This window comes from Phascolarctos cinereus, unplaced genomic scaffold (genome assembly GCF_003287225.1).
Source record: "Phascolarctos cinereus isolate Bilbo 61053 unplaced genomic scaffold, phaCin_HiC Scaffold_5;HRSCAF=322, whole genome shotgun sequence".
NCBI lineage: Eukaryota > Metazoa > Chordata > Mammalia > Diprotodontia > Phascolarctidae > Phascolarctos > Phascolarctos cinereus.
The window spans coordinates 106,812,772-107,966,204 of NW_027555958.1; the positions used below are offsets into that span (position 1 = coordinate 106,812,772).

General features: G+C 37.5%; 4 protein-coding genes and 2 long non-coding RNA genes across 19 annotated transcripts; 2 read left to right on the forward strand and 4 right to left on the reverse strand.

The window, feature by feature from the left end:
• Positions 1-96,872: 96,872 nt before the first annotated feature.
• Positions 96,873-293,010, reverse strand: ADGB (androglobin). Of its 3 annotated transcripts, none has more exons than XM_078155080.1 (36): positions 292,800-293,010; positions 274,481-274,643; positions 272,324-272,416; positions 269,646-269,717; positions 267,946-268,140; positions 253,741-253,880; positions 252,076-252,162; positions 246,143-246,525; positions 239,091-239,222; positions 224,989-225,104; positions 219,474-219,648; positions 213,339-213,429; positions 200,280-200,415; positions 197,755-197,788; positions 194,032-194,203; positions 187,703-187,766; positions 180,844-180,946; positions 177,821-177,962; positions 174,857-174,971; positions 172,779-172,946; positions 168,485-168,620; positions 166,738-166,875; positions 164,579-164,672; positions 154,762-154,896; positions 152,087-152,240; positions 139,945-140,132; positions 135,677-135,861; positions 131,925-132,124; positions 130,842-130,953; positions 117,607-117,660; positions 115,700-115,836; positions 110,337-110,498; positions 108,880-108,973; positions 105,488-105,602; positions 100,781-100,964; positions 96,873-98,283 (listed from the first exon to the last, which is right to left on the reverse strand). In XM_078155080.1, exons 1-36 carry the CDS (start codon positions 292,871-292,873, stop codon positions 98,098-98,100), a joined length of 4,929 nt encoding a protein of 1,642 aa, XP_078011206.1. In that variant the 5' UTR covers positions 292,874-293,010; the 3' UTR covers positions 96,873-98,097. The 3 variants fall into 3 exon arrangements, with proteins under 3 accessions (XP_078011206.1, XP_020842226.1, XP_020842227.1); XM_020986567.2 differs by having other exon boundaries at positions 115,700-115,881; XM_020986568.2 differs by lacking the exon at positions 117,607-117,660 and having other exon boundaries at positions 115,700-115,881.
• A 54,881-nt stretch (positions 293,011-347,891) lies between these two features.
• Positions 347,892-396,460, reverse strand: RAB32 (RAB32, member RAS oncogene family). Its single transcript, XM_020986559.2, has 3 exons — positions 396,005-396,460; positions 355,466-355,743; positions 347,892-352,741 (listed from the first exon to the last, which is right to left on the reverse strand). The coding sequence occupies exons 1-3, from the start codon at positions 396,255-396,257 to the stop codon at positions 352,595-352,597; spliced, it is 678 nt and encodes a 225-aa protein (XP_020842218.1). The 5' UTR covers positions 396,258-396,460; the 3' UTR covers positions 347,892-352,594.
• Positions 396,461-396,509: 49 nt separating this feature from the next.
• Positions 396,510-503,959, forward strand: LOC110208521 (uncharacterized). 8 transcript variants are annotated; one of them, XR_002324518.2, is made up of 8 exons: positions 396,514-396,635; positions 398,862-399,001; positions 417,216-417,378; positions 418,926-419,101; positions 419,524-419,702; positions 426,868-426,955; positions 455,090-455,286; positions 502,059-503,959. It is a non-coding gene; the product is annotated as an uncharacterized LOC110208521 (long non-coding RNA). The 8 variants fall into 8 exon arrangements; XR_013486917.1 differs by having other exon boundaries at positions 502,845-503,959; XR_013486919.1 differs by lacking the exon at positions 418,926-419,101 and having other exon boundaries at positions 396,511-396,635.
• Positions 503,960-504,051: 92 nt separating this feature from the next.
• On the reverse strand, positions 504,052-920,579 carry GRM1 (glutamate metabotropic receptor 1). Its single transcript, XM_020986558.2, is given in 10 exon segments — positions 504,052-506,582; positions 537,200-537,618; positions 537,621-538,132; positions 545,758-545,884; positions 559,456-559,624; positions 569,975-570,221; positions 620,813-621,048; positions 806,147-806,396; positions 917,532-918,553; positions 920,070-920,579. Coding segments are annotated over 9 exon segments (3,696 nt in total). The 5' UTR covers positions 918,295-918,553; positions 920,070-920,579; the 3' UTR covers positions 504,052-505,609.
• A 70,490-nt stretch (positions 920,580-991,069) lies between these two features.
• On the forward strand, positions 991,070-1,142,278 carry SHPRH (SNF2 histone linker PHD RING helicase). 5 transcript variants are annotated; one of them, XR_013486923.1, is made up of 32 exons: positions 991,073-991,270; positions 1,004,820-1,005,501; positions 1,008,672-1,008,801; positions 1,015,527-1,015,745; positions 1,018,844-1,018,922; positions 1,019,660-1,019,810; positions 1,022,173-1,022,278; positions 1,023,513-1,023,769; positions 1,024,871-1,025,551; positions 1,030,246-1,030,497; positions 1,031,123-1,031,201; positions 1,041,104-1,041,267; positions 1,041,378-1,041,634; positions 1,044,336-1,044,457; positions 1,049,326-1,049,414; positions 1,050,743-1,050,835; positions 1,051,885-1,051,992; positions 1,053,772-1,053,914; positions 1,058,518-1,058,691; positions 1,059,046-1,059,108; positions 1,060,234-1,060,459; positions 1,063,174-1,063,317; positions 1,063,928-1,064,029; positions 1,073,473-1,073,544; positions 1,074,215-1,074,403; positions 1,100,893-1,100,985; positions 1,101,713-1,101,799; positions 1,104,228-1,104,406; positions 1,109,213-1,109,293; positions 1,136,157-1,136,375; positions 1,137,024-1,137,138; positions 1,140,010-1,142,278. XR_013486923.1 is itself a non-coding variant. In XM_020986555.2 (30 exons), exons 2-30 carry the CDS (start codon positions 1,004,851-1,004,853, stop codon positions 1,110,690-1,110,692), a joined length of 5,088 nt encoding a protein of 1,695 aa, XP_020842214.1. In that variant the 5' UTR covers positions 991,077-991,270; positions 1,004,820-1,004,850; the 3' UTR covers positions 1,110,693-1,116,638. The 5 variants fall into 5 exon arrangements, 2 of the variants coding, with proteins under 2 accessions (XP_078011207.1, XP_020842214.1); XR_013486924.1 differs by having other exon boundaries at positions 1,141,310-1,142,278; XR_013486922.1 differs by having other exon boundaries at positions 1,137,024-1,142,278.
• Positions 1,107,770-1,128,881, reverse strand: LOC144457541 (uncharacterized). Its single transcript, XR_013486925.1, has 4 exons — positions 1,128,842-1,128,881; positions 1,126,593-1,126,786; positions 1,108,235-1,108,434; positions 1,107,770-1,107,907 (listed from the first exon to the last, which is right to left on the reverse strand). It is a non-coding gene; the product is annotated as an uncharacterized LOC144457541 (long non-coding RNA).
• Positions 1,142,279-1,153,433: the final 11,155 nt, after the last annotated feature.

Below are 1,153,433 nucleotides of genomic sequence, written 5' to 3' on the forward strand. Positions count from 1 at the left end.
TTTTTGTTTTGTCCTTTCTATTCCAAAGATAATTGTCCTTGGCGAACAAAATTGAAGCAAAATAAAGAGTTGAGTAGGTCCACTTTCACTCTATGGATTGCAATCCTTATCTAATTTAAGTAGCAATCTTATATCTTCTCTGATCCTCTTTTCTTTCAATATAGGTATAAAAACTTTTTGTTTTCCTTAGTTTTCCTCGTCAGTCTCATCTTACACTGATTTTTTTGTACTCCTGATATTATTCTTATGGGACTGTGTCATTCTTTTCTATTTTCCCTCCTCTATCTTCCCTTACTTCTAGATTCTGCATCTTTTAAAATCCAAATTGTTTAGTAAGTTTCCGGTGCATTCACATAAAATTTCCTGTTCCTCCCAATCAGTATTGATTATTTTTGTGTCTTTGGAATTTCAATCCTGAGAGCTTCACATCCTTCCTAGAATGACTTCTATAGAATTTTTGACAGTAAGATTCTGTCTGTTCTTTGAACCCCTTGAAATTTGTTCTCTAAAAATCTGAATTAAGACATTAGACTATGCCCAACTTTCCGGGCCTTCACTATAATGAAAAATAAGATGGAGTTGTCACTCCCCTGAAAGTTCCCATCATTTCCACCCCAGCAGTCATTTATTCCTTATTGTCAAGAATCAAGTCCAGAGCTGAAATTCCCCTTGTTGGTTCCTGGATGTTATAAAGAACAAAATAATAATGAAAGTCAACAAAATTTTAGCTGCTCTGCTTTAGATAAAGAGTTCCTGCAGAAGTCCAGATAAATGAAGTTCCCTTCAGTACTATATCATGATAGTGTATCAGGCTTGTGATAAGTTTCTCAAACTCTTCATCTCTTTCATTTTCTGGCCAGGTGGCCTGTATTGTATTGCATATTCCAATAATACCATTCCTTCTATTTTTGCCTATAGCATGAAACATATAGTATTAAAAAAAGAGGCTGAATCAGTCAAATAGCAGGAGGGAGGGATGGCCAATCAATCAACATTTATTAAGTGCCTGCTGTCTACCAGGCATTGTGCTAAATGCTAAGGATATAAAGAGAGGCAAAAGTCTCTGCCTTCAAGGAGCTTACACTCTAAATGGGGAGACAACACACAAGCAAATATATGCAAAGCAAGCTATATGCAAGATAAATAGGAAATAATTAACAGAGGGAAGAAATGAACAAAAAGGAGTTGGAGAAGGCTTCCCATAGAAAGTGAGATTTTAGTTGGGACTTAAAGAAAACCAAGGAGGTTAGTAGACAGAGTAGAAGAGGAAGAGCATTCCAGGCATAGGAAAAAGCCAGAGAAAATTCCCAGAACTGTGAGATAGTATCTTGTTCATGGAACAGCTAAGAGGCTCTCACTGAATCAAAGAGCCCATGTCTGGGAGTAAGGAATAAGACTGGAAAAGTTAGGAAGAGGCTAGAATATGAAGGGTTTTGTGTGTCAAATAGAGCATTTTGGAGAGATAGTGAGGCAAAATAGGTAGATTTAAGAATCATCAGGATAAAGATGGTAATTAAATCCATGGGAGCCAAGGGATCACCAAGTGAAGTAGTATGGAGGGAAAAGAGATGAGGGCCCAGGAAACAATCTGAAGGACACCTACAATTAGGGGGCATGATCTGGAAGAGGATCCATCAAAGAGGACATAAAGGCAGGAGTCAGGTAGGCAGAGAATCAAGAGAGAATAGCGTCTTGGAAACCTAGAATTTCATTGGTCCCCAGATGATATCAAGAGATTTAGAGGACTTCCCCTAGTATGTTAAGTAATGCCCCCACCACCCACATGGAGTATTATTGGGATGGCACAGAAAAAAAATTTTTGCATGGGATCTGTGAATCCTTAGAAGATGGTAGAGTTTGAGGTAACCGAGAGTGCAGCTCCCCCTACCTCCCCACACAAATAACAAAAATGTCCTCTTCCCTCCTCCCATGCAGCAAAAATAACAATGATAGAAAGAGGAGACTTGAAGAAAGTCACTATAATGTAATCATTCCAGAAAAAAAGTGATGTTGATGACCAACTCACTGTCAATAATAGTTAATAGTCAACAAACATTTATTAAACACCTAATATGTGCCAAGCGCTGTGCTAAGCACTGCCCTTCTTTATGATCAGGACATAAACTGATTTTTTCCAGTCCAATGGCCACTGGTGAGGTTTTCAAATTTGCTGGCATATTGAGTACAGCCCTTCGACAGCATCATCTTAGGATTTTAAATAGTTCAACTGGAATTCTGTAACCTCCACTAACTTTATTGTTACATATAGTAGTCACTAAATAGATTTTTGTTCCATTGGACTGTAGGGAGTATCAAATTAATGTGATCAAAGAGACGTTGAAATATGACAGAAATGACGATGATGATAAAATATATAGCACCATCAGATTTACAAAGTATTTTTTCACAACTATGCTACAAGAATGCAAGTATGATTGTACCTATTGTACAGATGAGGAAAATGAGGTCCTGAGAGGTACTTCTCTATAATTACATAGCTAGCATCTAAGTCATGATTCTGACTCAAGTACTCTTTCTTTAAGTCTAGAGTTCAGTTCACCACTCTGGATGTCATACAAAGCTTTGTTCTTCTGTGACACAATATGGCAACGTGACAAAGAAAGAAGGCCACCGTGGTGAAATAGGGAAAAATTGAAACAAAAACCAAGCAGCCAGACCAAAATTCAGACTAGTTGGATTGCAGACTAAGGCGACTATTGAGTAGCAGGGTGACCTTAGGTAAGTCATTAAATCTCTCTGCATTTCAGTTTCCTCACCTATAAAATAAGGAAGTTAAAGGAATGATTTCTAAGATCCCTCATAGCATTCTTCGATGTTATGAACAATGGAGTCAGTACTGACAATTTTAAATAGACTCACAAAGCAGATTGGGAAATTTCCCTGCTGCCAAGTCACTAGGCTTTTTCCATTTATTTTTTACCAAAAAGGTGAAAATTTAAGAAATTAAGGTCATCCCTTAAACTACCAGATGGGATTTCCTGATTGCATTTGGGAATAGTTCCACCCCAACATTGCAAGTATAAGAGAAGGGACAATCATTTGTAATTGGTCCTTGGCAGGCCTAGTTGGCCCAATTAGAAGGAGCATTGAGCTGGTACAGTGACATGTGTTCATAGAAGAGAAAATCCCAGCTCCTACCCTCAGAAGATTGCCATAAGCATTATAATTTAGCCCTAGTTAGTCTTAATCAGTAGATTCCAAATACGAGATATTAAGCATATGTTGTACAGTCACACTGTATTCCCTGGACATTGGCCATTTCATGCTGCCTAATCCATGACAACATAAACTGGCCAACTGCCTTCGCTTTTTCATTAAGGTCTCAACTAGAGATCTGAACCTTTTTCTATACACAGGATGCTCTCTTCCCTTACTTCTGGGGAGAACGAAGGGATTACAAACATACCTTCCTTAATGTCATTAATTGGATCTGGGAAAGTAGAGTATTAGGTGAAATGACAAAAGGAAAGGGAAGCAGTCAGTTCCATGGGAAGAGAGTTATAAATGGGATGGTAAACAAATTGCTTTCTGTTTGAGCATCTGGGGCTCAAATGCTAGCTTAGATCATTGCCAGACATCTGATTTGTGGCTTGAGTTGTCAGCCAAATGGCATTACTGTGAGGTTTTGTGATATTACAGTGGGTTTTGGTTATAATGTATTAACAACGTTGACTGGAATAATTTTAAGTATGGTGTCTAGAAATCTGCAGAACCAAGAAACCAGAATAATTCTCTAGGACTGCATGATAATCCACAATCATGATGTTGGGGAATAAACATACCTGAGCAAGAGAAATACCTTTGAACCTTGTGGAGAAGCATTTATTCCACCAAACACCAATGGATTGATGCTCAGGCACCCTTTCTAATTGTCAGTCAATAAGTCAGTCTGCCTTTCATTTCTCCTGCTATCTTTGTCCCTTTGCCCCTGTTTTAAAGAACTGTCCTACAATATCACCAAACCACAAGAGAAAGGGAACTTAACTATATGAATCTAAATATAGGTATTTTGTCAACAACCAGATGAAGCTCTCAACATATCCAAAGATTTGTATGTTTTATCTTTGCAGAAGAGTTTTAAAAGTCAGACATTTGTTTTCTTTTGTAGTCTCCTCATTTAGCTGAAGTAATTGTGTTTGAAAGAGGAAGCTTCAGAATGTTTTTTGCTAGTTCTCTATCTGCATACTACTTCTTAGTCCTTTTTGCTAGCTCTTCCAGGTCACATCTACTAACCATGGGTGATCCATAGGCTCTACTGTGGGACCTCTTCTCTTTATACATTCTCTCAGTGATCTAATCAGCTGCATGGATTCAATTATCATCTCTATGCAGATGATTCTTGGATCTATTTATCTAGTCCTAGGCTTTTTCCTAAGCTCTATACCTATATTTATACTTGGACCTGATATACTGATTAGAATCTCAAATTAGATATCAAATATCGAAAAATGAACATGTCCAAAACAGAATTTACTATATTTTACTCCAAATCCTCCCCTCCTCCCAACTTTCCTATTATTGTTAGAGGCATCACCAACCTTTCAGTAACCCAGGCTCACAACTTTGCCGTCATCTTCAATCTCTTACTCAAATTCACCCAATATATCTGGTCTGTCAGCAATATCTATTTCTACCTTTGCATCTCCTATATATATCTTCTACTCTCCACTCAACCAAGTGCCATTCTGGTACAGATTCTGGCACAGATTCTCATCACCTTATGCCTAGACTATTGCAACAACCTTCTGGTTCATCTCCCTGCCTCAAGTCTCTCCCCACACCAGTCTATCTTCCTCTTAGCTGCCAAAGTGATCTTCCTAAGGTGCAGATGTGACCTTCTGTTACTCAGTAAACTCCAATGGTTTCCTGTTATCTTCAGGATCAAATATAAAATCCTGCTTGGCTTTTAAAGCCCTTCCTAATCTGCCACTTCCTACATTTCCAATCTTCTTGCACTTTACTCTCCTCCACAGATCCAGCAACACTAGACCCTTTGCTATTCCTTGAACATCTCTTCATTTCATGCCTTTCACTTAGTTGCTCCCATGCCTAGAACTAACTCTTTGTCTCTGCCTCTCTCTGTCTCTCTCTGTCTCTCTCTCTCTCTCTCTCTCTCTCTCTCTCTCTCTCTCTCTCTCTCTCTCTCTCTCTCTCTGTCTCTATCTCTCTCTCTTTCTCTCTCTGTTTTTTCCTCTGTGTGTCTCTGTTTCTGTGTTTCTCTGTCATTGTCTATCTCTGTCTCTCTATCTCTGTCTGTCTCTCTCTTTGTCTCTAACTCTCTGTGTCTGTCTCTCTCTCTCTCTCTCTCTCTCTCTCTCTCTCTCTCTCTCTCTCTCTCTCTCTCTCTCTCTCTCTCTCTCCCCCTCTCCCTCTCCCTCTCTCTCTCTCCCTCTCTCTCCCTCTCTCCCCCTCTCTCTTCCTCTTTCTCTCTCTCTCTCTCTCTCTCTCTCTCTCTCTCCGTCTCTCTCTCTCTCTCCCCCTCTCCCTCTCCCTCTCTCTCTCTCCCTCTCTCTCCCTCTCTCCCCCTCTCTCTTCCTCTCTCTCTCTCTCTCTCTCTCTCTCTCTTCTCTCTCTCTCTCTCTCTCTCTCTCTCTCTCTCTCCGTCTCTCTCTTCCTCTCTCTCCCTCTCTCCCTCTCTCTCCCTCTCTCCCCTCTCTCTCCCTCTCTCTCCTCTCTCCCTCTCTCCCTCTCTCTCCCTCTCTCTCTCCCTCTCTCTCTCTCTCTCTCTCTCTCTCTCTCTCTCTCTCTCTCTCTCTCTCTCCTCTCTCTCTCTCTCTCTCTCTCTCTCTCTCTCTCTCTCATCTTCCTTTCTCTCTGTATTCTCTGTGTATAGCACAATACCTAGCACATACCAAGCATTTAATAAATACTTGTTGATGATAATGACAAACATTTATCGCTGAGCAGAACTTTGATGAACAATCAAATTACCTAAACCTGTGCCATCAGTGTTCTGGGCCGCTCAGTTGCTCGTCTAGGGAACATCAAAGGCACTTGCTGGCTCTCTGCCTCTCTAGATCTGCCTTCTGCTCTTGTGAACCAAAAGCACCCTGCGTGATTCTCAACCTCAGGCAAAGCATCTCTTTTAATTTGTTTTGTCATTCCTTGGGAAAGTGGCCAGAAATTTGCATTAAATTAGCTTTATGCCCTGGGTTTGAAGGTTATGAAGTCATCTGTGCCTAACTAGCCAGTGTGATAATTTGTGCTGACTTTCAGCTTAAAAGTCTGATTCCTACCTGGGACCCTCCTACACATGTGGGCACACAGAATAGTATCCAGGTTCAAGATGTTCTGTGAGTCAGCACTCAATCCAAACCACAGTTGATAAGCCCCCAGTAGTGTTTTCTTATACCAGCCAGACAACATGGTGATTCAAAACAAAATATATTTTGGGAATGGTACAGCAGGTAAAATTAACAGCTCTCCCTTCACACACCCCTCCTTAGGAAGTATATTATCCTACAGATTGCCAGACCCACAATGTGGGAGGACATGTACACTAAACATGCTTATGATCAGGAAATATGGGTAAAGCTGTATGTGCCAGGGAACCTCATGGTCAGGGCAAGTCATACCTTCAATGCTATAGAACTGCCAACATTGTCTAGTCATGCTATTGTGCTACTTTCTGTTATGTTCAAGTTGGGCATCATATCCCCATTTTCTGTCATGTTGTTTCTGCTAGGTGGCTGTACTAGTCTTCTGGTTACCAGACTGCTCTCTGCTACCTTTTGGTGGCCTTTGGCTATCTACCCTTTCCAGGATATCCGTAGTTTCTTACTCATCTATTGGGTTGCAATGGCTAGAATGTCCGACAAGGGAGAGCTAAAACCTTGTTTAGTGCATAGTGTAGAGCTATAAGTCAGCTAATGATCCTTATTTTTTGACTACTTTCCAATGCTAACTTGAGGTTCTTGGTTCCAGGTCCAGGTATTCAATTCTAACTTGGGGTTAAAAAATTCCTTTTTAAACTTATATTAAATCTCTGATTGTGAGTGTGTATCTCTAAAAAACATCCTTTAGAGAATCTGCTCAAAAATCCCTATGGTAATTCAGGAAACTGGGCTCATGAGGGTATTCCCTGTCCTACAATGCTCTGATTAGCATGAAAATCAATTCGGGGCATGAACAAATGGGCTAAATGAAATTAAAAAGGCCATCAACCTCTACCTATCTTCCACACTCCTACCTATATTTGATTATCTTCTAGCATTAAGATTACTGACTTTTGATTTGGCTAACACTGACCTTGCCATTTCCCTTTTATTTGGAAAACCCTTATTATAAATGTAATACTAGGGGTCACATCATCATGGCCTGATGGTGCTGACTGAAAGATCCAGGTTAGTATTAAATCTTTCCTTGGGAATATAATTACAAAATATATGAATGAACATGTGAAAACTTGGGGTCCCAGTGCTGCACTGGGAAAGATCATTCTCTTTTCTATTAATCCCAGAGCTATCCCTTTCCTTTATCCCATGAACCAATGGACACAAGAAATGCTCAATCACAAGTGTTTGTAAGAAATAGGATTACATAGGTCAGACACAATGTTTAACAGAATAAAGGAATATCCTTAGGACTAAATGCCAGGCACAACCGACTGAAGAAAGACAGGGGAAGAAGATAAATACCTCTAATTCCTACACATTCCTCTTAACTTACCTATTTTTCCCCTCAGATGCTCCAGCCATCTGAGCAAGCAACACTTATTAAAAACAAACAAACAAAAAGCAACTATATTTTTGCCACTTGGCCCTTTATTTTTCACTTCTCAGATCTCCTTGGAAGCATGAGTATAAGGACAAAATTGCTTTGCTGTTTCAGTAGCTACTGTATGTGACTGGTGGGAAAAGCTGCCACCCCCATCTGCTACCTCTTTTATTTCTCAGTGATTCTAAAACCAATGCTAGCAAAAAACTCTGCCTTACAGTTTAGAACCTGCAGTAGCTTCTTGCCTTCCAGAGCTGGGGAAAAAAATACAATTCTAGCATCCCTTATGATCTAACCACCATCACAAAGCAGCTTTCTAGTAGAATTTCTTGAAACAAAAGAAGAAATGGGGATGTGGGCTTGCATGCAACATAATTAAAGGAGTCCTATATTTATCATATAACACAAGAATTTTGCAGAGGTCAGTGTATTAAAAAAAAGGAGGAGAAACACAATATGTATTATACAGGGGTGAATCTGCTATAACAGCAGTCTTCTTGTGTCTCTTTAATCTGGCCACAATATTAGGAGTTCCTAATCCCTGAAAGAATAGGAATAATTATGAAAGTAATTCACATTTACTTCCTCTGGAGTTTTCATGGTGTTTTCTTCACAAAAACTATGTGAAGTAATTAGTGAAAATACTATTTTCTTCATTTTCCAAATAAGGAAACTGAGACTTAGAAAAGTGAAGCTCAGAGAAAAGTACTTTTTGTAACCTTTAAAGCACCTATAGAAACATGAGCTATGGTATTGACGATGATGATTAGATGGCTTGCCTATGGTCACATAACAGCTTTTGTCTTGATTCTGGGTTCAGTCCACAACACCATGCTGCTTAATTGGTCCAGACAATTCCCTTTGCTCCTCATTTTCTTGACCTTTTAGATACCTCCCTTAGTTCTAGGATCTAAGACAATCCATCCTGTGATTTCCCTTCCATTTAGTTTTTTTTCTTAAATTTTTTTTCAATTAGCAAAAGTTTACCTTCTCTTCCTCCTGTCATCTTTCATTGAAAAAGAAAGAAAAAAAAAACAAAAAAAAGAAACTCTTGTAATAAATATGCCTAATCAAGCAGAACAATTTCCCACATTGGTCATGTCCAAAAAAAAGTCTCATTTTGCACCATGAATCCATTAACTCTCTGTCACAAGGTCATTAGCATGTTTCATCCTGAATCCTCTAGAATTGTGGTTGGCCATGGCCTTGACTGGAGTTCTTAATTCTTCCAGGTCTTTCTAAACACTTCATAATTTTTTATATAGTAGTATTCAATCACATTCATATGCCATAATCCCCCTCAGTTTCTGTTGCCACTTCAAAAAGAGCTACTATAAATAGTATTGTACTAATATGTCCTTTCCATTTCAAAGCCATTCTCCTCAGTACCCCACTCTTATTCCTGACCTTCCTTATCCTAGCCTGGTTTCACTCGAGTTCATATCAGCCTTCTTTCAAACTCACTCTTTCTGGAGAGCCAGGGTCATACCTAACGAGGCTGGGTTTTCTAGCTTGAACTACCCAGAAGTTCTTTCTTATTCCCTGCAGAGTTGGTAGGAGAGAGGATTGGAGAGTGGGAGAGTTCTGGCTGATGCCCCACTCTTTAGCACTGTTTCAAACCTTTGGGAGGGAAGCAAAGGACACTAGAAACCTGAAGCTCATTAGTGGATGGATTTCTGAAATCTAAGGCTGTTTGGAGACCTTACTTATTTTAGAATAGCATTTATTTCAGAAATGAGTCACCTGAACAGCTCTTTTTTTCTTTTATGAATGTTCCATTTCTCAAAATGATGGAATTGCAAGTTAGGATTCTCAGACAGGAGTTTAGTTTAAAATTTGTTTCAACAGAGAAACTAGCACAATGTGAGTACCAAGGGATATTTCATAGAAGATTTACTGACTCTGTCATAAATGTGGTCCCTGGGAAAAATGGAGCGCAGCAGGAAATAGGATACTGGAGGAAGTTTGACAATAGGATTGTTCTTGTTCCTATGCGCAGACAGATTGCCAACCATAAAGTATGTGTGTATATATGATTTAGGGGATCTATTCCTGCCTTGCCAGGAGGATCTCCTGAGGTCTTAGAGGACACAACATCATTACCTGCCAGGAGGTTGGACCTTGAAGAAGACCTCTAACAGTCTGATCACCTGCCTCCCTTAATAGATTTCCTTCTGAACACAAATACTCTGCCTGGACTTATTTCTCAATGGCTAGCATACTTCTGACCCCTTATGTTCTCCCTGTCCCAGTGATGCTTAACCCCCAGCTGCTGACATGCAAAACTGTTCCCCATCTACAAATGACCACTTCCTTATTCCCTTCTACCTCATTCCTTCCAAATACTACCTTCTTCTATTCAATCCCTTTCCTTCTTGTATACAACAAATATATTTTCCATCATGCTTACAACCCAAATGCCATCCCTAAACTACTCCCACCATATTCCGCTTTTATTACTATTCCCATAGTGTTGAATTGAAGTGGAGAAAAAAACTCAGAAAACTATACTGACTGGGTCCATTACAAATTTGTTACTTAATACCAATTGGGCCTTCATTACAGCAAAGCAATCCTTCTATTCCTCCCCAATTGCTTCACTATCCTACTTGCCATAGCAACTGTTCCAAACCTCCAGGTCTTCCCTTAAATCTCACACAGCATCCTCTTCCCCACATGACCTGTCATTCACTGAGAGCTTCCTCTTCTTCATTTCATAATACTCACACATGTTCCCTTACTATCTTCCCCTTCATTCTTATCTCAGACATGAGATAAGACACGGCCCCTGTTCTTGCCATGGTCACTCCCTTGTACCCTTCTTTCCATCCCCCTCCATTTTCTCCATTGATTTACCTCTGCTGTCATCACTTCTCTGACATTAATATCCAATCTCTACTAACCCATTCCCTGCCATCTACAAATATGCTTATATTTCCCCCAACCTCAAAAAACACTCCCTTGTTCTATCTCAGATAGCTACTATCTCAAATAGCTACTATGTTATGTATCTCCTCCCCTTCTCACCTAAATTTCTTGGGGGGAAAAAAAAACTTTCTCCATTAAGTGCCCTCGTTCCTCTCCTCTCATTTTCCTCTCAACCGTCAGTAACCTCTGACAGCATCCTTCAACTGAACTTACCTTCTTCAAAGATACCAGTGCTCTCTGAACTGTCAGATCTAATGGCCCGATTCTCTTCCTTCTTGATGTCTGTACAGAAGTTGACACTACTCATCTCCTCTCCCTGGGTACCCTTTCTCCTTTAGATTTTCATGACATTATTCTCTTCTGATTTTTCTTTTACCTGTCTAACTGCTCTTTTTCCATCTCCTTTAGTTCCTAAACTACATCATTCCTACTAAGTGTGAGCATCCTCCAAGGATCTATCCTAAGCCCTTTTCTTTTTTTCCTGTTATACTCATTGGTTCCAAGTGATATATTTCCTATTAATTATTAGTCAGGATCCTCAATTAGTTTTTAGCAAAGTCATTTACTAAGGAGTATAGTAAGAAGAGTTTTTATAAAACATCTGCCCAAAGTCTGGATTATATTCTCCCATAAATACATATGGTTTGTGGAAAGAGTAAACTTAAACAGAGGTTAATCATAGGGAAACAGACATATAGAAAACACATGTGGTAGAAGGATAACTCACAGTTCCTGTTTACTGGAATTTCTTTTCTCCTTGGTAAAAGGATAACTCATAGTTCCTGTTTACTGGAATTTCTTTTCTCCTTTTACAAAGTTCTTATGAAGTAACCCTTAAGTGTAGGTCTCTCCTGCGCTTGAGTGGTCAGCCTTGTAGAATCCTTAGCTATCAGGAATCATACTGCCTTAACCTGCCTTTGCCCAATGTGTTGTTTGCCCTCAGTGTTTCTCAGCTCCCAGTGAAGAGGCTGATATCAGCCATTGCTACTCATTGGATGTTGCTGCCAACTTTGGTGGGAGGCCCAATTTTCCAGCCTTTCAAAGCTCATAGGTTGTGACCTATTCAATTCCATCTCTGATTCTTAATCACTTCAAATCAGGAAATAATGGGCATAACAAACAGAAGTGATCGTGTGCTCACCACCTCCACAATCAGGTGGGAGACAGCGTCTCCTAAAAGGGCTCCATAGGCCAGCCACAGGACCACAACTATCTACTGCTAAGCTTCAGACTTTAGAGGTAATGTTTGTTTCCAGGATAACTTGTAATTTGTTGTTTTTCAGTCATTTCAATTATGTCCGACTCTTCATGACCCCATTGTAAGGGGTTTCTTGGCAAAGATACTTTAGTGGTTTGCCATTTCCTTCTCCAGCTCATTGTACAGATGAGGAAACTGAGGCAAGCAGGCTTAAGTGATTTGCCCAGGGTCACGCAGCTAGTGGGTGTCTGAGGCCAGATTTGAACCCAGGTCTGCCTGACTTTAGGTCCAACATTGCATCCACTGTGACGCCTAACTGCTCCTAACTTGGAATAAATGACATCTGAGGTCCTTTTCAACGCAAGAGGCTATATTTTGTGACTTTATGTCTCCAAGATGTCCAAGTCAAAAGGCATAAACATGTGGCCTACAAAGGGTCATCACACTAATAGTAGAAAGGTGTATACATTAATATATATTAATTGGACAGATTATCTAGCAGGAGACCAGGGCCCTGAAAGAATAGGGGACAGTGTTCTAGAACAAAAGGTGGGGAACCTGCGGCCTCGAGGCCACATGTGGCCTTCTAGGTCCTTGGGTGCGGCCTTTTGACTGAGTCCACCTTTTACAAAACAAATCCTCTTATCAAGGGGATTTGTTCTGTGAAGTTTGGATTCAGCCAAAGGGCAGCACTTGAAGACCTAGAGGGCCACATGTGGCCTCAAGGACAAAGGTTCCCCACCCCTGTAGAAGCTGGAGCTCTGTCATGGAGAAAAAATTGTCTTGGGTAGTGTAGGAAGATTCCCCAGGTGGGAATCTTAGCTTTATTGTTAACTACCTATAATTTCTCAAATAAGTCACTTCACACTCCACCCCTACCCTCATCCCTGTAAAAAAAAATGAGTGGGTGACAGTAGGTTATCTCTGAGGTCCCTTCAAACCGAAATCCTGTAAGACCAGATTCAGAAGGAACATCTGTTAGAGGGAATGTTGTAGAGCCAGGACAGAACTTTGATGGCTTAGGAATTGAGGCACTGAAAATATAATGTACAGCGAAATAAACGAAGAGATTGATTTTACTAGACCATGGACGGGAATTCCTTCCACTGCTGTAAAATCACTTCATAGAGTTTGGAATTTTTTTTTTTAATTCTTCTCTGGAGCGAAAGGAGATCACTACCGCTGCAAAACTGCTCTGGTTTGGAATCCTCTAGCGTAGTTCTCAGTGTACATATACATGTAAGTGAACAGCCCAAATCAGCTAATATCATAAATCATAAAAGGTTCTATTTAAAGCTTGCCTGCAGTAAATAGGGCCTTTTAAGCTGAACCATCCTCTAGTGAAATGTCACACATTTCATAGTCAATAAACTTTAATAAATATGTTTGGAGCAATGGCCTATTGCTAATGTGTTTATTTTTAATGACAATGACACACACACCATTTTTGTCTTCATTATACTTTATAAATATTGGCTGATTCATCTATATCATACCCTCTGGGCAGGGAAGTTTTATTTCTGTTATCAAGAAGACAGAGAAATTGATGAAAGGTGAAGTGTCTTGGTTCCCACTGGTCCAACTTCAAAATATCTTTCTGACTGAAGTATCTCCTCCCTCTGATCTGTTCTTCATACCAGTGCCAAAATTATCTGTCTTGCTCTTGATCTGGTCACATTTCTCTGCTCAAAATTCTTCTGTGGTTTCCCACTACTGAGCAAAGTTCAGGCTTCTTTGTTTCAGATTTAAGAATCTTCAAAGTCTGCTCTCACTCTGTCTGTTTAGTCTTGTTTCATATTACTTTCTTCTGCCTTGAAGTGCCATGCACCCTCCTGTTGCCGTGTCTTTGTTCACCTTATTCCTGATTCCTGGAATGCCCTTCTTCATTCTCTTAACCTGTTGGATTCCTGTGCATTCTTCAAAGATGAACTCAAATGTTATCTCTTCCATGTTGCCTCTTTCATCTCTGTACTCCCTTCCCACCTTACCTCACTTCCTATGACAGTTGGTTTCACTTATCCAATGCCTTACAATGTTATTTTTAACATTAGGCATAGACATGCATGTCTAATTATGTATGTACGTTTATACATGTATCAGCGTTAATGACTTAAAACTACATTGACAATTTTGAAACAGTTTGTGTATATGTATGATGTATTTATTGCTCAGTCATTTAAGTCATGTCCAACTCTTCGTGACCCCATTTCTTGGCAAAGATGCTGGAGTGGCTTGCCAGTTCCTTTGCCAGCTCATTTTACAGATGAGGAAACTGAGACAAACAGGGTTAAGTGACTTGCCCAGGGTCACATAACTAGTAAGTGTCTGAGGCCAGATTTGAACTCAGGAAGATGAGTTTTCCTAATTCCAGGCCTTGCACTCTATCCACTGTACCACCTAACAGCCCTATATGCATGACTGCATATGTGTATTTATGTGTGTATGTGTGTATATGTATATATGTGTGTGTGCGTACATGTATACTTATACATATGTAAGCTTTAATGGCTTAAAAATCCATTGAGACTTTTGGGATATTGTATGTCTGTGTACCTATATGTGTGTGTGCATGTATATACAGGTATGTATGTGTATTCTGTAATTTCTTATGGCAATGATCTAGCCTGGAATTGGCATCATTAGCTGCTCTGTTGCCAAACACAATTTCTCATGATTCAGGCATTTGTTTAATGTATATTTTTTAACATATAATTTACTCCATTCTACCTCTGCCTTCCTTCTGCTCCCAACGTACTCCTCTTTCTTATCCCTTATATGTCATTCCCTTGAATTCACCTTATACCCATACCCTCTGTCTATGTATATTCCTTCTAGCTGTGACATTGGTGATATAATTTTTAAAAATTACAAGTATCATCTCTCAGTATAGGGATATAAACAGTTCAGCTTTATTGAATCCTTTGTTCTCTCTTCCCTTTTTTCCTGTTCATGCTTCCCTTGGGTCTTGATATTGGAGATCAAATTTTTGTTTAATTCAGGTCTTCTCCTTATGGAAGCTTGAAATACTTCTATTTCATTTATGACCATTTTTCCCTGTTGATGTATTATGCTTAAGTTCCCCCGGAAAGTTATTCTTGGTTGTAGTCCTCGCTCCTTTGCCTTTCAGAATATCATGTTACATGACCTCTGATCTTTCAATGTTGCAGCTGTTAAGTGCTATGTAACACTGATTGTAGCTCCTTGATATCTGAATTGTCTCTTTCTGGCCACTTGGCAGTATTTTTCCTGGATCTGATAGCTCTGAAATTTTTGGCATTTTTATTTTGGGATCTCTTTCCTGAGGTGATTGGTGGATTCTTTCAATGCCTATTTTGCCCTATGATTCCAGGATATCAGAGCAGTTTTCCCTGATAATATCTTGAAAGATGTTGTTCAGGTCCTCCTTTCGATTATGGCTTTCAGATAGTCCAATGATTCTAATATTTTCTCTCCTGGATCTATTTTCCTGGTCAGCTGTTTTTCCCATGAGGTATTGTCTTCTGTTTTTTTCATTCTTTTGAATTTCTTTGATTGATTCTTGATGTCTCGTAGAGTCTTTAGCTTCCACTTGCCCAATTCTAACTTTTAAGGAGTTGTTTTCCTCAATTAGCTTTTATACTTTCTTTTCTATTTGGATAATTTTACTTTTTTAAGGAGTTTCCTTTGGTGTATTTTTGTATCTCCTTTCCATTTGGCCCATTCTACTTTTTAAGCAGTTGTTTTATTTTTCCAAGGTTGTCGATGCTTTTTTCATAATTATCTTGCATCACTCTCATCTCTTGTCCCAATTTTTCTTCTATCTCTTTTATATGATTTTTAAGCTCCTTTCTGATCTTTTTCATTAATTATTTCTGGGCTTGAAACTACTTTCCATTTTTCTTTGGGGCTTTGCCCATAGGTGTTTTGACCTTGTTGCCCTCTTTTGAGTTTGTGTCTTGATCTTCCTTGTTACCATAATAACTTTCTATGGTCAGATTCCTTGTCGTTGTTGTTTGTTCATCTTTTTTGGCCTTTTTCCTTTCTTTTAAATTTGAGCTCTGCTCCCAGGGTGTAAAGAGCAATGTCTCAGGCCTCTTATGCCAGGGGCTGCGGGCCCTGGCTGTCTGCCTGGTGTTCCATTGATGTTGCCCTGAGGCCCATGGGGGACCCTCGTCTCTGGTACCATTCTGAGGAGGTGGGGTAAGGGGTGGCTGGCACTGCTGGAGGTCATAGAGCTCTGACAGCTTACCTGGTGCTGAGCTGGGTCTGGTGCGCACTGAGGCTGGTGGGATGTTTCTGCATTTCCCCACTGAAAGCACGTGGTGGTAGCCTGGTGTTGGTGGCCGCCTGTTTGCTTAGGCACCAGTGGGATTGATGCCTACCTGTTTACCCAGTGCTACATTGAAGAATGTGGTAATTCTCAGGGCTGGAGTCTGCCTATTACCTTGGTTATGCACATAGGGATAGGTGCGTCCTGGCATTGATGTTTATCTGCTCTACTACAGTGGGACTCAGGATCTACTGCTGGTTTGATGAGGTAGGTCTTGCTGCTGGCTTACTGTGACACTTCCTGTCCTTTACTGTACTCCCCTTTTACCCAAGTGAGACAGGTCTTTTCTGCTGGTCATCCAAGTTTCTTGGGCTCAAAAGCTGTTTCACCCTGTCTTTTTGCTGGTTCTGCTGTTCCAGGATTTGTTCTGAGGAACTATTTTATGGTTGTTTGGACGTGAATATGGGAGAGTTTTGGTGATTTACTGTTTACTCCTCCATCTTGGTTCCCAAAAGTCCCGTCATCATCAGGACTTCTTTCTCAGTGGGAACCATTTTACCTTGAATTTCTAACACATCTGGCATTCTCTGACTGATACATTCCCCAGGCTCTAATCTTCATAGTATCCTTGCATCTGTTACCTTTATGTCACACAAAGGCCCAGATATGAGTACTTTGGGTACCTTTCATTTCTCTAACTTGTTTACCTCCCCCAGATGATCTTGGACCTTCTGTATTTGGCAAGCCCCAAGAGTAGGTACTAGCTCCCTTTTTAAGCACACAAGATCATAAGGCTTGTAACATGAACAGTTTTAGTTGAAAATGAATGGAGCCAGATCTTGCACTTGAAAATGTAATTATTAAATAAAAAATAATCCTTAGTGAGTATCCCTCTCTAAGAGCTCAATAATATCCAAGCCTTAGAGTACTATCCTCATTAGGGCTCGGGGGGGGGGGGGGGTTGGAATTTCTTTTCCTACATAAGTTCTCTCTTCCATGTCTCATTGGTCTTTGCCACTTCATTTGTTTCCTGAAGTTTGTACTTTTCCACTTACTATCTTCAAGAAAACTCTGAATGACATGAGAAAATAATGTTGTTGTTGTTTTTCATAGCTAAGGTAAAACACCACTGTTACTATTAATCCTGCTTTTGTACATGGTCCGTAAACTAAAGGTTGTTCTTCTTGTTCAATCATTTTCAGTCATGTCCAACTCTTCATGATCCCATTTGGGGTTTTCTCAGCAAAGATACTGGAATGGCTTGCCATTTCCTCCTGCTGCTTATTTTACAGATGAGGAAACTGAGGCAAATTGGATTAAATGATTTGTCGAGGGTCACACAGCTAGATTTGAACTCAAAAAGATGAGTCTTCTTGACCCTAGGCCCTGTGCTACCTAGTTGGCACCTGAAAGGTTCATAGTCAGAAAGGGGTTTGGGTTGAGAAGGCCTCTTTCTGACACAAATTGAATCTCCATCTCTAATTCTATATTGACTTATAGTAAATTATTACTATATCCTTCCCTTCTCCTCAATAATCTAAGCAGCGTAACTATTGCTTGTGCCAGAAACTACCGCATGATATTGGTATTTGGGGAAGTACCTTCTCTCCCTAGCTATTCTTCCATTGCCTATATCTTTTATGGGCAGCTGGACTGGGCTATTCAGATTATTCCAAGACTGTTTCATGAACATCCATTCAAATTTCCCCAGGGCTTCCTCATAGAGCATTCCCAAAAGATCTTTGCCATTTGGTTTTCTTTCCAAAGCAAGACAGAAAGACAGAGACAGAGGGTGAGAAAAAGAGAGACAGAGACAGAGACAAAGACAGAGACAGAGACTTTTAATCCTTGCTCCATACCATTCCAATCTCCCCTGCTTTGTTATCACTGTCAGCTCATCACTCATCAATTTTCAAGACATTTCTGGAACTAGTAATCTTCTTTCATAATGATCATGGCTCCCATACCTTTTATGGACTGATATTGCCTTGTTCTGTTAAATTAGGTAACTTTAGATTGTGTCACTGAGTGAACTGTCCTGGAAGTTAAATAAGTAAACTATAGCAGGACTGAGGATGAAAAACAGAATCCCATTCTCATTCTTGGACCCTTGATGTGGAATCTGAGCCCTTGCTGACACAAGCCTTTTTCTGTGAGGTTTTTCTGCACTGGATAATTCAGCAGCTGCTTAATGTCTTTAGAGTTGCAATTTCAAGAAGGAAATTCCCTTTCTTTTCTTTAGGCTAATTGCACATCTGCAGTGATGAGAGGATTTTGGAAAGGTGTTTGTTTCTCATTTTCTTGTGTGTATTGATAGGTCTTAGGAGGCAGAGAGAATAGCACACTCCTCTTTGAAAATAAAAATGTCCTATCGGGAATCATTTTGATCCACTAATGGTGAAGTAAGGAAGAAAAGAGGCCTGAGTTTGAATCTTATTGAATCTCTAGTCATTACTACTTGTGTGACCTTGGGAAAAATCACAATTTCTCTAAGATTCAGTCCCCTCATCTATAAAGTAAAGGAATCACACTAATGGCCTCTAAGGTCACTTCCAGCTTTGGAACAATGACCACCCCACCCCACCCCCCAGTTACTTTAGCTATCCTGTCATTGGTTCCATTTCCCAGGTCATCACTACTAATGTTTATTACATCACTACTAATCTGTCATCCACCTTCCTTTCTTCTAGCCTCTTCCCTTAAAGGACTGAGAGGTGACTTAAGCAGAGTGTAGAGGAGTAGATTATAGCTATTAGGGAGAACCTAGGAGAGTCAAGTATGGGAAAAGGTTAGTGAACACAGAAATAGGTCATCTTGGCAGAAAGGAAATCCAAATTTTGACTTTAGTTTGATTCTGTCTGAATCATTTTTTCTCTAATAAAGAAACCTCATCTGTTATATTTCTCCTGAGATCATCAGCAGTGAAAAAGGGCATCTGAGTTGCTTGTATTAATCCAGATGCAGGCCAACTGAAAGGCCAGAGAGCTATTTCAGAGTTCACAGGGGACAGGTGATGGTTTAAAATTAAAAAAAAAAAGGCATGAGAAAGAACATGAGAGCAAGGAGAGTAAGTATTGACTGGAAAGTGAGAAGAATTGTTTGGTGTTAATAGTGCATCTGTTATTGTACCATAAAGAAAGCAAGGGAAATTCTCACACTTCAGAGGGCTGACAGTCAGGTAGCTTCCATCTTCTTGGCAAGGAGGTCATGGACCATAGCTATAGAATGAAACAGATATCACATATGTCATGTGTTAACTTACTTTACTGGTCTTCTTCTTTGTTATAAGGGAGAGCTCAGGACTGAGGGAAGGAGGTGGAGAGGAAATCATTGGGAAGTGAGAGTGATATTTTAAAAAAAGAGGATTGATAGAACATTTATTTGAAAGAAGAAAAAAAGAAATTGTCATGCCTTAATATCTACTATAGTTTGCCAAGACCCTTCCACTTACTTGAATAACCTATTTGGTAATATAACTCTATGTCCTTCCTAGAGGCTCAAATTGCTATAGTAATTCTCCCTTTTCTTTTACGGGTACCCTCAATTTCAAAGCATCAAAGTTCCCCAGGACTATTTTAAAGGGTCCATACTATTTCAGTGGGCTACTGGATTGGGCCAGGGAGTTTTGTGAATTATTTTAATGACAATAACTCCCATTCACAGAATGCTTTAAGGTTTACAAAACACTTTCTTCAGAACTGTCAGCCAGGCATTTTTATTTTGTTGATTCATATTTGTTCTTCCCCAAACCAATTAACAATGTGTGCCCTTGATCACATAGGAAATCTGGTAAGAAGGCATGACTACAGTAGAAAGCACTGGGGTTGAACTGCAATTCTAAAGCATCAGCTTTTTGATAATCTGTAAGGACTGCTGTCTCTGCTTTTGAAAAATAGAATTATTTTTTATAGGGCATTGCTTGTGAGACAAGTATTAAAACCGAACCAGTAAAACTAAATGACTAGAGACAAGCATCAAAACTTTTCACGTCTGACACTTTGTTCATGTTATTGAGGCAACTCAGGGTAAGGCTGAGGCTATTCCATCAGACTACCAGATCTTACAGACCTTACAAAGTAGGAAAGGTTTGGGTATGGGCCCAGTGATAGAGTATATGCCTGCCTAAGTTCTGAAAGGTTCATTAGCTGGTTGGCCCCAGGATCTGAAGGCTATATCGAGAAATGAAAAGAGAATTGGATTTGGTGCTGGCTCAGAGAATGTGGGCAGCTAGGTGGCTCAGTGGATAGAGTACTAGCCCTGGAGTTAGGAAGACTCATCTTCTGAGTTCAAATGTGGCCTCAGACACTAGCCCTGTGACCTTGAGCAAGTCACTTAACCCTAGATGCCTCAATTTCCTCATCTGTAAAATGATCTGGAGAAGGAAATGGCAAGCCATTGCAATATCTTTGCCAAGAAAATCCCAAATAGGGTTGCAATGGGAGAGTGGGTTCAGAGTCAGTAAGAATAGCAAGGCCAGAGTCCTTCCAAGCAGGGCTTTATTGTCATAAAAGCAAACAGAAGCAACCAGCTGCGGATAGTGGATGGTTGGGTGGAAGGGGAATGGAGACTTGCTTTTATCAGAGCTGAAGGGGAGTAACTTCTGGAAATTTGCTATGGCATAATCTTTGTGCTATGCAAGCGAAAAAAGACTTGCACCTGTGCTGTACTGGGTCTTCCGGCTGGGTATCTTGAAATAGCCATACTTTCACACTGGAGAGTCCCTTCATTACCATATTCATAAGATGTAAACGAGGACTTTGACATCAAGTAAGTTACTATCAGGCGTTGATATTGCACTTGCATGGTCTTGGGAAAGTCCCTTGACCACAAGGTCACAGGTGATAATAGGGTGGGCGGAGGGTCCCTAGACTGCAAGGTCACTGGTGATAGGGTGGCTATAGAGTAGTGAGGTTGCTTATTCAGAATATGGGGGAAGTAGCTGTCTGCTTAGCACGTAGAGCTAAGAATATAACGGAAAGGGTTGCCTAATCAGGATACAGGGAAAGGATGGGGCCTTACTGCTCTGGGGGAAAAATAGAACTTTGCTGTTCCTACTCCAGAGTCACAAAGAGTCGGACACAACTGAATAGTGACTGAACAACAACAAAGAGAGAATGTGGATTTTCATTCCACCACTGCTACTTACTGTGATCTTGAAATGACCGATAACTTCACTTCTATGGGGTGTTCAGTTCTTCATGGGTAAAAGGAGGGCGTTGGGCTAGATGGCCTCTTAATTCCTAGCCAGCTCTAAATCTATGTGTGATTCCACAAAAAGAAATGGGGTCGTTTAGTAGATAAAGCCCTGGGCTTGGAGTCAAGGCATGCTTGGTTTGAGTCCTGCCTCAGAAAATTATCAGCTGTGGAAACTGTGCAAATAAATTACAACCTCTCAGAGCCTCAGTTTCTTCATCTGTAAAATGGAGATAACAATAGTCCCTACTTCACAAGGTTGTTGTAAAGATCAAATGAGGTAATATACATAAAATGCTTTGCAAATCTTGAATGACTTTACATTGCTGTTTAGTTATGTCTGACTCCCTGTGACCTCCTTTGGGGTTTTCTTGGCAAAGATACTGGAGTTGGTTTGCCATTTCTTTCTCCAGCTTATTTTGCAGAAGAGGAAACTGAGGAAAACAGAGTTAAATGACTTGCCCAAAGTCACACAACTATTGTCTGAGGCCAGATTTGGACTTAGGAAGGTGAGTCTTCATGACTACAGGCTCAGCAGACTCTATCCACTGCCTGAGTAACCTTATAAATGTTAGCTATCTTAATTAATATTATTTTTAATAAAATCTTTCATTTCCTTGAAATTCAAAGTCCCAAAAAAGCAAGCTGAAAAAGACAAGTTCTTAGGGAAACAGGTTATTTTATGAAAGGGTTCCCTTAGCTTTGGCAATATCATTTGAACAAATTATGTATTTTTGTTTGTCTGTTTTTTAACAAGTGCTTTTGTTAGTGTCTCATATCTTTAAATCTCAGAGTTAAAATGAGACCTCACTGGCTACATCCCTGAAAATGAATCCCCTCTATAAAATATTTTATAATGGGTCAGCTAGCCTTTGCTTCAATGTTTAAAGACTTTCAATCAGGGAGACCCCACTACTTTTGGAGGCATCCTATTCTAGTTTGGGAGAGCTCCAGTTGTTAGGAGGTAAAGTTTGTCTGCTTAAAATAAGCCTAAAATTTACTTTTTTGTAGCTTCTACCCATTAGGCCACTTCTGCCCTTGGGACCAAGTCATACCATTTTAATCTCGCTTGCACCCAACAGTTCCCGTGGATGTAAGTGCAACATCAAAAGCATTTACAGAAGTTCCCTCAGATTGCTTGTCTTCCCCATGGTGTCTAGGCTTAAAGAATTTTCACAGTGAAAAAGTATTGACCTTAGAGAGAGGACAAGAAAATTCTCAGAAAACTAAGAGACACAGTGTAAAATGTGAGTCTGCCTATTATTTTGAAGTGATGGCTTTTGTTTCCTTTCACTAAACTGTGTTTGGGAGTTGGTGAATTTTTGGGGTGTATGTGCGCGTGTGTGTGTGTGTGTGTGTGTGTGTGTGTGTGTGTGGGCACGTATGGGGGTGTGTGGGGGTGTTCAAACCCCCTTTGGAAGGCCTGCCTTTCTCCTTTCTTTGACTGAGGCAGCTAGGCAGCACATTGGATAGAGTGCTGGGCCTAGAGTCAGGAAGACTCATCATCCTAGGAAAGCTCAAATGTGGCCTCAGACACTTATTACCTGTGTGACCCTGGGCAAGTCACTTAATCCTGTTTGCCTTAGTTCTTCATCTATAAAATGAACTGGAGAAGGAAATGGCAAACCACTCCAGTATCTTTGCCGAGAAAACCCCAAATGGGGTCACAAAGAGTTGGACACATCTGAAAAATGACTAAACAGCACAATATAACTTATTAAGTTTGACATATTTTCCTAAATGTGTCTGACTGTATGTCCCTGTGAGATAGTCTTAAAAGAATGAAAAGATAGACTCTTTCCCTCTCTTAACTCTATAATGCACAAGTCTAATCTATCCAGGGGAATAAATAATATCAGAGAGAACCATAAACCAATTACCCTAGAGCTGATGCCAAGCGCCCAAGTCAACTCAACTTAATCAACTTAGCTTAGACTATTTACCAATTTTCTCTGAAAATAGATATTATTATGGTTCACTGAGTTTACCTTAGGAGCAAATAAAAGGGACAGGCTTAAGTCCTATCTTGACTTTGCTGTTGGGATTTAGAGAAGTCTCTAAAACTTTTTGGACCTCACATCTTCCACCTACAACATAACTATCCCCATTGTAACCAACACCAACCACTGACCAACTGCCACCCATGGGCATGGTAAGCCCTAGAGCCCTAGGAATGCCAGTGCCTTCCAGACTCCCCGTCCAGCACTCATCAGGGCAGCCATCATCTCAGGAAGAAAACCCTATGGAGACGAGATGTGGCAGGTGTTCCTACAGATGCTCCAGCTCCCACTTCCTCAACTGTGTGCAGTTATTCAACTGTATATAGGTACAACACTATAGGTACTAACACTCAGAAAAGAAAGTTAACAGCAAAGTCCTCAGCCCTGTCAAATGGTTCAAAACCGTATCTGTTCAAAAACAGATATGATTTTATCAGCAAAAAGAGCATTAAAGAAGATACACTACCATACATTTTGTGGCTGCTGTATCTTAAGGAATATAGGATCTTTTCATTTGATTTGCAGATGAAACATCCTAATGTGGTAATTATCCCATTAGAATATAGATCCCTTGATATCAAGGACTATCTCTGCTTTTTCTATTTGTATCCCTGGCACTCAGCACGGAGCTTTACTCACAGTATGCACTGTATATATGTTTTTTCATTCATTGATTCACTCAAAAAATGTTCCCTGATTATATGGATTCTAATATGCTATGGATATTATATCCCTTAAATATAAAAACTTACATACAGAAAAAGTCCGATATGATACAAATTACTTGAAAATACAGAATGACACAAATATAAAGTGGTATCATCATTACTATTATTGTTTGTTATTATGATTATTTTTGTTGGACCAACTTAGGACACCCCAGCCCTTTGAAGTCTTCCCTGGTCCACAGCTGAAAGTGATCTCTTGCTGATTGTGGTGGCATGTGCCCGTAATCCCTCCTATTGGACAGGGATTGGCAGAATAGGGAGTTCTGAGCTTCAGTGGGCAAGCAGAGGTACGAGGTACTGTTAAATGTTCAATATGAGAATTTATACCTCAGAAATCAGCAAGCACTACAAATTAGGGCTTGATTCATTGCCTTATTGCTTGTCTAGACTGAAAAAATGATAGAGAAAATCTTAATATTACAAATAAAACTGAAAAGTATTTTTGGAGAGTCAGTTGTTAAATTTTACCAGCATTTTTCTGTCCAAAGAGTGTCAGACCTCTGGAAGGATCACCAGGCTACCTAAAGAGGAGTGAGCCAACCCAGGTCAGAAACAGAGCTGATTAAAGCTTCCATGGCAATCAGTGGTGGGGTCAGGCTCATGACTGGTTGCTGTACTTCAAGCCTGAGTGAGATAGGTAGACCCAGTCTAAAAAAATACAAACAAAAAAAAACAAAAACAAAACATTTTCTCCTTTATCAACTTGTTTTCTAGAATTTTATGTATATCTGCCCACTGACCTTATTACAATCAACCTTGAATCCTATTTAATTATGCGTATATCATAGCTCTCCTATTAGGCTATATTTTCCTTAAGGATAGTTATTCTTTCTTTGCTTCTTTCTTCCTTTCCCCCTTCCTTCCTTTCCTTCTTTCTTTTTTTCTCCCTTCTTTCCTTCATTTCCTTCTTTCTTTCTTTCTTTCATTATTTCTTCCTTCCTTCCTTTCTTTCTCTTTCTTCCTTTCTTTTTTTTCCCTCTTTTTTGTCTCTGCATTCCTAACTTTGCACTGGCCTGTGCTTACTTAATACATGTTTGTTGAATTTAACAGTATTGAATTATTTTAGCCAATAATGTGATCTTGTATCCTGTCATTCAATACCAGGTTTCCATGGGAACCTGCTTATAAAATGTTCTAGAGAACCCTGAGGAAGATTGTTACAGTAGAAGAAAACACTGCTTCAGAAAGAAAAATACTTAGCTTATGGTGGTTTCTTAATAAAATATAAACAAGAACAAAGCTTTGCTTTGGTATTTCCAGTGCAATGTCAAATACCGAGACTCCCTTTTTCCATCCTATGTAAGGTCAAAAGTTCAAAAATGTGAGCATGATAGACTCAGATTTGAAAGTTGCCTCAAGGGGTTTGAATTCTGTGCACAGCAAATAACGTACTGCTGAAAGTTCAACATAAAAAGATATTTCTGCCAAAAAATGTCCAAACATAATCAATATTCATATAAACCTCCTCATTGGTTTAGGCCTTTTCCTTTTACTAGATAAAGACGTCATGGACTTTACAGATCAGTCCCTCAGACATGAGGAGCACTTCTTGGACCCCTCAAGCATTTCATTATTGGGTGGTGGTTGAACAAACCCAGATAGAATAAGAATGTCAGCTCCAGAAGCACATTAAAGGACATATATATGGTTTTGAGATGAAGCATATGGGAAGTTCTTTGCAAGTCTGTTTCATCTCTGAGTGGCCTTGTAAAAATGCCCCCTTTTCCATATTCTCTTATGAATCCTCTACATTCTTTGTAGGAAGTGAGGTAGATGACATTTATTACCACAGATGGAAAAATCAACCAACCAAAGAGAAGAATCAATGGGCCACGTCAATAAATATTTATTAAGTGCTTATTATGTGCCAGGAGGTACTGTGTAAATCACTAGGAATACAAAGACAGGCAGCAACTAGACCTTGCTCTCAATTCTAATGACCTAGCCCAAGCCATGCCATGAAGAGTTGAGCCATCTTGTTGGTCATGTCCCCCACCCCCCACTCCAATGCAAACCTATTTTTAGAAAAAGCAGTAACCATTAAAAAAAAAAACCTTAAAGCCCATGATTAGGAATTTTAATTGGATGTAAGAAGAAATTGAGAGTCAATGAAGGCTTCTGGGAGAGGGAAAAAGGTGATCAAAACCTTTCTTAGGAATGTGATTCCTATTGTTGTGAGTATGACTGTGACAGATAGAAAGAAGCTGGAAGCAGTGAAACTAATCATAAGGCTGAAAGAGCAGTCTGGGTTCGAAAGAGTAAAGACCTCGATTTGAATAGTGGTTGGAGGACAGAAGATACAGGTTTCAGAACTAGGATGAGGACTATGAGTACTCAGCATGGTTGTCAGTCAGAAACTGAGAGGTCACTGGTGTGATTTGTCAAAAAAAAAAAATACTCCCTAGGACAGGTCTGGGAGGACAGTATTACAGTTGAGAATGTCAAGAGGAGATTTCCAGAGAGGGCTTTTGATGGGATTGTTGAAAATGGCAGTATGGATATTTTCTAAGGACCATGAATGGGTTTTAAAAGCCCAAGCTTCAAATGTAAGCTTGAGAGGTAATTGTGGTGAATACAGGTAAGGCAGGAAGCCAGAGGAAGCCCAGAAATCCAGGTTTTGAAAATCTTATCACCAATAGTCAGGTTGAGAAAACAATTGCTCAGTAAACACTATTCTCTAAAGGTCATATAAAAGCCTTCCTTCCCTATACTTGTTGTCAGCCCACTTGCCCAGCTCTCTAGATAGCTAATGTGGCCAGCAATGAGTTTATCAATCTCTTGCCACATTCCAGTTATCTACTGGTGTGTCTTTAGGGATGGACTAAGGCAGATAGCATAGAGGACTCATGAATAGGATGACTAAACATTGAGACTGATATCAAGAAATTGCCTTCTGCTGGGAAAAGTTTGGTATTTCATTTCCTCTTTGTCCTTGTTTCTCCCCAGGTGACATAAATTCCTCAAGAGCAAGGATGGTTTCTTGTTTCCTCTTTATGCCACCACCCAGCATGCATGATGTTTGGCACAAAGGAGGTGATTAATAATTGATTGTTGATTGATTGAAGTGTTGAAGTATGGTGTTTGTCAATGGTGACATCCTTTACTCATCAACTAAAACCCTACACTCCAACTATATTTGCATACTCATGGCCTACCTAATACATGTTCACTCTGCCACTTTTCTTCCTTTGATTATATCATTCTCTGCTGGTCATAAAGTTCTACCCTCTCAAACGTCACCTCCTCTATAAAGCCATCCTTTAGCATTGTTGTTGTTCAGTCATTTCAGTCATGCCCAACTGTTTGTGTCCCCATTTGGGGTTTTCTTGGCAAAGATACTAGTCTTGTTTGCCATTTCCTTTTCCAGTTCATTTTACAGATGAGAAAACTGAAGCAAACAGGGTTAAGTGACTTGCCCAGGGTCACACAGCAAGTAGGTATCTGAGGCTGCATTTGAACTCAGGTCCTCCTGACTTCAGGCCCAGCACTCCACCCACTGTGCTACCTGGCTGGCTTCTTTATCATACCAACTGAATGACTATGATTTATGATCATTATCTTATTTGTATGATCATTATTATTATTATTATTATCTTAAGTACTTTCTTCCATTGCAATCCTTTCTTGATTTATCTAACTGCTAGTACCCTCCTTCCCAAACTACATTGTATGTAGTTGCTTTGTATTTATTATAGCTATGTTTATTCTGTAAATACTTATACACATACTTTTTGTCTCCTCCACTCATATGTAAATTCCTTAGGTTTAGATTTTATTTCATTCTTTGTATTTGTGTCCCCAGAATCCAGAGCATTGCCTGGCACATAGCAGATATTGGTTGGTTGATTATCCATGCCATCTACATGGCACTTACCATTTATTTCCTGCCTTGCAGAGTTGTGTGAAGTGTTCAGGGAGGACTAATGCCTCTGGCATCAGGACTTCCAAGGCTTTTCAGGGCAGCTCATCCCCTTTTGGTTGTCCACTTTCATCCAATTCTCACCTATGTCTCCAAGAAGCTGTAGCATGCACAGTGGCCATACCCCAGTAAAACCATCATGGCAGTAAAGCTAAAGCAGTTTGAAGGTAACCTACAGGCCTCAAACCTGTTGGTGAGTTAGGGGGATGTCTACCCCAAGGATGTGAAGACTTCCCTTGTACGATGGGCAGATGAGAACAATTTGTTCCAGCAGTGATGAAGGTGGCTGAAGTAGGCTCTGTGAGGCACTTAGAGCTTGATTAGACATCAAAGATGCCAAGGTCATCCACTGCAACCCAAGCCATCTCCAGTTGTACTGACTTTTGTCTTGCCAGTGGACTTTGATGACTTGGGAAGACAGAGCGAGGCTGACAACTTGTGCAACTCTGCCTCACTTAAATCCAACTCATGCAAAAGTCAAGACATCAACCTGGTGCTCTTGGAAAGGAACAACACTGCTTTGTATTATCTGTCCATGTTCGTTCACTTAGCAAAAACTTGCTAAGCACCTACTGCTTATGACACTTAAGACATTGCTAGATAATAGCATTATAAGATAAAACAAACAAAAAATCAATGACAAAAACATGACTAGTTCCTGACCTCTTATCAGTATGGTTCATTTGAAAGAAAGCTAGATTTGGAATCAGAGAACTTTGGCTCAAATCCCAGCTCTACTACTTTGAGCAAACCACTTAGCCTCAGTTTCCTTGTGTATAAAATGAGGGGTTAAGAGTAGATGGACTCACTGACCCCTTCCAGATCTAGTTCTATGATCCTGTCACCCCATGACACAGATAAACATGATGCAGAATAAGGCTTTAAGGAGAAAAATCAAGACACCATTTTAAGCCTGTGAAGATCAAGAAGATTGCATTGGTTAGGAATTCATGTATTCATGTTTTGGCTTCCCAACTTGAATGCAAGTTCCTTGGGAAGTAAAGTCATATCACATTCACCTTTGTATTCTCCTACCTCTGCCTAGCAGGAACTCAATAAATGTTTATGGACTGAGTAATAACAAATGGACTAGATTAGCATGTTCAAGATTCTCTTAAATTCCTGGTTGTCTCTCTTGTAAACCAGTGTCCTGAGAAACTACACATGCTTAGTTGTTAGAGTGCTCTTGGCAATGAGGCCCAGAATAAGTCAAGAGAAAACTCCTAATCTATTTCTTACGCCACCGGGCTTTGCTGTCTCCTTAACTAAATTCCTTCTATTATCAAGGTAATAATTGATGCTGGGCATGCCTCCTAAAATATCACGTGCTGCAAAGATGAGCCTCTCCATATGAGAAGATTCATGTCTTCACATGCCAGCAAGTATCTAATTTCTATCCGTAATATGTCTAATTCCAAAGCAACCTTGGCTTCTAAAGAATTGGGTTTGAATCCTGGCTCTGATATATATTAGCTGTGTGAGCCCAGGACAGTCCGAGAATCAGAATCACAGAGTGTCATAGGTGGCAGCAACCCCAGAGACCATCTATTTCAATCTGTGCTTGACCAATAACCTGCAGTGCAATGTTCCCAACAAACGGTCATCTAGCCGCTGCTGGAAGATTTCTGTGATAGATGATTAACTAAACTGCTATTTTATTCCAATCAGTATTAATCAGTTTGATATGATTCCACAGGGATTGTGATTATAAGTTCTGTATATTAGGCCCCAGAGCTATGAATTGCAGATTGTAATTCACTTACTTTATCATAGGGAGCTAACTAGGACCTTCACCTTTGGTTTTTTTTCTTATGGTGACCAAGCCCAGCATGGCAGAGGTGACTCAATGACACAGAAAGTTCCCCAGCTCTGTTTGTTGCCTCTCTGTCCCTTGTCATCCCTCTGTTGCACAGCATGGGGAGATGACCATAAGCACTTGACAGCAAGTGGCCCTGTTTGCCGGCCTGCGGCTTGCTTAGCTACTGGCCCATTAGCCGGTGTAGATGTTTTGACATGTGTTTATCAGCTCAGCTCATGGGTCTGTTTGTTGGCTTGCTAGGACATCCTGAAAGGTCAAGATAGGTCTGTCACAGTCTGCTCATAGGCTCATTTCTCAAGCAATGGGATTCTGTATCTTGTGAAGACCCTCCTGGAGGATCAAGGCCACGATCTATCAACCAATGAGACTTTGTATTTTACTGTGCCTCTACTATCTCATCTGGGTATCAAGCACTATAAAACTAAGGCTCTGGAGGAAGGGGGCATCTCAGATCTTGAGGAAGACCTGAGGGTCCACTTCATTAGAAGGAAAGTGCTATTGGCTCAGAACTCTGCCTCAGTTTCTTTAATTGTGAGTTGGACAATTTCGGACCGCACACCTCTAGCAAAGGGGAGTCCACTAACTGCAAAGGCAAGCCACCATGCTTTTGAATAGTTTTAATTGTTAGGGAGTTTTTCATTTCATCCAATCTAAATCTGCCTCTTCTACCCATTGCTCTCACTCCTTTCTACTGGGGCAAGAAGGAATGAGTCTCTTCCAAATTATAGGTTTCCAAATACTTGAACCCAACTAGCATGATTCCTCCCCACCTCACTGGCCTCTTATCTGGGCTAAACACTTTTAATTTCTTAAACTGCTATGTATGGCATCATGTCGAGGCTTGTCACCATCCTGGTCACTCTCTAGTTGGTCGATGTCCTTCCTAAAATGTTTAACTCACAACTGAACGCAGTACTCCATATGTAATGGGACCAGAGCACCATACAAGGGCATATTGACATCTGTGCTGTGGACACTATACCTTTTTTAATGCATTCACTTTTTTAGCTGCCATATCATGCTATTGACTCATATTGAGCTTACAGACCACTAAACTCTCAGATCTTTTCAAGACAAAATGCTTTTTAACCATTTCTTCCCCATCTTATACTTGTGGCTTTTTTAAATGCAAGTATAGGACTTAACATTTTTTCTATTAAATTTCAGCCTAGTGACTTTAGCCAGTCATTCTAACCTGTTGAAAGCTTTTTAGATCCCACTTCTTTTATCCATTATGTTAACCATCCCTTCTATATTTTTGTCATTTGCAAGCCTAACAAGTATATCATGTATGGCCTCAACCAAGTTATTGATAAAAATGTCAAATGACATAGACAAAGGACAGATACCTGGTATGCTCTACTAGAGACCTCCCTTCAAGTTGATATAGAACCTTTAATGACTTCTCATTGAATTAGTTCATTAAACCTGTCCTCAATCCATCAAACTTTACAATCTAGTCAATTAAACATTTTGAGCCTCAGTTTTCCCATCTAGAAAGCGAGAATAGGAGGGCTTGCAATACATCTTTCATAAGCTTGTGAGGAAGATACCATGTAAACCATAAAGCACTATATGAAAGTTTTGAAATTGTTATTATTATTATTATTATTATTATTATTATTATTAAACAGATAACAATCCTGTCTCTAGAGGTCATTTTAGTCACTGAAATGCTGTTGTTGCTCTTGTTTAGATAGAATAGATATTTTTATGTCATGATTTTTTTAATAAAATCCTCTAGGATAGGATTATTTAACATTTTATTTCATGTTTTCTTTTTCAGAGCTTGCAAATCAATTCAGTTATTTATTGATTTCCTGTTTTTTTGCAAGGAACTGTTCTACATATGTGAGTTAGCGAAGGGGTGGGAGGGATACAGGAAAGTAGAAGGTTTAGTCCCTGCCTTCAAGAAGCATCTAATCTAGTTGAAGAGACAAGACATACATAAAATTTAAATAAAATTAAAAGATTTAAAGTGGTTCAAGTAAGCAATAGGAAGATATTGCTACATGATTCATTGCTGATTTAATTGTACAAAGGACAATTATGAAAAATATTCAAATAAGGAGTAGATTACCTCAGCCTGGGAAAGCTTTCTAGAGATGTAGGATTTAACCTCAGTCCTGAAAGAAAGAAAGGGTTTGGATAAGTAAGTCTTACACTGAGTCATCACTATGAATGATATGCACCCAGCTCTGTCTCTGTCTCTATCTTTGTCTCTCTGTGTCTGTGTCTCTCTCTCTGTGGCTCTCTCTCTCTCTCTATCTCTCTCTCTGTCTTTGTCTCTCTCTCTCTGTCTCTCTCTTTAGCTTTAATAAAGCTATATTGGAAGGGGTAGAGGGTACTGAGGAGGGTCCAGATCTTTGATTTTCATTGGTATAAGAATTCCTGGTAAGGAATTTGGTCTGGTGAGAATTCCTGGTAAGGAAATTGTGGCTAGAGAAACTATTCTGCAACTTAAGGTCTTAGAGAATTGCCTGAGGGCATTGAAAGTTTTAAACGACTTGCCTAGGGTCACCTGGCTAAATGATATGTATCAGACTCAAACCTGAACCCAGGTCTTTGTGATTAGGAGACTGTCTACCACATTGTCCCCTGGCGGATGATGAAAATGGGATATTCAAGATTTTGGATGACCAGAGCTGCTGTTTTATAGATACCAACAGCTTTACCACCAGAAAGATGAATTTTTAAAACTTAGACTTGATTTAGAACATAGGAAAGAGCCAAGGGCTATCTTAGTTATGACCTTTAGCACACAGCAAATTGCAAAATAAATTTTATTTTGGAATCATACAACCATAATACGCTTATAACTGAGAAATGGAGATTAATCAAAACTGACAGTATTTCCCAGTCTCAGCAGAGCTAATAACAGTACATTTAAAAAGCTTGGCTGCATATGAAATAGGTGGGGAAAAGATGGTAAGGAAGAGGAACAAAATTGCCTTAAGAAAAGGAAAAAAAAAACTGGTACAGTGCCCTGTACACAATATGTGCTCAATAAATGTCATTTTGCTGACAGAAAGGGAAAAAAAGAGGAAAAGGAATAACTAAAAATTTCTGTTACTAGCATAAGAAAATCAAAGAAATGCTCCCAGAAATACTGCACAGTTAGAAATTCAGCCAATTGATAAAACTATAAAATTTGGGAGCTAAGAGGGACCCTAGCTCCAAGGAACTTACACTAAGATGTAGATCCTTCCATATTCCAGTATGGACAAAGAAACTAGGTAGAAGGAAGGGACAGATGTTATAATCATTGTACAAAAGATGAGACTGAAGTTCAAGGGTGAAATGACTTCTCTTTAGTAAACATTGTTAGACAGTAAGTTGGGAGCCATACCAGGACGGGTACATCATATACACTGCTAGGCCCATAGATTTAGAACTGGAAGGGATCTTAGAGGCTACCTATTCCCACCCCCCTCATTTTCCAAGTAAAAAAACTGAGACCCCCAAAAGTGAAATGATTTACCCAAGGTAGCCCAGGTTCTCTGACCCCAAACTCAGCACTGTTTCCACTACCCCCATGCTTCCTCCCTACTGATCCACTCCTCTTTCTATCAGCCTGTTTGTTCTGCCATCTTTGGTGTCACGGAAGTATAGATCGGGGTGGGGAACCTGTGGCCTTGAGACCACTTGAGGCCCTCTGGGTCTGCAAGGGTGGCCTTTTGACTGAATCCAAACTTCACAGAACAAATCCCCTTAATAAAAGGAATTGTTCTGTAAAACTTGGACTCAGTCAAAAAGCCACACTTGAGGACCTAGAAGGCCACAGGTTCCCCACCCTTGGTGTAGACCATACCAAAATTAATAAAATTAGCTTGTCTCCATCGTGGCTAATGGAGCACCCTACTCAATTTTTAAGAAAATATTCTTTATTCCTTACTCTAGAAGTACTTCCCATTATTACTCTTGGCCATTCCTCAGCTTCTTTCTCTAGGCCTCACTTTTCTAATCTCTTAAAAGAGTAGGTTAGATGACATGATCTCTAAGAGCCCTGACAGGTCTAATAGTCCATTATTTCTATACAACATGAAACTTCCGAGGCACAGTGGAGCCAAGATGGCAGTGTAAAAGCAGTGACTTGCTTCAGCTCTCCTCCAAACCCCTCCAAATACCTGTAAAAAATGGTCTAAACAAATTCTAAAGCAGCAGAATCCACAAAAAGACAGAGTGAAACAAATTTCCAGCCCAAGACAACCTGGATGGTTGATCAGAAAGGTATATTGTGCCGGTCTGTGAGAGGAGTTCAGCTCAGCATGGGTGCACAGGCCACAGCGAATCTGGAGCAGGTGTCAGAGGACTGAATTGTGGGTAGCTATAGCAGTTTCCAGACCTCTCAACCCATGAATGCCAAAGACAACTTAGAAGGTCAGTGGGAAAAGTCTGTTTCTGCAGTGAGACAGAAGCTAGGTCTCAGCCTCAGCTCCTGAGCAAGTGTGGCTCCAGGGCCATGGCTGCCTCCTGAGCTTTTGGCCCACAGACTGAGGGGGAATCGGGTGGCTGATCAGAGGGGGATTACAGGATCTCTTTGCCAGTGCTGAGGCAGGAATCTCTTGCTTTGCCCAGGTTTGGATATGGGTCACAGTTCTGGGCGGTAGTTCTGGGGTGAGGAGGAGCACTGGTGTGGTAGAGCTTGTAGTGGCTGTACAGAGAAACCCCTCCTCACAGGTACAGGACAGAAAGGAGTACTTGTGGTCACTCATAGACCAGAGCACAGGCCAGGAAAGGAGTAAACACCTCACCCCTTATCATAGCACCTTGGAAGAACTGAAAATTTAGAGGTCCCTGGAAGTATCTCTGAAAACAGCTGTACAAACCCCTGAAGCTTGGGACAGTACATTCTCCACACTGGAAGCAGACCTCTATCTTAATAAAGAGTTTATAACTCAAATAATTGGCTGGGATCTTGAGCAAACCTCGCAAGAAGTGTCAGACCATAAAATCTTTTTTTGGTAATAATGAAAATCAAAACATACAACCAGAAGAAGACAACAAAGTCAAAGCTTCTACATCCAAAGCCTCCAAGAAAAATATGAAACAGTCCCAGGCCTTGGAAGAGCTCAAAAATGAGTTTGAGAAGCAACATGTGACTTCCATGACCTGTATCAACAAGCCCACATGTCCATATGCTATCAGCATGGATCTGTCAAAGTTGTCGTGACATCAGTCTGTCCCCAAATGCTAAAAATGAAGTGACTGGAATAACTCCATTAAGACAGCTGTACAACCCAAAGTTGCCTCTCTCATATATATATATACACACACACATACATACATACATACGTACATACACACATATCTACATATACGTATGTATGTATATGTATGTATATGTGTATGTATGTATATGTATGTATGTACATATATTTTCTCTTTGCTTATGATATTCCTGGTTCTGGAGGAGTTTAGCAAGAACACAAGTAGTGATTAATGCACTTAGCATTAATCTTGGTGAGATTTCATATCATGTTATTTTTCTTTTTTAAACAGTTTTTAGTTTTAATCATTCAAACTTGGCAAACACCAACAAATATGAACATTTCCATATAAAAAGAAGAATAGAAAAAGAGAATTGGACACAAAACCTTCAATCTCTAACACGGTACAATTTTTAAAGTGAATAATACTATTCATAAAATTTAAAAGTCATTTTGCTTGTCTCTGTCTTCTATTCTGTTCTGTGCATTTTAAACATGATTCAATAACCCTTTTTTCTTTCTTATCTTCTTTTGGGAGGCATCGCTATCACTTTGCCCTCTCCCCCACCGATAAAAAAAAAACCCTCCCTTAAAACAGAGAATTATAGTCAAGCACAATAAATCCATACACTGTCTATGTCTGAAAATGTATGTTTCATTCTGAGTCTGTAATCTATCAGCTCTCTGTCAGGAAGTGGGTTCAAACCTAGTTTGCCTATATCATCTTAGGCCTTTTTCCATTTTCTCAGGTATGGGAGGAGGGTTAATCAGCTGAAGCTTTTAAAAGACTCAGAATCCATTAAAGGAAGACCCTGTGTAAACACAAGTCATGTTTTATTGGGAAAACAGCACTAACTTCTTTGTTTACCAAATAAACACAACTCCCAGAGTCATGAGAGATCCTTAAGGGAGACCCTCTTCATCAAATGATCAATGTCTCCACTTAACTGGCTGAAAGCCTCTCCCTACTTTTGCTGGCTGCACTTCCATAATTAAATTTCCATGAAATTCTCAATACAACATGACTGCTTATGTCTGGCAATGCTCGACCAAGGTACATGACTAAACAACAAAGATCAGGGTTGAATAAGAAAAACATGCCAGTCTCTGTTGTCAATTTCACTGGCAGAAACTGAGTCATTTGAAAAAAGGGGCATCTGAAATTATGGAGCTAATTTGGTTTCTAAAGATTAACTAGCAATTTGATAAAGGCTGACAGCAGTTTTTCATGCAACTGATGTAGGCAAGGGCCTGGATGGTTTAGCAATCTGTTTAGTTATTTGAAAAAGTCAGAGGTCAGTTGTTAAGTTTCCAGATTCTGAAAACACAGAGATTTTCAGGCCTGTAAGATGAAAACATTCTGTGGGACAGAAAAAGTATTTCATAATCTCTGGTCCCTTATGCAAATGCCATGTCTATATTCTAGTAACTGTTTTTAAGAAGAAATTATTTGGCATATACAAGGTAACGTGGTGGAGCTCAGGGCATGGTACTTGACCTCATGGAGCTCACCATTTAATAGAGATGATACATACTAATAATAATTAATAACAATAATAACTGACATATAGAGGGTTTTAAAGTTTGCTAAGCATTTTTCACATATTACCTCATTTAAATAATTCCAAAAAACTAAGAGATATATATGTATACGTGTGTGTGTATGTGTGTGTGTGTGTGTACATATATAGGTGTATATATATATATAAAATTTTGTTTTGATAAGACCTGTGATTTCATTGATAGGAGTTCCTGGTATTTACTAGGGACTCTGGTACTTCCTTTGCCACATACCTGAATTATGTGACTTGTCCCAACTCATACAGTAAGTATGTGGCATAAGAAATACTTGAACTCGGGTCCTTAGGAGTCTAAGGTCAATGCTCATCCCAGGGTCAATACTCCATGATACTATAGGCATTCGCTACATTTTATAAATGAGGAAACTAAGACGTAGAAAAGTTAAGTGACTTATCCGTAGTTACATAGCTAGTAAAGCAGAATTTTATTGCTGGCCTAAGGCTGGATACATTAGGCAGCACTATCTCTCAAAAAATGCAAATAACTGTGTTATACTATTGAACATTAATGTTAAAGGAGAGCTCCATAATAGTTGAGAGTGGGAGAGATGATTTCTGCCTGGAAATCAAGGGAGGCTTCAGTGGAGAAGAAACATTTGAATCAGGCTTTGAAGGGAGAATTTGACAGGCTGAGCTAAAGGAGTTAGGAGAAGGGGAGGAGGGAACAGAGTGTTGATGGAAAGTTTGAGATGCATTTGTAGAATAAGCATAGTTGGAGATAAGGCTGGAAGAGACCTGACATGATTTACCTGTGAAGAACTGTAATATAAAGCACAAATCACGTAGAAATATATATAGTCATCTCATGATGCATTTTAATATGGCACATTGATTAAAAAGTAGATATGCTTCTAGGGTGAGCCAGCTGCAAGGGTAAAATATGTTGGGGTCTTGATCTGACCTGCTTCTACAGCTCTTTTCAAAGAAATATTTTAACCCTCAAAACTAAAATATTCTCTTACATTAAAAAAAAAATCACTCCCAGAGACTGGTTCAATCAAAGCCTTAATAACCTATTAAGATCTTTTTTCAAAAAAAAAATATATAAAATATTGAAGCCCAACATTTTCATGAGTAGAATCTAAATGAAAGGTTAATCTGTTATTAAAAAATTCCCTCATAGGAGGCAAACAATTAGTTTCAGATTTTTAAAATGAGGTTAAAAAAGAGCTGTAAATGCCTCCTATTTAAGATATTTTGGCACTCAGATGATTAAATGGAATAAGAATGATGGACCTTGATATGCAGTTTATAGTTTTTTGGCATTACGTTGGTGGTGGGGCTGAAAGAAGCCTCTTCTTGAGGGCAGGGAATTGCTTCTCTTCTGCATCAGCTGGGATTAGCCACGGTGGATGGATACACATGGGCCATTGAAAGAAGTCTGGAATCAGAATTCTGCCTTAGACACTTAGAAACTGTGACTACAGGCAAGTCAGTCTCTCAGTTTCATTTTCTTCATCTGCAAAATGAGGATAATAAAAATAATAGTACCTAACTCACAATGGAGATAATACATGTAAAGAGTCTTGCAAGCCTTAAAACACTATATAAAGGTACCTATTGTTTTTGGTGTTGTTTTTGTTTTAGTATTATCTCCAATGCCTTGCCTAGCGCCTTGCACACAGGTGCTGTTCAATAAATGCTCATTGATTGGTTGATTGAATGATTTTAATGAAATTTACTTCAATTGGGAGAGATAATTCCCTCAGGGAATTTGTATTGTGACCTCAGAAAGCCCTGGAAGAAAGATCCTGTTAAAAAAAAAAAAGTCCCATAATGGAGAAAGCTAGGGAGGCACCTTAATGGCTAATGTGTGGTATTGAGCCATATGAGTCATGAGTGTTTCACAGCAACATCAGTTCTGTCATTGTAAGTTACTATGGTTTCCAAAGTCCTTATCACATTCTACCTTGGTAATGAGAACCAATAAAGCATGACCCAACTGGTATATGGCGAGAGAAGGATTGGTAGAGAACAATCTTTTTATGGCCTCGTCTCTTATAAAATACTTGAATGGCTACTTGTGCCTAGCCTATCCTAAAATTTACTATACAGTATTGTACAAAGTAATTGGCTTTCAGCATTTCAGCAGTGTTCTGTACTGTAGTGAGATCAATATTATGTGCCTTTGTCTACATTATTAAGAGGAAGGGAGAGTCCTTCCTTCGGAGTCCAGGGTAGAGATGGGGAACATGAAAAATAATGTAAAGCAATCAGGAAAGTGCCCAGTGTAGTTCATGTCCATAAAAGTTCATTAAACTCAACGATAGTGATGCTGATGGATAAATAACAGATGGACCTGCCTGGTACTGGAGGAGAATTCTGTGTGCTTCATTTTAAACAGATGGTGTTTCAGAGCCCTTAACGGAACTCTACGTTAAATTTTCAGTTTTGAAACCCAGGTTAAACCACCAAGTAAGACGATGGCTAGCAACTAATGGGGTGAGATTTTTAATCAGCCTTTTTGTCCCTTTTCCCTCATGCCTCTGGTGATTTTCTTTATAGAGTCTAATCTTAGTAACACCCCATCTGATTTTTTTCCCCTTTAAAATAATATGTACGCAATTTTGAAGGATGTATAGGTCTTCCTTGTGCTTCCCTTATATGGGAAAATCATAGATTTGGATCTGGAAGTGACCTTAGAGACTAATTAGTCCAACTCCTTTATTTTACACATGAGGTAACTGAGTCCCATAGAGGCAAAGTATTTTGCCCAAAGTCTCACGGCTTTGGATTAGATTTATAATGTAAGCACTTTATAATAATAATAGCTGACATTTATATAGTCCTTGGTGAGGAGCTGTGACTCCTCTGCATTTTGATATATGCTGCGGGAAATCACAGGCACTTGGCCTAGCAAGGGTTTCTTTTATCATTTAAAGGTCCCTGCCCCCAGACTTTCAACAGAGCAGCTCAGACATGAGGAAGTAGGCTGTGCTGCTCCCTTTGACTGCAAAAAAGACTTCAAACCAACAGGCTTCCTTGATACCTAGGAAGTACTCTATTGCAGGCTAAGTGTGCATTGAGCTAGTCCTATCAGGTAGTTGGAGAAAGCTCCCTCTAGTGACTTTCTGTAGTAAGTGCAGGCAAGGAGGTGTTTCTGAAAAGTTGGTCCAGAAAATGGGGAAGATCTGATCTAAAACCTATGTAGACAGGCAAGTTCCTTGTCTTTGTCTGCACTCAACTGTCTTAAAGCAAAAGTGAGCTAAGAAGGAATGTTATAGGAAACCCTATAACACATGGCTTTGAGCCTCACACACCCCCCTAAAATCTACTAAAAATAACAATAGTAACAACTATATAAACATATATATATATATGTATACACACATAGTACACACATCTCTGTGTGAGGTTCAAAGCCAGATATATATAATATGTACATGTGTATATATATATATATACATATATATATATGTGCGTGTGTGTGTGTACATAAGCCTTATATATGTAATATATGTATATATGTAATATGTGTATGTATATATATAATGTAAGCATTATGTAGATATGCGTGTGTATATATAGAAATATAATTTATGGGTGCGTGTATAAACTCATAATAGTGGCCTATGCCAGAGATTCTTTCAAAGTAGGAAGATGTCAGCGAACAAGCACTCTTTAAGCACTTATTATGTATCAGGCATTGTGCTAAGCCCCGAGGATACCAAAAAAAAGGCAAAAATACAGTCCCTTCTCTCAAGGAATTCACAGTATAATGGGGAAGAAAGCATGAACATATAATAAAGAGTGAAATGAGCAGGATTAGGAGAACAATATAGATGATAAAAACAACATTAAGGGACAGCTGGGTGGCATAATGGATAGAGCACCAGCCCTGAAGTCAGGAGAACCTGAGTTCAAATCCGGCCTCACACCAAACACTTGATACTTACTAGCTGTGTGACCTGGGGCAAGTCACTAAACCCCAATTGCCTAAAAAAAAAAAAAAGAAAAAACACTCTACAAAAATAACTTTGAAAGCTATAAGAACACTGATTAATGTGATTAAATGGCCATCCATGAGTCCAAAGAATTTATAATGAAATACACCATCCATTGACTGTTCTTCCCCTCTGTAATGGAGTAGGGAGTGAGAAAGAGAAAAACAAATAGATTGAGGCAGTTTCAGAAGAATGAGTTCAGTTGTAGACACAATAAATTTTAAGTGCCAAGAGGTTAATCAGTTGGAAATGTCTGGCAAGAGGGCGGAAATGTAAAAGACTAGGATAAGCATAAAGGCTCTTTGCTATAGACTTGGCCAAAATGGTCTTAAAGAATCCCCTCTTATTTTTAGTGTTCCATAACCACTGAGGGTTCAGACACCAATCCTCTAACTAGATCCCTAAAACCCAGGCCGGGACTAGAACCTCACTACTTTCTCCCACCTATAGAATTAGAAAATCAAATCAGCATTCCAGTCAGGGGCAGGGACTGAGTAGCCATTGCTTACTTGGAAGGGTGTAATTACATACTGTCCTATCCATGATAGGACTATAGAACCAATTTCTTCATTTTATAGATAACTGAACTGAAGGCTATAGTTGTTAAGTGACATGCCCAAGGTTATAAAGGTATTGATGTAGACAAGATTTGCACCTAGGTCCTCTTCTTCCATCTAGCAAACTTTCCTCCTCCTCAACCAAATCCTTAAGATCAGTTGAAATCTGCCTAGAAGAAAACTCTCCTTCTCTCTCACCCATCCCCAGAAACCTCAGCTCTTCTCCTTCCAAATTGCTCTGTTGTGCTCCTCCCACATAGCATGGCTAATAAACCATCCTTCACACTAGACCTATTCCTCTCACACTCAATTCATCTTATTCCACTTTTGCACCTTCTGGTAACGGATGCAGAGCCTCCATGGTGGATGCATACTTCTTTAATGTCGCCTGCTGTGTGGCACTAGGAGGAGGAGGAGGCACTCCTGTGCTCCTCACTACTATGTCCAATTCGTCTTCCTGCTGCCATTATTCATTGACCTCTTCTTTGAGGTTCATTCCAGTTTGCTACGTCACCTTATCCAGATTCTAGTTCTTGATATTGTATCCTTTGGTCCCTAAGTTAATTCAATTCAATGTAGTTGAATTCAATTGAACAAGCATTTATTAAGTTCCTACTACATACCAGGCACAATGCTTGAGAATTGAGTATAGAATGACAAAATGAAATAATTCCTGACTGCAAGGGACTTATATTCTGCTGGGTAGAAACTCATTCTTCTTCATTTCACAAGGAGTTCAGGACATGACTCTCCACCTACCTCCAATTCTGCCCTCATAGTCAGGAATTTCAATGCCTCTGCTGATATTTTTATTTCTTCAAATACCAAAGGCCAGCAATCTCTTCCACTCTTATGATCTTCACCTTCCTTTTACCTTATTGGGGAAGAGAAGGAAATGTCAGCTGGATGAAACTGGCCTCTAATCTGTGGATGGCCAGAGGCAAACAGAGCAGACTGGAGACAGGAGAGTTAGGAGTCAAAAAGAAGTTTAATTTCAAAGTGAGTGACACGGCTTGCAAGCAAGGAAGGATCCACACACATGTGCCGGCCCCCCCCCAATGGGAGGACCCACTTTAGTGTGGCTACACCTGGATACTTAGACCAACAGCAACAGAGTGAGCTACAGCCCTGACAATGAGGGGTAACAGAAACAATGAGACAAGTTTGATTCACAGACCAGCTTCATGACCAGAACATGAATACAGCAGGTACTTGTTAAACTCAGAGAACACCGGGTACTGGCCAAAGCAACATAATAATTATGTGAAATTTTGCCAGAGGGTGAGTCATCCAGAGGGTGAGTGCAAAGGATTGTTGTTATGCCAAGCTCAGGGTACAACCTGCTTGCTGGGCCTTAGCTCTGGAAAACAGGGTGTCTTCTAATATCTTGACAGAAACAAGCATGTATTAAATGCCTACTGTATGCCATGCACTGTGCTCAACAGTTTACAATTTTTATCTCGTTTTATCCTCACAACAATTCTGAGATAGGTGCTGTTTATTATCCTCTTTCACAGTTGAGGAAACTGAGGCAGACAGTCTCAGTGTCTTGCCCAAAGTCACAAAGCCACTGTTTGAAGCCAGATTTGAACTTGGGTTTTCCTGATCTAGGCCTAATGCTCTATTCACTGTGCTACCTACTTGTCATGCACAGGGGTAGCAATACCCTTGATCTCATCACCAACTACAGCTATTCTACCTCCTTCATCCAGAACTCTGAAATTCCTCCCTTGTTATCCTTGTTATCTCCCTCTACCTCACTCCTCTTAAATCTATTATTCTTCCTCACCACAATCTCCAGTCACTCTGCCCACTACACACACACACACACACACACACACACACACACACACACACACAGACTTTTCTTATCCACCCACTTGCTATGGCCCCATTTTCCTCTCTTTTCAATCTTGACCCAATAGTTCACATCATCTTCTCTTCCTGAATTCCTTACTCCCTTCTCCTAGCATGCTCATGCTATTCCAAACCCCAACCCTGAGTTACCTGTATTCTGTCTTCTTGTGTTACAGACATTGACAGAGAAAATGTAGCTCCGAGAAGCTGCAGTGTGTGCAGTGGTCACACCCCAATAAAATCATCTCAGCAGACAGGCTAAACCAGATTGAGGGTAACTGACAGGCTTCAAACCCACAGGTGATTATGAAGAAAACCAATTAATTATGCTTAAATATAAGTTTCAAAATATTTTAAAGACCAAGTTCATGGTCCACATTGATAACCTGGGTGTTCTTAAAGGCAGGTAAACTCCGTGGGAGCAGGCACTTTCATTTTTCTCGTGGTCTTTGTATGTTTACCCCTAGTGCTTAGCATATTGTGTTGTACATAGTAGGCACAGAACATGTTTATTGAATGGAATTTTCATCATTTGACTTTTTTTTAACAGAGCTAGAGACCCTGTTAAGTGGGAACCCATCCAGTGAAAAGCTAAGCTAACCAAATCCTCTGCTCCAAAAACCTGACAGAGAACAACAGCCCATCTTGAGCTTAGAAAACTCCCATCAAACCATTTTGAAGTAATGTTGGATACAAAGACTGAAAAAATGAACATGCTTGATATTTGGGTCAAGGTTCTCATAGCATTTGAATATTTATTCCTGGGGGGAAAGAAATGTTGGTTTGGTTGGCTTTCATAAAATGCAACCTGTGCCAGGAGATGATAACATAAAACAATTACTCAAATATTAATATAAATAATACATAATAATATATGGTATGAAAAATATGTGAAATATAATCAAATATTAATCAAATATCATATATCTGCTACATGCAAAGTATTATGTAATGGGCAGAGTAGGGGAAAGAATCCTAGACTAATAAGTAGTCAGAGGGCCTGAGGCTTCGTTTTATCTCTGCCACAAATTAGCCTTGGGAATTAATTCTTAAAATAAAAGGCTTGGATTAGATCATTGCTAATGTCTTTCCAATTATAACATTCTTTGTTTTTAAATATAGAAAACAATCTTGGGCCTCATTGTGCTTAACAATTTTGTTTAGAAGATAAAGAAAAATGTACTTAGTCTATTTGCATAGATATAGCCAGTGTACGTCAATGAGGTTATTCATGGTAATGGGTCTCTGATGTATGGTAGCACAGTACAAAGTAAAGAATGTTGGACTTGAAGTCAGGAGACCTGGGTTCAAATTCTGATTTTGATACTTATTAGCTATGTGACCACAGGCAAGTCACTTCGCCTCTAATTCACAATTTCCTCATTTGTACAATGGTGATGATCACTCAAACATTATCAGCCAGTACTTATTACATGCTTACTTTGTGCCAGCTCCAGTGCTAGATACTGGGAATTCAAATTTTGCTGTTATCCAGTAGTTTCAGTCATGTCCAACTCTCCATGACCCCATTTGGGGTTTTCATGGCAAATATACTGGAGTGGTTTGCTATTTCCTTCTCCAGTTCATTTTACAGTTGAGGAAACTGAGGCAAACAGGGGTAAGTGATTTGCTCAGGGTCACACAGCTACTAAGTGTATAAGGTTGGATTTGAACTCAGATCTTCTTGACTTCAGGTCTAATGTTCTATTCACTGTGCCACCTTGCTGCCTCTTACATATTCCATTGATATGAACACAGTATTTTTGCTGTCCCCCTGTCATCTTTTGCTTATACTATATGATTGGTCCAACCCCTTTTTCAATCATCTGATTACTATATTAGATCTTTGATAAGAATATTTGCATATAGGTTATCATTAGGGATATGCTCCAGGCTACTTCTGCTAAACATTGTCCCTTGAATCGCCTACAATTTTTGGTTCTTCTAACCTCATATGATCACAGCCACTTAGCATCACTGGAAGAATATTGGTGTTAACATGAGTTTTTATGTCAGGGAGTAGCTTGGTATCATTTAGGGTTAGGATTAGGATTATATAGTTATATAGATGGTTATATGGTTAGTATACAGAGGGAATGCTATAGTTTATCAAAAGTGATCCACCATCCTCTGTTGCTCTTTCCTGAATTCACGCATGTAAATATGTGTCAGGGGTAGATTTAAATCCCAATATATATGCTGGGCATTTAGGTTGCACAATGGATAGAGAGAGCTGGTCCTGGAATCAGAAAGACTTGAGTTCAAATCTAGCCTCAGATGATCAGATACTCACTACCTGTGAGACTCTTGGGCAAGTCACTTAATCTCTGTTTGCCTCATTTTCCTCATCTGTAAAATAAAGATAATAATAGCACCCACCTCCCAGGGTTGTTGTGAGAATCAAATGATATCATAATTGTAAAGCACTTCACGCAGTGCCTGCTGCATAGTAAGTGCTCTATATTACTATTATATTATTATTATTTACTAACTCAATAGACTGCCTATCTAACTGTATGCCTTAGTGCAGACAGTAGCTATTCTTTACTAATTTTTCACCTATAGATCACTATGTAAGTGCTATACTGGTTTTCATAAAAGGAGACCTCACAAGGACCCCAAAACTGTTAGAGGAAAGGGAGACTATGGACAAGAATCTCACAGGATGAGAAGATAGGATCAGTTAGGGATCTCTATTAATGTCAGGTCTGGTAAGTCAGTAAATACAGTCAGTAGATGTTGATTAAGCACCTATTATGAGTCAGGCACTGTGCTAGAAGCTGGCAAAATAAATATAAAAAAGAGACAACACTCAAAAGGAAACTGAAAAGTGGGGAGGGGGAGGAGGAGGGGCAGAAGAAGATGGGGAGGTGCCAGGTTCAGGGGCATGTTAAAGTCAAGTCCAAAGGCATGCATCTGGGTGGGAAATGAAGAGGTGGTTGGCTTTGGAACCATCTTTAAATGTAGGCTTTGGGAGGAGCTCTGCTGCCCACCTTCTAGCCTGCTAATCCAAGAGTCAGAGAGTACTGAAGGTACTGATAAAGTGTTGGTACCCAGGCTGATGCAATTTTGCAGAATGGTGAGTTTCCTGATGATGATGTTCCTGGGGTTATGATGGTGGAGTCCAAAAGAGTGCAGTCAGGCGGGTGATGAAGATGAGATTGCAATCCTCTGCTGTACTGAAATATGTAAACGCTTGTTGGCGTAATCGCTTTTAAAAGCTTTAAAAATGAGGGTTATGGGTTGACTTTAGGGAACAGAGCATGGGAGAAGTAGGAACAAGCATCCCATCTCCACAGGCAAAGTTAAGAAGCAATCAGGGCTGGGATGAGACCTCAGGACATTCAAAAGATACCTTCAAAATCCTGTTTGAAAGTTATAACCCTGCATGTTATGTTTTTGTGGTGATAGCTAGAGTGGCACAGTGGATAGAGTGCCAGGCCTGGATTTGGGAAGACTCATCTTCCTGACTTCAAGTATGGCTTCCAACACTTATTAGCTGTGTGATTGGACAAGTCACTTCACCCTCTTTGCCTCAGTTTCTCATCTGTAAAATGAGCTTGAGAAGGAAATGACAACTGCTCCAGTATCTTTACCAAGAAAACCCCAAATCGGGTCAAGACGAGTTAGACATGACTGAAATGACTGAACAACAACAAAAGTGTTACTTTTTTTATTGAGGGCTTTCATTAAAAATACTGTTTTTTAAAGTGTCCCTAGTAGTACCTATGGGGTTTGTGGTTTGCTAGGCAGCTACTCACATCGTCTGTCCTGAGTGCTGACTCTGAAGACAAGGAACTCGGGGGGCAAGGAGGAGAAAACATACAGCTGGAATCTTACAGTCAAGCTGGTGGAAGATCTTGCTGATGGAAGAAAAATGAGGACCTGACAATACAGTAGGTTTATAGCAACACGCTTGCATACTCTTTGACAGTTATAGTGGCAGACCTAATAACTTCAAAGGTGTATTCTCAAATTCAAATTTGGGTGGTGAATGATGGGAGGAATCATTCTCCTAAAAAAGCATTTCCTGTTTTAGTTCTTTGTGACTTGCTACGGTAATCACCATATTTGTTGCCCTAATTTTACCCTGATGGTATATACTTTTAGCTCAGTGAATCCTTTGCACTTTGCTTATCTGATGGCGGAAATTTGTGTATTTTTGTTTTCTTAGAGCACCTTTATTGTGATGGAAATGTTTAGGATCAAGCCACCTAGCAACAAGAGAATATCACCTTCATTTAGCACTCAAACTTCTCTTCAAAGGTATAAATTATCTCATTTTATCTTCACAGCACTCCCATTAAGTGATTGGGTAGGTGATATTGTCCCCATTTCATAGATGAGAGAATTGAGGCATAGAACTTCAGTGACTTGTCACTGAGTCAATGATAAAACTGGGGCTTTAACCCAGATTTCTCTCATGTCAGTTCTCCTGACACCTCAAGGTCCTTAACACACAGTTCTAAAGGAGATCATGGAAATTAAAACACTTTGTAAATTCCCTATGTATTGGACTCTTGGACCTATAGGCCAGACCACTGATTCTCATTTTTCTTGTATTTCCTATACCAAGGAGAATAACCTCCAGATTAGGAAAAATAAAACAAAACTATCTACCAAAGAAATGAAACATAGAATAAATAGAATGGAAGTTCTCTGGGGACAAGGATTTATTTCCATCATTCTGTCTCTAGTGCCTAGCACAGTATCTAGCACTGTGCCTAGAATATGGTAGCCAGCTTAGTAACTGCTTGTTGAATTGAATTAAATTACAAAGTAAGATGGTAAGAGATGACCTACTACTCTCCATAAAATAGTTTAAAGCCAGTTGGTCCAAATTAACTGTATTCCAGTGCACTGAAAAAAAATTGCCACTGTGTTTGTTGAATTACTATCAGTGATCTTTGACACATCATGGAGAACCCAAGAGACACTAAGGACTAGAGGAGGGGCAACCTAGAGGTCAGTGAACCTGCCTTCAATTTCTAGCAAAATTATTGAATTCATTATTAAAGCAATAAATTTACAAGCACTTCGAAGGTTGGGGTGACTATTAAGAGCCGTTATGTGTTTAAGAACAAATCATGCCAATACAAACTCATTTCCTATACTGATGTTATTAGACTAGTAGCCAAAGGGAGTGATACAGAGATAGACACCTGGATTTTAGTAAGGCATTTGAAAAAGTCTTTCATTATATTCTTGGAGAGGTAATGATTCAGTGGTAGACTATTGAGTTGGGTTAAGGACTGTTTAGCTGGGCCTAAGGAATGTTTATTAATGGATTATTTTCAACATAGAAAGAGATCTCTAATGGAATACTGGATTCTGTCCTTGACCCAATTATATTCAAAATTCACAGAGTGATAGGACAATAGATCTAGATGTGGAAAGGACATTAGAGGTCATGCCATCTCATTCCCTCACTCTACAAATAAGGAAACTGAGGCCCAGGGAGATTACACGACTTACAGTACTAAGATGGCAGACTGGGATTTGAATTCCAGTCCTGTGACTCCAAGCTCAACATTCTTTCTACCTTACCATTATGCTTACTTGAATGATAGTATAGAAGGAATTATATTCATCCTTGTAGAAGCCCCAAAGTTGGGAAGGATAACCAGTATATTTTGGATATCCAGAACTAAAATACCCAAAGCTCATGGTAAGCTAAAATGGAAGATCAGCAAAAACAAATTTATCATGCATAAATTTAATGTCTTGTGTTTGGGTTAAATAAAATAAATTGTACGAGTATAGGATATAGAGAATGTAGCTAGAAATCGATTTATGTAAAAAGAGACCTAGATGTTTTAATGAACTACAAGTTTAGCAGGTATCAGTGATATAAGGAAGCAACCTTAACCATATGTATGATCTCAGGCAACACTAATTGAGATATTATATCTAGAGTAAGGGAGATGATGGTCCTGCTGTGATCTTCTCTGGCCAGTGTCCTGGAGAATAGATTGGAGGACATTTATTTTGTATGTGTGAGTTTATTTTTATTAAGAAATGAAATTAACACTTTTAACTATTAATACAATGCCAAGATTCTACACAAAACATCTGCAGAAACTTTTTTTAATCATTTTTTTAGTTGTTCACAAACATTTCCTACACAATCCAACATACAACAGAGAAAAGGTATGTCTTTCAAATCTGCATACAACAGAAAAAAGGTATACACACATATATACATATATGTGTGTGTGTGTATATATATATATGTGTGTGTGTGTGTATATATATATATATATATAATGTATGTAAATATAAAATTTTTAAAGTTTAACTAGTAGACACCAAATTGATAGTTCTGTGGTTAAAAGACATTTATAGCAACATGAATGGGTATAACACACAGCCACTTTCAGTTCAATATAAAGAAATACTTTCTAACCACTAAATATATCCAAAAGTGAAATAGTATACCTTGAGAGATAGTGAGTTCTTCGTTACTGGAAACCTTCAAATGGAGCCTAGGTGATCACATACTGAGGGTATTGTTGACATAGTCAATACTTTGAATCGAGGTTAGATTAGATAACCACTAAATTCCCATGAAACTGTAGGTCTATGAGTCTATCATTCTGTACTTTGCCACTGGTGGTTATAAGTAACACCATGGCAGTGACCTAAGTTTAAAGTCTGCGCCTATGAGAAAACTTGTCCTTTGCAAAAATTTATTGTAGATTTGAGGTTATATCTGGTTGAAGTCAACAACATTTAACTGTAAGTTGTAGAAATACTAAAACCATGTTTGAAAGAGTTGTGGGGGAGGAGAGATTAGCATTTGAAAACAACGAGAAGTTTTCACAAAAACTTAGGGTTCTGAACACAAATAAAGAGAACTCCCCAGACAGTCTAGAAAACTATTGGAATAGAAGAGACAAGGAGGGAAGGATGTTTTATAGTACATTTTCTAGGACCAAGATAGGTTATTAAAATGACTTTAGCATCTTTTTAATGTAGAATGAAACCAAGCATGTGACTATGTGTCCAGAGTAGGGAAGAGAGTGGCTCATTCAGGGAGTGTCCTTAAGCAGATCATTCCATTTGAGGTACAGTTTAGGTTTCTACCGAAAGGAACAGCTTCTAACTGAAGCCCAGACAGAAAAATACCCTTGACCAGTCCATGAGGGTTGTGAAGAATGGTTTTACACTTAAACTGTAGAGTAAATATTAACAACAGTATAAGATTAAATATAGCTAACATTTTTATGTCTTTAAGATTTGTAAAGCACTATATCTGCATATATTACATATAATTATACATAAAACATATGTATATGTTATGTAATATCTATCTATCTATCTATCTATCTATCTATCTATCTATCTATCTATCTATCTAAAACATTATTTAATCTTCTCAGCAACCTTGTGAGGTAGGTGTTGTTAATGAGGATGGTATCCAGACCCCAGAAAGGAAAAACCCAGGACTTTCCCACTTGGGGAAATCTCAGGCATTTGCCTGAGGCTATAATCTCATCAACTGGCCTTTCATTGTGGCTAGACCCAATCTCCCCTCCATTGTTTTACCTCCCTATGGCCCCTGGCCATTTCCCATCCTTAATCCTAGCTAGGCTCCATTCTCCCTTGGCCAGGTGGTCCGGGTCCCAGGAGTTCTGTTCACCCCAGTTTACTGGCCACTCCTAGGTCCCTCCCACAGTCTTTATGTGGACCTTTGCATATAAGGTCCACCTTGTCTCCATTAAGATGCTCAGATTCCTAAAATCTAGCCACTGCTTAGATTTTTATACTCTAGCCACTGCTCAGATTCCTAAAATCTAGCCACTGCCGGTATCCTTATAATCTAGCCATGGCTCAGATTCCTAAAATCTAGCCACTGCTTAGATTCTTAAAATCTAGCCAATAGTTTACTAATGTTCACACTTCTTAAGAGTCTACCCAATATGATGGATGTTCTAATAAACCTTGTTTTTGGCTGAAAGAAGGCTTGGGTCAAATTCCCAGCACCCCTGAACCTCTAAACCACATCATTATTATTATCCCACTTTTACAGATAAAGAAACTGAGGCTCAAAGAGATTAAATACTTGCCCAGGATCACCTAGTCAGTAAGTGTCTGAGGCAGAATTTAAGTATTCTGACTCCAAATCTGATCCTGAAACCAAGGACAGGCACCCTGAACAAAAGAGAAGGGTGAAGGCTAGTGAAGTCTATCAGTGAAAAAAAGGGAGAAAAAAGGTAAATGTCTGCAAGAGACTTGATAACATTTTTTAACCTATGCAAAGTTAATTGAATAATGTGAAACTGTGCACTGAGAATTCACTTAATCTACATATAAATTGTGCTCTAAGATGCCCTTGAACTTCAGTGAAATAGGTATTTCCAATACTTCAATGCTCCAGGGATCTGTAATTTCATTCATGTGGGTATTTTCTTCACTGGGTGGTTTGAAACTCTTCTATGAATTAGTAGGTATTCATTCAGTGTGAATAAAAAGGTCATCTCCCTGTAGGCTACCCAGTGACAAGCTTCCCCTAACTTAGCCACACTGATACTTGGACTATAATATATAAAGTCTTTTGCCAGCCCTGTACTTGAAGCTTTTCTAGGGTGGGAGAACCACCTAGAGCTTGTGCTCCTTCATCATAGCCTTTAAACTCAGAGTCTCTGCCATGCCTCAATGAGAAATTGAGGTAGAACTGTAATGGGTGATAGATTAAAGGGGTGCAGGTAGATATGTACTTTTAAATAGTGGATATGGGTCCTAATGTGCTATGGGCAGAAAATTGGAGGACGCAGTAGACAACCTGGTGGCCCCCTTTTTCGGGGGTCAGGAGGGAAGAAAAAGCTCACCATATTGGTGCCAGACTTAATGTGTACACCCAATCAGCTTAGGCCATTACAACGTAGAATTCCTGAGCTCAAGAAATCCACCAGCCTTAGTCTCCCCAGTGGCAGAGATGACAGAAGTGTGTCCCCATACCCAGCCACTTACTTGTTTCCAAGATGAGTTGGTAAATGGTTCCTTCCTGCATGGGGTAGGAGAAAGGTCACAAATCCCAGGAGTGTGACCTTTGGAGGAGAAAGCCCTCTTTTTTATTCTCCAAGTAGTAATAGTAGAACATAGCCCAGACAAACAATTTGGAATTATACAATAATGACTAAACTATTCATACCCATTGACCTAACAATCCCGTCATTTGATTATATAATGCCCCCAGGAGATCAAACAGAAGGAAAAGCCTCTTAATTCCAAAGTAGTCATACCAGCACTTTTTTGTGGTAGTAAAGAAAGGGGAACAAAGCAACTATCCATTAATTGCAGAATGGCTGAACAAACTGGCAAATGAATGTAATGATATATACTCCTTGAAGGTGGTTGTTTTTTTTTTCTTTTATATCCACAGAGCTAAGCACAGTCCTAGTACAGGGATTTAGTCAAAAGGCCACATTTAAGAACCTAGAAGGCCACACATGGCATTAAGGCCGCAGATTCCCCACCCCTTTCTAGTGCATCATAAGTACTTGATACATGCCTGTGGCTAATTCACTATTGTTGTTCAGTCAGTAAATCCTGAATATGGGGAATTCAGAAAAATGTGGAAAGATTTGTATAAACTTATGGACAGTGAATCGGGGGAACTATATAAACTATGGTTATGATACTGTAAATTGAAAAAACACTGAAGGGAAACAATCATAAGTGATTTTGACAACAAACTTTGATCCTGGAAAACAAATAATGAAACTTACCCTCCTCCTTTTGGCAAATGATATGGGGGACTTCAGGGATAGAGGTTTGCTTACACTGAAATAGTCATGGTATCGGTTGTTTCCATTTATCTGTTTTTCTTATTTACAAGGGAAGAAATGCTGGAGTAGGGTAGGAGGATGGTGAGGCAGTGTAGAATATGTCCAGAAATGACTTTAATATAAAACAAAAAGTTTCCATTAAAATATTTGAAAGAAAAGAAACTCATAGAGGTTGGAACAGGGCAAGGGAATATTCTTTGGGGGGAGGGATAAGGATGCTTTTCCTTAGGACTCTCAACATGGAGTCTATAAGCAAAAAGAAAATCAGAAACCACCCCTTACCCTTTGTTTATTGCAAAATAAACACATTTACATTGGGAAGGAGCCTTTCTACAAAAAAAAAAAAGGCTACTTGCTCAGTTTTTATACCTTTATTACCACAGTTTCCCAGGTTCTTTCCATGATTTTCAGAGCAGGAAGGGAGAGGAATATGTTAAATTTAAGAGAGGTCATTGAAGAAATTTCATAAAAATACAATGACCCAGACAGAGATATGGAAGGAATCTATTGTTGTATAAAGTGCGTTTATTCTCTTTTTGAGGCATAACTGGAGCTTTACAGATGTGCTCCCTGAGCCCACAGGATACACATCTGTCTTGTATACTGCTGACAGGATAATGTGTATGGGGCAGCAGCTGTGGGACAATATAACCATCGTGGCTTACAGATGTCTGAGGAAATATTTCAGCAAGTTGGCATTTACTAGGTGAATACTAAGTATAGGCTCAGACTGCTCTGGAGTGCTACTTAAGTCTGAAAATTGAAAGTTGCTCTACTGGATGATTTCTGCTACGTTTGTTCTGTTCTGCCTCAACTCTTTGTATCCATAAAGCTACATTCGGATGTACATAGGATCAGTCAGAGGAATTAAATAAACGTGTGGAATGAATGGGATGCTGGCAGGGTGGAAATCTATGATTTCATCAATGTGCCTAATGCCCCCACTGGTCCACACTGCCACTTTCCCAGAATCCGTCTTCCCATTGGCTTATTGCCCATGTTCCCCACCCCCCACCCACCTCCAATAACCTGAAGGAATTCCTTTTCTTCTCTGCTTTATCTAAGGGGCACCAGTGCTGGAATCTTGTAATACTCAGAGCATCCATTTATTCTGTCTCACTCACACATCGAAGCCAGCCCATGTACTTTGCTCCTCTTACACCACGTCCTTTACAAGGCTATCTGCATGTAGATCAAATTCAGTAATGGGCTGAAGTCTGCTTGCACCCACTGTGCATCTTTCTTTCTATTAACCTGAAGCTTATTTGTAATTTTAATTCTTGTGAGAACGTAGTGCGTTATAATTTATAGACATATAGCAGCCCTGAGAAAATACTGGTGTTAAAAAAAAAAAAGATGGTCATTAAAAGGACAGGCAGTTTGGGATCAGTGAAAACACTTTTCTGTTTCTCAAATGCAAACCAGCCTGAGTTATTCCTATTCCTCATAATTTCTGAGCCCATCTCATTATGAATCTGCACCATTTAGCCAAGTTACACATCATTTGGGGTTTTCTTGGTGAAGATACTAGAGTAGTTTGCTATTTCCTTCTCCAGCTCATTTTACAGGTGAGGCAAACAGGGTTATATGACTTGTCCACGGTCACACAGTTAGTATCTGAAGCCAGATTTGAACTCATAAAGATGAGTCTTCCTGTTTTCAGGCCAGGCACTCTATGTACTATGCTGCCACCTGGCTGCCCTGCAGCTAGCGGTACATTACCATATATCTCAGACTATTCATCTGCTGCACAAGCTGAGGGACTGTGTTAAAAGTTCAACTTTGTATCTCCACCAGTGTTTAACACAGTGTCATGCTTAATAAGTATTTGTTGAAAGTAATTGTATTGGACTGGGTAGTTAAACCAATTTTTCAATTGCTGTGAATTCTGCAAAGGAGGCTTTGCACTGTTTAAGGGCTCAATGCAATTATTACAATGTTATCTGAAAATAGGAGTATTTGGAGAGCCTTGCCTTTGATAAAGAATCCCCTTTTGCTTTGGGCTCTGCACAGTATCTCCTCCCTGACACTGATAAGCACCTTCAGTGACTACATGCCTCTTCTTTAGAAAACATCTGAATACCGATTTCAGCCTTCTGTAGTTCATTGAACAAAAATATCTTCTGGGAGTCTGTAAATGTTATCTACCACAGAGTCTCTGTCTGTCTCGGTCTCTGTATTTCTCCATCTCTATCTATCTTCCTCTCCTTTTCTCTTTTTTTTCCTGTCTGTTTCTGTCTCTGTGTCTCTATTTCTGCTTCTATCTCTCTGTATCTCTCTGTTTCTCTGTCTCTCTCTGTCTCTTTCTTTGTCTCTGTCTTTCTGTCTCTGTCTCTCATCCAGCTCTGTGATTTTATCAGTATGAAGAATTCCCTGTGAGGGAAGCTCCCTGAACCAACACAGATCAGCAAACTGCTTTGCATGCCAGCATAATGTTAATGTATACTTGAGAGACATATTCTCTGAGCTATATTTGGTTTAGTCAAATCAAATGCTTTTTTAAAAAATCAATAAAGATTAGACACAGTGAGATCTGTACTCACCATAACTCTCCTTCACTTGTGGTAGACCATAAAAACACCTGCAGAAGTCTGCTTATTCTTATATCATGTTTTCATGGACTATATGTCATCAATGTACGGATTAATTATTGCCATAACATATAGTGCAGCCTTAATTATTCTTGTCATTTGTTAAATCACTTAGGATGACTGTTTTTGTCCTTTTAGAATCTTTCTCATTTCTTCTTGAGAATCTTAAGTTATAATTTCCAAGGAATTACTTCTCTATGTCAGGTCCAATGTTCTTACTGACTTCATCTTAAGTATAATTTCCACTTTCTCACAAAGTTTATCAGGTACAAAAGTTGGAAGGGCTCAAAAATGGTAGTCGTACTATTAAAAAAAAAATTGACTGATCTGTCTCATTTCAAATCTATTTGTTATACTCTTACTAGTTTCATCTACAGATATTTTTGGGATAATTTGCATAGTTTATCTTTAATGTGTCAAGTTCTATTCAGACTCATTTTCTCCTCAACTGTTTTCTTTCTTTCTTTCTTTCTTTCTTTCTTTCTTTCTTTCTTTCTTTCTTTCTTTCTTTCTTTCTTTCTTTCTTTCTTCCTTTCTTTCTTTCTTCCTTTCTTTCTTTCTTTCTTTCTTTCTTTTTCCTCCCTTCCTTCTTTCAATTGTGTTTTGTGAGGTACTATTGCTTGCAGTTTTCCATCATCATCCTCTGTTATATTTGTCAAATGGATTTTTATTCTAAACTTATACTGATATCTTTCTTCTTGGTAAGGCTCTCTGATATGTTCTGGATAAGGTAACTACAATTGGACTCCTTTTTAAAAAGTTTTTTTAAATTTTTGAATGTTATGATAATTTCCCAAGTTACAACTCCCTTCACCACAATAGAATACTACTTTGTAACAAAGGAAAAACTAAGCCAAGCTGATTGGGTACATCTGATTGAATGTAGGATATTCCATACTCATACTTCCCCTCCTCTCTAACAAATAAGAGATAAGCATTTTTCATCATACTTATCATAGGGACAATATTTCGTCACTGAATTTAATGTGAATTCAACTGCCTTTGCCTCTTTGTTCTGTGAGTGTTTTGCCTCACTTTAACTTCTTTTACAAATGCTAATGGATTCAATGACTTTTTAAAAAATTTCTGGTCCATTTCATGTTTTACCAACAGTAGCTTCTTTAAACCAGCTTAGGGGGAAGATTTTGTAATGAAAAGCAATACCCTCTTATCTTTATGTTTTCTTCTAATTTTGTGTTTACTTTGACCTTTATTCTTCCATGACTGCACGCTGACAATTAATTTTGAATTCACTATTACATTGGTAATGAGGTATTTCCGGTCTTTTAAGATAAAGTTAGTTTCTTTCTGTATATGACCTTGCTTAGGGCACTCAATGCCTTCTGACTCTCTTGAATAAATTTCTCTTCATTCTGACTTTCTCTCTCTCTCCCCCTCCCTCTTCCCCCCTCTTTCTCTTTCTCACTCTTTCCATTTGAAAAACAAAGACTTGTCATCTCCCAAATGATAATGCATCCCTGGCCATCCTTCTCAGTACTAATTCTCCTTTCTCCCTTAATACCACTTTTCAAGTCTTCCACACCTCTCCATTCTCCCACTCCCTCAGTTGAGGGCTTCAACTTTTAACTTACTGAGAAAATTAAAACAATTGGTACTGAGCTCCCTCTTCTCTTTCTTCAATTCAAAATCTCTTGCCAAGCCTATTTACACAGGTCTTTAATCTCATCCCTTCTTTTCCAGTAGATCAAAAACTCAATAACCTCCCCTTCTCATCTTCGATTTCTCTAGATCTTCTAGTTTCTCCCGTCTTGCTTAAAAATATACTCAAGTCTCCCCTTCAAAGAAAAAAAACCCAACCCTCTCTCAACCCTACTATCTCTAATTATTATCCTATAGCTTTCCTCCTTTTCTCAGTGAAACTCCTAGAAATGGCTATCTATACTTATTACCACTGTTTTCTGTTCCTTTGCTCACTCCTCAACTATATGAGGATTCAACACCTAAATCTGGCTTCATTCAGTAAGTGAATGAATTTCATCTTACAATGAATTCAAACACAAATTCAATTCAAAATTGAAACTACTCTCTTCCAAGTTACTAGAGATCCTGCAATTGGCATGTCTGATGGTTTCTTCTCAATCCTCTTTCCATTTTGATTGCTCTGCTACATTTGACAATGCTGACCATCCTGTCTTCCTGGTTACTCTTTCCTCCTGATTTTTTATTGAACTGCTCTCTCCTGACTCTCTTCCTACCTGTTGGACCATTCTTTCTTTTAAAGGAGACTTTTTAATTTTTTTTATTTTTTTAAGAATCTTTTTTAAATTTTATTAATTTATTTTGATTTATCAATAATCATTTCCATATGCTTTTGAGTCTAAAATTTTTCTCCCCCTTCCTCCCCACCACCCTTCCCAAGACAGTATACAATCTGATATAGGCGATACATTTGCATTCCTATTAAACATATTTTCACATTAGTGATGTCGTAAGTAAAAATTAAAGCCAATAGGAGGAACCATCAGAAAGAGGAAACAAAACTCAACAGAAGAGAAAAAAAAAGCAATTCAATTTCCATAGTTCTTTCTTTGGATGTGGATAGCATTTTCCATCACGAAGCCTCTCAAGATGTCTTAGATCCTTGTATTGCTGGGAAGGGTTAAGTTTATCAATATTGGTCATCACACAACATGGCTGTTATTGTGTACAACATTCTCTTGGTTCTGCTCACTTCACTCAGCATCAGACCATATAAGTCTTTCCAGGTTTTTCTGAAGTCAGCCTGTTCATCATTTCTTATAGGTATATTCCATTACATTCATATACCACAACTTACTCAGCCATTCCCCAATTGATGGGCATCCTCTCAATCTCCAATTCTTTGCCACCACAAAAAGAGCTGCTATGAATATTTTTGTACATGTGGGTCCTTTTCCCATTTGTTTGACCTCTTTGGGATATAGCCCTAGAAGTGCTACTGCTAGATCAAAAGGTATGCACATTTTTGTAGCCCTTTGGGCATAGGTCCAAATTGTTCTCCAAAATGGTTGGATCATCTGACAACAAGGAGACTCTCTTAAAGGAGACTCATTCACCCTCATTCACATCACACCCTGTAACTATAAGTGTTCCACAAGGTTCCTTCCTTGAGCCCTTTTCTCTTTTCTTCAAAACTTATTCTTTCTTAATGACTTCATCAATTCCTATGAGTTGAGTTATCATCTCTATGCAGATTAATTAGAAATATCATCTATACATATATGCATGCACATACACATGCATACATGTATAATGTGCATAAGTACATCTGTGTATATTATGCATGTATGAATATATATATATATATATATATATATATATATATATATATATATATATATATATATATATATATTTATATATATCCTGAATCTCTCTCCTGAACTTCATTTCTGTATCTTCTGTATCACTGATTTTTTAGTGGATATATCAAACTGGATGTCCCAGAGATATTTCAAACTCAACAGGTATAAGACAGAACTCAATATCATTCCTCTCCAAAACCAACATTCTACTACACTGTCCCATTTCTGTCAGGGACCAACACAACTCTTCCACTCTCCAAGGCTCCCAACATTGGTGTCATTCTTGAGTCATTACTCTCTCACACTCCACATATCCACCCAGTTGCCAAATCTTGCTATTTCTACCTCTATGACATCTTTCACCTCTGACCTCCTCTCTCTACTAATGCATTCACCACCTTAATTTAAGCCCTTATCACCTTTCACCTGGATCAGGTTCCCCATCCTTGGCCTGGACCATTGGCTCACACAATTGTCCAAGTGATTTTCCTCATTCATACACATACATAACCATGGTTTTCCTCTAAATTCAAATGGCTTCCTATTAACTCTAAGACAAAATATAAATTCCTCTATTGGTGTTCTTAGCCCTTCACAACAGTGCCTCAAACTTTCTTTCCAGCCTCCATATACATAACTCTCCATTCCCAACTTTCACACAGTGAAATTTTTCTTTTTGCTGATCTTCACACATGACACTCCACCTCCCATCTCTGCACCTTTTCACTGGCCGTCACCCCCCCATCACTGTAATGTAAAACCCCATCCCCTCTGCCTTGTAGATTCCCTCCCTTCCCTCACAGCATAGTTCAAGTACCACTTCCTAGGTGAATCCATTATGGTTCCCCAGCTGTTAGTGCTCTCTCCTTAACTATCTTGTATTTTGGTTGGGGGAAGATGGATAAAGGAAAGGAACAAGCATTCATTAAGTGCCTACTATGTGCCAGACCGTGCTAAGGGCTTTACAAATATTGTCTCATGTTATCTCCACAACATCCCTAAGAAGTAGGTGTTTTTATTATTCCCATTTTACAGCTGGAGAAACTGAAGCCAATAGAGATTAAATGACTTGCCCAGGGCCACACAGCTAGAAAATGTCTGGAGCCAATGTGATGTTTATTTTGTATATCTTTACATAAACGTATTTTGGTTTTTTTTTCTCAATAGAAATATAATGTCAGTTCCTTGAGTGGAAGTATTGCTTCTTTTCTTTTCATTTTTGTTTGTTTGTTTAAGCTTTGTACCCCTAGCTGCAGGCAGAGTGTCTGTCACATAACCTCTCAGTAAATATTATAGTTCATGGGTTAAATAAACCTTCAAAGATTCTTCATCTACTGCTATAATCACAAATACCTGTAGAGCCCTGCCTGGGCCAGTGGGGCAGGATAGGTGGGAGGGCCACAGGGGAAGTTGGAAGGGAGCTATTAGTCTTATCTGTTTACCTCAAGAAGTTTTAAGAGGGGAATAGTAGACAGTGGGGCAGCTAGTTAGTACAGTGGATAGAGCACCAGTTCTGAAATAAGGAAGATTCATCTCTTTCCTGAGTTCAAATCTGGACTCAGACACTTACTAGCAGTGTGATCCTGGGCAAGTCGATTAACCTTGTTTGCCTCAGTTTCCTCATCTATAAAATGAACTGGAGAAGGAAATGGCAAGCCACTCCAGTATCTTTGCCAAGAAAATCTCAAAAGGGCTCACAAAGAATCAGATACAACATAACAACAACAGTAGACAAAGAACCTGTGTCCCCTTATCTGATCACAATCTATTGGCTTTTTACCTCTCTGATTTCTCTTACCAAATCCTGTTCTTCATCTACACTGAGACTTCCAATTCCTTGACTCCTCAGTTCTCTCTAGACTATCACCCCTGCACTAGCTACTCTTTTCTTTTCCTCATCTTGACCCTTTGGACTTTGGAGAGAATTGTTTCAGTTGAATAAGTTCAGAAACCAATCTAAATAAAGTTACAAATAGAGCAAGAGGAAATGAAGGAATGGATTGTTTAGATGGATTTCTCAAGGAGTTTAACTATGAAAGACAAAAGACATAGAGGTAGGGATATGCTGGAGCAACCTGAACCTGCCCATGAGAGCCAATAGTTAAATTTTCAGTATGATCATTTACACCTCAGAAATCTTCAAATGCTAAAAATCAGTGCTTGATTTATTATTTTGTTCATTTCTAGACTAAAAAAAGTGTGTAGAAAATGCTACCAATGCTTATTAAAATGCTTATTATTAAAAGTGTGTCGCATACTTTTTTTTTCAGAAAGCTGGTTGTCAAAGATTGTCAACATGCAGAATGATAGTTAGAAAAGATAATCAGATCACCAAGTGTCTTTTGGAGAGTGGGAGAGACATGGCTATGTTGTAATTACAAAGGAATCATCTAATAGACAGGGATGGATTGCAGATTAGTAAAAGACTGGGGATTTTAGAAGGGGACACTCTTCTGGAGAGGACAAGATCAAAGGAGATCAATTGTGCATATAGAGGAATTTGACTTGGCAAGAAGATCCACCTCTTTATGTGAGACTGGTGAACAAGGACGTAGTGGCAAAAGGCATCTGAGTGATGGGAGATGTGATAGAGGAGAGAAGAGAGAGCTCTCATAAAATACCTAATTTTTCCAGTGAAATTTGGTATAAAGTTCTCAGTTGAGGTGGGTAGGAGCTATGAGAGCTTCCTAGAAGGATAAAAAGGTATTGGTAGTGGTATGATTTGGTGTGATGAAAGGATGAAGCAGGTGGCAGGAAGAGAGAAGTCCAGGGGCCTTCCTGAGAAGCTCTGCTGGGGATAGGGCCATGATCTCTGAAGACTATTTTTCCCTGGGCTCTTGTTGTCAAAGCATAAAGTACTCTCATACAGTTGTCACCAAGAGGAAGAAGAAGCCCTAAATCTGTATGTCAGACAAGCAACATGTATCTAAGGCTCTCCACTGGCAAATCCCCTTTTTAATATCAGTGCCCTGAGCTTCCATGCTGACTACTGTCCTAGTGTAAATGTATACATTCAGGGTTTCTTTCCAGACGTCATCTCCAAAAGGAGGAACCCACCCCCAAATACTTGATCAGGATGACCAAACCCCATAAAGACATAAAGAAAACACTGGGAGGTAGGAACTTAGACTCCTCAAGACCACCAGGATCTCACTGAAATGATGCACTAAAAGCCTGTTCTCTCTCCCAGTCATGTACAAAACCCTTAGAATCTATGCTCTGCTATTACAGAGAAAGCTTCAGCATCACCAGCAGTGCTATTCCTGATGACAAAACTATGACCTAGTTTGCAACCCTATGAGGAAGGAATTACCTAGAAGTGCATCCCCCACTATCAGTTTCTGTGGGACTGCATACTGCCCCACACTGTGCTGTCCACCTCACTGACTGCTCAACTGTCATCATTTGGAGCTTTAGAAGGAACAACTCATTATCCATCCCTGAAGATACCATCTCCCAGTGAGTTGATGTACCATTCCCATTGCCATCCCCAACCCCTCCCCATATCACACTGTGGGCTTAACCCAGTAGGTGGTGGTGGTGGTGTAGGGACAGGTACAACTTAGTAAGGGAAACTGGCATCTTGTACAGGTCTTATAGAGGACTGGGTAATAACAATGACAAAGAATATGTTTATTATTTCGTATAGTCTCTTCACCTCTCTAGAATCCATATTCTCTAGGACTTTTCAAGACCTCATCTCCTGTTTGTCCTGTAGTCACCCAAAGGCTCCATGAAGTAATGACTCACAGACAGGAGAACAGCTAGCACTGACAACCTAACACCAGACTCAGCCCTGTTAGAAGTATCCTTTTCTTTCTAATATCCCATGCCCCACATCTGTTTGGCAACTGTCAGTCTGACCTCTGGGGTATCGAGGTAATCCAGAGCTCTCCTGGCTTAGTCATGAGTAAAAATACGTTTTCCCATTAAATAAACTGAAATATGGTTGAGTTAAAGAAAACTTTATTTGGAAGTTAAAGGGCAATGTTAACATCAAATAAGGTAATGATCAAATTTATAAGGATGAATAGGTAGATGTTCTTCCATTTAACTCTTCCGAATATCCCACCCCCCCAATCATGGGGTTAATGGGTCGAGGGGAAGTCATTAGGACTTTAGGACGGCACCATGTTGGAGTGGTGAAGGGAATGAGAGGGCAGAGGGTGCAAAGCTACTGAAGAGGTCTTACCATTGGTGTATAAGGCCAGTTACATCTGTCCTTATCATCACAGCAAAATGTGAAAACTGCCATGATATGCATTTTCTTGTAACTTCTCTTGCAGTTCTTAGCACAGTCCATTGAAGTATGAGAATAGAGCCACTCTGAGAAAGGAGAAAGGGTCAGCTTTGAAGAGGCTTCCCCAAAGTCAGCCCATAAACTGGAAAGGGGAATTCAAACCCAGCCTCTTTCTCCTGCTATTTGTAACTTATAGAATACCCCATCTGCCAATCTGTTGTCCCTTTCCTCTCCCCCTCTCCCCTTCGCTATCTCCACCCCCACCCCCACCCCAAGTCTGTAGTCCTTAGAACAAGAAAAGTACATATGGTTCCTCTTAGTGTGGTGGACTGGAAAGAACAGTGGACCTAGAGTCAAAACAACTGGGTTCAATTTCTGCTCTTTCACATACTAGCTGTATGATTTCAGATAAATCATTTTAATCTCTCTGAGTATATCTATACAATGAGAATAAGGAAACTCTGAAAGTTGAAGTAGACACTATTATGATTGTCCCCACTCCTAAAGGAACAAAAATCAGTTAGGCAAGTCAACACCATCCCCTACCCCATACCCACTCTAACACCACCCCACACACACACAGCCTGAGTACACCAAGTCAGAGGCAGCTCAAGCTAGTACTCTGATTTCCTTACTTTCATTCTTGACTTGGTAGTGAACCTGGGTTCGGCATCCCATGAATTCATTCGTAGAACATGTACTGTCATTCACCAAACAGCGGGAATATACAAATCTGTCACAAACATTGCAAATGAGAAGTGGATCTCCTCTTGGACCGAAGAGCCCTGCTTCCCCATCTTGGAGGTAACAGAGACGATATTACATTATTTCCTTTAGTTGCCGAACTCCTGTTGTCTCTTCTTCCTCCCTGCCCCCTCCCCTGACTTCTTGTTGTCTTGGACTCCCAGAAGGAGCTAGGTATGGTGAGAGATGGAGAAAAAACCTAGGGATTCCATGGAGAAGGGAAGGAGGTTGAGGGAAAAAGAGGAGGTGCTGGTTTTGGTATTATCCCTACTCTGATACTTAGAACGAACTTTGGGGGAGAAATAGGGGAAAACTGATTGCCAAATCCCCAACATTCTGTCCCAGGACTCACCTCCCAAGAGGCAGAGCAGAGAGACGCCAAGCAGGAACACTTTGTCCATCTTAGTCCTTGACTGGTTCCTGGCTTTTGAGCCTGGAGAGGAGCTCAAAGATAGAGTGACAAGAGGAAAACTCTTGTATTTTCCAGAGCCTCTTAATTTTATAGAATCCTGCGTTGCAGGCAGCAACCAATTGGGACAGGGGAAAGGAGTGGGTGGACAGTGAGTCAACAGAAACTTTCCATATCCCCACTTCTATCTTCTTCCCAAGGGTCCCTCACCAACAAAACCACAAGATATCCCAGCTGCCTGTCCCTTTAGGCACCTAGTTCTGCTCTAGGCATGGAAAGAAATGAGCAAACAATCAATCCATCAATAAGTATTTATGGAGCATTTCTCTTGTGCCTCACACTGTACTAAATTCTGTGAGGGATACCGGTTACTGGTTGCTGTCCTTGATTCTCGAAGACCAAAATGACGTCACTGTAGCTGCTAGAGTCAAGTTTCAGTGTGTCTGACTGTGGCTGATCAGACCAATGTGAGCTCAGAATGCTCTACCGCTGGTCGGACACAAATAGTCTGGGTCATGGGACGGATACAGAAATGTGAAATTCAATCACTGCCTTCACGAAGCTTTCACTCTATCTATGCAAAGCTGGAAAGCACTGTGGAGATTATGAAGTCTAGCTGAGAGATATTAAATGACTTTTCCCAAGGTTGTATATCACATCAGTGGTTGAGCAGAGTCTAGAAATCAGGTGACCGGACCCTCAGTGATATTCCTGTAACTATTGTGCCCCTAAGGGAAAGCTCACAATGAGGACAAGATCACATTGGGGTCCAGGAAGATTCCATGTGGCAAGAACAAAGGTAGGAAATAAGCATTTATGAAGCCCCTGCTGAGTGCTAGGCACTGTAGTAAGAACTTCACAAATATCTCATTTGATCCTCACAGCCTGAGAGGTAGATGCTATCATCACCCCCATTTTACAGTTGAGGAAACAGATGTTAAGTGACTTGCCCAAGGTTGCACAGCTAGTGTCTGAGGCCAGAATTTGAACTCAGGTCTTCCTGACTCCAGGCCCAGCACTGTACTCACTGCACCACCTACCTAGCTATTATCAGGAGGATTTGAATTAGAACTTGAAGAATTCTAAAGAGATTCATGAGATAGAGTGGATGGTGAAGGCATTCAAAGCCTTTATCCCCAGTGCTTAGCACAATGCCTGGGACCTAATATGCTTGTGGTCTGACTGGTAACCAATGAGAAGCTTTATAGAGGTTGGGCATCCTTGGTGGCTGGCCACAGGGGAATCTTCACAACATGCTCCCCACTTACTGGGGAGATAGACCTGTGAGGAGAAAGAATGTGGTCTGATGCTAGCAGAACTGGGGGCCAGGTCTCCAGGGATCCATTCTTCATTCCATTACTGTGATTAAGGTGGGGAAGTCTCTGCACCTCACATGACTCAGTGTTTTCACATAGAAAAAGGAACTCTTAGGATGACAGGGGGAGATTTGTGGAAAAAGAGATGAGGTGACATGTGAGGGTTTTGTTCCGGAGACAATCAGTTTGTGCTTCTTGGGATCTTTCCAAACTTCCCAGATGATTCTTTTGTCCTCCTTTCCCCGGTAGATATATGGACAGGCCTATACCTCAACTATTCTCAACCAAGTAGAACTCAGATAATTTCTGTGCTGTTGCTCACCTTGAAGGAAACAGGCTATCTGATTCTGAACTTAATGTCCCATGCCTTCTGTCTGATACCATCTCTGCCTGGAAAGGGCCCTTCCTTCCTTTAATCTACAATACCACCCGAATGTTTAACTCCTTCCAACATGCAGGAAGCCCTCAAAGGGATCTGTGTGTCAGAGGGATAAATGAGATTTTGAGCAGGCCTGGATGGACCGATACTGTGTGCTACAGACCATTAACCAAATCAGCTGACTCAGGGATAACTCCCATATAAATAACAAGTCTTTTTCCACCTGTTAAAGTAGAATTCGTTTTATCTTTTATTATAATAATTGCTATTCTCCAAGACCAGTGCCTACCAACTATTTTCTTATAGGTATTCATGATTTCGAGGTATGAGGCATATGTGTAATCTACAAGAATCTTTTATTCCTCTTCCTAAACCAGGTTTTCCCAAATACTTTTCCTGATCCTCATCTTTTCCCACTCTTGCGCTGAAATCACCAAGTATCAATCGATCAAGCAGCTAACATTTATTAAGTGCCTACTATGTGCTAGAAACTGTGCTAAGCGCTGAGGATGCAAAAAGATACAAAAGGCAGTTCCTGCCCTCAAGGAGCTTACAATCTAATGCGTGTTTGACAACATGCGAATACAAAGCAAATTATATACAGGATAAATAGGAAATAGCCAAAAGAAGAAAATCACTGGAATTAAGAGGAGTTAGGGAAGGCTTCCTATAGAAGGTGGAATATTAGTTGGGACTCAAAAGAAACCGGGAAAGTTAATAGTCAGAATAGAGGAGAAAGAACTTTCCAGACACTGGAGTCAGCCAGAGCCAGGAGCCAAGGGATGGAATGTTTTATTCATAGAACAGCCAGGAGGCCAATGTCGCTAGATTGAAGAGCACACGTGGAGGAGTAAGGTGTAAGAAAACTGGAAAGATTGGAAAATTGGAAAGAATGCCAGACTCCTTTGTATTTGCACCTGGAGTCAATAGGAAACCACTAGAGTTTATTGAGTGGGAAAGGGTGACACGATAGGATCTGCATTTAAGAGAAAATCACTCAAGTGGCTGAACAGAGAATGGATTGGAGTAGGGAGAGACTTGAGGGAGACAGATCTACCCACATACTTATTGCAATAATCAAGGAATGAGGTGATGAAGGCCACTGGAATGGTGGCAGTATCAGAGGAGGGAAGAAGGCATATTTGAGAAATGTTGCAAAGGTGAAATGAGCAGACCTTGGCAAAAGCCTGGATATGGAGAGGTGAGAGATAGTGAGGAACACAGAATAACTCCTAGGTTGTGAGCCCAAGGGACTGGGAGAATGGTGTTGCCATCTACAGTAATAGGGAATGTAGAAAGGCAAAGAAGGTTAGGGAAAAAGATAATGAATTCAGTTTTGGATATCATGAGTTTAAGATGTCTCCTGGACATGCAATTGGAGAAGGCAGTTGAAGATGCAAGATTGGAGGTCAGCAAAGATTGGGGCAAGAAACATAGATTTGAGAATTACCAGCATAGAGATGGTAATTAAATCCATTAGAGCTGAAGAGGACTCAGGACAGAATCAGGAAGGATACTTAAAATTAAAGGGTATGATCTGGAGGAAGATCCAGCAAAGGAAACAGAGAAGGAACAGTCAGATAAGTAGGAGGAAAATCAGGAGAGTAGTATCCTGAAAACCTACAAAGAAGAAAATATCAAGAGAGAGAGGAAGAGAGAGGGAGAGAGAAAGAGAGAGAGAGAGAGAGAGAGAGAGAGAGAGAGAGAGAGAGAGAGAGAGAGAGAGAGAGAGAGAGAGAGATCAACAGTGCCAAAGGCTGCAGAGAGGTCAAGAAGAATGCAGATTGATAAAAGGCCATTGAAATTGCCAACTAAGAAATCACTAATAACTTTGGAGATAGTCTTGATAGAATGATAAGGTCAGAAGCCAGATTGTAAGGAGTTAAGAAGAAAGTGATAGAAGAGAAAGTAAAGGCACCTTTTGTAGACAGCTTGTTCGAGGAGTTTAGCTACAAAAGGCAGAAGAGATATAGGATGATAGAACGGATAGAAAGATCCAATGAAGGGGGTTTTTTTCAGGATAGGAGAAATATGGACATGTAGGCAGTAGGAAATGAGATAGTGGAGAGGGAAAGATTAAAAATAAGAGAAAGAAGGGGGATGACAGAGAGAGCAATCTGTTGGAGAATATGAGGTGGAATGGGATTGCTTGAACAAGGAAAGGGGTTAGCCTTGATAAAGAGTAAGTTCACTTCATCATGTGAGACTGGGAGAATATAGTGGTTGAAGGCATCTGGGTGACAGAAGATTAGGAAAAAAAAAAGTGAATGACCTCAATAATTTCTGTTAACATATGAGGCAAGTTTCTCAGCTGAAAGACAGGAGGGAGGGGGAGCCATGGGAGGCTTAAGAAGATTTGGAAGATTTGCTATGCAGGGTGGGATAATGGGTTGATAAGGGAGGTATGATAGGATTACCCATTAGCTGTGAGGGCCCAGTTGAGATTATCAACATAAATTTGTGGTGCACCTGCTCAGAAGAGTTACGTGATTTTCTCCATCTTCATTTAGCAGCATGTGTGTAGGCATGATGGTGATGAATGGTAGGGGTCATCCAAGGCTGAGGTTTGACTGGGAATAATCTGTTATAATTAACGGGACTAGGAATGCAAGAGAAAAGGATGGTGTAGAATTGAATTGATTTACCAAGAAGTCAAGATAGAGAGAAGAGGAGAGAGTGGCTAGTGCAGGGGAAATGACCTGGGAGAAAATTCAGGGGTCAAGAGATTGGAATTCAAAGTGTGTTGTTGTTTTGGGGGTAGCTAGATGGTACAGTGGATAGAACACAGGTCTGGAGTCAGGAAGACCTGACTTCAAATCTGGCCTCAGACACTTACTAGCTATGTGATCCTGGGCAACTTAACCTGGGCAACCTCAGTTTTCTCACCTGTGAAATGAGCTGAAGAAGGAAATGGTGAACCACTCTGGCATCTTTGCCAATAAAACCCCAAATAGGGTCCCAAAGAGTCAGATGTAACTGAAAGGAATGAACAATTTGTTGAGGATGAAAAGGTAGAGAAATTCCGTGAAGAACTCCATATTACACCTCAGTAACTGATAAGTGGCAAATACTTTCATGGGAGACTTTTTGCATATATTTAATGAATTGATAACTAATTTATGGAATTATGACATGGGGGGATGGTTCTTTAGGTACTTGCCAGGAAAAGACCGTGATGGGCAGTGGGAAATGAGGCAGCAATCATACTTTAATTAAACACAATGGGTATGAGGGCAAAAACCCCACCAAGGCAGGGACAAGTAATGGAAAATGCTACAGAGGAATGGGAATGAAGGATGGAATGGTGAAGCAGGTAGCGTGGAGGAGGGATGGAGGAGGGATGGAGAGGGAAAGCGGCAGAGATTATCATTCACTTATTCATAGATTACAGTTGGGAGCACTCAGCAGCATGGACCTAATGGAAATGAAGAGTGCTGGGTGGAGGGGCAAGAGGGGCCAGACCAACTCCTATCTGTGCCACCTTGAGGTTAGTTCCTTAACATCTCCAAATCATCTTCAAATTATCAGTAAAACTTCAAAGTTGTCTTCTCAAAGTTGTTAGCACCTTTTTGACATTCTGCTGGTCTAGAACTGTAGATGGCTAGATTTTCTTTTTTTTTTCTTTTTAGGCAATTGGGGTTAAGTGACTCACCCAGGGTCACACAGCTAGTAAGTGTCAAGTGTTTGGTCTGAATCTCGATTTGAGCTCAGGACCTCCTGACTTCAGGGCCGGTGCTCTATCCACTGCACCAAGTAGCTGCCCCCAACTAGATTTTGTCTTGAATTTCCATATCATAGGACCAGAAACCCTGACCAGCATCACCTAGATGGCTTCCCCTGATTCAGCACATATTGCCAGGATGTGAATTTTGGTTAATATATGAGACAATATGTAAATTACGCTCCTTTGATCTTTGGGATGGTTTGTATGTGACTTCCAGGTTCCCCTTTCCAATCTCATTTCCTGCTATTGCCCCTTTAAACCGGGAACTTATAAAGTTACTATACTGACTAGAAGGAGAGGGGAATGTTAAGGAGGACTAGAATAATACATAATTTTAACACATTTCTCATGAATTATACCTAAGTAGATAGACCTTTATGAATTAATCCAATTGGGGGCAATTGAACCAAAGGAAGAGAAATTAACGTTGTGTGGTCAGGCCCCCTGGATAGCATCCCATCTGTTGAGCCTGAGTCTTCCAGGGGCCTGGAGCATGAGTTAGGTATGTTACTGTTAGGAATGCTTGTATTACGTTTCTCAGGCCCTTGGGTGGTATAACAGATAGAGCACTGGGCCTGGAGTCGAAAGGACTTATCTTCCTGGGTTCAAATCTGGCCTCAGATACTTACTAGCTGTGTGACCTTGAGGAAGTCACTTAACTCTGTTTACCTCAGTTTCCTCATTTATAAAATGAATTGAAGAAGGAATACCAAACCACTCCAGTATCTTTGCCACGAAATGCCTAAATGGGACCTGGGGCAGCTAGATGGTGCAGCGGATAGAGCACCAATCCTGAAGTCAGGAGGACCTGAGTTCAAATCCAGACTCAGACCAAACACTTGACACTTACTAGCTGTGTGACCCTGGGCAAGTCACTTAACCCCAATTGCCTAAAAAAAACCAATGCCTAAATGGGATCATGAAGAGATTGGCATGACCAAAAGCATGCTGCTTTTTTTTTCTTTCTCATGGTTTTTCCCTTTTGTTCTGATTCTCCTTTCACAACATGACTAATGTGGAAATATGTTTAATATGATTACACATGTATAGCCTGTATCAGATTGCATGCCATCTTGGGAAGGGAGGAGGAGAAGGAGGGAGAAAAAAATTTGGAACTCAAAATGTTATAAAAGTGAATGTTGAAAACTATTTTTATAAGTAATTAGAAAAAAGAAAATACTATTAAGTGGAAATAAAAACAAAAAAATGTGGCAGCAGCAAATGTGCTGATTTAAACTCCACAAATGTAGGGTCATCCAGTCCAATTGTCTTGTCATCTGGCTTGCTGCAGGAACTTTCAGGCCACTGGACCTTCCCAGACTGTGCCCTGAGGGAATTAATCTACTTTGCTTTGAAACTCTTGCCCTAGAGCATGGAGCCCTGGAGCTCACCCTGACTGGTGAGCAAGAGAATGAGAACTGACATTGCCCTCTATTTTTAGCCAGCCCCCAACTAAACCATGCTTCACTTCCCATCCAGCCATTTACTTGCACCATCTTCCAGTCATCTATCCTATCCTTTCACCATCACTAGATCCCCAGAAACCATGCCCTGAGGAGTTAATCCACTTAATTTTGGAACTCCTACCCTAAGACACAAACTGTCCTGATTGGTGAGTACAGAATCACACAGCCTACTAATATCTACCCCACCCCAGACCATAGCATGCTCCACATCCCTTCCTGACATCCACCTGAGCCATCTTCTTTCTATCTACCCTGCCACCACTCCTCACTTTCAATCCCTTGCCCTGGGAACTGTAATAAAATCAATACCACCATTACTTCAGGAATTGTTCAATTCCATAATAGCTTAATTCACCAGATGTGTGACAAATAATAAATACTTAATCTTTATGACCAATCAGTGGATATAAGACTTTGGGATTTGATTTTTGTTTAAATATCTTGGGTATAAGAGTTGTAGGTTGTAATCACTATATATAATTTTATTGGTGCTTTACATATCCAATGTAAGTTCTGTTATCTTTTGGGGAAGATAAATCCTATAGGAAACATTTAATCAGCATATACCTCAGGCTATAATTTGATTGTAAGTTATAGAGAAGAAATAAGCATATAGATAGTGCCTACTATGAGTCAAACGTTTTACAAATATTGTCTCTGTCGATCCTTACAACAACCCTGTGCTGGGGGGCAGAGCCAAGATGGCAGAGTAAAAGTAGTGACTTGCTTGAGCTCTTCCCCAAACCCCTCCAAATACCTGTAAAAAAAAATGGCTCTAAACAAATTCTAAAGCAGCAGAACCCACAAAAAGACAGAGTGAAGCGAATCTCCAGCCCAAGACAACCTGGATGTTTGGAAAGGTCTATTGCACTGGGCTGGGAAAAAAGCACAGTTTGTTGTGGGCATAGGCAAAGACCAGGCCTCAGCGAACCTGGAGTAGCCCTCAGAGGATTGAATCACGGGCAGATGTGGCAGTTTCCAGACTTCTCATCCCACAAATGCCAAAGACAACTTAGAAAGTCAGTAGGAAAGGGGTGAGAGAGAAGCTTGGTCCCAGTCCCAGTCCTGGCACAGCCCTGGGGCAGCAGCTGCTTCTGGAGCTTCTGACCCACAGACTGAGGGGGAATCAAGTGGCTGATCAGAAGAGAATTTCAGGGATCTCTTTGCTGGTGCTGAGGCAGGAATCTCTTGTTTTGCCTGTGCTTGGATATGGGTCACAGTTCTGTGTGGCGGTCCTGGGACAAGGAGGAGTGCTGGCACGGTGGAGCTTGTGGTGGCAGTAAAGAGGAAATCTTCCTCACGGTTCCAAGGCAGAAAAGAGTGTCTGTGGTCACTCATAGACCAGAGCACAGTCCAGGAAAGGAGTAAACATCTCACCCTTGATCATACCACTTTGGAAGAACTGAAAATTTACAGATCCCTAGAAGTATCTCTGAAAACAGCTGCACAAAACCCCTGAAGCTTGGGACAGTACATTCTCCACACTGGAAGCATACCCTTACCTTTACAAAGAGCTTAAAACTCAAATAATTGAGTTTTAAATGAGCAAATTGCACAAAAATAAGTGAGACCATAGAATCTTTCTTTGGTGACAAAGAAGATCAAAACATACAACCAGAAGAAGATAACAAGGTCAAAGCTCCTACATCCAAAGCCTCCAAGAAAAATGTGAATCAGTCCCAGGTTATGGAAGAGCTCCAAAAAGGATTTTAAGAAGCAAGTAAGAGAATCTGAGGGAAAACTGGGAAGAGAAATGAGAGTAATGCAAGAAAATCAGGAAAAACAAGTCAACAGCTTCCTAAAGGAGACCCCCCAAAAATTGAAGAAAACAACAACCCTGTTATTTTTCCTATTTTTACAGTTGAGGAAACTGAGGCAAACAGAGGTTAAGTGACTTTCCCAGGGTCATACAGCTAGGAAGTGTTTGAGATCGGTTTTGAACTGCATATCACGTGACTTCAGCCTCAACCCTCTATTCACTGTGCCACCTAGGATTTGAATTAGAACTTGAAGAATTGTGAGAAGATTCATAAGGTAAAGTAGAGGGTAAGGGTATTCCAGACCTTTATTTTTATCCCCAGGGCTCACCACAGTGTCCAGGACATTTGTTGTTGTTCAGTCATACCTGACTCTTCATGACCCTATTATGGCATTTTCTTGACAAAGCTGCTGGGGCGGTTTGCCATTTCCCTTTCCAGAAGATTAAGGCAAATAGAGGTTAAGTGACTTGCCCAGGGTCACACAGCCGACAGGTGTCTAAGACTGGATTTGAACTCAGGTCTTTCTGACTCCTGGCCCAGCACTCTATCTGCTGAGCCACCCAGCTGTTGCAAATGACTTGCCCAGATTCACAGAGCTGATAATTGTCCGAAGCTGGATTTGAACTCAGGTCTTCCCAACTTTCATGGCTCCAAGCCCAGTGCTTTAACCACTGTGCCACCTAGCCATAGTAAGTGCATAATAAACGTTTGCTTCGTATTTCTTAAACATAAATAGCAATTTGTTATATATTGCATTCTTCTCCATTATGAGAGAGGGAAATGGAAAGAAATAATCATTTATATAACACAGTGCCAGGCACTGTGCTAAGCTTACAATTAATTATTGTAATTACAATTATTATCTCTTTGATCCTCACAACAACCCTATAAGCTATTATTATAATACCTCTTTTTTAGATGGAAAAAAACTGAGGCAAACACATCTAGTAAATATCTGAGGTCACATTTGACCTCGGGTATTTCTGAGTCCAAGCCCTACACTCTATCTACTATGCCACCTAGCTGATGTTAATGACAGGATATTCATTGGGGAAGGCATCTCTCATACTAGGAATCCCAAGCTCTTTGAGGGCAGAGTCTGTTTAATGTTTTTCTTTATATCCCAACATCCAGCATGTAGTAGGTGTTTAATAAATGCTTGTTGATTGATATTAAAAAACATTTCCCCTACATGATAGTACGACCAGGCAGTTCATGAGCAGGCATGATAGTAGTTGCACTATTGGCTGAAAAGATACAGTGACAAAAATCTTACCAATTTAATATTGCTTTTAATTGAATCTGTATATTATTACTTATAACAGCAGCTACATCATTTGCAGATTAGCAGTACATATTATTTATTCAGCCTTTAGAAAGCTACATTTGCTTTTTTTGGAGATTTGCAGGCCTCCTGCAATAACTTTGGGAGATTCTCCATCACAGCTCATGAATCGGGATTTAAACTTTATGCTCCACTTAGAGTGATTATTCGGATAGTTCCAGGGCCTGGGCTTGGCAGAGAAACAGAATAGGCTACTGATGAGCTCCTAGAAAACGTCTCCCCGGGCCAACCACTCAGACTTTACTGCTATTACAACAAGAATGTGAAGAAGATTCTTGCTAGGTAATACCTAGCCTCCTCAAGGTGAAATGGGTTCAAGGTAGGAGAATAATGATTCTATGAAGCAGAGAGACTCTAGCATAAAGCCAATAATGCAGACAAATCTATTAATTTAGATCTCTTATATTATTTATCTGTATCTATTGTAGATCTGTATCTCCTGTGGCTAGGTCACTCAGGAAATAAACTGCTGGCCCTGGAGTCAGGATGACCTGAGTTCAAATTTGACCTCAGACACTTACTAGCTGTGTGATCTTGGGCAAGTCACTTAACCTCCGTCTCCCTCAGTTTCCTGAACTATAAAATGGGGATAATAATAGCACCTGCTTCTCAGGGTGGTTTTGAGGATCAAAAGAGATAAGACCAGGAAGGCTCTTAACACATTGCCTGATACATAATAGGTGCTATAGAAATGCTTATTTTCTTCCTTCCTTCCAAATGCTAAAATAGAAGTGGATAGCAGATATACAAGACGCCTTCAAAACCACTTGTAGAATGTAAGGGATGTAATAGTTGAATATTTTATGGGCCCACCAGAAACTATTTTTTAAACTAAAACTATTTGCACAAGTCAGTTTAGAATGTCTTACTTTTCCCTGTTTATTTCAGCATTTGCAGGTCAGTACTGCAGTTTAGTCATTGTGTACAGGATGACAATAACAACACTATGGTGCTGGACTGTGACTTGGAAGAAGTAAAAGAAGCCCTTTGCCTTGCATCTAGGGAGCTCCAGCATTTCTTCTACTATCAATTAGTGTACAAGGGCTATGTAACTTGCTTTGTATGTATTTGTTTGCATGTTGTCTCTTTGGTCAGATTGTAGACTGCTTGAGGTCAGGGATTGTCTTTTACCTCTTTTTGCATCCCTAGTACTTAGCATAATGCTTGCCCTACTGTAGGGGCTCAATAAATGTTTACAATATGGTATTCTTTCGAGTTGAAGGATATCAACTTAGTTTACCATAGATAGAAGCATTATAATTATAATATTTAGAAATATAAAGCTGTTCCAGTTAGAATATTCAGAATTCTGATGAATTCCCTTAAAATTTCTTGACTGTTTCCCAAAGGGTGACAAAATAGTTATGCTATCCCAGAGCAAGGACTAGGTATTTCTTCATAGAGGGCAATATTTCTCAATAGTTAACCCTCCTTCCACTAAAAAAAAAAGTGGTCTTTACAAGAAGACATTTTAACCCCATTTAACCCTACTGGATGGATTGTAAGAGCTTTCTGCAAATCCACAGTAACTCATTTAGTCTTGCAAGCTGATAGTTTTCTCTGTTCTCCTAAAACCTACTCCCACTATAACCATAAGTATACTTAGCACCAGTACTATCCCAGCATATTATTTTTATTGGAGAGAGCTAAAAGCAATGGAAATAAAGCCAAGAGCTCCAAACTGCACCACAGCTACCACCATCCCCACTATCCCCAAATAGAATGTAAGCCCAGCATGTTCTAAGAAACTTGTTACAGAGGCTGAGGATTAAACAGGGAAAATTCAAAGAAACAAGTCTGACAGCAACTTGACCATAAAATGCGGGTGCCTAACCCTCTAGCCTTGCATTTTATAGTGAAGTGGGAAACTACCTAAGGAGGAAATAGCCCCAGAATAATAATTGAGCTGTATTTGAAGTGTGAAGAATGGAAACTTAGGTAAGATCTCATGAAGTATAAGGTTTCTAGGGATCTAGTAGACTTAAATTGCTCATTGGAATGATGCAGTGAAGTATTTCATCATGAGACTTGAGTAAAAGTTTGGGGCTTAGGTCAGTGGCATAGGAAGGTGAGGACGGTAGCAAGTGTTTTGTTTTTGTTTTTATATACTCAGTGCCTAGCATGATGCCCTGCACATAGTTGGCACTTAGTACAAACTTGTATCGAATTCAACAGAATGACTCGCCAGGTGTGGTAGTGCACACCTGTCAGTCCCTGCTGCTGAGAAGGCTAAGGCTGATACATCACTTGAGTTCGCCGATTCTGAGCTGATGTGAGCTGAAGCCAGTCAGGCACCAATGTGGTGAGCCTTCAGGGCTGGAAGGACTACCAGGCTGCCGAAAGGGGGAAGGGAAGGGTTGTTAAACCCATCCATATTAGAAAAAAATGGAGCAGATTAAAGCTTCCCAACTGATTAGCATTGGGACTGGGCCATGAGTGGCCACTGCACTTCAATCCTGGGCAGCCCAATTTCCTTCTCTCTTCCTCTACCCTACAAAAATGGTTTAATATTTGCATTTGAAGTTTTTCTAGCACCAAAGATTTAGCCACAGCTGTTGCTACCAATCAGTAAACAACCTGCCATCAAAATTCCCCTTTTTGTCTGGCCTTCCATTTTCTGTCTAGGAAAATTAATTAAAAATTCTGCATCAGGGCAGTGCAATATTATTTGTTCTCTCCTGAACCAATGAATTAGCCCCCAAGGGAGGATCTGTAATGTGTACTCACAATGATCAAACAGCCAATTGTAGAACTAACATGGTTTGGGACCTAGGGTAACTGAGAAGAAATCTTGGCCCTTATATTCTAAGAAAAGGTGGGGAATAATAATTCCAAGTAATGTTTTCATTCATTATAGTCTAGAATCTGTTCCTTTAGTTAACTTGGGATGCATCATGTCCAGACAGGGTAAATAAAGCTAAGATTTTAACCAGAAACTATCTTTCATATTAATATGAGATGTTTATATTTTAGATGTTAAAATATGATCATAAATTACCTAGATGTATATGAAATACTTAGTGCTTTCATTATTTAAAATTATGTAGCTCTGAAAAGAGTAATTTTGGAGCAGGCATTGCGCATAGTGCCGAAGGAGGAGTGATCAATGTTTGCAGATGGCAGAATGTCAATTCTGTCTGAAATAGTGGTGGGCAATTGTTTTTCAAGAGATCTAAGCCCATGTTGTCAAAATATGAATCGAAAAAATTAGTTTCAAAGTCCTCTTACACCTTGTCACAGTATGGAAGTGACACTGAATTCTCAAAGATTCTTTTTGTAGCATATGAGTTTTGGTGGGTTCTGTCAAGTTGGAAAGGCTTCAGGTAGCATTCCAATAACATATGCATGTACTATATGAAATCCAGCCTAGCAAAGTGTGCAGAGACTTCTCATCAAACACTTGACCACCAAGTGATGAGTTACTTTAGCCACAATAGACGAAAATGTAGAATGACCCTGGCATCATGATATAGCAAAAGGAATACTAGATGAATTTGGAGACAGAGGATCTGGACTCTGATATTTAGTAACTGTATAAAAAGGTTGAAGCATGTTGTCTCTGGCTTTTCCAACTCTATATCAGTAATAGTCCTATGTATCTTTCTTCCCCCTCAACAGAGATGCTGATGTAGTAGTAGAAAAGGGGACCAAAGATATTAAGAATGACTAGTTCTTAGGCTGTCTTCAATCATTAATGGTTAAAACCGATAATTGGGAGCTAGAATGTCTTATCAGTGCACCACATGTTATGTGGAAATGTATAAGGTATAAAAAAAGAGTGGTAAATTGTGGGATTGTGTGAGGAAGAGATTATGGAGGGCTTTGGATTCCCTATAGAGGATTTTATATTTGATCCTGGGGTTGATTGACCAGGGAGGAGGGTGACAAGGGCAGATTTGTACTAATTTAGGAAAATCACTTTGACAGCTGAGTGGAGGATGGACTGGGGTGGGGAGGCCCTTGCGGAAGAGAGACCAAGCAGCACACTTAGCAAAATGCTCCAGGCGTGAGATGAGGGCCTGCACCAAGATGTGGGCAGTGTCAGAAAAGAAATGTTACCAAAGTAAAATCGACAGGCCTTGGCAAAAGATTGGATATGGAGGGTGAGAGAGAATGAAAAGTCAAGGATGGCACCTAAATTGCAAGCCAGGAAGGATGGGAGGATGGTGGTACCCTTATTGATGGCAGTGAATTATCTCGGTCAAAAGGTATAGACATCTCATTTACTTTATTTGTGTAATTCCAAATTGCTTTACAGAATGGTTGTACCAATTCACAGCCCTCCCAACACTGATTCTTCCCGTATTCTGAAATCTTGGCCAATTTACTGGGTATGAGGTGAAAATTCAGAATCATCTTGATTTGCATTTTTCTTATTATTAGTAATTTGAAGCATTCTTTTGAATGGTTGTTTGTTCCTATCTTTTGACGAACTGATGAATGGCTTTTGGTCTAGTGTATTTGCTAGTTGTCTACATCTCTTAGATTCCAAACCCTCATCAAAGATATTTGATACATTTTTTTCCAGTTGACAGCTTCCCCTAATCCTAGGTGCATTAATTTTGTGGGCATAAAAACCTTCCAATTTCATGCAATCAGAATTAGCTTTTATCTTCTGCAATTGCTCCTTGTTTTTTAAGAATTCATCTCCTATTCATAGCTGCTTCTCCCCTAATTTTTTTATGATATGATCTTTAATATTCACATCATTAATCCATTTTGAATTCATTGTAGAATATGGTATATGAGAATGGTTTGAGCTAATTTCTGCTAGACTGTTTCTCAGTTTTCCCAGAAGTTCTTATCAAATAGAGAATTTATTCAAAAATATTATATATTTTCTAGTTTGTTAAACACTGGATTATTGAATTTCATTATTTCTGATTCCCTCTCTTATATGGTTGGTTCCATTGATCTACTTTTCTATTTTTTTTAACCAATGCCAAATAGTTGCGATGATTGCTGCTTTATAATAAAATTTGTTATAAAAGTGCTATTGTCCCTTCATTTCTACCTTTTCTTATTATTTTCCTTGATATTCTAGATCTTTTGTTCCTTAAATGAATTATATTTATATTTATATATTACGTTATATATTCATATTTATTAAATAAGTTTATATTTATATTATTAATATTTATATTATGCAACACAATATAAATATCCAATATTTATATTATATATTTTAATATTATTTATTATATAATCTAACTCTGATTGACCTAGCATTGAATTTGTTAATTAACTTTGGTAGTATTATCATTTTTATTACATTAGCAAGGCCTAGCCCTGAGCACTAAATATTCTTCCACCTATTTACATTGTTCTTTATTTTTTTAAAAAAAATTTATTATTTATTCATTTTTAGCATTCTTTTATTTTTAAATTTTGAGTTCCACATTCTCTCCTTCTCTTCACATCCTGTCCCCCATCAACTGAGAAGGCAAGCAATATAATATCAATTATACATGTGAAATCATTCAAAACATTTCAATGTTTATCCTATTGCAAAAAAGCAAAAAGAAACTAAGAAAGCAAGAAAATTATACTTCAACTTGCACCCAGAGTTCATTAGTTCTCTCTCTAGAAGTGGATAGCATATTTTCATCACAAGCCCTTTGGAACTGTCTTAGATCATTGTATTGATCAGAGTAGCTGTCTTTGGGGCAGCTAGGTGGCGCAGTGGATAGAGCACCAGCCCTGAAGTCAGGAAGATCTGAGTTCAAATCTGGCCTCATTCCAAACACTTGACACGTACTAGCTGTGTGACCCTGGGCAAGGCACTTAACCCCAATTGCCAAAAAAAAAAAAAGTAGCTGTCTTTCATAATCCATCATCATTACAACATTGCTGTTACTGTGTACAAAGACTTCCTGGTTTTTCTTACTTCACTTGTATATCAGTTCATATAGGTCTTGTCAGGTTTTTTTTTTTCCTAAAACCATACCTCTTGTCATTTCTTATAGAATGATAGTATTCCATCATAATCTTATGCCATGACTTGTTCAGCCTCCCAATTGATGAGTATCCCTTCAATTTCCAGTTCTTTGCCACCACAAAAAGAGCTACTATAAATATTTTCATATATTTCCTTTTTCTCTGATCTCTTTAGGGTACAGATCTATTAGCAGTATTACTAGATCAGAGGGTATATACAATTCTATAGCCCTTTGGGCATAGTTTGAAATTATTCTACAGAATGATTGGACTAATTCACAAGTCCGCCAAAAAGTTATTAGTATACGTATTTTCCCATATCCCCTCCATTGTCATTTTTTATACGTATGAGGTGGTACCTCAAAGTTGTTTTAATTTTCATTTCTCTAATCAATAGTGACTTACAGCATTTTTTTCATATGATTATAGATAGCTTTGATTTCTTCTTCTGAAAATTGCTTGTTCATATCCTTTGATCATTTATCAATGGGAATGGCTCTTATTTTTATAAATTTGATTCTGCTCCCTATATGTTTGAGAATTGAGGTCTTTATCAGGGAAACTTGCCCTTAAATTTTTTTTATGTTACTTCATTGTCTATGGTACCTTCTAACACAATGTATTTTCCCTGATTGTCTCATTTATTTTTGCTTTTGCTTTGTCTGAGATCATGATTACTACCTTTTTTTTTACTTTTTTTTTTACTTCATCTGAAGGTCTGCTCCAGCCCTTTATTTTAATTCTCTGTGTGTCTTTCTGTTTCAAGTGTGTGTCTTGTAAACATATTATTGGATTCTGTTTTTTAGTCCATCCTGCTATTTGCTTGTTTTATGGGCAAGTTCAGCCCATTCATATTTATAGTTATGATTACTAACCCTCCATCACATTTGCTTCTGTTTATTCTTCTCCCTCTCTTTTTTTTCTGTCCCTCCTCAAATGTGTGTTTTGCTTCTGACCACTGGCTCCCTTAATCTATCCTCCTTTTTTTTTTTTTATCATCTCCTCTACATCTCTTATCCCCTTTCCCTCCTATTTCCCTGTTGGGTAAGAAAGATTTCTATTCCCTACTAAGTATATACATATATTCTTCCCTCTTTAAGCCAATTCTGATTTGAGTGAGGTTCAAGCATTCCCTGCCATCCCCTCCCCATTTTCCTCTCCATTGTAAAAACTCTTCCTTGTACACCTCTTTAATATGAGAAAATTTGCCCCATTCTATCTCTCCCTTCTGCCTTCTCACAAGTGCTTACCTTTCTCACCACTCCACTTTTTTGAGATCATCCCAACATAATCAACTTATACCTGTGCTTTCTGTATATATAGACTCCTTCTAACTGCCCTAATAATGATAAAGTTCTTAGGAGTTACATGTATTATCTCATAAGAACGTAAACAGTTTAATTTTGAGTCCCTTATGATTATGCTTTTATTTTTACTTTGTTATGCTTTTCTTGAGTCTTATGTATAAATGTCGAATTTTCTATTCAGCTCTGGTCTTTTCATCAGGAAAACTTCAAAGTCCTCTATTTCATTAAATATCCATTTCACCCTTTGAATAATCATACTCAATTTTGCTGGGTAGGTTTTTCATTATAATCCTACTTCCTTTGACTTCCAGAATATCATGTTCCAAGCTCCTTTAATGTGGAAGCTGCTAAATATTGTGTCATCCTGCCTGTAGCTCCGCAATGTTTGATTGTTTTTTTTTATTTTTCTGGCTGCTTGCAATATTTTCTCCTTGACCTCAGAGCTCTGGAATTTGACTATAATATTCCTTGGAGTTTTCATTTTGGGATCTCTTTCAGGAGGCGATCAGTGGATTTTTTAAATTGCTATTTTACCCTCTGATTTTAGAATATCAGAGAAGTTTTCCCTTTTGCTACTTGGGCTAGATCCTGACCTTCAAGTTTAACTTCAGTATTCGGGGAGGGGGGGGCTTTCAAAAATCTTAGGCCTTTAGGAGAAGAGGAGACAAGATAAAGTCTAGGATAATTTCTTCAGTTATAAGGAACATTAACTAATATTTTCCCATCTCTAGAAATTCACAATTTACTTCTTCCCTTAAGGTTTTACAATAATGGAAGGGATCAGAAACAAGTGCAGATATATTTTTTGACAACTGAACTGAAATGGATGAAATATATATGTATATATGTTATATTATACACATATAATATATTAAATATATGAGATATTTGTGAAATATGTACATATATGTATAAAATATTTCAAATATCTCATATTTCAGTTCAATTATCAACACATATTATATTATGTATTATATAATATTTCACATGTAATATATTTCAGTTTAATCAACAAATATCTGTGATCCTTTTTGATCTCTTCCATTATATAAATATATGTGCATATGTACATATATGCATATATATGCATATTGTGTGTATGTGTTGTATATATACACATGTGTGCCTATGTGTGTACACATACATATACACACATATATGTGTGTGTGTGTGTGTGTGTGTGTATACTCAGTGGGAGAGAACAGGGTACCGAGAAAATGAGAATACAATTTAAAAGAAAGAAAAGCCCTATATATCTGGCATCTTACATATTCCCCAAAGTTAATTCTCTGTCTGATCACTAAAACAAATTCAGGAGGTGACTGATTTTTCTAATTATCTGTCTCTAATGAGGAACCAGACATTAAGTCTGAAGCTTCTCTAAATAAAAAGCCTGGGCAAGTCTATCTCGGAGCACAGACATAAACACTGGATGCTCCGTGCTCAGGGAGCTGACATTAGACAGGAGCAAATCAACCAGAACAACTAAGCCGCTGCTGGGATTTCCTTTTCTGGAAAATGAGAATCCCTGAATGAGTCTCTGTCCCCTCCTCTGAGGGAAGAGGTCAGTTGGAACCCAGATGTCAACCCCTTTTGCTAACTCAGGACTATGTCAGCATCTAGTCTCTACCTTTTCACCAGGGACTTAAGGCATCCAGACCTCTGTTGCGTAAGTTACAAGCCCGGTCTCTGCAGGCAAAGGTTTCAGGTAAGGAGATCAAATAACGAAGCTTAGACTCCCCCTGCTGGAGCAATGTGAGAAAGACCATTTCCTCCACAAAGGTGAATGGGCTTCAAGCTGGGAAGGACAGAGCAAACCTGATTAGGCCAATGGCTACTTAAGTCGAGTAAAAGAGGAAATTAAAAACTAGGATGAGTGAGAACATGCTAAGAAAGTACAGACCCCTACTCAATGAGTTTGTCATGAGGCCTAGATGAACTAGCAACATGGAAGGAGAGATTTTTGTTGTTCAGATGTGTACAAGTTTTCATTGCCCCAACCGGGGTTTTCTTGGCAAAGCTACTGAAGCCATTTCCTTTTCCAGATCATTTTACAGATGAGGGAACTGAGGCAAACAGGGTTAAGTGACTTTCCCAAGGTCACATAGATAGTAAGTGTCTGGGGTCAGATTTGAACTCAGGAAGATGAGTCTTCCTAATTCTAGGCCTGGCACTCTATCCTCTGCGCCACCTAGTTTCCCTGAAATGAGAGCTAGAAGAGACCTTAGCTTTAGATTAGACATTTAGTCCATCCTCTTCATTTTAAAGATGAGGAAACTGAGTCATAGAGAAGTTGAATGGTAAGTGGCAAAGCTGGGATTGGAACCTAGATCCCCTAACTTTAAAACAGGTGCTCTTTCCACTACCCCACACTGCTTCCCAAACTGCACCCTGCACTGCCCATACCTTCATTGAAATTCTGCCCCATCCCCACAGTAAAAGGAGACCATTTTACTAGATTCATTTAGCAACTTTTCCTTAGTTGAAATTCCCCTGATTAAAATATTCCACCCAATCAAGGTCATATTGACTATTGAATATTGGCCCCCAACTCATTATCCCTCTATTCTCAAGGAGTTTAGCACCTGACAACTATCTTTTTCCCCAAAATCTTGCCTTTATGCTAGAGGACTTCAATATCTATACTGATGCTCTCTCAACCTCTTGAGATCAATCTCTTGTTTCTCACGGGCAATGCTCCTACTTGGTCTATTTCCAAAGATGATTAGGAAAAAAGGAAAAAAACCCCCAATATGTTCTAAAATGATTATAGCAGCTCTCTTTAGAGTGGCAAAGAACTGGAAATTACAGGGATGCTCATCAACTGGGGAACTGCTGAACAAGTTGTAGTATATGATTATGATGGAATACTACTATGCTATAAGAAGTGATGAGCTCAATGATTTTAGGAAAACATGGAAAGACTTGCCGAAATAATGAAGAGTGAATTAGCAGAACCAAGAGAATACTGCATACAGTAACAATATTGTTTGAAGAATAACTTTGATTGAATAAGTTATTATGATTATTATAAATAGCCAAATTAACTCTAAAAGACATATAAAGTCTCATGCATTCTCATGGGCTTTGACCCGCCTACTCATCCAATCCACCTCAGCCACATCACTCAGCGAATGTGGTCATTACTCACAAGGATTCCACACTCTTCCACAAAAACTCTGACATAAATAATCACAACCTCCTCCAATTCAAACGCTCTAGGCTTTCCCCCTTCCCCCCCAATTCCTACATTATACTAGATGATTTCAACATACATGTTGATGCTCTAGAGCCTCTTCTACTTCTTCTGTCTCCTTAAATGCCTTCACTTCTACAGCCACATAGCACCCACATCTCCACATTACCCACAAGCGCTCTGCCTCTTTAATGGAAAATTCTGACATCTCTCTGTATTTGATCATAAACTCTTGGTATCCCATCTCTTTCTATTACTCACCCATCTTAAACCTTCTTCAACTCCCAATCCTTCTAGCCATCAGTAATTTCTCAGGCTATTAACCTGTTCTGACCTCACTTTCCTCACTTTTCACTCTTATTTCTGGAGTTAACCAGTTTAACTCCATTATTGTCCTGTGCTTTCAAATTCCCCAAGCATTATCCTATTCCCACCTATCTCTTGCCAAACCTCAGCCCTAGATTACCTCTATTATTCATCTCATCTGCTCCTTCTTACATAGTGTTGGAGCTGAAGGAAGTCACACAATTTTGCTTAATTGGTTACACTATAAATTCATGTTATCTAACTTCAACTGGGTCCTCCATTACAGTAGCAAGACAATCTTTTATTTCTCCCTAATTAATTCTCTGTCCCATTCCTGACAAAAACAATTCCAAACTTTCTCTTCTCCTCTCACGCCTCCCATACCTCCCCTTTCCACCTTCCTCTCACTTAAGGACCTCACCTCTTTCTTTACTGAAAAGAGACATGTTGCTCTGAGCTCCCTCTTCTCCCCTCTTCATCATCTTCTGGCTGCTCCCTCCTCTCTAGATTTTCATGAGACTGCTCTCTCCTGGTTTAACTCTTACTTGTTTGACCACTCCTTTTCTGGCTCATGGTCCATATCACACCTCCTGCCCCCCGCCAACACCCTCTGGATGTTTCCTAATGATCTCTCTCTCTTGTGCCCTCTTCTCTTTGTATTGTCTCCTGATGGCCTCATGCATTCTCATAGGCTCAATCATAATTGCTTTGCAGGTGACCCACATATCTATATCTCCATTTCCAATCTCTTTCCTTAGCTTCAGTCTCAAATTGCCAATTGCCTATTGGACGTTTCAAGCGTTATGTCTCAGAGACACCTCAAACTTGACATGGCCAAAACAGAATTTATTATTTTCCCCAAAACCTTCTAGAAACTTCTATATATCAATCAAAGGCACCACCATAACTTCAGCATTATTCTTAGCACCTCTTGCTCTTTCATTCCCCATATACAATCAGGCGTGAAATGTTGCTACTTCTACTTCCACAATTTCTCTTAAATATGAACCCTTCTGTTTGTAGTGACCATCTTACTTCAGGCCCTGACCACCTCTCACCTAGATTATTGCAACAAACTCTTAATTAGTTTAGCTTCCTCAAGTCTTTTCACACTCCAGCTGATCCTACACATTACAGCCAAAGTTAATTTTCTGTAAGCATAAATCTGATCATGTTGCTTCTTGACTTAATAAAATCCAATTATTCTCTGTTTCTTCTGGGGGAAATCCTCTGCTAAGCTTTTAAGGCCTTTCACAACTTGACCCCAACCCATATTTTTAGCCTCATTGAGCATCATTATCCTGTCTACTCTGTGATCCATTCAAAAAGTCTTCTCTCTCTTTTAAAAACATGACACTCCATCCTCCATTCCTATAGTTTTCACTGATGAGGTCCCATTCCTAGAATGCACTCCCTCCTTACCTCTGCCTTATAGAATTTCTCTTTTCCTTTAAGATGCAGCACCTTATATATAAAGTCACTTCCAATCCCCCCAGATGCCAGTGCCTCTCCTCAAACTATGTTGTATTTAACTGCTTGATAACTTATTTTCTTTTTTAAAATTCTCAATATACTGACATATGAACTTAATATCTCCCCTATTAGAATGCAAGTTCTGTTTTATTTTTGTATTTATATCCTTAGCACCTATCACAATACCTGGCACACAGTGGGCACTTAATAAATGCTTATTGATTGAGTAGTTGATTCCAGTTGATTATAGATATGCTTATGGAACTGCTGCCAATAATCTTTGAGGAATCATGTGGCAGAATTGGGAGACAGTAAATTTTTGCTTCACTGAGAAGATTCACCTACAGAAATATTTCAAATTATAGGTCAGTGAGCTTGATATTAACTCTTGGAAAACTTCTCAAACAAATTATTAGAGGTTGGTGCACACCGAAGAGGGAAAAGGGAATCACGATGAGTCAGTGTGATTTCACAAGAAACAAGTTATGACTCATCTCGATTTCTTTTTTAGCAGATTTACTAGACTGTTAGATCAGGGGAAACCTATAGGCATGTTACATCTGGATGTCAGCCAGACATTTGACAAGATGTCTCATGATATCCCTGTGGATAAGATAAAGAAATGTTGTCTGCATGATAATCTAATTAGATGGGTTAAGAAATGGTTGAAAAATCTAATCCAAATAGGTCAATACCAACCTGGAGAGAGGTCTCTGGTAAAATGCTACAGAGGGCACTGTCCTTTATCTTATGCTGTTCAAAATTTTAATCAATGACTTGACAAGGTGGTTTACTTATTAAATCTCTAGGTAACGTAAGGCTGTTAGATTATGCAGTAGATGATAAATCTGGGATCCAAAAAAGATCCTTATATATTACAATGATAGGTGAATTCAAGAAGATTAAATTTAACAAGGATTCAAGTAAAGGCTTTATTTGGGTTCAAAAGACAACTCCATAAGTATAAGGGGGTTCTGGCTTCCTTCCAGTCTCAGCTAAAACTCCAAATTCTCTAAGACTTTCCTGGTCCTCCTTAATGTTAAAACCTTCCTTCTGAGATTATGTACCATGTATCCTATATATAGCTTATTTGTACCTAACTGTTTGCATGTTGTCTCCTCCACCCGTCCCCCACTGTCTTAGATTGTGAGCTCCTTGAGACAGGGGCTACTTTTGCATTTCTTTATATCCCCATCATTTAGCACAGTGCCTGGCACCTTAAAGACATTTAATAAATGCTGATTTGCTTGTTTTGCCTTGACATAACTAGAAAGCAATCTATAGGTAAACAAACTATGGTTTTTAGAGAACTTCATACTCAATAGCAACGAACATGTCATGTGGCAGCCAAAAAAGCAATTTGGTCCCACACCACATTAACGGAAGTATGATAAAGCGTCCACAAAAATAGAAATAACAATCCTGATGTATTCTGCCTGGTTCATACCACATCCAGAATTCTGTAAAGAGTTCAGGGCACCATGATTTTAAAGATACATTGACAGACAGAAAAAATTCTATTCGTAAACACATACTCTCTTTCTGACTCTATAAGGAAAAACACCTCATAGTAAGATATTTTTCAAATGTGCTTCCAAATTCCATCTCAAGTTGTTTTTTTTCTGCATCATATCTGCTTGGCTTTCAAAGATACAGTCTCGATGTCTATAGCAGGAGTTCTTAACCTAAGGTCCGTGGGCTTTTTTTAGTTTTGATAACTATATTTCAATATAATTTATTTCCTTTATAATCTCATGTATTTTATTTTATGTACTTAAAAACATTTTTAGAAGAGGTCCATAGGTTTCAATAGATCGTCAAAAGAGTCTGTGACATACATACAAGAGAAAGGCTATGAAACCTACAGTTTGTAGTTTCTGTTAATAATAATGATGATGACAACAACTGGCACATATAGTGTTTAAAAGTTTGCAAAGTTCTTTACAAATATCTCCTCATTTCATCATTACCACAACCTTGGGATGTAGGTAAGTATTGTTATTATCCTTATTTTGCAGATGAGGAAACTGAGGCAGACAGAGGATAAATGACTTGCCCAAGATCACACAGCCAGTGTCTGAGGCAAGGTTTGAATATCATCATTATCATCATAACATTTACATAGCATTTCAAGGTTTGCAAAGAGCTTAAAATTATTTTACTTGATCTTCACAATAACCCTGGGAGATAGATGCTATTATTATCACTATTTTACAGATAAGGAAACTGAGGCACATAGAGGCTAAGTGACTTACCCCATGGTCACACAGCCAGTAAGTAACTAAGGTGGGGTTTGAACTTTGATTCTCCTGATTCCAGGTCCACGCTCTGTCCTTTATGCTACCTAGATGTTTCATACTCTAGGTACAGCACTGTGACCTAGTAATGTGAAAGTGTTACCATTTGCCACCCCATACCTATCTCTATCTACAGGAGAACTTTTCTGAAACAAAGGTTTTGTGTGTGTGTGTGTGTGTGTGTGTGTGTGTGTTTGTGTGTGTGTGTACATGCATTGGATAAGCATATAAGATCAATAGAGAGTTAGACCTAAAAGTGAATGGAAGAAAGAGCTGGATAGACTGTGTTTTGGAAATTGGATAGTACTTTTAGTGTTCCAAAGCTATTCCCCTTACATACACCCATGCCTATAAGTGCGCGCGAGCGCATACACACATACATTTTAAGACCCATATATTTGCAATGATGGTATATGACTTGATCCTAGACCATCATAATCTCTGAAGAAACTGAATTACAAGTGACTTAAGTCATAATGGAGAGACAGATGGAGGGCATAAGTAAGCCACAGCCTATTACCAAAACTGACATGCAACCAAAGGATATCATCCCGCAAATGTGTGATCATCTGAGGAATTAAGCGGGTGATATAGCAAAAGTGAAGGATAACAGATGGATAGCCTGGGTGTGAAAACCGGTATGCACCAAATCCCGAAAGACCTAGAGGCAGCTCTTCACTGCATTGAGCAAATACTCTATGATTTACTTATGGATAAGAACAAGAGTTACATGCAGGAACAGATGGGTTGCTATCTGCATGGATTGAGTGCATATATTAGTGAGATTACAAACACTTTGAATCATTGAAGAAATAGTCAAAGGGGGATGGAATTTAGTTAGGAATAGCTAGGCAAACTGTGCTACCTGAATATAACAGAATGACTGGGTCATGAGAAATAATGAAATAAAAGGATTCTTAGAAGTGTGGGCTGACGCATAAAATGAAGCCAAACCAGGAAAATGCTGTCTGATGACTGTTCGAACCGAGATTTTTCTGGCTTGAAGGCCAGTTCTCTACCCACTATACCACACTGCCTCTCCTTCTAGAGACCTTTCAAAGTGTCATTACTGACACAAGCTGGCTGTGAATGTAAGCAAATAACTTAGCTTTGCAATGCTCTAAGCTACCTTCGAAGATTGTAAATTGAAGAGAAGATTATGAACTGCAAAGGCAGAAGGATTTCCCTTATTAGAGTTTCTTATGCCAGTGGAATTGCAGGTCTAGTACCCGTCCTCTGCCACTATATCCAATACCTACTTATGGAACGGTTTCCATCCTCCACTGACTACTGACCTCTCTGGCTTCCTTTAGTCCCAACTAAAATTCTGTGTCCTATAGGACACCTTCCTTAACACCCTCTTAATTCCAGTCCCTTCCCTCTTTTAATTATTTCCTACTTATGTCTTTCTTTGCATGCCTCTCCTCATTAGACGATAAGCTTCTTGAGAAAAGAGACTATCTTTTGCCTCTTTTTGTTCCCTAGTGCTTAGCACAGTTCTTGGCTCATAGTAGGCACCTGTACAATAAAGAAATCAAGGTATGTAAAATCAAAAGAATATTAGTTGTTCTTTTTTCCAGTAAAGTTAATTGGGAAGCAATTACATTTCTGTTGTTGTTTCAGTCATGTCCAATTCTCTGTGACCCCATTTGGGGTTTTCTTGGCAAAGATACTAAGTTGGCTTGCCATTTCCTTCTACAATTCATTTTATAGATGAGGAACTAAGGCAAACAGGGTAAAGTGACTTAGGGTCACAGAGCTAGTAAGTGTCTGCGGCTGGATTTGAACTCAGATCCTCCTGACTCCAAGGCTGGTGCTGTAGCCACTGGACCACCTAGCTGTCCTTAGCAATTTCATACATAAACATATAATACCTGCAATACGAAAATCAAAATTTCATATCTTTTCTTTATGATGCTCTTATAAATTCTAATCTTATGTTTGCTTGAATTACGAACTTGTTTTCATTAGTTCCTAAAACCTTTAGTGAATTTGTTCAAATTTCAACTGAATTTAATATAGGAAAAAAACCATTTATTAAATGCCTCTTATATGCAGGAAAGATACAAAGTTTAACTAAGATACAGTCCCTGTCCTAGGGCATCTTACTTTCATACATCTTTCATTTTATAGCTGGGTCACTGGTTCAGAAAATATTTTTGCTTTCTAATCCTTAAAACTAAGGGGCCAGGGGACAGGTAGGTGGTGCGGTGGATAGCGCACCGGCCCTGAAGTCAAGAGGACCTGAGTTCAAATCTAGCCTCAGACCAAACACTTGACAATTACTAGCTGTGTGACCCTGGGCAAGTCACTTAACCCCAATTGCTCCCCCCTCCAAAAAAAAAAAACTAAGGGGCCAGACTGAACTTAAATAAGAAACTTCACAGTCTAAGAAAATCACAGAAAGCAGAGAAACCTTAATTAAAACAAACAAACCTAGAGACATAAAATCCAAATGGCTATATGGTATTATGAGTTCCTTGGAATAAATTCTTTCTTTCACCGCTATGAATATGTTATACTTTACTTGGATGTTGAATTGTCTACATGTTTCTGAAGCATTGTTAGCACATACAATGAAAAAAAAATTGTGTTTGCCTGAGGGAACTGGGAATATTCTATTTCCCTAAGTATTGTTGGCTGACTGAATTGTATCTTTTACCCTAGAATGTGAGACAAAATAGACCTTCTCATCCTGAGTTGTCATAATCTTTAATGTTGCTTAGAATGTGTGTACTTAGAGCTCCTTTTGTTTTCTTCACCAATAATACAAATAACTGTGTCTTGGGAGTCCCTACTTCTGTCTCATCTTGTTTTTGGTTTTCCCTTTTGGGGGAAGACATAACAACAATGGAAATTCCAATTATATGGATGTCTAATGACATGGATACTATTCCAAGGGTAGAAACTAGAGAACTCAGTGAATTTTATTCTCATAATTTTTCCCCACAAAATAGGAAAGGAAGTAAGCAGATAATGGAGAATAACACTTTAGAGTTATGAAAAGAGCTAGATGAGGCATAGCTTATTTAGGCATAAGGATTGAATACATAATTTTTTCAGTGTAAGAACCTCCCTTACCCAGTGCAGAAAGGTTAAGCAAATTGCTTCTTAAAAGGTCTCACAGCCAATATGTTTTAGGAACAAGACTTGAACCCAGGTCTTTCTGTTCCCAATCACAATCCTCTACACACTACTTCACATTCCTTCTTACAGCCGATCCAACTAGGAAAAAACAGTGAAGTGAATTTTGAATTTACATTATATCTCACCCCTGAAGGTCTCAAAGGACAAATAGGCAAACTGCCTTCATTTTTCTTCTCTTAAAATAATCTCTTCTTCCAACCATATGTGCTCCCCATCCTTGGATGGGAAGCTGAGAAGAAAAGAAAGTGGGTGTAAGAGAGAGCAGAGAGAAAGCTATACAGTCAAGGATAAATGTGTTCCACGAACATGGTTTTCTTCTATTTTATTGGAATTTGATCAGATTCTTCTCTAAGTTGTTGTCATGAGAAAAAAAATGTAGTGAATGAACAGTCTCTTGATAACTAGGGCATATTCACATGCAGAAATAAATCCTACTTTTCCTACTCTCTTGTTCCTCAAGTATGATGAGCTATTTCAGACACTCTACATTGTAAGCAATAGTCAGTCACCTATTAGTCTTGGCATCTGAGACTTATTTCACATCACAACTAATCTTCAAATGTAAAACCAAGACACTTTGTAAATGACTTATCTCCAGTTTGCATAATACACAAAATTCTATACAAATTAAAGTATAACATATAGTAGAAAATACAGGGCAAATTATGAAGCTTTTTGACTTTCTTCTTTATTTAGTATTTTATTTTCCCCCTGTTATATGTAAAAACAATTTTTAACATTCATTTTTAAAACTTTGAGTTCCAAATTCTCTCTCTTCCTCCCTGCCCAACCCCCCTCTCATCGAGAAGGCAAGCAATTCAATATAGGTTATACATATGTAGTCATGCAAAACATTCATAATAGTCATGTTGTAAAAGAAAATATAAACAACAACAACAAAAAACCTCAAGAAAAATAAAAGTGTGTTTCAATTTGTATTCAGAACCATCAGTTCCTTCTCTGGGGATGGATAGCATTTTTCATCATAAGTCCTTCAGAGTTGTCTTGGATCTTTGTATTGGTAAGAATAGCTAAGTCATTCACAGTTGATCATCTTACAATATTACTGTTACTTTGTACACAGTACATTTCTCTTTGCATCAGCCCATGCAAGCCTTTTCAGGTTTTTCTGGAGTATCTTGCTCATCATTTCTTATAGTACAATAGTCTTCCATTAAAATCACATACCGTAACTTGTTCAGTTATTCCCTAACTGCTGGGCATCCCCTCAACTTCTAATTCTTTATCTCCAGAAAAGAGCTGCTATAAAAATTTTTTGTACATATAGTTTCTTCTCTTTTTTGTTTTTTTATCTCTTTTTGGGATATGGACCTAGGTCAAAGGGTATGCATGGTTTTATAGCTCTTTGGGCATAGTTCCAAATTGCTCTACAGAATGGTTGAATCAATTCACAACTCAACCATCAGTGCATTAAAGTCTCATTTTTCCCACATCCCCTCCAACATTCGTCATTTACCTTTCCTGTCCTATAAGCAAATCTAATAGATATGAGGTAGTACATCAGAATTGTTTCAATTTGCATTTCTCCAAACAATCAATAAGCCAGTTATAACCTATATTCTAACTATTATTATTTTTGGACCTTGCATGAATTTGAGCTAGCAATAGAGAAAAGAGAGAAGCAGGGCTCTATTCTTTATTCTCAGAGATACCACTGACAGGTTGTGTAACCTTGAGCAAGGCACCTCTGCTTCTCAGGCCTCAGCTTCATTATTTTTAAGGTATAAAACACTATTTATTCTGCTCCCACCTGGTAATCACTTTTTCTTATTTTCACATTAGTCATGTTGTAAAGAAGAATTTGAACCAATAGGAGAACTACCAGAAAGAGGAAACAAAACAAAACAGAAGAAAAAAAGAACAAATAATATGTTTCAATCTTCACTCAAACTCCATTCTCTGAATGTGGAAAGCATTCCTTTTGCAGATGTCTTAGATCCTTGTATTGCTGAGAAGAGGTAAGTCTATCAAAGTTATCATTGCACAACATGGCTGTTACTATGTACAATGTTCTCCTAGTTCTGCTCACTTCACTCAGCATCAGTCCATACAAGTCTTTCCAGGTTTTTCTGAAGTCTGCTTGCTCATCATTTCTTATAGCACAGTAGTATTCCATTACATTCATGTACCATAACTCGTTCAGCCATTCCCCAATTGTTGGGCATCCCCTCAATTTCCAATTCTTTGCCACCACAGAAAGAGCTGCTATGAATATTTTTGCACATGTGGGTCCTTTTCCCATTTTTATGATCTCTTTGGGATGTAGCCCTAGAAGTGCTATTGCTGGGTCAAAGGGTAAGCACATTTTTATAGCCCTTTGGGCATAGTTTCAAATTGTTCTCCATAATGGTTGGATCATTTCACAACTCCACCAAAAATGTATTAGTGTTCCAATTTTCCCACATCTTCTCCAACATTTTTCATTTTCATTTTCCTGTTTTGTCATGTTGGAGAGTCTGATAGGTATGATGTGGTACCTGAGAGTTGTTTTGATTTGCATTTCCCTAATCAATAGTAATTTAGAGCACTTTTTCATATGAATATATACAGCTTTAATTTTTTCATCTGAAACTGCCTGTTCATATCCTTTGACCATTTATCAATTGGGGATTGACTTGTATTCTTATAAATTTGACTTAGTTCTCTATATATTTTAGAAATGAGGCCCTAATCAGAGACACTGGTTGTAAAAAGTCTTTCCCAGTTTTCTGCTTCCCTCCTAATCTTGGCTGCATTGGCTTTGTGCAAAAAGCTTTTCAATTTATTGTAATCAAAATTATACATTTTGCATTTCATAATGTTCTTTATATCTTGTTTGGTCATAAATTCTTCTGTTCTCCATAAATCTGACAGGTAAACTATTTCTTGCTCTCCAATTTGCTTATAGTATCAGCCTTTATATCTAAATCATGTACCCATTTTGACTTTATTATGGTATATGCTGTAAAATTTTGATCTATGCCTGGTTTCTGCCTTCTTTTCCAGTTTTCCCAGCAGTTCTTGTCAAATAGCAAGTTCTTATCCCAGAAGGTAGGGTCTTTGTGTTTATCAAACTGTAGATTACTATAGTCATTGACTACTGTGTCTTGCACACTTAACCTATTCCATTGATTCACCACTCTATTTTTTACCTAGTACCAAGTAGTTTTAATGATTGCTGCTTTATAATACAATTTAAGATCTTGAACGGCTAGGCCACCTTCCCTAGCATTTCTTTTCATTAGTTCCCTTGATATTCTGAACCTTTTGTTCTTCCAAATGAATCTTCTTATTATTTTTTCTAGCTCTATCAAATAATTTTTGGCAGTTTGGTATGGAACTGAATAAGTAAATTAGCTTAGGTAGAATTATCATTTTTATTTTATTAGCTCAGCCTACCCATGAGCAACTGATGTTTTTCCAAATACTGAGGTCTGACTTTATTTGTGTGAAAAGTGTTTTGTAATTGTGCTCATATAGTTCCTGGGTTTGTTTCGGCAGATATCCTAAATATTTTATGTTTATAGTAACTTTAAATGTAGTTTCTCTTCCTATCTCTTGCTGTTGGGCTTTGTTGGTAACATATAGAAATGCCAATGATTTATGCTGGTTTATTTTATAACCTACAACTTTGCTAAAGTTGTTAATTATTTCAAGTAGTTTTTTACTTGATTCTCTAGGATTCTCTAAGTATATCATCATATCATCTGCAAAGAGTAATAGCTTTGTTTCTTCTTTGCCTATTCTAATACCTTAAATTTCTTTTTCTTCTCTTATTGATAAAGGTAACATTTCTAGTACCATATTGAACAACAGTGGTGATAATGGACATCCTTATTTCACCCACCATTTTCAAAAGATGAGCGATAATTTCATAATCCACTTTGTACATCTCTTATGAGGATCAAGCAAAATAATGAAATGAAAGTGCCTTGTAACTGAAGAGCATTATATATAATTTTAAATTATTGTGATTGTAAATAATAGTTTGTCATAGATATCAAAATCACTTACCAGTCTGAAAGCTACTTCTAACAGTTAAACCAACATCATTTAATGACTGAACAAAATTAAGCTGGAATTTGAACTTGGAACTGAGAGTAAGATCTTTGAATTTTGATCATGTATTTAGTTTTCTTTTCTTTTTTATTTTGTTTTGATTTTTTGGTGAGGCAATGAGATTAAGTGACTTGCCAAGGGTCACACAGCTAGTGTCAAATTTGAACTCAGGTCCTCCTGACCCCACGGCCAGAGCTCTATCCACTGTGCCACCTAGCTGCCCCCATGTATTTAGTTTTCTGATGGCATATTTTGGTCTCTGGTAATTTTGTGGATGATTTGGGGTTTGTACCACAGTTTAAAAAATTAGCTCAAGTTCAATGAAAACAAAAAATATATTATTTTAACATCTCACCTATTATCCATTATCTATTCTATAATTGAATAAAAGCCTTTTTCTTTCAGAATTCTCAGGCATAAATCAGCAGTTTTTATAAGATAATCAGTGAATATCTGTTAAGATACCTGTTGGCTAGCCCTTATTAGAAGGAGACATGTTTATATAACTGAGTTCAACAAATTTTTATGACAATGAATAGACTTTGAATTTATAAAAAGTAACTAACATGGGATTAAACTTATAGGGAGATATATCTGGTGAAACTGAGTTTGTCATATATATATAAAAATTTCCAGAAGATAGCATATTATGTAGTGTGATGCTGCCATCTGTGACTATATCAGAAAAGTGAAAAAGACAGGAAATGTTTTATCCTCTGGCTCCTAAACATGTAAAAAGCCTCAATATGTAATGTATTTATTCAATGAAAATACACCTGTGACTGGAAATAGTTTAACTAAAATGAAGATGAACAAGTCTGTCTTAGGAGTGAGCAGTCAATTTTAAGGTTATAGACTGAAGTTATGTTTTTCTTAGTATCATTTGCTTTGAATGCAAAGAAACAGATACAAGATATTAAAAATCTTTACCAGTATATATATATATAGATATTGGGTATAAATAAATTTACCTTTTCCAAAAGTTAGATTGCTGCACCAATTTGTCTCCATGTCATTCAAACCTTTTAGGCATTATTTTCCATAGAGATGAAAAAATAAGCTAGTGATAAAGTAATTCAACTCTCTGAAACTGGCTGGACAAAAAAGACAAATTCTTGATTCAATCATAAAGCTAGACATTTTTCTTGAGCTCTCCAAACATTTAACCCGGTGTGAACATTTTGGATTTTTTATGTATATACATATACGTGTGTGTGTGTGTGTGTTGTCCCTCAGTAGAACACATGTTTCTTGAAGGCAGGGACTGTTTCATGTTTGTCTTAGTACTCCATTATCTAGTTCAATACCTGTTATAAGCACTTAATAAATGCTTATTGATTGACTGATTGTATTCAATACAGAAGAGTAGTCGATTTATTTTCTGTAAGTATTATGTAACAAAGGAACAGATTTGGATATTTGAAAACCTGTTTCATGTGAATATTTGTACCAGTGAAGATCCAACAGCTAATTAATTTAGCCACATGATTTATATGAGCTAGCATAAATGCTTCAAAGTAATCTCCAAAAGAAACAGAATTTTTTTAAAATCAACAATAATAAAAATAGACATGAAGAAGAAATAGTTTAGAAAACCATTTTTTTCCATAGTCTGTCATGTTGGAATAAGACATAAGCTTGCCATGGAATATTATCTGTCATTAGAGGGTTCCATTAGTAAATCAATAAGAAGCTTGAATACATTTGAGAGAAAAAGGGAAACTGGCTGGGAAAGAATCAAGAAATGCTATAATAGGTAAACAGGTTTGAGACCATTGAAATAATGGTCTGTCAGGCCATTTTTTTAAGGTCTACACTTATAATAGGTCAGAATAATGCTAATTTAAAATACTTCAAAAGGCAAGTCTGCATGCAAGGATACATATTCAAATAACTGCTAGATGAAAAAGCCTGCATATAGACACTTTGATGTCCTACAGCTGGACAAATTGAAGGAAAAAAAAACTAGAGAGGGAGAAAAATTTCCATCATGTAGAAATTCTTGAATATCTTAAATATCTTTAAGTCAAAAAAGATATTTGGACTTTTTAAAATAGCATTTAGTTCCTCATAGTTGTTGAAAATGTTCCAGTACCTGTTTCTGACTAGGATTTTTTGTCTAAAAAGAAAGACCAACATCTCAGATTGGGGGAGATAATTCCTTTATAATATAAATACTTTTGATGACAGTTTAATTTAAATTAGAACATCATATACATGTAAGGCTAAAATTAGGGGGAAAAAATTAAGATAAAAACTATAAATGCTTAGGGAATTCTGCAAAAATGCTTATAAAACCATACTTTCAACTGGCCTAATATTTTGTCTCATAAATATACACAATTGCTCATTAGCCTGAATAAGGGAAATGTTTGGCTTCCTACAGTCACTTTTTTTTCCCTCCTTTTCCTTTTTTTTTTGGGTGGTCAGGACTTTTCTTCTCCTGCTCTTGTTTAAGGGCTGTTTCTTCTGCTGCCATGGCCTCTTGTTGTTGACGCTCTTCTTCCAGCAACTTCTCCCTGTACAGTTCCCGTGGCAATAGCACTATATCCAGGGTCTCCTGTAAAGATGCCTGTCCACCCCACAAAATACAAACAAACAAACAAAAAAGCAGTGAATTTGGCATCAAAAAACAAATCCATTCACTTTTTTTTTTCCTGTGATATACACGAATTCAAATAGAAATGGAGTCTTGCTTGGATAATACTTACTTATGGAGCTATAATTTCCTATCTGTTCTAAAAGATTTTTTCCCATTTTAAGTGCTGGTAATAATTTTATATAAATAAGTTTTGTTTGCTTGTATTTCTTGACCAAATACATGATTTATTAGTGTAGAAGGCTCTCAGTGAGGAGTTTCATCTACCAGTTTAGACTAGCTATTTACAATTGACAGTCTTAGAGATTTTTAGGGAGCTAGGAAAGGAATCCAAGTAGTCCTGACCTGAAGGCCAGCTCTCTATCCACTACACTACACTATCTCACATACTTCAGTTTACATGCAACAGTAACTGGTTTTTGTAAGAAGACGTAAAGTGCTACAACTCTTGGTAAATGAGCAAGATTTCTTCTATAAGAAAACTAATTCTAATAAGTCTTTAACCATAAATTCAAGTTATCCTGCTACAAAACTGAGGAGCTGTTGTGAAGTATACTGTTGTATAAATTTGCTAAACGAATAATAAACAAACAACTTAATACATTTTAATAAGTGGGGATACAATATGAAATAAGTTTTTCACCACCATGTATGCACTGGGATCACATGCATATAGCAACCGCCATTAAACTGTGAGTTCCTTAAAGGCACGGATTCTCTTTTACCCTTTTTCATAGCCACATTAATTAGTACTGTACCTTGCACATTATATGTGTTTAACAAATGTTTACTGACTGACTTAGAAAAAAAGATGGTATGGGCATACCACTCCAAAGGCTGCCACCAACCTCACTGTAAAACTATGAACAACGGATAGAGTAGTAGACTTGGAGCCAGGAAGAGTCCAAGACACATTCAGCCTCAGTTCTGTCATCTGTAAAATGGAGATTATTACAGCACCTACCTCATAGGAACACTGAAATGATCAAGTGAGATTTCACACACACACATACATATATAACATAATTATAATACAATACTTATATATTACATATAAAATCAGTTATGTATTTATATATAATTTATATATTGTATACAAATATATAAATTTTATATGTTACATACAACACATGTAAAATATAAAGTTAGTTTTGCCATCTATAAAATGGGGACAATTATGCCACCTACCTCACAGGATTATTGAAATGATCAAGTGAGATAATATATGTTATATATGGTAATATATTATTAATATGTTCTAATTTTTATATAATAAGTAATATAAAATTACATATATTTATATCATGTTATATATCATCTCACTTGATCATTTCAACTACCCTGTGAGATAGGTACTGTAATTATCTCCATTTTACAAATGACAAAACTGATTTTATACACATACATATGCATATATATGTATATATTACCTTGAAAACTTCAAAGCATTAAAAAACAGTAGTTTTTATTGTTATCATCATTATGGGAGGCAATATTTATTTGCAACATTATTCTCAGGGAACTAACTGTCCTCTATAACACTATTTTACCTACTATGTTTTCTTGTAGCCAATTAATGACATAAGGAGGTAGAGTATACCTTTATTACCTCTTCGAATTCTATACTTGGATCACCTGTTAAAAATTCATGCTTCTTGGAGATGGCTGACAAAGTATGGAAGGGCCATGGAGGTAAGAATAATATTCTCCTTAATGAGTAATGTGCTATGCTACTCCCCACTTTTTAAAAAGCTAGAAGAAATGGGCAATCAGTAGGAAGGTGAATCAGTGTTACCAGTACTGTATCATTAAGTACAATTCATTAAGACATGATAACAAATACACAAAGTATTTGCTCCAGGAATATAACATTATTGAACAGAGTCCATTTTGACATTGGCAGAGTTTTAATGGACTAACCATATTCATGCGTGGAGAACATTAAAATTCTGAAAACATTGTATAGCCATGTCGATGGTTTAAAACACACAAATGAACTTATTAAGTGATTTTAAAATGTTCCTCAAAGTTTATTAACTTAAGGGCATAAATCATCTACCTGTGATGCTACTTGAAAATGGCTATATGCTCTCCCTGGCATATGAAACGCCAGTGTGGTCTGAATATCTGAAGAATAATAATGACCAAGGAAGAAATTCAGGGGATGGCATATCAATAGCAGAGTTTAAGTGGGACAATCTTGGTTAGTACAATGGCTCCAGGCTGGGTTGTTCTCACAATGAAAAAATAAACATTTGTGGGGAGTAGCACATGTCATAAATATATTTTAAAAAAAGATGCTATCCCATGTGACGCAAAAGGATATAATGTGATTCTAAAAAAGAATCAGGGCCAAATCTCCATTAACTTGCTAATTACATGGATGGATAACTTAACATATAAGATGTCAAATTTTAAAAATTTAAAAAGGTTTGTCAAGAGGGACATACATTTACATGCTCTTACTTACACGGATATCACCATAGGTATCCAAAACTTTTGCCTTTAGCCTCTTCCGTGCTAGATAGTCATCATTTCTTTTGCTAAGTATGCCTTCTCGATACTGGCGAAACCGATGAACTTCCTCTGCCTTCTGCGTTTCTTGGTGCTGGGCCAAAATCTCATTGTATAATATAGGCTCATCAATTGTTTGTCTTGGGATGAAAATCAAAAGAGATAATTAACTCATTTTGGAGCTTGCCTCTGAACCATTTTCTTGGGGAACCAAGTGATTAAAAGACCCAACTCTAGCAATGGCAAAGCATCACAAAGATCTTCAGCCAATGTTCACCATTATTTTAGTCCCTCATGGTCATATTGATAATACAGTAACTTATACTGAATTTAGAGAAACAAAGAGTGCTAAATCATACAGGAAATTTTACTGCCATTAATTTTTGTTGTTGTCATCCTTTTTGGGCAGCCTGGTCTCTTTTTGTGCAACTGTTTGCATAAGGTGATTGTGAAATACATTTTGGTTTCTAAGAAAGATTATTCTAGTTGTTTCTTTTGAATTTGTGAAGCCAAAAAGTATTGATCACATTTTAAAATTTGATATCGGTCTTCAAGAACTTGCAGCCATTTCTCAAGATTATTCCTATTAGCTAAACTTGAAACAATCCTAAATCTATTTAAACAAGCATAGGAGACATAGTGTGAATACTCTGTAGCTCTAGTTGCCCCAGTCATCAAACCTGAAGTTTATCTGAGGATGTCAAAACTTCAACTTTGTTCAATAAACATTTATTAACAACCCACAATATGAAAGGCATTATGATATGCATCAAGAACAGTAGGAGAAAAATGAAACTGGGTTTATCCTCAAAGAGTTTCCATTCCATTGAGGGACATAATACAGATACAGATAACTAAAAAAAAAAATTAAGTTAAGAAAGGAGAGAACATTTAAAGACTAGAATATTAGGGGAATATTCCTATAAGAGGTAATGCCTGAAACGAGCTTTAAAGGAAACTGAGGATTCTAAGATATGGAGAAGAAGAAGGAGTGCCTTCCAGGTGTGAGGGACAGTTGCCTATGACAACATAGATATAAAATGCTGAATCTGGTAAACATCTAGCAGGTCAGTTTGGTTGAAATGTTAAGTACATGAAAGGGAGCAATGTGAAATCAATCTGTAAATGTAAGTTGGAGCTGGGTTGCAGGCAATTTTAAATGGTAAGGTGATGAGTTGTATTTGCAAGTTGTATTGGCAAGTAGAAGCCAAAGATTTTTAGATGATAGAGTAATGTGGTCAAACCTGTCCCTTATGCAGATTATTTTAGTAGTTAAATTCAAAAATGATTGGAGAGAGAAGAAACTGGAAACACTGAAATCCAAGTGAGAGGTTCTGGCTATCAGGAAGTCCTGAGTTCACACTTGGTCTCAAAAACTTATGAGCTGTGTGATCCTGGACAAATCATTTATATTAAGGTAGTGGGAAGTGAGTGAAGAGAAAGGAAGGGATAAGACTTGAAAACTAATTAGATATGGGGGGAGCAAGAGAGAGAATACTCAAGAAAGAGTCTTAGATGATGTACCTGGATGAGGGTCTTCATCAGAAATAGGGAAGTCTAGGGGAGGAACATATTTAGAAGAGAAGAGGATGACAAAAGAAATACTGAAAGGCCTAGAGGTCATGTCATCTGTGCATCATTTGAAGGAACAAGGGTGTTTAGCCTTGAGAAGACTTAGGAGGCACATGATAACCACCTTCCAGGACCAGGCATGTCAACTGCATCAATTAACAAAAGACTATTTAAAATCTTTAAAATAATTTTACTATTACTCATTACATTTTCTGCTGTCTATATAAATATACTTTAAATGCAAATAATTAGAAATATATTTTATAATTTTACTTTGAAATAAGTATTTTTTAATCTGTTATCTCTAGCATGTGCAAGTACACTGCACTGATTGAATGTAGCTTGGTCCTTCAAGGTATTCTTAAGTGAATGCAACATTAGATTTATTTTTCTTAGCCCAGAACTAAGAACTACAAATAACGAGTTGAAATTTAGGGGCAAATTTAGGCTAGAATTAATAACTTCCTAATGATTAGAGCTATTAAGAAGACCCGAGTTCATATCTGGCCTCAGACACTTATTAGCTCTGTGACCCTGGACAAATCACTTAACCTCTCTGTCTCAGTTTCCTCAACAATAAAATCGGAATAAAAATAGCACCTATTTCACAGCTTTGTTGTAAAGATCAATTGAGATAATATTTGTAAAGTTTTTTTAGCACAGGGCCTGGCACACAATAGATGTTAATAAATGTGTGTTCCTTTCCCAAAAGTCAAATGAACTGCCTTGAGAAATAGTAGGCTCTGCCTCTCTGTAGGCCTTCTAGCAAAAGCCAGAAGACCATTTGTCAGGAGAGGAGAATGACCTTTGCACCGTACACAGTAGAACAAAAAGGGCTAACAGTAAGTCAATACCTAAGAAAAGCAAGTGGAGTACCTGATTTACTCTTGATGGAAACAAATCAACTGGCCCAGATAAAATACATCCTCAGACACTCAAACAACTGACAGGTGTTATTTCTGAGCCACTGTCAAGAAGACTATTTGCAACATTATAGCAAATGGGAGAGGTACCACAAGACTGGAGAAGGATAAATGTGGTGTTAGCCTTAAAAAAAGAGCAGGAGTAGTCTACAAACTATAGGTCGGTGAGCTCAACTTCAATTCCTGGGAATCAAACTTAACCATAAAAGATATGGTTGGTGAACATCAATGAAAGGAAAACAGAGATTATGGAAAAGCTAGCATGGCTTTATCTACAACAGCTCATGCCAGATTAACTTTGCTTCATTTTTAACAATGTTATTAAACTGGTGGATAAGGAGAATGCTATAAATATAATTTATCTGGATTTTAGAAAAAAGCTTTTGATAAGTATTTCCTATCATGGGGAAGATGGAGATAGATGAACTAAATTATATGATAATTAGATAAATTCAGAACTGATTGGGTGGCCTCACTCAAAGAATAGTCATTAATGGTTCAATATCTACATGGTCTAGGATAGAGTACCCCAGGAACTTGTGTTTGGCCTTGCGTTGTTTAATTTTTTTTACTGATGACTTGGATAAAGGCATATAATCACAGGGTTAATAGATTCAGAGATGGAGGGGCCACAGAAGTCTTCAAATCATTTTATAGATGAGGAAATTAAGGGCTTAGAGTGGTTACATGACTTGCCCAGGGTTGTGCAGGTAATAAGTGTCTGATGCAGGATTCAAACCTGGCTCTTCCTGGCTCCAAGGCCAGAATTCTATTTTACTACATTTTCTCTTATGTATGCATACATGTTCTTCAAATGTGCAGATTGCACAAAGCTGAAAAGGATGGCTAACATACAAGATGGTGGAGTCAAATTCCAAAAAGCTAGTGACAGAGTAGAATACTGAGCTAAAACTAACAAGATTAAGTTTAACAGACTGGAAAGCCTTACTTTTGGATGCAAAAAAGAAATGAATACTACAAGTGAAAGATGGAAGAGACATGATTAGAAACAGTTCACCTGAAAAAAAAATCCAGGAATCTTAGTGGACTTCAAACTTAGTAAGCATTAGTAGTGTGATGTAGCAGCAGGAAACATGATCTTTGGCTGAAGGAAGAAGGCGAAGTTTTCAGGCATAAGGAGGTAACGGTCTCATGAGACCTCAACTAGAATACGGTGTTCGAAATTGGACACCACAGTTTAAGAGGGACATTGATAAATTAAAGGGCATCCTGAAGGTAACCAAAAAGGTGAAAAGTCTTAATTCCATGTGATAAGGAGATAGGTTGCTGGAATGGGGTGGAGGGTTGGTATTTTGCCTAGAGAAGAAAAGATTTGTCTTCACATATCTGAAAGGCTCTCAAAGAAAGATTAGATCTATTCTGTTTGGACCCAGAAGATAGATCCAGGAACAATGAGTGAAAGTTGTAAAGTGAAAAATTTAGGCTTAATGTCAAAGGAAAAAAGTCCTAAAGGAGTTGTTTAAAAATGGAAAGGACTATCTACAGAAGTGATAGGTTCTTCCTCCTTGCAGGTCTTCAGGATCAATCAGATGGGGGGTGACTACTTTCTATATGTGTTATAATGGGAATTTGGGGAAGGGGATGTGTTGGGCTAGATGACGGCTGAGGTTCCCTTGATTCCTCAAATTCCATGATTCTGTAGGTTGTAGAAGGTCTATGGACTGGACTAAATGGCCTTTCCAACCCTAAGCTTTTATAAAGAATATCTAAAATGCTACAATAATCAGTTCTATTTTTAGCATGTGAAATTTGGTATTTCAATGAAGCATTGAGGTAGGAGTATCCAATAGGTAGTTGGAAATGTGAGACTGAAGTACAGGTAGAAAAATGAGGGCTAGATATATATTGTGAAGTTCTCTGCATACAGATGACCATCGAACTCATGGAATTTTATGGGCTCACCCAGATGTAGATAGGGAAGGACAGAGCTACAAAAGACTCCCATGTTTACAATCAAATACAACTGATAAACACTCATCGAAATAAAAATGCCAGCTTATAGACAGCTGAAGATTCACATGTCTGGTTCACACTATAAAAATATAATGGGTATTTATTTCTAATTCATCATTACTACAGAATTGGCAATGTAATTTCTGCTCCACAAACACAGATTTCCACATTTATTCATATTTACTACAACTTACTGGAAATATGGAGTAATGTCCAAAGGTTCTAATTCTTTCTTCACAGGTGATACAGTTGTGTTAGTAGTCACTGCACTTGGTATGGCTTCAACACCAGGGAGTTTTCTCGTTTCTCCTGTAGTTATTCCATTTGTAACAAAAAAAAAATAATATATATATATATATATAAAATTATTTTTAACTTTAAACTTTGTATTGATATCATTTGTTTTTATATCACCCTCACTTCAAAATGTATACTTCCCTCTCCTAGATATTATATTTTTAAAACTTTTTAATAAGTTCTTTTTCCCTTTATTATTGGTTGATCTTGGCTTACCTGATATGGTTTTATTTAAAAGAAAGTTTTACTTTGTTTTTAACTTCTAGCTTCTGTCATTTTACTTTGCAGCTAAACAACTGACATGGAAAAAAAAACTATCCTACTTTAGCTTAGAGAATTTAATTAATAAAACAAGTATTTATTGAATCCCTGATAAATGAAAGGTCCTGAGTTATCAGTAAGTACCCTCAAAAAATGCACTAACTGACTGAGTTGGGAAGACATAGAGTTGTAGGGCTGGGAGCAGAAAAGTAAATTGATTCATGCTAACAATTTTATACTTCATAGCCTCACAAAGAACCCACAGTTCCATATTCAAGAAATAAACATAATTTGCTCATAACTAGGTGAGGAAGGGACTGGGGTGCATACCACATTCCCACTTATGAGAGGAAAAATCTAAATTCCTGGGCATCTTTCACACAAAGGGAAACCAAATAGAAGGACCTCGGTCTAGGGAAATGATATGGCTAATTTAAGGAAGCGTAGATTTTGAGCAGAAGGGCCTAGCTTTCGCCAAAGTGCTATCTCAGTAAATAGTTCTTCAACTACATCACATGATCTCCCTAATGAATTAAGATTTTTAGGAATGGAGTTACTCAGAAGATGATCCTTTAAAAAAAAGTGATAGGTAGAAAGGCATGGGAGTGGGAGGAGATACAAAATCATGTTACAAGTTGGACTGGATAGAGAAGAACAGAAGCACTGGTATCTCATAAGCCCTTAGTTTTAGGGGAGTCATAGGGAAAATAGAGGAAATATACTTATTCACAGAGACTATGAACGGGAGATGACATTCTAGAGTGTCCTACAATATAAGCACTGGAATTCATAGGACCATAAATTTAGAATTGGAAGGAGCATTAGAGGTTATCTAATCCAACCATTCCATTTTACAGATGAGAAAACTGAGGCCTAGAGAAGTTCAGTGACATGCTCAAGGTCATGTTAGTTAGCATCACTTAGAATGGACTACCACAAATGAATGCTATTAAAATTAAGAGACTAAATTATTTGGAATGTAGGGCTCAGTCTTGTTTATCAAATCAATCCCACTGATCTCTTTTTGTATGTTCTAAAGACAATCAAATCATTTTGATGACTCCTTCATAACACAGTTTGAATTCCAGTAACATTTTGTCCCCTTTACGCCATTTTTCTTCATTATTGCCCCTGATATTCTTAATTGGTTTTTTTTCCAAATGAATTTCATTATTATTTTGGGTAGTTCTTTAAAATAATGAGCTGTCTATTTGACTGGTATGACAGTTCTCCTTGGCGGACAAAAGAGAAGCACAATAAGAGTTGTGTACTTCCACCTTGTCTCATCAGTTGTTATTATTGTTCTCAAGAAGCAGTCTTATCCCTTAATTGTTCCCCCAGGGCTAATATGGAAGTATGTTTTGCATGACTTCATATGTATAATGGGTATTATATTTCTTGTCTTTTCAATGGGTGGGGAAAGGACTTGAGGGAGGGAGAGAATTTGGAACTGAAAATCAAAAAAAAAATTAAAGGAGGGTGCTACAGAATGGAAGCTAGAGCTAACAGCAACTGAAGAAAAGCGCTCAACCCCTCACCTTGCAGACAAGATCATTATTATCACCATGATAATAAGGAAAACATTGTGAACCTAAATGCAGACCATATCAACATCCACAAAAAAAGCCACTAGGATGCTGTGAGTTCTGAAGACTGCCATTTAAGGATGAACAGAACCATATTTAGGTTGGAGAGATATTTAGGTTGAAGAAAAAAAGGCATAGACAACACAGAAGAATGATTATCATTGCTCAGTCATATGTGACCCTTTGTGACCCTGTGGATGACAGCACGCCAATACTTTCCATGGGATTTTCTTAGCAAAGATACTGCAGTGATTTGCCATTGCCTTCTCTAATGGATTAAGGCAAACAGAGGCAAAGGGACTTGCATAGGGTAACAGAGCTAATAAGTGTCTGAGACTGGATTTGATCCCAGGTCTTCCTAACTTCAGGCCCAATGTGCACTACCTAGCTGCCTATAGAGGATGATAGTTGTCTTCAAATATCTGATGGGCTGTCAGGAAAAATTAGGAAGATAAATTCACAGAATCTCAGAATTGGAAGAGAGTTGAGTATGGAGGAGGGGTCTATTTACATAATAATTAGTCATGGTCCACTTATGTTATAGGAAAAAAAGTATTTCCTGATGCTATGAACTTACAATAGGTTTCAAATGAGCAATATAAAGTAATGCTTCCCGAAGTAATAATGACTGACTCATTGTATATTTACTAATTTTGGACAGTCCTCTGACATTTTCTAGTATTAAAATCCACATTCACAGCTGTTATCCAGTTTTTTTTTAGTCACATCTGAGTCTCTGTGACCCCATATGGGGTTTTCTTGGCAAAGACATTGCAATGGCTTGCCATTTCCTTCTCCAGCTCATTTTACAGATGAGGTAGAGTTAAGTGACTTGCCCAAGGTCACACAACTAGTAAGAGTCTGAAACCAGATCTGAACTCAGAAGATGAGTCTTTCTGATTCCAGGCCCAGCACTCTATCCACTGGGGTACCTGGTTGCTCCCACATTGACAGAAGTAAGTTTAACTTTATGCAACCAAAGGTGTTATTCACCACCTCAAAGAAAGGTGACTTTTAAGGACAGAAGACTTCCATGGTAGAAAGAGATAGAGTAAACATTTTAAAAACAGTCACAACAGCTAGACTTTAATATTCCTCCTGAAAGTATAAGAGGTGGGGGCAGGGGTGAGGAGGAGTTTAGAACTCTCTGACCAAATCTACATTTGTGGTGTAGTGGAGCTGTCCTTGAAATCCTGAAGCATAAAAGATTTACAATATTTCCTTTATGGTTGAGAAATCTCATTCTGCCCGCTCTCGCTCGCTCACTCTCTCTCTCTCTCTCTCTCTCTCTCTCTCTCTCTCTCTCTCTCTCTCTCTTTCTCTCTCTCTCTCTAACTTTTGCCCATCTACCTTTTTCCCTCTCCATTAAAACTACACTCAAAAGTGCACCAATAATACTCGTGAATGGTGAGACTCATTTGGTCCATGAACAACGTCAGTACCTTCTTCCAGGATCTTAGTCATATCTTTAGGCTCTGCCTCAGCCTCAGATTTCTTAGAGAATTTGTTGATAAACTGTAAGCGAGCTTGAGCAGCCTGTAGAACAAATGTTAGCAGACAAGATCTTTGAAAATGACTGACTATAAATGACTTATAAAGCCTCCAAGAAAAGAAGAAAATGTGAAATTAGCAAAATTATTTTATCTGTGCCTTAGCAAACTGAGGTTTGCTACTAATGTGTTTGATCAAAACACATTAAAACACTGAGCAGTTATTGCTTTTCATACATGGAACCTTTTTTTGTCAGCCAACGAATGAGCAACTCTAATAAATGTATACACTTACATAACATCTTTCTTTTTTAAAATTAATTTGTTTTTAGTTTTCAACATTCACTTCTATAAGCTTTTGAGTTTTAAATTTGCTACCCCTACCTCCCGACCTCTCTCCCCAAAAGAGTGTGCAATCTGACGTAGGTAGAGAACATCTTTCTAAACAGGATTTTATTAAGTAATATAATAACATGTTATTATAATTATAATTTACTAGATTGTAAGCTTCAGTAAGGACAGTACTTATGTCTAAATTGTCTTTGTACCTTTCCCAGTACCTAGTAAAGTGCTTCATACCCAATAAGTGCTTAATAAATTGTTATTGAATGAATTATCTATTGAAACTAGTGTCATTAAATTTGAATGATCAAACTATAGGGATTAAGTATATTAGCAATCAAATATACCTATTAATTGGTCCTATAGTATATTTCAAACATATATACGCCATCAATCTCTTGTCAGTTAAATTTATTATCACCAACAAAGTACCTACTCTATGAATAGAACTACACTAGTCTCTGAAGTAGATAAAATTTTAAATAATATATAACCCCTGTTCTTATGGAGCTTTCCATGATAGGGGGATAGAATACATACAAAAGTAATTATAACAGAAAACATGATAAGTACATGACAGAGGTACAAAGAATTCTATAAATTCTGAAGGGGAGGAGGATTATATAAGAGAGACTGTGAATGTGCATGTGTTCATGTGTTTATAAGGTTCTCTTATGTATCTACAAGTACATGTTTATGCTTCCTTCTTTGGAGAAGAGAATAGTGGAATAGGCATAGCTAGGGCTTTGTAAATGAAAATAAACTTCCAGCCTTTGGGAGAAAGACTACAAAGCCAAAAAGTATCATCAAGAGCTAACTTTTTATGGTTATCAAGCAGACTTAAGGCTGACTACAAGAAGGTTATCATTTGATTAGAAAGGGCAGGAAGGAAGGAGGGAAAAAACAAGTACCTACATAACTGTTATTTGAAAAAGTCACTTATCGAATATTATTAATGTCCTTCAGCCCCTGTCAAGTGTTTGATTATACATTTTTTCCTGCATTTTGTTGCTCTCAGACCACTCCAGAACGAGGACAACTAAAATAACCTTTCCAGCTGTCATTACCTTGATAGATCTGCCTGGCTCTGCAGACTCCCATGCTTGTTTCATTGCTCGGATTTCATCAGTTCTTTCTGTATCCTTCTTAACTTCCAGAATGTCAGTCTCTATCTGTTCAGTGACCAGGCGCAGCACCCAATAAGGTTTATTTGGATCTTGTTGCTGAGCCTAAAATTGAGAATGCGACCAAAAAAAAAAAAAGATGGCTAGATTTATAAGCTTTTAGTGAATGACTGGTATTATCTAATTTCTTTATACTTTTTCATTCTAATTTGTTCTTATGCTCACCTCACAATCAGTAATCTTGGGATTTTTTTAATCACCCATTTATTTCTAGGCCTGTTTCTAATCAATATGGACCAAGTTGGATCAGTGATAGACACAAAATTGATACTTAATGTAACCTGTTGTTACCACATCTGTTTTCTTTTCTAGTATTACTGTACTTGAAATTCAGATGGAAATATATGAAGGAATGGGAAGGGGAACAGTGTGAAATAATGCTATTCTGCTTAACTCCTGTACTGCAAAAATGAAGAGTAGGAAAATAAGGTTCCAGAAAAAATCCCTTGCTTTCAGCACCTGAGAGAACTTTATCTCTGTAGGGCTTGTGAAAACAAACTTAGGATCATAGACTCAGAGCCAGAAGGGGTCTTGGAGTTTATCTAGACTAACTCCCTAGTTTCATAGGTGAAGATAATGAAGTCTAGAGCAGAAAATTCACTTGCCCAAGGTCACACAGGTAGTAAGTGGCAGAACAGGAAACCAGTACAAGGTACTCTGATAAGAAATTCAGTGCACTTCCCACTATACTGAATTGTCCCCTAATTGTCCCTAAAACCCCAAAAGAATTCAGTGAACAGAACATTTCCCTTTAGAAAAAGGTGTAGGTAAACTAGTGAAGAATAATGCATGGAAGAATGATTATAAACTTACTCTCTTTCAACCAGCTAAGTCAAATATGTGCCAGCTTAGCAGAAAGAGATGGATGATATCTAGCTGTAAGTGTATTGCAGAAAGGTATTAAGTTGCTGAACTATAATCTTTTTCCCATCTCTGGAATATGTGTGTACAAGGAATCAAAATAAGTCTAAAAGCACAGAGGTAATATAGGGTTCACAGAGAAGAGAAAAGGTGACTGAACAGAATCTACCATGACTAAAAGACACAATCTTTTCACAACACTTAACTATAGAATTCGATAAGCTATCACAGACTTCCAGATCTAGCATCAGAGTGGTCTAATGAAAAAATATATATATATTATATATATTACATATATATATACTTTGTGTGTGTGCGTGTGTGTGTGTGTATTTTATGTATGTATGTTAAACTGATCTGGGATTTTTCTTGGAAAAAATTCCAGCCAGATGAGATACAAAAAGGAATTCCATTCAAAATGACCAGAGAATGAAAACAGTAGTTCACACTTGAAATATAAAAATTCACAGAGTTGAAATGAGATGTTGGAACTGAATTTATTATTCTTCAGGTGATTTTTTGAAAATCAGGCATGGCAATCAAGATTTTAGACAAGAGAAACATAAAAATAGACGTACTTAAAGGAGTTAATCAAGGAAACCACATTGTGTTTACAGACATCATATATAACATATGTGTGTATGTATGTGTGTATATATATATACATGTATATATATACACACACATACATTCACAAAAAATGCAGGAAATATCATAGCCACTGTTTACTTAGAGGAAAAGTTAATAAAATTGCATGGAATGATACACAAAAAGGTATAATATTTGGGTACCTCAATATGCCCTTATCATACTTAGGATTTTTTTTTTAAAGAAACAAGAAAGAAGTTTGGACCAGAATAGAATTTTAGAAAAGTATTATGGGTTTTTGGTGACTTCTAAGTGGAAATGAAGTAGTATCCATAGTTCTCAGCTTTATGGAAAACCAATAGATAACTGTCATCAATGGAAATTACAATGAGACAACATAACAAAACTTTTGGAATATAGTCAAAGAAGTAATTAGGAAAAATTATGTTTTTAAACACTTCTATCAACAAAAGAGAGAAAGAAGAGATGGATTGGACATACAACTTTTTAAAAATTAGAAAGTCAATGAATAAACCCAACTAAACACAATAAAAAGAAAAAAAAATTACCACACTCAAAAATAATTTAAAAAAAAGAATTCATAACAAATGAAGAGGAAATAAAGTATTAGAAACTATTTTTGCCCAAATGAACACCAACAAAATTGATAACAAATGAAATAAATTTTAACAAAAATGAATAATGCCTAGGTTAAAAGAGAGGAAAAAATCATTTAAATCAATCAACCTCACAAAATAAAATTGAAAGTCACATGCGAACTAACAAAAGAAAAAGAAAATTCAGACACACACTGTTTTACAACAATTCTATCAAGCATTCAAACAACAACTAACTCCAACACCACAAAACTTGCTTGCAGAAATAGAGAAAGAAAAAGTCCTTCCAAAATCTTTCTGGGAGACAAATATTGCAGTAGTGGTGGTACTACATAAACCAATGAGAAATAAAGCAGAGGAAGAAAATAATAGACCAATATCTCTAAGGAATGTCAATGCAAAAATACTGGGCAAAATATTAGCAAAGAGGCTGAAACAACATATTTAACATATTATACCCTATGACCAGAAATGCAGTTAATTCATTATTAGGAGAATTATAATAACAAAAAATAATAAAAATTATATGATTATATAAGTAGATTCAGAAAAGGCTTTTGACAAAATACAATTAGCAAATTTATGTTAAAAACATTAAAAGGATAGATAGACCCTTTCTTAATGTGGTAGAGTCTCTTTCGAAAACCAAGAACAGCCATTATCCATAATGGAGATATGCTAAAGGGCTTTCAATAATATCAAGGGTAAAGCCAGCATTTCCATTATCACCACTACTATTTCATATACTTAAAGAAATACTACATAAATAAAATGAGAAATAGAAATTTCAAGGTAATGATTACAGGCAAAGAAGAAACAAAATTGTTGCATTTTACAAGTGATATGATTTACTGAGAGAACACTAGAGATTCAACTAAAATTAACTGAAACAATGACTTAAAAAAAGTAGCAGGATAAAAAATAAACTCATATAAATCATCAGAGTTGTGCATATTATCTAAAAAATTAGGATGAGATACGGAAAAACCCATTCACAGTAACTAGAGAATACATAAAATATTTGAGAATTCACCTACCAAGACATAAAAATTATATGAACATAACTAGGTAACACTTTCTAAAAATAAAAGACTACATAAATAATGGGGAATATTTAATTAGTCACGTAGGGGCCATGGTAATGCAATAAAATTATAATACTACCAAAATTAATCTACAGGTTCAATGCCATACCAATCAAACTACTAAAGGGTTACTTAACAGGACTATAGAAAGTAATAAAATTCATCTAGAGGAACAAAGGTCAAGAATACCAAAGGGAAATTTAAAAAATAATGAGAATAAAGGGGACTTAGTAAATGTTTAGCACTCCTTTAACTAAAAATGACATGGTACATGTATATCTTATTTTATTTTTCATGTGAATAAATTAGGAAACCTAGGTCTCATACATTATGATTATTGCTACTATCAGCAAAGGAGAGCAGTTGATCTAAGGGCAACAGCTTTTGCCAATAATCCTAAAGAAAACTTTAACTTCTTATTCTGAGGCTGCCAGTAGAAAGCACATAAAAGTAAGAAGAGCCTGAAATTTTTAGCTAAAATTTATCCTGGTACATACACTGGGTTGCAGAAACAAAGAGAGAGAATAAGAGAACTTAAGTGAGCCTCTTTGTAGCAGATTCTAGGGTCTAGGATTTTTCTTGATGGTTTCCCCAGAGTCTTTTTGTTATCATGAAATGACATCAGGCTGTGCTATAAGAAGCCTGAGGTCTTGTCAGAGAGATTACCTAAGGGCTAGTTATAAGTGTGCCATGCAGTAAACATAAGCTGCACTCATCACAAAGCTAAGTCTTTTCAGTTCAATGAACATTTATTGAACACTTAATATGTACAAAGTACTATATTAGATGATGAGATGTGGCTGGGGTGGGAGGGGTGAGGGGGACAGGAAAGAGAGGTTGTTGCAAACCTATGATTTCACTGGTGTGAGGAACCCTCAGTTTGGAAACGTGATCAACAGAAATGTGATTTGTCTGTAACCCACTATCTTAGAGAGTACTATCTGAACATACTGCGTGGTTAAGTTACTTGTCCATAGCACCAGCTAGTATATGGCAAGGGCAGAACTTGAATCCAAGTGCTTCTGAGTACAAGACCCCAGACCATTATACACTGTCATGTGGAAAGCATGATTGTACAAATAAAACAGTCCTTTATCTTGAGTAGCTTAGATTTTTCTTTAGGGATATAACATGTATGCAGGTAAGCAAAATAAAAGGAATTTTAATGGAAAATACACTAGCAACTAGAGGTAAGAGTAAGTGGTAGCACTTGAACTGAGTCTTGAAGGAAAATAGAAATTCTGAAACATAGAGATCAGCAAGGAGTATATATTGTAGGTATGGGGCAGGAGTGGGGATGGAGCATGGCTTGTGGAAAGTCATGAAGATGGGTCTAAGGCCATGAATGTTGAGTCTAAGGACCAGATACTAATTTAGCTTTAGAATACATAAAGGAGAGTAATGAGTAAGGTTGTAAAGAAAGATAAAATAAGGTTATGGAGCAGTTTAAAGGTCAGACTGAGAAGTTCATATTTTATTGTAAAAGCAACAATGAACCATGGGGTTTTAGTAGGAGAGTGATATTGTCAAAATTGTCTTTTGAAGAATATATTCTAGCATCTGTGGATGAAAGGGAGGAGAAATTGGAGGGACTTATCAGGGGAAACACTTAAGAAATCATTCCCATTAGGTAATTTATGAATTTTTGTTTGCTTGCTTTGCCAAAGAGGAATTTCTCTTTTCAGGTAAAATTTACAATTTAATTATATGCAATTTTCCTGTAAAATTTCCTGTAAAAGGGTCCATTTTTATTGAAAACCTAAACCAATATTCTTAATTCTGGCTTTAAGTAAAACTGTGATCTGGAGGAAATTTTTCTTTGGCACTGACTCTTGCTTTCATTCCTCAAGGCCTGTCCTCACTATCCTGGTACTCTTGTGTTGCTTCTCAGTGGCTCATGGCATGCAGAAACAATTTGCTAGAACATGAGCAGTACATGTACATGTATAATTTAGTTCCTCTATTTTGAAAACTGGAATTATGACAGCTATAGGGAATTTACATATGTGATTCCAGAATTCCTGTCTATGAGAGGCCAAACATTGTCAAAATCCACATTTCATAAAATTATTCAAATAAGGAATATCATTCTTACCTGAGGTTCAACTTTAGGTGCCACTTTTTCTTTAGCTGCCTTCTCTTTTTCTGCCTTGTCAGCTCCTTTATCTTTACCTTTTCGAGTTGTTTTGGCAGTAGGTGTGGTTTTTTGCCCATCAGTGGAGCCATGGGCATCTGAAAATCCCATTGAAATTAATTCTTCATGTTTTTCTGAATGTGCTACAAAGTTATATACGGTTGAAATTGAAAAATGTTGGACAAATGAAATCAATGCAGCTAGGCTAAGAAGGAAAACTCAATTAAGTAAAGCTTTGCATCAAATATTTCTAATGTCTAAAATATATAAGATATTAATGGTGATATATACATATATATGTATGTACATATATTTGAAAAAGAATCCTTCCTAAGCTAAATGAATTGAAGTACATGAATGTAATGAAATGCTACAGAATAATATGAAATTATGAATATGGAAAATACAGAGAAGTATGAGAAGACATAAACTGACGCAAAATAAAATAATCAGTCACAAAAACATTAAGCACAGTTATTAGCAATGATAAAAGTCGAAAATGAACACTGTGACATTATAATGACAAATCTTGGCCCTAAAGATGAATTGGAGAGAGAATGCATCTTTCTCTCTTCATTACAGATAGAAAGACTGTGTATATAGTACACTTTCTATAATAATGTCAGTCTTGGCTGATATATATGTGTTAAATTTGCCAAACTATGTTTTTCCCTTTTAAAATTTTTTTGGTAAAAGATATCTCTGGGAAGGGAACAGAGGAGGGGTATATTTAGAAACGATGGTGACATAAAAAAACCAACAAAGATAAACACACATTTTAGAAAAAGAATATCCATTCCCTAATAGATAAATGATTAAAGTATATAAACAAATCTTATAACAAGACATAAATAATTAACAACCATACGAAATTTTCCTCCAAATCACTATTGAGAGAGGCTAAAATCATAATAAATCTGAAGTTTCACTTCATTCCAAGCAAACTGGCAAAAATGACAAAGAAATATTTAAATTTAGAGGGACTATGGGAAGATATGCACATGAATATATTATTGGTGAAACTGTTAATTGATTCAACCATTCTAGAAAGAAATTTGTAATTCTGTGGCGGGGGGGGGGAATGACTGTCCATATCCTTTGATTCAGAAATCGCATTGCTGGGCAATGTCAAAGATAAACAGAAAGGTCCAATATATACATACATAACATATACATACATATTCATAATAGTAGTTTTGTGAATGCATGTGCATGTGCACACATGTTGGGAGTAGCAAAGAATTGGAAACAAAGTGGATGATCATCAACTGAGGATGGCTAAGCAAATTGTGGTATAAATGAATGCAAAGGAATATTATTATGCCATAAGAAACAATGAATTTAAAGAATTTAGAGAAACTGGGACAGACTTGAATCAAATGATTCTAAGTGAAGTAAACAGAAACAACAAAGCAATATATAGAATGACTACAATAATGTAAAGGAAAGAACAAGAAAATAAAAGAGAACAATGTATAACAATGACCAGTTTTGGCCTTGAAGAAGAGATGAAGGAATTAACCTGTGCTTTAGAAACAAAACACATAGGAAGACAGGCAGGTTAACATGTTGTTGGAGCTGTGAATTGGTTCAGTCATTTTGGGAAAACAATCTGGAATTAAGTTTTGGTAATGCCCCCTTGCCCAGCATAAATTGCATGCTCCCCTTACCACCACCCTTCTTCTGTTGATATTCATGGAGCATTCAGGGAACATTAAATGTTCCTAAACATTTAAATTTTAATGCTCAGCAATGAACGAGACTATAGTAATAAACCTCCTCTGTGCTACAATGTCCTTTTCCTAAAAGAAAAAATGTGGGAAAGAAAAAGAATAGGGATTCTGAAGATGGGCCCATAACAGACATACCAGATTCTGGAACAGGGTTTCCTTTTTTCTTCTTGATTATTACTTTAGGCTCTTCTGCAGGGGGAAACAAAAACAAAAAAATGCAAGGCAAGCAGCACTCCTCAGCCATTTAGACAACAACTCATAAGGAAAAAGGGCCCCCCCCCCAATCTGTTTAAAATAGAATTGAATTGTTTCAGCATAACCCAATAACTCTTGGTTAAGTGCTGAGAACTCCAAAAGGCCACGAAATACAAATAGACAAAACAGACCTAGGAGAAAAAATTCTATGAGTTGACATGGATCCCTGAAAAGTTAAATAACTCTGTATTGTCTGTTTATGTAGGAAATACACATGAAGTGTCAACTCACACCTCAAGATGCAGGACCACAAATATCTTCCTGTAATATCAGTGTACTACTCTTGCTGTCTGCTGGGTGTGGTATCTTTGTTGGACGTGTTATACCCCTGGGCTAGTGATTATGGCTGAGCACAGACTACTGGTCCTGTGGTGACTCTAGTGCAGATAATTTCTGCTGGCCTTGGATACACTGCTCAAATGTTTCAGGGCATTGCCATTGCAGATGTCACTCTCCTGGTATTTTAGTCTCAACTGCATATTTCTATAGTTGCTACTTGGGTACATAGGTTCTGCTAAGAATTGTTCCTTGCTGTTATCTTCTGAGTTCATCTCTTCAAAGCTTCTGTCTCCTAAGGCATAATGAATAAAAGTTCATCCTGTTGAAAGGCTAAAAGCTTTTTAGTGACAGCCATCACACCCATCTTAACAAAAGCCAGGCAGAGTGTCTCAAGGCTAAGAACAGGTCTTTCCTTTTCTATGCCTATGTCTGGGCCAAAATGAAAGCCCTCTGATACAGATTAACTATCTAATTTAGAATTAAATACTCCTGAGGTCAAAGAGATAGAAAGAGATTAAAATAACTGCAGACAACATAAAATACTTGGGAGTCTACTTGCCAAGACAAACTCAGAAATATATGAATACAATTAGAAAACAATTTTCACACAAAGTCATAAATAATAAACAATTGGAAAAACACCAATTGCTCATGGATAGGCTGAGCCAATATAATAAAAATGACAATTCTAACTACATTAATTCACTTATTCAGTGTCAAAGCAATCAAATTACCAAAAATGATTTTGCAGAGTTAGAAAAAATAATAACAAAATGCATCTTGAAGAAGAAAAGTTTAAGACTATCAGAGGAATCAATGAAAAAAAAATTGTGAAGGGAAGTGGCCCACAAAATGTACTACAAACAATATGATACTAGCTAAGACATAGAGTGGTGGATCAGCGGAATAGATTCAGTACACAACACACAGTAATAAATTATTCCAAAATAATCTAATATTTTATAAATGAAAATAGCCAAGCTTTTGGGGCAAGAACTCATGATTTGACAAAAATTACTGGAAAAACTGGAAACCAATTTGGCAAAAACTAGACCAACATCTCACAAAATCTACCAAGGTCAAAATGGGTACATGATTTAAACGTAAAGGATGACATCATAAGCAAATTAGGGGAGCATGGAATATTTTACCTGTCAGATCTATGGAAGAGGGAAGAATTTAGGACCAAATAAGAGATGGACAGCATTATGGGATGTCATACGGATTATTTTGATTACATTAAATTAAAAGGGTTTTGCACAAACAAAACCAATGCACCTAAGATTAGAAGGAAAGTAGAGAACTGGGGGGAAATCACCAGAAATTTCTCTTTGATAAAAGCCACATTTCTCAAATATATAGAGAAATGAGTCAAATTTATAAAAATACAAATTATTCCCCAACTGACAAACAGTCAAAGGATATAAACAGGCAATTTTCAGAAGAAGAAATTAAGGCTATTTATAGTCATTTGAGAAAAAATATTCTAAATCACTATTGATTACAGAAATGCAAATTAAAACAACTCTGAGGTACCATCTCATACCTATTAGTCTGCCTAATATGACAGAAAAAGAAAATGACAAATGTTAGAGAGGATGTGGAAAAATTGGGACACTAATGCACCACTGGTGGAATTATAAACTTATCCAACCATTTTGGAAAGCAATTTGGAACTATGCCTAAAGGGCCATAAAACTGTCTAGACCCTTTGATCTACCAGTACCACTGCTAGGTCTGTATCCCAAAGAGATTAAGGAAAAAAAAAAAGGAAAAGGACCTATTTGTACAAAATATTTATAGTAGCTCTTTTTGTGGTGGGAAAGAATTGGAAACTGAGGGCATGCCCATGAGTTGGAGAATGACAGAACAAGTTGTGGTATATGATTGTGTTGGGATACTATTGTGCTATAAGAAATGATGAGCAGTATGCATCAGAAAAACCTGGGAAGATTAACATGAACTGAAACAAGGTGAAGGGAGCAGACCCAGGAGAACATTGCACACAAATAACAGCAATATTATACAATGATCAACTTTGAATGACTTTGCTACTCAGAGCAATACAATGATCCAAGACAATTCCAATGGAGTTATGATGAAAAATGCTTATCCACCTCCAGATAAAGAACTGATTAAGCCTGAATACAGGTCAAAGTACATTTTTTACTTTTCTTTTTATTTTTTGTCTATGTTCTCTTTTGAAATATGGCTAAGATGGTAATATGTTTTATATTACTTTACATGTATAATCTACATCAAATGGTTTGTCTTCTCAAGGCGAGGGGAAGGGGAGGAGGGAGAGAATTTGAAACTCAAAATTTTAAGAAACAAATGGTTCATTTTTTATATATAATTGAGAAAAAATAAGATATTCTTTAAAAAATACTCCTGAGATTCTCCTTGACATAATATGAGTTTGAACAAGAAAAAAAAGAGCTAAAGATAGAGCTGAGGACAATGTTCTTTACCTACCTATCCCTCATTCCTTCTCTATTATACTTATCTATCAGCAGAAAAACCTATATACTTAAGGTAACTAAAACTTTAGTATCTCTACATGGATGAGTTGATAAATGTTTGCACATGAATGCCTATTTAAATTTGTGATTAACTCTTTAGTAAGAAGTGGGCTAAGCCTATCCACTTTTACAACTGGAATCAAGAAAGAAATAAATTTTTTTCAATATGAATTTTCCAAGCTTCTAAAACTTTGATATTTGAGCAGTTATTTTTATCTACACTTGTTATTTTCTCCTGATCTGGCTAATGAGAAAAAAAGAAAAAGAAAGGAAAAAAGATTCTTGTTTTTGAGATCATCTATAAAAACTAAATTTATGATTCCATAGGGCATAAAGGAATCATGAGTTTTGAAATTTAAATTTGATGATTTAGTGCAATTTAAAATAAAACTTTTTTAATACTTGATTTCATGGTGGATTTCCTTAAGATGCTTTTCACTGTGGATTGCTAAATTGGGAATATAAAATTTGGAAATAAATATACCCAGGCTTTAAAAATACTATCTTTTTCTCGTTCAATAAAGGAGACTCAATCCCAAAACTTCCTCCCTACTTATTACCAATGTAATTCTAAAGATATTGTAAAGAACACCAGACAGACTCAGTAGAAAACTAGTATGTAGGCCCTGCTCTTATCAAGCTTATTAGTTGTGCCCAGGGACGAGGCATTTTGTTTCTTGGTGCTTAGCCTCTTCATTAAGAGCTTACAGAGCCACCCTCAAAAGTGTGTTGTGAGAATGATGTAATAATAATAAGATATATATCACCAACAGCTAGATAGCACAGTGGACAGAGTGATAGGCCTGGAGTCAGGAAGACTTAAGTTCAAATCCAATTTCAAACACTAGTTGTGTCACCCTGGGCAAGTCACTGAACCACTGTACGCTTCAGTTTCCTAAATTGTAAATGGATTCTCATTTCCCCATCTGCTCTGCTTCCCCCTTTGGAATAGGAAGAATTCCCACTTTTTGGACCATTGGCCCTAAGCATATGTTCCTTAAGTAATGTGAAATTTCAACATATAAGTTGGTATTCTAAAACATCTTTGCCTTTACTTGAGATCAAATATAGTTGAAGAAGTTTACATTAAACTGGTAAAAGGTCATTACATGATTTTTATACCCAGACCTGAGAGAATTAACTGAATGCTTTTGAATTAAAGTATTTTGCAATTTTTTTCCTTTTATTTACTTAATTTTTTCTCAGTTACATGTAAAAAATTTAAACTTTTTTTTAAATTTTGAGTTTCAAATTCTTTCCCTCCTTTCCTTCCTCTCTTCTTGAGAAGGCAAACCATTTGATGTAGATTAAACATGTAAAGTCATACCAAACATATTTCCATATTATCCATATTGCAGAAGAGGACGTAGACCAAAAAAATAAAAAGGAAAATAAAAAGTATACTTCAATCTGCATTCAGACTTAATCAGTTCTTTATATGGAGGTGGATAGCATTTTTCATCATAAGTCCTTTGGAATTGTTTTGGATCATTGTATTACTCAGAGTAGCAAAGTCATTCATAGTTGATCGTTGTATGGTACAGCTGTTACTTTTGTACAATGTTCTCCTGGTTCTGCTCATTTCACTTTGTTTCAGTTCATATAAATCTTCCAGGTTTTTCTGAAGCATCCTTCTCATCATTTCTTATAGCACAATAGTATTCTAACACAATTATATATGACAACTTGTTCTGTCATTCTCTAATTGATGGGCATGCTCCCAATTTCCAATTGTTTCCCAAAACAAAAAGAGCTACCATAAATGTTTTTGTATAAATAGGTCCTTTTCCTTTTTTTTTTTTTAATCTCTATGGGATACAGACCTAGTAGCGGTATTCTAAATGTGTCCTCCCCAGGGAAGAATATAAAGGAACTACCACCGCTTGCATTCTAGATTCCAGTTTAGAATTGAGAAGCACAAGGATGGATAGCCACATCATGGATAAGGTAGCTGATCTTGGCATCAGGAAAGCCTGGGTTCAAGTTCTGCTTCTGAAATAAACTATCTGTGTCACCATGGGCAAATTGCTTAACCTCTCAATGCAACAGACAACTCAAGTTACAGACAAGTAGCAATGAGCATTGGTAAAGGGAATGTCTGCAGCAGGAGCTGCCCAGGTGGATATGAAATTACAGGTTTTGGATACTATGCCTCTTTTATAGTAACATTAGCATTGGTTTTTGTTTGTTTTTTCTTGGCTATCATGCCAACTTTGACTCATACTGAACTTATAATCCCAAGAAAACTACCAATTCTTTTTAATAATAAAGGTTTTATTAACTAAGTCTCCCTCATTCTACACTTAAGTCAGCTGTTTAGCTTTACATTTGTCCCTATTGCATTTAATCTTATGCAACTCCACATTTTACCCCTATAATAAGGGACATTATAAATAGGTGTCATCTGGAGCTTCTAAATGATTGCACTTACTTTGCAAATATGCAAGTTCTCTGTAATCTTCCCAAACTGATTAACACTACTGAGAAAAAGATCTCTGAATTGGCTCCGTTGGCCCTTACACTTAACAACTATTGTTATAATGATTCATCAGGTTGTTATTCAGACTTCTGCAGATTCCCAATTCTTTGATGGTGAAAGCCTACTTCTAATTACTTTGTGTGGGAAACCATGCTCTAGGTGGCAGAAATAGGATAAGCTTGAAGCTTTTTTTTTTAATCATTTGTAATGGTTTCTCATTCTCATCCTCAGTAGTCAGATTATTCTTTACAGCCTGAACTATGTGAGATTTAACACATTTTCCAGTAAAACAGATGAGTCAGAGACTGATTTCTCACCTATAACCTATCAGTCCATACGCTATAGTCTCTTTCAATTTCTGCATTTTTTTTTGTTACAAGGGATGGCTCTCTAGGTAAGACAAGGTGGAGAAATATATTTGGGAAATGAGGTGGTATAAAAACAAAAGATACTGACAAAAATTTTAAAATAAGGGAGGCAAAGCCAAGATGGTGGAGTAAAGGCAGGGAATTGCCAGAGCTTTCCTCTAAACACCTTTAAAAATGACTTTAAACAAATTCTAGAGCAGCAGAACCCACAAAAAGACAAAATAAAACAAATCTCCAGCCTAAGATAATTTGGAAGGTTGTCAGGAAAGGTCTATTGCATCAGGGTGAGAGAGGAGCACAGCCCAGCACAAACTAGGTCTCAGCAAACCTGGAGCAGGCCTCCAGGAGACTGAATCATTGGCAGCAGTGGCAGTTTCCAGACCTCTCAGCCCACAGACGCCAAAGACAACTTGGAAAGTAAGTCAGTAGGAAAGATCTGTCACACCTGGGTGAGAGTTGAGCACAGTCCAGAACAGGCTATTCCAGCACAGTCCCAGCCCTAGAAAACCAGGAGCAGGCCTTGGGAGTGAATCAGCAGCAGCAGCACTGGCAATGGCAGTAGCAGAGGAAGCTTCCACAACTTTGAGCTTTCAGAGGGTAAGGGGGTAGAACAACTAGTAAGAAAGAGATTACAGAGGTCTTTTTGCTAGCACTGAGGCAGGCCTCTGTTGCTTTGCCCATACTTGGATCTGGGTCTCAGTCCTGGTTGGCAGCCACAGGATGGTCCCTAGAGGTCCGTAGAGCTCTCTCTGAAAACAGTTGCACAAAACCCCTGAAGCTTGGGACAGTGCACCCTCCACCCTGGAAACAGAGCCCTACTTTAACAAAGAGTTAAAAGTTAACTAATAGGTTGGGGAAATGAGCCAACAACAGAAAAAAACCTCTGACTACTGAAAATTATTATGGTGACAAGGAAGATCAAAACACATACTCAGAAGACGACAACAAAGTCAAAGCTAATACATCTAAAGCCTCCAAGAAAAACATGAATTGGTCTCAGCATGGAAGAGCTCCAAAAGGATTTTGAAAATCAAGTGAAAGAAGCAAAGGAAAAATTGGGAAGAGAAATGAGAGTAATGTGAGAAAAATGTGGGAAAAACAAGTCTATAGCTTGGTAAAGGAGACACAGAAAAATACTGAAGAAAATAATACCTTAAAAAAACAGATTAGGCCAAATGGTAAAAGAGGTCCAAAAAGCAATTGAGAAGAAGAATGCCTTAAAAAGTAGAATTGGCCAAATGGAAAAGGAGGTCCAAAATCTCACTGAAGAAAATAATTCCTTAAAAATTAGAACGGAGCAAATGGAAGCTAATGATTTTATGAGAAATTAAGAAACAATAAAATAAAACCAAAAGAATGAAAAGATATTAGACAATGTGAACTATCACACTGGAAAAACAAATGACCTGGAAAATAGATCCAGGAGAGATAATTTTAAAATTATTGGACTACCTGAAATCCATGATCAAAAAAAAAAAAAGCCTGCACATAATCTTTCAAGAAGTTATCAAGGAAAACTGCCCTTATATTCTAGAACCAGAGAGTAAAACAGAAATCGAAAGAAAACACCAATCACCTCCTGAAAGAAATCCCAAAATGGAAACGGCCAGGAATATTATAGCCAAATTCCAGAGTTCCCAGGTCAAGGACAAAATACTGCAAGCAGCCAGAAAGAAACAATTCAAGTATCAGGGAACCACAGTCAAGATAACACAAGAGTTAGCAGCTTCTACATGAAAAGATAGGAGGGTTTGGAATATATTCCAGAGAGCAAAGGAGCTAGAATTACAACCAAGAATCACCTACCCAGCAAAAGTAATATAATCCTTCAGAGGAAAAAATGGATGTTCAATGAGATAGACTTTTACGCATTCTTGTTAAAAAGACCAGAGCTGAACAGAAAATTTGATTTTCAAATAAAAGATTCAAGAGAAGCACAAAAAGGTAAACAGGAAAGGGAAAACATACAGGACTTAATAAGTTTAAATGGTTTACATTCCTACATGTGAAGATGATATTTATAACTCATAAGATCTTTCTCATTATTAGATTAGTTAGGAGTAGTATATATAGACAAAGAGCATAGGTGTGAGTTGAATATGAAGGGATGATAACTAAAAAATAAAATTAAGAGGTAAGAGATGAATGTACTGGAAGAAAGATAAAGGGAGAGGTAGAATGGGATAAATTATCTCACATAAAACAGGCAAGAAAAAGCTTTTACAGTGAAGGGGAAGGAGGGGGAGAGGAGGGGGAGTGAGTGAACCTTACTCTCACCAGAATTGGCTTGATGAGGGAATAACATACATACTCAATTAGGTATAGAAATCTATCTTACTCTACAGGAAAGTAGGAGGGGAAGGGAAGGTAAAAGAAGGGAAAGTGGATTGGGTGAGGGGTAGACAGAAGCAAAACAGGAGAGACAGAATAAAATAAATTGAGGGGGGAATAGGATGAAGAGAAATGCAGTTAGCATTTCTCTTAGTAACTGTGGGAAAAAAATTGAAGCAAGTTTCTCTGATAAAGGCATTTCTCAAACATATAGAGAACTGAGTCAAATTTATGAAAATATAAGCCATTCCCCAATTGATAAATGATCAAAAGACATGATCAGTTTTCAGATGAAGTAATCAAAGTTATGTATAGCCATATAAAAAAATACTCTATTTTTTTTCTTTTTTCTTTTTCTTTTTAGGCAACTGGGGTTAAGTGACTTGCCCAGGGTCACACAGCTAGTAAGTGTCAAATGTTTGCTCTGAGGCCGGCTTTGAATTCAGGTACTCCTGACTTCAGGGCTGATGCTCCATCCACTGCGCCACCTCGCTGCCCCTCTAACTCACTACTGATCTGAGAAATGCAAATTAAAACAATTCTGATCAACTACCTCATACTTATTATCGGACAGAAAAGGTAAATGACAAATGTTGGAGGGGATTTGGGGAAAATGAGACTTTAAAGTGCTGTTGGTGGAGTTGTGAACTGATTCAACCATTCTGTAGAGCAATTTGGAACTATGCCCAAAGGGCTATAAAACCATGCATACCCTTTGACCTAGCAATACCACTACTAGGTCTGTATCCCAAAAGAGATTTTTAAAAAATCAAAAAAGAAAAGGACCTATATATTTGAGAAATGAGGTCTTTATCAGAGAAACTTGCTTCAATTTTTTTTCACAGTTACTATCGATAACCGTTATTTCCCTCCACCCTATTCCCCTCTCCTGTTTATTCTATTCTCTCTCCTTTCACTCTGTCCCTCCTCAAATGTGTTGTTTCTGACTATCCCCCTCCCCCAATCAGCCCTCCCTTCTATTACTCTCCCCCACCCCTTCTCCTATACTCTTCCCCTCTTACTTTCCTGTAGGGTAAGTAAGATAGATTTCTATTGCTCTTGGGAACATAAGAATTTAGCTTATTTGGACCACACCCAAAGTTTCCCCTTGGAAAATAAGAATTTGAATTTTGTTTCTTTAAAGGATTCTGGCTGTCCTGTATGTATTAAAGTTATCAAGGCACTATCTGTAGGACATATTTTATTTAGGTAGAAAAAAAGACATAGAATAAACTTATATCAAAGCCCCCTAAACGAGAGAAACACTCTTCTCTCCTTTTTCTAGAGACAACCAAGTGACTCTTCTTTCTGAACCTTTAAAAAAAACTTTGTAAACCTTAAAGCACTATGCTAGCTATCAACATCATAATCCATGGCCCATAATTATTGGTGAAATGATAGCTCCAGCTTACTCCTTGGTATGCACATTTCCTTGCTACATAGCCACTTCTTCTTTGTGGCCTTGTGATGGTGTGGCCTAGGAGCTTCTCTACAGGTATGAATGAAGCTGGTCAATCTTCTCTTCCATTTTCTCTCATTGAGATTCTTAATCCCTTCCTCATCTCATCTTTCCTGTCTCACAGTGTGGCTCGGTTCAGACTCCCTATTCTTTCATGTTAATTATAATAGCTAATACTACCTAGCCTTAACATACCACTTTAAGGTTTACAAAGTGTTTTATTAATATTATATTAAATTATCTTCACAACAACCTTGGGAGGTAAATGTTATTATCATTCCCATTTTACAGATGAGGAAATTGAGGCAAACAGAAGGTAAGTGATTTATTCTAAGTCCAAGGCTGGATTTGAACCTTGGCCTTCCTGACTCCACGATCAGCACTCTATCCACTATTCCACCTAGCTTCCTCTCCTTTTTCTGAAACCATTCTGTAAGCTCTGGTCCCTCGGTACGCATGGTTCCCTGTAGAGGCTACGCGTATTCTCGCAAGTTTTTTTCTGAATCCACATGCATCCCAATGTCTGTATGTATGCACTAACTCTTGGTCTTGTCTTTAGAAGGATCTCTGTTGAGTATCTATTGCTTACTTCTAGAACTTCTGGTTCCCTCTACCCTGGAGAATCTTCTCCTTTTAGGTCTCAATTTTCTCCCATGTCTGTTTCTAAGTAGAGACCTTATCTCTTTTTAAAAGAGATACCCAGAGCCAGCGCTAGCTCCAATTCATGAATGTAATCATTCTTAACGTGTCAACTCAGTTGCCTGTGGTCCAGTTGCAACAAGAAAGACGTGAAGTTGTGAAGAAGAATGCCCTCTTCAGAGGGTCACGAGGAAACAAGAACAAAGAGTATTTGAAACTTGTCCAGGGAACTTAGGCCTCAGAAACGAAAGTCCTACTTTAACCAAGAGATGTTAGAGGACGCATGACGGGGCATGTCTGCGACACAAATATAAACAATTAAGAGTTACTATCCTCAAGGAACACACATGTGCCTAGAGAAGCAGATACACTGGTAGGTGGACTGAGAACTGATTGAATGACTAGACCCAAAGAGTAATCATTAAGGTTTCTGTCTTAGCACAAAGCAAGATCCATAATGGAATATGCATCAAACTGTCCTGACCCTGTGCTGTTCCACATTTTAATCTTTTATCATAGAGGACATGCTTATCAAATATGCAATTACACAAAGCTGGGAAGGATCTCAAGCATGTTGGACAAGAGTCAGGAGCCAAAAGGATCTTAACAGGCTGAAATAATGGGCCAAACGGAATAAAATTAAATTCAATGAGGATATTTATAAAGTTCAGTCTTTGGGTTTCAAAACTTAACTTCAGAAGTACAAAATTTTTAAAGTTTAGCTTGGAAAGCTTTCTGATAGCAAAGATCTAGAAGTTTTAGTGTGGTGTAAGTTCAACATGAGTCATTAGTGTGACTGAGGCATGATGTAGCAGTCCAAAACCATGATGTTATGACATGCTAGACTTCCTAAGTGTCCAGAAAGAGTCCAGAAAAGTGTCCAGAAAAAAGGGAAACTATCATAGTACCAGGAAACAGTTCCCCACAATCCTTTATGGTAATATGTGTGTGTGTGTGTGCGCGTGAGTGTGCATGTGTGTGTGTGTGTGTGAGAGAGAGAGAGACACTTCAGCCTTTTTAATACTGATCCAACTCTAAAAAAAAACCATATAAACACAATATTTTCTACAGTTTCTTTGCACCCCTTCTCCTTTTTAAGACCTATGAGAGCTATACATAGGGATCATCTTGGGATTCCTACCTACTGCATCTAGAAAAAACACACATTCTCAGTGCGGTCTCTTCAAGAATAAAGAAATATAAAACCTGATTCATCAAGTTTTCTTTTTTTTAACTGTGGGGCTCCTTTAAAATGCCTGAGCAATCATGGCCCTTATGCTCTACCATTCCATCCTAATAAGCCACTCTAATGATATGTCTTTATTGTTGAGAAGCTCCTCTACTTCCAAATACATGGTTACTTTTTACTACTGGCTACACTATCCCTGTTCTGGCCCATCTACAATCATCCTTGACATTCCTGGGTTTCATTTGCAGTTTTGGTTATTTGGGGTTGGCCACTGATTAAAAAGGAATTTTTGGATATTTGCAGCATACTGAAAAAAATCTCAGATAATGTACATAGGTAAAGAAAGCAAAAAAAAAATCTTAGTGAGTCATAAATGCACAATGTTGTATATTATTAATCTATTTTATCATTTACTACCATAAGTATACATACATAAATTTATTATAAATAGTAAAATTTTGTTAAAAGTTTCAGTGCACTAAATAACTACAGGCTGTATACTCTCTTGGGAATGCCTCCACTTTGTCTCTCTACCATCCAGACTCAATCATGTGAATTTCTCCATAGTGATCACTATATCCTATGCTTTTCATAGGAGATGGAAATCCATGAAGTAGTTGCTATAGCTACATTGCAGCTTCAAAGACTCTGCCTACTGTGCAAAATACTAACCTCTCTAATGTAGAAACTTTTTTTATGGGTGCAATTGTTATTTTACTTGTTTTCTGTGTTAAATGTTAATGTGATCAGAATTATTAAAAATAAAGGTTTGGGGTGGGGCCTAGAGTTATTAGCAGTTTTTCACATTTGTTGGGGTCCAGCTCCCTAAATCTCCATGAATGTCAAGGGATGGCTGCTGTTCTGTCGGCTTTCCATGGTGTTCTCTCATTTCAAACTCAATTTAGGCTTGGTTTCCACTTTTGCCTACTCCCTCACATTAGTCCTTCAAGTTCCTCTCCACTGCATCCCTATATCTTCTGCTTAATTTCCTGTTGAGGATGTAGAATATATTATCTCCAGAACCTTCATCCCAGTTGTAACATCTAGCAATGACACCCTTGTCTCCTGCCATATCCTGGCAGAACTTTGGGAAAAAAAGTGAGAGGACTGTCTCTTGTTCTTGACCTTGTCCTTGTCCCTTGGCCAAAAGAACTCTTTTTAAGGACTCCTAAAAAGACAAAAAAACCCTTCTCTAATAAGTGTTCCTTATTTTTACACAAATGGATCATTAATAAAATTCCAAATCTAAACTTACCATTCTGTAGCAACCAAAAAAGAAGACATTTTATTTGGAAAAAATTCTGAGAGATAAATACTAGGGCTATGCTTGTGAAAACTACATCCTTCCAAATGTGAAAATAATCTATTTTTTTTTGTCTAAAGCTTGGACATCATGGGTATTTGCATTTGATTTTTAAAGAATAAAACCTATTATTTCTTTGTTCTACAATGTGAAATATATTACACAATATTTTATACATCAAAAAGTCCTCTTTCATGTAGCAATACCTCCACCTGCTGAAATGCTCATTTACTGTTACTAGAAATATCCAAATTTTGTAAATGAATTGCCATAAATTAAATTTTGTGAAAATCTATTTTCTCTAGCAGAATATAATAAATCATGCTGATCTGGCTAGGCAAAGTTAGTGTTCATCTGGGTCTAAAGCATTCCTCATATTTTTGGTTCAACAAATCAATTACAAAACTTTTAGGAATAAAAGAATGAGGAAAACCAAAAAATACATACCATATATGCAGAAAATAATGTTTGAAATTACACTGAAATTATAAGATAAAATTCAAAAATATAATGTTCATATAAATGCAAGAATTTAAGGTAACATACCTCTGAGATCATTTTTTTCCAAGTCTTTAAGTGTCTGAACAAATGCCAACTGGCTTTCTGTAAGGGGCCAACTGTTATATAATACTGTAGCTTGTATGATATACTTATAAGTCTGAAATAAAATGCAGTGTTTAGTGAAGAAGTAATGTGAGTATACAGTATATTAAATGCAAAAGTAATTGGCCCTTAAACTGATAACTTAATACTAGTTATCTCAATGTAAAGACAAAATGGTTGGAGTGCACAAAGAATGCATGCTGAGATCATAGTATCTTGGATACAGAGCTACAAAGAATCTTGAAAGTCATCTAATTCAATCTCTTCATTTTATAAATGAGGAATTTCAATCCCAGAGGTGATAGGACTTTCACAAGATAAGACAGCTAGGAAAGCAGAGATAGGATTTGAACATAGTCCTCTAACTCCAAATTTATATATCTGTCCCAATAAATCATATCAGCTATTTGTAGCATTATCACTACTGCATTCTTTCCAGCTGAAAAAAATCATAAAATTCATTTGTCTTACAAAATAAAAGGCCTCTTCTCACCAAGATTGTATTCTAATATTTTCATAGATCAGTGAAGTCTAAAAATTCATGTATATAATTCAATTAATCATGACCTTGAACTTAACTTCTATAGACCTTATTTGCCAAATCTATAACACGAGACTGGTATTTATGTAATATACCTTTCGATTCTACGATTCTCTAATTTATACTCTTGGTTTTGTTTTGGTTTTTTTAATACCAGTAAGTATCTCTAAATGTCTGTGTTCAATGATGCATCTGTAGGGAAATTACCAGACTGCCTCAATTCCTTCCACTGAAATGATAAACAAAATTATCGTACTTTTTTTTATTATCAACAAAAATCAACCATTATTTTATTGTTTATTTGAGGCCTTATTACCATTAAATGGAACACAAAACCAATTAAAATGTTGCTCTGTTTTGAGAATAGATAATTTTATAATTTCAACAAGTTTTTCTTTTTTTAACCAAAGCTATCTTGAAGAAAGTAAAATAGTTGTTTTTAACTATTACCTGGTAGACACTTCTTTTCAATGTAAATGTCTCACCTGCTGGGAAACTTGAGAGTTTCCATCTACATTTGGAAGACTAACAGAATCATCATCAAGAACAGGCTGACCACTTTCAATTACACCAGAAAGTCGTGACTTATTAACTTTTTGAGCTCCTACAGCAGCTTTTTTCTTGGTTTGTGGAACATCTGCTTCTTTCTTGGTAGCCATATTATGAGAAAGAACTTGCTTGCTAGCTGATATGGGATAAAATATGCATTCTGAGTTTAATAATGGATAACATGCATTTAACACTGTATTGTCTTTGTTTTGTTGTGTCCTGCCATAACAAGCTTCAAATAGTGACTCCAATTATTTTGTTGCACCAAAATCTGTATACAATCTTGTCTGTCATGGTATAAATGAAAAAAAAAGACTGGACTTGGAAATTAAAGTCCTGGGTTTACATCCCTAGTGGTATGACTATCTAAGCTTGTCTTCTCATCTGCAAAATGGGGAATGGGGAAAATATTTTCATGAAATACTTTGCTGTATCACTATCATTGTAAAGATCAAGTGAGAAAATGTTTTGTAAAGTGTTTTGTACACCTTCAAGCACTACAAACATTTCATATATTGGTAAGTAGATTAGGAATGAAGATACGGTTTTCCTTATTGGTCTAGATCCCAAACTCAGTTCCAAATTAAGGAAAAATTTTAGGGTGATAAAGGAGAGTATCTAGGATGTCTTATGCCTGCCAGGGTAATTTGGTATTCCTATATGGACAACAACAGAGTATATGAAAGGGAAAATATAAAATGATATTGAAAGGGCTTAATGTTTAATCATATTTGAATAGCCCAACCACAAACAGTGAATATCTCTCTAATTGTTTATGTATCCCTTTATTCCTGTCAAGAAAGTTTTATGTTGTATTTGTATAAATCTCTGTGCGTGCCCGGGTAGGTCAAATTCCAGGTATATTATGTAGTTATTTCAAATGGTATTTATCCTATTATCTTTTCTTCCTGGCTTTTATTAGTATTATATAGCAATGATAATGATTTTTGAAGGTTTCATTTTGTAGCCCATTCCCTTCTGATAGCTACTAATTATCTCAGTTTCTTTACTGATTCAATGGTGTTTTCTATGTACATTATATCATCATCTGCAAAGAGCTATACTTCTGCCTCCTCTTGATTTCTGTCTTGATATTTTATTCTAATCATCATAGTTATCATTTGTGGAACTATTTCAAATAATATTCACAATTATGATTGCTGTGTATTTCCCTTCATCCTGTTCAAGTACGCTTTTCTTTCTCTTTGTTTCCTGCCCCCACTTTAAAAGGTTTTTTTTGCTTGTGACTAATCCTTCCCTTAATCTGTCCTGACCTTTTATTCTCACATTTCCTTTGACCCCTTTTCCTCTTGTTTCCTGATTAGGTGAAATGCATTTCTGGACCCAGTTGTGTGTGTTTATGTATGTATATTCTCATCTTTGACCAGCTCAGAGGAGAGTGAGGTTCAAGTGATGACTACTCCACCCTTTACTCCTTATTGTATAGACTCCTATTTGTACAATTAAGCAAAGGGATGGGAGAGGCTGGAAGTGGCAAGACATCCCTACCAGTGGCCAGAGTGCTACTAAACTGTGCTGCCTAGTTATGGCCTTGAGAATCCTTGAGTTATATGCTGAAACTACATACAGCTGGGCCAGAAGAAGCTGTTTTCTCTTTTATTTTCTGCCATGGGGATCTGATAGTGCCTACTTTGTAAATCTAGCATGGCAAACCATTGACTGCCTAGCAAGTAATTCAGGGTATCGTAAGATTTGTGGATTGGTCTTTTGCTTCAACTAATATTTATATTTTCTAGTCTTCTGTAGTACTAATCTGAGCAACATGATGCCATTAATTAACAATTCTTTCAAGCAGTTTCAGATCTTCCACTTCTGATAGTGCAATTTGTGAAGACTACATAAGGACCCTAATGCAATATGATGAAAAGCACATATTTAAAAATAAGAGTTGAAATGGAATCTAATGTAAGCTTTCCCAGTAAAAATGGGGATAAAGCAAAGATATTTTTGCATTTTGTTTTCTTGGCAAAGATAATGGAGTGGTTTGCTATTTCCTTTTCCAGTGGGTTGAGGCAAACAGAGGTTAAATGATTTGTCCAGGGTAACACTGCTAGGAAGTATCTGAGGCTGGATTTGAACTGAGGCTTACCAATCATACTGCCAAAGGATTATTTTCTAGAGCTAGAAAAAAATAACAAAATACATCTAGAGAAAAAAAGGTCAAGAATATCAAGGAAATTAATGAAAACAAGTGGGAAGGAAGGGGGCCTAGCAATACCAGATCTTAGACTATACTAAAAAAAAACTGCAATCATTAGAATAATTTGTTGCTCATTAAAAAATAGGAGAAGTTGGTAAGTGGCAATAGGTTTCTCTCACTGGAGACTAAGCTTGCAAGCCTAGTTGACATGAAGAAGCATGGCAGCACACTTGACAGTGATAGGAAAGTTGGGAACAGGGGAAGTTCTGAGGAAAAATATAATATCAAAGTGCAGAATAATAGAATTTATTTCTTCATATGATTTCTCTTCAACTTTGTTGTAAGAATCTTACTAGATTTTTTGCTTATGCTTACCAAAAGCACTGAAAGGTGAGATGACCAAGTGCCCTATGACATGTCTCTAGCAGTGTTTGTACTCATAATAAAACCAATTCCACTAACTCTTTCATTAATTGTAACACAATGGAGAAAGCCATGGGCCTGGGAGTCAGGAAGACCTGAGTTTAAATCCAGTTTTAAATAATTACTAGCTGTGTGACTTAGGGCAAGTCACTTAACCTTTGTCTGCCTCAGTTCCTTCAAATGCAAAATGGGGATAATAATAGTACCTACCTCCCAGGATGGTTATGAGGATTAAATAAGACAATATTTGGAAAGCACTTAGCACAGCATCTGGCATATAGTAGATGCTTAATAAATGTTTGTTCCTCTGTCTACCTCCGTTTGCCGGTAAACTGTATCTTCTAATTACACTTACAGCAAGAATATCAATATTGATATAATCCAATTTATCTAGTACGATGTTTACTGATCACTGGACAAGGATTTCACATTTAGAGTGTCAACAGTTAAATTAATATTGATAGAAAGGTGGTCTGAAAACTATCATTCTTTGTCACCTTTGCTACCATTCTACCACCATCACTGCCAAAGTATTTTTTTGTTGTTTCTTGGTTTGCCAAGGCCAAAGGATTTAACACCCAGTGTCCAGCCTACTGGTCATGAGCATCTTGGAAAGACAATGCAGTTTACTGTGGAAATTAGACTTAAAACCTTTCCAGCAAGGGAAAACCTATCAGAGCTTGTGCATTACTGGCATGGCCTGAAGAACACAAGGCCAACTCCAGGAGAAATCACAATAAAACCTTTTTGAGAAGTGTTATGAACCATATACTAACCATTTTACTGCTACACACACACACACACACACACACACACACACACACACACACACACAACAGCAGCAGCAAAATGGTTAATATATGTATATTTTGTATGGTATATAAATGTCTAATATGTGTATATACATATGTTGTGCACATATGTATTAATATGATATAATAATGTGTTAAATGATGACTTCATTTAATCATAGCTGTGCTATTTCACATTTTCACATATTTGTCTTTTCATTGTTTTCTCCAAGTAAGTGATTTTAAAACTGAATAAGTAAATGTCTATTCTTTAATTCAAGTATTTTTAAAAGAATTAAAATAAGTTACTTACATTGAGAGCTTAAAGTTTTTTCATTACTAAGGAAAAAAAATGCAGGAATTATAGCATGGCCTTTTCCAATAGTGCTTACAGCCTCTTCTTCATTTTCCAGGATCTGTAGTTTGACGAAAACATCAGTTTTAGAAGTACGTACCTGTACCGTAACAATGAGCCCTTGTACCACTTTTACCGAATACCTATGAAAGCAAAATAACAATAATAAAAATAAAAACTCTGTGAACAATTTACTTAATAGTCTTTTCTGTAATCCAAATAAAGGCAATTACAAACTTTGCTAGTATAATAGTCTGCAAAAAATGCTATTTCATTAAAATCTCAGAACTCTCAAAGTTGTTTTCTTAAGCTACTAGAATAGGATTAAAAAAAGGAAACTACTATGAGATTTTCTTTAAGAAGATTTTGTAATAGTTTGCATTAATGTTATTTAGATCAAGTCTCTCCTTATCTAGCTAACATTATGGAACTTATAAATAATTCCAGAAGCCTTAGCTGGGAAAATTCCAAGATGACTACCATTGCCTTGGTACCCATTTTAACATACTTCATATTTTTAAAGGTTCAATTTATTCCTAGGCTTTCTAGTGTTTTTAATAGGAATGGGTAATGTATTTTGTCAAAAGCTTTTTCTGGATCTATTGAGACAATCATATGATTTTTGTTGGTTTTGTTATTGATATGGTCAATTATGCTGATAGTTTTCCTAATATTGAGCAAACCCTGCATTCCTGTTTTAAATCCTTCCTGATCACAGTGTAGGTCCTAGCATTTTGTTTAAGGGAAATTGGCCCATAGGGTTTTTTTTCTGTTTTTGTTCTCCCTTGTTTAGTCATCAAAATCATATTTGGTCATAAAAGGAAATAGGTAGGACTCCTTCACCTACTTTCTCAAATAGTTTACATATTATTAGGATTAATTGTTCCTTAAAAGTTTGGTAGCATTCACTTGTAAATCCATCTAGTCCTAGAGATTTTTCTCTTGGGGAGCTCATTTATGACTTGTTCAATTTCTTTTTCTAAGATACAATTATTTAAATATTCTATATCCTCTTCTATTAATCTGGGCAACGTATATTTTTGTAAATATTCATCCATTTTGCTTAGAATATCAGATTTACTGGCATATAATTGGGCAAAATACTTGCTTTAATTTCATCTTCATTGGTGGTGCATTTCATCCTTTTAATTTTTGAGACTAGTAATTCTGTCTTCTTTTTTAATCAAAATAACAAAAAGTTTGTCTATTTTATTATTGGGTTTTTTTTCTATAAAACTTGCTCTTTCTCTTCCCACTCAATTTTCTCTAAAGGTGTATTATAACTAACCTTTCTAAAATTCTATTCATCTCCTTAACTTCTTTCTTATTTTTTCAATTAGATTTATCTAGTTCTGAGAGGGGGAAATTGATGACTTCCTCTAACCCCCGGAGAGTTTTACTGTGTATTTTCTCTTGTAATTCATTTAACTTTTCCTTTAAGAATTTGGATGCTGTGCTGTTTGGTGCACATATGTTTAGTGTTGATATTACTTCATTGTCTACAATATCTTCTCTTAAGTCTCATATTTGAAAATCAAATTTTCTATTCAGCTCTGGTCATTTCATAGGAATGCTTTAAAGTCCTCTATTTAGGGGCAGCTAGGTGGCACAGTGGATAAAGCACTGGCCCTGGATTCAGGAGGACCTGAGTTCAAATCCAGCCTCAGACACATAACACTTATTAGCTCTGTGACCCTGGGCAAGTCACTTAACCCCATTGCCTAGCCAAAAATAAATAAATAAACAAATAAAGTACTCTATTTAGCTGAATATCCATTTTCCCCCTGAAGGATTATACTTAGTTTCACAAAGTATAATTCTTTGGTGATTCTTGGTTGTAATCCTAGTTCCTTTGCCTTCAGGAATGTAGAGGTTGTTAAATCCTGTGTAACCCTGATTGTGATTCCATGATATTTGAATTGTTTCTTTCTGGATGCTTTCAGTCTTCTTTTCCTTGACCTGGGAGCTCTGGAATTTAGCTATAATATTCTTTGGAGTTTTCATTTTGGGATCTCTTTTAGAAAGTAATTGGTGGGCTCTTTCAATTTCTACTCTACCGTCTGGTTCTAGGATACCAGGGTAATTTTCTTTGATAATTTTTTGAAATATGTTGTCTGGGCTCTTTTTTATTCGTGGCTTTCAGGCAGTCTAATAATTTTTAAATTATCTCTCTCCAATTTATTCTCTAGGTCAGTTTTTTTTTCCAATGAGATATTTCAAATTTTCTTCTATTTTTTCATTCTTTTGATTTTGTTTTATTGTATCTTGATATCTCATGGAGTCATTAGCTTCCTCTTGATGAATTCTAATTTTTAAGGGGTTATTTTCTTCAATGAGCTTTTGTACCTCCTTTTCCATATATCATTTTTTCTCTACAATGCTTATTTGGTTTTCTTTAAGTTCTTCCAGGAATTCTTGTTGGGCTCATGTCCAATTAACTTATTTTTCATTTGAGGCACTGCTTGTAAGTTTTAGACATCATCATCATCTTCTAAGTTTGTGTCTTGATCATTCCTTTCACCATAGATGTTCCTTGTGATCAGGATTCATTTTTGTTGTTTGCTCATTTTTCCAGCCTATTTCTCAACATTTTACTTTAGTTTAAAATTGGCCTCTGTTCTTTGGTTTGGGGTAAAGAACTGTCACAACCTTCTGGCTTTTTTTTTTTTTTGGCTCTGTTCCTTTCAGTGCTAATTCTGTGTTTGAAAGTTTTCAGTGCTTCTAAGATGGTATGATACAGGGAGAGGTATGGTGACTGATCTCCTGGTCTATGCTCTGGTCCTTACCCAGGAAAGACTCCTGCTTCCTTATAACCACAAGTAATGTTGCTTCTCAGGGCTCTGCTCCCTCATGATACATAGCACACTTCTCCACCTTTGAACTGTAATCTGTAAATTGGAATACCCATTATGCCTATAGGCAATGAAGTTACCAAACAGCATCCAGTCCTGAGCCTGGGATTAATACAAGGGTTCTCTGTAATCTCTAACCAGTTTACGAATCCCCTTACTGTCTCTGGTTTGAGAGCCCCTGAAGCTGCTGCTGCTTCTGCTGCCACCACTAAGTGGTGCTACATCCACATGGGCTCCAGGTGAGGCCCCACTCCAATGTCACAGAGCTCTCCTTTCAACCTCCTACGTTGTCTTGGGCTGGAAGAACATCTCACCCTGACCATTTGTTGGCTATGACACTTCAGAATTCAATTTGAAGTGTTATTTTAGTTACTTTGAAGGGAATGTTGGGAGAGGTCAGCTTTAGTATTTCTACTACTCTATCATCTTGGCTCTGCCCCACTCCCTACCTCTTTTTAGCAGTTTTATGCAACCTACCCTCCTAGCCACCTCAAACCTGCTGTATCTCCCCATGCTCCAGTCCCAGTATTGACAGATTTTTGGAAATGAAAAATATTTTTCCTTTATTAAAATGGCTAGGAATGCCTGGATTGGTATTTTTCTTTTAAATATATACATTATTTGGATAAATGTTAGTTATATCATATATAGATACACTCCCCAAAATTTTGTGGTAATTTTAGACATTAAAGATTTTTATCTTGAGATTTGATTATATATACATCTTTACCCTAGGTAATATAAATATCTTTGGTGCAATCAAAGACAATTATATCACATCTGGAATTTTTCCTTCTTTTTTACTTTGCTTTTGTTATGAATACTTAATTTTATAATTGTATCTATTCAATTAAACAAATCAACAAGAATTTATTTAAAAATACTATAAATAAGTCAGTTACTCTAGATAACATTCTCCCCTTCAAAATCACATTTTTCACCTTCAGATTTTCCCAAATGTCCATTACTATTAACCCTCCAATTTATGATTTTAGGAAGATCTATGCCCAACTTATTTAGACATATGTTGAATCAATATCTTGTACCTCAGTATGACAATCCCTGGATACACTATGTCTAATTTAAAAGGTTTTTCTCCATCAAATTAAATGTTTCTGTCTGAATTTTTTTTAATTTGGCTTCCAGTTGATTCATAGTGACTATAAAGTCAGATTATGTAGGCATATTGGTTGCTTTAGATACTGATACCTTATTGGAAGGAAACAAGAATTAAATACCTACCAAGTGCCAGACACTGCGCTAAATGCTTTACAAATATCTTCTCATTTGGTCCTCACAAAAACCTTGTGATGATTTTATATAAGAATGAACTTAAAATATTAAAATATTTCCCCTTTTGAAATAAACATATACCTGAACAAAATGTGCTTGTCATTAGGAATATAATAGTCTTTAATCTCCCTCATGGAAAATAAACTGCATGCAGTCTCTCGACCAAAGTATGGCAGGGGACTAAAAGAACCAATGATACGGAGTCTCCATTTTCCAGCTGTTACATAAAAATCACTCGTATAGGCTTCTGCCACAAATGAGTATCCCCTCTAAAAAACATGAAAACAAGTCCATTTTAAAATCACAGTCATTACAAAGGAAAAAGTAACACTTTCATGGCTTGAAGGAAAAAATACTCTAACTGACATACTGGAGGTAGCCTTACAGAGTGCAAGGTTAGATGTATTTGTAGGTCCTGATGGCTTCCCCTGGTCTGGAGAAGCAGCATATGCCCAGTGGACCCTGTCCCCACTTGCTCCTCATAGACCAACCAACCTGCTGGTGGCCTAATGTCTGTTCATCCCTAAATGCTGAATAACATCATGGGGAAGGAATGCCCTTTCAGGTAGTTGCCGTAATCAAGTCCCCTGTGGCTCTATCCTACTGAATCTATCTGAATTTCTGCCTCAAAATTACCTATTAAAAATTTAAGTAGAAAAAAACAGCATCTACACAATTATATCTATATTTGGAGTCAGAGGAAGGATGAAATCCTGGAAGTTACTTTAACTTTCTTGCCTCAATTGCTTCAATTGTTAAATGATAGAATTGTACTAGATAATTTTTAAATGTATATTACAGTATTAAAATATATAACATGAATCCACGATTTTGTATTTCAAATTCAAAATTAGAAACACTGACCTGTTTGTGAATAATAGCTCAGTAAAAAAAAATATTGCAATGCAAAACAATCAATCCATCAACAAGTGTTCATTTATTAAGTAAACTCTTTAGATGCCAGACATTGTGCTAAGCACTGTGATATGAATATAAAAAGTAAAACTGTCCCTACTTTTGAGGAATTTAATTCTCAATGAAGGAAGAAAAGACATATATATAAACATATATATAAATATATATATAAGTATATAAGTATATACAGAAAAATATAAAATAAACATAACATAGTTAAACTAAAGATAGCTAGGGAGAGAGGGTGCTGGTACTTGGGAGAATCATGAATTCATGGAGAAGGTGGCTCTTAAATAAAGTAAGGAATTGTATAAAGTAGGAATTGGGAGGATATGTGGATTAAGAGTGTAAGGCTGAATCAGACATTCCAATATTGGAATTCTATCTCAAGGAAGACTGATAAGAAGAAAGCCTCCAAAGATATCAATATATTTTGTTGTTGTTATTGAGTTCAGTCATCTCCAAATCTTCGTGACCCCAGTTTTGGTCTTCTTGGCAAAGACACTGGAGTGGTTTGCTATTTCCTTTTCCAGCTCCTTTTACTGAAGAGAAAACTGAGGCAAATAGGATTAAGTGAGATGCTTATACATGGTCATACAGCTACCAAGTGTCTGAGGCCAAATTTGAACTAGGGAAGATGAGTCTTCCTGACTTCAGGCCTAGTATTCTATCCACTGTGCCACCTAGCTGCCCATCGATATATTTATAGCAGAATAAAATACTAGTAAGGCGATTACAGCAATAGATTATAAAGGTGATACAGTATGATTAAGATGGATTTAGACCAGGATTGGTTCAATACTAAGAAAAACTATAAACATAATTGATCATGTTAATAACAAAGACAACAAACTCATATGGTTATTTCAATAGATACCGACAAAATACCATACCTTTTCCTACTAAAAACACTAGAAAGTATAGGAATAAAAGGAACTTTCCTTACTATCTTATATAGTATCTATCTAAAACTAAGAGCAAGCAGTATCTGTAATGAAGATAAGTTAGTAGCCTTCCCAATAAAATCTGGGGTGAAACAAGCATGTGCATTAACACCATTATTATTCAATATTGTACTAGAAATGCTAGCTATAGCAAAAAGACAAGGAAAAGAAATTGAAGAAATAAGTATAGACAAAGAAGAGGGAAAACTATCACTTTTTACAGGTGATATCATGGTTTATTTAGAGAACAATAGATAGCCAACTAAAATTAACAAAAAATAAATCAACAACTTTAGGAAAGTTGAAGTATAAAATAAACCCATGCATACAATCAGTATTTCTATATGTTACCAACAAAACCTAGCAGGAAGAGCTAGAAAGAGAAATACCATTTAAAATAACTACAGAAAGTATAGAATACTTTCACCTGTCAAGCTATACAGGGGAACTTTATGAACACAATCATATTGACACAAATAAACACTGTAAATAATGTAAAAAATTGGAGAAATATCAATTGTCCACAGGTAAATGAGGCCAATACACTAAAACTGATGATATTACCTAGAATTAACTTATTCAGTACCATACCAATCAAATTACTAAAAAAAATTTACTTTATGGAGGTAGAAAAAGTCATAACAAAAGTCAGTTAGAGGAATAAAATTTCAAAACACAAGAAGTAGGGCTAACAGTATCAGATCTCAAGCTACATTACATAGCTATAATTACAAAAACAAACTGGTACCTGGTAAGAAATAGAGTGTGGTTGATCATGGCACAGGTTAGGTATATAAGATACAGAAGCAAATGAGAAGTTATCTAGTGATTGATAAACCCAACGATCCTAGCTATTGGTATAAAAACTACTATATGATAAATATTGTTGAGAACACTAGAAAGTAGTCTGGCAAAAACTAGGCATAGATCAACATCTCACACCATATACCAAGGTAAGCACAAAATGGGTACGTAATTTAGACATAAAGGGTAATCAAATTAATGGAGCATGTAAGAAATTATCTGTCAAATTCGTGGATAGGGTATGAGTTCATTACCAAACAAAAGACAGACAAGTTTACAAGAGGTAAAATGGATAATTTTGATTACATAAAATTAAAACATTTTTAATTTTATGCAATAAAAATCAATGTAGTTAAAATTAGAAGAAAAGCAGGGAACTTGGAAAAATCTTTGCAGCAAGATTCTCTGATAAAGGTCTCACTTATAAGATATCTAGGGAACTGAATCAAATTTACCAGAAGAAAAACTATTCTCTAACTGATAAAAGGATATGAATAGACAGTTTTCAGAGGAAGAAATTCACAATATCAACAACCATATGAAAACTGCTTTAAATATCTAATAATTGGAGAAATGCAAATTAAAATAACTCTGAGGTATCACCTCACATCTATCAGATAGACAAAGCTGACAAAAAAGGCAAACACCAATTGCTAGGGGGACTAGGGAAAAACAGGCATAATAATGCAGTGTTGGAAGAGCTATATCAAAAAAGCTATTAATCCGTGCACATTTTTTGATCCCATGATACCACTGCTAGGGCTACACCCCAAAGAGATCAAAGAAAGAGGAAAAGGACCCATATGTGCAAAAATAATTATGACAGCTCTTTTTGCAGTGGCAAAGATTTAGAAACTGAGGTTATGCCCATTAATTAAGGATGAACAAAGTATGGCATTTGATGCAATAAAATACCATTTTGCTCTAAGAAATTATGAAGAGGATATTTTCATAAAAACCTAGGAAGACCTTTATGAACTGACACAAAGCGGCTAGGAGAACCAGGAGAACAATTGATACAGTAATAGCAGTATTGAAAAGATAACCAACTTTGAAAGGCTTAGTAACTCTAATCAATACAATGACCAAACATAATTTTAAAGGATTTATAATGATGAAATGATACCCCTTCCAGATAAAAAGAATATTTTCTCCTTTTTTTTCTCTTGAACATGACTAATGCCAAAATGTTGTATGCCTACACATATTTATGGCGGGTTTTGATTTTCTTGGTTTCTCAATGGGTAGGTAAAGTGGAGATATAAGTAGAGAAAGCAGATAATTCAAAACTGAAAATGTAATGGCATATTACTGTGCTGTAAGAAATGATGAATTCAGGTTCTTTCTGAGTTCAAATCTGGCCTCACACACTAGCTGTGTGATCCTAGGCAAGTCACGTAACCCTATTTGCTTTGGTTTCCTCATCCGTAAAATGAGGTAAGCTGGAAAAGGAAGAGGCAAACCTCTCCAATATCTTTGCTAAGACCACAAATGGGTTCACAAAGAATTAGACCTTACTGAAATGACTGAAAAATAACAAGAAACAATAAATGTGATGACTGCAAAGAAGCATGGAAAGATCTACTTGAACCGATGTAGAATGAAGTAAGCAGAGCCAAGAAAAAAATATACACAGTAATTTACAACAATGTAAATGGAAAGAACAATCATACACCCTAAATTTCAAAAATGAATATAACACATTTAGAAAGATCAAGCACAACTCAAATGAAGAAATATCAGAGAACCCCTTTCCCCAACCTTTACAGAGGTAGGAGATTCACAGATGTGGCACATGCACATGTTTTCAGACTGTTTCAATGTACTGGTTACTTGTGCTGATTTTTTTACAAGATTTCTAAGACTTATTTCAATATATGCTTAGCGAAATACCAAATAATTTGATATAAAACCTCTTCTTTTAGTTTTACTTATGGTGGGGAAGATAAAAAGGTGGTAGACTTCAAATTATCTTTCATTATTGACATATATGTTCTTGTATATTCTAAGTTTATGTTTTGAACTATGTTTTGAACATCCCATCCCACCAACCCAGTGGAAAAAAGCAAAACAAAATTCTCACAACAGATATGCATAGTCAAACAAAGCAAATTCTTATCTATCCATCAAGAGGTGAGTCGCATGGTTCATCATTAGTCCTCTGAAATCATGGTTGTCACTCATTTTCCTAATTGTGCATTGGCTTCCACATCTGTATCTCTCATTCAATAGTTTCAAAGTAAGTTTCCTATTTTGTATTTTAGCCGATTAATTCTGGAACATTAGTGCCCTCAAAGTTAATGCCAAAGCTAAATTTGGTATGGTAATTAACAAACACAGACTGACATAATTAGGTTGAATTGGTTTGTGAGCGTTTTCTTATCTTCCTTTCTTGGTAGATTTCATTTTGTTTATGCAATATTAGGATGAATAAAAATTCATCTCATTGTCTATCTTTTCCACACTGTACCCTGAAATATGATGTTCCCAAGAAACTGAGTAATGAAATAGCTCAGAGGTTTCCAAATAAAGTATACATCATATTTCATGTACCCAAATATCTGGCAAAAGTTGGGTATAGAACGCTTTTTTCTTTTGCTTATATTCCACATATATCTGCAGCCTTAAGCCCTCTTCCTTTCCTTCCACAATTTTCTATAACCTTGAAATTCTTTCCTTCTTTAACTTCTATGACACTGCATTCTTTTCATTTGTATCTTGCCCCCGTCACTACCTCCAGTCCTAATAGTCTATATTTTTATACAGACCTTTTCTGGATTTGCCCCTTTTCCTCTCTGCCACCAGACTCCTGTTGTTCCCTCTGAGGACAGCACCACATTGCTATTATTCATCCTGCTTGCCAGACACATCTTCCTAAGACACATGTGATTTCTTTGCTTATGACATTGGGATTCTAAACTCATCCAAACACTCCATAATCATCAAGCCCAAATTTCTTCTGCCTGGCTCTCAAGGTTCTTTACAGCCTTCTTCTACTCTTCATATATCACATTACTCTTCATCTTATATATGTGCCCAAATATAGTCCCTTCGTTCTGGTTAGGCTGGTCCCATGAGGATGGCATTATTTCTAGCTTCACACCTCTCTTCATGCACTGCCTCACCCCCATGTTAACATGTTCTTCTCTCTTTACTTCTTCACTCTGTCTATTCAAATACTAGCCACCATCAATTTCCAACTTTGCTGTGAAGTCCTCCCCCATTATTCTAGTCCAAAATGATCTCTTCTAGCTCTGGACTTTTATAGCACTTATGACTCATACCACTCTATTTACTATTTTATTATGTGATGAATAGGTCAGTAGTTACTGATGTTATCTACTTTTTTCAGTATTTAATTAGGTCTGACATTTTTTTTCCAACTTTTTATAGTTTCTTCCCCTCTTTAGGGTACCTTGTATGTCAATATTTCAGTTTCCTCACAATTATATCTTCTCCAACATGAGTCTTCTCTATATACACTTGTGCTTATCTGGCAGGTTTTTGTTCACTTTGTTTTCTTTACTGCCATTTCTTCCTACTCTAAAACACATCCAGGACTAAAATATTAGGAATTGAGTATGGTGGTTCCATTGCCCTTGATGAAGAAAACAGTTCATTATGACTTACAAATCTTTTCAATTTTTTATTTTGTTCGCTTTCCTCCTGTTTTCATCATTAAGTGTCACTGGGTTGATTTTGCTAAGCTGATGCCTTGCCAAACTTTTTTAAAAAAAATAAATTTTATAGATTTTTCTGATTTTTTAACATCATCACAGTTATAATAATAATATTATTATTATTTCCCTTCCCCCTTCCAAAGAGTTATCCCTATAAAAACTGTATTTTTAAAGAGGAAAATGTTCAATGTGTAACAACCATGGACATCCAACTTCCACAAAAGTGTGATTTGGAGGCATCCTCTCATAGCTCTTCATTTAAGTCATGCTTAATCTTTCTAATTTTTTTGCATTCACTTTTGATTTTTTTTTAATCTGTGGCTGTTGTTTCCATTTACAATGTTGTGGTTATTGTGTATATTGTTTTCTTGGCTCTGTTTACTTCAGTTTGCCTCCATTCATGTAGATCTTTCCATGTGTCTTTGGATTCACCAAATAAACACAGAGATTAAGAGATCATATCAATACCAAATATTTTCCTATCAGTTAAAATTATAATTTACTTCATTTTTTGTTGTTATTTGGGTATCACCACATCCAACACCTGCCAATTCTTCTTCTCAAAGAAAATATTCAGGACATTAAAGCAAAAAGCTTCTACAAGTCTTTGTCCAGTTTCATTCACTCTTCCTGATGCATGGTTTCCCATAAATTTTTTCCTACCTTTGTCCTTTTCTGCATTTGCACTGAAGTCATCAATTATCTGAATATATTTGGGGTTGTTGTTGTTCAGTCATTTCAGTTGCATCCAATTTTTTATGACCCTCTTAGGGTTTTCTTGGTAAAGATACTGGAACGGTTTGCCATTTCTTTCTCCACATCATTTTACAGGTGAGGAAACTAAGTCAAACAGGCTTAAGTGACTTGCCCAGGATCACAGACCTAGTAAGTGTCCAAGGCTGGAATCTTCCTGACTACAGGTCTGGTGCACTATCCACTGTGCCACCTAGTTGCCAGCTTTAATTTCGGAGGTTCTAACCAAATTCTTAATTGAAAATATAGTAGGAGGACACAGTAGATACTTAATAAATGTTTGCTGAATTGAATTTAGGTATGCAGACCCCATTTCTTGTTTTGGTAAACCCTAAAGTTCATGTGAATCCCCCTCTATCTCCTCCATCCCCTTATGTTGACTTTGAGAACTTTTTGTATAAAAGTATGCCACTAAGGTTAGCTACTCAATAAGGTTTTCCAACCTTGTCCCAATAGCTTTTCAGTTTATTCTTTTTGAAAGTAAACTTTTTTCATTTATATTCACCCTTTTCCCCTAAGTTGTCTCACTACAACTCCACATCCTTCCTAATCCCTCTTTTCTAAATACAACCTGTGCATTTCTGTTTTGCTTTCCATATTATAGTCCCTTGTCCCATCCTTCCTTCCTAAATTAACTTGTTCTGTTGTCCATATGAGAAGGTCCAGAACATAAAACCAAAATAATGCTGTTAACAAAGAAAGACCATCCCACTACAAAGCATCAGCTAAGTATATGGGTGTGTATACACATACATACATATACACATATACACATATATAACTATATATGTATATACATATGTGTGTATAGATATATACATATATATACATACATATATATATATATATATATAGCTTTTAGATGGGGATCACAGAGATGTATGTTATCTATTAATAAGGTACTCAAATCTCTGACAATTGATTGGCATTTGAGAGTTTTTATTCTGTATAATTACATATATGTTTCTTATATATATATATATATATATATACACACACACACACATTATACACACATTCGATTCATTTATACATGTACTTGTCTCCACATCCAAATGTCAGCTATTTGCAAGTAAGGATGTTTTCATTTTTTGTACTTGTAACCCCAGAACCTAGCCCAATTCCTGGCACAGAATGGGTATTTAGTAAATTGATATTTGTTGATTGATTGATTAGTTTATTCTCTGTTTAAAGTTATCTGACTCATGAGAAATTGATCACTATGACTTTGTGCCAAGCTCTGATCAGGTGAACTAACCAATCCAGACTAAACTAAATAAATCAAATGCAGATATGAATGTTTTAGATGTCAAATGTGGTAAACAATATTGTTAATAGCTTCATCCAGTCATGACAGCTACTTGTGCTGCAAAAGTACTTAAGTTAGCTCTGAAGATATACTGCTGTAAACTAAAGTCTAAACCAGACAAAATGCTATCTGAAGTGGCAAAATTCAAGATGCAAGTCAGGGAGGTTTTTCTGCCCCATAACTTGGGGGAACATTTTGCTGTCATCCATGGAACTGGAAATGGAAAAGGAACCTGTTTGTGTCATAAAATGAGAGCTGCCTCTTTTTTCTAATGAAATGTACATAATCATTTTAACTACTACACAATTTGTTTACATACTTTAGGACTATATGGCCACAAATAAACTAAAAAAGATTAAACAGTGTCTGCAGCAGGTAAAGATACTAGTTAGTTAAACGAGAATCAGTTCTGCCCCTACAAAACATTTTAAGTGTTTCTTGCAACACACAAGTTCCATTGTAGTAAGAAGAGACAAAATCTTTACTATTGGCTGTTAATTCTATATTGTAACTCACTACTGACAAACAAAAACAAAAAATGTACTTGAGAACCACTTAGAAGAAGAAAAAAATTCTGTGGCAAAGAAAATTTATTAAGTTCCTACTATTTAAAGACAGTCCTGGGCATTGGAGATAATTTTTTAAAGGCTCTCCTCAGAGAACATATATTCTACTGGGGGATACAACATAAGTACAGATACTTAAAGGAAAGCATGTAGAAAGGGATTTAAATTGGTTCCACCACTAAAGAACTAATTCAAGGAGACAGCAAACACCTGGTGTGTGTTGGGAGAGAGACTCAAGAAAGACCTTATGTAGGAGACGGTATCTCAGCTGTGAATAGAATCAAAGTATAAGATGCAGCATAACATGTTTTGTATAGATTCTATGAAAATTACATCTATGAACAAGTTTTTTCCTGTGTTTTTGTGAATTTAAGTACTCCTTTCAGAAGTAATCAGGACATATTCAATCATTCATATCTTTTGATTATAACCAAATGGATTTTATTAAAAATTATGCTAAAATGTATAAGTATAAAAATTCATAATAGAACAAAGGGAGAAATTAATGGCTCATTGAGATTTTTCTCATTAAACTGAAAACAGTGATTCTAAATTTGAACACAAGGTAAAATTAGGTTTGAATACAAATTGTTATTTAATAACAACTTGAAACAGCAAGATCTGATTACAATATTCAGCAATCTTATGGCTCAGGAGAAGTAACAGAAAAAAATGTTTGTTTTATATTGAAAATAGTTTTAAGTTTTTATTATAGCATGCTATCAGAAAAGGTACACAATCAGAGCATAAATTATTTAAAATTTAATTAGACTAAAATATCACATAAATGTATTTCATCAAGAAGTCACTCAATTGTCCTTATTTTTAAAAGGTCACTAAAAATCTCATTAAAATCCCTGTAACAGAATTCCATTCCTATGCCTCATTGTGACATGAAAGTGATCTTGAATTCTCATAAGAATGAGAATTCAGGCAAGTTCTGTCAAGTTTTAAAGACTCTGAGTATGTTCTGGGCAACAAACTGTCTGCTATCTAACGATGAATATGTTAAGTATGGAAGCAGCATATCACTAGTAGTTTGGCTATTTATGTGATGAATTCTTTGGCTATGGTAACTCAAGAAAAAAGGAAGATACAAAACATCCTTCAATGATAAGCTAGCATAGGGAAACAGAGAGAAAAACATATTGGTAATTATGGTTCAAGATTAAGTAATGTTTTGCAGCAAATAGAGAGATCATTTGTCCATGTGTAAATAGACTATCCACTGATCTGACCAAAGATAAAAATCAACACTGAATCAAAAAGGATAAATATACTTGTATGACTCCCTTCTGCTTTTGCAGTGATAGTAGAAGATAGGAAAGAGAGAATATGCTAAGAATCACAGCATTTTTAAAATATTTACAAATAATAATTAAACTACTGGTACTCTAAATAGGAGATTTTTGTTTAATAATAAACATCAAAACATTACTGGATAATGCATGCGAAAGGGCATGAGATCTCCAGATTCTAGGGACCTGGTTTCAAATACCAGCTCTACCCTTAATGCCCGTGTTGTCCTGGATAAATCATTTAACCTCTGTAGGCCTCAGTTTTCTTGTCTGTAAAATGAGAGCTCTGCGGTTCTTTCCAGATCTAAATATATGAGCCTAAATCAAAACTAATATTCTGGCTCTAAATGAAACAAGAAAAAAAGTAAGGTAGTGGCTACTAAATGGAAATTTCTCAGGTTGTCTTGAAGAACAAAGAAAGGCCTTGGCAGAGTTGCTTTCTTCATTTGTCTAAAGGCAATGAAAAATAGCATTTGGGATTATCTCACATGGCAGTACTAATAATCAATATAAACAAAAAGACAGTTAGTATGAAGGAAATCACACCTATGTTCCAGCATCTAGATAAAGGAGTAGAAGCAATTTTATGAAGAACTTGACAAGATCCTCTGAAACAAATAATATATGCATTGATACTTGGTGACTTCGAATCAAAAGTAAGCATAGGTGAAAAATGTAGTAGAAAACACATCTCAGTGACATAGTTGGGTCAAAGAACATGCACTTTCTAGTAACTTTCTGTGTTTAATTCCAAATAGCTTTCTATAATGGTTGAACCCATTTACAAGGTACACCTGTACACCACCAAAAGTGCATCAATGTGCCTGTTTTCCTATAGGCCTTTCAACATTCATCATTTTCTTTTTTTGGTGAGTGACTTTTCTTACTCTGGTGAGTAAGAGATGAGCAAACAAATAGAGAGGGGTGGGGTGGTATAATGGACGATGCTATATTTGAAGTCAAGAAGAGCTGGATTCAAATCCCACATTAGATACTAGCTGTGTGACGTTGGACAAGTAACTGATTCTCTCTGATATTCAGTTTCTTCATCTGTAGACTGAAGGAGTGGGACTCTGGCCTCTAAGATCCACTCCAGCTCTAAATATATGATCCTATTAAAATTATAAGTTCCTCTACAATCAGCACCATTGCTGTCTTGGATTCCTTTGTGCTTCCAGTTCACTTACCCATATGGATGGATAAGTGGACAGAGGGATGAATGGAAGAAATATTATATATTAAGCACTTACTTTGTGCCAGGCACTGTGTTAGGTACTTGGAATAGAAAGATAAAAGTTAAATAATGTTTGTCTTTGAGTTTACAGTCTAAGAGACATAATATGTAGTATTTATGATAACTACAAAAAAGTAATGAGATGATCTGTGGGAGAAGGAAATAGAAGTTAGAGGAATCAAGAAAAGCTTCCTGTACAAGGTGGTGCTAGAGATAAAACTTGAAGGAAACTTGTGATTCTAGGAGATGAGTGAGGAAGGAGTACATTCTAGACATGGTGGACAACTAATGCAAAGGTGTGGAGGTGGCACACAGAGTACCATGCATGAGGAACATTAAGAAGGCTACTTTGGCCAGATCATAATATCTGTGAAAGGAAGTAATGTACAAGAAGGGTGGAAGGATAGGAATACTGAGTAGGGGAGTGATATAGCCCAACCCGCGCTTTGAGAAGATCACTTTGACAACTACGACTATTTTATTCTATTCCCTCAAAGGAAAGAATTAACTGTTGCTGCACATACAGCAGTTAACTTCAGCAGAAGCATTTTTGTTGCTTAGTTTAGTTGACTAGTTTTTCAGTTGTGTCCAACTCTTTGTGGCCCCTTTTGGGGTTTTCTTGGCAAGAAATACAGCAAAAGAATACAGACATTATCTTTTCATCCTCTATGAAAATAAAGTTTCCAACTGTCATTGGGTGGTAATAATCTTCAATCTTACCTTATTCTTGGTATAGACATAAGGTATCACTTTGAGGAACACTCGTGGCACTTCCTCCATTGTGTCATTATTAACAACATGGAGCATACAGACTGGAAGAGTAGTGTATATTTTAGGCACCAAGAGCATATCTTGAGCTACATAAAATGTTTCTCTGCAATTAAAAAAAAGGCTCCTTTAAAAGATGCATTAGAAAATCAGTTGAATTTTAAGTGAATAAACACAAACTAGAGTAAATTAAAGTTAAATAACTTTGAAAATATAAAAATTCAATATATTTGCATATAATGATATTCTTTTCATTTCCCCTGACCTTCACAGACAACATGTAGGGAGAGCTATCTGTATGCTTTGCCTCTACTTCCTTATATTCCACACATTTATCCAGTCCTTGCAATATGGCTTCCAATCCCAACATTTGATAGAATTTGCTCTTTCTGAGGTTTCCAATGACCTATTACTTGCTATTTCCAAAAGTGTTTGCTCAGTTCTCATGATTCTTGATATCTCTGTAGCAATCCTGCCTCAGGCACTTCCTTGTGTGACCCTGGGTAAGTCACTCTCTCCCTAGGCTTCAGTTTCCATATCTATAAAATGAAGGGATTGGACTTGTTAAACTCTAAAGTCTTTTCTAGCTCTAATCTATGATTAGAGGATAGGGATATCCTCTAGGGATATCCAGATAGTATCTAGGAATACTCTCTCTTCCCTGGGTTTTCTTGACACTTCTTTCTCCTTTTCTTCTTCTGTCTAATAGCTCCTGTCCAGATTCCTTTGCTAGATCATCATTTATATCCTGACCCTATATGAGTATACCTCAGAGCTCTGTCCTGGACTCTCCTCTCTTCTCTCTCTGTACTTTCTATGAGTAATCTTATCAGCTCCCATACATATAATTCTACGTCACTGACTTTCAAACTTGCATATCTAGCCCTCATCTCTACCTTGAGCACCTGTGTAGAAACAACTGTTTGCTGGACATCTCTACCTAGCTGTCCCATAGACTTCTGAAACTCATCATGTCCAAAACAGAACTTATTATCTTCATCCCATTAAGGACACTATCCTGCTTTTAGTGATCCAAGCTTGCCACCTCTGAGTCATTTTCAGACTTTAGTCTCATTCATTCTACCCCTCCCTATACCTAGTCAACTGCCACATTCTATCAATTCTGCCTCTACCTCTCTCACATCTGTCACCTTGTCTCCACTCAGCCTGTCACCACACATATTTTGATCCTCAATACCTCTCACCTAGACTACTACTGTATCAGACTCCTAACTGCTCTCTCTGCTTCCAGTCTCTCCTCTCTCCAAACCATCCTTTACATGGTTGCAAGTTGACATTACAAAAGCACCGAAAACACAAATGCATCCACATAAGTAAATAAATCAATGTAATCATGGTGGTCCCCTGCTCATTAAACTGAAGTGCTTCCCTATTGCCTCTAGGACAAAATAAAAATCTCTATTTGGCATTTAGGCCCTTCACAATCTGGTTCCAAATTTTATTTCTAGATGAATTTCATAATTCCTCTTCATACACTCCATATTCCAGCCAAACTGGCCAATTCGCTGTCCTCTGTACTTGATACTCCATCTCCTACCTATCTGCCTCTGCACAGGTTGTCCCCATGCATTTAATGCTCTCCCTCCTTCCCTCTTCCTCTCCAGTCTCAGCATAAGTATCACTTCCTATAAGAGGCCTATCTTGAGCCTTCAGTTGTTAGCTCTCTGAATTTGCCTCCCACAAAATTACTTTGTATTTCGTTTATACTTTATATTTACTTTTCTGTACCATGTTCTTCTCAGTAGAGCACAAGCTCAAAAAGTTTCATTTTTTATCTTTGTGTCCCCAGAGCCTAGCACAATGCCTACAGTATTACAAGTTTTTAAGAAATAAATGCTTTTTAACTGAAGTGAATTAATTAATGATTCTTGCTATTGATTTTATTTATCTATAAATACAAATTTTCTATATAATTATAAGTCATATATTACAGCTATTTAAGTATTATCTAGCAAATGAGAGCCTTTTATCCTACTGTCTTATCATTATACATTCTCTGAGCAGCATTTCAAATCAATTTAACAAATATTACTTAGTAACTATTCTAAATGGGCACAACACTATGCTAGGTTTTAAGGATACAAAGATGAAATCAGCCTCTGTCCTAAGGTGCTTAGAGTATAATAAGGGAGATAACATAACAATGAAGACAAAGAATTATGATAAAATCAGAAAGTAATTCAACATAAAGTCAATTAAATGCAAACATGAATAAAACAGCCGTATTACCTATGTTTTATTTTTCTATGTTTTTGATTAAATAAAAATGCAAATAAAACATTTCTTTAAATGGTTTCATATGTACAAAGCAAAAGTGTGATGACTTTTAGAGAAAGTAAGAAAAGCAACTTTGAAGTTTTATTTTTTGAAACAAAATTATAAATAAACTAATTATATATACTGTAGCAGATTAAACAAGTGATTAAAATCAATCAAAACAATTTATCAGGGACCAGTATGCCAGGCACTGTTATCAGTGCTGGGGATACAAAGACCAAATTTAAAAAAACCTGTCTCTCAAGCTTCTTATATTAAGTATACACAGAAAACAATTTTAATAAATGAAATGTAATTTAGAGAGGGTGAAAACATTTTCAAAACCTTACCTAAAAACTATAAACCAAGAATTTGGTGGCTGATCAGGATAGTTTACAGAATAATCAGCAAAAGTTATCTTAGTTTCTTCATCTTTATAACATGGATATTGCTCAAAAGACTTGCATTTGCTTTTAAACATTAACCTGGAAAAAATGAAAGTGCACATCTTTCATAAAGGAACAATATTTCCTAAATATGTCTTATTCGTGAAAAGAAGAACTTGGGAAAAATTAATATGGAAAATCTATGTAAGGGTGAGGTGTCTATTCAGTAAGTCACCTTCCCCTCCTTAAAATACTGAATAAAATAACTAAAGTAAATCTTAAAGATTATTTAATAAGCCTTGATACTTTTATCAGGTGAGAATACTTCTCTTCAATTAGTCAAACACTTTAAACTAAGTTCTGAAAGTCCTTAATCAATTTGAAGGAATGATGGAGTTAAATGACATATAGAAAGTATACTGAGAGACTCAGTCACACCCTGTGGGTCCTTGTATAAAACAGCAAGTCAGGTGGAATATCTGCCTTCTTGCCCAGTGGTAGAAGTCCCAGTCATGTCCCCCTGACAGAGAACTGCTAGTAGAGAAGCGAGGGTGAGAAAGCCTCTGTCTTCTCCCTTCACCACTTGACTACAGAAAGGACTTGTGAACTTCAAAGGGTCAGATGATTTGGGATTTCTCATTTGTAATGGTAAGATTATTCCCAAAATAGCAGTGCCTAATCGTAGTATCTATATTAGGAGCTGGAGACAAACTAAGCACACTGAGAAATGCAGCTTCAGGACTCTATAAGCAGGACACAGTAGTAGGCCGTGTCACGCAAAAAGAGAATTTCAGCAGGGCTCCACAAAGGGGAAAAAAGGACTTCTAGCATCTAAATGCTATGAGTTACCTCTTTGACACATATATTCTCTCTACTTGACCCTATTTTCCCTTGGACTCTGTTCACATTTGTGGGACAGTGTGTCTCTGGTTTAAGGGAATGCTTTGTATCAACTATTTGTACTACACCACAACAGTAAAAACTAATTTCTAAAAGCTAATTAAATCTAGCTGGTTACTTGTTATCAGTTGATAATCAGTGGGGAAGCATCCTGATGGGGGCTTGTTAGCAATAGCATTAGAAAAATACCCTCAACATCTCAGGGTTACCCCCTAGAACTGCGGAGGGAGTAGTAACTAGGTGAGTTCTAGGGTCCAATCTAACAATGGAGTAGGGGAATGAGAGAGCAAGCCCCAGAGCTTTACTATCTCTATATAACATATCTTCTATTATCATCAAAAATAATTGTGTGACTATCTCTATGAGGATTCTACAAAGCAAGATAAATAAACTTGATCCTTGAACCCCAAAGGCTAATGACAGAAGATGGACCAGTGAACATCTTTTAACTAAATAACAATTAACTAAATAACAATGTGTATTCTACATGAGCAATGTGTTAAATTACCTGATATTCTGAAGAAATGAAGATATAACAAAGATGCATAGAATCACAGGATATAAATTTAGAGGTAGAAGGTACCTGAAAGGTAATCTAGTTTGGCCCCTAAGTTTAAAATTAGGCTCAAAAAGATTGAATGACTTGTCTGAGGTCACAAAGGTAGTAAGTAGGAAAGGAAAGAATCATGGGAGTTGATATATATGGCAAGATTATGAATGCATATCTTAAGAAAATCTCCTAGGAAGATGGAGAGCCAAGATGGTTGAGAAAGTGCATGGAGGACTCACCTGAATTCTCTTCAAAATCCCCCTGAACACCTTTAAGTAATTCCTCAAAAGAAATTCTAGAGCATCAGAACCAAAAAAAGGATGGAGTGAAACAATTTTCCAGCCCAAGACAACTTAGAAAATTGGCAGGAAAGGTCTGTTGTATCAGAGTGAGAATGGAGCACAGTCCAGCACAGGCCACCACCAGGAAACTACAGCAAACCCTGGGGGCAACTGAATCTATGGTGGCGGTGGCAGTTTCCAGACCTCTCAATCCACAGTGGTAAGGGAGTTGGACAGCTGGTCAGAAGGAGATTACAGAGGTCCTTTTGCTGGCTCCAGGGGCAGAGCTCTGTTGCATAATCCATACTCGGATCTGGGTCACAGTCCTGGGTCTCAGTCCCAGGGTGAGGAGGAACACTAGCACGCCAGAGCTTGCAGCCACAGGGAAGCTGGGACCGTGATGACAGTTTCAGGGTAGAAAAGAGCGCTTCTGGTCACTCACAAACCAGCCCATAGGCTAGAAGGGTAGTAAACATCTCTCTCTTTAGATCATTCTACCTTGGAAGAACTGAAAACGTTCAAGTCTCCAGAATTACCCCCTGAAAATAGCTGCACAAAAAAAAAAAACCACAAAAAACTGAAGCTTGCAACAATGTTCTCTCCACTCCAGAAGTAGAGGAGTCCCACTTTAGCACAGAGTTGACAGAAGTAGAGGAGTCCCACTTTAGCACAGAGTTGAAAGTCAAGAAGCAGGCTGGAAAAATGAGCAAACATCAGGAAAAGATCCTGACTACTGAAAGTTACTTTGGCATCAGGGAAGATCAAAACACAAACTCAGAAGAAGACAACAAAGTCAAAACTCCTCCATCCAAAGCCTCAAAGAAAAATGTGAATTGGCCTCAAGGCATGGAAGAGCTCAAAAAAGATTTTTAAAATCAAGTAAAAGAGGTAGAGGAAAAAATGGGAAGAGAAATAAGAGTGATGTAAGGATATCATGGATAAAAAGTCAACAGCTTGGTAAAGGAGGCACAAAAAATACTGAAGAAAATAATATTTTAAAAACAGAATAGGCCAAATGGTAAAAAGGCACAAAAATGCAATGAAAAGAAGAATGCCTTGAAAAGCAGAATTGGCCAAATGGAAAAAGATACACAAAAATTCACTAAAGAGAAGAACTCCTTAAAAAGTAGAATAAGCCAAATGGACAAGGAGATACAAAAGTTCACTGAAGAAAATAATTCCTTACAAATTAGAATTGGGCAAGTGGAAGTTAATGACTTTATGAAGCATGAAGAAACAATAAAATAAAAATTAAAAGAATAAAAAAAAACAGAAGAAATGTGAAATATCTCATTGGAAAAACAAAGGACCAGGAAAATGGATCCAGGAAACATAATTTAAGAATTATTGGACTACTTGAAAGCCATGATAAAAAAGAGACTAGACAGCATCTTTCGAAAAATTACCAAGGAAAACTGCCCCGATATTCTAGAAAATAGAAATAAAATAGAAATTGAAAAAAAAACTCACTAATCACTTGAAAGAGATATCAAAATAAAAACTCCTAGGAGTATTATAGCTAACTTTCAGAGCTCCCAAGTTAAGGAGACAATACTACAAGCAGCTAAAAAGAAACAATTCAAATATTGTGAAGCCACAGTCAGGATAACACAAGATTTAGCAATTTCTACACTGAAAGATTAGAGGGCCTAGAATTTGATATTCCAGAGGGCAAAAGAAGTAGGATTATGACCAAGACTCACCTACCCAGCAAAAGTGATTATAATCCTTCAGGGGGAAAAAATGGCTATTCAATGAAATAGAGGACTTTCAAGCATTCCTGATGAAAAGACCAGAGCTGAATAAAAAAAATCTGACTTTCAAATACAAAACTCAAGAGAAACATAAAGAGGTAAGCAGGAAAGAGGAATCATAAGGGATTCGATAAGGTTAAACCATTTACATTCCTATACAGAAAATGATTCTTCTAACTCCTAAAAACTTTCTCATTATTAGGGCAGTTAGAAGAAGTCTACATAGACAGAGGGCATGGGTGTGAGTTGAATATGATGGGATGGTTATCTATAAAAATAAAATAAAGGGGTAAGAAAGAAGAATGTACTAGGAGATGGAGAAAGGGAGAAGTAGAATGGGGTAAATCTGATATAAAAGAGGTATGAGATTTTACAATGGGGGTGAAGATGGGGGAAGTAGAATTTCAAAATCAGAAGCTGGATTGCAAGGGATTAGGAAGAGAGTGAGAGGAGAAAATGTGGGTTGCTAAGGGAGGAATAGTAGGATTGTCTTGCAGCAGTGAGTTTATGTAACAAATTTGTGGCAAACTTAATCAGAACAGTTGTAGATTTTCTGCACCTTTGTTCAACAGTACGTATGTAAGAGACAAGGTAGCAACAAAAAACAATGGAAGCAAGAACAGGACTAAAGAAAATTTGGGGGTTTTTTTGAAGGGAGGGCAACTAGGTGGCACAGTGAATAGAGCACCAACCCTGGAGTCAGGAGGACCTAAGTTTAAATCCAGCCTCAGATACTTGACACTAGCTGTGTGACCCTGGGCAAGTCACTTAACCCCAATTGCCTCACAGAAAGGAAGGATGAATGAGATATAAGTGAGCCACATTATCCCAAGATCATGCAGAGATAAAACTCTGAGGAGAGATGAAAAATAAAGTTATCACTATTTCTATAACAATCCACTTCCATCATCCGTAAAAGGACAATTACATTTGGACTCAATATCTCTGCTGTCAAAGTGTCATATGAAGAAATCAAAATGACACAGCAAGATAATCAGTAAGAATAACTGGACAAGATTTTTTAAAAAACCAAACCTCAGGAAATCCATGTCAAAGGCAATAGGACCTTGAAAGCATTAAGGGAATACTTTTTAAGATATCTTAGGGAAGGAAAGATACCAGAAAGATGAGGGGAAACACCAAGATGACATATGGGGGAAAGTTATCAAATTAGTAACTAGAGATCCATATGCCTACTTTTCATATTTAAAACACTTTTATGAAAGTGACCTACATATGCTACATGATCTACCAGGGCTTCTTTGATGAAATATAAGTAAGGATCAGACTTTCGCAAACAATGCTTGACAGATGACATCTTTAAAGAGTTGTAACTGACTGAAATGTTAAGAGAATATTAGATATTTTAGTGGGTTTTTGCTGATCATAAAAAAAAGCATTTGACTCAGTAGAATAAAACATGGTCTTAAAGGTTGTTCTGAGGGGGAAAATCTTTTATCCCTATGTTAAGGTAACAATATATTGTTTGACAAATGCAATCATAGACATCAATGGCCTTCTGATAATTAAAGACAAACACAACACAAAACAGGAAGATGTATGTTAAGCCAAGTTGTTTATCATGTTTATGAATGTTGCTTTGCACAAAGTTCAAATGGAAAAAAACAATTTTTTATAGATGTCCTTCCAGATGTTTGCCAATGATATTATGCTGATTGCATTAAGCCCCAGAACACTCAGGGTTTCCCTAATGAAATCTCATAATCATTCATGAACTCTGTCTAATAATCGATACAAAAAAACCTAAATTAATAAAAAAAAAAAGTCACTGTCCAGAATATAACTTTCCCACTGAGTTAGTACATCAGCACATATATTTGGGACAGAGCTTAAGATGGACAATGAGTTGGACCTTGAATTAAATAGGAGAAAAAGAGCAATAAGTTTAAAAGTAACTTAAGATATCTTCTGCAATTAGGCAACACAGTGGAGAGAGTATAAGACCTATAGTCAGGGAAATCAGAATTCAAATACAGCCTTAGACACTAAATCTGTGACTCTGGGCACATCACCCTCTGTTTGCCTCAGTTCCCTCAACTACAAAACCAGGATAATAATAGCACCTACCTCCCAGGGTTGTTGTGAGGATCAAATGGAATAATATTTGTAAAGTGCTTCACACCCTTCCCAGCATATAGTTAAGTGCTATGAAAATGTTATTATTATCATTACTAAAAGAAAGCCCAAGTTGGTGCCTTCAAAGCATACAAAAGAATTAGTTCATTGGGTCTGATTCTCTGTGGATGTATGGGATATACTGGATAGCACATAAACAAGAATCATATAAGATGAGAAAGTATGGATTGGTTCCAATTTACACCAAAGGAAAGCATTCCTACATCAATGTGATCACAGAGGCATTACTGAAATGCTGAAGTATGAGGTCACAGATACTACTCAAAGGTATAGTCAAGGATGACCTCAAAAACTCCTAATGACTAAAACACATTAAATCTCTCACTACCTCATCTTTCCCTGTGATTGTGCCTTCCTTTCTGCTTCTCTTCATTATCTCTCTTAACATGTCTTTGCATATTATACCCTTCCCTTCCCCCCTTTCTTAAAGCCTCTCACTTTTTTCCTTCCATACCTCCCCCAAACCTATTTTTTCCTCCATTTCTTCCTTCACCTAACTTGGGTAAAATTCTTCATGTTTTTGGTCCTTTTAATTCCTCTAAGAAAAAATCAACACTAAATCAACTAACTTTTTTGTTTGTTACCTCAGAATATGACATCATAATTTATACTTGCATTTACATATATTATCTCATTTATAGAAGATAATTTTATTTTCAAATGTTTTTCTTTTCTTTTTGTTTACCTTAGAATACTACATAATATTTTACATTTGTATTTATATGTTATCTCATTTACAGAAGATAATTTCATTTCCAAAAGTATTTACTTCTTCCTGTGGATCAATTATCCTAAAGAACAAAAAGTGTTCTCACTCCTATGGAGTGAGAATGACAATGGAGAAATCTCATAGAATCTAATTAAAAGAATTATAGGATTAATAGGACATGGTAGGTCTGAGCAACAAAAATTGTAGTTGGAAATAGATGGCAGGAAAACTCATTGAGAAGCTACTGTAGTAGTTTGATGCCCCAGATTAGGTAAGAGACTGTGAAAATGAACAGGAGAATACCAGATCTTAAACTGTATTATAAAGCAGCAATCATCAAAACTACTTGGTACTGGTTAAGAAATAAGAATGGTGGATCAGTGGAATAGGTTAGGTACATAAGACACAGTAGTCAATGACTGTAGTAATCTACTGCTGGATAAACCCAAAGACCCTAACTTCTGGATAAGAACTTACTATTTAACAAAAACTGCTGGGAAAACTAGAAAATAGTATGGCAGAAACTAGGTATGGACCAACACCTTACACTGTATACCAAGATAAAGACAAAATGGGTACACAATTTAGAGATAAAGGCTGATACTATAAGCAAACTGGGAGAGCAAGGAATTGTTTACTTGTCAGATGTATGGAGAACAGAAGATTTTATGACCAAACAAGAGATAGAGAACATTATGAAATGCAAAATGGATAATTCTGATTACATTAAACTGAAAAAGTTTTGCACAAAGCCAATGCAACTAAGATTAGAAGGGAAACAGAAATATGGGAAACATTTTTTACAGCCAGTGTCTCAGATAAAGGCCTTATTTCTAAAATATATAGAGAACTGAGTCAAATTTACAAGAATACAAATTATTTCCCAATTGATAAATGGCCAAAGGATATGAACAAGCAGTTTTCAGATGAAGAAATTAAAGACATCAAATCACTACAGATTACAGAAATGCCAAATCAAAACAACTCTGACGTACCACATCACACCTATCAGATTAGCTAACATGACAAAACAGATAAATGATAAATGTTCATTTATTATACATTGTTATATTATATAGGATATATATAATATATTTATATATAAATATAATATAATAATTATATATAACAATTATTATAATATATTCTAATATACATTGTTATATTATACATTTATTATACATAGTTGGTAGAGTTAGGAACTGATCCAACCATTCTAGAGAGCAATTTGGAACTACGCCCAAAGGGCTACAAAAATGTGCATACCCTTTGATCCAACAATTTTACTTCTAGTTCTGGATCCCAAAGAGATCATACAAATGGAAAAAGGATCCACATGTACAAAAATATTTATAGCAGCTCTTTTTATGGTGGCCAAGAATTGGAAATTGAGGGGATGCCCATCAATTGTGGAATGGCTGAAGAAATTGTGGTATATGAATGTAATGGAATACCATCGTTCCAAAAGAAATGATGAGCAGGCTGACTTCAGAAAAACCTGGAAAGACTTATATGAGCTGATGCTGAGTGAAGTGAGCAGAACCAGGAGAACATTGTACACAGTAACAGCAACACTGTGCAAGGACTAACTTTGATAGACTTAGCTCTTCTCAGCAATGCAAGGATCTAAGACAACTCTAAAGGACTCATGATGGAAAATTCTATCCATGTCCAGAAAAAGAACTGTGGAGTCTGAATACAGATCGAAGCATACTATTTACTCTCTCTCTCTTTTTTTTTTTGTTTCTTCTTTCTTGTGGTTTCTCCTATTTGTTCTAATTCTTCTTTACAACATGACTAATGTGAAAAAAGAGCATCCAAAGGCTGTAGTTATACTTGGACAGGCAACCTCTAAGACATCCAAAAACTGGGTGGCATGCTGAGGTTGTATGCATAGGGACTGTGGCTAAAGAGCCTGCTATCTGTTAGCAAAATCACAGTTTTTACTTAGTAATTTGGAGTTTTTAAATAAAAAAAAATTTCAGCAAAAATTATTTTTTTAAAAAATGCAGAAGAAATGAGGGTATATTATAAATGAAGAATTAATAGGCTACATTTATGTGATCCATTAAGATTTACAAAATACTTTCTTTTCAACAACCCTGAAAAATACTTTAGTGTAAATATTAACAGCCCAATTTTAGAGATGAGGAAATAGCTTCAGAGAAATTAAGCATCTGGCCTTTGGTTACAAAGATAATAAATGTAAGAACCAGGATTTCCTTTTGATGTCAAGTCCAATGCTCCATCATATTGCTTCTGTGCTATGAAAAAAGAGCCAAAGGAGGAAGTAAATGAACAGATAAAGTAGGCATTAAATCTACTTGGAAGGAATGGAGAGAGTGGCTTGGGTGATATTAATTTTTTTAATATGACTGTACAGGAGCTTTAAAAAGAAGGTAAGACAGGGTTCTGAATCAGATTAAACCAATGAGTTGTGAGGACAACCTGAAGCAGTAACAGATCAAATGAATCTTTCATCTGACTAAGGGAGAAATTGGTTGGGAGGTTGTAGGCAGTCAAAGGAGAGTAGGATAAAGGAGAAAGGGTTGTGGTGGTAGCACTGATGCACGTAGCATCAGAACATACCTCTTTTTTATATACTGGAAGAGTCTTTACAGACAGTATAGTCCAAATCTTTTATTTTACAGATGGGGAAACAGAGTTGGAGAAGTAAAAAAGAGCTTACCTAAGGGTCACATAGTGAGAAGGTAGTGAGACCAAAATTTGAACTCAGGTTCTCTAACTACAAATCCATTGTTTACAATCCAGCCTTTATAACTGAAGTTGGGAAGAATTTGCTTCAAACTCTACCTCTGACACTTAGCAGCTGTGTGATTTTTTCATCAAGTTATATAACCTGAGTCTCAGTTTCCTCATCTGTAAAATAAAGGCATTGAACTAGAGGGTCCCTTAAAGCTTTATATGAATGATTTTGTATACTATAAATTCAATAGAAGGAAGAATAAAAGATTCTTCATTGTCACTTCAACACTTGGAGAAAAGTTTAAATATTCTAATGTAACCATGGTGTTTTGTCAAACTGGTTAACTAAATTGGCAACTCAGTTTCATTTTGGTTTTAAAGTGTCTATTAGACTAATAATTGGAGATATATAAATAACAAATACACTGAAATTAAGCTTCTCATTTAATAATGGTCATCATGATAGCAACTTATAAATGAAGGACACTGCAACACTCAAAATACCTATAGGATTGAAATGCAGGAGAGGCTAAAAATATTAATCTTAAAATTGGCACCATACTAATTGAAAATTAATCTGAATCATTGTGGTACTTCCTCAAATAATTTAGATAAATATTTAGATAAATAATAAATAATTTAGATAAATATATTAAGGATTCAGTCATTATAACAAGATGATGCGTGTCAGTACAATATGGAAATGGCTTACGTTGCCTGTTACCTTAAGAGAGAGACTGAATATTGTTCTAAATTTAAATCCAGCAAACTCCAAATTTTCTGTAGAGTGTCTGAAACATCAATATTTTGCTTTGTGTCTGAAAATAACAAAAAGAAATCAAAGAACTTAAAATCTACAAGGGACTTATGGGATCATATCATCCAATCCTCTTATCTTACAGTTGAGAAAACTGATATCAAGAGAAGTAGCAACTTGCATGAAATCAAAGTTCATTAGTGGCAGAACCAGTACTAGAGCCCAGGTCTCCTAATTCCTAGTACAATATTGTAATTGAGTGCATCCTCCTTTACCTTTATTTCATAACTCATAGAATATCATTTGAATCAACCAAATTACTGTAATTAAGATTTACATGAACAGATCATTTCTTTTCACCAGAGATACAGCATGAATTATCACATCTAAGAAATCAGTCCAATCAACATGTCATCTAAAGGACACTGTAACTGCAAAAATTAGAAGCAACCTGAATATCCAATAGGGACATGGTTAAATAAATTTTGGTACATTCATGTAATGAAGTATACATAGTATAATTAAGGTTCAAGACATTCATTTAACAAGTACTTCTTAAACACCTACTATGTGGTTGGCAACGAATAGGTACTGAGGATACAAATAAAAAACAAAATTATCCCAGCTCTCAGGAAGCTTATATGGGGGCTGAGGAGTGGGGAAAAGAGTATGTATACAGATAAGTAAATACAAAATAATTGGGAGGGACACTAACAGAGATGATCAGAAAAGGCATGGTATGAAATGGTAATTGAATTGTCTTGAGGGGACCTAGGAATTCTAAAAGGCACAAGTGAGAAGGCAGAGCATTCTAAGCACAGAGATGAGTATTGGAATGTTGTTTATGAAGAATAGAAATTTTTTAAAAGTTTGGCTAGAAAGTAGTATACATGAGGGAGAATAATGTGCAATTACTTTGAAAAGATAGGATTTAATCAGATTTTGAAGGACTTTAAACGACAAATAGATTAATTGGCATATTATCTTAGAGGTGACAGGGAGCTACTAAATTTCCTTGATCAGGAGTGATATAGTCAGACTTTTACTTTAGGAATATTAGTTAGGTAGCTGTGTGGAGGATACAGTGGAGAAGGGAATGATTAGAGATAGATCATTTTAAAAACTGTCATGGTAGTATAAACAAAAGATAATGAAGGTCTGAACTCAGGCAATAGAAGTGTGACTGGAAAGAAAGGGACACATGAAATAAGTCGTAAAGGAAGAATTTATATTATAGGATGTAACAATTAATTAGATATGAGAGGTGAGTCAAACTGAAAAGTTGAGAATGACTGTGAGGTTGTAAACCTGAGTACCTGGAAGGACGGTAGGGTACCCTCTAGAAATAGGGAAGTTAGAAATAGAAGTGGGGAGAGGAAGGGAAGAGATAATTCTGTTTTAATGTATTGTTTGAGATGCCTATGGGACATCTTAGTATGAGGAATATTTTTATAAGTGCTGAAAAACAATGTTATATGAAGTTTTTCCAGGTAACTCTACATTCTCCATCAGCTGCTCTGCTGGGTTTCTACTCCATGGAACATGATGCCTTTCACTAGAAGAAGCTGATCACACGTTAAATTGACTCAGTTTTTGATAAATTCTCAGCTCTGTTTTTGATACTTTTTCGACTCCCTCAGATGCCTCTCCCCTCTGGAGGACTAGAGGGCAGAGCAATAAATTCCTTCCAAAGCCTTCCTTTATAGAAGACTCTGCACTTTCAGAACTTTCCAGGTAACTCTCCATTCTCCATCAGCAGCTCTGCTTGGTTTTAAGAGCTTAGCACAGCGACTAGCATATAAGGTAGACACTTAATTAATGTTTATTGAACTGTACTGAATAGAAATGAAGCAATGCAAAGTGCATGCATGCACATACACGCACATGTATGCACACACACACACGCACACACACTCATATATATAAACAAAAGCACACGCTAACTATAACCACACACATGTAAAAATGAATACAGAATCCTGATGGAGTCTTTGATTGATAGAATGAAAAAATATGACATTTCATGGGTTGAACTTGAATCTATTTAAAAAGAAATAGTCATGAAGCAAGTTTAATTGGTTATACTGATGTTTTATATTATTTACATTAAATCATCAAAAGTTTACCTGGTTTTCTGGCCTTCATGACGAGCCTAACATAAGTTCCTCTCCAGTAAGCCTGCAGTCTAATTGCTGCCACTAATTCTTCACAAGAGTAGTTTCTGTCTTCTATCACAACAGGATATTTAATATCTACCCACTCCACTGGGGGAGAAAAAAAATGAATTGAATTTAAACTTATTCTCAACTTTTCTGTAAAATTTTCAATATGCCTTTGGCCTATTCAAGTGCTATGATTTTTCAAACAGTTTTCATCCATTTAGGAAGTTCAATTATCACCCACAGAAAATTTCAAATTCTTATCTTTGCATTATAAGGATGTAATGGAAATTGCATGATATCTTTCTCAGGGCTATTTATATAGCAGTTTCCCCTTAATAAGCTCATATATACACACACACACACACACACACACACACATACACATACATATATATATATATATACACATATATATACACACACATACATGCATACATACATATATATGTAAGTATATATGTAGGTGTATATACACCTACATTTACACACATGCATGTGTTTATGTACATACATATAGACATATATACATGCATGTATATTTCCTGCCATGCTAACAAGAAAAATATATACACACACTTATAAACACATATCTACACACACATACATGCTAACAGGGCTCTTTCTTTTACATATATACATATGTATACATACATAACACATTCATAAATGTAACAAGTAACTGATATGTATAGATATATCAATATATTGACATCTATATATCTAGATAGATATCTATATGTCTATCTGTATCTATATTTACCTATATAGATAGATATAAAGAAGGTGCCATATTCACATGGTAGGTAGAATGTCTACCTTATATACATGTTAGGCATAATCATCAACTCCTATCTTCTCTGTTCCTGAGTTAAGTGGGAATGACTAGGAAAAACAAAACAAAAAAGCACTGCCTATACTGAAAGTTATTCTCTACTCTATGTTAAGTTTGTCTTCTCTAGGCAATTTCTTCCAAAATACAATTCTCCTTACCAAATAAAGTCAATTGTAGGCTAGTAAGAATTAGCTTTAAGAGATTATTTCCTTTTGCGACAACAAAGCCAGAACATTGCAATCTATGCCCTAGGCTTGAGATATAATTGAAAGGATGAGCAAATACTATATAGAGGAGAAGTAAGCCATTTGGAAGGCTGGTGTAGGGGCCTTCCTAACACCCTTCAATTGTAGGCTATTTCTATTTCCGTCTATGTGCAAAGACAGGCAACAGCCTTGAATCCAAATTTTTTAGAATCAAATAAATGTAGAGTTAGAAGGCACCACAGAGATAATTTTGTCTAGGGGTGTGTAACCTGAAGTCCATGATGCCTAAACAGTCCGTGGATAGATTAAAAGAATGTATTTTTACTAACTTCTAACCGAAATTTAGCATTTCCTTCAATTGCTTAAAAACATTACTCTGCTTAAAGGGTCCATAGGTTTCACCAGACTTGCAAAAGAAAAGGGACTATAACTAAAAAAAAAAAAGCAATAAACAATTAATCTCTGCTCTAGCCTAACACCATCATTTTATATGTAAATCATCAGAGGCCAAAACAGTTTTGTAAAAAGATTTACCCAAAGTTACCTATTTCAAGAGTTGGGACCGATTTCCTAACTCAGGCTCCAGGGTCCTTTTCTGTTACGTTTCAGTCAACTCCTTTAGTTATTACAATGCCATAAAGGAATAAAACCAATAACTAAAAATAACTAATACCTAAAGAAGCCTCTTCTGGGAAGGTATCAAGTGTGGAGAAGTCCAAAGTAAGAGCTCGGAATGCAAATCTGAAATTGGGTGGAGCCTTAACTCCAAATAGTTTTTTCAGCAAGCGCCATAAAGAAAGACAGAAAACCTACAATTAGGTTAAAAAAAAGGATTTAGGATTATTCTCCTATCAGGATAGCTCATTAAAAAACAACAACAACAACAAAACTGTAATTGTGGTTTTATTTGTGTAGAGAGCTCCCAAGGAGGAGATGCTTCTACAAGAGCGCATCTTATAAGCTTAGAGAGTTGCCTGGTGGCATTGAAAGGTCAGGTGTCTTGTCTACGGTCTGGAGTCAGTATGTGTCAGAGATGGGATTTAAACCCAGTCTTCCTGACTCTGAGCCTAGTTCCCCATTTCCAGGCACAATTCAACAAATATACAAGTACTTAGTGTGTGCAACACACTGGTGATCTTGGATAAGAAACCTTTAAGGCCTTGCACTATCATTATCATTGCCGTTCTCATTGTTCTTGTTAAACTTACAATACTAACAAAAGAAATATGGAAGTTGGCAGGAGTAACTCTGTGTGTGTGTGTGTGTGTGTGTGTGTGTGTGTGTGTGCGCGCGCGAACGCACGTGTGCAATGAAGATGGTGAGAAGTGAAAGAATTGGAATATGTCCAACAGCATTTTGAAAACAGAAGGCTAGAGCTGAGGGTAAAGACCAAGGTTGGATTTGGACCATTTGAAAGTTATCTCCATAGAAGTCATAATTAAAGCCAAATACAAAAAATGGATGAGGTTGCCAAAATTAAGATGGTAAGGACAGAAGAGACCAGATTCAAGATCGAAGCCTTGAGGGGACAGGATATCCACAATTAGAGGGCTGAAAGAGGAATATAAATAAAAGAAGAGAACATGAGCAGTCAGAAAAGTAGGAAGAGAACAAGGAGAGGGCACTGTGTCAATGACACTGAGGGAAGAGTTTTAAGATTAAAAAAGTGGTATAAAGGTTAAATTCCTTTTAAAAAGTCAAAGAGAGAGAAATGAGAAAAAAGTAATTAGGTTTACCAACTAAGAGATTTTAGTGATCTCAGAGAAAGTTCTGATTTATTTAAAAGATATTACACAATAATAAATATGCATAGATAATCTATAAACACATAGAACCATGGAATCTAATCCATGGATCCTAAACATAACATGCTTATTCTCAACCTTAAGACTAAATTTTGACTGTTCCAGATACTTGCAGTGTTCTTCTTTGGCATCCACAAATCCAAATCCTGGTCATTCTTCAAAGCCCAACTCAACTCTTAACTTCAGAAAGTCCTCCCCTAACATTCCACTCCCTATATATCTCTTCCTTCTTTGAACCATACCAGATTATATGTAACATTCACTTTGGAAGGATATCAATTATTGTCTGGCATTATTCCTTAACTTTCTTTTGCATATACTTTGTCTCATTTAATTCTGAAGTCTTAGAGACTAAACGTGTCTTTCTTCTACTTGTTATTTCTATCAGTGTCAAAGTCAATTACAAATTATAAATAAAAACATTCTTTCAACTTTAATAAAGTAACAAAACATTGTAGCATTAATTTTTTTAATCTCACAAATTCAAAAAGTTTATCAGGATTATATATTCATTACAGATACTTTGTAATTACTTTCAATTAATCTTTTTGTTTTCTGGCCTTGGGTATGGATTTATCTTTGTATCTCCAATACTATCACGGTGTCTTACACAGAGCAAGAACTCAATAGAGATTTGTTAAAAGGCTGACTGATTAAATCAAATTTGGATTTATGGAGTATGGCTTAAAATCTAAGAATGGTAAGCCATTTGCCAGGGATAGGACATAACTAAGAAGGAGTCTTATAAATCTAACTCTAACCAAAACTATTTTAAGCTGAAAAGGGAGACGGAGAAAAATTCTTCTGTAATAACCAATCTAGATAAGATACAGTTGTTGCTGTTGCTGCTGTTCATTTGTTTCAGTCATGTCCAACTCTGCATGACCCCATTTGGGGTTTTCCTGACAAAGACACTAGAGCAGTTTGCCATTTCCTTCTCCAGCTCATTTTTAAAGTTGAGGAAACTGAGGCAAACAGGGTTAAGTGATTTGTACAGGGTCAGACAGCTAGTGAGTGACTAAGACACGATCTGAACTCAGGAAGATGAGTCTTCCTGACATCAGGCCTGGCATTCTATCCACTGTACCACCTAGCTCCCAGTAGGACAGAGTACTAAGGAATAATAACAACACTTATGTAACATATGCTGCCTCCCAAGAAAATGAAAGATGTACATGTGATTATTCAGTCATTGTCAGTGATTACTGAACAGTAAATGATCTTTAACTTTTAAGAGAAGTATCACAGAACTGGAGAATATCTTACCTAAAAGGGAAGAAAGTATAGAATAAGTTGTAGATCAGTGAGCTTTACTTTCATTCCTTACAAAATTCTAGAACACATTATTAAAAATGATGGTTAATGAATATTGACAAAAAGAAACAATGATAAAATGAATGCTGGTAAGCATGGCTTGATAAAGAACAAGTAATGCCTGAGTAACTTCACTTCCTTTTCTGATTATTACTAGACTGATAGATGAGTCCCTCATCCTATTCTTATTGAAAAGACAGGGAGATACGGGCTACGCAATGCTATAAGTAGGTGAATTCAAAAATAGTTAACTGGCCCAAAGCCAAAGAGAATTATTAATGGTTCAGTATCAGCTTGAAAGAAGGTTTCCAGAGATGCACCACAGGATTCTATACTTGGCCCTTTGCCATTTAATATTTTTATCAATGTCTTGGATAAGGGGATAAATGGAATGCTTGTTAAATTGACTACTAGGTGGAATAGACAGCATATTGTATAACAAGATCAGCATCCATAAATATATTGAGGTATTAGAAAATTGGGTTGAATATAGTAAGGGGACGGCTAGATAATGCAGAACAAAGCAGCTTAGAGTAGACACTTATTAGCTATGTGACCTTGGGCAAGTTAAATAACCTCTGTCTGCCTCAGGTTTCTCATGTGTAAAATAGAGATAACAATAACTACCTTCCAGGGTTGTCATTTGGATCAAATATGATAATATTTATAAATCACTTAGCATAGTGACTGGTACATAGTGTTATATAAATATTATTAGATGAGATTTTGTAAGGTAGTGCAAATTATCTTACTTGTGTTCAAAAAAATCTACTTTACAAGTAAAGGATGGTAAAGAGTCAAAAAGAAGTTCAATGTGCATAAAGAGTGAAACAGAAAACAGAAAAGCTCGTGTAAACTTAGGCTGCACTGAGAGGCACAAGATCTGGGAAAAGTAGGTAGGAATTCACCTATACTCATCCCTGGTCAGGCTACATTTTTCAAGGACAGTGTTGATTTACAATTCTCTCATTTAAGAAAGCCAATCATAAGTTGGAGAGTCTAGAGTGAATAGAAACTAGAATGGCAAAGGGTTACAAGATTAAGTCAAATGAAACAGGTTGAAGGAAATAGTGATAGCCTTTAGAAGAGAAGATTTGGGGGATAGAGGATTAGAAAGGTTAACAAATGGAAGAAGGATATATGTGTTCTGTTTGGCCCAAGGGGACATAATTATGAACAGTGGTTAGAAGTTGTACGGAGGCAAATTTAGATTTGATATAAGGCAAAACATCTTATCAGTTAGAGATCTTCAAACCTGGAATAGGTTGCCTCAGCAGAATAGCAAAAATAATAATGATGATGATAAAATTTAGCATTTGTGTGCTTTACAATTATCATCTCACTTGGTCATCACAACAATCCTGGGAGGTAGGTGCTATTATTATCTCCATTTTGCAGAGGAGGAAATTGAGGCAAACAGAGATTAAGTGATTTTCCCAGGGCCACACAGCTAGTAAGCATCAGAGGATGGTTTTGGACTCAGGTCCTCCTGACTATGGTGCTGTATCCACTGTGCCACCTAGTTGCCCATAAATAGTACATTCCTTTCACTGAAGGACTTCAGGCAAAGGACATATGCCCACTTTTCTGGTGGAAAGGATTACTGTTAAGTAATGTATTGAACAAGATGGCAGCCAAGGTCCCTTGTAACTTTGAGATACACTGATATTAGGAAATAATGAGGTTATAAAATAATTATCTGGGGACTTCAGAATATAGAATTAGATGGTTCCTTTCATAGCATACCAAGAATTTAATAATAAGGAAAAAAATAACAAAGTACAACATAAGCAAAACCTAGTGTCAACCTGATATCCTTTCAGAAACAGGGCACATACACCCATTTACCTTGAAGTGTTGTTCCGATAGCTCCTTATCATTAAGGTTTGGAGGATAGTGAGCCATCCGTAATTCTTTCATAGCAACATCAAGTTTTTCTTTATCTCTGAAACTACTCATAACAGATCCAAGAGCTTTTAAGATTTTCACAGCATGTTCTACAAACTGTAGGCTTTCCTGTGGAACAGTCAACTATTAATCACCTGAATTTATTAAAGTCTTATCTATAGTACAGCCATTTTATTTCTACTACTATATTTTTTTAAACTGAACATAGGATTTCGTTCATATATTGATAAATTTCATCTAATGCAGAGAAGCACCTGTTCTGTAACTTAGTCTTACAGAGCCATTTGAGGAGTTAAATGTGACTTAGCCAGGATCACAGAGCCAATATGTATCAGAGTCAGGACTTGACCTGAATTCTTCCTGACTCTGAGGATGGTTCTCTATTCACTACAGCACACTTACTAATATAAGAATTGCTAAATCATTCGATTATTTACTTAATTACAGGTTCATAGAGTCAAAGAAGGGAAATGACTTTGTTCCTTTCCATTGGCCTGATATAAATAATATATAGTAACATGCAAAATGAACTTGCTACATACTGAAAATCCTATAGCATTTCAATTTTTGTTTTGTTTGCCTTGTCCTAATTTATGAAAATTTGATTAATGAAAACAGAATAGGATGAAACATAAATTAGGGGGTAATCATTCACACCCTAAAAGAATTCATTTTTCAAACAGTTACGGTATATTCAGCCACTGTTTCCATATCATTCACAATTTTATGGTATGAATGTCAAAGAAATGTAAAGCTAAAGTGGTAGGGGATTATGCTAACTGAATAAATAAAAATGAAGAGAAGACAGTTAAGAAACTAAAATGACAGTTAATATGAATAATATTTATGAAAAATTCAGTTTATTTTTCTGAGGCACATTAGTTGCATAAAAAGAGGTATACCTGTCTCTCAACTCTTCAAGAAAAGGAATGACTCCATCCTCATCTATAACATACATTTGGGTACTTAAACCATTTAAACCCTCCAACAGGATATAACACAGCTGCTATTGATATGAATATTAATGATGTAAATATATCATATTCCCAAACTGCAATGCTGAGAGGCTCCAGTATTATAGACTGTTTCAAAGCACAAATTCAAGGTTAATCTAAGACATAGTTTTCTATAAAATTTGCAACTATATGTATTCTTTAAATTAAATCAACATAATTTAAATTGAGTTTCATCAAAATCTCTTGATTAATCCTTTGTTTAGTGTCTTTGGAGGATAAACCTGATCTTCACTTCATGTTCACAGATTTTAAAAAAGACAAAAACTGTGTCAATCAATAGGGAGTTGAGTTGACAAGTTCACTTTTTTTTTTAAATCTGGGGAAAAAAATAACTGAATCATTTGTTGAAATTGAAGGGTTGGGTATTAGATTGCATTTCATACAAAATTTCCACAAATGCTTTCAGTGGCTCCTTGAATTATGGTGCTTGTGGATGCTGTTCAATCTTGTTACTTTTTCAACTGTTAATATGGGCATGCATCGAAACCTTGCATCTACTACCTTGAGCTGAATTAATTTTCATATTGCAGTAAAAGGTAAATTTCTTGAGAGCAGGAATTATTTGATATTCGTCCTTATATTCCCAAGACTATCAAAATGCCTTGTTCATAATTTGTTGCATTAAATTACCATTGGGAATATCTCATAGTCATATTTTATGTTTCAAAACTTATGAAATTTAAATGATAAAAGAATAGTTCCATTTACTTATTTATATGATAGTTCAGAAGATCTTTGTATGAAAATTATATTTTAAATTTTATATTTTATCTCAATAAAATGAAGACATTTTAGTGCTAAGCACTAAGGATAAAAAGAAAGAAAAAAAAGTCTCATCTCTCAAGGAGTTCACAATCCAGTCATCATTTTCTTTCTGAACCAATTCTGTACTTATCCTTCAGGTTCCAAGTTCTGAATGCAAAAAGCAACTAAAAGTTTTCAGTAGCCCGAAGTAAGCCATGGCCAACAATTAAGTCTAAAAGCAATTGTTATAATATGTACCTTCTCAAAATAAGGCATAACAACATCTTCTTCTCCAAAGATAAAGGATACCATGCTGCACAGGTGAATATGATGTCCTACTGGTGAATGTGCAGTAAAAATTAACATATGCCGCCTAAAAAAGACAAGACAGAATAGGATAACTAAACATTCTCTTTGAAGTAGTGTTAGTTTTAGGAAGCAAATTTAGAGGGCAACTATGTGTCCCTCTAAGTCTCAGCATGCTAAGTCCAATAACCAATCTAAGCAGATAGGAATATCATTTTCTGATGGCAAAGACCAAAGGGATAAATAAGAAAACTTTATAGCTGACCAGGACCATAGAAACTGAGAGTCCAGATCTTATAATTTCTACAGTGAAGAAATAGTTATCAATTATACATTTCCATTCATTGTTCAACATTTTTTAAAAAAATTTCCTGCTATCAAGAGTATCATACTAAAGGGAACTCCTTAACACTTAAATTGTTCTTGGAAGATTGTTAGCCCATCATTTTTGTTTTCTTAACTAGACTGTAAGCTCCTAAAGGACACAGACCATTTCTTGTACTTTAATATTCTCCACAGACCTTGCATATTGCTAGGTTTATAGAAGCAATTTCCTAACTGATTGATTGCTGGGGAAACAGAGAAGCAAAACCAGCCTTTGATTAATTCATTAACTTTGGCTGGCCCCAGTGGTATAATCACTACTTTCTTGACTGATCAACTCCTTTAACAGATAGTAAATAGGCAGGTGTAAGAAGGCCCCCTTTTTTCTTTCTTATCCTAGTTTTGAGCAATTTGAGCTATGTCTTAAATATGGAATAAGTCTCTTTCAGATTTTGATGGTGCCTCCTGCACATGAAAGGGCCAGGAGTATAGCTGAATAGGGAGCAGTCATAATGGCCTTGGTCCCTGGGTTTAGAATTGTCTCTTCTTGTAGTAGCTGTTTCATTTTGTCTTCGTCTGTTTGCTCAACTCCATGGAACACGAGACTTATAGTAGGACTGAGGAAAAACCAAGGAATACCAAATTTCAGGGCAGTTTGTTATTTATTGGACAAATAACTTTTACCTGGTTTATGCTCTAGCCTTCAGAAGTAAAAATGTGAAATATATAAAATAATCATATGTGTATATATACACACACACATATATGTGGAATAATCACATATCATATGTGTGTATATGTATATATGTGTGTATATGTGTATGTGTATATATGAATGATACATATCTGACTGAGGCGCCCCAAACTCAGGAGCCCAGAGGAAAGACTAAGTCTAAGAGCCCTAGTTAACTAAGGTGATCCTGTTTTTTGTTCTAATGAGCTTGGCATCCTGGGGCTAAAAACATCCTTCTAGAGCAAGAGTTCTTAATTTTTTGTGTGTGTCATTGATCCTTTGGAATTCTGGCAGAGCCTATGGACCTCTTCTTAGAATAATACTTTAAAATGCATAAAATAAAATACACAACACTACAAAGGAAATTACTTATATTGAAATACCATTATGAAAATATATATTTTTTAAAAGTTCATGGACCCCAGGTTGGGAATTCTTGTCTAGGGAGATGAGAAAGCACAGAAGGCATATTTCTAGGGTAACAAGACATAAGAAGCTTTTGCCTGGTTTTTACAGCACAGATTTTTCTGCCTTTTCTAAAAAAAAAGTTAGAGAAAGAATACATATAGGCTTTATACTAAAAAAAAAAAGCATGGCATCACACATTTTTTCAAGAACTTGCTTTCAGCTGGAAGCAGGGGGAGACTCTAGTTGAGTAGCTTACTGCAAAGATTATGTGTCTAGCAAAGGCTACAAGAACAGCACGAAACAGGCCTGACAGAAGCAGCATGATGACATGACTAGAAGACCTCAGTGGCCCTAGAGTATCAAAGTCTTGATTTATTCCTCCAAGTAAGTATGTTGGCCATACAGTTTCCTTACATATGTACCCCTCCAGGTATGTTCTCTATAGGTGTTGATTCTTCCTCTTGAAGTAATATGTAAGTGTTGGAAAGGCTTATGGGGAAAACACCTTGTTGCTATATTTATTATTATGTCATTTTATTGACTGCCTTTGCTTTAAATAATTGCATTGTCTGGCTGATTATTCAAGGTAAGCACACTCAAAAGGGCTTGGAGACTTCAATTTTAGCTAGTCAACAAGTATTACTAAGCATTTACCATGGTCGCACTGTTATAAATGCTATGGATACAATGAAAGGCAAAATCATGGCCCCTGCCCTCAAGCAGTTCACATTCTAAGGGCAGATCCACAGAATACCTTATCTACAAAATATACTGAGAGTTGAAGGGTGTCCCTAGGTACTATATGCCAATTTTTATATTTCATAATTTATTTTCTGGCTTCTGAAATATACAGAAGAACAGGACAATAGCTCCCACATCCTTGATAGTAGGAGGTGGGGGAAGGGCATGTCACTGATTATATAAAGTCCACTAAATTTCTTCATGAACAAGATTGAGATTTGGATTCACACCAAAAACATCCTGTTAAATGTTACATTTGACAGAGTAGATATTTCTTCCACATTATATGTAATGAGTTACTACTTGAAAACTATCTATATTGTCGAATTTGAGGGAAATTATCAAAGCAGCCACGTTTAATAAACTTCTTATTTTTACAAATAAAAGTTACATTAAATTAAAACTGTACAATTAATGATCTAACCATAAACTGTGAAGAATTTCTAAGACCAATGGTATCAAACTCAAATAGAAACAGATTCTTTCAGGCAGCATATTGACTTAAAGAACTATGAATTAACATTTTCCACATTATGTTTTCATATTTTTTTAAACATTTCCTAATTAAATTTTAATATGGTTCAGGTGGTTTCAGGCAACCAGTTACCGAATTTGACAACTTGGTCTTAGGCAATACTACTGAATTTTATAATGGTTATTCAGAGTATCAAGAAATTCTTGTAATTAGAGAAGCCAAGACAATTACACACCCAACAGGAAGGCGAATCATTGTAGCTTTGGAAGCATATGTATGTATCTTTAGTACAAGATTCCGCTGAGTCAGAGATTTCCAAGAAAATGTTTCTGCTGTAAGTAGGCCAGGTTCTACGACAGAACTGTCTTTCTGTAAGGCTTTAAGAAAAAAGTAAAGAAAATCAAGTTAAAATGGTGTGCCACTGTCCTTTAAGGATGAAGTCTGATCATCAACCCATGGAACACCTTTGAGCCTTAAATCCTGTTCAATTTTATTAAATTCAAGAAGCATTTGTTAACCATCTATTATAGGCAAAGTATTGTACCTGATGCTGGCTCCTGAATGGGTATACAAAGACAGAATTGAGAAACACTTACTGACCTTAAAAAATTTTATATATTACTGGAGAATATAATGTACCAACAGATAAATAAGCATGAGGTAATCTGAGAAAGGAGCACACTAACTATTGGGGCTTGGGAACAGCTTTGTTTAGGAGATAATCTGAGCCTTGAAGGAAGATAAGGGTTGTAAAAGGCAGAGGTAAGAAAAGAGTACTTTTCTGATGATAATGATGATGATACACAGCATTTATACAGTACTTTAAGGTATGCAAGTGCTTTACATACATTATTTCCTTTGATCTAGCTTATGAGGAAGACAGTCTGTCTAAAGAATTTATGGAAAAAAAGAATGAAATTCCTAGAAAGGCAGACATGAATCTATATTGTATAGATCTTTAAATGCCAAGATGAGCAATTTGCAATTTATTCTGGAACCAAAAGGGAGCCAGTGAAATTCCTTGAGTAGGGGAGTAGCAAGGTCTGTGCCTTAGAAAAATAATTTTGACATCTCTGTACAAAATGGTTTGGAGAAGACAGAGCGGAAAATCAGGGAGTATGACTAAGAGGTTATTCCAACAGTAGAGGTGAGGAGTGATGAAAGCCATGAACAAAGGTGTTCACTCTATGTGTGAAGAAAAAGGAATAGATGCAAGAGATGTTATGAAGGGATAAACTGGCAAGATTTATTGACTGACTGGATGTGGAAGTGAAGAAGAGGAAAGAGTATGGATGATTCCAACGTTCAACTTGGGTGACTGTGTAGTAATACCACATTAATACAACTTGGGGCAAAGAAATGGAAATTATGGGGATGCCCATTGAGAAATGGTTGAACAAGTTGTGGTATATGATTGTAATGGCATATGAGTGTGCTATAAGAAATGACAAACAGGATGGTTTCGGAAAGACTTATATGAATTGATGCACAGTAAAGTGAACAGAACCAGAAGAACACTATACACAATAATAGCAATACCACAAGGATGAACAACTGTGAAAGACTTGGCTACTCTGATCAAGACATTGATGCAAGACAGTTCCAAAGGACTCATGATAAAAAAAGGCTATCTGCCTTAAGAGAGAGAACCAACAAACTCTGAGTGTAGAATGAAGCATTTTTTTTATTTCTTCTCACTTTTTGGTAACATGGAAATATGTTTTGTATGACTTCACATGTGTAATGGGTATCATATTGCTTGCCTTCTCAATTGGTGAGAGAGAGATTGGAGGGAGGGAGAGAATTTGGAGTTGAAAATTTTTAAATGAATGTTAAAAACAAATAGACAAATTAATAAATATATTTAAAAAACCAGAAACTGGAAAATTTGGGTGACAGTCAGATTTGAGGCAGAGAGAGGGATAAACAATCAGCTTAGCTTCAGACATTGATTTTGAGATGCTGACAGGACATCTAAGTAGAAATGTTCTGAAGGTGTTTGGTGATAGAGGACTGGAGTTCAGGAAAGAGATGAGAACTGAAAATAAAGATTCTACAAAAAATGAATAATTAGAGCCTTGATGACTAAAAAGCGCTCTGAGAGAGGGTAGGGGGAAAAAAGGGGAGAAGAGAAGAAGAGACTGGAGGAGAAGGGAAGAGAAGGGACAGGGATGGAAGAGGAGGAGATTCAGGACAAAGACTTAGGGGACACGGATACAGAATGAGAGTCAATAATTTTGGAAAAATACGTGAAAGAGGGCATTAAGAGTGACAACATAAAAAGAGAAAAGGGGATGGATTTAAAAGATGTTATAGGTAAGGGGAAGAGAAGATATAAAAGGTGGTGTTTCTGTAATGAGTCTGAATGACTGGGAATATGATGGCAACATCAACTAAAAGAGGTAAGTTGGATACAGCTAGGTGGTGCAGTGGATAGAACGTCAGCCCTGGAGTAAGGAGGACCTAAGTTCAAATCCGGCCTCAGACACATAACACTCACTAGCTGTGTGACTCTGGGCAAGTCACTTAACCCCAATTGCCTAATAAGAAAAAAAAAGGTAAGTTAAGGTTGGTTTAGGTGTGGAGGTGCTGAGGTCAGTATGTTTAGTTTGAGATCTGGGCCAGATATCCATGTGGAAATATCTGGCAGGCAGTCAGAAATGTAGAACTGGAATTCAGGAGAAATTTTAGGGAATTAATTGAACAAAAAACGATCATTTAAGCCATAGGATGGAATTAGAGAGGAAAGCCCAGTCTAGGGGAGAGGAGACCTAAGGACAGAATCTTAGAGATAGTCACCAGAATCTTGGAGATAGTCACATTAATGGGGTGGGAAAAGCATAATGAACTAATTAAGGAGATAGAGAAGAGGTGGTCAGACATAGAAGTACCAGGGAAAAGCTCTAGCATGTAAGGTAAGATTAAGGGAACTGACAAGGGCCACAGTATTAAATACTGTGGAAATATCAAGAAGGAAAAGGGCTGAGAATAGGGCATCAATTTAGCAATTAACATTGGTGACCTGTAAGAGAACTATTCAAGTAGAGCAGTGAGGTTTGCAGTCAGATTGCAAGGAGCTGAAGAGTGTCAGTACAGTGAGGAAACTGAGGCAATAAGTGTAAACCGCTTGCTATCTATCTATCTATCTATCTATCTATCTATCTATCTATCTATCTATCTAACTATCTGTTTTAATTGCATAGTGCCTTCCCTAACCTCACAAAAAAATTGTACTTATTTTCTTCATAGATCTCTTACCTCCAGATTCTCCCCAGCGTACCAATGCAGAAAAGCAAACCAGAAGTTCAATAGGCTTCAGACTATCCACAAATAAATAATAGAATACTCGGTCATCTGTGGACTGAAAGAACAGGGGCAAGTAATATATAATTCAGGGCTAGTAATGTTATAAGTAGACTTTTCAACATTTCATTTAAAGTTCACACCATAACATAAGGCATATTTGTAAAGTGAATATAATGGGTCTTGTATTTCTTAAACTTTTCTATATAATTTCCTCATAAGTAGGAAGTAATTTAATATGCAAGCAGAAGAAAAATTCCAAGCATATCTTAACCCCTCCCCAGCAAGCCTTCATAGCAAATGTTTAAAGAAACAGTTCAGCAAAACGAACCAGTCTTGATTATTTGCTTTGTTCTGCACAGTCCTCAAGCTCTTCTATACTATAGAATCTAATCTGTTCAGTGAAGAGAGGGAGGTACTTTTTCTCAATTCTTCTGGAGCCAAGTTTGCTCATTATAATCATACATCATTCAGTTTCATTTTATTGCTCTTTCCATTTACATCATGATAGTTATTGTGTATAGTTCTCCTAGTTCTGCTTACTTTTCCATGTATTAATTCCTATGAGTTTTCTCATGTTTCTCCCTGATAGTAATCTATAACTTCAGAAACAACTAACCCATGGTAAAAGTAGAGGACAAGGACTATCCCAAGTGAAACTAGCCTAGTAACTATGGACAAGTCACTTGATCTCTTGAATTATCAGTTTCCTCATTGATAAGATAGGAATAAAAGCAGCACTGCACTACGGGGAACATGAGGAACTTAGAAGGATCTCTGTTAAAACCCTTCCTCCGAAAATAACTGCAGAACCCAGATCAAGTCACTTAACTCCCAGCGCTTCAGGCAAAACCCATGGCCTTGTTTACTAAGTCCACATTAACTATGAGCTGTGGTTTGTGTTAGCAAACACAAACCAGCCTGACAAAAACACATATCCTTCTCTATTTGCAAGGAAAGTAAAATGAGGACAATACTCACACTACTTATTTCAGAGGGTTGTCAAGAGCAAAGCATTTTGCAAACCTTCAAATGCTACATAAAATCATAATTATTATCTAATTCTCATATTTTCAGGGGGTTCTATGTGAGTCCCACTGAAAAAAATAGAACTTATTTTGAGAAAAATTACCATCCTGCCATCACCTCTTTATATCTAATATTCTACAGTATTATTTGGGAGGCAGGTGATAAAATAACTTTTTGTTTTAGTTGAATAAAAGTATTAAAATATAAGCTCATCTTCTGAAGGCTCACTGCAAGCATTTCTAGGGGGTAGATAGATGACAATAATCCAGTAGTAGATAGAAGAACAGGAATGTCATGAATGTCATCCTTTTTCTGACCTGATTTTAATGTACTCTACCAGGTCTATATATTTGAAAGCTTTTTATTTCATGCACTTTCATTTCATGTACTTAGTGTACGTATTTGGTACAGTGATATTAAAATTTTTGTTTCAACGGATCAGCGTTGTGTCTGGGAAATAATATCAATGTTATGTAGCCAACAGATCAGTCTGTGATAATGGCCCAGTTCCAGGATAATTTATTGGTTGAGTTCTTTAGGGCATTTGAAATCTATGTTAGTAGTATGGGGATTTGTCATTTATTAAATGTTGGAAAAGAATGAGTTTTAATGTATCAACTGATATACCAAGTTATGTCTTCCTAGATACTTGCTAGATGCTACAATTTTACAGCCTGCAGTGATGTGCTATATAATCTCCACCATTTCCTTGCATAACCTACATTAATCATGAAATCCAGGCTCCTTCAGGAAAGCCCTTCCAAAATTTCTGTTGCTAATGACCTATTCTGAATTGTCATCAAAATATCTTCTCTTTCTATAAGCAAATCCAAATGACTCAACCATGTGTGTAATGTTTCATTGTTGACATATCTTTGATTGAGTTTTATGCAAATGTCACCCACGCAGGGTCTTTTGATTACACTTTTGATCATTGCCATTTTATAGGCTCCATTCAGAGGTAAAGCACTTTCAGTTATAGTTGACAAGGCCAATGGTATAAAACTGTAATCAACCTTTATTATTACTTGGTGAAATGATATCCACTCTCTTCAAAAGTATTTCTGTAGGTTTTTTTCACCTCATCATGTGATCAAAGAATGTCTATCAAATTTCTGATAAGTATTATTCTTTCTATAGTTGTCCTAGGGTGCCAAGTACTGTATTTCATTAATATTGTTAGGCTATTTAATAGAAGACTTTCCAAATTTGTTATGGTCCATTTTAGAGTTCAGGAAGTATACATTAAGAAGGGCATTTTACAGACATTATTAATTCCTTTAAATGAAGTTTTCCCATTCAGTTTTGATTTCAGTCTGCCAGTAAGTCCAACCTATTCAGACCTAGCCTCCTATTTAATATCTTTATTCTCATCAATTCTTACCTGAAGGACACTAAGGCAAATGTAGGGATTGCCTTTATCCAATGGTTCAATGTAATTTGCAGATTTAAGCTTGAAACCTTTTTTTAGCCTTTACCTTTCCTTGATGCACATTAACAATATTACACTTACTCGGTTCAAAAGTTATTTTTATATTATTGGAGAAAGATTCCATGAGATGAAGGAGCTGTTTCATGTGCAGTTTTCTGTTTGTTTACTCATATAATTTGATATCATCTCTGTATATCAGGTAATTAATAAGGTATTTTGGTTCAAGTTCCTATTTAACTTGAAAACTACATTTAGTTCTAGTTTGGAAAATTATAATGAATTTATAGCTGGGCAGAAATATAATGGGCTTAATCTACCTCACTGAAAAATACCATGTTTTATATAATGGCTAACATTTATAAAGCACTTAATTTCTACTAGGCACTATACTAAGCACTTCGCAATTATTATCTCTTTGATCTCATAACAACCTTGGAAAGTAGGTGCTATTATTACCCACATTTTACAGATGAGGAAACTGACGAAAAAAGAGGTGAACTAACTTGCCCAGAGTCACACAGCCAGCGAAGTGTCTGAGGCTATATTTGAACTCAGCTGTTCCTGACTCCAGACTCAGCACTTTCTGCATTGTATCACTTAGCTGTTCCTATATCAATTTTTCTTGACACTATTATACTGGGGGCATGTTTTAAATAAAGAATGGTTTTCTATGTTTACATCAAACATGCCAGCATTCTCCCTCATTAAAATGTGCCCTTCTTGAGAGGAAGAACTGTCTTATTTTTCTATTTGTATAACATATTTTATATATGTATTTACAAATTATAAGTGTACAGTTTATATTATACATATTCTATTGGCATACTTACATATTTATATACCGCTAAGTACACATTAAGCATGTAACAAATGTTTTAGTCATTCATTCTCATTATACTTGGATATACTTTCTATATTTGCAGCAAAAGACTAAGTCATTAGTACAGAACTGAAAGAAAGGTTTTGTGATAATCAATTATGGAGCTGTTAGGTGGGTTTTACTGAATAATTACTGAACTAACAGGCCTCAGTCAAACCAGGGCCATTTCCAGTCCTCCTGATCTATCTATATCTTGCCACTGGACCCAGATGGCTCTGGAGGAGAAAGTGAGACTGGCAACCTTGCACAGCTCTCCCTCACTTAAATTCAATTCACCTGCAAGTCATGACACCACCTTCCTGATGTCATGGTCCTCTTTGAGAACAAAGGACAAATGATAAATGAACAAACAACTACACTAACACATTCTCATTCTTTACACCCTTTGGACACTGACACACTCTTTTTGCTTATCAACGACTAAACTGCCTTTTTGTCATTGTTTTTAGACTTTTTAGTGACACAAGCCAGGATTGCTTTGTATCAAGTTTATAAACATGTAATTAGACTCCATTTGCAGGTAACTTGTTCTTATCTTTGAACAGCAGGTATGTAATGTCTTCTCTTATGAAAGGTGAGATCCAGCTTATATCTGAAAGGAAGCTGGCAAATTGCTTGGAGGATAACTCGTGCACCCCCGTGAAACGTTAGAGCCCATAATTACAGATTTTCTCCAACCACTCTGCTTTTCTAGTTTTGACCTTAATTTAACTTCTGTTGCTCATTACATTAATTGTGTAGAAGTTTTCTGTTTCTTGTTTATACGATTTGTTCTTCTGTACTGGACTTTTCATGACAGATTTTTCCATATCCTCTTTCTTCAGAAGTTCTCTCTCTCCTCCAATCTCTCTTTTTTCAAGCCTCTGAAGTAAAGATTTTTTTTTTAAAAATTGGTTTTGATTTGCTTAGTAAGTCCTTTACACTACTTTACATTCTTGCATTATCTTTTTGACACTTTGTTACCATTTGACATTTGTTTTCAACTGCTGATTAAGGGACTCTGGACTTTCTGATACATGCACTTTTCTTTGATGGTTTTCATTCTGTGTGGTCTTTTTTGGTGTTGTCTTTGTGATATGATGTTTGTATTCTACTGTATGTCTTAGCTAAATATTAATGTAATCTTCAAATGCCTTCTCATTGAGTTGGTTCTGCCATGATACGTTCAACATCTATCTTAGCTAGGCAGCTAGGGAATGCAGTGGATAGAGCATTGGTACTGGAGTCAGGAGAATAGTTACTAGCTGTGTGATGTTGGGAAAGTCACTTAACTGCCGTCTGCCTCCAGTTTCCTTATCTGTAAAACGGGGATGATATCATCAAGGATAAAATGAGATAGTATTTGTAATGTGCTTTGCAAACCTTAAAGTATTATATAAATGCTAGCTAACTATTACCCGTATAAATATTCCTTGATAGTTCTACCTTTCCCCCTGTAGCAACAGCAGCTAATGATATGATTGCATGTGTGCCCTTCAATGTTTTTATACTATCAATCAAATTTTGTGGTAGAATGCATTAATTTATGATGACTACAGCAAATGCTTTCTTTTGCAACTTTGTTTTGAGATAATAGCTCTACCAGTTGGATCTATGCTATTAAACTCAAAAAGGGCTTTCTTAAATTCCAATGTAGTCCACGTAATCTCTAAGACATCTTTATCCCAGGTCCCACTCTCACCTATGGGTCTCAAGTCCCAGAGCAACATTACCTCCTCAGGGTTCTAAGGATACTCCTGAGTAGTTAGGGTAGGGAAATATGCTTAAGCCAGCTCCAATGTGTTTTCAAGAGCCTAGGGTTAAATTTTCAGTGTGAACACTTATACCTTACAAATCTACAAAGACTACAATTCAGGGCTTGATTTATTGTTTTGTTGATTGTCTAGACTTATGAAAATAATGGGGAAATTTTTAATAAAGATTACACTTAAAAGTTCATTGTGCCATACTTTTCTTTCAAAGAGCCAGTTGTTAAATATTCCTTACCATATCATTGTGTCTCTCTAATGCAATCAACTTGAGCTCCCCACTCCTGTACTTCCCACAAAGATTACCATTTGAGATTCATTTTAGTCATCTCTATAATATTGAGACCCTAACCCAATTCTAGACTATTTTCTTATCTGGATATTTCATCTACTCTTGCTCCTTTGGTGGACACAAAATTTAATGTAGTTTATGAGTATAAACTGGAACTAGATCTATCTCTAGGATACACCTGGCCCCAGACTCTGATGTGGGGATTAGAGAACCTGCCTTGATGCAGAAACCATGTGTCAAATAATAACTGGGGAGGCAATCTTTTCGGAAGATGGAAGTGGTTCCTTCTGTTGGCATTAAAGTATTAAGTATTATATGTATGAAATCAACAATTCCCATAAAATACTTTAGCACTGCTATGACAAATGGATTGGACTGACCTTCATATACATTTGATTGCTTCCTGCTTAGGGTATAAGTGACGGGAATTTGAGGGAAAGTAAGCAGCCTGGCATCAGGAATAGGTTACTATCTCTTTAAATTTCCTTTCAGGCCTTGGTCAAAAAGTCTTCCTAACAGTCAATTTAAAGTCACATTGAGAACAAAGTTGTAGCCATGGGGCTCACTGAACCAACAAACTGATTTGACTTGGGACAACGGAAATTGCACTAGAGGTCCAGGTACCTCATCAGGGCTACTTAGGAGCACAGGGAAAATCCTGGAGATTCTGATTATAGTAGTAAGGCCTTGAGTTCACAGAAGAGCTCAACATTAGCCTTGTATGTACTGCTTTCCAGGACCCATTGAACTTTCAGGATTGACCTTTGTCTGGTGAAAAATCCAAAGGGTGTCCATAGGGCAGTGTGGGGTCCTTAAGATGTCACAGTATAGTTTCTGATTCTCAAGACAGTCTTAAGGACCACTCAACTTGGACTAGAGACTTCACTGAAAATTGTGGGTGCCCAGTACTTTAAAAGTGATTGCTGGGCAGTAAAAGATAAGACTAGCTTGTGGCTAATTGCAAGGTGAAATGAGGTTACATGCAATTGTTGCCCTACAATGAATCTTCCCCAGATACTTCTTAACCCTGCTACCTCCTGCCCTTAAATATGGGCTAAATAATAGAGACAAAGAAAAATAAGAGATATAGAAGATGTTTGGGAGACAAAATGTCTGTTTTTATCCCTTGAAATCAAAGTATATTACATGTGATTTGCATATAACAATGCAATTTATTAATTAACCCACTTGTCTGCCCATATTAGGAACCTAAAAGTAGTTGGTCAGGCAGATACAAGAGCACTTGTCCACACAGATTAAGGAGATAAAGTAAAGCAGATAAAAGTTGTGGGAGTTTGAATAAAAATCACTGATCACAAACCATAAAAATTAAATATAAATGTGACAACAGATTCATAAACGTTTGATATAGCTAAGGGTTTCATGCCTTAATGTGATTTGATTCTTAAAAAGAAGATTAATACTTCACTTACCTTAAAGTCTGACTTCTGATAGCTATAGATATATGAATTTGGTTTGTGGAAAATATATACATTCCTGAAAAGACAATTAGTTCTTAGTTAATTCCATTCAAATACGTAAATATCACTTTAGGCAACAAATTACAATGGATCTTTAATCAGCCTAGATGAATTAATATATTGAAAGGCTGAGAAAAAAAAACAAAAAAAGAGTGAATTGATTCAGTTGTCTTAGGAAGACCTAGGCAGAAATGATTGTGTTAGAAAAAAAATCCCTTTGTTTCAGCCAACTGACAGTGTTTTGAATAGAGGCTGAAATCAAACAATGGGTAAGACTCAATCATTTTTCCTCTCTTTACAAATTGTTCATTGTCATATTAGCATAAGCCTAAGGGCAATATCACATTTTAAAAAATTATTTTTATTTAATTTTTGGTTACATTTTAATTTCTGAACTGTTTCCCACCTCCCTCTCCACCTTGGGCTAGAGAAGGCCATTTGACACAGACCTATACATACATATGTAGATATGTGTATATATCTATATACATATGGGTATCCCCTCAATGCTACAACTAAGACAGCTGCTATAAATATTTTAGAACATGTAGATTCTTTTCCTTTTTCCCTAATCACTTTGGGAAACAGACTTAATAGTGGTATTTTTGAGTCAAAGGGTATATACAGTTTTATAATTCTTTAGGCATAATTCCAGATTGCTTTCCAAAATGGTTGGATCAGTTCACAGTTACACCAACAGTGTATTAGTGTCCCAATTTTTCCACAACCCCTCCCACATTTGTCATTTTCCATTTCTATCATTTTAGCCAACTTGATAGATATAAGATGATATCTCAAAGTTGTTTTAATTTGCATTTCTCTAATCAATAATGATTTGGAACATTTTTTCATGACTATATGTAGCTTTGATTTCTTCACTGAAAAACTGCCTGTTTATATCCTTTGACCATTTATCAACTGGGGAATGACTAATATTATTACAAATTTGACAAAGTTCTCTATATGTTGAGATATGAGACCTTTAACTGAGTAACTCTATAAAAATTCCCCAGTTCTCTGCTTTTCTTTTTTAATCTTGGCTACATTGGTTTTATTTGTACAAAACCTTTTTAATTTAATGTAATCAAAATTATCCATTTTATATCTCACAATGCTCTCTATCTCTTGTTTATTCAGAAATTCTTCTCACATCCATAATTCTAAAAGGTAATATATTCCATGTTCTTCTAATTTACTATGATATCTCCCTTTATATCTAGGTCATGCATCCATTTTGACCTTACACTGGTAAACGGTTTAAGATATTGGTCTATACCTAATTTCTGCCAGATTGTTTTCCAGTTTTCCCAACAATTTTTTTACCAAATAGTTAATTCTTGCCCTGCAAGTATAAATCTTTATGTTTGTCAAACACAGGTTACTATAATTTACTACTGTGTATTGTATGTCTACTCTGTTCCACTGATTCACCTTTATATTTCTTAGCCAGCACCAAAAAGTTTTGATAATTATCACCTTATAAATATAGTTCAAGATCAGGTACTGCTAAGCCTCTTTCTTTTACATTTTTTCCAATTAATTCCTTTTATATTCTTGACCTTTTGTTCTTCCAAATAAATTATGATATTTTTTTCTAGCTCAATAAAATAATTTTTGGTAATTTAATTGGAACGGCATTGAAGTAGATTAGTTTAGGTAGAATTGTCATTTTTATTGCATTGGCTTTGCCCAACCATGAACAATTAATATTGCCCCAATTATTGAAATATGACTTTATTTGTTTAAAAAGTATTTTATAATTCTCTTCATATAGTTCCTAGGTTTGTCTTGGTAGATACACTCTCAAGTATTTATGTTGTCTATGGTTATTTTAAATAGGATATCTACTACTATCTCTTCTTGCAGGATTTTAAAGGTTATATGTAGAAATGCAGAGGGCGGAGCCAAGACGGCAGAGTGAAAGCAGTGACTTGCTTGAGCTCTCCCCCAAACCCCTCCAAATACCTATAAAAATGGCTCTAAACACATTCTAAAGTGGCAGAACCCACAAAAAGACAGAGTGAAGCAAATTTCCAGCCCAAGACAACCTGGATGATTGATCAGAAAGGTATATCGCGAAGAGGAGTACAGTGTAGTGTGGGCACACAGGCCACAGGTAACCTGGAGCAGGCCTCAGAGGACTGAATCACGGGCAGCTGTGGTGGTTTCCAGACGTCTCAACCCATGAACGCCAGAGACAACTTAGGTCAGTGTGAAAGTCTGTTTCTGAGGTGAGAGCACAGCTAGGTCTCACAGCCAGTTCCAGAGTGTGGGCGCCGGGTGGTGGCTGCTTCCTGAGCTTCCTGCCCAAAGACTGAGGGGGAATTGAGTGGCTGATCAGAGGGGGATTGCAGGGATCTCTCTGCTGGTGCTGAGGCAGGAATCCCTTGCTTTGCCCATGCCTGGATCGCAGCTCTGGGTGGCAGTCCTGAGGTGAGGAGGAGCGCTGGCATGGTGGAGCTTACTGTGGCTGAGGAGAGGAAACTTTCCTCACAGTTCCAGGACAGAAAAGAGTGCTTGTGGTCACTAATAGACCACAGCACAGGCCAGGACAGGAATAAACACCTCGCCCCTTATCATAACACCTTGCAAAAACTGAAAACTTACAGGTCCCTACAAGTATCTCTGAAAACAGCTACACAAACCCCCGAAGCTTGGGACAATACAATCTCCACATTGGAAGCAGACTCTTACCTTAACAAAGAGTTTAATACTCAAGTAATTGGCCGGGATCATGAGCAAGCAGCGAAAAAAGAGTCAGACCACAGAATCTTACTTTGGTGAAAAAGAAGATCAAAATATACAACCAGAAGAAGACAACAAAGTCAAAGCTCCTACATCCAAAGCCTCCAAGAAAAATATGAATCAGTCCCAGGCCTTGGAAGAGCTCAAAGGGGATTCTGAGAAGCAAGTAAGAGAAGTAGAGGAAAAACTGGGAAGAGAAATGAGAGTGATGCAAGAAAATCATGAAAAACAAGTCAACAGCTTGCTAAAGGAGACCCAAAAAAATACTGAAGAAAATAACACCCTAAAAAATAGCCTAATCCAAATGGCAGAAGAGGTCCAAAAAGCCAATGAAGAGAAAAATGCCCTAAAAAGAAAAATTGGCCAAATGGAAAAGAAAGTCCAAAAGATTACTGAAGAAAACACTTCCTTAAAAATTAGCCTAGAGCAATTGGAAGCTAGTGACTTTATGAGAAATCAAGACACTGTATAACAAATCCAAAAGAATGAAAAATTAAAAACAATGTGAAATATCTCATTAAAAACAACTGACCTGGAAAATAGATCCAGGAGAGAGAATTTAAAAATTATTGGACTATCTGAAAGCCATGATCAAAAAAAAGAGCCTAGACATCATCTTTCAAGAAATTATCAAGGAAAACTGCCCTGATATAGTAGAACCAGAGGGCAAAATAGAAAATGAAAGAATCCACAGATCTCCTCCTGAAAGAGATCCCCAAAGGAAAACTCCTAGAATATTGTAGCCAAATTCCAGAGTTCCCAGGTCAAGGAGAAAATATTACAAGCTGCCAGAAAGAAACAATTCAAGTACTGTGGAAACACAATCAGGATAACACAAGATTTAGCAGCTTCTACATTAAAGGACCACAGGGCATGGAATATAATATTCTGGAGGGCAAAGGAGATAGGATTACAACCAAGAATCACCTACCCAGCAAAACTGAGTATAATCCTTCAGGGGAAAAAATGGTCATTCAGTGAAATAGAGGACTTTCAAGCATTCTTGATGAAAAGACCAGAGCTGAATAGAAAATTTGACTTTCAAATACAAGACTCAAGTGGAACATGAAGAGGTAAACAGGAAAGAGAAATCATAAGAGACTTATTAAGATGGAACTGTTTACATTCCTGCATGGAAAGATGATATTTATAACTCATGAGACCTTTGTCAGTATTAGGGTAGTTGGAGGGGGAAAAATTATATGTATGTAGATAGATAGATAGATAGATAGATAGATAGATAGATAGATAGATAGATAGACAGATAGACAGATAGACAGATAGATAGACAGACAGACAGACAGACAGACAGACAGACAGACAGACAGATAGATAGATAGATAGATAGATAGATAGATAGATAGATAGACAGACAGATAGATAGAGGGACAGGGTGAGTTGAAGATTAAGGGGTCATATCTGGAGAATAAAATTAAGGGATGAGAAAGGATTATACTAGGAGAAGAAGAAAGGGAGAGGTAGAACAGGGTAAATTATCTCACAAAAAAACAAAGAAAAGAAAAGGCTCTTACAGTGGAGGGGAAACGGGGGAAGGTAAGAGGAGATGAGTGAATCTTATTCTCATATGATTCGGCTTAAGGGGGGAATAACATACACATTCAATTGGGTATGGAAATCTGTCTTAACCTACAGAAAAATATGGGGGAAGGGACAAGAGAACAGGGGGATGACAGAGAGGAGGGCAGATTGAGAAAGGGGGTAATCAGAAGCAAATAATTCTGAGGAGGGACAGGGTCAAAAGAAAGAACAGAATAAATGGGGGGGCAGGATAGGATTAAGGGAAATAGAGTTAGTTTTTCACACCATGTCTATTATGGAAGTGTTTTGCATAGGTGCACATGTATAACCTATATTGAGTTGCTTGCCTTTTCAATGAGGGTGTGGGTGGGAAGGGAGGAAGGGAGAAAATTTGGAACCCAAAGTTTTAAAAACACATGTTTAAAAAAATAATGTTTTCACATGCAACTGGGAAATAAGAAATACAGGAAATGGGGTACAGAAGTCTATCCTGCCCTACAGGAAAATACAAGGGAAAGGGGATAAGAGAAGGAGGGGGAGAGACAGAAGAGAGGACAGACTAGGGGAAGTGGTATTCAGAATGCATGCGATCTTGGGGTGGGGGAAGGCGCGAGATGGGGTGAAAATTTGAAACTGAAAATCTTGTGGAAGTAAATGTTGAAAACTAAAAATAAATAAATTTATATTAAAAATAGAAATGCTGATGATTTATGCAGGTCTATTTTATATTCTATTACTTTGCTAAAATTATTGTTTCAACCAGCTTTTTTGTTGAATCTCCAGGATTTTCTAAGTATACCATTATATTGTCTGCAAAAAGAGATAGTTTTATTACCTCATTGCCCATTCTGATCCCTTTAATTTCTTTTTCTTCTCCTATTGCTATTGCTAGAATTTCTAATACAATACTGAATAATATTAGTGATAATGGGCATCCTTGTTTCACTCCTGATTTTCCTGGGAAGGCCTCTAGCTTATCCCCATTACAAATGATACTTTGCTTATGGTTTTAGGTAGATGCTTCTTATCATTTTAAGGGAAAATCCATTTATACATATGTTTTTAAGTGTTTTAATAGGAATGAGTGTTGTATTTCGTAAACAGTTTTTTCTGCATCTGTTGATATAATCATATGATTTTTGTTACTTTTGTTATTGGTAAATAGTTTTTCTTATGTTAAACCATCCCTGCATTCCTGCTATAAAACCCTCTTGGTCACAATGTATAATTTTTGTGATATATTGTTGTAGTCTCCTAGCTAGTTTCTTATTTAGAATTTTTGCCTCATGATATTCAGCAGTGAAATTGGTCTGTAATTTTCTTCATCATTTTTGCTCTTCCTAATTTAGTTATCAGCACCATATTTGCTTCTTAAAAGGAGTATGGTAGAACTCCTTTGCCTATTATTCCAAATAATTTATTTAATATTTGAATTAGTTGATCCTTAAATGTTTGGCAGAATTCACTAAGGTCAATGTTTCAAAATGGGACACTACCAGTTAAAATGTATGAATAATACTTCAGTACTCCAGATAACCCATGACTTCATCCATATGGAGACTTCACTGATGCAGATGGCATTCTTTCCGGACCTTAATCTTCTAATTGGTCTCCTTGCCTCAAGTCTCTCCCCACTCCAATCCATCCTCCACTTTTTAGCCATAGTGATTTTTAAGGCATAGATCTGACCATATCAATACTACTCCATGAAGTATCCCTATTCAATAAACTCTAATGACTCACTATTATCTTGTAGAACTGAACAGATATTTTCATTTGGTATTTAAAACTCTTTATACCCTGGCTCCTTCCTGTATTTCCAGCTTCCTTATACTTTGCTCTCTTCCATGTACCCAATCATCTAATTACACTAACCTACTTGATTTCTCGCATAGTATACAGTCCATCAGGAAGCATCTGAATCCAAGCTAAAAAATGAATACTTTACAATCCTGGTATATTAAATATGTGGGGGTAGGAAACTTTTTAATCCTTACTGGAAGCATTTGCAGAAGTCATCATAGTCAAACCAGATTTCTTTGCATACAGGAGCATTTTCTGTTGATATGTCTTCTTGGGACTTATTCAAGGTGGATGTTACCTGGCTGTATAAGTCAGTTGCCTCTGACTGATGAACCGTAACATTATATACAGTTTCTGGTGGCTCTTCTGTATACATAGGAAGAACAAACATTAACATGGCAAAACTATCCATGGTCTAAAAGAATGGAAGTCAATGATATGTGAAAAAGAATGAGGAGAATCTCAAAAGTTCATATTTATGAACACATGTGCTGAAAAATACACATGAATGTTACTAGTTTACGTTCCAAATATAGACCAGAAAGTCTTACACTGATGTCAGTGTGTTCAGTAATTCAGTAATTTTCTCCCGCATAACTTTCTAAAGTATACATCCTAATTCATAACCCTGAAACCTGCTTCAGAATCCATCAGTAGAGAAAAGGGACTTCAGAGACAATAGAAAGGAAAGCACTGTTAGAGACTACTAGGTGCCATGGTGGACAGAGTGCTGGACTTGGAATGGGTAATACCTGAGTTCAAACCTTGCCTCAGACATTTTTAGCAGTGTGACCCTGGACAAGTTATTGAACTTCAGTGTCCTCGGTCTATATTATGATAGGACAGGGTTGTTTTAAGGACCAACATATGTAAAAGATGCTAGCCATTATTATGCATTGTGACAAGAATTGTTTCCATGTTCCGTCTGATTCTTGACCTTGGATTTGTGGCAATGCATTTTCCAAGAAGGCTCGAAAACTTACTAAAGTGAAGTGAATTTTTACTAAAAAATATTTCATGCTATACTTTTGGAACAAAAAGTTGTACTGGGGGCGGGGAGATGAGGAAGATGAGGTATTGTAAATTACTGCAGGGATTCCTTTTGTGTATGGTTTGGAAGAAACAGATACTAAGGTCCCTTACAACCCTAAAATTCTGTGATACAGCAATTCTATAATGTCAAAAATGTAGAGGGTCCCAGAGCATACTTGATTAGGGCTTTACACTAAAAGAGTATCCAAAGAGGAAAAAGAACAGGCTGGCATGGGATGATAAAATATAAGTGTAGCAGAGGTTATACTCCATGGAGCATATATAGTATAAGTCTATACAGACTCTCTAAAGCAGCTTGTGGCCCCCAAAGTTTCCAGGGAAGTCCCAATTGCATGCTTTCTGAAATGAGAGCTTCTATAGGCGCATTCCCTTGCACACTGCATGGAGTATAACCTCTACAACACAATAACAATGACAACATTGCAAGAGTTTTAGTTTGAGTTCAATTTTACTTTTTTTCCTTTTTATCTTAAAAACACTAGTGAAAACTAATTTCTACTTCTAATTTTGGTGATTTTTTTTTGAGGGGGCAATTGGGGTTAAGTGACTTGCCCAGTGAGTATTATGTGTCTGAGGCCAGATTTAAATTCAAGTCCTCCTGACTCCAGGCGCAGTGCTCCATCCACTGCACCACCTAGCTGCCCAGTTTTGATGATATTTTTGGTGAATTCACAATGAACAGAGATGGAGTCAGGACTCATTAGTTCAGAGGTGATTTATCTAGCAACTTTAACTATTGGGAACATAGACTAAAGCCCAAAAGCAAACCAAAAAAAGGCTGATGAAGGCACTTAAGCAAACAAAGCATATGCCAGAAAGTCACACATAAATTTATTAATTATGATCTTTGATATAATCCTAATATACTTGATTGTCTTATTCCCCATGTCAATAAAAAAGCTGACCTAAGAATTCAAAAAGAAAAGGAACCTGAAACAATTTATTGCTAGGAATAAATTTTTTCTTCAAGTGTATTTGTGGTACAAAGTATTAATCTAGGATACTTAGTGATTTTTTGAAGTTACAGTAGCCCAATTAATCTCCATCAACCATAGTTAATACTCTTTCTATAGAAAGACTTCATTGGTAAAAAGTAGGGGGAAAAAAGGTAATGAGGTAAAGGCAAATGAGGTAAACTGGTTACAGGACCACTGAATTTAGATTAAGATGTTGGGAATTATTTGGAATAAAACTTGGTTATTATCTATTTTATAAACAGAGGAGGAAGATGGGCAGAGAAGACAATTTGGAAGATGACAAAAATGGGAAGCAAATATCTCAATGCATTACAGCAGTACAGAACAATAATTTAGATTCATAATCTAACAGATTTAGGGGAAATTTGCATAAAGTAATTAAATAAAACTAGTTGGAACACTTAAGAGGAACAAACTTCTGGGATCTAAAAAATTCACTTGTGTGAAATCTTGAAAAACTAATGAAACATTTTCACAGATACTATTAACACGGAGAGTAACAAAACATAATAATAGTTCACCTTTTTATGGAAATTTACAAAATGCTTTCCATACAACAACCCTTAAGATAGGTGGTATAAGTGGATTTCCCCATGTTATAGCTGAAGAAACTGAGACTAAGAGAGTTTTAAGTGATTTGTCAATGTCACATGGGTATTCTGATTATTTCTGTTTCATCTTTGTTACTATATCTCTAGTATCTACCATCATGATTGGTAGAAATGATTGTTGAATTATTGATAATTGGTTACCCAGCAATGTCAAATTAGCTACTGTATTTTTACAAAGAAGATTTCATTCATCGACACATTTGACAAATCAGAGAGTTTACAAATTCGTCTTTGTAAAATCTAGCTATCCCTGCAAGAATCCAACTTTGCTATATTTCTCTGAAACTCCTTTGCTGGAACCCAAAAAGTTTACCATTACTGTAAAGGATTATTTTCTCTTTCCCTCCTCAATTCAGTTTCATTCTTATTTTTTGTGTGGTTCTCTTCACTGAACTTGGGTCCTGATTGTACACTTGGGAAAAAAAAACTGCTCTCCAACTGACTGAATGTCTCAGAATTTAATTATTTTCAGGAGATACCGGGGTCAGTATTCCTCTAAAGGAAGGTAACTAAAGGAAGGAGTGAAAGGAAGTTAAAATTTGTCCTGTCCTACAGCCAACTTAGAAGGCAACAGAGAGAAACAGAAGACATAATCAGCAGGCCATAAAGTAAATTCCATAAATTGCCATAAATAATTCCAAAGAAGCTACAATGGCCCTCATTTTCTGTAGTAGTACTTTCCCCCTGACATTCCTTACTAACCTTGCTAGCTTTGGAAAACTGCTAAGAACACTTTATTCCCTGCATCCTGCCTCAGACCTCTGCATTTGGCACTCTGAATATCTTTGGGTTTATTCAGCTTGGCCTTAAATTTACCTTCTCCAAGTAAACATGTTTTCCCCAACAGGGGCCTTCCCCTCAGGCCCTACTGATCTCTATAATTATGCAGGGAGCAGAAGCTTAGAACATTTCCCCATCCATGGTCAAGTAAATTCTAGAGGGGAAGAGAAGTTGTCTACTCTATGAAAAAATGCCCTCTAATAAAATGGCCTCTGCTTTTTAAATACTTTGTGAAAAGATATCACTACATTGTTAATGTTTTCTTAAAGCAAAAAGTTTTATAGGGTAGGAGGGGGAAAAAAGAGAATAAAAGTAATTTCTTTACACAATAAAGTACCATGTAAATACCTTTTGGCAAGCATTTAAGGTAGCTAATCCCCTAAAACTAACAGGCTTAGTCCCTTTTAAACTCTGTAATTTACAGAATTCATCAACTGGTCACAGTATTCTTTTACATTTTTTTTCAATAAAGTTTATGAATAGGTTATTCACTTACCTTTAGGAGTTCCACTGGCAACACCAAGATTCATCTGTTGGTTAGGAAAACACATACCAAGTAAACCAAATCTGTAAATACCATTTGTTGTGCCCAAAACATAAAAGGTTTTCAAATAACGATAGCAGCATTGGGCTTCTTAAGAAGGAACTAAAAGCAAAAAGTAGTAGATTTCAAGAAATACTATTAACATAAAAGGAAACAATAATAATAGCTCACCTTTTTATAGAATTTTATAAAGTAGTTTCCTCACAAAAACTCTTTGAAGTAGGTAGCAGAGGTGTCACCATCCCTATATGACAGCTGAGAAAAGTGAGGTTTATAGTAATTTGTTATAGTAATTTGTTGAGGACAGCAGCCAAAGCAGCAGAGGGCTTGAGCTCAGGTTTTCTGATTACACCACCAGGCTTTGTCTGGCTGTTATATTTTTTTTTAAACGAATTTAATCAAATTTCTCAACCCAATAATAAAAACATTTTAAAATAAAAAGAAACTAGATATATTTAGTGTTTGGCAGAGAGGGTAAAAGTTCCCACATACCAAAAAATATAGGGTGGCACTTTTTTTGTGGCAGCAAAAAAAAAATCCTAGAAACAAAGTCTAATGGTTGGGAAATGATTGAAAAAAATAGAGGTGTATAAATATAATAGAATATTACTGTAGATAAAAATGAAGAATATGAGGAATTCAGAAAAAAATGGAACTACTTATACAAGCTGATGCAAAGAAAGTTGAAAAAAGCTAAAAACGAAAACAAAAACACAATGATCAAAATGATGTAAAGGAAGATAACACTAGAAGACATCAAAATGCAGTTTAATATAATGACCAATTTTAACTCCAAAGGATTTATGATGAAAAATACCTTCTTCTTCTCCTTCTCCATAAAGAGGTGGTAGACTATGGGTACAGAATATAAATTTAACCAATGACTCTGGCCTATTTGTCATAGTCAATAGTTAAGTTTGTATTTCTCAACTATATTTTTCTGCTACAAGAGAGCATTCTGTTCAGTAGAAGACATGACTGATAAATGAAAGCAAAGGCAGCTGGGTGCCACAGTGGATAGACAGAATGCTAGACCTGGAGTCAGTAAGATTTGAATTCAATTTCAGCCTCAGAGGCTTACTAGCTGTGTTAACCCTGGGTAACTCATTTAACCTCCGTCTGTCTCAGTTTCCTCACTTTACAATTGAGGATAGTAACAGAACTTACATCCCAGGGTTTCTGTGAGAATCAAATGAGAAAATACTTGTAAAGTGCTTTGTAAGTCTTAAATGCTATATCAATATTAGCTCTTATTAAATAAATAATAAATTTAAATTTAAAAGGAAATCATATTTCAATTGCTTGAATTTTACTATTTCATATAGTTATTTTTTATGCTAATTTCATTTCCCAATATATTCTTCCCCCTCCAACTCCTTTGAAAGCTATAATGAAGGAGAAACTTTATTTCAATAAAACTAATCAACATATCAACCAAGTCCCACATTGGATGTGATGTTCCACCTCCATAGTTCCCAACCTCTACAAAGAAGGGTAGTATTTCCTCTTCCATTTCTATGGGGTCAAGTTGGTCATTACATTTCACAGCATTAAGTTATTATTTTTGTGCTGTTGTTCTCTCCATTCATATTTTGAAGTAATTGTATACATATAGTTTTCCTGGTTCTTAAAGTTTAATTTTCAAGACTCAAGCCTTACAAACACTGAAGTCATGAACAGATCTAGATTTGAGTCAATACTCTGATACTTGCTAACCGTATAACCCTGGGTTTATTACTTAACCTTTATAAGTTTCTTCATTTATAGTTCTAGAAATTATATTTAGAGACTAGTCTCGCAAAGTTATTGCGAAGAAATTACTTTATAAATCTTAAAAGATTATGTAAACATGACTTATTAGTTCTTTTATCATGATTTTTGTTGTATAAAATAATTTACTATGGAAGTTATTTCTATTTTCAAATACTACATGATCAAAATAGAGCATAGAGCTATCTGAAGGAATGCCAGCTGTAAAGTCAGAAGTAGGGCTACATCACTTCTCTGGGACTCAGTTTCTTCATTTATAAAAAGAGAGTTAGACCAAACGGTCCCTTTGAAATCTAAAGTTATATAAGTCTAAATTGCTAAAGGTTCAGTAACTTGTCTCCATTTTATCTGTTCTTAAATTGATTTAAATGAAGCTTTGATACTTCAAATTAAGAATAAAAAGGCACAAAGCCATCTGGGTTATAACATTTTACTTGATGAAAGTACTGTATTTCCCAAAATTTTCTTTATCATTAACTTAGTAAATTGATGCAAGTCTTCATAAATCAACTATATAATACCTTCTATCCAATCAGATTTCCTAATTGGAAATGATATTTAGAGAATGTAGGATATACAGACAAATTTAAATGCAAACTAGAAAAACAAATGGAAAATGTAGCCCCTAAAAAGGTTTAAATAAAACCTTTAACCTAAGAGAATATTCCTTCACTTTATAAAATAACCCTCTGTAGCTAAATAATTACCTGAGAAACACTTTGCAAAGTCAAAGTTCCTGTAGGTTGGCTCATATCTTGAACACTTTGACTTTCATCAGCTTCAGTAAGAGAAGGTAAGCCAATAAAAGGAGCCCCCTTCTTAACCACAGATTGTACATAATGCCTAATGAACAAAAATTAAATATGATGATTCATATGAAATATAGCCATTAAAAGTGAACCAGTAGAAAAAACACTGTGGTAACATATAAATAAGTAGTAATTGTGTATTTCCTAGCTTCCAGTATTAAAAGATGGTCATATTTATTAATATTTTGTTACTATATCTAAAGTCCATTCAAATTCTAGATAACATTATTTGTCTAGTAATTTCTGAGCAGCCATTTATTTTACATGCTTTATATCAGTATTGGGTAATATCTTTTGAAATGTAATTGTCAAAATGTAGGTTTAAAACACTCTTTATCATTGTTCCCCATAACAGCAAGTACAGAGAGGGTAATTATAACTCTGTGAAGAAGAAATTTCCAACAGCATAAATATTTTAGGAAACTTGGCGTAAATATAAAAATTTAATTTTGTGCATCTGGGTTTCCTCAATGTATGGTTTCCCTTCCAGTGGGGGGGGGGGGGGAAGGAAATTTCTTTTACTTGGCAGCAGTTAACAGTCTTTGAACTTCTATAAAACTGCCACTAGAGGGAAACATACACATACTTTTGAGGGCGTCATTCTCTAGCAAAGCAAGTGAGCCAGGCAGCTAGTCTTTCACAATCAGATAATTATAGTCTTAGACACTATTAAATGCCCTTCTCATAAGGAAAGGAACTCCAAGAACTGACCATTTTTCACTTATTGTGTATTTTTACTAGGGATTACCCTTGATGATCAATGTTAAATTGTTTAAATGGAGAATTTTTTTTAAGGATAGAGAGGGTATTGCGATGTAGTAGACAGAGAGCTGACCTCCCAATCAGAAAGATCTAGGTTCAAATCCAACCTATAACATATCAGGCATGTAGGCAACTCTTTCTAACTGCCAAATGGTAGGTTCTTATCTGCATCAATGAAGGAAATTTCTCCACAAGGAGTTCCCTACATGGATGAAAGGTCTGTGGCCGTCCCAAAAAGAGAGAGAAGGGAGAAGAAACATAAAGCAGACACGATCAAAGTGTAGAGCACCTGAAATAGCTCACTCAGATTTTATGTTTGAATACCATCAGTTTCACAAATCAGAACAGTCCTGGGTTGAAAAATACTGGTTCAGGCTTTGCAAGCATCTCTATTGGCAGTTTATACTTGTACTCCTCTCAAGGGCATGTTTAAAAACAAACAAACAAACAAACAAACAGGGGAGGGTGATTTAAACTGAAAATGTTGGCTGCAAGAGTGCATTCATGAAGTTTTATTGAGTTTAGGTAAATGGAAAATAGTGGTGGTGATGAGAAAGTCATGAGACGCACAAGTCCTCAGAAGTAAGTGACCATTGCTCTTACTGTTTCTGACTCCATTCCTCCCAAACACTCTTTGCCATGTCTTTTAGTCAGTACCTACACTGGCATTAAAGTAATCCAGAATTATGAACTTATCCTCTTTTGGCACATTAATGATGAGGGTCTCCAGGTCTTAATAAAAAATTTTATTTGACCTCATTAGGGTTTGTTATGGGGAGAGCACATGCATTGATGATAGTAGCATGGCACTTTCCTGCAAGGGGCAATCGCAATATCACAAGTCTGTCATTCACTCCTTTTGGGAGGCATGCAAGCTTGTTGACTAGATTAATTTTGATTGCAAAATTTATACCAGCTTCAAAGTGCTACCCATTGCTGCAGCCACTCCAGCAGAACATGCATACAGCTCCAACTTCAGTAAGTTGGCCTTCATTTGCCAACCTTGTTTCACTCAGGGCTGTTATTTGGATATGATACCTGCTGAGTTCTCTTGTAACAAGAGCTGTTGTCTGTCATGTTGTCCATAAGAGTATGCACATTCCATGTACTGATGGTGAGTGGAATCACCTTGGCAAAAGTTTCTGAATATTTTTTTTTGTTTCGATGGCAGGGTGGGATTCCCAGCTGCCAGGACAAGCAGGCCAGGGTTGGGTGAAGTAGATGATTTTTAGGGCTTCTTTCCTAGACCCTTCCTCACACCAGGAGGTAAGCCACATGGTCCTTAAGATGGCTGCTCAGATATTTACGGGGCTGATGAACCCCACTGCTGCTTCACTCCAGTCAGAAGACAACCCTATGGCCTGGCTTACCTGTGTGCAGGGTTCTGACTACAGCTCCCAGTGTATCCAAACCTGCTGCTTCATGACTTGCCTGTCACCACAGGACTTTGAGGTAGATAAAAATGATACAATGTTATGGATGATGTCTTTTGATTTGTGCATAAATTGGATTTAGGTGAGGCAGAGTTACAAGAAGTCATCAGCCTCACTCTCTCTTCCAGAGTCATCGAAGTCCAGTGGCAAAGCACAATTCAAGACAACTAGCAATGGCCTGGTATGCAGTGGATGACTTTGCATCGTTGATGTCTAACCAAGCTCTAAGTGCTCCACAGTTCCTGCTTCAGCTGCCTTCATGGCTACTGGAACAAATTGTTTTCATTCACTTCTTCTGCCAGGGGAAGTCTTCACATGCTTGGGGCAGACAACCCCCTAGTTTTTAAAGTGTTCTATATACAGTGTGTGCTGGTGGTAAATATTTAACAACCAACTAGCTTTCTGGAAAAAAAAAAGTATGCACAAAACACTTTTACGTTGAATCCATTCTCCATCACTTTGTCTAGATGATAAACAGTTTGCAAGCTTTAAAGCAATATATAAATACTAGCTGTTATTATTATTATTTATTGATTGATTGTATCTCCCATACTTAGCATAGTGCCAGGAACATAGTAGGAACTTAGTGTATGTTTATTAATTAATTGACTGATTGTTAGTTAAAAGGTAGAGATAGTTGTCATGAGCACAAAGCAAAAACTCTACAAATTGTGTCCTGTTGTGGACTTCAAATTCCAGCAGTATTGTAATGATAAATTTTCCTAAATATGAACAAATATCGTAATCCCGTTGAGTCTCAGACACTAAGTAAAACTGAGTCATATTAACACTTGATTGGCATCCTTTCAACTGACTTCTGACAGCTGCTGTTGTTGTTTAGTTGTTTTTCAGTCAAGTCCTACTCTTTGTGACCTCTTTGGGGTTTTCTTGGCAAGGATACTGGAGTCGCGTGTCATTTCCTTTTCCATCTCATTTTACAGATGAGGAAGCTGAGACAAATAGGGTTATGACTTGCCCAAGGTCACACAGCTAGTAAGTATCTGAGCTCAAATTTGAACACAGGTCTTCCTGATTCTGGGCCCAGCACACTATCCACTGCGCCACCTGGCTGCCCCATGATATCATACAAGCTTGAAAAAATCAAAATTAATATTACCTTGAGTTTCTACTGCATTGATTGTACAATCTAATTGATTTTATGCTGTATTGATTTTTATAATTGGGTCTACATCTCTAATGCCACATTTCCATACCCTTTAATTGAGCTCAGGAATTCAGCTTTCCCACTGAGTTAATTTAAAGCTATAATTAATGGGGAAAATTATTGTCTACCATACCTTCAGCTTCTGGGAAAATTCCAGGACATCTATTGTTATCTTTAAAAGGCTACAAGCTCATCTTGTATATTTCTACAAAGCATATTGTCCATCCTTGCCTGTCTCTGTACAACTAAGGAGGGCCTTATGTCCCATACCCTTCTAGGAGTGAGGTAGTCTACTACTCTCAGTCTAACAATGTCCTTAGGAAGCAGTTGGGTCCCTTAGATCAAGCAATCATTTCTTAATGACAGAGAGGGGTGGTTACTAGCCCCACATGGGTGCTAGCCCACTTTTTTTTGATGTAACAAATTACATTATCCCTACCCTCAGGATGCTGTCGACTCTGTAACCAATTCTGTTGTTTTTCCCACCTACCCAACTCTGTTCTTTGTTCTCCTATATTTCCCAAAACTATATGAAGGCCAGTAAGCACTACCTTGGGGTCTTCAGTCATTGAGAGAGGCACTGACCTAATTTAATAGTCACTGCTAGCCTTACTATTAAATTGTCATGCTTGGACCTTTCTCTCTCTCTCTCAGTTTACCTTAATTTTCAAACAAAACAAGATCAAGGTTACATTAGCTCTTTTGGCTTTAAACTACTGACTCCCATTGAACTTACAGTCCATTCACATCTCCAGATATTTAAAAAAGGGACTGCAAACTGGCTCTTACCCAGTCTACCATTTTTGTAACTCTGAACAAAAAAAGCAAAAAGAAATAAGGTGGATCTGGCATGACTTGTTCTTGATGAAACCGTTCTGTGGGTCTCCGTTCAATATTTCCTTTTCTAGATGTTTATAATAATATGTTCTAAAAATTTATCCAGTAATCAGTGTCAAGCTCACTAGCCTATAGTTTGCAGATTCCAAGCTCACCTTTTTTTAATGGCACATTTGCCCTTCTTCTGTCCTGTGGTACCTTCAATATTCTACACAGTCTTTACAGATCAGTGACGGGCTCAGGAATCATATTACTCAGTTCTTCCAGTGCCACAGGATGTATGTCCAAGTGACATGAATTCATCAAACGCATTTAGGTGTTCCTTTGCTATCTCTTTACTTATCTTGTTGTGAAATTAAACACAGATACTCTACTTTATTTTGTGTTATTTATTATTGATTGAGAATTGTATCTAGTCACTGGAATTTGTGGATCAATTGTAAACTTAATTGTATGGGCTCCAATGGTAAAATTTCATAAGAGTTTAACTTCCCTATTCTTATGGGCAATAAAGTCCAACCACAAAGACTCAAATCTGTGAGTTTTTGATGACCACAGAAGGAGATGAGTCAATCTAGTCATAAGATGTTTGCCCACCAAGAGACTTTCCAGAGAATGTTAGTCAACCCTATGCTTTTCCCTGTTGTCCTGGGTTATGTAAATCCCCACTCTCATTCAAGCCAAGCATGTCCCACTCTTCATCTCTGTGTTAGATCAATCACGCTCGTAGTACAGTTTGTATCACTGGACTGCTTCTAGTACCTAGTACAAACTGTCTAAAAGAGCTACTCTGACTGTCAGGTGTATCCCTGGCAACTGAGGAACCTTGGATCCCTTTTATTGGCAATTTGCTAGTCTGCTCAGAACACTGTACCTCAGTTTCTCTTTATAGCAGATTCTTATTGGAACAATGTTAAATCCAAATGACCTATTTTATGCTGTTCTTTCCAAAGGTTATTTTCCTTGGCAGCAAATAAAAGTTAATCAGTTTACAAACTAAAGTAATAGATTTTGTTTCCTAAGAACTTGTGGGTTTCTCAATGGTTATTATTCTTTCTACATGAAGAAGAAAGAAAAAAGATAAGAAGAAGATGGAGGGGGAGAAGGAAGAGAGGAGAAGAACAAAAAGAACAAGAGGAACATTTATATAGCACTTTAAGGTTTGCAAAGTACCTTACAAATATTATCACATTTTATTCTCACAACAAACCTGAGAGGTAAGTATAATTATTATTCCTATTTTATATATGAGGAAACTGAGGCAGATAGGAATTAAGTGACATGCCCAGGATCACATAGCTAAAAAATTCCTGAGTCTAGATTTGAACTCAGATCTTCCTGACTCCAGGCTCAGCACTTTATCCACTATGCCACTAGCTACTCTCCATAGTATCTAGCCTGGTAGAAATAATTAGCAGTTTTCTTCTTCCATTATTCTTTTCAGTTTAAATCCTAACAAGATGGATGACTGGTAGAATGAGAACATATTGAATAAAAATAGTAAAGTTTAGAAGGGGGTTAGATTTAAAGCTAATCAGTTATGTTTGAACCATGTTAAATTTGAGATGCCCATGGGGTATCCTGGAGATAACATGTAGCAGGTAAGTGGTGTGAAGTTCAGGAAAGAGATCAGAGAAAATTTTAGTGACAGTTTAGACATTTCTATCTTGAGCCAAAAATCTGATGCTTGGTTCCAGCACTATTATCATCAACTTCAACTGGTCTTTCCAGTGAGTATTTATTATGATTATAAGCATGTTTTCACTTTAAACGTGTAAAAATATTATTTCACAACAGGGTTATTTATACTACATAATACCTACTTCAAGTAATAGAGCATTTTTTAGTCTTATGTAACTGCATTACAAGGTTGTAAAGAAGTGCTTTGTTACACAAGATCCTAAAGAGGTGGGAACCATTTCATTTGACTATTAGGTTAATTTCACTATTATAAAAATCATAGTATGTTTATTTAAACAAGGAGGTAAAATAACAACATGCTGATGGTCACAAAAAGTCTCATAAGCCTCAGGTTCCACCTTTTCATATAGAAGAAATAATACTGAATTCTGGATGCACAAAAGCAAATCTATAAAGTGGAAAAGAACAGCATGCATATGAGTGATATTGTAAAGGAAGAAGTAATAAAACCTGATGACATTACATCTATATATATATATATATATATATATATATATATATATATATATATAAATAAAATATACATGTACATATGTATACACACAGAGTACTTGTTTATAGATCTAAAATCTAGCAAGAGCTAGAGGAGTTTTGATCAGTCTAAAAAATGATTTAACAATGGACATTACAATAGGACATGTGTCGCAGGGATAAATATATCTAAATATGGAGATGCTGGAAACTAAGTAATGAATTATTCTGCCATAGTAAACTATGAAAGAATGAATTTTTAAAAGTCCTTCAGTGTTGCATTGACTCTTCATGATGTTAGAAGAATGGTGAAAATGGAAGCAAAAGGTTCTATGAATGACATAGATTTTAGATCAATAAACAAGTACTTAATGTCAGTGATCTGAATGTGAGCTCTTTGTTACTTGACCAATGTGCTGACAAATGATTACAAAAAATGAACTATATCAACATGAATATTCTCATAATAAGTTAAACCACAAGTGACAAGGAATAGACAAAAAATACAAAATGAAGGATGAAGGGAGAACTGAATTAATATTTCTTGGGTATCTAAGGTGAAAGTTTTCCAAAGAAAGAACTGGGAAGATAAGGAGCATGATAAAGTGGAAAGAGATTTATATGGATCAGAGGACATAGGACTTAATCCTGGCTCTGCCACTTACTACATGCAACTTTGGACAAGTCATTTAACCTTTGTGTGTCTCATATTTCCTCATCTATTAAATGAGGTTGTTAGATTTTATAATCTCCAAGGTCTTTTCCATCTCTAAAATTTTGATCCTATGAAGGCCTGAACTGGTCTGAATTGGTTTGATCCAGTTAAACCAGTTTGAATGCATAGAAATTGGTTTGATTTGGTTTGATCCTGTTTGAATTTGTTAGGATTGGTTTTATTTGGTTTCAACTTATCTCAACTGGTTTGAAATGCTCATAACTTATTCAAATTGTTTTGAAGTATTGAAAGCTGATTTCAGTATAGTTTAACCTTACTTTTACCGTATGAACTCCCTTTTATTTCAGGTATCTTCCATCTATCCCTCAACACTGACTCATTACCATCTACCTATAATGTATCCTCATATCTCCCCAAACTTAAAAATGTCTTTGCTTGACCCTTCTGCCTGTCAAGCCATCAAGCAATAAGCATTTATTATGTGTCAGGCACGATGATAGGTACTGGGGACACAAAGATAAAAATGGAACACTTCCTGCCCTCTAGGAACTACATTCTATCTAAGTTAATGTGTGAATATGTGTGTGCATATATACATATATATAGCATGTGTATATACATATATGTACACATATACATATGTGTAAGTATATGTATGTGTATTCTTAATATTTTACATGCAAATTATAAAGAATAAAATCAAAGTAACTGGAGGGGAAGACATACTTAGTTACTTCCATTGCCTCATGATCTGTTCTTTCCTAAGCCCCTTCAAATTGTGCTTCTACCCTCATCACTTTATAGAAAATAAGTTTCTTAAAGTCCTCTTAATCACTAAGTGCAATGGATTTTTTTCAGTTCTCAAGCTCCTTAATTTCTTTTTTTATTACTAAAATTTAAATACACAACAAGAAAAGAAAAAGAAACAAACTTAAATATTGAAACTTAAATACAAAATAAGAAAAGAAAAAAGCATGTCATGTGCACAGCAGAACATGAGAGGATTCAAAATATATAGCAATAAATTTCCACTTCAAGAAAGCCTATATGATAAATACTACACATTGTGTTGAGATCTGTCCATGTTTTCTCAAGTTCCTTAATTTCTCTGTAGTTTTTGATAACACTGACACTTGCTCCTATTAGCTACTCTTTCTGCCTTCAACTCCCCTCTACAAATAGTCCTGCATAGCTGTGCTTAATGGTATGAGCTCCTTACATCTTGCTGGTCACAAATATTTCAACTCACAATTTTCCTGTCTTATACTCTCCCAACTAGGTCTCCAGCTCCCAACGCAAAGCAGTGCTGATTAGTGAGATTTCACTATATGTTATTGGCTCTACCCTTCCCACCATACTGTGCTGCTATGTCTATCTTCTCCACTGCTTTACTTTCTAATTCTTACTCTAGGAATAGTAATCAAATCAATACTACCACTGTTTGGGGGCTTTTTAATTAAATTTTATTTTTCATTTCGAACTTAACCACTTTGCCTACAAATAGATAGCATCACTGCCCTATCCTCTGAGTCTTTTGACTTACCCCTCTGACTTTGCCCTTCTCTGACCACCACTTCTATACACTTGTCTCTCCACTCAAATGTAAGCCTCTCTATGGTAGGGATTATCTTTATTTTGTATTTGTATCTCCATGCTTAGCATAGCGCTTGGTACATAATAAGTGCCTAATGAATTTTTTTTCATTCATTCATCCAATGACTCAACATTCACTTCTTGGTCTTCTTATAAGAGAATACTTTTTTAAAACTTTTTAACATTTGTATTTAAAGTTTTGAGTTCCAAATTCCCTTTCCTATTCCCCCTCGCTTAGATGGTAAGCCATCAGATATAGGCTATACAGGTGCAATTATGTATTAGTCATTTTATACAAGAAGGCTCAAATTTAAAAAAATGAAAGAAAGAAAGCATGCTTCAGTCTGTATTCACTCAATATCAGTTCTTTCTCTGGAGGTGGATAGTATGCTTCATCATTAGTCCTCTGGGATTGTCTCGGATCATTGTATTTCTGAGAATTGTTAAGTCATTCACAATTCTTCATCAAACAATATTGCTGTTACTGTGTACAACATTCTCCTGCGTCTGTTCACTTCACTATGCATTAAGTTCATGTAAATCTTTCCAGATTTTTCTGAAACCATTCTGCTTAGTCATTTCTTATAGGCAATAATATTCCATTACAATCAAGTACCACAGTTTGTTTAGCCATTCCCCAATTGATGGGTATTCCCTTGATTTCCAGTTCTTGGTCACCATAAAAAGAGCCACTATAAATTTTTTTTTTTCACAAATAGGTCCTTTTTCCCTTTTTTGGATGTCTTTAGGATATAGACCTAGCAGTGATATTGCTGGATCAAAAGGTATGCACAATTTTATAGCCCTTTTAGTTACAAATTGCTCTCCAGAATGGTTAGATTAGTTCACAACTCCACCAACAGTGCGTTAGTGTCCCAGTTTCCACACATCCCCTCCAACATCCAACATTTTCCTTTTTTGTCATATTAGCCACTCTGATAGTGAGATGATGTCTCAGAGTTGTTTTAATTTGCATTTCTCTGATCAAGAGTGATTTACAGCATTTTTTCATATGACACTAGATAGCTTTAATTTCTTCATCTAAAAACTACTTGTTCATATCCTTTGACAATTTATCAGTTGGGGAATGAATCTGACTCAGTTCTCTATATATTTGAGAAATGAGGGCTTTATCAGAGATACTTGTTTCAAAATTTTTTCCCTAGTTTTCTGCTTTTCTTATAATTTTGGTTGCATTGGTTTTGTTTGTATGACAACCTTTTAATTTTATATAATCAAAATTATCTTTTTTATATTTTGTAATGTTCTTTATAACTTCTTTGGTCCTAAATTCTTCCCTTATGCATAAATCTGACAGATAAACTATCCCATGCTCTTTTAATTTGCTTTATAAGAATATTCTTTGAGAGAAATACCTGTCTCTACATTCTCTCACTTAGCAATTTCATTCACTTCCACAGTCTGAATTGCCCACTGCTCTCAAATCTCCATCACCAATACTAACCATTTTCAGTTTCAGGCTGGAATTTTCAACTGCATATAGAACATTACTTCTTCATTATCTTATTGGTACCTCACATTCAAAGTATCCAAGCCTATACTCATTATATTTTTTCTCCAAATCTGCTTCTCCTTCTGACTTCATTATTCTCATCTGGAGTAACACTACTAACTCCATGTTCATAACCTTGGCATTATTTCTGGTTCTTCCCTCTTTCTTTTCTTTCATATTCAATCAATTTTAAAAGCCTGTCAATTTGACCTCTACAACATCTTTCAAATCTTTCTTCTCTTTTGGACTATGGCAACAATGCTGACTCCAATCTCTTCCTCCTTTAATCTATTCTGGAGCATGTTACTTCTTATGAAGAGTGATGTAGTCATGTCCTGGCTCTGTGCAAAAATCTTCAGTGGTACCTTACTGACTACCAAAAGTTAAAACTCCTTTCTCAAGCATTCAAAGTTCTCCATAGTTTGGCCAGATCACCAGCCTTATCAGCACTGTCTTCCACAAATTTTCTATTTCAGCCAAACAGTACTACTGTCTGCCAAATATACATCCCATCTTTCTCTATATCTTATGATCCCATGTGAGTTCTTTCCCAGGGCATCATCCTTGAACTGGCTATATACCTCACCCTTACTGATCTTGACCCCATGGTGAACCAGTTCAATTCTATTTATTCTCAAATCCTTTTCCCCCTTTTCTTTTCACTGATCATACCAGACCAAACAGTAATTCTGGATTACTCCCCATATCTACTTCTTTGCTCCTATTAATGTGCTAAAGAAGAGAGCTGAAGGAAGTCATGTGCTCTTTGAGTCCATTACAAATTTATGCTATCTAATCTCAAGTGAGTCTTCATTGTAGTAAATGAATTCTCCCACTTATCCCTACTCTATTCTCTATTCCACCGTCCACAGTTTCAAACCTTACTTTTCCTCAGGCCTCTGACAGTACCCTTTCCTATTCCCATTCATCTGAGTACCTCACCTCATACCTCACCCTCCCCCCAAAAAATGAAGCCATTCACTGAGAGCTGTTTTTTCCCTTCTTTTTCACTTACACATTTCAAACACCATCCTCAACCATTTCTTTCACTTGTGTCTAATGAAGTGGTCGATGCACTTTGCACTCCATTTTGTCCTGGCTTCTTTAGATTTCTCCCACTATCATCCCCTCTCTCTAATATTCAGTCTCTCTCTATCTACTGGTTCCTTCACTTATGCCTATTAATATGCCTATGTCTCCTTTATTCTTTAAAAAAAAACCTTCTCTTGATCACACCATTCTCAATAGTGAATTCTATAAAGCATTTGTTGGTCACCTTTTTCTCCTGAATATTCTGTCCCCTCTAGGTTTTTATGATGGCACACATCCTTGGTCCACATCTTTTACAGTATGGATCTTCATTGACTTCACACACAAATACTAACTGAGGCTATCCCAAAATTTTCCATCCTGGGCCGCCTTCTTTTTTCTGTCTCTTCTCTCTTCTCTCTTGATACTTTCATACTTGGTTATCCCATCAGCTCCCATGTTTTAATTATGATCTCTATGAAAATGATTACCAAATGGCTACTTTCAAGATTCAGTCCAAATCCCATCATCTACAGAAGGCCTTTCCCAGTTTCATCAACCCTACCTCAAGGTTATAGATCCTTCTCCTTTTAATATTACCTTCTATCCTGTATGTACATATTTCTTTATATGTCATCGACCCCATTAGCATATAGCTATATACGTCCTTGGGGCAGATAGGTGGCATAGTGGATAGAGTGCTGGCCTGGAGTCAGGAAGATTCATCTTCCTGAGTTCAAATCTGGCTTCAGATACTTACTAGCTATGTGACCTTGGGCAAATCACTTAACCCTGTTCCCTCATCTGTACAATGAGCTGGAGAAGGAAATACCAAACCACTCAAGTATGTTTGTCAAGAAAACCCAAATGGGGTTACAAAGAGTCAGACGCAATTGAAAAATGACTGAATATATACTTCCTTTAGGGCAGGAAGTATTTTTGCCTTTCTTTGTACCACCAGAATGGTGCCTGGAACATAGCGTTTTAATAAATTATTGCTGACTTACAGACTTTGTCAGGTGAATGGAAGATGGCTTGGAGTGAGGAGAGCCTTGAGTTAGAAAGACTAACCAGAAGCCTATTACAACAGTATAGCATGAAGTGATGAAAGACTTCATGAGGGTGGTGGCTATATAAGTAGAAAGACAGGGAAATACATGAGAGCTGATTTGAAGGTAGAAACAACAAGACTTGGCACCAGAATGCATATGAGTGAATGAGAGAAAGGAGCCAAGGAGATGATAGACTCAGAGTTGGGGAAAATATAGAAACATAGCCCCTTCCTAATTAACCACAGAGCCAACTGTACAATATATTTTGACTCTTGATTTTATTTGAATTTTTATTATGTTTAGTTTTGATACATCTTTAATTGTTCCTAAATTGCTTCAAATAATGTTAGTTTACTTTCCTTGCCATCACTGCCCTCCCCACCAAAAAGATTATGAGCCCCTTAAGGACAAGAATTATGTCATATACCTCTTTGTAATCAACCCGGTATCTAGCAAATTACTGATAAGGCACCAAATAAATGCTGAAAAATACTTAAGGATTTGAATAGAATTAGCAGTAATAAGTTATAAGCTGCTTAAAGCAAGGACCATTTCTTTTTAATAAATCCTAAACTCAGAACTTGAAACAATGCAATGCACATGAGCACTAATCATTATATTCCTTTCCCTTTTGAAAGATTGGGATCTTTCTTCTGAAACAAAGCACAAAATAATGTTGTTGTTGTTAAATGTCCATTTGTTAGGAAATAATATGATATACTTACGTTTCTGTTGGGATTGGAATTGGATTCATTCTGTAGTTCAAAAATGTGCTACAAATCTCAAGAAACTGTTCAGGTTTCCTTATTATTGGGTCTGAAAAGAGTGATTAATTGGTTAGTTCAACAAGTATTTATCAATCGCCTATTAAATACTGGGTATAAAACATGATGTATCATAATGGCAAAGTTTTCTAGATGATGAAAGTGAAATGGTCATGGGAAAAGATAAGTGCGTGCCGTAGATACCTATTTGCTTATAGCTAGGTTCTTATGCTCTTAAGTCTCACCTATAGTCACCATAGTGTATATGCACATGCACACACACACACACACACACACACACACATATATGTACATACACATATATATATACACATATATACACATACATATACATACACATACATATGTGCATATCCTATAATGTGCCAGGAACTATGTTAAGCACTTTACAAATTTTACTTCATTTGTTCCTCACAACCACCCTGTGAGGTAAGTACTATTATTAGTCCATTTTACAGTTGAGAAAATTGAGGCAAACAGTGGTTAAGTGACTTACCAGAGTCTGACAGCTAATAAGTGCCCAAGGCTGGATTTGAATTCAGTGTCTTCCTGACTATGTGCCCAGCACTCTATCCACTGTGCCACCGAATGACTTAAGCATGTAGCATTATTATTTACCCACAGAATTATTTTAGCATCTGGGTCTTAATCTACTACTGATCAGAGAAACCTGAATGGATCTTGATTTGGACACCTTCATTAACTAAAGAACAACGCATCATTCAGAATTATATAGTACTTGGTGACAGCTGGGATCTAGACCTCTTGATATTTGTTTTGTTTTTCTTTCATCAGTCCCTTATTACTGCAACCAGAGACCACGTACGTTCTTCAGAAAGGGACCGGAGCACATGTCCTTTATAAAAAAAGATCCAGAATTCCAGGGGAAGGACCCTAGACCAATGGATTAAAGAGCTTCTAAGCCCACTTTTGTCCGGCTACATTAGCTTGCTTGTTGATTCTCATACATGACAGTCCATCTCCCATTTTTGTACCTTGGCACTGACAGTCCCCCATGTCTGGAATTCTCTCTTTCTTCACCTTTGCCTCTTAAAATACCTTAGTTCTTTCAAGATTCAGGTCAAATACCATCTTTTTTAGGAAATGAAATCCTGTATCCCCAGTTGCTGAATTCCCATTTAAGGTCATCTTGATCTCTCTGTCTATTTTGTATGTGCTTATTTATATATGCACTGTCTTCCCCATTAGAGTGAGGGCCAAGACTGAAGTTGCTTTTTCTTTGTATCGCTAGCACTTAATAGAGTGCCTAGCACATAGTTAGCACTTAATAAATGCATGCTGATCGATTGACTGGCAGAGAGATGATGGACTAGAGGTGAAGAATAAGACGTACATTTTCAGATATGCATAGCCAATGTGTTCATTTGTTATGTTTGCCTATATTTATTTGTTTCTTGTTGCATGCAATGACTTCTAATAAAGGGAAGGGCGAGCTAGTAGACAGTGAAGGAGAAATTTTTTAAAAAGAAAGAAGTGTAAAACAAAAAAAGAAGTACCAACAAAACATTTTAAAATCACAGAAAAAAAAAAGGAAATTCAGAAAGGATCATAAATAAATAGGCCTTTTTATTTTGCTAACTCCTTAAATGTACATATATTTAAAAACCAATGGTATATGATAGAATCTAACAATTTCATATGTAATAGTATTTTTGCTTCTCTCAGATATTGAAATATTTGTACCTATTTATTATTATTGTTAGTATCATATTTTTTAAAGTTAAAAGTAGGAGGAGAACTAAGAAAACATAACATCTTAAAAACCAAGGGAAGTAAACAATGTCAAAAGCTACAGAGAGGTCAAGGACAATAAGGACTAAGAATAGGACTCTGGACTTGCTGATAAAAGGGTTAACGGTGACCTTTGAGAGAGTAGTTTCAGCAGAGTATTAGGGACAGAAGTTAGACTATAAGGGGTTAGTGGAAATATTCCATTCATATTTACTATTCAAGAAAAAGGATATGTTGTCCTAAGAGGTGGTGAAGAAAAAGTAACTAAATGACTAGTGGGTACAAAATATAAAATATGGGGGTAATATGTAGATAAAATATTTATATTGATTATAATAATAATCATAACTGGAAAAATCTTCCTTCTATACTTTTGCTCCATTAAAAAAATAACATAATTTCATTCACTATCTACTCCATTAATAAAACATAAACACACGTTTTCACTTGTCAGAAGCTCTGCTCTGAAGGAAGTTCAAGGTAGTAATAAGTTTAGCCATTGTTATGTTCCTCAAAATTTCTCTCAAGAATGTCTCTGCTAGCCTTTCATTTACATGATGAAATACATCTTATAGTAATAACTATACTAATTAAATAGGAGCATTTGGCAATTTTGTAATTCTTCCAAAATAGTTGTATGGATATTACAATATGACATAGGTTTACAAATCATTTTATTTAGATTATTCAGAGGGGCACAACTGAAACATTTTGTTTAACTTTGAACACATTTTAGGTCTAAGGGGATGTCTTTTCTTGAAAAATATGGGAATGAGGGAGCCATATGGTAGACTGGGGCATCCACACAGCTGAACTCTTCCAACATTTCCCTCAAACCAACTTTAAAGTAATGCCTTAAATCAAATTTTAGAGTGGCAGAACCAACAAAAGGTCAGAGTGAGGCATTATTTCTGGCCTAAGAAAACTGAAAAGTTGACGGGAAAAGTCTGTGACCCAGTGGTAGAACCCACACATGGGGCGGCAGCAGCAGCAGCTTCAGAAGTTCTCAGCCCAGAGACAGTAAGGGGGTTGGACAACTGGTCATAAAGTGATGACAGGGACCCTTTCCTGGCACGGGGCACAGCCGGCACTGATTAGCAACTCATTTGAACATATGCAGTCCTCAGTCGCAGTTCCAAAACAGAGAGAAGAGCTGATAGTCATAAGGGAGCAGAGGCACTGAGGAGTGCTAATGCTGTGGCTACAGGGGACCAGGGGCCCTTCCTGAGTAAAGACCAGAGCATGGATGAGGAGAGCAGTGATCACACCTTTCCCAGGATCACACCATCTTGGAATCACCAATAACTTACAGACCTCCAGAACTAGTTCTGAAAACAGCAGCATGAAAAAGCCTGAAGTTTGGGACAATGCCTCCCCACCCCTAGGTGAGCAGAGTTCAACTTTAATACAAAGTTCAAAGTCAAGAAATAGACTAGTAAAAAGAACAAACACCACAAAAGAATTTGACCATAGAAAGCTACTATGGTGGCAGGGAAGATCAAGATGTAAACTCAGAAAAAGATAACAATGTAAAAACAGCTACCAAAAAAAAACTTCAAAAAAAATACTAACTGGATCCAAACCCAAGAAGGATTCCTGGAAGAGTTAAAGGAAGAGATAAGAGTAGAGGAGAAGTTGGGAAAGGAAATGAGAGTGATAAAAGAAAATTATGAAGAGAGAATGAACAGCTTAATAAAAGAGGCACAAAATAAACTGAAGAAAATAACACCTTGAAAAATAGAATTAGCCTAATGATAAAAGAGGTACAAAAAAGCCACTGAAGAAAAGAATTCCTTAAAAAGCAAAATTTTCACAATAGAAAAAGAACTACAAAAGCTCACTGACGAAAATCACTCCTTAAAAATTAGAATTGAGTAAGTAGAAGCTAATGATGCCATGAGACATGAAGAAACAATAAAACAAAGTCAAAAGAATAAAAAAATAGAAGAAAATGTGAAATATTTCATCAGGAAAACACTCAACATTGAAAACAGATCAAGGAGATATAATTTAAGAATTCTTAAACTACATGAAAGCCATGATCAAAGAAAGAGCCTAGATATCATATTTCCAGAAATTATCAAAGAAAACTGTTCTAATATTCAAAGGGTAAAATAGAAATGGAAAGAACATATAGACCACCTCCTGGAACAGATCCCAAAATAAAACTCCCAGGAATATTATAGACAAATTCCAGAGCTCTCAGGTTAAAGAGAAAATTCTTCAACTTCAAGCAGTCAGAAAGAAATAATGCAAATATCATGGAACCACAGTCAGGATCATACAAGATTTAACAGCTTGAACTTTAATGGAGTGGAGGGCTTACAGTGATATCCCAGAAGGCAAAGGAGCTAGGATTACAACCAATAATAACCTACCCAGCAAAAATGAGTATAAATAAACCTTTGAGGGGAAAAATGGATATATATAAAAAAGAGGACTTCTAAGCATTCCTAATGAAAAGACCAGAGCTAACAAGAATATCTGATATTCAAATACAAGAATCAAAAGAAGTATAAAAATGTAAACATAAAAGAGAAATCATAAAGAATACAATACTGTTTACATTCTTAAATGGGAAAATGATACCTGTAACTCCTAAGAATTTTATCATTATTACGGCAATCAAAAGGAGTTTACATAGACATAAGGCATGGGTGTGTCAAGTATATTGGAATGATCACCAAAAAATATGAAGGGTGAGAAAGAGGGATACACTAGGAAAAGGGAGAAGGGAGAGGTAGAATGGGAAAATTCTTCTCACACAAAAGAGGTGCAGGAAGAACTTTTACAATGGAGGGGAAATGAAGGAAATGGCAGGCAATGCTTAAACCTCACACACATCAGAATTGGTTCAAAGAGGGTAGAATATATATACACATTCAGCAGTACATATAAATGTAAATTACCCAGTAGGAAAATAGGAGGGGAAGAGAATAAGAGAAAGAGGAGATGATGATAAAAGGGATTAAGGTATGCAGTGGTTAGAAGCAAAACAGACTTGTAACGAGGACAGGATAAAAACAAAGAGTAAGAAACAGAAGAAAATGAGGAGGGAAATACACAGTAATTATAACTGTGAATATGAATGAGATGAACTCACCCATAAAACAGAAGCAGATAGCAGAACAGATCAGAAACCAGAATCCAACAATATATTATTTACAAGAAACACACTTGAAAAAGAAAGACACACACACAGAGTTATAATAAAGGACTGGAGTAGTATCTGATATAATAAAAAAGGCAGGGATAGCAATCATGAATCTCAGATGAAGCAAAATCAAAACGAGACATAATTAAGAGATAATTAGGGAAATTACATTATGCTAAAAAGTACCATAGATAATGAAGAAATGTCAAAAAAAAATTACAGCAAGTTTCTCTAAATAGGCCTCATTTCTCAAATATACGAGTATAGAACTGTGCCAACTTTATAAAAATAAGAGCCATTCCCCAACTGATAAATGATCAAAGGATATAAACAGCCAGTTTTCAGAAGAATTAATCAAAGCTATTTATAGTCACATGAAAAAATGCTCTAAATCATTACTGATTAGAGAAAGGTAAATTAAAATAACTCTGAAAATTTGGAACCCAAAGTTTTAAAAACACATGTTTAAAAAAATGTTTTCACATGCAACTGGGAAATAAGAAATACAAGAAATGGGGCACAGAAATCTATCCTGCCCTACAGGAAAGTAGAAGGGGAAGGGGATAAGAGAAGGGGTGGGTGAGAGTTAGAAGGGAGGGCAGACTAGGGGAAGGGATATTCAGAATGCACGCTATCTTGGGGTGGGGGGAGGGGTGAGATGGAGTGAAAATTTGGAACTAAAAATCTTGTAGAAGTAAATGTTGAAAACTAAAAGTAAATAATTTTTTTTAAAAAGTCCATTCCATAAATAAATAAATAATATAAAATAACTCTGATGGAGCAGCTAGATGGCGCAGTGCATAGAGCTCTGGCCTTGGAGTCAGGAGGACCTGAGTTCAAATCCAGCCTCAGACATATGACACTTACTAGCTGTGTGACCCTGGGCAAGTCACTTAACCCTTATTGCCTCACCAAAAGGCAAAAATAAATAAATAAAATAACATAACATAACATAAAATAACTCTGAGCTAGCTACCCCTTAACACCTATCAGAAATGACAAATGCTGGAAGGGATGAGGGAAAAATAGATACACTAATGAAATACTAGTGGAATACTGAACTGGTCCAACCATTCTGGAGGATCACAAGGAAGCCTCTGTCAGCCTTCATTCAGGATATTAGTAAATTAGAAATGATCATTTCCTAAGACAACAAATAAGAAACAAACCTTGAGGTTCATCTGTCACAACAGTCTCTTTCTTTTGGCGAATAAGTTTCCAAGCAGGTACAGATGGTGGTTTTGGTGGAGCTATAAGAGGACAAGACCTAGTTCTAGTCACCAGCATGGGATGGCTACGTACGTGGCAAAGTCCATGCTCTCTGAGCTTTTCAGCAGATTCTGTCTAAAAGATACAAGACAAAGATGACAAAGAGGATGAGGGCAAATGTACCCTTTGAACTCTGAATTAAATTCAGAACAAACTGAAGAAAATTTTATTATATCAGATATTGCTTGAAAAGGGTTAGACTTTGAAAATTGCTTTAGAAAATTTTATTATAATGGCATGCATTGCAACAAGATTTGAAATTTTTTTAGGTGGCTCAAATATTAACAGACCCATTTTGTAGATGAGGAAATTAAGGTTCAGTGAGGTTAGACAATTTGCTCGAGGTCACTATGACAGTGGGGGCCAACTAAGTCAATCAATTACCTCAACCCATTTAAAGTAACCAATACTCAAATCCAGGTCCCTGACTCCAAAGAATAATGTATTATAACATTAAAAAGTAACTATTACTTTTTTATAGCTAAAAAGTAGAGATAGCTGTCACTGCCCCATTTTAGGATACTCTAAATTTAGACAACTAACTGCTAGCGAAGGAGAAGCTCATCAATTGTGTCCTATTAAGAATTTCAAATTTCAATAGCATTGTCATGATAAATGTGACCAAATATGATTAGATATCCTAATCCTATTTTTAACCCTATTGAGCCTGACACACTAAGTAAAACTGAGTCACATTAGCAGGTATTCTTTATTGGTAGTATTTATCAAGCCACAGCCCTATGATGACAGAAATAGATATAAATATAGTACTTAAAATAGTACTATATCAAATGTAAAGCTAAAGTCATTAAAGTTCTCAGAGCACTTTTTAATAGGATGAATATGTTCTGGATATTTCATCATTCTACAGTTGTGTCTACACTGTAGAATGAGCACTGGAGCAAGAGGACCTAGATTCAATTCCTAACTCTGGTATTTATTCCCTGTGAGATCTTATACAAATCAATTTCCTTGAGTCTCAGGTATCTCATCTACAAAATGATAGGATTTGACTCAATGACTTCTGAAGTCTCTTACAACTCTAAATCTATAATCCTATGAATTTCCTCCTGTAATTTAAATGACGCATGTCAGTTGACATTCATTTCTTCCCTAAGTTATAGTTAATAACTCCCCCTATAACCTTCAGTCAACCCCATTGTCCCTAGAAGAAAATAAAATACAATCTTCTCTTTGGGGCATTTAAAGACTTTTCCAACCTTTCCTAAGTCAGACTAAATTACCTTGACTAATTAGATATATTAATTATATGGCTCCATGTTCTTTGTTTCTTGAACTTGGCATTTTATTTCCTATCCCTGTGCCTTTGTCTAACTACCCCCTCTATCTCAAATATAGTTAATCCTTACTTCTACCTCTTAGAAACTTTCGCTTCCCTCAAGACGCAGCTCTCTTATAAAATGCGTAACCAGCAACATGTAAAAAAGGGAAGAGTGATAACAAATAATCAATATAGTGATAATCAAATAATCAACAACTTGAATCAAATTCAAGTTAAGTCATTAAAGAGTAATTTCACTTGCCTAGTAGCAGAATTACTAGGCTGGTAGATCAGGTAAGTGCTGCAGAAAAATGACTGGACTCAAATTAGTTTTTAACTATAATCATCAACAATTAGATACAAGTGTAGACTTTCCCTATTATAGTGTCCCAGGTATAATAAATATGCAAATCAGTTTCGCAGATGACCCAAAACCTGGAAAGCAGAACTAAAACAATGGGTGACAGAGTCCATGTCCAACATGGCCCTTAGGCTAAAGTTTCAGGCTACATTAAATGAAGCATAAATGAAAGAGAAAAGTTGATCAATGTATTATATTTGTTACAGAAGATCCAGAAGCAAGTGAATAATGTTAGATAAAACCAAAGAAACCTACTACTGGTGTAAGGACTCATTATTCAATAAAAACTCATAGGAAAAGTAGAACACAATATGGCAGAAATTAGTACGTCAACCATAATATGCTCCAAATTAACATATAACCTATCTATATAAAACCTATCTATCACATCACAAACAAATTTCAAGAGCAAAGAAGGTGATACCTTTCACAACTACATATGGGAGAAGACTTCTTGAGGGAAAGAGAGGATCACAGGAAAAAAATGGACAATTTTTATTATATAAAATTGAAAAGGTTTTTCATAAAAAATTTCATGCTGTTAAAATCAGAAGGGGAAAACGACAATGGAAAATCTTTGCAGCATATTTCTCTGATAAAGGTCTAATATTTAAAATATACAGAGTACTAATTCAAATATATAACAACAGCCATTCCCTAATGGATGAATTTTTAGTCACAAGACATTAATTAGCATTTTTCAAAAGAAAAGAAAGCTATTAAGAATGACATAAAATATCCCAAATCATTAATAATAAGACAAATGAAAATTTAAACTGTAGTTCTACCTCATACCCATAAGATTGACAAGGATGACAAAAAAAGAAATAGGACAATTGTTGAAAGAAATTTGGTAAGAGAGGTATAGTAATACATTGTTATTTTCATTCAGTTTTATTTTATTTTGTTCCATGTTCTGTTCTTCCTATCTCTTCTCCCTTACCCATTAAGAATGAAAGAAAAATAAAAATATGTATAGTGAAGCAAAACAAATCCCTGCATTAACCATGTCAAAAAAAAATGCTTCAATTTGCATGGTGAGTCCATCATCTCTCTATCTGAACTAAGATAGCATGTTTTATCATGAGTACCCAGGAATTGTGACTGGTACCATTATATTGATCAGAGTTCCTGAGTTTTTCAAAGTTTTTTGTCATTATAGCATTGTTGCTATTATATAAATTGTTTTCCAGGATCTACTGATCTCTTTGCTTTAGTTTATATAATTCTTCTCAGGTTTTCTAAAAAACATCCCCCTTCATCATTTCTTACAACACAACAGCATTCCATCACAATCATTTATGATACTATGTTTAGCCAACCCCCCAAATGACAGTCATTCTCTGTCTCCAATTCTTTGCCAACATGAAAAGAGCTGTAACAATTATTTTTGTACATATGGGTCCTTCATCTTCTTTGTTTGATCTCTTTGGGGTGCAGATCTAGCAATGATACTACTAGATCAAAGAGTATGTATGGTTTAATAGTTTTGGGGATATAGTTCCAAATTGCTTTCAGATTGGCTAGATGTATTCACAGCTCCCCCAACAATGCATTAATGTACATGTTTTCCCACAGCCCTTCTGGCATTTGTCATTTGCCTTTTTTTTGTCAACTTTGCAATCTGATAGATGTGAGATTGTACCTCAGATTTTTTTAAAATTTATAATTCTTTAATTATTAATAATTTAGAACATTATTCATATCCTTAGGTCACTTACCAAGTCAGTTCTCTACATATATTTGAAAGTTATCAGTGGTTTTTCCCCAAAAATTCTTGCTTCTCATCTAATTTTAGCTGCATTTGGATTTGTTTTAAACTTTTAAATTTTACATAATCAAAATTGTCCATTTTACCCCCGTTAACCTCTCTATCTCATTTGGTAATGAACTCTCATCCCCTACACATGGATCTCCACTGTCCTTCATTCTCCTCTAATTTGTTTATAGATTTCATCTGTATATCATCATATCTCTGCAAAAAGAGAGAGTTTTATTATCTCATTGCCCATTCTGAGTCCTCAATTTTCTTTTTCTTCTCTTATTGCTATTGCTAGGATTTCCAATATAATATTGAATAATATTTATGATAGTGGGTATCCTTATTTCACACCTGATTTTACTGGGAAGGCTTCTAGCTTATCCCCATTACAAATAATACTTGCTAATAATTTTAGGTAAATGCTTCCTATCAATTTAAAGAAAAACCCATTTATACCTATACTTTCAAGTGTTTTTAATAGAAATGAATGTTGTATTTTATCAAAAGATTTTTCTGCATCTATTGATATAATCACATGATTTTGTTACTTTTATTATTGATATAGTCAATTATATTAATAATTTCCCTTCTGTTAAACCATCCTTGTATTCCTGGTATAAATCCCACTTGGTCACAACGTACACTCTTTGTAATATTTTGTTGTAATCTCCTACCTAGAATCCTAGTCAGGATTTTCATATCCATATTCATTAATGAAATTGATCTATAATTTTCTTTCTCTGTTTTTAGTTTTCCTGGTCTACGTATCAATATCATATTTGTTTCATAAAACGAGTTTGGTAGGATCCCTTCTTTACCTATTCTTCCAAATTATTTATTTAACATTGGGATTAATTGGTCTTTAAATTTTTGTATTCCAAATTATTTATTCAACATTGGGATTAATTGGTCTTTAAATTTTTGATAGAATGCACCATGTGGTCATAGTGCTTTTTTTCTTAGGAAGTTCATTTACGGCTTGTTCAATTTCTTTTTCTAAAACAGGTCTATTTAGATATTCCATTTCCTCTTCTGCTAATCTAAGTTTATATTTTTGTAAATATTGTTCTATTTCACTTAAATTGTTAAATTTATTGGCATAAAATTGGGCAAAATTAGCACTTACTCTTAATCATGCCACGGTTTAATGTTATCCTTCTTTGTTTTGGTACCACACAATGTAGTTGTACAGAATTAACATCATGCCTCAGAAAGGCAGTATAATGCAATGGAAAGGGCATGAGTCTTGAAATCAGGAGACCTGGGCTTGAGTACTGGCTCTGCCACTTATTATCTATCTGTACCTCTCAGGGTTTCAGTTTCATCATTTGTAAAACAAAATAACTGGCTAGATGACCTCTAAGGTTCTTTCTCATCTATAAATCCTATTATTCCAGCAACAAGGTAGTGAGGGAAGAAAGAGGTAGCAACAGCCTGAGAGAGCAGCAGAGATGATTATATTTTGCAACAAGGCACTTCATCCAGAAGGCAAATTTAAATGCAAATTGTAAATTGTACATCGAATAGACACTACATTGGGGCATCTCCATTTCAACCTAATTTGTATTCAATATTTATAGAAGTTCTTTCTAACCACGCAAAACAAATATTCATAGATTCTATTTGTCCTATTAACTACCAGAGGACTCAGTATACAGCCTTTTAGGGATAAAAAAATCTAGATGCCAAAAAAAATAATAATAACAAGCAAAGTAACATAAAGTAACATAACTTTCCCCAAGGACAATAGGCTTTTTTGCTTAGGATTTGGAGAGTAATCCTAATTGTAAGCCAGTTTAATAAAACATTTCCATTTTATAGATGAGGTAATTAAGATTTAGGTGAGTGAATCAACTGATTTGGCCAAAGTCTCACCATGAATTAGGGGCAAAATTCGATATTGTATCCTGAATTTCCATATGTCCAGTTCTCCTTGTTCTCCACTACATGAAGCTGAAACATTAGGATTTAAAATATAATCAAACTATAGTGAGTCTACTACTCGCTTACCATCTTCTCTAGTGTAAAGATCTTCTTTTCAAACAAATTCAGAGGCATAAAAGTAGCATATACCACCATTTGAGGTAACTGTGGAACAAACGGTTGAATTCCTCCTGATACTCCAACTAAAAAAAAAAATCACATAATAATTAATACGGTAAAACTACATCATCATATCTGGTTCAAATTTGCATCTAAATATATCTTAGCTCATGAGAAATTGAGGGGAGGGATAATACTTAGAAATTAACATTAAGCTGCAAATAATGTAAGTTTATTTTACATAATGCTTCATAATTCTGACCTCCATGGTAACGTCATAAATACCTTAAAGCACTTTCACTATACTTTACATTACAGTGATAGGCATTGTTAAATCTTTCTTTAACTACCACCCCAAAATGTGCTTAATGTTGGAGGAAGCCCCAGGAGTCATGACTGTGATACTGGAAATTACCTTGGCTGTCATACATAAAACCTCTATTTAGTTTCATAAGGGAAAAAAAAGCCCTGATATAAATGTAATTCTTATTGTGAATGCCTTTTAAGAAACAATGCATAAATAGGAGAGTTAACAATAATCAGTGAAGATAGAATTTATTCTTAAAATGTAATTTCTTCATTTTTACATATGTATTATATTTTTGTTATTTATACAATAAAACATCACTAATATACTAATATCATTTTACACTGATAAAATTACATCTGACTTAAATTTTCTACAGTAGATCAGTGTGAGGTTAAGAGAATCATTACTAGGAAAAAAGTTTTTTCCCTTTTCTTTTTCATTTAAATTCTATTCTTCTTTTTTAATGAATTCTTAAGCACCATCATATAAACTTTCTGTGGCTCCCCATTGTCTATCAAATAGTCTAAAATCTTCACTCAACAATTCAATATTCCCTTCAGTCTGACTACAAAAATATTCCCTCCTACTCTTCACTATTTATTTGTTACTTTTCCCATGCAATTTCTTCTACCCACAATTAAACCGCCCATGATTTACCTTTAGCAGTTGGAATCCTCCCCACTTTCAAGGCCCAGTTCAAATGCTACCTCCTCTATTTAGTTTTCCCTGATCCTCCAAGCCAGAAATCATCCACTCCTCTGACTTTTCATACTTCTTTGTGTGTGCCTTTCTTACTTATTTTCATACTCTGTTTTATCATGTCCATTTGTTGAAAGGCTTTATAACTCTTTTCGCACCTAGTATAGTACCTTGCATGTTATTGCTTAGTCATTTTCAGTCCGTTCTGGCCAGAGACACTTACCAGCTGGGCAAGTCACTTAACCCTGTTTGCCTAGCTCCTTATCTGAAAAATGAGCTGGAAAAGAAAATGGCAAACCATTCTAACATCCTTGCCAAGAAAACCCCAAATGGGGTCACAGAGAGTTGGATGTGTATGAAACAACATTGCCAATAAGATATATCAAAAAATTGAACACGATATCTAGAGATATACTGGGTTCCTCTTCATAGGAAATCTTGAAAATGAAGGATCACCACTTGTCAGAGATGTTGTAAAGAGAAAAATTCTTCTTCAGGTATAGTTGGATTAAATGTCAAATCAAGTTCCTTCCAACTCTACAATTCATGGATTCTGAATTTAATTTTAATGTTATAGAGCCTTCTGATTAAAAGGGATCTCAGTGGTTATATCTTCCAACTCCTACCTAAAGCATGAATCTTGCCCATAACAGCCCTCATAAGTGATTACCTAGCTTCGTCTAAAAAGCTCCAATAATGAGTTCTCTCAGGTAAGCTCATTTCACTTTTGGCCAGGTGTGATTGTTTAAAAAAGGTTGTGTTGTTTGTTTGTTTTTTTCCTTATTTTGACCTCTAGATTTGTTCTCCAATAGTTCATGTTGCTTCTAGTTCTGTTTTCTAGAATAAAAATCCCCCACCAAATCTAATTTCTTTATTTCCTTTCCACATGACAAATTTTTAAATCATAGGCCATCTATACCTTCTCTTCTACAGGCTAAGCATTCTCAGTTCTTCAAATGATCCTCATCTGTCAAAGGTTTAATTCCATGATTTATTCTCTGAATACGATCCAATTGGTCACTATTCTTCCTAACATGTAATACCTAGAACTATATGTAATATTCCCAATGACATTTGTTAGGAAAAGTATAAAGGAGATGATGGTTCAAGTATAGGTTCTAGGGGCAGCTAGGTGGCCCAGTGGATACAGCACTGCCCCTGGATTCAGGAGGACCTGAGTTCAAATCCAGCTTCAGACACATAACACCTACTAGCTGTGTTACCTTAGGCAAGTCACTTAACCCCACTGCCTAGCCCCACCCCCCCAAAAAAATCAAGTATAGGTTCTACTTGAAATTCCTTCCAGTCCTGAGATCCTATGAGAAAATGGACTGCCCATTGCAGAGTACTCTGAAACTATCAACTCCCCACAGCATATTGATTCTTTAATAAATTAATCCTTATAAGCCACTCCCATATCCCATAGCCCTGCTAGGTCACTGTTTAATTTAATATAATGAATTTTACAATAAATGAATATTGAATTAAATCAGTGAACATTAATTATCATTATTTAGGAAAGATGAAAATTCTGATTATTTGACTTGATTTTGTTCTGGATAGGTGAACATTTACTGGGAATATGTTAGGAATTTTTTCCTTATATTTAACCCAAATTTGCCCTGCCTTCAGACAGAAATCTAAATTGGTATATAGCTAGAGTATAGGATAAGAAGGAACACCGCTCATTCCTTTGATGCAAATCTGCAGGTGTATCATGTTTGAAATTCACAGATATGTTATGAACTGATAAAAGGTTTAAAATAGTGACTGAGACAATCCTAAAGTGATGATACATTATATTACATACCTCACACAAATAGCACATTTAAAAACCAGACAAACATACACTGAATATTCTTCATGGGTAGTTTAATATTTGGGAGTTGGCTTGCTTTTTTTTTCAGCTTAAAAATTACTTGTTACATATTTGGTCAGCAATTGAAATTATTTTCTTTATTAAAAACCATATTTAAAAAGGGAGATTTACAAGTACAAACATGGGAATATAAATTAAATATTACTAGTCACAAAATAGGTGCTAAATGAGTTACTTTTTTAAAAATTCAATATTTAGGGTTTCATTAACTATAAACTGGCATCTTCTACAAATACAAAATATTTCCAGCTTGATAAAGGCAAATTTTATAAATTTCTAAAAACCTTTTGGTCAACCTCACATGTGTGTTATACACAGGCAAGGTTATTTTGTCTAAAATTGAATATGGCACATTTTTTAAAATAATAATCACTATTCTTACTGATGGAAGACTAGTTCACACCATCCCAACGAGTTAGATAGTACAATAACCAATCATTCTGTGAAAGCTCGGCCAATTTTATCTTCATCTTTGTATTCCAAGTTTCTAGTATTGCAGGCATGGAGTAGGCACTTGATAAATGATTGAACTGAATTTTACAAACAAGAAAACTGAGACCCAAGAGTGGTTAAATGATTTTCTCAAGGTCATCTACTTAATGGCAGAACTATGAAGTTATGTGCTTTTGAATAGCTATTAGATGATTAACTTGCATGATAGTTATGGTGTTTACTCAGGATAGTATCAATCACTTCTTTGAAAGCGCATCTGATGAAAAAAGTAAAGCTATGTATAGCCATATGAAAAAATGCTCTAAATCACTACTGATTAGAGAAATACAAATTAAAACTACTCTGAGGTGCCACATCATATCACATCACATCACATCAGTTTGGCTAATATGATAGAACAGGAAAAAAACAAATGTTGGAGAAGATGTGGGAAAATTGAGACACTGATGATTGTTGGGTCGAGTTGTGAACTGATCCAACCATTCTGGAGAACAATTTGGAACTATGCCCAAAGGGTAAAAACACTGTGCATACCCTTTGATCCAGCAATGCCACTACTACATCTGTATTGCAAACTGATCATAAAAAGGGGAAAAGGACCTACACATACAAAAATATTTATACCAGCTCTTTTTGTGGTGGCAAAGAATTGAAAATTGAGGGAATGCCCATCAATTGGAGAATGACTGAACAAGTCGTGAAATGTTATAATGGAATACTATTGTGCTATAAGAAATGATGAGCAGGAGGATTTCAGAAAAACCTGGAAAGACTTACATGAACTGAGTTGAGTGAGATGAACAGAATCAGGAGAACACTATACACAGTACAACACATTGCAACATTGTGCAATGATCATCTGTGACTGACTTAGCTCTTCTCAGCAATGTAATGATCCAAGACAATTCCAAAAGACTCATGACAAAAAATGCTATCCACATCCAGAGAAAGAACTATGGAGTCTGAATGCTAATTGAAACAGACTATTTTTGCTTTTTTGTTGTTTTTTTCCATTCTGGCTTTTCCGTTTTGTTCTGTTTTCTTCTTTTACAACATGACTATGTGGAAATATGTTTACATGATTACACATGTATAATCTATATTATAATGCTTGCCATCTTGGGGAGAAGGAAGGAAAGGGAGGGAGGGAGAAAAAAATTGGAACTCAAAATGTTATAAAAAGTGAATGTTGAAAACTATCTTTACATGTAATTGGAAAAATAAGATATTGTTTATATATAGAAAAGAAAACACATCTGAAAACTGTTCTTGGGTATATAATGTCAGAGTATTTTTACCTGAGTATGTACAGTTTTGCCTCATCCTTATATTTTATGTGCTTTCGTTCAGGTATTACCCCAAAACACAGGACCTGAATTTATATGCTGCTTTGCCAATTTCTCATGTGAAAAAGTATTTTACTCAAATAGCAATTACTGTAGAAAATAACAGAGCCTAAAGCTGTGACACATAGTGTAGATGGACTCTGAAATACTATTATTACAGGGCCATAACAAATTATTAGAGCATATAAATCATGAATGAATAAAACTATTATCATTGAAACAAGTGAATTTGACATATTGAGGAAACTTCGATGAAAATTAAGATACTTCTTAGTAATAGTAAAATTCTGAAAATATGGTTGCAAAGAGCCAACTAGGAAACCTAAGGTGGTAGGTTATTGCTGTGCCAATTACTAGTCTATTTATATATTAAATTGCAGGATAAAAAAAAAAGGAAAGATTTAATCAGTTCGGATTTTTGTCAAGGTCAAGATGGTTGAAAAGGTTTCCTACACTGGATTATACTTGTTTTCCCATTATTTTAACACGCCATCAGTCAATTTCAGGATAAACAAAGAACAGCACATTAAATGAACTTTGGATCTATGACTTCTCCAAATGCTTAAAATAGTAGCTACAGTAAATTTACTGCTTTAATAGGACCAATAAGACAAAGAGCAGAAAGATATCTCATTCCTTTAGGGGGGACGGCATCAGTATAGCACCTTCATTAAAAATAAAACTGGTTTAATAAGCCTTATAATTGATAATTAATCCAAAGGTCCTGTTTAAGCCATTTACTCCCAAATCTTAGAAAATATTTTTCATATGGACTATTAGACTAAAAAGCAAAATAAACTTAGAAAACAATGTTTTTTAGGTCAGCTATTCCTTTTCTTTTTTTTAATTTTTCTTTTTTTAATTGTTTTTTTCATATGCTTTAGAGTTGAAAATTTTTCTCCCTTTTTCTCCCCCCCACCCTCCCCAAGATGGCACACAATCTGACACAGGCTTTACATTTACATACCCATTAAACATATTTTCACATTAGTGAAGTTGTAAGTAAAAATTAAAACCAATAGGAGGAACCATCAGAAAGATGAAACAAAACTCAACAGAAGGTAAATATAAGTGATAGTGATTCGACTTCCATAGTTCTTTCTTTGGATGTGGACAACATTTTCCAACCTGAGGCCTCTGGAGATGTCTTAGATCCTCGTAATGCTGAGAAGGATTCAGTTTAACATTCCTTAGTCATTGCATAACGTGGCTGCTATTGTGTACAAAGTCCTTTTGGTTCTGCTCATTTCACTCAGCATCAGACCATATAAGTCTTTCCAGGTTTTTCTGAAGTCATCCTGTTCATCATTTCTTAGAGCACAATAGTATTCCATTACATCCATATACCACAACTTGCTCAGCCATTCCCCAGTTGATGGTCATTCCCTCAATTTCCAATTCTTTGCCACCACAAAAAGAGCTGCTATAAGTATTTTTGTACATGTGGGTCCTTTTCCCATTTGTTTCATCTCTTTGGGATATAGCCCTAGAAGTGCTATTGCTGGATCAAAGGGTATGCACATTTTTGTAGCCCTTTGGGCATAGTTACAAATTGCTCTCCAAAATGGTTGGATTATTTCACAACTCCACCAACAATGCATTAGCGTTCCAATTTTCCCACATCCTCTCCAACATTTATCATTTTCCTGTTTTGTCATGTTGGCCAATCTGATAGGTGTGATGTGGTACCTCAGAGTTGTTTTGATTTGCATTTCTCTAATCAATAACGATTTAGAACATTTTTTCATATGACTATAGATGGCTTTAATTTCTTCATCTGAGAACTGTCTGTTCATATCCTTTGACCATTTATCAATTGGGGAATGGCTTGTGTTCTTATAAATTTGTCTTAATTCTCTATATATTTTAGAAATGAGGCCTTTATCAGAAAGACTGGTTGTAAAAATTCTTTCCCAATTTTCTACCTTCCTTCTAATCTTAGTTGCATTGGCTTTGTTTGTGCAAAAACTTTTCAATTTAATGTAATCAAAATTATCCATTTTGCTTTTCATATGTTCTCTATCTCCTGTTTGGTCATGAATTCTTCTCTTCTCCATAGATCTGATAGGTAAACTATTCCTTGTTCTCCCAGTTTACTTATGGTATCAGCCTTTATATCTAAGTCCTGAACCCATTTTGACTTTATTTAGGTATATGGTGTGAGATTTGGTCTTATGCCTAGTTTCTGCCATACTCCTTTCCAGTTTTCCCAGCAGTTTTTTTCAAAGAGTGGGTTCTTATCCCAGATTCTGTGGTCTTTGGGTTTATCAAATAATAGATTACTATAGTCACTGACTACTGTGTCTTGCATATTTAACCTATTCCACTGATCCACCTCCCTATTTCTTAGCCAGTAGCAAGCAGTTTTGATGATTTCAGCTATTCCTTTTCATTGCAGCTTATGATTTGTGCATGGCCTTTGAATTACTCAGAGTTCATTATTTGCTTGGCCTAAATAAAATGTGTGGATGATCAACTAAAGTAAATGATGTGAATGCTGTAGCAACATTACCCCTCTTCTAATTCAGATTTAACTTTCTGAGTATTAAAGAACTGAGGAAGTCAACAGTTTTTCATTAATAATATATCCTCACAAACAGACTGAATTTGGACACAGAGTCTCTCTTACGATGTCAGAGTTTACAAAAGTTCTACTATAAATATAACAAAATGTAGGTCAATGGGAAAGCCAAGATGGCGGAGTAAGAGGTAAGTTACTCTTACCCTCCTGTATTAACCTCTGAAAACCCAGAAAATATCGCCCAAGGAAAAACCCTGGGCAGCAGTCCTGTAGCCCAGGTAGCTTGAAGGATTAACAGGAAAGGCCCCTCTTGCCCCAGGGGAAGGGAAGCAGGCATCCCAGCAAGCTAGCTGAAAGCCCTCAGCATACTGGGAGGAAATCCTGAAACCCAGGTGGTGGAGCAGGCAAACACCAACACCTGGAGTACCTCAGTGAGGGCAAGGGAACTGGTGGAAACCAGGTGCCTCAGCTTTCTACAGCAACCCAGTCTCCCAGTGCCTCAGCAAAAGCAGTTCTTACAGGAAGTTTTATATCTCTAAATGCTTACATGAATAAAATAGAAAAAGAGGAGATCAATGAATTGGGCATACAACTAAAAAAACTAGAAAAAGAACAAATTAAAAATCCTCAATTAAACACCAAATTAGAAATATTGAAAACCAAAGGAAAATTAATAAAATTGAAATTAAGAAAGCTATTAAACTAATAAATAAAACTAAGAGCTGGTTTTATGAAAAAAACAATAAAATAGATAAACCTTTGGTTAATTTAATAAAAAAAAAAAAAGAAGAAAACCAAATTAAGTATCAAAATGAAAAGGTGAACACCACCAAGGAAGAGGAAATTAAAACAATAATTAGGAATTATTTTGCCCAACTGTATGCCAAAATTTGACAATCTTAGTGAAATGGATAAATATTTAGAAAAATATAAATTGCCCAGATTAACAGAAGAGGAAGTAAAATACTTAAATAACCCCATCTCAGAAAAAGAAATTGAACAAGCCATTGATGAACTCCCTAGGAAAAAATCTCCAGGGCCAGATGGATTTACAAGCAAATTCTATCAAACATTTAAAGAACAATTAATTCCAATACTATATACAGTAATTTGGAAAATAGGTGAAGAAAGAGTCTTACCAAATTCTTTCTATGATACAAATATGGTGCTGATACTTAAACCAGGAAGAGTCAAAACAGAAAAGAAAATTATAGACCAATTTCCTAATGAATATAGATGCAAAAATTTAAAAAAATATTAGCAAATAGATTACAGCAACTTATCACAAGAATAATACACTATGACCAGGTAGGATTTATACCAGGAATGCAGGGCTGGTTCAATATTAGGAAAACTATCAGCATAATTGATCATATCAACAAAAAACAACAGAAACCACATGATCATCTCAATAGATGCAGAAAAAGCTTTTGACAAAAAAACACCCATTCCTATTAAAAACACTAGAAGCATAGGTATAAATGGAGTCTTCCTTAAAATAATAAATAGCATCTACCTAAAACCTTCAGCAGCATATGTAATGGGGACAAGCTAGAAGCATTTCCAATAAGACTGGGGTGAAACAAGGATGTCCATTATCAACCACTGTTTCAATATCATACTGGAAACATTAGCTTTAGCAATAAGAGAAGAAAAAGAAATTGAAGGTATTAGAATAGGCAAAGAAGAAACAAAGCTATCACTCTTTGCAGATGACATGATGATATACTTAGAGAATCCTAGAGAATCAAGTAAAAAACTACTTGAAATAATAAACAACTTTAGCAAAGTTGCAGGCTATAAAATAAACCCACATAAATCATGGCATTTCTATATATTACCAACAAAGCCCAACAGCAAGAGATAGAAAGAGAAATTCCATTTAAACTTACTGTAGACATTATAAAATATTTAGGAGTCTACCTCTCAAAACAAACCCAGGAACTCTATGAACACAATTACAAAACACTTTTCACACAAATAAAGTCAGATCTAAATAATTGGAAAAACATCAGTTGCTCATGGGTAGGCCGAGCTAATATAATAAAAATGACAATTCTACCTAAGCTAATTTACTTATTCAGTGCCATACCAATCAAACTACCAAAAAATTATTTTATAGAGTTAGAAAAAATAATAACAAGATTCATTTGGAAAACAAAAGGTCCAGAATATCAAAGGAACTAATGAAAAGAAATGCAGGGGAAGGTGGCCTAGCATTCCAGATCTTAAATTGTATTATAAAGCAGCAATCATCAAAACTGCTTGGTACTGGCTAAGAAATAGAGGTGGATCAGTGGAATAGGTTAAATATGCAAGACACAGTAGTCAATGACTATAGTAATCTATTATTTGATAAACCCAAAGACCCAGCTTCTGGGATAAGAACCACTCTTTGAAAAAAACTGCTGGGAAAACTGGAAAAGAGTATGGCAGAAACTAGGCATAGACCCAAAATCTCACACCATATACCAAAATAAAGTCAAAATGGGTTCATGATTTAGATATAAAGGCTGATACTGTAATAAACTGGGAGAGCAAGAATAGTTTACCTATCAGATTATGGAGAACAGAAGAATTCATGACTAAACAGGATGATAGAGAACATTATGAAAAGCAAAATGGATAACTTTGATTACATTAAATTAAAAAGATTTTGCACAAAGCCAATGAAATCAATGTTAGATGGAAGGCAGAAAATTGGGAAAGAATTTTTATAACCAATCTCTCTGATAAGGGCCTCACTTCTAAAATATATGGAGAATTAAGTCAAATCTATAAGAATACAAGTCATTCCCCAATTGATAAATGATCAAAGGTTATGAACAGGTAGTTCTCAGATGAAGAGATTAAAGCCATCTATAGACATATGAAAAAATTCTCTAAATCACTACTGATTAGAGAAATGCAAATCAAAAACAACTCTGAGGTACCACATCACACCTATCAGATTGGCCAACATGACAAAACAGGAAAATGATAAATGGGTAAGAAGATGTGGGAAAATTCGAACACTATTCCACTGTTGGCAGAGTTACGAAATGATCCAACCATTTTGGAGAGCAATTTGTAACTATGCCCAAAGGGCTATAAAAATGTGCATACCATTTGACCCAGCAATAGCACTTCTAGGGCCATATCCCAGAGAGATCATACAAATGGGAAAAGGAACTACATGCACAAAAATACTTATAGCAGCTCTTTTTGTGGTGGCAAAGAATTAGAAATTGAGAGGACGCCCATCAATTGGGGAGTGGCTGAACAAGTTGTGGTATGTGAATGTAATGGAATGCTCTTGTGCTATAAGAAATGATGAACAGGCTGACTTCAAAAAAACCTGGAAAGACTTATATGGTCTGATGCTGAGTGAAATGAGTAGAACCAGGAGAATGCTGTAAACAGTAACAGCCACACTGTACAATGACTAATATTGATAAACTTAACCCTTCTCAGCAATACAAGGATCTAAGACATCTCCAAAGGCCTCATGTTGGAAAATGCTATCCACATCCAAAGAAAGGACTACAGAGTTTGAGTACAGATTGAAGCATACTACTTGCTATTTTTTTCTTCCATTGTGTTTTGTTTCCTCTTTCTGATGGTTCCTCCTATTGGTTCTAATTCTTACAATATCACTAATGTGAAAATATGTTTAATAGGAATATTAAACACACACACACACACACACACACACACACACACACACACACACACACAAACACAGAACTTCTCTATTGCTCTTTGGGTAATCACCTTCAATTCATCATCAAAGTCTGTGGAATTCAATGCCTCTCATGAAGATTACTAGTTTTAACATCTTGTTAACATCCCTTCATTTCAGGAAGAAGTTCAGGTCATTAAAAGAACTGTGTTGTTCTCAAAGACAATTTGGCCAGATACCTTTGTTCTGTTCAAATATGGGTCCAATTCATTGTCCATTTTAGTAACTTTTCAAGACATATGTTATTTTATAGGTTGATATTCAACTGCATGTCATGGTCTAGACAACAGACATTCTCCATCCACTCTGTGTTTCCTTTGATGTACTTAGGTCAAATTCTTTTGAGTAATTATGGATTTCATATGCTACAGAGGAAAAGACTTCGGATTTTAAGTTAGAGGTCTTTGTTCAAATCTCACTTTTGTTGTTCCCTATGTAATCTTCAGAAAGTTTTTCCTTCTTTTGCCCTCAGTTTCTTCATCTATAAAAAGAGAGGGTCAGATTAAATGATCTCAAAATTGCCTTCTATCTCAAAAGCTAAAATCCTAGGATCATTTAGGAGGCTCTGAACATTTGTTCTTAGGCTTGATGTAGTCAGCAAAAATGTCATTTGCAAATCTGATTATTAATATCTAGCTGTGTATAAAACAGGAATGATGCTCATCATAACCACTAGTCATCTTCCTTAATAAGATTTTACAAAAGAGTTGTCATTAAAAAACAGTATTGTTCTTGATTAACACATCCATCTTCTTGGCAAGGAGATGAAATATCGATTGGGAAAGGCAATTTTTAGGATCTTCTGCTCTTCTGGTTGTGATGTTTGGTTTTGCCTCAATTAAACTTAGTTAGAAAATGGTGATAGCCTGCATACATATCCGTTCTTCAATTCATTTGGCAGTGTCAATAGCTAATTTAAACGAGTCAGCTGGAGGAGGCTTAATTATGCATGAAAACAATGATTCTGATCTTTAACAAATAGATAGTCTGATTATATGTTGATTTAGAAATAACTTTTGCATCAGTTATCTGTTATTTCCTGTTTCAATATAATCAGTTTCATTTCTCATTTTGTTACTCAGTTCTTAAAATGTTCAGAGGCTCCTGATTTTCTTTTGTGTAGAAATTATCCATGTATCATGTATATAAACAAATGTGTGTATATATGTGTATACACACACATATATGTATATATGCACACATCCATACAATGGGTTATGCCTGATATTGATATATTTTAATTATATAGATAAAAATTGCTACATATTACTCGTATAGTCTACAAACTTTTGACTTCTCTTGTAATATGAAATGACTAAGAATGATATTTCTTACTGCTTTTAGATGTGTAATAAACCATTTGCACCAGTGCTTTTGTTTTCCTCTCCAAAGAAAACTTGTGAATCATCTTTCCATTTGACTCTTCTTCTAGTTTAATTAATAAGGATTTCAAGATTGATATGATTTAGTTCTTCTAGTAATATATTCATTCATAAATAATATGAGACAGTGTGATTTGGTACCTTCTCTACTATTGTTATTGTTTCTAAAGAAGTCAAAAGTGGTTTTATGGGATTGATGACCATATTGTAATATTTTATTTTTTTCTTTCATGGGTTGTTGTAAACAGAGTTCTTCACCAAGTAGAAAGCCCAATAATTTTAGGCCCCTCTACACTTTGCTCAGTTGCTCCCCAGGAAGTAGGTCTAGTCTTTCAAGCATGGGAGAATCTTCCAGATACAGCATAATTATAGAGAACCAAGAAGAACCTCTACATCATGAGAAGACATCCAAGTAAGATTTTGTAGAGAATTCAATTATCTTCCATGACTAAGTAAATTCCAATGAATGTAGATCACAATTTGCTACCATTATTAAAATCTAAGAAGGAAGGAAAAATTTAGACATCCTCCAAAATTATCATCTACAATCATATAAAAAAGCAATGACAAGGAAACCAAATAAGACATGGTTCTGTCAATTTTTTCTAAAAAGAAGCATTTTCAATTGTGCAGAGAAGAATGGTTTAGAGGGGAAAATTATTGCTTTATGGATAATCCGATGACATAACAAAAACATTCCTTAAAAAGAAGCCCAATTAATTTATTCTTTTTTATCAGAGCCATTGCCTTCTGGAGGGACTATCCACTTTAAATTCCAATTATAAGCAACAACAAGAAAAGATTAGCCAGTTTAGACTTGAATGGACCTGTAAGAAAAAGAATCATACAGGAAATACAAGTAATATGTCCTTACAATAAACGTTAGAGAAGGCCATGGTAAACCACTTCAGTATCTTTGCCAAGAAAACCACAAGTGGGGACATGAAAAGTCAGACACGACTGAAAAACGACTGAAAAACAACTGAACAACAACAACCACAAGTGTAATACAATGAGTATTTTTGAGTGCCTACAATTAGGCATGCATGGTGCATGGAGGGGTGGAGAGAGGAGAGGAACAAGCCAAATCTAATCTATGTTGATATCTTTGTCCTGAAAAGTCTTAACAACAGTTTTATAAATCAATTAGTGAACCCAAAGAGGAAAAACATTGGCTAACAAACAAACAACACATTTTGGAATGTGATGTTAACAGGCAGTTGAAATCTGAAAAAGTATGCCAACAACTAATTACTCATAGTCTATTTGAGATGAGATGCACCTAGGCACTATTAAGTCACAAAGAAAGGGGCTCAGTAAGCTTCACAATGTCAAGAGACAACCCTTTTGGGGCCTTAGATTCTGGTAGTTATTGATTACAATACTAAGAAGGGTTACAGAGAATCTTCACAACTGTCTGCTATATGCTCTTTGAATTCAGCAGATCGTGTCCTGCACTGGAATACCTAGTGATGTGTGAGATAACATGGGGTAATGAAGACTTTTCTGTGGAATTCAAGGAAAAGTGAAATAGTAGTCTAACAATTCTGAAAACCTAAAATCAGGGGCCTAACCAGGAGAAACTGCACAATTTACATTCTGGAGACTGCCCACTGTGTGTGTCTAATACTCACTACCTTCCACAACATTAGATCCAAAGTCTTCTAATTTCCTTGATCCTGCTAGCGTAACAATGCCCAAACATTTCCTTGCACAACCAAAATATCCAGCAATTATCCTGAGAGCATGGTGGCTTACTCTCTGAGTCCTGTGATTGAGGTACAGAATGTTGCAGATCTGATAGAGGCCTTGAATTATGAGCAGATGTCTTGGCTTTCTCCTTCTCCAATTCCTTCATCTTCTTCTTTCCTTCTTTCATATCTACTTTCTCTGTTATACATAAAAAGAAAAAAAATTATATTCAGTCCTATTTCAAAACCTCAAAACGCATATTTTATTGAAAGGACAGGCCAAAAGAAAAATATTCTTCAACTATAAAACAGAGCCTCCAGAGTCCTTTGAAACATTACTGCTCAACCTTTAGAAATACCCCAAACAACCAAGAAAAATTATTATTGAATTTAATAGATACATGAAAGTTTAAGGATACAGTCTTGAAATATTTTACACAGAGGTTATGTCAAAAATAATTAAATACTATGAAGATGCTATCATCATTATTTTATTGATTCAAAAATGAGCATGCCTAAAGACCATATCCTAAATGAGAACTCTTTGAAAGGAAAAAAATTGTATAACAGCATTTATGTAAAATAACAGATTATATATTACATTTAATTTTAAATAAGGCAGATAAGGAGGTGGAAGGCAAGTACAGCCTGTAATTCAAAATAACACTATATTTACTCTGAACTATGTATCAAATTATCTTTCATCAACATTTTCTGTTGAATATAACAATATAGTTTCATAACATGAAAATACTAGAGGTTTTTTTTCTTTTTCACAAAGTTTAAAGGAATAATTTTAATTCTTCTTTAAGATATATCCCTACTAAACATCTCCACCCCCTTTTACCTAGGAATATTTCTCATTGAATTTTCATCCCTTCCAATACTAGTACATTTATCCTGAGAAAAGACATGATATTCTCTTAGAACAATGCCTATCATATTCTTCTTGTCACACACTTTGCCATTTTTTCTTGTTGGTCTTCTGTTAAAATCTAGTGGGTAGGACTTCCAAGGGTGGAGACAAGATGGCAGAGTACAAAAAGCATTCAGCTGAGCTCTCCCAACACTCCCCTCCAAACAACTTTAAAACGATACCTTAAATTGAATTCTGAAGTGGGAGAGCCAACAAAAGGTCTGAGTGAGACATTTTTCTAGCCCAAGACAATTTAGGAAGTCAGGAAGAAAGATCTATAATATGGGGATAAAGTCTGGCTCAGAGCCCACATGGATTAAATACCAGTAGTGGGAATATGTAGTGCTGACAGAAGCAGTAGATAGCAGCTTTGGGAATGTTCAAGCCAGAGATACTAAGGGGATCTGGCAACTAGTCAGAAAGAGATTAGAGGATGACTGTGCTAGCACTGGATGCAGGACAAGAAGCTGTTTGAAAACTCCATTGCCTATACCTACTTCTGAGTCACAGTTCAAGGGCAGAGAGAACTTTCAGTCAAGAGGGAACTGTTTGGCAACTCCACTGCCTATACCTACTTCTAGGTCATAGTTTAAGGGCAGAAAGGAGCACTTTTGATCAAGAGGCAGCAGAAACCCTGAGGATCAGTATCAGTTCTGATCTCAAGAGGGATGCCCTAGCAGAAGAGGAAAAGCACAGAAAGAATGGGGAAAATTATCTCACATAAAGGAGGTGTGCAAGGAAGAGTTTTTTACATTTGAGGGGAAATGAAATGGGGGGCAGGCAATGCTTAAATTTCACTCATATCTAAATTTGTCCAAAGAGGGGGAATATATACATATATATGTATATGTATGTATGTATGTATGTGACACACACATACACACACACACACACACACACACACATGCATACTATATTGGTAACAGAAATCTATCTAATCAAACAGAGAAGCCAAAGAAAGGGAAAAGGGAAAGGAAGAAATGATAAAATGGAGGGCAGATAAGGCAGTGGTCAGAAGCAAAACAGACTAGAGGAGGGACAGGATAAAAAGAGAGAAAGAATGAAAAAAAGAAAATAGGATGGCAAGAAATGCACAGTTGGTAATCATAACTTTGAAAGTGAATGAGATAAACTCACTCATAAAACTGAAGCAGATAGCAGAATGGGTTAGAAACCAGAATCCAAAAAGATTTTTGTTTACAAGAACATATTTGAAATAGAAAGACACACAGAGTCAAAACAAGTGGCTTGAGTAGAATCTATTATGCTTCAGCTTAATTTAAAAAGGCCATGGTAGCAATCATGATCTAGAAAGCAAAACTAGACCTAGTTAAAGGAGATAAGTAGGGAAAATACATCTTACTAAAAGGCATCACAGACAAATGAAATAATATCAGTACTTAACAAATATGGACCAAATGGCATAGCATCCATATTCTTAGAGGAAAAGTTAAATGAATTACAGGAGGAAATACAATAAAATTATACGAGTGGAAAACCTCAACTTTCCCCTTTCAGAGCTATATAAATCTAACTAAAAAATAAATAAGAAAGAAGTCAAAAGGATGAACAAAATCTGAAAAAAGTCTGATATGCCAGACATCTAGAGAAAACTGAACGGGAATAGAAAGGCGTATACCTTTTTCTCAGCTGTATATTGAACTTTCACAAAAATTGACCACGTAGTGGGGCACTAAAAAAGTCATAAGCAAATGCAGAAAAGCAGAAATAATAACCATACCCTTTTCAGATCATAATGCAATAGAACATTTAATAAAGGGCCTTGGAAGGATAGAATAAAAGTCAATTGGAAACTAAATTATCTAATGCTAAAGAATGGGTGGGTCAAAGATCAAATCACAGAAACAGTCAATAATTTCACTACAGAAAATAATAACAATGAGATAATATTCCAAAATCTGTGGGATGTAGCCAAAACAGGACTTAAAGAAAAATTCATATCTCTAAATGAGTACATCAATAAAAGAGAGTAAGAGCAAATCAGTGAATTGGGGATATGACTAAAAAACTAGAAAAAGAACAAATTAAAAATACCTAGTTAAACACCAAAATGGAAATCCTGTAAAAATAGAATTAAGATAAAATTGGAAGTAAAAAAAAATTTAAATAAGTAAAACTAGGAGTTGGTTTTATAAATAAAAACAGATAAACCATTGATTAATTTGATTAAAAAGAAAAAAGAAGAAAACCAAATTACTAGTATCAAAAATGAAAAGGATAAATGCATCACCAATGAAGATGAAATTAAAGCAATTATCAGGAGGTATTAAAACCAATTATACGCCAGTAAAACTGCAAATCTAAGTGAAATGGCTGAATATTTACAAAAATCTAAACTACCCAGATTAACAGAAGAGGAAATGAACACTTAAATAACCCTATTTTAGAAAATAATTGAACAAGCCATCAATGAGCTCCATAAGTAAACAAACAAACAAACAAACAAACTGGGACCAAATAACTTACAAGTGAATTCTACCAAACTAATCCCAACACTATATAAACTATTTGAAAATTAGGTAAAGAAAGAGTCCCATCAAATGCCTCTTATGACATAAATATGGTTTTTACATCTAAACCAAGGAGACAAAAACAGAGACAAAACTAATGGCCAGTATCCGTAAATATTAATATTAAAAATATTAAATAAAATACTAGCATGGAGATTACAGTAATATATCACAAACATCATATTCCATGATGATGTCAGATTTATACCAGAAATGTGGGATTAGTTCAATATTTGGAAAGCTATCAGCATAACTGACCACATCAATAACAAAAACAACAAAAACCATATGATTAACTCAATAAATGCAGAAAAAGCCTTTAACGAAATACAACACTCATTCTTATTACAAGCACTAGAAATCACAGGAATCAATGGAGCCTTTCTTAAAATGATAAGTAATATCTATTTAAAACCAAAAGCAACCATTATCTGTAATGGGGATAAACTTGAAACCTTCCCAATAATATCAGCGGTGAAGCAAGGATGTCCATTTTAACAACTATTATCCAATATCATACTAGAAATGATAGCTATAGTAATAAGACAAGAAAAAGAAACTGACGGAATAAAAATAGAAAACAAAGAAACAAAACAATCACCCTTTGCAGATGATAGGATGGTATACTTAGAGAACCCTAGAGAATCAAATAAAAAATTAGTTTGAAACAGTTAATAACTTTAGCAATTAACCCATGTAAATCATCAGCATTTCTATACATCACCAATAAAGCATGAACTAGCATGAAGAGAGAGAAAGAAGAATTGCACTTAAAATAACTGCAGACAATATAAAATACCTGCCAAGGCAAACACAGGGATTAAATTATTAAACATACTTCACACAAATAAAGACAGAGCTAAACAAATGGAGAAATATTAATTGCTCATGGTTAGGCTGAGCCAATATAATAAAAATAACAATTCTACCTAAGTTAATTTTTTCAGTACCATACCAATCAAACTACTAAAGGATTTTATAGAGCTAGAAAAAATAATAACAAAATTTATCTGGAAGAACAAAAGGTCAAGAACATCAGGGCAATCAATGACAAAATGTGAAGAAAGGTAGCCTAGCAGTTTCAGACTTCAAATCATATTAAGAAGTGGTAACCATTAAAATAATGTGGTCCTGGCTAAGATTTAGAGAGGTAGATGAGTGGAACAGATTAAATAGATAATGCACAGTAGACCAAAGTAATCTAGTGTTAATAAATCCAAAGATCCAAGCTGCTGGAGTAAGAACTCACCATTTGATAAAAACTGCCAAGAAAGCATTTTAGCAGAAACTAGGCATAGACCACCATCTCATATCATATACCAAGATAAGGTCAAAATGGATAAATGATTTAAAGAATGATATCATAAGCAAATTGGAGTAGAGAAAAATGTATCAGATCTCTGGATAAGGGAAGAATTTATGACCAGAGACAAGGGAGGATTATGGGAAGTAAAACAGGTAATTTTGATTACATGAAATTTAAAGGCTTTTGGAAAAACAAAACCAGTGCAGCCAAAATTAGAAATAGAATAGTTATTTGTGGGAAAAAATTTCATCAAGTTTCTATGAAAAAGGCCTCATTTCTCAACTATATATGGAACTGAGCCACATTTATAAAAAATAAGAGCCATCCCCCAGTTGATAAATGGCCAAAAGATATGAACAGGCACTTTTCAAAGAAGAAATCAAAGCTATCAATATTCACAAAAAAAATGTTGTAAATAACTACCGATTAGAGAAATGCAAATTAAAACAACTTTGAGATACCATATCACATCACTCAGATTGGCTAACATGAGAGAAAAGGAAAATGAAAAATGCTGCAGTGCACTCATAAAAACTGGGACATTAATGCATTGTTGGTGGATTTGTGAACTAGTCCAACAATTCTGGAGAAAAATTTGGAATTATGCCCAAAGGGCTAGCAAGCTGTGCATACCCAGAAATACCACTACTAGGTCTTGATCCCAAAGAGATCAAAGAAAAGGAAAACGGACTTACTTGTATAAAAAATATTTATATCAGCTCTTTTTGCGGTGGCAAAGAATTCAGAATTGAGGGGATGCCCATTAGCTGGGGAATGGCTGAACAGGTTGTGGTATAGGATTGTGATGCAACATTAAACTATAGGAAATGACAAGGGGGATAGGTTTCAGGAAAAGCTAAGAAGAATTATATGAACACATGCAAAGCCAAGTGAGTAGAACCAGGAGAACGTTGTACACAGCAATAGTGATATCGTACAGTAATCAACTGTGAAAGACTTAGCTGTTCTGATCAAGACAATGATCCAAGGTAATTCCAAAGAGGCCATGATGAAAAATACTATCCACCTTCAGAAGAGAACTGATGAACTCCAAATGCAGATTGAAGCATACTTACTTTTAACTTTTTTTATTTTTCTTGGGTTTTTTTGTCTGTGTTTTTTTTTCTTACAATATGGGTAATGTGGAATATGTTTTACATTATTTCACATATGTAATTGATACCAAATCGCTTGCCTTCTCAAGGAGGGGGCTGGAGTAGGAGGGAAAGAGAGAATTTGGAACTCAAAATTTTTAAAAATGATTGTTAAAAATTCTTTTTACATGTAATTGGGAAATACTTAAATAAATAAAATATATTTTTTTAAAAAAGAAATCCAATGAGCAATGGCTAATATAGACATATATTGTTGGAACTATAGAGCTAAAAATTACTTCACTTAAAACCTTTAACTGAGGCAAACAGGGTTAAGTGACTTGTCCAAGCTGATATAGCTAGTAAGTGTCTGAGTCTGGATTTGAACTCAGGTAGATGAATCTTTCTGACTCCACACCCAGAATTCTATCCACTGTGTCACCTAGCTGCCCCATAGAAAATGGAAAAGAGACTTGCTAAAATGTTCTGGGTATTTTTCAAACCATAAACTTCCCAAAAGCTGTAAGAGACATTAAACAAGTTTTACAACACAGCTAAGTTCATCTAAAATGTGTCAATGTATAAACATACATTCTATTAATACTATATTGAATTCTACATTCCACAAGTGAATCTATATTCATTAGAATAGTGACTATATGACAGACATAAAAGAAATGTAAGGCATAGCACATTATAATCATAGCTAGCATTGAACATATAACTAATTTTTCCATATCCCTTTTAAAAAATGAAATTTACTTAGAAAACTGTAGAACTGGAACTTTTTCTTTTCCTTTCCTTTTGTTGTTATTTATTGTTTTTACTTTTTTCAAATATGAAATTCCTTCCTAATAATTTGATACTGAAGCCAAGTTCTTCTCCTGATTAAATATTTTTAATTAACCAATTACAATATTTGTTTTTCTCCTTTATTCCCCTTGGACAGGTAATACTCTAAAAAAAAATGTACTGGATAGAAAATGGTTATTCTCATGTCTTCTTACAAAACAAAGACCAGAAATTCAACATTTAAAAACTGGAGAATTTTTTAAAAGTTTCCTTAAAAAGCAAAACAGAAACACATCACAAAATACATTTTAGATTATAAGAACTTAGCATGGATCATGTCTATTTACATTTTTAATAGTATTCCTATGCATATGAAAGTCAGTAAATACTAGGGAAATTGTCAGGTTAATTAAATTAAACAATGATTATGAAATCTTTGCAAACATCTAGAGACTTCAACATTTTAAAATAATTGCCTACCTTTTCCAGATTTATCACCTTTATCAGCTCCTTTGCCTTGTGTACTTTCACTTTTGCCTTCTTTTCCTTCTCTTCTACCTCTTTCCTCTCTTCCATTTTTTCCACCTCTTTCCTCTCTTCCATTTTTTCCACCTCTTTCCTCTCTTCCATTTTTTCCACCTCTTTCTTCTCTTTCATTTTTTCCACCTCTTTCCTCTCTTCCATTTTTTCTACCTCTTTCATCTTTCCCATTTTTTCCACCTCTTTCATCTTTTCCATCCTTAGAATCTTTTCCATCTTTTGATTTGAAATCTGACAGTTTTTCAGAACTGTTGTCCTCTGGCAGTTTATACTCTGGCAATATTTCTTTCAAGAACTCCCAAACTTTGTCCAAATATCCTTGGCTTAAAAATAGATACGTCAACATTTAGTTTTTTTTCAAAATGAAACTTTTTTCTCTTTATCTAAGGTGCACTTGATAGCAAGTCAGTCTTACAAATGCTGTTCTGTTTCAAGTATCATTGCAGTTGTTTAATATTTATTGAACTCTTATTTTTATATTAACATTCGGAATGGAAAAGAAAATATTTTAAGTAAGTTTTTATATAGTATGCTCATCCTAAAAGAGCAATTTTAACAGTTATTAATTTCATAATAATTCTCACTATACTAATTCTTAGGTATCACTGAGATAATTAGATTGGCTAACACATTGGGGCAAGATTTCTAAGGCAATCTCACTTTGATAGGTTGACAGACACAGGCCATAATCCAACAAGAAACTCCCCATTATGCCCCCGACATGACCACACTCCAAATGTTGGCAATAGCAGCAAGCTATGTTAGGAAAGTCCCAGCAAAGTAAACTAGTTAGATGACCTGCCTTGTCCAACTGAATTATGTAGAAAACAAGTTTCCTAAGTTTGCTATAATATGTAATTCCTCTTTTTCTGTTATAAAAATAAGTTCTATAATCCATTCCTTTGTATCTGACTACTAAAAAGTCAGATAATTTGATTTGTTGGCAACTGCTAGCTTTGCAAATAAATCATTATACTCAGATGCTTTAGGCCTCAGACTTTTGTATTTCAGATTTTAAATCAACATAGTAGAAAGCCTAGACTTCCTACCTGGTTGGCATTCAAGGCTTTCTCAATTCTGATCCCATTCTACCTATCCAAACTTCTCTCTTCACTCCAAGCAATCTAGTCTATTGCTCTGTAAAGAAATCTACACCATAATTTGTTCGTTATTGTATGGCTTCAAAATGTTGAAAAAGTCTGACTTCTTTAAAAAAAAAAGTTGGATAATCCATCTAAAATATCAGCACTGAGTGAATAAATTAGAAACAACTAGGGGCAAATATAATAAGATAATAGATTTCCTTTAATCAGCAGTTCAGAGGAGAAAACAAAAAGAAATCAGAGGGTTGAAGCCCTAGGTGGCTGGATAGAAAACTGAAAATAGGAGAAATTAAGAGTCACTTGAAGGCAATCAGTGCTCTGAATGAGTATCTAGAAGTTATTAAGAAAGTATTTCACGCCTTTTGGAAAGGGCCAAGAATATTGCAAAAAGCTACAAGTTTCTGAGCAAGAAGGTCAGAAATCATGAAAATGTCTTGGGTTGGTCCAAAGACAAGACAAAGATACATATGGAAGCATTTAGAACTATATATTACAATCTACTGGAGAAAATTATGGAAAACCATTCCAGTGTCTTTGCCAAGAAAACCCCATGTACAGTAATGGCATATTATGGTCCACAGGGTCATGAAGAGTTGGACATGACTGAATGACAATGAATGAAGGTACTAACAGAATAATTATACTTAGGAGTACTTTCTTTTCTTTTTAACCCACGCCCTTATGTAGTTATATATGGTGATTTATAAGTGGAAAGTATGGTTAAAACAACATTGTATAGACTAACAACTCTCCTCTCACTAGCTCTGAAGTCAGAAGACCTGGGTTCAAAGATTGCCTCTGATAATTTACTGCCTATATGACTTACTTAGGAAAGTCATTTAAACTCTTGTGCTTCAGTTATCACATCTGTAAAATGAGGAGATTGAATTAAATGGTCTCTTATATCTCTAAGTCTAGAATTTTATGATCCTATTTGTACCATGTATATTCCCACTCCCAGACTATGCATATACCACTTTTCTGTAGTTTTCTTCCCCCTCTTTGCTTAGTCAAATCCTACTAAGTCTTTAAGACCTACCTCAAATTTTATTTGCTCAATAAAGCCTTCTCTGAGCTCATGTTTTATATTGACTGTGTAATATGCATTTTAATGATACAAGATCCTCAAGGACAGTGCAGGCCTGTTGTAGGTGTTCATTAATTCAGGATGTCCAAGGAAGAATTCAGTTCCTTTGAACCTAAACCAATCCTTTCTCCAAACTTTTGTTTTCATTGGAAATATTACCCTTCTTCTAGTCACCAAGGTTCACTTATTAAGTACTTCTGTACAAAGTATTGTTCTAGGTACTGGGGATTCAAAGAAAAATAAGCATCTATGGCCTATACCATGAATAGAAATAAGGGGAATACAAGGAAAATTGAAGAGGGATTGAGCATTAATAATTTGGAATTATTTACAGAGGAAATGACATCTGAACTGATTAGGTAAGACAACGATTCTGAGAGATGGAGACTAGAAAAGAGTTCATTCCCAGAACACAACAAAGAGAAAGTGCACAGAGTTTAGGGAATGACTGGTAGTCTAGCTTTGCTATAATGTAGAATTCATGAAGATGAATAGTATGAAATATGGTTAGAAAAGTAGGTAGGAACCGGACGAAGCAGTAGACTTAGATGCAGGCTAAGGAATTTATCCTCCGTGCTTTAGAAAATAAAGAATTATTGAAGATTTTTGAATAGGAGAGTGCATTCCCAGTCTGTCTCTCTGTCCATCTTTGTTTGCCTGTCTCTCTCACACATACACACACATACCCTTTCTCCCACTTCCCCTAAGTTCAATAACCCACATTACTATTCTTGAGCTCAGGTTATCTCACATTTTTGGTGCTTTGAAGAATTCCCTCAAGGGAACTGATACATTTGCTCAGCTAACTAACCCCCTGAGATTTTTTTACCAATTATTCTGTTCAGAGAAACTTCCTTCCTTCTTACAGACCTATGATTTCATTGATAGAGAACTTCCAGATGAGGCAATTTCCTCTACCAATGCAGGTCAGCACTTTCTTTGCAACTTAAAGCTTTAGAGAGTTTCCTAGAACCCAAAGAGGGTGAGTGATTTGCACAAGGTCAAACAATTAGCATGTCATCCACAAGGCCAGTTCTCCACCCACCATTTCATGATGGCTTATGGTTACTGACTAAATAATTTATTTAGATACTAACCCCCTCTTTGGCCTTGTAATAATTTTTCTAATTACTTTTGGTTTGTCTATAACAAACCAGGAACCCTTTCGCAATACTATGCATAGACAAGAGTACAGTATACCATTAGACTCTACCTTTTCTTTCTGATTCTTGTCTTCTCCAAGCTAGTTTACTGCTTCCTTTATCTTCCTACTCCTCCTGATTCTCCAAGTGCTTTCCTTCTTATTGCTCTTTTATTATTTGTTTCCCATGTCCTATTATATACATTATCTCTACCAGGTATGGCAAGTATTTCCATCAGTGATTGGCAATGACTGGGTGATGGCAAGGTCATTTATATAACAGGTCTCAAGCCATAAATTCATCTTCATTTTTTTTCCATTCTTCCTCATCTCTCCAAAGCCAATCAATAACCAAATCTGATCTATTCAAATTACATGACATCTCTCATATCCCTCCAATTCACATGAAGACAGTTCTAGATCAGACCTTCGCATCTGCCGTCACACACGAAAAAAGTTTCCTATCATGTCTCTGCTTCCATCCTCTAACTGCTATTCAGTTGTTTCAGTCGTGTCTGACTCTTCATGACCCCATTTTGGGTGTCCTTGCTAAAGATACTGGAGTGGTTTGCCATTCTCTTCTCCAGCACATTTTAGAGATGAGGAAACTGAAGCAAATAGGATTAAGTGACTTGCCCATGGTCATGCTGCTAGTGAGTGTCTGAGACCAGATTTGAATTCAGGTTTCACTAACTTCAGGCCCAATGCTCTATCCACTGCATCAGCTAGCTGCCAAAATAATCTTAATGCACATATCTGACCATGTTACTTCCTTTAGATGCCTTATCTCCAAAATAAAACCTAAACATCTTAGGAAGAGAGATACATACCTATTCTATTTCAGGGAGGGGATGTGGGGAGGAAGTAAAAGTCCAGGATGAGTTTTATATACCTACTGTGCTGGTACAGGACTTGAATAATATCAGATCAGTCTACAGGCCACTATCTATTGTTTCTTATACAATTTTACTCAATAAACCTTTAGAATACCCCACTATATGCCAAATCAGCTTCTCAGCCTGTCATTCTAGGTCTTCCACAATTCAGTCCAACCTACCATTTTAACCTTAGAATTAACACCCACTGAATTAAGAAAAATGACAAAACATGGAATAATTATAGGGACTTTGGAGGAAAAAATTCATGCCAATTCACTTCTCATAGAGCTATTAATTGGTTCAAATGTTCCAAAAGACGGTGTGAATTATTATTCAACAAAAGTAACTAAATTGTTTATTCTCTTTGATTTAGAGATCCCACTACTTGGAAAAAATATGCCTAAAAATGTTCATAGCTGCATTATTTGAGATGACAAACATTAGAAAATAAAAGAAAATATCAAAAAATTAGCTCAATAATAGGAGAATTGCTAAACTCTAGGAAGATCAATGAATATTACTTAACTATAAGGAATGACAAATGTGAAGAGTTCAAGGAAATAAAGGAAAGCCTTTATTGAATGATGCAGAAAGTAGGAAGCCAAGACAAAAGAACAACATACACAGTGAGCTCAGCAATACAATTAAAGTCAACAAGAGGAAAAAACAAAACAAAACAAAGGCATCCTAGGAGGAGAAACCTAAAGGAAGATGCACATCTCTCCATTTCCCTTCATCATTTTACACATGGGGACAATGAGGCTCAAAAAGGAGGAATGACTTATTCAGAATCACACAGCAAATAGTAGGAAAGACAAATCTAGGGCTCTAGTCTCATGATTACTGGTCACCATCCTATCACCAATGCCGTTAGCATTTCTAACAAACATGGAGGAAGAAGATACTGGAAAACATTAAACCTCATTAATCTGTATGTTTTTACTTTTTAAAAGTATTCCTGCTTTACTCACTCTATTTGTACATAGAGTCAAGTGTTGTCTTCTCCTAGTTGGAAGGTTTTTTTAATTCTATCTCACTTTATGTCAGTCAAGACAGTATCTCTTTAAAGCACTGACATAGCTTCCCCTAAAAGTTGCTAATGGTAGCTGACAGGGCTGCTCTCTAAGTGAGTGCTTTACTTTATTCCTTAGAACATCTGAGAATTCTTTTTTTCCAATAGTAAAAGCATTTCTTTATCTATACAGCCTGACTACTTAATAATCAACTGAGATTGAGGCCAGGGGTTTTTTGGTATCTGTGTTGATGCAAATTAAGTTTATTAAATATTAAACATATTTAATACAATAAAAATTAAATATATAAATTATATGTTAAATATAATGAAATAAAACAGGTAAGAGTTACTTTTGTTGAATAATCACTAATGTTTTATCATTCATAAATCAAATATTTTGGTAATTATATTACAGTATATGAAATCAGAAGCCTGTATAGTAAATTTCTCAAGGAATTTTTAAAAGTTCTTAAAATGTTATCCAGCTCTTGGCTGGTATATAGTAGATGTTTAATAAATGCTTGTTGACTAACTGGCTAGTTAACACTATTCAAAATATAACCTTTCTTGAATTTTATTCTTAAAGCCTTTTACTTTAAAAAAAATCTTTCAAGAAAAGCTAAATTACTAACTTAATTAACAAATTTACCGGAGAGGAATGACTTCTGGTAACCATCCTGTAAGTGCATGAAGAACTGTGAATTCCCCTAACTCTCTTTGGTCAGCCATGTGGATGCTAGAGAAAAAAAGAGTCAAATTTTTTCATGTTATCAAAATATCAAAATTTGGACAAATATATAAGGCCCACAAAAAGAGGGTGAGAAACTCATGTAACTTCAGAAAGAAGCCAGCTCCTTCACTTTTCTTCAGCAAAAAAGTATCAGTGGTGCTAAAATTTCTTTTGGCATGATTTCAAATTAAATTTTTAACAATATCTTAAATAGATATATCGTTGGAATGACTTGGAAATGCTCATAATAATCAAACCCTTACATACATGACAATAATATTTAAATTTCACTATTTTACATTAAGAAAAAAAGAAATTATCTAGCTAAATTCTGGCTTCAGGGAAATTGGAATATTAATTGAATATAAATGAAGAAAAATGAAGTCATATAAATAAGAAGAGTACCATGGAGTAGTCACAAAGTGAAGAAGATGTGAGCTCAAGTACTATTGCTGACCCATACTAGTTTTGTGACCTCTCAATGCTTTAAACAATGCTCTAAATGTTTAACTTACAGAAATGCCAACCTGCATTAGTAGAGGGAATTTCTTCACCCAGGAGTTCCCTATCAAAATGAAATCACAAGTCCATTCCCTGTCCCTAAGGAACAGAACATATTTCCTCCCAAAAAAAATTTATGCAATCTCAAGGCACTGGTAACATTAAAAAGGCTACTCTCATAATTTCTATAAAACTTGTCTGGCTTCAGGGAAATTGGAATATTAATTGAATATAAATGAAGAAAAATGAAGTCATATAAATAAGAAGAGTACCATGGAGTAGTCACAAAGTGAAGAAGATGTGAGCTCAAGTACTATTGCTGACCCATACTAGTTTTGTGACCTCTCAATGCTTTAAACAATGCTCTAAATGTTTAACTTACAGAAATGCCAACCTGCATTAGTAGAGGGAATTTCTTCACCCAGGAGTTCCCTATCAAAATGAAATCACAAGTCCATTCCCTGTCCCTAAGGAACAGAACATATTTCCTCCCAAAAAAAATTATGCAATCTCAAGGCACTGGTAACATTAAAAAGGCTACTCTCATAATTTCTATAAAACTTGTCACACATCACCTGAGTCTTCACTTCCTAAGTGAAATAAAAGTAATCTTATTCTTTATGCTCAGAAGCTACCTATATTTTATTTTGACATACAGAGGTAAGGAAGCAAAGTGTCACTACAATTTTACAAGTTATTTATTTGATGATGAATTAAGCCAGTGTCTGAATTATCTATAGAAGCTATTGATAAAGTAAGGAATTTGGGAAATTCAGAATCATTGCCCTAGGACAATCAAATACCAGAATGTTCTATTATGCTATTGTTTGGCAGCCACTTGAAATCAAAATCTCCCAATATGCTTCTCAAAGAAAAACAAACTACTTATAAGGATTCAAGCTGGGCTTTGAAGATTTGTTTTAATTACTGGTCTTATGGTGTTCACATTCATACTAGGTCTCTAAAGCTATTGTAAATCATTTGCAGTCACTTTAGAAATAATTAAGAGTCTTTGTATGCCATTAAAACTGGATTTTTGGTTTGTTTTTATGGAAATATTGATAACTTATTCCTTCAACATACTCAACGTTTGCGAGCTTAATGATGGCTTTAGCTAAAATCATTGGCCAAAGTTCAACGTCACAAGTTGTGGCTGGAAGTAATAATCTATTCTCTTCATCAAATGGTAGGGTGTCATCAACAGTTATCTTTCTCCAACAACCCTAAAAATAAGAAGAAATTTTAAACATTAATGAAAATTTTAAAAGTTAGTATCCATGATAAACATACTACCAAAAATTTTTAATTATTTTAACCAGATTTTATAACACTACAGAAAAAATTAATTACTTAGATTTTTAACAGATATTTTACATTCTTGCTACAAATAATAAGTAGTATCACTAATTAAAAGGCAATGGCCAATTATGACTACTATTAATATCATGACTATTATAGGCACCTGTGTCTAAGAATATCTAGCATCACTTCCGTTGAGAATTTCAAATTTCTCAGGAATTGAAATTTTGCTTTATGTATATTCAAAATGTAGGTAGGATGTGAGTGCAGGAAGAACAAACATCAGTGTAATCACATTGCAAAATAAAAAGCCAAAGAGATATACAGTTGAATTTTAAATAATGCCATTAATAATTCTGTCAATAAAAAAATTATTAGTTTGCAGCGTTATCCCATTCTACAATGATCAAATCTTTTGTACTAAGTTGGAAAATGTTGTGACAAAATAGAGCTTTTGCTTAAAGGATCAACTATGTTCATTTAACTTTAAAAAAAATTGGAATTAAAATGGTTTCAAAGAGAACAATTAAAACACTGTACTACTAAATGATAAGTATAGGCATTACCTACAGAGCCTAATAGTTATTTTTGCTCATTTTAAAATTCAAATTTGAGCAACTACTTCTTATTTCTCATTCTGTTAGATTCAAGTATGCCACTCCTACCATAAAGTAAATTATTTCTGTAGGTAATGTTTTTGTTTCCTAAATTCATACATAATTTGTTTGAGGCAGCATGGCAGAGCAGATAGGACACTGGAGTAAAACTAGGAATATTGGGATTCAAATCTCACCTCAAAATGGACAAATTACAACCTCTTTATGCCGCAGTTAACCTCGTCCATAAAATGAGGGGGTTGGACATGATGACCTCTTAGGTCCTTTCCAGCTCTAAACCTGTGATCTTATTAATATTCTTAAATTTTTATCTACACCTATATAACAAGATTCAGGAAATAAGTATTTCTATGATAACATTAATTTTCTATACATAAGAGTAGCAAGTGTTGAAATAATGTTTTAACTTGAGAAATTAAATGGCAAACACGCCAGCACCAGTCAAGGTCAGAACTTGAGCTAAAATATTCTAATCACTAGATACCATGTTCTTTGCACTACTCTGCAGTGACTCATGCTGCTTATATTACAGCTGTTCGTTTATTGTGTGCCTACAATTAAAAAGAACTGAACTAAATGCTGTGGGGGATACACAGAATAAAAAGACATCTGCAGCCCTCAAAAAGTTTATAATATAGGGGAGAGAAAAAACATGCACATAAAGACAAAATAGTGCATGAAAAAGCACGTAAGAAGTGCTATGATATACTATAACTGACCAGCAACCCTTTCAAGAATGGATGTGAACCAGAACAGATTCATCTTAAGCCACTCCTTAGGGTACTAGCTATGTCCAGACCAAAATAGTCAAAGAAAACAGTTGCAATCACATGACACACCTACAGGAATACAGAGGGGACACGTCCAGCTGGCTTCCCTTCCCATATTGGAGAAATTCCAACAGAACACACATGATGAAAATGTCTCTGGAAAGCTAGATTACCACAGCGACCCTAACCAAAGGAATAAGACCTGCTAATGGTGGAGAGACTCAATATTTCAATCCTTGAATTTTACAATTCTTAACCTTTTTGTTTGTTTTGTGGACCACTCCAGCAGGCTGGTGAAGGATATATACCACTCTCATAATAATTTTAAATGTATATTTGAAGAAAATAGTATCTTGCCATTGGTAGATTGTGAATTTATTTAACTCCTTCCATCCAAATTCATGGAACCCCTGAAATCTATCCATTGACCACTTGGGAATTTGTGGACTCTATGATCTCGTCAATGTAGGCAATCTCTCTATGGCAAAAATCACAATTAATTCATGCTCTCTTGTTCTGTTCAATTCTTACTCATATCTTGCCATAAACCCTTCACAAGGGAATTTATTCAATACGCTTTCCTTCAGGATTTTATTATACATAAGCATTTGGGCTATCCAACTGCTACTCCTTACTCTTTCTAGATGGCCAGCATGCCTCCTTTTAAGCCATTTGTATCTTGGAAAATACTATGCTAATTCTTTATCTAAATTACCACTGATGGCAAATCCCATAGCCCACTTATACCACCCATAGACTATTTCATTGCTTTTTGGGTGACTTAATTTAAATTCTTCAGAGATTATAGTATTCTGTGACTTGTTGCTATAGAGTATGATAAAAATACTAATGTTAAAAAGATGGATTTTAGCTTCAGGGAAAAGCTTGGAGTTATTAAAAGTCTTGCATAATTTTCTAAATGCAATCTTGTTTACCCTCTTCATTCTATAATCCTGGGCCCAGTTCATCAACTATCTGTGGTGTTTATCCTAGATATATGTACTAATAGACCAATCTAATAATAACAGGCTCCAAAAACTCTAAACAGCTGAGAGTTCCCTAATGAGGGGTGCCTTCCTCCAGCAACACAGGATAATCCCTCCCAATAATGCCAATAAAAAAGGCTTTATGTCCAGCCTTTAATCTGGTTCTCTAGAGCCACAGAATGAATAGCTTTCACAACACTATCTCCTTTTAATAACCTTTAGAGCATTATGATAACTTCAGGAGACACTGATCAAGCATAGCTTCCACTGAATCTCTATACAAAGACTCATCCAGGGCAAATCATAAGGTGTTTGCCAGCCTAGACTTCAAATAAATCTAGTTTTGCCACAGATGCATAAAGAAAGTGGGGGGAGGGGAAAAGGAACTTCCCCATTCAACCACTAACCCAGACACCATAGAAATGAACACCATAGAAATGAACAAGTATGACCTAAACACAAGGAACTAAAAGTAACATAATGGTAACAATCCTGGACTTTAGGCAGAATTCATAGGATCATAGGATAATAAATTTAGAACTGGAAGGAATTTTATAGTTCATCTATTCCAATCCCTTTAATTTATAGAGGAAGAAACTAAAGCCTATAGAGGTTGTGACTCACCCATGGGTACAAAACTAAGAAATGTCAGAGGACTGATTTGAATTCAGTGTTCCTGACTCCATATCCAATATACTGTCCATGATATCATGCTGTGTTGGTTCAAATCTGGGCAAATCACTTCAGCCCTGTCAGTTTCTTCCTTTATAAAATCAGGATAATAATACCTGGAGGACATATTTCACAAGGTTTGTTGTAAGGTTCGAATGATATAATGGAGATAAATGCTATGAAAATCAAAAAGCACTTGATAAGTGTCATCTATTTTAATAGTCAAGTGAATACCTGATCTTCACTAGTTGGAGCTTCCCTCTAACAACGCAGTTACAATCCATCTATGCCTATTCATCTCCTGTGAGTCTTATACATGTTTTGTACATGTCCTCCAAAAAGTCCACCACACAAGGTCCAGCTGATATGCTACTGGCCTTCCTCACTTTTTCCCAACATTGTGAAGTGACTAGTAGAGGTACCTTCAGGCTATTCACCTGTCACCTCTCATTTTTGCCATATAACCATTCCAGCTTTTCTTTCTATCACATAATTCCTTAACAACCTCTTTTACTCTGGTTGTTCTGCTGTGTTTCTCATTGGTTTATATTTTGCAACATGTTCCCACCCACCATGTGTGTGTGTGTGTGTATGTGTACATATACAGAGAGAGAGAGAGAGAGAGAGAGAGAGAGAGAGATACACAGAAATAAATGGAGATAACCATGGCGGCCTTCTTGTTAAAAAAAAAAAATAACCAAGACTTTTAAGATGGGGTTTTCTTTTGTACTATGAAGTCAAGTGCTTTTCATAGTTAGAAACAATAAACACAAAATCTACTTGTTCTCTAAAAATATACTTACTGAAAATGCCCTCAATTTGTGTGTAGGTGACCATCATAAATTTTTTTTTCACAATGGAAGACTAGGCATATAGACAGATAATTATTGATGCTCTGTCAGTCACCTTTCAGTATTAATAAGGTATTAATAATAACTTGTTTCCACACTTTCAGTATCTTCTCTTCCTTCAGATACCTTGTATATAAGGCCCTCAATACCCTCATAATAGTATTCCTTTCAGTACAGATCTCCTTTATATAGACTTGGTCTTCTCTATTTTTTCCATCTCTGGTTTCTTTAGTGCTATTTTTAACTCCTCTGTAAGAACATCTAGGATTTTTATGGCAGGGTCCAAGTATTGTGTTTCCATTGCCCTTAATGTTTCAATTTTTTTTTCAATTTTAATTACTTGTGACCCTCTTTCCATTTTAATCCTTGAATGCCACTGGAATGATCTTAATTGGGTTGGATATGTTATCAAGATTTCTTTAACTTGGTTTTACCATCCACTCTTCTATTTTTTATGAAATGTTCTTGCTCATAAATGTCCATTATCCTTCTTTGTAATATTATTAAAAGTTTATATTCTTACTTTCTGTTGCCTTTGGCAGTCATCTCTCTCCACTTCACTTATTTGCTAAAATGCTTTCTGGTGAATGCTTCTGGTGAGCTTTTGCTCTCCCCATTAATTTGCCACAACTGATTTTGGTTTAACTTCTGAATTAAATTATTTTAATCAGTGTTGTGATCTCTGCTACTTATTTTAAAATTTCTTATTGTTATTTCATCTTATTACTCTCATCTTTTAGTGGTGTTCAGATAGAAACAGTCCTGGGACAAGTCATTATCCTGCTATTATTCTTTCATGTTTTATGTTCTTTCAAAACACTCTTTTTTAATGTTCTAATACACAGGTGCGTAAAATAACTTTTTATAGATAAATATTAGGATATAAACATCCCTTTATAGGTTCACTTCAGGCATCCTCAGTATAACTCCAGCATAGTTAGGACAACAGAAATATGTACAACATGCTACTCTCGTATTATTTTGTTTTCCTCTAATAGGTCTTTATATTTTTAAAGCTTTTAATTCTATATAGTTTACAGATTATAAATACATTTGGCATAATTACAAACATTAAAACTTTTTTTTGCATTTATCACTATTATTAAATATTAATCTCATAGACATCATTGATACTTAATAGAATGTAACTCAAGAATAGAATATGGTAACACAGGGTATCCCTCTTTAAAATACACTAAGTGGATTCATAATCTTATTAGTGTGTGAATAGTCCTTTAACCATGACAGATTATAAGACACTCACTTCTCACTTTGTAAAATTCTTATATATTTCCTCCCATAAATATTCTTTAGTCAATGAGTTGGAGACCTTCCTCTGGCTTTTTAAATATTTCATAGAGACCAGTATAATACTCAGGCTATCCATTTGTTACCACTCACTGACTCCTGATCCACCTCCTTTTCTGGTCATACATATCCTTGACTATACATCCTTATACCACTTCTTGCTGGAGTCTACTCATACAGACTGTAAAATATTTTATGGTCTTTCCACTATGCTTTGTGTCATTTATGATTCTTCTGTGATATCACTGCTAAACAGACTGGCTTTGACCAAGAGTCATTCCCCAATGGCTAAATGATCAAAGGAAATTAACACATAGTTGTCAAAAGAATTACAAACTATTAACAATCATAGGAAACATTACTCCAAATCACTAAAAATAAGAGAAATGCAAATCAAAAGAACTCTGAGATCTCAACTCACACCCAGTAAAAATTTGCAAAGATGACAAAAGATGGAAATCGTTAATACTGGGCAGGCTGTGGAAAGATAGGAACACTAATCCATTGCTGTTGGGACCATTAATTGGTCCAATCATTCTAGAAACATTAATACTAGCACTTTTTTATGGTAGCAAATAAATGGACAGCAAAGTAGATTCCACCAATAAGGAAATGGCTAAACAAATTGTGGTATATGAATGAAACAGAATACTACTTCACTGTAAGCAACAATGATTATTAAAAATTCAGAGAAGCAGGGGAAATTTTAACTATTACAGAGTAAACTTAAGAAAGAAAACAATCCCCGCAACAATATGTAAATGAATATAAAGGTAAGAAACAAAACCTAAAACTGAATGCTATACAAATTACAGTGACCAGTTGGCCCTCCCAAAATTAATTTCCTAGCTTATAGAATTGGGGGGACTACGGATAGATAACATTGCATGAACTGTCAACTCACCAATACCTCAAATGAGCATCACAGTATATGCAATATTATTTACACAAAGTCAATTTGCTAGCAATAGGTTAACGAGGAAAAGGATTGGATGTGAGAAGTCATTCTGAGAATTCAGGGCTACTAAGCTAAGGGAGAGGATTGCAATCTTCATTGGTTCCAGAGCATATCTGCTATTTCAATTTTACCATTACGTTAGGAGTCAGAATCATCCATGAAATAGGAATTTGATGGCAAGCCAGCAAGAGTAGGTACTTATTTGAACAACAGAAAGATGTTAGCCTAATAGACACCCATATTGGTTCAGGAGGGCTTATTGTATGGCCTGTTTTATGGCACCAGACCTGGTGCACTATAGGAAAGATACTGCCCAAATACCAGTCTAGTACAATAAAGAGATTAAATAAGCTTTACTAAAAGCAAAATCACCATCTTATGCTTCAGGAAAAACAAATGGAAAAGAACAGATCAAAAGTGAGAAAGACCTTCCAATGGTTAGAGTCACTGAAATCTATAGAAAGACGTGGAAGTCAGGTGAGTGTAAGAAAACCTGAAGTCCAGAAAGAAAGCTTTGGAGGTAAATTGGGGAAGGGTTTTTCTGGTGTAGGGAGTTAGGATGAAAGGAGGGACTCAAGGGAGTTCAGGACCATTGAGACAATTGGAACAAGTAAAAGAGATGGTCTATGACATCCTTGAAGGACAGTCTAAAGCTCATGGGAGTAATCTTTCAAGGGTCAGCCAGGACAGAAAGGCCTCCTACAAGCTACAGCTATGGTCACATATCTAAATTTGACAATTTTAGGAAGGAGAAAGATACATTCAGAGCAAGTAGTGGATGGAAACAGTGAAACAGAGAGAGGGAGGAGGGATGTTAAAGTTATAGAAGTTCAAGTAGGTTTTGAAATGTCAAAGAACATTCTACCTCTTCCCAAAGGGCCCAGAACAATGTGTCCTATTCTATATGTTGCTTTGAAGTGTGGGCTATTATGTTAATAACGATTCACAGCTATTCAGTGGTTTTAATCCTAGAGAAGCTATTCTTTCAATAAGACAATCCGTGTAGCTCAGATTTCTCTTCTGCAGTAGTAATGGTTAGGAAAGTCCAGTTAAATAAAGCTAAAGGCCAGATCTCAGCCCCAACAATCAAGGCTCCCCACTCCACAAACACCATAGTGTTTACTTGTACTTTTCCCCACTTTTTGCATATATATGCCCTCCAACCTCCAAAAACTTTTTAGGAAAAACATATAAGATGTTTCTTGGCATAATTCTATGTACACTCCCACTTGTCAACAGCTTTGTCAGAACAGTTGGAGGGGAAAAAGGTAAAAATCATGCCTGCTGAAAGTTAAAGCAAGTGTTTTAAGTTCTGTTATTACTTCTTAACTGCTCTTAAACCCTTACAAGTTCATTTGGGGTAAACTTGGGCTCCATTCTATAGCTACATCTTTTTAATTTTAGTCTGGGAATAGCAATATCAATATCCTCACGCCTTCCCCCATTTTAATAAACATTCACTATAATGCAGGTAAATAGGCATTATTTTATTCTCTGGAACAGTGCTGTCAAACTCATATAGAAATGGGAGGCATGGGGAAAAAAACCTTACATAATGATCTCTGTGGGCCATACACTGACTTAATTTTAAAACGTAATATTATCTATGTCATTTTATTTTTATTAATTTTATTATTAAATATTTCCTACTTACATTTTAATCTGTATCAGGCTGTACCCAGGAGTACTGTGGACCACATGTGGCATTGATACCTCTATTCTAATTAATTAATTTATTTTTAGAACACCTCTATCCTAGAAGAATAACTTTCCCAGTGACAGTCAACTGTCAGTCAGTCAATGAGCATATATTAAGCCATTACTATGTGGGAGACACTGTGCTAAGTGATGGGAATACAAATACAAGCAAAAAGAAAAATGGTCCCCACCCTCAAGGAGCTTACATTCTAATGAGAGAAGACAAAACAGAAAAAGAAGCTTTAAAAGGGTCGGGGGAAGTAATGAAGGTACTGGGCTCAGGGGCCTAGTAGAAAAATCTCAAGGGCAGCCTGGTGAGAAATGATGACATGGTTGTCCTAGGAGTTCTCCTTAAATGGAGGTTTTCATGTGAGCCATCCAATCAGAGGGAAAGGCCACTGAAGAGTGAATTCCAGGGCTGAATTTATTTGAATATTGCAGCTTTAATTCCCAAAGACTGTCTTAGTCATGCTAGGTCATTACTTACTATGACTCCTTACTCCTTAAGACCACTGAATCTGTGTTGACCTTGCTGCTGTTCAGTCGCTTCAGTGGTGTCTGTCTGACTCCTCATGACCCCATTTGAGGTTTTCTTGGAAAAGACACTGGAGTGGTTTGCCATTTATTTCTCCAGCTCATTTTACAGATGAATAACCTGAGGCAAACAAAGTTAAGTTACTTGCTCAGGATCACACAGCTAGTAAGCATCTGAGAAGAAGAGTCTTCATGACTTCACGCCTAGCACTAGATCCACTATGCCACCTAGCTGCCCTGTTTTTAACCTAATTCTACCTAAAATGTAAGCTCAGTATCAGATGTTTTATCACTCTGAAATGACACTGTCTACTGAAGTTTAGGCTATAGCAGAGGGGAAAGGAATGAATTATGGTTGAGAAACATATTTTTCTTTTTATCCCATTTCCTCAAGTTCCATCTAGCTCATTTCAGTTTCAGAAAAACCAGGCAGCAGTATATTTACAAGTGACTAAATGAGACAGCAAAGAAATGGGTCCATCACTTTGGTTTGGGAGCATAAGTTGTCATTACTCAAATGTTTGAGACCCCTCAGCAACTGGGCTTGGAGTCCCCTACACCTTAAAACCTGGTGCCATTTGTCATAGGATCAGAACTAGAAGAAATCTCAGAGCCTTTCTTTATCCTGAATTTTCCAGATTTGGAAAGTAAGGTCCAATGAACAGAAGTGACTTTCCTAAGGCCACATAGGTGATAAATGTCCTCTGACTTCAGAGCCAGCAATTTCTTCTGTACTACAGTGATTTATTGTAAAGGCTTTATTCTATTCTATTCTATCCTGCATCACTGAAGTCTCCAATTTCCAAAACATTCTGGTTGGAAATGAAAGGGGGTGAGGGTTAGAAGCTGGTATATCACTAACACCAGGGCTCCTTCCTCAGAGTCTATTCCTCCATTTTATATCCCATTAACAAGAAGTTGGGGATCTTCTGGAGTTCCGAGTCTGGAGTCCTCCTCATTTGAGAGTTAATGCCATACTAAGTAGTACAACCTAAGCCAGCTGGCTTCACCAAATCCAACAGTACCTCATATCTCAGCCCACAACTATAAAATATCCAGACATGAGGCCTCCCAAGGTCAGGGTCTTGTTTATGACCAAGGACTCACATTTTAAGCCCAAACAGGACGACGAGTACGTATTCCACATGTGCTGTATTTTGGGGGCAGGAAACTTCCCTAACTTCTACCACCACTACCATCATGAAGCAATGGAACTAGAGCCAGAGTTCAGCTAGACCTCAGGGAAGAAGCTCACAACCTAAGTGACCAAACCAATCACACTGGCTTCCAATCTCCTGATTTATGTCAACTTGGAAGGACATCTCCATTGGAGTATCCTAAGGATCTTTGCCTGGCCTTGAGTTATATATCATTTTTATCAATGACTTAGATAAAGGAATACATAGCATTCTTATCAAATCTGTAGATGACACAAAGTCAGGAGATATAACTAACACATTAAATGAGAGAGTCAGGCAGCATCCAAAAATATCCTGCTAATATATGAAGCACTGGGTTAAATGTAGTAAGATGAAATTCAGTTAGCACAAATATAAAAATCATGTGCTTAGGTTCAAAAAATTATCTTCATATAAACAATATGGGGAAGGCATGTATGGACCACAGTTTATCTGAAAAAAATCCAAGAGATTTATGGGATTGCAAGCTAAATACTAGAAGCACTATATGGCCTCTAAAAAACCTAATGTAGTCTTGGGCTACACCAAGAGAGGAATAGCTTCCAAAAATGAAGAATTAATAATTCCTTTGTATTGTTCCCTGAGGATTACATTTATTCTATTTGGTCCCAGAAGATAGAACTTCGAACAATGTTTAGAAGTGGTAAAGAGGCAGATTTAGACTTAATATGAGGGGGGAAAAAACTTCCTAACAGTTACAGCTCTACCAAAATAGAATAGGTTGTCTATAAAAGTAGTATTCAAGTAAACAGTCAATGACTCCTTGCTGGAAATGTTGTAGCGGTAATTCTTTTTCAGGTATGAATTGCCCTAGACAGCCACTGATATACCTTCCAGCTATGAAATTCTGTGATTGTCTGAATGATTTCATCTATTCTCATTGGTTTTGTTTTCATCCACATAGGTAAAATGCAAAGATGCAGTAAGAAAAGTGCTGGATTTAGTCAGATGATCTGAGTTCAGATATAAGTTCTGCCTTTTAATAAAGGATCTTCTACAGTCCCTTTCAAACTTAAATCTATGACGGGTATTAAACACACCCTCAAAGAATAATGAAGGAAGAAATGAGAATGGAAAAAAAAAGGAAAATAAAGGGAATGATCTGGACATAGAGACTATAAAAGCTGTCTCTGCAGCTTGCTCAATCTGGTAGCCCTAGAGCTAAAAGTGAACTAGATCAAATGAATTGAACTCCTTAGCATCTTCATCCATCCCCTCCTGTACAACCTCCTGCCCCTCTATTGGATCAGAGGAAGAAGAAGGGTTATGGTCCTTTCTTAACTGATCCAAGCTTCCACATTAAAGTGGCCTGAACTCATCTGAGTGATGAGGGAGAGGGCAGAGTGGTGGTGTCTAAATTCCACACCCAATCACAGGCCTAAGAGTCCCCAGGCCGCCTCATTACCGTGTCAGGGACCCAGAGTCTAAAATAAACCCTATGACGTACCTGCCACCATGATAAGGTAGACATGTCTGAGGAGAGAGAAGAACCACCTCTGCCTTCATTTATGCCACTCTGAACAAAATTCTGGTAAATCCCACACAATAGTTTCACCTCAACCAAAGGTGATGAGAACTGTCCCTTCAAACCCCTCCAATATTAGTCTATATCTCAGGATTTCAAGATGCCAGGACTCCCAACTGTGTTACCCAGCCCAGTTTCACCCCCTTTTTTTTCCAAGAGCAGAAGAAAGAAACCCTTGCAGCCTAACCCTCCACTGGAAAAGGTGGGAGCCAAGAACTTAAGACTAACCCATAGTGTAATCCTAAATATTAGATCATCACAATGGTGCTAAGACTCCACTTGCTGAGATGCACAGCCCATTCCCTCCCCTATGTGTTGTGACTAATACAAAGACAAAGGGGAAAAAAAGAGAAAAGAAAAAATTCTTCAAGTCAAAACAAAAAACAGCATACCTAAAGAAAAGCTAACTAGAATAATAAGATCAACTGGAATAATATAAGCTTTTTCGAAATCTAAAAAAAAAGAAAAAAAATGCTAAAAAATAGTTTTAGATCCAAAAAGCATAAGCCTTTAAAATGTGACCATATTATTTGAAAACAGGAATTCACTTCAAAGATAAACAAGACTTGGCAGAATTTATCAATAAAAACCCCATAATTAAAGAGATCCCTATAAGCAATGGAAAAGAATGTTTAAAACTGACAAGTATAAATGACTAACAAAAATTGTGTTATTACTTTTTGTTAGAATTTAATATGTAGATATATGTACAATTTATAAAATCTTATCTGACAAACTGAAATAATAAAATGGAAGTTTGGAGATAAAAATAGATATTTTAATGATTAACAGAAAAGGGCAAAAGAATACTAAAAAAAAAAACCCAGCCACTCAAAAAAAAAAGAATGAAAAGAAGGACCTGACCACCCTCCAAAACAGTTCTGTCAACAGATTGAAAATGGAAATACCAACTGTTTTATTTGCTATTTTAAGAGCTGAAATAGCTATACAAGACTAATATAAGCTCTACTGCTTTTACTAACAACAATAAAATGACAGAAAACTAATCAAATACATTGCTTGTAACAATTACAATTAACAATGATCCAAATTTTCCTTTAAAAAGGATAAAATTAAGAAATAAATCCCATTCATACGTTGCTTATAGAAACCACAGATAATGGGAAAGATATAACCAAATTAATCAGGAGTAAGGGACTGTCCTAAAGCATATCATGCAACCGAAAATTAAAAAAAGAGGGTAATAATAGTATATAATAAAGTAAAATTAAAATTAGAAAAAATGAAAGGCAAAGACAAAGGCATTACAGAATAGTTAGAGGAAAAATAAATAATATGTAATAGTTTCTACCACATGCATATCAAATAATTCAATGGCTAAATTAAAATTTTTAAATATTAGTAGTCACAAGAATAAACCAAATACAAGACTTAGTATTGTCTTATCAGAACATTTTTTAAAAATAAAAGGTTATTAAGAAATCATAGATTTAACTATGATTTCTTAAGATAAATAAACAGAAAAAAAACAAGAAATAGGTTTTATTTTCAAGTACACTTGCAAAAACCTACACAAAGGATCACATAACAAGTCATAGAGTAGCTATACATAAATTCAAAAGGAAAGACATTATACTTGCTGACTAATTAGTTAAAGAACAAAGCTAATTATTTATAAAAACATAAATTGCTAAAACTGAAACACCAGGAAATTAATCTTCTAAGTAAAACAACCTGGGAGGAAGAAATGGCCTGAGAGTTGGTAGACTTAAGATTCCGAATGTGACATACCTTTTTCAACATGACCAATATCACAATTTGTTTTGTTGTACTCTACATACTTGCTTTGAGCATCCTATTTTCTTTTTAAACTGTTCAATGAGAGTGAAATAGGAGGGATCAGTAATAAAATGTTCATAAAAATAAACAAGGAATGAATAACTAAATAAATAATAAAGGAATAGATAAATTAAATAGATATACGTAGACATAGGAAGGGAGGAAGGGAGGAAGGGAGGAAGGGAGGAAGGGAGAGAGAAGGAGAAAGAGAGAAAGAGAAAGAAAGAAAGACAGACAGACAGACAGAAAGAAAGAGGCACAGAATTAGTAGGGGGGAAAAAAAGAAATGCTCTTTCAGGAAGGAAAAAAGGATTTGCCTGATTTAAAGGAAACAAAACAAAACAAAACCTGCTTCAGATGTACTCAAAGTAGAATTCTTTCAAATTTTTCACGAACAAATAATGCCTAAAGATGGAGGAATTACATTTTTCACTTTCTAAAATCAGTGCAAATGGCAAAAATTCTTTATAATCCAAATTACCCTATTCTCCCAGTAGGTCTCAGAAATGAACAGCTTCTGGCATGAAGGAACAATGGAGATATGAGGAGTCTGGAAATTAGATCCATAACTTTAGGATAATAATTGGTTCGAGTACTAGGTCATCTTGGGGGGAAGGGGGGCCACAGAGATATACAGCAAAGGAGAAACTGAGAAGTGCCTTCAAGGCTCAGCTCAAATGCCACCTGCTCCATGAAGACTTCATTGATCACCCTGATCACCCTAGTTGTTAATGTTTACTCTTTTCTCAAAAAACTTTCTATTTTTCCCCAATAAAATGTAATCTTCTTGAAGGTAGGGACTGCTTCATTGTTAGCACCTGGTATTATGCCCACACGTAATTAAAAAAAAAATCAACTAAAGTTTGTTGAGTTAAACTGAATGGCAGCCTTTGAGCTGGAAGCAGGAATGTGTAGTAGGGGCAGGAACAGAGGCTGAGAAATAAGTATCAAGTCAGTGATTCATTTCCAGAATCTATCTTTGCCAATGGCTACTCTATGAAATGACACAGGTTACACCAATGGTCATGCTGGCAATATTTTTTAAACGTATTTTAATGCATGTGAACTTACCATCCAATGAAGTTTAACAATATATTTTCCATAGCTATTATATAGAGGCAGATGCCCTTTCACTGCCTTGCATAGAGAATATATATGTTCCCAGGGCTTCCAATTTAGAACAGGAGGATCTGTGGACTGGCTTAAAATATTTCCATTATATATCTTCCATACTGAATGTATCTCACTGATAATCCATCTCATCAGCTAAAGACAAAAAAAATTAATATTAAATATTTTTAATTAAAATGCTACTAAATTTAAAATAATATTTTTCTAAATACATCTAAAATGAATTTTTAAAAATAGACTATTATTAATATATTATTGTGATATGATTTATTATTTTCTAAATTGGAATTAAGAAGAAATTTTATGGCTTCTGATTTGTCTATACATATCTGTCTCCCAAAATAAGATGCTATTTTTTTAAATTATAGTTTTCTAAATACAAAATGTATTTAGAAAACTACAATTTATAAAAAATAATATATAATGATAATATGTTATTATATTTATATATTATGAGTACATGTGCATTACAATTAAGAGTAGGATGTTGTTCTAAAACATATCATGCAACTGAAAAGTTTAAAAAAATAAGGAGGGCAATACTAATATATAATAAAGTACAATTAAAAATTAGAAGAAAATAAAAGACAAACACAAAGGCAGTATCATGAAAACTCAGAGAATACATATGCAATATGTACTGTTATATATAACATGTTATAATAATAATAATATAATATTCTAAATTGTAACTGTCTAAATATATTTCAAATGTATTTAGATAGTTACAATTTAGAAACAATAGCATTTTATTTTGGGAGACAGATATAACTTAGAAAAAATAATACTGAATGCCCATTGAAATAGTAATATTTAATTTCTGTGTAACACTGAATTATGAAATGATTTTCATAATGAAATCTAGTAACTTAAATTTAAATACTAAGCTTGGTTTTCTTACTTTTGCAAATATACATATATTTTGACAGGCACTAATAATTATTAATTAGCTTAAAGGCACATTAAGATTTCTTACTATTTTATTTTAGAAGACAAATATGAATAAACAAATCTGAAGCTATAATAATTTACTTTCTTAAGCAAGTTAAATTTTGGAGATCAGATTTATTGTTCTATCGTAGTCAGTTTCAAAAGTGTCCTGGACTAACTAAAAAGTATGACAAAATAGCATAAGACCACAGGGATGTTTAATATAAACTGTATACGTTGTGTTTCAGATATAAAGATGATGCTGTTGTACACCATCAATAGGACAAGAGCTGTGTATGTTTTTTCATTGTTGATGTTGGTTGGTGATAAATCATCTACTTACACCTTCTTACTGAATTCCCTTTGTTGGTAAGAACCTATATGAATAAGATGACTTTAAGATGTAGCTGGTGATTCCATAAAGCTTACTAGTGGAACAAACACATGAACTTCAGTTTTTAGCCTTATATCCAACTCTACCTCATCCTTAAAAAAAAAATCTTCACTTAACCATACAATGTTCTGAAGCTATTGTCCTGTCTCTTTTCCCTTTTTCAGTAAAATTTCTAGAAAATGTTATCTACATCTATTGTCTCTGCTTCCTCTCTTTCTCACTTATTTTTTAGCTCTCTGTAATCTAGTTCATCACTCAGTTACAAAACTGGTCCAGTCCACTTTAGAATATGGATGACTTTCCCCTATACACATACCTCACTGCAGATTATATGCCCATTTGCTGTAAATAAGTCAAATGAGATTTCATCTTTCACTACCACAGGAGTCTGAAAGACAAAAAATAATGACATTATTTAACAATACAAAATCAACAAAAGTTACAGTTAATATGTATCAGACTGTTATAAAAATGACAATGGTAAATGATCACCTTGTCAACATGAAAGTTTAATCAGCTGTTTACATAAACACAAAAATATAAAATACAAAAATCTATTTAATATGTCTCCTGAATTGGATTTGTAGTTCAATAAACATCTGATACCTAGGAAATTCCTTTTTTTTTTTTTTTCATCTATAATAAAAAGAGAAGCAAATTAGAAGAGTGGACAGAGGACTGACACTTAAGTCAGGAAGAACTGTGTTCACATGCTACCTCTGATATACTAGCTATGTGACCTTGGACATTTTGCATAACCTCTTATGTGCCCAATACAACAGAAATCTCCCATCTATACCAGTAGCAACGGTCTATAACATACAGATTTAGACCCACCCAAAGTTCCCAAAAGAAGCTGATAATATTAATTATGACAGATTGCTAACATAAACTAAATTCCACTTACTTTTAAACAGTCAATCAATAGATTCACATCTGGGTAATGGGCTAGAAGGATATCAATGTCCTTGATAACAACTGAATAACTAGAAAGCATGGTGAGTTTTAGGGAAAGATAATGAGTTTTGTTTTGGATATATTGAATTTAAGATTCATATATGTCAGGCAATTTGAAAGTCAGTTCATGGAACAGTATTAGAGCTCAGGAGAAGACTAGGACTGGTTATATAGATCTGTAAGTCACTTGCATAGAAATGATAACTGAATTCTTGGGAGCCAATGAGGTCACCAAGAGAGCAAGTATATAGAAAGACAAAAAGGCAGCCCTGGACAGAGATTTGGAATAAACCCACCATTAAGGATACAGAAGAAGTTACCCAGACAAGTGTGGTATGTCCCAAAGAGCAGTGTCATGCAAACTCAGAAAGAAAAGAGTATTCAGGAAGAGATGGTGGTCAATCGCATATTACAGACACATCATAAATATTTGTTGATTGGTTGGTTAAGGAAAGGAGAATTTTCCTGTCAAGAGGCTCTATTCTTATATTTTTGACAGGTTAAATAAGCTCAGAGCTAAAGCTTATATGTTTATATTATTAGTCTGAATGCTCAATGTGAAGCTGAGAGTTCTTTTAAGGAAAGATATGACATATTATGATATTCCAAAGGGGAACCTTGGAAGAGGGCATGAGCTAAAGAGAATTTATGAGTAACCACCTGAGATTTTATATTATCTTGGGGAACTAAAGCCCAGTTAATACATGGGCCACATAAAAAATAAACTGCAACTTCACCCTGTTCAAATTTTTTGTTATATCAGAAATATATTGTAGATGATAAAAAGGACTACGCATCAGAGGAAAGCTCCAATGCTACCATTTCACCTTGATTAGTCACGTAACTTCTTTGTCGTGGTTGTTCTTAAGTCATTTTTCAGCCCTGTCCAACTCTCCATGACCTCATTTGGAGTTTTCCTGGCAAAGATATTGAAGTGGTTTGCCATTTCCTTCTCCAACTCATTTTACAAATGAGGAAACTGAGACAAACAGGGTTATGTGACTTGCCCAGGGTCACACAACTAGTAAGTGTCTGAGGCCAGAGTTGAACTCACCAAACTGAATCTTCCTGACTTCAGGTCCAGCTCTCTATCCACTGCACCATCTAGCTGCCCCTCATAACTTCTTAGGAAACTGATTTTCTAAGTATATAATGTGAACAATAATATGAAATTATTAACTGGGGGGAAAAGATACAATTCTGCTATAACCAAATAAACTAGTATTTCATTACTATGCATAGGGAAATTGATGCATTCAAACTGAGACTTACAGAACTGGAACACACAAAAGAGCTAATTCTAATAAGCACTGGAAAAATGATAAAACAAGAAAGACTTAAAGTGACTTTATAGTTATAATGAAAGTCCTTCTGAGAAGTGGCAATGGAAAATGCTGTCAATCAAACACTCTAGCATCTCCTCAGGCAGCAGCTCAGTCTACCATACTGACATAAAAACTCCCTCAAGAATATAAATAAAATTGAAACTGTCTCTTGGCAATTGAGGCAAATGAAAGATATAAGGGCAAAAAAGCAAAGTAAAAAATTAGGCTATACGTCACCTTATACTTTTAAATTTTCAAACATCAAGCAATAATAAATATGTGGATTATTTATTCTTCCTGAATATTGAAGGAAAATATATATCTTCTTATCATAGAAACCAAGAGTTTGAATATTTAGAGGAAGCTAGGTACCACAGAGGAGACAGCACTGGGTCTGGAGTTAGGAAGACTTAAGTTCAAATCTGACCTTAGACACTTACTAGCTGTGTGACCCTGAGCAAGTCATTAAGCACTTTCTGCCTCAGTTTTCACATATATAAAATAGGGATAATAATAGCATCTATTTCCCATGGTTATTGTGAGGATCAAATGAGCCAATATTTGTAATGCACGTTACAAACCTTAAAGAGCTGTGTATATACATATGTACATATATATGGTAGCTACTATTATTATTATATTTACATTTCTAATACTGTATCCAAGTTGTTGATCAATACACATTATTGGTTATGAAAACAATGCTTTGTACCTTGTTGATCAAAACTTCCTGTGGACGTTTCCATGCAAAAATTTTTAGTGATGGTGGCATTTCAATCTTCCCTTCAGGGTCATCAAATAAATGCTATTACAGGTAAAAAGAGAAAGGTACACATTAGAGAATGAAAAAGTCATTAACAACCACTGAAAAAGGAAACTTTCTCTTGAGAGGCAAAATAAATTATCCAAAGACTTGCCAAGACATGTTTCAAAAGTTAAAAATTAACAATTAGTAAGCAAACTGAGTTCTTTAACTGAGTGTGCATATAATAACCCATTTATTATCAACAGTATGTGAATAACAAAAATTAAAGGATAAATATTTAATTACTGATTTTCATAAATTTTCTATTTCCTGTCATGTTCTATTCTTTTCAATAAAGAGAAGTCAAAGGACTTAAGTTCAAAACTTCCGAGTCACTTACTACTTGTACTTGTTATTCAGTCACATCCAACTCTTCATAACCCCATTTGGAGTTTTCTTGGCAAAGATACTGAAGTGGTTTACCATTTTCTTCTCCAGCTCAGCTCACAGATGAGAAAATTGAGGTAAACAGAGTTAAGTGACTTGCCCAGGATCACACAGTTAGTGTCAGAGACTAAGATCTGAACTCAGCAACATGAATGCTCCTGACTCCAGGTCCAGCACTCTAATCACTGAGGCACCTAGCTGCCTGCTACCGCTTGTTAAGCTTGGGCAAATCATTTAACCTCTCTGGGCCTCAGTTTCCCTATCTGTAAATTAAGGAGGTGGTCAGAATAAATTGTCTATAAGGTAATTCCCAGCTCTAAATTTGACCTGATAATTCTATCATTCATTAAACTTAGAACTAAATGTGATTCACATGTTATAGTTTTGCAAGACTTTTCACATAGATTCATGATCATCAGAAAAAATCCTGCTAGGGAATGTGTGCAGATGTACATATTAACTAGAATGTCTCCAGAATATTCTCTCACATGTCAATATTCAGGATTTTATCAAAACTACAGCATAACTAACAGTTGGGAACTATTGAGCACCTGTTGAATACGAAGACTTCTATGCAATTCATGCTTGGTATTATAGCATTCAATGAACAGAACATTGTTATTGCCTACAATTTCAGAATACCTTATTAAAATAATAATAGCAACATAGTGCTTACTATGTGCTAGGAACTCTGCTAAGCCCTTTAAAATTATTTTACTTGATCTTCACAACAACCCTAGGAGATAGATGTTACTTTATCCCTATTTTACATATGAGGAAACTGAGGAAAAAAGAGGTTAAATGACTTCCCCAGGGCCATACGGCTAGTAGGAGTCACAGGGCAGATTTGAACTCAGGTCTTTCTGGCTCCAGGCCTAGTGCTCTATCCACTATGCCACCTAGCTGCTCAGTACTTACGACTGAAAATTTGCGTATTAGCCTAGCATGTTAAAATTTTTTATAAGGTTCTAAGACAGAATTTCTCTACCTGAGGGGATTCTGCGACCTTATTTAAAAAAAAATACTTTGATAATTGTATCTTAATTCCTTTGTTATCCTATGTTTGTAATTTTATGCATTTATAATCTTATGAGAAAGGGTCCACAGGCTTTATCAGATGGCCAAAGGGATCCATGACACAAAAAAGATTAAGAACTATTCCTCTAGAAGAGTTAATGTTAGGTAACTTGTGGCTGAAAAATATATTTGAATGCTGAGCTCAACCTAGCAGCCTGAACAAGAAAGTCACAGATGTTTTTGAAAGCAAGAAAATATTTAAAGGCACTATGATTTTATTAGTGTGGATCAGTCATTCAACAAACATTTATTAGGCACCTACTACATGCCTGGCACTATACTAAGCACTGAGGATATGAAGGCAAGCAAAAATATAGTGTGAGTGCCAAAGCAAACAAGAACTGCTCCAAAATTTGGGTAATTTTGAAATTATTTTATGGCAATACTTCAAAGGGCCTTCCTCTTATCTCTGTAGACTAAATGAAACTTATTAGATAATCTTTAAGAGCAGCTAAATTCAAAAAATTAATCACTCTGAAGGCAACCTGGTGATGGGCTGTTCCAAACTACCATATATCACTAGGTATAGAAGCATACAATAAACAAAAATTTCTAAATGAACTTGAAAATGAGAATCCAGAAAGCTTATATTCCACTTACTAAAATAGGACTTTTTCCAGATTTATCTTTTTCCTTTGCTCCTTTTCCTCCATCCCACTTTTCTGCATTTATATCTGCTTCATTCCATTCTGGCCAAATTGGGAATCTTCCTCTTTTTACTTCAGTCAAACCAGACTGTGTGCTACTTCCAAAAGATGACTGACTAGAAAAAGAAAGGTAAGTTAATTAAAAACATTTGAAACTCACAGAAAATAAAGGGATTATATTACTTGAAAGTGCTATGCTTAAATACATACTTCAGAAGAATAACTATGGCTCAGAGATGTCTTAGAGATCCAGAGACTTAAGAAAATCCTTAGGAAAACAACAAAGAAGTCATTGGAGATCCACAGATGTAGCTACATATTTATTAATTCACTGTGACTACCTATTTACTAATTCAAAATTCTACCGATCCAAATCATACAATGTTATCATAAACTTCCAAGACTTTAATAAAATATAGGGGACTTGAAAGGGTTCTGACCTTGACTGTCTCTCTCTTTCTCTTGATAATTTTATTCAATCTCATAACTTTTCTCTATGAAGATGATCCCCAAGTATATTGGGTCACTGAAAACACTTCCCCAGAACTCCCATATTTCCAATATTTCCATCTGGCTGCCGAACATCGTTACCTAAATGTTAACTTCACTGTCTTACAGAGTCATAGACTATTAGAAGTCAGTTTCCCCCCTATATGGGGGGAAAGGGCTAGACTTGGGAGTCAGAAGACTGCTTACTACCAATGGGACTTTGAGTAGGTCACTCAACATCCCTGGGCTTCAGTTTCCTCATTTATGAAAAAATGGCATTGGACGAGATGACCTCTAAATTCTCTTTCAGCTCTAAACCAAAGATCTTTTGATCTTAATTCAAGGGGATTTGCATACTGACTCCACATTAGCCTGTAAGCCCCTTGAGGGCAAGGACTGTCTTTTTGCTTCTTCTCCAGTATTTAACACAGAGGTTGGCATACTGTGGGTGCTTAACAAATACTGACTGATTGATCCATGAAAATGAAACATTATCTGAACACAGAGATAAAGTGCACAACCTCCTCATTTTACATATGAGTAAATGAGGATGGTTAAGCACCTTGCTCAAAATCAGCCAACTAGAGACAGGGCCAAAACACAAACTCTAACTTCAAGTCCAGTTAACAGAACTTCAAACAATCTATCTCCAACCAAACTATATCTGCTTTCCACAAACCCCTCGTAAAAAAAAAGCATATCCCCATTTTGTCTCCTCCATTTCTGCATGTGACACCATCATCCTATCCTGTTGGTAGGATAGTATAATGGAAAGAAGGGTAAATCGGGATAAAAAATTTTTGCGATCTGAATGGCAATCATTTAAAAGTTCTTTTTTTTCTCTTTTTAGGTCCAAATACTACCGAAGGAACTCCTACATTTTAAGAGGAATAAAAAATCTATTTTAATTAACCAAAGGCAATCTTTCTTTTTTCCATTAGTACCTCAAATTCCTAGCTAATTTTTTTTTTATTTTCAAGGGTGTGCTTAAAATTAATTTGGACATTAGGAGTAATGAAAACCCTTCAATATTCAGTAAAGAGTAAGCCCATCTATAATGTAGTATTTTTAAGTCATGATGTGGCCCTGTTGATCCTTTGATCTCTATAAATAGTTGTCCATTTTAAAAGATGGCACTACAGAAGGTAATTTTGATGACTACTAAAAATTATTATTAGAAAGTATATTCTAGGGCATTCTACTTCCAGAATATTGTGTGAAAGGAGGAGAAAGGGAATGAGAAGGGGAATAAGTTTATATAGCAAATACTTTACATTTCCTAAAAATTAAAACATAATGTTTTACATTATATTTTTACAAATATTATCTCATTTGATCCTCACAATTGCATTACTTGTTCAGACACTGGTGTCCACAAGGGTTGTGATGCCCCCACTCACCTCCAGCCTCTCACCCTAAACCTAGTTCATAGTCATGTCGTCTTCCTCTGGTGCCTCATCTTCACAGCAGGTCCTGTCTCTGAGCACGGCAGCCCCTGGCTCTGGCTCTACCACTACCTCTCCTGTCACTACCAATAGTCCCCAGTGTCCAGACTATTATCAGTTAGTCACCACTGCAATAACAGCCCCTCCTAGTGCCCAGAAATACATTGTTGTATCTCTTCCACCACGTGGGGAAGGCAAGAAAGGGCTGACCCTTCCCCAACACCTCCCCCATCATCTTCCTCCCCTTTTCCCCTTGAGGGTGGCTCCTTTCTGTAGGAAAACAGGACACTGAGGCTATCTGCCCCCTCCAGCTTCTGGTACACCTAAGGCCAATGATTCACATTACTCTGGTTCCATTTCTCCTCAGCCGACCCCTGAATAGCCTCCTCCTACAAAATCATATTCTCACATTCAAATATAAATTCTCATTCATGTTATTACATTTTGGTTTGGGGAAAGCAGTGGTCGCCTCAATCCCTGAGCTGTCCTCAGATATGTCCCATTGTACAGACCCCTCCCCAAAATAAAACAGTTCAGTCTGTAAAAATAAGTAAATGAATGAATAGATAGATAGATAAGACAGACAGACAGACGGACAGAGAGACAGAGAGAGAAAGAGAGAGAGATAAGAAACCAGCAGCAACAGTGCTATGGCTCAGATCTCAGGCAAAGAGCAAAGTTCACTTAAGGCATTAATCCTAACCTGCAGAAGAATACCCAAGGTAAGAATCCCAGAACACATGGAAACCTAAAATTCTGCCACTTGAAACCAACAGAACTTTCTAACTGGCTGACAGAGACAGAGTCTAGTAGCAAGTCTACTCTTGCTCAGACCAAAATGCAAGTTATGATCTTGCAGAGCCTAGACTGGGGGACAAAAATCAGACTTTGCCTTGGATCAGACAAGAGCACTGAGAGCTTACAATTCCTCAGACTGTTCTTAAGGTCCTGGAATAATGCAGCACAATACTCCAAGAAAGAAGCAACAGAACCAGCTGAGACCTTCCCTCCAAAAGTGCTGCAGAATGCAGCCTAACATTAATTAAGTCTAAAGTCAGAGAATAGTCAGGAAGAATGGGCAAACAAAAAACAAACAAAAAAAACCCAGAAACACCTTATTGTGTCAGTGATTCTCAAGAAATAAACACAGAAGAGAATGACTCCAAAATATGTACAAGAAATGCCTCAGAGTAAAACACAGCTTGGGTTTTAAACTCAACTAGAATTCCTGGAAGAGAAGAGCAAGACTTTTTTAAAAAGAGTTTAAAATATTTATATAAGTGGAATGAGAGGGCTTGAAGGAAGGAAATGGATAAGAAATGAAAGCTAGGGAAGAAAGAACTAGAAAGGAAACCATCAGCTTAGCACAAGAGGTACAAAACCTTGCTCAAACAACAAACTCCCTGAAAATTACTCCATGAAGTATCAAGAAATACTCAAAACAAATTCAAAAGTCAGGAAAAAGGAAAAAAAAAATGTGTCTCATAAAAAAAAAAAACCAACCCTGACCTGGAAAACAGATTGAGGATAAAACATTTGACAGAATATCATGACCATAACAAGAGCCTAAACATCCTATTTCTTTTTTTTTTTTTTTTGAGAGGCAATCAGGGTTAAGTGATTTGCCCAGGGTCACATAGCTAGTAAGTATCTGAGACCAAATTTGAGCTCAGGTTCTCCTGACTCCAGGGCCAGTGCTCTATCCACTGCACCATCTAGCTGCCCTAGACATCCTAATTCAAGAAATCCTAAAACTGCTCAGATCTTTCAAAACAAGAGGGCAAAGTGAAAATAAAAAGAATCCACTTGTTACCTCATGAAAGAAGTCTCAAAATGAAAATTCCAAGGAATAACAGCTGAAGTCCAGAATTTGCATGTCAAAGAAAAAATCTTGCAATTAATTGGAATCTAAATCTAATCCTAAAAAATGAGTGGGTCAAATAAATCATAGAAGCAATCAATAACTTCATCCAAGAGAATTACAATAATGAGATAACATACCAAAACTTATGGGATACAGAGAAAGTAGTTCTTAGGGGAAATTTTCTATCTCTAAATGCTTACATGACTAAAATAAAGAAAAAGGAGATCAACGAATTGGGCATGCAACTAAAAAAATAGAAAAAGAACAAATTGAAAATCTCCAATTAAATACCAAATTAGAAATTCTGGAAACCAAAGGACAGATTAATAAAACTGAAAGTAAGAAAACAACTGAACTAATAAATAAAACTAGGAGCTGGTTTTATGAAAAAAAAAACAATAAAATAGAAAAATCTTTCTTAATTTACAAGTATCCAAAATGAAAAGGGTGAAGTAACCACCAACAAAGAGGAAATTAAAACAATGATTAGGAGCTATTTTGACCAAGCATATGCCAATAAATTTGACAATCTTAGTGAAATGGATGAATATTTACAAAAATATAAATTGTCCACATTAACATAAGAGGAAATAAAATACTTAAATGACCCCATTTCAGAAAAAGAAATTGAACAAGCCATCAATGAACTCACTAAGAAAAAAATCTCCAGGACCAGATGGATTTACAAGTGAATTCCAGCAAACGTTTAAAGAACAATTAATTCCAATACTGTATAATCTATGTGGGAAAATAGCAGAAAAAGGAGCCCTACCAAATTCTTCTGATGATACAAATGTGGTGCTGATAGCTAAACTGGGAAGAGCCAAAAAAAAGAGAAAGAAAATTATAGACCAATTTCCCTAATGAATATAGATGCAAAAATTTTAAATAAAATATTAGCAAAGAGATTACAGCAACTTATCATGAGGATAATACAATATGACCAGGAATGCAGGGCTAGTTCAATATTAGGAAAACAATCAGCATAATTGACCACCATATCAACAACAAAACTAACAGAAATCATATGATTATCTCAACAGATACAGAAAAAGCTTTTGACAAAACAACTTCCACTCCTATTAAAAACACTAGATAGCATAGGAATAAATGAAACCTTCCTTAAAATAGTAACCTTGTGCTTGACAAACATAAAGATTTAAGCTTGTGAAGTAAGAATTCACTATTTGGTAAAAAAATTGTCAGGAAAACTGGAAAGCAGTCTGGCAGAAATTGGGTATGGACCAACATCTTACACCATTTGACCAAGATAAGGTCAAAATGGATACATGACCTAGATATAAAGGAAGATACCATAAGTCAATTATAAGAACATGAAACATATTACCTATCAGACTTCTGGACAGGAGAATTTATGAATAAACAAGAGAAAGAGAGCATTGTGAGATGTTAAATAGATTATTTTAATTATATAATATTTAAAAGCTTTTGCACAAATAAAACAAGGTAGCCAAGATTAGAAGGAAAACAGAAAATGGGGAGAAATTTTTATAGACAGTTTCTTGGACCAAATTTAAAAGTATATGAGTCATTCCCCAATTGATACATGATCAGAGGTCATGAATTGGCAAGTTTTCAATGAAGAAATCAAAGTAATATTGTAGTCATATGAAAAAAAAGTTCTAAGTCATTATTGCTTAGAGAAATGCAAATTGAAACAACTTTGAGGCATCATCTCACACATATCAGATTAGCAAAAATGATAGAAGAGGAAAATGACACATGGAAAAACTGGGACATTAATACACTGTTGGTGGAACTGTGAACTGATCCAAACTTTTTGGAGAACAATTTGGAATTATGCTCAAAGAGTTATAAAACTATGCATACCCATTGACCCAGGAATACCACTATTAGGTCTGTTTCCCAAGGCGATCAGGGAAAAGGAACCTATATGTCCTAAAATATTTATAGCAGCTCTCTTTGTGGTAGCAAAGAACTGGACATTGTGGGGATGCACATGAGTTAGGAAATGGCTAAACAAGTTATGGTATACAATTGTGATGGAATACTACTGTGTTGTAAGAAATGATGAGCAGGTTGATTTTGGAAAAACATGGAAAGACCTGCATTTAATAATGAAGAGTGAAATGAGCAGAACCAAAAGAATATCGTATATAGTAACAGCAATATTGTTTACCAAATAACTGTGAATGACTAAATTATTCTGAGTATTCAAATACTCAAATCAACTACAAAAGACATAGGAAGGAGATGCTATCCACCTCCAGAGAAAGAAATAATAAAAAGAAGTATACGTAGTATGGTTTTACATATACATATATAGGTATATCCGTGTGTGTGTGTGTGTGTGTGTGTGTGTGTGTGTGTGTGTGTGTGTTAAAAGGTGACCTTCTTTAGTGTGGGGTGTGGAGGGAAAGAAGGAGACAATTTGGAACTCAAAATGTAACCAAAAAAATTAAATTAAATGCAAAAGAAAGAAATCAGTTTTTTTTAAAGACTAACAAAATCAACAAACATTTTAACATGATTTAAAAAGAGGAAAATCATTTTATTAAAATTCAACAAGATTATTTCATAACAGAGATGAAATAAAAACAATTATTAAAAACAATTACACACTACTATATACAATTATGTTCCAGAAAACTGGGAATTTAAAGACAAGTTACAAAAAATTAAAAAATGTAAATTAACAAAAAGAGACAAAGAGAACTTAAAACAACCAAGTTTAGATAGATAAAATGAAAAAAAGTGATAATTACCTACCAAAGGGCAGAAAATCCTGACCCAGATGGATATACAAATGGATCTTATCAAATATTTAAATAACAATTCATTAAAATTATATAAAATTATTCTCAGTAATTGAAAAAAATCACTCTAAGCTCCTTTTATGAGACAGATAGTGTTCTAATGTTCAAAACACGGAGATAAAAAGAACCATAAACCAATTTGATTAATAAATCTCAATGGAAAAAATGTAAATAGAATCTTACAAGAATATGCTAAAATTTATGCATTATGGGCAAGTTGAATTTATGCCAGAAATGTAATGATAGTTCATCATTAGAAAAACAGTTAACATAATTAATCATATAAGCAATAAAAATGACATAATATCAATAAACAAAAATATCCTTTGACAAATTATGGCATTCATTTATGATGAAAAAACTGAAAAATAAATGCACCAAAAGGTCTTTCAAATATGACTAATATATGTGTATATGCATATATATGCATGTAAACACATATATATCCCAAAATATAGCATTATTTAAAATAAAATATTGAAATCTTTCCTAATAAATACAGGGATACAGTAAGAATGCCTCCTCTCCCCATAATTATTTAATATTGTTCCAGAAACGCTAGCAACATCAGTAAGGAAAAGGTAAAAACTAAAGGCATTAACATTCGCAAAAACAATAAACAAAAGGACAAAATTATGCCTGTTTGTATATGATATGACGGCTTACTTAAGAAACATCAATAAATCAGTAAAGAAACTAATTTATGTGATCAATAGCTTTAGGAAAGTAACAGAAAATAAAAGAAATCCATAAAAGTCACAAAAAAGGTCAATAAACATTTATTAAATGCCTACTATATGCCAGACACTAGTAGAGGTACAAAGAAAGAGTCCCTGCTCTCAATTAGTCTACTGGAGGAGATAACAGTATAACTTTCATCCTTTGGCTCAATTTATCTTTGGGTTTAAGGTTGAAGCCTCCAATATCTATTTATCCTTGACGTATGAGTCCAAATTATATTTTGATATTCTTGGGAAAAGATTCCACCAGATGAAAAAAGCTATTTAATGGGATTTTGAGGGGAGCCATATACTGCTGTGATCCACATACATCAAGTAATTAATGAGATTTTGGTACAAGTCTCTCTTTAACCTGGTTGCCCTACCCAGTTCTGTTTAGGACAGATGATAATGAGAAAATAAAATTATGAAAACTATGTGAACCAAACTGACTGTATCTGATTAAACTGAGTCCATTTTGAGACTTATAAATACCATGGTCTCTTCTATCTAAAGCACATAATGCATAAAGCTATAAAGAAAAAGTTGTATCAAAACTCACTTGTAAAACCATGTTTAATGTAATTACCATTCATATCATACCAATTTTAATGTCTATTGTTAGGAGTGTAAAGTGGATCATAACAAATTTAGAAAGTATCTTACCAAAAACCTCTTCAATATCAACCAAAAAAGTACCCGTTATCCTAAGGCAGATGTATAGAAATTAACAATTCCTTATCAAAATGAGAAAAAATGATAGATGTTCTTAGAACACACTATAAACAGGTTACAATGATAAATAGATACTCCAGGAACAAACAGCTTCACTTCATAAAGTAATGATAAAATCTATCAATAGGTTCGTGCAATTGGATTTGTCAAGTATAAATAAAAGTGGTTTTCTTCCTCACAGAGCCCATGAAATACCTAGATTCCAAGAGCGGTCGTTCTGTAGAAAACATATGAACTCGGCTAATAATACATGAAAAAATGGTTCAGCCATACTGGTCATTCAAAGAAACAGAAGGATTTACTGGGGCAATTCAGGATCAGGACACCAACACCAGGAATTACAGAAGCATTATCCTTAAAGACCCTAGTCAATCAATCAACCAATTAATGAGAAATTATTAAACATTTGTTACGTGGCAGGCACTGTGCTAAGTGCTGAGGATACAAAAAAACAGTAAAAACTATGGTCCATGATCTGACGTTCTAATAGGGAAAACAACATGGCAACAACTATGCACACATAAGGCATATACAACGTAAATTATATATAAATCCGAGGGAAAAGCACTGCCGGGCCTCTTGCAGGAAATAGAATTTGAGCAGACTTTTGAATGAAGCCTGAGAATCCAGAAGGTAGAGGTGAAGACTATCCCAAGCACAGGGGACAGTCAGTAAAAGGCTGCAGAGCATTGAGACATGTTCAAGGACCAGCAAGAAGGCCAGCATGGAAACCAGTGTATCTGGATGGGAACAAAAGTGTAAGAAGACTGGAAAGATAGGAAGGGGCCCGACTGTGATGGGCTTTAAAAGTCAAACCAAGAACTTTATATTTGATCCTTGACATAACAGAGAGCAGGGCTGAGGGAGGAGGGGAGGAATAATGACATGATCATACCTATGCTATCATAATCGATATGATAAATATGATAAAGGAAATGATAAAAACAAATAACTTCAGGCTAAAAATAATCTACCACGGGCCAAACATCTGGCAAAAGAACAACCTGGTAGCTAGAATTATACATCAGAAACTCACTGTCTTTCATATGCTAACACACAACAAATCCTCACACCAGAAAATATGGTTAACTAGTCATTCAACAGGCATTAATTAAGTACTTACTATGTACCAGGCACTGTTCTAAGCACTGAGTATTAAAAAAAAAGGCTCTAAAAGAGCTTACATTATGAAGAGAAAATATGTATAAGACACATCCAAGAATAAATGGCAGGTAATCTTAGAAGGGAAGATACTAACCACTGGAGAAGTCTAGAAAGGCTCCTATAGATGACATTTGAGCTGAGTCTTGAGGGAAGCCATACAGACCCCAAAACATGCTTGAACATTCAACAATTAAATTGTATTTGAACCAGAGTATTATCAAAGACCAAGTCAAGCCCCACAAATTCCCAAACATAACATTGATCAATACTACTGTGTTCTCTTTTTTTTGTTTTAATTTTTATTTCTTTTTAATTTATGGAATAAAACAGGCATTTTCATAACATAGTGTAATAAAAAAGGTGATTGCACATGAAACTGTAAATCTATTATGTACAACTTGTTATTCTTTTTAAATATATAATAGTTATTATGTAAATTTCATTTTTCCTCCCCCTACCCTGCCCTAGAGATGGCTTCCATTAGACACAAATATGTATAGACAAGTAGATAGATACATACATGTAAAATCATTCTATACATACTTTTATTCATCAGTTCTTTCTCTGGATGCAGAAATCTTCCTTCATAGGTCCTTTGTGGTTAATTCGGGTATTTGTAATCATCAAAATGACTTTCACTCAAAGTTGTTCTTAAAATATTGCTGTTACTGAATATAACATTCTCTTGGTTCTGCTCATTTCACTCTCCATTGTTTCACGCAAGTCTATCCATGTTTTTCTAAGACCACTGAGCTCATCATGTCTTACAGCACAGTAGTTATTCCAACACAATCATTTAGCACATGTTCAGCCATTCTCCAATGACGTGCATCTCTGCAATTTCCAGTTTTTTGCCATCACAAAAAGAGCTGCTATAAATATTTCAGAACATATAGAGTGTTTTCCTTTTTCCCTAATCATCTTTGGAAACAGACCTAGTAGTGGTATTGCTGAGTGAAAGGGTATAGACAATTTAATAACATTTTGGACATAATTCCAGATTGTTCTCCAAAATGATTGGATCAGTTCACAATTCCACTAACAATGAATGAATGTCCCAGTTTTTCCACATGCCCTCCCACCTTTGTGGCTTTCTCCTTCAATGATTACATTAGTAAGTTGGGTAAGGTAGAATTAAATCTGAGCTGGTTAATGCTGTCACAATGGAAATTATGCAAGTTAGAATTAATTAACCCATTTTGTATTGATGATTATGTTCCTTTTAAATGATTTATAAGGCAGATTTATACTATAAAGATTTATAGTCTGTTATGTAGGCCTGTGTTAGGGACAGAGATAGAAACTTGCTATCCTACTCCCTACCACCTTCTATGAATGTGCCCTGGAAGCTGCTGTGTTCCAGAAAAACAAGTTTCCCCTTTTTACTTTGTTCTTTACACCTGATGTTCATAACATGCTCGTGGAAAGTCCCAGAATCCTATTGCCTGGTCACCGACTAAACACTCATGTTTGATGACATGTGGAAAGTCTGACTAAATTCTAGTGACTGATGGACATTTCCCTTAACCAATCACGTAGATTTCCCCTTTTTTGGAATTGACCAATTGAAGAAGTGTACCACCTCATTCTATTTTTAGTGGTCTCACAAATTGTATAAATATTCCCTCAAAATGAAGCAGAGGAGTCCCATGACTTCAGAGGGGAGTCTTGGATCCAGTTTTTTTAAGGACTATGGTTTCCTTAATAAATTGAAACTGCTCAGAGTGTCTCAGTGTCCTTTTGTTGCAGATTGGAATTTTGAGGTCACAATGGAAGGAAACTAAAGATTGCAGAGAACTGATAATTGATTAAGAAAGGTCCTGGAGGAGTCAAGACTTTGGATAATACAAGGATCTTAGAGATTACCTAGAAAATACGCTTATTCCACAAATGAGAAAAGAGAGGATCAGAGAAATTAAGTGATTTACCTAACACAACACAGGTAATAAATAACAAAACTGGGATATAGGTCATATGGCTGCAAATCCAGTGGTCTTTGCACTACACCTGTTGGAAGTTTATCACTACATAAAAGTCTAAATCAGCTTCTCTGCAACGTCACCCTTTGCTTCTAATTCTGCCCTCTGGAGCTAAGTAATGCTGGGGCTACAACCCAGTGTCTGAAAAACAGTTAAAAAGAACTATAAAATTGTCACACAGCCATAGTACTGATCTTGTGTTTGTTGTCTTCACTCTTTCTTCAGCATGATGATATAACTTGTCTTTTCCTGGAGCTGAAAGGCTTCCCTACTTTGAAAGGAAACTGAAACAGACAAAATTTAAGTAACTGGCCAGAGTCACATAGCTAGTAAGTGTCTGAGTATGGATTTGAACTCAGGTCTTCTTGACTCCTGACCCAGCACTTTTATCTACTGTACCACCACAAAATAGCAAATCACACATAAACCATTTTATTCAATCTGATAATAAACATAAATTAAAGAAGGTATATAGATGAGAATATTCCAGACAACACAAAGAGTAAATGAGATTTTTATTAGAAGCTAGATTATCTCAGCTCAACCAAGAGATTTCATGCACCAAAGTCTTTAGTGTGGCAAGCTGGGGCTAGAGACATGATCAGAGTAACAACTCTTCTAAACGTCAGCTTCTTCCCAAACTATTTCTCTCCCTTCAGGGACCAAAAGAGAACCTAGAACTTTGTAACTTTTCTCTCAAAACTGAAAGTCAGAAGATTAAGACTTGTCTTCTCTCAAGCACTATACAACAGGTATAGAACATTAAGTAATCAATCTCCACCAATGAAGAGAGTCTTATGCAAATGAGCTTTGAGTCATAGGTAAAGGATGTTTACAAAAGAATATGGGAAGTTAGGAAAATACAACAAATACTTTCCCAAAATTTGTTTGGTCGAAACTAAGAAGTTGAGACACAAACAACAGCTTTTAGAATGTTTTTGTGTGTCGGGCTGAGGAAGACAGGCTAATCACACCTTCTTTTTAGACCACACCTTCTTTTTAGACCCTGCCTTTGTACAGGTTAGGTCACTATATCTCAGCCATTCCTTTTGTGCTCTCCTTTGGGTATGACTTTTTCCTCTATTCACCTTCTTGGCATTACCCCTTGGGTGTATATGTGGACTTGCGGTAACAGGTGTAGCTTGGTTTTCCTTTCAAGCTGACTGGGGCAAAAAAACAACTGGAAGAAAAAATTCGCAGCTCTCAAACCAGCTCCAGCTCATCAAAGACTCCCCTTACCAAAGACAACTTAAACTCTGACCAGAACAATCCAGATCTGCCTTTCACATTTTTTGTCCTCTTGGAAGTTATAAAAATATAAATCAACATTTGTATTTTATCATTCCAACTCCTATACCACTAAATACCCCTGAGAATTTTTTTTCTCTCTCCAATTGAACTTTATCAACTATTGCTTCTCCCTCCCTGTCATTTGCACAGGGACACACACAGATCAGTTATACAATGGTTTAACCACATTTATTCTAGAGAAACCAGATTTAAAGCAATAGTAAAATAGAAAAAAATAAACCTCTTAAGAAACAGAAACTGGGGAAGGGGCATAATTAACTTCCAAGAGGAAAAGAAAGAAAAAGGATGGGAAGTGAAAAGATACTAGTTCTGTACTAGGGAGGAAAAGAGGGAGAGAGAAGGAAAGAAGAAGAAAGGAAGGGAAGAATGAAGAAAGGGAGGGGGGTGTATCCATCATGTCCTCACCAGTATCCTCTCTGTCCTCTGGGCTTCTTCCCCTTATCTCCCCTTGTCAGCACATTCACTCCCAATGGCATTTCTGTACTCACCTTTTAAGGATCGGAAACTGAAATCTGTCAGTTAAATCCAGCTGTGTAAATCCCAGGGATGAAGAGAAGAAAGCTGGGAGGGTTTACATCCTGCTTAGCAGGCACATATCTCCAGGGTCGATATTGCTTTGGCAACCTTAAGAAGCACTACATGTACATATCTTCTTCCACTAATGTCCTGTTCTTTATGGCTTAGAGTTAACCCTGGATTCACAAAGGTTATACCAACAAAGCATAAACTCCCAAGTTTCTACTCAGTTGGAAAGGCTTCAAGTATGATAACAATGAAAGTCTGTGTAGCTGTTATCCAAGTCACAGCTAAAAATGGAGAGTCTCATCAATGGAAAGTGGGCTACTAAGTGGTGATTTTTTTGTATGTGATGATTCATAGCTTATTAGGTGAAATACAGGAGCCAGTGTTTTTTTTTTAATATTTGACAAAAGTAGGAAAAGAGGGATAGTAAGGATTAAGTTCAGTCCTTCATTTTGAAGATGAGAAAACTGAGGCTCAGATAGATTAAGTGACTTACCCAGGATCACACAGTAAATTAGTGGCAGAGTCAGGACTCCAACACAGGTCTCCTGACTTTGAGTCCAGTGTACCTTCTACTGCACAAGGCTACCTGTTGAAGGGATTGTCACCTGTTCTGGTGAAGGGGATACCCATACTGATGAAATCACACATCTTTTTTAAAGTGTCAAAATAAGCATATGTCTCTGTCAGAGTGGTTATTAAAATGTTAATTTTCAACTCTCTGCATTTCAAAACTAGACTTTCCATGTTCAGTTTTATCTTTCAAAATTGATAACAGCCCTACACAGAATCACAGATTTTCTGGGTTGTTGTTTTAGTTCACAGACTCACTACCATGGAAATCAGTTATGTTCAAAGTATCAGTATTAGGAAAGGGGGAAAAACTAACTCCTTCAGACCTCCAAAACTCAAGCTTTTGGCATAAGTTTTGAGAAAACTGAAAATGAACAGCATGTGTTATTTGCAATGGAAAAACACCAAAAGCTTTCCCCATGAGATTGTGAATGGAACGTACATAAGCCTCCTTGACCCCTCCTTTCTTGCTCTGCAGTTGGAGTCATTCTCCAAGCACCTAGGAAGGCTTGGAGGGGCTTTTCAAGCAGACAGTTAGGAGGCTGTCTCGCACATGGCCTGATGCTCTCAGGCTCGTGGTCCACTGGTTCAGTTCGAGGCCATGGGCCTGGGTAGACCCCCTATCTGGAAGCATATGCCCAATTCTGTCAGTTCTCTCAGTGCTAGGGAATTGGGAAAAACTGCAGTTGCTTTTTGGTTCTCTGAGGCTTACTTACTCCCTTCCCTCTACACCCCTGAATCCTCCTTCATGGAGGTTACAGGAAAAGTTAGAACAGCTAAAAACATCTTAGCAGATTCTGTAAGTTTTGTGATCGATCATAAAGGAATGTTTCAAAACTCTGTACAACCTGGTCACTCCCTTCCCTTGGGTCAAGAGGGTATCTGTTAATCCCTCTCATAGGAGAACAGAGTTTCACCCTTTCCTCCTCACTTTTGATTTTGCCCTCCCCCCACCTGGGGTAAGGAAAGAGGGGGAAGGGGCAGCAGCTACAGCGTGGACCCTAGGGCAACCTTTGCCTGGCAGCATCACCCAGGTTCAGCACATCATCCTAAAGAAGCTATCCTCTGAACTTGGGTAAACACACTCTTTTACAATTGTAGTTTTAACTGTTAATGATGAGATGTTGATTCTCTGTGTAAAGTGATTTGGAAGTGCATTTAATAAAACTGAAGTCACCTGATTGGTAATGGGTTTGTTTCAAGTTTCAAATTGGTGAACTTTTTGTATCAGTTACATCAAGCAACTTTTCATAATTTGGTTACTGCTAAAATAATTTGGCTATTGTTGGTTATTGTTTTAATGTGTAAAACATGCCAAAAAGCTTGTTTGGGTTTTGTCTTGAGAGAATTTAATTTGCAAGTATACAGAAATCGATTAGCTTTTTATACCAGGACAAATTTAAATTTGAGATGTAAATCCTAGAAAAGTTTTTCCTAAGCTGTGATTAGTGAAACTTGCCGTTTGAGGTAAAAGCTCATAGCATTTGATTTTGAGTTGCCTGATGGATCATAATCCATCAATAATCTACCACCTGAGAGAAAGGCCACAAGCTATTCAGAGGAAATGTGATAATGGTGGGAAATCAGCATTGGGAAAACCTGAGAGGACAATTTTAACCTCAGTATAAGATAGGATCTTCCTGGCTCCGTTTCCCCATTATGTTCCTTTGGAAAGGAATGTTACCCACCTGGCTATTCCTCAGTCTGGTTATGAGGTGGATTTGATACTGCATGGTTGAAAACTGAATTATCTGAATCCAAACAGAGCTAACGATATTTTATACTGTCACATCTGGGCCCTGCAGTCTTTTCTGTCATATTGGTGTCTTCCAAACTACAGGCAGCAAACAGCAAATGTGCCCCTAGAGTTGCCTGGATGCAGCCTGTGCTCAGTTCCAGTCAACCTCCTCTTTGAGATCCCCTCAAGGCAGGAATAGCTCTATGCCCCTTGCCAGCAGGAAGCAGTTTCAGAAGCCAAGACCTTTGCCCTTACCCCAAAAGAATCTGGGTCCCATTTGTTTGAGGGTGGAATGTTCTGGACCCCAAAAAAGAAAAAAACCCAGGACTTTCCCATGTGGCCAAATCTCTAGTGTCCACCTGAGATTATAATCTCATCAACTGGCCTTTCATTGTGATTACACCCAATCACCCAATTCTATTACCTTTAACCTAGCCTAGCCCTTACCTCCCTATGACCCCAGGCCACTCCCCCCCCCCTTAATCCTATCTAGGCTCCATTCTCCCTTGGCTACACCATCCAGGTCCTAGGAATTCTATTACCTCATAGACTACTTGGCCACTCCTAGATCCCTCCCATAGTCTTTCTGTATATAAGGTCCACCTTGTCTCCATTAAGATGCTCAGATTCTTAAAATCTAGCCACTGCTCAGATTCCTTAAGAGTCTGCCCCAACTAATAAACTTTGTCTTTGGCTGGAAAAAAAAAAAAAGATAAAACAGATAATTTTAATTACATAAAGTTTTAAAAGCTTTTTCAAGAGCAAAAATTAATAGTTGAAACAAGAGTATAAGTTGTAAGGTGGGAAAAAATCTTTACATCAAATATATCTACCAAAAGTATAATTTCCAGATTATATAGGGAACTGACGCAAAAGTACAAGACCAAGAATCATCTCCAACAGGTAGGGGAAAATATGAAGTGGGGGAAAGATATGAAGATGACTACATATATATAACCTATATCAAATTGCTTACTGTCTTGGAGAGGAGGGGGGGAGGGAGGAAAGGAGAAAATTTGGAATTCAAAATGTTATTAAAAAATTAATGTTAAAAATTGTCTTTACATGTAATTGGAAAAAAATACTATTAAAAATGATATGAAGAAGCAGTTTTCAATGTTTTACCATATGTAAAAATGCTCTAAATCGGTGATGAGAGAAATGCAAATTGATACAATCCCAAGGTTTCACCTCACATTCATCAAACTGACAAAGATGATCAAAACAGAAATAGTTCAAGTTGCAAGGCCCAGGGAAGTCAAGCACAATACTATTGGCAGAGTTGTGAAATGGTGCAAACTTACTTTAAAAACAATAGGAATTATACAAGAAAAGTTAAAATTTGACCCAACAGCATCACTACTGTCCCAAAGAAAGTCAAAGACAAACTCTAATTGTTAAGAAACTCCAAATGTTAACCAAAACCCTCCCCTCTGCAACTTTCTGGGTCACAACAGCCATATCAGTCTTCTGGATACTCAAAGACTGAATCCAGAGAAACATGAAAAAACTTGTGTGAACTGATGTAGATTGAAACAAGTAAACAACACATGTAAATAAAAACAACCCAAACAAGGCTACTTCAGTCAGAATAAATGCAATGGCCAATAAGAAATCCTGAGCTCAGACAACCAAACACAGTGAATAGATTTGTCTTGCTTAAATGTGTTCCTTTTTTAAAAGGGAAAAAAAAAAGAATTACCTCATTGGGGTAGGAGCATCACTTATCCCTCATGTGTGTTCTAAATTTCAGGGACACCATCATAATGAGAAAAAGACAGGAATGTAACAGCTCCCAGCACTCAAAATTCCATCCTTGCTCAAATGCCTTCTATTCAACAAGCATTTATTTACTGAGTACCTACGAGGTACCAAGGACTCGTGCTAGGTATTGGGAATACAAGTCAAACATCAAACCGTCCCGACCTTAAACCATACACCTCCCGAGAGAAAGAAGATACAAAACCGTGTGCCCCAAACAGATCTGAACCTCAGTGCTCCAAAGAATAAGCTAGTTAGTATGTCTTCTTAGGAAAAAAAAGTTAACATTAATTAGTATTAAGATGTTTTAACAATCTGATATTCTTGTAGAACATTGAACCTCACTCCAAGGGATTTTATATCTACTGTGTCATTTAACCAACAATTTTTGCTATTGAATTAAGCAGGGGCTGCAACATCACTCACCTCAATGAAGTGTCAGTTTTTAGCTGGTGGTTTTGAAAGGGACTGGGCTCAGAGTTAGAAAAGAAGGGCAAGGGATGCCTGGGGCGTGCTAGGAGGTTAAGCAGTAGTAAAAGGCTGGTGACTTGCCCAGGGTGGCACAGCGAGGCAGCTCTGAGACCATTTTTGAACCCAAGTCTCCCGGACTAACCCCACCCCTCCTGGCCTAGCTTTGCCTCGGCAGATTAACGATCCAACTCTTTGCGACCCCATTTGGGGTTTTCTTGGCAGAGATACTGGAGTGGTTTGCCATTTCCTTCCCCAGCTCATTTTACGGAGGAAGAAACTGAGGCAAACAGGGATAAGTGACTTGCCCAAGGTCATACAGCTAGTTAGTTGGGCCTTTATAAGGCACTGGGGGGGGTGCTGCTGAGGTAAGGAGGTTGGAGGGAAGGGGAGGGGAAATATAAATGGGGAAGAAACATGTTTTGGGGGCACCGGGAGAGGCAGGGTGTAAGGGTGGGTCTAGAGTGAGGGGACCCCGCCTCGGACTCTGTGTGACTTTGGTCAAGTCGCTCAGCCTCCCTGGCCCTCAGTCTCCTCCTCAGAAAAGCGAGGGGGTCGAGCCCAATGGTCCCTAGATCCAAGTTCCTATGAGATTGGGGGTGCTGCTGTAGGCTGCCCCACCCCCACCCCTGGGGGGGGCGAGGTTGAGGGGGAGCGGGGGGAGGGCGGTGAGCAAGGGAGGATAAGGTGGGAAGTGTTCCCTTACTCTTTCGACTTCTCGAACCCGTGCGCGGAGTTGATGCGGTGAACCTCTTTCTTTTTGCCTTGTTTCGAGGCCATCGTACAGGGCACTCGGAGGGGGCGACCGGGTTCGCCTGCCTTCAGAACCGCGTCCCCGGGGTTGCTAAGAGCTGTCAAGGCCGAACGCGGCTCGGGGCCGGGGCCAATCCCGGGCGCGTTCCAAGGCGGGCCCAGCCAGCCTGGGGGGAGGGGAAGAAGGGAGGTGGCCCGGAGGGGGAGGGGCTGGTGGAGAGGGGCGGGAGAAGGAAGCCAATCAGGACTGGGGAGAGGGGAAGCGGCCTATCAGGGACCGGGGGGAGGGCGTAGTTCTCCCTGCTCGGGGCGGGGCCTGGTTCCAGCCGTCGGGAAGCAGAGGTTCGAGGCCAGGCTGGGCCTTGGGTTTCTGACTGGAAAGGGATGGGGGAGGGGAAGAAGCAGCTAAAGCCGGTGGCCGATTGGGCAGGAGGATGCCCAGCAGCAGGGGGAGCCCGAGCAGAGGTTGGGAGGAACGGCGGACCACCCGGGGTATTTCTGGTGGTGATGTCGGGACCCCAGTTTGCCACCCCCTAGACCTTCCATCGAACTTTCTGATTATGTCATTATCTCCCCGGCCTTGGCCTAACTAAGAAATCTCTTTCTTCCCCCATACACACCTTTCAGGCTATGCTTTCTTAAAGTTATAGCCATTCGATCAATAGTCAATCAATCAGCATTTATTAGGAGCCCATGGTGTGCTTATATTTTCTGAGGATACAAATACACAGAAAATGAAACAGCGTCTTAATCATTTTCCCATCCTTGTCCTGGATGCCATTCCCGCTCACTGTTTTCTTTCTCCCTTCTGTTTTTGCTATTAAAGTTTTATTTTGTATTTCTGGCAGGCCCAGTCTCCTACCCCCTCTACACCTAATCAGTCCATCTTAGAATTTCTCAAACCTTTTGTCTAAAACCCAGTTTCACTATAGCAATAAATGCTCACCTTCTAAAGCACTTGTAAGTTTTTGGTTTTGCACGGGGTTTTACAGAAAACATTTTATTTGTTCCCCAAAGCTACCCTGAGAGAGGAGCCCTTTGGGACTCAGTTTACAGACACAGATACAGGTGATAGAGAGAGGGCTCAGTTTACCCATTATAGAGCTAGGGACACAGGTGATAGAGAGAGGGCTCAGTTTATCCATTATAGAGCTACAGATACAGGTGACAGAGGGCTCAGTTTACCCATTATAGAGCTACAGATACAGGTGACAGAGAGAGGGCTCAGTTTACCCATTATAGAGCTAGGGACACAGGTGATAGAGGGCTCAGTTTACAAATTATAGAGCTACAGATACAGGTGATAGAGAGAGGGTTCAGTTTACACATTATAGAGCTAGGGACACAGGTGATAGAGGGCTCATTTTATACATTTATAGAGCTACAGACACTGATGATAGAGAGAGGGCTCAGTTTACACATTATAGAGCTACAGATACAGGTGATAGAGAGAGGGTTCAGTTTACACATTATAGAGCTAGGGACACAGGTGATAGAGGGCTCATTTTATACATTATAGAGCTACAGACACTGATGATAGAGAGAGGGCTCAGTTTACAAATTATAGAGCTAGGGACACAGGTGATAGAGAGAGGGCTCAGTTTACAGATGATAGAGAAAGGGCTCAGTTTAGATACAGACGTACTGATACAAATGAGAGGGAAAAGTCTCACTTTACAGATGAAAGGTTAAAATCACTTGCCCTAAGTCTCATACCTAAGGTCTGAGGGGTGAACCCATATCTATCCTATCTCTATCTTTGCCCTCAACTTACGAGAAGAAAAAAAAAACCCTTCCTCAACTTACCAAAAAGAAAAAGTCCTAATGACTTTTCATAACTTCACACATCACTTGTCTTCAAAGGCTCCAGCTTGGAAGGCCTTGATATACTCCTAGGGATCACTATATCACCCCAGAAATTCTATAGCTCAAAGATATTAGTGTGCTACAGACAGTTCCCCTTAGGTGTTTTCTAATACAATTAAAAATACTTAAGGATGCATAGTTACATTTTACAGCAAACACTTCCAACCCTAGTTTGACTCCATCTCAGGCTACAGTCACTGGGGGAAGGAGAAGAAAATGGGGTGGGGGAGGGAAGAATTGTAGAAGGAGATATTTTTATGACACAAAAGAAGGAAGAAGCGCATTCAGAGTTATTCTTTGCTCCGCTGAGCTGATATGCCCATTCCATATCTCAGATAACTCCACTTTACAACAGTGAGCATACTTCTTAAAGCCCCTGCTCTTAGGTCAAGGGTACAGGAACTCCCAAGAACCTGTTTGGTTACCTCTCTTCTTCTTAGTGGTGTGGAAGAGAAGGGGATCTCAATCAATCAGTAAATAAAACAATTATTAAGCACCTACTTACTATCTGCCAGGTACTGTGCTAAGTGCTGGGGATTCAAAAAGAGGCAGAAGACAGTCCCTGCCTTCAAGGAGCTTACAATCTAAAGAGGGAGACAACATGCAAAAGCAAACTACAGGATAAAGAGGAGCTAATTAAAAGAGGGAAAGCACTGGAATTAAAAGGGGTTGGGAAAGGCTTCCTGTAGATAGGATTTTGGTTGAGACATTAAGGAAGACAGGGCAGCCAGTCAGTAGTCCCTGCAGATGAAGGAAAGCATTACTGGCATGGAGGAAAGCCAGAGAAAATGCCCAGGAAGACTCCTAATCTTTAGGAACCACAGTATAAATGCTGAAATTACAGATAGTCAGTCATAGGCTCACTCCAGTGAAAATGTTTTTAGTACCTTAATTAGTTGGAATAAGCTTATGGACTTAGCATAACTGATTCCATTTTGTTTTAAACTTCCATTTTTTGATTGAGTAGTTTTGAGATAGTTGTTTTTCTATAAGTGATTTTTCAATAATAAGAAAAGCACTTCTGTGAAAACTCTATATAAATGCTATCTATTATTTCCTATGGAACATTTGATCTTTCTCCTCGATATTTAGTTTGTGCCATCTCCTTTTGAGGAGGACCATCTAAACCATCCAACTATGAGCTCACCAACAGGATCAGTTACAGAATTTTATTGTCTCTTAAGATAAATTCTGAATACAAATACTGTACAAATGCAAATACTGTAGGAACTTGAAAATTTAAGATCCTATTTTAATTATATCTTAAAATAAATAAAATTTCCTGAGCTGTTTAAGAAATAACACTATTTTCCTGATTATTACAAAATCTCTTACCAGGTTGCCATCAATACTACTCAGGATACTGTAATTATCCTTTTGAAGTAAAGGAAAAATAGGACCTTTTGCTATTTAATCCACTAGCAGTGTATCTTCAGAAATGTCCCTTTCAATCAAAGTAATTTCCATTTCATATTAGAGACAGCTCAAATAATGGATGTTTTTCATCTATTGGGCTGTCAGAATTCTGTGCTAAACATAATGGGTATTGCTTTTTTTCCAGTGGACTATTAAAAGAATGGCAAGAGGAGACAGAAATTTCACAGAAAATGGACAGATAGGTTTTTTAAAGAGTCAACAATCTTACAAATTATGTTATTTATCTTATACTACAAAGGAAATTTGCTTTCTTTAGTGAATACATCTGACATCCTGTTTCTCCAAAGATTTATAATGTGCACTGTCCTTTGAAAAATCTCAAAAAAATTAAGTGTTATTCTATTTTTAAAAATTGTATTGATGTCTATCCTTGAATTAATTTTTAGGACAGAAACGTGACAATTCTAAAAAAATCTTTATTTTTTTTATAAAATATCTACCAAAAGATCTCCAGCCTCCAATATTTTGTTTTTGAAAATGGATTATCTTTAAAGGAAATGGAAATTATATTACTAGAATGATCATTTTAAAGAACTATTTTAATTTGAAAATGCTATATTGGCATTTTTAGTTTTCCCTTTGGATATTACAATAAGGGAAAATATTGGTAAAAAATAGTTTTGATTATTTGAAAAAGACTAAATAGTAAAATCTTCTTCACTAATAATAATAGCTGTTATTTATATATGACTTTAAGATTTACAAAGCTACATACATAGCCCCACTAGGCAAATGACTAGGGACTAATTACATATTCCCATGGAGCTGAAGTTCACCATGCCTAACACATGGGATATGAGAATAAACTCTAGGATCATAGAATCACAGTTCTAAAGCTGGAAGGGACCTTCCTTATAGATCATCAAGTTCAATCCCCTCATTTTACAGATGAGGAAACTGAGGCACAGAGCAGTTAAGTGATTTGTCCTGGTCATATAACTAGTGTCTGAGGTAGGGTTTGTACCCAAATCTTATATGTTTAAGTCCCTGAAGTTTGCTGGATAATGAAAACCTAAGCTAGGGAAGTGATGCCAAAAGGAGAGTAAAATGGTAGTTAGCTAATGGAATCAGCGGAAGCATAGCAGTTTCCCTTTTAAGGTCCATGATCATCAGCCCAATAGATGAAAAGCATCCATTATTTGAGCTGTCTCTAATATGAAATGGAAATTACTTTGATTGAAAGGGACATTTCTGAAATTATACTGCTAGTGGATTAAATTGCAAAAGGTCCTATTTTTCCTTTACTTCAAAAGGATATAGAGACTGCAGCAGGTCACCTAGCAAATTAGAGATGCCATGTAGAGGATGTGGATGAACTGAATTGTCTCTATCCTTTTCTGCATTTACCTATTTGGTGCATCAAGCAAATGTTACTATCTGTTCCCTGATTATGTTTCACATATTATTTTATCCTGAATGCATCTCTACATAAGCCATATGTGGTTGACCTAAGACCATACAGCATGTGCAATGCCCTGAGGGGTTTTCTTCATCTCACTTTGTATATAGATTGAGGGTTTCTTCCTTTAGGTCTGGGAGCAAGAACTAGTTAATGTTGACTAATTCTGTCTTTTATTAACAACTCTATAACTCTTTCAAAAGACAAAGAGCCTTTGAAATATGCAGCATTTTTTTTCTGCCCTTTTACCCTTGGCATGAATTCAGTTCCTCCTTCAGAAGAAAACCTAAAGCCCTGTGTTCCACTGCTATACCTGGTGGTTTATAAATGTATTATCTTATTCAATCCTCATTACAACTCTATGAAATCACCTACTACATTATGACCCCAGTTTTTCCCAAGGAAAGGAAGATTTGGAGACCGGGAGTGATTTGCTTAGTCACATAACTGATAAGTGTGAGAGTCAGGGTTTAAATTCATATCTCTCATTACTCCAAGTCCAGAGTTCTTCCTACTATATCATACTATCTCTTATTAAGAAGACTGAGATCATATGATAAGAACTTTCTCACCTGTCCTCCAATCTCAAAACTCTTCATTTCTTCCTTATCTCCTGTCTCAGAAGACAAGGCATCCCTATTTTTCATTAGGAAAAAATATAGAATCACTGAATCTCAGAGTAGGAAGGGACACTAAAGCCATCTAATTCAATCCATACCTGAACAAGATTTACCTCTACAGTATATCAACCAAGTGGTGATTGAGCCATTGCTCCAAGACCTCCTGGAAGGGAGAACATAGAAAGGAAAGGAAATCCATTCCACTTTTGGACAGCCCACTGTTTGGGAAGGTTTTCCATAGGTAAATATATCAATTTCTTTCTTGACAACTTCCCATCATTGTACCTAGTTCTACCTTCTGGAGCCATGAAGGTTAAGTCTAATAACTCTTCCATACCATAGGTATCATGTCCCACATTGTTCTCTTCTCCAAGCTAACCATTTCCAATTCCTTTTACCAGTCCTTATATGGAATAGTCACTTTTACTGTCCTGGTTGGGTCTTTGCCATCTTGCTGATCATCTGATTTTCTTCATCCTGAAGCTTTGCAACTTATCAATGTCATCTCTAAAATGTATGTAGCAGTGTTCCTGATAGCCCCACCTCCTCCCAGAAGTGGTGACTGAGGAAAAGAGATCAATGAAACAGGAATTGTTTTGTTTTTGGCTTGATTTCCCTGGTATATAGCATAGGGTTTTACAATACAGGCTTAATATATGTTTATTGAATTGGATTAATAAGTTCAGAGACATCAGTCTCTTTAGAAAATCCTCCTTTTTCATTCTTGTCAGAATTGCTTTTCATGCCCTTAGAATTACCCTTGAAAAGCTTCTCATTTTCCCTTAGTTGTCTTCCCTTGTAGAATTCTGGGATATGAGAAGTTATCCGTCCTTCTGACCCTTTGAAATCTGCTTTCCCAAAGTCTGGAGTGCATGTCAGATTTGGCATGGCTTTCTTTTTTCTCTGTTATATAACAAGATGAAATGGCCATTTTTTCCCCCTAAGGTCCCATCAATTTCACCCTTTTGTGCACATATATGCACATACACATGAAATCACTGGTTTTATTATCCCTCTACTGGTATCATTGATCTCATCTTCTTCTGCTATGTTCCAGAAATCATCTCCTCTTTTTTCTGCTACCACAAATCTTTCCCCCTCCATCTTTTCATGATACCTTTTCAATTGGTAGTGGTCATGCCCAGACAAGTATCTTTATATCTGCCTCCCTTCCAGGGAACAATGCATATCAAAAAATGGTCATCAAGAGGCGGAACCAAGATGGCAGAGTAAAGGCAGTGACTGGCCTGAGCTCTCCCCTAAATCCATCCAAATAATAACTCTAAATAATATACTTTAAATAATAATTCTAAACAAATTCTAAAATGGCAGAACCCATTAAATTGAAAAGTTTTTGCACAAACAAAGCCAATGCAACTAAGATTAGAAGGAAGGTAGAAAATTGGGAAAGAATTTTTACAACCAGTCTTTCTGATAAAGGCCTCATTTCTAAAATATATAGAGAATTAAGACAAATTTATAAGAACACAAGCCATTCCCCAATTGATAAATGGTCAAAGGATATGAACAGACAGTTCTCAGATGAAGAAATTAAAGCCATCTATAGTCATATGAAAAAATGTTCTAAATCGTTATTGATTAGAGAAATGCAAATCAAAACAACTCTGAGGTACCACATCACACCTATCAGATTGGCCAACATGACAAAACAGGAAAATGATAAATGTTGGAGAGGATGTGGGAAAATTGGAACGCTAATGCATTGTTGGTGGAGTTGTGAAATGATCCAACCATTTTGGAGAACAATTTGTAACTATGCCCAAAGGGCTACAAAAATGTGCATACCCTTTGATCCAGCAATAGCACTTCTAGGGCTATATCCCAAAGAGATCAAACAAATGGGAAAAGGACCCACATGCACAAAAATATTCATAGCAGCTCTTTTTGTGGTGGCAAAGAATTGGAAATTGAGGGAATGACCATCAACTGGGGAATGGCTGAAAAAGTTGTGGTATATGAATGTAATGGAATACTATTGTGCTGTAAGAAATGATGAACAGGCAGACCGTGAAAAACCTGGAAAGACTTGTATGGACTGATGCTGAAATGAGCAGAACCAAGAGAACATTGTACACAGTAACAGCCATACTGTACAATGAGTAGCTTTGATAGATTTGCCCCTTCTCAGCAATGCAAGGATCTAAGACATCTCCAAAGGTCTCATGATGGAAAATGCTATCAACATCTGAAGAAAGAACTATGGAGTTTGAATGCAGATTGAAGCACAATAGTTGCTATATTTTTTTTCTTCTGTTTTGTTTTGTTTTCTCATTCTTGTGGTTCCTCCTATTGGTTGTAATTCCTTACTTAAAATGTCACTAATGTGAAAATAGGTTTAATAGGAATTTATATGTATAGCCTATATCAGATTGCATGCCATCTTGGGGAGAAAGGTGGGGAGGGAGGGGGAGAAAAATTTAACAATCAAAAGCTTATGGAAGTGACTGTTGAAAAAGAAAAAAAAATTTAAAAAAGAAAAAAAAAAACCCTGCACTACTATAAATTTAACAAACAAAACTCATTATTTATGCTAAAAAATTAGAATTGAGCAAATAGAAGCTAATGACTTTGTGAGAAATCAAGAAATTATAAAATAAAATCAAAAGAATGAAAAAATAGAAGACAATGTGAAATATCTCATTGGAAAAACAACTACCTGAAAAATAGGTCCAGGAGAGATCATTTAAAAATTGTTGGACTCCCTGAAAGCCATGATCAAAAAAAAAGCCTAGACATCATCTTTCAAGAAATTATCAAGGAAAACTGCCCTGATATTTTAGAACCAGAAGGTAAAATAGAAATTGAAAGAATCCACTGATCACCTCCCGAAAGAGATCCCAAAATGAAAAATCTCAGTAATATTATAGCCAAATTCCAGAGCTCCCAGGTCAAGTAGAAAATATTGCAATCAGTCAGAAAGAAATAATTCAAGTGGTGTGGAAACACAGTCAGGATAACAATATTTAGTAGCTTCTACATTAAAGGACTGGAGGGCTTGGAATGTGATATTCCAGAGGATTATGATGAAGAATTGCCTACGCAGCAAAAATGTGTATAATCCTTCAGGGGAAAAAATGGATATTCAATAAAGTAGAGGATTTTCAAGCATTCTTTATGAAAAGATAAAAACTGAATAGAAAATTTTACTTCCAAATACAAGACTCAAGAGAAGTATAAAAAAGTAAACAGGAAAGGGAAATCATAACTTGCAAAATAATGTAATCACTATGACTACCTGTTACACAATAGCTGAAACATGTACAAATGGTTTTTCAAAATGTTTTTATCTTTTCTTCTTTCCTTATGCTTTCACTGCCCTTATTTTTATTCAAATTGTGCCCAAGGCTACTACTGCCCCCCCTGGGTCATTCCAGCACCTCTAGGGGGCAGTACTGCCCACTTTGGGAACATATGTGCCTACAGGAAAGTAAGAGGGAAAGGGGAAAAGAGAAGAGTGGGGGAGTAATAGAAAGGAGGGCAGATTGGGGAAGGGGGTAATCAGAAGCAAAACACTTTTGAGGAGGGACAGGGTGAAAGGAGAGAGAGAGAATAGAATAAATGGTGTGGCGTGGAGAGAAACACTGTTAGCAATAGTAAGTGTGAAAAAAAAAATTTGAGGTAAGTTTCTCTGATAAAGGCCTCATTTCTGAAACACATAAAGAACAGAGTAAAATTTATAAAAATAAGAGCCATTCCCCAATTGATAAATGATCGAAAGATATGAACAGTTTTCAGATAAAGTAATCAAAGCTATCTGTACCATATTAAAAAATGCTCTAAATCACCATTGATTGGAGAAAGGCAAATTAAAACAAAACCTCATACCTATTAGATTGGCTAATAGGACAGAAAAAGAAAATGACAATTGTTGGAGGGGATGTGGGAAAAATGAGACATTAATGCATTACTGGTGGAGTTATAAACTGATTCCACTATTCTGTAGAGCAATTTGGAACTATGCCCAAAGGGCTATAAAACCATGCATACCCTTTGACCTAGCAGTACTAGGTCTGTATCCCCAAAGAGATTTTAAAAAAAAGTCAAAAAGGAAAAGGACCTACATGTACAAAAATATTTATAGCAGCTCTTTTCTGGTGGCAAAGAATTAGAAATTGAGGTGATGCCCATCAATAGGGGAATGGCTGAACAAACTGTGGTATGTGATTATGATGGAATACTATTGTTCTACAAGAAATGATGGGCAGGATCCTCTCAGAAAAAACCTGGAAAGACTTACATGAGCTGATGCAAAGTGAAATGTACTGTATACAAAGTAACAGCAACATTGTAAGATGATTAGCTGTGAATGACTTAGCTATTCTCGCAATACAATGATCCAAGATAATTTGGAAGGATTTATGATGAAAAATGCTATCCATCCCCAGAGAAAGAACTGATAGTGTCTGAATACTTCAGATTGAAGCATAATTTTTCTTACTTTATTTTTCTTGAGGTTTTTTTTCTTGGTCTATGTTTTCCTTCACAACATGACTATTATGGAAATGTTTTGCATGACTACACACGTATAACCTATATTCAATTGCTTGCCTTCTCAGTGGGGGTAGCGCATGGGGAGGGAGGGAGGGAGAAAAATTGGAACTCAAAGTTTTAAAAATGAATGTTAAAAATTGTTTTTACATGTAACAGGGAAAAATAAAACACTAAACAAGAAATGGTCACCAGATGGCAAGGACACTAGAAACTCCAGAGGCTTCCTCTTAAGGAAAAGGATAGATAAGAGCCATCACCAGAGATGCAAGGGGTTTGAGGCAGCAGGATGCAACCCATCCCTTCACTTTATATTGAGTCATACGAACTGTGTGGTGTTGAGGAATACAAGACTCTCCAGAGGGGAGGGTTGCTGGACTCCCCAGTTCTTTCTCTATGTGGAAGGTTGGTCAAGGCTATTTAGAATAGTAGTATGAGTTGGGAGAACTGTATTAGTTCTGGAACTGAGGCCCACACAAATATTTATGAAGGGGGCAGAAGGGAGCTCCACCTTAAGGTAGGTGATATAATCTAGGGTGGTATATTAAACTCAAATAATAATGGATCCCTGGTAGCTGTATATTGTCTTAGAAAACAAAATAACATTGTCTGTTTTATCATATTTTTATTTATGTTGTTAAACATTTCCCAATTACATTTTAATCTGGTTCCACTGTCCTAGAAAGCTTTGCCAGCAGGCCATGAGTTTAATACATTTGGATGATATAGGTCCCTAGGGTAGATGGGATTCCATTACCCTGCTCTAACTCTACAGGATTTAGAAAATCACCCAGGGTACTGAGAAGCTAAACCTAGGATTACGTTAGCCAATATGTCTCAGAAGCTAACTTGAACCTAGTTCTTCTTGACCGTGAGGCCAACTTTGAGGCCAAATCTCAGTAGATGATTAAATTGTTCAAAAGGAAGGAAATGCTTAAAATTAATAATTAAAAAATAAGAACTAAACAAGTCAATATGCAAAGTGTGAATATTCAAAAGTATAAGCTAACTCCTATGTTAGTACCTACCAGCACTGAATGTGACTGAATTTACAAAGCAGTGTGGTAAAGAAGAAAGAAGACAGCACAGAATCTGAGGTTCTGGGTTTGGCTCTGCTGCTGACCCACTTTGGCAAGTCACTTAACACTCTGGCTGCAGTTTCATCATTTATAAAATAAGGGGCCTGGATGAGATGACCTTCAAAATCTCCTGTAGCTTAAAAATTCACTGATTCTGTAAACTGAATGTCTTGCAATTTCACTGGCTGCCAACAGGCTATACCCATGCACTAGTTTTGGTCTGTAAGTGCAGGCATCCTAGCTAGCTATTTCATATCTGCCCAAAGAGATAAGATGCAATTTGGTTTCAAAATAATTGCACTTATTGCTCCATAAGGTTACTCTATCTTATTAAAAACATCGGTCTAGATTTTTTCTGCTACACAGAGCTCCTCTTGACTTTAATTGAAGTTTGTGTACAGAAGGAAATTTCACAGTACAATCATAATATTTTAGAGCCAGAAGGGACCTCAGAGCTCAACTCAAACACCTCCTTATTTTACAAAAGTTGTCTTTTTCCAAGGTCACACCTATTGTCTATGGCAGACGTGGTGACTAATCAGTCAGTCAACTAGCATTTATTAAGCATCCACTACGTGCCAGGCACTGCACTAAGCACTGGCTATACAAAGAAAGGCAAACGACAGTCTCTGCTCTCAAAGAACTCACAGTCTGTTGTGGGAGACAACATGCAAACAACTATGTACAAACAAAATATATACAAAAATCTACAGGATAAATTGGAGGGAAAGCACTAAAATTAAAGAGGACTGGGAAAGGCTTCTTGCAGTGATATGACTTCAGCTGAGACTTAAAAGACAAGAGAACTCGGAGGCAGAGATGAGGAAGGAGAGAGTTCCAGGCATCAGCAACAGCTAGTGAAAACACTCAGAACCAGGGCCAGAGCCAAAGTTAGAATCAATCAACATTTATTAAACACCTACTATGTGCCAGGCACTTTGCTAACTGCTGGGGATACAAAGAAAGTCATAAGATAGTCCCTACCCTCAAGGTGCTCACACTCTAATGCAGGAAGACAACATGTAAATAGGAGCTGAAAAGAGAGGAGATTTGGGGTGGGAGCATGATGAAATCCTATCTTGGGAAATGATTTGAGGAGGCGAAAGTCAAAAGATGGAGTGTCTTATGTGAAGAACAGCAAGGAAGTGCTACTGCATCACAGAATATGTAGAAGGGAGTAAAATATAAGAGGACTACAGAGGTAGGTGGGGATGGGTTACGAAAGGTTTTTAAAAAACAAACAGAGGATTTTATAATTGATCTGGAGGTAATAGAGAGCCAATGGAATTTGGTGAATATGATGAGGTAGGGGGGCAGCTAAGTGGCATGGTAGATGGAGCTCTGGCCTTGGAGTCAGGAGGACCTGAGTTCAAATCCAGCCTCAGACGCTTAACACTTAGACTTACTAGCTATGTGACATTGGGCAAGTCACTAACCCTGATTGCCTAAACAAAAACAAACAAACAAAAATGGCGGGGTAGGAGGGAATGTAACATGACCTGCACTTTAGAAAAATCAAGCTGACAGCTAAGTGGGGAATGGACTGGAATGGGGAAAGACTTGAGGCCAACCAGTAACAGTCTGGGGTGAGGTGATGAGAGATTAGAACCCTGATCTCTCCAAATCACTGTTGACTGACTGCTCTTCTTAATATGCTGTTACCACTCTGTTTTTTTGTTTCATATGCTCCTAATTGAATTGTGACAATTTCGCAGTCCCTATTATGGGACTCACCCCAGGCTAATTGCCCTAGAAGAGGAGACTCCTACTTACCAATAAAATTAATCAAACCTGGATAAGAATCCAGGATGTAGCCAGAGGGTTTTAGCAGCAGGATAGAATCTTCATAGTAACAAGTAGTTTCTAGAATATTGTCCCTCCTCAAATCCAGTATGTTGTAGTGAACGATGGATCTGAAGTCAGAAGACTTGGGTTCAACTATAGGGTCTGTCTCTCATTTGGTCTACCTCTATTTGGTCTCAGGAAAGTCATTTAACTCTCTCTGACTCAGTTCCCTCAAATTTAATACCTATGCTGCCTCTTTTACAGGGTTGTTGGGAGGGAGATACTTTATTGGCCTTGAAGCATTATGGAAGTATGAGTTACAATGATTAGGAATGAATAATGATAACTAAAACATCACTGACTGTGAAATGAAAAACTTGGGCTTGAATCCTGACTACTACTAGCAGTATAATCCTCGGCAAATCACAACCTGTATGATCTTCTCCCTCCTCTTGTGTGAAATGAGGATTTTACTAGTACAACTAAAAAGGTTTTGTAACCACCAAGCACTATACAGGGTATCTCAAAAGTCTTAAAATAGCTTTAAGTTTAAAACTTAAAATTAAAATTTTTTTAACTTAAAATTATGTTTTAAGCTTAAAACTTTAACTTAAATAGTTTAAAACTTTAAGCCTATGTAAGCTTAAAAGTGCCCTAAGACTTTTGAAACACTATATAAATGCAAGCTCTCACCATCCGAGTCATCATCTTCCACATATCAAGAATGTGTTAGCCTGAAAGAGACAACAAGGTTATGTGGAGTTGGGATTTAGGAGATACTGAAGGATGAAACATTTCTCCAACTCAGTGAATAAAAGAACCATGAAGGCTGCTAGGGTACAAGTGGAAAGGGTATGTTCTTCAGGGTTTCTAGAGACAAATAAGTGCATATTCTGAAAAAAAAAAAAACCACAAATATGCAAAATATTCATTCTTATCAGTTGCACTTATATGAATCATTTAGCCAAAAATACAGATGAAAATGATTTTTAGCTGAGGTCCTATAAATAATAATAGTTTTAAATATCACTATAACATTCTGTGATTGTATCTACTTAACATGGAATGGTCAATAGATTGCCAGACCTAAAGTTAGGAAGACCTGGGTTCAGTTCTCACTTCAGATACTTACTATTTATGAGGCCCTGGGCAAGTCATTTAATCTCTTGGCCACAGTTTTTCACACAAACAATGAGGGAGTTGGACTTGATGAGCTTTAGGATCCCTTCCAGATCTAAATCTATGAAACTATGAATAAAATGATAAAATCATGAATTCTCAATTCTTCTGAGCATCTGTCTTCTTTCCTTCCCCAACTTCCAGGAACCCAGATAACAGTTGAAAGATCCTCTATCTCGAGGTATCAGCCTCGGGTTGATTCAACCTAAGGGTTGAATTCTAGGTCCAGAACTCTCCAAGGTACACAAGTCTACTACTTCTTCTTGCAAAGAATCTTCCCAAAAATGATACACTGGTGCTGAAGGCAAACTCTCTTACTCAGACCCAAGAACCAAATCAAAGTGGCCATCCCTGGTGGGAGATTAAAGCTGAGTGATCAACAGAAGCTTCTTTGTGATCTCTGAGCATCAGACTTGTAACATGATTCATAACTTTTTTTTTTCTGATAATTGGAACCATTCCTTCTTGAGGATGGATAGATCTATTTTGGGATAGCAACATATTGGCAGGTTAAGGAAAGTAGCCATACAGATATTTATCACAAGCAGGCAGTTATCTCACCAGTCACAAGTCTCATTGCCTTGTAGTGGTCAGTCCAACAGGAAATAAGCCTTTATTAAATACCTACTATGTGCTAAAGTTCTGGGGATATAAGAAAGGCAAAAGATAGCCCCTGCCCTCAAACTGCTTACAATCTAATGCGGGAGACAACATGCAAACAACCATGTACAAAAAAGCTACACGCAACATAAATAAGAAACAAATAAATATGATACTAGAATTAAAACATATTGGCTTTTTATAGGTGAGATTTTTAGCTAGGATTTGAAGGAGGCCAGGGAAGTCAGGAGTTAGGGATGAGAGAAAGCATTCCAGGTATGGGGGGACAGCCAGTTAAAACGTCCAGAGGTGAGAGATGGATTGTCTTTTCTGAGGAACAGCTAGGAGGCCAGTGTCACTGTATTGAAGAATAGTAAAATATGCTTACATCATATATAAAAGTTCAGATATAACATGCTTGATATTTGACATTTATAAAACATAAAAAGTTTGCTTGCCTGGATGAATAGGGTTTTTTTTTGAGATATATTAAGCACATAATTGTCTCTTTCCTTTCCCCTATGCCCCTTAAAAAAAAATACCTTCTATCCTTAACTCCAGCTTAGAGAGTCTAAAAGTTTTTGATACATAGAGAATACTATAATCTTAACACACAGATTTCCTTTCCCTTAGAGTTGATATGGTATGACTGCAATGTAGTAAATTCATTATATAACTAAATAACCCTATCACTAAATAAATGTCATTGGATAATAATGATTAGATAATAATAAACAATAATACTTCCAAAGATGTCAAGGTAGTTCCTCCCTCTATTGATGGAGATTGGTATTCATGTTTTCTCATTTTATGTGATTTTTGTTCATGCTTTTCCCAGAGGAATTTGTCTCATGCACTGGAGGCCTTACAATAGTTCTTTTAATATATTGAGGGTATCAATGTAACATTTGGGCTATCCATCTAATTGTAAGTTTTTCATGTCTTCAGCTTTCATTTATAACAAGGTCAATATGAATGTGATTCAGTTCCTGTGGTACAGTATCACCTCATTGGTCTATGGAAGATGACCACATATGAAGTTCTAAGTTAATATTTTTAGGTGGCCTAAAATGGTATTGTTATCATGCACCATCCCTTTTCCCACCACTTTGCCACCATCACTGTAGAAATGGAAGGCAGCCACAAAAGACAGAATATTGTTTTATACTTTTATCTGTTTCAGACCATCCTAGAGAGAAGATAGGCTGATCACAAGTTGAGGGATGACAGGTAGACAGCCAGAGTGTGTCACTGGTATCTTCATGATGTCAAGAAAAGATAAGGAAGGATTCCAGCACTTTGGATGGACCTCTTCTGACAAGACTTAGACAAGAGTCACCTAAGATGCATAAGCACAAGTGGGTTCTATGTGATCAGCACTGTTGGTAGGGTCACCCAAAGAAAAGAGCTCACAGCTCCACTGTATTTGAGGTCACCAGGGCTAAAAAAAAATTTATAAGCCAACCTTCCTATGACAAGCCTTTCTATACTTAGCTAATGGTGATAACTTACATTTATGTAATGCTTTGTGCTTACAAAATGCATTTTATGCATTGTTACTTCATTTTCAGAATAGGATAAGAATACTATGGTTCCCGTTCTGCAAATAGAGAAACGGTAGCTCAGAGGTTAAGTAAGCTGCCCCAGGTCACACAGTAACTGGTGGAACCAGGACATGAACCCAGATTCTCTGTCCATGACTGTCTCCCATGCAATCTCAATAATGATTTCACTAGTATCTTAGTAAAATATTTCCCTAATATTTTTATAAGGCTAAAACAGATGGTGATAGGAATCTATGCAGTGTTTCTATACATAATTTTCCTAAGAAATGAATTTCAGGAATCTTCTAAATATTTCTTTGATCATAGCAATCTCAGGTTAGGCTATATTTGGATTGCTCTGAAGCAGGTTTCTCAGATACATCCTGAACATTGGAATAATTTTTGTTTTGTCATTCCCCTTAAGCATGTGTTTACCTTTGACTTAGTTCCAAGAGCTGACAGAAAACTCACAAAACCTGAAAAGAACAGGGAATAAACATGAAAATAATTTTATACTATTGTTTCATTCTGGTCAAATCTTTGTGGAAGGCCAAAACATAGGGTTGAAAAGTCAGGCTTAGACAATAGACTTAAGTCTGTTACATCAAAAATGTGTCAGTTTCTATTTACAGTTCACTCATCTGAATATCTTCTAAGGTAACTTGATTTTTTTCACCTATTTCAAAAATAATACCCAGTGAAAATCATCCAAAGTCAGAAATTTGTCAACTTCTTGACACATTCTTCAGTTGTCATCTGAAAATACACCAGGCAAGATGCTAAGGTCAGAACTGATCCTCTGCTTGAGGACAGAGAAGTGACAGCTGAAGAAAAACCAAGTCTTACCCATACATTTATCAGAATAACAGGGAATGAGGTTTGTTTCAAGGTAGTGATATTCACCAGCAGCAGCCACAGAAAGCAAGGCAATAGACACTCTAATATTGTTGGAGCTATATATTTTTCATGCTTTTAGGCTCATAATTCTAAGGAAAAGTTCTAGGACAAACTTTAAACATAAATATGTGTTGCAGATAGAGTCTATCAAGCAACTAACATAGCTTGTTCCTCTACTAATTAGAGAACTGCAGAATCTTAAAGGTTGGAAAGTATCTCAGCCCAACCATATTTGAACAAAAATCCCCTCTGCAACATAACTGACAGTTGGCTACCTGTGATTTACTTGATTAATAATTGATATTTATGCTACACATACATTATCTCATTTAAGCCACATTATAACCCTATGAGTTAGGTATTACAGGTTTTATTACCCTCAGTTTATAGAAGAAGAAACTAAAGATCAGGAACCTCTCAGTAAACTAAGTTGAGTGATTTGTCTATAGTCACACAGCTAATTAGTGTCTACATCAGGATCCAAATTCAGGTTTTCCTGACTCCAATTCCAGCACGCTGTTGTGATTGAAATTTAACAAAAAGATAAACCAAGGCATATTTCTCCAAGCAAGATTATGATTTATTTAGCAGGGGTGCTACCAGCCAGCCAATAAAACAGGTTAATGGCCTGCCTCAGTTTCCAGCCAAAGATCCAGAACTGAAGATGCAACTCATTTTTATAAACACAAAACCAAAAGCAGAACAGAAGTTATATCATTGGTTATGGAATTGACAACATCATGGACTTGAGGGATCGTGATTGGTTACATTGAAGAAAGTGGGCATAGCACACACATGAGATGAAGAACACCCTATGGAATGCTTTTGTGAATTTACGGGTACCAGCCGCATCCTGAGGTCATTGATATGGACCCAGGGATGTAGACTCACTGATGCCTGGATATTAGATAAAACTACCTTTTGAATTGACAAGGATGAGGTTAAAAATGGAACAAGATCAAATAGTTGGCTTCTGAAGGATACTACACACATGCTTTGGAAGCTTAAGTTATAAGGGATAACAATAAACTTTTAAGGCAGTGCTGAGATAAGAGTTTTTCTTTAACAGTGGTCATGGGAAAGCTTGAATTTTTGCATCTAACTTCAGAGAGGAAGGCTGAACTTTTGAACTTGCATGCTTCTCTACCCAGAGACAGAAAAGAGGCTTAGGTTTTTTACATAGAATAAAGAATATGGTTGCAGAATAAAATCACTGTTAATTTCTTTTTTTTTTTGCTTTGCCAAATGTATTTTCATTTTTATATATATATATATATATAAATTTATTTTCAGCTTTCAACACCTACTTCCACAAGATTTTGAGCTCCAAACTTTCACCCCCATCTCACTCCTCCCCCCACCCCAAGATAACATGCATTCTGAATACCCCTTCCCCTAGTCTGTCCTCTCCTCTGTCTCCACCCCTCTTCTCCCATCCCCCTCCCTCACCACCTTCCTGTAGGGCAGGACAGACCTCTATACCCTATTTCCTGTATTTCTTATTTCCCAGTAGCATGTGAAAACATTTTTTTAAACAAATGTTTTTAAAACTTTAGGTTTCATACCTTCTCCCTTCCCCCCTCCCCACCCACCCTCATTGAAAAGGCAAGCAACTCAATACCAGTTATACATGTGCAGTTATGCAAAACACTTCCATAGTAGACAAGTTGTGAAAAACTAACTCTATTTCCCTTAATCCTATCCTGGCCTCCCATTTATTCTATTCTTTCTTTTGACCCTGTCCCTCCTCAGAAGTATTTGCTTCTGACTACCCCTTTCCCAATCTGCCCTCCTCTCTGTCATCCCCCTGCTCTCTTGTCCTCTTCCCCCCATATTTTCCCATAGGGTAAGATAGATTTCCTTACCCAATTGAATGCGTATGTTATCCCCTCCTTAAGCCAAATCCTATGAGAATAAGATTCACTCATTCCCTCTCACCTTCCCCATTTCCCCTACTGTAAGAGCATTTTCTTTTCTGTTTTTTTTTTGTGATAATTTACCCCATTCTACCTCTCCCTTTCTTCTTCTCTGAATATAATCCTCTCTCATCCCTTAATTTTATTCTCCAGATATGACCCCTTAATCTTCAACTCACCCTGTGCCCTCTATCTACCTATCTATCTATCTATCTATCACCTACACATACATATAATTTTTTCCTCCAACTACCCTAATACTGACAAAGGTCTCATGAGTTATAAATATCATCTTTCCATGCAGGAATGTAAACAGTTCAACCTTAATAAGTCTCTTATGATTTCTCTTTCCTGTTTACCTCTTCATGTTCCACTTGAGTCTTGTATTTGAAAGTCAAATTTTCTATTCAGCTCTGGTCTTTTCATCAAGAATGCTTGAAAGTCCTCTATTTCACTGAATGACCATTTTTTCCCCTGAAGGATTATACTCAGTTTTGCTGGGTAGGTGATTCTTGGTTGTAATCCTATCTCCTTTGCTCTCCAGAATATTATATTCCATGCCCTGCGGTCCTTTAATGTAGAAGCTGCTAAATCTTGTGTTATCCTGATTGTGTTTCCACAGTACTTGAATTGTTTCTTTCTGGCAGCTTGTAATATTTTCTCCTTGACCTGGGAACTCTGGAATTTGGCTACAATATTCCTAGGAGTTTTCCTTTGGGGATCTCTTTCAGGAGGAGATTGTGGATTCTTTCAATTTCTATTTTGCCCTCTGGTTCTATATCAGGGCAGTTTTCCTTGATAATTTCTTGAAAGATGATGTCTAGGCTCTTTTTTTGATCATGGCTTTCAGATAGTCCAATAATTTTTAAATTCTCTCTCCTGGATCTATTTTCCAGGTCAGTTGTTTTTCCAATGAGATATTTCATTTCTTTCTATTTTTCATTCTTTTGGATTTCTTTTACAGTGTCTTGATTTCTCATAAAGTCACTAGCCTCCAATTGTTCTATTCTAATTTTTAAGGAAGTATTTTCTTCAGTAATCTTTTAGACTTCCTTTTCCATTTGGCCAATTTTTCTTTTTAGGGCATTTTTCTCCTCATTGGCTTTTTGGACCTCTTCTGCCATTTGGGTTAGGCTATTTTTTAAGGTGTTATTTTCTTTAGTATTTTTTTGGGTCTCCTTTAGCAAGCTGTTGACTTGTTTTTCATGATTTTCTTGCATCACTCTCATTTCTCTTCCCAGTTTTTCCTCTACTTCTCTTACTGGCTTCTCAAAATCCCTTTTGAGCTCTTCCAAGGCCTGGGACTGATTCATATTTTTCTTGGAGGCTTTGGATGAAGGAGCTCTGACTTTGTTGTGTTCTGGTTGTATATTTTGATCTTCTTTGTCACCAAAGTAAGATAATATAGTCTGACTCATGATCTCAGCCAATTACTTGAGTTTTAAACTCTTTGTTAAGGTACGAGTCTGCTTCCAATGTGGGGAATGTACTGTCCCAAGCTTTGGGGGTTTATATAGCTGTTCTCAGAGATACTTGAAGGGACCTGTAAGTTTTCAGTTTTTGCAAGGTGGTATGATAAGGGGCGAGGTGTTTACTCCTTTCCTGGCCTGTGCTGTGGTCTATTAGTGACCACAAGCACTCCTTTCTGTCCTGGAACTGTGAGGAAGCTTTCCTGTCCACAGCCACTACAAGCTCTACCATGCCAGGGCTCCTCCTCACCCCAGGACCCCTGTCCAGAACTGTGACCCAGATCCAAACACGGCCAAAGCAAGAGATTCCTGCCTCAGCACCAGCAGAGCGATCTCTGCAATCCCCCTGTGATCAGTCACTGGATACCCCCTCAGTCTGTGGGCCAGAAGCTCAGCAAACAGCTGCCCACCCCAGTGCCACATTCTTGGGGAACTGCATCTGAGACCCCTCCTTCCTCACTTAGCACCACAGAAACAGACTTTTCCCACTGACTTTCTAAGTTGTCTTTGGCATTTGTGGATTGAGGAGTCTGGAAATCGCCACAGCTGCCCGTGATTCAGTCCTCTGAGGCATGCTTCAGGTTTGCTGCGGGCTGTGCACCCACCCCGCCCTACGCTCAGCTCCCAGCCCGGCACGATATACCTTTCTGATCAATCTGGGCTGGAAATTTGTTTCACTCTGTCTTTTTGTGGGTTCTGCTGCCTTAGAATTTGTTTAGAGCCATTTTTTATAGGTATTTGGAGAGGTTTGGGGGAGAGCTCAAGCAAGTTGCTGCTTTCACTCTACCATCTTGGCTCCGCCCCTTCAATGTTGATTTTCACAACTGTATTCTCTGTCTGGTAGTGTCTTAAAGAACTCCACTAAGAGATTTACTACATCAAGCCTAAATCTCCTATTTTGCAACTTCTAATGATTGTAGTTTATCTCTCTGGGGTATAACAGTACAAGTATAATCCCTCCTATATAGGATAACCTCTAAAATATTTGAAGACAGCTATCATGTCTCCCCTAAATTTTGTTATCCAAGCTAATCATCTTCATTCTGTTCAATTACTTCTATTCTCAACCTAATGATTTCTGTCTTAAAGACACAAATAAGAATGTTTGCCTTTTTTACAGATTACTTTTAGGTCAAACTTGTATCATGACACCAGCATAATGAAATATTGTACTTTTTTAATGTTTAATTGTCATTCATGTCTAATTTTCCTTTTTGTGTGGGGGAGTGGCAAGGGGAGGTCTGAATAGGAAGATCCTTCCTTTGAAATGCCAAAGCCCCTTCTAATGACAGTTAAATAAACAGACCATTATGTTTTAACTAATGTGCTTATCATTGATAGGCATTAGTAGCTTGGAGTACTTTAGCAGATAGATATATGTATGTGTGTGTGTATATATGTATATGCATATATATATATGCATATATATATATATGCATATGCATATATATATATACATATAAAATGTGTGTGCCTATATGTACAGATGGATATCTCTATGTAGATATCAATCACACATAGATAAATAGCATATAGATATCCATCAACACTCTACTGAATTCTGCTACCTTGCAATGGTTACAATTCTTATTTGACTCAAAAATTATACATATTGAATAACATGTCAATAAGTATCATATTTGAAGCATTAGGTAATAGTTTACATTTGTCTTTGAATTCCTAGCACAGTGCTTTGATGACAGTAGGAGTTTAACAAATGTTTGTTCATTAATTGATTGACTAATTGAGTTTTTGGGGAAATTTTTTCCACTGCCAGTATCTGTTAACAAAACCAAGGAGGCAAGGCAGGTGAGCAGTGGGGGCAAGGAGGCACAGCTACCTATAGACCTAATGATAGAATCAGACTGTCTTCTACATTAAAGCTACCTATAGGCACAGGATAAAAGAAAGAAGAATCAGAAACTGTGGTTTAGTCTTTGTTATAGGTAAATCTGTTATAATTCAGGCGTAGACCTGAATGCCTTGGTAGGACAGTAAATTAAAGAGTGAGACCTCCTTGTGATACAACAGTAAACTATGGAAGGTCTGGTATTCTCTGGTATCTTTTCCTCTATGTCTATGTTTGTGTTCCTTTCTGTTTTGTGTGTGTGTGGCCAAAGTCTTGTGTGCTGGGCTTGACTTGGTGGAGAACTGCTTGAGGACTTGGTTATGGAGAACAATGAGGAGGATGGAAAGTCAACACTAGCTTTATTCTTGTGAGAACTTCTTTGTTCCCTTAGGAATACTTTTGTTAGTGATTGCAGAACCCTAGCAGGCAGAGGTAATGGGACAGGGAGAGTTTCCCTTTTCCCTGAAAGGGTGTATGGCATAGTGGATAGAGTTTTGGATTAGGAGTCAGAATAACTTGATTTTGAATCTTTTTTCAGGATTCAAAGTGACCTCTTATGTCCCTTCCAGTTTTAAATCTATGATCCTTCCAACGTATATTTATAAGTCAGAGAGGCTGACTAAAATGCAAATAATATATCAAAAATCCAAATTAAGGGAAAATACGTTAACGCCAAGTCTTGAAGCCCCAGAATCAATCAGATCCCTGAGCTGCAGAAATAAAGTTCTGGAGATAATTTTGACGGCATAGCAAGTGGAAATTTAATTTAATTTAATCAGTGTTTGTGAAATGTCAGAACATATTTGCCTCTACCTGCCACAGTTACAGGGAAACAATCCTGATCACTAGGATTAAAAGCATTTGAATTGTTATTTCAACCATTGTCTTCCATTTCCCATTTTTGGGTGTTCCTCTAGTCTTTTGTTGACATGAAAATCTTCCAAGATACTAAAACATTTTCTTTTATCCTAAGAATAGGTTCCTAAGGGTTTGAGTCTGTCTAAATGAAGTATATACATGTAAATCTATCAGGTTTTGACTCCAAATATCAAGCAAAGCCAGGAATCTAACCTTAATTAAACAAAATCGTGGGGGTGGTTTACTAAGATTTCATCTTGAAACATATGAGTTTTGCTTGCCTGTCAAATGATTATAAGATTATAGACTTAGAGTTGGAAGAGACCTTACATTAGCTCAATCCTCCCATTTGACATTTGAAGAAATGTGAAGGACCAAAGAAGTCTAGTGGCTTATCCAAAGTCACACAGACAGTAAGAGGCAGAGCTTGGATTCAAATCCCAGCCCAGTGACTCCTCGCCTCAACTCCTCTCAAAATTCAAAGCAACATTAAGTATACATAGCATAATCTAAAGGTATTGAATCAAAATCTTTGCTGGAGATGATGCCAGCATTACTGTGGACAGTACTTGCTCTTCTTCAGTAGCAAGGACCAGATGACGTGCATTCACTCCACCTGTCAGTGCAACAATGAACACCAGAGGGAACTCCTGGGTATCATCCAGTTTCTGAGGCCTCTTTCAGACACTATGATAGTGGCTGTGACTCAGTAATCCAAATTCTTTTTCCAACATCTGCAGTTGGTATAAATTACCCAATTGGATGAAAGATATACAGCCCACTCCCTGGCCCCTCTCCTTCCATATGTTACTAGCCATAACTCATTAATTCATTTTAAAGAATATTACAGACTTCTGGGAGCCAAGATGGCAGAGTAAACAGTAAATCACAGTAACTCGCCCATATTCCAACCATAAAATAGTGTCCCAAAACAAATTCCAGAACAGCATAACCAGAAAAAAGATGGGGTAAAACAACCTTTGAGTCCAAGAAACTTGGAAGATTGGCAAGAAAGGTCTGTCTCACTCAGGTAAAAGGGTAATGCAGTCCAGGACAAGAAACATCCTATCAAGCCAGCAGCAAGCCCCGTTTCAGCAAACCAATGGGAGATCCTGAGCCCTAAGGTGGTAGAGCAGGCAAATACCAACATCAGGGGCAGTGATCCTGATCTCAGACCACACAAAAGTAAAAAAAGACCTAATTAAAAGAGATAAGAAAGGAACTACATCTTGCTAAAAGGTACCATAAGACAATGAAGCAATGTCAATAATCAACATATATGCACCAAGTGGTATAGCATCCAAATCTTAAAGGAGATGTTAAATGAGTTACAAGTTCACGACCAAAGAAGAGATAGAGAGCATTACAAAATGTAAAATAGATCATTTTGATTATATTAAATGAATGCAACCAAGATTAGAAGGAAAGCAGAAACTTGGGAAACAATCTTTACAGCAAGTATCTCTGATAAAGGCCTCATTTCCAAAACACATAGAGAAGTGTTTCAAATTCATAAGAATACAAGTCACTCCCCAACTGATAAATGGTCAAAGGATATAAATAGGCAGTTTTCAGATGAAAAAATCAAAGATACCTATAAGCATATGAAGAAATGCTCTAAATCACTTCTGATTAGAGAAATGCAAATTAAAACAATTCTGAAGTACCATTTTACACCTATCAGATTGGCTAATATGACCAAAAGAAAAAGATAAATTTTAGAGAGGATGTAGGAAAATTGGGACAATAATGCACTATTGGTGGAGTTGTGAATTGATCCAACCATTCTGGAGAGCAATTTGGAACTATGCCCAAAGGGCTATAACATACCCTTTGACCCAGCAATACCACTTCTAGGTATGTATTCCAAAGAGAGAATAAAAATGGGAAAAGGACCCAATATACAAAAATATTTATAGCAGCTCTTTTTGTGGTAGTCAAGAATTGGAAACTGAGGGGATGGCCATCAATTGGGGAATGGCTGAACAAGGTGGGGAATATGAATGTAATGGAATACTACTGTGCAATAAGAAATGATAAGCAGGAAGATTTTAGAAAATCTTAGAAAGACTTGTATGAACTGATGCAAAGTAAAGTGAACAGAACCAGGAAAACACTTAGCTCTTTTCATCAACACAATGATCTAAGACAAATACAGAGGACTTACAAAGGAAAATGCTATCCACATCCAGATAAAGAATTGATGGATTCTGAATGTAGATCGAAACATATGAAGAATACTTTTTTCATTTACTTTACTCTTTTTTGTGATTACTTTCCTTTTGATCTGTTTCTTCTTTCACAACAGTGACTAACATGGAAATATGTTTTACATGATAGCACACATATAACCTATATCAAATTGCCTGCCATTTTAGGAAGGGGAGATGGAGGGATAAAAATTTGGAACTCAAAAGCTTGTAAAAATGAATACTGAAAATTGTCTTGGCATGTACTTTGGAAAAAAAATGCTATTTTAAAAAATAAAGCATATTACAAATAAAATCAATCAGAATAATAGGAATTAATTATCTGAGTTATCTCCTCAAATTAGGTCCAAATCTCCCTTCAGGAGGCAAGCTAGAACTGAGTTCTTATCCCTAGACTCTCCCATAAGCAGCTAGTAAGTTGTCTGAGCCTGGGATCTTTCCCTTGCACTCAAAGCAAAGTGTTGTTAGAATAATAATAATAGCTAAATTTATATACTGCTTTAAAGTTGGTAACGCATTTAACATACATTTTATCCCTATAGCAAACCTGTGAGGCAGGTGCTATCATTACTACCCTTTTACAGATGAATAAACTGAAGCTAGGATAACTTAAGTGAGTTGCCAAGGGTCACACAGCTGCAAGTATATGAGACAGAATTTGAACTCAGGTTTTCTTCACTCCAAATCCAGGGCTGTATCTTCCATGTATGCCCCATAACCTCTTTTATTAGGGCTAATGTACAATTTTTTGTTAGACTGCAAACTTCCCATTAGTAGGCATTATTTCATTCTTGATGTTTGTATCCCCAACATCTGGTACAATGCCTCTTGATAAGTTTATTGACTGATTGATTGGTTGGTTGACAGGACTCAGTAATACAGGGTGTTTTCCCTTCTCCCTTTTCCTTTTCCTTTCTTTCTCTCTGTCTTCCTCATCCAGTAGTCCCAGAGGTTTGCTTTCTGCTCAAGGCTCAGCTATTATATCTTTTAGATGCATGTCTAAATCTACAAGCTATATTTTTAATGGTATGATGCAATGTACTGTGGTGGAAAGAACACTAAATGAAGAGTCAAAGGCTTGGTTTTGAGAGCCAGATCTATGCCATATATTAATGTTGTAACCTTTAGGAAGTTGGCATCATCTTTTAGACTTCCATTTCCACCATTTCAATTCAACAAACATTTATTAATCCCCTATTAGACATATCAGGAATTTAGTTCTTCTACCTTATTCTCAGGAGATTCCCAGGCCTGCTCCCCAGTCTAAGAGGAAATCTAAGGCTCTATTACATGCACCAAAGAGTCAATACCAGGTGAAGATGATAACATGACAACAGAGTCACAGAGAGAGCAAGTCCACCTGCACAGATCTGGAACATGTCCCCACAAAAAACAAAACCACAACAAGAAAGAGGCAAAGAGGAAGGAGCCTCAGGGGAGAACTACTTAGCAAATGATGGAGAATCACCACTTACTGTGATGCTGTCTTACGAGGGGATATGTTTTGTTGGGTGCTGAGCAACAGCCCAAGGGCAGCTAGATGGCACAGTGGATAGAGTGTTGCACCTGGAGTCAGGAAGACTCATCTTCCTGAGTTCAAATCTGGTCTCAGATACTTATGAGCTTTTTGACCCTGGGCGAGTCACTTAACCCTGTTTGCCTCGGTTTCCTCATCTGTAAAATGAGCTAGAGAAGGAAATGGCAAACCACTCCAGTATCTTTGCCAAGTTGGGGTCATGAAGAGTTGGACACAATGAAAAATGCCTGAACAACAACAACGAGGAGCAACCCAGACCTTTCTCTTTGCTGGTACTCTAATTCACATTCACTGAATGGGTGGGGAAGAGGAGTGAATGTAGAGTCAAGTATCCCTGAATTCTTTCCCCATAGGGAAGGTAGGAGAGTTTTTTTGATCGTCCACGAGCTTGCGTGTAAATCCTTTCTATGTTTTTGCTATGTGAATAAAACAGTTCCTCCATTTGATGTTTTATTAGCCTGAGTACTTGCCAGGAGCCAAGGGTCCTTTTTATGAGAGCAAAATAAACTAGGTATGGATGCTCCCAGGGTTTCCCTCAGGGAACTAAAAGCTAGAGAGATTTTGAGAGGGACCTCCCCAAAATTTTATGTGGAAAGGGTCATGGACCAATTGACCCATGGGTTACATATGTGCAAGATGTCTTGCTAAACCGCAGATACAAAGACAAAAACAAAACAAGTAAGGAAATACAAGGTAATTTGAGAATGAAGAAAGCCATGTCAGAGGACATGGCACTGGAGTTGATCCTTGAAGGAAATATAGATTCTAAGAGAGAGACTAAGTACATTCTAGGCAAAGGAGACTTTTACAATTAGCAGAAAATGGCATATGACTTCTAGAAATGAATGGAGAATGGACAGGAACACTGAATAAAAGGAATAGTAGTTCAATTTAACTGGAATATAGAGTGTGTGAATGAAAAACATTAAATAAAACTGGAAAGGTAGATAGGAGTCAGATTGTGGAACACCTTAAATGCCAATCAGAGTTGTTTGTATTTGGTCCATTTAATTCTTGAAACTTCCATATAGGTGCCAAAATAATCTTCCTAAGGGACAGGTCTGATAATATAACTGTTAGAGCAAAAATCTTTAGTGCCTTCCTACTGCTTCTAGGATAAAAAACAATCTCCTCATCCCTGGAAGAAGTTGAGAATCATTCAAATGGCTCATGGTGGACATGAGCAAGTACTCATTACAAATTAAGAATCATGAAAGAGAAACAGTGGAAAGGATGTTTATAGAATGTTTTGCCAGAAAAAAATTGACTGGTCACATAACAAATGTTATAAATATCTGATGAACAGCCAGCATGCCATGTGGAATCCATACAATTCTAAGAGAATACTAGAAAATTGTTCCTATATTAAGTGAATCACTTATGGTAGGTTATGGGAGGACTTGGATAGCACAAGGTTAACAGGCAAGGATGCACACTTGGAGACAGTAGCCATATCCATAAAATCATAGATCTATTTGAGTTTTGGAATGTATGGGACTGATTGAAGACAGGAGAGACTAGAAACCAGAAGACCAATTAGAAGACTGTTGAAAAGTTTAGGAAAGAGATGATGAAGACCTGATTTAGAATATGACTATGTAAATGGAAAAAAGGGACAGATTCAAAATCAGTAGGAATTTGCAATTGATTAAATATGAGGGATAAAGAAGAAAGAAGAGTAGATGACTCAGAGTTTATGAACCCAGGTAACTGGAAGAATGGTAGTATCTTCAACAGAAATAGGGAATTTTGGAGGAGAGTTAGGTTTGGGATAGAGAAGACAGATAAGAGCTGTGTTTTGGAGATGTGGAGTTTGAAGTGGTACTAAATGAGACATCTAGATAAAAGATGTCCAGAAAGCAATTGATGATATAGGATTGGACTTCTGGCAAGGGGTTATCATTGGGTATATAAATTTGAGAGTCATATGTAAAAAGACGATAACTGAACACATAAAGATCATATGAGAGCTCCAAGGCAAAGGCCACAGAAAAAGAGCACAGATAAGAAAGTCTAGGACAGAGCCTTTAGAGGCACCAGTGCTCGGTAGAGATGGCTGATGATTCAGAATGGGAGACAAAAAGGAACAGTCAGAAAGTAGGAGTAGAACCAAGAGAAAGCAATGTTACAGAAACCAAGGCGAGAGGGTGTGGCCAACACTGTCCAAAGCTTCAAAGAGAGATAAAGGATAAAGTCCGAGTAATACGGCCATTAAGAGATCATTAGTAACATCTGAGAAAGTAGTTTTAATAAAGAGGTGGGGTTGAAAGCCTTATTGCAAAGGGTTCTTGGAATGTGACAGTGAAGGGGAAAAAAAACTATGTAGAACACTGGCTCGAGGGGATAGGCTTGGGTTTTTGTTTTTGTTTTTTAAAAGCCTGGGGGAAACTTGAGTTTGTTCATAAATATGTAAAAAGTAATCAGTAGGTACAGAGTTATAATAGGAGAAATGGTTGGAGGGAAAAACTCTGGCAAGAGAAGGGATGGGGTCAAAGGCACAAACGGATGGTTAACCTTAGCATGAAGGAGAATTACCTCTTTTTCATTCACATATAATAATATTTATAATGCCTCTTCCATAGGGCTGTTATGAAGAATTCACTTTATTAAAAGCTATGTAAAGGTGAACTATTATTTTTCTTCATCGTGAGAGTCATCATTCTACATGCTTATGAAAATTTAAAGTCAAAGTTACCAGAATCCATTTCAGAGCATGAAGCAAGATCTGTCTTTGACTAGGTCACGCTTTACCTCTCCAATTATCAGCTTCATCCCACACAGAACATTAAATGTGAACCCGAGTGACCTCCTTCATTTTTTCACTCTCAATTTCTAGCTTCCACACAGTAAAATTATAACTGAGTGGGATGCAATCTCTGTTCAGTGCAAAATTCTGTTCAAGTCATTCAAACAACTTGCCCATAGCAACAGAAAAAAGACAGAATTTAAACCTTTTAAGTTCACCAAGCTGTGCTCTGACAATTGCTCCAAAATAACTGTTTTAGTAAGAAAAAATACGATAAAGTATTAATACAGGTATTACCCAACATATCAATACCCTGACTTAAAACTGTTGACATTCTTTGCATCCCAAGATTTCATGTTATAAAAAGATTTACTTAGCATGTTCCCTTAAATATCAAGCTCCCCTAATGCATCCACACTCATAGTTGATTTACAAATATGCTTTTAATGAACACAGTTACGCTGTAAAATGAAGGACACCTGTACTCATCATGAAATTGACTTAACTCTCAGCATGAAAGTCACAAAGACATAATTCTTATCCAACAATTATCCCTCCTCTAATAGGGCAGCCAACAATTTTCTGTCTGCATCCAGTGACTACTGCTCCATTATCCCAGACAGATTGTCCATATTGAACTTACTCAGGACCTTTACATATATTATCAAGCTTCTACTTGATTGACATCTCAGGAATTCACTATTGGCAAGTGGCACCTGATCTGCTTAATCACAGTTTTATTGATGTTTCAAATTGCTTCATTAGATTTTGTATATAGGAAAAAACTTTGAAAACCCAAGTTATTAATACTGACTAAAAATGAATGCTAACTGCATCAGAATGGTCCTAGTCTGGAGTCAGGGGAAAGAAGGAGTTAGGGTTGTGGGAAGAGGATAGTGAGTAAGTGGTGGTTGTGAATTCTGGTTATTACAGAATTAAATCTTCATAGGATCAGAAATTTAGAGTTAGAAAGGAACTATGAGACTCAGAGAGTCACAGATTTGGAGCTAAAACAATACTTGAAGTTTATCTGGTCCAATTCCTTCATTTTACAAACATGGAAACTGAAGAGCTCAATGACTTGCCCTGGATCACACAAGTAATAAATAGTAGAGGCAGAATTCAAATTCACATCCTCTAATTTCCAATCCAGTGGTTTCCCTACTGTATCATGCTTACCTCCTCAGCATGCTACAGATAAGCCACTATTTTGTTGAAAGTGAATTCTAGCACACTGAAATATATAAATGTAAATATATAGTCATTCCAAAGGTAAACAATTTTAGAAATTTTGGATTTTCTGTGTTCCTGCTTATCCCCATTGAGTTTATAATCAAAGGCTGATTCCATAAGTGCCATTCAAAATGCTATCAGAAATCATTCTATTAAAAAAAAAAACTAATCCTTCGAATGTTTTGACTATTACTACTAAAAGAGTGACATGCAGAATTAGTAGCAATTTTAGAACTATTATGAGATGTATTCCCACTTTACAAACAATATGTTCATCTTGTGCAATAGGAAAACAATAGTTGCAGAAATTGAAGTGATTCTTGAAAGATAAATCATGGAATTGTGGATTCTTGGAAATGAAAAGGACCACTGAATCCAATCCTCACTTGGGGCTGGGATCTCCTCACCAATATCTTCCATCAACAAATTATCTTTTAGCTTCTACTCAAAAATCTCCAGGGACAGGGAATTCCCCATCTATCAAGGAAACCCATTCTATTTTTACAGAGTCAAATATAAGAAAAGACCTCATAACAATTACAGCTAAAATTTAATCCCGTTAACTTCGATTCATTGCTCCCAGTTCTACCTTCTCAGCCAAACAGGAAAAAACTGAATTTCTCCTCTACGTGATGCCACTTTAGATGTTTGAAAATAACCATCATGCCTGTGTTCTTCCTTCTTCCTGCCTCTTCCCCTTTGCCCCTAGTTTTCTCTTCTCCAGATTCAACATTGGCAGTTCCTTTTACAGGCAGATTTGTGTTAACCACCAATGCCCTTTATCAAATATTGCAACCAGATCTGAACACAATATTGTAGTTGTGGTTTGACCAGGGAAGAAATTGTGCTACAGGTCAGCAACCTCCATTGTTCTGGACACTTTTCCTTTGTTAATGTAGTCAAGGTCATATTAGCTTTTTTTTTGGCTGTTACATCACATTATTAGTTCACATTAAACACATAGCACACTGAAACCTTCAAGTATTTTTCACATAAACAGATTTCTAATTCTATCTCCCCATTCCACACATATGTGCTTAGTTTTTTGAACCCAAACATGGGACTTTATAATTCACATGTGGAGAAGTATTTGAACCATTAACAAAAATCAACTTAATAAACATTTAATTAGCATTTACCTATTCTGTATAAGGCATTGAGATAAAAGTACTAAGCACTAGACAGTAAAAAAAAATTCATAATAATGCATAAGCTCTCCTTGGAAGGAAATTTAAATTGAGATTGCCCTCATGGAAACACCCTACCAAGTCTGGTGAAATCCTTTTATCCCACAGGTTCTTATACCGTTTCTCCCAGACTCTTGGTGAGACCCTATGACTTAGAGTCCCCCTAGAAGGTACACATATTTTGGGGCTATTAGATATTCCCTTCCCATCAGACTTGTAATTTTTGAGTAATTTGCTAGAATAGTGGGGAGCAAAATATAGGTTTTCTGCCCTCCTATCTGATGGCTTTAGCAACCCTTTACAAATCTCCAGTTGTAAGAATCACATAAATGATCCCCGTCTTTGTCTAGTAAGCATACTGCTCAGTAGCTCCAATTATCTCTAGCTATAGGGCCAGATTTTCAGGGCTGGTTCCCTCACAAACCACGTAGGAAAGCACATGTCTCTCACAAGATTCCTTTTTTGTTCCTTGTAAACCTTCCATGAATCTTTTTCTTTTTTACATCACTGTCACTTCCTAATGATCCACCATCAACCCCCTAGAATCCTCCCTTGAAATAAATAAATAGCAGGGGTATTGTTCAATCAAAGAGTATGCACAGTTTTATAGCCCTTTGGATATAAAAGAACTCCCTATTTAACAGGAATTGATGGGAAAACTAGAAAGTAGTCTCATAAAAATTAGGTGCACAGCAACATATGACAACATATACCATAGTAAACTCAAGATGGATAAGCAATCTGAACATTAAAGATCATACCATAAAAAATTTAGAAGACAACAAGATCATGTCGCTTTCATATCTATGGCTATTCTTAACCAAAGAGTGATAAAAGCAATTTCAAAAAATAAAACAGATAATTCTGATTACATGAAATTGAAAAGCTTGGAAACAAACAAAATTAAGGCCACCAGGACAAGAAAGGAAACAGTAGCCGGTGGGGGGGGGGGATCTTGGTATCAAATATCCCTGACAAAAGTCTGATATTCAGGATATCTAAGCCACTGATACAAATATCAATGATACAAGTATATACGACCAAAAGCAATCCCCAATAGTTAAATTGTCAAAGGATATGAATAAACATTTCTCAAAAGTAGTCTTGCAAACTATTAACAACCAAATTGTTAAAAAATGCTCCAACTCACTAATAATAAGAGAAATAAGAGTTCCACAATGAGGTTTCACCTCATTATAAAAGATGGAAATAATCAATTCTGGAGAGGTTGAAAAAACAGGGGCAAATTAATGCACTGTTGTTGGAGGTATAAATTAGTCTGACCATTCTGAAAAGTGATTTAGAATTAGGCAATGGATATGACTAACATGTCAACACTCTTTGACTCAGAGATTATATGAATAGGTATACTCCTTAAGGAGGTTAATGATAAAAATAAATGCCCCATATTCCACAAGATTTTTATACAAACCTCTCGGAAATAACAAAGAACTAAAAAAAAAGATGTCCATCAATTGAGGAATGTTTAAATAAATCATGTGACATGAATGTAAATGTAATATTACTATGTTGTAAGAAATAATAAAATATGACAAATACAGAGAAGCATGGGAAGATATGTGAATTGATATAAAATAAAGTAATCAGAACTAGGAAAACAATATACATAATAACTACAACAAAGCAAATGAAAATTAATTTTGTGGAATTATGACAAACCTTGGATCCCTTGAGAAAACGTACTCCCCCCCACCCCATAGTGGTACAGGCCTATGGGTGTGAAATTCTGCAGATATCAAACTATTTTGATATATTGACTGGTTTTATTAAATTGTATCCCCCCCCCCCTGTTATTTTTTGGTCTAAGGGATAACTTTCTGGATCAGGGAGAGGGAGAAGGACACATATGGAAATGTAGCTGATGTAAAAATAAAAGAGATTAATACACTTTATTTTTAAAAAATAAAATGAAATCTGAACCATATTTTCAGAAGTAGATTTCAATCAAATCACAATTAATTTTTTTAAGTGTGTTCACCTGCATGTTGATCAGCAAACATGAGATGTCCACAGAATTAACACACATTATGAACATTCTGGACAACATAGGTAATTTCAGGGAGCATATTTATTACAAGGAAGGAAGCTGGTTCTTAAGCTCTATGCCAGAAGAAATTAGTAACCCAATGACCAGGTTCCAGAGTCAGGCATTTTCTCTGACTGTCCCACATGCCTGGAACACTCTCCCTGGCTTCCTCTGAGTCCCAACTAAAATCCCATATTTTACTAGAAGCCTTCCCTAATTCCTCTTAATTCTATCCCTTCTTTCTGTTGATTATTTTTTATTTATCTTGTGTATAGCTTGTTTGCATGTATTTGTTTGCTTGTTCACTCCTCCATTAGAGTTTAAGCACTTTGAGGACAGGGATGGTCTTTTCATTTTTTTGTATCCCCAGTGCTTAGCATAATGCTTGACACATAGTAGGTGCTTAATAAATGTTTATTGATGGATAGATTGAATGCTTCTAGGTCCAAAAGGTGGAAAATCCTCTATGAAATAGGAAAGACCATAATAAACTAGACAGCATTAGCTATTTATTCCTTTTAGAAGTGGGGTTTTCATAAGACTTAATATCTGAAGAAATAGAAAGGAAAGTGATAGATCTTTTTCTAGAAAGAATTTATTTCTCTAGGTAATGTTCCCTAGTTGTATTTTAAGTTTGCAGTGAACAGCAAAGAATAGTAATGTCTATGTGAGAGAACAATAATATTAAGATTTTTGGATGAGAGGTGGGCAAGGGGTAGGAGAGTGAAAGTTTTCCTGACACTGGGGGATGTGGCCTAGGCCAGAAGTTCCTATCAACATCACTAAGGTTTCTCCTGGTCTTTGTATCAGTAGCTCCTGATACCTCTCCCAACACATACCCCACCATTTTTTATATTTTTCTGAACCTCTGGTACCAGTTTTTAAGTGTCAATATCAGATGCAAACAGCTATAATACAGGCCATGGCCTTGGGCAACTAATTTTCTTCCTCCACTAAAAAATTAATGTGACTTTAAGAGACAGTGTAAGAAAAAGTGGAAGCGTGCTTCTAACATTAGCATTCCAAAAACCTGAGAAAGATGAGTTAAGTCCATTGGATTTTAACTTAAAATGCAGTCCATTTTGCTAACAAGAATAACACTGATGGTTCATTGGAGTTGCCCAAAATTAAATTAAACTATTCATCATATTAATCAAATGGTGGTAAGGAGTAACTTTAGTCTATTTTTGACTTGGTGATATTTTCACTGAAGTTTCTTTTTTTTTTCCTTCTAAGTTCAACAGACATAAAAGATTATAACATTTAATACTGCACCTTAAGTAGACTGTGATTACTCTTCATTTTTCTCATTTCATTGTTTAGATCATGTCACCTTTCTAGACACTTTCAAGTGCTGCTGTGGAATTAGACATGGGGAGAGGACAGAAGTAGGAGTAATTCTGACACAAATATGCCTGTCGGAGATATTGCAGAGAAAAATTGAAAGGATGTTCAAGAAGGAGGAACAGAACAGCATTAACATACAAAGACTACCCTTAATTTTCTATCTCTTTGCCTTCTCATCTTTATGAACATGTCGCTTCCCCTCTTTGTTTCTGATATAGAAAAAGACTACATAGTATGTAGAAAATAATTTCAAAAAGATGTCTTCTTTCCCTCTCCTTTCCCTACTTCTAGCAGCAAAATTAGGAAGCAAGGCTACAATCACATTGGGGTCATATGGTAAAAGAGAGGTCTCAGCTGCAAGTCTTTGTCATCTATCCACTGAAAGGCATGGTATAGTGGAAAGAATGGTGAGTGTGCAGTCAAGGATCTGGGTTTGAATCTTGGCTCTGCTCTTCATTGCCCATGTGACTTCGGACAAACCTCTTAATTTCTCTGGCCTTAGTTCCTAATCTATAAAATGAGGGTATTAGACTAAATGGTTTCTAAAGTCTATTCCATCTGTCATTTGTGATACACTCTCAAGTTACTTATATTTTCATGTGCCCCTTAACTATTTCTTTTAGTTAAGAAAAACTCTTGTATATAGCCCTATTATAAAGGAAAGCCCTCAAAAAGCCCCTGAGCTTTGATAGTTATGAAGTGCCCATTTACAGGTGTAAGAATGGTATCCCACACCCTTTCAACTCCAATTAATACAACAGCATTATCGAAGACTTAATACATTTATCAAGCAACCAAAGGTATAAACTAGGTATGAACAGGTCTAGATATCTCCATGACTTGGTCAATCAAAGGCATAAACTACATACAAATTGAATGAAAACAGATGATACCACACTGGAAAAGCTTTGTTGTTGATTGAAAAGAATTAGTCTTAGCTGCGGGACTTGGATTAACAAGATAGTCCAGAATAGGGAATTCCAATAGAAGTGAACCCTTGTAGTACAGCAGCTTCAGCCGAGACTATGAAAGGGAATTACTCATGGAGTAATGGAGGGGAGAGGAGAGATATCATTCTTTACCACCCCCACAAGAAAATGTGCCTACAAGATTGCCTACAAATGTGCCTACAATTGCCCTACAAGAAAATGAACTGGTAAACTTTGAAAGATCTATGATTTAGATTTCCCATTAATCTTGGGATCAAGGACAAATTAGATAACAATGAAGAAAGGAAGCTTCACTCAAGCTATAAGGGCATCAATCCTGGAATTCCAATAGAGAACCACACACACACACACACACACACACACACACACACACACACACATACCGAGAGAGAGAGAGAGAGAGAGAGAGAGAGAGAGAGAGAGAGAGAGAGAGAGAGAGAGAGAGAGAGAGAGAGAGAGAACTTCATGAGGACTCCACAGTGGGAGAAAAGGACTTCCATAAACCAGGACCACTGTACCGTGGATTCAGAATGTACTGGTAGAAGACTGCATCTGAGTCTTTTGGGGGAATGGTTTTTGACCAACTGTTCTTACTCCACCCCTGTTTTCTAAAAGCTAATTTAGTATGACTACGTTGTAATTAATGGAAAGTATACTGATTTGGGCTCTGGAGCAACAGTAATATAAAAACCCTCAATCCCTTAGGGTTATCCCTAAAACCCCAAGGAGAAAAACAGTCCGATGTCCTAGCTCAGCAAAACAAATGAGAGGACTGAAATAACCTAGAAGGCGTATATACATGTTTACAATAGTAAATAACTACTTACTATGAAGATATTTGTCCATTTCCCTTTTCTCATAGTTCCCTCCTTTCCCTGTCTTCATGAGATCCTGAATACATTTGGGTCTGCTTTTCTTCTGAGGTTGGAAGGTAGAAATGGACAACATATCAATGTTTCATACTTTAAAATACCTCTTAAATGATACACAACATATATATGAACATATAATTATTGTTATAAGAACATATAATTGTTTAAAATATAAATTGGTTGAAGGAATGGATTCTCCACTAAAACATATTCATCTATAAAACAAGGTCAACTAGTACAAAATCATCTCCCCAAAATTGGATCTATAGCAATTTAAAGTTAAATGTTATAAAACAACTTATAAATTAATTTAAATGCATAGTAGGGAGATTGATCATGGAATCTTTGATCAACTGAGTTCCCTAGCCCACTTAATGAAATAATAGGATGTTAGGGGCAGAAAACAGAGACAGGGAGTTGAGGCCCCACATGCCTCAGACTTAAAGTAGTCCCACTTAAACCCATAAATGCTATGAGACCTTGAGAGGCTTATACCTTGAGTGGCCTATTTATAGACTTTAGTGTGTGAAAAATTGGCAGGGCCTGGTTCACACTTGTAAAGGAATATAAAAAGTTTCATTGATCTTTTAGGAGTGTGAAGAAGTTTCTCCATCAATATGCTGGAATTATGGGGCAATTATCACTATACCCCTATTGGTTAGCTGGCTCATCCTATTGGGCGAGGATCACTCACACTGCTGGTGGCCTTTAAAACAACCACCCAGTTATGAAGGTACATCTTCTTTCTAAGGTGTTGGACAAGAGGGTCATCCCCGGTAGCTGAGAAGAGAGCCAGTTAGGGAGGAAGAACATAGCTCTTGAAAAGGAATCTTATTTGGGCGATCAATTCTCCTTTAATTATTTTTTTTAAACTAAATGAAATACATTACTTGACATCTTTGGCCTTGATTTTTTACTTTGACTTGACTTCAGTTTCCTTACATGTAAAGTGATGAACTGAACTATGTTGCAGGTTCCTTCCAACTCAAATTCTGTGATTCCAAGTTAAGATACATTTATCTAATGTTTGCCTTGTAGCTTTGATGGTGGAGAAATGCTGCTTCAATTCAACAAACATGAATTAAACACCTACTTGATCATTGCAAGGGACTCTGCTGGGCACTGAGGCTATACAAACAAAAATGAAAGCAGTTCCTACCTTTGAATAGCTTTCAATTGGCTTTCATGGAAAGACAAACACATTCACATACATGGACAAGAAAGAGTATCATGCATATTACAGATTACCTTGTGCATGAAAAACTCGGCACAGAAATCAAGCAACTATCTTGATCCTTTGATTTACATTTGAACCAACATGAAGTTCCATTTAATGAGGTGGACTATCTACTTAAAAGCAAGTGATGAAGATCAAATGATACATCAAGATCTCTTCCACTCTTAAAAAAGAAAAAAAAAACTAGGCAGTAAGTGGTAGCGTGGACAGAGCCTTGACTCAGAAAAACTAGTTCAAATCCAACCTCATTTACTTCTGAGTTGTGTGAATCTGGTAAAATCACTTAAACTCTGCTTCTGTTTCTTCTCCACAATCCATCTCCCTAAGACTGGAATAATAACAGCACCTACCTTTTAGGGTTGTTGTGAGGATCAAATGACATAATTTTTGTAAAGTGCTTAGCACAGTGTCTGGTACACAGGAGGTGTTCTATAAATGCTTATTTCCTTCCCTTAAAAAACAAACAAATTAGAAGTAAAAATACTGAAGCCAACAACTAGAAGGGTGTCAATTGGGGCTCATATCCTGAAATGATAAACATAGATAATAGAGTATGGGGAGATCTTGTGTAACATCTCTCAGGACCATGCCCCTCACCCACCTTCCTCCCCTCTACCAGACCATGGCAATATCAGTATCTATTTGTACCTCTCACCTAACAACAATGACAACACTGAAAACAATAATTGTTATAATAATAATAGTTATTATTATTCTTTAATTCATGTACCCAGCCAGAGAAATACCGGAAACATCAATATCTGGCCAATTATGCTTTACCCAAAGGGACCCTGAGCTCCCCTACAAACATTCACAAGGCTAAGGACTGACTATAGGAAAAGCTTTATTTAGTCTCACAAACAAATTCAAAATAGTCATAACAAATTCCCTCATATAAGAGGTAAACTCTCTCCTCCCCTTTTTACAGGGACCTATGCAGTCTCTCCAATTTATAATGATATACTTTATAGACCAGGGTCACTAGAATATGTGCCCTTCCCTCCCCCATCTACACCCACTCCACTCCATCCACGGATTTACATAGTCCACATGATTCAAGTGAAGGCATAGGTCCAGGTTGCTCCTTTGTGTATGTCTTCCTGCTCTAGCAATCTCCTTAGCAGCACCAAGGGCAAGATCCATAAGCTTTCTCCTCCTTCTCAGGACTCTCTTGCCATTTTAGGTTTCCTTCCGACTCTGGCTCCTTGGTTGTTATGGTTTCCTGAAAGGACTTGATGAATACACAGATCTCTCTCCTATATGTCCTGTGAGCAGTTTAGTGTCTATCTCTTCTCCCCAGGGTAAACATGTTCCTTCCCATTTTCAGAGGCAAATCCTTTCTTGCATAAGTGGAAAGGGACTTGTTGGCACGTCCCATAGGTGGGTCTATACAACACATGGGAACACGATCTAGGTTTTGTCAGTCTGCCTCATTGTCTTTAGATCTGTTGGCTTGAAACTGATAGGGAAGGGAAGCAGAAAGACAAGTAGGAGTTTAACATAGACATTATCTCCTTTCTGGAACCAGAAATATTAGGTTAAAATTTTACTCAATACTCAGTATTTGGGGACATTTATCCCAGCTAACTAATAAATCTAGAGTCACTAGCAGGAAGCTACACGACAAATTAGGACCTTAAGGAAGTCAAGAAATAATGTCTCTTTTTTTCTTTACCATAAAATTAACTGCTAATTAAGAAAAGTATCCGTATCTCACAAGAATATAGGAAACTTCTTTTTCCCCTGTAACCTTGAGTCCTTGTATCCAAGCCAAGTGACTATTAGATCTTATCTCATTTGCATTTCAGCAATGGTTGCCAGAAAGAAGGCAAAGATTCATTCTCCAGGAATTTAACATGATTCATAAGGTTATAGTAGATGTTGAAGTGGCTGGGCTGTCAAAATTCTGAGCTCATTCACTGAATAAATATTTCTTGAACTAGGAGGGCGACACAGGAGTATGAAGACAAACTCCCTGCCTGAAAGGAGGATATGGCCCAGTAGTTCTTCAGTAAAAGTTATAGTACAACAATCTCTTCAGAGTTTAATACAGCATAAAGACAATTTAGACTTTACCCACAGGGTAACGCCAATGTGACCAAACTTGTAAATATGGCACTTCTTGTCTTCCTCCTCCAAGAAGTGAATTTGTGATAATTCTCAGACTCTGGAAAAGTGAAGGGTGCTTTCAATGACCTCTGAGCTTTTCCCTTCTCCTAAATACTTCAGACAAACAAACAAAACCATGAACATTTTTCCAGTGATACTACATGGCTACAAAGCATGGAACACCACAGTCTCCAAAGAATTCAAATCGCAGGTCACCCAAAAGGCCACTGAGAGGCCTGTGGTGGGCATGAATAGGCTGCCACCAGTTTCTAACACAGAAGTGCTCGAGAGAAATGGTGTATGTTAATGATATTTTCGAAGAACCATATAATTGGAAGAGGAGATGGGTTGGTCACGTTTTAAAAGCAAAGTATAACTGATAGGACCCAGTGGATAAAGTTCCTGGCCTGAAGCCAGGCCATCTTCGTGAGTTCAAATCTCACCTCAGACACTTACTAGTTGTGTGACCCTGGGGAAATCATTTAACCCTGTTTGCCTCAGTTTTTCATCTGTAAAATGAGCTGGAGAAGGAAATGGCAAACCCTAAATAGAGTCACAAAGAGTCTGACACGACCTGAAAAGTGATTGAATGTACATTAAGGTACCACTGTTGAGCTAAAATCCTACTTCAGAAGCAAGATTTCTCATTTTTGCTTAAATTATAGGGATCATATTGGAGAGATCACATTTAGAGCTAGAGGAACCTTTGAGGTTATGAAGTCAGGAGTTTTCTAACCTGGATGTCTGTGAACTTTTTTTTAAATATATACCTTTGATAACTGTATTTCAATATAACTAGTTTTCTTTGTGTAGAGAAGGAAATAGCAAAACACTCCAATATCTTTGCCAAGAAAATCCCAAATGGAGTCACAAAGAGTAGGACACTACTAAAACGACTGAACAACAAAGTTTCCTTTGTAATCCTATGTTTTATTTCATGCATTTAAAAACATTATTCTGAAAAAGGGCCCATAGGCTTCCCCAGGCTGTCAAAGGGGTCCATGACACAAAGAAGGTTAAGAACCCATGATCTAGTTCATCCTCTTCATTTTACAGAGGAGAAAACTTCTCACACCTTGATATTTCTTTTTTTTTTATTCACATGTCTTTATTATGAACTTGCATATACATGAAAAGGAGCATTACCATACACACAGCAAAATACAAAAAGTACATTCTACATGAATCTGTGAGTCTATTTCATGCTGCTCTCTTTTTATTTATTTATTTATTATTAATTTATTTTGATTTATCAACAACCACTTCCATATGCTTTTGAGTTGAAAATTTTTCTCCCCCTTCCTCTCCCCCACCCTCCCCAAGACGGCTCACAATCTGATATAGGCTTTACATTTACATACCCATTAAACATATTTTCACATTAGTGAAGTTGTAAGTAAAAATTAAAACCAATAGGAGAAACCATCAGAAGGATGAAACAAAACTCAACAGAAGGTAAAAATAAGTGATAGCAATTCTACTTCCATAGCTCTTTCTTTGGATGTGGACAGCATTTTCCATCCCAAGGCGTCTGGAGATGTCTTAGATCCTCATAATGCTGAGAAAGGTTCAGTTTAACAATCTTAGTCATTGCATAACGTGGCTGTTATTGTGTACAAAGTCCTCTTGGTTCTGCTCATTTCACTCAGCATCAGACCATATAAGTCTTTCCAGGTTTTTCTGAAGTCAGCCTGTTCATCATTTCTTATAGCACAATAGTATTCCATTACATTCATATACCACAACTTGCTCAGCCATTCCCCAATTGATGGGCATCCTCTCAATTTCCAATTCTTTGCCACCACAAAAAGAGCTGCTATGAATATTTTTGTACATGTGGGTCCCTTTCCCATCTGTATGATCTCTTTGGGATATAGCCCTAGAAGTGCTATTGCTGGATCAAAGGCTACATTTTTGTAGCCCTTTGGGCATAGTTACAAATTGTTCTCCAAAGTGGTTGGATCATTTCACAACTCCACCAACAATGTATTAGTGTTCCAATTTTCCCACATCTTCTCCAACATTTATCATTTTCCTGTTATGTCATGTTGGCCAATCTGATAGGTGTGATGTGGTACCTCAGAGCTGTTTTGATTTGCATTTCTTTAATCAATAGTGACTTAGAGCATTTTTTCATATGACTATAGATGGCTTTAATTTCTTCATCTGAGAACTGTCTGTTCATATCCTTTGACCATTTATCGATTGGGGAATGGCTTGTGTTCTTATGAATTCGTCTTAATTCTCTATATATTTTAGAAATGAGGCCTTTATCAGAGAGACTGGTTGTACACCTTGACATTTCTTAAAGGCTAATTATGTTGACCCAAAGCTGTCACTCACCAGAACTGTACCTGAAGCCCATCACATACGTTAGTGGATTTTGGACTGGGTAGAAGCAGGAGGCAGATGGCCTAGACACAGAAGACAAATTGGACAGGCCTGGGTAGGATGGGGCTCTGAGAACAATAGATACCATCGTACCCAAAGCCAATATTTATAATCTGAAGTAGAGATAACATCAACATGAACCCACTTGCAGATGTAGCATACTCCTCCTTCCCTCAAAAAAAGTGGCAGTTAAAATGATTAAGGAAGTGATATCATAAACAAATGCTTTGGAATGTGTTTTATGTGTAGTTGAGTATGGATAGGTTACCATGAGTATCATGTTAAGAAAAGAACTCCATGAGAAATCCCTTCTACTCATCCAAATCTGTTTATTAAATATATCTACTATGTTCAAGTATTTTGTACTATGAGACATAGTAAGAGCTATGTCTTTCAGAAGTGAAAGACAATTGTCATATAAAGTTCTATTACAGAAAGTGTAGAAGGAACAAATAATTGTTGTTGTTGTTGTGTTTTTAGGCAATTGGGGTTAAATGACACAGCTAGTAAGTGTCAAGTGTTTGGTCTGAGGTCGGATATGAACGCAGGTCCTCTTGACTTCAGGGGCTGTGCTCTATCCACTGCGCCACCTAGCTGCCCCTAAATAATTGTTTAAAACAGAATTTGATTGTAATATCCAGATTCTCCTTCTATCAAAACATTTTCCTCTTTAAAGTAAAGGCAATTGGTACAGGTCCCCAAATAATTTTTCCTTTAATGATTTAAGAAACAACTTTCATGTAGCAGGATAAGAGTTAATTTAAGTTCATTCAGATTAATATGAGCCACGTACTTATATTGATGTACATTTTTTAATAATGAAGATGACTTTTTTCTAAATTATTGTTTTCTTGATGATATTTTTTGACATCACAGTTTTCACCAGATAAATATGCTGTCTCCCCAAGTCACCATCCACTTAGTGAGCCTTCCTCATAAAAAAGAAAAACAGTCAAGTAAAACCAATTGGTAGAGTAACTGTGTGGTCAGAGTGTAAATAGCCTCCAACCTCTCCAAAGAAAAGGAGGTACATTTCCTCATTGTTTCCTTGGTGCCATGAGGGCTCGCTCATTAAAATTAGACAATATTCAACTTCATTGTTCTGCTAATTTTCTTTACATTATTTTACTCATCGTTTATATGGTTTTCCTGGTTTTGCTTACTTTACTCTATCAGTTCATGCAAGTCTTATAGGAATTCGTTTTTGTAATTTCTTATGACACAATGATATGCCACCAGTTTTCAACCATTCCCAAATTAATTGGCATCCACTTTGCTTACTTTTTTTTTTGCTTCCGTAAGAAGTACTGCCACACCTATTTTGGTACATGTAGGGTCTTTCTGTTTTTTACTTCCTTAAGGTACATGCTTAAGCCATGAGATCTCTCTCTCTCTCTCTCTCTCTCTCTCTGCCTAATTTGGAATTATTTTCCAGAACAATTGGACCAATTCATAGCTCCACCAAGTGTATTGATATGCATGGTTTCAAGCAGCCCTCCAATAATGACCATTCTTGTTGTCATCTTTTCCAATAAGCTAGATATGAGGTTTTATCTTTTTTTAAAAAAAATTTGCATTTCTTTTATTATTAATGATCTGGAAGCAATGTTTCTTAAGGTTGTTGACTGTGCAATTCTTTTGAAGACTGTTGTTTAGATCCCTTAGCCAATTAATGATTTATTTCCCGGGAAAGATACAAAAATTTTTTAAAATTGTCTTCATTAGATACAAGAGTTTAGCAGGAAACATCACTTTACATTGAACAAAAATGAACAGTATTATTTGTTCAAAAATGATTCTCTTTCCATTGTCTTTGTTCTGCTATCTAATTTTCAGCTTTTCTAATTTCTTGAAAATATTATCATGGACAACTTTTGGAAGTGGTCATCACAACATGAATTGTTATATGTTTGGCATGCATACTCTGACTGACAATTGATGGATTGACAAGGTATCTACCCCACATTTGGCTTTTGTCCCACAGAACTCTGAGACTTTTGCCCAAAGTTAGAACAATAAACTGGATCTAGCTGTCTTTGAAAGCAGCAGAAAGTACAGCTGCTAGCTATCTGCAAGTATACAGGCTGAGGAAATGCCTAACTCATTTTTGGTCTTTGTTGGGCTCCAAATCTTGACTTCTACTTCCACTTCTCCTTTATAATCAGGATTATTCCAGTGACGGTAGATATGGAAAAATGAGTTGACAATTTGGTCTCCCTAGTCGTGAGAAAGAGTAGAAGTGTTTTAATCTCTTCAGAGAGTCAATGACCTCCTCCTACAATATCTTCCCTGGGGCAAACCTCCTGATCCAGCAGGTTTCATATCTTTTCTCCATTAAGAAAAGTAAGTTATAACCAATACTGAGTATTCAGGAAAAATATATATATGTGTGTATGTATATATATATGTGTGTATGTATATATATGTGTGTATGTATATATATATATATATATAAAATATATATGTGACTGTATAAATATGTGCGTGTGTGTGTGTAGTGTGTGTTATACACAAATTAAATGAAAAAGGTATAATAGTCTTGCCCACATGAAACTTATTTTGATTCTATGAATTTCTTGTCATAATACATTAATTTTTTTTGCTAGAGTTATTTATTTCCTTTTCTCCCTCAAGGAGGAGGAAATAGAAAAGGAGTAGAAAAAATACTGAGTGCCTACTATGTGAAAGGTGCTATTCTAAATGTTGAATATTGTATAGTTTGCATTTTTCCACGGAACCTGTGGTTTCCTGTTGAGGCGTTTCTGTGAGGAAACTCCCTATATCAGTTTAGATCTACACCTGCTCTGCAATTAAGTCTTACAGATTTTCCAGGGGGCACTTTGCCAGTTAAGTAACATGCCCAGGGTCACACAGCCAGTATGTATCAGAGGCTGGAAATTTCAGTTCTTGCTGACTCTACCCAGTATACATCAAGCTGCCTTTCAAGTGGTGAAGAATTAAAAACAAATAAGCAGCAGTTTTTGTTTCAAAGGAATTTAAGGTGTACTTTAAGAGAAGGGAGTACAGACAGCAAGCAGAATACAAAGTTCAGTAATTCTATCTCAGCTGTTCTGGCTTGTCCCTTTGATCTCTTATAGGTATCTAAGACCTAAGCCTTTTTTTCTTAACCTTCCTCTAGAATGGGTAGGGCTGCTCAATGAGTTTGACCTGTAGGAGTGAACAGCACACTGTCACAAAAGATGGGACAGGGGTAATTAGAGTCTTTTTTTCCTCCTCAACTCTGTGCCACTGGAGGACAGTGTTTCTTTTGTAGCTTCCACATTTCCACCTCTGCAGTCAACACCCATCTCTTCCCTGTACCAGGAAAACTAGAGCAGACCCAGGGAGCCCTGGGGCCATAAGCCGTGCCAAGTCCATACTATTGCCTCACTGCCTATTCTTGCCCTTAGCAACAGTCCTGGGGCTTCTCCAATGTAATGCAAAGTTCTTAGAAAATAGTTGTAATGTTCTGAAGGCTACTGTGCATAGGAAGCAAAACAAACAGATTGTCATATGACAGTACATTAAGAATTGTGTGGCAGGGATGTACATTTTAGGCAAAAGAGGCATAGAGAAAGATCACAGAAAAGGCAACAGGTGCGATAGCTAGAGGAGAGAAAGGAAGAAAAGACAGAAACATTTACTAAGTGTTTACTATGTGCTAGGTACTTTGCTGTTATGACCTCATTTTCTCCTCATAAAAAACCCTGGGAGATAGGTGCTATTATCCTCATTTTTACTGATGAAGAAACTGAGGCAGGGGTTAAGTCTTGCCCAGGGTCACTCAGCTAGTGTCTGAGGCCCGATTAGAACTAAAGATGAATTTTCTTTACTGTCTGTTGAAATAGCTTTTTTTTAAGAGTTAAAAGACATCTGTTAAGAAATGATATAACCAGTTCCGTTTTGTTCTGTATTTGCTGTTGTTTTGTTTTGACTAAAGGACACCTCAGCACGTGCTTCAGTGACAGCTTAAAGCAAAATCTCTCACTCTTTTAACATCTCTCTACCTCCTAATTGTTTTACAAAAGAGGACCATAACTGCTCAAGGACGAGGTGTCCTTTGTCAGAATCTCACTCTGAATTCTATGCATTCAAATAATCCCTTCCCAATGTAAGCAGCTAGGTGGCCTGACCGACTGCTGGGCTTGCAATCAGGAAGACTCATCTATCTCCCCGACTTCAAACCCAGCTTCTGACACTTCCTAGCTGTGTGACCCTGGGCATCTCAACCCTGTTTGCCTCAGTTTCATCATCTGTAAAATGAGCTGCAGAAGAAAATGACAAACCACTCCAGGATCTTTGCCAAGAAAACCCCAAATGGAGTCACAACTGAAAATGACTCAACAGCAAAAAAGTAACTCACAGCTTTCCTATTCCCCAAAGATACCACTAGGAAATTCTGCCTTCTACACAAAACCTTGCTCTATAACCCTTCAGGCCAATTAAGGACTCTGATACTGCAGGTAAGCTGGGGCTGGATTAGAGAAGAGAACCCTCTTGCATTGTGGAGACTTGTTGTAGAAAGTTCCTGGCCTGAAGGAGCTGGGATCTTGAAAGACTGAGGTTTGAATCCTAGCTCCAACCTTCTTCAAAGCTGTGGGATAACAGTGAAAAGAGCCTAGCCTCACGGGACTTGCATTCAGAATCCTAGCTCTGCTACTTATTACCATGAAAAAGCCACCTAACCTCTCTTGGCCTTTCTATTCTGGAAGTTGTAAAATTGATCAAAAACACTTATTAAACTAATTTATGTGCTAAACAAGCAGTGGGGATTCAAAAAGAGGCAAAAGACCTGTCCCCAAGAAGTTTACAATCTAATGACGAGGTTGGAATATGACATGGCTTTGAAACCAGAAGACTTGACTCTAAATCATGTTTCTATTACTCTGTGAGGGCTAGGACAAATAATTTAACCTTTCTGGGTCTCAGTTTCATCACCTACAAAATTTATAAATCTATGATCCTATGAACAGATGACCTCAAGTTCTTTCTAGACCCATAGATATGATCCTATGATAACCTGAGACCAACTTACTTAAACTGTGAATATTAGTTTCATAATCTGAAAAAAAAAATGTTGACAATTATACTTGCAGGGAGACAGGATGGTGTAATGGATAGAGACCTGCAGTCAGAAAGACCTGGGTTTAAGTCTTGCCTCTAACTTAAACTGACCATATGACTTAAATCACTTAAAGTCACAGTGCTTCAGGCAACTAAGACCAACAGTTGCAGATAAATTGCTGATTTGCATCAGAGAAGGGAATTTCCATGCAAGAAGTCTGCATGATTTCACAAGTCCTAATAAAAAAATAATTTGCACTTCCCTGAGATTGTTGTGAATCAATTAATTCATTAGTTAATAACAAGAGGTTTGATTGGCCCTAACATACAAAGGATATTCAACAAGGCTTCTGTAGCTCTCAGCTCTATAAGGAAATGAAGTTCATCAGGAGAGCAAGGTGTGCTGACATCTGCCATGTCAGTACACCCAGGACATCCATCATGTCTGAAAGGTGCTGACTCCATGTGGGTAGGCCTTTTTATGACCCTAAGTGCCCAGAAACCCATGTCAATACAACCAGCGCATGCCAGGAAACTTCATCAAGGGAAGCATGGAGTCTTGCTTTACCACTAAGCAAATGAAGTCCTGGCTTTGCCTCCTTTTCAGGGAAAATCTAATTCAGTTCAGGGAGGGGAGGGGAGAATTCTGGTAGGTCATGTTCCTAACACACCCTCCTCCTTCTTTCCTCCTTTCTCCCTCTTTTCATCCCTTTCCCTTTTCATTATTTCCATTCAAGACTATTCCCTCCGAGGTATTATCTTATCTCTTGAACCCCTTTCCCCTCTCCCTGTTTGTTTTCCTGTTGAATTTGATGTTTTTACACACAATACTGGGTATAAGTTCAAATTTCTTTTTTCCATTTCAGGTCATTGTAAGGTTCATCTGATCCTCCTTTCTCTACCCCTTTCCTCCATGTTTTATGTTCTTATGCATGCCAATTATGAGGAATACTAAGTTCTACCCCCTTCTTCCTCTTTGTGACATCAGGGTATTTCTTTTGTCCTCCCTTTTCTTTTTCCTCTCAAAATCCCCCAAAGTAAACCAATCCTACCCATGTCCTCAACTTTTAAAAATTTAAATTCCCCAGTACCCTCTGAATGAAAGTTATGGAGCAATACTTGTTTCTTCTCCCTCTATTAGAACTTTAGAATTACATCATCATATAACCCCTTGTATTTGCTCAAATTAATTTGTCTATCTAGGTATACCTCTTGACTCCTATATTTGCATTTCAAAGTTCCTACTCAACTCTGGCCTTTTAATCAGCAAATTTGAAAGTCCTCTAATTCCATTAAAGATCCATTCTCTCCCCACCCTCCTCCCACCCCTTTACAGAATTATACTCAGTATTGCAGGATAAGTTATTCTTGGTTGTAAGGTTTTTGAAATGTATTCCAAGATCTCTTTGGATTTAGTGTGCTAGCTATTATCATCAGTAGTAGAAGCTGCCAAGCCTTCTGTAATCCTTGGTGGTTCACTGGTACTTGAATTCCTTTCTGGATGCTTACAGTAGTTTTCTTTGATATCAATCAATTAATAAACATTTATGAAGGCCTACCATGTGCCAGGCACTGTCCTAAGTGCTGGGGATCAAAAAAAAATAAAAAAGAGACAAAAGTCAGTCCCTGCCCTCAAGGAGTTTACAATCTAACAGGGGAGACAACATGAAAATAAATATAAACCAAGCTCTGTACAAGAGAAAAAGGAAATAATTAACAGGGGGAAGTCATTAGAATTGAGGATTTGGGGAAAGTTTCCTGTAAAAGAGGAGATTTTAACTAGAACTTGAAGCCAGGGAAGTCAGTAAGTGGACCTGAGGAGGGAGAGAGAGCTTCAGGCATGGAGGACAGCTAATGAAAACACAGGGAGAGTTAGGAATGGAGTATCTTATTCATGGAACAGCCAGAAGGCCAGTGTCACTGGATTGAAGAATACCCACGCAGAACAATTAAGAAAACTGGAAAGGTAGGACGGGGCTAGGTTATGAAGGGCTTTGAATGTCAAACAGAATATTTTGTGTTTGAGTCCAGAGGCTATAGGAAGCCACCGAAGTTTACTGAGTAGAGAGATGGTATGATTGGACCCAAGATTTTGCAAAATCACTTTAGTGTTGTGGTATTTAAAAAAATTCCAAGAGAATTTCTGGATAATTTTATCATTTTATTGATAAGACCAGCATGTTTATTAACAAAATGATGGTCATTTGGCCATCTCTCTTAGACCAAAGGCTTCTCATGGTGGTGGCTCAGGGTTTATATGCCCTTGGAGGAGCAGGTGCTCCTGAGAGTGGCAATCAACTCTGATTGGTTAATAATTAATGAGAGAATGCAACGAGAGAGTGGGCTATATTGCATTAAGGGTCTTGGGGTAGTGATCTTGGTCACCCAAACCTTGGTCAAAGAGACATCGATTTCCCTATCACCTGGCAAAAGAGAGAATCAACAACACTTTCCAGACCTGTCTGAACAAACACGATGAGCAGGAAATGTGCCCTTTAGCCCAAATTTATAATTTCTTTTATTGTCTTTGATCATGTCTTAGCCATCCTGGCTGGATGTTTTAGAAAGATTTCCTATACTCGTTGATTTCTGGGTGAGGAAGTAGAAAACAGGAAAAACCTTGGTCCTAATACAATAATTAGTTATTAAATACAAGAGAGAAATAATCATTTTTCAGAGTCTGAATGGAGGAAGGATTGCAACAAGAAGAAACTCCAGGCAGACCCACCAGCAGGTGAGATGATGAGGGCCTGCAGCAGTGTGGTGGCAGGATCAGAAGAGAGAATGGGGTATATTCAAGAGATGTTGCAAAGGTGAAATCAGCAGGCGTTGGCAACAGCTTGGATGTGGGTGGTGAGAGACGGTGAGAAATCAAGGACTTGTAGGTTGCCAGCCTGAGGGACTGGAAGATGTTGTTGCCTTCTACAGTAATAGGGAAGGTAGGATGGATGGGGGGGGGGTTTGAGGGAAAGATAATGAGATCAGTTTTGGAATGTGTTGAATTTAAGTTGTTTACTAGACACCCAGTTTGAGATGTCTCAAAGGCAGCTGGAGATGCAAGACTGGAGGTCAGCAGAGAAATTAGGGAAGGAAAGGTAGTTTTAGATTTTGGCTATGACATTCCTATGACATTTTCCCCCCCATTTGTGCTTGCTTTCAGGATTCAATCAGTGATCTCTATTTTCACTTTGCCCTCTGGTTCTAATGGATCTGCGTGGTTTAAAATTTATGATTTCTTGAAATATGGTTTCCATGGGGCAGCTAGGTGGCACAGTGCCCCAGAGTCAGGAGGACCTGATTTCAAATCTGGCTTCAGACAGAACACTTACTAGCTGTGTGACCCTGGGAGAAAGAAAGAGAGAAAGAAAGAAAGAAAGAGAAAGAAAGAGAAAAAGAAAGAGAGAGAGAAAGAGAGGAGAGAAAGAAAGAGAGAAAGAGAGAAAGAAGGAAAGAAGGAAAGAAGGAAAGGAGGAAAGGAGGAAAGGAGGAAAGGAGGAAAGGAGGAAAGAAGGAAAGGAAGGAAGGAGGAAAGGAAGGAAGGAGGAAGGAAGGAAGGAAGGAAGGAAGGAAGGAAGGAAGGAAGGAAGGAAGGAAGGAAGGAAGGAAGGAAGGAAGGAAGGAAGGAAAGAAAAGATGGTTTCCAGGCTTTTAAATTCATAGTTTTCATGGAGTCCAGCGATTCCTAAATTCTCTCTCCTTGATCTATTTTCAAAGTCACTTGTTTTGTTACATCTTATATTTTCTTCTTTTTTCAATCTTTAATTTTTAAAAGTGTTTCTGTCACATAGTTATTTACTTTTGTTTGGTCAATTCTAGTTTTCTATGGCATCTCAGGATAGAGTACTAGAGACTTCAGAGCCCAAAGGTCTGAGCGCCCTCTTAATCCCCAAAGCAAATTACATGCTGTGGTTTTCTGATGTCCCTGGAGCTCCCTTGGGGGAGCACTGTGCTCTTGCTGCCTTGGGACACGGTGCCTTGCAAACTACACATCTCTGACCCATTTCTGTGTGCCTTAGCAGACAGAGCCGCAGCCTTGTTTGCATATTCCACTGCTGGTAGACCCTTTTCTTTTTATGCACTTCTGGGGCAGAAAAAGTCACTTACCACAATGTCCCATTGGATTTCTTCATTAGTTGACCTGGTGTGAATTTCAGGTTTTTTGCTTGGAGGTCAGTTATCTTGGTCAGAAGTGTCTTTTCTTCTAAACTCGCCCTTCCTCCTTACTGTTTTATCTCTGCTGAGGAACCCACCATCTTTCCAATCGCCCAGGTTCACAACTTTATCATCCTCCACTCACTTCCGCTCACTCTGCGTAACCGATCAGTTACCAAGTTTTGTCGCTTCTCCCTCCGTGAGGTGTCTGTAATCACATGGACCTGATCCTGGTGAGGAGATCACTTCTCACCTAGGCTGTAACAACAGCCTTGATCTCTCTGCCTTCCGTCTCTCATCATTCCAATTTGCCCATTGCACAAGCTGCTAAATCAATAGTCCTAAGGTTCCTTTCCTGCTGAAGAAGCTTCAGTGGTTCTCTATTGCTCTTTGAATAAAATGCAAACTCCTCTGTCTGGCATTTTAAAACCTTTCAAAATCTGGCTGAGTTTTATCCAGGGGCATGCTGATGTGAGCTTGGATCTCAGAGCCATTGTTAAATGTTCAGTGTGGAAATTATCAAAGGCTACACATCAGGGCTTGATTTATTATTTTGATTTTAGACTTAAGTGATGGAGAAAAATATTAATAATGTAGATGAAATGTAAAAGTGTGTTGAGCATACATTGGGTGGGGGGAAAGCTGGCTGTTCACTATTTCCCAGAATACCCCTGCCTCCATTTCTAGACTGATCACACATAACCACCACTCATAAATTTTACATTCTAGACAAACGGGATTATTTGTTATTCCCTGTATGTAATATTCCATGTCCTGCCTCCATGACTTTGCTTAAACTATCTCCCCCCCCACACCCCTAACCAGAGCCTGGAATACTCTTCCTTCACTTGTCCTTGGAATGCCTTAGGAGCTCAGCTCAAATGCCAGCCCCTAAACCAGACCTCTCCTGATCACTCTCCCTCCAATTATTAGCAGTAGGGGCAGCTAGGTGGCCCAGCGGATAGAGCACAGTCCCTTGATTCAGGAGGACCTGAGTTCAAATCTGAGCTCAGACACATAACATTTACTAGCTATGTGACCCTGGGCAAGTCACTAACCCCATTGCCTAGCAAAACAAAAACAAAAACCAAAACTACAAAACAATTATGAGTGGTACCTTGTCTTCCTTTACTTTTTACTTATCCACAGATGTTTCCTCAGAAGCCCATTACACTGTAAGCTCCTTGAAATCAAGGATGATTTCACTTATTTTTGTAGCTAAAGTGCCTAGAACTGTTCAACACATTTACAAGTAGTTAAATACTTCTTGACTTGGATGGCTTGTCAAGCTTTCCCAAAAGAGGTATTTAGTCACTCTCAAAACCAATCCCCAGGGGCTTTCTTTCCCTTCTATTTGAAAGTTATGACATCTGTCTGGCAACAGCCATCCACTACTCTACCTAAACGCATAAGGTGTTCTGCCACAAAAGTTAACTCAAATTGACACAGACCCTGCCCAAGGAGAAATCAAACAATGGTTAGCATTTATATAGTAGTGCTTTTAATTTCAGCAAAGTGCTTTACAAGTATTATCTCACTTTATTCTCACAAGCCAATTTTAATCCCCACTTTACAGAGAAAACTGGGCAGTCAGAAGTTAAGTGATTAGCTTAGAATCACAAAGATAATGTCTTGGGCAGAATCTCGGATTTTTTCCGAATCTTGGTGGAGCGTTCTATCCACTATACCACCTAGCCATCTAGACAAATCAATTCACTAAGATATGCAAATGCAAGAGGGATAAAAAGAGAAAGACATGCTTTTAATTTTAGTGATCTGCTGGGGTGCATTGCTTTAACAAAGGGATATGTTCCTTTTGGAATTTTCCATTTTGGAAGGCATTCAGAATGGATGAATTTTAATCTTTCTGGAACGCTTAGGCATGGTCCTTCCAAAGTCAGGAGAATGAATAAGACGGCTTATGCTTGCTTAAGTGAGAACATCGCCCTGAAGGCTATAGCTGGAAGGGTCATTGACTAGCTGCATGAAAACCAGGAAATTTCACTATGAATTGAAGAATTCCCCTCATGGAGAACAGTGAAAGGTGAGTGTAGAGACTTATATTCTACAAAGCAGTTTAGGATATAGCCTTGAAAGACATATGCTTTATAACAGGAAATTGGATGACACGCATTTATTGTGGTATAATGCAAAGAGCGATGGTCAGAGAGTTCAAATCTTGCTTCTACCACTTATTACCTGTGTGAATTTGGGCAACTCATTTCACTTCTAAGCCTCAGCTTCCTCACCTGTAAAGGGGGGTTGGACTAGACTTCTAAGGTCCCTTTCAGCCTTAAATCTATGATCCTATGAGCCCAGAATATATGTAATACAGGAAAGATCCTAAATTCAACTACTTTCTTCATGAAGCAAACATTTCTGATCCCGTTAGAATATCCCATGTCAGCCAACAAAATATTTAGTAAGCCCTTATCAGATGCCACACTAAGCTCTGGTGAAAGCTTAGAAAGAAAAAACAGTCCTTCACTCTTGAAGAGTTCATATCCTTTTTTTCCTTTTTTTTATTAATATGAGGCAATCGGGGTTCAGTGACTTGCCCAGAGTCACACAGGCAGTGAGTGTTACGTGAATTTGAATTCAGGTCCTCCTGATTCCAGGGTCAATGCTCTATCCACTGTGCCACCTCGCCTACTCTGGAGCTCACATTCTTACAGGGGGAACAACATGAAAATAAATGACTACGTACATACAAGATCCATACCATGTAAACAGAAGGTAATCTCAGAGGAAAGGGAAGGGAGGAGGGGGAGTTCAAGGTCTCCCTACAAGAAGGTGGGATTTGAGCCAAAATAGTGATCCCTCACCACCACCACCACCATCCTCATCCCCCATTCACCCAGCCTTTTTTATGAGTAACTCGGAAGCAATATCCGAGTCAGTATCTAAAATTAAAATGGTTCAAACACAACCCCAACAAAATTAATAGTAAAAAGAGTAGTCATTTCATATTTTATTAATGAACAATGTATTTATTTTTAAAGAATGTGATTCTATCATACATCAAAACAAAAATTAAGACTTTTATTACGATTTTTCTCACATACATTTTCAAACCTCTTGAGCTCATTCCATAATTAGCATCCATTTGCTTATTAGCTCCGTTAGTCCTGCTTCAGAAATAGCAAAGGTACCTTGGTAATTTTCTTTAAAAGGGTATGTGGGGGGAAGATGGAGGGAGGGAAGAGGTGGTAAAAAACTTGTCTCAAAAGAGTCTCAATATTTCTTCCCTTCTCCTAGGACAAAATATACATGTGAGTAGAGAACTGTACAGGTAGGCTATGCCCAAGATTGTTTTTTTCCTGAATTCATAAATGACCCTTCGTTTCAAAAGACAAATACAATCCTTTATTCACAGCATATTGTCCCAAAGCTTCCACTTCGTAAGTTTAAAGAACTGCCTAAACTTTGGCTTCATGAAATAGCAATTTAACATCACAAGTGTTTATAAGGATACAGCACTACAGGTAGCAGTGGACAGGGTGCACGGGTGGGGAGTCAGGAAGACCCAGACTCAGGTCTGACCTCTGACACATATGAGCCATAGATATATATAAAATGGCCTTATGAGGACAAGACCACAGGTTTAGACCTGGAAAGGCTCTCAGAGGCATCTTGTCTGACCTCATTTTAAAGACGAAAATACTGAGGCCAAAGGAGTCACTTAACAGTAACCTGCCCAAGGGCAAAAGGTAGTAAGTATCAGGGTAGGATATGAATCCTACATTCTGACCCATGAGCCAGCTCTGCTATATTTCACTATGCCCCTTTAGCTGACTGGAATCTTTAAGCTGCTTACGTAATACAGACATGGTTGTTGTAAGGAAAAAAAATGAAAAAATATTTATAAAGAGCTTTGTAAACTTTAAAGTGCTATTTAAATTCTAGCTACTAATCACTGGACATTTATTAAGTGCCAATGATGATGATGATGATAATGATGATGCTCCGATAGGGAGATGCACTCATTTTCACTTGCCCAGTTGATCTGTGTTTCTCACCTTAACTGATAGGAAGGCAGCATGATGCAGGAGAAAAAGATTGGAAATCCAGGAAGACCTGGGTTCAAAATTATTAGCTGTGAGACAATAAGCAAAGCTCTTGACTTTTTAGTCTGAGTTTCTTCCTCTATAAAAGAGGGGTAATAACTTGTAATACCTTAAAAAAGTAGTGGTGAAAATCAAACAAAAATGCATGTAAAAAAAAAACCTCTTCATAAAGCTGAACAAAGGCTACTCCTTTTTAAACAGAACAAGGAAGCAATAAAATGCATTCCTTCTCTTTATGAATGCTTGACAACACCTACTCTAAATTCAGATCTCCAGTTACAAAAATTACACAGAAGGAAAAAAAAACAGTCATGAGGACCTTTGCTCACACTCTTCCTCCTAAAATGCCTCCCCAATGATCAATTTGCACCCTCCAACCTCCCTAGGTAGAACAAGAGGGGGGCACTAAAGACCCAATTCAAATATGTATAATCTCTATGTTTTCAAAGTCTTCCCCCTTCACTCAGGCTGTGACTGACTTCTTCCTCGGTTCTTTTTACGTCTGCTTAGCACTACCTCAAATTATAGAGTAACCCATAATAATAACTAATAACAGCATTTGCTATTCAGTCGTTGAGTCATGTCTGACCCCTCCTGATCCCACAGACCATACTGTCCATGGGGGTTTTCTTGGTAAAGATACTGGAGTGGTTTGCCATTTCCTTCTCTGGTGGATGAAGGAGAACAGAAGTTAAGGGTCTCACTAAAGGTTATGCAGGTAGTTAAGTATCTGAGGTTGGATTTGAACTCCTATCTTCCTGACTCCAGGGCCGGAGCTCTTTCTACTGAGCCAAGATATCTAACTACCCAGGTAGCAGTGACAAAGTTTTTAAGGTTTTCAAAGTGCTTACCTATGGTAAGTAGGTGCTACTACATCATCATTTTACAAATGAGAAAACTGAGGCAGACAGAGGTTAAATGAATTGCCTGGGGTCACACTGTAAGTATCTGATAGAGGGTCTGAACTTGGGTCTATCCTGATTCCAAATCCAGCCCTTTATCTACTGCACTACCTTGGTGCCCACATGCCTTACTTCCCCTACTTACTCTAAGCACTACAAGAGCAACGCCTTGTCTTATTCACTATATTCTCCAGAAGATCTTGCATAAAAGAAGTACTCAAGGAATGAAAACACTCAAAAACCACAGACATTTCTAAATACCATAGAGGACCGAAAGGACCCTACCACACATTCTGCTGCATTCACTCACCATACAAAAACACTACAACACAAATATTAAGCGAATCCAACTTCAAGCTCTGGGAAGATTGCTGCCATTTTCATACAGGGTTAACTGAGGCACAGAGAAAGTGGAATGCTCAGATTCTCAAGAATAAAGGAAGGAAGGATCTGGTAAGATCACAAGGACACTTGATTCTCAAGCTGGTATCATTATTATAGTCATGCTGAATCTTTCTTAGACAGATAGACACACACATACCTGAAGTAATAAATATACGGAGTGACTACCTAATAAAATGATTCAAGTCATTTAGTCATCCAGGTCACTATCAACATTTCAAACTGGGTTAATACCCACTAAGAGCTCATCCTAACACATTTCTTGTCTAGTGTGGACACAAAGTACAAATTTAAGACTCACACAAGACTCCTATTCTAAAGGCGGGTTTTGTAAAACTAAGAAACTCTACAGGAAGGCATGGTGGCTATGGCAAATGTCACTTGGTTAAAATCCTAAGATTCTTTTCTGTTCTGTTAACTTGAGAATCAATTTTGATATCACGGATACAGGCCTAAAAAAGTTCAATGTCTTTGGTTTGTGCTTTACTTTCTTAAATAAGAACCTTAAGGTTGTACTAATGACAGACAAAAGCTGTATGACATTTATAAGGCATTTTATGACAACTGAATCCTTTTCCCATGAAAACTGAGGCAATGCAGAAGCCATTGTTTTCTTCTGTTCTTAATTATTCAAATATACATAACAAAAACCATAGTAGTTTGAGGATTTCAGCCCTAGATGCTTACACACACACACACACACACACACACACACACACACACACCCCTCCCCTCTAAGTGTTCTCTCTAAAAATAATAATTGTCAATATCTACATAGGGTATTGAGGTTTGCAAAACACTTTATACATGTTTCCTCATAATAGCCCTGTGAGGTAGGTTCTAGTATCACCATTGACAGTTGAAGAAACAGACTGAGACTGCTTAACTGACCTTGTCTAGGATCACATTCCCCAATTAAGTATATGAGGCAAGATTTGAATTCAACTCCTAATTCCAATTGCAGCATAATTTCCAAAATACTACCTATGTGCCTAAGTTTACACTTTAAGTGGTAACTAGGCATTGGTTAGGTTACACAAGAATTTAACCACTGAACAGTATTTAAACTTCTCTTAAATAAAGCAGAAGACATGTCTATCTGAAGCTAGTGAATCATTTCAAACAAGATATTTTAATATAAGTAGACACCAAATAGTTTTAAAAAGGCCAGTAATATTTCCTTGTTACTCAACAACCATATTAATCTTAATTGTCAAAACATTTATTCTTTTCCAGTAAGTGACAATTTCACTCAAAAAATTAGGGGTGTACTAGGCTTTGGGGCCTTCAATTTCTCTACAATTGTGTTTTAAGTGACAAGAAAATATTTAGGGTAGGGCTTACTCAAAAGCTTATAGTGCAGAATATTTCAGTTCATTTGCTAGTTAATTCATTCCCCACTGACCACAATTTTTAATTTTGTCATCTGGGTTCACCATGATACCATTAGTGGTGAGGTTTATACCACTGATCAACTCTGAAATGAGACCTCCATGGTAAGAACACACATATGCACGCACTCCACCCCCCACCCCCATCAGAGAGTAAAGAAGAAAAGGCTGTCTAAACTTAACTATCAAAGTTATCCCCTGGAAAGGACTAGATCCCTAGGAAGTCTCCCATGATCAAACCCAGATTAAGAAATTAATGAATGCTTAAATGGATTAGAAGAAGCTTGAATACAGAATCACTGGCACAAAGTTAAAACTGTAGACCTTTAAAAGGTTTAATATGGAATGCAAAAACTTTTGAATATATATATATATACACACACATATTTAAAAAACCCAAACACTGCTAAACAAGAAAAGTGACCCCTTCTGTGACTAATGGTAGTTATAATGCCCAAATTAATGGGATAAACTACCAGAATATCCTTCAAGAAAAAAAATTATGCATAAAAATTGTTAGCAAAGTCAGTACTGTAAAGTTTTCTTCTGTAGTAACAATTTTAATAAAATAATTCAACTTGGAAGTCTTTCCAAACATGGAAGAACTGTGCTTATTTTTAAAAAAGGAATTTAAAAAAAAAAGCATAACATTTGATATCGTTTAAAGAAGAAGACAAGCTTTGAACATATGTTCCGGACCCATGGCATGGAACAATTTACTCTAAGTTCCATTTCCAACTAAGAAGTGCAGGCACCCAGGGATACCACTTTAAAGAACCACCCATATGACAAGTCCCAATACAGCAGGCAGTTCATCTGGAATCCAGTCTCGGTTTAAGTCTGGATAGGTATAAAGTCAGCTATCATTTTATACCAAAAAAAGTAGTAGGGGAAACATTAACAGCACTGGGATTTACTCTCTGCCCTCAAAGTGTCCTGGTTCAGCTGTATTTTGTCCACATCATCTTCATTAGGAAAATTTTTATGGTTTGCAAGAATATTCTCCACCAAGAATCGAACTGCTTCATCTATGTTGATATTATCCTGAAATGAAGAAAAATAAAATCAATGTTGTATCCTTCAAAGAGTACCAAAGCTCTTCAGGAGAATCAGAGAAAAGATTTTAAGAACCGGATCTGCTGAATGCTCCAAGGGTTCCTTGTTTTAAATATTTCTTAAGCACTTGATTACTACAGAGAATACCATGCTCTGTCCCAGTAAGGAAGAAACCAAGTTTTGTTGAGATATGATTCTGCCCTCATGGAATTTATAGCTTAAAAGAGAGACAAAACACACACATATGTACATATACACACAAACACACACACACACACACACACATCTGTTCTCTTAACAGTAAAATGAATTTTATCACACGCACTACATTTTTGCAATCTTCCTTTTTCTAGCTTTCCCAGTTCAAATATTACCTATGCATCTTGAGGTCCTTGAGAGAGGCAATGTGGTATAGAAGAAAGGCACATGTGACACAGAGGCAATGCTTGTATTCCTATCTTACATCTTCTGCTTCCTTTTTGCATGACCGAGTAAATCATTTTTAACTCTGTTTGCAACCAGGAAAGAAATACTTACTATTTCAAGCAGCCTACACTGCATCACAGATCAATCATTAACAACCCTACCATGCCAGTGCCTCTGAAGATCTTTACCTGTTTTCTGAGGTTTACTCTATTTTGCAACAATAGTTCGTAAATCTTTTTTTGAAAATTTTTTTACTTTTATTTTCTGTAAATTCTTGACCTTCCCACCCCCCACCCCCCACCCCCATCCTGGCCCCTTATTTTCCTTAGCACTTTTGTGCACCTGACTTTCACTGTGCCCTTGAATCATGGCTGAAATTCTCAAATTCTCCACAAGTACTCTACTATTCATTGAAATGTACTTTTTAAAGAGCCAAAACTTTCACATGTCTTTGTAGTAATAATTATTCTTACGGCAAAAACATAACAAAAAAGAGCCCTCAAGTGGAACAAAATTTAGCAATGAACTGACAGCAGACTAACTAAAGGTAGGCAAAACAATCTCCATCTGGTTTCCTCTGGTCAGGGTCAGCTATTCCAAGTCATTGGTAGGAGCGCATGAATATGAATGAGCACTGATGTCACAGAATGAAAGCATATTAAACTATAGCCTGTCCCAATTAAATTCATACACCATTACAGCTCTTAAATTGTATGATTTGAAAGCAGTCAATGTTACACTATTACAATCTTGTTTCAGTCGTGTCCAACTCTTTGTGACCCCATTCTGGGGGGTTACTGGAGTGGTCTGCCATTTCCTTCTCCAGCTCATTCTACAGATGAGGAAACGGAGACAAACAAGGTTAAGGTCATACAGCCAGTAGTGTTTGAGGCCAAATTTGAACTCAGGAAGATGAGTCTTCCTGACTCCAGGTGTGACACTCTCCCTAGCCACTGTGCCACTTAAGTTGCCCACTCCTCAGAGACTCACAAAAACCAAAGGAAAGAGTTCAAACAAATGTTTCATCATGAGGTCCCTTCTGCCCCAAACACTGAGTACATGATGTGAGCCAGTGGTGATATTTCCAATGGTCTCTTCACTGAAGCACGTGATGAGTTCTACACACAACTGCTTTTATTTTCCCCCTTAGAATAGATTGTTGTTTTGGGGTATCATGTACAAATTGGTTAATTTTGAACAGTATGATACCTGTGGAGCTTTGTTAAAAAAACATCCTAAGGAATCAAGCAGCTATCACAACATTCTCCTCTGTGATTTATAAGTTGTCATTAGATACACAATGGGTAATATAGAACAGTAGCTATGCTTTTCATCCTTCGGTACCCCTCACAGCATCAGCACCAATTACTTTTACTCATTCCTCCAGCTGTAAGAAAGTAGATAGTGTTGACTTAAGTAATACGCTTAGAAAACATGCTTTCAAAATCTTTAGTTCAATGTGATGGATGTGTTCCCTCTGCATTAACATATACTTTATATTAAATCTGGCATTTCAAATACCTATTAACTTCACAGAATAAAAACTAATTTGTAAAGGCAATATTCATGAACTTCTCATCCTAGAGAAATCATTCATTGATAATGAATTTCTACAACTGATGCAGTAATGTCCTTTTAACTAGCTTCCAAGATAGACAACGGATAATCCTCTTTTCTTTATCTCCCACCACTGAAGGTTCAAGAGAAATGAAGACTAAATTCCTCATGCTTATGTTTGGGCCCAGTGATTCTGTTAATCAAGTCCGTACTCAGAAAAGGGACTGAAATCTATTGAGATGAATTATTTTCTTATAGCCTTACCACCTACAATCGGTCAATAGAACCAATTCTGCAGCATGTGCCAAAAACAGATCTCCTTTCCATCACTTGTTAGAACAGTGGGTTTTATGAAAGCATCATACATTTTTGTTAATTTACAGAATCTTAGAGAGCAAAGGGACCTCAAAGACCATCTAGTCAAATCTGTATCTGAAAAAGTATTCCTCTACAAGCCATCCGGCTTCTGCTTTTGAATAGCTCTAGTAGTTTTTAAAAACTTGAGTTCCAAATTTTCCCTTCCTCCTGCCGTCTAAGAAAACAAGCAATATAATATCAATTATAGATGTGAAATCATGCAAAACATATTTCTGTAGTAGCCATATTGCAAAAAGATAAAAATAAAAAGCAAGGAACATAAAGAAAGTGAAAAAAATGTATGCTTCAATCTGCACTCAGAGTTCATCAGTTCCCTTTCCTTTATAGCCACATGAAGATCCAGGCTCTTACCTTTGCAGATGTTTCAAACCATCCTGTAAAGCCATTTTCTTTGCAGAACTGATCCATCTGGGAAGGGCTATGACCACTGTCCTTGTTCTGATCACATTTATTGGCTAGGAGAACTGTAGGGATTGCGATGCCGTTTGGAAGCTGTACCTTACTGTCCAAATCATTTTTCCATTTGAGGACTGCCTCAAACGTAGACCCTCTTGATATATCAAAGACCACAAAAGCACCCACGGCTTCTTTGTAGTATACTCTAGTCATGTTACCAAACCGTTCTTGACCTGAAAATGCATTTACAAGAAAGAATCTTCAGGACAAAAGCAAAATAAGTCCACAATTTGAATGTCTGTTTTTTAAAATACTCAAATCAAACAAACTTTTATGGAGTATCTAATATATCCAAGGCTTTGCTCTAGGCACACCAAAATAAAACTGAAACAATCCTTGCCTTTAAGAAGCCTATATTCTACTGGGAGGATAAAACCATGTACACAAATAAGTAAATGCTAGGTACTTTGAAAAGGAAGAAAAAAGTAATAACTGGCGGGGGATGGAAGGGTGGGTGGTGGTAGTATGTGGAGCTGGGGAAGGCTGGGAAGAAAATTCAGCAAAGACTTCCATAGGAGGCAGCTACGCATTCTAAAAGGCACTGGACTCATTCTAGTTATGGGAAACAGTCTGTGAAGCAAAGGGATAGACAGAGGTGGGAGACAGGGATGCCATGCACAGGTAACAGCACACTAGTTGGGTCAGAACATTCAGTAGGGAAAGGGGAGGGAATAAGCATTTATATAGTCCTACTATGTGCCAGACACTGTACTAAACACTTCACACACATCTCACCTGATCCTCACAACAACCCTGCAAAGTAGGTGCTATTATTATTCTTATTTTATAGATGAGGAAACTGAGGTAAATAAAGGTTACGTGACTTGTCCAGGGTCATGCAACTAGGAAGCGTCAGACATCAAATTTGATTTCAGGCCTTCTTACTCCAGGCTCAGTGTTCTACCTACTACTGAACCATGAAGTTGCCTCAGTACATAAAAGTGAATAATATGAAATAATTTTGGAAAGGTAGGTAACAGCCAGATTGGTGACACTTTTAGATGATAGGCTGAGTTTATATTTTATATTAGATAACCACTAAAAAGATTTCCCCCATTGGAACATAAGTTTCTTAGGGGCAGGGATGATTTTAGTTTTGTCTCTGTATCTCCTGCACTTTGCACCCTCCGCCTACCAAATGGTATCAACCAATCAATCAATCAACATTTATTAAGCACCTATTATGTGCCATCACCAGACAAACAGAGGCAAAAGACAATCCCTACCCTTAAGGAATTTACAATCTAATAAGGGAGAAAACACTTAAACAATACATTCAAAGCAAGCTATAAATAGGATAATTAGGAAATAATTACTAGAGGGAAGGCACTGGAATTAAGGGGGGTTGGGGAAGGCTTCCTCCAGAAGGTACGATTTTAGCTGGCACCTAAAGAAGGCTAGGGCAGCTAGGTGGTACAGTGGGTAGAATGCTGGGCCTAGGGTCAGGAACACTCAATCTTCCTGAGTTCAAATTTGGCCTCAGATATTTACTATCTGTGTGACCCTGGACAAGTCACTCAACTCTGTCTGCCTCGGTTTCCTCATCTGTACAATGAGCTGGAGAAGGAAATGGCAGACCATTCCAGTATCTGCCAAGAAAACTCCAAATGGGGTCAAGAAGAGTTGGACCCAACTGAAAAACAACTGACCAACAACACAGATAGTACTATATGGTCTCTGGATTCCCTTCCAACTCAGACTTACCATACCACATACCATACCGAAGTACGTTATCTGTGATGCCATAAGAACTGGTGGTAGAGTGGATAGAACTATGGGCCTTAAGTCAGGAAGACCCGAGTTTGAATCGTGCTTCAGACACTTACTAACCATGTGTTAAGTCACTTAACTGTTGCTTGCCTCGGTTTCCTTAAATGTAAAATGGGAATAATAACAACAACCCTTATCCCCTAGGTGTGTTATGATAAAATTATATATGAATATGTACACATACACAAATATAAAACAAATGGTAGCTACTACATCATCCATAATCACTTTAAACTATCTAATCTAATTTGAGCACATGGAAGAAGAATCACACATGCCCTAAACAGTGCTGGGGACAACTGCAAATGAAAACAACTGCCTTTTCTGATACTAAGAGACAAGAGGGCTAGGTTAAAAATGAAGAGTGCTTCAACAGTAGCACCAAATGAGTGTTTCAGAAAGATGATAAGAGTAAGGCACTGATAAAGCTTGCCAGAAGATTAGAGAAGGAAATTTTGAAAGAATTAAAAAAAAACCAAAAAACAAAGGTATGATGATTTCTCCTCTTCTAGCCCATATTCTTTAGTCATCTTCCCTTCATATCTCGGCCCAGTCCTCTGGGGTTTTGTGTATTTGGTTTTCTGAAACTATGGCAGAGCTGCTCTTTTACTCTAGAAGTCTAGGTGAAAAGCATATATTAGGGAGCTATATTTGCATTTCAAAGTGATTCACTGCAGAGTCTCTTTATGCAGTAAGAGTTTGTCATACGGTAAAAAAAAAAAAGGATTACACAGAGGGGCAAGAGTTCTGTAGCACCTACAGTATAATAAACAAAGACCTTGATTTTTTTTTTTAGAGTGCTTTGAATATCTTTCAAATCAATTACCTCGTGTGACCTTCCCTCTGAGGTAGACAGTTATCCTCATTTAGAGGAAAGTTAAGTGACCTAAGTCACTCGGCTGGTAGGTAGGATCTTAGCTTGAGCTCAGGGTAACCCTCAACCAAGTGATTGCTCTAGTGGCAGTGGCTAGAATGCTGGGGCCTGGAATCTAGAAGATCTAAATTCAAATCTTGCCTGAGACACTTCTAGCTAAGTTAGTTACCCTGGGCAAGTCTCTTACCCTTTGCTTGCCTCAGTTTCCTCAACTGTAAAATGTGAATAATAACAGTCCCCTGTCACTCAGGGTTGTTGTGGGGATCAAATGGGAGGGTATTTGTAAGCCCTGAGCCTCGCAGAAAGTAGGCTCTCAATAAATGTTTGTTTTCTTCCTTCTCTACTACAGAATGTTATCTTACGGATTTAAACTTACATTTTTCCTTTCTAATCTTATGAAGTTTTTAGTATAAAATGTGCTGGCAAAACATCACCAGAGACACTGTGGCAATGCCAATGCTGTGCATGGTCTAAATCTGGGGTCCTTAACCTGGGGTCTATGACCTTGTTTTTTTGTTGTTGTTGTTTTGTTTTTGGGGAGGCAATTGGGGTTAAGTGACTTGCTCAGTGTCACACAACTAGTGAGCGTTATGTGTCTGAGACTGGATTTGAACTGAGGTCCTCCTGACTCCAGGGCTGATGCTCTATCCACTATGCCTCCTAGCTGCCCCTCTGGGCCTTGTTTAAAAATATATATATATTTTAATAACTATATTTCATTATAATTGGTTTCCTTTATAATCCTACTTATTTAATAGTTCTAATCCTATGTATTTATGCGTCACAGTTATTCCCAGAAGGGGTCCACAGACTTCAGACTGCCAGAAGGGCCCAGGACACAAAAAAAAGTTAAGAACCACAGGTCTAAATGGTATCTGAAACACAAACTCCGCAAGGCCTTAGGAAAACATTGTCCTTGAAAAATAAAGAGTATTAAAACAGCTCAAACTCTTTAACAATTATCCAAGCTAATTAAGTTTAGTTACCAGAGTTAACACTTTTACTTGAACAACTTTGATCTCAGTGCCACAAATTTTTATAAATTAAGCAGGCTGAGACAATAAATAGTTGTTGAAGATGATGGAAAACCAAAAGTGATGCAAAGTTAGGATGATAATAAAGAGGCAGCGAGGTGGCGAAATGAATAGAGCACTGGTCCTGGAGTCAGGAGGAACTGAGTTCAAATCCAACCTCAGACATTAGCTGTGTGAGCCGGCAAGTCACTTAACCCTGATTGTCTTAAAACAAAACAAAACAAAAAGATGATAATAAAGCCTGACCCTGGGCTGTCAGCACTGCCAAGCAATTCCAAAATGCCTAAATGCCCCAAGTTTATAAACCTCTATGTAACTTTAATACTCTTAAAAAGTATTTCATAGCAGAATAGTAGAAAAAGAGGAAAAATACTAATCAAGCTAAGATGGCTAATTTTAATTACCTTTTGACAAGTCCCTCCTTCCAGAATCATTTGAAGCTCTGCTTGCCACAGTCAGAGCCAAACCTATTACAGTAATTGGTCAAATATGTCTAATCCCTATACATGAGTATGGTCCCATTTTCATGTTCATATTTTATTACTAACTTAAATCTGGGCAGCCAACTGTTTAGTGTGTGATTTCACTACATATGCTGACATTTTAAAACAGTGGCATCATTCCATTTTCCATTAACATTTAATATGCACCCACAGTGTGTGTTGAGCTTGACACAGAACACAGCCCTCAGATCAAAAGCAACTTGACTGCTTTGCAAAGACCATCTTACTGGTATTCTCCTCCATTTCCTTTTGAAAAGGCTCTCCCTACTGGCTTCATACTGGGCTATGTTTTTGAACCTCTAATAATGATAGGAATGAGATTTAAACTTGCCTCACTGAGACACCATTTAAAAATAGTAGCTATACAAAAGATTTACCTTTGATTTAGCCATTTAATTTGAGAGACATAATAAAAGAATCTAGGAAAAAACAGATAAACATGGACCACAGAAGGGATCCCAAGTCATTACATTCTACCTCCAGTGACTACCATTTTGTCCTTTTAGTTACATGACGTAATTGGCCTTCATACAAATGCTTTTGAACAAATTACTGCAGCCATTCAACCCTCATTTAATAAGGGTAAAAATACTGTTTTAGGTAATGGTAGAGAAAGAAAGATAATTATGATATACGTCCTGCCTTCATTGAGTTTACTGGTTATGTCACACATGGTTTGAAAAAAAAATGCAATGCTACATAACTGCTAAAGAACAAAACAGAGTTAAGAGCATGGGAAGCACAAAACACCATGACAAGTAAGAGAACGGAAAGATAATTTCTGATTGAAGAGAGCATAGATTAGTTCCTGGAGTACGTAGGAGTTAAATTAGGCTTTGAAGGATGGGTAGGATTTGGAACAGCATGAAGGGGGAAAAAAGCCTATAAACAGTTGACAGTATGGTAGAAAGAGTTGGATTTTTAGTTGGAGATAAAGCCCATAGAGAGGTGGTTAGTGAGAGAAATTCGAAAAAGCTAGGTGGCATGCTGGACCCAGAGTTAGTAAGAACAGAGTTTGAATCTTGCCTCAGACAGACACTAATTATGTGATTCTTAGGGAAATCACTTAATTTCTGCCTCAGTTTCCTGATCTGTAAAATGGGTCTAATGACAGCACCTACCTCCTGGGGTTGCTCTAAGGATCCAATGAGATAATATTTGTAAAGCACTCTGAGAACCTTAATGAACTATTCAAATTCTTATTATTAAGTGACTAGCTAGGCAAGGCCTCAAATGCCAGGCTAAAGAATTTGAACTTATATTTGGTAAGGAATAGGAAGTCACAGAAAATTTTTGAGCAAAGAAGTGATGTGAACAGTTTTACGTCAAAGAATGTTACTATGGCAGTGGTATAAAGAACGGACTGGAGAAGGGAGAAAAGAGGTGTGAAGAACTATTAGGATATTGCAATAAGCTAGGCAGTTGGTAATGAGAGTCTCTCCTAAGGTGGTGGTAGTTGGGACTGAAAAGCTGGTACAGCTTTGAGAGACACTGGGAGGTAGAATGGAAGAGAATTTAGAAACATTTATACTTGACACTCTCACACTCACTGGTAAAGTGGTTACAGAGGAGGCAATTTTATTATCAATTCCAGTACATTAACATTAGAGTCAGCAACTGGTTACCATCTTAATGAATGACAATAAGTTTTCTAAATGTATGTCTTCAAAAACATGCCTTCTTAAAATTAAATTGCTACATTTTATCTTGATATTTTGCAGATGAGAAACACAAGGCAGAGAGAGAGAATAAGTTATCCAGGGATGAGTAACCTGTGGCCTCGAGGCCGTGTGTGGCCCTCTAGGTCCTCAAAGGGCCACACTTGAGGACCTAAAGGGCCACATCCCCACCCCTGTGCCATGGTCAGTAGGAGAGCCAGGATTTATACTTTGTCCTCTGACTCCAAGCTCAGCGTTCCTGATGATAAAACACCCCCATACCCCTATAGCAACTCAGTCTGTCCCTTGAGGCTAAGACAAAAAAGTCTTCTGCATAACTATCAACGGCTGTTGCCACCACTCTGCCTTCCCCCACCCCAAATCCTCTTTTCTAAACTCTACCTCCCCCAGTTCTTCCAAACATATTCACCAATCATTAGCAAATTAGTTACTTGGGGTTAGTTCACAAGTGAAATCAAATGGTTTCATTGATACAGTTGGTGTTTTCATTAAAGGATTCTGGCAAAACAGGATGATTTTGAGTCTGGTAGATATAGTACACCCAGTAAAAGTAAAGCAACCATTGAGAGTAATTTTCCTAATGTTTCCTCTAATCGTTTATTCCTCTAACCATTAACCTCTGATAGCTCCCTATTGCCTAATGAATGAAGAGTAAACTACTTCTGGACCCCTGCTCCAACCCATCTATCCAGCCTTGACCAATGCTATTCCCCCTTATACATTCTAGATTCTCTCCAGCCTGGACAACTTTCCATCCTTAGTCTCATCCTAACATCTCCTAATCTCTGCTCAAGTCATTTCCCATAGCTAACAACTAGAATACAACTAACCTGGGTCTGCTGAAGTCCTTTCCCTTGCTTTAAAGTTCAGCTTGTATCCCCCCTAATTAAACACACCTTTAAATTAAAAAAAAATTCACTAACCATCTCTTTAATAATATGTTATAGAATACTGCCAAGAATCAAAATCTAACACACTGGCTTATATTTTGATTCCACTATCTTCCCTTTTAGGAAAATAGGGACATTTGCTGTTCTCTAGTCCTATGGTATTTGTCCAATTATCCATGACCTTTTTTTAATTTGTAATTCAATTTTATTTTATTTTCAGTTCTGAATTCTTTCCTTCCCCCATCCACTGAGAATGCATGAAAAAGAAAACTTATTACAAATATGTACAGCACATTTCAACATGAGTCCTCTGGAACATATTTCCTTGACATTATTTCCTCTCCATCTCAAAACAAAGGGGTGCTTTCTCCCCTCAAATTTCTCAGCACTTTGCCTAGACCTATCTTCTGTACTTTTCTCTCCTTGAGATCAATTACTGGTATATAGATCCCTACTCCCCTATTAGACAATAAGCTTTGAAAGTGTGGATTGTATTTTGCCTATCCTTATAATCCATCAGGGCATAAGCACAGTTCTTATACACAACGCTTAAAAAATTCCACTGAGTTAAACAGAGCACTTTGACAGACAGCAGCACTAGATTAAAAGATGGTGGGCATAAAATGTCCCAATCTGTATGAATCGGGGGAAAAGGAGGGAAGGAGCTACTGTTTTCTAGAGTGGGATTCAGATCCTGGCTGTGGCCCTAACCTTTCTGGGGTCCTCAGCTATGAAATAAAAGGGTTGGACTAAATCACTAATGTGCCTTTGAGAGCCAAACCCCCATAACTATTTCAATTAAGTCCAAGATTTATACAAACAGAATTTATAAAGGCATTGTGTGTGTGGGGTGTGTGTGTGTGTGTGTGTTTTAAATGCACCAATGTACTGCACAAAGTGCCAGAGAAGCTAGAACTGTACAACACATAGCTAATATAGTACAGAATTGATAACTAATGCTTAGTTGGGAAAAAGATGGTAGAGTCAACTGGCAAAAAGCAATCTTTTAATATGGATTATTTTTAAGTAGAGCATTTCCCCATGAATTATAGATGCTAATTGTTTGTTTTCAGTGATAATCCACTTGGAATACAGAAACAAAGAGCACTGGACTTGAGTCACAAGACCAGAATTTGGATTCTGCTTCAGATACTACCTCAGCCTCTGGTTCTTCATCTGCAAAATGCAGATAAATTATAGCACCAAACTCAGGGTTGTTGTAAAGATCAAATGGGGGGGGTGAGGAAAGGGAAGAAATAAGCATTAATATAGAGCCTACTGTGTGCCAGGCACTGTGCTAATAAGCGCTCTACAAATATCATCTGCTTTTTTTTTCTTTTTGGTGAGGCAGTCAGGGTTAAGTGACTCGCCCGGAGTCACACAGCTAGTAAGTCCACATTTGAACTCAGGTCCTCCTGACTCCAAGGCCAAGCTCTACCCACTGCACCCCCTACCTGCCCCAAATATTACCTCCTTTGATTCTCACAACTCTGTAAGGTAGGTCCTATTATCATTCCTATTTTATGGCTGAGGAAATTGAGGCAGAGAGTGGTTAAGTGACTTCCCCAGGGTCATACGGCTACTAAGTGACTGAGGTCACATTTGAATTTAAGTCTTCCTGATGAATTTAGGTGTTCCTGATTCCAGGCCCAGCATTCTAGCCACTGCACCACCTAGAAAAGGAATTCACTTAAGCAGACCCAGGAGCTAAACCAGTAAGCTAAACCAGTAATTTAGAGCCTTTAATAAATTATAATAACAGCTAACATTTCTATACTGCCTCCTGTGTGCTGGGCACTGGGCTAAGTGCTTTACAAATATCATCACACATCACAGTGATACACCAACTTTGGGAGACAGATGCTGTTATGCTCCTCGTTTTATAAGTGAAGAAACTAAGACTATCAGAGGTAATCTGACTTGCTCGCATCACCCAGCTAGTAAGTATCTGAGGCTGGATTTGAACTCAAGTCTTCCTAAATACAGGCCCAGTTTATATCTATTGTGCCACCTAGAAAAGGAAGGCGCTTGAGCAGACTTGGAAGTACCTTTGCTAGGAATCAAGAGCCTTTAGTTCTACTTCTAATTCAAATGACAAACAGTTTCTCCCCAAAGGTGAGGGGCTTTTGGAGCAAGAAAGACTGACTTTTCTCAACAAAAGCTAACAGTAACACATCTGCTATGCTCTATTTCATCAAAACAGGCCAAAGGCTATAGCTTAAAAGAAGAAAAGTCAAAGGAAAGGAGGAAGGAGAAATCTGCACTAAATTCAGATTATCTAGCCATATGAAGCACCTACTATGTGCCAGGCAATATGCTAAGCGCTTGAGGACACCAAGAAAGGTAAAAGAAGTCCCTGCTCTCAAGATGCTCATGGTCTAATGGGAGGCAATATGCAAATAACTACGTACAAACAAGCTATGAATAGGATAAACAGTAAATAATCATCAGAGGGAAGGCCCCAGAATCAAGGAAGGTTGGGAAAGGTTCCCTATATACAGAAGGTAGGATTTTAGCCAGGACTTGAAGAAGTCAAGGAAGCCAAGAGACAGAGATGAGGAAGAGGAGAGCATTCCAGGAATGGGGGGTGGGGGGGTGGCCAAGGGAGAGACAGAGTGTCTTATGTTAGAAACAAGGAGGTCGGTGTCACTGGACTGAAAAATAAGCAACTCGTCACAAAGACCCTTATACTTCATTATGTATTTTTAGAGGCAGGCTGACTAGTTTTTGAAGTTAAATACTTTTAGTCTGATTCAATTCTACTGGACCACACGATTTAGAGCTAGATCTAGTCTACCCTGTTCATTTCACAGATAAGTAAACTGAGGCCCAGAGGAGAAGTGATTTTTCCCAAGGTCACAGGAGAAACTGCCTGCCTAATGGAGAACTAGCAGGTGGAGAGGGATATGATGTAAGTTGTACACATGCTTGTTCCACAGCTAAAGGCAGGCCAAGGAACCAAATGCTATCCACAGCAGGAAGCCCCTAAATTTTCTATTTCGGACTTTAATTACCAAGCCTATTTTTGTAAACTTAGAGCTTCTGCCTAGGTTACAGGCCACTGCCAAATGAGACTTGTCTGGATGCCACATGAACAGCACAGGGTCATGACTGAGAAATCTACTTCACAGCGTCAACTATTCTGTGGGCAACTTCCCAATCTCTCTTTATCCATGAACCCTAGTCCTGAACCTCCAAATGCCAAGAGGATACTAAATGTCTCAGAAGCTCAAAATTAGCCCAACAGAAACTGCAATCTACCCTCTCTCCCCTCGCCACTGATGAAATAAGTGTGCTTGGGATACAGACATAAGAGAGACAGTTCCTGTCTTCTGGGAAACTACATTCTATTAAGGGCAGACAACACATAAAGGAAAGTGTTAATTTTGTTGTTCAGTCATTTTTCAGTCTGTTCGACTCTCTGTGACCCATTTGGGGTTATCTTGGCAAAGATACTGGAGTGGTTTGTCATTTCCTTCTCCAGCTCATTTGACAAATGAGGAAACTGAGGTAAAAAGGGTTAAGTGACTTGCTCGGGGTCACACAGATAGTAAGTGTCTGAGGCCAGATTTGAACTCAGGAAGGTCAGTCTTTGTAACTCCAGGACTGGCACTCTAGCCACTGTGCCACCTAGCTGACCAAGTATTTGTTAGGAAAGGGTAAAGTCACAGTGCAATCGAATGACACAGGTGAAAGGCTGGTGCTGACTTGATTCTGTTCCCTGATTGACCAATCTGTTCCCAGAGCAAGGGGAGCAGGGAGAAGAGGAGAAAAGATGGCGCTTTCATACTATGAAGATGAGTAGGAGCTACAGATCTACCTGGGAGTAAGGGTACACAGCAGGAGGACCAGTGTTATAACAGAAGGATACTCATAGAATTACTGTCCATGACTAATGCTCTGTCTTGAAATCTGATTCATCTTTGCTTCTCCCTCCATATCTAATCACCAAAATTTTCTTTTTACAATGACTTTCATCCACTCCTTTCTTTCTATTGCTGCTACTCCATTTCCTCCATCTTTACATCATATCTGGATTTACTTTTCAACGGCTTCCTAATCAGCCTCAGTCAGTTTTCCAATCCATCCTGCTGGTATATACGGTGGGGATTAATTTCCCCAAAACTCTGCTTTCATTATAATCAAGTCTCCCGCTTAAAAGCCTTGAATGGCTATTACTTACAGGATAAAGGGTCTCTAGGTCCTATTCACACTACCTTTTCATTACTCAAAAGAGCCTTTGGTAACAGCTTGGCAGGCCTAGTCATTTGTTATCTTTAGCTGACTAACACCTCCTAGTCCCCATGCATGAGTTCACTTCTAGTCTTCCACCCAGGAATGCCTACCTACTCCTCTACAACCAAGTACTACCAATCTTCTTAAGCCCAATCCAAGTTTAACATCTTCCCCAAAGCCTCCCAATGATCATGGTGGCCAATGCTCTTCCTCTCCTCTACACTTTACTCATTTGTTGCTGCCTAATAATCACCAAAATTTCAAAATGAGGGTGATATAATTTGCTAGAAACACAGTTGTACATGCTTGATAGACCTTATTTAGTGGTTTCTATGAACATTTTAAAAAAATCTTATATTACTATTTAACTTCTTACTCATAAGGCAGAACAATATAGCACCATAAAAGAGGAGTGCGGGGTTGGAGACAAAAAAAAGTTGGCTTGAATGCTGGCTAGCTATTTCTTGCTCGGTGGTATGGTCAAGACTCTTAACCATTCTGGCCCTTTGCTTTCTCATACTAGCTACTCTGACAAAATTTGTGAGAATCAAGCAAGAGAACTGCTGAAACTGTAGGTGTCCCTCAGGGTTCTGTCCTGGGCCCTCTTTTCTCTTCCCTCTTTATAAAATTCCACTTGGTTATCTCATCCGCTCCCACTGATTTAATGAACATCTCTACTCTGATGATTGTCAAATCTACCTACCTTGCCTTAACTTCTCTGCTGCACTCCAATCTCACATCTCCCAGACAGGTTAAACTCAGTATGTCCAAAATGAAACTCATTATCTTTCCCTATAAACCTTACCCTTCTCCTACCTTTTCTATTACTGTAGTGGGCAACACCATCATCCGAAGCCCTCAGGCCCACAACCTCAGCTCATCATTATCTCACCCCCACCCCTCCCCACCTATCCCAGCCATTGCCAATGCCTGTCAATTTCACCTTGGCAATGTCTCTCGAATATGCCCCCTTCTCTCCTGACACTGCCCCAACTGTGCTGCAGGCCTTCATCACCTCATATTATGGCAGTAGCTTGCCAGTGGGTTTCCCCGCCTCAAGTCTCTCGCTACTCCAATCCATTTTCCATTCAGCCATCAAAATGATTTTCCTAAAGCACAGGTCCAAACATGTCAATTCCTTATTCCATAAACTAGTGGTTACCTTTTGCCTCCAGAATCAAATACAAAATACTCTCAAAATACTCATTCAAAATCCTTTATAACCTAGCCCCTTACTACCTTTCCAATCTTCTTATATGTTACATCCTGGACTCCTTGCCATCCCACAAACCCCTCTCCCTCGACTTCCCTGGCTGTCTCTCAACTGCTGGCATTTTCACTGGCTGTTCCTGGTGCCTGGAATGCTCTCCCTCTTCTACTCCAACTACTTACTTTCCTGCCTTCCCTTAAGTCCCGACTAATATTCCACATTCTACAGAAAGCCTTCCTCAACTCTTCTTAATTCTAGTACCTTTACCTCTCTTAATTATTTCCTATTTATCTTGTAGATAGTTTGTACATATTGGTTTGCTTGTGGTCTACTCAATTAGATCGTGAGCTGCTTGAGGTCTGGCAGGGACTGTCTTTTGCCTCTTAATAACCCCAGCACTTCGCACAGGGCCTTGCATACAGCAGGCAATTAATAAATGCTGACTGAGGGGCAGCTAGGTGGTGCAGTGGATAGAGCACTGGCCCTGGAGTCAGGAGGATCTGAGTTCAAATGTGCCCTCAGACACATGATACTCACTAGCTAGTCACTTAATCCCAAATGCCTCGCCAAAAAAAAAAAAAAAAAAGATAAATGTTGACTAAGAATGCATGTGGCCAGAACAGTGCTGTATGAATGTTAGATATCATCACAGATACTCAGGGTCTATTTTTGCAGAATCATAAGCAAAGATAATTATAATGGACCTTCAAATTCTAGCCCAAACACCCTTATTTTATGAATTTGGAAACAGCCTCGTACTTGTTAAGTGACTTGCCCAAGGTCAGAGAGCTGATTAAGTGGCAGAAGCTGGACCCTAACTCCTAATTCAGATCTTCTGGTATTGCACCTTGTGCTACACAGTGTGAGCTAGGTGCCAGAAAGAATACAATGACGAATATGGCATGGGCACTTGCCCTCAAAGAGCTTACAATCTAAGAGAGACAAGACGTCTATGTCTTCAGTTTTAAAGGATCGATGATTCTGTTGAAGTAGGTTCAGTGATCACTGTCTCTTTCAATTTCATAGATGGTCTCGGAGAGTTGCAAAGGTCTATAAATGAGTCACTCATAACACATCTGACAACAATCCTTTCCAAACCTGAGTGGGCTGATCCTCAAATATACATTGCCTCACATCGAGCCTACTCATAATCTTACCCCTTTCAGCTTGGTGAGACCAGCCAGAGTTAATGTTATGACGCCATAGCCTCGATGAACCCAGGGCCACCTCCATTCCGTGAGGAGGTATGGAAATAATACACAAAACAGCCAGGGGGTGAAGTGGGTAACAAGCTAACTTTGGAGTCAGAATGAGCAAATACTGTCTCAGACAATCACTTGTTGTGTGACCCTGGGCAAGTTACATAACCTCCCTTAGTCTCAGTTTTCTCAACTGGAAAATGAGGGTAATAATAGCACCTATCTCATTGAGTTGTTGTGAGGATCACATGACATAATATATGTAAAGCATTTTGCAAACCTTAAAGCACTATATACATGCTTGCTATTATCATGTAGGTATTAGGTACTGAAATATAATTAACTATGTATAAGAACACCTGAGTTCTAACTCTGGCTTTTTTACTTTTGAGCATGCAAAGTCGTTTGTCTGGTTTAGTCTTTCCCAAGCTAAATTAAGCCATAAAACATTCTGACACTTTAAACGAAATGTTGGAAACCTAGAGAATTACCCTGTCTCAAAGGGAACTGGGGGGGGGGGGAAGAAGCAGGAAGGTTGCATTGGAAAATATTGGCACAAAATATGAAAATAGATTTCATTTTCTCCATCAAGTAATATGGTTTGGCTACAACGTAATGTGCCTTAAGTAAGTAGTAGAATACAAGGTTAGAAAGGTAACTTGGGAGTAGATTGTTCAGAGCCTTGAATGCCAGAGTAAGGTATTTTGACTTTTATTGTGTAGAGAGCAGGACATGACAGAGTAAGCCATGATTTAGTTCTAATGGTAGCACAAGCTGAATCCAAGATTGGGGAAGCTAGAGGAAAGGAGACCAGTTAAGGAGGCTATTTCAGGTACAAGGTAATGAAAGTCTCCCCATATTATGCTCACTGTAAGAAGTGGAATGGATAAACACCAGGGACAGAAGGGGTGAGGACATATTATTACTTTTTTTAACTAACCCCCACAGTTCTATATATATATATATATTGCTGGAAAAAAAATACATATCATTATCTTTTCAAGTCTAACATAGTAGCTGGTAAACTATGGTCCATAGTCCAAAATATGGACCACCACCTATTTTTGAACATTTTAAAATAAAATTTACTGCATTGTATTGTAAAAACCATTTTTAGTTAACAGGTACATGAACTAAAAACAGGTGGCAGGCCATATTCTGGCCTGCAGTTTGCTGACCCCTAATCTAACACACAGAAACTTCAATTATAAAGATATAATTTCAAGCGTAAAATATACTGCTCTTAGCAAAAGGCCTCACTTAAATCCAACTCCTGCATGAGTCAAGACACCAAACACTCTGTGATGTCATTGGTCTTCTCCTACAAGGAAGGCCAAACAACTCTGAGTAAATACTATCTGAATAAACTAGACATCTGCAAGGCAATGGAGGAGGCTACCTTCTTGTTTCAAATTCACATGACTTGCACTGCACACCATGAAACCAAACCTGGGCCGATATTTTGTTAACAGCACTGACTACAGTAAAATTCTTTCTCCTTAAGTAGTTTTGGGAACAGGGATAAGCAAAAGAATAACTCATGATTTTATTATTTGTTCTTACCTTCTGTGACCCCCATACATAAAAAGGAACTGACATCTCCAAAAACCTTAGACCATCCTAGGAGAGCCCTGGCTGACACAGTACCTAGCTAAGTGACTGTATTAATTTGAGTCAAACATGGACATAGTTTGACAAACAGGATAGATGTGCTAACAGGACTATAATTATTCAGAATGAAAGAAAAGCGGCACCAGGTAGACTCCCAAATCCAGAGAGATTACCAGTTCAAGTCAACTCCAGTGTCTCTGAGCACAAGTAAGACTATTACAGATTAGAGATCACCGAGACAGAATGAGTGCCCAGTGATTTTTGAGTTTGTCTTCTATGTACTCATTACATTTAACAGCCATGTGACAAAAGGAACCTACTTCTGCCCAAACTTTCAAGTACTTTTGATTTCAACTCATTTAACCCAAATGAGAAGTAGGTCATCTGTTAAGTAGGTTTCAAAGAATTCTGAGTTATTGAGTTATTTTTAATTAAATGATAACAAAGTTATAATCAGCTATCACAGTGCTACACAAATCATCAGTATATCACTAGAATGATTGTTTTAATCTAATTATGAGATCTGGAGGAAGGTAGATGTAGGGGAGGAAAAAAAGAGTAAAATCTAGTTTTTCCTAAAGCTTAATAACTTGCCAATTTCATAGCTTAAGCTGGGCATACATCCCAAAGAAAGATATTTTTATCCCCAGAAGCAGGGAAGCAAAGATTTTATTTTTTAGTGTCCCACATTCCCAAGGAGTCAAGCTCATGAACAAATGACTTAACTCAACACTGAAGTTCGGTGGGAAGAAGGGGTTTTTGCTTAACTGAATTCAACTCAGTAGAAGAAAGACCTATTATGCCAATAACAGATACCTACTGGGTGCTGAACACTGTGTGCAAATATCTAGTTAATACATGCTCCCTAACTATATAGAACTTACAATCTACCAGGCTGGAGAAACGTGACACGTATATGATATACAACATTACATTATAAGTACAAAAAAAGGGAGCTAATGTGTAAGGTATAAAGGTCATTAACAATGTAAGGGGGTGATAGAAAGGAAGATGGGAAATTAGGGAAAGCTTCATGAAAGAGGCAGCATTTGATCTGGGCAGAAGGAATTCAACAGGCAAAACTGGGGAAGGAAAATATTTCAACTACATGGAATAGCATGAGAAAAGGCAGGGAGGTAGGATAGCAGGAGGGAAGAAGGAAAGGAAACACCCTTTTATTAAGCTCTTACTATGTGCTGGGCTCTGTGCTAAGCACTTTACAAATGCTATCTCACTTAACCTTATACCAACCCTGGGAGGTAGTTGCTATTATTGTCTCCATTTTACAGATGAGTTTTGTCATCAGTCCTTCATTCTTGAAGCAGACCAAAGACATGGGTGATGTCTTCACTTGCGTGTGAATTGGATTTAAGTAAAGTTTTTGTTCTTTATTATTAAGGATGACTCTCTTAGGGAGAAGGGAGGGAGATAACACTGGGAAACAGAGGTGATGTTAAAAATACCCCCCCCAAATTTTTTTAAAGAGAAAGCTAGAAAGTTAAGCTGATAGATAACCAAATTACAAAAGGCAGTGATGGTTTGATAAATGAGTTTGTACTTGTTAGGCAACAGGCAGACAATCATGGCCAAATCTATGCAGAAAGAGGATTAGTTTGAGAAAGGTTAGGATGGGGTAGAAGGAGGAAACTCTAATGATACATTTCAGAATATTGGTACTGAGGGATTCTATACTAGTGGCAGTGGGAATAAAGGGGGAGAGGATGCCTCTGAAAGGTACTAGGGAAACACCATTAGTAGGATACAATGTTAGTATTAACTTATTGGATATCATAGGTAAAGGACAAGAAAGTGTCAGAGAAAAGCTAAAGACATACAGACTTGGTAGTCATCTGGGTCAAAGTGACACACAAAGCCGTGACAGTGAAAGACTATTGACAATGCCAAGAGAAAAGGATGGTGTGAAAGAGGCAAAAAGGATGGGGGTGGGGGAACTAAAGGAAAGACGAACAACAACCTAGCTCAAATCCCGCATCAGATGTTGGTGACCCTGGGCAAATCACTTAACTTTCATCAGTCTCAATTTCCTCATCTGCAAAATGGGAACAAAAGACAGCATTTGCCTCCCAGGGTCGTTGTGAGGATATAAGAAGATAAAATACGATGAAGAGTTTTGCAAATTTTAATGCCCCAGCTCTTATTATTATTATTGTTGTATTATATTACATGACATTACATTAGAGGGAGCTAGAACACTGGGCCCGGAGTCAGGAACTCATCTTCATCAGTTCAAATCTGGCCTCAGACACTTACTAGCCATGTGACCCTGGGCAATAACCCTGTCTGCCTCAGTGTCCTCTTCTGTAGAATAAGCACTGGAGAAAGAAATGGCAAACCACTCTATTATCTTTGCCAAATAAACCCCAAATGGGATAATAAAGAGTTGGACGTGGCTGAAATGACTCAACACCAAGAGATGATGATGATAAGTTCTGAAGACCAGGGGAGGGAAGATGCAAGCATCAAATTACCTGCTGTGAGTGTAGGGGTCGAGGGTTACAGCTGGGGACTACAAGAGAGGGGAAAAGATAAGCACCAGTTATTTGTAGAAAGTAAGACAGGGAACTGATGATCGAGAAGGATGGAAAAAGCTCCTAAGAGGCTCTCTGTGGTGATTACAGTGCCACTTACTATGCTGGAAAATCTCTGGTCAGTGTCCTAGAGGTCACCCAAAAGGCAAGTGTGAGCAGGCTGCGACAATTACAAGGATTGCGCAGGAGTAGTGTAAAGGTCGCCAGAGAAATGCAGGACCAGGAAAAAATGGGCTGGTTACACGGGACTGTAAGGGACAGTATGATCCCCAGGATCCATGCCATAAAGAACAAAAACAAACATGGTGCCTGCCGGCAGACTGATAGGAAGATCACACGGGAGTCACACATACTGCCATGCATGGAAAAATTATCATCTGTATCATTAGAGAGTGTTCCAACCTTGATGAGATCCAAGATCCCTGCGAGCACTGAAGTCCTCCAGCAGGGACTGACCTTTATTTCCAAATATATCCTTCTCCACCCCCAGTGAACCATCCCTTGCCACAAAGATTAAAAAAGAAAAAGAATTCTGTGAAACTAATTCCCATATCAGCCGAGTTTGAAAATGTAAGCAACTGTCCCCCACCCTGCTGAAAAGAAGAGGTAAGCATCAAATAGTTTTCAAACAGAATTTTTAGCTATGATGCTACAAGGAACAATTCTCCACCCAGCATGCTATAGCAGAAAGAGCTAACTCCTGAGTCAAAGGACCCGGTTTTAAATCCTGCTTTTCATGTTTACTCTCTGAGTGATCTTAAGCAAGTCACCCAATTCCCAGGGTATCCGCTTATTCATTTACAAAGTGAGGGGGGTTGGACCGGCTATATCCTCAGGATTCTTTCCACCCTTAGATCTAATGATCTTAAGAGCCTCAAACAAATATTTTCTCACTTGATCCTCACAACAACCCTGGGAAACAGGTGCTATTATTATCCCATTTTACATTTGAGGGAACTGAGGCAAGCAAAGAGGTCAAGTGGCTTGCCCAACATTATACAGCTAGTAAGTATCTGTATAACTTGGGTCTTCTAGGGCCTTCCAGACTCCAGGCCTAGCATCCAATCCACTGCATCACCAACTGCCTCAACTTTACAGGGTTATTTATGAAGAGTAAATAAAGAAAATAAAAATTTAGAAACCACAAAGCTTCAAATGTTTGCTATTATTATGTCTGGAATAAGAAACACAGTCAGTTTGGCTGGAACAATGAGTATATAGAAGGAAAGCAGCTGAGAAAACTGGAAAGGTGAGTTCTGAATGACAGAGGATTCACCAAAAGTTCCACGAAGGAGGGTCCTGATATGATCACGGTAATACATTAATTAGGAAATTACCATGGTCAGGGAAGATACTAAGAGATGGAAGGGAAGTCATCCAGGCCAACCTCCCTCCCAATTTTATATCTGAGAAAACTGAGGCCCAAAGTGGTTAAGTGACTGCTCAAGGTCATAACAGGTTTTAAATGGAAGAGCCAGGATTTTAAATTAGTTCTTCAATTCCAAATTCAGTGTTTCTTCCACAGTACCATGAAATATGATGCCACTTAAAAAAGCAGATGAAAATTATTGCTGCTTGAAGTATCACTTGCTTTTTTTTGGAAAGATGAAATAGCTTTGAACCAGCCCCATCAGATATAAGACACTTAAAGATCTTCTAATTAAGAAGGCATTCATTTTTAAGTCAAAAAAGGCATGTTAATAATATTTTGTCGATTTATGGTTTGGGTTACAAGTTGTCAATGACAATGCTAAGGATTTGTCTTAATATTTTTGCACTGAGGTAGGGTTGGGAAGGGAATAAGCATTTATTAAGCCCCTACTATGTGCCAGGCATGGTGCTAAGTGCTTTATATTCTTTTGACTACTATGGTCTATGTGAACAATTTTTAATAAGAGCGATTTTTAGATTTATGAATGGTAATCAACTAAAAAATGAACAGAAAGCAAGACATAGTGTTGAAAAGGGAATACTATAGACAGCTAAGACATTTCTTCCTCTGTAGGTACTCGAAACAGAATGAAGATTCCCAAACATCAGCAAGGACACCCAAGCAAGGATGGGGATTTTCTGTCATTTATATGCCCGCTGCAGAGACAATGTGGCATTTAGATGGTATACTGGACTTCCTGCCACGGATGCAGGCTGCATGACCATGGGAAAGTACGTTGGTTTGAGGCACTATCTAAACACTTTCAGCCCTCTTTAGGGCGCCCTATACAGGAAGATGTGGGTTTCTAGCACTTGCTTATAAATTTACAACCAATTATTTGTAATTCTGTCTCTGAAAACTATCATGTCATGCCTAAAAAGTTCACAATTTGGCTTCACCAGAAGATAGCATTTGCAAACAGAGCTTTCAAAGGAGCAGCATGTTTATTTGAAAAAAATAAAAATTATCCAATGCTCATCCTTTAGGTTTTACGGGTGCACATGTAAAGACATTCCCAAACCCACTAACAAATTCACGGTAGTTATTAGAATTAAATTTGTAAGTTTCTCTCATAGATATGGTGGTAACACTGCAGACCTTTCAGTCTGGGGCAGGTACAATGGAAAGACTACTGAGTCTGGAGTCTGAGGATCTAGGTTCAAATCCTTGCTTTGACATTTTGCAATGCTAGACATATCATATGTCTGACCTCTCTGGGGCCTGCCTTTTCTCATCCGTACAAACTGGATGGCTTCTGGAGTCTCTAGGCACTCACAATCTATGAAGCATATAATCACATAACCATAGCTGGAAGAGACCTCAGCAGCTATCTACTTTGACATATATAGAAAAGGAATCTCTGATCTGGTAAGTGGTAGTCTAGACTCTGCTTGAAGACTTCCAAGGAAGAGGAGCCCATTTCAAAAACTCTAGCTATTAGGAAGTTTCCTCCAATACCAAGCATAAATTTGTCTTTTTGTAACTTCCAATCACGGATCCTGGTTCTGCCTTTGGGGCCAAATATAACATGTCCAAACCCTGCACATGACAATCCCTCAAAGAACTTAAGAGAGTTATCATTCCCTCTCCCCACCCCCAGTCTTCTCTAGGCTAAACAGGCCCACTTCCTTCGAGCAAGAGAACCTCATATATCATGGATCTTCACCATCCTGCCAACCCTTCTCTGGACCCTGTCCAGCTTATCAATGTCCTTCATGAACTGTGGTGTCCAAAACTGAACACAAATACTCCAGAGACCATTGTCTCATTATTTCTGAAAGCTATGCTCCTCTAGCTTTGAGGCAGCTAGGTGGTGTGGGTCTTCGAGTTCAAATCCAGCCTCTGACACTTACTAACTGTGTGATCCTGGGTGAAAGTCACTTAACCTCTGCCCAAGTTTTCTAATCTGTAAAATGGAGATAACAATAGCACCTACCACCAAGGGTTGTTGTGAGGATCAAATGATATAACTGCAAAGCACTTTGCACAATGCCTGTGTATAAATATTAAAATATTTATATGACTGTATAAACATTACAAATATCTGTATAAACAGAAATATTTGATAAACACAAAATATTTAAATATCATAAATATATAAAATCTAAATATTAGCTATTTTTAAAAAAACTTAAGGTAGTCCAAGATTAGCTTTTTTGGCTTCCATATCATACTGTTGACACACACTGAGCTTGTCAACTGTTTGCCAGATCTGCTTTCAGACAAAAACTGTAATCTAACTAAGCCTTTCCTATCTTATACTTATAAAGATGTTTTTTATACCTGTATGTAAGGCTTTACATTTATCCCTAATGATTTTTTTTTTTAAGATTCAGCCCAATATTCTAATCTGTCAAGATCATTTTGGATCCTTATCCCATCATCTGGTGTTAGCTATGGCTCTCAGCCCATAAGACTGTCAGGTCACATCAAGGGCTTTACCCAAGTAATTGATAAAAATGTTAAATCACAGGGCTGAGCATACATCCCTGGGGCACTTCACTGGATACCTTCTGCCATAATAACAAAGAACCATGAACAACCACTGCTTGTCAGGCCTTCCAATGCAGTGCTGAATCGATCTAATTATCACCAATCTTTATCTCTCCACCTTTTCTATAAGAATTATATGAACTACTTCATCAAAAGTTTTGCTGAAATCTAGATAAATTACATCAAAATCATTGCTCTCATGCACTAGTTTAATGATGGAGGGGGGAGAAAAAGAAGGAAATGAGGTTAGTCTGGCACTGCTTCCTTTTCTATCTATTTATCAACCATCTTTTTAATGATGTGGTCAAGACTTTCCCCAGGAAACAAAGTCAAGTTTACTGGCCTATAATTTGCAGAATTGGTTCTCTCTCCTGTTTTGAAAAAAGATATTTGCTTTCTCTAATCTTCATCTCTCTCATTTTCCAAGATTTTTCAATGGTTTTCAGTGGTTTATCCCACTGACCTGTTCTTTCAGGACCTACCTGATCCAGCTAACCTGAATTCATCAATGGCAGCTAGGTATTCTCTTATTATCTCCTCACTTATCTTGAGTAACAACACCCCATCATTTTTGTTCTATTATGCTTAATATAAAGGCCATTCTCCTTTGCATAGAAGGGCAAAATAAGAATTAAGCAGCTTGTTGGTTATTATCCCATCTGCTCCAAGTAAAGGTCCTGTTCCTTCTTCAATCCCTTTTCTCTCCACACAGCCTTTTTTTCCCTGCTTTTTGGTGAGGTAATTGTGGTCAAGTGACTTGCCAGGGTCACATAGCTAATAAGTGTCAAGTGTCTGAGGCCAAATTTGAACTCAAGTCCTTCTGACTCCAATAATGAGTTCCAATTTTTTTTTTTGGGGGGAGAGGGTTTTGACTAGACAATGGGGTTAAGTGACCTGCCTAGGGTCACACAGCTAGGGAGTGTGAAGTGTCTGAGGCTGGATTTGAACTCAAGTCCTCCTGACTTCAGGGCTGGTGCTTTGACATGGCTTTTAAAAGAAAACAAAGCCCTTTTTGCTTCCCATACCAGCTTCAATTTATTCTCAGCTTTAGCATTCCTGACACTATTTTTACATAATGATGATGACAACAATAATATTAGCTAACATTTATATAGTACTTGCTATGTGCCAGGCACTGTGCTAAGTGCTTTACAATTACTATTTCATTTGATCCTCACAACAATCCTTGGAGGTAGGTACTATTATTATCCCCATTTTACAGATGAGGGAACTGAGGCAAACAGAGCTTAAATAATTTGCCCTGGGGTCACACAGCAAATAAGTGTCTGAGTCCACATTTGAACTCAGGTCTTCTTGACTCCAGCAGACTTGCTCTATTCACTGAGCCACCTAGCTGCCCGCAAGAGTTATCCTCTGTTACCTAGTCTTGCTTACAATAGCTACACATTTCTCTTTCTTTCTTTCTTTCTTTCTTTCTTTCTTTCTTTCTTTCTTTCTTTCTTTCTTTCTTTCTTTCTTTCTTTCTTTCCTTCTCTTTCTTTCCTTCTTTCTTTCAGTAAATCAAAGTTGGTGGCTGAGTTGTTGAGCATCTACAGTGGTATCTTCAGACAAATCTCATTTTTCCCTCCTCACTGGAATTGTTTCTTTTTTGCATCTCCATAATTCTATTGCTGAACGTCTCCCATTCTTGAAAAGGGAGGAAATAAGCATTTATTAATTCCCTACTATGTGCCAAGCATTTTACAAATATTAACTTAATTTGATTCTCACAACAACCCTAGGAGGTAGATGTTAATGTTACCCCCACTTTACAGCTGAGGAAAGTGAGGCAAATAGAGATTAAGTGACTTGCCCAAGATCAAGCGGTACATATCTGCTGCCAGATATGAACTCAATTCTTACTAACTCCAGGTCCAAAGCTCTATCCATCAGAACATCTAGCTGCCTCTTGGGCTAAATTTCCCCTGATACATTTTACTCCACTGGATGCTACCAATTTTTCCTCTGAACTCTCTGAAGTTTACTTTCTGGAAATCTAGGGAATATGACAGACTAAGCCAATATTTCTTCTCCTCTGACACAAATTTTAGGATTTAGGTCATCTCCCACCAAGATTCCCATCATTTCTGCCCCAGCAACCAGTTTCTCTCTATCAATAAGAATCTGACTTAGAATAGAATTTCCCCTTTCTTCCACCTTGTGAAGGCTGAAAACAGCACTAAGACAAATTAGGAAATTATTAGCTGCTCTACTTTTGGCAAAGAGCTCCAGAAGATGTCTGAAAAACTGAGGTCCCCCATTCTTACTATATTATGTTATAGTATTATGCCTGGCTTGTAATTTGTTTCTCAAATTCCATTTCCTCTTTCTGTCCAAGTGGTTTATTACACACGCCACTGTAAAAATTACTTATGTCTCTCCCTGCATAGACCTTCACCCATCTGCTATCTCCTCCTGGGTTCTGGATTTCTTTATGAATCTACAGTCTTAATTTATGCTAGGCTACTGCACCTTTTACATTTTCTGTTGTTGTTTTTTAATAAGCTATATCCATCTGTAGAATAGTCCTATTATGGGTGTTATCTTACCAAGTCTGAGTACACTTCCTTCTTCCTTATGATTCCCGGCTTGTCTCCAAATTCTCCAAAGCTTCCCTCAAAAGTAACCCCTACATGAGAACTGTCCCAATCACCCAGTTGTTAGTATCTCTCTCCCTAAACTACCCTGTATAGTTTAGTGACAGGGACCAGTTCATTTTTGGTCTTTGTATAACCAGTGCCTAGCACAGTGCAGGTCCTTAAGAAATACCTGTCAATTGATTACCCCACTGCCTTACAGAAAATGGCACACTGAGTTGGCTGTGTTCCTATCCCCTCTGATTATGTAAAGTGAAACATGAAAGATTAAAGGAGAAATGAATTTAATTTGGTTCACAAATACATAAAATATTATGCTTAGCTTGAATAGAAACCACAGTAGCATATATGCGTGTAGAATTAAAACTTGACCTTGATATGGAGATCTGCCTAGCTAAACCAGCTCAGAAGAACAAAGCTACTAATCATGTTTGCAGAAGGCAGAGTCATTCAGTGTAACAAAACACTGTCATCTGCTTAGGAAATGCAATATAAAATACCAAGTCCACATGTCACCTATTTTAGCTGTCTATTCTAAAATGGTCAGTGATACTTGGAGGTCAGAGGGGAAGAAGGAAATTTGCTTAACAAACATTCTAGAAACAAGGGCATATAGTGTTAAAGACAGTAAGCTAGCTAACATCAAAAGCACACACTAGAAACCTGGGTTGACAGTTTAATACTTAAAATAGCACCTCCCCCTCCTCCAAATTAGCAGAGCATCTTACTTTGTCCAAAGTAGAACTACTAAATAATGACTATACTAAATAACATAGTACTGACCTGAGTACTGCCTGCCTAATTACCCCTCCTCCATAAACTTGTATCCTGGTACTTTAATGAGCACCACAGAATAAAGGGGGGAGGGAGAGAAAGAGAGAGACAGAGAGAAAGAGACAGAGACAGAGAGAGAGAGAGAACGAGTACTAAATAAATGAATGAATGAATAAATAAATACATAAATAAATTAATGTGCTGGCCACAGACCATTAAACTAGAAGATACTTCTACCCATAGAGTTTAAACCAATATTTAAACAGTTTAAAATGTTTATATCCTATTTATGAAATGACTTATAGTGGTATGAACAGCCTGCATTAGAATAATTTGATCAAATTATATGTATAAAATTTGTTATACATTAATGTGATCAAATTACTCTGATCTAGGCTGATCAAACCACTATAAGTCATTTTTTTTTCAGATTTAATAGTAACACCTTTAATTTCAAGGAGTGAACAGGTCATTTTGACTAATATAAAGACCCAAATTAACTACAAAGGACATATGAAGGAAGACACTAACTGCGACCAGAGAAAGAACTGATAAACAGAAGTATGTATAGAATGATTTTTACATATGTACACATACACACACACACATATTTGTGTCTAATGGTAGCCATCTTGGTGGGGGGTGGCAAGGAAAAAAAGGGAAAAAATGTACATGATAACTTTATTATATATTTAAAATGAACAGTAGTTGCATATAATTTGCAGTTTTATGTAAAATTATCTTTTTTATTATACTGTTATGGAAATGCTTGTTTTATTCCATAAATTCAAAATAAAATAAAAATTTTAAAAACCCTTTATCATCTGGAATAAGAGTAGCCTGTCCCCTGATTAATGCTAGTTGCAGATGGATATAATCTTACTCTCCATTTTGAGTGTTTCAGAGCAGACTCTGAGAACTATATCCTGGTAAGTCTCACTCCATGGTAAGGTACTAGAATCTATAATTTAAAAAGGCTCTTTGAACACATACATAAGTCATTTCATAATATTATATATATGTGTATGTATATATATATATAACTTGATCAAAATATATTATATATAATTTGATATAATTATATATAACAAATATAAATGTGCAAAATTATTTCATATATATATATATATATATAATTTTATCCAATTTTCTAATCTAGGTTGATCAGACCACTATGAATCATTTTATAATTTTATAGATATAATTTTATCAAAGTATATTATATACAATTTGGTCAAATTATTTATAACAAATATAAATATAGATAATTTGATCAAATTATCCTATCAGACCACTGTAAATAATTTTATAATTAGGATATAAACATTTTAAAGTATTTAAATATTGCTTTAAACCCTACGGGTGGAAGGATCTCCTGCAAGTTTAATATGGTCTGAGGTCAATACAAAACTAATTAATAACTATATGTCATGAGTGTTTTCTAAATTAAAAAGCTAAGCAGTTGGATATTCTAAGAGGACAGTAATCATTTACTAAGACAGATATTTTTTGTTCACACTGGGGAATAAAACATATCAAAAGAGACCATGGGGCTCCTATTAAAGATTACACTGAAAAGTTCCCCTTCCATAGGTTTTGCTATTTTTAATGTACCAAGTTAATAAGATATCAAGTGTAGAGTATCAAGGGAAATGATAAAAAAAAAAAAGAAATAGAGCTGAAGGAGGAATAGCATTTCTAGGCCTCAAACTTATTATAAAAGAAGAAAGGTAGGAAAGAGGAAATGAAGGAAAAAGAATTTACATAGCACCTACTAAGTGGTAAGAACTGTGCTAAGTGATTTTTACAAATATTTTCTCACTTTATCCTCATAATAATAATACCTACTTCACAGGGTTCTTATCTACATCTTATGAGTTGAGGAAGCTGAGGCAAAACAGAGGTTAAATGACTTGCCCAGGGTCAGTTAAGCGTCTGAGCCTGGATTTGAACTCAAGTATTCAGGACTCTAGCTCCAGAATTCTATCCACTGTTACAGCTGCCTCTATAGGAGCAGTTATTAAAACCGTTTGGTATTAATTAAAAAATAGAGAGATCTATAGATCAATGGAACAGATCAGACAAGGCAAAATCAGAAACAATGGAACTCAATAACCCAGTACTTGATAAAATGGAAAACATAAACTATTTAGGAAAAAAATTCTTACTTTATAAAAATTGCTGAGAAAACTAGAAAGCAGGCTGGCAAAAAATAGGCTTAGACCAATACTTTACACTATATATTCCACAATATAGTGGATACTGGGGATACTATGATGACGTAAGAAACAGAAGACATAAAAAAAAATATTGAAAATAAGTTTATTTTAGTGAGGCAATCAGGGTTAAGTGACTTGCCCAGGGTCACACAGCTAGTAAGTGTCAAGTGTCTGAGACCAGATTTGAACACAGGTCTTCCTGACTCCAAGGCCACAGCTCTATCCACTGCATCACCTAGCTGCCCCTAAAAACTTATTTTTAAAAAACACATTATGTTGTTATTTTATGAAGCTGTTGTGAACTTGAATTTGGCAGCACACAAATATTTAGCATGCCAAAATTATACAGGTTGTTAGAATGAAAACAAGTGTCTTAAGCTTTAATATACCATGGTATTTCAATGGGTGTGGGATCTCATTAATGAGGATGCCCCTTCCATTAGGACAGATCTGATCCTGTCCACGCCTTTCTCAGAATGTCCAAATTCTTACAGGCATCCATCCAATAAACTGCACTCCATGTTCCTCTCATTAAGCAGACAGCAAGCCATTACCTCTCAGGACAATATTTCTCAGAACACAAAAACAAATCTTGCCAAAGAATATTTTTATTCTTGAAAGGGATTCATTTTCTACCACGAATATTTAAAAGATAATGCACCATCATTATGATAATGCATTAGCACCGTCTTCCATTTTAACTTGCCTCCCACAAATTTATTAAATATCATCTATTTGAACTGTAGCAGTTCAGGTTAGAGATGAACAAATTTTAACAGCGCAATTACAAATGCAATGAAAAGGGAAGGGAACAACCATTTATTATGCATTTATTACATGCCAGGCACTGTGCTAAGTGCTCAACAAATATTATCTCATTTTATCTTCACAATAACCCTGAGAAGTAATTGCTATTATTATCCCTATTTGACAGTTGAGGAAACTGAGGCAGACAAAGGTTAAGCAACTTTCCCAGGGCCAAGCAACTGAATTCTAAACCAGGGCCTGTTGATTAGAAAGCTAGATGGCACAATGGATAAAGTGCAGGACCCAGAGTCAAGAAGATGAGTTCAAATCCAGCCTTAGACACTTATTAACTGTGTGACTTGGACAAGTCACCTAACCTTTGTTTGTTTCGGTCTCTTCAGTTGTAAAACAGGAATAATAGCACCTATCTCACAGGGTCGTTGTGAAGCTCAACTGAGATAATATTTATAAAGCTAAGACTTAGCCTAGCATATTATCAGTGCTATCTAAATGTTAGCTATCATTCCCTCAGGATCTCAACATTATACAGTTACAGTCTTATTCAGGTCAATCCATTCTGGATTGGTCTTAATTGATTTGAGAGTCATATTTTATGGCCTTTTTCCTATACTTCCATGGCCTAAATTCCACTGTATTAAACCATTTATGTCTTTCAGGTTGAATGTGGAAGGAAAACTGGATTTGAAGAGTATGATTACTAAGGGGAGGGAAACTGAGTTACTACCTTGGTTATGTGTCCAAAGTCATAATCTTCAAAGGAATTCACTTGTTGAACACGGCGAATAAAAGCTTCTCACATTCCATAAGTAACAGTGGCACAGGCTTCTCATACTAGGGAGCCAAACACACCAGGCATATCCACAAGCCATGCTCACAAAGTATTTAGATAACCATGCATACAAGGAAGAAGCAATTAGCACTGTTGGTAAGTGATATGTGTGAAGACTTGGAAACAGGAATTTGTTAGGGAACAGGGGTTTTTTTTGTTTTTTGTTTTTTGTTTTCAGTTAAAGGGCTAGCACTATGGCCAGAGAGGGATGATGGGTCAGTCGGCAGAAGGCCTTACGGTAGATAACTAGAGACTTTACTTCGGTTGAAGAAGCACCAGTTTATAAAGTTCAAAATCGTATTCTCTTTGCATTACAGAAGAAAAGATTACTGAGTATGGATATGGGGGAGGGGGTAGCTAGGTGGCACAGTGGATAGAGCACTGGGCTTGGAATCAGGAAGACTCCTCTTCATGAGTTCAAATCTGGTCTCAGACATTTACTAGCTGTGTGACCCTGGGCAAGTCACTGAAGTGGCAAACCACTCCAGTACCTTTGCCAAGAAAATAAATGTCACAACAAGTCAAATGTGACTCTCAACAACAACAAATTATGCGGGGAGAAGGGAAGGAAAAGACTTGGGAGAAACAGAAACTGGAAAGAGGAAGGCCTAGGGTATTATAATTTTGTAGACCTAAGGACATTGTAACTTTTGCAGACTTGCAGAAAATAGAGATAGAAGTGTAGATATGAGAACATGGTGGGAGAATTGGAGTGCAGCAATTCTAGAGGACTCATGATAAAACAGGCAACCCATTGCCCAAAAGAGAGGTGACAGACTCAGGATGTAGACTGAGACATATGTTTTATGATCATAGCCAATGCAAAAATGTCTTATTTGACTATGCATCCTTATGATAAGAGCTTCTTCCTTCCTTCTTTCCTTCCTTTCTTTTCTCTTTCTTTTTCAATGTTGGGCATAACAGGGAGAAGTAAGAGAAAAGGAAGGTAGATTTTATTAAATGAAAAAATGAATTAAAATCTTCCAAAATAAAGAAAAAAAGAATTAAAGTCAGAAATCCAAAGTCTGATAGATCATTTGCTTTCAGGGCTGGAAAGGGCCTTAGAGACCATGTAGTTCAACCTCTCATTTTTACAGATTTGGAAAAGGAAGTCCAGTTAAACAGAATTAACTTGCCAAAGATTATACATTAAGAAAATTCTAGAACTGGGAAGGAGAATGCAGATTTTCTGACTCATCTCTCAGTGCTCTCACTAAAATTTATTTAGCCACCTCTAGGTGCAGTGGATAGAGCACTCTGCTTGTAGTCAGAAAATCCTGAGTTCAAATCCAGCCTCTAACACTTTCTAGCTATGTGACCCTGGGGCAAGTCACTTCACCCTGTCTCAATTTTTTCTTCTATAAAATGAGCTGGAGAAGGAAATGGAATATACCTACAGTATCTCTGCCAAGAATACTCCAAACAGGAGTCACAAAGAGTTGGACAGGACTTAAAATAAGACTGAACAAAAGGCAACTAGCTGGAAGAAAGGGAAGACAAAGGCCTGGTTGACAATAACAGGCATGTCAAGAAAAGGGAAGGACTTTACGATGGGATCTGAGTTTTAGGTGTTACACTTTACACACAGTTAAGATATTCCAGGCTAGAATGACACTCTATGGAGACCTTTTCCTGATTTCTTCAAGACAGTTATGTTTTCTCCTTAGAATTTTCAGAGCATCTGTCAATAACCTGGTAGAACTGGCTATTTGCAGCCATCTTCTCTCCTGTTAGATGGTAAGGTCTTTTAGGGCAGGAAGCACAGGTCTTATTAATATCTGGCTATCATGGAGTTTCTCCACAGGTCTCCTGTAGAACTGACATTCAATAAGAGTTTGTTGAATGAGTGAAAACAAGGTCTAGAGATGTCTAGAGATATACTACCAGAGTGATTTCTCTCGAGCACACATCTGACGGTCACTCCCCCACTCAACAAACATGACTTCGACTGCTAGAACAGAATGACAAATCTTCTGTTTGGCTACGGAAGTCTTTCACAAATTGAATCTCAATCTCATCATACAGCTCTCTCCTTCTGGTATTCTTCAGTCCAGTAAAATGGGTCTTTTCTTTTTTCATCATATGCAAAAAAAAAAGTAGTCCTTAATTCTGCCATAAATGGCCTAATGGGAATAAAAATCCAAACTTTAAAAAAAAATTTTTTAAACCTATTTTTCAAGAGCAGTGGACTATGTGTACTCTGTTAACAGTAGCTTTTAAATTGTAAACTTTAGAGTTCCACAAGGCATCTTTTGGGTTTCCCTAAAGGGATATGTGGTCATGAAAAAACGTGTTAAATAACTCTTCTAGGAAATCACCAAATTCTATTTTCATAGCTCATATTTATATATTACTTTGTTGTTGTCTATCCTTAGTTCTCAAAGAGGACCAATGACAATAAGAAGGCGATGCCATGATTTGCAAGTGAATTGGATTTAAATGAGGCAGGGCTGCACAGTCACCAGCCTCACTCTCTCCTCCAGAACCATCTGGATCCAGCAGGAAGATATAAATCAGAACGACTGGAGATGGCCCTGGATTCATAGGAGACCTGGCACTTTTTAGATAAGGTCTTTCCCAGGTCTCAGCTTGTCTGAGGCAACACCCATTCAGTGATTAAAGCTAGGTAAGAAATGAGGCAAAAAACAGCCTCTTTTACCTACTCAAAGAAAAAAAAATCAATTTGTGAGGGGAAGACCCTCACAGTTTGGCCAGAACAGAAACTGTTATTTACAGTCACTGTGAGCCATCAAAACCCAATGACCAACAGAGACATTTACTAAGGAAGAACCCACTGCCTTCATCCACACCCCCACCATCCCAACAGACAGAATCTGAATTGTTGCAGGCAGTTATCTTTACTCAGGTGGCCTGGATTTCCATATTAGAGTTTTTACAGACACTTGACCTTTCTTCTCATTTTAACCTCACAGTAATGACCCTGTCAACAGATGGCAAAAATATTATCCTTATTTTACAGATAAAGAAACTGAGGCTAGAGATTATACATCTGCCCAAATTTACACAACTATGAAGTATCAGTGTCATGATTTGAACCTAGGTTCCCTGATGCTATCCAATATATGTAAGTAGTATTCGGTAATACTATAGCAGGAGTTTCAGCATTTTATAGTCCTGAGGGAGGAAAAAGTTTCACAGCTTCATCATTTAAGTCTTAGACTACTGATACTGGGAGCAGAAAAGGAGGTTTCTCCTCTTTTTGAACGAGAATCCAATAAATTTCTTGATGGTCATTTACTTCTTTTCCAGGACAGTCACATAAAGAGGATACAACTACATATCTGGGCAGTATAATGTGGTTTCCTTTCTAAAAATTAATTATTTAATCAAAGGCCAAAACAACCATCTCAAAACTGTTTGTATCACCTTCTATTTAAAAAACAAACAAAAAAATCTTTTTTCCTGGGATCATCCCTGTACCTTGGCTTTTCATAATTCAACACAGAATTTCTATATTAGTAGCATTGTAACACTTCAACTCAGTTGTCAGCTTCAACCCACTCTCTCCCACTTTCCCCAAGTTTATTGATTGGATGTGAAGGCGTATTCTTTGCCACTTTCAGGAGGCAGCCTAAGAATCACACAATATAAAGCTTTTAAATTCTCCTCCACATCAGAAGAGTTCTGCAAACATAGCTCTAAAGATCACAACTTCCTCTAAGTGCTCCTTTGGAAGAGGGGTTGTTAACCTTTTCTGAGTCACAGACCCTTCCGGCAGTCAGAAGAAGCCTACTGGATCTTTCTAGGAACATTTTTAAATGCATAAAATGCATAATAGGTTTATAAAGGAAAATGTTCGTATTGAAACACAGTTATTGAAATATTTTTATTTAAAAAAAAAAAGATCATGGACCCCCAGTTCAATAACTCCTTTAAAAGAATGCTAACATTTAAAAGAATGTTAAAATTTAAATCCAAAACTGTTTGAAGATGTAAAGTATTCTCATGCCTGTATGAGTAACCAGCTTGCTCATGAGGTCTTTTCTTAACATATAACATATAAATGTGAGCTACAAAGGTAGAATCTGGTTCTTATTAGGAACAACACTTTGCCCCAGCCTATGGATTAGTCCCTAAGGTAACATCTTAAGATGGTCTCTAACAACAACCGACTAGCAAATCATTATCTCAGTTACCTTTAGGTAGGCAAGTAATTCTTCGCCCTGATTGGCTTATAATCTCTCAATGATACTATGCTAGATAAACAGCCAGGAGGTGATAAATGTTTGTTAATGGGAAGACAAATATAAAACCAGTTAGATGGATGGAAAGTAAAGTAGAATCAACAGCTGTATGTAAGTCAAAGCTTGCAAAGCCTATGAATGCTGCCACCAAGCCATACATTGGTCAATTTAACATGGGCATCAAAACTCTTATTCTTGCCCTTTGTAGGGCTGCAAGTCAGAAGATGTGGGTTCTAGATCTACCTCTACCACTGACTTAGCTGTATGACTATGTGCAATTCCTTCATTTCTTTGTGCTCAGTTTTCACATCTGTAAAATTTGGGAATTGGAACTCTAAGGTCCTTTCCATCTCTAACATATTCTGATAATGTGTCAGTAGCTGACATCAGGGGACATGGAAGGGTTAGGGAAAAATAAAATAATTCATCCACATGACTCTTTCTTCACTTCTTGTGAGTTAAACTGCGGGTGCAGGTATTATCATTTCTGTTTTATAGATGAGCAGACTGGAACCCAGAGAGGTTAAGTGACTTGCCCAAGCACACACACATCTAATAAATGGCAGAGTCAGAACTTTAAGCCAGATCATCTGACTTCCAAGTCCCTTCTTCTTTACAAATACAAAAACCAGTTTCTATGACTCAATGAAGAAATCATGTTATAATGGCCTGTGTAAAAAACATTCAAGTACTTGGCCAAAAGGTGTTGGCTCATTATATTGGAATGATTAGCTAGAGTTCAGTTAGTTGTATTACATTGTAAAGACATGAAAGGCAGTAGGCCCGACACCATAACCTTCTACTTGCTCTATGCCACAAAGGTTTCTTTCCTAGAAAATTCACAGGTATCACAACTAGCCAGAAACATACACATAAGACTATGTCCCAATCTAACCCTTGAGACAATTCAAAAAATTAAGAGGTAACGTTTTATATTTATTTCTTCAAGTCTAACAATGAAGCTGGGTAGAAAATTCATTTATGTGGCCAGCTGGTTAGAAAGGTGAATTCTGTGACTTCTGATCCCTGCCAATTTCTTCAAACTCCCTTTAAACTGCCACATGCCACAAGAGGGCTTGAAACTGATAAACTTCCTCTATGGCAGCCATATTAATACTCTCCTATTAATGCCCTTGAGTTTTGAGAGTATTTTATGGCTGCTGTCACAAGTCAGTACTTTTCAAAGATGTGCCCAATGATACACAGGCATACATCACTTGGACAATTATCTCACTTCTGCATCTTTTCTATTGCAAAAAGTAAGGAAATTTCTCCAAAAAGAGATTGTCTACTACAAACTTGGCCCTAGATGAGGAAAAAGTATATGGGGACAAGAAAAGGGATCAATATTAAATGTTATTAAAGTTATCAGACTGGGGTAGCCGAATATGCGTGTCTACACATACTTATGTGTATGTATATCCTAGCTATTCAATATTAATTTGCATCTATGTTTTCCTTATAAGAAACCTGCAAGGTAAACAACATAGACATTATCCTCATTTTACAAATGTAGAAACTGAGGATCAGAGATTAAGTAATTTGCCCATTTTCAAACACATAGTTAAGTGTGTAAATTTTTGTTCAAACTTAAGCCATTTAAAACAAGTCTATTTCTCTTCCTATTAGATCACATTGCCTTATTTAATTACTGAATATATCTAATCCATACTGAAAATTCCCTAATGTTAAGAATCAAAAACAGAGAAGACCTGGTAAAGAAACTTGGCAAGGAATAAGATGTTGTTAGTTAAATGGTGAGGAAATTGACAGAAATGCATAGCTATTTGTAAATGATACTGATGGGTGTGTTTTCAAAAAGGTTATTAGTCACTGCCAAGATAACTCAGATATACATACTTTTTATGTACCGTTAACATATTCTTACTCCATAGTTTATCTCACAAAAATTAACTCCCTCTGTTCCCCACCCCCTACTTTATTATGGGGACCACCATCCTTCCAGTCTCCCAAGTTTGTAACTTCTGTTACCTCCTCATTCTCCCTTATCTGTAACTCTGATCAGTTACTAAATCTTGCCATTTTGACCTTTTATAACATCTTTCCGATCTGACCACTTCTCTCTACTGGGGTAATGATACTTTCTTCCTGCCTGGACTACTCCAATGGAGGACCATCGCCAGTCATCCTGATCTGTATCTTGCCCCTGGACTCAGATGGCTCCAGAGGAGAAAGTGAGGCTGGTGACTTTGCACAGCCCTCCCTCACTTAAACCTAATTCACTTGCATATCATGGCATCACCTTCCTGATGTCACAGTCCTCTTCAAGAAGAAAGAACCAACAACAATAGCTACAATGGACTCCCAAATAGTGTATCTCAAGCCCTCCCTTCAAACCACTCTCCATTCTGTTATCAAAGTGATTTTCCTAATGCACAGATCTGACCAGGTCACTCTCCTATTCAACAAATGCTATTAATGCCTGGATCAACTACAAACTTTTCTGTTTTGCTGGGGAAGTTCGCCACAATTTGGTCCCTACCTCTTTCCAGTCTCATTATAGATTACTCCCATTTTCCAGTGCAAGTGGCCTCTTCTCTTTTCTTCACAGGCATCGATCACATCCATGCCATGCTGGCTGTTCCCCTTGCCTAGAATGTACTTCCCTCCTCACCCTTCTATCAAGGATCCCTCACTTCCTCCAAGACAGCCCAAGCATCTACGCAAAGCCATTCCTGATCTGTCCTCTGTCCAACTGCCAGTGCCTACCCTCTCTCCCTTGTACAAAGTTTTCTCTTTATTCTGTATATAACTAGATATGAATGTGCTCTTTCTCAGTATAGCTTCATTGGGTGTCTTTGTATAATTGGCACCTCACACATAATCAAATGTTTAATAATTACTTGTTGACTGATTGAACAGTAAGCTAAATACTATTTCTTGTAAATGAGGAAGCAGCAAGAAAAGATTAATGGGGCATTTTGGTCTATAAAGCACATCTGACTCCATCTTAATTTAGCAGGCATCCTTTATAAACTCAACCTCCCCCCCTTCAAGATAAAGTACTTCAGGCTTTAGAACCTCTCTATCCTATGGAGCAGGAAGCCCTTACCTTAATGAGGATTTGGGGAATGAAGATCTCAAACACAACTCAAGGTAAGGCAACATCCTAACACTGAAATGGGATTTAAATTTACATTAAAATCTGGGCTCTTTTGTATGCAGTGAGAAACCATTCACAGGTCTCATATCAGAATGACTCATAACTTTACTTATCCAAATTCCTTCCTGCCTTCTTTCACAGGAATTTCAGATTAATCAGCTCTGATAGTTTACAGAAAATATTAAATATTGAAGCCCTGTCACTCAGCATTAAAGCTTTCAAAGGCAAAATCGTTTCTTGCCGCTTGACTCGGTTAAAGACTCCCCCCTCCCTCTGCTTCCAAGCACACAGATTGTAGGAAGCTCTGTAACTAGTACCACAGCCCCAAACTGTAGATTACTCATTGTCTTAGTGGCAGACTCCACCTACCTACCCTTTTGCAATCCACACTCCTATTTTTGAGGGAATTAATCAGGCCCCAGCTTCAAGCACCACAGGGTCCATAAATTCAAAACATGAAGAGTCCCTAGATTTCTATAGGTACAATCTGATGTAGTGGAAAGAGCTCTGGACTTGGTTACTTGGGGACATGGATGCAAACCTTTCCTCGGATACTCAATGAGTATAACCACAGGGAAGTCACTTAACTTCTCAAGTCACTGCTCATCTGCACAATGTTTGAAAAAGTTCTCCAGCAACCTACTGGATGGGCCTTGCCTATTGATCTATATCTTGCCACTGGACCCAGATGGCTCGAGAGGAGAGAGTGAGGCTGGTAACACAGCACAGCCCTCCCTCACTTAAATCCAATTCACCTCCCTGATGTCATTGGTCTTCTTAGAGAACTAAGGACAAACAAACCTAAAGATCCTAAAGAACTACCTAATTGGGAGCCATTATTACTACTCCATTCAAGTGACCTGTGGTGAAATCATTTAATATAAAAACTGTTAGGTCCCAGTAACACTAGCTTCTCCATCACTTTGCAAACAACTGTGTGTCTCCATTTTAAAGTACAAGTATATATATACACACACACATACATATATACACACATACATACATACACACACACACAGACACTCATCACTCTCAATGTATACAAGTACCTCAAGGGGGGACGTCTCACTTGCTCCTTTGTATCTCTACCACAATGTCTGGCCCATACAAGGCCTTTAATAACTGCTTTTTCATTAATTTGTGTAAGAACAAAGCAAAGTTAAAGCAGAAACACCCCATGCTAATGGTAGCCAATATGTTACAACTATATCATCTGCTATTTCCATTTTTTCCACTTACACATCAATATAAGTTGAAAACTACTTTCCTTCCCAACAAAGTTCAGATTTATTGGTTTTTAAGAACAGTAGGGAACATTCTATTTGGAGTTTGATTAAAATTTAGCTTCCCCCTGCTTCAGGTTAATAATACTGGAGGAAAACATCTTGAAGTAAAGGAGGGATTACTGAAGGCGTCTTATGCATCTCTTTTTAAATACGAGCAATATACTCTTATATGAAACTTAACAGGGGCAGCTAGGTGGTGCAGTGGATAGAGCAGTGGCCCTGGAGTCAGGAGGACCTGGGTTCAAATCCAGTCTCAGACACTTGACACTTACTAGCTGTGTGACCCTGGGCAAGTCACTTAACCCCATTGCCTAGCCAAAAAAAAAAAGGAAACTTAATAGCAGCTAGCATTTGTACAGTACTTTTCACTTTATTTCATGTGATTCTCACAACAATCCTGGGAGGCAGGTGCTATTATTATTCGAATTTTACATCCGGGGAAACTGACGTTGAAGATACTAAATGCCTTTTGAAGGTTCAAACTCAAGTGTTCCAGAACCCAAGTCCAGCACTCTGGAACTATATGACTTTTTTTTTTTAATCTAGTTATGCATGCTAAAGTTATAGCCGACAGTGGTAACGAAAGCTTCCCAAACTGACTTCTAAAAAAGAGTCAAGGGGCAGCTAGGTGTCGCAGTGGATAAAGACCTGGTCCTGGAGTTAGGAGGATCTGAGTTCAAATCAAGTCTCAGCCATTTGACATTTATTAGCTGTGTGAACCCGGGCGAGTCACTTAAACCACACTGCCCCGAGAGAAAAAAGAGTCAATCCCCAAGTTTAAATTCCATATAGACAGAAGACCACAACTGAAAAGAGGCCTCAAAAAAAAAATAATGATCACACGCTGAAGCACCATTTAAAAGGATAGATTTTGTTAGGAAACAAGGCAGTTACCGAGTTCTGTGCAATCACAGGAAGTGTTTCAAAAGAGAAATATCTGGCTTACAAAGAAGACTTTTCAACGGATGACTTCAGAAAAGCCACTGAGAGGAAGGCTGAGCCAAGGTCTGGAAACTTCAGTTCACATTAATCACCAATTGACTCTAAGCAAAGTACAATTTATATGAACGTTTCCATAACTGAGATGAAAAAAAGAAGGAAATATTTTCTCACACAAAAGTATCTTTAGGCTTGGATTCCTAAGCCATACGGGGCAGGAGCCTGGGGTTCTAACAGTAGTTACCTGTGTAACCTTGGGGAAATTAGCTGTAAGGGCCTCAGTTTCCTTATTTCTGTAAGTAAGATGGAGGATCAGTTGACTGATAAGGACCCACACAGTTCTATCAATCTCCTGTTCCCTCCTTTTGTTGTTATTAAGTGTTAGAGCACATATCAAGTGTTCACCAAAAAAAAACAACAAACTCCTAGAAAGAATTCCTGGACCACTTCAATCCTCAAAAGCTCACCACAAACTTTAGAGCACTCTATAAATTCAAATTGTGCGACTTACAGCTAGCTTAAATTTAAGTTATTTGTTCTTGCCTCCTGCTTCTTAAAAAAAATTTTCCAATCCACCTATTCTACCAAGAGTTTCTCTCAACAAATTCAAATAAGCCAGCTCCTTGAGGGCAGGCACTGTCTTTTGCCTCCTTTTATATCCCGGTGCTTGACACTTAAGGAAAGTTTAAGGGTCTACGGTCTTACTGTGGGTATCCTGCACAGGGAAAGAGGATGTGAACGCAAAGAAAACTGAAGTAAGCTGTAGCCCACAAGGAAGTCTGCATGCATTTCCTTCTCTCCAGCTAGGGTTCCTGCCTCGCACATTGTAAAATCCCATTAAATACTCAACTGTCATCACCTCCTTTTTTCTAAGTTAGTGAAGGACTGCCATTTAAAAAAGGGCCAGATGACTAAGTCAGGGAAGAATTGCCATTTAAAAGAGCCAGATGACTACCAATTTGCTGCTGGTCCTGCACTGGTCAATTTCCAGCCAGCAGATATCTTAAAGTATTCTATTTAACCGTTTCCCTCTCCTATCCCATACCTGGCAGCAAGATGGGTATACTTAGCAGGGCGAGTTGAGGATTCCTATCTAAAAAAAGAGAAGTTTCAGTATGATAATGAAAAAGTTTATGCTTCCCTACCAATCTTAATGTTACTGTTGTCTGTGGTTTTGTTTTTTGTTGTTTTTTCCCCAATTAACCTTCCAAACAGAAGGAAGACTCCTAGAAGACAGTAACTTAGCCCTGAGTTTTATTTATTTGTTGGAAAGGGAGAAGGAGGATTGCATTTATGATTTCCTTGGCACAGCAAATGCTGGAGGAGAAAACTCTGTCAAAGCAGTTCACCACCAGTTCTGCAACTTTTGTCTTAAAGAGAACTGACTTAGAGGGCAGCTAAATGTCACAGTGCATACAGCACCGGCCCTGAAGTCAGGAAGACCTGAGTTCAAATCCAGCCTCAGACAAACTCACTAGCTGTGTGACTCTGGGTAAGTCACTTAACCTCAATTGCCTCACCAAAAAGAGAGAGAGAGAACACTGACTTTGGCACTAAGGTGAAGTGACTTAAATGGTTTTAAGTGCCCTGCTCAGAATTTGAACCTAGGTCTTCCTGATGGCAGGCATTAATTAAAGTCTTTTAATTTCAAAACTTGGAAAGCTGAACATTTGCAGACAGCTCCCTTCTGGGCCCAAATGCAGAGTGGATGTCCCCAATCAAGCTGCCTTCCCCCATGAGGACAATCAATTAATCAATAAACAGCTGAAGCCCACTTGACACTTACTAGCTAGACTTACTAGACCCTGGGTAAGTCACTTAACCCCAACTGCCTAAGCTAACTAACTAAATAAATAAAAACAGCTGACGCCTTGCAGCTGCCTCCAAGCCTGAGAGGGCACTGAGGACAACCAGCCAATACTTAATAACTCAATAAACATTTATTAAGCACCTACTATGTGCAAGGCACAGTACTAAGCGCTAGGGATACAAAAAAGATGCAAAAGACAGTGCTTGCCCTCGCGAAGCTTACAATCTAAGGGAGGAGATAACAATGCAAACAAAGAAAGCTACATTCAGGATAAATGAGAAATAACTAACACAGGGGAGGCACTGCGATTAAGAGGGGTTGGGGAAGGCTTCCTGTAGGAGGTGGGATTTTAGCCGGGAGGTCCGTAGGTGGGGTGGAAGAAGGAGGACCCCCCATCCCTTACCTGCAATATCCCAGAGCTGCAGCCGGACCAGGGTCTTGCTGTCCCAGTTGAGGACCTTGAGGGCGAAGTCCACGCCGATGGTGGCCCGGTAGTGCTGAGAAAAGAGCTGGTGCACGTATCTCTTGATGATGCTCGTCTTGCCCACCCCGAGCTCGCCGATGACCAGCACTTTGAAGAGGTGCTCCTGGGTCTCGGGCACCGCGGTGCCCGCGGCCGCCCCCCGGCCGGGCTCCCCAGACGCCCCGCCAGCCATCCCCGCCGCTGCCCGGAGCCCCCAGCCCAGGGTGCCCGCCGGGAGCCTCCCGTTTCCCGATCCGGACGCGAGCGCACGCGGCTCCACCGCCGGGCGCACCGCGCACAACGAGAGCGCAGAACTTTCTTCTGAAGCTCTCAACTTTCTCGGGGAAACTTTCCACTCCCACCCCAGCTTCCTACACACCACCTGACTCGAGTCATAGGACCCGGAACCTCCCGCCTTATAAAACCCCCTCCTACGGGGCGTGGAAGGGGCTGGTTGGGGGAGGAGGCGGCCCCCTGGCCACTCCCTCCTCATCCAGGCCCGGGTCCCCCAGGACTGAGCTCCTCTGCCGCGGTTTGCTTTCCCCTCCTCCCTTCTCTCTTCCCTTTGGTGGTAAGTAAAGTAGTGAGCTCATTTGGAGCGCCCCACCCCTCGAACGCACCGCACCCCATCTCCTCTCCTGGGCTGGGCAGAAATTAGGAGTGAATTTGCAGAACAGGCCAGCCGGCTCCCACTGTAGGCAAACTCGCTCTTCCTACTGTCGTACACCTGAACAGGTCTATGCTGAGCCTGGCCTCGGGCAGACCGGGCTCGAATCCTTAGGGAGTTGCTCCATTTTGTCCCCAGGGTTCCTTAGAGCCCCCACGGGGTGCGATATGTAGAGGAGAGGGTGCCTGCCTCTCTACCCACAGAGGAATTAGGTAACACTCTGCTTCTAACCCAACGTTAAGGAACCGACGCTGGTTTGAGGGGACTGACCTCATCCCCTTTCAACTGTGGATGCAGACGTTAGATGCAGATGGTTTCAGGCCTGCGGGGGTGGGGGCCCCCAGCCTGGTGTCTAATGAGAGAAGAGTTGAGTTGTTTCTCATGTTCGCCAGCTCCTTAATTGCCCTCCTACATAGCCCAGGGAGAAGTTATTTAACTATAGGTTTGGGGACATATATCTAGGTGTTCCCTAAAGGGAGGGGTAAAAATGCACTCAGTTCGCGGTATAATTTGGGTATAAGACAGGATTTTATTCCTCTGGGCAAAAGAAATGCTAAACAGATGAGCTCATAGCAAACCTCTGCCGCACAACTTCAAAACAGAATTCAACAACAGCCTCTAACTGTTGTTATAATCCACCGGGAAGCTGATGCTTCGACCTCATCGGAAAGTAAACGTTTTCAGGACTGGTGATTAAGCATTTTCCATTTCCCCTCAGCTCTGCCAGCGTCCTTGGCAGGCCAAGTCAGGGCCTTGGTCTCCCCTTATCATGATCATTTCTTCAGGACAGAAATTCCTTGCTTCCAGTCAGCTTTTTTCAATGGACCCTGGACCTCTGGGCCTCTCTACCTCCAAGCCTAGATGTGTCCATCCTGATCAGCTGCTTTAGGGAAAGAAACACAAAGTCAGTCAACTAGCATTTATTAATCCAAAGAGGTAGCCAGAGGCCCTGGTGAAAACTCCCCTGATGGAGTCCCCTTACTGGAATTGCCATAAGATTCTGGAGTGGAGAAAGGCCAGCCTGCCTATCTGTAACCCTTACCCCTTTCTGGAAGAAATCTCTGAGTTACTTGATGCTGCCTGTAGGGCCTGAGCCCGATGCAGAACTTGTCTCTGATTTTTAAAAGCACCATTGAATTATCAGCTCCTCCAGCTGAGCATCCAACAAAGGGATGCCTTCATGGTATCAAAGCACGAAGTCCTCTACTCACTGAGCCTCCAGGTGGCTAGCAAGCAGCCAAGGAGTTTATCATCTCTGAGTGACCATGTTCCTGGAGTCTCCAGAAATTTCTAGGACAGCTCTGGGCACATGCTGGCCAAGATGGCCCCATAGGCCAACGCAGCTTCTGATAAACTGATCTTAGCAGCTGTTTTAAGAGGGAGGACAAGGAACAGAGGAGACTGAGATCACTAGTTTTAACAAAGCCTTGTTGTTCAGTTGTTGTCTTTTTTTTTTCTTCAGTTGTGTTCCACTCTTTGTGATCCCGTTTGAGGTTTTCTTGGCAAAGATACTAGATTTGTCTTTTCTTTCTCCAGCTCATTTTACAGATGAGGAAACTGAGGCAAACAGGATTAAGTGACTTGCCTGGGTCACACAGCTAGCCAGTGTCTGAGGCTGGATTTGAATTGAGGTCTTCTTGACTCCAGGCCTGGCACCCTATCCACTCCCTGCCCCTAGGACCTCATGTAAAAGCTTACATGGAAGAGAAGAGCTGTTGGAATGTAAGCAGAAAATGCCTGGAGGGATCCTAAGGAAAGGAGATGGCTGGTTTCTTTTATAAAGATGTGGAGACTGAGTCTCAGAATGGTTGCTTGGCCCTTCGTCACACATAGTAAATAGGAAAGCTGTGGTTTCCATTTAGACCTTTTACCAATACCTGTTAGCTATGGTCAGCTCTAACCCCTTGCCCTCAAGAATGTGCAGGTCTAATGCTAAAATAAATACACCATATCAAGCTGTCAGAACTAGGATTCTATGTCCTTGAAGAGAGATTTAAAAACAAAAATTTACTCAGAATGATATTTAAAAATCCTAGGACCATGTTTCACTAAAACCAACATAACTGTGTCTCCTAAACAGTAGAGTACTCTCTAACAAGGTAGCATCTAGAACAACTCCTCTTCCCTCAGGCCTTCTTCAGGTTCCTCAGGAGGACCGCCTTCTGTCCACTGAGTTCAAAGACCCGGCCATGGATGAGAACATTCAAAACCTGTAGTACATTATTTTGAATGTTTCAGTGGGAGGAAAGGGGCTAACTTTATCCTTGAAGGTAAGATTTTTTTTGTTGGTTTTTGTTTTGTTTTTAAATAGCCAAAAGTCATTCAGGGTCAAGTCTGTTGCTAGAGGCAGGTTATCAAATTTGATAATGTTATGTTGATTGGTTGAATCATAAAAGTATGAACAGGAATGATTTTCTATTATGGCAGATGAACCAGCTCATTTTAATGAATGTAGTGATCTTTTAAAATAAACATAGAAGTTCCTTAAGTAACTGCTTTGAAGAGGACAGTATTTGTTTATCTGTATGAGTTCCACTGATTTTGTTTTTCTAAAGGTAGTAATGAATGTAGTTTCTCCCGGAATGCCACTTTCTGTGGTTACCCCCTTCTCTTCAAGTTCCGCCTCCTCATAGTCCAGGCCCACGTTATTTTTTGTCTTCACTATGAGAGATACCATAGTATAATGGAAAAAGAGCTGACCTGGCCTCAAAGCCAGGAACCCCTCTCACCTCTGACATTCACTGGCTGTGTCAATCTGGACAAGTTATTTAACCTCTCAGTTTTCTAGGCAACTAACTCTGTAAGTTGTATAGAAGGTGCTACCCTGTATTGGAAGATGGTGTTACCTCACCTTATACCAGTAAAATCTCAAGTCCAGTCCCTATCTCCCTTGATTATGGTAATTTCCTCCTAACCAATGACCCTGTCTCCAATCTCTGTTACTGTCAGTCTATCTTTTATACAGCTACCAGTGACTTAACACAGTGCCTGGAGCATAGTAGGTGCTTAATAAATGCTTATTGACTTCACATCACTCTCTTACTCAAAACCTTCCCAGGTTCCTTAATGCCTATAAACCAAAAACTGACAGATGCAAACTTGGCCTAGCATTGAAAGTCTTCTTCAACTTGACTCCAGCCTGCCTTTCTAGCCCTAGTTTATATTACCTCCCATCACACATTTTACCTTCCAGCCTGATTGGCCTACTAGCTTTTTCTCTCCTGTGTGCACTCCTCTAGGCTTTCCCCAGCTTTAGAATACATTCTTTCCCTATTTCCAGATGTTGAAATCTTTCTTTACTTCAAGGCTCAACTCAGGTGCTGCCTCCTCTGTGAAGCTTCCCTGATCTTTCCAGCTGGATTCACTCCTTCCTCACATGTTCTTAGAGCACAGTGGCTAGATTTGTTCTTTGTGCCTTTCACATCCTGCCTTTTATCATTATTATTTCAGTATGTGTCATCTCCTCCCCTAAAAGAGTTTATGTTCCTCCAAGGCAGGGAAGTCGGTGTTTTTAGTTTAGTATTACCAGTCCACAGAGCAAAGCTGTGTGTCTGGTAGCCACTTAAATGTTTGTTGGACTGAAATGCACTAAAGAGATTAGTTGTCATTTTTTAAGTTGTTTTTCAGTCATGTCTGACTCTTCATGACCTCATTTGGGGTTTTCTTGGCAGAGATACTGGAGTGGTTTGCCATTTTCTTCTCCAACTCATTTTACAGATGAGCAAACAAGGCTAAGTGACTTGCCCAGAGTCACACAGCTAGTAAGTGTCTGAGGCCAGATTTGAACTCATGAAGATGAGTCTTCCTGACTCTAGGCCCTGCACTTTATCCACTGTGTCACCTAACTTCCCCCCCACTTAAGAGATGCAGAGTAGCTAATAGTCAAAACAGATATAAGTATATCTTCTACCTACTGTACTACTATACTATACTTCTATCTACTATACTACTTTCTTTTAGAAACATGAACAAAAATGATGCCCATCATTTCCAGAAATAATGCATATCACATCTTCTGACAATATAATAATAAAACCAATGAACAAGTATACATCATGTTGTACACATATAACGTATATCAAATTGCTTACCATCTCAGGGGGGAGAGGGGAAGAGAGAATTTGGAACTCAAAATTAAAAAAAAAAGTAATAAATCGCTTTAACATGCAATTTTGGGAAAAATTAAGTATTATATAAAAGTATGCATCATGGTTAAATAATACTTGGGAGAATGAAAATTGTCCCTATTTATTAGGTTTCCCTCATATGTCATGAGGCAGTGTGGTATGATGGATAGAGAGCTAGCCTCAGCATCAGAAAGAACTGGGTTGAAATCCTACTCTTTGATTCGTAAGAGCTATGGTACCCTGAGCAAGTCACTTATGTTCTTAGTAACCCAGAAAACTCTGAGATTCTCAGTTGCAGGGCAGGTATTGATCTGCATTGATAGAGTTATCTTCCCCACCAGAAGTTTTCTATAGCAATAAAATCTCAAGTTGAGTCCCTCTCCCTGTCTTTCGTATACAGTCCCAAGGTGGAGATTCTGATTGCACAATTTCTTCCTCTTCTCCCTTCCTCCTTTCCCCTATCTGATATACATTCTTTCTTTACATTCAAGTTAAAATGATCATTGGCAAGGTAGGGTGAAAGCTACATGTTCAAGTAAAAAGATATGTGTAAATTGGGTTGGTGATGGCTGAAGTAAAGCACCCTTTCTTGCCTTAACCTGTAATCAGGACCAAGGTATTCTTAGCAAAAGCCCTCCTGAATTAGAGGTAATGTAATAGATGCAAATTGCATCTTTCTGACAAACTATATATCAAAGATGTTATAATGCTTTTTAAGGAGTTCATCCTGTTATACCTTATGTCATTAAGTGTCTTAAATAGAATGTGTTTTCATAAGGAGAAAATTTGATAAGATAAATCAGATGAGTGTTCCAGTAGAAAAGTCACGTGTCCATTTCCACAGAAATTGAAAGAAGAGATTTCCCTATCAACAGGCTCATAAGGGAAGATGAGAAAAGAGGGTGTGGTCACTAGCAAATGACTAAATAATACTTTTCAGACATAAAAAAAGGGGAACTTCAACATATTTTAAATGAGTGTTTGTTTTTCAGTTCAGCTGTGTCTGGTGTAACACTGTAATTATGGGTCTCTGGACATTCCATTTCAAGCTATTTTTTCCACTGTTTTTCTCCATGACTGTTTCAGTGTTCACAGAACAGAAATGGAATAAGAATGTTTTCATTGAGATGCTTGTCTAACATAAAGTAGCCAAAATACATTGTCAAGTAATTTGATTTCATTTTACTCCATAATAATAACAATAATAATAAATGGTATTTTCATAGTGCTTTGAGGTTTGCGAAGTGCTTTATATTAGTTATTTCATTGGATCTTCCCAATAACCTTGTAGGGTAGGTGCTATTACCTCCATTTTACAGACAAGGAAACGGAAGCAGAGGGAATTTAATGATATACCCAGAGTCACCAAGCTAGGAAATTAATGTCTAAGATAGAGTTTGAACTCAGGCCTTCCTCACTCCAATGCTGCTGCTTTATCCATTCCAGTAATTAGCTGATAAAATTCTTCCGTCTTTTATAGATGTCCAAATCTATAGAGCTGAGGCTAAGTATACATTAGGGAAAGATAAATGGCTGGGAGAGAGCATTGGGCTTGGAATTGGAAAGACTCATCTTCATAAGTTCAAATCTGGCCTCAGATATTTCTAACAGTGTGACCTGGGCAAGTCACTTAACCATGTGCCTCAGTTCCTTATCTGTAAAATGAGCTGGAGAAAGAAATAGCAAACCACTGTGGTATCTTTGCCAAGAAAACCTCCAAAATAGGGTTATAAAGAATCGCATATGACTGAACAACAATGTTATGTTATGGTATGTCTTATATGAGCACATCTGATTTTTAATTAACTTCTATTCCTACACAAATATATCACATGTGATATTGAGGATTTATATGCCAACCACCACAGAGAGTAAAATAAAACCAGTGCTACTTATTACCAGCATAGCATCCATCATAGGTGGTTCATTACATTGGAGCAAGTGGTCTTTTGAATGCCTGATTCAACTAATTATAGTTCATGAGTGGCAGTATGAGTTTGATGAGGTCAGTGCATATGAATTTCTGTTTTCGTCTATCCTAGCTACATGTATTTGGAGATCACTCAAGTTCTTTAGCTCTTAGTACGGTGCCTGGTACATAATAGATGCTTGATAAATGTTTATTGATTGATGGTCATTCAGTTTTACTATTTTCGAAATTGAAGCAATTAACTTGGAACTTCTTGTTTTAAAGAAATTGTTCCATTTATATCTGTAGTTAGGATTTGTTGGTTTGTTTCTGTGTGTGTTCTCTAAGTATTTAAAAATATCTAAAAAGTATCATTAATGTATTTTGCTGTTATATTAATTCATTTCTGAATATATCTCCCTTCCAGCGAACCATCTCATGTAACAAATATTTTAAAAGAATAAGAAAAAAGCAAAAAAAAAAAAAAGAATCAACTCTATCTGATGATATATGTATATATGGATGTGTATATGTGTATAATACACACATACGCACACAATACTCTATACCCATAGTCCCCTACTTCTGCAATGAAAGGGAGGACATGAATTTTCTCATCTTTTCTTTGGGGCCAAGCTTGGCCACTATTGTGTTTTGTTTATATCTATAATTGTAAAAACACAAGTTAAAACCTTTGGTAGCAATGAACTTAAACATCTTGATACAGAGAGTATTGACTGGTTGATAGCTCTTTATTGTGTGGATGGTGGTCTGACATGCTAACTACTTACATAAAGCCCCTCTGGGACTTAGCATCTTTCCCTTAACGGTTCCTACCTTCTGTTGATTTTCTCCACATTCTCCTGCCTATATCTTGTTTGAGGGGGCCATCTCCGGTCATCCTGATCGATATCTGGCCACTGCACCCAGATGGCTCTGGAGGAGAACATGAGGCTGGTGACTTTGCACGGTACCTTCCTCGCTTAAGTCCAGTTCACTCTCAAGTCATGGCATCACCTTCCTGATGTCATGGTCCTCTTGGAGAAAGGGCACACAACAACAATAAATAACATCTTGTTTGTACATGGTTGTTTGCGTGCTGCCTCTCCATCACACCCAGATCTCTTTGAGGGCAGGGACATTTGTGTTTTGTTTTTGGTTCTTGTTGGGTTTTTCGTTTTTTGTTGTTTTGTTTTGTTTTATTCCCAGTGCTTAGCATAATGCCTGCCACATAATAAGCACTTGATAAATACTTGTTGACGGACTATAAAAGCAGACTTTTTTCTTGATAAAATGAGATGTGACACTCTTCACTTTCATACTAAAGGTTTTTCTCCATTGAGAATGAATGAAAGAAAAATGTAGATAATACTTGTTTTCCTGAACTTTGGGTAGTAATTAAACCCCTTTGTAACAAGTTCTGAAAAAGTTTATCCATTAAAAAAACATCCAGTCCAAAGAAGCTATCTTAGATTTTCAACTATGATGGAACATTGAGTTTCCATCTTCATCTCTCTCTCTTTTTTTTTTTTTTTGATGAGGCAGTTAGGGTTAAGTGACTTGCCCAGGGTCACACAGCTACTAAGTGTCACGTGTCTGAGAGTGGATTTGAACTCAGGTCTTCCTGACTCCAGGGCCACTGCTCTATCCACTGTTCCACCTAGCTGCCCCCCTCTTTGTCTTTTATGCTGTATTTCCTCACTCACCTTCCTCATATCTCTTCCCTCTTAGTTCCCTCTAGAGCTAAAGTACTTATTTTATTAGCTTTACTTATAAATCAGAATACTTAAGTGATTTTTGTGATGAGTATGGAGGGGAATTGACCTCTGATTTCACTGGTATAAGAAAATCCTGATTAGGAAACTCCCTCCATTATGCAAAACAGCCCTTGCTCTGAAACTCATAAATATCAGAATTTTGTAATGAAGAAGGACACTGAGAGGTTAAGTGACTTGCCCTCAGTCACTGAGCCTGTGTCTGTATCAGAGACAGAACTACCTTTTCCTGACTCTGAGTTCAGCTCTGTATCTGTTCTACCACATTGTCTCTCCCTGTTCTTAATATTAAAAGTGGGAAAGTATTTAGACATAAACAAATTAGAGGAATATTGAAGAAATTACCTGTCAAATCTATGAATTGGGGAAGAGTTCATGACTAAGATAAAGAGAGGTTCACTGGAGGTTGACTGTCTATTTTAAAATTAAAAAATTTTTACACAAACAAAACTAATGCAGCTAAAATTAGAAGAGAAGCAAGCAACTGGAAAAAGAAATCTTTGCAGAAAGTTTCTCTGATAAGTCTTATTTCCAAGATATATGTGGAACTGATTGACATTTATAAGAATAAAAGCCATCCCCCAACTGATTAATGGTCAAAGATATGAATAGACAGTTTTTAAAGGAAGAAATCTAAGCTATCAATAGCCATATTGGAAAAAAAGATCTCAATCACTAATAATTAGAGATGCAAATTAAAAAATAAAAATTCTGAGTTACTACTTTGTACAGTCAGATTGGCAAAATTGATAAGAAGGAAAATGACAAGGCTGTGAGAAAACAGGTACATTAATGAAATGATTCTATTCTGGAAAGCAATTTAGAACTATGTCAAAAAACTATTAAACTGTGTATATGTACTGTTTGATCCATCAGTACCTTTCTGGGTCTATACCCCACAGAGATTAAAGAAAGAGGAAAAGGACTTGTATGTACAAAAATATTTATAGCAGCTTTTTTCTTAGTGGCAAAGAATTGGAAACTGAAGAGAATGGTTAAACAAGTTATGGTATATGAATGTGAAGTACTGTTGCGCTAAAAGAAATGCTGACAGGATGGTTTCAGAGAAACCTGGGAAGATTTGCATGAACTGATGCAAAAAAGATGTGAACAAAAATAGAAGAACAGTTTATATAAAATAACAACAGTATTGTAAAGAAATTTTGAAAGATGTGGGAGCTCTGATCAGCGCGATGTCCAATCCCAGTTACAAAGGACTCGTGATGAAATACTCTACCCAAGTCTAGATGGAGAAGTGATGTGACTCAGAGTGTAGATTAAGGCATTTTTTTTTGGTCATGACTAATGTGGGAGTTTGTTTTTCTTGACTATACATTTTTGTAATGGGTTTTGTTTTTCTTTGTTTCTCAATGGGTCAGGGAGAGGAAGTGGTGAGAGGGAGAGAATTCAGAGCAAAAAATAAAATTGAATTTTAAAAAAAGTAGGCAAGTTAAACATTTGGTTTTTCTTTCTCCATTCTCTCCCCTCCCCCACAAAAACCCTAATTTAATCTATTGCTTTTTATTTATGTGACCTTTGTTAACTTTTTTTCTGTAGACCAGCTGGACATATAAAAGCTTTCATCACCACACCCATTCTATAAAAAGATATTAGTGATTATAGACAAAAGGTACTATGTAAGTGTAAAATTTCCTTTAGTTCTAATATGCTCCTTAAGGTACAATTTATTTCCTTATTTATTGATTCTTTCACTCTGGCTATTTTCTTCTTTACTCTGATTGTCAAAGCATGGCCACATACCTAGTTGATCTCTAAGAGGGTGGGACTGTATATTAGCTGAAAAATCCCCATGATACCAAATCTTTGGCTGAATTTCTAAAGGTGACTGGCCCCTGGCTTTCTTCCTCCCTCCAGAAAAGTGTGGAAAATACATGTTAACCCCCAAGAAACCATAGAAAGTACTCCATATCTAGTCCTGAAGTTCAGAATTCTATACCCATCTTTCATCAGTTTTCTCTGTTTTCTGTTCAACTCAGGCTTGAACCGTCATAGTTTCCTAATCACATGACTTTTCCTGTAGAATGAACACTTACCTGTTAAAGTGGAATTTCACTTTTGTGCAGTAGGGAACGTCATCTAAAGTCCAACTCCGATGCTTCATCAGGGTGAGGAGATGATCTTTGGTTTTCAAAGATTATGTCACAAGGACACAAACTCTGACAGAGCCAGCCAAGCCAGAAAGGCTTTGAGTATAAGCCAGGTGTTAGATAATTGTCTGTGACCTGTGAGGATCAAATGAGATATTTGTAAAACTCTTAGCACAGTGCCTGAAACATGGTAAGCTCAGTATAAATGTTTGCTATTATCATTTGTTATTTTATTGAATAAAACTTTAATCAAAGCAGCAGAAATAGATTAGAACAATTTAACATCAGTACATCCAATTAGTACAATCCTCCTTAGAATCTCCTATTGGCAGACTGGACAAAATCAATGGACAATTAGTTCTCCCCAACGTGGAACTCGCCAAGACCATTGTCCAGGGCTCTTCAGTGTAAGATAGAAACTCGCGGGAGGTCGGTATCCAGCCTGTTACAGTGACTCAGGAAGCATCACATATTGAATAAAGGGCTGAGCTTAGGATCAGGAAGATCTAGATCCCAATCCTATCTCGGACACTAGTAATGGGACTCTTGTCCTGTGTTCCTCATCTGTAAAATGAAGGGTTGGACAAGACGGCTGGCTACCAAGACCCTTTCCAACTTTAAGGCTATAATCCTATGGCCCTATGAATCTGTTTGGAAGAATGGTGTAAGTGTAATAGGCAATCTGCATGTGATAATTTCTTTTCCATTCAGGCAGCCTTAATTCATGTCTAGCACTTTTCGCATGTACTCATTGGAGTGGATAGAGCACTGGGCCTGGAGTCAGGAAGGTGCAAGTTCAGATGTGGCCTCAGACCCTAGCTGTGTGACCCTGGGCAAGTCACATGTATTTTCCACACTTTTTCTGTTTGCCTCTGTTTCCTTTAAATGCGAAAAATAATAGTACCTATTTCACAACGTTGTTGGGAGTATCATTTACGATAATATTTGTATCAAAAGCACTTAGCACAGTGCCTGGCACCTAGAAGGTGCTATATAAGTACTTATTCTCTTCTCTCATCCAATTTGAATCTTGACCCTAGTAGTGAAGAGATGTCAGGCTGTCATCGTTAGAACCAGGCTACCAGAGAGGAAGAGTGCCCAGGGTGCCATTCCACAAGTAGTCTTCTTTTTTTTTTTTTAAGGCAATTGGGGTTAAGTGACTTGCCCAGGGTCACACAGCCAGTAAGTGTCAAGTGTTTTGGTCTGAGGCTGGATTTGAACTCAGGTCCTCCTGACTTCAGGGCTGGGGCTCTATCTACTGCGCTACCTAGCTGCCCCCCCAAGTCTTCTTCATATTTATTCCCACCTGTCTTTTGAATCTTCTGCCACAGGCTTCTCAGTATCACATCCAGGTTGCATCTTGTGGCCATAACTCTCCCCCATCATGGTATGTTAAGGTGTGGGACTTAACTTCTCAGACCTCAGTCTCCTCCTTTATAAAATGAGGGTGTTGTATGAGTTGATATCTGAGGTCTCTTCAAGCTCTGAATCTTGTAAGACATGAAGGGCAGCATTGATTAAAAAAAATATGCTGTATTTTTGGTATATAATAACCAAGTAGAATTAAAACTCAATCAATGCTACTGCTTTCTTGCAGGAGCTCTGCTCCTAACTTTTCAGACTTCTTTCTCCAACATGAAGGAGAAGGAAGAAGAAAAAGAAGAAGAGGAAGAAAGAGGAGGAAGAGGAGAAAAAAATAGCAGCATTCTCTAACTTCTGGTCAAATTGTCAGAGTGGGTCCCCTGAGAGCAGCTACTCGGGTTCTCAGATAACATGGTAAAAACAGTTAATATAAAACATTCTCTTACAAAACATCATTCTCTCCTTCCCACAAATACACACAGCATCCATGGTTTCTCACATGAGAAGATCACTCTTCACCTGTGGACCTTTCCTTTCATTGCTCCTTGAATGTCCATTTTAAAGAAAATGCCCAGATCAACTCTCTTCCTCCTCACCCTCTGTTTCCCTCCCAAAGCTTTTCAACTTCCTTTTATGTGTTGTTTTCTCCTATTGAACTGGGAAGTTTGAGGACAGGGTCTGTTTTTCTTCTTGTTTAGATTTGTATGCCCAGTACTTAACACAGTGCCTGGAATATAGCAAGCACTTAATAATTTTTTATATGATTTACATGCTCAGAACTATGCTCTGTGTGTGTATATGTATATACACACAGACATATATATATATATATATATATATATATATATATATTCTGCATATTGATCTGGTAAAACTTTTTGTTTTGTTTTGTTTTGGTTTTTGGTAGGCAGTAGGGTTAAGTTACTTGCCTAGGGTCATACAGCTAGTAAATATTAAGTGTCTGAGGTCACATTTGAACTCAGGTCTCCTGACTCCAAAGCCAGTGCTCTATCCACTGTACCACCTAGCTGCCCTGGTAAAACTCTTTAGGAAACAATCATATTTCCTTCAGTGCCTGTAATACCAACTAACACAGGCAGAAGGATTTCAAGTGCAGGTCTTGTAGGTTAAACCTTTGTCGCACATGTTCCTGACATCTGTGCCTGACTACTATTAGGGTCTAAATTTGAGCTTACTCCTCCCATGGATGCTGTGTGTATACTGAGGGAAGGAATGAATGAGGTTTTGTAGGAGAATGTTTTATATTAACTGTCTTTACCGTGTTGTCTGAGAATAGGAGTAGCTGCTGTCAGGGAACCCACCCTGACAATATGACCAGAAGTTAGAAAATGCTGCTATTCCTCCTCCTCCTCCAATCTCCTTCTTTCCCACCACTACATGTAAGATATTTTGGATTTTGGAGGCTAAATTTTTTTTAAATTTTATTTACTTGATTTATTATTAATATTTTTCTCAAGAACTTGGGACAATTTATTTTTGTCCTGTACAGTTTTGATTTATGATTTATTGAAATATAGCTCCGAAAAAAAGTTTTTTTTAAAGCCCCTCTGTGTTTCAAATGGAGCTGCTTGACTATCTTTAAACCCAAATCACTCTGCTTTCACTAAATGCTCAATAATAGCCCCCAAAGCCTGGGCAGCTCATTGTTTAGGTCTTGATGGCTTATAATGAGTATAAATAGCAATTATTTCCTGTTCTGGCCAGAAGCACTAAGGGTTTTCTCCTCCCAGATTGATATCTTTATGGTAGTAAATTGAACCATCTTTTGTCTCAGTTCTTCCCTAGCCCTTAGTCATTGAATGGGTGCTGCCCCAGACAAACTGAAACCTGGGAAAGACCTTATTTAAGAAAAGCCAAGATCTCCCACCACATCTTGCCTCTTCTCTTGCCACTGGACTCCAGTGAGTCTGTACGAGAGAGTGAGGCTGATGACTTTGCACAGCTCTGCCTCACTTAAATACAGTTCATGCACGAGTCATGACATTACCCTCTGATGTCACTGGTCTTTGAGAAGGAAGGATGAACAACAACAATGCCAACTATATTCATGGGCTCAGAATTGTAATCATAGCCCATTAGAGTTAAAAGGGACCTTAGAAATCATGTGGTCCAACTCCTCCCCCTCATTTTGCAGAGAAGTTAAATACTTGTTCAAGGTTACACAGAATTTAAAATCATATAGCTGGTCAGTGACAAAGCTTGGGTTAGAATTGAGGGCTCCAGATTTCCAGTTCAGTGCCCTTTAAACCACACTGCTTTGTCTCCCTAGTAAAAAAGAGCTGTAATGCTCCTGGGATTACTGTCATATTATAATTATGCTTTATGTAGTTCTATCAACGCATTAGATAATTATAAATTTTTTTCAAGTTATTAAATTTTACTATAATTTTCCATACGTAATGTATGCTCATCTAATCATTTCCAGTTTAATTCCATGTTCATTTTGTATAATTTGCTTTAATCAATGTAGAACAGGTTGGTAGAGTGTGAATGGAAATTTCTGCCAGTTTGCATATTATTTGTTCCCTCCTCTGCACAATGACTTAATATGCGTAAAATCATAGAGCCAAATGCAACTTCCATCCCTCAGCATAGTATTGATTGTGTTTTAGATGTAGTGGTGAGTGAGATACACAGTCATTTGTAAGGGAACATATGACTGACTATCCTTTTAAACTATTTCTTCACTGGCAAAGTTGGTCTAGTTCTGCTAGGGAGTTCTCAGTCATCCAGTTATTGACTCCTGCTTTGGCGATCCTGTCTTGTTTTGCAAAAGGCCATTAAGGAAAAAAAGGAATCATCTTCATGAGTTCAAATCTTGCCTGTTATTTCCTAGCTGTGAGACCCTGGGCAAGTCACTTAACCCTGTTTAACTCAGTTTCCTCATCTGTAGAATGACCTAGAGAAGTAAATGGCAAACAACCCCAAATGGCCAAGAAAACCCCAAATGGGGTCACAAAGAGTAAGACATGACTGAAATGACTAAATAATAATAAAATTTCAAAAATGAACTTATTTCATTACCTACTATATGTATTTCATGTCTATAAGGGGCAGATTTTGAGAAAATGCCTGTGTGCTTTCCCCTCCTCCAATTTTTCATATAATCCATGTTAACCTGCTTGTATTAGCAGTTTTATGTGTCCCGTATGTGCGAACACCTACCTCTTTTTCCTTTTTTTTTTTTTTCCGGGGAGGCAGTCAGTGTTAAGTGACTTGTTCAAGGTCACACAGCTGTTTTTCTGAGGCTGGATGAACTCAGGTCCTCCTGACTCCAGGGCTGGTGTTTTAACCACTGCACTACTTAGCTGCCTCCACCTACTTCTTTAAAGAGACACTTTAAAAGAAATTACAGTACAACTATGTTGCAAAGTCATTTTCTTCTGTCTGCTTAAAATATTTGCAAAGAAAAAGGGGGGGGAAGGGAAAATGTCTTTAAGCATAGGCCTAAAGCTGAAAGTTTCTGGCTTCATTAAGATGTTTTATGGAAAAGGAGCTGATCTGAATTGAGAGAGGAAGTTGTTTTATTGACAGTTCCTTATACCAAGGAAATCACTGGTCTAGTTTTTAAAAGTATGAAAAAAAAAGATATGTGCACTTTACTGAAAGGAATAACTCAGTGGCAAGGGAAGGGATGGTCATGCATTTGGAATTTAAGGTCACATAAAAAGAGTTATCAATAAAAATAAGGTAAACAATCTTATAAGAAGTTATGTATCATGTAGGTTAAACACTAGCCAGGAGGAGAAGTGAATGGTTAAAGAGAAGTGAGTAGGAACTACATACTAAGTTTAGTCACTCAGGTCCCTTAGGTCATGCAATCTTCAGATTGGAAGATTAGAGTTATAAGCAACAATAAGTCTAAAGAGGAAGAGGTAGGTCTGGTATGTAGCATTGTAGTTGCCCTTCCTGGCAAGGAGGGCAGGCATACCGGCAACTGTAGAATAAATAGTACCGGTGGAGTACCCAGAAGCCACATCTAAACCCACACTGGATTACTTTTATTAGAGGCACTAGGCAACAGGGGGATTTCCAAGGCATAGTTGAAACCAGTCCAGGTCAGAAATTCACAGTACAAGGAGGAAGGTAAAAGTAGTTCCAAGGTGACTAGGTGGGGAGGATACTGGACTGCACGGGGAAGTGTGACTACTGTGCTGGGGCTGGAAGATGAACTGTGCATGATGGGCATGTTGTTCCTTATTTCACTAACAGATCTGGGGGTAAGGTGGGGTGGCATTTCCAGTCTTGATTTATGTCTTGCCACTGGACCCAGATGGCTCTGGAGCAGAAAGTGAGACTGACTTCACACAGCCCTCCCTTACTTAAATCCAATTCACTTGCAAGTCATGGCAACATCTTCCTGATGTCATGGTGCTCCTTGAGAATGAAGGACAAACGACAAAAACAACAACAGCAGAACTAGGACTAGTGGTGTGCTGGATTAAGGTTGAAAGGGGTTGCTAGAGCCAATTGTTAAATTTTCAGCATATTTACACCCTAGAAATTGTCAAATGCTACAAATCTTAATTTATTGTTTTGGTAACTGTGTCGACTTAAGAGAGTGATAGAGAAAAATGTTAACAATGCTGGTTAAACTTTAAAGTGTGTCACGCATACATTTGTTTTTCCCCTGGAAAACTAGTTATTAAGCATTTATCAGCCCAGTGCTGACTAGAACCCAAGTCTTCTATCTCCCAGGACACTTCTTTTCCAGCAATGCCATGCTTCATTTCAAGGGGGCAGCAGGCAAGAAGAAAGCACAGTGTGAGACCTTTGCAAGTTTTGCTTTGAAGTCTATTATTTCAACTTATGCCATTGAGTGGAGAAGCACATGTCGTGAAACATCATGGAAGAAATGTCCAATGCATAATATTCTGAGGAAAATTCAAGGCCAGAAATAGCACATTAATAATACCATTACAAAGACGGAAATAATACATTGTCTACCTTCTCCTCTCCTTCCCTCCCACCAGCTATAGAAGTTAACAGTTCACTTGTATATTTTCTTTGAGAGGCATAGTTCTATGATTATAATTTTCCTTTTTATGTATGTAAAAACTGAATCACAGCCTTGAAACACATGTGAAAAATACCCTTATCCTTATAGCTGGTGCTTCTGCCTAGCCTTTTCATCTCTTTGGGGACCCAAAGCCCTTGGAAGTTTCCAAAGAGGGATGCCAATGAAAGATGAATTATGAGACATGGGGAAATGAAACTGCCCTCATTTTCTCCAGGATGGTGAGAGGAAAGGAAGCTTTTCTACCCTAAACTCACTCACTTTGTTGCTGAAGAGTGTCATACTTAGAATGCTGTTGCGTTCAGGGTTGGCCACCTCTTTCTTCTCCAGTTCTTGAAAGTTAAGCTTCCTTCACACCTAGGGAATGGCTTTTGTTGGACTGGTTCTGCTGCATTTCTGTTAGAAATTACGTCCATAGCGACTACTGCTGCTGAAGGGGGCACCTAATGAGACTCAATTGGCTGGTGAATGAGCCTGCCAAAGACCAATTCAACAGGAGAGTTTCTGATCTGGGGCAGGCCTATGACAAGAGAGGAACCTGAATATGAAGACTACCAGCTACCATATATCATAATGGGCTGGTGAGCAAGGAAAGGGAAACTGATTTGAGGTAGGATGATAGAGTGCAAAATGTACTGGATTTGGAGTAAGAGGACCAGAGTTCAAATCCCATCTCTGCCCCTTATTACCTGTGTGACCTTGGGCAAGTAACTTAATCTCTGTTGGCCTCAATTTGTTATCTGTAAAATGAAAGGTTGGATTACATGGCCTATGAGGTTGCTTCTCACTGTAAATATGTGATACTATGGTGATTCTCTCTTTGTTCTTCTCCTATTTTCTCATGTTATCTCTTATGTTACCTGATCCAGAGACAGGATTCTGGAGACTTACACACTCTTTCCATGAGCTCTAGGTGCCAGTGATTTGGAAATTCCTACTCAATTCCCCTAAGATTCTGGGAGAACAGTTAGGAGAAGGCTTTTGAAATGGCTGGATATGGATGGTTCCACATAAAGATGTCTGACCTTTTCATTTCTTTTTCATCTTTTTTTCCCACTGTGTTCAATGAACTATGTGATTAGAGAATAAGTATCTGAGTCCTGTGTGTGTTGGAAAGAGTTGTGACCCAAGAGAGAACACAGACTTTTGGGATCTAGAGCTATGTACAGAAAATAGGTATGATATTTTAACATTTTGAGTAATATTCCATTTTACCCTCTATATTAATTCCAGTCCTGATCAGAATGAAGCCACTGTCTCAGTGGTTGGAGGCAGACTGAGCACCTCGGGTGGCTAGTGGAGATGATGCAGCCTTTCAAGGAAGCCTATACCATATGTTGACCTTGAGGTTTGTGTGTTAAGTAGGTATTCACTCAGTTGGCAGATGAGCACCCAAGCAACTCAGATAGCATACTCCCTCAATAGATAATGAATATAATGCCATGCTGCCTTTTTCTAGGACTCAGGAAAACAGCACTTGAGATATATTACCCAACAGTAGTAGTAAAGGGGCCCCATGAATTACAAATATGAAATATCAAAGGAAGAATCACAGAATCTCAGAGTTGGAAAGAATCTCGTTGGTAGTCTAGTACAATTCATATCTGAATAGGAATCCCTTACAAATGATCATATGATGTTCTCTTGAAGACCTGAAGTGATAAAGAATTCACAATCTTTGGGACAACCCATCCTACTTTTAAATAGCTCTAATTGTTGGATAGTTTATTTTCTGACAATTAAGGGATAACATTATGACTGATTTCCAAGGTAGTGAGGAAAAATCATGACAGTAGGCAGAGAGACCTCATTTGAGAATATACAGCAAACATTCATTACTGGTTAAGACAAGGATGAGTGGAATATACAAAGAGTATAACTAAGTGGCTTTGAAGGTGATGACTTCAATCAGAGTTGAAATAATCTGGTTTTGCCACTATCCACTATGAAACCGAGGATGAGTCCTGAAATTTCTTCATCTATAAATTGAAGGGTTTGAAATACGTAAATTTTGTTTGAAATATGTGGTGCTGCAGTTAAAAGAATAATATATTTAAAGATGGAAGAGGCCTTAGAAACAATAGAGACCAACCCTCTCTTTTTATAGATGAAGTAACTATTTGCCCAGGGAGGTTATGACTAGCTCAAAGTCACACAAGTAGTAAATGAAAGAGCCAGGATTCAAAATCCTCTAAAGTGAGAGGAATGCCCTATTGGTTTACTTGTTCATGATTCTTAAGTTCATAATTAAAACAATTTTTTTTAATGGAATATATAATCTCTGGTGATCTTTATTTTCTCGTAATATAATAAAAAAAATTCCCACTAATGAACCTATAATTAATCGGATGAAAGGGAAACATTTTATTACTCAGTGATTCACAACTTGATAATTTTGGTATTGCATTGTAAATTTAAATCGAATCTACCCTTTAGCTTTTCTGCCCACAGAAAAGCAGAGCATTCTTTTTACTGTTTTTACTATGTTTGTTCATTAATTATTTCAGCACAAAGTAGTGTTAGGTCATGTGTATATTACAGCTTACATTTAAGTAATGAAATGAATGCTATTCAGATCATTCATATGGTTTATTTATATAATGAAAATGAGGGAGAGGAGGCTGGTCAGAATATACTTATTACTCCTTAGGATGAATACCCTAATGGATTTCATCAATGCAGGTACTCCCTTCAACAACAGACCAAAACTCATCCTGCGTGACTCCTATCCCTTGCCTCGCTTCGGTTTGCCCCGGGGAACCAATCCAACCTTCCAAGGGCCTTCTTCTCTTTCCTTGGACTTTGCAAGGAGATAAATGGGACACCAGGTTTCCCTTTGGTTATTGTCTTGTGACTTTGATCTTATCACATAATCAGCTCATCTTCTTTTTTTTACTTACACCTTTTCCTGATGATATCTTTTGAATCCTTTCTTCTTCCCCTAGGTGTTTGACTCCCTTGCCCATTGAGTGTTCTAAATTTGAACTCTTTGACAACTGAAAAATAAATAAAATCGGTGTTTCAGAAAATTAACTTACTTTTACAGATGTCTAATTAAAAAACTGTTTTGCCCACCAAATTTCCATCAACTGTGCCTTTCTTACTATTGTTATTATCCTTGTCTCTTACCTCACCATCATCTCCTCCAACTGAAGAGTTTGCGTAAATATGTAGCAGAGTTGCAATTGCAATATAAAGAAGTTATAGGAATAAAATTAAGCTAATAACAATAGCTAGCATTTATAATATCATTATATTTTATATTTATATATCTATGTTATTTTATGATATATTATGTCAGTATATTATATATGTTATAATAATAACAATAGCTAGCTCTTACAGTGTACCAGGCAGTTTGGTAAGCACTTTACTAATATCTCTTTTGATCCTCACAACATCTCTGAGGTGCTCAGCCTGCAGACACCCAGTCTGTTCCTTCCTATCTCCAACCACTAAGACAGTGGCTTCACTCTGATCAGGTCTGGAATTAATATTTTAAATATATAGAAACACATGAAGCAAACAGTAACTTGTTCAGAGTCACACAGGTAGTACAAGTCTGAGGCTGAATTTGAACTCAGGTCTTCCTGACTCCAGGCCTGGCATTCTACCCACTGTTCCACCTAGCTGCTCCATTAAAATATAACATATTTCACTGTCACTATTGACAAGAAGGTATGAAGACAAGAAGAGTAAGGGCAAGAAATGGCAAGAAAAGATTCCTAAGTCAGGGAAGGAGAAGTTAGAATTTGGAAAATTCTTCTTAGCCTTGAGCTTGTAGTGATATATCACCATTGCTGAATTTTACAGAATGATACTTCCTTTTAGAAAGACCTCATAGATTTTTTAAAACAGCTGCAAACCAGATCAAAAGGAACATTTCTGCTTAACTAAACATATCTTGGAAATGCCTCCTTCTTTAAAAAAAATTCTGGTTGGAAAGAGTTTTTGGATGCATCAGAATGGGTCTTGAGAAGGGCATTTTTCATTTAAATGATAAAGGTGGTTTTCTCAAATATATGGTCTATTTACCAAGAAGCTTTGTATGCTTTGTTTCCCCAGCTAGAATTGTAGCTGTTTAGAAGTTTTTATTCTTTCTATCTGATGTGTATATGCCACATACCTTTCAGTTTGTATTGAGAAATGGTGTATCATATTTCAGGTTACTTTTTCCTAAACCAAAACTAGCAATGATGATGAAAAAGGTTTGAATTGTTTTTCTACCATGTGTGACTTGAATTAGTCCATTAAGCAACTGCCATCAATAGGAGGAGAGAAGACTTTCCTTTGGAAAATTGCTCAGTGACCTCAAGCTTCTTCCTAAGGTAAAAGCATGCCTTTTTTTTTTCTTCTTTTAAACAACGGTATTGTTCTAGTGGTATATGGCTGCCAGTAATGGAATACCATAGTCAAGTCAACAAACACTGGTTACCAAGTGGTCTGGAGATTCACACCATGAATATGAACAAAATAATCTTCATAGATTAAGTGGCAAAGTATAACAGATACTAGACTTTTGCCCCAGGGCCGTCAGAAGATCTGATATGACAATACTGAAGAATAAATGAAATGGTCGTCTCACGTTTTCTGTCTCTCAGCAATCTCTGAAGTTTCCTGTCCCTCCCTATACCTTCTAGTTTCCTAAGCAACTAACTGCTGTATGCTAGGCACTGTGCCAAGAACCTGAGATATGAAGAAAGGCAAGAAAGTCCCTGTTCTCAAGGGACTCACAGTCTAATGGGGGAAACAACACGCACACAGCTATGTACAAATGAGATTTAGACAGGATAAAATATAGAGAATCTCAGAGGGAAGGCGTTAAGAGTTAGGCCTGTGAAAAACTTTTTTACAGAAGGTGGTACTGTAGCTGAAGCTTGAAGGAAGCCAAGGAAGGCAGGAGGTGGAGATGAGAAGGGAGAGAGATTGAGGCATAGAAGATAGCCAGTGAAAATGCCTGGATAAACAGCAAGAAGACCAGTGTCCTTGGACCCCAGAGTACAGGGAGGGAGTAAAGTATGAGTGGAAAGGTAGGAAGGAAGCAGGTTATGAAGGGCTTTAAAAGACAAACAGAAAGTTATATTTGATTCTGGAGGCGATAGGAAGCCACTGTCATTTATTGAATGGGGAATAGGCGATAACGGGTCAGATCTACCCTTTAGGAAGAATAATTTTGGCAGCTGATTGGAGGATAGACTGGAGTGGGGAGAGACAAGATTTGAGGCAGAGAAGCGAACCATAAGACTATGGCAATAGACTTAAGTGTGAGGGGATAGGGGCCCACACCAGGATGGTGGCAGAGAGAAGTGGCATACATAAGAGATGTCATGAAGGTAGGATCAACAGGACTTGGCAACAGATTGGATATGGGAGTGAGAGTGAGGAGTGGAATGACCCCTAGGTTGTAAGCCTGACGGGAGGATGGTGGTACCCTTAACTATAACAAGGAATTAGGAAGAGGAGAGTCTTGGGGGAAAAGAGAATGAGTTCAGTTTTAAGCATGTTTAGTTTAAGATATCTATGAGATGTCCAGTTCAAGATGACCAGTAGGTAGTTGAGGTTCACACAAAGAGCAATGGAGGGAAAAACATGGTGGATATGAATAGGTTGCAACTTACTCCAATCAAGCCCATGAAAGAAAAGGATGTCATCAGAGATGTACATTACTAGAAAAGCCCATGGGTAACTTGTCATTGATTGATGTGTCAGGAGTCCGAGATCTGCCTGCATGTTCTCCATTGATATCTAAGAAAGGTTAAGAAAACTAGAGGAAGGTCCCAGGCATACTCAGTGGAGGTTTGGGGAAGGATTTATGGAAGGATATGGACAGTCAGTCACTTCATGAACCTTAATTAAACCCCCTTCTTTGTTCCAGCCACTGTGTTAGGCATGGAATACAAAGACAAACTATAATAGAATAGCCCTTAGCCTCCGTTTATATTCCATCAGAGAAAACAACACAAATGTAATAGACCAAATGCTGGATTTGGAGTCTGCAGAGTTCTGGATTGGAATAGAGTTTCTGATATGAACTATGTATGAAAGCTAGAGGTAAGTCACCTATGCTTTCAGAAACTCAGTTTCCTCATCTGTAAAATGGGAATGCTTGTAGTGGGATTGTTATGAAGCCCAAAGGAGATAGTGTGCCCAAAAGGCCCTGCAGACCTTAAGCACCACATACACAATTAATTATTATTATGTTGGAGACATTTGACTTTAACTTTCCAGATGATTTCCCTAAGGTTCATTGCCTTCTTAATGTAGAGAAGCACTGTGGCAAATACCTTGGGTAGTAGCTCTAATCTAGTTGATGTACTTGGGCTTTCCTATTTCCAGAATATTAACAGTAATAATGACATGAAATATTAAATCTTCATATAATTGAATCAGCATTGCATAATTCAGCTTCTCTTCCTGGATTCCAGAAATTATGTAAAAATCTAATCACCAGCCAGGTTTTTTTCCCCAAATAGCTAACACTGAAGGAAGCATATCTTTGTGTAGTAAGAGGAAAAGAGAGCTCCTGCCTCTTGGTTGCTCTGGAAGGGGGAGAATTGGAAGAGTTCTGTTCCTAGCAAAAACAGCAGCTGATCTGGAGAAGTATGAGGATGCCAAGGAAGGATACTGAAGGAAACAGGAGGAGGTGGACTTGGTAAGAGATGGCTAATGGCTGCAAAAGATCTCATGACTTCACTTGGTCAAACTCAATAAAAATACTTAGCTTCAACTAATAAATAAATATTAAAGGTATTTAAAAAAAAGTAGTGGGAATAAAGCTACTATTACAAATCTATGTGTTTTAAAATTGGCCACCTTGGTAGGAGGGGTATCAAATGGACTTTTAAGCATATGTAATTGTTGGGTTCCTATGGGTTCTGTATCATGACATTAAAAAAAAAACTAAATTCTGGACTTTATAACTGATTGTCCCTTATGTTCTTTGCACTAATTAGTATGATGACAGTGGGCATGGAAAGGGAAAGGTAGGGGCTTTTTTTTCCTAAGCCAAATCTGTGATTTCATTGGTGTAGGAAACTTCTGAGACAGAAATCCACTCTAGTAATGAGATATTATTTGTAAAGTATTTAGTGCAATTCCTGGCATATAATGGACTACCCTTCTTATCCAACAATGCAGATCAACATCTGCTCTACAACTTACAGTCTTAACAAATTGTCTAGAATATTGAAAAAGTAAGTGACTTGCCCAGATTCACATAGTCAGATGTGTCAGAGTCAGTGTTGAAAATAGGTTTTTCTGATTTCAAGGCCAGCTACCTATACATCATATTACCTGTCTTCTTTAGTTTTTTTTTTTTTTTGGTTAGGCAGTGGGGTTAAGTGACTTGCCCAGGGTCATACAGCTAGTAAGTGTTATGTGTCTGAGGCCAGATTTGAACTCAGGTCCTCCTCAGTCCAGGGCTGGTGCTCTATCCACTGCACTACCTAGCTGCCTTACCTGTCTTCTTTAGAAAGAAAAAATTGACAAGATTTGCTGACCAACTGAATATGGGGTATGAGGAATAAAGAAGAATCAATAATGTTTTTGTACCTCAAAGTCTGGGGATAATAATAGCACCCCTGACAATAATAAGGAAGTCAATAGAGTGAGCTGCTATGATGGGAAATATAGTTTATTTGCTTTTAGAAGAACCATCCAAAAATGTTAAATTCATGAGGGACTCTCAGAATCATCTAATCAGGAGAGTCAAAGACTTGCTCATGATCACAGTCAGTGGAAGAGAATAGGACAAGAAACCAGGAGTTGAGATAAGATGTCAGGTTCCAAGTGGAGATGCATGGAGAAGTTAAAGTTGGAAATATAATATCTATAAAGAGTTGATAGCTGAAATTATGAGAATGGATGATTCTTCTAAAGACATTGGGTGGAGAAAAGAAAGGACTGCAAAGGGTGAGGCCTAATAAAAATGTAAAGAATAGAGTAAGGAGTAGAAGGAAAAGAAAGAAGCAAAAAAGGGCATAGAGAAGTACAGTTGAGACAAGAGTCGAACAAGAACACTGGAGGAATCCACATGTTTTTCCTGATAAAGGTCTACTAATCTCAAATGTGTAGGACTCTTACAAATTTTATAGTTTTACAGATTTTTATAACTGTCTTTGTATAATTTTATCTATTTTATATTTATAATTTTCCATTTCCCCTCTCCTTCCCCTTCCCTCAGCTTCTTTTTCTTTCTCTTCCTTTCCTTCCCTCCCATTCCCTCCAAGCAAGGTACTTAATTTTAAATAGAATATTGCTTTTAATAACAGAGAGATCAAGAGGAATGATCTAAGAACAGGTATTTGAATTTGGAAATTGGTGACCTTCAAGAATGTAATTTTAATAAAGTGGTGAGAACCAGTACTACATTACTGAGAGGTTTAAGGATATATAAAACATCTTAGGAAGGCTCCATCCACACATTTAGAAGAAAAATAAATTCACACACAGTGATAAATGGATAGATAAAACTTGGAAAAGTTTTGGAAAGATAAATTTGCTGGCTATGAGGAAAGTACCCTTGAAACAAATTCTCTGTCTTAGCTTCCACATGCAGAAACCTACAAATTTTTTCATAGACTCTTACTGAGCTGTGTCTTTTTAGCAGTCATGGAACCTTGGTGACTGAATAGATTTCTGAATAGGCTTCTATTTGACTGTGAGAGTTCATCCTATTTGTCTAGGACCTCACTTTGTCTTTACTCTTATCCTTCCTTGTAATGGAGACATTATGTGACCAGATCATATGTAATGACTATAAGAGGTCAGTGAGCCCACCTCTCAGTGATTCTTTGCAATTTGACTCAGTTGCAGATCTAAAGCAGATTCTTACGTCTTCATCTGGAGGAGGTGGTTAATTAGGCAAGGTGATAAAGCATCATAGGACTTGCTTCATCATCATTTGGCTTGTTTTTGTTCTGTTTTGTTTAGTATTAGAAGTTGGTGTCTCATTTGACTAAGCCCTGGTGGGTGCCGATGGGTAAGACCATGATGTAGGTCACTCGTTTTTTAGTGTTATTGGACAGTTGCTTTTGCTTTGCTTCAAGGCTATATAACATTTTAATTCTTACCATTTGTTTTGCACATATAGGATCTTGATTATGATTGGAACTGTGTATGTTGCTACATTAAAATGAGAGATTCATGGAGTGGAAAAAGATCTTAGAAGTCATCTGGTACAAATTCCTGAACCATGCAGGGGTCCCTTCTACAAGATACTTGAGCGATGGGTATCCTACCTTATTACAGAAATGCCCAGTGATGACAAATTCACAATTTCACAGGGTAGCCCGTTTCATTTTTGGGTTATTCTAATAGTGAGAAAGTTCTTCCTTATATTGAGTTGAAATCTGCCTCCCTGTAACTTCTGCCCATTGGAACATATCCTGGTTCTGTCCTTCCGAACTTGCACAGAATATCTAAGCCCTCTTCCAGATGAAAGCTTTTCAAATATTTAAGGAAAAAAAAAGTCTCCTTTTCCAGCTCATCATCCACATTATGCCCCTTGTTGGGAAATATTTTGTACTAATAAGGTACTCTGCAATTCAGGCTTGAGTCTGCCAGAAGCAACACTATTGGATTTAACATTAATCAGTATCCAAGACATTTATAGCTTTAAGAGACAGATGTCCAAACTGTCATAATCCCCCATACCCTCCAACATGACTCTCTGCCCTTCAATAATTTGAGGTAACATTTATGGGAATCTTGAACAAGGAAAAGATGTTATGATATATTATTAACAATAAATAATAATAAACTAGCATTTATATATAATATTATAATAATATGTAATAATAATAACTAGCATTTATATAGAACCAACTATGTGTTACGCCCTATGCTAAGCACCTTGCAATATTATCTCCTTTGAGCCTCACGACAACTCAGGGAGATAGGTTCTATTATTATCCCCATTTTACCGAGGTAAACAGAAACTGACTTGTCCAAGATCATATAACTAGTAAGTATCTGAGACCAATTTTGAAATCAGGTGCTCCTGACCCAGCACTCTGTCTACTCTCATACTAGCTGCCTCTAAGAAGAGAAGAAAAGATAACAAGTTTACTTTTGGAAATGTTGAGTTAAAATTGTCCAAGGGAACTCTAATTTGAGATATTCAATAGGCAGCTGGAGATGCAAGACTGGGAGTCAGGAAAGAAGTGGCATCTGACAATGATTAGCATATAGATGATAATGAAATCCATGTAAGTTAATGGGATCACAAAGGAAAAGAGTAGAGGGACCAGGACAGAGTCTGTTGTTAGTGGGCATGATCTGGACAAAGATCATTTATTAACCGCTTACTACATGCCAAGTATTGGAGATGTAAATACAAAAGGAGATAGTTCTTGCCCTTGTAGAACTTAATACTCTACATTTATACCTTCTGACAAAATTGGCTTAATTGCCCTACTACATGTGAATCTAAAAGCCATACCATAGATGGGGAAGGTCTTGTGTACTGGATGGTTGGGGGACAGTATCTCACCCAATAGCAAGATGCTTCTTGTGTGGCCAATGCTAGTTTTACAGTTTTTTTCTTGTACAGTAGAAGTGATTATGGTAAAAACCTAACCATATCTTTCAAGAAGAACCCAACCAGATTTCAAATAGTTTATTTCATGAATCAGTGTTACTTGAATATTTCTGATCCTAGGCTTATACTCTTTATATCGCTGACCACATGTAACAAGAAAGAATCCATTCAGGTCTCTTAAACACCAACTTGTTTCCTTTTCCTCATTAACAAAGAATAACGTATGGCCACATTAGCTTTGACCTTATACGATTCCAATGGATTTCCACTTATTTTAGCCATCAGTTCATAAATGCTCATCTTGGTTTAAAACTCTACCAGAGTATTGACTCCATCTCTGCCACTGCCTTTAACACCTTTTTCCATTGGCTCTATCTGCATAAGATTGGATGGCAGACAAGCTTCCCCATGATAGCTTTTGCCATCTGCAGCAGCTATTTTCTGATCTCTTCACCTCACTGCTTCTCCTCATTCAAACTTCAGCTGCAAATATTTTTCTCCCTTGACTACAGCTCCCTTTCTACTATTACTCATTATTTATCTCTATAGTTGTATTATTTTTAGCAAAGTCTTTGGGGATACAGTTTGTACAAATATCACATTACAAAATAAAGAAGAAGTATAATATAGAAGCATCTTGAACTCCCCGGTCTCTTGGATTAAAAAAAAATACAGCCAATTTGAAGCTCCATCATCATATTTTTAAACATTTATTCTGTAGGGTTCCTATGTGTTCCACATTTTGTGAGAAACTCATGATGTCAATCAACTGGAGCTCCCAGGCCCAGAGTTTTCATTTTGTTTCTCTTCCAGGATGTTGGCCAACTCCTCCCTTCTTGCACAGCACATTTTGAGGAGATAGCATCGACGTCAAGAGAGGGTTTTTCTTCCACTGTTGTTTTCCAGATTCCCGTGGAGGCGGCAGGAGCAATACATGCACCTTCTAAACAGTGACTTATCACAAGACATGTCATAGATACCAGCAGGCTCTTCCTTTGCTTTTAAAATAGAAACATCTCCTTTGGCAAGCTATTATAAACCATGTCAGGGATTCTCCTTGAATATTCTATTTAAGAGAAAGGGCAGGGCATGGAGAGAAGTATATGTGTATGTGTGTGTGTTGGGGGAGTGGTTGGTGGCAGGGACTTCATTGTTGTAAATATATTACTATGTTCTTCCTTTCTTCCTTCCTTTCTTTTCTTCTTCTTCTGAAAAAAAAAACATCCATTCATCAGTGAGGAATCTGAACATATTTTGAAACTCAATAGCTATGGTGATGTTGGCAAAGAAGGGACAGTCTTGGGCTAGAGAGACAAAGGATCCTCTGGTTTTCTTCCACCATGTCATCACCAAGCGGATAAGGGACTCTTTTCTAAAAAAGTATATACCCAAAAAAGTGGGGGCTTTCCTTTCAGTAGCACCTGTGTTTCATGGTAGACTCTTATTAGCAAGGCTTCTTTCCCCTTGCATCTCAATACTCCCCAGCCAATCCCTCAGTGAGCTTTTCTGTGAGGCTTTCACACATTTTAGAACCTCTTAATTCCTTACCTTTTGTAGCCAGGATTCCTTGGTGTGACAGTGAGTTTGTAATGTCACTGCACAGTATGTTACAAAATGGAACGAGAATTCCTCCCTATTCCCATCATTATTCAATTTGCCCATGCCTCCCAGAGGCAACCCCACATCTGATTTAAATGAGAAATATTGAAGTAAAACTTCAAGACCTATGATAATTATCCAGGGATTTGCTTCATGCTATTTGTGAATGAAAGACCAGTAGAATTGCATTGTCTATATCTTTCTAAGACTTTCTAGTTAAAAGAAACACATTTTCAATTTAAAAAAATCCTTTTTTCAACCCACTAGTGGTTATAGGCTGAATATTACAGCTGTCAGTTAAATGCATTACATTTTCTTATAAATTAAACATATTCTTAAGAGGAAAGTTGCTTAGAGGACAAATTGCCAATTGCTTTTAACATAAAGACATAATTAAGCTAGATTCAACAACTAAATATGTCCCTTTACTCTGTTAGATATTTTTCTTTATAATGAATAGATTATATAGGTTTTTTTTTCTTTTCTCATTCTCTGTCTTTTTCTCTTTCTTGTTCCAAAGCTATCTCTCTCACAGGGATATTGTGAGGGTGTAGTTCATGCCTGTTGCTAAAGTATTTAATGGTTAAAAAAAAATACATTAAAAAATAGTGATGTTGAATATTTGAATACTTTCCCCCTCAATGTGCTAATTGTAGTCCCTCTTCCATCTCCCCCTCCCCCCCCAAAAAAAAGCACATTTCTTTATGACTACAGAATTTGGCTTACCATAAAAATGGAAGATGGTTGGAGATCTTCTGGAAATTTGCCACAGAACTTAGTGTATTGTATTTTAAAATGGGAATTACTCAGAGTGTTCATGTGCTACTTTTATTCTAAAGACCTGTGACAAATGTTTTGTTAGTTTTCCTTTTTGTTAAAACTAGTGGTATAGATATTTCTTCCTAGTAGTTACAATTAGCCTCTTAAACATAAACCACATATTTACCTGTGAAGTTTTAAACTGTGGCCACATGTAATTTATAGAAATGAAAAATCAATAAACCCTGCCCTTGCTCTAAATTGCCCTCGGTTGGCTCTCACTGTTCCCTTCAACCCAAGTCTAGACATTGAAATGGAAAAATCACCAAGCCTAAAGTCAGGAAGAGCTGAGTTTAAATCTGGCTTCAGATACTTACTAGCTCTGTGACCCTGAACAAGTCACTGAACTGCTCTCTGCCTCAGTTTCCTCATCTGCAAAATGGGAACAATAATAGCTCTTATTTCCCAGGGTGGTTACCCAGATAAAATGAGATAATAATGATAAACCACTTAGTACAGTGCCTGGCACATTAAAAGTAAGTGTAGCTGTTAGCTATTATTATTAACATCCCCTATCCCTGGGGCCTGTATTATGAAAAAACCTGAAGTAAATGGTGATGGTTATCAGGAGAGATGTGATGTCAAATATTTTCTATAAATATCTGAACTACTGCTATGACATAGAATTACATTTTGTCTACATCAGAAGTTCTTCACAGTTTAGGTCTGTAAATTTGCTTGTTCAAAATATTTTGATAACTGTTTTAATATAATTGGCTTCTTTTATGCATTTAAAAATGTGACTGGTGAGGGATGAATCTGTAAGGGGAGATGCCTCAGGACCTTCTTTCTTCTGAAGCTTTATTGCCCCATAAGTGGGACTTGGTCTTTCTGCTGCATTTGTCCTTTCCTCTTTTAGGTAGAGAAGATTGGAGTCTCTGACCTTGGGAATTCAAAAGATCAACAGATGTGCTCCAGTATTTCAGCATTGCAGAGTCTGGATTGCAGTGAGTGACCTTTGGAATATTAGCCCAGAAATAGTCAAGACAAAAACTCATATTGGGGGTGTGTGTGTGTGTGTGTGTGTTGTGTGTGTGTGTGTGTGTGTGTGAACACAGTAGGTGCTCAAGAAAAGCATCCTCCAGGTACTCCAAAACCATTGGGGTGGGGGATATATAGTAGCCTGGCTTTTGGATAGACTGGCTGAACGCCCACGCTACAAATGTCTTACTGAATTCTTATTATTTGTCATTTTTACTGCACAGCATGCAGTACATTCATATCAGTCAGTGAAGCAACAGTAGTTTTTTAAGTCCTCTTGAAACCATTCAGCCTGCTGAGCTTCCATGTTCTCTTGGGAATCCACTGGGTACTCTACTTCCTTAAGTGCTAATTCATTTTTATTTGTCTTGCAATATTTATTTGTAAATATTTGGATGATCTGGAGGCTGTTTTCCCTCCTGTGATTAACATTTCCCCTGTTGGCTTAATTGCTTGTAGTCAAAATCTTTAACTGAGTTTTCTTCCTTCTGAAATCTTGGATAAGGTTCCATCTGTTTTTCTTTACATTCCCCTATTGCACAATTTCTGACTCCTTCCTCTTTGATTGTGGATTCTCTTGGGGCTTGACCTCAAAGCTATCCCAGCCTCTTCCCACACTGGGGAATTCACTTTTGATCAGTCTCAAACTCTGACCCAAGTGATTTCAAGGGGGCGGAACTAGTTTCAGATGGCTGCCAGCCTCTTTTGTTTCCAGCTTTGCAAAGCCTCGCAATGCACTCTGGTGCACTGTCCCCCTTCTCTCTGTTTCTCAGTTCTCTAGTTTTTGCAGGACAAGTAGCCGTGTTGCCATACTGGGATAGCACAGCAGACTTCTGACTTTTGGCTTTTCATGGTACAGCAGAAAGGGTGCAGAGTTGAGTTCTGTTGCTATTGGGTGGGTTTATGCCATTCTGACAAAGTGGTGGTGCCCAGTGGTTTGAGTGAGAGCATCAGGAATTAGAGATTAGCCTTCTCTGTTGTTAGTTCAGCATGTTGTTCCCATGTTAGGGTTATTAGTGTCTGTAGAAACAGGTGAAATTGCTTTATCTCTTTGTGAGTAATTCCTGTCTCAGAGATGTTCAAAAGGTCATGAGGATCGGAGAAAATGTCTAGTCCTCCATCTTATTGGTCACATTCTTTCTCCCACTTTGCTTTTAGTGTTTTTGCGAGCAAAAAAAGGCTGATATGATATGCTGAACTCTTTGTTCTGTTTGACTTCCTTGAGACAAAGGGTATGAATAATTTGATGACTTTTCTCTAATAATTGTTATTTTCCAGCATTATAGGATCAGTTAAAAAATCTACCAAGTATATTAGTATGCTTATCTTCCTACAGCCCTTTTAAGCTTTTTAAAAACTTTTTTACATTTTTGTCATCTTTCTATATTGCGGAGTATAAGATGAAACCTCAGAGGACTTTTAATGTATGTTTCTCTTATTATTAGTGATTTGAAGCACATTTTCATATGATAATTCATATTTTGCTAGGTGGTGGAGTATATGGAGTACAGGGCATGAAATCAGGAAGACTCATCTTCCTGAGCTCAAATATGGCCTCAGATACTTATTAGTTGTGTGACCCTGGTCAAGTCACTTCTCCCTGTTTGCCTTAGTTCCTCATCTTTCAAATGAACTGGAGAAGAAAATGATAAACCACTCCAGTTTCTTTGCTAAAAAAAAATCCCAAATTGGGTCATAAAGTGTCAGACATGACTGAACAAGAAATGTTTTGAAAATTGTTTATATCCTTTGCCTACTTATCTGTTGGGAAATGGCTCTTACATAAAGAGAAGGGCTGGGAATTCCCTCTACTAGTGAAGATTGGCAACTTCTGTGCAACTAATAGTTTTAAAGAATTGCCTAGACTACTAGGAGGTTAAATGACCTGCTCAGAATCACATGGTCTGTATGTGTCAGAGGCAAGACCTTAACCTTGGTCTTCTTGGCTTGTGTACTTCATTTATTATATTAAAATTTTATATTTGTGTTCTTAATTTCAAAATAAGGAGGGTAATAGGATCATATATTTAGAACTAGAAGGGACCTTTGAGGCCATCAAGGTCAACTCCACTCATTTTACGAATGGGGAAACTGAGGGTGAGAGAGGTTAAATGCCTTGTCTGTGGTCACACATGTGGGAAGTGTTTGAGGCAATAATTGAACTCTGCTCCTTCTGACTTCCAGCGCAGTGCTCTAAACACTCTACCACCCACCGTGTTGAACATTTTATATATCTCTTAAACAAAAAAAAAAATCAAAATCCCAAATTAAATGCTTTGTGTTTTCACGTGGCATGTGATTGTTTTTCTGGGACTCTTGGTAGACCAAAGTGTTCCTTCCCTGCTTTTAAGACTGTGCCATTTCCATAAGTAATTGCCTTGAAAGCATCTCTTTTTCAGTTAGAAGTGATCAAGCAGTCTGTAAGATCTTGCCTGTACCATGTGTTCCTTGATCTTGCCGCTTCAAAGTGAAGCAAGTCTTCTGGGGACATTCCATTTTGATGGTGATCTGGGGAGATAAGCATCCTTCTGTGTTCCATTAGGAACTGTGCTCTAAAGGTTCTTACTGCCGCATCATAGCTTTCTCCAGATGTGATCAGTTTATTTATCAGTAAAACCAAGACCTATCTAGCATATGTTAAGAAATGACCTCTAGGCTTCTTCTTTTGCACAAATCAAGTGTTGTCACTATTTACCAAATGACATTTTCACAAGTGTCCTTTAGTTACTTGGAATTTGCTTCTCCTATCAGAAACTGCATTTAGGGAACACTAAAGACCATCCTTTCTAACTGTGTACACAAGTTCCCAATAGCCTGTATCAAACCATCTGTTCTATTAAGCTTTTTCTTCTGTTGTTGTAGCTCTTTCCTCAGGAGGAAAGGGTTTGTGATGATAATGTCCCACCTGCTTTCCCTGGAATGATTTTTATTATCTGCCTTAAAAAAAATTGCCCCCTGAAGAATAGAGGGTAAAATGTTGGTTTCTGATTCTCATTCTGTTACTCCACGTTGTAACTTCATCACTTATCTTTTAGACTTATCCATTAGCTGACTGCAAACAGCTGCAAAACCTCTTTGGGAACAGTTTCGAGAGCAAAAGGTCTGATTGTGATTTGTAACCCACAGATGTGAAGAATAGTCAGTTCTTGACTTATTCAGGCCTAAAGGAGGTGTGCTCTTCGAGGGTTGCTTTTAGACAAGTTAGGATCCTGGCCTGAAGTGAAATGAGGATCTCATCTCTGAGGGGGGACGTTTGACATAGTGGAAAGTGGGCTGGGTTTGAGATCAGAGGATAGGAGTTGAAATCCCATATGTGCCACTTATTCTCTGTGTGATCCTAGACCAGCCCATCCTCTATGTACACCTGTATGTGTGACTTTGGATGAATTAATTTGTGTCTCTGTTTCCTCATCTATAGAAGAGGCAGCTGGACCAGGTGGCCTCCTAAGGTACCTTCCAATTTTGATCTGTCTCTCCCTTTTCCTTCTTCCACCAAAGTCTGATGATTAAATCATACATTCTTCAGTGCAAAACCATAATTGCTAATACCATATAGAATTTTTAGAACTGGGAATAGGATCTTTCACATACACAAACATATACACACATACATATACATACACATGTATACTTATATTATACACACACACACACACACACACACACATATATATATATTTTTTTTAAATTTCCATCATGCTAAGTGTTTAGTCGAGAGTTCTTGATAATGAAAATCCTGATATATCTTCACAAGTATTATTTTGGTGATCTTATCTTTCTGCTTGTTGTTTGGTGAGGGGGGTGCTGTGCAACCTTTTATTGTTCTGTCAGCATCCCAGAGGGCAAGAATTATATGATTGTGTGTGTGTGTGTCTGTGTGTGTGTGTGTGTGTTCATGTGATTTGTTTTTGTTAAAACTCAGCACAGTTCATTAGCATAGGCTGAAGTTGGTATTCAAAGAAGATGCTACTGATGGTAATCACCATCATCTATGTGTCATTGTGGCTAAAAAAGCTGGTTGTTTTAACTGCCTTTTGAAAACATTATCTGTTTTATTACGCAGGATATGAAGAGACAAATAACTGTGGAATATTCTAGGCCAGAGAACTAGAATGACTTTTTTAGAGTTCTGAACTTTTCATCTGGGTAAAAAGGGATATTAATTTGGAAATTAAACAAATTTAATTCAAGGCACAAGGTTGGCTGCCAGGAAATGGGAATAGATAAAGAAAGATAAGGGCAGCTTAGCGGCTCAGCGAGTAGAGCTCTTGCCCTGGAGTCAGAAGCACCTGAGTTCAAATCTGGTCTTAGACACTTGACATTTACTAGCTGTGTGACCATGGGCAAGTCACTTAACCCCAATTGCCTCACCAGAAAAAAAAAAGATAAAAAAGATGAAGTTCCTATTTTAGCAGAGGGGAAGAATTGTATACATAGCTATAATATAAGAAAATCTTCAGCATTCTCAAAAGATTGGTCCAAGAAATCTCTCTCTCTCTCTTTATCTCTCTCTCTCTCTTTATCTCTCTCTTTCTCTCTCTCTGTCTCTCTCACACACACACACTACACACACACACACACACACACACACACACACACACCCCTTTATATATGTAGAGATTGATTTAATCTCCTAATTTGTCTTTCTCATCTTTCTCAATTTCAATGCATCACCCAGCTGGTAAATGATTTTCCTAGAATGCAGACTTGACAATGTCATTCCTCTCCTCAATCTAAACTTAGTTTGGTCTTTAAATGCTGTCATAATTTGGTCCTCATCTCCTTTTCCAACCTTGTTATATGATTCCCTTCCTGGTATTTTGTGGTTCAGCCTGACTGACCTCCTGCTTGTCATTTCATTTCCATTTCCATGCCTTTAGACTTGCTGTTTCTCCCATTTCTGAAAGGCATTCCTTCTTTATCTCTAATTCAGAATTCTTTGTTTTATTCAACATTCAACTCAAAAATCACCTTTAACCTGAATTCCTTTTTGATGATCCCAGCCAATAGTGCCCTCCCCACCAAATCACCTTGTAATATTTGTTATATTTTGTATATATTTCAGTCAACAGGCATTTATTATGCAATTACTATGTTCCAGGTACTATGCTAAGCACCATTCACACAATTATGTACAGACATGATATATATGAGATAAATTGAGATAATCAACAGAAGGAAGGCACTAACATTAAGAGGAATTGGGGGGGGGGTCAGAGCCAAGATGGCAGAATACAGACAGCAACCCAGCTGAACTCTCCCAGTAAACCCCTCAAAACAACTTTAAAATAACTCCTCAAATCAAATTTTGGAGCAGCAGAGCCAAGATAAGGTCAGAGTGAGACATTTTTCTTAAGACAACTTAAGAGGTTGTCAGGAGAGGTCTGTGACACTGTGGTGGGAACCCACCTGGAGCAGAGCAGTAGCACAAATGGTAGGCTTTGGAGGCAGCTGCAATAGCTTTGGGCAGTCTCTCAGCCCAGGGACGGAAAGGGGGTTGGACAGCTGGTCAGAAAGAGATTTAAAAGGACCGTTTGCTGTCATTCGGTGCAGCTGGCACTGGTTGGCAATTCTGTTGCACATTCCTAGCTCTGGGTCATAGTTCTAGGATGCAGAGGAGCACTTGTTCTAGGCCATAAGCAAGCAGGACCCATGGTTATGGTTCCAAGGAATAGAGGAGCACTAGCTCTTGTGGCTACAGAGGAACAGGGGTCCTTCATGAGTAAAAACCAGAGCACAGATCAGGAGAGCAGTGACCACACCTCTCCCTAGATCACATCATCTTGGAAGCACCAAAAACATGCAGACTCTCAGAACTAGCTCGAAAAACAACAGTATGAAAAAGGCTGAAGCTTGGGACAATGCTTCCCCATTCTCAGTGAGCAGAGCCCTACTTTATCATAAAGTGCAAAGTCAGGGAATAGGCTGGAAAAACGAGTAAACAACTGACCATAAAAATCTATTACAGTAGCATGGAAAACCAAGACATAAACTGGAAAGAAGAAAACAATGTAAAACTAGCTATACGCAAAGCCTCCAAAAATGCTAATTGGACTCCAGCCCAATAAGAATTCCTGGAATAGTTAAAGAAAGAGATAAAGAGTATTAGAAGAAAAATTGGGAGAAGAAATGAGAGTGATATAAGAAAATTATGAAAAAAAGAATTAGCAACTTGGTAAAAAGAGGAACAAAAATACTGAAGAAAATAATACCTTAAAAATCAGAATTGGCCAAATTGTAAAAGAGTCACAAAAATCCACTGAAGAGAAGAACTTCTTAAAAAGCAGAATTGGCCAAATGGAAAAAGAGGTACAAAGACTCATTGAAGAAAATAATTCCTTAAAAATTAGAATTGGGCAAGTAGAAGATAATGCCTCCACAAGACGTCAAGAAACTATAAACAAAGTCAAAGAATGAAAAAATAGGTTAGAAGAAAATGTGAAATATGTTTTGCTTAATTTCATGTATAATTGATACCATTTTGCTTATCTTTCTCAATGGATGGGGGAGAGGTGGGAAGAAGGCAGAAAATTTAGAACTCAGAATTTAAAAAGAAAAGAATATAAAAATAAGTAATAAGTTTTAAATATATATACAGTGGGATTGGTAAAAAGCTTCTTATAAAAAGTGGGATTTTATTTGGAACTTGAAAGAAGCCTGGTAAGCTAGGGGATGGATAAGAAGGATGAGAATTCCATGCATGGGAGATGGGTAGGGGGACATGCAGTGTCTTGCACAAAGAACATCAAGGAAGCCAGTGTCATTAGATTGAAGAGTGCTGAGGGAGAGTGAAGTGTAAGAAGACTAGGAAGTTATGGGGGACTAGATCTTTGAATGCCAAATGATTTTATATTTGATCCTGCAAGCCACTGGAGTTTATAGAATGTGGCAGGGTTGGTAGGGTGGTTACATGACCAGATGTGCATTTTAGAAGATCTTTTTTTTTTGTTTGTTTATTTTTAGGCAGTTAGGGTTAAGTGACTTGCCCAGGGTTATACAGCTAGTAAGTGTCAAGTGTTTGGTCTGAGGCTGGATTTGAACTCCCGTCCTCCTGACTGCCCCTAGATAAATTGGAGATAATCAACAGAAGGAAGGCACTAACATTAAGAGGAATTGGGAGGGGGGGATCAGAGCCAAGATGGCAGAATATAGACAGCAACCCAGCTGAACTCTCCCCGTAAACCCCTCAAAACAACTGTGCCACCTAGCTGCCCCTAGAAGACCACAGGGTGGAGGATGGTAGAGGATGGAGTTGGGAGAGAATTGAGCCCGGGAGACCAACCTGAAGACTATTGCAGTAATCTAGGTGGGAAGAGATGAGAGCTTCCACTATACATGCTTATGGCTGCATTTGCTAAATCACGATACACATTTCTAAATCCTGCCCACCAATTATGAAAAGATTTTTATTAATTTTGGCTAGTAAGCTTCTATCTTTCTTGATGGGGGTGGGAAGGGTAGTCCAGAATGTAGAGAGAAAGTAGCAGCAGAAGAGCAGCTGGCCCTAGTTTCCTACTTCCTTTATTCCCAAGCTCTCCTAAGTGGTTTCGTTTGTTTATTTTTTGCTTTTATTTCATTTCTAAGGTGATGGGCTCATCTTAGGGGCAAGATTACAGATGTGAGGAAGTTTTGTGCTCAGTTATTGGAGCTCCAGAGCAACAGCAGCAGCAGCAGCAGCAACAGAAAAACATCAGTGGCAGCAGCTCACAGAGGGGAGGATTCTGTGGTGGTTACTGCTGCTGCTACTGTCACTGTGCCTGCTTCATGACTGTTCTTGCTTCAGCTCCTCCCAAGCTGGCAAGAGCTGTCTCTTGCTCTCTGGCTGCTGTTTCCAAGAGAGCAAGAGCTAATAGTAGAGAGAAGAGCTCAGATGAGCTGCATAGGCTCATGTGCCTGGGCTAAGGGCTGGGTGTAGAAGATTGTGGTGCTGCTGTGTCTTAGGAGGTATGGATAAGTAGAGCACAGGGAGTGTGGGAGCCTGATGGGGAATGACTGCCTACCCACTTGCCTGCCTCCCTTCTGGCCTGCTTGTCTGGGGAGGAGCTCACGGGAGTAACGCTATGGTGAAATCTGTCACGGGTCTAGGCAGAGGAAGGGAGAGTATCTGAAGCAGGGAGCAGCTGCTAGTTTGCTGCACAGTTATGCTTCCCTCTTCAGTTTCAGTATTTTCTTCCTTTGCCCTACCCTTCACACCTCTAGGGTACGTGCACCCTTCTTTGGAGTCCATTGTATTAAATAGTATCTAATTTAATTACTGCTATTTGGCCCTGAGGGAAGTTCATTTAAAATTAGTAGAATGTAAAAGGTTGTGTTTTGTTGTTTTTTTAAACAATTACTGAAATGACAATTGGTTGTCACTCTTTTTGGCAGTTGGACATTGAGAGTGAGTTTCTTTTATTTCAGAGCTGTCTGGGATAAAAGTAGTACTTTCACTGTGCTTCTCAGTGAGTGAGATTTGTGTCCTGCGCAAATGGATTTTTTTTTCTATTTGTTTTTCTAGCAGTTATCTCCACATCTGTAGTTAGCTATTTCTGCCATGGCTGTGACAATCTGGATTCCTCTTCCTCCATTAGCTTATTTTTTTATCTTCTATATTTGTCACCAGATGGTTGTTTGATACCATTTAAAAACCCAGCACTAATATCTAGTTACATGAAAACATAAAAAGGGAGAGAAAGAGGAGTAATATTCTTTTCCCCAAACTACTATGTAAATAATTCAATATGATAATTTTGCATAAATTGGGTTGACCTCAGTTTATTACCTCTCCCTCTTAGTCTTCATAGAAATTTATGGATAGAGATACTATTCAGTACTTGACAGGCAGAGATAAGTATTTTGATAGATTTTCCCTACCCTTCATTTTACTTTCAATAATACTCATGATTTCCTTCCAAACCATTCCTACTTTGAAACTTTCCTCCTACTGTCAAGGGCCCTGCCATCCTCCCAGTCACCCAAACATCCTCTATTGTTACTCTCATTCCCCATATCCAATACTCTGCTAAATCTTATTATTTCTACTTTTGTAACATCTCTCATATACGCCCCCCTTTTGTCTTCTAACACTGCCACAACCCTGGTGCGGGGCCTCATCACTTTACGCCTGGACTATCACGGTAGCATTCTGATTGGCCTCTCTGCCTCATGTCTCCTCTATCTCTGTTTCCTTCCTCTCTTTTGCTGTCAGGTTAAGCTTTCTAAATCACAGGTCTACTAACCATGTTACCTCCTTTCTCAATAAACTCCAGTGACTCCATATCGCCTCCAGAATGAAACATCCAGTCTTCTGTTTGGCATAATCTGACCTTCTCCTACCTTTCCAGTCCTTACACCTTACCTTGCCCCATATACTCTGTGACACTGATTTCTTTGCTTTTCCTCACACCAGACACACCATTTCTCAACCCCTGACGTTGTCACTGGCGATCCCCTACGTCTGGAATGTTTTCTCTCCTCGTCTCTGCTTCCTGTCTTCCCTATCTTCCCTCCAAATCCCAGCTAAAATATCATCTTTTCTGAGAAGCCTTTCTTGATCCCCCTTAATGCTGTGCCATCTCCCGTTTCTCCTACACACGTCTTGTTTGTATAGAATAATTTTCACGTCGTTCCCCAGTTAGACAGTGCACTCCTTGAGATCGGGGACTACCTTTTACCCTTCTCTGTCTCCTTATTGTTTGGCACAGTGCCTAGCACACGGCGGGGAACTTATTAAATGCTTACTGGTTGACTGATGTACAAACAATGGTATTGCATAGAGTTGACTTAAAGTTTGAAATGGCATTTACTGTTAGTGTACCAACACCATTGACTTTGATATAAGGAGAGATCTGGGTTGGGAGCCTACATCTGATACTAGTTGTATTGCTATTGCCAAGTCGTTCTGCCTTTCTAACTCAGTTTCTTTATCTGTAAAATGAAGTAACAATAGTTACGTCAAGGTGAAAGAAAGAAAGGAAGGAAGGAAGAGAACCCACTTTAGAATGCAAGTCAATAACGATTTTATTCTGTACATATTTATACATTAGCAGGAAGAAGCATCAGTTGGCTCAAGTGGACTACTGAGGATAACGTATATAGAAAACACATAATATTAGTTCACAGCCTTGGTCTCAGGGGGAGTTCATTGTGCTTCAGAGATTTTTAAATCTGTTATTTTGTCATTAGCCTCAGGGGCCTGAGACAGAGTTAAACTCTGTCTTTTGGTTACCCTTCCTAAGAACTGGGGAAAGGCAAAATATAAGGATTAGATGTGATTACCTGATTGTATTAAAAATGTAGGTTTTATCTAATAAGGGACAATGCAGCACCCCACCCTCCTCTCTGCTATCACACATGTAATATCTGTCTCTCAGGACTATTGTGGGAAGAAATATAATACATGTACGTAAAGTGTTTTGTAAACTAAAGTGAAACGTCAATAGCATATCTAATTATTCCTAATCATTTGGTATCTGTTTCGTACTAGTACTTTAAGGGAAAATATGACACACCCCTGAGGGTGTATTACTACTGTCCGCCAAGGTTTTAAACCTTCACTGTGACTCAAGAAATTTGTTATCTCAAAATAAGTACTTGCATGTTATAGAGAACAGAATTTTATAGCATTAAAATGTGTGTATGTATACATGAATATGTGAAGTCCCACTCCGATTCCATACTGTCATGTGGAATTAATCTTATATTTTTAAGACTATTTTATCTATCTATCTATCTATCTATCTATCTATCTATCTATCTATCTACCCAAATGTTTCAAGTTTAAGCTTCAAGTGCTACTCAAGGACCAAGGTAGCTCAATCTGGAAAGATTCATCTCCAGTAGACTGGTTATGGTGAATTCTCTGGCCTTGACAATCCATGAGCCAAAGAAAAATGAAAAAATGCTCTCTGTCCTCTGTTGTCTCCTAGTGCTTCAGCAGTGATTTTGGTGGAGCAGCAGAAAAGGGAACAAAAATGCTAAGAATCACAATTTTTAGGCCATCTATAAACATTAATTGTTGGTGTCCTGTGAGCTTTTTTTTTTCAATGATCAATGAATCAATATACTCCTGGAAGAGCTGGTGTAAATATTGACACTTTAGAGAGAAATGAAACAGGAAGGAAGTTGTGGCTAAATGGAGAGATGGCTCTTCTCCATGAAGAGGCTAATAGTGAGAGTCAATTTTATTGTGTTCTCTACAGCAACAAGAAATATTGTTTCATGGAACAAATATTTGGCCGTCTTATCTTGTAGCACTTGTGATGACCATAAACAAAAGGATAACCTCAAAAGCAATGGCAGTTTAAGCACTAACATCTGTTGCAGAGAAGTTCTATGAAGAACTTGAAATTATCCTTCAAATCAATTCAACATATACTTTGATAATTAATGATTTTATTGTGAAAGTGGGTACAGGGCAGGACAGAAAAAAAGACATGTTGGAAAAAAAGGCATGTTGGAAAATGTGGTCAGGTTTAAGAAATGAAAGAGACTAAATACTTATAGATTGCTCAGAAACCTCTCCTATACATCATGATATGTTTATAGGTATATATGCATGTGTTTGTGTGTGTATATATATGTATATATGTGTATATATGTATATGTGTGTGTGTATATACATATATATATACGTGTATATATATATATATATATATATATATATATATAGACACATAATATTTTCTTTACAAGAAGATCAAAGATAGTAGCCATGGTGTACATTGTACGACATACCAGAGATGATCATAGGATCATAGATGGAGAGCTGGAAGAGGCATTATAAGCCCAATAATCTAACCCCCTTCATTTTACAGATGAGTAATTAAGACCAAGAGATCTTAAGTGATTTTCCCGAGGTCATGAAGATAGAAAGTAGTAGAGGAAGGAATTTCATGCAGGTCCCCTCATCTTGCAGTTATCCTTTACAATTTGACAGCTAAGTGAAAGATGGATAAGAGCGGGGAAATACTTGAGGCAGGGAGACCACCCAGAAGGTTATTGCAGAAGTTCAGGCATAAAGTGATGAGGGCCTTTGCCAGGGTTGTGGCAGTGTCAGAGGAGAGACAGGGTAGGAGAATATATGAGGGTTGTTATAAAGGTGGAAATTACAGGACTTGGCAGTATATTAGATATAGGGAAATGAGAGTGAGTGAGGGGGTTGAGGGTGACCTACATTGAGAGCCTGGGTGACTGGGAGGAGGGTGGTAGCCTTGACAATAATAGGGGAAGTTTGGGAGGTTATTGAGCAGGGGGAGGGGGTCGGTAGGCTCAAACCTATGATTTAGGAAGCTTAATTTGACAGTGAAATGGAGGATAGACTGGAGTAAAGAATGACTTGTGGCAGGGGGACCAACCAGAAGGCTATTGGAATTGCCTGGGTGTGATGTGGTAAGGGTCTGCACCAAGATGGTGGAAGTGTAAACTCAATTAACTTTTACAATGATATATTTACTATAGAGATATATAGCAAGAGCACAGGTTACAAACATTTCCTCCTCACACTTGGGATACACTCTCCCCCATACCTCCATGGGCCCTGGGGAGAGTGGGCTCAGACTTAATGCATTTTCTCTTTAACATTCTCCTCTATCAGCTCACTTCCAAATATGACATTATTGATGGGTGCGTGAGTTTGCATTTCTGCTGCTGCTGGAATGGGTTAGACACATAATCATGCCTTTCTGGAAGCAGGCTCTCAGACTTCTTCCACATCAAACCTCCATTTACATACAGGTAATTCACTGCCCAACTTAAATTTAACAAAGATGTGTACTGAAGATGGAAGCAAGGGCAATTATTAAGAGATGAATACAAGATAATGTCATCATCCTATAGCAATAGTGTCAAGAGTGCTAAAGTTCAACATGTACTACGTCTGGCAAAGAAAAGCCATGGATGACAAAAAGGCATGTTTTCTCCTTTAGCTATACTAGGAAAAATAAGAGGATCAAGGAAAATGTCTGGGTTGATGGAATTATGATGATTTATAACAGAGAAAAAGGCAGAAACTCATTGTGCTTTCACTCTGCTATGGTGAATGGCATTTACATGGAAAGAACAGAACAATGAGGGACTTGGTACCCAAGATAGGTTAGGAAATGGCAGGAGAGAGCAAAGACTTGTCTTTTGCCTTTCTTTTTATGTCTAATGCTTATGGGGGACATCTCCTGATCTATATCTTGCCATTGGACCCAGATGGCTCCAAAAGAGAAAGTGAGGCTGGTGACTTTGCACTGCCTTCCCTTACTTAAATCCAATTCACTTGCAAGTCATGATATCACCTTCCTGACATCAAGGTTCTCTTCAAGAATGAAGGGCAAAAACAACAATAATGCTTAGCACATTGCCTAGCATGTAGTAGGCACTTAATAAATGTTTACTGACTGACTTGATGAGTTCAGAGCCCCAGATTGTAGATGTCCTCTGGTATTAAAGGATTTTGCAGATGTAATGGCTGATCCATTGTCCACGTTATATTTGTAATATCATAGATTTAGAGCTGGAAGGACCCTTACAGGTCGACTAGTCTAATATCCTTATTTTAGACATGAACAAAGTGAGACCCAGGAAGGAGTTACTTGACTAATATGTATAACCAATAAATTGCAGAACTGTGATTTGAATCCAGGTCATCTGTCCCCAATCCAGTCCTCTTTTGATTGCATCATGTGACCTTTCAAACTTAAGCTTACATGGAGGAAGTCTAAGAGGTAAGACAGTTTTGGAAGTGGCTAAAGCTCTTTGAATTTTCCCAGAAAAGAGAAGAGAAGAATGTCTACAAATTATAGACTAGTGGTCTTGTCTTCCATTCCTGGTTTTAAAAAATGAAAATATATTATTAAAAGGGTGGTTAGTGAACTTCTAGAAAAAGAAAGGCTGAAAACAAAAAGACATCTTTTCTTCATCAAGCACACTGTGATGTTGAACTGATCTGATTGTCTTTTCTGACTGGCTAGGTAAGGGAAGTGCTGTAGACTTTTGACCTAGGTTTTACCAAAGCATTTACTCAAGTCTCTCCTGCTATTGATGTGGAAAAGAGGATTGGACTAGACGGTAGTATGATTGAATGGGGCCAGAACTGGTTCATAGGATCACAGATTTGGAGCTAAAAGAGACCATGGGGATCTTCTAGTTCAGTCTCCTCATTTTATGGATTAAGAAACTGAAGTGCAGAGAAGTGGTGACTTGCCTAGGTATTCTTTCTGCTGTTCTGTACTGTCTTCTTTGAATGGTTGTACCCAAAGAGCAGTCATTAATGACTCAATGTCAACATAACAGAAAGTGTACAGTGGAGTGGTCTGGGGATCTGTGCTTGACCCTATATTGGTAAACATTTTTATCAGTGTCTTAGATAAAAGCATAAATGGCATGCTTATCTCATTTGTCTGTGGAGTGATCACAAAATCACTGCGTGACAGACTTGATAGTCAAGTGATCTAGAAATGTGCTAGAAAATTGGGTTTATTCAAATAAGGTAATTTTAATAGGAATAAATATAAAATTGTATGCTTGAGTTTTAAAAGTAGCTATGACTAACAATTCTGATAGCCATGGCAAGTGCCACAACTGTGCCCAGGACGTAATGCCATGTGTTGGAGGAAAGGCAATATAAAATTGGGTGATGCCACTAGGAAAGTAGAACTAGATTGTGTAGGAGCTGATCAGTCACTGGCTCAGAAGAAGAGCTTATTGTTGTTTAGATTTTTTTTTCAGTTATGTCTGACTGTTTGTGAGCCCTTTTACGGTTTTCTCGGCAAAAATACTGGAGTGATTTGCTATTTCCTTCTCCAGCTCATTTTACAAATGAGGAAACTGAGGCAAATGGAATTAAATGATTTGTCCAGTGTCACATAGCTAGTAAGCGTCTGAGTCCAGATTTGAACTCAGGAAGATGAGTATTCCTGACTCTAGGCCCACCCAGCACTCTATCCACTGTGCCATCTAGCTGCCCCTGGGAAGAAGAACACTGGCTTTTTAATTCAGCTAATTATTCTTGTAATGAGATTGGTTGTTTTATCAAGTGAAGGAAAAGTACTATCTGTGCCCTCTAAAATATGGGTGTCCTTGTACCATCATGATGGTAGTTCCAAAAATCAGTTTCACAACCATAAAATGGCAGATTTGTGGCTAGGTGGTAGTTGTCTGAGTAAGGTCAGGGGTTGTTAGTGGACTGCAGGCTCGATGTGAACCATATGTATGGTATGGTAGGCAGGAAAGCTAATGCAATCTCAGACAGCAGTAGTGTCCACGTCTGGTGGGCTGATGAACCCGCTGTTCTCTGGTCAGTCTGTGGTCTCAAGTACTGTGCTTTTTTCTGGATGTCACATTTGATGAGGTACATTGATAAACCAAAGACAGGGAATCAGGATGGTGAAGGAACTCAAGTTAAAGCCACATCAAGATAAGTTGAAGGAACTTAGACTCTTTAGCTTGAAGAAAAGAAGGAAGTGTGTGTATGTGGTGGGGGGAGGTAGGGATGTGGTAGATGAAGAGCTGTCATGTGAAGAGTGGAAACCACTTGCTTTTTCCTGAATGGACAGAATTAGGAACAGTGGGCTGAAATTACAGAAGCAAATACAGCCCCAATATTAAGAAAAACTTCCCAACAGCTAGAGCTAATGAATGCAGAGAGGTCATTCAACCTTGGTAGGTAATGGGTTTTCCCCTCCTTGGTTGTCTTCAGGGCTAGATGACCTTTGTTATAGAGATTTCTGCTTAGGTGCAGATTTGACTAGATGGCCTTTGAACAAGGATATATGGGAGCCAATTTGTACAGGCTCGTGATAGCTGATTGTTAAATTTTCAGTATTAACACTTAAACCTCAGAAATCATCAAATATTACAAATGAGGGTTTGATTTTTTTTGTTGTTGTTGACTGTCCAGAACAGGGGTGGGGACCCTCTAGGCCCTCAAGTGCAGCCTTTTGACTGAATCTGTAGGTCACAGAACAAACTGGATTCAGTCAAAGGGTTGAATTTGAGGACCTAGAGGGCCACATGTGGCCTTGAGGCTGCAGGTTCTCCACCCCTGGTCTAGACTGAAGAAAGCAATGGAAAAATATTTAGATTAAATTTAAAAGTGTTTCATGTTTACATTATTTTTTTCATGGAGAGCTGTTAAACATTTAGCAGCATATCCCTGCCTCTGGGTCCCTTCAATCTCTGAGATTCTGTAATTCTGTGATCTCAACCCTAACACCTCAATGTTCCATGTTCTAAGCAAGAAAGTAGAAATTGTAGGGGAGAAGGTAAAATTGGGGAGGGGGGCAGCTAGGTGTAATGGATAGAGCATTGGCCCCAGGGTCAGGAGGAGCTAAGTTTAAATCCATCCTCAGACCTTTACTCACTATATGACCCTGGGCAACTCACTTAACCCCCAATGCCTCAAAAAAAAAAAGAAAGAAAGAAGGAGAGAGGAATTAAGGAAGTAAGGGAGGGAGGAAGGAAGGAAGGAAGGAAGGAAGAAAAAAGGTAAAATTGGAAATGATGACTGAACCGGAGCACACAGGGGAAGTCAGTGCAGAAGGCAACACCATCATAAGAGCATTAAGCGTTTTGTTTTCCCATCTCAGGGAAGAGAAGATGCTATGAGAATGGTGGAGGGAACCCAATAGATAATCTCACTCCTCAAAAATGGTAATTGAGAAGGCTACAATAACTATTGACTAACATACCTAATTTCTAATATCTATAAAAAAAACTTTATGAGAATAGTCTATCTATGTAGCAAGGATATCCTTGAAGAAAATAGGAGAAGGGAACACGTAGGCTTTCACAAAGGATTTTCTGTAGCAGCCCACATGTTTATAGCCACCCATCTGACTGAAAGATGCAGTAAATACAAGATCCTGCTGTGTTCTTTGTTTATAGATCACCAAAAAAGCATTTGGTTTGGTAGAGCACCATGCTAGTTGAAAAGCTCTCCTCAAGTGTATAAATGAAGGACGTATAAGATTGATAAATACAACCACAGTAGCCCTCATTTTTGTTTAAATTATAGCTACCATTTATGTAGCACTGTGTGTGTGTGTGTATATATATATATATATATATAAAATCTCATTTTATTCTCATAATAACCCTGTGAAGTGTGTATTATTATTACCCCCAATTTACAATAAGGAAACTGAGGGTGAGAGAGGTTAAATGAATTGCCCATGGTCACACAGCCAGTTAGTGTCTGAGGGGTAGGATCTGAACTCAAGTCTTCTGTACTCCAAGTCCAATATCCTATTCACTACATCACCTAGCTGCCTATCATCAATGTTAAGCAAGGCATAATACAGGGAGATATGTCCAGCAGAGGTATTTGCCACTGTCTGGAGAAAGGTCCTGCATAGAGTCCCAGTTGAAAAAGAATTTCTCATGGATGGCGAGTTCTTCTAGATGTTCTTGATTGTGGAATGATATCATCCTAAATGTATCAAGCCTCAGGACATTATAGAATCTCCATTAAGATCCATGATCACTCAAGAGAGACTGGCCTCATGGCAAAAATTGAAAAATGCCTGCTGTCTGGTCTAGAGATTTTCAATCTAGGAGCTGTGAACATATATGTATATGTATATATGTGTGTGTGTATGTGTATGTATGTATGTATGTATATATAAATTTTTTGATAACTGTATTTCAATATAACTGTTTTCCTTTGTAATACTATTTATTTTATTCTATTCATTAAAAAACATAATTTGGAGAAGAGGGTCCTAAACTTTACTAGATTACCAAAGGGGATCATGACAAAAAAGTAATAACCCCTGGTACATACTATGATATAATAATAACTAATATTAGCACAGCATTTTAAGGTTTGCAAAGTGCTTAACATATATTAACTTGTTTAATCATCAGAGCAATAGCCCAGTTAGGTAGAGGCTATTATCCCTGATGAGCAAACTGAAACTAAAAAGTTCAGTGATATGCGCATAGTCATTCAGCTAGTAACCATCAGAGGTAGGATTTGAACTCATATCTCCCTGACTCCACATCCAGCTTTCTATCCACTATGTCGTCTAGCTGCTTCATAAGATGCAGCTGGAAGACCATTATATTGAGTCAGTAAATTAGAATGTTGCTGGAGACTGGTAGTGAAGAGAAACGTTGAATTGGCCCCACATTAGATAGAAGAAGAGCAAGCTGGATTATGTTTGGGGAATAGCATGATTCTTTTAATGATTTTCAGCAAAAAAAAGGGCAATCTCCCAACACAACTATACTCTTGGTGATGCTTCTTGGTTGTGGACCTTAAAACCCCACAATCTGTGAAGAATTAAAGTAGGTTGTAGTCCATTTCCAGTGATGACCTAAATGCAAGATGTAGCATGATTCAGGAAATGAATGATTGGAATAGGAGGAAGGCCAGTCGCATAACAAGGGTAAAGGATAACCCAGGGGCAGCCCTCATGAATATTGAACTGTAACCCATGAACTGTTAAAAAAAAAAAAAGATTTAGAGTAAGCCCTTCAAAACACTGGATGGGGCTCACGTGAAGAATCCATGAGATACCATGGACATGAATTGAACAGAATAAGGTAAGGCTTGGTGAAGATCTACACTATTGGAGGAAATACTCATGTTAGTAAGATCATAGAACCATAGAAGGATTGAAGGAGCGCTGAAGCGTGTGTTTTTTGCTTTTGTTATTTCTGAGCTGGACTTGAGCTTTCATTGAGATAGGAACCAAAGAAGATTGATACTTGCTCCATGACTTACAGTCTATATAGCTTTGCCTTCCCTTGGTCTCAGCATATCGCCTAGTCTGAGCATTTGGGATACTCAGTGTAATCCCGTTACTTAAATATTCCTACTTAACCTACAGCTTGTGAGCCCAGTGCCTGGCACATAGTAAGAAACATTGATTGATTGATTGATTGATTGATAATCAGCATAGCTGTCCTTGTCTTTTGAATTTTTGTGCCTCCTGCAACACTGAATACGGTGTGTGGCACTTAGCTGAGATTAACAAATGTTGAATGAATCAATGAATCTTTTCATACTGTAGCGTCCAAATGTTTTTAGCTTACTATAATTCATATTCAATAGTCCACTTGATTACCAATTCTAACTATTACAAGTTATTGGCACATAGACCCTAACACTTGCTGTAAATTATAAAATACAGCAAACTCTTTTATCTAGCACTCTGGTGCCTTCACACTTCTCCAGCACAGTGATAATTTTATATTCATAACGATGGCCTTGAGGCATTGCAAGATTGCAAGATCCCAGGGTATCTTTGGAAGCATTAACAACTGAATTATGTTCAATGTAGATTTAGCAGTCAGTGTATTTTACTGTACTCTTTCTTTCTCTTTCTCTTTCTATCTTTCTCTTCTCTCCCCCAGGGCAGGTGTGGGGAGAAGAGGAGAGAATCTGGACCTAATTTACTGAGTATAGAAGGGAGCTCTGTGTGAGTTCCTAGAGGTGGAAGGGACCTCTACCCATCTAATTTTTCAGATGAAGGGGAAGGAAAGAAATAAGCACTTACTAAGCATGTACTCTGTGCCAGACACTGTGCCAAGTTCTTTACAAATGTCATCTCATTTGATCCTCACAACAGCCCTGTGAGGTATGAGCTATTATTTATCCACATTTTGTAGTTGAGGAAACTAAGGTAGACAGAGGTGAAGTGACTTGCCCAGGGTCTTGTAACTACTAAATTTCTGAGGCCAGATTTGAATTCAGGTCTTCCTGACTCCAGGCCCAGCGTTCTATCCACTGTGTTACCTGGCATCCCTCCCATTGATCCTTTGGAGCTCAGAGAGATGTCATTAGTCTTCATGACCAATAGGAAAATGAAATTGTTCTTTACTGTATCCACAGAATTCCATCTCAACAACCAATTAAGAGTCTACGTGGCCAACAAGAAACAGTCATGACATCTGTACCTGTTCTAAAGTGGGGGAGGGGGGAAGGGGGAAAAGCTCTTCCATTAGTATCCCAAGGGAACCATTACATTAATAATCTATACAAGTCTCTGTGTGTACATACATACACACATACAAAGAGCAAAAGTCCATTTATGAACTATTTCTTTAGCTGTAATACTACATTTCCTACCTGTCCTTTATAACAGAGAGATTACTGTAGTTATATCATGACAGGAGCACATCAGTCAATAAACAGTTATTAAGCATCTGTGCCAGGCACTGTGCTAAGTGTTGGGGATACAAATAAGAAAAAAGATGGTCATTGCTCTCAGCCTACAGTCTACTAGGAGAAGACAACACACAAAAGAAAGATGAACAAGATGGAATGGGAGAGGGGCATGGTGGTGTCCACTCCAAGGAGTACAGTAGATGGGAAAGGAAGAATTGGCTGGCCTGGGAGCCTTCTTTAAATGAAGACTTTGGGAGGAGTTCTTTGATCCAACCTCTAGCCCTTCAAAGGGGCAGAGGGTACTGAAGTTACTAATGAAGAGTAAATATTAAAACTGAAGCAATCTTGAAGGATGATGAGTTTCCAGGGGCCACGATCATGATTGAATCCAGTCCAAGGAGTATAGCTGGTGGGAAAAGCCTATATTGAGAAATCAAATCAGTGGCTTTCAGCTTTTAAGACCTTAAGAAGGGCATATCCATGAGGCTACCAGCCAATGGAGTTCACTTCCACAAAGTCCTATCAGTGATTGTTTTACTTCTATCATCCCTCCCTGGTAAACCATAACCATCTACTGTCATTATTCTCTTTCTGACCTTGACCTGTTACCTAGCATATGATTGATCTCAGTTTGGATTTGCATCTGACCTAGATAGTTCCTTGAATCCGAGCAGAGAGCGTGGCTACTGTGTTGCCCACTTTTCTGTCCTACTTACTGCTTTGGGCTTCTTGGTCCCCTCTTCAGCTGACATTCTTTAACCTCACTAATATTCCTTATGTGTGTCCTAGCCACAAGCAGCAAGCTCATTATCTACCTAACCAGGCTGCTGCTGCCAACTGCTGGCCCTAGCAAAGTCTGGGGTAGGGGTTCTTGACCTTCTTTGTGGCAGAGAACCCTTTGGTGGTCCATCAAACTCTTTGTCTCCTTCTCAGAACAGTGTTTTAAATGAATTAAATAAAATACATAAATAAAATACACAAAGAAAACCAATTACACTGAAATACAATTATCTGATTATATTTTAAAAGCCCAACAATTCACTGACTCCAGATTAAAAACCTTTGTTCTCTGGACTCCTAGTGCTGATTAGGCCCAGTAGCTCTGTCTCTAGTTACAGTTACTATTTACATATACATATACATATATATACATACATACATATATATACATATATATATATACACACACACATACATATATATACCTACACATTCATATTCATATACATACATATATACACATACACATATGCATATGCACACATGTGTACACATGTATGTATGTATATTTGTATGTCATGGTTTGGGAGTTGCAATAAGGCCTTGCTAACCTCCAAACATCTATCCTGATTGACATACTGTAAAAGTTTGATCTTCCCATCATTAAAATCATCCCTCTTTCTTAAGGCACTATGTTTCTAGAAGGCTCCAGCTAGTGGTATTATGGGAGGATAGGGAAAGAGGCTGTGCACTGAGCAGATTTGTACCCAGTATAATTGCCAGGGCAGCTAGGTGGTGCAGTGCAGTTCGCTTTATAGAGAGTAGTGCCTAGAGTCAGGAAGACTTGAGTTCAAAATTCAGCCTCAGACATTTATGAGCTGTGTGACTCTGAGCAACTCACTTAAACCTGTTTAACTCAATTTCCTCATCTGTGAAATGAGCTGGAGAAGGAAATGGCAAACGACTCCAGTATCTTTGCCAAGTCATGAGACTGAAACAATTGAACAACTGATTACCATGAGTTCCCAGGCTTGTGGGTCCATAGGGCATGGGGCACATAGCAGAAAAGGTTAGATTAGGGAGGAGGCAGGAAAGGAGGAGAAAACAGTGTTGTGAGGAAGAGTCAGCAAATTTTGCTTGGTTAGAGCCATAACAAGGACTCCTGGAAATTCCATGCTCCTGGGCACCATCGAGGAGGCTTTCCCTCAACAACTAGTAACCTCAGTCCCCACACCTTGCAGCATAGGCATCAATTACTGGTTGGATGCTTCTCTTCCCAATCTCCGCCCCCCCCATCTCCTGAAGCAATTGCATTTGACTTTCCACCGTCTCTGCTCCTTGTTCCCTCACCTTTTATGCCAGGCTCCTTTCTGGGTGTGTGTCTGTCACTCTCACTTTTTCTCTATTTTTGTCTTCTTTCTCTGTCTCATTGTCTTTCTTACCTTCTTCTGTCTTTCTGTCTTTGTCTCTTTGCTTCTCTCTCTCCTTTTCTCTGTCTCTTGTCTGTCTTCCTCCAACTCTGTTTTTCTATCTCTTGATCACTCTGTTCCTATCTCTCTGTCACTTTCTGGCTGTATCTGTCTCGCTCTGTGTGTCTATGTCTTTGTCTCTGTCTCTCTTATCTCTATCTGTCTTCCTGTCTTTGTCACTTTGCTTCTTTCTCTTTCTGTTTCTCTGTCTCTTGTCTGTCATTCTCTCTGTCTCTCTTGATCACTCTGTCTCTGTCTCTTCATCACTTTCTGACTCTATCTCTGTCTGTCCCTGTGTCTCTCTGCAGTCTCTCTGTCTCTGTCTCTCTCTCTCCTTCCCTTCCTCTCTCTTCCTCCCTCCATCTCATCTTAGTAGGGAAGATGTGGTGAAGAAACCCACTCTAGCAATATAGATCAGGTACCAGTTTTACAAAGCATGGTTTTAGAGAGTTTCCTGCAGATACTAGGACATAAAGAGACTTGTCCAGAATCCCACAGAAAGTAAGCATCACAGACGGTGTTTAAAGTCCTGCCTTCCTCATCCTGTGGCTCCTGGCTCCATCCATTGGTGACTTCTGCCTCTCACTGTATTTCTCCCTTTTAGAGCCTCTTTTTTCTTTCTCTCTTAAAGTTCCCCTGGAGGTTACCACAGAATCTTAGAATTGGAAGAGACCCCAGAACTCATCTAGCTCAACCTTGACTCGAACAGTGATTCCCTGGCAAGTCACCATCCAGCCTTAAGGCTCTTCCCTGAGAGGGAACCCACAGTCACTGAAGGCAGGCCATTCTGCTTGGGGAGAGTTTTCTTATCTCAAGACTAAAATCTGCCACTTCTAGGCATTATTCCTAGTTTTGTCCTCTGGGGCCAAGCAGATCAAACCTAGTCTTTTTTCCCATCCGACAACCCTTCAGACTTGAAGGTTCTTATTATCCTGGCTCTGCCAGTTATTAGCTGTGTGACCTTGTTGTATATGTCTGTCACCTTCCCATCAAATTGCTTTTTTAGTCTCAGGTACAAACATTCCTGGTTGTCATGCTGAGATTGAGTCCTGGCTCTGACACTCATCAGGGCAAATCCCTTTGTCTCCCTAAACCTCATTTTCTTTGTCTGTAAACATTGGTTTGGACTGGAAGATCTTGAAAACCCATTGTTGGCTGTATAATTCTGTAATTACGAAAAGTCAAATGTCTGTTGCAAAGAGAAAAGGGATAAATAGGCATCATAGTGGGGAAAATCTACGTATCATGGGGGTAGAATGAAGGCCCAGGGAAGCTTGGTAGAGGTGGTGGATAACAGCAACAACAACAATATTTCACATTTATATAGTTTCTGTAAGATTCACAAAGTATTCCCCTCAAAATTATATTGTGGGGCTGTTAATATGGAAACTATTATCTCCATGTTATAGATAAAAAGATTAAGGCTGAGAGAGATCAAATGATTTGTCTATGGTCAAGCAGCTAAGTGTGAGAACTAGAATTTGAATCCAGATTTTCTTTCAAATAATACTCTTTCCACTAGTCTAGAAATTCTTAACCTTTAGTGGATGGATTCCCCCAAAGAAGACCATGGACATATTTCAAAAGGTGTGTTAACTCGGATGGGAAAAAAATTTAAAATTACATCTTTGTCTTCACTAACCTCTACTTGAAATTTAGCATTTAATTACTAATTTTAAAATTATTTTGAGAAGGGGGCTGTAGCCTTCACCAGACTGCACAAGGAGTCCATGTCACAAAAGAGAGGAAGAACCCCTCCATTAGACCAAATTAGTCAAAATTGTCCTATCACATCTTTAAATCTGAACCAGCATGCTGAATGATCCTCATTTTTCTCCCTACATCGTTATTCTGTCTTTTGTGTTAGCTAGATATTGTTTAGTAAAATCTTATCAAAAGGAAATGAAATAAAACATACCTGGAAGGTGAGGATACAGGGCCCCCTCAAAAATCAAATATAAACTTCCTGAAAGAATATAGGGGTGGATTGCCTTCATTTTCTTCCCTATTCCATTGGAAAGTGGTTCTTTTTTTTTCTTCTGGGTTTATGTCTCAAAGTATTGCCTGCCTTGTAAGTGAAGAATGGGAAAAGCACCACATGTTTGGAGGAGAACTCTTCATTTTCAAAAAAAGGAAGAGAATAGAATCTATAAATCTATAAACTGTATTCAAAGGAACTTGACTTTGATTCAGCTCCTCATTTGGAGGGCTGTGAGTGGAAAGAATACTGAACTTGGAGACATGGGGCCTAAAATAAAATCCTGGCCCTGTCACTTACTAAACTCTCTAGGGACTCAGTTTCCTTCTCTATAAAATGACAGTATTGGATTATGACATCTAAAGTCCCTTTGGTCTCTAGACTAATGGTGCAATAATTCCTACCAGAGTTCTGGACTATATTATTAAGGAGATGGTTAGTGAGTATCTAAAAGAAAACAGTGATTACATTCCAGTGATGGGCCAGAAGAGAGTAGTTCTCAGTAATCTCTGGAGAGGGAATCACTTGGGGTCAAGAGGAGGAGAAAATGGCTCCCTTGACCAAAGGAAGACCTTGTAAACTTTGAAGAACCAGTAAGATTTAGACTTCTCATTTGTTTCCTAGCAGTGTCCTTGGAACTTTGGTGACTTTTGGCAGTATCCATATTGGGAGCCAAGGACAAACGATAAACTGAGGAAAGGTAGCTCTAATACTCTACAAGGGGCCCAGAGGAAAGCTACACAGTGCCTGAAGGAAACATTGTGAGGATTCCAAGAAATAAGAAAAGGACTTCAGAAAACATCTTGGCTAGCTTTGGCCTTGCCTTGCCAGTATCCATTGTATGTTTTGGCCATTTTCATGCCATGCACCTGCCTATGTAATCTCCTATTCTCACTCTTCCCCCAACTTTCCAGGTCTTCATTTATGTGCTGTTCCTTAGAAAGTAAGCTTCTTGAGGGCAGGAACTGTCTTGCCTGCATATCTTGCTTGCTTGTATTTGTATCCCCAGTATTTAGCACAGTCTGGCACACAGTAGGCTCTTAAAAATGCATCATCTTTCTGTCTGTCTGTCTATCTACCTGAGCTGTTTTAATCAAGAACAGCTCATGCCAGACAAACTTTATTTCCTTTTTTGACAGGTTTACTAAACTGGTGAATCAAAGCAAAGTGGTAGACGTAGTTTACTTAGATTTGAGCAAAGCATTGGATAATATTTCCCTGAGTACACTTGTGGAAAAGATGGAGAGGTCTGTGTTATGTGGCCATACAATTAGATGAATTTTAAATTGGTCGAATGGCGAGACCCAGTGAATAGTCAGTGGTTTGATGCCACCTGGAAGGATGCCTGTAGTGAAGAGCCTCAGGGATCTATGCTTTTACCTTTCCTGTTCAACTTTCTTATTAACACACTGGGTGAAGGCATAAATGGAATATTTGTCATATTTTCAGATCCCACAAAGCCAGGAGGGTTAATAACATTCTGAATTGCAGGTTTTTTAAAGGATCTTAGGAGGCTACAACATTGTATCAAACCTAATGAAATGGAATTTTCCAGGGACAAATGTGAAATCTCACGCTAGGGTTATAAAAATAAACTTTACAATAAAAAGATAGGGGATGCACAGATAGACAGTAGTTTCTTTGATAAGGTTATGGAGTTTTAGTCAAATGTAAGCTTACTATGAATTAACAATGTGATCTGTTACCAAGAAAGTAAATGCAACCCTACATAGTGTTAAATGAATGCAATCTTACATAATGTTAAGGGAAACATATTGTCCAACACTGAGGGGAGGGGAGATAATAGACCCACTGTATTCTGCCCTAGCAGACCCTATCTAGAGTATTGTTTTGTTCTGTATTTTAGGAAGAACACTGATAAGCTAGAGAGTGTCTAGATGGGATGAATGAAGATGATGAAGGGCCTTGTGTATGAACTCATATGAAGAACTAGTAATAAGAGCTAGCATTTGTATAGTGCCAACTGCATGACAAATAGTTTATAAAGATTATCTCATTTGATCCTTACAACAACTCTAGGAAATAGGTGCTACTATTCTCCCCATTTTACAGTTGAGGAAACTGAGGCAAACAGGTTTAGTGACTTGCCCAGATTCATACAGTCGGTAAATGCCTGTGGCTGGATTTGAACTCAGGTCTTACTGAGTTCAGGCCCAGTGTTCTATCCACCACACCACCATGAAAGCCCGTATACTTCCACCACTTCAATGCCTCTATTAAGAGTAATTAAGTGAATTCCGAGTTTGGCCTAGAGAAGATTCAAGATAGATTTCAAGTATTTGAAGAATGGTCATCTGGAAGATATATTTGATTTGTTTTTCTTGGTTCCTGAACTAGGAGAGTAAAAGTAGGAGTCAGCTGTAAAGAGGCACATTTAGAATATATAACAGGACAAACCTTCTAACAGAGATAATAGGAAGTGGAATGGACTGCTCCAAGAGGTAGATGTTTCCCCTCCCAGGAGATCCTCAAGAAGATGCTGGATGACCACTTGTTGGTTGTAATGGAGAAGGGATTGTTGCTTAGGTATGGGATGGGCTGGAGACTCCTAAGTCTGTCCTATCCCCATGCTTTTGGTGATGTTGAGATTCTGTGAGGGGTGGTGAAGTGAAGGTTGTGTGGGTGGAGGTGGGGAGTTGTATCCCTGTGGAATCTTCTTATAAATGTCTAGTAATGACTTACATGATCATATTCAGAATTCTTAGTTCACAGGACCTTGGGATCAGTTCAATTCTTTTAAACCTTCCCCATTCACACTTTTAATACAGAAAATACAATGCCTGACACATAGTAGGGGCTTAATAAATGTTTTGACTGTGAAAATATGACATATGATGGCAGAAAGAAAGTTTTTTTTATAGTTTTAAAATATGAGACTCAAAATTTATTTGTTTTTCCAGTACTTGAGAGAATTAAAACAGTTAAATGCCATAGATGAACCAGTTGGTGAATAATTCAACTGAAATGACATGATAATTTCAAACAATATTCATGTGCAACCATTAAGAAATGTTGTGTGAAATACTCTACTCTCCACAGATGCTGTATTCTCTAGACAATTTAATTTTATGTATGCATGATTCACTTCCCAAGCCACCAAGAGGTCGTAATGAGGAATTGCATCATTTTAACCTGTTCTTGAGAGCCAATGTGACCAGATGGCACAGTAATAATAGCAGATTTATAGCAAGAAGACAAGGCCATTTGTATTCTAATCATTTACTGATTTAATCAAACAAATGTTTAAGTAGCTACTGCAAATGAAGCATTGTTCTAGTTACTGGAATACAAATGTAGCCTTTATAAGCTCTGGGGATCTTTTATACTGATTCCCACTCTTATTGTTCAGTTGGGTCTCTTAACAAGGCTACATCTCTCTCTCAGGGTTCTAGGGGTACCCCTGAGAAGTGATGAGGTTTTCCCTAATGCTGTTGACTCAAGCCTTCATTCACATATGTTCTAGAGTTATAAATCTATGATTTTTTACAAAACTGTAAATTCATTCATATAATATACATATATGTGTGTACATACACATATATGTACATAGGTATGTATGTATATATACTAGAATTGATATTAATTGATGTAACATAAATTATTATGCAAATTACAATATAAACATATCATATGCTTATATTTTCTATATTATAATTATAATCTTATAATATATAATAGTGATAACTTGTTTTTCCAGAGTTACATCTCTGGCAACAGTAACCACTGTAGCAACAAAAGAGAGATTCCAGGAAAGGGGGAAGGTCCCTTGAGCTGCTAAAATAGCTGTTATACAGGTCATACAATAACATTCCATTTTATTTTATGATAGAGTCCTCCAGGTAAACACTCAGAAGTTATTCAGTCTTCTTTTCAGTTGAATGGAATTAAATTCAACAAACATCAATGAGTTGCCTACTGTGGACATGGTGCTGAGGAAACAAAGATAAATGATGGCATATCTTTTGCCCTGGAAGAGCTTACGTTCTACTGAGGATGCAACATGGATTCAGAAAAGTGTAGTGCAAAGTAAGTAATGTGTCATGGGGGCAAAGGAGAGATGCAGACAAGATGCTCTAGGACTATTTGCAAAGGGAGAGAGAGGACTTTCATGGGAGGGAAGGTAGATAGAGGGAATTAAGTAAAGTGTCATAGAATCATGAGGATACAAAAAGGGGCAAAAGACCATCCCTGCCCAGAAGGAGCAGGGGAGTGCTTCATAGTTAGGGAGAAAACAAGCAATTAGCTACAAACAAACTATATAAGATAAATAGGAAATAATTAAAAGCAGGAAAGCACAAGAATTAAGAAAGACTTCCTGTAGAAAATGAGATTTTAGTTGGGACTTAAAGGAAACCTAGAAAGCCAACAGGCAGAGATGAGGAAGAAGATTATTCCAGATCTGTGGGACAGCCAGAGAGAACACCCAGAGCTGTGAGATGAAGTGTGACATTCATGAGACAGCAATTGTTCATTCTTCATTAGTTCTTGAAGTCTTCTTTTGTTTTTTCTTAATTCATTGCATTTGTTATTCTCCACAGGGCAGTCATATTCTGTATTCATATACCACACTTTGTTCAACCATTTCCCAATTGATGGGTTCCCATTTTGTTTGCAGTTTTTTTGCCATCACAAACAAGGACTAATATTAATATTTTTAAATAGGTCCTTTCTGCCTTTTTCTTCCTTGGAGTATAGTCCCATTTCTAGGATCTCTGAATCAAAAGTTATATAAGCACTAGAGTGATTTGTCATGCAAAATAATGATTTGTTTTCATGAGTCGTTTGATTAATTCACAGATCTACCAACAGTATAATTATTAGTGTGCCTGTCTTCTCATACTATAGCTCTTCCATTAGTGACTTTCTAATTTTTGCCTCTTTACCAATTTGATAGGTATGAGGTGAAATCTTAGAGTTGTTTTAATTTGCATTTCTCATGTTATTAGTCCTTTGGAATAGTTTTTGTATGATGATTGATATTTGCATGTCTTTGTTTGAAAATAATTTGTCTATATCCTATGACAATTTATCTCTTAGATAATGGCCCTTGGTTATATGTTTCTGTCAATTTGCTACCTTTTTTGGATATTAGAATTTCATCAGAGATATTTGACACTAGTACTTTCCTCAACAGATTATTTTATCTTTTATATAACCTTTATTATTTGCTTGATTCTAACCATAGAAATGAAAAGCACCTCTTTCCATTCTCCTTTCTCTATTTTTTTTTAAATAAGAGGATCTTTTTAGTTTACATATTCATTTGGAGCTTATTTTAGTTTATGGTCTATGTACCTTGTCTAGATGATTTCTGACAAATTTTTCAGGTTTTTCCAGTTGTTCTTTGCTCTAGTACCTTATGTTCCTGATTTTGAAGAAGAAAGGGCTGTGTTTGATGGCTCATGTAGTTTGTACCACTGATCTGTTTTTCTATTTTTTTAACAGTACAAAATAGTTGGTTTTTTTTTTAACAATTCCTGTTTTATAATATGATTTGAGATTTGGTATTTCTAGACCTCCTTCATTCCCTTATTGTTTTAATTATTTCCTTTGGGTTTCTCGACTTTTCATTCCATCAAAGAAATTTTGTTATTTTGTTTAATTCTATTAAGAAAACCCATTTGTAGCTTGGCATAAGTCTGTAAATTATATTAGGTGATTTTGACACAATACATGTCTCTATAATTATATAAAACTTCATTTTCTTTTGCAAAGGGTTTTTAGGGGTATTTATTTAAATCCTGCATGTGCCTTAGTAGGCTAATGTCTTAATAATGTATACATTTTGTGATTCTTTTGGGTTGAATTTCTCCATCTAGAGGCAACTAGATGATACAGCAGCTACAGCGCTAGACTTGGAGTCAGAAAGATCTCAGTTCAAATTTTGGATCAGACATTAGCTTTATGATGCTGGGAGGGTTACCTAACTTCTATCTGCCTCAGTTTCCTCATCTATGAAATAAGGACAATATAGTAACACCTACCTCCCAGGATTGTTGTGAAGATGAAATGAAATGATAGGTCTCAGCACTCTCTTACACTCTTAAAATGATTGAGGATCCCCCAAAGAGCTTTTGTTTATATGGGATATAGCTATCCACATTTGCCATGTTAGTAATTAAAATATCTTTGTATTATTATGAAAATTGTTTTGGACTCCCCAGAGGCTCTCAGATCACACTCTGAGAAGTATTTCTCTAAATAAAGCACAATAACATCTATGAATGGAAATATTTTTACATCTTTTTTGCCTATGCATATTCCTTCAATTTCTTTTTGTCTTTATATCTCAATGAAGTCTTAATCAGATGCCTCATCATGAGTGGAGGTGACCCTGGGTTTTTAAAGGCTATATGCAATGGTTCATATGCTCTGGCAGGTTCTTTGCTGAAAGGTTTTAGGTATGTTCCTAGCAACAGACAATCTGCTTTCTGAGAACTAGCCTAGCTTAGAATGAGGAGGACTTTTGTGAGGAGGTTGGTCATATAGTGATCAGTTCTTTAACTTTGACAAGCCATGGGGGATAAAAGGGAAACTATGTCCCATAGGCCTGTGTGTGCTCTCTTTTGCTCCTGTGGGTATGGTAGTAGAGGGGTGGAAAAGAGGGTACAAGGAACTGAAAATCCTATAATTTTTACGTAGTGCATAAATACTGAGCAAGCAGTAGGCTCCTGCTTAATCTTGTAATCTAGCCATCTAGACAGAAAAGGGAGATTTTGTGGGTGGCATCAGCTTTGGCATTAGCCTTGTGGCTAGCTGTAAGTTCAAGAATTCCTGAGTTTCGATCTAAAATTGTGTGGTAAAGCAGCAATCATCAAAACTACTTGGTCCTGGCTAAGAAATAGAGTGGTGGATCAATGGAATAGGTTAGGAAAATGGGAAAACAGTATGGCAGAAACTAAGCATAGACCAGCTTCTTACACTGTATACCAAGATAAGTTCAAAATGAGTACATAATTTAGACATAAAGGGTGAAACTATAAGCAAATTAGGAGCACAAGGAATAGTTTACCTGTCAGATCTATAGAGCAGGGAAGAATTAATGACCAAACAAGAGATAGAGGACATTATGAAATGCAAAATGGATAATTTTGATTACATTAGATTAAGAAAGGTTTTACACACAAAAAGTCAATGCAACCAAGATTAGAAGGGAAATAGAAAGCTGGGAAACAATTTTTACATCCGGTGTCTCTGATAGAGGCCTCATTTCTAAAATATATAGAGAAGTGAGTCAAATGCAAGTCATTCCCCAGTTGATTAATAGTCAAAGAATAAGAACAGGAAGTTTTTGGATGAAGAAAGTAAAGCTATCTATATTCATATGAAAAAATGCTCTAAATCATTGTTGATTAGAGAAATGCAAATTAAAACTATTCCAAGACACCATATCACACCACATCAGATTGGCTAACATGACAAAACTGGAAAATAACAAGTGTTGGAGAAGATGTGGGAAAATTGGAACACTAATGCATTGTTGGTGGAATTGTGAACTTATCCAACGATTTTGGAGAACAATTTGGAACTATGCCAAAAGGGCTGTAAAATTGTGCATACCCTTTGATCCAGCAATACCACTACTAGATCTGTATCCCAAAGAGATCACAGAAATGAGAAAAGGACCCACGGGTACAAAAATATTTATAGCAGCTCTTTCTGGGGTGGCAAAGAATTGGAAATTGAGGAGGATGCCCATCAGTTGGGGAATGGCTGAGTAAGTTGTGGTATATGAATATAATGGAATACTATTGTTTCATAAGAAATGGTGAGCAGGCGGATTTCAGAAAAACCTGGAAAGTCTTGCATGACCTGATGCTGAGTGAAGTGAGCAGAACCAGGAGAACATTGTACACAGTAACCAGCCACATTGTGAGATGACCAACTTTGTTAGACTTAGCTCTTCAGATCACAAAGAAAGAACTATGGAGTTTGAATGCAGATCGAAGCACACTATTTGCTTGCTCTCTCTCTTTCTCTCTCTCTTTTTTGTTTCTTCTTTCTCATGGTTTCTCCCTTTGTTCTAATTCTTATTTACAATGTGACTAATGTTGGAATATGTTTAATTTGAATGTATAAATAGAGCCTATATCAGATCATATGCCTTCTTGGGGAGGAGTGAGGGGAGAGAGGGGGAGAAAATTTAGAACTCAAAATCTTATAAAAGTGAATGTTGAAAACAAAAACTATCTAAATAAATAAAATGCAATACAGTAAGGCATTAAAATAAAAGAATTCCTGAGTTTCAGAGTTCAGGTACCAGATCTTCCAAAGAGAGATTTACTGATATGGTGTGGTCCTTGGAGGAAAATGACTACAATATGAGCATTTCATGTGCAGTGTCTTACTTGGAAAGGAAGGCCAGTGAGCTATTCATACATATTGGTCTGACAGAAATAGGATTGTTTATTCAATAGCCCCCAGGGTATGTTTAGCTCTGGGACAGAATCTAAACCACAGGATAATACTACGGAAACATTCTGAAGGACTAAAGTATGGGAGAAAGGTACTGACTGAAAGGACCAAGAATTGTCTTCACATTAACCCCAAATTCAGTTCCCTCATAGGAGGTTATGGTCTGAGTACTTTGTGTTTCTATATTTGTTCATGGGCTCTAATGAAACCTTAGTATGGTAAACATTTTCCCAGTGGTGAAATAAGGTCCCCTACCAATACCTATTTTGTACATTAAGCACCTGTGCAGGAGTTGAGGATCCCACAATACTTAAGATTCATTTTGGATATTTACTTCAAAAGAGGGCAATAAGCCAAGAAGGAAATTCTCCATCCTCTCTTTTCTCTGTTTCTTTCTTTCTTTCTTTCTTTCTTTCTTTCTTTCTTTCTTTCTTTCTTTCTTTCTTTCTTTCTTTCTTTCTTTCTTTCTTTCTTTCTTTCTTTCTTTCTTTCTTTTTCTTTTTCCTTCCTTCCTTCCTTCCTTCTTCCTTCCTTCCTTCCTTCCTTCCTTTTCCTTTCCTTCTTTCCTTCTTTCTTTCTTTCTTTCTTTCTTTCTTTCTTTCTTTCTTTCTTTCTTTCTTTCTTTCTTTCTTTCTTTCTTTCTTTCTTTCTTTCTTTCTTTTTGCCTTACTCTTTAAAATATTAATTCATGAGATAAACAATGTTGGATACAAGTAATACCACCATGTGGTAGAAATTACACTTATCCCAAATCACATGGCCCAGTCTGACCTCTGCTTTCACATGGCCTTCCTCCCAAGGCCATGTCACCTAATCTCTGCCTTTATGGCCCCTTTTCTGCCCTACCATTTGGGGTACCAGCTGCTCTTCAGAGATACCCCTGCACCCCTGCTTTGGTTAAATTTGCCCCTTTGAAGTCCCCCAGATTCAATGCCTTCTCTTTTTCTGCCACTTCCATTCTCTTGCACTCCCTTCCCTTGCCCAGAGTCACTCTAGTAATGAAAATCTCTGTATTTTTCCACCAAGACATACTAGGGATGACTCATTATTTCCTTTATTTTCTCTACTACCTCTTTCTCCATTTATGCAACTTCCCATTTTTCAAATTTGTTTTGTAAAAGACATTTATTCACAGGTATGTGATTTGATTGGTAGCAGTCTCACCCATGCCCTCTCAATACCCGTGAAATCATAGGTTCAGTCCCTATACTTTCTCCTAATATCTGATTTAAATTGGCTCATTTCTTTTATGGCTTTTGAACCATACTGAAATTTCTTCATGTTATTCCATGATCTTGGGGAAAGTTCATAGGATTCTGTGTTTGATCAGATAATTTTGGTTCACGTTTATCCATTTTTACAACTAGGTCCTGATTAGTGCAAATAATGAATCCCATAAAGTGGTTGCATTATTCAGATTCATGCTATTTGAAGTTATAATTGTATTTAAAATATTTTAATTGGTCTGAGACTAAAGGGGAAATGCAGTCAAAATTTCTTAAAATAAGTTTTCATCTGTTTATTAATATGACCACGAAGAAAAGAAAAATGTATTCTGATTCAAGTTCATTATAAAGAATAGTTATAGAAAGTAAAATAAAAAAAATTCTGAATATAATATCTAAGGATAAGCATATACTAATAATATGACAAAAACATCATTATTGTCTTTTAAAACATTTTAGCAGCATAGATTGAACTTTCTTCTCTTTCTTTACATCTTCATATACAGAGTGGTAGGTGAAAGCTTTATCCTCTCGATGAATTTGTAAGCTCACATTCTCACACAACGAGATAAGTGTAATTGGATGACCTGAAATGTTATCTAAAATCAGTATTGCTTTAAAAGCAATATTGCCGTCTTTGTAAGATTTTACAACAGCTGGGCTAAAATAACTTGAAAACTAATTTTTGAACATAGCTTCAGTCACCTGTAATTTCTTATTTGACCGCTAAAGAACTGGAAGAGATCAGAGGTTATAGCTTCTCTGACCAATGAACAAGCATTGGTTTTAATTAAAAACTTCCTTCTTTATTTCCTCTAAATAATCCAATCTTAGACTCTTTTAATTGAGGTGTTTTTTTCTTTCCTTAGAAATGTAAGTTCTGGAAGATATCCTTCCCCCCCCCCAAGAATAAGCCTGTTTTATACACATAAAAATTTGCTGATCACCATATCTTCTTTAATAATTTGTTTCAAAACATCAGGACATTTAGCTGCTGCTTCCTCATCTGCGTGGCCTCTCCAATAATTTTAAGATTATACGATTGAATTCAATTTTCAAAGCCATGCAACGTTCCAGTACCTTCAGTAAAAGTTTGTTTCACATCAGCTTCATCCATTTCCTTTTACTGCCTTAAATAATCTTCAGGGTTTTGTCTGAATGGCTTGGCTGAACAATATTTATTTAAAATGCTTTCATTTCTCTGAGCTTTTACTAATTTTTCCTTCTGTTTTTAGGATCTTCTCTCTTAGTTGACATCGTTGTGTGCTAGATTTCTGTTAAAGTTTTCTTCTTTGATCTTTGAGCAGTTCTCTTGTATTAGCCATCATTTCTTCTTTCCCCCTCCACTGATGTAGAGAACCAAAGATTGGGCTATTGTAAAAAACTACAGCCTCCTGAATTTAAGAAATATCATAGCCACTGGGCCCGGGGTTCCCTTCCTGAGTAATGTTTAGGAGGGCCCTCGCTGGTTTTCCAATCCTCTTTCTTTCAGACCTACCAGACTGCTTCCCTCTAAGCTATGGCTCAATGCCTTTAAGAGTGGCGTATATTTTAATTTATACTGATTCCTTCTTTCCTTCTGCTTTCCTTCCTATGTCTGGGCAAAATGAATGTTTGCCTTATCTTGTGGAATAGGAGTGAGAGTATTTGACAAAAAAAATCACTGCTGTGGGAGAACCCGACAGAGGCTGCAAATTTGCTTGTGCTTATCATGAAGGCATATGTAGTAGGAACAGGGTGGAGATGCTGAGTGAGAAGCACTGAAGTATTAAAGTTCTCCAATATTAATTCATGAGATTTTCACCTTGTATGGAGTTGGGAAAGGATTCTGTTTTCTTATCTTGTGAAATCACGTGTAATTACTCTGAATCTGATTTTGAAGAGTGTTATAGAGACGATTCTTCCATCTTGCCCATCATGTAACGTTTACTGTTTTCATTTCGGTCATAAGATGTAAAGCTGGATGGAACTTTAGAGTGTGAAGCACTTATTTTGTAAATAAGGAAGCTAAGGCCTGGGGAGTTGAAATAACACGTCTGAGGTCCCATGACTAATAAGCAGTAGAACCAATTGTTGAACATCACACCTCTGAATCGAAATCTAATACTCTTGCTGCTTTACTGAGCTTCTCATTAGAAAGTATGGTACTTACATTCAGTTGCAAAATAACATAAATAACAACAAAAAAGTGCTCTTAGGAAAACATCAAGCATTTTTTTAATAGAGTACGTGACAAAGTAAAAGAAGAGGTAATGGCATGTCAACTTGTTTCTGAGGTACACTAATTAATGATGAGTGACTGTATCCATTTTTTTTTTTTAAAGCATGAGTTACTGGTGCTTTCAGTTCTTGAGATGCTATATTAGGGACACTAGGGGATGAATTCTCCCATTTAATTGCAGTTATCAGGAGAGACTGGGTAGTAAGAATGTATGTTTCTTTACTCTCTAATAAGCAAAATTAATTTTCTAGTAACCTTCCTTAATAGTGGGAGAGAGAATAAACTCAATTTCTAAGGTCATTTAGACTCTATTTTATCATAATGGCCTTGATTCTGAGAATCTTTTGTGAGATTTACTTAGAAAACAGATAGTTTTTCTTTCTGTTGTAAAAAACATGCCTGCTCTAACAAAGATTTAATGTCATGTTCAGATAGAGATGAAGAGTTCCAAACTACACATTTACATCAAATTGACCAAAATTATTTGGTTGAAATGTGTCTGCCTTATGATTATAGCAAAAACTGGAATGAGCAATTCTGATGCCCAGGGCAGACACCAAAAAATGTGTCCTAGTTCAAGTTACAGTAAAAGAGGCTTGAAATCAACATTTTTTAAAATGACAGTTCTGATAAAGAGTCTTTGGGAGAGAATTTAGACCTGGGGACATGAAGTCCATAGAAATAAAAACCTTGGGACAGGAGGATAGAGACCTGTGGTAGGAGGAGAGAGACCGGGGGACACTACTAGGCCTTTGTAGGGAAGACTACTACTAGGGAAGGGGGCCAAATGGGAATGGGTCTCAGAGGGCTCACTTCACCTCGGAAGGTGAAGGAGGCTTGCCATCTGACAGCTTTATAGTTTAACAAATTATTGTTTTCGACTAGGTCTTAGGTATTTCTACCTGCTGAAGGGGTTACAAATGACACCAACACTTTTTATGTTTCAGAGCTCTAGGGGAAATGCCAAGTTAAGCTATGCTAATTAAAGCGATGACTATAGCAAAGTATGTTATTGGGGAGTGTGAAGCAGTTACTCTGTGTGTGTGTGTGTGTGTGTGTGTGTGTGTGTGTGTGTGTATGTGTGTGTAATATATATATCTCATCTCTTTTCTCCTCCAACCCCCATTTTTTAAGATCCTCGAGGATAAGAAATTTCATTTAAAAATGTATTTCCAGAATCTAATATTGTGTTTTGATGATACACGTAGTAGGATACTTAATAAATATTTGTTTAATTGAAAAATTGAATAGATCTTTATTGCTATTCTTTAGTCATTTTCAGTCGTGTCTGACTTTTCATGACCCCATTGGGGGTTTTCTTGGCAAAAATACTGGAGTGGCTTATCATTTCCTTCTCCAGCTCATTTTACAGATGAGGAAACTGAGGTAAACAGGATTAAGTGACTTGCCCAGGATCACACAGCTAGGAAGTGTCTGATGTCAGATTTGAACTTGGGAAGATGAGTCTTTCTAACTCCAGCCCTGCCACTCTATCCACCGTGCCACCTAGCTGCCTGAGTAGATCATTAGTGTTCTTTTAATATATGTTTTAAAAGATAAATTTTTTAAAAAATCATAGTCCTTTTAAAAACTAAAAAGTTATAAGTTCTGCTGAAATTTGAGGCCTAGTAAAGAGACAATTTCCATGAAAAAGATCAAGGAAATAGGCAGAAGAATTGACAGATAAATGAGAAACATTCTCTATATTAGAAAAATACCAAAATGCAGTTTTGCAGAGACAAGAGCAACTCAGATAGCCTCTTTCCTCCATGTTGCTGGTAGCAGCTCAGCCAGAGCTGTGTGGGTAAGAGAAGAACTGAGAAAAATAGAAACCAGTTCTTTATTATGCAAAGAGATTATAATCACCTAATATCCTTTCTGGGATTACCAGAGCAACTAAAGATAAGATTCTTTCATTAGGGTCATTAAAACCAGCATTAAAACAAACAAATAAACAAACAAACAAACAAAAAACACTGGAAACAGAAGAAAATTCCCAAACCCTTAAAGAAACACTGGAAATAGAAGAAAGATGCAGATGACCTGGAAGCTGGGCAAGGATAGAAATCTTTAAAACACCAGAAGTTTTATGGGTAGAAGAAAACAAAAGGTTTAGTTTAAAGTAAAATAAGAGGAAAAAACCAGGATTAAACAAAGCAATTGTTAGTAATAGATGAAGTGTAATTAGGAAAGTTCTCAAACTGTATATAGGTGTTTATTTCTTTAAGTACAGTTTTATAGCATATCCTTTAAAAATATATGTGGATGTGAAAGGAACTAATGATTAGTTCATTATCATTCCTTGATATTTTGACTAAAGAGATTTTTTAAAACAAAAAAGCATAATTTATTGGATTATGCGCTACTTTTCTTATCTTACACCATTATTCGTGCTGGGGGAAAAATTTGACTGGGTTGGTCCATAAAACTAAAAATGAAAACAACTCTGTTCACCTAGGGTCAGCTTCTGAATTGCAGAAACAGTACCTATGGGTCAGCCTTTCAAGCTGTACTCCAACAAACCTAGATCTAAAGTAATGTTATGTGTTATTGGAAACAGGGAAGGTTTGTTGTAAGGAAGTTTGAGGATTATCTGGGATTGTCCCGTAGTGTGCTTGGCTTCTTCAGGGTGTACTAATGTGTTGAAGAGTAGGGATGCCAGAGAGACAGCATTCCGCATTTGGGGGGGGGGGTAGAGAAATAATCTAATGATATTTTTTTTTCCTCCAACCTTAGTGAAGTCTCTTAGAAATGGAATGGAGCTTAATTTTAAGCTCAGTTGGAGTGATTTGGATGAAACAAAGGATACATACAATTATGACAGGTGTATAATTAGGGGATACTTATTTGATGACAGGTACAGACGATGAATATCTTTTAATAAGACAAAATAACATGTAACTAAGAGATGACCAATTTGGGTAGCTTTGAAATATACCACTAGGTTTCATAATACTTCTAAGATTGTGCCATCAGCAATTAGCTCTCTAAAGCTTTTTTTTCTCTTGTGCCTCATAGACAGTAGTTTGTACTCACAGCAAGCAACGTTCTTCATCTGGGAATTGCACCATTGTTCCAACGCTTCATTATAGTTATTACTGCTTAAAAGGTCCTCCTTCAAGGGCAACTGATTGGTCATAAAGGGACCCATTTTTAGAGCCAAGGATAACTTATTCTTTCTCCATTCCATTTCATCTAGTAGAGTCATCAAATCTCACAGTTGGAGAGAAATCTTAGAAGTCATTTACTCTCATCCCTCCCCCCAAATCCCTGACAAATTATTGTTCAGATTGTTTGAAGATCTCTAGTGATAGAGAACTCCCTCTATGAGACAGGACATTCTATATTGGTAAGGTCTAGTTTTAAGTGAGTTTTTCTTTTCATTAAACCAAATTTTGCCTTCCTATACTTTCCTTCTATTGGACCTAGTTCTGATTTCTGAATAAAAGCAGGAAAGTCTTACATATGAGGAGAGCTACTAGAAATTACCTTGTGATGCTAAGCTTTAGATACTAGGTCAGAAATCAAGAAACATTTATTAAGTGCCTACTTTGTGCTAGGGAGTATGCTAAGTGCTAAAAAAGATATTGTATCTAAAATTCCTGGAACTCGGTTTTAGTTTATAGGCATATATGCCTAAACTAAGAGGCAGTATGGCATAGTGTATAGAAGACTGGTCTTGGAATTTGGAAACCCTGAGTTCATGTCCTTCATCCAACACAAATCATATATAATTCATAATTGCTCAGTGCTTCATGCATTTCTTTAAGACTATAAGTTTTAGATGAGTTGCCAATTTGTATTGGTGAAGGGAGCTTCAACACCAGAGTCCTCCACATTAATACATTCATGAAACTGAACAACAAAAACAAAAAATGAAATTGTCCATATTTGCAAGAGCGTCGGTCTGTGATCTTATCATAGTGGATACTCTCTAATATTATAAATATTTATTCATAAATCTTTATTCTATATGACTCTTGTTCATGTTATCCCATAAATCCTCTGCAGGCAATCTACCCACTGAACTAAGCAGTCATATTTCATTTGTCAGGGGAAAAAAACCGATGTTACTAAAATGCGCCCTTGTTTCAGGTAAATTCTTAGGGTTATTAAAAGCTCTTTGCAGTCTTCCAAATGACCTTCTTTTCCTCAAATTAAATTCTAAGCCCTGTTTACTCTCCACCTGCAGTGACTATAAAATATGTATGTATTGATGGGTTAGTTCTCTGAACTGCCCATTTAAATGCATATTATAGTCTGGATAAGAGGCATGTCTCCCATAATCACAGAATTAGCATTGGAAGGGGCCCAAGTAGCCATATAGTTTAAAGCTTATCTGAAAGATTATTCCCCTGTAACATACCTGACAAGTTGTAATTCAGTGACAAGCAATTTTAGCATATATGAAGTACAGCACAAAACATGCCCTCATTCAACTTTGTAATCCATAATTAGAAAATAGTACAGTAAATAATGAAGACAAATTCAATGGAGACTTTACTGAGTTAGTTACTATAGTAACTTTTACACTGATAATATAAATGTGCTCAATTTTTTGTATTCTCCAAATTTTATTTCCCAAGATCAAAGCTCCAGCTACTGCTACCGTAGTTCTGACCCTTCTTCCCAAGGCAGCCCCAGTTCACTTTGGCATAGCTTTAATTATTGTGAAGCTTTCCTTAAATCAGGCCTAAATTTGCCTGTTTGTAACTTTTGCCCATTTGCCTCTGGGCTGTCTTTATCTACTCGTTTGTTCCTGTTGTGGATCTGTTGTTAGGTAGTTTTTTCTTGTGTCTCACTCTTTGTGACTCCATTTGGGGTTTTCTTTAGCAAAATGTTTTTTAGCAAGAAAACCTCAAATGGGGTCATGAAGAGTCAGATATGACTTAAATGAATGATCAACAGCTATGGCAAAGATACTGGAGTGCTTTGACATTTCCTTCTCCAGCTTATTTTACAGATGAGGAAATTGAGGCAAACAGGGTTGAGTGACTTGCCCAGGGTCACACAACTTGTAAGTGTCTGAGGCCACATTTAAACTCAGAAGATGAATCTTCCTGACTCCAGGCCCAGCACTCTGACCCCTGGACTACTTATTGACTAGGGTCTGCACTGGTCTGCTGTGTTACAGGGCTTAATGCAATCAGCACAGTATCATTGATAAATAATAGCATTTGAAAGAACTCATATCGATGAAAGAAGACTGTCTTCATGGAATTCCTCTTCTGTTTAGACAACACTTGACATCTTCCAGGGCAGTTGTAAACACCTTTGGGGACACATATTTTCCTGTTTTATATCTCACAGTATTGATAAATTGAGGGTCATCAAACAAGTTATCATGGTTATGTCTTTTAAGGACTCTCATATGATATTGACTTGCATAGAAGACAATTGGTTGGAGGAGTTTCTTCAAGATGGTACTTTGCTGTACTGAATCAAATAAACAGAATGGATCCTTTAGCTTTTATATCTGTGTGACTGTGTGACTGTGAAGATATAGTCTTCTAAGCCTGCCTCTTCCCTTTTACCTTCTTCATCTAGGATTCCCTCAATTCACATGTAGATTGTACTTTAAAGGTTTTTGAAGAAATGGTAAAGTATGCATTTGAGTCCATTATTATTGATATATTCTTAATTACCTTTTTCAGGTATACAGATATCTGTGATTTTTGCCAAGTTTTAGGTGTCCTTTCCACTTTCAGTTCTCTTGACAATCAACCCCTCAGTGCCTGCAGAATTCTGTTACTTCTAACAGGGATCTACTTTGTGTATATTTTTGAAAACAGATTTTATTTCTATCATTTGTATATATATATATATATATATATATATATATATATATATATATATATATATATATATATATATATCACTGGTATTTTCCCCTATATCTCTTCTTTTCCATTTCCTCGATTCTGTTTCCTTTCCCTTACAACAAAGAATTTTTTTAAGAGGAAGAAGAGAAAAAAAGTTCGGCAAAACCAACCAACACATTAGAAATAGTATGTTATATGCAATATTTCACCCCATGGAACCTCATGCCAGCAAAGATGCAGGGGAAATTGTGTATTCTTATCTCTTCTTTAAGATCCAGCCTGGTTTTTTTAAATACATTTTCGGCATTTAATTTTTATCATTTTGTGGTAGGCATTTTTTCTTTTATTTACACTGTTGTAGTTGTTTTGTACATTACTTTCCTGACTCTGCTTATTTTATTTTATATCAGTTCATATAAGTCTTTTCAGGCTTCTCTGAATTCATTATGTTTATTATTTCTTACAGCACAGCAATATCCGTTATATTAATGAATCAATATTTATTTAGCCACTCTCCACTCAATGGGCATCTACTTTATTCCCAGTTCTTTGCTACATTAACAAGTGGTGCTTTAAATATTTTGTTGTATACAAAGCCTTCCTTTTAGACACAGATCTCCTTGGAGTATATTTCTAGCAGTGGAATCTCTGGGCCAAAGGTTATAGATAGTTTTTGTCACTTTCTTAGCACAATTCCAAATTGCTTTCCAGAGAGGTTGTTGTTGAGTCATTTCAGTCATGTCTGACTCTTCATGACCCCTTTTGGGGTTTTCCTGGCAGAGACACTGAAGTGGTTTTGCCATTTCCTTCTTCATCTCATTTTCGCAGATGAGGAACTGAGGCAAACAAGGTTATGTGATTTGCCCGGGATCATATAGCTAGTAAATGTCCAAGATTGAATCTGAACTCATGAAGATGTTTTCCTAATTCCAAGCCCAGTGCTCTAATGACAGCACCACCTAGCTGCCCCGCATAGAATGGTTGCACCAATTCCTAACTCTACCGACAATACTTTAGTGTGCCTGTCTGTCCACAATTCCCTACAACGTCGATGATTCCCATCCTTTGTCATCTCTGATAATTTGGTAGGTGTGAGGTGAAATCTTAGGGTGGTTTTGATGTGTATTTCTCTTGCTAATGATTTGGAACATGCTTTCATGTGGTTGTTAATAGTTTTAATTCTTCATTTCAGAGCCATTTTTTTCATAACTTTTGACCACCTTTTTATTTGGAAATGGCTTTTGATGTTATACATTTCTTTTAGTTGCGTATGTATCTTGGAGATCAAAGCCTTAACATAATCTATGTGTACTTAATGTAGTTCTGCTGCACTTCCCATCTTAGCTTTCTTTGGTGCCATTTCTACTTCCTTACGCAAATAATGGGAACTGAGTTTGGAGTACAAATGTGGTAGTTCATTGTCACTGATAAAAAAAAATGGCATCAGTATTTCAGCAGATCTTTTAAAATTTTCAGCTGTTTGCTCTCCTCCTACCGGTTTCATCTTTAAATATCCCTGGGATGATCTGGTATATCTGGATCTTTTACCAAGCTTTCTGTTAATCTCTCACCTGCTTCTATTGTTTACTCTTTTATCAGACGATTTTGTCACAATCTTCTGTCATTCTTCTCTGGGGTATTTTAACAAGACAGTTTATATTCTAAACCATTGTTACCCTTGTCAGCTATGCATTTCTGCTTTGTGTGGAGACCTTGGGTTTACTGATTAAAGTGGTGTCTAGGCCTCCTTATTTTGGTAATTAACATATCTGTTAACAACAACAACAACAATAATAATGATTAATTGCACAACTAGTTGCAAAATTATTTTTAAAAAATAAGCTTGAACTTAAAGAAGAGATATGAGAACACAACTTCCCATGCATCTTTGCAGAAGTGAGAGGTTCAGTGCGTGTAAAATAGTGCATATAACTGCATATAATGTATTCATAAAGCCATTTCCTTACTATTTCTTTACTGCTTACTATTTCTTTACTATATAAAGCTTACTATGTGCCAGGCACTGTGCTAAGTGCTTTAGAATTATTATCTCATTTGATCTTCACAATAAACCTGTACGTTAGATGCTGTTGTTATCTCTGTTTTACAGATAAGGAAACTGAGGCAAAAAGCAGTTAAATGACTTTCCCATGGTCACACAGATAGTAAGTATGTGAGGCTGGATTCAAATTCAGGTCTTTCTGACTTCAGGCTCAGTACCTTATCCGGTGTGCTGGCTAACTGAATTGAAGATTACTACTTCCTTAGTAACCAATATTCCCTGTCAATAAGATATAGTTAATTGCATGTTTTTTATCTTTTTTTGGTGTTCTCCATACACAGCATTTCCTGACTTTGTTTTTGATTAAAATATTTGTAAAATAGGGGTGTGAGAGTTCTGTAGTATATAATCCTTTGACCTCTTTATCTTCTTAATCATACTTTCTAAACTATTAAAATATATGTATTTAAAGTATATGTTGACTTAAAGTTTGTATTAATTAAACTGTGTTAGTGCATTAGCTGTATCTTTTTGCAGGAGATCATTTTTGAGCACTTTAATATGAGATGATCAAACAACTATCCACAAAATGTTTCTTGTTGCCTTTAGATGTAATGATAATACCAAATCTATCAGCTGTGCCTAATCTGTGCCTCTCCAAGGTAAACCTGAATGCCATCCTTCCGCTTAGCAGCAATTTCTTCCTTTTTTGTCTTCTGGTTTCATTTATAGTCAAGACATCAAGATTAATATGATTCATGGAAATTATAGGGATGCCTATCAATTGGGGAATGACTAAACAAGTTATGGTATATGATCATGATGGAATACTATTCTGCTATAAGAAATGATTAGGTAGATTATCTTAGGAAAGCATGAATAGGTGCACAAAATAATGAAGATCAAAATGAGCAGAACCAAGAGAACATCGTATACAGTAATAACAATATTGTTTTAAGAACAACTTTGAGCAGCTGAGTCATTTTGACTTTTATAAATGCCTGCATTAACTACAAAGGACATATAAAGTAAGATGCTATCTGTATTCAAGAAAGAACTGATAAATATAAATATGTATAATATGGTTTTATACACACACATTTATGTCTAATGGTAGCCATCTCTAGGGTGGGGGAGAGGGGGAAAAAAGTTACATGCTAACTTTATTACTTAAAAGGAAAAACAAGTTGTACATAATAGATTTGCAGTTTCATGTGCAATCCTCTTTTTTTATTCTTCTTTGTTATAGAAATGCTTGTTTTATTTCTTAAGTTCAGAAAAAAATACCAAAAAAATCAATATGATTCTGTTTTCCCAATAGTATGAAATTTTCTTTGTCATTGGACAAGAATCTCATATTTAGAAAAATCAAATATATCTATGTTGACATGTAGGGATAGAGACTAGAGTTAGACCCATGATTTCCTTGGTATGAGGAGCACACAGTGAAGGAAACTCTCTCTACCAATGAACGTTGGTTCCTTCTCTGCAATTTAGAGTCTTAAAAAGTTGTCCAGAGCAGTGAGAACTTGCCCAGGTTCACAAAACGAATATATGTCTGTGATGGGATTTGAACGTAAGTCTTTCCTATGAAAGATTACCCTTCCCCAATTCCCTGTTGTGAGAATATCCTGAGACACCACCTTAAACAGATCTCGTTGCAGGGCTGTTTGAGCCATCCTACATTCTGATAGCAATTACAAATTGTTTTCCAGAATGATCAGACCAATTGACCACTGCACCTAGAGTGTATCAGCTTGCCTGTCTTTCCCCCAACCCCTTTGACATAAACTGTTTTCATCTTTTGTCATTTTTGTCATTTGGGGGCTTTGAAGTGAAACCTCAGAGTATTTTTAGTTTATTTTTTCTCTTATTATTAGTAATTTGACTAATCTTTATATAAGTAGTCTTACTCCAATTTTGTTCTATGTCTCAGGATACTCTTGCAAAAGGGAACAAAGGAAGGGCTGCAACTGCCCAGAGTTCCTGGTTTATTTTTCAGCAATACTTGGCAGTCGCTGACTCCCTTCTAAGCCTAATAGGGGTCCACTGTCAGGACTTTGGTTTCACATGCTGTGATTGCTTTAAGATGGTAGGTCAGGTGTGGCCATTGTGGAAATGGAATGAATAATGAGTTTACTAGTCACCTTGATTTACTTGAGCTCCTGTATTATCCAGGAGAGGTTAAAATAACCTGAGAATCAAAATCAGCCAGTCAGGAGGTGAAATGAGTGTTGCTTGAGTTTGACATACCAGTGATCCTTTGTGGTGTTCACTAGGTGAACCCAGAACATTTCTGCTGTGCCAGACACTATTGGGCCTGCTCAAACTGGTTCATACCAGACCCAAATGGACAGAGCTTACACAAACATCCTGGCTCCTATGTATTCCTCCTATTCTCCTGCCTCCCTTTGTTGTAAAACCATATAAACCACTCTAAACCCCCAATCTTTAGAGTAGCAGACTAGGTTCTGCTATTCTGTGTGTGTGTGTGTGAGTGCTGTACTTATCCAATAAATGCTTCTGGCTTTGCCTTCATTTCCTTTGTTCAGGTGGACTCTGTGCCTCAGTTAATCAAATTGCTAATTAATCACCATCAACATTCTGTCAAATGGTCATGGACCAGCACTTCTTGCCACGCAATGTCATGTGTACATCACAACTTAGTTTCATTTACTTTTTTTTTTCTCATTTCTCCATGATTTTTGTCCTGGCTTCCTTCTTTCTCCAAGTAGTTCAACTTGGACTACTCTTCAGAGAGACCTCCTCCAGTCAACTTGCCCCGTGTTTGGCTTCCCCTTCTTCTGTCTAATGCTTTGGACTTGTTTTATCTGGGTCCTTCTCTAGCTTCCTCTTCATTCCTCCTACAAAAATGAGGTAAACCTTGGCTGTTGGCCACTAACTCTTTGCTTCCTCCGTGCATTGGCAGAGATGCAATACCTAGAAAACCTGAGTTCAAATTCTACCTTAGATACGTACAAGCTGTATAACCCTGGGCAAGTAACAACACTTGTCTGTCGGATTTCTTATTGTAAAATGGGGATGATAGTAGCACCTGCCTCCCAGTGTTCTTGTGAGGATAAAATGAGGTAATATTTATGAAGTATTTTACAAATTCTAAAATGCTATATAAATGCTAGCTATAATAATAACATGTAATCATTATTATTATATGCAATAATTATATAGACTATTCTATTCAATGTAATTATTACTGATACAATAATAATTGACAATTAGACTTTCTGGCAGTCGTAGAGTACTTTATATTGTATATTTATATTGTCGAATCCTGATGGGAAAAATCAGACAACTGACCTCTGGGAACCTGACTTTCCAGTTCTGTCTGGGTTTGGGAGCATAAGCCCAGAGCCTGAAACAATATTTTACAAAATAATTTGCTACATTATCACTTCTAATCCTCACAGTCAGTATGTGGAGTAGACAGTGAAGCAGAGTTAGGTTAAATGATAAGGCCAAGGTTATGCAGCTTCCAGTTCTTCTGACCAAATTGGGAGCTTTCCTACTATAACAAAACATACTTCACTATATTGTAAATCAATTAATCAACGAGCATTTATTAAGCATTTACTAAGAGCTTGGTTCTGTGATGGGTGTTGGAAATACAAAATCAAAGATGAAACAGTCCCTCTCTTCAAATAGCTAATGCATTAACATGATACAATATAAGTGTGTAAATACACATTTGTATATTACATGTACACATACAAATGCAAAGTCTCCTTGAAAGAATGTAAGTATATATGTAGTATATACACAAACACATGTATATTTGTACATACACATAAACATATAAAATCTTCCTGATAGAATGTTAGCTTATACATATATATACACAAAATACATGTATGTATATCTGTATATATGCAATACAGTCTCCCTCATAGAATGTCAGTATATATGCATATATATATATATATATATATATATATACAATAGAATGTAAGCATATATGTATGTATGTGCATGTGTATACACATATACTGTGTCCCTGATGGAATGTGTATGTATCTGTGTCTGTAAATGTATGTGTGTGTAAACACACACACAGTTTTCCTGATAGAATGTAAGCTATTTAAAAGGTGGGACTATTTCATTTTCATATATGTTACAAAATAAATACATAGTAGTTTAGAGAGGAAGGGAGCCAGCAGTTAGGATGATCAGGGATTTTAATGTAGAAGAAAATGCTTGGGTAGAGTCTTGAAGGAAATAAGTGTGGAGAGAGGGTATTACAAGAATAGGGGACAGTCGGAAGATATGGAGGTGGGAGATAGGAGTGTATTGATCTGCGCCATAGAAGAATGATCCTAGAGAATAAGGATAAATATAGTTCTTTATTAGAATATTTCTTGTTTTCTTTCTCACTCAGGTAACATGTATAACTAAAGGGAATATATGTAGTTTTGTAAAAGCAAAACTGCATTTCAATACAAAATATACCCAATTGATTAGATTAAGGAAGCACAACTAACTAAAGAGACTAGAAAGCATTCATTTCTGGTATAGACAAGCGTGAAATAAACACAACGAACCTCTCTGGGCAAATCTGGAATAAACATAGGAATAACAGTACATGACAACAGTATTATATGACTAGAGAAGTGGAGTCCTTGGGCAGCCTGTCTTGCTTTCTCATTGTGTCCCTGCCACTTAGCCCAGGCACCCACTCCTACCCCTAGTAAGTACTTAATAGATGCTTATTGATAGATCTATCTAGTAAACTCCATTGAAACGGTTTTCAATTCCATTCTCATGACTTGAGTCCAGACCGAAAGAATGATGGAAGAGAAGGGTACCTTAGAAATCAACTTGTCTGACTTCGTTCTGCTTTAAGTGGTCTTTCACTTCTTTTTAATCAGTGCAGGACTTTCCTTTATTATTAAATAAGGGGTCATTTGAGATAAGCCAACTCCATCTTCAGAGCAGCAAGTAATAGTAATAGAAGCAATTTTTCTCTCACTGGCCAAGTTGAGCTACACAAATTGCCTTACCATCCCCCAGATGGGCAGTAATTGCTCAGCCTTCAATCATAGTGCCTAGGAGGAACAAAATCAATTTGGAAGGAAAGCAGGGCACTGGATGGCATGAAATGGTACCAATCAGGAAGTATGTTTGGATTGATTAGGGAGATATCCCGTTATTTGGACAATCTGTCAAGCATATTGTGGGAATAAAATACTGCATATTTTTTCTAAAAACTTGAGATCACTGGGAGCATGTATGCTGAGGAGGAAGTAAGTGTAGTCAAATGATTTTTATAGGCCAGTTAGGGTCCTTGCTCTAATGTAATTTAGGATGGTGTGGTCTATACTTGTGATTTCATTGCCTTAGGGAGTTTCAGGTAGGGAAACCATTTCTACTGAGGCAGATACTTATGTTAACCAATCAGTCAATCAACAAGTATTTATTAGGTGCCTACTGCATGCCAAGGATTATGATAGTTGATGAGAATACAAAGACAAAAATTGAAACCGCCCCTAGCCTCAAGGATTTTATATTTTATTGGGTAGAAGAAATGTCATGTGTACATAGTATATACAAAATATGTATAGTGTAAATATGAGATAATTTTTATTGTGGGGGATGGAAAAAACATGCTGGCAGTTGGGAGAGTAGATGAAGAAAGGTGTCATGTGACACTTACTAGCTGTGTGACCCTGGGCAAGTCACTTAACCCCAATTGCCTTACCAAGAAAAAAAAAGAAAGGTGTCATGTAGGAGGTGGCCTTCGAGCTGAGTTTTGAAGAAAGCTATGGATTTTAAGAAGAGACAGTGAGAAGAGAATGTCCTCCATTCCAGGTATGGAGAATAGTCAGTGTCAGGGTACGGAGACCAGAGATAGCATGCTATGTATGATAACAACAAATGAGCCTTTTTGGCTGGGTTGTAGATTAAATGAAAGAGAATGATGTGTAAAAAGTCTGGAAAAAATAGATTGGACTCAGATTGTGAAAGGCTTTAAAAAACATACAGGAATGTATACTTGATAATAGAGTCAATAGGGAGCTATTAGAGCTTTTTGAGTAGGAAAATGACATGGTCACTGACATTGACATAGTAAGACTTGAACTACTGAGTTGGCCATTTGCGTGGAGATGAGATGGATTTGAGGAATTGTGAAGGCTGAATCAAGAAGACTTGACTACTGATTGGATATATAGTGTGTTTGGGGTAGGCCTGACACCAGTACCTTGTTCAGATTCTTTGTTGGGATGTTATTTCATCCCAACAAAGAATCTGAACAAGGTACTTGTAAGTCATTGAACAGTTAAGTAAAGGAAATATACTTAGCCCTAACATATAAGTATATACAACAGCATCTAGCTTTAGTACGTATATGCCATCTCATTTTCTCATGGAAATATGCCTGGTCAGCAGGGCAGGTCTGTGCCGTCTCAGGCATCCACTAAATCTAAAGTATCCACCCCACATGGATAGAAACTAGGAAGCCACCAGGAAGCAGTGTCAAAGGAGGCATATCTTGAGTCTTCCCCCACCCCCAACCAATACAGTCTCAGCTTTGTCACACTTTAAGGAAAATCTAGCCTAACCCAAGTCTGTTTGTTGGGGGGCAGGGGAAACTCTAGTAGATAGTGATCCTATCATAGGAGGTGAAGGACAATGAAGAGTTGATAACTCTGTTGTGGACTTGCGTTACTGGAGGGATAGTAAAGACCTCCAGAAAAGCAGAGAGGTTAGGAAGGGGATTAGGTTGGAAGGAGAAAGGTAAGCTCAATTTTAATTGTGTTGAATTTGAGGTGCCAAAGGGATATTCATCTGCAGATATCCAAGAGGCAGTTGCTGATGTAAGCATGAAGCTTATAAGAGGGACCATGGATAAATCTAAAGATCTAGGGGCACAGAGATGATCACTGAATTCTCAGGAGTTGATGAAGTCACTGCAGGAGTGTAGATAGAGAAGAGGGCCTAGGATACATCCTTTGAGATATGTACCCACGAGTTCTGGGATGTACTTTGGACGATGTTCTAACAAAGGTGATTGAGAAGGAGTAGCTAGACAATAAGAGGAGAGCCAGTAAAGAGCAGTATCACAAAAAGGAAGAAAATAGAGAGGATCTCTATAGCTTCTAGTCTTAATGAGTTTGTTGGGGCCACGGAGAAGTTAAATGACTTGCCAGGGTCAGTATGTGTCAGAGGTAAAAAAGGAGATAACAAAAAAGCTAAACTGGCAAGAAAACTCTATTCCACTTCTTCAGGGAAAGAACATACATGAGGTAAGATGAAATTTGTTTTAACATGGCCTATCAGATTCTTATATAATTATCATTATTATTATAATTATTTAATTAAGGTTTTTCAAAATGCTCTTCTTTTTTCACAACAACCCTAAGGTAAATAGCGCATGTATCATCTGCATTTGAACATTTTTCTAGTTGTTATTCAGTGTTTGTCTGACTCTTCCTGAAGCATTTGGGGTTTTCTTGGCAGAGATATAGGAGTGGTTTGCCATTTCCTTCTCCAGCTCATTTTACAGATGAGGAAACTGAGGCAAACAGGGTGAAGTGACTTGCCCGAGGTCACATTAGCTAAGTATCTGAGGCCAGATTTAAAGTCAAGAAGATGAGTCTTCCTGACTCCAGGCCTGGCACTCTATCTATTGTGCCACCTAGCTGCCCCACTTGAGCGTTTTAAAGATCTATTTACTTCACAGGCTTGTTTTGAGGAAAATGCTTTGAAAACCTTGAAACACAATATGTGCATATTGTTATTAATTAATTAACAATAAATTTTATAAGCATTTATCAAATGCCTACTGTATACAAGTCATTGAGTTATGCACTGGGGATACAAAGACAACAAGGACCTCTGCCCTTAAGGTGCATGTTTTCTATTTATTGTTAATAATAGCTGAGAGACAGATGTCAGGAAGATCTGGGTTCAAGTCCTGTCTCTGACACTTACTGTCTGTGTGACACTTAAGCTTTCTGAGTCTCAGGCAATTCTTTTTTGAAAAAAAAAACCCACAACAACAAATTTTCTTTTCTTTTCAGCTCTGAGTTCTCTCCATCCTCTTTCCTTAACCTCCCACCATTGAAAAAAGCAAGGAAAACAAAACCCATTACAGATATGGATAGTATAGTTGAGCAAAACACATTATCACATTAGCTAGATCCAAAAAAATATGCCTCAATCTTCACTCTGCGTACTTTCGCTCACTATCTGGAAGTGAGTAGCATGTTTCATCATGAGTCCTCTGGAATTGTGGTCCATCATTGTGTTGATTAGTTTTTCTGAGTCTTTCAGAGTTGTCTGTAAGAAAATTCTTGAGTTGCAATCTCTATTAACAGAGGAACTTTCCACACCACAGTAGCATACAGTAGCAACAGCAGTATTAATAACAAGAGTAATCATTATTGTAATAGTAATGGGTAAGCAAGGGTGACTTATGACTGCATTATTCGAAGAGATACCAGTACTGAAGAGATTATAGAAAACTCCCTTTATCAATCAAAGCTGGAACTTTCTCTTTAACTTAGAGTCTCAGAGAGTTACCTAGAGGTTTAGTTATTTGCCCAGAGCCATGAAGCTAGTGGGTGTCAGAGATTGAACTTGGGCCTAGGTTGTCCTGGCTCCAAGGCTGACTCTCTCTTCACTTCTGGAAAAGATGTTGGAATAACAAAAAAAAAAATGGAAAATGAAATACATTCCAAAGCATGGAAAGTATTGGGGAAATAGCTTTTTAAAATGAACTAGCTTCTTAGTCAATGAACTGCAACTTCCATTTTTTAAAGTCATGTTATTCCTCTCTGAGGACTCAGTGATGCAAAACTGTTTACTAGCTAACAGTAAGAAATTACTTACTTTTCTTAGTAAGTATTTAAACATAAATCCCAAGTGTCTAACTGAGAATAAGACCGGACTCTAACTACTAGTACTGTCCAATTTCAAGTGAATGACAGTAATGGGATATCATTAGAAATTACGCTATCCTATTCCTTTTCCCCATTATTAATTCTTTTCTATGCCAATATTCAAGTGGTTATTCTGCAGTGTAACCAGTCCAGCAGGAGGGTTTTATTGGCTTACAAAAGTATTTAGGGCTGATTGAAAAGAATTTGGATTTTAATGAGCCATTTAATTGGAAAGAAAAAAAAAAGAATATCAAACCCAAAGGACCTTTTCCACAATAAAATCTATTATTTTTCCTAATAAGTTTAGAAAAGCCATTTATTAGCAGTAAGATCTCATAAAAGGAATAGGCATTATCATGAGACGTTTGCCATACCAAAGAGCTGAGAATCCCAAGGGAAAGACTTGCTGACTAGCTGCCACAGGAATTCTTTTAGACAAAGTTTGGAATTGAGCTTGGTACTTAACAGACAAAGCACCGCTAATGTAGAATTCTCCCTTCTGTACTGATTTCAGCTTCATTCACACTGCCTGTGTTACAGGAAAAAAAACCAATATTATTCTCCTTCAAAGCCAAGAATTTGAAAGTTGGAGGAAATCAGTATTGACCATGAAGAATGCGGGGGAATCTGTGGTCTATCTTGAATTGGAAGCTTGCAGATGACAATTGTTTTTATTCTCTGTTCCTACGCATAAATCAAATTTCTCCAAAGCCATGCTGTCTATCAGCTGGGCTGTCAATAGTCAATAATCCCTTGCCCTGTTGTCCTTTCGTGTTTCATGCTTAACTAACCTTTAACCCCACACTGCTCCCACCACCGGCCTTTTTTGCTACCATTTCTGAGCTTCTGAATGCTACTGGAAATCATAAGACCATCAGTACTGGAAGAGACTTCACAGACCAGCTAGTCTAAATCCCTCATTTTATAGACAAGGAAACCGCCTAAGGCCGCACAGGTAATAAGGGTCAAAATGGATATTTGAACTCAGGTCTTTTGATTTGAGAGCCTGCCCTTTGGGAACCTTGTAGACTAGGTTTACTATAAATTTATGTTACCTGCTCTCAAGGGCGTTTACCGTTGAATTTCTGATTAAGGACGTAGAAAGAACTACCTATTACTATTTCCACAGTGACTATAACAAATCTTTCTCCTCAAGCCCCCAGCTCCACTTCAACATGCTCCACCCCAGCAAATGACTTCATCTCCTACTTTATTGAGAAATTGAAGGCTATACATCATGAACTTCATCTCCTTACCTCCATACCTAAAAACCTCCACACTTCTCCCTTCACCTATATGTTGCTTCTTTGCTAGTCACAGGAAACGAAGTGGTTCTTCTCCTTGCTAACATTAATTCCTCCATTTGGGCCCTGGATCCCATGTTGTCCTGTCATCTCTAGATGGCTGTCCATCAATCGTCCATCTCTCTCTCTTCATTTGCAACTCTCTATCCAGTAGTTCCTTCATCACTGTCTACTAACATATTCAGATGTCTCCTATCCTTAAAAAATTTTTCCCTTGACCCCGCAGTTCTCTAGGCTGTTATTATATATCTTTCTACTCTTTTGTGAAGCCAGTTGTCTTGGTTTATGTCTTGCCGCTGGACCTTGACTTTAGTCCTGCCACTGGAGGAAAGACTTTGCACAGCCCTGCCTCACTTAAATCCAATTCACTTTAAAGTCAAGACACCACCCTTGGAATGACATTAGTCCTCTTCAAGAAGGACAAATGACAACAACAGCAAACAACAATTTTCCTTTTCATTGCTAAGGTTCCAGAAAGAGTAGTAGTCTACCTTCATTGCCAAAACTTCCTAGTACCCACTTACTCTTCAACCTTTTGCCAAGAGGCTTCTTATCCCATTACTCAACTGAAACCTCTTTCTCTCTCTCTCTCTCTCTCTCTCTCTCTCTCTCTCTCTCTCTCTCTCTCTCTCTCTCTCTCTCTCTCTCTCTCTCCCCCTGTCTCTCCCTCTCTCTCTCTCTCTCTCTCTCTCTCTCTCTCTCTCTCTCTCTCTCTCTCTCTCTCTCTCTCTCTCTCTCTCTCTCTCCCTCTCTCCCCCTGTCTCTCCCTCTCTCTCTCTCTCTCTCTCTCTCTCTCTCTTTTCTCTCTCTCTCTCTCTCTCTCTCATCACTAGTGATGTCTTAATTCCTAAATCAGATGGCCTTTTCTTGGTCCTTATCTCTCTTGTCTTTTCTGCAGTATTTGGCAGTTTGACCACTTACTTCACTTTGATATTTTCCCTTTCTATGACTTCTGTGACACTGATTTTTCTTAGTTCTCTTCTTTCTTACCTGTCTGACCGCTTCTTTGAAGGCTACTTCATTGTTTTATTTTCCTCCTCATACCCGATTAAGTACAGTTGTCTGTCAGTTGTCCTGGTCCTTCTTTTCTCTTTCTTGGTGATCTCATTTACTCCTGTGAGTTCACTTATCATCTGTACACAAATAACTCTAGAGACTTGATCTCTCCCCCTTACCTCAGATTCTACATTTCCATCTACCTATTAGACATCTCCATCTCTAGACCATCCTGGTTTCTTCTGTCCAAAATGGATTCAGTCCTCTTTTTCTCCTAAACCTTGCCTTCCTTCTATTTTCTTTATTTTGGTTGATGACACTACCATCATCCCAGTCCCTGGTGACTGAAACCTTAGAGTAATATTTGACTCTTTGCTTTCTTTTAGCACCACCCCCTCTGCACCCACACTTGCTCCATTGCTAAGTTCTGCCAATTCTACCTTCATATCTCTTCCAGCTGTCTCCTTCTCACCATTAAGGCTGCCATCACCCTAGTTCTGATGAGTGTTACCTTTTGACTAGACTATTAAGTTGGCCAACTTTTGCTTCTGACTTCAGTCTCTCCCCTCTCTAATTCCTCTTGCACAGAGCTGTCCTGTTTCCTAATAGATTATATCTGAAGATGTCATGCTTTTCCTAAAAAAACCAAACAGACTCTTAAGTGCCTCACTATTCCTGATGGGGTTTGTAAGGAGAGAGCAAGGTTTTATAATTGACCGCAATACAATTGAAAAGTGAACGGTCTATTGATTTTGACAGATATGTATGTGTGAAGAAAAAAAAAAAAGAATATGGGTGAAGAAGGTAGGAGGCAAGGATCTGGCCTTCTTTGGTTAATTTTTGTTAGCTTAAACTTCATCTGAATGCCAATCAAAGAGGATATTTTGAGAGAAGCAGACTTCATCACTCCAGCTCCTACAGAGTCCCTGTGGACAAAAACTATTGGCAGGGAGACCAATCTGCAGGCTATTGCAGTAGTCCTGTTGTGAGGTGATGAGGCCTGCACCAGGGTGGCAGTGTCAGAGGAGAGAAGGGAGCATATTTATGAAGGTAAAATCAATAGGCCTTAGCAACATATTGGATGGGGGTGGGGGGGAAGAGATATTGAGGAGCAGAGGATGATACCTAGGCTGTGAGCCTGGGAAGATAGTGGTACTCTAAATAGCAACAGGGAAGTTAGGAAGATAGAATGGTTTGGGGAAAAAAATAATGAGTTCAGTGTTAGACATGTTGAGTTTTAAGATGTCTATGGAGCATTTAGTTCAAGCTTTCCAAAAGTCAGGAGGATCTGTGAGACTTAAGGTCAGCAGAGAGATTAGTGCTGCATGAGTAGATTTGAGAATCATTAGCATAGAGATGATAATTGACTCCATAGGAGCTGATGAGATTATCAATTGAAATAGAATAGAGAAAGAAGAAAAGAGGGATTAGTATGGAGGAGAATACCCATACTTAGCAGGCATAATGTGGGTGAAGATCTAGCAAAGGGGATTGAGAAAAGCATAGATAGGTAAGAGAACTGTGAGAGACTGATGTCATGAAAACCTAAAAAAAGGGAAGATTGAGGTGTATGTGACGTTCAAGGAGGACTAGCGCCTCTGGTGTGAGGGCTTGTAGCACTGCTCATTTACCTTTCCTGTCCACCTTTCATCCAACTCTCCCCTGTGGCTCCAAGAAGCTGTAGCATGTGCATTGGTCACACCCCAGTAAAGTCATCTTCACAGACAGGCTAACTAAGGCTGAGAATAACTGACAGGCCTCAAACCTGTTGGTGAGCTAGGGGATGGCTCCCTCAAGCATGTGAAGACTTCACCTAGCAGAATGGATGGATGAGAACAGTTCATTCCAATGGCTGGGAAGTCTGATGAAGCAAGTGCTGTGGAGCGCTTAGAGCTTGGTCAGGCATTGAAGATGCCAAGGTCACCCACTGCACCCCAGGCCATCGCCAGTCATCCTGACTTTGTCTTGCCATTGGACTTTGATGACTTAGGAAGAGAGAGTGAGGCTGACACCTTTGTGTAGCTCTGCTCTGCCTCACTTAAATCCAATTTATGCAGGAGTCAAGATATCACCCCATGCTGTCATTGGTCCTCTTCGAAAATGAGGGACAAACAACAACAATGAGCAGAAGGGGATTGACAGTGTCAGAAGCTGCAGAAAAGTCAAGAAGGTTAAAGACTGAGAAAAGACCACTATTGTAAGTCACTGATGACCTTCAAATTCAACTCTGCAGAATCTAACACTGTTGAAACTGTCTGCCTTCTAGAATTTGGTGATATTGCACCATACAGATTCTTGTTTCCCTCTTGTTCCTCATCTATTTCTTTCTCTGGCACAGAAAAAAAAAATAAGAATTCTTGATATTTACAGATAATGCTTTTCATAGTCTGTCTCTGATTATCCATATTTCCAGATAAATACCACTACATGAATCCTCTGCTCTATTCAATTCAGCAAGCATTTATATGTTTGTATTATGCAAAGCATTGTGCCAGGCACAGTGGAACAAAAATTATAAATTATACAAACTCAGAATTTTCAGATTAGAAAGGAACTTAGCAACCATCCAGACCATCCCTTATATGGAATAGTCCTTAGTATAATGTACTCAGTGAGTGGTCATCCAGCTTGCTTTCGATGACCTCCAGTGAGAGAGGCCCATTACTTCCTGATGCAACCCTTTCCACTTTGGGATAATTCTAATTGCCAGGATATTTTTCTTTTCATCAAGCTTTAAGTTAGCCTTTTTGTAATGTCACTTAATCAACATGAATTTATTAAGTGCCTAGTATTTGCCAGAAACTGAGTAAGGCTCTAGGGATACAACTACAATGAATGAAACAATTCTTGTTTGCAAGGGGCTTACATTCTAGTGAGAGAGACGACAGGGACATATAAATATATGCAGAATAAGTATAAATAGAATAAATACAAATAAATTCAAAGTAATTACATACAAGGTAGTTTGGGAGAGGGGCTACTAGTAGTTGGGGGGGATTAGGAAAGTCTTCATGTAGGAGGTGTTGCTTAAATTGTTTCTTGGAGAAAGAAAGGGATTCACTGAGGCAGAGGTAAGGAGGGAGTGCATTCCAGGAATGCAATATAATCAGTATAAAAGCATGAAGATGGGAAATGTGATATTATATGTGAAGAAAAGATCGAAAGTTAGTTTGACTTTGTAATAGGGTGTAATGGGAGGATACTAATGTCCAGTGAGTCTAAAAAGATAAGTTTGGGTTAGGTTATGATGTGCTTTAAAAGCTAGATGGAGGAGTTTATATTTTATCCTACAGACAACAATGGGCCACTAGAATTGACTGAGTAGAGGAATACATAGTTAGATCTGCCCTTTAGCGGAAGTATAATATGGACTGAGGTGGAGGCTTGGCAATCAGTTGGGGGCTACTAAAATGATCTAGGATAGAGATAATCAAAGCCTGAACCAAGGTAGTAGTTGTATCAGTAGAGAGAAGGGGGTCAGATGCTAAAGATATTTTAGGGGTAGAAATAGCAGAATTTGGCAATTGATTATATATGTCGGTCGATGGAGACAGAGCAATAGAGGATAATACCAAGGTTATAAACCTGGAAGAATGGAAAGATGGTGACACCCTTGACAGAAATGGGGAAGTTGGAAGTGAGGAGGATTTGCAGGGGAAGGCTAATTATTTTTACTCATTGCTCCTAGTTTTGGCTTCTAGGGCCAAGCAAGCCAAATCTAATTTCTCTTTCATATGACAGTCTTTCAAATACTTTTAATTCTTAGTTATTGATTATTCCCATCGGGCACCTTTTCTTCTCCAAGCTAAATCAGTTGATCAGTAAAGTATGTATTAACTGCCTGCTGCATGCCAGGCACTGTACTGGGTGCTGATAATGTAAATTTATAAATGAGAAAATCCATGTACTCAAGGAATTTACATTCAACTACAGATGTTGTCCTCTAGTTGAATGCTCATGTGGCATAGATTCAAGACTCTTTAATCTCCTGGTTTCCCATATCTAAAAACTCTCTAGTTTATCAATGTCCTTTTGAAAATGTGGTGCCTAGAGTGAACACGATACTGCAAATGTGATTTGACCAGGGTGGAGTAGAAGACCATCACTTCTCTATTTCTGGAAACTACATCTATCCTAATGCAGCCCAAAATTGCATTTGATTTTCGGTGGCCATAGTGCACTACTGAGTCACATTGAACATGTGGTCCACTAAAACCCTAAGATCTTTTATTTTTTTTAGATTAACAGCCAAGTATCTAACCATTTGTTCTTTTTTTTTTTTTATTTTTAGGCAGTTGGGGTTAAGTGACTTGCCCAGGGTCACACAGCTAGTAAGTGTCAAGTATTTGATCTGAGGCCAGATTTGAACTCAGGTCCTCCTGACTCCAGGGCCGGTGCTCTCTCCACTACACCACCTAGTTGCCTCCTAGCCATTCATTCTCCACCTTGTACTTGTAAAGTCAATTTCTGGTGCCCAAATGTACATTTACACCTTTTAAATTTCATCTTGTTTTTCAGACTCTCAGGATATTTTTGGATATTGTCTTAGGGAATTAGCTACAACTTCTAACTTCGTGTCATCTGAAAATTTGAATTAAGGCTTCTCATTGTTAAAAAATGTTAAGTAAGCACAGGGTCAGGCATGAAGACCTCCTTCCAAGTTGACATGGAACAATTAATAAATAGTCTTTGAGTCCAGCTCTTCAACAAATTCCAAATCCACCTAAATGTAAAAAGCTTAACCAAGAGTGTGCTGGATCCAGCTCAGACTGGCTTGTAAGAGTTGATTGTTAAATTTTCATTGTGAGCATTTACACCTTGAAAATCATCAAACACTATAAATCAAAGCTTGATTTATCATTTTGTTGCTTGTCTAGACTTAAGAAAGTGATGGAGAAAATGTAAATAATGCTGATTAAACTTAAAAGTGTGTCCTATATAAATTTTTTGGAGAGCTGGTTGTTAAACATTTAACAGCACATCCCTGTGCACATAGCTTATGCTTCTCCATCTTTTCCACAAGAATGACATGAGATAGGCTTGTTCAAATATAGGTAAGTTTACCTAGATTTATTTTTATCTGTATTTTCCCCCCCTGATATTCATTTAGTAAAACTGGCAAAAATGAAAATGTAGTTAGTCTAGCATGAACTGTTCTTGATGAAGCCATGCTGGTTCTTTATGATCAGATCTCCCTTATCTAGATATTTATTAATCATGCCTTTAAGAGCATGCTCTAGAATTTTCCATGGGCTTGATATTGAGCTTACTGGTCTAGAGTTTATAATTTATAGTTTCCAGACCTTTTGTTTTTTTAACAATCCAGACAAAATATACCTCCTTCAGGTGTGTGATATTTCTGCCCCACAATCTTTCAAATGACCCTGACAATAGTTTATCCATACCTCAAGATGTAGTTCATCTGAGCTGTGACTCAAATTCATCAAGTGTTCTCTTACTATATTCTTACTTGTTTTAAGTATCAGCTACCTACTAGTCAGTTTTGTTCTTTTTTTCTCCTAGTGCAAAGTTATTTTTCTTCATAGAGAAAACAGAAGGAAACCATGAATTAAATTGCTCTGACTTTTTTCTGTTGTCAATTTTTGTTGTCTTATCTGCCTTATGAAGTAGTACTATCCATTTTCTTTTCCTTCTCTTACCCCAAATTCAGGAAAAAAAAATAGAAAATCCACTCTTTTGTTGTTCTGAGTTATTCTTACCAGTCACAGCTCATTCTAGGTTTTAACACTCTTGACACTATTCTTACAAACTCAGACACACTTAATGTGAATCCTCTGTCACGTCCCTTTGTTTTCATCTTCTGTACATATGCTTTTAAAAATCTAAGTTGATCTGTGAGTTCTACATGAATCCACATTGGATTTTTTAGATAACGCTGACATTTTTTCTGTATTAGAATTATTTTCTTTTGTGTATTCAGAAATTTATTCTTTTTTTAAATTAATTTATTTTTAGTTTTCAACATTCACTTCTGTAAGCTTTTGAATTTTAAGTTTTGTCACCCTCCCTGTCCATCTCCCTCCCCAAGATGGTGTGCAATCTGATGTAGGCTCTACATATACGTTCTCATTAAACTTATTTTCACAATAGTCATGTTGTAAAGAAGAATTAGAACCAATCGGAGGAACCATAAGAAAGAAGAAATGAAACAAAACAGAAGAAAAAGAGTCTGTATTCAGACTCCACAGTTCTTTCTCTGGATGTGGATAGCATTTTCCATCATGAGTCTTTTGGAGATGTCTTAGATCCTTGCATTGCTAAGAAGAGCTAAGTCTACCAAAGTTAATGATTGCACAATGTGGCTGTTACTGTGCACAGTGTTCTCCTGGTTCTGCTCACTTCACTCAGCATCAGTCCATACAAGTCTTTCTAGGTTTTTTTCTGAAATCTGCCTGCTCATCATTTCTTATTGCACAATAGTATTCCATTACATTCACATACCACAACTTCTTCAGCCATTCCCAACTGATGGGTATCCTTTCCATTTCCAATTCTTTGTCACTACAGAAAGAACTGCTATAAATATTTTTGTACATGTGGGTCCTTTTCTCATTTTTATGATCTCTTTGGGCAGAAATTCATTCTTGGGAATTTCTCATGTCCCCTGGACTGACTTCTGAGGATTTAAATCCATAGGATTGTACATATCCTTTTCTGGACCCTTTGAAACATGATCTCTTAAAATCTGTGGTACTCTTCAGCCTTTGCCCAGATTTTCTCTTTTGTTCTATTGCAAACTGTAGTGGCCAATGTCCCCTCCTCCCCACCCCCATCTCCCCAAATGTATCCATCATTTTCTCCTCGTTGGTGTGAATCAGATCCGGAATAGAATTCCTCTTGTTTGTCCATATTTTGTAAGATGAAATTATAACCAAGGCAAGAAATTATTGGCTGCTTCTGCTTTTGGCAGAGAGATCTTGAACAGATGCCTGGATAATTGAAGTCCTCTATCACAGCTATATCATGCCTCTATTCCAGGCTTGTGATCTGTTTTATGAATTCCTCCTTTTGTCTAGGTGTTCAGTGGTATATTCTAATAACAAAAGTGCTTGCTCCAACCAAATGTGACCCACCATTTTTCTTCTCTCTAATTCCTGGACTTCTGTTACCTTCTCCTTACTTGTCTGTTTCTTTTGAATAAGATATACTACTGTAGACCCACATGTGGATCTTTTTTTGTTTAGTATTTTATTTTCCCCCAATGATATGTAAAAAACAATTTTAATATTCATTTTGAAAACTTTGAGCTCCAAATTCTCTCCCTTCCTCCTTCCCCACTCCCCTCATCAGGAGGGTAAGTAATCGAATGTGTGGTCATGTAAAACATATTTCCATATTAGTCATGTTGTGAAAGAAAATACATACTGAAGAAAAAACCTCAAGAAAAACAAAGTTTAAAAAAAAGTATGTTTCAATCTGTATTCAGATACCATCAGTTCTTTGTGTGGGGATGAATAGCATTTTTCATCATAAGTCCTTTCAAGTTGTCTTGGGTCATTGTGTTGCTGAGAATGGCTAAGTCATTCACTGCTGATCATCTTACAATATTGCTGTTACTTTCTGCATAGTACATTGCACTTTGCATCGTGATGCTCACGTAAGTCTTTCCAATTTTTTCTGAGAGCATCCTGCTCATCGTTTCTTATAGTACAATAGTATTCCATCATAATCACATACCATAACTTGTTCAGCCATTCCTCAATTAATGGGCATCCCCTCAATGTCAAATTCTTTGCCACCAGAAAAGAGCTGCTATAAATATTTTTGTACATATATGTCCTTTTCCTTTTTTTAAAAAAAATCTCTTTGAGGATACAGACCTAATAGTGGTATTGCTAGGTCAAAGGGTTTACATAGTTTGGATTTAGTTCTAAATTGTTCTACAGAATGGTTGAATCAGTTCACAACTCTACCAGCAGTGCATTAATGTCTCATTTTCCCCCTGTCCCCTCCAACATTTGTCATTTTACTTTTCTGTCCTATTAGCCAATCTAATAGGTATGAGGTAGTACCTCAGATTATTTAAATTTGCATTTCTCCAATCAGTGATGAGTTAGAGTATTTTTTCATGTGGCTATAGATAGCTTTGATTATTTCATCTGAAAACTGTTCATATCTTTTGATCATTTATCAATTGGGTAATGGCTCTTAGTTTTATAAATTTGAGAAATGAGGTCTTTACCAGAGAAAGTTGCTTCAGTTTTTTTCACAGTTACTATTACTAACTGTATTCTCCCCCGTCCTATCCTCACACCACATATATTTTGTTTTCTCTCTCCTTTTAGCCTATCCCTCCTCAAAAGTGTTTTGCTTCTGACTACCCCTCACCCAGTCTGACTTCCCTTCTATCACCACCTCCCTTACTTCACTTTTCCTTTTCCCCTCCTACTTTCCTGTAGGGTAAGATAAATTTCTATACCCAATTGAGTGCACGTGTTAGTCCGTCTTTGAGCAAGTTCTGATGAGAGTAAGATTCACTCACTGTCCCTCATCTCCATCCTCTTCCCCTCCATCGTAAAAGCTTTTTCTTGGCTTTTTTATGAGATAATTTTCCCCATTCTACTGCTCCCTTTCTCCCAGTACATTTCTCTCTCACCCCTTAATTTTACTTGTTTTAGATATCATCCTTTCATTTTCGACTCACACCTGTGCACTCTGTCTATATATACTCCTTCTAATTGCCCTAATAATGAGAAAGTTCTTATGAGTTACAAGTATCATCTTCCCATGTAGGAATGTAAACAGTTTAATCTTATTAAGTCTTTATTATTTCCCTTTCTTATTTACCACTTTATGCTTCTCCTGAGTCTTCTATTTGTAAGCAAAATTTTCTATTCAGCTCTGGTCTTTTCATCGAGAATGCTTGAAAGGGCTCCATTTCATTGAATATCCATTTCCTTCCTGAAAGATTATATTCAGTTTTGCTGGATAGGTGATTCTTGGTTGAAATCCTAGCTCCTTTGCTCTCTGGAATCATATTCCAAGCCCTCTGATCCTTTAATGTAGAACTGCTTTTTCTTGTATTATCCTGGCTGTGGCTCCACTGTACTTGAATTGTTGCTTGTTTTTTTTTTTTTTTTTTCTGGCTGCTTGCAATATTTTCTCCTTGACTCAGGAGCTCTGAAATTTAGCTATAGTGTTCCTTGGAGTTTTTATTTTAGGAGATCTTTCAGGAGGTGATTAGTATATTCTTTCAATTTCCATTTTACTCTCTGGTTCTAAAATATCAGGGCAGTTTTCCTTGATGATTTTTGAAAGATGATGTTTAGGCTATTTTTTTGATCATGGATTTCACAGAAGCTAATAATTTTAAAATTATCTCTCCTGGATCTATTTTCTAGGCCAGTTGTTTTTTCAATGAGATATTTTACATTGTCTTCTATTTTTCATTCTTTTGGTCTTGTTTTATTGTTTCTTGATTTCTCATACAGTCATTAGCTTCCATTTGCTCAATTCTAATTTTTGAGGAATTATTTTCTTCAGTGAGCTTTTGTACCTCACTTTCCATTTGGCCAATTCTACTTTTTTAGGAGTTTTTTTCTTCATTGAATTTTTGTGCCTCTTTTTCCGTTTGGCCAATTCTGCTTTTTAAGGTATTTTTCTCCTCATTGGCTTTTTGGACCTCTTTTACCATTTGACCTAGTCTGTTTGTTAATGTATTATTTTCTTCAGTATTTTTTTGTGTCTCCTTTACCAAGCTGTCGACTTGTTTTTGATGATTTTCTTGCATCATTCTCATTTGTCTTCCCAATTTTCCCCTCCCTCTCTTATTTCTTTTTCAAAATCCTTTTTGAGCTCTTCGTATTTTTCTTGGAGGCTTTGGATATAGGAGTTTAAACTTTTTATCTTCTGAGTGTGTGTTTTGATTTTCCTTGTAACCATGGTAACTTTCTGTGGTCAGAATTTTTTTCTGTTATTTGCTCATTTTCCCAGCCTGTTATTTGACTCCTAACTCTTTGTTAAAGTAAAAGTCTTCTTCCAGAGTGGAGGGCACACTGTCCCAAGGTTCAGGGGTTTTGTGTGGCTATTTTCAGAGATATTTCTAGGTATTTGCAAGTTTTTAGTTCTCCAAGGTGGTGTGATCTAAGGGGAGGTGTGTTTACTGCTCTCTTGGCCTGTGCTCTGTGGCCACAAGCACTTTTTTCTGTCCTGGAACTATGAGGAAGGTCCCTGTGGCTCCACTGTGGCCACAAGCTTTGGTGTGCTAGTGCTCCTCCTTGCCCTGGGACGGCCACCCAGGACTATGACCAAGATCTGAGTATGGGCAAAGCAACTGAGTCTTGCCCTCATTGCCAGCAAAGACATCCCTGTAATCTTCTTCTGACTAGTTATTCTATGCCCTTACAGTCTTTGGGCTGAGAGCTCTGGAAGCAGCCACAGGTGCTGCTACTGCTGATTCAGTACCTCCTAAAGCCTTCTCAGGGTTTTCTGGGCCTGATTTGTGCGGGCATGGCCTGCACTAAACTTTGCTGCACTCTCATCCAGGTGTGACCTTTCTTGGCAACCTTCTGTTGTCTTTCGCTGGAAAATTATTTCACCCTGTCCTTTTGTGTGTTCTGCCACTCCAGGAATTATTTTATGGCATTATTTAAAGGTGTTTGAAGGAGTTTTAGGGAGAGCTCAGGTGAGTTGATGCCTTTTGTTCACCATCTTGTCTCTGCCCCCTTGGCTCTGCCACTCCACACATGGATCTTATACCACCAATTTTCAGTGATGCTTATGAGGTCAAATTGGCCTCCTTGGTGTATAACTGCTGGTTTATCTTGCTACCTAAACTCTGGGCATCTGTGTAGAGGCATTTTAGGCCATTGATTTTACTGATGGTTCTTTTCTTGGATTTCCTTTTCTGTCAATTTCTGGATGCCTTTTCAGTAATACGTTTTTCTTTGTTGTGGCCTTTCTATGATACCTAGTTTGGTGAAAATGCTTGGTTTTCTTTTCCTTCTTAGTAAGCTAAAACCTTTTTTGATTCCATTTCCAAGACACCAAGCAATGATACAATTCATGCTATCAATACCTTATATCTAATGTTGGGCAATGACATATAAAAAAAAAAGTGGCAGGATGTGATAAGGTAGAAGAGAGATCCAGTAAAAAGTAATCTATGAAAATTTAAGGAGGATCTGGGAAAATAAGAGGCTTCAAGCAGGAGGTGCTAAATGAGCTGAGCCTTGAATTATGGGTAGGATTCTGAAAGTCAGAGATAAGATGGAAATGCATTCCAGGCATGGGGGACTTAGTTCAAATCCTTCCCTTGTCTCTTACTACCTGTACGGGGGTTATTGGGGGTCCAAGGAAGACTAGTACCTCTGGTGTGAAGGCTGCTGAGCCCTTTTCAGGGCTACTTTCCACCTTTGGTATCCGCCTGCCACCTAACTCTCACATGTGGCTCCAAGAAGCTGTAGCTTGCTCAGCGGCCACACCCTGGTAAACCATCTTGGCAGATGGGCTAAATTAGGTTGAAGGTAACTGAGGGGCCTGAAACCTGACAGTGATTTTTGGCGGGGGGTCTACCCAAAGCATGTGAAGACTTTCACCTGGGTAGATAAGAACAGTTTGTTCCAATAGCAATGAAGGTGGCTGAAACAGGTGCCATGTAGCTCTTAGAGCTTGGTTAGACATCAGAGAAGTCAAGGTCATCCACTGCATCCTGACCAACTGCCAGTCATCCTGACTTTTACCTTGCCATTGGATGTGATGACTCTGGAAGAGAGAGCGAGGCTGACTCCAATGGGCTGGCCACATTGTTTGAATATCAAATATATGTTTGCCTGAAAGACCCTTTCACAGAGAACTCACACAAGGCAAGCACTCACATGGAGGTGGCTCCCTTTCATATAGAAAAATAAAATCCTCAATTTGATGTTCAAAGCTCTTCATAGCCCTCCCTCCCCACCTTTCCAGTTTTCTTACACCTTACATCCTCATGTCGTCTTCACTCCAATAGCACTGGCCTCCTTTCCATTCCATTAATAAGACACTGCATCTCTCAGCTCTGGGCACGTTCTGTGGTTGTTGCCATCCTTGCAAGGCTCTCCCTTCTCATCTCTGCCTCCTGGCTTCCCTGGCTTCCTTCAAGTTCCAACTAAAACCTCACCTTCTACAGGAAGCCTTTTTTAATCCTCCCTTAAATCTAGTACCTTCCCTCTGTTAATTATTCCCTATTTATCCTATATGTAGCTTGTGTGTACATATTTGTTTTCTTGTTTTCTACATTAGATTGTGACCTCCTTGAGGGAAGGGTCTGTCTTTTGCCTTTCTTTGTATCCACAGCACTTAGTTTAATGCCATGCAGATGGAACATAGTGGGTGCTTAAAATTGCATATTGATTAACTGATTTTTGATGTATCTTTCTGCTCTTCCCTTTTTTTGGGGAAAACCCTAGACATAATTAAACATCTAAGCTATATGTAATTTTTCCATGGGGCTCTGGTATAAGGGATGTGAAGAACCAAAGAATTTGAGAAAAAGGCACCCAACCTCTCCCTTTATTAGCAAGGCTCCCTTAAGACTGAGCACAATCAGACAGGGTGCCTGGGCCTATAGCAGAGGGGCCATTTAGGGAGAGGGAGTGAATATTCCCACTGTAGCAGAAGGGTTATTTAGGAAGTGGGAGTTCCAGCCCCATACGCCCAGCAGCAGTTCATTAACATTAGGTTTGGCAATCTCATCCAATCTCATGGTTTAAATTGCCATCCCAAATTTACTTGTCTACTTGAACCTCTTCTATGAGTTTCAGTGACTTCTTTCAACTGCCTCTTAGACATCCCTACTTGATATCTTGCTAACAATTTATATTCGGTTTGTCCAAAATAGAATTCATCTCCCCTCCAAAATATGCCTATACTCCTGGATTCCCTTGATGGCATAACTACCTTCCTAGCTACCCAGCCTTGGGACTTCGGAACATGAAGGCAGTGTAGGGCTGCAGAAAATGTTCTGAATTTGAAAGATGAGTTCAGGTCCTTCTTCTTTTATGTACTAAATATACCTTTGACTCCACTGTCTACCAACTCATACTTCCAATTAGTTGCCAAGTTCCATCAATTCTACCTTCAAAATACTTGTGGTATCTATCCTCTACTTTCCACTTCTAATTCGATCACTTTGGTTCAAGCCCTCGTTATCTCACACCTGAATCATGAAGCAAGCCTTATTGATCTCCTAGCCTGCAGTTTCCTCCATTTCTAAAATCTGCCCTTCACATCTCTGCCAAAGTAATCTTCTTAAGGTATAGATTTGTCCATGTCACTCCTCTGATTAATAATTTCACTAATTCTCCCATTATCTAATGAAGAAAATAAAACTACTTATCCTGACATTTAAGGCCCTCCATAATATGGTTTGAACTTACTTTTCCAGACTAATTTCATGGTACTTACCTTTGAGTACTGTGTCCTGGGTACTATATCCGGGGCTATCGTTAGTCATTCTTATTTATATCTCACCAGTGGACTGTGTAGCTCCTGAGGAGCCTGTGAGCCTTTGAGGCTGGTGACTTTGCACAGCCCTTCCTCACTTAAATCCAATTCACTTGCAAGTCATGGCATCAGCTTCCTGATGTCATGGTCCTCCTCAGGAACAAAGGACAAACAATGGTGTTCTGTACAGACTATTTCCCTGTTCTTGTATTGCCCACTGTCCTCTTCCTAAAGCTGCACATGCTGTCCAGTCTCCATTCCCCCAAACATTCTCCCCTGTCCATATCCACCCTATCAAAATGCTTCTTCAAGGTCCAAGTTCAGTGCTAATTCCTCCTCTTTGATGCCTTTCTGATTTCCCCAGAATAAAGAAAATCTTTTTCTTCTAGAATCTCTCCAGTGGTTCTGCTTGGATTTTAACACTGCATTTAATAATTTTGTACCATATAGTATAGTTATTTGTGATTTTGTCGCCTGTAGCTGTTTAGTAGTTTTTCAGTCATGTCTAACTCTTTGTGACATCTTTTGGTATTTTCTTGGCAAAAATACTGGAGTGGTTTGCCATTTCCTTCTCCAGCTCATTTTACAGAGGAGGAACCTGAGAAGTGAGTTGCCCAGGGACATGAAGCTAGTAAGTGTCTGAGGCCAGATTTGATCTCAGGTCTTCCTGATTCCAGGCCCCATGCTCTATCCACTGTACCACCTAGCTGCCTCCCTCTTATCATCTGTCTCCTACTAAATTGTGCTCTTAGAAGGCAGGGACTGTGTCATTTTATCCCTTCATATCCTCAGTTTTGCCTAGCACAATACATTGTATGACTGACACAATCTGTGTAATTGAATAGGGTTGAGTGTTATTTTAAGTCATGTTTGTGTCACATTTAGTATGGCAGGACCATTTAATATCAATTATTGATAGCAATCCTATCAGTAGTTGGGTTCTTCTTTGTCCGATTCATTTACATCCTGACAAAAGGAGTGGACAGTAAAATTTGCCACTTAGAGTGTCAGAGCTGGAAGAGACTTTAGAGATGGTCTCGTACTGCAACCTCATTTTACAGATGAGGAAGTCCAAGAGACAGTGAGAGGTATGAGCAACTAACACGTGCAAGGCCATGGTGCTAGTTTGTACCGGTCTCTTGACCATCACATACACCCTGGATAGGTCTCTAGAACAGTCATAGGATGCACATATGCATCTGTCAAGTTTTGTTCAATGTCATGGTTAGCTGGTTGGTTAATCTGCCTATATATATCAATAGGGCCTTCATTTTAGAGAAAAATTCCAAAAGTTATTGAAGTGGTAATTAAATAATCTACATTATTAATACACTTGGTGTTTAAGAACTACAAAGTTTTAACTTATGCACTGGAAGATATATGGTTAGAATTTTATAGTTAGAAGGTAATTTAGAGGTCAGCCAGTCCAATGATTATATGTAATATAATATAAATTTATGATGTAATATGTTATATATCATGTTATAATAGATTATGTTATATTACAATGTAGTATAATATATTATAATCTCTTATTATTACAAATAAGAAACTGGGGCCCAGAAAGTGAATTTATTTGGCCAACATCATATTTATAGTTCATAGGCATCTCCCAACTTTTAGTTTAATATTCTTTCCATTACATCTTATGTAGTTTTCTATACCAGATATATGCGCACCCAGAGCTGTACCTAGCAATTTTGTGCCTGGAGAAAGTGGTGCAAAAATACCACACCCACTGCAAAAAGGAGCAAAATTGGGGAAGTAGAGGTAGCAGAGACCTTTGTACGCTGCAGGAAGGGTAACAGGGCTAGGTCTGGAAGGAGCATATCTAGGATATGGCTGGCAAGCAGAGGAAAAGTCTAAAAGGTAGCTTCTTATTTTAACTAATTATTCTTGATGATGATGATGTTTCTAAACTCTTTAGTTTCTATGCTTCTAAAGGGCAAGAAAGTGTTGTCATCAACCTCTCTGAATTTTAGCTCCCAGGGGCAAAGTTGGCCCAACCCTAGTAATGGCTCTCTATATATCTAAAATCGTATCATTAAATCACACTTATGCAGTCTACTAAGTTTAATCATTAATCTGGAATGGATTTAGTATGGAAAAAGTCACAGCTGGTAACATGTTTTAATATCAGCACAATAAATGGTAAGACTAAATATTCTAGAACTTTATTGTTATTAGGAATTTGGCAAAGATTATGTATGTCAGACTGAGATTTTCTTATGTTATTCTTCTGCTGACAGTCTTTTCTTAATTTAAAATCCCAGAGTGGATTTTCATGTCCCTAAAAAAATAAAAAGAGCTATATTCTCACTTATTCTAAGTAAACATTACTAGTAGAGTGTCACAGTTGTGGTTGAACATCACAGCCATAATTACTAGTTTGTATAGTATTTGATGAACAAAAAATATTTGAAATCAATTAAGTGATCTGTTTAAAAAATAACTTTTCTTCTTTCTTTCAAAGAATGGGTCTCCCTATCTCACCTAGATTTGAAGTGTAGTGGCTACTTGTGGGCCTGATCTCATTACTACTCTTCATGGAAGTTTTGACCTGCTTTGTTTCTTTCCCCACCTCCATTTTTCCTTAGGCAACCTGGCAGTCTCCCCACCCCCCAGGGACTTACCATATCTGTGCCATACAGTGTGGATACCCAATTGTCTTAACCTACTGCAGATCAGAACTCCTGAACTTAGGAGATCCACCAACCTCACCCTCCCTGGTAGCTAGGATTGAATGTATGTACCACTATGCCCAGTGAAAAATAACTTGTTAGTTAATACTTCTGTGACAGAATTTTTTTTTGGGGGGGTCACTGTAACTTTCTCCTGCTAACTGTGCTTGGTTGAGCAGTAAATAGAAATTTGCCAGTACTTTGCTAGTTAAATGAATTGTACTTGAGATCCTCTAAACACTGTAAGAGGGAGGGGCCTACACAATTGATCAATAATTTTGAAAACATTTCACATTTTAATTGATCTTTTGTTTTTACCTCACTTTTATTTCTGTATTTGTCTTCTTCCCCCATCCCCATCCCCATCCTGCTCTACCCAGAAAAACAACCCTTATAACAAAGATTTGGGGGGTAGTGGGCTTGGGAGAGTGTGTGGAGCAGCTCAAAAAAAAACCTAACCAATACATCAACTGTGACAGTTTCAGTGTTCCATACCTATACTCCATCACCTTTGCACAGACAAAAGAGGGGTGCATTTTAGGAGGGAGAATTTTTTTTCCCTCTGGGGCCCAGCTTGCTCATTAAATTTACCCTTTTTTCATTTCTCTTTTTGGTTCTTTCCATTATCACTATGAAGTTGGTAAACAATCAGGAGATTAACTGCTAACTTGTTGGAGGAAGACTTTCACTTCCATTTTCTCCTGAGGCTACTTACCAGGAAAAAGTCGTGCTCCAAGGCTCTTTGGTGAGAATCACAGGATTTAGAACTGGTAGGAACCTTAGGGACAATTTTACAGGGAAGAAACAGGTCCAGAGAGGTGAATTCACTTGCTAGAGGTCACACAGGGTAGTATATAGCAGAGTCTTGAACTGAACCCAGGTCTTCTGATGCCAAATCCAGTTTTAGTCCCAGGTCTGCAACTCTCAAAAGCATAGGCCCTCACAAGAAGAATTATCCTACCTTAATTTCTTTGAAGTCTCATTCACCTATCATTAAACCAACCTACATTTTTAAAAGAGGGAACTTGAAAAAATGCAATCATGTAAAATGGTGTCATATAAAATGGTTTACTTCTTCCTCATTTCTTTTCCTTTACTTAACCTTTCCTCCGTCTCTCACTTGTAGTAAGAATGTGTTTAACATGCAGAAATGTGGCTAGGGTAAAGTTACAATTCATTGGGCTAACAGCTGTTGCAGGCCTTGAAGTGGGTTTCTAGTGGTGGACCACACAGCTCTTGGCCTGTCCTGTTCAGTGATTTAGATAAAGACACTAATCATGTTTATCAGATTTTCAAATAACACAAAAGGAGAGATCATGAATATGGTAGCCTACAGTCAAAATTAGAAATTATCTAGATAATCAGGAACCAATTCTAAAACCAATATTGGGGATAAGTGTAAATCCCTGCATTTAGGCTTAAGAAATCAATTGTACAAATTCAGGGAAAGATGTGATTTGGGCTTAGTTTATATGAAAAAGATCTAGGGAGTGTAGGTGGCCATAAGCTGACTATGAGTCAGTACTTTATGAATCAGTCAGTAGCTGATAATAAGGTAACACAAATTTAAAGTGCATTAATAAAATTTTAGTGTTTGGGGAAAATAGAGGTGATGTCCTTACTGTATTTTGTTGAAATCAGTGTGTCACATTTTAAGAGAGACATACAGAAGTACGTCCAGAGAAAGACAGCTAATATGGTTAATAATAAACTCCATGGGAGCAGGAAGGTGGCTTGGTGGATAGAGTGCCAGGCCTGGAGTCAGGAACACTTATCTTAGTGAGTTTAAATCTGACCTCAGACACTTTACTTGGCTGTATGACGCTGGGCAAGTCATTTAATTTTCTTTGCCTCAATTCCCTCATCTGTAAAAATGAGCTGGAGAAGGAAATGGCAAACCACTCCAGATGGGGTAACAAAGAGTCAGACAGGACTGAAAAATGACTCAAAAATAACAGACTCCATAAAGGCAGGAACTGTGCATTGATTCTCTTTGTATTGCTTATAGTGTTTTATATATATGCATTATGTGTGTGTGTGTATATATATATGCATTTGTAGTGCCATATATATGCATTATATGTATGTATGTATATGTGTTAGGCATCCACTAAATATTTGTTGAAAGAATGGATAAGGGAATTTAGAAGTTTTCCATGCCATATGAGGAATATCTGAAGGAAAGGAGGTTGTTCTTAGAGAAGACTAAGTCAAGGCATGATAGCTTTCTTCTGGTATTAAAAAGGCTGTCATGATCAAGAAGTGGAATAGTTGGGATCGATGTAAGGGAAAATTCCCTACTTCAAATCAGTTGAACAAACATTCATTTAGAAGACACAAAGATGGAAAATGACAATTTTTTACCTCAAGGAACTGACAGTCAACTAGGAGGAGATATGGCATGTGCACAATAAAAGTAAAATACAAAGTGTAGCGTGATAGAGACAAAGAAGAAAGATAAACAGATCTAGGAAATTTTGAGAGAGGAGAGAGAGAGACTTTATGAGGCACTAAAAAGAGCAGTGGAGTTGGAATCAGAGGACATGGATTTGAATCCTAATTCTGCCATTTCTTAACTGTGTCAACATGGGCAATATCTTTTGGCCTATTCTCCCTTATCTATAAAATAAAATGGTGGGGCTAGATGAGCCTAAGCACCTTTCCATCTCTAAAGATGGGATCCTTTGATTTATGGAAGAGAGGTACATGGGGAAGAGAACTCCTTTGTGAAGTTGTATCACTAGAAGCATCAAAGCAGATATTGGGTGCCACTATGCCAAAGGACACTGTAGAAGGTATTCCTACAGGAGTGCTAGCTTGTCCTAAATGACTCGCAAGGCAGTTTTCAGTTTTAAGGCACCATGTTTGTTTGTTGTTTGTTTTTGTATCATTATTCTTACCCTCTGAAACATTCATTACTCCTGTTTCCCAACTCACTTTCCCTCTAATTTTTTTCTTGCTTTTGAATATCTTTCTCCCACTTTATTCTCCATGGTTATTTTTTTTTTCATTGTGTATCCAACAGTAGCACTTCCATAGCTTTTCTGTTTTCTCACTGTGCATTCAACAACTCTGTCCTGACAAACTCAGTTCTACTATCACTCTGGCCTTTTCTTCTATTTGCTCTTAATCCCACCCTATTGTTTTACAATCACTTATCTTTTTATTTCCTGTTTTGTAGTCATATTTTTTTCATCATATTTCTTCATTTCAGTCTTCTATTATGGTTGCTCCTCCATGTTCTCAAATCATCGAAGGTCACGTGTCCCATAAATGCGTGTCATGAACATGTCGCATGACAACCCTGTTCTATCTCAAAACCCATTATACATTCTTTTGGCAGCCAAACTGCCCTTTTCTTATAGGTTACATACATTAGTACATCTCTTGCCTCCCTGTCTTTGTCCTGTTTTTTCCCATCATGCCTGAAAGGTACTCCCTCCCCCTTTCTGCCTCTTAAAATCCCTAATTTCCTTCAAGCCTCAGCAGAAGCCTTGTCTTGCACATGAAAAGTTTCTTAAGCTCCTCATCTGACAGTGTCTTCCTTCCAAAATCATCTTCTATCTATTTTGTGTACTGCCCCCCCCATATTCCTTGGCATGGATTATTTCACTTCTTTCTTTGTATTCTTAGGGCCAAGAACGGTATCTGCCACATAGCAGGCACATAATAAGTGCTCGTTGATTGATTACTAAGAATATTTAAGTTCTTTCCTCTTGTCCAAGAATTTTAGAAGTTCCATTGCAGAGAATATAAACAGTTAATGCACATTTTTTTTTTTTTGCCTCTAGAGTGACCCAAGTCACCAGATTTCAATGCTACAGATGAAGGAAGGGGAAAGATCTGATAGTGAACCTATGTCCAAGGAGAAAACATCACTCCATCCAACGTCCTCAGTAGTCAGGCTTAAAAAAAAAATTAAGTGATTATAATTACTGTGAGGACATAAGTGATAGTTACTAGGAAATCAGAGAATAAAAGCCAAGAAGTTCTGTGCTATCCCTGGATATATTGTTTTCTCCTGGGATCTGGGAGTTTTTCAGGGACTTCAAAAAAAGGGGGAGAAATGGGGAAATAAAAGACACAGCAATAATGCCCTATGTTTAGTGTGAATAATGAATCCACGCAATGGTCACATTTATTTGAATCTGCAGTATTCTAAATTATAATTGTATAAAATAGGTAATTTGTTTCAGACTAATAGAAATATGCAGTTCAAATATGAATAATGTGAGCATGTCACACGATTCATTATTTGCATTAATTACAGTCATTCTGAGTTTTGAAACATGCACATTGATTTGGGAAGTATCCTTTTGGCTGCAAAACTCTTCTTTACACTATGTGTTACTTACCTGATGTGACAGGAATTATTTTAAACCATACAAGGGTCTTCTGCCTACAGGAGATTTAAAAAAAATTTATGGCACATTAAGGCCAGCTCTTGGCATATCCACAGTCTCTACTGTATACCATCAAGGGATAGGAATAATTTCCTGAACTGTCGTCTTGGCATTTTTATACTTATGATAAAAGAAAATTGTATTTATAATAAATAGAAAATATTTATTGTACAGCATTATCAAGATCATTTGACAAAAGGCAATATCAATCAAGCCAAAAGAAAATACTTTTACAAGAAGCTTAACAACTTGTACAAACACATACACTAAAGTGAGTAATTCCTGCCCTTTGGGTCTGCTGTATGTATGTGTACATCTCCAATTTTAAGCAATTATGTTCTAAGAACTAATAATATAGTATATCTCAAGAAAACTCATACTTGTAATATTAATATTATTAAGTATTCATAATAGAGTTAGTGCTTAAAGTGTTCAAATTTCCTAAATCAGAGACTCAGGACAAATTGTCTTCTTACATTATTGGAATAACAGGAAGCTATTTTCCTCATCTAATCCAGCTTTGTAAAGAAAACTGGAAAGTACAAGTCCTGTAATACTAAGGACATATGCCAGTGGCATTAAGACAAAAATATATTTGACTAATAATAGATACTCTGCTAATTTGCTTGCCAATTTGTGGAAATCAACCTACAAGACATTATGATGTTTGCCTTTTTCTTTTGTCTGCTTCAACTAGCTGAAAATCTGAGATTTGAAGCTTACATTTCAGTTGCAAGGTGCTGAATTTTCACCAAAATTGCTTAAAAATAATTTTAGTTAAGGAAAGTTTATTCAAATTTTACATAACAAACTGGATGAAATTGGCAGTGATTAATGTCAAAACAGATAAAGAAAGTCAGCATAAGCACTAAGTGGTGAATTAGACAGTGGATGCTAACCAAATATCTTAACACTGTGGATACTTTTTATTATAGGGGCCTGGATTGGAATTTGGCTGGAAGAGAGTTTGTTAAAAATGAAACTGGGGATAAGTAATAAACCAAGGGTGAGAAACGTTCCAAAAACAAAGGAAGAAGTCTGACTGATTATGGATATGTGTTTGGTCCTACCAGAGTGAAATGAACTTTCTAAAACATTTTATTTCAGAAAATCTGTATTGCCTGGAGAAATGACTGGAAAGCAGGATGATTAGCTTATATGTCAATGGACATTAGCCAGTCATAACTCGTCTCCCTAAATAGCAAACATAAAGGTGAAGAAGAATGCTTAAAAGAAAGACCAGAAAGAAGGCTCCAAGCAAAATAAAAATACCGATAATGACTGGGCAATCTGCAGTAGTCTTAGTTGTTTGTGTCCACTTTAAGCACTAAAATCGTAGAAATTTTAAATATCGAAGCAACAAGAAATATTCTAAATACTGTATTTTTCAATCTTAAGTTTTAATACTGGTGTGTGCAAGCAGTATAAAATGCACCTTTTTGTTGTCACCCATACTTTTTTTTGCAAACATTTAATATGACAAATCCTTGAAGCACTTAAATTATTAATAATCTACCCACATCATAAAACATCTGCAAAACAAACTCCAGTTTAGCAGGGTAACACTGTCTTAGCTGCATATGAAAAATGTTTGAGAGCACAGCATACAAACCTGCAAACAGCTACTTACTGTATATACTTATAACAATGCTATATAGAAAACATGATTTGAACATAAAAATATCAATACTATATCTGTAGGACAATCTTTCAGTGGCAGTTGACATTACATTTCACACATAGAGGCACAAGCACACACAGACACGGGACATATTTGTTCACTTCCTTTTACAATAACTTTGGCGACAACAGGAAATAATTGCTTTTCAGCTAAAGTAGTCATCTTTGCTAGGAGTACACAACTATCTTCAAAGATGAAGCTACTGCCCTAGTAACACAGAAGAACAATGAAGCCACGTAGTAAATATACTTGTTACAGAAGGTCAATTGGTAAATATTATTTGCTACAGTAAATGTAGGGTAACAGTTTAGCCACAGGATTTGTTCTGGTCAACAAATGGGCAGCTCCAAGCCCTTGGCACGATTTAAGTTCCACACACAACAAAGGCCCCCAACTCTATTTGGTCTCTGGTTCTGACCCCTTTTCAAAATCAGCAAAAAAAACACAAAACAAAAACAAAACAAAAAACTAATGTGAGAAGCTGAGTGTGCTGAAAGAAACACTTTGTGGTGACGTTTTTCTTATTTTCCCCTTCAGGCTGTTTTGCCAAATAAAGATAAGTCACCGAACAGCAGCTTGGGGGCACAGAACTTTCTTCCGGTGGCACAGCAAGGTTGACGTTGGGGCTCTGGTGGAAAACACTAGGAATTAGGTCCTTGGTTCCACTTCAAATTCTGACGTTGTCATTCGAGTTACAGCGTCCGCTCAGAGACCCCTATAGTTTGTACACAGGTGAGGGTCTCACGTGGGAGAGAAGAGGTGTAGAGAAGAGGGGAGAAGCAGTCATACCACCTGTTTCCAGGGAGCTTCACACGGTTCTCTCTTCAGCCAATGAGGGTCTTGGCCTCCCAAATTCCTTTGCCCCGCCCTCACCTCAAACACCCCCCCCCCGTGTGCTAATGATTTAATCAATGAGTTTGCTTTTTACGGTGGTCTGCGTGCTTATGGATGATCCTGTGCAAGAAGAATTTTAAAAAGCAAAACAAAGCAAAAACAGTAACATTCTTTTGCCCTCCCTATTGTACAGCCATAGCGTCTGGGCTTGTGCTTTGTCAGAATCCTCTTCCTGCAGCTAGAGCACACTTTTGAATAATTCAAGCATCAAAGCTCTCTGGTGAATAGATCACTGGTTAGGAGAGAGACCCCGACCCCCCCCCCCCCAGTACTTGGATCAGCATCGGATCTGTCTTCCCCGGATTTCTTCTCCCAGCCTCTTCAGCTCCCCTTACTCCTGTGACTGACCCCAGGCTCCGTCCCCTTACAGGGTGGATGAGCTTTGCTTATAGTCCCTCAGGATGACCGAGGCGTAGGTGACATTTGGAGGGGTACAGAGCACTGACTCGGACACGGGCGAGCTCGGCACCGAGCTGCCCGAGGCCACCGAGTCTCGGAAGGGCGACGGAGGCGTCAGGGCAGGGGAGGCGTCGGGGGTCAGTTTGCCTGTGGCTCGGAGCCCCCCTTCCTCCTGCTCTTCTTCATCCTCCTCGTCCTCCAGCTCATCTTCCTCCGTGTCCCCCCTTTGCTCGTATATATACTCCTGGAGGAGCTGGAATCTCTCGCTGTCCCCCTCCTCGGCCGGGGGCGAGATGGGCTCATCGCTGAAGGTGCTCAGCTGGAGGGGAAGCACTTGCTGCTGCGGCAGAGGCAGAGGCAGAGGCGGAGGCTGCGGGGCCGGGAGCTGGTAGAGGGGCCGCCCCCCGTTGCCCGGGACCCCAGGGCCCACCAGCACCTCACTGAAGCTGTTGAAATCCGGGATGCTGGCCACGCCCTGCAGCTGGTCCAGAAGCAGGAGCTCCTGGGGCTGGGGCTGGGGCTGGGGCTCCGGCAGGGGTGGGGGCTGCTGCAGCGGCGCCGGCAGGCCTCGGGCGGTGGCCGGCTCCTTCCGGAACAAGGAGGGCTCGTCTACCACCACGTGGGCTGGGAGGGGAGGAGTGGCAGGGGTCACCCGCCTATGCACCAGCCTTGAAGGGCTGCAGGCTGGGCTGAAGCGCACGGGTGGCTCGCTCTCCTCTTCCTCCACCACGTTGTACAGGGTCTTGGTGCTGATATCTGAAAAAGTCAGGCTCTTGCCCGAGCCTTGATAACTTTTAGTGAGGGGTTTGATCACCGCTGTCTGGTTGCAGGCTGTCTCGTTGCTTTTCACGTGTACAGACAGACGGTGCCACATGTGCTGTCCCTTGGGCACCTCTCTTCCACCTGGTTCAGACCATGACACAGACTTGCCATTAGAACTATGAATAAAATAAAGATGGATTTATTTGCATAGACATCATGCATACAGATTGCATAGCCATATAAAACCCAGGACATAATCCCTGGATGCCCAACCCATTATTGGGTTCATCCATGTCCCTCTCCCCACCCTGACCGTGTCCAACCCCTTTCCTCATCACTTAACATTTACTATAGTTTATGACTGACCATCCTGCTTTCACCTACCCTCCACACCCTCCCCATTAAAGCAGCGGACAAGACTGAGAAAGGATGCTAGAACAACTGTTATTGTAAACTTTTATAAAAGAGATTTAAAAAAAAAAACCTCCCACAAAATTCAGGCAATGGCATAATGGGCAGTACATGCAGTTTCTGTCAAAGACTGAAAAATAATATGGAAAGAAATTTTAGAAGACAACCCAAACCTTAGCATTAGGCAGCAGAAGGAAGTCATTAATGATGACAGATAACCCTTCCCTTCTCATCCCCAAGACAAATTAAGGCCCAGATATTAAATTCTACAACCTATCCTCATAAAATTAGAAAGCTATTCACTAAGTTACCAGTTCTGATTTTCAAAATGGTCTAAATGGTTGACATTTCACAAGGTAGTTTTGCAGGACAGGGCACCTGTACAGAAAGGGGAAAGGATATTTGACAGGAAAAAAAAATAACAATTTTGTTCCTTTAGGAATGGCAGTGGTATTAAATCCCACACAGTTTGAGTTATTCCTTGAAGTGGGAGCAGCATCACTAAAATCAATAGTGAATTTTTTTAGACATAAAAGATCCTGATTCAACCCAGCTGACAGGAATATGTGTTTGGGCAAGGGGAAGCCAGGCCAAAAATAGTGACAAATTGAAATCAGGTAAAGAATTGAGACCTTATCAGTGAAATTTTTTGGTTTCTCTCCTTCCTGAAAGAAGAACTTCAGGGGCACTCATAACAGCAATGCCACATTTGTCCCTGTTATCATGGAAAGCTTTTGAACAACTTCTTTCCCTGTGAGGACAAAAAAAAATGGGATTTATTATGTGTATGAAAAGTCTATTATTTCTACTGTGATCCCACTGGGAAGACTCCGGGTCTAGGTGTTTTGTGTGTGTGTGTAATAGATACTAGCACCTAATAAAATTTCTTCTATTATTAATATTGATGATGTTAATTCTATTTTTTTAATCCTACCTTAAGAAGTTAAGAAAGCTCTCATAGGCAAACTTAGCACAACCCAACTTCTAGTGCCAGATATAATATGTGACTTTCTATCTCTACTATAATAAAACATCCTCAGAATCAGAAATGTCATTTTCTTTGACCCTTTTTGCCATCTCTGAAAGATATCAACACATTGTTTTGCATTTGTATATTTGCAAAATCTTAGCTCTGTGTCCCAATCCATTTCACCCTTGAGTTAATTTGGGGCTTGACCCTGAAGTTAGCTAGTGTTGTTAATAGATTCTCATCCATATGAAATGGAAAGTCTTGAATGCTTTAAAAAATTTCTTTCAGGAGTTTGCCTCCCTCACACTCCATTGTATTCATGGAAGTACTCAAGAAAGCAAAACAATGCTAACACATTTGTGAAATTATAAGGAATTTGTGTGGAAAGTATTTTTTTTTAGATGCAGTTGTGAGATAGACTGTATGTTATGTGAAATCTTCTGTTTAGAGAAAAAGCAGGCAAGTTTTAATTCTCAAAGATGGCTTATCTACGTATTTTTAAATTGTGAGGAGAAATACTTCCAGAAACATCCATATTTATGATGAAGGTAATGTTTTGACATTTTAGATCTGAAATTCTGAAAAGAGAAGTAAGCCAAATGTGTGAAGGCTGGAGCAGGAGCTTTTACATATTTACTAAACAATAGTTAACAGGGAGAATTTTGTGCTTATTTTTTGGATAATAAGTTTGTATTGACCTCAGATAGGACACACTCCCTTCCCTAGACCCTGCTCCCTGAAAATATGACTTATGTGAAACCCAAATGCCATTTGTAATTTGTGTTACTTTCTCACGTGTACATATATGCATACACATATGTATATTATATATGACATATATAATGTCTTTTTTTCCCTTTTCACAGAGATCTGATTTTGAGAACAGCCTGTATTAGGTTGAATCAATATTATAATTCTGTATAATTTATTTGCTCCTCTGTTTTTAATTATAATTACAGTGTATTTTGTAGCATAGCAAATTGCTTTTCAGGATGATGAAGAAAATATAATTTCTGAACCAATTTGTCATTTTATCAGTGTGAGAACTCCCTCAACCTAGACAGATTACAAACTATCTATAGCTTTAGATATCTGCTTGAAACACCAAGAGGCTGAAGTACTTACTAAGCCACGCAAATAGTCAGTATCAGATGTTGGAATTAAATGCTGGCCTTCTTGACTATAAGTATAGCATTGTATCATAATACTGCATCTCTTTGTCAAAATGAATAATAATCCTTGGATCATATAAAAATCAAAGTGTTTGTAAGTGCAAAATTACTGAATTCTTTAAAATCTTCTTACTAGGCAGTTAAGATGTTGCGCTCCCTCTCTTTTATAGCTGGAGGGATGAAGGAACAGGAAACTGATGTCACTGGTCCAATGAGGAAGCCAGAAAAGGAAATACAACCCACAAGACTCTAGTAATCTGATTGGATAAGTCATGCTTACCTTTTACTTTAGCATCTCTTATTACTCCATTTCCTACCGTTCTTCTTAAAGTAGTCTTTTTTTCTCCTTGATACCCAACATTTCACCCAGAGAGATTAGAAAGCCTTCTATTTGGCCTTATACTTGCCTCCATTTATCCTCTACTACCCATCTCACTCCACTATCTAACTGACCTAAATTTTCATTATTTTAAATTGTAATGGGAAATATTTCCACGTCTACATGGTTTCGCTTTCCCTCTTCTTGTTAAAGCAAAACAAAATATTAGACATAAATGACATGTTATGTTTTCATTAAAGGAGTGGCGTATAGGAGAGATGAGGACTTTCCCAGGAAGCCCAGATCCTTTGAAAGCCACAATCTCACCCTGCTCTCTAGCAAAACATCTCATAAGGCCCAACATACGCTGGCAAATGTCTCTATTCTCTTACCAGTAAAAGTAAGGTAACCCCACTCACTCCACCCGCTCTGTAAAATGGATTGTTTTCCTCACTCTCAAGGGGGTTCTGTGTAGGTCTCTTTATATCACATACCACTTTAGTCTCCATCTGCTTAGAGTATTATTAATTATCTGGCAGGCAGAGAAAATCACAAGTTAGTTCTGCTTTTATCCAATACAATTTCTATCTCAATGATAAGAGATTATCACAGTGGTTCTCAATGCCAGGTCCTTGTTTACCCCTCTGGATTTACTGTAAATGCACTGTGTAATTAGATGAAGATTTAAGATCCTAAGGGTATTTCTGGAGGCTTAGTAAATTAGACTAAACTCATTTTAGGACAAAAGAAATTACATTCCATCCACTTGGGGCAAAAAAGAAAAGGGGTGGGGCATCATCCCATATAAATTATAGTATGCAGTATAGTTTTAGATCTCCTAGATAGAGTAGGGAGGAATTGTGTGTGGGGGGAAGACAGGGAGGAGGGATTAAATGAACTCAGAATAATTCCCCAGAAGTTTATTGTTCCTATGAAATACAAAGCCCACTACTTCATTCTAATAGCTTGACTTGGCTTTTCTTGAATTCCTGACTTCATCTCTTTTACTCCGTCCAGTTAGATTGAATTTAGTACTCTGAATGACAGCAGTTTGGTTTGGGAAATTGCTTTTACTTTCCACAGAGAAGCTCATCCCTATCTTCCTGGCCTCATCATACTTGAGCCCTTGGAATCATGCCTGTCATATATAGTGGAATAGCTATGTATGAAGGTGTGGAATTATGATTTTTTATAATAATTGATATGATATATGTAATGGATATGCTGATCTATCAGATTTTTCAGAATTGCCTTTTCTAGCTCATGAGTCAGAAACTCACAATGCAGCTTGAACTGATCAATCAAAACTTTGACTACTCCCACAATCACTTGCATTTGTGTGCCTGTGTACCTGAAGTGAATCGAATCATAGTGTAGAACCTGTTCCCATCACAGAAATCTGGTCCCGTGACCCACCAAATAATGACCCCCAAAGACTCGAGCAATACTATTTCTACAGAACTTCAGGACACCTGTACCTTAGTATTATGGGATTTGTGGGCTGGTCATGGGAAACCTTTCTGGCCCTGGAACGATTGTTTGTAATCCACCTTCCCCGCTCCCACTTGTGATTTATGTATATAATCTCTGTCTTCAACAAGGTGGAATTCTGATCAGGAGAATTCCCGATTTTCAAACCTATTCCTCATAATGAAACTAATTAATTAAATAGCTACCTGATTATTGGCACTTTGTCTAGGGCCTGCTGTTTCATCATTCTCAGGTTAGAGACTATCTCAGTAAAATCCTGTTAATAAAGAGAATCATCTTTCTCCTGAGCTCCAGGCCCACATCACTAACTTCTTGTTGGATATTTTGAACTGTCCTTTAGTCTGACTGACTGACTGTCCTTAAGTTGTTTCAGACTCAACATGTCCAAAATAAAACTTATTATCTTTTCCCCAAAGCCTATTTCTCTAATGAACCTCCTTATCACCATCAAGGACACTACCATTCTTCTAGTCACCCAGTTTTCAAATATGATGTCACCCTTGACTCTTCATTCTCACTTACCCCACTTAAGCCATCAGTTTCCAAAGCTTATCATTTCTGTCTCTACAACATTTCTTCAATATATCCCTTTCCTCCACTCACAAGACCACTGCAATAGTTCAGATCCGTATCACCTTTACCCTGGACTATTGCAATAGTCTCCTAACTGGTCTCCAAGCCTTTAGGTTCTCTTTATTTTAATTTATTTTCCATAAGCCAACAAAATAATTTTCCTAAAGTACAGATCTCATCATATCACCCCCCCTGCCCCCCACACACACTCAAAAAATTTCATTAGCACTCTGTTACTTTTAGGATCAACTATAAAATCTTGGTTTTATAAAGATCAACTATGAAGTCTTGGCTGCTTGGCATTAAAAACTCTTCACAACTTGGCAATCTTTCCAGCCTTTTTACACATTACTCCTTCTATGTCCCAGTCACACTGGCCTTTCTATTGCTAAAACAGTCCATCTCTCATACAAGATGCCCCATTTCTGTCATCTAAGGCTGGAACACTCTTCTTCACCTCTATGCCTTCTTTATCCCTAGTTTCTTTCAAGATTCACCTTGTGTCACCTTTTTCATTAGGGCTTTGCTGATTCCCCTAGCAGCTGTTGTCTTGGTGTTCAAGTTAACCTTGTATATGCTTTGTGTTTGTTTTGTACATACCTGTGCATACTTTGTGCATACTGTCTCACCTGGTAGAACATTAGATCTAGGAAACCAGGTACCAAATCAATTTTGTCTCTGTATCCCTAGTACCTAGCATAGTGCTGGGCACATAGTAGGTATTTAAAATGCTTATTGATGATCTTGGATTTGGATTAGCCCTTCAGTAACATTTGCCTTACGTGTCTTTCTGTGGCTCAGAAAAGATGCTGAGAATGATGATTCCTAAGTATCTGTAAGGTCTGAGAGGACCAGAAATAGGGGATGATTTGAGGTGCTAGTGTGAGGACCTACTGAGATCCTGGGGCCTGAGTTTCTAGATGCAACAGATCTCTTGACTTATTATTCTTTTAACTGGATATTCTCACTCTCCCCCACCCCAACAGAAAATTCAATATTCACAGCACTTCAGAGAATGGATGGGAGTGGGTGGTGTAAACAGATCAGCCTATCTCTGGCACTTAGAGTGATCCTGTCTGTTTTATTTGTTTCAGTAAGTGCTAGTTACATCTGCAGAGTACGTTGCTCTCCACTCAAGAGAGGTCTAAAATGGGAATAACAGTGGGTGAGTGTTTCAGAGCAGGAGGGAAGGATCCTGCCCAAACTGTATGAGGGAAACATACAGCACCTGTCTCAGCTGTGCCTCCCTCAAGTCATTGCTATCAGGTGTAAATCGTCTAGCCACAACCAGAAGGATGGTTACCTATGCAGAGCACACAGACAAAGCAAGACCTTCCTATAAGGTCTTACTCCTTCTACCTTGAGGCTGCTTTGGAAAGTTTTCTCTGAAAGTGAAAAAAAAAAAAAGAAATTTCATCAAATCACAAACTGGGGAGAAAGGCTTCCCAAGTTAAGAAAAACAAATAGCCACGGGGTTAAAAGTAAGTTCTGAGCTTGCTGCTTGGACTTCTGATCCATCTGTTCCCAAGGGACTTGATTCAGGTTCCAGGAACTATTTAATTGCTTTTCAAGGGTGGTAATGCTGAGCATGGGGGACCCCAGAAAAATAGTGTTTATGAGGATGGTCAAATGCTCTATAAGCAGCTGGGTCAGGGCCCTGTAGAAAACGTGGTTGGGAATGTTGCTTCTGTGAATCACTTATCAGGGTGTGGGTAAGTCCCCAAAACCTCTTGATGAGTAGCTGCTGGGGTATTGACAGCTGTAGGCTATTGACAAGGAACTGTGGGGACTGGGAGACTTAATTAGGGGTAGACACTCATGTGGGGAAATTAGGCACTCTGGATAGGCTATAAACCCTGCATTACCCAGCCAATGGGGTAACAGGGGAGGGAACTGCGGTTAGGGCCTAGGAATAAAAAGCCTTGCTCTCCCTTCTTTAAGGTGTGCCCACGCATGGGACGGCAGTCTTGTTTGGCCGTTAATAAAAAGAATTCTTCTTTTTTTTTTTCTGGTTCATCAATAGCTTCTTGGAACTTTTGTTGCTTACAGCACTGTTTGACAACTTTTTCTTAGAGACTCACAGGCAACAGGAATTGGTAAAAACTATTGGAACTATGCTCTAATTTACCTAGTCAAAATCACATTGACTTTTGACATACTGAAGTCTCATCAATTCAATTCATTCTTCATGAATTTTCAGCTCTGTGTGTGTGTGTGTTTGGGGAGTCATAGTAATAACACTAAAAATCTCAAACTTTTTCTGACCTGGTTCTAAGATGTAGCATATAGTAAGTACATCTGTATGTTGAGTTACTGAAGACATTTATTTCCTGACTAGATGAACGTTGGCATTTTCTGAATAAAGCTAGGTCTTGAAAGATGCTAATCCCATGCTTTCACCCCTTGATTGAAATAAATGAAAGGTAACACAATTTGCACATGTCCTATTATTCCACCCTAATGATATCTGCAGCTGATTCTATTCCAAAACACACACACACATATAAAGAGCAAATATTTCATACTCATTTAGGTTATTTAGATCACATCTTATATCAAAAGGCCTAAGGACATAGCCAATACGACACATAAAATGAAAGTTAGAACAGTAGAGTTCTTGACATCCCATATGCTATACCTGGTTGGTTGCACCGTAGAACACACACTCATTCTGAATGGGTCAAGGATGAAAGAGCAATCTACAAAAATAATTCTTTCATCAATGAACCTAAATTAGATGATGGTCACTGGTTGTTGAGCAAATGAAAGGAAGGGCCCATAAATCTTGTTCAGGTATAGTACCTATTATTGATAAAATGTGGTTCCAATTAGAAAGGAAACAAAACTTTCTAAAGTCATTTCATACTAAAAAAGGGGAACTCTTTTGGGGGACAGACATCCCCTAGTGTAGCAAGCAAGCAAATGGCAAGCATTTATTAAGGGTTTACTATGTGTCTAGCCCTTTATAAGGGAAATTTAAGTGTTTTGCTTTTAACTCAACTTGTCTATTTGGGAATGCCAAAAATTCATGTAGAGTATTTTATTTGGAGATTTTATCAGATCCTGTCAAAATGATCATTCCAATCCCAACATAATTTCCCCAAAAAGTCATTTTCAGGGAATGTGGTTGAACCTAGTCGATGGCATCAGTCATGCCACATGTACAAAAGGCAGGCTTTAGAATGTTTTTTTTTTGTTTCAGAAAGGAGTATTTTCACTCATTGTTACTTGACCTATAATCATCACATCAAGTCATTCTGAGTTGTTCATTGTATTCTATTTGTAACCTTTACAAAATAACTCTAGAAAAACTAAGCAGTTAAGCCATTCTACTGCTGTCATTCCGGGATGTCTGGTTAAGACTGGGACAAACCATACAGGGCCAGCAGTTTTATTTTTCATTATCGATTCACTCTCTCATTCTGGGTTACATATATACTATTACATCACAAGATCACGGAGAGAACATACTGTCTTCCTATAGGATGAGCCAGAGCTTTGGTATTGTTTAGTTATTTTCAGTTACATCCGATTCTTTGTGACCCTATTTGGGTTTTTTCCTTTACTGTTCTTAAGGAGGCAATTGGAGTCAAGTGATTTGCTCAGGGTCACACACCCAGTAAGTGTCTGGGGCTGGATTTGAACTCAGGTCCTCCTGACTTCAAGGTTGGTGCTGTAACCACTGTACCACCTAGCTGCCTGCCCCAATTTAGGGTTTTATTGGCAAAGATACTGGAGTAGTTTGCCATTTCCTTCTCTCGCTCATTTTACAGTTGAGGAAACCGAGCTGTGCGCCCAGGGTCACACAGCTAATAAATGTCCGACACCAGACTTGAACTGAGGAAGATGCGTCTTCCTGACTTCAAGCCTGCCACTCTCTCCATTGTGCCACCCAGCTACCCAATAATACATACGGATTGCATTTACTCATCTTTTCCTAAGGTACTAGAACCTTAGCTTAGTAAGGTTTTAGCTTAAGCTGGAATGAAAACATTTCACAGTGAATCTACTAATTGCCAACATGTTCCTAAAATCTAGTGATCTGAAATGATCTTGAACAATTAACCATATGTCTTTGTTACTCCATCGATCCACTATTCTTTCCACAAAGGATTCTCCATTATGGAAAACCTCTTCCTTTTCATTTGGATTTTGAGACTCATATTTTAAAATCATTAAAGAGCCTACAATTTCATCTTACACTCCTGCGTGTATTCATGTAGGGGAAAAGGCAGGTCATAGCTCTCTGTAGTTTGCTCTTAGGGGCTCTTATCTTTTTGTGTGTGTCATGGACTCCTTTGGCAGTCTGTTGAAGCCTATGGACCCACTCTTGGAATAATATTTTTAAATACCTAAAATAAAATACATAGGATTACAAAGGAAAGCATCATATCTAAATGCAGTTATAAACTTTTTTTTAATATTCATAGATCATGGGTTAAGAACCTCTGCTCTACTTGTCTTGTCAAGACAGGCATACTCTTGCATTCTCGTCAATTCTTCTAACAGAAAGTCAGCAGCGATTCCGTTAAGATAACTCACTGTGTTCTGGGTCAAAATCACCATGTGGCACACAGAACAGCTCGGTATCTTTTGACTGGAGCTACTAAGAATGTACTTAGTTAGGTAGACTAGTGTGGTTGGGTTATCAGATGTGCTCTGATTGTCCTATGAGCTACCTCTTCTTTCTCTCTGTCTCTCTCTCTCTGTCTCTCTCTTCTCTCTCCTCTCTCTCTCTCTCTCTCTCTCTCTCTCCCTCTCTCTCTCTCTCTCTCTCTCTCTCTCTCTCTCTCTCTCTCTCTCTCTCTCTCTCTCTCTCTCTCTCTCTCTCTCTCTCTCTCTCTCTCTCTCTCTCTCTCTCTCTCTCTCTCTCTCTCAGCTGAGAACAACTGAGTTGAATCCAACGTTGTTTCTCTATGAGCTTCTTCAGAGAATCTCAGGAGGGCAGAACACAGATTTCCCAACATGCTCCACTGAACAAAGAGGTATTGTGGCCCCATTCACCAGCATCCATAGCAAAGTTCAATAACAAATAACATTTGAACAACATGGGGTTCTCCATGCTTGCCAGACTGTTTAAGCCACAGGAAACTAGTCAGTGTGCTGTCTCCTGCTGCAGGAATGTGTACCTTTGACTCTCCCAAGGGTTTGAAGGGCTGTAAAGGAACAGCTGAAAATGATCACAGACACTGTGTACAATGAATTGAACATTTTCCATGTTCTTCTGTTGACTTAAAGGGACACTGTCAAGATTTGGAGGTCAAATATCAGACCAAACATGCAACTTTATTTTTTTTTTATCAGAGAAGGAAAATCTGATAAAAATGCTTTAAACGTTGCAAATGATATAGTTTCCATTTTTTTAAAAAAAAGGAAATCTGGTTGCCACTTTTTGTGGGACCCACAAAATGTGTATTTTATCATTCCACTGAATGAGGAGGGACAGAAACAGCAGTTCATGCTGGTCCTGATGGCCATGGGCTAAAGCTATGGAGCCAATCCATAAGCTTAGGTTATGGCTATCCTTGAACTGCAGCCAGTATAATTTCAAACCCTTGGCACAACAGCCAAAAAGACGAAAAAATGAAGAAGAAAGGAAAGGAGAAGTGAAGAGAAGAAAAGGAAAGAATAAAAGAAAAGGAAAGAAGGAACTGTTTGCCAAGTAAGAAACTGACAAAATTGATGCCGGTGATAAATTTGCCTTTGAGCTTATAATCAGGATTTTACAAATGAAGCTCCAGAAGGAGAAAAAATGTTGCATCAAAAGGAAAAATAAACAAGAAAAAGAAAGCAAATGACTTGACAGTATCCCTTTAAGAACTTATGGACAATCAAGAATTGATTGATGCACAGAAACAGATTCTTCCTCCTTGATGGCATGCACCACATCTTTCTCAATGTTAGAAATAGAACAACCCAGGAGAGAGAAAGCAAGGGGTCAACCACTGTCATGCACCTTTTCTTACACATTCACTGCAGTGTGGGACTTTTCAAAGCTGCACATGTGCCGACGGACACTGGCTGGTGGGCGAGAATTCTGGCTGCCTCTTCCTGAGGATTGAAAAAAAAAAGACACCCGGTGAGTGGTTATATACATGTATGGACATGGCGACTATACCACTCAGGAGGGTGCGTGGCCCTGACCTAATACTGGCTTGAGTCCTGTGACTTTTCTTCCTCCTTTTTTCTGTTTTATTCTGACTCTTAAAATTCCTACATGGACTTGGCCATCTCTAGCCCCAGTGTGGACTTGAGGTGGGGTAGGGAGTGCTGCCCAAGTTTGCTTTCCCATAGCAACATTTGTTTTCAGAAGCGCCATATATGAGGCCCATTTTCCTTTCCATCATGTGAAATCTAAATAGTAGATGGCTTTGCTCCCGATCTAGAGGGGACCTCTTCCCCCATGCCTCCTAACACATTCTTTTGTATTTGATGGTGCTGCAAAGGAGGAACTAGCCCCAGATCACGTAGCTACCAGACCCCCTCCTTCTGAAAGGGTATTGACAATGTCTTACATTCTCTTCTGCAGCCCCCATTCCACACTGGGATTTCTAATTACACTGTTCATTCTTTTTCACCATGTTTGGATCCCTAAAGAATCAGTACTGCCACCTAATGGGATGCCATAGTTGCTTTTCTGGCCCTTGAAGGTGGAATTATATTAATGGTGGAGTGCTCCACAGAGTGCTCCCTGGGCACTTTTGGCTCCAGTGTGAAAGCTGGTGTTGCTTAGGAGGCAGCTACTGCTTCTACAATCTACAGCTGCTTCTGCATCCTCACAGTGATACACAAAGTGAACAAAGAAAGGCACATTCCTGTCTTCTCTGAGCACTTTTCTTAGCACAAGCCAGACTTTTATTTTTATTTTCACTTTTCCTTTTAGTTAATTTGATTTCAATAATCTATAAAAAGGAGAAAGCTTCACACTACTAAACTGATCAAGGCAACCAATTTCACAGATTCCAGTCATACGTCTCATTTTTTTTTCCAAAATAAGGCTAAAAATCCCTCTCCATAAGTCTCTCCTCATCCCTTCCCCAAGTCATCATGGTTACTCATGATGAAAGGGCAATGTTCTTGACAGATCTCTATTTATTCAATAAATATGAATAAAAATGGATTACTTGCAATTCTTTTGTTTTTATATAGATATATATGCATACATAAAAATTAGAATTCCTCCTTTAGGAATAAAGGGTTGAGATACCTTGAGTTGAGCTCCATTTTTTATTGCAGAAATCCATTTCTTTAAGTGATTTTTGAAATGACCATTCATCCTTGCTATAAAATTTGCCACAGAAATATACCTTAGCATTCAACAGGTCCATCTTGAAACCACAAGTGCACAGAGCAATTGAAACCTTGATCCACAAGGAGAATATATATGAGGTTTTCAATTTAGGATGACTTCTAAAATGAACATGAACATTACTACACACTTCATCAAAGTCCAGGGGAAAAATTATTGAACTTGACTGTTTTCAAGCTTTATAAAAAACATATTTTCCAGTATCCCAAAAATAAAAAAAAACCTCAGAAGATAGTTTTGAACATTTTGAAAAATGTTTAAATTACCTTAAGCACCAAGAAGTCAGGGGAAAAAAACTGTGTTACTTTATGGGACTCATGATGGTTAACTACGCAATATAAGGCAATACATGAAACTAAACCAAACTTTAAGCATCCAGTTTCCAACTCTAATTGCCTGTTGATTTTATCCTTGATCACTGATTAAACTAGTAATGGGAAAGGACATTCAATTCAATTCAATAAAAATTAACTAAATATCTACTTTGTAATGAGCACACTCTGATAGCTACTGAGCAAAGATGCAAAATGCAAAATCTTAATTTTGTCACAAATTTTCACTAAGAAGACACATACTTCAAAAGTTCACTAATAGCCCAAGGCAAAATATAGTAAGTGCCAGGTGAACAGTATAGACTTTCAGTGTTATTGAATCCAAAGAATGTGTCATCAACTTCTATAAATAATTATCAAGTACCGATTATCTACAAGGCTTTGTTCTAGGCTCCAGTGGATAGACCAAGAGTAACAAAAGCAACAATAATTACAATATAATAATGAGAGGTAGCAGGACATCATGGATAACTAGTATTGGGTGACCTGGGCTCAGGCCCTGGTCTGGCAAAAAATGGCTGTGTGATGAAAGATGAGTGACTTAACCTCTCAGAGCAGTAGGCAACTCTCTAAGACTAAAGATAAATTTTAGACAAATTGCCAATTGGCCTTAGTGGAAAGAGTTTCCAAATCAGGAATTCCATATGCTAAAGAAATTGCAGGTGCTGCCTCCCCCCCCAATTTAATAATAATAATAATAATAATAAACTATTATCTTATAATTGTACAAATGCAATTATAATAAGGGTAATAGCCAATTTTAGCTCATTCATTTTGCAAAACACTTTTAACTCCATTATTTTATTGGGATCTCACAAAAACTCTTTGAGGAAGGTAGTATAAGCATTATTGTCTTCATTTTATATGAAAGGAAACTGAGGTTTGGAGAGGTAGTTATTTGCCCATGTTCATGCAGATAGTAGGCATCAGAGGCAAGATTTAAACCTCAGTCTCTTCTGATTCTAAATCTCACAAACTCTGTACTATACAGCCTATATCTTATAAGATCTAGGCCCTGCCCTCAAGGAGCTCACAGTCTAGTCAGAAAGTATGTATGACATTCACACAAAGAACCGTAATACAAAACATTATTTTCTTAAGTGGGATATATCTAAAAGGACACTTGCTTACTGTAGCTTTGGATCAAGTGAAATGTTAATGGTTTGCAGGCAGGTAGGTGGCACAGAGGATAGGGCAATAGTCCTGGAGTCAGGAATACCTAAGTTTGAATCTGACTTAAGACACTTATTAGCTATGTCACACTGGGCAAGTCACTTAACCTCTGCCTCAATTTGCTCGTATGTAAAATGGAGATAATAATAGCACCTAATTTACTGGGTTGTTATAAAGATCAAATGAGATACTATTTGTAAAGTATTTAGCATAGTGCCTGGCACATAGTAGGTACATAATCCTTCCTTCCTAAGTGAAAGTTCAGCAAAAATTAAAGTCATAATTACTATTTCTAGAGGAATCTGATGTGTTCCATATAGTATATGGAAACTGAATTACATTGCCAGGAATTATAGCATCACATATCCAACCAATCATAGTCTTAGGAGGAAAGATGGCTTACAGAGATGTATCAAAAAGGAAACACAAGCTTAGATTTGAAGTCAGTGACCATGGTGACCAGGGGCATCACGGTGGCACAATTTCCATAGATAACAAGTTTAATTTTAAGGAGCTTAGTCCCCAGCCTTATTATGTAGAATGTATGGTTCCTATCTACAGTCTGGATAAGCTAGGGGTAGACAAGTGTAAGGTACAGATTAAGGTGAGTATGACTCTATAGTAAAATACAATGAATGGATGTCTATACAGTAACTATGCTTGTGTAAATAAGAAATAAAGCTGTGATGAATCTTCATGTTGGTCTTCAAACCAACATATCATAATAATGGTGTGGTCATTCCTTGAGAATCAAAAGTCATTCATATAGATCAGGGAATCTTGACCTTTTTTTGTGTCATGGCTGGTGAAACCTATGGACTCCTTCTGAGAACAATGTTTTTAAATATATAAAACATATATGATTCACATAAAATACATATAAGATTCACAAAGGAAACCAATTATATTGAAATATAGTTGTCAAACTATTTTAAGAATCAAATTCATGGACCCCAGGTCAAAAATTCTTGATATAGAAAACATTGTAGTAATGCTTCAGAAACATATAGGAGAAACATTGTTTCTCTGATTTTCCAAGGACAAATATGTTCTAATCACATTCTCATTTGGTATTACCCATCTTATCCAGTCCATTCTTTATTCCCGAAGTCTCCATAATTTTATTTGTGTGGGTTTATCTCTCTATTCATGCAGATCAAAATTCTTCCATTCATCAGCAGACAGACTTCAAGAGTTTCTTGGACCAGAAAACCTCATTACCTGGTGGCCTATCTTAGGGTGATAAGACTCAGAATTTAGTGAAGTGGGTTCTTGGATGACACAGAGATACTCTGTCCTGAAGTTTGTACTTTGAGACATTCCAGCTTGGTTGGAACTGTCAGAGCTTGTCTTCCACTGCCTTCAAAAACTCCAGGGTCATTTCGGACTTGTGAAGGTTCTTTTCTCTTCACTGACAGAACTGAGATATGACTGGGTGCCTCTACCATTGTGTTTGTGGATATGCATTGGAAGTCAGAAATATTTTTAGAGAGCTTCTGGTGCTATTGCTCTTAACCTCAAACACATTTGCCAGAATACATCATGGCTCATCATATATTTGTATAAAAGCTTATAAGTACACATTAAAAAATTTTGTTATTCAGTATATGCATAGTGTCACACTGAAGTAACTATAGCCTGCGCTTCAGTGTGATGATGACTTTCCAGCTGACCTTCCATGCCTCAGTAAACTCAAGGGAATGCATCATCCCTTTCTCTGAAGAACATGTCAGTCACCATTTCATGTCTCCCTCAGCAACGAGAGAAAATTTTCATAGGTACAAATAGTTGATTAGTTTCTCATGCTCTGTTGTATTGCAATAACTGCACAGCTGTTACAGAGAAACTTCCTTCAATCTTCTCCCAATCATCCCAGCTCCCCAAATAACTACTGACAATCCTAGTTCACTCTGTTTTTTTTTTGTTTTTTGTTTTTTGTTTTAGCCATGTGGCCCTCTAGACATAGCCCCTCTCACATCCAGTCTGAGTGATGAATTATGCATTTCACTCTCTTCCCCTGTGGTTAGAAACTGTATGGAATTAAAAGGAAGCTGAGAGCTCCCTAGAGGGTGGAAACAGATGGATGCTTGTGTTTTGTTTATTCCACCAACCATGTAGAATAGATTGAGCATTTAAAATGCAAGACAGCTATACTGATTTCAGAAGAAAATAGGTACTTTCTCCCTCACCTTAATTTAAAGTCCTCTGACTTCAGGAAATCTCTCTTCTTCTAGTCTTCTCCAATTATTTGTCTCAAACTTGAGCTCCATGTGCATAAATGAGGATAGATTTCGGGCTCCTGAAACCATTTAACCCATTGCCAAAATACATTTGCCTCTTGGCTAAGACTTGCCTCTAAGAAGGTCAATGAAACCTGACATCATAAGGTAACTTTTGGCTAGAAGTGAAAGAAAATACCAGGTTGAACTGAAATTGCCACACATTAGCTTTTAGCCAAGAGAATGACTCCAGAGATGACAAATCTGGAATTAAAGACAAAAGAAGCATGTGGAGAAAGCTGACAACTAATGCAAGTATTAAAAATGGGTTAAGAGCGTCAATGAGTGGAGATAACTGTGGACAACATATCAGGAGACCTAGGTTTCAATAATCCCTCTTAGCCTGGTTTCAGGTTTACATATAACATTTAGCTAGTTTTAATTCCACTATAAACCTAGAATGATAATCACACCGTGCCCCATTTACTTTTTAGAGATGTTTTAGATAGAATGATTTTCTACTTAAGACATAAACATGATTAATTTCAGAAAGAGTGGGGCAATGACAATAAATAGGAGATCTTTCAAGAAGGAGGTCATGATTCTTGTTTGTAGGATATGGCAATATTTTCTTGTAGCTGCTAAAGTACAATGTGCCTAATAGCAAGGAAGCATTTAATTGCCTTTCTAGCTAATTGAATTGTTTTTGGATGTGGATAAGAAGCATGCAGAACAGGGCAAACAACAACCTGCTCCCTACAGAGAAATGCTGCAGTGAACCTATAGCTGGGAAATGCTGTCTTGAAAGTTTCTAGAAATTCTAATCAACTCCCATCTCTAGGTGTGTGCAGTGGGAATGTATCTTGTACTTCCTGGCCTACTAGATACAACATTAAAATACCAGAATAAGGCTATTTTGGGTCCTCATCATTTTAAATGTTAACCAAAAAAAATTAGACCTTTTTTTTTACTTTCTGGTCAACAGGGTCTTCACTCTCATGTTTCATCAGTGTGATCCTATCAATTGTTATTTAGGACATAATCTCACGAGCAGAATCAAATTCATTAGTGGTGAAAGTGAGTTGATATAAAACTGAAGTGCTGAAATACTGAATTCAAGACATTTAAACAAGGAGTCATCATCTTCATAAGAATGAGGTCTTGAAATGAAAGATATGGTGTTATCAGTTTAGAACTGGGAGGGATTTTAGACATCCTCTAGTCATAGGACCATGGACGAGAACTAGGAAGGACTACAGCATTTATCTACTTCAACCCCTTCACTTTACAGATAAGGAAATGGGAGGCCCAGAGAGAATGAGATATATAAGTATCTTGCCCAAGGTCATACAGGTCTAGGATTAGAATCCAAATGAATTGGCTTCAGATCAAATATGCTTTCCACTATACCATTCTGCTTTATCTGAAATATAATTTGAAATTAAACTCTTGTACCTGGTTGCCTACAGTTGCTACTTATGCTTTGGATTTAACTATGATTAAAAGTTTGGATAACAGTAAGGACTGGCCCGATTTGCTTTCATACCACTTAACTAAATCCAGTAGAATGTAACTTCCTTGACAATGCCCTATTTCACTTTCGTATTTGTATCCTCAGCTACTAGCATGGTGCCTAGCACATAACAGATGCCTAATAAATACTTGTCGAATGACTGATTAATTACCATTTTGAGACCCTTGTAGTCTCCACAAAGGAAGATATAGTGCTTGAAAGGTGGGATTGAAGAAAGCTTTGGGGGTGTGTCTTGTTAGTAGGAGTAGGTCCACAATAGTCCCATAGTAACCTAATGAATGAATGAATGGTCATTTAAAAAGTATTTACTATGTGCCCAGCACTGTGCTAAGCACCAGAGATACTCAAGGAGTTTACATTCTAATGGGAATAAAACAAAGGTTGAGGATTGGTGACTTGTGAGGGGAATTTTGGCTCTAAAAATTACAGAAATGATAAGTGGAGCCTAAGGGAGTAGTTTGTGAGACTCATTTGTTTATGTGATAAATACTGGTTAACTGTTTAAAAGTCCCCTTCACTCCTGCATCTATCCGTGTTCCATATGTACTCATTTTTCTAATCTATTGTCAGTATTGAGACAGGGAGGTCAGAGTTCAATGAATGCTTACTTTTCGTCAACTGAAGTTCTGTGGATCTTTTGCACCTATTATTTATACTAACCAATCCCAATATTGTAACTTATTTCATGTATATTTTAAATTTATTTCTGTATACCCATATTATGTAACAGAACACAGTGCACTACAGAAACATTTAAAAACTCAAAAGGAGCCAAAAAGTCATTTGAGGTCTTTTCTCTCTCTATCAACACTTCTCCAAGTATGATTATATGTTACAATTTCCATTGCTATCACCCAAGTTGCTTTTGCCATCCCACATCAAATGTTCTAAAATCTCTAGTGAAAAGAAAAATACAAATGAATTTATTCTCAAATACCCACTCAGTGAGCAGAGGTCCTGATCCTCTTTTCTCCAGAAAGAAACAAAATATAAACAAGAAAGAAGACTCAAAAGAGCTGCTGGAAATACATGCTTCTTTTGCTGAGTAAAAGGCTAAAATCACAAGAAAATATACAGATGAAAGAACAGCTAATAAGAAAACAACTCAAGCAGAAATGATTGCATCTGACAAGGTATACTAATCATCTGTATGTTATACCAGGGCTGGAGCCTTTCTTATGTCTTCAGCAGTGGAGTGACTTTATCTCTGGTGTTGAGAACAAAACAAAAATTTTAATGGTATAATTTACACAGTTAGGTTTTTATTCTCATGTATATGTGTATTTTCCATTGAATGAACAAAACCTCCACACTGGAACAAAAAATAAACGTGACACCAAGGGTGGGGAAATCATGCCATACTTCCAGATGGACTCTAAGCTGCCAAACTGACAGAGGGAGGCATTACATTATTTCACAGAGTTTACCAAAGACCAGTAGAGAGGAGGAGGATTCAAACAAATTGCTGAGAAGCCAGAGTTTTAGGATGTTTTAGACAATTCAATTCAATAAACACGCATTAAATGCCTACTATATGAAAGGCAATGAGAGAGGCAGTCATGTGGGATGATGAACTTGTAGCAGGACCTGAGCTCCATTCCCAGCTCTGCTTCTTATGTGACCTTGAGTAAAACTCTCTCTGGAACTTAGTTACTTTATCTCTAAAATAAGGGGATTGGGCTAGATGACCTCTAAGCACCCTTCCAGTGTAAGGATCTAAGATGCTAAGAGAGAGGCACTGAGGAGAAGTAGATAGAAAGCCAGATTTAGTCTAGAAAACTTGGACACAAGGGATGCTTCTGACACATACTAGATATGTGACCATCACAAAGTCACGTATCCTCTCAGTGCTCCAGGAAACTCATGAGACCCTTGCAGGAGGTATGTAGAATTACAATGCTGCTACTACTACTGCATTTATATAATACTTTAAGATTTGTAAAGACCATCACATACATTATTTCATTTGATCCTTACAATGACTCTGTAAGGTAGGTACTATTATTATCCCCGTGTTACAGAGGAGGAAAATGAGGTAGATAGTGGTTAAAGTGCCTTGCCTATGAGCACACAGCTAGTGAGTGTCTATGGCAACATTTGAACTAAGTTTTGAATATACTGGGAATTTCTCAGACTGTTGCTATCACAGAATATGTGTGTGTGTGTGTGTGTGTGTGTGTCTGTATGTTGTATATGCATGTGTATATGTAAACACATATATGCACATGCACACATATACACATTATATATACATTCTATACATAGATGCTATATATAGTCTACATGTGTACGTGTGTGCATGTCTATAGGTATTTGTATATATACACATACATATATATTATATATAGTCTATATATATGCATACTATATATACAGTCTGTATATATGTGAGTGTGTGTGTGTGTGTATGTAATTTGCATGTGTGTGTGTGTACTGGAAACTCTTTCCCTACCCCCATAATATACCAGACACTGAGCTAGGTTCTGTACACATAAATAGTCCTAGACAGGAAATAATCCCTACCTTCAAGAGTTTACATTGTATAAGACATCATTACCTTCTTAAGAACCACATCTTGAAGTGAAATGGCTGATAATGAAATATGTTCCAGATTCCTAGAAACAAATTTGTTGAATTAATTCTGGCCCACAGAAGTTTTGTGGGACTTCTGACTTGTGGCTACATTAATATGCCAGTATTACAAAATAGGTTTCTTTGCTTAAATAGAATTTTCCTTCATCTTTCTCCTCCATTATCTTCCCCCTTTAATCCTCTCCACCAACACAAAAAGGAACTAAATCATAGATCTCTAGGGAACCTTCCAACAGTGTTAAGAATTTTGACATCTTAACCCTAGAATCAGCTCAGCTCAATTCAGCTCAGTTCAATTCAAACATTCACTAAAGTTCTCCTAGGTGTCAGGTCCAGCGCTAGGAGAAAACCTTGATCACAGTATGGGTATTGGATTTGTTGTTCAGTTGTTTTTAGTCATGACCCCTTTCGTGACTCCCTTTGGGAGTTTCTTGGCAAAGATACTAGATAATTTGGATACTTGGGATAAAATACTGGATACTTTGGATAAAAATGGTGTTACCCCGGTGTCTATGGGAGCCCTATCTGTGTAGCAAAACCTTTGTAGTCAATAAAAATTACTTATGGCATTTCTTTCCAACTTGCCAGGAAAGGGAACATGTCAAAGATCTTTTTTTTTTTTTTGATGACCACCAAAATTATTATGAGAGCTCAGATATGGAGACACACTTTCATTTGAGTTCTTGTATTTGGAAATTAAATATCCTTGCAGAATTTTAAGATGAGGGAAAAAGCTAAGTTAGTGGTAGAGGGAGAAAAGGAAAAGAGCCCTTATGGTTTTTTTTATTTAATTTTATAGAGAGCTTTTCACAGTTAATTCTCTAGATGGTCTATTTTTTTTTCTAATTACCATGCTCATAATTTGGACACTAGCGTCTAGGGTGCAAGTTCTGTCTGGTTTACGGCTGTGTGGATCAATGAACTAGGATTTACCCAAATGGGGTTAAATTAATCTTAGAATATAGCATTTACTCTCAATGATTTTTTCTACAAAAATAAATTTATTGTAATAACAACTATTAATGACTAATTTTGAGTTGTTATATATAAACAAATATCTATCTTTAGAGTAACATTTAAATAAATTAAAATTCCTTAAATATTTTATTTAAATAAATATAAATTTATATACTGAAATAAATTTTTTGACATCTTCCTTACTGATCTTCAACTGTTAGCATTCACCATTTAATTGATACTGGTTTCTAGCCTTAAGAAAAATTCTTTAACTCTTCATCTGATATATGAGGTTATCAAAAAATCTTCACTTTATATCCAGAGAAAGCTTCTGGAAATTAAAGGTTCCCCACCCCCCCAAGTCAGTTCTAATTGCTCTTGATGGAAGAACTTTCTCTGCAACTATTCAGCTAATTCCAAGAAAGGCTTTAGGTTTCTGCTTCTTGATCATTTTTTTATGGCTAGAATTGCTTTCTTTCATTTTCTCCTTCTGTGATCAGAACAGAAAAGTGGAAAAAAAGATGATAGATATTTGTGTGTGACTCTCCTACAACTAGCTTTATCCATCAGCTTCCTACCCTTTTTAATCACTTGACTTTGAAGCCTGTAGCTAATATAAAAGCTATTTTGCCTTAAAGATTATCTTTTAACTTTCTGAGTAAGGCTCCTGGCTTCTTTAAAGATCACTTTTTAAAGAACATAGGCTTTCTTTGCCAGAAAAAAAAAAAAAAACAACAACCCATACATTTTATAATACCTTTAAGCAAACATGAATGATTTTTACATTGAAATATATAAAACTTAATCAGATCTATTTTCATTACAAACCTAGATAATCCTCAAACAGGATAATCAATTCCTGAATAAGCAAGAGTTATAGTATAAACTTAAAAATTTAATATCTCACATATTTCAGGCAGAGATCAATAATAATTCATTTCAACAGCATGTTAAGATTTATAAAATAGTTTGCCTACAACAGCCTGGTGAGTGAGATAGTGTAAATATTATTACAGATGAGGGAATTGGGTCTTAGAGAGACGTAGTGATAATCCATGGTTATATGGCTAAAAAAATGGCAACTTTGGAACTTCATCCCAGGTTTCTGATTAGGTCACCTTGAGGATAGAATATGAGTATTCTAGTTTACTCATTCAAGATCTTTTAGGTCAGAAATTAACAAATTGCTTTTCTGGCTTATAAGGAGGTCTCTTGAGTTTTGATGGGCACAAACCAGTTTTCCTGGAGTTTGACCATCTTCTGGGAAGTTGATAACAGACTATTTGGGCCTGTGAGACTAAGAAATCACACCTTGGAGGAGGTACAAGTGATTTGTGATGCAACAACTCTAAAGCAATTCTTAATGTCCAGCTGCAGAATTATTCTTTACTGTCACCAAAATTATAATAAACCTTTTATTTGTATGGCATCTACAATTTTGTTTAAAACACTTCCATGTCTAATATCTGACTTTTTTCCTCACAACCATCACATATGAGATAGGTAGATAGATAGTTAAATAGGGGAGGTATTACTGTCCTCATTTCCCAAATGAGAAACTAAGACATAGAAGAAAAGATAAATGATGTCTCTAGTTACAGATATAATTCATAGCCCAGCTATGTTGTTTTTTTAACTCATTGGTACTCCCACACATACATATACACACATATATACATACCTCTGCATATATGTGTATGTACTTGTATATGTACATATACTTGTATATATACTCATATATGTATATATTTGTATATGTGTATTGTGCAAACATAAATATGTATACTTACAAGTATGTATGTATATATATATATATATGCACATACATACACACATATGAAACACACAGACACATGGTACAGGCCTCTGATTATATATGAGTATATAAGTGCACATACCTGGATGTGTAGATGCATAATACACCTACATGTGTGAGTACATGTATAGTATACATACCTGTATAATAATACATATATGCATATACATGAGCTTAAAACTGCACTCAGACTTTTGGAACAATCGGTACAGCACATATATGTGTTTGCATGCATGTTTATAGACAGATAGATGCATACATACATATATGTGTGTATGGCATAACTGTAGTTTTGTTCATTTGGAAAACTCCCATTTTGGAAACTCTCTCTATAGTTGCTAGACTTGTGACTACTTTTTAACATAGTTTTATAGTCTTAGAGAATTGCCTGGGGATTGGTTATTGTCCTTTATTCTTGACGAAGACCAAAATGATGTCACTATGCTAGAGTCAAGTTATACTGTGTCCGACTATGGTTGATCAGATCAATATGAGCTTGGAATGTTGCAGCACAGGTTGGCCACAAACAATCCGTGTGAACGTTTGGGGTGGATTCTCTAAATTTGCATATCTTGTGGTTTTTCTGAGCTTTTTCAATTCTGCTTTGCTCACAGAGCACAGAGCCTTCTCTGATGTGGGCATTCCATGCTGGGTAGTTCTGTGCCAGTGTTACCCATGTCACACAATCAATCCCAAAATTCTTAAGAGTGACCTTGAGAGTGCCTGGGTAACTGGCAAGTTAAATGACTTGCTCATGGTCATGCAGCTGGTATATGTCAAAGAGAAGACTAGAACCATGATCCTCTTGGCTCCAAGGCCAATCTTCTACTATACCATGCAGCCTCTCATATCTGTATCTATAATGTAAGCTCTTGCATATTAGAAATGAATATGTTGAATGAATATATTCTTTTAGTCATAAACAAGGAGATAGAACATAATATCCATTATAACTGTGCATGGAAATTATTTTTTAAGTATAAAAATTTTATATTAATTTTTATTTTATATTTCATTTTTTAAAATTTTAGTATAATTCATCCCTATCTGCACATTAATGCTTTCAGCCTAAAGTCAAGGAAGCAATTTCATGAGACTATTGATTTTTCCTAACAGTCTCTGTTAGGAATAGATGTGACTATTTCTCTGTATCTGTAGCAACATTACCAGTTATCTAAGGAATTAGGCTTACTTTGGTAGTGTCTTAATCCTTGTGTTTCCCATCAAAGACATGATATATAGATTGTATTTGTTTACCAGTTACAGTTTTTCCTTGGAGGCAAAAAGTAGCTTTTTATCCTTTAAACCAAGTTAAATCAGTAAATCATACAATTTTAAAAAAAACTTGATTTAATCATTGTAAGAAATTTTCCTTGGAGGTAGGGCACCATAGCCATCTGTTCCCTGTATCCTATTCTAGTTGGATAGCTGTGGGATCTATTGACATCCAGATATATATTTGAGAAGAAGAATATGAAAGGATCTAGATCTTTTGTAAGAAGTAAAAGCTTGGTTTAAAAAATGCAATGTAACTTTATATTTCATGGAAGCACAGTGTCAGAGCTCTGGAATGTTTTTCTCCTTCCCTTGACCAGACCTAAGTCTTCCTCTATACCGCCTCTCTTTTCCCTTTCTCTTGCACAGTTAGGTTAGCTACTTAGCCCCCAGTTTTCAGTAGCCAAACTTTTCTTCTCTTTACCTTATTCTTTCAGTATTTTGCTAGGTGACTGGCTAGGCAATAAGAGGAAAAAATATTTGACCACTGGTTTTCCAAACACTTCCTTATTTTATATTGCAAACTTTCTGTTTATAACACATTTATTACTTAGATATCAATAGGTGAACTCACACCTATTGATGAGTAAAGAATTAGGTTTTTTACCAAAATGTGGTTAGATTTTTGACCTCACTATTGCTTCCTTCTTTTCTTGTCATGTTGCAAATGGCTTCTGTATTTTTTTTGCTTCCCAAAAATATTTTGAACCAGTACATTTTTCACACAAACTCTTTGATCTTAGTATAAATAACACCTTGACTGAATTTAAAAGCTAAGCTAACAGATGGAATCCTATGAGAATAAAATGACCCAATCTTTGCTAGGAACAGATAAGTGTGTGTGGACAGGTTAAAGGGGTATTATATCAAACCAGATATCCTCATATGGAGCTGCTATTATGCTGATTTATGGTAAAACCTTGTGTTTCAGCAGATGAATTTCAGTTGTAAACAGAGCACATCTTTACATTTTAAAAACTCCACCTAACTGAAGATTGTATAGATGGCTAAAACAAAAGTTTTAGTGACCATATATGAGAACCAAAGCTTAAGCTTGGGAACTTGAATACAGGGCTCTTCATACACGTATGTTTGAATTTGAGACAGAAGGTGTCATACATGTAATTATTGTCTATAAAAATCTGATAATGTTTCAGTGGTATAGTCATTTTTATCTCATACTTAAATCTAAGAAATTTCTTTTGTCATTTTTGAAAGAAATCTATTTTTAGATAGTTTTCAAAGGCATTTTATGCGACACAGAAGGACAACAAAAATAATGCAATGTTTGTGACTTTGTGTGAGTGTGTTGTTCCTTTATTAGGTATTGGAGTCCCACATAATGCTTAGTATCTTCACTCATAATACCCAGAATTTTTACATAAGACTCATGTAAGTATTTTACCAGGGTTAGTCTCCAAGTTTATCTGCTCTTTCTCCTATTTCCCAGCCAAATTAACCTTTCCTGTATTACATAAAATTTGAAAAGCTCTTTTTCAGGTTATCTTATTTAAGCTTCATAACAATTCTGTGAGGTAGTTGCTATCCCATACTCGTTCTACAGATAAGGACGCTGAGGCATGATGAGAGGCTAAGTCACTCATCCATGGTCACATTGCTAGTTAAGTATTGAAGTCAGCATTAGAACCCAGGTCTATTCTAACTTTCGTTCCACTATGCTTTCCATTATACCATGCTGTTTCTCTGTCTCCTCAAGTTCTTAATAGGCATCTGGCTACTTGATCTTGGTTAAGGTATTAAATGTTAATAGTGGTAGTGATAGTGACCCATTGACTATATGTTACAGTTGTCATTTAAATTGTATTTATAACCCTTAATTGTCCTCATAATTTAGTCATGGCCCAAACTTTAAGGTCGTGATAGTTGCTTAACTGTTTAAAAAACCATAAAGTGAAGTGAATGTTGCAAAAACAGAGTTACATTGCACTCCCTGCCCCCCCCCCCCACCCCCTGCCATATATCTCAGAAACAGCCGGCTGGAAGGATGTTTTGAACTGGCAGCTCTTCAGAGTAAAATTGAAAACGATAGGGTAACTTGGAAACTATTCATTATAGCATCTGGTCTGTGTTTATAGCTACATATGCAGACTGCCGAACACCCTCAGCACTCTGTAAACTTAGTGATTACACATCCAGAATGAAATAAGTTCATTAGATGACTTGCTATCCAGAGTACACTGCCCCATGTTTTATAGTTGGCATAACTCTCCTTGGTTTTTGTTACTACAGAAAACATCAGATTGTTTTTCATTTTAACTTTGGAAAAGATAAACCAGGGAAATATTGAACATTAACAACAAAAGCAGAAACATTGGGGCTGGACTATTGTTATATTTTAAAGTTACATTTTCCAAAATAGAGTGTGGGAAGAAAACATGGGAAGTTTTAAAAAATGAACTGTCAAAAGGAGAAAACCAACTAGCAGATTGTCTGATGATTTTGTTTTGGTTGAAATTTAGCCAAATAATTCCATTTGGATCAGCCCAGTTATCAATAGCTCATGAAAAGTTGCTTAATGAAAGTTAATTTTAATATATGACTAAATAATAAGTTGCATTCATGCAGTGCTTTTATAATTACAAGGTATTTCTTGCATGTGATCTTGCTTACTCTTAAAAATAACTCTATGAGATAGAGGGTATACCCATTATTACCCCAATTTGATAGCTGTGGAAACTCATTAGCATCTTACTCATCTTAAGTATCTCAATGCAGATGATATATCTGGTTTACAGCTAGAAACTGTTATAAACTACTGAAGCCGATTTAATGGTTATGCAGTTTTTCAGTGAATTCAGGATTGCATGGATAGCCAATAGATTAAATTCATCCTCAAATGAATTTACTCCCCTAAATTATTTATGAGAACAGAAAATGGACCCTGAATAAAACCTTAGATTATGTAAAAGAAATCATAATTTCCCTCCAGGCACAAAACACAGAAGAGAAAAATCCCCAGGTTTTAAAGAAAGCAATGCCAGGATACCACAGGCAAACAAAGTGGGACATGGCAAGCTGCAGTAATGCCTGGCTGCCTACACAACGATTTGTTTCTGGTAGTTATGGAATCACCACCTTCCTACTCATTTATAAGTATTCACTGGAGCCACATGCTTCTGAAATCAGTGTACTGGTTGCATATGTTGGGGAGTTCAGGATCTCACAAAGGCACAATCCTTCCACTTGGGTTCTTGTAATTTATGTGAGATAGAATATATCGTAGTGAGTCAAATACTAAAAGATGAACAAAAAGCTTCAATCAGCTAAGAGATAATAGGTAACTTTATTTCAGCTCCATTTTATGAAAGACTTTTCCTTTTGCTTTACATTTCTGATTGGACAATGTCTGATGATGCTTTTACCTGTAACAAAGCATTGGAGGCCATTGTCACAGCAACCTATTGACTGACTCTACTATTGTAGCTTTCCACTTTGTTTCACATACCACTGAAGTTGGGGGGCCAAACTAAACAGCAATTTTCTAAATACTCTAGAAATTTGATGTGACTTTTGACCTTTTAGATCCCTAGAATGTTGGGGAAAGCCCATGAAGACTTTAAGGCAGTACCACTATAAATAGCATATGGTATAATGCACCATTTTATTAGTTTGTGAAGATATAAATTTGGAGTCATTTAGTTTCTTAAAAAAATTGATAAAGACAGTTTAATAGGGACAAAAAGTTTGAAAACACCATATGTATGTGTGTGTTCAAAAGCAGAACGACTAGAATAGAATATTTTTTAAAAAAAATGCAAATCCTGTTGCTATAAGTGACATGTCAGATTCCTTTCCTTTCAGAAGATACCTATTCAATGTCACAAAATCTATGGAAAATTTTGAAGCACCATAATAAGGGTAGAAAAATTCCTAAAAGAAATAGTGGTGAAGAAAAAGAAAAATAAGAGAGAAAAATGCACTAGTCTATTTTTCTTTTCAAGGTTATCTCCCAAATAACTTTTTAGATTAGACTATTTTCCTTCTTTTTCTTTCTCACCCTTCTAATTTATTCCCCTTCCATTTGGCCCAAATCTCTCCTACTTCATTTTCCTTTGGACTCAGTGGACCTGGACTTATCACTGGTCATTTGTGACCGAATTTCTTTTCTTTCCTTATTTTGTTGTTCTGCTGTTGAAATGCTTGCCAAGAGCTAACCACCTGGAAGTTGGTTCAGGACTGGGGATTTAATCAGTCATGCAAACCATGACAAAGCATAGGCAACCACAGGGTTGGCCTGGTATGCGTATGATCAATAACTCATTTATAACATAAAGTCTTAGATGATTAACTTGGGCACCAAGTGATTAAAAGACTTACCCATGATCACACATCTAGTATAGGCCAAGACTATAGGGGATTCTAGAAGTACTCAGAAGCTAACTGTTTTGTGTTCCTTATTTTTCATAGGAATAGAAAGAAAGTGAATCTTAAAGTTAAAGTAAATTGACTACAAATTATTTGTGGACATTCCCAGTCTATCAAGACCCTGAAAGATCTGCCTGCCGATTTCACTTTTTGGGTATAAATCTTCAGGTAGAATTCAAATTCTGTTTTTAAAATCTGTTAGTCCTTTGTTCTTGTTCTGATTCCTGAGGAATGGGGGAAACTGGTGGCCTCCCACTTATTCCCCCCACTGTCATGGCTTTTCCCTATGCAAGAGTAGAATCAAGGTCAACAGGGTCTTTCCCTTACTACATATTCTACCAAGCCTCATTAGTAATTTCACTAGAGGGTAGGTGGGGACAGTAGTAATTTCATGTTGATAGAAATGTGTCTCCTTCTTTTGGAAAAAAGATTGAAAATCCATCTACTGTTTAATAAGTACAGAAATAACATCTTTAAGAATAGGTATGCTGGTTTCTGAGCACATTTTTAAAACACTGGAGGATGGGGGAAGTTCTGTACTTGTTCAAATCTTAGCATAGTTATCTTTTTAGGGCATGGGGAAGAAGCTTTCAGACCTGTGAATTTTTCCCAGTAAGGGACTCTTAAAGTAGAAACTCCCTCATTAATGATCAATAACTCATTTATAACATAAAGTCTTAGATGATTAACTTGGGCACCAAGTGATTAAAAGACTTACCCATGATCACGCATCTAGTATAGGTCAGAGGAAAATTTTAATCCATTTCTTTTTAACATCTAGGCTAGCTCTGCAAACACTAGATTGTACTGACTCCCTGGAATGCTTAGCATGCAATTATTAGAACTATTATTTACTTTATTAGCCTGTTTTCCTCATCTGTAAAATGTGGATAAAAATCGTGACCTGCCTCCCTCCTCAATATTGGGTATTGGGAAGCACAAATGAGAAACTTGCGTGTGGAAGTGATTTGAAGAGCATATAAAGTCTTGGACAAATCTAAGGTACTTAATTGAGTTAAAAAGAACTAGTATGTGCAGGGCATTGTGCCAGCTGTGGGATATTACTGAAAACTCCTTTCCATTAAAAAGTGAAATTAAATACAACAGTAAGGAAAATAATTTTCTTCTATAATTTTCAAATTTATGTTACAAAGTGTGAATTTTATTCTAAAATATATAAAAGTCATAAGAACTTTGAATTTATTATGGGTGTAAGCTAGAGATGAAAAATATATGTTCTTGAGTAAAAGAAAATAAAAGCAGGAAGTGGGGCCATGGAAGGGCACATTAAACAAACTGGTGCAGATAAGAAGAGAGAAAGGATCAAGGCATCAGTGTTCTTATGGAGTCCCAAGATAGAGACCTCACATTTTGTTCTCCTTCTTTTTTGTGTAGTTTTAACCTAGGGAACCAGATGGTATAGATGGATAAAGAGCTAGAACTGGTGTCAGGAAGACCTCAGTTCAAATCCTTCCTCAGATCCTAACTAGCTGTGTAATTAATCCCAGACAGGTCCTTTAATCTATGTCTGCCTCAGTTTCTTCATCTGTAACATGAGGATAATACTGGTGCCAAAAATTAAGTCACTTGGACTAATGGTATGGCTGTTGAAATATGCAGTATCTCCTTTATTTTCTGCTTAGTTTGTCTATCTTCATACACTTTCTGCTGAGACTGGCACTGGTATAACTGCTCAAAGTTCTAGACTGACAAAGTTCACATAGGAGGTATGCTGAAAGTTGGCCCGTACAAGAAACAAGAACTACCAGTTATGATTTCACATCCAGACTACTATGACCTGAGGTCTCACCATATCATGTTCCACAAAGCTTATTGAATTCTCGCTAAATGTAGAGCACTATATAAAGCATTATAGCATTATTGATTCAGAGCTGGAAGGGACCTCAGAGTCTAGGTCCTTTAACAGGTGATGAATCTGAGATAGAGAGAGATTAAGTGTATCTGTAAGGGATAGGATATAAACCACCAATAGAGTTCCAGCCATAACTGCTGGCCAAGACTATAGGGATTCTAGAAGTACTCAGAAGCTAACTGTTTTGTGTTCCTTATTTTTCATAGGAATAGAAAGAAAGTGAATCTTAAATCTGGTAGAAGTTGAGAAAACGAGGAAGGTAAAAATAGCAGAGGAGAAGGGAGATAGGGTTGGGGAAAAAAGGTAGGAGGCAATAGTAAAAAAAATAAGGAGAGAGAGAGAGAGACAGACAGACAGACAGATAGACAGACTCCCAGGTCAAATAACTCACTTTGCATTGCCTGCCCCTGGCTTCTTTCTCCGGAAAATGCTGAGGAAAGTATTGGAGCGGCAGGGCAGCTTGCCGTCCCCGACGTGCATGCGTACCACATCTGAGGTGGTGAAGGCACTGCGGACATTCCTCTCAGGCTTAGCAATGATGATGTACATCTTGGGTGTGAACATGCATCCCAGTGCTACTGTCACACTGAGGCTCACAGCAAAGCAGGTAGTGATAATCTTGTAGTTGCTCCCGAAGTAGATGGGCACAAAAGCCAGCCAGATGATGCATGTGGTGTACATGGTGAAAGCAATGTACTTGGCCTCATTGAAGTTAGCGGGCACATTTCGGGTCTTGAAGGCATAGTAGGTGCAGCTCATGATGAGGAGTCCATTGTAGCCCAGGGGGGCCACCACACCCAGGTTGCTGGTGTGTTGCAGATCAAGTAGACTTCCTTGATGCTGGGGTAAGACAGGATAGGCATGGGGGGCTCCATGACAATCAGGGTCACCACCAATGTTAGCTGCACACTAATCAGGATGGAGGCAATGATCACTTGGGCCCAGGCGCTCATGAACCGGGGCTTCCTAGTGCATATTTTCTTCTTGCTCCCAGCCAGGATTCGTGCAATACGGTTGGTTTTGGTCACCAAAGCAGAGTAGCACATGGCAGAGGAGAGTCCAACCAGGAGGCGCTGGAGGTAGCATGATGTGATGGTGGGCTTGGCGATGAGGGTGAAGGGGCACACATAGCCAAGGAAAATGCCAGCTAGGATTATATAACAAAGCTCTCGGCTGGAGGATTTGACCACTGGAGTGTCCCGGTATAGAACAAAGATGAGGGTGACAAACAGGGTGACCAGAATGCCCAGGCAAGAGAACACCACAGCTACAATAGACTCTATGTTGCCCCATTGAAGATAACGAACAGTGATGGGTTCACAGCCTGTTTGTAAAAAGAGGGGAGGGGGGAAGAAAGGAAGGAAGGAGGAAGAAAGGAAAGGAAGGAGGGAAAGAAAGGAAGGAAAGAAGGAAGGAAGGGAAGGAAAGGAAGGAAGGAAGGAAGGAGGAAAGGAAGGAAGGAGGAAAGGAAGGAGGAAAGGAAGGAAGGAGGAAAGGAAGGAAGGAGAAAAAGAAGAAAGGAGGAAAGGAAGGAAGGAGGAAAGGAAGGAAGGAGAAAAAGAAGAAAGGAGGAAAGGAAGGAAGGAGGAAGGGAAGGAAGAAAGGAAGAGAAGAAAAAAGAATCAAAGGCTAATAGGAACCAATGAGGAAGAAAATCAGCTTTCCAAACATAGATATTTCATCATCATTCTTGATTTTATATTACTTTAATGCATCTTTATAATATAGATTATTAAATAAATTTGATAGGCTGTTTTCCCCTCCTTTCAAATCATATCCTCTGAAATTATTTTAAACAAAAGCTTACCATAACTAATAGAAGAACATTTTGTTCTTTCCCCTATCATCAACTAATCATAAATTGGTTTCACTGTTTAGAGTAGTTCTGCATTGTTTTTTTAAAAAAATGGCCTTAAGTAATTTTTATCTAATGAAGAAATGATCAGTGATAATGATGGTGATGATGACGATGATGAAGAAAAATACTACTTTTTCTTTTAGATACAAAAACTTATGTCTATCTTTTGCTTCCACTACTGAGGGATCTTAGAGACCTTAGACTTAGTTCCACATGGGCTATGAAAAAGTATTGGAAAAGCAGAGAAATTAGAAGAATAACAACAACTAGTGTTTATGTAGTGCTTTAAGGTTTGCAAAGGATTTTATATATATTAGCTCAATTGTTCTTCACAACAATTCTGGGACATAGCTACTATTATTATCCCCATTTTATAGATGAGGAAACTGAAGCAGACAAAGGTTAAAGGATTTGCCCAGGTCACCATGTTAGTAAGTATCTGAAGCAAGCTTTGAATCCAAGTGTTTCTGAGTTCAAGTCCTGAACTCAGCTGTGCCCTTGGGGTATGCAATAAGACTAGAGATCCAGTTTTTCCAAGATAGTGGCAAAGTTCTACTGCAAATGTCTACTTTAAACTGAAATTCAGGCACATACTAGCTATGTGACTGTAGGATAAGTGATGTAACCTCTCAGTGCTCTAGGGAACTCTCTGTATTGATGGTACAGGGAGGAGACCTTCATTGGGAGAGGGAGTTTCCCCACCTGGGAGTTCCCCTTACCAAAGAAAACAGATGCTCAGTATTTATCCCCAACCCCTGGGAGATGACATTCCACTGAGAAGTTAAGACATACATAGAGATAAGCAGCTTAAAGGTAATTTGGGGAGTAAAAGAAAACTGATAATTGTGGGGATCAGGGAAGGCCTCAGAGAGGAGGTAACATTTGGGCTAAACCCTGAAGAAAGATAAGGATTTAGAGAGACAGAGATGAGTACGTCCCAGGCATGGGGCACAGGATATGTAAATGCCTGGTGGCGAGGTATGGAATATTAACTTTGGGAAATTGCTAGCTGTTCAATTTGTTTGGAAACCAGAACATGTGAAAGAGAATAAAATGAAATGAGTCTGGAAAGGTAGATTGGAGGCATATTTTTTGTTGTTGTTATTGAGTTGTTTCAGTCACGTCCGACTCCCCTTGATCCCACTTGGGGTTTTCTTGGCAAAGATACTGGAGTGGTTTGCTGTTTGTATCACAAGCTCATTTTACAGCTTGGAAAACTGAGGCAAACAAGGTTAAGTGACTTGCTCAGGGTCACACAGTTAAGTGTTAGGTTGGATTATGAATTTGGGTGCTCCTGATTCCAGGCACCTGGCACTCTATCCACTGTGCCATCTATAAATGAAAGTTCAAGAAGTTTGTATTTCATACTAAAGGTAATTGAAAACCATTAGATGTTTTTGAGTAGGGGAATGGTATGGATAGACTTATACTTTAAGAGGATGATTTTGTCAGTGATGCAGAGGAAAGATTGTAGAGGAGAGAGACTAGAAGAAGGAAGACCAGTTAGGATACTAAAAACAATAGTCCAGCATAGAGTTGAAGAGGGTCTGAAGTAGGGCAGTGGACATGTGAGTGGAGAGAAAAGGACAAATGCTACAGATGTGCAGAAGGTAGAATTAGCAAGTCTTGAAATTGATTGTAGATGAGAGTTGAGGGAGAAGGAATAGTAAAGGATGAATCCAAGGCAAAAGCCTGGGTCAATAATAATATGAAGCTAGGAAACAGACAGACAGAGACACACACACACACACACACACAAATAAGGAGAGTCTCTATGACACTCTCAAATTCTCTCTCTAATAAATATATATGTATAATAATATATGTATGCATACACATATAGGTATAGTAATTACATATTTATATAATGTATAATATTAATATATTGTGCTATGATATATTTATATGATATTCCTATATAATAAATATTTATTTATTTATATATAAACCTGTTGCAACCCTTATTCTGAATAAGTGAATAGCTACTGAAATGGGTCCAGGCTTAGTTTGTGCTGGAGAAAATATATCAGATCCAGAGAATTTTTAAGATTTTTTTTTCTTCTTGAGAGTCTTTCTGATGGAGTTTATCATTTTGAGAAGTTCCCTTATGCTGTGTGACCTATTTTAAGAAGTGAGTAGTATTGGATTGCATTCAGTTGAATTCCTATGAATATTTAATCTAAATTCTAGCACCATTTCATTGCAGAACAGACTCATGTTTATGTATCACATGTCTTTATATGGAACATGAAAATGATCGTAAAGTTCTTTGCAAGAAATAAAGTGTGATATTAAAGGCTGAATTAAAATATGTAGTTCTCACATAAAGAAAAAAATGTTTGAGAATCTTATTACATTAACAACTTCAAAAATCATTATAATTAGACATATAACAATTATCTTCATAGTCAAAATACAAAATGTTCCAAAGTAGTTTATGAATTCATTTAAAAAACATTTTTTCTTCTTTAGGCATGTGAATACAATTGTGTTATTAAATGACTGGAAAAGTTTATTATAACATAAGCTAATACACCATAAAAAAAAAAGCCAACCCTGGCTATTTTTTTCCACTAAAATTCAATTTGAGCTCAATCCAAAAAAGAGAATTTCTTCATGGAATGCAAGAGGCCTAGGATTGCTCCATTTTTTTATCCCTAGCTCCTAGCAAGTGCTTGGCACGTGGTAGGTATTTAATAACTGCTTACTGATTGATTTATTAATTGATATCTGGCAAACATATGGCAAAGCAAACTATTTAGTATTTTAAATATTCCCTGGTGGTTTTTTTGTACCTGTGAATTTTCCATTTTGCAAATTAATTTAAAATTTTAAATAGAGTGGCTTATTAATAATTCACTCAAATTCGGTAGAAACCCAGACTAGACATTTCCTTCAGGATTTTGATGAACCCATGATCTTATGAGTACGAGTATTCTTCCTTTAGTATAAATTGCAGCTCAGTTATCTATACCTTCCTCTGTGTGATTCTTCCTGTTGACTTTCCATAGATCCTCTCTAGAAAATTCACCTAACGTGATGAAGGCTTTTCTTTGTTTAAAAACATATACACACATAAATACACACATATGAGCATATGTGTGTGTATATATGTGTAGATATATACATACACATATACACATACATACATACATACATACATCTCATGGATAGCCAGGGCATCATTCAAGCTATCTGTTATCACTCGCTACAGCTATATGGCCATGCCACTTCTGTCTCTTGTTACGCACGTCCTTTGTAATATCTTTTAAGCCACTTATTAGAAATATGTAGCAGCCTACTCAATGAATCTTCCTTTTTTTCTTTTTTGAAACAAAGACTTTTTAAATTCTTTTTTTAGTTCCAAATTCTTTCTCTCCCTCTACTCCTTCCCTTACCCAATAAGAAGGCAAGAAAAACAAAATCTATTTCAAATGTGTATATTCTTGCAAAACAAATTTCTGCATTTGCCATGTTCCCCAAAGAGCAAGAAAAATAAAATAAAAAATATGCTTCAGTCTGTACTCTGATTCCATCAGTTCTCTATCTGTAGGTAGATAACATGTTTTATCATGAGTCCTTTGGAATTGTGGTGGGTCATTGTGTTGATCAGAGATATTAAGTAAGTCTTTTCAAGTTTATTATCTTTATAATATGGCTGGTTTTATGTAGAATATTTTCCTGGTTCTGCTCACTTCACTTTGTATCAATTCATATAAGTCTTCTCTGTTTTTCCTTCATCATTTCTTATAGCATAATAGCATTCCATCACAAGAATATACTACAATTTGTTCAGCCATACCCCAATTGATGAGCATCCCCTCAGTTTCTAATTCTTTGCCAACACAAAAAAAGAGACGCTATAAATATTTTTGTACATGAGGTCCTTTTCTTCTTTCTTTGATCTCCTAGGTATATAGCCCCAGTAGCAGTATTACTAGGTCAAAGTGTATGTACAGTTTAATAGCCTTTTTTTGTTTTTAGGCAATTGGGGTTAAGCGACTTGCCCAGGGTCACACAGCTAGTAAATGTCAAGAGTTTGGTCTGAGGGCATATTTGAACTCAGATCCTCTTTAGGGCCAGTGCTCTATATGCTGTGCCACCTAGCTGCCCCACCTAGCTTCCCCTTAATAGCCTTTTGAGCATAGTTCCAAATTGTTTTCCAAAATGATTGGATTATTTCACAGCTCCACCAATAGTGCATTAGTGTGACCATTTTTTCACATCCCCACCAGCATTTGTCATTTTCCTTTTTTTCCCCCAATTTTAGCCAATCTGATGGATATGAATGGTACCTCAGAGTTATTTAATTTGCATTTCTCCACTTATTAGTGATTTAAAACATTTTTTTCATTTGCCAATTAATAGCTTTGATTTCCTCTGAAGATTGCCTATTCATATCCTTTGACCATTAATCAACTGGGGAACGGTTTCAATGTATCTTTCTGTGGTCCTCTGGATCACTTGTAATTTTGATTCTTCCGGCATTGTAGCATTCTGTGATTCACAGCCGTACAGCAAAAACATAGACTTTTCTAGGACCGCGAAGTGTCAGAAGAGTGGTAAAGGTTTTATTATTAATCTCTTATTATTCAGTTCTGAGGCTTAGTTCATTACCTATATGCAATGCTTTTCTTAGATTATATGTATGCCTGGGGAAGGGGAGAGGGAGGGTATGTGTGTATATGTGTGTGTGTGTGTGTGTGTGTGTGTGTGTGTGTGAATGCATGGATATACACCCTCTGATGTCATGATCTGAACACTATTTTTCGTCTATTTTGTTTTTCTGATCTAAATGAGTGACAATGTATCTCACTGAGGAATCCCTGTAGTGCTATAAGGTTTCATTCAATACAGCACAGCATATTCTACAAAGAAGAACATCTGTAAACAAGTCAATAAACATTTACTAAGCACTTAGAGTGAGGTACGGGTAACTAGGTGTCAAAGTGGATGGAGTATCTGGCCTGGAGTCAGAGAGACTCATCTTCCTGAGTTTAAATCTTGCCTCAGATACTTACTAGCTGTGTGGCCCTGGGCAAGTCACTTAACCCTGTTTGGCTCAGTTTCCTCATCTGTAAAATGAGCTGGAGAAGGAAATGGCAAACCACTCCAGGATCTTTGCCAAGTAAAACCTCAAATGGGGTCACGAAGAGGGGGAAACAGCTGAAAGATGACTGAACAACAGTACCATGTGCCAGGCACTGTGCTAAATGCTGGGGACACAAAGAAAGGTAAGTTCTCAAACACTAATAGTGAAACTTTCTTCTGTTTGGATTTTGCACAGGACATGACACTAGTGAGCTCCTCTGTCAGTATATTTCTCCATTCTATGCCTTATTTGATATTGATATTCAGCAGACTGCTGAAGACAAAATTTACCTGTGTGGTCACATCCAACATGGAACTTTTTTTTTTTTTGATTTGGCTATATATATGTGGGCAACAATTGAGGGAAGACTTTGAAGTTTCATTATGTGCTAATGAGTAAATTTCCCCCCCCCTTTTATACTTTCCCTGTACCACAGCTGCTACAGAATCTTATATTCTACATATGTGTTGTCTGGAAAAACCCAAAACATGAGAATGGTGAAATCTTTTGGCTATATGCTCTAAGAGCCTCTTATTCTCAATCTGCAAATTTAAGTCACAATCCGAGATATATACTGGCACATATTCTTATCCTATTAGGCTTCATTTTTATTCTTCGGAAAAGGTTAGAAAAGCTAATATCCTTGGAAAAACAGAATAACTTTCACTTACCATATGTTTATAAACATAAAATATCATGTTCTTATAACATTTAGTAGCAAAGCCGTAGTTATTTTCCTTTCAATGAACATCAATCAATCAGAAACTGCACATGAATGCATTTGGTGGGAGAATAACACATTCTATTTGCTAAAGGGGCGATATAATTTGTAGGGGAGTTTACAGAGAAGACTACTGTTTGGTTGCCATGTGGACAAAGGGATCTTTGAGGCCTCTTTCTCTAAGATCTGGCTTTCCAACTTCACAATATGTTGTGTTGCTTTTTCCCCCTTTTATTCTTGAACTTAACAAACACCAAATAAAATGAGCATTTCCATATAATGAGTAGAAGAGAATAAGAATATTATACGTGCAACTGAAAAATGTATATCATGTACTATTTTCTGTATTTCTTAAATGACCTAACGTCAATGTTTCAACCTTGCATTAGGAAATGCATAAAAGATGTTTAGTATATTGAACTATGTAGAATGATGACTATGAGTATGATTGAGCATTGCATTTATCTTTGCTTGTTATACTTTACTTACTTAAGTGTTCTAAAAGGCAAAGTAAATGACACAAATCCTACCCTTTAGAAACTTAAAATTTTTAAATCTTATTTTTATCTTTTGTCATTATATTATCATAATTTCTGAATGTTTCTCTCCCACCTCTTCTACCCAAGGAGCCATCCCTTATAACAATTTTTTTTAAAAGAAAGAGAAAACATTCAGCAAAACCAATCAACACATCAATCACATTTGACCCCAGAGGCAATATTCCACACTCATAGTACTCCACCTCTGCGAAGAAAGGAAGGGAAATACATTTTCTCTACTCTTCTCCAGGGCCAATCAATGAGTTCTTTGGCACCTAAGTAATATGTATTTATATTTATTATTTAAACATATTTATATTTAATATTTAGAAGTATTTAGAAATACCAATGACATACAAGTACTAGAAAATCTCATTGTAAAACATTTCAAAGTGATTCACTTTATTTTGGGTCAAATTGGGTCCTCCTTTCCTTCTATGTTTCCCAACACTATACAGTATTATCAGCTTAAACTTAAAAAAAATAATAATGGCAGTATTCTAGTACAATACTCCACTAGTTTTGGAATTATTATACCACAATTATACTATACTATGAAATGCACTGAGGTGTTTGAGTGGAGTAAACAATATAAGCAAATGTGGAAAAACTTATTAAAAAGAATGTATCCTATGTAAATGTGTGAGAAAGGGGTCAGCATAATTCCTAGGATAGTAGGGGAAAACAGCATCAGAGCACTTTGAGGGGAGACAGTTCATGTAAATGAGAAGGGTCCTACCAGTGAGGTCTCTGTTTGGCCACCATCCAAGGTCACATGCTTTGCAGGTGAATTCATCTTGCACATACTCATTCTCCTTGCATGCTGTGCAGATCCAACAGCAACTCACCTCTCCTTTCCGGATGACCTAAAACATCAAGATTCTTCTTTCAGAAAGCTGGCCATTTCACTTCTTGTCATGCCAATGCTTTCATTCTTGCTCTTTTTAGTTTCAGGTGAACCAGAAGCTTATTTGAAGAACATTTCACATCCTAGGTGAACTTCAGAAGATACGGGGTTGGAATGCATGCTAGATTCACAATCAGTTGTGATACAGATATGAAGCTAATATGAAGGGTCTCTTGTTATTGTATGTTTCTAATAATTGTCTGAATGTTTTTCCCTAAACCTAGAGAACTCACAAGAACTTTACTCACAGAGAGAATGATGGTAATGAGGTACAATAGAAAGAACAATGAGGCCTTAGAAATAAAATTCTTATTTGATGACTACCCCTTCTTCACAGCTATAGCTAGTCACCAAGTATGTCTGATTCTTCCTATATAATGATCCTTCCTTGATATTACTAACCCCCACCCTGGTATTGTACTTTCACTAACTCACTCCTGGATGGTAACAAGAGCCTCCATCTGTATAATCTACCTGAAATCTTTCTATCTCCCCAAATTTTTCCTGCACATAACTGCTAAGATGACCTCACTTCCCTGGTCAAGAAATTTCAGTGCTCCCTTATCACATTTCCAATAAACTTTAAACTCCTCAGCATTATACTTAACACTATATAGTATATTACTATCTGTTCATTGCCTCTCTCCAGCTTCCCGATAATATGTTGTGTGTGTGTGTGTGTGTGTGTGTGTGTGTGTGTGAGCGCGTGTGTGGGGGGGTATACGTGTGAACATGCATGCAGCTTCATCACTTATTATCTAAAACCATAGGCTAATAAATAGAAAGCTGGAAGGGACATTAGGGACCGTCTAGTCCATTCTCTTTATTTTTACAGATGAGGGAGCTAAGGCTCAGGTTAAATGACCTCCCAGAATGACTGCTTCACCCCCAGCTAGCTAGTCACCATATTAATTCAGTATTTCCCAGTCGCTCAACTTAACACACTTGATTTGCCTTCTTGATTTCTTGATTTTTCTTCAAGAAAATTTTTACCTTTCACAAGGGGGAAAAACCAACAAAGTGTAACTCCACTTTGGATCTCATTATTACTAACAGAGAAGAGTTGATTGCTAGGTGGAAATTATAGGAAGTCTAAAATGGTAATTATTTTTAGACATTGTAACAGAGAAGGAGAAAATCCAAGCATAGCCTGATATGCCCTGTAGATTTTGGGAAAGCAGATTTCAGTGGCTTCAGAGGAAATGTAGGTAGGATCTCACTTATGAAAATGTTAGAGAGTAAGTCAGATCAGAAGGATTGGGAAAAGCTCAAGAATGGCATTCTGAGAACAAAGGGAAATGGTTGCAATGAGGAATCAGTCAACAAATATTTATTAAGTTCCTACTTTGTACCAGTGCTAGGAAGAAAAATAGGACTTACATGAAAATACTCCTGTGAATGTACAGGGAACTGACCAACAAATTACTTTTTTAAAATGTATAGGAAATGGAAACAAGGCCAGGTAAGAAAGGATGAATATGAGTTCATTATAGTCCTCTAACGATAGTGTCAGGAATGCTAAAGTTCCCAATGAGCTGAGGCTAATGAGGGAAGCTAAAAGCAATACTAGGGTTTTTTTTCTTTTTAAAGCTAAAAGCGAGAAAAAGAGGATCGTAGAAGGGATAGACCCCTTGCTTGGAGTTGAGAGGAGGATGAAAACAGAAAACAGAGAGAAAGCAGATCTGTTTCTTCCTTATTTTGTTTCTGTTTTTTCCTCTGCCAAATAGTATGACTTTTGCCCTAGAAATGACAGAACAAAAATTGATAATAGAGAGTCGATACCAAGATAAGTGAAGCATTAATAGGAGAACACTAGTTACCCCTAGATGAATTCATGTTATCTAGCCCAGATGAACTAGATCCTAGGGACCTGAGAGAATGGCCAATGTCATTGCAGAGCCACTGTCTGTGATATCTGAAAGCTCATTGAAAATGGAAGAGATACCATATGATTTGGAGAAGGGCTAATTACCATTTTTGCTTTCTTTTTTTTTTTTTTGGCTAGGCAATGGGGTTAAGTGACTTACCCAGGGTCACATAGCTAGTAAGTGTCAAGTATCTGAGACTGGATTTGAACTCAAGTACTCCTGACTCTAGGACTGGTGCTCTATCCACTGTGCCACTTAGCTGCCCCTAATTACCTTTTTTTTTTTTAAATAGGAGAGAGTAACATTTCCAAACTAAAAGCCAATGAGCTTGACTTTGAATCTGGAAAAATTATAGACCAGATGATTAAAGAGACAGTTGATGAATAGCAAGAAAGGGAAGTTTATCCAGGTTTTAGCAAGACTTTTTGATTAATGTCTTACATTCTTATGGGGAAGATGGAGAGATATGGATTTGATGATAATACAGTTAGACGAATTCAGAATTGGTTGGATTACTCCACTCAAAGAGTAGTTGTTAATGGTTTGATATAAATATGGTGGGAGTCCTTTGGTGGAACCTCCCAGGAATTTGTCTTTGGCCCTATGTTATTTAACATCTTTATAGATAAAGATAGAAAGACTTAGATAAAGGCATAGATGGCATGCTCTTCAAGTTTTCAGATGACACCAAGCTATGAGTGATAGCTAACATACTGGATGACAGTCAGAATCCAAAAGAATAGTGACAGACACAGGAAAATGATAAGTGTTGGAGAGGATATGAGAAAACTGGAACACTAATTAGCATTGCTGATGGCGTTGTAAACTGATCCAACCATTCTGGAGAGCAATTTGGAACTATCCCCAAAGGGCTATAAAAATGTGCATACCCTTTGACCCAGCAATACCACTTCTAAGGCTGTATTCCAAAGAGATCATACAAATGGGAAAAGGACTCACAAGTACAAAAATATTTATAGCAGGTCTTTTTATGGTGGCAAAGAGTTGGAAATTGAGAGGATGCCCATCAGTTGGGAATGGCTGAACAAGTTGTGGTACATGAATGTAATGGAATAGTATTGTGCAATAAGAAATGATGAGCAAGTGGACTTCAGAAAAACCTGGAAAGACTTGTATGGACTGATGCTGAGTGAAGTGAGCAGAATCAGGTGAATGTTTTGTACAGCAACAGCCGCATTGTATGATGACTAACTTTGATAGACCTAGCTCTTCTCAACAATGCAAGGATCTAAGACATCTCCAAAAGTCTCATGATGGAAAATGGCATCCACATCAGAGAAAGAACTATGCAGTCTGAATGCAGATTGAAGCATCCTATTTGCTCTTTTTTCCTTCTGTTTTGTTTCTTCTTTCTTGTGGTTCCTCCTATTGGTTCTAATTCTTCTTTACAACATGACTAATGTGAAAATATATTTAACAGGAATGCATATATACAGCCTATATCAGATTGCATGCTGTCTTGGGGAGGGAGGAAGAAAGGGAGGGGTAGAAAATTTAAAACTCAAAAGCTTGTGGAAGTGAATGTTGACAACTAAAAATAAATAAATTTTAAAAATAGTGACAGGCTAGAATATTGGGATGAATCAAATAAGATAAACTTCAATAAAGATAAATATAAAATCTTACAGTTGGGCACAAGAAAATCAACTAGACAAAATGAAAATGGGTAAGGCATGGCTAGATAGCATTTGTTCTGGGAAAAAAATGCTGAGAATTTCAGTATATTGTAAGCTCAATACGAGTTAGCAAAGTGATCTGGCAGATGAAAAAATTAATGTGATCTTAGACTCCATTAAGAGAATCAGTGCTTCCAGGAATAGAGAAGAGATAGTCCTTGCTTTGATCAGTTCTCATCCCAGAGTGCTGTGTTTAGTTCTGGGTGCCACAGCTTAGGAAGAGTGCTGATGAGCTGGAGAGAGTCCAGGGGAGGGTGACCAGCATCACCAAAGGTTTTATTCCATGTCACGTGAAGAGTGGTTGAAAGAATGGGGAACATTTCTCTTGTAAGAGGGAAGAGGCAAGAGGGAGACAGTAGCTACCTTTAAGTATTTGATGGGTTTTTCGTGTATAGAGAGGATTAGATTTTATTCTGTTTAGCCCAAGAGGGCAAAACTAGGAGTGATGATTGGAAGTTGCAAAGAGGCAATTTAGGTTTAATGTCAGGAAACCATTCCTTGAAATTGGAGCTGTCCAAGAGTGGACTGGGCTCTCCTGAGAGGTGGTGGGTTCCCAATTCCACCCTTACCCCACACCTTTGGTGACCTTAGAGACCAGGCCAGATTATCACTTTAGGGGTACATTATTGTGGGGCTTCCTTTCATGTATGGGTTGGAACCAACACTCAAATTCTTTGATTCTGTGTTTTAGAATCAGTAAGGATACAATTTTTAAGAATACTTATTCAGACATACTTGCTTATATTCTGAAATATTATAAAAATATGAAAGTAGAGCCATGTAAATCAAAAACTTCAGGCCAAGAAAGAAGATAGATTTAAAATGGAAAGACTGGGTTTAGGCTTTTCTGATCATTCTATGTAAAGAGCCAAATTAATTTTTCAAAAGCCGAGAAATATAAAGAAAGATCAAATTCCTATCAAACAGAAATAAATAACAAGTGTAGTAAGAGAAATGACCAAGGGGAAGGAAAGATGCTTCCTTTACATGATGCCAGATGGTGGTGGGAAATATATTTATATGTGTATGTACACACGCATACACACACACATATACACACATATAAACAGTCACATATATATAAATTTAATAACTGCAAAATGGAATAAAGAAAGCTTTCAAGGGATGGAGTAAAACCAATTAGAGAGTAAAATAAATATTTCTGCCTAGAGAAGTTTTTAATGACACGCTTAGATAGGAAAAAGCAAGGATTCAGAAATAACAAAATTTAAAAATCTGGTAACAGATGTCTACATGTTTGGGGAAGAGAATAAATCATGAAAGAATAAAGACATTGCTCATGGGTGAATTGAGGTGTGCAGACAGAGGAGAAGGGGAGGGTAGATTTCTAGGATGAAAATGGAGGGGCTAAAATAGTGCCAAAAGATTAATTGTGGAAAATTGAATTCTGGATGGAATTGTTTCAAGAGAAAGATAAGGTACTAGAGAACAGGAAAGAACGTGGTTGAAGCATATATTAAAAGCATATATATATGTGTGTGTATATATATATATATATATACACACACACACAAACACATACATACATATAACTTTTGCTTAAGCACATATTAAAGGATGAAGAAACATGATTTAACAGCAGATACAGTTCACGAAGTGAGCAGCATGATCAAATTCTTGAGGAGAGGAGAAGCTTCTGGGTTTGAAGGCTTCACTACCTAGTCCTACAAGACTTTTCAGGATGGCCTGAACAAATGTTCATACTGCACTATCCAGTGGCATATGAGAAATGATCAGCACACAAAAAAAAAATATATATGCATACATTTATGTGTATGTGTATATATGTGTATATATATATGTATACACACATATATGTGAGCATAAATCATAGAACTTGACAGGAAAAAGAAAAGGCAGGGAAGATTTTTTAGGTTTAACTCAAGGGGAAAAAACAACAACTTTTGATTGGATTAATTTCTTTAAGAACCTACAAAGCTTTGGAACTTATGATCTCCCACCTCCCACCCCTGCAAAAACAAATGAACAAGTGAACAAACAAAAACCCACCCTCTTTCTAAACTTCTCTCTTTCTACTGAAGATACTTCCTTGCAAAGTTGGAGTCAAATTTGGAGTCATCCATGATTCCTCTCTCCATCTCATGCTCCATATCCACCCACCGTCAAGTCTTGCTGGTTCTATCTGCATATCACATGTTTATGTTCATTACTTTCCACTCAGAGGGTTATCATTGTCATTTGAACCCTCATTACCTCTCAGTAGAGCATCATTATAGTCTCCCCATGAGTTTCCCTGCTTCCAGTTTCTGTCCTTGACTATCCATCCTCTACAGAGCTGTCAAAATAACCTTCCAAAGCCACCCTTCCCCTTGTCACTGCTTAGCAATTTGCAATGGTTCCCTATTGTCTCTAGTATTCAAGTCCCATTAACAGTCTAAATGACATTTCATATGCCTCCCCTTCATCATGCACTCTAGTCAAATTGGCTTACTAGCCATTCCCCAAACTTTCCTTCCATCTGTACCTATAATGTACGTTCTTTCTCTCTCTCTCTCTCTCTCTCTCTCTCTCTCTCTCTCTCTCTCTCTCTCTCTCTATATATATATATATATATATATATATATATATATGTATGTGTGTGTGTGTATGTATGTATACATACACATATATACATGCATACACATATATACACACATACATAAATGTCAATAATGCACCTTCTCTCTCTCTCATCCTCTAGAATACTTAGGTTCACCCAAGGCTAAGATAAGATGACATTTCCTATAAAAAGTCATTCCAGACCACCCCCTCCCCGTTAATGTTCTTTCCCTTCCCAAATTACTTCATATTTGCTTAGTAGTATACATGTTCATAGGATCATTTACACAGAGCTGGATAGAATCTTAACATTCATTTGGCCCTCTCAATTTACAGACAAAGAAACTGAATCACACAGAAGCTAAATAACTTGCTCAAGGCCCCACAGGTGGTAAATGGCAATGCCTTGGTTTGAGCCCTAGTATTCTGCCTCCAAATGTAGCACTCTCTCCACAGCACCATATTACTCCTAGAGGAAAGGACTGTTTCTTTTTTGTCGTATCCTGAGCACTTCCCATGGTCCCTGAAACATAGCAAGGGCTTAACAGATGTTTGTTAAGTTGAATTGTTTGCATGATAAACTGCTGAAATATGTGAAAACAAAATATTGATATGACCGGCATGGTCATGCTGAAGAGGTAAATTCCATTTATTTAGAGATGAAATGAACTGAAGATCTTAAGACTAAAAGAAACATTTTCTTTCATTGGTTAACAGGTTAAACAGTCATAACATATTACATTTTTGTTGGCTGCTCATGCTTGTTAGTTTATAGTGGAAGTCTGTAAGGAAATTTGCTTGTATCTGGAATCTTTTTAGGGATAGTATAGCTATACTTGGAAATTGCTTTTTCAGTCATTGTAATCATGGCCAACACCTTGTGACCCCATTTGGGCTTTTCTTGGGAAAGATACTGAAGTGGTTTGTTATTTCCTTCTCCAGCTCATTTTACAGATGAAGAAACTGAGTCAAACAGGGTTAAGTGACTAGCTTAGGGTCACACAGCTAGTAAGTGTCTGAGGCCAAATTTGAATCAGATCTTTCTGACTCTAGGCCCTGCTCTCTATCCACTATGCCACCTACCTGCCAGAAATTTCTTGACAGGCTTATTAAAGGGGAAAAAAATGTATTGAAGATTATGTAGCAATGTATACATGACAATGAGTAACTGAATTGCATTGGACTGAACTCTAATTGTGGCAGGACTATGTAGAAAACATCTTGTAAATCACTAATATTAAGATAACTAAACTCAAGTCACAGGTCTGATCATTTCATCCCGCTGCTCAAAAATCATCACTGGCTCCCTATTGTCTCTAGGATAGACACAAACTCCTTAGTTTGGTGTCTAAGACTTTCTACAACCCACCTTCCCAGCTGTTCTTGACAAATTCTGCTTACTAGCCAAACTGGATACTATTTGTTCTCTGAATTTGACCGTCTATATCCTATTCTGTGCATTTGTACAAGGAAGGAAAGATGAAAACATGCATTTATTAAGTGTCTACCATGTGCCAGACGCTATGCTAAGATAACACAATCTCATTTTATCCTCACAACAACCTGGGAGGTAGGTGCTCCTATTACCTTCATTTTATATAATTAATAAACTGAGGCAAACAGAGGTTAAATAACTTGCCCAGGGTCATACAGCTAGGAGGTATCTGAGGCTGTATTTGAACTCAAGTCTTCCTGGCCAGGTGTGGTACTCTGAGCCCAAATGCTCAGGACTTAATAAACATTTGTTGAATTAGGTTTTATAAGAATTTGTCCTCAACAATGTTTTTTATATGTTATACTCATAAGAGAAGCAGGCATGTTTTTAAAAAGCATTTTAAGTTGCATTCAGAATGAAAAGCCTTTCATTGTTAATAAAGGAATTTATTAACCCTGAAATTAGCCCCCAAACTCTCCCGTAAATTGGCTGTGTCTGTACTTTGGAGAGGCTGCTGAGATTTCCTTTCATGTCACCTGGGCTTGGTAGGTGGTAAATTAGTTGTGTTTGAATATAAGTGCAGCTATTTGGTAAACAGAATTTGAATTTCTTTTATTTCCACACTGCCTGGAGAGTTTGTGGGAACAAACAGATAAACATTATTTTTCCACTTCAGGGACAAATCTTTTCCCACCGAATGGCACAATACTTTTGAAACAGTACCTTCCCTGCCCTAGGCTGCATTTATGGTGAACACTCCATGCTCTTGCTGTTCAGTTGTTTTTCAACCACGTCTGACTCTTCGTGACCCCATTTGGGGTTTTCTTGACAAAGATATTGGAGTGGTTTGCCATTTCCTTCTCCAGCTTATTTTACAGATGAAGAAACTGAGGCAAACAGTGTAAGTGATCACACAGCTAGTAAGTATCTGAGGTCACATTTGAACTCAGGAAGAGAGGTCTTCCTGACTATAGTCCTGGCACTCTATCTACATACCACAATAGTGCCGAACAATGCTTTCTAGGCATTCATCTTGCCAGGCACCAGGAGCGGAGTTCCATAGACAACCTGCTCTCTGGTCTAGCAATGAGTGACCCTGCTTCTCTTCTGGAATGTGTGAGCCATTGTACAAAGGACACATGGCTATCCATTCATAGCCTGCCAGGGGTAAAGTTGGCAGGAAGGAATTTCTAAGGGAGCTGCTGTGCAGCAAATCTCAGGAGGAAGGGGATATTTTTTCCTGCCTTTTTTTCCCCGCCTCTCACTTTTAATACCTAGAAGACTGCTCTTTGCCTATCCATAAAGTATTTCACAGGCATGGCATTGTAGACTTAATACAGTGGAAAGCATCCCTGTGACAAACTCTCTCTGGTCTTCAGGCTTGGAAAAAGCAGCACCTGGGACTGTGTTCTCCATATTCTATGGCAACAGGTACAATCAGCTTGGTATTTCATTACTACCTACCAGGGTATTGCTGGCCACAGAGAATCCCTTTCACCAGTGGACAGCCATGGAGAAACACAGAGCCACATGGATGGACTCTGATGATAGTTCTACATAACAAGACTTAGACATCCCTTCTGAGGGGATAGAATGTAGCACGAGAGCCAGCCTGTTAGACTACCCAGATGGTGTCAGAAGCTATAAAGATGAGACAGGGCTAGTTGGATTAATATTATTTTCCTCTCTTAAAATGAGACAGAACTAGTGAGTTTAAGCATACTGGAGTAGCCCGTTCTCCGCTGCTATAATAGATAAAATATAAAAGCCCTCCACTGTGCTTTGGTGACACAGAAACTGTCCTTGCCTCTGCAACAAGAGATTGGCACAGGGTGGGAAGGCTACCTGGAGCACAGACTAGCAGGGGTTCCCACCTGCACAGTGGCTGCATGGTTCATGAGGTTGGCTTGGCAGTTCTGGATGGAGGGTGGGGTAAGGACACACTCCCATACAGTTGCTGCTACACCAACAGCTGGGCTGGATGACATTTATATCATGACTTGGCTGCATTAAGAGATGAATCACAGAAAATTAGTGATAGAAATGACTTATTAGGTCATCTAATCTATACTCCTGCCACTTCAAAGTACCTCCCCCAATCTATATTTTTCATCATCTCACTCAATCTGTTTTTAAATTGTATGAGATAGAGTTTTCGCCATCCTTCCCTTATAGAGAATCCTCTTACATCTAAACCCTACCTATCCTTTATTCTTGTTTACAGCATACAGTCAACTCTGCTATAACATGCCAAATGTGTTCCCCCAAAGCACCATGTTATAAAAAAATCATGCTATAAAAACAACAGAGTTTAGGGAGGTGATGGTTCCTAAAGTGGGTGATACCGCCCCCAGGGTGGCACTAGAACAATCCAGAGGGGTGGTAGTAGCCTCAGGTACAATGGGAGGGCATTGAATAAAAATAAAGGGGGTGGTGGAAGCATCAGGAAAGAAGAGAAGAAAATTTTGAAAAACCATTCCTGCCTGTTTCATCTGTTATGTAACAGAGTTAAAGTCATAGTGATTACATTATTTTCCAAATAAACGCACAAAATGCAAGTTATAGCCAATCAGTGGTCAAGTCCACCTACAGGTCTTAACGAGCAAGTGTTGGCAGGCCAACATATTGTGCATTGTTGGGATGTTCAGCATGCATCAACAGGAGTATGTGTGTGTAATGACTTGTTTACAATATGATATTATATAGTTACATGACTCAATATGTGTCATCAAAATTTCAGTACAGGAAAAAACCTAAAGATTTACAAGTCATTAAATTTAAGATGTATCATTTAAAAAAAAACTATTTTTATATATTTTTTGAAATGACGCAAATTTTTAAAAAAAAAACTGTTAAAGAGTTAAAGAAAGTAGATTTCCAGGAGGTTATTGAGTGATTTTTTTTTTGAAAAGGGGACAGTAGGCCAAATGAGTTTGGGAACCTCTGATTTAGACCCTTGGTGTTGACACAGACTAGCCATGTGGTCAAGTAACTTGTCTTCTCTGATCTTTAATTCTTTAGCTTTAAAATCAGAGTAATAATAACATTTTCTACTACATCATTGGTATAGTGGATAGAGAGCCAGAAAGACATGGGTAGAAGTCTTGCTGCTGACACAGACTGGCTGTATGACTTAAGGAATTAATATCCTCCCAAGGAAAGTGTTTCAGCCAACAAGTTGCCAAATAGGTCCTGATTTGCAGTGAGAGAAAGAGTTTCCCTATAGGAAGATCCTTATACCAATGACATCAGGGAGTTGGGGACAACAAACAAACCTCACAGAGCTTTTGAAATCACAAAATGCTGTATATAAGGTGTTACTATCACCCCCAATTTCTTTTGTTTTGTTTTTAATAAATTTAATTTTTGGGTTTTCCCCAATTACATGTAAAAACAATTTAAAAAATTTAAAAAAAATTTTGAGTTCCAAATTCTCTTCCTCCTTTCTTCCCCTCATTGAGAAAGGATTTTGATTTTATATAGGTTTCATCACCAATTTTTTTTTTTAAAATGGACAGGACTTGAAATATTTCCCTCACAAGCTTATCCATACATCACATCCTACCTCCTGCCTCTGGGCTGCCCTGGGCCTAAAATGTGCTCCTTCATCTATCTCTTAAAATCCCTTGCTTCCTTCATTGTTCATTGACCCTCCAACATGAGTCTTTTCCTCATTCTTACAATTGCTAATGCTACCCAAAAATTATCATATGTGATATTTCCCTAAAGAGAAGGTAAACTTTTTGACAAGGGCATACTTGACTTTTGTCTTTGTATTCCCAATAAGGTCAATAGGTGGAACAATGGATAGAGCACTGGACCCATGGTCAGGAAGATCTGACTTCAAATCCATTCTCAGACCCTTTCTAGTTGTGTGACCTTGGACAAGTCCCCCTCTGCCTTAGTTTCCTCAACTGTAAAATAGGGATAATAACAGTATTTACCTCCCAGGGTTGCTGTAAGGATCAAATTAGAAATATTTGCAATGTATAACACCTGACATATAGTAGGTGTGGTTCCATATGGTTCTTAGTATAGTGCTTTGCAAAATATATGTGCTTGATGAATGTAGATCATTGTGAAACTCAAGTTTTCTTCACATATAGAGAGAGCAGCTTTTATTCAATTGAATAAGAACTTTTAAAGTATCTATGGTGTTATATAAATTAACTAGGACACAGTAAAATTAAATTTATTGACAGACAATATACCTTACAAGTTTTTATATCTTTAGGAAAAAAAAGCAGTGGGTGATATGTACTTCTTTTGCTGCAATCATTTCTTTTTCATTATTTGGCATTAATTCACAGGATTTCAGCACATTTTTAAATACATCATCATGAACCCACACTTTTTTGGATATAAAGTGCACTTTTGTTGAATACTGCATTTTTCAATGTCTAATCTTGATTATAGCCCATAGGTTTTCAATGGATTTTAAGTGAGGCAAACTCCTATATCATTGAAGCATGATTTATCTCCTTCTCTTAGATAAATTTGCTAGCCTTTTGTGACATGTGGAATGAGTCAAAATCATGGTTTAGTGTTCCAGTATCTATTTGGGGATTTCAGTAATTTTGGAACTTTGCTTATTTTCATTATTTGCAGCAATCATTTCTAGGTTTTTGACATTTTTCATTTCTGACTGCATTTTCCTTTGCACTTTAGTGCTACTGGTCCTGTTTAATTGTGAGTTTAAAAAATCCTTAAAATGCTATGATCCTTGAAACGCTTGATTTCCTCAAATCTATTGCAATTATCACTGACGGTCACTAAACTATGCTCTTTTAAAGCTATAACTTTTGCATATGTCTTTGGAATAATATTTGTTCTCTAAAAACACAACAGAAGAGCAACAAAACGTGTTATATGACATAAGATCCAGCAATCAATAGACTGAGAGCTAACTAAAGATGCGGAGACCAATTCAGTGGCATTTCTGATGTTCATGTTGAGAAGCCCAGTGTTGGCAGAAGCATACACACACATGGTCATTGCTGCCACAAAATAAAACCTTATCAAAATCTTTGGCTTTTCCCAAGTAATTCACACATAATTATTCTATATACCCAGGACAAAGACAAAGACAAAAATTGACATTGTAAATTATAAAACACCTCACAAATTTGAGCTATTGTTATCAGGGGACATAAAAATGCTCAGCCTACAGTCAATTAGTATTTTCCAAGGAATCAGCAAGCTTGTGGGTGTCAAGGGAAGGGGATGAGGGATGCTGCTATTTTAGTTGTATGCTTTTTTAATGTTGTCCAGCTTCAGTAAACCACAGGAAGAGCAAAGATCCTCGAGTTTTTATTTTCCCGTTCATTTCCCTTTGACCTATTGTTTCTATTAGAGGTCTATCTTCATTGTATTCATGTATATACTTTGACCTGTTTTCCACCTCAAATAAAATATTAAAGAATATTTAAGTCAAGTCAACCCAAGAAAAATGTAGTAAGCACCTACTATGTGCCAGGCACTGTGTTAAACTCTGGGGATACAAAGAAAAAGGGGAAAATAGTTTCTGCCCTGAAGGAACTCACATTCTAATGGGAGAGAAAGCATGCAAAGAATTTGGAATGTACAAGATGTCTACAGAGTAGATGGAAGGTAATTTGAGAGAGGAAGACACTAACAGCTGGGGGAAGTCAGAAAGGCCTCCGGTAGAAGTGTGGGATTAAAGCAGATGGTCTCCCTTTCCTGGGACAGTATCCAAATTTATTACCATAAATGCATTATATTCCCTTTTTCTTTCTTCTGATGTGCACAAAATTCAGTTACACTAAAACTGGGTGGAAGGGTGAAGTGTAGGATGCAGGGCGGAGAGAAGGAAATAGCCAGCCTGGCATTCCATTTCTGGTCATACTTTGGTTTAAGGGAAAAAAAATGTTTTTCTTGAGTGCAATATGCTTCATCATAACCATTATCCACTAAAGTCTTGGAGGCTTACCTTAATCTGACCCTTTAAACAAGGTTCACTGCACACAGACCGTACCATGCCACTTTTGTTCATTTGAATCTTATAGTCATCAATATTCAGCACCCCTTCATGCCAGGTCCCGATGTGGACATAATCATACCGGTTAGCATCAGTGTACTGAAGATTCATGATATCATACCTAGGAAGGAGAAGAAACAGCATATCATAGTTACAGATTCCCTAAATAGCTACTTCATTCTGTACATAGTGATGCTGTCTTAAGAGAACAATCAATTCCTAAGAACTTGGGAACTGGTCATGTGGCATGGGAGACACTGGCACAGGACCACCCAGCATGGCATGGTGTGCCCACATCAGAGAAAGTGCTGTGCTCTGTGAGCAAAGCAGAATTGAAGCAGCTCAAAAGAAATGTGAGATGTGCAAATTTAGAGAATCTACTCCAAATATTCACATGGACTATTTGTGCCCAACTCGTGGTAGAACATTCCAAGCTCCTATTGGTCTGATCAGCCACAGTTGGACACACTGAGACTTGACTCTAGTATAGTGATGTCATTTTGGTCCTCTCTGAGAACAAAGTACAACAGCCCATAACACAAACTTCCCAATTCCATCCTTCAGTATCCATCTGTCCATTATCTATCTATTTCCTTCAACATTTCAAAAAATCTATGTTTTTATCAGTGTGGGCATTCCCTCCAGGAGTAAAGCTCACAACATCTCCAAAATGTCATGAGATGCTTTGACTAAAAGTAAAACAAAAGGAAAAAATCTGAACCATCATGTATTGGCCAATATTTTGGTTATAAGCCTCTCCAAATTTAATGTGTGGTACTTGGGTGATAGAGTGAATAGAAGACTAGACCTGGAGTCAGGAAGATCTGAATTCAAATCCAGCCTCTGGCATTTAATAGTTGTGTGACCCTGGGCAAGTTACTTTACCCCATTTGCCTCAGTTCCTCATCTGTAAAATGGGAGCACACTGGAGAAGAAAATGGCAGACCATTCTAGTATCTTTACCAAGAAAACCCCATGGACAAGTTCATGGGGCATGAAGAGTTGGATACAACTGAATGACTAAACAACAAACACCCGGTCTGTCATTAGACTTTTCCTGAAAGCTATTTTTAGCATTGTAGGCCCTATCGGAGTTTGTGTTCCACTGTCATAGCCTTGAGTCTGATTTTTCTGAAGAGATATTTTTTTTAAATCAGGGTCAATTCTATGTCAGAACAAAATATCAGAGTAGGACTTTCATGGATTATATGCACTTGACAAAAATATAGTGCATTTTATGTTGTAAGTGTATAGTTCGACCTTGGATAGCTTCTTCTAAGCACCATTCTCTCTCCCTGTAGTGAAAATGATAACTTCCAGGTTATTAGCATCAGTAATGATAATGAATTATTATACTTATGGAGCTGCTTCAGAAAATATTTCAGAGGCGATTGAGAGAGGCCATATTGGTATATTGGAAAGAAAACTGGATTTGGAGTCATAAGCCCTGGGTTTGAGTCCCATCTCAGATACTTAGTAGCTGTGTGACCCTGGGCAAGTCATTTAACCCCATTGGGCCTCAGTTTCCTGTAAAATGAGGGGGTTGGGCTTAATGGTGTCTCAAATCCCTTCCAGGTCTAGCACTAAGATCCCAAGTCTCATATCTGAAACTTATTAGCTGTAGGACCTCTCAGTGCCATTGCCTCTGACCATTGCCAGGAAAATGGATATAATAAAACTTGCACTATCTCCCTCATAAGGTTGTTATGAAGAAAATGTTTTATAAACTTTCTTTTTTTTCTTTTTTTAAAATTTTCTTTTTAATTTATGGAATAAAACAAGCATTTCCATAACATAGTACAATAAAAATGATGATTGTTCATGAAACTGCAAACCTACTATGCACAACTTGCTATTTTTTTCAAATACAAAACAAAATTATCATGCAATTTTTTCTTTTTTTCCTTCCCTACCACTATCCCCACCCTAGAAATGGCTACCATTAGACCCAAATAAATACATATTTACATGTAAAATTATTCTATACATATGTCTATCAATTTTTCTCTGGATGCAGATAGCATCTTTCTTCATGTGTCCTTTATAGTTATTTTTGGTGTTTGTAATAGACAAAATGATTTATTCACTTAAATTTGTTCTTAAAACAATATTGTTGTTACTGTATACAATGTTCTCTTGGTTCTGCCCATTTCTTTGTTTATTATTTCATGTAACTCTTCCCATGTTTTTCTTAGATCATTGAGCTCATCATTTCTTATACCACAATACTGTTCCATCACAATCATATACCACAGCTTGTTCAGTCACTCCCCAGTTGATGGGCACTACTGCAATTTCTAGTTTTTTGCCATCACAAAGAGAGCTGCTATAAACATTTTAAAACATATAGGTTCTTTTTCTTTTCCCCTAATCATCTTTGGAAATAGACCAAGTAGTGGTATTGCTGGGTCAAAGAGTGTAGGTCGTTTAATAGTTCTTTAGTCATAATTCCACCTCTCCAAAATGGTTGGATTGTTTTACAATTCCACCAACAATGAATTAGTGTCCCAATTTTTCCACATTCCTTCCAACATCTGTCCCTTTCTCCTTATATTATTTTAACCAATCTGGTAGGTATAAAATGATATCTCAAGGTTGTTTTAATCCGCACTTCTCTAATCGGTAATGATTTAAGCATTTTGTATGACTATAAATTGTTTTGATTTCTTCATTGGAAAACTGTTCATATCCTGTTCATATCAATTGGGGAATGATTTGTATTCGTACAGATTTGACAAAGTTCATTCTGTATTTTAGATATTAGACCTTTATCTGATAAACTGTCTATAAAAAATTTCCTCGATTTTCTGCTTTCCTTCTAATCTTGGTTATATTTGTTCTATTTGTACAAAAACTTTTAAAAAATTTAATGTAATCAAAATTATCTATTTTATGCCTAATTGCTCTCCTTCACTTTTTTGTTCATAAATTTTTCACCTATCCATGAGTTGCTAAGTAATATGTTTTATGTTCTTCTAATTTTCTTGTAAAATTTCTCTTTATATCTAGGTCATATATACATTTTGAGCTTTTCTTGGTAAACAGTATGAGATATTGGTCCATGTTCACTTTCTGCCATATTGCTTTCTAGTTTTCCTAACAATTTTTACCAAATAATGAATTCTTATTCCCAAATCTTAGTCTTTACACTTGTCAAATCCAAGGTTATTATGTTTATTTGTTGCTGCAAATTGCATGTCTATTCTATTCCATTAATCTACCTTTATATTTCTCAGCTAGTACCAGATGGTTTTGATAATTACTGCCTTAGAATATAGTATAAGACCTGGTACTGCTAAACCTCCTTCCTTTGTACTTTTTTCAGTATTTCCTTTGATATTCTTGACTTTTTTTTCTAAATGAATTTTATTATTTTTTCTAATTCAGTAAAATGATGCTTTTAGTAATTAAATTGGGATGGCATTGAATATATAAATTAGTTTGAGTACAATTGTCATTTTTATTTTATTGGCCCATGAACAATTAATATCTCTCCAATTATTTAAATCTGATTATATTTGTATTAAAAGGGTTTTTTAAAATAATTTTGCTTATATAGTTTTTGGGTTTGTTTTGGCAGGCATACTCCCAGGTATTTTATATTGTCTAGAGTTATTTTAAATGGGGTGTTGTTTTTTTTTTTTACTATCTCTTCTTGCAGAGTTTTGTTTGCGATATATAGGAATGTCAATGATTTATTTGGATTTACTTTATATCTTGCTACTTTGCTAAAATTATTAATTGTTTCAACTAATTTTTTTTGTTGAGGCTTTGGGATTTTCCAAGAATATCATCATATCATCTGCAAAAAGAGATAGTTTTATTACCTCATTCCCTATTCTGATTCTTTCAATTTCTTTTTCCTAGGTGGCTCAATGGATACAATACTGGGCCTGGAGTCAGGAAGGACTCATCTTCCTGAGTTCAAATTTAGCTGACACTTACTAGCTGGGTGACCCTGAGCAAATAATTTAACCCTGTTTGCCTCAGTCTCCTCCTCTGCAAAATGAGCTGGAGCAGGAAATGGCAAACCTCTCTAGTATCTTTGCCAAGAAAACCCCAAATGGGGTCACCAAGAGTGTGACATGAATAGCCACAAAGCCATTATTATTATTCATCCTTCTGTAATGGCGCTGTACGCTTTGGCAACAAATGTATAGAGTGCTTAGCATGTGATTCAAAAAGAGAGAGTGATAACCACTGGGGATCAGGCCAAGATTCTCCAAGACATATTCTCTAGCTACTTATCTCCAAGCCTCGGGCTTTTTATTACAGAAAGCTAATTGCTATGTCTTGGGCCCTCCATTCCTTGCTCAGCTTACACAGCTGGAATTTACTCTCTATGGGGCAGCAGGCTGGTTTCCACTGCAAACTCATGCCAGATTCTTCAAACACAGCTGCAGGGGGAAAACCAGGATGATGATGATGGACAAAGGAAATTTTTTAAAAAATCTCTCATGGGTCAAATGAAAATGCATCAGCTAATGTGAAGGGAAAGAAGTGAGCTCTTTAAACTCATGCCATAAACCCTGCTGATGATCATTCATTTATTTAACAAGAATGTATTAAGTACTATTGTATGCAAAGCAAGTTCCTGGTACTTAGGAAGGAAAAAATTTTCCTCCTTTGTGGGGCCAAAAATATCTCAGACTTATTTATGTAGCCAGTCTTCAGTGTAATTTGGTGCTGCATATAAATCTTGTTTATGATATACTATTATCCATTTTAATTATTTGGATTAATGTTCATTTCTAATTCCCACCCTTACTCTCCATACTCATTAAGGCTGAAAAACCTGTTGTGAATGTCTAATATGAGTGGTTTCCTTAAAGTTTCTTTCCATTCTCTCTGTTTCTCTCTCTGTCTCTGTCTCATTTATTCCTTCCCCTTTGTGTGTATTAGGGCAGAGACAATGACATGTTCCGCTTCCCTATCTATGCCTCAGGACTATAACTGTAGAGTGGAGTAGAAGAGAATAGGAGTTGGGGGAGATTGAAAAGGGAACTAAAAAGAGACCCACCAGCCACCTCCTAGAGTACATAAAATGGTTCCTGTAAATGGGCTTGGGGACAGTAGTGACTAAGCCCTTGATTAATATCTTGGGAGAAATAAACTAAAAAACAGAATTGCTTCTTCAATGATGAAAAAAAATCCCTCCATTTGCAAGTAAGTCCTTTGCTTTTGTATAGCTGATATTTAGTCTTATTTCCCAGGGGTTTGTGAAGACTCAGAGAAAGTCCTATAAGGGTAGGGAAGAAGGGTACACTGGTGCGCCTATGAGTAAATGAAAACTAGAAGATACTGGTTTGAGTAAGAATATAGATATGGTAGGAAAAACCAAAAATATTTCATTAGCATTTACTGCATTAAAAAATTTTGGGTAGCTTCTACTATTTATAAGACACTTTTTAGGTAATACTTTGATACCATAATATTATTATACTATATGTCACTGACAAGTGGGCATAGAATTCAAAAAGAATATGTGATGGACATTTTTAGTTGATCGTGTTCCTTTGAAGTAACAAGAGAAGGTGCTGTAACACTGTTCTTTATTTTCTACAAACAGATTTTCATGAATTAGCTTAGGCTGTGCTGTGAGATACCGTCGCATCAAGGCATCGCTTCATGCTCACAGAACATCCAAGAAAAGGATCAGATATTGAGTTCTGATCACTGTATTTGAGTTGACAAGCCAAGAGAGTGTTCAAAGAATGGCAAACAGCTTAGTTCATATCAAAAGAGAATTTACTAGATGAAACAGAAATTTTAGTACAGTGAAGACAGGAGAAGATGTGATAACTGTTCAAGTATTGGAACAATTATATTGCGGGAGAATTATTAGAATTGTTCTACTCAATTCGCAGAGGGCAAGAGATAGGGGAAGTAGGTGGAAGTTTGAGAGGCAGATTTAGGCTTGATATAAAAAAGGGAAAACTTCCTAACAATTAGAGCCATAAAAATTGGAATAAGCTGCTTTGGGGATAGTGGGTTTCCTTATCATTAGAGTTCTTCAAAGGCTGTTGGGTTTGGTATGGAGAGGATTCTTGTTAAGGTACAGGTTAGACTCTGGGGTCTCTTCCTTCTATCTCTGACATTCTGTAATACAGAGTTTACAAGTCACTAAAATATTATTTCTTATCTCTGATTTTGAGATGATAGGAGTCCCAATGACATATGTTTGTTGTACAGAGTTCTGTGTGGTAGAGTAGAAAGAACCATCGACTTGGAACTGGGAGGCCTGGAATCAGCAAGCTGGCATGACGGATAGAGTATTGGACCTAGGGTCAAGATCTGAGTTCAAATCCAGCCTTTGTGATCCCGCACAAATGACTTAACCACTCAGCCTCAGTTTCCTCATCTGTAAAATGGAAATAATAGTAGCACCTACCTGCCATTGTTGTGGTGAGGAAAAAATGAGATATTTGTATGGCACTTCACAAACCTTAAAGCACTATGTACATACTAGCTATTATTATCAAATCCTAGCTCTGCACTCACAATCTGTGTGACATGGGCAAAGCACTTGCCCTCTCTGATTTTCATCTTCTTTGTTTTAAAATTGAGAATCATAATGCTTGTACTACTTATCTCACTGGATAACTAGGAGGAAATTGCTTTGAAAACCTGAAAGGGCTTTATAAATGTCGGTATTTATTGTTAACCAACCACCCACCACCAGCTGCAGGTGCTGTACTGTCCCAGTATCATGCTTCTTGAGCCCAAGGTCAAATTGTGGCCACAATTCACATAATAAATAGCAAGGCAGTTTCTAAAAAACATAGAATAGTTATTACTCTGCTTGTGCATTCACAGAGGAACTTTTTAAATGAATAGATCAGATTTTTAGGCACCACAAACAAGAAGGATAACTGGTGGATAACCACCTGGGCAAATGATGCAATATCTATTATAAGAATATGGTAACTCAGCTGGCATAGGGTAAATGATCCAAATGAGAATTAGCCATCCCTGTCCCCCTTGACCCAGATTTTGGCTATACAGACAGATTTCTACAACTACAAGGACAGATGGTCCCAATAAACACAGATTTCCATCAGTCGGGAAAATGGAATCTGAAGACCATAAAGCAATCACTTGATTAGGAAAGAATAAGGCTACAGCTGAAACTGCACTTATCTGTGTTCCTATGGCAATTAAGTAATGGGTGACTTTCTTCTCTCATAAATAAGTGATAGAACATAGACTTTACCTGCTGTGTGACAGGTGAATTGTTTTAATTCAAATACTCACATTTGAAGGTAGCTAGGTAGGTAGTGCATTGAGTTCTGGACTTGGAGTCAGGCAGAATTGAGTTCAAATGTGGTCTCAGACACTATGTGACTCTGGGCAAGTCACTTAAGCTCTCTCTGCCTCATTTTCTTTATCTGTGATATGGGGATAATAAGAGCACCTATCTCCCAGGATTATTGTCAGGATTAAATGAGATAACATGTGTAAAGTGCTATATAAATGCTAGCTAATATTCTTGATGTAAAAGGCCCACGCATATGCACACATACAAAGGATAATAGATTTAGAACTAGAAGGTATATTAGAGGTCATTGAGCTCATTACTTTCAATTTACAGATAAGAAAACTTAGAGAGGTTAAGTGACTTTCCATGGTCATAGAAACAATAAGCACCAGAGGTAGTCTTTGAACCCAAATCTCGAATCCAAGTCGAGCATGCCATGCACTAAATGATGTTGCCCCTCACACACGTTTGTGTGTGTATACATACACACATTAAGTTCCTAGAATAGGAACTGATGGATTGGATTTGTAATAGTAATTTTTGTCCCAATACATGATTTAACAGGTGAAGGAAATTACTAATGAGCAAACTTTCTTTACCAATGAAGATTAGCAACTGTTCTATAATTTAGAGCCTTAGAGATTTCTACATCTACAACTAGATTGTTGTATATACACACATGCATGTGCCGATGCACACGATCCTTAATTTTTGTGCACAGTCTCACTAACCTTAAAATAACCAGACAATCTAAATTCAGACAATGGCCCCCTGAAAGTAGCTAAATACCAGGTAACAGTGATAAATCGTATAATATCATACAGATTTCAAAATAATTTCATGTTTGTGAAATATTCAATCCTTTCTCCTGTGATTCTCATGGCAGCCCCATGAGGTAAGAGGGTAGGTATTATTAGTCTATTCAGGAACGTGGACTGACTTGACCAACAAGGTCTCACAGCTACCAAGCTCCCTGATGGCACAGACTTATTCTATTTCAGTCTGTGTAGCTCTAGCACCTAATACTACTGCATTGCACATAATAAGTACTAAATAATTATTTGTTTAATTGAATAGAAGTGGTAAAACTTTAACTAAAATCTAGGGGTTTGACCCTAATATAGTGTTCAATACATTGTATCACCTTCCTTAAATTCCATATAGCCCAAAGCTCCACGGGAAATGATGCTCATTCAATACTATAGACACGCATTAAAATGCCTATACCATGCAAGACATTGCCAGGTGCTTGAATTATGACAAAACTAAAAACAATCATAAAGAAATAACTGGAAAATTTGGTCTTGATGAGTCTTGACCTTAAGCTAAACATTTTTGGTGTTCAGTTACAGGTACCACATTTTAGGAGAGGCACTGAACAAGCATCAGTACATTCAGAGGAAATCAATCAGGATGGTGAAAATTATGGAAGTCATATCATGTGAAGGCATGGTGAAGAAAACTAGAAGGTTTAGTCTAAAAAAATAAAGAGGAAGTTTGTCTTCAAATATTTGAATGGTTTTAGTCTAGAAGAGGGATTAGATATTTTTTTTTGTTGTCCCAAAGGGAAGAACTTGGGTTAACTAGGATTAAGAAATTACAAGGAAGAATATTTCAGCTCAATATACATAGAACTTTGTAATAAAATATTTGAGCTGGAAGAGTGATTCTATTGGCAGAGCAAATTCCTGGTTAGGGAAACTCCCTTTACCAATGCAAATTGACACTTTCTCTGAAACTTATCGTTCCAGAGAGTTGTTTATAGCAGTGGTTTTCAAAGCATGTTCCAAGGACCCTGGAGATTCCGGAAATCCTTTCAGGGGTTCCATAAGATCAAAACTATTTTTCATTAATAATACTAAGATGTTTTAATTTCTAATGTGATAAATATATATATATATATATATATATATATACATATATATAATACATATGTGTGTATACACACACACACACACACACACACACACACACACATATATATATATATATATATATATATATATACATATCTCATATAAACAAAAGCTCTTTGGAAGATCCTCAGTAACTTTTAAGAGTGAAAAAGGGTAGTGAAACCAAAATGTTTGAGAAACACTGACTTAGAGAACTGAGGTTAGGTGATATGCTCTGGGGTATGTAGCCAGTGTGTATCAGAGCACATACTGGCTGTATGTACTAGGACAGCTATATGGTGTAGTGGATAGAGTACTGGGCATGGAATCAGGAAGTTCAAATTCTTCATGAGTTCAAATCTGGCCTTAGACACTTACTAGTTATGTGATCATAGGCAAGTCACTTAATCCTGTTTTCCTCCGTTTCCTCATATGTAAAATGAGCTGGAGAAGGAAATGGCAAACCACTCTAGTATCTTTGACAAGAAACCCCCAAATGAGGTCTCAGAGAATTGATGTGATTGAACAACAAAAACAATAAATATTCCTTCAGGTACCTAATGCCTTTATTCATTGCTCTCCTTGGCTTACTGAAGCAGGCCCTCTCCTCGTCTAGGTCTGCCTTTCCCAGACTATGCTCTCTTCTGTATTGTCTGTCCAAACCTTTCCCTAACTAATTTCCATATTGTAAGGAATATAATAAACCAATTTGAGTTATGATCTTAAGGGCTGATATCAGGCTTAATGGATTTCCATACCAAGGATATTTGCATTTTAACATGAATAATAACTTGACACAAAGACATGAATCTTGAATGTTAGAAATCAAGCATTAATCACAAGTTAATTGTAGAGATTCTGGGTGGGGGGAAGGGAAAACCTTCCAAGAATCCCTCAGATATTATCACCCAGGTGGCTTTCTATTCTCTCAAATGCATTCCTTCTCTGACATTTATATACTCTTGTCAGGCAAGTTACTTCACTACCTCCTTGGGCATAGTTTCTTCATCTGTAAAATTAAGAGTTTGGATGAAATGATCTTTGTAGGCCCTTCAGGCTCTGTATCAATGATCCTTAGGCTGACCCTAACCTTAGGCAAAGTCTTATTTCCAGTAAAGAAAATTCATTCCCTCCGTGTCTGAGAAAGATGGATGCATTTATTACCTTTATTCTCCTCTCAAGGCATGCTTTTATTTATCTCTAGCTATACTGATCCCAATAATCTTCAGTGGTAATTAAAACAAAATATATCCACCTGTTTGGAAAAAAAAATCTAATTCTCATTCAACTATTTTGCTGGATAGAATTGCTTCATTACCTTCCAGGGGCATCTCCTTTTTCATCAAACCACACCTCTTCTCCTGATACACCGATGAAGGAGGATTTTATGAGGAAGTCCAAGAGCTTACTGCCATCAATGGGTTTCATAGCATCACAAAGACCAACATGTCCAGGACAGAGAGCATGGTGCATATTCTGCAGTCCATGGGCCATAGCATAGATAGCATTGATGACAAAGCCCATTTTGCTATCTTGGACATAATTTTCTTCTAAACTCTCATTGCCTGTAATAATAAAAATAAAATTGTTAGCAAGGAAGAGGAAATAAGTAAGGGTAGTAAGAAATAATAGAACTATGCATTTTATCTGAACATGATTTAATTCTATTACTATCTTTTTTTTTTTTTTGGTGAGGCAATTGGGATTAAGTGACTTGCCCAGGGTCACACAGCTAGTAAGTGTTATGTGTCTGAGGCCGGATTTGAACTCAGGTCCTCCTGAATCCAGGGCCAGTGCTCTATCCACTGTGCCACCTAGCTGCCCCTCCCTAATGATTTAATTCTAAAGAAAGATTTTTCATAGGATTGAGAGCAAGAAGAGAACTCAAAGATCATTTGGTCCGATCTCATCATTTTACACCAGAGAAACACTTAGCCCAGAGAGTACGTGGAATAGTCTATGAAGCAGGTGAGCTAAGAATTGATCCCAGGTCCTTGGACTTTAAATTAAATTCTTTTTTTCTGCTATGTCACTTTCTATTCACAAAATCTCTGGATACTAAAGCTTAGAAGAAATAACGAAACAGACCTCTTCAGAGAAGACTGGAAAGAACCATATAAAGTTATGCAGAGTGAAGTAGCAAGACCCAGGAGGGGAATTTATGGAATAACAACATTATAAAGAAAAACATATTTGAGGACCCTGATCAATGAAACACTCAACCATGCTTCCAAAAGACTGAAGATGAAGAATACTACCCACTTCTTGGTAGAGAGATGATGGAATTAAGATCCAGGTACATTTTTGGACACCAGCAATGAAGTAATGTGCTTTGCTTGACCACACATATTTGTTATGAGAGCTGCATTTTTCTTTTTGTTCAACTGGGAAAAAATGTGGGATCAAGAAAAAAATGCTTGTTAAGTGAAAAAAGAATTTAAACTTTAAAAGAACCAAAAAGCCAAGGGCACATAGGAAGAAGAGAAAAAAATGTTCAGTTTGCTGATGCACAGTGCCTGGAACATAGTAGGCTCTTGATAAATGTTTATTAGATTAGATTGGATTGATGCAATGATGTGAGGAAACAATGTTAGCCCTCTGTTCAATAGTTATTTAAATGTGATTAGAAATATTTAAAGGGGGAAAAGGTACCACCTTTTAAAGAAAGAACCAGGTTTCAAAAGAGAATCTAGGCATGTTGTAAAAACATCCTGGCAGCAAAAAAACAGATCAAAACAAGCAACAAAAACAAACAAAAAGCCCTCAGCCTTCTTAGCATGTTAGGCAGATAAGGCCCTCGACAAGAGATTACATGGTGCAGAGAGTTGGCATGGTTGCCATGGAAAGCCTACTTCATTGGAAAGTAGAAGACCTTGGCTTGAACCCTTTTTCTGCCAGTTACTTCTTGTAGGGCCTTTTACTACGTATTTAATTTTTCTGGTTTTGGACAAGACAACCTCTAAGACCCTTTCTATAATGGAAAGATACGGTGAGAGGTATAGTTGCCAAGGAAATTGTTTCCAGATTAGAAGATCATCAAGGGGATTAGCTCAGACCCAGAAAATAACCCCATAATATTGTCGTTTTTCACCCTCTTGCTACTTCCTTATGAAAAGAATAAGCAAGGGAAGCTGATGAGGCATTTTAAAATCAAGTCATAGAAAAACAGAAAAAGCCATGCAGTGGGAAGGGTCTGTCCCATCTCTGGGAAGGTTCCAGAGGGCTGGGATTGACTACTGTCTCAGACAGCATCTGCTTTGGCTACTTAGCCTGTCAGCCCTCAGACCAAATTGACAAGTATATGGACATAGCTATTGCCTAACACAATAATGGTCAAAGGATACGTTTAAATAGTTCTCAACAGAAGAACTGCAAAGTATTCACAACCACGCGAATGAATGCCTCAAATCACTAGTAATAAGAGAAATCCAAATCAAAACAACCCTGAAGTTTCACTTTATACCCTAACAAATGTAAAAAAATGACAAAAATGGCGACAATGCCTATTGAAGAGGTGGAAAAATAGGCACACTAATATATTGTGTGTAGCTATAAAATTGCATGACCATTTTGGAAAGTAATTTGGAATTATGTAAGTAGAGTGAATAAAATGTCTATACACTTTGAACAAGTGACTTCATTACTGAGTTTACATTCCAAGGAAGCCATTGATAAGAAAAAAGCCCCTATATACTACAAAATACTTATAGCAACAATTTGTGGAAAGCTAAGACTAGAAAACAAAGTAAATGATTGTCACTTAGGGATGGCTAAAAAAATCGTGGTAGATGGATGTAATGGAATATTAGTGTGCTGTAAGAAATTAGGCGTGTGATGAATACATAGCAACATAGAAAGATCTACATGATCTGATGCAAAGTGAAGTAAGTAAAGCCGAGAAAACAATATACACAGTAACTAAAACAATGTAAATGTAAAGAACAACTGGATATTTAAAAAATCAAAGGCAAACATAACAGAATTATAAGGATCAAGTGGGACTCAAATGAAGAGGTATGAGAAGACATCTCTGACCTACCCCTTCATGGAGGTTGGAGGTCCACAAGTGTTACACATGTTGTACATGTTTTTTAGACTTTTCTAATGTATTAATCAGGTGTGTTGATTTTTTCCTCATTTTTCCTCTCAAAAATCCTATTTGTTATATGGAATGACTCTCTGAGTGGTGGAGCGATAAATGGGATGCTATGCTGATGTCAGAAACAGACAATATTAAGAAGTGTGTGGATGGAGTACAGGATCTAAAGTTTCCTGAACTTGGTAGCCTTGGGCAGTGATTCCACTCATATTCTAATCTATCTAACTATGCTGCTGCCCTTTGCACCAGGAGAGCCCAGCAGTGCTATGTCTATCCTTTCACTTAAACGAAGAATCCTAGCTTATTTCCATTTCAGAGTAATCATAAAAGAGAGATTCTCTAGCCAGGAGAAAAATCACCAGTGACTACATAGATTACATTTAGTATGGTGACATTATTGTTATATAGTAAACGTAGCCTTTCATTAAATTCCATCTCTGATCCCCCAGCAAGGCCTTTTATCAGCTACTCGGATGCACCAATAGATGGCATGCTCATCATGTCATATTGCAGCAGCTAGGTAGCACAGTGGATAGAACGTTGTTCTAGAGTCAGGAAGTTCAACTCCAGCCTCAAGCACTCAGCAACTGTGTGATCCTGGCAGGTTATTTAATCTCTATCTGCCTCAGTTTCCTCAATTCTAAAATGGAGAGCATGATAACACCTCCCTCACAACTGTGAGGATCATATGAGATAATATTTGTCAAATGCTTATACATAGTAGGAGCTACATAAATGCTTATTCCTTCCTTTCATCTAATTTGCATATGGCACAAAACTGGGAGGAATTACTAACATATTGGATGGCAAAGTCATGATCCAAGATGATCTTGACAGGCTTGGTGTTCAAGCTGACTCTTATAAGAGGAAATTCAGTAGGGCTAAATGTAAAGTTTTACACTCGGGTTCAAAAAGTCAACTTTACAAGCATGGGATAGGGGAACTATGATAAGAAACAAGTTTATTTGAAAACATTCTTGGGTTTTTAGTAATACTATTAGCTCAGTATGAGTCAGTAGTGTTGAATGGCAGGTAGTCAAATAATCTAATGAGAGCTTGGGCTACACTGAAGCATATATGTAGCTTCTAGGAATAAGGTGGTGATCCCATTGTACTCTGCCCTCATCGGACACTATCTGGAGAGATGGGTTCAGTTCTGGGCACTACAATTTAGAAAGGGCATTGATAAACTGAAGAGACATAGAAGAGGACCACCAGGATGTTGAAGGGTCTTGAGTCCATGCCATTTGAGAATCAATTGAAGGAAATGAGCACATTTAAGCTGGAGAATTCTCAGGGTACAGCATAATAGCTGTATTCAAGTACCTCAAGATCTGTCAAGTGGAGGAGAGATTATACTTGGCCCCAGAGGGCAGAATTAGGTGCAATGAGTCTGTAAGCATATTAAGTCTTCCCCCACCCCCACCCAATTCTCTTTTAAAGCTACACATTACAAAATAATATTAGGACAATACTGTAGTTGGAAGTTCTTGGTGTGAAACTAAGTCATCCTTTTTTTAAATTATCAATTCCAAAAACAGTTTCCTGTGCTGAAATCTTTTTATGTCATTCTTACAAAAAGCCTAACCAGACTTTAAAGAGAAGGGCCTGATCAGCCCAGGAAATAATTTTCCCTGAAATTGATTAGGGTAATGTTCAAACTAAGAGAAGCAAGAACACATTTGCTTAATTCAACTAATAGAAGTATCTCTTGAGCTCAACTTTGATCAGGCTGAAATAAGACTCCTTGGAGTAGTTGAAGCAGGCTTGAATGGTTTTAGGAAAATTATTCTCTAGGGTAGGACGGAAGTTGAGGGATTATTCTGTTTGGTGTATCTAAACTATTAGCTGTGTTAACTATGTTTTATCTTATTTTGAAATACTGCCTTTTGCTAAATGAGTAGAAATGTTTGTGTCAGAGAAATTTTCAAAGACAGGATGGATTTTTGCCACTGTGGATTTCCTTTCTGTCTGAGCAAAGATGCTTAGAATTAGTTAATTAATGAATTTGTCCCTGGAAGGCTTGTGCCTAAAACATAGAGTACCGAGTTTTTCTTTTATAGCATGGAAGTTTCAGAAGCCAATTTAGGCTTGATGCAAGGAAACACTTCTTAACCCTTACAGCTATCTAGAAGTGTAGGAAGCAGTGGGTTTCACCTTCCTAGTGGTCCTCTAGCAATGCTAGGTCAATAGTGTCAAACTCAGGTAGAAATAAGGATTACTGACCATACATAAGGATCCCTACAAAAGCTGCATTTTGACTTAGAAAACCATATATTAATTTTATTTCTGTTTAATTGTATTTTTATTTATTTTATTAAATATTTCCCAATTCAATTTTAATGTGGTTGTGTGTTGCATGCATGTTTGACACCTCTTGGCTAGATGACCACTTGCTGGATCTATTTTAATGGAGAGTCATTTTCAGGTGTGGGCTGAACTAGATGGCCATAGAGATCCCTTCCAATGCTACGATTCTGTGATTCTCCCAAGGTATAAGGCCATCTCAGAAGATTACAAGTCCTACTAATCTGTTAAAGGCTTCATGTATGGCCTTGGCCATACAGGGACTTGCCTCCTGGTTGGTTGGAGGAAAATGAGTTTCTCAGTCATAGCAACTCTTAACAACCATGTTAAGGAAGGACAATCCATGAAGTACTAAAGTGATAGATATTAAAAGAAGTATGGTTTATACTTGTAATAAAACTTTATAGTTACAAAGTGCTCTAGGCAAATTGTCTTATTTAGTACCAACCACAACCTATAAGGTTGTTGTTCAGTCACTTTCAGTTGTGTCTGACTTATCATGACCCCATCTGGGGTTTTCTAGGCAAAGATACTGGAGTGGTTTGCCATTTCCTTCTCCATTTTAGATCAGAGAAAAAACTAAGACTCAGCTAGTTCAGAGGCTTGGAGCACCTACATAGTACAGAAGACAGAGTAATGGACTTTTAGTCAGAGAGACCTGACTTTGAATTCTGCCCCAGACCAAGACCAGCTATGTGACCTTAGAAATCTCTTAATCACATTAGCCTCAGCTTCCTTATCTATAAAACAGACATAATAGCAACACCTTCCTCACAGAGTTATGGGAATCTGAGTGAATATACGCAAAGCACTGCAAACCTTAAAGAGCTAGCTATTATTATTTTATTATTTATAGAGCAATCATATATAATATAAAATATATAATTACATAACATTTATTACTATTATTATTTTAATGATTTGCTCCAAGTCACATAGCTAATTGTTGGCAGAGTTGGTATTTGAACACAAGTCTTTGGAAACCAAAACAAGTATTTTTCCTATGCTATCATGAAAGAAAGTGTGGTATAATGAAAAAACTTGGGATCAGGAGACCAGTGTTTGAATACTAGCTCTAACATCTACTAGGTCTGTGACTTCTGATAATTTACTTAATTTGTCTTAACTTAATCTCAGTTTTCTCATCTCTAAAATGGGAACATTTCACAAGGTTGTTGCAAAGAACGAATAAGACATATATGGAAAGTATTTTCTAAGCTTTCTCAGAGCTATCCATGTGGAAAGTCATTCTATTATTACATCATAGTATCTGGGGCAAGCAAATTAAATGTGTGAATAACTATATCTAGACACAGAGAGAGATATCTGTAGAGCAGTCTTTGTGAGGCAACTTGTATAAATCCCATACTCCAATACCAGTCTTAGGCCATCTTGTCCTCTCATTCCGTCCTCTAATTTCATTAGTAAGAGTTTCAAATGACTTGCAAAAATTTAATTTTGATTCCATAATAGATCATTGCTAGACCATTCATTTTTATATTCATTTTCAGACTTGTCTAGTTTTAATGGGAAGGATAACAGTATGCAGACTTTTGTGCAACTAAAGGAAGTTAAGAAAAGGCATATTTTAATGACAGTGGATATGGTTACCTACTGTGCAAAAAATATTGTTGTTAGACATTATGGGGATTTGCTTTCCAGATGTGCATTGCTATTCTATGATACAAAGCATCTGATAGAAATTCTGCCTACTGTCACTTCTTGGAATAAATTCTGTACTGTCAATCTTTGTTACCCGAGAAGCTGGCAGGCAAGGCACATGTTTCCAGGGATTATTTGCAAAGGAACAGTTCACACTATCTTTTAAAATAAACACAAACAGCTCTTGTGTTTCTGCAAATCAAATGTGACTTTGCACACTTTCATAACCTACCAGTACGCTGGCATGACACATTGGAAGGGATGTTGTAGCTGAGAACTGTCTCTTTAGTTACTACCCTTAGGGTTGGCACTGTTGGCAAGAATCCAAGGTGCTAGCACTGGGGAAATGTATGACACATATTTAGCAAATTATGTGGGCTTTACCAGACTATTTTCTTTGCCATAGCAACTGTCCCTGATAATGTTGCAAAGTTTAGTTGTTTAGAATAGCTTTTCTCAAACTCAGTTGGCCATAAAAGTCTTTTGTATTCAAAATTACATTTGAGGGTCTGTTAAAAAAAAAGGGGGGGGAGAAAGTTTAGGGAGAGGGAGCAGGAGAAAGACAAGTTGAATAAGTAGAAGAAGGATTTTAGATATGTGATTTGGAGAGGTTTGGACTAATAAGAGTTCAAAGGTTGAATTTAGAAAAGAGGAAATTAAGAGAAATTCCAGAAAATTTAAAGAACAATCTCCAGGCCTAGATGCTGGTCAAGATTCTAGTTCTGATTTGAAAGAGGAGCAGAATCCAAAGAGTTTTTGTTGTTGTTGTTGTTTAGGCAATTGGGGTTGTGACTTGCCCAGGGTCACACAGCTAGTATCAAGTGTTTGGTCTGAGGCCTGATTTGAACTCATGTCCTCCTGACTTCAGGGCGGTTACTCTATCCAGTGTACTACCTAGCTGCCTCAAGAGGAACAGAATCAAAGAAAATGAAGGAGGATATAAAATGATTTAGGAGGATCAGGAAGCTTTAGGGAATAGAATCTGATGAGAAAGATACAAGAAGAAGTTAGTTGTCAAGACAAGATAAGTAAGAAAAGATATGTGTAACAATGAAAGAGTAAAGCATATTGACAGAGTGGAGAATGGTAAAAGGCTAAAGAGAAAGTGAGTATGAAAATGAAGTTACTATTAGGTCTAAGGAAAGGAAGTTAAGTGGGAGTGTTCAAGTTAAAAAGGGACTAATTGGTTATAAAAGTTTGAACTAGGTTCTTAAGGTTGAGGTGTAAACACCCACAATAGTTTTTTTTTTTTAAATCAAGGCTGAAAATTTCAATCAGTCCAGAGAGTAGGAGAAATTGTACAATGACAGCATGGAATATGTGGTGTTGGTATTTCTGCCACCACTGAATAACTATTATTTGTGTTCTAAGTGTAGGCAGGTCTCCTGGAGGAGAATATGAAAGTATTCAAAGAATGCTTCTCCACACTCCAAGTTGTTAGAGAGAATGAAGCATCCCCAAAAGATACAGAAATGAAACTTCAGTTGTTTTTTGCAGTACAAGATGGTGGCAACCTTTGTCAGGATGTTTTGACAATGGAAGAGCGTTTCACAGAAAAAGCAAGGGACAGCTGTTCAATTAGAGCTTGAAATGGATGCTCTGAGGAGGAAAAAGTAGCTTGTTCTATTAAGAATTACCTAGTAGAATCATAGAGGCTCTCAGGTGAGAGATCATCCTCTAAGTGTTAGAGGAAGAAGAGCAGCAGCGCTTAGTGATTCCCTGGTGGGGGTGGGGAAGGGGCAGGAGGAGGTAACTGAGGCAGCCATTGGTCAACCTGACCACAGAAATATAGTCATTTATCCTAGACCTAACACAGAACTTCCCAAGATTTATAAGAGCAGGTGGTAACTACCCACTTCAGAAAAACAACAACAACAAATTTTAAAAAAACAAAACTTTCCATCAATTAGAGTCCACAAGTTAAATTGTGCTGCCTCAAGATATAATGGGTCGGTTTTCCTGCCTTGGTGATCTTTAAGCAGAGATTGGATGGCTACTTGTCAAGACATGTTATAGTAGGGGATTCCATTCATATCTAAGTTGGACTCAAGGAGGGGTTCTTAACCTAGAATCCATGAACTTGTTTTAAAAAATTATTCACTGCCTGCATGCCAGTACAACTGTTTCCTAAGTATCTTACTTTATGCAAGTAAAAGCATTATTTTAGAAGGAGTCTATAGGCTTCTCCGGACTGCCAAAAGGCATCTTGGCACAAAAAAAGGTTATGAATCCCTGGACTAAGATGATTGATGGATTCTTTTCCAACTCCCCAGTTTCATTCTGTGATTTTATGAACTAATAAGTGCTGGTTTGGGGCTTGGTGAATATGGAATAACCCTGGGATAAAGTGGGATCAGGGAAATTTTTTGAAGTAAAGTGGAGGAAAACAAGACAATTTTCATACCAAAATATTTCTACGTGAAATAAAGATTTTTAATGGGCACAGTTTTATATTTCCCATTTTAGAGGAAAAATATTACCAATATGTGCTGTCTTCAATATTTCGTAAGCATCTACTGTATGCTTACTATATTTACTATATATAAGGCATGTGTTATGTGCTAAGGATATAGATTTTCTTTTAGTGATGTAGCATCCTCAGGTAGTTTATATAACTTAGAGAAGATAAAATATAAAGTGGCATAGGGGCTAGCTGGCTTTGGATCCAGGAAATTCCACCTCAGATACAGACATATAACTATGGGCAAATTACCTAACCATTCAGTGCCCTAGGAAAATGTCTCTAAGTTTCAGAGAAAGTGTTGACCTACATTGGTAGTTTCCTCACCTGGGAGTTCTCTAAACCAATGAAATCAAAGGTATAGTCCCTATTCCCTATCCACACAAAACATACATATATACATGCATAGAAGTGTCATGAAAGGTGAGAAGGGATGAGTGTAAAGGAGAGATGCAGATAAAATGCTCTAGGAAAAATTAGGAAGAAAAGTACAATGGAGGCTGAGGTAAGCCTTTGAGAAAGAGGATTCTAAAGGCAGCAAGAAAGAACATTTCAGATATCAGTGTGACTGTTCCATTTTCGAATCTGCATATAAAGAATGAGAGGAAAGTCAACCACAGTCTGAGAAGTGCCCTAGATTTAAGAGTAATAGATTTCCAAGGGTTTAGACAGAGGATAGGTAGTATCCTGTGGATACTAAAATTCTAGGGGTCGGGAGGGGGGAAGTAAGCTCAGGAGTGATGAGAGGCTCTAAAGAATTAAATTTTGGAGACAAGAAAGAATTCCATTGAGGAGGAAGAGAAGTGTTCATCCAAAGAAACCATTGTGGATGCTCAAGTAACACACCAAGCAACTTAGATTTTAAAAAGATACGAACAGAAGACGGAAGTGAGGGCAAGTTATGGTGAATTAATACAAAAACATGGCATGATCCATAACATTAATATCAGTAGTGCTGAAAATCAGAACAAACAGGCTAGAGAAGAAACTAAGAGTAACAGGATGGGGAGAATAATGATAACAGGTAAAGGAGAAAAGTTGAACTCTATAGCTCTTATTTTGCCTTTATTTTATCTGACAAGGATAATATTTGGACTGGAAAAGAAAGAACAAAAATGGTTCATAAGGTCATAGACTCATGGAATCATCAATTTAGAGTCGGATAGATTGCTGTTTATTCTCATCAGCACAATACCCTCATTTGAAAGTAGAGCAAAGGGAGGTCCAGAGTGCCTGAGGCTACATAAGTAACTAGAAGCAGACCAAGATTCAAACTCAGGCCTTGCAAACCTAAATCAATTGCTCTTTTCCTCTGCAACCCACTGTCATACTTTCTTCTGTTTCAGAATTCTAATGGATTTGTGATCTCAATGTTGTGAGTATTACTCAAAATAATACAGACTATAATCTGTCTATGCTTGTCAATCCTGTGGGCCTTTTATTTCTGTCCACCTGCCAATATGTGAGGGCAAGGAAGTAGAAGTCCTTGCTTTCTCTTGATATTGTGAACATACCAATGGAGCACACTAGCTGACCTTAGGCATCCCTTCCTCTTTCCATCTCACTAACCAAGGGGTGGGAAACCTGTGACCTCGAGGTCAGTATGGCCCTCTCAATCCTCAAGTACAGCCCTTTGACTGAATCCAGACTTCACAGAACAAGTCCCCTTAATAAAAGGATTTGTTCCTAAAACTTGGGCTCAGTCAAAAGGCCATACCCAAGGACCTTAGAAGTCCACATATGGCCTTGAGGCAGCCAGTTCCCCACCCCTGGACTAACCCATACATTTCACTCCTGTTATTTTCTTGATGACATCTTTTACACAGTAGAAAACCATCCCACTCTATCGTCGCTAACTTGAGGAGGGAATACCAAAAGAATTCCAAAATGATTCAACCTAGATGAACTAGATGCCAGCATACTAAAACAAAAAGATCCAATAAATAGTGTTGCCTAGCTCTTGTCAGTGATCTTTCAAAGACCTTAGGAGAGTGGAGAGGTGCTACCAGATTGGAGAACAAATATTGTCCTTATTTCTTGAAAAGGAACAAGGGGCACGTACTCTAGTTTGACTTTGAATCCTCAGCCAGTGCAGTAGAGAGCCACTCTTAGAAACACAAAGATGTAGTTTCAAGTTTCACCTTGGACACCAACTGGCTGCGTGACCCTAGGCAAGTCATTTTTACCTCTAAGTGCTCTAGATAACTCTCTAAGACTATAATTTTTTTGAGGAGGTACTGGCCTGCATTGGTAGAAGGTCTTTCCTCATCTGAGAGTTGCCTTTACCATTGAAATCACAGGTCTTTTTAGTATCCCTACTAAGGAAGGAGTGATAACAGACAGGCAGCATGACTTCATCAAGAATATGTCATACTTGACTAACGTTATTCCATTTTGCCAGGATTATTAGGCTAGTAGAGCAAGGAGATGCTATAGAAATTAGCAGAGCATCTTTCTATTTCAGGAAGAAATGACTCTTCCTAGGATTTTCTTAGAGATGCACGATCCAAGCTATGCTGCCTTTTCCTGGCACAGAACCTCAGGCCTTCACTTCAGTATTTTCCCCCACCTAATTTCTATTCAACAGGCACCATAAGAAAAGGACCATTTTAGAGACCTTGGATCTGTAGGTCTTTTGCTGAAGAAATGCCTTCTTTTGATTCCACAAATTTAGTTACTCTTCCCACTCCCTTTTGCCACGATATCATTATGTTCCATTAAAAAGTGTTTGAATTCAGATTAAAAAAGGGAAGTCTTTTTTTTTTTTGCATTTTTCTTCATTTAATCAATCCATTCATATTTATTGAGTTCCTGCTACTTAGGGGCTCAGTACTAAACTAGGTGCCCAGGTCCTATTATTAGGTGTCCATCTTCTGTGTCAGATACCACTAGAAAACCTGTCTACACAGCTCCTTTAAACACCAAAGGTGAAAGGGCCAAGAATACTGTATGCCTGTACAGAGCAAGGTTCATTTGCAAAACTGTGATCAGAGTCAACTGCCTCTTGGACTTCTATAACTGGCTTTCTATTAAGTCCTATTCATATGCCTAGAAAATCATATATTCAAAAAAGGGAAGTCTTTTAAAATCATTTTTATGAGGTGTATCTTGAGCACATGTAAGCCACACCAAAATGGAATTTAGATTCTTTCAAACCACCTGGGTATTGGATTAATTGAATCAACATTAATCAGGCCACTGACTTTCATAATAACCTCAAAGCTTTGAGTTGTCCTCAATTTGGCAACCAGGCAATGGATGCTAACCTTCTGTTTGTTTAGATTTCTTCAAGGGTATTACAAGACAGAGTTCAGTTTACCAGGAATAAACTTGCTCTTGATTTGTATTTCTCTGACTCTTTTGATTCTTAATTCTTTGTATCTTTCTTTCTCTCCCTATAGAGTTCTTGTTATACGCTTCATAGTATTAAAAATGTAAAATTTCTAATTTTTTCTATATAATCTATCAAAGATGTAAATTTCATTTTTGTAAGGTGGAGCAGAATGGAAATTGTATTTAATCAAGCATATATTATCCTCATTGTTTTAATTTTGATTGCTCGGTTTAATCTGGCACACATTTATCATGATAATACTAAAATTCTCTAAATATATTCTGTGTCTACTTCTGAGATAGAAATCTCCTGACTATGTAACAAATAACTAGAAATTTCATTATCTGAGTTTATGATAATTTCAGGAAACTTCTGTTTCCTTAAAATCAAAAGGATCTTTTAACTATTTCACAATTTTAAAGATATTGTTCATAAAATCAGATGGTAATAGTCATAAGATCATAGATTCAGAGCTAGAGGAAACCCTTGAGATTATCTGGTCCAAGATTCTTAACCTGGGGGCTAGAGATACTCTAAATGGTCCATGGATAGATTTTAGGGGGGTAGACCAAGAAATTAGCGTGGGGAAAAATTATATCTTTATTTTCTCTACCCTCTACCTGAAATTTAGTCCATCTTTCAATTACTTAAAAACATTCTTCTGGGAAGCATTTAAGCAATGCTGAGTTCATTCAACAGCATTGTTTAGTGGTTCTTTATGTTTCTGTGAAGGTAGAAAACTGGGCCAATGGCTAGCCAATCCAAAAGCAAAACCAAGCATATCCTGTTACTTTGATTACTAAGATTTCATAGGGTTATAAAACACTCCCTTTGGGGTAGCTCATTTTTGCAGGTCAATAGCAAAAGTTTACCAGCTAATCAGAGGGAATGTGATGAGTGCCTCACCAGTAATCCAGCTGTAATATTTAAAGGTCAAGGCTCGTCCACATACACCACTTACCAGTCTACCTTCTAATCAGGCTTCTTTGTCATAACCTCCAAGCTGTCTTTCTAATGTTCTCTAATTAACTCCAAAGGAGAATTCCATATGTCTACAGTTCTCAATACAGTAGCTATAATTTCTTTTCATTCATTACTTCAACAAACATTTATGAGGCTCCTATGATGTGTGAAGCACTCTTTTAGGCATGTCTGAAAATACTCAAGTAAATAACCTGGGGACCCTGTACTCAAGGAGATAAGTTCATAGTAGAGGAGGTGACAGCTACACAAATAACTTTGCTACAAATTAGAGCATGAAAAATGCACCAGAAGAGTTAAAACATTAGACAAAGGAGCCACCTCTCTCTACCCTGCTCAGGAAAATTAAGGAAAAGTTTCATGTCAGTAATAGAATTTGAGGTGAAGCTTAAAGGATAGGTAGGCTATTAATAGGCAGAGATGGGGAGAAAATAATCCAACTATAGGCAATAACCTGAACAAAGGAGCAGAGAGGGGAAATCAAACAATCTCTTTAGGTGACAGTGAGTAGTTCAGTTTGAGTGGCATTAGATGAGAGGACATATTATGAGATGGGGCTGGAGAGGTCGGTTAGACCCAGATTGTTGGAGTCTTTGGTGGGGGATAGGAAGCTAACTTGCTGTCTTTAAAATCAAGTGTGGAAAACTACTAGCAACTCTTTAGAACAAAATATAACTGCAAAATAAATGTCTTATTTGATTTCTGAAATGCAATGCTGACAGGTATTTAGACAATTACTGTAGCTTCATCTTCTATATTAACTTGATTGCCAAAATCAGAGTGATTGACATAGTTCCATAATGAGATGAGCATCTAATTGGAATTTGATTATTGTTGAGGGTAACTAAAATACACTTGAGAATTCTTTTTTAAAGGAACCTGATAAGATAATAGCAAACCATTAGTTTAGAGGTAATCCAATAAAAATAGCAAAATAAATTAAAGTTCATATTTACTACGTGTTAATGTAGTGATGGTGCTGTTATTATGATAGGCTGAGGAGGCCAAGTTATTCTTGGCCCCTACATTTTTGTGGATTGGGTCATGAAATTGAAAATACCCCCTCTCTTCCATTTTGGTGTGACCTCCTCTCTAATTACTCTCTGGACTTTACCATTTAGGGGAAAAAGGCTTTCCTTTTAAAATGGGATGGGAAAGACAATGGCAAGGAAATCCCTCAGCTGTTGTTCAGTCATTTTTGTCCTGTCAGACTCTTTGTGACCCCATTTGGGGTTTTCTTGGCAAAGACCCTGGAGTAGTTTTCTCTTTTCTTCTCCAGCTCATTTTATAGATGAGGAAACTAAAGAAAACATGGTTAAGTGACTTGTCCAGGGACACACAGCTAGTAAGTGTCTGAGATTAGATTTGAACTCAGGTCTTCCTGACTCTAGCCCTAGGGTTCTATCCACTTCACTAACTAGTTGCCTTAGTGGCTCACTCATAATCTTTGTCCTAAGGAAATTGTTGACTCCCTTACCTAGGATAATCCAAATCCACATTTTCATCCTGCTCTCAGAAGTTATGAAAATATGAATCAATAATTCTCTTTTGTTTGCTCCAAGCCCCCATGCCAGAGGATTCCCTAGTAATTAAGTCTATCGCTGTATTGCTGAGGGTGCTAAATCCTTTATTGCTTCTCTCTCTGCAACATTTCATAGAGAAGTAATTCAATGGTTGGCCATTTTATCTTAGGAGAGCTAACTTTAAAACAGGAGCAAAACAGAAAGCTAGCAACTCATAAGAAAGATTGAGCAATATGCTCTAGGAAGAAATAAGAAGGAAAAACAGGAAGTAGAGAGTGCTGTTATTCAGTTTTGTCCAACTCTTTGAGACCCCATTTGGGGTTTTCATGGCAAAGATCTTGTAGTGGTTTGCCATTTCCTTCTCCAGCTCATTTTACAGATAAGGAAACTGAGGCAAATAGGGTTAAGTGACTTGCCTAGAGTTACACAGCTAGTCTGAGGCTTGATTCTAACTCACAAAGATGAGTCTTCCTGACTCCAGCCCTGGCATTCCATCCTCTGTGCCTCCTAGCTGTTCCTCTGCTCTGTGTACATGCTACATATCTAGATCACACAATTCTTTTTCTGCCAAGATTTGTCCCTCATCACTTCTGGGTCTGTACCTTTACTCATGTTGTAGAAATATCCCCATCAAAATTCTCACATATCTGTTCCTCTGATTGTCCTCCTTTCTTCTGTGATATTTGTTCTTGATTCTCCTCTGCCCTCTTCCTTTAGCATTTGAGGGCGAACTTGTTATTCATTCTATAGTCCCAGTTCATTATAATGTGAGGGTCATTCCCAATGAGGTTTAGTAGAAGAGGCACTGGGGTCCTTGTCCATTCTCAGACACTGTGTCCAGTGTCCTATTACAACTATTAGTAAAATCCCAAGCTCTTAACAGGTAAAAAACAGAAGTGCAAGATGTCTAAGCAGGCAAAATGAAGTAGGGAAACTAGAGTTCAGTTCATAAGCTCATTCAGCCAAGGACTTCTCTAAGGGGTTGGGGAATGAAGGAGATAATGATTACATATTTAGGGCATAAACAGGAATAAAACCACCAGCTCATTTCAATTAAGTTCTTAAATATCTATCAATATCTCTTTTTCATATAGGCAAAAGTGACTATGGACAAATGATTGAGATCTTATTTTAAAAACCAATCAACTTGTGCATACCCTTTGATCCAGCAATACCACTTCTAGGTCTGTATCCCAAAGACATAAAAAATAAGAGAAAAGGACCTATTTGTACAAAAATATTTATAGTGTCTCTTTCTGGGGTTAAGAATTGGACATCAGAGGGATGCCCATCAATTGAGGAATGGCTAAACAAGCTGAGGCACACAATTGTGATGGAATATTTTTTTGCTATGAGAAATGACAAGTCAGATGATTGCAGAAAAACCTGGAAAGACTTCATGAACTGATGCAAAGTGAAGCAAACAGAACCAGGAAAATGTTATGCATAGTAACAGCAGTGTAGAATAATTTGTTCTTGTTGGTCCTTCCAACGTTTCACAGGATGAAATCATTATCAAGGCAAACCATGGCGTTGTTAGCTGTTCTACTTTCCCCACCATGTTCCAGCAAATATCTGGATAACTGAAATGTCACTTCACTCCAATTTATCCTATATAAATCTCGTTTGTACATAATTTTTTTCATGTTGTCTCCTGCTTTAGAATGTAAACTTTAAGGGCAAAGACTATTTTTGCCTGTCTTTGTATCCCTAGTACTTAGCACGGTGCCTAGCACATGGTAAGCACTGAATAAGTGCTTGTTGACTCGACTTACTACAGCATGTTTCTGTGCCGGGCTCATGATTTCTTTTTTGAACACACGTATTTCCTAGTTTTGGCCAGGTGGTCTGTAGTATACTCCAATGACAAAACTTCATTTGTTTCTTCCTCCACTGATCTTCATCCACATTCTATCTATCATCTTTACTCCCCCAATTCGTTGGACTCCTGGTTCTCATATTTTCCTACATATTCATATCAGCATTACCAATCCTCTTGTTTACCTATCCTATTTCTTTTCTTTTGGTGAGGCAATGGGGCAAAGGGACTTGCCCAGGATCACACAGCAAGTAAGTGTCAAATGTGTGAGGCTAGATTTGAACTCAGGTCTTCCTGAATCCAGGGCTGGTGCTGTCTCTACTATACCATCTAGCTGCTCCCTTATTTATTTTTTTTAATAATGTATAGCTAGCTATCCAGAGCACAAGCCAGTTATGAGTATTATGCCACCAAATCTCACTAATGAGAACATATTTATTTGTCTTGGTGCATTAAGACATCTGCTTTCCTTTGCTTGTGTCCTCAATTTTGGGCATTTGTATATAAACATTTGAGATCATTGGTTTTATAGTTGTGTCCTTTTTCAGGTTTGTCTCCTGTGAACTTTTGGATGTCTCAATTGCTATATTTCTTCCTTCACTTCCTTCTTTGGTACCTAGTTTTTTTTTTATGTACATGGGCAATTAAGTTTAAAGTCCTTTTGACTAGATTTGTAAGACTTTTGGCAAAAATATTCTTATTAACTCTTATTAGATGTTCTCCATCCCTGGCCAGGAGTCTATCTATCACCACAAATTGAAGTTATGAAATCTGAATTCCATTTTCAGAATTTATTTTCTTAGCCATCTGTTCACTTTCCAAATAAATTTTTTTCCTCTCTATCCCTTGCTTTCAATAAGCAACAGTGATAAAAATATTGACTGTGCCCATACAGTCTTCAGTTTCTTGTCTAAAACTTTGTAATCTTCAATAATCTTTTTAATTCTTCTCCTAAAAGTTTTATTTTTTCCATGTGAATCATCATAAGTGTGTAATAAGCATATGTGTTGATAAATCTTGGGAATTTTTCTATTCTGTTTTGGATATATGCCTCAGAAAGACAACAGAGCTCTCTATTGTTTTCAGGTCAATAATTATTTTCATATTTTTGGCAATATTTATTAAGTGATATAGCGACTTCCAGAAGTTCCACTACATTATTAATCTGTTAAATGGCAGTCTGTTTAATAGAATTTGTTCATCTTTTGTTATGACTCTATACCATTTTTATTGTGCAGAGGGTGGGAGGAAGAGGAAATAAGAATGGAGCAATGAATATAATGAGGAATAAAACAGGGAAAAGGAGAAAGAGAAGAAATAGAAGGAAAAGAGCAGAGACTGTTGAGAATTTCATAATATTAAACTTAATTTTTCCTCTTTTGCTTTTTTCCCTTTGTGAAATGGCTAATACAGAAATATGTTTTGCATGACTTCACATGTATAATTGATGCTATTTTACTTGCCTTCTTAATGGGTGGGGTAGGGACAGGAAGAAGAAAGATAATTGAGAACTCAAAATTCTAAAAAAATGAATGATAAAAAAGTATAATTTTTTTTAAGTAAAAGGGTTAAATTATAAGTACAGTCAGCCAATCAACAAGCATTTTTAAAGTTCTTACTGTGTGTCTGTTACTGTGCTAAGTGCTGGGGACACACACACAAAAAGCAAAATGAAGTCCCTGATCTCAACAAGGAACTCACAGAATAATAGGACAGACCATATAATTACAACTATGTAATAGAGGATATATGCAAGGTAAATTGGAGATAATATTAGAGGGAAGCTCTTAGCATTAAGGGGAATTGAGAAAGACTTCTTACAGAAGGTGAGATTTTAGATGAAGACTCCAGGGAAGCCAGGAGACAAAAGTGATGGAAGTATATCTCTATGCTCATGGAATCATGTATAGTGTGATATAAATGGGAGGCAATGCAGTTTAGTAAAAATTATTTTTATCTGAATTTGTTCTTTTTTCAAGATTTTAATGTTAATGTTTTGTTATAATGAACTAAACAAATATCAACTACCATGAAGTCTGAATTCTTTCATTGGAAGCAAATGCTTTCTTTATTAATGTCCTGTGTGACATTTTGCAAATCACCTTACTACTTGAAACATCAGTTTCCTCATTTATAAAATGGGCATGTTAATAACTATCTCATGGTGATATTTTGAAGATTAGCTGATATAGCGCGTGATACACTTTGAGCTCCCTGAAAGAAAGGAACTTACATAAATACAAGTTATTATCATCACCACCAGACAATCAATAGTCTCCTGGATGAGTTTCAAAACCACAACAAAGGTTTGTAGCCCTACAGTATTCATGAAGCTATAATGAAGTTCAAGAACTGGAGATTTAATTTGGGAGATGTCAGTCAATGAAAAGGAGTTCTTAACCAGTCTTTAAACTATTCATATTTAGAACTAAAATGTGCATTTTATTGTAATACAATAGGAGAATTGTTTATTTCCTGCAATGGAGACATACATAAGCATTATTTTTCATTAGATGCCTTTAGAAGAATTTCAAAATTATAGTGCGTTTAAAATGCAAATGTTTCAAAACAACAGGAACATTTGGAAACCCAAGGTCTGCCCTCATATCACTAATACTATGCATAGGCTCTAGGAGTGTGAGAAAATGAAGTCAACACAAGAGTCTCAAGTCAAGGATAATCGATGAATGAGAAAACCTGGAAACTGGAGTCAAAACAATAGGACCTGAGCAGCAGCATCTCATGACAGTTTTCTTCTATAGCAATATTTTGTTGCTAATCAGACAAAGGAAAGTAGAAAGAAAAAGTGAAAGAGGCACCAGAAGACAAGTTCTGGTCCTAATTCTCCATTATATGTATTTTTATGACATTGCTCTGTTTTAACTTCTTAATATTTAATACTATGCACATGATAAAGACTCCAGAAGGCTGGCAAGCTGGAGTTGTGGAATCAGCAGGCAGGTTTTAGTGAGAGATTTGTTCAGATTGGCAACAACTGAGACTGAGCAAAATCCCTGACTGAGCTAAAATGAAGAGCTTAGCCACAGATGGGGACTCTCCACAGGATGGATGGTCATGGATAACGACCAAGTTAGGTGAATGAAAAAGACGCGTTGTAGTTTCATTGACAAGCTGAAGCCAGGACCAGAGAATCCAATGAGGCAGAAACTGGACCCAAGGTCTGAGAAAGTACCAGGAGAGCTCCCAGCTCTCGATGGATCAGTAAGAGCTCATATCAATTTCAATGTTTTCTTTTTCCTTGGTCTTTGTCAAGCCCTGCCTTGGATGGTCTTAAACAACGTAAAAATTCTCTGTCTATTACATTGGTCTCAATCCTAGAGGTTGGTATGTCCATTGCCTTATGTTCCCAAGCTTTTGTGCCTGGGTCAGATGGCTTAATTATATCCTCTGGGTGGTCTGGGAGTTGTGTCAGGGAGCTGGGCTTTTCTACAGATTGGATAGAAACTAATTCCTTGGAACACTTAATAAGACTCTTCTTGAGAGCCAATGTCATATAGTAAATATAGTGCTGAACACGGAATTGGAAAACTTGAATTCAGATCTTCCCTCTGGCACTTATCACCTACAAAGCCAAAGGGAATCATTTAATTTCTCTGAGTCACTGTTTCCTTATTGATAACATGCAAATGATGTCACTACCTAACAGGGTCATTGTGAGATAAGTATATGCTTTTAAAACTTTAAAGAACTATATAGATGTCAGTTATTATTTATCCCTTCAGGTCCACATCTAGGGCCTTGAAAGCTAGGCTTCTGACTGGCATCTTGACACACTTAAGTTTTCCAAGCCTCGATTTCTCCTATTTATATAAATGATAAAAATATTTTCATCTTCCTGGGGAGCTTTATTAGGGGAAAATAACGCATGTGACACGTTCCCAGATCTTCAGAACAAAGATTCTATATCAATTAGTCTGAGCTACAGTTCACCTAGTTTTTTACAGTCAGGATGGGGTCCAAGAAAACCCCAAGTTTCATCTAAGTCATTCCTTTCAGCCTTCTTTTCCATTTTTTAAAAAAAATTTATAAGAACTGAGAACAAATATCTTAGTAGACTGATTTGCATTTCTTTTCCTCTTCCTTCTCAATTTGCAGTGAATTGGCTTAAGGACATTTGAGTAGGAAGGGGGAAAAAGAAAAGAAAGGGGAATGGATAATATGACCCTGAAGAAATCAGAGTTGATTATATGATTATATAATTTTAATAATTTCCTTTAAAGCAGGGGAGAAAGATAGTGTAGGAGACTGTGAGGAAAAATCAGAGAAGCCCAAATTACTGAGGAAATTCAAGGACATTGAAACAAGGTTTGCTTGATCTGAGTAGAAAATGTGGCCAGTGGCAGAGCAGTGGACATATAGTGTGAACAATGTAAACCTAGTACACAAAGAAAGAAGATGTTAACACATTATGGTTAGAAACAGCTGAATTCGCTGTTTGGCCATGGATAAATCACCTAACCTCTCTGAGTCTCAGTTTCCTCATATGTGAAATGGAAATAGATAGAAATGGTAATAACTGTAGCATCTAGCTCACTAGATTGTTATGAAACTCAAATGAAATAGTAAAATAAACAGATTTACAAATACCATTGAAAACTTCAAAGCATTATATAATTGTCAGTTATTATTGTCATATATAATTGTCAGTTATCTCATTATCAACACATTCAATTGTTCTGATAGAAATAATCCTCAGACAAGCTGCTACCATGTTACTGTTCTTTGTTGGTCTACAGACTTGCACAGGTGCATAAAATAACTGCTTTTTGTAGTTGAATACAAGAATTAGAATATAATAATAACCTAAGCTCCTATAGGCCTATTGAAAGCAGACATGGTACAATTCCAGTAGCAGACATGATAATGGGAACAATATGTTTCCTCGTTCTGCTTTCATATGATTTTTATTTCTTCTGCTAGGTCTCAGCAATTTGAAAGCTTTTCATTCTATGTAGGCTGGAGATTATAAGCATTTGATTCAGAAACATACATTTAAAATGTTGTGCTTAAAATTTTATGGATCAGTGCTGTAACCAGATAATTGTGGGCAACAGTTGACTCAGTACTAATGCTTTGCTTCCAACTTACACTTTTCATTGAGTTCTCAAGCATATTTTGAGGCCAAGGTTTATAACATGGGGAGTTGTCATCTGTACATTTGTGAAAGATAGTGAGCTACTAAAGTAAATTCTAGCCATCAGGTCATATCTTGCTAGGTGTTATGTAGGTGCTACATTTTTGTAGCCTATGGGGATGTGTTGCACAGTTTCTATCACTTCCATTAGTAACTAAGTCCAGGCTCCATGAGAATAATAATTCTGCAGTTTCTGAGAGTAATGATCTAAGTTGTCATTACAAACTCTTTTTCTTTTAAATTTTATTTTATTCTGGACTTAAGAAATAAAACAAGTGTATCCATAACATAGTAGATTAGCAAAAAAAAAGATGATTGTACATGAAACTGAAACTCTATTATGTACAACTTGCTATTCCTTTTAAATATATAATAGAGTATCATTTAACTCTATTTTTTCCTTTTTTTATTCCCTCTCCCACCCTAGAGATGGTTACCATTAAACACAAATATATATGTGTATATAAATGTATGTGTACTTCTATTTTATGTGTACTTCTATTTATCAGTTCTTTCTCTGGATATAAATACTGTCTTCCTTCAAAAGTCCTTTGTAGCTAATTTGGGTATTTATAAGAGTCAAAATGATTAGTCACTCAAAGTTGTTCTTAAAACAATATTGTTGTTACTGTATGCAACCTTCTCTTGGTTTTGCTCATTTCACTCTTTATTATTTCCTGCAAGTCTATCCATGTTTTTCACAAGTAGGTGGTGTTTTTTTCTTTTTTTTTTTTTTAGGCAATCTGGGTTAAGTGACTTGCTCAGGGTCACACAGTTGTTAAGTGTAAAGTGTTTGGTCTGAGGCCAGATTTAAACTCAGGTACTCCTGACTTCAAGTCCAGTGCTCCATCCATGTGCCATCTAGCTACCCCCCATCCATGTTTTCCTACGATCATCAAGCTCATAATTTCACATAGCACAGTAGTATTCTATCACAATCATACACCACAACTTATTCAACCATTCCCCAATTGATGGGCATCCCTACACTTTCTAGTTCTTTGCAACCACAAAGACAGCCCATAAATATTTTAGTACATATAAGTGGCAGGGCCAATATAATAAAAATGACAGTTTTACTTAAACTAATTCATATGTTCAATGCCACCTAAATTAAATTACCCAAAATTAACCTACTGAATTAGAAAAAAAAATAACAAAATTCACTTGGAAGAACAAAAAGTCAAGGTTATCAAAGGAGCTACTGAAAAAAAAATGTAAGGAAAGGAAGTTTAGCAGTATTAGTTCTTAAACTATATTATAAGGCTATAATTATTAAAATTTTTCTTTTTCAATAAATACATTTGCATGACAACCATTGGCTTGATGTTTTTTTGTTGACTTATTGTAGGCTAAGTTCATGTACAGCTTTTATTCTATTCTTACATCTTAGCTCTTTGTAGGCTCCATATGGAGGTAAATTACTTTTAGTTACATTTGACAAATCCAATGGCATGCACCTGTTGTTAGCCTGTAGTATTGTGCACTGAAGCAGTGAAATACTGACTACCTGTTTCAACAGTTTTTTTTTTATCAGTTTGTCATGAGCTCTAAGAATGTCTATCAGTCTTTTCCCTCTTTTTTTGGTGAGGAAATATTCCTCTCTTATGGTAATTGACCCTGTGTTTCGTTCATGTTGTACACATCTTTGTAAGGATATTTTAAGTTTATGCTATGGCTAAATTTATGGTTCTGAGTCCATTAAGACTGTTATCGACTGCTAATCTTCCCAAGTTTTGATTTCTAGATGCCAGTAAGTTACTTTACATATAAAACTACATTTTTCTTCTTGATAGAGGCAGCTAGGTGGCGCAGTGAATAGAGTGCCAGACATAGAGTCAGGAAGACTCATCTTCCTGAGTCCAAATCCGGCCTCAGATACTTACTAGCTGTGTAATCCTGGGCAAGTCACTTAACCCTGTTTGTCTCAGTTTCCTCATCTGTAAAATGAGCTGCAAAAGGAAATGGCAAACCACCCCAGTATCTTTGCCAAGAAAACTCCAAATGGGGTCACAAAGAGTCAGACATGACTAACAACAACAATATTTGTATCACTTTTGTCCCTTGGTTCAATTTGAGTCTTTTGTAATTTCTACTGAGAATCACCTGAATTCACAACTTGTCAAACACTCATCCAAAAAGTAAAAACCCTTCCATTTATGGAAACAAATCTTCATGACTTAGCCATCAGTTTGAGTCTATTTTGACATATTTCTTGTTTAAGTTCATGTGGATGTCACCCATGTGCCTTTTGAGTACACTCTCAGAATTCAGTGATTTTACATATTATGGCTGAAGACAGACTTTGGAACATTTGAGTGCATGTCTGGCAAATTCAGTGGTATTGACCTGTTAAGAGCCTTCACCGTTGTATGGAAAAGTGAGGTCTGTTTGTTGCAAAATTACGTCTGCAAATTTTTCCTTGTTTATTGCATTCTATGACAATATCTAGCAATCTTCTTATCATAATCATCATCATCATCGTCATCACAGCTACTCTTTTGCTTTTTGAAATGGGGAGAAAGAAGTAAGGTCAGAGTATTGCAACTGGCATTACCTTATGGACAAAGTCAGCTTGAGGCTGATGTACGTTAGGTTTATTTTTTAGTGCCTTCCTCACTCTTCCTTTTGATGCTAGCCTCCCATCATCTTGGCCCACCTTTCTTTTACTACACCTTTTTCTGTCTCATTCCATAGGACCTTGTTCTTAGATGGCTTTGAGTTTTGTTTGAGAATTGTTTTCAAACTAGAAATAGTAGAGAAAATAAACATAAAGAGGGAATAGCTAGGGGCTGCTAGGTGGAGGAGTGGAGAGAGCACCGGCCCTGGAGTCAGGAGGCCTTGAGTACAAATACAGCCTCAGACACTTGACACTTACTGGCTGTGTGAGCCTGGCCAAGTCACTTAACCCCATTGCCTAGAAATACAAAACAAAACAAAAGAGGGAATAAAGAGGGAATAGCTAACCAAGATAGGTGAGGGGAAAAGTAACAAAGTGCCTAGTTGCTTTGTAAGACCAATTTTCCAGGCTCAAATGAATTATATCATATATCTCAGGGGAACTTGAAGGTATGATATCATAACCACTTCTGGTAATATTAGAGAAATCATGGAGAATGGGAGAAGTATGAGATTAGAAAGGAAAAAATGATGGTCTATTTTCAAAGTGTAGAAGAGTGAACTCTGGAAATAACAAACATGTAATTTTGACATGTAACCCCAGCAACATTTTTGAATGCATTGTTAATCAGATGATCTGTATGTATTATAAAATAATGTAGTAATCATTAGATTGATACAAACCAATATAACAAATAACATACTTTTCTTTTTATACTGTAACTTGGTTGATATACCAGGAGAATGCCATTGACAAAGTTGATCTTGATATCGGCAACACATTTGGTAAGGTATCCTTGCGGATAAAATGTAGACTTTATGCTATTTCTGTTGGATTAATTCACAAACACTCTTATCCAACACTGGTCAAACAATTTTATCCAAAACATATTGATAAGTGGCTCTGCATCAACCTGGAAGAAGATCTTTAATGGAATCCTGCAGGACTCTGCCTAAGAGCTTGTTTTGTTCATTATTTTTAGCAGTGATTTGGCCGAAGATGTAGAAGGGATGTTTATCACTTTTTAGAGGACAAAAAGAGGTAGAAAAGATATTGTGATAGATGGCATAACAAAGATTTGCTGATATGATGAAATCAACAAGATGAAGTCAGACAGTTTTGTACTTAGATTCAAATAAATATAAAAATGAATTTTTGGTCCAAGAAATAATTTGCAAAATTATTATGTGAAGAAGCTTTGGTTTGGTTGAAGTTCATGTGAAAAAGGGCTAAGTGCTTTAATTGAGCATGCTTACTAATGGGATACAGTTGCTCAATCAAACCCAATCTTAGACTGCATTAACAAAACTATAGTGTCTAAATAATGGGGAATAATATTGGAACTCTATTCTGCACTGGTGTTTTTTTTAAACCATGTATGTAATATTGTGTTCAATTCTGTACACCATACTTTGAGAGGGGCATTAACAAACTACCATGCATCCAGAGAAAGAATATCAAGTTGATAAAGAATGCTTAAGAACCATCACAGGTGCTCCAAAAGTCTTAATGCAATCTGAAGCTTTAATGGCTTAAAACTGTACTAAGACCTTTGGGACATCCTTTAAATATAGTTTGGAGAGGAGAAACCTGAGATAAGGCATAGTAAATGTCTTTAAATATCTGAAAGATTATAATACAAGAGACAGAGACTTTTCCTGGATGGTTGGACCAAGATCTTATCCAACTCAAAGGTTCTATGATTATTTAAATTCCATTAGGGCTTATCTTTATTTTTTTAATTTATTTGTTTATATTTATCTTTTTAGCAGAGGACTCCAAAAGACATGAGAGAATGGCTCTCTCATGTTAGAATGTGAGAAACTGACCAGTGAAATAGATATTTTTGGTTAGGGAAATCTTCCTGAAGCTCATCTAATTATAATATATACTGTCAATTCTGCCACTTGACAAGTAGAGCTATTCAAAAGTGCTATGGCTGCCCTGGGAAGCAATGATATTTCTCTCTTGCTCAGTAAGCTTCTGTGGCTCTTATTACCTGTTGGATCAAACAAAAACTTTTCTGTTTGGAATTTAAAGCTCTTCACAGCCTGTATCCAACTTAACTTTACATACTTGTTATACGTTACTCTACCAACCTCCTTGCTATCCCTTATATATGCCATGCCATCTTTGTATCAAAAATAATCTTGTACACGGTACATAAGCTTGTAGTAAGTACTTAGGTTCTTTGACTGACTCAGGTGACATACCTAAAATGGAAATAATACTACTTGTTATGCCTTCCTCATAGGGTTGTTTTGTCAATCACAAAAGTGCTATGGATACTGCACAGCATTTACAAAATTGCAGGCTATTATTATCTCATTCATCTCATCTTGTTTAATGGGGTTCAGACAGAAGTGGTCCTGGGACAAGTTGCTATTCTACTACTACTACTCTTTTAGGTTGAATGTTCTGTGGATTCTTACACAGGAAGATAAAATGATTTCTATTTATAAGTGAATAAAATTAGGATGCAAACTAATCTGCAGCAAGCTCACTAAAAGGACCTTTGGATAACCTCAGAGCAGATAGCTTTTCACTTTACAATAATTTGGAGATGAAGTATTTTGTATGGCAAAATATATTAAAATTGTGTTCTTAAATATTTGTGGATTGATGTTATATCTGGCCAATTATTACTATATTCTTATTTTTCGATAGAGTTCAGATCAAAATGATCCTGGGACAAGTCACTATCCAACTATTATTCTTTTATATTCAATATTCTATGACCTATTGTACAGGAATATAAAATCATTGCTTTTTATCATAATCATATTCAATCATATTATTATTAGTCCAGATTTATGACTTCATTAGGACAGGAATATCTAGTGTAGAAACTCCATCTATGACATTGATTGTAGACTTATCTGTAATTTAATGAATGCGTGAAAAAGCATTTATTAAGTGCTTACCACATGCAAAGAAAGCACTGTGCTAATATGCTAAGAGTATCAATAAAAAAGCACATTATATGAAGTTTTAACTGAAAATCAGACCAAAGGCCCAGTGTTCTTTAGGGTGCTGCAACAAAGCAGATGATGATGCTTCTTTGATGTAACATTGAATATAACAGATACAATAAAACTGTAACTACTTCTGGTGCTGAATGATTTGACAATGCCAGGCCTTTGGGTGAAGAGAACATTGTTTTCTGAGTCTTCAGTAGCTGTGGCTGTTGAGAAGATGGGGGTTGTAGCATCTACCCACTGTAAGCAGAGGCCCATTGACTGATGGTGGTGGAAATGTCAGGGCTTTTCTCCATAAGGATTTCTCCCCTTGGTGATGAATATGGGAGGACGCTTGGGGGAAAAAAAAAAGACTGGTGGTCTGGGAGGAGGGTGTCACTGTAACTTAGAGCATTTGCCTGGGGTACTGAGAAGCTAAATGATTTGCCCATGATCACAAATTCCAGTTGTGTTGGAGGTAGGACCTGAACCTGTCTTTTATTAGGACTAGCATGATAGAAAATTATTTTATTGAGTAAATTAATGAGTGAGAATTCTGATTTATAGCCTTGATACTTTAGCACCCTTGTGAAAAAGGCCTCATGTGAAAGATCAGTTAACATCTTTGCCTCCTTGGGCATATAAAAAAGGCCTAATTTTACTGTGGGCTCAAGAATTGACTCATGTCACTCTATCCTATTCTCTTATATTTGCCAAAATCAATCATATATACTCATGCTACTATCACAAAATATGTTCTGGCCCTATTTTGGTTCCTTCTGCTCTCCATTTGCATATGCTAACAAACTTTTAAATTTAATAAAATATATGAATCATCAGAGAGCATTTTCCCTCCAATATAATAACTTAGAAAATACACCCTGTGACTGAAAACTGAAACTGAGGGGCAGGAACAGGCTATTATCCATGGACTTATCTCTTTAGAAGAAATTCAATAAGCCATGTAAACATCAGATAAGGAGTTAATCACTTATTATAATTTGACAAGGGTTACAGTATGGCAACTAAGGGGTGCCAGCCATCATTTGGCTCCAATAAGAAAGGCCTTTGGGATGACTCATTGGCTCTAAGCACTGGTAATGAGGTGAAAGGCTTTTTCCTCTGGCTTTCTAATCCATGGTGCATTCGGCCCTTCAATCAGTCTAAGGCAATAAGTATGTAGAGAATTCTCTGAGAAGACAATCAGCTGTCTAGATCACATGGAATTCATCACAATTAAACACAGGAATGATTTAAAAATACTTCCCTGGAGACCTTTAAGAACACTTGGTGAAATTTTGTACTTTTCCTTCTCAATCACCACTCCTGGCCCACTGTTCCTACTCCCAATCTGATCAGTTGTCAGTCTTGTCAATTATAACTCTGCAATAGCTTCCAAATCTGTTCTCTCCATTATATTTCTACTATTAGCACCTATGTGAGTCCTCATTACCTTCCTAGACTTCTGTAATGGGCTTCTCATTGGACTTCCCAACTCTTCCCCACCTCACCCTTCACCTTTTTTTTCTCATTACTGTCAATCATCATTTTTCTGCACAGATCTGATATATATAATATATATATATATATGTATATATATGTATATGTGTGTATATGTATATATACACATACACATACACATATACACACATGCACATATACATATATGCATACACACATGTATGTGTGTATATATACATATGTATGTATGTATGTATCAATCACTCTTATACTCAAAATCCTCACTATTGAGACTCACTATTGCCTATCACAAAGCTCAAATGCTTTAATTTGTCATTCAAAGACCTCTACATTCCTGCATTTTTCCAGTCTTATCACATACTAATCCTTTTCTTGTGTGCTCCACTCATAGGATCATGGATCTAGAGTTGGACGTGACCTCACAGGTCAACTGGTCCAATGCCTTTATTTTAAAGATGAAAAAAATGAGTTCTAGGGAAGTGAAGTGATTTGCCCAAGGTCATATAGGTAGTAAACTTCAAAGGCAGGATTTGAATCCAGGATCTTTAATTCCAGAACCATCACTTTTCTGCTTGTTCACTATATTCTGTAATTGTCTCACACTGTCCTGCCTTTTGCTCCTTCTGTTCCCTAATATCTGGAATGCCTTGAAAGTGACCTTTCCCTCAACTTTTATCTGTTAAAATCCATTTTATCCTTTAGTCTCATGCTCAAATGCTCTATCCTTCATGAAGACTTCCCTGATTATTGACCTGAATATTCACTTCTTTGAAATGCAAACCAGATGGTGAGCTAACTTCATTCTTGTCCTGTGGTTCAACTCAGATACTCCAATTGTTGTTCAGTCCTGTCTGACTCTTCATGGCCCGATTTGGGGTTTTCTTGGCAAAGATACTGGAGTGGTTTGTCATTTCCTTCTCTAGCTCATTTTACAGATGAGGAAACTGAGGCAAACAGGGTTAAGTGACTTGCCTAGGTCACGTAACTAGTAAGTGTCTGAAGCCAGATTTGAACTCAGGAAGATAAGTCTTCCTGACTCCAGGTCCGGCATTCTATCTACTGTGCCACCTAGCTGCCCCAATAGGGAACATTAATTCAACCCTTCCAACTACTCTCTGATTGGCTTTCGGGAGGTTTGTGAAGACTGTTGGCCAAGTTACAGTCCCTATTTATCACCTATAAAAAGCACTAAAGTATATCTAGAATGGCAATTCTCTTTACTTGTTTGGGAGCCTCCTTAGAAGATTGCAGCTCAAAGCTGGAATCTATCTCATTTAGAATCAAATAAACTTAGCACAGGAAGGGACCTGAAACTAGTCCAACTCACTAATTTTGAAAATGAGAAAACGGAGGCACAGTAAATTGCCCTAGATCAGACCAGTTGCTGTCAGAAGATGGCCTAGGTCTCCTGACTTACAGTTGTGTATTTTTAAAATCTTAGTTTTGGGTTTATTTACTGATTCAATCAAAATATTCTTTATGGGCCTAAGAAGCATAATCAAGTGAGTTGGTCCAAAGACTGTCTTTGAGCCTAGATCCTAATGATGCTATGAAAATGAGTACAAAAATGAAGCGCTTAACCAATAATTTAATATAAAACATGTAACCAAAGTGACTTGTTATAAATTTTTGATTTTACACTTAGGTTATTTATAAAAATCGCTTGATTCCCCTTGTCTCAATGATAATATTTTCCCAAATGTCAAGGAAGTCCTTTTGTCTTGGTTGCTATTATCCAATTCACATCATATCATATCATATCATATCATATCATATCATATCATATCATATCATATGAGATCCAATATAATATTCTGATATTCCAATATAATTATCCAATTATTCCAATGCAATTATTCAAGACTAATGTCTATCTATGTCTGCCTCTTCAGTGCAAGAAGCCAGCTCTTGCATTTCTCCCTTTGTATTTGTCTGTACTACATAGACAGCACTGAATATACTTTCCTATTTTCTGATAGTCTGTGGTAGTATACAAGTTAGAATTGCATTTTCCCTAACTGTCCCATGTGCCTGGAATTCTCTCTCTCCTCATCTCTGCCTCTTAGCTTCTCTTGATTCCTTCAAGTCATAGATAAAATCTCACCTACAAGAAGACCTTCCTGGTCCCCCTTCATGCTAGTGCCTTCCCTCACTTTTTACTTCCAATTTATCCTATATGCCCTGTATGCCCCTCTTGGTATATAGACTCTTTGAGTCTGATAATGACATTCCACCAAACTGGGCTTGAAAGCAGGGGTAATTTTTTGTTTTTGTTTTTCTTTGTATCTCCAGTTCTTAGCACAGTGCCTGACATGTAGCAAACATTTAATAAATACTTGCTGACTTGTTGACTTCTTTATATCTACGCCTATTACTCTCTCTCTAAAATTCAGGGATTTTTGATCACTAATCATTTGAGAGATAGCTAAGTGGTACAGTGGATAGAGCACTGGACCTAGAGTGGAGAATACCTGAGTTCAGTGGACATTTATTTCCTGTGTAAGCCTGGGTAAATCAGTTAATCACTGTCTGCCTCAATTTCCTCACCTGTAAAGTGGGAATAACAATAGTATCTACCTGTTGTGGTATCAGATCAGATATTATATGTACATCACTTTACATACCTTAAAGAGCTATAAAAATACTAGCAATTAATATCATTTTGTGAGTATGTCTTGCTTCCCTGCTTAATTGTAGCCTCATTATGGATATGAATCATGTCTTATACTCTGTGTATCCCCACAGTATCCAGCACAGTACTAGACACAGTAAATTCTTATAAAATTGATCTCCCTGACTCTATCTCCAATCAGAAAATCTTATCTTGACTAGAATAAATCAGCCTTGAATAAAAGTCATTCTAAATTGAATCATAGGATTGCATTGGAGGAGGTCTCAGAAGTCATTTAATAATAACTAATAATAGCTAGGATTCGTATACAGCTTTAAGGTTTGCAAAGGGCTCTATAATCGTTATCTCATTTTATCCTTATAGCAATCTTGAGAGGTAGGTATTATCCTTTTATATCATTATTATTATCCTTATCTTATCCTCATTTTGCAAATGAGGAACTTGAGTCAGACAGAGGCTATGTGGCTTGCCCAGGGTCCCATAGCTAGTAAATGTCTGAGGGAGGATTCAAATTCAGATCTTCCTGACTCAAAGTATAACACTTTATACACGGTGCCATCTAGCTGTCTATTCCCTAGGTCTCCCTGACTCCGAAACCAGAATCTATTATACCATGATGATTCTCAAAAAAAAAAAACCCTTATATTCTATTGAAATAGAAACATAAACAAAATATAAGGTTCTTATGAACCACATCCAGGGGTGCTGAAAGAACTGGTTGGCTTTGATTGTTCAGCCATTGTCAACAATATTTGAAAAATCATGTGTCATTGAATTAGAGAAGGGTAAATAAGTACTCAATTGGATGAAAGCAGAGATTGCATGCTTATCAAATCTGCAAATAGCACAAGGTTTAGAGGGTAAACCAACACAGTCGATGACAGTCAGGATCCAAAAGGACCTTTACAGGGTTAGTCTAAAAATATGAAAGTGAATAGAGATAAATGTAAAGTCCTATACAGATTAAAAATATCAACGGTAGAAGTTCAGGATAGTTGAAGCAAGATGAGATAACGTTTTTCATGAAAAAGACCTGGGGTTTTAGTAGACAGAAAATTCAATGTAAGTATTATTGATGATGATGATGATGATGATGATGATAACAACTAATGTTGATGTAGTACTTTACAATTTACAAATGGCTTCATTTATATTCTCTCATTTGTCAACAGTGTCACATGGTAGCCAAAAAGAAGCTTAAATGATCTCATTCCACACTAAGAGAATAGAGAGGTCCAGAATGGAGGTGGTGGTGGTCCTGCTTCACTGTTCCCTAATCAGACTGCATCTGGAGGACCGAGTTCAGCTCTGGGTACCACATCTGGGACAAACTACATTGCCTCCAGAAGAAGGAACCCAGAATAATGAGCAGATTTGAGACCATGATCTCTCTCAGGATCAGTAGATGGATCAGGGCATATTTACTTGGAAATGATTAGAGGACATATGAAAGCTGTATTTGGAGAGTCGTCACAAGAAAAGGGGATTAGATGTATTTTACTTGTCTTCAGAGAGCAATATGTGGACATAGCAGAGAAGAAGATTTGGGCTTGATATATGGAAAACTTTTCAACAGTTAGAGCAATAACCAAGTGGAATAGAACAACTCAGGAGGTAGGGGTTCTTCACCAGAGGTCTTCAAGCAGTGACCACTTGAGGAGCTGTCATGGAGAGGACTCTTTTTTTAGGTACCAGTTGGATCAGATGACCTCTGGTCTAGGTTCCAAATCTGAGATTTTGTGTTTACCTATGTTTTAGGGACTTTTTTTTTTCAGGCAATTGGGGTTAAGTGATTTGCCCAGGGTCACACAGCTAGTAAGTGTCAAGTATTTGGTCTGAAGTTGGATCCAAACTCAGGTCCTCCTCACTTCAGGGCTAGTGCTCCATCCACTGTGCCACCTAGGTGCCCCTATTTTAGGAGACTTTTGTCTTCAGCCATCAATCCCTCCTCTTTCTGTACCTCTTCCTACCTTTCTTCCATGGGTGAACACAGCAGTTGCCATAGGTACAGGTGGCATCCACAGAAAAATAAACCGCATGAAGTAAGCTCATTAAATAGTAATTGTGCTAATCTCTGTGACGCTAACATTTATACCGATGTTAGTTAGCACAGTGGATGAAGTATAGGACTTGAAGACAGAATAATGAGGGTTTGAATCCTGCCTCAGACACTTACTGTGTGACCCTAGGTAAACCACTTAACCTCTGTCTGCCTCATTTGTAAAATGATAATAATATAATAATAGCATCTACCTTACAAGATTGTTGTGAGGATCAAATGAGTTAACATGTAGAGCACTCTGAACATCTCAAAGTGACATATAAAGGCTAGCTATTACACTTTAAGACTTGCAAAGCATTTCAGATACATTATTTAGTTGACACTCAAAACAACCCCCATTTTACAGATGAGGAAACTAAGGCTAAGAGAGGTTATTTGTCCAAGGTCACCCAGCTTGTCTCCTACTCCAAGTCTAACCTTGTATCTACTTGTATCCACTAAGTGGATATCACAGACAGAGATCTGAATCTTCACGTTTGTCCTGGCTTGTGTTTTCAGTATTTTCTGATTTCATGCCTAGTTTCTGATTGTGGTTATTCTGGACTGTTCCACAATTTTTCCTATTAGCAGCTTTTCTGAGTCTCTTTCTTTCTCCCTCTGGGGTTATCTCCTGGTGATCTTGTGTTCTCTGTGGACCCTACCCTCTATACTCATGTTACTCTGCCCATACGTGACCTCCCATGCCTTACATTCCAAACCTTTCCTGACCTGAGGATCCAGGATCAAATTGCCAAAACCCCAAATGAAGAGTCGGACCCAAATGAAACAACTGAACAACAACAATTCTCATTCTCTGAAAACCCAATGCTTAGCGAACTGATCAGAGATGAGGTGTTCATATATCACCCTTCTCAGATAACATTTGCATTATAAGCAGGTCTTGCCATGTTTTAAAACAGAGAAGGGAATGATATGGAAACGGTAGGTACCCCAGAAGGACCCTAAAAGAAAGATTTGTGGGCCTCTCAGATCCTGCCAAATCAGGCTCTCAGCCTTATCTGCCCATAAGGCTGGCCACAGGCCCAGTTATGCCCATTGTCTTTTTTCACCTCAGTGTCCACTCTGCTGCACCAGAGACAGAAAACAAGAGAGGCCGCGGTGTGTCTCGCTCTGCCTGCCGCAGGAGCCATCAGACCTTAATCTCCTAAGGGAGGAATCAGGAAAAGGGCAGGCTAGAATTCCTGACAGTTTCTCTGATCTCAGCAGGAGCAGACATCCAGGGGAGCTGAGTAGGATGTAAAGCATGAGTATGCCACAGACAGCAGAGAAGCTGAATGATATCTATAGCTAGGAAAAGGGGCTTGGGCATCAGGGTGGGAAGAGAAAGATGAAAGATCCAGACAATCACAGGCTAAGGTTAAGCTTTGAAGATCAGCCAATCTAAAGTGCTCTTTTTACAGATAAGGAAACTAAATCCCCCATAATGGATTAAGAAAACTTCAATAAGATCCAAGGTCAACAAAGCTTTGGGACCAAAAGGGAAAGAGACAAGTTATTCTGAATTTGATAGCTGTCCTAACACAGTTTCCCAGATGGGATATGGAGGAGATGGGAGTTGACATGTATACGCTTGTACACACATGAAATCTTAAAATAGCTGGAGGACATTGAATGGGTCATGCATAAATCTTCTCAGGAACAATAATGCTATAGATAATAAGAGTGGAATTTTAATATAAAGGACAATAGAAAATCATTGAGGTTGCAGAATATTCCAGCTGGCATTTCAGAATTTCCTGTAGCACGATTGGTTCTAGGTAAAAGATAGAGTTGGTAGCCACCTTTATGGTATGTCTGAGGGGGTCAGAAAGACTATGTCTGTATCAAAACAGTCCCCAAAGCTAGTCCCACAAGTTTTCCAGGGTGCCTATTAGCATAGCAAGGAAATATATAGCAGCTGCCTTGTGGGGGTGGAGGTGGGGGTTGGAAGGCAGCATCTGCAGTCAGTAGTCCGGAGGAGGGCACCAGTCTTTCCTATGCTGGGGCTGCATACAGACAGTCATGCTGTTTGAAGGCTGATCTTAATCATAATGGTTCTACAGGATGTGATAATGCTTGGAGGAGGAAGGAAACTAGCGATGGGGTCCTCATCATGGTAAAGCAACATGTCCGAGGAGATTGAAGGTCTCTGCATTTCTTTCCCTTGTATTTTGGTTTTATCTTCTTTATGTGGTAGATATTTCTCTAGAGGATCTTGTGTGCTAGGCTGAATTACTAAATTGTTGGAGGTCGTGGGCCTAGAAAACGCCAAACGGATTTAGTTTATGGGTTTTGCTAGACAGCTGCTAAGGTCTTTTCCAACTCTGAAAATCTGTGATTCTGTGACTACAGTGAATCTGTGTCATATATTCAAAGCTGGAAGGAATCTTGGAGGTCATTTTTAGTAAATTACCTTCATTTTACAAATGAGAAAACTGAGGCTCAGAGCAATGATGCGTCAAAGTTGTGCAGGTCACATGAATAATTATGCAAAGAAGGACAACCTACATTTATATAAAACTGAGATCTGTATATTTATCTTGTGTCTATTTAGATACATGATCTCATCTGAACCTCACAATAACCTTATAAGTTTATGTACACTTTGCTTCATTCTCCATGTGACCTCTACTGGCTTTTTTGCCATTCCTTGCACAAAACACTCCATCCCCTGACTCTGTGCATTCTCACTAGCTGTCTCTCATACCTGAAATGCCCTCCTTCCTCACCTTCATCTCCTACTTACCCTGATTTCCTTCAAGACTCTGCAGCAATCCTACTTTTTGCAAGTCACAGACATTCCCTTCTTCTCCTCTCCCTGTCCCTGGTGCCTACATTCTAAGATGACTTCCCATTTACACTCTATGTGTCTTATACATAGTTGTATGCATGTTTTCTCCCCAAGTAGAACATACGCTTCTTGAGACCAAGGACTGTTTTTGCTTTTCTTCATATGCCTAATGTTTAGCATAATGCCTGGCACATAGTAAGCACTTTAAAAAAATGCTCGTTGACTGACTGACTCACTATAGGTGTTATAAGGTCTTTAACAGAACCTTCTGAAATCTTCTCTCTCTTTAAAAGCATGACAGAAATAACCACTACTAGGTTTGTATCCCAAAGAGATCATAAAAAAGGAAAAAAGACCCAAATGTACAAAAATATTTATAGCAGCTCTTTCTGTGGTGGCAAAGAATTGGAAATTGAGAGGATGCCTATCAGTTGGGAATGGCTGAACAAGTTGTGGTACATGAATGTAATTGAATACTATTGTGCTTTAAGAAATGATGAGCAGGCAGCTTTCAGAAAAACCTGGAAAGACTTACTGAGTGAAATGAGCAGAACCAGGAGAACATTATACACAGTAACTGCAACAACACTGTGCAATGACCAACTTTGATAGACTTAGCTTTTCTCAGCGATACAATGGTGTAAGACAATTCCAAAAGACTCATGATGGAAAATACTATCTGCAACCAGAGAAAGAGCTATGGAGTCTGAATGCAGATCGAAGCATATTATTTTCTCTTTTTTTTCTTTCTCGTGGTTTTCCCCTTTTGTTCTGATTATTCCTTCACAACATGACTAATGAGAAAATATATTTAACATGATTGTACATGTATAGCCTATATCAGATTGCTTGCTGTCTTGGGGAAAAGGGTAGGAGGTAGGGAGGGAGAAAAAAAACTTGGAACTCAAAATCTTATAAAAGTGAACATTGAAAACTCTCTTTACATGTCATTGGAAAAATTAAAAAGTGGAAAAAAGAAAGACGATAAAAATAAAATAAAAGCATGCCGGAGGTCTGGGGTATACTGCCTGACCCACTATTTCTGTCATTGGACTCTCTCTTTCGGGCTAATCAAGAATGGCCAATGCATTCTTTCTAAAAGGTCGCTGTTAAAATACACTCACCTTATCCTAGAAATATTATGGACGTGACTAGAGTTAAAGAAAGGTCGGGTGTGGCCAGAAAGGAGGAGGTATCTGAATGAACTTTCTCTCTGTCATGAACAAATTAGCAGCTACAAGACTGTCTCAATAGATTAATTTATGGGCTGCGACCACTTTGAAAGCAGAGAGCAGGGTTCTGTGGGTTGAAAGACAGGTCAGGAGGAGGGCGAGACAACTTGGGGGCACAGGGCAAGGGAGATCAAGCCCACCTGAGTTGTCCTAGGCTTTAGGCAGCAGGATGCCCCAGGAGGACAGAAAAACCCAAACCAGAGCCTCCAAAACAAAGGGAAAGAAAACACTGAAGCAAGCCTGTTTCACCATTTTGCTTTGAGATGATTCTGACCTTGAGAAGTCTTAAAATTCCCCTCTCCTTTTTCATTAGTTTTTTTCTGCATCACAGTATATTTCCCCAACTAGTCCAACTGCAGATTGCTCACATGTAGGTGAATCACTTTCTCCTTCACTTCCCCAACCTGACTTCAGTCCAAGAAAGCCCAGAGTTTGAAGCAGAGAGTCAAGTTTGATGGGAAAATGCAGGGGGGAAAAAAAGCCTGGAGTCAACGTCTTTGGAGTGGATTCAGGACATTTAAGACTGATTGATAGTCATACTGATGGCATTTCTAGACATCTCCTTGCTTGCTTGCTTTTTTCTCTTTCTCTTTCTTTCTTTCTTTCTTTCTTTCTTTCTTTCTTTCTTTCTTTCTTCTTTCTTTCTTCCTTCCTTCCTTCCTTCCTTCCTTCCTTTCTTCCTCTCTCTCTCTCTCTCTTTTGTTCTTTCTTTTCTTTCTTTCTTTCTTTCTTTCTTCCTTCCTTCCTTCCTTTCTCTCTCTCTCTCTCTCTCTTCTTCTTTCTTTTCTTTCTTTCTTTCTTTCTTTCTTTCTTTCTTTCTTTCTTTCTTTCTTCTTCTTTCTCTTTTTTTCTTCTTTTCCTTCCTTTCTTCCTTCTCTTCCTTCTTCCTTCCTTCCTTCCTTCCTCTTCTCTCTCTCTCTCTCTCTCTCTTTTGTTCTTTCTTTCTTTCTTTCTTTTCTTCCTTCCTTTCTCTCTCTCTCTCTCTCTCTCTCTCTCTCTCTCTCTCTCTCTCTCTCTCTCTCTCTCTCTCTCTCTCTCCTTTCTCTCTTTCTGGAAGCATCTTTCTCTACTGAGCCACATCGCAAATTACTACCATGGAGCAGAACACAGAAATTTGGTTCTGTTTTCTCCCATGCCATGCTTCCCCTCCCCTCACAGACCCCTTTGGTGAACCAAACAAAAGCAGACGAGAGATGGTTTGGGGGAATTGGGGGGGCCAGAAGGAATCAAAGTGGACTTTAATTATTGGTTTCATTTCCTTCCTTTGGGTATCTCTTCAGCACCATCTGCACTAGAAATCACTGGCTAGGGAACTTCTGACCTAGTGCACTGTTGTCCTAAAAGATAACCGCTTCCCCTAAAGCATTGTTTCAGGAAAGCCCGTGCTTCACTTCTTTGTTTCCCTTTTTCTTGGGCCATTTCCCCCATTTTCTCTTCTTCCTTCCCCTTCCCCCCCCCTTTAGTCGTTGTTTCTGGATTGGGTGTGTCAATTTACTCTCCAAAGGACCCAGTCACCATCCTAACAACTTAGAGGACTTCTTCCTTGCCCCATAGGCCCCTAAGTGTATTGTGTCCACCATTAGTATATAAGCTCTCTGAAGGTAGGGACTATTTTTCTTTTATATTTGTATCTCAGGAGCTTAATTCAATGTTTGATATTTATTGCTTTTGTCCATTCATTCAATTCTGGTAGAGTAAAAGAGAACTTAAGCCTTAGCAAATGAAGTAGTATTCAAAGCCAATTATCAGTAGAGTTATCTTAAAAACAGACAAAACTGCATGTCCTTATCTCACCCAGTTTCCAAGGTCAAAGGCCTAGTCCCATTATGATCCACAGAGGAACTCTGAGCTGATCCCCTTCCAACTGGGGCTGGTCTGCCACCCTCCCGCCCTTAGACTACCTTGGCGGCTCCCTACTCCAGGGGCTGAACTTAGGGCAGACATCTAATCACAGCAGTTAGCCCGCAGCAGTTCACAACTTTCAACCTCAAGAGACCCCTAAGCCTCCGGTTCTCTGGCTTCTGGGATTATAAACTTGCACCAGGAACAAAGGATGATCTTTGGCCACTTAAATTCATGCTGTTTATTTCTCAGTTGAAGGAGTCATAAAAATAGATGAAAAACCAAGCACACAGATGCTCTGAGATTGTGCCATGTAAAACTAACTTGCCTTTGTGAAGACGATCTCTAGCAGGCAAACTGGGAAGAACTTTACCTCCTCTTCTACCCCCTCCCAACTTCACCCCTCTGCCCATTATTTTATCAAGAGAAGAAGATAAGCTGATGAGCTCTTCATATGGTAAGAGCAAGGGATGACAGGTGGAAACCCAGAGTAACACCTTGTTAACCAGTAATGTTAGGAGGAAGCAAGAAGGGTCTTCAACGGGTTGGGTGGACCTCCTTTGGTGAACTTATGGGAGGATGTGGGCAGAAGACATACAAGACAAGCATCTTCGGTTGGGTTATGATCTGCATCTCTGCTGGGAATTCTCCAATCCGTGACAGCATAGATCCACTTGAGTATCTGAGTACTATTTCATAATTAATTGTTAGTATGTCTACTGTTTCCCCCTCCTTCAAGGCAGAGAGTGTTGTTTTCGTCTTTATATCCGTAGTGCCTGCCACCATGCCTGGCACATAGGGTTGTTATTGTTGAGCTGTTCACTTGTGTCGGACTCTGTGACACCATGGACCATCCTGTCCACGTATGGGGTTTTCTTAGCAAAGAAACTAAGTGGATTGCCATTTCCTCCTCTAGTAGTTTAAGGCAAACAGAGTCTAAGTGACTTGGCCAGGGTCACATAGCTAGTAAGTGTCTTAGGTCACTTTTGAATTCAGGTCTTCCTGACTGCAGGCGTAGTGACCTAGCTGCCCTGACACATATTAGGCACTTAAACATGCTTGTTATATTAAAGTGAATAGACAGGAAGTCAAAAGACAGGATATTTTTTATTCCTCCTCAATTTTCCTTGGATTATACTTGGTTGAAGGACTAACTGCCTACACTGACAGATAGGTAGGTGGTGCAGTGAATAGAGTGCTAAGCCTAAAGTCAGCAAGACATGAGTTCAAATTCAGCCTCAAATACTAGATGTGGGATCCTGGATAAGTCACTTAATCTCTGCTTCTCTCAGTTTCTTCACCTGCAAAATGGGGATGATAATAGTGTCTACCTCCCAGGGTTGTTATGAGGATCAAATGAGATAATATTTTTAAAGTGCTTAACATAGTGCCTGGCACATACTAAGTGCTATATAAATGATAGCTATCACCATCATCATCAAGTCCAAACTCCAGAAATGGAAATGTCACAGACTGTGTTAGAGATATGTCCTAAGGTTGAACAATTCTGACCACCAGGAAATCTCCTTTTATATCTAAGCTAAACTCTTCATGCTGTAATGGCTTAAGCAGTATGACTTGGGTGGAAATAAAGATAGGCTAATTATCGTTCTCCATAAGATTTCAGATCCTCCCTCATTGTATCTCTTCTGTAGGATAAATAATTCCATTTCCTTTAACCTTTCCTTATACTTTTTGAACCCTTTTATTTTCATTGTTATCCTTCCCTTTGAACTGTCTCTAGATTCAGGAAAAGAAAGGTGACATAGCAGAAAAAAAAAGTCTGGCCTTTGAGTCAGAAAACCTAGGTTCAAATCCTGGCTCTCTACTTGCAGCCTTGGGCCTTGGACAAGTTAGTAACCTTGCTGCACTACAGTTAACTCATGGGTAAGATGGACTGGTAGAGGGGCAGCTAGGTGGCGCAAGTGAATAGAGCACTGGCCCTGAAGTCAGGAGGACCTGAGTTCAAATCCAGCTTCAGACCAATCACTTAATGCTTACTAGCTGTGTTAACCCCAATTGCCAAAAAAAAAAAAAATAAAAAAAATTTAAAAGAGATGGGTTGGTAGAGGGAGTTTCTTATACCAATGAAATCACAGGATTGGTTTAAAAAAAAAAAAAGACCAGCCAGGAGTAAGTCTGGGAAACTTAGCAAGATTAAGGAAAGACACCTGTTTGAGATGTGAATGATCTCGCTCTATGGAAGGTATGGGATACTGATTAATACCTAAATGAAACCACGGAGGATGGGACTTTAGGAGCACCATCTGCTTGTCGTTGTCATCCTGTGTACTCAGAGAGGACCAATGACGTCACAATGTTGGGTTGGAGAAGGAGTGATTAAATCTCGTCATTCAGTGATAATTTAATTGATTTAGAACTGTAAGTGATCTCAGCTGAACTCTTTGGCCTTGGTCTATAAAAGGGAGCAGAGCCAGACAGATTGCTGAGTACTGACTGGAGCTAAGAGAGCTGAGAGCCAACTGAATCCCTAGAATCAGCGGGGAGGAGTGGATGCAGAGAAGCCTGTTCATCCACAAGGTCCTTCTCCCAGGGATCCATTAATGGCAGCTATGGCTAGGCAGTGGCAGTGCCTTAGTCACATGACCCCAGGAAAGGTGGGAGCCACATGACCTGATTGATGGTGGCAGCTGGGTGAAACTGTCATAGTGTTCCAGGAGAGAGAACCATATGGTCCCAGGAGAGGGAAGTTTTTGGAAAGTGCTACCTGAAAATGTTGGACCAAGACTTATTGATTATAATGATAATAATAAATTTTATATAGCCTTTAAGGCTTGCAAAGTGCTTTTCATTTATCTCATTTATATTTTTTTATTAGCAATAACAATATTATTAATTATGATAATAGCAGTACCTATGTCCATAGGAGGTGCTACTATTGCCCCCATTTTACAGAAGGAGAAACTGGTGCTAAAAGAGGCTAATTGACTTGCCCAGGGTCACACTAGCTTGTCTGAGGTGGGATCTGAAGAGAGACCAAGTCATTTTAGACAGCCCCTTGGAGAGGGAAGAAGAAAAAGTATACAGCTGCAAAGCCTATAGGACACTGGACCACAATTCAAGAGGGCAAATCTGGGTTATTTAGAAACAAATTACCACCTCCTTTATAACTTAATAATTTTAGAGACTTGCCTGAGGCATGGAGATGATGAGTGACGAGTCCATGGACAGCAGGGGCAGGGCACAACCCTAGCTCTACCTGACTCCAAAGTGAACCCTCTATCCACCATGCCATGCTGTAATCAATGAATATTCTTAGCATCCATAAAGGTGAACTAAGGAGGAGGGGGGGAGGGTCAGGAATGATAGGATTTAGTAGGACATGTGCTAGACTGTCCTAAAGTGACCAACTTAGAAGTCAGACTTTGAAGGGTCAGTCAGCACTATGCCAACACTCTGTCTCCAAGTCCCTTGATATTCTCAACTAATTAAGTAGTGATCTTCTCTTTGTCAGAGAATAGGACAAATTGACAAGAGGGTGGAGAAATTTTCTCACCACTTTTTAATTAGCCACATTGATTCCCAAATTATTCAATCTGGGCTCAGGGTCCTTAACAATCAAATTGAGACTCCCATGCAAATACTCTTTATTTAAATGGTGACATTTGAGATTAAACCCAATAAAGGTTTCCATAGAAACTAAATGCAATATAAAAACTTTGTAAAACATCAGAGGTGACCCAATTAAGGAAGGCAAAAATAAATGACAGAAATTTAACTATTAAAAGTAGGGAAAGGTTAATTCTACTTTTTCACACCTATTCTTAACAAATGTTTATATATGCATTAGGAAGCTGTGCAGAAGTAGTCTTTGATATTCAAACTTCTCCAGTAAATGATAATGATATCTGAAATAATAAATCCTGAAGCAGTATGTTTTTTATAGCCCTTTTTAACAGGTAAAATGATTTTTTTTCTTTTTTAAAAATGTATCTAGTATTTTATTCTTCCCCAATTACATGCAAAAACAATTTTCAACATTCATTTTTAAAGCTAAATAAAACAATTGTTGAGAATAGCAAAATAAGATTGTTTATATTTTTTGTTGAGTCTTTCAGTCATGTCCAACTCTTTGTGACCCCATTGGGGTTTTCTTGGCAAGAATACTGGAGTGGTTTACCATTACCTTCTTCAGTTCATTTGACAGGATGAGGAACTGAGGTGGACAGGGTTAAGTGACTTGCCCAGGGTCACATGGCTAGTAAGTGTCTGAGGCTGGATTTGAACTCAGGAAGACAAGTTTTCCTGACCACAGGCCGGGCCCTCTATCCACTGTGCCACCTCATTGCCCTGCTTTTTCTATAGCAGAGCTATAACTAGGTTAAGGTACCTGGGTCTTTGACCCAAGGCACCAAAATTTCAAGTGCACTAAAAGCACCAAATTAGAAACAACTAAGCTTAGGGGCAGCTAGGTGGCGCAGTGGATAGAGCACCGGCCCTGAAGTCAGCAGGACCTGAGTTTAAATCTGGCCTCAGACAAAACACTTTATACTTACTAGCTGTGTGACCCTGGGCAAGTCACTTAACCTCAACTGCCTAAAAACCAAAAACAAAAAAAAACCCAACAAACCCCCCCCCCCAAGCTTGGCATTTAGTTAGCAGATTCAAATGGGAAACAATTTGCTGCTGGTCCTTGCTTTCTTCCTCCTCACCTGCCCCACTTTTTCTGGTGTCCCTGCCCACTGAAGCTAGCAACTGGGGGGGGGGGGTATTGGTCAATATTTAACAATTAGACCTCTGGCGGGAAAATGCACCCACAATTCATTTTTAAAATTTAATCTGCAGTATTAACATTTTCTTTATCACTTTCTCAAATGATTACTTCCCATCATATACTCTACACAGTCAACAAACAGCAAATCAAGCCCTGATTTGTAGCATTTAGCAATTTCTGAGGTATAAATGTTCATACTAAAAAATAAATAAACAAAAAACCCCCAATTCTCTTTCCTAAGCCAGCATAATCTGGGCTCAGCACAACCCTGCACTACCCTCCAAGGGGTGGTTTTCCTGAATCTCATAGCACCCTACTCTTACATGCTCATTTGGGGATATGTTTCATACTGGGCACCTCAATGAATTCTGCATGGCTGGCCCCAGATATGAAAAACTGCTGGTTATTGTTCTCCTGTCTACAAACACGTATGATATAGACAAAATGATAAACTGTAGGCTACTGCTTGCTTCGGGGGGGGGGGGGAAATAGCAAATATATGAAGCAAAGTGCCTGGTTTCAAAGCTAATTACTTAAATGGGATGTTAGCACAGGTACACATGTAAACATTAGCTAAGCTTGACTTTGTAGCATGAATGATGACAAAAACTTCAAATATACTTCCATTTCCGATAGCCTGTGGTCCATTAATCAATCAATAAACGTTTATTAAGTACCTACTATGCTCCAGGCCCTGAGCTAAGCTGGTCAAGAAAGACACTGACAAACTATGATCCTCACAAGTTGAAGTGTAATAGAAGCTCATGGACTTCAGAGGCAACAAATCCTGAGTTTGAATCCTGCCTGTCTCCAAATTTTAGTAGCGTTAGATTAGGGTTTATCTGTCAGGCCCCAGAGGACAGAACCGGGGGGAAGTTGGCAGTAAGGGCTGCAGGAAGATCTGGGCCAGAATTCTGCCTTAAAGTATAGATTAGCATGAGCAGACTAGGTTTGTTCAAGTTAGCCTTAAAGGCAGAAACCAGGACCCACAGGTAGAAGATGCACACAGGCAACTTGAGGTCAATGAAAAGCTTTGTCATAATTAGCGCTGTCTAGAAGTAAAACAGCTGCTTGGAGTTGATGATCTTTCTCCTCAATGGAGACTGTCAAGCAGAGAGTGGATGACCACTTGTCTTGTATGACATAGTAGACATTCCTTTTCTTTCTTTCTTTCTTTCTTTCTTTCTTTCTTTCTTTCTTTCTTTCTTTCTTTCTTTCTTTCTTTCTTTCTTTCTTTCTTTCTTTCTTTCTTTCTTTCTTTCCTTCTTTCTCTCTCTCTCTCTCTCTCTCTCTCTCTCTCTCTCTCTTTCTTTCTTTCTTTCTTCTATGTTCACACAGTCAGTAACGTGAGAAATCGAACTCAGGTCTTCAGATTCTAAATCCAGTCCTTTTCCCAATGCCCCACAATGTACTGACTTACAATTTAATCAATGAATTAATTAGTATTTCTGGAGCATTAATATGTGTTTAACTTCTTAGTGCCCCAGAGCAGGTGCTGACCTACAATGGTATAGGGAATACACACACACACACACATACACACACACACACACACACACACACACACACACACACACACACACACAGCCCAACATTGTGACAGGGACCATGAAGTTTGCAAAATAAGGCTAAGACAATAGTCTCTGCCTCCAAGACAATTACAACCTAGTTGGTAAAACAGAGTTGAAATAAGCAAAACAATTAAAGAATATGCTCATATGTTAAGGATAATAGCAGGATGCTAGAGTGGAAAGAATGTTGTTCTGGAGGAGTCCAAAGATCTGTGTTTTAGACTAAATTAACTGTGTGACTTTGAGAAAGTTCCTAACCTCTGTGGGACTCATGAAATATCTACAAGGACCATTGACTGGCCTTTATCTGAAGGACCATTTGCTGCAAATGCAAAAGTCCCTTATATTCCCCGTTAGGCTGTAAACCTCTTAAAAGCAGGAAGTGTCTCTTCTATTCTTTCTGTGTCCCTACCCCCTTCCCTTGTAAGCCTTCATAGTGCTGAACACACAGCAGGTGTTTAGTCAATAATAATTGAATGATTAAAAGCCCAACTGAAGGAAATCTAGGAAATGTAACTGAAGACGAGCCCACGTTAGTGAAAATGGCCATCATATCCCTCTTGGCAGTGCAGTATAATTCTTTTAGTATTGCATTAAGACTCAAAAAATAAAAGGCTTGCTAAGCTTTCTTTGTGAACAGAAAGCAAAGTAAAGGATGTTAGGTCATTAGTCATATTTCCACCTCTTGCAGTATCATCAATCTTTCCCTGTTTATTAGCTGCCTACAACCTGTTCCAATGCCCCTTATCCTTAAAAAAAAATCCTTCATTTACTCTTGCCATTCATCTCAGCTGCTGTCCATTATTTCTTCTGTTCATTGCAAAGCTCCTAGAAAGAGGAACTTCTATAAAAATATATTTGTATAAAGTATAAACTTGCTGCCTTCCCTTCCCCCAATACACTCACTTCTCAACTCCTTGAAATCCATTCTCTGATCCCACCAGTCTACTGATGCTGCTCTTTCCCATTCCAGTCAACTTAACTGATAATCCAATGGCCTTTTCTTAATCATCACGCAACTTAATCTTTCTCTAGCTTTGAACACTGTTAATCCCTCTCTCTTTCTGAGTAGTCTTTCCTTCTCTGGTTTCTGTAATATTTCTCCCTCCAAATTCTCCTTTAAGTAGTCTGATGACTTTTTCTTAGTCTACTTTGATGGTTTACCATCCATTTTTTTGGTCCCCCAAGTATAGGTCTCTCCCAAAATTCTGTCCTGGGTCTTCTACTCATGGGTTTGGTAATCACTTCAATGCAGATGACTCTCAGATTTATATATCCAATCCTATTCTCTACTTTAAACTATGGGCCCACATTTCCATCTGCCTACTAGACTTCTCCACATGGAAAATTATCTAAAAACTCAGAATGTATAGAATAAAACTCATCATCTTCTCCCACAAATCCACACCTCTTCCAAACCTCCCAGTTTCTATTGAGAGCATCATTGTCCCCAGGGTCACCCTTGTTGATAATCCTGAAATTATCCTAGTTTTTTTCATCTCCTTCATACTTCATAGCTAAGCAGTAGCCAAGTCCTGCTGATTCTGCTTCCTCATTCATCCCCTCATCTACATTCACATGATCATCCCTGTATTTCAGACCATCATTTCCTCCTTTGTTTATTGTAATAGCTCCCAATCGGTTTCCCTGACTCCAGTCTCTTCCTTTTAATCATCTTGCACACAGATGCCAAATTATGCTATGTAAAACACAGGGCTTTTTTTGTTGTTGTTGTTTATTTATGTGTTTGTTACTACTGCTCTATGCTCAGAAACCTCCAATGACTACCTATTTGTAAAAAAATTAAATGCATACCCCTCAGCCTGGAATTTAAAGCCCCCCATAATCACCTCCCACTTACCTTTCTACTTTTATTTCATATAATTCCCTATTATATACTCTGCATTCCAGCCAGACTGAACTACTAGCTCTTTTACAAAGTCCACATTCCGTCTGCCTACATGAATTTGCATCCCCATCCCCTTTCCCCATGGAGAGACCTCTTTCATCTTCTTTTCCTCCCAGAATCCTTGCCTTCTTTCAAGCTTTAGCTCAGGTGGCCATTCATCCATGCAGTCTTCTCTTATCTCCACAATGCACAGCACTCCATTCTTCCTCACATTGTCTTGAATTTTTTAATCTGCATATATATTGCGTGCCCTCTTAGAACAGGAACACCTTCAGGTCACACATTACTTTATACTTCTCTCTTGAGCCCCAGAACCTAACACAGTGCCTTGCCAATAGGAGGTGGTTTACATCTGTCTTCCGTTGTTACATGATTTATACTGTTTTTTTCTGTCTCCCCAAGTGGATCATGAGCTCCTTGGGATCGAAAATCATGGATTATACATATTTGTATCCTCTACATACCTTGACAAAAATCCAATGAGTCAATGAGTGGATGTGACCTTGTAAAATATGAGTGCTCAGTCAGACTTTAAATAAATAGTTGTCATCTCAGTTTCCAATGCTAATATGACACTGGCTAGAATCCTTTAAGATGGATGAGTATTTGTGGCACTGCTGTCTGACTTTGGGCTGCTGTGTGATATAATGGGGCAGCTATGTGGCACAGTGGAAAGAGGGCTGAGCCTGGAGTCAGGAAGACCTGAGTTCAAATCTAGCCTCAGACACTTACAAGCTGTGTGACCTTGGACAAGTCATTTAACCCTATTTGCCTCAGTTTCTTTGGCTGTAAAACAAGAAGGAAATGGTGAACCACTCCAGTATCATTGCCAAGAAAACCCCAAATGGGTTACAGACTCTACTACAAATGACTAAAAAACAAAGTGGTATAATGAAGGAGATCTTTGCTGCCCAGATAATGTAGAAAAAGTATAGGGATTATCAAAATGTTTATGTCACAATGATCAAATATGTAATATTAACAACAAAAAGTCTGACACTGTCACGACTGGGCCCTAGTATAACGGCAGAAGCCTAGACACCCTAAGAATTTCACTGATATCTCAGCTTAAACTTGATTAGAATTATTTTCCTAATTGCTCATAGAATTCCCTGCTCTCTTTCCTTGCAGCTGTGGGATGTTATAGACTGGGACTGAGGGGAGTCCTTAGTAATGGCCTCTCTATTTATATGCCAATTCAATATAACAAGCATTTACTAAGTGCCTAGCATATATTCAAGACACTGTGTTAAACACAAGGGATACAAAATCCATCCATGCCAAAACAAAACAAACAAACAAAAAAACCCTTCCCGTGACATCAAGGAGCTACATATGTAGAGCCATTCAGTATGTAGATAGGCAAGTAGATATATGATCACCTGAAGAATATAATCAACTGAAGGTATGAGGACAATCTCACAGGAGCAGAGCTTTAAAAGAAACTAGAAAGTCTACCAGGTGGAGGCAAGGTTCACTCACAGCCTGCACAAAAGCGCAGAGCCAGGAGATGGAATGCCAGGTTAGGGGAACTGCCAGCTGGCCACTTTGATGGGAAGGGGAATGATGAGATATGGGACTGAAAGGCTGGAATCACTGTGAAGGGCTGAGGAATGCGTATTTTAATCCTGGAGGAGATAGGGAGACCCTGATTCCAGTAACAGTGTCAGACATATACTTTAGGGAGGTTATTTTGCATGTTGTTGTGTTTCAGAAGACGAATTGGAAGCCAAGAATCTAGACAGGAGGATGTCTGGGCAAGAGGTGAAAAGGATATGAAATAAGGTGGTGACTGTGTGAATGGAGAGAAGGAAAAGGAAAAGAAGGGATGGTTTAGGGGTCCAAGAACCTGGCTGTTCAAGTTCTGATGCTTCCAGTTATTACCAATGCAAACCTAGGCAAGGCATATGGCATACTAAAGAGTGGAGATAGGAAGACCTGAGTTCAAATTCTGCCTCAAATACAAGCTATATGACCCTGGGCAAAACACTTAATCTCTCTTGGCCTCAGTTTCCTCATCTATATTACAGGGATAATCATAACACTTACCCCACAGGGCTATTGTGAGGATCACAAGGGATAATATTCATATGATACTTTGTAAGTCTTAAAGCAATATATAGATATAGCTATTATTAGCTATCATTAACCTCTCTGGCCCAAGTTTCCTGAACTATAAAATCACAGGATTGAACTAAATGTCTTCTCAGCTCCTTTCTGTTTATAGATGTGAAAAGCTACATGCATAAGGTAGATATGGAGTTAGAACTGACACAGCATTAACAGCATATTGAAAACTCACAAGAATAGATTGATTTTTCCCATCTACCTACCAAAGCTAGCAATCTAGCTCATTATAACATTGACTTTCTCTCTGCCTTCCTCTCTACCTCTTCTACCTCCACCTTCACAATGGTTTAAAAAAGGTTATTAAGAGGAGTGGGGATGGAAAAGGCAGAATATAATAGGTTTTGCTTATGTTTATAATGGCAAAAAAAGTTTATGGGTCACTGCAATTAATTTCCTTAACTTAAATGTATATTATAATTGATACCTGGAATATTTGTTTATTTTCCTTTTATTTATCTGTATATATTTCAAATGAGAGGCATCATGGTGTAATGGGGCACTGGACTTGGAATTGGAAAGACCTGGATTCTAGCCCTGGCCTTAGACATTTACTAGCTGTGCTATTCTGGGCAAGCCACTTAACCTCTCTGTTCTTCAGTTTCCATATCTGTAATATCGTAAAATGTGCTTGAACATCTCTAAGGTCCCTTATAGCTAGATCTAGGTCTGTGATCCCATGATATTTTTCTGTTATTTTTATCTAGTAGGGATGGCCTATCCACATTAGTTATACAGCAATACAGCGCAAATACACGCTAGTACCTTGCTCTACTCATTAAATGGATGAAGACAAGGATTTAACCTTTGACTCTCCTACCATCACACTTTCCACTAATAATACATGGTTTAAATATCTTTCTGAGAATGAGGTACCTGTGCAGATCCTTTTAAAGTTGGGGTTTTCCAGAAGGTGTCCCGGAAGCCTACACTGGAATCGATGCTGCCAGAATTCAGGGAACCATGGATTTCGAGTGTTGGTGTCCAGCCTCAGTTTCAAGAAGTAGTCATCGAAAGACCTGACCTCTGGTGACTGGAGCTTTATGGTGATGCCTCCATTGGCTTCAACCTCATAGCCTTCAATGACTTCATCTCTGTCTGCCCAGCCATCACTGAAAAGGAAAGACAAAAAGTAAATAAACAATCATGCCTCCATACATGGTAGAGCATTAGGTATTAAAGGGAACACTAAGCAATCAGACCTAATGAATGCAAAGCTGATACACATTTATACCATCAGTAGACCTACAGTGCGGATGAGTTTGCACTGAGCCATTCACACACTCTCTTGCCTGGTTCCCCTTGTGATGAACAGTCAGCACAAAGACAGGATGAAAGTGAATATAGTAATTACCAGAGTTGGAAATGGTGCTTGGCAGAGACAAAACTGGAAACTCCTAAACTGAAGAAAGGAATAGAGCCAATTTTTTTTAAATGAAGCAAACATTGAGTGCTTACTATGTATGAGGTGTACCATGCTGTGTGTTGCAGTTAAAAACAAAACAGTTCCTGATCTCAAGAAGCTTACATTCTACTTGGGGACACAATATGTTGATAGCTAAGCAAATACATAATACATACAAATAAATGAGGTAATTTCAAGAGAAAAAAAAAGCTGAGCATATCAGGAAAGGCCTTGAGTAACAGGTGACCCATAAGCTATGCTTCGAAAGCAGCTAGGAATTCTCAGAGGCAGAAGTGAAGAGGGAATGATTTCCAGTCATGGGGGGACCATCTCTGTTTGAAGATATAGAGGCAGGAGATGGGAAGTCATAAATCAGTTTTACTAGAACTGAGAATGCATGAAGGAGTCAGCTAAATAAGATTGTAAAGGTACATGGGAGCCAAATTTCAGTACCATTAAAGGGTTTTTTTTTTTAATATTGAGGTGTCATGGCCAGATCTGTGTTTAAGAATAAGAAATTTGGCAGCTGCGGGAGATGGGAGATGGATCTGAAAGGGAAGAGAGAACAGAGGCAGGAAGACCAATTAAGAAGTCACTGAATCATGAAGGCAAGAGATAATGAGGATTGAGGCTCCATGAATTCAGAGAAAGGGACAGATGTGAGAGAGGTAGAATCAGTGTATGCCATTAATTTAATGGCTGGGGATAATCAGGGGGTGGGGTAGGGGTCAAGGTGGGAGAAAATGGAAACATGTTTCTTTTGTCCTGTGGAGACCTCTCTGCAGCATTTGGCACTGCTGACTGTCCCTCTTCTCCTGGCCACTGTCTCCTTTCTGGGCTTTCTTGACATGGCTCTCTCTTGGTTCTCCTCCTACCTCTCTGACTACTTCCTCTCAGCCTTCTTTGCTGACTCATCATCCATATCATGCCCCTCAGTTGCAGCTGTTCCTCAAGGTTCTATCCTGGGTCCTCTTCTCTCTTTCTACCCCCTCACTTAATGATTTTATCAGCTCCCATGGATTTAATTATCTTCTCTACATAGGTAAAGGGGTGGAAGAAGAGGAATAACCTTGTGTAGGGCACCCAGGATGTGCCAGACACATAGCTCTTTACAAAAATTACCTCATTTGGTCCTGAGAGGTAGATACTATTATCATTCCCATTTTACAGTTGAGAAAACTGAAGCATACAGAGGTTAAATGACTTGCCCAGGGTCACACAGCTAGTAGGTATCTAAGGCTAGATTTGAACTCAGGTCTTCTTGACTTCAGGCCTAGTTCTCTATCCACTCTGCCATCTAGTTGCCTAGGTAACTTCTCCATCTATATATCCTATTCTAGTCTCTCTGAATTCCAATCTGGTGTTACCAACTGACTATTGGTCATGTCAAACAAAATGTCCTGTAGTTATCTCAAATTCATAATGTACCAAAGAAAACTCATTATATTTTCCCCAAAACCTATCTTTCTACTCAGCTTCCTTATTATTATCAAAGCCACCTACCATCATCTTTTCCAGGCACCTAATTCTACCATCTTAGAGTCATTCTGGACTCCTCACTCTTCCTTATTCTGTATATCCGATTAGCTGCTGCCTTGCTTCTCCATAACATACCATGTATCTGTCCCCTTCCCATCATTCACATGACCGCCACCTTTGTTGAGGCCTTCATCATTTTAATCGGTCCCCCTGTTCCAAGTGTTTCTCCTGTCTATCTTCCACATGCCTTCCAAAGTGATATAACTAGGCCATAAGTCTGATTATATGATCAATAGACTTGATCAATAGACTCCAGTGACACCCAATTGAATATAAACTCTGTTTAAAATTTAACACTGTTTATAATTCAGTTCCAACTTACCTTTCTAGTTTTATTCTACATTACATCATCTATGTCTTTGTATCTCCAGTACTCAATACAATGCCTGCCATATAGTAGATGCTTTTTGATTAATTGATTAATTGAAAGAAGCAAATATCAGAGGCCTCTCTCCCTTGGAAACTATGCAATGTCCTGAAATGGATGTTCTTCCCACTTTTTGCCTGGTGGAGATAATTGGGCAAACAGTTATCCTCGGGGACAGAAAATTGTGAATTATACATAGTACTTCATGCAATGCCTTGTACCTAGCACGTGTCCAGAAGTATTTGTTGAGTGGATAAATGGATGAATGAATGAATGAATGAATAAATAAATAAATATATATATATATATATATATATATATATATATATGTATATATATATAGCATTATCTCTGTCAATAACCACGAACAAAATAATTCCAGGGATGGAAAAGTACAAGACTCGGGTTCCAATAGCTCTTACTGTTGCAATTGGGAGAAAAATTGCAATCAACGCCAAACAGAGAGCTGCCCCATGGTGGGGAAGAAAATTGAATCGCCTTTGCCAATGCTATCCAATATTTTTGCTCCTAGGAATTCAGGGAAAGGAAACAAATGCTTCTTATAAATGAGCAGTGCTTCCTTCCTACATTCGGAAGTCAATTCAAAATGACAACATCAGAGGAAAACAAATTCCTCTGTCCCTGAAGATAAGGTGGCTAAAGTAAGAGCAGAATGTTTGTTTTCTGCAGGATAAAAGCCATTTCAACATTTTTTTATTAGGTTTAGAATTTAGTGACTCCTTTGGATTTCATTTTAATTTAATTTTCTGGGAAAGTTTTTTGAGTAGCCACATTCTTTTTTTAATTAATTACTTTCTTTTTAGTTTTCAACATTCACTTCCATAAGCTTTTGAGCTTTAAATTTTCTCCCCCTCCCTTCCCACCTCCCTCCCCAAGACAGTGTACAATCTGATACAGGCTCTACAAATATATTCCTATTAAACATATTTTCACATTAGTCATGTTTTGAAGAAGAATTAGAACCAATAGGAGGAACCATAAGAAAGAAGAAACAAAACAAAACAAAACAGAAGAAAAAAAGGAGCAAATAGTATGCTTCGATCTGTATTCAGGCTCCATAGTTCTTCCTCTGGATGTGGATAGCATTTTCCATCATGAGTCTTTTGGAGATGTCTTAGATTCTTGCATTGCTGAGAAGAGCTAAGTCTATCAACGTTAGTCATCGCGCAATATGGCTGTTACTGTATACAGCGTTCTCCTGGTTATGCTCACTTCACTCAGCATCAGTCCATATAAGTCTTTCCAGGTTTTTCTGAAGTCTGCTTCCTCATCATTTCTTATAGCACAATAGCATTTCATTACAATTATATATCACAACTTATTCAGCCATTCCCCAATTGATGGGCATCCTCTCAATTTCCAATTCTTTGCCGCAACAGAAAGAGCTGCTATAAATAGTTTTGTACATGTAGGTCTTTTTCCAATTTTTATGATCTCTTTGGTATATAGCCCTAGAAGTGGTATTGCTGGGCCAAAGGGTATGCACATTTTTATAGCCCTTTGGGGATAGTTTCCAAATTGCTCTCCAGAATGGTTGGATCAGTTCACAACTCCATCAACAATGCATTAATGTTCCAATTTTCCCACATCTTCTCCAAATTTATCATTTTCCTGTTTTGTCATGTTAGCCAATCTGACAGGTATGAAGTGGTGCCTCAGAAGTGTTTTGATTTGCATTTCTCTAATCAGTAGTTGTGTAGAGCATTTTTTCATATGGCTATAGATGGCTTTAATTTCTTCATCTGAAAAATGTCTCTTCATATCCTTTGACCATTTATCAACTGGGGAATGATTTGTATTCTTATAAATTTGACTTAGTTCTCTATATATTTTAGAAATGATGCCCTTATCAGAGCCACTGGTTATAAAGATTCTTTCCCAGTTTTCTGCTTCCCTTCTAATCTTGGTTGCATTGGCTTTGTGCAAAGACTTTTCAATTTATTGTAATCAAAATTATCCATTTTGCATTTCATAATGTTCTCTATCTCCTGTTTGGTCATAAATTCTTCTGTTCTCCATAAATCTGACAGGTAAACTATTCCTTGGAGGAGCCATATTCTGAAACTTTCTGTGTCATCTGTGGTTGAAGAATCTGCAGCTTTCTGACTAAACTTTGCCTTGAATTGGCTTGATCAGTCCACAGGAGAGATATATTAATTTGGCATCTTCAAGAGAGCTACTTTATACCTTCTAGCCTCTCTCAGCAAATGTTTCTCTCTGCTTCTCCCTGAGCACCAAACTAAGCCAAGTCCAGGTGTGTCACGATAACATGCTGCCTTTTATGTGAAATCAATGGGACAAATATGTTTTCCAGTTAGGGGAAATAATGGGCATTGGTAAATTCTAGAAACATACCTGTTCCCAACCTCCTAGGTAAGCAAGTACATTTTGTCTTCTAATGTCCCAGGCTGCAGAGCAATTCATCTGAGCTGGACAGGATCTCATCTGGTCCAACCCACAATTTGTAGGCTTGTGAATATTGTAGCTATAACCTTAGCTTTATATAGTTTACCTGCTTTATACTACAGATGAAGAAACTCAACTTAGGAACATGAAATTTGCCTGTAGTCATATAAATAATAAGTAAAAGAAGAGAGATGAAAACCCAGGTTTTCATTCTTCCCATTATACTACCTACAGTGCCTCCCTTATATTGGAAGAAATATTCATGATAGAATTCTCAACATTTTTACTTGAAAGACTTCTGGGGATGGAGTAAAATTTTAACTAGGGTAGGGTGAGTGGGGTTTGTCCTAGTCACTTACATTTTGAAGGTGACAGGAGCATAGAAGCTTAGCACCTATTTGACAGGAATAATTAGCCAGAAAGGAAGCTGTCATATGGTTGTTGTACCCTGTTAGCTTAGCTCAGCTTTCATGATACTTACAATGGCCTCCCCAGCACTATTTGAAGGTCATTTCAGGATACTTTCCCTAGTCACCATACTACTTGTCCAATTTGCTATCATGACTGTGCTCCAGGGTAATCATGAGCTTATTATATTTGAAGCTGAAGGCGATTGTTAGAGTTCATCTACCTTAGTCCCCACATTTTGAAGTGGAAGAAACTCAAGCACAACATGGTTAAGGGACTTGTCTAAGGTCATACAGGTATTAAGAAAATGGCAAAACTGAAATTTGAGCCTATTTCTTCTGACTCCAAATCCATCCCTTTTCATTATAGCAGGATGCTGATTAAAAGTCACGCTTTAGTCTCTTTATTCCACTTATTAAGTCCCTGACTTTCATTATAGACAGGGAAGGTGTCCTCATTTATTTAAGCCTCCAGGAAGTGCCACTTAAGAGTAAACATTTAAAAGTCAAAACAACTCATTAGATAATACAATTATTTTCCAGGTCAATTTTAAGCTTCAAGTACTTTCCTACTCCTCTCCCTTCCCCACACCAGGGCTTAATAATTTATGGAATTTATTTTGCTTCTATTTACCAAAGGAAAAATCACTCATTTTTAAAGCATAAAACAAGATTACTATGATGCTTATTTACATTTCATTTTACAGCTTAGAATTCAAGGGGGGGAGAAAAAAGGAACATAAGATTACTGGGTGTTCTGAGAGTCATTCCTCAGTGAAAATGAACCAATAGTTCCCTGAAGAATTGCAAACTATTAACTATATAAAAGTTTGCTCCAAATAATTAGAGAAATGAAAAAGCAAAATTCACATTTTACCTCACACCCAGAAAATTGGCAAAGATGAGAAAGATAGGAAATGTCACTATTGGAGATACTGCTTGAAGTCAAGCATACAATTAGTCTAACTATTCTGGAAAGTAATTTGGAATTATGCCAAGAAAGTTACTGTAATATCTATTGTATAGATTATATAGTACAGTATGCAGTATAATATAGTATAGTATAGAATAGATTCTATACTCTTAGACCCAGAGATTATGCTGCTGGGCATCTATCCCAAGGAAATCAAAGACAGAAAGATCTCACATACACCAAAATATTCATAGCAACATTATGTATTATAATTACAGAGTAATTATATTGTCCTGCTATACTGTAAGCTCCATGAGGGGAAGGACTGTCTTAACTAAACTTTGAATATCTTTTAGGGCCTCACAGAGTGCTCTATTTCCAATATATTCATTTATTTTAATAGGTACAAAGTAACTTTTGTAGTCTGGTCCAACCTCCAACTCTATACAGGAATCCACAACCTCCCTGACTTAGTCATGTAACTGCTGAATGTCTCCAGTGATAAAAAATTATGATGATAAAGAATGTGATTTGTGCCTGCCCAAGGAACCCATAGCTACCCCATGGAATCCTATCTAGACTTGAGGAAGTGAATTATTGTCTTATGTCAAGAACCTCAAAAAGGATTCCTATTCGTTTTCCAAGAGTGTCCCAAAACCAGTAGAAACTCTGAAAATGGCCTTCATAGTTATGAATTGGGCTAATCTTTCTTGAAAACAGTTTGGAACTACATCTCTAAATTGTACATAGCTGTTGATCCTACAAAACTACGACTTGGCCTATACCCACAAAGAGATCAGAGGAAGACTAAAAGGGCCCTTATGTACAAAGATACTCAGAGTAGCTCTTTTTGTGGTAACAGAAATTTCAAAAGGCAAACATAAGGCAAGTTCATTCCAGGCAAGGGACCAGTGAGCCAAAAGCATGGAGTTCAGAGAGGGCTTTATGGATATGAGGGACAACAGTACAGTTTAGATGGAGTATAGAGTATGTGATGGTAAGTAATGTGACATAATGAGAGAGAAGTAAGCTAGAGGCAGATAGACTGTACTGGACCTTAAATTAAAGAGATTATGCTTTATCAGGTAGACAGTGTTGGCAGCCCCAAAGCTGGCTTTTGGGTAATAAAGATAAGTGCAGCTGGTGGTCTTTGGCTACCAACTAGTTTGATGGAGATGGTTCCTAATACTTTTCTCTTTTCAATTAAACATCAAGCCAAGTTCTTCTGCCAACTAAGTTTGCTATATTGCTCACAACTCCCAATCTCCCTCTTTCTGGTCCCTTCTCTTGGAGGCAGCTAGGTGACACAGTGGATAGAATAGTCCTTGAGTCAGAAAGACTTGAATTTAAATTTTCCCGCAGACACTTATTAGATGTGTGATCCTGGGCAAGTCACTTAGCCTCTGTCTGCCTCAGTTTCCTCATCCATAAAATGGGGATAGTAATAGTACCTACTCTCAGGGATCCTCAGGTGAAGATCAAATGAGCAGTGACTGATACATAATCCCAAGGAGAGAAACATCAATTTTTGTTAATGAAAAAAATGTTTTAAGAGAAAAGGCAATATAAATCAAATTCTCTAGGGCTATCTAATACTTTTGTTGTACTGCGATGTCATTGTATTAAATACTGATATAAAAGGAGGGCCAGCTGCCTTTAGATCAGGGATTCTTAACCCTTTTTTTTTTAAAATCATGGACCCCTTTGGCAATCTGATGAAGCCAAGACCTTCTTGGGATGATGTTTTTAAATGAATAAAATAAAATGCACAAGATTTTGAAGGAAATCAATTATATTGAAATAGAGTTATCAAAATGTTAAAGTTCCAAGTTCACAGAGACACTGAAATCTATTCATAAACTAACTCCTTGGTGGTCCATGAACCACAGTTAAGAACCCCCGATGTGTGTGTGTGTGTGTGTGTGTGTGTGTGTGTGTGTGTGTGTGTTGATGGCTTAAGATAAGTGTAAATAGCCATTATTTTTTGTTCTGCTCAGAAACTTTGAGGGTCTTCCCCTCCCAGAATGATATTTTTGTGATGGTAAATTAGGCCATCTTTTTTTCTCAATTCTTACCTAGCCCTTAGTCCTTGAATGGGTGTTACCTCAGACAAACTGAGACCTGGGAAAGACTTTGATTTAGAAAGACCAAGATCACCCTCTGCACCCCAGGCCATCACTAGTTGTCTTGATTTTTGTCTTGCTGCTGAACTTTGATGACTCTGGAGGAGAGAGTGAGACTGATGACTCAGCCTCACTTAAATCCAGTTCACAAGCATGTCAAGACATTACCCTGGTGATATAACTGATCTTTGAGAATGAAGGATGAACAATAATAACACTCACATATATGTGTATGTATATACATATACATACACATATGTGTATATACTCATATAAATACATGTATATACTCATATATACATATATACTCATATATACTCAAATATACACATGTGTGTATATACATATATACTCACATATATATGTATAAATATGCACATATATAAATATACATACATACACATACACATACACACACATGTATGTGGGCAGCTAGGTGGCACAATAAACAGAGTCCTGGGCCAGGAGTCAAGAAGACTCATCTTACTGAGTTCATATCTGACCTCAGACACTTAGTAGCTATGTGACCCTGGGAAAGCCACTTAGCCTTATTTGTCTTGGCTCCCCATCTATAAAATGAGCTAGAGAAGGAAATGGCCAACCAGTCCAGTATCTTTGCCAAGAAAACCCCAGATGAGGTCACGGAGAGTATGACATGACAGCAGCAACTAAACAACAATGATGCATGTATGCATGCATGCATGTGTGTATGTATGTTTACATACACATACACATACGCACATGTGCTGTATGTATGTATGTATGTGACTATATAAATTTTTTTTGTGCTGGTAATTATTATGGAAGATTTGACCTACACAGGCTTGCTAGAGGACTGTGCTAACAGCTCACCCATCTCAACAGACCAGTTTACTTTCTGAGGAGTTGAGTTGTTGAACTGCTCTTAGTGTCAGTGTCCAAAGTTGTCGCAAGGTGGTAGAACATCGCACACCTACTGGTGGCTTCTGCTGCACAATCTGTTCCTGGAATGTGCTTTCCATTTTCCATTTGAGGTCTGCAAATAAAGTTATATGTTGTGTAGGAACAGGATGGATCTTTAACAAACAGCTACATTTTGCTGGTGTTTTTCACAAATACGAGAAATCTCATTCCACTGTCTCCTTATGATACTTTGCCCAAAACAGTTTTATACAGCAACCCCAACTCCCACCTGCTGCCTGGTTGCTTCCAATCGTCTCTTTTCCCACAAAGTCTTGTTATGCCCATTATAAAACCCTCTTTTCTATCACCTAGCAGCTTCTGAGTCTCCTTTGTCATGAACAATAGGAAAAGCTTTCCATTCTGGCTCTACTACCTGTGACTTGAATAGAAGTTGGTCATGATGGAAAATGAACATTATCTTTGCCTTAGGCAAGAGGAAGACTATCTAAGCTCTGTATCTGCCCTGGGGCTAGCATAGTGCTCTATATACAGTAGACACTTAAAATTATTATTATTGAATCATAGGCTCTTACAGTTAGAAAAGATTTTATCTAGTTCAGCCTTCCTTTCTACTCATGAATCTACAACATCCCTGATATAGTCATCTAGCCTCTGTTTGAATGCTTCCAGTGATAGAGTAAATTATTTTGGCAGCCTAGATAACCCATAGCTATCCAAATCAATCCTAGCCAGACTTAAGAAAGTGAATTAATGGCTGATTTTAAAAAACCTCAAAAAGGGGTACTATTCAGTCTTCCTGCAATTCTATTGGAATAAATATGTAAGGTATGTATATATAAATATGGTTTGCTTAAATGTAGCTCATGAAAGACCTTGATGGATATTTCTGGAATCTTTCCCATCCTTCAGCAAGGAAAATTATGAGAGACATACAGTATTAGAATTATATCTATCTGTACCTCTAAACATTGCTGGTCTAGGGGTAAAACCTTGGCTCAAAACAAAAAGCTGCTTCCTTGGTCTTCAACTCTTACTTTACACTTACCTCTTTGAAGTCTACCCCACAAAAGACCATCACACATAATAAGTAGCTAGTAAACCCATTTATCCAATCAAATAGTAAATCCAATCAAACAGTGGACAAGTTATACAGATTAGAATATAGTAGAAAATAGAGCAGATGACTTGCTTGGAGAAAGATAGCTCAAACCAAAAGTGGTTCCCTGATCTCACCCAAGGAAAAATTCCTTGAAATTCTAGGGATCTCTAGGGATGCATCTCTAGGGATGCAACCTGGAAATCAAGGATAGGATGGAAAATTAACTTCCCTTACTGTGTAGCTTCCAGAATCATTCTTTCTCTGTCCATTTGTCTCGAGTTAGTCCCAAAGAAAGGCTAGCAATGTTTATTTTCCTCTTGTGAAGAAGAAGAAATGGTCCTCTTCTTCAAAGCTCTTGCTCTCCCCTTCTATAGGCATGCTACTTTGCTATTAGCATTTTCTCCACTAATCCACAGTCATCCCTAAGCAGCAGTATGTAAAATGGCCAGATTTCAAGTAGAAACCATGAAAATGGCCTTCAACCTTCCTTTAGCCTTAAGAGCTCTTGTTCTTTAGAACCAGTTATATAAGGCTTATAGAAATATTAGTGCGAGGGCTGGGGTTAAGGACCACCAAGTCTAGTTTTTGGTTTTTCCTTAGCTCTCCAGCCACCTGAGTGAGCACTTGCAAATACATTTTTTTTTTTTTGCTAGGCAATGGGGTTAAGTGACTTGCCCAGGAATTAAGTATCTGAGGCTGGATTTGAACTCAGGTCCTCCTGACTCTAGGGCCAGTACTCTATCCATGGCGCCACCTTACTGCCACACAAATACAATCTTATACCTCCCCACTTGTCCCTTTAGTTTTCACCTGACAAAGTATCCCTAGGAAGTTTGGGTTTGAGGGAGGAAGATGAAGATGTCACTGCCACTGGCCACTAAGGTCACATTGTGGTTCCAAGTGTTCAGGAAAAGCCCTGATCCCTTTCTTCTCTCTTTTTATTTCCTCTCTTCTCCCTCAAGCCATCCTTCAAAACCTAGTGGAGAGGAGAGAATCATGACTTCCAGGCCTGATCTTGCATTAGCTTACTCTCTTCATATACTAGGAAAAACAACTCCCAGGATCCTTAGCAACTTGGGCCCCTACAGTCCCAACTTTGCCAAAAGTACTGTTATACTAGTATCAGAGGATTTAGAAATGGAGGAAGTTCTTGCCCCATTCCCTTATATTATAGGTTAAAAAAAGTGAAGCCCAGAAAGGTGGTGATATCCATGGACATATAGGTAGTAAGCTGAGCTGGGATTCTGACTACAAGTCCAAGCTCTTTCTTTGTTTCTTTGTTCTTACAGCTCTAAATCCTACAACAATTAGATTAGGGGATAGAGAATAAACCTATGATTCCACTGGAATATGGAAACCCCAGGTAAGGAAACTCCCTTTATAGATTCAGGTAAGCACCTTTTCTGCATTGTATAGTCATACAGAGTTCCGTAGATTATTAAAAAGGTTAAATGACTTGACCAGAGTCACACAACCTATTCTTATTAGAGGTAGATTGTGAACCTGGCTTCGAGGCCAGCTTTTTGTCTGTTATGCTATACTCTCTTTATAAAAATAAAATTTTTAGGGGCAGCTAGGTAGTGCAGTAGATAGAGCTCCAGCCTTGAAGTCAGGAGGACCTGAGTTCAAATCCGGCCTCAGACACTTGACACTTACTAGCTGTGTGACCCTGGGCAAGTCACTTAACCCCGATTGCCTCACCAAAAAAAAATGTTTTTTAAATGTTAACAGTTCACATTTATATAGTGCTTTAACATTTGAAGAGTAGTTTATATACAGCATATTAATTCTATGATTTCCCCTTGGAAAGCAGATGCTCATCATTTGGAGGATGGCTAGGAAAATCATGATACTAAGATGTAATAGAATATTATAGTGTGCTATCAAAAATGCTGAATTTGAAGAAGTCAGAAAAGAATGAGAAACTTTCTATGAACTTATGACAAGTGAAATGACATGGAAATAAGAGGAACCAGTGAGAAAAAATACACATGACTACAGCATTGTAAATGAAAGAATGACAACAAAATGAAACTGGACACTGTGTAATTATATCAACTGAACTAAGCCCTGAAGAAGAGGTGAGAAAATGCCCCTTCCCTCCCTTCTCTGTAGAGATAGTGACCTATGGGTAGGGACTATTGCATTTATTCTCAGACTTATTTGGTGTATTGGTATGTTTTCTGAATTGCATTCATTGTTATAAGGGACATTTCCTCTGGTAGGGTGGAGGTAAGGGTAGGGATACATTCAGAAATTAAAATGATATAAAATATGTTGATAAATTTTTCAAACTTCCACTTAGAAACATTAATGTTAGACTACTACGAGTGAATATCCACCCACCTGTGATGCCTTGTAGCTAGACTGCTGACTGACCTGATGAAAGTTGGGGTGGAGGTGGGGAGGGAGCAATAGGGCTCCAAGAAATAAAATTGTCTAGACACTTGGAAGTACTGACATTACCCTGCTTTGGTCTCCCAATGCCATTTTCTGCAATGCTGTCTTGTTTATTGGTTTAATATCTTTTAGTCACCCTCAGTTATTAAATAAAAATCCTTGGACTTCCCTGTTGGTGGCTCCATATTTATCAAACCACTGCCCGACTATAGAATTAATTGGAATCAAACAGCCTATAATACTATATTCTTGAAGGTATATAATATATATGTAAAATCACATTTCTTTTTAAAAATACCTTATATTCAGATATTTCAATACTTTAGACTGGCCTTCATAATTTGTTAATTCATATTAATTAGTTAGTGTCAGCTCTTACATGACTTTTAGGTGATGGGACCTTTAAATCCCAGATACCCAAGCCAGCTATAGGCAAACATCTGGAATGCATTATCATTAGCTGATACTTGGAAAGGCTACAAAAGTCTTCTTGTGCTTTGTGCATAGTAGGAGAAAAGAAGGGAGGGGGAAGGTCTTTTGGCACTTCTTCAATCATGACACATAGGCAGTTACCCATTTGATATACACATAGGACTCGTCCCTGGAACATGGTAAAGAGACAGTTCAACTAACAGAATGTGTGTGTATTAGGAGAAGTTGAAGGAAGTGACCCTATGAGCTCCTCTTGCCTAGGGTCATTTAAGACTCTGCTGTGGAGGCTCAGTGGTAAATGACATACGTGTCATTTAATAATGACAATAACAAATAATACCATCCTAATGTCTGTAATCAATTGATCTCTGATTAATGTATGTGGTTGTAAAAAAAAGACTGGATGAATAATCAGATGATTTCATCTCTGCCACATTTGTGATCTTAGCCAAGTTATTTAATTCCACTAGTCCTTATTTCATCATCCACAAAATGAGGGGTTTGGGCTAGGTCCTTTGTAGAATCTAGATCTTATGCTAAGAATTGAATTTTAGCTGTCATACCTAAGATCTCATCAGTGTGGTGAAATTCTCACTTTGGAAAGATCTTCCACTGAGGGAAAGCAGTAACTTCACTGTACCATATAATCAGGGAGTTGACAGTGACACTGAATAGTCAGGTATCTGGTTCATGATCATATATGTAGCATATATAAGCTTTAGTACTTTAAATCAGGTCTTTCTGACTCCAAAGCCAGGCATTTATCTTATGCCACGTGGTTAAGAATAGATTCTTTATTTGGGAAGACCTGAGATTTGGCTGCATTCAATGATGCAAACATCTTCTAACCTTTATTTTCATTAAGGATACCACTATCCCTCCAGTCACCCAAGCCAATGATCTTAGTCACCTCGACTATTTCTTTTTTCCCCCCAATTTTTAAACATTTTTATTAAAGTTATGAGTTCCAAATTCTATCCCTCCCTCTTTCCCCTCTCCCCTCCCTGAGGCAGTTAGCAATCAGATATAGGTTATACATGTGCAATTATGTAAAATGTTTCCATATTAGTCATTTTGTACAAAAAGACTTGAATACAAGGAAAAAAATGAAAAAAGTGAAAAATAGCATGCTTCAGTCTGTATTCAAACAACATCAGTTCTTTCTCTGGACCTGTATGCTCCATCATTATGCTTCATTGTTAGTCTTTTGGGATTGTCTTGGACCATTGTATTGCTAAGAATAATTATATCATTCACAATTCTTCATTGAACAGTATTGCTCTTACTGTGTACAACATTCTGCTGGTTCTGTTCACTTCACTATGCATCAGTTCATGTAAGTCTTCACCTGGATTATTTTCTCTCTTTCTCACAATCCCTAGTCAATCATTTGCTAAGTCCTGGTGATCCTAACTCCATAATATCTCACTTCCTGTCCTCTTGCCACAGTCATCCTAGTTTAGGATTTTTATCACTCCTTGGCTAGACTATTCCAGTAGCCTCCTAATTAGTCTCCTCTCCAATCTATTCTCCATACAGCTACCAATATGATTTTTCTAAAGCATAGCTTGATCTTGTATCTCTCCAACTCAAAGAACTTTGGTGGCTTTCTCTTGCCTGTAGGATAAAGTAAAAATGCCTCTATTTGGCATTTAAAGCACTTCACAACTTGACTGTAGCTTATCTTATCTTTCTCGGATGACTACATTACTCCCTCTCCCATAGTCTACATTCTAGACTAGTGATGTTAAACTCAAATAGAAATGGGAGGCCACTGAACCTTATATAAACGTCTCTGCTGGCCATATATTGATTTAGAAAACCATATGTTACCATTATCTATGGGGGGCAGCTAGGTGGCACAGTGGATAGAGCACCAGTCCTGAAGTCAGGAGAACCTGAGTTCAAATCTGGCCTCAGATCCAAACACTTGACACTTACTAGCTGTGTGACCCTGGGCAAGTCACTTAACCCCAATTGCCTAAAAAGCAAAAAACCCCACAAAAACAAAACACTATCTATGCTCTGTTGTATTTTTATTCATTTTGCTAAATATTTCCCAATTACTTTTTTAGATTTTTCTTTTTTGTTCCAAAAGCTTAATTGTTTTTGTTCTTTTTTGTTTATAATTTTCATTTATTTCATTAAATATTTCCCAATTACATGTAAGAATTTTAATAATCATTTAAAAAATTCTGAGTTCCAAACTCTTTCCCACCCTCCTGCCCCTCAACCCCCTCTTTGAGAAGGCAAGCAATTTGATATTGAATATATATGTGAAGTCATGCAAAATATGTTTACATATTAGCCATGTCATGAAAGAAAACACAAACAAAATAAAGCAATAAAAATAAGGAAAGCAAAAAAAAATATGCTTCATGTTCCATTTAAAGCTCATCAGTTCTCTCTCTGGAGGTGGAGAGTATTTTTCATCATAGGTCCTTTGGAATTGTCTTAGATCATTGTCTTGATCAGAGTAGCTAAGTCTTTTACCATTGATCATCCTTTTATTGCTGTTACTATGTAAAAAGTTTTCCTGGTTTTGCTCACTTTACTTTGCACAAATTCATATAAGTCTTCCCGGGTTTTTCTGAAACCATCCTGCTCATCATTTCTTATAGCACAACAGTATTCCATCATAATCATATACTACAACTTATTCAGCCAGTCCCCAAATGATGTGCATCTCCTCAATTTCCAATTCTTTGCTACCACAAAAAGAGCTGCTATAAACATTTTTGTACAAATAGTTCCTTTTCTATTTTTAAAATGTCTTTGGGATATAGACCTAGTAGTGCTATTGTTGGGTCAAAGGGTATGCACAGTTTTATAACCCCTTGAGCGCAGTTCCAAATTGTTCTTCAAAATAGTTGGACTAGTTCATAACTCTACCAATAGTGATTTTGTACTCCAAGGTAAATGTGAAAGAGAAATCATCCCCTGGTTTCAGCTTTGCTCACCCCAATCTTTTTACTGCGTGAGATAATTTTCCCCATCATTCTCCCTTTCCCTTTCTCCCAGGGCATCCCTCTTTCTTGACTATCCATTTTTTAATATCATCCCAACACAACTGACTCACTCCTATACCCTCTCTCTATGTGGAATCCTTTTAACTGCCCTAATAATGATAAAGTTCTTAGAGGATAGATATACCATATAGAATGGTAAACACTCCAACCTTATGATTTCTCTTTCATGTTTACCTCTTTATGATTCTCCTAAGTCTTGTATTTCAAGACCAAATTTTCTATTTACCTCTAGTCTTTTCATCAGGAATATTTGAAAGTTCTCTATTTCATTAAGCATCCATTTTTCCCTTGTAGTATTATACTTAGTTTTGCTGGTAGGTTATTCTTGGTTGTAATCCCAGCTGTTTTGCCTTCTAGAATATCATACTCCAAGCCCTCTACTCCCTTTAATATGGTAACTGCTAAATCTTGTGTGATCCAGACTGTGGCTCCATGGTATTTGAATAGTTCCTTTCTGGCTGTTTGAAATATTTTTTCCTTGACCTGGTATCTCTGGAGTTTGGCTATAATATTCTTAGGAGTTTTCATTTTGGGATCTCTTTCTGGTGGTGATCAGTGAATTCTTTCCATTTCTAGTTTACACTCTGGTTCTAGGATTTGGGAGAAATTTTCTGTAATAATTTCTTGAAATATGAATTCTAGTCTCTTTCTTTGGTCATGACTGTCATGTAATCCAATAATTCTTAAATTTTCTCTCCTCAATCTATCTTCCAAGTTAGTTGTTTTTCCAATGAGATCTCACATTTTCTTCCACTTTTTTTTTATTTTGACATTGTTTTATTGTTTCTTGATGTCTTGCTTCCATTTACCCAATTTTGCTTTTTAATGAATTCTTTTTATCAGTGAATTTTTGTACCTCTTTTACCATTTGGTCACTTCTGTTTTTTCAAGTTGTTATTTTCTTCATCATCTCTTGTGCTCTTTTTACCTAGCTGTTAATTGTTTTTCCATAATTTTATTTCTTTACTTTCATTTCTTTACCTAATTTTTATTCTCTTGATCTTATTTGATTTTAAAACTAACTTTTAGCTCTTCCAGGAATCCTTGTTGAGCCTGTGTCCAATTCACATCTTTCTTGGAGTCTTTGCTTGTACTTGTTTTGACTTCAATGTCTTCTGAGTTTCTTCTTGATCTTCCCTGTCACCATAGTAGCTTTTTATGGTCGTGTCTTTTTGTTGTTGTCTGCTCATTTTTCCACCCTATTTCTTGATACAGAACTTTATATTAATGTTGTGCTTTGTTCTTGGTGTACGGGGTGTGGGGACACTGTCTCAAATTGCAGGCTTTTTTGCCCTATTGTTTTTAGAGCTAGTTCCAGGGGGTTGGAAATGTTTGGTGCTTCTAAGGTTGCATGATCTGTGGAAAGGTACAGTCATTGCTCTCCTGGTCTGCACTCTGGTCCTTACCCAGGAAGGGCCCCAGATCCCTTGACCTAGGAACAATATTGTTCCTCACGGTTCCTGATCTGTGGGACCAAAAGTGATACTGCCCCTCAGGGCTTCCACTGTCTCTTGAATGAAAGTGCTTCTTGAAATTTGACCCTGAAGTAGATATGGGCAATGGAGTTGCCAGAAAGCTTCTGGTCCTGCATCCAGTGCTAGCACAGGGGTTTTCTATATTCTCTTTCTGACTGCTTGGCAGGTCCCATTACCACCTCTACCTTGAGAACTCCCAAAGCTGCTGCTGCTTCTGTCACCACCACCTTGTCCTACCACTGGTGTTTCTTCCACATGGGTTCTGAGCCAATCTCCTCCCCCCATGTCACAGTTCTCTTTTTCTGATCTCCTATATTGTTTGGGGCTGGAAGAATGTCTCATTCTGATCTTTTGCTGGCTCTGCCACTCCACAATTCAATGTGAGGCATTATTTTAAAGTTGCTTTGAGGGGAATATTGGGAGAGCTCAGCTGAGGACTTTCTATACTCCACCATCTTGGTTCTGCCCCTGGAAGTGTCCCACCCCTCATTACATTTTAATCAACAGTGTGTTTGATACCTCCGCTCTGGACAAAATGGACTATTTGCTATATTCCTGTATACAACATTCCATCTCTCACTTCTGGGCCTTTGCATAGGCAGTCCCCTATGACCTGAATGTTTTCTTTTCTTACTTTTATCTTGTCATCCCAAACTCCCTTCAATACATCTCAAGTGGCACTTCCTACAAGATATCTTTCCTGATTCTCCCACCCATTTATAAATGCTCCCCTTTGATATTATTTTGAATTTACCTCTCTGAATACATGAGGTCTCTCCTCAATAGAACAAAAGCTCTTTGAAGACAAGCATTGTTTCATGTTTATCTTCATATCCCCAGTTCCTGGCACATAGTAGGCACTTAATACCTGCTTGTTGAATTAAATATTATTGTTCAGGTTTTTACATGGAATATAAATGACTGGCTGGTCTTTTCTGAAATTTACTGTTCTGAGACTTCTACATTTTGGACCATATTATTCCTTCTTCCCCCCAAGACTTAGAAACTGCAGTTCATTTAAGTGTTAAGGTGATTTAGAAAGTGTGAACCACTCAGAAGGCCAGCCAAACAATTCCCCCGTCTAATGAATATTGTTAACTCAAGACTGCATATTCATAGCTCAAAACTGTGACTTTTTAAATTTGAGAATAACGATTGCAAGATTATGTCTCCCTACTGAGACTCTGCCACTGCCTACTCACACATTTTAGTTCTATGAGCTCCCTCAGCTTAAAGAAAAATTTGGAGGCAAAGACTTGTGGTGAATGAACAATGGAATGCCAGGGCTGGAAGGGAGTTTAGAGAACATTTAATGTAGCCTAACATGAGGATCCTATTTATAGTCTACAGCATCACTGACAAGCCCCTGCTTGAATCCATCTCACAAAGCAGTCCATTCTGTTGCTTTGAATCTCTAGTTACCAGGAAGGTTCTCCTTATGTCAAGAAATCTACCTCCTGACAACTTCTGTCCTCTGGTCCTGGTTCTGGCCCTTGAAGTTGTCCAGAATACATGGCCTAATAACCTTAAGAGTGACAGAGTCACAAAATCTCAGACTGGTAAGGGATCCTAGAGGCCATTTGGCCAACCTATAGGTAATGAGACTTTCTTCTATAACGTAATAGACTTGTCCTCATGTAACCTTTACTTAAAGACTTCTACTAAAGAAGAACCCAGTACTTCGAAGTACTGGATGGAACCCACTCCACTTTTGGATAGCTCTGGTTGTTATCGGAAGTTTCCCTTCTGTTAAGATCTAATGGTCTGCTTTACAACTTCCGTCCATTGATCTGAGCTCTTTCCTCTGGGACCAGCCACAGTGAACAAGATTAATCCCTTTGCAACAGGAAAGTCCCTTAAGGACTTGAATCCTCCTGCAAGGTACTCCTACTTTTTCTTCTCTAGGATAAATATTCGAAGTACTTTCAATGGACCCTCATAAGGAGTGGTCTTAAGGTCCTTTACCTACCTATTCACCTCCATCTGCATGTTCTCTGGCTAATAATATCCTTCCTAAAATGTAGTGATCTGACCAGGGATGAGGAGAGTGGAAATATTACTCCTCTAGCCCTGGACATGATGTAGCCCAAGTTCCCATAGCTTGTTGTATGGTATCTGGGGCTTTGCATTGTTTCTTTTGGTTTTTTGACTGCTGTATCATACTTATATTGTTTTTTCAGTTTGCTAAAACATTGAGACCTTTCTCAGATGAACTATTTTCTACCTCCGTCTTCCCCATCTCATACTTATGAAGCGTCTTTTGTGAACTCCAACATATGTGTTTATATTTATCCCTAATATAGTTCAATTTATTAGATTTAACCTAATAATCTGGGCCAGGGGTAGGCAACCTGTGGCCTCGAGGCCACATGTGGTCTTCTAGGTCCTTGGGTGCAACCTTTTGACTGGGTCCGAGTTTTACAGAATGACTCCTTTTATTAAGGGAACTTGTTAAAAATTCATCCCCTTCTCATAGCTGTAAAATGTTTGTTTCTCTTCTAATAGGCTTTTAATAGTATGAGTTTTAATATTCAGGTCACCATACCTACTTAGGATTTATTGTAGATCAAGGTATAAAATGTTGAATGGTCTAAGTCTAATTTCTGCTAGATTGCTTTCAAGCATTTCCAGCAATTCTTGTCAAATAGGGAGTTCTTTCCTAAGTAATTTATGTTTTCAGGTTTATTGAACACTGGTTATGAGTTCCATTATTTCTGATTCTGCCTTGTCTAGTCTGTTTCATTGATCTACTTTTTCTATTTTTTAGCTAGTACTAAATGGTTTTGATTTCAGCTTTGTAATAGGGACTGAGGTCTGGGCATGCTATTCCCTCTTCATTCCTCCCCCCACCTTTTTTATAATTCCCTTGGTATTCTAAATTTTTTGTTCCTCCAAATTAATTTTGTTGCTATTTTTTGTGTGGTTTATAGAGTATGTCTTTGGTAGTTTGATTGATGTAGCATTAAATCCATAAGTTAACTTTGGTATTATTATTTTTATTATATTGTCAGGTTCCAGCTATAAGTACTGAATATTCTTCCAACTATTTAAGTATTGTCCTCTCAGCTTTGTTCTTGATCTACCCTGGACTTCAGAACCATACCCCTCCACTGGATACATCCCTTTCCTTTCTTCTACCTGGTTGAGCTCCCTTTTGTATATTGTCTTCCTTCATTAGAATGTAAGGCCAGGGACTTTTTGCTTGTGTTTGTATTCCCTAGCACTGTGCCTAGTACATAGTATGTGCTTAATAAATGTGTGTTTTCTTCCTTCCTACATCCAAAAATTCAACAGTTTTGAAAAGAATTTAAGTTAAGCTGTTTGGATTATAATTATAATTATATGTATCTATATATATGTGTGTGTGTGTGTGTAATTATACATATACATATGTATAGTGTGTATATCATATGTATACATATATATTCTTTTGGTTTTGGATCATAGTAATTACTTTGGGTGAATTCTCCCTCAAATGAATTTTCTAACTGCAGCTAACAATGTACATAACATTCAGTTCTAATAGTTCCTAGCCTATAATTGGAGGACTTGATTTTCTTCCATTTGGGAAATTCAGCAAAACATTTTCCCTTTTCCATTCCTGTTTTACCTCTACCATTCTCCATGTTCAACAATCATATTTGCTAGTTTTCAATAAACTTGATTGTAGTTTATCTGGACCTGGTGACTTGAATTCATTAAAAGCAGCTAGGTACTCTCCTATTATATCCTTACTACCCATTTTTATTTTTTCTTTTCTTGCTCAATAGTCATTCTTCTTACCAAAAAAAAAATTAAGAAAATAAGTGTGGAGTAATTTGGCCCTTTTCCCATCATCTGTTTTCATTTTTCTATCTATTATGCATGTCCTATTACCTTGCTTTCCCCCCTCCCCCAGCCCTGGAATGTTTCAGAACTCCCCTGAGATGAATAGGAGGATAAGCAAGATGAATATTACCACCATGGATGCCCTACCCCCTTGTCTTCCCCTGTACCTGGGCTACTTGACTGCTCACAGGGGTTGAATGAGATTGAAATCAATACTATTCCTTCTGATTTGATAGAAGACCATAAGACTTGACTATCTTCCTGTAGACCTTACCATCTGTTCTGCATCTGTGCCCTGCAGTCTTTCATCACTGTCATTTTGACTACTTTATTAACCTAAGGATCCCTGGGCCTTTCCATCCACCCCACTGTAACACCCTCAGGTCTTCCTAGATTTTCTGTCTGCTCTACACATAAGCTTCCTTTTGTGTATTGTCTCCCCCAGTCAGAGGATGGTCTTCTTGAGAGCAGATAGCCTTTCATATTTGTATCCCTAGAACCCCAGAACTTAGTACAGTTCTTGGAACATAATAAGTACTTGATAAATGCTTTTTCTTTCACTTTTTGTGAATTTCACTCACATTCATCCTTTTACCTTCCTTTATTCCCGTCTTCTCTATGTACTTTCTTAAAGTCTAAATTGGTTCATGAATTCTCTGTGTAACCACTTTGGTCTTTTTAGATAACTACCCATTTTCTTCTTCATCAGAACCATTTCTCCTTATGCATACAAAATTTCATTCATGTGAGTTGCCCATCCCTTCTGGACTATAAAATTCTAATCCTCAGACTTCTATCTATCCTGTTAGATTCTTTAAAATCTGGCCTTCCCAAACCTAGGAAACACATCAGACTATGCCTCGGATTCCTCTTGTCTTTTATCTCAAATTTAAGAGAAAACATAAATGGACTTCTAATGAATGACCCTACTTCCTCTTCTAATATGTCCTCTATAGTTGAAATAGTTTTAGAGTTTTAAAAGAAGCATTTATAGTCAGAGGGCACATACTCTGGCTTATCCTTCCTTTAAAAATGGCTACACTGAAGACAGCCATTATATTATGAAACTTGAGGAATTGTTTTGATTTCAAAGAACCTTTCAGTATTCCATCTTTTATGGTTGTGTTTTCCTCATTGTTTTCAGTCCCTCTCTCTAAAGCTCCAATATTTCTAGGAATAGAAATAGGGTCTAGACCAGTATCCTTGGTATAAGAGACTCCTGGGTGAGGAAACTTCACAAAGGCAGGCCAGTATCTTTTCTGCCATGCATAGTCTTAGATAATTGCCTGGAGAACTAAGAACCAAAGTGACTTGACCATGGTCAAATAGTATATGTCAAAGACAGTTCTTCCTGGCTTTGAGACCAATTTTCTATCTATTACTCTCTATCACCTCCCTACAATAATTCAGATCACCAATAAATTTCCCAAATACTTCAAAAAGCACCCTATAAATCTTATTTTTAAAAAATATTTTAATATTCTATTTTCCCCAATTACATGTAAAAACAATTTTAAACATTCTTTCCCTCCCCCCACCAAGAGAAGGCAAGCAATTTGATATAGGATACATATATATGTATATATAATATATACACACATATAATATATACACACATACATATAGTCATGAAAAATGTATTTCCATGTTAGTTATGTTGCTCCACACATCTTATTGAAGGAACATGTTGGAGCTTAGAAGTCATGGTCACCTGCTATGGCTTTAGGCAGACAGCAGAATTCATTTGATCTTCACTTAAATTATTATTAAGCGCTTGATATTATGTTACTACATAAGTATATTCCCTACCCTCATGGAACCTATAGTTCAGAAGGGGTAGGTGAAACATATTCAGATAAGTATAAAAAAAAGACTATAAACCATAAATAGTGGTTTGCGGGGTCTCCTTGGAATATAGTCATTACAATGGGGTGGGGACAAAGTGGGATATCAATGAAGGCTTTAAGAAGACATCACATTTTAGTTGTATACTCCCAGTATTGAAGCTTAAAACCCCATGGGCTTTTTTTTGGAAGGCAATGCTTGGACTCCTGTCTTTAGGGAGGTCAAAGGTGGGACAATCCCCTCCCATCATTGTAATTCACCAACAATCTGAAAGCAATCTCCTCTGAGCACCCTTCAACAACAGCTCTCCTACTGAGCAACCCTTCAACATTGTGTTTGGTGGCAGCAGAGCAAGCCTGAGGCCAAGAAGGGATAGACCACTGTGGTTCTAGAACTGAGAACACAAGTTTGTTCTAAAGGCACAACAAAAGGGATCAGCAGCCCAAGTCTACCACAATTACGTATTATGTAAGGAAAGAATCTTCATAAAGCACATTGTCATGTGTTGATAATATTGACTATCTCTGAGCCACCTTCAGGTCATGGGAAAGGGTTTATAGCCAAACTAATCTGGATTAATTTTTCAATTAGCATTAACTGATTGTAATAAATATTTATCATGGTCTACTGGCTTGACAAATCCACCATACTTTTTTCTGCTGCTAACTTAATTTATAATATGAATCAAATTTATCTCTTTTTTCACCTTTTAATCAGTGATTTTAAATTTTTCACTAACCGTTACAACCTACCTTGGAATTTTGATCTAGCAGGGGAGCAGAGTTTCATATAGAGAGGCAATAATGAATAAACAGCTTGCCTTGCTTTGCTCTTGTCCTTTACTTTCTCCTATGGAAAGACGGGGCAGCTGGTTTAGACTTTTGGAGTTTGTTCTTTTGAGTCATGTGGGTTCCAGTTTTTTATTTCCATTGAAGGTTGTTTCAGGCACAAACTTCTTTGCTCTACTATTTCCATTGTAAAATGAAAAGAAACATACTTTAAAAAAAAGTCCTACCTCTAGCATACACTGGCTGTGTGGCCCTGGACAATTCACTTAACCTGCCAGTGCCCAAAACAACTCCAAGATTGTAAATTTCAAGGAAGGTACAGATCTTCATTGACGGAGGCACCTTGGTGTCATCTATTGTACTCACTCCACATATTCAGTCTGTTACCAAGTTTTGTCATTTCTACCTTGACATTTTTTTTGCATACGTCCTATTCTCTCCACCAGGCATTCCATCATCCTACATCTTGACCATTATAAGTCTCCTTGCCTCATGTCTCTCTCAACTCTGCTCTATCTTCCATTCATCTTCCAAGAAGATTTTCCTAAAGTATAGGTCTGACCCTGTCACTAATCTACTCAATAATCTCCAGTGGCTACATATTATTCATTCATTCATTTATTTGATAAACATTTATTAAGAGCTATTACCTCCAAGATCAAATATAACATCCCCTATTTGGCACTAAAGCCATTTGCGACCTGGCTGGACCCCTCCTACTTTTCCAGTCTTTTCATGCTTTACTTCCTTCTATGTACTCTACGATCCAGTAACACCTGACTTCTTGGTCAGTTTCTCAAACACAACACTACATCTCCTGACCGCCTGGAATTCTTCCTTCCTCACCTCTGCAAACTGACTTCTGTGGCTTCCTTAAGGACTCAGTTCAAATCCCACCTTCTGCAAGAGGCCTTCCTTGACACCTCCTATGACCACCACTCATAGCTCATTCTTCTCCTCTAAGATTACCTTTTATCTGCTCTTTATATATCTTCCACATACATAACTATTTGCATGACATTTCCTCCAGTAGTATATAACCTCTTTGAGGGCAAGAACATATTTTTGCTTTTCTTTGTATTCCTAGGACTTAGCACAGTGTCTGGTATACAGTAAGAATTTAATAAATACTTGCTCACTGACTGACTGGGAGTTCTCTATACTAATGAAATCACAGATCCATTCTTTATCCCTATCCGTTATAGCTGACAGATTTTTTTTTCTCTCTATTATCATTGTGCTACTGCCAAATTTCCCTTTGTTACTATGGCCTCTCCTTCACCATAACCTTCAAGACAGGAGGGAGCAGTGAGGACAGAGAAGATGGAATCACTGAGTGTCAGAAGGAGGAAGGACATATAGAGAATAGATGATATAGAGTGGAGATTGAGTAGAAGAAAAAGCAAATGAGTAAATAGGAAGGAGATTAGAGGTAACTGAGAGCTGTTGAGAGTGATATTGAAGGGAGGCAAGAATGGGGTGGGACTTTAAATAGAAAAGATTAGAATAATAAGAGAAGAGTGTTTTGGATACTGCAAGCATCCTATTGTTCCCTGAGGAAGCATCATAGTGTGATAAAAGTAACAATCACTTAGCATCAGGAGACCTGGATTCTAATGTCAGCCCTAACATTTACCATCTCTGTAATCATAGGGAAATTACTTGAGGTCTCTGGGCTTCAGTTTCCTAATTCATGGAATAATATTTCTATTAAATATCTCACAATATTGCTGTTAAGAAAGTAGTAAACTTTCAACTAATATGCTTTAGTGTGTACAGGTTTGACAACAGTAGAAGGCAGCTGCAAGATGAGTAGGGGATGGAGATGAATCCAGAGAGAGAGAGAGAGAGAGAGAGAGAGAGAGAGAGAGAGAGAGAGAGAGAGAGAGAGAGAGGAGAGGGAAGGAAGGAGGAGAGGGAGAGGAAAAGAGAGCACTTAGCAGCCTTCGATGAGTTCAAGTTGCCAGCTGAACTGCAAACCAAGATATAGAAATGAATGGCATATGTGATTGTTGAACCACTGTCAGTGATCTTTATAATATTACAGATATTACAGAACTGTAGAACTGGAATGTAAATGTTGTCCCAGTTCTTAAAAAAAATGTAGTCTACTAATTATATGCTAGTGACCTTGGCATAAATAAATGACAAAATTCTAGAATGTGTTATTAAAGAGATTGTTAGTAGACATCTAGAAAAGGAAACACAGGTCACAAATACCCAGCATGACAATTAAGAACAGGTTATGCCAGACTGACCTCCTTTCCTTCTTTAACAGAGTTATGAAATTAATCAATCAGGAAAATGCAATAGGTATGGTTTACCCAGATTTTAGCAAAGCTCCCAGGCTTTTCCTGAAATGGCATAGCTACAGAACACCTCCCATAAACCTTGATTACACTCCTCCATTATTAGACATATTGTCCATAGGAAGAGTGAGCACAAACTTAAGTGTACAATTTGGAGCACATGTGAGGCACGCATGGCCAAAGCAGCTCACCACTCTGGAAACCAAAGGTCCTGGAAGTCCTTTCTGTCCTGAGGAATTCTGGGCACAGATTTTCTGCTGTAAGGGTCACTCAGCTGGGCTCCCAAGATCTGCTTCCCGCAGAAGCTCCCTTCTTGATTGCTAGGGCTTGTTCATTCTTGAGCCTGTGGCCAACTTTCTGATACCTATTTCTTAAAGTTTCTTCTTCTCTTGAATTGCTGCCACTCTGTATTTGGGTCTCTCTGGCGTATGTCTCTGTGTATAGAGGGCAGGATGCCCTCACTGCTAGATTAAATGTCACCTACTGGTGGGACAACACCATGTCAAATCCATATAGCCAATGGAAGGAAGAAGAGAATAGGGAAAAATACCCCAGGAACATTTCCCACAAAGTTCTCCTGAGCCTAAACTCCCTCAAAATCACAATCTGTTGTTGTTGTTTGTCCTTCAGTCTTAAAGAGGACCAATGACATCACAAAGATGATGTCTTGACTTTATCAGTGAACTGGATTTAAATGAGGCAGAGCTGTGCAAAGTCATCTGCTTTACCCTCTCCTCCAGAATCATCAAAGTTTAATGGCAAGACAAAAGTCAAGACAACTGGCACCATAAATAATCTTTTAAAGGCCACCTGGAGGAATTCATATCTTTCATCTACCAATGGCATTGCCCTTTTCATGTGCTCAGAAAAAATGTTCACATCTCATAAATCAGGGCACTGTTAATTTAACAAATTCTAATTACATTCTTGGCTTTGGGGTGGGTTGGGGGAATTGGTGGAAGATCAACTTCCCTAAAAAAGTGTAAGTCCTATCACTCATTCCATAGTTCTTTCTTTATAAGGGGCCTGAGGCAATTCTTGCAGTGGAACCCTAGCAAGTTTGTCTATCAATGTGATGCCTCAGAAAGGACACATTGCTACAGATGAGAGGCTTTGGGGAACTTTATACTTAGTCTTCATTAACCATCTTGGAACAGAATGAAATGGATTCGAAATGGAAAAGCATTTATTAAGTGTTTATTGTGGGCCAAGTGCTTTGCTAAGCACTGGGAAACAAATAGACAATTCAGATAGTCCCTACTCTCATGAACAAACAACACATAAAGAAGGGGTTTAATTCATGTTCAGTTCATGGCAAATGGAAAGGCCAGGTAGGGACTTAGGTTCTGGCAGTTCTTTAAAACTTGTTGGAAGACTAGGGCTGGGGGAGACGGAAAGACCCGGATCCCCTGTCATGGATATTTCTCTCTCACACCTGGCAGTCCTTGAAGGATAGGGCCAAGGAAAAGGAAGTAGCTAAGGTGCTCATTTATACAAGATGTCTATGTCTTATTTCCATACTGAAACACCAACTGTGTTGTCCAGATTATTGTAGTTTTTTGTTTTGCTTTTCTTAACTGAGCAAAAAGGTCAATATGCAATAGTTTATAGCTTTTCAAAAATAATTGCCTGCACTTCAGTAAATTCATTAGTTAATTCCCTTAACAGACCAAAGTTCAAATAACCTAGACCTACTTTGCCACTTGATGAAAAGTGCTGACTTACCACCCTTTGATCAATAGACATGTTGACCTGCCACTAATTATTCCTAATTAATTATCCAACTCTTTTCTATTTTTCTTCATCAAAAATAGAACTTTAAAAAGCTACTCCTTAAAATACGCCTTTCTCCCTTCTTCCCCTTGATGTAGGTAGGAAATGCTGTCTTATTTTTTCTCTCCTTAGTTGAATAATTATTTCCCTTTGGTATCGTGTTACTACTTTTTAAAGTGTGTTTCCTCCCCTCTATGGAAAATGTTCTCTAGAATTACCTCCTAATCATCAAATCCAACAGAATCTTCTCAATAGGTCAAAAGGTCATGTGAAGATTTCCATGAACTGATGCAAAGTGAACTAAGACCCAGGATAACAGTGATAATGACTGCAACAATGTAAATGGAAAAAGCAACAACAAAATAATTGAAATTAATGCTATGAAAGTATAATGACCAAACTTGGGCCCAAAGAAGATATATAAGAATGTACCTCTCACCCTATTTGCAGATGTGAGAGAATTATGAGTATAGAACAGTGCAGATAATATCAAGTTTTTTGACACATTGGTTAGATTCGCTGAATTAGTTTTTTCCCCTCTTTTTTATTCTTTGTTTTGAAGTTTGGCTCTTTGAGAGGAGGTTGAGGGAGGGATACACTGAGAAATTCAGTTAATATAAAATATATTAAAAAATAAAGAATTTTCACTTAATGCATACTCCAGGAATTTTAATTAATTATGAAATGTACAGCAAAACAATAACAATGTCTCAGATGATTTGAAAAATAAAACAGCCATACTTGCAACAGAACTTTGAAAATCCCATTTTGAGTTCAACAGTGCAAATCCAATTAGCAGACCAACCATACCAAAATGGAGAGATTCAACACAAATGCTTTCTCCCCCAATATTTGACAGAAAGTGTAAAAACATTTCAGAACCAGCACCTGACAATGTATTCTGTGGCTGTTGCCATGGTAAGAATCATAACAGGAAAGGAATAGTTATTAAGGAATACTTCTAAGGACAGGTATCAAATGCTACCATGGCAGAAGCAAAATGAGAAAGCTATGGAAGGCTAGCCAAAAGCATTGCAAGATTACATTACTATCTAGCTAGTATGAAGGCATTTAAAGGCAACAAAAAAGAAAAAAAAAACATGGAAAGGAATCTAGAAAATAAATGTATCAATTCAGTATCTATCAAAAACTTTGCCACAGAAGCTTAAGGAAAAAGGAAATCGAAGGACCAGCACTCAACCACCTAATCAGCACAGTGCCTGGTACATAATAGGAGCTTAGCAAATGCTTGCTGAGTTGACTTGAAAAGAGAGAGAAAAAGAAAGATATAGAAAGTTTCTGTTTATCTCTACCATTGTCAATAGCCTAAGACAACAAAAACACAAGTGGGATTAAACAAGAAACAGAAAACTTGTACTTTGCTGATTTGAGTCATAAACATTTAAGCACTGTTGCACCTCCTCTACCCCCAATGCTGCTACTGAGGGCTCACCATATTGATCCCTGACTCGATGTGTAATCTACCTGCCTCAGCCTTCCACATAAAAGGGATTATAGCTATGCACCACCACATCCTGAAAGAAATAATCTGGAAAGAACTATGTTTTTTAATAGATGTCATCACACAAAATTTCCAAATAGGATACAATTTTCAAGATATAAAGAACCAGAAATATTTAAAATTATGTGGGAACAGAATGAGATACATGCCACCCCCATCATCTTGTCTGCTACTAGAATTATCTTGAAGATACTTTCAGTGAGTCTTTGGAAAATGAACTTTAATCCCCAAATTCTTATTTGATTTCAAGAGGCAGCCATTGTATTATTTTCTCCACCTGCACAATCATCCCCAGAACACTAAATATACAAGAATAACTTTAGGATAGGAACTTGTTCTCAGACTATTTCTATCTGTATCCCCATCATTGAAAACAAAAGATGAGAAGAGAGAACAATAATAAAAATAACGACTCATGTTTCCACCATGTAAGCCTAGTCTTCAATAACCATCCTAGTCATGTAAGGTAAGCAGGAGATCTGTTTTACAAATGAGAAAAATGAGGCTCAGAGAGTCTAAATAAGCTCCCCATGATCACACAACTTGTCATCCAGGCCTCCAGTACTCATGAATAGAGAGAAAGTGAGAAGTCGTCCTTTACTCCACCCCACCCCACCCCAACATATACCATATCCTTGCTTTTCTCTGAATTCTCATCCATGTAGAACAGATGGACTCTGCTGCCCATAACCACTGGGACAAAAACAAATTAATTAAGAACGGCATTTTAAAATGCTGAACTTTTAACTGATGATAACTTGCATTGCCTAAAAAAGTGTTATTTGTGTTTATACTACTCTATTAAATGTTCCTTTATTCTTCATTCCCCTCTCAGCTTGGCTTCTCACTCTCTGTACTTCAAAACTATGCCTCTACTGCTTTCTCACCCTGGAACTTCCCTCCCTATCTGGGCCTTCTGACTCTGAAATATCTCTCCACTATGCTGGCCCACTTCTCTCCTTGGTGAATTACTCCCAGGACTTCAATTTTGGAGAAGGGTTCAGGACAGCCATCCTTCATTTACATCTTAGATCTGCTGACTCCCTGGCTTCAACACCATATTCTACCCCTGTTTTTCAGCTCCCTTTTGTATTTGTCTTCCTCCATTAGAATGTAAGCTCCTTGAAGTCAGTGACTTTATTTTTGCTTGTATTTGTATTCCCAGTGGTTATCTCAATGCCTGGCACATAGCAAGCACTTAATAAATAACTGCTTGTTGCTTGCCTATTTTTTCTAATGTGCAAAGTTTAAATTCTTCCTCCTACAACAAACCATGTCCTTCTTCTACCCTGTCCCTAAATTATTCTTCAGAGATTCTTTTCTCTGACATTTTTTAAAAAGTTTTGAATTCCAAATTGTATCCTTTCTTCCCTCCTTCTGCTCCCCCCTCCTTGAGATGGCAAGCAATCTGATATAGTTTATACATGCAGTATGCCAATATTTTAAAAGAAAAAATAATTCTGGGATACACATCTTAGAGACAGAAAAAAATGGTTTCAAGGAAACAATACACATCAATTCCAGAGGAAAAGAATGAATTTGGAAAGAAGAATCTAAGACATAGAGGGACATAGAGATGTGAAAAATTATGGCCCTATTTTGGGTAAACCAGATGAAATAAAAAGATAATTTAACTACCAGAAATTATGATTAAAAGAACTTGGAAGTAGCCAGCAATTCCAGCAGGGGATTTGCCACTTCAGGCAGAAAGGCTTTGCTAAAGAAAGACTTAACTATGGTGTGCTGGACAGAATTTGGGGTAGAGTTAAGGACTGTTTCGGTTCAGGTCCCTGCACAGAAAGCAATTTTTGTCTGAAATAGCAGGGTGAACCTGGGGACCAGCAAAGAAGGATTGAGTAATACTACAAACATCAGGACTATAGGAGTAAGCTGGCTGCCTAGGGAATGAAATACAGATAAAGAATAAAGATGTTTCAAACTAGTTTAATTTGCAATTTGCCTACCTCCATATAGTTTGTACCCTAAGATTTTCATATTTCATATTACAGTACAGTATGAAATTTTATGTATTTCATATTATAGTAATAAAATAGCCTTGGTGCCACAAATGGTTAAATATGTGTTTTGCTGAAGGTATGCTACAGATCGGGTGGAGCAGAGATTAGTATAAAGGAAAAGCTGAGACGTACATGGAGTGGTCTAAAGAAATATGGTGACCTTTTGGATTGTGACAATGATAGTAATAGCTCCCACTTATATAGCCAATTAAGGTTTGCAATGAGTTTTGTAGGAACTATCTCATTTGATCCTTTACAAATAAGAAAACGAAGGCTCGGAAAGGTTAGGTGACTAGCCTACATCACCCAGCTGTGAAGTGTCAGAGGTAGAATTTAAACCCAGTTCTAGAAAATTAGCGCAAGGGAAATGTTTCTCAAGCCTTCTATTAGGTTCAGGACAACCCCCATTTTCATCAAGACCTCAGTGCCAAAATTCACAAAGAAGCCTCTGTGAACTGTACATCTTGGTGTGAAATTCTCTATACAAAGTACAAAAAATCCTTCTTACCCACTGATGAAGACTGTTTTGGCATTAACTCCTAAAGAAAGTCCAAAATTCCTTCATCCTAGGTATCACTGTGTTTGCTCACCTTAACAATGAAGTCTCTTGGTATTGATGGCCTACTGATACTTCATTGCCATTATAATTAACACTCTTGGGCTCAGGCTCGCTGGATCCTAGATCTGTAGATGGAAGGGACCTCAGTGACAATGTAATCCAATATTACAGATGAAGAAACTAAGGCCCAGGTAAGTTGTTGCTTGCCGAGAATTATATAGATGTTGTCAGAGGTGAGGTCTTTGATTCCAAAGCCAATATTACTTTCAGTATATCAAAATGGAGAGCTAGAAAGGAAAGCCAGTGGAGAGAGGGGCTGTGCACAGAGAAGATTCAGCTCCCTGGGGTGGGGGTTGGGCTCTTCATTGTCATAGCTACCTTACAGAGATACAAATGGAGGCATAATGCTGAGAAGTAAAGAAATTCTGGAAGCAAGAGAAGTTCCTGGTCCACGCAGTAGCAAGAGCCAAGGATCTGTTATGGATAAACACATAAGGAAGAAGAAAACCTAACTGACCTTCACTGGTACTGTGAGTTGCATTGTTGGGGGACTGGCCAAGGAGAACCCAGTCTTCAGAGCCTGCTCGGATTTGCCCTCCCTGGTGGGTTATACAGACCAGTTGGAGGTACCTCTTTCCTGCTTCCAATCCAACATGTGGAAGGAACTTCGGAGAGTCAGTTACTGACTTTGAGCAGCTGAGGACAGACTAGTACTATGTGATAATTTTTTTTTAAAGCCTTCTTATTGCCTTTTGAGGGGGAAGAATTGATGATTCATAAGAGGCTGAGCTGGAACTGAGTGTGCATAAAAAAAGATTTGAGGGAACAATTTCTAATTCTTTTCCCTGGAGGCTTTCAAAGGAGGAAGACTGCAGTGAGCTGCCAGATGACTATAACCTACCATAAGGGCATATGGGAGCCTGCTCTTAAGAATGCTCCTTCATTGGCCAGTACCTCCATCTCCAGGCCTCCCTGTCTATTATGATTGTATAGATTCACAGAAAGGAACTGACTAGCTATTGAGCCCCTGGTCTTGTCCCCTCTGGGATTAGGGAGACTGTGACCAAAGTGGTACCATAAATCAAAAGCCAGAGTTCTTTACCTGGAGTCCATAGACTCTTTGCTTCCAGGGGAAAAGCAAGAAATCCTTTCCCCAGATTTCAAAGGATTGGTAAACTTTATATACATGTATCTATGTATGTATATACATATAAAACTTCTTTCAATATAATTGCTTTATTTTGTGATCCTATTTATTTTATTTTCAGTATTTAGAAACATTATTCTGAAAAGGGTTCCATAGGCTTCATAAGACTGCCAAAAAAGTACATGAGATACAAAAAAAGGATTAAGAATCTCTGATCTATAGGAAAGTATAAACCCATGAAAAGGTGAGGTTCTCCAGATATAAAAGAAGCTTGATTGTCTAGCAGACCTGAATGTTCAACAATAACATGGACCTGGTCCATGTGAATGTAGGGTCTGGGGGTTGGGGGAGGTACTGGGCCATGGACTATACCACATTTGAGGCTTTTTTTTTATTCTGAGTACTTGTATCAGAGCTGAGAGCCCTTTTCTTCTTGCTGGGAAAGTCTAGGTATGAGTCAAATTACTAATGTTACCAGGAAAAACCCAGGGTGGGAGAAATTTGCACCAAAATATGAGTTTTCCAGGGGAAAAGCATCAGTGGAGACAATATAAGCCAAAATCTGAGCCTTCTAGGAGAAGCACTGGATGGGGTGTGTTGTAGACTGCAAGCCTAAGTTAGAGTAGTCCAGCCATTCAGTTTTCAGGTTTATAACACAATCATCACTCCCAAACTCTAAAATCCAATTAAAACCAATTTTACTAATTAGGCATTAAAAGAACATCCCCCCCCCAAAAAAAAATTAAAATAATATAAACTGCTACTTCTCTCCACAGTCAGCAAGCCAGAAATCAAGGAAAGTGACTTCCAGGTAGTTAGAGCTCAAGAATAATATCTGCCAGTCATTCTCCTTTTTTATATAGGCTTTTATATCTTAAGTAGCAGTATAGTTCAAAATGGCTTTCCTTTCCCTGTCCTCCTTCTCTTTGAAAAAACAAAAGAACAACTTATATGATGCTAGAATAAAAGCCTTCTGTATATAGATGGAGGAGTGGAACAATGTAGGAAAAAAGAAGAAGGGAATTCAGGAGACAAGGATGAAAGGGTGAGGAGGAAGGAAGAATAAAACCCTGCTGTAAGCAGCAGTAGCTCCTCCCCAGAGGCCCTCTGGCACCCTAATTCAACATTGACATGTATCCAGTACAGCTCCTATCATAGGATATGAATCAAAGAGATATGTGAGAAGCATGTAAAATTGAAGCCATAACCTTGGTTCTGGGGTATGGAGCAAGGTTGAGTGGAAAGAACATTGGCTTTAACATCAGAAAACGTGGGTTCAAATCCTTCTTCTGACAGTTACCACCTGTGACCTTGGGCAAGTCACCTCTGAGCAGACTTAAATTTTCCCATCTGTAAAATGAAGAAGTTGTAATAGATGACCTCTAAAGTCTCTTTCATCTCTAAATCTACGATCCCATAATCCCATATGTTACACATATCAATTTAGTAACAATACACAAACATTTATTACAAAAAAAAAATCCCCCTTAAAAAAGTGTGTCTCCATTTGTGAGCCCTTGGGCAATGCAGGGGCTACATGGCCAACAGACATATTTATGGATTTAGCATGTAAACAAGATGAAGAGAAGCATTTAGTCAGATTTTTCAAGTCAAAATTTACCCCCACAGATGCTGAAGAATTAAACAAGTGTTTTCCTGAGTTAATTTATCCAGATTGGCTGTCCACTTCTATCAAATTCAAAAGATAATTGACCATCTTGCCATTTTATTTAACTCACATGGACCCAGCTAATAAATAATATTCCTATTATTTTTTCCTCTAGAATGGTGATGTGCTGCCAGAATTCCGATGTAAATTCATATACTGCATTTGAACATTTTATTCTTCTGAGAGTCTCTATTCCTTAAAGATTTTGTATGAGAGAACATGAGCTTTCAGACATTTCTTGGCACTGATATATTCTCATCTGACTTTTGTCACCACATATCCCTAGCTACTAGTAGAGGTCATCATTGCCAGTCTAGTTAGTATTCCACATGCTTAATATTGAGTTCCTTGAGGCAAAGAATTGCGGTAAGCAAGCTTTCCAATTGTTTCGTTCTTTCCCCGTATCTAATCGTATGGTCCTGCCTGTCACTACATTTAAAACTCAAAGGAAAGGGCATATTTCTCTATTGTCAAATTTGAAAAAAAGGAACTTTCTTAATATGAATTCAGTGACTCATTTAGGAGTCTGTTACCAGTGTTACTATGATCTCATGTCATTATATTCACAATATGGAGTTACCTTGCTTTGCACAATGGATAAGCTCCTGAAAAGTTATGGGTAAATTGAATCATGTTTTAAATGAAGCAGTGTAATATACTATTTAAACAAATGCTATTCAGAGGTGATTCTCTTTGTAAAGTAAAGCACCCTTTGATAAATTATCACAGCCTAATTTAGCTGGTTTATAAGCTTGCTCTTCTTTATGTTTGATTTTATTAAAACAGGACAAATTTACAAATGATGTGCAAACTTTAAATAGTTTAAGCTTTCCATGTTTGGATGCCAAAGTCTTTTTTTTTTTGTAAAGAAGTAAGCATTGGCACTTTAAGAGACATTGACAGGGATGAAATTCAAAGAAAGGCTTTATGGAGTGATATAAAATAAAGAAAGTAGAACTAAGAGATTATTATATACAAGAGTTGCCCCCCCAAAAAAAAAGTGAAGATAAAATGAAAACACAGACCATTTCAGATTAATTACAATGGCCAATCTTGGTCAAGAAGAATAGGTGATGAAATATAAACCTCCACCTCTCAGTAGAGGTAGAGGATTATGATAACAAGATGGTACATGTATTATCATATATGATTTATTAGTCGGATTTTGCTTAAATTTTTTGTTAAAAGGATAGATTTAGTAATAGTAGAGGAAGGGACATATAGGGAAATTGTAATATAAAAAAGAAAAGCCATCAATAAGACTAAAAAAATAAAGAAGATGGGATAATAGTGATTTGCCATTTTGCACTCTTTTCCAGCTCTAAAGCTACTATTTTTCCCCCAAGAGATTTAACAAACATTGCTTTCACTCAGGAAGGGGAAAGAGTAGATTGAGGGAACCTTTGAACTATCAGAATGATAAGGTTTAAGAGACCAGAAGCAGCCCAGGTTGTATTTTATTTTATCCTAAGGGCCTCAACCATCACTAATTGAGAAGCATCTGGTGTGAGGCTGACATTTCAAATATTCATATAGCCCCAAATTCATAGCAATTAATTTTAAAAGCCTTTTTGCATTCATGGTGCACTGAAGCATCCATTATCATTTCAGAACCTGGAATGAAGAACACTCATTTCCCTGCAGATGCTCTTTTCATTACACAGTATAGAAGTGTGTGCAGAGAAACAGCTGTAAGCGCTGAAACAATTCAACTAGAAGATTATTATTTTTTTTTTAAATTCAAAGTTACCACTATGCCATTTATATGAGGGAAAACTGATGTATGGTTATGAATGTTTTTTATATATGTCTCTTGTCATTTCATTTAGATTGCAAACTCTCAGAAGACAGGGACTCTACCTTATACTTCTTTGTATATATCCTCATAGCAGGCCTTTAGTAAATATTTCATGTTGATAAGAGAGTACAGCATAATGAATAGAGATCTGGGCTTAGAGTTAGAAACAGACCAGATCTAGGTTCAAATCCTGATATTTAACAGCTTTCACTGGTTACCTCCTTGTATATTGTGTCTTATTCCCTGTGCTATATACTAAAAGTTTCATGCTACTTTTGTCAGGTGGAGACTTTTGAGCTAACTATATCTCAATAGGTAGGAACAGCTCAAGACAGCCAGGTGGTATAGTGGGTAGAGTTCCAGGACTGTAATCAGGAAGACTCACTTTCCTAAGTTCAAATCCAGCCTCAGACACTTACTAGCTGTATGATCCTGGGCAAGTCACTTAACCCTGTTTGCCTCAGTTTTCTAATCTGTAAAATGAGTTAGAGAAGAAAATGGCAAACCACTCCAACATCTTTGCCAAGAAAATGAAGAATCATCCACACCTGAAAAACTACTGAACTACAGGAGCTGCTCATAGTCCTAAGGCAACTAATAGTCTTAGAGAGTTGCCTAGGGTACTGAGACGTTAAGTGACTTGCCCAAAGTCACGCAGTCTGTACAGGTGGGACATGTAGCCAGATCTTCCTGGCTTCCAGGCCTGCTCTCCATCCATATCTCTGTTGCTTCTCTTCGAGGTAGGTAGTACAAGTAATACCTTCTCCACTTAACAGATAAAAAACAGGCTTACACATTGTCTGTCTGATCATATAGTTCATCAATGAACAGAGCCAGGACTAGTTCCTAAGTCTTCTGATTTCAGACTCATTATATTTTCAAAATCTGGAGAACCTTCCAAATCCAGACATGACACAGAGGGGAAGAGGCTAAGAGAAAGGTAATGGTAATATTTCAATTCTCCTCTTGACCACAAGGAATGAAGGAACATTTTGGAAATATGGAGGCAACCCTTATGCATATAATATAGGAGATGTGGCCAAATATAATATCATTCATTAGCAGAAAATGATTTCCTAAGAGGAGGGAAACAAAGATTAAGTTGGTGATAAATAAACAAAAGGGGAGGCAGCTTGGCATAGGGGAGAGAAAGCCAGCTTTGAGTTATAAGACCTGGTTCAAATTCTCCCTCTGACCTATACTGTCTATGGCACCCATTGCCAGTCATATAACCATTCTTTCAGTTGTCCAGGGAACTTGCTAAGACTATAAGTTATAGGAAAGGTACAAATACGAAGGAACTGCCTGCACCAATCAAATCAGAGGTCCAAGTTTTTTTAAAGGATAAGATGTAATAAGATCTATAAATTTGAAGAAGAAAATATAATTCATATTGCAAATAGAACTTTCCATCAATTTTTTTCATACCCTGAATAAAGAATTATAAAACTCTGGACTCAAACCTGTGTATATGTTAAAATGAATAATAGTTAAAAGGCATCATCATATAATACAACATAGCAAAGCTGACAGTGGAAACCAGGTCAGTGTCACTGTGGGGCATATCTAATCCTATGGAGTAGAAACCTCACTGTGATGACTGAACAAAAGGGAACAGCACCCAGAGTAGGAAAAGGTCATGAAACCAGCCAGGCTACCAAATTTAAATGAGAAGAAAAGCGAAGACTTTGAAAGGAAGTTTTGATGAAAGAAAGCGAAAGACTGAAAATATCCCTGTAGGAACATAGGAAAAAGCGAGCTACCTTTACCAAATGGACTTGGAACAAATTCTGGTCAAAAACTCAACACCTCATTGTAAACTCTTACTGTTATGGAGTAACATTGGCTCATGGTTAAAAAATGGTTTGAAAGTTAGATCCATAAGGAAACCTTCGATGAGGATTCGAGAATAGGATTTTTAGAATTCTGTGTAGAAAGGTATTAGATTTTTATGTGACTTACTAAGTTGTTATTAATCTACCTTTCCAACAGGAGAGAATATAGCCTCAAAGAAACTAAGTTAATTGACAATAAGCCCCATCAGTTTTCAGCTACTGCCAACAACAAAGAATTGTACTTTCTATCTACAAATAGATTAAGAACAGAAAATTTTATTCAGATCAGAGGTTCATAAATTTAGAGTTGCAAGGGATCATGGAGCTCATCTGAGCCAATCTCCCAATTTTACAGATGAGGAAACTGAGGAACAAGGATATTCTTTTCTATAAATGCCTTTTTTAATTAAGGAGAATGGATTCCAATATATCCATACACCTTCTTACAAGAGTGTGTTCACTGTTGCCTAAATAAATTAGAAGTCCTGAAAATGAGAGAGAAAAACAACAACAACAAAATGATCAAAGTGGTCAGCATTGCCACATTTCTCTGAAAAAAATCTTTGCAGTCACGGGAAGTGGTAGGCATTTACTGATAGTCTTTGATCAGATCAAGAAAACAGGTAACTCATTACTGCAAAATTCTAATATTCTTCTGTCATTATCGCCTTAGTCACTCAGGATATAATCAAAAACTTGAATTTATCTTATAAACATTTTAGATAGGATTTCTGATGATTATTGTTGTTCCTCAAACATGTAATACTTGAGTCGTGAACCAACAATGCCTGCTAAAGACAATCAGATTCAAGAACTTTAAAAAGAAATTCAGCTTTTGCAATATTAATATTCTCAAGTAATTTCCTTTGAATTAAAATGTCACTCAATTAAAAATAAATCTATGCTAGAAAAACAATAAAGATATTTATAACCCAGGGACAATCTTAAGAGGTAGGGTGGTGTAGTGGTTACAGAGTCAGCCTCACAGTTAGGAAGACCTGATGTCAAGTCTTATCTCTGTTATATGCTGGTTGGGTGGCCCTCTTCCCCTCTGCATCATGTCTGGATTTGTTCGGTTCTCCATATTTTGAAAATATAATGAGTCTGAAATCAGAAGACTAGTTCAATCATATCTATTTCTGATACTGAATTATCTGATAGTACCAAGGATTTGCGTTTCAAGATCTTCTTTGGAGGAAGCATATAAACTGATAAATGAAGCCAGTTAGGATGAGGCAGACCTATCTAAGGAAAAAAAGCATTCCAGGCATGAAGGACAGCGTTTATAAAGGAAGTAAAATTCCCTGTATTGGAACTGCAGATGGTCCTATTTGGCTAGATCACAGGGTGCATGAGGGGAAGTCATATGAAATAGTTCTGAAAGAGAGGTCAGAGCTTTAAACGCCAAATAGGGAAGCTTCCTTCATCCTTAGGATAGGGGGAGTCTTTAAGGCCACTTGCTGTACGGGGAAGTAACATGATTATACTTGCACTTTAGGAGTATCAACCATGTTTGAATTGGAGAGGTTGGATGACAGAAAACTAACTAGAGAGGCTACTGCAATGACCACCAGAAAGAGGTGATGAGGGTTTGAATGAGAGGGATCTTAGTATGAGTAGAGAGAGGAGAATGGATGTGAGAGATGTTGATGGGGAGTTGATAAGATTTGGCAACTGATTAGATATGAGGGTGAGAAAAAGTGAAGAGTCAAAGATGAGTTCTGGGTCATGAAGCTGGGTGACCAGAAGAACAGTAGTAACTTTAAGAGAACTAGGGAAGTTGAGACAGGATATTTAGGAGGAATAATAACGAGTTCTATTTAGGACATGTTGAATTTGAGTTACCTGGCGAGCATCTAGAGGAGAAATCTAGCAAGGAAAAGGAGATGTGGGACTGGAGGACAGGAAAGAGGAGAGATGTGTGTGTGTGTGTGTGTGTGTGTGTGTGTGTGTAAGAGATGTATATGTATGCAAACAGATATGTGTATATATATATATGTATGTATATATATACAAAAATATATACATACATATATATTTAAACAAATACTTATTAAGGATCTACTATGTTCAAAGCATTCTCCTAGATCAGGGGTGGGGAACCTGTGGCCTGGAGGCCACACATGGCCTTCTAGGTCCTTGGGTGTGGCCTTTTGACTGAATCCAAGTTTTACAGAAGAAATCTTTTATTAAGGGGATTTATCCTGTGAAGTTTGGATTTAGTGAAAGGGCAGCACTTGAGAACTTAGAGGGCCACATGTGGCCTCGAGGCCACAGATTCCCCACCCCTGTCCTAGGTGCTGGAGATTTTTAAAAATGTATATTCAAATGAAATGAGTCCAGAAAGGGAAGCTAACTTATTCAAGGGCACATCAGTAGTAAATATCTTCTATCTCCAAATCTAATGATCTTTCTATACCATTTCATCAAAAGGATCAATATGAGAAGAACACAGAACTGGGAAAGCATGTCACATACGAAATGAATTGGTCAAACAATATACCTTGCGTGTCTCAACTTGATTGAGGAAAGTACCACTCAGTGAGTGAAGATGAAATCAAGCTATTTAATGGATGCAGACTAAAATAAAGGAACATATGGTGTACCAATCCCACTGTCAACTCTGGGTCCCAGGCTTCCTTAACTCTGCCACTTATGGTGGCATTGGAGGAGTTGATAATAGGGAGATGGAGGATGTTCTAGGCTGAGGAGAGCCAAGAGGCCATTTGGGGTGTGAGTAAGCAACACTACTCAAGACTGATGGGACGTCAATCATTACTAAGAAACCAAAGAACCAACAGGCATCAAGCCCTGAAACAGAACCGTTCATAGGCAAGCAATAAGATTTCATCAGTTTAGTCGAAGGAATGGGGCACCAGCTAATTAAGGATGAATGAGGGAAAGCCTGAGTTGTACAGAAAGAAACAGTTCCTGAGATGCAAGATAGGGCAAGGCCCATGAGCAATTCAAAGCTGGGAAACAGAGACAGTCTGTGAAAAACAAGTTTCACAGGACTGTGCTCACTGGCTCCTCTGGACCACTACATGGAACAAAACCATAGTTCGCTGAGTTCAATCCTAACCTCAGACTTGACTAGAGTTTGTAAAACACAGGAAAACATGGACTGGGAATAATGAAAAGGCAGGTTTGGTCCAAATTGTGGTTGGAATTTCATTCCATAGCCAATAGGGACCCAATGAAGGACTTTCTTTTTTCAAATGATAATTAATAGGAATAGGAAGATTAAACTGATAGCAATGTGAACGAATAAATGAAAAATCATTTATTAAACACTTGCTATGTATCAAGCACAGTGCTAGGCACTGAGGATGCAAATAGAAAAAGTTAGAGTCCAAGTTGCTCATGCTCTATTGGGGGGACAACAATACATACAAGAAAGTTTGGCTTCAGAGCAGATAGGCCCAGAAGTCCTGGAAGTTCAAGTCCCAGGGGTCCTTAGGGTACATGGGCAATTCAGTTGGCAGTGCCCAGGTCTCTGAAGGATGTAATGACAGAGCAGATTATAAGGCCTGGAAAAACAGGTGGTAAGGCTTGATGGTGCTCCTTCATGTCAGGATTATAGTTGGTGACTCCCAGCTCATCCAAGGGGTGTGATCAATGTGGCCCAGTGGGATCTGGGCAGCGCTAGGTGTTGAGCAAAAAGGGAAAGGCAAGTATTGGAGACAGTGTTCTCAACTGTCTTTGATGAGGTTTGAGGAGGGGTGGCAATTGAGGTGGTCGTGACCCTCCTGGTACAGCAGGCTGCCTTCTGTCGCTCCTTCAAGGTGCTTTGCTGTTTTAGTTACCTGCTCCAGTGGTAGCAGAATAAAACAGAACCATTAGCTCCCTCATTCTGGATACCTCCCAACGAAGCCTTAGAGTTGGAGACTTGGTGTTCTATTTGTTTACAGATGAGGAAACTGAGTCCCCAAGAGGTTAAGTGTTCCGTTCAAAGTCTTACAGGTAGGAAGTGGCTAGGCCAGGATTCAAACCAAGAGCCTCTATTTCCAAATCCAATGAGTTTTCCTCTGTACCTTGCTGTCTCTTTCTTTGTTTCCCCCACAATAACTATCAAAGCTTTTTGCACACAGTGATCGTTATTGAATAAATGTTCATTAGTCCACTATTTGGTAGCTGACTACAAAATCCTTATGGAGAGACAGAAAGCCTTACAATCTCTTCGTGAACTCTTGGCTCTAGGATAGAATACAAGGTCTTCTATTTGGCCTTTAAAAAGCCCTTCATAACCTAGATCCAGCCTGTCTCACCAGGCTTATTGCAGTTAACAGTCAAACTACCCTGCTTGCAATTCCTTGTACTCAGCATTATATTTCCCATCTCTGAACCTTTGCATGGACTGTTTTCTACACCAGGAATGTACACAGTTTTTATTTTCACTTTGTAGAATCCCCAGTTTTCTTCAAAACTCATCACCACCTTCTATAGGAAAGCTATCCTAATTCTCACAGATGTTGTTGCCCTCCCCTCTTTGACATTTTTTTGTGTTTAATTTTCTCCTTACATGTTTATGCCCCACAACCTTCTACCAATATCCTATAAGCTCCCTGGTGGTAGATGCTTTTTTTTTTTGGTTTTGCCTTTGTATTAACAGCATATATCATGGTGTCTGACACACAGGAGGGACTTAAGAAATGCATGCAAATAAAAATAAATACAAATTGAATTGAATTATTAAGGCATTCCAGAGGCTTACAACAATTTAAGTCAGAATGATTCTGATTATCTGCTTTCTCTGGCCCCAGCAAGGAACTTTGTCTCCCCATTCATAAAACAGGGTATGATTTAACTCATTATTTCAAGCCTCAGTTATAGTGGTATGATGCCAATTAATTGTTTATGTACATTAGACATTTTGAAAGATAAGAACTAGAAGTCTTCATGCCTGCAGTGATTGTATTCCTGTGATTAATTACAAAACAATGAACACATGGTCATGTGCTATCAAAGTATTTAAAAATATTATAATGAGAAAAATGATAGTAACAGCAGCAAACTATTTGTCTGAGTCAAATGGAATTTCATTGTCAACTTGGATCATAGATTCTAAAAAAGAAAATGAACTTTGCCTGTATACATGATCCATCCTAAAGGCCTAGAGGTGATTGTGCCATCATCTGTTTTATTTTCTTCTTTGAAAACTCCCCTTGACATTTGGTTTTGAAGAAAATATTGTATAATGCTGGACAATGTTTATCACAGCTGACCAAGGATTTTTTAAAGACTATTTGGAATCAACTATATAGCTATTCATCCAACCAGCATGGCCTGTTGTAGGAACAATCTACAAAGAATACATGCCAACTACTTTCTCCATGCCAATTTCAAAATATTCAAAGGAAATCTGGGATAATGTTTCTGTGTTTGGTTACATTTAATTAAAGTGGCTGGTCTCCTACTATTATACCCAAGGAAGTATTTGGAGAAAAAAATGAAGTCAAAAGTCAGAGTTCCACTACATTATGAGAGACTTTGAAATACGCATACCCTAAAAAAAACTATTACAAGGATCTCCTCTGAGTCTCATGCTGCATTCCTGTGTTTTTATTTATCATACGCCACTAAGAGAAAAGAGATGAATTCATTTACCAGAAACATGCACCATATGCTATATGTAATAATAGTCAAACCAAAATAATGGTGGATTTTGTGCATATTTTGATGGATTGGTGGGTCCATTGGTGTGGATATTGCCTCTCCTGACACATTTCACAATCTCACCATGACTTCTTACCCTAGCAAAACTCTGTCTATGTCTTTTCATAAATTCTCCATAGGCAATATGCTCAATATGCTGGAGGAATCATGGAATCAAAAATCTTAGATTTGGAAGAGACTTCCATGGTCATTTATTTGAGCAGAAAACCCTCTACAACAACTCCTGACAAGTGGTCACCTACTTAGCCTCCATTAAAAGACCCCCAGTGATGGGGAACCTGCTATCTTCAGAGGCAGTCCGTTTTACTTTGGGGAAGATCTAATTGTTTAGAGGCTTTTCCTTATAGTGAGCCAAAAATTGCTCCCAGTTCTGTCCTCTGTAGCCAAATGCAAGTCTAATCTCGCTTTTATATATAAACACTTCAAATACTCAAAGACAACTAGCTACTTACCCATATTCCAGCACTTAGCATAGTTCTTGGCACATAGTAAGTGTTCACTAAATGTTTATTGATTGAGTAGTATTTTCTTTTCTGGGATATATATCCCTTGCATCATCAACTGAACCTCCAATGGCATGGCTTCAAATCCCCTTACCACTATTACCTCCCTCTTCTTAATATGGTCAGTCTTATAGAGATACTTCATAAAACATGGCACCTAGAACTTGATACACTTCTCCAGACATGACCTAACAGAGAATGTGTAAGATTAAAACTTCCCTCATTCTAGACTCTATGTAATCTAATATTACTTACTCCCTTTTGGGGTTACCAAATTACAGTGTTGCTATTAGGCCCTGGAACTTGGAAAATGAGCATTTCAATATACAAAAATCCTTGGGTTTTATTCACATGAACTATGACAATTCTCCTTTATGTGTTTGTGCAGCTGATTTTTTTAGTATTTTGTTTTTCTCCAATTACATGTAAAAACAATTTTTTACATTCGGTTTTTTTTTTAAATTTTGAGTTCCAAATTCTCTCCCTCCCTCCCCAGGTGCCCCACCTTGAGAAGGCAAACAATTTGATATAGGTCATACATGTGTAGTCATGCAAAACATAGTTCCATATTAATCATGTTGTAAAAGAAAACATAAACTGAAAAAAAAAAAGTAAAACACTATGCTTTAATCTATATTCAGATGCCATCAGTTTTATCTCTAGGGATGGATATAGCATTTTACATCATAAGTCCTTCAGAATTATTCTGGATCATTGTATTGTGCAGCTGATTTTTTTGAACCTCAGTATAAGACTTTGAATGTGTCCTTATTAAATTTCAGATCATTGAAGTAGGCACATTGTTCTAATTTGCCAATATCTTTTTGTGTAACAGTTTTTATTTGATATGTTAGCTGTTCCTCCAAGCTTTGTAATAACCCACTAATTTGAGAAGCATACCATCTATGCTTTCATCTAAGTCACTGAAAAATGCTGAGCCGCACAAGACCAGGCCGAAGGTCTAATGCACATCACTAGGATCTTATCTTCAAGTTAACCTTGATCAATTAATCAGCATTCTTTGGCTCCAGTCATTTAACCAATTCTTAATTCACCCTTATACAACCATATAGTCCATATCTCTCCATTTTGTCTACACAAATATTAAAGGCTATGGCAAATGACACATCTAAGGTTGTTAAGCTTATGGCCCTTGATTGAGTCTAGTAACCATGTCAAAAAAAGGAGTTCAAAGGAGTTTGGCATGACTTGTGCTTAGGGAACCTACGCTGGTTCAAAGTAATCACCATCTTCTTTTCTAAGATATTACAAGCCATCACTTTAAAATGTGTTTTAAGTGCTTTTTTTTGGACAATGAATATTGTCAAAAAGCAAAATTAAGTTCCTTATCTTACAGTTAAAAACACACTCTTCCCGCATTTTTGGAAATTGGGGCAAAATTGGCGTATCTCCAGTCCTAGGGTACTTTTATCATTCTCTAGAATGTTTAAAAGATCATTAATAGTAGCTCAACATTAACATCTGCAGGTTCTTCCAGTACCTTGATATATAATGATCTGGAATGCTTAACTAGTACCAGTGAGCAATTTGGAATTATCTAAAGTATTTTCCAGTTTCCCAAATCAATCCAGTTTGATTTCTTTCTCATTTGTAGGTATAGCCCACATAGAAGCTTTCCATAATATATAATATTCTCTCTGTATCTGTCTCTTCCTTTTCTTCCTTGATTTCTCCCTCCCTCCTTTTCCTTTTTTCTCCTTCCTTTCTTCTTTCTTTCTCACTACTGTCCCATGACTTTAAACTCTATAGCATCCTCTGAAGAAAGCTGGTAAATGAATGATGGCCCTTCATTTCATGGAGTAGCTTGAAATCATGAAAAGAACTGTGCAGTATTCCATGGGTGGTTCTGTCCACTCTATTCTTCCTGTTCTATTCCAGGCCAAGGACATTGTCCGTTTTCTTTTTCTTTTTTTCTTTCTTTTTTTTTTTGGCAGTTGGGGTTAAGTGACTTGCCCAGGATCACTAGTAAGTGTCAAGTGTTTGGTCTGAGGCCGATTTGAACTCAGGTACCCCTGACTTCATGGTCGGTGCTCTATCCACTGCGCCACCTAGCTGCCACCCATTGTCCATTTTCAATGTGTGTCCAAGACATATATCCTGATAGATGAACTCTATGGGATTTACATCTAACTGTATGTTGTAATCTGCACAATAGACACTCTTCCTGCACTTGATTTGTCATATATTTGTCCTGTTTAGTTAGACTGAACTCTTGAATGATTATGGATCTTATTTAGGAGGCTCTGCAACGTTCTAGGCTTGATACAATCAACACAATGAAATCCACAATCAGGGGCATATGGATGACCTTACTGTTGATAGGGAATCTTTGCCATTTGGACTCTGTGTTGAATGTCCTCCGTTACAATGGTGAATACTTTAATGAGTCTATGTTTCCTTCTTTTATGCTTTTACTTGATATAAATAATCAGAGGATAGTCCAAGTTATTGCTTGTTCCTTATTTCAAGGACTCTGGTAGGTTTTGATATATACATAGAAGAGTTTGTGGAAGGATAACTTTTAAGGTGGCATTTTGCTACAAATCAAATAGTCAACAAGCAATAAATAGAGTGTGACCTTGCCTTCTTTCCGTATTTTGGTCAATTTTACCTCTCTCTTACCTTCTTGTATACTGTTCCTGCTTTTGGTTTTGCTGCTTCCTCCTGGTTTCCTTCTACCTGTCTGATCAAACCTTCTCAACCTCCTTTGCAGGGTCATCATCCATACCCTTCTCTTATATGAGGATGTGGCCCTATGACCATATTCTAGACACTCATCTCTTTCACTTTTCTCTCTTGATAATCACATAAGCTCCCAAGGGTTTAAGTATCATCTCTGTGAAGATGACTCCTAAATCTATATATCTAACTCCCATCTCTAACCAACTAACTAACTAACTAACTAACTAACTAACCTCTACTTAGTTTCCTTTGTAATCTTATATGTGTTATGCATTTTAAAATATTATTCTCTTAAGTGTTAAAGGGTCAAAAAGTTTCATCAGACTGCCAAATGGGTCCATGACACCAAAAAGTAGTTTAAAAAAACCCCTATTGGAATAGATGAATGCCAAAGTTTCTCCTACCTCCATATCTCTGATCTATTGACAAAGGATGGATTATCTTAATCAGGAAAAATTCACTAAATACTGTGTATGTCTCAAAGTTCAAATAAAAAAATATGGCAAATTTTGACCTTCATCTCCTAAATTCTAATAGTTCTCTGACAATGGAAAGAATAGACAATTCAAATATATGTTCCAAAGACATTCTCTCTCCAAGCAGGTTTCTTTAGCAAAGCCATTTAAAATATTTGCCATCTGGTTTCTAAAAGAACCATTTTTTCCCCAAGTCAATCCAGAGAAACAAAAAGAGAAGCCACATGATGCACATTAAATCCATAGCCGAGGTTCATCTGGAGCCCTGGGCACCTCTCCCTACTTTCAAGGGTGAGAATCAATTGAGGGGGTGTTTCTGATATTTGACAACGTGGACAGATTTCAAAACATTTGTCTGAAATATTGGAAGGCACACTCTTATCAACATTAATGTGATTTGAGATAGAGTTAGTCCCAGATTGCTCCATGCATTATGAATTATATTTCAAGAACATTCCTTTAAAGTGACCTTGTTTTCTTTAGTGAATAACTTTTATGTTGTCTTTTTCCTCTTCCTCCTCCAACAAATTGAGTATCTTAACATTTATTGAGCACCCACTTGGAATGTGTGACTGCATCATGACCTGACTATTGAAATTTGGGAAATGTAGCCAGGCTAACTTGTGAGTGAGTGAGAGTTCACCCCATCCCATCTACCTACCCAGCCTACCTACCAGAAAACTTGTTTTTGTCATCTACCCTGTTATTGTCTCCCTTCTTCCCAGTTGGATCAACAGTCTTCTAGCCTACACCACCAAAGACCATGTGCTCACTCCCTGGGGAATTTATTCCACCCAGTTTTGGGATATTGTCCTATAGCTGAATTGTCTTGGTTGGTAGAAAAGTGAATGAAACTCCCATAACTCATCCCAGATCATGCTTGCCATCCCATTAAGCCATCCATAAGGAAACCAGGGCCTTCCTGGGCTTTTTTTTTTTTGCCATCTCTTCTGCTATGTGTATGCCACCCCTATCCCACCCCCTTGCTGCTTTCTCCTTCTTGCTCTTCTGGGAATAGTCACTAAATAGTCACTATCCCTGATACTAGAAAGAGTGTAATGATTGTTCTACAACTCTGCTCACAATTCCTGTGATTCCCAGACCATACATCCCTCCCTTTCCCAGTCACCTCTCCCCTGTATATACTGTCTTCTTCTATCAGTATGTATGTATATACATTAAAGGCAGGGGGCTGTCTCATCTTTGTATTTGTATCTTGAAACCTAGCACAGAAATGTCTGTCACACAGTGTTTACTTAAATAAAATTCCGTTCTCTCATTTTTTCTTTCAGAAGAATGAAATCACAAGGTAAAAAAGGTAAAGGTAAAAAAAAATTAAATTTCAAGGTACTATGATGCTTGTTCACAACTGTCTGAATAAATGCTTGGAATGAGTGACTGAATGAATATGGGCATTTACAGAAGCTGCCCGAAGAAACTAGTGTATACGACAAAATTCAAGTGTGCATAATTAAAATGGGACTATTAATAAAAAAAAATAGATCAGTTTCCAGGATGTGATTAAACTCAGAACAACCTCTGAAACTACCAGAAAAGATGGCTTAAAAGAAAAAGCAGAGAGAAAAGGACTTGAGTAATATTCCATTTGTTAGCACAGGGTAGGGCAGCTGAACTGTGGGAGTAGCAAGGCGATATGATAGCCTAGAGTAGTGCAGTCAGTGTGTCTCCCACACTAGGACTGCCTTCAGACAGGGCTTTCACTGCTGGTTTTTGAGCCTAGCTTTCCTGATACCATTTGTCCAAAACTTTGTAGTAATGGAGTACTGAGAGAGACAATAGTTTTCTTGTTGTAGCAGAACAATAAGACTATGGGATTGGGTTTCTGGAGTCGTTTTTTGTTTGTTTTTTTTTTCTGTGTCTCCCCTTCAGTGATTTCCTATTCCTTGAGAATAAAATATAAACTGTTCTCTGCTTAGTGTTTACACCCTTTACACCTGGCCACAATTTATCTTTCCAACCTCAATAGCTATTACCACCACTGCCCAGTCCTCCACTCCATAATCCATTGCCTTTCTCTCTGTCTTCCTCACATTCCATCTCCTGTCTTGGTGCCTTTCCACCAGCCATCCTTTATGCTTGGAATGAAATCTCTTACCTCTTACCTCTAGTCCTTCCATTAAGGAGAAGCAATTTAGGACTTTCCTGAATCCTACAATTGCTAGTGCTTCCCTCCCAAAACAACCTTGTATTTAACTACTCTGTGTGTATGCATTTATCCATTTTATATTTATGTGGTATATATTTTGTATGTCCTGATTTCCTTCATTAGAATGTAAGCTCATGTCAAATAGGGATTGTTTCATTCTTTATGAATGTATCCCTAGCACCTAGCACAGTGTCCAAGACACGGCTGATTGGTTGGCGTCCTTTGTTCTCGAAGAAGACCAAAATGACATCACTATGTTGGGGTCAAGATACAGTGTGTCTGACTGTGGCTCATCAGACTAGCACAAGTTCAGAAGGCTGTATCACAGGTTGGGAACACGGTAGATGCTTCATAAATATTTATTGATTTGTTGATTATAGGGGCTATTTCTTCTATGCTGGATGGCTATAGTTGGAAGAGGGAGGAGGGGGAAACACTACATACCCAGCCCCACTACTGAGTTGCATGAGGTCAAAGGCACAGAGAAGACCAAAGACATTTTAGCTTATAATAAATCTGTGCCATAAGGTCAGCACTATCTGTGTTCTTGACAGCACCTTCTGAGCCCTTTCTATCCCTCAGGGTATATTAGTGTCAGATTTGGGGGGTTCTGTCAGTCAAAGGTCTCAGAATCCTCAAATTACATCAGACTAATGCTTCATGCACCACTGTCTCCCTCCTCTTCGAGTTAGCCTAGAGAAGTTGGCCTCCTCTTCTTCTATCCACCCATGATGATACGTGGTAGGTGTTTAATAAATGTTTGTTAACTGACTCATGATAACAAGAACCATTGTGAATATACATATGGAAGGAAGAATGTAAAAAAATAGCTTCAAGTCAATATGCCATATATAATGTCAGTGATAATTTGTGTCAGCTCTCTTGCCTAGAGTCTCACAGAACCCTACCAGGCACAGTTATGTAGTCCTTCTGCCTTCCTTAGCATGCCAGCATTATCAGTGCCCCAGGTTCAGTCCACAGGGAGTGTGGCATATAGAGTGCTCAATGTCTGTTTAACAAATTCTTTCATCTAATCAGAGTGCCAAAGAACAGAAAGAAAGGTGAGGGGAGATAGATTTGTAAGAGCAGTTTCATTAGGCAAAGGAAATAAAATAACTTGTAATATTCCCAAGGAAGACATCCTCATGAACTTGGAGACTAATAGCTTATAAGTATTTTCTTCTTAGTGTGTTTGGGTTCAGGGCTAGCCCTGGGAAAGATTGTAAAGTAGATCATTTGATTTTTCCTTCCTTCTGTCATCCAACGCACATTTATTAAATGCTTAGTGTGTACAGAGCATCGTCCTAGGTGATGGAGGAGATGCTGAGCTTAGAAAAGATGGTGTCAGCCCTCATAGTTCTAGTGAGATAAACACAGATGGCAATAAGATTACATCATAAATATTATTATTACATTATAAAACATTACATAGTAAATTAGATTAGAGAAGTACAAAACAAAGTATTATGCAAAGTCCAAAGAGAAAGGTCCTCCCTAAGCCGGGAGACCATTAACAAGGTTTCATGCAGGAAGTTTCACCTGAATTAGATTTTAAAGATTGTATTGGAATTCAGTAGGTGAATAAGGAAAAGGGAGCCATTCCTGCCATATATCACAGCACAAACAAAGGCACAGAGGTGGAAAGACACAGGGCACACTTGGGAGGCAGAGAGATAATTGGTTTGACAGTGAAGATGGTGTAGGGCAAGGATGTGAGATAAAGCTAAAATAGATTATGGAAAGCCTTAAATGCAAGGTAAAAGGAATTTGAACTTTATTCTAGAGTCAATATAAAAATCAATGAATGTTTTTTGAGCAAAGGACTGATATGACCAAGCTATTCATAAGAGAAATTCTTATGGCAGGTCTTTGGTGCCTTAAATCTTGAACTTTCTATAACCTTTTATCACCCTTTTCCATCCTCATCCCCAGGGCTGTCATGGTCTCTCAAGAAAGGAGAGTCTTTGAATGATAAATTCAAAATAAGTTGCTGGCTCTCTGGTTGTATATTAAGGGAGAGCCTTTCAGAAAAGAGGATACTGCAACCACTCAGGTTGGAATTTAAGATTATTTGGGAAGACACTTGAGGAGAGAGGGCATTTCTTGGCTGTTCCCAAATCATAACACCTAGGCGATTGTTTACTTCATGGAAGCAACATGGTAAAACGGAGAGAGTGCTGGATTTTGGAGTCAGAGGACGTGTGTTTGCATCCTGATTCTGCCACTACTACATGGGTAGCTTTGGTTCAGTTACTACAGCTCTCTGGGCCTCAGTTTCATCATTTGTAAACTAGATGAGCTCTAAGGTTCCTTCCAGCTCTAAAATCCACAGCTCTATGATCTATGTGTATTCCATACTGATTATTTGAAGGTACATCTGCCTTACAGAACTTCTGGACAGGTCCCAGGGACTGTAAGGACAATTGCAACACATTACTGCTCTTCCTAGTTGGAAGTGTATACAGGACAATCAGAGCCATAACAAGGAATTCCAGGATGTGGTCGAGTGGGTTTGGCTAAAGTATGACCATTCCTGAGTGTGACTGAGGCAGGCTAGAGACAGAAGTCATGGGGATTAAAGAGGTTAAGGAACTGGAAGGCCAGGGTATTTAGACAGGAAAAGAGTTGGAGTAGGGAATAAGGCTGTAAGCCAAGTGCTAAATGTTTTGGGGGAAGGAAGGTCACTGTCTGACCTGGAGCTCCCTATATGACACCACATTTATCTGAACGAAATGGAATGAACTTAAAAAAAGAAGGAGATGCTGAGTGATGGTGGCAGAAGGGTCTCAAAGTGGTAATGGGAAACAAAGAATATGCCAACTTTTTCTCCTGGCCCTGTATGATAAGTGGTATGAGGATAACCCAGCCTTGGAGAGATAACAAAGAGATCTAGTATCTTCAGCAGAAAATTAGGCTTTGGTGAGCAGCAAAGGCAGGAAGGAGTGTAGGAGAAAGAAATCTAGGATGGAGGTAAGTTTGGTAACAAAATCTAGAGGGCATGGTGGAAATGGTGGGAAGAGGAGAGTAAGGCTTAGAGAGAATAAGGGCTGGTTTTAGTATTGGAGGTAGTGGATATCAATGAATACTGACTATGATTCTCTTCTTCGCTTTTATCAATGTCATTCCTCTGTTGTACAGATCTCCTATCTAGAAGAATGGAGGATGAAAATAGGTTGGGGAATGGGAAGCAAGCTTTGAGAGGAATGTGAAGACTATGGTACCCTAGGAATGGCAGCCCTGAGGCTGGAGGATGGAACAGGCTGCTTAAGTGGGCAGTACGTGTATTATTGGAAGGATGAAAGATATCCCTTCACAATTTGCTAGTCCCTTGGGAAAAGCTCCTGCTGCCCCATCCTAGTTCCATCTCTACATGGAGAACAGCAAAGTAAAAGGACCATTGCCCTTCTTTTCCTGAGCTATTGTGTACATATATGACCAGGTGCAGAAATGTACATATTGGCAGAAGCTTAAAATTATTGGCCCAATAAAAGGCTACCAGATTCAAGAGCAAAGAAATGATGACTTGTATTCTCATTGAAAACTTTTTTTTTCTAATGGGCAGTTAAGTTCATAAATCATAGGGCTGTAAAATCTATGAATTAGATGTAGCTGAAAACGACCATTGAGTGGACTGTCTTCCCATGCAGAGAAAATTAGGTCTTTCACACAGACAGCTGCTCTTCTCTGTTCTGCTAAGTAGGTCAGCAGTTTTTTTTAAGGTGACTAATAGCCTACATTTAGGAAAATATAATATTGTGTTTGCTAAGCTTAATGACAAAGACAGAGAACCTCAAAAGCATTTAGAAATTTAATGTGGGTTTGATAAGCATACAGAAGACCACCTACTTAGCAGTGGCTTTTCCAAAATTTGAGATTCTTTGTTGTCTCCTTTTCCAGGATCCTCTTTCCCATTGCTTCCCACCAGTTTTTTCCCCTCCTCCCCAAAACCCTTTCCCTGTTAATACTCATTCATGTTATGCTTCCTACCTCATTAAATAGTTTCAGGCTCTGGGCCAGGGAGCACCACCAACAAAGCAGCATTTTACTAAGAGCTACTTGCTTCTTTGAATCAGTCCATTGGCAAACATTTATGAAGCACCTATTATGTGTGTCCTACCAAGCACTGTGCTAAGTTTGAGGGAAAAAAAAGGCAAAAAATAGTCCTTGCTCTCAAGAAGCTCACTAGAATGTAGAGACAACATGCAAACAGTTATATACAAACAAGATATATACAGGATACATCGGAGATAATCAATAGAGGGAAGGCATTAGCATTAAGGGAGATCAAGAAAGACATCTTTCAGAAGGTGAAACTTTAGCTGAGACTTGAAGGAAGTCAGGAGACAGAGATGAGGAGAGAGAAAGAGAGAGTTCTAGGCATGGGAGGAAATGCTAACAGTTGGGATATGGAGTGTCCAGTTCAGGAGACCAGTGTCACTAAATCAAAAAGCACTTGGTGGGGAATAAGGTATAAGAAGACTGGAAAGGTAAGAAGGGTAAGTTTTTTTTTCTTACTCTAATCTGGATACAAAAATCAAACTTCATCATTTAGATAGATCTTCAATATGCTAAGACATTTTAGAAGAGTAGATAGAGAACTGGCCTTGAAGCCAGGAAGACCTGGATTCAAATCCCACTTCTGACACACCGGTGCTCTAGGCAATGATGAGTCCTGTCTTGGCAGAAGGTCTCCTCATCTGGGACCAATGACATCACAGGCCCTCACTATCTCTGTCTCTGTCCTCAGATATACTAGCAGAGAGACATAGACTTTGTATATTCCCCTCAAGTTGTTAATGACACTACAGCTGTGGAGGAAGTTCCCATGTGGTTCAGTTGGCTTTGCTTTGACCCTTTGATGAGGAGGACATCCCTGACTTTGTTCATACTCAAAGGAGCACAGGACAAAGAACTGAAAGGGGACTTCCACATCATCCAGTAAACTTCACTTAGTTTATAGATGAGGAAATGGAGGCCTAGGAAGTTTAAATGACTTGCCTAAGGTCACAAAGACAGTAAACGGAAGAGGTGAGATTTATACCAGGTCTTCTGGTTTCAAAGCTAGTCCTCTTTCCATGCTATCTCTCATGGCAGTGAATGGTCAGCTGTTTTATTCTAATCGCTTTAAAGGATCACTCAAGAGAATGTGGGAAAAGCCTCAAAATTTTCTCTCTGCTAAGATAGGTTATCTTTGTTTATTTCCATCCATATAAAGCAGGAATCTATCTTTGCTCCAAAATTCTCTCCCACAAAATTTAATGGAGATTAAAATCAGACAAAGTAGCATTTTATTCCAAAGCTATTTTGAAAAATTGACATAATGTAGGCAATTCTTCTGCTTAAGGTAACAAGATCAAGTTTCTGTGAAGGATTTAAGGGCACTGAACCAGAAAAAAAAATGTTAATTGAGACTCATGATGTTTCATATTGTGTTTCATAGCATTTTGATGATAATCCGTTCTCCACACAGCTGCCAAAATAATTAGTGAACTCCCTGAGATCAGAGATTGTTTATTTTTATTTCCTTTTCTTTGTATCTCCAGTGCTTAGCTCAGTGCCTAGAAGATAATATTTCAGTCATTTTTTCAGTCATGTCCAACACTTTGTGACCCTACTTGGGCTTCTCTTGGCAAAGATGTTGGAGAGGTTTGCTTTTCCTTCTCTGGCTCATTTTACAGATGAGGACACTGAGGCAAACACGGTTAAGTGACTTGCCCAGGGTCACACAGCTACTAAGTGTCTGAGGCCAGATTTGAACTCAGGAAGATGAGTCTTCTCAATCTAGGCCCAGCACTCTATCCACTGCCCCCTAGAAAATAGTAAGGGCTTAATAAATGCTACTTCACTGATTGATTGCCCAAGACACAAGTCTGAAATGTTACCATTTTCCAGCTCAACCACGTTCTGAAGCTTCCCATTGCCTGTAAGAAAACACACAAATTTCTTAACCTGACATTTAAGGTCCTCTGCCATCAGGCTCCAAACTACCTTTCCAACCTAATTTCACTCTACTCCTCTTAATAAATGGTCCCTGTATTTCAATCAAACTTGAGCACTTGCCATTCTCCCAACTCAACATTCCATCTACTACCTCTATACATTCACATAAGCCATTCCCAACCCTGGAATGCATTCCCTCCTCACTTTTTCCTCTCAGAATCCTCTTCCCTCTAGGCTCAGCTTAGGTGTCACCTCCTGTGGAAAGCCCTCCTAGATCTGCACCTTCTCAATCCCACCTCTCCCGTTGTCCATGTTCTTGCTCTCCTTGATCTTCTCTGCACCCATTTGTACACATGTTGCATCTCCTCCCCATCCTCCACCCTCCATGTAAAAAGCAAAGTGTATACTCTTGGAGAGTTGGAACTGTTTCATTGTAGTATTTGTGTTTCAGGTAACTAGCATAGCATCTGGTACTTTGTGCTTGTTTGATGAGATTTGTAATTTCATTAGTGTAAGAAACTCCCAGTGAGAAAACTTCATCTATAAATGCAGATTGGCAGCTCTTATCATCTTGGAGGATTGCCTGGGGGCACAAAGATGGTTAAGCCATTTGCCCAAGGGCTCACAGTCAGCATGCATGAAAGGCAGGTCTTCCTGATTCCAATGCCTACTCTCTATCCACTAGGCCCAACTGCCTCTCTATGCTTGAAGCATAGTAGACCCTTAATGAATACTCATTGATTGATTAATGATTTTTTTGTTGTTGTTGAACAGCACTGAGTCATTATTCCCTTTGGGGGAAAAAGAGGAAAAACAAAGATTATTCTGTTGTGGGAAAATATTACTGATGGTTTTATTTTTTTTTTTCCTGAGTGGTTGAACACACACATGCACAGCTCAGGAAAGATTTCATCCATCCAAATCTAACTGCTCCAGCCAGCGCATTTTTTATGATGAATCATTAAAAAAAAATCAAAAGCTTAATCTACTATAAGCAAAGTGTTAACTATGTGCTCTTTCAGCAAAAACCTTTAAGCTATGAAAATTCCATGCATGCAATCACTGATATCTTTCCCCTGAGCATAGTCAATTACATCAGTCGTTTATTCCTTGCATCCCCTCTAAGGGATGGCAGTAATAATAATAATTTGTTGTTGTTGTTCAGTCGTTTCAGTCATGTCTAACTCGTTGTGACTCCACTTGGGATTCTCTTGGCAAAGATACTGGAGTAGTTGGCCATTTCCTTCTCCAGCTCATTTTGTATATGAAAGACACTGAGTCAAACAGGGTTGAGTGACTTGCCCAAGATCACACAGCTAAATACCTGAGTCTGGTTTTGAATTTGTTTTCCTGACTCCAAGCCCTTGGTGTTCTATCCACTGTGCCACTTAGCTGTCCCTAGAGATAATAATAATTTCTAACATTTATATAGCATCTACTATGTTCCAGGCACTGTGCTAAGTGCTTTACAATTCTTAACTCATCTGATTCTCTCAACAACCTTGAGAGGCAGGTGTTATTGTCCCCAGGTTTTACAGATGAGGAAACTGAGGCAAACAAAAGTCAAATGACTTGCTCAGGTCACACAGCTAGTAAGTGCCTGAGGCTAGATCTAAACTTGGGTCTTCCTGACTCCAGGCCCAGCACTCCGTCCAAGTGCACCATCTAGCTGCCCATTCACTGGGGACACCCACTCTCAAGACATTGTGAATGAAAAAGAATCCCTCCTGTTTTTGGATAGTACTTCAGAGAAGGTGATTCCATAACCTCTTCTGACATGTGTCAGTCTGAGCAATCTTCTTTGTCAGAATATTATCCCTTATAGATAACCTTGGTTCCCCCATGCTGCAGGTTAAGTTTGCTTTGTTATATACAGTCTCTTTTGGAAATGGAGAGCAGTTAGTTGGCATCCTATTCAAAGTGCCTTTGATATATGTCAGCTTTCTTTGTTCTAGGGCACAACTACTTGAGCTACTTTACATTTTCCTCATAAATCTTATGTTTCAATGCTTAGCCATCTGTGACTCTATGAACCTTTTTCCAACTGTCCAAATTCCACTCATTTCTGGAGCCTGGGCCCTAATACTTGAGGGAACCACTAAGCAGAGGGTTACACTTTGGGCTTTTATATATAGTACTCTTACTCCTGAGGCAAATTGCCTTTGACTTCCAAGCACCACACTGCTAGTGTCCTCAGCCTGCCAGCCACTGTGACCCTTGGATCTAGTTCTGACCAGTCTCCTCCCAGTTTGCATTTATTTAGTATATATAATTCAGTTTGATTCAATATGTATTGTGTGAATATTTACCTTGTGCCTTGACTGAAAGGTATAAAAGAAAATGTCATTATTTCTGCCCTGGAGGACCCTATGGTCATCCAAAGGAGTTACAATATAAAGGGAAGAAATAATCACAGTGGCCTTTGATTTGGTTTTGAAATTCTGCTTCCCATTACTTAGATAACTTTGAGCTATGGTCCTATCTTAATTATAGCTAGCATTTTATGGTGTTTTGATATTTCCACAGTGCCTTACATATTTAATCTCATTTGTTCCTCACAACAACCCAGTGAAATAAGTACTATTATTATCTCCAATTTGTAGATGGGGAAACTGAGACTATGAGAGCTTAAATATGTCTGAGTCAGGATTTGAACTCAAGTCTCCTCGTCTCTAAGTCCAGTGCCCTATCCACTATAACACCTAACTGCCTCTTCCTGTCCATCCTCCTAGACCTGTGTTGGCCTTGACTTCAACTCCCAATGGTTTTTGGTTGTGCTTTCCTGAACCTGGAACTATAGATCTGGAAATCTGGGGACAACAGATCAAAGATGAGGCTGAGATCAAGGAACAAGCAGGGGGTTGTTAGGAGATAAGGAGAGATGGTTGAGCTCAAAACCAGGCAACAGGGTGGACTCTGCGCTGAAAAAAACCATCTCATTCCATGACAAACTAGTGGTTTCAGGGCTCCTTAAGGCCTCTGAACTCCTAAGGGGACTTAGTTTGGTCTAGATGTAGGCCTAGATGCCGGGGTGGGGAACCTGTGACCTCAAGGCCACCTGTGGCCTTCTATGTCCTTGGGTGCTACCTTTTGACTAAGTACAAGCTTTGCAGAACTGAGCCTTTTATTAAGGGGATTTGTTCATGAAGTTTGGTTTCAGTCAACAGGCTGTACTTGAGGACCTAGCAGGCCACAGGTGGCCTCTATGCCACAGGTTACCCACCCCAGTATAGTCACCATGAGAAGAGGGAAATACATGTTCCTACCTTGGGGCACAAAGCAGGGGGAGGAGGGGGGAGGCAGGTTACATGTTGTCTCCACAATTAGATTCATTTCCTTGAGAGCAGAAACTATCTTTTGTCCTTATATGTCTAGAATACCTGTCACATAGTAGGCACTTAAATGTTTATTGATCTGACTTGACCCACATTAAGCCTAAATTAGTCTTTTTGCAATTTCTGCCTGTTGCTCCTGTTTCTGCCCTGTTTGGGCCCAAATGAACACTTCTAAGTCTTCTACGTGGCATTCCTTCAAACATTTGGCAGCTAGGGGGTGTAGGGGAGAGAGTGTTGGATAAATGAGGAAGTGCTGGAGAGAGTCAAAAAGAACTGAATTCAAATCCAGTCTCAGCCATTTACAAGTGACCCTGGGTTACTTAGCCTCTGTCTGCTGGTAAAAGGGGGATAACCTGTCTTCCAAGGTTGTTGTGAGAATCAAATAAGATCATATTTATAAAGCACTTTGCAAATCGTGTTTGTTTGTTTTTGCTAGGCAATGGGGTTAAGTGACTTGCCCAGGGTCACACAGCTAGTGAGTGTTACGTGTCTGAGGACGGATTTGAACTCAGGTCCTCCTGACTCCAGGGCCAGTTCTCTATCCATTGCATCACCTAGCTGTCCCCCTTTTTTTTTTTTGCAAATCTTAAAGCACTATTAAAAATGCTAGCTGTTACTTGAACGGAGTTATTTTGCCATCCCTGAGACTTCTTCAACACATGCTCTTATACTCAAATCTCTTTACCATACTAGTTACCTTCTTTCACCTGTCTATCAAACAAATAATTATAAAAGCCATCATTAATAGAGGGTGTCCCGAAAGTCTTCATGTAATTTTCAGCTTTGATAAGGTATCAAAGCTTAAAACTGCACTAAGACCTTTGGGACAGCCTGTGGAGTGCTTTAAGGTTTGTGAAGTAATTTATGTACATTATCTCATTGGACCCTCACTACAACTCTGTGAAGTAGGTGCTGTTATCCCCATTCTATAGATGAGGAAACTGAGGCTGAGAGAAGTTAAGTGATTCCTGTAGAATCATACAGCTATTGAGTGTCTGGGACAGAATTTGAGCACAAGACTTCCTGTTTCCAGGTCCAGCGTTCTAGCCCCTGTGTTTCCTAGCTGCCTAACTATTATGGACATTAAGACAAATAATACTTTTTTTTTTCTATTTTCTGTTATGAAAATGCTTTTTTTATTTCTTAAGTTCAGAATAAAATAAATATTTTTGAAAAAGACAAATAGTACTTATTCCCTAAGATTTCAAAAATTACCTTCTTTCAAATGTGCCTATTAATACTTAGGTATAAATTAGGCACTAAGCTATAGGTCAGAACTGGCTCCAAGATTGTGGCTATATGTGGCCATGTGTCAGGAATCACTGTCAGCAATAGGATGCACCTGTGAATCTTAATTGCAGTTTTATTTCAGCATTACATTCCCATTTCTAATTAAAATATTAAGAACGTTGTGAATTGCATTAGTGTTTAAGTAGAAGCATGGCTTATCTAATTTGCTAAATATTTAGAGGAAAAAGTTGTTGCAGAAACTAGTCTTAGAAATGCACATTTCAGATCCAGAGCTATGTGCAAAATCTAACGTAGGTTAGATTGTTACAGCTTGTTTTTAGTCTAAGACTATGACGAAACTTTCCAAATGAAGAACAGGTACAACGTCTGTTTACACACACACACACACACACACACACACACACACACACACACGGACCAGGTTCAGGAAAGCAGAACCAAAAACTATAGGGAGATGAAGTCAAGGTCAGGACCTACCATCCTATGCTATTAACATTTTAGATGCAGGAGGCTGAATTGGAAATATTATGGGAAGCTTCTATCTTAACAGTATTTCTGGATTTAGTCTCATTGGACTCCTCCATTGGTACCTGTCTTCTATCGTGATCATTAATACGCTCCATGACCACATTGCTGTAAAGACTTGCTCAGTTTGGAAAAAGATAAGATTTACTAGCTTAAGTGCTTTATTCTAAATGCTTTGGGTTAACCTATATCCTTTGGAAAAGAGTGTGCTAGATGTGGCCAACCTGGGAACACATGCCAATTTCATTAAATAATGAGTCAAAGAGGTTACTGTCAGCTTGAGAAATAAGTCTGTGAATCTGTCAAAATAGAATGAGGTAGAAGTAATCGATAGCAGTTATGAATGTAGTCTTAATAATTGTGTAGCTAGATATCACACCTTTGGCATGTCATTCTAACATGGGAATCTCTCCATTCCCCCAACCCCCTTTTTGTATTGGGAACTTTTTGACAAAATTTCAGCCAGGTTCCTGAGGTGAATAAATAGTACCCAACAAGTGGTCCTCCACCCTATGCTTGAGGACCTACAGTGAGAGGAACCTCAACCCCAGAGGCAGCTCACTCTATTTCTGGATCACTTTATTGTTTTCCCTTACATTGAACCTAAATCTGTCTCTCATTGATTCTCATGAATTGTTCCTTGTTTGGTCCTTGGGAACCAAACAGAACAAGTCTAGTCTCCTTCAAGTGTCTGAGAGACTGTCATATAAAAGAGGAATTAATTATGTCTCCTCAAAAGTTTATTTGAAGCAACTGGATTCTAGGAGACCCTCTGGTCCAAACCCTCTGGGTTTTTAATTTGGGGCCTGTGAACTTTTTGGGGGTAATATCTTGATAACTACATTTCATTATGTTTCCTTTGTAATATTATATATTTTATTGTATACATTTAAAAACATTATTCTGAGAAGGGATCTATAGCCTTCACCAGACTGCCATAGGAGTTCATGAAACAAACAAAAAAAAAGGTTGAGAAACTCTATGTTTAGGTTTATGGTTTGAAAGGATAGGACTGAGAGGAACACATGCACACCCAGACAGTCACTAGGTTCATTTTTTAAAGTACTGGAGCTCTGAATGTAATAAAATACATGCTCTTGTTTTTACTATGTTTTTATCTTCTTCTACAGTACTCGATCAGAAATTCTGTTTCCCTTCCATTTTTCCCTTCCAGATTTATTTACAGTGTTAAGTAAATGTATATGGAGGTATGGAGAGGTATTAATCCACAGGGTCTTTAATGCCACCAAAATTGTTTGTGAACTACATATTTGAAAACCATTGCACCACAGCAATATCGACCTAAGAAGTAAATGAGACTTACTTAATAAGTATCCACTGGAATATATCACCCTTGTTTATACCACCATTCCTGGGCTGGGTCAACAGAATCAATTGAAGTTAACAAACATTTATTAACTACCTAGTTTATGCCAAGCATATGTGGGAATACAAATAAAGACAAAAACAAGAGTCTTTACTTTATCTGAAAAAACAACCGGCAGCCACTGACATTTATAGAACAAATGAGTAACATTGTCAGACCTGCTTAAGGAAACCAAATTTGTCAGCTATGTGAAAAATGGATTGAAGAAGTGAAAGACTGAGGAAGAGTGGCCAATAGAAAGCTACTGCAATAGAGTATGTGAAGAAAAGTAATCTACAATGTGTCTGGAAAGCTAAATTCCAGCCAGAAAGTGATGGGACTTAAATAATTCGCTAAGGAGTTTACATTTTGTCCTATAGGCAGTAGGGGACATTGAAAGTTTTTGAGAGGGAAGTGTCATGCTAAGATGTGACTTCGATAGATTATTTTGGTAGATGTTTGAAGGATAGAATGGACAGGGTAGAGAATGGAAATCAGGAAACCTGTTCGAACATTATCACAATAGTCCAAATGAAAGATAATTAAAACTTGAACTTGAACTAGGGGTTGGGAGGGCAGTCCTTGAGTGGAGAAGAGAAAACAGATGTGGGAATGTTATAAGGGCAGAATTAGCATGGCTTGGCAATGATGGAATTGGTGGGCTGAGGGAGAAGAAAGGAACAAAGTTAATTCTGAGGATCTCAAGTTGGGTGACTGTTAATGAGGATGTTGTTAACAGAAATAAGGAAGTGAGGAAAAGGGTCAAGTTTTGAGGTGAAAATCAAGAGTCCAATTTTGGACATTGAACAGGGAGAGCATCCCTATATATAACAGATCATTGTTACATGTAGGGTTGGAGCTCAGTCAAGAGATCTGAGTTAGCTATATAGTTCTAGGAATAAGTCTCTACATAGACCTGATCATAGAAATCACTGGAGGAGAGGAAATCACCTAAGAGGAAGTGAAGAAAACTTAGGACAGAGCCTTGAACAATATTCATACCAGGGAGTCATCATAAGAAAATATAAGGAAAAAATGGGTAAACTGCCATGTGGAAAAGCAGTGCCATGGAGGGAAAAAGAGGAGAGAATATTAAGAAGAGGATTGTCAGCAGGGGCAAATACTGCTTAATTTTTGGCCAAAGCCAAAAATTCCATCCATGACCAGACTTAAAGAATATAAATAATAGACTTTTTTTTTGGTGGGAAGGAGCAATAATGGTTACATTCTCTTTTTCCCAAAGGCCTCTGAGGTTTGTTACTCAGGCTCAAACAGACATTGCAAACTTTTGATTTAAAACCATCTTGAGCACTTTCTCTTTTATGTGTCTAGAATGTCTTTAAAATATGCTGTTAAATATGTAATAACAGAATAGAAATTCATATTGTAGTTGTTACTACTTTTTAAATGACTGGACCAATTGGTTTGAAAAATTTTATTGGATTATAATACCTGGTTGATGTTCTTCAACTAGGATGATAAGAATCGAGATTCTGCCTGGAGCCAGTTTTTATGCCTGTGCTAAATGTTTAAAAGAAGCTGAGCACAGATTTATAATAGAACTGTTGATAGAGCTTTATAGCCCAAGTAATATAGTGTATAAGTATTCTAGTGTAAAACTAGACTGGTTTATCAAATAGCTCTTTTCTTGTCACTGGATATGCCCAGATGAATTGCTTCAATAAACAGAGCAAGTGAATTTTTGGTGTTAGATGTTCCCAAGATGAATATATTTTCTCCAGAATAATAGTTACTTCTAAATCCTAGTTAATACCAAGAATGCTTGTGGGCAGCATGAAATTTGGTAGGATAACAATATTTATTGAGCATAATGGAAATCCCTTGATGCCCTGGGAACAAGTCTACAATGAAATTTTCCTTTGAGGGACTAATTCTAGGAAGGGGCCCAGGCTGCCCATCCTTCATCCACTTCCCAGTTCTGCTTCTGATTCTCTGGGCTTTGCCAGTATGCTTCAGCTGCCTTTTCACCCTGGAGCTTCCCTCCACTCTGGCCCCCTTCTTCCCTCCATGAGTCCCTCGTGGCATATCTAGTTTCAGAAGGGGCCTAAGCCGGCCATTCTTCCTTCCCCTCTGTGAGCTGCTGATTCTCTGGACTCTGACACTGTGCTGTCATATGGGCACCTTTCCCCTTCCCTCTTCTCATATTCCTTTTGTGTGTTGTTGTCCCCTATTAGAGTGTAAGCTCCTTGAAAGCAGAGACTGTCCTTCCTTTTGCATGTAACTGCGTCCCCAGAACTTGGCACAGTGTGTGGCACGCAGTAAGTGCTTAAAAAATGCTCATCGCTTGCCTTCCTAATTCTCTTGTCACCCTTTTTCTCATTAACAAATTGATAATCTACAAAGGATAACATTCCAAAATGTGATTCTCCATTCCTCCCAATATATCACAAATTCTACTTTCTTGCTAATAAATATGTGAACCTTGCTATATAAAAAAGGATGAAACTATATCACAATCTAATTTTTTAAATAGTCTATCTCCATACACTCTTCTCCTTTGGTTTCTCTAACAGTACATTCCCATATCTCCTCCATCCTTTCTGATTAGTAATTCTCCACCTTTTATGTAGACTTTTCTTCCTGCTCTCATCCTACAGGTAGAAAGTCTTAAAAGTTAGCTTTGACTATTCCTGCTACACATGTGTGACCGATTATTTCCTCAACTCCTTTCCCATTCTTCCTAGTCCAATTAATTCTTTTTCACAGAAGAAAAGCAAAAACTCTAGCTCCAAGTGTATACTCACTTTTTAATAGATTTGATTGCTTTCCCTTCACCAAGGTGAAATGGATGTCTGATGTTATTAGTCTTAAATTTTGGTACCACAGAATTAAACTGACCATTATTTGGTCAAGCTGCTTTGAGTTGGCCTTTGTGATATCATTGTCACTACAATGGTCAAAATAATGGGACTCAAAATAGCCTATCAGTCATGCCCAGTACACAATATCTTTGACGGATTTGTGGATGAACTTGTGAAGAAATGAGGTATTCTATCAAATAAACAGAAGGTGAGAAGGAATCATGAGTGGCCAAGAAGAGGATTTATGGTTGAGGTTGATGGGGAAGAGGGCACATGACCTAGAAGGCCATGAATGTTCAAATCCTGGAGACAGTGTGGTATAGCAAAAAAGATTTGGAATCAGAGGGTCTGGATTCAAGTCTTTACTCTGCTACTGCAAATTCAACTTAACAAGCATTTATTAAGCGCTTGCTGTGTGTAAGGCCATATGCTAGGTACTGAGAAAGTAGGCTTTGTGTTGTTGTTCAGTTGTATCCAACTCTTCAAGACCCCATTTGGGGTTTTCTTGGCAAGGATACTGGAGTGGTTTGCCATTTCCTTCTCCAATCCATTTTACAGATGAAGAACTTGAAGCAAATAGGGTCAGTGACTTACCCAGGGTCACACAGCTGGTAAGTGTCTGAGGTCAGATTTGAGCTCAGGAAGATGAGTCTATCTGACTTAAGGCCTGGCACTATTTACACTGAGCCATCTAGCCCAAAGAAAGTGGGCTAGGTACACACAAAATGCTACCCATGTCCTTGGGCAATTCAGTGAAGCTCTTTGGGTTTCACTTTGCTTACTCAAAATATCATGACTTGGATTAGATCATTTCCAAGGACCTTTCAACTCTAAATCCTATGAGCCTATGCATATAAAATAACTGCATCTTAAGATGCTTAATAAAAGTCAAAGAATTACAGAGTTGTAAAGTTAGAAACAACCTTAATCATTGAGTTCACTTCCTACTAAAATCAGGCATGCATCCCATCTATATTGTCCCTTACTGGTGGTCATCCAGCTTGGAGACTGCCAGGGCCAGGGCATTCACTGCCTCATAAAGGAATCTGTTCTGCTTTTCAACAGCTTTAATTGTAGGGAAGTGTTTCCTTATGTGATTGCTTCTTTGCGATTTTTACACATTAATCCCGGTCCTGTCCTCAGGGGTCGAAGCAAAATGAGTCTGATGTGTCTTCTATACATAACCCTTCAAATATTTGAAGTCAGTTAGGTCAAGATTTAACTTCTCAAGGTTAAATATTCCAAGTTTGAACAAACTTGGTTCATTAAATTGCCCTAGGTGACAAAGGGAATAGATAGCATTTTGTCAGCATGTAGCCTAGTGCTTCAGTGCCTAGCATAAGGCCTTACACATAGTAGGCACTTTCCTTATATAGAATGGTTTCACCATTCTGGTGATCTTTCTCTAGATCAGAGATTCTTAGTCTACGGTTGGTGAACTTGATTTAAATATATATGTATGTATATATACACATATATATATACACACACACATAGATAGATAGATAGATAGATAGATAGATAGATAGATAGATAGATAGATAGATAGATAGATAACTACATTCCAATATAATGGGTTACCTTTGTAATACTATATATTTTTTTAATGTATTTAAAAACATTATTTTGAGCAAGGATATCAAGGCTTCACTAGACTCCCTGGGGATTGGGGGCATACTATGAAATACACAAAAAAGTTTTATAAATTTCTGCCGTCAATGTATTTCAGCTTTCAATACCCCTGATAAAATGGGACTTAAAGAACTAGATTCAAAATTCCAAATATAGTCTAAACAGAACAGAGTACATTGGAACTAAAACATTCCTTATTCTGGATATTATGTTAGTATGTAGGCTCTTACCACATAAGCACTTTTGGCTGCCACATTATGCTATCAACTCATATTGGATTGTAGTCTACTAAATGCTGTTGTTTTTTCCACATGAGCTATTTTCTACTCCATCTTGTGCTTATGAAATGGATTATTAAAATAGCTTTCATTGATATCTTTTGTTTTTCTAGCACCCACATTTCCCCTATGTCTCTCCTTCTTCTTCCTCTTCCCAGAGAAATTGAGGGACTTGTCCAGGGTCACACAGGTGATTAAGTGGTAGTGCCAGGATGGGAAGCAGGGTTCTCTGACTCCAAATCTAGAACTCCTTTCTTTACATAGCACCAATCTGTTTATTTTCAGAGTGGGATGTGAAAAGTAGTGCCCTGGACATACCATGCTTGAAAGAAATCCCTGGAAATTCACAACATCAATTGTGAGTTATGAGGGATTTTAAATATGTAGTGTAATTCCCATCATCTTAGATGAAGACATTACTCTAGTGAGGTGAAGTCACTTAATCAGGGTCCTACAAGTAGGACCCTGCTATGGGGTTTTAAGGTTAACAAAGTACTTTCATCACAGCAGCCCTTTGAGGGAGGTGGGTCAAGTATGGACAAGTCATTTCACTTACTGGTACTCAGTTTCCTTATCTATAAAATGGACATCATAATAATTATACCACCTACCTCCTAGGTATGTTGTGAGGACTATGCTTTGCAAACCTTAAAGGATTACACAAATTTAAATTAAATTATCTACTTAACCAACATTCACGCCTACAATAAGTAAAGGAAGAAACAAAAGGAAGAAGAAAATTAAAGGAACTGGAGAAAAGGAGAAGAGGAAGGAAATTGAAGAGACAGGCAGAGAGATACAGGAAAGGGGATTAAGAAGCTTGGTAGGAAGGGAAAAGAAAAAGAAGAAATGTATGGTTCAAGTACAGTGGCAGAGTATCCCCAGCAATTACCTCCGGCCTCCCAGATTGGCTACCTTTGGTCTTTTCAGCATTTCTATGCCTGGTTTTAACACTTTCTTCATAATTTTCTTGCAAAGCTCTTAGTTATTCTATCCAACCCATTCCCTCAAGGCTAACATGTGAAGAGAATTATCAAGACAACCCCAAACAGCCTGCAGCTGAACTAGGCAATGCCCTGTCTCTGCATTCAATTTACTTGCTGCTGCAAGAGCCAAGCTTACTTCTATAGAGAAATGCTGGTCTGTCTGAGGGGCAACATTTGGAAGCTGATGTCAAGATTAAGGCAATGGGATTTCCTTTAGTACCAGTCATTGTTAGGGCACTAAATCCTCTTGTGACATTTGGAAAATGGGCTCCTGTCTGAATGATAACCCAGCAATGCCCTGGACTGCTTATTAATACCAGAAGAAATATACTATTTGGAGGTCATTTTTAATAATGACTATATTGGTCCAAATAAAGCCTATATGTTCTCCCTAAACCTGAGTTTGATAATACCTAAATGCATCCTATAATTGGTGATATTTTTCATTGTTTCCTCCTCTGGGTTTTTTTTTTCCTTCCAAAGAGCTCTGATTTTAGGTATGTGGCCAGCTCAAACCAGCTCTAGAGCATCAGTTGTGAAATTTTCCATGTGAACATTTATACTTCAGAAATTTACAACTACAAATCGAGGCTTGACTTATTATTTTATTGATTGTATAGACTATAACATGATGGAGAAAATGTTAATAATGAAGATTAAGCTTGAAAATATATTGTGTGTGCATTTTTTCTGGAGAGCTAATTGTTAAACATTTACCAGCACACCATTGTTTATGGCCCAGGAAATCTTATATTTGGAGTAATATGGTATCTACTGGGAAGAAGCATAGTTCTGCTATATTGTAGCAGAAGGAGTGATGAGTTGGTAGTAAGAAGGGTCTTGATTCCAGTACTTTTTTTTACTATTGATAAACTGAGTTGCCTTGGGCAAGTTAATCAACCTTTCTGGCCCTCAGCTTTTCATCTTTAAAATTAAGGGATTAAACTAGACCAGGGGCTCTTAACCTTGTCTGTGTCAGGGACCATGTGGGCAGTTTGATGAAGTTTATGGACCCCTTTTCAGAAGAATGTTGTTAATCAAATACATGGGATTACAAAGGAAACCAACAGTTTTGAAATGCAGTTATGAAGAAGACTTAAAAAGATAAGTTCACAAACTCTAGGATAATCTGCAAGTAACAACAATTAGCAAGTTTTTTGAATATGTAGAATCTTTAAACATCATACTTGAAAATTATGAAATTTCTCTATTCAAAAAGTGGTCAGAGGATAGGAACAGTTTTCAAAAGAAAAATCGAAAAGTGCTAACAACCATTTGAAAGAATATTGTAAATCACTAATAATAAGAGAAACAGAAATCAAAACAACCCTCTAGTTAAAAAAAAAAGAAGAGAATAGTCAGTGCTGGGGGAGTTGTAGTAAGGTGGACGAGCTAATTCACTGTCGATGATACTCTGAATTGGTACCATTCTAAAAAGCAAATTGTCGTTGTTCAGTCATTTTCTGACTCTTCATGACCCAATTTGGGGTTTTCTTTGTAATGATCCTGGTGTGGTTTACTACTTCCTTCTCCAGCTCATTTAGTAGATGAGGAAACTGAGGAAAATAGGGTTAAGTGACCTCCCCAGGATCACACAACAAATAAGTGTCTGAGGCCAGATTTGAACTCAGGAAGAGGAGACTTCCTGACTCCAGGCCTGGCCCTCTATCTACCACACCACCCAACTGCCCAAAAAACAAATTGGAATTATGCAAATAAAGAGATTTAAAATGTCCTTACCCTTTGGCCTAGAGATTCCATTGCTAGGCCTATATCCCAAGGAGGTCATTCACTAAAAGAAAGGCTCTATATTTACCAAAGTATTTATAGCAGCACTTTCTGTGCTAGTAAAAAAATTGTAAATAAGATAGATATCCATTTATTGGAAAATGGCCAGACAAATTATGGTACATAAATGTAATAGAATATTATTGTGCTGTAAAAAAGTGGCAAACTGTGAATACGGAGAAGCATGGAAAAGCTCACATGAACTGACAAAATGAATTAGGGCCAGCAAAACAATATACACAGTCACTATGACAATGTAAATGGAAAGAATACACCACAAAACAACAGAAACTGAATATCGTGAAATTATAAAGAGCAAATTTGGCCACCAGAAAGAGATATGAGATGACCCCAGAGGTCAAGGTCGATGAGATAGAACATATTTTTATGAATTGTGCAGTTTTGCTGCATTTTTTCTATTCTGCCTGTTTTTGAGGAAAAGAAAAATCTTTGTTGTAAGGGATGACTCTTTAAAAGGAGGGAGGGAGAAATACAAGAGAATATCTAGGCACTGCAAAAACAAAAATTCTAATAAAATTCTGTTTAAAAATAAAAATATAAAAAAAATCAGACATGATTCTTCCTATGGGACAAAACATGGGTTAGTTATGAGTGCGCTAAAATATAAATCCTGTAAAGGGGAGAATGGGGCCAATTAGCCGCTTCATTCAAGCCCCCTAAAAATTACCTAGAAATTTCAGATAGAAGTAGTTTGGGTGCTAGATGGTCCAAACAATGCCTTCATTTTATCCATGAGGTTATATAAATTTATATGAGAAAGGTATCTGAACTTGTCTCAATCTTAGAAAATAGCAACAGCACTTGGATGGATGTGTTGATGTACTATTTTTTTTAAAGCCAACTAAAAAGTAACCTGTGTCCTTCATGCTATATTTTCTATATCTGCTAGATCTTTTGTTAAAATCACAAGTTGGAGCATTGGAGTTGAAGCATCTCTCTTCCTTAAGAAAGTGTGATGATTGATAGTCTAAGGTTATTTAAGGGTCAGGAAATGAAGAAGGCTGCAGATACCACAACTGCCCAGCCAGCTTTATTAGAGAACCCTTCACTGACAGCAGCACAAAAAGTCATGTTTTCCACTTGTAGAATACTTCATGCAGGGGCATGACTCTGCAGGGGAAGGTTCCTATTTTATTTGATTGAATCAAAATCAATAGACTTCAGTGGACAATTCAGCAGGATTTTACAGGGAGATTTAAGATTATTCACTGCTGGAGAAAATAAGGTTTGGGAGATGCCACTGGCGTTCTCATATGGAAACCAATTTGGATAAAGAAAATCCATCGTGGTGTTAATTGTCCCTTGTTGGCAATAAAACAGAGTGCTGGAGTTATAAAGCTTTTTGGTATATAAATTCATGTTACCAAAATTCCAGTGGGCATCCAATGAGCTTAGCATAGTACCCCAGCACTTAGCACAGTTCCTGGTACACAGTAGGTGCTTAATACATATTTATTGCCTGATTCAGGGCAGCAAGACATTCCCTTTTATTTTGCATCATTGATCCTCTATGTGAATCCCTGCAGAAGCTATTCCAAATCTTCTCTTCTGTCTTCAAAATTCCTGCCGTTTTCCTTCCCCTCTAATAATCTCAGCTGAGCAACTCACCTTTTATTTTATGGAGAATATTTTCTGTGAGCTCCCTTCTCTCCCTTTCTCTTTGTCTCAAACATGCTTAACATCTCCCATTCTCTCTTCCTTTCTTCTGGTCTCTGATGAGATGGCCTTTCTCCTTGCCAAGGCAAAGACTCTACATATGCCCTCAGTGAGTGGTCTCCCTTTTTCACCTGTAAACTAACTCTTCAATCATGCCCTGTCTGTATCAAGGCTTCAGCATCTCTATATCTATTGTTTCCTTCCTTGGTACCTTCACTTATGGCCAAATCTCCCCCATCCTTAAAAACAAGAGACCTTCACTAGACCTGTCCATCTCCTCAAGTTATGAGCCTGTATCTCTCCCCACTTTCTCAGCCAAGCTTTTTACACTCATTAATTCCACTTCTCCTTTCACTCACTCATCAATCTTTTGCAATCTGGCCTCTGAACTTAGTGCTCATCTGAAACTGTTCTTTCAGTGTTTTCAATGATCTTGTAATTGCCAAATTGTCTTTTCTCAGTTCTCATTTTTCTCTACCTCTTTGAGGTATGTGACAATTTTGACTGCTCTCTTCTCCTAAATACTCTCCCTTCTCTGGGTTTTTGTGATACTTCTCTCTCTCTCGATTCTTCTCCTACCTTCCTGATTACTCCTTCTAAATCTCATTTGCTGGCTCATCATCTACCATTACACTCCCTAAATAATTATTTCCAAAAGTTCCTTCCTAGGCTCGCTCTCTCTCTCTCTCTCTCTCTCTCTCTCTCTCTCTCTCTCTCTCTCTCTCTCTCTCTCTCCCTCTCCCCTAATTAAATCTTATGGAGTTATCATCTCTATGCAGATAACTTATTTATCTGGTCCTAGTCTCTCCCCTGAGACCAACAATTAATTTCCTTGAACTCCAAACGTCCTAAATTCAACATATCCATATTAAATTCATTATCTTTCCTCCAAAACTCACCACTCTTCCAAACTTCCCTATTTCTGTCAAAGACATTGCCATTCTTCCAGTCTTCCAGGTGTTATCCTTGATTCCTCACCTCATAAATCTGATAAGTTGCTAAATCTTGCTTTCTTGACTACCATAACTGATCTTGTATCCCACCCTTTGTCCCTCCTCACCTAGCCACCACCTTAGTTCAAGTCCACATTACTTCTGCCCTACATTACTGTAATGGCCCCTTAATTGATATCCTTGCCTTCAATCCCTTCTCACTCCAATCCATCCTCCACACAACTACCAAAGTGATTTCCCTTGAACAGAGATCTGACCATGTCTGTCCCTTAATACTAGACCCTTAATACTGGCTTTCTTTTTTTCTCTAGCATACATCATCTAGCATACATCTGGTTAACCCAGCCCCAACCTATCTTCTACTACACTTGAAAATTAAATATATATCACCTCACTTCCATCTGTATTGGGATCCAGCCAAATTAGCCTCAACCAGAGCACTTCATTTCCCATTTCCATGCCTTCTCACTGGTAAACATAAATTTTTGCCTGGAAAAATGAATGGAATGTTCTGTCTACTTACATACATCTGACCTGCAATGTGAAGTCTTTTCTGATATCCCCCACTCTGCATTGCTATTGTCCTCTCTCCCTAACTACTTTGTACTTGTATTTACTTGTATTTTTCTATTTATATGTATTCTGAATACATATGTAAGCTCTTGACAATATTTTTTACATTCTTTGTATCCCCAGTGTATAGCAGAGTACCTGGCACATAGCAGCTACTTAATAAATGGTCCCCAATGCTTTATTCACAAAATGAGAGAATCTTAAGCCTGAAAGGGACCTTATTGTGGCATAAGAAATGTGGAATATGGGGGATGGAGAAAACTATGGAAAGACATGAACTGATGCAAAGAAATGTTAGCAGAACCAGGAGAACAATTTACACAATGATCACAACAGTATTTAGAGGGAAAACAGCTTTGATTATGACTTCATAAAATTGAGGATGAAGCATGCCTCCCATGCCTTGGTAGAGTTGATGAACTGGAGATGATGATGATGATGATGATGATGATGATGATGTTGAGGATGGCAGCTAACATTTATATAGCACTTAGGTGCCAGGTACAACACTAGACATGCATTTTTAGACCTAGCCAATGCATTGATTTCATTTGTCCAGACCACCCATTTTTGTAATGGAACTCTTCTACTTGCAGGAGTGAGGGTGGGGAGAAGGTGGGTAGACATAGATCAAAAGGTCCTTAGATATTCAATAAATATCAATTACCTCATGTGTAAGACATTGCAGAAGATGTTATGTGAGGTACAAAGATGAATAAGCCAGTCATTCTTTGTTTTCAAAAAGCTTATACTCTTTTAGGAGAATAAGATAAATCTATAAATAATCAATGTGCAAGGCAGAAAAGAGCATTTGCTCTAAGAGAAGGAAAAACAAAGAGTTGTGGGACCTCAAGGGAGGGAGAGTACATTTGATTTGGGGACCAGAGAAGGCCTCATGGAGGAGCTGACATTTTATTTGGGCCTTGACTAATGAGAATAATTTTGAAAGCCTGCAAGGTGGGGATAAGTATTCTCAGAGGTAAGAGTGACCATGGAATGTCCCTTATGCAAAGTTTCTAAACTTGTGCTGTTCTTAGAAAACATAGCTGCCACCTAAACGTACAGGTATCTATTTTGTAGTGTTTTGAAACTTTCTAATCTGCACTGTCCCATGCATAGAAGAAACTGGGTACCAGATAATCAGGAACACAGGGGAATGCATTTCATTTTTTGAAATCTGTACACTTGCTATTTTCCCCTATCTGTATCAGCCTGATTTCTCCTGGAATAGAGATTGTATCTAAAACGTGGCTGATCAACCTGACAGATAAGAAATTGGATAATTATTTCTAATACTCAGTTTTAAAAAATCCACCAACAGCCCTTTCTTTAAATCCTTTAAATCCCCTCAGAGGGGAAGTACTACAGAGGCCAATAGAACAGTTATTCAGTGGCCCATAAGACAAAAACTGGTTTATTTTCAGAGAGAGAGAATGAAGCAGCAGCAGCCTAGACATAAATCGACCTAAAAAAAAAACCCTGGAAATTCACAGAGTCTCGAGTTTTAGTCTTGGAAGTGATATCTGAAATTAACTAGTTGAGAAATTGCCTTGTCCAACACTCTCTTTCAGTGATGACAAACAGATACACAGAGAGGTGATTTGCACAAAGTCACACAGGTAGCAAATTTCATAATTTATATTTATTTAGCATCTTAAGATTTACAAAGTACTTTCCCTTCAACAACCCTGTGAGATAAATCATTGCAAGTATGTATAATCTTCTCTGGACCTCATTTTCCTCATCTGTAAAATAGTCATTCAACAAACATTTATTAAGCACTTATATGCGTCAAGCACTGCAATAAGTTCTCAGGTTACAAAGAAAGACCCAATAAAGTCCCTGCCCTCAAGGAGCTTACATACTAATGGGGGACACAACATACAAATAACTATGTACATACGAGATAAATGCAAGTCAAAGTGGGGATAGTTTCAGAGGGGAGACATTAAGATTAAGGAGGACTGAGAAAGGCTTCTTGCAGAAGATGGGGCTTTTAGTTGAGACTTGAAGGAAGCCAGGGAAATCCAGAGCAGAGGTGAGGAAAGAAAGCTTTCCAGATATGGGGGACAGAGAGTGAAAATACACAGTCAGAGGATGTCTTACACAAGAAACAGCAAGGTGGACAGCCTTATTGGTTTGCAGAGTACATACAGGGGCATTAAGTGTAAGAATACGGGAAAGGTAGGAAGAGAGTAAGTTGGAAGGGCTTTAAAAGCCAAACAGAGGATTTTATATTTGATTCTGGAGGTAAGAGAGAGCCTCTGCAGTTTACATAGGGCAAATAATGCCTGCACTACCAACCTCATAAACTTGAGAGAGGATTAAATGTTCCAATGAGTGTGTAACTTTTAGCATAACTCAAAAAATTAATGTATGTATAAGCCATTAATAATCTTAAGGTAGGAAGAGATATATGAGATGGCAGATCATTCTGAAGCAGATAGGGGGTGTAGTGGATAGAGTGCTGGGCCTGGAGTTAGGAAGACTCATCTTCATGAGTTTAAATTTGGCCTCAGGTGCTAACAGTGTGACCCTGGGCAAGTCACTTAACTTCAGTTTCCTCATCTGTAAGCTCATTAGCTGGAGAAGGAAATTGCAAATCATTTTAGTATCTTCAGCAAGAAAATCCTAAATGGGGTCACAAGGAGTCGGACATGTCCAAACAACAAAATCATTTTGAGGGCTTGGGTTTACTGGAGAAATATATCATGATATAATGGTAACTCTGGGGCATCTTTAGACAGCAAATGTGTCCTTTAAGTGTATCTGCCAAGTACAACCATCATCCCTGCCTTTTAGTCAAAAGATGAGACTAGATTTGACAGAGAAGGTGCCTTTTCACTTTATGCAGTGCGAATGAAAACTTGTCTTGGTAGTAAGGGGAAAAAAACTGTAAAAAGAGAGCATCTGGTCCTTATGGCCTAAGGTAGTCTTCAACACATGACCTGCCAGAAAGAGGCAGCAAGTCTGTCCAGCATCTTGAATGTCAAGCTTTAGGTCAAGGGCAATTCAAAGGAGAAAAAAATACCATTTGACATCGACACAGGTATGGGGCATGAACAAAACATATAATATCTGGAAGTAAAAATGATTCAGTACAGACTTACAGCCTTCAAAAAAGCTACTTCTTTAAAGTAAACATGTAACTAGGAATGAGTGTGCCTAGGACAAATAGCCTGTGTGTGCACATTTCTGTGTGTTAGTCTGGGCTCATTCATGCACACTGTGGGCAGTCAGATTGTTGATGTAATCATACCAGAAGAAGAGACAGCCTGTTCCTCAGAGATGAACAGCTCAGCGAGGTGCAGGTAATTAGTTCATAGTGTTTTGTTAAGACTTTCTAGACTAGAAACTGCTCCTGGGGGGAAATTACACATGGGCACATGTTGCCCTCACACTACCAGAAAGCAAGTCTGCTCAGCTGTGCTACAGTCTTTTTTTTTTTCTCAAAATCCAAGGGGAATAAGGATGGGAGAGAGAGACAGACAGAGACAGAGGAAAAGAAAAACAGGGGCAGCTGGATAGCAAAATGGATAGAGCTCCAGCTTTGGAGTCGGAAGGACCTGAGTCCAAATCTGGCCTCAGACACTTGACACTTACTAGCTGCGTAACCCTGGGCAAGTCACTTAACCCCAATTGCCTCACCAAAAAGCAAAAAAAAAAAAAAAAAAGAAAAAGAAAAAGAAACAAACACAGTCAGGGCCAGAGAGAGAAGGTGGGAGGAGAGGGGGAGAATGGGAGAGAACTAGCTCTCTAGACCACAAATGGGGAGATAGAGTGGGTGGCCCGGTCCTACAGAAACCTGTCTCATTCAGCTAATCATCAGGAATTTCCTGTCTCTAATCAGCAAGGTACTAGTAAGTATGCCTGCCCTTGATGGGGAGGCGCACCAGGATGCCTTCAAACAAAAGGCCCATATCTATCCTCTGGGGAGGAACTCATAAAATTAATTAGAAACTCTCCTGCTCAAATCTTTTCCCCCTCCCCTTTACAACTACTGAAAATTATGGGAAAATGGAGGTGCCAAAACAACTTTAAAAAATAAACAAATAAACCTTAGAAATTTTTTTCACAGAAACAGCTATGAAGCTATTAGGTGGTTTAATTGATAAGATTTCTAGAATTGGAAAGCATGAATTTGAATCTGCCTAAGACTTAGCTATGTTACTTAACCTCTCTCAGCATCAACTGTAAAGTCTTATAATAGCACCTATCTTATAGCATTTTTTTTTGTAAGGATAAAACATGACATATAGTAAACACTTTTGAAACCTTAAAGCACTATATAGATTCAAAATATCATCATCATTATTATTATTATTATCATCATTACCATTATTATTAAATCAAGTTGGAGAGACCAGGTTAAACAACCCTCTTGCTCACCCCATACTCATATCCTTACTAAAACAGACATGGACTGAAATCCAGGGGGTAGAGGGCTGGTGGTGTTATAAATTAAACTTCTATAAACCTACATGTGGATATTACAATAGTCCCTCAGTTTCACTGCCATAAAGTCCTAGGATAGCTGTGATTGAGCAAACTGGTTACCTCAGGGTTTGTGTGAACTAGACACCTAGAGAGAACATAATTAGTATTAGCTTACCAATAAAAATTTAATTGCTTATTTATAAAACCCTAAGCTGTAAATGAAATGAAAAACTATTGAGCAGAACCAATCATAAAATAACATTAAAACCATCATCCAATAACAGTTTTACTTTCTATTTTAAATCAGTTTCTTAAAGACAGACTTGTTTTAAAACCATAGCCACAGCAGCAAGGGTCATTCAGTCACAGATAGGCTCCTGAAATGATCAGTTATGCTCAAGGCTGCTGTTTTCTCTTCAACCTAGTTATGGAGTTAATGACTTAGCAGGGCTAGAGATGCTCCTTTCAGTTACAATCAGCCTCCAGCCCAGAGTTCTCCAGGCTCTGTGTGATAGGATTGTAATTTTCCTCGTAGACCTCTTTTTCAAACTACCATCTCAGTCAACAGTCTCACTCAGAAGGGTTCTTGGCCACACAAAGGGTCCGATTATAAACTCCCAAACATTTTTTAAATGACATAGAATCTTAGAACTAGAAAAGACATTAGAGATTACCTAGTTTAACCTCCCTCCAACCTCCACCAATTGGAGACAGATGAAGAAACTGAGCCCCAGAGATATAAAATCTCTTGTCCAAGGTATCAGAGTCAGTTTAGGTTAGAATACAGTGACTGGGTTTTGAAAGGCTTTGAATACATGAGGATTTTACATTTGATCTTGTTGGTAATAGGGAGCCACTGAAATACATTGAATAAAAAGAATGACATGGTCAAACCTGTGCTGTAGGAAGATCAGTTTGTCTGCTGAGTGAAGAGTGGATTGGAGTAGGGAGAGAGTTGAGTCAGGGAGACCAACCAGCAAGCTATTGCAATAGACCAGGATGCCCAGGGCACTGAGAGGTTGTGATTTGTCTATATTCCCAGAGGAAGCATGTAAAAGGTAGAACTTGAACCCAATTCTTCTTGATGCAAACCTTCTAACCACCATAGCATGCTGCCTACCTACTAGCCTAAATACAAATTATTTACATTATGCATAATAAAAGAGACTGGACTTCAGATTTCACTGGTATAGGGAAACTTCCCATGTGAGGAAACATCTTCTACAGATATCAATACATAATATAATTTTCTCAGTTGAGTAATCTACCCTCACTTGAAAGTAATTACTTTTGTTAAGGGATATTTCCTATAGAATCAATCAATAAGAACTGAGTGTGAACAGGGTCTATAACTGCCTTGAATCAAAGTTATTTTATGAGAAACTTGGTCACACTCTGAGGAACCTTTATAAAAAGGAAGAGCTATTTCAGAACCCCAGGGGAGATATGGAGATTCTAAGGGTCTAGAAGTGGACAAGAGGAAATGAGATCGTGTACAGCTGCCTGACAAGAAAAAAAAAAGGGGGTGAGCTGTGACAGGGAAGGGAGACACTGAGGAGGGCCATTGGTCCCCACAAGCATCTTAGATAGAAAACTAGAGTTGACATCACCAGTTGTACCCACCTACTGAAGGACTGAAAAAAGTTCCAAGAAAAAAATATGTTCTTTTCCCAACCTTCCCTCTTATGTCTATCCACAAACACTGTAATATGATCTGTTGCTTCCTTGACCAAATGTTTCTGTCACATTGAATTTGCCGTAAGTAAAGAGGCTAGTGGTTAATTAGGGATAGACATAAATGGAAATTAAGGCAGAGAGCAAAAAGTCTGCCTAAATGGTAGGAATTTTCCTAACGGTGGATTCAGAGCAAATGTGTTATAATTCCTAACTTTTCATCTGAGATAAAATTCTTAAAGCCACAGAGAGATCCATACTGACTTTAGAGGCTATTATATTGGCCTGGGTTTAAAATGAACTAATTAAGGGGGCAGCTAGGTGGCGCACAGTGCACAGAGCACCGGCCCTGAAGTCAGGAGGACCCAAGTTCAAATCCGACCTCAGACCAAACACTTGACACTTACAAGCTGTGTGACCCTGGGCAAGTCACTTAACCCCAATTGCCTCAATAATAAAAAATAAAAAATAAAATGAACTAATTATTGTAACAAGATGCTGCACAAATGAAAAAAGATTCACCCCAAACTGATGTTTGAAATCATCATTATTTAAGACCCAGTTCAAATTCCAAATTCTCCATGATTCCCACACCAATCTATGTCTCCTGATAATACTTTTATCATATATTTTTAAGAATTTGATTAGTTTACAGTCTTGTGTTTTCTCAGTCTTACCTCCCAAATATGACTATAAGTTATGTCAAAGGAAGACCATGCCATATACTTCTTTGCATCCTCCAAAGGGCTAGTATACACACTGGAGTCAAAAGAATTTCAGGTTTCCTTAAAATGTGACCTTGGATTTATATATGAGGCACATTTCCTCCACAATGTTTTCATGGTTTGTCCTACAACATCCCTTGTGGCATGATGAGTAATAAGGGGCTAATGCTATCATCCTTTACTGCATAAAGCAGTCAAGACACACCAGAAAAGAAGTTTACTGATTTGCCTGGAGGTAGAGGTTGGGTTAGCATGTGGCTTTTCTGACTCACAGGCCACTGCAGTCTCAAGGTTGCTTCACATGCTGGATCACAGCCCTCATGAGACTTAAACCCACCTGTCCTCTCAATTTCCTTATTTCTGTTGGCATTTTTATCCTCCCTGCTGCCCAGGCTCCAACCTCCAGAGCCATCTTTAACTCTTCCCTGATTCTGATGCCTAACATCAGCTCAGTTCTCAAGTACATTATTCAGCTCTCATAATAGCCCTTATATTTTTCACACTCACTTTTCCACCACCATAGTACAGGACCTTTGCTCCTCTTTCCTAGACTATTTCAATAGCCTAACTAATTAGCCTCCTTCATTTCTTCCTTCTTCAATCCACCCTCCAGCTGCTACCTCTCATCTTTGTGCATTAGTATAGACTATCTCTATGTCTGAATGCACTCATTCCTCATTTCCTTATATCAAAATATTTCTCATCCTTCAATTCTAAGTTCACATACCAGCTCCTCTGTAAATCTGTCCCTGATCTCACTAACTGAAAATATTCTCCCTCTCTCTCCTCAGTTTTTCCCAGAGCATTTTTTCTGATCTCATGTAGTAGACACTTAATACATGCTTATTATTCTGAATTGAAGAAGTTTGCAGGTGTGTCTGTAAATTCCTGACAAAGACCAATTTACAAGTAAGAGCTGCTGATACTATGTTCAATACATATGATGTATTTAGTGTACAAAACAAACACAATGGTCTGGGGAAGGCAACACAAAAAGATTAGGTATATAGGCAAGTCAGATTTTTTTTTTTTTACCGGGGGACTACAGAGTTAATCTCCTAACATTAGACCTCCTTCTTTGTCTTATTTATTCATACAACTATTCATTCCTACACAGGTCTTATTGACTCTGACTCAAAATACTTAGAGGGGATAAATAATGAGTTTCATCAACCGGAACATATGATCATATATCATAAGTTGTAGAGTTAGAAGTCACTTCAGAAATTACCTTACTTAACACACCTCCTCTCCAACCTAACTTTACAGATGAAGAAACTAAGAGAGGTTAAGTAATTTGCCCAAAGTCATCTGGGACCTAAAACCAGGCCTCCCTCCTTTTTTTTTTTTTTAAAGACAGGGCTTCTAAAGAGTTTGATTTTTATTTATATGTGTTTATGCATTTCTATACATTTGTGTAGAATACACTAAGATGTACATCGTTTGAAAATGATGACCAAGCAAAAAGGAATCTCCAGGTTTTAATCAATAATGATTTATTACAGCTGGATTCTTATTCATCTAGTTAACAGATCCAGACCTGGATTCCATCGATATGGGATACTTCCAGCATGGAAATTTCCTCTTCAAGATTTGCTTTGAAGCATTTTGAGGTTAAATGGCTTTCTCAAGGTTATATATGTAATATGTGACAGAGGAAGAACGTGAACCCAAATCTTTTCTATTGTAAGGCTAGGTCTCCATCACACATCACACACACACACACACACACACACACACACCACGCACATGCACATACACACATACATCTCTACATAGACATGGCCAGTAATTTTTCTTCCCTCCCTCCAGTTTTAATAAGGGAATATTCTTCCGATGAATATTTAGATAACTATTCTTACTCCTTGTAATAAGTATGCCAATTTCAGAAGTTGCTACAAAATAATTCTGACATGATCCATACTATAAAGACCTAATATAAATATCCTATGCTCTGAAAGGTCTTCTGGAGGAGGAGTAGGTCACTTGTTCACATATAAGTATAAACAATGAAGCCCATCTGAGCTGTAAATGTAGGTTGCCTGGCAACAGCTTTTAGAGTTGTGTTATGTGCTCTGAAAAGAGACTGAGCTGGTACTTTTCTCTTTAAAACAAAAGATTATTAATAACAGCAACAATGCTGGGTATTTATAAGTCTTTTATGAGAGGATCACATAATATTTTGCAGTTCCGTACATATTTTGGTGCAAAATGTTGTATGCTTAGCTTATAGATGAAGGAATTTTGGAAGGCAAAAGTTAACGGTCACACAAACATTAGTAAGAAGGTCTAAGATTACTGGCCTCAAAGCACTCCATTTCTTCATTGATCACTCCAACAAAAGCTACTGAGCAATTACTAAGTACTCATGTCTAACACTCTGCCAGGTATTTTTTGTTTGGTGGTTGGGGAAGGTCCATAGAAATAGAAAAGATGAGAGAGTCAATCCAATCCAACTAGCATTAATTAAATGCTTATGTCATCTGAGGACAGCCTTGCTACACTTACTATAGGCTAAGCACTAGGAATATAGAGATTAATTTTAAAAGTCAGTCCCTTCCCTACAGAAGCTTACAATCCACTGGGAGAATACATTTTGTAAACAGTGAAGTAGGTATGTGGTCACTGCACTAGAACAATTAGGAGGGTCAGGAAAGGCTTCCTAAAAGAGTTAGCTTATGAGTGGAGCCTGGAGGAAGCTAAGGATTCAGAGGCAGAAATGAGGAAGTGGTGCTGTCTGGGCAAAGGAGATAGCCTGTGCAAAAGTATCAGGAGATACAATGCCGATTTCAGAAAACAACTTGGCTCATTTTTCTGAAACACAGAGTGTGTGAAGAAGAGAAATGTTTTTCCTGAATATAACTAAGACTGAAAATGCAGGTTGGAGCCATATTCTGAAGGGCTTTAGCTGTCAAAGGAAGGATTTTGTGTTTTATCCTAGAGGCAATAAGTCATTAGGGTTCTTGAGCAGGGAAGTGATGTAGTCAAACTCCTGATTTAGAAAAATTATATTTGGCAGCTGTGTGGAGAATGGATTGGAGAGGGAAGAGGCTAGAAGTTGGGAGCCCAATTAGGAGACTGTTGCAATATATCCAGGCCAGGAGAAATAAGAGCCCAAACTAAGATGGTGGCTGTACAGGCTGGCAATAACAGACAGGTGTGAGAGATTATAGAGGTTGAACTGACAAGACTTGACAACTGTTTGCATTCAATTTAATTCAATTCAATAAGAATGAATTAAGTGACTACTGTGTACCAGGCACTATTGTAGGCCTTAGAGCTACAAAAACAAAAACAAAACAGAACATCTGTGTCTGTGTGTGTGTGTGTGTGTATACACACATATGTGTACATATATATAAACCAAATACAGGCTAATTTGGAGAGACAGGAAAAGGGGAGTGAGAACCTGTGTGACTGGAAAGATGGTGGTACACTTAACAGAAACAGAGAATTTGGACTAAGGATAGGTTTGAGGGAGAAGGAGTGAGTTCTATTTGTACTATGTTAAATTTGTGATTTCTATAGCACATCTTGTTTGATGTGTCCTATAGACAGTTGGTGATGTAGAACTGAAGGTCAGGAAAGGGACTAGGACTGCATATACAGATCTGGGAGTCATTGGCAAAGAGATGATCACTGAACCCCTGGGAGCTGATGAGATCACCAGGGGAAAGGATATATACAGAAAAGAGAAATGGGGAGTAGTGCAGAGCTTGGGAGACACCCACATTCAGTGAATAGGGTACAGTCAGGGGTAGGGAACCTCTGGCCTGGAGGCCACATCCAAACTGTTTGGGTTCAGTCACAGGGCTGCACTTGAGGACCTAAAGGTCCACCTTTGGCCTCCAGGCCATGGGTTCCCCACCCCTGCCTCTACAAATAAAGATTTAAAAAAGAGACCAAATAGGAGTGATCAGAGAGATGGGAGAAAAAAGCATGAGTGAGCAGTGTCACGAAAACTCTAGAAGGAGAGAGTATCTAGAAGAGAATCATCAGCAGCTTTAAATATTTTGTCAAGAGGTTAAAAAATGAAAACAGAAAAAATCAGAATCAAGTTCCAGAATTTGTATGGTATGATCTATGGTAGGACAAAAAGACAAATGTTCCCTAAGAATACCTGTCCTCCAATTTCAATGTATACTGTCTTTATTCTGCTCCTTCAGTGAGGTGAGAATTGGGGCTAGGGACAGGGAGATGTAAGAGCAATTCTCAGGACACGGAGAAAAAAATTAAGGACATTTTATGACAAGCTTTGAAATCTAGTGTCTTCTCTTCTCTGTTCAGTCTCTCAAACTTCCTCTGCCCTTTTGTCTACCCACTCTACTCCCACTCCTCATTCGTAAGGCAGGAGGGGTTCAGGGCTCAGAATGTCACAAGTTATTCAGGATTCAAAAGATAGACTACTAGGAAAAGTAGCATTAATCCTAGGCCAGGGATTTACTGCTACCTCAAGTAGCCAAGGCCATGTCCCAATTGCCACTAATTTCCAAAAGCAAAAACGGATCAGCAGAGTCCCACGAGAGAAAATTTTTCTTCTATAGACAAATGAAAAACAAGATGTCTATTCTGGAGCAGCTATAACACTTTCTAGTGAGAAGTAGAACATGGACAACACAAAATGCCAAGTAGGAAGGAGATGGCCATTAGATACTATTTGGGGTCAGAATTCCTGGATAAGCCAAGCCTTAGAAAAGCAAAAAATTAAAACTAAGCATCCGAGAGCTGCATAGCTTAATATGCCCTCAGCACAGTGCATTAAAGTGCAAGAGGGAAGAGGAGAAGGAAAACTAACTTGAATCATAGTCATTACTAAATGAGTAGTCATATATATATAGTTTATATTTATTATATAAATTATATTATATTTTTATATTATATAATATATCTTACATGTCATAATATATATTATATTATATATAAACTACTACTAAATGAATAGTCGTGTGTGTGTGTGTGTGTGTGTGTGTGTGTGTGTGTGTGTGTGTATGACTTTGGACCTTAAGAACTGGAAAAGAATTTTCCAGTTGGGATTTGGTATCAAAATGCCAAAAGGCTTGATATAGCAAAGTACACGTTCTCAAGTCCCAGCTCCTGGTCACATCAGCACCATGGCCAGCAGTCTGCAATCATCTCTGCCCTAGAAGCACAAAATCCGAGAGTTGGAAAGGACTTCCAGTGCCACCCAATCCTATCCATCTGTGTAAAAGAATCCCTGGCAAATCATCACCCATACTGTGTCTCAAGAGTTACCTTCTACTGAGGGAAAACCAACTACCTCCCAAAGAAGCTCATTCCACTCTGGGATATCTTTAACTATTAGGAAGTTTTCCTTGAGTGAAGATTAAATCTGCCTTTCTTGCACCTTCTACCAATTGCATTATTTTGCTCTCTGGGGAAAGAAGAACAAATATTACCACACTTTCACATAGCTGTCTTTTAAATACTTAGACAAATATATTTCCTTTCAGTCTGCTCTTCTCCAAACTCAACATCCCTAGTTCCTTCACCCAATTCTCATAGGGCATTTTTATTAAGGCCCTTCCAACAATCTCCAAGTGTTCATCCCACTCTCACTTGAAGAACTCCAGTGATTAAGCAGCCCTTTCCATTAGTTGTACTTTTTCCTGGGGCCACACAGAACTAGTGTAATCCTTTTTTTAACTTGAAAATTCTTTAAATGCTTGAAAACAGTGCCTGCCTAATTTCAAGCCTTCCCTTTTCCAGCCTAGCTATCTCCTCCAGTTCCTCCAAGAAGCGTTCATATGGCATAGTTTTCAGTCTTCCCCCAATCTTCTTTGCCTTCTGCTAGATCCATTCCATCTTGCTAATTTATTTTTCAACATTCAGTGTATAGAACGCAGGCTAATATTTCAAATGCCAGACCAAGGCAGAGTACAATGGGACTATTACCACTTTGGTTCTGTCTATTCTATTACTTTCAATGCAGCCAGAAGGAATCTCTTGGGACATCTTGTTCAATTTACATCTGAAAAAAAGATTCTTACCATAAAACACTAGACAAGTGATCAGTCAGCCATTGCTTGAAGGCCTCCAGCCACTATTTTACCACACAATCCATTCCACTTTTTTATAGTTCTAGGAATTAGGAAGTTGTTTCTTGTTCAGTTGTTTTGCAGCCATATCCAACTCTTCATGACCCCATTTGGGGCTTTCTTGGCAAAGATACTGGTTTAACATTTTCTTTTCCAGCTCATTGACAGATGAGGAAACTGAGATAAACAGCATTAAGTGACTTGCCCAAGGTCAAGTCTAAATTTATCTCTTCATCTTCTACCTGTGAGTCCTTGTTCAACCTCTAAGAACCAAAGAGAACTAGTTTAATCCCTCTTCCACATTACAGTTTTTCCAATTCTTAAAGACATCTATCATGTCTTCCCCTGAATCTCATCCTTAGTTCCTTCAACTAATTTTCATGTATGATGAACCAATGCTCTCCATAAAATGTAGTATCCCAAACTCTAGGTGTAATCTGGCCAAGGCAGAGTATGGAAGGACTGTTGCCTCTTAATTTCTGGAAGCCATTTTTCTCTAAAGGCTATTCTTCCCTGACAGGACTGTATTAGCCTTTTGTCTGACATGTTGTACTATTGTGTCATATTGAGCCCACTAAAATGACCATAATTTTCTCAGAAAAATTGCTAATCTTATCTCCCCCATATCGTAACTATGAAGTTCATTTATCAAATCCACATAAGACTTTATATCTACCGCTGTTAAGTTTCGCCTTACCACATTCAACCTAATTTGTTCTGACCTGCTAAGATCTTTTTGGATCCTGATTCTGTCATCCAATAGCTTAGCAAACCCTCCAAGTTTAGTGTCATTTATAAATTTAATCAAGATACTAGATATAGTTTATACAGATCTTTGATAAAAATATCAGACAACACAGAACCGAACACAGATTTCCTAGGAAAGAAGGAAGGGAAGCTAGCATTTAGGTTTGCTCATCACAACAACCCTGGTAGGTAACTATTATTATAATACCCTTTTTACAATTTAGGAAACTGAGGCCAATAAAGGTTAAGTGACTTGCCCAGAGTCATACAGCTGGTAAGTATCTGAGGCTGGATTTGAACTCAGGTCTCCCTGACCCCAAGACCATAGGTCTATTGACTATACCACCTGGAGAGTTGACATTCAACTATTAATGACTCATTTTGGATCTGACCATTCAACTTATTCCAAATCCATCTAATTGTACTAATTCTAAAGCCCACAGCTTCCTGTCTTTTCCACAAGAATAATATGAAATAAATTATCAAATCCTTAGCTAAAAATCCATGTAAGCTATGTCTATGGTATTCTCCTTATCTACCAGTTTAGTAACCTCATGAAAAAAAGGAAATAAAGCTAGCTTGGCATGACCTGCTCTTAATGAAGCCATGCTTGTTCTTTGTAATCCCTGGTTCCTTTATTACATGCTCACTAGTCATCTCTTTACTAACAACATGTTCTAGAATCTTACTATGCATTGAAGTTAATCTTACTGATCTCTAGTTTGAAGATTCTATATTCTCTTTTGTTTTTGAAATCTTGTCATTTGTCCTTTTCCTGTTGCAGAGAAGCACAATTATCCCCATTTTATGGATGAGGAAAGTGAGGCAAACAGGTTAAATGATTTGCCCGGGGTCACACAGCTAGTAAGTGTCTAAAGCTGAATTTGAACTTAGGCCTTCCTGACTCTAGGCCCAACTCTCTATTCACTGGGCCACCAGTTACCTCTGTTTTACATCCCTCTCTTCCAATCCATCCTCCACTCTGTTTTCAACATGGTCTTCCTAAAATGTAATCTGACTATGCCGTCCAATGGCTCCCTAATATGTCCAGGATCAAATATAAAATCCTATCTTCTTTTAAAGCTTTCATAATCTGGCCACTTTGGAGGCAGCTCAGTGGTTCAGTGGATAGATTGCGGGACCTGGAATCAGGAAGACTCATCTTCCTGAGTTCAAATCTATTTTAGACATTTATCAGCTGGACAAGACCCTGGAAAAGTCACTTAACCCTGTCTGTCTCACCTTCCTCATCTGTAAAATGAGCTGGAGAAGGAAATGGCAAACTGGCCCAGTATCTTTGCTAAAGAAAACCCCAGATGGGGTCACAAAGAATCACATACAACTGAACAACAACAATCTGGACTTTGCTACTTTTTTATTCTTTTTACTACTTACTTCTCTCTACTTTCTCTGTGATCTTGGGATACCTTCTTGCAGTTCCTCCCACATAACACTCTATCTCTGACTCCATGCATTTTCACTGACTGTCACTTATGTATGGTGTGTTTTCTTTCCTCTTATCTACTGATTTTTCTGGCTTCCTTCAAGTTTCAGCTAAAGTCTCACCTTTTGCAGGAAGCCTTTCCCAAGCCCTCTTAATTCTAGTGCCTTCCCTCTGTTGATTATTTTACATTATATGTTGTTTCTTCTATTAGACTGTGAGCTCTTTGAGAGTGGAGAATTGTTTTTTGCCTTTCTTTGTATCCCAGAACTCAACACAATATCTGGCATGTTGTGAAAGATTAATAAATGTTACTTGGCAGACATATTACTGCTCGATATTCTACCATAGTGAGATCCCATGGAAAACTAGTTTCCTTACTTTATGTTGTTATAAAATATAAGGTAGCTGAAGAAGGACTTAATAAATGCTTGCTGAATTAAATCGTATTTTATTTGAATTGAATCATATTTGGAGCCTTGTATTTTTAAATAAATTGATGATAATGTTAAAAGAAAGTAGGAATATCTATAAAATAGCTAACAGACCCATGAAGGAAAGCACAGACTCATTAAGAAAGTCTTGGTTTTCACATGGTAGTCCCACAAATACAAGCCTAATTTCTGTGATCCACTCATCATTCATTTATCCCTCATCTCTAAATGCCAGTATGTAAATAAAACCAACTGCTAAGCTGTATTCTCCAAGACCAGAACAATGTTCCCTATTCTATGTCTGTTGCTTCTTCTTGTTGCTGAACAGACGGGTGGGATATGACTTGTCACTGTAAGTGTCAGCAAAAAGGAAAGTCAAGTGCCAGGGATGTTACAAGCCCACCGAGTGTCTATCAGTTAATGGCTATCGCCTGTGTCAAGGTGACACTGGCAATGATCTGTGCACTGGTGTGCAAAGTGATAGATTAGATAAGACCACTGAAGCACATGCTTCTTGTATGCCCTGCTTCCAGCCCAGCTAGGAAAATGGCCCCTGTGCACAGATGCAAAAACCATTCATTCTAATACAAATAGAACTCGATTGCCACTGGGAAACAAACCCTCAGGTGACCCCACAAGAAAGTAATTGAGATAATGCTTTGTCATTGGAGATGAGGATTGCTACTGCTCAATGTCATCATGTCTATTAATCAGTGAATGCAAGTCAGATCCAGTTCATCCAGCTCCATGAAACTTTCCAAATACTTTAGCAGTACAGGTGCATCTCGCTTTAAGAAAACATTATCTCCCAAAGGGATAAATTAGGGAGTGATTATCCATATTACATAATGCATCTTTACCAAAAGATTCACTGAAGGGTTACTTTAAATAGCAATGTTCTCTCTGACATTTAAAATAGAATTTGATTTACATATAATCATTCCTTCATTCAACAAACATCTATTAAGCGCCTACTACTATGCTGAGTACTGAAGGGAATATGAAGATAAACAAGAAATGACTATTGACCTCCAGAACTTTATAATTTGGTAGAGAAGTTTGCAGTTCAGTTGTTTTCAGCTGTATCCATCTCTTCATGACCCCATTTAGAATTTTCTTAACAAAATGCTAGAGTGGTTTGTCATTTCCTTCTCCAGCTCATTTTATAAAGGAGGAAACTGAGGCAAACAGGGTTAAGCGACTTGCCCACAGTCACACAACTAGTAAATGTCTGAGGTCAGATTCAAACTCAGAAAGACGAGCCTTTCTCAATCCAGGTCTGGTGCCTTAGCCACTACATCACCTAGCTGCTCCCGGTAAAGGAGCTACATGTGCACAAATAATTTCAACAGCGAAATTAGGATGATAAGTGAACATGAAACACAGACATCATGAATTTGGAGGATGGGAACGCCATTTCTACCTGTGGGCTGAAAGAAGGTTTCAAGGAGTACATGGCATTTTTAACTGGGGTCTGAAGATTGGGGAAGATTTCAATAGACAGAGATGAGGATGGATGAAGAAGTTAGAAGACACATCTATTGTATCAAGCAAGTTACTTTCACCTGAGAAGTTTGAGACATTATTCTGACTAGCTGGACTTGTTACATGAATTAGTCGATACAGCTGTTAGTAATGAGGAATCTATTTGGTGTACAAATGTGTTCCCTATTGTGAAATTTGACTTAAATCCCTGCCATTGTAATAACTTTAAAAGAGACTAGCATGCTAAGTTGTAGAGTCCATTGGAATTGGTGCACTGTCGTGAACCATGGAGTTTCTACAATAGGAGAAGCTTTCAAAGTCATTTAGTCTGACCACCTTATATTGATAACAAAGAAATTGAGGCCCAGAGAAGTAAATGATTTTCCCAAACTCAGACAGTGATTTTGTGGTAGCCACCCAGGCAAGAACCCAGATCTACTGATTTCCAGTCCAACGCCTCTCCTACTGTATTATTCGAGCTCCACTAACATGACTTAATATGCAACAATAATTAGGAGAGTAGCACCAAAGGATGGAATAACACATTGTACATAGTAGGTGCTCAACAACTTATTTTTGAATGATATATTTTGCTGATATTTAAATAGTACCTATAGTTTAGACATGCTTAATATATATAATGTCATTTGATCTTTACAACAATCCTATGAGTATCACCATAACTGTCTTATAAGGTGAAGAAACTTAGACTCAGAGAGGTCAGGTTATTTCTCAAGGTCACCCAGCTAGTACACTTAACCTCAGGCCTTTGGATGCTTAGTCTTTCCACTATATCACAGTGAATGTTTCATGGAGACCTCCACAAGCTTAACGCCTACTGTGTGCCATGTACTGTGTACAACTGATGGGTGAAAGGGATATTTTAAAATCCAAAATGTAAAAATAATCAAATTGCAAAAAAAAATACAAATCATAGAAAGCTATCTAGGAACTAAAGTAAAGATTTCAGTGGTAAAATTTCAATATTCTACTTTTTTAATTAATTTAGAAAATATTACTTATTTCTCTGCCAGTTCAATTCAACTCAACTCAAGAAGCATTTATTAAGTGATTACCATGCACAAGATGAGACAGAGTTGTGAAGTGTGTAAAACACTTATCTTGAAGTCAGGAAGACATGGGTTCAAGTCTCACACCAATAAGCTAGTGAACCAAGCCAGTTGATTAACCTCACAATGCAATGACCATCATTAATTCCAGAGGAACAGTGATGAAGCATGCTATTCACCTAACGATAAAAAGGTGGTGGATTCAGAATGCAGAATGAGACTTTTTTTTAACACAGCCAGTGGAATTTGTTTGTTTTCACTATGTATATTTTTACAAGGAATTTGTTTCTCTTCTTTTTTCCCAATCAATTGGAAAAGGTGGAAGAAAAAAATGAATCTCTAATTATTTTTAAAAGTAAAATTTAAATTATAAAAGCAACTCTACAAGGTTATACATTGCAGGAGAAGAGCTAACTTACATTGTTTGAAGGAGTTCCCTTATTTGAGTGGTCTTTATATCAATAAAATCACAGGTCCAGTTTCTAACTTATGTACAAGGTTCTGTGAATCCAAATTACAAATGGAATCAGCCTGCCCCCTACAGAACATATGTCATTATCTTTAAAAAAGACTACCATAAAAAGTTAGTTTTTATGAAAACTTTAAATCCTGAATATGATCAAATAAATAATATGAGAAATATTTGGATATCAGAGGGCTCTTATCTTCTTTCACACTCCCTCTCTTTGAAAAAAAAATACTTAAGGCAAAAAAAGTTATTACCATTACAAATTATGTAAATTAAATTATAAACTAATAATTGCAAATATTTATTGCCTACCAGTTATGTGAAGAATATAGTCATCAATGTCTATGGAGTTCCTAGTCACTGAGTACATCTTTTTTCATATACGTTTCCTTTGCCAAAATATTTCCTAATTGGGAATTTGTATACTTGGACAAGCTCTTATGCCTTTTTTTTCCTTTTCAACCATAGGAAATACAGTTGAGGGAACAGTAAAATATCTAGAGATATTCATGTTGCAGAAGCAGTTTAAGGGGGCAGCATGCCCCAATGTTTCTAATACAAGTCATTTATCTTAGTTCCCGTCCAGAGCAAGTATAAATACCAGTAGCAAGAGGCCATTACATTAAACGAACACCACCGCAAATAACTTACATCCCACTCCCAGAGGAATGGATTTAAAACTAGCCTATTATAAAGCAATCTCTTAAAGTTCAGTCAATGCACTAAAAAGAAGTATTAGTTATACCTTACATAGCATGCTCGGTGATGGTCTGGGCCATAAGACATAAGACAAAACAAGGAAGTCAAAAGTAACAGAGGGGAAATTTAGTCCTCATTTATTCATTCAGCAGACTTTGATGGAGCTTTATGGTTTTGCATTGGATTTCTTATTAGGGATCCTTAACCATCACCCCTTAGCAGAACACAAGAAAAAGCAATATCACCTTAAAGGACTGTGCTTTATTTTACCCTATAAACATTAGAACTAATTCAAATTATATGGCATTTCAGGTGGAGTTTTAAAACAATTTAATGGCAAATATTTTTAAAACACCACTATTCTATCTGACCTTTCCTAATCCATCAATATTCCAAAGCTGTCTGCTCCTCTGCTCTTCTCATACGCTTGTCACTTTATCAAATGCTTTTACTGACAATATAGTCAAAAGCTCTGTCTTCCTTGTATTAACTTCATTTTAGTGGATTTTTGGCATCTTCAGAATGTCTTTTGTTGGTTACTATTGTTATTGGGTTTTCCTGCTGTTGTCACTGTTGTTTGCCTTGAATTTCTCCAATGAGTTTTTTTTTTCCTTTGCTGGAGTAAATGAATCACTGATATTAATCACTCCCTTCCTCTTCTCAGTAATGATTTATCTAGTTCAGGAGCTGTTAACCTATGCATAGACCCTTTGTATTTCAAGGGCTCCATAAATTTGAATGAGAAAATCATGTTTATTTCAATATAATTATTTTCCTTTCTATTGATTTTATGCATTTAAAAACATTATTCTGAGAAGGGGTCCATAGAATTCACCGGTCTGCCAAAGGAGTCCATGACAAACACAAAAAAGATTAAGAGTCTCGGATCTAGCTCCTGCTCTGAGCAAGGTGTTATGGGAAATTCAGAGATATGAGACATAGTCCCAAACCTTGAGGACCATATAATAAAGTATAGCACATACACACACACAAGAAAAAATACCCAAGAATACCAGGCAGAATACATTTCAGTGAATAGCATAGATAGTATATGTCCAGAAAGAGCCAGGTTCTTGTAGACTAGGATGATCAGAAATTATTTCACAGAGGAGGTACAACTTAAAACTAGACTTTGAAGGCTTTGAAGATTTTGAATTTAGGAAAATAGAATGGATGTGAGAGAGTATTCCAGGCAAAAATGTAGATTTAGGAATATCATGGCACCAGAAGCAGCTAATTGAGGAGAACAAGCAATGAATAGTAGATTATGGATATATCATGTAGAGGAATAGAAAGTGACAAAATTGGGTAAGGCAGGTTGGGACAAATTGTTAAAGATGTTGAGTACCTGGATGACAAATCTGGGCTTTATCCTTTAACAATGGGAAATCAAACATACATCAATAGGATGGAAATTCTGAGCATAATCTGAGCATAATAGGAGAACATAAGGACTACAAAAGGAAATGATGCAGATAAAACACTGTAAAAACAATAAACTATGTTATAAATATAAATTGTTAATGTTTATTATCATTATGTAACATGTCATTCTTTTCATTTGAGGGATTTGTTAACTATTTTCAGAAACAGGTTTGTTTATTATATAAACAAAGGCAGGAAAAAAATCTTATTTTTTCTATAAACCACAAGGGTTTATAGAATTAATAATAATATAGAATTAATACTAAACTTAAGAATTAATAACCACTTTTAAGAAAACATCCTACTTTTTAAAAACCCTCAATTCAATAGTTATCATACTGGTAAAAGTTGGGTATCACTCAATGTTAGAAAAAAAGTCAGTGAAACTACTACTTTGGTCTTTAAAAATGTTTACGTTCATACCTATAATATAGCGGCATAAATTTAGGGGAATGATGGATCATTACACAAGAAGCCATTGACAACACTGACTCTTCAGTGATAAATGCACCTGGAAAGTCAATGATAGATGGATGGATATGAAAAACTGCTCTAAAACAAATTAATAATTTTGCCTTACAGGCAAAATCCTGGTGCTTTTTATTTTATTATTTATTTAGAAACCAAATACCATTTACCATACTTCTTAAATGTCTGCTTGTCACTGTGTACCAATGCCCTCTCTAATGTAGGGCCATGAAAAGCCAATTATTCTGACGGTGACCACATTCCTGAACCTCAGAAAGATTTCTCCCATGTCCAAGGTGATTTCATGCTTAGTTGACTTTTCAAAATCCCTAATCCAAGACTGATCAGTCACTGCTATTCTGGCCCTTCTGATGTCGCCAAGAACTAATGTTGAAAGATGGTCAACCTATTAAAAAAAATCACTGGACTGATGAATAAAGGAAAATGAAACAGTGGGGTAGAGCTTGACCATTTAGCAGCTGGCGTATGGAGTCATAATTATGTGTATTAGACAAGGGAAAGATTGGACATATATTTAAAATATACATATAATCCACTCCTTATCACTTATTTTTGATTGACTTTCCATTTCAGTCAGAAAGACACTTGAGGGATTCTACTGAATCAGACTTCTTTTTGTTCAAATCTTTTAACAAAAGGCAATCCCTACAAATCAGTCTGATTGGCCATGCAGTTTTGGTTGGGGTTTTTGTTTTTGTCCCAAATCTGTAGTTATATTGGTATACTCCTAGTGCAGAAACTTCCTGTACTGATGCAGATAAGCAACTATTCTGCAACTTCTAGTCTTAGAGAGTTACCTGGTACACCAAGAAGTTGACTGACTTGCCCAGGGTCACGGAGCCAGGATTGTATCATACATAGGTCCTAGACACAAATATCCCTGACTCTATCAACTCTGCGAAGGATGAAAAAAAACACATGGTTCAGCTACTTTTCAACCTAATGGTTTTGACATAAATGCTCTCATACATTTGCTCTCTGTTCCTCAACTCCCTTGCTGGCTTAGCTATGTTATCAATAGTTTAGGACCTAGATAAACAGACTGGCACTGCCCAAACTACCATACAGGGTAAATTAAGCTTGTTATTCATTGGCGAACAAAAGAGATATTAAAACATTTACAGATAATATTATAAATCACATTATATCATTGAATAAAACATCATTTCTTTCACTTTCCTGTATGGCTAAATCTAATAAGATGAAACAATTTCAAAAATCCTGGTTTAAAAATTCAACTTTATTAGTATAAGATGAGGGAATTATGGATAGAGAGCAATTTTTCTGAATATGATCTGATGGTTTTAGTAAAGGGTGTGCTTAGTCAGCTTGTGCTGGCTCATGAGAGTTGACTGTTAGATTTTCATTGTGAGTGTACTTTGGAAACTGGCAAATGTTACAATCAGGGTATGATTTATTGTTTTGTTGATTGTCTCAAATTAGGAAAGTTATGGAGAAAATATCAATGCAAATTAAGTTTAAAAGTGTGCTATGCATACATTTTTTCCAGAGGGCCAGATGTTAAACATTTACCAGCACACCCCTAGTTTTGATGTATTCTAGTGTACAGAGTCAACTTAATTAGACTTCAAGATTTTGACACCTTGAGAAGTCTGTGATCTCAATGATATGAGTACTCTCTCCATTACTGTAGGTCACAAAATATCCATGGTTCTCATCCTAGGTTACTCTTATCTATGCTTAATTGAAAATTCTCCACAAAGGGTTCATCCAATATCCTGGTGGCCTTCATCTAAATCTCCTCATATTTTATTGGTACAAATGGAACTCATGCACTGTCCATCAGTTTTCCTTCACTCTTGTTATAAGACCAGCCCACCTCCTTTTCCAATCATATATTTATTTGATAATAGCTTTTTATGCCAAATCTCTTGTGAAGTTATTAATTGGTAATCTGTTGTAGCCCACTCATTCTCATCCTGTCCCTTTCCATCATCCTTTGGGTAACTTAAAATTTAATTTTTTTCAGATACTGTGGTATTCTAGGCTTTATAGCCCTAGAGAGTCATTGGAATAATACTGTTTTTTGAAAAAATTAGCATCTTGCACAGCAGAGAATAAAAGAAAACCTACAAGGAAGTAAAGCTGGGCAGCTTTGAAAACAATGTGTAGTATTTATTACATAGGTTTTCTTGAAGTGGAAATTTATTGTTTTATATTGAATCTTCTCTTATGTTCTGCTATGTACAGGGCAATGTTTTTTTTTCTTTTCTCATTTTGTATTTAAGTTTAAAATAAATTTTGAAATTTACAAAAAACAGAAAAGATTAGGATCATTAAAAGCATTGCATAATCTTTCAAGTGAAATCCAGTCTACTTTCCTCCTATTTAATTCTGATCCAAGCTTATTCAGCTTCAGTGTCTTTTGTCCAAAATATGTGTACCAATGGAATAGCTTTTTGGATTGTTCATCCAGCTATATGTCATAATATGGAAAATAGCCATTTTTAAGTCTCTTTTTTGCCTGTGTGAATAGGTAAACCAAATTATTTGGGAGTTTTTACAGATCTCATTTAGAAAGTTTTATAATGACCCAAAAACTTGATATCATCAGTATAGTTTTGTCCACAAGAAAGAACATCTGGAAGACCTCACTTTCTATAGAGATTGTATTTCCATTTGTACTTTGCAATGAGTATTCTCCTCAACAGAGGCAAACATCATTGGTGAATATGCATTTCCCTTTTTATTCTTATCAATATTAATAAAAGTCTCACTGAAAAAAAAAAGTTGTCTCTGTTGTGTCCTTCAAGGAATTTTGAATTATTTTAATATATAGTTTGGAGAGATCTTGTTGGAAGAGAGCACTTGAAGCAGAATTTTCTTCTACAGAGTAAAACGATTTTTTGTCATCAACTAACAGGAACGCACTGGGACCTTGTATTCTCCACACCTCTCAGTCAACTGTATAACTAACTGTAAAGATATAGTCTTTCTGCAGAATGTCATTTACAAAAGTCTGCCTATTGGGGTAGCTAGGTGGTGCAGTGGATAGAACTCCAGTCTTGGAATCAGGAGGACCTGAGTTCAAATCCCACCTCAGACACTTGACACTCACTAGCTGTGTGACCCTGGGCAAGTCACTTAACCCCAATTGCCTCACCAAAAAACAAAAAACAAAAGTCTGTCTGTTCTCATACCTTCAGCAAAGTTGTCTTTGATTTATGTATAAATTATTCTCATAAAGATAGTATAGCTATAGGCATTTATGTTGATAGGTATTGGTGTTTTTATCATTCATCTTTTTTGGTAGCAATAATATCTGTCTTATGTCCAAGCATTTGGTAACTTCTGCTCTTTCAAGTACATTGAGAATCATTCCTTCAATGTCCTTAAAACTGTCACTCTACCATGGACCTCCTCTGGCCCATACTTTGTTTAATGCCACTTTGTTCCTTACCTTTTCTTTCTTTAATATCATTTCAATTTTTTAAGCAACATAAAAGGGCTATGTTCTGACTCCATTGTCACTGATGGAAAGAATAGTTTGTTAGAATAATTATGGGATATCTTTTCCTTTCTTCCTGCTGTTACTCTCCACTTCTATCCTTAAATAAACTCATTTTTGGATAAAGGGAATTAGATGACATCATCCCTCACCATGGTATTTCTGATGGGAAGGGATCAGAAACTTTAGGAACAGCATCTCATGATAGAAAAGGGCCCAATTAGAGATTGTATTGGAAGAGAGATTATGTTATAGCTTATGATGATAAAAGGACTGAAAGGACAATAGTTTATGCCTTTGCTCTCTTGTTACCTCTAAACCTTCTCTATATATACACTGTCTCTCATACATAAATGCCATCCTAGTATTTTTAAGGACTAATTCATTCCATTTTGCTCAGGATAAAAGTATAGAGACTTCTCATAAATCCAGTCTCTTTAATAATTAATATAAGAGCTTTTGTTTCTGACCTGGACCAGTTTGTTAATCTTTAGACAATCTAGTGCCTCCCTGCTTCCAAGGGCTCACCATATTAATGCTGAATTTAGTGTTTAGTGGACATCTGATCAGAATAGCCCATTGCATCTAAGAACTCCTGAGCTCAAGAGATCTGCCAGCTTTGGGCTCCCAAGTGGCTGAGATTACAGGAGTGCACCACCACACCTGGCTAGTCTTGTATTATGATGATGTCATTACATCAAATCAGTAAGGATTACACAACACCTGCAGGGCATCCAAGGTGAAATCTCTGTGGAAGGCAGTGGTCAAGGAAACAGATGATTTAGCAACCTGATCAAAGGACACTAGAGGTAAAAGTGGACTGAGTTATCTAGTGGTGTCAATAAGGGAAGGCTGTCAGAATTATGTCCCATAGTGGACAGAAGGATAAGTAGGTTGTCCAGAGAGTCGAATCAGTGGCTATAAATCTGTCCCTAGAAGCAGGAGGCCAGCAACTAGAGAGATAGCTATCCAGAAGGCTCTGAACGGCTGACTGGTATGCTGCCATTGTAGGTTAAAGACATGCATAGGTGTGTCTGGTAGTCTATCATTAGATATCTAACATAGATAGGACAACTAGTTTCAGAAAGACAGAGCCACTATGTCTATAGGATTCAGTTCTCTTTTTTTTTTTTTACCAAGCATTTTAGGCAGATATTTTTAAGATTCAACTCAGCAGAAATACAATGAAGAAAAAAAAACCCTGACTCTGAAATCAAAAGACCTGGGTTCAAATCCCATTTCTAAAACTTGATACCTACATGACTTTGAGCAAATTACTTAACCTCTTTGGGCTTTAGTTTTCTCATCTATTAAAAAAAAATGAGAGGCTGCATAAGCTTCACGTCTGAGGTCCCTTCCAGCTTTAGATCAATCATCATTAATTAAATGCCTAATTATGAGACGCATTCTGCTTGGGACTAGAAAAGAAGTTGTCCAATCAACGATTGAGTTTGCATCTTTTGTAAGACTATTCCTCACTACTGTTTTTAGTAGTAATATGTTGGTATGGGCTCTGAAGAAGATACAAGGGTCTAGAAGCTATGTTCCATTTCATAGTTTGGCCAATATGATGGCTCCTGTTTATTGAAGGGAAAATTTATAGTAGATGACAAATGTTTCAAATACACGTAATTTAGTCTTTCTTTTTCTTTCATTTTCTTAAGGTCAAAGTTCAAGTAAACCATGTAATAGTGATCAAGAATGATCAGTCATTGATTGATAAATAGATTGCACTCTGCCACTTGTTTTTTCATACAGGACATCTTTTGGGTCCTGCAATTTGTTAAGGAAAAGATCTGGGACAGTGTTTTGAAGGTATGTCCAACAAGTATCTTGATCTGAACTTTTAGGATAATTAAGGATTCCTTTTTAAAGATAAGTTAGACCACATTTTGTGCCCATTCTTTGGGAATTATTTTTATAGATTTAATTGAATTAAATATTTATTATACAAGATGTTGGAGATATAAGAACAAAAACAGTCCCTGCCATTATGATGTATTACATGAATGCAGGGAAGGAATTTATTGGGTTTAGCCCTAGAACTTTGGGGATCGTATATCCACAGAGACTGCCAGTATAGGGGCATTGTTTCAACTGGCCTCAGTGCCAGAATGACTCATATTGGTCGGGATTACAAAGATGACACAAGATACAAAAACAGCACATGGAGATTGAAGAAGATAGAGGAGGGTGAAAATGTCGTATTTGTTCTGTTGTGATATAGATGGTTAATACATGTTTATTTACTATGATTTTTCCATTCTAACTAAACTGCTTATTTATGCATTAACTTGAGATTAGAGTGAATGTTAATAGCATAGATATTCCAGAGGGAATTTCCAGTGAGTAGGAGAGATATAAACCCATGATTAATGAATAATCATAGATATAGACCCTGGATTGTAGTAATCTGACACATGAAGTGCCTCAAATCTTGGATAGTATTTGGGGGCCCATGTGGCAAAGGTGTAACAGCATATTAAATATGTAGAATCATCCTGTCATATATAAGGGACAGGATACCTATTACCTGAAGAAGTGGCAATGATTCTTAAGAAGGCAAAATTTAGGAAAACAGCTGGACCTGACTAAATTCATCCAAAAAATATCCATCTTGGACACCACAAAGTTTACAAAGTACTCAGGTTGGTTTTCAAAATAACACAAAAAGGTAAAGATTCCAAAAGAAGGGAAAATATTACAAAAGTTACTTTTGCTCCCCCATCCTGCTCCCCACCAAAGAGCAACATCAGAAATATCGACCCATATAACTACTTTCTTGTCTGTATAAAATATGAGAGTGGTCTGCATATATTTACAGTATCATTGATTAAAACATGGTAAAAGAATAGGAAGGGTTTTTGCAGATTTCTATATCAGAATAATCTTTACAACTGAATAAGAGATATGGAAAATATAAGATCACACTTCTGCTTTCTAATTTAGTACAAAATTCAGCCTTGGAGATTCTCTTAAAATAAGACATACCCCATACATATATGATTACATAAGATTATAAATATGTATATTATATATATATATACATATCTATATTACATAAGATTCTATGGCAGATATGAGTATTAAGATAACATAGTATAATAATCTATTGAATATTAACATCAGAAAAGGGATTAAAAATGTTTACTGAAGGTGTATTCTAGTGTCATAGAAGCCATACAGAGTTCAATCAGAAAACGGCAAGGTTCTCCAGATGGTTATATTCACACAAAATATCACATTATTTTCAATGATCCATGCCATCTTACAAAACTTTCTCTTTGACTTTCACTTTTATTTGAAAGAGATTGGACTATCCAATCCAGAGTAGAAAAACAAAATAAATTAAAAAAATAAATTTTGACTGCATTTTGTCAGGCAATTGGACAGATAGCTCATTGATTTATTATATATACAAATTATATGTATTCTATAACAATTTCATAAACTATATTGTATATAGTCATTGTATATTTATTTGGAGTGAACACTACAGATGGACAGTAATCTATCTGGGCTTAGAAATAAACAGGAAGGAAAGATGGAGCTGGATTCCATTTTGGAAATTGTATAGCAGCAGTGTAATGCTATTTAGCTACAAATCCCAGAATATCACATCTTGGAAGAATCACATTACAAGTAATCCAAAGAACAATGGAAAGATACATGGTAGGGACAAAGACATCTTGTATTTAACATGTCCAAATTGAGCCCGTTATCTTTTCCTCCAAACCCTCTGCACTTCTGCACTTCCTTATTATTGTCCAGGTTACCACCATCTTCCCAGTGACCCAGGCTCACAGCCTAGTTGTCATCACTGACTCCTCACTCTCATCCACATATCCTATCTTTTATCAAGGCTGATTGACTTACCTTTATAATATCTCTTGTATCTTCCACCTTCTCTTCTCTGACACTGCTACCATGCCAGTGTAGACCCTTGTCAGCTCACATTTATACTATTGCAAAAGTCTACTTGCAGGTCTTCCAGATGCAAGTATCTCCCCCACTTCAATCTCTCTTCCTACAGCACAGACCTAACCATATCATCCTATTCCCCCCATTCAGGAATTTCTAGCTGCTCCCCATCACCTCCAAGATCAAATATAAAATATTCTCTTTGGCATCCAAAACCTTTCACAGCTTGGCCTCTATACCTTTCCAGACTTCAGATACCTTACTCCCTTTCATGTACTCTGTGATCCAGTGATAATGGCCTTCTTGCACAAGACACTCCATCTCCGGACTCCATGTACTTTCACTGACTGTCCCTCATGCCTGAAATTCTCTCCATTTTAATCTCCATCTCCTGGAATCCTTCCTTCAAATCCCAGCTAAAATTTCATCTTCTATGAGAAGCTTTTCCCAATTCTCTTTAACAGTAGTGCCTTTCCTCTGTTGATTATGTAATACATCCTGTATGTATCTCATTTATACATAGTCATTTTCATGTTATCTCTCCCATTAGACTAGACTGTGAGTCCTTGAGAGCAGGGACTGGCCTTTGTCTTTCTTTGTATCCCTAATGCTTAGCATTGTGCCTGGCACATAGCTGGCACTTCATAAATCTTTTGACTGTCTGCCTAGCTGATATTTACCACCACTTATTTGTTCGTAAGAAGTTATATCAAAAACGTGATCCAGGTAAAATCCTCCTCGAAGGTCTGTGGGCTGGTCATAAAATAAGAATGAGAGCCAAATGACTCAACTCCAACCTGAGTGTTCACTTGGTCCCCTCTGGGACATTACAGGAACCAGAGAAAGACCTCAAGTGTATTGGGAGCACCCACTATGGGAGATGTACAGAACAACGTGGATGAAATAGGCACAGTGTATGATATTGTACATAACTTGTGACCTGGGAGATTAGAAACTGGAAAAGGGAAATACCCACACTCCATTTAAGTGTCCAGCGTCTAATTAGCTGGTTTTAAAATGGCTGCCTGCCATTTTAAAGTGAGAAAGTCCCTGGAATCTACAACAGAGAGGTGCCGACACAGGCTTTAAAATTGGCGACAAAGATTCGGTCTTATGTAATTGCTCTGACATAAGGTATTTTGTGGGCAATGACATCCCCAAACTTTCACCCACTATTCTCCTTCAACTCTTTATTTCTTGTTGTTGTTGTTGATGAGTTGTTTCAGTTGTGTCTAACTGTGACCCCATTTGGGATTGGCTTGGCAAAGATACTGGAATGGTTTGCCACTCCTGTCTTCATCCCATTTTACAGATGAAAAAAACTGAGGCAAATAGAATTAAGTGACTGGCCTGGGGTGACACAGCTAGTGTCTGAGGCCAAATGTGAACTTGGGTCTTCCTGACTTTTTATTTCTTACATGAAATTTATTTCTTGTAGAAAAATCTTGAATTTCTAAGTCTTGGGGTGGCTCTGAATTATTTCTATTCACAGTGGTTTCTTTAAAATTCATCGAGGATGTTGTGCTACAGAAAGAATGGGATAGACTTGCTGCAGGGTGGGGAACCTGCAGCCTCGAGGCCACACGTGGCCCTCTAGGTCCTCAAGTACAGCCCCTTGACTGAATCCAAACTCAAGACCATAGGTTCCCCTCCCCTGGTCTGTAGAGTTCACAGGATCATAAATAGGTAGCTGGAAGGGACCCCAGAGGCCATCTAGTCCAACCCCCTTATTTTACAGTTGAATAAACTGAGGCCCGGGGAGGTCACATAAGCAATAAGAATCAAAAGTAGGATTTGAATCTAGGTCATTTATCTCCAGAGCCAGTCGCCACTGCACTGTACTCTGTGGATGTTCTGGTAAGTATTGATCAAACCAAAAGAGAGCCTCGGAGGGCTGGAAAAACCCACATAATCGACTCATTCCCACTGATGTGCGCAGGATGCCTCGATGCCCGCACAAACAGGCAGAGGACAACATTTGTGTCAGCACTAAATGCCAGTGGATAGAGAGAGATAATACCGTTCATTTTCAGTGTGAAATAACAGAACCAGATAACACAATGCATTTCTCCCAGGCAGATGATTTGAAGAATTTCCAACTCTGTTGTGACAAAGAAACTTCTTTCTGAAGTAGAATTCATATTGCTGCATTGGAAGAGCTATCGCTTTTTCAAAGGTTAATAAGGCTTTATTTAAATAAGTGAGAACACATCCAGCAAGCTCCCCATGCTGAATTACAAGAAAGGTAAAATATCATTTTCTTTGAATGAAAGTAAATCTGAAATGTGTTTTCAGAAGAATTGGTCCTTTCAAACTTCACATAGAGTAGGTACTCCTTCTACCAGTAAACTACTAACCTGACTAGGGTATGGAAAAATGAACATTGACTCTGGAGTCAGATGACCTGGATTCAAATCCTGATTCTCTGATGTTTAATATCTCTGTAACCTAAGGAAAGTTATTTACCCTCCCTAGGAGTGTTTCCTCATTTGTAAAATGGGAAGTTTGCACTGGATAGCTTCTGATCACACTTCTAGCCCTAGAACTATGATCAAATGTATTATATTTTCCCATATTTCTTAAGTTATAAGAAGAGTTAAAAAGAATGAAATAGTTAAATTATATATTAATTAAATTAATTAAATTAAATATTAAATATTAGTATCTTTATTGAACTTTGTTCTAAAAAGGAAAAATTCTTAATGACAGAAAATTTCTCCATGAAGCTCCTTCTGGGACTGCTTTCTGCTAAGCTTTTCTTCCTGTTTTGGGAGGTGAAGAAAATTTAAAGGACAATGAATTCTGTGCTACTTTAGAAATCTCTTTTTTCTAGGAGGAAAGAAACTATAATTCACTTATCATTTGTAATTGTGGTTTGTTAAGGAATAAGTACTTGACATACGATTTTTTAAAAATCCATCATTCTATTGCAAAGATAAAATACAATGGATCAACTTAATATTTTTTGAATATGAAGGTTATTTTAGGTTATTTCAGGCTGACATCTCTTGGATATACTTCCTATTTAATCAAGTTTGGATCCATTACTGTCTGTTTGGTGTGACCTTGGCTGATTCTTCCTCAGCAACCTACTCTCCATGCTCCTTAATAGCATCTGTTACTATTATAACACCTCCCGCCAAGTCCCTGGGCCAGAGATCAAAAGCAAAAATGCAGGTCACTTATACTGAAGATTTGTCCATTTCAGCTCTTAGTACTTATAACAATAAATAAACAAACAACCACTTGCAAGGCAACTGCTGATCAACTGATCAGGGCACAAGTTGCTATTGCCATTAAGGTGAATTGATTATTATTGCCTATGAAAGGAAAACATTTGATTATATTTCATTCAGCTGGATTTGCAATTAGCTAGAGTTATGGCCCAATATTCTCTCTTTGGGGGGCTGAATTCTATCATTTAGGGCAAAAGGATCCATATTTGACTGTTCTTTACAAGAGGGACAAAGTACAGAGAATTTCCCAGAGCAGATATTGATACTTCTTGATTCAGGATAAATAAAACTACATATCTTGCCATATATACTGTGGTTTTATGTACTCTCTTATTCAGAATAGATTATTAAACATCCCATATAGGCCATGAGTATTCTCACTGAGTATGTCAAATTTTCCAGTATATTATTATAATTATACAGGATCCTCCAACCCCTGATTTTGTGGAATTATAACCCTGAAGTTACCAGGATGTACATGCCCTTTGATCCAGAGATGCCACTATTATCCCTGTTCCCCAAAGAGAACAAAGAAGAGGAAAAGTTCCTATATATACAAAAACATTTATAGCAACTCTTTTTGTGTGTGTGCTGTCAAAAAAACCTGGAAACTAAGAGGATATATTTCTTTTTTATTTTTATTTTTCTGTCAGTGGGTAGGGGAAAGTAGGAAGTATAAAAAATAAGTACTTGATGATTAAAAAAGCAAAATTGATGACTTTGTTTCATCAGTTGAGTGACATTTATTTGATCTGTGAATGAGCTGAATGAAAACCTGCACATATGGGTCCCTAACATAGTCTCTGTCACTTTTTTATATTTTCACAAAAAGAAATATAGTGCTTGTTCAGTAAGCAGTAGATGATCTTTAAAACGCTCTTGTAATATAAATAATTAGGACAGATTTTCAGTAGTCATTTTCTGTGTTATGTGGTTTTGCTTTAGGAACTACAAATTTGGTCATTTCAACTGTTCTACCTCCCTATGCCCTCAAACACTTCATTACTACTAGTATTCTGACGAATAATATTTAGTTGAGTCTTTTTAATCTTCTTGGTAAATCACTTTGGAGAGGATTATTCATAACTTGTAATTAGCTGACTCAATGTTTATTTGTATTGCCAATTTGTAATATACTGGTTGCATCTTAGCTGTTGCCAGGTGATAACATCACTTCTAGTTCAATGGAGTTACCATGGAAACACAGCTGGATTCCTGGACAACCAAAACCATTTACCATTATTGCATATCTCATTAACAAAGTTTATCTGTCCAAATGTTAGGTACTTGAACTAAGTACCTTGGGTATAAGGAAGATACGATAAACTATAGTTTTTCTTGAATTTAATACATTTTCTTACCCACATGTAGACATTAATTATACTAGTAGGGTTCTGTCTTCATGAACTTAAGGCATGCATCAAAATCATGCATTATAATCAAAAAAGCCTATTGTCACAATGTACAAAAGTGACCCATTTGATTATGGTATCTTAGAAATAGAAGAGATCTCAGAGATCCTCTGCTTCATCTCATTCTGCAGATTAGCAAACTGAGACCTGGCAAAACCAAGTGGTGTGCTTCAGGTCACATAGCCAGTCAGTAGTAGAGCTAAGATTAGGTCCCAGACCACCTATGCCTCAATCCAGGAATTCATTTCTCCATACCACATTGTCCTGTGTGCATTATTAATTAATTTTTGTTGGGTTTTAAGAATTTAATTTACCTAAAACAGATAAATGTCCAAGACATACTGTATTGTCAAAAAATGACAAGGCTGAGTGTTATACAAAGTGGGGTGTTTTATATAAAATGTTGCCTTCAAGGCAGCTAGGTGTCAAAGTGTATGTAATGCCTGGCCTAGAGTCAGCAAGACTCATTTTCCTGAGTTTAAATCTGGCCTCAGACACTTAATAGCTATGTGACCTTGGGCAAGTTTCTTAACCCTGTTTGCCTCAGTTTCCTCAGGCAATGTGAATCTTAGGTAAAATGAGCTGGAGAAGGAAACAGCAAACCATCCAATATCTTTGCCAAGAAAATCCCAAAAGGGGTTATGAAGAACTGGACCCAACTGAATAACAATAAAAGCCTAGAAAGTAAATATTCACTGGCATTTACCCTTTCTCCCGTAATCATACCTGAATGTACTTTAATACTTCAGAACGTTCATGACTTTATCAGTATAGTTTATCCCTTCACCAAGATAAGCCATAACTTAGTAATAGTGTCTTAGTAGTTAGTTTTGTATGTTGCTATGGTAAAAAATTCATTGCCGTATAGCCGGCATTTTGGCAGTGAGTTTTCCTATGCATATTTGGGCTAACCTGGTCCATAGATGATAAACATAGAGACTTACCAAGGTTTGCACCTAAAACCTTTCCAGCCTAGTGGGGTCTGCCAGAGGATGTTCCCTGGAGGTATAGCCTTCTAGGACCCAAGGCCACCATCATACCAAAATGAGACATTAGAGGATGAATTTATTGGAGGAATGCCCTCTACATCTCCCTAAAGAGCATATTTTATGTCATTCTCCTGATCAGAAATGGTTTCCAATTGCCTATAGAATAAAATTCAAATTCTCTTGCTGACCCTAACACCTCCCATGACTTCAATTATCATCTCTATATAAATGACACCTAGATCATTATACAAAGTTGCTGCACTCAAGTATAGTGTAACCAACTGCACATGGGACATTTCATACCAGATGTTCCATGAAGTTTCAAATGATCTCTTACTTGCCAAAACTGACCTTTTCTCAATCTTCATCCTTGATGTTTCTGCAGCCTTTAACACTGTTGATCACCCTCTTCTCATTGATACCATCTTTTCTCTAGGTTTTGGGGACCCTACTTCCTATGGGTTCTTCTCCTACCTATCTGACTATTCTATCTTAGACTCCTTTGCTGGGTCTTCAGCCAGGTTATACTCAATAACCATGAGTGTCCCACAGGGTTCTGTCCTGGGCCCTCTGCTTTTTCCTCCCTCTAATCTCTTTCACTTCATAGTCTCATCAGCTCCCAAAGATTAAATTATCAACTCTATGCTTATAATTCTCTACTCTATTTATCCAGACCTAATCTCTCCACTGACCTCAGGTCTCAAATCTCCAACCGCTTATGGAACATCTCAAACTGGATTTCCCATAGACATCTTAAACTAAACTAAACTCGTTATCTTCCCCCACCTCCATTCAAACTCTTCCTTTCTCCCAACTTTCCTATTAGGTTGAAGGTACTAAACATCCAGATTCACAATCTAGGTGTAATCCTTGACTCTTCACTATCTCTCACTCTGCATATTCAAACTCGTGCCACGTCCTGCCAATTTTACCTCCATTACATTTTTCACATATTTCTCCTTCTCTTTTACACTGCTACCATCCTGAGGTAGGCCATCATCGCCTCACAGATGGATTACTAATAGCCTGATGATTGGTTTCCCTGCTGAAAGTCTTTTTCCACGCCAAGCCATCCCCTACTCAGCTTTCAAATTAATCTTTAAAAGGCACAGATCTGATCATGTCAACCCCACTACCCACCATTCAGGAAACTCCAGTGGCTCCCAGTCACCTCTAGGATCAAATATGAAATACTCTATTAGGCATTAGAAGCCCTTCATAACTTGGCCCCTGCCTACTTTTCCAAACTTCTTGCATTCTTCCTACCTCCTACCCCCACATACTCTGCAGTTCAGTGACTCCGGACTCCTTGCTATTCCTCACACAAGAAACCCCATCTCCCAACATCAGGCATCCTCACTGCCTATCCCCCATGCCTAGAATGTTTTCTCTCCTCATTGCTGCCTCCTGGCTTTCCTGGCTTCCATCAAGTCCCGGCTAAAATCCTACCATATACATGAAGCCTTTCCCTATCCCCTTTAATTTTAGTACTTTTCCTTCCTTTCCAATTTATCCTACATATATCTTGTTTGTAAGTAGTTGGTTTTATGCTATCTTTCCCATTAGATTGAGAGTTCCATGAGACCAGGGACTGTCTTTTTCCTTTTTTTATATCCTTAGAATTTAGCACAGTACCTGGCACATAGTAGGGGCTTAATAAATGTTTACTGATTCACTGGCATCTCAAATTTAATATTTCTAAAATAGAAACTCATTATTTGCCTCAACACCCATCCCCCTTCAAACTTCAGCTTCTTCAAAATTCCTCTATTAATTTACAAGGGCACTAATAGCCTTCCAGTCACATAGAGTTGCAATCTCTGAGTCATTTTCAACTCCTCACACCCTCAGCCCACATAGCTGAAACCTCATTTTAAAATTTCTATTATTTCTAATTGACTTCATAAAATTTCTATAGTAGCAAAATTCTGAAGAAAGCCTTTATTTTTCATCATAACTATTTTTTTTTCAATTAGGATGATACACTTAGACCAGGAAAAGATCTCAGACCTTCAGACTTTTAGTTGAGTAAGGTATTATCCCTATTACAAGTGAAATGACCAAACTCCATAAAGATTTTTTTATCTGCTCCCCAAGGCCAATAACCTTGGATAAAGATGACAACTGGACTATAAGTTTTCAATGTGGTAATTGTTTGTTTCCTCCACTGTACTTCTTTGTGTTTTTATTAGATTTCTTTGTAGTGACACTGTAATATTGGCTGCAATTACTTAAATGATAATTTATAAGGAAAGATACTGGAAAACACATTTTCTAGAACCCATTGGTTGCTAAAGAGTCAGATAATACCACTTTCATTTCATTTTTGTTGACTGTAATGATATCAAGCTTTAAATATAGATGTGTATTATATGTGTATATATAATATTTGTATATGCACACATACACAGGTGTCTAAACAACCCTTCGCCTTCAAAGTAATCACCCTGGGAGGTTATTATATACTTAATCCAATGTTGCTACCATTGCTCAAAACATTTTTGGAATTTATATAGACAACTATCTTCAGGGTCATAGGGTTGCAGTTGACCCTGCCCTTAGAGTCAATTTCAAAGTGACAGAAAATTCAGTCTCATTATGTTTATCATCATCATCATCATCATCATCAATTATTAATCATTTTATACAAAATTACATGTCTTCATCTTATCACCCACTTTAGTCATCAGATTTGGCTTTCTGCATAACATGCATTCATTTAACACACATTTATTAAATAACTACAATGGTCCAGGTACTGTGCTAGCCAGCGGAGATTCAAAGACAAAAATCAGTAATAGTCCCTGTCCACTAGGACTGGGGGAAAGAACAGAATGTTTCCAACCATCACACCCACCCTGAGAAAAATAAATATTTCTAATCGCTGATAATGTTCAAAAGAATATGCCTCAGGTTCAAACACTTCTACTATAGACAGAGTTTCTATAAAATACTGAAAATGTTTGGGCAAATACGACTTTCTATAGGAAATAGCATTTGTGTTACTGTCCCTTACAATACAAGATAGACATATGCAGATGCTCTCACATCCTCAAACAAATGAAATGGCTTCCACACTCTAATTGCTTGGTTTAACAATATCAAATAGGGCAAAGATGAATAGTCTATGTGTGGTAACACAGAGAAAATCACTCTTGGGAAATTGTAATTGAGTTGGGCGATTTTAGGCTTGGGCCCGATTATTTAGATATTTTATTTCATCTGAGGGAGTCCAAAGCCAAAAGGAATACTCTAATTAAGTATCTGTGTGGCTAGTTTTCCTTCCCTTTCAAATTTATTAGCATGGTGTAGTGGATTGAGCACTGGAGCTGAGAGAAGATTTAGGTTTGGATCCACTTATGCCCTTGTTAGTTATATAATCCAAAGCAAGCCACTTAGTCTGCATCCTCCCAACCTGGGTGGCCTCACGTGCCAAATGAGCACAGTCATGTGTGTAGCACCTATTTCATAGGGCTGTTGTATGATCAAATGAGATAACATACATAAGTCATGTGGCAAACCTTAGGATAATATAAAAATGTTTTTATTATATAAATATTGGTTATTACATACAGATCTGAACTTTGACGTGATACAGTCTTTAGAAAGAACAACATATTCTGGTGGGGAATAAAGTGTTAATAAAGTGTTTTCAACTTTGAAACACATTATTTCCAGTTCATCAGGTTCTTACATTTGATCCGTTTCTAATAGAGACAATGGACTTAAAGTCAGAAGACCTACATTCAACTTGTAGGTCTGATTCCTCTTAGTACCTATGTAACCTTGGGCAAATAAGACAGGTAGGTGGTGCAGTACATAGAGTGCCAGGCCTGGAATAAAGAAGAATCATCTTCCTGAGTTCAAATCTGGCCACAGACACTTGGTAGTTCTGTGACCCTGGGCAAGCCACCATGTTTGCCTCAGTTCCTCATAGGTAAAATGAGCTGGAGAAGGAAATGGCAAATCACTCCAGTATCTTTGCCAAGAAAACCCCAGACGGGGTCACGAAGAGTCAGATATGACTGAAAATGACTGCACAACAGCAGCAGAGATAAAGAAAGTGAGAAGAGTATTAGCTATTACAGGCACAGTGTATTACATTGTGGGAAAGAACTGGGGCACATGGGGAATGTAGCTGAAAATGATGGGAAGTTGAAGATCTACAGATGGACCTTCCTCACTGAGAATTCCCTCTATCAATAATAGTACAGATCCAGAGCAAATGGAGGCTATTTATTCTAAATAGATCATGTCAGAAACGCAAGCTTTAATGTGAAGTGAGTACAAAGAAACCCCAAACCATTTTTATTAAAACAGTATTGGAGTTATTGGTGGGGAGGTAGTAAAAAGGTCATGGAACTCATTCTTTAAAAGCATCAAACCCATTTTTTTCAAAGGGGAGAAAAACAAACCGGCAACTGTACATTTTCACAAAGAGAAAATGAGTTGTCAGGCTAATTTGCAGTTTCAGTGATGGTGGTATTTTTTTTTCCTAGTTCAGTATAAGCAACAAGGCTCACTTGTTACACTAGACATGTTTGCCTTGCTCTAATGCATATGCATGTAAATATCAAATCCAGCTAGCAAGCCTCCAGAAATGAGGACATGAAGCCATTCAGCAAGAGGCGATACTTCTGAAGTGTTACATTATTTGGAATGCTGACATTCTCCAAAATGGATACTGTTCTGCTTGTTTCATAGGAGTAGGGTCCAGATCCCTTCACTTACTCCTCTCTGATTTATTTGAATGTTTTATTCAGAGAGGAACTAACTTAGTTATGCCATTCTTTTGACGCTAACGCTCTTTGTCAGAATCTTACAAGCACATTACCCATTTATATACATCATTTATGAGTTCTTAAACCTTCCTCAGGATGCTTCAGCCTTCAGAGTCTTTGTGAACTCTTGAAGGAAACCACTGTCTCCGTGGTTTTTGTTTGAAAATGAACCTCACAGAGAGGGAAGGGAGAATCTGGTGCTCTTGTCTAGGACTAACTGTGCAATTAAAAAATTATTTATTGACTACCTGCTGAGGATCCAGGAATCCTGTAAGGATTCCAAAAGGCATGTAAAAACCATAATCCTGGCCTCCAAGGAGCTTTTCATGTTGCCAAGTGCTACAAACTCACTTTCTAAAGAAACAAAAAGCCTCCAAAATGGATTGGTGTGCATGTCATACCTAAATTTATAGCTATTGTAATGGGGCATTGCAATACATTAGGATGCTGCTTCTGAGGCATTCTCATCTTTGGGACCAGCATCAGTCCTTTCCATATTGTTATCATTCCACCCAAACTTCCTTAACTTCTTAAAAGTCTGTACACTTAAAAAAAAGAGTGGCTTGGGGATGGACAAGTGTTCAAATATTTAAAGAGTTGTCGGATAGAGGAGAAATTAGGCTTGTTTTGTTTTGCTCCAGACGATTGCAAAGAGACAAATTCAGGCTTGATGTAAAGAAAAATTCCCTAACTAGTAAGGCTGCCAAAAAGTAGAATGGCTTGATTGGGGGGTGGCGAGTATACCCCAACTTGCAGGTATGCAAGCAGAAGCTAGAAGACCCTTTGTCAAATATGCTCCTGGAGTCAGACACAACCAAAAAATGGCTGAATAAGGGATTCCTCTCATGTATGGATTGGACTAAATGGTGCCCGAGCTCCTTTCTAACTCTCAGATCCCGTGATCTAAAACAACATTTTTTTAAAATTTTAAAGCAAGATTTATTTATACCTTTTGCTTAACATCACCAAAATTTCCCACTGTATATCCTCCCCAGCCATCATTTATAACAACAATTTTTAGTAAAAAAATAAAATAGAGAAATCAGCAAAACTAATCAATGCATTGAAAAATCCAGACATTATATACAATATAAGTATTTATTAAACTTGGATTGTGCTCAAGGCTCTAAACTACGGGCAGGGAAGGCAAAGAGAAAGTGAAAACTTTCTTTCTACCTGCATTCAGCTATTCCCCACACCAGCTAAAGCCATCCTTCTACAGAAAGCCTTTCCTAATCCTCCCTAACTCTAGTTCTAACCTGTTGATTGTCTCTAATTTATCCTGTACACACCTAGTTTGCACATGGTCGTTTATATGTTGTCTCTCCCATTAGATTGTAAGCTCCTTGAGGGCAGGGACTGTTTTTTGCCTTTCTTTGTATTTCCAGTGCTTAGCACAGGGCCTTTAAAAATGTTGAATGGCTAAGTGACAGCTCCTTCCTTTCCTTTGTTCTAAATCCTACCCTCTGAAGCTGAGGCTATAGATGGCAGTGATCCATGACACAGAATTTTCATAATCGGAGTGAAATGAATTCTTATGTGACCAAGGCATTAAACTAGTTGAAGGGCTAGGGCAAAGAGTCTTAGGCAAGAATGAGCTTTGGTCTTAGGATATGAAGTCTAATAATATACCTGTTGGCCTAAGGGAACCATGAGGAGTGTTTTCCCTGCTCTCTTCTTCTTTCCTAATCCTTGTTTCCTAGGTGGAATGTAAGCAGGAATTCAAACTCAGGTCTCTCCTGGCTCCAAGTCCAGAGTTCTTTCCACTATCCCACCCTGCACTGAATGTACTGCAGTGCTTTGCACATGGTAGACATATAATAAGTGCTTGTTGAATTGAACTAAATAAATTTCCTTAAGGTTTAATGCAGAGAGAGACACAGAGAGAAACAGAGAAACAGAAACACGGGGCGGGGGGAGGAGAGAGAGAAGGAAGAAGGGAGAGAGGAAGAGAAAGAAAGAGAGAGCAAGATGTATGTGTGTGTGTGTGTGTGTGTGTGTATGGTGCTGGGGTGTTGGGTAGGAGGGGGAAAAGATTGCTACACCATTGTGAAAGGAATGTGCAGGTTAAAAGAAGGGGTGGATGGGAGGGGTGGTTTAGAGATGACTGGACCAGATGATGACTGTGTGTAGGAAAAAAAGAGGTGCTTCTGGATCTATGTGGATTTTTGCTACTGCTTCAGTTGCTGTTGTATCTATTGACTATCAAGTGTGGAGAGACAAATCATGTCATGGCTATGGCTTGTGAGGAGGTGACTGAATCATAGAATCATAGCTCTGAAGAGAGAAGAGACCTCAGAAGTCATCTAATCCAAATCTAAGAGGTGGCATAGTATAATGGAAAGAGTGCTATGGCTGGAAACAGGAAGAGCTAGGTTCATATCCTGCCTCAGACACTTACTAGCTTGGATAGGTCACTTACTTCTTCTGGCCTCAGTTCATCTATAAAATAAAGGGCTGAGTCTTGATAAGCTATAGGATCCCTTCCAACTCTGAATAGATAGACAGACAGATGGATAGACGGACGGACGGATGGATAATATATACATCTGTAAATATGTATATATGTGCGTGTATATATGTATGTATGTATGTATATGTACATATATGTATATGTACACACACACGTATGTGTGTGTGTGTGTGTGTATATATATATATGAATAAAACTTCATTTCACAAATGAGGAAACTGAATCCAAGAGAAGTTAAAAGATTTACCGAAAGTTACAAGAGGCAGGATTTGAATGTAGTTCCCAGAATCACTAATTGGCTGGTAGCCTCTCTTTGCCTTCGTAACTATGGTGCTTGCGGCTCTACATTTTGCAAGTTATCAAACACCTTAGAGCTATTAGAAGGCAGACTATATTGCATGCATGATATGTACAGTGCCTTATGTTACCTTTATGCTTGTGATAAAAAGGCAGGACAGGACCTAGGACAGGAAAAGAAAATCAGCCAGAGACAAATGTATCCTAAGATCTAGTGCTAATATAGGAGATATTATTTGTTGCTGTTATTCAGTTGCTTCAACCACATCCAACTCTTCATGACCCCATTTGGGGTTTTCTTGGCAAAGATCCTGGAGTGGTTTGCCATTTCCTTTTCCTTTTCATTTTACAGATGAGGAAACCAAGGCAAAAAAGGTTAAGAAACTTGCCCAGAGTCACACAGCTAGTAAGTATCTGATACTGGATTTGAACTCAGGTCTTCCTGACTCCAGGACCAGCACTGCATCTACTGTGCCAACTAGCTGCCCTTAGGAGATATTATAGGCCACCAGAAATAGGTTTATGGCTGGGCAGACAGGTACAGCATCTATACTGAGAAATGACAGCCCCTTGTGGAAGTCAGGCCAGTTTAGTCCATTAGAATAGATCATTCTATGACCAGATGATAGGCATTTTTCTATATGGTAGTTATATTTTTACTCTTTTCCTTAGTTACCACAAGAGGATCAAAGATTTAAAGCTACATTCCTGTTATATTTCTGCCACTCTAAAAATTGACTTTTACCCACTGACACCTCTTACACTCTTAAAGTATGGCCCCATTCTACACATTGCTGTTGCTGCCCTAGACCACGCGGTGCCCATTATGCACACTCTCTGATTTCCTTTAGCTCACTAAGAAACAGAAGTTGTCTTTTTTAAAAGGATTCTACTGAGCAAGCAATATGATGCAATAGAAAGAGCGCTGAATTTTTGAGTCAGAGAACCTTGGTTTGAATCTAGCCTTGCTTTGCTTTCCGTGTGACCTCAGGAAAGTCACCTCATGCCTCTACGTCTCATGTCCAAAGAGAAGGTTGTATTAGATGACCTCTAAGGTCTCTTCTGGCTCCTCTGATAACAATTAAAGGAAAGGATTAAAGTATAACAAACCTACAGAGAGTACAGAAAACAATGCCTCTCTTCCAATCATCAGGCTCCCAGTAGGGCACCTGAAACCTCTTATAGGCTTATTCTCTTATAGGCTTCTTCATATTGTGCCTGTTGACTTTTTCACTGTTCTCAGTGCCTCAAATCAAAACCTCCTGGTGTTCAGTGATTCATCTTTATCTTATGATGTGAAACTCAAGAATTCTACCTATTCTGACAGGTATGAAACTAATAGCCCTTCATTAAATCTTCCCATAAACTCCAAACAATTATTTAATTTACAATATTGTCATTTATAACTTCTATAATTCTAAAAATGATATTCAAATGAGCTGATGGAACACAATAATGCTCTAAAGTCATCAATCAGTCATTTCTCTGCCTTTGATAATAATTTTAAAAAGTTGTCTCAGTATATTCATCTGAGTGGTATTTCTGTATCCAGTTCTAATAATTTGTCTCTTCTCAATATTTTATCTGAAAGAATATGTTTCTATAAAAGTTCATATTATCCTTTCTCCTTACATAAAATTATTTTCTGCCCCTCTTAGCAATTAAACTGTTCACATATGAAAAGGGGTAGTACCTTCTGCTAAAATGACCATGATGTGGCCATCAAATGACCCACATGCTCTCAATGGCTAATCTATCTTATTTCTATTTCCCTAACAAGTAGCTGGTTTCCACATGGAGGTACCATTATTCCTTACATAAACTTTGCACTCCACCTTTATGTCCAGCCAAAAAACTCGCTTCTACGCACAATATATTTGGCAGCTATATTAGTAAAGCTTGCTCTATTTCCCCACAGAGGTGACTCCCAGTTATTGTCCCTCTCATCAGAGAAACTTAATATCTCATAGTTTATTATGCATATGAGATTCTATATACAATCACATCCATATAAAATTCCTACCCACAGGATCATTGATTTAGAGCTACAAAGACCTTAAAAGTCATTTGGTCCAGCTACTATGTCTCTCAATAAGGAAACTAAGGGCTGGAAAGTTGAGTGACAAGTTCAAGGTCACATTGCTAGTAAGTGGAAGAATCATGATTTGAACCCAGGACTTCTTATCCAAATTCAATAGGCTTTCACTAAATTATATGGTTGAGGCTGTCAAAAAAAAATGTGTTGTAGGACAATACAGAGCTTCCTGCTATGTTTCAGGAAATCAGATGAAATTAACTAAAATATATGTGATATGTGGGAGATTGGCCTTCACATCAGAAAAAAATGGATAAATGTTACCATTCTTCCTATTATTTAAATGAGCTGAGGCTTTAATTATGTCATTGATGAAATCCATTATATCTTCCCAACTAAAATGCCATGGGATATCACATTCAATTTTAATTTGCCCTCTCAGATAAGAAATGTCCAAATACACAAAGATCCATACACAGGATTTTTTGGGGTGGGTGGGAGTGTTTATGAAAATCTTTATTACTGAAATTAGTGTTCCTACAGAAGAACTCTATGCCCTGTGTGAAAATCCTGCCAATTAATGAATAGAAAATTAGCTGAGATGCTTTCAGGAGCTTTACAACAGAAGACAGTTTTTAAACATATTCTGATGGATATTCTGTGAAATCGAAATTGTGAATATTAATGACTTTTTATGCAAGTTTTTCAGTCCTCACTTGAATCCTTTCTTTGCAAATTTGTGGAACTTTGAAGAGGCATGAGAAGAGAATGAGCAAGTCTGTCCACATTAAATCTCCTATGGACATTTAATGCCAGAGGATCAGAGGAAAAGGCTCCCCCATATTACTGATGAGGAAACTGAAGCTCAGAGAGATTGTGACTTTTCCATGGTCATACACCTAACAAATATCAGAGGCAGGATTTGAAACCAGGTCTTCTTGACTTTGGCATTTTATCCACTGTTACATATTGCCTCTCCAATCAGTCAATGAACATTTAATTGGGTACATTACTGTCTTACAAACAAGCCCCAAGGTCTTAATAAGGGAACGCATCTGGAAGAAAATTCCCTGACGATGAAATATTGCTGAGTGACAACAAGTCAGGCTAAATCTACAAAGCAATTCTGGGGGAAACAGTGACCATGAAGTTGAAATTTAACTGTATGAAAGGAATGTTTTATTGAAGTCTCAAAAGCTATGTTTTTGGGATTTGGAGTTTTAGGTAAACACAGACTCTTTTAGTCCCCATTTTTCTTTCCTTAGAATACACTGCTTCAGTAGCAGGTATTAAGAAACTTGGTGTAAGGTGACCAAACCACTATCACAGCAAGGCAAAGACCTTGGAGACAAGGAAATATTATTGCATATTTGAACTTCCAAACAAATGGTTGCCATGGGAACAGAAAGTTTTCCCAGTTCAAAGAAGGATGACAAGGTAGGACAGGTTTCTAAGGTGGCATTTTCATTTGATTCTGTTTTCAGAGCAGCAACTTTAGACGCATTTTTTTTGTAACTAACATCTCCATTTAAATTCTAAAAATGGGGACAGGTGCCTGAAATAATAAAAACTCTAAAACTCTTTGGGGGAAAAACAAGGACTCATTTATCAGTACCCCTTGCTGCTGGCATCCTTTTTTCCAGATGAAAAAGGATTTTTTTAATGGCTCTGCAGTATTAGTGAATTTTCCTGTGGTTAAAACAGATCCATGAGAGGCAGGCAGCATGATATTGTGGATGCAGTTCTCTTCCCTTTTTTTGAGAATTAGGATTTTTTTTCCTTTTCTAATCTTGGAGTACTTCTCCCATTTTCCATAATCTAGCCAACGTCACTGACAATGGCCCAGTAACCACATCTCCCAGTTCTGGCAGTACCCAATGCTATCATTCATCTGGGCCAGGTGATTTGAATTCATCAAGAGAAATTAGGTTCTCTCTAATTAGTCTTTACTTGTCTTGAGCATCCACTCTCTGCTAGCCATATTTGTTCTGCTATTTCCAATATAAGACCATTCTCCTTGGCAAAGAAAACAGAATTAAGTTCCTTTGCATTCTCTCTGTTGTTAGTCATTATCATCCCATCCACCCCAAGCATCTCTTCTTTGATCCTTCTTTTCCTCCTCGTGCAGTTTTAAAATAAAAAAAAAAAACCTTTATTGTTGTTCTTAGTTTCTCTCTCCAGAATCAATTTATTGTGATCTTTAGCACTCTTGGCACTATTTTTACAGGACTCTTTATCCTCTGTTACCTGGCTTTGCTTCCAACTTCTGTATAGTTCTTTAAGAAGCTAAGTCGGATGGTGAGTTCTCAAAGCATTACCTAAGTCTCTTCAGACAAATACCATTTTTCTTTCTCAGCAGAATCGTTTCCCTTTATGTCTCCAGTATTTCACTCTCAAACATCTTTTGTTCCTTCTTGGCTGATTCCCTTGTATCACTTTAGTCCATATGACACTACCTATCTTTCCTCTGAATCTTTTGAAATTCACTTCCCCCCAAAACTATAACGTGTCTCAGACCATGCCAGACTTTCCTCTTCTTTCTATCACAAACTCTAGGAGGGAGGGGTGACTTCTCGCCAAGATTCTCATCATTTCCATCTCTTGAAAGATAAAATCATGTCTGAGGCAAGTCAGGAAGTTATTAGCCACTCTGTTTTTAGCACAGAGCTCCAGCAAATACCTGAATAAAGTCCTCATCACTATAATATAAATTTAAAGGCTTTCAGATAGTTATTCAAGGAGTGTTGTTTATGTACTCTTTCTAAGTACTTCAACCAGGCACTGAACTTGCAAGGGATTGGACTTGGGTTGGCGATGATAGTCCATAGGTAAGAAAGAGAGGGTCACGTGAAGTCAAGGGTTGATTATCACCAGGTAGCAGCCAAGAAGTAGTGCTTTGAACCAGAAAATTAGTGAAACTGGAGCTGTTTGAATTAGCCACCAAATGGAACTATTGTAAGCCAAGAAACTGTGGAGCACACCTGGAGCAATTTGAATTAACTCTTCCTCTAGATAGATTGATCTGAGACCCGTAAACAAGCAGGATATAACATTATCTCTAGGACTCTGACAGGGAACTCCTGAGACTGCAGGGAACTTTCTGGTGGGTTGTTTTTATTTCCACATTAACTGCTTTTACCACCCTGTGGACTGATTTTACCTGGAGATACAGAATATGTTTTTTATGAAAAGTTGTATATCTTAACCCTTAGGCATTGAGTGAAATATTGACAAGGACGTGGAGTGACAGGCAGGACGTGGGTGCATAATCCTGAAATGTAGGTTGACATTTTGGGGCCACTGCCACTCAAAAGGGCAGAACCAGCTATCACAGTTGCAGATCAGGAAAATACTCAAAAACTGGGTAGTCATATGCTTTTGAGGTCATTCAAAAGCTATCCTTTCAGTTTGAGACATTTAACTCCAGTTTGAGACATGGTAACTAATTGGCACTGCTCTAATAAGGGTTTTAGGCAAGGATAAATTCTGTAAAAAAAAACGACTAAAGTACAGTTGTTTCAAAGAACCAATTACATGTGACCACAGTCTCAAAAAGAACAAAAAAAGGTCAGCTCTAGAGCGGACCAGGAAAGCCATTTAGGTTACCTGTTACTGGCACGTAATGCCTGGCCCTAAATCCCAACTACACAATACTGACTGTCTCCAGAAATAAGTGAGCTAGAGTTGGGTATGCCTACCTAGGAAATTTTTAGCTGAGGACTGTCAGAAAAAAAGCATCATCCCAGTCTGATATTACACGAACAGTAACCTTTCCAATGCTATGTGGGTACCATGTATCTTATTCCCCAGTAAGCCTATCTATGTAGTATTCACAGCTTTATAGCACCACATGGGTTTACTATGTGCCTATCTGCTAATACCAATAGAGAGACTGAGTGGCATAGTAAATAGAGGGCCAGGCTTGGAGGCAAGAAGATGAGTCAAATCTCATCTCTGACACACACATAGTACCGCATATGTGAGTACCAGTATATCACTTAGTCATTCAGTGCCCTAGTCAATTCTCTGGAATTCCCTAGTCAATTCAGGTAGATTGTCAATCTGTATCAATGTGGGGAGTTACCACAGTGGGGATTTGCCAACTGATGAAATCACAGGCTCAGATAGTTTAAAAAAATGTATATCAGATACTATCTGTGTGACTCTGGGCAAGTCACTAACCTCTCTGTGCCTCAATTTCCTCATCTGTAAAATGGGAATAATAATAGCACCTATCACAGGATTACTTTAAGGTTCAAATGAATTAACATATATAAGTACTTTACAAGTCTTATGATATTACATAAATGCTAGCTATGTTGTTATTGTTGTATATATCCACATATATATGGTTTAGGGGTGAATACACACATTGGAAAACCCCGAACAGGGTCACAAAGAGTCAGACACAACTGAAAAATGACTAAACAACAAAAGTATCCTATAAGCACTTTTGAAAAGGTAAACAGAAAATGATATACTGGTTTAAAACATCAGTATAAACTGACAATGACAGGTTATAGCTGTTATTGTCCAGGAAAACCACTGGTATTTTTTTCTTAATGTTCTTCTTCCCATTGGGATCTTCATTTCCTAGTCCTGCCTCCTTCTACAGGCAGTAAAAGTGTGGTGAAAGAATACTCACATTGGAGTCAGAAGACCTGGGCTTTTTACTTTGGCCAAGTCATATGACCTCTCTGGGCCTCATTTTCCTCATCTGTAAAATGGGAGATTGTACTAGATGACCTCTAAGGTCCCTCTAGCTCTGATTCTATGCTCCTATGATTCTCCTGAGGGGTGCCCTCTTCCTTCTGTCCTGCCTCTTCTCTGGGGACCCTCCCCCCATGCCTAGAATTTTGTATTCCACCTCCTAATTTTCTAAATGATTGGTGTCCTTAAATGACCCCTGCCTATGACCTCAAGTGTGGTTAACCAGACCTGTCTAGGTAAGACCCCTCCCCCTTATAAAACATCAAAGATGATTCCCTGCCAGAGGTATTATAATAGCAAAATCAAATGGTCAGACAGCTGAAGGATTGGGCCAGAAGTCTTAAGCCATGTAGACTCCTTTTTCTTGCTATGGTCTGACAGCCATAATGCTCAGGACCAACTGGTGGTTTTCCTGACTTATTTCCCTCTTTTCTCTCCCTAGCCTTGCTTTGAAGGTGTTTGTCCCAGTCCCTGTGTGAGAGGATTGATGACCATCCCTAGTTTGGAAAGTCTGGTCCTCTCTCCTGCAAAGGAAACTTTCAACTGGGCTTTCACAGAGTCCTTCCCTTATTGTCCCTGCCTCCCACTCCCTTGGCTATAACCAGTTAAGCCATATCCCCTGAAGTCTTCTGTGAAAAACACAAATAAAAGGGCCTACTTGTTTCATCACTGACTCACTCGTCTAATTATTTTGTGAAGCCCCAGAGACAAAGCGATATACCCTGACAATAGATCATAAAATACTAAATCTGAGAGACCTTAAAGATCATCTGCTCTAACCCCCATTATTTAATATGAAATAAAACCTAAGTCACAAACCAGAGAAATGCAAATCAGAAATCTGTCTTCTATTCTAATATTTTGGCAATTCTCTAGAAATATCTTGGTAAACTAAAAAAAAAAAGTGAAGCCCTGAATCAGGGGAGCCAAATTCCCCTTTTGGAACTTAACAGAATGAATGTGTTTGCAACATGACATCAAGTTTCAAAATGTGCCAATGTGCCTCATCTGCTCTGTGGTTGTAACACCTGCATCTGCTACAGCAATCATAGCCAGCTTCTAGAATGGCATCAGCCTTGCCTGTGAGCCTATTCTTAGCAATATGGCATGATAGGTCTTCAAATACCAGCCTGATGGCAGATAAGTGTTTGCTGAGACACTATCAATGATCTTTAAATTATCATGGAGAATAGGCAAACTCACAGGACTGGAAGACAAAAATTACCCCACCTTTTATCTACTCTGTATATATTGTGAGTATAGCTAGTCATTTACACATTGACTCTCATTAGAATGTAAGCTCCTTAAGGGCAGGGACTGGGTTTTTTTTTGTTGTTTTGGGGAGGGGTTTTGCCTTTCTGTTTATTCCCAACACTTTGAACAGTGCCTGACATATAATACACACTTAATAAATGAGTGATTGACAGATTGATGTGCAGCATGCCTTTGTCAAGAACAGATCATGCCAGGCTACACTTATTTCCTTTTTTGATAGTTACTAGATCAGGGGAATAGTCTAGAGATAACTTATGTAAATTTTAACAAAGCAGTTCATAAATCCTCACATCCTATTCTTGTGGACAAGGTAGAGACATATGGTCTAAGCAACAGTAAATAGCAAATGATCAGGAACAAGGAGATAAAAAGAGTGCTTGTTAACGGCCCTATGTCAACCTGAAAAGAGGTCTCTAAGATCACTGGGGATTGTGCCTGGCCCTGTGCCATCTTCTTCAGTGACTTTGATAATACTATTAATCATAGCAAACATTTATATAGCAACTTAAGGCTTGCAAATTGCCTTACATATATCATCTCATTTATTAATAATGAAAATAGCTAGCACTTATATAAGGTCTTTCAAGTTTGCAAAATGCTTTACAATATATTATACTAATTGATTCTCATAACTCAGTGAAGTGGATGTTATTATTATTGTCATTTTACAGATGCACAAACTAAGACTGAGAGACATTTAGTGACTTGGCAATGGTCAGACAGCTAGAAAATGTCTGAATTTGGATCTTCCTGACTCCAAGGCCAGCACTCTGTTAATCAATTTTTCACGCAATACATATATGGGAGGGATAGTTAATACATCGGATGACATAGTGAGTAAGCAAAAACATCTTGACAAGGTAGAATGTTGGGCCAAATCTAATAATAAGAAGTTTAATGGGAACAATATAGAGTTTTACCGTTGCATTTTTAAAAAACTGACTTTATAAGAATACAATGGGAGAGGCTTGGCTAGACAGGAATTCATCTTAAAAAAAAGGTATAGGGAGTTGTAGTGTATTGAAAATTCAATATGAAGTCATGGTGGGAAATGCTGACCAAAAAAAGGTAATGTGATCGTAAGAAAAGCCTAAGGGAGGTAATAGTGCCACTGTCCTCTACCCTCATCAAACCACACCTGAGCTGTTGTGTTCAGTTCTGGGCATCTCATTTTAAGAACACTGAGAAGCTGGAAAGTAACCAAAGAGGGCCACCAGCAAGGTGAAGTAACAAGAAAACATATATGAGATCAGTTGAAGAAACGAGATATCCAGGAGAAGATCTAGGGAAGGGGGAGGGGAACGATAGCTATCTTCAAGTATTTCAAGATCTGTCATGTGAAAGAGGAATTAGACATGTCCTTTGCCACAGAACATAGAACTAGGAGCAATTGATATAAAATACAGAGAAGCAGATATAAGCTCAATGTAAGGGGAAATGCATAAAAAGGAGAGCGATCCAGAAATGGAATGAGCTTTTTCAGAAGGATGTCAGTTCTTGTTTGCTAGAAGTATTCAAGCAATGACTGAATGATCACTTTTCTGTGCGCTATTAGAGGGGATTCTTATTCAGATGTGAATTGAGTTGGACTGAGATCTAGGTTCCCTTCCAATTCTGATGTTCTGACATTCTTTCCACCAGAAATGAAACTACTCTTGCTGTAACTCAGCACTATAAAACTAGATATAATAAGAGATCAAATAATGTCAAATACAAAAAAAATTAAAAATCCACTATTTAGAGACCTCAGAGGAGAGGGAGAAAGTCACATTCCCTCTTCCTTATATAAATCGCATTTGTATTCACTTACATATTTTCTTCCCTAATAGACTGTATACTCCTTGAGGGAAAGTATTATTTTGTTTTTGTCTCTGAATCTACAGTATTTTATGCAGTGCCCGGCATATAGTAGGTGCTTAATAAATGCTTACTGAGTAAGCGAATGAAAGACTTAATGAACAAATTAGAAGACCCAAGTATGCATCCTAGTTATAATATTTCCTAGCTGTGTTACAATGGGTCTATTGCTTAGCAGCTCTAAGACTCAGTTTCCTCATCTAAAAAATTAGTGTAAGTTGGGCTACCTCTCTCTTAAGTGTGGGTCAAATAAAGTGCTTTGTAAACTTTCATTATCCCTATTATCCCTTCTCTCTCTCTCCCTTTCTCTGTGTGTGTGTGAGAGACAGACAGACAGACAGACAGACAGAGACAGAGACAAAGAGACACAGAGAGAGAGAGACAGAGAGACAGACACAGAGAGAGAGAGAGAGAGAGACAGACACAGAGAGAGAGAGAGAGAGAGAGAGAGAGAGAGAGACAGAGAGACAGAGAGAGAGAGAGACAGAGAGAGACAGACAGAGAGAGAGAGAGAGAGAGAGAGAGAGAGAGAGAGAGAGAGAGAGAGAGAGACAGAGAGAGAGTTGTAGTGATGAAGGTCATAATGACTGTTCCATGAGGTCCTGTTTCCAAAAGTTTTAAAGTTTGTCACTATTAATCATTTGTTTGTTATACAATCATCATTCCTCCAACCTTGGCCAGTTATAAATCTAAGTGAATGATCCTAAAATATCAGCCTGGAAGAAGGAACACAATGACACCTGAAATTCAGCTTCAAAAGCCCAGACTGCTCATCAACCGCAGCAAAAATAAAGGAAGTTGGTTCCTTTTGAACAAGCGAATTTTTTAATCCACCCCTCCCCCAATAAGAGAAAAAGCTACAGGTGGCAAGAGGCCTTAATAAATATATAAATCCCATCACGCATTGTCATTTATCAGGTATCAAGTATAGGCAGTTCCCACTTTGCCAACACTGGTAAGCCAGTTGTGAAATACTCTCAATGTATTTTGCCAGAAAATTGGTGCTTAGGCTCCCCACTAGCCTAAAAGAAAGTCCCATCTACTCTCAATGTAGTTGAAATTGGAGGAGAAAGTTGGGGTGCAGTAGACTGTGTTTAGAGTCAAGAGACCCAAGTTTAAATACCAATGCTATGTGATTAGCTCTCTGCTTCAGTTTCTGTTTGGTCCTAGAAGGCAGAACAAGAAACTATTGGAAGAATTTGCAGAGGCAAATTTCAGCTTGATGTGAGGGGAAAAGCTTCCTAACCATTAATTAGAACCATATCAAAATGTAATGACTGATCTTGGGAGATATTGGCTTTCCGCTCATTAGATATCTTCAAGCAAAAGGTAGGTGACCAATTGGTGGCTATGTGGTATAGAAGATTCTTATTCAGGCATGGTTTGTTCTAGTGGGTTTCTTAGGTCCCTTCTAAGCTTGACATTTTGTGACTCATTTGTCAACATGTCAATACAGCAAAAACCTATGATTTTGTTGATATGGAAATAAATGCCTAATGTGGAAACTCTATCAATATAGATTATAATTTGTCTTTATTAATAAATTGAGAATAAAAACATAATTTATTAGGTTGCTGTGAGGGAGATGCATAGAGAGTCACTCCATAGGGATATAAGCTTCTGAGTACTATATAATTGTTAAGATATTATTATGAAACTAACTTGATTTACCCTTCTGAGTTGGTCCCTGTCCTCTTGGATCCTTCTCCTGTCTTTTTTCTTCCCCTTCCTGCTCTTCTTTCCATAATCTTTCAGCTATATTGTGGGCTATCCAAGCTCATATAGACTAGTTTGGGATTCACACTATTTCTCTCTCAAACAGTGTTTCTAGGGAGAAAATATATGAAAAGGATGGTTGGTGGACACTTAGAAAAGGAAATGATGACCACATAGAGAAATAATTTGCAACCGAATTGGATTTTCCCCTTCCCTCCTTGTTCTTCAAAAAATGCATGTTCCTACCTCAGTATACCATACAGAAATAAACAATATTTGTAAATCTGGTATGCTGTAGATTGTCCATTAAAATGGAAAGACATTTTGCAAGGCTGATGTTTTTAAGTCAGGGAGTTCTCATATACTCCAAATGTGATGGAATCCAATTCACATATCAGTCCTTTTGAGCACACTTCAACATGGATAGCTATCCTACGGCATCCTCAGATATGTATATATCAATCAATCGATATTTATTTATTAAGTACCTACTATGTGCTAAGCACTGAGTTTACAAAAAGAGACAAAAGACAGTACCTGCTTTCAAGGAGCTTACAATCTAATATCGGAGACATCATGCAAATATATACAAAGCAAGCTGTATACAAAATAGATAGGGGGGAAATGACAGAGTGAAGGCATTAGAATTAGGAGGGGCTGAGGAAACTAAAAGATGGGATTTTAGTGGGGACTTAAAGGAAACCAGATGCCACATAAAAAATAGTGAAAATATGGAGAGGGCAAGATATGGTCGGGGTGGTGTAGCGTGGTGATGGCTGGGAAATGACATGGGCCTCAGCAAAATAAGCCATGAGTTCCACTCTCAGAGCGGAATGACCCAACGGTAGAGTCAGTGTTCTGGTTGAAGGGAGACTAAGTAGGATAGCCAGAGAGCAAACAGCACAATGTTGTGGTAGGTAGTTAGTTGCCTCTCTTAAGAATGGTGACTAATCCAACAATAAATAACAAATAGAACTAGGAAAAATAGAATGAATAAGTGGCACTAAAAAGGATTTCATGTAAATCATCTTTTAGGGTAAAAGCAGTGGTTCTTTTTTGGGGGGGAGAGGAAGGTGGCACCTGGGTTATCAGCACATAGCAATTTAGTTCCGTTTGTCACAAATTTTCTGATATGAGCTTCTTTAGGTATGTTGAGTGAATGTTTGGGGGTTCTTTTTTAAACTTAGAATTTTGATAGGCTCTGTTCTGAGAATTACTTGACACTGCACTCAGCAATTAAACAATTCCTAATTAGATTTCTATAATAAAAAGACCTCTTGAGAATCAAACATCGATTTCATTAAATCATATGTTTAACCTGATTATGGGCTATCAGTCAGTGACTATCCATGGAGCAGAGAAAAAAAAAATCTTTTTTATCTCCTTTAGGCCAACCAAGGTCTGCCTGCACTCTGGAAACAAAAAAAAAAATCTAATTAGTATATATACATATATGTAGGGCAGCTAGGTGGTATGTAGGGTGTATAGAGGGCAGACCAGGAAGGCCTGAGTTCAAAGGAAGCCACAGACACTTACTATGTTAGCCCGGGCAAGTCAATGAACCCTGTTTGCCTCAGTTTCCTCATCTGTAAAATGAGCTGGAGAAGGAAATGGAAAAAACACTCTAGTATCTCTGCCAAGAAAATCACATATGGGGTCATGAAGAGTTGGACATGACTGAAATGACTGAAGAACAACATATATATGTATATATGATAGATCTCTGTGTATCGATACACACGTGTATATTTCTTATATGTGCACACATACATGTCTATACATATGTACATATAAATTGCGTATATATGCATATATATACAAATGTATATTGTGTATTCACATATATGCATCCATTCATCCATTTGTTTGTTTATTTAAAAGCACTCTTTCAATTCCTAATACTCCAAGTTTCTCTTGGAAGTTTTCGGGTCATGGAGAATTAATAACCAAGCACCAGAATTGTCAAATCCCTTATAAGCAAAATGTCAAAATGTCAAAAAGTCAATATCCATGCACATTACTTTCAAGGACATTCTGAAGGTAAGGTAAAAAAAATGGTTGTGGTCAAGTTGAATTACATTTCCTCTTTGACTATGACTTTTGACAAAGGCTAGACTGATGGAATCAGAATATTAATGGAGCTGAGAGGAAGAACTTTATGATTTTATATTAAGAAAGTTTTCCCAAAGATATCTACGTCAGAAGGAAAATTAAGTGGTCAGATATTTCAACTTCATGCCCTTATTATCTTTTGAAAGGTGCCACAGTCCCCTTTTCTCTTTCCCCTCAAATGTACGCACTGACAACAGATAATAATGTTAGATGTAGACATAGGCCTGAACACTTCACCCTTATCCCCACCCCAAGAAACAACTGTGTTTCAGAAGTGAGTGTGAAAAGAGGTATCTCCTGATCTTCTGGAAGTGTCTATTTGTGTGTGTGTGTGTGTGTGTGTGTGTGTGTGCGTGTGTGTGTGTTTCTGGAAAGGATCTGAGGGCTTTAGTAGACTGGAAATGTGATATGAGTTAGTAAAATAATACAGCAGCCACAAGAGAATGGCATTAAGAGAAGCACAGATTCCAGAAAAAAGGAAATCATAGGATCTCTATGCATAATCTCTTGCAGTTAATTCTGAATACCGTAGTTTTAAGAGGACTTTCAAAATCAATCAATCGGTAAACATTTATTAAGTGTGTGCCAGGCACTTGTGCTAAGCATTAGTGATACAAAGAAAGCCCTCCCACCCCCACTTCACACACACACACACACCTACTGCGCCCCAAAAAACCAACAACAACACCAGTCCTTGCTCTCAAGGAACTCAGGCTATACTAGTTGAATGATAGACTGCAAAATGGTCAAAGAAAGCCAGCAACAACTCTGATTAATACAATGATCCAAATTCAGTTTCAAATATAATTTCAAAGGACTCATGAAAAATGCTATCCCCCTCCAGAGAGAGAACATATGGACACAGCACAGATTGAAACATATTTTTTTCTCTTTCTTTACTTTTCTTGCCTTTTTTTTTGCAACATATCTAATGTAGAAATGTATTTTGCATGACTTCTTATGACAATGGCTATCATATTTCTTGCCTTCTCAGTGGGGGGGGGAGTACAAGGAGGGAGGGAGAGAAAGAGAGAATTTGGAGCTAAAAAATAAAAATAAAAAGACTCCCTCCCCAAATCAATAGAATGTTCAGAGAAAATCATGTCATAAGAAGATCAGTAGAAGAAGGAACTGAGAACTACCTCTGTCACCTTAGGTAAATCATTTAGCCTTTCTGGGCCTCAGTTTACTCATCTGTAAAATAGGGGAGTTGAAATAGTGGTAGGTTGAGCCTCCTTGAAGACATAGGCTAGATGACCAGGTATGATATTATAGATTCTCTAGGGTTATAGATTATACTAAATTTATCTATTTTGCGTTTGGTTGGTTTTTTGCTAGGGTTGGAGTAGAGGAACGGCATCACAAGAACTTAAGCAAACATCACTGGCTCCAGAGAATCCACAGCAGAACAATTTGTATCAAAAAAGGCCAGTCTATCCTTTCCCCTACATTTATGCCTCTTGCTGAAATAAGTTTCCACCTGGTTAATAGGCCAGGGACTAAGATAACCTCAGCAAACCAGCCAGCTGGAGACCCAGTTTGCAGGCTCTCCCTATCCGCCCTTGCCTGCCCAGATCCTGATTTCATGCTCCTAGGCTTTTGATTTCTCTCTTCTAGACTGCTAAAGCTTGAATGAGGGGCTTAGATATCATCCTCTCCAACCTGCTCATTTAACATATGAAGAACCCAAGGCACTGAAAAAGGATTGTTCAAGGTTATGCTTAGTGCAGGACCTGCGGTTTGAACTGGATCCTTGACTCCCAAACCAATATGCTTCCTAGTAACTGTTGTTTATTCAAAAGTAACTAATGGGTGACTAATACTTAAAACTGCATGAAGACTTTTGGAACAACTCTGTGCAGAACTTTGAAGACTGAAGTGCATTTTACATGTATTATTTCATTCGCTCTTCCTGACACTATGAAGCTGGTACTAAAGGTATTATTGTCTCCATTTTAGAGATCAGGAAATGGAAGCTCTGAGATGTTAAGTGACTTGCTCCAGGCCAGGGAGATTTGAACTCAGTTGGTCCTGATTCCACATCTAGCATTCTATCTACTGCACTATTATTCCACATTGTTGCCTTTCTGCTATTCCATGCTTCCCAAATATACCAACTCACAGTGTGAGTACATCATACTTGTAACACCACTGTTGAGTTTTACCCAGGACTTTTATCCCAGGAGGAGAATGTTTTGAAAAAAAAATCTCATATTTCCTTTCTTCGATTAGTTATACTGTTCCACAAAACAATGCTTCCTCCATTGCCTGAAATTAACTTTTGTCAAGAAATTTTTTTTTCAATGTTGTTACTTTTATTAGCAATTTAATTACAATTGCTAATGGGACTGGAGCAACATGGGACTGGAAAGGGTCTTTACATGTCAGCTCATCCCCAAGATATGAGGGACAATATGTGTGCCAAGAATCTAAGCTTCCATGAGACAGAGATGTAAGAAAGAGAACATACTTTCAAATAAAAGATATCTGCCAACAGACTTATGATCTATCAACAGCTCTCTGTAAATTGAGGTGTGTGTATGTGTGTGTGTACGTACTACATACTTCACCAAGGTAGGTAGGGTTTTTCTTGACTACTTCACCAGGGTGTTGCCAGAAAAGTACTTTGAATAATTGTAGACATTACAAATGAATAATTATTCTATTTTCTCCAATCTCTCACATAGTGTCTTACCTACAGTAGATGTTTAATAAATGGTAGTTGAATTGAATTTGTTGAATTAGAGGTAAAAATATCACAAAGAGATGCTCAATTTAATGAATATATAGCAAAGACCGGGCTTTAGACATTCTTCACATCTCTTTTCTCTTTTCTTTCTATGGTCTTTTCTTTCTCATGTCCAAATCCATTCTATTTTCTGTAATTCTAACCTATATCATCTGTCCTATTCTCACTGAGAGCCCCTGACTTTTTTTATTATTTCTCCAGCATCTCTATACCAGAAGAAAGAGCATGTCAAATGACTCGAACCAGCCTCTTCAGGTAATGCCCATGTTGTTCCTTATTCACTGAAATCCCATTTGAAACACACATTCTGTCTATGCAATAGACAACTAGGCTTTGAAATAGACAAATTCTACTCACCTTTGCCTCCCTAATAAGAGATGTCCCAGATCCTTAAAGCTTTTGGGGACAAGGTTAACTGTACTTTTGTAGGACAAATGGTCCCAGGTGGGTAATTTTCTATTCTTGACTTTCTCAGTTACCTGGTATTCGGAACATTTACTCAGTTCTGTCAAAATGTGTGAGTATGTTTGTGGTCGTCTTGAAACTACTGTGCTGTAAGAGGTATGTTTAATTTATGATAGCCAATTTTTCAAAATTTCTGTTATATTCACAAAGACCAATCAATTCAATTGCTTTGCATATTTAAGAGGTGTTCAATTATCACTTGGACAAGAAAATAATTTTAAACTGAACATTAGAGGCTAGTCAAAATTCCACTTCAAAATAAATGACTTTGACTTATAAAATACTGACATTGTTTTTCTTTCTATCCCTCCTGGGGAGTACTGACTTTATTTCTCAGAACAGGGAAGCAGCAGAAGATATTCTTTGATTCTAAAATTCACAAGGAACAGGAGAATTCATTTGTTTTACTTAGGGAATGAGGAAAAGGGTCAAGAAAGACATAATAAAGTCTTTAAAATTATCAAAGTATTTTTTGTGTCATGGACCCTTTGGCAGTCTATTGAAGCTTATGGATTTCTCAGAATTATGTTTTTAAATGCTTAAAATAAAACATATAGAGTCACAAAGGGAAAAAAATTATTTTGAAATAAAGTTGTAGTTTTATTCCTAGCCTACTTCAGACCTTCTGAGATCTATCCAGGGCTCCAGGTTAAAGAATACCTGATTTAAACATAATTTTAACTATTCTGTTTCCGTATGTATACATTTGGGTTCCTAGCTCTGTGGCCAAGGACAGAGAATAGGAAAGTGGGTGTATTCAGTGGGTTTCTACCATAGATATCTCTGTCCCAGTCTTGCTGTGAGTACCTCTGAGAGGTGTACATTATAGCAAGTGTACAAATAATGTCCTCAAGGGCTGTTTCTGTTCTTATTCTATTCCCTATTGAGCTGATATCAGCAGAGCGCTCCTTTTGAAGCCATGGGAAAGCAAAGGCAAAGAGAAAGGAAGAGAAAAACAGCCCTTGGGCCACGCATTTAAAAGAGCTGAGAATTAAATTAAAAGGCTCAACTTAACAGTTAGAATTGTGTATGATTCCTGAAATGCCTTCTCTTTTCTACAAGTTACCCAATTGTCCAAATGAATATATTCAAATTAACTTTGTCAAAATAGTCCCAGATTGAGTGGATTCAAACATAGACAGATATTTCTTTTGAGGAGTCACTCCAGAGTGTGTTTGTAGCACCACTGATTTTTACATAGCCGCAGAGAGCAGCCACTGGAGGGAGGGAGGAAAGGAGAAAATTTGGAATTTATTGTCAAAGAACAAAGATGGATAAATTCAGTAACTTCTTTGTTTCCAAAATAGTTTACTCTTCCAGGAAGCTGCACAATGAAAGTTTCAACCTCAAATGATAATTTTCTAGAAAATTGTAAACACAGACAATATAGAAATTGTGGTCAGTTACTTCAGGGAACTAAAAATTATACACACACACACACACACACACACACACACACACAGAGGCACAGGCACTTTAATGGCATAATGGGTAAAGTACTCAGCCTGTAGTCAGAAAGACCTGCATTCAAATCTGTCCTCAGACACCTACTAGCTGTGTGACCTCAGGTAAATCACTTAACCCTGTTTATCTCAGTTTCTTCATCTGTAAAATGAGCTGGAGAAGGAAATGGCAAACCACTCCAGGATCTTTGGCAAGAAAACTTCAAATGGGAGTCATGGAGAGTCACACAAGATTGAAACAAGTGAATGACAACAACATACACACACACACACACACACACACACACACACACACACCCCCTATGGAATGCTGGGAATGAAAGCCACAACTGAACCAAATTGACAGACATCAATCGATCGTGGGGAACAAAGGTACCATGAGTCAGAGGTGACCTTGTCGGAGCTCCATGTGAAGTAGACCAGTGACTCCAAAATCATTTTGCAGCATCCCAGGATATTTGCAATTATATCTAGGAGTATACTGAAATTTTCAAAAGATTTTTTAAAAAAATAATTAGCTTCAATTTGCCATCATATTTTTATAAATGAAATATCCTATATCAAAATGGAGAGTGACTGTCACAGACACAGATAATGATTAGGTTTGATGATTCAGTTTACTGAGAGACAAAGTAATGTAATAGATAGAGAACTGAATTTGAAGATTGAAGAGAATGGGGTTGATACCCTGCCTCCATGACTTAATATAAGCTGTGCGACCACAGGCAAGTCTTATAACTTCTCTGAACCTTTAAAATAGAGGTCCTAATCTCACATGGTTATGACTGAAAATTATATAAGACCATGCATCTAATGTACTTGGTAAATCTTGAAGGGCTTTGTAAATGGCAGCTTTTATTATTGAATGTGGTATGGTGAAGGGAAAAGAGCACCAGATTTTGTATCAAAGACCAGAGTTCAAATCCAGTTTTCTAACTTGGGCAATTCTTTTAAACTCTCTAGGCTTCAGTTTCTTAATCTGTAAAACGAGGGAACTGGATAAGATTTCTTTTAAGGGTCCTTACAATTGATGTATTTCATTCAATTCAATAAACATTTATTAGGGTCCTACAGTGTGTGGAGAGCATTGTAGTAGACAGAGACCAAATTCAGTTGACTTAATTCTTATTCCCTAGGGACCTTACTAGTATAATAGGGAAAAAAAATAATGTATATTTATATAACACTCTCAGGCTTACAAAGTACAGGAGGCATTTTTGAGGAAACAATAGGGAGACAAATCTGAATGAAACAAAGAGTTCGTGGCTTATTTCATGACTACAGTACTTAGCACATTACCTGACATATAGTAAGTGCTTAATAAATGTTTGTTGACTGATTGACTTATTGTATATGATATATATATATTTTTTTGGTGAGGCAATCGGGGTTAAGTGACTTGCCCAAGGTCACACAGCTAGTACATGTCAAGTGTTCAGTCTGAGACCAGATTTGAACTCAGGTCCTCCTGACTTCAGAGCCAGTACTCTATATATGATACATTTTAATAGAGGAATGAAGAATTTGTATTTTATCTTAGAGACAACAGTGTGCCACTGAAATTTGTAGAGCTGAGAAATGACATGATCAGACCTGTGTTTTAGGAATTATTAATATGACTGCAATGTGGACAATTCATTGGAGACCACAGAGACTGGAGGAAGGGAGGTCAATCCAGATGAGATAATAATGGTCTGGGTAAAAAGATGGTGGCTGTGTGAATAGAAGAGTAGTAAATAATAGTATGGGGTTTTTTGTTTGGAACCCCAAGTGAGGCCCCAAAGAGTCAGACATGACTAAAAAATGACTGAACAACACCAAAACCCATCACATGGAAACAGAGAGGAGATATTTCTCCCCTAACATGTCTTTTACCCCAGACTTCTACTAATAGACATACAATTGCTGGAAAAGCATGTGCATGCTCACACATTTACATGCTCTCAAATGCTTATGGGATGGGGCATTATGATGGAGGATAGACAAGCAAACTGAGAAAGCTCCGGAAGTAGCCTCTATCCTTTCAAACAGCCATTGGGTTACAGTTCCAAGTTCAGAAATTGTTCTTAGGGTGCCTTTGGAAAACCTGTGGTTGCCTGATCAAGACTGCAAGTAGACAAAGAACTGGATCTACCTTAGAAAGTTGAAAAGAAATAGGTCAAATTGATATTATTTCCTTTTCTGGCTAGTCATGGGGGCCTATTGTCTCCAAGTGCACTTAGCTCTCTAAGAGAGAACATACCCCATTGTCATGATAATGATGCTGGTTCACACATTTTCTGCTCTCTTAAAAAAAATCTTTGTTCAAAGACTTTCCCCATCAGAATTTTAATAACTAACATTCTTTCATTTTCACTAGTCTAATTGTTGCTTTTGACCTTTTGAATATTTCAGTTTGAGTAGCTAGTCCTTCCTGGAGTCCGCCACCTAAAATGCCTCAGTTGGATTAAATCAGTTCAAAGAAAGGAAAGCAGTAGATAGTGAAGAGTCCAAAAGTATATAATTTTTTTCAACTCAGAAGTCATTTGACTGTGACCAAGGTCAAAAAATTACTACCCTGTCTCTAAAGATATGTACTATATGTAGGCAATGACCTAATTTTCAGTTGTTCTTTTTTAACCTGTAGAATGTTTTACAAAGGACTGGATACTCTAAAAGAGACCCTACTCTGAGCTTAAAGGTCAGAACTGTTGCTAGAATAGGATGAGACTGGCTTTGTCCAAACGCAGGAAATTTGTCCCCAGAATGGGAAATGTAAATGGATGCTGACAGCACCTGCAAGCCTAAATTGGAATCCCCATTGTCCACTCTTGAGACTTTGGGCTAGTCTTTTACCATCTTTGTGCCTCATTTTCTTCAGCTGTAAAATGAGGGGGTTGTACTAAATGGCTTCTGAATAATGACCCTATGATTCTCTAAGTCAACTGTTCTCAAACTTTTTGGTCTCGGGACAACTTTACACTCTTAAAAATTATTAAGTCCTCCTACCCTCCAAAGAGCTTTTGTTTATGTGGAATATATCTACTGACATATTTATAATATTAGAAATTAAAATTTAGTATTATTGTAAAAATAGTTTTCACCCCATGAACCTTCTGAAAGGGTTTTATGGACACCTGGGTATATGGGGACCACAATTTGAGAACCATTTCTCTAAGAAAAAAAGACCAAGAGAGAGTCTAGGTTGAGGCAAAGCTCAGGTAAGGTATCGATAGTTGGTAGGGGAATGGTAAAAGTGGGGCCAGGAACAGGCTCTCACTACAAAAGTAACTCAGTTGTCTCCAAGGTATTTCAGGCAAGCTGGGAGAGAGGGAAGAGAATAATAACCACCAGTATCTAAACTCTAGTCTGGCAGGTGAGTAGGGAGAGAGACTTGGCCTTATCCCAGTGAGCTGGTCTCTTCAGTACCAACAGCAGGGGTCCTTTAGGGTCCACTTTGTAGTAGGTTTTGCCACATGAGGAAAGGGGACAGTATAACTACTGAGAAGTCTAGGGACCTGAAGCAGCCAGGGAATCAGATCCTCACCCATGATAGGCCCTCAGACAGAGGGGAACAAGGAGGGAGGGGTAGGTAAACCCTCCACAATCTGCTTCTATTCTAGCGATTACCTCTTACTTTTTCTGTCTTCTAGCCAAACTGGGCTATTTACCACCCCTCTATCTATATGCCTATTTAACTATTTAACTGTTTTAATTATTAAACTATTTAAACTATTAAATTGTTTAACTGTACCTTAAATCTAGCCCCTACTCCTCTTGTTGTCATATTCTTCACAAGGTCCAACTCAAATGATGCCTCATCTCATCCATGAAGCTTTCCTGCATCTCCCCAACTAGGACTGATCACTCTCTCTTCTGATCTAACAGCGAGTTGTATTCCTATTATTAGAATACTTATCATCTTCTAATTTCTATTATATTTTCTATGTTATGCCCACTCTACTAGATAGTAAGCTGTCTGAGGGAAGAAGCTATGTCTCATTTATCTTTGTGCCTTCCCCAGCACCTGGCACCCTGGACTGCACATGAATTATATCTTTTTATTAATAGGTACTTAGCCAATGTTCGTTAAGTGAATGATTATATAATAAGTGCATTTTCACTCAAAGTAAAAACTGTGGACTAACTGAGGCTATTTTCAATACTGAACAGCTGGGATTATGCAATATTTTTAAAGAAAGCTTTATCTTCAAGTAACCACAATACATCAAACTAGGTTGTGGACCCAGTGGGTACAGAAGACAAGCAAGATTTGAGGGCTGTGCTAGATAGCACCTTACTCTTCTTGGTATTCCTTTCCCTTAACACCATTCCCTGTACACTATATTTGCAAGATAAAAACTTGTCAATGATGCTGGTGGGTTGTACTGTTTGTGCAAAGAAGAATTTCTAAAAGGCTTGGAAATTTATCCTTTTAAGTAAACTAAGCATTCTCCTTGAGCCTTGTTCATGGTCACTAATTTATTTAGCAAACTTTTCCTTCACAAAAAAATGCAACATTAATTAACTTCAGTCTGTGAGTGATGATGATAAAGTATTTATCAAGTGCTTCCTAATGTGCCGAGGATTGTGTTAAACCCTGGGGATTAAAAATACAAGCAAGGAAAATGGTGCCTACCTGCAAGGAACTTACATTCTAATAGAGGCAAGAACTACAAATGTTAGTGTAGAGCAGCATGGTTTGGAGATGGCCAGGAAGTAGATGGGAGTGGAAGAAGCCTGGTTCTTGGCAAGATAAGGAAAAAGCTCACCTATCAGAGCTCAGAAATCCAGGGTCAGAGCCCAGGTGAGTAGATGGTATAGGGTTAAGAAGGATGACTTCATTGGCGGCACCGTGGTCTAGAGGTAGAGGCCTGGTTCCAACCAAGATAAGATGAAAACTCATAAAACATTATTTGATGTATAATAAAGTGGAAAGATTAATCAAAATTAATGAAATGTTATTTTATCTCAAAGATGACTGTTGCCCATATGATTTCAATTAAATTCTATAGGCCTTGACTCAGTGCTAACTATGGGACACAGTGTTAGACACTGAGTAAAATACACATTTCATTGGAGATCCAATCTTAACTACATCAAGCTTTCAGTCCAGCTTTGCTTCTTGTTCAGTTGTTTCAGTCATGTATGACTCTTCATGAACCCATTTGGGATTTCTTGGTAAAGATACTGGAGTGGTTTGCCATTTCCTTCTCCAATTCATTTTACAGATGAGGAAACTGAGGCAAACGTGGTAAAATGACTTGCCCAGAGTCACACAGCTAGTAAGTGCCTGAGACCAAATCTGAACTCAGAAAGATGAGTATTCTTGACTTCAGGTCCCACTGTATCCACTGCACCCCCTAGCTGCATAGAGTTATTAGAATGTCAGGATGGTCGTAGTAGAAAGATTACTGGAGATTCAGTTTTAAAACCTGGCTCTTCCACTTACTACCTATGTGAGCTTGAATAAGTCACTTCAGGGTCTCATTTTCCTCATCTACAAAATGATAGTGTTGGACTAGATAACCTCCAAGATCTCCTCCATCTTTAAGTCTATTATCCAATGTATACTAAATAAATGTTTTAGCTATGGTGGCACCCACACTCTTTCCCTGAAATGTTACAAAAAGGGAACTCAGATTATTATGAAAATAATAATTATTAATACCAACATAAATATTAATAATACTTTATGAAACTTACACTTTAGGACCAAAGAACATCTGCCTTCACAAAATAGAATGTACATGTTAAGACAAACAAAACACAGGCAATACTGAGCTTGCCAAGTGAAATTTTCTTTGGATTCCTTTTTTATCTCCTGCTAACTGTGAAAGCTCAGCAAATTGAGGTGAACCAAACCCAACAGTGTTAAACAATTTCATCAGTATATATATGCCTAGGGTACAGGCATGCTCACTTCTGATTAGAACATTTTAATTGGTTATCTGCATATCTGCACCTTCCCTGTGTCATTCTTATTACCAAGTAACCAAAAAAAAAAGGTTTTGAAGTTACTGCTAATCCACCTTATAAATTAACACATATACAATGGGAGAGAAGAGCTGAGCTGTTATCAGTTTGACACTTTCTGGATATCACTTCTTTAAAGCTAAAGCTGTAGCTGCATGCAATTAACACCCAATAAGAACATTATATTCAAATAACACATCATTTTCATGTGTTGAGGAAGGAGGGGTGGATTTCATTTTGATGAGAAGATCAAATGGAAATAGTGCCTTGAAAAATAATGCTCTTGAAACTGCAAGGATGCATTATGTATGTAAGATATGGCCAGGTTAAGGTCCAGGGAATAGCCAAGATGGAGCAGCCCCTCTAGGGCCTCGATAAATATTTAAGGCAGCTGATAAATTATTTCAAAATCTATTCTGATTTTCTTCTACGGAATTCAAAATTAGGGTAACTACATATCCTTGTTCTAGGATTTTGCAAACTAATGATGGCCCTCTTAATTGGGAGGAGTTGAAGAGCTCTTTATGAGAAGGGGAAAACCTACTTATGGATACAGCCTTAAGAGAAAGTAGATTGAATTTTTTTTCAAGAGGACCAATAATGATAATAATAAACTTCCAATAGCAATATCTTTGCCAAGCAGGACACATTCAAAAGTCACCCCATGTTAAGGTAATGCCTAGTGACTTCATTAATATTGCTAAGGCCCTATACCATGCCAAGGATTATAGAGCATTTCTGTATATATGTCTAAAAATATTATGACTGTTATAAAGTCATAATTCATTACTTAGAAGTTGTAGCTTGTCTAGAAGTATTAGCCACTTGTAAATTGAGATTACCTGCTTGTATATATATATATATATATATATATATATATATATATATATATATATATATATATATATATATATATATATATGAGTAGGTTTTGTGTGTTTCCCTTGCTATGGAAGCATTGGGTTCCTTGCTTCACTCTAGAAGTTGAATGACCCTACATTGGGGATGTTGTATAAGTTGAATCAGGTGGCTTTTGAGGTTCCTTTGAATGTTAAAGTTCTGTGATTCTGCAGGTGCCCTCCCAGCTCTTCTCAATGTGTCTAATGTAAATCCTAAATCACTTACTTATTCAAGGACTAGTTCAATATCTAACTGCTCTATGAAAATCTTCCCTGACCACTCAGCTCCAGGGTTTATTTTTATTTGATGGGATAAAACAAGCATTTCCATCCAATCCATTTTTGGAAAGGAATCCCTACTATAACATACCTAACAAGTGATCATGCAGCCTCTGCTTGAAGATCTCCAAAGAGAAGGAACTCACCATGCCCTGAGGCAGCCAATTCTACTCTTAAACATCTCAAATTGTTAGAAAATTTTTTTTTCCTGACATTGAGCATCTTTGCAATTTCCACCTGGCTGTGCATTCTGGGGATGAATAGAACAAGTCCTATCTCAATTCTAGATGATAACCATGATATCCTTCCTGAATCTTCTCTTCTCCAGACAAAACATGTCCAGCTCCTACAATCGATCCTCATATGCCATGTACTCAAGGCCCTTGACCGTTCTGTTTGTCTTCCTCCTGACATCCTCCAGATCATCAATGTCACTCTTATCCTCTGTCTCCACTACTGGACCACGAATCCCTTAAAAGTAGTGATTGTTTTGATGCCTTTCTTTGTATCCCCAATGCTTAGCACAGCACTTGGCATGTAGTACACACTTAATAAATGCTAATATATGCTTAATATAAGCATTGACTGAATGAATGATCAACTCTGGCACCCAGAAACAAACACAATACTATTTATTACTAGAAGATATGACTCTGTTGTTGCCATTGTTGTCGTCATTGTTATGGTTGTTGTTGTTGCTGTTGTTGTCGTTGTGGGCTCATTTCAGTTGTGTCAGACTCTTTGTGACCACATCTTGGGATTTCTTGGCAAAGATACTGGAGTGGTTTGCCATTTCCCTCTCCAGCTCATTTTATAGATGAGGAACTTAGGCAAATAGGGTTAAGTAACTTGCCCAGGCTCACACTGCTAGTAAACATCTGAAACCAGATTTGAACTCATGAAGATTAGTCTTCCTGATTCCAAGGCCAACGCTTTATCCACTGAGCCACCTACCTGCCCCTTATGACTTTGTTAATGTCCCCAAAGATTGCATTACCTTTTTTGACTACCATATCATGTCACTGACTTATCACTGAGCTTGCAGTCAACTAAACACCCCCCTTCACATCTTTTTCAGAATAATTATTGCCTAACATGCCTACCCCATCTTATACTTCTCAAGCTGATTTCTTGTAGCTTAGTGTAAGATTTTATTTTTATTCCTATGTAATTTCATTTTATTAAAATAAATCCAATGCTCTAGGCCAAAGGTCATGGAGATATTTGACAATCTAGTGAAACCTATGGACCTCTTCTCAGAATAATGTTTTTAAGTGATCAAAAGAAATGCTAAATTTTAATTAGAGGTTAATGAAAATAGGATGTCACATTTTCTCATCCAAGTTCTTGGACTCCTTGAAATCTAAAGGGTGGACATCATATGAGAACCCCTGTTCTAACCCCTCAACATCCTTTTGGATTCTGCCCATCATCTAGCATGTTAGCTATTCCTCTCAGCTTTGAGTTATCTGCAAATCTGATGAGCATACCATCTATGCTTTTATCCAGGTCACTGATAAAAATGTTAGATAGCACCTAGCCAAGACCATTTCTCTGGGATGCTCAACAGCAAGCTCCTTGCCATGTTAATATTGAAGATTCACAACTCCTCTTCTAGTCCAGTTATCCAACCAACTCTGAATCTCACTGTATCATTGTCTAATCTATATCTCCATCTTTCATCATAACAATAGTATGAGATACTTTATCAAAGGCTTTGCTAAAATTTATGTACAATATATCCTTAGAATTCTCTCATTTACTAGTTAATAATTTTGTTTAAAAAAAAGGTTAGCCTAGAATGAGCTGTTGTTGATGTAACTGTGCTTCAAGGCATGAGAATCAGTTGGACTGATCAAAAATGTTTAGTCTGGAGAAGACTTGTAGGAGACATCATGCCTATGTTCAAGTACTGGAAGGGCCTTCATCTGGAGGAAACACTACATGGTGGGGGCGGGAAGGATCCTATAGAAGTGTAAAGAAGCAGATTTAGACCTAATATGAAGAAAAATAAAAACTTCTTAACAAAAAGAGCTATCTAAGTATAAGCTGCCTCTAGAAGTCTCCAATTCTAAGCAAAGACTGGGCAGCCATTTATCAGGGACATTGTAAAATTAATTTCTGCTAAGGTGTAGGCTGGACTTGATGATTCTATTGGTTCTTTCCAACTCTAAATTCCTTTAATTTTGTGATTCTATGAACCCAGCTCACTTGAGCCCCACTTTCTATTATGACACATGGTATTTATATTCACATATGCCTTTGTATTACTAGTTACTTTTCTATGTATATACATCTTATTTCCCCAAATGTAGTGTAAATTTACATTTTACAAGTAAGGGGGATTTACTTTGGGTGAGGCTGGCCCACCCTTTAATTTGAGTATCTCTCTTTTTTCCTATAAAGGATAGATACATAAACATGGAGTAGTGGTTATAGTTCTGGCCTTGGATTAAGCAAGAGTTGAGTTAAAGGCCTACCTGATTACTAGCCGCATGACCATGAACAGGGTACTTATCTTTATGTCTCAGTTTCTCATCTGTAAAAGGAAATTGGACAAGGTCATCTCTAACACCCATTCTAGCTCCAAAAATGTAAGCATAAGAATGGCTCTTTCTGGGGGTTATAAAAACAAGATGAAAGACCTACTTTGACCTTTGGCTTTTTTGCTTTTTCCCCTTTTTAGAAGATATACCAAAGCTCAGCAGAGTAGATCTATGTTCTAGGGTGGGAAAATGAATGTATGTGTGGGTGGGTGTGTACACACACTTATATGTTCTTCCCCACCCAGTAACTAGTAATGGTTGTCTAAGGGCAGAAGCAGAGATCCTGAGAGTGGTCTTTTCCAACCTTAGAAACCAAGTTGGAAAATTCAAAGCATAACAGAATTCCTGCAGAATCACATAGGCAGAGAACAACACTTTATTGTCCACTTGGCTCTAATATATAGTTTATGAATAATGCTTCTGAACATCACCCTTCTTAGACAGAAAAGAGGATCACCTACGTTGTTGCTGAATACTGTCTTTCTTGGAGAGAGATTACCCTTGTAACCCCTACAGGCAGCAAAGGGAACCTGTGACTTGGGGAAACAAAGGACCAGGATCTTTTCATTACCTTCTATTTCAGTGAGTGATTCAGGCAGCATAGGTCCAAAGGGAAAGAATTTTTTGTTGTTTCAGTATCATAAGACATGATTACTTTCCAAGGGGTATTTCTGAGCTTAGTGCTTTCAATATTTTAAAATGTGTTATTGGGCTCCTTTCAGTCCTTTGACTGTCTATATTTTTCTTTGAAATAAAGACTTCTCCCTGATGCATACTTTTATCATTCTGAGTATTTGTACAGAAGCTGAGAACTCTTACCTACATTTGGGGAACCTGAGATGAAAACCATCTATAAGTTGCATTTGAAGATTGTCATGGAGTAAACCATGGCCAAGAGCATAATGAGCCCAAAAGAGAAAATGACCCCAATATTGACCATGTCCTCTTTGGAGGAAGTCACTAGTTCTATCTCCTTCTTTTAACCTTACCCCATGTTACTTATCAAAATGTCTAGCACAAGGCAGCATGGTATAGTGGGAAGAGTCATATCTAGCGTTAGAAAGCATGAGTGTTTGAATCTTGTCTCTGTCACTTATCCATGGTAGGTGATGAGGTAACACTTGATTAATTTGTAGAATGACTGCCTATTTTATGCATAAAATTCAGCAGCTAATTCTGGCCCATCCTCTTTTTTTTTTTTAGTTGATCTAAGAACTAAGAATGGTTTTCACATTTTTTAAATACAGTTTTAAAAAGTAAAGAAAAAACCATTCTTTGCTCTGGAGTCTTAACCAAAAATAAGGGATTTGGCCCTCAGCCCATAGATGGTATCCCCAGTTCTAAACAGTCTTCCTTAAAGAAGCCTAAATGACACATGATTTTCAAGTAACATTTCTAACTAATAGGTACCAAGGTCTAACCTATCATCATTGTAACTTGTAAGTCAACTCAGGAATGAATGGGATATTGACCATAGTTTTTGGAAGGGCTCAGAGAGAACTATCGCCTTCTAAATCACGGAGCTATTTCTGTGGAGACTAAGTTGGTTTCTGTGCAGTAACTTGTTTGAAACAGCTCCTCAGTGGCGCCTTCCTTTTCATGCGCTCATCAGCACATCACACTTGTGTAGCTAAGCTGCCAGCATTAACAGGAAAGGTGACTAAGGTCCTATCTCTTCCAAATTCCCTGTTTCACACACACTCATGATGTTCATTAGCCTACCTTTTCCCTCCCTGCCCCCCCCCAAAAAAAACCCTGCTAACTTGGTTGGAGGATTTTGTGCTTAGACACTTTTGGGCTCACGCTGGGGGCCCCTGGGTGTTTGATTATATAGAATGAAACTTTACTGCAGTTTTCTTATATGCTATTTGACCCAGTATGCTCACAAACTCAAGGTCATTGGTTGGCCTTTGCTAATACAATAGGAGGGATCAGTGTAGCCTCCTGATCTGCTGAGCTGGGGCACCTCACTTTGAACTGGGCCCCATGGGAAGATGTACTCTAGCTCAGCAGTAAAGGATTTGGGCTTTGAGATGACATAGCAATCCTTTATTGGTCCCTAGGAATGTGAGGTTGTGTTAAAGATGTTTGGTGCCTGAGCCAGGGATATGTCCTACTCAGAAGGCTATAACAGGAGCTAAGGAAAAAGAACTTTCTCTTCTCTCTCCCTCTCCCTCTCCCTCTCTCTCTCTCTCTCTCTCTCTCTCTCTCTCTCTCTCTCTCTCTCTCTCTCTCTCTCTCTCTCTCTCTCTCTCTCTCTCTCTCTCTTTCTCTCTCTCTCTCTCATATCTGTTGGGACTCAGGCAAGCTCTCCTTTGGACTACCAGAAACTATGGTGACAACCATGCACACATGGCAGAGAGAATATATACTTCCCTAAGTGAGCTGGTGATTGGACCTCAAATCCATGACTTCTGCTTTGTGTTTCTTTCTCTGAGCACAGGTGATTAAATACTATAGTCCCGGCAGCCACTTTATGAACTGGAAAGTTTGAGAGTTCCAGAGTTCGGTGATAACTGAGTAGAAGAGGATTCCCACAACTAAATGTTTCTATAAGGAAAAACTACATCACCTTGACTTGCCAGAAGATCTGGACTTGTGAATTGTGTAGGCAGTACAGGCCAGAGGAGGAAATGAAATATCTATTCATTAATCCCACAAAGTATTTCATATTTTAAGTTTTTGTTAATGTACGTGTTTTAATCATTTTATGGTGAAGATAATAAATAGCTGTCCTACACCTGCTATTTACTTTGTACCTTGAGCAACCTTTTCTATAAGGGACACTGTTAATCCCATTTATGGGGAGACATAAGCCATAAATGTGAGCCATATCTGAGGTTTGTTTTAGAGATTTCCCCTAGGACTCTGGAACTGGGGCATAATGAGAGTATAATAAGAGCCCTGAGTCCCCTCAGAGAACTCCCCTGAGTCATACTGTCCCCAGGACTGATCCTGGTCTGAATGGGCCCTGACTTATAGCACCTGTTCTGGGAAGGGTCCCCCACCTCAGGTCATAGGTAACATATAGGGACATATTCACAATGTTTCCATGTGGCAGTTGAACCTTCTTAGTAATGCTGCTCTGTTCCTCTAAGAAGTGCTATAGTTGTAGAAATCATCTTCTGTAGTAAGTGTCCAACTTAGAACTCCTAAATCCTTGAGTTCAAAGAGTAGATGCCAAGGTGAGAAATATGCATCTCAGGATCACTCTTCAGTCACTCTATACTCAGGGAAAGAATCACAAAAGCTAAAGGGGCAGTACAGACTCAAATCTGGTCATTGGCTCCCATTTTCTCTTTACCATGTGTATATAGTTGTCATAATTGTTGGGGAGTGAGGGAGAAGCCTTCTGATTCTTAAATGGCATACTCCACAGACAGGAAGTTGTTTGTCCTTAGTTCTTCTTGAGCCTAATGAATGGGCAGCTCTTTCTGGTTTTGTCACCAATCATCTTCAACAGAGACCCACAATCAGAGACTAATAAAGGATTGCTGTGTCATCCCAAAGTGTACGTCCTTTAGTACTGCAGAGCAAATATGCCCAGCTCAGTGGGAGAGACCCCACTAAAACAGACTAGGGAGGAGGGCAGGGAAGGAGGGTCTCCTGGTCATTCCTATTACATTACAGAGTTAAAATTAAATACATATAATCAAAGTTCAATTTTCCCAACATAGTGGATTGACTTTTGCTTAGGTCCCAGAGACTATCTACTATTTCAGAAATTTTGCACATTTCCCCAGATATGTATATTTTTCTCTTGGTAATTACCACTTAAGATTTTAGCCATTTTAACATTATCTTATCAAACTCATATCTCAGAAGACAATAGGAAAGGGTAAAGTGATCTATTTTTCATGGTAGATGAGCACACCAAAGGACCTTTTGACTCCTCGCCCACACTATCCTACTGTCTAGTTAATACTTCATAATTTTGTCCAAATTATCTACTCTGGATGTCATTTTGACCTTGACACAACCATCTGTTCCCTGAAACTGCTTGAGAGATGGGAGAGAAAGGACTTGATAAGACAGGGCAGAGAGAGGAGCAGCACAGTGTGGGAGGATAAGTACTGGGTTTGAGACCTAGCTCTGCCATGTTAGTTGCAGGACCTGGGCAAGTCATACAATTTCTCTTAGCCTTAGTTACATCAGCAGTCAAATAGAGATGATGATACTAAGGAGTCATTTTGATGAAAGTGCTTTATAAATTTCAAAGCTATACACAAATGTGAATAATTATTATTGGTGTTACTATCAGAAATGGGCTCAAGGTAGGACGTTGAGCCTGGCACTTTAGACCAGTTGGCCATCAAGGAGGCTATAGCAGGAACCAGTCTTTGCTCTAGCTTCTGCTCTGAAAGCAAAAATCTGTTATTTCAGTGAGATTCATACAAATGGCAAAAGTATGCGGGCACTCTTTACATCAAAGGTGAGTCAATCTTAGTGTATACAATAGCAATTGTCTCCACAGCCCTGAACAAAAGAAACAAGTGATGATCCCCCTATGCCGACTTCCGTAGGGAACACAGATGTAACATATGAAAGCCCCTTAAGCTGATTGAACCCCCACAGGGAAGTTCATATGCAGAAAGAAGTTTGTGTGGCCACTTCACACACAACAAGGGGACTTTTCCTCTGCTTCTTTCTTGTTCACAGTAACACAGAATGAGACTGCAGCTGCAGAATGGTGGCAGCTAATTCAATTATCAGCAGCCCTCTGCAGCTGAGTCCCGTGTTACATTCTCTACAAGCAGCCCCCACCACTGTGGGTGGAACTGCCTACAAGCACACACTGGGCTATCAAACTCTGAGCGCTGGCACACACACCCCCTTAAACTGTACCAGCCTACCAACTGCTTCTTGCTAAAAGGCTGGAGAGAATTGTAGAACAAGCATATGAGGGAATTATTCAGCAAAACTGCCTAGGAGACTTGGAGGATGGGGAACTGGATGAGGAATCAAGAAATCTTGTATTAGCTATAGGATAGTCAAAAGCAGATATTATTCCCAGCCGTATTACTGACACACTAATTTTAGGCTTTGCTATATGGCAGTGTCCCCATCAATAAAAAGAGGGAAATTCCATTCCATTTTGTGCCTATCAATTTTTGAGATGAGATCAAAGATTCAGAGATGGAAGTGACAGATCTTCAAGGCCATCTAATTCAATCTCCTCATTTTATGGATAAGAAAACTAAGGCTTGAGGAATTTAAGTGACTTGCCCAAGGTCACAATGACAGTAAGTGACGATGAATGTAATAAACCTTTGGAGTCAGTCTTCTGACTCCAAAGCCACTCAGTCTGAAATATACTTTGAGCTTTTTTTAAAAAAAAATCTATATAAAAAGATCTATATAATAAATAAAAGGTATTAGCATTAAGTAAATTAAGTTGCAATGAGAAATAGTGCTGGGTAATTTGAGATGAAAGTATTGCATGTCTTTTTTGGGTGCAGAAACATTTAAAGCTGATCTGGATTCACTTGACTAAATTGCCACATTGAGTGAACCACTGGAAGCAATTACCCCCAACCCCAAAAGGTCAGTGACTCTGATGATAGGTTGTCTGAGTGGTAAATATCAGTCTGAATTACCCAAAGCCTAGAACTTCTATTTACAAGGTCCTATCAGATTAGTTGAAGCTTTTTCCCCATTGAGTTAGACTACTTCAGGGAATCATTTTATCTGGTTGTCCCCTTTGAAAGAAGCTAGTATTGCTACCAGAAACATGTCTGGATGGAAGGTGAAAAATCAATGTCAAACACACTAATTGGTTGGTTTTTTTTTTCAAACACACTAGTTTTTTAAGAAGCACGTTTGACAGTCTTCACTGAAGTCCTCTTCTGATGCCTCAACATGGCATGTAGGTAATTGGATTCTTGAACGCTATGCTCACAGAGCATAAACCTGAGAAGGTCCTTCCAAGCTAAAAAGGCTTGGAGTGTGGGCTTAGTAATAGGTTGTATGTCTGTCCTCTTAATACCAGCCTAGCTGGAGGCTTATCAGATCAGCAGAATATGGGCCACTAGGTGATCAACTTTTCTAGCCACAACAACTCCTTAAACCACCTACTAAGGCACGGAGGTGATTGCCACCTGGAAGGATGGCAAAATAAGCGTACCCACCCCAGAAAAATTATGGATCCTTGAACTGACATGTGAAAATGTTAAGGTTGTAAGGAACGTAACAGAATATGTAAAATCAGGTGGAAATATTCACCTTGAATCTATGTTCACATTAGGAATTTCGTGTGATTAATTATTAAGGCTTAATTTGGACTAAGCAGTATCATCCTGGGGTTTGGGGTTGGAATGGGATACTAACCCTTTCAAAGCACTGCATGACCATGATAAGAGATAGTTTGCCTCCTATTAAGTATTAATATTTTATTAATAATTATAATTAATTATTAAGTATATTAACCATGTTATCCCCATAGAATATAAACTTTCTGAGGCCAGGAATAGTTTTAAGTCATTTCAATTCAATAAACATTTATTCAGTGCTTACTATATACCAGGCAAGCCCTATAAGTAAAAAAAAGAGACAGTCCCTTGCAATTTAGTGGGGGAATGTTGTTGTTCAGTCATTTTTCAGTCATGTCCAACTCTTCATGACCCAATTTGGAGTTTTCTTGGCAAAGATACTAGAATGGTTTGCCATTTCCTTCTCTAGCTCATTTTACAGATGAGGAAACTGAGTCAAATAGGGTTAAGTGATGTGCCCAGGGTCACCCAGCAAGTAAGTGTCTGAGGCCAGATTTGAAATCAGGAAGAGGAATCTTCTTGACTTCAGCCCCGGAAATCTATCCACCGCACCACCTACCTGCCCTTGTTGGGGGAAAGCAATTCACAAAAGGAGGCTGATAAAGGTGGGGGAGGCAGCACCAGGGATAATGCTCCCTGGAGTACAACAAGCAGAGCTACTGACAGAAAGTGGAAAGTTACCTGGAAAGTTTCATCTATAAAGGAAAGCTTTGGAGAAAATTTGGTGCTCCACCCTCCAGCTCTCCAGTATGAGGGGAGAGTAAACTGGGAGAGTTGAGAAGGTGCTGAACGTCCACAACTGAGACAATCAACACAATGACAAGATTTCAGCTTATCCTGGTTTCATTTTTGTCTTTGTATTCCTAGTGTCCAGCAAGGGTAGTACTTCATAAATGTTTGCTGACTGATCAGTTGACTTCCTTCCAAACTGCACGCCTTTAATAGCAACGTGTACTTTGCTCTCACCAACATTTTACTCTACCTAACCCACCGTTCAATCAGGATTAAAAATCTTCATATAATTCAAAGTAAGTCATGACCGCCTCACAGAGTGTTACCTGGAATCAATCTTAGCTTCAAACCTCTCATTCTATAGGCAAGGATACCAAGGTCCTGAGAGGTTAAGAGATATCTCTGAATTGTCCAGTAAGGCACAATAGAGATAGAAGCAGGATGAGAGTACAGGTCTCATCATTCCCAATCACAAAAGGGTCTAGAAAGATGTGCCAAATATGGCAGCAATGAGCACCACCATTGGTCTTCACCTTCCCCTCAGGGAAGGTAAGTGGCCACAGAGGGCATGTATTGTTTATCATGTCCTTCTAGGAATGGCCCCCTCCCAATCCAGCACTCTTTCCACCATGAAAAAGAATATATACAGACAACCAAAAAACCTGCCTGTTTTTTACACCGAAAATAAACTTCCCACCACTTTGAAATCACATGACTCATCAGCTTACTCACTTTACCCTTCATCAGCAGCTGAACCAGGACCACACCTCCCTTATTATCCCAGCTATCTCATCAGTTAACTGCTTTCCCTCCCAGAGAATACATTATTTTAGCCACCAATCATCATCAGTATTACATCCAAACAAAATATGCTCCTCTAATGAATGTCTTGTGAATAAATAGGTCCCAATTCAACCCTACCCATAACTCTCCATCCACCTTTCTTCCCTCTCATCCCTCCCCTCAACTTCCATATCACCTTCCTCACTCATTTAATAGAAATTTATTAACTTTATCGACTTGCAAATCTCTGCAGGGAACATAAAGATTTATAAGATATGGCCTCTGCCATACAGGATTTTAGGGAAAAGAATGATCTGAGCAAAGAAACAGAGGTGAGAAGGCACAGGAGTATTGGGAGAATGGTTTTTCTGAAGCATAAGGTTTGTGAAGGGACATGGCCTCACCTTTGTAGCTGTGAATGGTGGTGTGACAAAGGGGACAAAATAAACATGGTGGACTTAGCCTATGACCATGCCCATGTATTAAAGCTGGGCAGGAGTCAGGAATGCATGGCACAATCATAAAAGACTGTAGTACTCATTTCAGAGGTATTCCTGATCCTATATAGACCTCTCTGTTCTGGCCCTCTGCTTCCCACTGCCTTTCATTCTGTGCAGATTTCAGTTTTTCTAACATAGCCAGGCTTCTGCTTGATGCTAATTTGGATTCTGATTGGGACTATGCCAGGCTTTCTCTCAAGGTCTGTATGGGGAAATTCTTCTCAGTGTCAGTCATTGCCCTAATCCCTGACAAGCATTGGCTCTTCCATAGGGGATACAATAAGAACAAGCCTGGAAAACTAGGCTGCAGCAAAAATATAGAGGGCCTTCAATGCCAGGCTAATGAATTTGAGCTTTAACCTCCAGACAATGGGGAATTATTAACATTTTTTCGAAGTAGAGTTTTGTGAAGAAGTGTGGTAGGATGGATTGCAAGAGAGGTAAATAAAACAATTATGAGAGTCTTGTAACACTTGGGTAAAAAGTTAATAGCTATTTATATTTATATATTAGAAAACTGAGACCCAAAGATGTGACTTTTCCCAGGTCACATAGTAAGTGACAAAGCTAAAATTGAAACTGAGGTCCTCTGAGTCCTCTGAATAATATAATTCAAGACATAGCATTATCTGTTTAACAAAGCCCTGGACAAGCAGAGGGATTGGGTTCAAATTATGACTCAAGCATTTACTAGCTAGAACAGGACAAACCCCTGGGTTACACCTTCACATAGGGAGCAGGGAATGCATGATGATTTTGCAAAAGAGATTGAGAAAGACCAGTCAGACAGGCAGAGTAGTGTGAGGTGAGAGTATTATGTCAAAGACCAGTTCAGCAGGTCTAAGGGGAGGGGGAAGGGATGGGAGAGGTAGAAGGTGAATTGGTTGAGATCAGAGTAGGGAGTGCTCAGTATGAGATAGTGGAGATGTAGTAGTTCTAAATGATCACAGGGTATAACCATGTGCAGGGCCCTGTGGAAGTGGAGTAGATTATTGGTTCAGGAGCTAAAAGTCTGTGAGAGAGAGGGTTGGGTGTTTCACAAGCGAGAATACCAAGGTCATCCCAGCTGATAGCAGAACATAGGATATAGAAGAAAACTGAAGTCAATGAGGAAGTTGTGTCAGGTAAGTTGGTAACTGATAGATACAAAGATGGCAGAAGAAGATGGTATGCAATGGAATTAAATTAGCAAGGTGGCCATAGGAAAAAAATGCAGCAGATCCAAAATCAAAAGACCACTCCTAGTGCCACACTAGTGCCACACTCTGGGAAGTCATACTTTCTGAGCCTCATTTTCCTCATCTTTAAGTTGGGGTTATAATACACTATCCAATTCAGAGGACCATCATATGGAAAGCACTCCACAAACAAAAATGCAGAAGGCACTAAGCAAGTTGGATGAAAGATGGTCTGCTAGGAATACTGAGGCGCAAGGAGAAGGCCAACCCCTCTTCTTCTCCTAATGAGTTGGAAAGAAAAGGAGGAGAGAATTCCATTAGCTTGGGCTCTAGGGGAAATGATATTATTTGGGCAAAGATATGTTTCTTTTGAGGGGATGGCATAGAGGAAATACTCGTGGGAAAGGTAGAGGATGCTTGAGTTTCCCTGTAACAGCAAGGGTTCCACAGGACACAGTAGAAGGGAATGATGGGGGATGGAACCGAGGATACTGGACCTAGGAAAAGAATGAGTCTGACCTGGTTAGGAATGAGAGTTCAGCAGAAGGAATCAGAGAGGAAGATTTTCACCTAGGTTGGTAATAATAATAGTGATGATGAGGATGATAATGAACTACCAACATTTATATAGCACTCACTGTGTGTTAGGCACTATGCCAAATGTTTTATAGACATTCTCTCATTTGATCCTCACAACAACTCTAAGATGGAGGGGCTATCATTATCTCTATTTTACAGATAAGGGAACTGAGGCAAACAGAGGTTAAGAGATCTGTCCAAGGTCACACAACTAGTAAGTGTCTGAAGCCATATTTGAACTCAGGTCTTCCTGGCTCCAGGACCAACATTCTATCCAGTGTGCCATCTAGGTGTAGGTGACAAAGAAAAAGGGAACAGGAGTTTGGGAGGTAGGTTGGAAGAATATAATAGTAATAAATATTGGGAAGTGTTGAAGAGCTGACAAATTTGACTGGGCTGGTGAATTTTGCACAGTAAGACAATAAAGTAATTTGTTTCTGATCACATTATTGAGAGTGATCTATGTTTGCTCTGTAATATTGCTACATACATTTCTATTAAAGAATAAAAGAAACCCAGTGATCACAGATTTAGGGCTGGAATTAACAACCAATTAACAAGTGTTTACTGAACACCTACTAGTGCCACACGCTGTGCTTGTAGGTGGAAAAAAAAAGTTGAGTGGTTCTCAAAATGTGATTCAAGCACCTTGGGTCCCTACGTCCCTTTCAGGAATCTATAAGGTCAAACCTGTTTATTATAATACTAACCTGTTACTGGACTTGTTTTAATTTCTAATATGGTAAGTAGCAATAGATATAACCCACATAAACATAAGTGCTCTGTGGGTGATCCTCAGTTTTTAAGAGTATTTGGCTCTGAACCCAAAAAAGTTTGAGAACTGCTCATGATTCTAGTCACTCCACCTCATTTTACAGATCAAGTAGATGAGACCCACTTGGCTTGGAATCGGGAAGACTCATCTTCATGAGTTCAAATCCAGCCTCAGACACTTATTAGCTGTAGGACCCTGGCAAGTCATTTAGCCCTGTGTGCCTCAGTTTCCTCATCTGCCAAATGAGGTGGAGAAGGAAATGGCAAACCACTCCAGTATCTTTGCCAAGAAAACCCCAAAATGGGGTCATGAAGAGTCGGACATGAGTGAAATGACTGAACAACAACAAAAAATGAGACCAAAGTTAAGTGAATTCGACATCACTCAGGTATCAAGCGGTGGAGTCAGGATCGATTCTGGGTACTTTGAGTCCAAATGCTAAAGGCAACTTGATATAATGGCTAGAGCATTGGATTTGACCTCAGGGAAGACCAGGGTTAAGATTATACCTCTAACACTTATTAGCTGTTTGACCCTGGCCAAGTCACCTAACCTCTCTGTGTCTTAGTTTCTCTATCTATAAAATCAGAGGATTAGACTTGATGACCTCCAAATCCCCTTCTAGCTTTCAAGCTATAATCTCATAAAAATCCAAAGCTCTTTCCACTGCATCATGCTGCTCCATAGACCACCATGTTTGTTCTCATTGAGTAAAATCTAGACCTCAGGAAGAGGGCTAAATAAATCACAATGCACTGCAGATCCTACAAACACAGAGATTCGTAGTACAGTAAGGGCAGAGGAACATTTTGGAAGGTTAGCAATTTCTTCTTTAAACACAATGTCATCTGTTATTCATCAACTTATTGAGGTTTTTTGGTTGTTTTCTCTGAATGCTTTTATGATGATAGCCTTTCCCCCAATTGTTTGTGTATACTGCAGTATCCTTCTTGCCAGAGATGTAAACTCCATGTTTTGTTGATTGAGAATGGGAATACTTGCAAATAATCATTTGTGATGGGCCTGTGATTGAGCGATCAGAAATAGAATAAAAGTGGACAGACAGATCGCTTTTAATTATAGGAGTGCAGATGTGGGGAGGGGAGGACAGCTGAAGCTGCTGTAAGAGAATGAAAGGAATGTTTGAACAAGAACAGAGAAGGAGGGAAGGATCAGGGAAAGTGAGATTTGCATCCTAAAATTCATTATAGAAGGTAAACAGAGATAGGATTTGGAATGTGAGTATGTAAGAACCAGAGAAAAACAATGGTTTAGGTTGGGGTTGAGGGGTTGGGAGGAGGAACCTGTTAGAAACTGGGACTTGGGCTAAAGTTGGTTGTGCCAAAAGGTTTTTTGTTTGTTTTAAGGTTTTGTTTTGTTGGTTGCAAAAGAGAGTTCAACCCCCATTAGATTGCAAGTGGCAAGATATGTTTTTCTTTTTCATATCTGTATCCCTATGTGTATTGACTGACTAGTTTACAACTTCATTCCTTCTTGTTTGGATCTTTGGAACAGCTTCTTAATTAGTCTCCCTTAACCGAGCCTCTCCCTTCCTCAATCTGTTCTCCACACAGCTCCCATATTCATAATCCTAAAGCAAAGCTCTGACATGCCACACTCTTGACCTTGATTCAAGCCCCATCTCTTACACATAGCAACTATGTAATCTGCTGCAAGTCATTTAATCTGACAGTGCTCTATGCAACTCTTTAAACCTCATTGCAGAGAAGATGCCAACCTGCATTGGCAGAAGGTCCTTACTAAGACATCAGTAACAACACAAGTTCAGTCTCCGTCCCTAACCCTTATGTTTCACATTCAAAGGTCTTCATCCTATATTTCTTTCTTTCTTTCTTGCAAGGCAACTGGGGTTAAGTGACTTGCCAGAGTCATACAGCTAGTGAGTGTTATGTGTCTAAGGTCACATTTGAACTCAGGTCCTCCTGATTCCAGGGCTGGTGCTCTGTCCACTGCACCATTTAGCTGCACATTCAACCTATATTTCTAGGCTGACTTCCCTTCATTCACTCTATATTCCATCCAAACTGACTTATTTATATTCTATATCCCCAACATTCCATAACCTGCCTCGGTAGTTTTGTACAGCCAGTCTACCATGCCTAGAATGTGGTTCTGCCTTCTCTGCTCAGCTTCCTGAAACTTTTTTGAAGCTCCCTTCAAAGCAAGTTGTTATTCTCTCCCCACTGCCTAAAATCACTTTGCACTGATTTTGATTATAGATTGCATTTTGTAAGTGAGGTAATATTTGTAAAGCCCTAATCACAGTACTAGAACATTTTGTTGTCAAATCTTTTTCAGTTGTGTCCAACTCTTCATGACCCCATTTGGGGTTTTCTTTGCAATGATACTGCAGGGGTTTGCCATTTCTTTCTCCAGCTCATTTTACAGATGAGGAAGTTGAGGCAAACAGGGTTAAGTGACTTGCCCAGGGTCACACAGCTAATAAATGTCTGAGGCCAGATTTGAACTCATGAACTGGTTCCAGACCCAGTGTTCTCTTCAGTATGCCCACCTAGCTGCCCATCTAGAACATAGTAGGCATTCAATAAATGCTCATTCCCTTCCCCTTCCCCTTCTCTTGTATTTTTTTTTTAAAAAAACTATATACATGTCATAATTCCCCAAGAGTATAAGCTCTTCGAGGGCAAGAGGGTCTCACTTTGATTTTCATATTTCTTGTACCCAGCACAATACCTGGCATATAGGACGCTTATTAATCAATTGATAGATTTCATAATGAATAAATTGATGTATAATAGTTTCTTTTACTATTTCAAGACATTTTCCCTATTCTCCTCAAGTTAAATATGACCTTCTGCAATTTATAAAAAATTCTACTTAGAACAAATCAGAAATTATTACCATCCATTCTAGGCAATGATGTAGAAGCAATATCCCTACTTCCTCTGAAATTCTTTCTATTACTTTTATTCAGTGTTCTCCCCACTTTACTGCAGTGTACTCAATATTGTAATTAACGGATTTTTCTCATGAGAGTTTGACTAGACAATTATCAGCTCATTGGCTAGGAGGCATGGTAATGGCTGCACAAAATCTTGGGAACATTTAATAAGAATGACCAAACAGTCCTTGATTCTCTCCTGTGAGTGAGGTACTTGCTAAGCATTTGGTGAGGGGTAAAAATGCAGGTGTCCTGGTGCTTTCTCCTAAAGAAGGCCAAGGAGTCAAATAGCACAGATTTCTTTTTTATTCTATCCATATAATCATAGAAAAATGGGTAGCTTTAAAAAGTAGATTAATCTTGGTGTGGAAAAGTTTATATAAATATTTTTGGACCAAAATGGTGGATTAGAAGGAAACAATACAGTTTGCAACTCCATCCAACTACTTAACAACCTGATTTCCAAACAATCCAAAACATCCCCTTAGACAAGTGGTAGATCTAGATCACCTAGGGGATGAAAATGAAAGCCTTCAGCTGAAGGTGGGGGGGGGGAAGCTTCACAGGTATCAAATAAAATCCCCTGAGGAAAGAAAACAAAAATGAAACTGAAAGTCTCTGGACTCCAAAGCATCAGAGGTAAGAAAAATATCTCAGTCAATTTCTATTAGATAGGGGAAAAAAAGAAAAGAAGAAAGAAGGGGTTGGGAAGTGAGCCTTAACTAGTTGGAGAAGACAGGAGCTCTCTTTTAATCCCCTCATTTATCCCAGGTTACAATTCTCTGTATAACTCTAGTTTGAAGGTTATTCTCCTTGATAGAAAAGATAAAAGCAAAATAAGAGTTAAATTGTTTAATTTTCTCTTTGTGATCTATTATCATCCCTTCCACCAAAGCAATAAATGGATGTATCTCAGTTTAGTTCTTTCTCTCTTGCCAATATAGCTAAATAAACCTTTATATGTATGTGCATGTATGGCTGACCTTAATGTTAATTGAAAGTCTCAACTCATTTGTGGCTTTAGCCCTTCTGTTATTATTTTTGCAGGGTCATGCTACTCTCTTAAATTAAGTCACGTCTCTATCCTCCTTCTCCCAAGGAAATGGCCTCAACTAGATCTATTCCACTAAAAGATGGAATTCTAGGATTTCATTGAGGATAAAAGAAAATGTAACCCCTTCCTCTCTTTCTTCATATGAAGGAAAGGGCTTTAACTAAGACCCATTACAGGAGATGAGGATTTTGAACTTTGGTGTCAGTGGTGAAAGAGTAGGCACAAACTGAAATCCTAACTCCAGAAAAGGGAGTGTCTTCCCTAAAGACATATTCCTGGTTCAAAGGAAATGTCCTCATCTTGATTTAATTTTCAGAATGAGGGAGACTTAGAACTCAAGTCCATAGTACCTCAGCAATAAAAATAAATAAGAAAGAGAAGAGAAGGAAGGAAGGAAGGAAGGAAGGAAGGAAGGAAGGAAGGAAGGAAGGAAGGAAGGAAGGAAGGAAGGAAGGAAGGAAGGAAGGAAGGAAGGAAAGAACTTTTATGATGCCAGAGATGGCTAAGATAAAAACCCTAAAGAAGAGAATAACTCAAAAGCACCTACAACCAAAACCTCAACAACAACAAAAGAAAAAGAATAAGAATAAATGATGCAAGTGGTTTTTTTTAATATAAAAAAATAAGAACTATGGAGAAGAGATTTGGGGAAAGAACCAACAGCTTAACAGAGAGGTACAAAATCTTACTCTAGCAACAAACTCCCTAATAATCAGAATCAGCCAAATAAAAATTAATGGCTTCAGGAGATAATGAGAATTCTTAAAATGAAGTCAAAAGAAAGAAAAAGTAGAGGAAAATATAAGGTATCTCTTATCAAAAACAACTGACATGGGAAACAGATAAGGAGAAATAATTTAAGATTCATAGGATTACCTGAAATCCATGACCAATAAAGGAACCTGGATATTACATTTCAAAAAATAATTGCCCAGAAAGAAAAATTGGCCGGACATATTAGAACAAGAGGGCAGTGTGTAAATAGAATGAATCTACCAATCACCTCCTGAAAGAAACTCCAAGATGAAAACTTCCAAAAATTTCATTGCCAAAATCTAGGGTTTTCAGACTATAGGGGGAAAAAACTGCATCCAGAAAGAACTCAAATATCAAGTAAATATAATTAAGATCATGTAAGATTTAAGAGATATCATTTTAAAGGAGGAAAAACATAGATGGAGATATTCCAAAATGCAAAGCATAAAAGTCTACAAAAAAGAATAACTTATCTAACAAAACCAAGTGAAATCCTACAAGGAAAAGCAATGGATATTCAATAAAATAGAGGACTTTCAAATAATATAGATGAAGAAAAGAATAGAGATGTAAAGAAACTTTGAAACACAATCATGGGAGTCAAGAGAAAAATGAAGACACATACAAGTGAACAATCAGAAGAGACACTGTTTACATTTTAAAGGAGGTAGATGTTAAAATGGTCATTTCAGAATCCTAATGTCACAAGTGACCATAGAAGTAGTCAGTTAAGAAAGAAAACTTAAATAGGTTTTTGATGTTTTGAAAAAGCTATAAGAAAAAAGAAAGAAGGGGAATGATACATCAAGGAAAATGAAAGGAAACATAGGGAACTTGTTATGTAATCAGGTTGTAGAAGTTGAACTATATACAAACATGAAAGGAGTAGGTGGGACCTGATGTCACTTGAACTGCACCAAGGAGCAAAATACACACAAAGTTTGGTGTAGTACTACATTCTACTCAACAAGGATACAGATGGGAAAAGGAAGGGGGAAGAAGTATAATGGGGTAGGAGTAGATTCAGGAAGGGATTAGTTATCAGAAAACAAATCCTAAGCTTGAAGAAAAGAAAGATAAAAGGGGATGGGGAGAGGAAAGTGTAACAATTTGAAATAAACAGAGAGTAAAGAGCTTAGAGAAGAAAAAATTATAAGAAAATGGTATGGAAGAAAATAAACAACATTGTAACAATGGATGCAAATGGAATGAACTCACCCATAAAAATGGAAGAGTTTAGCAGAATGGATTAGAAAATAAAATCCAATAATATATTGTTTACAAGAAACACACTTGAAACATAAAAACCCACACTTGTAAAATAAGGTATAGGAGAAAAATATATTATGCCTCAGCTTAACACAAAAAACCAGGGGTAGTAGTATGATTTCAGACTACACAATGGTAAAAATAGAAGAAAAAAAGAAACAAAGAAGGAAACTACTTTGGGCCAAAAAATAACTTAGACAATGAATTGCTTTCTATATTTAATGTATGCACCAAATGGCAAAGTTTCTAGATGCTTAAAATAAAAACTAAATGAATTACAATGAGAAATAGACAGCAAAACTATAATAGTGTGCTATGGCCAGGTTGGATTTATACCACGAATGCAGAATTGGTTTAATATTAGGAAAACATTAACTTTAACCATATTAATGACAGAATGAAAAAATTATTTAATTACATGCATTAATAGATGCAGAAAAGTTTTTTCACAAAATGTAACATCCTACAAAGGAAGAGAATGGATTTTATATATCACTTCTGGCATAAGACATATTTTCTACAGCTACAACACACCTCTCTATAGAAAGTGAAAAGATAACAGTTCCAAATGAATAAGAAAATAATGAACAAATGGAATAGACAATAATGTTTTAGGAGTGAAAGAGGAGAGGAAGATGATTTATGCCCTAGAGTAATCAGGGAGCCCATGTGGGTTGGTTGGCATTTTAGCATAATCTTGAAATAAGAGCAACATTTAGATAAGCAAAGAAGAAGGACCATGGCATGTCATAGGGGAGAGAGAACAGCATGGTACAGGGAAAGGGATAGTGAGTATACTTGCTTAGTTGGAGTAACAATTTGGGGGTGGGGAGAGAAGGGGAGGGAGGAGTAATAAAAGAGGAGGATGTAAGGCAGGTTGGAGCCAGATTGTGAAGGTCCTTGAATGCTGAAGCAAAAAGTTAAGACCTGATCCTATAGACAATGGGGAGTCACTTAAGGTTTTTTAATTTTTAATTTTTTTTATTTTTGGGGAATTGGAGTTAAGTGACTTGTCTAGGGTTATACAGCTAGTAAGTGTCAAGTGTTTGATCTGAGGACAGATTTGAACTCAGGTCCTCCCGACTTAAAGGCCAGTTCTCTATCCACTGTACCACCTAGCTACCCCAGTCATTTAAGGTTTTTGAAAATCAAAGTGACATGATAAAAGAAGGATTTACAGAAGGAGATCTTGATTGTTGAATAAAGTATGTTTCAACAATAAAAAGGGATTTACAAAAGATCGATATGCCCACTTTGTACAGAATGGATGAGATGGGAGAGGGAAAGTACTGAAGTACCCCAGACGCGAGTTGATCAGTGTCTATACAAAAAAGTGGCAATGTCTTCTTGAAATTCCCATTGCCCTATAATTGTTAAAGTAAGAAACCTGATTACTAACTGAAACATTTTAAATTTGTCATAATATACAGAACAAGGAGAGCTGGGGTCAAAATCTGACTTTATCACTCTTTACTTGTGTGATTTATTAAACAAGTTGCTTAAACTTTCCTCATCTGTTAAATGGGGATGGCAATTTTCTTTACATAGGTTTGTTATTAGGATAGCACACTATAAAACTCAAAGTGCTATATAAATGTGAATTGTTGTTAATCTACCAGTTGTACCAAAATAGGCAGATAGCTAATGAACCAATCTGATGTATATTTTTTAAAATAATAAAACCAGGCTATGACTAACACAAGTAAACAGCCCTCCTAATTGTCCCAAAATGGTAGCAGATTTGTCTAGTTATTTCAGTTAATTTAGCTAATTGTGGAAATAATTGTCAGTAGTCTTTTCCTGATCATTTGATTTTTATTAGCACAGTAAAATATCTAGTAACATGTACCTTCCGAACTGAAAGTCACTAGTAGTTTTATGTTGACTTCTTTAAATAAGATTCATGCAGTTCAATAGCAATATTGGCATTCATTAGGCTACAGGATGGAAACATCGTAATTAACAGCAAACTCCCCTCAAAAATGTTCTTGGAATTGTCCTTGGTACCAGGGAAATAACTCTTCACAGATTTTGCAAGACAAGTAATATTCCCAATAGCTCTTCACAGATTTTGCAAGACAAGTAATATTCCCAATAGCTCTTCACAGATTTTGCAAGACAAGTAATATTCCCAATAGCTCTTCACAGATTTTGCAAGACAAGTAATGTTCCCAATAGCTCTTCACAGATTTTGCAAAACAAATAATATTTCCACCAAATAATAATGATGATAATAACAATAACTAGCATCTCTATAGTGTCTACTATGTTCCAGGCAACTGTGCTAAGTGTGTTAACAAATTTTACCTCATTTGATCCTCACCACATCCCTGGGAGGTAAGTGCTATTATTATCCCCAGTTTAAAGTTGACAAAACTGAAATAAACAGAAGTTTAAGTGACTTACCCAAGGTCACACATCTAGTTTACTGCTGGAGCTGGATTTGAATTTAGATCTTTCTGTCTTCAGGCCCAATGTACCCATTGTACCACCTAGCTGCAAATTGAATCCAATCCAACAAGGGTTTTTTTAATCACCTACTATGTATGAATGACATTGTGCTAGGTAATATGGATCCAGAAACAAACAAAAAAAGTCCCTGACTTCAAGATGGGGGCAGGAGAATGGAATGCTACATGGAAACAGATATACATGATACCTTAAAGAGGAAAGAGAGAGTATAAAAAAGACTTTCTCCAAGAGATGGCACATGAACTGAACTTTAAAAGAAGCTAAGGATTCTAAGAAATGGAGACATGAAGTAAGCACATTGCAAGTCATGGGGGACATCGCCTGTACTAAGGAATGGCGGTGGGAGGCAGAGCATCATGTTCAAGGAACAGCAGGTAGGCTAGTTCGCTTTTAACGTAGGATGCATAAAGGGGAGTAAATGCAACAATAAGAATGGAAACAGAGGCTGAAGCCAAGTTGTGCAGCTAAGGAGTTTGCATTGTACCCTCAAGACAATAGGAAACTAACTGACAGAAATAATACAGTTAGCTCCAAAGGTACCCAAACACCTTCACCCACACATATGGGAATATTTTGGGATCACTAACTGCCCCAGGGGAGAACCCACAGAGAATATTTGAAATTCATAAAACTTGAGAAAGGGTGTATTTAAAGAAGTAGAAAGCTGGTAAGGGATCTATCAATAGTAAGAAATGTCTTACTATTCATGAGGATTATTGGCAATCAGAACTAAACCCTGCTTAGTCAAAGAAGCCTTTGTGGAGATATCACTTATGTGATACTTCATGATAGAAACGAAATGTTTTCTAGATATCTAAGAGCAATTAGATGCACTTAATTCAGAGCATTCACTTGATAATATCGGAACATTGGTTTGAAGCTATAGAGAAACCTTGTGGATCATTATAGATGTGAAATCTGAGACTCAGAAGTTAAATGACTTGCTTATTTATTCACTCATTCATTCATTCATTTAGCAAGCATTTGTGGTCACACAGGTAGTAACTAGCAGAGCTAAAATTAAAACCCAGATCTTCTGACTTCTCAATCCAACTATTTTTTTTCTGTTACACTTCAACACTTTATTTTGCAAATTTTTTCCCCAGTATCTAATGAATGACAAGTCACTGACAATAAATCAGCATGACTAGTTAATGTGGCCCCACTCTAGAGAAATTTTAATCCCAAAACCACACTTAAAGGCAAAATTCATATCTTGAAGCCACATACCCCAAAAAGTGGCCAAATTCATATTTCCACACCCCTTTGCTTTGCAAGAAGTCAATTCAATTAATGACACTAATGAAAAAAAGGAGCTCCATGAGACAAAATCAAAGTTTGCCAAAAGTCCATGCACTTGGAATGATTTTGTGCCATCACTCACCATAGAAAGAAAACTTTCCATTCAGGGATCTAAATGCAGTGCTGGTAACATAGCACCAGAATGGTTCCTGATCCAGTAAATTCATATTAAACTGATTGAGGGTTAAAGAAGGCAGATTTGACCTCAATAAAGATTCTCCTGGGGCAGCAACGTGGCACAGTAGATAGAGTGCCGGGCGTGGAGTCAGGAAAACTCATCTTCCTGAGATCAAATCCAACCTCAGACACTCACTAGATGTGTGGCTCTGGGCAAGCCACTTAATCCTGTTTTCTTCAGTTTCCTCTCCTGTAAAATGAGCTGGAGAAGGAAATGGCAGACCACTCCAGTGTCTTCACCAAGGCACTCCAAATGGGGTTACACATAGTTAGTTGGACACAACTAAAATGACTGAACAACAACAAAGATTCTCCTGACAGTGAGAGCTGACCAAAAATGGGATGGACTGCCAAGAAGAGTAGAGAGCTTCCCATCAGTTAGTCAGAGAATTCTAACAAAGGCTAAATTGGTCATCTATCAGGAATGTGGTAGAAGTGATTTGTGCCTTGGGGGGCAAATTTGAACTAAAGTCTTTTCCAACTCCCAAGTTTTATCAATGCATATCCTCCTAGTAGTAAAGTAACTTAAATTTAAATTTAAAATAAAGTAACCTTTTAAATTTTGATTAAGGGAGAAGCACTAAGGCAAGTTTCTGAACCCAAGAGGAAGCTCATCTTGACTATCCTTTTTGCTCATCAGACAGGTATTATGATAAATATGAATTGAAATATGAGCCTATTTTCAATACCCCATTTCAGACTAAGTCCATCAGGTTCTAGGTCCTGCATTTTACAAGCCCTTAAGGTTCTCAGCAGACCTATGTAATTACTTGTTCCAGCCGGTTCTTACTGACTGGATTGGCCTGGTTATTACCACCTGGCCTTTACTATATCTTCCCATTTCCCAGCTTTACTCCAAGTCTTCCAGTGGTAGTACAAAGAGATCTACAGTATTTCATAAGTAGGAGATAGAATGCAGGGAAATGCTGATGCTACCACCATCAGTGATCTTAGTGTAAAGAGGGGTCAACAGAGCAAGCAAGAAATAGCAAGTTAGATGCGATGCATACTCCTGGTCAGTCTAGGGTCCCAGGCCTGGGAAATAGGAGATGCAGAGTTGCTTAAGCCAGAGTCCAGAGTTCAAAACTAGGACCTGGGAAAAAAGTAGGAATAGGCATTGCCAGATAACACAAAAGGGCTAGTATGGAGCCAACAGTGATGTCATGTCTTCCAGGCCCCTGGAAGGTGTGAGAAAAAGAGTGACAAGGGTTACAGGACCTAGGGTGTGAGCACAGCCAGGAACAAAGTCCCAGAGGCTTTGCTTGTGAGAAGGTAGGCTGCAGCCTGTCTGACATATGTGTGTTGGTGTTCACAGGGAGGCTTTCTGGGAGGTGCTTGTTGTCAGAGGCAAAGGTGCTAAGTGCTTTGAAGTTCAGGATTCTTCTGGGTGTAAGTATAGAGTTTTGCCAAGCATCTACTTTTGTGAGCAATGAGGAAGGGGAAGCAATATGATAGAGCTGCAATTTTATCTCTTCACCCCAAAGAGAACTTGGCAAAGGATGGATTTTGCCAAATGTACACATGTTCAATTCAGACAATGATGCATATACAGCTGCAGAATAAATCTTAAGGGGGAAGGAGGGCAAGGATGAAATGATGTAATTTCTCGCAATCAAGGGCAATTCTGAAAAGCAAAACTTCTATCCACCTGTAGTTTGGAAATTCTCCATAAGAGGACTCAGAAATAAGTCTCATGGAAGAAATAAGAGCTTTGGAAGAAAAACACTTAAAGCAACCAAGTTTCCTTTTTTTGTTTGTTTCTAGATTAATAATAAAATAAGCCCTCCTACCCAGGCAAATGTAAAACCCAAAACCACTGTAAAATCAAAGGGTTTCAAATGCAAAAGGGGGGAAAAACCATCCCTAGGTGAGTAAGTTCAGCTACTTTTCAAGCAATGAGTTGAGATTCACAAATACAAAGTGGACGATGGACTCTCCGGGACACTCACATTCATCAGAACCATAGCTACCATGGGATAAATGGGCCTTTGCTCCAGGGTACTACTATTCTGGGAGCTGATTTCCTTCCCAGGGCCTTGTGGGCAACAGCCATCCCCACAGCTTGCTTCACAGTCCTCAGTGGGCCCACACAACCCACTGCACAGCACGAATAGCCTTGAGCTGTTCCACCCAGAGTTCCATTGACATTGAGCCTCTTTCCCACAGCACACCTCCCCCATCCCCACCACAGAATTATGAGGGTGAGAGCTAGACTCTCTGGGGTATGGGCTGCCCCTACTCCCAATGCTAATGGAACCACAGTTGGACTGTTCTCAATGCCATTGTTATTACTCCCTTAGCCCTCCCTTCCTTCCCCAACCCTCAACCAAATTTCCATCAGGCACAAGAATTCCTAGTTACTATTCTGCCAAACAGCTTCCCTAATAGCAAACAAATAATAGAGGGCTTTTCCTGCTTGCTCTGATAGCCCACCTACTGCACTTCTTGATTCAGGGGTGAAATTGCTTAGGGAAGCTTTCCCAGCTGTCTCAAACAGAAATGATTCCCCAGTCTCAATTTCCCTGCCCTGTTTTTCAGAGTTGTCCCCTTTCACTTTCATGAAATCTATTCTTTTATCCTTTCCCTCCAACTCTTTTTCCCCCTTCTTTTGCAAGAGGTATCTGCTCAGTCTTTTCCTTAATCATGTCTCTTTTGTTTCTGCTTTTGGTTTAAAGCCAGCTTTGACTTATGGTGGATTGTGGATTACCAGTTGCCAAGATGCTTCCTTTTGTTCCTCTTCTCCTCTGAAAATGCAGTTGTTTTTCAGTTGTTCAGTCATGTCCAATTTCTCATGACCCCATGGACCATAGCACACCAATACTGTCCAATGGGTTTTCTTAGCACAGATACCAGAGTGATTTGCCATTTCCTTCTCCAGTGGATTAAGGCAAACAGAGGTTAAGTGACTTGCCCAGGGTCACACAGCTCTGCCACTAGGCTTAGGTCATTTATTACTTCTTAGCAGTTCTCCCAGAGGGTAAGGAAAGGAAGGGAGAAAAGATGAACCCAGAAGTGATATGACTAGAGATTTTTTTCTACCAAAGGAAAAAAATAGTTGGAGAGGGAAAGGGGTGCTCAGTGTTACAGAGGAAAGTTAGGAAAAGGTGGCAGTCATTCACAGCATGATGGCAGAAGAAGACACAGAAGCATGAGTGGAGGACAGTTTAATCTTTAATGCAGTCCCATGAGGAGAGGGGTTGGTCCATCCCCACTACCATATACACCTTGTCTTCTGCCAGATACACAACCCTGCTCCCTTCCTTACCTTTCCTCAGTGCCCACCACATTCCAAGCCCCTTGAGAGGACTTAGGACAGGCATCCTGTGGCAATGAGGCTAATGGATCAAGATTTCTGAACCACTTCTTCCCCCCTCCCAAAAAAAAGGCTGGTAGGCTAGGACAAAGATTGACCATCCTGTCCTCATTACAGCTCTCCAGAGACCTCATTGGTCATAGCTGCTAGTTAATATTGGCTCTAGAAAGTAAGCAGTGCAGTAGGTAAGGAAAACTTAAACTGCAGGCTAAAATGATATTTTGATTTGGCCTTTGTACTTCAATTTTCTTGCTAAGAGAATCCTACAGGTGTATGCTGATAACAGGGAAGCATAAACACCTTTCTATTGTCTCCCACTTTCTCCTATATGGCGAGTTTGCTTTTGATCTATAATATTGCTCAAATGTTGTGACAATGAAAAGAGACACAATTTTGTTAGAGAATCAGTTACTGTGAAGAATTTGTTATTCAGTGGTGCAAACACTTCATTTCTCCCTGTGATTCTTTGGAGGGAATTTTTTTTCTTTCCTTTTTTTTCTTTTTAACAAGTGACAAGTTTTGTGTGAACATTTAAAGTTCCCTCTTCTCTTCCTGAACTGATTCTCTATTCACTGTAATCTCTTGCCAAAATGCATTTGCTATCCATGTGCATGACAGATCTATTTGTGTACACTAGGTGTTCATTATAAATTAGCCTTAGTTAATAGGCAATGAGAACTGTGTTATTCATTGCTTAGCTTAGGTGCCCATCAGCAGATGTTTTGCTATTACCTGTAAATTTCACATGCCTACAGATCTGATGGGGAAATGATGTGTTCCCATCAGTATTGTCATTAACTCAGGATGATCTTTAGTACCAAGAACTGATTTTAGTTTCAAATATAGCCATTTAAGTGTTCAAGAGTGAAATTTGCTTCAGCTCCCATCTCCTGGCAGATATGTTTTATTGGTTCTTTATAAAACTGAAAGGCAGTATTTAAAAGACCAGCTGAATGATAAGAGGAAAATACTGAACCTTGAAAACCCAATAAATATCATTTACAAGAAAAAAGCAACTTCAGTGCAGCCTAAGTTCATGATATCCTGATGCCATAGTACTATTTTTCTGTCAAAAAATAAAACTGATAAAGGGTCCCAGAAACCTCTGGAACAGAAAAAAATGAATTTTAGGTCTTAAAATAGGGTGTCAGGAAAGGAACTCTGTCAATAAATATCACTTAGTTGTTCCTATATTTTGTATTTATTCACTCTTAAGAATCCAAGATAAGATTAGCTCTGTACATGAAAGAAAATGGCATGTTTTCCTTCTGCTCTTAAAATGGATAATCCTAAAAGCATTATCCACAACCTGAGAATCAACTAGAATGTTTCTGCTTCATCTCTCACCAATGGAAATAAATTAAAACTCAGCTGGAAAATGAGGTGCCTGCTTTTAAAACAACAGCAGCCGCTTCAGCAGCAGCCTAAAACAATCCACAGTGATTGATTTGAGTCAACCCTTGCTTGCTTACAAAAGTAAAAAGAGAATATCTTGGTAAATTCGGTATAATTCAGACAAAAATATAGAGATTGTAGAAAATTTAAATGATAGGTCATTTCTGGAAAGAGAAAATGACTCACTGGCTAGTTGTAAAAGGATCAGAAAGCCTAGAAGGTTTGAGTTCAAGAACTTCCTTGCCTTTCAGTTTACATATGTCAAAGATAAAGCTACCCTAGCTAGACAAAATAACTGTGAAATCCTTTGAAAATATGAATAGAAAAATATGCTAAATGAAAGTACAGCATTGTGTAGGGTGATAGAGATGCCTTAGACACAGAGATATTAGTTGTACTTTGATTTCTTACCCAAACACAAGAAAGCTGGAGACCTACATGTGCATTTTCAAAAAATGTGAATGAGCCTGGTAATTATTTGGTTGATTGTTAAATTCAGCTTTACATGTATTTATTAAAAATCTATAAGGTTGCAGTGGATAGAGCACCAGCCCTGAAGTCAGGAGGACCTGAGTTCAAATCCAGCCTCAGACCAAACACTTGACACTTACTAGCTGTGTGACCCTAGGCAAGTCACTTAACCCCAATTGCCTAAAAAAACAAAAAAAAAACAGAAAACCAAACCTATAGGGTTTAGAGTCAGGGAGTCTGGGTTGAAATGCCAGTTTGACCACTTACTGAATCACCTGTGTGACTTTGGATAAGTCACTGCATTTCTCCAAGTTTCTGTCTCTTCCTCTGCAAAATGAAAGGGGTGATTAACTGCTAAGGTCACTTCTAGTTCTCAGCCTGTGATTCTCTTCCATGTGCCAGACACTGAGCAAAGTGCTATAGAAATGAAAGCAAAATACTCCTTGACTTTTGGAAACTTAAGTTCTACTGGGGAAAAAACAACTTGTACACACCAAGTAAATATTTTTTTAAAATTTTTAAGCAAGTACAAATACGAAGTAGTATAGGAGATAGAGAAGCACCAGCGATTGGGGTGGGATCAGAAAAGGCCCTGATAAGGAGATGGCTCTTGAATGCAGCTTGAAAGGACAATAAAGATTCTAAGAGACAGAAGTGAGGAGGGAAGTCATTCCAGGCACTGAAGACAACCCATAGGAAGGCACAGTTTCTCTGTGAAATGGAATGTCCTATACAAGAAATGGCAAGTAAGGCCAATCTGACTGGAGGAAAAAGTGTGTCAAGGAGAGTTACATTTAACAAGCTTTGAAATAGAGGCTGAAGCCAGACTGTGAAGAGCTTTAAATGCCAAACAGTGGAGATTGTATTTTATCCTGGGAGAAATAGGGGGCCACTGCAGATTCTTGAGCAGGAGAGTAACATAACCAGATCTCTGCTTTACCAAGTGACAAAAGAATGAGTCACTGTGCCTACTGGTCACAAATAAAAAAGGAAACCCTCAGTAAGTAGGATTTACAGAAAGCAGACTCACTGTATAGACATGAACTTATTTTTTGCAGCCATTTTTCTTAGTCACACCTTGGCTCTGAACTATGTTACTTAAGCCTGAGACGAGAGACAACCAAGCCAATAAATGCAAAAACACATCCAATGACAGTTTCTGAGCAGATTTCAGACAAGACCAGAAGAGAGAAAAAAAAAAAAGATTTCTCTTGAATAATGGAAACTGAGAAGGAAGAAAAAAGCTAATTTGCTTTGGCTTTTACTCAATAATTTACCAAGTTAGGCCCATCCAAAATTATTAGAATTAGACTTAAAAATCACATGAAGAATCAGAAATTGAATGCAAGGACCTTAGAGAGATAAGGCATATGGAAAATATAGAATGCAAACCCTCTAGAAACTGAGAGACATAAATACAGCAACAACAAACATTTAATGCAGATCCTGTGGGAAAGAAGATGTAAGTAGACTTATCCAAAGTGTTTTTAGAACATGGAGCACCAAAGGAGAATAAAATGAGTCTAAGAGTTTTCAAATAGAAAAAAAAAATGACTCATCCTACTAATTTAATGTGCTGTGAGCCGTCAGGGAAATTCACCACAGGATTAAACATCAGACTATGGTGTAGTACCATGTCAGCATTGTAAAATCAGTCATCTAATGATCAAACCCAGAGGGCCTAACACCCATGTACTTCCTTTCTTGCTGCTCCATCTACAGAATGACATCCAGGTTCAAGGTCAAATAATGAGGGCTTTGAGATCAAGGGGAAAAAAATATAGGTTGTGGTGTCAATGTGGGGCTATTCATTGGAGTGCCAAATTGACTGTTCTTAGAGGACTGACTGATCTGTTGGGAACATTGCTCCAGGAAAGATTTGGGAGCTTATTTTGTTCTCTTCCTTAGTCAATAATTCTCAGGTTCCTGAGCTTTGTACCAATAGAGCAATATAAGGGACAAAATCTCATGCCATAAAACAGACACAGCTCTCCTAAAAGAAGATGGAGTTGTTTAATGAGAACTAGAAAGCTTATGGACTTCTGTGGAACTGTCTAGCATGTTCTAAATATGTAATTTTATATGAAAAAAAGAGACTTCAATGAATTACAAATACAAATTTTCACAATAACCTTATAGATGCAGACATATAAGCGTTCCTGCAAAGAGGATGAAGTTAGATTAAAATCTGTCCCTCTCTTAGGCATTCCTTGACTTGAGGCCACAAGGCTTATCAACTCCAAACCCAAAGCATGAGACTCTGAGGAGGAAAAGTAGGAAGGACAAGAAGAAGAAAAGAGAAGAGAAGATCAAGATTCTATCCTGAGCGGTCATGTTGGGAGTGAGGTGAAGAGAGACAGAGAGAGACCAAGACGGGGAGGGGGAGACTGAGAGAGCACAAAGGAATGAGCAGGCCTTTGCATTACTTCTGATTTAGACAGGTCACATGGAAAAGACTCACAAGAATTATTTTTGCCCTTGCTGAAGTCTTGATAACCTCCTCCTAGGTCCACCCTTAGAACTGAAGGCAAACTTGTATTTTCCACATTTCAACTCGATATCATATTTAGTGATCATTGGCTCCATTTTGAGGGTGCTAAGGTGCTACTCTTTCTTAAGAGATAGGCCGGTTTCAGGTCAAGAAGACCCAATTATGAAACAACAGAAAGCCAAACAACATGTCTTCCCAGACACGTGAACCACTGCTGTCCCTCTTTCCTGAGACCTATTTTGACAGGACCTGTTTCTAGTGTGGTACGTGTGTATGTACATGTGTGTATGTGTTTGTATATATGTGTGTTTGTTATATACACGTGCTTACTCAAGGGAAGGGAGACATTTTATATCTTCATTCCAAATATTCCAGTCAGCTAGATGATAACGAGTTGGTGGAGACATAATATTAAGTACCTCTTCACAGATCAATGAATAAAAATAACTTGCCTGATTTTTTTTTACACTTAACTAGCCACTTGTTTCCTTAAATTTTTAAAACAGCTGGTGGTTTTGGCATCAAGGAGACATAGCCACAGTTTTTCCTGGAAAAATATAGAGCACTATAACATTTAATTTAGCTTTTAAGGCAACCACACAGACTTTGTCTTCCAGTATCCATGGGTAACTGATTTTAAGGGAAGTGGTTCAGACTAATGAGCTAATCCAAAGTCTCACTCTCAACATCAAGTTCCTTTGTAAATTCTGAGAAAGTTATTTGTCTTTAAGGAAAACTTTCTGATCTGAAAAATCAGAACATCACGGTCCTGACAAATCCATAGGAAGGGAATTATCGGATGCCATAAGGGATCTGATGGACGCCTACATCTTTGGGTGTAGACTACTGTCGTACTCAGAAGGGAATAAGAGAAGCAAAGATGATTTCTAGGCCTAGCCACTCCTCCCTGGCTGTGGCTGCACTCTAAGAGCAACAAAAAGCCTCAACCTCTGTGACATTTTAAGGAGCTTCTGGGAACTCTAAGGATTTTAGATCTGCCTCAATTATTCTTACAGACAAATTCCTCCCAGTCTTTCTTCCTATGCCTTGCTCTCCTAATCTAGTGACCATGGGTGTCTTCTGTTTGGTTGGATACACACACCCCTGTAATGCACCTCTACCTCTATGATGCTATGACTGGCTCCAAGAATATATTCTACTTTGCCACTGATCCTGACTACTGCCTGAGCTGAGAGGCTGCCACCTCTGGGACTGAAGGTGGAGGTGTGTAGGGACCAACTAGACAGGTAGGTGCTTCAGGGGGCATAATCAATGACCTAGATCCAGAGAATTTCCTGGCCTTTGTCACTCATTTCACCCACATATCCCACTTATTTAAATGTAGTAATCCAGTAACTAGATCTGGGTCTAGAGTCAGGAAGACCTCAGTTCAAATCCTGTCTCAGACATTCTCTGTGTGACCCTAGGCAAGTCACTTCACCTCTGCCTTAATCTGCTAGAGAAAGAAGCGGCAAAGTACGCCAGTATTTTTGCCAAGAAAACCCCAGGTGGGATCTGAACAACTAAGCAATAACAGCCATCTCAGTGACTGCTAGCATGTGACATAATGTGTGTTTAGGGTCTGTTACTACCTCCCAAAGAGAATTTCTGAACCTCCAAGGAGGCCTTTCAGTGATCTTTGGGAAGAGAAAGGAAAGAGACTAAGGAGAGAAGCAGTCATTTCCTGTCCAAGGGCTAATGACTTTATATTCAGCACTGTAAAAACTCATGGAGAGTTACCCATTGTAGACTTACAACAATATGACTCCTCCTTGAAGGTTGGAAAATTGGACTGAAAATGTCAGAAACACCAATAAGCATGTTTACCACCTACGTACTTGGCATTCTAGCACTTAAAGGGGAAAAGACATCTCTAACAAAGGAGAAGTACTAAAGAAGTAAATTCAATTCAACAAACATTTATTAAGTGCCTACTACGTGCAAGACAGAACAACTAGGTGATACAGTGGCTAGAATACTGGGCCTGGAACCAGGAAGACTCATCTTCATGAGGTCTAATCTGGCCTCAGATACTTACTAGCTGTGTGACCCTGAGCAAGTCACTTAACCTTGTTTGCCTCAGTTTCCTCATCTGCAAAATGAGCTGAAGAAGGAAATGGCAAACCACTCCAATATCTTTGCCAAGAAAACCCCAAATGGGGTCATGAAGAGTCAGACATGACTGAAAAACAACTGCACAACAACGATGTGCAAGACTTAGTAGGAACAAAGGCACAAGAATGAAAAAAAAGAGGATGCCTGCCCTTGAGTAGTTAACATTCTACTTGGGGGATACATGTGAAATGCAAATGCAAATTATATGCAAAATGATCAAAAGTAATTTCTAGAGGAGGAAAGCATTGAAAACCATGGTCATCAGGAAAAGTCTCACATAGGAGGCTGCACCTGCACTGAGAATTCTAAGAGGCATTTGTGAAGAGAAAGATACATTCCAGATATGAGGAGACACCTGTACAAAGGTGCAGAGTCGGGAGATAGAATGTTATTGATGGGGAACAGCTAGAAGGTTCCAGTGTGACTAGAAAAGAGGAATAATATGAAATAAGACTGGGAAAAAAAGCAGGGAGCAAGACTGTGAAAATATCAGGTTGAAGATTTTTTATTTTATCCTAAAAACAACAGGGAGCCACTAAATAATTTTTATTAGAGTAATGGTGTAATCAGATTTCTGTTTCATGCATATCAATTTAGTAACTGTGTAGAGAATGTGATTGGAGAGGGGGGAGACTGGAATTGAAGGACCAAATAAGAGGTTATCACTACAGTGAGAGATGAAGTAAGACTGAACTAAGGATAAGCAATGTGAGTGAAGATAAAGGGGTAGATGTGGAAATGGAATTGTCAAGTATTATAGGGGTATCTACTGGTAGGATACACTACTTACATATCCCTCGATAATATCTCATTTATTATCCTGGAACTTGGGGTGCATATTAAGAATTGCACAAGGTTTTAAAGAGATTAGATGATACTTTAAAAGTCTATTTTGTTGGTCTTTCATGCAGAGTGGATCATTTTTAGATTTCATAGGATTGGCAAGCTTAATCAATGGAATTAACAAATTTTCAGAAACCCCAAATCTGAGAGGGCTAGCTGGATAATAGAGTTAGGATTCTAAAATATCCCAATGGACTGGGCTAATGCAATATTTAATCAAGAAAAGTATATATTCTTGTATTCAGAAATTCAACATCATAAATACGAGATGGGAGAAGGATGGTTAGATAGGAATCTGAAATTTTTCTGGGAGTTTTAGTGGAATATAAGATCAATGTGATTCAGTAATGCACTACAGCAGCTGATAATAATACCTAAGATTACAAAGGGATTCAAGTGCTACAAAATGCTTCACATATATTATTTTGTCTCATTGATCCTTACAACATCCCTTTAAGGTAAATAGTGTAGGTATGATTATCACCATTTCACAAATGAGAGCTTAAGTTTCATAGAAATTAAATGGTTTGCCCACATTCACATAAATGGCCAGTGTCAGATTGAGAACTCCAGCCCGGGTCCACCCAGGTTTTGTTCTCTGTCATTGCCAAAAATACAAATGTGGTGGGGCAGCTAGGTGGAGATGCCATGACTCACAAGTGAATTCGATTTAAATGAGGGAGGGCTGTGCAAAGTCCAATGCCAAATCTAAATCCAAATTCAAAGTTATTTTCTCCTCCAGAGTCATCTGGGTCCAATGGCAAGATATAGATCAGGATATTCGACGATCTTAGAAAAACTTGGATAGATTTGCACAAAATAATGAAGAGTGAAATGAGCAGAACCAAGAGAATGTTGTATACGGTAAAGTTATAAATACTCAGATTAACTACAAAGGGCCTGTGAAGGAAGATTCTATCTGCATTCAGAGACAGAACTGATAAACAGAAGTATGTATAGAAGGGTTTTACATACATATGTATATATTAGCATACACACATTTACATCTAATAGTAGCCATCTCTACGGTAGGGGGCAGGGAAGAACAAAAAGAGGGGAGAAGAACTGAAAAGGAATAGAAAGTTGTACATAACAGATTTGCAGTTTTAAGCAGAATCATCTCTTTTTCTATTCTACTATGTTATGGAAATGTTTGTTTTATATCTTAAGTTCAGAGTAAAATAAATTTAAAAATTTAAAATAAAAAGTTTTTAATTGAAAAATTGAAAAAATGTAAAAAATTTCAAAAATGCATCAACAGGTAATGGGTTTCCTCTTATAGGAGGTCTTCAAGTGAGGAGTAGTTAACTTGTTGGAGATGTTGTAGAGGGTATTTTTTGCACACAGATTGGACTATATGGCCTCTCAACTCCTTTTTAAGTCTAAAGATCTGTGATTATATTTTTTCTTAACATTTTTTTTGTAAACAATAACTACTACAGGGCTGCCCATCAACTGGGGAATTGCTGAAAAAGCCGTGGCATATGATTGTAATGTAATACTACTGTGCTATAAGAAATGATGAGCCCAACAATTTTAGAAAAACATGGGAAGACTTGCACAAAATAATGAAGATCAAAATGAGCTGAACCAAGAGAACATTGTATGTGGTAATAGCAATATTGTCTCAAGAACAACTTTGAGTGAATAAGTTATTTTATCTATTATAAATACCCAAATTAACTACAAAGGACATACAAAGAAAGAAGCTATTTGCATCCAGAGAAGGAACTGATAAATAGAAGTATGTACAGAATAATTTTACATATATACCTATTTGTGTCTAATGGTAGCCATCTCTAGGGCAGGGCAGTGGGGGAGGAAAGAAAAAAAAGGGGAAAAAATTACAATTACATGATAATTCTGTTGTATATTTGAAAGAAATAGCAAGTTGTACATAGTAGATTTGCAGTTTCGTGTACAATCTTTTTATTGTACTATGTTATGGAAATGTTTGTTTTACTCTATAAATTAAAAATACAATTAAAAAATAACTACTAACATGAGTCAAAATTTATTAGGTCAAACAGCCTCCTGAAAGTATAAAGTGTTCCTAATTTCAAGGACTCAGTAAAGTCCTAGTCTGCAATAAATCTGGTCATTTATATAAGGACAGCTATATTCCTCTAGACAAGCTTTGCTATGGCTTTTCTTAGATGTCGGCCAGAAAAAGCACAGAGGCTTTGATAGCATGTATCTACCATTCATCGTATCCTACAGTACAAGAACTATTTCTTTTCCTAGGAAATTAATGCCACTGTAGGCCCTTACTGCCCAATGCTATTTTTCTGGTACCAGATTTACCTTTCCTGTCCCACCCCAAACACACCCCAATTTATATATCTGAAAATATACTCATTCATGGCTCGAGACCAGACTTTAGCTAATATTCACAACAGTAAAGAATAAAGCACATACTCACAAAATTTTATTCTATTTACATGGTGTGGTGGAAGGAGCAAAATATTTGAAGTCAGAGAACGTGGGTTTCAGTTCCATGTCCTTCCTAAAATGTTATGTTTAACTTCAGATCACATTAGCATTTTTGGTAGTATTGTGTAGTAGAACCTGAGTGAATGTGGGTTTGAATACTGCTTCTGATTTATTAGCTGTGTGACCTTGGTCAATACCCCCTTCTGTGCCTTAGTTTCCTCATCTGTAAAATGAGATAATCTTTAAGGTCCCTTCCAGATTTAAATGTATGAGGCTATGATGCTATGGCAAAATTTTTGAGACCTTGATTATTCATTCAATTAACAAGCATTTGTTAGTGTCCTATGTAAGGAACTAAAAAGACAAAAGAAAAAAAAAACAATCCTTACCCTCAAGAAGTCTTCCTGAGAAGGAATATAATGTGGAGACAAAAAAAGCGAATAGAAAATGTGCACAAAATTAATGGCACAATAGGTAGAGTGCCAGACCTGGAGTCAGGAAGATTCATCTTCGTGAGTTCAAATCTAGCCTTAGACACTTACTAGCAGTATGACCCTAGCAAATCACTTAACCCTGTTTACCTCAGTTTCTTCATCTGTAAAATGAGCTGGAGAAGAAAAAGGCAAACCACTCCAGCGTCTTTGCCAAGAAAACCCAAACGGGGTCATGAAGAGTCAGACATGACTGAAACAACTGAACAACTACAACAATAGGCTGGAGAAAGCCAGAACAAGTGTGTGAGATCGAGAAAGGCCCTGCGCACTTCAGCAGGACCTAGAAGCAAGCTAGCTATTCTTGGAGACGGAGATGGGGACAGAGGGGAGGATATTCCTGGCTTGGGGTTCAGCCTTTAGAAATGTTCAAATATTGAGAGTTGAAATGCTGTGTATACACAATAGCAGGTGGTCTGGTTTGGCTAGAATATAGAATATATGAAAGGAGAGACTATATAATAAGACTTGAAAGGTAGTCTGAAGTCATACTGTGACAAGCTTTAAAAGTCAGCTAAATTTGTGCTTTGCTCTGAAAGTAATAACAAGCCATTAGAGTTTCTTGAGCACAGGAGTGACATGGTCACATTTTTGCTTTAGAAGCATCACTTTGGCAGCTATGTGGATAATAGAATGTAAAAGAGATACAGTTGAGGCAGGAAGTCCAGTTAGGAGTTTACTGCCATAGTCTAGACAGGAAGCAATGAGGATCCAAACTAGGTTGGTGATCAAATGAGTAGAAAGGAGATAGTAAGATAGAGGTTGGGGGTATCCTTGTTAAGCGAAAGCTACTGACTGCATTTCAATTCAGGAAGATGTGCCTAGAAAATTACTTCATGTGGTCATGTGATCACAACTCTAAGTTACAAGAGAAATTGTAGGGCAGAGGAGAAAGAGTAGTACATTTCTCAACTGTCATTCAGAAAGGGAATGCCAGTGGTCACCGGAGCTGTCCATAGCTGAAACTGAGAGAGAGAAACAAGGTGGGTGGGATCAGCTTAAAATGATGCTTGATTTTAGATTTGCAAAGTGTGTTACGTACATTATCTCACTTGATTTTCACAGCCTTGTGAGATAGGAGCTGCTATATCAGCCCCATTTTACAGGTGAGGAAATTGATGTTCAGAGAAGGTGATTTGTCCAGGATCATACAGCTAATAATTGGCTGAGGTAGAATTTCAATGAAAGTCTTCCTGACTCCAGCTCCACTATAGAATAGGGGAGTTACCTATCCTTTCTGAGCCCCACTTTCTTCATGTATAAAATGAGAATAATTATACTTTCCCTTCCCATTTGATAGGATTTTTGTGAACATCAAAAAAGATCATGTATGTGAAGACTCTATAAAACTGCAGAGTAATTGACAAATGTAAGTAACAAATTTTACCAGTGCAAATTATTATTGTTACTAATGCAGAGAACAGTAAATAACTAATTAAACCAAAGACTATCAGTATAAGCTAAATACCAAATCACATTTGTTCATCCATAAGCATGTCTATTGAACTTCTCCTGGTTACATTTTGGAATCCCAAATCCCAAAGAGTTTCTTCAAGCTGAAAAGGCTACCAGTATCTTTCATGCAAAGAAAGAATTATTTCGGTAAATACAGTTTTGCCATTTCCAGTACTCCATTTTTCCCTTAGTAAAAGGCACACACAAACTCCCGTCATCCATCTTTTTTACACAGTCAGTTTCTGCCACCCCAAAGCCTCCCTCGCAGCTTCAAGCTTATATGACATTCCCCTACTGGCATTGACAGGAGTGAAGTTCAATCACCAGTATGCTGTATTTGGTGGGTAGGGAAGGAGAAAGTCTTCATTATTAGAGAGGATGCCAAAACTGCAGGTCCTAAATACCTGACTCTTTTAGTGTTGTTTTGTGTTTTCTCAAACCCGTGAAGGCAACCTATAAAAGTTTGCCTATGGCTGTTTCCAGAGAATATATCCAGGTGAGGGCTAGAATACAATGGCGTGGGGAGCAATTTCACAATTGCTAATAAGCAGTATTTGGGAAATGCTTTTCTTGAATTCACAATTTCATCTTTAAAATGGCTCTCATGATGGAAACAGATTATTTCTGTAAAGACAGGCAGAAAATAAACCATAATCCAAACCCTTTTTCTCAGAGGCTGAATTCATCTACCATTAACTACAAAGAGAACCAGAGCTCTGAGAGAATATCTGAGGGTCTGAGAAGATCCCAGTTTTTGTCCCGCAGAAATTGGCTGACCCTCCAATGATAACTTTTCCCCTTCTTACCTCACACAGCACTTTAATTTGAACCTTTCTCATTCATGTATAATATATTGTTTTCCATTAGTATTATCTATGCTTGTATCTTGCCTCCCTACTGGACTTTAAACTCCATGTGGGCAGAAACCAGATCTTATTTAAATTTTGTATAGACTACAGCACCTAGAACAGTGCTCTGTTTACAATCCCCATTTCATAAATGTTAGTTGAACTAAATGGAATGGAATAGAATTCTATAGTATGACCCCACCCTCTCTGAAATTCCCCCATGATGCCCCAATGTAAACCCTCTAGCTGTCTCCAAGACATGGTACAATCATTCTCAAGTTCATGGCTTTTGATAATTTCCTTCTGTCTGGAAGCTCATTTTTTTTCTCTTTTGCCTGTCTAAATTCTATACACACTCCAAAGTTCTGCTCAAATTACCCTTCCTCCATTGTTTTCTTCAACCATCATATCCAATATTGAAGGAATTTTCTAAACTCCTAAACCACTTAATCATTTACCCCATAGCACAGAATGATGAAAAGGACTTTAGGGATCATGTAGAGCACCTCTCTTATATTACAGATGAGGAAACTAAGGCCCAGAGTATATTGCAAAAAGCCTTCAGTTAGAATCAGGAAACCTGGGTTTAAGAAGCTGTAAATAATACTGATGATAACAATAATAACAGCTAGCATTTATGTAATGCTTCAAAATTTGCAAAGGACTTTTACAGGAATATTACCTCATCTGATCCTCACAACAATCCTGGGAAGTAAGTGTTATTATTATCTTCATTTTAAGGATTAGAAAAGTGAGACAGACAGAAGCTAAATGACCCCAAGAGTAAGCTTATGAGAGTATTTGCATTTTTTAAAAGGACCATTTAATGTAAGAATATTTTTAAGACCTAACGAAAGGATGCAAAAGGAAAGAATAAGCTTGGTTATTGTTTGGTAGCAGAAAGTCCTGCTCAACATCCCTGGAATCATGTTACATAAGCCACTATTGTTTGTGTCTAATGAATCACCCCCAGAAATATTTATTGAGCCCCTCGATGAATAAAGCATTATGCTAACTGTTGTGAGGGATCAAAGAAAGATCAGGTACCGTCCTGCCATCTCTAAATTGGTGGTAAAGATAAGCTAAGGTGAAATACAAGTGTCCAATGTTTCATTTGTTCAAATACAGCCTCAGTCTTAGAGACATAACCTCCACCTAAGGCACACTAAATCTTCTTAAGCTTTTCTACCATCCTCAAGCCTTACGCTGACTTTGATGTAAGCTTTTAGCTTTCGTGTGTATGTAATATGAAATTTGAGATTATAACAGCATAAAAGAAGAGAAACTTATCATGAATAGAGACTGAAAAATCACTAGTTAGTAATTACCTTTACAGTAGTAGAGACCATTGTAGATGAGCCATAAGCTCAAATGGCTGTCAGTACAAAGTTCACCTAGATTTTCTTCAGTCTAGCTTCAACTAAAGAATCCTTCTTCAAATGGTCTCCTTTTCCTAACGTGCATAATGCCACCCTTCAATACTTCTGTGATTTACATAGATAAGGGCACTCCATCTAACAATGCATATCAAAACTTATCCATGCACGCTCATCCTGTGCGACTTATCCATGTTGGCCTATAAATCCTTCACAGGAGATTCGCCTAATGCATGAAGTACCTTTCTCTAGATTTCTTGACTTTCTGTGGATACCAGTGAAGTATATCCATCAGGTTCTTGAATCTTATTACCTGATCAGGCTCATCTTTTTTATTTTCTGGTCATACATCTCTCCAATGACATCCTTTATTGCCACTTCTCCACAATCTTTCATTCATAATGTTTTGTAGCCTGCTTAAACCTACCATGTGCCTCTCCATAGGCATTTGTGTGGTAGGTAACATTAATTCTTGGAGGACTTTGGTTTTCTATGACTGAAAGCCAGATTACATCATCAAGAGAATATGGCTGTTTAAAAGTGTCATAATCACAGCACTTTAGAACTGGAAAGGACCTTAGAATTCTCTATGCCATCCCCCTCTTCAATATCTTTTCCAGAAATGAAATCTGCCACTGTCATCTTCCCAACACTTCTCATGACTCCAGCTTTGGCTCAGGAGTGGCTTAAGGAAAAGAGTCTGGTTCATTTTGTCAGCAGGTATTCAGTCATTTTCTGCCCTTGAGATTTGACAAACACACGTTGTGTTTCTGTGAGTCATGACCATTCTATTCTCTATCACAAAAATGCTCATCTGCTTTTGTTTGGCTCCTTGGTGATAAATCATTTTTAGGCATGAACTTGATGCCATGTTTCAGGGAAAATATACAACCGCCATAAAATAAATAGTCTTCCTATTTTGGGCCTGAAGACAACTAAATTTGGATTCTTTCCCATTTTTAAATCCTGAATAATAGAATGAAAGACTAAAGTAGCTCTTCTACCCATTCAGATTCCAACATCCCCACTGCCCATTCAATAAAAAGTATATGTGTGAGTGAGAGACAGACAGGAAAAGAGACAGAGAGAGAGAGAAGGAGAAAAAGAGAGAAAGGAGAGAGAGAGAGAGAGAGAGAGAGGGAGAGGGAAAGAGAGAGAGAGAGGGAGAGGGAAAGAGAGAGAGAGAGGGAGAGAGACTTAACTATAGTGTATCACCTCCTTATTCAAGTCTGAGCCAAGAACCGGATTTACTTCAAAATGTAGGAATGCTTTCCATCTGAAGGAGAAAAATGGTTATATTCATTTGTGTTACTTTATCCCAATCACTTTCTGAACGTGTGTGTAATGTGGTAAATATGCTCATATTCAGCATCTATATGGGCATACAAATAATCCATAATTCACTTCCACCTTTTTCAAACAGGGGCACTAGCTGAAAATTAAGAAATCATAACATGGAGATAATAAAAGCACCTACCTCCTAGGATTGTTGTGAGGATCAAATGAGATCATAATTGTGAAGGGTTTAGTACAGTGCCTGGTACATAGTAAGCTATATATAAATGTTAGATGGTAGTGGTGGTGGTAGTTGTTTTAGTAGTAGTAGTAGTAGTAGTAGTAGTAGTAGGAATAGTTCTCAGACAAAAGACACACCACACAATCCTTCACTAGAGCCAAACTAAGCCTTTCCAGTTTTGTAGACTCTGTCAGACCTAGTTCAGCCTTGGAGAACCCCACATCATTTCTACATTGGCACTGGAGGAACACTTTGTGAGAAAATATTGTGTACACAGATAACTATAATAAAAGGTACAATGTAAAAGGGCAATCCAATGAATACAAAGAAAATGTTATGGAAATTCAGAAGAGGGAGAGATTAGCTTTAATTCAGAAGAGGGAGAGATTAGCTTTTATTTAGAAGGTTTTGTAAGATTCTAACCTAAATTTCTTTTCACAGTTTAAACTATTTCTTACTTTTCTCATCCTCAGTGAAAAATGTCATGAGCCTCTCTAACCTTAGCTTAGGCTAGACACATACTATCTGGCCAAGTTATCCTGGTCAAGTCACTTAGCCACTGTTTCCCTCAATGAAAATAGAAAACAATAGCCCACCACCACTCATGCATGACCCCTTGTACACTTAGAAGCAGACAAAATAGGAGCATTTATTAAGCGTCTACTAAATGCCTCTGCATCACAGTGTAGGGTAGAGCCTTATATAGGAAGCAGAAGTCCTTTCCTCCAGGAGTTTTCATATGAGAGAATAGGCACACTTGAATAGGGAAGATACATGTTAAGATATTTATAACTTATTAGTACTATGTCTAGTGCTCTAGAACATGATGATGGAATTAGTCATTCATGCTCAGGTTACTCAAAGCTGCATTTTATTTTTATTATGGCCACCTATATTTTGTTAAGCCATCTATATACCCCAAAGATAGTTCCTATGTTTCCTCTGATACATTTACTATATCTGTGCAAGCTTCCTAAAAGTTAGATGAAGACCCTCTTGGGATACATTGAAGAAAAGCATTTCTGCGTGGTTGACCAATGTTTTTTTCAAAGTTGAACTTGAGAAAAGATCATTTAACAAGAAGTATCTCTAATCTTTCTACACACATATTACAGGGTTGAAGTGATGATGAGGTCTGAGTATCTGCTGTCTATATAGCCTGATGGATAAAGTAAGGGTTTTCATTAAGCACAGCACTATGGCGCTCCTGATTACTCCCTTTCCACTCAATTAACGAAATGAAGTTTCCCTCTAAAAGGCCTACTCTCTTCTGCGCTTCTTATTTGGATGTTGGAGAAGCTGCATATGTAAAATTATGAGACTTCTTCTGCTAATATTCCAATCCTACCCAAATTCACAGTGAATCATAGTTGGTTGTGTGGAAATCTGCTATCTTTAGCTTTAATTAGATCATGGAGTTCTGGGGTCCATTTCTCTGAGCGGGTCAGTCAAGGGGTGATAGTAAAATCTGCCCTTTTGCCTGAGAGTATTGTCCCTGAGGGATATAATCAGGTAGTCTAGGGGTAATAATATTGAGTCTCTACCCACATTCTACACTGCCCATAGCTCAGATAACTCAGTTGCTCCAAAAAAAAAGGTCAACTGGAAGGGAAGAGGGAGAAGTAGCTTAAATTACAAGAGGAATTCAGGTTCAATAGCCTGGTGTCTGATTTGTCTCTAGTACAATTGGCCAGATGGAAAGACAGCCCGCAGAAATGAAAGAGGGCTGGGATTGGTGTACTGAAATCTAGTGATAGTGATTTGACAGGAAGAAAAGTTTTAATTGAGGCCACCTCTGTGGTGTTTCCTAGGAGTAAGAGCAGCAGTTGTTTTCTCTTTTAAAGAAAGTGGGGAAATGAATCAAGATAGCTACTAATCCAAAACCCAGACGAAAACAGAGAAATACCATAGAGCTGTTCCTAGTTAAATATACATGATGCAGAGAAAAGCAGACATCTCCAGTGGAACATACTTCACCTTATTGAAAAATAGGGACTCCCACATACAAATACACACACACACACACACACACACACACACACACACACATTTCCCTCCTTTTTATCAGCCTCTCTCCTCCCCTGGGCCCCTGCAAGCAGGCATGAAAACAGTACTACTGTTACCTCCTAAACATGCCAAGAGGCTTTCTCTGCTTTGTTCATTTCCATTGTCCAGCTTTGTTCTTGCCTGTATACAGCACCGTTTTCAAATGTCAGAACTTGCAGCATAAATCTTTCCCAGGCTCCTCTTCCTTACCCTTCATTCCTACCCCCACCACAACACACACACACACACACACACACACACACACACACACACACACACACACACACCCCAACTTTCCAGGCTTTTTCAGTATGAACTCATGAGCACTTACATTAAGAAAAATATCAATAGCTTCCTAAGATATAGAGGCAACACTAATTTCTCTGTCTTACTAGAAACAGTTCTACCACTTTGTCATTTACATCTCTGCCATTTTGTTGTTCTTACTGCAGTTACCATTAGTGAGTAGGTGAGAAGAACCATACTTTCAATGCATATATTTCATCAGAGTTTACTCCACTCCTTCTGAAGTTGTGAATCCAACCAGGCAGGTGTATATGCATAGCACATGTATGAGTTCACAAAAGGGAGACTTACCTGCCGACGAGTAAGAACTCTCCTACAACTCCCAAACGTTTCATGGCGCTCAGGAGCCCTCTGACTGTCATTCCTTCACAGAAACAAACCACCACTCTGGCCTTGGGTAGCCTCTCTCGCAGCTTGCGCAGAAGCCGATCGAAGCTTTTCTCCCCGGAATTGCTATAGATTTTGTCTGAGTGAGCAATGCATAGGCCTTCCTGGGCAGCCAGCTCTTTGAAAGCATCCATTCCACTTTCCCCATAGTTTCCTAATCAAAAACAAATGACAAGTGTTTATAAGCAGTATAGTACTATGTTCTACCCCCCTCACTTCTGACTCAGCTTCTCTGGTTTCCTTGAAGATTCAGCTCAAATGCTACCTTTTTCTGGTTCCCCCAACCTCCCTTCTCTCCTCCCAGTGCCATCTCTCTGAGATTACCTTCCTTCTATTTTGTATATATCTTATGTGTATGTGATTTTGTCTCCCACATTAGAATATGAGCTCCTTGAAGGCAGGGATTCCTTTTGCCTTTCTTTATATCCCCAGTGTTTAGCACAGTGCTTGGCCCATAGTAAAGGTATGGTAAATATCCAACTGATTGTCTGAAAATGGAATAGGTAGGAATACTTCTAAACCTCTTCAACCCAGATGAGAGTAAGGTTCCAATATTACCAGTCCTTCATCCCCATCTGCTTCCTCTGTATTAGTTCTTCCTTTCATGGCCAATTTTTATGAGATAACTAGAAGTATGTATAGAATAATTTTACATATGTATACCTATTTGTGTCTAAAGGCAGCCATCTCTAGGGCAGGGGGAAGGGGAAGAGAAGAAAAAAAAGAAATTTACGTGATAATTTTGATGTATATTTGAAAGAAATATCAAGCTGTGTGTAGTAGATTTAGTTTTGTGTACAATCATCTTTTTTTATTGTACTTGTTATAGAAATGTTTGTTTTATTCCATAAATTAAAAATAATTTTAAAATGGAATAGGTTTCACTGATTAAAGAATTTCAGAGTTGGAAGTCACCTCGGAGGCTGGTTGATCCACACTATTCTTGGACAAAAAGCCTTTTTACAGCACCGCCCCCCCTTCAACAAGTGCTTGGTCTTCAGTTTCCACTTGAAAACCTGAAGGGATGGGGAACTCTTGACTTCTCAAAGCAGATCATGTCACTTTTAGATAATTCTAATTGGTAAGAAGTTTGTCATGACACAAATTTGCCTCTTGATAACTTTCAACCCGTTGTTCCTCATTCTGACCTCTGGGGTCCACCAGAACAAGTTTTCTCTCTCTTCCAAATGACAGCCCATCAAATATTTGAAGACTGCCATTGTATCTGCAGCTGTAAGGTATATTCTCATGACTCACTAAATGAAAATGTCTGGTTGGTGAGAGAAGACAGGCATATTAAATGACATTAAAAATATAAGGACATAAAATAAATGTCTGAGCTGTCTAGATTATAAATGTTTTAGGATTTCAGAGATATCAATGAGAGATCACTCTGGTCCAGAGGAGACATCACAGATGAAATCTTGAAGGATGGGTAGAATTTGGATAATTACAGAAGATGATTCAATTTTTTACCTTTTTTGTATATATTTCATCTACTTATTTCTATACATATTGTGTCAACCAAGAGAATGGTAAGCTTCTGAAGATGAGGAACCGCTTCATTTTTATATTTGTGTCTCCAGTACCTACAGCAGTGCCTGGCACATTAATAGGTACTTAATTTGTTTATTGATTAATTGAAAAGAAAAGAAGGCATTTTAGGAGGCAGCAAAGGTACATGGTAGGAATTCAATTCATTTCAAGAATCATTTAACTTTCAGCTTGTATCCCACAAAAAAACTATGCTAGGGTGGAGGAAGATACAAAGTTTAAAAAAGGTGTGGCCTTCGTACTCTCATGTAGCCTAGAATCTAATAGAGAAAAAAAAAATAGAAATAACTCACATTGTATATTACTTAAAGGTTTACAAAGCATATAAGATGTGTGGGTGGAGACACTGAATAAACAAGGTTGGTTAAAGAGAGGTGATTTAGACCATTACTATACAAGATATATTTTAATGTGGAATTGGGGTTATCATTATGAAATACATAAGTTGGGAAATTGCATTTAAGAGATTTGCAGAGTTAGAGCTAGAAAGATCTCAGAAGCCATCAAATCCAATTCCTTCATTTTGCAGATGAGGAAACTGAGGCACACAGAGGTTAAGTGACTTGCCCAGGATCACACAAATAGTGTCTAAGGCCTTCCTAACACCAATTCCATCCATCTATTCACTATGTCCCCTAGCTGTCTCATGTTCTGGCAGAATGTGTCACTCGCCTGGTATATCGTCTAAAACACAGAGCTCAATACATAAGTGACATTTGATGATAATAGTATATTAAAATCAATTCCATGATATGTCAACTTGTAATTCTCAACTGCTTGGGATATCTAAGATGGAAGGCAGTACAAATTATGAGTAAATAAAGGAATTGTGGTGGATCAGAGATATCATGCTGAGAACATGTGAATTTACTGATACCGCCTGATAGTTGTTTACTGTAGCTGTTTTGCTCATTAAAGGTATCCAGGTGGTGGATAGAGTCCTGCACTTGGAATCAGAAATACAGGAGTGAAAGCAGTGGCTTGCTTGAGCTCTCCCCCAAACCCCTCCAAATACTCATCAAAAATGGCTCTAAACAAATTCTGAAGCAGCAGAACCCACAAAAAGACAGAGTGAAACAAATTTCCAGACCAAGACAACCTGGAAGATTGATCAGAAAGGCGTATCGCGCCGGACTGGGAGAGCAGCTCAGTGCGGCGTGGGCGCGCAGGCCGCAGCAAATCTGGAGCAGGCCTCAGAGGACTGAATCGCCGGCAGCTGTGGAGGTTTCCAGACTCCTCAATCCACGAATGCCAAAGACTACTTAGAAGCTCAGTGGGAAAAGTCTGCTCAGAGAGGAAGGCGGGGTTTCAGTTCCATTCCCCATGAGCTTGGCCCTGGGGAGGGCGGGGCAGCTGCTTCCTGAGCTTCCGGCCCACAGACTGAGGGGGAATCCAGTGGCTGATCAGAGAGGGATTGCAGGGATCTCTTTGCCAGTGCTAAGGCAGGAATCTCTTGCTTTGCCCATGTTTGGATCTGAATCACAGTTCTGGGCAGCGGTGCTGGGGTGAGGAGGAGCGCTGGCCTGGTGGAGCTTGTAGTGGCTGTAAAGAGGAACCACTCCTCACAGGTACAGGACAGAAAGGAGTACTTGTGGTCACAGGCCAGGAAAGGAGTAAAAACACCTCACCCCTTATCATACCACCTTGGAAGAATTGAAAATTTACAGGTCCCTATAAGTATCTCTGAAAACAGCTACATAAACCCCTGATGCTTGGGACAGTACATTCTTCACATTGGAAGGAGACTCTTACCTTAACAAAGAGTTTAAAATTCAAGTAATTGGCCGAGATCATGAGCAAGCAGCGCAAAAAGAGACTATATTATCTTACTTTGGTGAAAAAGATCAAAATATACGACCAGAAGAAGACAACAAAGTCAAAGCTCCTACATCCAAAGCCTCCAGGCCTTGGAAGAGCTCAAAAAGGATTTTGAGAAGCAAGTAAGGGAAGTAGAGGAAAAACTGGAAAGAGAAATGAGAGTGATGCAAGAAAATCATGAAAAACAAGTCAACAGCTTGCTAAAGGAGACCCAAAAAAATACTGAAGAAAATAACACCTTAAAAAATAGCCTAACCCAAATGGCAAAAGAGGTCCAAAAAGCCAATGAGAGAAAATGCCCTAAAAAGAAAAATTGGCCAAATGGAAAAGAAAGTCCAAAAGATTGCTGAAGAAAATACTTCCTTAAAAATTAGAATTAGAGCAATTGGAAGCTAGTGACTTTATGAGAAATCAAGATGCTGTAAAACAAATCTAAAAGAATGAAAAATTAGAAAACAATGTAAAATATCTCATTGGAAAAACAACTGACCTGGAAAATAGATCCAGGAGAGAATTTAAAAATTATTGGACTATCTGAAAGCCATGATCAAAAAAAGAGCCTAGACATCATCTTTCAAGAAATTATCAAGGAAAACTGCCCTGATATAGTAGAACCAGAGGGCAAAATAGAAATTGAAAGAATCCACAGATCTCCTCCTGAAAGAGATCCCCAAAGGAAAACTCCTAGGAATATTATAGCCAAATTCCAGAGTTCCCAGGTCAAGGAGAAAATATTACAAGCTGCCAGAAGGAAACAATTCAAGTACTGTGGAAACACAATCAGGATAACACAAGATTTAGCAGCTTCTACATTAAAGGACCGCAGGGCATGGAATATAATATTCTGAAGGGCAAAGGAGATAGGATTACAACCAAGAATCACCTACCCAGCAAAACTGAGTATAATCCTTCAGGGGAAAAAATGGTCATTCAGTGAAATAGAGGACTTTCAAGCATTCCTGATGAAAAGACCAGAGCTGAATAGAAAATTTGACTTTCAAATACAGGACTCAAGTGGAACATGAAGAGGTAAACAGGAAAGAGAAATCATAAGAGACTTATTAAGATTGAACTGTTTACATTCCTGCATGGAAAGATGATATTTATAACTCATGAGACCTTTGTCAGTATTAGGGTAGTTGAAGGAAAAAAAATTATATGTATGTATAGATAGATAGAGGGCACAGGGTGAGTTGAAGATTAAGGGGTCATATCTAGAGAATAAAATTAAGGGATGACAGGATGATACTTGGAGAAGAAGAAAGGGAGAGGTAGAATGGGGTAAATTATCTCACCAAAAAAAAAAACAGAAAAGAAAAGTCTCTTACAGTGGGGGGAAGCAGGGGAAGGTGAGAGAGAATGAGTGAATCTTATTCTCATAGGATTTGGCTTAAGGAGGGAATAACATACACATTCAATTGGGTATGGAAATCTGTTTACCCTACAGGAAAATAGGGGAGAAGGGGACAAGAGACAGGGGGATGATAGAGAGGAGGCAGATTGGGAAAGGGGTAATCAGAAGAAATACTTCTGAGGAGGACAGGGTCAAAAGAAAGAATAGAATAAAAATGGAGAGGCAGGATAGGATTAAGGGAAATAGAGTTAGTTTTTCACAACATGTCTGCTATGGAAGTGTTTTGCATAACTGCACATGTATAACCTATATTGAGTTGTTTGCCTTTTCAGTGAGGGTGGGTGGGGAGGGAGGAAGAGAGAAAATTTGAAACCTAAAGTTTTAAAAACATACATTTAAAAAAATGTTTTCACATGCTACTGGGAAATAAGAAATACAGGAGATGGGGTATAGAAGTCTATCTTGTCCTACAGGAAAATAGAAGGGGAAGGGGATAAGAGAAGGGGGGAGAGATAGAAGAGAGGACAGACTAGGGGAAGGGATATTCAGAATGCATGCCATCTTGGGGTGGGGGGAGGGGTGAGATGGGTGAAAATTTGGAACTCAAAAACTTGTGGAAGTGAATGTTGAAAACTAAAAATAAATAAATTTATATTTAAAGAATGAAAAAAAAAGAAATACTGACCACAAATATGGCCTCAGCTCTTACTAAGTTACTAACTTGCACGACCCTCATTTAAACACTATCTGCCTCAGATTATTCATTTGTAAAATGGACATAATAATAGCACCTATCTCTAAAGTTTGTTGTGAGGATAAAATGAGGCACTATTTGTAAAACATTTTCAAAACCATAGATAGTTATATAAATGCTAGCTAGTGTGGCTAGTATAGTGCTCACTTAAGCTAATCCTTGAAGATAGGATTCAGATCTATGTATGGATAGAAGGGGTGACGGGTGTCCTGTGGTGGATGGGGAGAGACATTTTCCAGCAAGAGGAAATGTCCAAAAGTAAAGAGATATAAATGGAATAAGGTATTTATGGGGTTCTTGTGGGAGTGGGGGGAAGGGAGGAAGAGAGGTACACAATGACTCTATAAGTGACAAAGAAATTAAACAATAATTCAAAGAATCATAGTATTTAGAGCTGGAAAGAACCTTCTGAGCTCAATAATTGTTGAAGATTTAAGTTGTGATATTATATTTTCCAAGTAATACAGAGTACTAGAGAATTTGAAATTAATCTAATCACAAACCAGACTATCGGTGGTTACAAATACACTGTAGGTATTCTCAAACTGAATTAAGAGATTAGACCTTAAATGTATGAGACACTTAACAGACAAGTGAGATTAGAAATCCCTAAAGGATATTTGGAAAGAAAATGAAGAGACAGATGTAGAGATAGCTATGTCTAAAAGGATGAGACAAGAATAAAATTATTGAAAACAGGTGTCCAAAGTAGAAAAAAAAAAGAAAGAAATTTGTCAGAAAAGATTGATGAAGATACATGAGATGTATTGACCTGGGTATGAGTTAGGTACAGAAATTTAGTTACAATTCAACAAGACTGATGAAAGATTTACTTAAAGTAGATTGATTTGTAATAGCGTGGCAGACAAAGTTGGGGTTTTTTTAAGTGTCATTGAATAAACCAACCATGAAATGAAATGAGTCTGTGTGTCATAATCTCCTGTATGAATGATGTTGAGAAGCAAGTGCTATCAATTAAGCCTTCTGAGTGATTTCTCCTTGAACTCTCACAAAGTTGATGATGATTCAAAATACAATAGGAGCTCCATCTGGTGGCTAATGTAACACATCTGGCCATTATGTGGTATCAAGTTCAAATCCTGTTGATTTTTTTTTTGTTAAGTACTCACATATTTTTCCACTGTCAAACAACTGTGTTTTCAACATCAATTATCTCTTTCATTGCAAGTCATTCTTCCTTTGTCCAAAGGTATTCCAAATAACTAATTTTAAAAATGAAATGCCAAAGAATCATCTTTAAAATGCTAGGCAACTAGGACTATAAATGATAAACTGACTGAGGAAGGACTGTCTCCATTCTGCTGCTCTCTATAAATATTCATTTATCTTTTTTATAGTTTTTCACTGGCACATTTAATGGTTTGAGAGTAAAATTATGTGATAGCAATTATTTCTGTCAATACTCAAAATGAAGCAAGAGAAGGCACCTTCCCCCTAAGTACAATACACATTTGTAGAACAGTTTAATAGTTAAGTGATCCAGAAATTGGAAATTGGGCACTGAGTCATTAGGAGAAATAAATCAGTGTAAGAAGGCTATGAAGCATGAAGGCAGATATGATGAATGTGACAGCTGATTGTGTGAAATGAAAGGTCAATGATACAATAAGCATGATTCATTTGAACTAAGTTAATTGTGAGGGCTACCTGTCTTGGGCTCAAGCAAGAAACAGAATTTAAAAAAGAAAATATGTACAACTTAGGGAAAGTGGATGGTATGCCAGCACTGCTTTAAATGATAGCTAGCTATGTTATCAGGGCCTGGATTCTCAACTGATAGAAGCTCCTAGATTTCATTGTTTACTGACACTAAACCACTAGGAGATTTTGACTACAGTAATTCTATGTTTGAGTTTGCCTTTTTTTCGTCTTCAGAAAATAGGCATAATTCTATTAGACTTCTGGTGAGTCGTGTCCATATTGTTCTTTAAAAACAAATAATATATGCTACGGAGAGAGGGTTTGGGGGGAGTCAAACTTGTTCTGTGTTGTTCCAAAAAGTAAACTAGGCTCACTTGGTGTGAATTACAAGGAAGCAGGGTTTTTCAAAGAAAAGAAAGAACTTTCTAGTGACGAGGGCAGACTAGGCTACCTCATGGGAAAATGTTCTAATATGCCACCTTCAGGTACTCAAGCTGTAAGTGGATGGCCATATGTCAGGGATTTTCTGGAAGGAACTGTCAGCATCGAGTGATGAATTGGACTAGATGACCTTGACTATTCTTAGTCTGTTAGTCATTTTTCCATGAAAGTTTAATAGGTTTTAAGATTTCATATATAATAGCATTATCAGTGGCTTTTAGAGGAAAAAGAGCAAAGTAAAAACTTCAATATGAGGGTTATAAGAAGAGTTACAGAATCACAGAATCTCAGAATTGGAATAGACTTTAGAGATAAGGCTTCTTAACCTAGGTCCATGAACTTAAAAAAAAAACTTTGATAAATCTATTTCATCATAATTGGTTTTCTTTGTAATCACATGCTTCATTTTGTGCACTTGAAAACATTCTGATAAGAAGTCCATATTCTTGACCAGACTGACAAAGGAGTCCGTGATGCAACATAAATAAATAAATAAATAAGAACCCTTGATCTGGCTAAAAAAAATGCTCTTCAACATTATAGCTGGCAATTGATCATTGAGTCTTTGCTTGAAAATCCATCTATCAAAGTATCCCATTTCATTCTTGGATAGCTCTAATTGATAAGACATTTTCCCTTTTATAAGCCTTAAATTTGCCTCTTAGCTACTTCTGTGTTACTTCTGGTTTTGCCCTGTAAGAATAAGAAAAATAAGTCTGATTTGTCTTTTAAGTCCTTCAAATACTCAAGTATAGCTAACTTGTCTCCCATAATACTTCACTCTCTAGAGCGAACATGCTAAGTTCCTGTGACCAATCTTTTTTAAATTATTTTTTTCAATCAACAAGCATTTATTTTTTCTTCCCAACACTGAAAAGGAAAAACAAAATCCTTGTAACAAATACGCATAGTCCAGCAAAATAAATTCCCACATTGGCCATATTCAAAAATGTGCATTTCATTCTTCATCTTTAGTCCATCACCTCTCTGCCAGAAGAAGGGTAGCTTTCTTCATCATTGGTCCTCTGGAGTAATAGCTGATCAACACATTGATTAGAGTTCTCAGATCTTTCAAAGTTATTTACTTTTGAAAGTGCTGTTGCTATAATATAAGTCATTTTCCTGGTTCTGTTCACTTCAATCTACATTTGTTTTTATAAAGTACAAGCTCATGTTCCTTCACCATCCTAGCTGTCTTCCTCTGAGGCCTTATTTTCAATAAGGAAATTAAAAAAAATATCCCAATAGAATATGTGATTTAGTAACAATTTCTCTTTTCTCTCATGTGTCCAGTAGCTATGATGATTAACTCTCATAATTACCCCATTATGTTTTTTCCCCAGAGTAAATGTTTAGTTCTGTTGCTGTTCCCAGCTGGCCTTCAGCTTAAGGAACAAAAGAAAGGGGGAAAATGGGCATGAAGAAAGCACTTTCTGTACAAAAGCTCTCATCAAAGAAGATTCCTCCTGAGTTGAGATGGAAAAGATGCTGCCATTCACCATTCTGCCGCAGCATTATGAGTCTACCATTGTTGCTAATACAGGGGTACAGAGGTAAGTAACTTGGATAGCCACATGTGTGCTAATGTTTTTTGTTCTATCTGACATCAGACTTCATTAATTTGTTGGGGTACAACGATGACAATCCTAATCTGTTCATTGCTCAGCTGGTGAAGTATCTCCAGGTAGGATAATTTTCTAATGTAATGTGCTGGATACCAGTGTCACTTGAGTTTAGATACTTCTTATCTAGGTTACTGAAAAATGTTCTATGGAATTTTCTGCAATGATCACCATGATGTTCTTAAATTTATGATTATTATCTAGATATATAGATACTATAAATTGCCTAGTTATGATTATTACCCATGGAGCCAAGTATCCAACCCTTGCTATATGCTTTTCAATAGGAAAGAGGCATTATGGAATCTGAAATAGGGAACATCTTTCCCCTTCTATCTTGCAAAAACCTATTCCTTTTTCTCCCTGAACACCATGCCTCCTCCATACATCTGCTGGTTTTTTCTATATTTAAATGTTTTCCTTTGTTTCTGGGTTATTGAAGGTTTTTGGGGTGGGGGGAAGAAGGAATGGGGAGCATTTTTTGTAAACGGAAAAGCCAAAACTGGCTACTGGTGTTAAATAGCTGGAGAAATTTTGGTAGCTCTAATCAAAGAGCAGAGATTTTCCTAGTGGTTTTTATGGGGTGGGTGGTGACAGTGACATCATGTCAGATATTGCCACTCCACAGGTTGGTAGGCTTTCCCACTAAGAGGCTCACTCTACCTGAATAAAGAAGCCCCTCCCAGTAGCCTGACATCAGAATCCCATAGCCTTCTAGGTACCAAAACTCTTATTTTTTTTCCCTCTAAAACTGCTTATCTTCATGGTTTAATCATTCACTGAGTCAAAATTAGAGAAAAAATGATTTTTTTAAAAATTTCAGCTCAGGTCTATAGATTAAGTTCCTAGAAGGAAGGTATCTCACACACACACACACACACACACACACACACACACACACACACACACACAAATCCAAGGTGTATAATATTCCAGTGTTTTACTTAGGGTCTTAAAGAAGGAAATTTTATTTCTTTTTTCAATTAAAATTTTATTAACTTTTTTCATTTCTACATATCCTAAATTTCCCTCTGTATCTTCCCAAATTCTTCCCCAAAGAGTTATCCTGTACAGAAAAAAAAATATTTGGAATTTTTATTTCTTAAAAACTTTAGGAAATTCCCTTTCTTTCCCATTTTGCCTGATTTACCTAGGTTTTGTCCTAGCTTCCTATTTCCCTGACCCCTATATCTCCTTTTCTGTTCTAAGTATTCAAAAGTAGTCTCAAACTCCCACATAAGTCTTCACTATTCCTCAGCTGAGGTCATCAGCCAATCACTGGCAGAAATTATGTTCATTAAACTCCCTCCTTTCAAGCAAGTCTCTGAAAAGTTAAGAAGTAATCCACATTTTTAAAAGATGTTCCAATGAAAGAGATTCCATAATCTCCTCTGGAAACAGTATTCAACCATTGTTGCTCAGAAATCCAAATCCTTTAAGATGAAATCTAACCCTATTTCCTTTCCTTATATTTCTATAGAATAGGAAACTGGCCATGACCCATTTACAGAAAACTTTCATGCTTTAAAAGTTGTACTTCAGCCTTCTCTTCTCTGTGGCTAAAGGACCCTAAAAGCATACATTCATTCATTCAGCAAGCATTAAGTACCTCCTAAGTGCCAGACACTGTGCTAAACAAACAAAAAAAATGAACCAGTCCCTCCCCTCAAATTCACATTCTATTGAGAAAGAAGCAACATGTATACAAAAATCAAATATTTCATATATATATATACACACACACACATACATATTATATAGATATGGTGCATAATTTTGGGAGCTAGATATAGGGTACAGGGAGGTTTCAGGATAAGCTTCTTGTAGGAAGAACTTTTCTACCCTTTAGTTAGTTCAGTTTTCCCATTTCACACTTGGGAAAGACATTTGCAATGTGTTTGCAGTTGTTGAGAGAAGAATCTCTCTCTCTCTCTCTCTCTCTCTCTCTCTCTCTCTCTCTCTCTCTCTCTCTCTCTCTCTCTCTCTCTCCCTCTCTCTCCCTCTCTCTCTCTTTCCTCTCTCTCCACATTCCTCCCTCCACATCTTCTATCTTCTGTTATATGCAGAGTTAGGCCTGCCAACTAAGAGGTGAGCCAGAAGCTGTCTGAGGTAGTGCCCAGGGATAATGGCCACTTGACCACAATGTCTTTCATAGTTAGTATAAAAACCAATGTTGTCCAGGGCTTCAGGGAGGCTGATGAGTGCATGATAGTGGAACCCTGGAGAACTCTTATCAGTGCTTCTTCTATACTGCTCCTTCCCTTTCCCCAACTATGTTCCACTTCAGAGAATCAGAGCCCACAAGTAAAACAAGAGGGGAGGGGCAGCTAGGTGGTACACTGGATAGAGCTCCGGCCTTGAAGTCAGGAGGACCTGAGTTCAAATTTGACCTCAGACCAAATACTTGACACTTACTAGCTGTGTGACCCTGGGCAAGTAACTTAACCCCAATTGCCTTAAAAAAAAGAGGGGGGGTGAGAACTGTTTCATTCACCCCTACATGATGATTTTTGAGTTGAATCAACTTGATCGTTTTATTTTGAACTCCCTCCAAGTTCTCCACATGATTTAAGATGTAGATACATAAATTTGACACAAGGCTATAAAGACTGGAGCAGCGTGGAGCATCATGGGAAGATTGCCTCATGATGCCTTTAGTCTATACTCCTGTTTTTCAATGTCATAATTGTTTTACTTTTTTTCTTAATTACAGAACTTCATTGTTGACTCACGATCACCTTGGTGTTCCCTGATGAGCCCTAGACCTTTTTCTGCTTCACTTGCAAATAGTCAGTCCTTCCTTGTTTTATATTTAGACTGCTGATTTAAATCCTTAAATGTACTGTACTACTCTACTTGTTCCAATGAGAATTCATAACAAAATTATGAAATCCCCTTTAGTCCCACAGTCACTTCAATTCAATACCTCCAATCAGTTTTTCAAGCCCTGGAGACTGCGCCTCAGTAACGTGTCTGCTATTTGGAGGCAGCTCGATGCTGCAAAGGATAGAGCAGTGGACCTGGAGTCAAGAAGATCCGAGTTAAAATCCAGCTTCAGACACTTCCTAGGTGTGTGACCCTAGACAAATAATTTAACTTTTCTCACTCTCAGTTTCCTCATCTGTTAAATGTGGATAATAATAGCCCCCTATCTCCCAAGGTTATTTTGAGGATCAAATAAGGTAATTTTTAAAGTGCCTTACAAACCTTAAAGCACCACATAAATGCTACTTATTATTATTTTTTTCATCATCCTCATCTTCCCTCATTGGTCCCCTCCATTCCATTCCTGCTTCTATCAAACCAGTGCAGACACGTTATCTCTGTATCATAGACTATTACATGGACTATACCTCTATTCTCACCCTACTCTGACCCCTATTTTTTGCCCCATTAACAAAGCTTCAGTAGTTCAATTATATCATCACAAAATCTTTGATGAGTCTCCATTACCAATAAAAGTCCAAAGGCCTCAACCTTCCATTTAAAATCTCTCTTTCCAACTACATCTTCTACTACTCTTCCGCGTTCTCTATCCTAGCTAAATCAGACTATTTTCCACTTGCCAAATTTACTCCCATGATTTCCTGCCCCCATGCCTTTACTCATATTCTTCCTTCCAAGGTGAATGTTCTTCCCCTACATATCCATTCTTCAAGGAATAGGCCAAATACAACAATCTGCAAGATTGTCTCCCCTAACCACATATGATCTCCTCTTTCTCGGAGGATCCATGGCACTTTGCTTGTGCCTTCCTTATAGTACTTGTCATAGTAAGAGCTCAAGGGCAGGGACAGTATCTTCCTTCTCTATGTATTACTTGCAATGCCAGGCTTGGTGCCTGGCTCCTCACAGATATTCAGTAGATAATAATTGAATTGAATTTAGTTTTTCTTTTAAAATAGTAACCATAGCCATCCTGTAAAGTCTAATACTGATGTCTCATCTCGGCATAAAGTGCATTCTGGGCTTTTAATGGCTATGCCAGCAGAATACAAGAGCTGGCAAGTCTTAGCGGTATGGAAAGTCTTTAAGTATGTACCTGGCAAGAGACTCTCTGTCTTTCATAACCAGCTATGCTGAATTTAAAAAGGCTTTTTATCAGAAGCTGTTGCCCCCACCCCAGCAACTCTTGAACCAACTAGAAGATATAAAAAAGTTTATGGAGAAATACTTCTGAAATCGTGGAAATTTTGAAGTAATAATAATAATAGCTTAAATTTGGAATTATGCCCAAAGGGCTATAAAACTGTGCATACCCTTTGACCTAGCAATACCATTTCTAGGCCCGTATCCCAAAGAGATTAAAAAGAAAAAAGAAAAAAGAAAAAGGACCTAAATGTACAAAACATTTTATAGCAGTTCTCTTTGTGGTGGTAAAGAATTGGAATTTGAGGGGACGTCCATCCATTGGGGAATGGCTGAACAAACTGTGGTATATGATTATGATGGAATACTATTGTGCTATAAGAAATGATGAGCAGGATGATTTCAGAAAACTTGGAAAGACTTACATGAACTGATACAGAGTAAAGTGAGCAGAACCAGGAGAATAGGGTAACATAATAATAATAGCAATATTATAAGGATGATCAACTGCGAATAACTTACCTATTTAGCAATACAATGATCTAAGATAATTCCAAAGGACATAGTGTGAAAAATGATATCCACTTCCAAAGACAGAACTAATAGAGTCTGAATGCAGAGCAAAGAATATTTTTTTTCTTTTTTTTAAAATTTGTTTTGGTCTACATTTTCTTTTACAACATGACCAATATGGAAATATGTCTTACATTATTGCACATGTATAACCTATATCAAACTGCTTGCCTTCTCAAAGTGGAGGAAGGGATGGAGGGAGAGAATTTGGAACCCCAAATTTTTTTTAATGAATATTAAAAATTGTTTTTACATGTAATTGGAAAAAATAAAATATTTCTTAAAATAATAATAGCTTACATTTGTATAATGATTGAGTTACAAAGTATTTTCATGTATATTTTCTTATTTTGGTCATAGAATCATAGATCTAGAACTGGAAAGGATCTCAGAAAACATCTAGTCCAACCACTTCATTTTAGTGATGTGGAAACTGAGGCCCAGGGACATTAAGTGACTTGTCCAAGTTCACACAGGTAGTAAGTACTAGAGATAGGATCTGAACTCAGGTTCCCCGTTCTTTCCACTGTATAATGCTGCCTTCACTGTGAAGTAAATAATATGAGAATTACTGTCCCTATTTTATCAGAATTATTAATACTAATAATAATCTCAATTTACATAATTGACCAATCCATCAAAAAGCATTTATTAGATATCTACAATATGCTAGATACCATGCTAGGCATGAGGGAATACAAGGATCCAAATGAAGTAGTCCCTGCCCTCGAGGAGCTTACATTTTAGTAAGGGAAGAAAACACATACCTATTAAGCAAATTCAGAATAATTACAAGCTATTTTGAGGGGAAGGCACTAGCATTCAAAAGGGAGGGCTAAAATAAAGTAAAGCCTCATGTAAGAGGTTCCCTTGAAATGAGCTTTAAAGGAAATTAGGAATTTTAAGAGACGGAGATCAGGATGGAGTACGTTCTAGGCATGAGGAATAACCAGATGGAGAAGGAAGTTGGATTGCCAGGTCACTCAGTCAATAAACATTTAAGTACCTATTATGTGCCAGGTATTGCGCTAAGCACTAAGAACACAAAGAAAGGTAAAAGACCCCTTGAGGAGCTCACAATCTAATGGGCGAGACAACATGCAAGTAATTGTATATGATCAAGCTAAGTACAGAATAGATTGGAAATCATCAGTAAAGGAAAGTATTCAAATTGAGAAGGTTTAGGGGAAGTTTCCTGTAAAAGGTAGGGTTTTAGCTGTAACTAGACAGACGTCCATGAAACTAAGAGGCAGAGATGAGAAGAGACTATATTCCATGCTTTAAAGTACAACAAAAAGGACAGTTTGGCTGGACTTTATGGAATATAAAATGTTCTCATTTGAGGAAACTGAGGCCCAGAGAGGCTAAGCCACTTGCCAATAGATACACAGTTAGTAAGACAAAGGGTAAGACCTTGAAACAAAGCCTTTCTGAACTCCAAAGACATCGCTTTTTCCACTAGACTATACTTACGTACTTTGGATGTTACCTCATTATCCTCCATGCATTCAAATTGCAATCCCTTCTTATACTACACAATTCTTGCTTATGTCTTTTTTTATAAATATTTTACAAAGGATCTTCCCCAACGCATTAGAACGTTTCCATGGTTCTTTTAATATTTTACAGGCACCAATCAGTATACCACATGCAATGTAACACCCATCTGTTCTCCTTTTCCTTCATTACATTCCTGGTTCATCCTTTCTCCAGTAATGTGTTCATAATGATGTCTTCCGTACCACTTTTTGCTTGAAAGTCATTGCTATGCCTTATTTATACCACTTATACCCACCATAGAAAGACTTTCATTACCCTTTGGGTTAGTTGCTATCTTAACTCTTCTAAGATTCTAGTGTTCTATGATCTATAGTCATCTAGCTTTATTAGGAGAATATTGCTCACTTAAGTTTTGTGTCATCACACATATTGGGATCATTGAAAGCACTTTACAATTCTCCAAATGACTCCTATTCAATTCTAGGGCTCTTCTAAAATCATCCTTCTGTAGTATCTATCTATAGGACCAGCACAAGGGGCTATATGTAATAATTTGGAGTTTTTATTTTTGTAATGTAGTGGTTAAGCTGGTCTTTTTGAAGGAATATTATTTCATTGAAAAGACTTCATGGTGTCCATAATTTTATAACTATATATACACACACATATGCATATATATACATATATAAGTACAGACACATAACCTCTCTCTCTCTCTCTTTCTCTCTCTAAAACACACACATACACACACACATACACACACACACACACACACACTATGTTTTCAATAAATAGGAGCAATTAGAGACTTTTACCACTAATAGGGCATTCTTTTCTATTTAGAATCTGTATGAGACATCCTCCATAACTGGTGAATATTCTAGGTGAGAATACATTATTTTACAACTCATTTGAAGTTCCTACTGAGTAGACAATTGAACAAACTATTACCATGGTTCAATATGAAACAAACATTGTATGATGTTTTATATTATATAAATGGAAGACCCCTTGTCTAAGGAGGAACTTCAAAATTATATTTTGTTCTACTTTATTAAATATTTATTTTTAGGTAATTCTATAAACAATAGACAAAGCAGTATCTTAAAGTCTGTGAACCTCTTGTTCATCTGACTCTGAAGATATGATTTGATATGATCTTCTGTAGAAAATCTGAAAGCATTGTTTTTCCCTTCTTGCATTTCCATAAAGGATACCCTCAATGCCTACATAGACCATTTTCATTATAAAAATAAGTAGACATCTGGATTGGCAGCTGTTGATTTTTTTCTTGGCCACCTTTCCTTGGTAAATAATAACAATATCATATATGATATGGTACCATTCTTCTAGAATCTCCCCTTCTTTAAGATATCATGAAAATCAATACCTGAGTGTTTTTAAAATTATGTTCCTTTAACATGGATTTCTTTGGCACTTATTTGGTCATATATAATCAGTCTTCCTAATTTTATCTTTTAAGGTGCTATGGTCACTTTTTCATGTAACATTGGGTACTCATGGTAGAGTCCAACTATGGTGGTTCTGCTATCATCAATAATAATAATGAATCACCCCAGAAATACCAAAGTTTTCCATTTCAAGTCTATGTGCTATTTTCCTTCTAATTTCATCCACAAATGCTCTTAATTTAATCTGGTTTAATTAGAGCCAATGCAAAGCTACCAGCAAGTTTGTGTTTCCCTCTTAACTGCCTTTTGCCATTTTATGAGATGACACAATTCAAAATCTTCCATATGTAAAATACCTTGTAAATCTTAAAGTGCTATATGAATGTTATTAGTAATAGTAATAATAATAATTCTCTGTTTTACAAATGAGCTAAAAATCTAAATTAGTGATGCCTTTTGATTAACAATGTTACTTGGCGAGGAGATGCAGTTTTCTGTATTCAATTGTTTCTGGGTTCTTTTGGTCTCCTCATTGGCTCTTTTACATTGGTTAAATTTCTTTAAAAAAAAAAGATAGTCAGTGTCTTTATGTTTGTCAAGTTCTCATTTTTCAGAGTCAGTTTGTTTAAACATGCTAGGCTAGAGCTTCTGCAATCAAATATAGTCTGTTCTCACTTAACTTTTCTTTGATTTTGGTATTGATTTTGACCTTTGCTTCAACCAGTCAATGATCCTCCTGGACCACAAACAGCTGGATCTGAAATGACTGCTAGGTTGGAAACCAGAAGATTCCTATAAAGATAGTCAATTTCAATGTCTGTGATGTTCAGTTCATCTATGTCTAGCACCACCTGACTCTATTCTTACATCAACTATTTACAAAGTACACTATGAACCCATGGATTATATTCAGTTTGCCTCTTTCATTTCTTAATTCTTTGTCATATTATCTGGATTACCTCCTATAACATATTATCTACTAAATGTTATTATTTTATAGCTTTGCACCACAGCTCCAGTTCATAGCTTCTGCCACCTGGATTCTCGAAAGAATAGAGTGGTGAGCTTAAAGTAATAGGCATCAGGAACAAATCATTGGAATATCAGTAGGGATTTTCATTCCTGCTGAAAAGCTGCATTTTCCCTTTTTGGTTTGCAAGTAAAGGCCTACATTTCAAAGATTTGGCCCCTACTCACACATCCTTCCTTTTTTTGTGGACTTAGAGGGTTGGCATTCGCTAGCACATTTCATAATCTAAGTTACTGATCTACACTTATCAAATATTATCTACCATATACTAGGCCAGAGGCAAGATGGAAAAAAAAAAATAGAGACAGCTTTGGAGTCAGGATGGCCAGGGTTTAAGTCTTATTGCTGACAGAAGCTATCTGCAAGTATGTACACAAGCAAATTACCTCATCTCTCAATGCCCCAGGCGATTCTCAGAGGCAGTAAATGACAGAGGAGCTGCCAGTTTACATCAGGCGGCTAGGTGGTGCCACAGATAGAGTGTTCCCTATTCTACATTTGAGACTTACTACCTGTGTGATCTTTGACAAGTTGGGCCGGGAATCAGGAAGGTCTGAGTTCAAATGTGGCCTCGGACACTTACTAGCTGTGTGACTCTGGGCAAATCGCTAAACCTCTGTTTGCCTCAGTTTCCTTATCTGTAAAATGGGAACAACAATAGCATCTACCTCCCAGTGTTGCTGTGGGTGTCAAATAAGATAATATTTATAAAATGCACAGCGCTTAACAAATGTTTATTCTATTAGCGGAGGGAGTTTCTACTCCAGGAATTTATGAAATCATTGGTTTAGACAATGTGTAAGGCATTGATGCTTAATAAATTTTCCTGTATGCAAGGTTATAATTTAAAAGACAGAACACTGAAAAAGAACAGAGAGAAAAGGGAGTCAGAGAAAAATAGACACCAAGCTAAACTCAGTCATTATCAATCAGTCAATAAATATGTATTAAGCACCTACTTATGCATCTTCAGGGCCTGAAGTCAGAAAGACTCATCTTCCTGAGTTCAAATCTGACCTCAGACATGTTCTAGCTGTGGGACTCTGGGCAAGTCGCTTAACCTTATTTGCCTCAGTTTCTTCATCTGTAGAATGTGCTGGAGAAGGAAATGGCAAACTATTCCAGTATCTCTACCAAAAGACTCCAAATGGGGTCACAAAGAGTCAAACGCGACTGAAATGGCTAAACAACAACAACTATAAATGGGGAAAACATGAAATGGGAAAAAGCAATTATCACCTACGGTCAATCAATAAACATTTATTAAGTGCCTGCTATGTGTCAGGCACAGCGCTAAGTGACATGATATAAAGAAAGGAAATAGAGACCCTCTTCTCAAGGGGCTCAGTGTAATGGGAGAGACAACGTGCAAATAACTATCTACAAATAAACCATATATGGGATAAATTGGACACAATAGAGGGGAAGGCAATAGAAGATGGGAAAAATCAGGAAAGGCTTAGAATCAGCATTGCTTAAAGATCTGGGCTTTTGTTCTAAAAACTGTCTCTCCAGGAATACCTTTGGTGGGCATCACTCACTGATTTCTTATCCGGGCTTCTTTCTCCCCAGCTGATTGCTTCCCTTACCTTATGGGGCGGGGGGGGGGGAAGAGAAGGAAAGTGTCAGCTGCGTGACTGAAATTCTATTTTTAATTTGGCCTTTGGACCTTTATAAATACACCCCTCTTTAGGTACATACTAACAAGAAGACCTTGAAAGGCTGTGCAAGGCAAAGATCAGGCAGCAACCACGTAAGAACCAGAGAATGTAGTACAGGCTTATGAAGTGAACCCAAAGTAATCGTAAGACATACTGCTCAGAGTCATTGGGCTGACATTTAGCAGGGGCCAGATGTTTTTTCACCGTCAGAGCAGCTACTTTTGGCCACTTCTTTTCTCAGTGGGATTAATTCTGTTGTGTTCTCGAACCCTTGGTTTGCTCCTAATACTGAGTCCTGATGTTGACATTTTTACCCTATCAGTTAAAAGGAAAGAGAGAAAAAGAATCCAGCAGCCTCTGGATGAACCAGTTTTAGGTCAAAGGAAAAGGTAAAATGAACAGGTAAACTTGTTTGAAATTAAAAATACAGGCATCACTCCTTCTGTTGGTACTCAGGGATTTCTGTTTCATGGCAGGAGCCATAGAATTACAGTAATAATTATCCTTCTTATATAAGCACCTTGAGGCTCAGCTCACATGCTTCGTCCTCCAGGAAACCTTTTCTGATTTTGTGAATTGTATGTGCGCCCTCTCTCTTCAAATCATTGATCAACTTACATGTTTCTGTTTCAACCACCCAGTAGAATATAAACTCCTCAAGGGAAGCAACTATTTTTAATTCTATTTTTATACTCCTAGTACCTAGCATTGTACTTTTCCCTATGGTAGATGTTCAACAATGCTTGCTCATTTCAGTCATTTTTTTTAGTTGTGTCTGCCTCTTCATGACCCCATTTGGGGCTTTCTTAGCAAAGATGCTAGAGTGGTTTCCCATTTCCTTCTGCAGCTCATTTTACAGATGAAGAAACTGAGGCAAATAGGAGTAAGTGACTTGCTCAGGGTCACACAGCTAGTAAATGTCTGAGGATGAATTTGAATTCAGAAAGAGGAGTCTTCCTGACTCCAGGCCCAGTGCTCTAACCACCACGCCACGTAGATGCCCCAAATGCTTGTTAAATTGGATCAAATTGAAGGTCCTCATAGGATCTAGATCTAGAAAGGTGACCACGGCCATCTAATCTAATCTTCTCTTTTTAAAAGGGAAGAAAGTGAAGTCCAGAAGGGTTAATAAATTGCCCAAGATATGTGATTTGTTTTCATGGTGAGTACTCCTTCTACCCCTGCCCCCTTCTTCTTCTTCTTCTTCTTGTTCAGTCATTTCCAACTCTTCATGTCCCCATTTGGGGGTTTCTTGGCAGACACACTAAAGTAGTTTGACATTTCATTCTTCAGCTCATTTTATACGTGAGGAACTGAGGCAAACAGGGTTAAGTGACTTGCCCGGGGTCACACACCTAGTAATTGTCTGAGGCCGGGTTTGAACTTGGGAAGATGAGTCTTCCTGACTCCAGGCCTGGTACTCTATCCACTCTGTCACCTAGCTGCCCCAACTCTTTGTACAGATATCTTAGCAACCAATCATTCAGCATGCACATGTTAAACACCTACAAGACCATGTACCACACACTTTGTTAGGTGTTGGGAATACAAAGAAAAAAAAATGAACTAGTCCCTGCCCTCAAGGAGCTTACATTCTATCAGGGAAAACAACATGTATATGTAAGTAAATAAAAAAATTATAAAAAGTAATGAGGAGAACGGGTCCTCCCATCAGCGAACATCAGGAAAGGCCTCATGGAAGAGATGGCCTTTCAGCTTATCTTTGTAGGAGCTTGGGATATTAAGAAGTGGGAGTGCATTCCTACACTCCCAGCCTAGGAAAAAAGCAAATGCACAGAGAGAAAAGATGGAAAGCATCAAGGGTTAGTGGATCCTTTTTTTTTTTTTATTAAGTTGATGTGGCCAGAAAGTTTCCCAGCCTGCAGCCAACATGATGATGAAATTCTATGAGTTTCAACCAGCTGGTTCTCAGACAACTGACAAAAAGACTATCACTAGGGGGCAGCTAGATGGCACAGTGGATAGACCTCTGGCTTTGGAGTCAGGAGGACCTGAGTTCAAATCTGGCCTCAGATACTTGACAATTATTAGCTGTGTGACCCTGGGGAAGCCACTTAGCCCCAAATGCCTAAGGGGAAAAAAAAGACTATCACTAGCTCCATAATTGTAGCCTTTCTAGCTTATTAAAACCTTCCAGAGATCAAGATCTGATGGCATGGCCTTTGAGAGCCTAGGGTCACCTCCACACCATCATGAATCAGCAGAGTAGGATTTCCCATTTATACAACTTCACAGTTTATAAAGTGCTTTCTCTTCTACTAACCTATTGCCCATCACCACTTAAGAGATAGCCATTGCCATGGAGAACTATTTTGGCTGTAATTGTGAAGACTACAGTCAGTTTAGAGTCGGTTCTTAACTGGTAGTTTGTGAATTTTAGTGCTGTTGTTGTTGTTCTTGGAGGCAATCGGGGTTATGTGACTTGCCCAGGGTCACACAACTAGTAAGGGTCTGAGGCCAAATTTATACTCAGGTCCTCCTAACTCCAGGGCTGATGCTCTATGCACTGTACCACCTAGCTGCCCCCATTTTAAAAATTATATTTTGATAAAGGTATTGAAGTGTCCATGCCAGTTGATGAGAGGCAGGAGGCCCCGGTAGAACCCCCAGAAGAGGCCAGCTGTGAGGGCATGGTACAGAGCAGCTCAGTCAAGATGATCGATCTCAGCACCTTCGGCTGAAAGTCCTAGCATTCCCGGCACCTGCAGCGGGTTCCCCGGCAAAAGCTGGATGAGGCAGCGTATAACGCCCGTTTTCCAGTTCCACTCCAGATGGCTACACTGAACCTAACATGGTGCTGACTGGTTTCTAGGAAGCTAAGTTGTGAAATATGTATAGTTCTGGACGTGCAGTCAAGAAGACCCGAGTTCATATCCCAACTCAATAGCCACAATACCTGTGTGACCCTGGACAAGTCACTTAACTTCTTTCAGGTTTCCTCATCTGTAAAATGAGGATAATAATAGCATCTACCTTGCAGGCTTGTTGTAAGGACCAATAGAGATAACATATGTACACTTTGAAATCCTTAAAATGCTATTATATTTAATCCTAAATATTTTCTGGTTTCAAAAACATTATTCTGAGAAGGGGTCCATAGGCTTCACAAGACTTTCAAAGACCTTCATGACATGCTCAAGGACCCTCCTTTTAGAGGGAGTCAGAGATGGGACCAGTCTCATATAACTCAGAGTAAAGCACTGGAATCAGAAAAATGCTGAGGTAATGAATTGAGGAAACTGTACAGAATCCACATACACCCCTTAGTATTGAGCTCCTGCATGCTGACCACGAACACTCTCTTTTTCTAACTCCCTTGGACTGTTCTTGATCTTGGTACTGGCCCTGTTTCTATTTCAGACACTGCTTTCTGCCTGTGGCCCCTCTGCTCAGCAACCCATGTCCTGGTTCCTGGCTCGGGCTTGTCACATCATGCTTCTATTCTCTTTGAAAATGGAAATGCTCCTGGGGGAAGTAACACATTTATTGGAGGTATGTTACAGGGCTGGCTTGGGAAAAGGGGACTTGATTTAGAACTTGCCAGTGATAGCAGAGCAATTGGGCTAAAACGGCTAAAATGGATTGTAAGATATTAAAAGGAAAGGTAAATCATGAAAGTGGAAGTTCTAAAAGGGGATTTAATTTGGAAGTGAGCAGACTAAAAATGTCTGGGAGACAGGCAAGATGGTAGAGGGTCCAAAGTATGACCAAATGATAGTAATTGCTCATATTTAAATAGTTCTTTGGAGTCTACAGAGCTTTTTCTCTATTATGTAGATTATGTATTATGTAGATGCTCTCATTAATCCTGTTTTACAGATGAGGAAACTGAGGTGCAGTGAGGTGAAGCAATGTATCCGACATGATACAGCTAAGTGTCTAAGAGTGAAATTCAAACCGAGGTCTTTCTGATACCAAATCCAAATCTATCCACAATGCCACATTGCCTCTGTGGGAGGATAGGAACAGGAATCAGACCTGCGATTTCATTGGCTTAAGGAACTGCCAGGTAAAGAATCTCCTTTGACCAATGCAGATCAGCATTTCTCTGAAACGTATAGTCTTAGAGAGTTGGTAGAGCAGTGGTTTCAAACTCAATTAGAAACATGGGTCACTAAAAGATACATAAGGATCCCTGCTGGGATCATGCTTCTGCTAAGAGCTCACCAAAGGAGCTCACCCCCTGGCAGCCGAGTGTGAGGCCTTTTGTTAGGGAGTTGTAAGCTTGGTTGTAAGGGTTATTTCCCTTCCTGCTGTGCATCATCAGATAAACATGCATCCCCATAAGGACAGCTGTTGGTACACCCCAGGTGGTACAGGCAGGCCGCACGTGGCACGTATCCTGGGCCCTCAGGAGTTTCTCAGTCATTTTCATCCTGGGAGGCATGATCTATCAATACCTTGATATGGTGTCATTTAATGAGCCCTGAACTTGTAGTCACAGGAACGAAGTGGTCATCTCGGCTCCATCACTTACTACCAATGTGATCCTTGGGCTTCCATTTACTACTAAACTACTAGAAAGAAGCAAAACTCAAGACCTTGGTTTTTTCACCAAAACATAATTGGTCCATTGGAATCTAGTTTCCTTGTTTGCATAATAAAGAGGTTGCATTAAATGAACACTAAGATTCACCCCAGCTCTAAATTTAAGACTATGTCATGGAAATATATCTGTGACTTATCAAAAAAGTACTTACCTAAAGAAACACGCACCTCCCAGAAGGATAGACCCTCTCACCCTGCCCCGATCTCTATCCAGAAGGACAGGCAAGAGAGAGAAAGGAAGGGAAAACTTATGCCATTCATGTTATAAGCCTTACCAGGAGCTATAGTGATAGACCTCATCGCATTCATCCTATCTCATTTCATCTTGTCTCATCTCACCTCACATCACGCAAAGATTGAAAAGAAGGAGTTGAGGGGCAGCTACATAGTGCAGTGGAAAGAACTCTGGCCATGGAGTCAGGAAGACCTGAGTTCAAATGCAGTCTTAGGCACTTGAACTTATTAGCTGTGTGATCTTGGGCAAGTCACTTAACCCTGATTGCCTTGCCAAAAAAAAAAAATAACAGAAAAAAAAAAAGAAAAGAGGAAGTTGAGGACAATATACCTCTGGTTTCTCACCTCACCACACCCCTCCCAAAATCCAAAATGTTACCTTTGAAGGAAGGAAGGCAGGGATCTGGTGGTCCTATGGTGTGGGGAACACCGAATGTGGAAACTGTCTCCATTGTTGGGGGCACAGAGAGGTTAATTTGCCCTTAATCACACCATTAACATGTGTCATAGATAAGGCAACCCTAGCTCATAACTCCAAGGCCAGTCCTCTATCCCCTACTTCAAGCTGCCTCACCTTATTACCTTAGTACCTGGCACATAGTGGTACTTAATAAATGCTAGCTGACTGACTCTAAATTAATCAGCTGCCCTTTCCTCTCTGACAATAGCAAGAGGGGAGAAAAGGTGCTGAGATGGGAAAAGGTGGCAAGGACCTGGAAGAAAAGCTTTGCCTCTAGCAGGGCCTAGGTGCTTTTGTATTGGTTGTCATAAACTACTTATGATTATAAATTTGCTTTGCATTATAAGCAATTAAAGATTTTTATTTAAACTTAAATTAAAAAATGTTTTCTCAGCAATTGTCCCCTTGTAGGAACAGGCAGAATCCTGTAGCTTTCCTGGGGAAAAACATGAAAATATGAGGGATTGGTGAGAAAAGATAATCATAAGAAATGACTTAAGGTAAAGGACTGAAAACAGGGGGAATGAGTGAATGAATTAGTAATAATTTATGATTCCTTACTTTGTGCCGGGCACTAGAGATACAAATACAAAAGTGAGACAGTCCTTGCCCTCAAGGAGCTTATATTTTAATAAGTGGATACAACATCTATAAGAAAATGATGGCCAAGGAGTGATGGGGGATTGTGAATGGAGCCAGAAGGAAGTTGGCTGCCATAGCCTTTCTAGTAGCAGTGGTGGTATTGATTTGATTACTGTTTCCAGAGCAAGAGGTAGATGGAGAGGGGAGAGGAAGGGACAGGGAAGAAGTGAAAGGGATACTCATGTGATTGGCCAGGCAGATAGCAGATGCCTCAAAGGTAAGTCCCAGTTTCCTGGTAGATGACTAAATGGAATGAAAAGCATGTCTGGGGCCAACTATATATAGTGAGTTAGGTAATTTTGCACTCACTAACTCTCCAATAAGGACCGCTCAGTCCCAGTTTAGGGTTTTAAGTTGATCAACTTCCCAAGGAAGGTGGAGAAAGTCTTTGGAACTCCAGTCTGGAGGGTGCTCTTCCACATATGGAGAAAGGGGTTAGGAAGTGGGCAGAGCAAATGTAAAATGCCCAGGGAAGCCTAGATTTTCTGGCAGATTACTGGTTAGGGTATAAAGCATGATCTGGGGCCAGATTAACATACCATAGAAGGCTGAAAGAACCTTGTCCTCTGCTTCCTCTTACTATCTGCCTGTGGGCCCCATTCTTCTGTTGAACTCCAGAATGCTATTCTCATTTCACATGCTGACCCCATGTCCAGTCTGGTATCAGTAACTTGATGCCAGATCCATTTTTGATGAATTATGACTACAGACAAGGAATGGTGAAGCATACCTCTAGGACTCTGTACAGAGAGGTAGTGGACTATAGGTGTGGAATAAGGTATCCACTGTCAGAAACAGTTTAACGTGTGGATTTATGCTCCACAATAGTACTTCTTTGTTACAGGGGAGGATTTTATTGGAGAAGGGATAAAAGTGACAGTGATGTAAAAAAAAAAGCATTAGGTTTTATTTTGTTTAAGGAAAGAACCATTGATTATGGACAAATTTACCATTTTTAAAAATTAAAAAAATCTCTCCATCACCATTTTTTGCCTGTCCTTCCAAATTAGTTCATGAATACATCATAATTTTCATGTTTTACATAGGTAACCAAGCCAGGGTACACAGAAATAGCTCCAGACATAAGGCTTCTCCATCCCCCATGCCTGGAGTGTATGCCGTTCATCCCCTCTGCTTCTTATAAGTCTGGTTTCCTTCAAAACACAGCTCAGAAAGACTTTTCTGACCCCCTCTCCTTGGTTAGGGTTCTCTCCCTCCTGTAATTACTTGTAATGCTTTATATAGATGTAAAGGAAACTGCAAAGCACTTTTCAGTTTTTAATTGGCCATAACTGCACATGAAGAAGCCAGGAATAGAACTGAGAAAGTGCTTGGAGCAGCGACCTTGCCCTTGGGCCTGGTACTGCCTCTGCTTTTTCTCCACTCATCTACAAGGAAACACAAAAACTTTTAGGCTCAGAAATTGGAAAAACCCAATCCACAGAGCTGTTGGGTAATTATTATGTAAATAACCATAAGCTGGATTATAACCTAGGCTAGCGGTTCTCAAATTTTTTGGTTTCTTCACAGTCTCAAAAGTTATTGAGGAACTCCAAAGAGCTTTTGTTTATGTGGGTTCTATCAATATTTATCCTATTTAATATTACCATGAAAAGAGTTTTGACCTTGTAGACCCTTTGAAAGGGTCTCTAGACTACACCTTGAGAACCACCGATCTGGGCTTCCAAGGAGATAAGAGAAAGAAAAGCATAAATGGGGTGAGGGGAAAAGGATGAAGAGAAAGACACAGATAGTTATAATTGTGAATGTGATATATGAATATAATGGAATACCATTGTGATGGAATACTATAAGAAATGATGAGCAGGCTGACTTCAGATAAAACTGGAAAGACTTGAATGGTTTGATGCTGAGTGAAGTGAGCAGAACCGGGAGAACGTTGTACACAGTAACAGCCACATTGAGTGATGACTGACTTTGCTAGACTTAACCCCTCTCAGCAATACAAGGATCTAAGACATCTCCAAAAGCCTCATGATGAAAATGCTATCCACATTCAAAGAAAGAACTATGGAGTTTCAATGCAGATCAAAGTATACTATTTGCTTTTTTTTTCTCTCGTTGTGTTTTGTTTCCTCTTTCTGGTGGTCCTTCCTATTAGTTCTAATTCTTACTTACAACATCACTAATGTGAAAATATGTTTAATAAGAATGTATATGTATAGCCTATATTGGATTGCATGCCGTCTTGGGGAGGGAGGTAGGAAGGGAAGGGGAGAAAAATTTAAAACTCAAAAGCTTATGGAAGTGATTGTTGATAAATCAAAATTAATAAAAATAAATAAAAATAAATAAATACTTAAAATAAAAACAAAGCTAATAAGTGCCTGAGGTCATATTTGAACTCAGGTCTTCTTGACTCCAGACCCAATGTTCTATCCATTGTACCACCTATCTGCCTCTAAATCTCCACTAACATCCTCCTTTGGCTCCTCTTAACGTGGAGATGTACCTGGGTTCTCAAAAGCTATGCCATGGAGCAACAATCTCAAGAAGGCCCTACCAAACCAGAAAGGGTTCAGAATTGGGTCACAACTGGATTGGCATGTAGTAAGTGCTTAATAAATACTTGTTAACAGACTGACTTGACCAGACTAACTAAATTTGAGGAGACTTATTAAAAGGGTGAAGAATTTTTTTCACCTAAAGGAACACATGAAAACCATCTACCAAGGGGTAGAGGCCTTGCCATCTATGCTAGTCTAAGGAGCAATTGCTCGATCAAAATCACAAATTCTAGAACTACTGAAGTCAACCTCAGCATCAACTATAGCAGTCTGCCTACAGAAGATGTCCAGAAAGCTATATCAACATAAAAGTTCAAGCAAAACTGGTTAATTCCAATTCAAATAAGCCTTGAATACCAAAATAATTTTTGTTTTCTTCTGACTAACTTAATGCTTCCTATTTACAACTCCTCAGGGATATGACCTTAATTATGTGTATCTATTACAAATCTCATGTGCATTCCCACACAAAAATGTCTCATGTAGATATTTCTTTAAAAAAAAAAAGAGGATAGATCTAAGAGGAGCTCCCTCTACACCTCCTAGACACTTTCAGCGACATACCTGCTCAATGCTGAAAGACTTTACAAGGATTCAACAATCCCTTGATCCCTGAAAGGGGAGGCAGTGTGTTAAAGATTACTGAAAAACCGCTCCCTCAATACACTTAAAAAGGAGAAACAACTCCCACTTTTGCTCTCTTCTTTTCTCCTGAACACGTAGTATGGAAATTTCTCTAGGACTACCTACAATGGGGAAGGATAAAGAGACCTCACTCCCCACCCCTGGCAACTATGGTGGCTCCTCACAAATGGCTGCAACATGTTACCTGGACAATGCTGAGCCTAGGCTGTGGGCCCATGGCTGCCTCTTCTATTTATGCATTTTTTCCCCTTATCATAGGTAAATAAACACTAATGCTAAGGTGGACATTTCTAACCTTTGTTCTTGTTGTTTTGTATTTTCATTTGCATCTGACTCTTCATGACCCCATTTGGGGTTTTCTTGGCAAAGATACTACAATCATTTGCCATTTCCTTCCCCAGCTCATTTTACAGATGAAGAAACTAAGAAAAATAGGGTTAAGTGACTTGCTCAGGGTCACACAGGGTCACTCAGACACAATAAGTATCTGAGACTTGATTTGAGCTCAGAAAGATGAGTCTTCCTGATTCCAGGCCCAGTACTTTGTCCACCGAACCACCTAGATGCTCCCCTTTCTAGCCTTAGAGAATGCAAATTTGATTATGAGGCAACCTCATGAGTTTGAGATTGGAACTGACTGGCAATTGGAGTAGTTCTCTATATCTACTTTCTTCTCAGAAAAGGTCACTGCTTTCTGCAGGCTGCACTCCAGAACTCCTCTGTCATCCCCCAGCTCTTCATCCTGAAACCTCACTGGAATTCAAATATTGGAAATACTCCCTACTCTTGCCATCTGATTGAATGGCTACTTCTAGAGCTTCCATTTAAGGAGGATGCCCAAACCCACCATGACTCATTCTTCTCCAGGCTACCTTCTTGACTTCTTCCATTATGCCCCAAGGCTGGGCACCTTTGACCTCCTCCCCTTTCCTCCTAGGCCCCCTTTTAGCTTCCTTTTATGGGTTATCTTCCCCATTAGAATGTAAACTCCTTGAGAGCAAGGCTCATCTTCTTTCTGCTTATATTTGTATTTCCAGTGCTTAGCACAATGCTTGACATATAATTGGCACTTCATAACTTCTAGTTGACTGGCCCAACCACAAGCTCTGGCTTGCAGGGAGAAATAAGACTTAAAGGAGTTTTTCAGAAAGTGCTTGGCTGAGGACAAGGTGAAATGTCTATTTAGCAGTACCATAAAATGTTTTATGTTTTAAGTATCAACAGAGTATAGTCATAATTATGGGGGCAGCTAGGTGGCACAGTAGATAAACTCTGGCCTTGGAGTCAGGAGGACCTCAGACACGTGACACTTACTAGCTGTGTGACCCTGGGCAAGTCACTTAACCTCAATTGCCTCACCAAAAAAAAAAGGCAAAAAAAAAAGAATTATGGGCTACTGTTGCATGTTTTAAGTCTTTGCCAATGTACACTTACCATGTTTTGTGGATTTCTTCTGTGTGGAGAAAATAAATAGCTGTCCTATATCTGACCTAGAGTGAATATTGTCTACTTTTTTATTGCCTTTTGTGGAGATCTTAGATTTGAGTCAAATATAAGCTCTAAGTTACTTTCTCTAGGACTCTAGGGTTAGGGCATAAAGAGTAAAAGAGTACAAGAAAAAACCTGACCTTTCTGTTTAGAGACCAGGTTCATCCTAGACTGAAAAAAGTCCTCTAATAAAAGCCCAGAACATGGGGCCTCTTAGTGGGAAATGATGTCCCTATCCACCTTGGGCCTAGTGCTGTTCTATTATTACAAAAGTAAAGTATGAAAATCCTCAAATACATTCCACAATCTAAGTAAGGACCAGAGGCAGGGGAATCATTAATAACTGATTTTAAAGTGATGCTAATACTTTCTATTCATTCTCATAATCTTGAACTTTGGCCAGATGGCCTACAGTGGCATCATCTCAGACTCATCAATGAGTCCTCAGTTTCATCGTCTTCATACTTATATGTGAGAAATATCATGAAAATTTTTTTAATCTCACAAGTCACCTCACTAATGGCAACATTACTGAAGCTATATTACCTTGGGGTCATGAACACCTAGCTTATGAATGAAGGTGGATTTCCAGATTGGGTTTTCAAAGTAGCTCAATAACTTGAGCTGATGAACCTGACCGCTTCCCTTTATACCCCCCAAAAAAGTTGCTACATGGTTGATAAAGTGCTAGACCTGGACTAAGGAAAAAACTGGATTCAAATCTCTCCTCTAATCCTTGCTAGTTGTGTGACCAGAAGTCACTTTTGAGCTTCAGTTTCCTCATCAATACAACAATATCTATAGAACAGTGGTAGCTGTTATAGGACTCAAATGAGGAAAGCATGTAAAGTGCATTAAGAAAATAAAATGTATACTCCCTAAGGGAGCTTAATTTTTTTTCTTTCTATATTTAGTTCTTGGAACATCGCTTAATAAATGTTAATCACTTAATAAATGTTTGGTAGATTGATTGAAAGTGTTCTGTATCATTCCCCAAATGATTGATGGTCAAACAACATAAATAATTTTCAAAGGAAGCTACCAATAGCCATATGAAAAAAACATTGTGAATGACTAATAGAGAAATTCAAATGAAAGCAGCTCTGAGGTTCTATCTTACACTCCTCAGACTGACAAACATGACAACAAAAAAATGACAAATTTTGGTGGGATTGGGAGAAAACAGGGTGCAGAATAAAAAGTAGATTTTTTTAAAAAGAAACATAAGTTATGTGAAGAATTTGTTTTTGTTTAATTATGCCTATTTTAAAGTTTTTTTTAATTTTAAACTGAAAGAGTGGTGAAGAGAAAAATAAAAGCTTAATTGAAAAATAAGACAAAATGAAAAAACATAGGGCTCTGAAACCTCAAAAACTATTTAAATATCTGTTGCCACTTTCAAACTGGTTAATGATCTGAGGAGGAAATACCTGTAAATTGGAGAGTCTACACTGACCAGACAATTTGAAAGGAAAGCACCAGACCAGTCTAGGACTGTTAAATGTTGTCATTGTACCATGCCTCTCCTGGGTTAGCAATACCGAATAACCAGACTGGCTCTGCCTACCTGAAAGCTCAGTGTCAAGTTCATCTCAAGGTTAAACCAAGCAGAGGCAAGGCATTCTCACCATTAACAACTCCAGCAGGCTGAGTTGCCTCTTTGTGAGCTATCATGCTTTCAGTGACCATTCATCAAGAGCTTCTTTCTTTAATGGGCTTTACTTTAGCACAGTTACTTGAACAGAGCATTTCAGAATAATTGGAAATTGATTCTCACCCCTCCACACACACCCCCCATCCTGATTCTTTGCCTGGTTTGATGAAATACCATTCTCTGCTCCAAGAAGGGGTTTGTACTCCCTCCGCTAGTAAGTCTCTGTGAGTCCCAAGTCAGAGAATGTCATACCAATGTTAATAGAGACTACTTAGTACGCAGAATCTACAAGCCATGTTGATTGTACCTTCTGTGTTTTCTCTCCAATGCCTAGCCCATGTGGTCATTTGTTAAATATTAATAGATGGCAACAGAAAACCCAATTTAAAGACACATGGCATTTTTAACCTAGGGGAAGTGAAGTCAGATTTTTTTTTTCAAACCAAGTATATTATTCTTCAGTGTCACATGCTTGAAAACCCGGAAAATTATATTCACTTGAAAACCCTATGGCAAAGAATACCTGACAGCAAATATGGCAGCTGAGTAGCCTTCAACCCGCAGTATCCTTAGGCTAAGTGAGAGGTGTAGTATAGCAGAAAGAGCAGTGGCCAAAGTCAAGAGACCTGAGTATGTGCTACTAACTAGCTGTGGGACCTGAAGCAAGTCACTTCAACTCTAAATGATCTCAGTTTCTTTATATGTAAAATAAGGATGGGTAGGAATACATGATTTCTAAGTATTCTATTATCATCTTTTGAGAGGCAACATGGTGCTGTGGCTGGGAGTCAGGAAGACCTCAGTTCAAATCCCATCTCAGATACTTACTAGCTATATGATCCTGGGCACTTAAATACTTTGTGACTTCAGTTTCCTTTTCTATAAAATGAGGAGGTTAGACTTACAGGTTTCTAAGGCCCTTCCCAGGTCTAAATCTATGGTACTATAATCCTGTACTCATTCATAATAAGAAAGGGTATCTTAATGTTCTGAAAACAGGAAGAAAAAAAGGTATTAGCTATGCTGTTCTTCATAAAGAAAAGTGTCAGCAAACTACTACTGAAGGGCCAAATCCAACCCATAGCCTGAGCTAAGCTTGGTTTTACTTTTTAAAGTTATATATTATAAGGAAGCTAATTGACATAATGGATAGAGCTGGGTTTTATTAGCTGTATGACCTTAAGCAAGTAACTCAACCTCTGTTTTCCTCAGTTTCCTCATTTCATAAAATGGGGATAATAATGGCAACTAGTTGTCAGAGTTATTGTGGAGAGCCAATGACATAAATATTTGTAAAGCACTTAGCATAGTGCTTGGCATATAGCTGGTGCTCTATAATTGCTAGTTATTGTTGTTATTATTAGGAGCAGCTAAGTGACGCGAGGGATATAGTGCCGGGCCTAAAATCAGGAACACTCATCTCCCTGAGTTCAAATCTGGCCTCAGACACTCGGTATGTTACCCAGGGAAAGTCATTTAACCCTTTTGCCTCAGTTTCTCAATCTGTAAAATAAGCTAGAGAAGGAAATAGCAAGCTATTCTAGTATCTTTGCCAAAAAAACCCAAATGGGGTCCCAGAGAGTCAGACACAACTGAAACTACTAAACAACAATAACATTGTTATTATTAATACGATTATTATTTTAAAACATGAAAACCATTCTTCTATACCAGACAAAAGCAAACAGTAGGCTGAATTTGGCCCCAACCTGTAGTTTGCTGATATAGAAGATTAGTATATTAACATATGTTTTGAATGATTTTTCTCATACTGCTACAAGGTTCATATTGAGAAACAGAAAGAAATATTCATTAGTGAACATGAGGTTTCCACAGTACCACAAGTTTTGCCTCACAGATTTTGGAGCAGTTTGGAGCTTTTGTTGGTAAAGATCATTCAATATCTGATCTGAAAAAAAAAATTGTGTGGGAAGTTGAGTTTGATGTAACTACAGTCAACTCTTCATTATCCATACAATATTCCAAAAGGAATCTTGGAATATCAAAAAAAAAATTTATATGGAAGCAGGTCTTCAAATGAAAAATTAAAAAAGTGGAAGTAGAAGAGAAGAATGTCACATGGAAGAAGAAAGGAAAGAGAAAAACAAGTGTATACCTAGAGATTTAAAAAAAAAAAGAGATCCTTCCTGAAAAAGATGGAGTTGAATGCTCTGAAAAGGAAGGAGATACTTATCCTCTAAAGAAATATATAATTGAGCTATAGAAGTTATCAGGTAGAAGATCATCTAGTAGGTATCAGAAGAAGTCAAGACTAATTATAGTTGGTGACTCACTGCTTAGGACATACTGAGGCAGTAATTTGTCCACCTGATAACAACTGAGAAGTTGGTTGTTTTCCCAGGCATGTATCCAAGACATACCAGAAAATCTCCCCAGAATTATCTAAACAAATGAGGATTGATGATTGATAGGGATGCAAATAATACTGCCAGAAGGAACTTCAGAAGAATTGCCAAGGATTGGGCAAGAAAGTGAAGATCTATTTTGCTTACTACTACACTCTCCTTGATATCAGAGAGGGAAAAGACTTAGTAAGTAAACAGCTGGCTAAGCAGGTGGTGTCTGAGATTTGGATTTCTTGAACAGGACTTGAAACACAGAGTTTCTAGGCTCCTGGCCAGGGATGGAGTGCACATCAAAAACGGGTAAGAATGTATTTGTCAGGAATTCCTTTTGGATATGGATTGGGCTAGATGGCCATTGAGGTCCCTTCCAACATTAAATTCTCTGATTCTATAAAAACAATGGAAAATTCTATAACCATGAGATTAATAGTATGGGATTCTTCAATACTTTCAGCACAACTGAATATGCATTAGAGGAAGCTAGCCCACATGTATGTTAATTCAAGAGGGAAAGTGACCCAGGATAACCCATGATGTTATTATACTATCTGTGATCCATAGATTGTAGTATGAAAAAGAGGGTTGGCATTATAGTCTGAGGCCTCTAAGGCAAGGCCTATACTCCGAAATACAGTACTGACCCCATTATGTGTTATTTGATCATTCAAGTTTAATTTCTTTGAGTCTTGAAGGCATTTCATCTTTTTTTCTACAGTAGAGTCCCCTAATTCAATGTGAATATCCACAGTCCAAGTTCATACCTAAAACCTTGATCACTTAACACCTTAGCAAGAATCAGCACAAATAAGATTCACTATTGCTGGATGAAATAGGACTAGAGGGCTGGAAAGGGAATCAGGAAAGGTGAGAGGGCCCCACAGGCAACTTCTGTCACTTCACAATTTTGCCTCAGGCCAGCCTAGCCTATAAGTTTTATTTCCACAGCTTGTTATCACATCAATATGGGATCTTAAAATAGAGCTAAAAAAGCTCTCTGCCCCATTCGTATTTACAAATACTGACATGCTGATTTTTTCCTAGAAAGGAGAATTAACAAAACAACATTTAATAATGCTTGCTTTAAATCAACAACAAATCCACAAGACTTTTATGACATTTAAAAAATAAATAAATGGTCATATTCTCCAAACAGGAAAGTATAAATACAATAAGGAAAAGGTTCAAATAATCAAATATTCAAAGTATTTGACATGTTCAGAAAGTCTATCTGAAGGATTTTGTCAATTTGAAATTTAGAACTGGAAGGGACCTGAAAGGTCATCTGGTAATTTACTTCAACCCCTGCCACTTTACAAATGAAGAAACTGAGGCCCAGAGAAGGTGAGTGACTTACCCAAGAATACATGAATAATAAATAGAAGTGGTATTCAAAACCAGATTTGTTGACTTCAAATCCATTAGGAAAAGGCATGAATTTAGAGTACACAGACCTGGATAAGAATCCTGGCTCTGCTACTTGAAATATGAATGACCTTGAGTAAGTAATTTAGCACTGAGCTTGGAATCAGGAAGAATTCTCTTCCTGAGTTTAATCTGGCCTTAGACACTTATTAGCTGTGTGACTCTGGGCAAGTCACTTAACCCTGTTTGCCTCAGTTTCCTCACCTGTAAACTTAACTAGAGAAGGAAATAGCAAACCACTCCAGTATCTTTGCCAAGAAAACTCCAGAATGGGGTTATGAAGTCAGACATGACTGAAAATGATTGAACAAGACCTCTTTTTCCTCATTCTATAGGAAGAAAAGAGGAAAGACTTCTAAGGTCACTGCTATATCTCTGATCCTATGTTCCAAAGTTCTCTGTGAATACCAAATACAAAATATCACCTCAAGGATCAAATATAAAATCTTCTGCCTTTGACAATAAAAACTCTTCACAACCTGTCTCATGTCGACCTTTACAATCTTCCTTCCAGTCTCCCTCCCCACATACTCTGTGATCCAGTGACACTGGTCTCCTTACTGTACCTTGAACAAGACACTTTATCTTCTGACTCTGAACATTTTCACTGGCTATCCTTCATGCCTGGTATATTCTCCTTCCTCATCTCTGCCTCCCGGCTTCACTGGTTTCCTTCAAGTCCCAGCTAAAATCCTACCTTCTACATACAGGGAGCCTTTCCTGGTTTCCCCTTAATGCCTTCTATTCCTGGCTATTTTTAAATTATCTCTTGTACAGGATCAAGCATAGTATAATCTATGTTTCCACATGGTTGTTTGATGTCCTCTCCCTCCTCTGTTAGACTATAAGCTCCTTAAGGGTAAGGGCTGTCTTTTACCTACTTTGTATCCCAAGGGCTTAGCACAGTGGCTGACACATAGCAGAAACTTAATAAGTGTTCATTGACTAACTGGCTGACACAGTAGTGGATTTGTACTACAGCTAGTTAAAGAAAGTTGAAAACTAACTCTCCTTTCTTTCTCCCCTTTCCCAAGGATCTGAAGGAAACCAGTAGAACACAAACAACAAGTAACTATTAAAATAAATATAACTAATCACAGGTGTGTTCAACGTCCAAAGTGTTGCTAGAATGATTGGTATGACCACAGATAGGGAGTCTTGTCAGTTCCTTAATTAAAAGGTCAAACATGAGGAAGAAGGCAATCCCAGCCTCATGAATGACATTTACAGTGGCTTAAAAATAGGAACAGGCAAGACAGAATGTTTTAGAAGAAGTATTGATCATAGGATAACAGATCTAGACATGGATGAGACCTCAATGACCATGTAGTCTAATGCTGTTGTTTTATAAATGGTGAAAGTAAAGCCTAAGGCAGTTACGTGACTTGTCAAAGGTCACACATGTAGTAAGCATCAAACGTAGAATATGATTGGTATTGTCTGTTGTTCATCCTTGGTTCTCAAAGAGGACCAGTGACATCACAAGGGCGATGTCTTGACTTGCAAGCAAATTGGATTTAAGTGAGGCAGAGCTGTTCGAAGTCATCAGCCTCACTCTCTCCTCCAGAGTAATCAGAGTCCAGTGACAAGATATAGGTCATAACAACTAGTGATGGCCCTCGATGCAGTGGGACTTTAAACTAAGGTCTTTCCATGGTCTCAGTTTGTCTGAGGCAACACTGAAGAATATGAACCACAAATACAAAGCCAATGTTCTTTTCACTAAACCACATCAACTCTTCAAATGATAGGGTACCTGCATACCCTTTCACATCTATAAAATAAAATAATTGGGCCAAAGAATTCCTAAGGTTTTTTTCAGACCCAAATCCTACGACTTTAGGATCTGAGTAAGTTGTGTTTTGACATCAATATGGGCAGGTTCTAGAGGATTGAATCTGAAACCTTGAGATGCCTCACTAATCTAGACTGATGAGTCTAGAATCAATCCTGTGGAAATTAGATCAGGCCAGACTTCTCTGACTCATTTCCTACCTCTTAAGTCACCCCAGTTTGGAGCTACAAGCTGTTCCTATATCAAGGCATTGTCTCCTGGGGTTACCCTTGAATCAAATTGGCCTTTGTCACTAGTTCAGTAGCATATCAGCATCTACTGATATGAAAGTTCCATCTATTCTGAAATAAAGAACAAATGAGAGCAGTTTAATTTCTTTTCTTCAATGTTACATTTTAATACTCGAAGCAAGATTCTTTGCAGTATTTCAGCTGGAGTGCAAGGGTGAGACAAGAACAGTCTCGGATGATTGATATGCCGTAAATTTCAAGAAAGTGCTTATCTTACAAAAAATAATAAATGTGCATCTGCCTTCTGTGATGACAAGACAACATCCCTCCTTCTACTAGAAAGAAAAGAATTCTGATGAGGAAGAAAAATAAAATTTGTTTAATGAGACCAGTGTATATATTCAAGGAATTCACTTGGATTTTTTTTTAAATATGCAGAAAACGGAAGCAAGGTCAGATAAAAGAATAACTATAAGAACATAACATCGTCCTGCAGAAATTTGATCAGGAAGACTAAAGTTTTTAATGAGTTGAAGCTGGTGAGGGAAGCTGAGGATAACAAAAAAGGAGGGGTTTTTTAAAAACTATGTTGAGAGGGAAAAGTAGGACTAAATAAAGGATGAAATCTTTGCTTTTATTTCCTATGAATCTCTGAAGAGAAGCAGCTTATCATAGTGGGTAGAAAGCTGGAATCAAAGGCAGGAAAATCTGGCTTCATTTCCTGACTCTGACATACTAGCTTTCTGACTCAGCAGTCATTTAATCTCTCAGTATTCTAGGCAACTCTCAGACTATACATTCCATGGCAGAGGAAGTTTTCTTACCTGGGATGTGGTGTTCCTCTGATTTCCTTGCTTATCTTGGGATTCGCTCCCTATAATATTTCTTCTGTTATTTCCAGGGCAGAAATCATTCTTCTTGGCAAAGAAAGGAGAAAGGGGTACGGACTCAAGAACGAACTATTGCTGACAATTGAAAGTTGAGTCATGGAGAGGAGTGGCCAGTATTCCCTACATTTTTGCTTCAAAAATTTGTGCCCACTCTATTTAAAATGGATGCTAATGATAAAGCTGAGGGTATTTACCACCCTTTGGGCTACAGTCTCAAGTTTAAGCAAGGAAAGTAGTCCATGAAGTGTATTTCATTCATCGTGGCCTAATACATAGTAGGTGAATTGAACTGAATTCAATTGCAATGTAAAATCAAAGATCTACTTAAGGTAGGTAGCACAATGATAATGAACAACAGCTAGGATACAGAACAATACCACTCTTGTTTTATTTGTTTTCTCTGACGAGAAAGATGATCTTTGGACTGAGTATAATAGAGCAAAAAGAGTTGGCAGAGTTAAAAAGCCAAAATAAATGAGATGGTGACAATGAACCTAGTTGTTCTCAATAGGTTGTCACAAGACCTAGGTGACATTCACCTCAGAGTATCCAAAGAATTGGTACTTTTGATTGTAGAGTCATTTTTGGTGACCTTTGAAAATTCTTGGTTAATGGTGCAGATACACCAAAGCTGGAGACAAGCAAACTGTCAAAAATGAAAAGAGAATGAGTTCTTCAAACTATAGAAAGCTTGACATGACATGTGGGGAAAATTCTAGGATGTAGTCAAAGGATGGTTTGTAGGCTTTTTGAAAGGAAGTGGTGATCATTAAGAGCCAGTAAAGATTCATCAAGAAGAGGTCATTACAGAACAGCCTCATTTCATTCTGTTTTTTGTATCTGCTACTATGCTATTGAAAAATAAAACTTTACTCAATAAGTAACAAATGTTAGGATCTTGTTGCCACAAAATTCAATTCAATAAGCATTCTTAATTGGCTACTAAAATGAAAGCATTGTGCCAAGTGATAGGACACAAAGAAAAGAATGAAATGATCTTTGCCTTCAAGCAGTTTAGCCTTCTTAAGAGAACACAACCAACAATACAAATGGAGACACCAGTAGAGAGATAAGAGATTAGACTGATTTGCTGCTTGGGGAAGTGAAACAAATGTCACCAGCCTTTCCAGTCTTCTCCAACCAGCCCATCCTTTTTGATTTGTACAGAACAGGAGAACATAATGGAAAAAGATAAAAACAGTTTCTCCATAATTATAATAAGCTCCTTTTCTGTTTGAGGAAGTAGAGCCCTTCGAATACTTTCATCAATCAGGGGACTATGATAAGGATGGATTTCCAGTCACAAGTCAGATGAGAATTGAGTGAATTGAGTGAGTTAGTTAAGACACAGGAAAAAGGATTTTGAAGAGTAGATACAATCTGCTACTTTCCATGGGGCAGTTTGACTGAAGGAAACTGGTTTACCATCATTGGTTTACAACTCTGGAGTGTTCTCAGACAAAGGAAAAACTTGCTAACCACAACATCTCTAACTGGATGGTGGCTAGGGTAATAGGTGGCTATGAAGATAGCTCTTCAGCCAAAGAGTGCAGCTGAGCCCCAGTGAAAGAATCAAGTATCTGGCTAAAAGTTCTGTAACTCTCTCTGACAGGGGAGAGGCCTATTAACCACAGTATCCCCCACTGGGTGACTTTAAAAAAAAAAGACTATTAAATGGCCTTGAAGATTAGTGGATAGGCAAAGAGAAGCTGAAGCAAGGACATGGCACCCAGTAAGGAAGAGTCAAGTGAAGAATGTTCCCAGCAGAGAACAGTATGAAGACATGAACTACTATTAAGCGTTTGAGACGAGTCGTCCCCTCCATGCATTTCCTCTGACTGTTCATGTTCCATGCATATATGTTCTTCCCCATGGATTCCCTAGCCCAACTGTGTATATCTCACATATCTTTCCTCTGCATGTCCACTCTTCCCAATGAGAGTATCTGTATTTTTTGGACAGTGACTTTCAAGGTTGTATAAGGGTTAGGATTTTCTGTAATTGATCAATTACTGTTCATTGAATGCCTTTGCTTTGAACAATGTATTTCATTGATAAAAATAAACACATTAGGGGCAGTTAGGTGGCGCAGCAGATAGAGCACCGGCCTTGAAGTCAGGAGGATCTGAGTTCAAATCTGGCCTCAGACCAAACACTTGACACTTACTAGCTGTGTGACCCTGGGCAAGTCACTTAACCCCAATTGCCTAAAAGCAAATAAATAAATAAACACATTAGTAGGGGCTCTTGAGTTTTAGTGTAGAAAAGATTTTGACTCACAAAGTGCCTAGAATCTGCAGAAACTTTAAGAAGGGTGCCAAGGGTGAGGGGAGTGGCTATACAAATACATAAATAAATGCACAAAATTTGAGCAAAGGGAACAATAATGCCTGGGAAGATCAGAGAATGCTTCATGATAGCACAGGAGCAGAAATCTGAAAGAAGAGAAGGATTCTGAGAGGCAGAAAGGAAAGGGAGTGAATTCCAAGAATGGAGGACAGTTTGTATGAATGTACAGAGGCAGAAGATGCACAAGGACCAGCTAATCATTTCGTTCATAGTACACACCTAAACTTTTGAGGCTGTTGGCACAAACATGCCCTATCATAATATTTCCCTGGTATCCCCGTCTAGGCCAGAATATTGAGCTAGATGGATAGTGGTTTGCCACAGCAAGGAACTTTCTATGTTCTGATACAAAACTGACCCATTGTGTTAATCCTCTTTAGAAAAAAAATAACTCATGAAATTTTATTTCACTTCTTCTGGGAAGTATAATTTGCTTACAGTTATTCATAAGCTTTGTTGCAGAAACTTGTAGATGAAATTGTCAGTGTACTAGGCATCAAAAACTTGTTTTCATCTCACACCTTGGCCTTCAGTTAAAAAGCTTCAAAGAATGTCTTTCTAAACTGTACAAACACAAAAAGGGGGGAAAAAAGAAATTAAGCTGTCTGTATTTGACTCTTCTGTTTTTGATTCTTCCCCTGTGTTTGAAGGTCTGCTTTTTGACAGATTGATGCTTCTGATTTAAAAGAGAAAACCTCACTGGAGGCTAACATGGTCTTCGATAGCCTTGACTCTAACAAACATAACAATATCCAGGGCTATGTTGAATGTGTACCTCCTTTTTTTTTTCCTGGCAGTTTCTTGTCAAACTGCCATGGAAAAAAGTTTTGCTCCTCTCTTACCTTGTTTTAAACTCAGTTACTGATGACTTCAAATCACAAATAATGAAGAGGGGAGACGACTTAGTAACTAGAAATATTGGAAGAAATAGTTAGCAAAAGCTATAATGACATCTTAGGATACAACATCTTGTGGTCCATGTCATGTCAGGCCTTCACTGAACCAAGAAAATTATTGTGCAAAATCAAATAAGTCAGTTAAATTAAACAATTATGTATTGAGCCCCTAATAAGTAGCATTCTGTCCACAGGTCAAACCCATAAGCATTTATTAAATATTTAATATATGCCAAAGACTGTGTTAAGTGCTAGAAATACAAATACAAACAAAATTATGAGAGATAAGATTTATATTGCTCTGTTTGGAAAGTGTTTGGAAAGCACCTTACATATATTATCTTGTCTGATCCTCACAACAACCTGTTAGGCAAATAGTATTGTTATAGCCATTTTGCAAATGTAGAAAATGAGGCTCAGTGACTTACCCAGACTCACATAGTTAGCACATGCCTAAGGCAAGATTCAAACCCAGGTCTCCTTGACTCCAAGACCAAGACTCTCTTCACTAGAGCATATTCTGGTTTGTGTTCAATGATGTCAGGAATCTAGAAAGAAGTATATGGCATGCTCCCTACTCCCAATAGTCTTGTAGTCTTGCTACAGAGGCAAGATAGAAACAATGACAAATGGAAATAGTTCTGGACTGTGATTCAACAGGTCTAGGTTTTAATCCCAGCTCCACCATCAGCTGGGTCTATGAACTTGGATATATCCCTTCAGTAGGACTTGATTTCTTCACACGCAGAAATAATCATAGCTCATATGTCTGTAATATTGTGAGAAATAATTCCTTTGGACTCCTACTCTATTCCAATCAGTATTAATCAGTTTGGTTATGGACTCCTATGACTATTGACTATGAAATCATAGGAGTAGTGATTATAAGTTCTGTATATTAGGCCTCAGAGCTGTGAATGGCAGAGTGTAAGTTCATTTGCTTAATCATAGGATGCTAACTGGAGGCCCTCCACCCTTGTTTTCCCTTGTTATGGTGACCAAGCCCAGCATGGCAGAGATGACTCAATCACGTGGAAAATCCTCCACATTATTTTTGTGCCTCTGGGCCTCTCTCTCTTGTCCAGCATAATCGGGTGACCATCTTATGACCATCTTATAAACACTTAGGGTAGATGCCCCATGCTTCGCCCAGCCTGAGACATCCATGCTGACATTCCATTTCTAGCTGACACATCACTTTTTGGCTCGAGAAGCAAGATCTGTCAACCAATGGGATTCTGTACTTTGTATAACCTCTTTAGAATGTTCAGGTATTGGGACAGCTAGATGGCACAGTGGATAGAGCACTGGCCCTGGAGTCAGGAGGACCTGAGTTCAAATCAAGCCTCAGATACTTGACACTAGCTGTGCGACCCTGGTCAAGTCACTTAACCCCAATGGCCTTGTGAAAAAAAGAAAAAAAAAAGAATGTTCAAGTATCAACTCTGGCATCGAGCCTTACAAAAAATAAGGCCCTGGAAGAACGAGGCATCTCAGACTGTCAGGCCCATTTCATTAGAGGGGCCTATGGACCCCATGGAAGCATGAACATAGTGCTGCTGGCACAGAGCTCTGCTTCAGTGATTTTTTTTTGTAGGTTGGGCAGTTTTAATCCGCACAATACTATGTGGGGCTGGCAGTGCAAATACTATTTTCTCCATTCTGCAGCAAGGTTTCCCAGCCACGCAGCAAGTATTAGAACCAGGACATAGGGGCAGCTAGGTGGTGTAATGGATACAGCACCGGCCCTGAAGTCAGGAGGACCTGAGTTCAAATCTGGCTTCAGACCAAACACTTGACACTTACTAGCTGTGTGACTCTGGGCAAATCACTTAACTCTAATTGCCTAAAACCAAAAAAAAAAAAAAAAAAGAACCAGGACATAAACCCAGGTTCCCCTGACTGCAAGTACAATACTCTTAATAGGCTGTCTAGACTAGCACATTTCTAAGGTCCCTTCAACCTCTAAAATTTAATGCTACCATTTGTGTATCAGAAACAACCCCAACCTGAGTCAAAGGGGATACTTTTGATTTGATACTTTTCTGCCTCTTTTTGCTTCTAGGTGTCATGTTTCTACAGTTATCTATAAGGAAAAAAGTAGATAAAGGTTTAGGGATTGAGAAAAAGAATTCCATCAAATACTGTTTTCCCTTTTTCCATTGGTTACTTTCATAGCAAACTAGGTGACTGAAATGCAAACCATTCATAAATAACTGTGTTAAAGCCAAAGATGGCACAACTATTAATCATTCAAAGGTGACCTTTTGCAAAGGAAAACACAGAGGAAAACAACAGAAAAGAACCAGGGCTACAAGGGAAGGCAGCAGCAGCTCAGGTTTGAGTTTACATAAGACCTAAGCAACCTCTCTCATTCCAAGCCACAGGCAATTTAAAAACCAGTGCATGTCCCTCTGGTGAGTGATCTGAATGTGAGCATACACTGAGAAAAAAAAAATTCCTTCCTACCATATAGGAACAGAGTCAAATATCTCTTGGGAAGCTATAGAACATTTTTTTTAAAAAACACCTTTACCAAGAGGTTGTTGTTATCATTAAGTCTTTTCAGTCATATCCAAAAAATCTTCTTGACCCCATTTGGGGTTTTGTTAGCAGAGATAGATACTGGAGGGATTTGCCATTTCTTTCTTCAGCTCATTTTACAAATGAAGAAACTGAGGCCAACAGGGTTAAGTGACTTGCCCAGTGTCACACAGCTAATAAGTGTCTGAGGCAAGATTTAAATTCAGAAAGATGAGTCTTCCTGATTCCAAGCCCAGGGCTCCATCCACTGTGCCACCTAGCTGCCCTTTTACCAAAAAGAGAAGCCAGTAAATAGGGGAAGGGGTGGGCTGAAGAAATAACTGGATCACTCCTATTAAAAAGTAGCACCAATGATGAAGTCAAGCACTTGCTGTCCTGTGTTAATAGGAATCTTTAGGCATCTATGTGAATCAGGATATCAGCAGCTGTACTTTATCTCAAAAGTAGTCGGTGTGGCCATGGAAGGGAATACTTCAGAAAAGGCTTCTTTCCCAAGACATTGAATGGACTGTGTAAAATGGAAATCAGTAAATGACTCACCATGTCTAAGGTGATATTAGATGTATAAAATTGTTGACCTTATTATAGGTCTCACCAGAACAGTGCAAGTCACCTACAGGGTTGCTACTGGGGGCCACAATTCATTCAAGCATGCATACATTCGTTCATTCAATATTTATTTAGCCCTCATTACATGCATAACAATAACTCTAAACTAGGAGGGGGGTATAACAAATTAAATAACAACTACAGACAATGTATAATTAAGTACCACATAAGGAGACGAAGGATGTGCTATGGGAATTGGAAGGAGGAAGATACAGAAAGGAGGAGGTATTTTTCAGGCAAGGTTTGGTTGACCACTTGTTGGATCTGTGATAGAGGAGTTCCTCTACCTATAGCCCAACCTATATCCTGTTCAAATACAGCTTGGGCTAGATGAATGGCCTCTGGAGTCCCTTCCAATTCTGGAATTCTGAATTCTGTTACATAGAGGCCATTTCATGGAGGAAGCAAATAAAGCTGTTCAAAAATAGAATGAGCTGACTCAGAGGTTCTCAGGGGATCAGGGATCCTGAATCTAGTGTTGGAATAGAGGTCATCTAGTACAATCTCTTAATTTTACAGATGAAGAAACTGAGGCCTATAGAGATTAAATGAATTGCCCAAGGTCGCAGAAGTAATAGGTAGCAGAGCCAGGATTCAAATTCAGCTCTTACAACCTTAAGTTCAGCATTCTTTCCATGGCACCATGTTTCCCCTGTACCCATTACAAGAGATGTTTGGGTAGAGAGGCTAGATGTCTATTTGTCAGGAATGTTCTAAGGAAAATCTTCAACAGATTCAGGTTTAGCTAGATGACTTCTATGGTCCTTCTAACCGGGCAATTCTTGAAGGAGGTGGGTCTTACGCCAAATCTCAAAGGAAGGATAGGATCTGGCTGAAAAGGCAGGGACCAGTATGAGCAAAGACACGGATAGGAATGTGTATAATCTATACAGGGACAATGGGAATCAGTGCTGAGCTGAAGCAGATAGTCATGCAGGGGAGTGCTGAAAATGAAGTCAGCAGGTATTAAGTTTGAATCTTAACTCCTCCATTTATTAACTGTGTAAATCTGGCCAAGAAAGTAATCTCACTAAGCTTTAGCTACTCATTTCTAAGATAAAGATGAAGATAGCCACCTCTCCTGCCCTTCCTTTCCCATCTCACCAGGTTCTTATAGGATAACGAATACACAACAATCTAAAAATGTCATACAAATATGATCTAGAATTACCAATAATCTGTGGTTTTATTAGTGGGGCTATTTACTCCTCAGCCACAAATTCTTAACCCCTTATGCCTTGAGAAATAGTCAAGTCAAGTAGGCAACTCGGTGGCATGGTGATAGAGCTCCGAGCATGGAGTCAGAAGGACCTGAATTCAAAACCAGTCTCAGACACTAACTAGCTGTGTGACCTTGGGCAAATCATTTGACCTCAGTCTATCTCAGTTTCCTCATCCATAAAATAGAACCTAACTCCCAGGGTTGTTGTGAGGATCAAAATAGAAAATATGTATAAATTGTAAATCACTATATAAATGCTAGATATTGTTATTAAGCAAACAAGCATTTATTAAGTGTTACTAAGTTCCAGACACTGTTCTAAAAACTAAGAATACAAATACAAGCAAAACGAAAACTAGTCCCTGCCCTCTGGCAGCTGACATTCTAATTAGGGAAGACCTGAAAACTGGCCTTCTCATTCTGGAAATTAATATTTCTGACACTACTCCTAAAAAACCATGCCATGCTTTTATAGCTCACTTATCGTTGTCCTCATCTCCATCTTCTGTACCTATCTTTTCTGTTTTTAATCCAAGTTAGTTGGTGAGGCCCAGTGGGAACTGTTTTTCTTTTTATCTTCAGAAAGACAAATACTTATAATACTTATTTGTTTGATCATACTAATTTGTTACAAGGAAAGCCTTTTATTTGTGGGAGAAATTGTGTAGTAATGAGGGTGATAGTGATACTAACAAAAAAAGGAGAAAAGAACATCCATGAAACTTTTAAAAACTAATTAGAAGACAGCAGAAGGAAATTCAGAAGGAGATAGAGACAAGGAGCTGGGCTAGGTGGACCCTCTAGTGTTTACTATTCTAATTTTGTATTTAGGTGCTTATTCCGAATTGCTGCCTTCTAAATTGTTTATTTCACTAATGGTTTTTGCCTTGGTTGGGGTTGTCAAAGCTAAGTGTTATTTGCTTTGTCCATCTGTGTGCTTGGAGTATTTATTGTGAGTTACCTTTGCTAGCCAGGGGAAAAAAAGATATACTCTTCCATTTTTGCCTTCCTGATATGATGTAACAGAAATATAGTTTTATATCATGAGATATCTGATACTTTTAAAAGGATCAGAGAATCAGTCCCTTGATTTTTTTTTCAAGAATTCAGGTTTATTTTCATAAATTCATATTTTTATATAATATCAGGAAAGGCAAAGTGACTTTACCTGAACTATGCTGGTATCATTAAAATGAAATGTCCCGCAGAAGTATTACCATGGTAGGGAAGGAGTTCTATTGGGATTTAAACATTGACTGCATAACTTCAGATCTTTCACTAAAGACTGTTCTGTTTGGCTTTGTACCAGCACACAAAGGACAGCTATATGAACCAAAGGGTCTAAAGAAGTTAAGACACCCGCAGTTGGGTTTGGGAAGGCTGAGTGATAGAAAACTAATTAGGTGTTTAGTTGTTCACCAGTTAACTTTTAATGAAGTGTGCAGTTCATTATTCTCAGCTGAATTGCTACATACATTTGAATAGAAAAAGAGAAATTTCAATCAGGATTCAAAGCATCTGAATACCTGTCCTCACCTTTAAACACTGTGCTGTTCCCCAAGCTTTATCTTTTATTCTGTTTGAGGAAGGAAGAGCAGTCCTGTGATTTCATCAAGAGTGGCAATTCCTAATGAGGAAAATTCCCTCAAACAAGGCAGAATATTCTGTTCTGCAATTTATAGTCTTAGACATCTGGGAAACTGAGAGGTTAAGGGACTTGCCCAGTCAGTAAATATCAGAAGCAGGATTTGAACCTTAGGTCTTCCTGAGTCTGAAATCAGATCTCTATCCACCACACACAGATTATCCCTCTTCTATTATTTCTGCATCATGGAACTGTAAGGGAGTGTGTGTGTGTGTGTGTGTGTGTGTGTGTGTGTGTGTGTGGTGTCTGTCTCTGTTTTTCTGTGTCTGTCTGTGTGTCTCTGTCTACACACACACACACACACACACACACACACACACACACACACACACACCCCTCTGTTTCTTCTTCATTGCTAGGTGAAGTTTACTTAGCCCTCAGTGGAATGGGAAGGAGAGGACACTATGCTGGAGAGCAAGAAGGTGGCATCCTTCATAGAATATGCTTTGGAATAGAGGCTGGCTTCATTCCCCTCTATCCACATCTTGAATTCAAAATTTCTCATTTTTAGGGACTTAACCTAGCTTGGTATAATTCATTCCTGGGACTCAACATTTTCATATGCCATTTAACATAAATAGACATTAAATCATCTACGTTGTAACTAATAATTGCTAGAGACTTTAAAAGGGGATCAAAATCAAGAAAAAGAATTATTAGCTGGAAGGACTTCACTCCTCATTGGCTTGAAGTCCCAGGTCTCTGACTGAGCAGAATATTTGATAAGTTTAATAAAATACTACTGCTATAGTTTACCTTACTCCCAATTCTAACCTCATCTACTTGTCACTAGTGTTCTCAGCAAACCATGCAACAACTCCATCCTCCTCCCCCTCACCAGCTATTAAATCCACCTCCAAGACCAAAGGAAAAAGTAAGGCTAATAGAAACTTCTAGTCAATTTCAAAATATAAACTTCTGACTATGAATGATTTTTTTTTTTGCTTCACTTAGATATATAGTAACTACTACAGGGAGCCTCAAAGCCTGAAGGTAGATGCCAGCCTCATACATAACAAAGGCAGGAATTTGGATCAAAGGATTAGAGAGGAAGGTAGTTTATCTGAGATCCCACCAAAGAGGTCTTGTTTCTACTTTTTCCCAAAATCTTATATTTGTGTGTGAGACCAAAGGATGTTAAGAGCTTCTAGCCTTTTGTCAGTTGCCAGAGAAAAGAAACTGGGATTCAGCTCCTAAGAGAGTTTCAAAAGATAGATTAAATATCTAAGTGTTCTATCTAGCTGGCTGCTTGGTCTGTATTCAAAAACAGCTGGGATTCTGGAGGTGAAAACTCTCCAGAACTGAAAAAGCATCCCACAAATAAGGTTTTGGGGACTAACTCTTCTTATGGAGAGAAAAGTATCTGAGGGTTTTTCCTAGCCCGATATTAGCTGTATATAGACTCACCTTTCTTCCCTAAAAGAAGTGAAGCTTAAGTCTCTAATATACTGAAAGAAAGTACTAAAAGAAAGATTCCACCTCCTCTAATGGGGAAGAACAAGTCAACAAGAATGTATTAAGTATTTACTATGTGCCAGGCATTGTGAGATGGTACCTCGCTAAGGATTTCAACTGAAGCAAGAAACTAGATGTACAGCCACATGCCCAGCGGAGCAATAATTAATAGTAACCAATACCTCACAAAGAACACAAGCCATGCAAAGAAAAGGCTACACACTTGTCAGAGACTATATGCCATGCAAGATTAATGTGGAGGAGACCCTTGTCTCTATTATCACAGAGGATATGATGACATCACTGGAAGACAGAGATAGCCCTACAGCTGGGGAGGCTAATGTGCCCTTCCATACTTATTCCTTAAATATGTATACATGGGCGAGCATGCTACCAATTTATGATGAAAATGTTCTATTACTACTTTTCTTGCTATGCTGTTTTATTAAATGCCTCTGCTTTGAACAAACTGGGGCCTCTGATTTGCTAACATAAGCAGTGCTCCTGAGCTATATTTTGAGTGGACACAGTCCCTTCAACTTTGAATAACTTTTCTGGGATGTGTGAGGCAGGGTGCTCTAGGTTCTGCACTACATTAGTGATCTCTGATAATGAAGCACTTTGACGTTTGCAAAGTATTTTACAAATATCACTGCATTTTATCCTCACAACAATCCTGAGTAATAGGTGCTGTTATTTTCCTGACTTTGTAGATAAGGAAACTGAGACACAGACAACTTAAGTGACTTGACTAGGATCATACAGCCTGTAAGTATCTGAAGTCAGGTCTGAACTCAAATTTTTCTGACTCTTGTTCCAGTCCTGGACTCACAGAGGATTTTGAACCTGGGGTAATCATCCCCCTGGCACTCAATCTAGAATTGTGTGTTGGAGGGAGAGGGTAGCAAAGACAGGGAATGTTACAGAAGCATTAATGAATTCATAGTGGCTTTTTGTCACAATATATTTTCTCAATCAATGGATAAACTACTATCATATAGGAACTGGAAAACTTTTTGTATATTAAAAAAGTTATGGCCCTTTTCATGTTCCCCAAGTCTGGGAACATCTGAGGTATTCCACAGTGGTGACAGGAGATTTATTACTAAAACTCTCCCAATTCCATCTATCTCTCTGAGCTGACTGACTATCCTACAAATAAATGCTGTCTAATATCAACTGAGCCTTCATTATAGCAAGGAATCATTTTATTGTTCCCTAACTGATTCCTTAGCCAACTCTGCCCTTGAAGCCTTCCCCAACATTCTCTTTCCTCCTCAAACTTCCGCACACAGCACTCACTCACCCTCACATTTGAGGGCCACCATCTCTTACTTAACTGACAAGACTGAAGCCATTTACTATGAGTTTCCTCTTCTCCCCTCTTCTCCTCAAAACCATTTCACACAATACCTACCCCACTCTCTCCTCTTTTCTTCCAGTATCTGAAGATGAAGTAAGTGGTCTTCCTTGCTAGTGCCAAAGCTTTGGGTATATATGTACCCTGATCCCATTCCTTCCCACCTTCCCCAGCAGACTGCTCCCTTAATATTGTCTCTCTAAATCTTCAGTTTCTCACTGTCTACTTTCCTCTCCTATTGCCTTCAAATACACCCAAGTCTCTCCACCATTGAAATGCTTCTCTTAAGATCCTCCCATTCCCCTTAAGCTCTCATTCTATATCCCTCCTTTCTTCCTCAACAAAACTCCTAGAAAAAATTATATACACCATTGCAACCATTTCTAATCCTTCAAATCACTCCTCAGTCCTTTGCAATCTGGGTTCTAACCTCATCATTAAATTTAAACAGTTCTCTCTAAAATTATCAATAATCACTTCAGTGGTAAATCTGATGGCTTTTTCTCTGTCCTCATCCTTTTTTAATTTTTATTTATTTATTTTTTTGCTGCTTTTGACAACTCTTTACCCTATTTTACACCTGAATTCTTTCTCCTCTGGGATTTTGGGACAGTGCTTTCCTAGTTCCCTTCCTATTTTCTGCCTGTTCCTTCTCAGTTTCCTTTGCTGGCATGTAATCCATGTCATACACCTAAATGTGTCTTTAACCCAAGGCTCTGTCCAGGACTGAGACTCTTCTGATCTCTATTAAATTTCTGTCTTGGTCACCTCATGAGCTGGAATTAGTTTATCATTTCTTTGAAGACAACTCACAAATCTAAATATCTAGCCTTAGTCTCTCCTTTGAGCTTCAGTCCAGCATTCCAGCTATTTATTGGATATTCCAAACTGGATGGCATAGAAACACTTTGAATTCAACATGTCAAAAACAGAAATTACATTTTCTCTCCAATACCATTCCTCTTTCAAACATCACCAATTTGTTCAAAGGATTTCTTCTAGTCTCCCATGTTCATAATCATGGTGCTATTTTCAGTTTCTCCTTTTTCTTATACCACATATCCATTCAGTTGCCCAATCTTGCTGTTTCTATCCCTCAACATCTTTGCAACTGACCCCCTCCTTACTTATGCAGCCACCACCTGAATTCAAGCCTTCATTGCCTCTTTCCTAAACTAGTGCAATGGCCTTCTAATTTTTCTCCCCATCGTTCCAATCTGTCTTCCATATAACTGCCAAAATAATCATCCTTAACCTTAGATCTGATCACATGAAACTCTATTTAACAAACTCCAGTGGTTCCCAGTGGCTCTGGATCAAATATAAATTCTACTGTTAGGCTTTAAAACCCTTCACAACCTAGCCCTAACATATCTTTCCAGCCTCGTTATACATTGCTTCCTTTCCTGAACACTACAATCCAGCCAAACTTGAGTTCTCTGTGCTTCACAGATGCAGCTCTATCTTCACCCCCATGCTGGACACTATCTCCCGTACTGGAACGCATTCCCTCCTAACCTCCATTTCAAGATTCTCCTTAAGTACCACCTTTTAAACAAATCTTTTTTGCTGCCTTCACCCCTTAATTTAGTTGGTGTTGTTCAATAGTTTTTAGTCATATCTGACTCTTCATGACTCTATTTGGGGTTTTTATCTTCAAAATACTGGAGTGGTTTGCCATTTCCTTTTCCAGCTCATTTCACAGATGAGGAAACTGAGGCAAACAGGGTTAAGTGACTTGCTCAGGGTCACACAACTAGTAAGTGTCTGAGGCCAGATTTGAATTTAGGAAGATGAATCTTCCTGATTCCAAGCCTGGTGCTTGAGCCCCTGTACCACCTATTTGCTCATGTGTTTATTTTGTATTTATTCCACGTACATATTTCCTATATACATTTATATATGTACATGTTATTTTCCTTGATAGAATGCAAACTCCTTGATAGAAGAGATTGTTTCATCATTTGGGCTTAGAATCTGCAGAGCCTACCCAGTGCTTGTCACAAAGTAGGTACTTTAAAAATGTTTATCATTGGGGCAGCTAGGTGGCACAGTGGATAGAGCACTGGCCCTGAAGTCAGGAGGACTTGAGTTCAAATCTGGCCTCAGACCAATCATTTGACACATACTAGCTGTGTGATCTTGGGCAAGTCACTTAACCCCGATTGCCTCACCAAAAAAAGAAAAAAAGTTTATCATTTGATTGATTTTCTACTCCCTGGGCCTGCCTTCTCCTCCCTCTTATTCAGAGTTAAGTTTCCAATATTATCATGTATCCAGAGTAATGAACTTATCATTAATTCTGCATCTGTGGTTATTGAGTTATTCCCTGACCACTCCTTTTTATTTTATTTTATTTTTTAGGCACTTGGGATTTAAGTGACTTGCCTAGGGTCACACAGCTAGTGAGTGTCAAATGTTTGGTCTGAGGTTGGATTTGAACTCAGGTCCTCCTGACTCCAGGGCCAGTGCTCTATCCACTGTACCACCTAGCTGCCCCCACTCCTTCTTTTTAGCTTTTCTAGGAGAAAGGAACGATAACAAGTTATTGCTTTTTTTTTCTCTCTCTCTCCTTTGTGGTAGTGTGAAAACCTGCCAATTAAAAATTGGAAGGGCTACATTTTTTTCAAAAAAACCTTCTTATGAGTATTTGTGGTACATGGTGACATTTTAAAGTCTCGTAGGAAAGTAAAAAGAACATGGGAAGTATTTCAAGTAGTTATGAACATAGTGGTTATTGTCTTCTATCTTGATCTTTCCTGCTACTTTCTTAATTTCAGAAAACGTGTTGTGTGTGTGTGTGTGTGTGTGTGTGTGTGTGTGTGCAGATGAGTCATGAAATAATTCCCAAAAGCTCTTTGGGAAAAAACAAAACAAAAAAGATAAAAAATCTAAATAGAAAACCAAAGGCATAATGGATGTCTTTATTTCTGCATTTCTGAAAGACAATAGTGTGCCTAAAATTGAGTAATATCATTCACCCAACAACTCTGAGATATCAAGTTGCTGGAGAACTCTGATTTTGAAAACAATAATTTCCAATCAAATCCTGCTCCTTTCCCAGATCTCAATGGGCTTTGAAAGCATTAAGTAAGTTTAACAGTCTTGCAATATTTCTGTCTTGCTTCTTATTATTGTCCTTCACGAAGAAAGACAGGATGCTCCCTGCCCAGTATCATTGAGTTTTTCATGTAGTGGGGATGGATTTGCATTAATTCAGCCACATATTTTTGCTCCATTTCCCTTTTAACCTCTGGCCAGAAGGCAAACTGAAGTTAATATACTATGTTGGTGAAATAACATAGCAAATCTAACTGGACTCCATGGAGATGGAGTTAACAAGCACCCCCACTTGAGGCAAAAATTCTGAGCAATGACCTTCATCACTCATACCTGTCAGAGTTGAGGCAACGACTTGCATATTTCAGAACACACTTTCATATGCAGTTTCACATGGGATAAGAGGCTGGCAGCACCTCTGAGGATGTGTCGCCATGGTTCCAATACCTTGCCAGTGTGTAATGTTAATAGATTATGAGTGCTTTGTGTGAATTTCAATTTTTTTGTCCTTCTACATCCTGAAGGGCATAAGAGAATTATTATGTCATCTAGACACATGATGCTTGATAAATATTTGTTCAGCAAATAAACTGGATTTTTTTTTGGTTTCTCCAGCCCACAGAAACCTACAATTGTGTCATTTAATAAAATAATAATAGCTAACATTTATTTATTGCACCATGCAGTTTGCAAAGCTTATTGCACTTTACAAATTATTATCTCATTTTATCCTTACAGCTATCCTAGGAGGTAGATGCAGTTATTATTTCCATTTTACAGATAAGGAAATTGAAGCAGACCGAGGCAAAATAACTTGCCCAGGATCACTAGGTCAAATTTTTGGACTCGGGTCTTTCTGACTCTAATACTAATTTAGGGAAATCCAAAAACATCCCACACTGAATGAAATTTCAATCACCCTCAGTACTGGGAACCTCAGGCCACTTCACCTGAAGGAGAGAAGGGAGTATATAGCTGAAACCAATTATTATACAGTACTGTGTTAAGCCCTAAGGGCCATATAAAAGAACTGGAACAAATAAGTCATAAGAACTCCATTCTAATTTAAATAGTGATTTATTAAACTGTTATCTCTTTGTCACAGGCTGCTTGAAAAAAAATCTCCTGAGTATTGGCTAAAAAATCCATTACAATATATCTGTACCTATAAAAAAAAAGAGACATTAAGTGATATGGAAGAGACTCTGTCTTAGAATACATCCCTATGTCTCCAGTTACCTCTAGTTACAAAATTTCTGACAACAAAGTATGTGGTTGGGAAGTCATTCAACAAACATTTGTTAAATACTTACTGGATGTGCACGTCAGCCCCAACAATAGGTCATTTCTCAACCTTATCTCCCTCAAAGAACTTTCAATTCTGAAAGACTATATGTCTTCCTCCCAAAGAAATAAATCAGAGCTCCTGCAGCTATGAGTAAGCATGGGTGAGATGAGTTACAATACTGAAGAATGGAACGAGGCAAGATGAGTAGACCCTATGACCTAGTTTGAGCAAAGACTCTTGAGAGACCTTGACAAAGTTGTGCGTTTTCCAAATAAAGGCATGAAATGTCTCACTAATTCTTTCTGATAATGAGATGTTAGCATAGTTGGCACCTTTTAAAAAATGTGGGTAAGCAAATGTGATCTGGGAAATTAAATTTCCTCTTTTCACTTCTAGAAAGTGAGGAAGAGCAGACATTTCAGTTGAAATGTTTTTTTCAAGCTGGGAATGTTTTCACATTCTTAGTCTAACATCACATGAGAAGCAACAAGATGTTTAGGCATGTGGGAACCTTAAGTAATAGAAAGTGAAAGGCAGGGCTTAGCAGCTGAATTCTTTCCTCATGCAGTGTCTGAATTGAAATTCTTCAGGGTTGCTCTTGACTACAATCTGAAAGAACATAAGAGGAAGAAGCCTCTTGAGGGATCAACCATGGAAGTGCACTATTCAGAAAGAGAGGAAGATGAGCAAATAGAATAGAGACGAAGAAAGATGAAAACCTGGAAAAAATGTGTCAGCTTGGCCATCTAGTTATCTATCTACTTACCAACTAATCCTAATGGGAATCCTAAAATGCTTCTGCTGCTTTTGAGACAAAGGTTAAAGAAAAAAAATAAATGGGAAAAATATGTATTACTCTCTCTTTAGTGAATCAAGACAGCATGACTTGGCCTTTTGGTTTAGATTTGGTTTAGATTACAAGAATTGAGAATCCAACAACCCAGTCTGTGCCCTCAGGCCCCAGTGATTAGCCCAATAACTTTCTGGTTGCAATAGCAGTGGCTAACTCCCATAAGACTGCAAACTTCTAACAATGACAAAGATGTTCTTTTTACTGAAAACTCAGTTAGAGGGTTCAAAAGACCCCAGCAGCAGGAACAGACTGTTGTGGAATCCAGCCATCATGTGAGACTTAGGGTAGGTCACTTTTGGCTCCTATTGTGGTGCCTATTATATTGCCTAAAACACCAGGCACCTAGGTGGCACAGCAGACAGAGTGTGGATTTGAAGTCAGGGAAACCTGAGTCCATATCTTGTGCTGTAGAGACTTACTAACGAGTCACTTACTCTTTCTCACCATCAGTTTAATCATCTGTAAAATCAGGATAATAACACCTTCTAACTCAACAAGTTTGTTGTGAGAATCAAATGAGGTCACATATGTAAAGCGTGTTGCAAACCTCAAAAAAAAATATAAAATTATTGGCTCCTAGCTACAACAAATATATACTGTGTCTATCCATAGACCCTGAGGCATCTGAGTGGCATAGTGGATAGAGTACTGGATCTAAAAATCAGACCTGAGTTCAAATTTGGCCTGAGACACTTACTAGCTTGAGTGACCTTGGGAAAGTACATTTAACCCTGTTTGTCTCAGTTTCCTCCTCTGTAAAATTGAGCTGGAGAAAGAAATGGCAAACCACTCTGGTATTTTGCTAAGAAAATCCCAAATGGGGTCACAAAGAGTCAGATACAGCTGAAATAATTGAAGAATAACAAAAAGCCATTGACCCCAGACAGACTCTGAGCCAAAGCTCTTTCTTCGGAACCAGGAAAATCATCATGTATTTAGCATGGAGAAAGGAAGTGATCCCCATATAGGCCATTCAATTACACAATCCACAAAACTCTAGAAGCCCCAATCCCAGCTGGACAGATATGAGAGTCTTCTTGGAAAAGAATTGAAAGAGAGCCAAGATGGATGAGTAACAGGGAGTATTACAGCATAGTTCTCTCCCACAATTCCTCCACAAAAAGCTAAAAAAAAATGCACAGATCAAGTCCCAATCAGAAAACTCAAGAAAAAAAATCACAGTGAATCATTCTTCCAACTCAGGTCCACATAAGGTCTACAGATAGAAAGCTCTAGAACCACTTGGGATGTGGTCCAGCCACGCATAGCAACCTAGAGTGATAGAAGAGGCTGTGCACCAGAGCAAGAAGAGATTCCACATTTAGCAAGAAAAGCTTGACCTTGTGTGGAGTGCCAACTGGTAGCTCTGTTGCTCCATATCTTGTTCCAGGTTACAGATACAGAGGAAACTAAGGAGAAAGCCTTTACCTAGGAGTAGTGTCCCAAAGTGAGGAGCAGGTTGTGGGCCTTAATCTGTATACTGAGCAAGGAGCAAGTTCAGAATTAAGTAGTAAACATTGCTACTTTGACCAAAGAGTCAAAACTATTCCTTGACTTTGACCTAAGGAGTAGAGCATTGGCCTCAGGTCCAGCCTACAGCCCAGTCTGAAGCCTTCAACCAAAGAATCAGGGAAGAAAATCAAGACCAAAAGGGATCCTGCAGTTCTGTTACTCAGAACTAGTAAAGCTTTTCAGCTAGCTCATGGTGTCTGAGTCTACCAGCAGTCTACTAAAACTCCAATCAGGGCAAATCCATAGGTATATTGGTCAGACCTATCCCAGATCAGGAACTTACAGACCAGGAGAATAGTGATCAGACTTTTTTTCTTAATTAGACCACTTTGGGAGTACTGGGTTGTCTCAAAGATCCATAAATACCATAATAATTAATATCCCAAGAAATCAGCAGCAGGACCTAGAGAACACAAGCTCCAGAAGTATGCAGAATCCAGCCCTAACATAATGTCACAAGACAGAAAGTATGATGGAACAATGAGCACACAAACAAAAAAATCCCACCATAAAAAAGCTACTGTGATGACAGAGAATCCCAATACACAAATCCAGAAAAAGAGAATGACTCTGAAACATTTACAAGCAAAACCCTGAAGAAACACATAGTTTGAGTACAAGTTCAACTAGAATTCTAAGGAGAGATAATGTAAGAGCTTTTTAAAAGAGTATAATTTTTATAAGAAATTTTTGTAAGTGAAATGATAGTGCTAGAGGGGAAAAATGGAAAAGAAATGAGAGTTATGGGGAAAAGAATTGGAAAAAGAAATTAACAGAGGTACAAATCTTATCCAAGCATCAAACTACCTGAAAATTACTATGGACCAAATAGAAGATAATGACACCATGAAATATCAAGAAATATTAAAACAAAATCAAAAAGAAAAATGGAAGAAAAAGTAAGGTATCTCAATACAAAAACAAACAGTTGGACTAGAGACAATTTAATAATCATTGGCCTACCTGAAATCCATGACCCAAAAAAAGAGCCCAGATGTAATAGTTCAAGAAATCTTAAAAGAAAACTTCCTGGATCTCTTAAAACCAAATGACAAAGGGGAAAGAATCTACCATTTACTTCCTGAAAGAAATCCCAAAATGAAAATTCCCAGAAACACTGTGGCCTAATTTCAGAGTTTCTAGGTCAAAGAAAAAAATACTGCTATGAGTCAGAAAGAATGAATTCAAGTACCAAGGAGCCACAGTCAGGATCACAAACAATTTAGCAGCCACCACTATGGAGAAGTGGAGAGCTTGAAATACAAGCTTACCTAGCAAAACCAAGTATAATCCTATAAGGGAAAAAATGTACCTTTAATGGAAAAAAAAGTAGATTTCCAAGGATTCCTGATGAAAAGACCAGAGCTTAGTGGAAATTCTGAAGTTTGCCTCCTAGTAACAGCCTTAACTATTCCAGGTTGAATCTTTACTATTCTACCTGGCTCCTCATTTTATTTCAGCCCCTTGGATTTTAATGACCCAGAAAAACACAGATTCCTGACATAGTCTTAATTTTTGGTTTGTTTTTCCTTGGATGCTGTTTCAGACCCTACTTCCCATCCTCCCATAAAGGGATATATAACCTGTTTTAGGCCCAGATATTGCCCTAATCATTGGTTTGTGCCTGTTTTTCCCTATATGATATTGTAGAAGAAAGCTTACAAATTATATATACCAATTGCCTTTTTAAAATAAATATTTCATCCTTTGAACCAGAAACAGCACTTCTAGGGCTATATCCCAGAGAGATCATACAAATGGGAAAAGGACCTACATGTACAAAAATATTTATAGCAGCTCTTTTTGTGGTGGCAAAGAATTGGAAATTGAGAGGATGCCCGTTAATTGGGGAATGGCTGAGCAAGTTGTGGTATATGAATGCAATGGAATACTATTGTGCTATAAGAAATGATGAACAGGCTGACTTCAGAAAAACCTGGAAAGACTTGTATGGTCTGATGCTGAGTGAAGTGAGCAGAACCAGGATAACGTTGTACACAGTAACAGCCACTTTGTGCAATGATTAATACTGATAAACTTAACCCTTCTCAGCAATACAAGGATCTAAGACATCTCCAAAAGCCTCGTGATGGAAAATGCTATCCACAAAGAAGAAAGAATGATAGAGTTTGAATGCAGACAGAAGCATACTATTTGCTCTTTTTTTTCTTCTATTGTGTTTTGTTTCCTCTTTCTGGTAGTTCCTCCTATTGGTTCTAATTCTTACTTACAACATCACTAATGTGAAAATATGTTTAATAGGAATGTATATGTATAGCCTATATCAGATTGCACACCCTCTAGGGGAGAGAGGTGGGGAGGGAGGGGGAGAAAAATTTAAAACTCAAAAGCTTATGAAAGTGATTGTTGGTAATTCAAAATACATTAATAAAAAAGAAAAAATAAACATCTCAGATCATATTACCTGTGCCTAAATGGAAAACTAAAGAATTCAATTGTCTGATATGGGGGTAGAGGGGCCTTTTTCCTGAATAGGGAAATAAATAACAAATATACTAAATAATTTATACAAAATGGAGTCAAATTGTGGAAAATCCTAAATTTCAGATAAAAACATTTTTATTTCATCATATAGGCAATGGGGAGCCACTAAAGGTTTTTAAGCAAAAAAAAAATGACATTATTAGATCTTTGCCAGTGAAGATAATTAATATAGGAGGGGAAACAGGGGCATAGGAGTAAAATTAAAAGAAGGGAAAGATGGTCATGGTTTTAACAAATACAAGTCACCACTTAAGGGTGTGTTGGTTACTGGGCCTGAGTAAAGACAAGGTCATATTCCCAGGATTTATATGGCCTAATCACATGGGAGTAAGAAAGGTAGTACTTGGGCAGAGATGTGCTAGAGCCATCTGGGGGAGATTCAATTGTTATATTTTCATTGTGAGCATTTACAACTTGGAAATTAGAAAATTCTACAAATCAGGGCTTGAATTATTGATTTTTCAATTCTCTAGACAAGAAAGTGATGGAGAAAATATTAATAATGCAGAATAAACTTAAAAGTGTATATGTATACTTTTTTTTCAGAAAGCCAATTGTTAAAGGGAGTGTTACCAACGCTCCCCTTCATTCAAGCCAGAGACATAGAGTACTCAAGAAAGAAAGCAATATTGCTATTCAGATGAGAGGACTAGGAAACCAAAATCTGTTGTGTGGAGGAAAAGGAAAAAGAAGAGAAGATATGCCCATGCATTACTATGAGAGCATTTTCCCTCCTTACATGAAAGTCCCTACCTCAATTGAGCATTTTAAGTGTAAATTTGTTCCAACTCCCTTATACCTTTCTTGAGATTCAATGATTAGAACATCATGGACAAGAGTCAACACACCGTTAGAAGTATCCGATATCCCACAGTTTATCTTTATGCTTCATCTATTATTTCTACCTCTGGTAATGAAACTTATCCAGAGCTCAGAGAGAATTTGGAACTCATTTAGTTCAACCCTTTCATTTTACACATGAAGCAATTAATATCTAAGGAAGTTAAGTGACTCTCCCAAGGTCTCATAGGTAATAAGAGTGAGAGATAGGATTTGAACCAACATTCTCTAGCTAAAGATCCAAGTGCCTTTCCATTGTTCCATTCTGTCTCCCTATACATCATCTTTGTTAAAGAGAGTATTACTTCATTTTTCTTCTGCAGTATTTTAAATGGCTCTCTAGTATCCTGAAAGAGTTTGCATCTAATACAATAGAAAGTAACCAGGGGAAACTGAGGAAAATGGAATCTATTTTGTTTGGTATGTCATTATATGGCTTGATGACATACAGAGTCTCGACTAAGACGTGCTTTGAATGGCAAAATACAAAGTGTTAGACATCTAGGCATCAGGAAAACTGCAGACTGTAATTTTTGTGAATTAAATTGCCACTACTGGGGACAATCCCCCAATTTCTCTGAACCTCTAAGGCCCTTAATACTGTGCAATTTGTGCTGGTACTTTATATCCTTTCATTTGTCACACGATCAGCATTCAAGGTCATTAAACTGTTAGACAAAGGTAAACAGGTATTGTCTGCGGACTATTAATGTTAGATTTCTCTAAACCAATCAAATAAAATATGGCTGTTGTCTTTAAATAAGGGAAATATAAGTAGATATAGCCAGAGGCAAAGAAAGGGCCAGAGTATTTTAAAAATACTTCATGGTGGCAGTTCTTCTGAGCTGTCAACATCTAATAGCAACCAGTGGTTTGTAAATAATAGAATCTGTCAAAAGTGGACAAGCTATATTGTCCTGGCAAGAAAATTTAGAATTTCAGCATAGTGCAATGCACATATAAAATGCTCAATAAGTATCCAGTAACTGGGTCATTAAGAAGAGAATAGGGCTTTGTGTTGAGGCACAGTGAAAAAGAGACTGGCTAGTGTTGAACGTGTAAGACCTGGGTACAAGATGCCAGCTCTGCCACTTTACCTGTGTGACCTTGAGCAAGCCATTTCCCCATTATAGGCGAAATAAGGGCGTTGGACTATATGGTCTCTAAATTCCTTTGGAACTCCAAATATATGTTTCTAATGCCTAGCATGCTACTATTAAGGGGGCAAAGTTAGGTTCCAGGAAGAAATAAGGCAACCAAATGTTGCCATCCCTATTCCCTCTGCCTTAACTCATTCCCTCATAAAACTGTAGGCTACCATGAAGACTGGGGCAGGTAGGTGGCACAGTGGATAGAATGTGGCCCTGGAGTCAGGAAGACTCATCTTTCTAAGTTCAAAGCTAGTCTCAGATACTTGCTGGCTGTGTGACTCTGAGCAAGTCACTTAACCCTGTTGGCTCAAGTTTCCTCAGCTATAAAATGAGCTGAAGAAGGAAATGGCAAACCACTCCAGTATCTTTTCCAAAAAAAACCCAAAAAAACAAAACTCAAATAGGGTTATGAAGAGTTAGACAAGACTGAAAATGACTGAACAACAACCTTGAAGACCACTAGGCAGAAATTTCCAAGGATTCTGGGAAATAATATCCCTTTAAGAGCTAAATACTTATGCATTCTTTCCTACTCACCTAAGCATCTCTGTAATTTATAGTCTTAGGAAGTCTTCTAGAGTACTGAAAGAAAACTGACTTTCCCAGTATCAAATATCTGGTATATGTCAGAGACAGTACTTGAAACTCAGTCTTCTTAACTGCAAAACTACTCTTTAGAAATGTTGACTTTCCATCAGTCATCTGATCAATGCAGTGACCTATTGTAACTTTAGAGGACTTGATGGTGAAGTTTGACTCTAGACTTGAGGCAGATATGTGGTGCAGTGGAGAAAGTGCTAAAACCCTGTTCAAATCTGACCTCATACACTTAATAGCCTGGTGACTCTGGGTCAAGTCATTTATTTTCTGTTTACCTCAATTTCCTTAAACTGCAAAATGAGGGTAATATTAGTACCTACCTCTCAGAATTGTTGTGAGGATGAAATGAGATAATATTTATAAAGTACCTGACACATAGTTGGTACTTAATAAACACTTATTCCCTTCTCTTGGCTGAGAGCTGTTGGACTAATGGGCCAAAATGAGGAATACATTTTTATGGCCACGGCTAATTTATTGATTTCTTTTTCTTGACTGTACTTCTTTTGTTACAAAAGAGAGGGGGGAGAGGGGTCTTTGGGAAGTGAAATTGATATTTTTTTGAAATGTCAATAAAATATTTTTTAAAAGACAAAAGAAAAGAAATGTTGACCTTCCTTAGTATTTTAGGGAAGCATAATTCCCTCCTGTAGAAACCATACTGCTTTTGTCACAAGAAGCCATGCTGCATGAGTTTGAAGTGATGCTACCCTCTTATAGGTTCCTTCAGTTTTGTTGTTATGAGCATGACCCACATTGATCTATTGTACCTGGAATTTCTGCTGGAAATTTCCATATGGATGAGAGTCACGTTTGCAATCAGGCACATGAAACCACGTGTTCTTCTACTTGCACAACATCAACGATTATATTCCCTTAAGGCATTTATTGGACTTTTTAAAGTGGCATTTTTAAATTGTGATGCTATGCTGGTGGTCATGAAAGCATAAATCTAGTTTGAAGAAAATATCAGAAAGGATAATAGAAATTTTAAGCCCTCTGCAAAATGAGGCTATTGGACTAGATAATCTCCAAGATAACTTTCAGTTCGAAGTCTATGACCATTCCTTTGTCTCCCCCAGCACTTGACCAAGAACAGTTACCAAACTTAGACAAATGTTGCCAGTACTATGGCAAGGGACAGCACCTAAGCACTGACCAGAGAGCTACACCATGCTGCCATTATGGGAACAGAGGGATGACATATAAGGAAGCACAAAAGCTCTTCAGAAGCCATACACTTCAACACTAACCTGAATAAGAATACCATCTGCAACATGGGTTATCGTACCTGATACAACACTAGGGAAAGGGAAGGTATTTACATAAGCCAGAGAAGGAAATCACCCTTCTTCCTTTGTAAGCATATTACATCTGTGAAGTGCTTTGAATGACTCAGAGGAACTAAAGAGATGATATAGTCTAAACCTTCCACTTTATAGATGCAGGTCCAGAAAGATTGAGTTACCTAGGTTACACAATCAGTTGGTGACAGATTTAGGACTAGAACTTGCTTTTTATTACAGAATTGCAACAGATTTGGAAGGGACCACAGAGCCTATCTAGACCCCTACATCTACTACTACAAAACAACAACAACAACAAAGTATCCCCCTACCATATACCTAAACAGTAGTCATCAGCCTTTACTTAAAGTCCTGCTCTGAGGGAGTACCCACTACCTCTTGAAGGTAGTCCATTCCACTTTCGGCTAGCTCCACTTGCTAGAAAGCTTTTCCTTACATGATGCTCAGATTTGCCTCTTTGTAGCTTCCACTGGTTGCTTCTGTTTCTGTTCTCTTCTACATGACAACCCTTTAAATATTGAAGAACAAGTATCAGGTACCTAAGTCACCTCCTTGCCAGGCAAAGCAGACCCATTTCCTTCAAATAATCCTCATAGGCATGCCATAATCTTAAGACCAAATCGCTAGCCTAGTCAACCTCCTCTGGTTCTCTTCAGTTGATCAATTGCCTTCCTAAAATATGGTAACCAGATCTGAACACAACACTCCAGATGTGGGATGACCAGTGCAGAGGACAGTGGGACTGTCAACCTCCCCAGCACTGTATGCCTATCCTATGTTTATCAACACAGCCTAAGAACCAGTTGGCATTTTTGAACATTATCTAATGCTGTTGACTCATAATGATTTACCTCAAGTGCCTTCACTGTCAGGATTCTCAGAAGTCTTCCGAGATGAGGGAATAATAATAATTAATAATGATCGTAGTAGTGGTGTTAATGATAATGACATTTATATATTAGTTTAAGGTTTGCAAAATCATTTGCATTTATTATCTCAAATGATACAACAAACCCTGGGAGGTAGGAACTATTGGTTTTTTTTTTTAACATATGAGAAAACTAGGACAGTGGGAGTTTAAGCGATTTGCTCATGGTTACATTGCTATTATATGTGTGAAGAAGGACTCAAATTTAGGCCTGTTTCATTCTATTCATTGTGCTACCTATATGCCTCTGTATGTCTACCTACCTACTTATACGTTATCCATTGGTGAGCTTAGAGGAGTCATAGTATGTCTACATATTTCCCCTCCCTTGGACATCTTGCACACTATTACTATACTTGTAATCATCCCCACTGACTGAAAATCAACCCTCTGATGTTAGGTGAGACTGGTAATCAGACCTTAAGTTCTTATTCACTGCCTAACTATATATCTCAGATTCAGCCATGTCTGAGGCATGGGTCCATCAGTCTCAAGGGTTGTTTGAGAGCCCTAGATATAATATCACTCCCCATAATTATTTTTCCTTTCCTCAGTCCCAAAGACAGAAAATAGAAATAACTTTTAATTTCCACTGGGGACAGAAGGAATGCCATGGGGCAAAATGGAACACATACAATGTTAGTAAATATTAAGTCATTTTTTAGAAGTAATTCGTTATTTGCTACCGGCAATTGGCAATATATTGGTTGTTATTTTTTTCTAGAGAATTCTATAGTTTGTGCCCCTGACCATCTGACAGCCCAGGACAAGAGACTAGAAATTGGTCTTCAGGAAGTTTGAATGTTATTGTTACTATTGTGACCTAAAAATGACATAAAGGAAACTTTGAAGGATTTGCAAAATTATTGAAAATATTGAGTGTTTTTTTTTAATGTTCTGGATGTTGGGTATTTTCTTCCCTCACTCCTTCCCAAGAGAGGAAGTATTAACTGGGGCTTAGCATGTATTAATAATAGCAGTAAAACTTTGCTGAGTGCTCAATAGAAAAAAAGACAGCTATCTCCTACATGCAAAACCTACCAGCCTTCTAAAATCAATCAACATGTGCTATATGAAGCATAAGAAGTATAAAATACTGTTTCTGCCTTCTTAAGGTACAGAGACTTTTATTCCTTTACCTTGGAAACTCTAGAGAGGGCTTAATTGGAGTTTGATCAAAAAACAAATGAAACAAATTAATTTTTCAGTGATTTAATATTAATTTCTAGCCTATACACATGTCTATATCCTTCTCCCATATATGCACATGATACTGATTTTATCTGGGATATTTAATATAAAATGTTAGAGTTATTAAGTACTATAAAGAAGATCAAGACTGTGCCCCTTTCCAGTGAAAGGATCTTCCATATGAAATCTTTGATGAGTGGTCCATTTAACTTCTATCTGAAGCCCTGATATAATGGAAATCTAACCACTTTATAGGATAGTCCATAACATTTTTGACCACTCTAATTATTTCTGAAGCATTGTTGATGGCATTATTTTGTACATTTTCTTACTTCTTGCTTTTTCCAACTTGGTGAATTATTTTTTTTCATTTTATAACTGTGCCCTATTTCATTCAGGACATAATAATGTTCAGAAGAATTCCAAGATGTAGTTCATATCACTAGTAATTTGCTTTGTAGCAAGCTGTAGATAAAGTTTTATGAAAAAAAGTAACATTAAATAACCATCAACTACATGTGCAATTTTTGAGACTGAGATAGACCCAGAATGAAACATTAAATAATATCGAGCACCTATGAAATTGACGACCATTTCTTAAATTCCCTAGTCCTCTCAGTTGGGAACTCAGTCATTCTTTTAATCAAAATGGCATTTATGGTACTTTCTTTATAGCCAAGTGACCAATCGACAAGCCAATTTGTGTGTCCAATGAGATTTAGAATCATAGATCATTCGCAATAGAAGGGACCTTAAAGATCATCTACTCCATTCCTCAACAGATGAAAAATATGAGGCCTAGACAGATAGATGAAATGACTTGCCCATGGTCATATCCCAATCCTCCCGCCCACTAGTTAATACCATTTCTGACTCCAGGCTTTATTAATCAGGTCAATGATGCAGAAAAATTACTAGTGAAACTGTGGGTACATTATTTATCACTTACAATATAAAAAGACCCCTTTAGGAATGTTTTTCAAATCATCACTATAGAGTTCCATAGAGGGAGCTGGGAAGAAAAATAAAGGGAAAGTGATCCATTTTTCCATGAGAATAGCTGGGGGGGGGAATTTAGTGGTGGCTTGAAATTGTTGGTTAAAATAGGAGCTGTGAATCATTTTTGTCAAGATACCTCAGTCTCTAATTGCTAGGGACCTCATATATAGAAAGAAAGAGAATAAGGAATTATCTTTCTTAGTATTCCCAGAACATCATACAATGCCTGGCACATTATAGGTGCTTAATAAATGCTACTGACTTAACTCAGAAGGTTTTTTTTCAAGGACATAACTATCACTGCCTTTATAACAAATTTCAAATACCTAATGCCCCAACCCATTGGTATTCTCTGTGCCCAAGATCTCATCTAACATTCTAGAACATGGAACTTCCACAGAGACAGATATAGCACTAAGAAACACATGCTGAAAACTACCATTAAGCACCAAACTCCCATAGACACTCTGCTCCACCACAAAGGTGCAGCCACTGCTTGAAGGACAACTAGGTCCATAAACAACACTGTAGTGCTGAGGCATCAGCCTAAAAGTTTTGTTTCTGATCACTTGCAAGACAAAGAGTGGGAGAGAGGCTAGTTCAGCCCTGAGGATCCATGGCTACTATAATCCTACTCCACCAATTCAGTTGTCCTGACTTCCTCAGTGTGATAATAATCTGGGTTATTTCTATTCCCCATAAGCATGAAAAATCTGGAGGTAGATTGTAATTCAATATGAGTGACATAAGTAAAACTACATCTAATCTAAGAGATAATAATGTTGAAGTCATCTCCTGAACCTAATTGTCAAATGAACATGGAAAAACTGGCATTAACTAGTTGTAACTTTACATATCTTCTAAGTGCTATTAACTCAAAGACTGACTCCCTTTGTCTAAATGTCCCTTTCTCACAGCAAATAGCCACTTTATTTAAAAGAAAAACCCAACTTTTAAAATATATATATACATATATATGTATATATATATATATATATATATATATATATATATATATATAAATTCAGATCTAATCCATATACATTAAAATGTAAAATGTTATATTTTAACCCCAAGGGTGGTGATATGTATAAGCCAGCCACATAGTCTTTTCATTTAAAATAACTGAGGAAATAAAGATTTTTGCCAAAGTCTGATAAGAAAGCAATTGTGATATCTGACTTTTACAGGGGCTTAACTCTAGTAGGAATTTACCAGGATTTCTATCTGCACTCTGTGTGTGTGTGTGTGTGTGTGTGTGTGTGTGTGAGAGAGAGAGAGAGAGAGAGAGAGAGAGAGAGAGAGAGAGAGAGAGAGAGAGAGAGAGAATCTATCAAGAAAGAGCTGAAAGCTGAAAAATGCCCCCTTAGCCAGCACAGGATAAAAGGCTTATACAGCACCTTTTTTTTTTACTTTTTCTCCTATAACAAAATCTTTGACTTTTAAAAGAAAATCTGAAGAAAAAACATATCAATCAGGATGAAAACTTCTAAACATTTAGTACTTGTCATTTTGACTTGTGGAAAACAACTCTCTGTAGAAGGTAAAGGATACAAAAAAATATAAAGTCATACAGAAGGTAGGCCAGCCGAGTCAGATGGCATATATTCCTTCATTTTAAAGGAACTATAAATTTACAAAATAATTTTTCAATATATATTTTTCCTAAGATTGTGGAAAAAGTAAGGCATGAAAATATTGAGGGGGTAGGGAGAAACTCTCCCACCGATCTATAAAAAGGTAACATTCAGCATGAAAATTTCCATCTGGTTAGTTTGATATTAGTATTAAGTGAAATATTGAATTAAATATTAGGAGAGAAATCTGAAAATGTAGAAGGGATGATAAAATGGTAAGGGGTGACAACATGGCTGCTGCTACAAAGAACATATCCAATAGCTTTTAAATTTTTTTAACATGAGCAAGAAGGAGAATTCTGTAATTAGTTGATGAAAGGAACAGAATAGACATTGCATATTCATACTTTTTGTACAACGGCCAAAATTTTAATGAAAGAATTATTTCAAAATGATCTAGCAGTGACTATCAACATGGTAAATGTTGAAACTGCTAATGTACAGCATGAAATTAAAGGAAAACATGTAAGAATTATAATTTAATAATTTTATATATATAATGTATATCAGTATTTGTGTATGTACACGCATATATATACCACACACCTACATCATATAGTATGCATGTATATGTTACATAGTTGGGGCAGTGAATAGAGCATGGGCCCTGGAGTCAGGAGGACCTGAGGTCAAATCCGGCCTCAAACACATAACACTTACTAGCTGTGTGACTCTGAGCAAGTCACTTAACCCCAATTGCCTCACAAAAAAAAAAAAAGATAAATAGATTATAGGGGCAGCAGAGGATAAAGTGCTGGGCCTGGAATCAGGAAGACTCATATTCCTGAGTCCAACTCTGGTCCCATATACTTACTAGCTATATGACCTTGGGCAAGTTACTTAACCCTATTTGATTCAGTTTCTTCATCTGTAAAATGAGCTGGAGAAAGAAATGGCAAACCACTCTAGTATCTTTGCCAAGAAAACCCCAAATGGGGTCACGAAGAATCAGACCCAACTGAAAATGACTGAATGGTCTGAGACCATGGACCTCAAATCAGCACCAGATTGAAAGAGTAACAAAGAACAGACCCTGGCTTAGTTAGCTGCCCTAGCTAAATGTGGTAGCTAGCTCATAATCTCCATTATGTACTAAATGAGCGTCAGTTCCTCCTAATCAACAATAGACCTTCTGGACACTGAACCTCGGTAGATGAGATATATAGTCCAGCAAAGATACATAAAGAGCTGAAGCCAATAGATGGAAGCAGAGAGCAGCTTAGTGATCATGAGAAAAGCAGAGTTGCCCAACAGAGGCAACATGACAGAGAGAAAAGATGCAATGCCTATCAGAAATTATATTATACCCAGAAGGGAATATAAAATTAATGCTCAGCCGACAACAGTAAAATGTTTTTGCTGGGGGAATCATAGAATCAGATTTAGAGCTATGAAGGCCCTTAGAGGCCATTATTCAAACCTCCTCATTTAGAGCTTAGGAAACTGAAGCCCAGAGAGGTTACATGACCTACAGTTTTGACACATAAGTAGTAAATTGCAAAGCTGGGAATCACAGTGGTTTGTGAGCTATGGCTTTAAAGAATGTGGATGCATAGAATGCTTAAACCCAAAATAGCCATTATCCTGGGGACCACATTGAAAGTTAGGTTGTGCTACATATTCATAGGAGATCTCTTCTTAATGCTTTATTATCCTCTTTGATTAAATGTCACTTGTTTCAAACTTTTCCCTTTGGCTGTCAAAAAGTACAAAGTACAAACATTGGTTGAGACCACTGAGGTATGGGTTTTGAATGGTTAGTGTCTCTAACCTGGTATAGGTAATAGAGATTCCCAGCATGAGGGCTTACTGAAGGTGCTACATATAGATGTATCTGTATCTATGTATAGATATGGAGGTTCAGTATATAGATATATAACACAGTGTCCCAAAAGTCTGAGTGGAGTATGTGTGTGTGTCTGTCTATGTGTATGCTATAACTGTGTATGCATGTGTACATATACATATATATGCTAGAACTGCAGCTAGGTGGCTAAATGGATAGATCACTGGGACTGGAGTCAGGAAGACATGAGTTCAAATCCAGCCTCAGACACATGTTAGCTATGTGACCCTGGACAAGTTTGTTTGCCTTAATCCACTGAAGAAAGAAGTGGAAAACCAGGCCAACATCTCTACCAAAAAAACTCCACGGACAATATGGTCCATGGGGTCAAAGTCAGACCTGACTAAATAACTGAACAACAAATGCTATTACTATTCTATATGTGCATATAAATATATGTATATGTGCATGCATATAAATAAATATATCTACATACATAAACACACAAACAACTCTATGTGAGAGACAGACAAGCAAATGTGACAGGGACAGTGGTTTCAAAACGCTGCATCTGTTGTCTGTTACTCTGGAGAGTCCATTAATATGTTTACTGCAGCAGGAGACAGCAAAGTACAGCAACTCCACTGTAACAACTTCGGTCAATTTTAGAAATAAGTTGATCGTATTTTCTCTGGTCATTTTAAACAAATGTTCACAAATATTTCCAGGAGATTCCAATAAAAGATGGGTTTAAAACATGAGTGGATTTCACATAACTGGCAACAGAAATCAAAATGCCACCAAAAGTGGAGAACAGTTACAATTCCTTTTCCATATGGTAAGAGTCATTGGACCCAGACTGTCAGATACAGTTGACATTTCAAGATAAATTTTAATGATACAAAATGAAACAAAATGAGCCGAGATGATTAGTTGTACTAAAAAGAAAAGAAACCACCGTTTAACAGAACAATTCTGCTTATTGTCATTGATCCCTAAGGAACCCTAGACATTGTCAGTCTCACTGTACTTGAACCCTTAAGACTTCCTGGCCCTTTCATTTGCTCTACAACTGAACCCTCCCATAGGTGTTGCCTCCTTCAATTGGCTTATAAACTCCTGGAGACCACGGATTGTTTCATTCTTTGTATTTGCTATCCCCAGCACCTACCACATTGCCCGGCACATAGTACATGCTTAATGAATGGCAGTAACAATGAGAGAAGGCAGGGAGGGTTCCCAAAGCAGTGTGCATGAAAGGGATTTAAGTTGACATTTCCTTTACCGTCACTCATTCAATTACCTCTTTTTGGACTGTTTATTTTGCCTTACGCATAATGAATTCTAATCTAATCAGCCTTACTTAAATGTTTCTCCTATAGGACATTCCACTCTCCATCCTTGTTCCTTTCACTGTCTGTCTCTCTTGCCTGAAATGTCCTTTACTTCCACCTCTTAGAATCCTTAGCTCTCAAGTTCAAATTTTTTTGCCACTTCCTATAGAAAGCCTTTTGTAATCTCCCAAAGTTATAAATACTTCACTGCCACCAACACCCCCCAAAAAAAATTTTTTTGAATTTATTTTGCATATATTTTGCATTTAGTTATCTCAACAGGTTGTCTTAAGGATCAAATGACAGTAGTATTTGTAAGCATTTAGCACAGCCTGGCACATAGTAGGTACTTAATTAACCCTTGTTCCCTTCCCTTTTTGTTGATCTCTGTATAGCTGGAAGTCCACCAAGGCAGGGACTACTTCCTTTTCATTTCTGCATCCTAGGTAGCTAGATGATGCAATGGATAGAGTGTTCAAGTAGGAGTCAGAAAGACCTAGGTTTAAATACTGCATTAGATATTTGGTAGGGAAAACTAATTTTTTTTCCCCAAAGCTACTCTCATGGAAAAATGGATGACTTTCCTTTTATTTTTCTTCCCAGCTCTCTCTATGTTTGAGGGAAAACTGTCCCTCTCACATTTGCTTGTCTTTCTCTCCTAGTTAGTCAAGGCTGATTGGTAGAATCCTAATAAAGACCAATTGGTCTTCCTTTCGTCATAACTAGAAGTTCATGGAGTCTAGGGCAAGTCACTTCACCCCCTTCTCAGCCTCAGTTTCCTCATCTGTAAAATGGGGATGATAATAGCACCTACCTCCCAGGGTTATTAGGACAATTGATAACATTAAAAATGCTATTTCCACATTATTATCCCCAGTGAATACAACATACAGTAATGGTTGAGTAATAAATTCTTATTAAATGAATGAATTTGTATGTCTTTTTGCCAGCACTTGTTTCATTTTCTTAGCACAACTGAAGCCAAAGATTAGCCATTTTTACTGCTGCTACAGGCCATTAAACCTATCAATTAGTCATCAAGTATTTATTAAGTACCTACTGTGCCAACAAGGGGGATAACAAAGACAAAAATTAAAGTCTTTGCCTTCAAGAAACTTACCTTCTGTGGAGGAAACAATACGTAAACACATAACTAAATGCAAAATAAATAGAAGACAAATACAAAATAATTTCAATGGTATAAACAGCTTGGAGGGAACAAGCTGAAGAAAGGTACAAAAGGTGGTCCTTGAGATGAACTCTGAAGAGAGCTAAGGATTCTGAGTCAGAGAAGAAACACATTCCAGGCTTCTGAGACTGTTTGTTGCTACTATTTGCTGTATGACTTAACCCTATTTGCCTTAGGTCTTCATCTGTAAAATTAGGGAGTTCAAAAATTAGGGGCAGCTAGGTGGTATAGTGAATAGAGTACTATACCTGGAGTCGGGAAGACTCATCATCCTAAGTTCAAATCTGGCATCAGACACTTACAAGCCGTTTAACTCTGGACAAGTCACTCAACCCTGTTTGCCTCAGTTTCTTCATTTGTAAAATGATCTGGAGGAGATGGCAAACCACTCCAGTATCTTAGCCCAAAAGATCCCAAATGGGGTCACAAAGAGTCACAAGGATTCTACCAGCCAGCTTTGACTAACTAGGAGAGACTTACAAGCAAATGTGAGAGGGACAGTTTTTTCAGTGTTTTCACATAGCTACTAAGTATCTATGGCAGGACTTAAACCCCGGTGTTTCTGACTCCAACTGCAGCTACCTAGGATGCAGAAATGAAAAGGAAGTAGTCCCTGCCTTGCTGGAGTTCCAGCTATATACAGATAAATAATGGGGGAAGTGAACAAGTGAACAACAAATGTCATACACAGATTGTCAGAAATAGAAGGTACTTAGTAAGGGCTTGGCTTCTTTTTCCACAAACATACCAAGTTACATTACTGGATTTATAGTCATGGTTTAATTCCAAGATTCTGAGTTTTTAGAAAAATGATAAGCCAGTTAATATAAAGGAGTGGAGCTGTGAGGAGTGAGGAGGGTCGGAAACAAGGGTCACAATTTTAAAGTACCTTAAAGTTATGAGGGAGGTGTTGAGTTAGGCTTTGGCTAAGGTTGGACAACAAAGGCTACAACAGCTTGTAGGCTCCAAAAAAGAACTTCCCAGGGGCACGTGACCTAATTCCCTGGACCAAATATGGAATCATATGATAGCAAGGGGGTTATGAAGAGTGTCTAAAACAAACTCTAACGAATTGCACTGAGCTTCTCTTGTGGGGAGAGCCTGTGTTGAAAAAAAAAAAACTTCATTTGGGCTTTTCACCCTGATTATTGAGGCAAAACTCAGGACATGAATGAAAAGGATTTTATTGTAAGTGTATCAAGGTAGCAACACATTGAGGGGCTGATCACTGAAGATCAGCAATGGCTTCAAGGTGGGGACAGCTTTCATAGGTAACTTTAAGCCAATCTAGATAGGTCCACTTCAGCAAAGGAGATTGGGCCCTTGCATCTCAGTTCTTCCCCAAGGTGGCAAAAACATGACAGTTTGCGGGTAGGGGTATGTGACAAAGAGCAGGTAGTGCAAAGAGCTGCAGACCTGGTATCTCCTTCACCATCAGAGCCTCTCCCAACACTGATTGATAAGCAGGGCAGGGAAAAATGGGATACTGAGTCAACATAACTTTCAACACTTGTACCAGGGGTCACTGAGCAGGTCTTCACAGGGGAACGGGAAGACAGGAAGCTTAAGCCCACTGGTAGCCTTGTATGTGTCTTTGAAAATGATGGCTTTGTATCTCATTGAAGCAACCACTTGCTTATGTTCCTAGACTCCGAGTACTTAATTCAGCCAGATATGATCTTGGTGTGAAACACTTCCTTTCTTTTTAAATTAAATGAGATAGGTAGGTAGGTAGGTAGGTAGGTAGGTAGATAGACAGACAGACAGACACAGATAGGGATATATCTTTTTATGAAGAACAAGATCCAAATCAATAATAATCTTATTTTTAAAATAATTAGAATCATATACTGTTAGTAGTAGAAGTAACCTTAGAAATCAGAGTCCAACTCCCTTATTTTATAGATGAGGACATCGGGGCACAATGGGATGCAGTTACTTTGCTTATAGTCACACAGCAAATTCGTGACAGAGCCAGTATTGGAAACTATGACTTGTGATTACAAGCTCTCAAAATATTATAATGAATTGTAACATTTTGGCTATAATGGTTTTATACTTTGGGACTAAAGCAGTGAAACATCTTTAAAATCAAACTAATCTTTAAAAACAATTAATCACCTTGGATGGGGGCGTGGAGGTGAGGGGTGGGGGTAAGCCCAATCTGCTTCCTCTTGAAGCCTGATCTTCAGGCTTCAGCAATTTCATTCATTCTTTCAACAAATATGTATACAGATTCTACAAATCCCAGAGTGGTGTGCTAGAGCCAACAAGATTTCACTAGTCTAAAATATGAAATCTTAACTTCAAACATGTCAGCCTTGGCCCAACTTTCTGACACAATCAACTGAATCTTGGTACAAATCCCATCCCTCAAACACCCTGTAAATAGTACCACCATCTCTCTCTCTCTCTCTCTCTCTCTCTCTCTCTCTCTCTCTCTCTCTCTCTCTCTCTCTCTCTCTCTCTCTCTCTCTCCCTCCCTCCTCCCTCTTTCTTTCTCTCTTGCTACCAATGCAAAATTTAATAAACAATAGTGAAGTAAGTGCCCTCTTCCCTTCTATACTTCTATGATTCCCAGTAATAACTGGGACAACAAAAATATACTACCCTCAGGGCTACAATTACAGCCACCTCTATAAAATTTGGACCTTTGCCCCAAGTCAGCTTTCTGTAAATGTTTCTAGTTATTTATAGGAAATAATATGAGAACATGATTTGTTTTATATTGGTTCCCCAAAATCTTCCTTGAGCCAACAGATTGATTAAATTCTCTACCCTTTTTCTCTTCCCCACAAAAGAATAATAAAGAACTTTGAGGATAAAATATACTAGGCTGCACATCCAGTGGGGGAAAGCTCAGATTTCTGTAGCTTAATAAGATCATTTACTGATGGTAAAGCCTATAGATCAGGATTCAGCTTGAAAACTGATTTAGGAAAGATGTGCTCTTTAGCTTTCAGAAAAGCAAAGTCTAGTATGGCAATGTGATAAAAGCAAATTTCATTGCCAGTGATGGAAGTGGGGAAAAGATGTGATGACTTCCTTCCCTCTCTCAAATAGGGAATGCACTTGGGTTCAAATAGCCTAACAAGAAGTTCTAAGAGAGACTAAGTAAATAAAGCTGTAATGTAGTGCTTAGCCATAAATCGCTAAAAAAAAAAAAAGTTAGACATCTCTAATGCTCCTCACGAGGTAAGACTTATAACCATAAAACAGAGAAAGAATGATCAGTAGAGTTCAGGAAGATCTCTGGGTTCTAGAATTTTCTAAGAGCAGCTTTCTAAAGGTCCTTTACCGAAGGATAATACAGCCAGCAGCAATAGGCTTCTGGCTGGTTTTTTTATAGGTCATCTCAAAGAATGACATTATGGAATTTGCCCAAGAGCTGAAGCATATTTTCAGAAGACATAAAAAGTGAAACCCTCACAGTTTTAGTCTGAAGCCTGAAGTGATTGGCTTTGATTGGTGGCAAAATCCCTTCCTCTCTCAGAACTCACTCCTGTAGTATTTCATTTTCACTATTGTTATAGCACTTGTGATATATTGCCTCCTCTTGTGGGCATCATTGTGCCTGTTTTAGTAGGCACAATGTGAGCTTCTTGTGGAAGGGGCTGGATTTTAACATTTTGTTATTATTCATAGACTTTGCAAGGTATGTCATATAAAGTAGGTATATAATAATTATTTGCTGAACAAATCAATGCATATATGAATGAATGGGTAATTTATTTGGTCTTTCTGGGACTCTCTTTCCTCACTCATAAGATAAGGGGTGTTGGACAAAATTTAAGATCCCTTCCACCTCTGGTATTCAATTCTTCTAAGAATCTCAGGAACACTTTGATTTTGTGGCAATGAAATGGGGTAAACTATAACAATGATTCATGATAGGCTATGATCTGTATCATTGAAGGCAATATCCAAATCAGTGAGGCTACAGATCCATTAAGCACCCAGGTGCCTGATAGAACCATTGTCATGAAGCACTGAGATGAATACGAGAAAAAATCATTATGAAAATGTAGCACTTTCCTCAGCTTCACAACACTTTAAACTCATCAATCGTGATAAATACTGTATTATAATTTACCATTTTAAGATGGAATAAAATGAGGATAATGCCTGAAATTCTATGACAGGGCAATGGAAGGAACTGAGTAGATTGTAGAGTCAATAGAAGAATACTGGTTTCCTATACTCTAGTCCTGAGTTTGAATCAGATCTATCTCTATTGTGCAGTGGACAGAGTGCCAGGCTGGGAGTTAGGAAGACTCATCTTCCTGAGTCCAAATCTGGCCTAACCTACTAGCTATGTGGCCCTGGGCAAGTCAGTTAACCCTGTCTGCCTCAGTTTCCTCATCTGTAAAATGAGCTGGAGAGGGAAATGACAAACCACTCCAGTATTTTTGCCAAGAAAACAGAATCAGACATGACTGAAAAATGACTGAATGCTGAATCCCTATTGATGGTGAATTACCATACACAATTTTGTCTGTGTTCTGGCTACAGAAGGTATCTCTAAACCTTTTTGTCACCTTTGGCAGTCTGGTGAATCCTATGGTCCCCTTCTCAGAATAATGTTTTTTAATGCATAAAATAAAATACATAGAATTACAAAAGAAACCAACCATATTGAAATAGTTATTGACATTTTTTTTAATCAAATTTGCAGACCCAAAATTAAGAACTCATGGACAGGCTTTCTTAAGCCATGTAACCCACACTGCAGCATAGTGAAAATACTGCTGAATTTAAATTCGTAAGACCTGGATTTCAATCTCATCTTTGCCATTTACCACCTGTGTTACTTTGGGCAAGTTACTTTTTGGTCCTCAGTTTCCTCCTCTATAGAATTATGAAACTGAAATAGTTGACATGGTAGGTGCCTTCCAGCCCTAAATTTATGATGTCTCCCATCGATTCATTGTTGTTGTTGCTGTTCAGTTGTGTCCTATTCTTCATGATCCCATTTAGGGCTTTCTTGGCAAAGATACTGGAGTAGTTTACCATTTCCTTCTCCAGCTCATTTTACAGATGAGAAAACTGAGGCAAACAGGGTTAAGTGACTTGCCCAGGGTCACACAGCTATTAAATGTCTGAGGCCAGATTTGAACTCAGTAAATTGAGTCTTCCTGACTCCAGACCCAGCACTCTATCCACTGTGCCACTTAGCAGCCCATCTATTCATATCTATATAGTAAAGATCAAGGTTTGCAATGGTGCTACTGTCTAGGGAAGCTTACCATCATCTGTCACCCTAACACAAAGCCTTGTATATTATGGATACTTAATGTTAATTTTTCATCTTTTTTTTTATCCTAGACTCATAGAAGACTTTTGAGTGAAGAGGTAACATGATTAGTTCTGTATTTTAGGAAGATCAATCTGGCAATTGTGTGGAGAATGTCTTAGAGAAAACATAGAGATAAGACTAATTAGGAGGTTATTGTGAGTTGATAAAGTGTCTGAAATCAGGCAGAGGGTTTGTGAATGGAGAGAAGGGGACAGACACGAGAGGAGTGGAGGTAGGATTAACAGTTAACAAACATATGTCAAGCACTTACTATGTGTCAGGTAATATGCTAAAAACTGGGGATTCAAAGTAAAACAAAATAGAAGAAGAAAAGACTTTGAAGCCAACTGGCTATCGCTTGAAAAAGAGTTTAGGAAAGTCTACAGTTCTGAATTGGAATGATTCAAAGGATAGTGTACCCTCCACATACATAGGGAAATTCATATGTGGGATTTGGGGGAAAAGATAATAAGTTCCATTTTAGACATGTTGAGTTTGAGATGCCTGACATCTAGATGGAAATGTCTTGTAGTTCATGAAAGAGATTAGGAGTGAATATATAGATTTGGAATACATTTGCATAGAGATAATTGAACCCGTGGGAGTTGAGGAAATCACAAAGGGAGAGAATATAGGAAGTGAAGAAAACCCAGGACAGAACCTTAAGAGTTGCCAAGACTTACTGGATAGAAGGGCGGTGACCTAGGTGACCTCCACATCTATCCAAGTCTGAAAAGGAATGGGAAAAATATACAAGGAGAACAGAAAGGGAAGTTCCACAGAGCAAAAAGAGAGAATAGTCAATAGTGTCCAAAGCTTCAGGGAAGCCAAGTAGAGTGAGAACCATTGGATTTAGAAATGAAAAAAAAATTTCTTCCATGAGCATGATTGTCAAAGGGAGATTTATGGGATGGTAGTTTGAGGGACCTATGACTTTTAAAGGGCTGAAAAATTAATACAAATTAATGTCCAGGAGGGAAATTATAGTCACACTTTATTCTTGCATAGCTAAACCATATCTTATGGTCAGTTCTGAGGACCACATTTTGGAAATGACATGGGAAATGCAGTATGTTCAGACAGGGACCAGAATAGGGAAAGGACTACAAATAATGCTATGTGGAGATCAATCTAAAGGAATTGGGGATGTTTAGTCTGGAAAAGAAAAGACAAGGGAGCTGTGATAGCTATCTTCAAATATTTGAATAGCTGTCATGTGGAAAATGAATTACATTTACTCTGCTTGTCCCCAGAAGGCAGAATTAGTAAGGGAAAGAACTAAGCATTTTTACAGCACCCACTGTGTGCCAGGCACTGTGCTAAGCATTTTTACAAATATTGTCTTGTTTGGTCTTGATTAGGCACAATAGATAGAGACTTAACAAAGTTAGATTTCAACTCAATATAGAGAAAATCACGCTAATAATTAGACCTATCCAAAGATAGAATGGCACACCTTTGTGGGGGCAGGGAGATTCGCCATTACTGAACATCTTCAAGCAAAGGCTAACCAACTACTTGTTAGGAATGTTATTCCTATTCAGGCATAGGTCAGGCTAGATAATCTCGAAAGCTCTTTGCAATTCTAATATTCTAACAGTCTATTTATTGAGAGGTGATTATGTGGAAATGCTTGATCCTGTGGGAGCATACAATATGAACCAGTCCATGACACCCAGGAGTACACATGCATTTATCACAATGTCTGACACACAGCAAGTGCTTGTTATCTGACTGGGTAAATGACAGGAGGGAAACGGAGGCAATACCATGTAGTGGAAGGAGCACTGGCTTTGACGTCAGAAAACCCAGGTTCAAATTCCAACTCTGATGACTTGCTACCTTTTTATCTTGGCCAACTCACTTAATTCCACAAACATTGAGAACCTCTTATGTGCCAGTCACTATGTGCACAATGATAAAAATGGCATGATCAAGAAGCTTAGGGGCAGCTAGGTGGTGCAGTGAATAGAGCTCTGGCTTTGGAGTCAGGAGGACCCAAGTTCAAATCCAGCCTCAGACACTTGCCACTTACTAGCTGTGTGACTCTGGGCAAGTCACTTAACCCCGATTGCCCCCCCCCAAAAAAGAAGCTTACACTCTACTGGGATAAGAGGGAAAGGTATGGGCAGTGATTAGTATAACACAAGGTAGCAAGTGATATGAGTAAAAAAAAAGAAAAATGCTCTAAGAAAATTTAAGAAGGGAGTGAACTTAATATCTTTGAGGCTCAGTTTCCTCATCTGTAAAGTGAGATTTAATTGTATGATCTCTAAAGTCACTTGTAGTTCCCATGATCCTAATAAATTACTATATAACTAGCCCAACCTTTTCCATTAAATCACTTTCATTGCCCTCTCTTATGCACAGATGAAACTTGATAACCCCCTGACTAAAAGACTTAGTGAGAGAAGAGGCTAAGAAGAAGGAAAGTAATGTCTAAAAGGTCTGGAAAGTAATGTCTGAAGGAAGCTTTGATTATAAACATGACCCATCTTTCTTTGTCACCTACTACTTTACCCAATTTATTCTCACACACAGTCAGACCTCCACACGGCACCACTGTCTCTGTTTCCCATTAGCTTACCTCTAGTAGGCTGTCTAAGGAGAATGCTGGTATATGTTTAACAATCAGCTCTCTGTAGGGAAAACTATATACCCAAAACACACTTTTTAGTTTAAAAAAATAACATTTTCTCCATCACTTTATGAAGTCTAGGTAATCAACAAAACAATAAATCAATTCCTGATTTGTAGTGTTTGCTGATTTCTGAGGTGTAAAAACTCACAACGAAAATTTATTAAGACCTAACCTGTTTGAGCTGCCTCCAGCATTCCCCTGCACCAATCCATGAAGTTTACCCATTTACCACTTAAAGGTCTCCAAACAAAACCTTACTTCCATTCCTGTCTAGCTGAAAGTGAAGCAAGGATCCAGTCCTCCACAACTATCCAAGTCTAATAAACAATTCACACTTCATATCAATCAAACCTCAAACAGGAGGCTCCTATGTACTGCCAACATCTACTATTGAAAGCCTGTGGTTCTGCTGTCTTGTTTCCACTCTCTGCTCATGCTGTCAGAATTTCCTTTTTTTTTCATCTCTCTATGTCCATACAATGCATTTTAGACAGCAGGGACCAGGTCTTTTCATTTTGCTTTTCTACTTTCTCCAGGATATGAGGATGTTTAATGAATGAACAAAAAAAAAAAGTAAAACAACAATCAAAAGACTCATCAGTAACAGTCCAAATTCTAATCCAACCCATTAAGCATGCTAAATATGCACGGCCCTCTGCCAGACACTAGAAATATAAGGACGATGCAAAAATAAAATAAAACAAACCCTGCTCCTCAACTCCAGAAATTTACCTTCTGTTAGAGGATATAACATGAGAAGCTAATGGAAAAGAGCATTGGGTTTAAAGTCAGAGGAGCCCTAGGTTCAAATCCTTGTGTGACACTACTTTACGTCCTTAAACAAATCACTCAGCCTCTCTAGGATTCAGATATTATATCTGTAAAATAAAAGGGTTGAATTAGACGGCATGAGAAGTCTCCTTCAGCTCTAGGTATCACAGCAGATAGAGCTTTGGACTTGGAATCAGGAAGACTAATCTTCCTGAGTTCAAATCTGGCCTCAGACACGTAGTAGCTGTGTGACGTTGGGCAGATCAATTAGCCCTGTTTGCCTCAGTTTCCTCATCTGTAAAATGAGCTGGAGAAGGGAATGGCAAACCACTCCAGTATCTCTGCCAAGAAAACCCCAAAATGGCGTCACAAAGAGTCAGCCATGACTGAAAACAACAACCAGCTCTAAATTTCGATCCTGAGTAAGTCAAGATAATTTCAGGAGGCAGAGATCACTAACAACTAGAGGAATCAAGAAAGGTCTCCCTTAAAAGGTAACAAATGAGCTGAATGAACCAAGAAGGAAGCCAGGGAGTCTTGCAGTCAAAGGTGAGGAGGGAGTTCAATTCCAGGCATTGGGGACAGTTTATGCAAAAGTTTTTATGCAAAAATGGTAGTGCCATAAGGAGCATGTGGCAGCTGTGACATGCCATGTAACAACTGGTGAGGACCTGAACTAGAAGGATGACTGTGTGAGGAAAGGGAATGATGCAAGAAATATTCTAGTGATAGAGTCGATAGAATTTGGTGACTAATTGAATTTTGAGGGAAAGGAAAGAACCAAGGATGATTGTGAGGTTGCTAACTTGAATAACTTGAAGGTTGGTGATACTCCCAACACTTTCATAAGAAGGAGGTAGGGGAAGGAAAAACCAATTACGTTTTGGAAGTGTTGGTTTTGAAATGCTTATGAGACATTCAGATGATGTCCAACAGGCAGCTAGATATGTGGAATTCAACCTCAGAAAAAGATGATCGTTGAAATTATGGAAATCAATGAGATTACCAAGAAGGAGAGTGTAGATAGAATTCAAATTCAAGTCAATGGTAAATTCAACAGTCTTTCCACTCTATCACATTTCCTCTTGGTCCTGGAAGTTCATTCCGGTACTGGAATTCACACAGTGGAAATACCCTCCATCCCTGTAGCCTTTTCCTCTGATCAGATGGCTCCTCCCAGAACTTCCACTTCTCCTTAAGAGAGCATCCAGGCCAATCATGTCTGATTCCTCTCCTCCGGATGCACTCACACTTTTTCAATCGCATCCTCATGCTGAGTTCTTTCATTCCCTCCACTTTTTTTCATCTTTTTTGTATGAATCCCCCCATTGGAATGTAAACTCCTTGAGAGCAAGGAATGTCTTTCTAGCACAGTATCTGGCATATATGAAGAGCTTAATAAATGCTTACCTCCAAAGATGACATAGATAGCAATCGAAGGGAAATTAGGTCTTCTAAATCTAATTTAGTGCCCCATCATACCATGCTCATTTGCCTAAGCCAGCCATAGGGAAAACCGCAGCAACATATCACCTTCCTTCTCATTATCCACTTGCTTCTTCTGGAATCCTCTACCACCACCCAAGTTCTTATTGGGATATCATCTAATTTCCATAAAATTTAGCTTTAGTTTAGGTTGTCCCTAACTCCCTAGTCCCCACCACCTATACCATTGCCAAGGCTTGAAATCTGTGAAGCCTTCAAGAACCAAGGCAATGATTACTGCCTAGTAACAAGCCAGTGAAGGAGATTGCCATCACCCCTCAAATCACACCAGTTAGGCAATCTCCTATACGTATAACTTGAAAGTCCTATCCTGCCTTTGTTTGTTGCTGCTACTTTTACTCCGTGCAATCTGCAAGGATAAGAAAATTTACTCCCTAGAAGGATCATAACATCAGACATTCAGTATAAGTTGAGTCTATATCAGATTGCATACCGTCTTGGGAAGGGGGGAGGTGAGAGAGGGGGAAAAAATTTAGAACTCCGAATCTTATGTAAGTTAATGTTGAAAACTGAAAATTAATTAATTAATTGCAATTTTTAAAAAAATAAAAAATGAAAATGAGTAGAAATCTAACCAAAAAAAAAAAACACGCAGACATTCAAAGCTGGAAGAGATCTTAGATGCCATAAAATCCAACCTCCTCATTTTAAAGATTAAAAAACTGAGGCAACTGAGACCCCACAGAGGTGAGGTGACTTGCTCAGGGTCATACAGGTAATAAGAGCCAAGATTTGAATCCCAGTTCTTTGACTACAAATCCAGGGATCTTTCCACTGCCAATAGAAATTAGCTAGGGCAGAAATTGCTATATAAGAACACAGTATTGTTTGGCTTTTAGAGTTTTGTTGCTACCTGGGCTATTTCCTTAAAAAAAAAAAGTGTCCCTACATCTCCCCTTATCCACTTATGCCTGCTAGCATTGTAATTTCACATTACCAAGCTTAACTTAACTAGCTTATTGTTAGTGATTTTGTTGGCTGGATAGCTCAGAAAGCTGGGACGTGTTGTGGATAGAGCACTGGAACTGGAACTGAAATCAGGAAATTCAAATCTGGCCTCAAATACGACTGGTGTGACCCTAACCAAGTTACTAAACATCTTATGCCTCAGTTTCCTCATCTGTAAAATAAGGATAATAATAGCACTTATCTCCAAGGATTGTTGTGAGGATATAAAATAAAATATCTGTAAGCACTTGCAAACCTTAAAAAGCTATATAAATGTTTTTGTTGTTCAGTCATTTCCAACTCTTTGTGACCTCATTTGGTATTTTCTTGGCAATGATACTAAAGTGGTTTGCCATTTCCTTCTCCAGCTCATTTTACAGATGAGGAAACTGAGGCCAACAGCGTTAAGAGAATAGCCCAGCTTCACACAGCTAGTAAGTGCCTGAGATCAGATTTGAACTCAGGTCTTCCTGACTCCATGCCTGATGCTCTATCTACTGTACCAACTAGCTGCCCGTATAAATGTTAGCTAGTATTATTAAGTCAAAATGCTGATGAAGTCAGTGTCATGAACTTCATTCTTAACTTAGTTATATTCCAAAGGCAGGACCTGCTCCTTCTAGTCTACATCAGTCCCAGATTCACCAACATGTGCCTTTGGTCACAAGAGAACCATATAAGACAGCATGAAAACCTGTAATTCCTACCAAGGAAGTCACATATACCTTGCTGAGGGCAGCTCAGTTAGTATTCCCTTCAAATGCCTGTTTTCATTAACAGTGGCTCTGATACTTTTTAGATGGCAGAGATCACAATAGAGACGAACCTCAAGTTCCCCATCTTGTAGCCTAGGTCTAGGGTCAAGGAAACATAGGGGGAGGGAGTAGTAACAAACTGTTCCCCAGCCAATAGGAATGATCCTTACTATCTCCCATGATGATGGCTACTGCCATGATTGTTAGTAATACAGCTATCCTTTCCTCATGGCAGGGGCTAGGGATATAGATGCCCACACAATCTGGAAAATCCATGTAAAATTTTTTGGTCCTCCTTTCATACCAAAGAAGAATACCATACCATACCATAATAATGGTATTAAACGATAAAATATGTTGATGTTATACCATACTATATGTATATTTTATACATTTCTGAGTTCCTAAACTTTTTCTGTGTTATCTGTTGTGTGTCATCTGTGACTTCTGTGCAACTCCCAAAAAATTCCCATCTAATTTCTTTTGCCTACCCATGAAATATCGAAACCACAATGGGGAAAGTCATGATGTGAAAGGGATAACTGTATAGATAAATAGGTCACATGAGAGGCAATGCATTGTAGTTGTTCTCAAATCATGAAGATATGAGTTTGAATCTCACCTTTGAGACATCACTTTAGACAAGGCATTTAACTTTGTAGTGCCCAAAATTACAGAGCATATGCTGATGTACATTAGTGGAAGAAGCTGTCCTCACTAGAGTGTCCTTTATATCAATGAAGTCATAGATCTGGTATAGAAAAGAACATGTATACGTGTGTACATATATGTGTACACATACATACACACATGTGTGTCCTATCATATAAACATACATTTTAAAGGGTTAACTTTACTCATCAGATAAAAGAAAACACCAGCTGAGAATTATCATCTCATCACCATTTCCAAGAGTCACCATATTTGAAGGTTTTTTTCAGAAGACATCAGCAGGGCTTTGAAACATAAATCAGTGCAGAGTCATTCGTCATGACCTGACAAGGACTGTTGTTTTTGGTCATCCCGCTCCAACAAAAACAAATCAGGGAATATATAGAGAAGGGAATATATATACAGGGAATATATATACAGAAGTCTGTATTTTTAAAGCTACCAATACTTCAAATGAAATGACTGAAAACTGGGACCTTAGGGACTTGTTCTCTGCCTTAGGATAGTAATTTTTTTTTCTTTTTTTTTTTTTTTGGTGAGGCAATTGGGGTTAAGTGACTTGCCTAGGGTCACACAGCTAGTAAGTGTCATGTGTCTGAGGCCAGATTTGAACTCAGGTCCTCCTGACTCTAGGTCCAGTGCTGTATCCACTGTGCTACCTAGCTGCCCCAGGATAGTTAAAGACTGGAAGAGATTTTGGGGTCATCTAATCTAACACCTAATTTTATATTTGAGGAAACTCAGTCCCAGAGAGGAGAAGTGACTTCTAAGGTGACACATGTAGTAAGTGTCAGAACAAGGATTTGAACTCAGGTCCTCTGACTTCAAATTTGGTACTCTTTCCCCTATACAATATCCTAGTTCTATTATTATGGTTCACTAAGACTCATATGCCAGATGAAGTCAGGTTGAAAGACCTGAAGTATAAATATCTGACTAAGAGATCTTTGTACCACCTATTTGCAAAATTCCTGACACATATTGTAATGCCTAGGACATCTTTTATATATCTGTTTGTATACACATTGAAATAGACATTTTATGTGCTGGCAAATGTATAGCCAGAAGGCTTCAAGCCTAGAGAAAAAAAAAGGGGGGGGGGAGGCAGCTAGGTGGCTCCAGCCTCAGAGTCAGGAGGACCTGAGTTCAAATCCAGCCTTAGACACTTGACACTAGCTGTGTGAACCTAGGCAAGTCACTTAACACCAATTGCCTCAGAAAAAAAGAAGAAGAAGAAGAAGAAGAAGAAGAGAAGAAGAAGAAGAAGAAGAAGAAGAAGAAGCACAATTTTTTTTTTATTTTGTTCATCTTTACAGAATCTAGGAGTCAGAGACACTGAGACCTCAGTTACCTTTTGGAGAGAATTTCCAGGCCATAATCTGATGTACATAAGGTATTCAATAATGATATGTTATTGTATAAGATACACAAAGACCAGATTGGTTTTCACAATATAATAGCCAGAAGAAGAACAGATGGTAAATATGTGAATTATACTGAATACTTGAAATATTTTTGGAAAGTTCTCATTTATGGTTGAATGATTGTTTTTCTTGAAATGTGCTTGGGTCAGATCATGTTCAAGGTAAAAAATTATGCCAATCCCATCACAAAAGCAGTGTGTACCCTCCTCAGAATGGGTCCTTCCTAGAGAAATGTATGGATCAGTGGTGGTCCATGCTATGATCAGCCCTGACTCACACCACAGTTCTTTCTGTGCAATCCATTATTAATTTAATTAATATTAATTAGGTCCTTATTATGTCTAACTCTGTGTTAGACATAATAGGCACTTGTTAAATAAAATAACATTTGTAAAGCACTGAACACGGTTCCTGGCACATAGTAGGTGCTTAATAAATGCTTGTTTCCTTCTTTCCTTCCTTCTTTAGACAATAAAAAGGATTTAAGAGAAATGCAACACCCTTGCATTCCAGAAGCCTGTAGTCTATTTGTGGCACTAAGACATGAATACATGAAATAATCAAATAAAATTGCTTATTCATCTGTCTTTAGATCAGGGTTTCTTAACTCTATTTTTTCTATCATGGACCCTTTTAGCAGTGTGATAAAGCCTACGGATCCTTTTCAGAATGTTTTTTAAATGTATAAAATAAAATAAAGAAGACTGAAAAAGAAACCAATTGTGTTGAAAAACATTTATCAAAATATTTAGAAGACAAGTTTAAGGACTCCAGGTTAAGAACCCCTTCCTTAGATGGATGTAAATTCATGCATTGATTATACAGCCAATGTCATTTCACCATAATCAGTGATATTACTTGTCAAGACTTTGCACATGTTGCTTAGGAGCTAACTGTTAGCTAAGTATGAGGACCATTGTGTTGAAGTTTCAAGGATATACATTATAAACATGCTGTCATGTACCAGCTTTTAAATAGTGTCATTCCAACTTTGATTTTGCATATGAAACTATCACCATTCAAAATGTATCCTACATTTAGATGTGCTCTGAGACAACATTCAGAAGAGTCCTGAGTTGTCATTGACACAGATTGAATTCAATATCAGTCATGCTTATGAAAGAAATATATCACTAAAGTCAATGTTCCAAAGAACACAACCTCCCCACCAGTGTAATGGAATTAGTTATTCATACACAATGCCAGAGGGGCCAACAGCTTGAGGTGACATGTGGCCTGCCTCTCAGCCAAGTGGAAGGCGTTGCTAGAGGCAGGTTGCTTTTTTTTTTAAACAGAGGCATGTGACCTGAGTAGTGGCATTTCACAGCTGAGAAGCCAGCTTGTGATATGCCTTTTGCTTAACAGAGAGGCATGCCACATGTCCCCCGATGCTGTGACTCGGGCTCCAAAGTGTTGCAGTACATTCCACTAGTATTCTTCTTATGATCAAATATTTACATTGCTCTGCAATGTAAACGCATTGTACAATATATCCGACTGTGCCAGATGAAATGTCCTTGCTCAGAATGGGTTATCTTAGAGGCACAAGGTGCAGAAAGATGTAGGAAATGAGTAGATAGGAGACATTAAAAAAATCCTTTTGTTTTTTTAGCAGTCTTTAGGAAAGAATTAGAAAAGGGGATTTTCTTTCTTTTGACTGATATAATAGGTGAAATAGCAGGTGATATGGTGCTAAAGGCAGCCCAGTGACATAATCTAAAAAGGCTAAAGTTGGAGGCAAATGGAAATTTTGTGTGTGTGTGTGTGTGTGCGTGCGCGTGTGCGTGTGTGTGTGTGTGTGTGTGTGTGTGTGTATGTGTTGGGAGAAAAGAGGAAGAGGGAAGGAGAGAAGACAGTGAGTGTATCAAGAAATGAAAGTTAAGAGTTCAAGATATGTCTCATAAAACTATTAGAACTGACAGGGACTTTTGAGGTTATAGAATCATAGGATATTTTTTAATTTTAAGAGAGTGGTCATTTTGTAGGTAAGAAACCAATTATTTTATAGGTGAAAAAACAAAGACAAGAAACTTCCTGCTAGTAAGTGGTAGGTCTAGAATTCAGATTCAGGTTTTCTGACTCCCAAACCAGGGTTCTTTCTGCTACATCATATTATGGTCTAAAGGGGTAAGGAGATCTCAATATGAGCTAAGGAATAATGCCTTCATTTTAAAAACAAAAATCAGCAAGTTGATCATAACAAATGAATCAGCTCTGCTAACCAAATCAGCTTTGTAACCTTGGATAAACTACATAGATGGTCTGGACCCCAATTTCATTGCTAAAACTGAATAAATGACAAAGCATTTATTAAGCACCTATGGTGTGTCAGGCACTGCTCTAGGCATGGGGGATAAAAAAATATAAAAGTGAAAAACTTCTTGCCCTCAGCGCTTACATTTTAGCAGAGAGAACTACACATGTAAGGGAGTGGTGATGATCAGAGTTTTGGTTAGGAGAGTCACAGGAATTGTGACCAAAGCCGTAGAGCAGTCAATTGCCATGTCTTTTATAATATCAATGGTAGTAATGATTTGAATATTGTTCTAATTACAATAACGGAAGGCTTGTGTGCAAGGAAGTGTCAGGGCAAATGGCAATACGCCTAGAAGGCAGAGATATATTGGTGAATGTTTAACATCAAGCTGTCCGTGACATAATTTTAAATTTAATCTGCATTAACATTTTTCCATCGCTTCCTTGAATACAATCAATGAAGCAATAATTCAAGCCCTGATTTTTAACATTTCTGAGGTATAAATGCTCACACTGAAAATTTAACAATTAGTTTTCAAGAAACAGCAGTTTGAGCTGGTCCCAGCACACTCCTGCTGATAAACCTTGACTTCTTGATAGGTGGCCAGATGAAGGGAATAGGCTAAAAGATCCTTTACCAACATGTGAAAAGTTCAAGCATAATGAAAATGCTAGAATATTTAATATCTGCATGGAAGACTATCCTCTATTTAAAACATGCTACCAATACAATAATGTCAAAAAGAACTTATATAAAATATGGAATCTTTCAGGGAAATTCTTTAAGCTCATATCAGTTCTGCCTAGCCTTAAACCAGAGGTTTTAAATATTTTTTGTATCTTTGTCAGCATGGTGAAGCCTATGTACCCCTTATCAGAAGAATATTTTTAAATGAATAAAATGAAATAAATAAGATTACAAAGAAAATAAATTATATTAAATACTTATTGAAATTTTTAAAAAAACCAAGTTCATGGACCCTAGATTAAGAATCTCTACCTTAAATCAGTATCATCTCTCCTGATTAGAATTAAACATATCTTCCAAGTTAAGAATCAAACCAAAACACTGTATGAGCCACTTTATGTATAAAGATGACATCAAGCTATATGCCTCCACTGGAAAAAATAGTTAAACAGCTCCTTCATCTTATTGAGTTATTATCTAAATGCCATTTGGACTCAAAAAGGGTAAAATTCTTAACATATACCAAGGAAAGGAAAAGACAATACTATGAGCTTGAATCCAGAGGGCACATTAAACTAATAGATAAAATCAATACCTAAAAATACCTTGCTGTCCTCCAGGCAAGACGCAGAGCAGAAAGATATCAAGAAGAAAGCTATGGAGAGATATTAAGAGACTTACTGACAGCCTGAAATCAAAGATGATTGGGAAAGACATTTTTAAAGCCAGTTCAATGCCATTGAACATCATATGATGCCGTTATTAATCTATACCTTTAGAACTCTAAAATGAACCGTAACAGATTTGAAAAATTTTCCTAACCAAAAACAAACAAAAAACCTATATGATATTAACAAAACATAGGGCCCATCTCCCTAAGGCAACTATGGAAATAATAACATTTTCATCCCAAAAGGGAATATGAAGATTGAAAGACATTCCTAGAGAATATAATAAACTGGTTCAAAATCTGCAAAAATCCTTTTGTAATAAGAAGAAATCACCACACCAAGCAATGGTAAACAGAAGGCAAATCTTTGTATGACAAATTAAGACCTCAAAATATCCTGGAGAATTCAACCAATAAACTGTATTAGAATTATCATAGACTTTACTCATCCTCAATCACCCCAATATAACATTGATTCAGAAAAACTTAAGAATAATGTTATTAATGGGCAGCTAGGTGGAACAATGGATGGAGTGCCAGGCCTGGATTCAGGGAGACTCATCCTCCAAGTTCAAATCTGGCTTTAGGCACTTACTAGCTGTGTGACCCTGGGTAAGTTACTCGACCCTGTTGGCCTCAGTCTCCTCATTTGTAAAATGAGCTGAAGAAGGAAATGACAAACCTTTCTAGTATCTTGCCAAGAAAATCCCAAATGGGGTAATGAAGTCAGACGTGACTAAAAAATGACTAAACAACATTACTAGTAGATGTCACTATCACAAACACAGTAATCTCTAAAACATATTAAAAGCTTTTAAATTATAGGTAATTCAGTAGCTCAGTGGATAATCACTGGCTCCAGCATCAGAAAGACTTGATTTAAAATCTTCAGACAGTTACTTGCTGGGTGACCTTGGACAAGTCACTTAACCTTTTAAGCTCTGTCTACATGAATTTCCTCATTCATAAAACAGTGACAATAATAGCACCTCCCTTCCAGGGTTACTTTGTGGATAAAATGAGATAATGTTTATAAAGCGTTTGGCAAATCTTAAAATGCTACATAAATGGTAGCTGTTATTATGAAAACCTAGAAAGAGAGATCAAAGTCATTTACGTAAAGGATGAGCAAGCCCCCAAAGCATCCCATTCCTGTTGTCCTATCTGGTTCTACTAAGGATGCCTTCAGTGAGCCTGCAGAAAATGAGCTTACATTCTACTATTTATATGTAACTACAAAAATAAATAAAGTTTAGCCACAGTGTAATAGTCTATAGAACTTTGAATGTAAAGGAATAATAGCAGGATAGTGACTTCTCCTAGCACTTTTTCTACCTAAAACCCCATTGAAAAGAATGAGAATATTGACATAAAAGTGATAATATAATGTAGGTTGCATAGAGCACATGCAGATACTCCCTGTTTAATTCCAGGTGATCTGGCTCCATCAAAAATTATAAACTCTCTAGCTTTTTCCAGCCATGTACTGATGACACTGAAAGGACCTGGCATTTTGATATGACATGGCACTCCATAAGTAGTCCCTGGTTCTCCCCCACGGGACCTAGAAGCAGTTAAGTGGCACAGGAGATAGAGCGCTAGGCCTGGAGAGAGGAAGACCTGAGTTCAAAACTAGCCTCAGACTTCCTAGCTGCATGATCCTGGACAAGTTTCTTAACCTTCTGTGTCTCAGTTTGCTAATGTAAAATGGAGATAATAATAACACCTACCTGCCGAGTTTTTGTGACAATCAAATGAGCTGATATTTGTGAAGCACTCAGCAGAGTGTCTGGCACAAAGTAAGTGATTAATAAATGCTTTATTTTTCCTTCTCTCCTTCTCTAACCCTATGACAGGAGCAGAGAAGGGATGTGGGTTACTGTATCAGTGTACAGTTTCTGGATTTCCCATATTGGTTATCTGTGTCTGCATGGTTCTATCTAGACATGGAGGTAATAATGTTTCTTGAGTCTCCTTTGACTATTCTTCCCTAAGGGAAACTGTGATTCCCACCAAGAGGGCATCACAAAGTTGGCATCATAAGGAAAGCCACTTTGCTCACATCAGAAAAATGATACCATGCTGGAATTAAAACTATCCACTCCCTGAAATATTGCTAGTCTAGGGAAAATAATTTTTAGATTCAAGATACTCTTCTGATTCCTATTCCTTTCATTAAGAAGGCAAGCCCTAAGCTATATATCCAAAGGTTGACTCCCCACCAAATTCCCCTCACATAAAGACATATAGTGAATAGCAAATAAACAAGCCAATAACAAACAGAAATCAGAGAAATTGCACATATTAAAATATACCAGACAATATTTGCATCCAACTAATAAATAGATAGATGGATAGAGATAGATAGATAGATAGATAGATAGATAGATAGATAGATAGATAGATAGATAAATGAATAAATAAAATGTATCTGCTGGTTGGATGGAATGAATGAGCTCTCTCTCTCTCTTTGGGAGATCAATATCTCGGTTCAAGAGAAAGACAGAAAGAGACAAAGGAGGCAGGGAGAGAGAGAGAGAGAGAGAGAGAGAGAGAGAGAGAGAGAGAGAGAGAGAGAGAGAGAGAGAGAGATTCTGATGTCAACCAGAGGGAAAGTCTCCAAAAGTCTATAGTGCAATAAGGTGAGGATGGGGACATGTTTGAGGAGTTTTGCCTTCTCTACATGTTATCTTCTTCCCAGTGTCTTTCTCTTTCTCCAGGAACCTCTCCCTGAAGAGAGCTTGAAAACACATGTGTCCTCCCTTTAAGCCAGAAATCCAAAGAACAAGGACCTCTCCCTACCAAATTCTCACCAGATTCACCCCTTGTACAGGCACAGAGCATTCCCTACCAAATCAAGAGAGTCTTATGCAAATAGGCTTGAGACCCAAGTTATATCAGTTTTTGGCTCAGTCTCTTTGCTTCAACTCTTCCATGTGGTACCTAGTGAGCTTTGTCTCTAGACTCCCATGAGAATGATGGGACAAGGGGTTGCACTCTTTCCCTGAACTCTACCACCATTCCCACATGGAACATGAATTCATATAAACAAGCTTGCACCTGTGCATTTGTCTGCCTTTTCTACTTCGTGTTTCCTAAATGGAGTAGGTGATTAAACATCAGGTGGGTTTAGAGGATATTTCATGAGTTCAAAAGATAGAGAACTCCTGAGACCAATCAAGCTGGCAATGGTGGGAAGGCTGTCCATCAGAGATGATGCCACTGAGAAGAGGACTGGCTTACACTTGGCTGTTTTGTCAGAAGAGATATACCAGGAATTGTTTAGACAGTGCAAAGTCAAGGTGAAAATCAAACAGCATTGCATCTTGCTGAGGTTTATGTATTAGTCTCTTAGAGAATATAACTATAACTTTGTTACTAAATTCTCTTTTAAGTCTTATGTCAAGGCATGCTTGTTAAAATCGGTGTGTGTGTTTGTGTGTGTGTGTATGTGTGTGTGTTTTGGAATTTCTTTTATGTCTAGGAAATAAATACAAATCCTATACTGGATTCATATTATAGATTGATCTCCTTTCTACTTCCCTTTTGGAGGAAGTCCTAGATGTGAGCCTAAACCTAACCTATAAATAAATTACCCAGAATCCAGGGCATATAGGCCCCTTAAGAAGAAGAAGAGCAGACACAGCACCCCAGCCCCTTGGGCTTGGCAGTCTCTCAATGTTAGAATAATTATCATAATATTCCTATATGAACTCTATCTCAAATGGAAGGCACTAGCCTTGAGGGTGACCGGGTAACACCTAACATAGTGCCTGGCAAACAATAGGTCATTAATGATTGTTGATTGGTTGATTCTGGTTTAATAAGCAGACACGCATGCAAAAAATTGTGAAGGGAACAATGAAAACCATGTGAATGTTCATAAGACTTTGATTTTATTCCAATTATCAAGCGTGTATTTTTTCTCTCATCACACCCCACCACTGGAAAGAGAGGAAGAAAGAAAGAAAGAAAGAAAGAAAGAAAGAAAGAAAGAAAGAAAGAAAGAAAGAAGGAAGGAAGGAAGGAAGGAAGGAAGGAAGGAAGGAAGGAAGGAAGGAAGGAAGGAAGGAAGGAAGGAAGGAAGGAAGGAAGGAAGGAAGGAAGGAAGGAAGGAAGTCCCTTGCAAAACCCTTATAACAAATAATTATGGTCAAGCATAACAAATTCCCACATTGACTGCATCCAAAAATGGGTGTTAGACACTCTCTTATGAAACACAATATTAGAAGGGGCTGTCAGAGGTTTAATAACAATCTCCTTTGTAATCAGGCAGGATGGCAAATGAACTACCTAAAAATAAAACATAAACACTTGAAAAAAATGATAACCTACCAAATTAATTGATTGGATCTTTTTTTTAAGAAGGCATCTATTGTGAAATGAAATATTAATTGCCACTCCAGGAAAATTTCCACTTTCCTGTTGCATTGGTCCAGTACAATGAACAGAAAATGAGCTTTTTTTTCACCTTTTCAAGCAAGGTATTTCAAACCATGGAATAAAGGTAGCTCGTTCCCCAAGACGATCTATCATGTTTCCACCAAGCCCCAGTGATTTAATGAGCACCTCATCAAGTAGATTGAGAGCTGAGGTTTATTCTTGTTCTTCCATGACATGACTTTAATCTGAATTCCCTTAGTAAAATCATATTTCACTTCCTCTTTTTCTCAAGTCTCTAAGAAATGTTATGGGGGATAAATTAGAGAACACTGGAAAAGTACCTGAACTACTTAATAATGAAAGTTCAAATTTACGTAGTGATTTAAACTTTACAAGGCACTTTCCTAACAACCCTATAAGGTAGGCACAATATTCCATTGGACTATGGAGAGCAATAACTGTCTTTTGCCTTCCTTTGTATCCCTAATGGTTAGCACTGTGCCTGGCACATAGTAGGTGCTTAATAAATGCTTGTTGACTAACTATAACTACTATTATGTCTATTTTACAAATGGGTAAACAGACACAGAGAGGCTGTGACTTACCCATGGGCACATAGCTATTAAGTAGCATAGTTTTAGCCCAAACTAGGTCTTCTGACTATGAGTCTATTACTTTTTCTGCTGTACCATATATAGAACTAGTATTTAGCCATACTAATTAATATGGGTGATACAAATATAGGTGATAAGGGTATTATGTGATGTTTACTTTTATACTTAGAATTAAGTAAAATCTAACAAACCCCTTCTGCATTGGTATCAGGACATAAATCAGTCATTGACAATCACAGAATCATAGATCCAGATCTAGAAGGAATAACAAAGGCCATCTAGTCTAACTCCCCCATTTTACAGATAAAGAAACAAAGCTAAAAGAGGTTAAATGATTTACCTGAGGTCCCACAGGAAGTGATTGGAGGTGGGCTTTGAACCCAGGTCCTCTGACTAGATATATAGCCACTTTTTTTCCTGTGAGGGGTTGGAGAGAGGATTTGGGATTATCCATAAAATGAGGGGATTAGATGATCTCAAAGATCAATTCTGGGTCTAAAGTCATTTATACCAAGATTCTAAGTAAAGGTCACAAATATCTTACGTGAAATGGTTGTGATAATAGAAAAGAATCAAAGATACAGAGGGCTAGTAAATTAGAAGTATGATATGGTGCACAGAAAACTGAACTTGGAGAAGGAAGACCTAGGTTCAAAACTCACCTCTAGTACTTATAGCTCTGTGACCCTCAGGTGCCTCATCTGCAAAATGGGCATTATAACAGCACCTACCTCACATGGTTTCCATGAAGCTCAAGTGAGATAGTGAATGCAAAGTGCTTTGCAGACGTTAAAATGCTATGTGAATTCCAATGATGATGATGATGATGATTGATGATGATGATGATGATGAAGATGATTGATGGTGATGATGGTGATGATGTTGTCTTCCTCAGCTTTGGCAGGGTAGACAAGAAGACAAAAGTAGATGATGAGGTAAAGAGGAAGAGAATCTCTCCATATAAACCCTACACTCAGCCCCTCTCCTCCACACACATTCACTCATTCATTCAGTAACTATTTTGACATAACAGATAAGCTAATAAAATGTCCTTCAAAGGGAATTGATCCAAAGAGAATCAGACTCCACTCTATGCTTTGGTAGAATTTGAAAGTTATAAAAGTCTTGCAAGTAAATGCATAGATCACCAAAACCTGAGGGAAAAGTAAGGTTTTCTCTCTTCTGTATCTGCATAGAAACATTGTTAACAGCACCCTGAATAGTTTAAAAATAGATACTAATGATCTACCTGAATAATTTTATTCATGATATATGAGTAATGATTATTTTTATTGCTAATTAAGATTCCAAGAGTAAAAATGTTATCTAGACATTCTATTACAATTCTCTGTATGGTATAATGCAGTGGTTCTTAAAGTGTGGTCTGAGGAATCCCTTTAGGGTCCCTAAGATCATTTTAGAGGGTCCATAAGACCAAAACTATTTCCATAATAATACTAATAAGTTTTAATTTCTAATACAGTAAATATCTACAGATATAACCCACATAAACAAAAGGTCTTTGGGGGTTCTCTGTACTTTTTAATATAATAAAGGGGTCCTGAGACCATAAAGTTTGAGAATAGCTACTATAAAGGATAGAGAGCTAGCTTTGGAGTAAGGAAGATCTGTATTCAAATCTCACATTTATTAGCTATCTGATTCTGGGCAAGGCACTTAACATCTCTAGCTCTCAGTGTCCTCATCTATAAAATAGAGAAGCTCATCTCCAGTTCTAAATTTATGATCCTACAGTCTTGTTTGCCATCTGTACTGCAAAAGTATTTCCCATCAATGGTGCAATATCAGCTTGGAAGAACTCTAATAGAACACCTCAGGGATCTCTCCTTGACCTCATATTGTTCAACTTTTTTTTACAGTAAACTGGATAAACTTCATGCTACCAAATTTGCAAATTGGGCAGGATAGCTAATATATTAGATAAGAGTCAAGGCACATAGAAAATTGATAGGTTAGAACACTGGGTCAAAATGAATAAGATGAAGTTTAATAAATCTTATATTTGGATTCAAAATCAATATTACAAAAGAGGGAAGGCTGGTTAGACAGCATTTTATCTGAAAAAGAATCTAGGGGTTTTTGTAGACTACAAGTTTTACAAGGGTCAACAGTGTATTTTGGCAGCCAAGAATACCAGTGTTCTCTTAAACTGAATTAAGAAAAGTGTAGTATAGAAAATGAGGGAGTTTAGAGTCACACTTCACCACATCTGCAATATCGTATTCAGTTCTAGGTGCCATATTTTAGAAAAGACATTGATTGGGAACATCCAAGAGAAAGATAGGCAAGTCAGTGAAGAACTCTGAGATTTTGCCAAATGAGGATTGGTTGAAAAAACTGGGAATATTTAGCTTGAGGAAGACAAAATTTAAGAGCTCTTGAAGACTGAAGGGCTGCCATGCAGAAGGATTAGACTTATTCATCTTGGCCCCACAAGATGTAACCAGGCTTATAAGGGGGAACTTCCTAAACATTACAGCTATCCCAAAGTAGACTGGGCTGTCTCTGGAGGTAGTGAGCTGCCCTTTATTAGAAGTCTTCAAACAAAGGCTGGATAACCTATTGGTGGTTGCATTGTAGCAGGTTGCACAGTTAGGGGGTGCACAAAGCGGTTTCTGAAGACCTTTCAGTTTTGAATTTCTGTGATACTGTGGTCTTCAAATGAGGCAAATTTGCAAAGTGCTTAGCACAGTGCCTGGCACATACAGGGGCTATATAAATGCTAGCTGTCATTAGCTATTGTTCCTCTTCCTCCAAAGCCTGCTCCTCTACTCTATTGTGTATATAACATGGCTATAAATACAACAGTTGCAAGGAATACTAAAATCACTGATTCTTTATCACCAACATGAAGTGCAAAGATGATAGCTTTCTTTGGAAGATATGAAAAATCAAGTGAATCTTTTAGCTAATTTGACTCATACAACTTCAACTTCAGTTGGTGAAAAATCCAAGTTTCTCCCTGATTGCTACAACACAGAGAAAACTTTGTAAAAGGAAAAGAAGTAAAATGTTCTCTATTCATTTCCTTGCTCTGTGTGCTGAGGTGAAGGTGCTTTCCACACATACTGCATACATGAACCATTTTCCCATAACCTTTAACACCAACAATACAATTAGTATGAGTAGGTTTAGAAAAGTTCTAGCTACCAGTTCATTGATGCTGCCAATATATCACTGTCTTCTTTATAGCATAACTGAACTTCAATCCATATCCATAGTTACAAAAGGATAGCACATTGTTAACTACCTCAGTTCACATTTCTCAACATTCCATCAAATTCAAATCCCTTTCTCTACCTAAATCAATACCCATTTCAGGAATGGGTAATCTGCATGGGGCTTTGGTTCAAGGTTATAAATAACAGCCATTCTATTTATTCTTGTAGCTTGCTAAGGAAAATATGATAAGCAATCAGCCTTTTATATCAAAAAGGGATGGAGGAGCCCTACTCTACCAGAGCTAGGGCCTAAAGGCCACAGTGAGTGACCAAGTCTGCCCAGAAGCAAAATCTCTTAAGCAGTATGTAGGGAAAAGGGGAGATAAAGATAAAGAAATCAGGAAAATACCGTAATTGAGATTCAGGGTTAAGGGACAGAGATAAGCTAATTAGTAGATAGAATAGAGTATGATCTATAGAGCCCTAGCAGGCCCTAGTTGGTCCCTCTACCTGAAAAACCTCTTATCTATCCAGGTATTCCATACTTGACATTGCATTATTAAAGATTAATTCATTGTCCTCTCTAGGTATCCTCTTTTAAAATGTTCTAGTCAAACTATACCACTCATTGTCCCAATTGCATATCACATATTTCACCCCCCTCCCTGTCTTTGTCTATACTGTGTCCTATGCTTGGAATTGCAGTCCCCTACTCTTCCCTTCCTTCTCTTCCTGCTCTTCACCAGTTGAAATTCTTCTCCATTGAGAGCCTCCAAGCTCTATCTCAAATGCTACTTCTTCCAGGAAGCCTTCTCCAACCCCCTAGTCAGAAATGAATTCATAGTACAATATTTATTCAAACATAGATGTCCTGATTCTAAATCCTAGGCTCTCTACTTTCTTCAATGCGCTTGTACATCTTTGTGTTAAAATTATTTTTATATCTTTCTCCCCAGTAGTAAACTCCTTAGGATTCAGACCCTGTGTTCTTAATTTTTGGTATTTTCCCATTATATCTACCACATCTTTCTGCACATAGTAGAGATGTAATAATTGAATTCAATTCAATTCAACAAATATTTATTGTCTCTAATTTGTGAAAAGCATCATGCTAGCCTCTGGGGTTTAAATAAGGCACAGTCCCTGCCCTCATAGTTTATAATTTTAGTTTGTAAATAAGATACATCAATAATCATAATATGTAATGAATTCCTTCTGGTTCATACTCGTGTCATATTTTAAGATTTACAAAGAATGTTATCATAATTATCTTGTGAATTGGGTCATAATGGCATTATTGTCCTCATTTTTATAGATATGGAAATTGGGGCTTGATGAGGTCTAAATGACTGTCCTATGGCCACACAGGTAATAAATACAAGACCCAGAACTCAGTCATAGGTCTTCTGATTCCAAATCCAGTGCTCTTACACAGAGAAGTACATAACAATTAACTACTATCATATTACCCAGAGGAGTGATCAGGGAAGACTTCAAGAAGGAGTTGTTATTTGCACTGGAATTTAAAGTATAAGTAAGAATTCAGCAAATGAATATGGAAGAGAACATTTCAAATATAGGGGACAGAAGGAGTAAAAGTATGGAGGTCATGTATAAGGGTAGAACTACATATAAAGAATTCGTTAATATGGGAGTAGTAATATAACCATTGGAATTAGGAAATCAAGATTCTATTTCTCATTCTGACTCTGGTGGTCTATTACCAAGGACACAAAAACACCTTGCTCTTATCCTAAACCAGTTCCCTAGTTCCTTTCCCTCCTTGTCCCTAACTATAAGTTTCAATATGGAAAATCCTAGATGAAGTTATAAACCATAGTCTGTGTCCCACTACAAATTTATGTTACATAGTTTAACTGTGTCATTAAAGCAACAATGCCATTCTTTTACTCATCCATAATGGACTCTCTAACACATTCCTTACAGCCACTGTTTCAAACTTTCCATTCTCAAGCCTCCCATACCACCTCATCCCCTTTCGTACTTCCTTATCAGAGGTATGATATGTTATATTGAGAAGACAGAAGCCATTTGCTGCGAGCTTCCTCTTCCCTGTCCCACTCTACATCTCAAAATGCTGTGATATCTCATCATCCCCCATTATCTATCACTTGACTTCAGTCTCTGGTGAAAAGGTTATCATTCTCCTCACCATTACTAACCACTCTACTTTTATCCTTGATCCCATCCCATCTTGTGCACTCCAGAAGATATTCCTACAACCAGTACCTTCCCTTCTCCTTAATTTTCAGTCTCCCTGGGTTCTTCTGTAATACCTACAAACACGCACGTATTTCCTCTATCCTTAAAAAAAAAACCTTCACTTGATCCTACTATCCCCTCAACCCTTCATCCCATAGTTCCCCTTCCCTTCAGAGTTAAACTAGAAAGTTTTTCATACTTTGGTTCCATTTACTCTTCTCTCACTCCCTTCTCAGTCCCTTGCAATCTAATTTCTGACTTCATCACTCAACTAAAACTTCAAAGTTTTGAAACTTCTTCAAAGTAACCAATGACTTTTAATTGACAAATCTAATGATGTTTTCTTGGTCCTCATTTTTCTTGATCTCTTTGCAGGATTTGACACTGCTAACTCACCCTCTCCTCCCTTGGATTTTCAGGATACCACGCTTTCTCTCCTGGTTCTCTTTCTTTGTGTCTGACAACTCATTTTCAGTCTCTTTTGCTGAAATATCATTCATGTCCAACTCTTTAACTGTGGCCGTATTCCCAAGGTTCTTTCCTTGGTTTTATTCTCTTCTTTCTCTATTTCCTTTTTCTAAATGATCTCAGTTCTGCTGTGTTCAATGATCATTTCTATAAGATGACTCCCAGAGCTATCTATCCAGCCCCAGAGTTTCTCCTGAGCTCCTACTCTGCCTTTTGGACATTTTTATCAGCTTCTCAAATTCAATATGTACAGAACATATCTCATTATCTCCCTTCTACTCTCCTCCCCCTCCCACAAAAAAAAAAGATTCCTCTCCTCAATTCCCTACTTCTGCTAAGGATACCATTATTCCTCTAGTCACCACAGTTTGAAATCTTGGTGTCAACCTTGACACTTCATTCTCCTTCACTCCTATACCTAATCAGGTACCAAATCTCATCGATTCCACAGTACCCTCAATATATCTTCCACTTATGTGTCCTTCTCTCCACTCTCATTGTCTCACCCTAGGTTCACTCATCATCTCTGGCCTGACCTATTATAATGATTTCCTAATAGGTTTTCATATGTCAGGTTTCTCCTTTCAGCAATACAACTTCACATACTTCCCAAAGTGATATTCCTAAGACATAGACCTGACCATGTCACCTCTCTGTTCAGAATACCTCAAGTGGCTCCCTATTGTCTTTAGGATAAAATACAAGTTCCTCTGTTTGGCATTTAAATCAATTCAAAATCTATGTTCTGTTTCTGATATACAGAGTTCTATCTCCTGTCTCCCATCTTCATGACTTTGACTGGGCTGTTTCCTATGTCTGAAATTCATTCCTTCTTCACATGTGTTTCTTAAAATCCCTAGCTTCCTTCAAAATGCAACTCAAGTTCCATCTCCTATACAAGACTTTCCCTTATCCTTCCAGCTATCAGTGCACATCAGTGCAAATTACTACACACACACACACGCACACATATATACACATATATGTATGTATGTATGTATATACATATATTTATCTATGCTATTCACCCTAATAGATTCTAAGTCCCTTGAGGCCAGGAATCCTTTCATGATTTTCCCCTTGATGTCTAGCATAATGTCTGACACATGGTAGGTGCTTAATCGTTAAAGTGGAGAATGTCTAGAAGAGGGAAACCAAGACGGTAAAGGACCTTAAATCCTTCTCATAAGAAATTCAGTTGATAGGACTGAAAAAGTTTAGAAAATGAACCTCTCAGAAAGATTATAATAAAAGGGCTATCTCATGGAATAAAGATTGGAGTTCTGCTTGGCCCTAGAGGATAAAATCAGAAGCAATGTTTAGAAATTGGAAGGCAGAAGGCAATTTTAAGCTTGACACCAGGAAAAACTTCTGAATAATTAAAGCTGTCCAAAAGTGAGATGAGCTGCCTAAGGAGCTAGTGGGTTCCCCACCACCACCATTAGAAGCCTTATAGCATATACTAAATGGTCATTGTATTGGCTATGTGGTGATTCCTTTCAGGCTAGGATTGGACCAGATGGTCACAGAGATCCCTCTTCCAACTCTAAAGTTCTGTGTTTCTATTCTGTGGGTTTTAGTGAGTGGGTTGTGAGAAAATAAAACAACCAGTATGGACTACACTTTCTAGAAGCTTGTCACTAAAGGGTAGGATAAATACAGAGTGACAGATTAAAAGGGTAGCAGAGACAACAGAAAAGGGTTTTTTTTTAAAGATGAGACCTGAACTGATTTTTAGATTCAAAAGTAGCCTGTAGAGAGAAACTGACAATGTATGAGAGCAAAGGGATGATTGATGGACCTAGATTAAGCAAGACACAGAAAGGTCTGAGATCCAACTTACAGGTAGAGAAGTTAGCCTTGGAAAGGGAGAGAGACAGTTAACATTTTCCCTGATATGAGAAAAGAAAGAAGAAATGATTGAGAGGAAGAAAGAATTAGAGCTGAAGGCTTAAGAAGAAAACCATATGAAAGCATACCTGTGAGTAATATAGTAGAGATGAATGAAAAGACTTCTGTGATTCAAGAAAGCCCCAGTTAAGGATAGCTGGCATATATTTGCCAAGGAACCAATTAGCAAGTATAGTGGCTTTATCCAGGGCTGTGGTTTTTGTTTTTGTTTTGTTTTAAGACTAGTTCTCTCTATGTTGCCCAGACTAGAAGCAAAGTGGTTATTCATATGAGCAATCCCACTACTGATTGGCACAGGAACTTTTGACCTGCTCCATTTAGGGTATGAAGAGCACTTTACATAAAGGACAACATTTGACCCTCAAAACAACCCTGTATCAGAGGTATGATATGTATCATCCCAATTTTACAGATCAGAATCTGAATCTTTCTTCATACTTAACATTAGGGAACTTTTCTAGGACAACAAAAATAATATCTTTTGGTGTCTTTAACATGCATAGAAACACTTTCTTTCTTATAACATTTGACATCATAGCAATTCCTATGTATACCTCCTCTGTGAAGAGGCAGCAGCATAGATTTGATTGCCAAGAATTCGAAGTGCTGTCTCAGCAATAAGATAATATTTGAGCAGAATTGGAGTGAGGTATTTGTGTTCCCTATGCTAGCTTTGCAAATTGCACCCCTTGTCTGCTCTTAAACACACTTTACTATGAAATGTACAACTTGATTTCACTTTTGCCATGGAGGGGATATTACAAGGCAGTTAATTCTGACCTCCTCTTGTTTTACAGATAAGGAAACTGAGGCACATAGAGTTTGAGTGACCTGCCCAGGGTGACTCCATAGATAGTAAATAGAAAAACCAAGATTTGAACCGAAGTCCTTTGATCTCAAATCCAGCCTCCTTTCTGCTGTTCTATATGATGTCTCCCTAGAGATCATCTAGTCCAACCCCTTCATTTTACAGATGAGTAAACTGAGGTCCAGAGATTTAAGGGACTTGCCCAAGGTCATACAGGCAGAAAGAAATGGGAGAGCTGGGATTAATACTTGTGTTCATGAAAAAAGGGCACTTTCTGTTGACAGCGATGAAATGGGGGGAAAAAGTGTTGATTTGTAAAGAAGAATGAGTTTTATTTGTTACTTATGAGTAGTTTCCTCTGCCACTCTATATTTAGAAGTTTAAGGTAAGCAGTTTTACTTGAGCATACTATCAGCAATTTGTCTATTGATTTTCTTATTCTGCCCTTCACAAAATACAAATGATAAAATACACTGAATCACTATAGTGAACAACCCTAGATTATCCATCAGTAGATAAAGTATTAGATTGGGTAATAACTCACATTTATATAGCACTTTGCAGTTTACAAAGCACTTTGCTCATAACAGCCTGGATCATCTACTGGGACTAGGAGACTGGTTTGTTGAATTCAAACACACAGAACCTTATAAATGGGATGTGGATTACAGATTAGCAATAGAGTAGAGAAGAATGACTTTTGCCAACACATTTAACATAGTATGCAACTGTAGAAATTGTTTTAACCAACTTTAGGTGATGCTATTCTGATATTTATTCCATTATATATAAGGAAACAAAGGTTAAGAAACTTGCCTACAGTCACATAGCTAGTGAATGGAAGACCCAGGTATTCTGCCTCCAAGTCTGACTCTTTCCACTGTCTCACCTCACACACATCTATCTCTAGGATGTACTTGTTAGCCAGAGTACAGAATAAGGACTGGTGGTATCTTGACACTTAACATCAACTAGAAAAATAACAAATTGCTTCTTTTCTTTAACTTCCATCATCCCTGACCTTTGACCTAGAGACACTAGACATTAATATAAAATCCTCTAGTTCTGGGGGCAGGAGGAAGAAAAGAAATCAGATGGGGAAAATTACATCTTTATTTTCACTAACTTGTAACCAATTTAGCATTTCCTTCAATGATGCATTTTGAAAATATGATTATAAGAAGGGGTCCATGGGCTTCCCTAGACTGCTAAAGGAATCCATGATACAAAAAGATTAAGAAGCGCTGGTCTAAATAATTCTGTATACTTGGGGCATGGACTACCGCATAATTGTCTAGCCCTGTCTCTCCTCATCTATGACTAAAGAAATCACTTCAAAGAAATTCAAGTAAATTCCCATGATGTTGGACCACAGTATAGAGTTTCTAGAGGACAGAAAACTCTGGATGCTCCTTCTCCTTTAATAAATGATGAATTTTTTAAGTGAGCAGGCTATTCTTCCCTGTGGTTATTTCATCCTATCATTATTAAAATACGTTTTAAATAATTCTGATAAATTAAGAGAGTATGGAGTTATTAGAGTGAGCTTTTTAAGATCTCTTTTAGTATGCAATTAAGTTGCTTACTTGAAGAGACATATGCTTAAGTGATGAAGAAGAATAATTGTATTCATCCTGAAGTTGGCTGAAAATACAGGTGACCTGTTTTAAAGGATACCATATGCTCTGACTAGGACCATACTTGTCCCTGAAACTCAGAAGCTATGGCTGTTCTCCCTAAGAAAACTAGAGATGTTTGAGCCTTTCTCTAAAGCTTCAGCTCTCTACATTTTCAGGATGTTGGTTGCTTGAAAGGGAAGCAAATGTTTGTAAGGAAAGCATGTTATGTATGTTATGCTAAGCTGTGTGACTCCAGTGATGTGTGCACCGTGAGGTACAAGATACAGAGATGCCATTCTGGTAAAAGAGAAGAAAGAGTCCAAAAAACTGTGTTGGTAAGATGGCAATGTCTTTAGAGATGCAAAAAAAGTTGGAGAAAGCTATTCCATTGATTCAATTGAGTTCAGTTGAACAAATTGTGTCTAGAATATGCAGAATAATATTCCAAAAAAACAATGGGACATGGCCATTGTCCTCAGGAGCTTACAAAATAGTCACTATATTGGATCAAGAGGGCTCTAATAACAAAAGGTACAACTGTACCTGTAGAGCATTTACATAAATGGGATGGAGGACAGATGTACAAAAGGCCAACCTCAAATGGATATAATAAGCACAACCACTTTCAGAAATGAAATTGATCAAAATGTGTTTAATAAATAAAAATGGTTCTCTGTGTGACAGGCATTAGGCAATGCTTGTCAAATTGTCTGTTTAAAATAGAAAGTGTTTCCCCTTTAATGCCTATAGGTTTAATGAAGTACATGTTTCTTGTCAAATTGTCTGTTTAAAGTAGAAAGTGTTTCCCCTTTAACGCCTATAGGTTTAATGAAGTACATGTTTCTTCTCAGCCATCTAGTAGCATCAAATAAGGGGTGGAACTTCAGGGGGGAAGGAAAATAAAACATAATATAATCTATACATGGATGTCAGTATCTTTCATTGTTACTGCTGAATTTTCTTTTGTTTCGTTTTTATGTGCAAGCATTTAAAACACGCAGCACAAGTGAGGTTTTGTTATGCTGACAACAGTGCTACTGACACAGACCACTTTCAGAAAGGATGCACAAGGATGCTGATAAGTGTTCAATCAGCGACTACCTCAAAACAAAACAAGGAGAGGCAAAAGCTTAAAGCAAGTGAAAAATTATCTATTCATAATCTAATGAAAATGCTACAGATCCAAAGAAGACTTTCAGTGGAACCAGCCAAAATTATTTTTAAGTACTGTTGTCTTCAACCTTTTGAAATGAGGAATTTGCCTTTTGATGTGAAACCTGCTTTTCATCATAAAGATAGAACACAGCATCCTTGGCTAAGCTATTCACCACAGAAATGGGCTATTTTGGTATTCTCTGTTTAGCATATTGTAAAGGCTTAGATTCCAGGTGAGCAGCTAATTACAGAGTAGATTGAAAGTCTATATGGTCATTTCCTTGCTTCACTGATTCCATGTTTTCCCTACCATTCAATCTGTCCCTTAAATACTTCATTTAATATTCAATCAATCAATAACATACTTTGCAATTCTACTACATGTCTTAAATTAGAATGTAGAGTGTGGAAATAATCTGAAATTAACATATGGTCAACCCTACTCACAAGGTTTTTAATAATAATGACTAAAACTAATAAAATTATTACAATCCACTCACTAAGAACATTCCATCCCAATGAAAGGACTTCTAATATACTTGGACAATAGACTCCATAGGATTACAATGATTTTATATCAGATTTTCTGAGCTATTGAATTAAATTGACCATAAAATAATAAACATAGTAATCAAACAACTAGGAAATGGGTCATCCATTCCTATCAGTTCAGAAAGTTGTATTTCTAGATACTTATTGAATGAACAAGAAGTTTCTATTTCAGAAAGAGATGATTGTAAAGTACTCATCCAAAATGGTCCATAAGCCAGATTCAACTGAAAAATCAAATACTAATACCATAAATACATTTTATTTGATGCATTTATGTTTAAAAATTGATTTCTGCATAATAACCCTTTAAGGTAAGTAGTGTAAGCATTATTATACCCATTTTGTAGATGAGGAATCTGATACTCAGAAAAGTAATTTATCCATGGTCAGATAGCTAGTAAGAACCAAAACAGAAACCTTAGTCTTCTGACTCTAGGTCCAATGTTAGTGCCATTCTGCTTACTACCTCTTGTTTCATCCTTATATTCCCCAGCATGTGGTCTAGTACCTTGAACATAGTACATGCTTAAAATTATTGTATAACAAATTATGGTAAATTAAAGTGATAGAATACTATTGCGCTATAATAAATAATGAAAGGAATGGGTTCAGAGAAACCTGGAAAGGTTTATATGATTCAGAGTGAAACAAGCAGAAACAGAAAAATAATTTATACAATTATTTATGCAATAAAAAAATTGCAAAGATAAATAACTTTGGAAGACATGGCAATCTTTGATCAATGCAATGAACAACCCTGGTTCTAGAGAACTAATGATCTATGGTACCAACCTCCTGAAACAGAGAGAGAGATTGGATTCAAGATATAGAATGAGACGCATATTTTTGAACATAGATAACTGTGAGAATTTGTTTTGCTAGGCTATCCATATTTGTTACAAGAATTTTCTTTTTCTTCTTTTTTTTAAACTGGGAGATGGGGAGAAGATAAAATAAATCTTTAGTAGTTGAAAAATAAAATGAAATTTAAAATTCACATGAAAAACATCTCAAAAAATAAAAATTTGAAATGTTGAAATTCAAAGTGTTTTTCTTCCTATTCTTGCTACATTATTGTTTTTAAAATAGTTTTAAATTATTAGCCAGATTGTTAGTTGCAAGCTCATATTATATATATCTATTCAGAAATAGGTGAAGTGCTATGGGGAAAGCCATATCTATGTTGATAGTTCTCTACTATGGTAAGAATAGAGGCTGGTAGTATAATTCAAATATAGGAGCATCACAAAGGGCAGCAAAAAAAGGTAAGATAGAAATTAATAAACAATATAAACCCCAATACAAAGTACTTCAGAGTTTATGATGAAATGTAATTAGTAAAAAAGAAAAAAAAAGAAAGAATATGAAAAATCTTAAGTATTCAGAGAACCCACCCAGGATTTTAAAAATCAACCAATTAGCTTTAGGATGGAGGTAGGGAAGGGGTTGAGACATTTCTCTAAGCTAATTACTAAACTCTGCATTTGTTTGCTGTTAGGCATATTCTCTAGATTTACCAAAATAGAGAATATTGAAAAGAAATCTGTAATAGAAGAAGAATTTGAGGAAGTAAGTGATTGGAGAGGGGAGAAGAAGAGGTCATTGATACATCCCAGAAATCCCACCCTTAAGACTATTAATATCCCATAAATTCAAAAGACATTCCCAGTGAATTTCCTTGAGTGACACGGACAAAACTAATGTGTGCTTTTAGTTGCTTTCTAACAAGCCACACTGACATTATAGAGTAGATGTCATAGTCAGCCTAGACAAAGATTTAGGAGGACTCAATGACTGAGGAAACTATACTTCTCTCTAATCTCGTGTAGATCCCTGAACAACAAGGAAGAAGCACACTGGAAAGACTGGCCTTGCATCTGGGGCATAGGCAGAGAGAATGCTCTACATCTAAAAGAAAATAAAGGCAATTTCAATTCCTGGGCTGGATAGGTCAGCAGAAGAAGAAACAACTTACTTTGAGAAAGAGTAAGAAATTATATATAAGTAGGCATGGCAGTATTGGTATAAACTCTTCACAATGAAACAAAAAGCCACATCAAGTATGATGTGGAGTTATTCACATAGCACAGTCTCAAATGGTTAATGCAGTTATTTTTAGAAGTCCTCCCTGGCATTGCAAGTCACAAACAGAAAGACACCAAACAAATCCAAACTCAAGCAACAATGGGAATTTAATATGAGCCCTTTCTGAACAAAATTAACAGACCTGGTTCCAGGCCATTTTTCCAAACACATAATTCTGGGTGTCACATAGCACTCAAGTACAGACATTCTTTGACAGAATGATTCCACTGAGAAACAAATAGAAAGTTCATTCTTCATTCCCTTCCCTGAAAACAAATGGAAATTATCCTATTAAGGTTACATGGAAAAAATCACACTAGCCCACAATAATGGTTTAATTTTTCCCTCTAAGAAAATACAGAATTCCAAATATTAATGATCTATGGACATGCTCACTGGAAAACGGCCTACTTAATATTTAAATGCAGTGAATTAATCCCATTCACCCTAGATTTTACCATTTTCCTGTATGGAAGTTTTCTTTTGTTCAACTATAGTGTATATATTTGTAACATGTGCTTTTGGATTATTTAATTAAGTACCAAAGGAAATTATGTGAAATATTAACAAAGAGCACAAAAGACATATATTTGAGATGAGGCTTAGATGTTTGCATCTCAGATAAATATGAGATGTGGAGTTATATTTTTTTAAAAATTAAGATTCACAAAAATGAGTTGGTAAAAGGTCACAATAATGCAGATCAAAGTATCTTCCATAAAGACTGAATAATAACATAGATCATCACCCACACATATATGTATGTGTGTGTATATATAAATAGATAATTATACATATGCATATAATTATGTGTGAAGAGAGTGGGGGAGAGATTGTGTATGTTTGTGGTGAAAGCACTAGTGCCATTAGAAATGGAGCTATTCATTTTTATTGAAATTGACCTTACAGCTGCTCCATTTAATCAAACTTGTTGATTTCTCCAATCAATATATTAAAAAGTCATTTAATATTGCTTGGTATTATATTGATGATTATATAACAACCATTGGGCCTATATAACTTAAAGACATACTGCCTTTATCATTTAATTTCTTTTTACTAGTGTCTGATTTTAAGAATTAAATTCCAACAATCTACCAAAGATTCATTTCCATATACCTGTATATGCATTGTGCCATCCCAAACATGGTTAATTTAGTGTTTGTGGACCCAAGTCTCTTCATCTATAAAAGAAGGGTTGGACTAGATGATCTTTAAGATACCTTCCACATCTGACCTACAATAGTTGTGTATAGGCAGAGACATATAGAGTATGAAAAATATCTAATAAAACCAATTATTTTGCTAGTGCAAGCCTCTAAGTCTGTGGGAAAAAATAAAGGTGTTACCTTCTGGTTATTATCTTCCTTTTAAATTTTTAAATAACACCCTGATATTTATATCAGCAAAGCATTTTTCATTTTATGTAGAGTCTTCTGAGGAGATATTTTGAAAGTATGAGAATTAACAGCATAGGGATCTGACTGGTTGATGGAGGAGACAGTCTTACTCCTACATATCTAAATAAGTTTGTGCCATGGGAACAGTGGTGATGGGGGCAGGAAAACAGCTTCAGTTGTTCAAGGCAGCTGAAGCTTTCAAGTCCAATTCATGGGTCAATGTTTTCTTTTTGAAAAACACATCCTTCAGATATGTAATTTTAGCTAATTATCTGAGAGTGAAACAATGTCTTGCAAACCACCCCTACAACTACAGAAAGGGCTGAGGATTTGTTACATAACTTTACATACTGCAGGAATAATTGCCTAAAGAGTTTAGTTGCTTTTTAATAACCACTACCCCACAGGAAAATGATATTTAGTTCATTAAAGGAGAAGGGAGGGAGTGTGTGTGCCCTGCCTGCCTTCCTTGATGAATGGGTATTAGAAGGGGGGGAAGGTATTATCCAAGATAGCTGTTAAGAAAGGGATTGGATACCAATTTCTGGACCATATTCCATTAGTGCCCTTGCATTCCCAGTACATTTCTTTTCCAAATGCAATCCCTACCTTCTGTGTGGACAGCGGAGACATAGGTCCAATTGTAACGTTTGACTATGTCAAGCATAGCCCTGGCTTGCAACGTGTCTGAAGGAACTACCCTCAAGAAATATTTGTACAAAGTTTTGTCACTCAGGTCAATGCTTGTGGCTGAATAAGCAATCTGGGGGATGTCAAAGAGCTGAAGTAAATTCTGAACTTGTATGGCCACTGAGCTGGAACCAGGACCAATCACACCTGCAATGGGCTTTTTAGTCCGGCCAGGGTGGTGAGATTGGTTGTCAGGCAGGCATCGATTGGTACCATCCTTGTCATCACGAATAGAAATCAGAGAATCTCTAATGAACTCAATACTCTGCTCCAGTGCAACAGATGAATGCCAGCAGGAATCCCTAATCTCACTGCCCAGAGTGATGTTGGGCAGCAGAATGGGATCAGAGTTAATTTTATCCAATGTGTGAAACATGGCCTCCACTCTCTGGATGCCATACTGCTCCCTTATCTCCCCACACTTCCTCTCAGGCACCTTTTCTGCTGGTGGCTGATGATGAACAGAGAAGAGAGCTCCAATAATGACATCCCCATCCATTCTAGCCACTGATCGCTGAGAGGAGCCCCCAACCAACAATACATTCCTGCCAGGGCTCCTTGGCAGAAGAGTCATCTCCAAGAAGATAGCTGGGAAAAGCATCAACAACATCCCAATCATCTTATTGCACGATGCCATACACATCCAGGTGAACAATTTGATAGACTCTTCTTTCCTGAACATTGTGGGGGATACAGAGATGTCTCTCGTTCCCCTTTCTCTCTCTTCTTGGTTACCTCTCCCCTAAGTGTCTCCTATACAGCAATAGCCACAGTTTCGTCCCACCTCTTCTTCCTCTTTTTCTTCCTCGTCCTCCACAACCACCACCTCCACTCACTGGAGGCGTTTTCAGACAAATGTGAACCTTTCTTCTCCAGAGGTGGCTCAAAGTAAATGCATTGATGGCATAGTTGGAGTCATTGTGGCCAGGAGTTGTACTTTACTAGAGAGTGAGGGGAGGGGTATGGTAAGAATAGAAACAAAAACACTGTGATTAGAAGAAAAGGTCAGTGAATGTTAATCATTTCTCAATCCTTTCATTTTGGTAAATGTCAGTATCAACCAGAGGGAAATTTTACAGGCCATCTCAAGGACAGCTATAGAAATGTTATCCTTATCCAGTGTTCTATACAGTCTTGCCTGATTTATAGACATATCTATCTAGTCTCAAGGTTGACTTTCACCCTTTCACTCTGTGTCTCCTACTGGCCCAAACAAAAAACGTTTTCAAGGTGTTGTCTTTGTTTATGCCTCTTCCTGCCAGGTGGTCCAATCCAGAAGTTTCTACTAGTTGCTATGTTCACCTTCCTATTCTCACTCTGATTTCAAGAAAACCAACTTTTTCAGGAGAGAAAATTTGGAAACTCTTCTAAGTAAATTGAAACACTTTTTTTAAGGTCAAAGAGAGAAGTGGATGTACCATTTACATAAACTTATTTTAACTGAGGGAGAAAAAAGGATAAAGATTAAATCCAAGTGTGGAATTTAAGCTTGGGGAAAATCCTTATTAGTTACTAAGGCAACGCCTGGGAAAGTCATCGTGTTTTGGTTTTTTCTTTTCCTGAGAAGCCAGCCTTTCACTAGATTTTGAGGGAAGAAGAGGTGAAGATGATTCGGCTGATTAGAAGAGATTAAATAGTTTAGCGCAGTTGAGAGAAGGGACAGAGGAAATCTTGTACATACCTTAGTCGAGACTGTTTTGTTCAGCAGAGTTTAAATAAGAGGGAGAAAGCAATAGTTTCCTGTTGCATTCATTGGTGGGAGAGCGGCACCCTACCGCTGCTTTCAGAACACTGGACAGCGCACTGAGCAGCTTCAACCTTTTCCCTGCAGTCACCAGGACTCAGAGAATGAATTAACCCTGTGCACTTCTCCTCTCCTTCAACTTCCTCGCCTGTGTTCTTCACCCCCATCACCACCGCCAGAAAGCAGCAGTGGCACGGACACACACACACACACACACACACACACACACACACACACACACACACACACACACACATACACCGTTACCTCATCACCTTTCCTCTCTCTTCCCAATTTCACTGAGGCTTCTCTTGCTCCTTTTGAACCAATTTGGGGAGAGTCTGAGTGGGGATGGGTTTGGAGATAGAGTCACAGACTCTCAGTAGCAAGCGGAGCTGAAGTTGGCTCCCACTGCTATCCTTAGTGGGTCTCTTTCTCCTTAAGGAGAAAGTAGGAAATAAAAGGGGTTATGGGAGTGGGGAGATAAAGAAAAGGAGGGAAGCGAGTGCAGGAAAAAGCAAGAAGATGATTCTAAGGAACCAGTGGGTCTCAATGCTTCTCCTGATTTCATGACCAAAATAAATAAACATGCATCTACTACCAAGCAGAAAATCAAAGACATTAGAATTGTGCCTGCCACATGGAGACAGCTTTTAACTACTATATTATAGATCAACCATGACATATTTGGCATATTTAAACTTGAGCCTTACCTGAATCTAGGAGACAGTGCTGTTCTTCCTTGCTCAAAGCAGACAGTGGCACCTCTCCCGTTCACAGAAGCTTTAGCACAAATCCAGTCGGATGGTAATGATAGACTATGGGCTGTACACTAGTGCCCTCTTTCTTCAATACAATTTTACCGCAAGAAAAAAAAGGGGGGGAAAAAAACAGGTCACCCAAGGCTCATCCATTATCTCATGCATAAAAATCAGTCATTTGTGGAAGGGGGATGGGAGATAAGACTGAGAAGAAAAGAGAATTCTTATTCTCTATACTATTCTATGTTTCTTAATGAAATAGAAAAACATAAATAATGGTGTGTGGAGTTGGTAGGGAAAGGAAGTACATATGCTGATTTTTGTGGATGTTCTCTGTATATCTTTCAACTACTCAAATAGATTGTCTTTCCTCCAATAAGACAAAATCTAAGGAATGTAGATTGTAAATAAACGTGAAGGCCTCCAGAAGATATTTCCTATGCCTTTTGGAATAAGATACAGAGATCAGGAAGAAGACTGAATGGGAAGGAGAGGGAGAGGGGTGTGTGTGTGTGTGTGTGTGTGTGTGTGTGTGTGTGTGTGTGTGGTGAGTGTGTATAACTCTGTGTGCATGTGTGTATGAGAGAGAGAGAGAGAGAGAGAGAGAGAGAGAGAGAGAGAGAGAAAGAGAGAGAGAGAGAGAGGAAGGGAGGGAGGGAGAGAGAGAGAGAGGGAGAGGGAGGGAGGGAGGGAGGGAGGGAGGGAGAGAGGGAGAGAGAGAGAGAGAGAGAGAGAGAGAGAGAGAGAGAGAGAGAGAGAGAGAGAGAGAGAGAGAGAGAGAGAGAGAAGAGGTAAGCCAAATGAAGACAGAAGCAAATCTAGACTGTATTTTTTCAGGTCAAGATGTAACTAAATTGAGCATGAGTAAGCCAGGTCACATGAAAACAGTGCAGTGAAAAACACTTATCCAAATACCTCTCAGGCTGGCATCACCCCCAACAGGTCTCTGGGTGTTACAGCTCATTGTGTGAAAGCTGAAGTTAGATCACCATCCCTCTGGGAAGTCTGCTGGATGAACAGAATGTGTCCAACTTACAAGAAGAAAAGAACAAGTGTTGGTGTGTTCACTCTCATTCAATTCATTCAATGAACATGAATAAAAGTGTGGGGTCATTTCATAGCCTACTTGCTCATGTCAATAACAAAATACAAAACAGCTATAATAGGGAACAACATAGCCCGGGCTGGGTTTCAGTTTCTTCTATAAAAATTTATAAAGGAAAGTCAGAAACATTGATAAAAATTAAGATCATAGTATTGCCAGCATTCTCCAAATGATAGATTATATGGGGGTTTGTAGTTGTGATTGATGTTGTTATTTTCATTTCTTTTCCATTTGTTTGTTTTTCAGAAAATACCTGGATCTAAAAGGAATTTGTTTGATTTTCATTCCATGGTCATAATGATCCAGGAAGCTAGGAGCAGAAACATGGAAAACCAGAAAAGGAGGAGTCATTGTAGAGTCATCTTTAGACTTCAAGAGGAAAAGCAGAAGACAATTTTCTGTCCCCCAAAGAAGGTGATATTGGTCATCTGCTGCTTAGTCCAGGGAGACTGAACAGATTGTGCCCTTCTAATTCAGGAAAACTTTTGCGTTGAAGCCACAACACAATCCTACAGTAGATCAAAGCTTCAGACATTAATACATTTTCTCCAATATAAATTTTATTTGTCTTTTCTGATTTTGGATAATGTCACCCTTCTAAGGTGAACTCTGAATAGGATTTGACCAGGAGCACTTCAGTGATGCAGTCATCTATATATTTATAATACATTAACAATAATTTTCTGGATTGAGAAAATTACAGCCTCTAAAGTTCCAACTGTGCTTCCATATGTGTGTTCTGCAAAGCTGAACATTTAAAAAATAAAATATTAATGTGTTTTAGAAATGGCTCCTTTACTACTGAAGGAGTAATTAAATGCTCAGATTCATTTGTGCTCCAATTCATTTGACAGTAAGTAAATAAGTATTCAGGCTTTATGGAAAATGCTTTTAAAGAAGGTGAATTTGAAGCAGATCAGGTATTTCTATGTTCACAAATAATATTTTTGAATTGTAATAGAAAAGATGTTAAGTATATGTGGAAATAACTAGCTTTTTTCTTGATAATCCTTTAAGAAAAAAAAAAGAAAGGCATTCTAGAAGGGTCATTTGAAGGAAGAAAGAATGCATTGATGAATCAGAATCATTCTTAGATTCTCTTTTTAAAAAGACACTAAGGCATTTTCTATTTCTTAAAACTATTCTTCAATACCTCAAAAGCCCTTTGATTCAATTGATGTGGGTGGTCCCCTGTGGTCAGACTTCTAGTGATAAGTGTGTTCCCACTTACATAAAGTTCTCTGATGCCAATCCATTGCTCAGCACTACTAACAGCATTTTCAGCTTGATAAGACCTACCAGAGCCTTTACTCCACCAGCATAGGCTTTCTAAATCCAGGATCACCTCCATGTTATGATGAAGCATCAGAATGGGACTTAAATGGAGAGCTCAAAATAATTCAGAGGATGATCAAATGGGTTAACCAACATATGAATTCAACTCTCTGGCATAAGAAAGACAAAGGTAGAGAAATTGGTATAGAGATACAATATTAAAAGGAGCAAGGAAGTGGAAAAGTGCCTCTATGAGAATAGATTTAAAATCATCTAAGATCTACTACTTAGTTAACTAACCTGTGTGCCTTTGAAAAAGTCACTCAATACCCCACCTCAGTTTCTTCATCTGTAAATGGTTGGAGGGATGAACTAGATGATCTCTAAGGTTTCTTCTAGATTTAAAGCCTATCCTATGCACCAGACTAGTGTAAAGGCTAATAGATGATGTGAAGTATTTAAAATCATGAAAGATATAACAAAATTATCATTTATTCCAAATCCAATAATACTAGCAATATGGAGAGAGTCAGAGGAAGATAGAGAAGGACAAGGGGACAGACAGACAGATACACACAGAAACAAAGACAGGCAGAGATAGAGACAGAGACAGAAATGGAATTTATTAAGCATTTATTTATTATATTCCAAACCCTAATTAACAACAAAACATTTTAAGTTTAAGGTATCACACATATTGCAAAACTATAATTAAACTGGACAGATTGATTAAGTCAAGTCTGAATTTGTTCCAAATGGGAAATGTTGCTGGTAACCTTTGAGAGAGCAGTCTAAGTAAGAGTTGTAGGGTAAGAGGATCACAGATTAATAGATAGATGGGACCATAAAAGTCATGTTATGGAATCCCCTTATTTTTCAGCTGAGTAAACTCAGGTCCAGAGATTTCAAGTGACTTACCCACAGAGGTAGGAAGTGGCAGAACTGGGATTCAAACCAAGGCTTCCTTATTCCAAATCCAGTGTGCTTTCTTACTGTACTATGCTATTTCTCTAAACCAGAAGGCAAAAAGCTAGTGAGGAAATGGATGCAGCAAATGTGGATGATTCTTTTTAGGAGCTTAGAAATGAAAGGAGAAAATAATAAGGGTCTAAAGGAAAGGCGGAGTCAAGGGAGGTTTTTTGTTTGTTTTTTAAGGATGACAGTAGACCTGGGTATCCTGGAAAGCAAACAAATAAATCACAGGAGTGGGAAATGAGTCAATAGATGTGGAGATACTGAAGATGAAATGTAGAGAGAATGATTGATGGGGCAAGCTTCCAGGGGAGATGGGAGAGGATGTGATAAGGCACAAGTAGAGGGAGTTAAGTATGGGTAAAGATGTGGAAGAGTTTTGAGAAGCAGACAAGAGGATAGAAGAGAAATCAATTGTCCCAGTAGAGTGGCAGTTGGATTCATCTGCTGAGGGGATAGGATGATCAGATGTTACCTAGGGGAGAGGGGAGGGAGATGATGGGGTAGCTTGGGGAGAGAAAGGAAGTTTTGATGCCAAAACAATCAGCTAAAAAGTGAATAATTCAGCCAGAATATAGTTCAGCCATTTGGACTCAACTAATTTCTTTATGGAAATTCAGTCAAAACAGTTTGTGTGTGCTAGCATAAGGAAAACCACAGATTCAGTTACGCTGCATTATTCATTCTTTCATTTAACAAACATTGATTCTGCATGGAAGACCCTAGTCGAACTATTGAAAGAGATAACAAAGATTAATAAAATATTGTCCTGGTCTTCAAGAAGTTTGCAAGTTTCCCCCAATCCTTCTTAATTCTAGTGCTTTCTTTTCATGAATTTTTTCCTATTTATCTTGTATATAGCTTCCTTTGACTATATTTGTTTACATGTTGTCTCCACCATTAAATTGTAAGCTCCTTGAGGGCAAGGACTGTCTTTTGCATTTTTTTTGTACACCCACTGTGCTTAGCACAGTGCCTGGCACATAGTAGGCACTTAATAAATGTTTATTGAATTGATTTGAATTGTTATTAATATTGTTACTCTTCTAAAATGCCACCTTTCATTATATCAAAAAGCTTTAATGAATCCTTATTTCCTATAGGATAAAGCTTGCCATTAGAGGTCCTCTACAATCTTAACCTTGTCTTTCCCATCTATTCTCCCAAATACTCCCCTACATAAACCAACCATTCCAACCAGATTAGTCTACTTCACTATCCTCAAAACTCACCTTAAATTTTCCTGTCTTCATGCCTTTACAAGTGTTATTGCCCTAATCTGGAATGTCTTTAACTTTCCTCCCTGTCTATAGAAATCAGACTTTCTTTAAAGTTTAGCTCAAACCACAGCTCAAGGAAGATGAGGACAAAGAAAAGGCACCTGGATATAGCAATAAAACAATCAATCCCTGGTCATTTTTATATGAACAGTTTTATTAGGTAGAATAGTCAGGTCAGAAGCTACGTTGTAAGAAGTTTAAGAGTTTATGGTGAAGAAGTAGTGAACATTCCTGCCTAAAGCAAACCTTCTCTCCTTTGAATACAAATAGCATTTCTTGCTTATGCCAGCCAACAGGTATGTTCATAAAAAGTATAATTATGAAGTGATATGGTTGATTTTTAAACAAATATAACTGAAGTTATACTAATGAATGAATGTTTTCCTCTTCAGAGCAGTAATCTGTTATATATTTATGCTATTTAAACTACACTTCTATTCCATGAGGTGGCAAAAAAAAAAAACCAGAGGACTGTGAGTGAAGACCTGGGTTCTAATCCTTATTCTGCCACTGTCTGGGTCACTCTGGACACTGATAACAGTTAATAAGTCATTTCAAGGTTTAAAAAGTACTTCCCTCAAGCAATCCCATGAGATAGCTAGAGTAGGTACAGTTGTCCCCATTTTAGACATGGAGAAATGGAGTCTCAGAGAAGTGAAATGGCTTATCTATAGTTCCACAATTAGTAAGTGGAAAAACAAGAATATAGACCCTTCGCCTCTGGACTCCAAGTCCAACCACACTGTCCCTCCCATTTTACCCACTCTAAAGTTAAGTTTCCTCATCCATACAATGAGGGGAGTGGATTAAAAGATCTCTGAGGTCCCTTTCAGCTCTAAACTGAAGTGGTGATATGCTAGGATATTGCCACTTCTCAGAACACTTTTGGGATTCCTCCTCTGAATTGCCATCAGAGTCTTCAATGCATAAGTAGGTGAAATGTCTTCATGTTCTCTTTTAGTACTCTTTCTCCTGATTTTTGGCATTTCTTCCCCTCCCTGATGAAATGCAGGCATATAAAATCTAACAGAGTGCTTTTAAAAACTGGGTTCACCGTCTCAGCCAGACTGGAAGTACGAGATCTAGTCACAGGCCTGATCCCATGACTGATCAATTCTGGAACTTTGACCTGACCTGGTCTAATTTACATGTTGACACTTTCCCCTCCACCCACTCCAACATTCCCCATTTCTGGAGGGCTCAGCACATTGATACTGAACTCAGATCTACCCAGCCTACCATACCTCAGAACTCCCAAGTGCAGGAGATCCACCAGCCTCAGTCTCTCTCTGGCAGTAGGGAATCACAGGCATGGGTCACCTCAGGTAACTTGTTGGATTGTTATAGAGAAAAGAAAAACTGAGATAGGCTTCCTGGGAATACTTACATATTAAATGATGGTGGGAAGAAATTGCTTAATTGAAAAGGCATGAATGGTGGGATTTTAAATAAAGTGATGAGACAATTAGGGATTATTTGGGGGGAGCAGGATCATTTTATCAGCACTCTTCAAGCCATAGCACACTAGGCAGGACTCTACTCAGCCCTGGCATGAAACTGACCTTGCTTTCCAATACTAATGATCTAAGAAAGCTTTTCTGACAATACCTGCATGGTGGTCATTTTTTTAATTATATGACCCTCTTAAATTCTTTAACTATGAGGAAAACATAAGATTTAGCAGCTTCTACATTAAGGGATCTGAGGGCTTGGAATATGATATTCCAGAGGTCAAAGGAGCTAGGATTAAAACCAAGAATCACCTACCCAGTAAAACTGAGTATAATCAATAAGGGGGGAGGGAACTGATATTCAGTGATGTAGAGGAATTTAATGTATTCTTGAGAAGCCAGAGCTAAATGGAAAATTTGACTTTGAAATACAAGACTCAATAGAAGCATGAAAAGGTAAACAGGAAAGAGAAATCATAAGGGGCTTATTATTAGTTGGAGGGAATATATATAGACAGAGGACCCAGGGTGAGTTAAATATGAAGGGATGATATCTAAAAAATACAATTAAGGGGTGAGAGAGGAATGTACTGGGAGAAGAAGAAAGGTAGAAGTAGAATGGGGCAAATTATTTCACATAAAAGAGGCAAGAAAAAGCTATTACAGTGGAAGGGAAGAGGAGGGAGGTAAGAAGTAATGAGTGAACTTTAGTCTCATCAGATTTGGCTTAAGGAGGAAATAACATACACACCAAATTGAGTATTGAAATCTATCTTATCCTACAGGAAAGTAGAGGGGAAGGGGATAAGAGAGGGAGGGGTGATAGAAGGGAGGGTAGATTGGGGGAGGGGGTAATCAGAAGCAAATGCTTTTGAGGAGGTACAGAGACAAAGGTGAGAACAGAATAAATAGGGTGATAGTATGGAGGGAAATGTAATTAATTGGAAATTAGAAAAAAAATTTTAATCATGAGCACAAATAAGTCTTGTGCCTAAGATTATTTTCCCTTACATATTCCCATATAATTACCCTACAATAAGGATGATCGCTTACTCAAGGAAAAGATAAATAATTCTACTCTAAAAAGAAAAATTTTAGAATATGCCTATAAAGTAGCTTTATGATACCCTCTAAAATGTCAGGAAACCTTGACCATGTGCTATGAGTATAAACTCTTTGAAAAAAATTCTCAAAATGTAATTAAGGAAAACCATGTAAGGGAGAGGGATTTGAATTCAAGAATAGGAAACAGGAATAAATTAGTTCCCTAAGAAAATAAGTGCATGGAAGAATATTTCAGAGGCCTATGTTTGTGTGTGTGCGTGTGTGTGTGTGTGTGTGTGTGTGTGTGTGTGTGTGTGTGTGTGTGTGTTTAAGGTCTTGGGTCTTTTATGACTTTGAAGTATTTACAGTCTAATAAGGAATAATTAGAGTGGGGAACCTCATCTGAGAAAGCCTTAATACTTCTCTAATGTTTTATTGCCTAAGAATATGAGGAATAACAAATTTAAAAAGTGATAAAAGTGTCCCTTTGATTATTAAAGAGAGTAGCATTTGATTGTTGGCTATTTTTACTTTGAGAAAATCACTAAATTTCAAAAGACAAGGTAATTTTATCTTCTCCAATTATATACACTAGATGTATATTAGATTCAATAATAAGGCCATGTTTTGTAACTGAAGAATGACTCCTAAGCCTCTCCTGAGTGTGCCCATGTTCAGACCAAATATTAGACAACAGAAGGGCCATAGTGGTCAGCATAGTTGGCCATAGAATTTCTTAAGAATCAATATATATCACTGCATAATTAATACAGCTGGGAGCAGTCCACACTGATCCTGTTGTCTGGACCCAGCAAACCATACTGTCTTATTTGGCTAGCCACCCATAGACCCAGACCGTGACTTGAAAGTATGTTCATTGCCTAATTCTCAAAAACAGACACAGAGCATACATTTGTCCCAATTAGTATTTCTTAATCTCTGAAACCTGTATATTCCTGGCCCTCAGTTCTTGATTCATCTGTAGGGTTTATAGTAGGAAAGGCATAGAACAGTGATTGTGAAGTTGTATTACAAAGGATTATAGGCTTTAGAACCAGAATGATGCTTAGAGATTATCTACCTAAACTCCCTCATTTGACAGATAAGGAAAATGAATCTCAGATATGGGAAGCCACTTGCTAAAAGTCACCCAGTTAGGAAGCTGAGTCAGAGAATTGAAATGAGATCCTCTTCCTACTGGGGCTATTGGAGTTCTGCAAGAACAAATAATGGGGCATTTTAAAATCCTTATAATTTTGGAGTATGTGTAGATAGACTTGGTGTCCAGCATAGTGCCTTATATCCAGGGCTCCATGTTATGGCTGCTCAGCAACTGTTTGTTGAATTGAATTGAATGAATGAATGTACGCCAATCACCCACAATAATGGGGCTGAATTCAAAATGAGGAAAATTAAACTCTTAGGAAGCCCTAAAAGCACAGTAAGGAAGCAATTAGGTCCTAACACCAAGTTAGTGATATCACCTGGAGAGACAATTCATATACAGGTAGGTCCTTCTGCTGGTTAATTCTGGCAGGAATAATGTTAGCTACCAATGCGCTGTAGGCTATCTACCTAATTTTATTGGATCATTGTTTTTCTTAGATAACATTTTTTGCTGCTGGTGAGAGAGCTACAGTGGAAAAGAAGAGGGTTGTGATCCCAGCAATGTCAGGACCCAAGGGCAAATCAGTGAAACCTTCAGTTAATTTATCTGTAAAATGCAGGGATTGAACTAGATTGTCTCTGAGGTCCTTTATAGCTCTGCCATTTTATGATTCTATGTTTTTTTAACTGGCTTGTCATAAAGAATGTAACTTTAGGGGAAAAAAATCAATAAAAAGGAATTAGTCTCTAGTCTAACGTCTACTCTTTTTTTTTTGCCACTTTCAGCCTTATTGATATGTTTTGTAATTTACTTTACATACATTTACAGATTACCTCCACTCTATGAGAGGTCTCTTGTAACAAAGTAAAACAGTTAAATAAAATTAATAATACAGTGACCTCATCTAAAAGTGAATGAAAGCATGAAACATTTCACATCTGCAGGACACTGTCCACCTCTATTTTTTAAATTAACAGAAATCTATTTTCTCTCTCTCTTCCCCACTCCTCAGGGAGATGAAGAGGAGAGAAAAGGAAAGAAAAACAAATTTTCTTGTAATAAACATTCATAGTCAAACAGGACAAATTCCCACAATAGCTATACACAAAGATCATATCTCATTCTACACCCTAAATCTATCACTTCTCCATAATGGATAGAATATTTTCATCTGTCCTCAGAACTACTTCTAGCACATGTAACTGTTCTAACACACTAAATCCCACATGCCAGGTAGCATAGTATAGTGGAAAGGGTATGCACCCCAGAATTAAAAACTAAAAAGGTCTCAATTTCTCTACACAAACTGATTTGAAAAAAATTGGATTTTGTCAAACACTTGGTGATATTGTTTTGTACCAAAAACCCTCACATCAATTAAAATAAATGCTTATGAATTTATCAACTAGTTATTTTCAAAACAAATGATTGATGAAATCCCCCCAATTGTTTTCCTTTCAAATCTAGATGAGTATAGAGACACAGCCTTAGACTATGTAAAAATAGAGCATATTCACAGAATGTTTTAAGGCTTATCCAGTGCTTTCCTTATAACAACCAAATGAGAAAAGTAGTATTAACCTAATTTCACAGATGAGGTAGCACAGTGGATAGGGCAGTGGGCCGGGAGTCAGAAAGACCAGAGTTCAAATCAGGCCTCAGACACTTACTAGCTGTGTGACCCTGGGCAAGTCACTCAACCTTGTTTGCCTCAGTTTCTTCATTTGTAAAATGAGCTAGATCTTTGCTAAGAAAACCCCAAATTGGGTTTTAGACCCCATAGACAAGACTGAAACTACTGAACAACACAACAGAATATTTGAACCAAATACCACCATCATTTTAAATAAAAACAAACTGGACTTCATCATGTATCTGGATTGAGTTTCAAAGTATATGTGTATTCCCTAACCACCCATGATCTTTTCCTTAGCAAAGCACTTTCTATCTCACTAATTCTGTTATATTCTATTTTTATTGTCAGTACTCTCACCTCCTCAAAATACCTTGTATTTACTCCTCTGAGAACCTGGATATCATCCAATAGAATATAAACTTCTTGAGAACAGGTATTGTTTTGGCTTTGGCTTTGTATCCCCAGTGCCTAGAACAGTACTTTGAATATATTAAGTACTGAATAAATGTTTGTTAATAGTATTTGAAGATTTACAGAGCACTTTACAAATATTAGATAATTTTATCCCCATAACAATCAAAGGAGGTAGGTACTATTCTTACCCCACTTTCACAAAAGAGGAAATTGAGGCACACAGATGTTAAGTTATTTGCTCAGCACACAGCTAATAAGCATCTTAGGCAGGATTTGAACTCAGGACTTCCTGACTCCAGGTTTTATGCTCTACTACATCTAGCTGCCTCTGTTAAATTGAATTAGATTGTGGAAATTATAATTATGGTATAATTTTTGTATGAAAGGCATAATGCAGAAAGCCAATCTTGGACTCAGGAAAACTTGACTTCATCTCATTTTTCAAACAATATTTGTTGTGTGACCCTGAGCAACTCACTATTCTCTCACTAGCATTATTCTCTCACCCAGCAACTCTAAAAATAATAGCTGCAAAACAGCTTCTATCAGCATTGGCAAAGTGAGTTTCCTCACTGAGAGTTCCCTACACCAATTAAAGCATATATCTGTGCCACAAAAAAAAATATTGCATATTTATGTATGTGTTGTAAGTCTATTTATGTGAAAACACCATGAGGATAAAGAACATAGTTTCCTTAGCATTTTAGCTCCCCTAGCAACTGTACGTGGTATTGAATTAATCAATAATTTTTAAAAACCTGTAATACATTTACTCTGATTTTCCCCTTCCAGCTAAGGAGAAGAGGATGGAGAAGACATGAGCCCCTCATAGTCTCCACTTAAAGCAGGTTTCAGGGGCAGCTAGGTGGCAAAGTGGATAGAGAGTTGGTCTTGGATTCAGGAGGACCTGAGTTCAAATCTGGCCTCAGACACATAACATTTACTAGCTGTGTGTCGCTTAACCCCACCGCCTAGCCAAATTTAATAATAATAATAATAAAGCAGGTTTCAGCTGATAACTCATCTGAAGTAGGAGGCAGTGAAATCATGTGACCTAAAGGGGTAATTTTGAGTACAGGGTTGGTTTTATAGGAAAGTAATTCCTGACTTTTTCAACACTTCAGTGTCCCTGATTTTCTCAAAGGTGTAAAGATTGATATTTGTCACTGAATTTGTCACTGAAACCTCAAAGTTAAATTAATTCAAATTATCTTTAATTTTTAAAATATCCCATATTTCTAAATTTTGTCTTATCATGCTGTCTTTTTCACAGGACCATAGATTTAGAGCTAGAAGGGACCTTAGCGGTCTTTGAGTCCAAAATCATTATTTTACAAGTGAGAAAATAGAAGTACCAGGGTTGTTAAGTGTCTTGCTAAGGATCACACAATTTTTTTTCCAATGTAGAAATTTGTTTTGATTTATTATACATGTTCCTTTTTTTATTTTATTAATTTATTTTGATTCGTCAACAATCACTTCCATATGTTTTTGAGTTTAAAATTTTTCTCCTCCTTCCTCCCCTCTACTCTCCCCAAGACGATGCACAATCTGATATAGGCTATACATTTACATTCTTATTAAACATATTTTCACATTAGTGAAGTTGCAAGTAAAAAATTAAAACCAATAAGAGGAACCATCAGAAAGAGGAAACAAAGCTCAACAGAAGGGGAAAAAAAATGATGACGATTCAACTTCCATAGTTCTTTCTTTGGATGTTGATAGCATTTTCTATCACGAGGCCTCTAGAGATGTCTTAGATCCTTGTAATGCTGAGAAGGGTTAAGTTTAACAATATTAGTGATCACACAATTTCTATCTGAGCTGATATTGGAACCAGGTCTTCCTTAGGTCAAACCCAGCACTCTATCCACTAAACCATTCTAATTCTAGTGTCTATAGGAAAATAATAAACCTCTGGAGGGTAAGGACCATGTGATGTATTCCTGTGTCCTTCTAGCACACAGATAAGCTAAAGGTAGGACCCCAACAAATACTTATTGGACTACATCAAATTTAATCTAGTCAAGCAAAGTCTCTTACAACCCTATGGTTTTAGGTGAGGTGGGAGTCAGTCCTGAAAACAGGGGGGAAAAGGCAGAAAAGACCCAAGATTGAGGGTAAGAAAAGCCAGTAATCAGAGAGACTTTCCAGGCTAGTGCAGAAATAAAGGCTTTTAACTGACTGGCACATTTTAAGAAAGCATTTTCCCTTTCTGTAATTCTACAGATATAATCATAGATTTGAAGATAATGTTTCTTTGAGTCCTATGATCCTTTTTACTTTTGGTTCAGTAACAATACTGAATGTCTATTTCTTTGTCTCTATTGGGAGATAATTACCTTGTGATTGTTTTGATGAGTCAAAGTTTTAAAGGCATTTTTAAGAATGGACTATATAAAAGATGCATCTTCATTGATGCAAATAACGTACAAATAATATAATTTCTTGGCTTGGAGTTACACTGGGTGCTTTTTTATTGTTATTAGAATTTTTCCCAAAAAATACAATTTTGAAAGAGTTATTTTTTAATATATTTTATGGTAAATACATTTCAATAGTGATTGTAAATAGCATTTATATAGCACTACCTTTGTAAAGTGCTTAATATGTATCATCTCATTTGAGGCCATATTATTATACTCATTTTGCAGGTGAGGAAATTGAGACTGAAAGTGGTTAAGTGATTTATTATAATTTACTAAATTTTGTTGGTAAGTCTCTGAGGTAGGATTCAAACTCAGATCTTCCTAAAGTCAAGTCCAGCACTCTATCCACTATGACATCTATCTGCCTCTGGAAATGATCCACTTTGTATTCTGTGTTTTTTTCTGTTTTTTTTTTTTTTGTGAGGCAATAGGGTGTTAAGTGACTTGCCCAAGGTCACACAGCTAGTTAAGTGTCCAGTGTTCTAACTCCAACACTGAAGTTCTATCTACCACGCCACCTAGCTGCCCCTCCACTATATATTCTGAATCATGGGTGGATGTGTATTATTTGCATAACAAATTTCATGTTGTTATACATTTTGCATATACATGTAATCCAATTCCCTTCTTTTATAGATAAGGAAACATTAAATGACTTTTCCAAGGCCACACAGATAACAGTAAATCTAAAATTAGAGTACCAGTCCTATGATTCCAAACTCAGTGCTCAAAAGTGTTAACTTTTACAAATTTTATCCTCTGGTGCCCTGGAATAATGCAAGTGAATTAATCCAAATAATGTAAAATTCCAGCAAGTCAAATGGTGAGTTGTTATTGTTGTTGTCATTTTTGAGTCACGTCTAACTCTTTGTGACCCCATTTGGGATTTTCTTGGCAAAGATACTGGAGTCGTTTACTATTTCTTTTTCCAGCTCCTTTTACAGATGAAGGAACTGAGGCAAACAGAGTTAAGTGGTTTTTCCAGGGTCACACAACTAGTAAGTACCTGAGGTCGAATCTGAACTCGGGAAAATTCTTCCTGATTCCAACCCCAGTGTTCTATCTACTGCACCATCTAGCTGCCCCCAAATATTAATTATTAATAATTCTACTTGATTCTCCCTTTCTTACTTGAGAAACCTTAACCATGAAACAGAAATTAATATCCTTTTTTCCATTTATAATGTTTTCTGGAGCCAAACATAAGAAGTAATTAATAACAAATAAATTTCAGAGTTAATACATTACCACACTGGGCTTACACATTATATTTCCTTTTTTTAAACTCCTTCAGATTTTATTTCTGTGTTTATTCATCTCCTAGAGAGAGTAGTTAATTCATATTAGTAGTTTGACTTTATGTTTAGAGAAAAAAGTATCACTGGAAAGGATCATATATAATCAGATGATTATAAAAAAATATAAAAATGTTACATATTATAATTGTTTCATTTCAATAGCAAAGTGGATAGGGCACTGGATTTGAAGTTAGTTACAAAGATATCAGTGTGAATCCTGCCTCAAATATTTACTAGTTGTATGACCCTTTGGGTAAACCACTTAACCTTTCTCAACCTCAGTTTCCTCATCTGTAAAATGGAGATAATAATGGCACCCATCTCACAGGTAGCTATGAAGATCAGATGAGACAATATCTGGAAAGCACTTTGCATATACTTATACTGCTATATAAATGTGAGCTATAATAATGATAATTACCATTATTATTTATTATGATAAACTATGTCATTGACTAGGTAGCAGCTATTGGAATTGTAAAATAGGAGGATTTCATTCACCTCCAGAGGACATCTTTGAAAATTCAACATAAACCACAGCAATCCCTTGATAAGACAGTTCTAGAATCTCAAACTCTTGCAATTTTATACCTTCAAAAATCCCTACCCTATTCAAAATTGCTATTGCTACCACACTTCTAATGTCATATAACACACACACACACACACACACACACATACACACACACATACACACACACGTAATAAAAAAAAAGCAAGATATCCAAGGATTCTGAACCATATATTACAAAAAACACAAAAGCTGAAGGGACACAGAGTCAGAGGGATCAGGTGGGTGGGATTAGTGAGGGAAGAAAAACTTCCTCCAATAAGTGTAGGATTGGGTTTGCTAATAAAACAGCAGATGTTTATTGCTATTTTGTGATATATGTTTTCTTAATGACTGCTTACTAAGTACTGGCTCAATGTTATTTTTGTTTCAGATTCTAATTGTAATTATTGATTTCATTTTGAAGCAAAAAAAAAAAAGACTCACAGATACTGTTTCTTGATTCCATTCTATTAAATTCCTGTATATCCTTATGTAAGCCAAAGCAATTTTTTTCAAACACATTTAAACCATAAAGCTAGTTGCTGTCTGTTTTATATAAATGCTCAAATACCCTCCATCATGCCTGATCTCAGAAATAGTAAGACAATATCATAAAGTGAAGAACCCAGATACCTGAATGGCTGAAAGCAAACACATATTCAGAACTCTTCATTTACTACTTTTAAAATTATCTGTTCCTTACATTTATATGGAAACTTGCAGTTTTCAAAATAAAATAACACTAAATATAATGCTTTACAAAAATAATCTCTTTTGATCCTTAGTTCAACTGTATTCAGAAGATATTAGTTGTTATTATCTTTATTTATGTTATTGTTGTCATGTCTGACTGTTCTAACCTCATTCTGAGTTTTCCTGGCAAAGATAAAGGAGTGGTTTGCTAGTTCCTTCTCCAGCTCATTTCACAGATGACAAAATTGAGACAGAGTTAAGTGATTTGCCCAGTCACACAGCTAGTAAGTATCTGAAGACCAAATCTGAACTCAAGTCTTCCTGACTCCAGGCCTGGCAGTCCTATTTTGCAAATGATGAAACTAACTCAAAGTGAATTGCCCAGAGACACATGGCTAATAATTGTCAGAGGTAGTATTTGAGAACACACACACACACACACACACACACACACACCAGCCTCTACTGACTTCAAGCCCACTTTCCTGGCACCAAGTCCAGCTCATTTTCCCTGGTTCCAGGTAAGTCTAGCTCATTTTTCACCACCCCAAATCTGCCTCTATATACCTAGACTAGAGGGGGTGGGGGGAAGAGCATGAGTAATTCAGATGAGGAGACATGACCTACACCAGAGCATGGGGCCATTTAGGGTTAGGGGCACTGAAAGAAAATTGAAAGATTACCTGGAGTAAAGTGGAAGAGCCACATTATGGAGTAAGGAGATATATTAAAGTTAAGTTAGAAGAGTTAGGTGGGGAAAAGTTGGAGTACTCTGCTTAACCATCAAAATCTAGTCTTTTTAAAAAAAAATTTTAAATTCTCTAATGACAGAGAATCAACAACTTCCTTTGAGAGCCTATCCCAATATTCATAACATGAAGGGACAGAAGGGCTTAAGTGAACTTGAGTGACAGTTGGTTGCTTGTTTTCTCTTGCGCATGTAATTTTGTTCCATTCCTTTGTTTTTACCAATTACAGATTACAAAATCCAGAAACAGCCTGTTAAAGAAAATAGCTACTGGATATATGTTGCTCTTAATGACTGGTTACTAAGTACTGTTCCAATGTTATTTTTGTGTCATGTCCTAATTGGAATTATTGATTTCATTTTGAAGCTAAAACACACAAAAAAAAGCTATCACACAATCAAATATAATTTCCTGATTCCATGCTATTGAATTTCTTTACACCCTCCTATAAGCCAAAGCAATTTTTTCTAACACATTTAAACCACAATGCTAGCTGTTACTTGTTTTATACAAATGTCCAAATATCCACAACCAAATATAATCTCAGAAGAGTAAGATGCAAGAAAGTCAAGAACCCAGGCATTCGAATGGCTAAAGGCAAATACATATTCAAACCTCTTCCTTTATTGCTTTGATTATTTATACCTTACATTTTTATGGAACCTTACAGTTTTCAAAACACTCTCATACACACAGCATCTCATTTTAATCTCACAGCAACCCTTTGAGTTCAGTAGGGTAGACACTATTATTTCCATCTCACAGAGGAAGAAAACACATCAGAGAAGCTAAGTGATTTGCCTAAGGTCAAACAGTAAGTGCGTAATAAGACCAGACCCCCAAATCTTCTGGTTTTGAGTCTAGAATATGTTTTCTAATGCCCCTGTGCTGGAAGAAATAGGAAATAGCAAGAAAAGTAGATATTTTAATTCTGTACACCAATTAGTAGTTTCACATGCCTTCCTAAACTAGACTATGCATTCTATAAACATCCCACATCACTTTCCTGCAGTGAGGAAGCCACAGGGGAGATGTCAGTATACGTGTGATTTTGCAAAGTTCAGATGCTCAAATGCAAATTTTAGTCCTATAAAACACCCTATGGGCTTTTATTTATTTATTTATCTGCCTTGCACTCTCTGAATCAAAGAATCACAGAATCTCAGTATCTAGAAAGGGCTTATAATGCAACCTATATCTGAACAAAAATTCTCTTCTGCACCAGACTGAAAAATGGCCAACCAGTCTTTTCTGGAAAATCTCCAGTGAAGAATAACCCATCACCACTCAAGCCAGCAGAATTCACTTTTGGACAACTATAATTGTTAGCAAGTTTTGACCTATATCAAGTGTCAATGCTTCTGGGCAGTTTCCAACCATCACTCCTAATTCTGCTTTGTGGAGCCAAGAAGAATGTATCTAAACCTTTTGTACGATAGCTTTTTAAATATTTGAAGACAGCAATCATGTACTCCCACCCCACAAATGTCTTCTCTAAGATAAATATCTCCAGTTCCGTCACCAATCACTGCCTGGAGTTGGAAAGCCGGAGAATCTGGCAAAGAACCTAGTGCTAGCCAGCATAAGGCCTCAGACGCCATGCTTCGATCCGGGAACACTGGTACCATCAGCAAAGGCCTAGTTATGCATGGAGTAGGCCTCAGATAGCAGGTCTGCCACAGAGCTCAGTACATGCAACACAATATGCCTTATTCCCAGGCATTTTGACACGTAACGAATAAACTCCTACCATGTATAAGTTCAATCCAGTCCCTTCAGATCTAGAGCTATGACCTAAACTCTCACTGCCATCCCTAATTCTCCATGTCTGGAGACAGAACAACAAATGAATGCCACCTTCCACCCAGGTGGTACTTTTTGCTAGCAAATGTTCATCCTTTCCTTCTGTAACTCCAGTAACCCTACAAAAATTCTTATGACGATGACTTCGGCTTGTATCACAGGTATCTTTAGAGCAAATATCAGAAGGAATAGGAAGCCTGTGGTAGATGATTCTCTGCAATAGACTACATTTTTACAATCCTAGAATTCACTGAAATTTGTAGAAAATACAAGAGCCTGCTGTGCTAAGGAAGCCCCACTCTTTCTATGGTTCACAGAGGATGGGCAACATTCTGTCCTCCAATTTGTCCTGCTCCTGTGTAGCTGAGCCATCTCTTATTAGCCTGAGGGCTTTGGTTAGGGAAGAGTCAGAATCTCAATCAGAATTAGCTAGGAACCCACACCTACAAGTAATTCTGCTTCTACCATGGATCTGTTATGCTTCACTGAGCCTTACTCATAGGATCTTGACCTTATAGGGTTGATACCCTCTCAGGGTCTCATCTCACGTGTCACTTCCTATGGGGACTCTTTCTGGATCCACTTTGTGCTCTCGTCCCCTCCTCAAATTATCCTGTATATGCTTACCTGTTTCTATGTTGTATCTTCTCAACAGAGAGCAAGCTCCTTGAGGGAAGGTGTAATTTTGTTTTTGCATTCCAAGTACAGAGTCCTGCACACAGTACATAATTAGCAAATGCTTTGGACTGAATTGGATTGGATTGGATCAGATTGGAGGTAGAAGAAACCTCAAGGACATTTAGCTTAATATTCAACTTTATGATCTACCCCATCCCCAACAAGTCACCATCCAAGAACTCTAGTGACAGGGAACATACTATACCTCCCAAGACAGTCCATTACAATTTTGGATAGCTATAATTGTTAGGAAATTTTTCCTTCCAGTGGATGGAAATCTGCCTCCCTGTATCTTTCAACTAGTAAATCTAGCTCTTCCTTCTTCAGGGCTAAGCAAAATAAGACTACTCCCTCTTCTACAAGATGACCCTTTAAATATGTTATGGCTGTTATTGTATCCCTAAATATTATCTTAATCAGATTAAACAGCCACAGTCCCTTCCACTGACTTCTTCATAAGGTGGTTTTATGTCTCCTCAGGTCAGAAGGTCACCCAAAAGATAGACTAGGCCATTTTTTCTTCCATGAGCAATGTCACCTTAATATTACTGTCTATTATGTAACAGTCTAATGCTGAGTGCAATGAAAAAAAAAAGGTTTACTCAATCATGTCCGGAATTTTTTTATTTTAATAAATCAAACATGAGAAGCTAGTCATCTTACTGAATAAATCTGACTTCTTTATAGTTTTAGTAGTGATACAAGTTCAATAACTCTACTGGGGCTTATTAAGAATATATGTATATATACATATATACATCACAAAGTAGATCCATGCCTCATGTAAAAAACATAATTCTCTTCTAATTGCTCTGTTCAGCCAATTACTGCAATTTAATCTGATCATTTTATTGTTATATTCCTATGCAAAAATTAAAGAATTAATAGAGATTACAAGGACATTGATACTTAAATGGATCTGTGATCTCACTGAGGTGGGTTCCTTCCAATAGTGCAGATTGTAACCTGTTCCTCTTTCTCACCCTGTGGTACTCTTGTCCTTGCCTTCTTTTAACTCTTCCACATGCAGTTCACCCAACATGCTGGGGCCTTTCCTCAAAATGTTTTGACTTTTTGTGGATATCAAAGAAAAACATGGACTTCTCATCTACATCTTATCAAGGCTTAGCTCAAGTGCTACCTCCTTCATTAGACATTTCCCTGTCCCTTCCCTGCTGCTAGGTCTTCCCACCTCCAAATTATTCTTATTAATGTTTTATGTATTCTATATATACTAATACATTCATGTTTTCTCTAACAGACTATAAGCTCCTTGACATTACTTTTGCTTCTGGTTTTGTATACTCAGCATTTAGCATAATGTTGGGTACATAGTAGGAGCTTAATAAATGCTTGTAGATTTGTTAATTTATTGATTAATTGATGAGTTATTTGTCAGTTAATCCTCATTCTTTCTACATTGGACCACCTCATTTTGTGGTAGAATGTGATTTGCTAAAGCCCGCCTGTTTTCTTCTTACAACTTCCTCAAAGGCATACTCCATATATATGTAGATTAATCTCATAAAATGTTTTTATATCTAAAACAGCAGGTATATGGATCAGTGGCTATTAATATTTTCTCAGTATCTTTTTCTGTGGTAAAAAGTCTATTTTTTTTCTAAGCCTTTAGTGTCTTCTCATTCAGTCATCTCAAAAACTCTCAACACTCTCAAAATTATGTTGCCTCCCAAAAAAGACTTCTTCTGTATATATTTGATCTAATTCATATTCTCTTCCTATCTTTTTTTAATCACTATTCTGATTTCCTCAGGTAGCACGTGGGGACTGTAGTAATATCCAAGAGTAGTGGTTCCACCGTTGCTGATGGAGAAAAGCACTTGTTCAAAAAATGCTGATGGATCATTTCCATTTTTCTTCTGTTCATTGTCCTCTCTTCAGTTTCTTCCTTAAATTCTCTCTAGATAGTCTGAATCAGGTTTTTCACAAAGCTTTCTTTAAATTGTTCATTTTTTCACTATTTACTGCTGCCTTATGGAGTAATATAGCTCTTTGTATTTCACCATCCTGTTTTGAAGACTTTTACAAATGAATTCAAATTTTAAGCCAGCATTGCCCTTAACTCTCATATCCTTACACTTGGCAAGGATGTCAAGTATTTTCCAAGTAAGGTACTTTCCAGCCTCCTTTGGTTTCCATATTATGGTGGTTTACATTAGCTGAGCATGCTAAGGAATGGTGATGATCTGTGCCAATGTTTATTCTTACCATTTCCCATTGGTGTGGTGGAGCATAAACAGTTTGCTGAAATGAGTTAGATTAAAGTTCTTTCAAACTTGTTCTCATTTCTATTCTTTTCCCCCCAATTTTGTATTGATTTTTATTTTTGCTCTGTTGTGAATTTGATAATTTGGAAATTACTTCCATATCAGTAACAAGTTTTATTCTTTTTAATTTTTATTACCATTTCTATGGTTTTTATCTATGCAAAGAATTCCACGTAAGGAAACTCATCTCCACTAATGCAGATCAGCACCTGCTTTGCAACTTAGAGTCTTTAAGGGTTGCCTGGGCATTAATACGTTAAACAACTTACCCAGAATCACACAGCCATTATGTGTTAGAGGTAGTACTTGAACCCAAGTTCTGTGGCCAACTCTCTATCTAATCTGCCACAGGTACCTCTCAACTTGTCTTTTCCTGTTAAAATATAACAATATGTTTCATGATTTTTTCTTCATGCTTCTATGTCAGGGAGCACTTAATGATCAACGAAACCCTTATTCCCAAAAGCAATCTAGTCTGGTTTTCCCTTCTTATTCAATTCTGAGTCCAATTCATCATTCATCTATAATGTTTGTCCTAGATACGTATTCTACTCATCCAGTTACATGTCACGATTTCAGCAGGATGAATTTTTCATAAACTGTTTTTCCTGTGTACATTGCTAGGCCAATCTCTTCTGAATGGCTATGCACCTCATGAAGGAGATACTGTGGTATTTCTATTTTGGATATGAGCATGTGTAAACTCTTTAGGAGAGGGACTGTGGTTTTTTTTTCATTATCTCTCCCCCAAGCACCTGGAATAATTATATACACACAAATACACACACACACACACACACACACACACATGTATGTGCATGTGTATGTATGTATGTATATGTGTGTATATATGTGTGCATATAGATATAGATGATACAGATATAGATATAGATATAGATATAGATATAGATATAGATGTAGATGTAGATGTAGATGTAGATGTAGATGTAGATGTAGATGTAGATGTAGATATAGATATAGATATAGATATAGATATAGATATAGATATAGATATAGATAGATGTAGATGTAGATGTAGATGTAGATAGATATAGATGTAGATATAGATATAGATATAGATATAGATATAGATATAGATATAGATATAGATATAGATATAGATATAGATATAGATATAGATATAGATGTAGATGTAGATATAGATATAGATATAGATATAGATAGATGTAGATGTAGATGTAGATGTAGATGTAGATGTAGATGTAGATGTAGATATAGATATAGATAGATGTAGATGTAGATGTAGATGTAGATGTAGATGTAGATGTAGATGTAGATGTAGATGTAGATGTAGATGTAGATATAGATATAGATATAGATATAGATATAGATATAGATATAGATATAGATATAGATATAGATATAGATATAGATATAGATATAGATATAGATATAGATATAGATATAGATATAGATATAGATATAGATATAGATATAGATATAGATAGATGTAGATGTAGATGTAGATGTAGATGTAGATGTAGATGTAGATGTAGATGTAGATATAGATAGACGTAGACGTAGACGTAGACGTAGACGTAGACGTAGACGTAGATATAGATATAGATATAGATATAGATATAGATATAGATATAGATGTAGACGTAGATATCACCTGCCCTCAGGGAGTTTACAGATACTCATTAAAATGTATTACATGTACTGGGTAGTTCAAAAGCATTTGTGGGATATATTTAAATGAATGAAATGGATTCTCAAAGTCTTGGCCCTATAAGTACCTTCTAACCAATGAGACAACAAGAGGATAGCTTCATTATTCTGTACATGGCATTCAGCAAACCTCTGTTAGCCGTTTTGTTTTCTTTTACCTTATTGGGGGTGGGAGAAAGGTCCCACATCTCAACTTCCTACAAAAAAATAATAAAATTTACTAAACTTTACTATGTACAAGTGCTGAATTGATCATAAAATTAGGGGTCATCCCTACTACAAGAAGACGTATCATACCTTGAAGAATTCAGTATATAAAACTTCCTTTGGCACTGTCCTACCAAGTCATCTCTTCCCTTCAAACTACTCTTGAAATCTAACTTCTTTTACAAAACTTTTCAGATGGATTACTGCCAAACTCCCTGAATATTAAGCCACCATGATTATTTTCCAAATGAAGGGAAATGGTTTGTAAGACTTAAAGGTGTATATAAATATGAGCCTTTTCCAAGAGAGACTATGAATTGGAACCCAAACACTGCCAAGACAGAGCTTGTGAGGTTCAGTCTGGGCTAATACAAAGAGATTCATTCATAGCTAAATAATCCAAACCAGAAGTAAAGGTGTGGTGGGCTCTGAGCTATATCAGTCATGATCCAGGAAAGGGATCTGGGAGTCAAAGTGGTATAAGTGTCAGGAATGTTGGACTTGTTTTCAGGAGAGTCCTAGATTCAAATCCTGCCTCTGACACTTGTTATTTGAGTAATATTATGAGTAAGTCATTTAAATGAGTATCTTCCCCAATTGATAAATTGTCAAAGGATATGAACAGGCAGTTTTCAGAGGAAGAAACTAAAGCTATCTATAGTCATATGAAAAAATGTTCTCAATCACTATTGTTTAGAGAAATGCAAATCAAAACAACTCTGAGGTACCACATCACACCTATCAGATTGGCTAACATGACAAAACAGGACAATGATAAATGTTGGAGAAGATGTGGGAAAATCAGAACACTAATGCATTGTTGGTGGAGTTGTGAACTGATCCCCATTCTGGAGAGCAATTTAGAACTATGCCCAAAGGGCTATAAAATTGTGCATACCCTTTTACATAGTAATACCACTTCTAGGTCTATATCCCAAAGAGATCATAAAAACAGAAAAGGACCCACATGTACAAAAATATTTATAGCAGCTCCCTTTGTGGTGGCAAAGAATTGGAAGTTGAGGGGATGCCCATCAATTGGGGAATGGCTGAACAAGTTGTGTTATATGAATGTAATGAAATAGTATTGTGCTATAAGAAATGATGAAGTGGACTTCAGAAAAACCTGGAAAGACTTACATGAACTGGTGCAGAGTGAAATGAGCAGAACCAGGAGAACATTGTACATAGTAACAGCCACATTGTGGGATGATTGACTTTGATAGACTTGGCTCTTCACAGCAATGCAAGGATCTGAGACAACTCCAAAAGACTCATGATGGAAATTGCTGTCCACACCCAGAGAAAGAACTGTGGAGTCTGAATACAGATGGAAGCATACTATCTGCTCTCCTTTTCCTTTGTTGTCTTGTGTTATTAATTCATTCTTGTGACTCCTCCCATTAGTTCTAATTGTTCTTTATATCATGACTAATGGGAAAACATGTTTAACAAGAATGTATATGTATAGCCTATATCAGATTGCGCCATCTTGGGTGGGGAGGGAAGAAGTGGGACTGGGAGAAAATTTAAAACTCAAAATCTTATGGAAGTGAATGTTGAAAACTAAAAATAAGTTAATTAATTATCAAAAATGAGTAAATATCATGAGTAAATCATTTGAACTTAAGTCAGTTATTTAACCTCTCTGAGATGCACCTTTCTCATCAATTAAATGATGATAATAATACCCATAGAGGCAGTGTGGCATAGCGAACAAAGTGCAGGCTTCAGGGTCAAGAAGACATGGGTTCAAGTCCCACCCTGACACAGAGTGGGCAAATTTCTTAACCTTTCAGTGCCTCAGACAATTCTTCAAGGCCATAAGTTGCAACATAGAGGCCAATTTCTATTGGTAGAGAGAGTTTCCTCGTTGTAAGTTCACCATACCAACACCAGTAAGCTGCATTGAGACTTGTCACACTCCAACTGGGAATTAGATTAAAAATGTAACTTTGGAAATATTTAACAAAATAAATAAAAAAGAATAAAATACAAAAATGTGAGACTTTATCTTTTCTCTTTACTCCTCATCTCTTACCTTTGACCTACATTGGATATAAATATTTTACTCTATTCATGTATTAGTTTAATGTATCTATTCTCTTATCTGCATATCTTTGTGTATTTGTTCATTTCAGTACTGTTTCAAATCAATTTTCAGGGGATAGAGTTTATGTAGAATATTCATAAAATAACATTTTCAAATGCCATTTCATAAAATATCATATCTATTCTGTATGAAACAAAGCATTTTCACCACACTCTTCATTGATGGCTATCTCTACTGTGGTCAGAAGGGTGAATGCTGATTTCTTCAGTGGTTAATGTTAGTGTTACTGTTGATCCAGAGCTCGACCTAGCCAGGTATCATTAAGCTGAGGCCACAAGGGCTGGTGCTTGCCTTCACTTTGCCCTGGTTTTGTTGCTCTACGGTTACCTGTCTCCTCGATGGAGGAACTAGGCTTTCCACACTTCAATTTTACCTCACCCAAGATTTCTGAGAAAAGTTTCTGTTTTTGACTCTGGCCTAATGTGTCCTTTCAGAAATGGGAAAGAAGTTAAAAAAAAAAAAGCGCATCCAGAGTACAAGCATGCATCAAGTAAGGAATAGGCAATTTTAATCTCAAACAGAAATGCAATACTAAGCTATAAAGAAAACCATAGAATGATTACAGTTGCGAGGCCAGTATGCAAGCTTCATTGGGACTTTTGCAATAGGGCCTGCTCCATTAGCTATTTTCCTTGTCACCCTCACTGAGTATAGCCTGATTATTGCCAAGTGGGCTCTTTTCTTTCCAGATCATTTCCAAGTGTGCTTTCTTTCTTCTCTCTCTGTGAGCAATTCTTTTCCTACCAGCCAGTCTGCTGCTGCTTCTGCTGCTACTTCAGTCAACACCCCACTGCTCAAGTGCCTAGAAAGGGGGAAAACACCATCTGCCTTTCAATATTTCACAAGGTATTGTACTGAAGGAAAGAAGACAGAAATAGGAGGAAGTCTCATTCCAGACACAGAGGTGCCTAGGAGGCCATACTCATGGGCCAGCTGCTGGGGGGAAAGCAATTACTCTCCCTTCCCCCCCGCCCATGCCTAGTTCCAGAGCTCAGACAGCTTTCCTTACATCTTGTGGTGGGCAGAAAGGAGAACCTAAAAAATTAGGATGGCCCCTTTAATATATTCCTCAGAGTTCCCACTCAGCAGCCAATTAAATGAGTCCTCATAGCCAACAGCAAGGGCGCCTTCATCACAATTCCCAAACAGGTGCTACACTCATCTCTTTAGATTTTAAGTGCTCTTTCCTTCCTCACATTACTTTGAACTTATTTATATACGTACACACTAAACAGAATGTCATTTTCTTGACGATAGGAATTATTTGTTTTTGTCTCCATAACCTTAGCAACTGACATAGTATTTTGTACATAATAAGCACTTAATAAACACGTGTAGATTTGAACTAAACTCTTGACAAAACACTCATTTGAAACATCATTGCCAATACTAACAATATCAGGGATGCTGAAGTAAGAAAAAAAAGAAAGGCAGGAAAAATGAAAGGGAGAGAGGTAGAAGAAGGAAGGCAGGCAAGAAGGAAGGAACAAAGGAACGAAGGAAGACAGGGAGAGAAGGAGAAACAGATAGAGGACAATTGTCTTATCTTAAAGGATGTTATAAATGGCAATTCACACCATTTTGCAGACCCCCTTGGACCAAATCTATCTTACATCTGAGGGAACTTCCAGGATTAGGCTCATAGGAGCCTAGTATAAATGTTATTATTGTTATTATGCATTGTGTACTTGTTAAATACTGTTTCTTTGCTTATTTGTCTTATGCTACAAAATATAGGCTTATTCATTTTATGAGGAAAAAATAACTGTATACAGAATACAAACATGCATACCCACTTCTGTGAAAAGTTGACTTTATTATGCCAAGGTCACACAACTGCCACTCAATGAAATACAGCAAGTTCAAGAAAGAAAGCAGAGTTTTGCCAATGGGCAGCAGCTCAGAGATAAATTCTAAATAGGTAGATCTAAAAATCAATGTACTCTCTGATAATTCATTGGTGCTACCCAACAGAGGAAAACTGAGGTGAGGGAGAGAAGACTGATGATTCTTTGGTAGTCATAAGGATCTGACACCTCCTCAGCATTTCTACCCCAGGGCAGGACATACACAAGCCATGAGACAAGTTTAGTTCCTGATCTAGACAGCAGTTATCTGTTGATTAAATCAATGCCATCTGGTGGTTAAATGTGAGGTAAGTATGCTGCCAGAAAATGCTTATAGATGTGAGGAATATGTTGTCAAATCAGATCAGAATTAAAACACACAGTTTAAATATCTGGCTTGGCAGAACTGTATGTTACATAATGATAAGCTTTTGGAGACTGCTAATTTATATTATGGTTTGATTACTACACAGAAAAGGCATTTGAAATATCTTTCAGGATGGTTTGTTGTAGACTGTTTTACAAAGAGTGTGGACTTGAAATAAATTATTTGGCCTATAAAGGATATGAACAGAACAATTGAATTGTTGGTGTTTATTACATAAGAATATATTTTCAGATTGCTTTACTGTATGGGTTCCATTTTAATATTTCAAAACATATTGGGTGACATTTCTTGAAATCTATACATCGATACTCTGTCACTCTGGAAAATACTTGCTATCCTATAAATATATTCTATACTCTGATTCTTTTCCATTAACATATATACTATTTTATAATTCATATTTTATTTTACTCAAATGACTAAGTTATAATAAATAATAACCATGGGCAGGATTTGCAAAACATACCTTCCTTCCCCTCTTCCCCAAGAGAGATATCACTATTTTTACCATGTTTCATATCTCTCCTTGTACTTTAAAGTAAGCATTTGTCTTACCCTGAGAGGAGAATTTATCCTTTTAGAGAAAAATAAAATGTTAGTTTGTTGATGTAAGTAACAACTTTACTTCCCTGGAGGCTTATAAGACTAAGATATTTCCAAACTCTATACCTTCTCAGAACTAAAGTTTTCAATATTTCATATGGAAGCTGGTTTAACATTTTTGTTGTTACCACTCAATAAACATTAAGCCATAGATCACAAGCTAAGTGTGTGCATTTTTAAAAATGCCATCAGTCTTCCTTGCATCTGTTTCTATGCATTTCTAATCTCCAAGTGTTTCCAAAACTCAATTTTCCCTGCTGGATGTTGTACACATGAAGCATATATATATCTATCCCTGTTTATGATCAAATAGCAATCCAATTTTTCTGTGTTCTATAATTCTTATCTAAGCTTGCCCAAGATTATCAATCTCTGTCAGGGTTGGCCCTGGGCAAAACTGGAAGACAAAATTTTACTACTATGCCCTGCTTATTTTCACTTTTTGAACCCTTCTCTGTTACTTTGTACAACCTCAACTCCATCTCATGTTTCCCCATATCTGCTAAGGTCCCCCATTCACAATAGTCCTATACTCTGAACCTGTCCCAGCCCAACAGAAGGTATCTATTTGTCCTCTCTCTCATACTGCCAGGTTCTACTCTCTGGGGCTATTTAGTCTCACAAACTAGTCTGTCCTCCTATGGAGAGTAGTATTGATTAATGTACTGCCTGTCCAAGGTAATAAAAATAATCACTATAGCTAGCCTTCCTAGAGTCAGGAAGACTCATCTTCCTGAGTTCAAATCTAACCTCAGATACTTACTAGCTACATGACCCTAGGCAAGTTACTTAACCCTGTTTGCCTTAGTTCCTTATCTGTCAAAGAAGCTGGAGAATGAAATGGCAAACCCTCCAATACCTTTGCTAAGAAAATCCCAAATGGGGTCATGAAGAGTGAGACACAACTGCAAACCTGTGATTAGAAAACCTCTACAAAGAAATTCAAGAAAATGCTCATGATGTTGAACCACGGTATGGGGGCATTTCTAGGGGGCAGCGAACTCTGGGTGTTCCTTCCCTTTCCACAAAGTATGATGTTTTTAAAGGAGCATTTGATTATTCCCAGTAGTTGTTTCATTCTACTATTATTAAAGTATGTTTTGAATGATTCTGACAAAGTAAGGGCTTTAAAAGCCAAACAAAAAGCCATATTCTTGATCCTGGAAAGGAGTCTGTAGTTTACTGAATGGGAGAGAGGGAGGGGTAATATGGTCAGACCTCCATTCTAGGAAGATCACTCTGATAGTTTGTGTGATGGATGGACTGGAATGAGGAGAGAAAAGGCAGGGAGACCGACCAGAAGGCTATCGCAATAGTCCAGGTGTGAGATGAAAAAGTCTTAGACCAGAGTGGTGGCAGTATCAGAGGAAAGAAAGGGGCATCTAAGAAATGGTGCAAAGGCAGAATCTACAGGATCTGTGGCAGATTGAATAGGGGAGAGGTGAGAGTGAAAATTGGAGGATGACTGTTTCAAGCTCAAGTGACTGGGAGGATGGTGGTGCTTTCTACAGAAATAAAAAAGTGGGGAAGATTTGGGAGAGATGAGTTCAGTTTTGAGCATAAGTTTTAAATATCTGTATAACACCAAGTTTAAGATATTCAATTGGCAGTGGGAGATGGGAGACTGGAGGTCAAGAGAGATGCTACATAAATAGACTTGAGAATCTTCTGCATTGAGATAGTAATTGAATCCATCTTGTGCATTGAGACAGTAATTGAATGCTTTCCCCATAGGTGAAAAGGTGCTTAATAAGTGCTTGTTGTCTTAAATTTAATTGTATACTCAAGCTTTTAAAGTCCTCTCAGTTCAGACATATAATTCAATTCAATTGGTATCTCCTTAATAATTTTGTCCTTCATATCAGGGTTCAGAATAAACCTAGTGAGGACATAGACAACTACTTAAGCAGTAAAATTTCAAGGGTGACACCTAAGAAGACTAGTGTCTCATGCCCTTTCCTCTTCCCACCCTACTCCCAGTCTGTAATACTAGGTGTTTATTTAGCACTTTGTATTGATGTCAACTTGAGCAAATCACTTAGCCTCCTTAGGCCTCCACGTCCTTATCTATCAATAAAAAGGTAAATGATCTCAAAAATCCCTTCCAGCTCGGTGATATTTCAGGATCTTATAGCACATTGAACTGGAAGACACATTATCTCTATCTTATTCTTAGCACTTCCACTAACTAGTTATGTGACCTTGCAGAAATTGTTTAACATTTCCATGCCTCAATCATCTCATCTGTAAGTTAGGAGGTTGGAGTAAATTAAAACTATGGACTGGTATAGTGCTTCTCAAAGTGTGGTCCAAGGACCCCAAGGGGTCCCTGAGCAGGTCAACATGATTTTCATAATAATACTAAGGTGTTATTTGCCTATTAAAATGCTTTTCCCTTTTCCAACTACTCATCTCTGTGTGGCCAAATTTTCTTCATATATTTCAACCAAAACAACATAATACAACAGATTGAATGCAGAGGCAGATATGAGAATCCAGCTGTCTTCTCGGCAGCTAGATGGCACAATGGATAGAGTGCTGGGCCTGGAGTCAAGAAGAGCAGCCAGTCTTAGATACTTCCTTAGCTGAGTGACACTGGCCAAGTCATTTGGCCTCAGTTTTACCTTGCAGGATTATTATGAAGATTAAATGAGATAATATTCGTTTTAAAAGGGAGGAGAAGGATGGAACTGACTTAGCATAATGCCTAGCACATAGTAGATGCTATATAAATGCTCATTCCCTTCCCTTCTCACCTTCTAACAAATTAGACATTAAAGTGATTTGTAAAAATATGTAAAGCAATACCACTCATCTCACTAAATTTTTCTGGATATGGAAAATATAGTTATTTTTCATAAGTATATTATTTATGTTAGCTTATAACAGATTTATTATTATTTTTAAACAGACTTATAAAATATTTTAATTATCCATTTTAATTTTAAATATAGTAAATATCAATAGATACAACCACACAAATCAAAGCTTTTTGGAGTCCTTAATAATCTGTAAACGTGCAAAGGAGTCCTGAGACCAAAAAATTGGAGAACTGCTAGTTTAGTGTCTACGTTGGGTTAACTCACTTCTAGGACAGCATATTCAGTTACAGGTCCCACAGTTAAAGAAGGATGTTAATAGAGTAGACACTAACCAGGTATGGTGAAGTACCTCGAGTCCATTGTTTCATGAGGATCAGTCAAAGCATCACAGGGATCTTTAGCCTGGAGAAAATAAGGAAATAGGAGGGACATGATAGCTAACTTCAAGTATTTTAAGGGCTGTCATGTTCTCTTTGTGCCCAAGATGGAAGTTACAAAGAGGCAAAATTAGGCTTTACGTCTGGAAAAACCTTCTGGTGACTAGAACCACCTAAAAGTAGACAGAGATCTCAAAAGCAGGTTCCTCTGAATGATGTTCTAGAACCAGCTTGTACCAGCTCATGTAAGCCAATTGTTAAATTTTCAGCACAAGCACTCATATCTCAGAAATTAGCAAATACTGCAAATCAAGAGTTAATTTGCTGTTTTGTCAATGGCTCAACTTAAGAAAGTTGTGGAGAAAATATTAATAATGTGGATTAAACTTAAAAGTATATCTAACCATATATCCCCCATCCCAGAGAGTAGGTTGTTAAACATTTACCAACACATCCCTAGTTTCTCCTCATTAGAGGTCTTGAAGCGGAGACTAGATGACATATATGTTATCTATTTTAGACTAAGTATTCTTTTCTGGAAAGGATTAAATTGCAAGGCTACCAATATCCCTTCCAATTTTAAATTCTGTGATTCTATGATTCAGTGTCCTTTTTTTCTTATTCTAAACTTAAATAAAACAAGTATTTCTATAACATGGTATAATAGAAAAAAAGATAGTTGCACATGAAACTGCAAATCTATTATGTACAACCTGCTATTCCTTTTAAACATATAATAAAATTATCATGTAACTTTTCCCTCTACCCCCCAGCCTAGAGAACGTTACCATTAGACACAAATATGTCTATATATAAAAACATTCCACATATACTTCTACTTATCAGTTCTTTCTCTGGATACAGAAAGCATCTTCCTCCATAGGTTCTTTGTAGTTAATTTGTGTATTTATAATAGTCATAATGACTTAGTCACTGAATGTTGTTCTTAAAACAATATTGCTGTTACTGTATATAACATTCTCTCAGTTCTTTTCATTTCACTCTTCATTATTTCATGAAGAGTCAGTTTACTTTTGATCTCTAATAGTACTAAGGTTCGTTCGAATATGTAAGTATAGTCTTTTCCATTTCTCTATTTCTACTCCTTCAATTCCAACAATTTCATTAAATCTTATAAGGTGTCTATGTCAAAGTTAAAGTGGAAACATTCTCCTACTTCTTTGTCTAAAAGCAAAACTGATTATGAGAAGAAACATTAACCCAAACTGATACTATGGGCCTCAGTATTCCAAATCATATTACTGTATGTTATGAATTTGGCATGAAAAGAAATATCCGTTGTATGTTCTCAGTTAAACAAGTAATTGTGTGTGCTCCTTTCCCATTTCCAAGAATCAGTGTCTGCAGTGCTAACACATACATCACTCCTCTCCGCTGCCAGCAAGAATGTCAGATACAGACAGACACGCTCTGCATAAAGAGCATCAGCACTTTCACCAGAATGGTTTCTAGTTCTTACTGATCTTACAATTCGAGTGACAGTTCCATTCCATACAGCTGAGGGAAAGGATCAGAACACTTGACCTCGAGCATGATAGAGAATGATAGAGGGTAAAACAGGATAGCATCCCAGCTGGAGTTTGCACTCTGAACTTCCCCATTGTAGGCTGACCAAGAGGCCCAATTCCTCATGCCGGCTCCGAAAAAGAGCGCTAAAAGCCAGGAACATTGCCTATAGAGGAGTCAGTCTGGAGCCTGATGGCATCTCATTGGACTTGCAGAAATGGGTGTCAGCTAGTCATCTCCCACTCCCAGGAGAGTGGAGATTCATTTCCCTGTTATTCTCATCTACTCCCTTATTTTTATCCATTTACTCAGTAGCTAGTTTTTATTAAGCACCTACAATGTGCCACGTACTACGCTAAGCATATTCTCTAATGCTGTGTGGGACTAAGGAAAGCTAGTCATGCTGTTTTTCCTTCCCTCAGAGCTTTTATCTCTTCAAGCGGTGTTGTTTTAGGTTTTCTCATTAATGAATGTGACACTGTAATAAAAATCAGATAGCTATCTGAATCGGTGCCAGTTCTGCTTATTTGAGTGCATGCCCGAGATTGGAAAGGCAGAGAGGAAACTCAAGGGGGAGCAAATTTAAGTTACTGAAAGTTCATAAATCCAACTTGGAATTGCCAGACCAATCTGGCTGCAGGGTTCACACTCTACATGTTTAACTGAGATGAAAGTGCATTTGAGGTAGAAAAAGAACAGTCCTTAAGACCAGATTCCCCGCCGACGTGTGAGCTGGGTGGGGAAACCCCCAGAAGGCTTTTAGAGAACACTGAGGGGGTAGCCATTTTGGCGTGTTGGGTTTGAAAGGAAAACAAGCTCATCTCTCACAAAGGGGGGAGTGAAGTTCTGCTTTACCCAAGCAAAAAGCTGATTAACAAGTTTAGCCTGCCTTGCTCACCAGTGCCACCTTGTGGGGTTATATGTGTTTACTCAGAAGGGTGAGAGAACAGGGAGTTTCCAGCTAACTAAATTAAATGTTGTGCTTAAATGAAAATTATCATATGCGACATTGCTCATTTTAGCAGAGTTAGGATATAATAAAAAGACAATACTAAAAACTGAGTACAATATAGCAATTCTTTGATGATTCAAACCAACAAAAATGTATTTTTTCTCTTCCTTGATTTTGGCATTCCAGCTCTCCTCATTGGCTTTAAATAGGCTTTTTCTCCAGGCTCCCCTTTTATCTCTTACATCTTTGAATATAATATTTGCTTCCTTCAAGGCTCAGCTCAAATGTCTCATCTTTCAGAAAACCTCCTTGGGGGTTCAGGGGAGGGAGCACAGTTTCCAGCACCTAGCACAGTGCCTTTAATGTAGAAGGCACTGAATAATAATAATAAAAGCTAGCATTTAGATCTCTCTTTAAGTTGGAAGCACTTTAAAAATAACTAAAAATATTTAAAAATATTTTTCCTCATAACTCTGAGAGGTAGGTACTATTATCACTCCCATTTTACAGATGAGGAAACTGAGAAAGAGGTTAAATGATTTGCCCAGCATCAAACAGCTTTTATTTGAGATTGAATTTGAACTCATGTCTTCCTATTCCAAGTAACACTCTATCCACTGTACCATCTAGCTTTCTAATAAGTATTATTTTATTTTATTTTATTTTATTTTATTTTTTGGCTAGGCAATGGGGTTAAGTGACTTGCCCAGGGTCACACAGCTAGTAAGTGTAATGTGTCTGAGGCTGGATTTAAACTCAGGTCCTTCTGAATCCAGGCCCGGTGTTCTATCCACCTAGCTGCCCCTAATAAATATTTTAAATTGAATTCTACTCTCTCATGCCAAGCAAAATATGTTATTGTTGTTCACTTGTGTCTGACTCTTCGTGACCCCATTTGAGGTTTTCTTGGCAAAGATACTAGAGTGATTTGCCATTTTCTTCTCCAACTCATTTTACAGATAAGGAAATTGAGGCAAATAGGGTTAAGTAATTTGCCCAGGGTCACACAGCTAGTGCCTAAGGCCAGATTTGAACTCAGGAAGATGAGTTTTGTTGACTCTAGAAAAAAACATGACAGACTTTCAAATTCTTTAGGACAGCTAAATGTAAAGTCTTTTCTTTTCCCGGCTAAACATCCCCATGCCTTTTAACCAGTCTTTGTGATGCCATGATCTTAAAGCTCTTCAACATCCTACATACCCTTCTCTGGAAGCTCTCCAGTTTACCAATGTCCTTCCTAAAATGTGGCATCCAGAACTGAATGGGATATTCTAGACATGGTCTGAACAAACTATTATACATCAGGTCTATCTCCTCCCTTCTTGTAGATGCTATGTCTCTCTTAACGTAGCATATAGTTGCATTACTTTTTTGTTGTAATATCACACTTTTGATATGTTCAGCTTTTAGTCCACTAAAATCCCATGCTTGTTCCCAGAATGCTACCAAGCCCATGTACTATTGTACTTATTAAATATCATCCTATTCAACTCAGCCCACTATCCTATCCTCTTAAGATCTTTTTGGAGCCTGCCTTTGATATCCAACATTGCCGCTATCCCTTTCAATTTATTTTTTAAGGCAATTGGGGTTAAGTGACTTGCCTAGGGTCACACAGCTAGCAAGTGTCAAGTGTTTGGTCTGAGGCTGGATTTGAACTCAGGTCCTCCTGACTTCAGGGTCTGGTGCTCTAGCCACTGCGCCACCTAGCTGCCCCCCCTTTCAACTTTCTGTTGTATACAGATGTAGTAAGTATGCTATACAACAAATGTTGTCTCTCTGGATAGAATGTACATTCCTTAGGAGCAGGAACTATTTCATTTTTATATTTATATATCTAGCTTCTAGTGTAGTGCCTGGTAGAAGTAAGCTCCAGAGCATGTGCTAAATATGTTTTTATCTAAGTCATTGATAAATTTTATTCACAAGGACATCATAAGGAATTTTGTCAAATATTTATGAAAATCCGGCTAAGTTATGTTTAGCTCATTCCAGGATCTATGAGTCTCATATACATTTTTTAAAAAATATTTGAGGTTAGTCTGATATGACCCATTCTCGATGAACCCATCAATGGAAATTCAAAAATGCAAGATAATTGGGGGGAGGGGGTTGGAGAATAGAGACTAAGGATATATCCCTGGAATTGGAAAGAATTACAACAACTGGGCTTATATAATTGTCTCAAGCCCATATTATCATTTCATGTAAGCCACAAGCTAATTTTTCTTAAATCATCTTTGGCATGAGAAACATCAAATCAAGAATCAACTACATGGTTTTTATTCAGTCAAATCAGCCATTTTCTTGGCCCCAGGTAATCAGACAGCCCGTTCTGTAGCTTTCACACTAAAGAATTGTACTGGATCTTTCCTAGAGTCTAGAAGAGGAGAAAGAGCTTTGATTTACTCGCTAAGCCTAGCTTCCCAGGATACCTTGCAAGGATTATTAATAAGTTAGAAATACTTGTGACATAATAAGAATAGCTGAATAATAGTGCTGGTTAAATTTGCTAATTTCTATATGTCAGTTATCTAATGTAATTCTTATAGACTTGTGAGGTAAGTGACTTACCCATGAAGATATAGCTAGTAATTGTCAGAGGCAGGATTTGAACATGGTTCTCTCCTGTAATGCAAACATGTATGAGAGGAAAAATGGAGTGTGTTGCATTCACTCTTAGTTTACGCATTCAAAATTTAAAAGCACATATCATTGTGGCTATCATAATTAGTTATTTGTGATTGTTACATTAAAACTTACCAGAATTTAAAAGGGGAAGAGTGAATCAGCCCCACTTTCTCTCAACTGAATCCCAGAGTGTGTGCTGGGATTTAGATGTGTACAGGTAATTAACAGGGAAGAAAAAGTCAACATACAATGAGGCTGACTGATACAAATACAATACCTAGTCTAGGGATCAAAAGGACAATCAAGAATCCAGGAGATACCAGATCCAGGAGTGAGGCAGAAGAATATGGAGCAAAGGCAGACAGTCCAAAGCAAGTGAAAGTCAGGTCACAATGAACAGTGTAGGGTCACTATAAAAAAAATATGGAGGGAGGAGTGTAATGGATAATGAAGATTTATTTCATGCAAAGGATCAGTTCAAAAAAGTGTCATTAAATGGCTAATGGTTTGTCGGACACCTCTCCCTATACCTCCTATCTGAAAGTAGTGTCGTTGTGGGCTCCCATAAGAGTGGACTTAAATAAATATGCTTGGGCACAGTCAACCCACCTTTACCTTATGAGGTAATGAAAAGAACTGTGGACTAATTGTGCATACTAAAGTATTTAGGGAGATGTAATTTCATCAATATAGATAGTCTCACCACTAATGAAGATAATGTGCCACAAACTGATGTGAAAAATGGGGATAATAATAGTTGCCCTATTTACTACATGTAGTCTATGAAGCTCTGAAGATACCCCAATTACACTAATTGAATTCTGCAAAATACAGGATCCCCCTCAGGGTTCTATGGGTACACCAGAGGACTGTGGGTACCTACTCTAATCCTATCAGCTCAAGATGACATTCCAGTGTGTTTTTCCCAATATCACCCTCCAGTGACTAGGCATTAAAGGTTTCATTTAACCAATTAACATCAATTAAATTTTGCAAAGGTATATTTGCTGCAAAGACATAGCATGGAGCAAAATTACAAAGCAGTCCCCTCCCAAGGGGGTGGGGCTATCACACTATCCTATCTATTACTTCAGTTCTTGAGATAAGTGGGTTCATATTTTAAGCAGTTTCTAAAAAGCATTTGCTCCACCAAGTTCACTTCTGAATTTAGCATAACCAGTGGATAGAGTCTCCCCCCTTGTTTGTAGGGCCTGGCATCTTGCCTTCAGAGGTATGATATGACTATAATGTCCTGACACAACTTCCACCCACTTCCCTGAAAACAGCTTCCTGGTTGAGAGGCATAAAAAGCCCCAGACTCATGTAGTCTGGGACTCTCAGACTTTGTGGGTGCCTGAGAGCAACAGAGTTGTCATACCCTGAAGACTTACTGACCAGATATATTTCAAAATAGAAATAAAGGCTCTGTGTCCAGAAAATCTAAGAGCTACTGTATATTTGTTGCATATTCTTACAGTGTTAGGGCAAAGTAAACCTCTTCCTCTGTTAAATATTCAGTGACTTGCAGGTTCCTCATTTTGTCCCAACATCAAATCTGAAGTAAAAAGGTTGGCCATGCCTGCAACAAAGCGTTAATCCACTACGGAGCTATGTTGGCAGATTAGGATAAATTGGGGGGGGGGGGTTGACCATAGAATTATAGACTAAAACAACACAGATAAAAAGTTGCCAATCTTTTTCTCTAGCGGATCCTGAAACTAGAATATCTCATCATGAAAATCCCAGGTGGAGAATCTTTCCAAAGATTCCTGCAAATTCAAAGGACCCAATTTTTATTCCAGATGACGCCCTACAAGTAGTGAGAATCTGGAATCACTCTCCCATATTAAGTCCAGCTACATCTTTCTCAGAGTTCTAGGAATAGCTCTGAGAGATTGGATGTTATCTTTTGTGTTTTCCCCCACAGCATTCACCAATGATTAGTGACCCAAAATCATTTAACTAATTAACACCTATTAACTTTTACAAAGGATTATTTACTACAAAGATATAATGGGAAAAGAAGTTACAGAGCATTCCCACCCCCTAAATCAGGGGGTAACACTCTTCCATCTACCACATCTATCCCTGGGACAAGTGAGCTCAAATTTAAAGAAGTTTCCACCAGGTAATCTCATCAAATCACAGCCAATGGATGAGTTGTATTGCTGTTGCTGCTGCTCCCTCTTGGCTGATTCCATCTATGTTGGGTCAAGCAAGTCCCCCTGGCATCTCATTCCTCACTGTCTCACCTGGATCAAAAATGTCATAGATTCTAGCTCCTGGATCTCTGGTGGCTCACCATTCTAATCTTTCAAAGTTCACAATGTCACAGTGGCCTCCAATATATGTGTTGAGGTTTAGAGGTTTAGGGGTGCTAGGTCCTGCCCAACTGAATTCAGCCCAAGCCTTCTTTCAGCCAAAGGTTTATTAAAGATCAGCCACATTGGCCAGACTCTTAAGGAATCTAAACATTTGTGATGCTCCTATTGACAAGCGGGCTTAAGCAAGTCTCAGCCCCTAAATGGTGGCCAAAATGGATCATATATACAGAAAGACTGGGTGGGATCTAGGAGTGGACAAGTAGTTTGGAGTGACTGGAGGAAGGGTCTGGGAGAAGGAGTATCTTGATGGGCTGGGGTGAGTGGAGGAGGGATCTAGAGAGAATCTTGATGGGAGTGATTGGGAGGTAGAATGGGGTCTAGATAGGATCAAGGGCCATAGAAGGGTAACAAACAATAGAGGGCTAGGCTCAATTAAGGGTAACAAAGAATTGGGAGATTGGGTTTAGGCAATAAAGCCAGTTGATAGGATTATAGCCTCAGGAAAACACCAGAGATTTGGCCATGTGGGAAAGTCCAGGGCTTTTCCTTTTTGGGGGTCCAGATCCCATCTTCATCATAAGGATCAAGGAAGGACATATGTACACCACAAATCTTAAAGTACAGTGAGAGGTGATTAATATTATACAAGTACAAGGATTTAAGGTAGTTCAGTCCATAAGCACCCAACATCAAGGTTTCCAGAATTAAGAAAAAGCATTTTCACAAGTAGTAAGAATTATGGCCTGGGACTGCTACAGAGATCCTTCCTAGTGTACCTACTAAGGATGACCACCATGTAAGTTGTTTCAAATGTGGACTAGATCCATGTGCTCATCTGTAAAGATACCCTCTCCATCAGTCCAAATCACAACTATCCGAATTATCTCATGCTGTGTGATTATTGCTCATGTCTTCCCACATCTTCTGCAGTACTTACCCAATGCTCTGCAAGTGTTTCTTCTAGGTTTTTTGAATATTTTTCATGGGTATCAATGCAGCATTTAGTCTATCCACCTTCTTTTCTCATTCATGAACAACATACCCCCTTTTCCAATCATACATTTCCTTGGTGATATCTTTTTTTTTTTACCATATTTACCTAGCATATCAGTGGAATTGCTATTACAAATGAGAGATTCTTTGGAGTAGCAAAGGATAAGAACAATCATTCAATACAATCTTTGGGGCCAGAAGAAATTTTTCATTCCCCACTCCAGGAAGGCACATTTTGATTATTCTCCTAGAACCAAAGGAAAGAATCGAGCTAAATAATCTTCAGACTACTCTAATTATGTCATCTCAAGCTTAATATATTCTGAAGCTTTAGGTTCTTTGCTTTTATAGAAACAAAAGTAATATTAGCATTAACCATCACCCCCATGGCATTTTCAACTCATTTCAGTTCTTGCAATTTGAAGCACAGTTTTTTTCAGCATTTCCACGTAGAATTGAGAACATCAATATATTCTTTATTCCAATAACATGCACCAATTCTTCATATTCATGAAAAAATTACCTTAGGTCTCAGTAATCATTGTGTACCGTATTTGCAGAAAATTAATCTCTGCTAATGTAAAAATTAGCATTATTCAAATACAACTTTTTTTTAAAAAAATAGACCTGAGACTTTCAAAGATGCTGTCAAATTTGAGAGATTAAATTGAAATCATTTAAATAAAGTTTCAAAGAGAAAAATCCAAAAACAAGGATATAATGTACAAGTGAAATTACATTAAAAACTAATGTACTGTAACATCTCTGATAGAGAAAAAATGAAGCAGATGAATATTTGCTGCATAGTTTTGTTGATAAATCTAAAACATTAAGGAATGATCAGGTGAGATTATTTCAATTATTTTCATCTATCATGAACACTATTTGGCTAAAGCCCATCTGTTACAGAACAAATATGAACAACTTGCTCAAGATTTATTTAGAGTGAGAAAAAATATGGTGTACAAGCATCTCAAAGTAATGTTCAGCCTCAAAAAGGGCAGATTGAAGATCACAGGAAGAACCATAGTATATATTACAGATAGCAGTTTTTTAATACATATTTGTTGAATGAATGAATAGCATAGGCAATACAAATAGCTTTTGCATGCTTGGTACTAGAGCCCTAGACAAAACTACAAAATAGGAGAAAGTTGTTTTTGACTCTTTCCAACCTATTTGACCTACTTTCTGTACCTCTTTGCAGTCTCTTATAAATCTTGTCCCCCCTGATCTTTGGACATCCAGTACCTTCATTCTATCTATGGCTTATCTGTGTAAAACTCCTCACTGTAGTACTCTACCCACGACCTATCTTTCCCATAAGTAGGGATAAGAAGGGACAGGGAGAGGCATAAGAATAATAACAATAATAATAACAATTACAATATTGGCATATATTTCTCCTCTTCAGGCTATACACGATTCTCCTGCTTTTCTCTACCATGCCATAGAAACTTCTTTACCATAGATATTCATGCCACTCTTGGACTTCACACACTGGAAGCTCCCTCCACCCCTGTGGCCTCTCCTTCTGATTGAATGCTTCTTCTCAGATTTTCCGTTTTGAAGAAGCCACCCAGACCAATCATATCTTCATTCCTCTCTAGGTATTCTGACTTTGTGAACTTTCTTTACCATGCCTCCTCAGTGGATAACTTCATCACTTTTTCCCCCACCTCTGCTTTTCAGTTTCTTTTTATGTATTGTTTTCCTCCATTTCCCACCCCCCTCCCCCATTAAAAAGTAAGCTCCTTGAAGACTGTTTTTCTTTCTGCTTGTATTGGTATTCCCAGCATTTAACACAATGCCTGGAACATAGTAAGCAATTAATAAGTGTTTGTTCACTTGATGACTAATATTTATAATGCAATAATATTTATAAAGACCTATCTATATACACACATGCACACATATGTATATATGTGTGTATGTGTGTGTGTGTATAGATATAGATATATATAAAATCTCACTTGGTATAAAACCATCAAATAAGCTAATAGATTTATTTTTCAAGGAATGTTTGCACTTTGAAAAGAAGCAACTAACCCAAATAAATCTGTATGAATCATAGACTCCTGATGGGGCAGAGTCAAGATTGAGCTCTCCCCCAAACCCCTCCAAATACCTGTAAAAAATTACTCTAAACAAATTCTAGAGCAGCAGAACCCACAAAAAGATAGAGCGAAATAAATTTCCAGCCCAAAACAACCTGGATGGTTGATAGGAAAAGTCTGTTGCTCTGGGCTGGGAGAGGAGGGCAGTTTAGCATGGCCACACAGGCAAAGATGAGGGCCCAGCAAGCCCAGAGCAGGCTTCAGGAGACTGAATCACAGGCAGCTGTGGCAGTTTCCAGACTTCTCAACTCACAAAAGCCAAAGACAGCTTAGAAGGTCAGTGGGAAAGGTCTGTTAGACCTAGCTGAGAGAGGAGCACCATCCAGCCCTGGCCCTAGTCCAGCCCCCAGAGTGGCAGCCAGAGCAGCAGAGGTTGCTTCTAGAACTCTAGGCCCACAGACAGTGGGGGGTTGAGCAGCTGATCAGAGGGGGATTTCAGGGATCTCTTTGCTGGCACTGAAGCAGAATTCTCTTGCTTTGCCCATGCTTGTATCTGGGTCGCAGTCCTGGATGGTGGTCCTGGGGCGAGGAGGAGCACTGGCATGGCAGAGTCTGTGGCAGAGATGTGGAGAGAATCCTCTTCACAGTTCCAAGGCAGAAAAGAGTTCTTGTGGTCACTCATAGACTGAAGCCTGTGCTCTGGTAAAGGAAAGAAGTAAACACCTCTCCTTTGATCATACCACCTTGGAAGAACTAAAAATTTACAAGTCCCTAGAAGTATCTCTGATACTTCTGCTGCACAAAACCCCTGAAGCTTGGGACAGTACATCCTCCACACTGGAAGCAGAGCCTTACCTTAACAAAGAGTTGAAAAGTCAAGTAATTGGCTGGGAACATAAAAAAAAAAACAGTCTTCTTTGGTGACAAGAAAATCAAAACATACAACCAGAAGAACACAACAAAGTCAAAGCTCCTACATTCAAAGCCTTCAAGAAAAATATGAATTGGGGGGCAGGTAAGTGGCACAGTGGATTGAGCACCAGCCTAGGAGTCAGGAGGACCTGAGTTCAAATCCAGCCTCAGACACATAACACTTACTAGCTGTGTGACTCTGGACAAATCACTTAACCCCAATTGCCTTGCCCAAAAAAGAAAAAAAATGAATTGGTCTTAGGCCATGGAAGAGCTCAAAAAAGATTTTGAAAAGCAAATAAGAAAAGCAGAGGGGAAAATGGGAAGAGAAATGAGAGTGATGCAAGAAAATCATGAAAAATGAGTCAACAGCTTGCTAAAGAAGACCTAATAAAATATTGAAGAAAATAACCTAAATAAAATTTTAAAATAGACTAATCCAAATGGCAAAAAAGGTCAAAAAAGCCAATGAGAAGAATGCCTTCAAAAGTAGAATTGGCCAAATGGAAAAGGAGTTCCAAAAGCTCAATGAGGAAAATAATTCCTTAAAAATTAGAATGGAGCAAATGGAAGCTAGTGACTTTATGAGAAATCAAGACACTAAAACAAAACCGAAAGAATGAAATAATAGAAGACAATGTGAAATATCTCATCGGAAAAACAACTGACCTGGAAAATAGGTCCAGGAGAGATAGTTTTAAAGTTATCAGACTACCTGAAAACCAAGATCAAAAAAAAAAAGAGCCTAGACATCATCTTTCGTGAAATTATCAGGGAAAACTGCCCTGATATTCTAGAACCAGAGGGTAAAATAGAAATTAAAAGAATCCACTGATCACCTCCTGAAAGAGATCCCCAATGGAAAACTCCTAGGAATATTATAGTCAAATTCCAGAGGTCCCAAGTCAAGGAGAAAATATTACAAGCAGCCAGAAAGAAACAATTCAAGTATTGTGGAAACACAATCAGGATGAGAAAAGATTTAGCAGCTTCTACATTAAGGTTGGAGGGCTTGGCATATGATATTCTGGAAGTCAAAGGAGCTAGGATTAAGACCTAGAATCACCTACCCAGCAAAACTGAGTATAAGCCTTCAGGGGAAAAAATAGACATTCAGTGAAATAGAGGACTTTCAAACATTCTTGATGAAAAGACCAGAGCTGAATAGAAAAATTTTACTTTCAAATACAAGACTCAAGAAAAGCATGAAAAAGTAAACAGGAAAGAGAAATCATAAGGGACTTATTAAAGTTGAACTGTTTACATTCCTACATGGAAAGATGATATTTGTAACTCATGAGACCTTTCTCAGTATTAGGGTAGTTGGAGAGAATATATATACGAAGAGGGCACAGGGTGAGTTGAATATGAATGGATGATGTCTAAAAAATAAAATTAAAGGATGAGAGAGGATTGTACTGGAAGAAGGAGAAAGGGAGAGGTAGAATGGGGTAAATTATCTCACATAAAAGAGGCAAGAAAAAGCTTTTATGATGGAGGGGAAGAGGGGAGAAGGGAGAGGGAATGAGTGAATCTTACTCTCATTTGGGTATGGAAATCTATCTTACCCTACAGGAAAATAGAGGGGAAGGGAATAAGAGAGTGGGGATGATAGAAGGGAGGGCAGATTGGGGGAGGGAGGGGATAATCAGAAGCAAACACTTTTGAGGAGGGACAGGGTCAAAAGAGAGATTAGAAAAAAACAGGGGGTAGGATAAGATAGAAGGAAATATAGTTAGTTTTTCACAACATGACTATTATGGAAGTGTTTTGCAATACTACACATATATAACCTATATCAAATTGCTTGCCTTCTCAATGAAGGTGGGTGGAGAGTGAGGAAGGAAGAGAATTTGAAACTCAAAGTTTTAAAAACAAATGTTAAAATTGTTTTTATATGCAACTGGGAAATATCTAGGCAAAGGGGTATAGAAATCTATCCTGCCCTGCAGGAAAATAGAAGGGGAAAGGGATAAGAGAAGGGGGTGGTAGTGATAGAAGGGAGAGCAGACTGGGGGGAAGGGGTATTTGTACATCATCTTGGGGTGAGGAAGGGAGAGATGGGAAGAAAATTTGGAACTCAAAATCTTGTGGAAGTGAATGTTGAAAACTAAAAATTAATTAATTAATTAGTTTTTAAAATGCGAGGAAAAAAAAGAATCACAGACTCTCAGAAGTTGAACATTTCACTTGTGGTCCATCTCTCCTTCCCTAGGGCAAGAGATTCTGAGCTCATAGAAACCCAAGTCTGATATGGAAGGAGCTTGATCCTAAAGGAGTCAAGTTCTCTTTAATCCATTATTGACCCCACCTGGATTCCTCCAGGAAAATTCCAACAACAAAGCTGTGGTATGACTCATGTCTAGGGACTCCTCAAAAGCAGGTAATAGGATCACTGTCCACAAAGATACTTATTGCCTGCAATGGTTTTGCTTATTTCTTTCCCCATACAAATTAATGTAATGTAAAGGACTCAAGAGAACCCACAGAGAAACATGAAACACTCAAATAGCCCATTAAGTTCATTATACTCTCCCTCAGTCTGGACATTCTTCTCTAGACTATGATTCTAAGTATAGCCCACGTCTTCCACCTTGCGTATGTTTTCCACCCACTTCTTCCAGTCACTTTTCCTTTCTTTTGCCTTTGAATGGCAGTAATATGAACTCAGCCTGCTAGATTGTAACAAGACTGTAAATATCTTTAAATGTTAGACAGATCAGCTTGCATTTTACCCTAGAGACAATAAAAGTTACTGAAACTTTTTGAGCAGGGACATAGGTCACAACAGCACCTTTAGGAATATCAGTTTGGCATCTGCCTGGAAAATAGATTGGAGAGAAAAGACTGAAGAAAGGGAAACCAAGTAGGAGGCTTTTTTGTTCACCTCTTGTGAGAGGTGATGAAGGCCTAAACTAAGATGGTTGTCCTGTCAATGGAGAGAAGGGAATAATTAAAGAGATATTGTAGAGAGAGAATTAATAAGTTCTGTCAACTGATTAGATATGATGAGTGAGTGAAAAGAGAGAGTTCATGGAGCTAAGGTATCTAGAAGACTGTTGGTGCATTTGAGAGAGACATCAAGTTAAGAAGAGTGCATTTGGGAGGGAATGTTAGTTCCATTTTGGACATGTTGAATTTGAGATGCTTGCAGAATATCTAGTTTGAAATATATAATAGGCAATTGGTGAAGTGTGACCAAAGCTCAGAAAATGAAATATAGAGTTTGGAATCACCTATATGGGTATGACAATTAAGTTTATGGAAACTAGTAAGATCAGTAAGAAAGTATGTAATGAGAGAAATGAAGAGGCCCAGTGTGGCTGTGGAAGAATATGCAAAAGGTACAAAATAGATAAGAGAGATGATGAGGATGAGTTTCATGTGAGAAAATCTAGAAACCAGCATAAGGAAAATGTTTATGTAAGAAACAGGATTTAGAGCTAGAAGGGAATTTAGAAATTTTAGGTCTTCCCCATCCAATTCCCCAACACTCTCCTTCCAAAGTGGATTAACTCAGAAAATCCCCAATTTATATAAGTGCAAGACTGAATCAAGTTACTTGCTTTTCTTTTCTGTTCTTTTGTGCTGGTCTATAGGGTTTATAGGTTAACATTAAGACAAAGTCTAGCACACTGAGCAATTTATGCATTCTACATTATATAGAGCTCCTCACTTGCCTAAATCTTCCTCTCTCTTGTACTTCCTTTTCCCTAAATTCACTCTCTCACTATTCTTTCAAAGCTCCCTAAACCACTACTTTCTGTGACAGGCTGAATCCTTCTCACACTGAACTGATTTTCATTCAGGACACTGATCTACCGATCTCTCAAACATTCCCTCAGTCTCTCAAATCCTTTTAGCTTATCCACCCACATTATTAATTTTTTGTCCATATTCCTTACTTCATCAAATCAAGGCAAGCTTCCAAATTCTGTGAACTACAAGATCCCTAAGGCTCCTTCCAGATGCTCTTGAATGAGCCCAGAGAAAGGCTGGACAATAATGTTCATTTTCATACCTCTGCAGCTTTAGGTGTGAAGCCACTCCTGCTTTCCTGGCACCTGTTGATACAGTGTATCTGGATTTCAGCAAAGCATTTGACAAAGTTTCCCATAATTTCCTTGTGAATAAGACAGAAAGATGTTGGCTATTTTTGGAATAACAGGACCCAAAGGATAATCATTTATAGGTCAGTATCTGCTTGAAGAGTTGTGTGCTCCAAGGATCTAGCCCAAGTTTTTTTCTTGGGTTTTTTTTTTGTTCAAAACTTGTTGGAAGGCATAGTTAGTATGCTTAGCAAATTTGCAGATGATACAAAGCAGGGAGACAGTTAATATACTGGATAATGATGATTCAAAAGGATCTTAAGATAAAATGGAAGACAAATATGAAATGTGAGAAAAGTAAATGTAAAACTCTATATTTAGGTTCAAAATATCAATCATACAATTTACATATATGTGTATGTATGTATGTTAAACTATACATGCTTTTATTTGTCAGTTCTTTCTCTGGAGGCAGATAGAATCTTTCTTCATAGTTCCTTTGTAATTAATTTGGGTATTTATAAAACTCAAAATGACATAGTCACTCAAAGTTGTTCTTAAAACAAGATTGCTGTTACTGTATACAACATTCTCTTAGTTCTGCTTATTTTGCTCTTTATTATTTCACAAAAGTCTTTCCATGTTTTTTTTCTAAAATCAGTAAGCTCATCATTTCTTATAACACAGTAGTATTCCATCACGATCACATACCCCAATTTGTTTAGCCATTCCCCAAGTGACAGGCATCCCCACAATTTCCAGTTCTTTGCCACCACAAAGAGAGCTGCTATACAATCTTAAGCATCATTAAGAGAAACATAGTATCCAGAATGAGAGAGGAGATAGTCCTATTGTATTCTGCCCTAATCAGAACATGTTTGGAGCTTTGCATTCAGTTCTAGTAGATACATTTTAGGAAAGATATAGATAAGCTGTAGCATGTCCAAAAGAAGGTAATTCTGGGGTACTGGAAACCCTGTCGTATGAGGACTGGTTGAAAGAACTGGGGATCTTTAGCTCAGAGAAAGGTGAGTGGAAACATGCTAAATGTCTTCCAGTATCTGTCATGTGGAACAAGGAAAAGAGTTGTTCTTCCTGGCCCCCAGAAGGTGGAAGCAGAAGCAATATTTGGAAAGTGGAAAGATTTAAATGTTAGGTAAGGAAACATTTCCTAACAAACAGAACTGTTCTCAAGTGGAATAGGCTGCTTTAGGAAAGAGTAGGTTCTTCATTACTGAAGAGGATGAAATGTAAACAAATTCAGAGGCTGGATGACAACTTGTCAGCTATATTGGGGAAGTTATAGAAGGCTAATGTTTAAGCATTTTTTGTTTCAATGGACTTATCTTCACTCCAAACTCTATCTGTGTCTATATAAATATATATATTAATATATACATATTTACATAGCTATGTGTGAAGAGAAGAGAGAAAGAAAGAAATTTATCAGGAGTAGAGACTTGAAAAAAGGTCATAGGGATCTATCATCTAGGTTAAGCAATAGAATTATAGAGAGTTGCCACCAAGACCACCCAATCAAACTATGCCCTAGAATTACAAGGAGGTGTTCTAGGGGAAGGGATAATGTCTGAGAACATAGCAGCATTAATTTAGGGGAGAAAATCAGAGGTGTGGCTAGCAGGTCACTAACATACAAGGATCCCATTATGGTGAAAAGATTTCATAAGACAAATTTCATTAGTTAGATGCATACCATTCTACTTCTTAGGAATATTCATTCTGATTCTTTATTGACTTAATATGTTTTAAACATGTAACTCCTACCTAAATCTATCCCATGAATTCCAGCTTGACTCTACATGCCATTCTATTTACCCTACTAGGTCATAATTTGCATCCTGCTTTCATTTCCCCAGTAACGTTCTTTCTCTCAAGCCCTACTAACTGGTCTTTAATCACCAGAACATTTCAAACTCACTCCCTTCCGAGAGGGCAGAAAATGTACACCAAGCCATTTATCTCATCTCCATAACAACTGCTTGTGTGTCTCATGTAAGAGATATGAGAAGAGAGAAAGGAGAGATTGGTGTGCTGGTAAATGCTTAACAATCAGTTCTCCCCCCACCCCACCTCCAAAAACTATGCATGTGGCAGACCTTTAAGTATAATCTGCATTATTAACATTTTCTCCATCACTTTCTTAAGTCTAAACAATCAACAAAATAATAATTCAAGCTCTGATTTGTAGTGTTTGCTGATTTCCAAGATGTAAATGCTCACTCTAAAAATTTAACCATCGATCACCTTGGGAGCCAGCGAAACAGCTGTAGTACAGCACTGATTAGGACAAATCAACAATAGACATAGAATTCTGATTTTAATAATTTATTAATCATAAAGCTTCATTAATACTTATTACTAATACCCTATTTTCACACACAGCCATGCTGAGTCTTATCTTTCTTCAACTCCCTGGTAAGCATTAGTTTATTACAATCAGAGAAAAATATAAAGAACTAAAGATTATATTTTACCCGAGGCACCATTAGCAATATTGATAGCTAAAATCCAAATGCAAAGTTTTCTTTAGAAATTATAATGTAAGAATCAAAAGGAATACAAAGTCAGTTTTTAATTTGAAGATTGCTTGCATCAAAGATTAAAAAAAAAAGAATAGGTTTGTTAATGGAATAAAATTGACCTGCAAGTCACTCAAGAAGATTATAATTGAAGGATAACAATTAAGGCTACATCTACTCAAGAAATTCTGCTCCTAAAAAGAAAAAACTTTCAAGTAAAAGCAGCACACTCAAGTTGAAGTGGGTTTCTCCAGATGAGCAAACCCAGGTTCAAGGCACTTTAAGAGATCCCAGTTGCTCACAAAACATAAGTTTCCACGGATGTGTTTACTTTCACTAGTCAGCCAGAGTATCTGATTAGTTCAAATAAAAGGCATTCAATGAAATAGAATAAAAAGAAAAATAGCAATAAACTAATTTCCCAATAAATTTGGGGTGTAGTGTTCCCCAAATATACATACTATCATTAGTAAGAGCAGCCAGCCTTAACAAATACAAATAAAGATGTACACACATAAGGAACACACACGGTCATGGAACATACATGGAGAGGCATACATATAATAAATGTAAGAGCCCAGGGCACAATGCAGAGAGGAAAGTCATGATTCCAGTGGCCATTAATGTCTCCAACATAGCAAAAGCACTGATGCCTTCTGCAGATACCATCACACTGCTGCTGCTAAGCCTGCTCCCTTCTGATCATACCTAGAATGCAGTTGTGGAGTCTCTGCAGTGCTGTAAATGTGACATATAGCCTTTGCTGGGCATTTGGTTCTAGAAGTAGAGCCTTTTGAGCAGGGGAAGGATGGGGTCAAACCTGTGCTTTGTCACTTTGGCAGCCCTGTCAAATATGGTTTAGAGGCTCCTCTTCCCTTCTGACTGTCAGGGTCCCACGACCTCTGACACAGGGTTTTAGGCAGCTTGGCAGAACATTTTGGGGCATAAGTAGGAAATCCACATAATGATGCCTGACCACTGCTGGTGTATATATTGATCGAACTTGAAGAAGGTTCATCTTTCTCACTCTTTCTCTTTTCAAAGATAACCAGCTATTGCAACAGCTCCATAATGGGCCAGTGCATAAACTTTGGAAAGAAGCCCAATTTCTTATTTCCTGACTTCAAGCAGCATCAGGATGGGAAAGAGGATGGTAAACTCCTTTTCCTTTAAGGAAAACTAAGATGGTGTGGGTGCCAGAGAAGAAAACTGAAACCATGACCCAATGTAAAGCTCCATCCAGAGTGAGGGACACTGTGTTCAAGAAGAGAACTGGGGAGCAAAGAAGGAATAGGTCCACATTGGCCACAGAGACTAAAACAAGCCACAAGAGATAAAATTAGTTTATAATCAGCATATTCACTCTGAATAGCAAGAGTTAGAGATAAAGACCTAAGAAAATTTGGGTGAGATTTTGATTCTTCTATCTTGAGTGTCTCTGGGAACCCAGAAGTATAAGAGCTCCCACCTCTGAGGACCTTGTAATAATTCATAAATGATCTAGAGGAACAGGCTTTTCACCTAGACAAGGAAACATAGAACATTTGAGAAAGAGTGCTGCCTGAGCATCTGCCAAGCCAGATTAATAATAGCTAGCATTTATATAGCACCTACCATGTGCTAGGTATTGCACTAAGCACTTTACATTTATTATCTCATTTCATACTCACAATAGCCCAGGAAGGTAGGTTATTACTATTATCCCCATTTTACAGATGAGGAAATTGAGGCAAAGAGGTGAAATGATTTGCCCAAGGTCACTTAGCTAGTAAATGCCTGAAACTGGATTTGAACTCAGATGTTCCTGATTCTAGGCCCAACACTCTATCCACTTCACCATCTAGTTATAATTGATTTCCTCCTTGTCAGTAGAGTAGGCATTCTTTCCCATCCACTCTATAAACTACAAAGGAAGCTACTCTCTTTGCTGAGCTTGGACTGCTCAGAGCAACAATAAAGTTACAGAAACCTGTGTTGCCTTCTCTCTCTCTGTCTAGTTTCTTTATGCTCTCAAGGATCTTGTATATGTGAGTTGGCATGAGGGATAACTCAAATGCTATGACCTGATCTTCCTGAAATGGCAAATCCAAACTGCTCTACTCCCTTGGGAAGGTTGGCATTGTCCAATTCTAACCCATCTGCCACAGGATTGCAAGGGCTCTCCTGAAAGCTTTCGGTTTCTCTCAACTCTGGTTACTTAGTCCATAAAGTCACCCTATCTAAACTATGATTGCCTTATAGTGACTTTGTGTCAGTAGGTCAGGAGGGCCCCCCTTTTTCCCAGGTCCTCTCCTGCCTTCCCCTTCCTATCTTCGTGTATTCTGTATATATCTTCTATGTACCCAGACATTTACATATGTTCTCTCCTAGTAGAATGTACATCCTTGGAGAGCAATAATTGTTTTTTGCCTTTCTTAGTATCTCAGGCACCTAACCTACTACAGCACACAGTAAAGTGTTTAATACATGCTTATTGGCTGATCACCTGACTGACAACAAATCAGATGAATGTCACTCAACAGTGACCGAATAAGCATTCTAATCCTCTGCCTTCTCAGGTCATCAGATCTGCTGTCCTTCTTGTGGGAACGCTTTTGCATATAGGAAGTGAATGGGGTGTCCCAGTGAAGACTTCTCAGTGTAACTAAGGTTTGGGATAAAACTATCCTAAATCTGGTAATAAGTTCAGGAGGTAGGATAGGGTTAAGTATAGATTTCTGTAAGTTTTTTAGTGCCATATATCAGTAGTTAAAATTTGTCTAGTTGATAAGCCTTAACCTACCTTTTAATCTTATTCAGATGCTTCTTTGCCCCTTGCCCTAAAAGAACCTGGCTCCAGAAAACCCTTAAAAGGTTCCTTATCTACTCCCCTTATCTCCCTTTGAAAGGACCTTACTCAGATGCCTCTCAATTCCCTCCATTATCTATCCCCATTGTCTATTCAATCTCTCAGACCTTCCAAAACAGTTGTAAACCATCTTTCTGCCATGGTGGCCTGGCTCCACAGTACAAAGTCTAGCTTGATTGTGCATTTTTAATTGCTTGTTTGACATTATCTCAGCAAACTAAGAAATATAGAGATGTATACTATTTCCTTTGTTCTATAGTAGAGTTTTGCATAATGGACAGTTGGTGGGGGGGGGGATTTGCCCATTAGGGCTATTTAATCTGGTTCTCTGCTTCTGTGTCTTTGTCTTCCCTCATCAGAGCATACTGGTGGAGGGACACCCAAATCTCGAGATTTGAAATAATAATAGTAAATTAACTTTCTGTTTCTCCTTAGATACCTCTGTGTTTTGCTTTTTTCTAATTTGAGTGGCATCCCACACAGAAGCAAAATAGCATGGGGAAAGTTGGAATCAGAAGAATGACATTTCAAACCTAGCTCTTATACTTTTGCATATAATCTTGAATAAATTACTGAAACTCTCTGAAACTTAGTTCCTCATCTGTAAATAATCAGAACAATATCGGCACTGGCTACTTCACAGAACTGCAGTATCAAACACGATAACATGGAAAATTCTTTATAACCATAGAGTGAGAAGTATACAAAGTACTATTATTTAGACAGCAAGGACAGTCATTTTGATAACTACAACTGGTTTTTGTTTCATTTCTCACTTTTGAAATGATAAAATGAAACTACATGAGAATAATTTTGTATCAAGGATGCTTTGGATTTTTTTTATCATCTTAAATGGACTTGAACCCAGATATTCCCAACTTAGAAACCAGCTCCCTATCCAAGTGGCTGCAAAAGTATGTGAATGACTGCATTGTAAAATGCATAACTCATGGCTCATCACATGACCAACTCAACACATTTGCTTCGATTGCACAGTCATTCTGCTCTGACATGAATTACTTAATTCCATCTATCTTTTTCTGACCACATATGATGCTCAAAACCCAAGCCCTAGTGACTACAACTCCTTAGCACCTGAACCTGTCTTGTTGACATCTTATGCCCATTTGCCAGAGCCAAAATAAGCATAGAGCAATCAAGGCTCTGTCACAGATGCCAATATCCCACAGCAGTATATTTCCTGACCCAGTAGACCTGCCCCTCAGCTCTCAGTTAGCCCCTAAGCTGTCACCCTCCAGCGTCCAATGGCCATTAAGCTCCTCTCCTCAGCTGCCTTTCCACCCCATCAGGGAAGGGCTAGGCAAACTGTCTTCCTGATTCCCCCCCTCTTCCAATTATGGCTGCCTGACCTGGAGACCTGATCCATCTCACATGCCAGGAATCAGCTTGAGGCGGGGTTTGGGGAACTGCATAGCAAGTAAATCTGACATCATCCCCCAGCAATCCCTATCCTCTTCTGCCTTTGGTTTCCACTGAGCCCTCTCAGTCCCTCCTCTACTGCAGTGAAAAGATCACTTGACTCAGAAGATTTTGGTTCAAATACTGACTCTGCCTCTTAGTAGTCGTAACTTTAGGCAAATAATTTCACCTTCTGTGTCTGTTTCATCCATAATATTCCAACCAGACCCTCTTATAACCAACATCATTTGAATGTTAAAATTCACATTTAAAAGAAAGTACACAAGAATTGAATCTACGACCTTGGTCTAATGAGCAATTTGCTTTAACTAAGTGATCTCAGCAGCCATATATAATATAAAGAAGAAATAGTTTTCACCTCCAAGGATGCTGGAGGAATCATTGTTAAGAAGCTTCATATCAGTTAGCTTACACTTGCCATGGAAAGATACCAAATCATTAACATCGAATAGGACTGATGAACTCAGTGCAGTTACTGGTAGACAGGTGTCTCACAGTTGGATGTTGCAACATGGCCAAGAAGCAAATGTGAATTATGCTTACTGAAATATATTTTGATCATCCCTCCTCTAAGGTCCATTATACCATGGAATAAATTCTAAAAGATGATACAGATAGCCTAGACACATTAAAAACACAACTGAAAATGCCATATGAAATTGAAAGAGCAGAATATTATTTCTTTGTTATTAAATTTCCCGTATATAGAATGTCATCTGTTCAAGGTTTTTATACTCATTTGAGATTTTTAGTCCTTAAATGGTAATGCTATCATTCTCTCTAGTGTACTGAATCAATTAAGAGGAGCAAAGACAAAATGATATACTACACATTTCTTAATATTTCTGTAAGTCATCAGCTAGATTCAATAGTACATCAAGTTCAGTTTTCTGGTCCAGATGAACAAAGTTTTTACAAATCAGTTAAAGAGAAATTCCTTTTTTTTTTTTTCTTGGCTAGGCAATGGGGTTAAGTGACTTGCCCAGGGTCACGCAGCTAGTAAGTGTCAAGGCTTTGAGGCCAGATTTAAACGCTGGTCCTCCTGACTCCAGGGCCTGTGCTCTATCCACTGTGCCACCTAGCTACCCCAAGAAATTCTTTATGTAGTGGCATAGGTCTACATTTTGAGATCTGAAGCAAAAATTTCCAAAAGATACCATTACATTTTGCTAATTGAAAAAAGGAACAGCTATCTCCTGGAGAAGGTCCTTATTTGTAGAATGGCTTCTAAGGTCCCTCCCAGCTCAAAATCTATGATTCTATGATCCTTTGCGCCACTTCCCTCACTCATAATCCCCACCCACATACCCATATACCTACAATAACCCTAATAACAGCTATTTAGATACTATGTATGCCTTGCAGGAAAAAAAAACTCTTGGGAAAACATGGGCAAGAGTTAGACAGAATGGGCAGGAAAAGGATGGGTATAAATGAAAGGTAACTCCTGAATTTATATCACATCACAGATCCATCTAAGAGAGAGACAGAGAGAGACAGCAAGAAAGACAGAGACAGACAGAGACAGAGACACAGATCTTCAGTAAAATCCTCTTCTGACATTTCATCATGGCATGGAGATGACTCCGAGTTGTTGATGGCTAGACCAGCAGAATGTAGGTTATGTAAGGTCCTTATAAATCGTAAAGGTTTTGTAGAATACCAATGGACTGTGAGCCTGTCATCTAAGGTTAAGCATGGAAAGGCTCATAACCAGAAGGTTAGCCACCAGATGCTGATGTTTTTGGCCACAGCAATTTGTGAAACTGTACAGGAAGGGTGTGGAGGGATTGAGGACTGTAATAGTGCAAATGAAATTGTGGTTCTTGGGAAGTAACAGAGAAAAAGGCAGTTGTGGGCAGTGTCTTTCTCCAATGTGCTTTTCCACTTTTCCTTTAACAAGCTCCTTGATTTTAGCAAGTCAGAAAGTTCAGTTGAACTGGGTCTTATATATGGATACTATGTTTTATTCAGCCTTGACATTCTCTGCTATGTCAATAGATCTATGATATTAACAGTGTATACACTCACTCCAGCAGTGTAGACTGTAACCCACCTCTTTAATCATTTGTTCTATAACTTTCCCTAAAATTAAAGTCAATTTCACTCACCTATAACTTATAGACTGTTCTCTTCCTTTTTCTGGAAAAATCAAGACAACATTTGCCTTTCTCTAATCTTGTGGTATTTTTTTCATTTTGAATGATCTTCCAAGTATCATTGAAAGTGGCTCAGCAATCACATCTGACGATTCTTTCCATACTTGAAGGACTGGGCTAGCTAACTTTCATTCATCAAGGGCACCTAGTGCTCTTTTTCTATCTCTTTGGGTACCAATTCCCTGTAAACCATTTTCCAGGGCAAAGGTCATTCTCTCTGGCAGAAAAAACAGAAGCAAAATAAAAATAAGTAGCTCTGCCTTCTCTTTGCTGTCATTTATCATCCTCTCTCTGATCTTCATCTTTTCCTCAATGTAGATTTTTAAAATGCATCCCTTTTTTTGTCCTTTGTTTTCCTTGTCAGTCTCAGCTGATTCAGAGCTTTAGCACTCCTGATGGAAATCTTACAAGGCTATTTTATGCTCTCCTGTCTTTCTGCCTCTGTCTCTCTTTTTCTCTCTCTCCATATACATACATATATCTACACACCTCTGTGTATACAGATACATACACACACACACAAACACACATACCCCTATAAATTATATATATATATATACATGGAGATATAGATATATATAAATATAGATATAGATATAGATATAGACACTGTCATCTGCCCTTGCTTTTGTCTTCTGTACACATCTTTTTTAAACATCTAACCTGATTTAAATCTGAGTTCCTTGTGCATCTACATAGGCCTCTTCAGATGATTCACAGCTTTCCTTTGCATTAGGATTGTTTTTGTGTATTCAGAATTTAAATATTGAGAGTTTCCCATTCCTCTTGAGATAATGTCCTCTTCCATATTAGTTCTTAAAATCCTACTTCTGATAAATGCATTGAAGTTTGATTTCCCCAAATCTAGGATACATCTCAGACTTGCTTAGCTTTTCCCTCTTTATCACAAATTCGTCACTTCCCCCAGGGTTCTACTATTTCCATCCTAGCAGTAAGTTCTTTTCTATGAGAATCAGATACAGAATAGAATTTTTATCCTTTCCTTCACCTTTTTAAAAATTTGATTCAATTTAGTTCAACAAGCATTTATTAAGAGCCTACTATGTAAAAGATAATGTGTAGGGCACAAAGACAAAATGAAAAAAAACTTCTGCCCTCAAGGAACATCTGAATAATCAGTCTCCTATAATGACCATACCTCTGTATCAGGCTCATCATTAGTTTGTTGAACATCTCATTTATTTCCTCTTTCTGCCTAAGTGGTTTGTGATATTCTTCAAGTCTTTTTCTCTCCCATTGATCTTCACCCAAATGTTCTTTTCCATGCTTCCCCAATCAGATATCTTGATTTCCTTAAATGCATATGTTTTGTTGTTCAGTCATTTCAGTCATGTCTGACTCTTCATTACCCAATTTGGGATTTTCTTGACAAAGATACTGGAGTGGATTGCCGTTTCTTTCTCCAGCTCATTTTACAGATGAGGAACTAAGGCAAACAGGGTTAAGTGACTTGGCAGGGTCACATAGCTACTAAGTGTCTGAGGCTGAATTTAAACTCAAGTCTTCCTGACTCCAGGCCTGGTGCTCTATCCACTATATCATCTAAACTGCCCTTCAAATGAGCACAGCTTCTTAATTATTCAATGCCACTCCACCTCTCCTGATGTTTACCTAACATGTTTCTCTTGAATAAGGTATAGCCATCCAGATCTATATTGACTAAGTTTCATCCTCCCTCAAGTCTTTTTTTTGTACTTTGTTTTTTATTTAATATAACACATATAAAACTAAACTAATTACATACAAAAACAACTTTTAAAGTTCTTTTTTTAAAATTTTGAGCTTCTGATTCCCTTCCTCCTTCCCTACCCTCCCCCCTCATTGAGAAGGGAAGCAATTTGATATAGATCATACATGTGCGGTGATGCAAAAAGTATTTCCATATTAGTCTTGTCGTGAAAGAAAACACAGACCCCTCCCAAAAAAATAGTGGGTTTTTAAAAGTATGATTTGATCAGCATTCAGACTCCATCAGTTCTTTCTCTGGAGATGGATGGCATTTTTCATCAGAAGTTCTTCAGAATTATCTTTTATCATTGTATTGCTGAGAATAGCTAAGTCATTCACAATTCACCATATAATATTGTTGTTACTGTGTACAGTGTTCTTCTGGTTCTGCTCATTTCACTTTGCATCAATTCATGCAAGCCTTTCCCTTTTTTTCTCAGAGCATCCTGTCATCATTTTTTATAGCAGAACAGCATTCCCTCACAATCATATACCACAGTTTTTTCAGCCACTCCCCAATTGATAAGCATCCCCTCAATTTCTAATTCTTTGCCAATACAAAAAGAGTTGCTATAAATATTTTTGTACAATAGGTCCTTTTCCTTTTTGTTATTTCTTTGAGATACAAACCTAGTATTTGTATTTCTGGATCAAAGGGTATGCATGGTTTTATAGCTTTTGGGGCACAGTTCCAAATGACTCTACGGAATGATTGTATCAGTTCACAACTCCAGTAACAGTGAATTAGTGTCTCAGTTTTCCCACATCCTTCCAACATTTGTCATTTTCTTTTCTGTTACATTAGCCAATCTGATAGGTGTGGGGTGGTACCTCAGAGACATTTTAATTTTTGTTTCTCTAATCAATAGTGATTTAGAGCATTTTTTCATATGACTAGAGATAGCTTTGATTACTTCATCTGAAAACTGCTTATTCATATCCTTTGACCATTTATCAATTGGAGAACTGCTCTTGTTTTTATAAATTTAACTCAATTCTCTACATATTTGAGAAATGAGGCCTTTATCATATGAATTTGCTATAAAATTTTTTTCACAGTTATGTTTACTATGTATTTCACTCCATCCTATTTTACCCCCATTTATCCTAGTCTCTCTCCTTTCACCCTTCCATCCTCAAAAGTGTTTTGCTTCTAACTACCACCTCCTCCACTTCCTTCTCCCTTTTATCAGCATCCCCCTTCTCCCTTTTTACTTCCTCTTTTACTTCCTTGTAGGATGAGATAGATTTTTATACCTAACTGAGTGTGTATGTTATTCCCTCTTTGAGCCAATTCTGATGAGAGTAAGATTCACACACTCCCTCCCCACCATCCCCCATCTTCCATTCCACTATAAGAGTTCTTTTGTGCTTCTTTTATGTGAGATAATTTATCTCATTCTACCTCTCCCTTTCCCCTTCTCCCAGTGCATTCATCTTTCTCACCTCTTAATTCTATTTCTTTAGATAATCATCCCATCATATTCAACACACACCCATGCCTTGTCTCTACATATATTCCTTCTAACTGCCCTTATAATGATAAAAGTTCTTAGGAGTTACAAGTATCATCTTTCCATGTAGGAATGTTAACAATTTAACTTTATTAAATCCCTTATGGTTTCGCTTTCCCGTTTATTTTTATGCTTGCATCTTGAAAGTCAAATGTTCCATTCAGCTCTGGTCTTTTCATCAGGAATGCTTGAAAGTCCTCTTTTCATTGAATATTCATTTTTCCCCCTGAAGGATTATACTCAGTTTTACTGGGTAGATAACTCTTGGTTGTAATCCTAGTTCCTTTGCCCTCCAGAATATCATATTCCAAGTCCTCCAAGCCTTTAATGTAGAAGCTGCTAGATCTGGAATTATCCTGACTGTGGCTCCATGCTGTTTGAATTGTTTCTTTTTGGCTGTTTGCAATATTTTCTCCATCACCTGAGAGCTCTGGAATTTGGCTATAATATTCCTGGAAGTTTTCGTTTTGGGATCTCTTTCGGGAAAAGATTATGGATTCTTTCAATTTCTATTTTACCCTTGGGTTCTAGAATATAAGAGCAGCTTTCCCTGATAATTTCTTGAAAGATGATATCTAGGCTCTTCTTTTTATCATGGCTTTCAGGTAGTCCAATAATTCTTAAATTATCTCTGCTGGATCTATTTTCCAAGGTGAGTTGTTTTTCATAATTGTCTTGGGCTAGAAAAGTGTTTCCCTCTGTGATCTTATGAGTTCTGCCATTAAAATCATTTGAAGGGGAACTTGGAAGATCTCAAATGAGTCCCTGCCTTTTCTCCACCATCTTGGCTCTACCTTTCACTTACCAAGTCTTATGTTACCTATAACATCAAAATTGTTTCTTTATATTAGGACATATAATTCCCCTTGCTTATGGTCCAAACTTTCATATCTGTTTGTGGACTTTTGGGCCCTGGGTTTGATGACTGGCTCCTTCATTAAATTTTTTTCTTCTGTGAACTTCTAGGTGTCTCAGATGCTATTCTTCTTCCCTCATTGTAGCTACTTTCTATGTTATCTAGCTTGGTAGATGTGCATAGGTAATTTTTTTTCCATTTCCCATCCTTTTTAGTTTAAAAGTTTTTTTTAACAGATTTGAAAGAAACTAGACAAATACATTCTTTCTAACCTTTGTGAAGTGTACTCCATCCATCATTGGCCAGGAGTCTGTCAGCCCCATATTTTAAGCCAGAAATCTAAATCCCACTTTCAGATATTATCTTCTTAGCCACCTGTTTACTTCCCAAATTACATTTTTCTTTTCTATGTATTTTGCTTTCAATAATCAAGATGGAGGAAAATACAAGTTGTGCCCCTATAGTCTTTATTTCCTTGTACAATGCTTCCTAATCTCTGGCACTATTTTCTAAGTTCCTTACAGAAGCCCACGTGAACAACCAGCAATGACTAATAGTCATAGTTTTTATAAGTCTTGGAAGATTCTCTGTTATGTTGTGAGCATATATCCCAAGAAGACAATAGATCCATTATTGTTGTCAAGTTGAAAAAAAGTTAGTTCAAACCATTTAAGCAATCACCAACCACGACTATTCTTGTCTTTTCCCCTTGACTCTTACTGGATGCTCCCTCACCAGCTTCTGTGGTTCTACTTTATCATTCCTCAGAGAAGCAGCTGCTTCTTCAACATAACATTCAGTTTCATTTCTTCAGAAAGAAGCTCATATTTGCATTTCATCTCCAAGTGTGTAATTATCTTTTTCTTTCTCTAATACTCTTCATGATATTCTTCCATTCTTAAGCCTCTGACAAGAGTACAGTTATCCCTTTCACATCACAACTTTCCCAATCACAATTTCGATACATCACAGGTCAGCATGATAAATTAAATGCGAATTTTTGGACAGTTTTGCGGAAGCCACAGGTGACACACAAAGGCCAGCGGATGACACAGAAAAAGTTTAGAAACTCAGAAATGCATAAAATATATGTAGAATATTGTATATCAACCCAGTTTTTATAATAAGACACTGTAAATACCCCATAAAAGAAAAAGAAAAAATTCACACTTCTTCTCTGGTGTGAAGGGAGGGCAAAAACATTTTACATGGATTTTTCAGATCATGGGGAGCCTCGCCCCAACCCCTGAGATGTGAAATGGATAAATGTAGTTTTTCTACCCCTCCCCTTCTAGTTTTTGTTTTGTTTTCTTCTAGGAAAGCTCCACTCTCCTTGATTACCTTGAGTGCATGAGGATTTTTTCAAGTTCCTTCACCTCTTCTAGGAGGGGGACCAGTTTACACAGGAACACAGTCAGGGGTCATTTGGCAATAGTAGAAATACAACCATCCCACCCAATGCAAGTCATTGCAAATTCTTCCTTCTTTCCACACTTATTGAACTTCTTACCTTCTAAACACTCCCTTAAGACCTTTGCATTTTATTACCTCTCAATGACTTCTGTAGTAGGAGCAACATCCTGACCCTCTGAACCTACTAAAACTAGACTAGTTTTCCTTAAAAAGCTATTAAGACCATCCTGACTTGGTTGGCTCAATGAACGAAAGACTCAGGCTGTTGATATCACTTCCTGGTGAACTGAGGACAAAAGTAGCCACAGGAAGCTCCAGGCGCTGCAATGCTTAGTTAGTGGAGAAAGAAGGGTAAGGAAGGCAAGGAAGCTTCCCTCTCAACTGAATCAATGCCTATTCTTGTGGAATATCCTTCTCTTACTATGGCTAAATAAATCTTCTTTGGTTAACTGTTGAGTGATCTACATGAACCTTATTTTGTTACAACATCATACCCAGACTACTCCAGGGGACTGGCTTGAGTCAGACCCAGTCCAAAACTATTTCCCAGCCAGTACTCAACTTCTTTGTGTCATTGACAGCTTTACCACCACATCTTTCCCTTTAGCAGGGACCTCTTATTTGCTTTACATATCTCTTTGGTTATTTGTTTTACATGTTTCTTTCATGTGTGTCATTTTGTTTTACATTTTGTTGTTGGTTACTTTTCCAACTTGTTTTATTCATTAACTTATTTTACTTACCTTTTCTTACTGAACTTCCCTTGACATCTGCTTTCTCCTTTTTCTTCCTGAGTTTTCCTTGAGACATCACTTCAAACTCTTACTCCATAATCTTTCTTAAACTTCTTAAATGCTGTTCCTTTCCCCTTTAATCTTTTCTGGTAGAAATCAGTTGTAGAATCTGGACCCAGACATCATCCTTCAAATTTTCCTCAAAGTTTTATAAATTTCCCTTAATTTCATCTTCCTACATTCAATTTATGGTCTTCTTCATAAGCCAAAACCCCAAATAATCTTCGTAATTTTTTTTCTTATTCAGCTTAAGTTTTCTCTTTCCTGCTCTCCCACAAAGAAGCAATAAGTATCCTAAATTTCACTAGTGAAAATCACCAACACAAGGAAACAAAAAAAACAAAAAAAGAGCCTAGAATCTACTTACCTACTAAATACTTGATCTTGCCAAGTGGTAAGATAGGGCAATTGTTAGCAAGTTACTTACTGGAATGCTTTTTGAAATCATAAAAATTGTTATGTTCATATCTGAATATTAACTCTGCCTCAGGTAGACATATTGAAGTAGTGTAGTAGGAAGGAATGGAGAAGCAGTCCCATGAAGATACTGGTTGAAACTTTCTGAAGACTACATTGCTTTCTATTCCTTGAAAGTGGTCATACTCTAACCTAGATGATCATAGTCCTGACTATTATGTGTCTCAGATTGTGTGAAGTCATAGTTCATGCATGAATTGCCAATTCTAGATTCAGACTTTACCCAAAATTAAAATTTTATTCAGGGGCGGAGCCAAGCTGGCAGAGTGAAAGCAGTGACTTGCTTGAGCTCTCCCCCAAACCCCTCCAAATACTCATAAAAAATGGCTCTAAACAAATTCTGAAGCAGCAGAACCCACAAAAAGACAGAGTGAAACAAATTTCCAGCCCAAGACAACCTGGAAGATTGATCAGAAAGGTGTATCGCGCCAGGCTGGGAGCCCAGCACGGTATGGGTGCGCAAGCCGCAGCAAACCTGGAGCAGGCTTCAGAGGACTGAATCGGGGGCAGCTGTGGCAGTTTCCAGACTCCTCAACCCACGAATGCCAAAGACAACTTAGAAGGTCAGTGGGAAAAGTCTGTTTCTGCCGGTGCTCAGAGAGGAAGGCGGGGTTTCAGCTCCATTGCCCAAGAGTGTGGCCCTGGGGGGGCAGCTGCTTCCCGAGCTTCCGCCCACAGACTGAGGGGGAATCCAGTGGCTAATCAGAGAGGGATTGCAGGGATCTCTGCCAGTGCTGAGGCAGGAATCTCTCGCTTTGCCGTTTTGGGATCTGGGTCACAGTTCTAGGCGGTGGTGCTGGGGTGAGGAGGAGCGCTGGCCTGGTGGAGCTTGTAGTGGCTCTAGAGGGGAACCCCTCCTCACAGTTACGGGACAGAAAGGATACTTGTGGTCACAGGCCAGGAAAGGAGTAAACACCTTGCCCCTTATCATACCACCTTGGAAGAACTGAAAATTTACAGGTCCCTACAAGTATCTCTGAAAACAGCTATACAAACCCCTGAAGCTTGGGACAGTACATTCTCCACATTGGAAGCAGACTCTTACCTTAACAAAGAGTTTAAAACTCAAGTAATTGGCCGAGATCATGAGCAAGCAGCGCAAAAAGAGTCAGACTATATTATCTTACTTTGGTGAAAAGAAGATCAAAATATACAAGAAGAAGAAGACAACAAAGTCAAAGCTCCTACATCCAAAGCCTCCAAGAAAAATATGAATCAGTCCCAGGCCTTGGAAGAGCTCAAAAGGGATTTTGAGAAGCAAGTAAGGGAAGTAGAGGAAAAACTGGGAAGAGAAATGAGAGTGATGCAAGAAAATCATGAAAAACAAGTCAACAGCTTGCTAAAGGAGACCCAAAAAATACTGAAGAAAATAACACCTTAAAAAATAGCCTAACCCAAATGGCAAAAGAGGTCCAAAAAGCCAATGAGGAGAAAAATGCCCTAAAAAGAAAAATTGGCCAAATGGAAAAGGAAGTCCAAAAGATTACTGAAGAAAATACTTCCTTAAAAATTAGAATAGAGCAATTGGAAGCTAGTGACTTTATGAGAAATCAAGACACTGTAAAACAAATCCAAAAGAATGAAAAATTAGAAAACAATGTGAAATATCTCATTGGAAAAACAACTGACCTGGAAAATAGATCCAGGAGAGAGAATTTAAAAATTATTGGACTATCTGAAAGCCATGATCAAAAAAAGAGCCTAGACATCATCTTTCAAGAAATTATCAAGGAAAACTGCCCTGATATAGTAGAACCAGAGGGCAAAATAGAAATTGAAAGAATCCACAGATCTCCTCCTGAAAGAGATCCCCAAAGGAAAACTCCTAGGAATATTGTAGCCAAATTCCAGAGTTCCCAGGTCAAGGAGAAAATATTACAAGCTGCCAGAAGGAAACAATTCAAGTACTGTGGAAACACAATCAGGATAACACAAGATTCAGCAGCTTCTACATTAAAGGACCAGGGCATGGAATATAATATTCTGGAGGGCAAAGGAGATAGGATTACAACCAAGAATCACCTACCCAGCAAAACTGAGTATAATCCTTCAGGGGAAAAAATGGTCATTCAGTGAAATAGAGGACTTTCAAGCATTCCTGATGAAAAGACCAGAGCTGAATAGAAAATTTGACTTTCAAATACAGGACTCAGTGGAACATGAAGAGGTAAACAGGAAAGAGAAATCATAAGAGACTTATTAAGATTGAACTGTTTACATTCCTGCATGGAAAGATGATATTTTAAACTCATGAGACCTTTGTCAGTATTAGGGTAGTTGAAGGAAAAAAATTATATGTATGTATGTATAGATAGATAGATAGATAGATAGATAGATAGATAGATAGATAGATAGATAGATAGAGGCACAGGGTGAGTTGAAGATTAAGGGGTCATATCTGGAGAATAAAATTAAGGGATGAGAGAGGATTATACTAGAGAAGAAAGGGAGAGGTAGAATGGGGTAAATTATCTCACAAAAAAAAAAAAAGAAAAGTCTCTTACAGTGGAGGGGAAACAGGGGAAGGTGAGAGGGAATGAGGAATCTTATTCTCATAGGATTTGGCTTAAGAGAGGAATAACATACACATTCAATTGGGTATGGAAATCTGTCTTACCCTACAGGAAAATAGGGGGAGAAGGGGACAAGAGAGCAGGGGGATGATAGAGAGGAGGGCAGATTGGGAAAGAGGGTAATCAGAAGCAAATACTTCTGAGGAGGGACAGGGTCAAAAGAAAGAATAGAATAAATGGGAGGGCAGGATAGGATTAAGGGAAATAAAATTAGTTTTTCACAACATGTCTACTATGGAAGTGTTTTGCATAACTGCACATGTACAACCTATATTGAGTTGCTTGCCTTTTCAATAGGGTGGGTGGGGAGGGAGGAAGGGAGAAAATTTGGAACTCAAAGTTTTAAAAACACATGTTTTTAAAAAAAAAGTTTTCACATGCAACTGGGAAATAAGAAATACAGGAAATGGGGTGCAAAGTTTTCCTTTGGGGATCTCTTTCAGGAGGAGATCTGTGTATTCTTTCAATTTCTATTTTGCCCTCTGGTTCTATTATATCAGGGCAGTTTTCCTTGATAATTTCTTGAAAGATAATGTCTAGGCTCTTTTTTTGATCATGGCTTTCAGACAGTCCAATGCTCTACAGAAAAATAGAAGGGAAAGGGGACAAGAGAAGGGAGGGGGAGGGATAGAAGAGAAGGCAGACTAGGGGAAGGGGTATTCAGAATGCATGCCATCTTGGGGTGGGGGAGGGGGGAGAAATTTGGAACTCAAAAACTTGTGGAAGTGAATGTTGAAAATTAAAAATAAATAAATTTATATTTTAAAAAAAATTTTATTCAAAGAAACAAGCCTAGACCAACTATACAATATCAGTCTATAATATCAAAATGAAAATTTACCAGAACCCCTCACTCTTCACAATGAGATGAATGAAAAGCCTGAGAGACAAGAGTTTCTGGGTAATTAATAACCAATTTATTCATTAGTCCAACTGATAATCAAGAAATTGATGTCAGTAGTTTCAGTAACCAAAAACAAAACCATGGAGATCTCTGCATGCTTAAATACCTTTGGAAAAGGAGGTGCCCATGACAGGTGAAAATCAACCGTGACTGGTGAACAATTAATGAGCGAATGCACATATTAATGAAGAGGTAGACTAAAAGTCTTCAACTCCTCATGCTGAGAACATGACTTGATCATGAGACTCAGCTGCCTCCAGAAATCTGGACAAAGGAATCCATCTCTACTCGGACCACTCTGGTTGATTTTCTCCTCCATGAGCTAAGTTCCCCTAGACTGAAATGGAGGGGTGCAAGGGCCTAGACTCAATGCTTTAGGGCTGGAATGCACCTAGATTAGATTCTGTAGATCACTCTAAGCAGAAGTAAGTTCTTCTAGTTGGGTGAGGTCCCACCCACGATCTCAGAGCATATACCCAGAGGATTTGGCCAATCTCATCTATTAGCCTTGTCCTTACTGGTCCCTGAATGAGAAAATAGAAAGGAAAAACCTCAATTCTAATTTAATAATTAGTTAATAACATAATAGGAAAAAATCATTTCTCTCAACAATACATTAGGTTGGTCCTTGAAGAAGATAACCAAGTATTCCATAATCTTTTGTACAGCTATTTAACTTATCTATATTGAGAAGAAACAAATGTTTACAAAGTCAAGATAAACTGAAAATAAAAGAGATATAATAAAACAAGAATGTTTCTATATATAATCCTGTCATAGGAAAGTAAGGGGTAACAATTATACTGATGTATTCTGCAAACTAAAAAATATACATATACTAAAAAAAAGTGAGGCAATATTTTTCAACTATCACTTGCCCCTTCTCTTTTTGCTGATGCTTTTATGAGAAAAGTTATTTATGGAATTTTGCTGCTGTTGTTGTTTCTTCCTCTCTGTTTTGCTATTGTTGCTTTTTTTTTTGTCCCTTTCTCTCTCTGGCTTGTAGATAAGTCCAAAAGTTATACCATCGTCCCCCTACTTGGCTGGGCCCATCCCCTGCTTGTTTTTTTTTAGAGTATTCTCACTTTTTCTCAGAGCTCAGAGTCTACAAAAATCCTCTTTCTTTTTTTTTCCACCTAACCTGAGACTTTAATGCACTCAAACAAGAACAGTCCAGTGTGAACAACTATTCAGTTTTCCTAAGCGTACTTTGTCAATCAGTTATTCTCTTTTTTGTTTCTTTGGTAAGATTTGCCATTGTAGATGTAAGTGGATTCATTTTTTTCTATTCTACTGATTATTTCTGCTGTGCAGACCACTGTTTTTATTTGATCATCCTTCTGGCCTTAATTGTTAACTTCAAACTTTGCATTAGGGCCAGACTCTGTGTACTTTTGGAGCTAATGTTTGGGTTCAGCTTGGGACTGTTTTGTGTCCTCAAGTTATGCTGCTACTTTCCCCAGGTATTAAGTGATGTGTTATCAAGGATCTCAGAGAGAGCTAAATATAGAAATCTTCAAGTGTTCCGTGCACTCGAAGTGGTTTGATTCCAAGCAAAGTCTGAGTGCTGCCCTCCTGATTCGAATTCTGTAAGTTACTGACCTGTGTTTTGGTCTGGGCAGCAAAACTATATAGCCTTATCCCTAGTGGGAGCTCCAGTACACTGCAGCTATACTCAGCTATTATCAGCCAGATGGAAAGCTCTGTAGATTCAGAGTGACAGAACTGCAGACTTCCCTTGCTTGAAATTCCCTCACTACCCTGGTTGTTCTGCTGCAGGCTACAGACTGAGCTAGGTACTGGATCTGAGATCCTATTGTTCTCTCAGGGCCAGAGCCATATAGTTGCTGTTTGCTTCTGTTCTTGCTCTTTGCCTAGTATACAACCTCAATCCATGAACGCTTTGCTATGGAATACCACTTCTAGATGCTGGTCCCCTCCTCCATCTGCACTGGATTCGTGACTCAGTGGGGTTATGTGTAACACAACTGCCAGCTGGTACTTGTTCCTGATCCCTGCACAGCATCAGAACCCTCTGCTCAACCTGTGATCTCTTCTTGTTCTAATGCATAGATATAGGTTCAGCTCTGCTTTAGCTGCCCCAACTTAAAGGCCCCTTGCAGTGCATTCCTTGATAGACTCCATCCCAATGTCCATGGATATCTCTCTCATACTGACTTGCGCTAGAAAAGTGATTGGGACTTTTCCTGGATAGGACTCCTCCTGGTGCATCTTCTGGATCTTTATGGAGGAGTTGTAAGAAGTAACTGAGCTGTACTGCTTCCTCCTATTCCTCCATCTTAGTTAATCAACTGCTTAGTTAAGTGTATACTCATGATTGGTCACACCAAGATATTTAATCTTCACTGGACCATTTCTTAATACTATAAACTTATTGATGTAAAGCACATAATTCTTGCTAACTCCGTGGGTCACTGTAGCTTGGATTGTGGATCCTGGACAACGCCAGGCAATTTGTTCTTATGTCTAATGACTATAATACCAGACCACCATTGGTCATCTTGCTGCAACCCTGGGACTATTTCCGGTTCTTGGGCATCCTATGTTACTCTGTAACCTGGAAAGGTTTACTCCCATCCTACCCTTGCTGTTGGGCTCTTATGATACCTTCTGGTTATGTGTAATCAGGAAATGTGGGGCCCAGGGCTGACTAGAACGTGAAGTGTACATGCACCTGTCTTGTACTAGTGAGCAGCCTGACTCAATAAGTAGTAAGTTTTTACTAGGCTCAAAATCAAACTCTAGGGTAACATACAATATAATGCCTGTCATTAATTAAGTATCTAGTTCTTTCAGTACATAGCAAAAAACAAAACAAAACAAAAACAAAAACAATATTCAGAACATGGTGATAATATTAATATATGGTTTTCTAAGTCAATATGCTACCTGAGAGATCCTTACATATAGTTTAGGAGCCTTAGATTCTACATGAGTTTGATACCACTTGTCTAGATCATCTCTGAGGTTCCTTCCAGCTGTGATTCCATGACTATTCATGCAACAGCTATGAGCACCTTTTCTCAGATTTATGAGAAACTACCTTTCCACCACACCTACACATCCTGAACTCTACCAATGGAGGGAGTGGAATGTAGGTTCTAAGTCAAGTTCTTCAAAAAATGTACAAGTCAGTGGTTGAGGCAGCAATTTATATAATAACTCACACTAATTAGTGCTTTGAGACTTAAAAATTGGATTTTCCACAGTACTCTAAGGTAGATAGTGTAACTTGTCTCCTGTGTCAGAGGATCTCAAGAAATAATGGTCCCGGGTATACTCTGTAGGATCTTCTCACTCTCTTAGCTTATGGTCCTCACACAGGAAATTTGGAAACTCTAGCAGACTCTCAACCTAGCAAAATTAAAAAGAATTTTACTGAAAAACCAAAGTGGTGGTGGGGGGGGAGGGGGTCAGGAAAAGAGAATCTAGAATGGCATTCAATGCTCTCAACAAAATCTACCTAAATTTCCAGTTAGTTACATTCCCAAATCTTCTCCCTTGGCAATTCCCTGCTGCTGCCAGCACAGCTCTCTATCATGGCACCATGGCTCATGCTGGAGTTCTTCACGGGGGGTGGGGAACCCCGATGTGTGCCTCCTCTTTCTTTGTCACACATTATTTGGCCTGAATTTGGCCTGGTGTTCACAGAGCCGCTGTACCAAAGTAAACACTTTGTAAACTTTAAAACGCTGCAGAAATGGGAATGGTTATTATTTCCAAAGACATTCTTTTAAAAAGGGAAAGTTTTTTCCTTGTACTAGCTAATCTCACAGAACTATTATTACAAAATGAACTCTTTGTAAACTTTCAAAGCATTATAGAAATTAGAATGGCCAGGCAAGCTCAAAAACTCTCAGGAAGAAAAACTTTCTATGGCTTAGGTGAAGTCTTTGTTCACCACATTCTGGGAGAGGAGATGAAGCAGGGTGGGGTTGTGGGAAATATTCAGAGTTTTTCCTGTGTGGTAAGAGACACAATTCTTTCTGGGACAAACCTAATGAGCTTTACAGTCCCCTCAAGAAGTTTGCATCAAGGATAATGTTTTATAATAATTAGAATTAAACAAAAGACTGTTTTGGTGGCATTCCCCTCAGTAGATTGTCAAAGGCCAAAAGACCATTTGATGAGGTCTTTTAGAGGCATTAATGAAGTACAGGTTGGTCTCTAACCTCTGAAGTTCCTTCCAATTATGAGTCTATGAGTATTTGTGCAATAGCTATGAACACCTTTCCTCAGATTTAGGAGAAACTGCATTCTCACCGTGAACTCTACCAATGGGGTTGGGGGTTGGGGTCTCTAAAGTTCCTTCCAGCTCTAAATCTGTGATCCTAAGATTCTATGAGGTTAGAGACTTTCCCTCACACATAGATACTAACTTTTCCCCCTCTGGGTACTTCAGTTACCTCATCTGTAAAACAGATAGAAAATCCTTGCATCAGCTAATCTCACAGAGCTATTATCATACAGCAAAACACTTTGCAAACTTTAAAGCACGATAGGAATGGGAATGGTTATTATTATTTTCCAAGCCATTCTTTTAAAAGAATAGATCAGGGGAAAATTTTCCCTGTACTAGTTAATCTCAACAACAGCTAATCTTTATATAGTGCTTACTATGTGCCAGGCACCGTATTAAGCACTTTACAATTATTTCATTTCATCCTTACAACCCTGGCAGATAGATGCTATTATTACCCCCAATTTACAGATAAGGAAACTGAGTCAAACAGAGGTTACGTGATTTGCCTAGGGTCATACAGCTAGTGAGTGAGGCCACATTTGAGCTTAAGCCTTCCTGAATTTGGCCTGGTGTTCTCAGAGCTGCTGTACCAAAGTGAACAGTTTGTAAACTTTAAAACACTATAGAAATGGGAATGGTTATTATTTCCAAAGACATTCTTTTAAATGGGGAAAGTTTATTTTTCCTTGCGCTTGCTAATCTCACAGAACTATTGTTGCAAAATGAACTCTTTATAAACTTTAAAGCATTATAGAAATTAGCATGGTTATTATCACTTCCCAAGTCATTCTTTTAAAAGACTAGATCAAGGGGAAACTTCCATCAAGATCTAACAAGTCATTGCTCTAAAAAACTAACGACTTGAACCAGAACAAGTTTTCCCAAATTTCTGCGCTTGTAATTTACACAACTAGCGTCAGTCCCTAAGAAGCCCCGCCCCCTCCGCTGCCTTCCCCATCCCATCCTCCCTTCTGCGACGAACATCATCTCGCGAGACTAGCGCTCTTTTCCCGCCCGCCCCTTTACCTCTGGCTGGCACTTGCGCAGAAGGCTGACGGGAAGCGGAGAGGGGGCGGGATGAAGGGAGGTAGGCGGTCCGAGTGATGGAAGGTGGAGCCGCCGCGGCTTCTCCCCGACGCGCGCGCTCTCCCCGACCTCCCGACCCCACGCGCCCCGCGGAAGTCCGTGGGGCGCGAGCCCAGCGGCCCCAACAAGTAACAACCCAGCCGGACGGGCTTAGAGATCCTCCCGGCCGCCAGCTCCTCCGCGCGGCCCCGGTGCTAGGAGCGGCCCAGGGCGGCTGGAGAGCCTGGGAGAAGAGAGCGGCGTAGCGCCGCCAGCACTTTTAGGTAGGTTACCTGGCGACGGCGGCCGGGGATCCAGGGGAAGGCGAGGCACCTCCTTCGGACCGAGGACGGTGGGGGCTGCTGGTGCCCGGAGCGGCCTCGAGGACGCGGAGTGAGGAGGGGCGGGGGAGGCCGGCGTCCTGCATCCCCGCAGCTGCCCCCAGCATCCATCACCCCACTCCTAAGCCTTATTACCCCTGGTGCCTTTTTTTACTTAGGGCTAAGTGGGGTTTGTGGGAGGAACTGCCTAAAGAGCTTTTCCGTTGGGGGAACGGGGAGGGGGAACTCGCCGAGAGAAGGCTTTTGTTTTGCTTTTGCTTTTTAAAGCACCCCGGAGGAGCACTGGGACTTTAAAAAGCCACATACAGCCTTTATAGGCGATTGCATTGTTGTCAAATAGCCTTGACATACATTGCGATCCCGCAGGGAACTGTGAGTCTCTACTATCTTGAGGACATACTGCTGCTTAGTCTGGGCTGGAGTTTGACAGCCAGATGGGCAATTATTCTGTGCTCTGTCTAGATAAAGAAGAGACTTGGACCCCGAACAATCTTTCTTATCTGAAAGCAGTTCTTGGTGTCCAATTAAACTCATCTGAACTTTCGGGAATATTGTGCTTATTATATGCTCCCTTGGAATTGATGGATTTATTGAAAAGGAAAAAATAATGGGGGGGTTCCCCCCAAACCCCTGCATTTATTTACCTGATGGTGTTATAGTTAAAGGATATACTGCTTTGTAATCCCACTACCGATGGCACTTGCTGTGTTCAACAAGATGGAAATACTGGATTTGGTTACTTTCTTTTTTTCTATAGGTATTGATTAACTTGACTTGTGACTTTCACTGGAGGTATTAAAAACACCAATATAGAATGGTGAAAGACTGGAAACCGTTCTTAATGTTATTCACTCATAATAATAACTTTTCTGTATCAGTATAGGTAACTTTGGTTACAGCCAGTGGAAGAGTAGAAATGGCCAAAGTGGAAATAAAGTAATTTAATATTGTTTTAAATCAATAGTTGTTTCAGAAAACTCATTAAAGATCAGATTTTTTACGTGTTACATTGAAATCTTAAGTTTTAGGTGCGAGATCACTTTCCTTGGTTAATTTACTGTAATACAAATAGCTGAAATATGGTGTTTGTCAAGCCTATCCCAAGAATTACAAACTACTAGTACTGTGCATTTAAACGTGATTTCTCTTCTTTTCCCCTTTCTGTTTTCTTTTATGGGAAAAAAATAATTAACAAACATTTTGTCTTAACGTAATGGCTTAAATTTATTTTAGACTAGCGTGATTTTTAAAGGTGCGATGTTTTTGAGTGTGTCTCCTTGTATGTTTTCCTACTTTATATTCTTTGAAGTAGAAATAAAATACACTGCTTACATTGGCACCTCTCATGCTTACACTGGCACCTCTCAAATGACAGTGAATATTGTTACCCTACCTCAGTGGAGATTAGACCACAGCTAGAAGTACTCTACAGTGCATAACAGTGAAACCTTCCATATAGTGCCTTTATCCCCCAGAAGAAACTCAAAGCTCTTTTCTCTCTTTAATTTTCCCAACATTTCAGAAAAGTAGAGCAAAATTAAGTATTCTTTAAAAAAAAAAAAGCTAATGTACAAACAGAGACACAGAAAGATTGAAATGATTGAATCAAGATTAAACAGGGTCAGAGCTGGGAAATCATTTTTAGCTCATTCAGTAGTTTTGTCTTTCCTGTGGGTGCAGTGTTAAGTTCAATCATAAAATTGATGTCAGGGCTGAAGATTTACATTATTTCAAAAGAAAATCTGATATTTCCTGATCTGAGACTTAGATTCAGACCTCACCATGGTTAGATCATTCTGAGTTTCCTTCCTAAAAGTACTTCAATGGCATATATGTATTGTATTCTTTTAAGAGTGACTATTTAAAATATAATTATTTGGGAAGCCATCATTTTTATATATTTTGAGGCACACTGGGGTGTTTTAAAAGTAGAATACATAATCATTTCTCTAATCTAAAACAGATAACTGCCAAGAAATTCTAGAGTCAAATTCAGAGCTCAGTGGTTATCAGTTTAATTTAGGTACTAATGTTCTACATTCTTTTCTATCCTTAATTGTTTTTTGACATCCTGTTTAAAATGAAAACCAATTCAAATCCTTTTGGAAGAGGGTAGTACCAAAATCTTAAATAAATAAAAAGATTCTGAACCAGTCATCAGGGTTTCAGAGGTAAACTTTATACTTTATTAAGGTTAAGTCTACACAAAAACACATTATCTTCCCTTTTAAATGAACTGCTCTGTTTATTTGGAACTGAGTTTTCTAGTACTCCTCAAAACTGGAGAAATGCAAAGTGTTAAGTTCAAGTTCTCACAATATGTATTTTCATCAGTTAATGAGATAATATAATATCTGCTGATCTGATAACCAACAAAGTAATCTGTACCAAGAGGGTTTTCTTGGCAGAAACACTGTAATAGTTTGCCATTTCTTTTTCCAGCTCATTTTACAGATGAGGCAAATAGGGTTAAGTGACTTGCCTGAGGTAACAGAGCTAGTAAATGTCTGAGGCCACATTTCAACTCAGGAAGATGAGTCTTCCTGACTTTAGGCCTGGCACTCTATCCCCTGAACCACCTAGCTGCCCCTTCTTTTAAGACATAGAGAGAATTTGGAGAATCTACAAAAATAGATAGGTAATTGATGTGTTTATTAGTTTATTACTTTCAAGTATTTCGGAGTCTTAAGCCCTTGGCAGGTGCTAGATTACAGTCATGTTCATAAGGAATTTGCTGTCATTGATCAGGGCCTAGCTACAAAAATAATTTTTTTGCTCTTAACCCCCACCCCAAATCAAAACTTTCCAGCACAGGTCTGATTAGAACTCTTAGAGCTTCTTCCTTCCTTCTTTCCCTCTATCCCTCCTAACTTCCCTTCCTCCTTCCCTTCTTCTCTCCCTCTTTGCTCTCCCTCTGTCCACATAGAGAATCATACCCTTACCAGGAGGTGCTCTGCCCAAAGGAAAATAAAGTTGTGTCATTGAAACCTCAAAAGATATCTTCGAGTTTATGGGCTAGATGTCTTTTTTAAGGACCATGCCTTAAACCCAAATCACTCTGGCTCGCATTGATTGGGCAACAATAGGTCCCAGCCCAAAACTCATTTGGTCATTGACTCTGGTGGCCCAAAGTGAACATAAATAGCAGTTGTTTCTGTTTTGGCCAGAAACACTGAGAATCTTCCCCTCCTGGACTGATTTGTTTTTTTGACTAGGTAAAAGAGGCTCTTCTTTGCCTCAGTTCTACCTAACCTTAAGGCTTTAGCTTAAAAGGACCAACGTCTCCCTCTGCATCCTGGGCTGTCTCCAGTCATCCTGATCGATATCTGGCCACTGGACCCAGATGGCTCTGGAGGAGAAAGTGAGGCTGGTGACTTTGCACAGCCCTCCCTCTCTCAAATCAAAGTCAATTGCAAGTCATATTATCATCTCCCTGATGTCATGGTCCTCTTCGAGCACAAAGGACAAACAACAACAACAATTTGACAAACAGTTCTACAGTCATTGCTTCAGGACCTCCAATGAGGAAGAACTCGTTGGCATTTGTGATAATTCATTCCACTTCTGGATAGTTCTAATTGTTAAAGTTTTTCTTTATGTTGAGCAGATATTTGCTTCTTTGCAAATTAGTTCTTGTTCTTATTTCTGCTTTTTTGGGTCAAACTGAACAAGTCTAATCCTTTTTCCACATGATAGTCATTCAAAAATTTGAAGATAGTTATTCCACCCCAACCCCTGTTAAGCCTAAAGATTCCCAATTCCTTCATCATAACAGAAAACAGTTAAGAGTAACTTTTAAAAAGTTGTTTGCAGCATTTATCATCAAACTTCTACTCAATGCACAGGAATTGTCAGCCATCCAAACCATACCTACAGCCTTAGTATAGACCATAGATCAAGCCTGCACAGCATTTGGTCTGCCTCCTTTTGGCCCACCCCAAGAAAAATGTTGAGGATGTAAAACTGTCCCTGCACAACATACCACCTGCAGGCCACTTTGGCAGGCTGCAAGTAGCCCGGACCTTATGTTATGCAGGCCTGCCATAGAATATTAATCCTTCTTTAGAGTTTGTATGAAAATATTACACCACAGAAGCTTTTCCAAATCTTTTTCATCCTTCCTCAAGCACTCCCTTATCCCACCCTCTCAGCAGAGAACCTAGTCTAATATTTCATTGAAAAGAAAATGAGACCACTTAAGGAGAGCTCCCTCTTCTTCACTCACTCAACTTAAATCACTGACGTCTTCCTCTGCTATCTCCTTCTCCACCTTGGTTCTGCACAAAATGGCCTTTATCCTTGCCAAGGCAAACCCCTTCACATTCACTCTTACTCCCATATCATCAAATCATCTCCAGCAGATTTCCTCCTCTGTGTTCCCACTCTCACTAATCTTCAGTTTCTCTCTGAGTACTGGCTGCTTCCCTGCTGCCTACAAAAATGCCTGTTGTTTTAAAAATTAAAAAAAAACCCTCACCTATCTAGCTTTCTTTCTATATCTCTCCTTCCTTTTGTAGGTAAACTCCTTGAGAAACCCTACAGTGCCTCTACTTCTCTTCTCATTCTCTTGTAGACCTTCTACAGCCTGGATTTCAACCTCATTATATACTCAGCTGTCAAAGTAATCTTCCTAAAGTGCAGGTCTGACCTAATCAGTTAACTCTAGTGGCTTCCTATTACTGCCCTCTCTTACTCTGATCAAATATCAAATCCTCTATGGCCTTTATAGCCCTTCATAACATGACCCTTTTCTACCTTTCTGGTTTTTTTACATTTTACTTTCCTCCACATAAAATGAGATATAGTTGACACTGTCCTCTTTACTTTCCCTTACACATATCTCTTGCCTTTTCACTTGTGGCCCCCCCATAACTGGAATGCTCTCTCCCTCACCTATATTTCCTGGCCTTTTCCTGATCTCAACCCCTCCCTTCTACTTCTGCTCCATTCCCTGAGATTACCTCCCCTTTACACTGTTTACATCTTAAATGTATCTAGTTGTTTGCTTGTTGTCCCCTCCATTAGAATGGTTCCTTGAAATCAATAACCATGTTTTTGTCTTCTTCTGTACCCTAGTGCCTAGCACAATACCTGGAACACAGTAAGCACTTAAGCTTATTAACTTACTGAATGAAGTTAAAATAAGGATACTGTTCACCTCTGCCTCTTCTGCCTAGTTCCCTTCAAGGATCCATTCAAGTACCACTTTCTACGTTGTTTTTCCTGAGAGCTCCTCCCAACAGGTAGTGCCTTTCCTCAAAAGAAACAGGAGGAAAAAAAACAGCTTAGTAAAACTAAGTAGCATGACCTCCATGGCTATCAATATTGAAAAATTCCATATTGATAATCCTTTCTGCAGTGAAGGAAAAGAGGCCATTTTTCCATTCTTCTCTCAGGGCAGTCATGGTTAAGTATAATTATGCAGTGTTCAGTTTCAGTTTTTGTTCATTGCATTTTGTTCATTCTTGTGATATTTTCCTTTACGTTATTGTCATTGTTTGAATTCTTCCTGTTTCAGCTTACTTTACATCAGTTAATAATAGCTTACATTGTGTCGTGTTTAAAATTTGCAAATTACATATATAAGATCATTTGATCCTGACAGCAATCATATGATTGGTATGTTGTGTGATTGGTAATACAGATAGGTGTTGTTATTATTAACTCCCATTTTACAGATGAGGGGACTGACACTGAGTTTAATAATTTACTTGCATTAGGTTACACAGCTGTCATAGCATTGTGATATTATAAATTTCAAGCTAGAAGGGGTATGAGAGGCCACTACTGCTTGTTAGAGCTGTGACCCAGGGAGGATTATGTTGGGGGAAAAGAAAGAAATCTAATAATATATACAGTGTTTTTTCCATTGTTTCTAAAATGATTGTGTAGGTGTAAGCTTTCTTATTGTCATTTTTATTAAAAGTCCCTACTATGCCTTTCTTAATGCTCCCCCGCCAAAAACCAAACCAAACCATAACAAAAACCACTAGCCTTTTTGGCTGCCATAGCACACTTTTAACTTACTAAAGTCTTTTAAAGACAGCCTATCTAGCTGCATTTCCCCCATCTTATACTTGTTGAATAGATTGTTAAAATCTAAGTATAAGATTTTACATTTACTCAATATACATATGTACATATATATATATATATATATATTTTTTTTTTTTACACACATCCTAATAGATTTGGTGCGGTGTTTTAGCCTGCCAAGGTTTTTTTCTTTTTTTTTTTTTTCACTCATTCACTGTATTGATAACCATCCTTCCTGGCTTTGAATCATTGGCAAATTTGCCAGAAATGTTATCTGAGCCTTGGACCTAAAATGTAGTATGTGTATAGGACAGTTTGTCTAGAATGTGAGGGCATAGAATTTTAAGCTACAGGTTCCTATCTTCCCTTTAAATTGTATCTTTCCATTTGAAATTGTACATATTACTCCCCTCCACATACCCTATTGTCTACCCATATTGGCCTGTTTGCAGTTTTTCATATGCTATGCTCCATCTCTTGGCTTCATGCCTTTGTGCTGATACCCTACTCTTTCCCGATAATGATCTTGCTGGTCACCTCTGCCTTTTAGAATCTCCTACTTCCTTTAAGCCTCAGATCAAATGCTTTAGGAGTCCATTCCCAATACCCCCAGCAGTCTTGTTCACTCTAAGGTTACTTTCTGTCTACTCTGAATGTGCTCTGTGTGTGTGTGTGTGTGTGTACACACATTTTCCTCCTGTTACTATGTAAGCTCCTTGAGTTCAGGGATTTTGTTTGTTTTTTCTTTTGATCCCCATTGTTTAGCACAGTGCCTAGCTATTAACAATAAAACATAAATCATAAATGATTGTTGACTGATTTTTTTTTTTGGCAACACCTAAATTTTAGAACAGCAGTCAGATCATTCCCAGCTTTCCTCTCCCCTGTCACAAACTCTAAGATTCAGTGCTCCCTTCTCCCATCTAATTTCTGTTACTTCCACTTTAGCAGCCAGTTTCTTCTTGGCAAAAACGAGGTCTAGATTAGCAATTCTCATTGATTCTACTATCTTTTAAAGGATGAAGTTATTTTAGAAAATTACTTAGAGAACACTCCCTGAGACATCCAATTCTTGTATAACTTCAGTAATCATGCCACCATACCAACCTATACTCTATTTCCTGAATTCATCATAATTTGGGAGGGGGGGAGGTAAGGAAATTGGGGTTAAGTGACTTGCCTGGGGTCACACTGTTGATAAGCGTCAGTGTCTGAAGTCGAATTTGAATTCATGCCCTCCTGACTCCAGGGCCAGTGTTTTATCATCATTTTCTTCATTCTGTCCATGTGGTCAGTACTATGATAATAGTATTGCTTCTTTTTCTTCCGCTATTGATTTTCACTTAGGTGTTCTCTGCTATAATTGGTCCTCCAGTTTTCAGTACATTAGTATATCTTTATAATATTCAGTACTATTTCATTCCTAGCCCCCTTTGCCTATCCTGTTCCTTTTAAATAAGGAAGTAATGGCTACCATCTCACCAAATCTTAATGCCATGAGGTCAAATTTGTCTCCTTGTATTAGTATCTCCAGTACTCCTTGTTTGTAATCCATACTTTATGGATTTGTATTTAAGCATCTGAAGCCATGCATTTTATCACTGACTCCTTGCTTAAATTTTGTCTCATATTCTTCTGAATTTCTACCTATTCTATGGTAGATACATGTAGTCAGTTTTCTCCCTCTCCCTTCCATGTCAGTTTAACGCTTTTGATTAATTTGCGAGCCGTTAGGCAAACATAGATACATATCCATATGAATCTCTCTCTCCCCCTATATATATGTGTGTACATATATATTACATACATAAACATATGTATGTATATATGTACATTAATGGTTTGTTAATAAACATTTGGATGTTAGCTATAAACAGAAGACAGAAGCTATTTCTATAAAAAGGGAAGTAAACAGTCACTCATAATGATGATACTTTTAGATCTTAAATATAACTATTTAATTAACAATAAGACAAAAGAAATAACATTACCACCTCTTATACTCACATATTAAAGAAAATTACAATCCATGTATAAACTTGGGTCACTCTCCCACCTCTGCACCTAATATCTTTGGGAGAAAGTGAATATACACTTACAAGAACCTACCAGTGAAGCACATGATGGAGGAAAACCAATATGCCTAGGATAACTACTAGGGACTGCTGGCTTTGGTTTCAGTGGTCCATTCAAGAACATCTGCACCCCTGTGAAGTCTCTTCTCTCCTAACAGCTTGTCTGCTAGTCCTAACTCTTCTCCTCTGGGCAATTCTTTTCTTCTAGTCTCAAACTGATGTAATCTTTACAAGCTCTTTCAGCTCATAGTTACCTTTAAATGAGTATTAGACAAGTCTTACTCTATTGACTTAGTTAAAACCATTTTCTTTAAGCCTGAGAATTGCAGAGCTCATCAGGCTGACTGTGGCACATAAAGACAAACCCAGCTATTTACTCACCAGGATGTTGTACTGCCGTCCAATCAGATGGAAGCAGACAGCTGACAGAAGAACAGTTCAATTGACTCTCAGATCAAGGCACACAAACCTAGCATCTGCACTGTCTAATTAAACCTCCTGCATAACTCTTTTCTCTTCCCTTCTTTGTCACAAACCAGAGTGGGTGAGCAAAAAACAACAGGTATTTACTTCTGAAAAGTTTCAGCTCTCCTAAGCTCTAGATGTCACAGAAAGGAAATAACTGGAAGTTAACTCTTTATTCAACCCATCAGGAACTAAGAGCATAAGCCTTCTTGTAAGTTGACTGTTCTCCATGTGGTGTCTTCAAACAGTTCCTACAAAACTATACTTGTTAATCTTCTGCTGAGTCTTCATATTCTGCCAGCTTCTAGAGTCTCTTCACACCAGCCTTAGTTTCCTTTACCCTCAGTGGCTTAAATCAAAGCCTTCTGGAACTGACTGATCTTTCACTTTTTTTCCTTTTAATTTATTATATTTTTAATTTATGGAATAAAACAAGCATTTCCATAACATAGTACATGAAAAAAAAAGATGTTTGCAGTAAATCTACTATGCACAACTTGTTATTCCTTTCAAATACACAAGAAAATTATCATGTTAATTTCTTTCCCCCCCCCTTTTTTCTTCCCTCCCTTCCCCACAGATGGCTATCATTAGATATAAATGGGGGGTGTGTGTAAACTTATTCTCTATATACTTCTGTTTATCAGTTCTTTCTCTGAATACAGATAGTATCTTCATATGCCCTTTATAGTTAATTTGGGTATTATTAATAATAGACAAAATAACTTATTCACTCAAAATCACTCTTAAAACAATATTGCTGTTAATGTATACAATGTTTTCTTGGTTCTGTTCATTTCTCTCTTCATTATTTGAAGAGCACTCTGGAGTTCTGCCCAAAGAGTTATTAAACTTATTCCTTTGACCCAGCAATACCACTACTTGGTCTATTTCCAGAGATGATTAGGGAAAAAGGAAAAGAACCTATATGTTCTAAAACTATTTGTAGCAGTTTACTTTGTGATGACAAAGAACTGGAAAATGCAGGGATGCCCATCCATTGGCCAAACAAGTTGTGGTATATGATTGTGATGGAATACTGTTGTCCTATAAGAAATGATGACTTCAATGATTTAAGAAAAAACATGGAAAAACTTGAATGAAATAATGAAGAGCAAAATGAACAAGAGCCTTTCATTTTTGAGGTAACAAACTCATTAAATTTCCCCTGTGAAATCAGTATTCCATATTAAACTATCATTTGGTCTTCAAAATTGTTATATCATGTCTCATTTTAAAAATTTTACCATAGTCTTAAAATAATTATATGTAAAAGATCCAAGGGACCACAATGTCCTGCAAATCTAGCTATTTTATCCGTTTTCAACATGGCCCAGCATCTCATTCTGAGTTCTTTTTGAAACTGTGCTTCTTCACAATCACAGTTTTCCAGTTTTTAATAAATGAAAGTTCTTTCTCTGCCCTTTAATACAAACTATTCATTTACAAATGAAACATCACCCTATATCATTTATAAGGTAACAAACCTTTATATTAATGCTGGAATTCATTATCGGCCCCGAATTGCCCAACTTCCATATAACAGCTGTGTTTCCTTACATACATATTTTAGCAGTTTTTAATTAAACCAGAGTTTTTTTCCTAGTTCAGGCATCAGATTATTTATGAAAAAGACACTATTTTACATCCTTTACCAATTGATTTAACTCTCTTTTTTAAAAAAAACTTCTTTTTCTTCCTCCTTCTGCACTAAACTGCTTCATAGGCTTGGGAGGAGGCAAGGAGGGAGAAGAATAGTACCTGAAACATAGATCTGGTCATATCACTCTGATATTTAAAAATATTCAGTGATTCCACATTACCTCCTAAATAAAATTCATATTCCTTTGCCCTTGCATTCAAAACTTTCCCCAATTATTCATCCTCTCTTTCCAGCCTTATATTATTCTCCTCTACATACGCTATTCTTCTACCAAAATGAACTACTCTGTTCCCTAAACATACCCTGAAATTTCCTTTTTCTTTGTGATGTTTATTTCCAAACCTGGCCACCCTCCCCATCTAACTTCCCACTGAAACTCAGACTCTGTTCCTGGGATTATGGGCTCTGATGAGTGAACTTTTGCCTGACTGACCTTTCTCAGAACCCCCTGATCAGGATGCCATAGAGTTTGCATCTACCTCTTCACCCCCAGTTTTTGTTGCCTTCTGTCTTTACACTGTAAGGGTAAGGGTACCCTTACACTCAAGGTAAGGGTACAATCTTGCTTGTTTGTATTTTTGTCTCCAGCACTTAGTGATGGTGGTTGTTGTTGTTTGTCCTTCATTTTCAAAGAGGGTGATATCTTGACTCCTGAGTGAATTGGATTTAAGTGAGGCAGAGTTGCACAAAGTCGTCAGCCTCACTTTGTCTTGCAGAGTCATTGAACTTCAGTGGCAAGACAAAAGTCAGGAGGACTGACTGTCTATTGCCCCAGGATGCAGTTGATGCCTAACCAAGCTCTCAGCACTCCACAGCTGTGCTTCAACTACCTTCATGGCGGTTGGAACAAATTGTTCTCTTCTGGACATTCTGCTGGGGGGTATTCTTCACATGCTTAGGGTAGGTACTCCACTAACTCACTAATGGGTTTTCAGTTGCCCTCAACCTGGTTTAGCCTGTCTGCTGAAATGACTTACTAGTGTGTAGACGCTGCACGTGTTACAGCTTCTACAGGTGAGAGTTGAATGCCAGGTGAACATCAAAGGTGGAGGAACGGCCCTGAAAAGGGCTTAGCAAGCCCTCAGGCCAGAGCTGCTAGTCTTGAACACCCATATACCCAGCACTTAGTACAGTACTTGGTATATAATAGGCACTTAATAATTGCTTTTTGATTTATTCATTAAATACTTTGTGCCTGTAAAATCTTCCCTCTTCCTAGACTGACTAAACCCAACCTTTAAAGCGCTATTCAGATGTCACCTTCTCTCTGTAGTCTTTCCCAAACTCTTTGTCAATTAACTTACCTTTTTTTTTCTTTGACTTCACCTTGTACTTTGTTCAGATTCTGCCTCTGATACACTTAACATTAACTGACCCCTGTAGTCTTCTAAGACACCTACCTATTCCTTGCTTTATACTCTGATTAAATCTGTGAATGTTTTATTCCCTGAGTTCATTGGATCATAGACTCAGAGCTGAAAGAGAATTTAGTTGTTATCTAATCCAGCCTTTTTATTATTCAGATGAGCAGGCAAAAAGTAAGAGGGGTTGCCCAGATAGTAACTGGCTGGGAATCTCATGTCTTCTAACTCCAACACCAGGGCTTTCTCCACTGTACCTACCATATTGCTTTGCTAGATTGTAACTTATCATAGGTGGGGAGATAAGTACTGTCTTAATTAGAAATTTGTATGTCGGGGCAGCTAGGTGGTACAGTGGATAGAGCACTGGCCCTGGATTCAGGAGGACCTGAGTTCAAATCCGTCCTCAGACATGTAACACTTACTAACTGTATGACCCAGGGCAAGTCGCTTAACCCCATTGCCTAGCCAAAAAAAAAAAAAGAAAAAATTTGTATGTCCCTAGTACCTAATACTATGCTTTGTATGCATAGGTGTTAAAAGGAAAATTCGTTGTTGCAGCTTTCATCTTGATTAATGAGGCAAAGCTCAGGAAAAAGAGAATTAGAAGAGTTTATTAAAAATATCACATTGATGGACTGATCACTGGAGATAAGCAAGGGTTTCAAGATGGAGCGAGCTTTTATTGATAACTTTCATAATGAGATAAAGACAGTTAGGATAGGTCCATGTCAGGCAAAGGGGATGAGCCATTGCATTTCAGCTCTTCCCCAGTTGCCTGTACATGATGTTTAACAGGTAGAAGATGATGCTGACAGGTAGGGATACATGCTGGATAGCAGGTTATATAAAAGCTGCAGACTGGGTGATGCCTCCCCCAACACTGATTGATAAGCAGGGCTGAGAACAATGGGTGACAAGTCAGAATAACTTTCAGTATAGGCACATATCTAGATACTAATCTAGATACCAAAGTTCAAAGGAAATTAGAATAACTTATAATGAGGTTCAACAAATAGCAATCATCCAGAGTATTCATGCATGGTCAGTCCACATGAGACAGTGATTAAGAGGATCTACAGATTGTGGAGATCAGGAATAAAGAAGCAAGGGACTTTACAGGTGGCTTCAGGCTGTCTCATGGGTATCACACAGCATACCTTTAAAATGTTTCATGGTTTGGGAAAGAAGTTGCCATATCTGTTAGTAAGAAGGTACAGGACCCTGAAGTACATAAGTACCAGGGACAAGATGGAAGGATTTTACAAAATGGAGTCATTTTGGTTGCTTTGATACCTACAGCGCTTAAGTGTTGGTTGACTTTTTTTTTAAAAAGTCTCGTTCCTTGCTAATCACTTCATTTCTTACCTAGTTATCCCTTCTAGCAAGAAGATAAGGTTTTCGACTTCAGTTTTTATAAATTTAATACTGGGTTAGGGGAAGATTTTGGTTGCCTTTTAAGACTGAAATGAAATATTTTGGGGATTGAAGTGTTTGTTGTTGTTTGCTTGTTTTTTTGTTTTTAAGTGATGGGAAAAGGAATGGCCCATTACCATAAACAAGCTTTTCACAAGTCTTTGAGAAAATTGGCTTCCTCAACAAGTTGTACTTATTTGGTAGGGATTTTATTATTTTAATCAAAATGATTTCACTAAATTTATATGTTAAAATACATTTAAATTCTAAAAAGTATTTACTATATTGGTTGTATTTTATATCTTTGCTAGTAGTACTTCTGACTTTCAAAAAAACCTCTTGCTTTGTTTGTTCCAACAGAGACTAGGTTATGAGCATGAAAGAGTTCTTGTTATATTTTTTATATGACAGCATACTCATGATCTAAATCTTTTGGTGGAATGAGACAGTTATTACCTGTTATATTTGTTTTTTAGGTTTTGTGTTGCTCACATAAGAACCTTCAGAATGAGCAGTCGACGGAAGCGTGCCCCTCCAGTCAGGGTGGATGAGGACAAGCAGCAACAACTCCGTTGGAATATGCACGAAGACCGAAAAAAGGACGTGATTATCCTTGATGATGATTATGATGATGATGATGAAGAACCTATCCCAGGCCCAAGTTCCTCATCTATTCCTTTAATTGTTATAGAAGATGATAGTCCAGAGGAGGAAGAAGAGCACAAGACCAAAAGAAGATGTTTGAAGTCAGTGACTTCATTAACAGATGAAGAGGAAACTGCCTGTATTTTGCCATCTTTATTTGTAAAATTAAATATTGTCATTTCCCCTTATCACCTAACTAATTCTTGGAAAGCATTTTTAGGTGAGCTAACTCTACAGCTTCTTTCTGAGGAGATTTTAATTGAAAGTTTTCATGAAAGAAAGTTTACTTTAATGACAGCAGATTCAAGTGATCAGTTGCAGATCTCTGTTCATCCAAAGTCTAAAGAGGTGGAAAACCAACAAGAAGGACTTGAAGAGCCTGACACTGTTTCCGAAAAGAGTGTTTTGGTGGAATCATCCTTCAGTAATGAAATGTTAGAAGATCTGAGGTGGCTGCAAAAGAAGAGAATAATAGAACTTTATCACAGACCTGAAGGGATTCAAACCATCAAGGTGCTCAATAATAATTTATCTTAACTTAGCAATAAGTTTTTATGGGTTAAAAAAAAAGTTCTGAAAACCTTGCATAAACTAAATTTCATAGAATATTATTTCTGGAAAGGACCTTAGAGATAATCTCTAGTCAAGACCCTGATTTAATGGGTGAATAAAGTGAGCACACAAGGTTAAGAGACTTAATTTCCTAAGGTCACACAGAGAAACAACAGGTCAATAAACATTTATTGAGTGGCTACTTTGTGCCAGGCACTGTACTAAGCTCTGGGGATACAAAAAGAAGCAAAAGACAGTCCCAGCTCACACTCTAATAGGGGAGAGAACAAGCAGACACATATGTACAAAGAATCTACATATAAGTAGGAACAAATTAAGAGGGGTTGTGAAAGACTTCCTGTACAGTAGATGAGATTTTGTTGTTGTGTTTGACTTTTGTTCTCAAAGAGGACCATGACATCAGGGAGTTGATGACATGACTTGCAATTGATTTTGATTTGAGTGAAGGAGGGCTGTGCAGGGTCACCAGCCTCACTTTCTCCTCCAGAGCCATCTGGGTCCAGTGGGCAGATATTCATCAGGGCGACGGGAGGTGGCCCAGCAGATGAGATTTTAGTTGGGACTTGAAGGAAACCATAGAAACCATAGGGGAGATGAGGAGTAGGAGTGTTCTGGGCAGAGAGGACAGTACAGAGAATGCAGAGTATTCAAGTTTAGAATCCAGTTTTCCTGATTTCTAATTCATTGTTCTTTCTACCTTATCAAACTGTCTATACAAGCATTTACTCTCTCGAAATCGAATATGTTTGGGGGTTTTTGGTTAGTGTTAAAGATTTATGGGCTATTTTGACTAAAGTTTCAAATTCTCTTTGGGCTTTCCAAAAGAAGAGTATCATAAAAATCCAAATAATTGTCACTAATCCTGGCCAGTGCAAAACTTTACCACAGTGATATCTTGTACTTCCTGTAGAGACAAATCAAAGTGAAAACTCACTGAGTTCTTAACAAGAAATGTGCACAAATATTAGGATGGATCCTATTGTTTTAAGGTAGAAAATACTAAAATGGTGTCCATCATCCATTAATCATTTTTTAGCCTCTGAAAGTACAGGAATTTATTCTTATAACAGGAGTTTGTCTTCTGTGGATTTGAGTTTTTAAAAACCTTTTTTTGTTATTTTTAAAAGTGACATTTTACTTATGGTTTATAACATTTATAAGTAAAATTTGTGGCTTGTAAACACAATGATCCCTTTGGTTCTTGGCTTTGTCATTCATTTTACTGAGTTTAATTTTCTCTGTGCCTAGTCTTCTTCATCTCTATTATAATAACTATACTAATTGCCTATTGTCATTATGTTATGGATCACATTTTAAAATAACATTTTGTAGTATACAAAGTACTTTGCCCACAGCAACCCTGGAAGATAGTTAGTGTACATATTTATTATCCCCATTTACAGCTGAGGACTTTGAGCCTGAAAGATTACTTAACTTGCCCAAGATTGTATGGCTGTTGAGTATTAGAGCAATACTTAAAACCTTAACTCCTATGTTCTATTGTGCAGCCTCTATAATTATTGTACCATATTTACAAAAGTATTTTCGCCTTCATATATTTCTCCATAAGTACTTTGAGAAGAAAGTTAAGAAGTTTTCCTTGCGTTTAATTACCATATCTCTTACCCCATTTTTTCTCATTTGGAAAAGTAACCCAAAGTGTTTGTCAAGCATTTTTTCTTTCCTGGTCAGACAGTTTTGATTTAAAGAAGCAACAGGCTGCTGCCCCTCTGGCTGGGATAGAGAAATAGAAGAATTAACCAGTACTTCTCTGTCTCCTTTTGCTGACATTTTTCATTTTTCTTTATGAGGCTTTCTGGTCTAATTAATGTGAGGGCGCAATTCTGGTTTAAGAAAACTAAAGTCAAACAGTCATTCCAAGTGAGCAGTCAGGATCACTAATCAAGGAAAGGTCATAAACACAGTAATGAGGTTCTGGGTTGAAACAGAGGCAGCAAGTGAGATCAGTTACGTTGAAAATAAAGAGAAGAACAGAAGAATTCTCTATTTCTGGTTGGGTAGATTACCAGTAAAAAAATAAAATGCCCAGATGCTTCCCTCTGTTTCTAATCCAGGCTAGGTATATCCCAGAATGGCACGTCAGCTGGCTTTCTTATAGGAATCTAACATCCATCTTTCTTTTCTTTCAGCCCCCATTGATGGGGATGAAAGCTTGTTGACATCCTGATGTACTAACATTCTGTATTAAATGTTGTTGTTCAGTTGTTTCACTCGTGTCCAACACTTTGTGACCCCATTTGGGGTTTTCTTGGCAAAGATACTGGAGTGATTTGCCATTTCTTTCTCTTCCTCATTTTACAGATGAGGAACTGAGGCAAACAGGCTTAAGTGATTTGCCCAAGCTTACACAACTAGTAAGTGTCTGAGGCCAGATTTGAACTCATGAAGATGAGTTTTCCTGACTCTAGACCCAGCACTTTATCCACTGTGCCACCTACCTGTCCTTCTGTAATAAATAATAATATTGAAATGGGAGCACAATAGCTGCCTTCCTTTTTTCTTTTAGACGAAAATTGCATAGGTCCCAAAATAAATACTTGAAAGAAAAGGAAATCCTAAATTTCCTCTTCATTTTTTTGTGTATTTCCCCTGGAGTTCTCAAAAACATAAAGTAGTAGTCTTGATTCAAAATTGAGGAATTGCTAAAAGAAAAAAGTTAGAAATGTTAGATTATAATTACTTTGTCACTGATTTCTGTGTAATTCTGGATGAGTCATCCTTCTTTAGTAAATGAATGTAACAGCTTTGTTGTTTTTGTTGTATTGAGAGCTTTAAAGATAATGAAAAGTTCCAAGGACCAGGATAGATATTTATATGTTTCCCTGTCACCTCTTGTTTCTCATTTTAGTGGGAAAATATCTGTGTATATATACATTGATATTTATGGTAAAGAGAATATTGCATATTAGTATATATAGAATAGATACTAAATCTAACATAATTATAAAAAAGCAGTGTTGAGATTTTCATTGAAAAATGATAAAGAACAATCATGTTCATTGAGCATGTTTTCCTCTTTTCCCATAATGCCTTTTTAAATATTGGTATATTCTGAACTTTTTATATTATTGGTGAATATGTTTCTCTAGGTTGCAATATATCTCTTGGAAGCTGGCTTAGCCAAGCCTGATTTTCTCAGTGATGGAAGTGGAAGAATGAAAAAGGCCAATCAGCTGATCCAGAAACTAATGGAAAAGTTTTACAACTTTATAATTCCAGGTAATTTCTATCTAAAAATCTATATTTGAACTATTACTACTTGCCAATATTTTAGTTTTGTGAGAACTATGTTAAGCAAAACTTTAATAATGGTAGTTTAATAACTACCTATATTGAATCACTTTAGGTAAAATTAATAATAGGAATTGAAATCACTTACATTACATTTGTTAGTAATGTTTGGTTACTAGAGTGTAACTTGGAAATAGAAAGAATGGTAGAGACTGATTTGGGACCTCTCATTTAAATCTAAGCTTTAGTTATAGAGCACAGGGGTAGTACATTTTTTTTTATGTTAAATAAAATCTACCTTTTGTCTTAATCAGTTAACGAGCATTTATTAGACATCTGCTATGAGTGAGGCATTATACTAGGTGCTGGAGGAACAAATAGAACAAATGAAATTACTCTCCAGGAGCTTGCATTCTAGAGGGGGAGACAACAGGTAGGTACGTACATACATATACATATGTACGCACACAAAACCCCCCAAACATGCATACATACATATACATGCACTTATATATGTATGTGTATATGTGTGTAGGTGGTTTCGCACACACAGACACACACTAAATCTCAAATAAATACAAGCTAGTTAGAGAGGGATGACACTATTAAGCAGTTGAGAGGGATTTGGTGTTAGGAAAAGTGTGTAAAAGTTGGTTCTTGGCCTGTGACTTGGGATTCTATGAGGCAAAGGTGAGGAAAGAGTGCATTCCACACAGCAGTGATGGTTGCACAAAGGCAGGGAGATGGGTGCTGGAGTACTATGTATGAGGAACAAGGAGAAGGCTGGTGTGGCTGGCCTGTGGTGATCAGAAATAAGAGTAATGTGTAAGCAAACTGGAGAGAGAAGTTGGGGCCAGATTGTGGAGGACTTTAAAAGCCAGAGGAGATTATATGTGATCCTTGAGGCAACAGGGAATCACTGGAGTTTATCTTAGAGGCAATAGAGAATTATTGATATAGAAGAGTGACACGGTCAAATCTATATTAAAAGAAAATCACTTTGACAGCTTTGTGGAAGATGGATGGGGGGAGGTGAGACATGAGGCAAAAAGACCAAATTGGAGACTGTTACACAGTAGTGTAATTAGCATTTTTGTAGCACATTAAAGTTTTCAAAAATTTTACTTATGTTAACTCATTTGATCCTCACAACATTACTGTTATCCCCACTTTATAGATTATCATCATCTCCATTTTAAAGATGATGAAACTGAGGCAGACAGAAGTTAAGTGACTTGGCCAGGGTCACATAACTAGTGAGTGTCTGAGGCAGAATTTGAAATAAGATCTTCCTGACTCCCAAGTCCTGCACCCTTTTGACTTCACCACCTGGCTGCTGAGAGGTGTTGATATCCTGAACTACAGCAGTGGCTCTCAGTAGAGAGAAGGGGTCTGATGTGAGGATTGTTATGGAAGTAGAAACAAGATCTGGCTACTGACTAGATTTGTGGGATGGAAAGTCATGAGTCAAGGATGATACTAACATTGGAAGCCGGGAAGACTGGAAGAATGGTGGTGCCTTTGACAGAAATAAAGAAGTTTAGTAGAGGTGTTGTGATATGGGGCTAAATATATAGATCTGTGAATCATCTGCATATTGATAATAATTAAAGCAGAAGAAGTTGAAGTGACTGAGTGAAGAGAGAAGGAAGAAGGCTTAGGATAGAGGCTTGGAAGACACTCAGTTCAGGATATTACTGATCCAGCAAAGGAAACAGAGAAGGAGCAGCTACACAGATAGGAGAGCTAAGAGAAAATAATGTCATGGAATTCAGAAAAGAGAGAGTATCTAGGAGGACAGGGTAGGCAATAGCATTATTTAAAGCAGAGAAGTTCAGAATAGTGGTGAAAAAGACTGTAAGATTTGTCGATTCAGATTATTAGTAACTTTTGAGAGAGCAAGTTTAGTTGAGTGATGAGGTCAGAATTCACATTGTAGAAGGTTAAAGAGTGAATGAGAGGAGAGAAAGTGGAGGTGATAAGTGATAGCTTTTTTAAGAGTTTGCCTAAGTGAGAAGAGATATGGGATGACAGCTTGAAGGGAGAATAGAGCCTAGTAAAGAACAGATTTGGGTATGTTTGAAGGCAGCAAGGAAAGAATCATTACATAGGGAGAGATTGAAGATATGAGAGAGAAGGGAGTTAATGGGCAAACTCCTGATGAAGATAGGAAGGGTTGAAATCAAGGTCATATACAGAGGAGTTGGCCTTGGTGAGAAGGGTGACCTCATTATCAGAGACAGGAGAACATGAGATGTCATCAAGAGGTCTTAAAATGAAGAGAATGAAAGAGGGTGCTCAGATGGCTTCATTTTCCCAGTCAAATTAAGATCCTGAGCTGAGAGGGGGGAAGGGAAGTTGTGGGAAGCTTGATGAGAGAAAAGGTTTGAAATTGATTCTGTGGGGAGTAAAGTAGGGAATTATTTAGAGAGGAATAAAAAAGAATGCCTTGCATCAGTGAGGGCCTACTTAAAGTTAGTTAACAAAAATTTGTAGTAGATCCAGTCAACACTGTTGTGTGACTTCTGCCATCTCTTTTAAGTAGCCCTTGTGTTGGAGTTGAGGAGGTAGTGGAAGGAATTTGAGAATAGAGGACAGTGTGGGTTGAATTGATTAACTATAATGTCATGATTGGGCTTTTAAAAAATTATTTATTTATTTATTTTTAGTTCTCAACATTCACTTTCATAAGATTTTGAGTTTTAAAATTTCTCTCCCTCCTTTTCCTCCCCCCTCCCCAAGATAGAGTGCAGTCTGATGTAGGCTGTACATAGACATTCCTATTAAACATATTTTCACATTAGTCATGATGTATAGAAAAATTAGAACTAATGGGAGGAACCACAAGAAAGAAGAAATAAAACAAAACAACAAAAGAAAAAGAGACCAAATAGTATGCTTCCATCTGCATTCAGACTCCATAGTTATTTCTCTGGATGTGGTTAACATTTTCCATCATGAGTCTTTTGGAGTTGTCTTAGACCCTTGTGCTGCTGAGAAGAGCTAAGTCTATCAAAGTCAGTCATCTCATATTGTGGCTGTTCCTGTGTACAGTGTTCTCCTGGTTCTGCTCATTTTACTCAGCATCAGTTCGTATAAGTCTTTCCAGATTTTTCTGAAGTCAGCCTATTCACCATTTCTTATAGCACAATAGTATTCCATTACATTCATATACCACAACTTGTTCAGCCATTCCCCAATTCATAGGTATCCCCTCAATTTCCAATTCTTTGCCACCACACAAAGCTATAAATATTTTGTACATGTGGGTCCTTTTCCTGTTTTTGTGATCTCTTTGGGATACAGACCTAGAAGTGGTATTGCTGGGTCAAAGGATATGCACAATTTTATAGCCTTTTGGGCATAGTTCCAAATTGCTCTCCAGAATGGTTGGATCAGTTCACAACTCCACCAACAATGTATTAGTGTTCCAATTTTCCCACATCTTCTCTAATATTGATTTGTCATGTCAGCCAGTGTGATAGGTGTGATGTGGTACCTCAGAGTCGTTTTGATTTGCATTTCTCTAATCAATAGTGATTTAGAACATTTTTTCATGTGACTACAGATAGCTTTAATTTCTTCCTCTGAAAACTGCCTATTCATATCCTTTGATCATTTATCAGTTGGGCAATGAGTTGTATTCTTAAAAATTCGACTCAGTTCTCTATATATTTTAGAAATGGGGCCTTTATCAGAGACACTGGCTGAAAATAGTGTCATGATTATTAAAGAAGGAAAATGAAGCTTGAGGATGATATTGGTCTAAGGAAATACTTAGGGATGGAGGAATTAGAGGTCTTCTGTGGTACATTTAGTAGAGATGAGGCATGCAAAAACAATGGAATGATAGCAAGCCTTGGTCAGATAGAGGAAAGGAATGTCAGTTTTTGAACAAGGAAGTAGACTATCTGTGTGAAATGGTAAATTCCCAGAAGTGATTACCCCTGTTCGTGACTGAGATCAAATGAAGAAGTAGGACATAGTATTTGAGAAAATTGAGGAATTAGGTTAGGGTTGTTTGAGGAAGCATCAAAATGAATGTTTCCCAATATAAGGCTAGAAGTTAGGCATGTAAGGAAAACAGTGAGCTAAGTGCTGAACTCCTTGAGAAAATAAGGATAATGGCCTAAGGGTCAGCAGATAACAATTAGCATGATCTTTATAGGGTGAGAATAGTTCAAAGTGAATTCAAAGACTGTTTCTGAGTGATGATAGAGAAGGGAGAGTCTGGAAGTGGCAGTGTAGAGCAACAATCATTCAACAGTTCCCCACCAGAGCCACTGTGTGCTTTGGGGATTTAAAAAGAGGTGTAGATAGTGTTAGGGAGAATGTCCAGGGATGCAGTGTTGTTTGGTGGAAGTCCAGATTCACTGATAGCGTACAAAGAGTAACAGAGGAAGAGGTCCAGAATGAAGGGAATGTGTTCATTATGGAATAGGAGTTGTATAGGGCAAAATGAAAGGGTTGGGAAGAATTGGAGGAAGAGTGGGGCATAGATGTGGTAGAATTGAAGAGGATGGGGATGAGAGAACAAGATATGGAAGTTGGGGATAATTTACTTACACGTAGGTAGTAATTAAGCAATACAGGACTAGGAATAATAATAGGTAGTAGGAGTTTGCTAGCAATACATATAATAGTCTGTGGCCAATGAATTAGTATGCTCACAGTCTCTATGGGGTGATATTGCAGGGCAGAGCCAAGGGCCAGTGGACCTCTTGGTGGAACTAGCTGTATTGTAGGAATAGATGGTGCTGGGTCTAAGACACTGACTTGTAAGATTATAAATTTGACTTCCTTGTACTATATTGGCAGTTTAGGGGAGGGCCAAGGAATAAGCTTTTATATAGAACTTAGTATGTGCTAAGCACTATGCTAAGTGCTTTTTACAAATATTGTTTCCTTATGACCATAGTGCCTACCTAGTTTAACTTAATCTAATATTGATTTCCAAGCCCAGTATTGTTGCCATGCCCTGATTTTCCTTTTATTGCTGCATACTGTATACATTTATCTCATTTTAAAAAATTATTTTATGAATTATTATTATTTATTATCTTCCCTTCCCACTGTCCCCCACTGAACAATATTTTTTAGAAAGAAAAAGTCCTCATAAAATATTCATAGTTCAGCAAAATAAATTTCCACGTTGGCTTTGTCCAAAAATGTGTCTCATTGTGAATTTAAAATCTATCACCTCCCTAATAGGAAGTAGATAGCATGTTTCATCTTCAGTCTTCTGGACTAGAGGTGTCAAATTGGCACATGCAGCCTGAACCAGACTAAAAAATAATTGGAAGTGTTTAGCAAAATAAATAAAAATGCAATACTATAATGATAATATTAACTTGTGATTTTCTAAGTCAGTGTGTCACTTGCAGGGATCCCTTTCTCTTCAAGTTTGACCCTTGGCTTTGGATTTGTGGTTTTATCATTGCATTGATCAGAGTTCTAAAAAAACTTTCAAAATTATTTTTCTTTATAATGTTATATAAATTGTTTTCCTATTTATGTTCACTTCACTGTTAATAGTTAATAGAGTTCTTCCACATTTCCTATGAGACTATCCATTTCATTATTTCTTATGGCACAACAATATTTAGATGTTCCCGATAGGTGGTCACTCCCTCAGTTTCCAGTTTTTGGCTACCATGGAAAGAGCTGCTTTAAATATTTTTGTCCATGTAGGTCTTCTGATTTCTTTGGTGTTGCTAGGTCAAAGAGTATATGCATAGTTTAGTAACTTTGGGGGAATAGTTCCGTATTGCTTTCCGTAGTGTCTTGATCAGTTATCAGAATCCTCAGTGGTGAAATTGTTAGCCTGTTTTCCTGTAGTTCCTCCAACATTTGTCATTTTTGCTACTGGGGGTATAAGGTAGAACCTCAGAATTGTTTTAATTTGTATTTCTCTAATTATCAGTAATATGGAGCATTTTTTCATATAGTTGTCGATAACTAGGATTTCTTCCTTTTAAAACTTCCTATTCATATAATTTGACCATTTATCTATTGGGGAATAACTCTTAGTCTTCTAAATTTGAATAATTTCCTTTTAAATATTGACTAGGAAATCTTTATTGGAAAAACTTGTTGCAAAGATTCTTTCCCCCTAAGCATCTATTTCCTAACTAATCTTAACTGTATTGATTTTGTTTATTCAAAACTTTTTGAATTTTACATAGCCAAAATAGTCGGTTTTGCTTCTATGATGTTTTCTGTTACTTGATTTGATCTAATGCCTATTGCTGAGTTGAACTTCTGTTTTAGTATTTCTGCCATAATCATAAAATACCTACACCAAAAAATATACAATTGTCCATATAATATAAATTTGTCCATATCAAGAAAAAGTCAAGAACTGGAAGGTGTATTATAATCATATAATCATTTAGGACCTTTTCCCCTCTACTAGCCTGTCAGCTCTGTGAAAGACAGTATAATATTCCATCTAAATTTGGAAACTCCCCAGAACCTAGTATAATGCTTTGCATTCAGTATATGTGCTTAAAAATGTTTGTTGAATTGAAATTACCTTGTATGGGGTAATGGTAGAGAATCCTGTTTACATTCTAAGGTTCTGTAGTAAGAAGGTATAATCATGAAAAATCTAGAAGTTAGATATGTCTTAGATATAGTAAAAGTACTATGAGTTCTTGTTCCATTCTTTTAAAAATAAATTAGTTTTAATGAATGCTTTTCAATTTGCACAGATATTTTGGAGGAGGATGAAGAAGAGTCTGATAGTGAACTGGAGAGACAGAACATTGAGGAATTATATGACTTTGTAAGACATACACACCAGCAAGAAGCTCAGTCCCTGCAAGAAGATGTCCAGCATCCTGCGCTGATTCCTGTACTGAGGCCATACCAAAGTGAAGCTGTTAACTGGATGCTGCTACGAGAAAATTTTAGAAACTCTCCTGCCAGTGGCAAGTATAAGATATTTAAAGTTAAGGCACAGAGCAGCCTTAGTACTCTAGGAAGGGATGGGAGGAACAGGGGGCTAAGGAGAGAATCGGTCACCAAGCAGGATGTCAAAAGGGAAAGTATGAAACAGGGTTATGCACAAAATGTGTTTTTTAAGAAATTCCTTGGACATATAGATGATCGGTATCATTCGTGTATGATTAGGGCTTATTTGTGAAATTTATTAGAGTGATTCTTCTTCCTATACCAAATTAAGATGTCTTGATCCAGTTTAAGAAGCAAGAAATCTGGGGCAGCTAGGTGGCTTAGTGGATAGAGCACCGGCCTTGAAATCAGGAGGACCTGAGTTCACATGTGGCCTCAGACCAAACACTTGACACTCACGAGCTGTGTGACCCTGGGCAAGTCACTTAACCCCAATTGCCTAAAAACAAAACAAAATTTAAAAAAATAATAAAAATGAAATGATCATTTAAAAAAAAAAGAAGCAAGAAATCTGATCACTAGTGGATTAGCCCCTCTAGGAGTGGCTTTCACAAACCTCATGAGAGATGGTAAAGAGTAGTCTGACTTCCCAATGAAAAAGCTAGATTAGATTATTCATCTTTAAGGACCTTTCTAGCCCCAAAATCCTGTGTTTTAAACAATATTTTCTTGATGAAGTAGAGAAAAGGGGAGATATGATTGGTTTTGTGTGATATTCCCAGATAAATACTAACTTCCTTGGCCTTGTTCTTTTGTCAATTTCCTATTCATTATTCATGGACTACTTATTCTCAAAAAGGCAGGGAATTTCCAAAGATTGCATACTTCATCTTCCTTATCTTTTCTCATGCCTCCAGAGACCTTACTCCTGCTTTTATAACCATCTTAATAAAGATTGGAATAAATTGGATATAATTTTGAGTGGAAAACATTGACTGTCTAATCACAGCTCCTTTATAGATTTCTTTAAATTGATCAGTAATCTGTTATTAATTTCTCTTTTGCTTAGTAGTTTACATTTTTGAGGGAATTAAATCTTTTTAGAAAAATTTTTGCATTCATTTCCATATTCTACAACTGCCTTGTTTTAATTTTGATATTTAATTCAGTTTAATTCAAATATAAATTCATTGAATTTATAATTCAGTTATAATTTTAATATAATCAAAGATTATACTTACATGTCTACTTTCCTTGTAGTTAGAGGAACATACAGGCCAGTATATCTGTTCCTTATCTATTAGACCTTGCTCCTAAGGCCCCTATTGTCATCCTTTTCCTGCCCCAACCCCTCCTAAAAAGCCCCTTTGTAGTCTGAATCCTGAATACCTATGACACGTGTTCTTCTCATTTCTATCCCTTGAAATCTTTTCATTTTCTTTAAGGGCCAGTGTAGGTGCCACCTCTTCCTTGTAGCCTGTCCCTTGATCCCCCTCCTCAGCTAAAAGTGTTTTTTGACTTCTCACATTTTCTTTGAGAACTTTGTTTAAATCTGCTCTTTGCTCCTACACCTTCTCATTTCCATTGTACTTTATTTGTATACATGTTGTATTTCTCCACTAGATTATAATATCCTTGAGGTCAGGGGATTGTGTCAGTTTAACTTTTGGAATATCTAGCTTGTAGCACAGTGCCATGTATGTTGTAGACAATAAATATTTGTGAAATTGAGTTGAATTGAATTTTAAATATCTGTTAGAAAATAAACAAATTACACATAGGACCATCTCCCAAATTGTCATGTTCTACTTGTCATATTTTTTCTTCAGATATATTTATTTTGCTTTTAGGTCAAACTAGTATTTTAATTTAATATTTGGAATTTTTCCAAATGAGGCCAAACCTTTTCTGCCTGTGTTCATGGAAAAGGTATGGTCTTATTTTAGGGGAAGCACAATTTGTTCTGAAAAGCACTGAGAACTAAGAGGAGGAGAATTGTAATCTCTGTTCAGTGTTTAATCATAACATTATTTTTGAGGATTTTGTGAAAATCTTCCCCATTTTGGGGGGTTCTAATCAGTGATTTCATTTGTTTTGAGAGTTCTAGTATGGAAACTACACTTGTGCAGATCAACAACTTTTTAAATTTATAGACTTGGATACCTACTTGAAACACTCTGAAGTTAAATGACTTGCCCATTTTCAGTTAATGTGTTTCAGAAGTATAACTTGAACTTGGGTTTTCCTGATTCCAAGGTTGACCCTTTATACTATACTCCCCTGCACCTTGTTGGATAAATGTTTTTAAAATTATGCATATGAATTTCTTCTTCCTGATCACTTCCTATCATGTTTTGAAGCTTTTTTATTATCTTTCTTTCACCTTCTTTATCTAGGAAATATTTAAAGTCCATAGTAAGACAAGCTAAATGGGAATTATTGGTAGAAATAAACAGAAGGGGTGCTTATATACTGTTGTCTCAGTGTTACCATGAAATTTTAAGGGATCCAGGTCAATATCCTGGTGGAGCCATGAGTTCACATAACTTCATTTTCACTTCAATTTCTGGTTCACCTATCAAGCATCTTAACCTTTCTGAGTCTCAGTTATCTGTAAAGAAAGTATCAACCAATCAGCAAGCATTTAAAGTGTCCATGGCAGGCACTATGCTAGGTGATGGGGATAAAAGACAAAAAAAGTCATCTCTTTCATTCTTTGGGGGGGAAAGATTCATCGAAGTGAATACAAAATATTGAACATTAAATACAAAACATTTTAGGGAAAGGCAGTAGCAATTGGGGAAATCAAGAAAGGCCTCCTGTAAGAGATGGCATTTGAGCTGAGCTTTGCTGGAAATTAAGGATTTTAAGAGATGAAAAAGGAGTGCATTCTAGGGAAGGACAAGCAGTGCTTCTGGAGCTGAGGGATGAAGTTTTGTGTGGGAGGTACAGCAAGCAGGCCAGCTTGACTGGTGAATAACAGTAATGGGTAATAAGCATAGAAAGGTAGGCTAGAGTCAGTACCTGTCCTACCTGCCTCACACAGGGTTTCTAAGGAGTTGTACAGTGTGCATGAAAGTCTTTGAAACATTGTAAAGCACTATTGAAATGTAAAGCATTATAATTGGGAGGAAAATGAGAGAGAGAATGTTCTTATGGCTCTTTTCTTCTTTAGAAAATACCTTACATTTCTTATGGAGAGAGGTCATTACAACAGAAGGGATGAAATTTTACTATAATCCATTTACAGGCTGGTAAGGCAATTTTTTATTTATAAATGTGCTTCTTCACTCTCCCAGAGCCGATATCCCCATGTATATATCCATACAGAAAGCCTACAGAAGAGATTTGTTGAGAACCTCACTGTCCATAGCATTGCCTAATGAACGAATACTTAGTGAAAATCTTGCTAAAGAGTTTTACGTAAAGGACAAATATAGAATAAATAGCATTTGTCCCTTTTTCATTTAGTAAATGCCAAATAATGGATTCAAGATACCATGAAGAATTAGAATGAGCATAATTTGAGGCTGTGTCACTGTGTTCATTGTGGATCAGTTATTTTTTTTAAATTCAAGTATTCCTCTGTGCTGAAAAGGTTTTTGGTAGTCACTGGAAAATATTTGATGATTTAATGCCCAGATGACTACTGTTCTTTATCTTTTCTATTCAGAGATTATTTTGAAGGTCACAGTAAAGAGATGGGCATTTTTCTTATTTTAACCATAAGGAAGAAAAATTATAGTTACCAACACAATTCATTGTGTCCTATTGCAAGATTAGTTGGTATTATAACTTAGTTGTCTTTTTTGGTTGAGTATCATAGTTTCCATGTTTAGGTTTCTAGAACTTTAAGTACTTTCACTTTTTACGAAGTAATATAGTCTCAAGAATCTTCATTTTAATGTAGCTCTTGCCGTTTTCTTTAGAGTAGCTACTTTGTTTGAATTACTTTGACATGTTTTTTTGCTTTGTTTGACCTTTCCTTTAGCATCATCCGTGAATACCCAAATGCTGGGCCACAGTGGCCTGGTGGCATCTTAGCAGATGAGATGGGTCTGGGGAAGACAGTGGAGGTTCTGGCTCTGATTCTTTCACACACTCGACAGGATGTCAAACAGGATATTCTAACACTGCCTGAGGTAGGATGACCTTATAATGCATAGGGAAGCAAGGGACTTAGTATGTTCAAGAAAAGCAGCATGTTCTGAATGCTTGTTTTGACACAAAAGTCAAAGCTTTTAATATTCTGTGGAACTGAAGATAGTTAATTTGGAAGGGTTAGACCTTTTTGTGACACTCGAGCTGGCCAACTAAACTGTTGCCTCTTTCATTGTTGCCATAGGTTAGCAATGAAAACATCTTTGCTTGAGTATTGACAGTGATCTGCTACCTGCGAAAATGTTACTATTTCTCTTATTTACAGAAGCCTCAAATTACAACCTAAAAGACTTGAGAACCATTACGGGCACTTAATGAAGCAATGTGACAAACCTGAGACATGGGAATAACAGAATCTGAGTTGAAAGGGACCTTAGAGGTCATGTGATCCAACCCATACCTGAACCCCTTACATTTATCCAGAATACCTTAGTAAATAGCTAGTATGCCTAAGAGTCCAGTTTTTTAAAGTAGACTGTATATTCTTAAGCCATTGCCTTCTACCAAAATTGACTTTTCCTCAACCTCTGAAAAATTCAAATTTAGAATTTATATGCAAAAGAAAACCAATTTGAGATTGACAAACCCAAAGTTTTATATAATGGTATCTAAAATTTAAATTCTTTACCTATAGCATTTAGAACCTTCTCCCATCAGCCATTCTACTTTTCCAAATTGATTTCATTAAATCTATTCTCAGAACAGAGGACTATTGACTACTTATGAAAGCCATCCCTTGTACATGTCTCCACTGTCAAAACCCTTCTCTTTCTTCAGGCAGGCCAAGTGCTAACTTCTCCTTGAAGTCTTTTCTGATCCCCATAGGGAAAGTAATTTAATTTACCTTCACTTTAAATTTTTTTTAATGCATTTCTTCTAGATTTCTCTTTTGCTTTTCTCACCATCTACTTTGTGTCATACTTATATTTGTTTACATTTTATCCCCTCATTAGGTTATAAGGCAGCCTGATGTATTGGACTTGGAGTCAGGAAGACCTGGGTTCAAATGCTGCCCAAGACATTTATTAGCTTATTGGCCTTGAGCAAGTTACTTCACTTATCCAGTCTAAGCCTCATTTTGCTCATCCGTAAAATGTAGATAATAATAGCATCTACCTTATAGGATTGTCATGTGGCTCAAATGAAATATGGTATGAAAACACTTCAGAGGGATATGTAAATCCCAGACATTTATTTTATAAATGTATTTCAAAGATCTGAGTGTGTAATTGGCTTACTGAGTAAACAACTCAAGGCATATTGATAGTGCCATCTTTGTTTGTAAAGGGACATTTCCTTTAATTTCTTATAATTAAGTGGACATTCTTGATGATAACTTTTCATTAATTTATTGGAAAATATTATTTCATGATTATATAGTTGAAGTGCAAGGGACTAATTTGATATAGTTTTATTAGCTGCATTCCATTTCAGGATCACAGTGCATGCCTATCTTTAGCCAAGCCTCATATGAATGTGTTCTTGATCACCAGTAGATGTGAATGAGAAAATGTGAATGGATCTGGTCTGTCACCCCTACTTAGAAAAACATAACTAAAAATATATGTAACAGTAACATTTTATTGGTAGAGGTTGGGAAATTTTTACTGTTTGTGTTTTAATTGATTATTGTCATGCCATTATACACTTAATGGGTGAAGTTGTATTGAGACAATCGTTGCATACTGCACTATATGAAAGAAATTTTTGTCTTCATATCATAGGATTAGTGCTGGAAGGAACCTTGGAGATCACCCAGGGGTGGGGAACCAGTGGCCTTGAGATCACATGTGGCCTTCTAGGTCCTTGGGTGCGGCCTTTTGACTGAGTTTTACAGAACAAATCCTTTTATTAAGGGGATTTGTTCTGTGAAGTTTGGATTCTGTCAAAGAGCCTCACTCAGGACTTAGAGGTTCCCCACCCATTTCTATTCAAACCCCTCATTTTGTAGAGAACCAGAGATGTTAAGAAGCAACTTGCCCCAAGGTCACAGCGGTTAGTAAGTGCCAAAGCAGAAAGTGAACCCAGGTAGTCCTCTGACTCCAAAAGCAATGCTTTTCCTTCACCACATGCAAAGGTATGAGGATAATTATTTTTGAATATTTAACATACATACATAGCATTAAGAAAGGGAGTAGCTAGACTCTAAACTTTGAGTAAGATAAAAAAGTCCAGTTTGTGTGTAAGTACATACATGTCACTTCATTTCATAGCATATTTCATACATTGTATATCTCCTTATAATCTGATAGCTTATATCCAGATTTTAAGGCTTGTATTAAGCAGTCTGTAATGATGAAACTGAAAGTCCAATGGGTGACTGCTGAATATTGTTCATATCAGGGAAAACTGGTAAATTACTTCATACCTCCACAACCTGCCGAAGGAAGCAAAAAGAAGAAACTTAAGATGATGGAGTTTCAATCTAAGGAAAAAGTACAGTACCCCAGTGAGTATTTGTATCTATATTTTTAAATACTTATGTTTCCAGTGTTTGTCATAATTCTTAGAAATCTTCCACTAGAGACAGTTTATTGTTATTGATGATTTTCTTGTGGTTTTCAAGAACACTTTGGTAATTCTTCTGATTTCATATAATCTTAAGGTTGAATTTTATGTTCCTCTTCATCCAATTAATGTTATGGCAAAGTTTACTATATTTGACTTTTTCTAGTTTTTTATTTTGAAAATATTTTTGATCATATTAGAATACTATGTATATTTTGTGTTTAAGTGTAAGCTAATGTTGTGGTAACTAGTATTAAAAACATTTTTAGTTTTTCATATGGAGAGTCTTCATATGATCACTTCATATCAGACTTCAAGATCACTAGTTTAGCATGAATAGCATTTATGTTGATAAAATTTAGCATGGTGGTTCCATATTATTGACAGCTTAGTTTTCTTTACAAGTTCTGTATTTTTTTAAGTGTTTTATTATATAACCAACCATGAACAAAACATCCAAATAAATAAAATGTTTAATCATAGATAAAACTAATAAACTTCAAACTATTTACAGGTTACTAAAATGAATAAAGGCAATTAACTTTAACAAAATAAAAACATTGGTATCTTATTTACTTCTATGTCCCTTCCTGTCTTTTTTCTCCTATATTCTTATCAAAGTTAAATTTTTAAAATAGAAGTTGTAGTCATAGTTATATGTTGTTCTGCTTTTCTGTCTTTGCTGTTTCAGTTCATGTATAAGTCTTGTCAAGTTTCTTCATGTTCTTCCTATTTGTCATTTTTGATAACCAAAATTTATTGAGTCATTTGATTATCATAATTCATTACATTAATGTACCAAAATTTCTTCAGTCATTTCCTAATCATTAAGTATATAAGTCAATTCCATCTTTCACAGTTACAGATAAAGCTGCTATATTATTTTTTTGTGGGGGAGGGGAGCTAGGTAATGGGTTTAAGTGATTTGCCCAGGGTCACACAGCTAGTAAGTGTCAGGTATCTGAGGCCACATTGGAACTCAGGTCCTCCTTATTTCAGGGCCGGTGCTCTATCTACTGTACCACCTAGCTCCCCCAGACAAAGCTGCTTTAAATAATTTTATATACTTGTCTGTGAGCATTTCTGCAGTAAACCCTTATTTCCCATGTTGACCTGCTTCCCTAAGAATTTTTTTCATTTATTTTACTTGAATCATTGTGTTCTTATATATGTAGGTTTGCGTGTGATGATACTAGCAGCTGTGAAAGAAATGAATGTGAAGAAGGGAGCTTCCATCATTGCCATCTTCAAGTATGTCAGCACCATATACAGGTATGATGTACAGAGGAATCGGCGGCTTCTGAAGAAAAATTTGGAAAAATTAATTGCAGAACAGGTTGTGGAACAAGTCAAAGGTCATGGCTTGGCTGGATCTTTTAAACTGGGAAAGAATTACAAAGAACAGAAGACATGTGACAGAACTAAAAAACAGGTAAAATAATGAATTTCATTATTTTTAGAGGAAATGGGCCCATTAACATCTTTTTTGTTTCCACCAATAAGCATTTAAGTGCCTATTCTGTGCTCATTGTTTTAGAAAGATATAGCATCTGCCTTTAGGAGCTTTTGTTTTGAAAGTGAAGATTTAGCTTATAAAATACCTATGTATGCTTTTCAATTCTAATTCAGATTTCCTGCTTTTTAGTTAAGTGATTTATGAATGTTTAATGAAATGGCCAGGCAGACCAGTGTTTAAAATAACTAAATTCCTTGTTTTCATTGGGCCACATGTATCAATTTGCTTTTAGGAAAAATCATCATTTCTGAAGTATTTGCAAATTGAAATGAATAATTATAAATAACAGCATATAAATATTTGCAGGTCCTAGTGCAGTCATTGTATTTAAAATGAAAGAATCTCATCCTTTAAGAACTAGCAAAGCAAGAAGTTTTGGTTCATAGAGTAGTGGTTCTCAAATATTTTATTTGAGACAGGGCAAGAGACCTTGTAGACAGTCTATCCTTATTGTTCTTGCTTTCTGAATGAAAATTCTCTTCAGATCAGTGCATTATGAGCCATTGCACTCTCTGCCATGAATTTTGGGGCTTCAGAAGTAAACAAAGTAGAGGGGAAAGACAGAGTAACTTTCTTTGTCAAGTAAGCAGGTAAAAGGATTTTGCCTGTTGCTTTAAACTGCAACTGAAGTATTTCCATCAATAAAGTTGCAAAGAGTTAAGAGTTTCTCTTATCTTCCATTCCTTCCTTCCTTTCTTCCTGCCCTTTCTCCCTCTTTTCCCTCTTCTTTCTTTCCCTTCCTTCCTTCCTTTTTTCTTTCTTTCCTTCTCCTTCCACCTGACTTAGATAACAATATATCCTTACTTATTTTGGAAGACCTGAAGATCATTTGAGGATGTTTATGTGGCACAAAATAAAAACCATTCTCGAATGATATTACTCAAGTAAGAGTAACAAATTGTAATTTGACCTACTTAATTAAAAAAATGACCACTTGTGTTTTTCTGCTTTATTTCTATTTCTTCTAGATTTAGAGTGCCATTAAAAAAAACTTTCTCTTTATTAATTTTGCAATAGGCAACAAAGAGTCCTAGAAAGAGTCAGAATAAACTTTCTGATGAAGAAAAACATCAATCAGAGAGCAATGACACAGTTTCTGAAAATAAGGGAGAAAAATCCCTATCATTAGACATCGCTGAGGATGAGCATAATTATTGTGAGGTCAATAGATACCATGGCAGACTGAGGAAAAAACTTGACCAAGACTCGAATGAAAAACTTCAGTCTGAAGCTGAAGTGTTAAATGCTGCTGATTTGCAAAGACACTGCCTGTCGTCCAGTGATCACCCAAGTACTCCTGCTACTGTCTCTAAAAGTACACCAAATTCTGAAGAAGACAACATGAAGGACCAGGTATCTGATTCTCAAGACCATGCTGGTTGTGAAAAACTACATGCTAATTCTATAAGTCCCTTCAATACTTCTGAGTATCGCTTTGAGTGTATTTGTGGTGAACTTGGCCTGGTAGACTGTAAAGCCCGTGTTCAGTGTCTGAAATGCCACCTGTGGCAACATGCAGAATGTGTGAACTACAAAGAAGAAAACTTGAAAATTAAGCCTTTTTACTGCCCCCATTGCCTAGTTGCAATGAAACCAGTTTCCACAGGAGCAACTTTGATCATCTCTCCAAGCTCTATCTGTCACCAGTGGGTGGATGAAATCAACAGACATGTGAGATCATCTTCTCTTCAGGTCTTGGTAAGATAGTTGTCTTTTGAAAAGACAGAAAATATGATTTTTTTTCAGGTTTCCCTGAAATATTTATAAGTAGATAATTGTAGAGGAATCTTGAAGCAGAAATTTTAAGGCAAGTATAATAAATTCAGAAACAGGACTTAGGGTTTTATATTATTCTTTTTGAACAGTGGATGTTCAAAAAAGTAAAGCAGTTGAGTGAGCTGTAAAAAGGCAAAAAATATAGATGAATAAATATTTATATATGCATTCAAGAATTCAGAAAGGATCTGGCATGACATCTCTAGGAAACTTTAGTATTAATGTAATAAACTAAATGGAAAATCCTAGGTGCAATGTGGGATAATTCATATTTAGCCAAAAATGGAAATACAGCATGATTAGGCATAGAATATTGTGTTTCTTTTGAATATTGGTAAAAAGAAAAAAGTTGTGTGTTTTAGGAAATAAAGATATATACATGTGCTATGATAGCTGTCAACAAGCATTTATTTTGAAAGATATTTTAAATAAACAAGGAAATCTAAAAATCAAACCTCTTTTATTTAATCTACTGTGAAATGTAGAATCTGCGACAGTAAGTATGGGGACAAAAATGTAACACCCAAAGCCAGAATTTAAGGAATATATTCCCAATTAGTTAATTGATTGTAATTGAGAAGTAACTAAAACTATAACTTTTTTAGTTTTCCAACCTAAAAACCACTACAAAACTGAAAAGTGAATAGTCTTTACCTCTTAGTGCTATGACTTATTAATATTTCAATATGCTGGTGGACTTGGAGGTAAAGGGAACCTGGGTTCCACTCATGCCTCTGACTTTTGCTAGTTATGTGACAATTGCTAGCAACTGACTTAATGTTTCTGAACCTTATATTCTTTATCTGTATAATGGGGATCACATCTAAGTCTTTACTTCACAGAATTGTTGTGAGGATTAAACAAAGTAATACATGTAAAGTATATAAAAAACTTTTTAAATGTCATATAAATACCAGCTATTATTATTTTAGATATTTTATATTTAATAAAGTAATTGTCCATGGATTCTAAACACTGAGATAATAAATACACATTTAGTTTGGCTTTGTATGGTCGTGTAAAGTACCCGTTAAACAATGGCTTTTACTTTTTCTATTTCCCTCCCTTCTAATTCCTCCACTCTCTTCTTGAATTAGTTGATGAAAGCTCTAAGAACTTGTTAACTTAAGGTCATATAGTTGTCAGTAGGATGTTTTGAATTATTGTCTCTGTTTTGTATAGTTTTTTCTGGTTTTTCTCATTGTTAGCTACCACTTCTTGCTGTCAGCATGTTTTTTCAGTTGTTTTCAGTCATGTCCGACTATTTGTGACCTCTTTTGGGGTTTTCTGGGCAAAAATACTGGAGTGGTTTGCCATTTCCTTCTCCAGCCCATTTGACAGATGAAGAAACTGAAATAAACAGAGTTAAGTCATTTGCCCAGGGTCACACAGCTAGTAAGTGTTTGAGACCAGATTTGAACTCAGAAAGGTGAATCTTCCTGACTCCAGGCCTGGTGCTCTATCCACTGAGCCACCTACCAGCCCTGTATTTGTGATAGCAATCTTTTTTACTCCTAATTTATTGCTTATGCTCTGTTCTGGGCTTAGAAAGTTTATTAGAGTTGGGTATAGAATATAAAAAAGTAAGTCTTAAATAAATAAAATCTATTTTACTTCTTAGAGTTTTTTTTTACTTCCTGTTTTGCATCTGTGTTCTAGGTAAATGAGATTCCATGATAGTTCACTTCCACAAAGAATTACTTGTTTTTGTTTATACTTCTTTTTTAGAAGCTCACGATAAAAGATAACTCTGTTAGGGTATGTGCCATACACCTCATGTCTCAGTTTTTCCTACCTTATTCCCCAGAGTACTGATTATTTCCTTTGAGATTGCTCATATAATTGAAATATGTGTCATTATTGTCAGGTTAATAATTTTTCCCACAGAAGATTTCTAACCACATAGTTGTTTCTTTAAAATCTAATGAATCACAAAGAATGTTGAAGGTTACTATAATGACTTTTTAAATTAATTACATTTTTTGATAAACATTTATCGATTAGATTAAGTAAAACCAACTTACCTACTAGGCCATAGGCATGCTAGTTAGATGTATAAAGATACAGATAAAATAGACAGATGAAATTTTCATCAGCTTATTAGAATAACTACAAATATAAATATAAATAAATTACTACCTAAGGCCTTTGCTTTTCAAAGCTTTTTGATTTGAGCTCTTAGCAAAAAACTAAGGAATGATATCAAGGGTTCAGTTTAAAATACCATATTTAATACATCAAGTTATGCCACAGTGTAGGAAGGCACACTGAATTCCAGATATTTCATTGTTAGAGATATTGTTAAGGAGCAGCCGTAATGTAGCTAGAGTACTGGGCTTCAGAAACGCATATGTGAGTCTAACCCTCATTTGTATCAGCTCTTGAAAATGGCTGAAATTACACCAATTCTGATTTTCATCATTTGTAAAATGAGAATCATAATGCTTGTACCTATATGTAATAAAATGTAAAACAAGCTATTATTAATGTAGACACTTACTAGTTTTATTCACAAATACAAGGTAAAAATTGCCTTTTAATATATAGCTCATGAATGCTTGTTTAGATGGACCTGTGACCTCATCAAAATTATTATATTGTATCAGTGCAGACCTCATGGTTTCTCATCATTTCTGCCAGGACTTCCTGTCCTGTTCAGTTCTCATCCTTGCTGTTAAGCAAATCTTCTAGGATCCATCCAATTCACTTGAAGACCTTCCTTTGTTACTGTTGTTGTGGTTTTTAAATATCTCGAGGAAACCATATTAACATTTAGCTTCTTCATTTCTTAACTTTTCTCAAAACCAGCCTACCTCCTTTGCCAGTCTTAAGTTTTTAATGGCCTCTTTTCTCTTACTTCTGGAGTGTCAGGTACTTTATTAATAGCTACCATGTGTCTTTTCATTGTCCTCTGGATCACTTGCAATTTTGATTTTTCTGAGATTAAAAACCATCCATGAGAAGAAAGAGGTACCTTTCTTAGAGAGCCTATTCAATGCAAACTATTCACGTAGCTTCCTAGAAACTTGGAACTGGAAGATACCTCAACAGCTATTAAGTTTAATCCATTCCTAAACTAGAGTCCTCTGCAGCAAACTTGACATCTACCTTCTACCTGAAGACATTCAGTGAAGGCAACTCACTACCTCCCAAGCAGCCTATTCTAGTTTTAGATGGCTTTAATTTGTTAGGAAGATTTTTCATTATATCAAGCCGCAATTCACCACTTTATCACTTTGTTCCATCATTCCTAATTCTGCCCTACATGGCCAAGCATAAAGCCACTCAATCTTCCACATAATGGTCCTCTTCCACATAACCCCCTCTCTCCCTCTTAATCTTATCCCAACTAAACATCCCCAGTTTCTTCAATTTATCCTTCAATAGAATGTAAGATTTTTGAGAACAGGAACTGTTTCATTTTTGGTTTTGTATCCCTAGTGCTTGGCATATACTGAGCATTTAACAAATACTTTGTTGATTGACTGACTAAATGAATTTGTGGCTCTTCTCCATTATGACTGGCCCCAGATAGCCTTCAGCTTGTCACTGCCTTTCCTAAAGTGTGGCTCCAAGAACTGGCCAGAGTAGTTAAGATATATTCTTAACCAGCACAGAGTTCAGTAGAACTGTTACTTCCCTAATCTCAGAAGTTGTACCTCTCTTAATTGAAGCCGAATATTAAATCAGCTTTTGTGGCATCCAAGAAAGCACTTGTAAACTGTAAAATGCTTTTTCAACTCTAGGTTGCAAAAGCATATTATTGCTGCTCTCCCTTTCAGATGGGCATTTTAAAAGACTTTTTAAGTGATGGCAGGGCAATGTTGGCATGATGGAGTCATTGAATAAAAAGGTTAAGACCAGCTGGATAACATACCTTTTAGATTGTACCCATTTTCTTGGTGCCAGCTTTTGAGAAAATGTGGAGAAATCAGGGAGAACCCAAAAGAAATGAAAATAATTAAAGGGCAATAGGAAATTCTAATCACAAAGCTAAAAGGTTTATTCAGTTTGAAGATAGGAATGTGGATTGTAATAATAAGGATTAAGTTATATGAAGGGTGATGAAAAATAAGATGAAGATATCCATATATCTGAAAGAAGAGCCAGAAGAAATAAGAAGTCTCACTTTTCCTTGGAGTCTTTAATGAATCATCTTTATTTATTGTGGTTGGCTTTGGAGCAGTTCTTGTGTAGGAGAAATTGAACTCTCTAGCATTAATATTACTACTGCTACCTGTCTGAGCAAGGGCAGATCACATAATCTCTGGGTATTTCTGTTTCCTCATGAAGAAAATGAGAGAGTTATACTTAGTGATTCCAGGGGCCTTACCAGCCCTAGAGCTATCTTTTGATCCTTATAATACTACTATGAGGTATAATGGCATAATTGGAACTCAAATCCAACACTTAGAGTTGAGTACTCTTTCTATTTTACTCTCAATGCTCGTGTCTCTTCCTACATTTTGATACAGTATATAATCTCAAGATAGGTATGATGAACCAAGAGAATGTGTGACTCTTACTGATAACATTTATTAACTGAAAGCTTAAAGATATTCCATTTCTTATCTATGAGTCTTTCTAAATCTGTGTCTTTGCTAATTATTATCTAGGTGTATCAAGGAGTGAAGAAACATGGCTTCTTACAGCCTCATATGTTGGCAGAGCAGGATGTAGTTATCACCACCTATGACGTCCTTCGGTCAGAATTGAATTATGTAGATATCCCCCACAGCAACAGTGAGGATGGGCGTCGCTTCCGGAATCAGAAGCGCTATATGGCCATACCGAGTCCCCTGGTGGCAGTGGAGTGGTGGAGGATCTGTCTAGATGAAGCTCAGATGGTTGAGTGTACCACAGCAAAGGTGAGAAATAGTCATGGAAAAGCTTTAGGTATGAACAAGGGTTGGGGAGGAGAATTCCTTATTATCTCTCTGACTAGTATTTAATTTCCTAGAAAATGAAATTCCTTCTCAAAATTTAGCATGCACCAACCCAGAATGTTGTCTCATTAGTCAGAAGTTTGCAGATACACATTTTATATTTGTTTGTATCTTAGGCTATGTGAATGTACATGACTGAAAGGCATTTTTTTAAATCAATTTTTACTTTCCGGTTCAAAGACTTGAATCATTTTGTATACTGTGTCCAGTAGATTGGAGTAAAATACAGTTCAGAGTGGGAAAAAATGACAAGAAAGAGAGGGAGAAAGAAAGAAAGGCATAGATATAAATATTTATATGATTACCTCAGGCTGTTTATTTAACTTCCGAGAATTTTGGTACTATAGCATAACCTGAACTGAATTCATGATTGTGAAGCTACTAGGTGATTATGCATTGAAAAAAATATGCGTATTTATGTATAGTTTCAGTTAAATGTAACAGCAATGTACATCTAATTTGGAGTATAGGCATTCATGGTTTTTTTCCTCAGTCATTTGCTTTTGACTCTTGCTTTTTTCACATAATTCTTGTTCCCTTTCATTAGGCTGCTGAAATGGCTCTGCGCTTGAGTGGAATCAATCGCTGGTGTGTCAGTGGCACTCCAGTACAGAGAGGATTAGAAGGTGAAGTAGAATTTGCTTATGTGTTGTGTTTTCTTCTTTTTGTATTTGTGTGCATATTAGTTTGAGAAGATTTAACTTTTTTGTGGAAGATTTTAATTATATATTACAAAAGTATTCTCATATTTTCACTTAAAGTAATGAAGCTAAACCCTATTCAAATGGTTGGCTCTTTTTCAACTTATTACTCATACATGAATATAAAGGTTTTTTAAAAGTAAGCTCAAGCATGAATTTTCCTTTTGAAGATGAGATCTTTGATTATGAGACAACAAATCTATATTCATGAAGTTCTATAAACAGTAACTGTGATACACCATTTAATAATGCAGTATTACATAAATCTTCATTACCCAAAGCTGGTTCTCATCATGCTATTGGAGCATAATTGGAACTTAAGTGTTCCAAAGTCTTTTGGTTGTAGACAAATACTTAGAAGTGAACCTGTTAAAAAAAAAAAAAGTAAAATCGTGTGTGTGTGTGTGTGTGTGTGTGTGTGTGTGTGTGTGTGTGTGTGTGTGTGTGTGTACCTACATATGTATGTGCGGACACATATATGTAGTCATAAAAATTTAAATACTATAAACAAAATGATTTTGTTGTTTCAGCATTAAAAGAATCCTCATTTTGTGAAAATAAATTGTAGCTGCAAAGCACTACTTTGATTAAAAATATTTTATTACCTAACACATGTAAAAATTCAAAAAATAACTTTGGAATATATTCACAGTTGAGTAATGATTTACTCTAGGAAGTAGTAAAGAATGGTAACTTTATTTTACTCACTCCTTGAAGGTGGTAGAATAGGCATAGGAACTTGAATAGGGGCTGGCCCTGTGATTATATTGGTATAGGTAACTTACAGATGAGGAACCACCCTACTAACTATGTAGGTCAGCACCTCCTCTGTAATTTACAGTCTTGGAGAATCACTTAGAGCACTCAGAGGTAAGTGAGTGGCCCAAGGTCACAGAGCCAGTATGTTGCAGATGGAAGACGTGATCCAGATTTACCCAGCTCTGAGGCCAGGTCTTTATTACTTCATGCTGCTTGAGACAGCATGTAGTGAAAAAGCATGTATGTAAAAAGGAGTTTTGTGGAGTATCTTTTGCTTCCTCCCAAGGTTAAGTACAGTTAAAGCAGCTTGAATATCCACTTGTATTTGAGCCTTTCTACCTAGCAAATCAAATTTTCTGAGTATTAGTTTTTTCAAAGTTGGAAGGGTCTTCAGAGGCTTTTAAGGTTTCCTACTTAATATAGGAATTCCCCTTTCTGACTTCCTTGAGCGGTTATCAACCATCTTCTGTTTAAGTACTTCCAGTGTTGAGGAATAAACTGTTTTACTAGGCTGCCCATTCTTTTTGTGAATGGCTTAGATTGTTAGGAAATTCTTCCTTTATTATATTGACCAACAGTATATTTCCTTGTAATCTCCTTATCCCTATAACATCTACTATTTGTTATTAATTCTGCTCCTCTTTCCAAGATATAAAGGGTAATCCTAATCCCTTTTCTACATGATAATCCTTTCGATACTGAAAGCTGACCAGTATATTTCTATCTCTTATCCCTAAATTAAGTGTCACTAAATTCCTCTATTTTTGTATGGTTGAATTCAAGACCCTCATTAATTCTTATTTAGGAAGGAAGAAAATAGGCATTTAAGCATTTACTATGTGCAAAATATGTGCTTAATGTTGGGGATATTAATATAAGCTAAAAGGAAGTACCTAAATTCCTCAGCAGGCAAAGTATCTGGCTTTGGAGGCATGGTTTTGAAGTTTGGGAGCCAGGGGCAGGGCCCAGAATGATGGCAGGGAAATTACAGCTAGCCGGGGCCCCTCCACAAAATGAAGTGGATCTACTCAGAAGGAGTGGACCTTTCAGAGATATGTTCCATATTGAGAAGACCAAAGACATGGTTGCATGTTCTGGAGCACCAAGGGGCCCCAGGCAGTGAGGGAAGTTCTAGGATAAAACAGCACGGTTTGGAAGTCTAGGAGCCAGGAACGGGGTTGGGAGGATTATGATGTTGAAAGTAACAAGCAAGTATATCTTCAAATCCCATAAATATTTATTAGGGTCACATAACTAGTAAGTGTATAAGGCCAGCTTTGAACTCTGGTCTTTCTGACTTCAGGCCCAGCTCTTTATCTATCACACCACCTAGCCGCAAGAAGATGACAGAGGATGCATATCGCAATGCCATAAAAGTATCTGGAGTGCTCAAGCTCAGCAGGAGCTGAGGCTGGTGCTAAGGACAAGCAAAAGATGTTTTTGGTTTTGTTGTATTCATATAGGGGAAAAGAAGAGACTTCAGGAAGGGTTAAGACTACTTACTATGGAGGGTAGATGGGACAGTTATAAGGACAGAAGAGAGAGTGCAGCTGTTCGAGGTTATTATTTAGCATCACATGATCCTGTAAGAATATTTTCAGAAGTTTTAAAGTTCATCTGACTTTACCCACCTTCCTGACTTTTCATCAGCTGATGATTTGATAAGCATGCCTTTTATGTCTTCATCTGAGTTAGTGATTTAAAAATACCTCTGTGGACATAAAATATATAGGGCAAGAGTCCTTTTAACAAACAGCTAACTTTCATATAATTTCATATATTCAAAAAGTACCTACTGGATGAAGAGCTTTCTGCTAGGCACCAAAGAAGAAATAAATATCCCTGATCCATGCCCTTGTTGAGTTTACAGTCAAGGATGGTGATAGGCAAACAGAAAGAATGTAATAGACTATTATGTTTAAGTGCTTTAGATAACTGCAGAACAAATTACTATCTGACATCCTATATGATTGTTTTGGAATGGTTACATGAATAGGTTGTCATTTTAATTAAACTTTAAAAGATGGGTAGGATTATTCAACAGCCTAAAAGAGGGAAATAAAGGGTATTGTGATGAGCATAGAGAGCAGTGGGAACAAAGGCATGGAAGTGGAACAACAGCTGGGGTGGAGGGGAGGGAGTTAAGGAAAAGAGTAGTCCTGTTTGTTTGGAGGAGAGTAATACAAGATATGAGGCTAGAAAGTTTGTAATTACAGATTGCTGGGGCTGGCATAGATCAGTTAGTCAACCTTCCTTGGGTTCTTTGTTCACATGTGCTGCCTATCTGGTTGTTATTCACCCCAAATTTATTTATATTACAGATTAGGAGATTAAAAGGTATAATGTCAGATGCCCAACTGAAATCAAGGTATTTTCCATCTATAACATTCTTCTGATCAGCTATTCTAGTGACATTATCAAAATAGGAAATGAGATTTGTTTGACACGGTTATTTATAATGAACCCAAAGTGATGCCTTTTTGTGTAACCACTTGCCTGTGTAAGTGTTCACAAAGTATCTGTTTAATCTTTGAGAAGCAAAGCATCTGAGCATGCTCATGATGACCACCTGTTTAACACAATCACAGGCAGTTTATAAAGTGTGTCGTGTGGGAGAGAGAACCTCTTCACCTAACATATTAGTTCTAAATGCATTGTGAGATGATAGGAAATTGAGGAAATTTTGGCTCTTGAGACTTCTGAGATGTGAAATTAATTCTGAAATATGTGACTGCAAACATAGTAGGGATTCATTTGTTTATTTAATACAAATTAAGCATATTATCATGTGCAACATATTCTACTAGCCACTGGAGGAGATACAAAGATAAAGATGATGTAGTTTTTGTCCTAAAGGAGCTTGATAAGATATCTGTGCAAAAGTATACTATACATTTGAAAATGGTTAAGTACATAAGAGGTGAGGGCATGGCATGGTGGATAGAGAGCTGGCTTTAGAGCCAGGAAAACCTGGGTTCAGGTACCATCTAGCATGTATTTTCTGGGTGACACAAATCAAGTCCCTTGGCATCTCAGTGCTCTGGAACTGAATCATCTGGGAATGCCTTATATCAGTTGTTAGAGTTAGACGGACTTACGTTTCCACAGGTAGAATAATGCAGAGATTTAAAGAACAGCAGCTCTAGTAAGTAGTACACTGTCGGTAAGCTGGGGCTTAGCCAATAAAAAGTAAGTTGATGGTTCCAAAAGACCCCAAAATCAGGATAAGGGTCGAGCCAGCTCAGACCAGTTGTGGTCAACCTGAGGACACCTGAAAAATGTTAGTGCGCCTGCTTAATGAACTTCATTACTATTATCTGACATACCCCGCATAAAATTAGAGCCTTTTTAACAAGTCATGGGACGTAGGACCAAGGGAGGGGGAACATACTTGAGCATATCAAGGGGAAACATGTAAGGAAAGGTGTAACCTGGGAGGGGATGGACCAATCCAGGCCTGGGAGGTTTCGCCTGAATTCAACTGCATAAAAGCACACTTGCCCTTGCACTCAGGGCCCACCCCTCCTTAAGAGGGGTGGAGCCCACTTCCGGCCAGAAATGTCTAAATCCTCTGCATTTTCTTTGTGATAAATTTTCTTGATACCAAATTTTTGGTGTCAAGCCTATTTCTGACATCAGTGAAATCACAGATCCGACACTGTCCCTATTCATCTACTAAGCATATAAGAGAAATTTTTAAAAAGCGAGGGCTATAATTTGAGATGGGAGTGAGATTATCTGAGGCCAGAGGACATAGTGAATAGTCCAGTTTGTCTGCAGTATAGTGGATTTAAGGAAGAGAAGTGTGAGGCAAGGCTGCAAACATGGGTTGTAGTCAGATTTGAATGCCAGGCTAAGGCATCCCTACTTTGTTCTGTAGGTAAAAGAGAATGAGTTTTTGAATTGTAGATGGAAACGAGAATAATTTGTGTATCAACAAGATTAATTTGGCAGTAGTATGTAGCATCAACAGGAGAGAAAAGAGATTAGGAGCAGAGAAGCTACTGCAGTAACTCAGGTAAAAGGTAATAGGATCCAAGGTGGTAGTGTAGAGGAGGTGGATGCAGGCCCACTATGTTGTGAAGATGAAATCCATAGGATCTGTTTACTATTTGAATATGCTTTACAAATTGAGTGTGTGGAACGAGAGAGAAGGAGGTGTCAGATAATTCTAAGATTGGGAATAGTTGGTTCCAGTGAAAAATAGGAGAAATCAAAAAAAAACGAAAATAGATTTTGGTGAAGTGTTGATAAATTAAGTTTAAGCTATATTGGCTTGAAGTGCCTGTGGAACATACAATGGGAAATTAAAGGCAGTAATTAAGAGATTAAGAGGTTACTACAAGAAGCAAAGTGTGGAAGAAAGATCAGTGAATTTGGAACCCTCTGTTCTAATTTCCGGCTCTGTCACTAATTAGTTTGACCATTAACCAAGTTGTTTTTTCTTTCGATGTCTGTTTCCTCTTTGGCCAGAAATGGTTTACAATTTCTAATCTTGTTAAATGTAAGGAGAGAGGAATTATACTCTATGGGATCAGAAATCACAAGTTAGAAGGAATATTAGATGTGGAAAAAGCCCTTTAAATAAAATTTAAAGTGTTTAAAAATAGCTGGTAATGTTATGAATAGTGTTTGTAGTAAACTATTTTTCTGGAACATATTTCTGGGCAGAAAGTATGTTTTTACATTAGAAAGAGCATTGTGTATGTAGTCAGGATACCTGGCTTTGTATCCTTGCTTGAACATCAAGTATATGTAACTTTGGGCAAATAATTTAACTTCTCTGGGCCTTTAGTTCTTCGTCTCAGTCAGTCTGTAAGCCTGATTTAAGCACTTTTAGAGCACCAGACAGACACTTAAGTGCTGGAGATTTTTTTTTAAAAAAGGTAAAAATTTGGCTGTAATACTCAAGGGACTCACATTCTAATGAGGAAGACAACATAAAAATAACTATGTATATATCAGATAATACACAGTGTAAACAGAAAGTAATCTTAGGAGGAAGGAACTAGCAGCCAGGGGACTGATAAAAACTTATTGTCAAAGGTGGGGTTTGAACTGATTCTTTAAAGAAGCCAGAAAAACTAGGATGTAGGTGTGAAGGGAGGGAGCATTCTAGGTATGCAGAACAGCCACCACAAATGCATGGAGTCAGAAGATGGAATGTCATGTGAGAGGAACATTAAGCAGCCCATTGTAGCTGAATTACAGCTTTTGTAGATGGTCTATATAATTTACTGAGTAAGGTGGTGGTGGTTTTTTTTTCTTGAGGGGGTGGGGTGACATGGTCAGCACTACAATTTAGGAAAATCATTTTGGCAGGTGAGTAGAAAGTGAATTGGAATGAAGATTTCAAGCCTGGTTATTTAGGAGGATGGTTGTTGTTTGCCCTTAGTTCTTGAAGAGGACTGTGACATCAAGAAGATGATGCTGTGATTTGCAAGTAAATTGAATTTAAGTGAGGAAGCCCTGTGCAAAATCATCAGCTTCACTCTCTCCTCTGGAATCATCTGGGTCCAATGGCAAGATAGAGATCGGGATGACTGGAGATAGCCCCAGATGCTGTGGGAGACCTTGGCCTTTTTAAGTTAAGGTCTTTCCCAGATCTTAGTTTCACTGAGGCAATACCCATTCATTGACTAAGGCTAGGTAAGAAATAAGGCAAAGAATGACCTCTTTTACCTAGTCAAAAAAAAAATCAGTCTGTGAGGGGAAAATCCTCTGGGTTTCTGGCCAAAAGAGAAACAATTACAATTTACTCTCACTCCGAGCCATCAGGGCCCAAACAATCACCAAGTGAAGTTTAGGCTGAGACCTATTGTTGGCCATTCAATGAGAGCCTGAGTGATTTGGGTTTAAGGCATGGTCCTTAAGAAAGAAATCTAGACCGTAAACCCCAAGATATCTTTCGAGGTTTCAGTGATCAGAATTGACATTACTTTGGGGCAGAGTACTTGCAGGTAAGAATATGATACCCTGTATGGACGGAGGGAGGGGAAGAAGAAAGGAAGGAAGGAACAAAGGAACAAGCTGTGTTGCCCAACTGGAGCTAACCTTCTACAGCAATGGTAAAGTTGGGAAGATAAGGAGAGTTTGGGAGGAATAGATAATGAGTTTTGTTTTGGATATGTTGAGTTTGAAATGTCTGCCACATATCCAATTTGAGATACCCAACAAGTAATTGGTGATGGAGGACAGTAGTGTTATTAGGGCTAGATTTATAGATCTGGGAGTCATTTGCACAGAGATAATTGAACCATTGGGAGCTGATGAAATCATGAAGTGAGAATATAGAGGAAAAAGAGGAGAAAGCCCAGGACAGAATCTTGGAGAAGTCTCATATAATCTTATAGTAGGCATGACCTGAAATGAAGATCTAGCAAAGGAGACTGAAAAAGAGCAGTCAGACAGGAAGAAGGAGAACCAGGAAAAGAAGGGAATCAACAGCATCAAGAAGTTTTGGAGAAGGATGAGGATTGAGAAAAGGCCATTATATTTGTCAATTTTAAATCACTGGTAACTTTGGCAAGAGGAGTTACAGACCAGTGATGAGGTCAGATGCCAGCCAGACTGTAGAAGTTTTAAAAGTGAGTAAGAAGAGAGGAAGTAGAGGTGCCTAGTGTAGATGGCTTTATCAAGGAATTTAGTCAAGAAGGGAAGGAGAGATATAGAATAATATAGGATGATAACTAGGAGGAAGATAGAATCAAAAAATGGGTTTAGACTAGATGACCTTTAAGGAGCTTTCCATCTCCAAGTCAGTGGTCCTTGTATGAAGTGAATAGCTACTATCCATGTAATTTTATTAAAGTAAAATTGTGAATATCAGTTACTATAACTTGAAAATATTGAATGCATTCATAAAGTAGAATGTGAAAACCAATACATGAGGATCAGTTTTAGACAGTTTCACCTTATTGCAAAGAAAAAAAAACACATAATTTATATGGACAACTTGAAGGTATTTATTTAAAGGCCAATACCATGGCTTTTAAAAGCACAAATTTAAGAAACTTTTCACTAATCATAAAATGTCAAAATTGTGAATGTTTGAAATAGCTAGTTTGCCAGGATAATATATAATTTTCTATTTAGAAAAGATCTCTATTGTTTATTAAATTCTTTTTCAAACTTTGTTTTCCGTAATATTGAGTTCAGAAATTTAAAACAGTGTTTGAGTCATAAATCACAATCTTTATATAGGAAAATTATTATGGAAGTTTAATTTTTAGACCTGATTTTTAGTTTTCCTTAATTTCCATGTAATTAGATTTTTAGAAAGCATCTTAAAGATTAATTTCCATGTAATCTTGCTAAATGAATTATTTTAATCTGAGTGTAGAGCCTTTGATCATATAACCATCTTGGCCTTCAGTGTTTTTAAAATCCTCTACAAAGACACCTTCAGGTTAGAGAAGATGGTTGCTTATTCTCTATGATAGTGGTGGTGTCAAACTCAAATTGAAATGGAGCTGCATATTGACTTTGAAAACCACGAATTAACATTATCTCAATTGTTTTATATTTTTATTTATCATATTAAACATTTCCCAATTACATTTTAATCTGGTTGGGCTACACTTAGGGGTTTTATAGCTTGAGACATCTGCCCTAAGGCACATGAGATAAAAACTGAAATGATATGTAGATGGGAAAGTTCATAAAGATTTTAGCTCAGGTTGATTTATGGCAGAAATGGACAGTATCATGATAGACATAGATGTTAAACCATGTGACATTTACCTTCAGTACTCTTTTCATGGGAAATGAGAGCAGAATCTCTATCACTCTCCTCTAGGAAATAAGGAAGCTTGCGGTGGTCTTTTGTTTTGTTTTTTATCTATGTATTTTTAACCATTTTCCCCCTCACACTTTTCCATTCATCATCTGGTAGTAGTATAGAAATGTTTGTTAAAATACAGCCTCTACTAATAAAGTGTGTGTAGTTTTGTCAACCTTTGCTTATGAAATAAAGCAGCAAGGCGATAGATCTTTTGAATTAAGCAGTTAAGGCAATTGATCTTTGTTGAATGCCTGCTATGTTCAAGGCACTGTATTGGGGCAAGTGGGGTACAAAGATACATAAGATCCAAATTCTGCCCTCCAGAATATTACAATCTAGTTAAAGAAACAAATTATAGAAATATGTTGTTAAAAAGCCCAACTTTAATCTCTTGCCTGTTTATTATGACAGCGTCAAAATTTTCAGACATTTGAAAATTAAGAGTTCAGAATCATAGTACGTATTATCTAGTTGCACATGATTACTAAATGGTTTATACAAATGATTATTTCTCCTTGAAGAACACTTGGAATCTACAAGAAAGGCAGAAATGCTCCTTCCCTTCCCCCCACACATTGTGTGCTCTATAGTGTGGCCTACATGAATTCCTGTTGATGTTCACTCAGCTTTAGCTTTTTCTGAGGTTTTTAGGATATCAGTTTTAGAATAACTTATTTCAGGACTCATTCTCTTAATTATCACTCAATTTCTTTGGTATTAATAAGGAAATTAAAATCAGTACCGGCTACCAACCATTCTTTTCATAGTTTTTAGCTTGAATCTTTAAAATGAGAGGCAGAATATTTTCTGTGAACCATCCTTATCCCTCCATTTAGATCTCCTTTTCTGAGCCAGCAGACATTGTGTTATATATATAGTTTTTGTTTGTGTTAATTTCAGACCACTCATTCATTCAACAACTAGAATCTCCTGTGTCTCTAGAAGTGTGCCTCTGACTTTAAGTGTTAGGAGAATTTTAGCCTTCTGGATTAAATAGGTATTGAATTTCTCTTTTTGCTGTGGTCTTAGTATCTTTAGAATAATAAATGGAAATTTTCTAGCATTTCATATATATAACCACGTACCACATTGAACTTGTACTTCTGCAGTGTAAATTCCCTAAGGCCATATCTAATATGCATTTTAATTCCTTGAAAAGTGTTGTGCCCTGTATAACTAATGATGAATAATTTCATTTAAAAAAAAAACTTCCATTCAAAGTAGTACTTCTAAAGAATAACAGAAACATAGAAACAAATTACTTTGTTTTTTCCATTCTTTTTAGATCTCTATGGGTTAGTGCTATTCCTTGGTGTTGATCCATATTGGGTCAAACACTGGTGGGATCAACTTCTGTATCGTCCTTACTGCAGGAAAAATCCTCAACCCCTTTACGACCTTATTGCCAAGATAATGTGGAGGTCTGCAAAGAAGGATGTAATTGACCAAGTTAGTAAAATTTTTTAGTTTTCTTTTAAGGATGTTTAAAACAACAACAACCAGTATCCTTGTAGAGAAAAAATATTCCATAGCATGTCTTGTTCGCTTTTCATCCTCAGATCCAGATTCCCCCCCAGACGGAAGATATTCACTGGCTCCACTTTTCTCCAGTGGAAAGACATTTCTATCACCGTCAGCATGAGGTGTGTTGCCAGGATGCCCTGGCAAAGCTTAGAAAGATATCTGATTGGGCTCTGAAACTTAGCAGCCTGGACAGGAGGACTGTCACGTCTATTCTCTACCCGCTGTTGAGACTCAGACAAGCTTGCTGCCACCCACAGGCTGTTCGAGGAGAATTCTTGCCACTGCAAAAAAGGTTTTACTTATAATTCTTTTATTTCTGTTACTGATAATACTGACTCATTAAAGTGATCACTCTAGGGGGAAAAGTACAAATTAGACTCTTCCTGACCCACCTTTGCCTCCAGCCCTCATACTATTAGGGTGAAGAATGACTGGACTACTCTGTTGCAGATCTGTATATCGAAATCTTTTTTACTTTATCTAAACTACAAATTAGATTTAGATTGTAGTCTTTGCTATCTTGTTGTGTGAGCAAGTTACTCAGCTATCTGTGCCTTAGTTTCCATATCTGTAAAATAGACTGTTGAATGAGAATTTATTTACAAGCACTTTAAAAGTATAAATTGCTACATATGGTATAGGTATTGGGTATTATTATTAATTTTTATATATTTGAACTTCTCAAAGCAACTAATGTTTACAATCAGTCATATCAAATTTGTACAGTTAAACTTAATTACAAGCCATAGTTGATTGTTGCAATTAGTAGTTTTAGGAAAATGATTAATACCCAAAGAAATTTCATCCTTTGCATTTATTTTATTTTCTCTAAATGTACTGCCTTGGTAGCTTTTGTCTTTAATGCCCTTAAATTTTCAACACTTAAAAGCAAGAGGAAAATTGACTGTAAGTCAGATAGACCTCTCTTCATAGCAATCCTTCAGTAGTCAAAATGACTAATAATTTACAGAATGAGATATATAGGTGTCCCAGAAGGCTTAGTACAGCTTTAAGCTGTTAAAGTTTTAACAGTTTAAAATTTTTTAACTTTTAGGACACCTAGTATTTTGATTGAGATTGAATATTTAGCTTCTGTAAATCAGAGGTGTCAAATATATGGTCTGCCAGCAGTATACAGCCCACCACACTCCCAAGCACATCCCAAATCAGAATAAAATGTAACTAGGAAACATTTAACAAAATAACAATACAATAAAACATGGATAATATTAATATGTTGTTTTCTAAGTCAGTATTTAGCCTGTGGTGATCCCTATTTATGATTGTTTCTAATTACATTTGACATCACTCCTGTAAACGATTCATTCTTTTCCTACATTTAAGCCTACTATCCCATAAATGTAGCATTTGATTTAGAATGCAGATCTGTATACACACACACACACACACACACACACATCTACATAGATATACACAGATTTGTATGTACAGATAGCATTGTAAATCAGTAAACTAAGACAAGAAAGATAACTTTTCATGGGTTACAAGGAAAATCAGTGGCATTATTGAAATTCGGTGCCAGTCCCTACTTCTTGGTTATATAGTGCTGAGTACCTGTCTATCATAAAAGGTGTTTGGGAGTTTTGAATACCCCCACTTGTATTTTTACAGAAATTCTTCTGTCTTTGTCTCTTAAGACATTTTCCCCACTGTAACTTCCCATGGTGAGTCATTTTATCCAAATTAACTTTCCCTCTCCTACATCTTCTGTTTCAAAAGAAACCAAGGTTAATAGGATTTGGAGCTGGGATAGACATTATAAATTATCTACTCAGCCCCCATTATTTTGCAGATGATGATGCTGAGACAGAGAGAAGTGAAGTCATTTTCACCAGTGTCCCCTAAGTAATAGATAAGACAGCCAGGATTCTAATACTGGTCCATGGAATCCAGTTGTCTACTCTGTCACACTACCTTCTGTTCAGAGAACTGAGTTTGATCCCAAGTCTAAATGGTTGTTCTTTTTCTATTTTTGTGAGGATTGTCTGTCTGCTTTCTGCTTCTCCCCTCTTCCTACTATTTATGAATTTTCTATTTATGAATTTCATGTCCGTGCCAAGTGTAGGGAACCCTTCATGTTCTCTAGATTTCTATGCTGGTTCTTGTTTGGTGATACTATTGAGCCCTGTGAACTTGCCAAACATTGTGCAAATATTGTCATTTTCATTCTGGAGCATTTAATAGGCTCCATATGGTAGTGGTAGTGGTTCAAGGAACTTGCCCTTTCCTCTTTGGTTTTAAGAAGAAATATTCATCATAAACTAGTTACAAGATTCCTTTAACCCTGGCTGAATATTGCTTCCAAAGAAGTAACTGAATAATCTTAGTTAAATATCCATGTTTGCTGTTGAGCGTACCCAGTGCTACCTTAAATTTTGTTGATTTTGATGAGGAAACATTTCTGATCTATTGTAGCTTGGATATAATAGTGGATTGGAAATAAATTGGTTTCTTTTCTGTACACAAGGGGAAAAAAAGAGCTATTTTGATAGATGCTCCTTTCTGGGCATTGATTGTGATGAATTACTTCCTGTGATAATCCTGTCTACTGCTTTAGTGGGCCATTTCCAGAATAGGCAAGATATTTGGCTCATGGTCTCTGTATACACATGTACAAATGTCAGTTAAAAAAATTTTTTGCCCCAATACCTCTGTGATGAACCAGAGAATCAAAACAGAGTCAACGAAGCTTATAATACATTATTTTCTTTGGTAAAGAAGTTAAATCTTCTATTATTACTCAAGAAAGTTATTAAAGCTTTATTGTAAGAAGTAACCCTAACCTTGAGGTCGTGTGAAGGATACCCTGAGTTCTAGCCATTGAGTCAAAACCTCTGAATTGGTAGGTCTCCTTTCCTCACTTCCCTTCCAGGGTTCATATAGTTTATTTATATTGCTTGCCATGCTACTACCACTGAAGACATACCTGAGTGTATTCTATGTAAGTTTGACCAACCTGCTATTTCTTTCAGTACCATGACCATGGAAGAGTTGCTGACTTCACTGCAAAAGAAATGTCGAACTGAATGTGAAGAAGCACATCGGCAACTGGTTTGTGCTCTTAATGGCCTAGCTGGCATCCATATCATTAAAGGTAGAAGCAGATTGCTTTGTTGTCTCTGATTCCCTTAAAAAAATTGTGAAGGAGATAAAGTGGATGTTGGTACTTTAATAAGTTATAAATAAATATTATAGATGTCTCCTTTTGCAGACTATTCAAAATCAGTAGTAACCTTTTATTACAGCTGGCACTGTCAGGCCTTGTGCTGTTTAGCCTAGGAAATATTGTTAAACCACAAAATAATTAAGGAATTGACCTCTTAATAGTGGTGTAATAATTTTTGTCAAAGAATTACCAGAAGACAACAAATACAGAAATGTCTTCTAATTAGACAGTTTCACCATTTTTACTCACCTTTATAGTAACCTTAGCATGAATTCTGTGTTTCCTTCCCTCTAGTTCACCCATTTATCTTCTTTCGCTATTTTCTGTAGCCTGTTCATGAGATTTAGGTTAGATTTTGAAGCTAATACTGTTTTCCTTTTCTTATTCTCCATCTTCCCACCTCCTCTTAAACAGTATTTGCTTTGGTTCAAATAATTTTATTATTTAAAATATAAAGTTAAATCAAAGGAAAATGTGGTTATTTTAAAAAATGATATGAAATAGTATTTGACTAGACAGCAATCTAAACAATTTTAGACAAGGTAATATGTAAGTAGGATATACACATCAAACATATCCTTTGCCATTCATTTCTTTCAAGCAAAGTTTTTGGTTTATCCTGGAGGACCAGGCATAAGTACAATAAGGATTATGCTGAAAAGTTTACTATTCCTTACTTTCTGTAGGCATACTTAAAATTTTTTTAACTCCAAGGTAGGCTATAGGTATGCCATGTGCAGCAGGCTATGTCTAGCTAGCAGAAAATGTTGAAGATTTATGATTTGAGACTTGAAGTGCTAGAGAAAGAACTCTTGAGGCATAAATTCGTTGGCCTTGTTAAGAAACTGTTTAAGATCTTTTGCAACTATCAGTGACAGTAGCACTTCTCCCTTATTGCAAACTGAGTAGTACAGAATCTTTGAATTGGGAGGAACTTCAGAAACCATCTAAGCCCAGCTACTCACAGAGAAGACCTACCCCACACACATACCTGACTACTAGTCATCTTTTGCTTATCGATCTCTAGGGAGAAGAAACCTACTACCTACCAAGGCAACCCATTCCACCTTCACATAGCTCTCATTATTGTAATCAACATGTGTGGACAATTATTATTATCGCTCTGTACAGGCTCTGAGAAGGGAATGCTTTCCCTCCCTATCTTAAAGTCTCACGCACAACATCAACTCAGATATCTTAGAGAGCACAAAATAGGTTTAGAGAAATCAGAACAAAGTGTCCACCCATTGCTTTGTTAAGTTTATGGAAGAGACCAAGAAGTCATCAAGAGCTCCAGCAGGTGACCACCCTTTACATACAGCAGCTTAATCAGGATTTTATTCTTCAGAATTTGTGGGTGGAAATGTTTTTGTTGTTTAGTCATTTTTAGTTATATTCAACTCTTTGTGACCATATTTTGAGTTTTCTTGGCAGAGATAATGGAGTGGTTTGCCATTTACTTCTCCAGCTCGTTTTACAGCTGAGGAAATTGAGGCAAACAGGATTAAGTGACTTGCCCAGGGTCATACAATTAATAACTGTCTGAGGCCAGATTTGAACTCAAGTCTTCCTGACTCCAGGCTCAGCACTTTTATCCTACTTTGAGTTTATGATCTGAAATGAAAGCAGCACCAAGTGACTGTTTAGTGGAGATGTCATCATAAACATATGAGGAAGTAAAAACTTTTCTAGCAAATTTTAAAAAATAATTTATTCCTTTAAATTAGTTTAGAATTATCTAAAATGAGCACAAGCATCTATTACATTGAATATCATTTTCTGCTAGTCTCAATACAAAAGTGGTATAATTGAGATAGAGGAGAGAACTTGGAAATAATATTTCAGTAGTTCAATACTTCAAAGATCTATAATTCCATTGCTGTGGAGGAACTCCCTCAACTAATGAAGATCACAAACTCTTTATAATTTTATCAGACAGTCTCTGAAAGCTGCTGTAGACAAAAAATTTAACATTTTTCAGCCTTAAAATCTGTTTAAGTTGTCCTCATACAATAGATATATTTCTACGTGCCAAACCTTTCCAGCTGGTAAGGCCTACCAGACCTTGTGATCTTACATAGCCTTTGGGAAACCAGGCTTAGCTTCCTTCCTCATTGAGTAGGAATATAGTAGAAGAATAACATCCACAACGCAGATTTATGTAATATATTCCTCACAATAACTATGAGACAGATAGTGCAAATATTATTATCTCTGTTTTATAGATGAGGAAAATGGGTTCTGAGAAGTTAAGACTTGTCCATGGCCACACAGCTTATAAAGGTTTGAGACTGATTGTAAACCCACATCTCACTGCTAGGCTGTTACTTTTCTCTAACTGCCTGTCCTGGACAGGTATGAGAACAAGTAGAATACAAAATATCCTTGAAATGTTTTTTCCTTCATTAAATATAGTCACAAGTAATACAGTGTTGTGTTATGAAGTGTTTGACAGTAGAAGTCAAAACTCACAGCTCAAAATGTCTAAAGTAGTCATTTCTCCCTTGTAGATTAGCAAAAGGCTAAGAAATTTATACTTCCTGGGCATGCTTTCCTTCCTTCTTCTGTTTTCCTTTTTACCCCATTGAGAAAGTAAAAAAATAAGCCTATAATTGGAAGAAAAAGTAGATCGTCTGATCTTATTCTAAAATGCTTGGCAGATGGCAAGATCAGCATGCTTCGTAACTCCTGCTTGGCCGATAACATGCTTTCAGCATCTTCTGTTCCAATTATTTTTCTTTATTCTCTTTTTATGGTTTATTTCCTTTTTGTGGGTTAGAATCATAGTCAGCTATTGTTAAATATCAAAAGAAAACCACCCCAGAATGCTTCTCAGTTAAAGATATCTTTTCTAAATTACGTTTGTTTGAAAATGAAATGGTAAATGAAATAAGCTTAATAGGGATTTAGTGCTACATATCTAATAGAGTTAATTTACTGGAAAAGTACATAGAATCACATGCCTTTTATAAAGAAACTTGAAGGTTTTTTTCTCTTGTAACTAATTTTAGGGAACTCTAAAATGAATTTTAACCTTTATATTAGTCTGTTTATATGAAATGTGAATGTATGTACACAAATATAATACATATATGTATTGATACCTTCATTAAATTATGTTCAGCTTTTGAAAGCATGATTTTTACAGATATTAATAGAAAGAATGAACTCTGCAGTGTCAAGTAGAGTGAGTATTTGGACATTTTAGTGCCACCAAATGGCCAGGAATAGGCAGTATTCTTAACTGGAATGTTTTTATGCATTTATATTTTCTTGCAGAAATAAAGCATGTTAGACTGCATGTTATAATGAAAAAATCAAGTTCCACTCCTTTTTAATTCTGGTACAATCACTGTGCTACCTTTAAGAAAATAAACAAGTGTGTGAGTTTGTTGGAAATAACTTAAGGTAGTCTATCATTTTTACTTGGAAATGCTGCTTAACTAAAGACTCTCTGTCTCCAGAAAAGGATGGTATAAATGCTTGTAGAATCCAGGTGCCCTTTGAAGAACCCTCATCAGAAATCTGTAAAAATTTCGACAAGAGTAACTAATTATGTAACTCCATCTTAAAGTAACATAATTATTTGGGTGTTTATGCTTAAATTATCAAAGGCTATCCATGTTTGTTTGTTTTAATTATTAGGCTGATGATCTACATCCCCAGATTGAATAAGAACTGGATGACTAACATGTTTTGAAATTGTATTCTGTTATGTGGGGGAAAGTCCTGAATAAAGTAACTGCTGGAACTAGATTTTTTTTAAAAATAAAAACAAGATGAAAACTGTGTTTAGAAAATATTTAAAAGAACATTTTAAAAAACCTCCCCAACTATTTATATTAATAAAACTTTTAGACCTCAGTGAATTATGAATATTTAAAGTGCTGCAGTTTTGTAAAAATCATGCGATGATATTAGCAAAACAGATGCTGTTTCAGCTGTGTCTTCAGCTTTGTTTTTTGAACTTGCTTCCAAAAGCAAAAAACAAATGAGATTTCTCACTCAGATCACCAGATTAGCCTCAGCTTACCTAGAAATGATATGTTGACATCCATTTAGGATTAAACAGCTGTTCATATTGAGTGATAGAAAAAAATCATCTTTTACTATTTGTGAGTTCTGTTGGCAGAAATGATAAAGTCTTAAGTTACTAAGCTATAGTTAATGATAAAGTATGTTGGCATTTAAAATAATATTTAAACAGGAATTATTTTTCTTCTACATTTGTGTGCTTTGGTAAGAGAATATTGTAAAAATTTGCTAAAATGTCTGACATGTAATTAAATCAAGTTAAAATTGACTTAATGGAGCCTACCATTAATTTCAAGTGCATCACAAGCTCCCCTTCCCTCATCATTTTAGCTTTTAATAATAGTGACATTTGTTAAAATTAATTGCAGGTTAACATTGTATTTTTTTATTTTTATGTCATTAAAAGCTAGGTAAAAAAATTTTGGACTTGTTTAGCTTCTCTTACCAGTATCATCATTTGTATTGTATTTCCTTAAAATTAATAAAAGATCTTTCATTTTCTTACTTTTAAAATAAAACCCACACCAAATTAAATTAAATCTTCAAATGAGAGGATTCATATTTTAGTTTAAGATTCACCTAAATGATCTCTGAAATCCTTCCTAACTTCAGGAGTCTGTGAAGTTTCCTTTTCTTTAAAAATAATGAATATTTAATTACAATGTTTACAGTTGTATTTGCTATTTATGTATATAGCAGATAAGGAAATTTTTAGCTTAAAAATATGTGTTCTTGGCTTTGAATGAACTTTAATTCTTCAGATGAGTATGCCCAAGCAGTGGACCTGTACAGAGAAGTATTACGTTCATCTGAGGAACACAAAGACAAACTCAAAACTGACTCATTACAAGTAAGTAAATATTTTAACAATTTTGTTTGGATAGTTTTCTTCTTTTTTTTTTTTAAATAAGAATTCCTGGATGTTTGAGATAACTTGTGAATGCCACTAAATGTTACTAGAGAGCAAGAGAACATTTCAGTTGAGGTTTATTAAAAGAAAGACATCTTACCCAAGCATGTCTTAATACTTTGTTAATAATAATAATAATAGTAGCTAACACTGTTTCACAGAGTATTTTGCATACTCTTTTTTTTTTAGGCAGTTGGGGTTAAGTGACTTGCCCAGGGTCACACAGCTAGTAAGTGTCAAGTGTTTGGTCTGGGGCCGGATTTGAACTCAGGTCCTCCTGACTTCAGGGCCAGTGCTCTATCCACTGCGCCGCCTAGCTACCCCCCATACGTTCTTATTTCATTGTCACAATGACCCTCTCATTTAATTAGTATAAACTTCATTATCCCCATTTTATGAATAAGAAACAGGAGAGCTTGAGTGATTTGTCAAAAGCTGTCCAAGGCTAGTAAGCCTTGGCAGTGATGGGGCTTCAGACTCAGTTCTTCTGACTAATCTTATGTTTGTTCCTCTGCATCCTAGAATCTGACATAACGTAGAAGAATGTTACCTGCTGTTCCTTTAAACTTTCACATCACTTTGGACAAAGGGCAGTGGCACCAATTTGTGGCCTCTTAGTTCGTCTGCTCCAAGTGTGGTGACTAGCATGGTGCCCGGAGCATCGTAGGCACTTAATAAATGTTTATTGGCCAATTGACTGAGAAAAGGGTCAGAGAAAAGCCTTTAGAAACTTCACTCCATTCTACTATGGCCACAGATTGCAACTCCATCTTTGGCGAATTGTCTTTCAGTCCATTGATTACAATAAAATCTATAACCACTATTGGGAAAAACAAGTGAAAACCTGTACCCTATGTATGTAAAATAAAAGTTATTGGATGGCAGAACAAAAGAAAAATAAAAATCTGTCCATCTGACTTTGACTTTTCTTATTTTGAAAAGTGTCTCTCTGATTTCTCCATCACATTTTTTGTTACTGCTACAGATTGGATAAATGATGAAGTTGCAAGGGAAGCTTTATTAAACAGGTAGGCATGCTGGTGCCACCTGGATTTGATAGAGGTTTGACTTCTGAAATTTTTTCATGAAGTAGATTTCAGTATTTCGGAAGGTTGACGCTAAAATTCTGTTCATATGAGAGGTTTGTTCTTTATACAGCCTACTGTTATTGGTGCTCAGTATACGATGATAAGTTTTCCCAGAGTAAGCTGCTGCTCACTGGTTCCATGAATGGAATGTTAAAGTTATTGCTTTTTTTGTATGTGTAGAGACTTCATTCTACTCACAATCTGATGGAATTATTACAAGCCAAACACTCAGGAATACCTCCTACCTTGAGAGATGGCAAACTTAAGGAAGAGGTAATTATCTTTATTCACTTTGGAAGAGTAGATTTTTTCAGATTTTATGCTGTTTGTATTTTTAAGTACATGCAGCATTTCAGAATGAATGTGACTATAGCTAGCCTGCTACCTTTACTGCTTTTAATTTTCCTGGGATTGAATTAGATGAAGATTGTCAGCACCTGTAATTATTTTTTTTTCTGTTGAGCTATTTGCCATTGTGTGAGTAGAATAAATCTGAAGTAAGCAGAGGATAATCTGACTATTGGTAGCCAATTGCATAGTTTGGAAATAGACAGTAAATTAAGAAATTGTAAAGGCATAGCTATAAAAGACTTAATTTAGGGAGAAGATCTTTTTCTTCATATTCTAAAATGTTTACTATTACCAAATAAATTTACCTCAAACCAGGGCAAGAAACGTTGTAAAGAGTTAAATGTTATATTCTCTGCTTATCATTTTCCCTTTTGTCTCCATCCCCCATCCTCAATATCTTTTATCGCCTGCAACAACTGGTGCTTCACCCCTACCTTCCCCCCAAGCTACACCAACCTTGTAAGAACCCTTGGCAGTAGTGCAGGGTCCTCATATGTCCCTGAGGAAAGTTGAAAAATTTATTTCCAACTCTAAATCTATAATCCTAGCCTATCTTATCACCCAATACAGGGATTTTTTTTAAGCACCCTTGACTATTATTCAAATTCTATTTAAATACTTCCAGTAGTGGGGAGCCCATTATTTATTGTGATAGCTTAGTCTGTTGGATAGTGTTAACATTCAACAAATAGTCATATTGCAAATGTTGGGTTTGACAAGAAGAATACAAGTAGAGGACAAGTAGAGGAGTAAAGATGCTTTTTATATAAAGGTAATTTGTTATTTTCCTTTTGCTAATCCCAGCTGTATTTGTAGTGCCACATACATTTAAATAAGAACACATGTATATACAGTAGAATACATGTTTAAGCTAAGTAGCTAATTAGTATCAGTTATAGAAATGTTCTTAAAATATCATACAAAATTGCATTCAAGCTCTTGAATGAAGGTCTTTTTATTTTTATATTCAGGCCCAGCAACTTAGACAGCATTACATGAGTAAATCCAATGCAGAGGTTGCAGAAGCCCATCAAGCTTTACAGCCAGTTTTGCAGAACATCCGGGAGCTTCAGAAGAAGGCAAGCTATGGTTATTGATTTAAGTCACAGTTTGACTTGGCAATCTGTAATCATGATTAGTTTGGGGATCCTGTTGGATATCAGTGTTTTTAGATTGTTCTGTAGTATTTCGGTCAGAAGACCTGCCCAAGTTTGAATCCCAGTTCTGCCACTTATCAGGGATGACCATTCCTGCTTTTGCTGTTCTGTGGGATGTTTATGTGTCAAGAACTTAAAAATTATAGTGTTTTATGAATATCACCTGAAGTGTGATGTCAAAACTTCATCTGACATATTGTGAATCTCACATACTGGATTGTGAGATTATGTGTATTTGATTTTTCTAAGAATGTGAATCCCCAACATTTTGATGCATTTTTAACCTGAAACTTAGTTATTTCCAAAAAGATGTTTTAGGGTTAAAAAACAGTAATGTTACACCCACTTAGGGGTGAAACAAGAACATCTTGCCATTTTCAAACTTTCCATTTTGTAAAATAAGTAAAAATGAAAGCCCCGGATAAACAAATAACTGCTTTTTATTCTTTAAATTTTGAGTCACTTCTCTCTTCATATTTCTTCACCAAACATTTTGCATTTTTGTGAATGTCTCCATAAGGTTATCTTAGATTTTATATTGTTTAAACTCTAGTTATGCCACTGGTATTAAATGATCAGAAATATTGCCTTTCTTATAGCTAGGGAGAAGAACTATAGGTTACCAGAATCAAATAATTGCCTCTTAATAGTCCAGAATCAATGGTATATTTTATAATAGTTTTTACCATATGTGTAAACAATATTTATGTATCCAGAATGCTTGAGCAATAGTGTGTTCTTTTTAGTAGACTAAACAAAGAACTACCTGTTCAAGGCATAATAATAATAATGATAATAGTAATTAACACTTGTGTTGTTGTTTAGTCATTTTAGTCATATCTGACTCTTTGTGACCCTCTTTAGGTTTTCTTGGCAAAGATACTAGAGTAGTTTCCCATTTTCTTCTCCAGCTTGTTAGACATATGAGGAAACTGAGGCAAACAAAATTAAGTGATATGCTCAAGGTCACACAGCTAGTAAGTATCTGAGGCTGGATTTGATTCCTGACTCCAGTAACAGTACTCTATCCACTGCCCTACATTTATGTGGCATGTAAAAATTTTTAAGTGCTAGGCTGCTAGGTATCAATGGATCAAGCACTGAACCAGGAAACAGGAAGATCTGAGTTTAAATCCAGCCTCGAATCCTTATAAGCTGTGTGACTGGGCAAGGCAGTTAACCTCTGCCTCAGTTTCCCTAATTATAAAATGGGGATAATAGCAACATCTTCAAGGTTTTTTTGAAGATAAAATGAGATAATATTGATAAAGCACTTTGCAAACCTTAGAAATGCTATCTGTTATCATTATTCCCATTATCATTTGATCCTTACAGTACTGTGTGAGGGAGATACTGTCAGTATTATTAGTCTCTCCATTTTGCAGATGAGGAAACTGAAACTGAGAGGTTAAGTGTCTTGCCCAGGGTCACACAGTTTGTCAAAATAAGAAGTGGGGTATGAATCCAGGTTATCAGACTACAGGTCTATCATTTGCTCCATTCTGCTGTGCAGCCTCCTAGTGCATTTATCATTGTTTTGGGGTTTGTTTTTTTAATAGGCAGAAAAGCTCTTTGAGGGCAGGAACAGTCTTATCCTTTCCTTGTAACTCTCACATTACCTAGCGTAGTGTTAGCCTTGTAGTAGATACTCAATAAATATTAATTTAATGATTGATATTTCGGGGGGGGTTTCTCCTACAGATTCATTCAGGCTCACCTTGGTGGCTAGATGTGATCCAATCAGCAATTCAATATGCTATTGATGAGGAACTTGTTCAGCGTGTGCAGAATGAAATAACCAGCAACTACAAGCAACAAACTAGTAAACTTTCCATGGCAGAGAAGTAAGAAAAATAGCGGATAAGAGTAGGAAAAAACCCAACTAAATATAAGTGTGAGGCTGTAATAGCTTTGAGATCAGACTTCTTATCTTATTAATCTCTGTATTGCTCATAGCACATCAGAGCATACCTGCTTATAGGTAGTCAGTGCCTCTCTTGGAGGCAATGTGATATGGTGAAGAGAGAGCTGGTCGATAATTGAGGAAGATGTTCAAGTCTCATACTGACTAGGTGCCTGTGGGAAAATCACTTAACCTCTCAATACCCTAGCAAAACTTCTAAGGCTCTAAATTGTAGTGTAACTACCCCTATGCAGAGTTTCTTATATCAGTGAAATCATAGGTGTGTTCCAGAGAAGGGAAATGGATAGGAACTGGAATTATGATTTCTTTGGTATAGGGAGCCTCCCAGATGAACAAACTCCTTAGACCAAGGCAGGGTGATTCCTTCTCTGCAGCTTGCAGTCTTAGAGAATTGCTGGATCACTGAGAGGTTTTCTGACATGACAGGTTTACAAGGAGAATTTGTGTCAGAGGCAAGACTTGAACCTTGATCTTCTTGGCTTCAAGAAGCCTCTCTAGCCTCTCTCTCTCTACTGCTCCATTCCGCCTCAACGAATTCCCTCTTTTGTACCAGGCAGAGTTTTGTTTTGTTGTTTCTCTTGTGTCTATTGTAATCAAGCAAGGCTATCCTTGAACCATGTTTTGAGAATTCCTCCCCTGTCCTACTCCATCCTGCTGTCACTGTTCTGCTCCCTTCTGATGATGTGCACACCTCCCATAGCATTCACTGTTCCTGCTTCTCCATTGACTGCCAAGGTTCCCTGCTATTAGGAAGAAAGAAAATAAGCATTTATTAAGTACCTACTATATGACAGGCAATATGCTAAGCACTTTACAAATATTACTTCATTTGATCCCTACAACAGCTCTTTGAGGTGCTATTATTTTCCCCGTCTTACAGATAAGGAAACTGAGGCACACAGATTAGGTGACTTGCCCAGGGTCACATAGCTAATATCTGAAGCTAGATTTGAAGTCAGGTTTTCCCTACTCCCTGTGCGGCATTCTATCCACTGTGCCACCTACCTGCCTCTACTATCATATTTCACCTTACTCCATTTTCCCAACCTTTATGCCCTTCCGTAAAAATATGTGTCTCTTGTATCATTCCTTATAGAGATTTATTGTAAATGGTGATATTGTAAATGGAGGATAATGAGTCCCCTTTCTCAGATAACATAACCTAATTTTGACAAAAGCCTTCAGTGCCTCCACTCAAAAATGAGAGCAGTTAGTAAACCAGACACTGTGAGAGACATATTAGAGTAAGACATTTTAGTGTCTTATAACTTTCAGTGTAACTCTCTCAGACTTTAAACATAAAGTCTCTTTCACCTCTAAATCAGTGAACTGTAAGCATATTCTGAAGAGCTCTAAATGCCAGTGTTAGGAGATGAGAAGCCACTGAAGATTCAAAATTGTTTTCCTTTATCATTGCACATGTTTTCAAAGGCAAGATCATGAGGGTTTTTCTCATTTTTTTTGTCCCATGAAGTTGATTACCACTCAGTTTTTTAAAATAAACTTTTTGGCCTTTTATTATAGGATCTAAGTGAGAAAACAGTATACACTTAGATACTAGTGAAGAGTTATTTTGTGATTATGGTTTTGTTCATATGGTTCAGCTTTGACAGACAACAAGCTTTTGTTAAGTGCTTACACTTCACTAAGCAATAAGGATATGAAAAAAGGAAGAAAAAAAACCTGTCCCTGCCCACAGGAAGCATACGTTGTAATAGAGGATAGACAAAAAGTAAATAATTAGGTACATAGAAGATACATACAGAGTAGATTGTGGTCATCTAAAAGGGGATGGCATTAGCAGCTGCGAGGGACCAGCCTCCTGCTGAAGGTGAAGTTTGAGCTGAGCCTTGAAGAAAGCCAAAGAATCTAAGTTGCAAAGTGGAGTGGGCAGAGCAGTCTCAGTGAGAGAACAAGCAGGAACATAATGTGTTAGAGGAGCTGCAAGTGGTCGAGCATAGCTGGATCACAGAGTATGTGGAAGTGGGGGAGTAAAGTATGTGAAGACTGGAAAGGTAGAAAAGGGGTGGTTTATGAAGACCTCTAAATGCCAGACAGAGCACTTAGTATTTGGTTCTGGAAGATGAAGTTGATAGGGAGTCCCAGACCTATACTTTAGAATAACTACCATGGCACCTGAGGAGAGGATGGATTGGAGTAGGGAAGAGACTTGATCCAGGGAAACCAGTTAGAAGACTGTTTCAGTAGTTCAGGAGAGGTGAGGAAAGATTTAATCAGATTACTCAAATATATAAATACCTAAGAGAATATATATGAAGTGACTTTTCCTTTGTATTCAAACATGAAGTTTCATACTTAAAGACAAAAGTATGCTTCTAGTATATCAGAAAAGAGATTCCTCTGTTTATGATTTCTTAAACCAATAGTTCTTAGACTTGTTTTTGTCCAAGACATCTCCAAACAGATTCTGTAGTTTCAACACACTAGAAAGTTCTGGGATTGGTACATACTATAAAATGGAAGTATATGACATGGTTTGGGTTGGTTTTGTTTTGTTTTGTTTTTTTACCTTGAGTTTATAGTCTTAGTAATCAAAATTTGCACATGAAACAATTAAAGAGTAGTTTTGAATATAATTGAATGCCAGCGTGTATAAGGTAATTGGTGAATGTTTTGGAAAGTGGGAAGCCTTTTTTTTTTTATTGTTGGTTTTTTTTTTCAGCCAGAAAACAAGGTTTATTAAAGATCCGCCATATTAGCCAGACTCTTAAGGAATCTGAGCACCTGTGAGCTATTGGCTAGATTGTAAAAATCTGAGCAATGGCTAGATTATAAGAATCAGCATCTTAATGGAGACAAGATGGACCTTATATAGAGAAAGACTATGGGAGGGATCTAGGAGTGGCCAAGTAGTCTATGAGGTAATAGAACTCCAGGAATGTGGACCATGTGGCCTAGGGAGAATGGAGCCTAGATAGGATTAAGGGTAGGAAGTGGTGGGACAGCTAGGTGGCACAGTGGATAGAGCACCGGCCCTGGATTCAGGAGGACCTGAGTTCAAATCCGACCTCAGACACATAACACTTACTAGCTGTGTGACCCTGGGCAAGTCACCCATTGCCTAGCCAAAAAAGTATTTTTTAAAAAAGGGTAGGAAGTGGCCTGGGGCCTTAGGGAGGTAACAGTGGAGGGCTAGGTTAGGTTTAGGGTAACAGAGAATTGGGAAATTGGGTGTAGCCACTATGAAAGGCCAGTTGATGGGATTATAGCCTCAAGTGAACATCTGAGATTTGGCCATGTGGGAAAGTCCAGTGTTTTTCCTTTCTGGGGTCCAGATCCCAACCCCATCATTCCCCCCTCAAACAAATGGGATGCAAATTTTTTTGGTGTAAGGAAGCCATTGTTGATTAGTATTATTAAGGGAAGGAATGAGGAAAACAGGACTCAAAATGGGCCTTAAAAGGGTTGTAGAATTTGGAAAGTAGAATAGAGAAAATTAACATCTTTAAATTTATAGCTATCCTGCAGTACTTATATTTCATTATTTCTCTCTTCATGCTAGGTTTGGTAAGCTGTAAGCCTCCAAAGAGGGTCTATTATTTTCTTTCTCATTCCCAACTTTCTGGGTGTCCTTCCTCTTTTGTTTATATCCGTAGCCCCTGTTGCTCACCTACTTTTCTTATCTGTTTGTATTTCCCTTAGTCATTTATCTTCATGAAAGATTTCACTTCTTTCCTCTTCCAGGCTTTTCAGTCTTCACATAAGTTCTAGCAGTTTCCTTCCTGTCCTGCATCTTAAAAAAGAGGAACAAGAAGATTGCCTAGAAGTGGGAAGAGTAATGGGAGATAGTTGTAGGTCAGAGGTGTCAAGCACACACCACTCCAGAGTGCAGGAGACTAAAATGTAACTGGGAAAAATTTAACAAAATAAAAATACAATAGAACATAATGTTATGATGTGGTTTTCTTAGTTAATATGGGACCCACAGAGATCCTCATGGGCAGTTTCTTGGCTCAGTATCTATTTGAGTTTGACAACACTATTGTAGGTCATTTCTTTTTGATGACTGTGGTCCAACTCTCATAAAAGGTGTGGGAGGAATGCATCAGAGAAAAGATGTTGTACTTCTCCAGTAGAACCTAAGCTTCTTGAGGGTAACAACTGGTTTTGATTTTGGCTTTGTGTCCCTGAGGCCTAGCACATGATCTGAACTTATGAATTTTTGTTGAATTAAATTGAGGATTGTGTGCTTTTTTAGGATGGGACTGTGTCATCTAGTACTTTTGTATCCTCTTTAGCTACTAGCATGTTGTATGCATGTAGGCATTCCATCAATACTTGGTGATAAGTATAAATGAATAGATAAATACTTTCTGAATGCCAGGCGTTCAGAAAAGCTTCATACTCGAGGATTCCTGGGTGAAGCTTCACAGCATCTCTGTGGCCACTGTAATGCTTTGGTTGGCAACCATTGCCTGAACACCTTGACTTGTTTTGTTGTTGTCATCAGTGGTGGTGGTAGTGGTGTTACTGTTGTTGTTGTTGTTATTGTTGGGGATCAGGTTCCGGGACTGCAGAGGTCTTCAGTACTTACTCACAACACAAATGGAAGAGCTGAAGAAATTCCAAAAACTTGTGAGAGAGGCTGTGAAGAACCTGGAGGGACCTCCATCCCGTGATGTCATTGAAGCTGCCACAATCTGCCACCTTCGACCTGTCAGACTGCCCCTCAACAAGTAGGTAAAAGAAGAAAGCATGTGTTGACCTGTCATGCCTTTATCATCTTAGATTTATTTTGATAGAATAAATAGTGACTAAAGCAGTGAAGCTTTTTCAGTTGGTTTCAGAAAGAAAAGTAAACTTCATATTGCTCTAACTTGTTTTTTTTTAAGCAAGCCTTAAACACTTTCCACTTTCAACCTGTAATTTGCATTCATTTTTTCCCCACAAAATAGTTGAAAATTTAATATGCGCCTGTGTTTTTCCTAAAGCGAACAAGTGGGTTGCAAAATACTCAACACTCTACTGTAAATTACCTGATTGCTAGTTACAGCTGAAAATGTTTTTCTTGGTGATCTCTTCTTTTCCAGCTGTGTCTTTTGTAAAGCTGATGAATTGTTCACAGAGTATGAGTCGAAGCTGTTTTCTCACACGTAAGTTCCCTGATTGCTTATTTCCCATTGGGAAAATGAAATATGGGGTATGGTGTTGTAAGTCTGAGGTTATGTTTTCTTCACAATGACCGTGCTTCCAAGTTTTCTGTTGGAAAATTAATCATTGGAGAAAAGGGATTGACAACAGCGTTTGTAAGTTATGCAGTTTTTTCCCCCAGAGTAGCTGTGAGTGTATGTACACGCAATTCATACGTGTGTATATGTATACATATATACATAATATTATACATTATGTACATATACACACATATTTTTAAAACCTTTAACTCTTTTCTAGACAATATAAGAATATCCAATAAAAGAGTTTTAATGTATAGTTTTCTTTTTACTTTTAAGTGGTATGGATTAAACTTGCAGTGACCAGTCCCAGCATTAAATCATCTGCTGTTTAAACAGTTTTTCATCAGCTAAGGGGGTGGTGGTAAAATGAAGTCAGGTGCTTGTTTGCCTAAGGAGGCAATGAAGAAAGAGAGGGTTCCCCAACCTGAAGTTGCTTCTTAAGGACCCCACCAGGCAATCTGTAGGTGGTAGTAGTTAATCCTGAAGCAAATAATAATAATAATAGCTAGCATTTAGATGGAGCGGTGGATAGAGTGCTAGAAATGAAGTCAGGAAGACCTAAGTTTAAATGTGGCCTAAGACACTTTTTGTGACCTTGAGCAAGTCACTTAACCTCTGTCTCAATTTCCTCAACTAAAGGACAGGAATAGCACCTACCTCTCAAGATTGTTGTGAGGATCAAATGAGATAATATGTCTAAAGCACTCAGCACAGTGCCTAGCACATGTTAAGTGTCATGTAAATGCTAGCTATCATTAGTATCATCATCATAATTATTAACAGTTTCCCCTCCTCCTTCCAGTGTTCCTCTTTCCCTTTTCACAGACTGATAATTTTCAAAATTGCTGTAGTTCCCAGAGCCAAACAAAGAAGTATCTATAGCTATAATGGGAATGCAACAGAGCAAACCTCAACAATTTTTTTTTTCTCCTGGCCTTCCCCTTAACCATTGCCCAGTCACACTGCTTCTGCATCCAAGGCAGAATGTGGACAAATTCAGCAGGTATCATGGTAAAAGCTGTTTTTCCCTTGTATATTTCAAAGGGTGAAAGGCCAAACTGCAATTTTTGAGGAGATGATAGAAGATGAAGAAGGCCTGGTGGATGATCGGCTACCTACCACGAGCCGAGGACTGTGGGCGACAAGTGAGACAGAGCGCTCTTTGAAAGCAATCCTGTCTTTTGCCAAAGCACACCGACTAGACCTCAGACTCATTGAAGAAGGGAATACTTCAATGGAACTCTTTGAAGCGTGGAAGAAGGAATACAAGGTAGAATATGAAAAATTTGCATTTGAATTCTACACTGAATGAACAAGAGGCAACATAGCAGAGCAAATAGCGAGCTGGCCTCAAAGCTGACCTACATTTTAGGTTTAAGCCCTGCATCTATGACTCTAGGCAAGTCACTTATTCTCTCAGCATTCTAGGCAGCTCTAAAATTCTAAATTACAGAGAAAGTGCATGCATTGTGGTCAAGAGAGTTTCCTCACTTGGAAGTTCCCTTTGCTAATGGAATCACAGGTTCACTTCTCGTCTCTCTCCTTTACTGAATGACTATGAGCAAATTACTAATGAAATAATCATGTAAATATCAAGCCTTTCATTTAGCATTCAAATGTGCAGTTAGTAAAAATCTTTGCAAAAAGTTACTCCCAGCTGTCATGTGTTCTCCCCTTTGGTTTGGTACTGTTATTACTTTGATATATTCATGGGTCACTTACATCAGTTGAGCTTAGAAATCCTCTGTGCCTTCTCATCCTGTATGATTCTTGTATTTTCAAAATTTCTCCATCATTTCCACTGAATACACTGGAAGTTTTCTTCTCGTTCTCTCTTATGCCACTGTAATACCCACTTGCCATTGTACCATACAGGCTGGCCATCTGTTTTCTCTTCTCAGATATCTCCAGTTGTTCTGTTTGCACCCCACGTGGGCCATTATCCCCACTCACTTCCTATATGAGATTAGGACTTTGCCTTCAGAGCCATCCTGGGCTTTGTGAGGCCTGCTTTGGCCTTAACTTCCTCAGCTCCAGGTAGAACCCACACTTCCTGGACACCTCCAGGACCTAGCATTGCTAACTCTACCCTCCCACCCCCTTTCATTTATATTCCTTTAGGTATTGTCTTCCATCTTCAGACTGTAAATTCCTTGAGGGCAAGGATTATTTACGAGCTTTTATTTATATCCCTTATGCTTAGCACGTTACCTGACTTAGTAGCACTGAACAAATACTAGCTCTGGTTACCTATCTACATATCTACCTGTCTATGTAATTTTCATCAAGCCATCCCCCTTTTCAGGCATATGTATCTTCGTTAATGTCTTTTTTCCACTCTTAGTACAATTCTATGAAATTAGAGAAAAGAAGGAAGTTCTTTATGTCTCAGCTCACATACCACCTCCCCTGAGAAACTTGGGCCAATTCTCCCCAATCAAAAATAATGCGTCATACGTCTACACTGCACTTTGTTGTAAACTTTGTTATGGAACTTCTCTCTCTCTCACCTTTCTAATATAAACACTTATGCATTTATCTTATATCCTATAATAACTGCAGAATCACTAAGGTCTTGTTCCCCAGCAACAGCACTCTAATGTAATGGACTTGTTGCCACTACCCCTGCTTTTCTGTTGAAATGAGTTGGAGAAAGGAGGAGAAACTATGTATTTCATGTCTAATCATAGATTCCTTTGACACATTTTTGGGAATCTGAAGACTTACTTGGAGAAAAACAAACAGTTTACTTGCTTTTCAGAATCCAACAAAAAATTCCCATAGCCACAAAAGATAATCAAAGTAGTGGAATTACCTTGTATCGGTGCAGCAGTTGCATAGAGTTTAATATACAAATGGTAAATTTGGGTAGAAATGAGCATTCTGAACAGATAATTGCAGCTAGATCAGTCAGCTGGAAGATACTGTGGGTTAATGTAAAAATGCATGTGACGAGAGAAATTATAATGGTGATTCTGTTATAAAAGAGCTTTGAACAGTGTATATAAATAATATTGATTCAGAAACTTCTAGGATTTAGAACAGGAAAGAACCTTTGAGACTTTTTAGTCCAATCCTATCAGTTTACAGATGGAGAAACTAAAGGCCAGAAAAGATAAATGACTATCATGCCCAGGGTCACAAAGGAATCAGTCAGTCAATCTGAAGATTTTTAAAACTCTTGTAAAGAATTCTGTGAGGTGGAGGTGAAGAGAGAGTGCTAGGAAATATGCAAATAATAAGATACGGGCCCACCCTTCCAGGTGTTCCTAATCTAGTTATGTTGAAAAATACCATAGGGATTGTCTAAACTAGCCCCTTAATTTTAAACATTAGGAATATGAGGTCCAGGAAGTGGAAGTGACTTTGCCTAGCTGGTCACACATCTGGTTAGCAGCAGAGCCAGAACCGAAGCCCAATTGTCTAATCCCTCATCCAGCACTTTCCTACTATATATTATGTTGCTGTGTACTCCCTAGCTTAGTACTATAGGGGAGGAAGCACTAGCACTGGATCCAGGGACCTAGATTCAAGACCCATCCCTGATGCAGTGATCACAATGTGTGGTGTGCTTTCCCTGCTAAAATGACCTTGAAGGGGCAGTGGAAGGTCAGGGAAACTGTAGTAAGAACTTGATATCATATGTTTAGCTTGTGAAAAGGGTGTTAGCCCAGGCTTCCCACATTATTAATCTGAATTAGCTGGGAATTTGATTTTTCTTTCCTTTTTTGCTCATTTTTATTATGTTGGAATTGCCAGTTTCCAAATTAGATAGCTAAAATTGTGTGGATAGGGAAATAAATGATCCATCTTATGTAGGTACTTGGTATTATCTCCTAAATGTTACATGGCCAGAGAACTATGTGAGCATTCTGTCTTATTATATAATGCTAGATTTCCCTAAAGATCTCAATGAAGATTTTTGATGAATTATTCCACATTAGGGTTCAGTGCACAACTTTTGTTCCGATTTTTCTTCTACAGTTGCTTCATGAATATTGGATGGTTCTGAGAGACCACGTGTCTGCTATTGATGAACTTGCAATGGCTACAGAACGCCTAAGAGTGCGGCACCCTGATGAACCAAAGCCCAATCCCCCTGTTCTTCACATAATTGAACCTCATGAAGTAAGGTTGCCAGTGAATTTAACCCAGGCAGTGTTGCTCAAAAGACTGTACCTCCAGAGACCTGGAGGTTATGTAGTGTAAGCAAGGAGTCAATCCATAAGTCTTAGTGAGCCTACCTGTGTGCATAGCACTTACTGATTATGTGTACAGACCCCTATATGCTACAGGATTATACCTATACATTTCAGATAGATAATTCCTTACAGGAGATGTCTCAGAAAAGATGTCCTATGAACATTTTAGTCCTCTGTCCCAATATCTCTCATACTTTCAAGGCTAGGAAAATCTTCTACTTAAATTTCATATTTTATTATTTTAGCTCTTTACCAGAAGAGAACAGTTGATATCTGTTCTGTCTATTATAAATCCCTTTGTGTATCTGAAAAATAAATTATTTTAATTGATTCCAAAATCTTTCCTTTTTCATGCTAAATAATCTTAATTCTTTTACAGTTTCTTCATAAGTTCCTTTTCCTAAACATTTTATTCATTTTTACTTGTCAGTGCTTGCAAATTTTACTTTCATGAGGCTAGAGCTAAATGTTTATGTTTAAATATGATTTCACCATTTTTATGAGAATATAGAAACAGGATTTTTTTTTCTTTTTAGGTGGAACAAAATCGAGTAAAGCTATTGAATGACAAGGCAGTTGCCAAATCCCAGCTTCAGAAGAAACTTGGCCAGCTTCTCTACCTTACTAATTTGGAAAAGGTTGTAATACCTTCCTTTATGCATGTTGTGTTGTCATGGTGCCCTCTAGTGGAAGTCAAGCAACACTACAGCAAATAACAGTGATTTTTTTACACTATTAATTTATATTGTAAAGATATATAGAATGCCCTAGGCAGCTCTCTGAGATCATAAGTTTCAGAGATGGTAATGATCTGCATTGGTCAAGGAGTTCCTCACTGGGAGCTCCCTTTACAGATTAAATCATAGGTCTAGTTTCAAAAAAAAAAAGTTATGAAGTCAACTCTGGCAATTTTTAATATAATCCAAAGGGGTATAAAAAGAACATTTCTCCTTTGGATATCTAGAGATAGTCACATGTAGCAAGTAATACATCACTGTATGTGAGTTTACAGGTGTATGGGGGTGCCATGCACACTGTAGTACCTCATAATTTTCACATATTATGCTTGAGTATCTTCCCGCTCCTTGTGCTGCTTCAGTTACTATACCTCTTCCTCACACTGGCAGGTCTAGGTTCTCAGAGAAGGACCACCAACTATTATCTTACACTGAAACTAATATAATCTCCCTGTTTTTGACTCCCAACTCTTAAGCACTCATTAAGGTACTTTATTTATACAAAACCAGCCATTCACAAAAATGACTCTTTTAGATCTTAAATATAAGCATTTACTTAACATTAAAGCAAAAGAAAAAATAATATAATCAGAAGTATAGTCATACATTAAAGTAAATAAAGGAATAATTACATCACAATCCATACATAAACTTAGGTCATACTTTCCCACCAATGCATTTAGTATTTCTGGGAGAGTAGACGTATTTACACCTATTGAAATTTGCTATGGGAACAGAAGTAAAGAAAGCCAAAGTCCTCGGAGTAACAACTCTGGCACTATAAACTTCAGTGTCTTCTTTCTACCTCAGGAACTATTCACACAAGTTCCTTGGTAAATATAATGTCTGTGTGGAACAGATGCTTCCCCTGCCAAGCTAACTAACTTTACTAGGCATGACATCTCAGCCTAGTGGATCTGCTGAGTGATTTTTATGATTCTCTGCTTCTCAGCTATTTGTCTGATCAGCTGAACTTACTTCTCAGCGGCAGCTGTAGTATCTATCACTTCCAGCTTCAAACTTAATGATACAGGGGGCAGTTAGGTGGCGCAGTGAATAGAGCACAGGCCCTCGAGTCAGGAGGACCTGAGTTCAAATCCAGCCTCAGACACATAATACTTCCTGGCTGTGTGACTCTGGGCAAGTCATTCAACCCCAATTGCCTCACTTTAAAAAAAAAAAAAAAGAATCACAGACTTAATGGTACAGTTCTAAAATCTGTCCTTCCACTTCCTTCTCCTTGGACCTATCTTAGCTTATGGTTAGTAAGTCAAAATCTCATCTTCTGCCTATAACTAAGTTACATTTATCTCTTAAGAGAGCAGTTCTGGTGTCCTTATCTCCAATACACTACAGGTTTTCACATTCAAAATAATCAACTGCATGTTTCAGAATTAGTATTAGGGTAGACTTAACTTAGCAACACACTGCTGTAAATGAAAGGGCATTACCTTAAAGAAAGAGTACTTTACATCAGAGACACTGTGAGAGTGCTGGAAATGGCGGCTTCTCTGATCCCTTCCAGCTCTAAGTCTGTGATCCTATGATCCTGATACTTTAGTATAAAACTGTGCTGAAAAATGGAAGCTTACAGTATCTCTGTGCTTTAGGAATTCCATACTTAAATTCTTAAAAGATCATGGTAGGGAACATAATGTATTATAGATTATCTAACCAAGAGAATAAGACTGAACTAGAAATGTTTACAATATTTAGAAGGTTTTAAAATTGGATAATATTTCATATTATACACATATAGATTGGTGGAACATCTCATTAGGATACAATGAAGGGGAAAGATTTTTGGGTGAGACAATTAATTGCTTCCTAGAACAGCTTATTTTAGAAACTAAAAAGAACACAAATGTAGTAGATTTGATCCTAAGTAGTAGATGAGAACTGGTATAGGAAATTATTTTGTTCAACCATTTAAGTAGCATTTACTACCCTCTTTACTAGCTATGTGACCCTGGGCAAGACACTTAACCCCGATTGCCTCACCAAGAAATAAATAAATATATATATATATATATATATATATATATATATATATATATATATATATATATATATATTTTCTACACTCATTATCAATAATGCCAGTTAACTGTTATTCAATTTTTTAAAGTATAGCTTTGGCAAAATTCAGACAGTGGAAAAAATGAAAAGACTAATTAAGTAACCATTAGGAATTTGGGACATTATTTTAAATACCATCTTTAAAGTGGCCTAGAAAAATATACGCTGTAGATTTTTTAAATGGGTGCTGAAAAAAATCTATGCATGTCTAAATACCTAGATAAAAAGATAATAAAGGCAGTCAGAGGAAAGATGACTCCTTCAAAAAAAAAAAAAGCACAAAATACAGGAAATCATGTGTGAATTAAGGGGGGCAAAAAGGAATTGAAATTACAGCTTTCTAAGAACTGCAAAGTTTATTAATATGAGTTTATTTTAATTTTCACTAGGTAGTCACTTGGATGTCCTGATCCTCATAGTACAAAATGTATGTTCTGAGAGAAATAGGAAATAAAAAAGTAGGAGATTCCCCTTGTCTTTTAATGCAGACTTATAAGTTTGAATATTGTTAAATGCATATACTGTTCAACTAGACAAGAAGTAATTGACAGACTAGATATGAAAAAGTCATTGAGATCATTTAAACCTGAAATGATTTAAGTATTCAGAAGTAGTTGAGTTAAATTGTGAAATTTCTGGCCAAGATTTGTAAACTGTTATTTTAAATGGGACAGTGTGCTACGGATCTGGTGGATTGCCATTGTGACTCCATTCTTTTTGGAGAACTTTAGAGTGGTTATTGGGAACTGTAGACAAATGAGGATCACTTCAATCCAGGAAAGCTACTGGAATCCATAAAAAAAAAAGGGTAGGATCATTGGATACTTTAAGCAAGTGTAAGTCATTGAAAGAGAGAACATTGTTTCTTTAGAGGAAAATATGCCTGAATGATCAGTTAGATTTCTTGAAAATGTAAGTAGTCATTTGGCTAACAGAAATTTGAATAGTTGTAATTTATTTAGATTTTAGGTTTTCTAAAAGATTGCATACTCAAAAAAAAAAAAGAATAAGTGAGCCAAATGGGAGAACTGTTTTCTCATAGATAGAGCCAAGAGATAAAAGGTATTAATAATTGAATCTATGTTTATATTATGAAGGGCCCTGAGCTATCTATTATGACCCAAGAAAATGAATCCTCATAGACTTCCCCTGAAAACATCAGCTCAGTGTGCTGCTCTGACCTCCTAAAAGTGAGATATAAGTAGCATAGCAGTTGAAAAATAAGGCATTATCTTACCTTGTACAAAACCAGATGTACTTGTATCTAAAGCACTGTGTATCGGTAAAGTCACTGCATCTCAAGAAAGCTACTCTAAAATGGAGAATATCCAGGGAATTGCAAAATAAAATGATCAAAAATACCAAGTTTAAGAGAACTCTATAATCTGCATGTTATTTCCTCCTGATAGAATGTAAGCTCTTTGAGGGCAGGAACTCTTTTATTTTTGTCTTTGTATCTCTCGCTCCTTGCCCAGTGCCTAACTTGTAGTCAGCACATAATAAATGTATAATAAATAAATTGATAGACTGAGAGTGGAAGCATAACCATAGTGTAAAATCATATGGCATGCACAAGATTAACACATATATTTATCATTTCTTCAAAAAACTGACCATTTCATTTTTCTCAAAACCCTTCTACACCTTAGTAAACAATCTTTGTGAGTTACTGTGACCAAAATAATTCATATTCTAGACCAGAGATGTCAGTTCATGGTCTGTGGACTGCGGCTCACAAAACTGAGTGCCACGAGAACCATATTAAAATGTAATTGGGAAATATTTAACAAAATAAAAATGCAATAAAACACAGATAATGATAATTTGTGGCTTTCGAAGTCAGTATATGGCTTGTAAGGATCAATTTCTATTTGAGTTTGACGCCACTGGTCTAGATAACCTAGTGATTAGTGGGTGACGTTCTGTTACTGAGACTGTACTTAAAGCCTTTCCTGCTTCCAGCATGTTCATTTTCCTTACATAGTCAGAACCCAGAATCACTGCCACACTAGGATGAAACATCAGATTATAGGGCTATAGTAGAGTAATTTTCTTTACCCAGTTAATTAATAAATACTTATTAAGTATCTACCATTTTTGAGGTTATCTTATCCTGAAATACTAGAACTGAAGGACACCAGTTGAAACTTAAAAGGGAAAATTAAAGAACTACAAATGACATGCTTATGAAATTCACTGCAACAAATTATCATAAAGGTCAAAAATATCTAGTTTAGACCAATTGATGATAGATCCATGATAGATTTTTCATGGGGAGTAGGTCTCTTGGTGAGTTACATCCCTAAGCCTTTAAAGTTATGCTTAATGAGCTGGTACCTCAAACTCAAAATGTCCAAAACAGAATTCCCTATTTTTCCCCCAAGATCTTTTGCTTCCCTTACCTTATTCCTTTTTTTTTTTAAAGAAGTTAGTAGAAAAACTGTCCTAATAGAGTTTGAGGTATCATGGGATATCTAGTTCAACTTTAAAGCTTGAGAATGTGATTCCACCCCATACCTGCTTTCTTCAGTAATATATTTACGGATCTGTCAGAGTATTCAGAACATAAACTGTGATGCTATAGCTGTCTGCCAAATTTTTTTTAACTTTAGTTTTCACATAATGTACAAAATTGGATTCCATAACTTATTAGTAAAAGTAGCATTTAGTTGTGTTTTGATAGTTATATGTGTTTGTGTGTGATAATACAAAAATGACATTTTATGGTGTTTTAAGGTTTGTAAAGCATTTATCTAATATTACCTCATTTGAACTTCACAAGAAGTCTGTGAAGGAAGTGCTGTTATCCCCATTTATGCATGAGGAAACCAAGGGTGAGAGAGTTTGAATAACTTCCCCAGGTCCATGCAGCTAGTAAGTATCAGAGATAAGATTCAGATTCAAGTTTTTGCAACACCAGATCTAGCATACTATCCATTATGCCATTTAGGTATAACTACCATACAGTGAAGTTAAGAAATATAGTAAATTAGCACAATTATGTATCAAGTTGCTTGACACTGTGTACTTGTTTAAAAGTAGCTATTAAAGGATACATGCTATACCTACAAATTGTGAAATATCAAGTCAGATAAATCAAAAGCTGTCGCTCAGGTTTTTTTGTATTGTATAAATAAACTGGACTAATTGAATCTCTTACTGAGGCAGCTAGGTGGCACAGTGAATAAAGCACTGGGCCTGGAGTCAGGAAGATCTGAGTTCAAATTCACGCTCAGCCACTTACTAGCTGTGTGACACACCTGTATGACGAAGCCATTTAACCTCTGGCTGCTTGCCTGCCTCAGTTTTCTCAACAGTAAAACAGAGATAATAGTAGCATGTATTTCCCAGGGTTCTTGTGAGTGAGGATCAAATAAGATCATAAAAATGCAAAGCATTTAGCATGGTGTCTGTCATGTAGTAGGTGCTGAATAAATGCTCTTCCTTTCCCTTTCCCCACAACTTTACTACCAGATTACCTGGATGTATTTGACATCATGGTCTAGCTTTGCATACACTCTGCCTCTAGAGGAGTGAGATATTCATATAATTTTGACTAAGTAGTGTGAATTATTACCTAGAAATGGTTAATTGTATTAACCATGTGTCAGTTGTGTGCTGTCTTTAACTACATAACTAAATTGTTAGAAGCTAATGGTTGATTAGATATGCTTTGGGTACAACTCAGATTCTTAGATATAATGACTTTCCACAAATGTGAGAATTTTTGTCACTGTAGAACTGCACAGAAATTCACTATAACACATCAAACTGTTTCCTTAAAAGCTTTTCCACAATGTACTTTGTTAAATAGCCCACACATTTCCATTTTTGTTAACTGAATTTTTAGAGAAACTTGGAAATAATTGAATCTTTTTACACCAGCAACTTTTCCACCTTTTTACTTGTATGACTTGAAAACTGATTTTTACCCTGATTGATTTTTTTATAAAGGTTGGCTCTGACTTTGTGGGCTGTGTATGGTGAAAAGTATAACTTGGAAAAGGCTAAGTGTATAACACAAATTTATTCTCAGTTGTCCTTGACTTGAAATTTCACATGACCATACTTGCTCTCACATCTTTTTTTTTTAATCACACAAATTTAGATAGTCATGAATTTAAACAGATCTCTATGAAGCCTATAGCTAAGAGGTTTTGCACCTAGTACAAATGGTACAGACTGTGCCCAGGACAGTTGGCACAAAAGGCATACCTTGGGGTGGCAGGGAGGAGATATGTGGAGTTGTCCTCAATTTGAAAAGTCAAAGTTTTGAGGGAAAAAAGTCCCAAGGATAGGAGGAGGCAGAGACATACCTAGAATGGTGTGACTTTCTAACAAAGGCTTGGGGACTGGGCCTTTTCCCTTGCCTTTACCCACCTGATATGTTCCTGCCCATCTCTTGCCTTTCTCCTAGGGCAAGTCATGTTTAGAAGCGGTGGAAAACTGTAGGCCTACAGAAACATTCTCCTCCACCCTTAGGCCCTGTAAGATTCCGGAATCCCCCTTTCCCATTATAAGTTGATCCACCACACTTTCAACTTTGCCCTTCCTTACTCAGGAGACTTGAGAAAGCTTAAGAAGAAAGGAAGGGCTCAGGAGACTTGAGAAAGCTTAAGAAGAAAGGAAGGGCTAAACTTGGACAGAGACAGGCAGAGGTGTATCCAGTTAGGTAAGGAGGGACAGATGTATTGTTTCTTTTTCTCTACCCTAAGACCCTTCTTTCCAGAGACTGATTGTGAGGGAGGGAAGGAAGGAGTCATGAAGGACTGTCATAGTCCTCCAGTTACCTCTTCTCTGCAGGGAGCAAAACACAGTGCAAGGTATCCTGCTGTTGGCACTAAGGGTGCAGGCTCACTGGGCAAGAGCTGGGCTTTTCCTCCTCACTCTTAGCTTGGGCTAGACCTTGTGTCCCACTAGTCTGGCTCCCCCTGTGGTAACAGAAATCCTACTTTACTCTCACAATCTCTGCTTGTTATTCTACTCCCACCCCAACACCAGGTGCCTCCTTCTCCAACTTTCCATCCCTGTGCCCTTGCCTTCTTGCTGTCATTTGTCAGGAGACCAGTTGTTGCAGTCTAGTTATGGGTGTGGTTCGTTGTTCAGCACAGTCAATTTTTTGATGATGTATAGATGCATTCATTTGTATACAGCAGGCCTGCACAACCTGCAACCCATGGGCCACTTAAAGGCCCTTGGAATGCTTGCAGCACGTCAAAGGATTTCAGGCGACCTGTGAAAAATGTAGAGGAAAATATCCTTTGTATGTAGAGGAACTCCTTGGCCAGGGCTGCAGGTTGTGCAGGCCTAGTATAGATTATTTTGTCAAGGCTTGTTTTCTAAAGATTAGCTTACCATATACATTTAGTTGTGAATCAGTTGAAAATATTTGCAGATGTTTATCAATAGGAAAAAGCAGAAATTTTAGTGACACTTAAAAGATCAGATAAAATATTAGTGTTTTTACACATAGTACTTCTGGGTTTACTTAATTACTAAGGCACTTGATATAGCAATGAATTTCCATTGATTAAGCTTCTGTAAAATTGTTACAGTTGGTGTTAATGGCAGTTCTTATCTCCTGAATCACTGAGATCAGAAACCCTTTTTGGTAGTTCAGTAAGGTTTAGAAAATATTTTCTCTAAAAGTTAAAAGTGGATTTATTGTTATTAAGGTTATTCTAAAAATATCTCACAAGATAATTTCCAGATAAATGATTCTACTTCCTTACCTAGATTAGTATCCCTTTCATCCAACCCCCTAAAGGATTAGGTGATTATTTAATTTAATTTTTCATTAGGAAATTCAGTTAAGTCCTCCCCTTGGGAACTATACCCTTGCATTGAATTATTTAATGGAGATTTTGAACAGTTAATATTATTTTCAGTTCTAATTTGCAGGTCTTTCCTTCCACGTCAGCAAGTTCTTTTCCTTCCTTCTAATTTCTTTTGCTTTGCTAAAGAAAGTAAAAAGATTCTGTTTAGAAGCTAGTAATAATTAGAATACATGCCAAACTGTTGCTTTTCTGAATTTATTTTTTAAATTTGCAACTAATGACCTAAGTGTTGACACAGAATAAGTAGGAAGGCCTCCATTATAGTCATAGTGTTCCTTTATTTTCATATCTTAATTGGTAAGTGCTTAAAGGGAAACAACATTCTTTTGCAGTAGAATCCACACTGGAATGCAATTTGGAAAAATTAGCAGTGTTATGTCACATTTTGCTTCAAATTGTATTCCCTAGCATATTTATAAAAGTTTTTAAAGTACTGACTTTGAAATAGAGCACTAGTATTCCACTTAAGGAAATATTTTGTGGCCTTTGTGATAGCAGAATGTGTCCATTACCAGCATTGTTCAGATAATATCTTAATTATGCCTCTGATATTATACCAGAGAAATCATTATTTCTATAATGTTGTCAGTTCAGGTCATCACATGTTTATGAAGTACCTGCAAGATGTTTTGAGTCCTGGAGATTTTAAATAAATATATGTATGTATGTATGTATGTATGTATTTATGTGTGTATATATGTGTGTGTGTGTATATATATATATATATATATACGTGTGTATAAAAATATATTTATAAATAAAAAGTGACACAAGTCCTGCTCTCCAAGTGCTTACATTCTAATGACTACATGATAGCAGCTATATAAATAGATGAGACAAGGGAAAGTACAAAGGAAAGAGCCAGATAAAATGTCCGGAAAAGTGTAAGAAGAAAAAGATCACTTTCCACTTTTACCCTGAGAGCAGAGGGTGTCAAGAGATTATTTTGTTGAAGAAATGGCATCAAAGTTAGACCTTGAAGGAAGGAAGACATTTACAGATTGGCAGTCAAAAAAAGTGAAATCTAAAGGCATAAAAGAGGAAATGGGAAATAGAGAATGGCCCCCATTACCTAGAATCTAGAATAAAGGGAGTGCTATGAGCTTTCTATTTTATGCTTTAGGCATTGGGCAACCTATAGTGATATGATTATGATACATTATGGAATCACAGAATTACAATATTAGAAATATTACTGGAGCCGGAGTGTAGAGGAGAAATTGGAGATGGGACATGTTAAAGGCAGGAAGACCGTACTTCTAAGTAACATTTGGAATAGTAGAGGCAACAAGAGATGGAGACCACATAATTGATTTTGAATTGTACTTTAATGTGAACTCTAAGGTTATTAGTCATATTTTAGCTGCATGATTAGGTCTGAAAACTTTTGATGGATTTTTATAGTTTTTTTTCCTTAATATTTTATAGTCTCAAGATAAGACCACTGGAGGAATAAATCCAGAACCTTGTCCAATCTGTGCTCGGCAACTGGGGAAACAGGTAAAATAGTAGTGTATTATAAAGATGGGCAAAAGATAATCTCTCCTTTCAAAGAGCTCAATCTAATGGGGGAGACAACATGCAAACAACGATATAAATGCCAGAGATATACAAAGTATATTGGAGATAATCTACGGAGGGAAGGCACTAGCAGTAAGGGGGAATCAGCAAAGGCTTATTATAGAAGGAGTGATCTTAACTGGGACTTGAAGGAAGACAGAAAGCAGAGATGAGGAGAGAGAGATTCCAGGCATGAGGGACAGCCAGTTAAAATGCTGGAAGTGTAGAGATGGAATGTCTTGTGTGAGGAACAGCAAGGAAGTCAGTGTCACTGGACCACAAAGTATGTGGAAGAGGGTGAGTAAGGTCTAAGAAGACCAGAAAGGTAGGAGAGGGTCAGATAACAAAGGGCTTTGAATGCCAGAGAATTTTATATTTGAGCCTGCTGGTGATAGAGATGGGTTCTTTTAAAAAGGAAACAAACAAAAATAATCATATGTTGTATTTCTAATTTGCATTTAAAGAATATTAGGACTGTTCATTATTAAGAGCTAGAATTATAACTTTCAAACTTTTCCTTCCCACCTAGAACAAAAATTTGAATGTTTTCACATTTTTGGATTCTTTGATAGCAACCCACTGAGATGTTGCTCTCTGTTTTTTCCTTTAGTGGGCAGTACTGACCTGCGGGCACTGTTTTTGTAATGAATGCGTTGCCATTATCATCGAGCAGTACAGCGTGGGCACCCGCCGAAGCTCAATTAAGTGTGCCATCTGCCGACAGACAACTTCACATAAAGAAATCTCTTATGTCTTCACTGCAGAGACTGCAAACCAGGAAGAGGATATTCCTGTGAAGGTAACAATAATTCAGGAGCACGTTAAAGCACAATTTGGAACAAATTGATGGGAGCAACTGTGTCTGCCAAATGACAGAAGTCATCAGAAAAGATTTGGATAGGGAGGCTACAGGCATTAACAGTTATTCAAGGCACAGTCTCTACATGTAGCCATTCTCTGCCAGGTGGCCCTGAAGGCGTTAGCTTTGTTGTCAGTTTTCTCATTTTGCAGAAGACCAGAGGCAGTGTCCTTGTTCTTGCATGAAGAACCACAGACACAAACACCCCTGAAAGTTGAGGCAGATAAAGGAGCATTGTTGAAGAGTTCTGTTTTCTTGTCACCTTCTTACTTAGCCTCTGTAAGTAGATAAGATTTGTGGTTAAATAGGAGTCTGTTTATAAAAATTTTCTCCTTTTTCCCCATTTGACCTGGGCAACTGAGAACAAGGATGTTTCTTACTCCTTTGTAGCAAAACTGAATTTAAAATGTAGGCATTAAGTGAGTGAATGTTGCCACAAGAGGGAGGCAATGAGCTATTGGATCGTAGATTTACTGTCAGAAAGAACATTAGAGTTGAATTACTCCTCATTTTGTGGATGAAAAGGCTTAAACCAATGGGTTAAATAAGTTATCCAGAATCATACAGGTATTACACAGGAGAGACAGAATTTGAGCCCAGGTCTTTTGATTACAAATCCTTTTCTCTTTCCAGTCAATCAATATACAAGTCTTCACTGTGTGCCAAAAACTGTTCTAGTGATGCATATAAAATGAATGAAATAATCCCTGCTAGCAAGGAGCTATCATTCTGCTGGGGAAGACAACAAATACATATAAGCATATATGCTGAATAAATGTAAAGAGAATAAATACAAATAAATACTAAGCTGTTAAACTCCAGGTATTTGTGGGGAGGAGGTCCCAGCAGTTGAGAGGCTCAGGAAAGGCTTCATGTTGAAGGCAGTGCTTGAGCCACTTTTTGAAGGAGTAGAGGGATTCTGCAAGGTGGAGGTGAGGAAGGAAAGGACAGAGAGGACAGCCAGTGCAAAGATATGGGAGTAAGATGGAGTGGGGGTGTGTGTGTGGGGGGGGGTGCACGCACGCGCGCACGCACAAGAAAGAAAAAGCCAGTTTGGCAGAATCACAGAGTGTGAGAGGAGGAGTAATATCCAGTGAGGCTGGAAAGAGAGGTTGGTGCCAGGTTGTGGAGGTTTAAAAAGCTAAACAGAGGAGTTTGTATTTTATCCTGTACTGTGTTACAGTGAAGTTGGGAGGGAGAATCTAGAGGTATCAGCATTGGCCTTGGGTCATAGAGAGTAATAATTTCCATCAGTGCTCCTTTGGGGAGTTGTTGATATTGATGTTATGGCAGCTAGGTGGCACAGTGGATAGAGTACTAGACTTGGAGTCAGGAAGACTCATTTTCCTGAATTCAAATCTGGCCTCAGACACTTACTAGCTATGTGACCCTGGGCAAATCACTTCACCCTGTTTGCCTCAGTTTCCTCATCTGTAAAATAAGCTGGAGAAGGAAATGGCAGACCACTCCAGTATCTTTGCCAAGAAAACTCCAAATGGGGTCACAGAGTCAGACATGACTGAGACAGCTAAACAAACAACAATATTGATGCTTTCTCGTTTTTTTGAAAAGGTCTGCATTTTACTTAATGGAATAGAGTCAGTTGCTCTTGTTAAAAGTTTCAACAGGTGATGCTGATGCAGGTTGTTATATGCAAAAAGTAAAAATAAAAGTGAAACTGAAATGTTAATCATTTCACAGAGGCTTTTTTTTTGTTATCTCTAGTAGAAGCTGAATATTTTATTGGCTTTGTAGCTCCTATGCTTGCTATAAGGTTGCCATGTATCTTTTTTCTTAGTTACTATTTACATTTAATTTCAATGCAAAAAATGTCATAAGTTTTTCATTTCCTCAAGATCTTTATCCAGATTGTTTGTTTGTTCTTATTTAAAATTTTTCCTTACTGTAGTTCATGTGTACTGGTTCTGCTTGTTTTCCACTTTGTATTATTTCATAGAGTTCTTTCTAAATTTCTTTGTATTCTTCATTTTTGTCTGTCTTAATGCTATAGCATTTTGTTACATTAATGTGCCATCCTTTGTTCAGCCATTCCCCTATTGCTAAGCATTAGGTTGCTTCTAGTTTTTTGACATTACAATTAATGCTGCTAGGATAATCTTTTAACAGCTTTTATAAAATCTTTGATAGCGTTGTCAGGGCATATTCCCAACAATGAAATTATTAGGTCAAAGGGTATGATTACACCACTGCTCCTAAGTAACACTTAAGATATTTTTTGGTAGTACTCTTATTAGTCCTCATCATATGTAATACTTGATTTTCTCTTCCCTCCATTCACTACTATTAATTAAGTGCCTAGTTTGTTCAAGGAACTATGCTAACAGACAGGATACAAGAATTAGAAACAGTGTTATCCCTGACCTCAAGGGACTTTCAGTCTTATCGGGGTTACAATAGGTACATAAGTAAATATGGCAGAAAGTAGAACATGATAAAGGAAATGGAAAATTCCAGAGAACCATAAGAAAATTTGAGAAGGGGCAACTGACTTTCAGTGGAGGAAGATCACAGACAGCTGCACAAAGGAGACAGTATGTGAGTTAAGTCACATAGAAAGAAGAAGAGTTGTTTTGTTTTGTTTATGACTAGGTCTCCCTGTCTTGCCCAAGCTAGAAGTTCTGTGACTTCTTACAGGCCCAGTCCCACTACTGACTGACACAGGAGCTTTGACCTATACCATTTCCAGTTGGGGAATTTTACCTCCCCAGGAAGCTTAGTGGCTCCATGTACCTGGGGGCTTACCTTATTGGTGCCAGATTTAGTGCAGCCACCAGATCAGCTTAGTCCATTACAGCTTAACTACTGAGCTCAACCAGTCTGTCAGTGGTACTAGAAATTATAGGCATTCTCCATCACAACTCAGCTGAAAAAGGAAGATTTCAGCACGTAGCTATGGAGGGAATATATTTGAGACATGGGAAGTGGCCTGCACAACCATACTGGCAGTAAAGTACAGGGCAGATGTGGGGATTAGCTAGTAGTCCCATTTGGCTGCAACGTAGAGTATTTGAAGGATCATGGGATTTAGAGCTGGAAAGACTCATTAGAAATCATTTAACCCAGTCCTCCCATTTTATATATGAGAAGAATGAGGTCAGAGGAGATCAAATGTCTTGTCCAAGATTGCACAGCTAACAAGTAGCAAAGCTGAGGAATTAGTGTGAAATATGACTGGAAAGATAGGTTGAAGCTAGGTGATCGAATGTAAGCTACTTGAGGGTGGGGGCTCTTTTCATTTTCTATTTTGTATCCCCAGTGCTTAGCACAGTGGCTAGTACTTAATAGGCATTTACCAGGTATTTGTTGATTTATTGATTGTGCAGTGCCCTACATGCCAAACTAAGGTTTTGTATTTTATCCTACAGGGAATAGAAAACCACTGATAACTTTCTGATCAGCAAAGAGACATGGTCAGACTTGTGCATTAGGAAGATTAATTTGTCAGTTGTACCAAGGAGGAATTGGAAAGGAGACTAGAAGTAGACAGACCAGTTAGAAAGTCTATTGCAGTAGTCCAGGTAAGACACAATTAAACTCAACTCAGTGAACATTATAAAGTCCTTACTCTGTATCAGGCACTGTGGTGAGTACAAGGGATATAAAGGCACACATGAAATAGTCCTTACCCTCAGGGAGCTCCTATTCCACTGGATATGCTGAAGGTGTGGGTTGTGGCTGTGTGAGTGGAGAGAAGGGAGAGATTCAAGAGATTTTATAGAAGTAGAATCAGTAGGACTAAATAACTGATTCGAGGTAAAGGAGAAGGACTGTAAGATTTCTAATAGGTATAACTGGGAATGTAGCAGTGTTGTTGTTTGTCCTTCATTCTCGAAGAAGACTATGACATCAGAAAGGTGGTGCTATAACATGCAAGTGAATTGGCTGTAAGTGAGAGAGGGTTCAGGTCACCAGCCTCACTTTCTCTTCTGAAGCCTTCTGGGTTCAGTGGCAAGCTATAGATCAGGATGACTGGAGAAGGCTCCTGGAAAGAGGAGGTAGATAGGTTTTAGTGGAAAGATATTTACCTTGGGACATAGTGATTTAGATCTGCCAATAAGAAATCCAAGCTAAGTCTCTAACAAGTAGTTAGAAGTATTGGACTCAAGCTGAGGAGGAAGGTCAAGAATTACATATATAAATTTAACAGTCTTCTATATAAGGGAAGGGGAAGGGAACAAACATTTATTTAATATTTTATTTTTTTCCCAATTAGTGTAAAAACAGTTTTAACTTTTTTTTTTCAAATTGTGAGTTTCAAATTGTCTCCTCCCATTGAGAAGGCAAGCAATTTGACATAGGTTATACCTGTGTAGTAATGCAAAACACATTTCCATGTAAGTAATGCTGTGGGGAAAAAAAACATACAGACAAAAAAAAGTAAAATAAAGAAAAGGTATCTTTGATCTACCAGTTCTTTCTCTGGAGATGGACAGCATTTTTCATCATAAGTCCCTCAGAATTGTCTTGGATCACTGTATTGCTGAGAATAGCTGATTTATTCACAGAAGATCCTACAGTATTGCTGTTACTGTGTACAATATTCTTCTGGTTCTGCTCATTTCACTTTACATCAGTTCATGTAAGTCTTTCCAGGTTTTTCCAAGAGCATGTTCCTTGTCATTTCTTAAAGCACAATAGTATTCTATCACAATCATATATCACAAATTGTTTGGGCATGCCCCAATTGATGGGTGTCTCCTCAGTCTCCAGTTCTTCGCCACTACTAAATTATAAATATTTTTGTACACATAGATTCTTTTACTTTATGTTTTTTAGTCTCCTTGGTATACAGACCTGGCAGTGGTATTATTTGGTCAAAGGATATGCATGGTTTTATGGTCCTTTAGGCGAAGGAACAAGTATTTATTAAGCACCTACTGTGCACCAGGCAGTGTGCTAACCACTTTAGAGATATCCTCACAACAACTCCAAGAGATAGGTGCTATTATTGTCTACATTTTACAGTTGGAGAAACTAAGGCAGCCAGATTAAGTGACTTGCCGACTTAAGATCACATAGCTAGTAAGAGTCTGAGGCCAGATTTGAGCATTAAGCCACTTAATGATCCTTATTGAGGAATAAGAGGAAAGGACACTTTTGCTCAAAGAAAAAAGGAAGGAAGGAATCAAGGAATCATTTCTTAAACATTTACGCTGCACTATATACCGTGCTAAGCAGTGATGATACAAATACAAGCAAAAAGAAAGTCCCCATCCTCAAGGAGCTTCCATTCCAACGAGGGAAGAAAACACCCAAAAGAAGGGTGTGAGGCAGCAGAGAGTAGGAGAGAATTGAGGAAGGCAAGTAGGTAGAACAGTGAGAAAGACCAAGAATTAAATCAGGCAGATAGAACCATATTCACAGAGGCAGAAGAAATAGGTTTTGTCAGCTGCTACCAAAGTTCAATCGGTGTGGGCACTGGCCAAAGTCACTGGTGACCTCACAGAGAGGTTTCAGTAGAACATCGGAAACAAAAAAAAAAGTCATTACAGGGTGCTGAGGAAGAAGTGGAGGATGAGGAAGAAGAGTGTAGACTTTGTTTTCTGAAAGCTTATTATTGAAGGAAGGGAAAGATGTAGGACAACAGCCTGAAGTACTGACAGGGTCAGGGGAAAGGTACCTGAGGATGATTGAGACTGAGCACTCCTGTAGACAGAGGGGAGAGAGAAAGTGAAGCTTTCCACCCCCTTTACTATTTCTTTCCTCTTTTTGTTGCTATTCTCCATTTTTTCTTTCCCCTACCTTCTCTGCCTCGTCTGTATGTTTGCAGTAATACCTAAGCATTTCTTTCCTTACAGTACACCTGGTGCTCAGGGCTAAGAAAGTTGCTAAGCTTAAGACATTTTACCAAAGCCTGAAATCAAATCTAAGTTATTAATACAGATAAAAACTGGCAACCAGACTTCATACAGTGAGATCTGGGAGGTGATTAGCATAGCCATCAGTGAATAAACAGCACAGTCTTTATGAGCCTGAATTGTTGATCTCTAACTCAGAACACCTGTTCATTTGGTAGAAGCCTTTTCAAAAGCTTGAGATGGAGGTCAGAAACAATTATGTTTGAAGATGTGCTGGACAGGAGTCAGTATTTGTCCATTTATTGTTTGTCTGTGCTCTAGCTTTTTCCTTTATTACTATTAATAAACGTGAGAAATAATTGACAACATTTGATAGGATTGTAGGATTACCGAAGGTGCTTGCATATTAGGTGCCTTTTTGTGATAGTTCCAATAAATGTCCTTATGGGCACACAAGTGGCCAAACATGGCATCTCTTACATTTTAGAAAAACAGTCTTAAAGAAGTTATTTGAAACATGGAGATATTTATATTGCCTATACTGCATATTTTACTCCAGGGTTTCGTGTTAGGCCTATCTCAGAAACTTAACAGTATAAATAATTTCAAATGGCATCCTTTAGAATGTAGTTGATTTATGGATTATAAATATTCTAGTGGTCTAAAAGAATATTTTAAAAGAATATTAGAGACCTTTACTTGTTATTTGGAATCCAGAGATACTGTACTACATTAACGACCCTATCACCTGACCTGGGAAGTCTATTTGCAAATTGCAGTTTGTAAGTTGGATTTGCAAATCTGTTCTTTTTAACTGTACTTAACTTTAAGTGAGTGAAATATTAAAACCATTTCTGCATTAACTTACTTTAACAATACACATGGCAATTTTTTCAGTATTCCTAAATGACCCCTGGAACTCAGTAGTTACTTCATAAAGCAAACAAAATTCCCCAGCAAGTTCTGACAGACACCAGGCATTTTGGATTGTGAAGAGGCCCTCTTTGGCAGGATACACACCCCACGTGATGTGCTCACTGTGTCCTAAATCTGGCTTCATTTCATACAGAAGATTTCTTGCCAGCAAAAGCCCTGACCCCTTAGTGGGGAAGGATCTTTGGTATAAATGACTCCTTTCCCTTAGGGAAATACTGCATGGATGTGGATATTCACCCACAATGAATCAAATTTCTTTCCAGCTTCTTAATCCTTTACAATTTCAGCAGGCTGATATAAAAATATTCTACTCTTCATCTCACAGGAAAAATAACTTATTCTCTTAAAATCCCCAAGAGACTTTCTGTGAGTTTCTACGTGGCTTTCATTCTGTTGTTTTTTAAAGTTGATTAAGGGTCATTCATTGAAGTCACTGCTGAAAGTGATTAAAAATTTCTACGTGGATTGGAAAAATTCTAACTTTTCAAATAAGTATGAAATAGATTGGCAAACTAAACAAACTTCACTACCAAACAAATTCAGATCTAGTTGTCTAAAATATTTTAGAAGCTACAGAAGGCAATGAACATGAACATTGTTAGCAAATGAAATCTTCTGCAGAATGTGTGCCACACAAATATAAACATTATAGAATGTTTTACATACACTATGCAGTTTCCATTCTGTTCAATTCAGTCTTAGTGTTCTGTTACAATTGGTCTAGAACCACTATAACTTATTTATCTAGTAGTAAACCCATCGTACTGAAAGAGCTTTTAACTTAAATTCACTTTTTGAAGTGTTTGTTTACCCTTTAATTCAACAATAGGAACAACAAGAATCATTTATCAAGTGTCCATTTGTGTACAGAGCACTGTGCTGGATGCTAGAAGAGTACGCAGCTCCTGTCCTTATAGACCTTTCTTTTTTGTATGGAGGGAACCACCTAAGTTCACAACCTTGGAGTCATCCTTGACTCCTGATTCTTTCCTGCCTCACTTTCCAGTAGAGACTGAATTCAAATCCAGTTTCAGTCATTCACCAGCAGTGTCACCGTGGACAGGTCACTAACCTCTGTGAACATGAATTTCCTCATTTGAAAAATGGGGACAATAGTGGCACTAATTCTCAGGGCTGTTGTGAGAACAAAACAGAATAGCATTTATAAAGTGCTTTGCAAATCTTAAAACCTAGTAATTGTTTGCTGTTATCATGTCATTATCATTATCATCATTAATAGTATCAGGGAGAAGAGGAATAATTGGTTGTATAATACCTACTCTGGGCCAGGAACTATAGTAAGCTTTTTGCAAATATTATGTCATTTGATCCTCACAACAACCCTGTCAGGTAGCTGCTATGATTATCCCCATTTTACAGATGAGGAAACTGAGACAGAAGCTACATGACTTATCTAGAGTTACACAGCTAGTGTCTGAGGCTGGATTTGAACTCACATCTTTCTGACTTCAGGTCTAGCACTCTTATCTACTGTGCCACCATCTGCCTTATTGTTATTATTATTCAGTCACTTGCCAAATCATGTCAATTATATTTTCATAACATCTCTCATATTTTTCCCTTTTTCATTCACTTACACAGCCAGCTACCCTAATTTGGGCCTTTATCACCTCTCATTCAGACTATTGAAATAGATTCCCAGTTGGTCTCCTTACCTCCAGTCTTTTCCCTTATCCATTCCATCCTCCACACAACTGGTAAAGTGATATTCCTAAAGCAGAGGTATGACCATGTCCTTCTCCTACATGGCTCCCTATTGCTTCTGGCATCAACTTTATATTCTAGCATTAAAGCTCTCTGCCACCTGACTCCAACCTGACTCCAGCCTACCTCCAGCCTATCTTTCCATAATACTCCCTTCACTCAAATGTTTTCTTTCCCTCCATCTTCTGGAATCCCTAGTTTCCTCCGAATTACTTCAAATGGTACTTCCTACAGTAGGCATTTTCTGATCCACCCAACTGATAGTGTCTCCCCCTCCAAAAAAAATAGCATATCCTGTATTCATTGTATGTGTTTGTATATGTATACATGTTGTCTTCCTATAGAATATAAGCTCTGTGAGGGCAGGACTGTTTTTCTTTGTATCCCCACTGCCTAACATAGTGCATGGCACATAGTAGGCACTTCAGAAATACATACTAATTGGAGTCTAGTAGTAGGTAAGCCAATAAACACAAATAGCTTTAATATAAAATTAACATCATTAGTGTGAGGCAGAGTGCTGTTTGGAATGCAAGGACATTGTTACTAATAAGGGGCAGGGAGTTGCATATGTTTACAGATAGTGCCCAGAAGTGTGCTTTAACTTGAAGAAAATGTAAACGCTCTCTGCAATTCCTAACTTTACTTTTTTGAAATAATTATGCAAAATTATAGAAAAAGCAATGAGACAGTTTATTACAGCCTGTGGCAGCTGTGATCTTTCATAGAGTTAGATGAGTAATCATTAAGCGGTAATACCAAGTAGCAACTTGTGAATGCTCATAGTACCCAACATTGGCCTCAAGCGTGTACTTGGACCAATATTCACCCATCCCCACCAAGCTCACATGCAGCATGACTGCACTAAATTTGATCTGACTGTCACTGTTAGCACCACCAACATAGATAGGCTGTTCAGCATGTGGAGAACAGGTGCAGACAGAAATAAAACAATGCATGCCAACACTTCGCAGCTGAAACTGTTTTGTAGGCCCCAAATTGTATAACAGCAAAGGGCCATTGAAGGAATTAGTTTCACTTCAAAAGAATTGGAACACAGAGGAGGGCAAGAAGGAAAAGGATTTTTGTGGGGGCATAGAAGGGAAAGTAGAAAAATGAATGAACTGAAGCATCTGTATAGAAACAGCCATGGAGTCCCAAAGAAAATGTGTTGAGGATGGACTCAAATTCCTAGTCATTCCAATTGAAAATATAATCCATCTTCTGTAACTGCCTCCTCGGCTGAAGCAACACTAAATAATAAAGACGTTTAGTTTGTTTGTCAAGATTGTTTTCACTAGGAGATGAAAGTGTTATTTGTGCTCAGTTGTGAAGATCAGTGATTTACCTATGATGGAGTTGACACTCACAGGAATTGTCAGAGCTCTTGAGAGGCTTCATATCCCTTATGTCACTGTTATGTTACTCCAGGCTCTGCAGGCTGTGACCACAAGCAGACAGAGCACCCTCATCTCTTATGATGAAGACAGTTGCCTCTGCTAGATTGTTGGAGGGAAAGGTCAGGGCCACACAATAAACAGAATCGTCTGTGAAAACAATTTCTTTCAAGGGCCTGCGGATGACAGCAGCAGCAGCATAATGTAATAGAAAGCATTGAGGTTGATGTCAGGAGAGAGCTGTGTTCAATTCCTTCCTCGGATGTACACCAGCTTTTGTGCCACTGGGAAGTCATTTACCCTCTGTGAGCCAGAAGTTTCCTTATCCCTTAAGTGGACATAATCTTATGTCCTTCTGTAGTGCCTCTGTCACACCTGTTGTGAAAGGTTGAGTTATGTTTTTCATGATTTCACATGTACAATTGATATCATATTGCTTGCCCCCTCAGTGGATGGAGATGGGGTGGGAGGGGAGAGAATTTGGAACTCAAAATTTAAAAAGAAAAGAGTGCTAAAGGTAAATAGTAATTTTCTTAATAAAGAAAGTAGAAGTCAAATGAGGTCATATCCTTAAAAAGATCAGCTATTATTACTGTTAGGAAGAGTAAGGGCTGAGAAAAATCATGCATGGTACTTGTACCAATGTCTTCTGCAATAGCTTTTTAAAAATTAAAGTTTGATGGGCTTGGGCAAAAGTAGTAAGAGCTATAGTAATAATTGAAACCTTGTTTTCAATAATAAAACCATCACCCTTTCATGATATTACCATTGTCTAAAGGCTTTTATCAATCATAACTTGTCATAGGTTCCTGTTCACATTCTTTTAATTAGGTCATAGTTTCATTGAATCAATACAAAATGTCCCAAAAATCTCAGTGCAGTTTTAAGCTTTAGTAACTTCAGAAGTATAAATATTACAAATTTACCTCCCAAAGTTGAAAGGTTAATTCTTTGATTTTTAAAAAATATTGAGTTTCTTATTAAAATTCAGTCCTTTATAACTATCTTGTGTTACTATAACAGATTTTCAAATTTTGTAAAAACTCATCATCTACTACTCAGTGACTGAAAAGATTGCATTTGTAATCCTCGGTTCAAAATCATCCAAAAAGTGAGGTATTAATACATATACAACAGTTTTGATATGACCCCACAAGAAAAAGTCTAATGGAAATAGATCAGGTGAGTGAGATGGCCAAACAAGAGGACCTCCTCTGCCAGTCCACTGGTCTGAGAAAGTGACATCCCACAACCATCCCGCACACCATGCCTGATGACAAGGCGCCTCATTTAAATTTTAAATTTAATTTAAATTTAAATTGTTTAAATTAAATTTTTTATTTTAAATTGTGTTTAAATTAAAATTAAAATTTTGTTATTCAAAATTCACTAAGAGTAAAAGGAAATTAAATTTTCAAAGAATATTTTGTTAGTTTGATGCTTTTATGCTTCTGAAGTTATTACAGTTTAAAACTGCACTAGGCCTTGTGGGCATCCTTTATACAGCTAAGGCTTGAGCTCTTACTAGGGAGAGGGTAATTTAATCATGCTGAATAATGTAGACTGTTTCAGCAGTATTAATAACCACTTTTTATGTAACATCCTATCAAACTTTTTCAGATAAATTCAGCCATGCCAGTCCCCTCTGAGGAGTGGGATGTTGTTGAAAGAGCCCCATTGGGTTTAGAGTTGGAGGGTCCAGGCTGAATTTCAACTCTTCTTGCTACTGACCATACACAACATTGGGCAAGTCCTTTTACTTTTTTGCTTCTCAGTTTCCTCAACTATAAAATTAGCCATTGGACAAAATGATTTCTGAGTTCCCTTCTAGATGTGAAAATCTCCGATTTTCTCCTCTCTCAGGAGAGCCTGATTGCCCTTTATTAGATGATTTCCGTCTTACTCCCACATCTGTGTCTTAATTGGACCACTAGCTTCTCCTCCAGAGGGAGTCGTAACCAAGGCATAAATCAGCCTATGGTATAGCTTTGCTCAAGAACTGCCAGGGACTCCCTATTGTCTCTGTAATAGAAGACAGATCCTTCACTTGAACATTTAAAGCCCCTCACAATCTTGCTTCATCTTCCCCTGCTAGGTTTACTGTGCATTGTCCTGCTCCAGCCAAATTGGCCTGCTTACTGTTCCCAACATAGAATTCCATTCCTACTTCTAAGCCTTTGCATAGGAAAGTACTCCTTCCTCACTTCTCTCTCAAAGCTCATTTTTCTCTAGTTTTTGCTGTCCCCCTCCTTAAATTATCATGTATATGCTTTTCTGGTTACATATTGAATCCCTCCAGGAGAAAACAGGTTGCTTGAGTACAGTGACTTATTTTTCATTTTGTCTTTATGTACCCAAGGCCCTAACACAGTCTTGCACATCGTAGTCATTAATAAATGTGTGTTGGATTGGATGGATTGGATTGAATTACTTTCTCTACCAGTGAAATGAGAGAAAATGACTTTAAATTTAGACAACTGGTGATTTACAAATCTTGCCCTCCTTTCGTAAAACCAACATGGAAGACTTCTACTTTCCTGTTTCAGTTTTGTAGATATCTGATATTTATGTCTATCTATAGTAACAAAGTGGGTTATTATCATATCTTCCCTACTTATGAGTTTAATTCTAGAGCCACATAAAATGCAGAATTAGATGCATTTTAGCAGACCTCACATTAGTGGAGAGATGCATGCTGAGAAGTTTCTAAGACCTCTATTGAATATCAACAAATAACCAAAGGTACCTTTTGTAAAAGAATCTTTTATGATGGAAACACGTATATCCTTTCTGCTTGGTGCCTATTTATTGAATTTTGTAGTAATTCATTTTCTTTTCAACAGATGTCATACTAAATTTTCATGGATTTTTAAAAAGAGAACAAATATAATTAGTTACCAGGACTTTATTTGAATTCTCTCCTCGTTAGCAGGACCCACCAGAGTCTCTACTTCTCTAATGCACAGCCCTTGACAATACAGGGGATCTCTTCCACATTTCAGTATTATAGGATCTAGTCCTACTCATCAGAGTATGAATCTAATGGAAATGACCCTTGTCTCTTGAGAGTTTTCCTGATAGTGTTCAGGCAAGTTTTGCTGAATTATTGGGGTCCAGAGTACAAGCCTTTCATCTGGTGACTAGCTAAGTTTGGAGAGACTTATCACTGTTTTGGCTTCAAAATGACAAATTCTTTTGTCCATAGCAACTCTCAGAGACCATCTACTGAGGCCGCTTCAATGAAATTACATATCCCTGGAATATTTTAAAGTGGATATTTTTAAATTTTGTTTTATTGATGTCTTTTATTTCTGTATTGTAGTCATTTCCTACTCATCTACCACCAGGGAGCTCCCCATTGTGAGAAAGGAAAAAAGCAAAAACATCCAATGTAGAAATCTTGTCTGAAAATGTAGATGCTGTTCTGTCCAGTGATTCCCCTTCCTCTGTGCTGTAGAAGAAATGTTTCATTCTCTTCTCTTGTTTTTTCCCATTAATAAGAATTCAGCTTCCTTTTGTTGATCTTTTTATTTACTATATTTTTATTTTTTATTATATTTATTTACTATGTTTTTATAGTTATTTTGTATGTCATTATTTTGTTTTTCCTCATTTTTCTCTGAATCAGTTCATCTAGATCTTTTTGTTTTTCTCTGAATTCCTCAAATTTGGCATTTCTAAATGAACAGTTAATATTCTGTTATACAAAATATATCACAATTAGAAACTCACTTTGTTTCCACTTCTTTCCTACCACAGACAGTGCTTCCATGAATGTTTTTTCTTATATGTTAGACTTTTGTTTCTATTTTTTTAGCTTTCTTGAAGTATATATGCCCACAACTGGTCACCTTTCTTGAATGATTACAAATTCTTGTATGATTACAAATCTTAGACCAATCCATGGATCTACTAACAATGTGTCAGTGTGCCTGTCTTCCCACAGCCTCTCATCATTAACAATTTCCCTTGCTTGCGGCCAAGTAGCAGAAGCAGGATTTGTTCTGTAAAGTTTGGATTCATTCAGAGGGCCACACTTGAAGACCTAGAGGGCCAATGTGGGCTTGAGTCCACAGGTTCCCCACCCCTGGGCTATTCGTTCTCATTCCTCTTTTTTTTTTTTTCTTAAAGACTTATAGACTCTTAGAATGTTAAAACTGGAAAGGACGTTAAAGATCACCTAGTCCAGCGGTTGGAAACATGCAGCCTTAAGGCCCACATTTGGCTTTCTAGGTCCTTGGGTGTAACTTTTTGACTGAGTCCAAGTTTTATAAAACAAATCCTTTTATTAAGGGGATTTGGTCTATGAAGTTTGAATTCAGTCAGAGGGCCACACTTGAGTACCTAGAGGGCCTCCAGGCCACAGATTCCCCAGGCCACAAATTCCCCACCCCTGACCTAATCTAACTCACTCATTAGGAGAGGCAGGAGATAAGGGGAGGATTCTACTGGTGCCTTTTTTTTTTTTTAAGTCACACTCATTTCCATATATACCCCTTTGCTACTCAGCAACTTTTGCCTGGTAACAGAAATTTTCTTAGAAGTTCAGCAAAGCCAGCTGATACCATGTCTTAATGCATATTCAACATTACATACTCATAATCCCCCACCTCACTAAGAAATAGAAGGAAGTGCATTTTCTCATCTCTCATCTAGGGTCAGGCTTGATCATTATGATTACATACACAGTTGGTAGCTAAGATATTTGATTTTGTTTTATTGTTATTTTCATTTACAGTGTTTTGGTCTTTGTATTGTTTTCCTGGTTCTGCTTGATTCACGTATCAGTTGATAAAACTCTTTCCATGTTTCTCTAACCTTGTATTTGGCCTGATTACATTCCATTACATTCATATACCACATGAGAAAGCTGAAGCCAATGAAATAACTTGCCCTAAAAATGGCAATATTGAACCCATTTTTATCCCATTTAACATAAAAACCTCCCCATTCTTCTGTATATTTCAGACAGTGAGGACCACAAGTGTTATACCATCAGTCTAAAAAGGGAGATTTTCACATTAATAGTGCAGGCTCCTTATTTTAATCTATTGCTGAGGTATATGCTTTAAGGCCTGGGATATATGGTAAATAACTTTTTTTAAAAAAACCAACAGTAAATTATTCCAATTTCTTAAGTTTCTGTCTAGCACTAGGAATATCTCTATTTTCTGAGGTTTTTAACTTAAGCCTCTTCTCTTTTTATAAAATTAATTTTACAAGTATTTATTAATTCTCATTCCCATTTACCTCAGTTGAACAATTAAAAAAAAACCCTCAAAAATATTTGTAGTCCAAGAAAACAAATTCCTACATTGACCACATTTTAATTCATCACCTCCCAAGTGGAAAGTGAGTGGTGTGTTTCAGGTTCTTTCTTCTAAACTCATTTATCATTGGTTTGATTAGAGTTCTTAAGCCTTTCAAAATTATTTTTCTCTATAATGTTGTTGTCATTGTATAAACGTCCTCCTGGTTCTATTTACTTCACTCTAAGTCCTTTGAGATCTTCCTAATTTCCTCTGAAACTGTCCACTTATTTATTTCTTTTGGTACAATAATATTTCATTACATTCATGTGCCATAGTTTATTTAGACATTCCCCAATAGTAGGATACCCTCTTTGTTTTCATTTTTGAGCTACTATGAAATGAGCTACTATAAATGTTTGTGTGCATATAACTACTTTTCCTCTTTCTTTCATCCCTGTGATATAGGCCTAGTAGTGATTTAGCTGGGTCACAGAAGATGTACAATTTGATAATTCTTTGGACATAGTTCCACATTGCTTTCCAGAATGGCTGGACCAATTCACAATTCCACCAGTAGTGCACCAGTGTGCTGTTTTCCCAGGGTCCCTCCAGCATTTGTCATTTTCATCTTTTCTCATCTTAGCCAATCTAAGGGGTACGAAGTGGAACCTCAGAGTTGCTCTCATTTGCATTTCTCTCATTATTAATAATTTGGAGTGTTTTTATATAATTGTTGAAAGCTTAGATTTCTCTCTTTTAAAACCACTTGTTCATATCCTTGGGCCTTTATCAATTGGAGAATGGATCTTAGTATTGTAAACTTGAATCTTGTCCTTATATAATGTTGAAATGAGACTTTTATCAGAGAAACTTGTGGCAAAGATTGTTTTTTCCTCACTTGAATCTCCTCTTTAAACAATTATTCTGGTTCAGGAAAGGACAGCAGATTTTCAATCTCAGGAAAATTTCATGTAAGTTTCTTCTTTGACTCTCATTGTCCCACATCTTTTTGTCTTAAATGATATTTCCCTTGCTGCTGCTCCCCCCCCCCATTTATTGTTGCAGTGGTTGAATGAGCAGCTGACACTGTTGCCAGTGGTGCCCAAGTTTGTGCCATAGAGTGCAGAACTGTTCTCTGCTGGATTCCAGATGTAACTTGCCAGGCAGGTTACAGTATTTTCACCCCTGTTGCTGTTTATATCAGGGTTGATTTTATTTTAAAAGAAATTTTGTTTATGTACTCTGAGACCCTGGAGTAAAAGATATACTTTTAAAAGTCTCATTTATTTTAAGTAACAGAGGTGATTGCATTCTGTTCACTTGAATTTGCAACCACTGATGCTCTTTGCCTAGGTTAACCTGGTTTAAGTATTCTGATTCCTGAGCTGAACTATAGGAAAGCGTCCTGGAAATTGTGAGTATAGGAGGCAGTCTTCTTGTTGAGCTGTTTTGTATTATATATGGGTATAGACTTCAGAAACACTTTGGGCCAGGGGTGGGGAAACCTGTGACCTTAAGGCCACAGGTGGCCCTCTAGGTCCTCAAGTGCGGCCATTTGACTGAATCCAAACTTCACAGAACAAATCCCCTTAATAAAATGATTTGTTCTGTAACACTTGGACTCAGTGAAAAGGCCACACCAGAGGATCTAGAAGGCCACAGGTTCCCCACCCCTGCTTTGGGCAGTTCCACCTAATCATGTGATTCCATTCAGAAGATTCCACTAAAAAAAAAAAAGCTCAAGCTGCCTCAAGGATCAAAGATTGCCAGGAAAATATCTAATATTATGAGCGTCTATGCATTATTTTTAATGTGAAGAAAACATTGTTACTGTTGCTAGAGATGCTTTCTTTGGTTATAAGATCATAGATTTAGAGCTGCAGTGAGATACTAGAGGTTCCTGACCCACAGTTTAAAAAGCACTGATGTAGTCCAGCTTCCACATTTTGTAGGAGTAAACTAAAGCCAAGAGAGATTAAAGGACTTGCCCAAAGGCAGTATTTCTAAAAAAGATCAGTGGGTGATTGGCAGCTCTTTTTACAAGCATAATTTGCAAGTTATTCTGAAGAAATATGAGCAGCACGGTAAGGAAGTTTAATTTGTCTTTTTGTTCTTCTTAGCACCTATCTTAGTTCTTTGCACATAGGAGGTACCTTGTAAATGTTTGTTGAATGAATGAGCAAATAAGCACTTGTCAGACTTGTGAAAAATGCTATATTTACTGCCTATATAAATCTGTCTTGAAGCCTAATCTAATAGATTCCCCAAATTGGCTGCTAATGTCTTATTCCATTTGTGCCATGTCTTCTCTAGTTTGCTCATATTCCCATCAAGGAGGAGAAGGGAAGTCAGTAATCAGCAAAACCCTCAATCCATTTTGTTCATTCAGACTGGGCAGTTTTACCAGCATTGGGGTGTTTTATTATTCTTATTAATCATGTTTTTATCTATTTAACACATCACAGAGACAAAATAGTAGCTTTCCTTCCTGTTAATGTTTTATTTACAGTAGTAATGTCATATAGTCTGACATTCTGTCCAGATAAAAATGGCTTCCATGGATTAGAGCTGGAAAAGACCTATACATCATCTAGCTCTTCATTCACATTCTGTAGTACTTTACGAAGCACTCTCCTCATAACCTATGATGTTAGTTTGTAGGAAATTAAAAGTCAGAGAGGTGGTATGGTTTACCTAAGGCTACAAAACTAGGTAGTGACAAGGCCAGGATGGAACTTCTAGTCCAGTCAGTCCTTCAACAAGCTTTTCTTAACTGCTGACTGTGCCAGGCACTATGTGTCCACTCAGTGATCTTTCTTTTTTACTGCTTGCTACCTGCTAAACTCTTGTCTCACACTGTATGTTCTAAGGATTTTACTGTTAAGGCTCTCACAGTAGAGTCACTCCAAATGAAATTTAACTTGGGATGAAAATAAATTTGGGTAGGTGCCCCCGTTATGATAGATGAGTGGCTGATTCATGACATTTGCAATCTTCATTTAAGATTCTGATGACCTCCAGACTAAACTCTAAAAAATATCTTCTTTTGTGTTAACAGATCTCTTCTGCTCTTTCCAGAAGCTTTTACTTCCTTCTCAGAAGTCTGAGGCTTTTAAGTACTTTGTCTTCTAGAAAGGCAAAGGGTTGTATAGGCTTGTAGTTTTTTGGTACCTATTTTGTTTCATTAGCAATGGTGACTTGATCTCAGCAAAAGTCTTCATGAAAAGGATTTGTGTTTGTTTTTGGTATGAAATAAAAGTAAAATTCCAGTTATTTTTAAATTTGCAAAACTGCAATGCTGTTAGCCAACTTCTTTGTGTTCACTGGAGAAGCAACAAAATGAACAGTATCACTGGCTTGTTTTCTTATAAGTCTTGAGCTCAAGTGATAGCACAGCCTACTTTCAACCCAGTTCTTTCTCTCTCACTAGTATTTTTATATGGATGAAACTCTAAAATGTGCAAACCCATAAGGCTGGAAGGATAGTGTGCTGCAAAAGATGCAGCAACACTGTAGCAGGTGGTAGTCAGATTTATATGATTATCTGGAACAGCAGCTTCTCTTAATTTCCTTAGTTGTCCTCAGACCAGGAAAGAAGCAAGGATGTAAACAGAGGACAGAGTCATTTACATTGAGCACAAACCTTCTCTTCCCAATATTCACTATTAGATTGTGGTTTAGCAGCTGTGAGATAGTGTCCTGCAGCAAAATGGCACTCCTTCTATATTTAAGTTTACCAAACTTACCCCATGATTCCCCCATTTGGTGCCTTTACTATTCTTACTACCTAGAGTGCTGTCCTCCACTTCCAATTTCTACTTGTCCAAATCCTAACCATTTTTAAGTCTGTTTGATTGATGTTTGTGCCTTGTAGCCTTCCATGATTCTTTACTCGGAAATAATTTCTCAGCTGAACTCCCATTGTATTCATTCCAGTAAACATTTATTAAGTACTTTTTGTGGGCTAGACATTGGAACACAAAGATTAAAAATTGCGTAGTCCCTTCACATAAGGTTCATACAGTATGATGGGGGGTCAGGAGTTATGATTTGCACAAGAAAGTATGATAAAATATATAATGTGATAAGGACAAAGGAGAGATCAAGCACTTAAGGAAAATTTGGGTGAGGATCACTGTGAGCTAGGGGGAATTAGGAAAGGTTTTACTGTGGTACCTGACCTGAATTTAAGGAAGAAGAGGATTTCAGTAGGTGAAGTGATAAACGAGTTCCTCCCATAGATGGTTGAGATAGTGTGTGTGAATGAACCCAACCTAGTGGTTTAGAGCAAGATCAGAGAACAACTAGGTATTGAGGTTGTTTGTGGAACGTAGAGTGCTTGAAGGGGATTTCTGTAAAATAAGACTAGAAGGGGTAGACTGTAGCCAGAATGTGGAATACTATAAATGCCAGACCGGGGGGGGGGACATATATATTTCCATATTATAGGTATTAGGGAGCCATTAAAAATTTCTGATCAAGAAAAATCCTGGTTAGACCTATGCATTAGAAAAATTATTTTGGCAGGATAGATAGATTAGGTGAAGGATAGATTGGTGAGAGAGAAACTTGAAGCATAGAGGTCAGTTACCTGTTTTGATAATTCAAGTATGAGAACTGATGTGAACCTGAAATAAGGTCATGATGGTATATGTTGAGAGGAAGGGACAAATATGAGAAATTTTGTAGAAGCAAAATCAACAAGACCTAGCATCCTGAATTTTTGTGGTAATTGGATGCAAAGATCAAGACAAAGTCAAAGATGACTACCCTCTCTTATAGCTACTTGGGAGCTTGTCTGTAAGCATTCATAGTTATATCTTCTTTGGTAGCTAGGTGGCACAGTGTATAGAGTCCTGGTCCTGGAGTCAGGAAGACCTTAATATAGCCTCAGACAGTTAACTAGCTGTGTGACCCTATGCAAGCCGATTAACCTCTGCCTGTCTTGGTTTCCTCAGCTGTAAAACGGGGATCACCTCATAGAATTGTTGTGAAAGTCAAATTGTTGACTGATTGCCTGTCATTATCTGTGAAAATTAGTTAGTCAAAGGGAGAGATCCAGAGTATTCTAAGAAAAGTTAAGGAGGGAAATAGCACTAATAACTAGAGAGATGAGGAAAGGCTGCCCATAGGAGATTGCACACGAACTACCCCTTGAAGGAAATTGGTTATTTTATGACATTTAGTTAAGGAGGCAGAGGAACTGATATTGCAAAGGCATGCAAGTTTGTGGAACAAAGATAATCTGTTATTCTAAGACTGGCCCTGGTGTGAGGTAAAAAAAAAAGAATGAGCTTTACAAGGATATGGTAAGATAGGTGTGGATAGATAGTGCTTGTTCTGAAAAAGTTCTAGGGACTTTAAGCTCAAAATAAATCAGCAGGGTGATGGTTGTTGTCCTTCATTTTCGAAGAGGACCAAAATGACATCACTGTGCTAGAGTCAAGTTTCAGTGCGTCTGACTGTGGCTGATCAGACCAATACGAGGCTCGGAATGTTCTACCACAAATCAGGCACAAATAGTCCATGTGAACCTTTGGGGTAGATTCTTTAAGTTTGCATATCTTGCGTTTCCCTTGAGCTATTTCAGTTCTGCTTTCCTGATGTGGGCATACCATGCTGAGAGTTCCTTTGCCAGTGTCTCTCATGTCACACAATTCCAAAGTTCTTGAGAGTGTCCTTGTATTGCTTCTTCTGATCACCATGTGATCACACCTTGTGTGCGTTCTCCATAAATTAGTCTTTTTGGCAAGTGTATGTTTTGCATTTGAACAATGTGGCCAGCTTATTGGAGTTGTGCTCCCTGAAGCAGAGTTTGAATGCTTGGCAGTTTAGCTCTAAAAAGGACCTCAGTGTCTGGTATCTTATCCTGCCAGGTGATCTTCAGAATCTTCCTAAAATATTTCAAATAGAAGCGATTCAGTTTCCTGGCATAGTGCTGGTATACCGTCCAGGTTTCACAGGCATATAACATTGAGGTCAGCACAATGGCTCTGTAGACTTTCAGTTTGGTAGTCAGTCTAATACTGCCTCTTCTCTCCCACACTTTCCTTCGGAGCCTCCCAAACACTGAGCTAGCTCTGGCAATGCATGCATTACCTCATTATCAATGTGTACATCCCTGGAAAGTAGACTACCGAGGTAAGTGAACTTATCCACAGAATTCAAAACTTCTCCATTTGCTGTAACTGATGGTTCCATGTATGGGTGGTGTGGTGGTGGCTAATGGAGTGCCCATGTTTTCTTGGTGTTAATTGTCAGGCCAAAATTAGCATAAGCAGCAGAGAATCAATCCATACTTCATTGCATCTCAGCTTCAGAGGCTGCATGGAGTGCACAATCATTTGCAAACAGAAAATCAAGCACCAACATTCCCTCCACTTTGGTCTTGGCTTGTAGTCTTTTCAAGTCAGTTTTATGCTAATAGTAACAATGCTAAGCGCTTTTATGATGCCCTGAAGGCTATTTATGAGCCAAAGACCTATGGTACATCTCAACTACTCAGTGCTGATGGAGCCACATTGATAAGGACATGGTCCTAGAGAGATGGGCTGAACACTTCCATAATGTTCTCAACAGACTGTCATCAATCAATGCTGAAGCCATTGACTGTTTACCTCAGGTTGAAGTCAATCCCTCCCTAGCTCAAGTTCCAGCTGAAGAAGAGGTTTTGAATGCCATTAGGTTCCTTTTGTGTATCAAAGCACCTGGTGCTGATTCTACTCCAGCTAAGATTTACAAGGTAGAGGGTCCATTGCTCATACAAAAGTCGACTGAAATTTTCCAGGTTATATGGCAAGAGGAGATTATCCCCCAGGAGTTCTGCTTCCATTGTCCATCTCTATAAAAGTAAAGGAAATAGATTGTCCTGTGACAATCACCGGGGGGGGGGGGTTCTCTGCTTAGTAATTGCTGGCAAGATTCTTGCCAGAGTCCTCCTTAGTAGGCTGCTCCTTCACCTGGAAGATGATCATCTACCTGAGAGCCAGTGTGGCTTCAGAAAGGGCTGAGAAATGGTTGATATGTTGTTTGCTGCCCAACAACTCCAGGAAAAATGCCAGGAGAAGAACAGAGGTCTGCAACATTTGTAGATAAATATGATGTGGCAGCCAAAGAGTTAATGCAAGGGGCAGCTAGGTGGTGCACCAGCCCTGAAGTCAGGAGGACCTGAGTTCAACTGTGGCCTCAGAGCAAACACTTGACATGTACTAGCAGTGTGACCTTGGGCAAGTCATTTAACCCTGATTGCCTCACCAAAAAAAAAAAAGCTAATGCAGTCTTAGGCTACATTAAGAGAAATAATAGGAATATGGAGGTGACAGTCCTAGTGTACTCTGCTCCCATCCAGCCTCAGCTGGAGTACCATGTTCAGGTCTGGATACCTTAACTTGACAAGAACAAGCTGGAGAGTGTCTAAAGAAGAGTTACCCTTATGATAAAGGACCTTGAGGCCATATCTTATGAGGATTGGTTGAAGGAAATGGGTGTGTTAGTCCTGGATAAGAGAAAACATATGGGGAATATGATAGCTGTCTTAAAGTGATTGAAGGGCTGTCATGTGGACGAGGGGATAGGCTTGTTCCATTTGGCCCTGGAGGGCAGAACCAGGAGCAGCAAGTAAGTGGAAGTTACAAAGAGATATACTTAGGCTTGATGTCAGGAAAGATTTCCTAACAATTAGAGCTTTCTGAAAGTAAAATGGGCTGCCTCAAGAGATGGTGGGTTCTCCCTCTGCTTAGAGACCTCAAAGCAGAGACTGGTTGACTAGTGGTTAGGTGTGTTATGATGGGTATCTTTTGTGTGCAGATTGGCCCAGATTGCTGCTGAGATCTCTTCCAACTCAGATTCCGTGACTGCTATGTGTTAAAGGTTCAGAACATGTAATTAATGAATAGATTCAAACCAGACTCTGTGAGTTATAAACAGCATATGTAACATTAAAGGTTACAACCTTAATTTGTTTCTTATTGCTCATAGCATTGGAGTGAGAGGGGAGGAGGTATCATAGAATCCTGTAAACAAAATGTTGTTATTTAAATAGAAATACATGGACAATGGTTATTTTTTTAAAATCATCTCTTGTAATTTAGGGAAAGAAATCTATGTTTTTACACTGGTAGCATTTAAAATGCCATCATAAATAAATAGGCAGAGGGAAAAAAATAATCCAAAATGTTCTATCTCTTTTCATGTGGGAACCATGGGACCACTCCAAACATTGCTCCATAGATAGAATAGAATGTGAAAATTTTAATTGCACAATTTCCCTTCCTAATATGATCCTAATTCAGTCATTCTCCTTTTGCCTAGCACAGCTTCTTTAGAGATTACTGGAAATGTTTTCAAAGGTAACCCAAAGTAAACATGCTCACATTACAGAATTCTCACCCAGATAGGGTCATCTACTGACCACGAGCCCTTCCTTATTTTCCAGGTTCTGGTTCCCCCAGCCACTTTTTCATCATCTGTAAGCAGCAGGGATTAAGTCCTACTGGCCCTAGCTTCTTGGGGCTATTTGCCAGGCAGGGTTTTCACGTTCTGGAACTCCTTGTTACTGACCCTTCAAAGCCTGGAGAAGCAAGTGTGCAGGGGCCAGGTAGTTCTGTATTTTTGCAAGGTTGGATTTTGTTTTGTTTAGTTTTTTAACCTATCTGGAGGTGGAGGAAATGCTTTTTTTTTTTTATTTGTAGAGCCATCACCTTAATATGGAATATAGTTCAGCAAATGAAAGACGGGTATGGAATTGATATGGCCTTCTTTGAAAATCTTTTCCTAGAGTACCCATACTGAACTGTACAGATGAATGAGGGGAAGGGGTGCAGCAGGAGAAGAGCCATATTAAGCATTTACCTTGTTCTCCTCTGAACTTTTTTTACTCTGGGGGGATTTTTTATTCTTTTCCCTATGATGCAGATTGTCCTTATTTTTTTATTCTATTTATACCATATTCTTTCTTGACAATTAAAAGTTGTTTTGTATTTCCCTTTTTCACTTTTAAAAAATTTTTGTGCACATGGACCCTGTGCTGGTTCTCCTGCCATACTTAACTGCTGTCACTTTTAATCAACAAGCGTTTCTTAAGCATCTGCTTTGTGCTGGGACACAGGACAAAAAGGACAGTATCCCCACCCTCAGAGGGCTTTACATTATACAACATACAAATGGGGAAGTACAACAGAATTTCAGGTAGGAGAGATCTCTGACAACTAGGGTAGGGGGATTAGGAAAGGTTTCAAAAAGCAGATGGCATAGGGCAGCTAGGTGGTGCATCGGATAGAGCCCCAGCCCTGAAGTCAGGAGGACCTGAGTTCAAATCAGGCCTCAGACCAAACACTTGACAAGCTGTGTGACCCTGGGCAAGTCACTTAATCCCAATTGCCCCTCCCTAAAAAAAAAAAAAAGCAGATGGCACCTGAACTGGACCTCCAGGAAGATGAGGACTCTAAAAGGCCAAGAGGAGTTGGGCAAGCATGTCAGCCATGGGAGGCAGCCTGGGCAAAAACCCATAGATGTGAACTGGAAATCTGAGTGCAGGGAACAGCAAACTAGCTAATTAGGCTGGAATACAGAAACTGTGAAAAAGCAAGGCTAGGCTGGAGCCAAAGTGTGCAGGGCATGAAGAGTTTTTAATGTATCCTAGATGCAGTGAGGAACCCTTGAAGATTCTTGATCAGGGAAATGACATGACCAGACTGTGGTTTAAGATTATTTTAGCCTCTGTGTAACAGTTGGATTAGAAAGTTAGACAGGCTGAAATCAGGGGCATAATTGTCTAAGTAGAAGATAATGAGGATCTGACTGAGGTCAGAGACTATGTTAGTGAAGAAAAGGGGACAGGTATGAAGAGGTAATGTGGAAGGGAAGCAGGAAGTTCTCACAATTTATTGGATGTGCTTTGGGAATTTTTTTCACCTTGAGATAATTACAGCCCTCTCTCATATAATCTAGTTCATCCTAAAAGTGTTTAGTATATCAGAAAAATAAATAAAGCACATAGAGAAAGACACAAATTTATTCCTCAGTATGGTCTACAAAATGCTTTTAGTAAGGGGCAATTTTCCCATCTATTAAAGGCCAGTCACTTTTTTGTGATGAACAGAATGATAAAGCATTGGGGGTTTTTTTTGTATTTTCATTTTTGGAAATGCGGCTATATAGCATTGTAGAAGACTGGTGTACACAATGTCTCATTGCCTTTTTGATCTCTGTCAATAACCTTCCTTATGTCTCTCTTGAGGAATTCAGGTTAATATGATTAAGAATATAAAACATCAGACCCCAATGGGGAAAAAGAGAAGCTCTGCACTTAAAATTTATAAAATTGCCAGAAAACTCTAGCTTTAGAGCTAGAAAGGACCTTAGAGGTTCTTTAGTTCAGCCCCTTCATTTTACAAATGAATCAGCTTAGACCCAGAGTGGTTCTGTGGCTTGCCGGAGTGAAATAGCTGGTCAGTGACTGAGGCTGTATTCAAACCTAGATCTGCCCAATTCCAAGTCCAGCATTCTCTCCACTGTCATGCAGTTTTATGAGTTGCAATAAACACATTAACCTCCACTTATATTCTAAATCTTCATCTACCAGAGGGGTCCCAAACTTATTTGGCCTACCACCTCCTTTTCAAAAAAATTACTCAGCACCTCCCTGAAAATCTACTTTCTTTAACACCTTTAATGGTTTTGTTGAAGTTTGTGTCATTTCAACTATTACCACCCTCCTGGATCATTCCAGTGCCCTGCAGGGGCAGTATCACCTGCTTTTGGAACCTGTGAAACATTATACTAGACTTCATCACCTGTTCTTGACTTGTCCCATCATCCTTCATGTATAAAGTAGATTCTTTCTCACTTTAATTCATCTTTTGAAGTTTTCCCATTTCTTAAGGTCCAACTTAGTTACCTCTTCTTCCAAGAAATCTTTATTTATGCTCTTTCCATCTTCCATTTCCCAGGTAAGAGTGATCATTTACTCATATTTCTCAAAGTCTTTTGCTTGGGCTTCTTTCTTTTTTTGCACTTGTATCATTTTCCCTTTATATCATGTTTTCCTCCCTCCTATTATTAGGTTGTAAGATGCTTGAGAATAGTGCCTATGTCCTATCTAACTTTGTAACTCTAGCCCCTTAGACAGTGCTCTCTGCCCACAATATTTGCTTAATGATAATTTCTAATTGAGTTGGAGTAGATTGAGTATTCTCTAGCTACTTGCATATATGCTTAACTGTTGTATTCCTTGTTGATTATCCTTTCTCTGTCTTTGGATTGGTTTTGTTGGTGATATATTTTCTCATTTTTGTTCAAAGGGTAGCCATTCTACAAAAGTAGAAGCTGTGGTCCGAACTCTAAAGAGAATCCAGTTTAAAAACCCAGGTGCCAAATCACTCGTCTTCTCAACGGTATAATCAATATTTCCTTTTTAATATTGATTTGGCTGTTTTCTCTTTATTATAAAGTGTTGATAATGCTGTCTAATCTGCATGCATGTGACAGACCCGTTAGCTAAATGTTAATGACTGGTAAGTGATTTTTTTTTTAAGTTTGAGTCAGTCAGACAAATTCTGCATGACAGTATGATGGCAGTAGTAATCTGATATCACTTCAGAGAGACATTCACAGAATCTCAGAGTGGGAAGAGACTTTTAAGGGGCCATCTAGTCCATTCTTATAAATGTACAGACAGCAACAAGACATAATTTTTATTTCATAATTTTAAGTTTGAGACATTTTAATATTTTACAAATTGTAACCCTCACACTTAATACACTGCCTACCTGCTCTTTCACATAACATACTAGGTTGATGGATTTCATGTAGTTTTGTTTGTATGTGTATTGGAGTGGTAAGAGAGTAGCTAAAACTGATGTGGTAAATAAAGTACTGAATAAGGATGCTGGATTTCATTCCATTTCTAAAACAAGTTGTTTCATTTTAATTTCTTTATTCTTATTTCTCAAAGGCAGTTGTAGCTAATCAGTTAAACAATACTACTTTCTTGTGTGTTTAAACCTCAGCTTTCTTTTTTTTCAAGATATAACCAGTTAATATGCATAAGTGACAATTTTTGGTATCCTTAAGATAAGGCTAATGCTTAATAGTGGTTTTTGTTTATTTTGTGTGTTCCAGTGGCAAGATGTGCTAGACATTATTTCAAAAGCTCTGTATGATAACAACATGGTGTTTGCACAAATCAATGGAATTCACAGATTTCAGGTATGCTGACAAAATTTTGTATGTATAAATAAGTTAGTGAGAGGGGACTCCATATTTATAGAGTGATACTGCTGTTAACCAGTCTACTTAGTAAAAGAAATCAGCAAATAATTAGTAAGCACCCATCAAGGTAGATTGTATAGCGTAGAGTTCTTAAATGTTAACTTGTATATAGATCATCACCTTCAAATTAAAGTAATGAAATGACAGTCAAGTCCCATCAGTCTCTTCACTCACACCTACTATCAAGATAAAATATTATCGTCTCCTTTGTGCTGCTCATTTTCACACGCCTTCTATTTCAACACTTCAGAACTTGAATCATAGATTCCTGGAATTCTAGATGAAAGACATCAGAAAGTCCAGTGATTCCCAACCTGTGGTTTGCCATGGGGTCCCTGAACCTATATATGTTTACCAAGCATTATCATAGTGATCTTTATTTAGCTCCAACAAAATATATAACAGGAATAATGATTTTTTAATGCATTTAGATATGTTTATAGAATACAAATTCATTTTTAAAGTGTTATTAAATCCATATAAGCTTTTTTGTCATTATGCAGTTTCTCTGTTATAGGCTCATAATTTTTTTTTGTTGGTGAAAAGAATTCCTCATTTTTTTAAAAGGTTGGGAATGATTGATCTAGTTTCTAACATCTGTATTTTAGAGATAAGAAAATTGGACTCAGGGCTGTTAGGTTATCAGTCTGAAGTAGCCCTCTCATCTTTCAATTCAACAAATGTTCATTAAGTGTATACAGTGTTGTGGAGGATTTTGCCAGTAAACAAGCATTTATTAAGCACCTACTATGTGCCAGGTACTTTGCCAAGCTGCTAATATAAGCAAAAGGAAATAGTCCCTGCTATCGAGTCTATATTCTAATTGACAGAAGACATCACAGAAAAGAGTACTAAAAAGTACAGGGTGAGGGAGGCTGGGATAAGAGTGGCACAGTCCAGAGAGTCAGAAGCATATCTGAGAGGGTAGTGAAATATGGCCAGCCTGTCCGTATCCTCAAAATGGAGTCCTTAGAAGGAACTCTTCATTGAGAGGAAGCTGAGATGATAAAGAAATGTGCCAGAGTGAGAAGGTCCCAGAAGCTGAGGTTCAGGGTGAGAATGCAGCAGAGTCATGGTAGTCTCAAGGACATTCTCTACATCTCCAGCTGCATTTGGATCATCTCTACCTGAATGTACCATCAAGATCTCAAACTTCTGTCCAAAACTGAGTTTATTATGTTTGGAACCTCTTCCAACTTCTTTATTTTTGTCCATAGAATTCACCCTATTTTCCATATATAAAACTGTGATGTTATCTCTGACTCCTTGTCTTTCATAGACATCCAGTCAATTACCATGACCTGCCAAGCTTTCTTCAGCAATATCTCTAGTATTTATGTGCTCCCACTATTGCAATTTCTACCACCCTAGGATAGACTCTAATTGCTGTCTGACTGGATTATTGCAACAGCTGCTACTCTTTCCCATCTCTGTTCTCCCTTCACACTGTTCTGAGATTTGTACATCTTCATACTCAATCTCTCTTTATACATCTGCTCAATCTGCTCTTTATATATCAATCATCTTGCCACTTCTACTTGAGAATCTTCTATATCTCCCTTGCCTGGCCTTCCTGGTCACTCTGATGACCCTCTAGGAAGGAAGTACAATAAAGGAAATATCCTCTATTAAATTTTTCCTTATCCATCATCAGTGACAAATCTTTCTTCTTAGAGCCCACTTAGTATTTTGATTAACACCACCCTGATACATTTATCCTATAATGTTATATTACTACAGTTATCATTGTATAGTTCTTATTCCTCTAATATAGATGGCAAACTCCACGAGGGCATGTACTATGTCTTACCTAAGTTTGTATCTTACCCCAGGACCTAGCAGACTGCTCTGCAAACAGTAGTTACTTAATCTTTTTAAATTTAATTTTTTTTTAAGGCAATTGGGGGTTAAGTGACTGCCCAGTGTAACACAGCTAGTTAAGTGTCAAGTGTTTGGTCTGAGGCTGAATTTGAACTCAGGTCCTCCTGACTTCAGGGCCGGTGCTCTATCCACTGCGCCACCTAGCTTCCCTTTTAAATTTAATTTTAAAAATTAAAAATAAATTTAATTTTGAAAATTTAATATGGGAAATCCCCTATGAAATATACATACATACATACATACATACATACATACATACATACATATTAGACTTTTTGTGTGGCCAAGGTGGTCCACACAATACTTTTCTACAGCATTGAATTAATTTAGGTTTTGATTTTTTGCAAATGATGCATTTTAAATGTTTTACATTTCACAGAAGTTCATTATCTGGGTGCCACAAAGCATCCTGCTGATTTGGAGAAGGAGCATCTCAGTTTTCCATGGTGACATTTGAAATACTTGTCTATTTTTTTTCTTTCAGGAAAACCTCTCAGCATTTAAATATGATCCCAAGATCAATATTTTGCTGCTACCCCTGCACACAGGTTCCAATGGTTTAAATATCATTGAAGCAACTCATGTTCTCCTAGTGGAACCTATATTGAATCCTGCACATGAGCTTCAGGCTATTGGAAGAGTACACCGAATTGGACAAACAAAGTAAGACTGAAAACAAAATCGAGCACTTTCACTTTAAATATTTAGAAATATTTATATTTCTATAAATTTCTATAAAAATAAAATATTAAAATATTTAGAAAACTAAATAAATAATCCAACTCTGTCTCTAGATTTAGGCTGTATGGTTTCAGAGGGCAGCTGTTGCCTTGAAGCAAATTTCATTTAGATATAATTTTTTTATATTTATTTAGTTTTAGTTTTCAACATTCACTTTTATAAGATTTTGAGTTTTAAATTTTCTCCTGCTCCTTCACTTCCCCCTCCAAAAGATGGCATGCAATCTGATATAGGCTACACGTGTACAATTATATTAAATGTATTTCCACATTAGTCATGTTATAAAGAAGAATTAGAACCAAAGGGAAAAACTATGAGGAAGAAAAAAAAACAAAGAAAACAAGAGAGAGAGAGAGAGAGAAAGAGAATAGTATGCATCGATCTGCATTCAGACTCCATAGTTCCTCATGAGTCTTTTGGAGTTGTGTTAGATCTTTGCATTGCTGAGAAGAGCTAAGTCTATCAAAGTCAGTCATCACACAATATGGCTGCCACTGTGTAAAATGTTCTGGTTCTGCTCATTTTACTCAGCATCAGTTCATACAAGTCTTTCCAGATTTTTCTGAAGTCTGCCTGCTCATCATTTCTTATAGCACAATAGTATTCCACTATATTCAAATACCAAAACTTGTTCAGCCATTCCCCAGTTGATGGGCATCCTCTCAAGTTCCAATTCTTGGCCACCACAGAAAGAGCTACTATAACTATTTTTGTATATGTGGGTCCTTTTCCCATTTTTATGATCTCTTTGGGCTATAGACCTAGAAGTGGTATTGCTGGATTAAAGGGTATGCACATGGGCCTACTTCCAAATTGCTCTCCAGAATGGTTGGTTCAATTCACAACTCCACCAACAATGCATTAGTGTTCCAGTTTTCCCATATCTTCTCCAACATTTATCATTTTCCTATTTTGTCATGTTAGCCAATGTGATGGGTGTGATGTGGTACCTCAGAGTTGTTTTAATTTACATTTTTCTGATCAGTAATGATTTAGAGCATTTTTTCCTAGGACTATAGATAAACTTTAATTTCTTCATCTGAAAACTGCCTGTTCATCTTCTTTGACCATTTATCAATTGGGGAATGACTTGTATTATAAATTTGACTCAGTTCTCTATATATTGTAGAAATGGGGCCTTTATCAGAGACACTGGCTGTAAAAATTGTTTCCCACCTTTCTGCTTCCCTTCTAATCTTGGTTGCATTGGCTTTGTTTGTGCAAAAACATTTAAATTTAATGTAATCAAAATTATCCATTTTGCATTTCATAATGTTCTTTATCTCTTGTTTGGTCATAAATCAGTTAGATATATTTTTAAAAGAATTTCCTAATATTTAGAACAGTCTCAACATGAAAATGGGCTGCCCTTTTCAGTAATGAGTTCTCAATCACTGGAACTGTTCAAGCAGAGGCTAGATTATCACTTGTTGGTAATATTGTAGATGGAATCTGTGCTTTAAGAAACAATTGTGATAACTGACCTTTGAGGCCCCTTTTAACTTTGTGCTTCTTTAGCTTGTGTTAAAACAGTCTGAGAGCCTTTTAATTAGAAAGCCAAAAAGATTCTCCAGGGGTCTTTTAGAACTCCTTTCCCTATCTGTAGTGTGGGCAATGCAGATACTTCCCCTGAAGTGTCTTCCTAATTTTTCAAATTATCCTCATCCCTTGGACCCCACAAAAGGTTGTTAGCTGGGGCTGGAAAACTGGAGTTGGCAATGAAATTGAAAGCAAACACCATAATTTGGGTGAAAGTTGACAATTTGTTAACTGTCCAGACTACATATGAAAGAAAGTAAATCAAGTTCAGATGAAAACAAACAACTCCCCCTCTCAACTTTTGCCCTGAGGAAAAGGCTAGCCTCTATCTAGGTCAGATCTAAGGATCTGCTAGATTTAATTAGCACAGTGCTCAAAGTGAATCTTGTAACAAGAAGATATCTCTTCAGTTCTACCTGGATATAAATATCAATGTTTTTTCTCAGTACAATACATATTTACAAAAATGCACCCATAATGGGCATTTTAATTGCAATATTATTAAACCAAGCAACGTATATGTGTGTCTGGCCGTTGGAAGTACTGGGCATATAACAGAAGCTCAATAGGTTGGCAACTCATGGCTATTAAAAAAAAAGGAGGAGTGACCCTGGGCAAGTCACTTAACCCAGATTGCCTTGGCGTGCCCCCCCCCCCAAAAATGAAGATTTATTTTGGGGCAGGTAAGTTGTGCAATGGATTGAGCTCTGGCCTTGGAGTCAGGAGGACCTGAGTTCAAATAAGGCCTCAGATACTTGATACTTACTTAGCTGTGTGACCCTGGACAAGTCACTTAACCCCAGTTGCCTCACCAAAAAGCAAAACAATAAAATAAAATAAAAAAGGAGGAGGAGGGAAGGGGATGTCAGTAGGATAGAACTATGGTAGAATAATGTTTCCTTTCTTCAGGTACCCGGGATCAAAGTTCAGCCTCAGGCAATTACAAATTAAAGCTCAGGCCTGCACGATATCCTTTGAGTATTAGGGTATTAGTAAATGCTTGTTAAATTGAATAAAGTTTTAACCTAGAACAGGTTTTTCTTCCTTCCTTTCCAAACCATGGGGCCTAAACAAGAATCCTGGATAAACCCACAGCAAGTAGGTGTGTCTGCCTGTCTAAAAATTAGGACCAGTCAATTTTCATAGTATGGGATCTAATTTTATTTTGTTTTATTTTTGTTTAGGGGTGAGGGTTGGGAAGGGGTCTAATTTTAAACAAAAGACCAGTGGGGCAAGAAAATTTAGTGTAAAAATGCTATGATAATCTTTTATGTGAAAGGAACATGTTCATAGCCAAAGACAGTTTTTACTAAATAATTATTTTAAACAGTAATGAACAATGAAAAAACCCAAGGGGATGTGACAGGTTTCAGAGCTGATTTATTTTTTTAAACGTATTGCTTTTCACTTCAAATTCTTTTTTGTACTCATTATTTATTCTGTCACCATCAGATTATGGAATATTAGAATTAGAAGGGATCTTAAAGGTCATCTAATCTAACCTCCTCATTTTGGAGAAGTACCAGTGGGCATTTATTGACACTAAGTCAAGAAGACTTGGATTCAAATCCCACCTTTGATACCTAATTGCTATGTTACATGGGCAAGTTGTTTAACCTAACTGAGCCTCAATTCCTTCTTCTATAAAATGAGTGTAAGAAGAGCACCTACCTTGCAGGGTTTCAGGAAGGTCAAATATATGTAAAGCACTCTATAAATGGAGATGTTATTATCATTATTATCAATAGTAGATAAGAAGAGAAAGGTTCAGAGAAGTGATATTTATTTACAATTATGGATAGTAAATACCAGACCAGGGGCTCAGACTCCTATCTTCTGGCTGTAGATCCAGCAATTGTCCTTTTGCTGTCTGAACTGTTCAGTCTAGGAAATGACAAGTAAAGTTAGATTTTAAATCCTGACATTTTTCAAGAGAGGAAACCTGAAATTTTTTTTTTAATTTTTTAAATTTATTTTTGATTTATCAATAGTCACTTCCACATGCTTTTGAGTTAAAAATTTTTCTCCCCCTTCCTCCCCACCACCCTTCCCCAAGACGGTGCACAATCTGATATAGGCTATACATTTATTTACATTCCTATTAAACATATTTTCATATTGGTAATGTTGTGTGTAAAAATTAAAACCAATATGGGGAACCATCAGAAAGAGGAAACAAAACTCAACAGAAGAAAAAAAATAGCAATTCACCTTCCGTAGTTCTTTCTTTGGATGTGGATAGCATTTTCCATCACAAGGTCTCTGAAGATGTCTTAGATCCTTGTATTGCAGGGAAGAGTTAAGTTTATCAATATTAGTCATCGTACAACGTGGCTGTTATTGTAAGTACAACGTTCTCTTGGTTCTGCTCATTTCACTCAGCATCAGACTATACAAGTCTTTCCAGAAACCTGAAATTTCATCATTAATAAAAAGAAGTTTTATGGCCTAAAACTGGAACAGTTCCCCATTTAGTCATTTTGACCAATCTCTTCCCCCACGGAAGAGTTTCAAGCTGACATCTCCAGAAGACTGACAGTGCCATTGACAGAAATGGGGAAGCTGGTAAAGGAGATCAGTTTTGAAAGGAAGGGTGCTAAACTTGATTTAGACGTTTTTATACAAATCATTTCCTTGAGCAACTAACAGTAGTACTGTGCCAGAAAAAAGTTCTCTAAGTGTTCCCCCCAATCTTTTGACATTAACTTGAACTCTTTCTCTGGACATCTCTGTGACAACAGACCATTATAAGACATTTATTTCCTATATAAATAATATCAGTTTCTGTTTAGAAATTTTTGCTATTTCTTTAACTGTTATGCACTTAGTATTTTGCTTTGACAGTTTAAAGAATAACATGCAATATTGATTCATTAATGACTTATTAGTTTTAGTTAGTATGTTTATTACATTTTAATATGAAGCTTGTGTTATAGTATGTAGAGAGTAGGCCTTTAGCCTAGAAAACCAGAGTTCCAGTCCTGCATCTGACACATACTAGCTGTGTAACCCTGGACAAGTCACACAGTCATCCAAGTAACTCTAAAGCTATAAATTACAGAAAAGGTGTCAATCTATATTGATTGGTAGAGGGACTTACCTCTCCTGGGGGTTCCCTATACTAACAAAACTACAGGTCCAGTCTTTACTCCTATCCCAATGACATTTTCATTTTTATTCATCTTATAGGCCTACCATTGTTCACAGATTCCTTATTAAAGCGACTATTGAAGAAAGAATGCAGGCAATGTTGAAAACGGCTGAGAGGAGGTAACAATGATCAATTAAATTAAAAAGGCAGTTTTGTCAAGCACATATATATGTGTGTGTGTGTGTGAAGAAGCACAAATTTAAGACTTCTTTATAAATTGCAAAATAATTCATCTTCATTTAACTTGGAAGAAGAGCAGTTATGTCTCATCTAATACCTTTTTACATTCAGTTCACAAACTAAAAGCATATGCGCCTTTTAAAATAGAGTCTACATGCAATATTAAATATATTAAAACCCTTAACTGTATTAAAACTTTTTGTTTTAATGGAGGAAAAAAAACTGGTTACACATTGGTTTCAGTTTAATTTTGAATTTTAAGTCAAAACATAAAATAACAAATTGGAAATATATGTGTGTATTTATAGATTGATTAAAATGTGTATTAACACTATCAGATTATAAAGCTATTTATAAGTGAAAAAGTGTTTCTGCCCCCCAAAACTGAAAGGCTTAACCTAGTATGGATAAATATGAACACTTGTTTTTTGTATGTCTAATAGTCATATACAAAAGGGAGAGTGTGAGCATAGAATTCAGCTATTAATTTTATTATTAACAGCAAAAGCTACTGTACCATAGTAGTAAAACTTTTGATTTGGTCAGCAAACAATTCCAGTTTGGGAATCATAAAACTTCTTAACACTTGTACCATATGTTCTTCCTCTTCACAGTCCTTAACAAGCATTAACTGATATCTCACAACATCCCTGTACGATAGGTCTGATTGGAGGAAATCCAAGAAGTAGAATATTGATTTAAAAGGGGTCATTTCTGCCAAGTGGCTCTGCTGAGCAGAATAGTGATTTGAAGCCAAAAATTGTTTCCTTCTATTAGAAATCTAAAAGGAAGAAAAGAGGCTACCATATCAGTAAAATAAAAGTTAGTTTTAGGGTTCAATTTTACTTGCATTTTTTTTGTGGTTGTTGTTGATTTCTCATTACTAATCATCTTTGATTTATTTAAGAATCCTCGGGATAGAAAACTCTTAAAATTCTCTATGAGACAGTTTAATTTTGATAGTAAGGAGACATGGTCCAAGCCTCACTGATGCCTTTTAAACTCCTCCTGGAACATTTTCAGAAAAGAGACTACAACTAATAAATAGAATGGTGTGTATTGCGTTTGAACTAACACAGTTATCTTGCCCCCTAGGTTCCTCTAGATATGCATTGGAATATAGATAGCAGAAGTATTAGAATAATTCTTTGCATTGTGTGCTATTTATTACATAAACAGAATTTCTTTCCCAAGGAAATTGACTTTGGCTAATCTCACTCTGCTCTCTGAAATTTCTACAGCCATACTAGCTCATCATTGAAGCAGTCAGAGGCTTCAGTCTTGACAGTGGCTGATCTTGCGGACCTATTTTCTGAAGAAACCGAAGACCTTGAATGAATCATACTTACCATACGTTTGAACTCAGAAACCTTCATGTATTCACAGTCTTTAAAAATAGATTTTAGTGCAAGTCACAAGTCATATATTCCAGTAGATGTCACCCAACCCTATTCTTATGATAGATAAATGCTTCTTTTGGGGGATTTACATCATTTTCTTGTGGTTGGTGAATCCTTTTCAAATCCAAACGAAACATAAAGTCCTCTAGTGCTACACATAAAATTCCATTTTGGTCCCAAAGAATACCAGTATATAATTTTGAAGGGGGGGGCAACACTGTGCTTTCCTTTTCATTCTGATTAGTTAGAATTAAGGGGAAAGCTACAAAACTAGTGAGCAAACTAATTTTTCTAGTTTTAAATTGCCCTAGAATTGAGTCAACATAAATTCTTTTATGGCAAGAAGAGATTCTAGTATCTATTATGTTACTCACCAGTCTTCCTCTTAGTAATATTTTAAGTAAGTGGTAAATTATCCTACTAGTATTTAAGTGAATTTAAAATATAACATATAGAAATTGCACAGTAATTTCATATGAACAGAACCCTTCGCAAGAAGTTGCTCATGTTGAGTTTTTCCTTTTATATATATATATATATATATATATATATATATATCTTCTTCTTAAAAATCAAAACACTGAAATCCAAGTATTTTACACATTTTTACAACCCCTTAAATAAGCCATGTTGTTTATTCTGACTTATAAGAATTTAACTTCTTATAAAATAAAAAAATACTTAGCTAAATTTTGCTTCATGAGCATGAGCAGTTCTGTTTTAAGTCTTAAAAATGTATTTATTGTTTACTTTGAATGTTATAAAACTCTTTCTAGTTCAGATTTTTTCTAATGTTAAGGGTTTTTTTAATATTGATGTAGTTATGTAAATATTACTAATTATAACTTTTTATGTTTTGTAGTTGATGTGATTGTAACCTGATAATGTGGGGGGAGGGGTTAAACTGTACTTATGTAATATGTGGTGGTGGTGTTGTTGCCCCTTCTGCATGATGGGACTGTGCTTTCTAATCCACTAAATGTATTTTAATCTATTACAATTGCTGTTTTCTCCAAATGAGACCCTTCCCCGTCCCAAAAAAAAATTAAGACTGGTTTCTTCTGGTTTGGAACAATAGAGTATCATGTTCAATAAGCAAATAATCAAAATATGATATTTCTTCTGTGAAGAATGACCTGGACAAGGGAGTTGAGTGCCTGCTTCCTAGTCATTTGGCACAATCAAAATATTCAAGTTTTCATTGTTTTGTTCAAGCTGTCAGACTTGTCTGTAATCCACTGGCATCATAGTGTCTCATTCCCTTTTACATTTAGCTTCTCAGAAAACTAGAGGTAGAGACACTGTTAGAGCAAGCAGCATATCTGATCAGAGGCTCAGGTGTTTGCTTGTCATTCTGGATTAATAAACAACCCCATTTGGCTCAACTGAAGAAAATCCATTTAAGCAGTCTTGGTGCCTGTTCAGTTGAAGTAAAATATGCATGGGCTCTCTTAGCAGGGATCAGAACATGTCCATCAAGGGCATGAAATCCAATGGATGTAATTTAATTATAAGCATGTTTAGGGTCTTTCAGTATTCTCTCCAGAACTAAGTTTTTAGAGACATTATCTGGTATGCTTGAATTTTAGAGAAAACAAATTGCTCCTCCTTATATATGTAAGAAATCAAAGGTGAAACAAAGATATTTTGGTAGAGATAGAAATAATGGGAAATTTTTAATATTCTGAGTTATGGAACTCACATTCAGTCTCCTAAAGCTCTTATATACCCCAACCAAAGGTACTAGGATGAGTTCTCTCCTTCAGCATAGTTTTTAGAATAAAGTCCTACTAAGTGTATCAGTTCTTTCATATATTTCATATATTTTTGCTTATTCTAGATAAAAATCCCTCTTCTGAGGCTTCCAGACTATCTCTGCAAACTGCTTTCCCTCAACCCACCCCCTTTTGGGGTTTATATGTTATATGTTTATACATAGCTCTTATGTCATAAATATATACTCTGGGAATGAACCAGTAAAGGAAAATTAGGTCAACTTATTCAGTCTTTTACAGAAATTAAATTTGTTTCAGTTAGTGTCAGTAGTACTGTCAGACTTACTGGAATGAAAAAATCCAAATTAGAAGCAAATGAAGATTTTTAGATATATAATAAGCCTATTTTGCTTAACTCAGAAGCATCTTCTTACTATAGGACCATTAAAGTTCCAACTTTTCATCTGAGTGCAACAGGAAAATCTGTGTATTTAGTTGTAGAGCATTTGTGAAAGCATTTCCTTGCTTTCACATTGTATTAATAGTGCCAGATCAACACCTAATGCCAGTGACTTAGATTCGAGATATATAGAATCACAGAAGCTTAAAGCTCCCAGTGTTTATCAAAATATGTAATGCCTTATTTAGTATTCCAAAGATGCAGTGCTATCAAGCCAAGTGATCTCCTTTTCTCTGTTTTCATGGACAAGAGAACAATGTACAACAGCTTATTAAATCTCTTTTCTTTCCTTTCTCTCCGTGGGCTTCGGTGTGATTAAGTCTCCTTTCTTCATTAATCTACAGGCTAAGCTTTCAAAAGCAAGAGACACCAGCTGTATTTAGTAGCCATAGGCTTACTTAAATGCAATAAAAAATAGAAATAAAAGAAAAGAGTCTTAGCCAAGTGATATGTGACAGTAACAACCTACATCAAAACTTGAAATTTATTGACATAAAAATTGGAACCTCACCAATACAGTATAAAGAATCCAGGATATTTTACCAAGAGACATGGGTTGTTTTTTTTATTAAAGCTATAGCTTCAAAGTATTTTCAGCTATCACTTAATATTTATATTGTACCTTGGATCCCAAAGAGTTTCTGAGCCCATTTGTTTACCAGCATAATATAATCATCAGTGGACTGTGTACAATTCACAAAAGTTATTTCTTTATGACCCACTGATAGGGGCAGGAATCTTAACTCTGTTGGGGTTGGTAACTTGCAGTGATAATAATCCCAAAATAAGTCTGTAGGGAACTTGAAATATCCCAAGACAGGTATCTGTAGCCATTGCAAATTAAAGGACAGATGAGTAGCTATCCAGAAAGTAGTATACCAGTTGAATCTTAGTCCATGCTCCTGCCTTCTGATAGTGCCTCACAAAGTTGAGACTATTCTGTTATTAGAGAACTTTGGAGGAAGAGATTCTACAACTTCCCTTGGCAGCCTTTCCTAGGGTTTAACAGCAGTCACTGTCAGGAACTTCTTACATTTAATCCAGATTTTTCATGTTGCAGTGTTAAAAAACTTGTTTACCCTTGTTCAATGGAAATTTTGAGAGTGGTCATCATCTTCTGTATAATAGCCATTCATATTCATGAAAATCATTATTAAGTTGTCCCTCTGCCTTTTCTTTCTCCAGTTCCTTTGCCCTTCTTTCAGAAATACATTCTCAAACCCCTCAATCATCTCTCTTTCCTAAAGCCTCCCTAAGTTCTCCACATCATTCTCAAGCTATGGCACCTTAAAGAAAAGGGGGGGGAATATAGACCAAGGACACCGTCCTAAGACATGGGAGTCTTTCCAGGTCTCTTATTCTCAAGCCAGGCAGTTTTGATTGCTGTTTATTTTGCAGTCTGTAAGGTCTTCCTCTCGTTTCTACTTATACTACAAAGATCTAATCCAGTTTTTCTTATAAATCTAGCTTCTTTTCAGTTGTATCAATCATCCAATTAATATAGCTCTACTAATTTGATAAATTTAGAGCTGGAAGTAGCACTAGAGGTCATCTGGTCCAAGCCCCTTATTTTACAGATGAGGAAGAAAGGTTAAGTGGCTTGTCTAGGATCCCAAAAGTATTAAGTAGCAGAGCTGGGATAGGACATGGGGTCAGAGACCTGAGATTTTGTTTTATTTTTCTCCTTCCAAGACCTCTAAACACCATGCTTGGGTCCTTATTTGGACTTCTTAAGTCCCTTCCCTGTGTCCTTTTCATTGCTTTCTGTACTCAAATCTTGCTTTCTATACTTAACCTTTCTCCTTTATTTCAGCCTGCCTACCTCCTACTTAACTCTTTTTCAGACCCTGCCTCAGAAATTCCGTAGATAGAGAGCTCTGTTACCTGTTTTATTATAACTTTGAATATTTTTTCCCTTAACTTGCATAGAAGTGTCTTCCTTAGTAAATGCAAATGAGACTGTGTTTTTTAAAGGAAGTGTTTTGGTGTCTGATCTAGCTTTAATCTATCAAAATGTTTTTAACATGATTGATCTATTGAATTATTAAAATGAAACAACCATGTTTAATCATTTGAGTAAAACTGCCTGAGCAATATTTTCTACTCTAAAACAAAATAAAAACCTTGCAAATAATCAAATTACCATTCATATTTTCATCTCTTTTTAATTCCATGTTCATATTCTTTGTATCACAGTGATAGTTGCAATAAAATATGGTATGAATAAATCTCTTTTTTCTTATCAGTGAGTTGTTAATGACTCACTTTGACAGTGAATTTAATTTATGCAGTGACATTTTCAAGTTATATATAATTTTATTTGTATTCATCCTTTATGTAAAGAGATTAAGCAGTTTCCTTCATGGCTGGTTTTGTGCCCTTTGGGCTTTATGATAAAGGTCACTGATAAGTTACCTCTTTATTCTGTATGTTGGATAAGGTGCTAGAAATGTGTTAAAATAGAGTTACCCAATCTCCATTATACAAAAAGGGACATTTCTCAGGACTTACTTTTTAACTATACAATCTGCTCCCACTCGGCAAAAACTAAGCAGATGGAGTTGGCAAAATATTTTCTATCCTAGCTGGGAGGAAATTGCTATGTGCCATGTATTGGTTTGATCAAAAAGGCATTAACCTATTGTAAAAAAGAAAATATCCATACAGCAGCAGTGTGAGGTTTGACAAACTGTTAAAATACTGAGCTCTATTAAGTCTGCAATCTTAGTTTTGTTTTTAGAAAGGGCAGAAGGTATGGGGGTAGGAGTGGTTGCCTGGCGGTCTGATTTTTAAAATGATACTCTCTTCCCTGCCATAGTAGTAAAATAGGTAAACTGGAAGGGCCTTTATGTGATGACTCTGTGACTTGTAGAAACTAAGACTTGTGTAAAAATCCTCTGAATGAAAACGCAGGAGAATAACAGCAGCACCTTACACCAGTATAATGTCTAATAGTCTTAAAGCGTGTCACATTCTTGTATTTGATTCCAACAACAAAAAGGTGAAGTAGGTGCTCGTGTATTATTATCTTCTAAGTTTTACAGATGAGAAAACTGAGGCTGAAAGAATAGAAATAACTTGCCAAAGATCACATAGCTAAGAAGTGGTGGAACCCCAGGACTCAAGCAGTCCACATTCCAGGAAATTCTTGCTTCATGGCCCCTTGCCCAACAAAATGAACATGTCATAGCATTACAGTGACATTTTCCTCCACAAAATCCTGTTCTAGTGGTTCGTCATGGCATTGTGATAATAACCATTGGTTTCTTGAAAGTTATACTAGAATGGTGAAAACTCTGGTAGAATCCACCTAGCTGGAAAAGCTTCAACTATTGCCCCAGCAATAGACTGCTTTCCAAGGTCCAGGCTGACTAATTATGGGACAGCTGCTCACCAATAGGCTAGCCACTTGGCAATAATTTCTTTAGCCATGGCAACCCATGAAAAAGAATAATACAAACTAGCCCTCAGTTGTCTGTGGCCCCCTACTACTTCTATAGTAATGATGTCAGGGAAACAAGGCAGAAGGTGCTAAGAATCACAATTTTTATACTCTCTGTAAATGATAACTTAGCTATTGGTGCTCTATACATACGTAATGTGTAAAATGTGTAATCTTGTGCAGTGACCAATGAATGTACATACTACTAAAGAAAATGAATTGTATCACTACTTGACATTGTCACCATAAACAAAATTAGAAAACAAACTAGTTGGTTTTATTGTGTCCGAAGAGAAAAAAAAATCCTTTCATGCGATATTTTGTCATCTTATATTGCAGTGATTATGTTAGGTATTTCAACCAAACAACAAATCTTTTAAATACCTCCTATGTATCAGGCATGTATCATGCTGGAAATGTAAAGAAAGGCAAAAAAACAAAAATAGGCCCTGCCCTCAAGGAATTTACATACTATCTGGGGAGACACCCTATAAATAAAATAGGTACACACAAAGAAACTATCATGAAAATAAGTGCAGTTTATAAGCCAACATCTATTACAGAAGATGAAGTCTAAGACCTGGATAAGACCCACCTCCAAATTAAATCAACATATACTTTGATATTCAGTGATTTCAGGTCACTGAAGGTGGGAATGAGGGAGAACAGTGAAAAATATGACTCAAGACTAGGGAATGAAAGAAATCATATGATCACAGTTTCACAGATTCAGAGCTGAAAGGGACATAAGAGGTCACCATAACCCCCTTGTTTTACATGAGGGAACTGAGCCACAGAGGTCAAGTGACTTATCCAGAGTCACACAGCTAATTCTTTCTGAAGTAATATTTAAACCTAGATAGGTCTTCCTAACTCCCTAGTCCCTTTCCCTGTCCACTACACTATGTTACCTCGACACTTTTAGGCTACTTTCTTCAAGAAAAGAATCAGAAGGCTCCAGACAGAGTGAACACTGAAAAATATACACACAGAAAGAAAATTATTATAATTAGCAGAGAGGAAAGCATTTGTTCCTGATGTGGTAGTCACTTGTAAACTCTCTGGGCACACTCAGAATACCAACTTGTAAATTAATACAAAGCTAGAAGAATAAAAATGAAAATAATTATCATGTCATTAAAACATTTTCAACTTATCTTTGTAATTATTAAAGACAATGTATGAAAGGATATTGATGACAACTAAAACAATTTTATGTAGACGTTTTACCAAGGTAAATCAAGTGCCATAATGATGGGGGACCAAAAGGGTCTAAAAGTCACTTTATCAAACACCTGCCCAGCAGAGAGATATGGTAGCCAAGGATAACCCCAATTTAGAATGTAAACACATTTCAATTCATAAAACAACAAAAAGGACTTAGCCACTTGAAATACTACAATAATACGTCACACCACAAATTGAAACCACACAAAAACAATACAAACAATCTGAAGCATTTTACCTTGCTTACTGTTACCAAACTTTAAAAAAGAAAAAAGGATGATAAATCTTACTGAAGTAACAGACTTCTTGAAAATTAGAACTCAAGAAAACCGAGACAAGAAATACTAGAACAAATCAAAAGATTATAAAATAGAAGAGAACATAAGGTATCAGTTACCAAAAACCTGGGAAATAAGTCAAAGAGAGGCAATTTAAGAATCATCAGAGTCTACCTGAAAACCTTGACTAAAGAATAACCTGGCTACTGTGTTTTTAAAAGTCGTGAATGAAAATTATCCAGATTTATTAGAAACAGAGGGGAAAGTAAAAATAGAAATAATCTGTCAGTCACCTCCTGAAATTTAAACTCCAAAATGAATTTCAAGGAAGGCCATAGCCAAAATCCACAGCTTCTAGGTGAAAGAAAAATACAGCAAGTAGCCAAAAAGGAAAAAGTTCAAGTACCAAGGAACCACAGCCATGATCTTACAAGACTTGGCAACTACTATTATCAAGGAGACAAATCTTAGAATATGATATTACAAAAGACAAATTACTAAGTCTTATAACCAAGAATAACTTACTGTGAAGGACTAAGTAGAATCTGAGGCAGAGAGAAGAAGGGACAGGAAATGGACCTTTAAGGGGTGAGACAGTTTTGAAGCATTCTGATGAAAACTTCAAAGCTGAGTAAATACTTTGAAATACAAAGGAGTCAATAGGAAATTTGGAAAGTAAGTGCATTTAAGCTATTCGAATGAGCTAATGATAAAGTGATTACATTCCAGCTGATGGAGCATACATAAGTATACCTTCAAAACCTAATAACTTCAAAGGTCCCAGAGGCTATTAAGACAGAGAGCTGAGTATGGTTTTCTTCTATTTTGATAGTCTTTAGAGAGTAAAGAAAAGGGGAAAGAAATATACCAGCAAAAAAATGAGGAAAAGGCTTACATCTACCATTTCTTATAATCAGAATTTGTGAGATTATATAAATATAAAGGAGAGAATGAGAGGAACAGGCATTATATTAACTTTTATCTTAAATGGATACATGACAATTGAATGCACATACATTTGCATCATACATGTGCACATACACCTCTAGAATTCGGTATAGAAATCTATTAAACTCATCGGAGAAACAAACATGGATGGAGAAAGAAGGAATTAAGAGAGTATATAGGGAATGGTCAAAATTTTTAAAAAGTTCAGGTTTGAAAGGTAAAAAATATTAGAGTAAGAAACCATGCTGAGGCTCTGGGGAGGGGTAAGAGAGGCAGGACAGTGGCACAGAAGTAGATTGATTCTATTATAGATTCCTTATGTTGACCACATCTCTTTTACCAAAAGAGAGGCAGGGAGAAGGTAGAGAGAAGAAAAAATATAAAATACTAGAATGAAGGGAAATGACAATTGTAAGTGTGAATGGAATAATCACATAAACTGGAAGAGGATAGCAGAATGTATTAGAAAACAATACAACAATCTGTTTATAAGAAATATGCTTGAAATATAAAGTTTTGCTCAGTTAAATGGGAATTTATTATGCTTAAGATAAACTCATGCCAAGAGGACCAATTATGATCTCAAGGTAATAATAAGAATAGAAATAGTTAAAAGGGATAAACTGGGCTCTACAAAAATAATTGGGGGGGGGGGAAATCACAAGATACTACATCATCAAACATGATAGCACTTACCTGTAGTCCCTACCACTGGAGAATTTTCTTGAGTTTAGGAGTTTTGAGCTGCAGTAGCGTTAAGGTCAACCCAGTGTTTATAAGTCCAGCATCAATGTGCTGAGAACCTGAGAGTAGGAGGTCACCTTAAGGAGGGATGAACTGGCTCAGGCTGGAAATTGGAGCAGGTCAAAGCTTCCTTGCCAGTCAACAATGGAGCCAAATCTAAGAGTGGCTTCTGAACTTTGAGACCCATCTCAAAAAAAAAAAAAGAAAAAAGCAACACCAACATATTTTTAGAGAGTGTACGGTATAACATTGTATTTATACCAAGAATACAAGGTTGGTTCAGGCTATGTATAGCTTAAATGGAAGATGATGTTTATCTTTTGTTCTCAAAGAGGACCATGACATTGGCAAGGTGATGCCATGACTTTCAAGTGAGTTGGATTTAAGTGAGGGAGGGCTATGCAGAGTCACCAGCCTCACTCTCTCCTCTGGAACCATCTGGGTCCAGTGGCAAGATATGGATCAGGATGACTGGAAATGACCCTGGATGCAGTGGGAGACCTTGGCCTTTTTGAACTAAGGCCTTTCCCAGGTCTCAGTTTGTCTGAGGCAATGCCCATTCAGTGATTAAGGGTAGGTAAGAAGTGAGGCAAAGAATGACCTCTTTTACCTAGTCAAAAAAAAAAAATCAGTCTGGGCGGGAAAGACCATCAGGGTTTCTGGCCAAAATGAAACAATTGCTATTTATACTCACTCTGAGCCATCAGAGCCCAAACAATGACCAACTGAGGTTTGGGCTAGAACTTATTGTTGGCCAATCAATGAGAGCCAGAGTGATTTGGGTTTAAGTCATGGTCCTTAAAAAAAAAAAAAGACATCTAGCTATAAACCCCAAGAAACATGTGAGGTTTCAGTGATCCAAATTTATATTCCTTTCGGCAAAGCACCTGCAGCTAAGGGTATGAGGGACAGAGGGAAAGAAGGGAAGGAGGAAGGGAAGAAGAGAAGTAGAGACGAAGAAAAGGAGGAAAGAAGGAAGGAAAGAGTTGCATTGGCCAACTGGAAGTGGCCAGTTGGGTCCCCAGTGGGGCAGCTACCACTACTCACAGATTGTTGATTGATGTTTGTCCTTCATTGGGAGGGTGATATCAAGACTTGCAAGTGAATTGGATTTAAGTGAGACAGGGCTGTGCAAAGTCATCAGCCTCTCACTGTCTCCTCTGGAGCCATCTGCGTCCAGTGGCAAGATATAGATCAGGACAACTGGAGATGATCACCTCAGAGGGAAGGCACTAGCAGTGCTGAGAGGGATGAGAGTAGGGCATGAACCAGGAAAAGCCAGGAGTCAGAGGTGAAGAGAGCATTCCAGATGTGGGGGTGCTGCTAGTAAGGGCAGGATAGCAGATAAAGAGCAAAAATGGCACCAGGACAGACTTTGGTTAGATATTGGGAAGCATTATAAGGCAAAAGGGAAAAAAGTGAATTTCCAAGAAGATTGTGAAATTATATTTGGAGGCTTTTTTGTTTGTTTTGTTTTTAGGCAGTTGGGGTTAAGTGACTTGCCCAGGGTCACACAGGTAGTGTCAAGTGTTTGGTCTAAGGCCGGATTTGAACTGAGGTCCTCCTGACTTCAGGGCCGGTGCTCTATCCACTGTGCCACCTTGCTGCCCCTGGAGGCTTTTTTTAAAAGGCTAAAGGACGTCATGGTATTTTCCTGAATGCAGTCCAATCACAGATAGGGACAGAATTTTGGACTAGTTGGCCTCGTGAATACTCTTTTATATCTGTATTTCTAAAATCCTGATACATGTGGTTTGATTCTCCATTTAGTTTTTCTCACAAAAATACTGGTAGACAGCTTAACAATGAGTTCAAGTTCCAGAAAAACTTTATCAGAGCTATGTGAATAACAACCCACTCTGTGTTTAAGACCCAAAGAAATCACATAGCTGACTGAAGAAATTGAATAACCATTTGCTTTTCTTTCCTATCATTGTCATCATTCTAACATGTGTTCTTACTCTCTTTTTTACCATCATGTAGGCCTCTCAAAGCCAAGACTATAAAGTAAAAATGTGAAAATACCTATTCTAGTTTTCTAGGGATAATTCCAAAGTTTAGAAAGGTAGATAGGTTCTTCTGCCCATTCCCCAACACTTAGCAGCTAATGCTCCTTAAACAAAGAGTTTATGCAGGAAATATTGTGCCTGTGCCACTAAAAGGTGAAAGTAAAAATCAAGTATGACTCATATTCTGCTGAGTCTTCTTTATGGACATTGGAAATATTTCAGAGGTGAATTGCAACTGAATCTAGGGTGGATAGAAAATTCTGGAGTAAAATGCTTCCCGTGACTTCATTGGGTGGTTACAGCTGAAGGGCACACTCCTCCAGACCTATAGAATTTCTTCTGGTCTTGTGCCAGTCTTCTTCATGTCAATAGAAGAGCCAGTCTCCATGTCAGGGTCACAGGATGAGGCTATTTGAAACTGGATTGCTACTGCTTATATAGTTTTGTTGCGGTGTTGTTTTTTTAAAAAAGCTTCACTTCACCTCATCAGTGAGGACCCTATTCTTCAGGCGTTGTTTTTTTGGAGGGGGGAGGTGAGGCGAATGAGGGGGGCCAGGAGGAGAGGCATTTGGAGTTAAGTAATTTAGTTAGTACCTGAGGTTAAATTTGAACTCGTCTACCTGACTCCAGAGCCAGTGAAGATCCCAAAATGTTACTTGACCAGGACACACAAGCCTAGCTCATGGTCTTTGTTATACTAATGATTTTTTGGCCTTGGCATACCTCTCAAGCCTATTTGTCTGAAGAGAAACTTATGTGTGAAGAGCTAGTCCTCCTAACTAACCTACAGATCTATACAGTCAGTGAGATGGGGAGGGGAGCAGTTGGCTCAAAGCAGGCAATCTGAACAGCTCAGATACCTCCACGGAAGCTTTTATTATCATTGCAGGGAACAGCGGCAACACTTTTTACAGAAGTTATACAAAAGGAAGGGGGGAAAATCTGTTGCACTTTTAACATTCAGATTTATGAAGCCACAGATAACTATGCTACAAAGAAAAACTATTAACTCATAACATGCAAGCAAAAAGGATTTCAATAAATCAACTTAGTACATGTTTCTTCTCAGAGAAGTCTTCCAAAAATGGGGAATGTACTTGTAGTCACAGTAGACAAAAAGTAATAATATTAGTAACAACAGTAACTACCATGAAAATACTGGCTTATTCTATCACTTAGCAAAAAAAAAAAACTGCCTAAGACAGTATCTCAATCAGTAATCTCTATAAAGTTAATTGCACAAAAAACTTTCTAACTTTTTTATATCTTTGTTGGTAGTCTCATAAGTTCACATTGGCTCAGCTATCATCTTTATGCAGCGACTCCCAACTCTGCAAAGCCAGCCCTTACCTTTTGCCTAATCTCTGGTCCTTTATCTCCAACTGCCTGCTGCATATCTCCACCTGGATGTCCCCTAGGTATCTCAAATTCAATGTATCTAGAACAGAAATCATAATCTGTCACCCTAAACCCACCACTCTTCCTAATACCTTCATTTCTGGAGAAGTGCCATCTCTGGAGTTGGTACTATTGAGATACCACCATTCTTCCAGTTACACTGATTCCAAATCTAGGTTCCAAATTATCCTCAACTCTTCAGTCTTCCTTGCCCTCCAAATTGAGTAAGTTTGCAAGTCCCATCAGTTCTACCTTCATGACATCTCTCCTCTCTCATATCAGTCTATTCATACCAATCTACATAGCACAACTACCATAATTCAAGCCATCAGTCATCTCTTCCCTGAGCTGTTGCAATAATATGCTATTAGGCCACCCTACATGAAGGTTTGCCCCTCTTCAATTCATTCACACAGTTGCCAAATTGATATTCTTAAAGCACGGGTCAAACCATTCCATTCCCCTGCTCAAGAAGTTTCAGTGGCTCCCTATTTCCTTTAGAATAAAATGAAGCCTCCCTTATATAGTGTTTAAACCTTTTCACAATCTATCTTTCAAGAATGGTTGTTCATTGCTCTTCCTCATTCTACATTCCAACTAAACTGATCCAGTAGCTATTTTCTTATGGGACGTTTCGTGTTTCATCCGACGCCCCTACACAGGCTATCCCCCATACTCGCTTGGAATGCTCTCCCTTTTAGAACTCCTAGAACTCTCCAATACTTAGCTCAAGTACAACTTACTAAAACATCCCATTCTTTATTCCTCTAGTTGTTAGGATTTCCCACTTCCTCCACCAAAAAGAATTACTCTGTGTGTACTTTGAACATGTTTTGTATTTACTTATTTGTGGTCATATCCTCTGACCCTCAATAGAATATAAACTCAAAAGGATTATTGATTTTCCTTTGTACCTCTTTTACCCAGCACAGTGCCTGGCACATATAAACATTTATATGATTTTGCCACCATTTAACCTTTTTCACTACGCTTTGGCAAAGGGACATTCAACTCTGCGAAGTGGTTTAACAAAAACAAAGGGACTGTTTTTCTCCACCCAGTGGGCTAAAAACATCTACCTAGAAAATGTACTTTCCAGTCTTCCTGATGCCCTCTCTGCTGATTTCTACAACTTCCATATATGCTTACTTAAGAGAGGATAATTATTTAAACTAAAACTCACAAGAAGTTCACCCTGAAAGTCCATTTTTAATAAGAATATTCAAATTCATAGGATTCAGCATATTTTAAAAATGAGGCAGAAAGAGGCGTACTGCATACAGACACGTCTTGTGAATAATTGTTATATTGGGAGTCTTTGACTAAAAAAAAGCTTTTTGTCATTTTAATATTATATATGGATACTGCTCATAGATACTACTAGTGTCTTCCTAAGACAGTGAATTATCTGTATGATATGGTGATTATGAGCACAATTGAGTGCCAAACTTTTTACTAAAATAAAAATTGTATACCTTTTGGTTAACCTCTATTATAAGTTATCAATATTTCAAAATATGCATTTCTGAGGCAGCTAGGTGGTGCAGTGGATAGAGCGCCAACCCTGAAGTCAGGAGGACCTGAGTTCAAATCTGGCCTCAGACCAAACACTTGACACTTACTAGCTAGCTGTGTGACCCTGGGCAAGTCACTTAACCCCAATTACCTAATGTGTGTGTGTGTGTGTGTGTGTGTGTTTGTGTATGTATATACACATATGCTTTCATTAGATTAGATTCAGTTAGTCAATAAATAGTGATTAAGTACCTACTATGTGCTAGGAAACAAATACAAAGGAAACCGTCTAGGAAGGCCCATTTGAAATACAAGTTGAGTATAGCACTTTAACTCTTACATTTGAGAATTAACAGAATTATTTAATAAAATCAGGGAAAGTCTAAATAGCCAAATGTATAAAATCATGCTTATATCTATTGACATTTAAATGACTGCTGATAATTCTTTCACAGTGATTGGAATTCAAGGTCAAAAACTTTGAAAAATTTCATTCAGCATTATCACTGAAAGATTTTATGTTTGGGATTTTTGAAAGAAAGACAAATAATTGAAGGCAAAGCAAGGTCCCCTTCAACTGAATGAAAAAAACTTGATCCAGACCCATTTGTTACATGCTGTATACCTCAATGTTTTAGTAGCTTTCCATGTCTTTCATTGTCCTGATGCTATTTCTGAACGTTGTGCGATAAATAACATGATGTCATACACCTAATTTTGTTTTGTTGCTAATAATTTTTTCCTCTGATAACTTATCAGTATCCTATTTCCTACCGTATTACTCTTTATACTTTGACTTGAACTTTATTATATGTAACTGTCGGTTTTCATTCTCTGTCCTATTTTTAACTAGGAGGCTATGCTAGCATGGCTTGTATTAAAGATATAACATTTTCTATGTTTAAATAAAATGAATTTTGAGTTCAAAAGCAGTATTTGATTACCCTTCCAAAAAAAAAAGACCCACATAATTGATTGATATAATTAGTCAGTGGCTTTATTTTTGCCATTCATTACATGTGTGATGGGTTTCTCTCCCTCATCTACTTGGGATGTCCATCTTTTATCTTTAATTCCTTTTTTCTTGGTATCATTCCATGGAGCTGTCCGACAAACATAACCTTTGCTACACAGTGTTGATCTGTTTCAGGGAATAGCATTGCCCAGTAAGTACAGATGGTTACCTGGTGTTTAGTAAGCAATTTCTCTTTCAGGTTTTCTCAAGTGAAATATAAATTGATGCCAATTTTCTTGCTCATGGAGATAATGACCTTGGTGTTCTATTAAAGGGTCATTGGTAGGAATAGCTGTACTGCTTCTGGTAAATTTACATTAAATCCATTTGGCTTTCCATAAAATCTTGCTTGTTTTTTTAATGCTATAATAGACCTAAATGGGTTCTTTCCCTATCATCCAAAAAAAGAATGGGTGTTTTAATACATAGAAAAGATCCAACACATTTTTTTAGACTTAGAATTATTACTAATTTAAAGTCCTTTTCAGTTCTAAGCAAGTAAAGCAGCATGAGGGTATCATCAGAGAAATGTATACCATCTGATGATGAGCCACAATGCATGGGAAATCCTAACAGAGTATTTGCAAGAATGTTACAAGGGACTCAAAATTACATATGATCCTAATTGCCTCAACTGGATTCTTTATATTGAGTCAAATTTCAGTTTGTTGTTGGCTTGTTTTTAACTTTACTTTTCATGTTCATACTTTAAGGATTGATTATTTTATTAGTGATATCATTTTATTACAAGAAAAATAATGATAAGCATAAGAGAATCGCAGCATGTGTTAACAGAACCATTTAAACAAGATTCAGAAATTCAATCTGTATCTAGGTTACATTCTACAGACAAACTGGTAGTAAGCAGGGGCAGCTAGGTGGTGCAGTAGATAGAGCACCGGCCCTGGATTCAGGAGGACCTGAGTTCAAATCCGACCTCAGACACATAACACTTACTAGCTGTGTGACCCTGGGCAAGTCACTTAACCCCATTGCCTAGCCAAAAACAAAAGAAAACAGGAAAAAAACTATCGAAACTGGTAGTAAGCTTCAAGACATAATACAGTTTGGCAGTTCTGCTACTTACATTTCACAGTTCACCTCTGCTGAGCACACGCAGTTGATCACACCCCAAGCATCTGTCTCTCTCTCCTCTCTTTTTCTCTCTCCTCAATAGGATGTGTGCTCATATTTATGTGGGGCCAAATACAAACAAAAGCTTCTGTCATTACTCTATCTGACTATTCCAGATATGGCTCAAAAACTCTTCATGCTTCAAAGCTGGAAAGAAAAAGACATTCCTATTAATTTTGATCTTTCTCAGTTTGGCCCAGTGCTTTAGTCCGTCAAGATGTTTTTGGATCCTGATTCTGTCATCCAGTGTGTTATCAGCATTGCATCACCTGAAAAAGAACATGAGATCTCTGCATTTACCCATATCATTGAATATAAAAATGTTAAGTAGCGCAAGGCCAAGCAAAGATCCCTAAGGAACTCCGCTGAAGACCATTTTCAAGTTGTCAGTGAACCACCAATGACTATTCTGTGTCTGACCATTTAACGAGGTCCAGGTCCATCTACTTGTACCATTAGTACAATAGTCTGTGTCTCCATCTTTTCCACAAGAGCAACATGAGAAACTTTATCAAATGCTTTGTTATTTGCCTTCCCATGTCAGAGGTTTAAAGTATCTCAGAATAACTCATGCTCCCTTACTACCCAACTTTAAATGTGTGAAGAATGACTTAAATTTCCACATAATTGGTCCTTCCCATTTCAAAAGAAAATCTAAAGCATCCTCTTCCCCCACTTTATTTGAAAAATGTTTGTTTCTATTTTATTATAAGCTTGAAATGACTCATATGTAGGGTCTAACAACTTGCCTCTAGCAAGTTAATTAAATACCAATTTTAGAAAAATAAAGAAGTATTAAAGAGAAATCTTCCATTTATAGTTGTGTTTCCCACTCCCACTTGCCCCTTTTGTCCTGGGAAATAATTAGTATGGTTCCTAGGTGGCTGACTCTTTAAACTGATTAGACCTGAAATAAATACCAGGAATCCTTATAAAACAGGAAACTAGCTTATCTTTCTTTCCAGTAACTCAGAGGCTGAATACTCAGGCTGTAACTGAAATTAAAATTTGTTTAAAAAAAAAAACTGATTACTGCAGTGACATTTGGAAAGCCAATTAAGCATGTAAGACCCACAATGAGAATGGATTAAGCTAAGGCAGAATTACTGCCGAAATATCAGGCATCCCCTGCTGCAATATGGATGGCATCAGCACTTGTGGATTACTGTGCCTCTTTTTCTGGCAGCATCAAATAAAATGTAGCATCTGGATATGCTGGCTGACGTTGACATTCACTGAATAGATTGGCATGAGATCAGAATAACTGAATAATACATAATACATAACCACATGGAGAATTCTTTGCTACGAAATAAAGGTGACTTATCACCTAGAAACCCAACACTATAACCCACTCTCCATTCCTACAAATATACTTAAACCTGGTGAAATTGCTAGTTTCTAATAAAGAATTAAATAGCCTTCCAATTGGCATTATGAATAGCAATAAAAGGGGCAACCTCAGTTGAGCTTTTCCATTCCCCAAAACAGCTGAGCCACAATGCCACCAGCCTTTGGCACTCAGGTGCTAAATGAATCAAACCAACTGAACAATAAGGTTCAATTAAATAAGTGCAATGTGAGTATGAGCTATAATGTCGCTGATTAAATAGAAAATGAAAGCCTGAGCTGTTTCCATAATAATACATTGACTTGCTTAATTTCTATCTCATATGGACAAGTTCTGTTGTTTTCCATTATGAGAATTTTGTTTTCCATTGTATTTCTGTCCATTTCTGAACTCAATTTGGTTTAAAAAAAAATCACCTGATAGCCTGCCTTCTTTCTGTTGGTGAGACTCTCCCAACTTAGCGAGGCTAGTCCTTGACTAGCAGAAACAGTATGGCAGCAGCTCCAATAATTGAAGCCTCTCTAGCTTGGCAGAACCTTCCAGAACTTGGCTCCATGGCTTTCAAGAAATAAGTGTTGCTTTTACACTAAACTGAGGCATCAGCACAAGACCGATATGGTTATCTGACAACAAGAGAGAAGAAAAGATCCTTCTGAGTCTATTTTTTCTTAACTTTTAAGTTGACATAGTAGAACCAAATCCTCGTAGACTCTCTACAAACAAGCTACTTCCCACAAAAACATTTAAATTATATAAGATTCTGGCAGACGTGACCATAGAGATGACTTTATGTAATGACATGTTGAGGACTGACAACAAGTGGAGTATAAAACAAGGAGACCCTTACTCACCTGAGGTATGTGCCAGCGTCATAGGGTATGTGCTGCAAAGATAACACCAGCAAAAGGATTATCTACTGATGGTGACATTTCCTAAATGTTCCCATTTGTAATTTTCATCATGCTAAGGACATTTAGACCCAGAGCACTATAAAATCTCTTTAGTATAGTCAACAATAACATGAAACCAACCTAACCTTCTACAGAAGAAAAAACAAAATGGATGAAAAGTGTCTATTGGACAATTGATCTATCAAGTATTTATTAAGTGCCTGTTATACCATATATCTTGCACTGTTCTAGGCACTAGGTATACAAAGATAACATAATATAGACCCTACATGTAAAGAGTTTACATTCTTTTAGGGGACACACCCTATACACATATAAGAAAATACTAAATATATGCAAAAGTAAATGCAAGCTAATTTGTAGGAGGAGTGGGGCAAACATGGTACTAGAAACTGAGGGAAATTAAGAAAGGCCTAATAATGTAGGACATAGTGCTAGAGGGGAGCTTTGAAGGAAGCCAGAGATTCTAGGAGTATGTTCCAAGCAAGGGGAAGAGCTCAGGCAAAAGCACAAAAGTGGAAGATGAAATGTTGTATGTGAGGAAAAGCATGAAGGCCAGGTTGAATGCCACCAAGAGTGCCAGAAGGGGAATAATGTGTGGTTTTTTTTTTAAAAAAATCACATGTATTTAGACAAATAATCCACTGAGTTGGTCTATAAATTGCTAGTTTTTAATTAGACTATGGATCTTGTCCCAGGATTCAGTAGGAGAAAGAGATTGAGCTGAATTGCTTTGGGAAATTGCCCAGGGCTTTCATTGATTCCCAAAGGCGCAGAAATCTATCTCATTAACACCAGTATCCTTTTGGTGGTAGGCTATGGATGCAAATCATGGAACATCATAATCTCAGAAAAATCAGAATTATAAGCAACCTAAAAGACAATAAATGGAAAAGAAAAGATACATAGTGGACATAAATAGGTTGTAGCCTGTATCATCAATGCTAACTAGCACATAATTACTGGCATAAAAAAAAAAACATCACTGAGGAGATAAAGAAGTGGGCCAGCTGTGTACTGGGGATGAGAGGGTGCTGTTGGATAACTATGCCTGAGATCTTAAGCAAACCAAAGGCAATCTATATGTGGAGAGAAGGAGATAAGAATCACTCAGGATGAGTGACAGCCATCTATCCGAATCAGTTAAGGGAACAGTTGCATCTGTGAACCCAAAGATCCATCAATGTATTATTCATTATATTACAGCAAAAATCAGTGTCACTCAGCTCCTTGAAGGCAGGGACTGTTTTTTGCTTGTTTTTGTATTTCCAGAACTCAGAACAGGGCCTGATACATAATAAGTGCTTAATAAATGTCTATTGATCAATTGATTGTTAAATTCCTGGTGGCAGTGTTAGAAGATCTCCTTTCCCAAGTGTTTTGTTTGTGTGCTTCAAGTCTTTCTATAAGTTCAAGCCCAACTTGTAATTCAGAATGGTAGAATCAAAGGTTTTGGAAGAAAGGAACAAATTGTTTTTAACATTTGAAAAAAATGATCTTTCAGGAATTCATAGGCCAGGGGTTTTTAGAATTATGCAGGTCAATGAGTTTAGAAGGGAAAATATTCTTTATTTTCACTAACTGAAATTTATATTTCCCTTCTATTAAAAATGAAGGCATCAAAATCATCAGGTACTGGCTATGAAATAGAAAAGCAGATCAACAGAACAGAGGAGACAGGGGCAGCTAGGTGGCATAATGGACAGAGCACCAGCCCTATCAGGGCTGGTCAGGAGGACCTGAGTTCAAATGCAGCCTCAGACACATAACACTTACTAGTTGTGTGACTGTGGGCAAGTCACTTAACCCCATTGCCTAGCCAAAAAACAAACAAACAAACCAGAGGAAACATACAATACACAGTAGCAAATGGTTATAGTAACTTTGTGTTTGACAAACATAAAGATTTAGGCTTTGGGAAATTAGAATTCATTATTTAATAAAAAAAATAATAATTGTTGGGAAAGCTGGAAAGCAGTCTGGCAGAAATTGGGCATAGACCAATATCTTACACCATTTACCAAGATAATCAAAATGGATACATGACCTAAATATGAAGGGAGATACCACAAGAAAATTAGAAGAACATGAAACATAATACCTATCAGACATGTGTACAAGAACAATTTATAAATAAACAATAGAGAGAATTGGGGATGTAAAATGGATAATTTCTATTATATTAAATTAAAAAGTTATAGAAATAAAACCAATGTAGCCAAGATTAGACAGAAAGCAGAAAGTTGGGGGGGAAATTTATAGTTTCTCAGATAAAGGTCTCATATTTCAAATATAGATAAAAAAAAACTTTGTCAAATTTTTAAGACTGAGTCATTGCCCAATTGATAAATGGTCAAAGGATATGATGAAGGATATGATTTCAATGAAGAAATCAAAACTATATATAGTCATATGAAAAAATGCTCTAAATCATTCTTGATTAGAGAAATATAAATTAACACAACTTTGAGATATCTTACACCTATCAGATTGGCTACAATGATAGAAGGGGAAAGCGACAAATGTTGGAGGGGATGTAGGAAAATTGGGACACTAATTCACTGTTGGGTGAACTGATCCAACCATTTTGGAGAGCAAACTGGAACTCTGGCCAAAGAGTTATTAAACTGTGTATACCCTTCAACCCAGCAATACCACTATTAGGTCTGCTTCCCAAGGTTTAGGGAAAAAAGGAAAAGAACTTATATGTTCTAAAATATTTATAGCAGCTCTCTTTGTGGAACTGGAAATTGAAGGGATGCCCATCAATTGTGGAATGGCTAAATCAGTTGTGGTGTATGATTGTGTTGGAATATTACTGTGCTATAAGAAATGATGAACTGGTGAATTTTAGAAAAACACGAAAAGACTTGGAAATAATGAAGAGGGGAAATGAGCAAAACCAAGAGAAAGAGAATGTAGTACATAATAAAAGCAATATTGTTCTAAGAACAACTCTGAATAACTAAGTCATTTGGAGTATCTTTGATATTCAAATCAACTACAAAGGACCTATGAAGGAAGATGCTATCCACCTCCAGAGAAAGAACTACTAAATAGAAATATGTATAGTATGATTTTACATATATACATATATATGTATGTATGTATATATACACCATTAGACACAAATATGTGCATATATATGCATTTGCACATATTTGTGTCTAATGGTAGCCTTCTCTAGGGCTGAGTGGGAAGGGAGAAAAATAAAATAAAAATTGCACTGCAGAGAACAAAAAAAAAACCTTAGAAGGAAGCACAGAAAAAAAAAAGGTAGCTTTGAAAATGGTGTGTAGTATTTATTACATAGTTTAAAAAAAAGTAAAGCGTGAAATGGAAATTGATGGTGTTATATTGAATTTTCTGTCTGTGTTATGCTGTGTATTTGGAAATGTTCTTTTTGTTTGTTGACTGACTCTAAAAGAGCCTGTGTTTTCAAAGGCCATGCCAGAAGAAGAGGCTAGCTCTTACAACTCCTACCAAGCAGTAAAGGCAACAAGTATGGGATTCTTGGAAAGAGCAGATTTTGGATAGAGGTGCAGTCATAAGCCTGATTGTAAAGAGTTGAGGAGTGGTGATAAAGAAGGAAAAGGATACTTTTTTTGTTGCCAAGTTGCTTCAGTCATATCTGACTCTTCATGACCCCATTTCAGGCTTTATTGGCAAAGAGGCTTAGTGGTTTGCCATTTCCTTCTCCAGCTCATTTTACATATGAGGAAACTGAGGCAAACAGGGCTAAGTGACTTCCCCAGGGTCACAAAGCTAGTAAGTAAGTGTCTGAGATCAGATTTGAACCTAGGAAGATGAGTCTTTCTGACTCTAAGCCTGGCACTCTATCCACTCTGCCACCTAGGTACCCCATTAAAAAGTAACATAAATGATATCAAGGTAATATATGATAAAAAGGAGGTGAGCCAGTCATATATCAAGGTCAAATGATCATAAATGTACTACCCAGGAATTCTACTGGTACCCACAATATGTTAGAGATTTAGAGGAAGTTCTCCAACATAGTGGATATATCTTCTATAAAGGATTTAAGAGAAAGCACGGATAGGTATCACCTAAGTTGAGAAGGTGTGATTTGATTGTAACTTGCACTGATAAAGAATGTGCCAAAATCAATATCAAGGATTCATCAAAGTATCAAATATTCTGTTACTGGAAAGTTTTCTCATCCCAAGCTCTGCCTTTAAGTTTACTTCAGCGATGGATCGTCTCAGTGGTAATCTACTACTGAAAGTAGACCCTAAAAGAAAAAGAGAAAAAGGAAAGGTACCAAAGGAGAAAGGAAAGATGGTACAACTCTGCACCAAATTTTTTTCTTTTATTTACTCAGCTATGTTTGCAACAGGCATGTTTATGGTTCATCATCTAATGTAAACACTGAGAGAGGCTTCTTCCCCCTACACATGATGTATAAAGTCCACTCGATAATGTTCATAATTCTTGTGTCTATTGACAGTAGACATACTCTGAACAGGCAGAGTGAGTCAGACTATATAATACAATTTATCCTGATATTAAAATGTCAAATGATGGTGAGAGGGACAGGAGTCAGGAAGGTACAACAGAAAGAGAATTAGATTTGAAGTTAGAAGTATATGTTTAACTTTAGCATCTCTCATGTTATTTAACCTCTTTGTGACTCAGTTTCCTCAGTTTCCACTTTAAAAACAAAGTGTCCACAACATAGGATCATAGGTACAGAGCTGGAAGAGACCTCAGAAACTGTCGGATTCAAATCCTTCATTTTACAGGTGAGGAAACTGAAGGTTAGAAGGGTTATCATCAGCATCATCATTGTCGTCATTACTGATGATGTTACACAGCATTATATTATACATAATACAATAGAGCTGTGTATAACATAGAATTAATATTAATAATGTTGTTTTTGTTGCTCAGTCACTTCAGGCACGTTTGACTTTTCATAATCCCATTTGGGCTCTTTTTTTTTTGGCAAAGATACTGGAGTGGTTTGGCATTTCCTTCTCCAGCTCATTTTGCAGATGAAGAAACTGGGGCAAACAGGGTGAAGTGACTTGCCCAGGGTCACACAGCTAGTAAGTATCTGAGGCCAGATTTGAACTCAGGTCTTCCTGACTCCAGGCTAATATTAATAAAAGCTAACATTTATATAGCACTTTAAAGTTTGCAAAGAGCTGTACATATATTATCTTAATTGATATTATTGTTATCCCCATTTTACAGATGAGAAAAATGAGGCCAAGAAAGGTTAAAAGAGCTGTACATATATTATCTTAATTGATATTATTGTTATCCCCATTTTACAGATGAGAAAAATGAGGCCAAGAAAGGTTAAGTGACTTACTGATGGGCACCCAGCTAGTAGGTAGCAGAATGAATCCAGATCTTCCTAACTCCAAGTCCAGCATTTTACATACTACATCATGCTGCATCCCTTGTATTTGCCCCCTCCTTGCCATTCACAAAGCCACCACCCTATTGCTTCAGGCTCTTTTGAGGCTTCCTAACTAGCCTCCCTACATCCAATCTCCCCTTCCTCCAATCCATTCTTCAGCTACCAAATGAAGGGAATAGAAACTAGAGGACAGTGTCTCTGACTTCTCATACTAGAACATTCTTTCACCTGGTTTTGGTACTAACATGGGCTTGTCTTTCAGATGTCAGGCAAGATGAGTAGTGAAAACGGGCATTTTATTAAGCATCCATGTGTCAGACACTGTGCTAAGCTCTTTCCCAATATTATCTCATTTGATCCTCACAACAACCCTGTGAGTTGGATGTTACAGTTGAGGGAACTGAGGCAGACAGAGGTTAAGTGACTTGCCTAGAGTCACATTGCTAAAGTATGCTTGAGGCTAGCTTTGTTTTTGTTTTTGTGTTTGGCTAGGCAATGGGGTTAAATGACTTGCCCAAGGTCACACAGCTAGTAAGTGTCAAGTATGTGAGGCTAGTTTTAAGCTCAGGTCCTCCTGACTCCAGGCCCAACTCTCTATCCATTGCATCACCCAGCTTGCTTGAGTTTAAAGAAGAAAGGTGACAGAAGAATGCTTGAGGGGATGTGGTTAGAAAGGTTTTCACCTCCCCACACTCAGCCCCTGACTCTGATTGATATAGCTGACTGGTAATGGCAGCAACTGTCTGTGCCCATGCCAGGACCAAGACTTGAAACATTTTCTCTCTCTCTCTCTCTCTCTCTCTCTCTCTCTCTCTCTCTCTCTCTCTCTCTCTCTCTCTCTCTGTCTCTCTCTCCCCCTCTCTCTGTCTCTGCCTCTCTCTCTCTCTCTCTCCCCCTCTCTCTGTCTCTGCCTCTCTCTGTCTCTCTCTCCCCCTCTCTCTGTCTCTGCCTCTCTATCTCTGCCTCTCTCTGTCTCTCTCTCTCCCCCTCTCTCCTCATGCCCTCTTCTGATAATCATTGGCTTCCTTCAGGCACTCAGGTGCCACATGTGATACAAAGCCTTTACCAATCAGCCCATTTCTAACTGCTTTCTTCAAACTCAATGCTTATTTAATAAAAGGCAGTGTCAAGGGGCAGCTAGGTGGTGCAGTGGATAGAGCACCAGCCCTGGAGTCAGGAGGACCTGAGTTCAAATTTGGCATCAGACACATAACACTTACTAGCTGTGTGACCCTGGGCAAGTCACTTAACCACATTACCTAGCCAAAAAAAGGCAGTATCAGGCAGTGAAAAATTCCCTGACATTAGAGGTGGAGATCCTGGGTTCAAAATCAGCTTCTGTCACTTACTACCAGTACAATCGCAGACAAATCACTTTGCCTTTCTGACCTGTTTCTTCATTTGTAAAAGTGAAGGTGTTGGGCTAGATTGCCTGTAAGGTTCTTTCTGGCCTAGATCTATGATCCTATGGGGAAAAAAATGTTGCCCATCAATGTCACTGAGTACAAAGTCTTTCCCAGCAAGGGAAGCAAAAGTCTGACAGTGAATCTTAAAACATGGTTTCCGAGGTGGTACTCAGACCTATGCCCTCAGTCAATTACTTGATTTGAGGAGTATTATGAAGAATGATTGCTTTTAAGACTAATGTCAGGATGCAATCTAGGGCGCCTGAAGATCCCATTTAGAGCAGCAGCGTTATTAACACTCACACAGAAATCAATGACACCGTCATCTACTTGCACCAAAAGACTTGATTGAAGTAGAAATTCCAAGGGACTTTTTTCTTACAAGAGATCCCTCCAATCTTGGTAAGGGCAGGCTTATATCCAACTTATCAAATGTTATGTTTTTTTCTTCCTCTAACAGGTACTCAGGTCTTGGAAGTACAAGAGAGAATATACTATTTTTTCCTGAGATAACACAAGCTCTTTTCTGCATCAATAGAGAACACTGTGGTGTTGTCTGAAAGGTCCAAAATGATGATAGACAACTAGCAAGATGGGAATGTACTTTGCACTGGTTTCAGGACATTTGACAGTTCCACTCTCTGAGGGATAAAGGCCTAAGTAATAATGATGGGATGAGGTAATACATGTGAAATGATTCATAAATATAAAGCACTATACAAATTGAAGCTTTATGATTAGCAAGCACAGAAAACTTCGGGGAACTGACAGTGCTGAAGCACTCCACTGATGAAGACTGACTCTTGTAGAATTGATTGGTGTGGGAAAGAAGATGAATGATTTGCCTGTAGTCACATAGCTAATATATGCCTAACGCAGGACTCGAACCCAGATCTTCCTGTCTCTATGGTTAGCTATCTATCAGGTATGATGTACTATCACCTCCTCATAGGACCTTGGCTGTACTGCTACAAGGAGGGATGTGTCAGAGCCAGCTTAAACTGGTTCTGGAAAGCTGATTGTTAAATTTTCAGTGTGAACATTTACACCTCAGAAATCAGGGCTTAGGGCAGCGAGGCGGAGCAGTAGATAGACCCCCGGCCCTGAAGTGAGGAGGATTTGAGTTCAGACGTGGCCTCAGATACTTACTAGCTGTGTGAGCCTGCATAAGTCATTTAACCCCAGTTGCTTCCAAAGAAAAAAAAAAAGAAAGAAAGCAGGGCTTGATTTATTATTTTGTTGATTATCTTGACTTAAGAAAGTGATAGAGAAAATGTTAACAATGCAGATTAGACTTAAAAGTGTGTCATGTATGCATTTTTTTCAGAGAGTCAGTTAAACATTTGCCAGTATACCCAGAACTTAAGAAGCCAGCTAATCCAAGTCCCTCCTTTTAAAGAAGAGGAAGCAGAGGCCCAAGAAGGTTAATTAACTTGCCCAAGGTAATTAACTCAGAAGCAGGATTTGAACTCAACTCTTCTGGCTCCAAAAAGCCAGCTTTGTTTACTGTACCAGGCTCCTCCTTTTTGTCTCCTTCTTCCTCTTACTCCTCCTCCTTTTCCTCCTTCTTCCCTTCTTCCACTTCCACCTCTACTTCCATTTTCCTTGATGTGGACTGAGGAAACACCTTCCACCAATGTCGATCAGCATCTCTTTTGTAACTTGGGATCGTAAAGAGTTGCCTTGGGAACTGAAAGGTTAAGAGAATTTCCCATGGTCATTCTGCTAATATATATCAGAGGAAAGGACAGCAACAGTCATCCTTTATATCTTTCACGCTTTGAAGTTTACAAAGGATAGACAAGACAGTTCCTGTCCCTTTTTAAGTCCTATTTGAATTAAGCATCTTTGTTTCCTCAAGTATATCTGATTCACACAGACTATTTGTGCCCAACTGGTGGTAGGGCCTTTTCAGCTTGTTGATCAGCCACAGTCGGATGCATTGTACACTGACTCCAACACAGTGATGTCATTTTGGTCCTCTTCAAGAATGAAGGACAACTGGGGCAGCTAGGTGGCACAGTGGATAGAGCACCAGCCCTGGTGTCAGGAGGACCTCAGTTCAAATCCAGCCTCAGACACATAATACTTCCTAGCTGTGTGACTCTGGGCAAGTCACTTAACCCCAATTGTCTCACTTAAAAAAAAAAAAAAGAATGAAGGACAACCAACCAGCCAGCCAACCATATGTGATTCTCCTCTTAGAACTGGACTGAGTTTACACACTGAGAATTCACTCTGTAGCACAGCCCAATAGTAGACACACACTGATGTATCTGTAGATTCTTTCATGGAAAACAACCTTAATAGCAGGTGAAAACACAAAACATTTTGCAAATGTACCGTGCTCTTGTTTGATTACTGCAGAGAGAATGAACAAGCCACTTTCTTGTCTCTACCTCATTGTTCAGTGAAGAGAATATTGTTTTATTCATCTCATGGGAATTTTTAAAAATTATGTTTTAAAAATATGATGACAAACTTTATATATGTATGTATATATTATGTATTTATATGTATGTGTGTATATGTGTATACACACACACACACATTATATATTTCTGGTAATGGCAAGGGTTATGACCAATGTTTTCAAAAATGCAAAAAGACATTGGATCGCTGAGTCTAAATGCTTTGCTGGATAGGGCATGGTTCCCTAGAGAAAGAACATATGGTGCTACTTAACTACTTAAACTATTATTTCCCACCAACTTATCCAAATGATTTTTTATTTGGCTAAGAAAACCTGTTCATTATAATTTGCTAGTTTATCTTCAAAGAAGTAACAGGGGGTAAAAAATAATGATGTAAAAAGATGATGCCTGATTGGGTGATGGAGAATTAGAGGATTCACATTTTTAAATATCCAACAGAATCTTGTCTTTCCATCATAGTTCCCTTAGATTTTCTTTTAACTATTTACAGATCAGGAGGAGATTTCTTAAAAAGTGTATCAACTCACATGGTGGCTTAAGACAAATTAGAAAGCACTTTGTAGTTATTGAAAGAAAGATTGTGAAACTCATGCCTTGTTTGGCAAAGGAAGGGGGTTTTTTTGTTTGTTTGTTTTAGGAGTTCATTTATTCATTCAATAAACATTTATCAAGCACCTACTATGTGCCCGGCACTGTGCTAAGTGCTGGGGATACAAAAAGAGGCAAAAGACAGTCCTTGACCTCAAGGAGCTTATACTCTAGTAGGGGAGACAACATACAAATATATATAAACAAACTGCATACAGGATAATAGGAAATCATTAAAAGAGAGAAAGCACTGGAATTAAGAGGGTTTAGGGAAGACTTTTAAAGGAAGCCAGAGAGAAGCCGGAATGGAGGAAGGAGAGCATTCCAGGTGTGGGTGACAGCCAAAGAAAATGCCTGGAGAGGCTTAGATTCTTATAATCTAGCCATGAGCTCAGATTCTTACAATCTAGCCAATAGCTTACTCATGTTCAGACTCCTTAAGAGTCTGCCCAATATGACGGATGTTCTAATAAACCTTATCTTTGGCTGAAAGAAAAAAAGAAAGAAAATGCCTGCAGACAAGACATAGAGTGTCTTGTTCATGGAACAACCAGGAGGCCAGTGTCACTGGTTGGAAGAGTACATGTTGAGGAGTAAAGTATAAGGAGCCTGGAAAGGTAGGAGGGTTCTAGGTTATGAAGGATTTTGAATGCCATACAGAGCACTTTGTGTTTGCTACTGAAAGCAATAGGAAGCTGCTGGAGTTCATTATGTTTAATGAACAACCACCATGGACCTATAAGTTGTAGTTACAAAGGAAGTAGAAATTCTGATATCATCTAGATCTAGAAGCTTGAAGCCCAGAGTCTGAAATCAGACACAGGCTTGTTGGTGTTCAGTCATTTTCAGTTGTGTCCAACTCTTTTTGGCCCCGTTTGGAGTTTTCTTGGCAGAGATAGTGGCGTGGATTGCCATTTCCTTCTCCAGCTTATTTTACAGATGAGAAACTGAGGCAAACAGGGTTGTGACTTGACCAGAGTCACATAGCTAGTAAGTGTCTGAGGCTGGATTTGAACTCGGAGCTTATTGACTCCCGGCCTGACATACTCTATCTCCTGTACCACTTTGCTGCCCCAGACACAGACGTACCCTTTTAAAAGAGCTATGGATTTGTGGTCAGAGGACCTGGGTTCAAATCCCAGTTCTGCCACTTACTGCTTGTGTGGCCTTGGACAAGTTATTCCCTCTATCTAGATCTTAGTTTCCTTATTTATAAAAATGGGGGTTGGATTTGATGACATCTAAGATCCCTTTCAGCCCTAAATCTGTGATGCTATGATTTTATTCCAGACCTTTGACTTCTATTTCAATGATGCTGACTTCTATGGTACTGAAACAGGAAGTGCTAATGTCTTCAGTATCAGAACTGACTTCGTAGCCTATGGAACTAGAATGATAATTATGTAAACACGTAACAGGCTGTATCCAGGCCCAGACTACAATTCCTCTTTGGAACTGCATTCTCCAAAAGATTGTGTGTGAGTTTGCAAAGCAATTCTTGTAGGACTTGTTATTTTCCTTCAGTTCTCCATTTGCTTCTTTATATGTAAGTGGACAATTATCACATGTTAACATTGTCTACTTTTTATTGCATAATAAATTCCAAAGTCCAAGATTCTTCTCTTTCTAGGAACATAACCTAACAACAGTAATTCTACCATAACTTTCTAATTATCTGGAATATAGAGTAATGGTCAACAAAAATAGACCATACCTAGGATAATTAATTACTTTTATTATCAATTTAATCTGTAAGCATTCAGATAGGAATACATTTTAAATAACTCTCATGTATAAAAGGAACCATTCTATTACGAGAACTTGGGAAGAACAATTAGCACGGACCAAAAAAATCCCAGGACCACTATAAATATAACTGCCCATTAAGAACCTAACTTTCAGTTTTAGGTCATCATTTTAAACCCTTGAATCCCTTAATAAGGAAATGACAATATGTAGAGCTTTGGGAGGGGATGAAGACAAGGATATAATCAAGAGTTGGCAACTTTTCAGAAATAGCAGACTGTTTCTATAATTGTACTGTAAAGTTTTGCCAACCAGTAATATTACCAGTAATAATACACCAACTCTAACAGTCTTGAGAGGGTCAATTGTTAAATGTTTGGTAATGGGGTGAGTGGTACCAACACTGACAAAATGGGGAGCAAACTCAGAAGGTTTAGAGCTGGAAGGAACTCTAGAGATCATCTATCCCAATTCCCCCATTTTGTAGATAAGGAAATGGAGGCCTAGAAAAGTCAAGTGACTTGTCTAAGGTCCCATGGCTACTAAGCAGCACAGCTGGGCTTTAAACTCAGATTTCCTGACTCTCCGTGCAATGGTCTTTCTGCTTTACCATGCTGCCTCTTTCTCCCTTTTCCATCTCTTCCATTCTTCCATCTGAGGCTAGAAACTCAAGTTTCTGCTATCTCAGTTTTGAATTTTGGCAACAGTTCCCACAGAGTCTGCTGATTCAGTTATCAGCTGACTCAGGTGTGTATTTCTCCACCTTTTCCTCTTGCTAATTGGACTAACAGTGTAAGTGCCACTGAAAAAGATTACTAACGTAATCTTCAACATATTTTTATAGGGTCCTGAATCCTGATCTCTGTGCAGTTTTAGCTAAGGAGATGTGCCAGAAGAATACAGAAGATACATAGTAACCTGGGTACTAGAGGTGAGGACCTAATGGCAAATTAAAAATGAGGATATAATTAAATGGACTAAAGTCTAATGGACCAATTAGAGCTAATCAGGAATTCTAGCACTGCCACAATACACCCATGGTTGCAGCAAATAAACCAAACATCAGAATAGCCCAGATCTTGGGGGAGGAGGGGAGGAGGTTACCACCAAAGACTGAGGTACATCCAAATGGAGCAATGTAGGATTCAAAATGTACTGAATGCCCACTGTTTTTCCTGGCAGCTTATATTGGAATGAAAAATAGATGTCTGTTCCAATGCCCTACATAGAGAAGTAGTTGGGTAGAATGAATGAAGAGATTAATACTGCGAGTTCAAATTGTAGCTTAATCTAAGAGCCTAAAATCCGGGGTGTGCTGCAGCCAACTCTGACAGTCTTTAGAAAGTCAATTGTTAAATGGTCAGTGTGAGCCTCTACAACCCAGAAATAGATGAGAGCACATAAATCAGAGCTTCAGTTCTTGTTTCATGGATTATCTAGACTTAAATTATGGAAAAAATTGTTAGTGAGGCAAATTAAACTTAAAAAATGTATGTGTACACATTTTCTGAGCTCCTTTGTTAAATATTTACCAATATACCCCAACTATGAATATAATGGTAGTAGCTAAATCATGAGCCATGACCTGTGGCACCTCCATGCTTGAATTCTAGGCCCACCACATCACTTCTTGGCAATCTACAAGCTACGTGGCTTCCAACTGTTGTTCCCCCATAATTAATGTCTTCTTCCATTAGAATGTAAGTTCCTTGAGAACAGGGACAATCTTGCTTACATGTATTTGTATCTCTCACACTTAGCATAGCTCCTATGCCATAATAAAGGCTTAATAAAAGTTTTTTTCATCCATTCATTCATTTATTCGTATATTCATTTACTCAAGGAACTGATGATCAAAAAAAAAATGGAAATGAACATGAGAAATAACATCAACCCTGTCTATAATAATTGTATCCAGAAGTTTGACCAATATGAATCAATTGCCACAGTGAAGATACAGAGAGAACACTAAGCACCTTAGTCAGCAAATATCTGACTTGCCAAATGGGGAGAGGTGGTTTCTAGAAGCAACACTGGCTTGCAGAATTAACCTCTTTGCAAAATCTTGTGAAGAAAGATTATGCATGATTTTGAGCATTATTGTGTCATAACAGAGAAGCAATGGAAAGTAAAGAGTTTTTAAAAATCTTGGCAAGACATTCAACCAACCAAAGTCATTTTGCTACTCTCCCATCTATACAAAAAGTCTCCATTAGAGTTTTCAAGATCATCCTTAATAAGGCTATTAATCAAAAATAAGCAGGCTTTTGCAGGCAGTATTCAACTGTCAATTATATCTTTACCATTTCTCAATTAGTCAGCTTGCATTCATTAAAGCAACTGCTATGTTCCAAGCACTAGGGACTTAAAGAAAGGTAAAAAACAAAAACAAACCAAAAATACCAGGCCCTGCTCTCAAGGACCTCACAGTGTAATGCAGGAGATGACATGTGAACAGCCAGGTACAAATGATATCTACAAGACAAATAGGGGGTAGTCTTGGAGACACTAAGATTGAAGAGGACTGGAAAAGGCTTTTTGCAGAAGGTGAAACTTTAACCTGAAGGAACCAGGGAAGGTGAAGGCAGAGATAAGGAGGGAAAGAGTTCCACGCATGGGAGACAACCAGTGAAAATGCTCAGACTTGGGAGATTGAGTGTCATGTGAAAGGAATAACAAGGAAGTCAATGTCACTGGATAGCAGAATACATGGAAAGGAGCAAGGTATAAAAAGACTTGGAAATAGGAGTCGGGGACAGATTATGAAGGTCTTTAAAAGCCAAAGAAAAGGATTTTGCATTTGATGATAATGATGGTAATAGAAAACCACTAGAGTTTATTGAATGGGAGTTGCAGTGTGCCATGGTCAGACCTGCATTTTAGGAAGATCCCTTTGACAACTGAAGGAGGATGGATTGGAGTGGGGAAAGAATTGAGGCAGGCTATTGTAATAGTCCAGGGGTGCATGGATGAGGGCCTGCATCAAAGTGATGGCAGTGTCAAAGAAGAGAAGGGGGCATATATAAGATATATTATAAAGGTAAAAATTACAATTAATGACAACTGACTGGATATAAGGATGGGGGGGAGAATGAGGAGTAGAGGATTATATCTAGGTTGTAAGTCTGGCTAATTGAAATGGTGGTGGTATCCTTGACAGTAATAAAGAATTAAGAAGACAGGAAGATTTGAGAGGAAAGATAATTAGTTCAATTTTGAACATTTTGAATTTGAGGTATCTATAGAATATCCAGTTCAAGATGTCAAGATATGTGAGACTGGAGGTTAGCAGAGAGGTTAGGGCTGAATAAGAAGATTTGAGAACCATCAGCATAGAGATGATAATTGAATCCATTGGAGTTGATGAGATCATCAAATGAAATACTATAGAGAGAGAAGAGAAGAGGGAACAGGACAGAACCTTGAGGGACCTCCATAGTTAGCAGGCATGAGATGGATGAAGATCCAGCAAAGGACACAGAGAAGCAGTCACATGGGTAAGAGGAGAACCAGAAGAGGTCAATGTCACAAAAAACCTAGAGAGAAGAGAATGTCAAGGAACAGAGATGATTAACAAGGCTGCAGAGAAGTTGAGGCTGATGATTGAGCAAAGACCATTAGATTCAGCAATTAATAGATCATTATTAACTTTGGAGAGAGCATTTCAGTTGAGTGATGAGGTCAGAAGCCAGACTGCAAAGAGATAAGAAGAGAATGAGGAAAGGAAGTAGAGGCATCTATTGTAGACAGCCTTCTCAAGGAGTTGAACCCCAAAAGGGAGGAGAGATATAGAACAAAATTTAATGGGGATGGAGGGATCAAGCGAAGTTTTTTGAGGATGAGGGATGTGACATATTTGTAGGAGCAGGGAAGCATCCTGTAGACGGGGAGTCTTTGAAGATCAGTGAAAGTGGAGATGTTCAAGGGGGTAAATCTGTTGGAGAAGACAAGATGGAATGTGATCATTTGAGCATGTGTAATGGTTTGATTTAGCAAGAAGGACCACTTTTTCATGTGAAACAGAAGTGAAGAAGATATTTATTGGCGGAAGGCATCAGAGAAATGTGATAGGAAGAGCAGGAGAGATGAGGAGGCCCTCAGCAAATGGCCTCAATTGTTTTCAGTGAAATATGAAATAGCACTTATATAGTACTTTAAGATTTGCAAACAGCTATAAAAATATTCTCATTTTAACCTCAAAACAGCCTTGTAGGAGGTGCTATTATTATCCCCATTTTATTGAAGAAGAAACTGTGGCAGATAGCAGTTAAGTGACTTGCCCAGGGTCACAACAACTATGAAATGTCTAAGGCCCTAGAATTTGGGTCTTCCTGACTCCAGGAACTAACTGCTTCTAAGTGTTATATGACAGTATGACACGGACTATACTGTCTACGAGGAATCAAAATTAAAATTACATGGAAGTCAATAGAGAGATGCATGGTGGATGTGAATAAGGTTCAACTTATAACCAATGAGGAACTCCAAAGAAAAACAGGAGTGAAAGATGTCATCAAGGAATTGTATTACAGGAAGAGAAGATGGAGAGAGGACAGGAGGATGACAGCCAAAGTGTTCCACAGGCATCCTGTCAATGGCAGGAGAGAGCAAGGGAGGTCTTGAGCATGTTGGGTTGACCCTTTGTGGCGTACGTACAGAACATGAGCAAGACATCACACAGGACAGTCAGGCATAGATGGATGGGATTGTGCAAGTCTGCACCACTGGAGGAAACTTCTGAATCAAGGTGATCACTGGTCTGAGTTGAGTAAATTGGAACAATGTGTCACTTGCAATTCTGGATAAGTTTCTATTTTAGGCGAAGCAGAAAAGCACCCTATTCTCAAAGTTTTTGTTGTTGTTTCATTGATGTCTCACAATTACTGAACTTAAAAAAGCAGGACTAGTGGTATTAACAAGTTTACCTGAAGCTAATGACCAGAAAAGTTTTGCAACTTTAAAGGAAACGAAAAATAAGTAAATAATTCAATATGGAACATCCCTAATGAGAAGGTTATCCTGAAATCTAAGCCATTAACAAGCTTGGATACCTTTGTTCACTTAGCATATGATGAACACAGGGCCTTTTTTGGCCCTGCCTTTTTTCCCCAAGCCTTTGGGATTTTTGTTTAATTACAACTGTTTTTCATCAACTGACTTAAAATAAAAATTGGCCATTTTAATCTCTTAGGCCAGACAGCAATATGACTGCCTCATTACTTGAATGTGTATTGTACTAGTTCTTTTAAAAAGTCTTTCATTTCTCACTCTCTGGTTCCTAGGTTCTCTTGCTGTTTGTCAGCTATTAAGTGATAATATTAATAATTACTAGCATTAATTATCATCTATTAAGAATAAGTAAAACTGAGATGATGTGCTGTGGAGCAAAGTGCTTCAGACACAGAAAAGAGCAGAAGGGAGTTCAGAAGGGGACACAGACAAGAAGGGCAGTGTTGGAACTACTGAATTTAATCTAATACATGCTGCTTTTTCTAAAGGCGTATGAAGTATAGATTTCACATAGATATGGCATGCAGTGTTCTTTCTATAGTTTGTATCAGGAAATGTTCATCTTTATTGATGTTTGCCAAGTTCATACTAACAAAAAAGAAAATTTAAGAGAAAAAAGTACGCTGTATTTTAAATCAGAGTGCCTGAGTCCATAAACCCCCCAAAAAGAAAATGAGGTTGCCTGGAATGACTTTTTTTAAAAAACAAAACAAAAAACACTTGCTGGCTTTTATTAATCACCTCTGCCCTAAATTCTCCCAAATTGTCCCTTTACCAATCCATTCTAGAATTGTACCAGAAATAGACATCAAGTTCCCCAGCTAATATAGTTTGAAATATTGATATCATTCTCCTTTTCTCGAAATTAGAAGCATTTATTCACCTCCAGAGAGATGAACTCTGAGTGCATATTGAAACATAATTTTTTTTCATTTTATTTTTCTTGCTTTTTGTTTTGCAACATGACTAATGTGGAAATATATTTTGCTTGATTTCATCTGTATAATTGATATATTGTTTGCCTTCTTAATGGGTAGGGAAGAGGCTAGAGGGAGGGAGAGAATTTGGAACTCAAATTTTTTTTTAAAAAATGTTAAAAATAAATAAGGAAAATTTATAAAGAAAAAAATAGAGGCATTTGTCCTTTTCTAATCCCAAGAAGCAGGTCCAATGAGAAGGATATCACCTCTCTATCAATCACAAGTTGAATTCTTTTCCAGTGGCAGTTCAAAATCTTAAGGTCTTCCTCTAAGGCTGGTCTCTGAGGCAGGTCTCTGAGGTACAGTGTAGAAGATCGAATGGAATATGAGAGGCTGACTCTCTGGTGGGCCCAAATTTGTTTACCTTGTAGAACTCCAAAGCCGTAGGATTAGTACTATACGACTAGAAGCCCAGTCTAGAGCGCAAGAGGTCCCTGAAGTAGAAAGTTGGGGTCACCAGTATGTCCTGAGTGTTTTTTGAGTTTTCCATGTTCTGTGGGGGTGAAATAAAGGCTCTCCTGCATCCAGTGCTGTGAACTGGTTACTTTCATGGGACCTAAAGTCCTTTTGCCAAACTCTTTTTAAGACTTACACTCATGAATTGCTTTTTATGATTTAAAGGAGAGAATCTGTGTGGAAGCAATATAAGTCAGTGAGACAGAATTTGGGGATGAAGTTCCAACAGACTGAATCCAGTCCGTGGAAATCCATAGCTTGGGATTCTGGGCCATGGAGTATCCACCTAGTACATATTTGAGCCAAACAGCACTACTCTCCATCCCTGAGTTTTGTTCTGTTCTTTTCTTGCTGCCTTTGTTCATATATTCTTCCATGCCTGTAACGGACTCCTTCAACCCTTCTCCAAATGTTGAAGGTTTCTCCCCTCCTTCCTTTCAAAGCCCTGTCCAGACATCACATCCTGCATGAAGAAATGTCCTTAAACCTAAACACTTGTAAGTAATTATTAAAATTTTCACAACAACTTTGTCTAGACTGTACTTTTCACACTTTCATTATCATAGCTGTTTGTCTACATGGCATTACCCTATGTTAAATTATTAGCTCCTTGGGGCAGCTAGGTGGTGCAGTGGATAGAGCTCCAGCCTTGGAGCCAGAAGGACATGAGTTCAAATCCGACCTCAGACACATAATACTTCCTAGCTGTGTGACACCGGGCAAGTCACTTAACCCCAACTGCCACACCAAAAAGCAAAAACAACCATAAATAAATAAATAGCGCCTTGAGAACTAAGTGTGAATCATATCTACCTTTGTAACCATCCAGCACCTGGCACAGAGTCTTGCATGTAGCAGATGCTTAACAAATAAATATTTGTTGAAGTAATTAATATCATGGGGACATCTGAGTCAGCGAAATTGCACTGCCTCCACCCATGGCCATAGAACAAACCATAAAGACTGATAAGTATCCCGTTTCTGGGTATTGCCATGTGCTTCGTCTCATCTTGAATCCTGCTTCTATCTTACTATGGCCATAATTGTGTGATTTGTGTTTGTTTAAGTTATAAATCTTTTAGCACTAAAGCAAGAGAAGCAATGCATTTGCTTTTAGATCGTAGACATTGCCTTTAGTTTCTGTGTTCCAATTATTATACTGCATAGGAGTTCTAGTATAGCATTTATCTAAGGAAAAGTAAGATTCATCTTGTATCACACTGACTTACCAATGACTTATAATCTTTGGTAAATGTGGTCACTTGTCATGCTTGTATCATATTCTATCATGTCATACTATACTATATCAAATCATATTACATTGTGTTCTGCTATGTGTCATATTATGTTATAATTCATTATTAGCATTGGTTCCTATGGAATTGATGCATAGTATGATATAATGAAATGAATGAAAAATTATAAGGTATAATTAAAATATCGTATACTAGAACATAGTATAATATAGTATGATATGATAGATAACATGGTATAACATGATGTAATGTGACATTACATAGCATTACATGGTAATACAACATAGAATAACATTCTATAATATAATGTTGCACTGCATGGTTTAATACAGCATAACATGGTATGAGGTGCCATGACATGACGTGACAATATAACATAATATGATATTATATGATATAATAATACAATATAATATGACATTGTGCATAGAGTACTAGCCTCGGAGTAATGAGTGTCAGGTTCTACTTTTGAAACAAATTAGCTATTTGATTATGGGCAAGTTACTTAGCTTCCCAGTTTCCTCAGGTAACATTGTAAAATTATAAATTATAGACAAATTGCCTATATGTATTGTGGAAAGAGTTTGCCCGCCCCTGAAATCACAGATCCATACATGTGCATATAGACTCTTAACTTATTCTTCCAACCCATATGCTCACTATCAGAGCGGGTCCCCAAAGCTCAGCTGGTATATCTCCCTCTCAGATCTAGAGGTATTCAAAGGGAATAAGGAGGGGAGGGTGTCTTTCTAATAATTTTGTCTTGAACAACCATTTCAGTGTGTTGTCCCCCAAATCAATTTGATTACTGACTTTGTCCTCAATATGAACTAAATCATTCATACCAATTTAAAAAGGGGAGTATGGGGTAGCTAGGTGGCACAGTGGATAGAGCACTGGCTCTGGAGTAGGAGGACCTGAGTTCAAATGTGACCTCAGACACTTGACACTTACTAGCTGTGTGACTGTAGGCAAGTCACTTAACCCCGAATGCCTCACCAAAAAAAAAAGGGAGTTATCAACTAAAAAGATATTGCGTGAGACCCAAAGTACAAGAAATTCCTCAAACTGGAACATACGCCCCTCTATACCTTGGTCCCTAGGAGGAGTAGGCTCATACTTAAAGTGGTAGCTACATTCTTCCCCACACAGAGTTAATTTCCAAGGGTAGCCTAGCCAGTAAGCGAGTTGCTCCCTTGATGCAGGAAGTGATGTCCCTCCAGATGGATCTGTCCTGGGGCTGCACTCCTCACGCTGGCTTTTATCGGTCAACTCTGCTCTAAGTAATAATCATAATAATAATCTATAATAATAGCACCTACTATGTGCTAGGCATGTGCTAAGCACTTTACAAATATATCTTATTTTTTCCTCACAGCAACCCTAGGAAGTAAGTGCTATTATCCCCATTTTTCAGATGAGGAAACTGAAGTAGAAAGAAGTTAGGTGATTTTCCCAGGTCACACACCTAGGAAGCACGCAAGGATTTGAACTCAGGTCTTCTTGAGACTGTTCTGCCTTGATGCTTCTAACAAAATATCCTCAGTTCTTTCAACCAGCCCTCAGGTGGCATGTTTCTGGCCACCTTACCATCCAGGTCACCTTTCTCTGCATTCTATTTCCTATCAAGCATTTCTTCATTTCTGAAAGGTATCATGGATATAGGTAAAAATTTAAAATGTAAAAAATGACAGGTGAAAACATTTATTTTAAAGGATGACCTAGATAATACCAACTTAACTCATAGGATCATCCATGTAGAGCTTTAGGGGACCTTAAAATCCATCAAGTCCAGCTTCTTCATCTCAAAGATGAGGAAACTAAGTCATCCAGCACTTAAGTGACTTGACTAGGGTTACACCAACAAGTGTTTGAGGTAGGATTTAAACCTGTGTCTTCTTTACTCCAAGTCCAGGCTCTATCTACCTCTCTACACTGCCTCCTAACTATGAACCTATATGCCTACTTACCCATCTATATAAAACTTATATGAGAATTATCTACATGTGTATTCAAGGCATTTTTTATAACATTAGAAGGACACAGAAAAGATTTTGCAATTGAAATATCACAGTGGACATTTTTACCATAACACAATTGATTGAAAGATATATACAATATAAGGTCCCACTATGCTCATTGTTTTTTTGTTTTGTTTTGTTTTGCTATTTCTTTTAAAAAGAATTTGAATCAGTAGAGCAAAACACTGACTCAAAGGATTTCTTCAAACAAAGGGTACCTCGTGGATATGTAAATATTATACAAAATTCTTCGAAAGACATAACAACCTTCAAGCAAGGCACAAAGGGAGACTTTTAAGCTTACAAAAGGTATTCACCACTCTCAAGGAGAGCTAACAGTGTCGAAGATACAAAGTGATTCCCCATAAAGGATAACATCCTTCAGATGCTTCTGTTTGTATATGAGATTGTGTAGATTGTATTAAACTTAAGAACATGTCAGAGCCTCCTAAATGAGATCCATATTTGCTCTAAAGAGTTTATTCTAACTATCTAGACAGGAAAAACCAAGTGGATAAAGAATGCCTTTTGCTCAAACTGACATGCAGTTGAATAGACAACCTATAGAGCTTTTCCTTGAACTGGTCCAACAAATGGACAATGAATTGAATCTGGGGCTGAACAAAAGGAAGAAAACAGATGGGATTGTCTCTAGAAAATTGTAAAGTTCTTTAATTGTCCCAAATTTCATCCTGAAAATAAGGCCCATCAATATTCTGCTATGGTTGTTGCATGGCTTTGAGTCAGAGGACAGACACTGCAATCTCTGAAGAAGTGAAACTGAGTATTATCCAAAGTGCAATGAGGACTTAACAACATCACATCACATGAAATCATAGCATAATAAATGGTGGGTATAAAAAGGAAACAACACACAACAAGCAAGGAATTAAAAATGGAAAGTAGTATAAAGGACATATTAGTGAAAAAAAGATGAACTGATCATGTGACAGAGGCAAGACACAACCAACTGATAGCCCATGTGATCTATCGATATCTTCAAGCTCTCTAGAGAACCCAAAGAAGATCCCAAGGGTGTTAGGCAGACCAGTCTCCTGTGCCGAAGTTATGAGAGGACGTGGACAAGAATCACAGTCAGGATGGGCAGGCATCGATGGGCTACAATCTTTATCTCTGAAAGGAATACTCACATCACTTAGATCACAGATTCATTTCAGTATTTGAGAATTTAAAAGGACCACTAATGTAGATTGTGCCTCATCTATGACTTAGTAAATGAGTCTGAGGGAGTTCCCTGGGGCATATATTGGTCATAACTTGCCCTGGGTCATATAGCTAATAAATGTCAGAAACAGGTTTTGAACCTGACTCTGCCTCTTTTAGCAGTGATATACGTTTGAAAAATAGTAATGTGCGTGTGTATGGGTTAGATGTTATTCAGTCTATGAAAGGTAGGTTTGTTAATTATATTGAATCGTTCAATTGGTTGGGAGGGGGAATAGTAGGGAGGAAAAAGAAAGTATTAAATGGAAAAAATAAATGAAAATTTAAAAATAAATGAAGAGAAAGAAATTTTAAATGGTGGCAATAATACCTGTAGAACTTATCTCACTGGACTATTCTGAGGTTCAAATGAAGCAATGTATGTAAAGCAAACCTTAAGTGGGGTGGGGGACCTGCGGCCTTGAGGGCATGTGTGGCCTTCTATCTCCTCAAGTGCGGCCTTTTGACTGAATCCAAACTTCACAGAACAAATCCCCTTAATAAAAGGCCTTGTTTTGTAAAATTTGGACTCAGTTAAAAGGCCACACCCAAGGACCTAAAAGGCCAAATGAGGCCTTGAGGCCGCTGGTTCCCCACCTGCTACAGCCTTATAAAAAAAAAAAAGGTCAGGTTTTATTATTATTATTTTTTTTACTGGAGGTGAGATTTCACTGGTGTAAAGAAATCTCAGTGAGGAAGCTTGCCCCCAACAAAGCAGGTGCACTGCAACTTAATATAGGACTTCTATGTGTCACTTGGAACCTGGCTGAGGGACACACAGACAGTATCGTGCCAAAGATGGCACTTGAACTCAGATCTTCCAGACTGTGGCCGGCTCTCTATCCATTAAACCACTCTGTCTCTGCCATGCTTATTTTAATTATTATCTTTAAAGTTCAAATATCAAATTATGTCACCAGATTTGTTTTTACTTGTTTTGCCCTGGAGGTGCAGCACAACCATGACCTCCTCACCCAGACTTCCCATAAGCTTTTCGGAATCAAAATGTTTCTTGTAAACAAAAAGAACAAAAAACCATTCCATTTGTCAACAGATTTGCATAAAGAACTGGTGATAAGATCAGTCACAACTCAAAGAGGAGACGCTGAAGAAAGACCAAGCTGGGTTTATAGGCAATTGCCAGCACAGTAATATACATTATTTATTCTGCATGAGATCCAAACACCATGCCACCGTCTCTGATAAGAAGTAAATGCTACTGTCCTCTCATTCTGGAAATCCTTCTTGTTGAAGAGTCTGTTCCTGTCCTTTTGTTTTCATAGATTGGGTTCACTGGCTTAATGAGAAATATGTACATTATATTTTAAACTACTGTCCTTGCATCCCTGTCTCTGTAGTACTTGTATATTTGAAGTTTACTCTAAGAGGGAATGTCCCAAATGAATAAAGTACTGTACTTGGAGCGAGAAGGACTCAGTTCAAATCCTCCCTCCAACATTAGCTGTGAGGCCCTGAACAAATCATTTTCTCTCTGAATCTGTTTCCTCTGACATAAAATAGAGTACCTCATAGGGTTATTGAGGGGAAACAAATGAGATGATGCATAATTAAATTTGTAAGCCTTCAGATCTCCCTAAACAAGAACTATCTCAATCAGATGATAGGTGGCTTGCTTCATGTCAATCCAAAGCACAGTGAGAAGTTACTTATTGACCCCCATTTTATTTTTCCAAAGGATATCCCATTCCTTTTGTCGGGAGCTTGTGATTTAATGTTGACAACTTCACGAATAGTATGTAAATATTTGAAGATATCAGCTTTTGTAGGAAATGGACTAGACCCTGGTGAATGGTTGTGGTCTATGTGGAAACTCTTTAGCCCTTTTATGAGCCCCAAAGACTGGAGGTTTCCTCTACTTAATCTCCTGTCTGCCACAGCTTTGAGAAGACAAGGTTGAATTATCTCCATTAAGCAAGTCAAGCAAATTCCCATGATTCCAGACCACTAGAAGTTTCCTGAAGTTGTAGGCCAATGGTGTTCCCTATATATACTCTAGAAGT

Excerpts from the sequence above, each read along its gene's own strand:
- ADGB (XM_020986567.2), bottom strand. The coding sequence starts at position 292,873 with ATGGCCTCGAAACAAGGCAAAAAGAAAGAGGTTCACCGCATCAACTCC. Across the intron at positions 194,204-197,754 it reads TGCCAGTGGAACTCCTAAAG|AAGAGCCACCAGAAACTGTA; the intron begins GTAAGTGAATAA and ends CTATGTATACAG. Across the intron at positions 115,882-117,606 it reads AAACCCTGTTCCAGAATCTG|CACATTCAGAAAAACATGAA; the intron begins GTATGTCTGTTA and ends ATAACTTTGTAG.
- RAB32 (XM_020986559.2), bottom strand. The coding sequence starts at position 396,257 with ATGGCTGGCGGGGCGTCTGGGGAGCCCGGCCGGGGGGCGGCCGCGGGC. Across the intron at positions 355,744-396,004 it reads GCAGCTCTGGGATATTGCAG|GTCAAGAACGGTTTGGTAAC; the intron begins GTAAGGGATGGG and ends ATGCATTTTCAG. Across the intron at positions 352,742-355,465 it reads GGTTTGAAACATCTGCAAAG|GATAATATCAACATAGATGA; the intron begins GTAAGAGCCTGG and ends TCTTCATTTCAG.
- SHPRH (XM_020986555.2), top strand. The coding sequence starts at position 1,004,851 with ATGAGCAGTCGACGGAAGCGTGCCCCTCCAGTCAGGGTGGATGAGGAC. Across the intron at positions 1,023,770-1,024,870 it reads GTGACAGAACTAAAAAACAG|GCAACAAAGAGTCCTAGAAA; the intron begins GTAAAATAATGA and ends ATTTTGCAATAG. Across the intron at positions 1,073,545-1,074,214 it reads CTCGGCAACTGGGGAAACAG|TGGGCAGTACTGACCTGCGG; the intron begins GTAAAATAGTAG and ends TTTTTCCTTTAG.